At 45.5% G+C, this 1080046-nt stretch overlaps 1 protein-coding gene across 2 annotated transcripts; it reads left to right on the top strand.

Annotated features, from left to right (window-relative positions):
* Positions 1-179229: 179229 nt before the first annotated feature.
* On the top strand, positions 179230-1023677 carry LOC147710455 (ficolin-1-like). 2 transcript variants are annotated; one of them, XM_086921142.1, is made up of 13 exons: positions 179230-179495; positions 226432-226545; positions 233402-233455; positions 249440-249475; positions 316257-316292; positions 318037-318072; positions 348834-348961; positions 356124-356253; positions 382813-382947; positions 773317-773444; positions 809789-809918; positions 864724-864858; positions 1023305-1023677. In XM_086921142.1, the coding sequence occupies exons 1-13, from the start codon at positions 179417-179419 to the stop codon at positions 1023550-1023552; spliced, it is 1389 nt and encodes a 462-aa protein (XP_086777268.1). In that variant the 5' UTR covers positions 179230-179416; the 3' UTR covers positions 1023553-1023677. The 2 variants fall into 2 exon arrangements, with proteins under 2 accessions (XP_086777268.1, XP_086777267.1); XM_086921141.1 differs by lacking the exons at positions 773317-773444; positions 809789-809918; positions 864724-864858; positions 1023305-1023677 and adding an exon at positions 425954-426394.
* Positions 1023678-1080046: the final 56369 nt, after the last annotated feature.

Here is a 1080046-nt window from a genome sequence, read left to right as displayed (position 1 = left end):
AATACACAAGGGCACATATCCTCCCCGGGGAGACCTATTGTAGCGGGTATTAACTCACCCTGCTCCAGACTGGGTGAATATGTGGACAAAAAATGACAAGTGTTGATGAAAGACATTCCATCATTTATCCATGATACAAAATACATTCTCCTCAAGCTACAGGATATAGCATGGGAACTTTGTGCTAGTGTGCATAGATATTGTTCCCCTATATACATCGATCAAGCACCAGGATTGATTAAGAACGGCACAACAATCTCTCTGAACACAGCCAGCAAACCTCTTGGAGACTAATAAAATGGTCTTAGAGATTTTAGAAATCTGTTTGAACAACAACTTTTCAGTTTCAATGGAAAAATATACCGGAAAACACGCAGGACTGCGATGGAGGCCAAATTTGCGCCCGCATACTCATGCATTTTCATGAGCCAAGTGGAGAGATTCTGGCTATGGGATTCCAACTTTGCAGACTTCAACTCACACATCATATTATGGCAAAGATATATAGGTGATATCTTGTGTATCTGGCAAGGAGGCATACCCCTAATACAAGAATTTCTCCAAAATCTTGACAAAAATCCATGGGATATCAAGCCCACCTCAAGCTTCTCTCGAGAAGAGATGAACTTCCTGGACCTCAAACTATATGTTAAAGAAAACATCTTACATAGTAAACTATACAGCAAAGAACAGCTGCCAACTCGATTCTAAGGGCAGACAGCTGCCATCCAAAATATAATGTAAGGGACATCCCAAAGGGGGAGCTCCTACAAACTTGTAGGAACTGCAGTGAAGAACATGTATTAATGGATAAAGGGATGGAAATTATTTCCCTACTAGAACAGCGAGGATATGACCGCAATACACTACAAAATACCTCAACTACAGTCTCCAAATAGAACGCAAAAACACCTTGAATCCCAAAAAGATAAAAGAGGGGCATACTGGGATTCGCTTCATTACAAACTACCATAATGGACACCACCATATAAAACAAATACTTAAACAACACTGGCATCTTCTTCAACACCCCCCTCCAGTCTGAATGAACATCTTAGGAACTACCCAGAAATGAGCTTCCAAAGAGATCCGAATCTTTAAAAAATGCAGTGTTGTTCTGAACTCACTGACAAGACTAAGCAAATTACAACATTTCTAGATAGGCCGGCAGGCTTCCACACATGCCACAATTGCAGCATATGTAAACTAAGCATCAGCAAGACCACAATGGTACCAATGACACAGGGAAAACAATTCTCCATTACTGAATGGATAGACTGCAATAGCAATTCACCATCTATGTGATCTTCTGCCCCTGTAACCAACCATATATTGGGAGCACAATTCGATCATTACGAATACGTATTCAAGAACATTACAGGAACTACACTGGTCACCAACTTACTAAACACTTCCAGCTTGCGCATCAACACAAAAAAGACTTCACCTTCTTTGATCTGGAAGTGGGATGACCAGCCAAACGAGGGGGAAACTGTGCACTCAATTGAGGAGGAGAGAAAGTGAACTTATCCTCAAATTTAACACAATTAAACTGGGTTTGAACAAGGACGCAGAAATGCACGGCTGGCTGGGCGAAGAATGACTCATGCCCAGACTGGCTCCGGATCCTGTAATCATAAAAAGTTCTTTCCTGATGAAGCCAGATAATGTGTTGTAAATTGTTTTAAATCAAACCCCAATGGTGTAGCATATTCGGAGACAATGATAACATGCCTTGACGATAATACTAAGGTCCTTACAATATGATTCCACACCACTGTCCTAGGAATCGCAATACCCAACATGTCTCTCTAGGATCCCCAACTTGACCCGTTTCTTTATCGTGTTAAAGCCGACTTGAGCATCGGGTTTCTTTTACCATCAGGTGATGAACACCCGTGTAAGCACGTTAGCTCAGGACCACCATAGAGTGACACTTAAAATAACCTTAGACTATTATTGGCGTATCTATATCTTCATGATCTAGTGCTCTTTCCCATTCCAAAATGGCGCCTATTCTCTGTCAGTTCAACTGGAACTAGAGAGGCTTAATAACTTCTGACCCGGACATACTAGCTAGGCGCTACATACATAGGGCTTCAGCTACCTAACACCGGTGGTGAAGCCGACTGCAAAAACAACATTTCCTGGCATTACGCCCTTGATTTATGAGGTAGGCACCTTACTAGGGACTACTACGCGAACCTGATTGCTGCTTTCTCATCACAAGAGAGATAGCACCTGATTATTTCCCTTTCCCACCCTACAGAAACATGATACGACAACCAGCCTAAATGGCACAACATCCTGTCCTGTTCTGAAAAAACCATGGTAAGCGTGAACCAACCAGCACGCTACCACAACACTATCTTTCTCCCCCGTTTTCAGTTTATTTCACCCAAAGATGTATTAGTTTGCTTATTCACGTTCTCTGCTCGGCCCAAAGGTGTCCTCACAATACACTGAGCGAACACTCGTATCTTTGTTTAACTTTTACAAACTTGCACTTTGGCCTAGCTACTATAGTACACAACCTGATTCCGAGCCATTTATTGCTCACGTAACATACCGGAAACGACAAGTAACGATACAGTTAGATACTGCCTGTGTCCATTTCCACCTTTCACCTTGACTCAACCAGTGTCTAATCAATATTTAAACTTATACCCTTTCTCCCTATATATTCAATGGAACCTGACCATGTGACCTGAAAATCTACCATAATATGTAAATATCTTGCATTATATTTTAATATCAATACCGTCCTTTTCCTTATCAATTTATTGCCTTTCAATGTATATTATATGATAATTTGCCACATTGTACTAATACTGTGCTCATGTCCGTTTGTACTGCCACTGTGACTGATTCTATATACTTTTCTTCATTTTTCTCTTTTTCTCTTGCTTCTTATCTGTTCCCTCTGCTAATTGGGTAATTCCATCTAATTCCTCTTTCCCTGTTTCCGTCCCCTTTCGTACCCTTCCATCACATCCTTCCTCTCCTCATGTACTCTGACTCTAGGATGTTATTTACAATATTGCTTCCTATTATACTGTTTCACTCTGTATAATCATGTCCCTTGTCTTCCAACTCTACTCAACTATACATAAATTGTTAATGTCTTGGGGTTTTTTGATGATCAAAAAATCTGTCATGTTCTTCTCATCGTAACAACCCTATTCAATACTTTATCACTAATGTTAATGTTGTAACCCTTGCACTGTTAATACTGCATTTTCCGATTTGTTAATGTACAGCCCTGAGGAAGCCCCAGGTTGGATGGCCATTTAAAGGGAGCGAAACACGTGTTGGCTGTCACAGTTCTCCATTTTTCTGAGAAAAAGTCACAGACAAAAACAACTGCATAATAATATCACAAATGAGTAACTAAAACAATATGAAAATCAGAGGATTTCACTATCCTCTGACTACACGATGCAAGTTCAACACAAAAGGTCTTCATATCAGGCGACAAAAAAGAAGCTCTGAACTCTTGACCTAAAGTAAGCCCTACTCTTCCCTTCTTGCCTGAAAGTCATATATGACCAAAAGGCGAACTTCTTTGACACCCCAGAAGACGCAGATGAATTGGTGGAGATCATGTTCCCCTCGACAGCGTCAGGATCCTCCACGCACAGTACGCCTCAAAATTGGAGGACGACGACTTCTCGGAAATCACGCTGTAATGATCCCGTCAAGAACTCCCAGAGCGGCAGCTCTACTCCAGACAGGCTCTTCGAGGATGGGCTGAGGCAATAGCAGCAGCATGCACCTTTAGAGACACTAACCTCCAATCGGAATCTGATTCCTCGGAAGAGAACACAGTACATTCCGACAACAGTATCGCTTTGTTCGCCAACGTGACTGCTCAGACTGCAGATGATTTGCTGGGCTAACATCCAGAAGAATAAAGGGACTTGAATGGTTTTGATTTGATTCATTTTGATATAAACTGCCCAGTCTGAACGCTCTGAACTTGTAACTGATAAAGTAACCGCTGATAAAAGCACACATGGATTTAACCCAGCTTTGATACAAACATGTTAGTTAAGGTGTTAGGTCCGCCCATTATAGGCTCCAACATCACATGCATCACTATGTACAACATAGGAAGCACCCCCCAGAATGCAAATGCACCCTATAACCTGTTCACAGATCACACTGTTGTAATATTAGTTTGGACCAGTGTAGTTCTAGCGCTGGACCCAGTATCTCAATTTAGCTCAAGGGAGTTTAGGGTAACAGTCTCACCCCATGCGCCATGATTCCTAGTATATGCCTTAATACCTCGACTTTTTGAACATAATACACAAAGATACACGATTCATTGACAGACACCTACACATTAATAACCTGGAAAGTATGGGGATTGGGGTCAGGGCACAAACACCATAGAATATATGCACAGCTCAACAGACGCAGGGCACACATAGTGTTTCTTCAAGAATCCCACCTCACGGATTCTGAAGCTCTCAACATGCATAAGAAATGGAGAAACCAAATCTTTTACACATCATACTCTGCCTTTGCCAGGGGGGCAACCATCTGCGTGCGGGCCGTGTTCCTTTTGTAGCCTCAGAACAACGCATAGACCCACAGGGCCAATATACCTTAGTAAAGGGAACACTGGATGGCGCAAAGTGAAACTGGGAAGTATATACGCCCCTAATTTTGACCAAGATAAATTTCTGATGAACATTAATGATGTGCTGGCGGACTGGGCAGGGTACCCATGGATACTGGGTGGTGACTACAATGCGGTCATGATATTAACATTGACCGTTCACATGCCCGATTCCGGGAGCAGGATCCATTAAACAGGCGAAGGCACTGGCTAGGTGGTCGGAGGCTTGGGCGTTGGGAGATGTCTGGCGTCTCAAAAATCTAACCAGCAGAGAGTATTCCTTTTATTCCTCGACCCACCACCTACACACTCAGATAGATAGTCGGGCGGTATAAAAAATTCTTCTACAGAAAACGCTAACACCTCCTACACTAGACACATATAATGGGATGCGTTTAAAACTGTGATCAGGGGCATTGCTATTAGTATCACAGCTGGGGAAGTGCAGTAAATACACAACAACTTAAAAATTGTTGAAAACTACCTGAACTCATTAGAAAAAGAAGCAGCACGGAACCCCACACAGACAGCAGATATACAGGAGGCTCGTGTAAACACGCCGAACTGCTGGAAAGCCTCCAAATAATAGACTAAGTCATACACTCAGTTAAAACATACAGAGGTGGATAAATCAGGTGCGCTTCTAGTGCACATCCTATGTGATGCGCCATCTGCCATTGTCATCCATGAGATAGCCACACCAGGGGGTGCCACTGTAACCACCCAGCGAGATATAAATGAAGCCTTCTGTATTTATTATGAAGCTCTATACAAAGCTCTACTGCAGCGCACAGATGATATCATAGATGCCTTATTTGATGACCTACCTTATCCTCAACTAGGCCCCACAGCTCAAGATGCTTTTATCAGGTCCTATCAAAAAGGGTAGAAATTGGAGATGCTATTCGGGCACTTCCACGGAATAAGGCCCCTGACCTAGATGGCCTACAGACAGAATTTTTTGACATCTTTGTGGATATTATGGTGCCCCATTTAGAACAGCTATATAACTCTGCAATGGAAACAGGGTTCCTCCCCTCCACTACAATGCAGGCTCTGGTGGTATCCCTTCCTAAACCAGGCCGAGCTGTCACAGACATCTCAGGATATCGCCCCCTCTCATTACTAGCCACAGAATACAAAATATTGGACAAAATTGGGGCACTCCGCCTCCTCCCATACTTACAGAATTTAATGCATACTGACCAATGTGGCTTTGTGCCCACACGCATTACCTCACTGTATATTCTCCAACTGTACCACGTCAAGGGGACCGTCTATGAAACAAATCACAACGCAGGCTGCATTACACTAGATTTAAAACCGGCGTTTGATACACCCCACTGGGACTACATGGTGAAATCACTGGGAAAATTGGCATACCACCGGCCTACCTGAAGTGGGTTCAACTACTGCACACTGCCCCCCAAGGGGAGGGCCCGTATGGGAGGCCATATCTCCCGCGCATACCCAGTTGGTAGAGACACTCAACAAGGATGCCCACTGTCACCCCATAAATTTGTGCTTGCACTGGAACCCTTGGCCATTAAACTACGGTCCAAAGCAGAACAAGCGGGTATTAGACTGGGGCATACTGCACATGTATTATCCACATAGGAAGATGATATAATCATCTACGCTAAGGACCTGGTCAACGACCTAGGACCCACCTCAGGTATCTTCCAGCAATTTGAACTGGTCTCTGGCCTGGCTATAAATGATGCAAAATCACAAGCGTTCTTCTTTTGTCTAGGTGCACACCCCAATACCATACAATTTGGACAACTTTCTCTATCGGTTGCTCAACACACGTTCAAATATTTAGGTATACACGTCTATAGAAAATCACAAGACCTAATAGAAGGGAAACTGAATAGGGCTATTAGAGCAATTCGATCTCATACGACCTTCTGGACTACGCTCCATTATCCGTGATGGGCCGGGTAGCTATTTCAAAGATGGTAGTCCTCCCCCGGCTGCTGTATTTTTTTACAAACCTACCTCTGATAATTCCTACTCCCATATTTAAAATGCTAGATACATTACTTTCTGACCTCATCTGGGAGAATGGCCGGCAAAGGGTGGGCCTAGCTAAAATGCAATTAGAAACAGATAAGGGTGGATTAGGGGCGCCTGATTTTCATGCATTCTGCTATGCAAGCCAACCACAATGGCTGGCATACTGGTTGGGAGACTGCAATTTACATGAGGTGGGATACACCGCGCATGATATTGCCCACGCTTTCTCCACACTTTGGTGTTGCCTCGCTCGAAAGTTCCACATAACTCCTGATGCTATTACGCACAGCATTGCTATACTGGCATAGGGCGGTGCAATATACACGTCAGAGCATCCCATACACTAACAACATGCCCTTGCTAGGTATCTCTACACCCACAGGTCTAATTACAACCCGACCCATCCGCAGGTGGGTTGAGGAAGGGGTCACCACAGTGGGGGTTCTTTTCAACAACTGTACTCTCATGGACCATGGAAACTTCACTAGGACAAATGGAGTCTCGGGCAACCTCTACATCACGTATTCAGCAATCCTTGCATTTGTTAAAAACACTGGGCCCTCACCAGAGAGAACCCAAACCACATGAACTGACACAAGCACTATATCTCATGGGAAGGGGGAGTTTCCTCACGAAATGGCTGTACTGCCCCATCAGGTCGCAGGCTGGGATCTCTCTCACTGATCTACGCAGCGAATGGTCTGAAGACCTAGGGAAAGAACGGATAGATAAGGAAAGGGCTAAATTGCTAGAGTACCTTTAATAGGTGTCTCGGAATGCCAAGTTCAAATCCATACAGTGTATGGTATTACATAGGGCGTACCTCACTCCACACCGCTCACAACATATGTTTCTGGACACACAACACCAGTGTCCTAGATGTATACTGGAAACGCAGATATCTTACACATACTACAGGCATGCCCTAAATTGATTGGAATCTGGGAAGGGGTACTCCAAAGTATAAGCACCACTACAGGGATTCCTACAGCTCAAACAGTGGACAGCTGCGTACTTGGCCTGCGCTGCCGCCCTGTCACAGAAGGTGCAAATGCGTTTCAATTACTTGGCTGTTCTAATTGCCAAATGCGCCATCACAATGCGGTGGAAATTGGGCAAAGGCCCCATCAGTTGATAGTTGGCACAATGAGGTGGTGAGATGGGGTTGTACGGAGAGCGCTGCCATTAGACAAGAAGAGACCCTAGGCCAACGTAAGACCCCAATGTTAATGGAATCGGACGTATTATTAGAAGCACTCAAGGCACTTGAACCTGCACCCACGCCTTTGAAGAACTGTTCAATAATATTTGATATATAATAGTTCTTATGATGATAAATAAGAGACCCCACCAGGAGTGACCTCCTTGTCACTCAGCCTGCCTCCAACTGTCAGTAGGCTAGGCAATCACTACAACATTCTATGATGTCACTTGGTAAACAAGCAGTGACATCAAGAGAGTATCAAGGAAATGCAAACCTGGGGAAAAGAGACAAAGTCCATGTACAACATATCTCCTTTCTTTAGGGAAAAGAACAAAATGATATAAACTAATAACATTGTTAAATTTGCAAAGGAACTATGGCGCCAAACAAGAAGATACTAACATGTAAGAAGCTATAAGAAAGGAAGAGAAGCGGAAGAACAAAGAAGAAAGAAACGCACACCACCACCCTCTTCCTAATAATGGTCGAAAGCAAGAAACATACAGGAAGTTAAGAAAAACACAAAAGAGAAAGAATACCAGACGTCTCCGGCACCTTAAGTATAGTGAACAAGAATCCACCAAAACACATGTGAACCAGCACAAAGAGTAAAGGCAGGAGACTATACACCAAATTACAGAAACATAGAAAGTTGAAGAAGAAATTGAATACATGAATGAAGGAATTTACTTATCCAACATTCACTTAACCCGGAAACAATCAGTGGGATACATTTAGTCATATTTACAAACAGTAAAAAGTGTAAACTCACTCACCAATTACTCAACACTAAATGCTAATAACGTAACACGTAAACGACCTGCAGGAATTACACGTGTAGAAATAATATGAAAAGGATGCATTCAACTTACATACATATAATATTGGGAATGTCGAATTTCAAAAACGAGTTGCTGTGATACACTCACCCAGGAATGAAACTATAACGTAACGGGGTTTACAAGAAATACTTAACCCGTGAATTTCATGCACTTGAATGTAACGGGAATTACAAGGAAACTCAAACCCGTGAAAATTGAATATATCATAACCATAAGTGTTATCACTATAAAGGCTTGCATAGAATGTAACGGGAATTACAAGGAAACTCAAACCCATGAAAATTGAAAATATTATAACCATAAATGTTATCACTATAAAGGCTTGCATAGAAATCTGTGTAACATGTTAACAATTCATGTGCATTTACTTAAAATGTATGAATATGAATACTATAAATAACATGCAAGTCGTAAAGCAATGCTGAATCATGTCAAAAGATAACCTGAAACTTATAATAATATGTAAACTTTTGTAAAATATTTGACTCTACATTACTAAATATCTAAACATAGAGATAGCATAAATGATGTTATTATTAAACAGTTAATCATAGAAATAGCATGTAGAGAACAAAAGAATAAATTAAAATAAAAAACGTAGTCACCGTAGTCTCTCCTTGTGAAGAACAAAAGAATAAATTAAAATAAAAAACGTAGTCACCGTAGTCTCTGCCAATGGAGTACAGATACGATGATATATAAAATTGAATTATGGTGAAAAAGCATTGAAGAGTGAAATCGTGTTAATCAATTCAATTAAATATTGTCTCCTCTTTGACTATTGTAAAAAATAGCACAGTTAAAACAGGTCACTCCTTGAAGCCATAGTCTCAATTAGGTTCGACGAAGTGTATAAAACCACTTCAAAACGAAAATGAAGGAAAATAAAAGTTCCACTAACTTCCAGTAGATGGCACAGTGATACTAGTCTTTAATGTAGACACTCGGTAAAATTGCTTTCATTCCGCACTTCACACACGAGGAAACACTGAAAATATATGACACAAGTGTTCTCAATTTCGTTGTGCTTCCGTAGCCCTGTTACCATAGAGAGGAAAGCCCAGATTGACTCATAGGGGAAGCTCATGTCGCGTTGTGACGTTTCTCTTTGCGTGACATCGTGTTATTGCGTGATGACATTCTGAAGGCACTCAGGCTTCTCCAAAACTCTGGAATGAGGCTGAATTCTCATGCGATTACGTCTTGGAGCAGGCTGCTTCTCCGCCGAGTCACACGGAGATTCTATTGCGTCATCATTTACAACAGTGGCATGATGGAGAGCAGGTCGGCGCAGAGGCAGAAAAACGGTTGAAGAAAAACGGCAAGCAAAGGCAAGTTTAAATTCCATAGTTCAAAAACTAGTCACTGTAGAATAACTCGGGTATTATTTCCAAATAGTAGCTCATGTTTTCATGTTGACTTTGCAGTGTAAAATAACATGCACCGCTTTAAACACATGTTTTCAATTTGTGTGGGAGAACATGCGCAGAAAATCTCTTTTAAACTCAGCAGCTCCTGTCTCTCATATTCGAGTGTTACTTGTACGTCAGTAACAAACTAATGTCTTTACACGCTTGGCTGCTCACTACATTAACTTAGTGTTCAACTGTAATAATTATTTTAAACTGAATGTTGAGTTGAGAAATGTTACTCGTCTTCAGCAATGCTCTGTTATATAAATACGCTAGCTCCGACAGCAATCTAAAAAATATGCCTTTCCTCTCAAAACTTTAACAATGACGCCTTAGGGAACAGGCTGTCCGGATAGAAGCGGACACTGGTGGGGCCAGGCAAGGCGTTACTTGTAATATAAATAAAGTTTAAAAGTCAATGAGAGGCTTTAAAACAGATAATAAACAGAGGCTTACTTGAAAGTTGTGAGGTCGTTTTTCTTTTGTAGTTCCGGTTCTTTTCTTTATGTAGAATAAGTTTCAGTATATCTTAGGTTTCTCATTTTAATCCTTATTTATCCTCGGGAAAGCTATATTTTACTCACTGTAGGTTCTTTAATCTTCTTTTGCACGCTGTAGGTTCGTCGCCAAAATGTTGTATATAAAAGATGTTCTTGAGTCAAGGTATATATTTCATGTAGCTTTATTCATGGATAGTTACAGGTCCAGTTCTTATGATGATAAATAAGAGACCCCACCAGGAGTGACCTCCTTGTCACTCAGCCTGCCTCCAACTGTCAGTAGGCTAGGCAATCACTACAACATTCTATGATGTCACTTGGTAAACAAGCAGTGACATCAAGAGAGTATCAAGGAAATGCAAACCTGGGGAAAAGAGACAAAGTCCATGTACAACAATAATCATCGTTTGTTTGCAACACCCCCATAATATCGGACCCAGAACGATATATACGGGTAGTAGGATTCTCCAACTTCCACACGCTACACATGCAATGATGGGCAAAACGAGGAACCAGGATAGACTATATAACTGAGTATTTTACATGGGGTGATCTAGTTGACAGAGGTGGGGGAAGGGATAGTTTAGTTGTTCTAAAATTACACAAGCTCGTATATAGAGCCTTTTCCTTCTAGGTATTAATACAAGACTACGCAAGTACATCAAACTGCATAAGCTATTGATGGTGTGCAGGATTACCAGCTCAGTTTATCATACTCACCTGGGCCCATAAACATTCACACCTTGAACCGGTAATCCTGCCTCAAGTTCTTGCCTATCAGAATTTATAATTCACTTTTAGGACTTTTAACTGTACACCATAACTTGTACACTAAGACCAATTGACCGAAAAGGATGTTAGAATAATAGATAGTAATAAAACATTTACCTTTATGAAATAACCACTGACTCAGGAGAACATTTTAACTCTTTATCTATGCAATAGTTTGTGAATCATGAGCCATACAATTGAATATTCTTTCAATTTAAGAAAATAATTATTAAAGCAATAGTTCTGCAAGATTTTAAAGATCAACCTTTAAACATTGGTACCTGGGAAGGGTGAGAAAGGGAAACGGTACAAGGACATACCCACACAGATTATATTTACCTAGAATGGTGCGAGGACCAACCCTGGCCCCTGGCTGGGACAAAAGGAAAGAGCTCCTGACAACCAGGTGCCAACAGGACAGGACATGTTCAGGTCAGGACCGGTAACCTCAGCTAAGTGCAATGCCAGCGTCACACCCCGCTCTGCGGCTAACAGTCGGACCCCGACTGGGTCATCGTATCTTCTCCCTCAACAAAACTCCTGATTCTTCCAACAGAGTGCTCGACTAGCACCCTGCTCTCGATTCTCCTTCAGCATACGTTGGGTCAGTGACAGGTCTGTGACAAGCCGGTCAATCTAACTGACTAAGCCTATCTTAGTTATACTAATTTCCAGGGCAATGTACCACCACCCAGTGTTGCAAATGTGTGTATTCCCTTCATTTGATTGGTCAGAAAGGGGAGGGGAGGTCATCAAACCATACTAGTATGAAGTCATTTTCATTCAATAAAATTGATCAATGTTCCTGCCCATAGTTTACTTTCCCATGCACTTTTATTCCACCCAGAAATAATAGTTTCAATATTATGTACAATGTATTTGATCAGTTCATATTTTCTTCCTCTCGTGGGGTCAAACAGGCACTTTCCCAGGAACATCACTGGTAAGATGGTCTTTGGCAAGGATTCAATGCCACCGCTTGAAGTCTCTCAGTACTTTTGGTTCATGCGCAGTTCCGATTCAATATGGCGTTACAAGTCACAAATACGAGCTATTAATAAAGTCAAAGAAAAACACATTAGAATGCAAAAATAAATGAATGCACTGTATACCACTTATTTCTACTCTAACCTTATTACTTTAATTTAACTATAGCGTTAATAGTTAAACAGAATTGACAAGTTTAGTTACAGCAGTAGCAGGTGCATTAATGTGTGAGACATGAAGCGGCCATTTTGGCACTAGTGGGCAGCTACAAAGATTTTCCACCAAAGCCGAAAGACGTCACGCCCTGTGGATGTGGCAGACGCATGCGCAGAAAAGTTCCAGCATTTTCGGCGGCCATTTTAATGCATTCGGGTTACTGTTAGTAAAAGCACATAAACAAGCTTCCCCAAGATGCTAGAAATGTCATGTAATGCATTTGTTAATAATAAAAAACATGTTGATTAATAAATTACCTGTTATTTTGAGAGCATTGAATCTGAGTAAGTCTCTTTACGTATGAAACCTTGCTAAATCATTCCCCACTTTGATGGTATTCCATACCATCACAAATTAAAGAACCAGATGCCAACTTCAACACTCTCCAAATTCAATTTCTTCTATTACTTTAGAATTTATTCTTCACCTATATTTCTTTAAACCCCTCATTCTTTTGTATATGTCCCCTTTCATCTCTTCAAGCTGAATCTCTTCAAATTTTCGTTTCTTTCTTTTCTCATTTACTTATACCACCTTCTGTTTCTACAGCATTTGCACCAAAGCATTATTACTAAAATCAGAAGGGCTATTCCCATTATTGGAATCAGTATTTTTCCTATAATACTTTCTCCTACGTTGAAAACCACCTACTACAGAGGAGAGACCATACGTTAGTTTCTTCCATGCACTATCAACCTCCAGTAGTTTCAATTCTTCTTCCAAATGTGTAATATTTCTGGCATACCTTCAAATTTCAATACTTTTATCAGGTATGTAAGTGCAACAATGTTGCGCCTTCAACATTCTACAGACTCCACCCTCTTTTGCCAATAATATATCAAGAGCAAGTCGATTTTGCAAAACCATAGATCTTATCGCAACTAATTCAGTATTGAACAGTAAGAATCCTCCAGCAGTATCAGTTGATAATCGATCAACAACTGTGGACAATTTACAGATTCTTTGAGTATAAAGAATTACTCCCACTAAGCTATCAATGCACTAAATATATCACCTACAATTTCAGAAAAACTAGCTCTTTTATATCTTGTTAGTTCATTATTGTCTTCATTGATTCCAGTGATTCTTTTTACATGGTATACCTTTGGGAATACTATTCCGAAATAGCAACTCCCATACCAATGATCAGGCAGCTTAAAGTAAGCTTTGTTCCCACAAATGAAATACACTCCAGGAAAAACTGGATCAATTCCCCCTTTTAGTCCCCAACCCCCAATTATTAGGAAATTGTATTCACATTCACTGGAACCGATGAATACATTGTTATACGCTGTTTTTAATCTATGGAGACAGATTTTCCCCTTCTTTTCAAAGCCCAGACATAGCGGCATGAGTATTGCCAGTTGCCAAAGAAATTTTCCCTTTCAGCCCACTTGGGTATTTTGGGTTTCGGTTCATTGTCCTTTCTATAGAAATCCTGTCACCTTTTCTCTACTAAATTCAAAAACACCTTTTCTTGTTTATATAAAACTTGCATGTTAGATTTTTTTTATTAGCTTCAACTACATCCATTGTTTTCATTGTTAAGAAAAATTCTCCCATAAACCGTGCATCAGAGTTTCATGTTTCTACGTATAGGATTTTCAGAAAAGTTTACGTCTATGTTAGAATAAAAAATACTGTAATTTTCCAGTTCTATAAAACAATCTAGCCAAAATACTGCATGAAATACCATAGGTCAAGGGTAAGTGATGGTAGGTCACCTCTTCTGCTACTGATGTGGGCAACTTCATGCACACGTAGCAATCACTAATTTCCATTGTTTCTACATAATGTACTAAAAGGTTAGCAAATACATTCAAATCCGTCTCATTTCTATTTTTACTATGGTGTAATTCTATCTCATTTGGTGCTTCTAAATCTACTGTCCTGTTTCAGGTTAGCTACCCTTCCATGTCTACTATTGTAATTCTGTTTATTAGCAGCCATCAAATAAGGTATTGCTATCGTCAGTCCTAACCATGCTATGAGTACTATCAATATACTGCATATGCATATTCTACAACCTGTCTTTATACAATTTCTTTTCGAGTTTCCAGTAACTCTATTATCAGCCATTTTTTAATAAGGAGACTCAGCCCCTCTTTGTGACTTTTACACAGAATAAACTATGGCCTAATTTCAAGTCGGCCCCACTTCTTCGTCAATTGGATCAGTAATCAGTTCTTCATTGCTTTCATCATGGATTTCAAGATTTTCAAAATCTTCAAGGATTATATATGTCCACTCAGGACCCTTGAATTTATTATTCAGTCTTTTCAAGCGTGGACTTGGTCAGGTTCTTTATTCATTGTCTTATCTTAAGGCGATATTTTATTCTTTTGACAAATCTAGGCCAAGTATCACCTTTTCTGAGTCTCTTAGCTGGCACTGTGCTCTGATTTTCTTCAGACGACCTTTTGTTTTTTTTCGTTTACTTGTGGCACAATTTGTTTATTTTCGTCTTCTGTTTTCCTCTCTATCTGACCTTGTCCAAGGCTTATTATCTCTGTAGTTTCTGCCTGGATGGGTTCTTCTTTACTAGTCTGACCTTGTTCAGGAGTTTTTGGACTTGGCTTTGACTTTTGCTTTGCTCACCTTCTTCTTCCTGATCACTTTTTTCTGTACCTGTCTGGTCCTGCTCAGGTCTTGTAATTTCTTGATTATCTTCTGCCTGAGTATTTGCTCTAATACCTGTCTGTCCCCCCTCAGACTCAGGAATGCTGTTGCTGTTTTTGTCTGTCTGAGTGTACTTTTCTTTCCTTATCTGGTCCTCCTCAGATTTACTATTGGCTTTGATTTCCATAATCTGAGTGCATTCTTCAATTCCTGTCTCCTCCTCACTATCATTCTGTCTATCCAGATAAGTTTGACTTCTGGTTCTCACAATACCTTCAGGTATGTCGACTACTGGAATCCATTCATCCTGACTTGTGCTCGGTTATTCTTCATCAGCTACTTCAGGATCAACCACTTGAGACCCTTCAGCTGAACAACCTTCAGCCACTACTTCGTCAGGTTCAGTCACCCTTTTAGTATGACTGGCGTGAATCCAGTTTGGAATTCCTTTGCACTTTACAGCTGTGGTGGTAACCAATATTACTTGGTGTGGTTTTTGCCACCATGGTGCTAGGCACGATTCTCGGGTGTGTTCCTTTATCACTACCCAATCACCTGGATTCAGAACATTTGCTGGAGTTGATTGTCCAGCCACAGTGTCTTCCCCAACCTGATGAGAGATAGAACGCACTTGATCAGCCAGCTCTTTTCAGTACTCCAATATCAAATCATCAGTTATATTTATCAGCTTGTGTTCTGGTACCCATGCCTGCCTCATTGCTCTTTCCATGAGTATCTCATGGGGACTCCAGCCTGTGTTTTGTGTCTGGAATGCTTCTGAGTCCTCATCAGAACAAGAGGTAAAGTGTCATGCCACTCCAATCGGGTAGATTTATACATCTTTCCCAATCTCAATTTGATTGTGCCATTCAATTGTTCTACCACTCCAGAAGCCTCTGGGCAGAATGCACAGTGCAGATTTTGCTCAGTTTTGAATGCTTCACAAATGAGAAGAATTATTTCATTATTAAAATGAGACCCTCGGTCTGATTCAATCGTTACTGGAAAACCAAAACGAGGAATGAGCTCTCCCAACAGAAGCTTTGCTACAGTTAAGCTATCATTCCTTCTGGTGGGATAGGTTTCCACCCATTTTAAAAACAGGCAGACAATGACAAGGACATATTTTAATCCACGACAAGCGGGTAATTGAATGAATTCGACTTGTAATCTTATAAATGGGCCTTCTGCCTTTCTAATTTTCCTGGAGCAAACTACAGTTTCCTGCCATTTGTTGACAAATTGAGCATCTCTGGCAAAGACTCTGCTACATTCCTGAACTTCGCATTAAACCAAGTTTGTCTGAATAGTCTTATCATTGCATCTCTACCTATTTGCGTGTCCCCGTGATTCATCCTAGCCATAGGAACAAGCATACACTCTGGTAACTCAGGTCTTGCATCTAAGTAAACAATGACACCATCTTCAGCCCTTCTCTGACAACCTATTTTATCCCATTCCTTTTCTTTTTGCTCTGCTTCATTTTGAAAACTCTCCTTTCTTCCCATGTTCTCACACCCTCTAGCAGCATAAGTTGGCAGCTGATTCCACATGCATCGATTTTCTTGTTTACTGTTAATTTGTATTTGGCATAATGTTGGGCCACTTGGTCAGCATAACGGTTACCTGCTGTCACTTTGTCATTTCCAGATTGATGAGCAGAACACTTGACCACGGCCACTTCTTTTGGCAATTGAATTGCTTCTAGTAATTGTTTTACAATTGTCCATTTTTAATAGGAGAACCTGAAGAAGTCCTGAACTCCCTTTGCATCCAGAATTGGCCAAAGTCGTGCACAACCCCGAAGCCATACTGACTGTCAATGTAAATAGTTTCTTCCCAATTTTTCCCAATTTTGCTACCTTTTATTAAGGCTATTAATGTGGCTACTTGTGCAGACTTGACTCCTGGCAAATAGGATGCTTCGACTATACCAGTCAATGTACACACTGCATAAGTAGCACTCAAGCCTACTTCCTCATGTCGCATACATGAGCCATGTACAAATAGCTCATATTCTGAATCTTTTAGTGGGCTTTCCTGTATGTCTGGGTGTGGTTTGTACTGTATTCTGTAAGGTCGACACAATCATGTTCGACTTCTTCCCTTACCGCTTCAAAATGTGAATTAGGTAACAGTGTTGCTGGATTTAAAACAGTACATCTGGCAATTGTCAGATTTTCTGCACCTAGAATAACTTGCTCATACTTATTACTGAGTGCAAGTTTGTGTCAAAAAAATCACAACTGCATGTGGGACATATGCGGTTACAGGATGTCCCATTACAATTGGCTCACTCTGATCTAGACTCATGCAGGTTGCAGCTACAGCTTTCAGACATCCTGGCAGTGCAGATGCCACTGGATCCAGTGTATTCATAGGAGGGGATTGGCCCAGCAAGGTTTGGGGAAGGAAGGCAGGGCCGATTATTGCTAAACAAAGAAGATGAGCCTTCACAACCACTTAGTTTGAACAATTATTTTGAATGGAAAAAAACGCAAATTAATCCGTTATTCCTAGCCTTTGACTTAGGCTACTTTAGTGTTTAATTATTCAACATTTTTGTAAAGAAAAGGACATGTAATCAACTCAACAGAGAATACATTTTGATGATGACCTGCTAGAAAACACAAAGCAACTAAACAGATAACAAATCAATTATAACATTTAAAGAAAAAATACACAAAAATCACAATTTTTATCCACAACAATCACAATAGCGTATAGTGATCTAATCAACTACCTGACTAAAACAGTTGAAACATAATGAAACCTTTTCTTGCATGTTTACACAATTCATAACACAAAAAATGCAACTGTTATGAGTACAATTACAAATTGATGCAAAAAAGATTTCTTGTCATTCAGGATTCAAGCTGTACTTAATATAGTGGCCACTATATTAAGTACAGCTTGAATCCTGAATGACAAGAAATCTTTTTTGCATCAATTTGTAATTGTACTCATAACAGTTGCATTTTTTGTGTTATGAATTGTGTAAACATGCAAGAAAAGGTTTCATTATGTTTCAACTGTTTTAGTCAGGTAGTTGATTAGATCACTATACGCTATTGTGATTGTTGTGGATAAAAATTGTGATTTTTGTGTATTTTTTCTTTAAATGTTATAATTGATTTGTTATCTGTTTAGTTGCTTTGTGTTTTCTAGCAGGTCATCATCAAAATGTATTCTCTGTTGAGTTGATTACATGTCCTTTTCTTTACAAAAATGTTGAATAATTAAACACTAAAGTAGCCTAAGTCAAAGGCTAGGAATAACGGATTAATTTGCGTTTTTTTCCATTCAAAATAATTGTTCAAACTAAGTGGTTGTGAAGGCTCATCTTCTTTGTTTAGCACTGGATCCAGTGTGGCAGAAAAATATGCCACAGCACGTCGCATTAAACCATGGGTTTGGGTCAGTACTGAAAGAGCACAATTGTCTCGTCCATCATAAAATAGTGCAAATTCTTTTGAATAATCAGTCATCCCTAATGCTGGAGCTGAGCACAGACAGTTTTGTGACTTTAGGTAAGCAGTCATGCTCTCTTCATCCCATTCTACTGGATCTTTTGCTCGTTTCTTTGTCATTTGGATCAATGGCTTGGCTAGGACTGCAAATCCCACAATCCACTGCCTGCAGTAGCCTACAACTCCGAGAAACATCCTGATTTTTTTTGTGACTGGGGTAAATTCATGCTTCTAATTATTTTGATTCTTTCTGATGTCACTCTTCTGACTCCTCTCTCTATCTGGTGTCCCAGATATTTTACTGATGTGGTGCAAAATTTCAGTTTCTCAGTTGACACTTTATGTCCACCTTCAGCAAAATGATTTAGTAATGCAATTGTATTAACAATGCAGTCATTTCGAGTTTTAGATGCGACTAATAAGTCGTCGACATACTGCACCAAGACAGACTGTCCGGGCAACACCAGAGATTCAAGAAATTTTTTCAAAATTTTATTAAAAATGTACCCTTGAGGATCACGATTCCAAACATAGACATGCTTGTCAAACTTAAACAAAAATAAAAATGTACTGTCTGGATGCAATGGAATTGAGAAAAAGGCATGGCATAGATCAATTACAGTGAACCATCCTGCACTCCATGGTATCTGATACAAAATTACTGCTGGATACAGGACCACTGGACAACAAGGGACAACAATTTTATTGATTTTACGCAGGTCTTGTACAACCCTATATTTCCCGCTTGGTTTCTTTATGCAAATTATAGGTGAATTACATGGACTGCTCATTATTTCTTTTAAAATGCCTTGCTCAACCAAACGCTCTATTTCTGATGCAACACCTGTTTTTATTTCTGGGCTGCATTTTGTACTGTTGAGTATGTGGGTAAACTGCACCTTCCATCACTGTCACTTTTATCGGGTCGACATTTGCCATTAATCCTACTTCTTTTCCGGTAAAGTCCCACACATCAGGATTTACAGTATTTTGAAGCTCTTCTGGTACATTTTTTAGAGTCATCTTTTTAATTTCAGTTTCTTGCTTAGCTACTTGATATTATAAATTCCATCTTCCTCTGGAGTTTGAATTTCAACTCCACTTGAGGTGCAGTAGATGGTGTAATTCATTTTGCACAGTAAATTTCTCTCTAATAGGTTTACGGGACTGAAGTCACTTACCAAAAACGTATGCATTTCTTTAAAATTGCCAATATACATATCCATTGGTTCTGTAACAGGGGTCCTAAATTGTTTATTAGAAACACCCACTACTTGTATCGCTTCTCCCGAGAGGGGTAGGTTTTGGATGTCTGCTGTTCTCACAGTAGAACGGGTATCACCAGTGTCCAATAGGAAGGTGATGTCATTTCCCTCAGCCATGCCTTCTACATAAGGACCTGACAGATCTACCGGTAAGGATATTCCAAGTACGCATTCCTCTTCCCCCCTCTCAGGCACCGTCAGAAAATATCTTCTTAAAAAATGTGTCTTGCAAGAGAAACTGTGGTGTTACTGTGGTTTTCTTTCCAATTCCCGGTATCCACACTGTATTTAGCTTGACTCATAAAATCTGGCATAGGAGCAGAGAGTAACTGGTTTTGAATTACCTGGTGTGGTTGCCTTTGTGATACTTCATTCTGCGTCTGTGGATTTAAATTTTGAGTTTGACCATTATTACTTTGTACCGACTTACACTTGTTTTTCCAATGCCCCAATTTTCCATGCCCGTGACAGGTAAACTTTTTCTTTGCATCTTCTCTGCTCATTCTGTTTTTAGGCTTGTCCCCATTACCTTCCCCTTGTCCTTCCCCTCTTCCATGATTATTTGCCTGCTGACTCAGCTGGAGTTATTTCTGTTCTGCTAATTTTACTTGTGCCCAGATTACCTTTTCTTCCAAATTCTTCCGCTTATTATCAATTTCATCCCCACAACATTTTGCATACTTAAGGATCTCATCAACAGGCTTTGCCTGCCAACATAGTTTATGGTCTTTAATCATTTGCGAAATTTCTGGTTTTAAACCTGAAACAAAACAATAAATAAAATGTGTCATGTCCTTGTTATCAATGGTTTCCAATCCACTGTACTGTTTAAACACTTGAAAAAGGCGTTCATAATATGCATGCACTGATTCATCTTTATTTTGGGTTGTTCTGTCTATTTTTGTCCAGTCTTTTTCCTTTGGGGGTACCTTTCCTTTCAAATAAGTTATTACCTGATGGTATTTTTTCATAACATCATCTGACAGAGCTCCTGTTTTTAGATCTCTAGGGTATTCCTCATTTGGCCAATCTACTGTAATTTTACATTCTGTCCACAAATCTGCAGGAACAACTATGTCAAATAAACCATCCAATCCTTTTACCGCACTTTTGAAACTTTCACAAATCTTTCGACTTGCCTGTACCATTCTATGGGCTTCTCTCAAAGTTTTGGGAATTCATTCGTAAATGATAAAATATCCTGTTGAGACCGTGGGGCATGCACATACCCTCCTCGTAGCACTTGTCTCATTGGACACAACCTTTCAACCTTTTCGTTTCTTTCATTAAATATTCAGATGAAGTTCGATTTGCCTGAGCTTCCTGCTTTTTCTTTGTCAATCTACCTTTCCATCTGTCTAAATCTCCCCATTTTTGTAACAATAATAACAATTCTTTTATTTGCAATTTTCGTCATGACACATTCATGTTTTCTAAATCTTTGTCAGAAAATTCAGCTCTATATGGTTCTGCAATACTTTAGATTTACCTATGTCAATACTCATGTCAGAGGCCAAATTCATTAACTTTTCATGAAATATTTTGGTATTTTGGGTGATGCTTCTACATATGAATAACAACTCTTCTTCACTGAAAGTATTTAGTCTTTCCAATCCGACATTCCCAGCTATAATTTCTTCCAGTTCTACTCTTAATTTAAAAATGTCTAATACTTTTGGCTGTGATTTTGGCTTTTCTATGTATCGTGACCATCTCTCTATTTCTTCTGGGATCACTACAGTGGCATTTTTTGTTCCAGTGGATGTTTCAATCTGTACATCTCTTGAGCATCCATGACTAATTTTCCTGATCGAGTCACCCACTGGTTCTCTTATAGGCAAGTCCATCAGGGAAATCACTGACTCAAACTCCCTTGCTTGGTCATCAACTATTATGTTTTCTTTCCTGGATTGTACTACAGGTGTGATCAGAACGGGAGTTTTAGGACTAGGTTACTTTTCTCCATACAAGGGACCAACAGGACCTATAGTTACTGGTATTGTTAGGGCTTCAGGACTCGTATTCAATTGAGTGATTTTCTGAATAACGCTGTTTACTTATCGCTTCCCTTTCCTTTTCTTGTAATACCTTTTTTATGCTGGTCTCATGTATAATTTGTGGAATCAAAGGTGGTTTTAAGAACAGAGCTCTAGGGTTAACTCTATTTGTTTCTTCCTGATAAGGTGGTGGATTTTTAATTAATAAATCCTCAGGATAATCATCGTCTGAATCACCACTAGTCATTAAGCTTTTCTTTTTCTCTGTATTTTTACTTCCCGTCGGCTCTTCTAAGGTCAACACAGGATATAATCCTTCCACTAAGATAGATGGTCTCCATTGTTTTATCTGCTTATCTCTTGTTTCTTTAGGATATCTAGAATAAAATCTACTAAAACTTCTATCACACCGAGGTCGGTTGCATTCAAAAGCCTCAGTATCCCACTCTTCTAAAGCTTCATACTGCGTTAATCTTGGTCTGGGGTCTAATTCATTCATGCGAGTTCGTAGATTGTGCAAAATTCTACGATTAAAGGTACCATACTCAGGAAAAGCCAATATGCCGTCGTCTTTGGTGTACTCTATCAAATTCTCTAAACATACACAAGTGTGGTAGCCTCTTTCTATCATCATGTATGATGCAGGCGTTTTAGGTGGTGGAATAATAATACCTTCTCTTGTATTTACGGGTTTGTATTTTTAAAAATAATTCTTAATTTTATGCAAGAGGGACTTTTTCTCTTTTCCCCGTACATGATACGGCGTCTTCCTCTAAATTGTTGTTCTCTAGCAAACCTTAAATATTTTCTATCAGGGCAATTTGCTATAATTGCTGGGTCTAGATGCCACATATAATTATGCTGTTCTCATTTAATCAATTGTTTACTTCATTTAACTGCTTCTCTAATACCAGCAGCCAATCAACTTTTAATTTCTAAGTCACTTCAACCAATGATTGCTTTTCAGTGAGATGAGTTTTCTCACGCTCTCTGCACACACCCTCCTTTACAATATTACCTCAGCTACACACCCGCTGCCTTAAACAATCCCAGCACGGCTCTTTGTGCCGTCAGTGCAGCACCCGCAACTGACTCCCTCCTTTGGAATGTAATACAAACACTTAATTCTTTTTCAATTTCAAATGCTCATTTTATTAATAACAACATAGAAACATTCGCTACTATGTCTGATTGACTAGATTCAAAGAAAAGACAGTTTCTTTCACAGCGAGTAAAACCCTTCCACTTACTCTTCACGCACTATGAATAAAACCTCTTCCTCTACTCTTCACTCAAGCATCAAAGAACCTGTTACTCTTACTTTTATACCAGAAAAATAATCCCTAACCAGTGCTTCAAGTTCTACTTAACTATCTGCACTTACTTCATCAGACAAGTAACCTCATTGCTGTGTGGCTTCCATTTACCACCCGCTTGTTTTTCATTTTCGGATTACATTACTTTTCTTGTAGATTCAATTCTCATGCATTGGTAGTTAAAGAATACATACATTACTGAACTAGTGAGAAACAGAAGAGAGAGAGAGAGAGAGAGAGAGAGAGAGAGAGAGAGAGAGAGAGCCTGAGTAGAAGACCTTGACGTAAGAACATGGAGAGGCAGCGCATTACCTGAAAGGCCTATTCATCATTTTCGCAGCATAACTTTAGTGTGAAGGGACGATGTGGTTCCCATGTCCAATGTGAGATTCTTTACAATTTTTGCAGTCTACCACGTGAGAATGAAAGAGAACAATGTTAGCCCTGATAATGTGTACAGTGAAGGGTTGCCTAAGAGACTCTTGTGTTATAATTTAGTGTTCACACTGCCTGAGATCAGCTCTCTCTCAGAATGCTTTCATACCATTCCAGACCCCTTAGGTCTTTGAGAGGTTTATACCGTTATGCTTCCCTTTGATTCTTTGCTATGTGTGGCTTAGACTAACACTTTTTTACCTGACTCAAGAAGACTCTTTACCCACTTCTGCAATGCTGACACCTTCCTGCCTATTTTCCTGCCTTGTTCTAATTTTCATTTGTTGAATTTCCCTGATTGTTGAGATGCTTTAGGTTTTCAAACCACCCTCTTAACTTTAACCTAGACGATTTTAGAATTTACTTATGGATAAAGGAGAGGACAAAAGACTTTTCTCTGAGCATCAAATACTTGTGTTAATCTTTGTATTGCTGTGATTGGACTTCTTGTTTGTTTGATACTGGTACACATGAACTTCTTTTAGAGGTTGGGTATCCCAATTGTTATTCCTTATCTTTATAGTATGGTGCTGAGAGCCATGTACCTTAACTTGACTGCTAACTTGTAATACACCTTCTTAGCTGTATTCACTGATTCCTCGACCTTATTGTGTGGCCAAATATGTTACACTTTTAATTGAAATTTGACTAATCTTATGTTAACTCTCACCACCTCTCAATTGGAAAACTAAGGATCCATTGGAGGAAAAATGGTAAGAGAGTTGGCCCAGTGTGCATGATCAGCTCGATCATGGTGAACCCACTTGCCGAGCAACTCGTGTGACAATAGCACAAGCCCGTCAGCGGCCGGTCCTGGTTCCCTGCCACAGGCACGTCTGCCGGAAAAATATTTAAAAACAGAAAGTGTCCCGCTGTAGGTTTGTCTTCTGGTTCTTATGGGATCGAATGTCAGGTCGATTACTGGGATCCACTCGTCTTGACTGGTGCTCGGTTGTTCCTCATCAGCTATTTCAGGACCAATGTCAGGAGACCCGTCAGCTGCACAACCTTCAGCCTCAGTTTCTTCGTCTTCAGTCACTCTTTTCGTATGACTGGCATGGATCCACTTCGGCACACCTGCACACTTCACCGCGGTTGTGGTAACAAGAATCAATTGTCTCGGTTTTCCCCACTTTCCCCACTTCGGTGCAAGGCAACTCGACTGGGTGTGTTTCTTTAGCACAACCCAATCCCCTGGGTTCAGATTATGGGCTGGAGTTGTTGGCCTGGCGACGGCGTCTTCCCCAATCTGGTTAGAGATAGAATGCACTTGCAGCACTCTAATACCAAATCATCAGAAATGCTTAGCAGTTTGTGTCCTGGTACCCATGCTTGTCGCATCACTCTTCCCATCAGTATCTCATGGGGGCTCAGGCCTGTCTTGCGATCTGGAATACTTCTGATTCCCATCAGGACAAGGGGCAAGGCGTCTATCCAATTCATTCCAGTAGACTCACAGATTTTTCCTAATCTTGATTTGATAGTGCCATTCAGTTGTTCTACCACTCCAGAAGCCTCTGGGCGTTTTGCACAGTGCAATGTTTGGGTAATTTTGAATGCTTCACAGAGCTGGCCTATTAGCTCATTGTGAAAATTGCCCACCTCTGTCAATTGTAACTGGAAAACCGAAACCTAGGTATCAGCTCCCTTAGTAACAACTTGGCTACAGTAATGCCATCATTTCTCTTTGCAGCATAAGCTTCTACCCATTTTGAAAATAAGCACACAATGACAAGGAAGTACTACATTCCTTTACAGAGGGGCAGCTGTATAAAGTCAATTTGTAATAGAAAGTAGGGCAAAAGTTCAAGCAGAAGAAAATCAAGGGTTCGAAGTGCTTGAACAGGATCAGATAGAAATAGATAAAAGTCTTCAGGAAGAAGAAACTGAAATAAAACAAAGCCAAATCCAACCTACACCTGAACAAGGCCAGTTTAGTGACCAGGCAGAAGAAACAGAACCAAGACGTGGAACTCGTCAGACAGGTAGGGAACGAGAAATTGGCGGAGCAGATGTGCCACAACTGAATGAAAATAAAAGATCACTAGAAGAAAGCCCAGTAACAGTGCCAGTCAAAAGATTCAAGAAAAAGAAAAGTGAACCAAGATTCATCAAAAGACTGAGACTAAGACTAAAAACTGTAGAAGAAAAGCTTGAGGAGAGGAAACAGGCTTCCACAGAAAAAGAGAAATCGGGAACCAAGCTCAAGAGAAGAAGTGCTTGAGTAAAAAGGCAAAACAGTAAATATCAGGATCCTGAATGGACTTTTCTGGTACTGGAGGAGTTCGAAGATCTTGATATAAGTGACGAAAGTGACGAAGAGGTGATTGCTCTTCAGAGCACCGAAGAAGAAGAGCCCACCTGAAATTACTTGGTGTAAGAAAACCTCTATAAAGTTACAAAGAGGGATTGAAAAACTTCTTTTGAGCCAAAATGTCTGATTCCAGTGTAACTGGAAGACCTAGGCGTAATTGTTGCAAAACATATTGTCAAATATGTGTATGTAGTATAGCATTAATTTTGATACTCTGGATAGGACTGACTATAACCATTCCATCTATGATGAGCGAAAACCCAAGTCTGTACCCCAATAATAACCTACCAGATGACACTGTAGAATCACATACTAGAAGTACACCACATGAGATAGATACACTGGACAGACCACTTAGCCTGAAACAGACAAAACTAGACTTAGAAGCATCAGATGAGGAAGACTTACACTTTAACAGAATCCGGAACAAAACTCATTTGAATGTTTTTGCAAACCTATTAGTGCATTATGTAGAGACAATGGAGATAGATGACTGTTATGTCTGCATGAAGCTACCCACTTCAGTAGCTGAAGGTGTGACTTACCACCACTTTCCCTTGACTTATGGAATTTCCTGCAGTATACTGACTAGCTTATTTTACAGAAGAGGACCGTTACAGTATTACTACTCAAACCTTGACGTGACATTTTCTGAACTTCCTGTTCGAAGAAGCCTGAATCCTGTACATACGACTAGAGATGTAGCTAAATATATGGGTGATTATTTTCTAACTGTAGGGAAAATTAATATAGATGACGCACACAAGAATAACCTGACTTGTTCTCTGCATGAGAAGGAGAAAGAATTTCTAGATATGGTAGAGAAGAGAAAAGAAAGCTTCCAAAGGAAAGGCAAAGATAAAACTCAGAAAGTTCCTAAATGGGCAGAAAATATAGAAAGTACCTCAAATGGTAGAGCAAATGCTGCCTTGTTGCTGGATTTTGAAAAGAAGGGGAAGCTTTGTCTTCATGGAGAAATGACTATTTACTATCATAACATATTCATTGGTTCCAGTGAGTGCGAACATAGTTATAAGGCAATTGGGAGTCGGGGATTCAAAGATGGGTCAGAGCCAGTGTTTGCTGGAATTTATTTTATATGCGGAAACAAGGCCTATTTCAAATTACCGGACCATGGGTAGGGAAGCTGTTACTTTGGTATTGTCTTTCCAAAGATATACCATGTTGGCAAAAGCACTGGAAGCATTGAAAAGACTAACAAATTAGCACGCACAAAAAGAGAGAGTGCTGGAGAAATAGTAGGAGATATTTTTAGTGCATTGATACCTGCAGTGGGAGTGACTCTGAATACACACAGAATTTGCAAATTGTCAACAGTAGTGGATCGGTTATCTACTGACACTGCTGGAGGGTTCCTGATGGTCAATACCGAGATGGTTGCGATCAGATCTATGGTTTTACAAAACAGGCTTGCTCTTGACACCTTATTAGCGAAAGAGGGTGGAGTCTGTAGAATGTTGAAAGCGCAACATTGTTGCACTTACATACCTGACAAAAGTGTGGAGATCAAAAGGTATGTGAGGAATATCACAAATTTGGAAAAAGAGCTCAAACCACTGGAAGTTGACAGTGCCTGGAAGGGACTAACTGATGGTCTCTCCTCTGTAGGTCATTGGTTTACTAACCTAGGGAAAAGTCTTTTGAGTAAAATACTATTGCCAATCATGGGTATCAGTATAGTAGTGTTTCTCATATTCATTTGCTGTAAATGCCGCAAACATCAGAAAAAGAATACTGTGATTAAGAGAGGAGTGAAGAGAAACGTGGGTGAATTGGAACTGGAGGAACTGAATAATCGAATTTATAAAAGGATGAAAAATTCTTATCCTAATAAAGATGCGAAAGAAAAGGTGAATCGAATGATTGAGGAGATTAAGTTGGGAAAAAAGTAACGAGTTGGCATCTGGTTCCATTTATAGTGATGATAGTAAATATCATCAAAGAGGGGATTGATGGAGCAAGTATTCGCATGTGACACGACTTGCTTGTGTCAAGAACCTCAAATAACATTAATAAGTTAATTCAAAATGTTTGTCTTACTAATATTACACTTTTACACTACACAGGGGTGTCCCAGAGACGCTTGCCTATGTGTTTACTAAAAGTAATAACGCTTGCTTATAATATGGTCGCTACTTTGCGGGATTCTAGTCTATGCATGCGTCGATCATACCCATGTGATGTGACGCACTCGCAGTTCTGGAGGGAACTTGTTGCTCATGCGCAGTATTGCAAAAAATGGCTGTTTGTTTTTCACATGCTCCGTGCTTGCACTGCTGCTTTGGCAAAGCCGTTTATTCTGCTTAACTCCTAATGCTATAGTTATTTTAAAGTAAGGGATGTAGTATAGCCATTCACGGTATACAGTGTATTCATTTTTTCTGTGTTTCTAAATTTTTTTCGCTTACTTTTCATGTAACATTCTCCGGGGGGCCCGGGACAGGCTTACTACTCCATCTTGAAGCTCTTGTGGTATCAGTCATGTGATGGGGGAAAAGAAAGTTATGCAGCAATGGAGCCCAGCCAGCTGGCAGTCAAAGCCAAGATGCTCCTGGGAACCTGCACTCTGACCTAGCTGAAGAAGCTGACTTGTACCTGTATTTGCTACATTTGTATAGTTTTACAGTATACCCCATTGCCTGCTAAAACCTCTCCTGCCATGGGAACTGGAATGTAAGGGGTGGGTTCGAAAATTAATATTAAGTCTGAGAAAGTCTAAAATTTAGGAGGTACCATGACCTAACCTCTTCCCTTGCCCAATCAGAAATTAGGAAACCTTTCACTTGTAACATTTGTGGGTGGTACATTGTCCCGAAAACAGTAAATTTTTGCCTAGGTTTAGCTAGAGAAATTGTCCGACTTGTCCGAATAGCTGACCTGTCACTGACCCAACGAACTCTATAGGTGATTGTTGCAGAGAGCTGCGGAGCACTCTGTCCGTAATTTCCACAGACTCAGTCGGAGTTTGAGAAACCTTAAGTGCTGGTGAAGCACTTTGCTGGGAGATTCAAGAACCCAATCGGGGTTATTGGCAGATTCCTTGCAGAGAGGGGGTAGCGCAGGCGTTGCATCCGAAGCTGTAGGTGTTGGTCGTACCCTTTGGTGAGCCCAGTCCTGATCCAAAACCTGAGGGTATCCTGTCCTGACTGTCCATGAGCTGTACCTGCTCGCCTACTTGCAGCCTAAGTCCTTGAGGGTCCTTTCCCGCCTTTCCAACCGACCCGTGGCCAGGGTTGGTCTTCATTCTGTCCTAGGTAAATGTAGAAACTACGTGGGTGTTTGTCTTTGCTTAAACTTCTTTCCCTTTTCCGAATAAAGCAAAATTGCCTATTGTCCCTTACCCTGTCTTTCTCTAAAATAAGATTTTTGTGCAAACTGGTCTATTAGCATGTTCCATTCTCTCCCTACCCTTAGTCAAATTCAGAATCACATGCATGTATAGTGTGTTCCATTCTTACCCTCGCTTTAGATAATAAGCCCCATCTAAAAATTCAAGTTGCATAAGTTTAGTTTCTTATAGACCGTTAGTGATAACTGAAAGTATTCTTTGATTAGTATGTTCCCTTTGTTTACCCGCCATTAGAGAAGTTGCGAAAGTCTGTTGATTTAAAATAGCGTATTCCTTATTTCCCCTTCCTTTATTTTCAATTTCTAAATGTTTCTTACTTTAATTCATAGTTATACTGTCTTCTTAATCTTAGTGATAGATAGTTTGATTTGTGTTAACTTGTGGCTCATGGAAAATGAAGAAAACGATAACTAGATAAAGGTTTTGAAAACTTCTTGCGTTTGTGGTTATTATAAAGTACAACCATTAATTTCACATGTTGCATGATAAGTTTGCATAGTCCACCTGCATCTGAACTTTGCTCCTGATCCATTGTAAGTTTAGGTGCCTGTTACAAGGATTGGTAAGTCTGGTACATATTAAAAGATAAGGAAGAAACTGAATTGCTGGTAGCAGCGTGAAGGTTACCTGATTAAAATATATATATGAAAAAGTATTTTTATGGGCCCGAGTGTGCAACGTGTTTGGCCGGGTGACCTGCGCGCTCTATCACTACTATGCTCTTTGTAATACAGGGCCTCTGGGTGCAAAAACAAATCTTCTTGTATCAACCTGCCTCACACTGGAGTAAACTCTTAGATGTTTTGTAAATAGGCTGATTTCTTGGAATGCTGATTTGTGGTAGGCATGATTGTACTTAAGTGACAATCTGAGGCATGCAGTGGTTTATCGCTAAATAGACAGTAAGCTTTTTTCTGAGTCAGCAAACTTTGTGTCCTGTCAACTTTTTAACTCTGCTATTTCTCTTTAGTTGCAGTGATCTTCCTCTAAGGGTCATTTAATATTCCATGAGGAAAGTCCAGGATGCCAGCTTTACCGACACTGACTGGAATTTTTTCATGGAATTGTAACAATCCTATCCAAGCTGGCTTGGATGAATATAAGTAGTTTATTGGAACATGTTAAACTTGTGCATACAACAAGGGGCACATGGTAACTGACACATTTGGAATGCAGCTCTTCATGATATCGCAGCATTCCATGATGCACCAACACCACTCTAATTACCACATCACTACATCGCTCCCCTTTTTATAAAGAAATACTTCTTATTTCAAACTAATTGTGAACCACTGAAGGACTGGGTTAATTTAAGACCCAGCGGTGCCAGGGATAACACCTGAAACCTTCGTGGGTTACCTGTTCCGGCGTACAAATAACAGAGACACGGGACACTTCCTTCGGCGTCAAAGATTCGAGGTTTATTTACTGCAGGGAACACAAAGTCACAGGAAGTACAACAAGTGTAGGTTCGAGGAGTCTGTTTCGACTTGCTTCTGTGGGTCGCTCCTTTTATACAGTTTTCATGCATAGAATATCATAGTACACAAAGGTTTACAACTCGGTTCCCATCGTAAAGACCATAAGGGGTTGCTTTCATGTATTCAAGCCCGGAAAATAAGTACAGAAACATTTGGTAGCTCCCAACTGTAAAAACCCGTCTTCCCACCATTAATACATTCCAATCAACAATAAACAGATCGAGGAAGGGACAGAAACAGGTGCGGAGGAAGACGGAAACAGTGGGGAGATCGGAAAGGGTGTAAAAGGGGTGGTATCAGGAAACACGAGCTGCGGGCATCAAAGGGACGTGCCTAATGAGATGCACAACTAAGACAATAGTCCGGCACGGCAAGATGAGCCTCGAGCGGGTCAGCTGCCTTGCAGTGTCATCCCCCTCATCATAAAGACAGTTTCAAAGGAAACGTGTCTTCCGCAAGAGCTTGGGAATCCCAGGGTCGTGAAGCGGACAGTGTCCGTTCACTGGCTACTTGAGGGCAAGAAACAAAATGGATGCCGTATCTAAGATGGAACCCGTGGGTACAGATGAAGAAACACACGAAACAAACGAACGGTATAAGATAGTACAGCGAAAACGCGTACACCCACTAAACTCATCATTTGTGGTTCATAGATACCAGACTCGACCATATTCGTGCGAGTCAAAAACACCACTTACGAACGTCACGGAACCTCAGACGCTCCTTTTGCCCTCATGTAGGCAAGCACTAGTCGGAATCGTATTCGATATTCATCAGACCATCTAAATGCTGCTGCAACATAATTCTATCCATCAGAGTTCCTTTGGTAACAGGTGGCTGTCTCATACACGTCGTAGCACAGAGGCCACATAAGGCAGGACCACACTGCACACAAAGGCAACACGTGAACAGGAATGCTACAACAGCCCCGATAATCATCAGAATTTTCCAACCCCAAGTCGACATTAGGCCCCAAAACCACCCAAGTAGCGTCCAATCCCCTACGTCCACGTATATGGACTCATAGATTTTATGCAACTTCGAGATGGCTTGATAGACAGTCGGAGCGTTATCTGGAATGAAAATACAGCAGCTCGAATGGATCACCTTACATACTCCACCTCAATCTGCTAAGACAACTTCTAAAACCATACGGTTTTGTAACGTCATAAGCCTATCCGCCTGAAGCTCTGCTGTGATGTTACCAAGGGCACTGGCAGTGATATTAGCGGTCAATTCCATCACTCGAGTCAACTGTCTCAGGTTCCTACTATTGACCATAGGTCCCCAAAACGGAAAGAAACCCTTGAAAAAGTCTCCTGCCTCTTGACCGGCAAAGGTCCTCTTCGCTAATCATGCCCCTCACAACTCTGGTCTTATGATAATCTGCGGCAACCATAAAAGTTGGAGGCAACAAGTTTGCAATATAACAGGTGCCCGCAAAGTCAAGGGGCAACCATGTATATGCACGGTCATAACAGACAAAGTATGTACCCTTGGCAGTCAGGAGAACAGGGGAAGAGAGCATTGGCAAGACATACGTCTCGGAGCAAGCACTCTCTCCAAGGTGAGCTTTCGGGCTTCGGCCATGACCTTTTAGACAGAAATTACCAAGGTGGGGTACGATCCATATTGGAGACGAGCTTCTAAGCTGTCTTTCACCCACGAGCGCACTATACTCAACCTCACTTAGATCCCTGTAGGCTCGCACCTCTTCGTCTGGGATAAGCGACGGTTCATAGATATCCCTATCTAAATCAGCAATCGCTATGGCCAAAGAATTATGGTACGGACCAGGACCAAAGTGGGGAGGACGTGGCTCTCGATTGGGGTAAGAATCTAGTGCACTTCGAAACATTGTTTGAAATGCTCGAGCTGAACCCTGGGAACTGTAAGGCAGAACCAAGTACGGAATTCCCTTATCGGTGGTATGTGGCATTAACCCACACACCCAACAATTAGTAGTGTTTACGACCAACTGATGCTGATGAAGGAGCTGAACGAAGGAATTGTTCATGAACTCCGCACGTCTAGCCTGCTCGTGTTGTGGTAAGACATGGAAGGAATAGTTTTAGGTTCAGGAGAAGAGGTAGGTGAGGCAGAAGGCAAGAACATCAGTATCAAGTAATACACCCCACCCGCCAATAGCGAGGAAACAGTTAAGAACAAAAGGAACACTTGAAACATGAAGCATTTTGTACGAGTAATTTTCTGCAGCTTGAATCTTTGAGCCTGAGCTTTTTCCAAATCCAACAGCTTTGAGAAAGCCATCCTCTAAAACCTTCCGCAACGTTTCTTGACGCACTTCGTTCTGTGTAGCAGTAGTCAATCCCCAGGAGTTCCCAGGAACCGACGGTCTTCGACCTAGTGTCAAGACCTACTAACCAGAAGGAAGTACACGCGCGGCCCTACGGCGCACCCGGATGCAAGGTATTTTATTTACAAATATATACAAAATCTCCTAGCTGTGGAAGCAAAAACACATATATGGAAAAAAAAACTCACAATATTACAAAAACCACAATTATACGAGTGTGTTCAGACTGAATAGTAGCAATGGGGTATCGTGAATGTCAAGGGAGAAAGCAAAAAGCTTTTTATTAGTCTTTAATATTGGATCGCAGAAAATAGCGGCTTCTCCCGGGACGTGTCTGTTCGTCAAACAACTGATCCGATGATAAAACAGAGTTCTTCTGATCAGTCAATTGTTCAGATCTTGAGTTTTGTGATGACAAATGTTCGACAATATCGTCCTGCTGCACAGAGGGCTCTCCAACTGGCTGAGCATCGCTAAAAGGGACGAAGGTCTGTACAGTTTCCGTCTCGGACGAAGCAATGCCCTTCCTTACCCACGAGTCTGCTGGTAAAGGTATAGGTACCTTTTTAGTATGGGTGGCATGCACCCAGTTTTTTCGTCCTTCCAATCGAACAGCAGTCCTTGTGGCAAGAAGTACTTGATAGGGTCCAGTAAAGCGGGGTTCAAGGTTTCCTTTTCGTCCGAAGTTCCGCGTTACCACCCAGTCTCCGGGCTGGAGCTGGTGGCCTGGACCCTCCGTCTGCGTCGGCAATGCTTCAAAGACCTGTTGGTGAATTAACCTCAGTTTAGCAGTCAGATCATGCAGATAATCGATCAACATTGGGTACTCAAGATCAGAGAACACACTCGGTCTAGGGACCCCCCAAACATTTGCAGGGCGGCCGAACACAATCTCGTAGGGACTAAGCCCTACTCGGGAGTGTACAGTCGCCCTTGTTGAAAGTAGAGCTAAGGGCAAAGCGTCAGGCCACGAGAGACCAGTCGTAGCCTGAATCTTCGCTAACTTCAACTTAAGGGTGCCATTATACCCCTCAACCAAACCTGCTGACTGGGGATGATTGGCGCTATGGAATTTCTGTGTAATTCCAAGGCCCTTACACACACTCTTCATCACACTCCCCACAAACTCACTTCCGTTATCAGACCATACAATCCATGGCAATCCATACCGAGGAAAGTTTTCCTTCAGTAGGATTTTCGCAGTGGACAAAGCAGTGTTATCTTTGAGAGGGTAGGCTTCAATCCATCGGGAGAACGTGCAAACCACAACTAAAACGTATTTCAGGTTATTGCATCGCTCCATATGGATGAAGTCTAGCTGAATCACCTCAAAGGGACATGAAGGGGGAGCAAAATGGCCAGGAGGTGTAGGGGTTCCCTTACCAGGATTGTACATCATACATATCATACAATTCTTAACCAATCTCTCAGCACACTTAGCAATACCATCATTCTTCCATACAGGGGACAACAACTTACAAATACCTTTCACGCTCATATGTACCAAGCCGTGTGCCATCGTCACAACAGCTAGTACATATGCATCCGGCAACATCCACCTCTTATTCTCCGACAAATCAATCCAACAGCCATTCGCATCCAACTTTCCCGTACTCTCTTTCCATTTCGTCTTTTCAGTCTCGGTGGCCTCGTTCTGTATCGCTTTCACACTCTCGATAGTGTCCTCACACATACCAGTCTCGGTAGGCCACCTTACCGACCTCGTCACATACATTCTAGTACTAAGATTCCGGGCAGTCTCTTTACCAATCTCATCCGCAAACGCATTGCCACGACCAACATCATCCGTCACCTTACGGTGTGCACTACATTTAATAATCGCCACCTGCTTGGGCAATGTAAGTGCATCCAAAAGATCATTCACGAGCTGTCCGTGCTGAATCTTCGTACCATGTGATGTCATAAAACCTCTCTCTCTCCACAAACGTCCGAAGCTATGTGCCACGCCAAATGCGTATTGGCTGTCAGTAAACACATTCACCCGTTTCCCTTTCGACAACACACACGCTCTAGTCAAGGCAATCAGCTCTGCCGCCTGAGCAGAGTTCTGATTCAATCTCGCACTTTCCACAACAGTATCCAATGTCACCACAGCATACGCAGTCGTTACATCGCCATTCGGCAACTTAAAACACGACCCATCCACATACAAAGTCCCATCGGGATCTTCCAATGGAGTATTTTTCAGGTCAACACAACCCTTTGTTTCCTCCTCCGTTCGTAAGTAGCAGTCATGAGGTGCTACTTCGTCTGATTCCATACTGATTGGCAACAAAGTCGCCGGGTTCAGGACGTTGCAACGTTTTATTTGAATGTGACTTGCCAAAAGCGTCAACTCATAACCAGACAACCTCGCACTCGTCAGGTGTTGAGTTTTCGTACGATTCAAAAGAGTGTCAACTGCATGCGGAACCATCACCGTAAGCATATTATCCATGACCAATCCTGCAGATTGTCGGATGGACACTGCAGCTGCCGCTGTTGCTCTCAAACAACTCGGCAATGCTCTAGCTACCGGATCCAAGGTCGAGGAAAAATATGCACATGGACGTTGCTTACCGCCGAATTGTTGCGTCAAAACACTCAACGCACAACCTTCTCTCTCGTGAACGTATAGTGTAAACGGCTTACTGTAGTCAGGAGTACCTGACACAGGGGCCGAACACAACGCATCACGCAATTCAGAAAAACTTTTCTGACATTCTTCCATCCATGGTAAAGGAGTTGGAACATCCTTGCACGTAAGAGCCACCAATGGTTTCGCTAGCAATGAAAAATTGGGAATTCATTGCCTGCAGTATGACGTGAAACCTAAAAAGGCACGCAGATCTCTCTGAGTTGTTGGCACAGTCATTCGAGCAATCGCTGCAATTCTCTCTGGGGTCAACCTTCTTCCCTCCTTTGACAATAAGTGACCTAGATAGGTTACTTCTTGACAACAATATTGTAATTTAGAAGGCGACACCTTATGATGTAAGTCACAGAGATGTTGCAACAACGACACCGTAGCAGTTTTGCAAATGTCCTGAGTGTCTGCAGCCACCAATAAGTCATCGACATATTGGATCAAGGCCGCACCGGCCGGCAACACAAACGCATCTAGTTGGCCCTTCAAGGCTTGACTGTATATGGATGGACTTTCACAGTAGCCCTGAGGAGCGCGTTTAAACCTGAAGCTGCGGCCACCAAGAGAGAACCCGAAAAGGTCTCTACTTTCCTCAGCAATCGGAATGCTGAAGAAAGCATTCTTCAGATCGATCACTGAGAACCAAGATGCAGAGGCTGGAATCAGAGTCAGTAGAGCCGTAATGTCAGGCACCACAGGGAACTGAGGAATCACAATTTTATTCACCTCCCGTAAATCGATAACAAAACGATAAACAGGTGGTTTTGATGGATCAGTGCGTTTGAAGATGGGCAGTACAGGGCTATTGCACACGTTTCCCCGAGTCTCCTCGATAACATCTTTCTCGATCAAATCGTAAATGATCGCTAACAGCGCTCGCTCACCATCAAGGGAGATACGATACTGGGGAATACGTGGCAGTCGTACATTTGATTTCAAGTGAACACCATAAGGGGAGATGTCAAGCAGGCCCACGTCATTGGGACCCGTTGCCCACAAAGATGCAGGAAGAGAATTCAATTCCGGTGGAAGCTTATCGAGGGACAAGTACATAGGAGAGACAACCCTCTCACCCAACGTAAGCTTTACTCCCGCAGGAGAACAATACAAAGTCGCATACAGACGTTTTAGCAAATCCAGGCCCAAAAGATTTTCACCACAACCAGTAGTCAAAATCAGCGGAGCTTCCAGCTCACGTGGCCCAATTGTAAGGGGCAAAGGACGAGAAACCGGATTGCTAACAGGGGCGCCCGAGAATCCAACGGAAACATTTGTTAAGCCAGACAAAGGTGCGCCAGGGAGTTTCGAATGCATGATGGAACTTTTCGCTGCACCAGTGTCCAACAGAAAAGGCTCAACGAGGCCCGAGGTGGCAACTGTGACGTAAGGCCCTCTCTGATCAACCGGAACTGATACTACTCCCTCTCCTTGTCTATGGCTGTCCTAGTAATTACCGTCGTCAGCATCCTGATCGACGTAGTAATCGTCCACATTGTACTGAGCAGATCGCCCTTGCGACGATCCACGATGATCGAAACAATTATTAGAGTCAGAAGAATTGTTAGAACGATCATTTTGAGCACCGCGACCTCTTCCACGTGATGTCTGTTGAGAACCACCACGACCTCCTCTAGATGAATTACCACTATTACAATCAAGCAAAACTGGACAATCGAAATTCAAATGACCCTCTCCCCTACAATAGGCACACTGATTGTACCCTAACGAAGATCTCTGCGAAGAGGAGTCATTCCGCGATTGTGACCTATTAGACTGAGACTGCGATCGATTCCGCTGTTGCGAATCATTCTGATTCGAACGTGGAGGATACTCTTGCTGCAATAACACTTTAGTTTTGAGCTCTTTCGTCTTCTTATCGGCACAATCATTCTCCTCTTTCTCTCTATTCTCATAATATTGGGCCGTGGCCAATATTTGAGCAGAAGTGGAAACAGCCCACGCACTTTCTGAATTTCGTAATTTATTGCTTAGGTCAGGCAACAAATTAGAGACAAACTTATCCACGAACAATCGCTGACCTCCCTCAGTACCCATATCCTGACCACTGTGATCAATGAAAGCCTCCTCAAATCTCGTAAAGAAATCAGAGACACTCTCATCCTTCTTTTGTTTGCAAGCGGACAGTTTGTCCCAATTCACCTTCATAGCTGGCATAAGTGTCTTCATGAGGGTAATTATTCTCTGAGGCAAAGCCGTAATTAACTGGTCAGGCTTGGCCCCACCAACTTGTAAAGCGTCAGCAGCCCGCAATGCATTCCAATCACCGCCTAGTTCCGCCGCATGGTCTTCCTGTCGAATCTTTGCCCATACCGGTTGCGGTACGACATTGCCAAACAGCATATCGATATCAGCAAGATTCATTATCGTAGCATCTACTAGCTGCGATAATTCTTTATAATACCCAGCAGGATTTTTGCGAGGGTCAGGCAAAGATTGCTTTACCTGTAAAACTTCTGACCGTTTCCATGGGAGGTGTATCCATACTCTCTGAAAGTGCGGCAAGACTGCAGGATTTTGAGTAGCATCACCTGGCATCCACACTGGTGGAACTTCGCGCATAGGATACTGACCAGGCGCTGCAATCGGTCCCTCAATATCTTCTAAAAACAATGCCCTAAGCATTATAGTAGGACCAAAAGACAACAACTGTTCGACAGCACGCCGAACATTGCTACCCACCATTATTCCGCTCGCAAACTGGAGCTGGAGATTAGTGAGAGCAGTTAGTACATCATCAGATGCATCAGCCGATATTAAGTCACGTAAATGCTTACACATTTTTTCGAACACGAACCTTTGTGTCGGTACATTGAATTGACAAAACGTATCAAGCACCGCACGTGGAGGATTTCTAAGGGGGTATTTCATCCAACCCATCGCCATGTTATACAGCGAGTCACGTTCCCTACCACCGGGAAGTTGACTTCGTCTTTGAGGACCGTCCGAACCAGCGGACTCAAGAATAGGTCCAAGAGAATTAAAGAAGTTAGCAGCAACAGAAGGAGTGCGACGTCGAACAGATGGAGAAGTAGAGTAACTCAACGGGGTAATAAGAGAAGCGTCAGAAGCAGAAGAGACAGCAGGAGTAACCAGAACAGCAGGAGCAGCGGGGGCAGGAGTATGAGGAAGTACAGGCGGAGGAGCAGTAGGGACGGAAACAGGTAGAGGAGCAGGAACGGGTTGAGGAACAGGGACAGGTTGTGGAACAGGAGCAGGAGGAATCGCAGGAGCTACAGTACCCTGTGCGTACGGAGGTGGTGACTTCAAAAGATAGGACAACAAGGGGTCCTCTACTGATTCCTCCTTCTTTTCCGTACCCGTCGGTAAAGCGGGGTAACACTTATCTACAGACATACGCTGCAATCTATCGAAAACTTCCTTTTCCTTTTCCTCCTTATCTCGCTGGAACTGCTCTGCTTTTCTTACCGTGGTGACAACTCCTTCTCTGTGATTACGTTTAATATGGCTGAGATACCCGCCACCCCCTCTCAACACAATCCCCAAGAATGGGAAACCGGAAACAGTTCTGAACTTTTGGAAGACGGGAGGGAGTGACCCTCCCGGCCGTATTTATTAAAATATGAAACAAAATTAAAACATTAAAATAACAGTTTCATATTATGTACAATTTCATTACCACATTGCGATGTTTGGCTAACCTTAACATATTCTCTAATACAAAGGTTCTCCTAGCCGAACTAACATCCTACAAAACATTTAACTTGAAATTTTGAAATTGTACATCCTAACGTTTAAGGGCCAACGGCAAGGTCGTAACCGGTGTCAAGATCCCTAACCAGAAATATCCCCCTCACTTGTGAGGGGCGACCGCACAGAGGTGTACCTCGAGTGCAACTACCAATTTCCCTTGACTTGACGGGGGCCCCAATAAACTCGACGCCACTTAAAGGTCGTCCGAGGACTCGTGTGAGGAATCTAGAAGGTAGCGTAGACCCCCCCCAAACCCCACACAACTTTACCACATCTGCCGTCGCAGATGTCCTGGCCCCGGGAAATTCTCCAGGAGGGGGCTGTAGCCCCTCCTACCCAGGAAGGGGCCTTGACCGCCTTTCCTTTCCTTTCGGCGGCCCATCCTTAGAAGGGACCGCCTTGCCCGTTGAGGGGCCAATGGCCACCTCCCTCAAGCGCTCCCATCCGTAATGGGTGACGCCCACTCATAGGGATCTTCCAATTAGTGCTCACCGATCATGACCTTACCGCCCGACCAAAATAAATACGACAGTTTCTAAACTAAATGACTAATTTACCTAAAAGACAGTTAAAAACAACAACTTTATTAAAAGCATGCTACTGATCAACACTAGAGCAGGATTACTTTATTTGCAAAACATACAACACATTGACCATTTCTTTATTGCATATTCAAAATTATCACGATAATAATCCGAACCTGCAAACAAAAGAGTTACCACATCAAACTTTATTCAAAACCACTTGCTGTCCTCAGGGGCTGGTGGGTGGGTCAAAATTGGCTCTTCGTTCCGTCTCGAGCTCACGTGCAGCGAGGTGGTGCAGCTTCAGAGCACTGGAACAAGAGGATGCTTCCTTGGCTTGTTGCTCCTTTTATCCGTCTTCAGGGCGGGCGTAAACCCGCCCCGGCCTGCCCCGAGGGCGTGGCCCGGCCGCGTCAGTGTCTAGGCCAGCCCACTCCAGGGCGGGAAAAAGGCGCGCCCCGGCTACGCCGCTTCGGGCATACCAGCCGAGACTCGCCTCCCGCCCAAGATGGCTTCCCGGGGGGATCGTGGTACTCCGCCATACGTTCGGGGGGACCGAATGGTCGCCCCTTTCCATATGGCTGAGATACCCGCCACCCCCTCTCAACACAATCCCCAAGGATGGGAAACCGGAAACAGTTCTGAACTTTTGGAAGACGGGAGGGAGTGACCCTCCCGGCCGTATTTATTAAAATATGAAACAAAATTAAAACATTAAAATAACAGTTTCATATTATGTACAATTTCATTACCACATTGCGATGTTTGGCTAACCTTAACATATTCTCTAATACAAAGGTTCTCCTAGCCGAACTAACATCCTACAAAACATTTAACTTTAAATTTTGAAATTGTACATCCTAACGTTTAAGGGCCAACGGCAAGGTCGTAACCGGTGTCAAGATCCCTAACCAGAAATATCCCCCTCACTTGTGAGGGGCGACCGCACAGAGGTGTACCTCGAGTGCAACTACCAATTTCCCTTGACTTGACGGGGGCCCCAATAAACTCGACGCCACTTAAAGGTCGTCCGAGGACTCGTGTGAGGAATCTAGAAGGTAGCGTAGACCCCCCCCCAAACCCCACACAACTTTACCACATCTGCAGTCGCAGATGTCCTGGCCCCGGGAAATTCTCCAGGAGGGGGCTGTAGCCCCTCCTACCCAGGAAGGGGCCTTGACCGCCTTTCCTTTCCTTTCGGCGGCCCATCCTTAGAAGGGACCGCCTTCCCCGTTGAGGGGCCAATGGCCACCTCCCTCGAGCGCTCCCATCCGTAATGGGTGACGCCCACTCATAGGGATCTTCCAATTAGTGCTCACCGATCATGACCTTACCGCCACAGGCCGGATAGTTGACCGGCTATCCGGACCCCCCCACAACACTCCTACCTAAAGGTCATGTCTTAAGGTCTTCAGCCAAGCTATACAGTCTCCTATGAGTAACTCGTTCCCCACCCGGGACAAATGAACACCATCCCCCAAATACATACTGTCACCAGTAATACAACCATGCGAAATCGAATGCAGTGTATTGGAACGGAACAATCTACTCACTTTGTTATTAATTTTTCTTACTGAATGATTCAGAGCAGAAACAGAAATAGCCCCCCGCCATACTTTTCGTGGGATCATATGGGACCATGCAATCGTGCACCCTGGAACTCTCCTCGCTAACCAACTTACAGTGGAAAGCATCGCCTCAAGAAGTAGTCGTCTACCAGTGGTGACCAAATCATTGCCCCCAAGATGTACTATGACTATAGACGGCGGTGACCTTGTCCGCCCTAGCAAACCCTCAAAAAATGATTGAAACTGGTCAATACAGAGTCCGCCCTTTCCGTAGAAGGACACACTGTACCCGTATTCCCCAGCCACGTGAATCATGTCACCTGCTTTGAATACGTCCGCGGCACGCCTCACGTATGAGTGGCCCACGACCCACACCTCCTTTCTCACAGCCGGTGAAGTCTGACCGCTGGCCCGGTGTTGGGTCGACTGCATAGTCCGCCCCGCCTCGTAGGCTTGCGCAACTGAAACCAAACAAAAACAAGAAGCGTGAGTACATCATTACAGCTTCACAACATGTGCAACCGCACATACCTTTTATAACAATTGGAGGACCAACGCCCCACACGTTTAACTTGTTCGACATTCAGACCCCTGGCTGTAGCTTCTGTAGCAGCCCCTATCCGAAAGGAATGGGTCCCAAACTCGCCCGGGTTCAAGCCCGCGGCAGTAATCGACATCGCAAGCACCCGCTGAAACTGAAACCTCGTCAGTGGGGTGGCGTCAGCGTGTCTCAACAAGGTCCCCCCCCATGATGCCACCCTTTGTGCTAAATATTCCTCTACACAACTAACCGGGCACATGGAGGACCCGGGAATCCTTTGTATGATTATGCAATCACCCATCGCACCCTGATCGGTCTTGGACCTGACAAACGAGACAGTCATTGTCTCCCCTCTGATCTGAACGTGCTCTTGGCCCAGTCCCCCCATCACGTCCTGCTTGTTCCTCGCCACTAGTTCGCTTACCCGCATAGCCCCATGGAATGCCAGCGTAAAAGCGGCTCGGAATAACACTGTTTCATACTGGGATGAACACGTTGCAGGGAGTCTGGATAATAACAGGGCCAACCTATCCAAACCTATCGGGCGCCTTTCATCTACTCTGCGACCCTCAAGGCGTTGCCACCCACGTAGCGCTTTTTGCACAACGAAAGACGCTGTCGGGTCCTGGATCCCATGAGCCCTAGCAACAAAGGAAATGGCAGCCCGATGCCTCTGGGCCGTAGCCACCGATTTGCCTGCCTGATGTAAAGACAGCAGGAATTTCACTACCCACTCCTCCTGGCCCCAAAGCTCCCCTCTAGCAGCCCCCAAAAAGGCCCAATAGGAACGGAACGCCCCTTCATATGCCTTCCTCGTCCTGGGTGCTAAACTCTCTCCCACGAGGTTACGAAGTTCGGGGCACCGAGAGACCATAGAGCTTCGGGAAAGGGTGCCGCCACCGGGTCCGCTGTGGGCAGAAAACCCCAGAAGGCCTGCATACGAAAACGAGAAAGCGCATCAGCCGCCTGGTTCATCACCCCCGGGACATGTCTTGCCTTAAATAGTACATTCAATTGCATACACAGTAATACGATTTCCTTGAGCAATCTCAGAATCCATTTGCATCGTGCTGCCTGGCTATTAATACACTCAACCACGGTCATGTTATCAGACCAGAATACCACAGAGTGATCTCTGAACCCCTCGGGCCAAGTTCTCAGGGCCACCAGAATGGGGAAAAGTTCCAGGAAAGCAATGTTACTTGTCAGTCCACTATCATGCCACCATGACGGCCATTTCTGTGCCGACCACTGAGTGCCGAATATGGCGCCAAAACCAATGCTCCCTGCCGAATCTGTCCACAGCCCCAGCTCCTCAGAGGACACCGCCGGTTTGTTCCAGACAATTCGACCATTGAAATCCGCCAGAAATGCCAACCAAATGCGCATGTCCTGGCGAACCTCTGCCGAGAGCCGTGTGCGATGATGACCCTCCTTCAGGCCGACCATGGCTTGAGCGATCGAGCGGGAAAAGGGGCGGGCCATCGGTATAACTCTTAGGGCAAAATTCAACTGTCCCACCAATTGTTGTAATTGATGTAGCTTAACCTTAGACTCATTTATACACATTTGCAGGGATGCCCTGAATCTTAACACTTTGTCTCCTGGTAAACGAAAACAACCTTCTTCGGAGTCGAGCTCGATCCCCAGAAACTCGAGGCAAGTCGAGGGACCCACAGTCTTACCTGGTGCCAATGGCACGCCAAACTGATTCATCAAGACACAAAATGCAGTCAAAGCCTGTCCACATTCCGGATCCCCGGCTGCCCCCAGAAACAAAAAGTCATCGAGATAATGCATAACATTTTGAAACCCCGTCTTCTTTGAGAAGACCCATTGCAGGAAACAACTGAACTTTTCGAAATAGGCACAAGATATAGAGCACCCCATTGGCATACACCTATCCATGTAATAGTGACCCTGAAACATGAAACCAAGGAGACGCTGATCGTCTGGATGTACCGGGAGCAACCGGAACGCTGACTCGATATCAGATTTTGCCATCAGCGCACCGGGCCCCAGGCGATTCAATATGGCTACGGCCTCATCGAAGGATGCGTACCGCACCGAACACACTTCCGGGTCTATCGCATCGTTTACGGAAAGACCACGTGGGGCTGATAGATTATGTATCAGCCGAAACTCACCCGGGTCCTTCTTGGGAACCACCCCTAAAGGGGAACAAACAAAGTTAGCAACTGGTGGCACATTAAATGGACCGGCGACCCGACCTCGAGTCACCTCTTTCCCGATCTTCTCCTGTACCACGGTCGTATGCTGTAAGACCGACATCTGGTTTTTACATTTCGCTATACCCTGAAAATCCCCCACTGGGATGCGGAAACCATATGAAAACCCGTTCCGCAACACCCCAGGGGAAGCGTGATCCGGGTATTCGCTGAGCCAGGGGATCATTGCCATGGTATCAATCGGAGTAGGTAAAGGCGCCCCTCGGACTATGTCAGACCTGTTTGGCGCCTCCTCCACCCCCGTTATCACCCGTTTTGGCTCTGCACATGGACTCAGGATGGGATGATTGCCCACACCCACCACATTCGTGCCTAAGTTTGCATGACCCCTGGGGCCTAGTACATTTACCCCTGTTAAAGTTCCAACAAATCCCCCTTTTCCCTGCGTTGCCGATTGGCCTCGAGTGGTTGTCGTTACTCGTACCTGATCGAAAGGGCGTCCCGGCATATTGGCGGGAGGATTCACCAACGCTACTCCCTACCAATGGCAACTTTAACATACCAGTATCTTCCATTTTGGACCAAGACACAGAATCATAACAATCCCAAGTTAAGTTTTTTTCATGTTCTTTCGCTTTTCTGAAAATATTATCGTAACAGAACCAATGATTGCCCTCATGTGATACAGAATACCCCATGATCCGTGACTGATAAATCGGCAATTCGGCCAGCAATTTGGGCCTACGCTCAGCCATGATGGATGTAAAAATCCCCCATGCTTTGCCCCAATTGCCAATGTTTTCATTTACCTTAAAGGCGGCCATCTTTGCGCGCCAAACACTCGGATGCATGAGCTCTTTCTGGCTCTTAACATGCTCCATCTCATAATGATCGGTAAGCAACGAGAAGATGTTTATATACTCCCCTGCCCATATCTTCTCTTTGATAGCCAGAGGGACATGTTGACCCAACTTTTCCCTTCGAGAGGGTGCCGACTCATCCCTCGCAATCGGCAATGGCCGCTTACCTGAACCGGAAGCTGTATCTGCGACTGGACCTGTCCCAGGTGGTTTCTCTACTGCCACAGCCGGCAATGGTGCCTTCGTTGCTTCCCTTGTTTCACGCAGTTGCTTCATCAACACCTGCGCGTCGTCAGCCGTGGCGCCCTTGCTACCTTTACCCAACCACGCTGCTAATTGTGCTGCCAGCTCGGGCGGCATATCCTCCCCGGACACGGGGGTGACCACCACGGGAATCGGATTCCCTTCCTCCGGCACGGGAGTTGGTGCTTCGAGTGGGGTACAGGGAACCGGGATGTCTCCCCCAGCTGCTCCCCTTCTGGGCCTCCTGCCTTTTTCTCCTGGAGCTGCTCCTGCCAAAGGACGTTTCGGCCCCCCTTCCTCGTCTTTATCCGCCATTCGCCTCTTTAGGTCGGTCACCTCTTTCATGAGAACACGCAGCATCTGGTCGGTAGTCATTCGCTTTCCCGCCTTCTTGGGCATTCTCCAACAGAGTATCTGCAAAACAAACAAGAAAGATTACAACGCTCAAAATTGGCTCTTCGTTCCGTCTCGAGCTCACGTGCAGCGAGGTGGTGCAGCTTCAGAGCACTGGAACAAGAGGATGCTTCCTTGGCTTGTTGCTCCTTTTATCCGTCTTCAGGGCGGGCGTAAACCCGCCCCGGCCTGCCCCGAGGGCGTGGCCCGGCCGCGTCAGTGTCTAGGCCAGCCCACTCCAGGGCGGGAAAAAGGCGCGCCCCGGCTACGCCGCTTCGGGCATACCAGCCGAGACTCGCCTCCCGCCCAAGATGGCTTCCCGGGGGGATCGTGGTACTCCGCCATACGTTCGGGGGGCCGAATGGTCGCCCCTTTCCATCTGTCTGATTTCTCTCTGTTTGGCTTCTTTACGCCACAACCGAAAGGAATCAAACATGGCCGGCCTTGATTTTCTCTTAAACAATTTAGCTTCAAGATTGTCTAAAATCGGGGTCTCAAAACTACCGTGAGGTGGCCAACTTAGGACACCGTCTTTTTTAGTATAGCGAACCCAACACTCATTGAATGTAATTGGACCTAAACCATGCCTACTATACAGCTCATAAGTTGGAGTTCCAACCGGAGGTATCGGACACGAGTCCTCCAGTCGGGAATCCACACCACAACCCTTAAAGCAACAGAACAAAGTACTACAGCCAGGCATCGTGCACACTAACCGAGTTTCACAAACGTCAAGGGTTACGGGATTACACTATATCCCAGCAACGAGCAAAAACCCTCGGTTTTTGGCGACTGCAGACGTCAAATATCACAACAAAGAACAAAGTACTAAGAACCACAAATGCAATGGAACCATGCAACAACTAAGCACCCACAACAAAGGACTCTGGGAGCGACCCACAAATACTTAACTCAAAGATCAATGGCGTCACCAGGCGGCGCCCTGGTACTTATGGATACACGATACTATGAACACAAAGTACATGAACACGTTTCTGATCAAGATACGTATCTTCAGTTACCAATGGATCCAACAACATCTCTACAGTCCCTATTGGAAAAAATTCTACAAACGGCAAGACTCAATGACACAGTGGATGAACAAACAGCAGCATTTTTAACTGTCAAAAATCCAAGAAGACCACGGATATATATGATCCCAAAGATCCATAAACACCCAACCAATCCACCGTTTAGGCCAATAGTGTCAGGGTGTGGGTCTATTTTTGACCCTATAGGCCAATACATCGATTACCATCTGCAAAAATTTGTTCAACAGTGGGGCTCATATATTCGAGACACAACGGATTTTTTGAATAAATTGACATGGATACAAGAAGGCTATCAAGATCACTGGATATTATGCACCATTGACGTGGTGGCATTATATACATCAATACCACACACAGCAGGTCTTGAAGCCACGGAGTGGGCACTACTCAAAATGCAGGACATATCAACTGACAAAAAAATTTTGTTGCTGCAATTACTAAAGTTTTGTCTTCACAACAGTTATTTTTTATGGAAAGACACATTTTATGCACAACTAACCGGAACCTCCATGGGCTTTGCTGGGGCCCCAGCATACGCGAACACCTTCATGGCACAATTCGAGTCCCAAAGCCTGATGAGCTGGCAGGAATGGACACATGTAAAGTTCTATTGTCGTTTCATAGACGACATCCTTTTGATTTGGGATGACACACAAGAAAAATTGGAACAAATGATCAGTACACTCAACCAGGTGGAAACAAGGATACAATTTACACACAAAATAAGCAATACAACAATTGATTTCCTAGATGTTAGGATTACCAAAACCACAGAAGGATTCGAGACGGAACTATACACAAAACCGACAGATCGGAACAGTGCACTCAGCTACACCAGTTTCCACCCGAGAAGTTTGATTAAAAATCTACCACTATCTCAATTCATCCGAATAAAGCGGATATGTTCAAACATGCAAACATGTGAAAGAACCCTGGATAAACAGATAAAGAAGTATGAGGAGAGAGGATATCCTGACAACATATTACAAGAACAGATTGCAAAGGTAACCACAATGGAGAGATTGCAATTATTACAACCACGACTGAAAAAAGAACAAACCAGAATGGTATTTGTGACAAAATACACCACTCAATCATACAGAATTAGGAATATCATCAACAAGAGATGGGAGTTACTATCCTTGGAACCAGACTTCAATGGTTTATTTCAAGAGCTGCCATTACATGCGTATACCAGAGGATTAAACCTAAAAGAGAAACTGAAACTCAAACACCAACCAGAGATAACCACCAATAACAAAGGAACAATCAAATGCCACAATTGCATCAATTGCAATAATGTGATAACCGGGAACAAATGTACTCATCCAACCACCGGCAAACAAATCTGTTTACGACACACAAGTGACTGTAACACGCAGAATGTGGTGTATGGAATTAAGTGTCCATGCGGGCGGATGTACATAGGCAAGACTGAACGCAAAATAAAAGTGCGGATATCGGAACATAAAAGGCGTATCCGTAACAATTCCTTGACTGCACCATTGGTACAACATTGGATTCAGGAGAAACACAGTATTTCTCAATTTAGATTTCAAATTTTGGAACATGTACTACTGAAACAAGGTATAGACAATCATCAGAGACTATTACAGCGCGAATTGTTTTGGATTAAATATTTGAATACCATGACACCGACAGGTCTTAACGACAAATATGATTTGGCATGTTTCCTATAGAGGCAATCCTAGAACATAGGCAAGTTAGCAATCGCCATAAATAGCAAACATTATGTATTATGCAAAATGAGGTTGATGCGCACAAACTAGTGTGGTATAGGTTCCTTGAGCATTTGATATGTTTTGAATTTAAATTGGCACTTTGTACCATGTATTTGAATGATATATCTTCAGTTAATTGACCACAGCAATTGTTATTGTAACATGATTTTCATTGTTTTTTATTATATTTTTTTTGGCACAATACACTATTGTTTCAATGAACTCAACATAGGAAAATACACAGCACCATCGGTTTAGAGCCTTGTCAGAGCTACACAGACAACAAGTCAGTTTCAGAACCTCAAGATTAAATAATAAGTCACTATTTTTATCAACCAACACAACTGGTTGATCCTAGGGGAGTTAGTATCACAACTAGAGAAACATTAGCGGTTAATCTAGTTAAAAAGATCTCGAACAGTTTTAATTCACATGAAGTAATAGTAATTACAGACATCACATCAATCTAAGTGGAGAGTGGTTCAATATGGCGCCCGTGGAAGATTAGAGGGACAAGCAACAGTAGCTGAGACACTACCTATCGGGAATAGAGATTCGTTAGTTGAAACATTAGTTTAATAAAGATCCGAGTTTTAACACTCGATGATGAAAGTATTAGGTATTTTAGCCAAGCGCAGATCACTTGGTAAATACAAGATATTTCCTATTACATCAGTAGAAATACACACTCCTTTAAGATGGCGCTCACGTACAGTCAGTTGAATGCACCAGTCCGTTTTCAGTGTTTAATACCACGGACCTGCCCCGAAGAGCGACGAAGTCATTTTATTATCGGTCACCGGCTCAGGGCTTTTACCGAGTGAAATTGGGATTTTGTTCTGGATGCCAGACAACAAGTTTAGAGGTACGTGACTGACAGAGGATCGTAAGAGAGTTTGGTGAACTTAGCACTCACACCGAGGCATACTAACGTTAATGCTATCATTTGGTGTTGTAGATTGAGAACGCCCGGCGCAAGACAAGGTAAACACGGCGAGCTACTGCGACCCGTTTTTTAAATATTGATTGGTTCTCCATTTGGACATTAAGCAGAGGTTTACTTTGTTTTTCAGATATTTGAGGCACTCCTTAAATAAGGTATGTGATTATCACGCGTTTTAGGGACATTAACATAAAACACAAGCCCTAGGAGTTAAGGAATTGTTTCTGTTTATTATTTTGCAGAAACCAGTGATACAACTGAAACAGGTAGGATGATCAGTGCGAGGCACATGATAATTAATATCACATGAACATGTGGATTAGTTACCAATGGGTTTATTTTTTATATTTTATACAGCAGTAAGGTTGCCACTTTGGAGGACAGAACATATTACACCCACCATCAGGTATGCACAGATTTAGGATATACGTTCAGACCACCCCCCACAAATATAACACACTTACACCATGTTTTCTTATTTTCTTTTTATAGATTCTGCCCCTGATGAAGGCACACATGAGTGCCGAAATGCATTGGGCTCACTAATGAAATGTTTTTTGAAGACATATGTTGTATGTAATGCTCAGTAAAAGTCGATGAATAATATGAGTTATAACACCGTGATAAATGTGTGTTACCATACAATAATGCAAATGTAGAATGAAAAACTAGAGCTTATATGACAAGAATATGAGTATGAAATAATAAAAACAAATCAATTGAGAAAAACAGAAGTGTGGTTTAAATAAAACACAAAGTGAGATTATTTTATTAAAGCGCTAGGACGCCAAGTGAACAGTGCGCGATTGGGTGAAGTCCTATCTTCACCATAACAATTATCTGAATCAGGTCTGACAAACCTCAACAACCGCAGCACCATTGTACTGAATTGATCATTTATGGAATAAAACGGAGTGCTCCCACATCCCCCTCTAACAAATGTACCAAGGTCTACGCCAGGCGCCAGAACAGGTCTACAGTCAGGGCAGCAGTCCGTCGCAGCCGTCAGGAGGCGGGGATCTTCGCGGGAAAAGTCGTCGGGCCACTTGTTTCGACAACAGGATCGATGAAGCGGGGTGCACCTTCCCTCGGAGATTTCACACGAAGTTCCTCACGATCGTTGGGCTTGGCCCGGTACCACTGATGCAGCGCCACGCTGGGCGCCAACTGAAGGACTGGGTTAATTTAAGACCCAGCGGTGCCAGGGATAACACCTGAAACCTTCATGGGTTACCTGTTCCGGCGTACAAATAACAGAGACACGGGACACTTCCTTCGGCGTCAAAGATTCGAGGTTTATTTACTGCAGGGAACACAAAGTCACAGGAAGTACAACAAGTGTAGGTTCGAGGAGTTTGATTCGACTTGCTTCTGTGGGTCGCTCCTTTTATACAGTTTTCATGCATAGAATATCATAGTACACAAAGGTTTACAACTCGGTTCCCATCGTAAAGACCATAAGGGGTTGCTTTCATGTATTCAAGGCCCGGAACATGAGTACAGAAACATTTGGTAGCTCCCAACTGTAAAAACCCGTCTTCCCACCATTAATACATTCCAATCAACAATAAACAGATCGAGGAAGGGACAGAAACAGGTGCGGAGGAAGACAGAAACAGTGGGGAGATCGGAAAGGGTGTAAAAGGGGTGGTATCAGGAAACACGAGCTGCGGGCATCAAAGGGACGTGCCTAATGAGATGCACAACTAAGACAATAGTCCGGCACGGCAAGATGAGCCTCGAGCGGGCCAGCTGCCTTGCAGTGTCATCCCCCTCATCATAAAGACACTTTCAAAGGAAACGTGTCTTCCGCAAGAGCTTGGGAATCCCAGGGTCGCGAAGCGGACAGTGTCCGTTCGCTGGCTACTTGAGGGCAAGAAACAAAATGGATGCCGTATCTAAGATGGAACCCGTGGGTACAGATGAAGAAACACACGAAACAAACGAACGGTATAAGATAGTACAGCGAAAACGCGTACACCCACTAAACTCGTCATTTGCGGTTCATAGATACCAGACTCGACCATATTCGTGCGAGTCAAAAACACCACTTACGAACGTCACGGAACCTCAGACGCTCCTTTTGCCCTCACGTAGGCAAGCACTAGTCGGAATCGTATTCGATATTCATCAGACCATCTAAATGCTGCTGCAACATAATTCTATCCATCAGAGTTCCTTTGGTAACAGGTGGCTGTCTCATACACGTCGTAGCACAGAGGCCACATAAGGCAGGACCGCACTGCACACAAAGGCAACACATGAACAGGAATGCTACAACAGCCCCGATAATCATCAGAATTTTCCAACCCCAAGTCGACATTAGGCCCCAAAACCACCCAAGTAGCGTCCAATCCCCTACATCCACGTGTATGGACTCAGAGATTTTATGCAACTTCGAGATGGCTTGATAGACAGTCGGAGCGTTATCTGGAATGAAAATACAGCTGCTCGAATGGATCACCTTACATACTCCACCTCGATCTGCTAAGACAACGTCTAAAACCATACGGTTTTGTAACGTCATAAGCCTATCCGCCTGAAGCTCTGCTGTGATGTTACCAAGGGCACTGGCAGTGATATTAGCGGTCGATTCCACCACTCGAGTCAACTGTCTCAGGTTCCTACTATTGACTATAGGTCCCCAAAACGGAAAGAAACCATTGAAAAAGTCTCCTGCCTCTTGACCGGCAGTGTCCTCTTCGCTAATCACGCCCCTCACAACTCTGGTCTTATGATAATCTGCGGCAACCGTAAAAGTTGGAGGCAACAAGTTTGCAATATAACAGGTGCCCGCAAAGTCAAGGGGCAACCATGTATATGCACGGTCATAACAGACAAAGTATGTACCCTTGGCAGTCAGGAGAACAGGGGAAGAGAGCATTGGCAAGACATACGTCTCAGAGCAAGCACTCTCTCCAAGGTGAGCTTTCGGGCTTCGGCCACAACCTTTTAGACAGAAATTACCAAGGTGGGGTACGATCCATATTGGAGACGAGCTTCTAAGCTGTCTTTCACCCACGAGCGCACTATACTCAACCTCACTTAGATCCCTGTAGGCTCGCACCTCTTCGTCTGGGATAAGCGACGGTTCATAGATATCCCTATCTAAATCAGCAATCGCTATGGCCAAAGACTTATGGTACGGACCAGGACCAAAGTGGGGAGGACGTGGCTCTCGATTGGGGTAAGAATCTAGTGCACTTCGAAACATTGTTTGAAATGCTCAAGCTGAACCCTGGGAACTGTAAGGCAGAACCAAGTACGGAATTCCCTTATCGGTGGTATGTGGCATTAACCCACACACCCAACAATTAGTAGTGTTTACGACCAACTGATGCTGATGAAGGAGCTGAACGAAGGAATTGTTCATGAACTCTGCACGTCTAGCCTGCTCGTGTTGTGGTAAGACATGGAAGGAATGACGAGAAACAGTGGAGATAGTTTTAGGTTCAGGAGAAGAGGTAGGTGAGGCAGAAGGCAAGAACGTCAGTATCAAGTAATACACCCCACCCGCCAATAGCAAGGAAACAGTTAAGAACAAAAGGAACACTTGAAACATGAAGCATTTTGTACGAGTAATTTTCTGCAGCTTGAATCTTTGAGCCTGAGCTTTTTCCAAATCCAACAGCTTTGAGAAAGCCATCCTCTAAAACCGTCCGCAACGTTTCTTGATGCACTTCGTTCTGTGTAGCAGTAGTCAATCCCCAGGAGTTCCCAGGAACCGACGGTCTTCGACCTAGTGTCAAGACCTACTAACCAGAAGGAAGTACACGCGCGGCCCTACTGCGCACCCGGATGCAAGGTATTTTATTTACAAATATATACAAAATCTCCTAGCTGTGGAAGCAAAAACACATATATGGAAAAAAAACTCACAATATTACAAAAACCACAATTATACGAGTGTGTTCAGACTGAATAGTAGCAATGGGGTATCGTGAATGTCAAGGGAGAAAGCAAAAAGCTTTTTATTAGTCTTTAATATTGGATCGCAGAAAATAGCGGCTTCTCCCGGGACGTGTCTGTTCGTCAAACAACTGATCCGATGATAAAACAGAGTTCTGCTGATCAGTCAATTGTTCAGATCTTGAGTTTTGTGATGACAAATGTTCGACAATATCGTCCTGCTGCACTGAGGGCTCTCCAACTGGATGAGCGTCGCAAAAAGGGACGAAGGTCTGTAAAGTTTCCGTCTCGGACGAAGCAATGCCCTTCCTTACCCACGAGTCTGCTGGTAAAGGTATAGGTACCTTTTTAGTATGGGTGGCATGCACCCAGTTTTTTCGTCCTTCCAATCGAACAGCAGTCCTTGTGGCAAGAAGTACTTGATAGGGTCCAGTAAAGCGGGGTTCAAGGTTTCGTTTTTGTCCGAAGTTCCGCGTTACCACCCAGTCTCCGGGCTGGAGCTGGTGGCATGGACCCTCCGTCTGCGGAGGCAATGCTTCAAAGACCTGTTGGTGAATTAACCTCAGTTTAGCAGTCAGATCATGCAGATAATCGATCAACATTGGGTACTCAAGATCAGAGAACACACTCGGTCTAGGGACCCCCCAAATATTTGCAGGGCGGCCAAACACAATCTCGTAGGGACTAAGCCCTACTCGGGAGTGTACAGTCGCCCTTGTTGAAAGTAGAGCTAAGGGCAAAGCGTCAGGCCACGAGAGACCAGTCGTAGCCTGAATCTTCGCTAACTTCAACTTAAGGGTGCCATTATACCCCTCAACCAAACCTGCTGACTGGGGATGATTGGCGCTATGGAATTTCTGTGTAATTCCAAGGCCCTTACACACACTCTTCATCACACTCCCCACAAACTCACTTCCGTTATCAGACCATACAATCCGTGGCATTCCATACCGAGGAAAGTATTCCTTCAGTAGGATTTTCGCAGTGGACAAAGCAGTGTTATCTTTGAGAGGGTAGGCTTCAATCCATCGGGATAATGCGCAAACCACAACTAAAACGTATTTCAGGTTATTGCATCGCTCCATATGGATGAAGTCTAGCTGAATCACCTCAAAGGGACATGAAGGGGGAGCAAAATGGCCAGGAGGTGTAGGGGTTCCCTTACCAGGATGGTACATCATACATATCATACAATTCTTAACCAATCTCTCAGCACACTTAGCAATACCATCATTCTTCCATACAGGGGACAACAACTTACAAATACCTTTCACGCTAATATGTGCCAAGCATTGTGCCATCGTCAGAACAGCTAGTACATATGCATCCGGCAACATCCACCTCTTATTCTCCGACAAATCAATCCAACAGCCATTCGCATCCAACTTTCCCGTACTCTCTTTCCATTTCGTCTTTTCAGTCTCAGTGGCCTCGTTCTGTATCGCTTTCACACTCTCGATAGTGTCCTCACACATACCAGTCTCGGTAGGCCACCTTACCGACCTCGTCACATACATTCTAGTACTAAGATTCCGGGCAGTCTCTTTAGCAATCTCATCCGCAAACGCATTGCCACGACCAACATCATCCGTCACCTTACGGTGTGCACTACATTTAATAATCGCCACCTGCTTGGGTAATGTAAGTGCATCCAAAAGATCATTCACGAGCTGTCCGTGCTGAATCTTCGTACCATGCGATGTCATAAAACCTCTCTCTCTCCACAAACGTCCGAAGCTATGTGCCACGCCAAATGCGTATTGGCTGTCAGTAAACACATTCACCCGTTTCCCTTTCGACAACACACACGCTCTAGTCAAGGCAACCAGCTCTGCCGCCTGAGCAGAGTTCTGATTCAATCTCGCACTTTCCACAACAGTATCCAATGTCACCACAGCATACGCAGTCGTTACATCGCCATTCAGCAACTTAAAACACGACCCATCCACATACAAAGTCCCATCGGGATCTTCCAATGGAGTATTTTTCAGGTCAACACAACCCTTTGTTTCCTCCTCCGTTCGTAAGTAGCAGTCATGAGGTGCTACTTCGTCTGATTCCATACTGATTGGCAACAAAGTCGCCGGGTTCAGGACGTTGCAACGTTTTATTTGAATGTGACTTGCCAAAAGCGTCAACTCATAACCAGACAACCTCGCACTCGTCAGGTGTTGAGTTTTCGTACGATTCAAGAGAGTGTCAACTGCATGCGGAACCATCACCGTAAGCATATTATCCATGACCAATCCTGCAGATTGTCGGATGGACACTGCAGCTGCCGCTGTTGCTCTCAAACAACTCGGCAATGCTCTAGCTACCGGATCCAAGGTCGAGGAAAAATATGCACATAGACGTTGCTTACCGCCGAATTGTTGCGTCAAAACACTCAACATACAACCTTCTCTCTCGTGAACGTATAGTGTAAACGGCTTACTGTAGTCAGGAGTACCTAACACAGGGGCCGAACACAACGCATCACGCAATTCAGAAAAACTTTTCTGACATTCTTCCGTCCATGGTAAAGGAGTTGGAACATCCTTGCACGTAAGTGCCACCAATGGTTTCGCTAGCAATGGAAAATTGGGAATCCATTGCCTGCAGTATGACGTGATACCTAAAAAGGCACGCACATCTCTCTGAGTTGTTGGCACAGTCATTCGAGCAATCGCTGCAATTCTCTCCGGGGTCAACCTTCTTCCCTCCTTTGACAATAAGTGACCTAGATAGGTTACTTCTTGACAACAATATTGTAATTTAGAAGGCGACACCTTATGATGTAAGTCACAGAGATGTTGCAACAACGACACCGTAGCAGTTTTGCAAATGTCCTGAGTGTCTGCAGCCACCAATAAGTCATCGACATATTGGATCAAGGCCGCACCGGCCGGCAACACAAACGCATCTAGTTGGCCCTTCAAGGCTTGACTGTATATGGATGGACTTTCACAGTAGCCCTGAGGAGCGCGTTTAAACCTGAAGCTGCGGCCACCAAGAGAGAACCCAAAAAGGTCTCTACTTTCCTCAGCAATCGGAATGCTGAAGAAAGCATTCTTCAGATCGATCACTGAGAACCAAGATGCAGAGGCTGGAATCAGAGTCAGTAGAGCCGTAATGTCAGTCACCACAGGGAACTGAGGAATCACAATTTTATTCGCCTCCCGTAAATCGATAACAAAACGATAAACAGGTGGTTTTGATGGATCAGTGCGTTTGAAGATGGGCAGTACAGGGCTATTGCACACGTTTCCCCGAGTCTCCTCGATAACATCTTTCTCGATCAAATCGTAAATGATCGCTAACAGCGCTCGCTCACCATCAAGGGAGATACGATACTGGGGAATACGTGGCAGTCGTACATTTGATTTCAAGTGAACAACATAAGGGGAGATGTCAAGCAGGCCCACGTCATTCGGACCCGTTGCCCACAAAGATGCAGGAAGAGAACTCAATTCCGGTGGAAGCTTATCGAGGGACAAGTACATAGGAGAGACAACCCTCTCACCCAACGTAAGCTTTACTCCCGCAGGAGAACAATACAAAGTCGCATACAGACGTTTTAGCAAATCCAGGCCCAAAAGATTTTCACCACAACCAGTAGTCAAAATCAGCGGAGCTTCCAGCTCACGTGGCCCAATTGTAAGGGGCAAAGGACGAGAAACCGGATTGCTAACAGGGGCACCCGAGAATCCAACGGAAACATTTGTTAAGCCAGACAAAGGTGCGCCAGGGAGTTTCAAATGCATGATAGAACTTTTCGCTGCACCAGTGTCCAACAGAAAAGGCTCAACGACGCCCGAGGTGGCAACTGTGACGTAAGGCCCTCTCTGATCAACCGGAACTGATACTACTCCCTCTCCTTGTCTATGGCTGTCCTAGTAATTACCGTCGTCAGCATCCTGATCGACGTAGTAATCGTCCACATTGTACTGAGCAGATCGCCCTTGTGACTATCCAAGTTGATCGAAACAATTATTAGAGTCAGAAGAATTGTTAGAACGATCATTTTGAGCACCGCGACCTCTTCCACGTGATGTCTGTTGAGAACCACCACGACCTCCTCTAGATGAATTACCACTATTACGATCAAGCAAAACTGGACAATTGAATTTCAAATGACCCTCTCCCCTACAATAGGCACACTGATTGTACCCTAACGAAGATCTCTGCGAAGAGGAGTCATTCCGCGATTGTGACCTATTAGACTGAGACTGCGATCGATACCGCTGTTGCGAATCATTCTGATTCGAACGTGGAGGATACGCTTGCTGCAATAACACTTTAGTTTTGAGCTCTTTCGTCTTCTTATCGGCACAATCATTCTCCTCTTTCTCTCTATTCTCATAATATTGGGCCGTGGCCAATATTTGAGCAGAAGTGGAAACAGCCCACGCACTTTCTGAATTTCGTAATTTATTGCTTAGGTCAGGCAACAAATTTGAGACAAACTTATCCACGAACAATCGCTGACCTCCCTCAGTACCCATATCCTGACCACTGTGATCAATGAAAGCCTCCTCAAATCTCGTAAAGAAATCAGAGACACTCTCATCCTTCTTTTGTTTGCAAGCGGACAGTTTGTCCCAATTCACCTTCATAGCTGGCATAAGTGTCTTCATGAGGGTAATTATTCTCTGAGCCAAAGCTGTAATTAACTGGTCAGGCTTGGCCCCACCAACTTGTAAAGCGTCAGCAGCCCGCAATGCATTCCAATTAGGCATGGGCGGAAAGTCCGTTCCGCTCGCGGATTTTGCGGATTTTCGGGAAATCCGCAATCCGCGAGATTCGCAAATCTCCTGCAAAATCCGCAAATCCGCGAGCAGCGGATTTTGCTCGCACTGCTCGCACTGTTCGCGTGAGTTCGCGCCCCGTGAATAAGTGCAAAATTGCAGAAATACGATCTTAGCAAAACTGAAAGTAACTACTTACCAGGTTCAAAAGTTCAGGCTCATCATTAGTAGCCATTTCCTGTAGTGCTTCCTGAGGGGCCCCTCCAGAGTTCAGTTGCCAGTTGAAACTATTATGTGACCCTGCTCTGAACCTCAGAATAGTTACACATATGCCACAAAGGTCCTGAATTACAGCTAAGGGAGACAAGCAGGAGCCAGCCTGGAAGTTAAAATCCATTAATCAGCCCCTAATTCATTATTGTCAGTTGGGGCAGGGCAGGTGTTGTAACTAATTTTGCAACAATGAAAGCACTTAGCAAGTGCAAAAGATCACTAATCAGGGCGCACTAAGGAAGCAGGTGCCAGCTAAAAAAATATTCTGTGACACATTAATCAGCCCCAAATTAATTCAGGTCACTTGAGGCAGGGAAGGTGTGCTTTGCTTTGCCGAAAATAATGTACACTGGACAACCAGAGGGTGTGGTGATGAAACAGAGGGTGGCATGGGTGGGCCAGAGGGTGGCATGAGTAGTCAGAGAGTGGCAGTGGTGACAGAGAGTGGCAGTGATGAAGAAGAGTGTCCCAAACAGGCTGGACACGTAGAAACAACAAGTTCGCAAAACTTGCGACCCGACAGGTAAGTTCGCAAATTGCGAAATTGTAAAAACCCTCGCGAACTGGCAGAAACACGGGCGAACACAAAAAAAAAAAATCCGCAAATTCGCGGGAATTCGCGGATTTTGCGGATTGCGAATCCGCAAATCCGCAAAATTCGCGAACGCGAGATCCGCAAAATTCGCTCATGCTTAATTCCAATCACCGCCTAGTTCCGCCGCATGGTCTTCCTGTCGAATCTTTGCCCATACCGGTTGCGGTACGACATTGCCAAACAGCATATCGATATCAGCAAGATTCATTATCGTAGCATCCACTAGTTGCGATAATTCTTTATAATACCCAGCAGGATTTTTGCGAGGGTCAGGCAAAGATTGCTTTACCTGTAAAACTTCTGACCGTTTCCATGGGAGGTGTATCCATACTCTCTGAAAGTGCGCCAAGACTGCAGGATTTTGAGTAGCATCACCTGGCATCCACACTGGTGGAACTTCGCGCATAGGATACTGACCAGGCGCTGCAAGCGGTCCCTCAATATCTTCTAAAAACAATGCCATAGGCATTATAGTAGGACGAAAAGACAACAACTGTTCGACAGCACGCCGAACATTGCTACCCACCATTATTCCGCTCCCAAACTGGAGCTGGAGATTAGTGAGAGCAGTTAGTACATCATCAGATGCATCAGCCGATATTAAGTCACGTAAATGCTTACACATTTCTTCGAACACGAACCTTTGTGTCGGTACATTGAATTGACAAAACGTATCAAGCACCGCACGTGGAGGATTTCTAAGGGGGTATTTCATCCAACCCATCGCCATGTTATACAGCGAGTCACGTTCCCTACCACCGGGAAGTTGACTTCGTCTTTGAGGACCGTCCGAACCAGCGGACTCAAGAATAGGTCCAAGAGAATTAAAGAAGTTAGCAGCAACAGAAGGAGTGCGACGTCGAACAGATGGAGAAGTAGAGTAACTCAACGGGGTAATAAGAGAAGCGTCAGAAGCAGAAGAGACAGCAGGAGTAACCAGAACAGCAGGAGCAGCGGGGGCAGGAGTATGAGGAAGTACAGGCGGAGGAGCAGTAGGGACGGAAACAGGTAGAGGAGCAGGAACGGGTTGAGGAACAGGGACAGGTTGTGGAACAGGAGCAGGAGGATTCGCAGGAGCTACAGTACCCTGTGAGTACGGAGGTGGTGACTTCAAAAGATAGGACAACAAGGGGTCCTCTACTGATTCCTCCTTCTTTTCCGTACCCGTCGGTAAAGCGGGGTAACACTTATCTACAGACATACGCTGCAATCTATCGAAAACTTCCTTTTCCTTTTCCTCCTTATCTCGCTGGAACTGCTCTGCTTTTCTTACCGTGGTGACAACTCCTTCTCTGTGATTACATTTAATCTGTCTGATTTCTCTCTGTTTGGCTTCTTTACGCCACAACCGAAAGGAATCAAACATGGCCGGCCTTGATTTTCTCTTAAACAATTTAGCTTCAAGATTGTCTAAAATCGGGGTCTCAAAACTACCGTGAGGTGGCCAACTTAGGACACCGTCTTTTTTAGTATAGCGAACCCAACACTCATTGAATGTAATTGGACCTAAACCATGCCTACTATACAGCTCATAAGTTGGAGTTCCAACCGGAGGTATCGGACACGAGTCCTCCAGTCGGGAATCCGCACCACAACCCTTAAAGCAACGGAACAAAGTACTACAGCCAGGCATCGTGCACACTAACCGAGTTTCACAAACGTCAAGGGTTACGGGATTACACTATATCCCAGCAACGAGCAAAAACACTCGGTTTTTGGTGACTGCAGACGTCAAATGTCACAACAAAGAACAAAGTACTAAGAACCACAAATGCAATGGAACCATGCAACAACTAAGCACCCACAACAAAGGACTCTGGGAGCGACCCACAAATACTTAACTCAAAGATCGATGGCGTCACCAGGAAGGCCCGTCAATCGTCTCGCTGTACCAAGGTCTACGCCAGGCGCCAAAACAGGTCTACAGTCAGGGCAGCAGTCTGTCGCAGCCGTTCTCGAGGCGGGGATCTTCGTGGGAAAAGTCGTCGGGCCACTTGTTTCGACAACAGGATCGATGAAGCGGGGTGCACCTTCCCTCGGAGATTTCACACGAAGTTCCTCACGATCGTTGGGCTTGGACCGGTACCACTGAAGCAGCCCTACGTTGGGCGCCAACTGAAGGACTGGGTTAATTTAAGACCCAGCGGTGCCAGGGATAACACCTGAAACCTTCGTGGGTTACCTGTTCCGGCGTACAAATAACAGAGACACGGGACACTTCCTTCGGCGTCAAAGATTCGAGGTTTATTTACTGCAGGGAACACAAAGTCACAGGAAGTACAACAAGTGTAGGTTCGAGGAGTTTGATTCAACTTGCTTCTGTGGGTCGCTCCTTTTATACAGTTTTCATGCATAGAATATCATAGTACACAAAGGTTTACAACTCGGTTCCCATCGTAAAGACCATAAGGGGTTGCTTTCATGTATTCAAGGCCCGGAACATAAGTACAGAAACATTTGGTAGCTCCCAACTGTAAAAACCCGTCTTCCCACCATTAATACATTCCAATCAACAATAAACAGATCGAGGAAGGGACAGAAACAGGTGCGGAGGAAGACAGAAACAGTGGGGAGATCGGAAAGGGTGTAAAAGGGGTGGTATCAGGAAACACGAGCTGCGGGCATCAAAGGGACGTGCCTAATGAGATGCACAACTAAGACAATAGTCCGGCACGGCAAGATGAGCCTCGAGCGGGCCAGCTGCCTTGCAGTGTCATCCCCCTCATCATAAAGACACTTTCAAAGGAAAGGTGTCTTCCGCAAGAGCTTGGGAATCCCAGGGTCGCGAAGCGGACAGTGTCCGTTCGCTGGCTACTTGAGGGCAAGAAACAAAATGGATGCCGTATCTAAGATGGAACCCGTGGGTACAGATGAAGAAACACACGAAACAAATGAACTGTATAAGATAGTACAGCGAAAACACGTACACCCACTAAACTCGTCATTTGCGGTTCATAGATACCAGACTCGACCATATTCGTGCGAGTCAAAAACACCACTTACGAACGTCACAGAACCTCACCACTACGTACAGAAAATCCTCATTTAATAAAACCACCCCACCTACCGACCCCCAAAAACTATATATGTGAAATGCAGACCCAAAAAAAGTAGTGCCTAATGAAATACAATAATTAAATATTTTTTCACATTGATAAAATCTTGCCAGTTTTTGGTGCATATCTAGTACTAGTATTTCTTCCTACAGAATTGTCCAACGTATTCATTCTTGAATTGTCATTACTCAATTATGAATAATACTATTGTCGTCATCAGGAATCAAAGCAGTTCAAAGTACTCCACCAATTGCCATCCGACAATTTCACAGGACTGTTTTGTAAATCACACATTTGAGTACATTCTCTAAACCTAGACAGTCCCTTCCCTACCAAAATGGGATTTTTAACTAACACCCAGTCTCCTATTTTAATCTTTCATACTTTCTTTTTCCTCTCAATATCCATCCTCCCATATTGGCCAAATTGGCATTTCTTTCAGGTGGTTTCCATCATTTAAAACATCCCCTCCATTTGAAAAGAGTTAGACCACCCAAAAGGGACAAAGTTCAGTGGCAACTTTCCTCTCTCTCATCAATTCAAACAGAGTTCTCCCAGTGACATTGTGTGATGTAGTGCGGTATGACCTAACTAATTCCTTGACAGCTTCAGTTATATCCATTATGCTTATAACCATAGACTGAACACACTGTATCAACATTCTATTGAATCATACTACCTTTAAGTTACTTTAGGGACAATATAATGGTGGATATACATGCTATACAGCACTCCTCTCCAAGAATAAGGTCATTTCTACAGAAGTAAACTGAACACCATTATCAGTAAGATTTCTCTGGAATTCCTTGTCTAGCAAAGATTTTCTGAAAGCAATCAATCACTCTCATTGACACAAGTTCACAAACTGGTTCTACTTTGACCCTTCTCGAAAGATGTTCGATCATAACTATTAGGAATCTTGTGTGACTGGGTAAGATATAGTATGGTCCTAAGAAGTCCACACCCACATGTTACAAAGCTCTACTCACACACAATGTGGTTGACTCAATTGCACCTTCAGTTATCAGAACTTTGTCACTCATTTTTCATTTCAAGCAATTTCTCACAATTCTCAATTTCACTATCCATTTTCAGCCACCAAATTCCTCCCTTACCTTCCGTTTAGTTGCAGTCGCACCCAAATGCCCCAAATATGCCAGCTGAATAACTTGTTGATGGAAACACAAGTGTGGAGTCAATTTGTCCCCACACAATAACTTCCCATCTTCCACTGACAATTCTGAAATTTTCCAGAATATTTGCAATTTATTAGAAATTCCTCTCTTTTGGCTCACCAGATTTTACTAGTGAAATCACTTTTTTACTAAATTTGATCCTGCTCAAGAGCTATAACCCAATCTTCTTCCTTATTACAAATGCTGACATCTCCAGCATAAGCAAGAAAATATTCTTCAATCACAGATTCCCACTGAAGATCGTATGTATCCTCAATAGGTTGTCTTGAAAGGCAATCCGCCCTGTAATTCTGTCCCCATGGGATACACTCCACTGTGAATGTAAATTCCAACAATCTTGCTGATAACCTTGCAATTCTGGTAGTAGAACATTTTAATTTCTTCCCTGACAAGATGATCACTAAAAGGCAATGATAGTTTTTTTATCACATATGACTTGATCACATATGACTTGATCCTTTCTGCACTCCATACACCAACAGTCCTTTTTTACGATGACTGAGTGTTAACGCTAAGCCTGACGTAATTTCCTAGATGCGAAACCTATATTGTTCTCATGTTTGCATTCCAATTGGAATAAAACTGCCCCCAACCCATACTAATATGCATCTACTGTGACAAGTGTCTTCCGCCCTTCAACGAATGCTTGTAAAACAGGTAACTTAATGATCTCTCCCTTGATTGTTTGAAATGTTTTCACAAAGACTACACAACATCTTCACCTTTCTTTAAAAGTACTCTGAAGCATTCCATCATTTTATCAAAATTTGTCAAAAATATAGCATCGAAATCACAGAGGTCTAAGAAATAGATCTGGGTAGAGAAATTCTCTACAGTCACGGAGTTTGCAGATTTCGGGAACTCTTCCTTCTGCGTGGAATGGGGATTTCCCGATAATTTGCATCTTCCACTGTGTAGCGGACTTATTTTTTCTGTTGGTGCTCACAAGACTTGTTTTGGCATGCTCTGGTGAGCACAACATGACTTCCCGACCACTAGTGAACGGTCTTGAGACTTGGGAGATGCTAGCGCAGCTTTTGGCACTTTTTTAATGACATTGGCGAGCATGAGCGACCATAGCTACACCTCGAGAAGATTCTCTACTTGAGACTCAGCTAAATCTACTCGAAAAGGTGCTTTAAAGTTACTATTTTCCTCCAGCACACCATTCTGGTTGTTGTTTAGTGCCTAAAGCCTTTCTTTAATTTTACTTTTTTTTCCAAAAAGAAGGAAGGGCACCAGAGACTCCAACTTTAATTTCCTATTTAGCAGGCTCTTCCCAATGCTTTGCCCATCTTCTGGTCACTTTTCATTAGTATTTGGAGCTGGAAGGATCACTCTCTTTGTTTGTTGCATATCTGCTGCTGGGTTTAAGAACTTTGGGGCACATTATCAAGGCGGGCGATATGAAAATTATCGACACTTTAGCGGCCGTTTTCTTCTGCAACGCAGCAATAATTTCATTGCCCTATTAGCAAGCTGTCTCTGACAGCAGTTAGCAACAGTTTGTAGGCGATAGCGAGTGGTTTGGGGCCCGCTTTACATGTCAGCGATATTTATCGCTAATAACATGCAAAGTGGGCGTACCCGACCTGTTAGCGACTGAAAGCAGTCGCTAACATCACTATCGCCTATTATCAACGCAGGCGAAGCGATTAAAAAATTCACGCTAAGCACGAATATAGCTGAAAACGACCGTCTGCTCAGACCAGTTCTTAGCCATTATATACAAATGGGAGGTGGATATTCTGGCTAAATACCCATTGGCGATAATGCCTGAATATCACTGGATTATCAGCGATATTCACGCATTTCGCCGCTATCACTGGAAATTTTATCGTATTTGCGATAAACGTTGCTAATAGCACGTGATCTCTGCGATAAAATCCAGCGATGCATGGCGATAGAAAAAAAGTCGCTAAGCTTATTTAGCGATAAATATTGCTACTTGTTTATAATATGCCCCTTTTGTCGTAATTGGCCCGTTCGCATTAGCGATTAGCTGAACCTACACGTTGTCCTCCTTAACTTGGCTATATATGACAAACGCCATTTTGAATGTCACAGCGGCCATCTTAGATCATGAGCGGCCTCGTGGCCGACGTGCCCTTTAGTCCGTTGTCCGTTCCACTGACCACGCTTATCTGCCCAGCAACAGGCTATTTTTAGTACTGGTCAAGCCGCACATGCGCAGTTCCCACTGACCCGTAAACCTTCAGGAATGTGCACCAAACTGACCAGCGGAGCTCCAATGAGCTGGCAGTATTCCAAAACATGACCATATATGTCTCGAAAATGTGTCTTAACTTGTGCCGCCTATCTTTTATTGCCCCAAAACTGTATATAATATGAGGTTGCACCGATGTTCGGTGTGATACCTCTAGCATTACCGAAGGGTGCTGTTTGAGTGTACCACCACCCCATGGGGTTTTAATAAACTTGTTCTTTGCATTTTACAGTTTCCGTGCCAACAGTTCTTGAGTGTAAATGGGTTATCTCCGGAGCGTGTAGGCCTTGGGAACCCCTAAATACTTCAATTGGCGACCACGAAGGGACTCATCGGCGACTCGGATGCCCGAAGGAGAGGTCGTGACGAAGGATTGGAAACCCGCCATGGGCGCGCGCTGCCACGAGTGACCCGAGTCTTGGCTGCCACGGTGTTTTTTCCTTTCCTTCCGATCTGACCTTCCAGGTGGCGCCGGTCTCCGACTGAGTCTTTGAAGTGTCTGCATCGCTGTGAAAGTGCCGTTTGGCTGATTTGGCTTACAAGACCTTGGCAGTTGGAATCTGGACAGTTGGGAATTTGGTAAGCTTTGTGTTCGGTAAGGTAGTCTTCGGACGCTTACTGAAGTTCTGCGATTTGTGTTCGGTAAGGTAGTCTTCGGACGCTTACTGAAAATCTGCGCTGTGTGATCGGTGAGGTAGTCTTCGGACGCTTGCCGAGTTCTAGGAACTTTGATTTGAGTTAGCTAACATTGTGAATTTGTGATCTTTGAACTTATATGTGTAGTGCACTTCACATAGGCAGGCATGTAGAGATGTTTCTCTAACTTTTTTTTCCTTTGAGCGGCACGATCGTGTGGAGAATTGTAAGTGCCATTTTTCCGGTGTCACGCTTTCGTGATACTTTTGAACATGCCTGTTTTCAGTACCCTCCGAGGAATGTGTTGTTTAGGAGAAGGTGCCTCAATTAGGTTAGTGGAATCACAGCCGGCTCCCCCAGAGGGAACTCCAAATAGGGACATGTATGTAAAGTTCGGCCTTCCCACTATTATGTACAGTAAATTATGGCATAAATACACCAAAGCCGATCCCGAGTTGCAATGGCCCCTACACGGGTCGTACGATTTGAGTAAAATACAATTTGTAGAGCAATGTATGTTTCAACGCAGGTCTAGACAAAACATGTTTGATTGCGTGCGAATGTGGGAGAAAGCTGCGCGTGAGCGAATGAAGCGTGAGGTTGCCTTGGCGGACAAAGAGCAGCGCAAGGCTGCTCGGGATAAGGCTTTACAGCTTGAGGAAAAGGAGGCTCAGGAGAAGAAAGAAAGGGAGGAACTGGAACGTAATTTGCAAACGACTGGTCAATTTCCTATTCGCCGACCGCTTTACCCTGTCCTTAATAATGAAATTGATGATTTTTCTTTGTTAGATCGGTCACCGCCTCCGTACGTTACGCCGACGGCCCCAGCTGTGGATTCCGATGATGGCGGACAGGATAAGTCGAGCAAGAAGGGTGTATCTGCTCTCAGGTTTTCTGCGGAGAGATCCTCTCATTTACGTAGTTGGGCTCGCAAAGTGAATAAGCGTACTGTTACTCAGGATCAATTGATATCAGAGAAAACAGGGTGGATGGATCTTGAATTGATGTATTTTCTGTCTTCCTTGGCTGATGAGGTTGTGAGCGCATATCGTGACCTTTCGGATACGTTAGAGCCCAAAGTATTGTCAGTGTATCGTGAAAATTTGACTAAAGGTGATTTTGATCTTTCAGATGTCGATGACCTGTTTGCACAATTGATCAAGCTGCGGGATGAGACAACTCGATTGCGGGAGGAGCGGAAAAGGAAACAAAAGGAGTCTGAATTGGAGCATGATGGGCAGGCCAGAGAGTGTTCTCTCCGTGGTTCAGATAAGAGTTCTGCGTTGCATGTTATGCCTATGCGTGAAGCTGCGCCTTTGTATGTTCCGCCGAGGGGGGAAGGTACGGATGAGGATAAATTGTCAAAGGATGCGAAAGGGTATTTCGTGTATAACTGGGTTTACACTCCATGGAATAGAGCAGATGTCATGGCATTGAAAAATTCTTTACCTGATCTTCGGAAAAATCCAGCGGCTTTTTATGAAGGGGTAGAGGGGGCTATATCGTCTTGTGTGATGACTCTTGTGGACATAGATTTGTTTTTTGGCTTAATATTACCACCTGATATGTGGCGGCAGATTCGTAAAAATAATGATGAAACGATATTGGGGGGGACATGGAAGGAAATAAATGCTGCAGATTTAGATAGGGAACCAGCATGTAAGCCTTGTCAGCTAATCCTAGATCTCCCGGCAGCTATCTTACATAAATTAAAAACGCTCGTTCCCTCCAAAAAGATTGATTGGACCATGTTAACGTCGTGCAAGCAGAAACCCGATGAAACGGTTTCAGATTTCTTTACGCGCTTTGAGGAGGCATTTCATGATTATAGTGGTCAATCTTTAACAGACGATACGGGTCGGCATTTGTTTGTAGATAAGTATGTAGCTAATCTCCTACCAGAGATTGCAAAGCGATTGAAGTCGAGTGAAAGTTCCTGGGCCACGGCGACCCCTGCGTCCTTGTTAACTATGGCTCAGTATTATGAGCGGCAGGAAATGGAGGCTAAAGAAAGTGTAGAGTAGAAGGCGAAGGAATTGAAAACGAAGGTGATGTTGGCGCAGGTTCGGGGAACACAGGGTAGAGGGAATGATAGAGGTAGACGAGGTGGAGGTAACGCATCGTATGGTCGTACGGACATTGCGGAGGATCAGTGTGCTTATTGTAAGGAGTTTGGGCATTGGGCCGAAGATTGTCCGGTACTTCGTGAACAGCGTAGTCAGCGTGGTCGAGGCAGTGGAAGGTCAAGAGGAGGTTATACTGGAACGAGAGGTGGCGGAGGTGATCGTAGACAGGTTGAGGAGAGGGGCCGTGGCCAGGACGAACGAAATACGTTTGATAGACGGAATCAATATCAGATTTCGGAAGGAGAGAATGTGGAACATCAGGAATATGTGCATGCATAGGATTGCGTAGGATGGGGTAAGGAATCAGTTGAAGTGCCGGTAGATCAGCAAGGTCCATATGTAACAGTGGGTATTTTGGGTTCTACTGATCAATTTCTAGTCGACACAGGAGCTACTCGTAGTGCTCTGTCGAAAAACTTGGTTCCGAGGGCTCCCCTGTCTGGCGAAATGATTACGTGTGTAGGGTTTGATGGCACACCCTCCCCCAGCCCATTGTCCAAGCCCCTTGCACTATGCATTGACAAATACTTTAGTTTTGGCCAATTTTTGTTATCACCCCATACCCCAGACAATATCCTGGGCATTGATTTACTTAAATATTTTCGAGCAACAATACGCTGCGCTCCAGAGGGAGTGCGGGTTATTCTGAACGACAACTACCCTGACCCTGATGATTGCCCTGACCCTGACAGATTTTATGCCATTCTAGACATCCCTGCTTTGGCCTCTTTGCCGCACACGTTGTGGGCGACTTCAGATACGGATGTGGGAGAGATGCGCATTCCACCAATACACATTACTGTAAAAGAGGGGGCCCCTCTACCACGAGTGCCACAGTATAAGATTTCGAAGGAAGGTGAAATTGCATTGACACATATTGTTCAGGATTTGATTTCTGCAGGGGTGGTGGAGGAGGTCCCTTATAATGTCTGTAACAGCCCTATTCTACCGATTCTTAAGAGAGACTCAGATGGCAAGATCTATCGGTTTATTATTGATTTGCGTGAAATAAATAAAATTGTCATTCCCCAATACCCAGTGGTGTCTGATATCACGACTTTGCTTACTTTGGTTCCACCGACGGCCACCACCTTTAGTGTCATTGACTTAAAGAATGCGTTCTTTTCCATCCCTGTTCACCCAGATAGTAGATATCTGTTTGGTTTTACGCTCAATAATAAATCGTATAGATTTTGTCGTGTTCCCCAAGGATATACTGAAAGCCCTAGTATCTACAGCCAGGCTTTGAAACGTCAACTAGATTCCTTTAAATTGCAGTCTGGCGTGGCGCTCATCCAGTACGTGGATGACCTTCTGCTTGCCGCCGACTCCTATGCACAATGTGAACAGAGTACGCTTGCGTTGCTTTCCTTTTTGGCACAAAACAATCACAAGGTTTCCAAGAAAAAGCTTCAATACTGTAGACCCCAGGTGACCTACCTCGGTCATCTGTTGTCTAAGGAGGGGCGGGCATTAACATCTGATCGAATTCAAGCAATTTTAGACACACCAGTCCCCCGCACGCAGAGAGATGTGCGTGCCTTCATAGGGTTGACGTCCTTTTGTAGGCAATGGATCATGGGTTTTTCAGATATCATAAAACCTTTGCTAGCATTACTGTCCAAAGCCACACCGATGCCTCTTGAGTGGACAGATGAATGTCAGAGAGCTTTTGAACAGTTGAGGCAGGCCCTTTGTTCCGCACCCATGTTAGGGACACCAGACTACACGAAACTTTTCACATTGTACGTACACGAGAATGACGGGTGTGCGTTGTCAGTGTTAGTGCAGTTACACGGGGATAAGCAGAGACCATGTGCATACTTCTCTGCCATTTTGGATCCTGTAGCACGAGGGCTGCCTGGGTGTTTTCGAGCGGTAGCGGCAACAGCAGTAGCCATATGACAGAGTGAGGGCATAGTGTTATCACACAAATTGTTGGTGCTAGTCCCCCACGCGGTAGATGCCCTGTTAAACCAAACAAAGACCCAATACCTCACGAGTGCACGACTTACAGGATACGAGCTGACACTCTTAGCGCCACACATAACATTGAAAAGATGTGCTACTTTGAACCCTGCCACCTTATTGCCCTATCCGGCCGAGGAGGGTCAGGAAGAAAAACATCATGATTGTGTTTTCCTGACTGAGGAACAGACAAAGGGTCGTGTCGATTTACAGGATGTGCCACTTCCTGATGTGGATGGGGAACTGTGGGTTGATGGATCGTGTTTGAGGCTGCCAGATGGTACGACTTCCGCAGCATATGCGATCACGACTCTTAAGACGGTGGTAGAAACAGCTAGAATACCACAAAAATCGGCTCAAGCAGCAGAGCTGATAGCTTTAACAAGAGCCTGCGAATTGAGTGCCGGATTATGTGTGAACATATACACGGACAGCCGGTATGCCTTTGGAGTGGCCCATGACTTCGGGCTCCTCTGGAGGGAACGTGGGTTTCTGACATCACACGGGGAGCACATTATGCACGGAGAGTTAGTGCGTGATCTCCTAAATGCGTTGCTCAGTCCTAAAAAAGTAGCGATAGTGAAGTGCAGTGCCCATAAGAAGATTACGGATAAAGTGGGTCAAGGAAATGCCTTTGCAGACAGCATAGCAAGGCAGACGGCTATGTCCCGAACTAGCTCCCCTATGTACGTGGTACAATCGCAGGCTGAGAGATGGAGTGATGCTAGAGCAGAGATACGGGATATTCAAAAATCAGCCACAGAATCTGAACTTACGGCTTGGGCAGCAGATGGGGTACTAGATGACGAAGGTTGTTGGAGAAGCAAAGACATGGAGAAGTGGAAATTGCCTGCGGCTTACTTACAGGCGATGGTCCAGATGACCCATGGACTGGCCCATGTCGGAGCTCTTGCAATCACTCGTCTTTTAACACGAGTTTGGGAACATTCCGAGATTGCGAATACTGCAAAGAGAGTAGTGCAGACCTGCCTGGTATGCTTGCAACACAATCCTGGGAAGGGGACCCATACTCCGAAAGGAGGGTTCGTTCCACCTTCTGCACCGTTTGAAGTGCTTCAAATGGATTACATCCAACTCGAGCGCTGCAATAACCTGAAGTACGTCCTAGTGGTGGTGTGTGCTTTTAGCAAATGGGTTGAGGCCTACCCCACGAAAGACAATACGGCTTTGACAACAGCTAAGGTGTTGCTTAAGGAATTCTTTCCTCGCTTTGGAGTTTGCAGATTTTTGTGGAGCGATAATGGGCCCCATTTTGTTGGAAAGATTGTGGAATATGTACTGAAGGGGTTAGGGATTCAGCAAAAGTTCCACGCTGTATTCCACCCTCAGTCAGCAGGTTTGGTCGAGCGGTACAATGCCACCTTGAAGCTTAAGCTGGCCAAAATCGTGGCGTCTACATCGTTGAAGTGGCCAGATTCATTGCCGCTAGCACTACTATCTCTCAGATCAGTACCCCACTCACGAACTGGCCTTACGCCCTATGAGGTGGTGTTTGGCCGCCCTATGAATATCTGGGGGGTGCCCAAGCCGCGATTAATACATGATGTGCCTTGTGTTATGATGAATGATTATTTGGCACGATTAACAAATGATTTGCTCTCTATTCATCAACAGGTTCGAGAAGCGCTCCCTGATAACTCCACTGGAGAAGGCCACGATCTTCGCCCTGGGGACCATGTAATGGTCCGTTCGTTTGAAAGAGCAAGCAGTTTGGAGCCCAGGTGGAAGGGCCCCGAGCAGGTCCTCCTGGCAACCCGCACCGCAGTACGAGTGACGAACAGGAAGCGGTGGGTGCATTCGACACATTGTCGCCGTGTCTCTCCGGATCTGGTGACTCCTGCTGTGTTGACTGATTATAAGGAAATCTTGGAGAAAGAAAAGAGCCCAGCTGTGACGTCGGCCGAAGTGGAGGGGGCCTTCCCGGACCAATCTGCTACCGGAAGAGAGCGTTACGATCTACGTCCACGATAAGAAGATTTTTGTTCCTTTTTATGACTGGTTGGTTACCGCTCCAGGTTTGTGAAACGGAAACCGGGAATTCCAAGGGGGGGGGATCAGTTCTGCCAGAGTAGCGACACCCGTCTTGGCCCGGAGAAGAAAACAACGGCTACCTCGGAGTTCAGCACCGCATTTTTCTTTTTTTTAGGTATACACGCACGTGTATCTGAGACAATTTGTGAAAACATTGTGAACAATTTGTGCCACTTGAGACTTTGCTCAAATTTTCTTGAACTATGGCACCAACGGCATCTCGTGATAAGAAAATATTGGGTGCCTTTCTCTTTGTCTTGACCATTGTGGTGATTGCTGTTATAGCCTGGGTAGTCGAACTTGTGGTGCCTGTACGTGAACATTTGCTGCCGACTACCCCGGCACCGTCTGAACATTTTCATTTTACATTGCCTTTCCATGAAGAGCGCCATCGCCAAACGTACTTAAATAACAGCTTCATTCAGATTCTTCACCACACGCATAATATGACCAATACCTCTAATTGCTGGGTGTGCGGAATGTTGCCTGGGCACCAGAAGAGAGGGGGCACCCCACTTATCCCACTCCCGTTTTCGCATAATGGGTCATGCAACGCCTGGTACACTCTCCTCTTTACTCTGAGATGGCCAACTAAAGGGGGGGTGCTTTTCCGTTTGAATAAAATATGTTCCCATGACAAGGATGGGTTTCCCCGGGCTGAGGGTACACGTTTTGAATGGGAAGAATACAGGCCTGATAATGTATCTGCTCCACGTGTATATAGCAATCAGCGAAATGTGAACGTATCTAGTGCCCATGTCATAAACGTCATTGCTACAAAAGCCGATTTATGTATTAGAAACAAGGGCACGATTGCAGTGGGGAAAAGTGAATGTAACATTACTCTCACGTTTGATAGCCCGAATGGCATTTCATTTGTTGCATCTCGAAACACCTATTTTATCTGTGGAACGAAGGGGTATCATCAGCTTCCAGTGGGGTGGTTGGGCACGTGCTATGTATCGTTTGTGCTACCTCCTGTATTCATTGCCCCTCCAATGTACCACAATGATTATACATTGTACCACGACTTCGTTTTGAACAGAGTTAAACGAACTGTTGCCCTAGAGGACATTGATCAAACGGACACTGCATTACAACAGTATGTGGATTTTAATCTGGGACTATTCTCCTTTGTGGGGGCTGCATTGAACAGCCGGAAAATCAGACGGCTGACACGCGTTGTTGAGGCTGTTGCGAATGACACTGCTGTTGCCCTGGGGAATATTACCGAGGAACTACAGATTTCCAGAATTGTCACCCTCCAGAACAGAATGGTGTTGGACGTTGTTTTGGCTGATCGTGGGGGGGCATGCAGAATTATCGGAAGCAGCTGTTGCGTATACGTCCCGGACAATTCTCCATCTGTGTATGATGCTATTTCCAAACTGCATAAGATAGCTGCTGAGATACACCCAGACAATGGGACTTGGACACTTTCAGGATGGTTCTGGTCCATGATTGCGACGTGGGGCTGGAAACTGTTGACAATTCTCTGCATACTTGTGGGAGCAATGTTCTTTATATGCTTGTGTATTCAATGTGGCCCTGCTTTATGTTCAATGTGTCTATCAGCTTGCTTACCATCAAGGCGAGCTCTTGCCCATGACAAAATGATGCTACACAAAGAGGTGACACAAATTATGTTAATAGACATCGAGGACGAACATCCTGACTATGTTCATTATGAGGTAGATTCAGCTAAACGCTAAAAGGGTCGTCTGTCGTAATTGGCCCGTTCGCATTAGCGATTAGCTGAACCTACACGTTGTCCTCCTTAACTTGGCTATATATGACAAACGCCATTTTGAATGTCACAGCGGCCATCTTAGATCATGAGCGGCCTCGTGGCCGACGTGCCCTTTAGTCCGTTGTCCGTTCCACTGACCACGCTTATCTGCCCAGCAACAGGCTATTTTTAGTACTGGTCAAGCCGCACATGCGCAGTTCCCACTGACCCGTAAACCTTCAGGAATGTGCACCAAACTGACCAGCGGAGTTGTGCCCCCTCCAATGAGCTGGCAGTATTCCAAAACATGACCATATATGTCTCGAAAATGTGTCTTAACTTGTGCCGCCTATCTTTTATTGCCCCAAAACTGTATATAATATGAGGTTGCACCGATGTTCGGTGTGATACCTCTAGCATTACCGAAGGGTGCTGTTTGAGTGTACCACCACCCCATGGGGTTTTAATAAACTTGTTCTTTGCATTTTACAGTTTCCGTGCCAACAGTTCTTGAGCGTAAATGGGTTATCTCCGGAGCGTGTAGGCCTTGGGAACCCCTAAATACTTCACTTTATTTTGAGATTTTACAAATATAAAAACAAACTCTTGTGTTAGGATCTTGTTTGTTTGATAGAAGGCAGGCACCAGTATTTATATGTACTTTTATTCGATTTTTAAAATGTATTGTGGTGGGTGGCCTACAGTTTCAGTAGGGGCTTAGCTATATTTTTGCATTTAATGTTTCTTCTTTAGTAAAGGATAATGTTGCACAATTCAGTACAGTTTCTCCATGTTTGTTAAATTTGCAGAATTTATTAATTTTACTATGTGTCCAACTCTGCCAACAGGCCATCCACTCAGTAGGCCCAGACCAGTAGTAGTCATGGTTGTATGAAACAACTGTTTCTGTGGTATATGTTGTTTTATAACATTATTTAGGGCTGTTATGGCATTGGATTAAATGAAAAAATTAGGGTTTTCTTTGTATTTCAAATTTTTTGTGCGTACAAAAATAAATATGTATGGTAATATTTGAAGTCTTGGGAGGATATGTGGTGACTTGTCATAACATTTTTATGCTCAGTTAATTTTCATTTGTGGCATTGCTGAAGTATTGGTAGTGTTACCAAGGCCTCCTTAAATTGGTGAGTTTTTGTGTGGGTTTCCCATAGGCCATCATTTGTCTTTGTTCTCCGTGCCATGTGATCAGGGGCCATATTGTGTAGTCAGTGTCCGCAGACCTATATGTGGTCTTTGTTTTCCATAGTGTTACGCTTGTTGTTGTTTGATCATACGGCCGGCAACCAATTTGTGTAGCCAGCCAGTGTGCTTTTGCCTTAGGCCTGCATGTGTCCTTTGTTGTTGCCTTGCCTTGCCTGCTTGCTTGCTGTTGTTGTTTGACCATGTGGTCAGTGACCACTTTGTGGAGCCAGCAAGTGTGCTTTTGCCATAGGCCTGTATGTGTGTAATTTGTTGTGGCCTTGCCTCCTTGCTTGCTGCATGACTATGTGATTGTTGGCATTATTTTGTAGCCAGCCAGTGTGCTCTTGTCGTGCGCCTGCATGTGATCTTTGTTGTGGCCATGCCTCCTTGTTGGCTGTCGTTTGACCATGTGGTCAGTGGCCATGTTTTGTTACCAGCCAGTGTGCTTTTGCTATGGGCTTGCATGTGTTCTTTGTAGTGGCATACATCTTTGCTCGCTGCTTGACCTTGTGGTCTGTGAGCATTTTGTGTGACCAGCCAGTGGGCTTTTTCCATAGGCCTGCATGTGTTCTTTGTAGGGCAATGCGTATTTGCTGACCAGTCCTCTCTTTTGGCTCACCGGATTTTACTAGTGAAATCACTTTTTTACTAAATTTGATCCTGCTCAAGCGCTATAACCCAATCTTCTTCCTTATTACAAATGCTGACATCTCCAGCATAAGCAAGAAAATATTCTTCAATCACAGATTCCCACTCAAGATCGTATGTATCCTCAATAGGTTGTCTTGAAAGGCAATCCGCCCTGTAATTCTGTCCCCATGGGATACACTCCACTGTGAATGTAAATTCCAACAATCTTGCTGATAACCTTGCAATTCTGGTAGTAGAACATTTTAATTTCTTCCCTGACAAGATGATCACTAAAAGGCAATGATAGTTTTTTATCACATATGACTTGTTCACATATGACTTGATCCTTTCTACACTCCATACACCAACAGTCCTTTTTTACGATGACTGAGTGTTTCCGCTAAGCCTGACGTAATTTCCTAGATGCGAAACCTATATTGTTCTCATGTTTGCATTCCAATTGGAATAAAACTGCCCCCAACCCATACTAATATGCATCTACTGTGACAAGTGTCTTCCGCCCTTCAACGAATGCTTGTAAAACAGGTAACTTAATGATCTCTCCCTTGATTGTTTGAAATGTTTTCACAAAGACTACACAAAATCTTCACCTTTCTTTAAAAGTACTCTGAAGCATTCCATCATTTTATCAAAATTTGTCAAAAATATAGCATTGAAATCACAGAGGTCTAAGAAATAGATCTGGGTAGAGAAATTCTCTACAGTCACGGAGTTTGCAGATTTCGGGAACTCTTCCTTCTGCGTGGAATGGGGATTTCCCGATATTTTCCATCTTCCACTGTGTAGCGGACTTATTTTTTCTGTTGGTGCTCACAAGACTTGTTTTGGCATGCTCTGGTGAGCACAACATGACTTCCCGGCCACTAGTGAACAGTCTTGAGACTTGGGAGATGCTAGCGCAGCTTTTGGCACTTTTTTAATGACATTGGCGAGCATGAGCGACCATAGCTACACCTCGAGAAGATTCTCTACTTGAGACTCAGCTAAATCTACTCGAAAAGGTGCTTTAAAGTTACTATTTTCCTCCAGCACACCATTCTGGTTGTTGTTTAGTGCCTAAAGCCTTTCTTTAATTTTACTTTTTTTTCCAAAAAGAAGGAAGGGCACCAGAGACTCCAACTTTAATTTCCTATTTAGCAGGCTCTTCCCAATGCTTTGCCCATCTTCTGGTCACTTTTCATTAGTATTTGGAGCTGGAAGGATCACTCTCTTTGTTTGTTGCATATCTGCTGCTGGGTTTAAGAACTTTGGGGCACATTATCAAGGCGGGCGATATGAAAATTATCGACACTTTAGCGGCCGTTTTCGTCTGCAACGCAGCGATAATTTCATTGCCCTATTAGCAAGCTGTCTCTAACAGCAGTTAGCAACAGTTTGTAGGCGATAGCGAGTGGTTTGGGGCCCGCTTTACATGTCAGCGATATTTATTGCTAATAACATGCAAAGTGGGCGTACCCGACCTGTTAGCGACTGAAAGCAGTCGCTAACATCACTATCGCCTATTATCAACGCAGGCGTAGCGATTAAAAAATTCACGCTAAGCACGAATATAGCTGAAAACGACCGCCTGCTCAGACCAGTTCTTAGCCATTATATACAAATGGGAGTTGGATATTCTGGCTAAATACCCATTGGCGATAATGCCTGAATATCACTGGATTATCAGCGATATTCACGCATTTCGCCGCTATCACTGGAAATTTTATCGTATTTGCGATAAATTTTGCTAATAGCACGTGATCTCTGCGATAAAATCCGGCGATGCATGGCGATAAAAAAAAAGTCGCTAAGCTTATTTAGCGATAAATATCGCTACTTGTTTATAATATGCCCCTTTATTTTGAGATTTTACAAATATAAAAACAAACTCTTGTGTTAGGATCTTGTTTGTTTGATAGAAGGCAGGCACCAGTATTTATATGTACTTTTATTCGATTTTTAAAATGTATTGTGGTGGGTGGCCTACAGTTTCAGTAGGGGCTTAGCTATATTTTTGCATTTAATGTTTCTTCTTTAGTAAAGGATAATGTTGCACAATTCAGTACAGTTTCTCCATGTTTGTTAAATTTGCAGAATTTATTAATTTTACTATGTGTCCAACTCTGCCAACAGGCCATCCACTCAGTAGGCCCAGACCAGTAGTGGTCATGGTTGTATGAAACAAATGTTTCTGTGGTATATGTTGTTTTATAACATTATTTAGGGCTGTTATGGCATTGGATTAAATGAAAAAATTAGGGTTTTCTTTGTATTTCAAATTTTTTGTGCGTACAAAAATAAATATGTATGGTAATATTTGAGGTCTTGGGAGGATATGTGGTGACTTGTCATAACATTTTTATGCTCAGTTAATTTTCATTTGTGGCATTGCTGAAGTATTGGTAGTGTTACCAAGGCCTCCTTAAATTGGTGAGTTTTTGTGTGGGTTTCCCATAGGCCATCATTTGTCTTTGTTCTCCGTGCCATGTGATCAGGGGCCATATTGTGTAGTCAGTGTCCGCAGACCTATATGTGGTCTTTGTTTTCCATAGTGTTACGCTTGTTGTTGTTTGATCATACGGCCGGCGACCAATTTGTGTAGCCAGCCAGTGTGCTTTTGCCTTAGGCCTGCATGTGTCCTTTGTTGTTGCCTTGCCTTGCCTGCTTGCTTGCTGTTGTTGTTTGACCATGTGGTCAGTGACCACTTTGTGGAGCCAGCAAGTGTGCTTTTGCCATAGGCCTGTATGTGTGTAATTTGTTGTGGCCTTTCCTCCTTGCTTGCTGCATGACTATGTGATTGTTGGCATTATTTTGTAGCCAACCAGTGTGCTCTTGTCGTGCGCCTGCATGTGATCTTTGTTGTGGCCATGCCTCCTTGTTGGCTGTCGTTTGACCATGTGGTCAGTGGCCATGTTTTGTTACCAGCCAGTGTGCTTTTGCTATGGGCTTGCATGTGTTCTTTGTAGTGGCATACATCTTTGCTCGCTGCTTGACCTTGTGGTCTGTGAGCATTTTGTGTGACCAGCCAGTGGGCTTTTTCCATAGGCCTGCATGTGTTCTTTGTAGGGCAATGCGTATTTGCTGACCAGTTCTTAATTTTTGCCGGTGCTTTCTGGTGCTTTGCACCTGCACTTATTTCTCAGGGCCGGGTCTACCCTCCACATGGGTCTTTCAGGTGAATGCCATGAAATATTTAAAATTGGATGACTTATGAGGCACATCCTGCCTCTCTGGAGAGGGACTGTATGAGAGCGCACACTGAGCAGTGCCTTCCCATGCTCCTGCCTAAGGCTGGTGATGGAACATCGTTTTCCCCGTTTGTAATGGTGTTCCTCCTGCTTTAAAAGCTATGTAGTCCCCAAGGCAGACTGAGCCTTCTGGAACAGGCACATTTTCCCACTCTCTACCTTCCGCCTGCCTCTCCGCTTCCTGCCCCTGAATTCACTCTAATAGCGGCAAAAGGCAGGCATCTTCTTTTATAGAGGGAGAAGCATATCCTGTAAGAACATTTGAAAATAAATAATACAGTGGCTCCCGGCCTTCTCCTCCCGAACCCTCTCTGCCACTTTCTTCTGAATCGCAGACACACTTTTGGACTCATAAACCCTGGTATAATCAAAGACTTGCAGTGCTCTCCGTTTTATAGAAACTAGTCATGTCTTTATTTGGCTCCAGGGCTCACCTGCCTGAGGGTAGCTATTTTCCTGTAGTTTCTCTCCCCACTGTCAGCCTTAGCCCTGAAGGAGGTCTCAGAAGATTCCATGCAGGTAAGCAGACTAGCCTTCGTGGTTTCTTTCACTTTCAACAAAACGTGAATTGTATTTGTGGACTAGAGGCCTGTTGTGTTTCTGATGTGCAGTGAGGGAAGGGAACAAGGTCTAGTCGTGGGCATAGGGAAAGTTGTTGCATTTACCATCAACTTGAACTAAGCAACTTGAATCATCTTTTAAGTAATCTCAAGTGTAGTATTGTGGATTTTTGTCGTGTGTGGTCTTGTGTTTAGGTCTATATAAAGAATACTTTTTTTATAAAACCTGTGTTGTGTCCATCTGTAGTGTTTTCACTGTTTTACTGTGTATATTCACAAATGCTTAACACACTGCCTCTGAGATAAGCCTATCTGCTTGTGCCAAGCTACCAAGGGGGTGAGCAGGGGTTATTAAGGATTGTAATCCCCTTATCCTGAATAGAAGTAAGGGTTCCTATTTGGACAGAGGGGAACCATTGCCAACTAGAGACCCCCAGATCTAACAGTAGGTGTTGAGGTAGTTGATTCCATATAGTATGGTCACATTTGAGAATATTCCAATTTTTCATAGTATGTCTAATGGTGGATGCATTGATACTATATGGTGTGATAATGTGTGGTACAGTTACACCCTTATTGGTATCTTTTTATGGCAGTGTCAGGCTGACGTTACTTAGAGTATCAGCCTCTGTTATGGGGTCTACTTCCTCCTCAAGTTTTCCAACTACCTTCAGTGGATAGCCCCTTATGGTAATCTAGTTATCATGTCCTGGTTAAACATGTTATTTGTTGTACAATTTCTTCTTGCTGTTAATTATTTGTCAAAAACAATGCTATATTTGAGGTTGTTGAGATGGCTGCTCCTTCCATGTAAAATACTGTTCCCTGTTGTGGGCTTACTGAAACGTTTGCTCAATATTCCCATATCTGCTACTGTCACAATCTGGTCCAAATGTTGCTGATCTGTGCTGCGGAACCTGAATTAAGATTGTTTTCATTCAATTTTTTTTAGCTATCATAAAGGAGAAACGGAAAGTGATGATCAATGCTCAGAGGTGGATAAACAAGAATCAGAAATGAGATCTCTAAGGTAACTCTGCCAATGGAAAACAATATATGAACTCTGCAGAGAAGTCTAACAGGTGGAAAGGAAGTAGTTTATCCCTCCCCAGTTGCAAGACACCTAGGCCCTTGCCATCCTCTGTGGGGCCTTCTTAATAAGGAAAAGATCACCAATATAACAATACCAGACTACAATATGGTCTGTCCACTGTACCGTTGTTTAAGCCACACCACTTACCCCTCCCACCAGCCAATGAGTACATTTGCATAGGTGAGAACAAATCAGGTCCCGTTGGTGTTTCCTCTTCTGTCTGCATTACTTTCTATTAAACATAAAAATGTTTTTGATAAGACAAAATTTGATCATGCTCAGTAGCATAAGGGTATATTCATAATACACCAAGGAATGGCTTTGTAGATCATTTCTACAAGACCTTATGCCTTCCTCATGTTTTATACAGATGTAAGAGCTGTCTAACTTCATCAGGGATAGTCCTCCTCCCATCCAAGATTTTCCAGTTTACCTATGAAGTCTTTTGTTTCTTTCATTTAAGAGCTATGTTTCTCCTCAAGTAGGAATAAGTAATCATCTATATACATTGACATGTTCTGTAGCAAACTTTCCTGTGAAGACACAATAGGAGTAAGTACGTAAATGCTTTATTGTACAGTTGATAAAAACCATTACAAATAGCTTTTAGCAATAAAAGAAAATGGCCCGTTAAAAATAAAAAAAAGAACGGTTAAAAAGGTCGGTCTAAAACCATAAAAAGTGGGACAATGTTCATCCAACGTTAAGTACAAGTAAATTTCTGTTTTAGATAAGGATTTGTGTATCTGTCCAAGCGCTTTCTTCCGGCAAGTGGGTTGTTCTTTCCTCTCCGGGGACGGACCGGCTATCTCCCAGAGTGTTCGTGCCTCTTGGGGAAAGTACTTTAATGTTCTTGGTCAGTATGGGTCTCTTGCCCGGTCTGAGGACTGGAAGCAGATGATGTTGTATAGATGATGTCGGTGTCCACTTGTGCTCTCGTCGTTTTGAGCCTTGATTCTGCCACTCCGAGGTATTTTACCAGTCGGCAGGCCATTTGCACATCGTCTCCTCTAAAGCAGCTCAAAACTGCTTCTCTGCAGGACCTGAATCCTTTGTTTAAAAATAAGGGTCTCAGTAAGTTCTTCCGGTCTTGCTGCAGCTCTTTGCAGATGGTTATGAGGTGTGTGATGTTTTCCTCATGCATTCCGCACAGGCGGCATTTTGCTGGTTTTGATGGCCGCAGCCATGGGGCCATGTGGCCCGCTGCTGGTAGCACTCCAAGTCGTAGTTTTAAAAACGATTCTTTTGTTGTTTTGGAGAAACTGTTCACCAGGTACGCCTGTGGAGTAAGTTTGTTGTATGTTTGCACAGTCAGCCAGCCGTGTGCTAATAAGCTTTGTCTTGCAGGAGGGATTCTTTCTTGACGATTTTGTTTATGGTTTTTTTGAAACCTGACGGGCTTCCTTGGAGGTCCCATAGCTGCCTTGCCCCAAGGTGATTGATGGCATCCTCCAGGAACTGTCTTGCTGGACAGTCACTTTTACTTTGTAGCTGTTTCCAGAGGAGTGCGTTAAGGGTGTTTTCCTCTCCTCTGCTTATTTTGTGCCAGGTCGTAAGGTAAGTACCCTTTCGTGCAAGTTCTTCTTTGGCCAACCCAAATTCTAGGTGGATCTGCACCGGTGAGATGTAATTCGGAAGACCGAACATGATCCGCATTGCTTTTGAGACTAGTCTGTTCAGAGTTCCCGTGTCCCTCCCTCTCATTGCTTCACTTCCATATGTGATAGATGGAATCAGCTTGGCTTGGATCACTTGTAGGAGGGGAGCGACGTTTAGGTCAACGATTTTATTTTTGAGGTTCCTAAGTGAAGCTGCTATCATTATGCCTCTCCTCTTAATCTCCTCCAGTTGTGGTTTAAAGCTACCCCTTTCGTCTATAATCACTCCCAGGTAACAATATTTGTTTGTGGTTTCCAGTTTGTTCGAGTCCAAGTACCATCTAAATGGTGATTTTTGCTTGCGATAATTAAGGGGCATGATTTTTGTTTTACTGTAGTTAATACAGAGTTTATTAGCTTTAGAGTATTCCGCAGTGATGTCGAGGAGCCGTTGTAGCCCAATCTGGGTCCGACTGATCAGCACCAGGTCATCGGCGTAAAATAGGCAAGAAAGCTGTTTGCCCCCTAATTTTGGAGCATGTGAGTTGTTTGCGTTTAATTTTGTGGAAAGTTCGGCCATAAAGAGATTGAATAGGGTTGGCGCTAACACACAGCCTTGTTTTACTCCTGTGTAGGTTTGAATTTTCTTAGTTAAGAACTCTCCAGGGCCTAGTTTGACCTGGACCCACGTATCCCTGTGCAGGAGAATTAGCTGGTTCAGTAGATCATCTGGGATGTTCATTCTTTTCAGTTTTTTCCACAACAGGTTTCTGTCTACCCGGTCGAATGCAGCGCTATAGTCTATGAAACACATGTACAAGGGATAATTTCCCTCTTGCGCTGAGTCGATCAGTAGTGACAGGGCTAGGATATTGGTAGATGTCCCCATGTTTTTCCTGAAACCGGTTTGGTTGAACGGGATTTTTGAAGTTTCTTCTGCCCATAGAGTTAATTCCTGAAGTAGGAGGCCTGCATAGTACTTGGCCTCGTGGTCTAGAAGGGCTATTAGCGGATAGCTTTTGGGATCTTTTCTGTCTCCTTTTTTGTAGATTGGGAATATTATTGCCCCCCTCCAAGATTCTGGGATTGTAGATGATTGCCAGATTTTTTCGAACATTGGTTTGAGGTTAGTTGCCCAGTATTTTGGGTCCTGCTTAAATATTATTGGTGGTATTCCATTTGGACCAGGAGCTCCGTCTCTTCTACCTTTTGTGATCCTTTTAATTATTTGTTCCGTTGTGATTATTACAGCTTCATTCATTCTCAAGTATTCTTGGTGTAGGGACGGGTATTCGTCCATCTTTCCATTGTCAGTGCCTGTTTCTTTCCCCCATTCTTTAGTATCACTAAATTGAGTGCTGAAGTGGATTGTCCAGTCATCTTCTGTCACCTGGGAATCAATCCCTCGGTTTTTCCCATTGATCTGAGCATTGATCTTTTGCCAGAGCTGAGCACTGCGATTTGTTTTGGCGTCATGTAGGAGTTTTCCCCAAAATGCCTCTTCCTCTTCCCTTTTTTGCTGCCATATTAATTTCTTGCGCTCTCCTTTTAGCTGTCTGAGCTCTTGGAGGAGGGACGGATATGTTTCTACTCTTCGTAGAGTCCGGTTAATCGTTAATAGGAGGGTTTCTAGACTTTTGTGTATCTTAGGAAGATGGAAAGAAGTGGGTAACTGGGGGGAATCATATTTTAGGAACATCAGTTAATCCAATTCGAGCATTCCTCTGTCCCACCAATCTTTCAAAAAAATTATTATGATGCTGTATAATAGTAATATATTTCTCTCTAATAATCAGCTCATAACAACTGTTATCCTGCAGTTGTCTCAGTGCCTTTGTTTGCAAGTCTATTTTCGTCCCTTATAACCACATTTTCCCCATTTTTGGTGGGTTTGATGACTATATTCATGTCTTTCTTGAGCTCAGTAAGGGATGTTCATTGGGTTCATAATACATTTTGTGCATCTGGTGTTTTGCATTATCTGTTTTTTTTCAGCTGTTTAAATTACTTAATTTAAAGTAATGGTTGCATGATGCCATTTCTGGAGAATTAACCTGGATTTCTGCTCACTCCATTGGTTTTGGTCTGAATTTTCCTGTGAGGTAATAGTTTTGTCAAGGTTTTCCATATTGGGATTGTGGGTAGGCAATTCCAAGAGCAAGTGATTAAATGTTTCTAATGTTTCCAAATCTTTATTGTTAAGAGGGCTCTTTTCCATGGTTCATGTGAGGTTATTTTTATGCTTTCTGATTAGTAGAAAATAGCTTTATTAATTTGCACTTCCTGATGTATTTATACATTGCTATCCTTACCTCCACAAATGGACCCCTTTGGGTGAGACAGAAAGAGAGTCTCAATCCCAAAAGCTTTTGTCAATCATGTTGAGATGTATATTTAGGTAAATATATCAAATATAATTTTATCTACCATAATGTCTTCTTTTTAAACAATAGGGATATGTTAAGCAAGTGAGAAGACAGGTAGGCTGGGTGAGCAGATATGTAAAGGGGCTACTTATGCAGATATCTCTCTTTTCAAGAATTTGCAACCCCTTAAAAAATACATTATGCCTCAAATTACTAAAATCCACTGCCCCTATCACATGTTCAACTTGTGGGATCCATCGCTTCATTAACATGTTAGTTCTCATTTACTTCAATCTGCTCTTCAGGAAAGACATTAAATCAACAGCTCCGATTCCAATAAAATTGAGTTCTGGAGTGCCTTAATTTTGTCTTTGATACATAATGTTAATGCCCTAATTTTTATTTAGAACTCTATGGTGATGGGCCTATTTGATTACTACGCAATTAACCAACAAACTACTGCTGGCATTGGCATGAGGAAGCTATTTGATTACGCATAGAAAATGTGTCCTCTAGTTAGATTTATAGAGCACTAATCATAATTGTTATGACAAAATTAACTACCTTATTTTGTTTATTTCTAAAGGAAATGACTGAGTTTTTACAGCTTTGATTCCATCAAGATGGTGTTCAGTTGTGCCACACTTTTGTCATAAACTCAGAATGTTAAAGCTTTAGTCGTTCAGTATAATACTGTGGTGAAGCTGCAGTAGAGCAGTGGGGAGCCAACTGACTAGCTGCTGCTGCTGCTGTTGGAAGAACATGTTATATTCATAATACCAGTGTTGTAATTTTACAGCGATTAAGTTGAGCGTTAGCAAAAGACATCTGAGTTTTGCAGTTATCCTAGCATTCGATGGCATCCATTTTGAGTTCGTGGCAGCCATTTTGTATGCCACGTGTTACCTCGTGTTGACCATGTGTGCTGTCCTATCTTTCTGCTTATGGCCTTTGAATCTGCCCGGCAACAAGCTATTAATAGCATCTCTGTCCTTGCTGCTGACCGTTAGGGTCCACATCTGTTATTGGTTAGCCATAGATTGGAATGTGTTAGCCGAGACCCCAAGACTGTTAACTCCTCCCACTAATCGATTGTGCTCCTCGATTACCTTGTATGGACATAAAATGTGCTCTTAAGTTTTGTACGGCCTTCTTATGAGCCCCTGTGTGGGTATAAATAAACCTTGTGTTTGGTAGCCCTTTGTGCTAATTCTCTCAGTGCCGAAGGGTACTGTCCGAACTTTAGCACCACCTCATGAGGTGTAATAAACTCTATGATTTGTATTTCCAGTTTCCGTGCCAACTTTTTCTTTGAGTCTGAGAACTCTGTGCACAGAACGGCGAACCCCTTGCTCTAGCCGGTCTGGCTGAGGCCTGCACGACAAATTGGCGCCCGGCACGTGGGGCTCATCGGCGACTCGGATGTCCGAAGGATTGGTCGTGACGAAGGTTTGGAACGTCGCTGAGTACGCGATCGCTGCCAGAGGAGACCTGAGTCTCGGCACCCGAGGTGGTTCTTCCTTACTTTCCAATCCGACCATCCAGGCGGCGCCGGTCCTCGACTGAGATCTCTTCTGCTGGTCTGCCGTGCAGTGACCGTTTGGTCGAATTTAGAACTTGGCAGTTGGAATCTGGACAGCCTATGATTGGTAAGAGCCCTGTTGTAGGTTTTGGAATTTGGATGCCCTTGAGTGGTAAGGTAGTTTTAGGAACGCTTACCGTGGCATATTTGCATTTGGGATAGACATGTCTGCTTTGGCTCTTGTTTGATATGATATGATATTATATGATTTGATATGATTTGATATAGATATATGAGTTGCAACCCATATAGGCAGGCAATGTGAGGATTTTTCCTCCACTTTTGATATGTATAGCGCAACGTACTAGGAACGTGCCTTAAGCGCTCTTTCCCTATAGTAGTGTATATTTTGCACTATTTTTTAGCATGCTTGTTCTTCACGCACTTCGAAAGATGTGCTGCTTGTTTGGTGGTACCAGTTTACGACTTGAGGAATCACCGCCAGCTCCCCCCGAGGGGACACCTAATAGAGAGATGTACATAAAGTTTGGTCTTCCTGCCATAATGTACAGCACGTTGTGGCACAGGTATACCAAAAAGGACCCTGAGTTACGGTGGCCACTGTATGGGTCATTTGATGCGCGTAAGGTTGAGTATGTGGAACGATGTTTGTATGAGCGAAAGTCTAGACGTGATATGTTTGAGAGTTTGCGAATGTGGGAGAAAGAAGTACGGCAGCAAGAGAAGCGTGAGCAAGCGTTGATTGAGAAATAGCAGCGGAAAAGTGTGTATGAGAAAGCGCTTGAATTGAAAACGAAGGAAGCGAAAGAACTGCAGGAGCAAGAGGAGAAAGAACGTAGATTACAGATATCTGGCCAATATCCTGTCCGTCAGCCTCTCTATCCTGTCCTTAATAAACCGCAAGATGATTTTTTGTTATTAGATCGACCTCCACCTCCGTATGCCATTCCGTCCGCTCCGGCAGGAGATGATGAGGACTCTGATTTGAAACGACAGAAAACGCGGGACACTCGATCCATGTTGTCCGCTGAACGAGCGGCCCACATCAGACAGACTGCCCCTAAAGCATTACGTAGCACTGATTCTGCTTCTGATCTTTTTGCTATGATAAAGGCATGGACAGAAAAGGAGCAGATATATTTCACTGCGTCATTTACTGATGAAGTTGTAGAAATGTTCCGAAAACACGCTTTAGTATTAGAACCTGCTGATATCGCAACAAATCGTAAACAGTTACATGACGGTACTTTTGTTCTTTCCCAGGTAGAAGACGCGATTAGACGACTGGTTAAAATTCGAGATGAGACGACCCATCTGAAGGAGCAGAAAAAGATTGCGGGCAACTTTCCACAGTACAATCCGCCCGGAGAAGCGCAGTCTCCTATCTTCGTGACAGATAAGATGCTACCAGTTGTCATGAGGCCTATGCGGGAAGCTGCGCCTTTGTATGTTCCTCCTAAAGGAGCGGGTGTTAGTGATGATAAAAATTCTGTTGATGCCAAGGGATATTTTATTTATAATTGGGTATACACCCCTTGGAATAGAGCAGATGTAATGGCGCTTAAAAATGCGTTCCCTGACCCGCGTAAAAACCCAGCCGCCTTTTACAAAGAAGTTGAGGGCCCTCTAAATTCCTGTACTATGACGTTAAGTGATATAGATTTGTTTTTCGGTCTCATTTTGCCCCCAGATATGTGGAGGACCGTTCGTAAAATTGATGTTTGGGCTGTTTTAGGTGCCGAATGGAAGGACTTAGAGCGCATAGATGCAGACAGAGAGCCTGCACAAAAACCACATCGATTAATATTAGATCTTCCTGCAGCCATTTTGACTAAACTTAAAATGATCATTCCCCCTAAAAGGATTGATTGGACTGTCTTAGCGTTGTGTAAACAAAAGACAGATGAATTGGTTTCTGATTTTTCCACACGTTTCGAAGAAGCTTTTCATGATTTTAGTGGCCAGTCTTGAACAGATGATACCGGCAGGCATTTGTTTGTCGATAAATATGTTACGAATCTGTTACCAGGGATAGCCAACCGCCTGAAAACTAGCGAAAGTTCTTGGACTACTTCCTCTCCGGCCTCTGTCTTAACCATGGCTCAGTATTACGAGCGACAAGAAGCGGAGGCGAAGGGGAACGAGGACAAGAAATCAAAAGAGTTAAAAACGAAAGTTATGTTGGCCCAGGTATATGGTCCGCCTTCTAGAGGTTACGATAGGGGCCCCAACAGAAACTATGATAGAGGTGGAAGAGCACCCCCTAATACTCCTTATGGTCGTAAGGATTTATCTTTCAATCAATGTGCATATTGTAAAGAGTTGGGTCATTGGATGCGTAACTGTCCGGCACTTCGTTCCCAGCAGGATGCTAGGGGGCATGGCCAAGGGAGACCTGGTTCAGGTTTCTTGGAGCCTCGAGGAAACATGAGAGCTCGTGCCCGATTTGACATGAATGCACGCTCACAGAATAGACAAAACACTTTTGATAGGCGAAATCAATGTCAAGCGTCTGATTATGTTCAGCCTGATTTGTATGATTCTGCCCATGCATCGGGTTGCCTAGGATGGGGTAAGGAATCAGTTAAAGTTCCAGTAGATCAGACGGGTCCCTATGTTACAGCACATGTTTTGGGCTCTACTGATCGGTTTCTGGTTGATACAGGAGCTACACGTAGCGATTTGTCTAAACAATTGGTTCCGAGGGCTCCCCTGTATGGCACAACTATTACTTCGATAGGTTTCGATGGAACACCTTCCCTTAGCCCATTGTCACAGCCACTTTTACTCTAAGTTGATAAATTCAATGCTCCATGCCCGTTTTTGCTTTTCCCTAACACATCAGATAATATTTTGGGTCTTGATATGTTGAAATACTTTAGAGCCACGATACGATGTTTTCCTGAAGTGGTACGAGTCATTTTGAATGATAACTACATTGAACCTGCTAGAATCTATCTTGTTAAAGAAGATATTGCAATAGCCTCACTTCCTGAATCCTTGTGGGCTACTTCAGACACTGACGTGGGTCACATGGTCATTCCTCCGGTCCGGATTAGCGTCAAGGAGGGAGCCGTGTTACCCCGATTGCCGCAGTACCGTATTTCACAGGAGGGAGAAGATGCACTCATACAAATTGTACATGATTTGATACGAGTTGGGGTTGTTGAGGAAGTCCCACATTATGCCTGCAATAGCCCGATCCTTCCGATTTTGAAGAGAGATACTGACACACGAGTTTACAGATTTATTATTGATTTGAGGGAGGTAAACAAAATTGTAGTACCACAGTATCCAGTGGTCTCTGATATCACAACACTCCTTACTTTAGTTCCCCCAACTGCCACTACATTTACTGTGATAGACTTGAAGAATGCTTTCTTTTTGATCCCCATTCATCCTGATAGCCAATATTTGTTCGGTTTCATTCTATATAATAGATCGTATCGATTTTGTAGAGTTCCTCAAGGCTATACTGAGAGTCCAAGTATTTACAGTCAAGCATTGAAAAGAGAACTTGATTCTTTTGTATTGACCAGGGGTGTGGCTCTCATACAATATGTCGATGACATCTTGCTGGCAGCCGACACTCCTGAGCAGTGTGAAACATGTACTTTATCTCTACTTTCCTTTCTTGCTTCACACCATCACAAAGTCTCTCGGAAAAAGCTGCAATATTGTAGACCAAAGGTAACCTATTTAGGTCACCTTTTGTCTAAGGAGGGACGTGCATTGACATCAGATCGCATACAAGCAATATTAGACACACCAGTTCCTACTACACAGAAAGGAGTATGTGCATTTTTGGGTCTCACTTCCTTTTGTAGACAGTGGATTTTGGGATTTTCACACATTGTTAAGCCCTTGCTAGCACTTTTGACGAAAGATACCCCAGTACCTCTTCCATCGACAGAAGAATGTGAAAGTGCTTTTCGACAGCCACGACAAGCTCTTTGTTCAGCACCAGTGTTAGTCACACCTGATTATACGAAGCTTTTTACACTTTATGTACACGAGAAAGATGGATGTGCATTGTCAGTGTTGGTTCAGTTACACAGAGATAAGCAACGTCCGTGTGCATACTTCTCGGCAGTTCTTGATCCTGTTGCTAGAGCATTACCTGGGTGCTTTCGTTCAGTTGCAGCAACAGCAGTGTCAATTAGACAGAGTGAGGAAATTGTGTTGTCACACAAATTGTTAGTGTTAGTGCCACATGCTGTTGATGCCCTTTTAAATCAGACAAAGACGCAGCACTTAACTAGCGCTCGTCTCACAGGATATGAACTGACATTGTTAGCCCCCCACATTACATTGAAGAGATGTGCAACTTTGAATCCAGCCACCTTGTTGCCATATCCAGTGACTCAGCCTCAGTCACAAGAAACGCACAATTGTATTTCTCTGACTGAAGAACAGACATAGGGTCGTATTGATTTGCAGGATACGCCCCTTCTAGATGTAGATGGTGAATTGTGGGTTGATGGGTCCTGCCTGAAGCTACCAGATGGTACAACCTCAGCTGCACATGCAATTACCACGCTTGAGACAGTAGTGGAGACAGCTCGCATACCACAGAAATCGGCTCAAGCAGCTGAGCTGATAGCTTTGACATGAGCATGTGAGCTTAGCGTTGGTTTGTGTGTGAACATCTACACAGATCGCCGCTATGCTTTCGGAGTAGCGCATGATTTTGGCCTACGCTGGAAGGAAAGAGGCTTTCTTACATCGCACGGTATACAGATAATGCATGGAGATTTGGGGCCAGATGTAGGTAAATTAGATTTACCGATTTTTAATTACCGAATTTTACCGATTCGGTAATTAAAAATCGGTAAATCTAAAGTGTGGATATGTAGGTATATCCAGATGTTGAAATACCGAATCTTTAACAATCGGTATTTACCGATTCTGTAAATACAGAATCGGTAATGCCCATTCATTCCTATGGGCTTCAAAGCCCATAGTGTCCAAAGTGTCACTTTGACACCCTCTGGCACCCCCAAAACAGGCACGGGTGCCATGTGGCAGGCAGACCTACCCTAAGGGCAGGTCTGCCTGTCACATGGCATAGGTGTGCATGCACACATGTGCATGCACACCTGAATCGGTATTTTACCATCAAATTGGATTTGATGGTAACATACCGATTCGTTAAGGCTCCTGGGACTCTGAAGAGTCCCACCTACATCGGAGAATTACCGAATCGGTAAATTTACCGATTCTGTAATATTGTGCCCCTACATACCATTTCAGGTATACCGGTCGGTAACGGCCGAAAATACCGATTTTCGGCCGTTACCGACCGGCCTACATCTGGCCCTTGGTGTATAATCTTTTGACTGCATTGACATATCCAAAGAAAATTGCCATAGTAAAGTGCAGGGCACATGAGAAAGTAACAGATAAGATCGGACAGGGAAATGCTTTTGTAGACCGCGTAGCACCTGAGACTGCGATCCAGAGAAGTACCACTTCTATGGACGTAGTAAAGTCACAAGCTGAAAGATGGCACGGTGCTAGACAGGAAGTGCGAGAGATCCAGAAGACAGCTTCTGATAAAGATCGTGAGCAATGGTCAAAAGAAGAAGAGTTAGATGATGAAGGTTGTTGGAGAAACAAGGAGATGGATCGATGGAAGCTGCCTATAGCTTTTGTACAACCTATAGTTCAGATGGCACATGGGCTGGCACATGTTGGAGCTTCTGCAATAACGAGAATGCTTACGCAAGTTTGGGAGCATCCAGAGATTGCTAGCACAGCTAAGAGAGTAGTACAGTCCTGCTTGATTTGTTTACAATACAATCCTGGAAAAGGGACACGAGTTCCGTCTGGAGGTTTTGCTACACCGACTGCACCTTTCGAAGTCCTGCAAATGGACTACATCCAGCTTGAGCGGTGTAATAATTTGAAGTATGTCCTAGTTAAGCATGGGCGGAAAATCCGTTACGCTCGCGGATTTTGCGGATTTTCGGTAAATTCGCAATCCGCGAACGCTCGCGAATTTACCGAAAATCCGCAAATTCGCACGCAGCGGATTTTTTTTTCTTGGTGATATAATTTTGCGGCGCGCGGCATTTACTTACCGTCATTCAGCGTTTGCCGAGTTGTTTTTCTCGATATTTTGCGAGTGCTGGGCCATTTTGGATCTTGCTGCGGGATCCAGCGGGAATTTGGCGAGCGCGATTACGTCATCGCGGCTTGCCAACTTGCACAGCGAGAGTTTGTCAACGCGAGTACGCCGTGATCACGTATCGCGGGACTTCGCAATTGCGAGCTTGTAGATGCGGCGAGCAGCAACAATCTCGCACTCGCGAAAATACAAAATTTGTAATTCTGCACAAGAAATCCACCAGCAAGCAGCATAAACCTTCTGGAAATGATGATTTTTATCTGAATAACTCCTCAGGTTGACATTTGCCTGCACTTTTTTTGCGAGGAGTCCATTTTGGGGAGGGGGAGTGGGAGGAAGGAAGTGCCCCACAGTCTTCAACTTCCTGTTCCTGTCCAGAAGGCTCCTCCCAGTGCTTTGTCCATCTCCTGGTCACTTTTCATTTGGATCTGGAGCTGGAAGGATTACTTTTTGTGGATTTGAGGCCTTTTTGACTTTCTTTTGATCACTTTTGGATTAGAAATTTCAGAAGTAAGTTTGTTTGGGGCATTACAGTTGCTGCAACTACAATTTTGGAATTTTCGATTTTTGGGCTGTTTTGGGGCCTTTTTCCCAGGGGTACTCAGTGGTGGGTGCACTGAGTCTTTCTGTGGAGTGTTTTGAATTTAAACATCATGGAGGGGCTGGATGGCTTGGGATTGTGCTGATTTTTCTGTGATTTTCGTTTTTTTGGCCTGTTGTTGTGGCCTTTTCACCAGGGGTAGTGAGTGTTGCATGGGCCTAGTCTTTCTGTAGGGTGTCTTGAATTTAAACATCATGGAGGGCCTGGATGGTTTGTGATTGTGCTGATTTTTCTGTGATTTTCGTTTTTTTGGCCTATTGTGGCCTTTTCACCAGGGGTAGTGAGTGTTGCATGGGCCTAGTCTTTCTGTGGGGTGTCTTGAATTTAAACATAATGGAGGGCCTGGATGGTTTGGGATTGTGCAGATTTTTCTGTGTTTTTCGATTTTTTGGGGTGTTCATGGGGACAGGCCATGTGGGTGGGGGCCATTTTGAGTGCTGCTACAGGCCCTGGCCATGTGCTGGGAGGGAGGGGGCCATTTTGAATACAGGCAGTGTTGTTAGGCCTGCAACCATTTTGCCTAGTTTTCAACCTTTATGCCCAGGGGTAGTGAGTGTTGCATGGGCCTAGTCTTTTTGTGGGGTGTCTTGAATTTAAACATCATGGAGGGCCTGGATGGTCTGGGATTGTGCTGATTTTTCTGTGATTTTCGTTTTTTTGGCCTGTTGTGGCCTTTTCACCAGGGGTAGTGAGTGTTGCATGGGCCTAGTCTTTCTGTGGGTTGTCTTGAATTTAAACATCATGGAGGGGCTGGATGGCTTGGGATTTTTCTGATTTTTCTGTGATTTTCGTTTTTTTGGCCTGTTGTTGTGGCCTTTTCACCAGGGGTAGTGAGTGTTGCATGGGCCTAGTCTTTCTGTGGGGTGTCTTGAATTTAAACATCATGGAGGGCCTGGATGGTTTGGGATTGTGCTGATTTTTCTGTATTTTTCGATTTTTTGAGGTGTTCATGGGGACAGGCCATGTGAGTGGGGGCCATTTTGAGTGCTGCTACAGGCCCTGGCCATGTGCTGGGAGGGAGGGGGCAATTTTGAATGCAGGCAGTGTTGTTAGGCCTGCAACCATTTTGCCTAGTTTTCAACCTTTATGCCCAGGGGTAGTGAGGGTTGCATGGGCCTAGTCTTTTTGTGGGGTGTCTTGAATTTAAACATCATGGAGGGCCTGGATGGTTTGGGATTGTGCTGATTTTTCTATGATTTTCGTTTTTTTGGCCTGTTGTTGTGGCCTTTTCACCAGGGGTAGTGAGTGTTGCATGCGCCTAGTCTTTCTGTGGGTTGTCTTGAATTTAAACATCATGGAGGGGCTGGATGGCTTGGGATTGTGCTGATTTTTCTGTGATTTTCGTTTTTTTGGCCTGTTGTTGTGGCATTTTCACCAGGGGTAGTGAGTGTTGGATGGGCCTAGTCTTTCTGTGGGGTGTCTTGAATTTAAACATCATGGAGGGCCTGGATGGTTTGGGATTGTGCTGATTTGTCTGTGATTTTCGTTTTTTTGGCCTGTTGTTGTGGCCTTTTCACCAGGGGTAGTGAGTGTTCCATGGGCCTAGTCTTTCTGTGGGTTGTCTTGAATTTAAACATCATGGAGGGGCTGGATGGCTTGGGATTTTGCTGATTTTTCTGTGATTTTCGTTTTTTGGCCTGTTGTTGTGGCCTTTTCACCAGGGGTAGTGAGTGTTGCCTGGGCCTAGTCTTTCTGTGGGATGTCTTGAATTTAAACATCATGGAGGGCCTGGATGGTTTGGGATTGTGCTGATTTATCTGTGTTTTTCGATTTTTTGGTGTGTTCATGGGAACAGGCCATGTGAGTGGGGGCCATTTTGAGTGCTGCTACAGGCCCTGGCCATGTGCTGGGAGGGAGGGGGCCATTTTGAATGCAGGCAGTGTTGTTAGGCCTGCAACCATTTTGCCTAGTTTTCAACCTTTATGCCCAGGGGTAGTGAGTGTTGCATGGGCCTAGTCTTTCTGTGGGGTGTCTTGAATTTAAACATCATGGAGGGCCTAGAGGGTCACAAGTGCCCACAATAGTTGTTCCTCCCGAAGTAGGGGCACATCAGGAAATCGACAATCAAGCCTAGGTATCATTTGAGGAAGCCACTCCTCCTGATGATCAATAATTGTCTTCCACATCCCTAGCAAGGAAAAGATCAAGGGGGGTGTCTACATCTTCTTCAAGCCCACCTCCTTCTGATGAACTGGATGAAAATTGGGAACCACCACGGCCGTCTGAGAGTGAGGCACACCATGATCTGACAAAGGTACTTAAGCGTAAAAGGAAGGTCGTCGAAAGACTCATAGTTATGGAGTGTGATGAGGCTCAACAAGAAGTGGCGGATACTCCTGCTGATGAAGACTCTCACGACGACGACGCAGTCATCATAAAGGTCACTGCAGCCCCAGCGGGCATGCAGCAAAAAGACATTTTGACCCTAGCCCGAGAAGCTGCTGAGCGTGATGATGTTGTCGACGAGGAGGCAATGGAAGAAACGCCACAATCATTGGAATTAACTAGTACACCAACACCTACCGCTTCCATATTTCTTAGTCGCCAGAAGGGACCTCCATCCACCTCAACCTCAATTAGTGGTGGTGAAAGTGCAAAACGTACTGAAGTTCGGCAATCCACATCCTCCACTTCATCTGGCATTAGCAGCAGGACCACCACCACCAGTATCGCCGCCTCCTCCGGCCCCCAAAGACATTTCAAGTCCGCAGTTTGGGACTTCTTTAGTGTTTGCCCAAAAAAGGAAAACTTTGCCATTTGTAGCATTTGTAAGTTGGCAGTTAGTCGTGGTAAGTTTGGTTCCAACTATGGTACCGGAGGCTAGAGAGGTCATCTTGAAAGAAAGCACGCTGTCAAATGGTTTGCGCACCTACAGGCGATCAAGGAAGCCCAAATTGCACGTAATGCTGTTTCATCTGATGATGACGAGGAGGAAGAAGACGTGTCAAACACTTCACTTACACCCAGTACCCCTGTCAGCAGCACACCCCATGTGAGCCACACTAAGAGTGTGGGAGAGAGTGAAACACCAATGCGAAAAAGTTCATCAGCGAGCGTAACTGGGTCGAAGATATCATCATCATCATCATCATCATCCCGTAAATGCTTGGTCCAGGGCAACATTAAAAAGATGCTGTTTACAGAAGCGCAATATGAACACAACCACCCACTGACGCGTCTGTATAACACTAAGCTCGCTAAAATGCTAGCACTGGACCTTCTCCCTTTTTCTTTGGTAGAAGGTGTTGGTTTTCTAGAATTAGTGGCAGCGCTCTGCCCTAAATGGAAGGTTCCTAGCCGGTTCTATTTTGCCAGAGTTGCGGTTCCAGCACTACATGAAGATGTGCTGGAGGTGATTGGGGCAGCTTTGCAGAAGAGTGCTGTTCACACTATACATCTGACAACAGACATGTGGACCAGTGGCGCAGGCGCTGATTACATGTGCATCACTGCACACTGGGTCTCTTTTGCAGGGGTTAAAGCAAAGCTAAACGCAGGTGTTGACCCGGACCAAGTTTTTAAAGCTGCTCGGAAACATGCAACACTAGCCATGTTTGGTTTGGAGAAACGTCACACAGCACAAAACATTTTGGATGAGTTTAACACAAAGGTCCTTGACTGGCTGTCCCCAAAAAAACGCCAGATTGGTTATGTTTCCAAGGATAATGGCGCCAATGTAGTTAAGGCCATGGAGCTGGGTCAGTATTTCAGAGTGCCGTGTTTGGCGCACTGTATAAACCTGGCTGTCAAAAAATTATTGAGTGAGAAAGACAGTCCAGCGTATGAGGTAGTGGTCACCTGCCGAAAAATGTGCAACCATTTCAGCCATTCTTTTAAGGCCTGGAAGCATCTGAGGAGCCTGCTACATGAACTTTGAATGCCAGTGAAAGCACTCATCCAGGAGGTGGCAACACGTTGGAACTCAACCTTCATGTAGAGCTTGAGCTTCTGTATGAGCAGTATACGGTACTCGATCACTATTTCTTAAAACAGGGTACAGCTCAGAAGGACCTGAGGATGGGTGCGGCACAATGGGACATAGTTAAAAGCCTGACACGCATGCTTCGTCCTTTTGAGGTCTTCACGCGTGCAGTCAGCAAGGAGGACTGTAATTTGGGAAAAGCTATCCCATTGTTGTACATGCTGGAGCACCAACTGAAGGAGGTGTCTTCTGTGTTTCAAAAAGATGAAAAAAACAAAGGCCCTTTTGTTTTGGCGGAGAAATTATTAGAGCGCCTACAAGGTGATGAACGTCTTAAAATGATCCACTCACACCAGCATTACATTTGTGCTACTATTCTGGATCCACGCTACAAAAAGGCGCTGGCAGGCCGAGCATTCTTTCCTTTTGCTGATGAAGATGTTACAAAGTACAAACGTTGGCTAGCCTTGTCAGCCAAGAGGTTTAAAAGAGAATGGCAGAAAATTGATGGAAAAGGCAGTACATCAGCATCAGCATCAGCAGGCCATCCCCAGTCAAAACAATCCACTTCTGCACCTGTGGCTGTGGCACAAGTGACCTCTCAGCCATTAAAGACACCGGCAACCGGATCATCTGCACCAGACACAACAGTAACATTGAATGCTGAAGAGGATGGGCTAAATCAGCTTGGGTTTGGTTCTCAAAAGGTCACAGCAAAAGCTAATCAAAGTGGAGGAACCTTGGAGGACCTTGAGTCGATGGTGCAGGACTATCTGAATGACTCAACAGAGGTCTATGTTAATGCTGAACCATTGGCGTATTGGCATGGGAAAAAAGAATTGTGGCCACAGCTCTCCAACCTGGCTTTAAACTACTTGTCTTGCCCACTCGCAAGCGTGTCTTCTGAACGTGTTTTCAGTGCTGCTGGTGGCATTGTAACTCCCAAACGGAGCCGCCTCTCGCCCAAAAATGTGGAGAGGTTAACAATGATCAAGATGAATCAGCACCTCATACCACCAGATTACAGAGTATGAGAAAGCACGCCGGATGAAGACGAGGTGGACAGCAACGTAGATGAGGGAATTTCTTCTCTGTCAGGTGACACTGAGCTCACCCTGCCTGAATTCGCAAAGTATGATGACAAAGCCTTATTTTTATTCCTGGACCCTGACACCGAGCCCTGAAAATGAGGCAATAAATCAATAACTTTCTTTTTCGCCCTTATTCACTTTTATTCCTGTGTGTCTGCCTTTCTTTGTTGTGCACAGTTAATATAATTCAAACTTTAATCACCTAATCACAAAAACAAGCCCATCAGCAGAACTGTCTTTACTTGTTTGCTTATTGATTTGAAGGTGCCGCAGTCTGCATTCCTCAGGTTCACAAGTTCAGAAGAACATGCTCCTCTATCCTCCTCCTCCAGACTCCTATTTCCATCAAAGCAGAGGGCTGGATTACGCCCAATGAAGAAAGACTCAGCACTTGTGGGGGTGTTCTACTTCTTTGCGGGTGAGTTGACGACTCTGGGGCCATTGCTGGGAAGCTCCAATACCGGATAAAAGTGGTTTGGACCAAATCGGAGGCGGACATTTTTTTGTGTTTTTGCTGACTTGCTTGCCTTTGAGGTGCTCTTTGGGGGGGTTCCGGGTGTTTGTGGGTGAGTTTTGGGGTCTGGGAGCACTGCTGGGACACTCTAATCTTGATTGCATTTGCTTTTCAGGAAATCCGTACTGGAAAACGGGAGTTATGGCCTAGCTGCACAGCGCGTTTGGACCGAAGGCCGAGAAATATCGTAAGTATGAGATTTTCCTTTTGGGCTGTTTGGGGGTGTTGTGCTTTTTGGCGGGTGGGTTGGCGGGTCTTGGGGCATTCCTGGGAAGGTCTAATACCGGATAGAAGTGGTTGGGACAAAATCCACGCTGATTTTTTTTGTTGCTATTTCTGACATTTTGCTCAATGTAGCGTTTTCAGGGCCCTGTTTGGGGGGCTTCCTGGTGTTTGTGGGTGGGTTTCGGGGTCTGGGAGCACTGCTGGCTATGGATACTTTAGTTTGCAAGAGGTTTGAAGCAAATCCATGGTGGCAGAGGGGAGTTAGGGCCTAGCTGCAGTGCGCTCGCGGAGTGATTTGGGAAATTGGCAAAAAAATGACTAAGTCCCCATTTTTGTACTTTTGCTTTTTGGCTGTTTGGGGGTCTTCTACTCGTTTTCTCCTGGGTTGACGGCTCTGGGGCCATTGCTGGGAAGCTCCAATACCAGATAAAAGTGGTTTGGACCAAATCGGAGGCGGACATTTTTTTGTGTTTTTGCTGACTTGCTTGCCTTTGAGGTGCTATTTGGGGGGGTTCCGGGTGTTTGTGGGTGAGTTTTGGGGTCTGGGAGCACTGCTGGGACACTCTAATCTTGATTGCATTTGCTTTTCAGGAAATCCGTGCTGGAAAACGGGAGTTATGGCCTAGCTGCACAGCGCGTTTGGACCGAAGTATGAGATTTTCCTTTTGGGCTGTTTGGGGGTGTTGTGCTTTTTGGCGGGTGGGTTGGCGAGTCTTGGGGCATTCCTGGGAAGGTCTAATACCGGATAGAAGTAGTTGGGACAAAATCCATAAGGAAAAGCCTTTTGGCACTTTTTGTAACTTAGGGTTCGTTAGGGTTAGCCCTAGCAGTAGGATTGCATGTGTTTCGGGGTGTTCTAGATTTTTGCAACTGAGTTCTGGGGTCTTAGAGCACTGGTGAGAATGTGTAATTTTGGTTGCAAGTCATTTGAAGAAAATCCATGGTGGGAAAGGGGGGATTTGGCATAGTTAAAGAAAGCCTCTGCCACTATTCTTAACTTAGGGCTCGTTAGGGTTAGCAGTATTTCTATTGCATGTGTTTGGGTGGGGGGGTTTTCGAGTCTTGGAGCGATGCTGGCTATGGATACTTTTGCTTGCTTGCAAGTGGTTTGAATACAATCCTCGGTGGGTAAGGGGGTATTTGGGCCTTCTTTTACTTTTGAAGTACGTTTTGTCACCAGTTTTCTGCTAGGCCTCGTTTTTTGAGATCTGATTGGGGGTCTTCTACATTTTTGCGACTGGCTTTAGTAAGGATCTGGGTGGGAGCACTGCTGGGAAGGTCTAATTTTGTTCTAAAACACAGTTTACAGTACACCTAGCTTGAGGGGAAAGATCCGCTAAATTAATTTGCCCATACTTATTCATCCTTCAAAAGGTGACTCATACAGAGTACGCACTTTCAAAAATGTTGTACTGTCTATTAGGAAAATCAAAGTGTGACTTTTTGCACTACACAGCGTACATACCTTATATTTATTTATCAGTGCTGTTTTTCGTTCAATAATTACAGGCCGGGTTCAGTCTGTGTAATGGGGAAAAAAGGGTGGAGTCAGGCTTCACATTAGTGAGCCGCAATTCAGCATCCGCCAGGCAGGTTTTGGACAGGGTGTCTTCTGGTCACTAAAATTGATGGACGAAGCGTCAGCTGGAATGGAGGAGTGCCGCTAATAAGAGAAATTGTTTGCTGCATGCAACTTACTTACCAAATTCAACAGGAGGACAACTACAACAACATACAGACAGATACAGTATCCATTCTTTTCTTCTATGAGTGTGACTGCATTTCTTGGATCTCTATCTGCTTCTAAATTGATCCCTACCGCCATTCTATAGGTTTTACTTCGGCTATTTTTTAAACCTAATTTAATGTAGCCCTGTACTGTCGCATTCTGTCATTCACGGTTGTCGAAAGTACTACTTACTTTTCAGTAACAATGCATTCAGTAGTGCATGCACTTCCTTTATGTCACGTAAAAGATTTATAGTTAGCTTTGTGCCCAAAAATTTCTTTATGTTTAATCATTGTTTGTCCATGCTGTGCTTTTTTTTTTCTCTCTCAACAAAACCTACCCAAAAAGAAACCTCCATTCCCATCCATTTTACAAACCCTAACCCTCTTCCCCCGGGCTGTGTGGTTTTGCTTGATGTGTGACTAAATGACATCAATAATTCCACACACTTGTTGGGGAGGATAAGGTCATAGCAACAGGCTGGTGAAGGAATCCGAGGATATATTCTAGACTTAATCAGCTTCAGTACTATTTCTTGTAGTAGTAGCCAATGTCAAAGAAATCCTACACAAGTACAAGTTATACTATCAATACTTTATCATTTGTTAGGCTACATTGTGGCACTGTTCTAGTCTAGTGTACTGTCACCTGCTATATTCTCTATCGTACCGTTGTAATGCTACAGTAAGGACAAACCAGGTTTCATTTTCTTTTTTTCCATAGCCATGCAACTGCCACTGTGTCACACCACTAGTACCACCGCAATGAGGAGGAAATTTCATCCGCCCTGGATTGCCAACCTTAATCGCCATTTCCCGTGGAGCCAGCCCTGGGCCTAGCCCTACTTTCAAACACAAATTACAGGTAAGATAAGCGTTTGGTTGGAGGTAGTATAATGGAGTATTAGGAGAGACGAGAGATTGACGGTAGTACTGCTAAAGTCCTAGGACTATTCAGGAAAACAAACTTACTGTTAAACCCCCACCCACCAGACTCAAAAGCAGTAAAAAACAGGTATGGTCAGATAAAGTTTCAAAAAGTATATTTTTATAGCCCTAACAAAATAATCTCCCGCAAGACCCTCCCTAACCCCAACGATTGTCCTTCAAAAGTCCCCAAAAAACCCAACTCCCAATTCCCACCCCCCTAAAAGTCTTTAAAAAAGGGGCAAGGGACACTACGGAAGGGTGCTGTTGACTTTAGCAGCCAGGGCATCATGCTCCTTGCGGAGTGTGGCATGTTCGAAGCGGAGGCCCTCCACCAAGTTCCTATAGCTTAGGACCTCCTGCTCCAGGTAGGACAGTCTGAGGCATAAGCGGCGCCGGCGTGCCTTGCAAATCCTGTGGGGGGCAGCTGCTGTCTTTGCTGCTCGGCGGTGGCGTTTGGCTTTGGTAGCCCGGCTCCGTACCGCTGGAGCACTGCGCTGGCTGGCAGCCCGCACGGAGGAGGATGCAGCTGTCCAAGTGGATGTTGTTGTAGTACCAGACTGCGTCTCCTCCTCCTCCAGGGCCACCAGCCGCCGATATTCAGCGACAGTGGCATCCAGCCTCCGTTGCCGGGCCATTCGAGCCAGCTCCCTCCTCCTTGATGGTCTCTTGGATTTGGAAGGAGCAACTATATGAAGAAAGAAAGACATAGTCTGTAACCAATGCTCCTTAAGATTAACACAAAATGATTGAGCAGAAAGTTGTGTCACAGTACAAGTAGAAAATTGAAAGGACAGTACATAACTATTGAGGACAGTATCTATGTAACCTCCGACTTCTTCATCCTTGCTCTAACATTAGTGGGAGTTTAAGGAACAAATTCTACGAGCACTATGGACTTCCATTACAGTTGACTATGACAGTACACTAGTCTTATTCTTCTTCTTCTCTCTTGTTAGGAAAATTGGTACGTTATCTTATGCAAGCCGGCATGATGCCAGCGCAGTGAACTTGAACCCGAGAAAAACAGATGCACACCATGGTGAGTGAGACAGACTTGCGTTACTGTACCTGTCCAGTACATGCAGGTAGTGAAGCTCTTACTTTTCTATTACGGGTGGCACTGAGAATACTCTGTTAAAAGGGCTACTGCTTAATTAATTTAGCTTTCACCCTATAGTGCAAATGAGTATTAGAAAAGGAAAATGAAGAAGCTAAATAATCTGATTATCTATCTCTTCACATGGGATGTATTTGATGACATATGGGATGACTTTAGGTGCTTTGCTTATTATTGAGTGAACAGTGATACACCCACACATGAATGACGTAATACTACTAAACTAAAGTTATTAGGAGAGGTAGGGAGTGTCCACCGTAATAACCGGATATATGCTGTGCTTGCAGTTGCAATACAAACTACTGCTACTATTCATGGTAGTATTTGGACAAAATTACAACTTATTTTCCTTGCCTTTCCTACACTGGAACGGACGTGCGGGTGCGGTGTTACATGCTCTTTAAAGTAACACTTAGTTCATCCAGTGACCGTCTACTCACTCTAGATACACATATGCTATCTAAGAGTCAGATAGTACCATGAATGATCCAGGCATCCATCCATTCAAAGTATATGCACACATACAGTTTCTGTTTCACCCACCCAGGCTGTTCTCCTTCCACCCATCCTTGCTTCATCATTCACCCAGCCATGCACTATACCATATTCTTTCCTTCCCAGCCACCTCGGGGACCAAGCAAACACATATCATTCTTCTTTGCCAGTCATCATTACATTTCTCGTCCTTCCACACTTACTTACACCCTTCTTTCGCTTTTCGTTCATCCCATCCATCAAGTTCATCTCAGATCTGATTGGGATTCTTCTCGCCAAAAACTTCACAGCTAAGTCGAAGTACATTTAGAGGAGGCTACTACCTGGTTTATTTATAATACACCCGTGCAGAAAGCACACTCTGCAGTCTTCAATCTTAATAAGTAAGGAATATATAGCTTACCTCTGCCCGCCACCACCGTGTTATCCCCCACAGAATTGTCCGGCACTTCCACCGCCTCCTCCCCAGAGTTATCCTCGTCCAATGCCACCACCACCTCCGCGCTGGCCCCGCCTCCAGATGTTCCACCTACAAAGTACATTTAATGATGTTAGAAAACACCACTCACTACTATATAAGGTTTGGTCTAGGAGGAAGAAAGAAATGTGAAAAAAACTGAATACAATTTAATAATTTGTGACTGTCTACTCTAAAGTAAAAATGTCCCTTTTTCCAGGGAAGGCTGTTGTCTTGCTGCACTTTTTGGCACAACTGATGAATGCTTGCTTTTTATTTTTAACACGCACCACTTTTTCTCCTAACAGACAGAAGCTTGACTTCTAAGAACACGAGCAGGATCAAGTTCAAACCAGGTGAGAGCTCGGCTCGACCACAAGAAATGTGTCCAATTAATCGTCAGCACTAAGCACTTTTCCATTTTCAGTTAAACGTTTACTTTTATGACAAACTTGATTTTAATAAATGTGTTTACTTTTAATAAAGCTTTTAAACTTAAATAGACTCTGTGGTTTTTGGTCCTCCAGACTAGAGTGGATGAGCTAAAGGTTTTGCAATTTTTGCAAGCATGAGTCCGTGCCTCTGACATCATTGGGGATCAATCATCGGTGACTTTGGGAGCTAAATGACTCTGCCACACTATCTAGTCAGTAAGGAGATTGGGGGTTCAACTACAAAGTCTGTTATCACTGAGGTATGTGGAAAGTCTAACAGCACCTATTATAATTGATAAGGTAAGCAATGCATTATTTAGTGTCCATAGTTCTGTTTGTGCAGATTTGTCCCTGCAACAGTAGTAGAATGGATTGTCCTCCTATCCAAACCAAAAGTAAAGTAGTATCTTATTCTTTCTTGGTGGTCATTCACCTTTTTATTGTTGGCAATTGTCAAAACATAAACATTTAGAAGGCTTGAAAAGACATTATGGACAATGCAATAGCTCTATGCACTAAGTGCATAGAGCTACTGCTGACTAGAATGGGAGTCCAATGGAATTGCCAAATGTGCAATCTTAGTTAGCTACACAGACAGACTAATAAGAATAATCTAGTAATACCACACGGAGTCATAGTCGAGGCAGGATAAGAATTTAGATCCAGTCTACAAGAAGATCAAAGACGAATTAGAAAAAATCGAATGAGGAACGCTAGGGAAAAATAAGTACTCTATATTGAAATTAAAACTTACTGGGACCAACAAAGGAGCCCTCGCCTGCCCGATCCTGGCCTGCATCCTGAACAGCACCCTCCTCCTCCTCCTCCTGTGTCTTCCTCTTGCCCCTGGGGGAAGCTGATGTACAACATGAAAGAAAGAAAAACAGAAAACATGGATGATATTTGTCAACCAAATCAAACATTTCAAAAGAACTAACAAAATATTTTGGCGAAATAGCAAATAGACAACTATTCCACGGGATATATTATTGACCAATCTCATGTGGTCTACTACGTTATTAGTATTGCTTGATTTGCGGACCGTCGAATTGGAAACTTCTTATGTAACTCACTAAACAAAGTACTAAAAAGGTTTGCCTAGGATTGGCAGGCAGCAGTCCGCAGCACGCGAAGTGACAGCCAAAGTCCATCGTGATTGCAGATCAGCGACAACACTAAAGTTTCCTACTACATTAACCAGTCATTAAAATACTCACACTATCAATCCACCACCACTATTTCTTCTTATCGCCATGTGTATAAAGGAAGGACTGGACTTGAGTCTGTAGGGGCTGATTTAGAAGCCCCTTGCGGCTCTTTTGCTCCATTGTTGCGTGACTTTTGTGACGCAGCGGCAGCACAAAAGAGGCGCAATGGTGCGGTGTATATTAACAACGTGACGCATATGGGAGATGCATCACGTTGTAAAGCCCTGCGCCATCAGGGGGCGTTCCGGCGCAAAGGAGGGCGTTCCTGCGCAGGAACGCATCCTAACAGTGGCTGAGGGAAATCTACAAGATTTCAATCACTCACTTTAACGACAATGTTGCGTGACTCAAACCCTGCGCCTGCTTGAAGCAGACGTACGGCTTGACGCAGCATTGGGGAGATAGGGCACCCCAGAGCATTCATGGAGCTGCACCATCGTTGCGACGCAACTCCAGCAATGCGCCGCCTTTACGGCACAGATGCGTAACGCTTTGGTGACGTTTTGGGCCCATGGTGCGCCGCATTGTAAATACGGCGCACCATGGGTGATGGTGGCGTGGCACACAATTACTGGCGCATCCCTGCTACTTTGCAGGGATGCGCCGGTAATTACAAATCTGAACCTTAGTGTGTAGGATTACGCAGTTCTTTAAACTACACTCATACATAATTTCACAGGCCAATGAAATGAACACAACATTGAAAACAAATAAGCATAGTAGCAACACTACTGAGAAGGAGAGCGGTGCACCTGAAATGCACAGAAGATTTTGAAATATAATTTACCTACAATGTAATGAGCAGCATTATTGCTCTTGGTAAAAAACAAAAATTTGCAATATAATAACACAGCAGGAGAAAACAGAGTAGTAAAAAAATAGCTACTACTACTCACCAAGCCCGGGGATCTCAAGGCCAAGCAGGTCGAGCAGATCTCGTTCACGGGTCAGGACATCCATCCAGCGGTGGGTGGCCTGGTTGTAGGTGCGCCGGACCTGAGAGTGGTGGTACATGGCCCGGCACACCTTATCCCACCGCTTCCGGCGCTCCCGGATCCCGTACCCGTCACCGATTCTGCCGCCTGCCATGATGGTCCTGGGGAGGCGGCGCTGAACATAAAAAATGAGTGCGGCCACCTCCTCCGGGCTAAAGATCTCCCTGGGTACGACCTGCTCCCCCCTCAAACGCCCGCACGGGAGCCGGGCACGGGGTGCGGGACCCTTCCCCTTCTCGGGATGCTTCCCGGTTCCCTTCACCATGGTCTGGGCAGAAAGGAATAAAGAAAATAGAATAGGGAAGAGAAGAAAAGAAAAGAGTTTAAAAAAGTAATTTAAAATTAACCAAAAGTAGCAGTAAACACAAAAATATAGGGCTAGAAAAATAGAGGGATAGATAATAAGTAAAATAGATCAAAAAAAACTTCAAACAAGCAAAGGATGGCAGAGATTTAGAGAGGATACAAAAAGCATGCCCAGAACCATAGCAATGAATGAGAAACAAGATGGCCGCGCCCGTTCACGACCGCGCGGGTAAGTTCGCGCGAGATTTTCCTCGCGAACACTCGCGAAATCATACTGGCGAGCCGCACACTTTGCTAGATTACACTTCGCGCCCGGAAACGGAAATATGTCATGCAAACAAGATGGCCGCGCCCTTGAAAGACCGCGAGGGTAACTTTGCGCCTTGCGCTACAAGCGGCTCGCGAAAACGCACAAAACCTTGCGAACTAACACGCCGCAAAAAAACAAATCGCATATTCGCACAAATTCGCGGCTTCCGAATCCGATCTTGCGCGTGTTCGCGCCTCGCGAATCCCGCGAAATTGCAGAAAAACGAGTGTTGCAAAACTGAAAGCACTCGGCAGGTGCAAGAGTTCAAACTCATCATTAGTAACCATTCCCTGTAGTTCTTCCTGACTGGGGCCCCTCCAGAGTTCAGTTGCTAGTTGCAACAATTGTATGACCCTGCTCTGACCCTCACAGCAGGCTCATAGAATAGCTACAAGTAGGCCACAAAGGTCCTGGAAAAAAAAATTGCACTGCAACAGAAAGCAAATTACTGATAAGGAAGCAGGTGCCAGACCTAGAATTTTAAAACAGTGACACATTAATAAACTAACCCCAAATTAATTCATGTCAGTTGAAGCAGCACAGGTGTCCTTGCTTCCCCCCCCCCATAATCTACAGTGATGATGAACCAGAGGGTGGCATTGATGTAACAGAGGGTGGCATGGGTGAAACAGAGGGTGGCAGTGGTGAAACAGAGGGTGCTGGGAACCTGTGATGATGAACCAGACGTAGAAACAACATAGTCACGACCGTTGCAAGCCGACAAGTAAGTTTGCGATTGCGAACTGGTACCAAACCCTCGCGAACTGGCAGAAACCCTTGCGAACACAAAAAAAAAAATCCGCTAATTCGCAAGAATTCGCGGATTGCGAGTTCGCAAATTCGCAAAATTCGCGAACGCCAGATTCGCAAAATTCACCCATGCTTAGTCCTAGTGGTGGTTTTTGCCTTCAGTAGATGGATCGAGGCATACCCTACGAAAGATAATACTGCTATTACTACTGCTAAGGTGCGACTGAAGGAGTTCTTCCCGAGGTTCGGTGTTTGCAGACTCTTATGGAATGATAACAGACCTCATTTTGTCTGGGAAGTTTTCAAGTATGTCCTGAAAGGATTAGGAATCAAGCAGAAATGTCATGCTGTATTCCATGCACAATCTGCAGGATTGGTGGAGAGATATAATCCTACTCTCAAGCTGAAAATCGCGAAGATTCAAGCCTCCACGAATCTGACTTGACCAGACGCGTTGCCATTGGCATTGTTGTCCATTAGATCAGTGCCACATTCTAGGACAGGTCTCACCCCGTACGAGGTGGTATTTGGACGGCCTATGAATATATGGAGAGTTCCGAAACCAAGTTTTGTGTATGATGTACCTTGTATTTTAATGAATGACTATCTGGCACAATTAACCGACAGCTTGGTTTCTATTCATCAACAGGTTCGAGAAGCGCTCCCCGATAAATCCCAAGATGAGGGCCATGAACTCCGCCCCGGTGACTTTGTGATGACCAAGGTATTTGAGAGGTCAAGCAGCTTGGAGCCGAGGTGGCGTGGACCAGAGCAAGTGCTCCTCTCTACGAGAACAGCAGTTCGAGTGACCAAAAAGAAAAACTGGATACATAGCACCCAATGTCGGAAGGTCTTGCCGACCTTGGTGGAACCTGCTGTGCTGACCGATCATTGGGATATCTTGACTACGGAGACAGGCCCTGCTGTACCACCTAACGGATCTGTGGAGTTCTTCCCGGACCAGACGACTCCTGGAGCAACGCGATACAATTTGAGATCAAGGAAGTGATTAGCCGGTTTTTTGTTGCGAGACTGGTTGAGCAACCGCCCTGGGTAGTGGAAACGGAGAGCCAATATGACAAGGGAGGGGGATCAGCCCTGCTTAGTGTAGTGACACCTGTCTTGGTCTGTGGTGAAGAAATCAACGTCTGCCCACGGGTGAAGAGCTCATTGACTATTTTCCTTTGTTTTTTCTATTTTTTAGTTTGTAGAAGACTTTGTGACTATGAATACTACTAAGACATGGATTTTAGGAGTATCAGTGGTGTTTGCTGTTCTAACAATTATAGCAGTGATCACTTGGGTTGTTGAAATGATGATTCCTGCTCGTGATTTTGATGTGGTTCCTACTACTCCCATTCCGGAAGAGCACCAGCATTTCACTCTTCCATACCACGAGTATAAGCACTGAGAGTCTTACTTGAATAATACTTTCATTCAGATGCTCCACCATACCCACAATGCCACAAACACTACAAATTGTTGGATATGTGGCATGCTTCCAGCTCATCAGAAGAAAGGTGGAACACCATTTATTCCACTTCCCTTTTCTCATAATGGTTCTTGTCAGGCCTGGTACACTCTTCTCTTTTCGAACAGGAAACCTGCAGTAGGTGGACGTCTCTTCCGTTTGAATAAAGAGTGCTACCAAGATGAATATGGGTATCCCCAAGCAAATGGAACTATATGGGAATGGGAAGGATATCGACCGGATAATGCCTCTACGCCTTATGTTTTCACCCACACAAGAGACTTTACCACGACCAATGAATCTGCAATTACTGTAACACGGACTAAAGCAGACCTATGTGTGCAAAGTACTGGACGAATTCCAGTAGGAGATAGTGATTGTGTTGTTATATTGAATATGGATGGAGTAAATGAGAGTACTTTCTTAGCTTCACATAACACATACTTAGTATGTGGAAGCAATGGATATCACAGATTACCCGTAGGGTGGTCTGGCACATGTTATGTTTCTTTTTTATTACCCCCTGTTTTTCTAGCACCAGCTTCATATCACCGAGATTTTAAACTATTTAGGAACATTTCTATGAATCGCTACAAAGGTATGACACAAATTGATGGTATAGATCAGACGGACACCAGTCTGCAGCAATATGTTGATTTTAATTTGGGGTTGTTTCCTTTCGTGGGTGCCGCATTAAACAGTAGGAAAATACGGCGATTAACTAGAGTAGTGGAAGCAGTCACTAATGAGACTGCTGTAGCTCTAGGAAATATTACGGAGGAGCTGCAAGTTGCCAGAATTGTGACCCTTCAAAATAGAATGGTTCTAGATGTAATGTTAGCAGATAGAGGAGGAGCATGTAAGGTCATCGGAAGTAGTTATTGTATTTTTATTCCAGATAATTCGCCTTCTGTGTATGAAGCAATTCTTAAATTACATAAAATAGCCTCCGATATTCATGAGAAAAATGGCACCTGGACATTTGCTGGATGGTTTTGGACTCTGATTTCCACCTGGGGTTGGAAATTATTAACTATTCTATGTGTTTCAGTTGCAATGATTTTCACTTGTTGTATGTGTATCCATTGTGGCCAAATGCTATGTTCCATGTGTATAAATGCTTGTATACCATCCAAACGAAATGCCGTAAAAGCGCAACAATTGTTGGATAAGGAGGTAGTGAATATAATGTGCATAGATATACAAGATGAATGCACAGATTACCCAAAAATAGCACATGTCTTTAGCTAACGCTAAAAGGGTCGTCTGTTGTAATTTGACAGCGATTAAGTTGAGCGTTAGCAAAAGACATCTGAGTTTTGCTGTTATCCTAGAATTCGATGGCATCCATTTTGTATGCCACGTGTTACCTCGTGTTGACCATGTGTGCTGTCCTACCTTTCTGCTTATGGTCTTTGAATCTGCCCGGCAACAAGCTATTAATAGCATCTCTGTCCTTGCTGCTGACCGTTAGGGTCCACATCTGTTATTTGTTAGCCATAGATTGGAATGTGTTAGCCGAGACCCCAAGACTGTTAACACCTCCCACTGATCGATTGTGCTCCTCGAGATTACCTTGTATGGACATAAAATGTGCTCTTAAGTTTTGTACCGTCTTCTTATGAGCCCCTGTGTGGGTATAAATAAACCTTGTGTTTGGTAGCCCTTTGTGGTACTTCACTCAGTGCCGCAGCGTACTGTCCGAACTTTAGCACCACCTCATGAGGTGTAATAAACTCTATGTTTTGTATTTCCAGTTTCCGTGCCAACTTTTTCTTTGAGTCTGAGAACTCTGTGCGCAGAAGGGCAAACCCCTTGCACTAGCGGGTCTGGCTGAGGCCTGCAGGACACCAGACTTTATTCTCACATGGCCGAGGAAGAGAATACCATAAGCTTCATGAGATAATCATGAGAGAAAACAGTTTTCTCCCAAGCATGGTTCATCAAATCCCAGCAGAATGTCTGTATGTTACACATGGTAAGATTACCTGAGAAAACACCATACTTACTAATATGAGAATATGAGTATAAAACCATCAACAATCAAATTATATTGTGATTAAAATGTGTTGGCACTCTTTATAGGGACTCCCTTTTGTGCTCCTCAACACTTAGCATTCACTACAATGCATTTCAATGGAGACAATGTCTACATATCCTGTAATGGCTGTCACAACATGTTGTCATTGTTGTGTTCAGCCAAACAAGGGGTGTCTCTTTGGGACCCACATGCATGACCCTGAGGGTCAGGGTGCGGTCACCCTCCCGCCCTTATTTCATTTTTTTAAATCATGTTCAGGATGCAGGACCCATGTCCCTCAGTCCCCTAATGGCTTTCACAGCATATTGTTAATGTTGTGACCAATCAATCAGGAGTGACTGGTCCCTTGTAAATTGATCTATCAGAGCATATCTAATCACAAATGGGTAAGACATACCTAATTTTTTAATACTTTCATGCTGAACATGAGCTACTCTTTAAATGCTAATTTCCCAACAATGGCTGAACAAAATGTACACCAAATCACAAACACCATGCTTTCTGAGTAAATGTATAACTTTTTGCTAAATTTGATGTTATTCCGTTCAGCAGTTTTTTATCAGAGAGAAATGATTCCTATGGAAATGAAAGTGGTGCCTGCTTGATGGATCAGCACAAAACTCTCTACATAAGTGCCAAGGTGGGTAAACTTTTTATTTTGAAAGGTCTGTGCAGATTCATCAAACCACACCAAATTTATTAGTGAAACACAAAATGCTCATCTATTGAAACTTTGACTAACTACAACTTCACATTGGCAATTTCATTTAAATATGTATGTGATACCACAGAAAAATATAATGTTGGAGTTGATTTGCAAAACTGATGAGTATATTTAACATACCCTATATTTTACAAATATGTGAGCATGTGATATTTTCATAATTTAACATTTGCTTAGCTTTTAAATAGCATTTCTAATCATGTATTATGTATTTCATGTATGTATTTTCTTGAAGAGTCCTCTGCACATTACAAGGGAGAACCTGCCTCGCTATTTGGGAAAAGGCTGGAGTCAAAGGGAGGGGATAGAGGATCTTAAAGATTGAGTGACATAGAGGGTTAGGCTCTTGGCATTGAGGACAGTGTCTGACACCAGCACTGAGTCAGCTGACCAAGGAGATCTCAGCCAACAACTTGCAGTGAGAAGAGAAACTTTGCCATGTTGGATTGAAGCTGTCGCCATCTCCCCAATGCTCCAACAATCCCTGGAATGACCCAGCCAGGTGACATCTGGCTGGAATCTTTTCCCCATGTCCATCATCTATCTGCTCCTTTGCAAAGCTGTGCAGCTGTAGTAAATTTCCTGAGTGGAATAAAATCCACTAGCACTAATAATTTTGTAGGCATCTTAAGGGGGTAATTAAACATTTAAGTCCGTACAAATCATATTCCAGGTCTGATTTATGGCAGGCAAATTTAGCTGCAAACCAGCCATAGGTTGATGTGAGGTTTAGCTTGAGTGAATGATGCAAAACAGTTGACAAATGTTAGTATGGATATCTTTTTTGAGGCCACCAAAAATATTGATGGACCAGTTCTAACATTATTCTTAGTCCCAAAAGTCTTGCTACAGGGGAGGCATAAACAAATGAATTACCATCTATTAGACCTCTCTGCAGAGTACATATATTGTTTCTAATGTTTTTGTTGCATCCACTTCAGATTATTGATCACTTGATATAAAAAAAGTGTAATAACTTGAAAACTCTGTAGTTGGTTGATGGATGGAAACATGGTGGAGTAGAGTGTATCTCATTCTCCTCCATCCAATGTGAGAGGAAATTAGATATTCTATGCCAGTTTCCTGGCCAACAAGTGATTAAATGGTTGAATCAGGAGAGGAAGAGAGTTCATCAAGCATATCTGGCATTGGCACAGTTCATAGATGTGAAACACAGTACGTTCTTGTGGTCAGCCCATGAAATAACCTTCCTTCAAAATAGTGTCTCCAATGTGAGAAAGTGTCTTTTATTGCCAGTAATTTTCTGTTGTAGATGGTGCAGTTATTTTCTGTACATGAAAGAAATACCACTGGATTCAATGCTTGGGTCTTAGGATCAGTTTGTTGTACAACTGCACCAATTTCATATGACAATGCATCAGTTTCTACTACAAAGGGTAGAATAACATTGGATACCAAAACTAAATATGTGTGTGTTGATGTGAATGCTCACCTTGGTCTCTGGACTGTTTCATCTTGTTCCTCTGTCCAGCAGAATCATGCAGCTTTTTTGTCCTGATTAAAATGTTTCTAGAAGTTAGCAAAGTAGATGAATCATTGCACATCTATTATTGTTCAAGGACTTCTATGACCTTGGAAGCATCCATACAGATGCCTTCTTCTGAAATCTCAATGCCCAATGAGGGTATCTTGGATGCTTCAGACAGTGATTTCTCAATCTTGGCATATATCAAATGCTTTCTCAGTCGGGTCATAGTTTCTATAATATGGGCACAATGTTGTTGCATGGTCTCTGACTAGATCAAGATTTCCAAATAACCCACCATACAAACATCCAAATGTTCACAGAAAATGTATTTGACAAAATATTAGAATGCCCCTGAGGCATTATAAAAAGCCGAAAGGCATTGCCTGGGTTTTAGGAGAGCCAACTCCCAATCCTCTCCTCACATTAGCACATTTAGCTCCATGCAGATTGAGGTTGCTAATCTTTGCAGTTTTTACTTGCGCCACAAAGACAGCTTAAGAAAAGAGAATTTATGTTCTTGAAATGCTAGCTTTTAAGGCTAAAAAATACAAAAGTGATGAATAGCGATTTCCTAAGTGCAATTTCCTGCAAATTGCTATTTGGAATTCGCTATTTCCAATGTAGGAACCTCTTTGGAGCTTCATTAGTGATATATGGTGAGTCGTAAATAGACCTACCTCACGAATATTAAGGAGGTAAGTCACAATTTGTGACCCATTAGGAATCACAGCCATCAAAGGGATGGTGGCCTGCTAGGGTCAGCAGACCTCCATGTATGGTATTGCTTGCACACAAAGCAATCTTTTTTCTTTTTAAGAAAAAAATAAAACTTGGAAGTTTCTTTTTTTAAGCTTAGGCAGTGGTCTGTGGGACTACTGCCTGCTCTTAAAATATTTTACCAAACATTCTCAAAGGGAAGAGGTCTATTGGGGACCCCTTCCCATTTGTGAATGGGTTACCATTATTTCTCAAATCGGGGTAAATTGTGAATGTTTTGCAACCACATTTCGGTCGCAAAACATTCGTACATACCATTCAGATTCAGTATTAGGAAAGGATGCTCTCAACAAAGCCCTTCCAAATATGAAATGGCAAAACCTAAATTAACAAGTTACTGAATCTCAATTTGGGCTTTGTACATCCCAAAAAGCATTTTTGCAGTCGCAAATGGCCTGATTCACAGAATCGGGCTGTTTGTGACCTCAAAGATGCTCTGTATATCTAGCCCTTAGTTATCTGTAATCCACGCAAGGCTGGTACTTCCTATCAGGTGTGGTTACAAAGAAGATGGTGGTGCCTCTTGTATTGTGGCGTGCCTGATGAACTGTTTTACAAGTTGTCCTTCAAGTAGTAGCGTAAGTTTTAATTTTCCCTGACTGTTAAGAGATGTTCTCTTCCAGGAGGAATTTTTTCACCTGCTATGGGTACTCGATGTGGAGGAAGAACGTTGTTCTAATTTTGCTAAAGATGTCCTGACATTCTTGAAATGGCAGAGGAATAGCATTGCTAACTTCATGGCACATAATTCAATTGATACATCTATCGACTTTCATACATTGCTCAAGTGTAGGTTTTTGTACATAGGGATTGCATCTGTTCATTGGGTGGGACTTAAGAGCAAAGGTAGAGCAAGCCTGATGAAAATGTGATGAAAATATGAAAGGCCCAGTCAATGTGAGGGTTATGCAGTCAAAATCATGTTGTTCCTAAAACAATAGAAATTGTTGGGTCATACACTTAAAACGGGTCTGTTCTTCATGGCCAGTCTCAGTTGCAATCAGCAAGAGTTGTGTTTTGCTATGGATGAGTCAAGAATATAGTGGTGTTCCATGCAAAGGTTATTGTGGACAAGTGCCTGATTCAGTGATACATTTGTGATCCACAAAACATCCTGAAGCCTCGGAGTCTACCAAAGCCTTGACCTTAATTGTGCCTTCTGTGGTCATTAACAGGTCTTGTAAGAATGAATGAGCTTTGAAAGTAATATACAACTCTGTGATAACATTGCTTATCTCTGTTCATTTATTCAGGGGCTAGCCGGTCTGATTCCTGGCTGTTGTGGACAATCTCTGACAAAGTGACCCATCCTTACACAATAAAGGCAGAGCGCTGCCTTTCTCCTCTTTTCTTTTTCTTTAGCTGTCAATGATTTTCATGCACCTTCAACTTGCACAGGTTCTTTCTAGGCTTGTCAGCTATTGTATGGACTCTGATGAATGGATTCGGATCAATAACTTACTAATTCTAACTTATAGATTGTTCCTAAATATCAGAAGAGCAGGTCACGAGGCAGAAGTTTTTCGGTGAAAGCCCCCACCACTTGGAATTTTCTGCATTTAATAAACATCCAAGCACCGGACATTTTATTATTCTGAAGACTTGGCTGTTTAAACAGGCAAATGAGACTTATTTGAGCAGACTAATAGCACCCCCTCCCACGACCAAGTTTTACTATAGCGCCAAGAGACCTATGGTGAGCGTGATCCTACAAATTTTCTTTAACATAACATCAGGAAGCCAGGTACAGCGAAATATTTTCTACTTCTGGCCTTGTGAATATTTTCAAAAGGGCTGTGGAAGTAGTCTGCTAGTTCACTAACAAAGTAAAAGTATCCTCTACTTTGTCTCGAAGACCGGTGTGAAAGGTTTGCAGTAAACACCTAATTGGTCCATGTAGATCCTGACACTATTTGCTGGAAACTACTTATGTAATTTATGAACAACCTGATTACCCTGTTTAATGGTGCAGATTGCCAAAAATTGCCTTGAACTGAGAGAAAAATCATCAGCACAATGGGTTCACAGTAGGCTAATTTGTCTGTTATTAGCATATTTTTTGGGCAAATAATCCAGTCATACAAGAAATGGAAAGAAAAGAGAAAAAATGGAAAAAGGCACATTTTCAGCAGTCCATTATGAAAACAATTGCATAAATGGACTTTATTCAGATAAAAGGATCAATGTAGGGCTCAAGAGTGAACATACAATGTGATAAATGAAATGTGTGTGTGTAGAACTTTAAAACAACCAATTTAGGGATCATACAGGAAGAAATATAGTCCAAGAATCTAAATGTAGGAAAATCATTGGCATTTAGAGGATAAACATTTTATCATCAGGACTAGAAAGGATGGAAGCACTAACCAGTGTGAGCTGATGGATCCTAGGAGAAACACCATGGGGCCTATTCACAAAAGTAAACGTTAATATGGGTATCTCTACACATTGAACTTTACTTCCAAACTTTTGAGCAACTTTGCAACTTTGGGTTATTCACCATTTCCAAGTATAAAGTTACCCAAAAGTATAGACTTACATGTCTCTATACCATGAAGCAGTGAGTGGAGTCAGCAAATGCATAAAATAGTGACTTTACTACTGCATTTTATGTTCTGCACACTAGGTAGAGACTTCTGACATTTTAGCAGAGATGTTGCTTATATTAATTGTAGAATAAAACAATACAATGTTACAGCATCACTAACAAGTTCAACTAAACATGTAATTATTTTCAGCTTACTAAAATCTTCTAGTGTTCAATTAAAACAATTACAGCGAAAGTAAAAACCAAATACCATGTAACAATAATTTCATTATTTTTAATAGAAAATTTTAAATTACATTTTTACATTTAAAAGAAGCACAGACGATCTGGTGTGTCCTATTTACAAACTGAATGAAGCAAGCATCCAAAGGAGTAGAAAGGAAAAGTGCTCTGGGGTAAGTCACGGTAGTACCGAAGTGCAAATTAGAGGCAGAGGCATTCCTGTAAAGCCGACTAAAGATCCCTTAAGAAATGCAATGAAGGAGTATTCTGGTTACTGAAGGAAGTATCCTGTGTGGCTACTGTGGGTTATTGCTATTGTGATATGCATTTGAACTGGATAACCAGGTTTTGCACATGTTCCTTCCTAGGTAACAAAGGAGAGCATTCAAACTTGCGCTAGAAGATGGAAGGGGTTAGAAACCCAGATACAGTATGACACATTACATAATATTCAATAACTTCAATGTCCAGTCAGGGTTATAACTGTAAATGAAAATGACTTTCAGCCAACTGTTAAGTCTAGTCACTAGAGAAAACACAAGCAGCTGGCAACTTCTGCTGCTGCAATATGACCACCAACATATTTTTAATTCTGACATGCAAGGCACTTATGGCTTCCATAATATTGGACACACATTGCTGTGCAGAGATCAGCTCCGGATTCTTTGGAGCTTGTCTGGTCTCTGCGTCTGTTGCAGACATTCCTAGCCGGGGATTCCAGTTGGTGCTAGGGATACAGATGCATGGCCTCTGGGCCAAGTCCTTGTTCTGGAGCCAACCTATGGTAAAAGGCAGAAGCACTCACTGGGCAGAAGCCTCAGCTGTAGAATTACAATCATTTGAACACCAGCCCGTGACATCACAGCTGCTGAAGTCAATGATGATCTGTGTGCTCCGCCCACAGTTCAACTTTCTGGAGCCCAGAAACTATTTTAGCAACCAACGATTTCCCATCTTATTAAAAAATAATACTGGGTGAGCACACGCTCATACGGCCTATGTCTTAAAACCTATCTGTTGCAGTTCAAGATATTGGGAGAACTCGCAGACATAAAAACTACTACAGTAATACGCTTTACCGATACTTCACTGGAAAAGAAATGTCCCCAAATAGTTGGAGCTGTGGATGGGCAAGATGGTGACTGCCTGAGTCAGTCAGGTTGCAGCTCTCTGACCTAGTGTTGCAATGCAGTAAGGCAGCATGACGAAGCAAGAGTAAGAACCCCCCATATTGCATACCTTTAAGGAGCTAATGGGAACTGTACAAGCGTTCTTTCAGTTCTGTCCAGGTCGGTGCAGACTCGCCGTTTGTCAGGTTGAGTTGTTTTGGGCACTGCAGCAACTACTGACGGAGTTGGCGAGCAGTGGGGAGTGCAGATGTGTCAGCAGCCATTTCCTCAGCGGGAGATGGGGCCGAAAACCCCCTGATGACGTCCATGTATTTAAATAATGCCACGCATTATTCTCCTGTCCCCTCACCCCCGGGATATTTCCCTGCCCTGACCCTCCCTGACTTCCCCTCACTTGTCCACAGGCTCCCCCTTTTACTTGCAGTGAACCACCCTTGTCCATATAGGCATCTGTTTGCCCAACCCTATCCAGACCACTAACCTCTTCTTTCCCTGACGTGAAAATGTCTAGGCCAGGGGTCTCCAAACCGGTCCTGGAGGACCGGATCCATGCCAGATTTTTTAAATTACTACATGTATCTCAATGGGGATATCCCAAAAATTTGGAATGGATCAGGCCCTCCAGGACCGGTTTCGAGACCCCTGGTCTAGGCCCTCCCAGGCCTGCATACCGAGCTGGTTCCAGCTCCTCGGGAATGTGCTCATTAGTCCCCCCCCCCCCATGGCCCAGTACCTGACCCTACCCCAGAGCCTACCCCAGAGACCCTCACTCATACTTTCTTCAATCCCCCTGTCCCACCAGAGCCTGTACCCCCACTGCGGTGTAGAGAGCCACCCGGGCTCTCGCCAACATTGTTTCAATGTACCCATGCATTCATACACCCCTCGGGGCGGGCTCGTCCCGAGGGTATAAATAAATGGGCGGAAAACCGCTCGTGGTCTTCCAGCCGAGAGTGCACTACTGTCTTTTGAGTATTATTTAAGTGCGCGCTAGAGGCCTACCTGACCTAGGCCCCGCCGCGCTACATTGGCGACGAGGCCGGTCCACCACGCGTGTGCCCGCCTTCCTTGTGTGCTCCGGTCAGGGAGAGAGCGGTGTCCACCCGCGTTTCCCTGCTCCCGTGGTGCCGTGCAAGAAGCTGCGGAGCCCACCCGCATCGATTCTCGCTGCCTGGCATCTGCTGCTGGTGTTCCTGCTGCCTGTTGATACATTTATCGCGCCGCCAGCTCGAGCCCACCCACGCGCCTCCCTGATCTTCTGGAGCACGTTCAGCCAGTGGAGCTCGCTGGCGCGGCGCCCTGTGGGGTGGGTAAGTGCCCGCTGCCCCCGCCCGTTATCAGCTGCACTGGGGAAGGGGGCGGGAAGAGTCGCAGGTGCTCCTGGTGGGTTCGGCGCTCCGCCTGCTGGGACTGCTCTTCCCCAACAGGACAGCTACTGCTGCAGCTGTTGCCTGTTACTGTAGTATGGCCACACTACTACTGCTGCCTGCGATCCTCAACCAACGTGGTTGTCGGTCCATCTGGTATTTCGCATGATCTGTTTTTTTCAGCTGTTTAAATTACTTAATTTAAAGTAATGGTTGCATGATGCCATATCTGGAGAATTAACCTGGATTTCTGCTCACTCCATTGGTTTTGGTCTGAATTTTCCTGTGTGGTAATAGTTTTGTCAAGGTTTTCCATATTGGGATTGTGGGTAGGCAATTCCAAGAGCAAGTGATTAAATTTTTCTAGAGTTTCCAAATCTTTATTGTTAAGAGGGCTCTATTCCATGTAGAAAACAGCTTTACTAATTTGCACTTCCTGCTGTATTTATACATACCTATCCTTATCTCCACAAATGGACCCCTTTGGGTGAGACAGAAAGAGAGTCTCAATCCCAAAAGCTTTTGTCAATCATGTTGAGATGTATATTTAGGTAAAAATATCAAATATAATTTTATCTACCACAATGTCTTCTTTTTAAACAATAGGGATATGTTAAGCAAGTGAGAAGACAGGTAGGCTGGGTGAGCAGGTATGGAAAGGGGCTACTTATGCAGATATCTCTCTTTTTAAGAATTTGCAACCCCTTAAAAAATACATAATGCCTCAAATAACTAAAATCCACTGCCCCTATCACATGTTCAACTTGCTGGTTCCATCTCTTCATTAACATGTCAGTTCTCATTTACTTCAATCTGCTCTTCAGGAAAGACATTAAATCAACAGCTCCGATTCCAATAAAACAGAGTTCTGGAGTGCCTTAATATTGTCTTTGATACAAAATGTTAATGCCCTAGTTTTTATTTAGAACTCTGTGGTGATGGGCCTATTTGATTACTAGGCAATTAACCAACAAACTACTGCTGGCATTGGCATGAGGAAGCTATTTGATTACATCATAAATGGCGACCGTGCGTACGCGCAGTGTTGACGCGCAGCGGGCTCGCCGATTGTGCACCGAAGGCGCGCCAAAGGTAAGCCCGTCTGAGCCTGTCCGCGCCTGGACTGCGCCCATTGCCAGGACCGCTGGCCCCCACCGACGGAAGACGACCCGACTGTCCTACAACGCCACCGAACTCATCGCACTCAACACCGGCGGGATCCCTGGATGCTACCGAGCCACCCCGAGGCGCACCCACGGACCCTTCAGCTGCCACTCCTGCTAGTTCTCCTGCATCCGGACCTGCACCGAACCCGCACCCACCAAGCCAAAAACCAGCAGCAACCACCTCAAGTGCATCCTGCTCAACACCCGCTCCGTCCACAGACACGCCGTCGAGCTCTGGAACCTCCTCGACACAACATCACCAGACGTCGCCTTCCTCACGGAAACATGGATGAACACCTCCTCAGCGCCCGACATCGCCATCGCCATCCCAGACGGTTACAAGATCATCCGGAAGGACCGCAGCAACCAGACCGGAGGAGGCATCGCCATCATCCACAGGAACACCATCCGCGTCACAAGCAACTCCGACGACACGCTCACACCCGCGGAACACCTGCACTTCCAGATCCACACCGACCCCAAGACCACCCTCAGAGGCACCCTCATCTACAGACCCCCGGGACCACGCACACAATTCAGCGAAGAGATTGCGGACTTCATCAGCCCGCACGCTCTCCCCTCCGCTGACTACATCCTCCTCGGGGACCTCAACTTCCACCTGGAGAACAACAACGACCGCAATACCACCACCCTGCTGGACAACCTCGCCACCCTCGGTCTCAAGCAGCTGGTGACCACCCCCACCCACTATGCTGGGCACACACTCGACCCCGTCTTCTCCTCCAGCAAGGACATCTCCTTCAGCCACGCCACCGGACTCCACTGGACGGACCACAGCTGCGTCCACTTCAGCTACAAAAAGAACACAATACACCACCACCAGCAACAGGTTGCACGCAGAAGTTGGAACAAGGTCACAGCCGACCAGCTCGCCGCCTCCCTGAGCCAGGACCCACCCGCAGGCTCAGCGAACCCCAGCCAGGCCGCCAACAACCCCACAAAGTGGATCAGCAACTGCGCTGACGACCTCGCCCCACTGAGGACCCCGCCCAGCAGACCCGGCAGTAAGAAAGCACCATGGTTCACCGACGAACTGAAGAGCTCCAAGAGGAACTGCTGAGCCCTTGAGAGAGCCTGGCGCAGAGACCCAACACCAGACAACATGACCACCCTCAAGCTCACCACTCGAAAACACCACCAACTGATCCACACCACCAAGAAAACCGCATTCAAGGAACGACTGGACAACAACGCCCACAACAGCAAGGAACTCTTCAACATCGTCAAAGAGCTCTCCAACCCTAGCGCCGGAACCAACGACATCACCCCATCACAAGACCTCTGCAACTCCCTCGCCTCCTACTTCCACAACAAAATCGCGGACATACAAAACAGCTTCAGCACAGAGCCGGCGCACCCCACGACAGCACCTGCACCCCCCACCGCCACTCTCCGCGCCTGGACCCCGATCAACAACGAGGAAACCCTACGCACGATAAACTCCATCCACTCCGGATCCCCAACCGACCCCTGCCCTCACCACGTCTTCAACAAGGCCGACTCCGTCATCGCACCCCACCTGCGGGACATCATCAACACCTCCTTCGACACAGCGACCTTCCCGGAGAGCTGGAAGCATGCCGAACTCAGCGCTCTACTGAAGAAACCATCAGCGGACCCCACCGAACTCAAAAACTACCGCCCCATCTCGCTCCTCCCGTTTCCGGCCAAAGTCATCGAGAATACTGTCAACAAGCAGCTGGCCGCCTTCCTCGAGACGAATGGATCCCTCGACCTCTCGCAGTCCGGCTTCTGGGCCAACCATTGCACCAAGACTGCCCTCATCGCTGCCACTGATGACATCCGAGCCCTGCTTGACAACGGGGAAACAGCGGCCCTCATCCTCCTGGACCTTTCCGCGGCTTTCGACACTGTCTGCCACCGCAGCCTAGAGCAGCTCCTCAGCAACGTCGGAATCCAAGAGAAGGCACTAGAGTGGATCATCTCCTTCCTCGCCGGAAGGACTCAGAGAGTCCACCTCCCCCCCTTCAGATCAGAAGCCACCAAAGTCATCTGCGGCGTTCCTCAAGGCTCCTCGCTCAGCCCCACCTTCTTCAATGTCTACATGAGCCCCCTTGCGGCCATCGCACGCCAACACAACCTCAACATCATCTCTTACGCCGACAACACCCAGCTGATCCTCTCCCTCACCAACGACCCCGCCACAGCCAGAGCCAGCCTACAGGAGTGGATGAAAGACGTAGCCGAGTGGATGAAGAACAGCCGCCTGAAACTGAACTCAGACAAGACGGAAGTCCTCATCCTGGGATCCTCGCCCTCCGCCTGGGACGACTCCTGGTGGCCCCCTCGCCCTGGGCAGCGCACGGAAACCAACAGACCACGCACGCAACCTGGGCTTCATCCTGGACTCCTCCCTGTCCATGACCAGACAAGTCAACGCCGTCACCTCGTCATGTAAATGTAAATGTAAATGAGCTTATATAGCGCACAGCTACCCACAGTGGGTGTCCCGGCGCTTGCTTAGGGAACCCCTCCTGGTATTCCCCTGTGAGATAGCCCCGGCAGGGTATCCACAAGGTGAAAGCCAGGCATCCCGCCGCGAGGGGCCGTTGTGGAGATAAAGCAAGCTATTGCCCAGAGTCGCAGAGTGTGAACCCGTGAGTCAAGAAGGCACCGGAGCGAGAATTATCGAGTCCGTGGAATTTTTAGCCCGAGACCCGCCGAGGCGGGGAATTGAACCCTGGTCCAGGGCCGATCTCAGCTTCCGGGTCTGCCGCCTCTAACCCCTGAGCCACACTTCTCCACGCTTCAACATCCTGCACATGCTACGTAATATCTTCCGGTGGATCCCCACCGAGACCAGGAAGACGGTCACCCATGCCCTCATCACCAGCCGACTGGACTACGGCAACTCCCTCTACGCCGGAACCACTGCCAGACTCCAGAAGAGACTCCAGCGAATCTAGAATGCCTCAGCAAGACTCATCCTGGACATCCCCCGACACAGCTACATCTCCGGACACCTGAGAGACCTGCACTGGCTCCCGGTCAACAAGAGAATCACGTTCCGACTCCTCACCCACGCACACAAAGCCCTACACAACCAAGGCCCAAGATACCTCAACAGCCGCCTCAACTTCTACACTCCCACACGCCAGCTTCGATCAACCAACCACGCCCTCGCCGCCGTCCCCCGCATCCGAAGAGCCACCACAGGAGGAAGATCCTTCTCCTACCTCGCCGCCAAGACGTGGAACTCCCTCCCGACCCACCTCCGCCTGACCCAAGACCACCTCGCCTTCAGGAAGCAGCTCAAAACCTGGCTGTTCGAGCAGTAGCGGACCCCCCCTCCCCAAGCACCTTGAGACCCTCTGGGTGAGTAGCGCGCTATATAAATGCTGTAATTGATTGATTGATTGATTGATTGACGCATAGAAAATGTGTTCTCTAGTTAGATTTATAGAGCACTAATCATAATTGTTATGACAAAATTAACTACCTTATTTTGTTTATTTCTAAAGGAAATGACTGAGTTTTTACAGCTTTGATTCCATCAAGATGGTGTTCAGTTGTGCCACACTTTTGTCATAAATTCAGAATGTTAAAGCTTTAGTCGTTCAGTATAATAGTGTGGTGAAGCTGCAGTAGAGCAGTGGGGAGCCAACTGACTCGCTGCTGCTGTTGAAAGAACATGTTATATTCATAATACCAGACTTTCTTCTCACATGGCCGAGGAAGAAAATACCATAACCTTCATGAGATAATCATCAGAGAAAACAGTTTTCTCCCAAGCATGGTTCATCAAATCCCAGCAGAATGTATGTTACACATGGTAAGATTACCTGAGAAAACACCATACTTACTAATATGAGAATATGAGTATAAAACCATCAACAATCAAATTATATTGTGATTAATATGTGTTAGCACTCTTTATAGGGACTCCCTTTTGTGCCACTCAACACTTAGCTTTCACTACAATGCATTTCAATGTGGACAATGTCTACACATCCTGTAATGGCTGTCACAACTTGTTGTCATTGTTGTGTTCAGCCAAACAAGGGGTGTCTCTTTGGGACCCACATGCATGACCCTGAGGGTCAGGGTGCAGTCACCCTCCTGCCCTTATTTCATTTGTTAAAATCATGTTCAGGATGCAGGACCCATGTCCCTCGGTCATCTAATGGCTTTCACAGCATATTGTTAATGTTGTGACCAATCAATCAGGAGTGACTGGTCCCTTGTAAATTGATCTATCAGAGCATATCTAATAACAAATGGGTAAGACATACCTAATTTTTTAATACCTTCATGCTGAACATGAGCTACTTTTTAAATGCTAATTTCCCAACAGTGGCTCAACAAAATGTACACCAAATCACAAACACCATGCTTTCTGAGTAAATTTAAAACTTTTTGCTAAATTTGATGTTATTCCGTTCAGCAGTTTTTTATCAGAGAGAAATGATTCCTATGGAAATGAAAGTGGTGCCTGCTTGATGGATCAGCACAAAACTCTCTACATAAGAGCCAAGGTGGGTAAACTTTTTATTTTGAAAGGTCTGTGCAGATTCATCAAACCACACCACATTTATTAGTGAAACACAAAATGCTCATCTATTGAAACTGACGTAACTACAACTTCACATTGGCAATTTCATTTAAATATGTATGTGATACCACAGAAAAATATAATGTTGGAGTTGATTTGCAAAACTGATGAGTATATTTAACATACCCTATATTTTACAAATATGTGAACATGTGATATTTTCATAATTTAACATTTGCTTAGCTTTTAAATAGCATTTCTAATCATGCATTATGTATTTCATGTATGTATTTTCTTGAAGAGTCCTCTGCACATAACATGTGGCACATAAAGCTTTGCACGCCGCCGGAGCGAAATACCTCCAAAAAAGGTTGACCTTCTACCATCCAGCCAGGTCGCTGAGATCAGAATCCTTGTTTCTTGCTGCGGTGCCTCGTGTTAAGAGAGCACGTGTTGGAGGCCGCTCTTTTAGATTATTGGCGCCTCAGTTGTGGAATAAGCTGCCAGTGGCCCTGCGCAGCACCCCAAATTTGTTGGCTTTTAGGAAGGGGCTCAAAACTTGGCTTTTTACCTCTTAGTTTTTTGGGTTTTCTGGTTTCTCCCTCTCTGTCCTTTATTTGTTTTCCTGTTATGTTATAAGATTGGTGTGCAATTCAAAGCGTCGGGACACTCTTCTGAGTAGCCGTACGCTATATAAAATACAGTATAACATAACATAACATAACATAACATAACAGGGGAGAACCTGCCTCGCTATTTGGGAAAAGGCTGGAGTCAAAGGGAGGGGATAGAGGATCTTAAAGATTGAGTGACATAGAGGGTTAGGCTCTTGACATTGAGGACAGTGTCTGACACCAACACTGAGTCAGCTGACCAAGGAGATCTCAGCCAACAACTTGCAGTGACAAGAGAAACTTTGCCATATTGGATTGCAGCTGTCGCCATCTCCCCAATGCTCCAACAATCCCTGGAATGACCCAGCCAGGTGACATCTGGCAGGAATCCTTTCCCCATGTACATCATCTATCTGCTCCTTTGCAAAGCTCTGCAGCTGTAGTAAATTTCCTCAGTGGAATGAAATCCACTACCACTAATAATTCTGTAGGCATCTTAAGGGGGTAATTAAACATTTAAGTCCATAGAAATCATATTCCAGGTCTGATTTATGACAGGCAAATTTAGCTGCAAACCAGCCATAGGTGGATGTGAGGTTTAGCTTGAGTGAATGATGCAAAACAGTTGACAAATTTTAGTATTGATATCTTTTTTGAGGCCACCAAAAATATTGATGGACCAGTTCTAACATTATTCTTAGTCCCAAAAGTCTTGCAACGAGGGAGGCATAAACAAATGAATTACCATCTATTAGACCTCTCTGCAGAGTACATATATGGTTTCTAATGTTTTTGTTGCATCCACTTCAGATTATTGATCACTTGATATCAAAAAAGTGTAATAACCTGTTAACTCTGTAGTTGGTTGATGGATGTAAACATGGTGGAGTAGAGTGTATCTCATTCTCCTCCATCCAATGTGAGAGGAAATTAGATATTCTATGCCAATTTCCTGGCCAACAAGTGATTACATTATTTGAATCAGGAGAGGAAGAGAGTTCATCAAGCATATCTGGCATTGGCACAGTTCATAGATGTGAAACACAGTACGTTCTTGTTGTCAGCCCATGAAATAACCTTCCTTCAAAATAGTGTCTCCAATGTGAGAAAGTGTCTTTTATTGCCAGTAATTTTCTGTTGTAGATGGTGCAGTTATTTTCTGTTTCTGAGAGAGTACATGAAAGAAATACCACTGGATTCAATGCTTGGGTCTTAGGATCAGTTTGTTGCACAACTGCACCAATTTCATATGACAATGCATCAGTTTCTACTACAAAGGGTAGAATAACATTGCATAACAAAACTAAATATGTGTGTGTTGATGTGAATGCTCACCTTGGTCTCTGGACAGTTTCATCTTGTTCCTCTGTCCAGCAGAATCATGCATCTTTTTGGTCCTGATTAAAATGTTGCTAGAAGTTAGCAATGTAGATGAATCATTGCACATCTATTATTGTTCAAGGACTGCTATGACCTTGGAAGCATCCATACAGATGCCTTCTTCTGAAATTTCAATGCCCAAGGAGGGTATCTTGGATGCTTCAGACAGTGATTTCTCAATCTTGGCATATATCAAATGCTTTTCAGTCGGGTCATAGTTTCTACATTGTGGGCACAATGTTGTTGCATGGTCTCTGAGTAGATCAAGATTCCCAAGTAACCCATCATACAAACATCCAAATGTTCACAGAAAATGTATTTGACAAAATATTAGAATGCCCCTGAGGCATTATGAAAGTCGAAAGGCTTTGCCTGGGTTTTAGAAGAGCCATCTCCCAATCGTCTCCTCACATTAGCACATTTAGCTCCATGCAGATTGAGGTTGCTAATCTTTGCAGTTTTTACTTGCGCCACAAAGACAGCTTAAGTAAAGAGAATTTTAGTACCTGAAATGCTAGCTTTTAAGGCTAAAAAATATAAAAGTGATGAATAGCGATTTCCTAATTGCAATTTCCTGCAAATTGCTATTTGGAATTCGCTATTTCTACTGTAGGAACCTCTTTTGAGCTTCATTAGCGATTCATGGTGAGTCGTAAATAAACCTACCTCACGAATATTAAGGAGGTAAGTCACAATTTGCGACCCATTAAGAATCACAGCCCGTGCTCTCCACTACTTTTTGCACTATATTTTAACCCACTAATTCTTAAACTTATAACCTCGTCTTTAATTGAACCAATTAAAGTAGGTACATGTAGTACTAAAGTGCTCGCTTATGCCGATGAGGTGGCGGTAGTAACAACAAATCCCACAGAGGCTATAGCTGAAATCGATGAAATCGCTCGATCCTTTGGCCTATATTCAGGATACTCCCTAAACAGGGATAAAACGATGGTTATATGCACTGAGAGCACGCCTTTTATTAGCCAATATAGAGTCAACAACGCAAAATACCTAGGGGTGAATATCTCGCCAAAAATTAGTGAAATCAACCAGTTAAATTATGACCCACTCATTAAAAAATCAAAAAAGAACTACTTAGAGCTAATAATCTTCATCTCTCTATAATCGGCAGAGGAAATTACATTAAAATGCCTGTATTTCCAAAGATCTTATATCTGTTCCGAGCAATTCCTCTTTTAGCTAACAGTGATGCAATCAAAACATTAGAGTCTGCAATATCTAGGTTTATCTGGAATTATGGGAAAATAAGGTGAGCGCTACCTAAGTTAACACTGCCATTTTCTAGAGGCGGTTTAGCAATCCCAAACCTAACATATTATTTATGGGCAACCCACTTACAACAAATGATCTTGCTCTCACCCGAAGTCTTAGGGATGTCAGCCGAGATCAGATTATACCATCAATCTATGAACTAATGTTGGGTTGCAAAACCAGGGGCCTGCTGCTAAGACAAGTGGAACCATCTTATTTCAAAAAGATAAAATTTAAGATTCTCATAGATACCTTAAAAACCTGGAAAAGAACTACCAAAGCACTGAAAATACCAAAATATACCAAACACACACCTTTATGGTACAGCTCAGTAATTCCACACTATCTAAATGATAATACCTCTAGGCGCTGGGAGAATCTGGGTCTTGTAACTGTTGGTGATTTTCTTGGTAGAGAATGTAGAACTACATTTGAAGAACTCTGTGTTAAATATCAAATCCCCCCTACAGATTATTTAAAATGTATACAAATCTCCACATCCCTCAGACAGTCGATGGTGAATATAGATGTAAAATCCATACCACTTTTAGATCTCATAGGTAAACAAACAACCAGAATAGGCAATATATACAATCTATTTATAAGAAATCATGCTGATGATCTTGAATATACCGAAACAAGTTGGGTCAACAAATTGAACAATGCAAATATTGACATAGATATGTCTCTACATTTATCATCTAAAGTTTTGCTGGCCTCCAACTTAAAAGCCCAAACCTACAAAACAATATATAACCTATACTTTACTCCTTCTAAATTGTTCACATGGGGAAAAAGGGCACATGATCAATGTCCTAGATGCGCATTAGGACCAGCCAACCTCATTCACATGTTCGCGGAATGCCCAAAACTTGACGAGATTAAAAAAGGCATTGTTAAGTTTTGGGCTGAAATTTTCGGACATGAAATAAGAACATCAACAACTCTTTTTATTCTAGGATACGATGACTCCCTAGGTCATAGTAATAAAGAAACCGTGGCTATTTATATAGGCACGGCTGTCTATAGATTTATCCTAGCAGCAAGATGGAAAGACTCTGATGCCCCTACCTTTCAGGGATGGCTGAATAGACTCCTAGGGATATATAAACAAGAAAAAGCAATTTATAGAACTAGAGGTAAAAATCTCGAGATCACGTGGTGAACAAATCTGGGCTCCAATTGCCATCTGGTATGAGATGCAAAGGAATTAATAACTTGTTCAAATGAAAATCATTCTACAAAAGCACTTTCTTTAGAGAACATTGCCCCAATAATTCTTTAAACATATAATAGCTTTTATGAAATGAAATTGAAATGAATTTTATAATGTTTGTATTACTTATCTTCCTTAACAATTCTGTTGAATTTTGGTACTTTGAACTTTTGTGTATAAATTTGTTGTATATTTCTTTTTTGGTATTTTTTGCTTATGTATCCTTCGAATCTGCTCAAATAAAAAATGTTATTAAAAAAAAAAAAAAGAATCACAGCCATCAAAGGGATGGTGGCCTGCTAGCGTCAGCAGACCTCCATGTATGGTATTGCTTGCACATAAAGTAATCTTTTTTTTTTAAGGGAAAAAAATAAAACTTGGAGGTTTATTTTTTTAAGCTTAGGCAGTGGTCTGTGGGACTATTGCCTGCTCTTAAAATATTTTGCCAAACATTCTTAAAGGGAAGAGGTCCATTGGGGACCCCTTCCCATTTGTGAATGGGTTACCATTATTTCTCAAATCGGGGTAAATTGTGAATGTTTTGCAACCACATTTCGGTCACAAAACATTCGTAAATACCATTCAGATTCAGTATTAGGAAAGGATGCTCTCAACAAACCCCTTCCAAATTTGAAATAGCAAAACCTAAATTAACAAGTTACTGAATCGCAATTTGGGCTCTGTACATCCCAAAAAGCATTTTTGCAGTCACAAATGGCCCGATTCACAGAATCGGGCTGTTTGTGACCTCAAAGATGCTCTGTATATCAAGCCCTTGGTTATCTGTAATCTACGCAAGGCTGGTACTTCCTATCAGGTGTGGTTACGAAGAAGATGGTGGTGCCTCTTGTATTGGGGCGTGCCTGATGAACTGTTTTACAAGTTGCCCTTCAAGTAGTAGCGTAAGATTTAATTTTCCCTGACTGTTAAGAGATGTACTCTTCCAGGAGGAATTGCTTCACCTGGTATGGGTACTCGATGGGGAGGAAGAACGTTGTTCTGATTTTGCTAAAGATGTCCTGACATTCTTGAAATGGCAGAGGAATCGCATTGCTAACTTCATGGCACATAATTCAATTGATACATCTATCGACTTTCATACATTGCTCAAGTGTAGGTTTTTGTACATAGGGATTGCATCTGTTCATTGGGTGGGACTTAAGAGCAAAGGTAGAGCAAGCCTAATGAAAATGTGATGAAAATATGAAAGGCCCAGTCAATGTGAGGGACGTTATGCAGTCAAAATCATGTTGTTCCTAAAACAATAGAAATTGTTGGGTCATAAACTTAAAACTGGTCTGTTCTTCATGGCCAGTCTCAGTTGCATTCAGCAAGAGTTGTGTTTTGCTATGGATGGGTCAAGAATATAGTGGTGTTCCATGCATAGGTTCTTGTGGACAAGTGCCTGATTCAGTGATACATTTGTGATCCACAAAACATCCTGAAGCCTCGGAGTCTACCGAAGCCATGACCTTAATTGTGCCTCCTGTGGTCATTAACAGGACTTGTAAGAATGAATGAGCTTTGAAAGTAATATACAACTCTGTGATAACATTGCTTATCTCTGTTCATTTATTCGGGGGCTAGCCGGTCTGATTCCTGGCTGTTGTGGACAATCTCTGACAAAGTGGCCCATCCTTACACAATAAAGGCAGAGCGCTGCCTTTCTCCTCTTTTCTTTTTCTTTGGCTGTCAATGATTTTCATGCACTTTCAACTTGCACAGGTTCTTTCTAGGCTTGTCAGCTATTGTATGGACTGTGATGAATGGATTCTGATCAATTACTTACTAATTCTAACTTATTGATTGTTCCTAAATATCAGAAGAGCAGGTCACGAGGCAGAAGTTTTTGGTGAAAGCCCCCACCACTTGGAATTTTCTGCATTTAATAAACCTCCAAGCCCCGGACATTCAATTATTCTGAAGACTTGGCTGTTTAAACAGGCAAATGAGACTTATTTGAGTGGACTAATAGCACCCCCTCCCCCGACCAAGTTTTACTATAGCGCCAAGAGATCTATGGTGAGCGTGATCCTACAAATTACTTTAACATAACATCGGGAAGCCAGGTACAGCGAAATATTTTCTACTTCTGGCCTTGTGAATCTTTTCAAAAGGGCTGTGGAAGTAGTCAGCTAGTTCACTAATAAAGTAAAAGTATCCTCTACTTTGTCTCGAAGACTGGTGTGAAAGGTTTGCAGTAACCACCTAATTGGTCCATGTAGCTCCTGACACTATTTGCTGGAAACTACTTATGTAATTTATGAGCATCCTGATTACTCTGTTTAATGGTGCAGTTTGCCAAAAATTGCCTTGAACTGAGAGAAAAATCATCAGCACAATGGGTTCACAGTAGGCTAATTTGTCTGTTATTAGCATATTTTTGGGGAAATAATCCAGTCATACAAGAAATGGAAAGAAAAGAGAAAAAAATGAAAAAGGCACATTTTCAGCAGTCCATTATGAAAACAATTGCATAAATGGACTTTATTCAGATAAAAAGATCAATGTAGGGCTCAAGAGTGAATATACAATTTGACAAATTAAATGTGTTTGTGTAGAACTTTAAAACAACCAATTTAGGGATCATACAGGAAGAAATATATTCCAAGAATCTAAATGTAGGAAAATCATTGGCATTTGGAGGATAAACATTTTATCATCAGGACTAGAAAGGATGGAAGCACTAACCAGTGTGAGCTGATGGATCCCAGGAGAAACACCATGGGGCCTATTCACAAAAGTAAACGTTAATATGGGTATCTCTACACAGTGAACTTTACTTTCAAACTTTTGAGCAACTTTGCAACTTTGGGTTATTCACCATTTCCAAGCATAAAGTTACCCAAAAGTATAGACTTACATGTCTCTATACCATGAAGCAGTGAGTGGAGTCATCAAATGCATAAAATAGTGACTTTACTACTGCATTTTATGTTCTGCACACTAGGTAGAGACTTCTGACATTCTAGCAGAGATGTTGCTTATATTAATTGTAGAATAAAACAATACAATGTTACAGCATCACTAACAAGTTCAACTAAACATGTAATTATTTTCAGCTTACTAAATTCTTCTAGTGTTCAATTAAAACAATTACAGCGAAAGTAAAAACAAAATAACATGTAACAATAATTTCATTATTTTTAATAGAAAATGTTAAATTACATTTTTACATTTGAAAGAAGCACAGACGATCTGGTGTGTCCTATTTACAAACTGAATGAAGCAAGCATCCAAAGGAGTAAAAAGGAAAAGTGCTCTGGTGGTAAGTCACGGTAGTACCGAAGTGCAAATTAGAGGCAGAGGCCTTCCTGTAAAGCCGACTAAAGATCCCTTAAGAAATGCAATGAAGGAGTATTCTGGTTACTGAAGGAAGTATCCTGTGTGGCTACTGTGGGTTATTGCTTGTGTGATATGCATTTGAACTGGATAACCAGGTTTTGCACATGTTCCTTCCTAGGTAACAAAGGAGAGCATTCAAACTTGCGCTACAAGATGGAAGGGGTTAGAAACCCAGATACAGTATGACACATTACATAATATTCAATAACTTCAATGTCCAGTCAGGGTTATAACTGTAAATGAAAATGACTTTCAGCCAACTGTTAAGTCTAGTCACTAGATAAAACACAAGCAGCTGGCAACTTCTGCTGCTGCAATATGACCACCAACATATTTTTACTTCTGACATGCAAGGCACTTATGGCTTCCATAATATTGGACACACATTGCTGTGCAGAGATCAGCTCCGGATTCTTTGGAGCTTGTCAGGTCTCTGCTTCTGTTGCAGACATTCCCAGCCGGGGATTCCAGTTGGTGCTAGGGATACAGATGCATGGCCTCTGGGCCAAGTCCTTGTTCTGGAGCCAACCTATGGTAAAAGGCAGAAGCACTCACTGGGCAGAAACCTCAGCTGTAGAATTACAATCATTTGAACACCAGCCAGTGACATCACAGCTGCTGAAGTCAATGGTGATCTGTGTGCTCCGCCCACAGTTCAACTTTCTGGAGCCCAGAAACTATTTTAGCAACCAACGATTTCCCATCTTATTAAAAAATAATACTGGGTGAGCACACGCTCATACGGCCTATGTCTTAAAACCTATCTGTTGCAGTTCAAGATATTGGGAGAACTCGCAGACATAAAAACTACTACAGTAATACGCTTTACCAATACTTCACTGGAAAAGAAATGTCCCCAAATAGTTGGAGCTGTGGATGGGCAAGATGGTGACTGCCTGAGTCAGTCAGGTTGCAGCTCTCTGACCTAGTGTTGCAATGCAGTAAGGCAGCATGACGAAGCAAGAGTAAGAACCCCCCATATTGCATACCTTTAAGGAGCTAATGGGAACTGTACAAGCGTTCTTTCAGTTCTGTCCAGGTCGGTGCAGACTCGCCGTTTGTCAGGTTGAGTTGTTTTGGGCACTGCAGCAACTACTGACGGAGTTGGCGAGCAGTGGGGAGTGCAGATGTGTCAGCAGCCATTTCCTCAGCGGGAGATGGGGCCGAAAACCCCCTGATGACGTCCATGTATTTAAATAATGCCACCCATTATTCTCCTGTCCCCTCACCCCCGGCATATTTCCCTGCCCTGACCCTCCCTGACTTCCCCTCACTTGTCCACAGGCTCCCCCTTTTACTTGCAGTGAACCACCCTTGTCCATATAGGCATCTGTTTGCCCAACCCTATCCAGACCACTAACCTCTTCTTTCCCTGACGTGAAAATGTCTAGGCCAGGGGTCTCCAAACCGGTCCTGGAGGACCGGATCCATGCCAGATTTTTTAAATTACTACATGTATCTCAATGGGGATATCCCAAAAATTTGGAATGGATCAGGCCCTCCAGGACCGGTTTCGAGACCCCTGGTCTAGGCCCTCCCAGGCCTGCATACCGAGCTGGTTCCAGCTCCTTGGGAATGTGCTCATTAGTCCCCCCCCCCATGGCCCAGTACCTGACCCTACCCCAGAGCCTACCCCAGAGACCCTCACTCATACTTTCTTCAATCCCCCTGTTCCACCAGAGCCTGTACCCCCACTGCGGTGTAGAGAGCCACCCGGGCTCTCACCAACATTGTTTCAATGTACCCATGCATTCATACACCCCTCGGGGCGGGCTCGTCCCGAGGGTATAAATAAATGGGCGGAAAACCGCTCGTGGTCTTCCAGCCGAGAGTGCACTACTGTCTTTTGAGTATTATTTAAGTGCGTGCTAGAGGCCTACCTGACCTAGGCCCCGCCGCGCTACATTGGCGACGAGGCCGGTCCACCACGCGTGTGCCCGCCTTCCTTGTGTGCTCCGGTCGGGGAGAGAGCGGTGTCCACCCGCGTTTCCCTGCTCCCGTGGTGCCGTGCAAGAAGCTGCGGAGCCCACCCGCATCGATTCTCGCTGCCTGGCATCTGCTGCTGGTGTGCCTGCTGCCTGTCGATACATTTATCGCGCCGCCAGCTCGAGCCCACCCACGCGCCTCCCTGATCTTCTGGAGCACGTTCAGCCAGTGGAGCTCGCTGGCGCGGCGCCCTGTGGGGTGGGTAAGTGCCCGCTGCCCCGGCCCGTTATCAGCTGCACTGGGGAAGGGGGCGGGAAGAGTCGCAGGTGCTCCTGGTGGGTTCGGCGCTCTGCCTGCCGGGACTGCTCTTCCCCAACAGGACAGCTACTGCTGCAGCTGTTGCCTGTTACTGTAGTATGGCCACACTACTACTGCTGCCTGCGATCCTCAACCAACGTGGTTGTCGGTCCATCTGGTATTTCGCATGATCTGTTTTTTTCAGCTGTTTAAATTACTTAATTTAAAGTAATGGTTGCATGATGCCATTTCTGGAGAATTAACCTGGATTTCTGCTCACTCCATTGGTTTTGGTCTGAATTTTCCTGTGTGGTAATAGTTTTGTCAAGGTTTTCCATATTGGGATTGTGGGTAGGCAATTCCAAGAGCAAGTGATAAAATTTTTCTAGAGTTTCCAAATCTTTATTGTTAAGAGGGCTCTATTCCATGTAGAAAACAGCTTTACTAATTTGCACTTCCTGCTGTATTTATACATACCTATCCTTATCTCCACAAATGGACCCCTTTGGGTGAGACAGAAAGAGAGTCTCAATCCCAAAAGCTTTTGTCAATCATGTTGAGATGTATATTTAGGTAAAAATATCAAATATAATTTTATCTACCACAATGTCTTCTTTTTAAACAATAGGGATATGTTAAGCAAGTGAGAAGACAGGTAGGCTGGGTGAGCAGGTATGGAAAGGGGCTACTTATGCAGATATCTCTCTTTTTAAGAATTTGCAACCCCTTAAAAAATACATAATGCCTCAAATAACTAAAATCCACTGCCCCTATCACATGTTCAACTTGCTGGTTCCATCTCTTCATTAACATGTCAGTTCTCATTTACTTCAATTTGCTCTTCAGGAAAGACATTAAATCAACAGCTCCGATTCCAATAAAACAGAGTTCTGGAGTGCCTTAATATTGTCTTTGATACAAAATGTTAATGCCCTAGTTTTTATTTAGAACTCTGTGGTGATGGGCCTATTTGATTACTAGGCAATTAACCAACAAACTACTGCTGGCATTGGCATGAGGAAGCTATTTGATTACATCATAAATGGCGACCGTGCGTACGCGCAGTGTTGACGCGCAGCGGGCGCGCCGATTGTGCACCGAAGGCGCGCCAAAGGTAAGCCCGTCTGAGCCTGTCCGCGCCTGGACCGCGCCCATTGCCAGGACCGCTGGCCCCCACCGACGGAAGACGACCCGACTGTCCTACAACGCCACCGAACTCATCGCACTCAACACCGGCGGGATCCCTGGATGCTACCGAGCCACCCCAAGGCGCACCCACGGACCCTTCAGCTGCCACTCCTGCTAGTTCTCCTGCATCCGGACCTGCACCGAACCCGCACCCACCAAGCCAAAAACCAGCAGCAACCACCTCAAGTGCATCCTGCTCAACACCCGCTCCGTCCACAGACATGCCGTCGAGCTCTGGAACCTCCTCGACACAACATCACCAGACGTCGCCTTCCTCACGGAAACATGGATGAACACCTCCTCATCGCCCGACATCGCCATCGCCATCCCAGACGGTTACAAGATCATCCGGAAGGACCGCAGCAACCAGACCGGAGGAGGCATCGCCATCATCCACAGGAACACCATCCGCGTCACAAGCAACTCCGACGACACGCTCACACCCGCGGAACACCTGCACTTCCAGATCCACACCGACCCCAAGACCACCCTCAGAGGCACCCTCATCTACAGACCCCCGGGACCACGCACACAATTCAGCGAAGAGATTGCGGACTTCATCAGCCCGCACGCTCTCCCCTCCGCTGACTACATCCTCCTCGGGGACCTCAACTTCCACCTGGAGAACAACAACGACCGCAATACCACCACCCTGCTGGACAACCTCGCCACCCTCGGTCTCAAGCAGCTGGTGACCACCCCCACCCACTACGCTGGGCACACACTCGACCCCGTCTTCTCCTCCAGCAAGGACATCTCCTTCAGCCACGCCACCGGACTCCACTGGACGGACCACAGCTGCGTCCACTTCAGCTACAAAAAGAACACAATACACCACCACCAGCAACAGTTTGCACGCAGAAGTTGGAACAAGGTCACAGCCGACCAGCTCGCCGCCTCCCTGAGCCAGGACCCACCCGCAGGCTCAGCGAACCCCAGCCAGGCCGCCAACAACCTCACAAAGTGGATCAGCAACTGCGCTGACGACCTCGCCCCACTGAGGACCCCGCCCAGCAGACCCAGCAGTAAGAAAGCACCATGGTTCACCGACGAACTGAAGAGCTCTAAGAGGAACTGCTGAGCCCTTGAGAGAGCCTGGCGCAGAGACCCAACACCAGACAACATGACCACCCTCAAGCTCGCCGCTCGAAAACACCACCAACTGATCCACACCACCAAGAAAACCGCATTCAAGGAACGACTGGACAACAACGCCCACAACAGCAAGCAACTCTTCTACATCGTCAAAGAGCTCTCCAACCCTAGCGCCGGAACCAACGACATCACCCCATCACAAGACCTCTGCAACTCCCTCGCCTCCTACTTCCACAACAAAATCGCGGACATACAAAACAGCTTCAGCACATTGCCGGCGCACCCCACGACAGCACCTGCACCCCCCACCGCCACTCACCGCGCCTGGACCCCGATCAACAACGAGGAAACCCTACGCACGATAAACTCCATCCACTCCGGATCCCCAACCGACCCCTGCCCTCACCACGTCTTCAACAAGGCAGACTCCGTCATCGCACCCCACCTGCGGGACATCATCAACACCTCCTTCGACACAGCGACCTTCCCGGAGAGCTGGAAGCATGCCGAACTCAGCGCTCTACTGAAGAAACCATCAGCGGACCCCACCGAACTCAAAAACGACCGCCCCATCTCGCTCCTCCCGTTTCCGGCCAAAGTCATCGAGAATACTGTCAACAAGCAGCTGGCCGCCTTCCACGAGACGAATGGATCCCTCGACCTCTCGCAGTCCGGCTTCCGGGCCAACCATTGCACCAAGACTGCCCTCATCGCTGCCACTGATGACATCTGAGCCCTGCTTGACAACGGGGAAACAGCGGCCCTCATCCTCCTGGACCTTTCCGCGGCTTTCGACACTGTCTGCCACCGCACCCTAGAGCAGCTCCTCAGCAACGTCGGAATCCAAGAGAAGGCACTAGAGTGGATCATCTCCTTCCTCGCCGGAAGGACTCAGAGAGTCCACCTCCCCCCCTTCAGATCAGAAGCCACCAAAGTCATCTGCAGCGTTCCTCAAGGCTCCTCGCTCAGCCCCACCCTCTTCAATGTCTACATGAGCCCCCTTGCGGCCATCGCACGCCAACACAACCTCAACATCATCTCTTACGCCGACAACACCCAGCTGATCCTCTCCCTCACCAACGACCCCGCCACAGCCAGAGTCAGCCTACAGGAGTGGATGAAAGACGTAGCCGAGTGGATGAAGAACAGCCGCCTGAAACTGAACTCAGACAAGACGGAAGTCCTCATCCTGGGATCCTCGCCCTCCGCCTGGGACGACTCCTGGTGGCCCCCTCGCCCTGGGCAGCGCACGGAAACCAACAGACCACGCACGCAACCTGGGCTTCATCCTGGACTCCTCCCTGTCCATGACCAGACAAGTCAACGCCGTCACCTCGTCATGTAAATGTAAATGTAAATGAGCTTATATAGCGCACAGCTACCCACAGTGGGTGTCCCGGCGCTTGCTTAGGGAACCCCTCCTGGTATTCCCCTGTGAGATAGCCCCGGCAGGGTATCCACAAGGTGAAAGCCAGGCATCCCGCCGCGAGGGGCCGTTGTGGAGATAAAGCAAGCTATTGCCCAGAGTCGCAGAGTGTGAACCCGTGAGTCGAGAAGGCACTGGAGCGAGAATTATCGAGTCCGTGGAATTTTTAGCCCGAAACCCGCCGAGGCGGGGAATTGAACCCTGGTCCAGGGCCGATCTCAGCTTCCGGGTCTGCCGCCTCTAACCCCTGAGCCACACTTCTCCACGCTTCAACATCCTGCACATGCTACGTAAGATCTTCCGGTGGATCCCCACCAAGACCAGGAAGACGGTCACCCATGCCCTCATCACCAGCCGACTGGACTACGGCAACTCCCTCTACGCCGGAACCACTGCCAGACTCCAGAAGAGACTCCAGCGAATCTAGAATGCCTCAGCAAGACTCATCCTGGACATCCCCCGACACAGCTACATCTCCGGACACCTGAGAGACCTGCACTGGCTCCCGGTCAACAAGAGAATCACGTTCCGACTCCTCACCCACACACACAAAGCCCTACACAACCAAGGCCCAAGATACCTCAACAGCCGCCTCAACTTCTACACTCCCACACGCCAGCTTCGATCAACCAACCACGCCCTCGCCGCCGTCCCCCGCATCCGAAGATCCACCACAGGAGGAAGATCCTTCTCCTACCTCGCCGCCAAGACGTGGAACTCCCTCCCGACCCACCTCCGCCTGACCCAAGACCACCTCGCCTTCAGGAAGCAGCTCAAAACCTGGCTGTTCGAGCAGTAGCGGACCCCCCCTCCCCAAGCACCTTGAGACCCTCTGGGTGAGTAGCGCGCTATATAAATGCTGTAATTGATTGATTGATTGATTGATTGACGCATAGAAAATGTGTTCTCTAGTTAGATTTATAGAGCACTAATCATAATTGTTATGACAAAATTAACTACCTTATTTTGTTTATTTCTAAAGGAAATGACTGAGTTTTTACAGCTTTGATTCCATCAAGATGGTGTTCAGTTGTGCCACACTTTTGTCATAAATTCAGAATGTTAAAGCTTTAGTCGTTCAGTATAATAGTGTGGTGAAGCTGCAGTAGAGCAGTGGGGAGCCAACTGACTCGCTGCTGCTGTTGAAAGAACATGTTATATTCATAATACCAGACTTTCTTCTCACATGGCCGAGGAAGAAAATACCATAACCTTCATGAGATAATCATCAGAGAAAACAGTTTTCTCCCAAGCATGGTTCATCAAATCCCAGCAGAATGTATGTTACACATGGTAAGATTACCTGAGAAAACACCATACTTACTAATATGAGAATATGAGTATAAAACCATCAACAATCAAATTATATTGTGATTAATATGTGTTAGCACTCTTTATAGGGACTCCCTTTTGTGCCACTCAACACTTAGCTTTCACTACAATGCATTTCAATGTGGACAATGTCTACACATCCTGTAATGGCTGTCACAACTTGTTGTCATTGTTGTGTTCAGCCAAACAAGGGGTGTCTCTTTGGGACCCACATGCATGACCCTGAGGGTCAGGGTGCAGTCACCCTCCTGCCCTTATTTCATTTGTTAAAATCATGTTCAGGATGCAGGACCCATGTCCCTCGGTCATCTAATGGCTTTCACAGCATATTGTTAATGTTGTGACCAATCAATCAGGAGTGACTGGTCCCTTGTAAATTGATCTATCAGAGCATATCTAATAACAAATGGGTAAGACATACCTAATTTTTTAATACCTTCATGCTGAACATGAGCTACTTTTTAAATGCTAATTTCCCAACAGTGGCTCAACAAAATGTACACCAAATCACAAACACCATGCTTTCTGAATAAATTTAAAACTTTTTGCTAAATTTGATGTTATTCCGTTCAGCAGTTTTTTTATCAGAGAGAAATGATTCCTATGGAAATGAAAGTGGTGCCTGCTTGATGGATCAGCACAAAACTCTCTACATAAGAGCCAAGGTGGGTAAACTTTTTATTTTGAAAGGTCTGTGCAGATTCATCAAACCACACCAAATTTATTAGTGAAACACAAAATGCTCATCTATTGAAACTGACGTAACTACAACTTCACATTGGCAATTTCATTTAAATATGTATGTGATACCACAGAAAAATATAATGTTGGAGTTGATTTGCAAAACTGATGAGTATATTTAACATACCCTATATTTTACAAATATGTGAACATGTGATATTTTCATAATTTAACATTTGCTTAGCTTTTAAATAGCATTTCTAATCATGTATTATGTATTTCATGTATGTATTTTCTTGAAGAGTCCTCTGCACATAACAGGGGAGAACCTGCCTCGCTATTTGGGAAAATGCTGGAGTCAAAGGGAGGGGATAGAGGATCTTAAAGATTGAGTGACATAGGGGGTTAGGCTCTTGGCATTGAGGACAGTGTCTGACACCAACACTGAGTCAGCTGACCAAGGAGATCTCAGCCAACAACTTGCAGTGACAAGAGAAACTTTGCCATGTTGGATTGAAGCTGTCGCCATCTCCCCAATGCTCCAACAATCCCTGGAATGACCCAGCCAGGTGACATCTGGCAGGAATCCTTTCCCCATGTACATCATCTATCTGCTCCTTTGCAAAGCTCTGCAGCTGTAGTAAATTTCCTCAGTGGAATGAAATCCACTACCACTAATAATTCTGTAGGCATCTTAAGGGGGTAATTAAACATTTAAGTCCATAGAAATCATATTCCAGGTCTGATTTATGACAGGCAAATTTAGCTGCAAACCAGCCATAGGTGGATGTGAGGTTTAGCTTGAGTGAATGATGCAAAACAGTTGACAAATTTTAGTATTGATATCTTTTTTCAGGCCACCAAAAATATTGATGGACCAGTTCTAACATTATTCTTAGTCCCAAAAGTCTTGCTACAAGGGAGGCATAAACAAATGAATTACCATCTATTAGACCTCTCTGCAGAGTACATATATGGTTTCTAATGTTCTTGTTGCATCCACTTCAGATTATTGATCACTTGATATCAAAAAAGTGTAATACCCTGTTAACTCTGTAGTTGGTTGATGGATGGAAACATGGTGGAGTAGAGTGTATCTCATTCTCCTCCATCCAATGTGAGAGGAAATTAGATATTCTATGCCAATCTCCTGGCCAACAAGTGATTAAATTATTTGAATCAGGAGAGGAAGAGAGTTCATCAAGCATATCTGGCATTGGCACAGTTCATAGATGTGAAACACAGTACGTTCTTGTTGTCAGCCCATGAAATAACCTTCCTTCAAAATAGTGTCTCCAATGTGAGAAAGTGTCTTTTATTGCCAGTAATTTTCTGTTGTAGATGGTGCAGTTATTTTCTGTTTCTGAGAGAGTACATGAAAGAAATACCACTGGATTCAATGCTTGGGTCTTAGGATCAGTTTGTTGCACAACTGCACCAATTTCATATGACAATGCATCAGTTTCTACTACAAAGGGTAGAATAACATTGCATAACAAAACTAAATATGTGTGTGTTGATGTGAATGCTCACCTTGGTCTCTGGACTGTTTCATCTTGTTCCTCTGTCCAGCAGAATCATGCATCTTTTTGGTCCTGATTAAAATGTTGCTAGAAGTTAGCAAAGTAGATGAATCATTGCACATCTATTATTGTTCAAGGACTGCTATGACCTTGGAAGCATCCATACAGATGCCTTCTTCTGAAATTTCAATGCCCAAGGAGGGTATCTTGGATGCTTCAGACAGTGATTTCTCAATCTTGGCATATATCAAATGCTTTTCAGTCGGGTCATAGTTTCTACATTGTGGGCACAATGTTGTTGCATGGTCTCTGAGTAGATCAAGATTCCCAAGTAACCCATCATACAAACATCCAAATGTTCACAAAAAATGTATTTGACAAAATATTAGAATGCCCCTGAGGCATTATGAAAGTCGAAAGGCTTTGCCTGGGTTTTAGAAGAGCCATCTCCCAATCTTCTCCTCACATTAGCACATTTAGCTCCATGCAGATTGAGGTTGCTAATCTTTGCAGTTTTTACTTGCGCCACAAAGACAGCTTAAGAAAAGAGAATTTTAGTACCTGAAATGCTAGCTTTTAAGGCTAAAAAATATAAAAGTGATGAATAGCGATTTCCTAATTGCAATTTCCTGCAAATTGCTATTTGGAATTCGCTATTTCTACTGTAGGAACCTCTTTGGAGCTTCATTAGCGATTCATGGTGAGTCGTAAATAAACCTACCTCACGAATATTAAGGAGGTAAGTCACAATTTGCGACCCATTAGGAATCACAGCCCGTGCTCTCCACTACTTTTTGCACTATATTTTAACCCACTAATTCTTAAACTTATAACCTCGTCTTTAATTGAACCAATTAAAGTAGGTACATGTAGTACTAAAGTGCTCGCTTATGCCGATGACGTGGCGGTAGTAACAACAAATCCCACAGAGGCTATAGCTGAAATCGATGAAATCGCTCGATCCTTTGGCCTATATTCAGGATACTCCCTAAACAGGGATAAAACGATGGTTATATGCACTGAGAACACGCCTTTTATTAGCCAATATAGAGTCAACAACGCAAAATACCTAGGGGTGAATATCTCGCCAAAAATTAGTGAAATCAACCAGTTAAATTATGACCCACTCATTAAAAAATCAAAAAAGAACTACTTAGAGTTAATAATCTTCATCTCTCTATAATCGGCAGAGGAAATTACATTAAAATGCCTGTATTTCCAAAGATCTTATATCTGTTCCGAGCAATTCCTCTTTTAGCTAACAGTGATGCAATCAAAACATTAGAGTCTGCAATATCTAAGTTTATCTGGAATTATGGGAAAATAAGGAGAGCGCTACCTAAGTTGACACTGCCATTTTCTAGAGGCGGTTTAGCAATCCCAAACCTAACATATTATTTATGGGCAACCCACTTACAACAAATGATCTTGCTCTCACCCCGAAGTCTTAGGGATGTCAGCCGAGATCAGATTATACCATCAATCTATGAACTAATGTTGGGTTGCAAAACCAGGGGCCTGCTGCTAAGACAAGTGGAACCATCTTATTTCAAAAAGATAAAATTTAAGATTCTCATAGATACCTTAAAAACCTGGAAAAGAACTACCAAAGCACTGAAAATACCAAAATATACCAAATACACACCTTTATGGTACAGCTCAGTAATTCCACACTATCTAAATGATAATACCTCTAGGCGCTGGGAGAATCTGGGTCTTGTAACTGTTGGTGATTTTCTTGGTAGAGAATGTAGAACTACATTTGAAGAACTCTGTGTTAAATATCAAATCCCCCCTACAGATTATTTAAAATGTATACAAATCTCCACATCCCTCAGACAGTCGATGGTGAATATAGATGTAAAATCCATACCACTTTTAGATCTCATAGGTAAACAAACAACCAGAATAGGCAATATATACGATCTATTTATAAGAAATCATGCTGATGATCTTGAATATACCGAAACAAGTTGGGTCAACAAATTGAACAATGCAAATATTGACATAGATATGTCTCTACATTTATCATCTAAAGTTTTGCTGGCCTCCAACTTAAAAGCCCAAACCTACAAAACAATATATAACCTATACTTTACTCCTTCTAAATTGTTCACATGGGGAAAAAGGGCACATGATCAATGTCCTAGATGCGCATTAGGACCAGCCAACCTCATTCACATGTTCGCGGAATGCCCAAAACTTGACGAGATTAAAAAAGGCATTGGTAAGTTTTGGGCTGAAATTTTCGGACATGAAATAAGAACATCAACAACTCTTTTTATTCTAGGATACGATGACTCCCTAGGTCATAGTAATAAAGAAACCGTGGCTATTTATATAGGCACGGCTGTCTATAGAATTATCCTAGCAGCAAGATGGAAAGACTCTGATGCCCCTACCTTTCAGGGATGGCTGAATAGACTCCTAGGGATATATAAACAAGAAAAAGCAATTTATAGAACTAGAGGTAAAAAACTCGAGATCACGTGGTGAACAAATCTGGGCTCCAATTGCCATCTGGTATGAGATGCAAAGGAATTAATAACTTGTTCAAATGAAAATCATTCTACAAAAGCACTTTCTTTAGAGAACATTGCCCCAATAATTCTTTAAACATATAATAGCTTTTATGAAATGAAATTGAAATGAATTTTATAATGTTTGTATTACTTATCTTCCTTAACAATTCTGTTGAATTTTGGTACTTTGAACTTTTGTGTATAAATTTGTTGTATATTTCTTTTTTGGTATTTTTTGCTTATGTATCCTTCGAATCTGCTCAAATAAAAAATGTTATTAAAAAAAAAAAAAAGAATCACAGCCATCAAAGGGATGGTGGCCTGCTAGCGTCAGCAGACCTCCATGTATGGTATTGCTTGCACATAAAGTAATCTTTTTTTTTTTAAGGGAAAAAAATAAAACTTGGAGGTTTATTTTTTTAAGCTTAGGCAGTGGTCTGTGGGACTATTGCCTGCTCTTAAAATATTTTGCCAAACATTCTCAAAGGGAAGAGGTCCATTGGGGACCCCTTCCCATTTGTGAATGGGTTACCATTATTTCTCAAATCGGGGTAAATTGTGAATGTTTTGCAACCACATTTCGGTCGCACAACATTCGTAAATACAATTCAGATTCAGTATTAGGAAAGGATGCTCTCAACAAACCCCTTCCAAATTTGAAATAGCAAAACCTAAATTAACAAGTTACTGAATCGCAATTTGGGCTCCGTACATCCCAAAAAGCATTTTTGCAGTCGCAAATTGCCCGATTCACAGAATCGGCTGTTTGTGACCTCAAAGATGCTCTGTATATCAAGCCCTTGGTTATCTGTAATCTACGCAAGGCTGGTACTTCCTATCAGGTGTGGTTACGAAGAAGATGGTGGTGCCTCTTGTATTGGGGCGTGCCTGATGAACTGTTTTACAAGTTGCCCTTCAAGTAGTAGCGTAAGATTTAATTTTCCCTGACTGTTAAGAGATGTACTCTTCCAGGAGGAATTGCTTCACCTGGTATGGGTACTCGATGGGGAGGAAGAACGTTGTTCTGATTTTGCTAAAGATGTCCTGACATTCTTGAAATGGCAGAGGAATCGCATTGCTAACTTCATGGCACATAATTCAATTGATACATCTATCGACTTTCATACATTGCTCAAGTGTAGGTTTTTGTACATAGGGATTGCATCTGTTCATTGGGTGGGACTTAAGAGCAAAGGTAGAGCAAGCCTAATGAAAATGTGATGAAAATATGAAAGGCCCAGTCAATGTGAGGGACGTTATGCAGTCAAAATCATGTTGTTCCTAAAACAATAGAAATTGTTGGGTCATAAACTTAAAACTGGTCTGTTCTTCATGGCCAGTCTCAGTTGCATTCAGCAAGAGTTGTGTTTTGCTATGGATGGGTCAAGAATATAGTGGTGTTCCATGCATAGGTTCTTGTGGACAAGTGCCTGATTCAGTGATACATTTGTGATCCACAAAACATCCTGAAGCCTCGGAGTCTACCGAAGCCATGACCTTAATTGTGCCTCCTGTGGTCATTAACAGGACTTGTAAGAATGAATGAGCTTTGAAAGTAATATACAACTCTGTGATAACATTGCTTATCTCTGTTCATTTATTCGGGGGCTAGCCGGTCTGATTCCTGGCTGTTGTGGACAATCTCTGACAAAGTGGCCCATCCTTACACAATAAAGGCAGAGCGCTGCCTTTCTCCTCTTTTCTTTTTCTTTGGCTGTCAATGATTTTCATGCACTTTCAACTTGCACAGGTTCTTTCTAGGCTTGTCAGCTATTGTATGGACTGTGATGAATGGATTCTGATCAATTACTTACTAATTCTAACTTATTGATTGTTCCTAAATATCAGAAGAGCAGGTCACGAGGCAGAAGTTTTTGGTGAAAGCCCCCACCACTTGGAATTTTCTGCATTTAATAAACCTCCAAGCCCCGGACATTCAATTATTCTGAAGACTTGGCTGTTTAAACAGGCAAATGAGACTTATTTGAGTGGACTAATAGCACCCCCTCCCCCGACCAAGTTTTACTATAGCGCCAAGAGATCTATGGTGAGCGTGATCCTACAAATTTTCTTTAACATAACATCGGGAAGCCAGGTACAGCGAAATATTTTCTACTTCTGGCCTTGTGAATCTTTTCAAAAGGGCTGTGGAAGTAGTCAGCTAGTTCACTAATAAAGTAAAAGTATCCTCTACTTTGTCTCGAAGACTGGTGTGAAAGGTTTGCAGTAAACACCTAATTGGTCCATGTAGCTCCTGACACTATTTGCTGGAAACTACTTATGTAATTTATGAGCATCCTGATTACCCTGTTTAATGGTGCAGTTTGCCAAAAATTGCCTTGAACTGAGAGAAAAATCATCAGCACAATGGGTTCACAGTAGGCTAATTTGTCTGTTATTAGCATATTTTTGGGGAAATAATCCAGTCGTACAAGAAATGGAAAGAAAAGAGAAAAAAATGAAAAAGGCACATTTTCAGCAGTCCATTATGAAAACAATTGCATAAATGGACTTTATTCAGATAAAAAGATCAATGTAGGGCTCAAGAGTGAATATACAATTTGACAAATTAAATGTGTTTGTGTAGAACTTTAAAACAACCAATTTAGGGATCATACAGGAAGAAATATAGTCCAAGAATCTAAATGTAGGAAAATCATTGGCATTTGGAGGATAAACATTTTATCATCAGGACTAGAAAGGATGGAAGCACTAACCAGTGTGAGCTGATGGATCCCAGGAGAAACACCATGGGGCCTATTCACAAAAGTAAACGTTAATATGGGTATCTCTACACAGTGAACTTAACTTTCAAACTTTTGAGCAACTTTGCAACTTTGGGTTATTCACCATTTCCAAGCATAAAGTTACCCAAATGTATAGACTTACATGTCTCTATACCATGAAGCAGTGAGTGGAGTCAGCAAATGCATAAAATAGTGACTTTACTACTGCATTTTATGTTCTGCACACTAGGTAGAGACTTCTGACATTCTAGCAGAGATGTTGCTTATATTAATTGTAGAATAAAACAATACAATGTTACAGCATCACTAACAAGTTCAACTAAACATGTAATTATTTTCAGCTTACTAAATTCTTCTAGTGTTCAATTAAAACAATTACAGCGAAAGTAAAAACAAAATAACATGTAACAATAATTTCATTATTTTTAATAGAAAATGTTAAATTACATTTTTACATTTGAAAGAAGCACAGACGATCTGGTGTGTCCTATTTACAAACTGAATGAAGCAAGCATCCAAAGGAGTAAAAAGGAAAAGTGCTCTGGTGGTAAGTCACGGTAGTACCGAAGTGCAAATTAGAGGCAGAGGCATTCCTGTAAAGCCGACTAAAGATCCCTTAAGAAATGCAATGAAGGAGTATTCTGGTTACTAAAGGAAGTATCCTGTGTGGCTTCTGTGGGTTATTGCTTGTGTGATATGCATTTGAACTGGATAACCAGGTTTTGCACATGTTCCTTCCTAGGTAACAAAGGAGAGCATTCAAGCTTACTCTAGAAGATGGAAGGGGTTAGAAACGCAGATACAGTATGACACATTACATAATATTCAATAACTTCAATGTCCAGTCAGGGTTATAACTGTAAATGAAAATGACTTTCAGCCAACTGTTAATTCTAGTCACTAGAGAAAACACAAGCAGCTGGCAACTTCTGCTGCTGCAATATGACCACCAACATATTTTTAATTCTGACATGCAAGGCACTTATGGCTTCCATAATATTGGACACACATTGCTGTGCAGAGATCAGCTCCGGATTCTTTGGAGCTTGTCTGGTCTCTGCGTCTGTTGCAGACATTCCCAGCCGGGGATTCCAGTTGGTGCTAGGGATACAGATGCATGGCCTCTGGGCCAAGTCCTTGTTCTGGAGCCAACCTATGGTAAAAGGCAGAAGCACTCACTGGGCAGAAGCCTCAGCTGTAGAATTACAATCATTTGAACACCAGCCCGTGACATCACAGCTGCTGAAGTCAATGGTGATCTGTGTGCTCCGCCCACAGTTCAACTTTCTGGAGCCCAGAAACTATTTTAGCAACCAACGATTTCCCATCTTATTAAAAAATAATACTGGGTGAGCACACCCTCATACGGCCTATGTCTTAAAACCTATCTGTGTAAATATTTATCAAGGACCCCCTGAGTACATGGAAATGAAGTTCCTAGACCAGGGAAAAGCAAATAATTTGATATGTATCAATCTAGGCAACAGAACGTAATAAGTGGTCGAAATGAACTGAGCTAAAACATAGGTTGTTTGTAAAAAAGGGGTAGTTCAATTTTATTCATAAATTCTTTTAAAAAACACATTAAAATAATAATACATATTCACAAATTGTATGCGACATAATAAATCAACAATACACAGCAACACTTTAAGAGAGAAGGACAAATAATCCAACAAATGAAGGTTATATAAAATGAACACAGTTTTTAAGAGAGAAAGGTGTGGCTAAAATAATCTCTACGCGCGTTTCGGCGAACCAGCGCCTTCTTCTGGAGCAGCCACGATAGTATTTAAAAAACACGGAGTATATTAATGCTATTTGATGTTCTCAATCTGGATTATCTGTATAATGACTTTCTTTTCTTTGGTTAGGTGACGAAGATATTCTAGACCCTATTTTAGTTAAGGTTTGCAGATAGATATTCCATAGTCACACGATGTAATTTGTTTGTCTTGATTGTTGATTTTTGAATTTCTATATTTCCTTAAGTGAGGAGTGGGATTTCAGTTAGACCCGCCTGCCGGAGTTAAAATTTATGGCCACGATAATGAATATTTTTGTGGATCCCAAAAGATATAGTCCTCCTGATGTGGAGATAACAAATGGCGAGATTGCCTTTTTACTTGTGCTCAAGGAGCGATGGATTTCAAAGTGGTTTAAAATAACTCCCTGTCCAATAGATATCAACAGGGCTCAGAGATTCCGGCGGCGGGACACGGGGGTTCTATGCTCCTTCCACGAAAGACGGTCTATAGAAATTCAAAAATCAACAATCAAGACAAACAAATTACATCGTGTGACTATGGAATATCTATCTGCAAACCTTAACTAAAATAGGGTCTAGAATATCTTCGTCACCTAACCAAAGAAAAGAAAGTCATTATACAGATAATCCAGATTGAGAACATCAAATAGCATTAATATACTCCGTGTTTTTTAAATACTATCGTGGCTGCTCCAGAAGAAGGCGCTGGTTCGCCGAAACGCGCGTAGAGATTATTTTAGCCACACCTTTCTCTCTTAAAAACTGTGTTCATTTTATATAACCTTCATTTGTTGGATTATTTGTCCTTCTCTCTTAAAGTGTTGCTGTGTATTGTTGATTTATTATGTCGCATACAATTTGTGAATATGTATTATTATTTTAATGTGTTTTTTAAAAGAATTTATGAATAAAATTGAACTACCCCTTTTTTACAAACAACCTATGTTTTAGCTCAGTTCATTTCGACCACTTATTACGTTCTGTTGCCTAGATTGATACATATCAAATTAAAACCTATCTGTTGCAGTTCAAGATATTGGGAGAACTCGCAGACATAAAAACTACTACAGTAATAAGCTTTACCAATACTTCACTGGAAAAGTAATGTCCCCAAATAGTTAGAGCTGTGGATGGGCAAGATGGTGACTGCCTGAGTCAGCCGGGTTGCAGCTCTCTGACCTAGTGTTGCAATGCAGTAAGGCAACATGACGAAGCAAGAGTAAGAACCCCCCATATTGCATACCTAATGGAAACTGTACCAGCGTTCTTTCAGTTCAGTCCCGGTCGGTGCAGACTCGCCGTTTGTCAGGTTGAGTTGTTTTGGGCACTGCAGCAACTACTGACGGAGTTGGCGAGCAGTGGGGAGTGCAGAAGTGTCAGCAGCCATTTCCTCAGCGGGAGATGGGGCCGAAAACCCCCTGATGACGTCCATGTATTTGAATAATGCCACACATTATTCTCCTGTCCCCTCACCACCGGCATATTTTCCTGCCCTGACCCTCCCTGACTTCCCCTCACTTGTCCCCAGGCTCCCCCTTTTACTTGCAGTGAACCACCCTTGTCCATATAGGCATCTGTTTGCCCAACCCTGTCCTGACCCCTAACCTCTTCTTTCCCTGACGTGAAAATGTCTAGGCAAGGGGTCTCCAAACCGGTCCTGGAGGGCCGGATCCATGCCAGATTTTTAAAATTACTACATGTATCTCAATGGGGATATCCAAAAAATCTTGAATGGATCAGGCCCTCCAGGACCGGTTTGGAGACCCCTGGTCTAGGCCCTCCCACGCCTGCATACCCGAGCTGGTTCCAGCTCCTCGGGAATGTGCTCATTAGTCCCCCCCCCATGGCCCAGTACCTGACCCTACCCCAGAGACCCTCACTCATACTTTCTTCAATCCCCCTGTCCCACTAGAGCCTGTACCCCCACTGCGGTGTAGAGAGCCATCCGGACTCTCGCCAACATTGTTTCAATGCACCCATGCATTCATACACCCCTCGGGGCGGGCTCGTCCCGAGGGTATAAATAAATGAGCGGAAGACCGCTCGTGGCCTTCCAGCCGAGAGTGTACTACTGTCTCTTGAGTATTATTTAAGTGCGCGCTAGAGGCCTACCTGACCTAGGCCCCACCACGCTACATTGGCGACGTGGCCGGTCCCACCACGCGCGTGCCTGCTTTCCTTGTGTGCTCCGGTCGGGGAGAGAACGATGTCCACCCGCATTGCCCTGCTCCCGTGGTGCCGTGCAAGAAGCTGCGGAGCCCACCCGCATCGATTCTCGCTGCCTGGCATCTGCTGCCGGTGTGCCTGCTGGCTGTCGATACATTTATCGCGCCACCAGCTCGAGCCTACCCACGCGCCTCCCTGATCTTCAGGAGCGCGTTCAGCCAGTGGAGCTCGCTGGCATGGCGCCCTGTGGGGTAGGTAAGTGCCCGCTGCCCCCGCCCGCGAGCTACTTCTCCTACGCGGTGGAGCCCGCGTCTGCTACCCTGCTGTACCGGCCCGTGTGAGGCCCAGACCCCGGAGTGCCTGCCTCTTCGGCTGCTTGCGCCTCATCGTCCACGGCCCGCCTGGTGAGCCCCATAGAACATTGTGAGGTGGGAGTGTACAGTTATCTGGCAGAAGGAGGAAACAATAAGCATTGGTGGCTGCAACGCCACAGGGGTTGCACAGTAAACTGCCAGAAGAGAAAGGAAAAAAACAAGCATTAGTGGCTGCATATAGTCAGGGTGCGCAAACATCTAGGATAAGGGAGGAAAAGCTGACGGAGGCAGCAAGAGTCACCCTGTGGGACACCACATTGAGATGACTGTATCTGCTCGTACTCCAACACCCACAACAGAGTGAGCAACTGAGTCCGTTGCGCCACCACCTGCAGGCACAAGGCGCCACGTGCAGTCGGGATACCAAGGACACGTACTGAAGCACACTCCTGGGTCATGTGTATTTACGCCAGCCGTGCCCCTGCGCCCACACACGCTTGTGCCTAGCCACGATGAGCAACACTGCGCCAGTGCCAGGGCCAGCCCCCCAGCAAGAGGGAGGGTGCAATCCAGCGGTCTCCGCCAATCCTCCGCCACCAGTGCCCACGCACACGGCAGTCACGCCACTACCCCCGTTCAGTGAAGCCGCGGACCCCACAACGGCCGTGCCAAGATGGAAGGCCTGGGTCGGGTGACTCAACCACTACTTTAGAGGGACCCGTTAAACCGACAGGACCTCCAAGAGATCATTCCTCATCCATTACGGTGGGGGGGAGATATATGACTTGTTTGAGACGCTCCCCAACACTGAAACATATGACGACTATGAGGCAGCGGTAGCCGCGCTCAACAAACACTTCGATCCACAGCTCAATCACAACTTTGAAAAATGTAAGTTCAAGAGGGCGTGGCAAACCGAATCCGTGGACATGTTCTATGCGCGACTGCGCCGGCTCGCCAGCACGTGCCCCTTCACGGACCCAAGGGATGAGATCAGGGACCATATCATCCTGGGATGCTGCTCAAAACTCTTGTGGAAGCTCATCCTCCGGCAACCAGGAATCTCGCTGGATGAGATTCTAATCCTAGCACGCTCCCACAAACTATCGGATGCCAGGGCAGAGGAGATGGAAGCCGCCTTACACACCCCAGCCGCCGCATCACCATCATCCAGGCACCCGCCGATCAAGGAGGAAAAGGTGGATTCCATCCAAAGAAGGCCCCCAACACCTCGCCAGACGCCTAGACCGCCGCCAGGTGGACTATGCGGATATTGTGGGGAAGATCACCCCGCAATGGCTGTCTGTGGGGCAAAAGGAAAGACCTGCTCTCGCTGTGGAAGGCTAAACCATTACGCCAAAGTATGCTGAGGGGGGAAGTACCGATTGGCGATGGCAAGACCCAGAAGTGTGTCACAGCACATTAGACAAATCTCACTGGATGACCCATCACCGGTACCAGATGACCAGCCCCAGGAGCGATGCCCCATGTACGAGGACGAAGATGATGACGAAGTGTTCGTGGTGTCATACGTCAGCTGGAGGGGGAACGTTCGAAGGCCACCTCCCATGTGCTCCGTCACCATCGAAGGCCCTGACGTACAAGCTCTCATCAACACTGGGGCCACCGTCAATGTGATGGACTCCGACCAATATGATCGCCTATCTCCGCGGCCTCCCCTCGCACCATCCACTGCAGGGATCTACACGAATGGACGGACAGACCCGCTCCCTCTCCGGGGCATCATTCAGACCACCATCGTGAGTGGAAGTTATTCCACTGAAGTGAAGTTCCACGTCACGGAGGGCAATAAGGGGACCCTGCTCAGCTGTCACACAGCCGAAGACCGTGGGCTTGTCTTCTTTGCCAATCAAGTTCCCGAGTCCCATGCGGAGGCGGTGTTGAAAGAATTTCCGGCGCTCTTAGAAGGCCTAAGGAAACTAAAAGGCAAGAGGTTCAAGCTCCACATTGATACGTCTGTGAGACCAGTGGCCCTCCAGCACTGTCTGGTGCCCATCAACTTACGTCCCCAAGTGGAGGCGGAAATAAGGAAGCTCGAAGAGTTGGGGGTCATTGAGAAGGTGTCCGGGCCTATGCCATGTGTGTCCCCGCTGGTCATTGCACCCAAACCTAAGCAACCAGGATCTATTCAACTCTGTGTCGATATGAGACTACCGAACACGGCGGTGAAGAGAGTACGCCACATCACCCCCATGATGGATGACATCGTAGCTGCCCTAAATGGAGCAAAGCGGTTCTCCAAGCTAGACCTCAACACCAGCTACCATCAGCTGGACCTGGAGCCCGAAAGCTGGTACATTACCACCTTTTCAACGCATGTGGGTCTACGTAGGTACAGGAAGCTCAGTTTCAGAGGGTCCTTAGCTGCCGAAGTCTTCCAAAATGCCATCCGGGAGACACTGTCGAGGCTGCAGGGGGTGACCAACCTCAGCGATGATATCCTTGTGTACTCTGCCACGCTCGAAGAACACCACGCGCACCTCAGGGCCATGCTGAAACCGCTAGTAGACTGCGGGTTGACTCTGCATAAATCCAAGTGCTTGTTCTATCAGGAGAGCATTGATTTCTTTGGCTATACATTCACCCGTGAGGGACTCCGGGTAGATCCAAAAAAGGCCGAAGCCATCCGAGCAGCTAGCACCCCTCGCAACCCCACCGAGGTGAGAAGTTTCCTCGGCATGGCCACGTACTGTGGACGGTTCATTCCCAATCTGGCAGCCATGTTCGAGCCACTGCGAGAACTCACACATCAAGACCACATGTGGGAATGGACACTTGAAGCCAACAGGGCATTCCAGGACATGAAGGCGAGCCTGCTCGACAAAACCGTGATGGCCTACTTCCATCCTCAACGCAGAACGGAGTTGTAGTTGACGCTAGCTCCGTGGGCTTAGGGGCGGTCCTTCTTCAAGAACATGGCCCAGAAGTATGGAAGCCTGTTGCCTATGCCAGCAAAGCCCTGAACAACACCAAGACCAGATATGCCCAGATTGAGAGAGAGGCGTTGGCGATCAAGTGGGCGTGCCAGCACTTTCATTTGTATCTGTGTGGCCAAGAGTTCAGCGTCGTGACCGGCCACAATCTGTTGCTCCCACTATTTGCCGGCTCATCCAGATTGGCACCCCCGAGGATTAAACGATGGGCTGTGCAGCCACAGGGATACAACTTTAAGGTGATTTTCCACCCGGGGCGCACAACCCTGCTGATTACCTGCCACGACACCCGGTATCCCCGGCAGCAACTGGCCGTCTTCAGATGCCTGCAGCACAGAGGCGTTTGTCCGAATGGTGTCGCAAGGAACAGGCTTTGACGCTCGAAGAAATTGGCCAAGCCCCCCAGGAAGACGCCACTCTGTCCTGAGTTCGGGGAGCCTTGGAGAACAACAGCTGGGCTCATTTCATGGACGGTGCAGGCGTTCTCCGGCCGGAGATCAGCCATACCCGTCAACAATTGTGGCAGGTTCATAGCGAACTCAGTGTGGGGGAAGGAGGAGTCATCCTAAGGGGACATCTTATTGTAGTCCCAGAAACCCTACAGAGGAGGATCCTCGCGTTGGCCCATGTTGGGCACCAGGGAATTGCCAAGACCAAGGCAAGGTTGAGGGACAAGGTTTAGTTCCCAGCCATGGACTCCCTGGTGGAAGAGATGGTACGACGGTGCCATGCCTGCACAATCACCGGGGGAGACACAGCTCCAGCGCCGGTGATCACGGAAGAACCGTGCAGAATTCCGTGGACACATCTCAGTGTGGACTTTGGGGTCTTCCCAGATGGTCATCACATGCTGGTCATGGTTGACTCATTCTCGAAGTTTCCCATCGTCGAAGTCATAGCGTCAACAACCTTCCCACAGGTGAACAGAGTCAAGGACCGAGCATTCGCAATGATGGGGCTGCCGGTAGAATTCAAGTCCGATAACAGATCACGCTAGCAGGAGCGGGAGTTCGAGGATTATCTTGAGAACCTAGCAGTGCGGCACATGAAGATCACCCCGCTATGGCCCCAAGCGAACGGGGAAGTGGAGAGACTGATGAGGACAATCAACCGCGCGCTATGCATCGCGGTGGACAATGGGGAAGATCCGGAGGCAGCCCTTGACCAATTCCTTGGTGCGTACCATCAGACGCCACATAGCACCACTAAGTGTGCTCCGGCTCATCTCCTGTTCAAGCGAGCCCCACAAGATAGTATCCCATCTGACCCGATGTGGGTGGCCGTGGAGCGGGCCAATGCCGTCGTTCAGTCAAGTAGGGAGACCATGAACCGGAAGGCGAGCAAAGCTCGGTGAGCTCAGGATCCACAGCTCCAAGTGGGAGACCAAGTGGTGATAAAAGACAGACCCCCCCGTTGGAAATTCCGGAGGCCCTACAAGCCAGAGGTGTAGATCGTCGTAAGTGTCCAAGGGACCATGGTAACTGCCAAAAGGGGACAACAATGTGTTACCAGGAATGTGTCCAGCTTCAAGAAGACAAAGGTGGCGGACGTGGACCCTGAGGTCCCTGAGCATCCGGACCACTTGTCGAGCTTATCTCCCACAGGATTGCTGGCTTTGCCAGAGTCACCAAGACGAGTCAGCCGTGAAGGTGATGGTGTTGCCTCTTTGACTGATCAGAATGCCACAATCTGAGCAAACTCAGGGAGCCCGGGCTGGGGCTACAACATCTCCCTGTGTCCAGAGCCAGAAGTATGGTTTCTGGCCGAATCCAGTGCCCAGCCAAAGACTGAAAGACTTTGTATATACCTCCCCTTGAACCAAGAGACCCTAATGGTACCGAACCAGAAGAAAGGAGGGATGTAGAGAGCCACCCGCACTCTCTCCGACATTGTTTTAATGCACCCACGCATTCCTACACTCCTCGGGCAGGCTCGTCCTGAGGGTATAAATAAATGGGCAGAAGACCGCTCATGGTCTTCCAACCGCGAGTGCTCTACTGTCTCTTGAGTATTATTTGACTGCGCGCTAGCGGCCTACCTGACCTGGGCCCCGCCGCGCTACATGCGGGTTCCCCAAATCCCCCTCCCACACCATCAGGATCAATTGCATCCTCAAAATCCTACCGCTCCCCTGCCTCCTGACCGGTGCTCAGCGCAAGCACAATGCTCATATTCGGGCCAAGGCCTGCCCTACCCCCCATCGTCTGCCTCTGCAAAGCATATGCACCTGTTCTACTTCTGCCAGCGGCCCGCGTCTGGCACTCCTCATGCCCTGAGGCTGCTGCAGCCTTTTCTCTATGTGGGGATTCCCTTTTCCCCGCTACACATGTTGACAACACCTCCCACCCCTTCCATGGGGCCACTCTACCGACATTGAGCCTCCAGCAGCGCGACTGCACCTGGGGCCACTCTCCTGACCTGCGAGAGGCCCCGCCCATGCACCGCACTGACTTTCCTCTTCTTTTGAGACGTGCCTGCTACGATGGCGGCAGCCACTCCCGCCGACGCTCACTGCTGTAGACGCGACAAGCCTCCAGCCTCTGCCACCACCAGGTCCAACCGTTCGGCCTCACTCAAGAGCTGCAACTCTAGAACCCTGTAATCCTCCATAAACCCTCCTATCACTCCTGCACTACCTCTAACTGAACCTACCCTCACAAACATAACGATTCCTGACAGAAAAAATTCTGCTAACTACCAATACGCTTCCAGCCATCAGGTCAACAGAAACTAAAATAGTGGCTAGGAACGAACCCTTATAACTTTGGCTATACTTTACCAGCCCAAAGAAAGCCCACCTGTCTACAAAATGGCGGGCCAACAGGCCCGCCCCTACCCCTCCCAACCTGCCCAGGAGGCAGATCTCCCTCCAGTCGACTGGTCCCCAAACCCCCCTTGCTGTCTGACCATTCCCAGGGCGACTGTAACTGTGGCCTGAGTCCAGAATTCAGTGCTCTTGTCACTCACTGTAAGATCCGGGGCACCACGGCTGGAACGCTCCTCCAGTCCCAGCGCAGGTGAGGTGAGGTGTAGTAGCCCACATACCGTGGACATCCATGGAAGAGCAGCTATGCCGCCGCCATCTAATGGCCAATTTAGACAGGGTTCTCTTGTCCGCTTGTCCAATTTTGAGTTGAGCGGAACGTAAAATGTTCTCAGCATAAACTTTACTCTGGTGGCCTGAGGGAGTACAAGACCCTGGAAGTAAGCCTTCCAACTGCACGGCCTATTGAAAATGGGTCATTGGATGGTGTATTTTTTTATTATTGTTCCTCACTGTCAGGAATGTCCGAGCTGTGAGGGACGGTGGAATAAAAGAAGCACTGGCAAAGCCAATAGGTCACGGCAATCCGAGAGTAAAGGCGTCGGCAAGGTAAATGCATTTGATACAGCTCTGGAGCTGTTTTTATTGATATAAGTAAATACATTATCATTGACAACACCTACAGCTCTCAAAATGATGTGACCTATTGCCTTTGCCAGTGCATGTTTATGTTCTGCATGACCTTTCCTCGACCGAATCAGCTGTAACACTGGCCCGCCCGTTTAGTAAATGTGTCCTCTCCGACTCTCGGTGTTCCTTGTCCTTAAACATGAAGAAATGCACAGATTAAAAACTGGGAAAGTTCCAAAGGCCGGGCAGGCTACACTCAAGAGGGCAGAGCAGGCAATCCCTTCCAACTAGGCGGAACGATTTGCACAGGTATCCAGCTGCCTGGTTAGCGTGGAAATAAGCCATCTGCCCAGGAGGATGAGGAAATGTCTAGGTTGAATGCCAGTCTCTCCAACTGGCAGGATATGGTGGGTAAATATATCTTTTGTAGAGTGCCGCATTAATTTGATGCTGCTGATATTTCTTTTAAGTTCAAAAAGAGATTTTATTGGTCATAAAATAAGGCAACAATACATGGTACATAAGAAGAAAGAGGGAAGATAGGGGAGGGGGGAAGGGAAGCAAAGAAAGAACAATCAGGATATACATTGCAAGGGCTGAGTTACCAAAAGTAATCATGGGCGTTAAAATGTAATATTTGGGGTACAGTGGTTTTACATTAAAGTCAGGCACGGAAAAGAACACATCAGGTAATAATGTAGAAGAGAATGGAAACGCAAGGGGTATCAGGGGGGCTTGGAGACCTCCTGCTGGGCAGGTTGTGGGCAAAACGAGCGAGTTGCACAGTTGTCTAGATACATTGTAATAGGAAGCCATAGTTCTGCGCGCTTTGCCACCAATTGAGCAGGAAAGACAAAAGCATTGTCAATCCTATGGTTATGACAAACATTATACCATCACACTTTAAGAGAAATGTTTGATGAAGTCTTCCAATTGATGGTAATCTGTTGGAACGCAACAGCCAACAACAAGTCAACAATACGTACATTTAGGTCAGTACCTTCCCAACAAGGTGAGAGACTCCCTAGAAAGAGAAGGGTATGAGACAAAGGGACATGTGTGTGGAAAATTACATTAATCTGAGCCCAAACCTGTAGCCAAAAATCATGTACGGGTTTGCAGAGAAATAACATGTGGAACAGGGTAGCGTGTGGCAAGGAACAGGACCAACAAGCGTCTGAAACAGTGGGAAACCGCTTGTTAAGGGTAAAGGGGGTGTATAACAGCCTGTTGTAAATGAAAAACATGGATTGCGTCAATGACGTTGCTCTAGACGATTTGCGGACCTTTGTCCATATCTTGTCCCATAAGGATACCAGCCACGATGTAGCGAGGTCATGTTCCCTTTGCTCTCACACCTTAGACTTTGGTCGAACAGATGTATTGGCATGAAGGTATTTGTAAATAGCAGAGGCTTTAGGAGTAGTGTGTAGAAGAGAGTGAAGTTGTGAGGCAGGGGTGAGAGAAGTGGGGGGAGGGTGTGCGTGGGAGAGTTCAGTGTAGACTGCCATCACCGCAGTTTTAAGTAGAAGGTACTTGGGGGCAAAGGATGGGGGCAGTCCAAAGGAGGTGCAAAGAGTGGGAAAAGGGAGAAAAGTGGAACAGACCAATCCTCTGTGCCTCCAGGATTTCCAGTAAAAGGGTTTACCATGTATCTATACTTCTATTATAAAGAGAGAACTTGCACCTTTTGGCCAGGTAAACTCGGGAACCACAGTGCCAATCCACACACCCGATACATCTTTGTAATCCTCAGGGTGTGCAGATGGACATAGGCTATATAAAGTAAAAAAATATGTTATATTTAGAAAAAATTACATTAAAGAAAAAGTAGTCCCTGAGAAGAAGCGCCGGCCGTGACCTGCGTGCTGACTCCAGGACATGGCGCGGGGGAGGAGCGGTGGCAAGCGGCCGGTGAGGAGCAGCGGACCGGGCGGACATGGTTATGGATTAGGGCTTCAGGTCGTAGTAAGTTCATCTTGCGTTACAGTTTTTAAAATGGGAAATGTCCAAAGACTGTTGGCAGGTTTGCGCTCCGTACCCGGTCCCAGGCAAGCCAAGCACTTCACGGCCTGCTGTTCACCCGAGTTTGGTTTCGTCTCTGCTTTCCAGGGCGGGCGGAGGGGAGAGAGCGGGCGCTGGACGAGTGGATCGGCCTTTCAGCCTTTTTTCCTGTGTTACATAGGGAACAGGGATTGAGGCGCACAGGGACGATGCATTCATTCCGTGTGCACAGGAGCACACAAAGCTAGCTGTTAGACTAGAGTCTTGATTGTACACACCAAGAACACTGTTACCAACACACGTACCAGTAATGCAGCGTCACTCATCTTCTGGCCTCTTTCCTGATTTAGTCCTATCTTATTGCCTTGTCTAAGGTTCTTGCACGTGTAGATTAACAGTGACAATTGCTGCCCTTTCTTGCAGTTTACTAAAAGAGTTGAATTAACAGGCAAAGCCTGTCTGCTTCTGATATTTATGTGGAACTAGACGGCCATCTACTGGCTAAAACCAGAACACTCTGAACATTTGTTTTCGTACAGGTACTGGAAGTAAATTAATGGTACAGCACTTGCGAATTGAAGGCTTTCTTAGCGAATGACTCTAAATACAATTAATCCAATTACTTTCGTTTCTGATGACCGAGCTAAGCACCTCTTCGAGTATTCATTTATCATCTTAATGTATATGCTGATGGTATAACACCCCACTATATGAATGAGCCAATGACTCCCTCTCTCATAGGGTTATGACTTATGAGAGGAGCGTGTGTGCCACACCGCTGGTTGTTGGTGCTCGTGTCCACAGCTGGTTGTTGGTGCTCGTGTCAACAGCTGGTTGTTGGTCATTCGAAGACCTCTGGCGTGTTCTTCGAGGCTGGCATCTGAGCAAAGCTATGCTAGCGGTATCGAAAGCTGCCTGTCCGCCTTACACCCAGAGTGCACGATGCCGCTGGATGCCCCTGCAATAACCCTCCAACAGCCATATGTTTGAGACACTTCACATCCGATTTGTGGAACTGCCGCACTGGAGCACTGCAGCAGAACACACATACTCAGGGCCGGGGCCAGACAGGGGCACTGTGGGCAACTGACCAGCAACCAAAATGCCCCCTTCCCGTGGTCTAGGGTGGCCAGCTGCCGCTCACGTGTCAGGTTTGTCCTGCAGCAGTTATTCCTGCCCCCACCCCGTCTCACCAGCCTAAATCCCCTAAAAAGATGAGAAACCCTTTCTCTTTCAGCCCTTTATTCCGTGACAAATTAGAAATTGTCCTTAGTGGGAATTGGCTGCAGCCATTCCTCACTGGGGCTGAATTGTTAAAACAATATAGGGATAGCAATAAGGGCGACAATATGTCGAAACATACTGAGAGTAAGCTGTTCGACATGGGCATGAAATTGTCGATAAAGTTGGATTTCTTTGAATATCCCCGAGATCACGGGTGATGCATTTGCTATTCCATTTTATCATGAGGGGGCAGGTCTAAGCAGTTCATATTCTGCTGTAATAGCAGGCTGGGGGTCAGTAACCTTCTGCTCTTTCCCTCGACCATTTACAACGGCAATGTTATTTTTCAATAAATAACTTTATTGAGCAACTAGCAGCCCGTCCCGGCGTTGCCTGGGGCAGAAGGGGGCTGGGGGCAGCATACTTGCACATCGTCAGTGAAACTTGCACACACAACGTGCACGGCATGACACCTTTCTCAGGCCAGCTCAGCTAATGTAAAATTATTTCTCTGTCCCACATAAACACTCACTTGACTTCTTCCAATCACAACACATGATCTAACATATATTTATAATTGCCCACTGGCTCGACTCGGCTGCCATGCCCCAAATGTCCGTCGTGCATGCTGCAGTCTGCTACAATTAGTTTTCCCTTCGCTGTGGGCCAGCCAACAAACTCCAATTGTACTTTACTTTAGTTATGCTAGGCAATTAAATCCGGCGCTCAGGGGATGAGGGGTGGGTGTCTCTTGAAGGTGGTGACCGTGTTTGTGAGACTTTTGGTGGCAGGACGTATACGTGTCATACACAAATGAAAAACTCAAACTGGAGTTGAAGCGCATCAAAAGTACTTAGTTATCGGAGCATGTGGATGGAACGTGGAGCAGAACTTTCATTCTGTATATTAACTAATTCATGCTAGGCGGCCTCAAGTTGAACCGGCCATTCCTTGAATAACTTCAAAAGACCTGTGTAAGTGTTGAGAGAGACTCGTTAGTAAAATTATACCACTACAGCGCCCTGGCTGCTGGCTATGCCTGAGATTTCTCTGTCCCTCAACCTGAGGCCTAATGCCTTTCTGGTGCTTTGCAGCAGTTTTACAATTTTATTGTTGCTCTAATTTAATTCATTATATGTTTCCCTCGTCTTCGTTACTGGATTGTGCGAGGGCAAAGGTGTCACTCCTAGTCGTTGAAATGTCACTCATAATTCCACTGACATTCTGAAAATGTCACACATAGCCATTTGAAACCTTGGCAGCTATGTAAATAAACCTCCCGCCCGACGTTGCCCAGCCCGCCTCTTGCCTCCCGCCCGACATTGCCCAGCCCGCCTCCCTCCTCCCGCCCGACATTGCCCAGCCCGCCTCCCGCCTCCCGCCCGACATTTTCCAGCCCGCCTCCCGCCCGACATTGCCCAGCCCGCCTCCCGCCTCGATCCGCCCGCCTCCCGCCTACAGCCTGCCTTTGCCTTACCTGGCTGCCCGCAACGTACTTCACCGCCACTCCTCGCCGCACTTTGCCTCTCCATGAGCGGCCCACTGCAGACTCCACGCCACTCCTCGCCGCACGTCACCGCACCTCCCCCGCATGTCGTCATGACGTCTAGGTCACGGTCAGCGCTACGTCGCGGCCGGCGCTAGTTTGGGAACTACTTTGTTTTGAAATTTTTATTTTTTAATTTACGTTTTTTTTTTTATTTTCTGTCGCCTATGTCCATCTACACACCCTGAGGATTCAAACAATGTATTGGGTGTGTAGATTGGCGCTGTGGTTTCCGTGTTTACCTTGCCAAAAGGTGCAAGTTTTCTCTTTATAATAGTAGTATAGATACACAGGGGGAACAGAGAACACAAACCTTTTGGCAAGGTAAACTCGGGAACCACAGTGCCAGTCCACACACCCAATACATTGTTGTAATCCTCAGGGTGTGCAGATGGACATAGACTATAGAAAATAAAAAAAAACGTAAATTTAAAAAATAACTTAAAAAAAAAAGTAGTGCCCTGAAAGTAGCGCAGGCCGCGACGCTGGCCACAACGTACGTGATGACGAGAAGGAGCGGCGGAGAAGTGAGGAGCGTGGGGAGGAGCGGCAGCTCAGGTGCGTCATGACGAGAAGGAGTGGCGGTGAAGTGAGGAGCGCGGGGAGGAGCGGCGGCTCAGGTAAGGCTCTGGGACACGGGAAATGTTGGGGCGAGAGGGAGCCGGTACGGGAGGTTGGCCCTGAACAAATGCGGCTGAGGTAAGACTCAGGCTCTGGTGGCAGCATTTCAGGCTTGCGTGCACTCCCACCCCGGCCCCCGCCCGCCACGACATTGTCCGGGACACAGACAATGTCGTGGCGGGCGGGGGCCGGGGCGGGAGTGCACGAAAGCCTGAAATGCTGCCCCCAGCCCCCTTCTTCCCCAGGCAACGCTGGGCCGGGCTGCTAGTTAAAATATATTTGTTATGCCAGATGGTGGATAAAAGGAAGTCAGCAATGGTCACAGGGGGGGAAGAGTGAAGGGACAAAAGGAGCTTGGCAGAGAACCTGTGAATAGGGGTGGGGATCATGGATGGTTTACATGAGAAAGAAATATATTCAGCGAAGGAAAACTGGGAGAGGAATAGGCGCTCAACCTTAGCCCATAAAGGACAAGGGGAAAAGGGATCTTGCAGCCAAAATGAAGCTTGGCGCAGCAGAAAGGCCTTCTGGTAGGCTGGAAAGTCCAGAAAATTAACTCCTCCTTCAGAAGTAGGACAAATTAATCTGGTAAGAGACATTCTGGGTTTCTTGTTATGCCACAAAAAGGAGGACAAAACCGAATTAATTTTCTTGAAAAATTTAGCTGGGATAGGTACAGGAATATTAGAAATTGTGTATAGAATAATGGGGGATAACATGATCTTGATGGTGTCAAGACGTCCCCACCAGGACAAATAGAGGGGATGCCACCTGGCCGTTAGATCAAATATTTTTTGAGTGCACTTATTCAAACATAAGGAGACGGTGTCTCAAATAGAGGGGGTGATGTGCAAACCTGAAAATTTAATGTGGGATGGACTCCAGGTGAAATTGGAGGCGCTGAAGTCAGGTTTAAAAGTGAACTTCGTCAGGGGCAAAATCTCACATTTGTCGTTGTTAAGCTTGTAGCCAGAGATCAAGGAATAGTTCTTCACTTCCTCCAGGAAAGCGGGAATGGAATCTGTGGGTTAGAGACGAAGAGTCAAATACCGTCCGCAAAGGCAGCAAGTTTAATGTGGGACTCCGCAGTTTGGGAACCCTGTATGTTGGGATTCTAGCGAAGCTTGAACAGAAAAGGTTCCAAAGCTAGGTTGAAAAGGAAAGGAGAAAGAGGGCAGCCTTGGCGAACACCTCTACCCAGAGCAAAGTAGGAGGAAATCTGACCATTCGCGCACACCGCAGCGCGCGGCTGAGAATACAACAGTGAGACTAAGGAAATTAATTTGGTTCCGAAGCCGAACCATCCAAGAGTGTGGAAAAGATATAGCCATTCGACCCTATCAAACGCCTTTTTGGCATCTAGGGCGATCGCTGCAAGGGAGTGTTGTAAACGAGATGATTTTGAATATATATTAAATAGAAGCCTAGTGTTATCGGTGATGTACCGTCCCTTAACAAAACTAGACTGCTCTTCGCCTAAGAGGTCGGGAAGCAAATGGTCCAACCGTACCGCTAATGATTTGGCGAAGATTTTATAGTCAATATTCACAAGGGAGATAGGTCTATAATTTTTGCAATGCTGCGGGTCCTTTCCTTCTTTGGGTATCAAACAAATATGTGCATCGGAGAAAGTCCCTGAGGAGTTACCTAGAGCAACAAAAGTGTCCAGGAGGAAGTGAAGTTTTGGGATTAGTAACTTTGAAAAGTGTAGATAAAATTCAACGGTAAAACCATCTTGACCAGGGGCTTTGTTGAGTTTGAGATGGCGGAGCGCAGTGAGCAATTCCGTCTGCGAGATGTCAGTCTCCAAAAGGGAAAGGTCAAGAGGGAAGTGTTCAGGCTTTTGAATAGTGGAGAAAAAGTGTGTGAGGGAAGTGAGCGAGGGTGGGGTTTCAGAGGTGTAAAGAGTTTGGTAAAAACTGGAGAACTCTGTGAGGATGTCGGCGTCCTTGTGCTGCAGGTTAGAGTTGGCGTCAAAAATGGATTCAATGTTCAGCTTGGTGTGTTTGACCTTCAAGTAGTTGTCAAGAATTTTCCCAGCCTTATTCCTGCCTCCATAAAACGTAGCACTTGACTTTAGCAGATATAAGGAAGCGTCTTCCGTAGATTTCTCATTAAATTTCATCTTGGCAATGACAAGAGCTGTCAGGCTGTCTTTCGAATGTGAAGTGAAATAGGCGTGTTCCAATCTCTTAATGTCAGAAAGAAGATTCTTAGTAAGTTGATGTGCAATTCTACGTTTCTTTGCGTTATAACCAATAATAAAGTTGCGTGCTGCTGCCTTAAAAGCATCCCAAATGATATGTTTTGGGGTAGGAGCAGCATCATTAAACAAGAAAAATTCATCAAAAAATTCAGTGAAAGAAGCTGTGGATTTGGGATCCAGAAGTAGGGCATTATTAAAGTGCCACCTCTTGGGTCCAGTGATCCTAGGAAGCACGTCAACGCTAATTACAACAGGGGCATGATCCGATAATAAAATAAGACCTATTTCAGCGACAGTAAGTGTTTGGGCGAGGTTGTGAGAAACAAAAATATAGTCAATCCGCGACTGGGATCGGTGAGAAGGAGAGGCGAAAGTAAACTCTCGCAGGGTCGGATTACAAATTCTCCAGGAGTCAACAAGCTTATGTTGGTTGGGAGATGGCCTGAGTGAAAAGTCTGTGTGATTTGTTAGGAATATAAGCAGCATCGGACTTTCTGTCAACAAAGGGATAGAGGGGTTGGGTGCAGTCACCAGCAAGAATGACATTTTCATCCATAAATTGGGTGATGCGTTGAGAGAACTCAGCCCAAAAAAGAGGTTCCTCATTGGTGGGAGCGTAGACATTAAGAAGAGAGATTGGAACACCTCTAAGAGACAGCTTGACATGTGTCCATCTACCATCAATGTCTGACTCTTGAGAAAGGATTGTGAGAGGGAGAGATCTGCGACACAAAATTGCTACCCCATTACGTTTACCATCACCCTGTGAATAGAAAACCTCACCCACCCAGCCTCTTTTAAGTTTGGCAGATTCTGTGTCAGAAAGGTGGGTTTCCTGGAGAAACGCCACATCAACATTCAATTTGGCTAAGTGTGACATAATTCTCTGGCGCTTCATTGGGGAATTAATACCCTTAACATTCCATGAAACTATATTCAATGACATAGTATACAAAATAAACCAGAGGTAATATGATAGGTAAAATCAGAATAAAGAACCTATGAATGAGAATATAGAAAAGAAGAGAGATACATAGTAGAGATTCAAAAAAGAAAGAGAGAGAAAAGAGCAAAGACAGTAGAGAAGTAGGCAAAAAGATACAACAGGATGGAAATAAGAAAGAAGCCCAGAAGGGTCAATGTGAGAAGAGAAAATGCATGGAAGTAAATACAACCTGAAAAGAAAAAGTTATCACTTTTGCACAAACAAGAAACATGAAGTACAAGAGAAGGGGTGGAAAACAAAAAAAGGGAGAAGAGGGAGATACAAAGGAAGATACACAGGTAAAACATACCTACAAAAGAAGAAAACGAGAAGGAGCCGAGGGGGGATGGGACCAGGTGGGTGAGGCAACACATCCAGGGTCAGCTGGGCAGGAAGCCAGGGAAACATCATCAGACGGAGAGGGATTCCTGTGGAGGCAGAGAGGGTAGACACAGATTTAAACCATAAACATAGGCGAACAAGAACATGAAGCAACCAAAATCAATGCAACTTAACAATCGAAAGGGTAGGACATTACAGAGAGGGAAAACAAGACTCAATACAAGAACATTATGAAGGCAAGCAGGACTTCAGCTCAGCCAGGCCAAGAGGAGGAGGAAGGTCCAGAAGAATCCATGGCGGTAGTCTTATATGCATTGATAAAGCTCTGCAGTCGTACTGGATCCTCGTAAGTCGTCGTCTTGTTATTATAGGTAACTTTGAATAAGCAGGGATGGTAAAGGCCGTATCTAGCACCCATGGAACGAAGATCGTTTCTCATGCCTAAGAAGGCTTTCCGACGGTTTGCAGTTGCCTTTGCATAATCCAGAGGGAAGAATAAGGAAGAGCCGGACCATTTTAATGTTGGAGAAGCCTGGGCAGCCATCAGAACTTTCAGAAGGTCAGTGTACTCCAAAAAGTATAGAATAACGCCTCTTGGACGCTGTGATGTGGAGGCAGAAGTAGGTGCACGACCTAGTCGATGAGCACGCTGAATGTTGAGAGTCGTACCTTCAGGTAGACGAAGTAATTTAGGGAGGAAAGACTTGAAAAAAGCAAGTGAGTCCAAGCCCTCAAGACCTTCTACCAAGCCGTAAATGTGAAGATTATTCCGCCTGTTTCTATTTTTCAACTCCTCTACCTGTTTCTGGAGTGTGTCCACCTGTGACTTCAGATGAGAAATCGTGGAGCAAGTTTCCTGAAATGATGCAAAGGACTGCTCTACCGAGGAGACTCTCGTGTCAATCTGTGACCAATTGTCCGTAAGAGCTTGGAGTTTGACATTGGTTTCCTCCATGAAGGGACGCAGTGTCCTGATTTCCTCCAGCAAGATTTCCATTGAGACAGGCGCTGACTGCTTGACTGGCGAAGGAGGATCTTTTTTCTGTCGTTTGACATTGGTTTTTACTGGTGCCGGCTGAGAAGGCTCCATGGCTGTGTCCAAGCCAGATGAGGTGAGAGAGGTGAGAGAGTCCTCTAACTTAGAAAGAGCAGAAAATACTTTGGAACTTTTGACAAAGGCGACCTTTGTTGGTGTTGCAGAAGGTAGGCGCGACATAGACTTAAGCCGTCCCATAAAGGAGCAAGTTTGAATGTATCATCCACGCAGCGAGCGCCGCTGGCGTAAGGGGACGGACAATGTCCTAGGCAGGTGTGATATAACTATGAGGAGAATCTTTGGATAAAGAAGAAAGGCATTAAGAACGTTGAAGAAAAGCACTTGCTGGAGGTACAAGGCACAGGGTGCAGACAGGTGACTAACAAGATGGAGGCTTAGACTGAGAGAAGGAACTTATGTCGCCAAGCTGAGCCATATGAAGCCAATGAGAGGAGTGTATCCAGAATTGAACTTGTTGAGGTAAACACAGAAAACTGCGTAGTAGGGGAACCTGGTATCCCTCAAATGGAAAAAGGCGTATTGCCCCAGAAAGCTGAAGAAAGGTAAGAAGACCAAGAGGTACTGCTGGCAGCCGGTAGTGAAATGCCCAAGTCACACTCCAAATATGCAAAGAGTCACAGCGGCAACCAGTTACACCCTTGAAATCACCAGAGTCTTATCCACCATAAACACAAGGAGAAAGGCGCATTCCCATGCTGTAAATCGAAGTTGTCATTCACCGCAACGTCAGCAGGGTCAGAAGTAGCGTTAACCAGTAATGCTTGGGCAAGAAAAAAAAAATAAAGAAAAACCAGGTCCTAATGGAATATGAACTTATGCGGCAGCATCATAAATGAGGCAGAAGACGTTTGAGAGGGCACAAAATGGCGGCCATTTTAGCTGTGAGGTAAGGATAATTCGCCGTATTATTGAAGTAATGAGGATGTGAAAAAAGACTCAGAAGTAGTTGCGAGGCAGGGTCTTACATAGCAGTATGAAGCTTGGCTGAGAAGAGAGCCCCGCTAGCTAGAAGCAGTTTGTGCGCATGGAGAGGGTGAAGCGCGTCCGGCATCGCAAAATGGCGGCCGCACTCAGAAGATCATCGGAGAAACTTACTACGGCGAAAATCTCCGCTATACTTCCAGGAAAAGCAGTGTCAAGAGCCTCAGAGGTGTCCTGGAGCGCTCCGATACAGCAACATGCCACTCAAGCAGGAAAAGACGGTCCACAAACGGCGTGTCTCCCAAAGCTTCCACGGAGCTTCACCCGAGTGCCGCCATCACCGCCGGGCGCCAAGCCACGCCCCCCATGCTGCGGATATTTCAATATTATCGCTATCAGTATGGCTTTGGTGAGTAGTGTGTCCTCGCAGTTTAAGGGTAGGGACATATGTTCTCAAAAGAGTGTCTACATTAAACTGCTGCTGAGTTAGCATAAATTCTGCTTCAGGTGGATGCCTTGTGCTTGCCACTGCCCCGACGGGTGTATTTGTTAATAGGGCTTGGGGCACAGCTAGTACAGCAGTCAGTGGGTGGTGTGCCTAGTAAAGGAGTAGATAGCTTACTTTAAATGGTTATCACAGTGGTGTTTTTTTATTTTTAAATAACATACTAATAATATTTCTATGTGTCATGTATATACTCAACAGTAAAGCCAGAATCAGAGCGTTAGATCACTTCAATACAGAGCACATGATCTATGAGCAAAGCCCGAACCCACGAGTCAGCTATATATTAAACACAGAGCATAAGTCAGCAATACATAGAAAATACTTATGGGATTAAAAATCTGCCCGGACACGCATAAAAAAATCGGCCCACATTTGCATATTGCCTTCCCTGTGGTGCCGCTCGCTAGCAGTTTGCCTGTGTGCCTTGGGCGGACATTGGGCGGACATTGGTGCAGAGCATACCGGGACTGCGAGGACCAGCAGCCCGGATACTGACACAGCTGCGGCCTCTTCCCGGCTGGACACGCTCCCCTGCCTTTACTTACTTAAGAGGTGTTAGCTACCGCATCGCGGGAAGCGCGCGGGCGCGCCCGTTCTAGCCCGTTCCTGACCGATCTAGATCGGACCGGGCAACCCCCTTAGTTTTACTTTTTACTTTTTGCACACTATATTACGTGTTCGTATAATATATAAACATAGTTGTATTGTGTTTAATATAAACATAGACAGAGTAGCAAAATATGGCCACCAGAGAAAGCAGAACTAGGGCTGCTAAAGGGGGGAAACAGCTTACAGGCACCCTTGATGATTTTATCACTAGGTCCAATTCTGTAATAGATATGGGTATACATTTAATGGAACAGAGAGTATCTTTGGATTTAGCAGCAGCAAGAAGATTGTCACAGGATCCTGTAATGTCAAAAAAGTCGTCGCTGGGTCATATAGCATCGGCTAGAACTCCCGAACACGTGACTAACTCTGCTCTCCTTACCACGCTCGTTGATATACATCATACCCCAGCTTCAGTCTCCAGAATACCAACTACCTCAGAAATATCCATGCTATCTGTTGTAGCCTAATGCCTCAGCTTATGCTAGGAAAAAATCCAAAATTGTAAAAGAATTGGCGACAAGAAATGTGGTAAATGTGGTAAATAATGAAGGAAATGGGATTGGTTTGGTTCCTGACAATTCAGTAATTAGGCGCAAAGAGGTTGAAATTGTTGTAAATTTAGATGTGCCTGAGGGTTGGCAAGACATAGTAAACTTGGGAATCTTGGGAGGTGTTGAAACTAGTAATGTGGATGGTGGGAATGAAATCCTATTGAAGAACATAGGAGACATTTTAAGGAAACATTTAACCACTCTTGAAACAAGATTGACGTCTATAGAAAATCAGTTACTTGAGGTGGAAAAAAGTATAATAACATTAACAAGTCTTGGCATAGTGGGACCAACACCGAAGTGCACTCCAGATGGTGCTCAGAGTTCACTGTCTTTACCAACACCACATGTGACTAAATCTAAGCCCCCGGCAAAGGATAAGACTGTTAATAATCCAAAAGCAACTACCCTGAACCATGTAGCCACCAATCAAACAGACCAGGGAATCCTAGGACAGGGTACTAATACCACTAAACCAGATCAACAGAACCTAAAGGGGAATCAAAAAGGGGGCAAAGTGAAGGGAGGATACACCAATTTATCACCTGATGCTAGTCCTTTTGTTGTAGTCTTTACAGGGGTTCCTGAAATAAATAATCACCATGAGGAAACCTTCTGGTCACTAAAAAACAAAGTTTTACACTGGCTAAATCTGAATAGACCATTACCCTATCATGAAAAGAGTAAAATCTTAATGGTCCGTAGAACACCATGGATAGGCCCCACAAACAAATCCATTGCTGGTGACTGCATTATCGTAACATTCGAAGATCCACGTACTGTGAATCACATCTGTGCGTGGAATTCTTTGGGTGGAACCTTTGGAATTGCCAGTAGACCACTCTCCTTCTTCTATCCGCCACATAGAGGTACTGATGGGGGAGGGAGATGGACTACTGTTGACTATCAAGGCCATGGAGGGACAACTGGTGAGAGACAGGGCAATAGAAGACGATGGATGGGTGCCCCAACACAAAATAGATTCAGCTGTCTGGAAGCAGTGGACTGACTGAGGCCTGTGATGAGTTGCGTAACCAGCATTAATGGCTCATCTCGCACTAGTAGCCCTATCCCTGTGTATGATCCCAGGGACTGTCTGACAGATGAGGCCAATGTGGTGAATGCTGAAGGAAATGAGCAGGGTGGGAAAAAGGGATCTATGACAGAATATCGACTACAAAAATATCGACCTACAAGAATATCGAGTCAACAATATCGAGGGCAAAAATATCGACATCCTATCTACAACATGGGAAGTACAAAAATATCGAAAAAATAATATCGTTGTAAAAAATATCGATGTTAAAAATATCGATTTTTTTTTTAATAGATATAAATGTAAAAGTAAGTATATAACACTAATAAATAAAATATACATATTTAAAAGTATCTAATAATGTTTAAAATTAATAAATAAAAATATATACATTAAAGATATAATATATATGTACTGAACAATAAGTATTAATAATTAATTTACTAAAAATACCCCATTACCCAAGAACTGAAAACTGACCCTGAACCCTAAAAATACCCCTTTACCCAAGAACTGAAAACTGACCCTGAACCCTAAAAATACCCCTTTACCCAAAAACTGAAAACTGACCCTGAACCCTAAAAATACCCCTTTACCCATGAACTGAAAACTGACCCTGAACCCTAAAAATACCCCTTTCCCCATGAACTGAAAACTGACCCTGAACACTAAAAAATACCCCTTTACCCATGAACTGAAAACTGACCCTGAACCCTAAAAATACCCCTTTACCCAAAAACTGAAAACTGACCCTGAACCCTAAAAATACCCCCTTACCCAAGAACTGAAAACTGACCCTGAACCCTAAAAATACCCCTTTACCCAAGAACTGAAAACTGACCCTGAACCCTAAAAATACCCCTTTCCCCATGAACTTAAAACTGACCCTGAACCCTAAAAATACCCCTTTACCCATGAACTGAAAACTGACCCTGAACCCTAAAAATACCCCTTTCCCCATGAACTGAAAACTGACCCTGAACCCTAAAAAATACCCCTTTACCCATGAACTGAAAACTGACCCTGAACCCTAAAAATACCCCTTTACCCAAAAACAGAAAACTGACCCAGAACCCTAAAAATACCCCTTTACCCAAAAACCAAAAAATTACCCTGAACCCTAAAAATACTCCTTAACCCAAAGGTAAATAATATTATTTAATTAGCAATTAATAATTAATTAACAATAACAATAAAATAAATATATTAGCACATAAGCTGTAATTAATATAATTTAATAATTAATATCATTTTCCCCAATTAATTAATTAACAGTAACTAAAAATTATATATATAAATAAATTACTCTAATAATGTAATTAACTAACTAATATTATTTAATTACCAATTAATTACTAATTTAAAATATGTACCAAATTATATTAATTAATTAACTAATTAATATTAATTATTTGCCAATTAATTAGTTATAAATATTTAAAAACATATATTAATTAATTAATTATTATTAAATTACTCCCCACCCTATTCCCCTATAAACCCACATCCCGCTACAGAAAATATATATCAATTAATCAATTAATTATTTCCCAATTATCAATATTAATTAGCAATTAATTATAATTAATTAATTAATCCTACTAATTATTAATCAACTTACCATAATTAAATTACTTCCCACCCTATTCCCCTATAAACCCACAACCCGCTCCGGTACTAAAACATCAAATGTCCTTATAAATTTCTATATTATTATAGAAAATGTATACACATACAATAGTAATTATTTTAAATACTTAAATTAAACATATAACACATACATAATAAAAAACTATAAAATAATACAAATATCGATATTAGTGTCATCGAAATTATTAACATCGATATATATGCTATCGATATTACTAACTTCGATATTACTTACATCGATATTAAGTATTTCGATATTACTTACCTTGGGTCGATATTCTGTCCTACGATATTCTTGCCTTCGATATTATGCTCCTTCGATATTACAGACTCGATATTATGGTAAGTCGATATTTCCAACTCGATATTTTGACTGTCTACCGGGAAAAAGGACCCCTATAATACTGGAAAAAACGGGACACTCACTATACCACATGATCTACAGAATTCACAGATAATGCATAAAACAGGAGTGACCCTCCCAAATCCAAGGCGATCAAACATAGAACTAGTATCATCAAATATTAGCAGCGAGGCAACTGTGAGACTAATATCCTGGAATATAGCTGGAGTAACCAAAAATCTGAGGGACCCCGACTGGGCAGAGTTTATTGATTCTAGTGATTTTTGCCTATTACAGGAAACATGGGCAGTAGACATACCACATAGGGTGGGCTTTAAAACGTATGGGACTGGAGGAGTCCCTTCTAAAAGGGGAAGACCATCAGGTGGCTAAATTACTTGGGTTAAAGTAACACTAAAGATCTGAGTTGAAGTCATAGACACTGGTTCTTTAGATCTATTAGCTTTAAAAATTACTAATGATGTAGAGAAAACATTTTATTTAATTAATGTTTACAATAGACCTGCCTCTACATCTAAGGAATCGCTAGTCATAACAAAGTTGGATTACTTTTTAGGTAGATCAGTTGGCAAAGAAGCGACTATTATAGCCGGTGACTTAAATTGCAATTTTGAACCGGTTAAAGAGATATTTGAGGAGGAGGACCAAGTAAATAATATTCCTCCGTTGGATAACATAGAGTCTGTAAACTGCACAACTTTGGCAGTACAATTAGTAAAGTTGACCGCGGAACATGGGCTTAGGGCCTGTAATGGTCGCCTCCTGTCGGATATCTTGAAAAATCCGACCTTCTCTAGAAACAACTGTAAAAGTAATCTAGACTTTATAATTGTCTCGTTGTCCATCTGGCACCACATGGTTGACCTTGAGGTGAAAGATAGATCAGAGAGTGACCACTACCCCTTGACTTACTGATAAAAGAATGTCTGGTTGCAGAGGATGGGACTACAAAACCGTTAGATACTTATAGTTCTGCAAGCAAGGAGGCCCTGGTTAGCAATAATAGGCGCACACTAAAATGGTCTCATATATTAGAACATGGTGACATCCTTGCAGCAATATATTCACAGCTTGCTGGGTATTTTGAAACCTTCGCGGATTCCCCACCCAAGAGCAGCACCCCTGAACAATTTATTGCTCTACATAACAAGTTTTTTTAAGGCATTAAAAGTACTAGTGACAAAAATGCCAAAAAAAAGCCACCAGAATTTGAGCAATATGTCCCATAGCAAACCTTGGTATGATAGGTCTTGCAGGGTATCTAAGGGGAAACTTCTGTTGGCAATTAAAACTAAAACACCAGCAGAGGTCAGAATTGCAAGGCAAGATTAGAAGAGAGTGCAGGCAGTATCAAAGAAGTTGTGGGAGGAGGGCAGCTGGGCTGAAATGTTGGAAGCTGCAAAAGCAAAGGACACAGTAGGGTTATGGCGGTTAGTTGCGAATGGGAACCATGTGGGGAAGGTTGTAAAAGATGTCCATCTTGATGAAATGACGTGGGTCAATCATTTTACAACCTTATATAAAAAACACGATGGGAACCCCAGTGAGATAAGCGCAGAAACGCCATGGCACACAGTCCTCACTGATCCTCTGGAGTTTACAATTGAGGAAACAGAGTCGGCGATAAACTCTGTGAAAAGTGGTAAGGCGCCGGGGTTAGATAAAGTACCTGGGGACCTTTATAAACACGAAACAAAGATATGGGCACACTACATAAACCATTTATGCAATATGTTGTCTCACAGTAAGGACTTCCCTAACATCTGGCAGGGAGCCGAGATTGTCCAAATTTTCAAAAAAGGCGATAGGTCATATCCCTCGAACTATCGACCTATGAGCCTTATGGACATTCTTCAAAAAATGTATTCAAGACACATTTTAAATCGTGTAAATGAATGGCAAGAAGACAAAATGGTCCTTACTAAGTTCCAGGCTGGGTTTAGGAGAAAAGTGAGCACCATTGACCAAGTCTTTAGGCTCTGCTGCCTATACTGGAAATATGTCCACATTAAAAAGGGCCGTTTGTATGTCGCCTTTGTAGACCTTAAAGGTGCATTCGACCTAGTACCGCGAGAACTACTTTGGAGGTCCCTACATGAATCTGGATTATCTGACTGTCTATTAGTCCAGATAGTCAAACTGCATGCTAGGAACTTTGCCAAAGTGAGGTGGGGTCCGAATGGCGAACTCACCAAGAATATACCAATTGAACGTGGTGTTCGCCAAGGCTGTGTTCTGGCACCGACATTATTTTCGCTTTTTGTGAATGACATCTAGATGGCTGCCTGAATTATTCACCAAAACTAAATGGAGAAAGGGTGCCTGCGTTACTTTTTGCGGATGACACCATTCTAATTTCGCAAACCATGAAAGGTCTTCAGACACTACTTGATTCATTTAGTGAATACTGTAGCAAGAAAGGGTTAAAAATTAACACAAAAAAACTAAATGTATGACCCTAAATCCTGCCAAATCTGATAAAGGATCCCTGTTTTTAAATAGCCAAAAGTTGGAATTAGTTGACTCCTTTTCTTATCTGGGAGTTTCGCCCGACTCCAAGTTCACATGGTACCCACAGATTGAAAAAAGTAAGGTAATATTCGCACAGAACTCAAAACCCATCATTGCAAAACATAATTCAAGTACCAGTAAAGCGGTATCACCAGCTATAGAGCTTATTAAATGTAAAGTACAACCAGCAGCTCTTTATGGTGCCGAAATTTGGGGGCCGATGTCAAAAGATGCTTTTGATACTATGGACAATAAATTTGTGCGTAGCATTGTAAGGGTCCCAAAAGGCACGCCCCTGGTACCTCTTCAGTTAGACTTGGACTTCAAGAGGACCGATCATTACACCATTGTCCGCCCGCTGTTGTTCTGGGTCAGACTATGGCAGACTCCAGAGCTGCTTGAGTATAGGAATGGGTTAAAAGAGTTACTATGCTTAGATGTATCCAACTCCAATGTCTGGCTAAAACATATCAGAATATGGTTCAATAAAATAGGTCTTCATCATTTCTGGGAAAGCCCTGATAGGTTGCCGCCAAATTCAAAAAATGTGGTAAAAAAGGCTTTTTGGGGTTTTATAAATAACCAACTATACAATGGCAATAGTAGTGGGTCACTTGTTAGCAACTTTTTAACCTTCAAGGATGTCCCCTTATTTGAGAGTTTCCTTGATGAAATTGAGCCCCCACTTGCTAAAACCCTTTTTATGAAATTTAGATACGGCAACCTCATGACTAATTCAACCCTTGCCCGTTGGTCTAGGAAAAATGTTAATGACATTCCAGCCATAGGAGATCTATGTACCTTGTGCGAGGGCAATCACAAGGAGGATGATATGCATATCCTTTTCTTCTGCCCGGCATACATGCCGGCCAGAAAAAATGGATTAAACCCTTGTGTAATCTATATGGAATTAGGTCATGTAAGATGGCACTTAGCATAATTAAATCTGATACATCACAGACTATTGTATTCAGTGCCAGCAGATATCTCTATTCCATTTATTTTGTTCGTAGGAAAAAGGGCTTGAAGTTGTAACGCTATGGGGTGCCTTTATTTATGTATTTTAAAAACAGGCTGAGCTGATGAACTAGACAGCAATGTCGTAATTTTTTTTATGTGGAAACTCTTTATGACTTTTAATTTACTAATTTTATAAATGATATACTATTATTGTATTTTTATTGTATGTAAATTGAATTGGGTTGTTTTATTATGAAAAGATGTTGTTCAAATCTTTTAATCTTTTATGGCAACAGAACGCCGAAATAAAGAAAATGTGTGTGTGAAAATACTTATTCTATGTTCTGCAGAAAAAGCCAGTACCAGCAGAGATCTTCTCCTAACGTGTGGGCGGACTGGTTAACCATTTTCAAAAGTAAAACATTAGTCATGAAAGAATGCGTGAAAATGACTGCGTCCTGAAGCAATGTGTGAAAATGGCTACTGAATATGTTTAAAAGTAGTTGGTCGGTGCTCTCGGGGAAGGCTAAACATCAGAAGAGGCAATGACGTATGCATGCCCTTGACAAATGGGGAGAATGCAAAATAGAGTGAGGATCGGTGGCAGCAAATGGCAATCCTAAAGGTGGGCTGTAAGCTCAGGAAGTAGATACAGCATGTCTGTCTTTGAGGCAGTGCATTCATGCCATCTAGAGCCGAGACCTAAAAAATACTGAAGGGACGATTTTAAATTTAAAAAAAATCCACTTAATAAAACTTTGGTGTAACCATCCGTCGGCAATCAAGAACGCACACCAGAATTTTAAATGGCTCTGTATTAACCACTGTGACTGTAATTTATACAATACTACAGAGTGAATCCCATGGCCATCAGTGAAATTTGAATTTTCACTGGGTGAGTGTATAATAGGCAGAGTGGGGGATGTAAAGTCCTCCTCCAGCTTGACGGCCTTTACTCATTCCACCAAACTCTAAATCTGTCTCTTAATTTGCAGCATAACTAAAAGTGAAATCTGAAAAACTGAATTCTGTGGTGCAACACCTATGATAAAGTTAGCATAACAGGGAAGAGGGTTGACATGCAATACAGGTGTTGTGCTTTAAGTGGGAAGATTCCAGCACATTGAGGACTCTCACTGTGAACCTCAGCATCTTACTCGATTCCTGTATGCTATATATAATCAGGGGCAGTGGAGTCTGAGGGCTCACGTAGCTGTGTTGCTCAGTATTTAAGGCCCCTGTGGGATAGTTCTGCTGTAAACCAGAGCCTATTGTGTTGCTGACCTCCCTTTCATGTTTTTTGGGCGGGAAACGTCCAGATGGCGGTGAGACCCAAAAAGTGGGGTTATTTTCAATACCATTCTTTTGCTACCAGAAATCGCTCTTTGAAATCGTTTGTTTGTTTACACCTGGAAATACTCCAACAACTATGAAGTTAGCAGAACCTTGGTCGTTTTTGAAGAGCCGCCAGATTTTTGAAGGTTTTTCATAAAACTAAATAACATGTTTTTCTTCATTTAATCCTGCTTGCCCTCCCCAAGGTTGCTAAGTGCTGTTTAAAAAGTCTGCCCATGAGCCTAGGGGGCGGCTTCAAACAGCTGCAATCAAGAGGGCGCCAGGTGAAGTTATTGTGAATACCAGTAATCAGATGCAATGCACTGAGTCTTGGGAGCGGCTATTTTATTTGGACTTGAACAAAAAAAAAAAAACGCTATTACTGGAATAGTAAAAAATGTGGTGGTTACTTGTTAAAAGACGAGCTAGCTCGTTGTTATTCTTTGGTCGAAGGCCAACAAAAAGGTCTCTTTCAACAGTTGAGCAAACAACTGCAAATGAGAGCTTGGAGACAATTCAAAAAGTCACGCTCGAGTTAGAGCGAAACACAGGAACGTTAATGGGGCTGCCACACTTGATGACCCTTCAGTTAATATCATAAATAAGTCATCTATTAGATTAGGTAGAAGGGTGCTGAAAGGAAGGTGGTGGCCAACAGAGTCGGGGAGGGAAGAAAGGGGTTTAAAACCGATATAAGGAGGACCGGGGAGGGCTTTTTCTGTTACCTGAAGAATACTTTCAACAAGTACTAGGCTCTCAGAGCTCAAAAGAACAGGGACTGACCCATCTCCGAGACTTTCAGCAGCCATGAGAGGGGTTGTGCAGTCCACAGGGTTCTTTGTCCTGTGCGCTGTGACGCTGTGCAGCGCAGAAGGCACCTGCCCAGGTGAGCAAACCACACACAACACCTGTCAGCAAACCTTTCTGCACCCCTTAAACAATGAGTCTTGCATCTTTTCTTTGAAGCAGCGTTTCTGGTCCCAAATTTGATTGATGCTAAAACTGTACAAAATCCCAACACTTTAAGCTATCCAATTGAAACTTGGATCATATTTAAGCAGTGTCTCTTTTTGAGAGTTCCTAGAGATGTTCCTGTGGATGTATGATTGCTCATCTTTCAATTGCATACGGTCATTCATTCCTCCATCCTCTTTTCTTCATTCGCTGTTGCATACAGTCATCCCCCACTGCTCTCATTTATTTGAATTCATAGACCATGGCTATATCTTTAGACGTTACATATGGGGTTGCGAGGAAAGCCTCAGCGCCCCAGTCCGAGACATCTCAATAATCACAGGTATCACTTAGCGGCCATCTCTCTTGGACTGTGTATCTTGGAAGGATGATAGCAAGCTTGAGTGATACACAGTCGAGGTAGGGCGAGGGTAGGTGAAGGGGGTGCCTATTTCCCTCACACTGAATCTCGACCTATTCCTGCGCATGGTTGTGTGTGTCCCAGGAGGCAGATGCGGTGCCGCCGCCACTGATCCTGTAACTTCGCATTACATGGGTGCTTGTTATTGCATACATTGTACATGTTCTTTGACCGAGGATGGATATCCTGCTGCCACTTGTCTTCTTACTGTTCTTTCAGTGCTATTTGCATAGTGTAAATGTAGTTGAAGAGGCGCTATAATCCACCTGAACAGCGCTGCGAGCCCAGGGTTGGGGTTCAAGATCGTTTCGGAGGTGCCAGGGGGCGGTGGGTTCCTATCCTGTAGGATGCTCCTTGAAGAGTCTCTTCAGCTTCTTCTGAAGTGCAGGAGGGGCTGGAACATGTTGATACTTATGCTGTTCATGGTCCTGGGTGTATTGAAGAAAAAGACCTGCCTTTGGATCCTTCCTTCTTCCATTCCTTTGTTTCAAGCCTCACAATCTCCTGACTTCTGGTCTGGGCTTCCCACCAGTAGTGTTTTTTTGGACACATGAAACGTCATTACCCATTCTGTACCTGTGTTGAATGTTAGTGAATGTTGCTGAACACTAGCCGGCCACACACACACAAATCAGGTTTGACCTGGGTATTAGCAGAGCACACTTCCCTCACACACAGAGCATCAGAGTGCCACATGGGCACCAAGTGTCCCAGCGTCTCACGTACATGAACAACAATGAGAAAGATGAGAAGGGAAGCCACAGAAGAAAGGAGGTTCACTTTTTCTTTAATCTCAGACATTTCCTCCCACTGCACTGCTCTCTTATGTTCAACTCCCTGCTCTGATTATTCCCAGCTCCCTTGATCTTCAGACAGGGTTGTGCTAAGAAAAACTGCACATGGATGCATGCCTGCCACTCAAGTGTCCACAATGCACTCTTCCCTCTCACACACAGAACAGGTACCACAAGGGCAGGAACAGTGCAAGCCTTCCCCGTGAGCATGCGCAGTATCGGAGACTTGCAAGAGATACATATAGACACTCACTTTTATTTAACATCATGAGTCTTGGGTCCCTCTAGATCCTTTCTACAGATTGCAAGCAGGGTTGCTATAAATCCCTATGTAGTGTACTTATATAGGGACCTGGATACTATGGCTATGTTTGTGGAAGAGGTGTGGCTCAGCGGCGGGGCGACTGCCTTTGGATCCTGGAGCTCACGGTTTGATCCCCGGTGGCAGATCAGCGTAGCACCATGTGACTCTGGGCAACAGCTTGCTTAATCTTCCTGACGACCCCCAGCGCCGAGACACCTCTCCGGAGGTAGCTGTGCGCTTTACAAATACTGGACAAAACCTTAAGTAAACACGGGCTAACATCTGCACAGTCCACAGCTAATAACTTTGAAGTACCAACTCAGACTATAAAAACCTTTAGGTGGATAAGCACTATTGACTACTTGTTTGCCTCTGAAAAACTCATGAATGATCTTCTGAGTTTCGAAGTACAGCTTACAAACGACAGTGATCACCTCCCACTTCGCACAACATTTAATCTTCACTTACCTAAATGTAAAAGCCATAAGGTTTTGGGCACCTCTTGCAACGATGAATCACTACATCTAATTCGCAGAATAAAATGGGGACATGTCAACCTTCAGGAACTAGCATTAATTGAAAGCCAATACAGGACAGTCCATGCAGGCCGAAAGTGGCGAATACTTACTAAAGCATTGGGGATCTATAACTAGGGGCATCCACGAAACAACAAACTCCTGCACAGGTCGAGGGCGTCATCTGTTAAAATCCTCCAACAAAAATCAACTTATACTGACTAACTCCCTGCGCATCCAAAAGTTGACGAGGGCACGTAAGATAACCCGGCACAAACAAGTCAATGCCGTGTTGTTATTGGAACTTCAAGCCGCAAGAAAACAACATAAACAATTGATTTGGCAAGAGACAAACAAGCAGAGGGAAAAGGATTGGCTATACATCTACTCTATGATGAGCAAGCATAACCAGGCCGATTTATGAAGACATATCAAAACCAAAGCACGACAGGAAGTTGCAAGGAGCAACACCATCAATGAAGCCCTGTGGTCCTCGCACGTAAAACAAGCATTTGCAATGCAATAGGTCTCGTATTTACGCAAGTTTAAGCTATTGGCATTTTATTTATGTTTCCAAAAATAAAATAAAAATAAAATGCATTGTTATTTACAATGCCAGTAGCTGAAACTCGCGTATATGCGAGACCTGTTGCGCAACCATCATGGATATGCATAGATATAAGGTTAGATCCACTCACTCTTCCAGGCAAATATTGTTTCGGAAGAGTGGTTTGCAAAACAGTAAGAGCAGGGTTGACATCTCTCATGCCTCCGCACTGACCGTCTTCTGCATCCAGAGCTCCTCATGGCCCAAGACGCGTCTGCGAATGTAGAAACACTTACATCAGCAACAAGGAGTGAGGTAAACCATACTCCGACTGCATGTACCAGAGACACACTATCTTCACCTCACACAATATGAGAGCAAAGGAAAAAACACTGCTGGTGAGTCTGACTTTGATTCCTGCTCTAAGAATTTACTACACGAGGCTCTTAGGGCCAGATGTAGGTCGCCAAATACCAGTCGGTAACGGCCGATTTCGTCCGTTACCGACCGGTATTTGGGATTTGACATGTAGGGGGCCTCATATTTACATAATCGGTATATTAACCGATTCGGTAAATTTACAGAATCGGTAAAATACCGAGGGCCATATGTAGGTGGCAAGATACCGGTCGGTAACGGCCGATTTCGGCCGTTACCGACTGGTATTCGTAATTCCAGATGTAGGGGGCCTGAAAATTACTGATTCTGTATATTTACCGAATCGGTAATTTTACAGAATCGGTAAAGTACCGAATCGGTAAATGTACAGAATCGGAAATTTGGGATGTAGGTGGCACTGGAAACAGTGCCACAGGCCCTTAGAAATTCGTTATTTACCATGAAATACAATGGCATAGTAAATAACGAATTTCTGTGTACATGCACATCTGTGCATGTACACCTGTGCCATGTGGCACACATACATGCCCTAAGGGCATGTATGTGTGTCACATTGCACACAAGCCAAAATCAGGGGTGCAACAGGGTGTCAAAGTGACACCCTGTCCCCCTTGACAAACGGTAAAATTACCGAATCGGTATTCACCGATTCGGTAAGGCCCATAGGAATCAATGGCAATTACCGATTCGGTAAATATCGATTCGGTAATTACCGCATGTTACCGATTCGGTAATATTTACAGAATGTTTACCTACATGGCATTTACCGAATTGTAAATACCGAATCGGTAAAATTCGGTATTTACGATTTGGTAAATGCCATTTACCTACATATGGCCCCGAATCGGTAAATATACCGATTCTGTAAATCCATATGTATGTGGCACTGTAATCAGTGCCACAGGCCCTTACCGAATCGTTACTTACCATGGAATACTATTCCATGGTAAATAACGAATTCCGGTGTACATGCAGATCTGTGCATGTACACCTGTGCCATGTGGCACACAGACATGCCCTAAGGGAATGTATGTGTGTCACATGGCACACAAGCCAGAAACAGGGGTGCACCAGGGTGTCAAAGTGACACCCTGTCCCCCTTGTAAAATCAGTAAATTTACCAATTCGATAATTACCGAATCGGCATTTGCTACGGAATCCTAGGGGCTTCAAGGCCCATAGGAATCAATGGCAAATACCTCTGGACAACGCTGGGCATCTTCACTTGCTACCACTGCTCCTGACCGCTGTGTGACGCCCCTCCTCGCCGGACCCGCTTCGCGGAAACACAGCGGCCGTCTGTCAGTCAAACAACAAGGGGCTTCATCCGACCGGCAGGGCTGCGAGGGTAGAGCGGAGGACTCCACGGACCAGGAGTCCCCGCGCGCCCGTTACCAGCTGGGCTCCTCTCCCAGCCGGCCCCGCCCCCAAACGCCGGTAAAGCTGAAAAGGTAGCTGAGCCTACCTTCGGTGGATTCCTCTGGACAATGCTGGGCATCTTCACTTGCTACCACTGCTCCTGACCGCTGTGTGCCGCCCCTCCTCGCCGGACCCGCTTCGCGGGTCCCGCTTCGCGGAAACACAGCGGCCGTCTGTCAGTCAAACAACAAGGGGCTTCATCCGACCGGCAGGGCTGCGAGGGTAGAGCGGAGGACTCCACGGACCAGGAGTCCCCGCGCGCCCGTTACCAGCTGGGCTCCTCTCCCTGCCGGCCCCGCCCCCAAACGCCGGTAAAGCTGAAAAGGTAGCTGAGCCTACCTTCGGTGGATTCCTCTGGACAACGCTGGGCATCTTCACTTGCTACCACTGCTCCTGACCGCTGTGTGCCGCCCCTCCTCGCCGGACCCGCTTCGCGGGTCCCGCTTCGCGGAAACACAGTGGCCGTCTGTCAGTCAAACAACAAGGGGCTTCATCCGACCGGCAGGGCTGCGAGGGTAGAGCGGAGGACTCCACGGACCAGGAGTACCCGTGCGCCCCTTACCAGCTGGGCTCCTCTCCCTGCCGGCCCCGCCCCCAAACGCCGGTAAAGCTGAAAAGGTAGCTGAGCCTACCTTCGGTGGATTCCTCTGGACAACGCTGGGCATCTTCACTTGCTACCACTGCTCCTGACCGCTGTGTGCCGCCCCTCCTCGCCGGACCCGCTTCGCGGGTCCCGCTTCGTGGAAACACAGCGGCCGTCTGTCAGTCAAACAACAAGGGGCTTCATCCGACCGGCAGGGCTGCGAGGGTAGAGCGGAGGACTCCACGGACCAGGAGTCCCCGCGTGCCCGTTACCAGCTGGGCTCCTCTCCCTGCCGGCCCCGCCCCCTCGGGGTCCTTAGCTCTTCTATAAAGTAAAGGTAATATTCCCGCTGCGCGGGAGCGCGCGGGAGGGCGCCGGGAGAAGCCCGGGACAAGGGCGGGACCGTCTGTGGCCGTCCGGGGTCGGACGAGGTTGGGTTGGGCCTAAAGCCTGGTTCATTTTACATCTTGTTATACTTTATACCACACTCAGTAATATCTTGAGGCTCTAACACCAGCTCCTAAATATGGCTCTAAGATCTGGTAAACAGCGTCTAGTGCATATTCAAACTTCAAAGGGTGTTGTCTCAGGCCCTCTTGATGCCTTTATCACCAGAGCCACAGGAATATTAGAAAAAGAAATTGAACTGGTTGAGCACAGATTGTCCCTGGATTTAGTCACTGGGAAACGATCCTCTATTGGTGCCCTGGCCCGTGTTAAAAGCCCTTTAACTAATGCAGCATTTAACTGTATTTCTACTTCAGAGACTGAAGTGATAGTCCATGTAGATGGGGAGGGAGCCACAACACCAACGACCAAAGAAAATATGGAACTGAAATCCGATAATAGCCTGACCAGCTTAGAAGCTGATAGCCAAAACATTGAGGACGACGAGAGTAGCCCGTCTGGAACCCCACAATCAAATGTTCCTACCTTACCCAGTACGCCCGTTTTGCAACCAGTAATTACTAACCATGTCTCACGGAAAAGAAAATACGTTTCAAGCCCACAGGGAGAAAAGGTACAAAAACAACCCAAAATAGATCATGTCAATAGTTCCTCCCATTCCCAAACCATCCAAGAACCCCCAATAGTGTACTGTCCATCATTGGCCCACTCTGGGTCTTCTAACCCTTGCCCAACATGTTTCAGTAGCGACGATGTCTTGTTGGCAAAGATGGAAGCAATGTTTAAAACCTTATTGCTTCCGGTCTTAGAAAGTACCAGGATAATGTCCGCTAAAATAGATGTCCTAGAAGCAGCGGCCAATATCAATATGGACCTCTTGCAAAATTTAACAACTACTAGTACTAAGACAAGGGGCCCTAATTCCGCAGGGGGTGCTAACCAAAAAGGGGGGACCATCACAACTATCCCCGCAGGGACATCAACTACCACCACTACCAAAATTAATAAGAAACCACTAACAGGGGCAAAAACAACAGCTGCCACATCGACCACAGTCAGCAGAGCCCCTACTAAAGAAACACCAAAGGATAAACGCCCATTGGCAGCCAACAACGCGCAGGGGAAAAAACATCTAGTGAATGGTGCATCAAACCAACTAAATAACACCCCAGCACAGACATCTATAAAGGGTAGGGAGAGGAAAACCCCCCATCCAGACAGGAACCAGAGGTCAGATAATAGAAATATACGACACCCTCCCAGAGTTAACTTACCTCCTGAAGCGTCACAATACACCATCGTCCTAACCGGAGTGGCCCCCCTAAGAGAGGGTATCAAAGAATCACAAGGGGATCTGCGGAACAAGGTCATATTCTGGCTAAACAAACATCGCCCACTCCCCCCGTCATCCCCCACCGAAATCCTATATGTAAGGAGAGTGGAATGGGTAGGTAAGGGCGAAAAAGATCTGGAAGGGGACTGTATTTTAATTTCATTCAGAGACCCCTGGGTGGTGGATAGAATCCAAAGGAAAGCTAGATTTGCCCGTCTGGGTGATGTCCAGACCTTACACCTTGGTTACTTCTACCCCCACACGTACCCAAATAATCTAATGGGCTCCAATCATTGGAAATTCAAAGGGGGGAGGCCCCGTGAGCCCATAACACACTACCCAACACACTACCCCCCACACTACCCTCCTCTCTTTAACCATTTCGAGGCACTGTCAGACCTAGAAAGGGTTGACTGACTATGTGCACCGACCCAGTCACCAAATCCAGCTATAGTGAAGGGGGAAGGAGTGCACATCCCATTTACCCCTACCTCGGAATCAGCAAAGGAGCAACCATCCTTGTTCCATAATAAAATTAGAATGCAGGAGGGGCTTGCTGGGGAAGAGGCCTCTATTTCTAATACAGAAGAAATTAGATTAACAAATGCCTGCTTACCGAGTCCCCACTCCCCCCCCCACTGTCAGCAACAACCTTGCAGAAATAGACTCAATAATTTCACATATGGTGTCTTGGAATGTTGCCGGAGTCAAGACCCGCTTGGTCTCTGAGGACTGGTTGGAGTTCATAGGCAAACATGAGGTTGTGCTCCTGCAAGAAACATGGGCTACAGCTCCGTTTTATATGGTTGGATTTACAAACTTCTTCAAACCAGCAATAAAAGGTACAAAAGGGCGGGCGTCAGGGGGTCTGACCATATGGGTAAAACAGGCCTGGTGTTTTTCAGTTTCCGAATTGTATGTAGATAACCCCGATATGTTGGCTATAAGGTTGAGCAAAGCAGGGGGTCAGGATATGCTTATTATCAACATATACTCTAGAGGCCTCCCTGGCGGACGATGCCCCAAGCTGATAGGCGCCCTAGACACACTATTAACGGGCTGGAACAAAGGCACATTCATTATGATAGCAGGTGACATTAACTGCACAATGGAGCCTCTGTATTTTCCGGAGGATAATTGGGGGTTTGAAGAAGATGCGACATGGAAAATCCCCAAACTTTGCAACAAAATACCAGTTAAAGCAACGGAGGCTGCTCTGAACTGGACCGCTTTCTGCCTCACTTGGGGATTAAGGGCCGTGAATGGTCGCACTAAATCAGATCTTGGAGCCAACCCCACTTTTGACAATGGTGTGAGGAAGAGTCGTATTGACTACATCTTCATAAAAATGGAATATTGGAGCCTAATTGTTGATATGGAAATTGTAATGCGTCCGGAAAGTGACCACAACCCACTGTCCCTGAAGCTTAAAATGTTTGACATGACAAGATTAGCTGAACCAGATCCAAGGGGGCAAGGGGTTGTAACCATATCAAATGACCGGAGGAGACTGAAATGGTCAATCATTTCAAATGATGTAATGATACAGGCCAACATTGAAAATGTGGTGATGAATGCTTTAAATAACGTGAGGACTGTTGTTGTTGAGAGGGGCCAGGGCGAATTAGATAAGATTATGGGCATACATGACAAATGTTTCTCTGAACTTAAAATTATTCTCTCAAAACCATGTAAGTCTAACATCGGGCACTTGAATGCTCCAAGAGCAAAATGGTATAACAGAGAGTGTAGAGAGGCCCATAGTTATCTAATAGAGAAAGGGCAATTTACGGACTCATTTACGGTTTCACGAGGAGTCCGCCAGGGGTGCGTTCTCGCCCCCTCCCTCTTCTTACTCTTTATAGATCAGGTAGTGAAATATTTTGGGTCCACTAACACTGATGCTCCGTCCCTGGCGGGGACTAAATTCCCAATGTTGATCTTTGCTGACGACACCCTCCTTCTATCAAAGACCAGGGGAGGTTTACAGTTGGCTTTAAATCACTTTGAGGAATATTGCAACCAAAATGACCTTCAGATAAATGTGGGGAAAACTAAGTTTATGGTTTTCTCCAGGAAAAAACCCATACGTAGTAGTGTACAACTAAACAGGACTAACCTGGAACAAGTTGACACGATGACGTACCTGGGGGTCACTCTGGATTGCCGACTGTCCTGGAAACCACAAATAGAGACCCAACAGTTAAAACTTGCCCAACTGACTGGCTGTCTCTTGCGTGAGCAAAAGAAATCCATCACCAAAAGGGTTGTCCCCGCCCTACAAAGTTATGATGTTAAATTTAATGCTGCGACACTTTATGGGGCAGAGTTATGGGGTTTCATGGACCTCTCGAGTCTGTATAGAATCCAGTGTAGGTTTCTTCGTAACCTGGTGGGGCTGCCCCAATCAACTCCACAGATCCCACTCTGCCACGACATGGGTTGCCTTCCAATAACGGACATGGCAAGATACAGAGTAGTGTCCACTTGGAGGCGCTTATGGACTTCGGAGGATTTGGCACTTTTTGCAAAGGAACTAACCGAGGTGAAGGCTATGGGGGGTTCGGAGCGAATCCCATGGCTTCGCTCGGTGAAAAAGAGCCTGTGTGATATGGGCTTGAGTCATCTGTGGGTCTCGTCAGGTACGAACAACTTTCCCTCGAAAAAGGAATTTAAGGGTCTATTTTGGGCCTCAACTCGCCTTTCTCTGGCACACGCCTCTAGTGCTGAAGACCTGACGGGGCGCTTTTTAAGCTTTAAACTGGATCCAGCCCGTGAGACATACTGGGACCTTATTTCCAGGCCATTGGACAAAAAACTGTACCACCAATTTCGGGTGGGCTCACTACCCCTTAATTCCTTTACCTCATCCTGGGGCAATAACTCCTCTAACCTTTGCAGTCGTTGCCCCGGTTGTAAGGAAACTGAGGGCCACTTTCTGTTCGCCTGTCCTCAATACAGAGAACCCCGTACAAAATGGTTAAAACCCATCTTCAAACGCATGACATGTAAAAAATCCTCGGACGCAATATGGGCTCTAAAAACAAACACCTCTGATTTTACCGTGATATGTTTGGCCAAGTATTTAGGTTGGGCATGGGCAATCAGAGCTAGAAGGATCTTAACTGCCTCATGATCATAAAGTGCAATGTGCTTAGTGTTTTCTTGCATATGTTAAACCCACTTTTTTTGATTAGTCATATTTAATGTCTTGTTTCTTTTCAACAATGGTTTAATAACTTTTTAACTGTGGATTTTAGGCCTACTGTATATTTGGTAATACACTGACATCATTCTTTTAATAAGATTTTGTATAATGTGGAGATTTTGAAACTGTTTTTGAATGTTTTGTCAAAATTGTCTTTTATGATTTTATCATCGAAATAAAGACATTAAAACCTGAACCTGATTCGGTAATTACCGAATCGGAAATTACCGAATCTTACTGATTCGGTATTTTTACCGAATTGTTTACCTACATAGCATTTACCGAATAGTAAATACCGAATCGGTAAAATTCGGTATTTACCATTCGGTATTTTGCTATTACCTACATCTGGGCCTTAGTCTGCTTCTGAGACGACAAACATTACAACTAAATAAATAAACTCTGAGTCCTTATTTTGAGTCCCCATGAATAGCAGGTTGTTCCCTCATTATGAATGTGTGAGCTCTGAAACAGCACCTGTGAATTTCGGTACTACACAAAATGCATCTGTGTGCATTCTATAACACAAAGCTGCACTAATTGCAATTCCAACAACAGTTTGGAGGGCACAGTTTGACCAGAAAGTATCCTGTTATTTTGTTTGGGGGTTGTTTCACCAGCAAAGATAACCGTGACGGTGGCAAATTATTAAATCCAAGCTGACACACGGTGCCAATCATACGGGCATGATTGTGATCCCAGCACACGGTACGTTGGCTGGCATCCTGTCAGACATAAACTCACAAGCTTACACAAAGCCAGCAGCTACTGTCTTTTAGTGTGTTAGTGATAATAAATGCACCTGCGAAGAATCCTTTCCCGATCTTAACAAACATGTGTCCTAAGAGTACATCTGGACATAATATTATATTATTTTTAAATATATAGCGCTTCATCCCAGGCTTCTGACTTTTCTAAGCACTGTAAATGACAGATATTTCCCAAATGTAATGCCATTCAGTTTACTGACCTTCGGAAGATGAGTCAGCTTTGTCAGGATTCAAACACTCAGACCCTTTGGATCACTGAAAAATATAAATAGATCACATTGGGCAAAGTCAGATCCTATTTTTATCTTTTGGGCATGGGTAGATGAAGTGATTTTGCCAAAATTTGGGGATGTTGAGTTGACGCCAGGACTCGAACGTGTTTCTCTAGTCCCAAAGCAGGGTCCACCTAGCCTATATGCATGACCACTGGAAATATGCGGCAGGAGAGGAAAAATGTATGCAGCAGTGTTGACTCAATTATGTGGCAAGAAAAGGCACATTTTACAGTGTAATTGGGCACATTTTCTTATAGTGTTACTTTTTTATTTTGTCATTTTTACACGTTAACATTGTCTAGGCATAGGTTGCACCTCTGTTTAACACCCAAATATTGCAATAAGCAACACAAAGGTGAGACGTTAACCACTACAAAGGACCTTCCACTGTGCTGCAACACGTGTCGCTGCGATTTTACTAACTTTTGAAGCGTTGGAGCTAGAAACAATTTCTTTTTTGGTAGAATCTGCAGATTATGCAGCACATGATGGATTATGTGGCAAATGTGGCATCCATAACTATACAAAAAACACTGCAGCCAGACAACGGTATAATTCCAGTGGCCCTGCCTACATGGCAATCATGCAGTGCCACATGAGCAAGGTTGGCAGGTCAGTGTGCGGTCAAGTTTGTTGGCTTTTTGTGGGCCTGTGTTTATGGTCTGCTGGGCTTGTTTTTACTGCTTATTTCACTAATTTTAAAACAAGCATTTTCAGCAGCAAGCACAAATCCATGCAGTCTGCAAACTTGTACAGGCAACGTGTTTGTGCAAGTTCAAAATCTGCCCCAATTCGCAAACGTGGGTCTCTTTTTTAGCTATCTATTAGCTTTTTGCTAATAGGGGCCTCTTTTATTTTGATATGCGGTCCTGTTTTCTGACTCAGCCTGACACTGTCTCAAAGTCTGCAGCTCTGGCAGTTAGGCCACACATGATAGCAATCAAAGTTAATTCAATGAGACACTGAGGTTAATGAAATAGGCTTGTTGTACAGACAAAATAAGGTATAAACAGAGGGTTTAGAACACATTTTGAAATGTATGGTCGAAAACCCACACTGGGGCATCAAGCAGACCTGTGCAGCATTAACAAACCATTCACATCTTGAGTCGTTCCAAGCCTAGAGGCCTGCCCGGGGTCTTCCCCATTATGCGCGGCTACTTCCTGATTGAGCAGACGTTAACAAGGAAAGTGTCTAATGGTAACAGCTGACATAAAAGCATTCATATATCTCATTATCTCTGATTAGCATGTGGGCGTGACCCCTTTATAATCTGAGAGTGACACGGCCACAATGTCCCTCTGAAGCATCCTGCAGCCGGCCTGACAGAGAAGGGCTGATACGTTTCAATATTTTAAGCAGGGCCACTGGAATTATGCTGCAGTGGAGGGACAAAATATGCGGCAGGGTTGAGTAAATTATGCGTCAAGAAAAGGAAAATTGTGCAGCATTAGCAGCACATTTTTTGATAGTATAACTTCATTATTTTGTCAAATTTAAAATTGTTAACACTGTTTAGGCTTAAGTTTCACCTTTTCTGGCATTTCTTTATTCAGTGTGAGCTTGGGTTGTTTGAAATCAGGATCATTAAATATGATGATGTTGTATGTAAATTGGACAGCAAAAATGAATCTATGTAATTAGTGTAATTGGATACATCCTTTACAAATCCGTCCCCAAAGAGGAGGCCTTCAGCTAGGGGATCCACTTCAGCGTGCTGAGTCCAGCCTGCAAGGATGTCAGAGTCTATGGGCGAACCTATGTCTTTAGCCACTGGAGCCATCTCCTGAATTTTTGCCAGGGGGCCAGTTATAAGTTTGTCTTGACAGCCGTGCCAGGCATGGTTGATACCCTTCTTATGGTCCTTGGCGAACTTGGAGGAACGCTAACATATTCGGATCAATGTCCGGAGTTTCAGCTATTTTGTCTGGAATATCTGGACGTGGGCATTCTGCTCGCAAATTCTGATGCAGATACTCTGCGACCTGCGGGGCAGGCACCAAGTCGGAGGACCGTGGATGTACAATGTCTTGAGGATTGAAATCAAAAGGGGTGTATATATATATATTGTTATAGTTAGGACCAACGTTTCCATAGGAAAAGTGTTTTTTGTTTTCCCCAGTGGTGACCGGCATGATTTGCGGGTGGCGGGGCAGGCGTGGAGAAATGTAAAACAAAAAAACCCCAAAAATTATACACCTTCCTAGCAGGTTTCTGCTCCTTGCCCTGCTCTCTTCGTGGGACAGGACACCAGGAAGAACAGCCAGGTTCCCCTGACCAATCACAACGCTGCAGTACAACATGTGATTGGTAAGCACCCAGGCTCACCTGACCAATCACAATGCTTCAATGCAGTGTTGTGGTTGGTTTTGAGCGTCCTGGTTTTACGCTCAACCAGGGAATGGGGAAGTGGCTTGTTCTCCACGCAGGCTGTAATGTAGCCTGCATGGAGAACGTGGAAAGTGCACATAACTGGTTTGGGTGGCCAGAGAGGGCCGACCAAACAGTCATTGCACACGTAGGAGTGGGCACTCCTCCCTTGCTCTGCTCCGTGAACAGAGCAGCCCACATACCTGCCCGCAAAGGCAATATAAAATGATAATAACTAAAAGTTATAGTTTTATATTTCCTTTCCTTTACACTGCTCAAAAGCAGTGAGCCGATGCTCCTCCGCCATAGCGGAGGAGCCACCATTGTAGGCTCCTTTTGACAGATCTTGATGAAATTTTCACAAAACTTCAGTTTTTTGGTTCAGCTGCTGTGTTGAAAGGTTCTGGGTGATCTGTCAAGCGGGGGCTTAGAAAAAAGAGGGTCCCAAAATGTTTTCCCCCAAGTTAAGTCTAGGAGTTTTTTTCATTTTCTGACCACGACTACAACCCAAAATGCTGAACAGAATACATCAAATTTGGCAGAAAGCTAGATGTTACTCCAGAAAGCATGCTTTTTGTGATTTGGTGTCAAATTTCACTTAACAAAATATAGATATCTGGGGATGCGAGTACTTGCAGTGGACTCGCAAATCCTACAAAAATTTGAGGTTCTGGCAACTTTGCAACCAGTAAGTGTTGGCAACCAGGGTAGGGTTATCTTGATCACCCAGATAGGGTGGAACGGTCCCAAAAGGGCCCTGCTGGGATTTCTGAGATTTTTTTTATTTATTTTGCTGCGGATCCACTGTAAAACAAAAAAAAAAGGAAGACTGGTGGGCTCCTGCCTGTCTCTTTCATTAAGCCAGTAGGTGGGCCAAATTCCCCCCCTGTGCCCCTTGGACAGCCACCTTCCTGGGACAAACAAAAAGTAAACTGACATGGGGAGGTCCTTATAATCTCCCCCACAGGGCAGGGGACTGCCATATCCTTGGGGCTTTATCTGTAATGAAAGCCAGAGGCCACACAACCCCCCTGCAGCCCCAGGGCCGGCTCCTCCCCAGGGCGTGAAACTTAAATATTGCGGGGAGCAGCACGGACCCCCAGTTACCCTGCGGACCACATATTCCCTGGGGAATTCACTTTTAATAATGGGGGTGCTGCACTGAACCCCCCAAAGCCCTGGAGACAGCCAACTCCCTGGGCCTGTATTACATATAACTATGGGGACCACGCATATCCTCACGCAGCTCCGGGGACCACCACCTCTCCGGGGCTTGACATCCTATAACGGGGGCCATGCGGACACCACTAGCCACAGGGACCGCCAACTCCCTGGGGATTTATTACAACTAAATGCAGTGGGCCTTGCGGCCCCCCACAGCCACCACCTCCTTGGGACATTCAGTTTTAATAATGGGGAATCCACTCCAGCCCTGGGAACCGCGACATCCCTGGGGCAATTACCAGAAAAATGTGGGGAGCCCATGTGGCCCCACAGCCCCATAGCCCGCCACCTCCAGGGGCCTCAAATAATGTAATGGAGGGAGTCTGTTGCGGACCCCTGCCCACCCGGCAAACTGGTGGATAAGGGGATGTGATCACTGATGGATTGTTGGAGGTATTTAAGGAAGCACTCCACATAGTATTGAATCCAAAACCTGGCAATGACCTGGTAGAGGCGTCCTCCTTCAAACCACTTTAATTACTAAATGTGAACGTAAAAATAGTAAGTGGAGTCCTGGAAACATGGCTGCTCCCATATCTGTCCTCACTAATACTCAAGGATCAGTGCTGTTTAATTCCACAGAGAAATACCATGTACCATACAGACTGGCCCATGTTTTGCATGCACCACACCTTAGTGAGTTTGATTCTGTTGACTGGGAATACCTGCGGTGCGTACTGAGGAAAGTGGGATTTGGGCCCAAAATCATAACATGGATTAAACTGTTGTACACTGAACCAGGTGCAAGATTGAGGACAGGCAACATGGTGTTGTTGCAGTTCCAAATACACTGTGGAACCCGGAACGGGTGTCCCTTGTCACCCCTACTATTTGCACTAGCCATGGAGCCCTTGGTAGTGCTGTTGTGCCACACTCTGAAACCCTGGGGCTCCAGACTGGTGAGACAATGCATATTGCATCAATGAATGCAGATGTGTTTTAGGGGCTTTTGGGGAGGTGTCCGGTCTTTTTGTGAGTGCCCACAAATCTCATTTACTATCAGTTGGTGTCCTGACCGCGATGCGCCTGGAGGTACTTTTGGCAGTAGGATTTCCATGGGATGTGGAAGGTATACATTAGGTGGGAATCAAGATCGCCTGCCGAAATTAAAAAAAAAATATATTGGCAGAGTATTTGAGGGCTTGAGAGCATCAGTCAATTTTTGGAGAGACTTCGCTTTATCGCTGCTGGTCAGTGTAGCACTCGATGAAATTGTGCCTGTTCAACCTGCAAGGTACATTGTACACGTTTACCAAAAAGTATTTTGTTGAGCTGGACAGTCTAATAGTGGATCTATTATGGGCTGCTAAAACAAAATGGATAGGGTTACCCATGCTGAAACAGACATGGTATCGGGGACACCTTTAACATCCGGTTCATGGTTGGACAAGGAAGACAATTGGGAGAAAAGACTGCTGCAGGGTTCTTTTGGACACCTTACACTGCCTGAACTGCTTATGTGTGGTGCCCGGATTCCAGCCCATTTACTGTATTTGATAAGACATGTGGGACAGATGTTGGAACATATGTGTAGGACTTACAGGAGGGCTTCTTGGCCCTCATGGTCACTCATTAGTAAAGTGGTATTCATCTCCCAACCAGAGGTGCACCTGGAGGTGAGTTTGCAGATTGGTGGAGAAAAGGGGCGTGGCCTCTGAAGACCTCTTAGCAATCCCGCTGAGAGGAACTTACTTCAAGTAACAGGAGGGGTGATTGTGTAAGTTTTTGTGTCCTATTTTAGCTCTCCAAGGAAATTTTGCTTGCACCTACAGGGAATGTCACTAAGCAGATTTGTGGCAAGCTTTTTTTGAAGGTAGAACTTTACTCAGAAAGCCTGTCTTTGGTTGTTTTTTGGGCAGCCCACTTTGGCCATTGCTTGATAAATGTGTCATTCACATTACAAATAAGCCATCAAGAGCATTTACTCTTTAAATTCATGCCTTTTAATTGGGTGTTACTTGTAGCATGTTGCCTGTAGTGATGCCATCCATGTGCTTCAATCAGGAGGGTTTGCTATTTTTTCTTTTTATGTCACTTCTGTGGTCACAGAGAGACTCCACCCAATCCTATTGCACTTCACCCAATCCTATTGCATGCTCTTGCTGAGCGCCGTGCTGGCCATTGGGGCCACTGTCTGCTTAGTTGCTTCAGCGCTTCTACTCAGACTGACCATGACTACAGCATTGCTGGAGGGCAGAGAGTACCCGCAGCACAAATGATCCATATTGTTGCAGGGAACAGGCCTAGCCGAATGGCCAGTACTTTTGCACTACCTCCCCAGTCACCAGTACTAGAGCCCTTCCCACTCTATGTATAGAGGCAGTCAGTGGGGAGCTACAACACCCATGATTCATAAAACCATTTCCATTATTTTGCCACTCAGAGAGGTGGTGGCATGCTGTGTAGCTTGCATCAATGGTCACATGGGTAAATCAAGATTAATGTGCTGTACAGTAACTGTTTGAAAAGCTGCTCAACTTTGCTCTCTTTTTGTTGCCTGAATCATAGCTTACCACAGGCTTTACACAGGGAATTTATTGTAAAAACAAAACATCTGTGCTGGGGCCCATAGTTTTTCTTAGGAGTCCTTTGCTTTTGCTACCAAATGCTGGGGGTTGTTGACTATCAGTTCTGCCTAGTCTCATGGTGCAAGGCGTGAACAGAAAGCAATGAAAGTGTACCCTTTGATACAGTGAATTATAAATAGGGATTTATCCTTTTGCAAAGATGGATGTATTGGGGCTTCTGTTGGAAATAGGGAGGTGGCGCTACCTACTATATGTTACATATGTTACTACATGTTCCCATCAAAAGGGAGCATAGAACCTCAAGAGCACGCAGACCCCAGCAGAAGAGGGCAGAGTGGCGATGGGACAGGCAGGGTCAGACTCAGACAGCTGGGGCCCGCTATTCGGAATAACTTTGATGGTTTTTACATATTTACTACTAATTGAAGCATACATGATGCCAAACAATATTATATTGTACCTAAGCTATCACACAAATTAGTTGAAATGTGTCTTACCTGAGGCCTAAAAATCCACAGGATCACACTGGCTAGAGAGAGACAGTCAGGGGTAGATGCAGGAAAAGAGAAGGCGAGAGGTTGTGATAGGAAAATCAATTAAAGCGAGAGAAACTGAGAAATGGTGCCTCTTAGAAGGTAGGGGCCAAGGGTAGTTGTTTGCTTTGCCCTTTTCTTGAAAAGTTTCTGGGGCCGATGGATGAGCACAGTTTGAAATGACCTTCTGTTTTTTCCTGAAAGAGGACAGTGCAGAGTGCCTGTGTGGTGGAGGGGACGCGCCTTCTGATGAAAGCGGCAAGGTCTGGAAATGGAACCTGACCCAAAACAGATGGCAGCCTGCATGCCGCCACTACTGGCTCCTATTATATAATGCCAGTACCAAATCAGAAAGCGATCACAGTATAGAAAATCAGGAGCCGAATTGAAAGAAGGCGAAAGTGAGTCATCCCAGTGTGCAAGTGAAGGCGGGGCTGGATTATGCTGCATCTTGGTGCAGAGTAACAGATGTTTATTGCCAACCAAATGAATGTTAATTAGTCCGTCGGCCTCTAGTAGGATAAAAGGCTGAGCAGACGTGCAGCGATTGTGAGGTTAAACATAAGATTATTAGGGTGCATACTTTAAAGTTAAGATTGCATTATATAATGCCAGTACCATATCAGAAAGCTAGCACAGTAGAGAAAATCAGGAGCCATTTGTGTAAGCAGAGGCCTTGCTACCTCTGCCTCAGCTGCCACTGTCAATTCTGCTGCCTTCCTCCTTCTACAAGTCAACAGCGATGGGCCTAGCATGACAACGAATGCACCAGTTTCTCATTGCAAATAGAGCATTGGCAGGGCTGTGCGTGTGCATGTGGCATGTGAAGGGAGGGTTGGTTAAAAAGAGTGGGTCGAGAGACGAAGCTGGGCGAGGGAGCAATGCAGCACGGTGAACGCAAACATGCTAATTAAAAACAGATGGTGACATGACCCCGAACAGATGGCGCCTCTGCTCGTAACCGCAAGCCGTAGGCAGTTGGGGAATACATTTCTTGGGAAAAGTGGGACATGCACCCGCCTCTGACCAACTACGTGCTGTCTTCTTAGAAAGTTGCACGCAAAGCCCGATAGAAAAAATGCTAAAAAAAACACACACACGAGTGCGTGAAAAGTCTAGAGTGATTCCAAGAGGTCGTTTTTCTACAGCAACACATGAATGCTGCGCTAGGCTCGACTGAGTTAACTTTGCAATACGATGTGTATTGCAATTTATTAATAATTTCAAAGGTGGATCCAGATAGTACATAATAAATTACATTAAGGCTTTATGTGCCATCTGGATTGACATTTGTGATAAATAAGCCAGGAAACTTGGAAAGGCGCAGCCCCCACGCGCAAATGTAGCAGCAGCAATTCCCATAATTATGTGCAATTCGTGGTAAAAACGCACTGGAGCAGCAGTTGCTTGTGGTGGTTTTACTTTTTTGCACTTTCTTAGTGTGAGATGTGTCTTCAGAAAAAAATTGGCATGGGGACGTGATTTGGCTAAAATACTGTGCAACATGATGAATTCGCATTTTGCATATTTAAGTGTAATTTCAAAATATTTTGCTGAAATTTCACGAAATTATGCAAAAGCAATTTACCCTAATTCTGCACACAGCTAATAAGAACAGCAGCTAAAATGAAAGCAGCATTGCTTTTGTATATACAGGTTCATACTCACAAAACTACCATGATGCAACTGAATTTAGTAGGCAAATTCTCACCATGGAATTTAAGTAAAAACTGATTTATTCAATAAAAAGAATTTGGAAATGGCTTATCCCACTAAAATCTCATTGTCAATGAAGATTTGGCCCAAATGTGTGCCATTAACAATCCGCTCATCTAAAAGGACGAAATAAATTGTCTTCAGTGTATGTATGTATGTTTTCTAAAGTGCTCTGTCTTTTCCACTGGGTAATCGAGGCACTAAAAAGGAAAGATTACTAAGATATGGACAAAGGGGAGCAACCCCTGACCCTGCCTGCAGGCCAGGTGGCTCCCCACACTGCACCGCTCCACCGCGGTGCCTGTGCCTTCTCCCCTGCTCCTTTAGAGTTCGCCGCTGTGGCTGTGCTAAGCAGCTCGGCCGGTCAGTGTCTATGCCACTCCAGTGGCTCCGTGGTTTCTTCACTTTTGTTTTATGGTTTACTGTTTATTACTCTGCCCTATTGTCTGTTCCTTGTGCCTCTTCCCCAGTTCCCCAGTTTTTTGCCTTCTGTATCCCTGCCGCTGCTCCCCTGCGGCCTGCCCCCTTTTCCTTCTGTTTCCCATTCGCCACTCCACTCCCACCTCCCAGCTGCTCCTTTCTCCCAGACCCCCTGGCCCCCGCAACAGCCACGCCACCACACTCCGCTACAACGCCAGCACCGTCCACGCCCTCAACGCCAGCCGTGACCAACGCTGCTTCCAGGCCACCCCGAAAAGCACCCACGGACCCTTCTCCTGCCACACCTGCAACTTCACCTGTGACAGAACCTCCAAACACCCCAGGACCAGACCCAACCACCTTCGCTGCATACTCCTCAACACTCGCTCAGCACGCAAACACGCCGTCGAGCTCTGGGACCTGCTCGACTCCTCCAGCACAGACTTCGCCTTCCTGACTGAGACCTGGTGGAACGGCTCCTCGGCGCCCGACATCTCCATAGCCATCCCGGACCGCTACAAGGTCACCCGCAGGGATCGCGCAAATGGATACGAAGGAGGAATAGCAATCGTCCAAAAATACACCCTCAAAATCTCCACCCACGCGGACGACACCCTCAACAACGCCAAACACCTGCACTTCCGGATCCACACCGACCCCAACCCCACCCTCAGAGGAACACTCATCTACAGACCGCCCGGACCCCGGGCACAGTTCTGCGACTCCATTGCCGACCTCGCCAGCACCAATGCACTGGCTACCACGGACTACATACTCCTCAGGGACCTGAACTTTCACCTCGAGAACAACGATTCCAACTCCACCACCCTGATCGACAAACTCTCCAACCTGGGCCTTAGACAACTCTTCACTGTACCCACCCACGTCACCGGACACACACTGGACCCAATCTTTTCCACAAGCACCCACGTCCCCTACCATCACACCACCAAACTCCACTGGACCGACCACCGCTGCATCCATTTCACCTTCAAGAAACCAACCACGCACCACCGCACCCAACTGCTGCCCCACCGCTGCTGGAGCAAAGTCACTGAACACCAGCTGACCACCACCCTCGCCCAGAACCCACCCACCGACCTCACTGAACCAGACGTCCCCACCCGCAACCTCAGAACATGGATCAACCTTTGCGGCAACACCCTTGCACCATTCAAGAAATCCTCCAACAGTCACACCAGCAAGAAAGCCTCCTGGTACACCGATGAGCTCCAGACCTCCAAACGTGCATGCCGGAGACTAGAGAAGGATTGGCTCCACGAACGCACTCCTGACAGCCACGCAGCCCTCAAGGACGCCACCCACAGACATCACCACCTCATCAGACTAGCCAAGAGATCCTCCTTCACAAACTGCCTGGAGAACAACGCACACAATAGCAAAGAGCTCTTTAGCATCGTGAAGAAACTCTCCACCCCGAAAGCCAACACCAATGACGTCCCGCCCTCACAAGAACTGTGCGACTCGCTGGCCACCTTCTTCCAACGCAAGATCGCTGACATCCACGACAGCTTCAACCCCATGACCACCCCGACTACGCCAGAACCCACACCTACGGCGAACATCACCCACACCATCCGCCTAACCTCCTGGGCTAAAGTCACCGTCAACGAGACACGCAAGGTCATGAACTCCATCTACTCAGGATCCCCGTCAGACCCATGCCCACACCACATATTCAACAAAGCAGACGCAGTGATCGCACCCCAACTACGAAAGGTCATCAACACCTCCTTCGAGACAGCGAGATTCCCTCCTTAAGAAGCCCAAGGCGAACTCCAAGTACCTCAAACTTCCGACCCATCTCACTACTCCTGTTCCCGGTGAAGATCATCGAAAAAATTGTCAACATACAACTGGCCCGCCACCTCGAAGACAACAACATCCTTTACCCCTCCCAGTCCGGATTCAGATGAAACCACAGCACAGAGACAGCCCTCATCTCCGCCACAGACGACATTAGGCGCCAACTAGGCAACAACGAAACCTCAGCCCTCATCCTCCTGGACCTGTCAGCCGCCTTCGACACAGTCTGCCACCGCACTCTAAAGACACGCCTTCAAGAGGCCGGGTTCCAAGAGAAGGCCCTCGACTGGACCAGGTCCTTCCTCTCTGTCAAGCTCATCCCTCAGCCCGACGCTGTTCAATGTCTACATGGCCCCCTTCGCACAAGTGGTCGGCCAACACGACCTAAACGTCATCTCCTACGCCAACGACACCCAGCTTATCCTTTCCCTCACCAAAGACCCTCACATCGCCAAAACTAACCTCCATGAGGGAATGAAAGACGTCGCCGACTGGATGAGGAGCAGCCGTCTGAAGCTGAACTCGGACCAGATGGATGTCCTCAACCTCAGACCCACCCCCTCAGCGTTGGACGACTCCTGGTGGCCGACCACGCTGGGTACACCACCGACACTGACCGACCACGCACGCAACCTAGGATTTGTCCTCGACACTGACCTCTCCATGTCTAAACAGGTCAGCGTCGTCTCCTCCTCCTGTTACAACACCCTCCGCATGCTCCGCAGGATATACAAGTGGATACCCACCAAAACTAGAAGAACAGCGACACAGGGCCTCATCAGCAGCAGGCTGGACTACGGCAACTCACTCTGCGCAGGAATCTAAGCCAAACGCCTGCGCCGACTACAACGCATCCAAAACGCCTCCGCCCAACTGACCCTCAACGTCCCCCGCCACAGCCACATCACCCCCCACCTGAGAGACCTACACTGGCTCCCCGTCGACAAGAGGATCACCTTCAAACTCCTCACCCACGCACACAAAGCTCTCCACAATGACAGACCAGTCAACCTGAACAGATGACTCAACTTCTACACCCCCACCCGCCAGCTCCACCCGCAGCTCCGCTCCACCAGCCTCGCCCTTGCCACTGTCGCCCGCATCCAACAAACAAATCTCCTTTGGCAGATTTTTCTCCTACCTTGCTGCCAAGACCTGGAACACCCAGCAGACCCAAGACCTTCTCACTTTCAGAAGACTCCTCAAAACCTGGCTCTTCGAACAGTAGAAGCACCCCCTTCCCCCCTTTCAACGCCTTGAGACCCTCACGGTATGTAGTGCGCTCTACAAATACTCTGATTGATTGATTGAACCCACCAAAGTTACCAAAACTATTAGGTTTGGGGGGGGGGCGTGGCTTAGCCGGCGATCATGGCGGTCGTTTAGAGCGCGAGCTCCGGCCAGCCTGAACATATCCTGTCTTACTATCCTGGCCCTGGGCATCCTAGGGGGCTCCCTGCAGGTGGAATCGGCAGCTGAACCACTGGGCTGGGATCTGTGGCGTTTATATCCAGGTGGCTGCCCTGGTGACGGTGCGGAAACCCGTAGACGCTGCAAGTCCTGGAGGGTCCGGTGGGGCCTAGTCAGCCGGGTCTTTTGTAGGGCTGTTCTGTACGGCGGTGAAGACCGGGTGGCGGCCCTGGTGACGGCGACCCCGCGAGACGACACGATTGGTCCTGCAGGGTCCGGCGAGGCCTCTATTTTGGTGCTGCCTAGACCGAGTGAGCCTGCCGGCGCTGACTGTGAGAGGGATGTGGAGCTTATACCCTCCGGGGGGATCCGAGTGGTTAGTGACCCCCCGCACCTCATTGCACCCCTGCCCTTGGCCGCGGAAGAGGCGCCCACCTGGGAGATCCGTGGGGAAGCACCAGAGGCGGCCGCGGTGGGAGAGGGCCGACATCTTGCGTCCCCCTGCGCCTGTGGGAGTGGCGCTCCGCCGGACAGCCGGACAATAGCTGTGGGCTGAGAGGGTCCCCAGTTGATGCAGAGAGAGCAGCTGGCCCGTCTTGGTCTTCCGGAACTGGTGGCTCCGGCCTGTGCCATGCGGAGGGGATCCCCATTGGGTGCTCCGGTGTGGCCTACACAGCAGGGACCTTGATTTTGGAGGGTCCGGGCAGGAGTGGATCTGCCGGTGCCGCATTGAAAGAGACGCTGCCTTGGGGGCCTGCCTTAGGGCAACGGAACGCATCAAGCCCGCGTGGTCCCTGCCGGGTGCCGGCGGGGTGGAGTGCTACACGTCGCAGTTGTGCTGGGCCCGAATCCTGGTGTGGCCTGTGGGGTGCATCGCCCTGTCATGCTGCACGTCCATTGCAGCGGTGGAAGAGCGCCCCGGAGGAGGAGACAGGGCCGTGCCCTGGGTCGTGTGATGGAGGAGACAGGCGGTGAGTGAGGCTCGCCCATGCTGGGGATTCGGGGGTCAAATCGGACCCCGGTGGGGAGGCAACTGAGATACCTTGAGGCTGGCGGAGACCCGCAGAGGGCCAATTTGGGTGAAAGGTGCCCCTGCTGGGGCCCCTGAGACAGTGGAGCACACTGCTGGCAACTGGCTTGCTGGAGCACGGTGTTGGTGCGTAAGAGTGGGGAAGGCGAAGGGATAACTGCCCATAGCGCTTGCAACGGCCTGTCCACCCCTAGGCAATGGTCCATTCACTGGGAGAGTTCATTGTTCACATACCGCTACCTGAGCACCATGACAAGAGGAGGTGCTGGCGGGGGACAGGGCAAGCAAGGGACTATCGGTAAATACACAGCAGCAGTGGGTCCAGGTGGCCCCCCAGTGCCCGCTCCTGACAATGCGGCATTGCTTGCCGCGATCACGCAATCGAGAGATATACTCGACGCAAAAATCGGAGCGGTCGGGGCTGATGTTACTCTTCTCCGCCAGGACCTGCGGAATGGGGTGGAGCGCATTACCGGTGCGGAGACTCGGCTAACTGCAGTGGAGGACGATGTGTCTACCCTTAAACGGAAAGTCACGGACATGGAGAAAGTGCAGAAGGGCTTGGTCCTGAGGGTGGAGGACGCGGAAGGACGGGCCCGACGCAACAACCTGGGCTTTGTTGGCTTTCAGGAAGGATGTGAGAGTGGCCACGCGGAGTCCTTCTTGGCGCAATGGCTGGAGAGCTGGATTCAGGCGGACTCCCTATCTAGGTGCTTCATGGTGGAGAGAGCTCATTGGGCGCTCGAGACCGATCATTGCCAAATTCTTGAACTATGCAGACCGGGGCTCTATCCTGAGGCAAGAGAGATCTAAGGGCACACTCACTTATGATAATGCCACCATCATGATCTTCCCGAACTATACAAGGCTGGTGCAGCAGCAACGTCTGTCATTCATTGCAGCCAAGGCCCATCTCCGCGATCTGAAACTACAATATGCGCTGCTCTACCCGGCGCAGCTGTGGGTGGTCTACAAATCTCGATCGCTGTTCTTCGACACTCCGGAGGAAGTGTTTCAGTGGACTGATGAGACTGTGAAAATTCGGCTTAACACTGCCAAGGATAGAGAGTTGGACTCTTCATTGAGTGGATTAGTCAGGGAGGGTCTGCGGAGTCAGCGTCGGCGACGTAGAAGATCACGGTCAGGCGGGAGCTCCGGCTCGGGCTCTGCCGCACGCCAAGAGGACCCGATACAGACCCGATACAGCCAGGAGGGTCTTGAGGACAGAGAGACTTATATGTCGATCAGTATGTATGATGCATATGGATGCCCAGGGCAATGTTGATTTAGGCTGGAAACCCGCCCTGATCAGTATGGGAGGGTGGGTGTGACGGCCTAGTTCCGATGGGTTGTTACTGGGGTATTCATTGGAGGATGCGGTGCTGGCTCCCCGGTTGGGGGCGTGGCCGCTATCCGTCCGCGACAGGTGCTTCCATGTTGGGAGGTGCGGGTGGGGGGTGGTTGGTGGGGAAGGGAGTTTTTGGGGTGTTGGGGGGGAGGGGCTTTGCTTGCGTGCGCTCCGTGTCCAATTGTTTGCCTTGTACCGTGCCGGCTGGACGGTAGGACCTTTGGGTCCATGTTTGCTACATTGTTCCAATGCCCACTGTTATGGAGGGAGGGCAGGTAGGCCCCGGGTTGCTACGAATCATGAGCTGGAATGTGAGGGGGATGCTGGACAAAATTATGCGGGGAGCGGTGTTTCAGTACGCCAAAAGGGCCGGGGCAGATGTCCTTCTATTTGAGGAAACTCACATCCTGGGCACCAAGGCACTGTGCCTGCAGCGATCAGGCTACACGCAAGCCTTTCACTCTGGCTTTAAAAGGGGCTCTAGGGGGGTGGCGGTCCTCATACACCGTAGAGTGCCATACATACACAAGTGCGCCTGGACGGACACACAGGGTAGGTACGTAGTGGTACAGGGGGAGATCTGCGGAGATAGGGTGACATTTGGTAATGTATATGCTCCTCCCCCGCTTCAGTGGTCACTGGCTGAAAAGTTGCTATCCCTGTGGAGTGAGGTGCCCGACTCTTTGTCCATCATGGGGGGAGACTGGAACGATGTTCTGGACAAAGGCTGCGATAGGTGGCGGTGTGGGGGCAGTGGCGCAGGACCAAGGGTATGAAGGAACCACCACAAGATTATCAGCGTTGGTCACGGGGCTTGATTGGCTGGACGCTTGGCGATATAAGCACGGTGCGCGACGGGATTATACTTACTTCTCGGCTGCGCGAGACTCGTTCTCTAGACTAGACTATATTTTTGCCCCAAGGGTGGTGCCTCTTGCATTGTCTCGGCGGAGATTTTGCCGCGGGCCCTGTCGGACCATTCCCCGGTGCTTGTTTCGCTTTGCGTGGGCCCAGCCAGGCAGCCGTTCCGGTGGTGGATGTCGGCCTGGCACTTAACCTTGGACGAATATAAAGCGCACCTGACAGTTGAAATAGACCACTAGCTGTATGTGAACGAGGGGTCGGTGGACTCTCCGTCGGTTCTTTGGGATGCCCTGAAGCCCACGCTACGGGGCGTGGATATATCCTGGTGCGCGGCGGCCCGGAGGGAGAGACGCTGCAATCTAGTGCGACTGGAGGCTGAACTAGAGACGCTGGAGTGCAGGGCTCGGGAGGTCGGTGGTGGGCCAGCAAGACGTCAGTTGGTACTAGCGCAACAACAATATGCGTCGGTCCTTATGGACGAGGCACGGCAGGCCTGGTTGGCAACTCGCAGCCGGGTCTACCAGTGGGGCGATAAGTCATGTAAAATGCTGCATCGTCTATGCCAGGGTATTATGCATGCCCAGCCGCTGCCTCGGATCGTGACCCCGGAGGGGGAGCCTATGTTGGATCCAGCGGAGATAGCAGAGAGCTTCGCCGGGTATTATGAGGCGTTATATGCCCCCCGGGAGTGCTTGGAGACTGGTACCGTCCAGCGCTTTATCGACGACCTCCCGCCAAAGCAAGTCTCGGATGAGGTGAGGGACCTGCTGGACAGGCCCCTGACAGATGATAAGTTGGGTGCCGCGCTGGGAGAATTGAACCCAGGCAAGGCGCCGGGTCCTAACGGGTTTCCCAGTGAATTTTTCCGTAGATTCTCGGTCCAGTTGGGCCCGCTCCTTCGGCCGGTAATTGAAGAGTCGTGCGAGAGCGGGTCGCTCCCGCCGGATTGGCTTCACGTCGAGGTTGTAGTATTTTTGAAGCCCGGGAGGCCTCCCGAGGGCCATGCGTCCTATCGTCCGATATCACTCCTTAACACCAAAGCCAAGATCTTAGCGAAGGCCTTGGCTACTAGACTCAAACCACATATCTCGGCTCTGATCCACCCGGATCAGGTGGGGTTTATGCCACAACGGGCCACCCGCCATAACATCAGACGGGCTCAGGTTGCGGTGTCGGCTTGGAGAGGATTGGGGGAGCCGGCTGCGCTGTTCCTGGCAGATATGGATAGGTCCTTCGATTCCCTCAGCTGGACATACCTCTTTGCCCTATTGAGCCGACTGAATCTTGGCCCACGCTTCCTGGCGTATGTCCAATTGCTATACACTGGTATCACCACATCGGTGCGTGTCAGAGGAGCGGTATCTCGCTTGTTCCTTGTTCAGAGAGGGACGCGGCAGGGCTGTCCCCTCTCCCCGTATTTATTTGCGCTCGCCATGGAGCCTCTCGCGGCGTGGGTGCGCATTGATGCTGAACTCAGGGGATTCCGATGGGCGCCTGGCCTTTCTGACAGAATAGCGTTGTACGCTGACGATGTCCTGTTATTTCTCACTGCCCTGGACCGTTCCGGACCGCGATTGCTGCGTATTCTACAAATCTTTGGTGAGACCTCGGGCTGATACATGAACCCAGGCAAATCCACGCTGTGTCTGCTGTGAGACCAGCGGACAGTGGGAGACTGGGCGTCGGGCCTCCGGGTGGTGACGGACGCGGTGAAATACCTGGGAATCTTTTTATCTGAAGATGCAGCTGTATCCCGGGAGCACAACATCGCTCCGGTGTGGGACCGGGTGCACGAGGACATGAAGGTGTGGGCGCGGATGCCGCTATTCATTCTCAGCCGATCTGCCATTTTCAAAATGGTGGCGCTCCCACGCCTCGTGTATCAACTACAGAATCATCCATTCGTAATTTCCCCTGGCTGGTTTTGGCAGCTCAATTCGGCGCTGAGCGGCTTTCTGTTGGAGGGGGGATTGGCCTGGGTGGCCCTACGGACATGTTATCTATCGACTTATACCGATGGCCTCACCACATCGGATGTGCTGTCATACTACCAGGCGGCGCACCTTTGTGCTAAATGACTGGTGGTATAGAGACCGGAGGGATCCGGCTTACGCAGTCGAGAGACACTTAATGGGCTCGGCGTCTTTGCACATGTTGTTGTACGCGGCTCCCCTTTGGAGGTCCCTCCCATCGGCCACACAGGTGGTATTTCTGGTGTGGAGGCAGGCACTGAGGCGGACTGGATGGTGGAATGTCCTTACTCAGGAGACCCCCCTCTGGTGAAATGGAAGGCTCCCGCAGTTGGATGCCCTGACGGGCTTCAGGGGCTGGGACGCCATAGGCATCTCGACCCTGGGCAACGTTTTGTCTGGAGATACCCTTAAAACATTCATGGACCTGCAGGAGGACTTTGGGATGCCCCGCACCCAGTTCTATCGATACCTCCAATTTCGCCGTGCCCTGGCGCCCTCCCTAGTCAGTCTGGAACAAATCCCCAAATTCAGTCCCATTGAAGTGAAAGTATTCATGGGAGAACTGCCAGACAAGAAGTTGTCACGTATATTTATCAGATGCTGCTGCGACACTGCTCCTCGGACTAGAGTGGCCTTAAAGCCCACTGGGAGCGAGACATTGGGGAGCTAGACGAAGAGGATTGGGTCGAGGCCCTTGGGAGTCACACGGGGCAGCCATATCCACGCACCTGTGACTGATTCAGTTCCGCTACTTGCATCGCACCTATTACACCAGACAGCGGTTATGGAGGGCAGGTTTAGTAGCATCCCTGGACTGCCTCCGTTGCGGGCAGGAGGTGGGTACACTGATACACACGGTCTCTGGCTGTACATCGCTGCAAAGGTTTTTGGATGGGGTTCATCGTTGCTTAACCGAAGTTCTGGCCTGGGAGATACAGAGGGACCCTAGACTAGCGTTGCTACATGTCATGGCTGGGGTTGGAGGAAACAGGTATAAGCGCCACCTAATGCTGTTGGTGTCCTGACCGCGATGCGCCTGGAGGTACTTTTGGCAGTAGGATTTCCATGGGATGTGGAAGGTATACATTAGGTGGGAATCAAGATCGCCTGCCGAAATTAAAAAAAAAATATATTGGCAGAGTATTTGAGGGCTTGAGAGCATCAGTCAATTTTTGGAGAGACTTCGCTTTATCGCTGCTGGTCAGTGTAGCACTCGATGAAATTGTGCCTGTTCAACCTGCAAGGTACATTGTACACGTTTACCAAAAAGTATTTTGTTGAGCTGGACAGTCTAATAGTGGATCTATTATGGGCTGCTAAAACAAAATGGATAGGGTTACCCATGCTGAAACAGACATGGTATCGGGGACACCTTTAACATCCGGTTCATGGTTGGACAAGGAAGACAATTGGGAGAAAAGACTGCTGCAGGGTTCTTTTGGACACCTTACACTGCCTGAACTGCTTATGTGTGGTGCCCGGATTCCAGCCCATTTACTGTATTTGATAAGACATGTGGGACAGATGTTGGAACATATGTGTAGGACTTACAGGAGGGCTTCTTGGCCCTCATGGTCACTCATTAGTAAAGTGGTATTCATCTCCCAACCAGAGGTGCACCTGGAGGTGAGTTTGCAGATTGGTGGAGAAAAGGGGCGTGGCCTCTGAAGACCTCTTAGCAATCCCGCTGAGAGGAACTTACTTCAAGTAACAGGAGGGGTGATTGTGTAAGTTTTTGTGTCCTATTTTAGCTCTCCAAGGAAATTTTGCTTGCACCTACAGGGAATGTCACTAAGCAGATTTGTGGCAAGCTTTTTTTGAAGGTAGAACTTTACTCAGAAAGCCTGTCTTTGGTTGTTTTTTGGGCAGCCCACTTTGGCCATTGCTTGATAAATGTGTCATTCACATTACAAATAAGCCATCAAGAGCATTTACTCTTTAAATTCATGCCTTTTAATTGGGTGTTACTTGTAGCATGTTGCCTGTAGTGATGCCATCCATGTGCTTCAATCAGGAGGGTTTGCTATTTTTTCTTTTTATGTCACTTCTGTGGTCACAGAGAGACTCCACCCAATCCTATTGCACTTCACCCAATCCTATTGCATGCTCTTGCTGAGCGCCTTGCTGGCCATTGGGGCCACTGTCTGCTTAGTTGCTTCAGCGCTTCTACTCAGACTGACCATGACTACAGCATTGCTGGAGGGCAGAGAGTACCCGCAGCACAAATGATCCATATTGTTGCAGGGAACAGGCCTAGCCGAATGGCCAGTACTTTTGCACTACCTCCCCAGTCACCAGTACTAGAGCCCTTCCCACTCTATGTATAGAGGCAGTCAGTGGGGAGCTACAACACCCATGATTCATAAAACCATTTCCATTATTTTGCCACTCAGAGAGGTGGTGGCATGCTGTGTAGCTTGCATCAATGGTCACATGGGTAAATCAAGATTAATGTGCTGTACAGTAACTGTTTGAAAAGCTGCTCAACTTTGCTCTCTTTTTGTTGCCTGAATCATAGCTTACCACAGGCTTTACACAGGGAATTTATTGTAAAAACAAAACATCTGTGCTGGGGCCCATAGTTTTTCTTAGGAGTCCTTTGCTTTTGCTACCAAATGCTGGGGGTTGTTGACTATCAGTTCTGCCTAGTCTCATGGTGCAAGGCGTGAACAGAAAGCAATGAAAGTGTACCCTTTGATACAGTGAATTATAATTAGGGATTTATCCTTTTGCAAAGATGGATGTATTGGGGCTTCTGTTGGAAATAGGGAGGTGGCGCTACCTACTATATGTTACATATGTTACTACATGTTCCCATCAAAAGGGAGCATAGAACCTCAAGAGCACGCAGACCCCAGCAGAAGAGGGCAGAGTGGCGATGGGACAGGCAGGGTCAGACTCAGACAGCTGGGGCCCGCTATTCGGAATAACTTTGATGGTTTTTACATATTTACTACTAATTGAAGCATACATGATGCCAAACAATATTATATTGTACCTAAGCTATCACACAAATTAGTTGAAATGTGTCTTACCTGAGGCCTAAAAATCCACAGGATCACACTGGCTAGAGAGAGACAGTCAGGGGTAGATGCAGGAAAAGAGAAGGCGAGAGGTTGTGATAGGAAAATCAATTAAAGCGAGAGAAACTGAGAAATGGTGCCTCTTAGAAGGTAGGGGCCAAGGGTAGTTGTTTGCTTTGCCCTTTTCTTGAAAAGTTTCTGGGGCCGATGGATGAGCACAGTTTGAAATGACCTTCTGTTTTTTCCTGAAAGAGGACAGTGCAGAGTGCCTGTGTGGTGGAGGGGACGCGCCTTCTGATGAAAGCGGCAAGGTCTGGAAATGGAACCTGACCCAAAACAGATGGCAGCCTGCATGCCGCCACTACTGGCTCCTATTATATAATGCCAGTACCAAATCAGAAAGCGATCACAGTATAGAAAATCAGGAGCCGAATTGAAAGAAGGCGAAAGTGAGTCATCCCAGTGTGCAAGTGAAGGCGGGGCTGGATTATGCTGCATCTTGGTGCAGAGTAACAGATGTTTATTGCCAACCAAATGAATGTTAATTAGTCCGTCGGCCTCTAGTAGGATAAAAGGCTGAGCAGACGTGCAGCGATTGTGAGGTTAAACATAAGATTATTAGGGTGCATACTTTAAAGTTAAGATTGCATTATATAATGCCAGTACCATATCAGAAAGCTAGCACAGTAGAGAAAATCAGGAGCCATGTGTGTAAGCAGAGGCCTTGCTACCTCTGCCTCAGCTGCCACTGTCAATTCTGCTGCCTTCCTCCTTCTACAAGTCAACAGCGATGGGCCTAGCATGACAACGAATGCACCAGTTTCTCATTGCAAATAGAGCATTGGCAGGGCTGTGCGTGTGCATGTGGCATGTGAAGGGAGGGTTGGTTAAAAAGAGTGGGTCGAGAGACGAAGCTGGGCGAGGGAGCAATGCAGCACGGTGAACGCAAACATGCTAATTAAAAACAGATGGTGACATGACCCCGAACAGATGGCGCCTCTGCTCGTAACCGCAAGCCGTAGGCAGTTGGGGAATACATTTCTTGGGAAAAGTGGGACATGCACCCGCCTCTGACCAACTACGTGCTGTCTTCTTAGAAAGTTGCACGCAAAGCCCGATAGAAAAAATGCTAAAAAAAACACACACACGAGTGCGTGAAAAGTCTAGAGTGATTCCAAGAGGTCGTTTTTCTACAGCAACACATGAATGCTGCGCTAGGCTCGACTGAGTTAACTTTGCAATACGATGTGTATTGCAATTTATTAATAATTTCAAAGGTGGATCCAGATAGTACATAATAAATTACATTAAGGCTTTATGTGCCATCTGGATTGACATTTGTGATAAATAAGCCAGGAAACTTGGAAAGGCGCAGCCCCCACGCGCAAATGTAGCAGCAGCAATTCCCATAATTATGTGCAATTCGTGGTAAAAACGCACTGGAGCAGCAGTTGCTTGTGGTGGTTTTACTTTTTTGCACTTTCTTAGTGTGAGATGTGTCTTCAGAAAAAAATTGGCATGGGGACGTGATTTGACTAAAATACTGTGCAACATGATGAATTCGCATTTTGCATATTTAAGTGTAATTTCAAAATATTTTGCTGAAATTTCACGAAATTATGCAAAAGCAATTTACCCTAATTCTGCACACAGCTAATAAGAACAGCAGCTAAAATGAAAGCAGCATTGCTTTTGTATATACAGGTTCATACTCACAAAACTACCATGATGCAACTGAATTTAGTAGGCAAATTCTCACCATGGAATTTAAGTAAAAACTGATTTATTCAATAAAAAGAATTTGGAAATGGCTTATCCCACTAAAATCTCATTGTCAATGAAGATTTGGCCCAAATGTGTGCCATTAACAATCCGCTCATCTAAAAGGACGAAATAAATTGTCTTCAGTGTATGTATGTATGTTTTCTAAAGTGCTCTGTCTTTTCCACTGGGTAATCGAGGCACTAAAAAGGAAAGATTACTAAGATATGGACAAAGGGGAGCAACCCCTGACCCTGCCTGCAGGCCAGGTGGCTCCCCACACTGCACCGCTCCACCGCGGTGCCTGTGCCTTCTCCCCTGCTCCTTTAGAGTTCGCCGCTGTGGCTGTGCTAAGCAGCTCGGCCGGTCAGTGTCTATGCCACTCCAGTGGCTCCGTGGTTTCTTCACTTTTGTTTTATGGTTTACTGTTTATTACTCTGCCCTATTGTCTGTTCCTTGTGCCTCTTCCCCAGTTCCCCAGTTTTTTGCCTTCTGTATCCCTGCCGCTGCTCCCCTGCGGCCTGCCCCCTTTTCCTTCTGTTTCCCATTCGCCACTCCACTCCCACCTCCCAGCTGCTCCTTTCTCCCAGACCCCCTGGCCCCCGCAACAGCCACGCCACCACACTCCGCTACAACGCCAGCACCGTCCACGCCCTCAACGCCAGCCGTGACCAACGCTGCTTCCAGGCCACCCCGAAAAGCACCCACGGACCCTTCTCCTGCCACACCTGCAACTTCACCTGTGACAGAACCTCCAAACACCCCAGGACCAGACCCAACCACCTTTGCTGCATACTCCTCAACACTCGCTCAGCACGCAAACACGCCGTCGAGCTCTGGGACCTGCTCGACTCCTCCAGCACAGACTTCGCCTTCCTGACTGAGACCTGGTGGAACGGCTCCTCGGCGCCCGACATCTCCATAGCCATCCCGGACCGCTACAAGGTCACCCGCAGGGATCGCGCAAATGGATACGAAGGAGGAATAGCAATCGTCCAAAAATACACCCTCAAAATCTCCACCCACGCGGACGACACCCTTAACAACGCCAAACACCTGCACTTCCGGATCCACACCGACCCCAACCCCACCCTCAGAGGAACACTCATCTACAGACCGCCCGGACCCCGGGCACAGTTCTGCGACTCCATTGCCGACCTCGCCAGCACCAATGCACTGGCTACCACGGACTACATACTCCTCAGGGACCTGAACTTTCACCTCGAGAACAACGATTCCAACTCCACCACCCTGATCGACAAACTCTCCAACCTGGGCCTTAGACAACTCTTCACTGTACCCACCCACGTCACCGGACACACACTGGACCCAATCTTTTCCACAAGCACCCACGTCCCCTACCATCACACCACCAAACTCCACTGGACCGACCACCGCTGCATCCATTTCACCTTCAAGAAACCAACCACGCACCACCGCACCCAACTGCTGCCCCACCGCTGCTGGAGCAAAGTCACTGAACACCAGCTGACCACCACCCTCGCCCAGAACCCACCCACCGACCTCACTGAACCAGACGTCCCCACCCGCAACCTCAGAACATGGATCAACCTTTGCGGCAACACCCTTGCACCATTCAAGAAATCCTCCAACAGTCACACCAGCAAGAAAGCCTCCTGGTACACCGATGAGCTCCAGACCTCCAAACGTGCATGCCGGAGACTAGAGAAGGATTGGCTCCACGAACGCACTCCTGACAGCCACGCAGCCCTCAAGGACGCCACCCACAGACATCACCACCTCATCAGACTAGCCAAGAGATCCTCCTTCACAAACTGCCTGGAGAACAACGCACACAATAGCAAAGAGCTCTTTAGCATCGTGAAGGAACTCTCCACCCCGAAAGCCAACACCAATGACGTCCCGCCCTCACAAGAACTGTGCGACTCGCTGGCCACCTTCTTCCAACGCAAGATCGCTGACATCCACGACAGCTTCAACCCCATGACCACCCCGACTACGCCAGAACCCACACCTACGGCGAACATCACCCACACCATCCGCCTAACCTCCTGGGCTAAAGTCACCGTCAACGAGACACGCAAGGTCATGAACTCCATCTACTCAGGATCCCCGTCAGACCCATGCCCACACCACATATTCAACAAAGCAGACGCAGTGATCGCACCCCAACTACGAAAGGTCATCAACACCTCCTTCGAGACAGCGAGATTCCCTCCTTAAGAAGCCCAAGGCGAACTCCAAGTACCTCAAACTTCCGACCCATCTCACTACTCCTGTTCCCGGTGAAGATCATCGAAAAAATTGTCAACATACAACTGGCCCGCCACCTCGAAGACAACAACATCCTTTACCCCTCCCAGTCCGGATTCAGATGAAACCACAGCACAGAGACAGCCCTCATCTCCGCCACAGACGACATTAGGCGCCAACTAGGCAACAACGAAACCTCAGCCCTCATCCTCCTGGACCTGTCAGCCGCCTTCGACACAGTCTGCCACCGCACTCTAAAGACACGCCTTCAAGAGGCCGGGTTCCAAGAGAAGGCCCTCGACTGGACCAGGTCCTTCCTCTCTGTCAAGCTCATCCCTCAGCCCGACGCTGTTCAATGTCTACATGGCCCCCTTCGCACAAGTGGTCGGCCAACACGACCTAAACGTCATCTCCTACGCCAACGACACCCAGCTTATCCTTTCCCTCACCAAAGACCCTCACATCGCCAAAACTAACCTCCATGAGGGAATGAAAGACGTCGCCGACTGGATGAGGAGCAGCCGTCTGAAGCTGAACTCGGACCAGATGGATGTCCTCAACCTCAGACCCACCCCCTCAGCGTTGGACGACTCCTGGTGGCCGACCACGCTGGGTACACCACCGACACTGACCGACCACGCACGCAACCTAGGATTTGTCCTCGACACTGACCTCTCCATGTCTAAACAGGTCAGCGTCGTCTCCTCCTCCTGTTACAACACCCTCCGCATGCTCCGCAGGATATACAAGTGGATACCCACCAAAACTAGAAGAACAGCGACACAGGGCCTCATCAGCAGCAGGCTGGACTACGGCAACTCACTCTGCGCAGGAATCTAAGCCAAACGCCTGCGCCGACTACAACGCATCCAAAACGCCTCCGCCCAACTGACCCTCAACGTCCCCCGCCACAGCCACATCACCCCCCACCTGAGAGACCTACACTGGCTCCCCGTCGACAAGAGGATCACCTTCAAACTCCTCACCCACGCACACAAAGCTCTCCACAATGACAGACCAGTCAACCTGAACAGATGACTCAACTTCTACACCCCCACCCGCCAGCTCCACCCGCAGCTCCGCTCCACCAGCCTCGCCCTTGCCACTGTCGCCCGCATCCAACAAACAAATCTCCTTTGGCAGATTTTTCTCCTACCTTGCTGCCAAGACCTGGAACACCCAGCAGACCCAAGACCTTCTCACTTTCAGAAGACTCCTCAAAACCTGGCTCTTCGAACAGTAGAAGCACCCCCTTCCCCCCTTTCAGCGCCTTGAGACCCTCACGGTATGTAGTGCGCTCTACAAATACTCTGATTGATTGATTGAACCCACCAAAGTTACCAAAACTATTAGGTTTGGGGGGGGGGCGTGGCTTAGCCGGCGATCATGGCGGTCGTTTAGAGCGCGAGCTCCGGCCAGCCTGAACATATCCTGTCTTACTATCCTGGCCCTGGGCATCCTAGGGGGCTCCCTGCAGGTGGAATCGGCAGCTGAACCACTGGGCTGGGATCTGTGGCGTTTATATCCAGGTGGCTGCCCTGGTGACGGTGCGGAAACCCGTAGACGCTGCAAGTCCTGAGGGTCCGGTGGGGCCTAGTCAGCCGGGTCTTTTGTAGGGCTGTTCTGTACGGCGGTGAAGACCGGGTGGCGGCCCTGGTGACGGCGACCCCGCGAGACGACACGATTGGTCCTGCAGGGTCCGGCGAGGCCTCTATTTTGGTGCTGCCTAGACCGAGTGAGCCTGCCGGCGCTGACTGTGAGAGGGATGTGGAGCTTATACCCTCCGGGGGGATCCGAGTGGTTAGTGACCCCCCGCACCTCATTGCACCCCTGCCCTTGGCCGCGGAAGAGGCGCCCACCTGGGAGATCCGTGGGGAAGCACCAGAGGCGGCCGCGGTGGGAGAGGGCCGACATCTTGCGTCCCCCTGCGCCTGTGGGAGTGGCGCTCCGCCGGACAGCCGGACAATAGCTGTGGGCTGAGAGGGTCCCCAGTTGATGCAGAGAGAGCAGCTGGCCCGTCTTGGTCTTCCGGAACTGGTGGCTCCGGCCTGTGCCATGCGGAGGGGATCCCCATTGGGTGCTCCGGTGTGGCCTACACAGCAGGGACCTTGATTTTGGAGGGTCCGGGCAGGAGTGGATCTGCCGGTGCCGCATTGAAAGAGACGCTGCCTTGGGGGCCTGCCTTAGGGCAACGGAACGCATCAAGCCCGCGTGGTCCCTGCCGGGTGCCGGCGGGGTGGAGTGCTACACGTCGCAGTTGTGCTGGGCCCGAATCCTGGTGTGGCCTGTGGGGTGCATCGCCCTGTCATGCTGCACGTCCATTGCAGCGGTGGAAGAGCGCCCCGGAGGAGGAGACAGGGCCGTGCCCTGGGTCGTGTGATGGAGGAGACAGGCGGTGAGTGAGGCTCGCCCATGCTGGGGATTCGGGGGTCAAATCGGACCCCGGTGGGGAGGCAACTGAGATACCTTGAGGCTGGCGGAGACCCGCAGAGGGCCAATTTGGGTGAAAGGTGCCCCTGCTGGGGCCCCTGAGACAGTGGAGCACACTGCTGGCAACTGGCTTGCTGGAGCATGGTGTTGGTGCGTAAGAGTGGGGAAGGCGAAGGGATAACTGCCCATAGCGCTTGCAACGGCCTGTCCACCCCTAGGCAATGGTCCATTCACTGGGAGAGTTCATTGTTCACATACCGCTACCTGAGCACCATGACAAGAGGAGGTGCTGGCGGGGGACAGGGCAAGCAAGGGACTATCGGTAAATACACAGCAGCAGTGGGTCCAGGTGGCCCCCCAGTGCCCGCTCCTGACAATGCGGCATTGCTTGCCGCGATCACGCAATCGAGAGATATACTCGACGCAAAAATCGGAGCGGTCGGGGCTGATGTTACTCTTCTCCGCCAGGACCTGCGGAATGGGGTGGAGCGCATTACCGGTGCGGAGACTCGGCTAACTGCAGTGGAGGACGATGTGTCTACCCTTAAACGGAAAGTCACGGACATGGAGAAAGTGCAGAAGGGCTTGGTCCTGAGGGTGGAGGACGCGGAAGGACGGGCCCGACGCAACAACCTGGGCTTTGTTGGCTTTCAGGAAGGATGTAAGAGTGGCCACGCGGAGTCCTTCTTGGCGCAATGGCTGGAGAGCTGGATTCAGGCGGACTCCCTATCTAGGTGCTTCATGGTGGAGAGAGCTCATTGGGCGCTCGAGACCGATCATTGCCAAATTCTTGAACTATGCAGACCGGGGCTCTATCCTGAGGCAAGAGAGATCTAAGGGCACACTCACTTATGATAATGCCACCATCATGATCTTCCCGGACTATACAAGGCTGGTGCAGCAGCAACGTCTGTCATTCATTGCAGCCAAGGCCCATCTCCGCGATCTGAAACTACAATATGCGCTGCTCTACCCGGCGCAGCTGTGGGTGGTCTACAAATCTCGATCGCTGTTCTTCGACACTCCGGAGGAAGTGTTTCAGTGGACTGATGAGACTGTGAAAATTCGGCTTAACACTGCCAAGGATAGAGAGTTGGACTCTTCATTGAGTGGATTAGTCAGGGAGGGTCTGCGGAGTCAGCGTCGGCGACGTAGAAGATCACGGTCAGGCGGGAGCTCCGGCTCGGGCTCTGCCGCACGCCAAGAGGACCCGATACAGACCCGATACAGCCAGGAGGGTCTTGAGGACAGAGAGACTTATATGTCGATCAGTATGTATGATGCATATGGATGCCCAGGGCAATGTTGATTTAGGCTGGAAACCCGCCCTGATCAGTATGGGAGGGTGGGTGTGACGGCCTAGTTCCGATGGGTTGTTACTGGGGTATTCATTGGAGGATGCGGTGCTGGCTCCCCGGTTGGGGGCGTGGCCGCTATCCGTCCGCGACAGGTGCTTCCATGTTGGGAGGTGCGGGTGGGGGGTGGTTGGTGGGGAAGGGAGTTTTTGGGGTGTTGGGGGGGAGGGGCTTTGCTTGCGTGCGCTCCGTGTCCAATTGTTTGCCTTGTACCGTGCCGGCTGGACGGTAGGACCTTTGGGTCCATGTTTGCTACATTGTTCCAATGCCCACTGTTATGGAGGGAGGGCAGGTAGGCCCCGGGTTGCTACGAATCATGAGCTGGAATGTGAGGGGGATGCTGGACAAAATTATGCGGGGAGCGGTGTTTCAGTACGCCAAAAGGGCCGGGGCAGATGTCCTTCTATTTGAGGAAACTCACATCCTGGGCACCAAGGCACTGTGCCTGCAGCGATCAGGCTACACGCAAGCCTTTCACTCTGGCTTTAAAAGGGGCTCTAGGGGGGTGGCGGTCCTCATACACCGTAGAGTGCCATACATACACAAGTGCGCCTGGACGGACACACAGGGTAGGTACGTAGTGGTACAGGGGGAGATCTGCGGAGATAGGGTGACATTTGGTAATGTATATGCTCCTCCCCCGCTTCAGTGGTCACTGGCTGAAAAGTTGCTATCCCTGTGGAGTGAGGTGCCCGACTCTTTGTCCATCATGGGGGGAGACTGGAACGATGTTCTGGACAAAGGCTGCGATAGGTGGCGGTGTGGGGCAGTGGCGCAGGACCAAGGGTATGAAGGAACCACCACAAGATTATCAGCGTTGGTCACGGGGCTTGATTGGCTGGACGCTTGGCGATATAAGCACGGTGCGCGACGGGATTATACTTACTTCTCGGCTGCGCGAGACTCGTTCTCTAGACTAGACTATATTTTTGCCCCAAGGGTGGTGCCTCTTGCATTGTCTCGGCGGAGATTTTGCCGCGGGCCCTGTCGGACCATTCCCCGGTGCTTGTTTCGCTTTGCGTGGGCCCAGCCAGGCAGCCGTTCCGGTGGCGGATGTCGGCCTGGCACTTAACCTTGGACGAATATAAAGCGCACCTGACAGTTGAAATAGACCACTAGCTGTATGTGAACGAGGGGTCGGTGGACTCTCCGTCGGTTCTTTGGGATGCCCTGAAGCCCACGCTACGGGGCGTGGATATATCCTGGTGCGCGGCGGCCCGGAGGGAGAGACGCTGCAATCTAGTGCGACTGGAGGCTGAACTAGAGACGCTGGAGCGCAGGGCTCGGGAGGTCGGTGGTGGGCCAGCAAGACGTCAGTTGGTACTAGCGCAACAACAATATGCGTCGGTCCTTATGGACGAGGCACGGCAGGCCTGGTTGGCAACTCGCAGCCGGGTCTACCAGTGGGGCGATAAGTCATGTAAAATGCTGCATCGTCTATGCCAGGGTATTATGCATGCCCAGCCGCTGCCTCGGATCGTGACCCCGGAGGGGGAGCCTATGTTGGATCCAGCGGAGATAGCAGAGAGCTTCGCCGGGTATTATGAGGCGTTATATGCCCCCCGGGAGTGCTTGGAGACTGGTACCGTCCAGCGCTTTATCGACGACCTCCCGCCAAAGCAAGTCTCGGATGAGGTGAGGGACCTGCTGGACAGGCCCCTGACAGATGATAAGTTGGGTGCCGCGCTGGGAGAATTGAACCCAGGCAAGGCGCCGGGTCCTAACGGGTTTCCCAGTGAATTTTTCCGTAGATTCTCGGTCCAGTTGGGCCCGCTCCTTCGGCCGGTAATTGAAGAGTCGTGCGAGAGCGGGTCGCTCCCGCCGGATTGGCTTCACGTCGAGGTTGTAGTATTTTTGAAGCCCGGGAGGCCTCCCGAGGGCCATGCGTCCTATCGTCCGATATCACTCCTTAACACCAAAGCCAAGATCTTAGCGAAGGCCTTGGCTACTAGACTCAAACCACATATCTCGGCTCTGATCCACCCGGATCAGGTGGGGTTTATGCCACAACGGGCCACCCGCCATAACATCAGACGGGCTCAGGTTGCGGTGTCGGCTTGGAGAGGATTGGGGGAGCCGGCTGCGCTGTTCCTGGCAGATATGGATAGGTCCTTCGATTCCCTCAGCTGGACATACCTCTTTGCCCTATTGAGCCGACTGAATCTTGGCCCACGCTTCCTGGCGTATGTCCAATTGCTATACACTGGTATCACCACATCGGTGCGTGTCAGAGGAGCGGTATCTCGCTTGTTCCTTGTTCAGAGAGGGACGCGGCAGGGCTGTCCCCTCTCCCCGTATTTATTTGCGCTCGCCATGGAGCCTCTCGCGGCGTGGGTGCGCATTGATGCTGAACTCAGGGGATTCCGATGGGCGCCTGGCCTTTCTGACAGAATAGCGTTGTACGCTGACGATGTCCTGTTATTTCTCACTGCCCTGGACCGTTCCGGACCGCGATTGCTGCGTATTCTACAAATCTTTGGTGAGACCTCGGGCTGATACATGAACCCAGGCAAATCCACGCTGTGTCTGCTGTGAGACCAGCGGACAGTGGGAGACTGGGCGTCGGGCCTCCGGGTGGTGACGGACGCGGTGAAATACCTGGGAATCTTTTTATCTGAAGATGCAGCTGTATCCCGGGAGCACAACATCGCTCCGGTGTGGGACCGGGTGCACGAGGACATGAAGGTGTGGGCGCGGATGCCGCTATTCATTCTCAGCCGATCTGCCATTTTCAAAATGGTGGCGCTCCCACGCCTCGTGTATCAACTACAGAATCATCCATTCGTAATTTCCCCTGGCTGGTTTTGGCAGCTCAATTCGGCGCTGAGCGGCTTTCTGTTGGAGGGGGGATTGGCCTGGGTGGCCCTACGGACATGTTATCTATCGACTTATACCGATGGCCTCACCACATCGGATGTGCTGTCATACTACCAGGCGGCGCACCTTTGTGCTAAATGACTGGTGGTATAGAGACCGGAGGGATCCGGCTTACGCAGTCGAGAGACACTTAATGGGCTCGGCGTCTTTGCACATGTTGTTGTACGCGGCTCCCCTTTGGAGGTCCCTCCCATCGGCCACACAGGTGGTATTTCTGGTGTGGAGGCAGGCACTGAGGCGGACTGGATGGTGGAATGTCCTTACTCAGGAGACCCCCCTCTGGTGAAATGGAAGGCTCCCGCAGTTGGATGCCCTGACGGGCTTCAGGGGCTGGGACGCCATAGGCATCTCGACCCTGGGCAACGTTTTGTCTGGAGATACCCTTAAAACATTCATGGACCTGCAGGAGGACTTTGGGATGCCCCGCACCCAGTTCTATCGATACCTCCAATTTCGCCATGCCCTGGCGCCCTCCCTAGTCAGTCTGGAACAAATCCCCAAATTCAGTCCCATTGAAGCGAAAGTATTCATGGGAGAACTGCCAGACAAGAAGTTGTCACGTATATTTATCAGATGCTGCTGCGACACTGCTCCTCGGACTAGAGTGGCCTTAAAGCCCACTGGGAGCGAGACATTGGGGAGCTAGACGAAGAGGATTGGGTCGAGGCCCTTGGGAGTCACACGGGGCAGCCATATCCACGCACCTGTGACTGATTCAGTTCCGCTACTTGCATCGCACCTATTACACCAGACAGCGGTTATGGAGGGCAGGTTTAGTAGCATCCCTGGACTGCCTCCGTTGCGGGCAGGAGGTGGGTACACTGATACACACGGTCTCTGGCTGTACATCGCTGCAAAGGTTTTTGGATGGGGTTCATCGTTGCTTAACCGAAGTTCTGGCCTGGGAGATACAGAGGGACCCTAGACTAGCGTTGCTACATGTCATGGCTGGGGTTGGAGGAAACAGGTATAAGCGCCACCTAATGCTGTTGGGATTTACTCTGGTGAAACGAGACATAGCGAAAGCGTGGAAGGCCCCCCAGGCCCCGTCACTTACGGCGTGGAAGAATGGCATGTACTTTTGTATGGGCATAGAACAACCTGTGTTTCTAGCAAGGGGCTGTCCCCGGAAGCATTTAAAAATTTGGAAACGGTGGGCGGACTACCGGGGCCTGGACCTAGACCCGCCACCGGAGGAGGATACCCTCCCGGCGATGTGAGGACATGTTATACGAATGAGTGCAGCTGGTTCGGTCTGTACAAGGCATAGTACTGTACTGCTATATTATGCGTTAGGTTGGGAGCAGGCACGCAAGGGGGGCATGGGAGGGGGGAGGGAGGGAAGTTTGCATATTGATTATATTCTGTGTTCGACATTGTTCCTGAAGGGACTCAATTGTTTCATATGTTTTAACTGTACCTGATGACTTTTTACAGATACATTGAAGGTGGCATTAGCCTCCGGGTGACGGAGCTGTGCACGATATGTGACCTCAATTTAAATATAAAATTTGTTTAAAAAAAAACAAAAAACTACTAGGTTTGGGAGAATAGCCCGGTTTTCAATAGTATTCGGAACTTCTGCAAGAACGGCTAGGAACAGAGAAAAAGAGGCAACATATTTCCTCAGCCTGCCGCTATGCCTGACAAAGCTCTGTAATCCACAACCTTTGGTTGGGATTTTGAGGTCATGAGAAGATAGAGTTTAGCAGATCCTACTGCATGGAAGAATTGAGATCACTTAAAACGATGGGAGAGTGGTGGGCTACTGGGGGCGTGAAATGCTTAGTGAACCAGGCAGATCGAGTTAAAAAGAATATGCTCCTTCGCCAACAGTCAATGCAGGGAAGCAGAAACAGAAGAAATATATTCCCTATGGGTAAAGCTGCCAGTCAGTATAATTTTGATGCCACTGCAATTTACTAATCAAACAAGGGGTGAGCCCAGGTAAATAGCATTGCAATAATCTAAACCAGAGACAACAAAGGCAGTCAGAATTGGAATCTTTTTTGGTGGCCGAAAAGATAAAGAACACACCTCAGGGTGGTTATCCGAAATACACTATTTCACTACCTCTGATACCTGCGCTGCTCGAGTTGTACTGAGTCACTACTTAATCTGAGATTTTTCACCCCTTTTGTGGAAGGAGGCTGGGCCGAGTGAGGAAGGCTAGTACAGTTTTGCTTCCATTCAATTTGCAAGTATTTCTCCACCACTCAACCTTCAAGAGTCATTCATACAATTTGGCTGACACAGTCAAAGTGTCGCCTTCAAATATGACAATAATTTGAGTATTGTCTGCACAAAAAAAAAGTTAAAACCAAAAGATTAAATAAGGTTAGCCTAAGGGAAATCATAAAGATTAAAAAGAAGTAGGGATAAAACAGAACCCTGAGGCACCACCTTGATAGATCTCTGGGATAGATGCCTTACAACCAAGAGTATTGCCTTGGCATGAATACCCAGTTCAGCGAGCTTTATCAGAAGAATGCTGTGATAGACCATATCAAAGGCTGCTTTTAGATTAAAACGTTTTAACACATTAGGAATACAGGCATAAGCAGCCTGTTGCAGCTTGTCCAGCACTAAAATGATGGTGAGTTCAATGCTGTAGCCTGCTTGGAAGTCCATCTGAAACTGATAAAGTAGTTTGCAGTAGGTCACAAAGTTAAAACGGTATTGATAGGCCACCATTTCAATTAACTTACTAAGGCTCCGCAGTTGCGCAATACGTCCATAACTTGATTAGTCATCTGGATTCACATCAGATTTCTTCAGAAGAGAAGATACACATACCTTTTTTAAAATATTCGGGAGTTGACCCACTCTAAAAGACGACTTAATGATGGCTTTTGCCCAGTTGGCATTGCACATGAAATATATCCCAAAGAGACTCTGAATATTTAGTTTGTGTGACAAATATGACAAACTTGTTTTCGATTAGAGGAGGAATATCTGCTAGAGTAGGGTAATTGAGACAAAAACTACAGTAATCTAAGGGTAATAGCTGAGAGTTATTTCAGCGGGATAGCCTTTATTATCTTCATGAAGAAATCCACAGTAGAATTGCATTTTGAGCTTAAATTTCTAGCCTTTTCATGAGAAGATGACTCCTGGAAGCTTTTAACAATAGAGAAAACAGTTATAATGGGGTTGGAGGAATCAAATATTTTCCTGTCAGCACAAGGAGTCTTCCTAAGAAGTTTCCCCATGGTCAATGGGACAAGTAGCCACAAGCTACCAAAGACAGAGCTTGTTCTAGGATGCCTTCTCTCTGAAGGCAAGAAAAAAGTGGCATACTACCTCTACTTCCACCAACCAGTCATCCATGGGTAGCCATGCACTTCGGATCACACCAACCACCCTGGGTATAGTCCTGAAGATAATTTTCCACTATGTTGATGATCTACCTTCCTTGATACAATTTGTCCTTGGTTCCTAGGCCCCCTGTGTGAAGCACAAAGACCTTTCTTTATCGACTCAAGCGACACAATTGTAACTTCTTCTCTCCTTGCCTAACTAGTAAAATAAAGACATTATTCTATCTAAGCGAGCACTTCTTCCTGTGCAAATGGTGATGAAGGATAAATTCCACAGCACACGTGACATTCAAGCAAAAGTCTCAGGGACTCACATTTCAGGCCTACTAATTTCAGCTAACATAAGAGAAACAACATATAAGCTTTACGAAATCAGATAACACTAGTGCAGTGTCAACTAATGCATTTTCCTATATGTGAAATAATGTAATTAATAAGCACATTTAATATACAAATAAGCGTCAGTTGCACAACAAAAGATCTTCATGTAGATGTTTCCCTCTGATTACATTCATTTTCTACACCGAGTCTCCATGTTACTTGTCAATGGCCTTAGATTAATACATTTCAAAATTCCAACACTTCACATTAGTACAACAATGTGATTATTATGCACCCCTACAATTGGAATGATAATTCCGCTTCATTAGCAGCTTTTGAACTCCCAAAGGGGTGTATAAGAGTCATACAATGCCAACACATTACTATACGATATATACCAGACTTTGCAGACTCAGTTCTTCATTCTTACCCTGCTGTCAATTATCTCAATCAAATTTGTCATTCTTTTTTTATTTTAACAAATGTGTAAAGCTGGAACAATGCTAGTATTAATTGTTTAACTGACACCTGATTTAATATAAATGTATGTTACTCCAACAACCTTTTCTTGGAAACATCGACATGTTTTTATCCAACTATTGGCATGTTGTCACATTATCTTCTTGATTAGCGGAAGTGGAGAACCACCATAAATAATTTTCCAACCCTACAAAGACCCAATTCAGCCACCTCTTGTAGAGAAAGTGAAACTGTTGAATGAATGCCAGTGGAGCCACTGACAGCTCTGCAGGCTTTCAATCAATCCATGTGATCCACTGCAATGTCCTCACCTTATCTGTGACAAGAGGGCAGTCTTCACCATGCACATTTTCCCTCCGAGTCCTCCATGTTGGGTGTAGAGGTCCCAGCGGGAGAAAACAAACAGTGGGGAGAATACGTCCTGATAATCATGCATAATACTTGTTAGTTCTTCAATCCCAAACTTCCAAAGATTGCTGAATGGGCTTAAAATATAGCACCCTGCGTTCTGGTGCAGACCTTCCTCAGAAAGAAATCACTGTAGAGTTGAAAAACTGAAAATAGGATTGGCGGTCTGCCGGAAGGTGAAGGAGGTGAGGCCTTGCCACCAAAAAAGGTCCAACAACGGCATAGACTGCCAGCCCACGCCTACATGATTCCCATGCTCACAAATGCTCAACTAATTTAGCACTAATCTTGTTGTAGTACATCATCTCAAATAGGAAGCTGTCTCCTATTTGACGTCTGTTTCTGACAGAGCTTCTACAGCTGCCACTCTTATAATATTAATATATTTGGTACCCTCCCACTCTTATCTATGCCTAATTTTAGCTCTTCTTTTTCACAGAGGTGCAGATTATTGGTCTCCATGGTGATGAGAAACTTGCCATCCTTCGAGGCTGTCCTGGGAGCTCAGGAATTGCAGGAACTAGAGGGGAACCGGGAGCCCCAGGAGCAAAAGGTAATTTCTGAAATAGGAAGGAGTTGGACCTTGATATCTGGGTGAGCCATGCCATTACAAATGGAGCAGATTCTAAATGTTTTATCAAGCATACCTGTATCGTCTGTAAAAAGGGAAATACGATGACGAGATATCACTCTTTTAGGCTGCTAAACCAACAAAAGCCCCTGCATGTCAGACCTTAGGTTCTACCATTTGCAAAGCAGCTCAATCAAGCGATCAGCAGTCACCTAAAGCATTTAAAATAGCACAAGCAATTGCAAATATAACGTTGCCATTGTCAAGGATTTCACATTACCCACTGCCAGCTCCACAACCATCATCCAATCTCAGTAACTCTGCATTCAGTTCTCACACTATTTAAGCTACAAGATTAGTAACATATGCAACAACATCAACCCATCCACTCACAAAGACTTCCTGCCCAACAACACTAACACCCGGGATCTTGCCATGACCACCGGGCTCACCATCAGCAGAGCAGAAACCGGAATGACCATGCGTTCCATCTAGTCAGAAGCACCGTCTGTTCCCTGCCCTCACTGTGTCTTTATCAAAGCACCGTCCCCCATCTACACAACTTTGACAACAATACTCAACAATTTCACCAGCATCTCACTCTCCTGGCCACATAAAAACATGCCATCATACTTCTTCTTCTCAAGGAACCCTCAGCGGACCAAAAGACACTGGCAAACTGGGGACCGATCTGCTCGCTGCTCTACCCTGCCAAAGTTCTGGAGAAAGTCATCAACAAATGACTGTAGGACCACCTAAACAACAGCCACCTCCTCGACCCCTTTCCATCTGGACTGAGGCCCCACCAAAGCACTGACACTGCCATCATTGTCATCACAGATGACATCCGACTGATCATGGACAGAGGAGACTCTGCAGCTCTCATCCTACTTGATTTATATGCCTCTTTAGACACTGTCTCCTAACCATTCTCATTCAGTACCTCCATAAAGTCGGTATAAGAGGGGCCGCTCTTTGCCGTACAACGCCTAAATGCCACCACATGCCAAAATCACCAGAAGCCATGGAATCAACATCATCACCTATGCTGACAACACCCAGCTCAGCCTTTCTGTCTCTGACAAACCATGCCGCACCAGGACAAACTTTGCCTCCTGCATGTTTGAAATCACCAGCTAGATGAAAAGCAACTGCCTGTAATTCAACATGAAATAAACAGGATGGTACTCTTTGGCAAGTACACCTCTCTATGAAACTATATCCGGTGGCCAGCAAATCTCAGACCAACACCCTGCCCGGTCATTCAAGCCAAGAACCGAGCATTAGTGGTAGACAACCAACTCTCAATGATCAGCCAAGTTAATGTGGTCACTGCCTCCTATTTCTACATACGAAAATCCTCCAATGGCTTACTTTCAACGCACGCATACCCATCATCCAGGCCCTCATCACCAGCAAAGTGGACTATAGTAACAGACTCTATGTCAACATTACTGCCCAACTGACCAGACAAATTCAGGTCATACAAAACGCAGCAGACAGACTCACATTCAGTCTCCCACCTTGCACACACATTACCTCCCCACTCAAAAACATCCACTGGCTCACCGTCAGCCAAGTCAGAAGCCTCTGGACAATCAGCCTGCTGCTTGCACACAGGCCAACCATTAACAGAGTTAGAGTCAGTAGTCACGCTTTCCCATACCTTACTACCATAACCGTGAATAATCTCCCCCCTGCACATTAATGCCACTTCATCAGATCTTGTGTTCCACAAGAAAATAAAGTCAGGGCTCTTTACTTAGATCACAGACTTGTCAGACATTGTTACTTCCTTAGCAAGTGCCTGTATACCTTCTTGGGTGAGACACATGGTCTACCAGTAATACTAACATAACACCTGTTGATTAAGGAAAATACTTGATTGTGTGAAGGTCTTTAATATAAATAAGGTAAAATGCTCTTTGCTATATGTTAGATTTGGGGTTCTCTAGTTGGCATAGGTAGGTACTTGTGACAAATAGGGACCCTTGCCTCTAGTCAGGGTAAGGGGGTACTCTCCTAAAATAACCCCTGCTCACCCCCTTGGTAGCTTGGCACGAGCAGAAAGGCTTATCTCAGAGGCAGTGTGTAAAGCATTTATGAACACATACAGTAATCAAGTGACAACACTACAGATGGACACCACACAAGTTGTATATTAAAAAAAAGTATTCTTTATATAGACTTAACACAAGACCACAAACGACAAAAATCCACAATACTGCACTTAAAATGATAGTTTTAGCTTAGTTCTCTTTAATTCTTAAAATGCGACACTTTGAGTCAATGTACCTTAAGATGCGACACGCAGGACAACGAAAGTGTTGCAGAGATGGAAATGTGGCAAAGATCCGGTGCAGAGAAATAAAGATGTCAGGTTCTTCCTGATGTGGCACGCTTCTCCGATGTTGCAAGAAGTCTCGGCTCGATGCATCTGCTGCAGCGGCGACACCCTTGTTCAGTGATGCAAGGACAACAGCTCCGACGGCAGCACGCTTCTCCGTGGATGCGAGGCGCTTCTTGTGATGCGGTGCAATGCGACTGCTACAGCGGTGACAACCTTACTCAGAGATGCGACGGCAGCGGCAGCAACACGCGTCTTCCTTGATGCGAGACACTTCTCTTGATGCAGTGCAATACGTCTGCTACAGCAGCCACATCCACGATGTGATGGCAGCAGCTGCGACGGCGACACGCTTCCTTGGGGTTGCGGGACGTTTCTTGAGATGCGGTGCAATGCGTCAGCTACTGCGGCGACATCCACAATGCGACGGCAGCGGATGCGACGGCGACACGCTTCTCCCTCTTGAGTCACACTTCCAGTTCTTTGCGACACGCAGTCCATCAGAAGGCCCAAAACAGCAGCAGGCACTTCCAAAGAACTCTGGGGAGCTGGGGGTTGAAGTCTGTTGTCCCTGAGACTTCAGCAAGAGGCAAGCTTTTTTTCAAGCCCTTGGAGATCCTTCACAAGTTGAATAAAGTGCACACAAAGTCCTTTCTCCTTTCTTTGACAGTCAGGAAACCACTGCAGGCCAATCCCCCAAGCAGCACTTCAGCTTAGGGATAGTCTCTCCTCAGTTTCTTCAGGTTCCTCTCTTCAGAAAAGCTTTTTTCTTGTAGTCCAAAAGTGATCTAAATTTTTGGGATCAGGGTCCCAATACTTATACCCCAAAATCCTTTGTCCTCGGAGGGCAGAGGGGCATTTGCCTAGTCCAAACCAGTTCTGGAGCACTCTGTTTACATGACTCCTTCTTTCCTTTCACAGTACAGGGCAGAAACATCAGTCGCCCCACAGGAGGTGCAGCCAGTATTGTGGAGTAAAGGCACAGTCCTGGAGCATTCTGTTGATATGACTCCTTCTCTCCTTTCACGGTGCAGGGCAGAGACATCAGCCGCACCACAGGGGGTGGAGCCAGCATTGTGGAGGAAAGGCACAGCCCTGGAGCACTCTGTTGACATGACTCTTTCTCTCCTTTCACAGTGCAGGGCGGAGACATCAGAGGCACCACAGAGGGTGGAGCCGGCATTGTTGAGGGAAGGCACAGCCCTATTCAGGTCCCAAGTGCAACTCCTCCCACGCATCTACATGCAGATCTCTCTATTCAGCCCTGTGCTGACTCACCCTGTCTCCTGGAATCCCCCAGCCCTGTCACTCAAACTCTAGACAAGGAATACACAACCTAGCAGAGGCAGGCTTGGATAGTTAGACAAGAAAATACCTTCTTTCTAAAAGTGGTATTTTCAAACACAGAATGTTAAAACCAACTTCACTAAAATTTGTATTTTATCATTCTGAGTTCAGGCTTACTAAACTCAAATTTCCACCATGTTCCCTGAGTCAGTTAGAATTATAAGATGTAATAATCTAACTGCCCATTCTGGCCTATGGAGAACAGGTAGCCCTGCAATAGTGAAAAAAATTAAAATGGCTGTAATTCACTATTAGGACATGCCACACACACCAGGGCATGTCCTTCCTTATACTTACAATGCACCCTGCCCTTGGGCCTACCATAGGGGTGTCTGATATGAAGAAAAAGGAAGGTTTAGGGACTGGCAAGTGGGTGCACTTGCCCAGTCAGCATGGCAGTACCAGACTGCGCACAGGCTCTGCAGGTCAGACAAAATATAGGGGGAAGGCAAAAAGTTCAGGGATAACCCTGCAAAAAGGGCCAAGTCCAACACTATACTATAAACATAAGACATTTTCCTGGTGGGAAAAGACATCTGCAAAACCCCTCAATCAACTGGATTGGGATACTTTTTGATAGAACACGCTCCTTCATACCACCGCCCAACAAACTAGATGAAGGTATCTTTAGATAGCTTGCAGCCCCAGACTTTTCAGGGCACAAGTAAAGGACACCCATGGTGTCTTCCAACAGGAGAAAACCAGGCATGCATACTGTTCCTTTGAGGTGCAGTGCTGGGTCTTGCCTGTTATGCATAAATGTTGGCAAAATGATACAATAACCAAAATGACAAGAGTAGAAAATATATAAAAATAATGTTGAGATTCATGTGTAAAACAATTTTATCAGGAAAAACTGTAACGGCTGGTCTATGATCTCAGTAATGCTACTCATTTGCTCTGGGCCCAATGAATTTACAATTGCTACTAAATGAAAGTATTGGCAGATGAAAATACTACTGAAGTTAGCACTAGCTGCTCGAAAGGATGACCAAATAATTGGAGATTTTGGACTACCAAAGTGAAATAACATGGAAGAACTGGGAAATGCATCATTAGGTATTGAAATAGCAAATGAGAATGCCAATGGAATTCACCCCCTCCTCAGGAAACTCATCTTCCTAGAATTCTGGAAACTCCTGCCAATTTGGCAGGTATGGATATATGAATTGGTTCAGTAAAAGTCATACTTCAGCAATTAACCCCTTTACCACAGCTGAAATTCCACCACGGTGCAGCGGTTTTAAAGGGTGGGTGGGGCTGTGTCGGCCAATGAACGTGCGCAGCACTACCGAGGTAGTGCTCGCGACGGCCGTTGGCCGACAGAAGCAGCCAACGGGTTAAAATGTTGGATGGGTAAAATTGACTAGGCATGGGTACGTTTCTAAGGAGTAGCATCAGTTCTTCATAATATGTCTCATTGTAATCTTGTAACACTAGCTAAGAATTTAGGATTAAGTGTTGATGTTCAACTTGTTTTTAAAACGACATAACTAAATTTGCCTCATATTATTTTCTGGACTATGCTTCCTGAGAAAATAATACCTGTTGCTACCCAGTGATATTAAGATGAACTGTCAATCTGGTAATTCTCAGCTCATGTTTAGATTGTAGGAATGTATACCTTGGCCTCTCCACGTATATGTTCAATATTCTGTAGCTTGAGCATCATTTTTCAGCCCACTTTTTACTTGCAATACCTCACAGGAATTCTGTTTCATGCCATTGTGTATCTTTTAATTGTCTTCCTGTATACAAATGAATTGTGTTCAAGAGATTGTGTGTATGTTATTGTGCCATTAAGGACATTTGTATTCAGCAAACTCATTTGATATTTGCCTCATCACATGCCTAGATTTGCATCACTTGCTGTATCACTTGATAATTGTTCTTGTCATTAAAAGACCTGCATCCGAGTGAGAGCCTTATGTATCTTTGTATCAGAACTGGGAATTCACTTTCCTTCAGCTGCATGCCATATCTAATATTTGCTACTTTCCATTTGGCGTCTAAAACCTGTTTGTTTCCCTCAACCACAAGCTTATTAGCTGAAAATATACTTCATCTTTGATCTCAGTACCAAGTTCTTCATCAAGGTCACTGTGCGCTCTTGAAATGGTTTTCATTCATTCACAATGAAGTCTATAAGGAGTCAAACTCCAATTCAACAGATGCAAATGATGGGATCTATTCCTCCAGTTAATGGGGGTATGAGGACAGGTCAGACAGAGACACAGGCAGGGGCATCAGAAGAGCCACCATCAACTATGACAGGAGTCACAATTAGTGCATGTAGGGGGTCGGTAGCCCTTATTTGATTTTGATCAAAACCTAGAGCACAAATGGAAACAGAGGGAACACAAAAAGCAGCCCATTTGTCCATTGAGTGATAAAACAACCTCTTCAATCTGGTAATAGAGACATTTAGCTGAAGTCTGGGAGAAGGGCATTTGACTTGATTGTAAATTGATCCAGTCATGGAGTCCTGCAATGATGTTCTATCCCTGGAAATATCTGGGTTGAAGGCAAAGGTTGACCAAGCAGGGACAACCTCAGCTTGGTCTATCTCTTTAGTTGACCATACTCCTTGGATTATAAACTGCCAAGTAAGGATGGTTGGATATCCACAGGTTCATACCCAGAGCCAAATCCAAATGTGTGTTGTGTTATCATGATGATCTTTGGAACAAATATTAGTCTCTCTTTGCTGCAAAATGGAAAGCTTAAGTTCTAAAAGGCACCTTCCATGTGGTCCTTCAACATGGACACAGTGTAAGAAGTCATACAGTTCTGCTGAGTGCTACTAAATAATTTTACCTTGGACATTTGTGTAGAAACCGCTCCAAATAGTAGGCAACTAAATATCACATTTTCTTGAGCAATATCTTGCATGGATGTACGACATTTGTGTTTCTTCTTTTTAGCTGGACCAAAGTGAGGAAATTGATCCTAAATGCTAATTTTCATTTAAACCACTATCCATGGTACAAATAGTCCATTATTACAGTTTGTGTGCATATAAAGATCGCAACTTTGTGCATGAATTCTTGGCATGTCTCCCCTAGAGTGCCGTCACAATAACTTTTTCTTTCTAGTTGTGTTTTTAGGAATATTTTTTTAAATATCTCACATGTTTTGTTTCAGGAGACAATGGTGCTCCAGGAATTCATGGAAAATTGGGTCCACCAGGGGAAGCAGGTATGTTTAGGGTGCCACAAATAAAGGGTCATCAAGTAAAGCTCTGTTGCCAGGGAATGGAAAGAGGTTAAATGTAATTTTTGATTAGGACCTCGAAAATCCTTGCACATGCCCAGATGATAATAGGTATGATTCGCTGTATCTAAAACACAAAGGAGTAAATGTATTTAGAATATGCTCGTGATCAAGAGGTTGTACCTCGAAACGCGTTGAGTAGGAGCTAAAAATAAAAGCTCTTGGATAACTGCAAAGCTGGCCTGGACATTCCTGTTTGTATCGTGTGGAATTGATTTTGGATATTTGGGGAGTGGCTGCCACGTCCAGGCCCTCCGCTGCAAGGGGCAGGGGTTCAGAGCCCGAAATTACATTTGGATATATATATATATATATATATATATATATATATATATATATATATATATATATATGTATATATATATATGTGTATATATATATATATATATATATATATATATATATATATATATATATATATATAAATATATATATGTATATATCTATATATATTTGCACCAGCACTCCCTCACTCGAGAAAGATTACCACGGACACCTCACATGGATTGCAGATAATTTAATCATATGAAGACTGCACAGCAACGCGTTTCGACTTAACGTCTTGATCACGCTAAAGAAGCTTCACAGTTAACACACTCAAATACAGTTTAGTGAGTAGACATAAACAAAGGACCTAAACCAAAATGATAAAAAAGTGATATACGGTGGTTCCGCCATTTTAGCCTAGTCAAAGTTGTTACTGACTAAAAATATGCAAACATTAGCAATTCACACTGTGTCCACAGGTGTCCATTTGTGATGTATACAGATGTCAAAATCATATATTTTAGATAATGTTAAAAGAAATGTATTGCATAACGCCCAAGTGGGCAAGCATAATTTTCACAATTTCAAAAGATCACAAAAAGAAACGGAAGGTCTTGCCCCAGTGGGCAAATAATTACTCGATGTGAGTGCACAGAATGTCTCATATAGGCAATGTCAAAACATCACAAAAAAAGAAACGGAAGATCTTGCCCCAGTGGGCAAATATTACTCGATGTAAGTGCTCAGAATGTCTCATATAGGCAATGTCCAAACCACCTTCAACAAAAATTGTTTGCCACCACCTAAAAATAAAACAGAAATACTATAATCAACTAATGATATCCAAGAACATACAGGATTTAAAATATTAAACGGCAGCAGATAAAAACATAGAGTCTCTGTACTTTACATACTCGCACAGTTATTAATAATGAATTCTCTATGTGCACAAAGGATATTTAGTGTAGGTGGATAGCTAGTTCCTGCTGCTACGAAGTGTGAGGTGAGGTGGGAGGGTGGGGGAGATGTGGGGCAGCTGGCAGGGTTAATAGTATGATGAAATGGTTAAGATACCGCAAGAAGTGATGGGTAATTGGTGGAGGGTTAAGGTAAATCGTTATATTGTATTCTGGGAATTTGTGTAACTCACCTTTCACCGATGGGTGCTGTGTTGAGGGGGTGATTATAGAGAGCGTGTGCTGAAGCTTGCAGCTTGCCGCATTGGCGTTTCCCAGTAGATGGTGTGCCGCTACGGTGTCTCCGGCATTATGGGATGTGCTGTGTAGCCCCCCTGTGTCAGTCGGGGCTTCTCCCCCAGCAATTTGCCCTGATGTGAGTTACCTTCATGCTATACGTGAATGAACCAGCCAGCAGGATGTGTGCTCCTGGGCGTTCGGGTGCGAAGGCCAAGGCTGCCAACACACATGTGGCAGGGATGGTGGTGTTGTTGAAGAGGCTACCAAGTAGAGAGTCTGTGGAGGGCAGCATGAACAGCTTAGTTGCAGATTTGGGGTGAGGGCCGCGGTCAATTGCACGCAGGAGTGGCATTATCATTGCATGGATCTTCTAGTAAGTGCAGGAATGAGGAGACGGAATTAAATTGGGGCGTTGCAGAGGAGCTGGCTGTAGAAGCTCACAGGGTTTGAGGATGAAAGGAAGGCGACGCAAGAATGATAAGGCCACAGTGGTTCCCAAACTTTTTAGACCGGTGGCTCTCTTGACCTAATTGGCAGTTGGCCGTCGTTCCCCACCATTTTTTTACCCGCGCACTGGGGTGCAGCGGCGCACCCTTTGGGAACCACTGGTCTACATGAAGAATCAAGCCTAGACGTGATGAAGGATTCAGAGAGTAGCCATCACTGTCATAAAACTTTATTTGCAATCACAAAGATCTTAAAAAGTACATCTCAATGCATACATAGAGTAGTAAAAAGCACTCCCACTAAAAGTAACCAGGCTAGAGAAAGGCTCAAGGATCTCTGTGGCGTTACAAGAAGTTTACGTGAGGTGGGCTCTGATCATGGGTATCCGCAGAAATGTTTTCGGGGGGGGGGCACATTTTTTACTTCATCACCCTCCCCCTTGCACCCTTTCCCCCTATGCCTTACACCCTTCCCCCCTCCACCTTGCACCCTTCTCCCCCTTCCCCTTGTACCCTACTTCACCTCAGCCTTGCACCCTTTTCTGCCTTGCACCCTTCTCCCCTCTGCCTTGCACCCTTCTCCCCTCTGCCTTGCACCCTTCTCCCCTTTGCCTTGCACCCTTCGCCCCTCTTCCTTGCACCCTTCTTCTCTCTGCCTTGCACCCTTCTCCCCTCTGCCTAGCACCCTTCTCCCCTCTGCCTTGCACCCTTCTCCTCTCTGCCTTGCACCCTTCTCTACCTTACACCCTTCTCCCCTGTCTTGCACCCTTCTCCCCCTCCCCGCTGCAGCCTTCTCCCCTCTGCTGTGCACCCTTCTCTACCTTGCACCCTTCTCCTTTCTGCCTTGCACCCTTCTCCCCTCTGCCTTGCACCCTTCTCCCCTCTGCCTTGCACCCTTCTCCTCTCTGCCTTGCACCCTTCTCCCCTCTGCCTTGCACCCTTCTCCCCTCTGCCTCGCACCCTTCTCCCCTCTTCCTTGCACCCTCATCCCCTCTGCCTTGCACCCTTCTGCCCTCTGCCTTACACCCTTCTCCTCTCTGCCTAGCACCCTTCTCCCCTCTGCCTTGCACCCTTCTCCCCTCTGCCTTGCACCCTTCTCCCCTCTGCCTTGCACCCCTCTCCCTTCTGCCTTGCTTTCTTCTGCCCTCTGCATTGCACCCTTCTGCCCTCTGCCTTGCATCCTTCTCCTCTCTGCCTTGCACCCTTCTCTACCTTGCATCCTTCTCCCCTGTCTTGCACCCTTCTCCCCCTCCCCGTTGCACCCTTCTCCCCTCTGCCATGCACCCTTCTCCCCTCCTCCTTGCACCCTTCTATACTTCGCACCCTTCTCCTCTCTGCCTTGCACCCTTCTCCCCTCTGCCTTGCACCCTTCTCCCCTCTGCCTTGCACCCTTCTCCTCTCTGCCTTGCACCCTTCTCCCCTCTGCCTTGCACCCTTCTCCCCTTTGCCTTGCACCCTTCTCCCTTCTGCCTTGCACCCTTCTCCCCTCACACTCTCCAACATGCAGCAGTCACGAGTGACCGCCCCTCAATGAGGAGTGAGGCAAAGACAGAAGCTGGCAGAGTGCGGCTGCATCAGGGCATAAGGCGCCCACCCAAAGCTCTCCACCAGGCCTCTCACCCTGCACGCACCCAATGCTCCCTACCAGGCCCCTGAACCTGCACCCACCCAACGCTCTCCACCAGGTCCCCCACCCTGCACCCACCCACCCAACGCTCTCCACCAGGCCCCTGACCCCGCACCCACCCACCCAACGCTCTCAACCAGGCCCCCCACCCTGCACCCACCCAACGCACTCCACCAGGCCTCTCACCCTGCACGCACACAATGCTCTCCACCAGGCCCCTGAACCTGCACCCACCCCACGCTCTCCACCAGTCCCCTGACCCCGCACCCACCCACCCAACGCTCCCCACCAGGCCCCTGAGCCTGCACCCACCCAACGCTCTCCACCAGGCCCCCACCCTGCACCCACCCACCCAATGCTCTCCACCAGGCCCCCCACCCTGCACCCACCCACCCAACGCTCTCCACCAGGCCCCTGACCTTCGCACCCACCCACCCAAAGCTCTCCACCAGACCCCTGACCCTGCACCCACCCTACGCTCTCCACCAGGCCCCTAACCCTGCACCCACCCACCCAACGCTCTCCACCAGGCCCCCCACCCTGCACCCACCCACCCAACGCTCTCCACCAGGCCCCTGACCCCACACCCACCCACCCAACGCTCTCCACCAGACCCCTGACCCTGCACCCACCCTACGCTCTCCACCAGGCCCCTAACCCTGCACCCACCCACCCAACGCTCTCCACCAGGCCCCCCACCCTGCACCCACCCACCCAACGCTCTCCACCAGGCCCATGACCTCGCACTCACCCACCCAACGCTCCCCACCAGGCCTCTCACCCGGCACCCAACCACCCATCGCTCCCCACCAGGCCTCTCACCCTGCACCCACCCACCCAACGCTCTCCACCAGGCCCCTGACCCACCCACCCAATGCTCTCCACAAGGACCTGACCCTGCACCCACCCACCCAATGCTCTCCACCATGCTCCTGAGCCTGCACCCACCCAACGCTCTCCACCAGGCCCCCCACCCTGCACCCACCCAACGCTCTCCACCAGGCCCCCCACCCTGCACCCACCCACCCTACGCTCTCCACCAGGACCCTGACCCGGCACTTAGCCAACGCTCTCCACCAGATCCCTGACCCTGCACTCACCCTACTCTCTCCACCAGGCCCCTAACCCTGCACCCACCCACCCAAAGCTCTCCACCAGGCCCCCTACCCTGCACCCACCCACCCAATGCTCTCCACCAGGCCCCAGGCCCCTGACCCCGCACCCACCCACCCAATGCTCTCCACCAGGCCCCTGACCCTGCACCCACCCTACGCTCTCCACCAGGCCCCTAACCCTGCACCCACCCACCCAACGCTCTCCACCAGGCCACCCACCCTGCACCCACCCACCCAATGCTCTCTACCAGGCCCCTGACCCCACACCCACCCTACCAACGCTCTCCACCAGGCCTCTCACGCTGCACCCACCCACCCAACGCTCTCCACCAGGCCCCTGACCCACCCACCCAATGCTCTCCACAAAGACCTGACCCTACACCCATCCATCCAATGCTCTCCACCAGGCCCCTGAGCCTGCTCCCACCCAACGCTCTCCACCAGGCCCCCCACCTAAACAACGCTCTCCACCAGGCCCCTGACCCCACACCCACCAACCCTATGCTCTCCACCAGACCCCTAACCCTGCACCCACCCACCCAATGCTTTCCACCAGGCCCCCCACCCTGCACCCACCCACCCAACGCTCTCCACCAGGCTCCTGACCCCGCACCCACCCACCCAACGCTCTCCGCCAGACCCCTGACCCTGCACCCACCCTACGCTCTACACCAGGCCCCTAACCCAGCACCCACCCACCCAACGCTCTCCACCAGGCCCCCCACCCTGCACCCACCCACCCAACGCTCTCCACCAGGCCCCTGACCCCGCACCCACCCACCCAACGCTCTCCACCAGACCCCTGACCCTGCACCCACCCTACGCTCTCCAATAGGCCCCTAACCCTGCACCCACCCACCCAACGCTCTCCACCAGGCCCCCCACCCTGCACCCACCCACCCAACGCTCTCCACCAGGCCCCTGACCCTGCACCCACCCACCCAACGCTCCCCACCAGGCCCCCCACCCTGCACCCACCCACCCAACGCTCTCCACCAGGCCCCGACCCACCCACCCAATGCTCTCCACATGGACCTGACCCTGCACCCACCCACCCAACGCTCTCCACCAGGCCCCTGACCCCGCACCCACCCAATGGAGGTTGAAGACAGTCATTTTATGCGTATCTGTGCTCCCAGAGAGAACACTGGGATACCGCCACAGGTTTATTAAGCAGCGCACGAACACCCTCTCTCTCTCCCAATCATTAAATTATTCCACCATTTAAAGAATCAAAAATATACGTCATCAATAATGTGATTTTTCTGCCTGATAATGGACTTGGTACAACGTTGCACATGAATTTGAAAAAGCCGTCATAATAGGAACGTTCGTGAATATCATTTGACGGTTGAAAAGTTTTACCCTTTTTCTGTGTTTTGGTCGGCTGGATTTTTTTAATTTATTTTCTTTGCTGCAGATTTATATAGCGCAAACTCGACCCGAAGAGCACCAGTCACGTTACACAAGGATACATTCATGTATTCTGTTTTTGTAGGCGCTGGGAGATTAAGTGATTTGCCCAGAATGACACAGGATTCTGAGCTGACGTCCAGGGTCGAACCTGGTTCCCCAGCTCCAAAATTGGCAGCTCGCAGTTTCACTACATTTTGAGGATAATTATATATTTTTTTCAGACCCACATCCTGCACAGCGGTACGGCGCCCCTGGCTTGCCTTCACGGCACACCAGGGTGCCGCGGCGCACACTTTGGAAACCACAGATGTATGACATAGATATTAAGAGTGTACTCGCTGGACAGGACCTGAGCATGGGTAGAGGAGGGGAGAAGATGGAGCTTGAGGTCAGAGCTACCCACTTTGGAAGTGAGGAATCAGGTTTGATTCTGGTTTTGGCTCAACATCCTGTGATACTGGGCAAATCACTTAATCTCTCCGTATCCAAAAAAGGAACATGTGGAAATGGAAATGGGAATGGAAATGGATGTGCATTTATAGAGCGCGAATTGCTGCCCAGGGGCGTCCAAGCGCTAGTCTAGTCCTTATGAAATGTCATTGGTGCTCATGTAAAGCACTCCAATATGTTTGGGTTGGGTTTGCTCTATAAAAATTGAGGGGGAAAATGAAATAATTAGTTTCATTTACTCTTTCAATGCTATTTGCATCTAAATAACCAAAGGTGCTTGTGACTCCACAAGGAGCATGACACCCTCCTGTGCTGTAACACCTTCCTTTCTGCCACTGACCAGCATCTCTTTCACAGCTCATCAGCAGCTGAAAGAGTTGATTGCCTTTTTAATGGTTAGAACTGCCAGGCACCAAAATGCCGGATTATGGGCATCATCTTTTGCCTTTGAGTAAGAAGTGCCTGGATCTTCATTGGCAGGCGGGCCTCACAGCTATGTCTGCAGCCGAGTCCTGTGTGCGCTGTTTGTGCAACCCCCCTATCCCCCCCCACTCCCACGCCATGATGCTCTGCTTCAGAAAGGCAGAGACTAGGGGCAGAGCAACCTATTCATCACGGAGGCGGGGCGAAAGTGACACATTCTTAGTGCGACTTTCACACTTCCTTTCCCACATCGTGTGCGGCGCCCCTGGCTCCTGATAACAGCGCACCAGGGCGCCGCGGCGCACAGTTTGGGAACCACACAAGGAGGTTATTTGGAGGAATAGGAGGTGTGGGTTGGTGGGGGAGGGAAGCTTGGGCAATCGGATCGAGGGGAAGAGGGGAGGCATTGTGTGTTTGGGGGGCGAGAGTAGGAGTGCTACGGGAGAGGTTGCGGGATGTGTAACTATGCAGGACAAGTGGGACGTGTAACTCCAGGTGCACAGTACTTGAAACAAAAAGCTTCATCTGCACAGTCTTGGAGCAATGCCTTTCTAAGTGTACAGCATTTGGATGGCATACTTGCATGTGAATAGGACCTGTGGCGAGTGGAGAGCTCGGGATGTATACATGTGTGCAGAGGACTCGGGAAGTCTTATTACATATGCACAAAATGTTCTGGATCAATAAATTGGGTATGTGGTGCACATGCACCTTTCAGAAGATTCCATGTAGAGAGTACAGGGCATAAATACTATATGTGCACGGCACATGCTTCATGAAGTCCAATGTGTAGAGTACCTGGGGTGTGTAACGGGAGTACTCTGGCAGTGAGTTGCCATGTGATAGCAGTATTTTGGGACATGTAAAGCCAGGTGCAAAGTACCTTGGGTGCGTAACAAGAGTACTTGGGAAGTAAGTTTCCATGTGAGCAGTACTGTGAGACATGTAAAGCTGTGTGCATAGTACCTGGGGTGTGTAACAAGATATTATCTAGCCTGAGATCTGCCGACTTTGGACTGAGGTTTATGTTTGATCTCAGCGTTGCTCAACATATTATGATCTTGGGTAGATGACTAATTTGGAATTTGGTCTGGGGATGACGCAAGCGCATGAGTGGGAGCTGCGAGGGGGGAGGGTCATGAGGGCTCTCGTTTCGGCAGCTTAGGAAGATACGAAAGGGTCTAGTCGCAAGATTAAGGTGGGGAGCCTGGCTGCCCGGGAGGGGGGCGAGTTTGCTGATAAGAATTGAGGGGGTTGGTGGAGAGTACATGGGGTGTGCCTCCCACATCTGAGGGAGGTTGGCGGCGCCAGGCACTATAGGGCGCGTCAACAAGAAATGATTTAGGTGCCATTTCTGAGAATGGCGAGAGTAAATTGCACACTGGGGGGCATAGTGGGACCAGTTCGGCAATTGGGGAATCATTGGGGGGCACACTTGGGCAAAGGAGTGTGCTACAGTTGGTCAAGGCACCATACGGCAGCAAAAAGTTGGATGGACGAGGGGTGCTGTGTTGAGGGGCTGATTATAGGGAGCGCGCAGGTGCAGCTTGCAGCTTGCCATGGTGGCATTTCCCAGTGGATGGTGTGCCGCCGCGGTGTCTCCGGCATTATAGGATGCTTGGTGTAGCCCCCCTGTGTCAAGTGGGGCTTCTACCCCCAGCTTTTTTTGTTGATGTGAGGTACCGTCATGCCATATGTGACTGATCCAGCCGGCAGGATGGGTGCTCCTGGGGGTCCGGGTGCGAAGGCCGAGGCTGCCCAAAAATGAGAGGGCGAGATTCACTCTCGGGGGTCACTATCCCGGGTGGGGCCCGCAGTCCCAGTCAAAGGGAGGGGGAGGCAGTAGGGTATCAAAGCACCAGCGGGTGGCACGGAAGGCCCAGGTCCGGGATGAGGGGCCTTAATGGGTAACTTGGCGATACGCCCAGTGTTGAGGGGGGAGTTTAGGCTGTGCGTAGTTAAGGACACAGCTCTATCCAGTCGCGATAGCACGTTGGCTCCTATTCTCAGCATAGCATCTCTATACACGCAAGAGGCGCAGGAGTCTGTACAGCGAATACGAGGACCTGGGAGTCTCCAGGGCACAATGCCAGGGTTCACTCATGTCGCTTACAGTGGAGATGGACGACTTGTGGACGGGTGCAGGCTCGGGGAGGGAGCGAGGGGCGGGCACTAGGTGAGGCAGCTAGTGAACAGGCGGGCACAGGTCTGGTGACAGGGCTCATGGAGGGGGGTAGCAGTCAAAGTGAAGAAATTTCAATATAAGGGGAACAGGGCAGGGTTGGCTACCATACATTTGGTGGTTCCTCACATCTCGTGGGTGGGTTTGGCCCATATTGGGGATTGCAGTTCAACCAGCCAGGGGTTTGTATGTCAGCGGCAGGGGAGCAATGTGCCGGAGGGGGGTGGGTGAGGTGTAAGGACAGTAGGGCAGGGGGCGCGTTTGCACAGTGGTGAAGAGAGGGGGCGGGGCCTGAGGTGACATGTGTGCAAACACGCCCTGTGGCACATTTTAAGTTAGGGAACTTCAATCCTGAGGACCCCGGTGGACAACTAGCCCACCAGGTACCTTCAGTAAGCGCCACAGGCCGGTGTTACAAAGAGGTGGTCCAGCCAACACCCCTTTTTACACCTCTCTGCAACACAGCTCTGTGGCGCTTACTGGAGGTACCTGGTGGGCTAGTCCTCCCACATTCTGACTTGTAGGCTCATTAACTGGGTCACTTACTCCAGCAGGGATGGGTAAATTATGTGTTGTTTTCCCTAACTAACAAAGCAAATATATAGGGACCACAGGACCAATGGTAACTGGGACAGTAAGAGCATTTGGGGCAATCATGTTTGTGGAGTTAATAGGAGCATAAAGTCCTTAACTTTGTCCTATCAGATTACACTTCACGCTCACTGGGGTACCTTTCATCAAGTTAGAGTTTGTGTTTACTGGTGCAGTAGCCACTCCAAGGTTCCCATTAACATCAGCACCACTTCTTCCCACCACTCCAGTCTTATTATACGGAGGTGGGCATTCTGACAAAAGTGGTTCCAAGAGACTATTGCTAGAATCACTATCACTGACCTCACTCATGTCATCTTGCTCCTTTGGTTTCCCTCTTTCCTTTTTCTTTTCTTCTCTTTCCTTTCCTCTGATGCTTCTCTTGTTAAGGCAGGGTACACTTTGCCTCCCTCTATCATATCAGTTCTCTATGTCTTCCGTTCTAGCATCAGTATAAGTACGCACTGCCTTTCAGGCTCTTCCGTGATACTTTTCCTTTTCCCTAGCATAAGCTGCATGCTCCAAAGCATTGAGCGCTTCAAACTGTGCAGGTCTAGGAAGCAGTCTCATCTGATATAGTATCCTCCTCAGATTTTCAATGATTCTCACATTAAATATACCATAATTTGGAAATACCAGTGCACCTTCTTTCTCTGTGATCTTGTGACATTTTCTAAGCCAAAGAAATGTGCGAGGTCCTATGCTTATTGTCATATAATGACCTGGGGTATCTTCAGGTGGTACTCCTTCTTCCTCTCTAACAGGTATTGTCACATCTCCTCTGATCAGCCCCATATAACTTTAAAACATTTAATTATACAGAAATAATGTCAATAATCACAGATAAAATCTTGTTTTAGAACTAGAAATAGCTGTTTCCTCAAGCTTTCCATCTGTCATTCACAACCAATACCAGTGTGGCATCATAAGATGTAGTCAACTGTTACCAGCAGGCTGCACCCTAACTGACCAATCTCAGGGCAGCACATTATGATGTCACTCACTTTCACTCCTCGCAGCTCACTCTTCTTTACAATTTTATGGGCGCACTCTTCTCAGCACTGAGCATGCAACCCAAAAAGCAAAGCAACTTCAACAAACAACTCTGTCTGCTCCACTAAGGAAATCAATAGTATTCAATCATCCTAAAAATGGCTCGGAGCAACACTTTCCAAACTATTCATATACCCACTTGAGTGAAACCTCGACAAGCTGAGAATCACATTGATCGGTGCAGCGTCTTCCTGCACAAAGGGTCCACTATACCGACCACACCTTATTCTCACACAAAGGCACATTTCTCTTTTTCAACTGTGCCATTAATGTCACCTCACGTTAAGCACCACAAAACATAGCAGACAATTACAATATAGTGTCTTCTACACTTTTTAATACCATCACGGGATCTTAAGCCACGTCAGACCCAATAACAACTTAAACGTCTCTACTTTACGTACCACACTTACACAACATTCAAAACATTTCTGCAAAACTTCACTCAATTTCCACAACAGCACCGCAAGCTATGCATCAACTACTGCAACATGCAATCCTATCAATACTCACTATTCTGCCGTTACAACTCCCCCCTGAACTGCTGCAACTCAGCCGATCGCCCAAACCAAAACATAGATTCAAGGGACTGGTGCTGGAATAATCTAGAATGGGATAGTCTAACTTCCCCTACTTCAGTAACTAACCATCCTCGTTCTGCTACCATCTGATGGAGCACTCGCCCGTCTTACCAATAATCCTGCGATAAACCTTTGATAGTTGCGTGCCAGGTAAAGGGGACTTAACATCAATCTAACAATTCAATTTACAGTGTAACCTATTTCATTACACATGAAGGACCCGGAATTGCTAAGTAAAGTCAAGGAGTTTATTACAAAGTAAGGGCCAAGCTAACATACATAAATCTCTAAATCATGTTGTATAGATACATAATCTCCATGGGTGTGCCAAAGCATAGAATGAAATTTAAGTCTTAGTAGCTAAAAACATACAAGGAATTCCTTTGTGGCAACACAGAAGAAAAGAAATAGAATTTGATGGTCAATGTACAGGTTTCGATCTTCCCCTCTATACATGAATAAATCTAAAGTTGCCTAGTTCTAAATTAAAGTTGAAATCTAGGGAAACCTAGTTAAATCAGGAAAAGCAGCAAGGTGTCAGCATTGTGGAGACTTCAATAAAATTATTATTATTATTAAAGGGGTTTGTAGAGCGCCTGGTGACGCCTCCCGGCGTATCCCCGCGCTGTGGAGCAAGAGTTATGGGATGGAAGAGACAGAAGAACAGTCCGCTAAAGAGTGAAGAGATAGGTCTTCAACAGTTTTCTGAAGGAGGCCTCATTTTTTTCTTGTCTGATGTTCATGGGGAGGGTATTCCATTTCTTAGCTGCAAGCGTACGGAAGGACCTGCCTCCCATTCTCGCTTTTTTAGGAAGCGAGGTTTTAAGCAGACCCGTTCCCTTGGAACGAAGGGATCTGTTGGGCTCGTACAGTAAGACTAGATTGGACATATAAAAGCTCCCCAAAACGAGGTAAAGTATAGCATAAAGTCATACAATGGAAATATGAGCAGAGAGTTCTAAACCCCTCAGAGCCCAAAGGGTATCTGTCTAAAGACTAAAGAGTAAACATTAATAAAACACTCAGAACATTCGAGAATTCCACACCATCAGCTCCAGTAGACTTTCACCTTCTCACACTAGAAATTGGCAACTTCACTCTGTTTTCCCATCCTTCAGTTTGAACATCAGTCTCCCTGCATCTGATACGACGTAAATAGGAGTCTTTTCTTAGCTTGTTAGCACCTTTCCTTCTGGCAAAAGTTCTCCTTTCGTACTTCACTATTTCTAAGACACAATATGCCTTTCACTGACTATGAAATCATGTGAAAGCACCTGCAAAGAAAAGAACATTGCAGCACAAACCACACTTTCACGTTGAAGGTTAAACATTGAAGACCAAATGCTTAAGGCCTTTGGTTAAGCTAACTTAATACAACAGTCAGTGTATACAGTAAATACATGATCATATATGCACCTATGATTATAGAATAAATGCAAACATCAATTAATGAATACATGAGTAGATAAAATACAGTTTCAATAAAAGCAATATAACTCGAAATGCAGAAATTTAAATGTGAACGAGAATTACAATTTCTAACATTATAATAAAGGTATTAGAACACATGCTTCTGTGAATGACTATTTTCGACAGTGAATACACTCCAGCAGTATGTTTAATGCTTTATTCTACAATAATAAGATTAAGGCACACAAAATATATGCTGCTCAGTACACGTACATATTTCACTTCTGTGACTATAATGGTGGAGCTAAAATTAGGCTGCTCCATGTGTGAGGAGTTTGAAGTATATAGCACAAACCTGACCCGAATCGGGTATCAGAGTGCTTTACATAGTATCAGTTGCATTACAGAAGGACACATTATTTTTTGTTAGGCACGGGGAGATGATGTGATTTGCCCCGAATCACAGCTTGTTCAGCGTCATTGCCGAGACTCGAGGCCGACCGCCCTAGCCGTTAGGCCAACTCCTCTCCCCATGTGAGTGCGTTTGTGTATCGTGAGCCGGTGTACTTCCTTGAGGTGTGGTGTGATGCGAGTTCTGTGTGGGAGGTTGAGGATGAATCGCGCTTTCAAGTTCTGGATTGATTGCCATCTTTTAGTGAGTTAGTTGGTGATCCCAGTGTAGATGGTGTTCCCATAGTCCACCTTGCTCGTGGCTTAGAAGTGAATGACCGTTTTTTCTAGTATTACTTGGGAGCCATTTGAAGATCTTCCTAAGCATCTTCAGGATGTGGAAGCATGAAGCAGTGACATAATTTACTCCTGCTGCCATGTCAGTTTGCTTTCAATGCTTATTTTTGAGGTTCCTGGTGGGGGTTCTGGGTATAGGTCAGAGCTTGACCGGCCACCACTAGGAGTCCCATGAGGAGGTGCTCTAGCTGAAGATCACTACTTCTTTCTCATCAGTGTTGGGGATTGAGGCAGTTGCCTTATATTCAGTTAACGGTCATGCAGATGGTGAATTTGTTTCTTGTGCTGGGGGTCTTGTCTGATGATGTTGTATGCGCAAGAGAGTATGTTAATGGCGCCTGCTCAGATAAAGTTGTCCAGAGGGATCATATATGCAGAGAAGCAAGTTGGGCTAATTGATCAACCTTGAGGCTTCTGAGGAGTAAGGTGCCAGGCTGTCAGCTTGTGTTCTATCCGTTAGGAAGGACCAGATCCAAAGGAAAGCAGACTTGTGGATGCCAATCTCATGCAGGAGCCTGATGAGGATAAGGTGTGAGACTATGCAAATACTGCAGAGATGTCCAGGAGAATGAGGGCTGTCAGTCTTCTCTGTCAAGGATCATGTGGGTGTCATTTAGTTTGGCGATGAGTACTGTTTCTCTATTGTTGTTGAGCCAGAATCCTGCTTCATGGCATCGAGGAGCTAGTGGTTGCTGAGGTGGTTGGTGAGGCATCAGTTAATTAGTTTCTTTAAGACTTTTACCAGGTATGGTAGGAGGGAGATGGGTCTGTAGTTAAAAAGCATGACTGGGTAGTCGATGGTTTCTTAAACAGGTGCAGGTGTTGAGGATGGGTGTTAGTGCTTCAATGATCTCTACAAGTCCTTTGGTGCAGAGTCCATGGGGGCAAGGGTCAGATGGAGCCCCGAGTGCAAGGTCTTCATGATAGCGGTGATTTAAACAGTGGTGATAGTAGGCCACGGGGTCAGGCTTTGTTCATCAGCTGTGATGAGAAATTAAGTTGCAACGGTAAATGGGTCCAGTTGAGGGTCGAAGTTGCTGTACATGGAGGTGAATTTGTTGCAGAACAGTCCTCAGTGCTTGTTGAAAAGGTCTTGTGAAAGGGTGATGTTGCTGGAGGTGACAGAAGGCACAGTAAAATCTTTGATGATGGTGAAGATTTCCTTTCTGTTGTAAGGGCTGGCGTTGATGCACTTTAAAAAGCTATGTGCTTGGTGTTCCATATCTGCAGGTGGGAGAGCTCTAGGGCTATTTTGAAGATGTCTTTATTTGCAGTGCTTTGACTTGTTCTCTATCTGCCCTCCAGTTGATTGCAGTGGCGTTAAGTCAGCCTAAGATCCTATTGTACTAGTTGACCTGTGGTCAGACTCTTGACTTTGGAGTTCATTTGAGGGGAGACAAGGTGTTGGTGCATGCAGTGTTCCAGGTGCTGAGGTTTTTGATGGCTTTCAGTAAGTTGCTGGTGTGCTTGGGCCAGTGCTTCTGAGATGCTTTTCCAGCCACAGCAGGCAGGTCCGGTGGTGATAGGTTAGTGAAGGTGCAGGATCGGTATGCTAAGACTGACATGGGTGTGGTCTTGCCAGGTCAGAGTTGCTGTCTTGTCCACAGTTATGTTGCTGATTGAGGAGAACATCGGTCCAATAGGTATCGGGCAGTGTGGGTGGGTTAGCAACATGCTGAGTGAGGTGATGGTTTCCAAGTTTTTCTACTGATTGTTATTTTATGGATTTTTAGAGCCCTCAGTAGGCAATATTTTCGGACCCCCTTTTCGATGCCATTGAAGCTTATAACACCACTAATTTAGCTGGTGTGAAGTCAACCAAAATTGAGTTATACTTAAAATTCCCACAATGGAATCATGCAAAAGTAGCTGAAATATGATTTTGCTTGGTGTCACAATAATATTTAAAATGACACTGGGTAGAGAGAGAAAGAGTAAGAGGTGAAGGTTGGCAGTGCTCAGAAGAGTGGTTAAAGTAAAGGAATAGAGGTGTGAAAGATCACTTTCCTGGGGACTGGGGCCCTTGGAAGGTGTGGCCTTGGTCAATTGCAGAGTTTGCCCATGCTTGACTGAAAGTTGAGTGAAATAGTTGATGCAGGTAGAGATGAACAGACGGGAAAGCTAAAAAAACATAAGAAAGCAAAAGGCAGACAAAATCCATAAAATAAAATGTGATGAGGTTGAATGACAAGAGTCATGTTGTAGGATTGTGCCCCTGAAAGGCAGCAGTAATAATGGAAAACAAAAGCCGTAGAGCCCCCCCCCCCCCCCCCCCCCCACCATCTCATTTAAGGATTATAAAGCATATTAGATTCTCCTTGAGTGCTGAGGAATAAAGAGAATGGAAACATGACGTGCAGATTGGGAACGCACTCTCACCACTTTGTACATGGTTGTCATTACAGGCTCAAAAGGAAATGCTGGCAACCCAGGGCAGAAAGGTAAGACACATTTGAATGTCAATCAATCTGCATTTTTATAATGTGCTAATCATCCCGGAGTGTATCCAGGCGCTGTATGAGATGGAACTGTTCAAACAGCCAGGTCTTGAGGCCACTCCTGAATTTTGTGAGGGAGGTGGAGGTTCAGAGGTGGATGTGAAGGTCGTGCCGGGCCTTGACAACAGGTGGGAGAAGGTGCATCCTGCGGCTTGGTGCAATGGACGCGGGGGACAGTAGCGAGGGCCAGGTGTCTGGTGGGCTGGTGGAAGGTCAAGCCGTTGTTCAGGTATTCTGGTCCTGTGTTGTGGAGGGCATTGTAGCCTTAGGTGAGCAGTTTGAAGTGACATCTCTTTTATGGCTGGACGGCAAACTCCGCTCTGCCCACAGATCTTTCTGAGTTTTTCCTACTCTGCACTCCGGCGAAATTCAGAAAAGAAAATCAACCTGCCGCATAACGGCAGAGTTCACTACCCAACTGTAGATGTCCTGCTTTGTTAAAGTTTATGAGCAGTTGTTACAATTATATCATTAAAAAATGAAACAGCATGCAGCAGGAGGAAATACAAAATATAGCAAGTTTGCCCGAAGCAGACTTTTTCCAATGTGCTTTTTTTCCACATAAAGACATAGAGCTTTTCATGAACTTTTCCCAGACCATATAAAGCACAGTTACATTCACTGACACTGTGTAATACAGAGTCCTTTCAAAAAGGCTGAGACACGCTAGAGCAGGGGTACTCATAGTATGGCCCGCGGGCCGGTGGTGGCCCGGCAAGGCTTCCCTGGCAGCCCGCGGACCATGAGATATCCGTGTTTTCAAAGAGTGTCTGCAAACACTCTGCTGCTCTGTGGGGGCCGGACGATTCAATCCAGCGAGGCCAGAGTGGAGCTGCAGGGGCACTAAGAGGAGGTGAATGCACATGCAAATGATCTTTTTAAAGACCTGTGAAGTGCTGTGAAGTGCTCGGGTGGGGGCTGTGTGTCTGTGCGCGCTGGGGAAGCTGGCTGGGGAAGCTGTCTCAGCCCGTGACACACAGGCAGGGTGTAGTGACAGAGGGAGGTAGAGGGACAGAGACAGAGGGAGGGAGGGAAAGGGAGAACGGGAAATTGAGACAGAGAAAGGGAGACAGACAGAGGGAGGAGGGCGGCCGAGGGAGACAGAGGGAGGGAGACGGAGTGAGGGAGATGGAGTGAGGGAAGGGAGTGAGGGAGTGAGGGATGGGGAGGGAGTGAGGGAAGGGGAGTGAGGGAAGGGGAGTGAAGGAAGGGACTGAGGGAAGGGGAGGGAGTGAGGGAGGGGTGAGGGAAGGGGAGGGAGGGGAGGGAGTGAGGGAAGGGAGTGAGGGAAGGGAAGGGAGTGAGGGAAGGGGAGGGAGTGAGGGAGGGGGTGAGGGAAGGGGAGGGCTTGAGGGAGGGAGTGAGGGAAGGGGAGTGAGGGAGGGAGTGAGGGAAGGGGAGTGAGAGAAGGGAGTGAGGGACGGGAGTGAAGGAAGGGAGTGAGGGGAGAGAGTGAGGAAGGGGGTGAGGAAGGGGAGTGAGGGGAGGTGAGTGAAGGGGAGTGAGGGAAGGGGAGGGAGGGAAGGAGCGTGAGGGAAGGAGTGAGTGAGGGGAGTGAGGGAAGGGGAGTGAGGGAGGGAGGGAAGGGGAGTGAGGGGGGGAGGGGAGTAAGGGAGTGAGGGAGAGGGAAGGAGTGAGGGAAGGGGAGTGAGGTAGGGAGTGAGGGAAGGGGAGAGAGGGAAGGGGAGTGAAGGAAGGGGAGGGAGTGAAGGAGGGGGTGAGGGAGGGGGTGAGGAAATGGGAGTGAGGGAAGGAGTGAGGGGAGGGAGTGAGGGAAGGGAGTGAGGGAAGGGAAGGGAGTGAGGGAAGGGGAGGGAGTGAGGGAGGGGGTGAGGGAGGGGGTGAGGAAATGGGAGTGAGGGAAGGAGTGAGGGGAGGGAGTGAGGGAAGGGAGTGAGGGAAGGGAAGGGAGTGAGGGAAGGGGAGGGAGTGAGGGAGGGGGTGAGGGAGGGGGTGAGGGAAGGGGAGGGAGTGAGGGAGGGAGTGAGGGAAGGGGAGTGAGGGAGGGAGTGATGGAAGGGGAGTGAGAGAAGGGAGTGAGGGAAGGGAGTGAAGGAAGGGAGTGAGGGGAGTGAGTGAGGAAGGGGGTGAGGAAGGGGAGTGAGGGGAGGTGAGGGAAGGGGAGTGAGGGAAGGGGAGGGAGGGAAGGAGCGTGAGGGAAGGAGTGAGTGAGGGGAGTGAGGGAAGGGGAGTGAGGGAGGGAGGGAAGGGGAGTGAGGGAGGGAGGGGAGTAAGGGAGTGAGGGAGAGGGAAGGAGTGAGGGAAGGGGAGTGAGGGAGGGAGTGAGGGAAGGGGAGAGAGGGAAGGGGAGTGAAGGAAGGGATGGAGGGAATGAGGGAAGGGGAGGGAGTGAGGGAAGGGGAGTGAGGGAAGGAGTGAGGGAAGGGGAGGGAGTGAAGGAGGGGGTGAGGGAGGGGGTGAGGAAATGGGAGTGAGGGAAGGAGTGAGGGGAGGGAGTGAGGGAAGGGAGTGAGGGAAGGGAAGGGAGTGAGGGAAGGGAGTGAGGGAGGGGGTGAGGGAGGGGGTGAGGGAAGGGGAGGGAGTGAGGGAGGGAGTGAGGGAAGGGGAGTGAGGGAGGGAGTGATGGAAGGGGAGTGAGAGAAGGGAGTGAGGGAAGGGAGTGAAGGAAGGGAGTGAGGGGAGTGAGTGAGGAAGGGGGTGAGGAAGGGGAGTAAGGGAAGGGGAGCGAGGGAAGGTGAGAGAAGGGGAGTGAGGGAAGGGGAGGGAGGGAAGGGGAGTGAGGGAAGGAGTGAGTGAGGGGAGTGAGGGAAGGGGAGTGAGGGAGGGAGGGAAGGGGAGTGAGGGAGGGAGAGAGGGAAGGGGAGTGAGGGAGGGAGTGAGGGAAGTGGAGTGAGGGAGGGAGAGAGGGAAGGGGAGGGAGTGAGGGAAGGGGAGTGAGGGAGGGAGAGGGGGAATAGGGGGAAGGCGAGTGATGGGAAGGGAAGGGGAGTGAGGGTGAGGGAGGGTAGGAGAGGAAAGGAGAAGGAAGGGAAGGGAGAGGGAGGAAGAGGGAGGGAGAGGGAGGGAGAGGGAGGGAGAGGGTAGGAGAGGGAGGGAGAGGGAGGGAGAGGGAAGGAGAGAGGGAGAGGGATTGATACAGTCAGAGTGAGTGAGACAGAGGGAGACCGGGGAGGGAGAGAGGGAGATAGAGGGATGGAGGGAGGGAGGCAGGCAGAGAGAGAGAGAGATAGAGGGAGGTAGAGGGAGAGAGAGAGTGAGGTGTGTATGCCGGATCTGGTAGCTCAGTGGACGAAGGCCTCTGCTGCAGGGACCTGTGTTCAACCTCATGGTCACAGTTTTTTTGGTTGCTCTGGCCCCGCCCCCTCCCCCACTGACCCCGCCCCCACTGGTGCGGCCCTCGGACACAAACCACACTGTAAATTTGGCCCCCGAGAGAAAGTTTGTGAGTACCCATGCGCTAGAGGATGGCTGCCAGGCGGAATATTGAAAGGTGGCTCGCTGAACCGCAGGACACCAGGTTACATACACAGGCCATGCTAACCCTGTTATCAAAATGTCTGCGCCATTTTCATGGAGACCAGATTGTGACAGCGCTCTCCTCCCCTCTGTGACCTCTTGTCTCATCAGGAGGACCTATCCGCATCCTGTTTCAAATAAAATACAACTCTTCTTGCTCCAGTTATTACACTTTTGCGTTTTCAGGATTCTACAATGCCATTATTTGAACTTCTCTGACTCCCTTTAAATTAAATATTGTTGCTGAATTCCGTGGAGTACAACTCTGTGAACTCTGCCCACCCTTAATCTCTTCTGGACGGGGAGCCTGTGCAGGCTGTGGAGATGGGGTTTATGTGTGATCGTCTGGGCAGGTTCAGAATTACAGGCCTATTTCGCTGCTGCCGGCTTTTGTAAAAATCTTGGAAAAGCACGTTCAGTCGGTGCTCACCAACTTTTTGGAGTCTCATGAGATCTTGCACGACTCCCAGTCAGGCTTCCGCTCAAACCGCAGCACCGAGACCGCGCTCCTTGAGGTTTCGGAAACCATCAAAGGGGTGCTGGATTCCGGGGGCAAAGTCATGCTGGTGTTGTTGGACCTGTCGGCGGCCTTCGACACCGTCCCCCATGAGGGCCTGCTCGCAAGACTCTTTGAGATTGGCCTGCGGGGGACGGTGCTCAAATGGTTTTCTTCCTTCCTGGCCGGCCGCCGGCAAACGATCTGGACATCATCTGACACCGCTGTAATGCCGCCTTTGGGAGTCGGGGTCCCTCAGGGCTCTATTTTGAGCCCGACCCTTTTAATATCTATATGACCCCTTTGGCGGCGGTGGCGGAGTCTTTTGGTGCCCGGATCGTGTCGTATGCCGACGACACTCAGCTCCTCTTCTCATGTGAGAGGGGGGCTGACTTTGACGGGGAGAGTATCCAGAATTGCCTTGGGGCTGTGTTCGCATGGTTCCAACTGCACAGCCTCAAGTGCAATTCCGATAAATCGGAGGTTCTCTTCTTCGGGTGCGATTCGGAGCCCAGCTGGCAGGCCTGGTGGCCCATCGACATGTTCCCTCCGTCCGGCTCTTCTCCCATGGCTAAAAACCTGGGGGTTAAGATGGACAAGGGGCTGACGATGAAAGCCCAGATTCTGGGGGTAACTGGCACTTGTTTTGGCTTGCTAAAAATGTTGCGGAAGTTTCTGCCTCTCTTGTCCGAGGATCACAAGAGGCTGACGGTGCAGGCCCTGATAGGCTCCAGGCTGGATTATGCCAACAGTCTGTACCTGGGCCTACCAGAGTATTTGCTGCAGAGGCTTCAAGTGGCACAGAACGCGGCGGCCAGGGCCATTTTTGGCCTAAGTAGACTCACCAGCGCCTCTGGGTTGTTGGTGAAGCTACACTGGCTACCCATCCGCAAACGGATTGCCTTTAAGGCGCTGACCCTGGCCTATAAAGCTCTCCATGCGGTGGGAGCCAAACATCTTCGAAAGAGACTCACTTTCTACCACCCTACTCGCGCGTTGAGATCGGAATCTTTACTTCTTGCGGCTGTTCCGCGTGTGAAGAGGGCTCGCCTAGGTGGCCGCTCCTTCAGTCTTTTGGCCCCACAGATGTGGAATTCTTTACCGCTCCCTTTGCGGGGGGCGACCAGTCTTCTTGAATTTAGGAAAGGCCTCAAAACCTGGCTGTTCTCTCAATAGGTTTGCCTGTAGCCCTGTTTCTTTTGTGGACTTTTAATCTGTTTTTTATCTGTGTTGTGTTATTCTGAAACCAGTTTCACCTTACCTAAAGCGCCGGGATTCTCTTTTTGAGTAACCGTTGCGCTATACTAAATAAAAAAATAACATAACATAACATAACATAACATAACATAACTCTTGCAGCTGCATTCTGGATATTTTCGAGGCGCTTGAGGAGGACGGTGGTGATTCCAGTGTAGAGGGCGTTCCCGTAGTCAAGACGACTGGTGATTAGGACTTGTGCCTCGGTATTACAGGTGTCTGTTGGGATCAAACTGAACACCGTACAGAGCATTCTGAGGGTGTTGAAGCAGGTGGGGGTGACAGAGTTCACCTATTTTCTCATGGAGAGCTCGCTGTTGTGGATGATCTTGAGGTTCCGGGCATGGGTGTTGGGTCGTGGGTGCTGGACCAAGGGAAACCAGGGGTTGTCTCACAGTGAAATGGGTCTTTCGAAGAGGCAGATTTCGGTTTTGCCAGAGTTGAGTTTGAGGCAGTTGGTTCTAATACAGTTGGAGACATCAGTCATGGCGTTCTAGAAGTTCGCTCTATTGGTGTCCGTATCTTTATTGAAGGAGAATATGAGCTGGGTGCCATTGGGCTAGGAGATGATATTGAGACCGTGGCTGCAAGTGATGGGTGCCAGTAGCGTTATGTAGACATTGAACAGTGTGGGGCCTAGCAAGGACCCCTGGGGTATGCCACAGATGATGCTCTTGGAGGTCGAGTGCACCCAGTGAGAAAAGAGGATAGTAGCTTGAGGTCGTTGCCGTAAATGACGATGTGGTGAAGTCTTTGGTTGAGGAGGTGATGGGAGACTGTTTTGAAGGCCACTGACAGATCGAGGAGGATCAGGGCTGCTGAATCGCAATCAACGATGGTTCTGATATCGTCTGTGGCAGCTATGAGGGCAGTTTCAGTGATTTGGTGTGAGCGAAGCCGGTAAAGGAGGGGTTGAGCAGGTGGTTAGATTCCACTTAGTTTGTGAGGTGGTGGTTGACAGCTTTCTCCAGGACCTTGGCCAGGAAGGGGAGGAGCTAAATGGTGCAGTTGTACTTGAGGTTGGTTGGGTCCACTGTGGACTTCTTCAAAAGTGAATTGACTTTGGCGTGCTTCCAGGATTCTGGGAAGGTGGCTGATCTGAACGCTTGGCTGATGATGCTGGTGAGCGGTGTCTGATTTCCTTCTGTCTGAGGTTAAAGGCTTCAAGTCAAGTCAAGTCAAGTCAAAATTTGTATAGCGCACTACTCACCCAGAGGGTCTCAAGGTGCTTGAGGGAGAGGGGTTCTCTACTTATCAAATAGCCAGGTTTTGAGTTGTTTTCTGAAGGAGAGGTGGTTCTGTGTAAGGCGGAGGTGGGTGGGGAGAGAATTCCAGGCTTTGGCCGCTAAGTAGGAGAAAGATCTTCCTCCCATGGTGGTTCTTTGGATGCGTGGAATCGCGGCGAGGGCTTGATTGAACGATCGTAGTTGGCGAATAGGGGTGTAAAAGGTCGGGCGCGTGTTGAGGTATTTGGGTCCTAGGTCGTAGAGGGCTTTGTGTGCGTGGGTGAGGAGACGGAACGTTATTCTCTTGTTGACGGGGAGCCAGTGAAGGTCTCTCAAGTGACCGGATATGTGATTGTGGCGGGGTATGTCTAGGATGAGTCGGGCGGAGGCGTTCTGAATGCGTTGGAGCTTTTTCTGTAATTTGGCTGTGGTTCCGGCTTAGAGGGTTTTTCCGTAGTCCAGTCGGCTTGTGATCAGTGCTTGGGTGACCGTCTTTCTTGTTTCGGTGGGGATCCATCGGAAGATCTTTCTGAGCATACGTAAGATATTAAAGCATGATGATGAGATGGCGTTAACTTGTCTCGTCATCGAGAGGGAGGAGTCTAGAATAAATCCCAGGTTGCGAGCATGGTCCGTTGGTTTGGGAGCACTGCCCAGGGCCGGTGGCCACCATGAGTCGTCCCATGCAGAGGGGGATGATCCTAGGATGAGGACTTACGTTTTGTCTGAATTCAGTTTTAAGCGGCTGTTCTTCATCCACTCGGCTACGTTTTTCATCCCTTCGTGTAGGTTGGTTTTGGCGGTGTTTGGGTCTTTGGTGAGGGAGAGGATCAGCTGTGTGTCGTCAGCGTAGGAGATGATGTTGAGGTTGTGCTGGCGTGCGATGGACGTGAGGGGGCTCATGTAGACGTTGAAGAGGGTGGGGCTGAGCGATGATCCTTGTGGTACGCTGCAGATGACTTCGGTGGCCCCTGATCTGAAAGGGGGTAGGCGGACTCTCTGGGTTCTTCCGGCGAGGAACGAGGAACGAGATGATCCCGGCTTTTCCTTGTATCCCCGCATTGCTGAGGCGTTGTACAAGGGTGCTGTGACATACCTTGTCAAACGCTGCGGAGAGGTCCAGGAGGATGAGGGCCGCTGTTTCCCCATTGTCGAGTAGTGTTCGGATGTCGTCTGTGGCTGCGATGAGGGCGGTCTCGGTGCTGTGTTTGGCTCGGAAGCCGGACTGTGAGGGGTCGAGGGATCCGTTAGACTCGAGGAAGGCGGCGAGCTGACTGTTGACGCTCTTCTCTATGACTTTGGCAGGGAAAGGGAGGAGCGAGATGGGGCGGTAGTTCTTAAGTTCAGAGGGGTCTGCTGTAGGTTTCTTCAGGAGGGCACTGAGTTCGGCATGTTTCCAGCTTTCCGGAAAAGTAGCGGTGATGAGGGAGCAGTTGATGATATCCCGGAGATGGGGTGCGATGATGGAGTCGGCTTTGTTGAAGATGTGGTGGGGGCATGGGTCGGTAGGTGATCCGGAGTGAATGGAGTTCATCAAGCGGATGGTGTCTTCGGTGCTGATCGGGTTCCAGGCGCGAAGGGTGGTGGTGGGGGGCTTCAGTTCGGTGGTAAGGGGGGTGGACTGGTCGCCGAAGCTGTTATGTATGTAAGCGATTTTGCTATGGAAGAACGAGGCTAGAGAGTCGCAGAGGTCTTGAGAGGGGGTGATGTAGTTGGTGCTGGCGTTTGGATTGGTAAGCTCTTTAACGATGCTGAAGAGTTCCTTGCTGTTGTGGGCGCTGTTGTTGAGTCGAACTTTGAATGCAGATTTCTTGATGGATCGGATCAGCTGGTGGTGTTTGCGGGTGGCGTCCTTGAGAGCGGTCATGTTGTCTGTGGTTGGGTTTTTTCGCCAGGCTTTCTCAAGGGTGCAGCAGTTCTTTTTGGAGTTCTTGAGGTCGTCATTGAACCAGGAGGCTTTTTTGCAACCTGGCTTGTGAGGGTTTTTCAAGGGTGCTAATTCGTCAGCGCAGTGGGTGATCCATTGTGCGAGATTGATTGCTGCTTGATTTGGGTCCGATGATTTGGTGGGAGGGATTTGGTTTAGCGATGTGGTGAGCTGGTCGGTGGTAATTTTGTTCCAATTTCTGCGGGGGACTTATTGTGGGTGGTGGTGGGTCGTGGTCTTTCTGAAGTTGAAATGGACGCAGCTGTGGTCCGTTCAGTGGAGTCCTGTGGCGTGATAGAAGGAGACGTGCTTGCTGGAGCCGAAGATTGGGTCGAGCGTGTGTCCGGCATAGTGGGTGGGGGTGTTTACCAGTTGTTTGAGTCCGAGATTGGCGAGGTTGTCCAGAAGGGTGGATGTGTTGCTGTCGTTGTTCTTTTCGAGGTGGAAGTTGAGGTCCCCTAAGAGAATGTTGTCCTCGGAGGGGAGGCCGTGTGGGCTGATAAAGTCAGTGATGTCTTTGCAAAATTGTGTGCAGGGTCCTGGTGGTCTGTAGATGAGGGTGCCTCTAAGGGTGGTCTTGGGGTCGGTGTGTATCTAGAAGTGAAGGTGTTCGGCTGCTGTGAGGGTGTCGTCGGAGCTGGTCGTGATGCGGATGGTGTTCTTGTGGACAATCGCGATGCCTCCTCCTGTTTGGTTGATGCGGTCCTTTCGGATGATCTTGTAGCCGTCCGGGATGGCTATGGCGATGTCGGTCGCTGATGAGGCGCTCATCCAGGTTTTTGTAAGAAAGGCGACCTCCGGCGTTGTGGTGTCGAGTAGGTTCCATAGTTCAATGGCGTGTCTGTGGACCGAGCGGGTGTTGAGCAGGATGCACTTCAGGTGGTTATTGTCGGAGCTCTGTTTGGCGTTTGTGGATGTAGTGTGGGCCCTGATGCAGCAGAACTTGCAGGATTGGTAGGTGAAGGGTACATGGATGCGTCCTGGGGCGGCTTGGTGGCAGACGGGGAGGCGGCCGGTGCTGAGTGCAGAGACGGATGCGGCGTCGTATGTTAGGCGGGAGGGGTGGTTTCTGCGGGGGCCAGGGGGTCTGGCGCTGGGCGCGGTCCAGGCGCCGACGGGCGTAGACGGGCTTACCTTTGGCGCGCCTTCGGTGCACATGGGGCGCGGCGCTGCGCGTAAGTCTCCCTGACATAAGTGCTCATTGCACCATCAGGATTCAAGCAAGCCGGGCCGAAGATGGCTGAAATGCCAGAAACCGGTCCCCGGAAGCTTGTTTCCTTCCCAGTGAAAGAATTGGCTTGGTAGTTTGGTGTGCCCTGTTCCCATGATGCACTGGGCCAGGGTCAGACTAATTTGCATATAGCCAGGTTCTGAGCTGGGATGGTGCAGTGAGCTAAAAAATGGTGTTGGATTAAGCCCTGACCTCTTGACTGGGTGAGAGTATTCTGCTTAATTCAGAAACTCTGTCCATCACCACCCCCTGTTGTTTAATTATTTTGTCCACCATAAGCTTGGAAGGGTATACTCAGACGTGAGTCCCTTGCTCATTGCACCATCAGGATTCAAGCAAGCCGGGCCGAAGACGGCTGAAATGCCAGAAACCTGTCCCCGGAAGCTTGTTTCCTTCCCAGTGAAAGAATTGGCTTGGTAGTTTGGTTTGCCCTGTTCCCATGATGCACTGGGCCAGGGACAGACTTATTTGCATATAGCCAGGTTCTGAGCTGGGATGGTGCAGTGAGCTAAAAAACGGTGTTGGATTAAGCCCTGACCTCTTGACTGGGTGAGAGTATTCTGCTTAATTCAGAAAATCTGTCCATCACCACCCCCTGTTGTTTAATTATTTTGTCCACCATAAGCGTGGAAGGGTATACTCAGACGTTAGTCCCTTGCTCATTGCACCATCAGGATTCAAGCAAGCCGGGCCGAAGACGGCTGAAATGCCAGAAACCGGTCCCCGGAAGCTTGTTTCCTTCCCAGTGAAAGAATTGGCTTGGTAGTTTGGTTTGCCCTGTTCCCATGATGCACTAGGCCAGGGACAGACTAATTTGCATATAGCCAGGTTCTGAGCTGGGATGGTGCAGTGAGCTAAAAAACGGTGTTGGATTAGTCAAGTCAGGTCAAGTCAAGAGATTTATATAGCGCGCTACATACCCATAGGGTCTCAAGGCGCTTGAGGAAGGGTGGGGAATTACTTGTCGAATATCCAAGTTTTAAGTTGCTTTCTGAATGCTAGGTGGTTCTGAGTAAGGCGAAGGTGAGTGGGAAGAGAGTTCCAAGTTTTAGCTGCCAGGTAGGAGAAGGATCTGCCTCCCATGGTGGTTTTGTTGATGCGAGGTACAGTGGCAAGGGCTTGGTTGGAGGATCGTAGATGACGTGAGGGGGTGTAGAAGGACAGTCGTGTGTTGAGGCATTCGGGTCCAAGTTCGTAAAGTGCTTTGTGTGCGTGGATTAGGAGGCGGAAAGTAATCCTCTTATTTATGGGGAGCCAGTGGAGGTTTTTCAGGTGACCAGAGATGTGTTCTTTATGCGGGATGTCTAGTATGAGCCTGGCTGAAGCGTTCTGGATGCGTTGGAGTTTTTTCTGGAGTTTTGCGGTGGTGCCGGCGTATAGGGTGTTTCCGTAGTCCAGGCGACTCGTGACTAGTGAGTGGGTGACCGTTTTTCTAGTTTCAGTGGGGATCCAGCGAAATGTTTTTTTGAGCATGCGAAGAATGTTGAAGCAAGATGATGAAACGGCGTTGACTTGTCTGGTCATCGAGAGTGAGGAGTCCAGGATGACGCCCAGGTTCCGTGCGTGGTCCGTCGGGATGGGTGCTTTTCCAAGGGCCTCTGGCCACCAAGAGTCATCCCAGGCGGAGGGGGAGGTGCCTAAGATGAGGACTTCTGTTTTGTCTGAGTTCAGTTTCAGACGGCTGTGCTTCATCCACTCGGCTACTTCTTTCATTCCTTCGTGTAAGTTGGTTTTAGCGGTGTTAGGGTCTTTGGTGAGTGACCTGGTTTTAGCGGTGTTAGGGTCTTTGGTGAGTGACCTCTTGACTGGGTGAGAGTATTCTGCTTAATTCAGAAACTTTGTCCATCACCACCCCCTGTTGTTTAATTATTTTGTCCACCATAAGCGTGGAAGGGTATACTCAGACGTGAGTCCCTTGCTCATTGCACCATCAGGATTCAAGCAAGCCGGGCCGAAGACTGCTGAAATGCCAGAAACCGGTCCCCGGAAGCTTGTTTCCTTCCCAGTGAAGGAATTGGCTTGGTAGTTTAGTTTGCCCTGTTCCCATGATGCACTGGGCCAGGGACAGACTAATTTGCATATAGCCAGGTTCTGAGTTGGGATGGTGCAGTGAGCTAAAAAACGGTGTTGGATTAAGCCCTGACCTCTTGACTGGGTGAGAGTATTCTGCTTAATTCAGAAACTCTGTCCATCACCACCCCCTGTTGTTTAATTATTTTGTCCACCATAAGCGTTGAAGGGTATACTCAGACGTGAGTCCCTTGCTCATTGCACCATCAGGATTCAAGCAAGCCGGGCCGAAGACGGCTGAAATGCCAGAAACCGGTCCCCGGAAGCTGGTTTCCTTCCCAGTGAAAGAATTGGCTTGGTAGTTTGGTTTGCCCTGTTCCCATGATGCACTGGGCCAGGGACAGACTAATTTGCATATAGCCAGGTTCTGAGCTGGGATGGTGCAGTGAGCTAAAAAACGGTGTTGGATTAAGGCCTGACCTCTTGACTGGGTGAGAGTATTCTGCTTAATTCAGAAACTCTGTCCATCACCACCCCCTGTTGTTTAATTATTTTGTCCACCATAAGCGTGGAAGGGTATACTCAGACGTGAGTCCCTTGCTCATTGCACCATCAGGATTCAAGCAAGCCGGGCCGAAGACGGCTGAAATGCCAGAAACCGGTCCTCGGAAGCTTGTTTCCTTCCCAGTGAAAGAATTGGCTTGGTAGTTTGGTTTGCTCTGTTCCCATGATGCACTGGGCCAGGGACAGACTAATTTGCATATAGCCAGGTTCTGAGCTGGGATGGTGCAGTGAGCTAAAAAACGGTGCTGGATTAAGCCCTGACCTCTTGACTGGGTGAGAGTATTCTGCTTAATTCAGAAACTCTGTCCATCACCACCCCCTGTTGTTTAAATATTTTATCCACCATAAGCGTGGAAGGGTATACTCAGACGTGAGTCCCTTGCTCATTGCACCATCAGGATTCAAGCAAGCCGGGCCGAAGACTGCTGAAATGCCAGAAACGGGTCCCCGGAAGCTTGTTTCCTTCCCAGTGAAAGAATTGGCTTGGTAGTTTGGTTTGCCCCGTTCCCATAATGAACTGGGCCAGGGACAGACTAATTAGCATATAGCCAGGTTCTGAGCTGGGATGGTGCAGTGAGCTAAAAAACGGTGTTGGATTAAGCCCTGACCTCTTGACTGGGTGAGAGTATTCTGCTTAATTCAGAAACTCTGTCCATCACCACCCCCTGTTGTTTAGTTATTTTGTCCACCATAAGCGTGGAAGGGTATACTCAGACGTGAGTCCCTTGCTCATTGCACCATCAGGATTCAAACAAGCCGGGCCGAAGATGGCTGAAATGCCAGAAACCGGTCCCCGGAAGCTTGTTTCCTTCCCAGTGGAAGAATTGGCTTGGTAGTTTGGTTTGCCCTGTTCCCATGATGCACTGGGCCAGGGACAGACTAATTTGCATATAGCCAGGTTCTGAGCTAGGATGGTGCAGTGAGCTAAAAAACGGTGTTGGATGAAGCCCTGACCTCTTGACTGGGTGAGAGTATTCTGCTTAATTCAGAAACTCTGTCCATCATCACCCCCTGTTGTTTAATTATAAGTGGATAGTGGAGGGGCGGAGCGAGGGAGGAGCAGCTGGGAGGCGGGAGCGGGGTGGCGGAAGGGAGATTGGATCGAGTGTAGATGTTGTAGGGAGCGGGGGTGGGGCCGCGGGGGAGCAGCGGCTGGGAGCGGGGAGGGGAGACGGGCTGGGACCAACAAAATGGCACCACCAAACAGCAACAAAGTAATGCACAGAGAGATCAGGGCACCAAACAATAACAAAGTAATGCAGGGCGAGATCGGGGCACAGTCTGGCGCGGAAATTAATTACACCAGCAATACGATCAGCACAGTCTGGCACATAAATTAATAATAGCAGCAATACGATTGGCACAGTCTGGCACAAAAAATGATTATAGCAGCAATACGATCAGCACAGTCTGGCATAGGAATTAATACGGTCGGTCAGCAGTCAGGCACAGAGCAAATACGATACCAAATCAGGCAGGGGTACAAGGACGGCTAGGAGCAGGTGGAGCGACTGTGTCTGTCCGTGACCGTGTCACGGGTTGGTTGGGGCTCTGGAATGGATGAGGGACATGATGGAGGTTGTTGTTTCGGTAGAGAGAGGTGTTTTTTGTACAAAAATGGGGTCATTGACTGGACAAGGCAGGAGGACTACGTTTGCATTCGTGGCCGCATTCGGTGCTGAGCTGAGCCGTGCTGTAAGCTGTGAACCATGCTGTGGTGGGGAGCACAGGTGATGAAAAGCTTGGCAGCGGCTGAAACAGGGGCAGGAAAATCGCCTCAACGTGTCTCTACTGGATCGAGGAAGGAGACTCAGTATTCTTCACTGATCGGAGGTGAACAGGTGAAGCTGCGCATATCGGTGCACAAGAAATAAGGTGAGCTCAGGGCGCAGTAGTAGTAGCAACCATCTGCTGAGAGAGAGGCCGGGCCTTTCAAGGAAGTGGCTCAGCTGGGTCTGGGCACGGCTTGCGGTTGGTCCAGTGAGCTCCCACTCTGGGTCCACCCACTTCCCTTCAAGACCAAGAGAGGTCTTAATTCCTCAGCTCCTCAGACCCCCGGGTTCAACAAGGCAGCTGGGAGTTTGAAGCAAAGTAGGGTATGAGGAGAGTGGTCTGGAAGAGAGGGGAGGGGGCAGAGGGTAATGCATGAAGGGACATTAAAGCGCAAAGTAAAAGAACTTGAACTTGAAGCTGAACTGACATGAGTTTTAAATTGGAAACAGGTCAGGACAAGGGTTCAACAAGAAGCATGCCCAGGACATCAAGAGCCACAAACTCAGCTTAACGAGCCTGTCCACAATCTCTCTGTCCATCATTCCATTCTTGCTCCCCTTTTTTCTACTCATATAGCACACGGAGTCTAGTTTGTTGGCCTATTGGAATAGTAGAGCCACTGCTTCTAAGATCAGGCCTCCCGCGTACATTACTTCTATTGACAGAGCAGCGCCTACTCTGTAAATGAGTCTCCACAACTAAATGTAATTTTCATTGTCTGCATAATCACATTTCTGCCTTTTGCTGCAGCAGCAGGAACAGCTGGCTTTAGGTCAGTGCAGTTTGCCTCAGCAGTGTACTTGTTATCCTTCTCTTGCTCTTTGTTCCTACCTCTGACCTGCAGAACTAGGGGCGATCATCAGCTTAAATTGAATATTGAGCAGGAGCACTACAATTCAATCTCATAGACCAATTACACCCTGTCCCGGGTAATAGAGTATTATTGATTGGTTGAAATTGGTTTCTTGGTATTCCATTCTAGGTTGAAAATAAAGAAACAGGGCAGGCCTATCTCCAGGGCTAGTGACAGAGGGCACCTAAGGGTGGAGACATGATTGCCAAAAAACTGTGTTCAAGAACATTGGTCTTCATAAGGGCTTGTAAAAAAACAAAGCAAACCTTCTAAGGAACAAGTCGATACAGATATATATGCTAAATGGGTTTAACACCATTTCCGACTTCTTCTCTAAAAGAGAGACAGGGCTAAACAAAGTGGCTGCTATGGAGAATAAGTCTGAATCACTCCTCAGAACTTCCGAGGCCGCAATAGAAAAGCCTCTTTAGCCAAATCATACCTTTTATCCATCTGGAAATAGAGTGACCCGGTCAATAGCTGAATCAAGCGCTGAATCCAGAGCGAAAGGCCCTCTGCTGAAAGACTTTAATCTTCCAGAATGATATGAATCCGAATTTAGTCACAAATGACCCTCAGACATCTAAACCACATACTAATATTCCCTCTCTCTTAAACCTAAGAGACAGCATAAGCGACTCTCCCTCTGGCCCTACTATCAAGATGCCGCTTTTTAGTAGTATACCCAGTGGACTATGTCTAACATATTCAAGGGTGTCATTCACCCCAGATTTGTCTTTGAATCCACATCTCCTAAACAGCCAGCCAGAAAATAAAGCACTGATGTCTGAATTATTGCTTTGCCTGGAAAGAGTTCTGTCATCCATATTGGCTTTAATGGATACATCTGCAACTAACTCTGATCACATCTTGGATTCTCTTTCGTCCTTCACCAAATCTGTCATCTCAGGCCAAAGACCTCCAAATGATAAAGCTGCCCCTTTTCCCCCCGCATAAGAACACTCCTTCCAAAGGGGATTTTCCACCCCTACAACTTTACCGCAGCTCTCATCCAACCAAATGTATGGTGCTCCCTACCATAGTAGGACACTGAGGAATCAGAGGTGACTCGCTGCACCTAACCTGCCGGATTCGGGCATTCATGCTGATAGCGCTGATAGCCAGTGTAATTAGGGACTGCCTCAGAAGAAGCGGAGCTTTGTATCACTAGGGGCTTGCACTCAATGCATTTCTCTGCCCTGCTCGCGTCCACTGTCCCCCACTACGGCCGAGTCAGTAAACCAGGGGCCTTGTAAAAGACCAACTCCACATCCACAAACACCAAACAGAGATCTGACACCAACCACCTAAAATGTATCCTGCTCAACACCCGCTCGGTCCACAGACACGCCATCGACCTTTGGAATCTACTAGACACCATCTCTCCGGACGTCGCCTTCCTAACAGAAACATGGATGAACGCCTCCTCAGCCCTAGACATCACCATTGCCATCCCGGAAGGATACAAGATCATTCGTAAGGACCGCACCAAGCAAACAGGAGGAGGCTTCGCCATCGTCCATAAGAATTCCATCCGCATCTCAACCAGCTCAGACGTCAACCTCACTAGCGCCGAACACCTTCAATTCCAGATCCACACCGACCCCAAGACCACTCTCAGAGGCACCCTCCTCTACAGGCCACCAGGACCCCGTGCACAATTCATTGAAGACATCACCGACTTTATCACCCCACACGCCCTCCCCTCCGAGGCTACATTCTACTGGGAGACCTCAATTTTCATCTGGAAAGAGCAACGACAGCAACGCCACCACCCTACTGGACAATCTCGCCAACCTTGGACTCAAACAACTTGTTAACACCCCCACTCACTACGCAGGCCACACACTCGACCCCATCTTCACCTCCAGCAAACATATCTCCTTCAGTCACACCACAGTTCTCCATTGGACGGACCACAGCTGCGTTCACTTTGTCTACAAAAAGACCACAACCCACAACCATCCTCAACCTACTCTACGAAGAAACTGGAACAAAATCACCATCGACCAGATCTCCTCATCGCTTCTTCAAAACCCCCCTGCCCACTCTTCGAACCCCAACCAAGCAGCCATTAACTTCACTCAATGGCTAACCAACAGTGCCGACAACCTAGCACCTTTGAAAAAACGTCAAAACAAGCTAGGCTGCAAAAATGCTCCCTGGTTCAACGATGATCTTAAGAAATCTAAGAAACTCTGTCGATCCCTCGAGAAGGCCTGGAAAAAAGACCCGAACACCAGCACCAAGGACGCCTTCAAAAACGCCACCCGCACACACCACCAACTGATCCGGACTGCCAAGAAAGCTGCACTTAAAGACCGACTAGACAACAACGCCCACAACAGCAAGGAATTATTCAACATCATCAAAGAATTTACCAACCCCTCAGCCAACTCCAACGACATCACTCCCTCTCAAACCCTTTGCGACTCCCTAGCCTCGTTCTTCCACGACAAAATCGCAGACATCCACAACAGCTTCGACAACCAACCCAGAGACCAACCCTCACAACCTTCTGCCGTACCCTCACCCCCCTCGAACATCCTCAACAACTGGAACCCTATCTCCACCGAGGACACCATCCGCCTGATGAACTCCATTCACTCTGGCTCCCCTACAGACCCATGCCCTTAAACACATCTTCAACAAAGCAGACTCCATCATAGCACCTCACCTCCGGGACGTCATCAACTGCTCCTTCAACTCCGCCACCTTCCCGGAAAGCTGGAAACACGCCGAACTCAGCGCCCTTCTGAAAAAACCCACAGCCGACCCCACCGAACTCAAAAACTACCCCCCCATCTCGCTCCTACCATTCCCGGCCAAAGTCATCGAGAAAGCTGTCAACAACCAGCTCGCCGCCTTCCTCGAAACCAACAAATCCCTCGACTCCTCACAGTCCGGCTTCCAAGCCAAACACAGCACTGAGACCGCCCTCATCGCAGCAACAGACGACATTCGAACTTTACTGGACAATGGAGACACAGTCGCCCTCATCCTCCTTGACCTCTCCGCAGCCTTCGACACAGTCTGTCATAGCACCCTCCTACAACGCCTCAGAAACATCGGAATCCAAGGAAAAGCACTGGAATGGATCACCTCTTTCCTTGCCGGAAGAACTCAGAAAGTCCGCCTTCCACCATTCAAGTCAGAGGCCACTGAAGTCACTTGCGGCGTTCCACAAGGATCCCCACTCAGCCCCACCCTCTTCAACGTATACATGAGCCCCCTCGCGACCATCGCACGCCAACACAACCTCAACATCATCTCCTACGCTGATGACACTCAACTGATCCTCTCACTCACCAAAGATCCGATCACCGCCAAAACCAACCTACATGAAGGAATGAAAGAAGTAGCCGAGTGGATGAAGCACAGCCGTCTGAAACTGAACTCAGACAAAACAGAAGTCCTTATCTTAGGTACCTTTCCCTCCGCCTGGAATGACTCTTGGTGGCCAGAGGCCCTTGGAAAAGCACCCATCCCGACGGACCACGCACGGAACCTAGGCATTATCCTGGACTCCTCACTCTCGATGAACAGACAAGTCAACGCCGTTTCATCATCCTGCTTCAACATTCTTCGCATGCTCAAAAAAACATTTCGCTGGATCCCCACCGAAACCAGAAAAACGGTCACCCACGCACTGGTCCCGAGCCGCCTAGACTACGGGAACACCCTATACGCCGGCACCACCGCAAAACTTCAGAAAAAACTCCAACGCATCCAGAACGCATCAGCCAGACTCATACTAGACATCCCGCGTAAAGACCACATTTCGAGCCACCTGAAAAACCTCCCCTGGCTCCCCGTCAATAAGAGGATAACATTCCGCCTCCTAACCCACGCACACAAAGCACTTTACGAACTTGGACCCGAATGCCTCAACACTCGACTTTCCTTCTACACCCCCTCCCGCCAGCTACGCTCCTCCAACCAAGCCCTTGCCACTGTACCTCGCATCAACAAAACAAACATGGGAGGAAGATCCTTCTCCTACCTGGCAGCTAAAACCTGGAACTCACTTCCCACTCACCTTCGCCTCACTCAGAACCATCTAGCATTCAGAAAGCAACTTAAAACTGGGATATTCGACAAGTAATTCCCCACCCCTCCTCAAGCGCCTTGAGACCCTCTGGGTATGTAGTGCGCTATATAAATTATTTGACTTGACTTTACTTGACATCCCACATCTGATGCTCAGGAAGACCTGGATTTTTTAATGTACTGAACACACTATGTATCTTGTTAAGATCTAGGATTTTTGTTTGTAAATACACACTGACCCCAGAGACTATCGTTCAGAGTGATTGTACAGGAATTTTATGCACAACCTCCCACAAATAGATACGTGGAAGATAGGAGTTTTCTTTTTCGTTATAGGATGAGATTTGGATCTGTTTTGAGTCTTGTAATGTCTTGTATTACTTCATTGAATCTTTATACAAAGTATAATTGTATGTTTTATGTTTGATATATCACAATATGCTGTTAGTCTATTTTAGTCTAAATCAAATATGAATACTTGAGAGATCCAATAAAAGAAAGATCTCGAAATATTTGAGCTCTGTCAATGATTAATGAATGTATTCATTAGAACTAATAATAATTGTATCTGTTTCTGCTTCTCATTTGTTTAATTTTCCTATATATTAGCCCATGAAAATTAGGGTTACTAGGGCCACCCCCGTTTTTTGCTCCAGTTTCCTACCATAGTTGCAGGGACCTTGGTACTCAGGCAGGTGCACCCTTTGTAGTAGGTAAAGTAAGGGCAAGGGAATTGCAGACTTGTGTGAAGAAAACCAGAACTACTTGCTGCAACAGTTTTTCAAACTTGAGGTCTCTTTATCTTCACTAACACCATTGACCTCTCTATGTCCAGAAAAGATAAAAACAAATACGGAACTGATGTTTAACTCCAACTTTTTAAAAAGAAAGGTTGCAAAAGTTGAACATTCAGCAGTATAGGATAACGAAACCAAAAGCAAAAGTGAATCTGCCTGTATGCAGAAGAAGAAAAAAAAGGGAAAATCTCCATAGAATGAACAAAAAAAGAACAAAACAACTGCAATTTGACCCTAATTTGACCTTGAATCCAGTCTCGACTGCTTCAAGAAGATCAAGTCGAAGCCATCACAAGAGGTTCTTTGTTGTCACTAAGAAACTTACACTATTGAACTTTGATTACACAAGGAGATAATCCATTACATTCCTGTCCAATATTGGTGTCACAGCACAATTTGAACCCTAATGCTGCATTATTTTCTACTTTAGGCAATAATGCTATTTACAATCTGATTGGGACTACAACTGTGGGAGAAAGCCAGGTTAATTACCCCCTGTCAGCGCCTCTCCCTTTAGAATTTGCTTTCATTTTTGTTCATGAGTTGTGTATAAACAGGTCTTTCTTATTGGGCTGTTTTGCCGATATCACTGGCCTCCAAATGGTTAAGAGTAGTGAGCTTGCTTTGGTTCAAGTCCTAAAACAGGGTAACTATGGGGAAGGGGGGGCTAGAGTGACCTTCTGCTATAAGATAATTTCCAATCTAATAATCTTCAATAGTGATAAATTGCAGCCCATTCAGATCTCTCTCCAGTAAAAGTTCTACACTCAGAGAGAGAAAGTACAATGCGCATCTCCCTTAGTAAAGGTGGAGTGAGAGTTTCTCTGCTAAGGTCTGGAAACTATACCTAGAATGGTCTAAGCCAAATCTCTTGGAACACAGCCAGTTTACACACCAATAAAAACAAAACATTATTTCTGAAAGAACATAAAGCTGACATAATATGCATTCAAGAGTCTTGGATTGTAAACAATTGGTCTATTGAAAAATATATTGTGCTAAGCCGCCCTGCGCTACCAGGGAATAGAGGACATATGAAAGGAGGCATAGCCATATTGCTTAGAACTAGTTATAGTTGGGTGTATAAAGATATTCCCCACGTTTCTAACCTAATGCAGGTGGTCAAGATAGATTTTAAGGAGGAGCAAAACATTTTAGGACTCTGCTTATTGTAAATGCTTATATCCCACTGACACATCTAATATTTACCCGCTAAAAGACCTATTTGGAGGGGCGTGGCCAAGATGGCGCGCGGGTAAGACGTGTTCCACAAGGTGTGCCGCTCCCGAGCACCCAACTTGGCCCAAAATAGCCACTTAAACTCTCCAGGTGTCTGATATCAGGGACGTGGGGGGCACACATCCAGCCCACCAGCATCGATCATAGCAAAATTGTCAGGGCTGGACGCCTGACTGCAGGTGCAAATGGGACCCATGAGGTCTGAAGACCGGGAAGAGAAAATGGCAGCCAGAACCGGCCGAACTAGCGGAGATCGATAAGGGAGAAGACCACGCCGTAGAGCAAACGGCAGCCCCAGTGGGCGGTACAAGATCCCATCAGTGGATAGTATGGTGATGGATTTGATTGGGAACCCTGCACAGACTTCGGTGGCACAGCGGCAAGTGTAGAGGCAAGAGTGGGAGAGGTCTGGTACCGCCTGGTAGGCCGGGGACAGTGCTGCAGCTGGAGTGATCGAGGTGGTGTTGGTAGCCGCTGCATAGGAGCCACCCTCCTTTGTGGTGCATTGACCATCGCTGTCGGCTGGCGCAAGCGGGAGGGGGCAGCGTCGGAGTGAAGCCTAGGCCAGGGAGCAGAGGTGCAGGCCGGTGTGCACCGAGAGGCTGGTGGCACAGGTGAGCCCCGGGATCCGGCTCCCATATCTGCGGAAGCGATTGATCAAAACAGCGGGATTCCTGGCAGGGCTGCCCCTCCAGCAAGGAGAAGAGCGAGGAACGAGGGACTAGCCCGGGGTCAGAGAGAAGAGACCTTGACTGGTGGTGGTCTTACCTGGGGGCATATGGGGTAAGTGCCTCGACTGGCCCAAGTGGGGACAGTGGCGGACGGCTTGGCAATAGGGCCTAGAGCTGCGGAGCCACTTGGGAGCATTCTAAAGGCAAAAGGTGCTGGCGAGCATCGGACGCACACATTTTGGACGTGGCGGCACAGGTGCTTGGCAGGTTGGTACGAAGCCACTGGTGTAGAGCAAGCAATGCCCGGGAGGGGCAGGTCAAGCGGAGTTACGCAGTGCACATGACACACAAAAGGGCGGCCGTGGCTTGCTTAGCCCACTGACATAGAGGCCCAACGGCCGACCAAAGGCCACGGAGCAGGTGCAGCTGCAAACCCGCAGGCGCAACTGGTAGACAAGGTGAGACCTGCATCGCGGGGGACAACGGTGTGGTGGTGTGCCTGTGACCTATCCTATTGAAGAAGAGATTGGCATGAGGACTATTTGGCCGCACCCAGCAGCTTGGCACATCGGCGGGTACCGAAGGAAGCTCGCATCGCGACCACCCCAACCAACAGCGCATCGACCAGAGCACTCGACTGGCGTGGATGGCCCGGGGCGGCGGCTTTCCTACAGCGGGGAGCTGGTGCACTAGGGCAGGACCCGAGGTGTAGCTGTGAGAGGGAAGCGTGGCCAGGAACTGGGCCCTCATCGGGAGTTGGCCCCGAGCGGGGTGAACGCCTGCACACCGTGTAGAAAGTGAGCCCATATTACTATCGATGCCCGGGCTGCTGGCGCAAGTCGCCTCTTAGTTCCCATTCTGAATAGTTGCCAAATAAAGAGACGGGCGCTGGAAGCAGGAATCACAAGAACAGAGTTTTATTTCTCATGAGGAGAGCCTGTCATTTCGGACACGAAACACAGTGTCTTTCGGGAGGTGCTCTAACAAGTTCTCCGAGACATCGCCTTTTATACCTTACAAAACATTCCTTATTACAATAACGACATTGTGAAACAAGGGAAAGACATCCCCATAATCTTCGTGTCAATCCCACCCCACATACATCCACAATAGAGGCCCTTAGCCTGCCGATAAGAGGAGGGGGCAATCACGCAGCTGAGTGTTCCACCGATTCTTTGGATGTGTGCGCCTGATCGTACCCCAGGGGGTGGGGAGGCCAGGATCAATAGTGGGTCCTTTGAAGAGGAGTGACTTCATACAATAAGGTAAAAAAACAACAAAACGTCCCAATTCGTTGGACAGATCAGGTAGTGTCTTGTTTTAGTGTGGGACTAACAGGTGTCTCACTTTCCCTCCCTCTTAGATTATATACTCTGTCTTAGAGGGGCATGCTTCTCATGAAAAAGGCAAAAGTACTAACCGTATATTCATAAAGGCAGAGATCATATAAAGAATAAAAAATTTTTGAAATATTTTTTGATACTATCCACACAGAGTTATTGGTTGGAAAGACATAAAAAACATGAAAAACAGGGAGTCGGTTTGATTATCTATACTAAGATTTCTGTTTCATACAATAAGCAATAATCAACAAATGGACAACATCTTTGGCACAATCGATTAGGTAAGTAAATATTTGATTAAAAACATATCACTACTTCAGTCTGGTAAAGAATACAAATTTTATTCCACAATACAATGTTATAAAAAACAATTCATTAAAACCATTATGCAGATATGCATCATCATCAGAATAACTCTTTTTTAAAAAATGTTTCACAATAAAAGGTCACAGAATCAAAAAGGTCGACGCGGCGTTTCGGCTTTTTTTCTAGTATGCCTTCATCAGGACTGATTCTAGACAATTAAAATAATAAAACACATAGTTACCAGACACATCAATATCATCTTTTTACATCATTTTTCTGTCCATTGTTGTAGTCTAAACTCTTTATTGGAGATTTCTTTTATTGTGTCGACTTTGCAGATATACATAACATTTTTCCCCTGTTCTATGTGATCAATTACATTTATTAAAAAAAACCTTTTATAAGTCTACCCCACTATTTGCCTTTCTCATGGATATATATGCTCCATATGTTGCAGAGACCTCCCTTAGTTCCCTCACTAAAACAGAGTGGAAGTACCTCCTATAATAAGGTGCGTACCTTGTTGTTCCAGATGAGCTTATTCTCTCCCTGGATTGAACTGATTTGTTCAAAGATAAATCCTTTTTTAAAATTAGGATTCTTGAAGTCTTGTTGATTCAATGTGTACAAGGTTGCTCTGTTTCCTAGATAAAGAGCCAATAATTAACGAACTTTTCTGATAAGTACATAGATTTGTACATTACGATTAAGTTTAAGTTTCATGGCCTCACTTTACATACCAGATGGTTGGTTTACTGGATTTCCATTATTTCCAGATCGGATATGTCCAGGTTATATATGTTATTGAAGTTCAATTTTTTCTTTGCTACCTGTAGGTATTAAATTCCTTGTAATGAGTATTTAGCATAAGTTAATCTATGTTATAAATGAAGCGAAAAATTTCCTTCTTTATTACTTTGTCCCACATACCTTGATAGTGTTCTATTTTCACTGTGTCCTTTGCTGCCAGGAGGAGCCACCGTTCTATATATTGAGCTTTTCAGTTATAGCCTCCCTGTGGAAATTTGCATTATATGAAGTATGTTCCTTTATTATCTTTTGAATTTTTTGAGTTAGATGTACTAATCACTCCCTATGTTATTGCTGTACTCACCGTGAGAGTCAGGATATTGGTGCCGGGTTCCCTTTTCAATTGGATCAAGATACAGCTCTCAGTGTCTGTTCTGTGAGGTATCTTCTTGTTTGCAGTCGATTATCTGTATAGAATGTTACTTAGATATTAATGTCTGTCTTTATTATCGGATGGCAGAGTTTATTATAAAGGGCACTATCTGGGATTGTTTTTTAAAAGTAGGACCCGGGAAAAAAAAGATTGATGTAGTTATTTTTTGCAGAATCTGTATTCTATTGGGCCATTATTAAGGGTAGTATTAATTGTTACATAATATTATGATTAAGGAACCCATTTGTACTATCAACCTAGAATTGAGTGATTCTAGATGACTTTCACCAGAGTTAAAACGAAATAGTTTTGAAAAAATATTTTTTATTTTTAATAATGTTTATTCATATATCCAGTACTCTGTAGAGGTTGGTTCCTTCTACTACTATGCCACTTCCCATTTCTGTTAAGTTTATGTAAAACCTCTATTGACCCTCCTCTTAGATAACCTATTAGTATCTTGGGTCTGTCCCTGTGGTCTCCTTACCTATAATTATGCAGTCGGCCTCCCTGCTCCTCTCTTCCTGGCAGCACGTCCTTATCTCGTCACAGCGTTTTTGTGAAATGAGACGGGCCTGCCGAGCGTTTGTTTAAATACTCATGGCCAATTTCATGCGCGCCTTTTGATTGCGCGTTCTATTGGTTGTGGGGTGGTATAAACAGAACAGTCGCTAAGGCGACCGTTCCTTCCGTGTAGGCAATTTTATTGGCTCCTTAGGTACCAATCGTCTCTGCGTTTATGAACGCGTCGGCATGGAAACCTTACAGAGGCTCTTACGTTGATAAGTGAAACCATGTTTTAGAGCGCGTTGTCATGGCAACCTATATACACGCCGTGTTGTGCTTTCCCGTCCGATTTGTGACTATTTAATCAAGACGGGAAAGCACAACACGGCGTGTATATAGGTTGCCATGACAACGCGCTCTAAAACATGGTTTCACTTATCAACGTAAGAGCCTCGGTAAGGTTTCCATGCCGACGCGTTCATAAACGCAGAGACGATTGGTACCTAAGGAGCCAATAAAATTGCCTACACGGAAGGAACGGTCGCCTTAGCGACTGTTCTGTTTATACCACCCCACAACCAATAGAACGCGCAATCAAAAGGCGCGCATGAAATTGGCCATGAGTATTTAAACAAACGCTCGGCAGGCCCGTCTCATTTCACAAAAACGCTGTGACGAGATAAGGACGTGCTGCCAGGAAGAGAGGAGCAGGGAGGCCGACTGCATAATTATAGGTAAGGAGACCACAGGGACAGACCCAAGATACTAATAGGTTATCTAAGAGGAGGGTCAATAGAGGTTTTACATAAACTTAACAGAAATGGGAAGTGGCATAGTAGTAGAAGGAACCAACCTCTACAGAGTACTGGATATATGAATAAACATTATTAAAAATAAAAAATATTTTTTCAAAACTATTTCGTTTTAACTCTGGTGAAAGTCATCTAGAATCACTCAATTCTAGGTTGATAGTACAAATGGGTTCCTTAATCATAATATTATGTAACAATTAATACTACCCTTAATAATGGCCCAATAGAATACAGATTCTGCAAAAAATAACTACATCAATCTTTTTTTTCCCGGGTCCTACTTTTAAAAAACAATCCCAGATAGTGCCCTTTATAATAAACTCTGCCATCCGATAATAAAGACAGACATTAATATCTAAGTAACATTCTATACAGATAATCGACTGCAAACAAGAAGATACCTCACAGAACAGACACTGAGAGCTGTATCTTGATCCAATTGAAAAGGGAACCCGGCACCAATATCCTGACTCTCACGGTGAGTACAGCAATAACATAGGGAGTGATTAGTACATCTAACTCAAAAAATTCAAAAGATAATAAAGGAACATACTTCATATAATGCAAATTTCCACAGGGAGGCTATAACTGAAAAGCTCAATATATAGAACGGTGGCTCCTCCTGGCAGCAAAGGACACAGTGAAAATAGAACACTATCAAGGTATGTGGGACAAAGTAATAAAGAAGGAAATTTTTCGCTTCATTTATAACATAGATTAACTTATGCTAAATACTCATTACAAGGAATTTAATACCTACAGGTAGCAAAGAAAAAATTGAACTTCAATAACATATATAACCTGGACATATCCGATCTGGAAATAATGGAAATCCAGTAAACCAACCATCTGGTATGTAAAGTGAGGCCATGAAACTTAAACTTAATCGTAATGTACAAATCTATGTACTTATCAGAAAAGTTCGTTAATTATTGGCTCTTTATCTAGGAAACAGAGCAACCTTGTACACATTGAATCAACAAGACTTCAAGAATCCTAATTTTAAAAAAGGATTTATCTTTGAACAAATCAGTTCAATCCAGGGAGAGAATAAGCTCATCTGGAACAACAAGGTACGCACCTTATTATAGGAGGTACTTCCACTCTGTTTTAGTGAGGGAACTAAGGGAGGTCTCTGCAACATATGGAGCATATATATCCATGAGAAAGGCAAATAGTGGGGTAGACTTATAAAAGTTTTTTTTTAATAAATGTAATTGATCACATAGAACAGGGGAAAAATGTTATGTATATCTGCAAAGTCGACACAATAAAAGAAATCTCCAATAAAGAGTTTAGACTACAACAATGGACAGAAAAATGATGTAAAAAGATGATATTGATGTGTCTGGTAACTATGTGTTTTATTATTTTAATTGTCTAGAATCAGTCCTGATGAAGGCATACTAGAAAAAAAGCCGAAACGCCGCGTCGACCTTTTTGATTCTGTGACCTTTTATTGTGAAACATTTTTTAAAAAAGAGTTATTCTGATGATGATGCATATCTGCATAATGGTTTTAATGAATTGTTTTTTATAACATTGTATTGTGGAATAAAATTTGTATTCTTTACCAGACTGAAGTAGTGATATGTTTTTAATCAAATATTTACTTACCTAATCGATTGTGCCAAAGATGTTGTCCATTTGTTGATTATTGCTTATTGTATGAAACAGAAATCTTAGTATAGATAATCAAACCGACTCCCTGTTTTTCATGTTTTTTATGTCTTTCCAACCAATAACTCTGTGTGGATAGTATCAAAAAATATTTCAAATTTTTTTTATTCTTTATATGATCTCTGCCTTTATGAATATACGGTTAGTACTTTTGCCTTTTTCATGAGAAGCATGCCCCTCTAAGACAGAGTATATAATCTAAGAGGGAGGGAAAGTGAGACACCTGTTAGTCCCACACTAAAACAAGACACTACCTGATCTGTCCAACGAATTGGGACGTTTTGTTGTTTTTTTACCTAATATTTCCCCACCGTCCTCTACCAAGTTAGAGTGGGGCCCTCCTACGTTTTTATACGTTTTCACTCGGCTTGTTAGCTGAGGAGGTTTGTCACTGCAAATCAGCGGTAGGGCAGTTTATTACATAGCCCATAAATCTGATATATAATAATTAACAGATAAAATGGAAGGAATCAAAACCTATACCTTCTCAGAAGATCAGTTCAATAAATTAATTCACAACAATAAGCCTAGAAACACAACAACCCCAATTAGACTAGACAAGTCCGATGAGGAACAATGGGAAAAATTGTGGAACCGCAAAAAGAAGGTAGTGAGAGCGGAGCTTCATGCAGAATTCCTAGTGGATTACTGCAAGAATGGAGTAATACCGAAGGGACTTCAGGTCACAAATGAACCAGGAGTCTTCATCACGGATAGGAATTTCATAGAAAAATGGACATTAGTAGCCAACCGTTGTAGTAGGGATTGGATCCTTTTAATAATAGAGACAGCTAATGAATTCCTAGTGATTGAACGGAGGGAGATTGAGGAATTAGAAAGCCAATTAAAAGACAGCACAGGTTTAGAAGATGCAAAAGCCAAATTAGAGGAGATCCAAAATGACATAAATGGGTATAGCGAATACCTGTTTCAAAAGAAAAGTAGTAAACTTAAGAAAGACATTGAGAATGTCGATTCTCCAATTAACATGAAGAGAGAATCTTGATTTCATTAAAGACATACGGAGGCTAACATTATGCAAATACTTTTATTTGCTGCCCAACATGCAGCCCTTTAAAGAATATTATTACATCACAATAAAATAGAACTTTAACACATGACAACTAGGATGAACAGGCTCCTATCTTCCTCGTGGGCTGCGATGACACAGGAGTACAGTGAAGATTTCATCGAAACAATTATTCCTTAAGATTGTTATCTGAGAAGGAACAAAAAAATATCATATAGTGAAAGAGGTAAAAATCATGTTTTCAGATATAACAAGAAAAACATTTGACATTAATCAACCCAAACCTCTCAGGGAGAGGAGGGTGGGATAATGTTAGCCTCCGTATGTCTTTAATGAAATCAAGATTCTCTCTTCATGTTAATTGGAGAATCGACATTTCATTACAAGACCGGAGGCTACCATTATGCATGTTTAAAGCCATGCAAAGCTGCACCGCTAACATGCTCTATTGGTCTCAAGTAGAACTTCGAGAAGGTACTTGCATTAGACCAATCTGCAGCTTTAAGTATTTCGGGCAGAGAACCTCCAGCCCAAAAAACTTTGCTAGCCATTGCACCTCTAGAAGAGTGAGCACCAAACCTAGATAGATCTACACCTGCTTCATGCATAATCAGGCGTATCCACTTTGCTAAGGTTGCTGATGACACTGGCCTAAAAGGTCTAACAAAAGATAAAAGAAGTTGATTACATCCAGGAGGTCTAGAAACTGAAATCTTATTTTCATAACACTTCATGCAATTAACAACACATCATTTTTCACATTCATGAAAAAAGGGATAGAAGATAGATTCTGACATCGTTTTTGTTCTTTTCCAAATATCGAAATGAACACCTTCAGAAGAATAAAATCTGTAGGAAAGATCAAGAGCTTTAATATCAGACACCCTCCTGAAGGATATTAAACACAATAGGGTTGCTAATTTCATTGAAATTCTCTTAAGAGAAAGTAACTGATTAACAGGCCAGGACATGAAAAGGTTAAAAATCCGATTAACATCCCAAAGAGATTCATAGCGAGCTCTAGGAGGTCTCCTAAGTCTAATGCCCTTCATGACCCTTTTGATTAGTGGATTACTACCGATAGCAAGGTTATTAATCAAACAATGACCTGAAGAGATAGCTGACCTGTAACAATTGATGGTTCTAAAAGAAAGACCTGACTCAAAAAGATGAGCGAGGTAATTAGCTACATATTGTAAAGGACATTGAACGGGATCCAGATCCCTTTCAAGGCATTAACCAGACCATTTGTTCCATATTCCTCTGTATCTCTTTCTGGTCCCAGGGGCCCATGATTCTTCCAGTAAGCTTTTAGCTTCTCCCGAAAGTTCAGAATATCTCCCTGAATCCCTGATATCCTCCAAACAAGAAGGTTCATTTTCCCCTCCAAGACTAAAGGATGTCCTTCTCCGTCTGGGCCTTGTAGAAGACCCGGACAACAAGGGATTAACCATGGGAAGTCTATCGCCAGTTCCATTACACTGGGGAACCATACTTGGGATTTCCAAAAAGGAGTCACCAGAATTATATTGCATGATTCGAGTCTCACTTTCCACAACAATCTCTGAATCATTGAGAAGGGAGGGAAGGCGTAGCAGCCCTTCGTCCCTTCCCAAGGTTGGAGAAAGGCATCTACTCCTGACGCGTTCGGGTCTGGCCTCCAGCTGAAGTATTTCTGAACTTGGTTCGTCAACCGGCTGGCAAATAAATCGAACAGGATTGGGCCCCAAACTTCTTGAATTAGATGAAAGAATCTAGGATTCAGCATCCAATCGCTGGAATCGTGGAGGAAACGTGAATTCCAGTCTGCTCTCAGATTCAAGGAACCGGGAATGAAATCTGCTCTGAGGGTGATTTTGTGCTCCCAACAGAAATACCAAATTTTATTTGCGATATCCGAGAGATTTTTGGATTTCGCGCCACCCAATCGATTTATGTAAGAGACGGCTGAAAAATTGTCCAAACGGATTAAAGTATTGGAGTTCTTCAGAAGTTCTTTGAAACTCATAAGGGAATTTAAAGCTGCCAACATTTCTAAAGAGTTTATGTGGAGGGATTGTTCTGAAAAAGACCATCTCCCACCGGTTTCTAAGTTGTTCAGACGAGCACCCCAACCATGGTTGCTCGCGTCGGATTCTAGGGTAAAATCTGGTAGATTTCCAAATATAGCTTTTCCATTCTAAGCTTGGAGGTTGTTTAACCACCAACGCAGGTCTTCCCGAGCATCCTCTGAAAGGGGAAGGGAATCTTCGTACCAGAGACCCTTCCTCAAGCCTTGAGCTTTCAATCTCTGCAAGCCCCTGTAATGAAGTGGGCCTGGAGAAATTGCCTGTATAGAAGATGAAAGGAGACCCAAAACCCTCGCAAGGTCTTTGAGTCGGATAATATCTTTTGAAAGGACGTAGGAGACGTGTTTCCTGATCTTGGTAACCTTCTGATGGGGAAGGATCAGGTTGGATAGAATAGTATTGACCTTGAAACCCAAGAATTCTATTTCTTGAGTTGGGGTTAAAATAGATTTTTCCAAATTTATGATAAAACCCAAGTCTCGAAAGAGGGTCATAGTGATATCTAAATGTTTTAAAATTTCTGTCTTGTCCTGAGACATGATGAGGATATCGTCTAAATAAATTATAAGACGAATCCCCCTTTCCCTTAGGTAACTGACCACCGGACGAAGAACCTTGGTGAAGCACCAAGGGGCTGAAGATAAACCGAAGGGAAGACATTGGAATTGGTAGAGAGTTCCTTTCCAAGTAAATCGGAGATATTTGCGAGAATCCTCGTGCATGGGAATAGTGAAATAGGCATCTTTTAGATCCAATTTCACTAGCCAGTCTTTGGTCTGAAGAATGTCCCTCAAAAGATGGATACCCTCCATCTTGAAATGTCTGTAGATTAGAAAATTGTTTAAATGTTTTAAATTTATAACAGGTCGCCAACCCTTGTCTTTCTTTTTGACTAGAAAGATAGAACTTAGAAAGCTTTTTGTTAACTCTGACAGTGGAATTTTTACAATAGCCCCTTTCTCTAACATTTGGGAGATCTCTGTCTCTATTAACTTCGAATTTTCCTCGTCTAAAACAAGTTCTCTGGGAGTTCTTTCCTGAAAGGGTCTTTCCCAAAATTCTATTTTGAATCCCACAACAGTTTCTAAAACCCATGGATCTTGAGTGACTCGAAGCCAATTCTTTTTGAAGTGTCTCAATCTTCCTGCCACTTTTAAGGGGATAGAAGGGGTTGTGCTTACCGTAGTTTCCTTGATTGGATGATCGAGGTCTACCACCACGGGATCTAGAGCCTCTTCCTCTTGGTGGATAGAAATTTGAGTTTCCACAGAAGCTTCTATAAGGGCGATAGCCTCTGTTGTCTTGATAAAATTGGGACCGAAATGAGGAGCGGCTGGCTGATTGTCCCCTTCTGTCAGCCCTTCCAAAAAGTGATCGAGTGCCGAAGACTCTACGCATATTTGATTGTGCCCTACTAAAGGCATTGAAAGTGGAGACATACTTCCCAAGTGTCTTAACAAAGTTATCTCCGAATAGGAGGCCTTTGGTGTTGGACATATCTTCACTAGCCGAGAGGTCAGCCAGTTTCGGGTTCATTCTAAGAAGAACAGCCTTTCTACGTTCGGAGATTAGATTTGCGTTAGCATTGCCAATAAGGCAAATAGCACGTTGTGACCATCCTCGAAGTATTTCAATGTCTACAGGTGAGTCATTAACTTTGGCTTCCTCAGTGATATCCAAAATTTTTGAAAGTGGACCCATTACATCCAGAAGCTTATCTTGTGCTTGTTTTAGGCACCTTTCGATTCCTTTTCTGGGATCCCTTCCTGATTTGAACAGAAAGGTGATTAGGTCAGGATCAAGGTTAGGAGTATTACAAATCTTGTCCTCGGAGGAGGGACGAGGGCATTCATTCCTTAAAAGATTGGGAGTATTAATATCAAGGGGTTTTCTAACCCACTGTGATAGGTATTTGCCAACATGATCCATAGGCCACCATTCAGTGCTACGGGGGTGGCGGATTGTAGTGGGATTAAACATTTCCCCACCAAATGGGCCTTTGACTGAGGTGGAAGTAGAGGGAGTTTGTAGATCTTCATCAATATCCTCAAATGAATCTTGAGGGTCAAAAATAAATTCGTCAGAATTATCATAGTCTGTTGATTGAGTTTCGCAATAATCATCAAAATCATTTGTCCCGTAGAGGGTACCGCCTTCTATTGTGCCGCTAGGGACACCTCTTCTCCCTGCCTCAAGTAATCGAGGTCTGTCTATTGTGCCGCAAGGGGCACCAATCAATTTTGTGGCGCAAGGGCCACCAGTCTCATGTGTATTGTTGGTATCAATACAATAATTTTTCTTTTGGAGTTTTTTTCCTTTTTTCTGCCCTGCAGAAGTTGAAGGGGATTCCCCATCCGAGAGTGAGAAATAATTCTCCTCCTTCGACAGCTCCTTGATGGAAGACCTAAATTCCTCTCTAAAGAGGTCTTTAATATTGTCAGATAAGGGAACATTCGTAGTATTTATGCTGTTATCCATAATAACAGTATCAGGGGTGAATATTTAGGTAGATCAAGGGTTAATTAAACGGGGATATTGACTTATCTTAGAAAGCTCTTTGGTCGATTTTCTTTGTGGCCAGTAGATGGCGATCTTGTTTAATTTTGGCTTTATATCGGTATTCCTTTGCGTTCTTGCGTTGTGATCTTGATTAATTTTGGGTTTATATAGGCTTTCTGTAAGTTTTTGTGAGGCTCGTCTCTCCGTCTCCGTTACACTGTTGACGAGGTAACCATGGAGATGGGAAGAGACGAGCACAGAAGCGCGAGGCACAGAGGCGCGAGGCCGATTATGGAAGCGTTTCTTGCCTTTCCTGCGTCCCGCGTAGGGATGTTATTTCATCATCGCGTCTCCGCGTCTCCCAGCTAGTTGCTAGGGGACGCGTGAGGCTATTTGAAAGATTATAACGTGCATACGTAGGAATAAAGCTTTCCCCGCGTCTCCATGTTGCTAAGAGACGCGGGAGGTCAAAAAAATATATATCGCCGATTCGTTTGTTTTATTTAATTTCTCTACTCCCCTTTTTTTTTTTTTTTTTTTTAACAAGGAATGCGTATAAAATCATTAGGCTGTAATTAATAAACAAACAAATGTAATTGTAAATGAATAGTCCGATACTTACCACAAATCACTAGGATAGTTACCAGAATAAGGTGAAGAAGGTTAATTCCAGACCATAAATTGGACTGGGAAATATATTACAATATATACAATATATATGATATATATAATATAACAAGAAGGAAAAAAAAAAACGTTCAAAATAATATTAATACAGATTCCTTAAACAATTGTAAGAAATAAGTAGAAATTAGATATTATCAATAATAGTAGGTAAAATTCTTCAAATATATGGAAACATCTATAATTGAGTTAAGATGGTATGCTAGAGAAGTTGTACTTATCTGTGTCAGAGCAGCGAACAAAAGAGAGGAAGATAGGAGCCTGTTCATCCTAGTTGTCATGTGTTAAAGTTCTATTTTATTGTGATGTAATAATATTCTTTAAAGGGCTGCATGTTGGGCAGCAAATAAAAGTATTTGCATAATGTTAGCCTCCGGTCTTGTAATGAAATTATAACCCAGAATTTGTATATCCCTATTTATAAAAAGATTTTTATGAACGCCCGAGAGAACAATACCAGCCCCGTAGACAATGGCATAACCAGCCCAGAAACTTCCCGAAAAGGAAAGTAAGGTTTTTCGATACATCGTATACAAGCAGTGACTCAGAGGGAGAACAAACAACTGATAAAACCAAAAACAGCGAACAAGGGAAACAATCACAAGCGAAAGAAGGTTTCTCTTTTTTAGGGAACCGCAACCAACAATTTGGTCAGCAGAAAGGGAGAGGGAGGGGCCGAAACAACTACAATCAGCAACCCCAATATCAACAGGTCCAACACCCTCAACGTCCACGTACCAGAAGCCAGAAACAGTGGGATTAAAAAATACAGAGAAAGCAGCATTAATCAATTTGTCTAAACACCATCCCTCCCCAATAGAAGTAAAATTACTAGAAAAGGGTCTAGGTTATGCAATATGCTCCCCTGTAGACAAGTACGCATTAGAAAGGGATCTACAAAACTTTTTTAGAAAAGTCAGACTTCGTGTATTTTTTGAAGGCAAAGACACGATACCAAAAGATAACAAGTCAGGCCTCAAAAACAAATCAACCTGGACCCCATCATTAAATTTAGTACACAAAGATATAGAGGCTTTTGAAAGGTCCATAGACAAGAGTGTAGAAAACCTCCTGAAACAAAAAATCTGGACACCTTTTAATTTGAGTAGAGAAGAAAAAAATGCCCTTGAACTTCTAGAAAAAAATGAATCCCTTACCATTAAACCAGCGGATAAAGGGGGAAGCATTGTATTAATGGATAGTGCAGATTATAACAACAGAATGCTTAAACTCCTTAATAACAAAGACCACTATAGTAAATCAAATAGGGAGGAATGGCACACTTTGAAAGAAGAAATAGGGAGACTACTCAGACATGCCAAAGAGGACAATATAATATGCGAAGAAGAGTATACATTTATGAGTAATTCAGATCCCCTTATTCCAGCGCTCTATGGCCTTCCTAAGGTACATAAGGACCTGAAAGACCCTCCCATGAGACCAATAGTGTCATGCATAGGGTCTTTGACAGAACCGCTAAGTAAGTATGTTGAAATATTTTTACAACCCATAGTTCAGAAACAGAGAGCTTACATTAAGGACACTACCCATATGATTCAGAAAATCGAGGGTCTGGCATTCAATCCAGACAATCAGGTATTAGTGACTTTGGATATCGAAGCACTATATACCAATATTCCTCAGAACAGTACCATTGACATCATGGAAGAAATACTAGACTCCCAACAACATCTATCTGTACATCACCAAACATTCATTTTGGAATGTATCACACTAATCCTAAAAAACAATATATTCCTTTTTCAAGACAACCTATTCAGACAAATCAAGGGGACCAGCATGGGGGCTACATGTGCCCCTAGTCTGGCTTGTCTGTATGTGGCTAGATTTGAGGACAATCACATCTATAACAATGCTGCTCCATTCTACGAGAACATATCAGAGTGGGGCAGATACATAGATGATATTTTCTTCATATGGACAGGAGATGTGGAAATGTTGGAGGAATTCCTTCTCTGGCTAAATCTTGGAGATGCCAATCTAAAGTTTACATCACACATCAATAGACAATATGTAGAGTTTTTAGACATTATAATAAAACACACTGAAGGCCATCTAACTGTAGAACTTTACACCAAACCCACGGACAGGAACACGATGTTGCACTTCCAGAGCAACCATCCGGCTTCGCAGAAAAATAACATCCCCTTTGGCCAATTTTTGAGGCTAAAAAGGAACTGCACGTCAATGCCCGACTTTGAAAAACACGCAACTAATCTAAGAAAGAAATTCTTAGATAGGGGCTACCCCAAAAAAATGATTAGGCATGCCTACAAGAGGGCCAAATATTTTAATAGGGACTACCTTTTCACCCCCAAAGAAAAAACTGAGGACCCTAAAAATTCCATCATGTTTGTGACCAACTTCTCTCAAGTGAGCCATAGGGTCAAAAACATTATAAATAGGAATTGGCACCTAATAAGGGATAAATCTCAGATTCCGATCCCCAAACCAATTTTTTCTTATCGAAGAAATAAAACCATCAGGAACTGTTTAGTCCATACATACAGAGAAAAAAATACAAACAACCAACGGACTATTAATGACACTCCTGTACCCACTGGCACACACCCATGTGCAGGCTGTAGCAACTGCGCAAGCATTATAAAAGGAAACATCATACCAGTAAACGACAGATCAGTCAAAATTAAGAGTTTCATGAATTGTAGAAGTAAAAATATCATATATTTGATCCAATGCCCCTGCCAGAAATCATATATAGGCGAAACATCAAGAGAAGTGAGACTGCGCCTCAATGAACATAGATCAGCCCTCAGGACAAACAAACCAGGTGCACCACTTACGGAACACTGGAGAAGTGCAGGCCATCATATCAATGACCTAAAGTGGTGTGGCCTAGAAAAAATCACGGGAAGTAAAAGAGGGGGCAATCTAGATAATAAAAGGAAAAAGAGAGAACAATTCTATATGTCCTCTTTTAACAGTGTAAGAAGTGGCCTAAACTCAAGAGAGGACTGGGAGAAAATAATACTCAATTAATACTCAACTAATTATATAGAAAAACCAAAAATATACCCTGATACCCCGATACAGGTAAGACCAGGAGAAATTACGATGAATAAAAGCAGTAATAAGATGATCGATGCTTTGTGATAATTCAGTGAACAAAATAGTATATTCATCTAATAATATTGAGCTATACTGTGCCAGACCATAATATACATCAAAACCCGAATCGAGAAGATTTAATAACACTTTCTTCACGGGCAACATGTATCATATGTAGTGACACATAGTTAGAATAAGTAGAACACACATCCCACACACCGTAGTTCAGAAGCACTGAACAGTGCTGACTGGCCAATAGGAAGCGTTGTAACAAGTTAGGGTCCAATTGAAATTCGCCTATTATAACTCCTCTCCATAGACGATAGTGCAAAAAAGAAAAACATCTACAAAACACCTTAAACAGCAGAGCGGTATATGTTGCAAGAAACGGAGGTCAATTTTCCCCGAAACTAAGCAGAGGCATATATATTTTTTAACAAGTTTGTGACAATTGAATCAACACGGGACACCGTAGTTCAGAAGCACTGAATAGTGCTGACTGGCCAATAGGAAGCGTTGTAACGAGTTACGGTCCAATTGAAATTCGCCTAGTATAACTCCGCTCCATAGACGAGCGTTCTAAAAAGAAAAACAACCACAGAACGCCTTAAACACCCGAGCGGCATATGCTGCATGAAACGGAGGTCAATTTTCCCCGAATCTAAGCAGAGGCACATATATATTTTTGTAACACGATTGTGACTATTTAATCAAGACGGGAAAGCACAACACGGCGTGTATATAGGTTGCCATGACAACGCGCTCTAAAACATGGTTTCACTTATCAACGTAAGAGCCTCGGTAAGGTTTCCATGCCGACGCGTTCATAAACGCAGAGACGATTGGTACCTAAGGAGCCAATAAAATTGCCTACACGGAAGGAACGGTCGCCTTAGCGACTGTTCTGTTTATACCACCCCACAACCAATAGAACGCGCAATCAAAAGGCGCGCATGAAATTGGCCATGAGTATTTAAACAAACGCTCGGCAGGCCCGTCTCATTTCACAAAAACGCTGTGACGAGATAAGGACGTGCTGCCAGGAAGAGAGGAGCAGGGAGGCCGACTGCATAATTATAGGTAAGGAGACCACAGGGACAGACCCAAGATACTAATAGGTTATCTAAGAGGAGGGTCAATAGAGGTTTTACATAAACTTAACAGAAATGGGAAGTGGCATAGTAGTAGAAGGAACCAACCTCTACAGAGTACTGGATATATGAATAAACATTATTAAAAATAAAAAATATTTTTTCAAAACTATTTTGTTTTAACTCTGGTGAAAGTCATCTAGAATCACTCAATTCTAGGTTGATAGTACAAATGGGTTCCTTAATCATAATATTATGTAACAATTAATACTACCCTTAATAATGGCCTAATAGAATACAGATTCTGCAAAAAATAACTACATCAATCTTTTTTTTCCCGGGTCCTACTTTTAAAAAACAATCCCAGATAGTGCCCTTTATAATAAACTCTGCCATCCGATAATGAAGACAGACATTAATATCTAAGTAACATTCTATACAGATAATCGACTGCAAACAAGAAGATACCTCACAGAACAGACACTGAGAGCTGTATCTTGATCCAATTGAAAAGGGAACCCGGCACCAATATCCTGACTCTCACGGTGAGTACAGCAATAACATAGGGAGTGATTAGTACATCTAACTCAAAAAATTCAAAAGATAATAAAGGAACATACTTCATATAATGCAAATTTCCACAGGGAGGCTATAACTGAAAAGCTCAATATATAGAACGGTGGCTCCTCCTGGCAGCAAAGGACACAGTGAAAATAGAACACTATCAAGGTATGTGGGACAAAGTAATAAAGAAGGAAATTTTTCGCTTCATTTATAACATAGATTAACTTATGCTAAATACTCATTACAAGGAATTTAATACCTACAGGTAGCAAAGAAAAAATTGAACTTCAATAACATATATAACCTGGACATATCCGATCTGGAAATAATGGAAATCCAGTAAACCAACCATCTGGTATGTAAAGTGAGGCCATGAAACTTAAACTTAATCGTAATGTACAAATCTATGTACTTATCAGAAAAGTTCGTTAATTATTGGCTCTTTATCTAGGAAACAGAGCAACCTTGTACACATTGAATCAACAAGACTTCAAGAATCCTAATTTTAAAAAAGGATTTATCTTTGAACAAATCAGTTCAATCCAGGGAGAGAATAAGCTCATCTGGAACAACAAGGTACGCACCTTATTATAGGAGGTACTTCCACTCTGTTTTAGTGAGGGAACTAAGGGAGGTCTCTGCAACATATGGAGCATATATATCCATGAGAAAGGCAAATAGTGGGGTAGACTTATAAAAGGTTTTTTTTAATAAATGTAATTGATCACATAGAACAGGGGAAAAATGTTATGTATATCTGCAAAGTCGACACAATAAAAGAAATCTCCAATAAAGAGTTTAGACTACAACAATGGACAGAAAAATGATGTAAAAAGATGATATTGATGTGTCTGGTAACTATGTGTTTTATTATTTTAATTGTCTAGAATCAGTCCTGATGAAGGCATACTAGAAAAAAAGCCGAAACGCCGCATCGACCTTTTTGATTCTGTGACCTTTTATTGTGAAACATTTTTTAAAAAAGAGTTATTCTGATGATGATGCATATCTGCATAATGGTTTTAATGAATTGTTTTTTATAACATTGTATTGTGGAATAAAATTTGTATTCTTTACCAGACTGAAGTAGTGATATGTTTTTAATCAAATATTTACTTACCTAATCGATTGTGCCAAAGATGTTGTCCATTTGTTGATTATTGCTTATTGTATGAAACAGAAATCTTAGTATAGATAATCAAACCGACTCCCTGTTTTTCATGTTTTTTATGTCTTTCCAACCAATAACTCTGTGTGGATAGTATCAAAAAATATTTCAAATTTTTTTTATTCTTTATATGATCTCTGCCTTTATGAATATACGGTTAGTACTTTTGCCTTTTTCATGAGAAGCATGCCCCTCTAAGACAGAGTATATAATCTAAGAGGGAGGGAAAGTGAGACACCTGTTAGTCCCACACTAAAACAAGACACTACCTGATCTGTCCAACGAATTGGGACGTTTTGTTGTTTTTTTACCTAATATTTCCCCACCGTCCTCTACCAAGTTAGAGTGGGGCCCTCCTAAGTTTTTATACGTTTTCACTCGGCTTGTTAGCTGAGGAGGTTTGTCACTGCAAATCAGCGGTAGGGCAGTTTATTACATAGCCCATAAATCTGATATATAATAATTAACAGATAAAATGGAAGGAATCAAAACCTATACCTTCTCAGAAGATCAGTTCAATAAATTAATTCACAACAATAAGCCTAGAAACACAACAACCCCAATTAGACTAGACAAGTCCGATGAGGAACAATGGGAAAAATTGTGGAACCGCAAAAAGAAGGTAGTGAGAGCGGAGCTTCATGCAGAATTCCTAGTGGATTACTGCAAGAATGGAGTAATACCGAAGGGACTTCAGGTCACAAATGAACCAGGAGTCTTCATCACGGATAGGAATTTCATAGAAAAATGGACATTAGTAGCCAACCGTTGTAGTAGGGATTGGATCCTTTTAATAATAGAGACAGCTAATGAATTCCTAGTGATTGAACGGAGGGAGATTGAGGAATTAGAAAGCCAATTAAAAGACAGCACAGGTTTAGAAGATGCAAAAGCCAAATTAGAGGAGATCCAAAATGACATAAATGGGTATAGCGAATACCTGTTACAAAAGAAAAGTAGTAAACTTAAGAAAGACATTGAGAATTATAACCCAGAATTTGTATATCCCTATTTACAAAAAGATTTTTATGAACGCCCGAGAGAACAATACCAGCCCCGTAGACAATGGCATAACCAGCCCAGAAACTTCCCGAAAAGGAAAGTAAGGTTTTTCGATACATCGTATACAAGCAGTGACTCAGAGGGAGAACAAACAACTGATAAAACCAAAAACAGCGAACAAGGGAAACAATCACAAGCGAAAGAAGGTTTCTCTTTTTTAGGGAACCGCAACCAACAATTTGGTCAGCAGAAAGGGAGAGGGAGGGGCCGAAACAACTACAATCAGCAACCCCAATATCAACAGGTCCAACACCCTCAACGTCCACGTACCAGAAGCCAGAAACAGTGGGATTAAAAAATACAGAGAAAGCAGCATTAATCAATTTGTCTAAACACCATCCCTCCCCAATAGAAGTAAAATTACTAGAAAAGGGTCTAGGTTATGCAATATGCTCCCCTGTAGACAAGTACGCATTAGAAAGGGATCTACAAAACTTTTTTAGAAAAGTCAGACTTCGTGTATTTTTTGAAGGCAAAGACACGATACCAAAAGATAACAAGTCAGGCCTCAAAAACAAATCAACCTGGACCCCATCATTAAATTTAGTACACAAAGATATAGAGGCTTTTGAAAGGTCCATAGACAAGAGTGTAGAAAACCTCCTGAAACAAAAAATCTGGACACCTTTTAATTTGAGTAGAGAAGAAAAAAATGCCCTTGAACTTCTAGAAAAAAATGAATCCCTTACCATTAAACCAGCGGATAAAGGGGGAAGCATTGTATTAATGGATAGTGCAGATTATAACAACAGAATGCTTAAACTCCTTAATAACAAAGACCACTATAGTAAATCAAATAGGGAGGAATGGCACACTTTGAAAGAAGAAATAGGGAGACTACTCAGACATGCCAAAGAGGACAATATAATATGCGAAGAAGAGTATACATTTATGAGTAATTCAGATCCCCTTATTCCAGCGCTCTATGGCCTTCCTAAGGTACATAAGGACCTGAAAGACCCTCCCATGAGACCAATAGTGTCATGCATAGGGTCTTTGACAGAACCGCTAAGTAAGTATGTTGAAATATTTTTACAACCCATAGTTCAGAAACAGAGAGCTTACATTAAGGACACTACCCATATGATTCAGAAAATCGAGGGTCTGGCATTCAATCCAGACAATCAGGTATTAGTGACTTTGGATATCGAAGCACTATACACCAATATTCCTCAGAACAGTACCATTGACATCATGGAAGAAATACTAGACTCCCAACAACATCTATCTGTACATCACCAAACATTCATTTTGGAATGTATCACACTAATCCTAAAAAACAATATATTCCTTTTTCAAGACAACCTATTCAGACAAATCAAGGGGACCAGCATGGGGGCTACATGTGCCCCTAGTCTGGCTTGTCTGTATGTGGCTAGATTTGAGGACAATCACATCTATAACAATGCTGCTCCATTCTACGAGAACATATCAGAGTGGGGCAGATACATAGATGATATTTTCTTCATATGGACAGGAGATGTGGAAATGTTGGAGGAATTCCTTCTCTGGCTAAATCTTGGAGATGCCAATCTAAAGTTTACATCACACATCAATAGACAATATGTAGAGTTTTTAGACATTATAATAAAACACACTGAAGGCCATCTAACTGTAGAACTTTACACCAAACCCACGGACAGGAACACGATGTTGCACTTCCAGAGCAACCATCCGGCTTCGCAGAAAAATAACATCCCCTTTGGCCAATTTTTGAGGCTAAAAAGGAACTGCACGTCAATGCCCGACTTTGAAAAACACGCAACTAATCTAAGAAAGAAATTCTTAGATAGGGGCTACCCCAAAAAAATGATTAGGCATGCCTACAAGAGGGCCAAATATTTTAATAGGGACTACCTTTTCACCCCCAAAGAAAAAACTGAGGACCCTAAAAATTCCATCATGTTTGTGACCAACTTCTCTCAAGTGAGCCATAGGGTCAAAAACATTATAAATAGGAATTGGCACCTAATAAGGGATAAATCTCAGATTCCGATCCCCAAACCAATTTTTTCTTATCGAAGAAATAAAACCATCAGGAACTGTTTAGTCCATACATACAGAGAAAAAAATACAAACAACCAACGGACTATTAATGACACTCCTGTACCCACTGGCACACACCCATGTGCAGGCTGTAGCAACTGCGCAAGCATTATAAAAGGAAACATCATACCAGTAAACGACAGATCAGTCAAAATTAAGAGTTTCATGAATTGTAGAAGTAAAAATATCATATATTTGATCCAATGCCCCTGCCAGAAATCATATATAGGCGAAACATCAAGAGAAGTGAGACTGCGCCTCAATGAACATAGATCAGCCCTCAGGACAAACAAACCAGGTGCACCACTTACGGAACACTGGAGAAGTGCAGGCCATCATATCAATGACCTAAAGTGGTGTGGCCTAGAAAAAATCACGGGAAGTAAAAGAGGGGGCAATCTAGATAATAAAAGGAAAAAGAGAGAACAATTCTATATGTCCTCTTTTAACAGTGTAAGAAGTGGCCTAAACTCAAGAGAGGACTGGGAGAAAATAATACTCAATTAATACTCAACTAATTATATAGAAAAACCAAAAATATACCCTGATACCCCGATACAGGTAAGACCAGGAGAAATTACGATGAATAAAAGCAGTAATAAGATGATCGATGCTTTGTGATAATTCAGTGAACAAAATAGTATATTCATCTAATAATATTGAGCTATACTGTGCCAGACCATAATATACATCAAAACCCGAATCGAGAAGATTTAATAACACTTTCTTCACGGGCAACATGTATCATATGTAGTGACACATAGTTAGAATAAGTAGAACACACATCCCACACACCGTAGTTCAGAAGCACTGAACAGTGCTGACTGGCCAATAGGAAGCGTTGTAACAAGTTAGGGTCCAATTGAAATTCGCCTATTATAACTCCTCTCCATAGACGATAGTGCAAAAAAGAAAAACATCTACAAAACACCTTAAACAGCAGAGCGGTATATGTTGCAAGAAACGGAGGTCAATTTTCCCCGAAACTAAGCAGAGGCATATATATTTTTTAACAAGTTTGTGACAATTGAATCAACACGGGACACCGTAGTTCAGAAGCACTGAATAGTGCTGACTGGCCAATAGGAAGCGTTGTAACGAGTTACGGTCCAATTGAAATTCGCCTAGTATAACTCCGCTCCATAGACGAGCGTTCTAAAAAGAAAAACAACCACAGAACGCCTTAAACACCCGAGCGGCATATGCTGCATGAAACGGAGGTCAATTTTCCCCGAATCTAAGCAGAGGCACATATATATTTTTGTAACACGATTGTGACTATTTAATCAAGACGGGAAAGCACAACACGGCGTGTATATAGGTTGCCATGACAACGCGCTCTAAAACATGGTTTCACTTATCAACGTAAGAGCCTCGGTAAGGTTTCCATGCCGACGCGTTCATAAACGCAGAGACGATTGGTACCTAAGGAGCCAATAAAATTGCCTACACGGAAGGAACGGTCGCCTTAGCAACTGTTCTGTTTATACCACCCCACAACCAATAGAACGCGCAATCAAAAGGCGCGCATGAAATTGGCCATGAGTATTTAAACAAACGCTCGGCAGGCCCGTCTCATTTCACAAAAACGCTGTGACGAGATAAGGACGTGCTGCCAGGAAGAGAGGAGCAGGGAGGCCGACTGCATAATTATAGGTAAGGAGACCACAGGGACAGACCCAAGATACTAATAGGTTATCTAAGAGGAGGGTCAATAGAGGTTTTACATAAACTTAACAGAAATGGGAAGTGGCATAGTAGTAGAAGGAACCAACCTCTACAGAGTACTGGATATATGAATAAACATTATTAAAAATAAAAAATATTTTTTCAAAACTATTTCGTTTTAACTCTGGTGAAAGTCATCTAGAATCACTCAATTCTAGGTTGATAGTACAAATGGGTTCCTTAATCATAATATTATGTAACAATTAATACTACCCTTAATAATGGCCCAATAGAATACAGATTCTGCAAAAAATAACTACATCAATCTTTTTTTTCCCGGGTCCTACTTTTAAAAAACAATCCCAGATAGTGCCCTTTATAATAAACTCTGCCATCCGATAATAAAGACAGACATTAATATCTAAGTAACATTCTATACAGATAATCGACTGCAAACAAGAAGATACCTCACAGAACAGACACTGAGAGCTGTATCTTGATCCAATTGAAAAGGGAACCCGGCACCAATATCCTGACTCTCACGGTGAGTACAGCAATAACATAGGGAGTGATTAGTACATCTAACTCAAAAAATTCAAAAGATAATAAAGGAACATACTTCATATAATGCAAATTTCCACAGGGAGGCTATAACTGAAAAGCTCAATATATAGAACGGTGGCTCCTCCTGGCAGCAAAGGACACAGTGAAAATAGAACACTATCAAGGTATGTGGGACAAAGTAATAAAGAAGGAAATTTTTCGCTTCATTTATAACATAGATTAACTTATGCTAAATACTCATTACAAGGAATTTAATACCTACAGGTAGCAAAGAAAAAATTGAACTTCAATAACATATATAACCTGGACATATCCGATCTGGAAATAATGGAAATCCAGTAAACCAACCATCTGGTATGTAAAGTGAGGCCATGAAACTTAAACTTAATCGTAATGTACAAATCTATGTACTTATCAGAAAAGTTCGTTAATTATTGGCTCTTTATCTAGGAAACAGAGCAACCTTGTACACATTGAATCAACAAGACTTCAAGAATCCTAATTTTAAAAAAGGATTTATCTTTGAACAAATCAGTTCAATCCAGGGAGAGAATAAGCTCATCTGGAACAACAAGGTACGCACCTTATTATAGGAGGTACTTCCACTCTGTTTTAGTGAGGGAACTAAGGGAGGTCTCTGCAACATATGGAGCATATATATCCATGAGAAAGGCAAATAGTGGGGTAGACTTATAAAAGGTTTTTTTAAATAAATGTAATTGATCACATAGAACAGGGGAAAAATGTTATGTATATCTGCAAAGTCGACACAATAAAAGAAATCTCCAATAAAGAGTTTAGACTACAACAATGGACAGAAAAATGATGTAAAAAGATGATATTGATGTGTCTGGTAACTATGTGTTTTATTATTTTAATTGTCTAGAATCAGTCCTGATGAAGGCATACTAGAAAAAAAGCCGAAACGCCGCGTCAACCTTTTTGATTCTGTGACCTTTTATTGTGAAACATTTTTTAAAAAAGAGTTATTCTGATGATGATGCATATCTGCATAATGGTTTTAATGAATTGTTTTTTATAACATTGTATTGTGGAATAAAATTTGTATTCTTTACCAGACTGAAGTAGTGATATGTTTTTAATCAAATATTTACTTACCTAATCGATTGTGCCAAAGATGTTGTCCATTTGTTGATTATTGCTTATTGTATGAAACAGAAATCTTAGTATAGATAATCAAACCGACTCCCTGTTTTTCATGTTTTTTATGTCTTTCCAACCAATAACTCTGTGTGGATAGTATCAAAAAATATTTCAAAAATTTTTTATTCTTTATATGATCTCTGCCTTTATGAATATACGGTTAGTACTTTTGCCTTTTTCATGAGAAGCATGCCCCTCTAAGACAGAGTATATAATCTAAGAGGGAGGGAAAGTGAGACACCTGTTAGTCCCACACTAAAACAAGACACTACCTGATCTGTCCAACGAATTGGGACGTTTTGTTGTTTTTTTACCTAATATTTCCCCACCGTCCTCTACCAAGTTAGAGTGGGGCCCTCCTAAGTTTTTATACGTTTTCACTCGGCTTGTTAGCTGATGAGGTTTGTCACTGCAAATCAGCGGTAGGGCAGTTTATTACATAGCCCATAAATCTGATATATAATAATTAACAGATAAAATGGAAGGAATCAAAACCTATACCTTCTCAGAAGATCAGTTCAATAAATTAATTCACAACAATAAGCCTAGAAACACAACAACCCCAATTAGACTAGACAAGTCCGATGAGGAACAATGGGAAAAATTGTGGAACCGCAAAAAGAAGGTAGTGAGAGCGGAGCTTCATGCAGAATTCCTAGTGGATTACTGCAAGAATGGAGTAATACCGAAGGGACTTCAGGTCACAAATGAACCAGGAGTCTTCATCACGGATAGGAATTTCATAGAAAAATGGACATTAGTAGCCAACCGTTGTAGTAGGGATTGGATCCTTTTAATAATAGAGACAGCTAATGAATTCCTAGTGATTGAACGGAGGGAGATTGAGGAATTAGAAAGCCAATTAAAAGACAGCACAGGTTTAGAAGATGCAAAAGCCAAATTAGAGGAGATCCAAAATGACATAAATGGGTATAGCGAATACCTGTTTCAAAAGAAAAGTAGTAAACTTAAGAAAGACATTGAGAATTATAACCCAGAATTTGTATATCCCTATTTACAAAAAGATTTTTATGAACGCCCGAGAGAACAATACCAGCCCCGTAGACAATGGCATAACCAGCCCAGAAACTTCCCGAAAAGGAAAGTAAGGTTTTTCGATACATCGTATACAAGCAGTGACTCAGAGGGAGAACAAACAACTGATAAAACCAAAAACAGCGAACAAGGGAAACAATCACAAGCGAAAGAAGGTTTCTCTTTTTTAGGGAACCGCAACCAACAATTTGGTCAGCAGAAAGGGAGAGGGAGGGGCCGAAACAACTACAATCAGCAACCCCAATATCAACAGGTCCAACACCCTCAACGTCCACGTACCAGAAGCCAGAAACAGTGGGATTAAAAAATACAGAGAAAGCAGCATTAATCAATTTGTCTAAACACCATCCCTCCCCAATAGAAGTAAAATTACTAGAAAAGGGTCTAGGTTATGCAATATGCTCCCCTGTAGACAAGTACGCATTAGAAAGGGATCTACAAAACTTTTTTAGAAAAGTCAGACTTCGTGTATTTTTTGAAGGCAAAGACACGATACCAAAAGATAACAAGTCAGGCCTCAAAAACAAATCAACCTGGACCCCATCATTAAATTTAGTACACAAAGATATAGAGGCTTTTGAAAGGTCCATAGACAAGAGTGTAGAAAACCTCCTGAAACAAAAAATCTGGACACCTTTTAATTTGAGTAGAGAAGAAAAAAATGCCCTTGAACTTCTAGAAAAAAATGAATCCCTTACCATTAAACCAGCGGATAAAGGGGGAAGCATTGTATTAATGGATAGTGCAGATTATAACAACAGAATGCTTAAACTCCTTAATAACAAAGACCACTATAGTAAATCAAATAGGGAGGAATGGCACACTTTGAAAGAAGAAATAGGGAGACTACTCAGACATGCCAAAGAGGACAATATAATATGCGAAGAAGAGTATACATTTATGAGTAATTCAGATCCCCTTATTCCAGCGCTCTATGGCCTTCCTAAGGTACATAAGGACCTGAAAGACCCTCCCATGAGACCAATAGTGTCATGCATAGGGACTTTGACAGAACCGCTAAGTAAGTATGTTGAAATATTTTTACAACCCATAGTTCAGAAACAGAGAGCTTACATTAAGGACACTACCCATATGATTCAGAAAATCGAGGGTCTGGCATTCAATCCAGACAATCAGGTATTAGTGACTTTGGATATCGAAGCACTATATACCAATATTCCTCAGAACAGTACCATTGACATCATGGAAGAAATACTAGACTCCCAACAACATCTATCTGTACATCACCAAACATTCATTTTGGAATGTATCACACTAATCCTAAAAAACAATATATTCCTTTTTCAAGACAACCTATTCAGACAAATCAAGGGGACCAGCATGGGGGCTACATGTGCCCCTAGTCTGGCTTGTCTGTATGTGGCTAGATTTGAGGACAATCACATCTATAACAATGCTGCTCCATTCTACGAGAACATATCAGAGTGAGGCAGATACATAGATGATATTTTCTTCATATGGACAGGAGATGTGGAAATGTTGGAGGAATTCCTTCTCTGGCTAAATCTTGGAGATGCCAATCTAAAGTTTACATCACACATCAATAGACAATATGTAGAGTTTTTAGACATTATAATAAAACACACTGAAGGCCATCTAACTGTAGAACTTTACACCAAACCCACGGACAGGAACACGATGTTGCACTTCCAGAGCAACCATCCGGCTTCGCAGAAAAATAACATCCCCTTTGGCCAATTTTTGAGGCTAAAAAGGAACTGCACGTCAATGCCCGACTTTGAAAAACACGCAACTAATCTAAGAAAGAAATTCTTAGATAGGGGCTACCCCAAAAAAATGATTAGGCATGCCTACAAGAGGGCCAAATATTTTAATAGGGACTACCTTTTCACCCCCAAAGAAAAAACTGAGGACCCTAAAAATTCCATCATGTTTGTGACCAACTTCTCTCAAGTGAGCCATAGGGTCAAAAACATTATAAATAGGAATTGGCACCTAATAAGGGATAAATCTCAGATTCCGATCCCCAAACCAATTTTTTCTTATCGAAGAAATAAAACCATCAGGAACTGTTTAGTCCATACATACAGAGAAAAAAATACAAACAACCAACGGACTATTAATGACACTCCTGTACCCACTGGCACACACCCATGTGCAGGCTGTAGCAACTGCGCAAGCATTATAAAAGGAAACATCATACCAGTAAACGACAGATCAGTCAAAATTAAGAGTTTCATGAATTGTAGAAGTAAAAATATCATATATTTGATCCAATGCCCCTGCCAGAAATCATATATAGGCGAAACATCAAGAGAAGTGAGACTGCGCCTCAATGAACATAGATCAGCCCTCAGGACAAACAAACCAGGTGCACCACTTACGGAACACTGGAGAAGTGCAGGCCATCATATCAATGACCTAAAGTGGTGTGGCCTAGAAAAAATCACGGGAAGTAAAAGAGGGGGCAATCTAGATAATAAAAGGAAAAAGAGAGAACAATTCTATATGCCCTCTTTTAACAGTGTAAGAAGTGGCCTAAACTCAAGAGAGGACTGGGAGAAAATAATACTCAATTAATACTCAACTAATTATATAGAAAAACCAAAAATATACCCTGATACCCCGATACAGGTAAGACCAGGAGAAATTACGATGAATAAAAGCAGTAATAAGATGATCGATGCTTTGTGATAATTCAGTGAACAAAATAGTATATTCATCTAATAATATTGAGCTATACTGTGCCAGACCATAATATACATCAAAACCCGAATCGAGAAGATTTAATAACACTTTCTTCACGGGCAACATGTATCATATGTAGTGACACATAGTTAGAATAAGTAGAACACACATCCCACACACCGTAGTTCAGAAGCACTGAACAGTGCTGACTGGCCAATAGGAAGCGTTGTAACAAGTTAGGGTCCAATTGAAATTCGCCTATTATAACTCCTCTCCATAGACGATAGTGCAAAAAAGAAAAACATCTACAAAACACCTTAAACAGCAGAGCGGTATATGTTGCAAGAAACGGAGGTCAATTTTCCCCGAAACTAAGCAGAGGCATATATATTTTTTAACAAGTTTGTGACAATTGAATCAACACGGGACACCGTAGTTCAGAAGCACTGAATAGTGCTGACTGGCCAATAGGAAGCGTTGTAACGAGTTACGGTCCAATTGAAATTCGCCTAGTATAACTCCGCTCCATAGACGAGCGTTCTAAAAAGAAAAACAACCACAGAACGCCTTAAACACCCGAGCGGCATATGCTGCATGAAACGGAGGTCAATTTTCCCCGAATCTAAGCAGAGGCACATATATATTTTTGTAACACGATTGTGACTATTTAATCAAGACGGGAAAGCACAACACGGCGTGTATATAGGTTGCCATGACAACGCGCTCTAAAACATGGTTTCACTTATCAACGTAAGAGCCTCGGTAAGGTTTCCATGCCGACGCGTTCATAAACGCAGAGACGATTGGTACCTAAGGAGCCAATAAAATTGCCTACACGGAAGGAACGGTCGCCTTAGCGACTGTTCTGTTTATACCACCCCACAACCAATAGAACGCGCAATCAAAAGGCGCGCATGAAATTGGCCATGAGTATTTAAACAAACGCTCGGCAGGCCCGTCTCATTTCACAAAAACGCTGTGACGAGATAAGGACGTGCTGCCAGGAAGAGAGGAGCAGGGAGGCCGACTGCATAATTATAGGTAAGGAGACCACAGGGACAGACCCAAGATACTAATAGGTTATCTAAGAGGAGGGTCAATAAAGGTTTTACATAAACTTAACAGAAATGGGAAGTGGCATAGTAGTAGAAGGAACCAACCTCTACAGAGTACTGGATATATGAATAAACATTATTAAAAATAAAAAATATTTTTTCAAAACTATTTCGTTTTAACTCTGGTGAAAGTCATCTAGAATCACTCAATTCTAGGTTGATAGTACAAATGGGTTCCTTAATCATAATATTATGTAACAATTAATACTACCCTTAATAATGGCCCAATAGAATACAGATTCTGCAAAAAATAACTACATCAATCTTTTTTTTCCCGGGTCCTACTTTTAAAAAACAATCCCAGATAGTGCCCTTTATAATAAACTCTGCCATCCGATAATAAAGACAGACATTAATATCTAAGTAACATTCTAGACAGATAATCGACTGCAAACAAGAAGATACCTCACAGAACAGACACTGAGAGCTGTATCTTGATCCAATTGAAAAGGGAACCCGGCACCAATATCCTGACTCTCACGGTGAGTACAGCAATAACATAGGGAGTGATTAGTACATCTAACTCAAAAAATTCAAAAGATAATAAAGGAACATACTTCATATAATGCAAATTTCCACAGGGAGGCTATAACTGAAAAGCTCAATATATAGAACGGTGGCTCCTCCTGGCAGCAAAGGACACAGTGAAAATAGAACACTATCAAGGTATGTGGGACAAAGTAATAAAGAAGGAAATTTTTCGCTTCATTTATAACATAGATTAACTTATGCTAAATACTCATTACAAGGAATTTAATACCTACAGGTAGCAAAGAAAAAATTGAACTTCAATAACATATATAACCTGGACATATCCGATCTGGAAATAATGGAAATCCAGTAAACCAACCATCTGGTATGTAAAGTGAGGCCATGAAACTTAAACTTAATCGTAATGTACAAATCTATGTACTTATCAGAAAAGTTCGTTAATTATTGGCTCTTTATCTAGGAAACAGAGCAACCTTGTACACATTGAATCAACAAGACTTCAAGAATCCTAATTTTAAAAAAGGATTTATCTTTGAACAAATCAGTTCAATCCAGGGAGAGAATAAGCTCATCTGGAACAACAAGGTACGCACCTTATTATAGGAGGTACTTCCACTCTGTTTTAGTGAGGGAACTAAGGGAGGTCTCTGCAACATATGGAGCATATATATCCATGAGAAAGGCAAATAGTGGGGTAGACTTATAAAAGGTTTTTTTTAATAAATGTAATTGATCACATAGAACAGGGGAAAAATGTTATGTATATCTGCAAAGTCGACACAATAAAAGAAATCTCCAATAAAGAGTTTAGACTACAACAATGGACAGAAAAATGATGTAAAAAGATGATATTGATGTGTCTGGTAACTATGTGTTTTATTATTTTAATTGTCTAGAATCAGTCCTGATGAAGGCATACTAGAAAAAAAGCCGAAACGCCGCGTCGACCTTTTTGATTCTGTGACCTTTTATTGTGAAACATTTTTTAAAAAAGAGTTATTCTGATGATGATGCATATCTGCATAATGGTTTTAATGAATTGTTTTTTATAACATTGTATTGTGGAATAAAATTTGTATTCTTTACCAGACTGAAGTAGTGATATGTTTTTAATCAAATATTTACTTACCTAATCGATTGTGCCAAAGATGTTGTCCATTTGTTGATTATTGCTTATTGTATGAAACAGAAATCTTAGTATAGATAATCAAACCGACTCCCTGTTTTTCATGTTTTTTATGTCTTTCCAACCAATAACTCTGTGTGGATAGTATCAAAAAATATTTCACATTTTTTTTATTCTTTATATGATCTCTGCCTTTATGAATATACGGTTAGTACTTTTGCCTTTTTCATGAGAAGCATGCCCCTCTAAGACAGAGTATATAATCTAAGAGGGAGGGAAAGTGAGACACCTGTTAGTCCCACACTAAAACAAGACACTACCTGATCTGTCCAACGAATTGGGACGTTTTGTTGTTTTTTTACCTAATATTTCCCCACCGTCCTCTACCAAGTTAGAGTGGGGCCCTCCTAAGTTTTTATACGTTCATACAATAAGGGGCAGTAAACAGTATCTCCCGGCTTAGGCGATGGCCTCGGACCTGTGTGGACAGTCAATTGCGGAGGGAGGGTTTACCAACAGAAGGGTTATTCATGAAAGGAAAGGAGGTGTTGGTCAGGCACCGCCGTGACTTCCAAGGACAGGGTCATGCTGACTTGTGCATGTGAGGGAGGGGGCAGCCAGGGTGCGCGGAGGAAGAGGGTCATTTGAGAGTGGGGGGGGGGGTGTTCAGAATGTGCGCAGGAGGGAAGCCGGGGATTTCAATGAGCGGGCAAAAGAGGCCATGGTGCCTAAAATGGCTGTCAGGTACATGCGAGCATGGGCCTTTGCTGGCGGAGTGGTGCGGTCAGCGTCTCATGACATTCATGGCGCGCACAGGGAGGGGAATGGGAAAAGACAAATGAACGCCGCTTATGTACATCAATTTTGTGAATTTCCACAACCGGAGCGATCTCTCCAGACACGATTGACAGGGGCCAGAGCAGTGGTCAGGAGGCAATTGGGCCACAGGTGAGCGGCAACACTCCGGGCGTCATAGCGACAAAAGTGAGAAAGGAATCCGGGGCAGGCATTGGGAGGAGAAGGGTCTAGCAGCGCAAGCAGGCCGAGCTGCCCCTGCGGTGAGAAGAAAGACACACTGTGCTTCGACTCCAACTCGCGGCAATTCATGCAGAGTCTTTGACTGGCTCGGGAGGGCCTAGGAAGAGAAAGAAGTGGCGCCGCATCCAGAGTAGAGACCAACCAGCCAGGAGGATTGCAGGGGCTTGGTGTGTGGCCGCTAGAGAAGAGGGAACTTGGCTAGATTCTTCGTCTGGCGAGGAAAGAACGTGGGGGCGGCCTTGATGCCTGGGGAGAGCAGAGAGCTTGCAGCAATCGGGTGGAGAGAGGGGGTAGCTACCTGACTAGTAGACAAGAGAGTACAGAGGCCTACTCTGGAGCATATGCCACACACCGCAGATATGCCCTCGATAACGGGGAAGAAAGACAGTTCATTGAAAGAAATGTTGTCCAAACCTTCAAAGGCTAGTGGCGGAGGGGGGCGGTCGTCCCCGGCAATGCAGCTGCACCTTGTGTCGGAGGGAGCGTAGGCCCCGATCACCCGCTCCTTTCTAGGGACACTGTTCAATACCTTGCGAGAGGACTTCCAGACATTCAAAGGTGAAGTGGCAGGGGAAGTGAAAGAGATTCGACCTGATGTGGATGAGATTGGAGAAAGGAAGGCCAGCATAGAGGCTCAAGAGCAGGCCAGAGATGAACAGTGGTACAGCTCCAACAGGAAGTGATCCGTCTGCGAGAACAGCAGATCAATCTCCAGGCGCATACGGAGGGTCTTGAAAACCGCTATTGGCGGAATAACATCTGCGTGAAGGGAGTTCCTTCAGACGCAGAGGGCTCAGACATGGTTCAGTATCTCCAGGGGATGTTCCGAGACATATTGAGAGTCCCACAGGACTTCGAGATCCACATTGGCCATGCACATAGAGTGGGGTTGAAAAGAAGAACCCCTGCGCCCGTGCCAGATATCCTGGCCTTCCTTCCGGATTTCCCCATCAGGAAACGCATCTTACGGGTGGCCCGGGCGAAGCAACCGGTTAAGTACCTTGGCCATTCAACAGCCCTTTATCAGACCTTGGCTGCCATCACACTACAGAAGAGGAGAGATTTTAGGGAGGTGACCACACATCTACAGTTAAAGGGAGTGGCATACTCCTGGGGCCATCCATTTTGCTTGATTTTCAAATGGGACGGTAAACTTCATCAAAAGCAAATCTTTACAGGAGGCCTGCAAAATGCTGGGACTGGTGCACTACAGCCCAGGGGTACTGGCCAGCCAGGAAAGCTACACCCCAAGGGAGCAATGGCAGAAAGTCGGACGGAGGTGCCCGCCTGCTGACTCTCTGGAGCCAGACCCCACCACCATAGCGCAGGAGCGACAGGCGGCCCTGGAGATGGTCCTCAAGAACACAGCATCCCAAGATAGCTCAAGATCTATGGGGGGACTACTGTACGCAATTGAGATAAGCAGGGCTGGGGTGGGGCCTGCTGGGAGTCAGGAGTTGGGGAATCTTAGGCCACGATATGTCCCTGCTATTTTTTTCTTCCTGGGGCACGTAATTATGCCTTGCCGGCGCTGAACAATATGGGGGGGGGTTGGCGATTTTAGGTTGGGGTTAGGGAGGGGAAGAGAGTGAACTGGTGTGCTACAAATACGGGACAAGCTGAGCAGGCTTAACGCAGGGGAGATTGGAGAAGAAGGGGCGGAGGCCATACACCTAAATGACGAGCGGGGAAACCCACAAGCGAAGAAGTCAAACCCGATCCTATCCCATATCACACTCCACACTGCAAGTAGTCACCCTCAATGTGAAAGGTCTTAATAACCCTAATAAATGAAAATCCATACTGTCCTATCTGGAGAATGTGGGGGAAGATGTGTGTCTCCTTCTGGAGACGCATCTCTTCCCCAAAGATTGGCATCGTATGAGGTCCAGGGCATTACCTCAACAGTTCTTTTCTTCCATGACAGATAAAAAAAAGTGGGAGTGGCCATACTGATTGCTAAGCCCTTTGCAGGGAGGGTAGGGTACTAAGTAGCTAAAGTGAAAGGTCCCCTCCTAGCCTATAAGCTTTGGTTGGGTGGTTCACCCCTGGTGGTGGGGTCCATATATGCGCACAACTCAGGGCAGGAGAAATTCCTGAAGGCAGCTCTCTCCCAGGTTCTGAGGGCACAGGAGCGGTGGCGGTTGGTGGGAGGGGACCTCAACTTAGTTATGGACACAGCTATAGACAGAACTAGCCACCGTTACACTCAAACAGGGGAATTGTCTAGCGAAGGGAAAAGTTGGCTAAAATCTAGAGGATGGTAGACATTTTGCGGGTGGCTCACCCACACACCTCACAATTTTCTTTCTATTCACATGCAAGTGGCACTTATGCCAGCTCGACCACCTGTTATGCACGACTGAACTGAATGATTTAGTGGTGATGTGGACATCATTCCATCAGCACTTTCGGACGATAATGTGATGACGGCAACCCTTCGGGTGCCTCAGAAACATAGCAGGACTGGCATGCTGCATAGAGAAGTGGTGACAAAACAGATCCACAAATGCATTACAGATTAACTGGAACTGAATGATTCCCCTGACATTTTCCTAACCACTTTATGGGGGGGCACTCAAAGCAGTGCTGCGCGTGGAATTGATCCGCGGCTGCGAACAGAGAACATAAGGACAACAGGACCAGATCACGGCGCAAGTGCTGGAGCTAGAAAGGGTACACGGCAGGACCGGGGGACATTGAGTTTGGCGCCACCTGGAGGTGGCACAAGCCCAATTGGTCTGGACATGGCTTAGTATGCAGAATTTAGGCCCAAACACCCCTACTATACTAGGGGGGAACAAGCCAGGGTGCAAGTTGGCGAGCAATCTTAGGGCCCATACCCAGCAGATGAAGATCAAGTCTCTTAGGAAGGTAATGGGGGAGATGGTTGAAGGGGACGACAAGATTGTGAAGGTTTTTCAGGAATTCTGCACTGATATTTACCGGAGGGACTCCCCTCCAGGCCCCAATATTATCACATACCTAAAAGGCGCGAACACAACACCACTAGATCCAGAATGGGTAGAGACGTTGGAGGCACCGATAAGGGTGGAGGAAGTGATAGGGGCGATTTCATGCATCAAGCCTATGAAATCACCGGGACCTGATGGCTTCTCTGCAGGTTTTTACAAATCTTTTTGCCAGATCTTAGCCCCGCTCCTGACGTGACTTTTTAACTCCTTTACTGGGCCTGAGACGATCCCTCTGGACTTACTAGCGGCCTCCATAGTGGTGCTGCCTAACCCCGGATAAGATAAAACCCTTTGCGGCTCCTATCGCCCGGTGTCCCTACTCAACATAGACTTGAAGTTATTCACCCGGGTGTTAGTGGCCAGGTTAGGCCCCCTCATGCTGGGCATCATTGAACCCGAACAGTCTGGATTTATTCACACTAGGTGGTGTAGCAATAACACCAAACGCATCCTTCTCCTGGTCAACAAAGCCCACCGAAAGAATATGGACGCTATCCTGTTGTCGGTGAATGCCGAGAAGGCATTTGACTGGGCAGACTGGGACTTTTTATATAAAACCCTGGTTCACTTCGGCCTAGGGGATCCGTTCAGGGCCTGGGTGACAAGTTGTTACAGCGCGCCCACCGCGACTATTAGGGTAAACGGCATATCATCTAGCCCCTTCGAGTTCCAGCGAGGGATATGGCAGGGATGGAAAACACCCAAAGGAACAGACCAGGTCTATGGGACGGTGTGTCGCCATAACAAGAGACTGTGGAACAATAGGATGCGTGTATGAGCTAATGCTGATAGAGACATAAGCTAGATCAAAACCCATCAGACCACCCTTATAGTGACCTTTCTTCATAGCGCCACAAGGTAGTCTTACTACTAGGCGTGTTTTTAACCTTTGACACACTGACTTTCTTTTGAACAATTTCAAAGTCTATGTAGTCAATTTTATTATTTTTCACTTGCACCATAGCACTGCACCTTCACCAATCTTATTCTAGCACATACAACATGGCTAGTATCACGGACATTCACTCCCACACCGGCAATACATGGTCGGTTGTGGTACTGAATGATCAACAATTCCCACATGACGTGAACTCCACTATAAGGGTGGTCTGATGGGTTTTGATCTAGCTTATGTCTCTATCAGCATTAGCTTATACACGCATCCTATTGTTTCACAGTCTCTTGTTATGGCGACACACCGTCCCATAGACCTGGTCTGTTCCTTTGGGTGTTTTCTGTCTAGATATTAGGGGTATGAACAGACAGGTCATTAAATATTCCCCTCCACCCTCCACACACATTTTTTGTTTTTGTTATATGGCAGGGATGGCCATTGTCACCCCTCCTATTCGCTTTATATATCGAGCCGCTGGCACAGAGGATAAGGGTCAACCCCAACATCTTGGGCATTCCCTTCGGTGAGAAGAGACATGCGATAAGCCTTTAAGCGGATGAGCTCATTGCGGCACTTGAGTCCCCAGAGCGATCGGTCCAGGCATTCCTACAGGAACTAGAATCTTTTGGCCAGGTCTCTGGATTCAGAGTAAATGTTGGGAAGTCAATGATTCTCCTTTTGGACCAACGAGGGGTAGCATCGGAAAAGGGTAGGGATTCCTACTCAGGGATACAGATAAGGACGTCTATTCCATACCTGAGGATTGAACTGGCCCCGTCCGTACCGGGAACGGTCATGCTGAATTACTCCAAGTTAACCACTCAGATCGCTAGGGAGTTACAGCAATAGAAGCATCAACAGCTGTTGCTCCTGGGACGGGTAGCAGCGATTAGAATGTCTATTCTTCCCGAGGCATTTTACCTATTCTAGATGATACAGATATGGCCCCCACCAGGCACAATTCATAAATTGCAGCAAGCAATACAGCAGATTGTATGGGCAGGGGCATGCCCTCGAATGCAAAGGGGCCAGTCTATATGAGGCCAGATGAGGGCAGTTTGGGGACCCCGAACTTGCTAGAATACTTTAGGGGGGCGCAAGTCAGGTACCTGATGGAGTGGAACACACCAGACTCTAAAAAGAGATGGCTATTCCAAGACAGAGCGCTAGCAAAACTCTCCCTGTGGAAAGTCCCTTTCCTGAACAGCGCAGATAGGCAACCCAATCTCCAGGCTCACCCATAAAAAAACACTACTAAGGGTCTGGGTTGGGGTCGCCACTAGAAGAGGATTGACATCTTTCTCCTCTCCCATGACCCCTTTATTTGACGATAGGGAATTTACACCAGGGCTGGGCAAAAGGGCGTCTGCTGCATGGCAGGAGATAGACTGTAAAGTGACATGGCACCTATGTGATACGGAGGGGATTTTATAATTTCACGACCTACGACGTGACTATGGCATCCCTGAAACAGAGCGGTTTCATTACCTCCAAATTCGTCACTGGCTTCACCAGAAGGAGGTAATGCCAAAAGTGGTTAGGAAATTGACACAGTATGAGAAGTGGCTAGTGACAAAGAACACAGATAAGAAAATGATCTCTGAAATGTATGGTATATTGCGCCCACAGGCCCCTCTAACGCCCACAGCCAGGCAAAAATGGTGGGCGAGGGAACTGTGTCGAGACCTTACGGGAAAAGAATGGAGAGACATATATTACCGGGCCAACCACACGGCACGCAACACCGCCAGCAGGGAAACCACCGTTAAGATGGCCACCTGCTGGTACTTGACGCTGGCGCTACTTAACAAGGGGAACCCAGACCGTAGCCCGACTTGTTGGCGGGGTTCCGGGGAAGAGAGTACACTGGTGCACTTGCTCTGGGAATGCAGGGAACTGACAGGCTATTGCACCAAGATACTAGCTGACGTAGACTGACAATTCGAGACACAAATCCTGAGGTTTTGGAGCTTTGTTGTGCTGGGATTGCCCAACCCGCTGACTTACCTGCTAAGGTCTAGGAGGGGGAAACAGATGGGATTGATCTTGTGGGCGGCACTCCAAAACCTTTTATTGCACTGGGGGACACAGACAAGACAGACGTGTATGTGGTGGTTGCATAGGTTATGGCACATCTTAGGGATGGAGCGGATACAGGCCTCCATTACTAATTCCACTGTGGGGTTCAGAGAAGTTTGGCAGCCCATAGTGTCTCTTTTGGCCACCGAGATGTATGAAATCACATATCCGAAGTATCTTCACCTCCTGCAACTCACAACTCCAGAGCCACGTATGCACCCTGACTTGCACTCTCGCTCTTGCCCTTTACATTGTTCTAAACTGAGATAGGCCCCAAGCACACCAGTTAGTGGGTGGTAAGGGTGGGGGCAGGAGTAAACATTTTTTCTATTTCTCCTTTTTTGATATTGCTGTGTAATTGTGCACTCGTATTACTCTAGCCCATGCACATACTTTAAGAAGCACCATGTGCATTGGCGGGGCTGTGCTGGAAGGCACCCGCACACAGACTTCAGTTGTTGAAATGCATGCCCAGAGGTGGAAAGTAGCAGTGGGACCTGGGAAGGGACTACCAGATGTGTATGTTGCTTCTTTGCTGCAGAATGTCAATAAAAACAAAGTTAAAATTAAAAGTCCTATTTGTTTTTTGATCTACTACCACGGAAAGAGAAGATTATATGCATTTAATTCTGGTTGAGCATTTTAAAGTTAAAGTCTCTACCCACAGTATATAGTTATTCGCTAATATCTCAAAAGACGAAGCTCTAAAAGTCTCCCCCAGCTTTGTCTCTGAATAATAGACAGGTAGATAAAAGAGGTGTGATTCTACTCAAAGGCCTGAGAAATTTAGACCTAATATTGCTAATGGGAGACTAGGAAATTGTATTCCAGCAAAAATGACACATAAATTGTCTTCTGGTGGGGCTATTATTGATTACTTAATAATTTCAGCGGATACTTTCTGTAATTTTTCTTATTTGGACATTCTGGAAAATTCTTATAATGACCAAATGGTGATCTCATGTTAATTTGAAATGACCCTAGCTGATGTAGGCTCATGGAAGTTTAAGGACAAATCTATAGTTTTTTTTAAAAAACAGCTAAATATCAAATCATCCTCAAAACTAAAAGAGACATTAACAATTGTAATAGGAGATCAGCAGCACAGTATAGGCACCCTGGTTACTACATGTAAATTTATATCTTTACCAATCAAGCAGAGACCACATTCTAATTTGCTATTACATATAAATAGGGAATTAAACTAAATAACTTACTAGATAGGAAAAGGCTCAAGAAAAAATGCTCTCTAAGGCAAGAAAAAGAAGCCTACGAATGGGTTCAGTTCAATCAATCAACCATAACATTTATAAAGCGCATTACATACCAGTGATGGTCTCAAGGCACTGGGGGGGGGGACGGGACCCTACTGTTTGAAGAGCCAGGTCTTGAGAAGTCTCCTGAAGGTTAGAAGGGCTTCGGTCTGCCATAGGCGGATGGGGAGGGTGTTCCATGTCTTGGCGAGGTGGGAGAATGATCTGCAGCGGGCGTTCACTCTTCGGATGCAGGAGACGGTGGCGAGGGCGTGGTCTGCGGAGCGAAGCTGGCGGGTGTGGGTGTAGAGGCTGAGTCGGCTGTTGAGGTACACTGGTCCGATGCTGTGGAGTGCCTTGTGTGCTTTGATGAGGAGTTTGAAGGTTATCCTCTTGTTGATGGGGAGCCAGTGCAGGGCTCTCAGGTGGGGTGTGATGTGACTGCGGCGAAGGATGTCGAGGATCAGGCATGCAGAGGCGTTCTGGGTACGTTGTAGCCGTTTCAGGAGTTTGACCGGGGCTCCTGCGTAGAGTGCGTTTCCGTAGTTCATTCTAATGCTGACGATGGCCTGGGTGACGGTCCTTCTTGTTTCGGACGGCATCCACGTGAAGATCCTGCGAAACATGCGGAGGGTGTTGAAGCAGGAGGAGGAGATGGAGTTGACCTGCTTCGTCATGGAGAGGTTGGAGTCGAGGATGACCCAGTTAAAAGAGGTTGCTTCAAAAAATTACACCAAAAGGTATTGGGTAAACAATCTCAGATTGTTGCAGCACCTAAAAATCCCTACCAATTCCCATAAAAGCAGGAGACTGGAAACACTATCTCAAAGATCTTCATTCTGTGAATTCTAATCTGTATTGGTATTCCACTACTTTAACTAAATCTCCTAATATCCTTGAATCCAGTTATGCCCCTTCAAGGTGCGAGGTTGTAGGGCTCATTAAAAGAAGGGGAGCTTTAGGAGCAATGGTTCCTGCAAAATTTCTATGGCAATAATTAAAAAAGAGCCTTTGCTGTGGGCTACATATCTTACCCATCTTTTCAATTACTGCTATCTGCAAGGGAAGACTTCCCCCCTCCTGGTCTGGCAGTATTTTAATTTCACTACTGAAAAAGGGTCTCAGACACCTTCCAGGTAACTACCCGCAAATAGCTTTACTAGATGCAGGAGGGAAAATATTTGCTTGTGGTACATTGGATCATCTCACTGACTGGGTGGTGGAGGAGAAAATTCTTCCCAAAAACCAAGCAGGATTTAGAAAAGAACATTCCGCCATGGATAATATCTGTATGCTGAGAAGAGCACCTTACCTCGTGGGTCAAATATATATGTGGCTTTTAAAGATTTTTTAACAGCCTCTGTTTGATAAGATAGACCGGCCAATGTTTTGGAAAAAAATTTAAAAAAAGGGAGTGCCTGCAACCCCTGCTATTGCTAATTATTGCTTTGCACTCCCACACGTGGTGCCAGGTGCTAATAGGGGGAGATCAGCGCCTATCGGCCGTAGTACCCACATACAATGGCTTGAAGCAAGGCTGTACATTAGCCCCGCTATTTTTCTTTCTGTACGGAACAGATTTACCTGAATGCTTCTCTCCCCTAGAGGGAGATGCGCCAAAGTTAGGCGGACGTCCTTTCTCATGTCTCATGTATGCAGATGATATTGCAATTATGTGCTTGATTCGCACTGTGCTGTACAAGAAGTTGATGTCACTGCAGAAACATACGATGGTACAGTATTTGAAGATACATGTCTCTAAAAGTAAAGTTTTGATTTTGAACTGTAGAAGGAGCAGAAATTTTCATAATTTCGAATGGAGAATTTGCTCTGAACATCTCGAGACAGTAGATTCTTATCTCTATTTGGGGAAATGAATAGCAGGTAATACAAAATATAAACCCCACATTGAACAAAGCTCCTAACTTTAGGACTCCTAAACGGAAAAAAATCCTAACTTTAAGATTCTCGGTATTCACAGAAGGCATTTAGGAATCCTAAAGTTAGGAGTCCTAACTTTACTACTCCTAAATAGAGAAAATCCTAACTTTAAGAATTTCGGTATTCACAGAAGGCATTTAGGAGTCCTAAAGTTAGGAGTCCTAACTTTACTACTCCTAAACAGAGAAAAATCCTAACTTTAAGACTTTCAGTATTCACAGAAGGCATTTAAGAATCCTAAAGTTAGGAGTCCTAACTTTACTACTCCTAAACTGAGAAAAATCCTAACTTTAACCTTTACCATGCTCATGACGAGCTGAGCTCATCATAAGTCACGGTGCTCCGGTGATCATGACGAGCTCAGCTCGTCATGGGCCGTGGAACGCTCAGGTGCGGGGAGAATTCCCCTGCTGTGCTGAGCATCCCACGGGAGCCGGTGCACCTGTGACGAGCTCAGCTCGTCATGAGCTCAGGAGCGCCGTGCCTCATGACGAGCTGCGCTCGTCATGAGCATGCGGGCGCTGTGCGCACCCCCCTCCCCCCAAGCACAGCTGGGTAATTACCCCCACAGCGAAGGGGTTAAAACTTTCGGTATTCACAGAAGGCATTTAGAAGTCCTAAAGTTAGGACTCCTAACTTCTGTGAATACCGAAATGAGTAAGTGCCTTCTGTGAATACCAAAATGAGTAAGTGCCTTCTGTGAATACCAAAATGGTAGTAAGTTTAGGATTTTGTCTTAAGTTAGTTCTGTGAATCGGGCCCACTCTGTTTGCCCAGACTTGTTACCATATCGTCTTCGATGGCTTCGGCCAATGTTTATACGGAATAACATCAAAAGTGTAGCATCAGCTCGCAAGTCTCTCTTCTATCCAAAGAATGAATCAGTATCTACAAAATTATTACATTTTTTAAGGAGCTTTTGAACTTATTTTAGTTCTTACTATACTACCACTTCAGAGGAAGGATGTTATTACCCTAGGTCTTCCCTTCTGTAGTATATACTATTTCTTACTGCTTATAGATAGAAAACAGGACCCCGCTGCAGGTGGTAGGAAACCCAATCTTAACTCCTGCTTACATCTTGGGACCAATGGCATCTCTCATGACCAGGCACTTAAGTATTGGGCCTTTTGTAGATTCTTGTAAAGGTTACAGGTGTTTTATACTTTCTACATTTTACACTCAACTATTGCTGCTAGGGGGAGTGAAGTTTTAGCTATACATGCTTCTGATCTTTCTCTTTTGAAACAATTTACACGTAAATTGCTGCTGCTATTTGGTCGCTTTTTACAAAAATTGGAATACATTGGAAGCTATTGCTGCTAGGGGGAAGTACATTTTTAATTATAAATGCTTTCGATCTTTATCTCAACATAATTTGCACATAACTCTCTGCTGCTACATGGTTGCTCTTTGCACACAATTGGACCATCTATGAAGTTGCTATTGTATTGAAGCTTAATATTAACCAATTGCATATGTACTTCACTCAATTTCTTTGTTACGGTAAAGCATTTAATTATTTAATCACAATTTGACTATTCTGTTATAATGCTGGTCATCCCTATTTATATCCTGTCTCATTCAGTGTCCTTATCCCCCTCTGGGATACGTTTGTGCACAACTCTTTGATGGTAAAGTGGGAAAGCTAGATTTGGTCGTAAAGTTTTTGATCTCTCCTTCTATAGAATAATTGGCACATAAACCTTGCTGCTATGTGGTTATGATGTTTGTTTTTGCAACACCTTTGTAACTTTTGTGAATTACTCTTATATTGAAGTTTTATAATAACAAATTGTTTTGTATTTAACTTAACTTATTTATTGAGGTAAATAACTGAATATCTAACTGTAATTTGACTATTTTGTTATAACTTATTATTTTCTATATATTCGGTCTTATTTTTTAATATGGACCTCATTTGAGATCCAAATCTTAATAAACTAAATGAATTGTGGAGAGAGATGTCAGTTGGCCCGGAGGTAGGGCAGGAGTATGCCAATACACATTCTGATGGGTAATTGTTACTGTGCTGCTCGGTCCTTGGAGAGAGCACATGGGCAAGAAAGACAATGATAATGAGCACCAAAAGCATGTATACACTGTTTAATTTCTCAGTACAAGCAAAAGGTACCGATATTTATTCATAACCATACAGTTTATGCCAATTTTCAATCTTAATCGGCATGAGCAGTAGAATGATATAACTGCGTTTTTGCTTCTTTTTTAGGTCTTACATTGGCTAAAGCCTATTCATCTTCCTAAAACTGTGTGTATAATACACTTATAGGGGTTTCAGCATGCCTTTTCAAGCCTACTATTGTGTTTTAAACATTTATCCTCCACCTACTGCAACATACAATGAGGGACAATGCAATAGCCCACTTCAGCCACTGGCTAACTTCACTGTGAGTGATGACAAGTTGTTCCTGTCAGTCCCAAGGGCGACTATGGCAATATGTGCTTGTTGAGACCAAAAAGAATATTGCTTTTATGCAGTGTTTTTGTTTTTATTAGTGAAGGCCTAGTGGTTCCCTAGCAATTAAATTTTGCAAAACCCATTACAAAACAAGAATTGCAAAAGCCATAATGCTCTCATCCAACCCCAGACTTATTGGCTAATGCTTATTTTTCAGAAAACCAAAAATAAATGACTCATCAATAATAAAATGGTGTTATAACACGAACACCTTCTGAGTGACAGTATCAAACCTGATATGCTTAATTTGTTAAAAATAAATACTAGGGCATAACATATTTCTTAGAAGGGAGATGCCATCTGCCACCACTGACATCAGCAGCCTCCATTTTGTGTGCCACCTACAGTTCTTTGGTGAAAGAACCACCTCTTCGGCAAGTGGCCTGGTTTGGGGTAAGGGAAGCGATGGGGTGTGTGAAAGGGTGCTACATGGACATTCAAAGGGAAGAAATGCACTATGCAAATACTAAAATTCTGAGGTTGAAAAGGTGACAACTATTGCCCATATTTGTGCAGTGGCTGTTTTGTATACACAGCAAGGCCGATATAATGTTGCTTATGCATTTCCTCGAACCTGTTCTCCATTCCCGTAGAGTAATCAATGCCTGAATCCAGGTGAAGGAGATTCAAGATATCATGAATTGTAAAGAAAATTAACTAGTGCTGAAGATAACAAGAAACATCAACTAGACATCAGCAGTAATCATCAACAATTATGGATCCAGAATGTATATATGAGGTTGTTTGGTTGAGTATTCAAGACTTATAATTACATTATAATGTCTCTCAATCTACACTAGATCAACTCTAAGGCTATGGAAGGGTAAAAGCAGATGTTTTGAATAGTGATACCATGGAAACCCATGGAGATATATGAATGTTTGCAGGGAGATGAAAGTGCTTGTAGGAAGCTCGTAGTGATGTCAATGAGATGGCACATTTGGCTTGTTGACTTACCCAGGTGGGCTGAGAGGAATGGATGGCACTTACAGCGGCACGAATTCTGCTGCAGTGCTGGTGATTTATTGAGTGGGCGGTACACGCCCACTGTGACATCGGGCAGTCGGGGGCCATCTGATGCATGGAAGGGGTTAAGGTGTCTGCTTTCAAAAGACAATTAACATCTAAAGAGGTTTGATGCAATGTAAGTGTAGTAATGCATTTTAAACAACACTTACAAGTTTAGACAGAAGTGTTTGGCAGTATTATATGTTGTCTTCCTTTAAAAAATATTCAATTAAATCCAGAAGACTTTGTGAAATGAATGGTGGATGGAGGATGCACTGGGGTTAGTCAGCAGAACCTTCACGACACAATGTCCCACCTCCACTTAGCAATAATACAAGCCATTGTCACACAGTACCGCTACATGTGATTTATACTCTAGCACTATTTTTTCTTCTCTATGTCCCTCCCCTTTCATAATTCTTTCTGCAACCACCGATGTTCGAGAAAGAGGCCCTTTTGAAGATATACTCTAATTGGATGTGTTTTTTTAATGTAGGGGACAAAGGAAACCCTGGTGTCCAAGGAACCATAGGTAAGAATGATATCAAAGATTCATTACACTTTTTTTTACTTTTTTAATTGTGCCAACTAGGGGTAAATTAAAGCATGCTTCTGTGAATAGTCTACTTTTGAAAAAAAAACAAAATCAGGAAGCATAGAATGGGCCAAACTATAATAGTTAGGTGTACAAAGCTGAAACAATAATTCCAGTTTCAGCATTTCAACTTTCATACAGATCAGTCCAGGGGGGCTGGGGTATCAACATTTATAATTTCCTAGGAAACGTTGCTCTCCGCTATAGCAAAAGCAGCTCAATGTAATTACACTAAAGGGCTAATTATAATGGCAGAAGGACCACCACTGCCGGGCCGGCGGTGGCTGTCCTTCCACCATCACATAGTGATTTACCCACCGGCAAATTAGGATGGTGGTGGGTACTGCCACTTTTCCCGCGCAGACAATCGCACCCATTGCCTGGCGGACAGAGTAGGGCCACTAATATGGTGGCAGTGCCTAGTAGGCACTGTCCACCATAGTAGGATGTGGGTTTTAGGAGGCCTTTCCATGGCGGGGAAGGTTGGCGGAGATTGGGTTTGGGGGCCTATTGCGGGCCCCCCTTGCGGGGGGTGTCGCTGCACTGGGCATTTCCATGCACCAAGTGGTAGGCACCGTGTGGTGCCTGCCACGTGGTGCGGGGAAATGCAGTGCCAGCACCTTTATAATTGTGAACGGTGCTGCAGCCAGCAGCACCTCCCACAATATTAAAGGCCCAGGATATGCCCGCCAGTATGACGGGCACATCCTAAAAGCAGTGGTTGGACCAGCGCATGACTGGCGGGCAGTCACAAATACTGCTATGGTGACGGCATCATAATGAACCCGTAAGCTTGGTAATGAAATAGAACTCAGGGCAGTGCCAATGCATTAGTCGTATCTGAGAAATGGCATTAATCATGTGTCTGGAAGGTTTTAAATAATCAAAGGGTTAGCTGAGAAAGTCATAACTTACAGGTCTGTCATACAAACCATAATTTGCGCAAACAATGCAAGGCTCAAGACATCACAATAGCTCTACTGATAAATAACAGGACTTCAAAGCCCGCCTTAATTAAATGGCATCACATATCCGAACAAAGAGCTAAAATACTATTTCCAGAGTATTGCCATCATCTCAACAATGCCAATGTTAGCATACAATGTAATGCAACCAGCGATGTCTTCAATATTATTTGTGATGATGTACGCCTTGGAGTGGTACAAGAGGTTGCTTATAATATGACTATAAAATATATGCAATCAACAAACATTTGATACGTCCCTGTAGTATGGCGTAGCTGCTGGTAACTTAGAAAAGTACCACTGGCTCCACTGCTCCTCTAAAGTTCCACTAAAGTCAATATTTTGAAGGCAGGATGTGCAAGTCTTAATGTTATGTGGACATCTGAGTATGTTTTTAAAGTTTGGTTCATGAAGTGTTGTGTATGTGTGTTACTCTTTCTTTCATGAACTCCATTAATTTGCAGCCAACTTCAAAATAGTTCTATAGAGATATAGAGTGTATTGTTTAACTTTGTTATTTAAATTGTGCGTGAATGATATTTTGGTGTCACTCTATCTAGTTATTGAGGCACTGTTTTGGTTTCAGATGTAAAACGCTATTAAGGGTACGTTCTTGTCTTGTTTTTTCTCACTTTGTGTCACAAACTGATAAAGTGTTCGGTAGGCAACTGTCAATTCAGTCAATAATATATTGCACATATTTGTTAAACACCCAGGGGAACAGGAACTGGATAACATCCTCTGTAAGAAAGGTGAGTGATTTTTACATTTCCTAATTTTCTTCGTATCTAAATATACATCTCCTATTCTTATTTTTCTGTTAGCATTGTTTGTGCTTACTGTTGCTTCTTAAAGCTGTCACCTTAGAAGGACTAACCTGGAGAACTGGTGGTTTCTTTTTGCGTGTTTAATGCAAAGTTTGAGACAAGGTAGGGTGATGAAAAGAAAACTGAATTCCCAGTTTAGTGAGTTTGTAAATTATTTGCTCCAACTCATAGTTTAAGATTGAGCAAGCATTACATGTGACATTGAATTAAAATATATGTAACACTAAGTGGGTGTTTACAATGTTGGGCGGACTGACGCCTGCCTGACACCAACACGGAATCTGGACAAAGCGAACTCGGGTTGGTGGTCCTGACCACCTAAGCACGATGCGACCGAACAATGCTCAGTCGCATACTCCCATTCCTCTACGGGAGCTTGCATTACGGTTGTAAACCGCCCATAACACAAGCTTCCATAGAAGAACAGGAGTCTGTGTTCATTCCTGCACCGTGTGGCAGCCACGGAGCAGGGATGAACACGGGTCACCGAGTATCATAATCATGAATCACTGACAAAATATCGAGTACCACAAGATCGAGGTACAAAAATATTGCGCCAAAAATATTGAAGTCAAGAATATCGACATCCAATCTACATCATGGTAATAACGAAAATATATAGAAAAGAATATTGTTAAAAATATTGTTGTTTTTTTTTTATTGTTTTTTTGGTACTGTGGGAGGTATTAAAACCCACGCTGAGAGGGGTGGATATTTCTTGGTGTGTGGCGGCGCGTGGGGAGCGTAAGAGGGAATTGCTGCATCGGGAGGCGGAGATAGAGGCCTTGGAACGTCGGAGCCGGGGGGCGGAAGGCGGCCCAGCCAGCTGACATCTACTACTAGTACAGCAAAACTATACAGCCCTACTGCTGGACGAGGCCCACCAGGCTTGGCTGGCAACACGTAGTAGGGTTTATCAGAGGGGGGTCAAATCCAGCAAAATGCTGCATCGACTATGTCAGGGCGCCTTTAATTCCCAGTCTCTACCGAGAGTCCTGGACCCCACGGGGGTGCCGCTCATTGAGCCTCTAGCAATTGCCGAAAGCTTTGCTGCTTACTACGAGGTCCTCTATGCACCATCAGAATGCCTTGCGGCCGCGGATATAATCAAATTTATTAATAACCTTCCACCTAAGGCCATCTCAGACGAGATGTGGGACCGCCTGGACAGGCCACTGTCGGATGAGGAGTTGGGTGCGGCCCTGGGGGAGCTGAATCCCGGGACGGTTCCGGGACCAAATGGATTTCCCAGTGAGTTTTAAAAGAAATTTTTAGTGCAGCTGGCCCCACACTTTCGGCCGGTGGTGGAGGAGGTGCGGGAACATGGCTCGCTGTCCCCTGACTGGAGGTACGTGGAGGTGGTGGTGTTCCTCAAGCCAGGCAGACCTCCGGAACAGCACGCCTCATACCGTCCTATCTCCCCCCTAAATGTGGAGGCGAAGGTACTGGCCAAGGCACTGGCCAACCCGCTCCTACCACATATTCCGGAATTGGTACACCCAGACCATGCTGGGTTCATGCCCCAGAGGGTGACCCGCCACAATATTAGACACTCACATGTGGAAGTGGCAGCAAGCGGGTGGTTGGGGGAACCGGCTGCGCTATTATTGGCCGACATGGATAGGGCCTTTGATTCCCTGAGCTGGGTATACCTCTTTGTCCTTCTGAGGAAGCTTAACCTTGGCCCGAGATTTCTGGCCTATCTGATATTGCTATATACAGATCTGACGGCATCGGTGCGGGTGGAGTGGGCGATTTCTTGCTCCTTCTCCATACGGCGTGGTGCGCGGCAAGGTTGCCCCCTCTCCCTATACCTTTTTGCGCTTGCCATGGAGCTGCTGGCGGCCTGGGCGCGCATTGATGCCCAGCTTCGGGGGTTTGAATGGGCGCCAGGTCTCTCGGACAGAATAGCACTATACGCGGACGATGTCCTGTTTTTTCTTACCGCTCTAGACAGGTACAGCCACGGTTGCTGCGTATCCTACAGATTTTTGGGGAAGCCTCAGGATTGTATATGAACCCACTCAAAGCTACGCTGTGGGTCCTGGTGAGAGTGTGGGCTGCATCAGTTCCATTAGCGGTGGAGGGGCTGAAGTATCTGGGGTTCTTCCTGTCTGATGTGCCGGCGGTGGCCTGGGAACACAATCTGCTCTCGGTGTGGGACTGTACCCCGAGAAGATCTTAAATTGTGGTCCCGAATGCCCCTGTACATATATGGTGGGTCGGTAATCTTCAAGATGGTGGCGCATTCCAGCCTCCTCTATCAGCTGCAGAACCATCCATATCAAATCCCACCCTGGTGGTTCCGGCAAGTGCACTCAGCTCTGGGACAGTTTCTGTGGGAGGGGGGCAAAGTGAGGGTGGCCCTACGCACTTGTTTCCTGTCAACCTACTCCGACGGTCTAGCTTCATCAGATGTTCTATCTTACTATCAGGCCTCACATCTGTTGGTCCTTAATGAATGGTGGTATGGGGACTGGGGGGACCCCGCTTATGCAGCTGAGCTGCAGCATATGGGAAGTTATCCCCTGCATACACTATTACACTCCGCACCTCTTCGAAGATCCTTGCCGCCAGTCACGCGGGTGGTATTCTTTATCTGGAGACAAGCGCTATGTAGGATGGGGTGGTGGAACGTCTTGACTTGTGAGACACCCTTATGGGGCAACGGGCGCCTTTCTCAGTTGGCAGCGCTGCGGGGCTTTTGGGGATGGGATGCGATAGGCATCTCGGTTCTGAGGGATTTTATGATGGATCTGACACTCAAATCGTTTCAAGACCTGCAGGATGAATATGGGATCCCGCGGTCCCAGTTTTATCGGAACATGCAGTTCAGGCATGCCCTCACCTCCAGCTTGGAGGGCCTGGAGTCTCTCCCTGAATATAGCCCCATAGAAGCAAAGCTCTTTATGGGTGCCCTACCGGACGGCAAGATCTCCGGCATATACCAACCGTTAGTCATACACTGTTCCTCTAATCTGCAGAGGCTTAAGGATGCGTGGGAGGCGGATGTGGGTGAATTGGAGGAGGTGGACTGGGCTGAGGCCCTAGCGAGCCCGAGAGGGGCGGCAATAGCGACGCGCCTGCGGCTGGTGCAATTTAAATACCTGCGCAGAGTGTATTTCACCAGAGAGCGCCTGTGGAGGGCGGGGACGATCGCATCACCCGAGTGCCTCCATTGCCAATGGGAGGAGGGCACGCTCCTACATACAGTGTGGAGTGCCGCTCCTTGCATAGATTCTGGAGGGGGATACACTCCTGTCTTTCGGAGGTGTTGGCTTGGGAGCTTCCCTGCACACCACACTTGGCCCTGTTGCATGTGATGGAAGGAGTGGGAGGCAATCTCTACAAACGGCACCTTCCGTTATTAGGCCTGACATTAGCAAAAAGAGATATTGCCAGGGCCTGACAGGCGCCCCGGGCCCCATTGGTTTCCGCATATAAAAAATGGGCTAGATTTCTGTATGGAGCTCGAACAACCTGTTTTCCTCGCCAGGGGGTGCCCACGTAAACATTACAAGCTATGGAAAAGGTGGGCGGATTACCGGGGCCTGGACTTTGACCCACCCCAGAAGGTGGAGGCAAGCCTGCCGGACTGATCTCTTTACTGTTTTTATGTGTCAATGGTGGCAGGGGCGGGATGACCCGGAGTGACTGTGATTCCCGGGTGAGCAGCTACAAAGTGGATGGACTGATGTGAGATGGGCGCAATCAGGGGGGAGGGGGAAGTTGGGGGGGTTTGTTATAATGCGGTTCGCTAATTTTCATGAAAGTCGAAGTCATTATCATCTTGTGATTGATGTATGCAGCAACCTCTGGAGTGGAGCGCTCTGCAATTTATGTGATAAAATGTGCTTTAAAAAAAAAATGTTTTTTTTATGTTAAAAAAATGATGTAAAATAAAGTAAATAATACATATAATTAAAAGAAACATAGTAAAACATATTTTAAAATGTTTTAAAATATACCTAATACATATAATATAAAATAAATTAAACATATACATATAAAATATAATATATATACTTACCCAATATTAATCATAAATAATTATTTTAATAGCTTGTAAATTGATAAAAACATTTTATAAATTATAAATACACATATACATATCATACATATATATATAAAAATATAAAAAAAACATATCACAAATTAAAAGATTACAATATTTTTAATCTTTTTAAAATAAATTATAGACTACATTAACTAAAACAGTAGAGAAAATATTGGATAGCGGAGGGAATAAAATTACTATTCCAACTCCAGCGAGTGCATGAGTAGGGAAAGTGCTGGATAGTCTAGGGGTAAAAAGTACTTTTACCACTTCAGAGAGTGCAACAGTAGGGAAAGTGTTGGATAGCGAAAGGGTTAAAATGACTATTCCAACTCCAAAGAGTGCAACAGTAGGGAAAGTGTTGGATAGCGTAGGGGTAAAAATTACTATTCCAACTCCAGAGAGTGCAACAGTAGGGAAAGTGTTGGATAGTGTAGGGGTAAAATATACTATTCCAACTCCTAAGAGTGCAACAGTAGGGAAAGTGTTGGATAGCTTAGGGGTAAAAATTACTATTCCCACTCTAGGGAGTGCAATAGTAGGGAAATACAATATTTTTAATCTTTTTAAAATAAATTATACACTAAATTAACTAAAACAGTAGAGAAAATATTAGATAGCGGAGGAAATAAAATTACTATTCCCACTCCAGAGAGTGCAACAGTACGGAAAATGTTGGGTAGCGTAGGGGTAAAAATTACTATTCCCACTCTAGAGATTGCAACAGTAGGGAAAGTGTTGGATAGAGAAAGGGTTAAAAATACTATTCCCACTGCAGAGTGTGCAATAGTAGAGAAGGTGTTGGATAGCGTAGAGGTTAAAATGACTGTTCCAACTCCAAGAGTGCAACAGTAGTGAAACTGTTGGATAGCGAAGGGGTGAACATTACTAATCCCACTCCAGTGAATGCAACAGTAGGGGAAAGTGTTGGATAGCTTTGGGACTAAAATTACTATTCCCACTCCAGAAAGTGCAACAGTAGGGAAAGTGTTGGATAGCGTAGGGGTAAAAATTACCATTCCAATACCAGAGAGTGCAACAGTAGGGAACGTGTTGGATAGCGTATGGGTTAAAATTACTATTCTTACTTCAGGGCGTTCAACAGTAGGTAAAGTGTTGGAAAGCGAAGTGGTAAAAATTACTATTCCCACTCCAGAGAGTGCAACAGTAGGGAAAGTGTTGGATAGCAGAGTCGTAAAATTAACATGCTTATCAATTAATTTTTTATCATTAAATAACGAATGAATAATTAATTAACAATAAATTAATTATGAATACCAATAAATTAAAATTAATAATTACTTTAATGACATTAAATTACTTCCCACCCTATTCCCCTATAAACATAAATCCCGCTGCTAGAATAATTTAACACAATTAATATAATAAATGATTGATCAATTAATAAAAAAGGTATTACTAATTATTAATTAATTTACAATAAATGTATTATCAATACCAATAAATAAAAATTAATAATTACTATACTATAATAAATTGCTTCCCACCCTATTCCCCTATAAATCCACAACCCGCTCCTAAACTAAATTAACACAATTAATATAATCATTAATTAATCAATTAATAAAAAATAATAACCAATTAGCAATCAATTAACAATAAATGAATTATCAATACCAAAATATAAAAATTAATAATTACTTCATTATAATTAAATTACTTACCACCCTATTCCCCTATAAACCCACAACTCGCTACGGAACTAAAATGCAAAATGTAATTAAAAATATTTAATAATTTCTAAAAATTATTATTTATTTACTATCATAAATTACTTTCCACCCTATTCCCCTATAAACCCACGACCCACTACGGTACTAAAACGCAAAGTTTACTTTAAAAAAATGACAAACTTCCAAAAAATGAAAAGATATATTAAAAAAAAATACAAAACATTTCAAAAACTGTGGAACACATACATATAAAATACATACTAAAATACATAACACAAATATAAACATCGATAATATTAACCCTTTGGCCCGGCTGAAATTCCCCCGCGGTGCAGGCGAATTCCACGAGTGCGCAAATTGCATGGCCCCCGGCCATCTGACACAGACGCCCCAGCCGTCCGACGCATGCAAGGGGTTAACAACGATATTATTGATTTCGATATTAACAAAACGATATTTCTTACCTTCAGGTTGATATTGTGCTCACCGATTTTCTTGATGTCGATATTACAACTCTATATTTCTGTAAGTCGAAAAAAAACCTTGATGTTATGTCTGTGTACTCAGAATCACAGGGGCAGAAAGGCTGCTCTGTGGATTACGGGCTGTCTCCGACTGGCCGATAGGCTCAAGGAGCCAGACGTAATGACTGGCCAGTTACATCTCTGACCTCCAGCATTGTAAGGTGGCAGTTGTAAATTAAACCGAGATGCGGCCACTAAAGCTTCCGACCAACGGTCAGAGCCTTTCTGGCCCGCATCATAATAAGGCCGTAATATGTTTGGCGGAAGGTAGACCACTGTTGTATGCTAACCAAATGTAATATAGTACATCATATGGGATCCAATTAGTCTGAAAATGATGTGTGGCCTTTTATTTTTATTAATTGTACAACCCCCCATGAGGGTTGCCGTGCAAATATATGTGTAAAAGAACTGTTTAGCTGAGGTAAGTCAGAATACTGTGTGCAGTGTTATTCTGGATTTGCTTGGTACAAGTATGTTTCAGACCAATTGTTCACAATATACTTTGGGGCCGATGCTGATCTGGGTCGGAAAACACTCCGTCCGATCTGGGTCTGAGGTGATTTCCAACCAATCCGGACTCCTGCAGTCCGACCCAGCGAGTGCAATGCGGCCGTATGCTGTCGGACTCGGTTCGGTCGGACTCCTATAGAAGTCAATAGGAGCCAGTCGTACAATGCGTACATGGCCCCCCATTGACTGAATGGGTACGTCGCGGCCAAGTGCACCCCCTACAGTAGGTATGCATTGGGGCCATCCGCACCGTACGTGCCTGTGTTGGGGAGACTCATGGGTCTGCCCCTGTGTCCGAACCGCAGGGCTGCGGGTAATAGGGGGTCCGACGTGGACCCCCACAGTCCAACTCTGGGAGCTATTGCGAGCCGGATGCTCTGACTCGATCCAGCTGTCTGAATCGAGCATCGTACTAGCTCGGCCGTGAAATGTCTCCATTGTGGGCCACGGTTTGCTTGTGACCGAGTTATACTGTGCTGTTCGGACCCTGAAACGATTCGGTCGGAGATTTCTCACTTGTTCGCATCGTACTTCGACATCCAGACCCGTGTACAACTCGGGCAGAAATCGGATCTGCTAATGCCGGACGTGATTGAGTGCCGTTCCGACCGAGATCGGAATTGGCCCCTTTGTTGGGAGTGCATTATAACCAGGGTTTTACTTTTGTTTCTGTGAAAACATGCACAGGGTTCAGTGTTTTCAGGTATGACATGTTCTAGTGGTTTCAGAGATGGAAGCATTGAAAGTATCTCATTAGGTATAGGTAGGCAGTGAGGTAGGAGGTAGCTTTAGAGGAGTTGGAATCTTGGAGGGAAGAAGGCCAGAAGCTCAATATCTACTGTTTTCCTGTTATTCATTCAAATAACCCCTGGGAGGCTTTAATTTTATAGCAAATCCTAAGGTAAAAAAAATTGAACGTTCGCTCATAGAGAACCTATGACATGACTACCTACATGTGAGTACTAAAATCAAGCACCACTTGGTCTAATGTCAGAGTTGTCTCCTAAGGGCCAGTTCCAAACTAGGCCATAATTTCACTTTTAAGAGCCAGTGAAATCAAGAATCATGAGAGAAATCAGTCACCTTCTAATAGTAGTTCTGAAGTAACTTGACCAATAAGTTATTAACTCATGAAAACCAAACTGCCTCAAAAAAAGTCATAATCATACTGTGGAAAACAAAAGTTCAGGATGTGAATAACTATTAGACAGTCTCAAACATATCATTTCTACCAAAAATTTTAGAAATAATGCAGTTCAAAAAAAATATTTCCGACAACAACCTTCTATATGAATAGAACAAGAGGCTTCAGGTAAGGTTGCGGTATAGAATAAATCATTTTACTAAAAGTCAATCTTTATTAACACACAAATGTCGTATTATTTCTACACTCATAAAAATCACTTCTCAATGAAAAATTCTTCATTGAAGGACATCTTAACCACCATCAAAAGACATCCAATTTTGGATGACATTGACTTACCAGAACTACAACCAGAGGTTGTCAAACATAAGAAGCAAACTTCAACATTAGTAAACTTAAACAGAAGGAAGGTACCACAGATTTTGTTTTTTTCAAAGTACTTCACTTGGGAAAAATGTAGGGTGCCTGCAGCCTGTTCAGGAACACTCTGTGATAACTGTATAGGTTTCTTACAGGTATAAGTACTCTACATTGAACTGAGGTTGAGAAAGTTGTGGTTGGATGAAATTACAGGCATTCACTCTAGAAAATTGGCTTCGTTCATATAAGTCAAATCATAAGCTTTCAACATTTTGAGAGCAATGCAATGTCCTAGTTTGCAAGGATCTTGACACAGGCTCAGATTTCACACAGGTAAGCTATCCCCCAAATTACACATACAGAGAATACATGCTCGGGCACCAACTCATCCAAAGTTGGTCCTCTGAGATATCGCTCATATTACACAGATTGTACAAACGTACATGCTACATAAATCTTACAGACTCAGATCTCAGAGAACAGTTCTAGCACATAGAACGTGAGGTTAATTCCGTCCCTCAAATTACACATATTGTACAGTGTTAGGCCTGCTACAGCATTGCTACTTTCAAGTTACATTGATCTTACATTTTCAAGCATCTGAAAGGAAAATGATGTCTCATGTTACCTTGATCCTACTGGCTAAGGCCCGTGACAGCTAAGCTAGTCCTCATGCTCTGATAGGTATGACACCAGAAGTGGACTTTTGCCAAGAGCCACAGGAATTCGGGGGTGGGGTGCTGAATTACTGGGATCTTTTTTCAACTGTATGCCTTTGTTGGCTGGGAGCTCCAAAAACCTCAATGCTGCTTAAACAAGAGTGGTTTAATTACCAATCGTTTTTAATGTATTTTTGTTGATGAGGACACTGGGGTGGTTCACTGACAGAATATCAACCTCAAAAATAAGAGATATAGAAAATATTGAGGTAAAAATATAGAATGCAAATATATTGACTCCCTATACTTAAACAGGTAAGTACAAATATGTTGAAAAAAAATATCGATGTCAAAAATATAGTTGTACAACATATCAATTTATATATATATTCACAGAAAAAACCATAGGTTATAGACCATATATAGTTAGGAATTAGCATTTACAAAACTTTGATAATTCACTGAAAAAAACATAGGTTATAGACCATATATAGTTAGGAATTAGCATTTACAAAACCTTATTTTACTCCCACAAAACCATTGAAATTCGCATATATAGTTAGTTGCACTAACTATATATCGCACACCCGCAATCCACTGGTGATGATGTCACATATTACATCATTCATGACATGGTCAGTGACATCACTGATGACATCACTGATGACATCTCAAATGACATCACTGATGACATCACTGATGACAACATTCAGTGACTATATGTTTCTGTAAAGTTAAAATATGTCTTACATATTGAAGAATGAGTGGATGTATAAGTGTCTGGATGAAGGATTTAGTAGGTGCATGACTGACTGTATGAGTGAGTGATTAAATGTGTCTCACTGAGTGCATGGGTTAGTGACTAAACTGTCTTAATTTGTGCATCATTATGTCTGTTGTTCTGTAAACTGCTGCATGTGTTGATCAGTAGCTATATGAGTAACTATATGGGTTATTGATTGGTTGCCCAAGTATTTGTACATATGTAAAACACAGTACATGTGAGAGTTGACATATATAAATAACTGTACATAAGAGCCAGTGAATGTGTGAGTGGCTGTATGGATCATTGTGAACTTGTATCAGGGATTGTATAAGAGAGTAAATATGTGTTAGTATATGTTTGAATAAGTAAGGTGTGTATAACTGTATAGTTGAGGAAATGGAGGTGTGATTGATTCTTTGCATGACTGACTAGGTGTGTGAGTAACTCCATGGATGAGTGACAGTCTGTGAGTGTCTGTTTACACTGATTGTATCTAAGGTTATATTAGAGTCTGAAGAGGTTCATCGTATTATCACATGAATGTTATCATCAGTGATGTGATCAGTAATGTCAAATGAGATGTCATCAGTGATGTCATCAGTGATATCATTTGAGATGTCATCAGTGATGTCATCAGTGATGTCATTTGAGATGTCATCAGTGATGTCATCAGTGATGTCATTTGAGATGTCATCAGTGATGTCATCAGTAATGTCACTGACCATGTCATGAATGATGTAATATGTGACATCATCAGCAGTGGATTGCGGGTGCGCGATATATAGTTAGTGCAACTAACTATATATGCGAATTTCAATGGTTTTGTGGGAGTAAAATAAGGTTTTGTAAATGCTAATTCCTAACTATATATGGTCTATAACCTATGGTTTTTTCAGTGAATTTTCAAGGTTTTGTAAATGCTAATTCCTAACTATATATGGTCTATAACCTATGGTTTTTTCAGTGAATTTCAATGGTTTTTTAATTGCAAATATCAGAAGCTGTAAAATGTATTCTTCTTTTAAAGGAAAAATATATTTTTTATGTATTTAATAGAATTTTTTTTTTTCGCTACCGGTCATCGCACCGGGTAGCTTCCCGTTAGCTCAATTTGGTGCCGCGACCCGATCCGCGCACCGGGAAACGTTCCTGCCGCATTCGAAAACAACATCGTGACTCGTCACGTAAGCGCGACGTATCGCGTTGCCGCGTAATGCGTCTTATGACGCGCCGCGTTAGCGCACTCGGAAGTGCTCCGGAGCGCGACCTGAGGCGCGAAGCGCAGCACCCCAGAAGCGCTCCGGGCGCGGAGTGGGACACGTAACGTAAGCGTAACAGGTCATGTGACCTGAAAATAACACTTTTCATTGGTTTAGAACATTTTTTTCCCAAATGATGAAAGCCCCCACCTTTTTTCCTCACTCTGACTTTTATCTTTGTGAGAGGAAGACCTGTTTCTGCTTGTTCAGTCATGGCATCTGTAGTAGCTGCAGCTGGTGGACCCCCACCACCACCACAACCACCTAGGAAGGAAGGACCACCTGCAAAGTTCCTTCCAAACCCAGAGGAAGAGGAAGAAGAAGAGGAAGAGGAGGTAGAGCCGAGGCAGTTCTTGCGTGAAGAGCCCCGGCAATCCCACCACTTAGACCATTTTATATGGCAATTTTTTTCTTACCCTCGAGGGCAAAAAAAGGTCAATGCCCGGCTGGTGACATGCCTCATTGCGATGCAGTTCTGTCCCGAGGCACAGACAAAAAGTATAGTTTTGGAAACTATACTATGCACCGCCACATGCAGAGGTGGCATCCAATCAATTATAGCGTTGCTGAGGTGCGTCACCTCCAGGATAACCCACCAATATTATTTTACTGTTTCCCTTGGTTTTCCCCTTGTTACTCTTTCCGGAACGCTACCCGGTGCGCGGACCGGGCGCTAACCGTGCAAAAATTTGAAAAAAAAGGCTGTTTTTGTTACATATTTGGGCCTCTTCAGCCACCCTCAGAAAACCTAGGGGGGTAAGGATATGTCTCCCGTGCCCCCTTATACCCATTCCCAACATTGTTTATCCTCCATCTTGTGACTAAATTCGTCCGAAACACAAGATGGCGGACTCCCGTTACGCTACCGGTGAGCTACCCGGTTCGCGTACCGGGTAGCGCTTTCACCGCGAAAAATTGAATTTTGTTTTTTTTTATTTTTTTGCCCTGCGGGCCCTTTAATAGCCCCCACATCAATCCTAGGGTGTCAGGAGGGGTCTACCTTGCCCCCTTTCATTCATTTCCCCCTTCGTTTATTTCCACCTCTTGTCGCTCGATCCTACCAAGAGACAAGATGGCGGCCGCTCCGGACTGTTTAAAATGTTGACAGTCACCGGAGAGCAAATCCGCTTGTCCTCGCGAAGTTCCGTTACGCGTCTGGTACGCGAACCGGGGCGCTAACCGGGACGCTGTCACAGATATATATATTTTTTTGAATGTTAATTTCTCAAAATCCACTGGAGCACATATCTTGAGACCTAGCAAAGGCACATCGGGCAAACAGTCTCTACAATTTTGCCAAGTTTCATAGAAATCCATTCAGCCGTTCGAGCTAAAAGTGTGTCCAACCGCCCTATGGAAAACTCAATGTTAAAAACACGTTTTGGGACCCCCCTTTTTTCTCAGGCCCCCCCTTGACGAAACCCCCCCAAACTTTTAGGGGACGCTCAGAAACAAAATGTGCCATTTTCCTGAAAATTTCAGCCAATTCCGTCCATCAACGCCAAGGTTATTCAACATAGAAATTTCAGAAATCCCTATTAAAAAAAATCCTAACTATATATACCTACTGGCGACCGCCAGTAGGTAATATATATATATATATATATATATATATATATATATATATATATATATATATATATATATATATATATATATATATATATATATATATATATATATATATATATATATATGTATATATATATATATATATATATATATATATATATATATATATATATATAACATACAATAATAAATATATTTAATATTAAATTAATTTGAAAATCAAATAGATTGTATGTACATTTTAACAAAGAAACGTAATTAAAAAAGTTAAACACAGATCCATAATAATTAATATATATATATTTTCTTTAAAACAATGAATAAACTAATAATTTAAATGTATTTTATAATTTTAATATTATGTAAAAATGTCCAAATATATATATATATATATATATATATACATATATTACCTACTGGCGGTCGCCAGTAGGTATATATAGTTAGGACCTAGTTACCATAGGAAATTTTGAACATTCTATTGGGAATGACTTTGGCCCTGATTGAGGGATCTGTTTGTAATTTTCCTTAAAGTTGCCCCGCTCCGCTCTGCTCCTTCCCTGAAAGTTTCGGGGGAATTCGTCAAGCGGGGGCCGAGAAAAAAGGGGGGTCCCAAAACGTGTTTTCCCCATGTTAATTTCCGTAGGGACATTCTGACACGGCCACAGCTCGAACGGCTGAACGGAATTACACTAGATTTGGCAAATGGTAGGGACTGGTATGTAGCAGTGCCTTTTGTATGTTTGGTGTAAATCCCTCCAGTAGTTTTTGAGAAAATTTAATTTGACATTTTTAAAATGGCATTTTCTATGGGACCTTTAGACACGGCTACAGCCCGAACGGCTGAACGGAATTACACCAAACTTGGCAAAATGGTATGGACAGGTATGCAGTAGTGCCTTTTCTATATTTGGTGAAAATCCCTCCAGTAGTTGTTGAGAAAATTGAATTTGAGCAAATTATATTATGGCCGGGATGCCTGTCACCCCCTCCCAACACAATCCCCAAGAATGGGAAGTCGGACGCAGTTGCTGAACTTTTGGAAAGCGGGAGGGAGTCACCCTCCCGGCCGTATTTATTAAAATATGAAACAAAATTAAAACATTAAATAAAAGTTTCATATCAAGTACAATTTTCATTTATTACATTTCGATGAAGACATGTTCATTGACTAACCTTAACAAATCTCTAATACAAAGGTTTCCTAGCCGAGTCTAACATCCTCCAAATGCATACATTCTAAATTAAAATTGTACATCCTAGCATTAAGGGCCAACGGCAAGGTCGCAACCGGTGTCAGATCCCTACTACCAAAACTCTCGCCCTCACGGTGTGAGTGGCGGCCGCGCAGAGGACTGTATCCTCTGTGCCAACTCCAATTTCCCTTGTCTTGTTGGGGGCCCCCATTTCCGCTCAACGCCATCTTAAAGGTCGTCCGAGCACCCGTGTGAGGTATCTGTAGGAAGGCAGCGTGGACTCCCCCCCCCCACCCCACACTCTCTATCACATCCGCCGTCGCGGATATCCGGGCCCCGGGAAATTCGTAGGAGGGGCATATGGCCGTCTCCCCCTAGGCGACCCATACTTAGTGGGTGCCGCCTCCCAGTGGGAGGGGCCAATGGCCGCCTCCCCCCGGGCTCTCCCATCCATAGTGGGTGGCGCCCCCCTCTAGGGACCTTGAAATTACTGCTCACCGATCATGACCTTACCGCCCGACCAAAAAAATTAAATACGACATTTGTTTAACTACTAAGGGAGAAAAAATATCATCGTGTCTACTTGTATCATCTGTTAATTCCTAAAAGAAAACAGTACCTTAACACAGAAGTCACATCTTTAAGCTAAACCTTCATATTCTACTAAACTGAGGGAAGAAGATGTTATCAGAGAAAGACTTTATTGCAAAATTAACATTGCCATCAGGGGCTGGTGGGTGGGTCAAAAATTGCTCCTTGTTCCGTCGAGGGCTCACGTGCAACGAGTGGGTGCAGCTTCCAAGCAGAGGAACAAGAGGACACTTCTTCAGATTCCCGCTCTTTTATTCCTCTTCAGGGAGGGCGTGAACCCTCCGCCGGTACGCCTACTGGGCGTGGCCATCGGTGTAGGTGTCTAGGACAACCCCTCTTGGGCGGGTAAAGGCGCGCCCCGGCTACGCCGCTTCGGGCATACCAGCCGAGACACGCCCCCCGCCCAAAATGGTTTCCCGGGAGGATTGGGGCCCCCAACCATACGTTCGGGGGGACCGAGTGGTCGCCCCTTTCCATATGGCCGGGATGCCTGTCACCCCCTCCCAACACAATCCCCAAGAATGGGAAGTCGGCCGCAGTTGCTGAACTTTTGGAAGGCGGGAGGGAGTCACCCTCCCGGCCGTATTTATTAAAATATGAAACAAAATTAAAACATTAAATAAAAGTTTCATATCAAGTACAATTTTCATTTATTACATATCGATGAAGACATGTTCATTGGCTAACCTTAACAAATCTCTAATACAAAGGTTTCCTAGCCGAGTCTAACATCCTCCAAATGCGTACATTCTAAATTAAAATTGTACATCCTAGCATTAAGGGCCAACGGCAATGTCGCAACCGGTGTCAGATCCCTACTACCAAAACTCTCGCCCTCACGGTGTGAGTGGCGGGCGCGCAGCGGACTGTACCCTCTGTGCCAACTCCAATTTCCCTTGTCTTGTTGGGGGCCCCCATTTCCGCTCGACGCCATCTTAAAGGTCGTCCGAGCACCCGTGTGAGGTATCTGTAGGAAGGCCGCGTGGACTCCCCCCCTCCCCCCACCCCACACTCTCTATCACATCCGCCGTCGCAGATATCCGGGCCCCGGGAAATTCGTAGGAGGGGCATATAGCCGCCTCCTCCCCTGGAAGGGGCCTATGGCCGTCTCCCCCTAGGCGACCCATACTTAATGGGTGCCGCCTCCCAGTGGGAGGGGCCAATGGCCGCCTCCCCCTGGGCGCTCCCATCCATAGTGGGTGGCGCCCCCCTCTAGGGACCTTGAAATTACTGCTCACCGATCATGACCTTACCGCCACAGGCCTGATAGTTGACTGGCTATCCGGCCCCCCCACAAACTCCTCCTAAAGGTCATGCTTCCTCAAACCCCTTAGCCATGCTATGAAGTCTCCTATGAGTAAGACATTCCCCTCCCGGGACAGGTGAACCCCATCATTGAGATACATGTGATCACCCCGAAGACACCCATGCGGAATGCTATGCAACTGCGCAGAGCGAAACAATCTACCAATTTTGTTGTTAACCTTCTTCACCGAATGGTTCAGTGCTGATACTGAAAGGCCCCCCCGCCAAACCCTTCTGGGAATAATGTGGGACCAGGCAATTGTGCACCCCGGGATTCTTTTTGCTAACCAGCTAACGGCTGACAAAACTCGCTCGAGTAATACTCGCCTACCGAGTGTCACCAAGTCATTGTCCCCCAGGTGTACTATGATTACAGATGGCGGTGACCTCTGCCGCCCTAAGAGACCCTCTCTCCTCAGCAGGTGATCTCTGACCGCTGGTCCCCTGGTGCTGGGTCGACTGCCAATTCCGCCCCGCATCACATGCTCGCGAAACTGTAAATCAAACAGAAGACAAGAAGCGTGAGTGCATGTAACTTGACTTCACAACATGTGCAATCGCACATACCTTTCAAAACAATTCGAGGACCATCGTCCTAACTGTTTCACCTCTTCCGCACTCTGACCCCTGGCTGTAGCCTCAGTAGCAGCCCCTATCCTAAAGGAGTGGGTCCCAAAATCGCACGGGTCCATGCCCGCCGCCGCGATTGTCAGTGCTAGCACCCTCTGGAACTGAAACCTCGTCAGTGGGGTGGCATCCACGTGCCTCAGCAAACTCCCCCCCCCATGTATCTGCCCTCAGTGCCAAGTATTCCTCAATGCACCTTATTGGGCACGTGGGGGACCCTCGCATGCGTCGGACAACAACACTGTTTCCCATAGCTCCCTGGTCAGTCTTGGACCTAGCTACCGTGACTACCATCGAATCACCCCTAATTAGGATGTGATCCCTGCACAAGCCCCCCTCCACATCTTTCTTATTCTTTGCGACCAGTTCGCTCACCCGCATAGCCCCATGGAATGCTAATGCGAAAGCTGCCCGGAACAGAACTGCTTCGAATTGGGAGGAGCATGTCGTGGGTAGTTTCGCCATAAGTAGGGACAACCTTTCTAAGCCAATCGGGCGCCTCTCGTCTTGCTTACGACCCTCGAGGCGCTGCCAGCCACAAAGGGCTTTTCTTGCCAAAAAGGAAGCTGTTGGGTCTTTGATGCCAGGCACTTGCGCCATGAATGAAATGGCCGCCCTGTGTCTATTGGCCGTTGCCGCTGATCGGCCTTCCCTGTGCAGTGCTACCAGGAACCCTAGAAAGGAATCCTCCTGACCCCAGTTCTGATTCCCTGTCGGACCCAAAAATGCACAATAGGAACGAAACGCTCCTTCGTATGCCTTCCTCGTCCTGGGGGCTAAGCTTGCTGCCACGAGGTCTTGTAATCCGGGGCACCGATTTGCCAGAGTGCTTCGGGGAATGGTGCCGCCGCTAGGTCCGCTGTAGGTAGATAACCCCTGAACGCCTGCATATGTGAACGAGAGAGTGCATCAGCCGCATGATTCAGTACACCCGGCACATGTTTCGCCCTGAACTGTACATTCAGTCTCATGCAAAGCAGTACAACTTCCTTCAGCAATCTCAAGATCCATTTGCAGCGTGCTGCCTGATTGTTAATGCATTCGACAACAGTCATATTGTCAGACCAAAATACCACAGAGCGGTCTCTGAACTCGTCCGGCCATGCCATTAGAGCAACAAAAATAGGGAATAACTTGAGGAACCCTATGTTACCTGTGAGACCGCTGGTGTGCCACCACGACGGCCATGTTTGCGCCGACCATCGATTACCAAAGATGGCGCCGAATCTCACGCTCCCCGCCGAGTCAGTCCAGAAACCCAGCTCGTCCGAAGACGCTGGCGGCTTGTTCCACACTACTCGACCGTTGAAGTCCGCCAGAAATGCCAACCAAATGCGCATATCCTGGCGAACCTCTGCAGACAGTCTCGTGCGGTGGTGTCCTTCCTTGAGACCAACCATAGCTTGTGCAATAGATCGTGAAAAAGGGCGGGCCATTGGTATCACTCTCAAGGCAAAGTTAAGCTGACCCACTGCCTGCTGTAGCTGGTGCAGGGTCACCTTCTCCTTACTAAGGCACAGTTCTAGGGAAGCCCTAAATTTATCTACCTTTCCCACTGGCAAACGGAAACATCCCTCCACAGAATCGAGCTCAATTCCCAGAAACTCGAGTGAAGTAGATGGTCCGACCGTCTTACCTGGTGCCAATGGCACTCCAAACTCCCTCATGAGGGTGCAAAAGTCCTGTAGCGCCTGCGCACATTCCGTGTCGCCGGCTGCTCCCAAGAACAGAAAGTCATCTAGGTAATGCATAACATGCCTATGCCCTGTGGCCTCGGTGAATGCCCACTCTAAAAAACAGCTGAATGTTTCGAAATAGGCACAAGAAATGGAGCAACCCATCGGCATGCATTTATCCATGTAATAACGTCCTTGGAACGCAAAACTTAGCAAACGCTGATCCTGTTGGTGTACCGGGAGCAACCGGAACGCTGATTCGATATCTGATTTCGCCATCAGCGCCCCGGGGCCCAGGCGATTTAACATGGTGACGGCATCATCGAATGATGCGTACCGCACCGAACAGACTTCCGGGTCAATAGCATCGTTTACCGAGAAACCCCTTGGAGCAGACAGATTATGGATCAGCCTAAATTCCCCCGGGTCTTTTTTGGGGACCACCCCTAATGGGGAACAGATGAAATTTGCTACTGGCGGGTGCTGAAATGGGCCAGCGATTCGGCCTAGGGTCACCTCTTTAGCGATTTTTCTCTCCACCACACCTGGATTATGTTGTGCCGCGAGCTGGTTTTTACAAAAAGGTTCCCCACGAAAATCCCCCGCCGGGATGTGGAAGCCATATAGGAATCCCTTCCTCAACACCCCAGCAGAGACATAATCAGGGTATTTGTTTAACCAGGGAGTCATAGCCATGAGATCAACGGGAGTGGGCAATTGTACACAACGATCCCCCTCAGTCTTGTTAGAACCCTCCTCTACCTCCCGACCCGCTATTTTTTGACCTGCATGAACTCTCCGGGTGCGAAGAATTCCCACAACCCGCACACGCATGTGAACTTACATGCCCCTTGCGGTCTGGTGCAGTTGCCTCTATTGAAGCCCCAACAGACCCCCCGCTTTCCACCATTCCCGCCGGTTCTCGGCTGGTGATCGCCACCGGCGCCTGCTCGAAAGGGCACCGCAGGCTGCTGGCGGGAAAACCCCGACCCATTCCCACCTGGCGAGGACGTCCTCGCCGCGCCAGGCAGGAGCTGCTTCTGCCAAGAAATCGAGTCGAGGCAATCCCATGTCAGAGATGAATCATACTCTTTCGCTTTACGGAATTTCATGTCGTAACCCATCCATTCATTCCCCTCATACGTTTCATAAAAATCCATTATACGTGCCTGATAACAAGACAATTCTGGCAATTCCTCGGGCTTACGCTCGCCAATAATCGCAGTAAACATAGCAAAGGCCTTGGCCCAATTTGTTATCGTCTCATCCACCCTGAATCCCGCCATTTTGGCTCGCCAGACACTCGGGTGCCACAAATCTTTCTGCGTCTTAGCATACTCCATCTGCCGATGGTCAGTCAACAACGAAAACATATTAACATACTTGTCTGCCCATATCAATTCTTTTGTGGCCAACGGGATATGTTGAACCACTCTCTCCCGTCTTGAGGGCAATGAGCCCTCCCCCGCCACTGGCAAAGCGAGCTTACCCGGTTCGGTCGTTGTTCCCGCCGTTTTCTCGTTGCCGCTTGCCGGTCCTTCCGGGGGTCACCTGTGGGGAGACAAGAGGGAGATTCGCCTTCGCGGCATCTCGCGACTGCCGCAACTGCTGGATTAATAACTTGGCCTCTTCGGCCGTGTCTCCGGGCGCCGTAGCACCCCCTGCCTTTTTGTTGAGCCATGCGGCCAACTGGGTGGCCAATTCGGGAGGCATGTCCTCGTCGTTGACGGGCGTAATCACAACCGGAATCGGTTGACCCGCGTCTGGGGTTGGTACAGGGGCATCAGCTGGTCTGGCAGGGCTGACCGGGGGTACCTCAGGGACCGGAACCTCCCCTGCCACCGCCCTCCTCTTGACCCGTTTCCCTCTACCCTCGGGGACTACTCCCGGCGATGCCGGGCCTATTACCTTCTTCGGGTTACCAGGCTTGTTCATTGGGGCCAGTTGCTTCTTAATGCCCGCCATATCACGACCAAGCGCTGGAACTTGACCGATGCTTCGTTCTATTCTCGTCATTCTGTTCACCAACATGCGAAGCACCTGGTCTGTCTCGGAACCCTTTCCTGCCTCCTTGCCAGACATGGTTCGATTATCTACTCTGGGTCGATCAAGACGGTCCGGGACTCTTCTCTGTAAAGTCACTGAAAGAGAAACACAAGAATTACAAGTTCTCAAAAATTGCTCCTTGTTCCGTCGAGGGCTCACGTGCAACGAGTGGGTGCAGCTTCCAAGCACAGGAACAAGAGGACGCTTCTTCGGATTCCCGCTCTTTTATTCCTCTTTGGGAGGGCGTGTACCCTCCGCCGGTACGCCTACTGGGCGTGGCCATCGGTGTAGGTGTCTAGGACAACCCCTCTTGGGCGGAAAAAGGCGCGCCCGGCTACGCCGCTTCAGGCATACCAGCCGAGACACGCCCCCGCCCAAAATGGTTTCCCGGGAGGATCGGGCCCCTAACCATACGTTCGGGGGGACCGAGTGGTCGCCCCTTTCCAATCTATATGCGCTCAACTTTCTATTGGGAATAACTTTGGCGCCGATTGAGGAATCTGCGTGTAATTTTCCAGAATTTTGGCCAGCTCCGCTCCGCTCCTTCCCTGAAAGTTTCGGGGGGATTTGTCAAGGGGGGGCCGAAACGGGGGTCCCAAAACGTGTTTTCCCCATGTTAATTTCCATAGGGACCTTTAGACACGGCTACAGCCCGAACGGCTGAATGGAATTACACCAAAACTACCAAAATGGTAGGGCCTGGTATGCAGATGTCCCTTAGCTATGTTTGGTGAAAATCCCTCCAGTAGTTCTTGAGAAAATTGTATTTGAAATTTTTCAAATGGCATTTTCTATGGGACCTTTAGACGCGGCTACATCCTGAACGGCTGAACGGAATTACCCCAAAGTGGCAAAATGGTAGGGACAGGTATGCAGTAGTGCCTTTTCTATATTTGGTGAAAATCCCTCCAGTAGTTGTTGAGAAAATTGAATTTGAGCAAATTATAAATTTATATGCGCTCACCGTACGCGCAAAGTACGCGTACGGTACGCGTACGTGCGCAAGCGAGTTTCTGATTGGCTGGCAGTTGACTGTCAACATTCTAAACTGTCCAAACCAGGAAGTGTTGGCCACCATCTTGTTTTTCAGGAGAACTGAGGCACAAGAGAGCCCAAAACAAGAGTGGAAAACACGAAAAGGGGGCAGGGTAGAGACCCCGCAACCCTCTAGCCCTTCTCAGGAGGTCCCAAAAGGACCCCCAAGGGCAGAAAAATCACGGGGTACGCGCACCGTACACGTACGGTACGCGTACCTTGCGCGTACCCCCCCATTTAAAAAAAAAATGCACTTTGTGGTCCTTCTGGGACCCCCTGAGAAGGGCTAGGGGGTCAGGGGGTCCGTACCCTGCCCCCTTTTCGCATTTTCTACTCTTGTTTTGTGCTCTCTTGTGCCTCACTTCTCCTGAGAAACAAGATGGCTGCTTAGGTGATTTCAGAAGGATAATAACATATATAAACGTTATCCGCTAATAGAATTCGCGTTTATAAAACCTTTGAAATTTATTGGAAAAAAATATAGGTTTCACTCCTGATATAGTTAGGAATTAACATTTAAAAAACCTTGCAAATTCACTGAAAAAAACATAGGATTCAGGCCTTATATAGTTAGGAATTAGCATTTAAAAAACCTTGCAAATTCACTTAAAAAACCAAAGGTTTCAGGCCTTATATAGTTAGGAATTAGCATTTTGAAAACCTTGCAAATTCACTTAAAAAACCATAGGGTTCAGGCCTTATATAGTTAGGAATTAGCATTTAACAAACCATTGAAATTGCTCCTATATAGTTAGTTCTACTAACTATATTTCGCGCACCCGCAATCCACTGCTGATGATGTCACATATTACATCATTCATGACATGGACAGTGACATCAGTAACATCAAATGAGATGTCATCAGTGATGTCATCAGTGATGTCATTTGAGATGTAATCAGTGATGTCATCAGTGATGTCACTGACCATGTCATGAATGGTGTAATATGTGACATCATCAGCAGTGGATTGCGGGTGCGCGAAATATAGTTAGTACAACTAACTATATGGGAGCAATTTCGATGTTTTATTAAATGCTAATTCCTAACTATTTAAGGCCTGAAACCTATGGTTTTTTAAGTGAATATATATATATATATATATATATATATATATATATATATATATATACCAATAACATAAACTCTAATAAAAAACATTCTATTATAAAGTAAAACAATAAACTATTTAAAAATCTTTCAACTTAAATTTCTCACTACAGTCAGTGCAACAGTAGGGAAAGTGTTGGATAGCGGAGGGGTAAAAATTACTATTGTCACTCCAATGAGTACAACAGTACGGAAAGTGTTGAATAGCAGAGGGGTAAAAATTACTATTCCTACTCCAATAAGTGAAACAACAGGGAAAGTGTTGGTTATCAAAGGGGTAAAAATGAATATTCCCACTCCAGTGAGTACAACAGTAGTGAAAGTGTTGGATAGCGGAGGAATACAATTTACTATTCCATATCCAATGAGTGCAACAGTAGGGAAATTGTTGGATAGCGGAAGGGGTCAAAATTAATATTCCCACTCCAATAAGTGCAACAGTAGGGAAAGTGTTGGCTAGCGGGGGAATAAAATGTACTATTCCCACTCCAGTCAGTGCAACAGTAGGGAAAGTGTTGGCTAGTGTAGGGGTAAAAATTGGTACTCCCACTCAGATAAGTGTGACAGTAGGGGAAGTATTGAATAGCGGAGGGGTAAAAAATGTCTATTCTCACTCCAGTGAGTTCAACATTAGGGAAAATGTTGGACAGCGGAGGGCTAAAAACTACTATCCCCCCTCCAATAAATGTAACAGTAGGGAAAGTCTTAGATAGCGGAGGGGTAAAAGGTTCTATTCCCACTCCAGTGAGTGCAACAGTAGGGAAAGTGTTGGATAGTGGCGGGATAAAATTTACTATTCCCACTCCAATCAGTGCAACAGTAGGGAAAGTGTTGGATTGCAGAGGGGTAACAATTAATATTCCCACTCCAGTCAATTCAAAATTAAAAACAAACAAAATATTAACAACGAAAAATATTTTAAAAAATAAATAAATAAAAAATATATAAATATGTTACACATTAAAATACAAATATATTTAATATTCATAATTACAAAAAAACATATTATAAGGTTAAATACATATGACAAGTACCTACAAATATTTTATTAAATAAAATTAAAAATAATTTTCAAACAAATAAATATTTTCAGTTAGAAAATATTGAGAAACAAAAACATTATTACATAAATTTTGTTTTTTATTTCCTACCCTATAACACCACACAATTGACAACCCACATCTAAATTACCATAATTAAATATACATTAATGAATTATTATCAATGATAAACTATTTATTAATTAAACATACATTACTTCCCACCCTTTACCCCTATAAACCCCACAACCAACACCTAAAATTACTTACACAATTATCATGTTTAATTTTTGAAATAATTAAATACTATTAGTCAACAACTAATTATTCATTAATCGAAATAAGTTACTTTCCACCCATTGCCCCAATAAACCCCACAACCCACACCTAAAATAATGATCAACTAATTATTAATTAAAAAAATATGAATTACTTCCCACCCTTTACCCCTACAAACCCCACAACCCGCACCTAAAATTAATTACACCATTTCCATATTTATTTTTCAATTAATTACCCACTTTTTATTTAATTAAAAATAGTTTACTTGCCACCCTTAACCCCTCCAAACCTCACAATCCTCACCTAAAATAAGTGCACCATCACCATAATTAGTTACCAATGAATGAATTAATAACAATTAATAACCAATTAATAACTAATTATGAATAAATTAATTCCAGGAAATTACCACTATAAAATCTCAATTAAATAAATATTAACACATAAACAATAATCTTTAATTTAGTAGAAGTAAATTACTTCCCACCCTATTTCTCTATAAACCCACAACACGCTACATAACTTAAAAAATACAAATTATTATTCAAATATTATTGATAACTACAAAAAATGTAACACAAGCAATACAAATCATAAACAACTCTTATACAAGAAATAAATTACATGCATTTAAAATATATACTAAAATACATAACAGAAATAAAAATTGTTTAAAAAGTCGATATTTTAAATAATTATATTTTTGCAAACGGTATTAATGGCTTCTATATTAAAAAAAATATATTTCTTACCTTAAAATCGATGTTCTTGACCACAATATTCTTGCGGTTGATATTCGGGCTGTAGTTCGACATTTCCAACTCAATAGTTTGTCTGCACACCGTTTTGAGTTGTTTTCCGAGAAATGTTATGAATAATGAAAGGGATCAACAACGAATATTCTTTATTAAAATTGAAAACATACCATACTGCCTTCTGGTAGATGCTGTTTCACTATCATATTTAGAACATGGTGCAGTGTGTTCCACCATATTTATTTTTTGTTATACTAGTCCACACTCATGCCAAGTTTTAGTGTATTGCAAAATTAGTAAAGTAACATATGGCCTCTCCCATCACAAGAGCTTCCTGAATAAGAATTTTTGTTAAGGGCACTTTCATCTACAAGTTCAATTTTTCAGTAGTATATTTGTACAAGGAAAGACAAACACATTTATTCTGGTGTAAGGTTCTTGCTCCACTTGCAAGCATAGTGCCCAGCTGCTCTTCTAGCTCAGTCTCTGAGGCTGATTTATTTATCAGTGGGAATCCCTTTCCATGGAGATGCCGCCTGCTCAATTTAGAAATGACCACCAAGCTGGCGGTCATTTCTAAAACATTGCTAGGAACTGCCACCATGCAGTTCCTGTCAATGCTTTTTGCTGTTTGGTGTAAGGCCCCATCAACATGATGGAACGTTAAACACCAAACTGTTTTCTTCTTTAAGATCATAAATCAAATGCCAAAGTGGGATTTTCTTTTTGAAAATAAAAAAAAACAAAATGCCTCCTTTTCCATGGAAGTATTGTCCCTTGGCATTTTTGGGTTTTTACTGTCCTTTACCACCAGGGTTTGCCTAGTGGTGAAGAACAGTAAAAACTTGGCTTGCTTATCTGCCCAGTCTTAAAGGGTGGATGGACATATAGCCAAACTTCACAAGCAGCCTTTAGTCTATTGGGCAGATGGAGAAGTTTGCCTACGGTGGAGATGGAGTAGCTGTAGCCAAACCTAGGGTATGCCCGCAATTATATCAGGTGGGGGGAACCAGTGTGTTGGCAGGGTGGGAACTCTGGCGCAATTCAAATGAACATCACTGGCAAGACAAATTACACCAGGGTTTTCACACTTAGGAGCCGATTACGATGGCAGGCGGAGTCAATCGGCCGATTGCCTGTGGCGGATGAGTGGCGGCGGTATTTGGGCCCGCCACAGTCACGGGCTGATTCCCTCTGCCATCCTTATTTGGTAGGGAAAATCGTCGTCCATTGGCGGAGGGCCCGCCACCGCACGGCTGTCAGTGGCGGGCCTTCCGCCATCATAATCGGACCCTTAATGCAAAAAGCACTTCTCCATAAAACTTATTGATACCGATGCAGGATCTGAACTTTGTCACTATCCAGTTTTCATACAGTGTTGCATACATACATTTTGTTCTCTTAGGAAGCTGCAGTTTCTTTTCGCTTTTTCTTTTGAAGTATGTGCTTCTAAGGCCACTCCTATGTGTTCTGGGTATGGAGCCGGGTCTGTCTGGGTTTGCACTGTTTGTATTTATCTGGTTTGAATGCCATTTTGTGACACACGGCCTGTACATCATAAATATGTGCAAGCCAACTGTACCTTGAGTTTTTAACAAACACCTTGGTACAAACGTTTTATAGTGCATGGTGTTAGGCCTTTTCTCTGGGCCTCCGGGAATGTTAGTGGTTGGATTGGCCCCCCACCACTGGAATCCCACAGCTTCAGGCTTTCTTGTTTGAACTCCATTTGGACATTGACTCTCCAAAGATAGTGAAGGAGAGCAGTCAAGGCTTATCTTAGAAGGTACTATTCGTTTTGGAGCTATGATACTGTAAGACCAGGGAAAACACACAAGAAACTTGATGCCTAGATTTGCATCTTTAAAATGGATATTAACCTGCGTATCTCACAAATTCAGAAGCCAAGGATTAAGCTGAGTGACTTGTTGCTCAAAGTCTTGATGTGTGGTGCACCAGAACCACAGAGTCTTTGGTGGTTGTACCCTAGGCACCAGACACAGTTCAGTGAGATATCAGTTACTGCTACAGATGATCTCATCTCAGTTATTGCTCTAACTTGTCTCATGAGGCATTTTATTAGTGTGGGTGTGTAAACATTCATGCTGGATTTGTTCTGGCATTTAATACTGTGTGAACTGGGATAATAAACTACAATGACCTGTGTCTGGAATCCGGTCAGAGGCTACATTTTCTGTTGGCATGAATACACACAAACCCTGCGACATCCACAGACATCCAAGCGACCATTCAGCTAACAGTAACTTGAGAAGTGGAATTTAAGGTGAAGATCCAAACCCAATTTCAAACTGTAATATCTCTAGAATTGTAAGAGCTTTAGTGGTCAGTCTTAGTTAAGTGAAAAAGGTCTTTCCTAGGGTGAAAGCAAAGAAACCTCCCTGTGCGAATCAGGCTATACAGGCTTTCTCTAAGGGATAGTAGAATGTGTGTTGGGAATGTCACCTGCAAGGTAGAGGATGTTTTCCCCTTCCTTGAGTTATCGACTGCATGTGAAACCAAATCTTGACTTTTAATGCTGTAACCCTGTATATGGTAATGTGAGGCCCAGGACCTGTTCTGTGGCCGGGAGGGGTGCACCAAGTGTGACTCCATAGAGGGCAGTGGACCTCTGTCCATTGCCGCTGCACACCATATAAAGTAGTGCTGGCAGCTTAATTTGTTTTGAGAATCTATAGTGTGACAAGTCAGAGTGTGGTCCATTATCCCCTTTTGTGTAAAGTGTTGCTTTTAAGTGAAATCCAGAATCTTGTGCCAACATCCCATGAGTGTGGTAGCTCATATATAGTAGTAGAACTGTGTGTGTGTGTGAAACTCAGTGGTTGAACCACTGGGATCAATTTTCAATGTACCTGGTTTACCATGGCACACAAAGGAGAACAAGGACATCTGCACCAGTCAGTGGAAGTGGGATTGCAGGCATTCCTATGGCTGATTACTTGAGACCCAGCCACTGAAGAAAAGGATGGAAACATGGATTCCCTTACAAATTCAATGAGGACCTTGTTAGCAATGAGCTACTGATTAGTTCTTCGTGTGCATTGCCATTTGGTAGATTGTAGGAGTGAGCGAGAGACTGTAGTTTCTGTTATCCAAGATGAGGTCATTTTAACCCTTTCGTTGCTGATGACGAGCTCAGCTCGTCATCACCCACGGGTGTCGTGTGCTGATGACGAGCTGAGCTCGTCATGACACCAGCAAAATGGTAATTCCCAGCACACAGCGGGAAAACGCCTAGCAGCCAAGAGGTTAAGGCAGACCTGCCCTTATATCTGTCTCTGATGACGTTCTGATCATGAAACCCAAGTGCAGAAACCTCACACTCCACTGAGCGCATGTTTTTGACACTCTTATTTGGAGCCTGCCCCATTGCTCCTGGCTATGATTGCCATCGCTTCATCTAAAGACTGTGTCTACAGAGCAAACTGAAAATGACATTTAAAAAAGAACTAGCCCTCACCGGCTCTGAAGCCTTAAAGAGTGGATCCACATCCGCTGTCAGTGAAATAAAAGTGGGACCGAACCACCCCACTGTGTTCTATTCCCAAATACCGAAGGAACGGTAGGTCTGCTTGACGGTTGTCCAAAAGCAAGCTTGCCTGTCTTCTTAGAGTGAGGAGTGTACCTGCCCCTGCAGGAGGAGGGACTATCCAGAAGTCCAGCATGCTCCCACCAAGTAGAACACCAAGAGAAATCTGACTTTTCCAGAGCGTGAAGCAGGAGAGACCTTTGTCATGTAGGGATGCCCCCATGGTTACTCTGTATAGTTTCTATTTGAGCATCACCAAAACTGAACCTGAACAACTAAATGTGTCACCTAGCACACTGCAAAGGCTGAATGGTTGATGCTTCCTTTGGTGAAGAACGCCTCACCATGGATACAAAAAGCCCTAATCGGCCCAGAGGCATTGAAACCCAAAGGACCCCATTGCAAGTGATTCGGCCTAGAGGTTGCAAATGACATCCCAGGATGCCTGCTGTAGCCAACAAAGATGGCTGCCAAGTACCACTGCTGAGAATGGGTACTACCACTCAGGCCCACCCATCAGAACACCTCTACGAGCATCGTCCTGAGTGAGGCTGATGTCACAGCCTGCACAGGAGAAAAGTATAAACTGCTGAGGAAGCCAGCAGGTAAAACTCGGTCTTTGGCTGGACCTGGGATTAGAAACTAGATGCATGAAAAAGTCTGATGCGCACGCTATTGTTTTGTCAAGATGAAGTAAAGAGACATTGAACCGAAGTTATGTAGTTTACCTGTGAGAGAAACTAAAGTCTGTGCCTAATCATTGCCTACAACCTGTTTTGTGTTGAGGACTAACAAATAAAGTGTCTCAACCATAGCAGAAGGAATCGGGTATACTGAGAAGGCACCAGGAAAAAGGGATGTGAAGCTTCACTGCCTAATGCAATGTAGATTTCAACAACCTATGCCAATTCCATGAATTGTGTAGTAATTTGTTGTGCTGTGTGATTAAAGTATGTACATAAAATATAAGCACTGGGCTGAACATTGTGTTATTGTGTTTGTAGGTTGACTGTGGGGTTCTGAGTTTTTGCCCCCAATACTTCCTCCCTGAGAAGCCTGTGAATGGTCACCTCTGCCTCCCTGACAGTCAAGTGCAGAAACAGTTGTAGTGGTCACATTTTGCAGAGCCATTTTAGGATGAACCCCACAACACTATTGGCAAATGACATCAGCCACCATGGTTGGGATCCAGTAGACCATGTCTGCCGTCAGGCCCACTGGTGTGCGGGTCTCGGTTGGTAGCTCATCACCATTGAATTACTAGACTTTGTCCTGCAAGTCCTGAACCTGTATGCAACAAAGACGTCTTTGAGTTGCTTCTGGTTTTCTTGGCTTCAAGTTCCAGCACAGTCATTTTCTTTCAGGGCAGGTTGCAGAAGAAATACAATTCCAGATTCTAGGCTCCATCGTAGTCTTGAGGTGAAACAGCTGTAAGCAGAATGCTATTCCTGGCAAACGTAACTGTTCTTTCTGGCAGCAGAACAAAACATAGCATAGCACACCATTACATAATGAGGACATGACTGATAAAATAATGTGACATAATGTGACAAAGCAATATAATCACATAAAATCATAACAGCAAATACTAACATATTATATAGTACCAAACTGCCCATGCATGCATGGCAATAGGAGAATCGTGTGAAACTGAAGAATCTGTAAAATGTAAAAAATGTGTTTATGATGCATGACACAATTAGAAGAAAAGTCTGCTTTTACTGTGAGTTCTACTGTCAATGCACCAACACTGACTAGTCCTTTGAAATAGCTTATTTCGGTGGAAACTCTTCCTAAAAACACATAAAACCAGTTGAGTACAATTTAACAGTAAAACACAAAATTACGTGAAAGTACAAAATGAATTCTGTACACAAATTCATAATGAAGCACAGATAATCAATACTAGGTGCATTGTTGTAATAGAGCATTGGTGCAAAACAGCAATATGTGATGAAACCAAATCATTGTTAAAACCAGAGTCACAGCCTCTTCTTCAGAAGCCAGATAACCTACGCACTATTTCAAAATGCGACATAAAATAAAAATATTGACTTTTTATGCACAAGCATTTCAAGTGTTTCGAATGACTTTTGGGCAGATTTAAGACTAAGGGGCCCATTACGATGGCGGGTGGACAAAGTCCGCCCTCCTCCATAACGGTGAATGGAACCAACCGCCAGAGGTGCCGCAGTCCCGCTGTGCCCATTAGGATGCGCCCACCACCCTGGCAGTGGCATCCTGCACATGTAACATTGTGGCGGGTGGTGCTGTAACCCGCCACCAGGTTAAATGGACATGTTGTGCATTGGCATGCACAAAGTGACAGGCACAGCGCGGTTCCTGCCACCTTGTGCATGCCAATGTAGGGGGTACCCCCAAGTTCAGCCCCCACCCACCCCGGGGGCCCGCAATGGGCCCCTAAAGCAATTCCCATGTGCCTTTCCATGGCGCCACGGTAAGGCCTTCTCCGCCAGGTATCCTGATATGGATGGCGGTGTCTTCCAGACACCGCCACCCTATAAGGCCCGAGTTCCGCCCGGCAGGCAATTAGAACGATTGCCTGCCAGTGGAAATGCGGGGGACATTCTTTCTATCCGCCACTGTAACCCCCGCCATTGTAATATGGCGGTGGGTTGATGGAGGGCGGGCGGTAAATGATGTTGGGAGGTTCGCCACCGCCGACATCATAATGGACCCCTAAGAGAAGTACAATCATAAAGATCTATAACGATTTTGTATTCAATTATATGCATTGGACATAGATTTACAATAACAAAAGTAAATTGTTTATAATACTGAGTGTACAATCCTTCGATCCTAAATATAAAATGAATAAACAGGATGTCATCTGCATGATTAGAACCGTACAAAGGGTATCCAAACTTGACATGGAATTTGATAAGGAAATGCATTCCTGCTCTTTCCAGGGCCAAAGAACTGCAAGGAGCTACAGCAAAGAGGAACAATTATGAGTGGCTGGTACACGATCTATCCTGAAGGGTGCAAAGCTTTGACTGTACTCTGTGACATGGACACTGATGGAGGAGGATGGATTGTAAGTATGTAAGGCAAGGACAGAGATGTTTCAGATACTAAGGCCCTCATTATGAGGGGGCTCCTTATTGAGAGCCCCATGGGAATTACGAGCCCTGCTGCTGGAACACAGCATATCTCTTTACTTTCACATGGAGGTTTCAGCTGCTGAAAGTCTGCGGAAAAAAGAGAATTACTTGGCAAATGTAACTTGGGATTACTGTTTCCCCCAGTAATTCCTCATTCACTTGTGGATCCACTGGTTCCAACTAATATTGGGCCAGATCTTCCCCACCCTTGCTGTTCCCAGTACCCCAGTATCGGTACCCCTGTGTGTGTGGGGGGGAGGGGTAGACATTTTGCACTGTTTTCTGCAGCGCTCATAGTCCGGCCTATGAGTCTGACATCATATCATGCTCACTGCTGCCAGCTCCTATGTTGTTGATGGAAGCACACCATTCTTATTACCAGACGGTGGGACATCCACATGGGGACTTGCTTTTGGTCTTTATCCATTCTTTCTTCTATCGTATCCCAGTACAGAGTTTTCAGATTCTTCTATTAACTTTGATCTCCACTGAGACCAAGCATTACATTTTATTCTGTATTTGGACGTCAGCTCGTTGATAACATTGACCTCTGAAAGTGGCTGTTTATATTGGATTTGTTAAAGGTTAACCCTTCTTCCTATAACTTGATCGGCACAGTCCTCGGAATTTAAAGATTTGTGATGATGAAGACATCTGCATCATCATAATGAAGTAGTGCTCCATGTATTTAATTGCTCTCCTTATACTGCATAATGCTCTGCACAACAAGGGGTACATACAGTGGCCCAGGGGAGATAATACAAGGTATGATGAACAGACTCCCATTCCTCCTTCAGATGTCTATCATGACCTATATATATTCTCAAATACTCCCCACCAATCCACACCAATCCCAGCACATATTACACTTTTTGCAAATCCCTAACCTTAAAAAGTCTATCATTATAATAGATATCAGATATTAGAGATTGTTTCTCTACCACAAAATAATTTTCTCTACCTGGCTTTTGTTTCCTTTAATCAGCTTTCAACACAATCCTCCACACTAAGCTAGGGACTTTGATATCCAGAGAGGGGAAATTACTAAAACATTTCCACCTTGAGAACTACTATAATGCTTGGGAGGCCATTTTTCATCTCAGGTATGTATTAGATAAACATTCACCATCCCAAGTGCTATACAAATACATTGGTGAGAAATTAGTTGTTTATTGTATCCTGGTAGGTTAAAAAGTCAAAACATTTGTTAACCCAAGATATGGATCTCTATAATGCATCGAGACAGTGCCCATATTACTACAAAAAGAATTATAATCAAATTATTTGCCATCCTGAGAGCTACCTACCTCCCCACCCACACTTTATGGTGATAGGTAATGTATCGTAAGATGATAGATCTTAAACTAAGTAAAGTGTTACCATCCTGAGGGCATTCAAACACCCAGTGATGATTAATAACATTGACACCTATGACACTGCTTATTTTGAGAGAGCTGCTTCAAACCCTTCGTGAAATTAAAACAGAACCAGGGAAGGCTGCATTCATCCATTACTTTTTATGGTGCGAGAGCACAGACCTATGCCCCAGCCATGGCCCGTGTAGGGCGTGCCACCGGGCGGTGACGTGGGGCGGGGGAAGGGCATGGTGGGGGGTTGTAACATGTGGGAAACGGACGAATTCAGGTAAGTACCGAAAAAAAAAAAACGAATTTCGTTGCTCAGGCTTCATCGCCAAATGCGATGCAGCGCGCGCAACAAAATTCGTTTAACTTATTTTTTTCCTTACTTACCCGAAATCGTCCGTTTCCTGCATTTTACAACCCCCCACACTGCTCCTTCCCCGCCCTGCATCACCGCCCGGTGGCACGCCCTTCACAGGCCGTGGCTGCTGTGCACTATCAAAAGATGTATGATTCACTTTCTTTGCTGTGGTGCCGAAAGGCAGAGATCAGATAAAAAATCACTAACCCTGTGAGTACATTTCAATCTTTGGGATGTCAGTGGTGATGGAATATATGCATCAGTTCTATTGTTTTGGGGATGGATTAAATAGCAGTAAAAATATTTGTAGTTTTGCTTATATTTTTGTGTCTTTAGAGTGGATGTTTTGTTTTGGGCAGTTCTGTAGTTCCTTTCACCCAATAGTTTGGGTATGCAGCATTCTTAGAAACCTGCATATTTCTGGGCTTTCACAGTGACCAGAGTGATGATCTTTGCAATTGTGTTCCTATTGATTTCACATGTGACCCCATTGTTTGACTGTGAGTGACACTGAAGAACATTAGCGCCACTCCTCCCCATTCTCAAGGCTAAATGTACATTTGGTCATACCCCACAGCAGTCTTTGATTATGGGGAGCATTTCTGATTTTTAGTCTTAAATTTGAATAGCCAACTTAAAAATGTAAACAGCAGATTGTCTCCCTGAAAAATCAACCGAGGCAACACAACAAACAAAACGTTTTTTTTAATTATCACCTACAATATTTAGAACATAACAATAATTGTAAGGTATACTTTTCAACAAAACAATTTGTTTTCCTCTTATATGTAGTATTTTTTTCTTGCAAACTAGATTTTATTCAAACGTAAGATATGAATATTATTATATTTCCATTGCAGACTTATTTAGATCATACTTTTAGTAAGTATTGGTTTATCATGTGGGTTGTGTTGATTTTAGTGTGGGACCTCTACTTTTCAAGATAGCTGCTTCGTTCAAGAATAGTCCCGTCAGCCGTATCTAATAACCAGCTACCCTTAATAACCATGTATACTTAATACCCAATTACATGATGGTGAGTGAGAAATGCTCCACTGGTCTGATCACAATGTGGCAGACACTGCCGCCAAGCAATGGCCGAAGGGAGCTGATGCAAGGCTCCGCACTACGATTGGTCTGACCTGAAAATACTAATTTTGTTAACACTATGAAGGGATAGAAAATATTCACTTTGTGTATACTGAATCTCATAATTGGGGAGGTGAATGTTTTTATATCCACAGCCCCATATCAATAGGCAGATGTAAGTAACTTAGATGAATATTATGCTTGCCTTTACTCAACGCTGAGGAATTCAAATACAACTAATCATAGATCTTTGATTTTGACATGGTTGACCTACCTTAATCTGATGTTAGATGAATGGCAGAAAGAAAGGAGATTGTCCAGGCAACTACAGATGGCAGACAGAGCTATAACATTTGACCTTTGAATATGTTTTGAATATTTATAAACTCTATGTTTAGATTAAATCATTATCAGGTCAGAAGTAAGGGGTAACCCCAACTCTCTAACAAGGAAACTTCAAATATTTGTTTCTAATTTATCTGAAGTGGGCATTGTTGGTATAAAAATGTTTGACACTTATAATTTGATTCATTGGTCAAACTCATCCAGGCTTCAGTGTATAATCAGATTTATTTATTTGCATATTCAATTTAGTTTTCATTTAACACCACTGATGAACATTTGATAAAGGAAACTGCTAGATACAAAAGGGCAACTTAGATTTATACACTTAAGAAAGAGCTCCTTTCCGTCCAATTTTCAGAAACAGTGTACATCAATAAAGGTAAAAATTAAACAATTAAGCTACCCACTTCATGGTGACAGCGCATCTGTAAGAAACAAAAGATCATGAGTGGTTAAAATAAAAAAATGCAGCACATGAGGCAAAGATATAACTTATGCCCCAATCAAATGAGGGCTGCAAAGGTAGCTCTTAAAATCTGATATGATGAAGGCAAAGTAGCATTGTCTCGGAAATCCACTTCCAACACTTAAGGAGTTAGACTTTTTTGCAGGCACCCAGCCAGCTTGAGAGATACACTACCTGCGTGTCAAAAGTGAACCTGAATTTGATGCACACAAATATAAGGAAAGGTGCCTTACAGAAGCAACGCCAACTATCACAGATATTAAAGTTACTCTGTCCCAGGCTTCTCATCATTGGTGTTCGCTCCAAATATGAAGGTGACCTGCTAGCATTTCATCAAATGCCTTTTTATGGTTTACTATCTAATTAAATGAAGATGGCCTACTGATAACTGATCCTAACACTGAGTATAGATATGTGATGGTAAGAAGGGAGTTATCTCCTGGCCTACTGGTGTGTTTCTTCAGTGTAGTGGAGTACTTCCCACTAGTGGGTAGCTAAACATGTATCAGGGTGATGTGAGAAATTTAACAAATGTGTCATTACTAACACATGTAAAGACCTCAGTAAGGAGAGGTTTACATGTTTCATTGCCTAAGAAAGTTTGGCAAATTTAATAGTAAGGCACATGGAGTTTTTTTCAAAAACTCTTTTGGACCCAAAGATGTCCTTTCTTTCCAGGCTCACCAGTGTAAACGAGGGGCAAACATTAAAAAAAGAGTCCTCCCATGGCTGAGGCCTTTGTGAGAGGAATGCACAGATATACCAGAAATTGTTGCAGTACCAAACATAAGGATGTCTTCTACCTGGCATGCTGTAATTGCTGTACAATATAGTAGAGAATGGAGCAGATACAGAATCTCTGGGAGGCAACTGGGGTACATGCCTGCATGGTTGCAAGACCCACATGAAAGAAGCTCAAACTGTACTCAAAAACAAAGAATAGTGTCAATAGAAATCACACACATTTCAAAGCAATTAGATTAGAAGAAGTTATAAAACTCCAATAAAGCAGCAAATAAATAGACTCAAAGCTTTGAAATCCCAAAGTTCTCACTGTCTAAATGGTGTCTCATTTTCCATTATCCAAATAACATCAACAGAGTGAATAACAATATCCTCCTATTGTGTCTTTTAATTTTCAATGCAAAATTATTCCCGCTTCTTGGAAAGGAAACTTAATAATTGCTATCTACAAGAAAATACTAAAGATATCCCATGAGAAGTACTGTTTAATTATACACCTAATATTTTGATCTGATGATATGGACACTACATGATAAATGTTTAATAAACATCTCATGATGTAACTTTAGGATTGAGCATATGGCCATCACTTAATCCCTAGCAAACAAATAGAGACCCAGACTGCCTGTTTTTCCACCCAGCATTTTTCCTGGTGGACTGAAGCCTTTGGATGCCATTTTGTAAGGCAGGAGGCTATCACTGGTATTTCCGCTACTTTCTAAAGCTCGCCTAGGTAATTACAGCAGTTACAGGTATGCTTCGGGAGCGGGAGAAGAAATAAGAGAGAGAGAGTGATGCAAAATTGCGACAGGGAGCTTGGCTGATTTGAATATTTTTACCAGGGCTGCTTGTGGTTCCTAGTCTGGCACTGGACAGATCGGTTAATGGCCTAAATCTACTACTATAGATAATGTAATAAATTTGAAAAGATTAAAGAATGTCTGAGGTACGAAATTAGCACTTTATTTTTTTACATTGATTTTAGCACAGCTTTCAATGTGACCAAATTTTAAGAGATACGTTCAAAAAAATGTATATTAAAGACCTCTGTTGCACTTGATAATGATAAAAACCATAACAGGTAGCAACTAGCCCCTTTATTATTTCTGCAGTGCATGGCAAGGCTTCCCTTCTAAATTGCAAAAGGCCATAGATATCTGTTAAGTTGGGTGATTCCACCATAAATTTACGAATGTATGAAGACGATATTGTCCTAACTGAATCGGCACCAATCAGTGTGTAACCTTTCTATTCTGGCTAATTTTGCTAGAAGGGATGCCATGTTATTTTGTTTTTATTGAGTATGACACCTCACCCAACAGGTTTTATAGAGCTATGTGGAATAAAATCAGGAGGATAACATCACAACTAAGGTGGAAATATGGAACAATACGTCTTGTTACAGAAAAAGATGTGCTTTAAGTTTTTGTTCCTAAAAGATCTGAGTTGGTTGCCATTTTCAAATCCAATTGAAGGTAATGTCATAAAGCAGGAACCAAAATGGATAAAGCTCATCCACCTAAGTTAGCTTTCCTAAAACAAGGAAAAATCAGACGTAGCTCACAAGCCTATATAAATGCTGCTTCTATGAACATACCGATTCAGGCTACTGAAAACATTAGTATAAGTCAAAGAGTTACATTCCTAACGGGAAGCCAAATGAGACTTTCCAGAGTAGGCATAGTGTAGTAAATCCAGGACTCAATAGAATGAGTGAAATGAGATTTATTCAGTAAAACCTATACAACTCATCATCTGCCAGCATCTTCAGAGCTTCCAGTTTCTCCAGTGTTGAAACATAACATTCCAACATGTACAAGATGCAGATGACATCATAAAGTGAGAGACAGCAGAACAAGACCAATCACTTAAAGTAACAGTGTGCAACCAAACAAGATATAGAATATAACACGTAGCCAAACTAAGGGATCTATTAGCATGGTGGGCGGATCGCCACCGCCGGGCCGGTGTTGGCCCCCGCCGGCCGAGCGGTGGCGATCCACCTGCCATCTGTTCCTTTATTACCCCTGCTAAATTAGTATGGCAAGGGGTACCTAGGCGGATGGAAAGACCGTCTGCCACTTTTCAACCGGTTGGATTGCCTGCTGGGCGTAAAAGGCACACAATATGGTGGCGGTACCTTGCTGGCACTGCCATACGTAGTATGATGCATGCTCTGCATATGCTTTTCCATGGCAGAGACTCCACCATGGAAAGGCATACAGTAACTTGCTTTCGGGGCCCGCTGCGGGCCCCCAGGAGGGTCGAGGGGTGGGTGGCTGCACTTGGTGGATACCCATGGTACCCCCCCTTCATTGGCATGCACAAGATTGCAGGCACCGCGCAGTGCCTGTCACATTGTGCATGCTAATGCACAACATGCAACTTTTACATTGCAGTGGTTGCTGCTTACAGCACTGCCCGCCGCATTGTAAAAGATGTGGGATGCGACTGCCAGGGTGGTGGTCGCATCCTAATTGGCCCCGCGGGACCGCCGCACCTCTGGCGGTCGGTCCCGTTTTCCGTTACGGCGCCCGCCATCGTAATGGGGCCCTAAATGTCAGAACTCCTAAGACCAACCTTGCTGCCTTATTTTGAATTCTTTGGAGCCATCTTCCTAGGACATGTGCAAGACCCATGTAAAGGGCATTGTAGTTGTCTATCTGGAAACTGCTTTTTGTCATAATAAGCATAGAATGAGTCAATAATCTTGCCTTATTTCTATGCAGGTGTTCCAGAGACGATGGGATGGCTCCGTGGATTTCTTCCGTGACTGGAACGCATACAAAAGGGGGTTTGGGAGCCAGATGACAGAGTTCTGGCTCGGAAACGACAATCTCTATTGGTTGACATCTACCGGTATGTATGAAAGGCTGTTATCCTACCACTCACTTCACTCTGAATATTTATGGTAAGTGAAAGAAGAATAACCCCACCACCTAAAGTGAAACTGAATGATCCTCGAACCACTTTACACAAAGTGAAATCAAAATCAAAGAATGCCTTTGTATTCCAGTTATTTCCCTGTCTCAGTAGAGACGCCTGAGAAAGCTTCCAAACATTAGTATTCTCAGTATTGTCTTTCATTCCACATACAAATTACTTTTCTTCTGAATGGATCTGCATGAATCATGAACTCTTTTGGCCAAGGAAACCGCCTGGAGTGGGGATCTTTCTTGATTCACCTAGAGTTTGACCTCTAGTAGGTGGTGCTTGTGTCCAATAACTTCTCACTGATTGGGCGTGAACATTGCTTTGATGGCAATTCTTCCCTCTGGATTGTTTCATCTTAGTTGATATATAGGTTCCAGGTCTCCTGCTTCAAGCTTGTTCAGATTGCTGTGATTCTGAAAAGTTTTTGTCCTTGGCATATGGTCCTTTGCCACTTTATTGGCCATGATTATATGGGCTTCAGGCCCTGTTTTCATCTTCAGGTTGGATGCTCAAGTAGTTTGGCAATGGAAAAAGAGGGGATCAATTGGATTTTTTTGTACTTCTCAACAATGACACCATAAATTGTCACTGGACATCAGTCTTTTCAAAACAATTGTAAAGTATGGGTGATAATTCACCCATATGGAGAACAGTGTCTTTGTTGTTCCAACTCATTGCTCAGAAAACAAAAAAAATATACAAACTATTCAAAACAAACTAAATATTATTACATCAATTTCCTTGTGGATTCCTGTGTTTTTTCACAAGGGTAAGGTGGTTGTTCGAAAGCTTTTGATACCCAATCCACCTGAAGGTAATCCTGCTAAGGATGGAGAAGTAAGGCCAGAGGCCTGCTACTCCTCCTAACTGTGCCCTAGTCTATTGTTCATAGCTTTATTGGACTCCTTCAACCAATCTCTGTCAACACTTTTCAGCCTACAATGATTCCAGGCTTCCTCAGGACAGGAAAGTCAAGGAAATATACCTGAAATAAATAAAAACTTTTTTTCGCGAATTTTTGTAGATGCTCATGTAGTTTCTCACATGAGTACATGTGAGCTGAATGGTTAAAATAGTACAGCAGGGCATAGTGATATGGTTCCAGCGTGACACCCAGTCAATTAAGCCATTACTAGCGATGACACTGAAAAAGTGCAATAGTACATTTCACATGCATATCGCCAAGTCTTTCAAACTATTTCCGCGCATAGAGTGTCCGCTTAAAAAAAATGTGTGACCTTGAATCACTAATCAAAAATAATCAAACTTCAAAAATAAAAAAAATATTACAAATAATTCTGTTTCCTACATTGCTGTGGGTGGGAGACCATTACGTGCCACCTGGTGGTGTCTTAGGATGCTTTCAAGAATTGGTGAAACAAAATGGGATGCGGGTAGTGACAAACATCTTCTACTCTTATATATGAAACTATCGTACCACAGTATTGTCCAATAGGTTCTCTGGGACTCGTGGTGCAGTATTGTTAAACAGACTCTACTTTGAAGTTGCACACAGCACACCTTAAGCCAGGGGGATACCGTCAGCCGTCTAAATGGTAGTAAATGGGAGCTCACCTCATGACTTGACCATAGACTTTTTTGTTGTGTTCTTGAAAAAAGAGCAGATGGGTTGCTCATTGGGATGCAATTGTCATGTCACCGACTATGTTCTGCCACTACTTCTACAATGAATGTCATTTTGCAAAATGTGCACTTTTTCACAGTGACAGAAAAAGCAATACATGGGGAAAAATTCAATAGATAATAGCAAATGATTCACTAATGTGTGTTTCCACATCACTGTTTGTAAAAGTGGTAGTGCTTTTGGGTGGGTGGGCCTGTCACATGACACAATGTCTCAAAATGAAACAAAGATCTCAAGATCTTTACTTGGCATTTAAATCTTACTGTGGATCTGGGTCGCTGTTGCATCTGGGCCCAGGGTAGGCCAGCAGTCATGTAAACCTACCAAACACAGACATTTCTACAAACTGGACACCTGGTTGAGTACAGGGGGATGGAGGTTGCTAGAAAATGGGTTCCTGGTTGACTTTGCTATGAGCCTTGGTCAAGTAGCAAGCAGCAACTAGAATCCTAGTCAGGGTAAAGCTAACCCTGTGCGTAGTGGGCATAGTGGGGCTACGCGGAGCGCCACAGAGTTTAACCCCTTCCATGCTGATGACGGCCCCCGGCCGTCATGCATCACGGTGGGTGTGTGCTGATGACGGCTGGGGGCTGTCATGAACCCGCCCACTCTCTAAATCGCCCGCACAGGCGCAGAATCGCGGCCGCACCCAAGGGGTTAAAACAAACTTTACACACTCCGCGTAGCTCGCTATGCGCCACCCGCCTCCCAATTATTATACAAGCTTAAAAAAATATATAAAGTATTAAATCGCCTTAACTGAGCTGCGGCGTCCCCGGGCTGCCCTCTTCCTCCATTGCGACTTCTTGATGAAAACTTGATAGGGCGCAAAAAAAGTTGTGATGACTGAAGAGGGCAGCCCATGGACACCTCAGCTCAGGTAAGGCGTTTTTATTTACTTTATATCCTTTTTGTAAGATTGTATAATAATTGTTAATAGGACGGGTGTGAGGCGGGGCTGGTCAACTCCGCCCACCGCGGAGTGTGTGGAGTTTTGCCTGCACACTCCACGAGCGGAGCGGAGCTCTCCGCCCACTCTTAGGTAAGGAATAAGCAAACCCCACATTAACCTGTGCTCACCCCCTGGTAGCTTGCAGTAAGCAGTGATGCATAACATGAAGGTAATCTGTAAAGCTTTTGTGCAAAACCATCACACAAAAACATTCCACACCAGGACATTCGGAGTCCCCAAATCACTCTTCCGCAACCTTGATGTATCTGGGGGCAGATTGCACTACTCCACACATATGGTCTGTAAAATCAACTTCATCTGCTGTATTTTCCACAATATATGTGTCAGGACTAATGAGATGTGGCAAAATAAGATTGGTGATGAGGAAATGTCGGATGATGAAGAGGAGGGAGATGAGGAGTCTATGCAACCTGGATCATTATTTGCAGCAATGTGGTGAAGGGACAATATCATCAATAATTTCTTTACAGAAGAATGATTGTTCAAAGTCATAGTAAACATTGTAGGAAACATTTCACATTGTACATCTGTCCATAAATAAAACTTCATAGCACTAACACTGTAAGCATTTGTATTCCATACTCACACTAAACTACTGAAATTCCACATTTGTTACAGTGATATATGTCACACAGAGTATTTATTTAACATCATCTGGTACAAGTAAAATAGTGTGCAGGCCAACAACCTGTAGCAGATAGTCCTCCATTGCCAGCCATCATGACCATGGTGTGGTAACATAGATGGCGGCCAACAACTGTGTGTTGTCTCTCCTGATGCTAACCATGTGTTAGGCCTCCTACTTGTGGCTGACATTAGAAGCCACTCTTTGTATGATGACTTTGCAGAATTCCACATAGGATGTGCATGAGAACACACTAACAAAACTACACTCTACACTTGTCACAAGTACTAACTTGCCCACATGTTGCAGCCAGAAAGATGCCTCAATCAAAATATACAACATCTACATATCATACTTTGCCAGTGCTACAGTGTTGCATGTGTACAGCCTCTGCTATTCACAAGCAACATGGCATGGGCGTAAAATCCGTTCCGTTTGCGGAATTTGCGGATTTTCTGCAATTTCGCGGTTCGCGAATCTCACGAAATTGCAGAAAAATCCGCAAAATCACGTGCAGGACGGATTTTCAAAAACTGAAGTACATGAAGCCCTTACAGGGTTACAGCAGGTGCCCAAGTTGAAGCTAATTTCTTTGTAACCATTTACAAAATGGTTACAAAGAAATTAACTTTAACTTGGGCACCTGCTGTAACCCTGTAAGTGCTTCCAGATAGGCTCCTCCAGAGTTGTTGCCTACTTGCAACTATTCTCCGACCCTGCTCTGACCCTTCAAAGCAGGGTCAGAGAATAGTTACAAGTATGGCAAATTGCTTCAGGCTGTCACAAAAATTAAACCACAACAGGAAGTACTTACAGATAAGGAAGCAGGTGCCGGACTTGAAGCTCAAATTCAGTAACACATTAACCAGCCCCCGGTTGAGGCTGGGCAGGTGTGCTCTCTCCCCATAATCTACAGTGGTGAACCATAGGGTGCTGTGATGAACTAGAAAGTGCAGTTGTTAACCACATGGTGCTGTGATGAACCAGAGGGTGGCAGTGGTGAACCAGAGGGTGGCATTGGTGAACCAGAGGGTGGCAGTGAAAAACCAGAGGGTGGCAGTGGTGAACCAGAGGGTGGCAGTGGTGAACCAGAGGGGGGCAGTGGTGAACCAGAGGGTGGCAGTGATGAATCAGAGGGTGGCAGTGGAGAAGCAGAGGGTGGCAGTGATGAACCAAAGGGTGGCAGTGATGAACCAGATGATGGCAGGGGTGAACCAGAGGGTGGCAGTGGTGAATCAGAGGGTGCTGTGATGAACCAGAGGGTGGCAGTGGTGAACCAGAGGGTGCTGTGATGAACCAGAGGGTAGCAGTGGTGAATCAGAGGGTGACAGTGATGAACCAGAGGGTGGCAGTGGTGAACCAGAGGGTGGAAGTGATGAACCAGAGGGCGGCAGTGGTGAACCAGACGGTGGCAGTGATGAACAAGAGGGTGACAGTGATGATCCAGAGGGTGGCAGTGGTGAAACAGAGGGTGGCAGTGGTGAACTAGAGGGTGGCAGTGATGAACCGGAGGGTGGCAGTGGTGAACCAGAGGTTGACAGTGATGAACCAGAGGGTGGCAGTGGTGAACCAGAGGGTGGCAGTGATGAACCAGAGGGTGGAAGTGGCGAACCAGAGGGTGGCAGTGAAGAACCAGAGGGTGGCAGTGATGAACCAGATGGTGGCAGGGGTGAACCAGAGGGTGGCAGTGATGAACTAGATGATGGCAGGGGTGAACCAGAGGGTGGCAGTGGTGAACCAGAGGGTGCTGTGATGAACCAGAGGGTAGCAGTGGTGAATCAGAGGGTGACAGTGATGAACCAGAGGGTGGCAGTGGTGAACCAGAGGGTGGAAGTGATGAACCAGAGGGTGGCAGTGGTGAACAAGAGGGTGGCAGTGATGAACCAGAGGGTGACAGTGATGATCCAGAGGGTGGCAGTGGTGAAACAGAGGGCAACAGTGGTGAACTAGAGGGTGGCAGTGATGAACAGGAGCTTGGCAGTGGTGAACCAGAGGTTGACAGTGATGAACCAGAGGGTGGCAGTGATGAACCAGAGGGTGGCAGTGATGAACCAGAAGGTGGCAGTGAGGAACCAGAGGGTGGCAGTGAAGAACCAGAGGGTGGCAGTGATGAACCAGATGGTGGCAGGGGTGAATCAGAGGGTGGTAGTGGTGAACTAGAGGGTTCTGTGATGAATCAGAGGGTGGCAGTGGTGAACCAGAGGGTGGCAGTGGTGAACCAGAGAGTGGCAGTGATGAACCAGAGGGTAGCAGTGATGAACCAGAGGGTGGCAGTGATGAACCAGAGGGTGGCAGTGGTAAACCAGAGGGTGGCAGTGATGAACCAGAGGGTGGCAGTGGTGAACCAGAGCGTGACAGTGGTGAACCAGAGGGTGGCAGTGGTAAACCAGAGGGTGGCAGTGATGAACCAGAGGGTGGCAGTGATGAACCAGATGGTGGCAGGGATGAACAGCGGGTGGCAGTGGTGAACCAGAGGGTGCTGTGATGAACCAGAGGGCGGCAGTGGTGAACCAGAGGGTGCTGTGATGAACCAGAGGGTGGCAGTGATGAACCAGAGGGTCGCAGTGATGAACCAGATGGTGGCAGTGGTGAACCAGAGGGTGGTAGTGATGAACCAGAGGGTGACAGTGATGAACCAGAGGGTGGCAGTGGTGTAACGGAGGGTGGCAGTGTTGAACCAGAGGGTGGCAGTGGTGAATCAGAGGGTGACAGTGATGAACCAGAGGGTGGCAGTGGTGAACCAGAGGGTGGCAATGATGAACCAGAGGGTGACAGTGGTGAACCAGATGGTGACAGCGTTGAACCAGAGGGTGGCAGTGGTGAACCAGAGGGTAGCAGTGGTGAACCAGAGGGTGCTGTGATGAACCAGAGGGTGGCAGTAGTGAATCAGAGGGTGACAGTGATGAACCAGAGGGTGGCAGTGGTGAACCAGAGGGTGGCAGTGATGAACCAGAGGGTGGCAGTGGTGAACCAGAGGGTGGCAGTGATAAACCAGAGGGTCACAGTGATGAACCAGAAGGTGGCAGTGGTGAAACGGAGGGTGGCAGTGGTGAACCAGAGGGTGGCAGTGGTGAACCAGAGGGTGACAGTGATGAACCAGGCGGTGGCAGTGGTGAACCAGAGGGTGGCGATGATGAACCAGAGGGTGGCAGTGGTGAACCAGAGGGTGGCAGTGATGAACCAGAGGGTGGCAGTGATGAAGCAGATGGTGGAAGGGGTGAACCAGAGGGTGGCAGTGATGAACCAGAGGGTAGCAGTGATGAACCAGAGGGTGGCAGGGTTGATTCAGAGGGTTGCAGTGGTGAACCAGAGGACGGCAGTGGTGAACCAGAGGGTGGCAGTGATGAACCAGAGGGTGGCAGTGATGAACCAGAGGGTGACAGTGGTGAACCAGAGGATGACAATGGTGAACCAGAGGGTGCTGTGATGAACCAGATGGTGGCAGGGGTGAACCAGAGAGTGGCAGTGGTGAACCAGAGGGTGGCAGAGGTGAACCAGAGGGTGCTGTGATGAACCAGAGGGTGGCAGTCGTGAACCAGAGGGTGGCAGTGGTGAACCAGAGGGTGGCAGTGATGAACCAGAGGGTGACATTGATGAACCAGAGGGTGGCAGTGGTGAACCAGAGGAGGGCTGTGTTGAACCAGAGGGTGACAGTGGTGAACCAGAGGAGGGCTGTGTTGAACCAGAGGGTGAAAGTGATGAACCTGTGGGTGGCAGTGGTGAACCAGAGGGTGGCAGTGGTAAATCAGAGGTTGCAGTGATGAACCAGTGGGTGCTGTGATGAACCAGATGGTGGCAGGGGTGAACCAGAGGGTGGCAGTGGTGAACCAGAGGTTGGCAGTGGTGAACCAGAGGGTGCTGTGATGAACCAGAGGATGGCAGTCATGAACCAGAGGGCTGTGTTGAACCACAGGGTGACAGTGATGAACCAGTGGGTGACAGTGATAAACCCGAGGGTGGCAGTGATGAACCAGAGGGTGGCAGTGGTGAACCAGAGGGTGCTGTGATTAACCAGAGGATGTCAGTGATGAACCAGAGGGTGACAGTGATGCACCAGAGGGTGGCAGTGGTGAACCAGAGGGTGCTGTGATGAACCAGAGGGTGGCAGTGGTGAAACGGAGAGTGGCAGGGGTGAACCAGATGGTGGCAATGATGAGCCAGAGGATGGCAGTGGTGAACCAGAGGGTGACAGTGATGAACCAGAGGGTGGCAATGGTGAACCAGAGGGTGGCAGTGATGAACCAGAGGGTGGCAGTGATGAACCAGACAGTGGCAGGGGTGAACCAGAGGGTGGCAGTGGTGAACCAGAGGGTGCTGTGATGAACCAGAGGGTGGCAGTGGTGAACCAGAGGGTGGCATTGATGAACCAGAAGGTGGCAGTGATGAACCAGAGGGTGGCAGTGATGAACCAGAGGGTGGTGTTGCTAAACTGCCCGGGAGCCCTGTGGGTGTGAGCCCCCACGCTGGTGAGCTGTCCAGGGGTTGTGAGCCCACACGCTACTGAACTGCCCCGGGGCCCAGTGGGTGTGAGCCCCTGTGCTGCTGAACTGCCCCAGAGCCCACTCAGTGTGAAAATCATTTGTGCTCAATTGCCTGGGAGCCCTCTTGGTGTGAGCACACATTGTGCTAAGTGCCCCCTGCCCCCAGTACATATATACCCATACCGCACAGCACCATTATGCTCTTGCACCATGAAGTCTGGTGCCTGGATGCTCCTGATCCGTGTAGGTAGTACCACCGTCTGGTGCAGTCAGAATGTAAAGTCATAACTTGCTACACAGCACCAATAAACACGTGTCCCCCCTGGCACCGGTATGCGCATGTACCAGGCATGAAGCACCCACATGCCACTGCACCCTACTGCCCAGTGCCAGCATATGCCTGTATGGGGCAGTTCAGTATGAGATGGGACATTGTCCAGCAGCAGCAGCTGCATGCGCCTGAACCCACTGAGCAGGATCAGATGGCTTTGTACCAACATGCGCAGCAGAGCTATCTTGGACATCTGAAGGATTCTGGGGTCCTGTGCCAAACGTATTTTTGCATCCATGAGTTTCCCGAGCGCCATCCCCGTGTAGCTTCTGTGACCAGGCGGCTGCTTTCTCCTCATCTGCTGCTCTGCTCGGTCTCTGACCCTTTATAAACAAGATGCATGTGAACTCCCATAGAAGCCCCGCCCGTTTGGCCCCGTCCACCACACACTAGCGGTATGAAACGTCTTCCCGCCCGTCCCCACTATAATGGCCAGCTAACTCAAGGGACCTCAGCGCCTTTTGGCACGCTGGCAAAGTCACAGGCACACGTGGTCACATATTTGTGCAAATGGCACAAAAATCTGCGAGTTCGTAGGTAAATTCGCAAACTCGCTGATTTTTTTTGCCATTTCGCATGAATTCGCGGACCGCAAATTCACAGATTTTGGCCATAATTAGTCTTAAATCGTAGTTAGCCTTACTGTCAGCTGTATGTTGGAGGACACACTAAGGCATTCATGGTGACCTACCATACCACAATCACCATGAATAAGGGTCATGGTGGCCACAAATGATGACACTGTCAGTGTCCTGTGGGGTATGGTCCTTGAATGGCCACAAATGATGACACTGTCAGTGTGCTGTGGGGTATGGTCCTTGGATGCAAATGAACCATATACTAATAATGGAATAACCACATCCATATAGCCCCATCCATGTTTGTGCAGGTAATAGCTGGACACTTTCACATTTGGACTACACCTCTGTGTGACATGGCACTATTTGCCTTTTGACAGAGTAGTCGTAGATGTGGTTGCACTGACCCCATGGCAAAGGTTGTCTCTAGCATCCAAGGGGGAAACAGATGCAATGTCAATGATAGACATAAATAATGTAGGACACAGAGCACCACATGGGAAAGAGTGCCAATTTGCCACCACAGTGTTTGTGCATTATAAATAGTTTAATCCATGAACTGTATGATCCCACACATGTGTATACTTGAGGACACACATATGACACATGCACAAACAGTGTAAGCAGGTCAAAATAGAGGTATCACGTAGAAAACAAAATGGCGCCACACCATTCAGCAAGAAAATGTTCTGCTGCTGCGTATATTAAAAATTACACTCTCCCGCAGACGCACAATATAATTTTATTTTCGATTGCTAGGCCTTTAGTGAAATCATTACAATGTACGTTAGCATAAAAGAAAAACATGCAAAGGCTGAAAGCGAAGTAATGGATGTAGTGAAGTGATGTAATGGATCCCGCATGCTGCAAACCAGGAACTGTAAAGTTTAGTTACTTTCACTTTCATAGTCACAGTTTTACTGTCTGTGCTTGGGAGTGGTGTTGTTGTAATTGTGCTGGAGAGTGATTTGGGAGATTGAGGAGTTTGAGCACTGTGTCTGCTCTTCCTGCTGTGTGCAGTAATTCTTATTTTATGTGTTTCTGTTGTATATTGTTGTTTAGTGTCTTGTAAAGGTTTTGGTGTTTGTCTTTTACACTTGCTATAGCCGTATGAGGGTGTTTTCCTGGGTTTTGGTAGTGGTAGGCTTGTTGTTTGTGGGTGTGATCATGCCTTGGCAGAGAGTTAGTCTGCTTATGAATTTCCAGATGTTGGGGACATTCCTCTGGCTGGTCTGCTGTTACTTCCCAAATATGATAGCACTTGGGGCTGTGTGACCAGGGCTATCCTGTCAAGGGGAGAAAGCAGAGGTTTGAAAGCATCCAGCAACAGATGCAGCACATCCATGGCATTGACCGTGACATCCTAGAATTAAAGCATCATTGAGCAGATGTGTTGGCAGGAAGTCTGACCTCGTGCAGTACATGGGCATCAAAGTTGGGGACTAAAATGTAAGTACACATAATGTTTCTCATTTACCTATTGATGTTTTTGGAACCATTAAGTATGCCTCACAAGAATGTTTTGTGCTAATCAGTCATGCTCCCATGCAAAATGGGCAAGTGCCATGCCTATGGTGCTGGCAGAATATGTGCACATTTTGTGACACAGTGTGACCCACACTGTGGTCACTATTACCGTAGGTGACAGAGATGAGTCCCAGGTAAGCATGGAGTTGATGTACATTGACTTAGCTCGTGACAACTCATGTGATGGCATGACAGGTCATGCAGATGTGCTTCAAAGCTGTTAATTTCTCAGCAGGAATTTGTCATGTCCAGTTGTGATGGTACATAACAGGACTTATGTCATACATAAAGGGGCTTATTTAAGAGGGCCTTGCATTGCTGGCATTTCACTTCTAACAAAGTCAAAATATATGCAGTGGCTGCACTAGAGCCGTGTAGAAAAGCCCCATAGTGATGGGCCAATGATACTTTTTGGCATATCTCCCCTGAGTTGTCTATCATCAATGAGGCCAGCCATGGCTTATATTGCTTACCATACCTCTGAATGTGATATGTTGAAATCTGCTTAGGGATTCATGGACCCTAAGTGTACAATAACATGAGAACTGACAGGTACAATACACAAGTTACTTAGTGGACCAGTATGCATGAATTGAAATGTATGTAGCTTACACATTTACTTGTTTCTACTTTTCAGATGGTCTCCAAATACCATCACTTTACTAAGGAGGCTATGTCAATTGTGTAGGTGCACAGCATCATCCAAGTCAGCCACCATTGTGTATTGAGGGAGTGAATCTGCTTAGCAAGTGGTTGTGCTAAAGGGCCATCATGTGCACATGTAAGGCTTTCACATGTATGTTCGATTCAGCCAGCCTCCTTAATGTGTATCATTCAGGAATGTCAAACTTGTCATCTGAACACTTACAACCTGAAAGGCTACATAGCCAATAGCATTGGATATGTATTGTGCTGTTGTTGCTGATCAAATATGTGTAATAAATTAAATGATGTGCTTTACTTATTATGTTTTGTAGCTGGACCACCCGCATACACGGAACCTGACCTTTAGCAATCCAAACTTCACTGGTGGAGTGCCGTCATCTGATCTATTTATGTAATGCAAGGAGTCAGTGTGATGTCAGATGATGTGGGAATTGCCAGATTCACTGTGTATCCAATTGAACTTTTGGAAGGAGAGAATTGGCCATGAAAAGTCTGGCGACATATTGCATGTCTATCAGTGCCTGGCTACTCTAGTGGAGAACACTTTGCCTACCCGGGAAGGACAACATAAACGTTATTTGAGAGGGGAGTCATGATGCCAGTGTCAGACAATGCAGTATGTATGTAGTTGTGGATAGACCATGATGAGGAGTTTTGTTTTTATATAGTGCGAACTAGACCTGAAGGTATCAGAGTGCTTACATGAGCACCAGTTACATTACAGATAGACACATTAATTTTTGTTAGGCAGGGGGAGATTAAGTCAAATATGGTAAGGCTCATATTCCTCTGTATGAACTTGTGTATTTTTCCAGCATCCATTGTTACATGTCATAGCTGTCAATTGATCTGTATAGGTAGCAATGCGGCTCCTTTCCTTATCAATTACTGACTGCTGTGAGGCAAGACCTGTGCTGTCAAGACATGACACTTCTGAATGTGTTCAATGCCTATCCCATCAAGGCCATTGCAGGATGCCAAAGATTCCCTACTACACAGTGAAGTTGGAAATGTGTACCATTCAGTGGGCACCTAGATTGTATGTTTACAAGCATTCTCTGTACTGATATGGTCATAATTCGACCTGCCAAAGGAGATGCAATTGCAATTGGGTTTCCTTTTCAATTAGAACTAGCAACAACGGATATGGTAGGTAGAGGAATGTGTATAGCAACTCAAAGCAGCAGGATGAATGTACACTTAGATGTAATGTTAATTATGAGATTTCATGATGTTGATACTTGTTCCTAGTCAGTGTATTAGTGAAAAATATCCTCATTGTTTTGTATGTTATGTTATGTTACCACAAGTTGTATAGCGCAAACAGCTGACACATGCGGGTGAAACTGATAGTAGGATCATGGTGCTGGGAAAAGGTGAGTTTCAATGGTCTTCCTGAATTCTAGGTAGTTATTAAGGCCCCGGATGTGAGCTGGAAGTGCATTCCAGAGGAGGGCCGCTCTACTTCAAAAGGAGCTGCCTCCAGCACGGAATCTCTGTGTTTGGGGGATCACTACCAGGTTTTGACCCTGTGAGCGGAGATGGTGTGAGGGAGCATATGGCAAGAGGAGGTTGGCCAAGATGTTAGGGGTGGTCAATTTCAAGGATTTGAGAGCAATGCATAAAGCTTTGAATTCAATTCGCCTGGCCACGGTCAACCAGTGAAGACGACAAATGGCGTCAGACACCGGACAGGACACCATGACCCCCGATGAGCTGCGCAACTTCAACAAGTGTAAGGTGCTCTGCCACTACATTTTTGATTGCAAAATCATAAAGGGCCATGAAGGGGTGTTACTTGGCAGAAAAGGCCCAAGGACAGTGGTCTGTCTTTCCCAGTGGCCTACCAACCTCCACACCTGGAAGCTCTGCAAGCCATGGACAATCTACTGCACGGCCCTCTGAAGCAGCCAATCCCAGTGCCTCAACCAGTGGATCTTCTCAAGCACCGACACCCACACCTTAGCCCAAACGAAGGCCTTCAAAATTTGAGAGTGACATGAGGAAGGACATGTCGGACCTAAAACTTTGTGTGGCAGTCCTAGAAAATAAGGTGGACTAGGCCTTGTCCCTGCTACACAACATTGCGTGTACAGTTGGGCAGGGCAAGAGATGAGACCCAGTGGGACCCCTTCTGTCGTTCATCCTGCTTGACTGGCAGACATTTTTGATAGGTATTTAAAGGTTAGTTTAGGTAAGAGTAGTTTTAGTGTAATGTAGTGATAGTGGTTTTAGTTTTTTTTTAGGGGGAGGAGGCAGTTTCTTTTGGGTAGGGCTACTTTGGGTGGTTAGAAGATGTGGGGTTGATGTGTTTTATATGTATTTAAAAAAACAAAGTAATATAATTGGGTTTTTTTTTAATACCCCAAAAATATATCATTGTTTAGGTTTCATGTGTGAGTAGTTGATTTTAGGTGTTGTTTCTGTTGTCTTGTGTACAAATGTGACTGAAGGGGTATGGGGGTTGATGTTTACAATGTCATACTAATTGTGTAGGTTAAGCTAAGCTAAGCTAAGTTAAGGTAGTGTTAAGTTATAACTATTTAACCTTTTATATTTCCATTAAATCTACTAGTTTGCTTTATCCAGGTGTATATCATGATTTGCTGTGGGGGAGTGATCTTGTGTGTTCCGGTGAAGTTATGTACTTGCATTAGTCTTAGCTTGCAGTGTCTGGCAACATTTTCTTAGCTATGTACAGGGATCTGTCAGACTTCCATTGTACAGAGATCTGTCAGACTGCCCATGACTTACAATCAGATATTGTTGAGCAGTGGACGTGGCATTAATGGATGAATGATGACACAGTGCTCATTTCAATTATGTAAATTATGCATTTACTATATTATTTACTTATATTTTAGGTGCAGGCTGCTGGGTTTGTAGGTGTATAGGGTGTGAAGTTAATTAGGTAATAATAAATTACTTGTTTGAATTTTTATATTAACTATTTAATTGATTATTATATCAGTAAATCTTGTAATAACTTTACATTTTAGTTATGTTTTAGGTCTGGACTGTTGGGATTGTAGGGATATAGGGTGGGAAATTAACTACTAATTTATTAACAAGTAAATATTTATGTATTATTAATTATTTAATTTATAATTAATTTTGACCTTTATCTAATACTGATTTACAGGCCCGAACTGGAATAATGATTATATTAAGAGTTTAATTTGTTGTTCTAAATTAATAGGGTTACTCAAATATGTAATGTAACTCGTCCAACAGTTTGGTGTATTTCTACAGGCAATCGTGGTACAGGAAATTGCTTGACAAAGGCTTAACGCCGAAATGCTTCGCCCTTTGGTTTGTGCACATTAAATCTCTTGTGCTTCTTCCGGTGTGCTGCATCTCATTATTTTGGTCATTTGGGCAGAATACGGAAATCCTTGCATCTTATACGGCTGCTGTCGCCGTCTGCAGGCACCAACGCCGAAGGCTGGGAATTACAAAGCGCAGCATCTGTGAATCATATATATTTATATATATACATATATAAGTATAGATACATATATATATATATATATATATATATATATATATATATATATATATATATATTTATTCACTAAAAAAAACATAGGTTTCACAACAGTTATAGTTAGCTGGAAATTTTACTGACATAAAACCATTGAAATTCCCACGTTATAGTTAGTTGGACTCACTATAACTTGCGCGCCTGCAATGCACTGCTGATGACGTCACATATTACATCACTCATGACATGGTCAGTGACATCACTCATGACATCACTGATGACACCATCCAGTGAATGTGTGTCTTTCTGTAAAATAAATATGTTTTACAAATGTATTTGTAAAGGTCGATGGAAGAATACATTTTTAAATAAGTGTCTAAATGGATGTTTTTTTAAAAAACAAATTGATTGGTTAACTGGTTATTAAGTGTATCTTAGTGAATACATATATTAGCGTTTTTAAATGCTAATTCCTAACTATATATAGGGCCTCAAACCTATGTTTTTTTCAGTGAATTTCAAAGGTTTTTTAATAGCAAATTTCTATAGATATGAAATGTAATATTTTTTATAATGAATCCTATATTGTATATTTATGTAATACTATTATTTTATGTAAATTTTTCATGTTTTTTTTTTGCCTTGGAGCGCTCCCGGTGCGCTACCCGGTGAGCGCACCGGTAAGCGCAGTCTTGCGGCGCGCCCCAGGGTGCATACCGGTGAGCGTCCCGTTAGCGCTTTTGCCGCGAATGAAAAACATTATCGTGACGTATCGCGTAGCCACGTCCGCGTGATACGCACGGCGTAAGCGCATCCTGAAGCACTCGAGCACATACGAGCGCGCTACGTAACCATCCGATGCGCTTACGTGACGCGCCCCGGGGCGCGTAGCGTAAGCGCGTCGGGTCATGTGACCTAAAAATAACACTTTTTATTGGTTCAGGACAGTTTTGGTTTCCAAATGATGAAAGCCCTGGTCATGTGACCTGAAAATAACACTTTTCATTGGTTCAGGAGAGTTTTTTTTTCCTAATGATGAAAGCCCCCAACTTTTTTCCTCATTCTCACTTTGTACTTTGAGTGAGGAAGACCTGTTTCCAGAGCTATTACTAATTTGTACTCAGAAATGGTTTCAGTAGCAGCAGCAGCAGGAGCATCTCAGCCACCACCACCACCAAGAGGACCACCACAAAATCACAGTGGTGGCGATGAAGAAGAGGAGGAGGAGGAGGAGGAGGAGAGGAGGAGGTTCCTGCCAGAAGATAATACCCCATATAGGCCAAAGCAGCAAATTATCTGGGAGTTTTTTCAATCCCAGAGGACCAGAAGAAAGTAAATGCGCCAAGGGTTACTTGCCTAATCTGTGGCACTGAACTTTCAAGGGGGAACCCTAACAAAAAATACTCTTTTGGCAATAACACCATGATTCGCAACTTGCAACGCCGGCACCCTAACAACTATGCTGCGGCAGAGGTCAGAGAACTGGCCAGAAACCCTCCCCAATCTTCACCCAGCACCTCCAAAAGTAAGCAACCCACTCCATTGGGTCCAGAGACAAGGGAGATGGTCCCAAACATACAACCCCAGTTTGGTGAATACAAAATCAGTTGTATATTTTTTGGTAAAATAATTACCTATGGTGAGCAAAGCATAAAGCTCATCAACCGTGCTGGTGACAACCACAATTGCCCCAAAAAACCTTAATTTTTTCCTGATTTTTTTTTGTTCCAGTTGAGCCGTTTACAATTCCCTGTTTTTTGTTTCTCCCCATAAAAATAACAACAACAAAAAAAATGTTCATAAAAGCCAAAAAAAGTACAAAATGTTCAAAAAATCTATATAAAAAATATAAAACAACAAAAAGAAGAAAAAAAACAGTACTTTTTAGAACTACCTCCAATTTATAAAAAAGGCAAAATTTTTTAAAAACTCTGTCATCCTTTTTTTTCCTATGGTACGTTCCCCGTTACGCTCCCCGGTGCGCGTACCGGGTGCTCCCCTTGCGCAAATCGAAAAAAAAAAAATGTTTTTGCCCCGCGGGCCCTTTTATGGCCCCCACATCAAACCTAGGGGGTCGGGGGGGTCTACTCTGCCCTCTTTTGGTCATTTCCCCCTTTGTTTTTGCCACCTCTTGTGTCTCGATCCTACAGAGACACAAGATGGTGGCCGCTCCGGACTGTTTGAAATGTTGACAGACACCCGAGAGCCAATCAGCTTTCCGTGCGCGAACTCGCGTAGCGCGCTGGTATGCACCCCGGTGCGCGTACCAGGGCGCGCTTATAGATATATATATTTGTTTGAACCTAAATTACTCAAAATCCACTGGAGCACATAGCTTGAGACATAGCAAAGGCACATCGGGCTACCAGTCCCTACAATTTTGCCAAGTTTGGTGGAAATCCATTCAGCCGTTCGGGCTAAAAGTGAGTTCAATCGCCCTATGGAAATTAAAATGGGGAAAACATGTTTTGGGACCCCCCTTTTATCTCCGCCCCGGCTTGACGAATCCCCTCCAAACTTACAGGGAGGGAGCGGAGCGCCGCAAGGCAAATTTGAGGAACTTTTCAGGCAGATTCCTCAACCGGCGCCAAAGTTATTCCCAATAGAATGTTGCGAATTCCCTATACAAAATATTCCTAACTATAACTACCTACTGACGACCGCCATATATATATATATATATATATATATGGAGCAAATTCTGTTCCCAGTTGAGACCACAGAAGTAACGGACCACCGCACGACTTGCAGAGTGTCACAGCGAACTTTATTTATCCATTTTGTCAGCAGTTCAGGTAGGCATGACGCGTTTCGGGCAGGAACTGCCCTTGATCACATAACGGAAATGCAGTTAGTGTCACTTTAAATAGAGCACACACTCGTTTTTTTCATTTCTAGATTGACACCACGTGTTCTAGTAATCAAAACCATAGAAAACAGACTTTTTTAACGTGTTTGGTGTTTTGCATGTGCACAAGAAATTGCAGCTTTGTCAGCATAGATATAAATATAACAGCATAATTCATATTTGCACTTAAAATAGAAATTCTTTCAATGTAGTGCAGTTTGCAACGAATATATATATATATATATGCATACAAGCAGCCCGTCCCGACGTTGTCCGGGTATGTATTGCTGCCGGCCAGTAGTATATTGTTTGTAGGATTTCATTTTGATAGCATTTCTTATCTGTGACAGGTCTGTGAAACGCTCCGATTCTTAGTGCACTGCTGATGCACTTAAGAGTGCGCGTTCAGTAGTGTGTGAACTCGAGTTTCCCTACTTTATTTTTCCTTGCAATATTATATAGCCCGAACTCAACAACATGGCATGAGCACAATTTACATTAAAGAAGAACAAATTCATTTGTGGTAGGCACTGGGAGACAAAGCGATTTGCCTGGAATCACAGGATGTTGAGCTGATGCCAAGATTCGAACGTGGCTCCCCAGCTCTAAAGTTCGCAATTCTAGAACTTGTGGCGGGAGATGTGTCTAAAAGTGTATGTCGGTGCTGGCCATCAATGAGAGAGACCTGTGCATTTTTCAAATGGGTGGTGAAAAAATATGAGTATGTTGCTGGAGATGTGGGCCGCCGTGCCACCAATGTACTTACCGGGGAGGGTAAACACCAATTATTCCGCAACTTTCTTTCCGCTTACCATCACTCTACATACTTTCATTACGAAAGTACCATGACTCCACAATGCCATTATAACCCATGGCATTACATTTTATGTGCTTTTACTACGCATACATTATGTTTTGAGGTACTAAGGTATATGTTTGGGGTGTTTGGATATTTTAAGGGTTCCGATATAGTTTTGGGTTATGGGGTACAGGGGTAGTTTTAGGGTTTAGCGATAGGGATGAGTTTTGGGGTACAGGGGTATTTTTAGGGTTCAGGGCTAGGTTTGGGTTTTGGGGTATAGGGGTATTTTTAGGGTTCAGGGGTAGGTTTGGGTTTTGGGGTACAGGGGTATTTTAAGGGTTCAGGGCTAGGTTTGGGTTTTGGGGTACAGGGGTATTTTTAGGGTTCAGGGCTAGGTTTGGGTTTTGGAGTACAGGGGTATTTTAGGGTTCAGGGCTAGGTTTGGGTTTTGGGGGACAGTGGTATTTTTAGGGTTCAGGGCTAGGTTTGGGTTTTGGGGTACAGGGGTATTTTTAGGGTTCTACATTACTACTGAGGATTGACAAGGATGGCAAAAAGAAATGTACTTACAATTGTATATGTTTCTCTCATTTTTACTTCATAATATAAATTTTGTTGAAATATGTCATACAGTACATTACATACAAAAACATGAACAATACATAAAAGTGCGGTGTGTCCCAAGTGTATCAAAAAAACCAAACTAACAATACATAAAACATAAGTTCTCTCAAGGCACAGTGGTTTCTAAATGGATATATGTAAAGGAAAAAGACCAAAGAAAGATAATTTGAATGTTATAAGTGAATCTACACAATCGTAGGCACTCTATTTAAAGGTTCTATTCCTTATAGCGTCTAACAGAGAGCAGTCACAGAACAAGAGAAGGAGACTTTGGTTACCCATTTCCACCCTCGGAGATCAAGGTCTACATACCAAACTCCTTCCTCATCAATCTACTATCCTGGTTATCCCCTCTAGCTCTCAAACCTGAAGAGTATTTAGTGATCAGTGAATTCAATTTACACTGCAAATACCCTGATTACCCAATTTGTAGGCTATTAGAGAATGACATGCATATCTTTCAGCACAAACAATGGATCTCAGGCCCTACTCACATTATGGGCACCGCAATGGACTTATTATTCACTAATATCAAGCCCACCTTAATCCATAACATCAATCCCATACTTTGGACATACCACTCATCAATTAAATTTTCACTCACATACCAACTTTTCCTTCCTTCCCAAACGTTCATGGAGTAAAATAAACTTTGAATCATTCTTTAACAAATCAAACAGCACTAGATCATGGGTCTTCATCCGTTTCTTACCTAGGGAAGGTTATTTATGCTATTACTAACTACCAGAATAACTGGACCCCACTGAAAGCAGCTAAATCTCCGCGAAGTACACATATGAAAAATGGTACTCGCTACAGGAAACAAAAAAAAAGTGTTAATCACTTGAGAAAGTCTGGAGGCACTCTAGATGTCTTATGGATCTCCAAAAATTTGAAGAAGAGATGAACATCCACCACAGAGTAATCAAAAAGGCCAAAAAGGATGACATCAATAACCAACTGGAAGAAAATTGCATTTCTTCAAAATAACTTTTCATAATTGTAAAAGAACTAGCTCAACCAGTCTGCCTATCACAGGCAATCATCCTCTCTGCCAGTCACTGTGAAGGACTAAGCAATTTTTTTAACGATAAAATCTACAGTATTCACACATCATTTGAGAAACAACCCAATGTAGATGAGATCCCTTGGGATCAGTTTAACTCCTCAACTGTAGACAGTCCAGAATTAGGCAACTTTGCACCATGCTCCATTGAGCAAGTAGAAAACATGATGCTGGAAGTTAAGTCCGATTTCCCACTAGCCCCGATCCCCATTTTATCTTTGCATGCTTAGCCAACCTTTTTGGTACAAACTTTTAGCCTTTCCCTGTCCTCCACTGAATAATCTGACACCTGGAAGCAAGCGTTATTGCTACCACAAGCAAAACAAATCAGGCATTGATGCCACATTTTATCGAACTATTGACCAATTTCACCCCTCCCCTCCATCTTGAAAGTTCTTGCAAGACTTATTATTGCCCACTTTACTGCTATTCTAGAACACAATACCTTACTCGGCCCCCCTCTCACACCGGATTTAGATCAAATAGCACAGAATCTACTCTACTTGCAGTTCTCATCTTAATTGACCTGTGAGCGACCTTTGACATGGTGTCCCATTATCTACTGATAAAAAACTGTTTGAGATAGGGATTCACTCAAAAAACCTAAAATGGTTTGGCTCCTTTCTGAATAAGAGAACACAAGTTTTACAGCTGGACACCTTTAGGTTACCCCCGTGTATCAAAATGCAAAGTCCCTCAATGTTTCTCCTTGAGCCCCATACTGTTCACTGTGTATGTCTCACACAAAATTGCAGAAATTGTCATGGAAAGGGGATTTGAAATCTGATCCTAATCAGATGATCCGCAACAGATAGGGGACAAGCACCAGGAAACCTGGGAAAATCTTATGAGTTGTCTGACTGTGGTATCTAGCTGGATAAGAGCACACTGCTTGCAATTGAATGCAGTAAAGACAGAGATATTGCTCTTTGGCGTAGCTCAACATATCTGGGGCTCCTCTTGGAGGCAAACTGCCCTAGGCTCAGCCCTGAGCCTAAGAAAGTAGGGACAAACGTGGAAATTCGAATTGATCACTTTTTGTCTATGCTAGAGCAAGTAAATGCCTCGTGTGGCAAATGCTTTGGCATACTTAAACTTGTGAAGAAACTAATCAGGATACCAGTGGATCTGAGCAGAACGGTCGTCCAGGTTCTGCTTGAGAGTCGACTGGACTCCTGAAATGCACTGTCTGTAGGCATTGCAGATGATCTATTCTCCCATCTCCATGTAATCTAAGATTCAGCTGCTAAACTCATTTGTAATAAAGACAGATTGAGCTCAGCATCAGCATGTTTAAAAGCCCTCCACTAAGGTCGCTCCTTTTACTGTTTACCAGTGGCCCAATGGAACTTACTGTCCCTCATTATCTGCCTCATGAAGGACCACATCACCTTCAGAATTATTTTTAAAACTTGCCTCTTTCCAGACAGATACCTATCTTTCAGCATGAACTCCATCTCTGTATTACCTGTCCTGGACATTCAAGCTCTCAGCGATTTCAGTTCTGTGATTCCCTAGGGATGAGTGTTGCGCTCTACAAATACTACAAATAAATAAATAAATAAAACCTCCAATGCACTTTACTTCTAGCACAATGCAAGGCTTCTGCTTACCTTTTATACACTCAGATCATACTTCAGGGCCCACAAAAGTCCTCAAAGATTTCCTCAGGAACTGCACACCTTTCAAAAGTGAGGCATGCAACACTGAAATAGTAACCTACCTGTATGCTGAGTCCTGGGCACAGTTGCTATGAAGTATCATAACACACACTTTCTTACCAATGTCAGACGTGAAACAAGAAGTAAAAAGAAAGATTGAATAAAAAAGAAAGATTGGCAGTGCACTCCTTATTATTCAAAATAAATGTATCAGTCTTGTTGTGTGCGGGAGAGTATCACTTCCAGATCATAGAGAAATTACATCACTAGTAGATACATCTCAGGGTGAGCAGCCCCAGTTACTTCTTCATGACTCCATCAAAAGACAGTCCTCCATCAGGAAAAGCTCCCAGCTGTTGCTGTAGCCCTATTGCATTTCCACGCTCACCATCAAAACATTGTATTTAGAGGCTGTAATTAACTGCAAGACTTCGCCCCAACACATACACCACAACCTTCCATGTATCATCACATTCTCACAGCTCCTCCCTCATCATTGTACAGCATGCATACTCACTGCATGCATCACAGATAAATCACTTTGCTGCATCCAGATTCAAAACTCAGCTGTAACTCAGGTAAGCTAATATAGCTTCATTTTTCTGAGACTTTGAGCTTGTGTTTACATTTCAGTAGTTCAGAATTTAACATAAAATCTTTGTACATTAGGCAGGCTTTCTTTAGGTTAAATAGAGATGGATTGCAAAAGCATTCCACCATCATGATGAGTGAGCTTAGAATGCAGCCAAATGTCTGATACAATGTCTAAAAAACCATCCATTTCAAATTTCTTTGACTTATGGCCCTATTACGAGAATCCATGGTGGGGTTGCAGGGGAGGTCAGGGACCACCGCACTAGTGGAGTGACTGTCATATTACGACAACGGCGGTTGACTGCCATAGGACCGCCTCAACTGTCCGGGATCCGTGATCCCTTGGCAGTGGAGTGGTGGTCTGGAGCAGCAATATGCTGGAGGGGCAGCTGCAGCACTGCAGAGCATATTATGACTTTCCTGACTGCCAAACTTTTCATGGAGGTGATCCTGCCATGAAAAGTGTGGCAGTCAGGAATTAAGGGTGCATACAGGGGGGCACATGGTGTTCCCACTGTGTGCATGTACCCCAGTTCCTGCATGTCATGGTCTGTAAAGTCCATGCCTTGCAGGTACTTTCTTTGGCACTCTCTCAGCGCTACAATTCACAGGCTCAATTATGAGCCTTAGAACTGTACCACTTCAGTAACACCAAAGCACTGTGTGCCAGACCATGAGGAAACTTGTAATCTGGCAGGAGGGATAGGGTCGACTTTGGCGGTGTAGGAACAAGACGCTGAAGTGGCGACCTCATGTTTGGGCGCTTAGTCTTTCTACCACTATGCCTCAGTTACAATAGCCTGCTAGTATGCACCCCTCTTGTCCTGACAACATCTTCTTATTGACCCTGAATGCAGTAGTTATAATGTTTTAATTTAAGCAGGATTCTTACAAAACAGAGAACGAAAATATTGCATACAAATATTTCCTTGCTGAAAGATATGTAGAAGTTGTACAGGCTATGAATTTTTGCCACACCAAGCAAATTGAACCTTGGCCATCATTTTCTTCTAACATTCGGGCCATATTTTCTGCTTCTCTGTGAAGTGGGTTACCCTGTTCCCCATTTACTGTTTGGATCTTTGTTGGACTCGCAGTATCACTTTTTTCTTGAAGCGGCCCCTCATATTTAAGAAATAATAACAACAAAAATACACGCTATGATTACTTTAAGATGGTAGATTTAAGCTTAGTTCAGTTCAGTTCTTAGATGCGACACTCTGCGTCAATGTACCTTAGGTTGCGTTGCGCTTCCACGACAAGCAATGTCGCAGCGATTGGAAATGCGGCAAAGCTCATATACAAAGAAATAAAGACGTGATCCAGATGCGGCACGCTTCTCGGGGATGCGAGAAGTTCTCGGCTCGATGCGTGGACTGCAGCGGCGACACCCTTACGATGGAACGGCAGCAGCTCCAGTGGTGACGCCCTTCTCCCACGATGTGTGAAGCTTCCGCTCGATGCGACAACTACAGCGGCGACATCCAAGAGGCGATGGCAGCAGCTCTGATGGCGGAGCACTTCTCGGGGATGCGAGGTGCTCTTGGTCGAAGCGGTGCAATGCGACAGTTCCAGCGGCGACACCCTCCTTGGGAGTTGCGACGGCAGGCACAGCGACTGCGACACTCTCCAACCTCATTGCGAGATTCTTCTCCTGATGCAGTGCAGTCCGACAACTACAGCGGCAACACCCCCCTTCGGAGTTGCGACGGCAGCAGCAGCGACGGCGGCACGCTTCCTCTTCGTTACGGCATGCTTCTCTCCGATGTGGTGCAGTGCGACAGTTCCAGCGGCGACACCCTCCTTCGGAGTTGCAACGGCAGGCACAGCGACGGCGACACGCTTCTTCTCATTGAGTCGCGCTTTCAGCTCTGTGCAACATGCAGTTCCTCAGAAGGCCCAAAACAGCAGCAGGCACTTCCAAAGAACTCTGGGAAGCTATAGGTGAAGTCTGTTGTCCCTGAGACTTCAGCAGGAGGCAAGCTCTTTTCCAAGCCCTTGGAGATCCTTCACAAGTTGAAAGTAAAGTACACAAAGTTCTTTTCTCCTTTCTTTGGCAGTAAGGCAACCACTGCAGGCCAATCCCCCAAGCAGCACTTCAGCTTGGGAATAGTCTCTCCTCAGTTTCTTCAGGTTCCTCTCCTCAGAAAAGGTTTCTTCTTGTAGTCCAAAGGTGATCTAATTTCATGGAATCAGGGCCCCAATATTTATACCCCAAAATCCTTTGTTCTCTGAGGGGAGAGGGGGCTTTGCCCAGTCCAAACCAGTTCTGAAGCACTCTGTTTACCAGACTTCTCCTTTCCTTTCACAGTGCAGGGCATGCACATCAGACGCCCCACAGGAGGTGGAGCCAGCATTGTGGAAGGCAAGTACAGTCCTGGAGCACTTTGTTTACCGGACTCCTTCTCTTCTTTCAGTGTGTAGGGCAGAGACATCAGCCGCTCCCCAGGGGGTAGAGCCAGCATTGTGGAAGGCAGGCACAGCCCTATTCAAGGTTCAGGTGCAACTCCTCCCTCCCATCTAGATGCAGATCTCTCTATTCTCCACCAGGTGACTCAGCCTGTCTCCTGGAATTCCCCATCCCTGTCAATCACAAAACCAGACATAGGAATACACAACCTAGCAGAGGCAGGTTTGAATGGTTAGAAAAGCAAATACCTACTTTCTAAAAGTGGTATTTGCAAACACAGAATATTAAAATCAACTTCACTAAAATATGTATTTTATTATTCTGAGTTCAGGCATACTAAACTCGAATTTCTACCATGTCCCCTGAGACAGGATTATAACATGTAATAACTCTAACAGCCCATTCTGGCCTATGGATAACAGGTAGCCTTGCAATAGTGAAAAACGAAAATGGCTGTAATTCACTATTAGGACATGCCATACACATCAGGGATTTCACACCCTTATAGTTACTATGCACCCTGCCCTTGTGCCTTTCATAGGGGTGACTGATAGGAAGAAAAGGGAAGGTTTAGGGACTGGCAAGTGGGTGCACTTACCCAGTCAGCATAACAGTACCAGACTGCACGCAGGTTCTGCAATGGCAGACCTTAGACACATTTTACAAGGCTGCTTCTGTGCGTTGCACAAACAGTGCTGCAAGACCACCAGCAGCATTTGAATTTACACGCCCTGGGCACACTTAGGGCACTAGACTAGGGTCTGACAAGTAAACCAAATAGCCAAACATGGAACCACTGATTAGTACATCAATTTACAGTAGGGAGCACTTGCACTGTGGCACTGCATAGCAGTGGCACAGTGCCCAAAGCATCTAACCCCAGCAAAAATACATGACGCAACAGCAAAAATGGAAGGGAGACCCACGCCAATGGTGCCAGGTCTAACACGGTGCATAGGCAATCCTACTCAAAAGTTAGCAACCTCCCTCTATTTCTCCTGTTTGATTAAAAATCAGAAGAATAGTGAGTCTAAGATGAGCTCATATTTATCCTGAGAGGTTTCTTTCTGGGGTAATTTTGCATTTTTATATAAGTGAAACTATTTTAGGGATCGTGGATTGCTGCAGGATTCTTTCAGGGCAAAACTGCTTGAGCTGGAAGCTTCATGCCTTTGACTTTCTAAGATTCAAAACAGCCTCAAAGACCCGGAATTGTATCCATGTCTGAAACTGAGGCCGACTAGTTTGATATATTCAAAATTCTTAAGGTGAAAAGAGAATACTAGTCAAATTCCTTAGTAGACCTGTCTTTGAGAATATCTGCAGTACTGTCAATACCTGTCAAGTTGATTTAAATTTACACCATCTATCACAAGGTACAGTTTTCTGGTCTATATTTGAAATATGCAAGTTCATACTGAAACACTGTGACTGCTCCTAGGTTACTGGATATAATTGGATTGGCTAGCTTCTAACAAGAGGGTTTCCAATCTATTGATCTACTCACATGGAAAAATATTTCAAAATCTTCTCTTTTATCTGTTTTGAAGAGTATTCTCAGTCCTAATGCACAAGATAGAAGAATGTTGGATTTATGTAGGCCTATGATGTCCACAGAGGGAAATTATTTAACTTTGAAATACTAATAAATGGCCATTGATCTATAAATGTATTAATCGTATTAATAGCTTGTCATTGCTGACATCTAATGAAAAGACATTATTTTTGAAAGAGAAAGCCTTGCATGATTTGAAGGTATACTGCCCATGTTTATTGTACACTGTGCTTGACACACAAAAAATATTGTTGAATTATGGTTCTTTTTTGTATAATAGTATATGCAGTGTTTGGGTATTTTTGTTAATATGCCTTTTGTTCAGTCATCTACTGTTAATCTTTTTTCTTCTTAAAACTCCCTTCTTTGATTTTAATGATTGCTAAAGTGATGAATGGATGTTTTATCATTTTTATCTTCTTTATTGCATATGATATTAGAATTTATATTTTTATTTAAAAAAGAAGGATTTTGCAATCCACTAAATAGCAAAAACTATTATCATTTTTATTTAATTGTGTGAAATTGAATAAAGTTGTACCTGCTTTCCTTTTCAGGGAACATTTCCATAATGTAGTTTGATAGTCAGATAGTCGTACTTTTAAATTTTCTAGGAACCTATGAACTTCGCATCGACCTGCATGATTTTGAGAATAATCATCAGTTTGCCAAATACAGTTCCTTCCGACTTGCTGGAGAGACAGAGAAATACCAGCTGACATATGATACCTTCACTGAAGGAAATGCAGGTGAGGTGTTCCATGATTCCTAAAACAAAAGTGATGCCATCAACCAGTATGTTCATTTAAATCTATAAAGCAAAACTGAAGTGGATTTCTAGGTTAAATAATGACTGTTCTATTTTATCTTCAGCATCACAAAATGCATATTCACATTCAGGGTATTGTAAATAGCCTTAGATAGCAAAAGTAGATAAACACATCTTAGACATTTTTGATATGTCCCACCATTGAGTCAACTACAATAGTTTTTCGTTGGACATTAGCATTACTGCCTCTGGTCAAATATGGCATATTAGTTGTAGGGAAGACTAATAAGCGTCTCAAAGAGTCAACATTTCAGTGCAAATGCTTTTTTCTGATTCTTTTTTCATCAATCCCATTTTGAAAAGGTGTTTTAATTATAAAGATTGCTTTTGGTCTGTAAATATGTAAAATGTGATATCACTGTATAACCTCAGTGATGTTTCATTTTTTTAGGCCGTACAATCAAAAGTGTGTACAATAATGATTTTAATATTTTAAAACAAAATTTTCTCAATTCCTGCTAACATGCAGGTCCTTGTTACTGTCATTGAAATAATGGGGTCAAACACAGCAAAAGTCAAAGGACCTGGGTATTAAATAGTATAGAAGAACAAAGTCGTCCTAGACATAACTTTATCAAAATTTAATAAATGAGTCACTATGTTTTGTTTTTTAGGATTCAATCCTGCCGAGAAAGAGGAGACAAAAAACAAACAACAGCCAGATGCATGTATATTTCTTTCAGTACCCAAAATGATTTTAAAACATGAATTAATCTTAGGCACATCAATTTAGCAATTTATTTACATTATATAAATAGAAACTGTGAATGCTGGGGGATACTGCCAGGTGCAGTAGGAAGAGAGTGCAAAGGTAAGTTCTCACGTGAAGAGTGAAAAGAAATTCAGGAAAGATTCACGAAAAGAATCCAATGATTTAAATTCAGCTAAGGTCCAATTCTCTTAGCGGAATAAAATAGGAGGTCTGCCCCAAACACTTTTTTATCATAAAGTATTACAGATGTCTGTCACAGTGTCACTGCATCTGCACAGGCACTGGATTGTGCTTGGGGTTGAAACTGCCCTTGAAGAGGATGAGCGCCTCATAAAAGAAATTGCAGATCTCAGGAAGGAGATTATTGAGGACACAGCATTAAATAACGCAAAGGAAGCATTAGAACGCCTGGATAGGACACTTCAGGATGTTGACACATTTACCCAATTCTTCGATAAGAAAACGGTCTACCCCTATTTGGCAGAAGGGTATTATAACCAGGAGGCTCAAGAAAGGTACGCCACTAGGGGGCGAGGAGGGTATAGAAGGTACAACACTTTTTCTAACTCATCCGTAAGCAGTGGTTCTGAAACTGAGCAACCAAGCACCAGTGATACTGCCCAACAAGAGTATCAAACGGATTTTTTAGAACAAGATCCATGGATGGAACAACGAGGCAGGGGCCGCCCTGGGGACGCCCAAGGCGTCGGGGTTAACCAGTTTGGAGTCAAGGCAGGGGCAGACCAGTCAAGCAGGTCCAATGTCGCCAGGAGGTACACGGGCACATTCAGACACGCAGACAGCACTTCAGGTGGTGAATCCACAGAGAACAATGGGAGCAGGGAGCCCTTTGATAAACCTCTCCAGCTATAGTCTCACTGTAGAAGAGGAAAAAATATTGGAAAAGGGTTTGTCTTTTGTCCCCAAGAGCTTACCTAATACATTCAACCTAAAGATAGAACTACATAGGTTCTTTTGCAAAGTCTGACTAAAACACTATTTTAATAAAACTCCTTACCAACCAGTGTTTAGTAATACAGGATTTAGACCTCCCTCTACATTCACTCCCCCATCCCAAATGATGCCACGCAGGTAGGTGTGGGCGGAAAATCCGTTCCGCTCGCGGATTTTGCGGATTTTCGGGAAATCCGCAATCCGCGAGATTTGCGAATTTCCCGCAAAATCCGCAAATCCGCGAGCAGCGGATTTTGCTCGCGCTGCTCGCACTGTTAGCGTGAGTTCGCGCCCCGCGAATAAGTGCGAAATTGCAGAAATACGATCTTGGCAAAACTGAAAGTAACTACTTACCAGGTTCAAAAGTTCAGGCACATCATTAGTAGCCATTTCCTGTAGGGCTTCCTGAGGGGCCCCTCCAGAGTTCAGTTGCCAGTTGAAACTATTATGTGACCCTGCTCTGAACCTCAGAATAGTTACACATATGCCACAAAGGTCCTGAATTACAGCTAAGGGAGACAAGCAGGAGCCAGGCTGGAAGTTAAAATCCATTAATCAGCCCCTAATTCATTATTGTCAGTTGGGGCAGGGCAGGTGTTGTAACTAATTTTGCAACAATGAAAGCACTTAGCAAGTGCAAAAGATCACTAATCAGGGCGCACTAAGGAAGCAGGTGCCAGCTAAAAAAATATTCTGTGACACATTAATCAGCCCCAAATTAATTCAGGTCACTTGAGGCAGGGAAGGTGTGCTTTGCTTTGCCGAAAATAATGTACACTGGACAACCAGAGGGTGTAGTGATGAAACAGAGGGTGGCATGGGTGGGCCAGAGGGTGGCATGAGTAGTCAGAGAGTGGCAGTGGTGACAGAGAGTGGCAGTGATGAAGAAGAGTGTCCCAAACAGGCTGGACACGTAGAAACAACAAGTTCGCAAAACTTGCGACCCGACAGGTAAGTTCGCAAATTGCGAAATTGTAAAAACCCTCGCGAACTGGCAGAAACACGGGCGAACACAAAAAAAAAAAAAATCCGCAAATTCGCGGGAATTCGCGGATTTTGCGGATTGCGAATCCGCAAATCCGCAAAATTCGCGGATTGCCAATCCGCAAAATCCGCTCATGCTTACACGCAGGCTGTTGGCGTATGAACAAGTGGTCATAGGGGATGTGAATAAACTATTGGCAGAGAGGAAGTACACTAAATACAACATAGCAAGACAAGAAAGACAAGCACTTGAGTCATTAAAAATGAACTCGGAGATAGTGATAAAACCCGCCAATAAAGGAGGAGCAATCGTGATTCAAAACAGGGATGATTTCAAATCTGAGATCTCTTCCCAGCTTGCAGTTGAAGGGAATTACAAGAAATTACAAACTGACCACACAAAAGATATTTCAGCTACGATTAGAGCTATTACTGAAAATGCCTCACAGGAGGGGTATATAACCAAACATGAGTGTGAGTATTTGAACAACACTTACCCCAGGCCACCCACTATTTATACACTCCCCAAAGGGCATGAAAGACTCTACAATAATCCGGGTAGACCCGGCGCGGCAACTTGAGCCACTATGTAAGTTTATTGATATATTTATCAAACCGATTGCAGAGGATACCTCATGTTACCTAAGGGACAACATGCAGGCAATACAACTGGTTGATGAGAAAGTCTTTAACCGTGAACAAGATCTATTGGTTACCATGGACATTACATCCCTTTATACAAATATTTCCCAGGAAGCAGCCCTTGGAGTAATTTATAAAGTTTTGGATGAAAGACCTAGGCCACATAGAGTCCCCATTAGCTTCATAATGGATCTCCTCGAAATTGCGATGAGAAAAAACTTCTTCTATTTCGAAGGCGAGTTTTATGTTCAGACAAATGGTGTAGCCATGGGGCAAGTTTTGCCCCAGATTTGGCTATAATCTATATGGATGCATATGAGCATGATTTTGTTCTCAATGAGTGTAATCCATACAAAGAATGTATAAAACGTTGGTGCCGATATATCGACGACGTGCTTTTAATATGGAGTGGCACTGAGCAACATCTTAAGACCTTTCATGCATGGCTGAATGATAGAAATAAGGACATTCAGTTTTCCCTTGACTACAGCAAGAATGCGATTAACTTCTTGGACATTACCATCAAGGAGGAGGAAGGTAAACTACATACCACCCTTTTTAAAAAACCAAGTGAAAAGAATACACTACTAAGATACTCGAGCCACCATCCTCGCAACCTCAGGGATAACCTTCCCTATGGTCAATTCCTGAGGTTGCGTAGGAATTGTAGTCGTAAGATTGATTTCTTTTCAGAGTCAGCCATACTAATGGAACGACAACTGGTCAGGGGTCATCCTAGGAGCCTCCTCAAGAAAGCACGCAAGAGAGTATGGTTTTGCCATAGGGAACATTTGCTTGAACCAAAAACAAAAAAAGCCAACAAAAAGGAAAGGATGACATGTGTTACTACGTTTAACTCCTTAACTGCTGCCGTCGGCCAACGGTCGTCACAAGCACTACCTCCCCAGTGCTGCGCACGACCATTGATCGATGGGCCAGCATTCGTTCTCCGAACGTTCAGCACTGGGCGCTGAACGTTCGACGCTCTGATGAGGTTAATACCCGTAGCACTGAGATAAAGAAAAAAATCAACAGCCACTGGCATTTGGTTGCAGACGAGATTGGCATACTAGAACCACCTATGCAAGCTTTCCGTAAGGGGGAGAGTGTAAGGGATTATGTGGTCCAATCTTTTTTGCCCAAGAAAAATACTAAGAATCAGACCACGCTGTGGAATATACCTCCAGTGTTGGGACACTATAAATGCGGCTCATGCAAGGCCTGCACCATGACTATGGAACTTAAACAATGTACATATAATGACCGCACTCACACTCTACAACATCACACAAACTGCAACTCGATGGGGGTGATTTATGCAATCCTCTGCCCGTGTGGATTTATGTATATAGGTCAAACTGTCCAAAAAGTTAAAACTCCTGCAGCATTGCAGCAGAGTATGGTGCAAGGTACAAGGGGCACCCTTGGTTAATTATTTTGCAAGGTTTGCCCACCAACTGGAAAGTTTAAGATGGAGGGTGATAGAGAAAGTCACCAAGAATCCACGTGGTCGCAATTTTGCCAGCATCCTCAGCGCTTGTGAATGCAAATTGATGCATGTGTTTGATACAGTTAACAGGGGCCTTAATGAATATGAGGAGGTTACCAGACAAATGGCCTCTCTCTATAATGGTTGAAGACAAACATCCTAACCTAAACCTGTATATTGAGTATCAGACACATTAGCTTCACCAGTGCGGATCAACAGGTCTTTCACTTCATGTGAACTACCTTTGTATATATACGTAAGCCTATATGTTTCATGACTGTGTTAATATTTATTGATGATTGTGACCAATGTATATTCACTAATCAGACACATTAGCTTCACCAGCATGGGGAGTACGCAATGTACCCCTGCGATCGCAGGGTGTACGCACCGTACACCCAGCGAACATGGGGTACGGAACGTACACCCCATGATCACAGGGGTACTCATCATACCCCTGCGATCATGGGGTGTATGCACTGTACCCAGGGGGGGGCGTTCTGTACCTGTTTCGGGGCGAACTCTGCTTTTACAGCTGTGTTCAGCTCCCGTAGAAAAAGGGTTGTACGGTGCGTACCTGGCACGAATCGTACTTGCTGGGTTGGAAAAACCAGCCGCGAACCGTACAGATGCCGCGTACAGTGGGTTCCGAGGGAGAATCAGACAGGGATTTGATTTGTACGGTCTCTGTACGATTCGTATGGAGTCCAGCTCCTGGTGCGAATCTTATTTCGTCGTACGTACGGGGGACGTTGCATGGTACGATTCGTATGGGAAAACCGCTCCGAACGGCTATTCGGAGCGTTTTTTCCCGAATTGGAATCAACGGCATGATGATAGATCTAAATTCACCGTTCTACAATATGTGATCGGAAATATTTGATTGGGATTTTATTGTATAATAACACTCTAATATTCACACATTTTTGTTATCCATGTATTTTGTTTTTAATTTGTGTTATGTTTTAAATTAATTTGTGGTTTGAGAAATGACTATTGTGAATATTGTCACTCTCTGTCCCCCCTTTTCTTGCTCTCAAATCTTTTTGTGTAATAATATTCTGTTGTGGCATTGCTGTAAATCTTCTTTTGGCATAACACACGTGGGCAGTATCTCTTCCGTGTCTACCCGGGATCTGCCGAAGGTACGTCTGTAACAGGGCACGCTTTTCCAACGTGCATGCTACGCGCGTACTATTTAAGTAGAGAGCTATCCTGTTATCGGGTTGTCTGTTAGACGGAACCCGTACAAGGACATACCACCTTGACTAGCAGGTAATTGTGGGATCCCCTTTGGTTAGAGGGAGTTTTTTCATAGTTTTTTCACTTCGTCCCCTCCATTGGGTTGGTGGCCCGAAACTAATTAGCACTCGCGGTTCGTTTTCTTTTATAGAACCTCTCCTGATTGAATCGAAGGGCGGTCTGTTGAGTTATTCTCCCCCCATGTCTCTCATTCCGTTCCATTGAGCGGGTGAGTGTACCTTTTGAATTATATGTGTACTGACACGTTTTTTCATGCTACAGAGTGTGTTTTATGCCGTGTGTTGGACTATACATTTATTATGTCCATCTGTATGTTTTCCCTTTAGAGTTTATCTGGAATTGATTTCCCATGTGGGACTTCTTAAATAAGTCCATATAAGAACCTTGAGACAATATTTGGAATACTGTGGCACACCATTGACGAGTGAGTGCCTTCTGTGAGATACACATTGGATTATGTGTTGTGTTCTGTGCCGGATTGAGATGGGCACTCAGCCTTATGCTTCTCTGTTTTTAGGTTGCCTAAATTCATTGCTGGGGCCCTTTTTTCCCTGCAACCTAGGTAACGTACCCTACCCTTAGCTGGGTTTTTAAGTTGATATTCATATTGATTATAATGGATTTTGATTTATATATGGTTCCCCCCAGGTCCCCTCCTTTCTACCCCGTCCTGAAGAAGACCCATAGCTGAGGTGTTAATCCTCCCTCAACTGTGCCAGGGTTGAAACGTCGACGATCTCCGCCATTCCGGGGCCTGCACTTTCGTTCCCCCCTCCCCCCATTGAGTGTCTGCGCAGATGCAGTGACACTGTGACAGACATCTGTAATACTTTATGATAAAATACTGTTTGGAGCAGGCCTCTTATTTTATTCCACTAAGAAAATTGGACCTTAGCTGAATTTAAATCATTGGATTCTTTTCGTGAATCTTTTCTGATTTTCTTTTCACTCTTCACGTGAGCACTTACCTTTGCACTCTCTTCCTACTGCACCTGGAAGTATCCCCCAGCATTCACTGTTTCTATTTATATAATGTAAATAAATTGCTAAATTGATTTGCCTAAGATTAATTTGTGTTTTAAAATCATTTTGGGTACTTGAAGAAATATACATGCATCTGGCTGTTGTTTTTTTTTGTTGTCTCCTCTTTCTCTGCAGGATTGAATCCTAAAAAACAAAAAATAGTGACTCATTTATTGATTTTGATTAAGTTAGGTGTAGGACCATTTTGTTCTTCTATGCCCCTTGTTACAGGGCTTCCAGTTGTTACCCCCAAACTATTGATAATAAGATATGTTCATAGCCATCTACATTATATAGGATATCGACATATATGGGATTTTGGAGGATAATGATGAGCACAAAGATAATTAAAATACAGCTGCGACATTAAAAAATATAGATCACTAATTGTGTTTGCACATTTCACTAATAAATTCAAACGGTCATGACCAGGGCAGTGTGAGCCCAACAGGATGGTGGTCCTTCAGCAAATAAAGAAAACCTTTGCAAGACAATTTTTAAAGTCAAAATCATAAAATGTTTATTCAAAATTAAGAATCATTAGAGATGGCAAAAAGTCGTTTGTAAGGTTCATACCAGCATCCATGATGTCATGATGAAAATATAGTTTAATGATGAAGTAGCATCTGTCTACTCAGTTTGTAAAGAGATATATCAGCAGACCGTGAAACCTGGAGACCATCAGTTCAAAAGCAGGTAACTGTTTGACATGGGGACTGCACAGTAAGAAAGACAGGGAAAGCTGTTTCTATAAAGTGAAATAATAAACTGACATAGGGAGTTCACAGTTTAAAATAAAATAAAAGTTTTGGAACACATTCCAGAGATTACACATTTTATACTTTTCAGAGTGGTGAAAAATAAGGCTTTCTGCAAGTTGAAATCTTACGTACCGAGGCATATAACAAATTAGCTTGCACATACATATCTTCAGTTGGAACAGGAAAGGTCCTGATTTTGATAGAAGAGTGAGTTACATTCAGGACCCAGCTTCCTTCAAAGAAAAGCAGAAGCCATTACATTTCCTTTTATTCCAAGAAAAACACCACCCAAAAACAAATTCCATTTTGAACATGTGATGGATAGAAAACTTGTATTACAGGGAAACAAATGCATTTTGACTTCTCAAATGCCTTAATTGATTTTTAACTCAGGATTTGATACAATCTAATACACAATATTTCCCCACTTTCTTTTTCTAGTTGTATTTTTCTTCTTTTCACTATCACATATCAAACCTTTACCTTCCAAGAGCCTTGAGATTGTGAGACATTTTGTTACTAAAAGTATGCCTAGCCGGATAATAAAAATTCACTTATGAATGAAAATTATAAAATCTATTGTTAGAGCCAAGCCAATTTTGTTTAAAATAAGTAGCAGTAATCCAGAAGCAGATCATCCATAATAATCACAAGTAAAGATGAAGGAATAGCAAGTATCCTTATAGTTTGACCCATTAAGACTTCACACTTTTTAGGTGTACATCAAAACTACTAATGAAAAAAATTCTGGCCATTTTAATGTTGTTGATTCACACACTTTGCTTTCGGGGTACCATTGGCCCGCTCTACAATTCCTGATACTTCTGGATGATATTCCCAATGGAATTTCTGCTCCATTTTCAGTACCATGTAAAGGGCTTTCATAACTTCATTTTTATAATGAGTCCCTCTGTCTGATGTTAAAGAACTTCGTAAAACAAATCTAGGCATCAACTTCCTCAATAAAAGCTTTGTTACAGTGTGAGAATCACATATTCTGGTTGGATATGCTACCTGCAAAACAAACAATCAACCACTAGTAGATATTGTAAACCATTGCACAGGGGCATTCCAACAAAATCTATTTGTAAACTTGTGAAGGGACCTTCTGATTTTTCCATATGAATTATGGTCACATTTGTCCTCCTACAAGTGTTCAACTGTTGTTAGGTAACACATCTCTGACGTGGAATCTCTGAAATCTTCCTGAAATGTGGATTAAACCAATATTTCTCTAACAACATTCATTGGCCACTTGTGTAGGCCAATGAATGTATCTTGCCATCTGAAACAGCATAACGTCTGACAATACCACTCTATGCTCATTTGAGAACCAGATATCACTGTTATCTTTTGTGCATCCTTCTTTTTCCCATCTTTTCATCCTCTGCCACTTCATTGTGCAGTACACTCAACTCCTCAAGTGACTGAGCTGACCTTGCTCAGAAACTATTGATATTTTGTATTTCACATTCCCCATTTTTATTTGTTCCTAATGTACCAGACACAAGAGCACAGTACTTCACAACCTCAACTGCAAAACTATTGCCTACAGAAACCATGTCAACCCTCTCCTGTTTGCGGCTCATTTAACAACATCAGAATTCTTTTTGAAGTGTAGGGCCATTAACAAATTCGGAATTCTGGGCTCATTTCTAATAAGCACGCCAATGGGTGTCAAGAAACCATGATTCCCCAAAGTCATGGACCACTCCTAAACCTTATTGGTTAACTGTATAGAGTATAATGCTCAGTCTATTGAGTAGCACATACTAACACACATGCCAATACTGATATCAATTATTTCTCACTTCACATGATCACACTTCACACTTGATGTAACCATAAAACCCAGTTTTATTGTTTTTTTTAAATTCTAGTTTTTTCAAAGCAATCTTTTTTTCAAAAGACCACGGATAAAGTTTTTCACAGTTACAATAAACATTCCATACATTAGTGTTGGACATAACACCGACATAACATGGACAACAAATTCAACATTACAAATAAAAGTAGCCTCGAGCTCTGCATATCAAAACAATAAAAACCAAAACGAAATAAAGGAAAAGAAGGTACAACTCTGGAGGTTGAGCTCTTGCACTAAGGTGTCGATTCGGATGGCCACCCCCGAGGTGGAGGGATCGTCCGCAGGGGCAGTGGCGTTCCCTCCATAGGAATTAGGATGTGACTGCCACCCTGGCGGTCACATCCTGTATATTTAACATTGCGGTAGTTGCTGTTTAAAGCAGCGCCCGTCGCAAAAAAATGCTTGCTTTGCATGTGCATGCACAAAGCGGCAGGCAACGCGTGGTGCCTGCCGCTTTGAGCATGCAAATGCAGGGTGGTACCATAAGTACCACCCATGTGCACCCCCCACCCCCCAACACCCTGGGGGCCCACAAGGGGCTCCCAGAATTAAAGGTCCAAATGCTTTTCCACGGCGGAATATCCACCGCGGAAAAGCATGTCTCCACACACATCATAGTCAACTTGGTGTCCCTTTCTTTTCTCTTTCTCACCCTGCATAGAACCAAACAAGCAGTCACAGACCGAATGGTTGCGCCCACGATTAGAAGCTTTTTTTCTACCAGGTACGCAACAATTGGACTTTTTATCCACCAACTTAAAATCATTGCATACAACAAAGGTAAATATCTTTTCTTTTAAAACCTTTAGCATCAAGAACCGAACAGTAGCGCCCACGGTTAGGAGCTCTTTTCCACCAGGTACGCAGCGATTGCACTTGGACTGGTTTGATTCACCAATTTCATAGCAAAACAATGGCTTATTGCTTTTTCTTCTTTGTTTCAACTTTTAGCTTTCCCAAGCAGATAACAAATTACACGAGGACGCACACCAAATCTTTTTCAAAAAACAAATTGAGTGGCTTTGTTTGCTTGTTCAAAGGCAGTTGAAGCTTGTGCGACCAACACACCATGAGTAAACCTGGGGGTCCAGGCACTGTATTTGCTAAATCCAATAGCCAATGTCGTAAACAATGTATTTCTCTTTTTCGACATTTGTAGTGACTGATCAACCTCATCAAAAGATGGCCCAAGGACGCACATCCGCTCAAAAAATCAAAGTGAGTTGATTTTCTAGCCAGTCCTAGCACAACCTTTGGAGTCCTCATTTCATGCGCTCCTAGCAAACAGCGCAGATTTGATTTGGACAATCCCAAGTTAGGGATTACTTGACATTCGCCATAAGAACTGAATCTAGGACATGATCTGCTTCTTCTTTTCTTCTTTTTTAGTTTTGATATTTGAATACCATGGCTGACCTAAGAGAAATTTAACAACGGCGATTGCTTGATTTCGTAAGGAGGTAGCTTTGTAATTTTTAAGCTGTGGAGGGTGTGGATTGAATGGAGTGTTTGAACGGAAGACGTAATGAGTGTTTTCTTCTTCTTTATACAGATCTATATGAATTCTATGTCCTGAGGAGGACCCTAATAACATGTTTTTGGGTTCAAAACGCGTCGACATCTATGTAATCACACAAGTGTGGTTAAGAATATACTATGTGGCTAATTGTTTTGAAAAAACTTGTTTTCAATAATTAGTACAATGTCTTGTTGTCACCCTGTATAAGGTTGTTATGGAGTTGTACCTTCTTTTCCTTTATTTATTGTTTTGATATGCAGAACTCGAGACTAATTTATTATTAATGTTGTATTTGTTGTTCATGTTATGTCAGTGTTATGTACTACATTACTGTTTGTGGTGTTTGTTGTAATTGTGTAAAAACTTTGGGGCTTATTTATAAGCCCCTTCAGCCACTTTTGTGTCACTTTTCCCATGTTAAAAATGACGCAAAAGTGGCAGAAGGGCCTTGTAAATCTGTCCCTTTATCCGTGGTCTTTTGAAAAAAAATGTTGTTACATGTTGTTTTGAAAATAACGATTGGTAGTTTCTAAAAAGAAAGATTGCTTTGAAAAATAGAATTTCAAAAAAACAATAAAACTATATTTCACAGTCACATCAAGTGTGAAGTGTGATCATGTGAAGTGAGAAATAATTGATATCAGTATTGGAATGTGTGTTGGTTTGTGCTTATAACATTGGACTAGCCTTACTGATTATGGGCCAAATCCTCCTTAGTTGAATCACTCGATTGACTAAGCAGCCTGCCTTTGTAATTGTGAACCACTCTACTGCTTGTGCAGAAGTTACATGTATGATGCTTCCACAATATATTTTAATTGACAAACTTAATAGGATGGTTTAAGAGTTCCATAATGGTTTCTCAGACAAGAGACATCTGCAAATAAAATACAAACAGCCAATTTGAGTGGTGCATCTTAATTATTCAGTCTTGGCTTTGTGTACAACTATGCTACATTCATATGCTGTCATGGTCACCATCGTGTGTTTCATCATCAAGCACCTCTTTTGGCAATCGTAGAAGTGTTGCAGGACTCAAAGTATTAAGGCATGTAAATGAAATGTTCTCTACCATCTGTTTGTAAGATGTTGATAATATGTATGAGTAAGCAATGTCTCAACTGAATATGGAACTAGTGTCAGTCACAATTGTCTCACTTTGAGAAAAGTTGCCAAAGAAGTGGCTGCTAAGCTGTTCATGCACCCCAGAAGTGCGGAGGCCCCTGCATCTAGAGTTAGACTGGGGTTGTGATGTTAGCTCCTCTCCTGTTTATAATATATATTAATGATCTCTACCCATCCCTATACCCAATAACCAATGACGTTCCATCTGTTCCTACACTTTTATATGTGGATGACACAGTTTTAATCGCCCAGACCCCTAGGGCATTGCGTCTTTTAGTGTCGCCATTCATAGATTTTATGTTGAACCTAGACCTCCTTACAAATTTTGCAAAATCCCATGTAATGGCATGCGAACCATATTGTATTCAATTCTAAATATACAAGTAATAAATAACTCCTTAACAAGTGATAAGAGAGTTCCCTATCTAGGAGTTATGTTTTCATCTTCCGGAGCCTGGTCACCTAAAATTGCACATTATTGAATGCTATTTTAGAAGCAATTGAATCACTTCTTTTTCTCCCTCAACCTCGCGGCAGGGGCAGTTGAAAACAATATTACAAATATATATATATTACCTACTGGCGGTCGTCAGTAGGTAGTTATAGTTAGGACCTAGTTTCCATAGGAAATCCGCAACATTCTATTGGGAATAACTTTGGCGCCGGTTGATGAATCTTCGCGAATTTCTCAAAGAAGATGGCCAGCTCCGCTCTGCTCCTTCCTTGAAATTTTTGGCGGGATTTGTCAAGTGGGGGCTGAAAAAAAGGGGGTCCCAAAACGTGTTTTCCCCATGTTATTTTCCATAGGACAATTAGACATGGCTACAGCCCGAACTGCTGAACGGAATTACACAAAATTTGGGAAAATGGTAGGGTCTGGTATGCAGACCACCCTTTTGGTTAAATGGTGTAAATCCCTCCAGTAGTTCCTGAGAAAATCAAATGTGAAAAAATGTCTGGGCGGAGCCTAACCACACATCTCATCGTGAGATCTGATTGGCTGTCAGCACTTCATCCAAGAAGTGTTGACAGCCATCTTGGGACCAAAATACATGATAGCACCTCATTAAAAAGCATTGCAGTTAATAGAAAGTTTTAGGACTTTAGTTACATTATAAATCATTTGTTGATGGTACCATACTCATTTTAGGAATTGTGGTGTGTTCTAAGGTGATTGTACCATGTGAAAAACCTTCTGCTGGGATATCATGAATCATGTTTGAAAGAAAACTATTATCTCATGCTTTTCCCACAGTGGTTTGGAAGGGGATCTATAAGCTAAACTTAAAGCATACTTTCTGTAAATTCACATTATCTTTCTCAGTCATGTGAGAATGAAGTCTGACAATCTCAGTAAAACATGTACATCCAACAAAGAGAGAGACTGTCAGTTGATTCCTTTGTGTTCTACTGCAGCTTCCCAGAGTGTTCTAAATAACAACTTGAACGCTAACAGTCCTACCTATTACAAAGGTATGGCACACCTGAAGCCATCTTTATTGGAATAAAGTGGTAACTCTTAAAACATTTAATTTAAAAAGGAACAAAATGAGGGGGTATATTTTGCCATACAAAGTATGCTTAGTGCTGCAGAAAGAAAAATTAGGGCACATTTTGAGTGACTTCTCAAATCCTCTTCTATTTCATTAAAAAATTCTGACATGCAGTCTCCCAAGATGGCCACCAGAGGCAAAAGAGCCCAAATGTAGCCCAAATATCACCCAGATGTAGCCCAAGTATAGCCCAAAGACAGAATGGAAAGGGGCGACCACTCGGTCCCCCCGCACGTATGGCAGAGTACCACGATCCCCCCGGGAAGCCATCTTGGGCGGGAGGCGTGTCTCGGCTGGTATGCCCGAAGCGGCGTAGCCGGGGCGCGCTTTTTCCCGCCCTAGAGTGGGCTGGCCTAGACACTGACGCGGCTGGCCACGCCCTCGGGGCAGGCAGGGGCGGGTTTACGCCCGCCCTGAAGACGGATAAAAGGGGACGCAAGACCGGAAGGCATCCTCTTGTTCCTGTGCTCTGAAGCTGCACCTCCTCGCTGCACGTGAGCTCGAGACGGAACGAAGAGCCAATTTTGAGCGTTGTAATCCTTCTTTTTGTCTTACAGATACTCTGTCGGAGAAATGCCCAAGAAAGGCGGAAAGAGAATGACGACTGAACAGATGCTTCGGGTCCTCATGAAGGAGATGACCGAGCTGAAGAAGCGGGTGGCGGAGAGAGAGGGGGAAGGGGGGCCGGAACGTCCTTCGGCTGGAGCAGCCCCAGGAGGGAGAGCCAAGAGGCCAAGGAGGGGACCAGCTGGGGGAGACGTCCCGGTTCCCCGTACCCCGCTTGAAGCGCCAACCCCAGTACCCGTGGAGGGGAATCCGATTCCCGTGGTGGTCACCCCGGTGTCCAATGAGGATATGCCGCCCGAGCTGGCAGCACAACTTGCAGCGTGGTTGGGCGAAGGTAGTGAGGGCGCCACGGCTGTCGACGCGCAGGCGCTGATGAAGCAACTGCATGAGAAACGGGAGGCAGCCAAGGTGTCCGCGCCGGCTGCAGTAGTTGACGAGCCACAAGGGAAGATTACGACCGCAGAGGCAGCGTCCGGTGCAGGTAAGCGGCCATTGCCGATTGCGAGGGATGAGTCAGCACCCTCTCGTAGAGAAAGGTTGGGTCAACATGTGCCTTTGGCAATTAAAGAGAAGATTTGGGCGGGGGAATATGTGAACATCTTCTCGTTGCTTGTTGATCATTATGAGGTGGAGCATGTTAAGGGCCAGAAAGACCTCATGCATCCGAGTGTTTGGCGCGCAAAAATGGCCGCCTTTAAAGTGAATGAGAATATTGGCAATTGGGGCAAAGCATGGGGGATTTTTACGTCGATCTTAGGGGAACGTAGGCCCGAGTTACTTTCCGAGTTGCCGACCTATCAGTCGCGAATCATGGGGTACTCGACATCACACCAGGGTAACCATTGGTTCTGCTACGATAATCTTTTTAGAAAGGCTAAAGAGCATAATAAAAACTTAACCTGGGACTGTTACGATTCTTTGACATGGGATAAAATGAAGGAGACAGGTATGTTGAAAATGCCATTGGTAGGGGGTAATGTTGGCGAATCCTCCCGCCAATATGCGGGGACGCCCTTTCGATCAGGTACGGGTACCGACGATCACTCGAGACCTGCCAGCAATACAGGGAAAAGGGGGTTCTGCTGGAATTTCAACAGAGGTAAATGTACTAGGCCCCAGGGGTCGTGTAAATTTAGACATGAATGTAGTGGGTGCGGGTCGTCCCATCCTGAGTCCACGTGCAGAGCCAAAACGGGTGATAACGGGGGTAGAGGAGGCGCCAAACAGGTCTAACATAGTCCGAGGGGCGCCTTTACCTACCCCGATTGATACCTTGGCGATGATTCCCTGGCTCAGTGAATACCCGGATCGTACTTCTGCTGGGGTGCTGCGGAACGGGTTCTCGTACGGTTTCCGCATCCCAGTAGGGGACTTTCAGGGTGTGGAGAAGTGTAAAAATCAACTTTCGGTCCTACAGCATACGACCGTGGTACAGGAGAAGATCCGGAAAGAGGTTACTCGAGGTCGGGTTGCCGGCCCGTTTAGTGTACCCCCGGTGCAGAGTTTTGTTTGTTCTCCTTTAGGGGTGGTCCCCAAGAAGGACCCGGGTGAGTTCCGACTGATTCATAATTTATCAGCTCCACGTGGTCTTTCTGTAAACGATGCAATAGACCCAGAATTGTGTTCGGTGCGGTACGCATCTTTCGATGAGGCCGTAGCCATTTTGAATCGCCTGGGGCCAGGGGCGCTGATGGCGAAGTCGGATATCGAGTCAGCGTTCCGGTTGCTCCCGGTACACCCAGACGATCAGCGTCTCCTAGGTTTCACGTTTCAGGGTCATTATTACATGGATAGGTGTATGCCGATGGGGTGCTCTATATCTTGTGCCTATTTCGAGAAATTCAGTAGTTTTCTACAATGGGTCTTCACAAAGAGGACGGGTTTCCAACATGTAATGCATTACCTTGATGATTTTCTGTTCCTTGGGGCAGCCGGGGATCTCGAATGTGGCCAGGCCTTGGCCGAATTTTGTGTATTAATGAAGCAGTTTGGTGTGCCATTGGCACCGGGTAAGACGGTGGGTCCTGCGACTTGCCTCGAGTTTCTGGGGATCGAGTTAGACTCCAGTGAGGGTTGTTTTCGTTTACCAGCTGACAAAGTGGGGAAGTTCAGGGCAGCCCTGCAAATGTGTATAAATGGATCTAAAGTTACGCTGCATCAGTTACAGCAGTTGGTGGGACAGTTGAACTTTGCCCTGAGGGTTATACCGATGGCCCGCCCCTTTTCCCGTTCAATTGCCCAAGCTATGGTCGGCCTAAAGGAGGGTCATCATCGCACGAGACTATCGGCTGAGGTCCGCCAGGACATGCGCATTTGGTTAGCATTCCTGGCGGATTTTAATGGTCGAGTCGTCTGGAACAAACCGGCCGTGTCCTCTGAAGAGCTGGGACTATGGACAGATTCGGCAGGTAGCATAGGTTTTGGTGCCATCTTCGGCACAAAATGGTCGGCACAAAGATGGCCGGCATGGTGGCATGACAATGGACTGACAAGTAATATTGCTTTCTTGGAACTTTTCCCCATTTTGGTGGCCCTAAGAACCTGGCCCGAAGGGTTCAAAGATCACTCTGTGGTATTTTGGTCTGACAATATGACCGTGGTCGAGTGCATCAATAGCCAGGCAGCACGATGTAAACTGATTTTAAGACTGCTCAAAGAAATTGTTTTACTGTGTATGCAACTGAATGTGCTATTCAGAGCTAAACATGTCCCGGGGGTACTGAATCAGGCAGCTGATGCACTGTCTCGTTTTCATATGCAGGCTTTCTCGGGTTTCCTTCCCCCAGCGGACCCAGAGCCGGCACCCTTTCCCGAAGCTCTCTGGTCTCTCGGTGCCCCGAACTTCGTCACCTCGTGGGAGAGAGCCTAGCACCAAGGACAAGGAAGGCATATGAAGGGGCGTTTCGGTCCTATTTAGCCTTTTTGGGGACTGATGGAGAGGGGCTTTGGGGCCACGAGGAATGGGTAGTGAATTTTCTGATGTCCTTACGTAGGGCTGGGAAATCGGTGGCTACGGCCCAGAGGCATCGTGCTGCCATTTCCTTTGTTGCCAGGGCTCATGGTATCCAGGACCCGACAGCGTCTTTCGTTGTACAGAAAGCGCTGCGTGGGTGGCAACGCCTTGAGGGTCGCAGAGTAGATGAGAGGCGCCCGATAGGTTTGGATAGGTTGGCCCAATTGTTGGCCACACTCCCTGCCACATGTTCATCTCAGTTTGAGACGGTGTTGTTCCGAGCCGCTTTTACGCTGGCATTTCATGGAGCGATGCGGGTAAGCGAACTGGTGGCGAGGAACAAACGGGATGTGACAGGGGGTTTGTGCCGGGAACACGTTCAGGTCAGAGGAGAGACAATGACTGTCTCCTTTGTCAGGTCCAAGACCGATCAAGATGGGATGGGTGACTGCATAATCATACCCAGGATTCCCGGGTCCTCCATGTGTCCAGTAAAGTGTTTAGAAAACTACCTAGCACGAAGGGTGGCATCATGGGGGGGGACCTTGTTGAGACACGTGGACGCCACCCCACTGACGAGATTTCAGTTTCAGCGGGTGCTTGCGATGTCAATTGCCGCTGCGGGCTTGAACCCGGGCGAGTTTGGGACCCACTCCTTTCGGATAGGGGCTGCTACGGAAGCTACAGCCAGGGGTCTTAATGTTGAACAAGTGAAACGAGTGGGGCGTTGGTCCTCCAAGTGTTATAAGAGGTATGTGCGGTTGCACATGTTGTGAAGCTGTAATGATGTACTCACGCTTCTTGTCTTTGTTTGGTTTTCAGTTGCGCAAGCCTACGAGGCGGGGCGGACTATGCAGTCGACCCAACACCGGGCCAGCGGTCAGACATCACCGGCTGTGAAGAAGGAGGTGTGGGTCGTGGGCCACTCATACGTGAGGCGTGCCGCGGACGTATTCAAAGCAGGTGACATGATTCACGTAGCTGGGGAATACGGGTACAGGGTGTCCTTCTACGGAAGAGGCGGGCTCTGTATTGACCAGTTTCAAGCATTTTTCGAGGGTTTGTTAGGGCGGACGAGGTCACCGCCGTCTATAATCATAGTGCATCTAGGGGGCAACGATTTGGTCACCACCGGTAGACGACTTCTCCTGGAGGCAATGCTTTCCACTGTAAGTTGGTTGGCGAGGAGAGTTCCGGGGTGCACAATTGCGTGGTCCCATATGATCCCACGAAAGGTGTGGCGAGGGGCTATTTCTGTTCCTGCTTTGAATCACTCTGTGAGGAAGCTTAATAACAAAGTGAGTAGGTTGTTCCGTTCCAGGACATTGCATTCTATTTCTAAAGAACAACTAGAACGCTAAGTCTTACTTATGACAAAAGTATGGCACACCAGAAGCCATCTTGATTGGAATGAAGTGGTAAGTCTGAAAACATTTAATTTAAAAATGAACAAAATGAGGGGGTTCATTTTGCCATAGAACGTATGATTAGTGCTTCAGAAAGAAAGATTTCTGCACATTTTGAGTGACGTCTCAAATCCTCTTCTATTTCATTAAAAAATTCTGACATGCAGACTGAAACATGCACTTTCAATACCAGCAGCAGACTTCCCTGGTGAACAGTAGCTTTACTATAGTGATCTAATAAGCAACTAGTGTGCTAACATTCTGAATTTATGGCAAATGTGTGTCACATCTGAATGCCTTCTTGATGGAATCAAAGTAGAAAACTGAAAGTATTTCCGCCTGAGGAGACTGTAGTAAATGAGGAAATTAGGAAACTTCATAACAAATAAGTCTCCCAAGATGGCCACCAGAGACAAAAGAGCCCAAATGTAGCACAAATATCCCCAGATGTAGCCCAAGTATAGCCCAATGACAGAATGTCCCAGAGTGTTCTAAAGAACAACTAGAGCGCTAACAGTCTTACTTATGACAAAAGTATGGCAAACCTGAAGTCATTTTGATTGGAATAAAGTGGTAACACTTAAAACATTTAATTTGCAAAGGAACAAAATGAGGGGGTTCATTTTGCCATAGAAATTATGATTAGTGCTGAAGAAAGAAAAATTAGGGCACATTTTGACTTCTCAAATCCTCTTCTATTTCTTTAAAAAAAATTCTAAGATGCAGACTGAAACATGCACTTTGAATACCAGCAGCTGACTTCCCTGGTGAGCAGTAGCTTTACTGCAGTGATCTAATGAGCAACTAGAGTGTTAACATTCAGAATTTATGGCAAATGTGTGACACATCTGAATGCCTTCTTGATGGAACCAAAGTAAACAAGCATTGAAAAGTAATAGAACTCGCCCTCGTTCAAGGTAAAGCCATTCTGTTTGTAATGAGGTGGCTTTTTAGCTTTGCTTTTATTAGTGTTTTTCAAACTTTCATGTAAATAACATGCATATGTATGCATATATGTGTATGTATGCATGCATTTATATTTGTATTTATATAGATATGCAGATTATATATGTTTATATGTGTATGTATATATATATATACACACATACATATATATAAATGCATATGCATATATATGCATATAAATATGTGTATATGTATGCGTGTAGAGAGAGGTAGAGGTGTAGAGGTAGAGGTGTAAAGGTAGGGAGATAGAGGTAGAGAGGTAGAGGTAGAGAGGTAGAGACTAGTAGAGAGAGAAGTAGAGAGAAGTAGAGAGAGGTAGAGAGTAGAGAGTGAGTAATAGAGAATAGAGAGTGAGTAGTAGAGAGTAGTAGAGAGCAGTAGAGAGAGTAGCAGAGAGTGAGTATTAGAGAGTAGTTGAGTGAATAGTAGAGTGAGTAGTAGAGAGTAGTAGATAGTGAGTAATAGAGAGTAAGTAGTAGAGTGAGTAGTAGAGAGCAGTAGAGATTGAGTAGTAGAGAGTAGTAAAGAGTGAGTAGTAGAGAGTAGTAGAGAGAGAGTAGTAGAGAGTGAGTAGTAGAGAGTAGTAGAGAGTGAGTATTAGAGAGTGAGTAGTAGAGTGAGTAGTAGAGAGAGTGTAGAGAGTGAGTAGTAGAGTGTAGTAGAGAGAGAGTAGTAGAGAGAGAGTAGTAGAGAGTAGTAGAGAGTGAGAAGTAGAGAGTGAGTAGTAGAGAGTAGTAGAGTGAGTAGTAAAGAGTGCGTAGTAGAGAGAGAGTAGTAGAGAGAGAGTAGTAGAGAGTGAGTAGTAGAGAGTAGTAGAGAGTGAGTAGAAGAGAGTAGTAGATAGTGAGTAGTAGGGAGTGAGTAGTAGAGAGAGAGTAGTAGAGAGTAGTAGAGTAGTAGAGAATGAGTAGTGGAGAGTGAGTATTAGAGAGTAGTGGAGTAGTAGAGAGTGAGAAGTAGAGAGTAGTGGAGAATATTCCAAAGCTTGGCACAGCACCACTTGCACAAGTCCAATCAAATCATATCACTTAGAGTCCTTATTGAAGTGCTGAATCTTGGTGTATATTCAAATGCTTTTATTTTCCTTAAGTTTATATACCACAGCCAGCAGGGCGTTTCGTTCTGTACAACAAAACTTCTTCAGGGCGTTCTTATTTCCTTCAAGTTATGTCAGTATCCTGTTGTCATATAACTAGATATTTCTTCCAAATGTTAGACGAGTCGTAAGTACATTCTTATTCGAAGTGACTAGGTATCAATTTTACCCACACAATTCGGGCAGACTTGAGTAATTTATAGCATCCTCAAAGTCAGTCTTTCAAAAATTCCAAAGTATAGGACATGATAATCCAAATCCAAATGTTTCTCAAGAAAAGTCATTTTCAATCGTTCGGAATATCTGCGTTTGGGCAGATATGACCCACGGACACGGTTTATGACTTTTCTTGAGAATCATTTAGATTTGGATTATCATGTCCTATACTTTGGAATTTTTGAAAGACTGACTTTGAGGATGCTATAAACTACTCAAGTTTATGGATGCTGCTGGGAACGCCCCCAGCAAAACCCATTGCACATCCCTTTAACACAGGACACTGCGTTAAAGGGACTGATATTTATCAGGCAGGATTACGCCACAAAAGGTGGCTTAGTTCTGCCTGATAAATATCACTCAGTCTTCTGCGCCACCGGAACGTCACAAAAAGTGACGTTCCGGAGGCACAAGGGGCTCGTAAATAAGGCCCCATAGGTTTCACACTCATTATAGTTAGGAATTAGCATTTAAATAACCTTTGAAATTCACTGAAAAAAACATAGGTTTCACACCTTTTATAGTTAGCTGGACATTTTACCAAACCATTGAAATTCCCCCGTTATAGTTAGTTGTACTCACTATAACTCGCGCGCCCACAATCCACTGCTGATGATGTCACATATTACATCATTCATGACATGGTCAGTGACATAACTGATGACATCACTGATGACATCTCAAATGAGATCACTGATGACATCACTGATGACATCATCCAGTGAATGTGGTTTGCTTTGATATTTAAATATGTATTACAAATACACTACTTTGCATTGAAGAATGAGTGGATGTATAAATATAAATGTGTGAATGATGGATTTAGTAACAGAGTCATTGATTGTTTCCTTGACTAATGTGTAGAGTCTCACTATATATAATATGTAGTTATTTAACTGTGTTAAAGTCTTTATTGCTTTGACTTAATTGGTATAATAAAGACTATATTTGTTATTAGTTTCTTAACTGAGTATTTGTATGGGTAAATGAATGTCTATGTGGTTGGGGGTATGTAATTGCCTAAAAATGTGTGAATAGTTCATTCAGTAGGTAAATGAGGTTAAGACTACATGTTATAACACTTGTTTCAGTGGGTGTATATGTTTATGGGTGTGGTGGTGATTAAATATGTCTCTCAATAGTATATCTCCATTAAATTTGCATAAAAAAGCAGTGTATGTTACAGTTATATCTAATTAAGTGAGCCTAAGACTTAGTGATTGTATGAGTCACTGTAGGGAGAACTGAAATAGTCATTTTATAACACACTCAGGGGTCCATTAGGATGGCGGGTGGATTGCCCCCGCCAGGCTGGCGGTAGCCACCGCCAGCCTGGCGGGGGCAATCCACCCGCCATCCTTCCCTGTATTCCCCCCGCCATATTAGAATGGCGGGGGGACCACGGCGGAGCAAAACACCGCCCACCACTTTTGAAAATGATTCATATGGTGGCGGTGTCAAGCAGACACAACGCCAGCCATATTACGATGGGCTGAGGGTGATGCGCCACGGAAAGGCATGCGGTATTCACTCTGGGGGCCCCCTGCGGGCCCCCAGAGTGAAGGAGGGGGGTATTGCACATTGGGGGTACCTGTGGTGCCCCCCTTCATTTGCATTAACAAAGCGGCAGGCACAGCGCAGTGCCTGCCGCTTTGTTAATGCAAATGCAGAAATGCATTTCTAGCATTGTGGCTATGCACAATGCTAGAAATGCAGGATGTGCCTGCCACTGTGGCGGGCACATCCTAATGCTGGCGTCGGAACCCCCGCTCTTAAAGCGGGCGGTCCCGTTTACAGATAGAGTGGCGGGGGGCAAAGCTCGCCCGCCATCCTAATGGACCCCTAAGTGTATAGATGAATAGATGAAGTGGTGTTTGTAGAAATGTGTAGGTGAGTAAATGTAAATATGATCCATTGTTTGCATAAGTCAATAAGGTGTCTTTATAAGTGAATACAATGTGTGCTGGTGTGCAATGTTGAAATAGGAGTATAAGTATATTTGTTAGTGTTCTGTTCATTATTCACTACATATAACACTGAATCTATAGGTAAGTGATTAGATGTGCGTATAGATCTATGATTCACTGAGTGGATGTTTAGAAAATCCTATTGATGTCTCAATGGTTTGAAATAGGGCACTTTCTATTTTACAGTGAGTGAAAAATATTATACTAGTGTGTGATGAGGTGTATTTTTTATTGTCACATGGATGATGTCATCAGTGATGTCATTTGAGATGTCATCAGTGATGTCATCAGTGATGTCACTGACCATGTCATGAATGATGTAATATGTGACATCATCAGCAGTGGATTGCGGGCGCGTGAGTTATAGTGAGTACAACTAACTATAACGGGGGAATTTCAATGGTTTTGTATGAGTAAAATGTCCAGCTAACTATAACTGGTGTGAAACCTTTGTTTTTTTCAGTGAATATATATATATATATATATATATATATATATATGTAAGTCGCAATGTGTTCCAATGCTAATTATGGTTCCCCCATTTGGGGGAGAGTGAATTGTGAAACCACACAATCCAAGGAAAATAGGTTCTGTAGGCTCCTGTTGGGTATACCACCTTCTCCTCATGCTATGTGTCACAAAGAGTTACATTTGCTATACATATCCCATTTCGTTAAAGCAAGACCATTGCTACTTTGGTTATCCATCTGTAGTAACGATCAGGCATTGCTCACAAGAGATATAATAAATGATTGTATGTCTTGTGATAATGGCCTTCAAATTCCATGGCATATATTAAATCAGAATTTGGGAAGCTCTGTATGGAGCAAGTTTAAACAATGAGAGATTCATGCCCTACCTATAACAAAAGGGACGTAGCTCTAGCTTTTTACAATCTAGCTTGTGAAAATCGTCTTAATAGTATAGTAGGGAAACCTTTGATAACTGCATATCTGTCCCAGATCATTTCTGAGTTACCACCTGTCTATTTAGAACAATCTTGTGGCAGATGGGAGCGTTCCCTACTATTTAGATTCCGTGCTGATATGGTAAAACATTTACTGTGCTTTCCTATTGGGTACCAACCGAATATCGCTGCCATTCCCTGCCCGTGCAATAACAAGTCAGGCCAAACCACGATACATTTTTTTATTGTTTTGTAAATTTTATGAATTATATACAAGGACATGCTGTTTGGGCACATGGCACTTTATTATTGTAATGACTCGCTGCTATTCCTTGTTTTTAAAATGATGTTTTAGCATTTTGTGCTATGTATACATATGTTTTTATCAGATTTATATTAATTAGACGATGCACTTATGTGGATATAATGATGACTGTTTTATATGCATGCACTTTTATGGAAGGATGAAATTTCCGAAGAAAGAAACTGAACTTAACTGAACTGAGTGCTACTTTCGTACTGTTCAGATAAAGGTTACCACCCTCTGAGATTGGTAAAAAGTTAGCCACCCTTAGAGGGTGAACATCCTTTACACCAAAACTTTTACCACGCAGTGCCTTTACAACGCGGTATTTACAACGCAAACCATTACAACGCATTGCGCTGGGGGGCGCTCTAGGATAGGGAATACGTTTAATTTACTATCCAACACCTTCCCTAGTGTCCACGGGGACCGGTGTGGGAATAGTAAATTAAACTTTTCACTATCCAGCACCTCAAAGCGCTATGCGCTGTAAAGGTTTGCAATGTTAAAACCGCATTGTAAAGGCATGCGTGGTAAAAGAATGCGTTGTAATGTCATACATCCCCCTCAGAGATTGGTGGTTGGGAGTGTCATTCCCATTTTGATCAGTCTACATTGGAGCTATTAGTTGTTGTAATTGCCAGTCAGGACTTATGAAGTTTGTCCTCTTGACAGACATACAGCCATGTCAGTAGTTTTGTACCGCGAGCATGAAAGCAATTGTGAAACAGGTTAACTGAAAATATCTTCAATAAAAACATTGTTTGAAGACCAAAAATAACATAAGAAATGTCGCAACTCTACCTTTAAGAGAAGATTTCTAGATAATAAAGTCTCAAAGTGAGGTCATTTTCAAACCATAAATCTTAAAATTATTTGGTCAGATGCACAAAGCCATGTAGCATTTCTTAACGGACCGAATTTCTTTTCAGGCCGTTAATATATGTAAATGGGCTTTTCATATGTACAAAGCCCTTCAAGCATTCGGAAATTGCGATTTCTACAAAGTAGAAATAACAATTTTCAGTCCCCTAGATAAAAAATCGCAAACAGGGATTGCCTATTTGAGATTCCTATGCATATGTAGAAAGCATTTTCTGAATGTAAAATTGACAGTTAGGAAATGCCATTACCATGAACACCAAGTCAATGGTAACCAAGTTCAATTGAAAAAAAATACCCAAAGATGCTTTTTTTCAGTTGCGGTAAAGTGCACACATGCCCTTAGGACACATGTGTGCTCAACATGTGCACCACTATTTTTGAGGTGCATCACCAGGGGTTCTATGCCCAAAACCACACTTGGTTTAGCATTTCCAAAATAGTGATTTTGTAACAGAAAACCGCTAATTTGGAAATGCTAAAGTGGCCCATTGGAATGAATGGCATGGGATTTCCCATTTGCGATTTCCTAAACGCCATTCCTTCTAGTAGGAATTGCTATTAGGAAATCGGATATTTAATTCATATCATTTTGCATTTTCTATATAGCGATTTCTAAGAAGTTGCTATTTAGGATATGTAAAATTACATTTTCGTACATCTGGCCCATTGAGTATATCATAAGCAGGGTCACTAGAATGATATGATTTTGCTGGGAGTCCAGAAGGCTGTGGGGTCCTAGGAGAGTGAGGATGTCTGGTGAAGGAGACAGCGATGTTGATTTGTTGGAGTTTAATATTAGCTGATTTAGGAGGGCTGAATAATACTGGCCAATGTGCGAGCCTCAACTGATGGAAGCGAACGCCCAATACTGGTTGTTGCTCGGGTAGCACACAAAATATTGATCATTGTGCAAAGAATTAAGGCACTACTTAGGACAAAAATTGGGGCTGCACCTGGATATACTGTTAGCAATGCTGGCTGGTGCTAAAGTGGTGCATACATCACAAAGAACCTAATTTCCAGTTGGCTGGCGTTATCTCTTGGGGTGATCACGCTCCAGCCATTTTCGAGTGGCCCGGTGTTCCAGCACCTGGGATTACCATATGCAGGTGGATTGTACCCATGTACTGGGTGCAACAACAAACTCTATAAAACAACCAGGTCTTTGGGGCCAGCAAATACCAGAGGCTCTGACTAGCCACACCTCAAAATTATTCTTAGTGGAGAAAGGAGCATTCAGTGGACTCCCCGGCAGCCCAGACACCTGTCACTGTCCCTAGCTAACACTTCAGCTTACATTTACCACTTGATTAGAATAGGTGGTGGTTGTCTGATGAAATATCGGGCACAAGAATATCACAGTACTCAAATATTGTGACAGAAATGTAAGTAAAAAAATATCACATTTCCGTCCATTGTTTGTAAACTACAAAAATATAGAAACATTTTGAGGGGGGACCAGCACATCATATATTTTTTCATTTAAATTGGGATATACATTTATGTGGCCTTATATTTAATTTATTTTAAATATTAAACTTTATAATAAAAATACGATACAATTTTTTTTGTTCGTAAAAATGACAACATTAATATATATTTTATATACACACACATTATAAAAATATTGAATAATAAAAATGACAAAGTTATATATTACTTAGGTTAATACAAAGCCAGGGGGCGTTGCCAAGCCGTCGACCAAGATGGCCGCATGGCATTGAAACTCGGGCACCCTGTGTGCAGATACCGACAGAAATGGCAAGATTCAGGAGGTCTCACCACTAGAAATGAGGTGGAGGTGACCTACGCTGGTGATAGACCCAAGGCTAGAGAGCCCTGATGCAGACACTGGCTTGCGGCCGCCACCCCTCGACGCGGCGGGTTAAGGCATGCACGCCTCAGAGGCCGTGCGGTGATAGGCGCCACGGATGAGACTAGGGCTGGAGCGATAGTGCTCCACTCGGCCGCCTGCCTGCTTGGAACGACAGATTGGGAGAGACGAGGGAGGTACCCTGGCTATGGTGGCCAAATTCACAGCAACAGCAATGCCCATACCAGGGTGAGTGGAGGAGAAGGTGCAGCTGCAATGTGCACAACCCAGCACAGATAATACATTTAGGCCCTGCTGGGGAGGCGTGTAGGCCAAGAATGTCGCTGCCGCTCTCCAGCACCCGAGGCTGCCTCCATAATCCCCCCTCTGCATCTTTGCTGCACCTAAACATGTCCCTCCAACCTAGAGAGGATATGAATGACGCATAAAAGAGGGAATACCAATACCTGCGCAGCATCTCCAATTCCGCTGCACGGACCCTAAGACGGAACCTGAGCAGCAGTAGAAGGGACAAATGTAGAGGAAGACTGGAGAAAACACCATCACTGCTCAGGTCACCACCAGAGACTAGTAAGCAACATAAGTGCCCGGAGCCTGGGGGAACCCAATGGCCAAGTGCCCTTCAGAGGAGAGGAATTAAGAACAGATACCTGACACTGAGGTTGGGAACAGCAGCCAGGCCCCATTGAACATTGATATTGTTCCCCTATAAACTGTTTCAGCTGCACCCCGCGGTCCCTTTGACCTGAACCTGCCGGACACATGGATGCGCATATATCTACGCAGGCGGAGACACCAGCCTCACGGGCAACGGAACCAGGACCTATGGGCAATATTTGGCACGAGTAGCTGAGGCAAGAGGGGGGTTTCAAAGCACTTCTACCACTGCTATTCACAGAGGAGATTGTATCATCATGAAAGTAGTACCGACACAGATGTGTGGGTGTCCCCTAGGGCACTGGTAGTGGTGGGCTGTTGAACAACAGCAAACTTTTCAATAAATTTCCATACGTATTAATCAGTTTTAATGATGATGATTCCAATAAGAGTTACATTATCTCTTGGCTCTTAAATGACGTGACTTCAAAAATGGCGGGTCACGTGTAACGCACATTTTGGATTTGATATTTCCAAACTGTCACATATTCGTTACTCAATCCCAATGCATTTCGGCTATTGCCGTCATTAGGGGTAATCTGGTAATCTGTTAACAAATAATAAACTGGGTTGTACTAATCCGTTTCCATAACTGGAAAGGGGAGACCACTCGGTCCCCCCGAACGTATGGATGGGTGCCCCAATCCACCGGGAAACCATTGTGGGCGGGGGGCGTGTCCCGGCTGGTATGCCCGAAGCGGCGTGGCCGGAACACGCTCCTCCCGCTCAAAAGAGGTTGCCCTAAACACCCGCCCGGAAGTCCGTGCACTGATGGGTGTGCTTGAGGCGGGGGCCCGCCCTCCTGCAGCAGGATAAATAGTGCGGGAATCCAAGGAAGCTTCCTCTTGTTCCTGTGCTCTGAAGGCTGCACCACTCGTCGCTCCTGAGCCCTCAAGGGAACAAGCTGCACTTTTTTGAGAACTTGTAATCTTTGTCTTTCTCTTTCAGTTATCAAGGCGTGGTTGGAGATCGAGTCACCTTCGTAAATCAGGTCGGACGGATCGATCACAGACATGCCTGGCAAGAAATCCGGAAAGAGCTCCGAGATGGAAAGGATGCTACGGACACTGGTGAACCAAGTGGCGGTGATGGACCGAAAGTTGGGTAAAGTTGACCGGCTAGATCGAAGCTTAGCGGCCATCAGGAAACAGGTGGAGGCCCAGAATGCCCCCTCGGGGCGGCCTAAGGGGGTCATAGGACCAGCCCTGCCGAACGTCACCCCAGGGGATAAGGGTAAGAAGAGGAAGGGGAAGGTGGGTCCCAGCGAGGCCCCAGTCCCAGTAGAAACTCCACCGATTCCAGTTGCGCCAGCGGCCAGCCCGGTACTGGGACCGGATGGGGGGTTGCCTATCCCCGTGGTTATCACGCCACTGGGGGATGACCAGATGCCCCCGGAATTAGCGCTTCAGTTAGCAGCTGTGTTAACATGGCTAAAGAAGGGAGCAGGGGGATCAGCGGCTGCGGGAGACCCGGCTGAAGAAGCCGGAATAATTATTGGGCAGTTGAGGCAGGCAAGGGATGCCGGGACGGCAAATGTACCTTCTATTCCCCTGCAGGTCGCGAAGGTGGTCGCGGCGAACAACCAGGAGAAAACAACGGATTTGGCTAGAAGCGCGGCAGAAGCCGGTAAGGGATCGTTACTGATAGTGGGGGAGGGTGCAGTACCCTCAAGGCGGGAAAGTTTAGCTCAACATGTTCCCATGGCTACGAAAGAGATGGTGTGGGCAAATAAGTATATTAACATGTTTTCACTGTTGACTGATCATCGTGAATTAGAGTATGCAAAGACCCAGAAGGATTTGTGGCACCCCAGAGTATGGCGGGCCAAGATGGCAGAATTCAGGGTCGATGAGACGATGATGAACTGGATCAGAGCCTTTTCTATCTTTGTAGCGATTGTCGGAGAACGAACACCAGAGGTGTTGACTGACTTGGCATGTTATCAGAGTAGAATAACGAGTTTCCATGCGAAGTATGGGGGTGATGAATGGAAAGGCTATGATATTGCATTTAGAAAAGCGAAGGAATTCAATGCGGCCTTGACATGGGATTGTTTAGATACAATGTCCTGGCATGCGCAGCTCTTGCCAGGACCGGCGAGTGCTTCAGGGGCCAGCGGGAGCGGCTCTGGGGTATTCCCTCGGAGGCAGTCACAGCCCTTTCGGGCGAGCTCTGGGGGGGAGTCCCAACCTAGGTTGGGCGGGAACGGAAGCAAGCGAGGGGTGTGTTGGGGCTTTACCAAAGGAACTTGTAGCAGGCCCCATGGAACGTGTAGGTTCCAACACGGGTGCGCGGGCTGTGGGAATTCCTCACACCCGGAAACCAGTTGCCGATCAAAGTCCAATGGCGCAGGAGGAAAAGGGGGTCCCAAGCAGGATTGATGTGGTGCCTCGGAAGCAAACATCTTCCCCCATAGATATCTTGGCTTTGACCCCCTGGCTAAACGAATACCCTGATCATGCGTCCGCCGGGACTCTGAGGAATGGCTTCTCATATGGCTTCAGGATCCCGGCGGGCAATTTTCGGGGGAGCTCTTCCTGTAGAAATCAGTTGTCGATTCAACACAACCCGACAGTTGCCGCCAAAAAGATCTCAAAAGAGGTTAGCATGGGGCGGGTAGCAGGGCCATTTGGCGATCCACCAGTGGCTGATTTTGTGTGTTCCCCATTGGGAGTGGTCCTGAAGAAGGACCCTGGGGAGTATAGGCTCATTCACAATCTGTCGGCCCCAAGGGGGGCTTCAGTGAACAAAGCGATTGACCCCAAGGTATGCTCAGTGAAGTATGCATCGTTCGATGACGCTGTGGTAATGTTGAATCGCCTGGGCCCTGGGGCATTGTTGGCTAAATCAGACATTGAATCTGCATTCAGATTGCTCCCGGCACATCCTCAAGACCAGCGCCTGCTGGGTTTCACGTTTCAGGGGAAATATTACATGGATATGTGCATGCCTATGGGGTGTTCGATTTCATGTGCTTATTTTGAAATGTTTAGCTCATTTTTGGAGTGGGTGTTCATGAAGGCCACAGGGCACAAACATGTGATGCATTATCTGGATGATTTCCTCTTTCTCAGCCCACCGGGCACTCGGGACTGCGCGCGGGCATTGCAGGACTTCTGCGTGCTCATGCGGGGTTTCGGGGTTCCGTTGGCACCGGGTAAGACGGTAGGGCCGGCTACCTCAATCGAGTTTCTGGGTATCGAACTAGACTCGGTAGAGGGGTGTTGCCGTTTGCCGTTGGAAAAGGTTGCCAAGTTTAGGGCTTCCCTGTTACAATGTCTCCGAACGGAGAAAGTGACCCTGCACCAGTTACAACAGACAGTGGGTCAGCTGAACTTTGCATTGAGAGTGATACCGATGGCTCGCCCTTTCTCTCGATCCATAGCGCAATCTATGGTGGGCCTTAAGGAAGGACACCACCGCACTAGACTGTCGGCAGAGGTTCGCCAGGACATGCTCATTTGGCTGGCATTCCTGGCGGACTTTAACGGTCGAGTGGTATTGAGCAAACCCCCAGCCTCGTCGGTGGAACTCGGCTTATGGACCGACTCGGTGGGGAGCGTGGGGTTTGGCGCAATCTTCGGAAACCGGTGGTCGGCACAAACATGGCCGGCGTGGTGGCAAACAAGCGGCCTAACAGGTAACATTGGTTTCTTGGAATTATTCCCCATCAGGGTGGCTCTGGTGGCATGGCCAGAAGACTTTAGGGACCGCTCTGTGATGTTTTGGTCAGATAACATGACAGTGGTTGAGTGCATTAATCAGCAGGCAGCACGCTGCAAATGGATCTTACGACTGTTGAAAGAGATTGTATTGTGATGCATGAGATTGAACGTACAGTTCAGGGCAAAACATGTGCCGGGTGTACTAAATAATGCAGCTGATGCACTCTCTCGTTCAAAAATGCAGGCTTTCAGGGACTATCTACCCACAGCGGAGCTAGTGGCGGCACCTTTCCCCGAAGCACTATGGCAGATCGGTGCCCGGGACTACAAAACCTCGTGGCAGCCTGTTTAGCGCCAAGGACGAGGAAAGCTTATGAAGGGGCGTTCCGTTCGTACTGCGCCTTTCTGGGGCCGGTAGGGGAGCAAAGATGGGGCGGGATGAGTCCTTGCTCCAATTTTTGGTGGCACTTCATAAGGAAGGCCGGTCGGCAGCAACCGCCAACAGGTACAAGGCCGCCATATCATTTATGGCACAGCTCCACGGGATAAGGGACCCAACGGACTCCTTCTTAGTCAGGAAGGCTCTCCGCGGCTGGTGGCGCCTGGAGGGTCGCAGACAGGATAACAGGCACCCGATTGGGTTTGATAAATTGACCACCTTACTGGCAAAACTGGATGAGACATGCTCCTTGCCCAGCGAGGTAATACTATTCCGAGCAGCTTTCGCATTGGCATTCTATGGGGACCTGCGGGTGAGTGAACTTGTGGCAGGGAATAGGAAAGATGTGGAAGGAGGTCTACGCAGGGATCACGTCCAAGTAAGGGGGGATTCTCTGCTGATCTCGATAGCCAGGTCAAAAACAGACCAGGAGGCCATGGGGAATAGTGTAGTGTTGCAGCGCGCCCCGGGGAATCCCGGTTGTCCAGTGAGGCATGTGGAGGCCTACCTGAAACAGAGGTTGACAACATGGGGGGGGCCCTGCTTAGACATATGGACGGCACCCCTTTGACAAGATTTCAATTTCAGAGGGTGCTGGCAATTACGATTGCAGACGCGGACTTGAACCAGCGTGATTTTGGGACCCATTAATTTAGAATAGGGGCCGCTACGGAAGCTGCGGCTCGGGTCTGCAGGCGGACGAGGTGAAACAATTAGGCCGTTGGTCCTCGAATTGTTTCAAGAGATATGTGCGACTGCACATGTTGTAAAAGACTGATGAAAATGCACTCATGCTTGTTGTCTTTTGTTTGGATTACAGTTTCACGAGCCTGTGACGCGGGGCGGAAATTGGGATCGGCCCAGCATCAGCTGACCGGCGGGAAGGGATCACCGAATGGAGATCGAGTGGTCTGGGTCGTGGGCCACTCATACGTGAGGCGTGCCGGGGATATATTCACCGATTCAGAAAAGGGGGTGGTGTTGAACAGAGTGTCTGAATTAAGCAGTCCACTCTTACCCAGTCCAAAGATCAGGGCTTGATCCATCACTGTTATTTATCTCACTGCACCATCCCAGCTCAGAACCTGGCTATATGCAAATCAGTCTGTCCCTGGCCCAGTGTATCATGGGAACAAGGCAGACCAAACTACCAAGCCAATTCTTCACCAGAAAGGAGACAAGCTACCGGGGACCGGTTTCTGGCATTTCAGCCGTCTTCAGCCCGGCTTGCTTGAATCCTGATGTTGCAGTGAGAAAGGGACTCATGTCTGAGTATACCCTGCCACACCTATAGTGGCCAAAAACGATTCAGAAAAGGGGGTGGTGATGAACAGAGTGTCTGAATTAAGCAGACCACTCTTACCCAGTCCAAAGATCAGGGCTTGATCCATCACCGTTATTTATCTCACTGCACCATCCCAGCTCAGAACCTGGCTATATGCAAATCAGTCTGTCCCTGGCCCAGTGCATCATGGGAACAGGGCACACTAAACTACCAAGCCAATTCTTCACCAGAAAGGAGACAAGCTACCGGGGACCGGTTTTTGGCATTTCAGCCGTCTTCGGCCCGGCTTGCTTGAATCCTGATGGTGCAGTGAGAAAGGGACTCATGTCTGAGTATACCCTGCCACACCTATAGTGGCCAAAAACGATTCAGAAAAGGGGGTGGTGATGAACAGAGTATCTGAATTAAGCAGACCACTCTTACCCAGTCCAAAGATCAGGGCTTGATCCATCACCGTTATTTATCTCACTGCACCATCCCAGCTCAGAACCTGGCTATATGCAAATCAGTCTGTCCCTGGCCCAGTGCATCATGGGAACAGGGCAGACTAAACTACTGAGCCAATTCTTCACCAGAAAGGAGACAAGCTACCGGGGACCGGTTTCTGGCATTCCAGCCGTCTTCGGCCCGGCTTGCTTGAATCCTGATGGTGCAGTGAGAAAGGGACTCATGTCTGAGTATACCCTGCCACACCTATAGTGGCCAAAAAAGATTCAGAAAAGGGGGTGGTGATAACCAGAGTGTCTGAATTAAGCAGACCACTCTTACCCAGTCCAAAGATCAGGGCTTGATCCATCACCGTTATTTATCTCACTGCACCATCCCAGCTCAGAACCTGGCTATATGCAAATCAGTCTGTCCCTGGCCCAGTGCATCCTGGGAACAGGGCAGACTAAACTACCAAGCCAATTCTTCACCAGAAAGGAGACAAGCTACCGGGGACCGGTTTCTGGCATTTCAGCCGTCTTCGGCCCGGTTTGCTTGAATCCTGATGGTGCAGTGAGAAAGGGACTCATGTCTGAGTGTACCCTGCCACACCTATAGTGGCCAAAAACGATCAGAAAAGGGGGTGGTGATGAACAGATATATTCAAAGCAGTAATATGGGTTCAGAGTGACCTTCCATGGGAAGGGCGGCCTCTGTATTGACCGATTGGAAAATTTTGTGGAGGAACTCTTAGGGCGGCACAGGTCACCGCCATCTGTAGTCATAGTGCACGTGGGGGCAATGACTTGTTGAGACTGGGAAGACGGGTGTTAGTTGAGTACATACTGTCTGTAGTAAGCCGGTTAGCCAAAAGGCTCCCGGGAGGTACGATTGCCTGGTCACACATGATTCCCAGGAGAATATGGCGGGGGGGTTTGTCTATGACAGCGTTGAACCACTCGGTAAAGAGGGTCAACAACAAAATAGAGAAACTGTTTCGCTCGGCTCATCTCCAAAGCATTTCGCATGGGTGCATCAGGGGCGATCACTGTTATTTGAATGATGGGGTACATCTGTCCAGGACTGGGAATGACTTACTGATAGGAGACTTCGTAGCTTGGCTAGTGGGTTTGAGGAGACATAACCTGTAGGAGGTGTGGGGGGGCCATATAGTCGGTCAACTATCTGGCCTGTGGCGGTAAGGTCATGATCGGTGAGCAGTGATTTCAAGGTCCCTTGGGGAGGCCTCCCATTATGGATGGGAGCGCCCGGGGGGAGGCGGCCATTGGCACCTCCCAGGGGGAGACGGCTATATGCCCCTCCCACGAATTTCCCGGGGGCCGGATATCCGCTCCAGCGTAAGAGAGTGTGGGGAAGGGGGGAGTCCACGCTGTCCTTCTTACGGATACCTCGCACACAAACTCAGATGACCTTAAAATGTTGTCGAGTGAAAGGGGGCCCCCATGACAAGGGAAGTTACAGTTGGCTGCGAGGGTAAAGTCCTCTGCGCATGCGCCACTCACACCGTGAGGGCGGGAAGTTGGTGATAGGGATCTGACACCGGTTAAGACCTTGCCGTTGGCCCTTAATGTTAGGCTGTACAAATTCAAAATGTAATGCATTTATCAGGATGCTAGACTCGGCTAGGAAACCTTTGTATTAGAGATTTGTTAAGGTTAGCCTGGAAAACCTGTCTTCATCAAGATGTAATTAAAGTTGAATTTGTACATGATTCATGAAACGTTTTAATTTAAAGTTTTAAATTTTTGTTTCATATTTTAATAAATACGTCCGGGGGGGTCGTGAGGCCCCCCCGCCTTCCAAAAGTTCAAATCTGTGTCTGTCTCCTCCCATGGGGAATTGGTGTTGGGAGGGGTGGCAGGGCATCCCGGCCCATATGGAAAGGGGAGACCACTCGGTCCCCCCGAACGTATGGATGGGTGCCCCGATCCCCCGGGAAACCATTGTGGGTGGGGGGCGGGTCCCGGCTGGTATGCCCGAAGCGGCGTGGCCGGAACACGCTCCTCCCGCTCAAAAGAGGTTGTCCTAAACACCCGCCCGGAAGTCCGTGCACTGATGGGCGTGCTTGAGGCGGGGACCCGCCCTCCCGCAGCAGGATAAATAGTGCGGGAATCCAACCAAGCTTCCTCTTGTTCCTGTGCTCTGAAGGCTGCACCACTCGTCGCTCCTGAGCCCTCAAGGGAACAAGCTGCACTTTTTTGACCCACCCACCAACCCCCTTGTTGCAGAGTTTGTGAAATAAAGAAATATCGTTGGTGTTATTTGATGTACTAAAAATGTATGACAGTCATTTCTTGCATCATGAATGTATGACGAGGTATGCATGTAATTGAATACTTGCTTGTAGGATATTTTTCCTTTGTAGAGACGTAAAGGAATGCATTCAATAAAGATTGTGTTTTGCTTTAGGACCTTTTTCCCTTTGTAGCAATGTTGAAGTCGGTGAATTATCAAGCTGTTGCAAATTTAGGCATAGTTTTTTCTTTCCTTAGTAGGTACAACAATTGTCGTATTTATACTTTGGTCGGGCGGTAAGGTCATGATCGGTGAGCAGTGATTTCAAGGTCCCTAGGGGGGGCGCCACCCATTATGGATGGGAGCGCCCGGGGGGAGGTGGCTATTGGCCCCTCCCACGGGGGGGGGCGGCACCCACTACGGATGGGTTGCCCAGGGGGAGACGGCCATAGGCCCCTTCCAGGGGGAGACGGCTATAGGCCCCTCCCACGAATTTCCCGGGGGCCGGATATCCGCTCCGGCGGAAGAGAGTGTGGGGAAGGGGGGAGTCCACGCTGTCCTTCTTACGGATACCTCGCACACGAACTAAGACGACCTTAAGATGGCGTCGAGTGAAAGGGGGCCCCCACGCCAAGGGAAGTTACAGTTGGCTGCGAGGGTAAAGTCCTCTGCGCATGCGCCACTCACACCGTGAGGGCGGGAAGTTGGTGATAGGGATCTGGCACCGGTTAAGACCTTGCCGTTGGCCATTAATGTTAGGCTGTACAAATTCAAAATGTAATGCATTTATCAGGATGCTAGACTCGGCTAGGAAACCTTTGTATTAGAGATTTGTTAAGGTTAGCCTGGAAAACCTGTCTTCATCAAGATGTAATTAAAGTTGAATTTGTACATGATTCATGAAACGTTTTAAATTAAAGTTTTACATTTTTGTTTCATATTTTAATAAATACGTCCGGGGGGGTCGTGAGGCCCCCCCGCCTTCCAAAAGTTCAAATCTGTGTCTGTCTCCTCCCATGGGGAATTGGTGTTGGGAGGGGTGGCGGGCATCCCGGCCCACATGAACATGTACTCATCACCAGGTTAGTCCATCAGTGAAAGTAAATTAAACAAAACTTCAGAACTGATAAATCAATATGCTTAACGCTTATACATTAGAAAACTGTGTATTATGCCGAGTGGATAATTTTTCATTAAATGCTATATGTGACGAGCTTGTTGTATAAAAATCTAAAGGTGACACGGAGCAAACTGTATACATTAGATGGACTCTAAACGCAAAAAGATTCTCGTGTATTTAGTGAATCGCTAGCTCTGCTATTATTATAACGATCAAAATGAGCCACGATGAGCAAGTTTGCCGATACTGCGCGCAATTAGATAGAAAATGTCTACTAGAAAACATGCTTCCATAATGTTACTGTTGCTCAAAGAAGCTTACCACATTTGTACTCTGTTGGATTTAATCGCAGGTTTACCGGCAGGTCGCCATTGCTCACGCCGTGTTAGCAAAACTGCAGAGTGTGATGTGCATTAGGGGGTGTGGTTAAATCTGATGTTACTCTGCGCACGAGTCGCGTTTAAAGAGACAGCTGCATTTGACATTTCTTATCCATCTCAATAGAGTGAATTCGAACCTTACAGACCTACCATCAATATTCGCAGTTAATAAAACAATAATATGTGAGTGCCATGTGCATAATTCTGCAACAATACATTACATTTACATAAAACTAAAGCATGTAGTTATGTTGTATAAACATCCCAGCATCCCAAAGGTTTGGCGACATGTACGGGCTGCGTATTAACTCGGACAAATAGGAATTGTTTCCAATCACTGACTCGGCTAACCCGGAAGGAAATGAGCTAACACTCCGATGGGTGACAGAAACTACCAAATATCTAGGTATCATTTTACATAGGGACAAGGAACAACTTATACGTATTAATTATGGACCGGCCATAGAACAACTCACCACACAGGTCAAGATATGGATCCAACTATCGATTTCTATGGCCGGCAGTATTTTCCTCATTAAAATGAATCCTCCCCCATTTTTGTATTTATTTGTTAACATACCCATACCACTCACAAATGTTTTTTCACACTGCTGCAGGGCCTGATTACACGTTTGGTCTGGGCGGGACGTAGGCCGCAGATAGCATGGGACACCGTAACAATTTCTTATGAAAGTGGGGGGTTTGCAGTCCCGGATCTACACCTTTACTATCTGGTTGTGCATGCCCAGTTTCCCCAACATTGGTTTTACCCAGATGCCCGCATTCCCTCTCCCAAACCCGAACGAGACTTGGCTGCGCCCACTCCACTTGGTGCACTATTCCCCCTAGGCATGCAGTTCGACCCCAATGACAAAAAACCCCTATCTACCACCTGTTGGGCTTGGCGCAAGCTGAGCCGGCTCCTAGGTACAGGCTTCTTATACTCACCTAACAGGCACTGCAACAAAATCCATTCCTGCCGCTTACCTCTGAAACAATTGTACAGTGCACCCTTAATAAGCTAAAGCTGTGCACTATTGGCTCACTCTTCCCTGACGGGTGGGCTATAAACATGCTGGACTTGCTTTCACAAGTTGAAATGTCATAAATGGACACATTTATAGCGACCAGACTGATTGGTGCACTCCGCTCAGCCACCCCCTCATTCTCCTCTCCTCTCCTCCAGAAGTTTTTGCACCGCTTACACTGCTTATAGCTGATTAAGACAGGGCACATTTGGTCACCAAGCTATATCGGGTGTGCATGGTACTCAAACAGGTGCAAGACCAAGGGGTGCAAAGCCACTGGGAGGAGGACCTGTGTCAACTACTAACGGATCAGGAATGGGCTTACTGTCAAGAACAAACAAAGAGGGTCTCCCCCAACCATAGACATAAACTGCTACATTTTAAGCGTATGCACAGGATGTACATTACTGTAAATAACAAGGACCCCCTGTTCAAAAACTGAATTCGTAATACAGGGAAATAAACAGTGTGAGAAAAATAGACAATTGATAATACACCCAGGGAGAAAAAGTATGAAAAGCACAACAACCAATTAAAAAACACCAGATTCATTTTATTTTTAAATGTACATATTCATATTAAAAACATTTAATGCAAAACCATGAAAACCAAATGATTATAAAAACAATCAATCATATATAAATATTGTATTTATAACACAATTGCACAAAAAATAGTAAAACAGTGGCGAACAATATAAGTCATCGACGCGCGTTTCGGCGTTATCACAAGAATGCCTTCATCAGGAGCCACAATCAAATCTGGAAGACATATGTAAAATAAATTAAAAACATGAAGGAGTCGTGTCAAACTCCCATTATGCAAATAACAATACATGTACATATAGCTGTGCTTGCATACCAATAACTCCCTACAAATGCAGCTAAACAATGTAGCCACATAAGGTACAAACTAATCATTTTATATTTGAGCAGTGGTATTTGAATTAAATAAGAGAAGTCCTGATAGGACTCCTTCATGTTTTTAATTTATTTTACATATGTCTTCCAGATTTGATTGTGGCTCCTGATGAAGGCGTTCTTGTGATAACGCCGAAACGCGCGTCGATGACTTATATTGTTCGCCACTGTTTTACTATTTTTTTGTGCAATTGAGTTATAAATACATTATTTATATATGATTGTTTTTATAATCATTTGGTTTTCATGGTTTTGCATTAAATATTTTTAATATGAATATGTACATTTAGAAATAAAATTAATCTGGTGTTTTTTAATTGGTTGTTGTGCTTTTCATACTTTTCCTCCCTGGGTGTATTATCAATTGTCTATTTTCTCACACAGGATGTACATTACCCCATGGCAGCTGGCCAAGTATGACCCTACCAAATCATCAAATTGGCCAAAATGTTAAGCCGTGGAACTGGTCTTTGCACATATGACTTGCATATGTCATCCTGTCGCTCCATATTGGGTGGATGTGTTCCAAACGCTAACTGACATACTCTCCATGTAGCTCCTACTCTCTCCTAAATTAGCCCTGCTGTGCCTAGTGAGTGGTGTGAAACTGTGCTACTTCAGGTTTATAGCCATATCACTGTTGCTGGCGAAAAGAAAGATAGCGATATCAGGCGAGCCAAACACTACCCTAAGCAGGAGGCCTGGCTGCGAAGCATGACATTCTATAATCTGCAAACTGAAATATACGCTACGCTCCAGCCCCCAAACTCGCGACCCAGGGATATTTGGCATGTATACGTTGTCCACCAGACCTCACTGACCTTCTCTCCCACGCAGCGGCCAGTGCTGGATGGATCACCAACTACAACTTCCTCACACCCATCTTCAGAAGCTGCACATTAGACATACACATACTCCCGACCGCTCCAGATAGGATTTAGGTTATTTCTACAAGGTAATATCACAGGAACAACTTGACGCATCTACAAAGTAATCGATATGTTGGAATGTACAGAATGCATTAGTAGACCTTCTACCCCAATCCCTCCCTCCCTCCACCCACCCACCTCTCTGTGTTATTGTTTTTTCCCCAAGTCTATGTCTGTATCTTTAAGTTCACTTTTCAATATTATTACATGGAAGATTTAATGTTCCTTCAAGAGAAATGATGCTGACAATCATGTTTCTTATCTTTCATTTTGTTGATTTATGTATATGTGTCCTTATATAATGCAAAATTTAATTTAAAAAAATATTTTAAAAAGTTAATATAGGCCAACAGCATTAAAATATAAATATTATAATAAATGAAAATATATACAATATATATAACCGATGCTAACGAAACAATAGTTGGAAAAATGTTGGGCTATGAAGTATTCAGATTTACTATTCCCACACCAACATAGGCAAGAGTAGGGGAAAATGTTGGACCTCAGAGGGGTCAGATTTAATATTCCTAATTAAAAAAAAGTATTATAGAATAAAATTAAACATATTTAAAATAAAAACATAGTTATTAAATAAATCTAATGAAATTCAGAAAATAAAATGTTTATATTGCAATTAACTTAAAAAATAAGGGGACAAATGTGAATGTTAAAAAAGTATTTGAGTTTGGATGGGTCAGATTTTCTATCATCACTCCAGTGTAAAAAAGAGTTCGATTTTCTATGTACACTACTATCTAAGGAAAGAAGGGAAAGTGTTTTGGTCTTTGGAGGGATTAGATATACTATCCCCACTCCAATTTGAGCAACAGTAGAGCAAGTGTTTGTCTTTGGAGGGGTTACATTTATTATTCTTTCTCCAACATCAGCAAAAGCAGGCAAAGTATTGGAATTTGTAGGTGTTAGATTTACCAAACGTGCTCTACTTTGAGCAGCAATAGGGAAAGTTTTATATTTCAGAGGCATCACATTTTTTATCCACTCCTATCTAAACAGAAGCAGGGAAAGTGTAGGCTTTGGAGAGGGTATATTTAGTATTCCCACTCCAATCAAGGCATCATTAGGGAAGGTGTTGAAACTTGAAGGGGTTAGGTTTATTATTCCACTTCAATCAGAGCAACAGTAGGGAGAGTTTAAGGCTTTGAAGGGTTTACATTTACTATTACTACCCCAATATAAGCAAATGTCGGAAAGGTTTTGGACCTCAGATAGGTCAAGTTTACTATTCCAACTCCTATTTGTTTTTTTTAAAGATTTAATTATAGATTAAAATTAAACATATTTAAAACACATATATATATCTATATCTTAATTATAAATCAAATTAAATTGTAAAAAAGCAATTTTTATATTACAAATAACTTGCAAAATAAATAGAATTGTTTTTATATTTTTATGATTCATACTCTTCCCTCCCTACTCCCCAAACATTCTACCCGACAATTAAGATTATTTAAAAAATATATAAATATGAAAACATGCTAATATTAGGTTAATTATCAGATACAATTAAAATTAAAATTATTATTATATTTTAAACAATTTTCATAATTAAACAGCCAATTAATGAGTCGAAAACAACAAATAATTAAAATAGCAATCAAATATTCTACATAAATATGTAAGTTATTAAATGGCATTGCATCAAAAGACGTATAACTATTAAAATAATTCATTCACATTTTAAATAACTTCCCAGCCTAAATTCCTACAATACTAAAAACCTGCTACCAACATAAATATTCCTAATTAAATCATTACTAAGAAATTCAAGTTAAGAATTACAAACCACACTAACAGAATGAAATACTACTATTATTTTATTATTAATTACTTTTAATAATTCAATAACTAATATTTATCCAACTAATTAAAAAGCAATATGTTATACAGCTATGTTTAATGAAACAATATTATACATAACAATACTTTAAAAAAATGATATTGTATTCCCCCAAAAATATTTGTACCTTTTATATTCTGTCTCATTATATTTTTGAGTTTTTTCCATTTCAGCGGAACACCCACGTGGTTAATAGGACCAATCCCTGTAATTGGGTAAGAGGGTCTAACACTTCCTAATTTGGCAGGTTTTCCCCCATTTCCGGGATTTTGCCTTATGATCCTCGTTAACTCATTTGGAGATACTGTGGAGATTTGTAGAGGTGTGGCGCCGTGGCTAGGGCGACTGACTCCGGAATTTGGGGATCATGGTTCAATCCCCGGCACCGGCGGCAGATTAGCCCAGCACCATGTGACTCTGGGCAATAGCTTGCTTAATCTTCCCGACGGCACCCAGCGCCTAGAGACCCTTACGTTGTGCCCTTTACAAATGTGGATTATTATTATTACTATTATTACATTTCGGGCCATTATCTTCCCAGGGAGGATGCAGGTATTTGTAATGAGTCTCAGATATTTTTGCCTTTAGCGCATATTTTCTTCATTGCTAAAGAGGGCCCGCCAACTGCTCCAACAATAAAGAATTACAAACAACAAAATAAGAATTGACAAAGTGAAAAAGCTGCAATGTAAAGCCAGACCTATTGGATTTGCCAATGCTTGAATAAGTTTGTGGTTTGAATAGCTTATGTCTCTGTGTCAAAAGCTGAAGCAGTCTTATACTATATAAATGTTCCCAAAATAAGGGGTATAGCAGAATTTCTTCTGAATAAACACTATGGTATATGGACAGCTTATAATGCTTTTTTAAGAAGGTCTGATTTCCTTGCAAAGAAAGTTTTGCTTGTGATTAAACGTCCCGTTAGAAACGTACCTTACTTACTGCTGTTATTATCGTTTCGTAGGTGACTCTTTATCGCAACATAAGGGCAGCCCCTTCTCAACAAAAGACCAAGACAACGATAAGCATGTCCTTAACTGTGCTGAGGCCTTCAAGGGTGCCTGGTGGTACAACGGTTGTCACCATTCCAATTTAAATGGAAAATATTGGCTGGGCGATAACAACAATAAAGCTGATGGTATCGACTGGCGGACGGGCAAAGGAGGGCACTATTCCTATAAACACTCCGAGATGAAGTTTAGGCCTGCCTAGCAGAGTCTCTACAAAGATGAATTACTCTTTGAGCGACAATCTGATTTTAGAGCCTGATTGTCTTACTGTCAATTCTCTACTGCCTCAAACTTCTTGTTGTCCGTCAGATACACACAGTTTTGAAAGGTCACTTTAAAGAAGCTTTACTAACAATATTTCTGAAGGTCAAAATAAACTGTAAGACGAAGTAAAATATTTGGTGCATTCTTACTTTCACAGCTTCCACTTGAGTGATGTAACCTGGATGGAAATCCTCCTATGACAGGGGAGTTGATCTAGGATGACCAATTGTCCTGGATTTGATGGGAGTCCAGATTTATTTAACTCAGTCATGGCATGCTAAAACCTTTTTGTATAATAATGCAATATAATTAATATTGAACTGTATTAGTGTATAATAATAAATTCACGTTATCGTTGGGTCAGTATGTGGACGGCAGTTAAAATGATGCTCTCATTTATGTCCTCCCCCTCCCTTGTGATGGATGTTATGTGATACAGTTCTTTTTCTTATAATTAGTAGATGCTGTCTCAGTAGAGTTACTTCTATGACTGTGTACTCTGCCAGTTTTTATTTTGGAAAATCTGAGCATTTTACCTGGGCCCCAGCAATACTTTGGTGAAATTGGCTCTCGTGTTGCTCTTTGCATAGGCATTTCTACATTCATTACTCAACAAGATGATAGTGAACAGGGAGCTTTCATATTCTCTACTACAAAATTAAATCTATGGCATATTCTTATTATTAACACTCTGTAAATTTCTTCTTCCGGGTGTACTTTTTTTCTTTTATACTTTTTCCTTTATATTTTATTTTACATCTTATTTTTTACTGTAAGCACTAACTTTTTTCTGTCCTTTGAGTTTTTTGTTTGGTTGCCCGCTGATCTACTTTAGTGTGGGCGAGCAGTACAAAATTTAGAAGTGGATACATATTCTCAATAAAACTGCATTTGCATCATATGTGCTAAAATTAATTACAAGTAATACAATTCAAACCCGCAGAAAAACATCCAAAAGATATACATTTCTATGACCATAGGGCGCCAAATAAATATGTATTTTTATGATTTTGGAAAAGCTGCTCTTTTATTGTAGAATTTGAAATTCAATTTCATTGTTATTGCCTGCAATTGTGTGCAACAAAGGTTGTTACCTTCTGTAGCTATTATGGGCCTGAGTTGAGGGTATGGAAGTGGGAAAGTCGTAATTGCCCGGCAACTAGGCTCCGGGTCTGCGAGACAACATGAGAGTCTTGTAAAATAATGGTCTTCTACAATCACAAGTATAACTTCAGGACATTGCTTTCTGAGCAGTGTTTTAGAGAAAACTGCAATTTGAAATCATCAAGGTGCCCCCCTCACTTCCTTGTTCTACAGACAGACCTATGCTTTCTTCCAAACAACAATCCAGGTGACTGAAACTATGGTAAAAGTCTACTTATCAAGGTGAGGGATGGTCAGCATGCCTGACAGCTTTGCAACTCCTTGCTGCTGTGGACGCCAGTCACCTCCCAGCAGATCCACTACTCAACCTCCACAAACCTTCCCCAATGCTATTGCGCAGCACTAAGCAATCACTGACTCACAACACATTGGGAGCCATGGACAGAATGCTCTGCCCTCAAAATGGGGAAAAAGAGCACAACCTCGTCATATATTTTAGAGAGTTTTATATAGCCCGAACTTGACCCGAATCGGGTATCAGAGAGCTTTACATAGCACCAATTACATTATATTTTTGTTAGGCAAGGGAAGATTAAGGGGCCCGATGTAGGTAGCCCAATACCGGTCGGTAACGGCCGAAATTACCGAATTTTGGCCGTTACCGCCCGGTATTAGGCATTTGAGATGTAGGGGCCTAATTTAAGGATTCGGTAATTTACCGAATTGGTAATTTAAGGAATCAGTAAATTACGAATTCTTAAATACCGATTCGGTAAATTAACGAATCCTTAATGTAGGATGCACTCAAGTGAGTGCTTTTCACATTTAAGGATTCGTTATTTACCACCAACTACAAGTTGGTGATAAGTAACGAAAACCGTTAAAAAAGCAATTTTGTGCTTTTTTAACAGTGCCATGTGGCAAACATACATGCCCTTAGGGCATGTATGTGTGCCACATGTGCACCCATGCACTATTCAGGGGTGCAATGTGACACCATGCCACCCTTGTTAGTCTTCCCCCTCTTACCGATTCGGTATTTACGGAATTGGTCATTCCCATTCATTCCTATAGGCCTCCAGGCCCATGGAAATGAATGGGAATTACCGATTCGGTCAATATCGAATCAGTAAATACCGAATGTTACCGATTTGGTAAAAGTTACCGAATCATTAGCTACATGCCATTTACCGATTCTAAAATACCGAATTGGTAAAATTCAGTATTTTAGAATCGGTAAATAGTATTTTCCTACATATGGCCCTTAGTGATTTGTCCAGAATTACAGGATGTTCAGCGTCATTGCCGAGACTCGAACCCGGTCCCCCAGATTCGAGGTCGACAGCCCAAGCCGTTAGGCCAACTCCTCTTTAAAAATAAATAAAATAATAGATATGCCTGTTGTGTTTGAATGTAGAGTCTGGAGTACAGGGCTCTAAGGAAACATGTGCTGTGATGAAATCAACTGTGAATAAGTGTATTTGTTGGGGCTATGAAAAACAGCAAGCATAGGATAGACAGCAAATGTGATAGCACTTATGAGTTTCACTTCGCTGGAAGGATGGAACATGCATGCAATGAACAACCACTCTTTTCAGTAACGATTTTACGTCAAGTACTTTGCAGTCTGAAGTAAACCTTCATCTGTATGTCAAATGGACAAAAAATATGGGTATCATAAATTAAGTCCGAAAGAGGGCAAATAAGGAGATAATCGCCTCAATGGCCCTTTGCCCTCTGTCAACATTTACCTATCCACATCACCCTCAGTTCTTTCCATTAAAAAGATGCACATTCTGGAAACCTTTTTCGGCTGTTCACTCAGGGGCGGAGGCCATATGAGGGGCTGTGTGCTGGGACTCGTAGAGAAACTGTAGTAAGTAATTTGCCTAACTTTATAATCTGAAAAGAAAGTAGAAGGTGCACAGAACAGCTAAGTGAAACAGATTGCCCTCAAGTGCTCTTAGCTAGCAGGAGCTAAAGCTATGGTGATTTCAGAACCGGTGAGGTATGTCCAACTTCTCATTTCTTGGCAATAGATTTTCTAAGGAATGAGAGGTGATTATGGTTTAGGGCTAAGCAGCATACTAACGATGCTGCAAGAAAGAATTAGCTAAATTAACGTGCTTGAGAATCTGAATTGGCATGTTTACTCTGTGTGTAAGGTTTTGGAGTGGGGAGATGGGACGACAGAAGTGTAATGGAACATCTTTGATCATTCTTAAAACTTTTTTTCATCAATTCTTTATTTTCAAAAAGAACATTCTACTTTGGGTTCTGTTTTTGTAAAAATAAAAACATAATGTTGAAAGAGCCATCGACCAACCTTCCAATGCATTTACAGGAGATTCTGTGAGAGTGGCTGGCGGACATCTCTAAATTTACACGCCATGGCAACTGTATTAAATCAATCATCCAAAATCATAATCAGGTCCTAACTGTGTTTTCAGGCTAGGCATTGCACACCCCGATATTAAATACACAGGTAAGAAAGGTTGATAAGTCAGGAAACTTAACTCCCAGAAGCTGCAGAAGTTTCCTAGCTTTGTCTAAATTAAAGTTTTACTAGCCCAGCCTCTCTCCAAAGCCATGGCGGTGCCTTCTGCAGCAGAAAGTCATGCTTGCAAACCTCTTGATGATCCTAAAAGTTAGAAGGCAGTAGGAGGGCTTCAATCAGGAGATGGTGAGTGGGGTAGGGGTTGTAGAGAATGCGTGGGCTCTCAAACTCACAAAAGCTGAGGGAGGAATGCTTACAATTTATGTAACCACTTGCAATCACTCGGAGTGACATCCTAAGATATCTTTCTTTTGCTCACCAAGCCATCTCAGTTTGAACCCTGCTGTATCAAAACCAGTCTTGACCCTGCTCCTCCTTGGAACAGTCCAGTCCCAATTACAAGGCCAAGTCCTCCCTGAACCCTAACACAAGCAGCCCATGACCGGTTTTGCCCTGATTTGAGTTCATTAGCCAGATGTAACTTGGTTCCTAAAGCACCATGAGCACGGACCCATATCTGGTCATACCTGTGCTACTTAGGTTGGTACATCAAACACATAAAAGGTAATGGGAGGAAAGCTTGCAATTTCTCTAACCACCAGCAATTGCTTGGGTGGCATTGTAACCCATCATTTCTTTATAAAGTTGTATATAGCGCGGACTGGATCCCGAAGGATATCAGAGCGCTTTACAGTTTGAGGTAAACGAAGGTAACAGATCAGTACATGAGTCAAAAAGGGAATATACATAGGAATTGAATCAAATAGTGCACATATAAAAGACCACATATAAACGAGGGGTAAGCGAAGAATGGGCTAGTCGATGCTACCCATCCCCAAGCAGTGCCATTGTTTATGCTTTTCTCACTGTTTTGCCTCCCCCCCCCCCGGAGAATTTCCTCCCTTAGCTCTTCCTGAAAGACTACATCTAACAGAATGGAGGGATTCATTCGCCAGGGACTGCGCGGGTTGTTAAAATCTGTAGAGGAGAGCGTCATGATAACTGGTGCATGGTCAGAGTAGGTCCTAGCGAGGTGCCTTGTGCCTGTAATCGCGGGTGCAAGACCTCTAGATACTAAAAAATAGTCCAGTCTGTCCCATGACTGAGCATGCGCTGTGAAATGCGTACCCTCCAGGACCTGAGGGTGACTATGTCTCCAAGCATCCACCAAGTGATATGTCTCCTTAATGTCCCTAAGCACTGACTGCGCCTTTGTGTAGTGGTGTAAAGCTGAATGTGATCTGTCCGCACCAGGATTGTATGTGACATTGAAATCACCCCCCAGATGATATTTGTAGCATCAATATCAAATATCTTGGACCAAAGGTTATCAAAGAAAGACGGGTCATCTATGTTAGGCCCATAACAGCACACCAGCAATATCGATTGGGTACCAAGCCTACCCCACGCCATGCAATACCCGCCATCCGCATCGCAGAGAGAGCCCGCCAAATGGAAGGGCACCTGCTTTCTAACCAATATCGCAGTGCCACAGGCATAACTTGAATAGGATGAAAAAAGCAGAGGCTCCGCCCACCCTTTCCCAAAAGTAACAGGGTTGGTCCGAGGACAGTGTGTCTCCTGTAGCATGGCAATATGTACCTGATGGCGGTCAAGATAAGACAAGGCCTGTCTTTTTTTCGGGGGTCCCCCAGCCCTCTCACATTCCAAGTGATGACATTAAGTGCACTACTAAGAGCCCCTGTTGCTGTACCCATCACTACACAGTTCAATCAGTGGAAGAGAGAGTCGGAATTCCATTCGCACCCGCACCCAACACTTCAGTCTCACAGTGCCATATCCTAATTGAGCTACCTTGTATCTCTGAACAGTCCGTCTATGGAGCATACAATTAGAAGGCATCAAACATACCAACAGTCCCCAAAACGTCCCCTCCTCCCCTCCACCCTCCACCCACTGAAGTAACCCAATTTTGCCAGTATGTCGCGACCCTCCCTCACTTCCCCCAACATTCCCCAACAAAAGCTAGGTCAAAGGCAGCCGGACTGCTGCCGTCCAATAGTGGGGTAAACCCTCTGGGGGCGTACTCTAGAGGACCTCACAAGTTCTCCTCTCCCAGTGCAATCTCATCACTGAGCCAGCAATACCAGTTCAGCATGGGAGAGGTGGTCCGGATTCCAATATTATCTGACAACTGGAGCCCACCTGACCTTACTTTACACTATAAATGGTGTCTCCACATCTCTTACTTGGTAGTCACATTGCTTCGAGTACCATACAACTCTTAGTCACTCAATGTGGGAGACCATCTTCTCTGGCCGGGGACGATCTCTGCGATCCATTGTGGCTGTCATGGTCTTGGTTTCGCTGTTTTAATGATTTCTAATAGTCCTCCACTTGCCCTGGGTTAGTGAAAAATGTTTGTTTGCCTCGGAGAGTTACCAGAAGGCGTGCCGGATACAAAAGGGCATAGTCTATTTGTGCATCCCGAAGTTTCTTTTTAACGTCTATGAATTTTCGGCGCTCCTCTTGCACCATCGGGGTGAAAACAGGGTAGATGGAGAACGTGTTGCCCTCATAGGACAACGACTGCTTATTGCGAGCAGCCACATCCCTGTTGCGATAGTTAAGGAGGCGGGCGATGATGGGCCGTGGCGTCGTTCCTGGTACAGGTCGTGGACCCAGCGATCTATGAGCTCTTTCGACGATGAAATGCAGAGAGAAATCATCCTGTCCCACCGCAGAAAGCAACATCTTCTCAACGAACTCCTCCATTTTGCCTGTGTTCATGGATTCCGGAATACCTACTACGCGAATATTGTTTCTGCGACTGCGCGCTTCTAAATCCTCATTCTTGGCTGCAATAGTTCTCAGAATGTTGTCCATTTGAGCTAATTGGGATGAGTGGCCAGTCGTGAGGTCATTGTTGTCCGAGATACGTCTCTCTGCTTCCGCTATGCGTTCGTCGTGTGCATCCAGCTTGTGGGCTATAGCGTCCATTCTCGAGGACATTCGATCTACTTTGTCGACAACCGTCGCAAACCCTTGCCTCATTTCCTGCAACATGTGCTCCAAGGCTGCTCCGTGTGATCCATTGGCGCTGTCCTCCTCCTGCGCCCCTGCCCCCGTCTGCTTGGCCCGGGCACCATTTTTTGCGGGCCCAAAACTGATTTTTGGCTGCTTGACGTCTGGTTTACCCACCTCTAGTGGAGCCTCGCTATTGTGGAAGCGGAAGGTGCCCGGGCCAGTTTCCTCAAAAAGGTCTTGATGCGTACTGCGACGCTCTCTGTGCCCCACCACTCCAGCAGGGGGGGGGGGTCAGGCAGCGACCTCAAGTTACCAGCGTGCATTGGGTGTATAAGTTCCACACAAAGCCGTCTCGAAGGAAAAATCTGCAACTGCCGCCTCAGTCACCACTTCCTTCGCACCATCCGAGCTCTTCAATGATTATAATAATTACAGGTTCATGGAGCACCATCCAGGAAGTAACACACGACCTGAACATGCCACGTTGAGACCAAGGCGTAGCATTGATTATGCCACAGTTTATTGCCTCTGCTGAGGGTAAATAGGGTCAATGCGCGCTCTCTCCCCAAACATGCGACCCTCATCTGGGACTTTCTTTCCTCTTCGAGCCCGGACCTCGGGTTTATCACAGAAACCTGGTTAAAGACCACTTCCGCCCCAGCTAAAACTAGATAGACCCAGGAAAGCAGGTGGAGGGACCGCCATTATCTATAGAATAGATCTTCATTCACAACTTAGTTGGAAAGGCGCACTCGTGTACCGTCCCCCTGGCCCTATGGCCAATTCGATTTCTATTCTCTCAGAGATGATTGCTCCCCATGTCATCTCCACTAATAGATTCATCCTGCTGGGAGATTTCAACATCCACAGTGAAAACATACTTGATTCAGCGACCCTGCATTTTCTTAGAGAAATATCCCCTCTCGGCCTGATTAAGAAAAATAATGCACCCTCACATAATGCAGGTCATACGCTAGATCAAGTACTCTCAAACTCCATGGACTTAATCTATAAACAAACGTTTCCTCTAACTTGGTTGGACCACCACATGATCACATTTGATCTAGTGGGTCCCAGGGCGAATATTCCTATCAAAGACCAGGTACGCGTTGCTTCAGGCAATAGCATAAACTTTCACCGGTGTCCTTCTCAGAGGCATTTCACGTCTCCCCCCAGTCATCCGATAGTACAGTTGAGGAGCACCTCAAATCCCTTCACGTTGCTAATAATCTTACGCTAGACGCCACCATACCCATAAAAAAGGCTTCCACCTTAGCACGCCCGCCCCAAGCTCCCTGGTATTCACAAGAACTGAAGGCAGAGAAAAGTAGATGTAAGGTACTGGAACGTATTTGGTGTCGATCTAAAGAACAATCAGACAGGGACACTTTCAAAGAGATGCTGACAAAATACCATAAGAATCTAAAAAACACCCGTAAAAAGCATACAGCATCCCAATTGGAGCAAGCCGATAACACCTCCAAAACGTTTTTCCGGATTCTAAACTCTCTCGTTAATCCTAAAGCCTGCAGCCCTGAGGACGAACCATCCCAACTAATTTGTGACAACATCGCCAATCATCTGACTCAGAAGATTAATGACATTTACTCTAAATTCTCTTCCCCCAGTTCCCGAGAGCCAGATACAGATACACTACTTATTAGTCCCCTTGCGCACTCTCAGCCCTCTCTAAGAGTATTTCCCTTTCTTACCATTGGTGAAACCGAAATCCTCCTTAAATCAGCTAAATCAAGATCTCCCAAAGACCTCATCCCGGCGAAAATTGCAAAAACACTCGCAACAGAATTAGCAGGACCTCTGGGGGTTGTCTTTAGTAGTCCGATCACTGAGGGCAAACTCCCGAAGGAATGGAAAGACGCACAAGTCATACCAATGAGGAAAAATTCTAAACTTCCACCGAATGTGATTACAAACTATCGACCCATCTCCTTGCTTCCGTTATATAGCAAGTTGCTGGAGAAACACATTAATAAACATCTCTCATCTTATGTTGAGATCTCCAACTGCCTGGACCCCACCCAGTCGGGATTCCGACCCCGTTACAGTACGGAATCTGCCCTGGTCAAGGTTCTAGACGATATCCGATTGCAGGCGGATGGGGGTCGAGCAGTTATTCTTATACTGCTCGACCTATCCGCCGCCTTTGATACCATCTCACACCGGATCCTCCTAGATAGACTGCACACCATAGGTATACAGGACACGGCCTTGTAATGGCTAACAGACTTCCTTAAGGACCGAACTCAAACAGTTAATCTGGGCCCCTTCAAAGCTAAGACTACCTCTGTTACCAAAGGAGTCTCACAGGGCTCATGCCTTAGCCCTACCGTTTTTAATATTTATATTGACCCTCTTGCCACACTGCTTAGGAAGATTGGGTTTATCCCAGTGTCCTATGCAGATGATACACAACTACTCCAGGCATACGATACCAATGCACCTAATATTCAAGAAATTTTCTCCGAAGGCATGCTAAAAATTAAGGCATGGATGAGTCAGAATTTCCTTCAGCTTAACACTAGCAAAACTGAAATTATGCTATTCACGGAAGCAGTCACCAATTGGTCCCCGAGCTGGTGGCCGGAAGAGCTTGGGTCGGCCCCAACGCCCAAATCGGTAGTAAAGAATTTGGGGGTACTGGTCGACAATAAGCTAAACATGAAGGAGCACATAGAATCCATGAAACGTTCTTGCTTCCATGCCCTCACTCTTCTGCGGAAAGTTTTTCATTTCCTTCCCCTCACTACTCACAAGACTCTTATACATGCCCTGGTACTGAGCCGTCTGGACTTCAGCAACGCCCTCCATATCTCGGCCAAAGATTCTGCCCTGCAGACTCTTCAAGTGGTCCAGAACACAGCAGCTCGCTTGATTACCAACGCTCCTCGTCGCACTCCTTCCCTCCCCCTCCTTCGCATATTACACTCGCTCCCTATTCGTAAACGCATCCATTTTAAAATGTGTTGTTTAGTCTTCAAAGGCCTCCATCAGCTTGGCCCTATATATTTATCCCAAAAATTTACCATATATACTCCTTCGCGCAGGCTTCGTTCAGAAGGCAAAGGCCTCTTGCTCATTCCCCGCTTCAAGAAAACCAAGTGGGGAGGGAAAGCCTTCTCCCACCTGGCGCCCACAATGTGGAATCTGCTACCCGAGGCACTACGCCTCACCCACAACTACTTCAGCTTTAGGAAGAAACTGAAGACATTCCTGTTTTAATTGTTATGATCTCTTGCCTCTACTGTCAGCAGCGCGGAGATTCAAGCGCTCTATAAATCATCTAAATAAATAAATAAAAAATAAATAGCTTCCTGCACAGGCCCCCACAGGAGAAAGGGTCTCGCTGTCCCGCCCACCGTATGCTGTCCAGTTATATCTCAATGGAGGGGGGGGGGTCCTCTTCATAGCCAGGCCCAATGTTGAGAGCCCATCTCAGTGGCCAAGGAGCTGCACACTGTGAGGCCTCTGGGGCCTAGACTCGGGTATAGCGCGGCGCCTGGCGCAATGAGGGACACACACACACTCTTGCTGGGCTGGTGTGGACCGGAAGTCCCGAGCGACTTCGGTCCCTTTATTTAAAGCTTTCTGGCCACGCCTGGCCAGAAAGTGATACATGGTGCGGAGTGCTTCCGGGGCTCAACCTGAGACCCTCGGAGCACTAGAGCGCTACATCCCTTCCCAACTTGGATTTTTCAACAAAACTATAGAAACTAGTTCAACATGCAAAATCAGCCAGTCTATGGTTAGGCCGTGGGTTGCATCTCAGATTATACTGCCACTTGCCTCTCGGAGGGATCGGTTCTTGAGGAGGTTCTGGCGAGGGTGAATATGGGTGTTCTGCAGTGTCCGGGGACATGCTCGGACTCTCTCTTGCGGCTGCAGGTTCTCGCTCTTCTCTCGTTACAGGCACGTCATCACTAGAGTTCGGTCTTTTCTGAGCGGGTATCGGCTTGAACCACGATACGTTGCGCGTGACTTCTTCTCCGTCCCGGCTGACTGTGACTGCTGTTCCGTGGGTTTCCTTTATGATCCAGGGCTCAGGTTCAAATGGGGTATTGAACTTTCCTCCGGGCCTCCTTGTTCGGATTAGCACTGTCTCTCCTGGATTCAGGGCCTTTGTCTGGGCTCTCCTCTTGCAACTTGCCTTTTCGTTTGTCTTTCTTCTCCTTTCTTGGGTGCTTGCTGGGGAGTATGGTTCGGGAGCCCAACCATCAGCCATTGGTAGTAGGTCTCTCCGAGGGCCTGCAAACATCAACGCCCACGGTGATTGCATGGTGGTGCTGTGCGGCGTGCTGCGGTACTCCCTTAGGAATGCTTGTAGTGTTTCTTCCGGGTCACTCCCTTCCGCTGACGATATCCTCAGTATTTTGTTTATTGTTCTCATAAAGCGTTCTGCTTCACCGTTGGCTTGTGGCCATTGTGGGGTGATTCGATGGTGTTTGATGCCAAGGTTGTTCAGAAACTCCTTGAATTCGTGACCCTGGAACGGGGGCCCATTGTCTGTCTTGATGACCATTGGGATGCCGAACAAAGCAAAGGTTTTGGTGAGGATGGGGCGAATGTTCGCGAAGCTGGTCGACGCTGCTGTTTCCACTATGGGGTATTTAGTGTAGTTGTCCACTAGTACTACTGTGACTCTCCCGTCTGGGAAGCTGCCGAAGTCCAGGCTTAACCATGCCCATGGTGACGGGGCGTGCTCCTCCGTTATTATCGGTGCTGGTGTCTCGGGGCTGCTCGTGATTTGGCACGCTTGACACTCTCGTACGCAGGCTTCGATGTTCTCCTCCATGTTGGGGAACCATACCTTCTCTCGCATCCTCGCTTTCATTCTGCGGGTGCCTTGATGACCTTCGTGTGCCAGGGTGGTTGCTCTCTCTTGCAGCACCTTGGGAATGACCACGCGAGTCCCTCTTAGCAAGAGGCCGTTATCTGCGCAGCTGAGGTCGTCGTGGACCTTCCAGTACTGTTGTAGTCGTGTTCTGTCTGCTTCGTCCCATCCGTTGGTATCTTTTAGGAAGTTTGCCCACGTTCCGGATTGTACGGCTTCCTTCACCCTTCTGACGACTGCATCGCTGTCATAGTGGGAGATGATGGTGTCAGCGGTCAGCGCGCAGGGGCAAGCGCCTGTTGCTAGCATGTTGATGAATTCCTCGGTCTGATCTTCTGGGTTAGTATCGTTGGACTTTTCTGCGGGGGGGTGGCGTGACAGGAAGTCCGCCGGATTCTTTGCCCCCGGTCGGTATACTAGGTCCATTTGGTACTGTTGAACCTGGATTGCCCAGCGCTCGATTCTTGGCGGTGGATGTGGAGCGGTCCCACGGAATAGAGGTATCAGCGCTGGTGGTCTGTCACCATTCTGAATGGGTGACCAGAAATGTAGAGGTGGAAATGGGCGCACGCCCACTTTACTGCCAGGGCCTCCCTCTCAATTTGCGAGTATCGTGACTCTGTTGCTGTCAGGGCTTTGCTTGCGAACGCCAGCGGGGCCCAAACTCCTGGTTCAGATTCTTGCGACAGGAGAGCTCCCAGGCCCACTGGGCTGGCGTCCACTAGTACCTCGGTGGGTCTTGCCGTGTTGAAGTAGGCCATTGTGGTACTGTCTAGGAGGGCCTCTTTGATCCGGTGGAATGCCTTGTCTTCCGTTTCAGTCCATTTCCACGAGCTGTCTTTCTTCGTCAGGTTCCTCAGAGGCTCCGCAATTGTGGCCAGATTGGGTATGAACCTGGCACAGTATTGTGCCATCCCTAAGAAGCTCCTTACTTCGGAGGCGGTTGACGGTGCTGGCGCGTTCTTGATGGCGTGCGACTTGCGGGGGTCTACCTTCACTCCGTCTGAGTCGAACACATATCCGAAGAACTCAATTGATTTTCTGAAGAACTGACACTTGTCTTTGTGTAGAGTGACTCCATATTGTGTGAGTCTTTGTAGGGTGGCTTTCAGCCTACGGTGGTGTTCTTCGCTGGTTTTTGCGTGAATCAGGATGTCGTCGCTGACGTTCAGCACTCCCTCAAGTCCTGTTAGGATTTCCTTTATTGCGTTTTGGAAAATTTCGGCTGCGGATGAGATGCCAAAATTTAGTCGCTTGTACCGTCTCAGTCCCAGGTGTGTCGAGAATGTCGTAATGTAGCGGCTTTCCTCCGCAAGCCTGAGCTGGTGATATCCTGCATTTAGGTCCAACTTAGAGAACCATTGGGCCCCATTCAGATCGGTTAGGATGTCATCTACTGTTGGGGTGAGGTGCCGCTCCCGTCGGATGGCCTTGTTGGGGATCCTCATGTCAATGCAGATGCGGATTTTGCCTGGCTGGCGTGGCTTCTCGGCTATCACCATCGGGGACACCCACGGCGTCGGCCCTGAGACTTTCTCAATCACCCCTTGTTCTTCGAGTTGGTTGAGTTCTTTTTCCACAGCTGGGCGCAAGTGGAACGGTATCCGCCGGTGTCTTAGAGCGATAGGTTGGATGGCGGGGTCGATGTGTAGCTTGATTGGTGGTCGCTTGATCGTGCCAAGACCTTTGAAAAGAGTGGGGAACATTTCCAGGATGTCCTCGGTCTGTAGTGCTTTGACGGCGTTCGCAAACGCAACGAGGCGGAGGTCTTCTGCTGTGTTGCTGCTTACCAGCAGGTCTGCTTCTTTGTCTATTACGTGGAACGTTGTCGTCACCTCGTTGTCTTCAGCTTTTACTTGGACCGTCATTTTCCCTCGTAGCGGGAGAGGTTCCTGGCTGCCGTATGTTAGTATGCGCGCCTTCGACGGAACTAGCTTGGGTCTTGGTTTCAGTGCTTTGTAGTGCTGGATTCCCATGACGTTCACGGTGGCTCCCGTGTCAATGACGCCGCACGCTGGGGACCCGTCGATGTGTATTTGGCACTTGGGTTGTGGTCTCCGGCGCTTCTTTAGTTCACTTACGAATGACACATAGTAGCATTCGTCTTCATCCTCCGAGGGGGAGTCGTCGAACTGGGGTCGCTTCGGCGATCGGTGTGATCGCGATGATGTCGCGTCGTCTAGCGATAGCTGTTTCACTGCTCCGGTGATCGGTTTTCTTCCGGATGCTCCTCTTCCCCTGGAGCCACCTCTGCACACGCTTGCGAAGTGGTTAGGTATTCCGCATTTCGAGCATGTCTTGCCACGTGCTGGGCAGCCATCTTGGCTGTGCTCGTCTCGGCCACAGTATCCACATGACGCTCGGCGTGGCGTCCTGGTCGGCCATCTTCCTCTGCTTCCTCGACTGGTGTTGCGGACTGCATCTACCATTTCGGTCTTCACTACGGGTCCTGCTTCTGCCCGCGGGTTCAGGGCTGCTTCCATCGCTGTAGCGCGTGCATCCGACAATTCATGGGATCTGGCTAGGATCAATATTTCTTCCAGGGTGATTCGCGGTTGCCTTAGGATGAGTGTTCTTAGGTGTTTGTTGCGGCACCCTTGAATGAGCTGCGCCGTGACTTCCTTCTTTTCGTCCTCGTCCGTACATGTGCTTATGAGGTCTCTCAGTCGCGCGTGGAACGCATCCATGGTTTCCCCTTCCCTCTGTCTGGATTGGCGAAACTTGAACCGCTCGTAGTGCGGGTTCAGCTGGGGGTCGAAATGTGCGTTTAGCGCGGTGACTGCGGCGTCGTAGTCATCGTCATCTCCTGTGTCCGGGAGGTGTTTGAATAGCTTGTACAGCTCGGTGCCTCCAAAATGCAGTAGCAGGGACCTCTTCACTGCGTTATCCTTTTCTCTGGTGGCAGTGAAATAATTGTTGAGTTGGCCGAGCCACACGGCCCATCTGGGAGCGGCCGTCCCGGGGTCCATCAGTTCACTGAATGGTGGTAGTGCTTGGATTTGTGAGTGTTGTGATGGTGCAGGTGGCTGTGTGCCGAGGTTGACAGCTGGTGCTGCTTGTTGAGCTGGGGCGGCTCCCCCTGCTGCTCCTCCTGGGTTTGTGGTCATTATGAGGCCGGGCAGTGGCTCTTTATGGTGTTCTGGGTTGCTTTTGCTCGTGCTTGTTGCTTCTTGTGGGAGGCAGTGTTTGTGGAGCTGTGAGTTGCCTTTGCTTGTGCTCCTTTGCTTTTGGCTTGGTCCGGTGTGCACCGGATGGTTAATTGCCTTTGCCTGTGCTTATTGGAATGTTTGTCTTGGCCAATGCTTGATGGGGGCACTGCTCGCGCGTGACTGGCCTTGGTGGTGGTGCCTTGTGGTGTCGTGGCTCTTGTTGGGCCTTCCTCGCGCCTGCGGGGCCTCGCGCTCGATTTTCTCGGCAGCCTCTTCTCGGCTTCCCTTTCAGGCGGTGACGTCGGTCCTTCCGCGCATGCGCGCACTGCTGGGCCTGCCGTCGGATCGTTTCTCTCGGCGCGCGTCTCCTGTCCTGGGCCTTCCTGCCGTCGCTGCCGCCGGTGCCGCACGCAGCTTTTGCTCACGCTGCTTACCGGTGTGCGCGGCTCCTGCTCTCGGCGGCGGCCGCCGTCACGGGCGTTCTCCTTCGGCGCTTGGCTGTGGAGGTCGAGCCTGCTGGCATCCAGGCAAGTAGATGTAGCGCTGTGGGGCTCTGCTGGTGGGCTTATGATGATGATCCCACCCTCGTCGCCAGTGTGAGGCCTCTGGGGCCTAGACTCGGGTATAGCGCGGCGCCTGGCGCAATGAGGGACACACACACACTCTTGCTGGGCTGGTGTGGACCGGAAGTCCCGAGCGACTTCGGTCCCTTTATTTAAAGCTTTCTGGCCACGCCTGGCCAGAAAGTGATACATGGTGCGGAGTGCTTCCGGGGCTCAACCTGAGACCCTCGGAGCACTAGAGCGCTACACACACCACAAGCTCTCCGCAGCGGTAATCCGGGCCCACCTGTCGTAGCCAGATAATGAGTGTCCTGTACCTGCATGAGGGATCCTTTCCTCAGCCCACGCAGACTCCAGCTCCCGTCCTGACCCTCAGCAGCGGGTAGGTATGTTCCCGCCTGCCTGCCACAGTTGCACAGTCTATCGCGCTATGGTCAGTACTCGGGCCGTCAGGACTAACTTGCAGGCAGCCAGGTGCGTTGTCACCATGCTAATCGGCCGCCCGATCGCAGCCGGCCGCAGCTCACCAGGTACTTCCGCTCCGCAGCCTCAGCGCTCTATGTCAGACACGCTGCCCCCCGCTGGCAGATCCCATGCGGCAGACCCTGCATCCGTGTCACCGCCTCCACTCGCCTCACTGCTGTTGGTCGCTCGCTGCTCCCTCCTCCGTAGGCAAGTCTCACGGCCTGCTATTCTTGTTTCGCGCTCTGTGTCGTCTGGGCCGCGCTATCCGCCACAGCGCTCCGGCCCCCGGGCACCTTCACCAATGCCTCTCCACCTCCCTGGCCGCGGTCTTTTCTGGGCAAACTGGTGGCTCAGCACTTTCGCCTCCTTCGCGCCAGCTATCCAGCTAATCTTCGGAGCTGTCCCCCACCGTCACTCGGCCACCATTCAGCCTCAAATCGCCTACGAGTGTTCTTCAGGCATTCAGTAACTTCAATCAAGTGGCCAGGACGTGCTAGCCAAGTCGCCAGCAGGATAAATAAAGGATTATTGCTCCGGTCCTCGGGAGCCTCACGGGAGTGCGGCCATTCGATTGTGCGCCCTCTAGCGCCTCCGAGTAGCCGCACTTTACAAACCCCTGACTGATTGATTGATTGATTGATTAGTACCCCTGCAGAATGAAGAAATGTTTAAGGTTATTGAAATAAAGGAAATAAATGTGTATATCTTGTAAATGAGAGTAGTAAATGACAACCTCATGCTGCTCATCTCCAACCTCTTCACTTCTACACCTCACAACAACCTCTCTTCAATTCTTATTCTCTTGATCTCTCTGCAGTGCACACAACTACTCTATCTTAGTTCTGACCCTTGTCTCCTTGTGAATGTGCAGAATAAATCTTGAATGGTTCCTAAACTACCATTCAATCCTCTCTTTCCGACTGGCATTTCAAAGGGATCAGTGCTTGGCAGCACTGTTAGCAACTTTTGTGGTATTCGGGTCAACACCATCACCAAACCAAGACCTCGATTCTGTTTCTTAAGGAATTTGAGGAAAAAGTAGTTGGAAAATGATTGTACACAGCAGGTTTAGGCATTAAATTCTCCAACACGTAATGTGCCATTTTATGTAAAGTTGATATAGGACACATGGAGGTCCACTGGGACCACCAAAACAACTCTATGGCTAAATGGACAACAGCAGAAGGAGCTGCCAATAACCAAGCATCATGCCCATGACTGGATGTGGGAATCACTAAAGAACACATGGTGCTTGCTACCCTCATATATGTAACAGGTACATCACAATTAACAGCAGTGGAGGTTTCTACCAGGCACACCTTAAGGATTTTATGGGCCCTGAGCCAAACATATTTTCAGGGACCATTTTCGGAACAGATTTCAATTTATGGTCCAATTTAACTCTTTCATACCCTCTTAGGGCAGCTCAATGACAGCGCACAGGCACACCCGTTCAAATTCTCAATGTGATTACATCTAATAATCCGGTATAGTGACAAGTTTTCAATATTGTAACACAGCAACAGCTCACTATATTACTGCAAATAATCTCTGCGACACTCTCCCGATCTAAAGAAAACTGTTTATTGGGGTTTGCATGAAGCATAATGACAACATTTCTCTGCAAAATTTCTGTAACAGACTCACACATATCTAACATCAAAAATAAATTAAATGCATTTTAAACCAATCTGTTTAAGAATTATTCAGGGTCCTCATGCAAACCTCTCTTCAGGACAGAGCTGGCTACATCAAGGGGCCCCATGAAAGGCTGGGGCCCTAGGCCACAGCCCACTTTACCCATGCATTAAACCGTCTCTGCTTCTATCACATGGAACAGATACCCTGGCAACAGCAGCAGGGCGAGGCTTTCTGTTTCACAGAATACAAGGTGCCAGTTGCACATGCTTTCCTGCTTCACTGCTACAGGGGCTGCAGAGGATGGAGAAAAACAAGATCCACTCACTGGCGGCTCGCCTTTATCGGTGTTGGGGCTCCACCCCCTTATTTCTGTCCCTATTATTATACTAGTGGTGAATAAGAATCCACTTTTCACTACTGGTATAATACAAAACCCAAATCCTTGCTGCAACCACCGGCAGTAAATCTGAGTGATGACTCGCCTAGGAGCAAGGAGGCAGCTGCTCTATCCACCAGAGACTGTCCAGGGAAGACAAAGTTCCATCCCTTGCCTCAGGGGCCTGCCATGCCTCAGGACCTCCCCATCAATGACAAGCTGCAGCGTCACTAGCACAGGGAGCCCTGGGCATATTAGGCTTAAGCCCTGCAGTACCAGAGGCTGAACAGGCCAAGTGCTAGAATAGTGCGAGCCGTCCTTATGGCGGTCGAGCCTAGACCGGTTACGGCGGGGTGTGAACCGGAAGCACTTTAGTTAATTTGCTAGCCTGCATAAACAAACCCCTTTTGGGACACAGATGTTGCAACTATGCCTATTCAAGCAACACACCATTAGAAGGACTAACATCGTAATGGAAATTGCATTTTAACTTTAATGTTTTTCACTTTCAGAATAATTATTTTTTTGCTGCATGGTTGAGAAGACACCACGTGTTACCTGGACAAGTATGATGGGATTCCAGCAGTTTGTTAGAATCTTAAGTGTCCGGGCCTCAAGCGTCCAATTTTTAGTCTATAGACAACATATAAAGTCCCAGCACACCCCTCACATAAACAAACACATAGCAGAGTGAACAAACAAACCAACCAGCATACACAAACACTCAGCCAAACACTCAGCTCTACACACACATACATGCAAACACTTTCAGCAAAGCAGACATACACAGGCAGACAAATAGACAAAAAAAGACAAAAAAAGTAGAGATGAAAACTGACACAATCAGAAAATCAGTGAAACACAAATAACAAATGTAGAAACATCAGCAAACGGAAGAACACATACACGCAACAGTTTCGCACTCTCTCTCGCTCACTTAAGCACACCCAGATACACAACCTATCCCACATAAGTAGACCCACGGCAACTTTGTGTTTCCCACATACAAACAGACAGATGGCCACAAACAGGAAGAAATACAAACAGTTACAAAAGTACGGACCAGCACAGAAAATGATTCAAACACTGCCACATGCAGATGCGTAGCAACAAACAAGGATACGCGCATCCACTAATTCCAACACACTAACAGACACGTGCAATTCGCACGCCGACAAAAAACACAAATAGACAGCAGAACACACACACCAACCCTATAGGCAGCTAATAAATGCTGACAAATGCAAATATTGCCACAACCAACTACACACACACCCCAAGAGAATCATGGACACCACCATACTTCCTGGAAAATGAAAATCTGCATAAAAAAATTTGAAACTCCCAAACTCACACAGCAACATGCAAGCACACTTCACACTAACTACAGCTTTGAAATGCTGAACATTGGTCTTTGAACACATCCTCATTCGCAGGATGGTACTGCCCCATACTTCTTCACAGACAGAAACAGAGGTAATGCGTGATCACATTATTACTACCAATAGGAATTAATCGTGCAATGCACTTCACTTGTGTTTGCATTCAGGGAATGAATGTCTCCGGTAATGAAATGTTTGAGGCTTCGTGTTGGAGTTTGGCGCCTCTTCCATCCCCTTAAAGTCAGACTGCGGAATAAATAGGACGCTATTCAGCTTTTTCTTGTAAATTACTTGTCCTTACAAATATTGAAATAGTGCAGCACAATTGTTTTTTTTTTCTCCAGCATTTCCCTTTTGTGCCGCATATGTTTATTTTCATCACAATCTGTTAAGGTGAATAGTGTGAAATCTGAGCATTTAATTTCTGTCTGCAGATGACCAATGTGTTTTGCGGTTCTTAAGCGTTCCTTGAGATCTGCCCCCCAGCCTCCTGCTCTTTCAAAGCGAATGATCAAGGTAGTAGTTCAATACTTTCTGCATTTCTGAAGGTTTGAGGGGGTCTTTGGCAGCAAATGGGTCCTCTTCATACCATTTCTGTGATAAAGCAGGTTTATACTGCTCGTACAAAATACAAAAAGATGTACTATTCACATGCAGAAGGTAAGAGCCATGCAAGTAACTGCAACAGGAACATATACTAGGCATATCCTCTGTTTTACTTGGTAATTTGCGTCCGAAGTGAATTAAGGGCTCAGAGTGTTTCATTATCTGCAGGAATTGTATTTGTGAAAGTCAAGGAATACCAGCTCAGTTTAGTACAAACCACCACTTGTGAAAGAATAGCACACAGTGGCACAAATGGACAGAACATGTGGTAGGCCGGCGTCTGATATGCATCCGATTAGACTGACAATTTTGCCTGTCACTATCTCTGTTAGAGCACATTCACAATTGCTTTATTTACCTTCCTGTTTTCTCAAATTTGCTTGAAAATGCTGCACCATTTGTACACTCTTTTTTCCAAATGTTCTCATCGGGGAGAACCCCCAAACACCCCCCGTAGTTTATTCGGGTCGCTCGCTCGCCGCAGTGCAGTACCACAACTATTTTATGCCCTCCCTCTTTAAAATTTCACCAGCCACCACTGTAAACGAGAGAAAAAAGATATATGCTCTTGAAACATTTATGTGCACCTTTAAATTAGCGCATGTAAATATCGGATATTTAGTCTACATTTATGACGATAGATAGACAAGTATACAAATGCGGCATGAAGAGTGTCACTCGCACTTCAATTTAGTATAATTGTTGATTAGATGTACTCTGTTTATTGGCAAATGTATTTCTATTTTGTGCTTTATTTTTCAGTGTAATGACGCTTTCAGCAATTCTGGAGGTGTAGCAGGAACCGTACGTTATGCGGTCACTTTTCTCTGCCACAGTTTAGGGTGCACCTTAACGAGTGCATACCGCTTGTGCGTTAGGTCCTGCAGAAAGCCTAGCTAATGGCACTTGTGAGGCTGAAACATGTAGACCACATTTCTTTCACATAGTGATGTGACTGGTCAATCTGGTCATGTCTAGGGATGCCGCCTAACTTTTTCTCCTCACACTTTGAGGCCTACACCTACGATGTTGTGTCTCTCCTGCCCCAATTTCTCAAAATGGATGTTACTTCTTCAGGACCTGTGCTCTGTTTTTAACTGCCACAGTAGTTCCCTCACTCCCCTTATTCCTTGGCTTTTGTGGCTGCTGCAGCGCCACCGAGAGGACCTTACCAGTGCTGTAGTCTTTTCGATTTTAACCCCTTCGATGCTGATGACGGAGCGGTTCGTCATCAGCATCGGTTGGGCTGTGCTGATGACGGAACCGCTCCGTCATCGGCACAGCCCTCGAGGGAGCGCTGGCGCTCCCCCCTGGGGCATCGATCGTGGTGCTTGTAGCAGGGGTGCCACCCCCGGGCCCCCCCCCACGTTTCCTGGTGACGTCAGCGCGCTCAGCGCGCGCCGACGTCATCAGGAAGTGCTGGACGCGCTGGAAGCCATTTCTTTCCAGCGCGTCCAGCGAGCAGGTGAGGTTTCTGCCCTCTGGTGGGGCGGGGGGCTGTTTCTCGGTGCCTTGAGGCATCGGGGGGTAGGAAACACTGTTTCCTCTCCCCTGATGTCCCAATGCAGGGCATTCCTGGTTCAGGATCGCGCACAGCGTCGCGATCCTGTACCAGGAATGCCCCCACTAGACACCAGGGATTATTTTTTTGTGAAAAGGAAGCGCCCCTTGGGCAAGGGTCGCTTCCAGGGGCATAATATTTTAGTTTAGATTGCCCGTTTTTTCGTGGAGTCTGGACCCAGGGGGGGGTGGGGGGGCAGAAAAGCCCACTAGACACCAGGGATTATCTTTCCATTAGCAAAGGAAGCGACCCCTTGGGCAAGGGTCGTTACCAGGGGGCAAAATTATTATTTTAGACTTTTCTGCCCCCCTTGGGTGTTTTTTGGACGAATCTGGACCCGGGGGGGGGGGGGGGGGGCAGAAACACCCACTAGACACCAGGGAAAGTTTATTTTATGAAAAGGAAGCGACCCCTTGGGCAAGGGTCGCTTCCTGGGGGCACAATTATTATTTTAGACTTTTCTGCCCCCCCCCTGTTTTGTGGCCGAATCTGGACCCAGGGGGGGTAGAAAAGCCCACTAGACACCAGGGATTGTTTTTTCTGTTGGAAAGGAAGTGACCCCTTGGGCAAGGTTCGCTTCCTGGGGGCTAAACAATTTTTTCAGACTTTTCTGCCCCACCTGGGGGCAGATTGGGCGTTTTGTTTACCGAATCTGGACCCAGGGGGGGCATAAAAGCTCACTAGACACCAGGGATTATTATTTTTCTGAGAAGGAAGCGACCCCTTGGGCAAAAATATATTTTTTAGACTTTTCGGCCCCTCCTGGGGGCAGATCGCCCATTTTTGTGGTTGAATGTGGACTCAGGGGGGTAGAAAAGCCCACTAGACACCAGGGATTGTCTTTTCTTTAGCAATGGAAGCGACCCATTGGGCAAGGGTTGCTTCCAGGGGGTTCAAATGTTAAAAAGTTTTATATTCTGTCCACCATTGGGACAGACACCCCATTTGTGACATAACCTGAGACATAGCCTGTTGTAATGTGTACTTTTTGTTTTCTAAAGTGTAATGTTTTCTTTTTTTTAGACTGTTGCAGTGTGCGTTTTCATTACTGGTGGTTCTGCTGTTTGTGTAGTTGCATGTGTTTGGTAAGAGACCTTTTTTTGTACAATTTTAATGTAAATGACTTTGTTTGCAAAATTGAGGTGCGACCACATTGTGTTTTGCACTGTTTCCTGTCGCAGGCACTAGGCAGACCCAGGCAAGTGAGGTACCTTTTTTTTTGTGAGACATGGGGGAACACTGGGTGGGTGGAAAATTGTTGATCCACGCAGATTCTAGAACTTTCCACCACAGAAAAGTGAGGAAAATGCGTTTTAAAAAAACAATTTAGCTTTGCAAGGAATTCTGGGTAACAGAACCTGGTGGGAGGCAGTCGAGTCACCCCATCCTTGATTCCCCTGGGTGGTCAGTTTCCAAAAATGTATAGGTTTGCTAGGTTTCCCTAGGTGCCGGCAGAGCTAGGGTTCAAAAACGAAAGGTAGGCTCTTTGCCAAAAAAGGGCGCTTTTTCACTGCCAAACTGAGTGCGACCACGTTGCGTTTTGCCCTGTTTCCTATCGCAGACACTAGGCAGACCCAGGCAAGTGAGGTACCATTTTTTTCGGGAGACCTGGGGAAATGCTGGGTGCATGGAAATTTGTTGATCCACGCAGATTCCAGAACTTTCCACCACAGAAATGTGAGAAAAATTTGTTTTTTTGGTCAATTTCTTAGCTTTGCAAGGGATTCTAGGTAACAGAACCTGATGGTAGGCAGTCGAGTCACCCCATCCTGAATTCCCCTGGTTGTGTAGTTTTCACAATTGTATAGGTTTGTTAGGTTTCCCTAGATGCCAGCAGAGCTAGGGTTCAAAATCGAAAGGTAGGCTCTTTGCCAAAAAAGGGCACTTTTTCACTGCGAAATTGAGGTGCCACCACATTGCGTTTTGAGCTGTTTCCTGTCGCAGGCACTAGGCAGACCCAGGCAAGTGAGGTACCATTTTTTTGGGGAGACCTGGGGGAACGCTGGGTGCATGGAAATTTGTTGATCCACGCAGATTCCAGAACTTTCCACCACAGAAATGTGAGGAAAATGCGTTTTTATTTGTCAATTTCTTAGCTTTGCAAGGGATTCTGGGTAACAGAACCTGGTGGTAGGCAGTCGAGTCACCTCATCCTGAATTTCCCTCGGTGTCTAGTTTTCAGAAATGTATAGGTTTGCTAGTTTTCCCTAGGTGCCGGCAGAGCTACGGTTCAAAAACAAAAGGTAGGCTCTTTGCCAAAAAAGGGCACGTTTTCACTGCGAAATTGAGGTGCGACCACGTTGTGTTTTGCACTGTTTCCTGTCGCAGGCACTAGGCAGACATAGGCAACTGAGGTACCATTTTTTTCGGGAGACCTGGAGGAACGCTGGGTGGGTGGAAATTTGTTGATCCACGCAGATTCTAGAACTTTCCACCACAGAAATGTGAGGAAAATGTGTTTTCTTTAGCTGTGCAAGGGATTCTGGGTAACAGAACCTGGTGGGAGGCAGTCGAGTCACCCCATCCTGAATTCCCCTTGGTGTGTAGTTTTCAAAAATGTAGAGGTTTGCTAGGTTTCCCTAGGTGCCGGCAGAGCTAGGGTGCAAAAACTACAGCTAGGCATAAAAGGGTCAATTTTTAACTGCAAAATTGAGGTGTGACCACGTTGCATTTTGCGCTGTTTCTTGTCGCAGGCACAAGGCTGACCCACACAAGTGAGGTACCGTTTTTATCGGGAGACTTAGGGTAATTCAGATTTGTAAATTAACTGTTATTACCTATTGAGTTTTCATGCATTTCTCCCTTCCCAATGAAAGACATTGTGTAAAAAAAATATTTTTGAAAAATGACCAATAATTCTCATGCTAGTATGAGTATTCCCAATTTTGAAAATGTGCAAATATTTACTGTTTCTAAACTCTATAATTTGTACCTAATTCAGAAACGCATAGGTGTCTTTCCTACCGATTTTTCCATGTATACATTTTCAAAGAATAAGTGCTCTATACCCAGTAAATAATAAAATACCATTGCAAGTTGCTGCTCAGTTTTTGGCTCTGGGTTCGTTGGGTTCTTGGTGAAACTACAAGTCCTATATATCCCCACAACCAGGAAGGTCAAATGGATGTAACGGTATATTGCTTTCAAAAAACTGTCACAATTACAAGAAGTTATAGGTGAAAACGTTGAGACAAAAGGCAGTTTTTTTCAACTAATTTTCAATTAATCCAATATTTAACTGTTCGTTTCTATAACGAAACCTTCATGGATTTAGACCAGGGATACTCATAGTACGGCCCGTGGGCCTGGGGCGGCCCGGCAAGCCTTTCCTGGCGGCCCGCGGACCCCCGAGACATCATAGCTGTGTTTTACGTTTTTTTTTAAGTGTCTGCAGCAGCGCGAGAGACTCTGCTGCTCTGTGGGAGCTGCCGTCCGGGCGATCCTAGCAATGGCAGAGTAAAGCTGCAGGGGCCTAAGAAGAGGTGAAATACAAAGGCCACATTAACATGCAAATGGTCTTTTAAAGACATGTTAAGTGCTTGGGTGCGGCTGTGAGTGTATGTGCACCCCAGCTGGCACACAGGCAGGGTGAGATGACAGAGGGTGACAGAGGGAGGGGGAGGGGGACGGAGAGGGAGTGAGAGTGAGAGGGAGTGGGTGAGTGAGAGGGAGTGAGTGATGAGGGAGTGGGAGGGAGGGAGTGAGTGAGAGAGAGAGAGAGAGAGGGAGGAGTGAGTGGGAGGGAGGGAGTGAGTGAGAGGGAGGGAGTGAGAGGGAGGGAGTGAGTGGGAGGGAGTGAGAGGGAAGGAGTGGGAGGGAGTGGGAGTGAGTGGGAGTGAGTGAGAGAGGAGGGAGTGAGTGAGAGGGAGGATTGAGTGGGAGGGAGTGAGAGGGAGGGAGTGAGCGGGAGGGAGGGAGTGGGAGGGAGGGAGGGAGGGAGTGGGAGGGAGGGAGTGGGAGGGAGGGATGGAGAGGGAGTGAGTGAGCAAGTGAGAGGGAAGGAGTGGGAGTGAGTGAGTGAGTGGGAGTGAGTGGGAGTGAGTGGGAGTGAGTGAGAGAGGAGGTAGTGAGAGGGAGGGAGGGAGTAAGTGAGAGGGAGTGAGAGGGAAGGAGTGGGAGGGAGGGAGTGGGAGGGAAGGAATGAGAGGGAGGGAGGGAGGGAGAGGGAGGGAGTGAGAGGGAGGGATTGAGAGGGAGGGAGGGAGGGAGTGAGAGGGAGGGAGTGAGAGGGAGGGAGAGAGGGAGTGAGAGGGAGGGAGGGAGTGAGTGGGAGGGAGTGAGTGGGAGGGAGTGAGTGGGAGGGAGGGAGTGAGTGGGAGGAAGGGAGTGGGAGGGAGGAAGTGGGAGGGAGGAAATGAGAGGGAGGGTGTGAGAAGGAGGGAGTGAGAGGGAGGGAGGGAGTGACAGGGAGGGAGGGAGAGAGAGGGAGGGAGTGAGAGGGAAGGAGTGAGAGGGAGGGAGGGAGTGGGAGGGAGTGAGAGGGAGGGAGTGAGAGGGAGGGAGGGAGGGAGGGAGTGAGAGGGCGGGAGTGAGAGGGAGGGAGTGAGTGGGAGGGAGTGAGTGGGAGTGAGTGAGTGGGAGGAAGGGAGTGGGAGGGAGGAAGTTAGAGGGAGGAAGTGAGAGGGAGGAAGTGAGAGGGAGGGAGTGAGAGGGAGGGAGTGAGAGGGAGGGAGTGAGAGGGGGGAGGGAGAGGGAGGAAGAGAGAGGGAGGGAGTGGGTGGGAGGGATGGAGTGAGTGAGAGGGAGGGGGTGAGTGAGAGGGATGGAGTGAGTGAAAGGGATGGAGTGAGTGAGAGGGATGGAGTGAGTGAGAGGAATGGAGGGAGTGAGAGGGATGGAGGGAGTGAGAGGAAGGGAGGGAGTGAGTGGGAGGGAGTGAGTGGGAGTGAGTGAGTGAGTGGGATTGAGTGAGTGAGTGGGAGTGAGTGAGTGGGAGGAAGGGAGTGGGAGGGAGGAAGTGAGAGGGAGGGAGTGAGAGGGAGGAAGTGAGAGGGAGTGAGTGAGAGGGAGGGGGGGAAGTGAGAGGGAGGGAGGGAGTGGGAGGGAGGGAGTGAGAGGGAGGGAGTGGGTGGGAGGGAGGTAGTTAGAGGGAGGGAGTGAGAGGGAGGGAGGGAGTGAGAGAGACAGGGAGGGAGAGGGAGTGAGGTGGAGATAGAGATAGAGAGGGAGGGAGAGGGAGGGAAAGGGAGGGAGACGGAGAAGGAGGGAGACGGAGAAGGGAGTGAGAGGGAGGGAGAGGGAGGGAAAGGGAGGGAGATGGAGAGGGAGTTAGAGGGAGGGAGAGGGAGGGAAAGGAAGGGAAATGGAGGGAGAGGGAGGGAAAGGGAGTGAAAGGGAGTGAGAGGGAGGGAGATGGAGAGGGAGGGAAGGAGAGAGTGGGAGTGAGAGAGAGGGAGTGAGACAGTCAGAGTGAGACAGAGGAAGACAGGAGAGAGGGAGGGAGAGAGGGAGAGAGAGCTAGAGAGAGGGAGCGAGAGCTATAGAGAGGGAGGAAGACCGAGAGAGAAAGAGAGAGAGAGATGTGTGTATGCCGGGACGGCTCAGTGGACGAAGGCATCCGCTGCAGAGACCTGTGATCAACCTCATGGTCAGATTTATGTTGTTGCTCTAGCCCCGCCCCTCCCCCACTGACCCCGCCCCCCCACCGATGCAGCCCTCGGACACAAACCAAACTGTAAATTTGGCCCCCGAGAGAAAGTTTGTGAGTACCCATGATTTAGACAAATGACCCCTTTCTGAATTCAGAATTGTGTCTACTTTTCGAAAATGTATAGCTTTCCGGGATCCATTATTGCTTTCAAACTCATTTCTACCATTAACTGGAAGGAGGTTGAAAGCTCTAAAAATAGCAAAAATAGGCTATGTCCCTGAAAAATGCCAAAACTGTGTGAAAAATGTTGACTCTCTGACAAAAGACTGTCATTCCCTAAAAGCTGAGAAAATTGAGATTTTAGCCCCACAAACCCTTTTTTGATAACATTTGCAGGGAAAAACCCAGAGGCTTTCATTTGGAGCCCGTTTTTCCCATTTTTCTAAAAAAAACTAACATTTCACTGTATTTTGCTTAATTTCTGGGACCCCTCCAAGGGAATCCACAAACCCTGGGCACCTTTAGAATCCACATGATGTTGGAAGAAAAGGACGCACATTTGGCATGTATACCTAATGTGGTCAAAACGTTACAGGGGCCTAAGCGCACACTACCCCAAATCACCAAAAAAAGGCTTAGCACAGGAGGGGAAAAGGCCTAGCAGCGAAGGGGTTAAAGAAACAAAGCTTTATTTTAATGTCAATGCACTGCTTTTTAATGCTTTATTCAATACTATTCACATGCTGGACTGTTTTGGTAAATGCACTACCTTTTAATGCTTTATTTTAATGTCAAGGCACTGCTTTTTTAATGCTTTATCTTCATGTGTTCAGTTTTAATTCATGTGCTCAGTTTATTTTCTGCCACACATTAACTCTTAATGCTTTATTTTAATGTCAAGGCACTGCTTTCTTAATGCTGTATTTTCATGTGCTCAGTTTATTTCATGTGTTCAGCTTATTTTTCCCGCCACACATTACCTTAGATTTTTTGACCGGTACTCTTTCTTTATGTGTCCCCCCCTCTATAATCCTCCACCTGACATATGTTATTGACCTGCCTCAAATTATTTTTTATATTGATACGGTATTAGGTTTTAGAGATTTCTTGACTCTTCAGGATAATTTACCTCCCTCTTCTCCCGAGATGCTGACTCTCCTCTCCAATTTTCCCACCCCATTCCTCTGTCTTCCATACTTCCTTCCCCTTCCCTTTGCACCCACCCTCCTATAGTGTCAGACCATGTCCCATCCAAACTTTCCCCTTATCCGCTCTGATCCTGCGCTCTCTATACATGGACCCAACTCTTGGAACATCTTATACCCGCCAAATCTCTCTAAAAATGCCAAGAGAAACTTCAAACATAGACTAATGATTCGTCACCCTGAAACTTTAATAGTCGATACCTACCACAGCTTGACCTCTCCAATCAAAACCAACCTTATTTCTTTTCTCCAAATGCCCTTCTAAATGGAAAAGCATGTTCCTTCTACACCTTACTATCGCCAAATCAGGTAATATTCCCTTTGGTTTTAAACTGTCTACCACCCCATCCTCCTCCTTCCGTGGTGAAAATTGACATTTTCATATTTAAATCCGGTAACATTTTCTTCCAAGCGACCAAATTCCACCTCAATATTTTTGAGAATCACTTCAGCTACTTATCCTACCAACTCTTCAAACCTTCTTTTACCCCCACATCACCCACACTACCGGACACTCCTCATCTAGACATCCAGGTTCGGACACTGCCCCCCTACTCACCGTGACCATTAACACCCCCCCCTCCTACCCTGTTCACCTCACCAGATACTACACTCAACTCTCCTTCTATTGTCTTACCACCTAAGATGTCGTCACTCGCATGCCCGCAGTTTCTCACACCACTCCCTCCCTTCTCTCTCCCATACAACCCCCCTTGATGCGACCTCAAGCCCTAGATCTCCCAAAATCTCCCAGACCTTTCCTCAAACCACAAATCCCCTATCATCATCTTGCCCACCTGCACACAACTCACTGATACTCTTACTACTGAACTGATTAATTCGCCCTCTGACACCTCCTTGCTTCACTTATCTTTTACTGGACCACCTCCAGTTAGATCACCTCCCACAGTTAACACTAAACCTTCCTCTTCCCCTTCGCACATCCCTGCCAATCTCCCAGCCAATCTTATTACGAAGTCTCTTCTCAACATTGAATCTAAACTCGCAGCCATGACCGTAGAATTATCTCATCTCAGGGAGGAGGTTTTCAACTCCCTCAAATCCCTGACCCCTCCCACCCTCATTGTATCCCCCTTCTCTTTGTCCCATAACTACCCCAACATACCGTATGGTTGACTAAACCTCTTCTTTGTCTACCACCCTATCCTCCTCCTTCTGTGGTGAGATTGACATTTCCATATTTAAATCCGGTAACATTCTCATCCAAGCGACCAAATTCCACCTCAATATTTTTGAGAATCACTTCAGCTACTTATCCTACCAACTCTTCAATTCTTCTTTTACCCCCACATCACCCACACTACCGGACACTCCTCGTCTAGACATCCTGGTTCAGACACTGCCCCCCCCCTACTCACCGTGACCATTAACACCCCCCTCCTATCCTGTCCACCTCACCAGATCCTACACTCAACTCTTCTTCTATTGTCTTACCACCTGAGATGTCGTCACTCGCATGCCCGCAGTTTTCCACACCACTCCCTCCCTTCTCTCTCCCATACAACTCCCCTTGATGCGACCTCAAGCCCTAGATCTCCCAAAATCACCCCAGGACTTTCCTCAAACAACAAATCCCCTATCATCATCTTGCCCACCTACACACAACTCACTGATACTCTTACTACTGAACTGATTAATTCGCCCTCTGACACCTCCTTGCTTCACTTATCTTCTACTGGACCACCTCCAGTTAGATCAACTCCCACAGTTAACACTAAACCTTCCTCTTCCCCTTCGCACATCCCTGCCGATCTCCCAGCCAATCTTATTACGAAGTCCCTTCTCAACATTGAATCTAAACTCGCAGCCATGACCGTAGAATTATCTCATCTCAGAGAGGAGGTTTTCAACAACCTCAAATCCCAGACCCCTCCCACCCTCACTGTACCCCTCTTGTCTTTCTCCCATAACTACCCCCAACATACTGTATGGTTGATTAAACCTCTTCTCAGTCGAACTCATAGACCACTCCGCATGGTTAGTGATCTCTCCTCGCACGACCTAATCGGCCTCTGCAACTCCTACCTTGCTAACACTCTTAACACTGACCAACCCCTCCCTTACTCCAACATTCCAGTTATTCTGGGCATAAATAGAATCCCAGTTCCCCCAGACCCCCTTCACAACTCATCACCATTCACTCCCTTAAACTCGCCAATCACACCCCAACTCTCCTCTCCTGCACGCTTGTCAACTGCAGATCTGCGGTTAGACATGCGACTGAATTATCAGAAACGATCCTTAGCGAGGCCATCGACATTGCCTTTATCACGGACACTTGGCTTAATGACCACTCGACGGCCATTCTGGACATACTCACCCCCTGGTTACTCTATCATTAGACAAGACAGACCAGACAGAATAGGAGGTGGACTTGCAATAATTCATAAGTCTGATTTTCAACTCTCCCTTTTACAGAACAGGGCTCATCAAACTTTTGAATACCTTGGTGTTGAACTCACAGTCAAGGGCTCTGCCCCGATTAGATTTCATAACATCTACCACCCTCCGGGTGACCCTCTCCTTTTCGCTGACGAACTATCCAACCTTCTCACTCTCACCTCCCTTTCAGATGCAAAAAACATCTTCTTAGGAGATTTCAACATCCACTGGAATAAAGGAACTGATCCCACGGTCATGTGCCTCATCCACCTTCTTGAGTTGAATGACCTCAAGCAATTATGCCGCAAGCCTACCCAAATCAAAGGGGCCACACTTGATGCGATCATCGCTAACACTGATTTGGCCTCCCTCACCAATATCATCCCGATTGACTGCTCTGACCATCACCTGATTCTGTTTTAATATGGCTACCAGAGCCCTTTTGCTCACTACAATAAATACCAAATCTACTAATTGGATCAGAAACCTTAAACAAATCCCACCAGGTGTTCTTGAGGATAAATTACAAGCTCAACTGCATCTAACCCCGCACTCTCAAAATGCTACAGAGCTCACTAAACATTTCAATATGACTGTAAGTGAGGTCCTAGACCAAGTTGCCCCCCTCCAACTTAAACCACAAAGAAAAATCCAATCTAAATCATGGTTCAATCCTGAACTAAATAACGAAAGACGTCAGCTGGGACTGGCAGAAAGAACTTGGAGACAACATCCTTCTCCCTCTCACCTCGCCCTCCCCAGAACAGCTAGATCCACCTATAGGAAACATATTTTTAATGAAAAGGCTGCCTTTTTCCGCCCACAACTTGATAGGGCCAAAAACAGGCACAGAGAACTTTTTAACATCATTAGAAAACAAACTTCTTCGCCCCCCCCCTAGAGATGAAAACATCAATTTCGAGAAATTGCGAGTTTCTTCTCTGAAACAATAGCTAAAATTGATCAATCCTTCTTTCAAACCCAGGACCCGCCCAACCCCCAATTTATCAGAAACACTGCTTTCAATCCTACCTTCTGGGCTGCAACACCCCTACCTCCTCATTCGTCCAACCTCTGACCCATTCAATCATCACCCACTCCTATACCTCCTACCTTTCAATTAAAAAATAACGCCTCCTGTCACAACTTCCGCCCCATGACCGAGCTCGAAGTCTCCACTATTATAACCAAACTTGAACCATCTGCACATACTAAAGACCCTCTCCCCTCGTGCCTAGTTCACAACCTTAACCATATCATCACCCCCTATTGGACCAAGATCATTAATACCTCCCTCGCCTCAGGATGTGTCCCTGACTCCCGCCAACTTGGACAAATCACACGATTCCTAAAAACATCACTGTGGACCCCAATGATCTAAACAACCTCCGACCAATCTCTAACCTCCCACTTCTTGCTAAAGCCCTGGAAAAATGTGCCTTGTTACAATTGAACAATGAAATTTTAACCTACTTGACTCCCTTCAATCAGGCTTCAGGAAAGGCTGCAGCACGGAAACCGCAATGCTGAACATTGTTGATGACCTACATAAATCCCTTGACAATGGTGAAGCTTGCCTTCTCATTCTCCTCGACCTCTCTGCCACATTTGACACTCTCAATCATGCCTCCTTATTAAACTTGCTTCAATCCCACTTTGGCCTTAACAGGGTTGCCCTCAAATGGTTCACCTCCCCTGCTTCCTCCAACACAGAACACAACAAATCAAAATCAAATCCAGCCTCTCTAACCAGATGCCTGTCTCCTTGGGTGTTCCTCAAGGCTCTATCCTTTCACCCTCTCTCTTCAACCTCTTTATGGAACCCCTCACCCTCATACTGAAACAAGTGGGAATCAAATAAATAAACTATCATCTTTATGCCGACGACACCCAAATCTATTACAAAATTAAGTCACACTCTGATATCCTCCACTTAAACAATACCTTGAATAAAATCCAATCCTGGTTCAACGACAATCATCTCAAACTAAACCCTAAAAAAACTGAAATCATTCTTTTCTCACCTAAAAATAATCGGCTCCCCATCCAAAGCTGGATCACTGACCTGAATGCCCTCAACTGCTCACTCTCCCTATCTGATTTGGCGAAATCCCTGGGTTTCACGCTTTATAAAAAGCTTGACCTAACCTTCCATATAAAAAACTCGGCCAAAGGAGCACTCTATACCCTCCGCCACCTCAAGAAAATCAAGCCCTTCATTCCTGCTGACGTCTTCAAATCAGTTGTCCAATCCTTAGTACTCTCTCGATTAGACTATGGCAACGCTATTCTCACAGGAACCCCTAAAATTCACCTGGCCCCACTTAGAGCTGTTCTCAACTTGGCGGCCAGACTCATCATGGATTGTAAAAAATTTGACCACATCTCCCCAGCCCTGAAAGCCATTAAATGGCTCCCTATTGAAGGAAGATGCTTCTACAAAACAGCCTGCATCACGCACAAAGCCCTTCACCAACAAACCCCGCTATACTTCACAAACAAGCACAAAAAAGCGGGTTGCTCCAGACTGTTTAGAAGCTCAAATTCACTCCTTCTAGTCCACCCACTGCTAAAAAAGAAATCCACCCAATCTCGCTCCTTCTCAGGGAATGCTCCGAGCATCTGGAATTCCCTCCCTCTTGACCTACGATGCAACCCCACCTACCTCAACTTTAGAAAAGACCTCAAACTCCATCTTCTCAACTTATACTGGGGTCCTTAGCCCCACACAGACTGAACTTTCACCTTTCCCCTACTTCGTTTTGTCAGTTTTCCTTCCGTACCATCATTACACTCACCCACTGCTCATTACATTGCTAGCTTCTCCAACACTAATTTATTGTCCGTGTATATTATGTTTATATTTCTTGTCCCCTACATTGTTGAAATAGCAAGTTTTTCACCCTTACTCATCTCCTCGCTTATGTTATAATGTGATGTATTTGCTCGCTGCCAGTGATATCCGGTTTAACTGTCTTCTACATTTTCTTATGTTATTGTGAAGCGCTCTGATACCTCTGGGTCAAGCCAGCGCTATATAAAACTTCAAATAAATAAATAAAACAATTAAATAAATTAATAAAAATCTATCTGGTCTATCTTCCAATTCACCTTTTAATCTTGTCTCCATCATGAAAAAAGTTTGGATTGGTAATGACAATTTTTTCTTATCACTTTGATCACATCCTGCGCTGTCACTTTCACTAAACCTGCTCCACTGTAATCAGGCATTGAAGCACACCAGAGAGGCATTCGGCATCTCTGGTGGGAACCCAATGATGAAGCATATCTAGGTTGATGAGTGAGGGTTCTTTTTACATATGAGTGACTCTTTCTGCCGGTTTGGTATTATCTCTGGCCCCACTCTTCTGTTGTTGTGGTAGTGTTCGTCAGGGGGTCCAAGAGTGGCTCCAGTTCTTTACCCTTCCTCCCTCCATTTTTGTTAATTAATAGCCCAGAAGACCCCTAACATTCCACGTAACTATATTAATTTGATCTGGCATAGGTGTAATGTAGTACTACTGGCACTCCTCCCTCCAGACTCACCATGTCCAGCTGCCATACTGTACAGCCACCAAACAGAGTGATCTGCACACAGCTCATAATCCAGCACTGTAATTGAACAAAACAAATGTCCCCCAACCAGGGGATCAAAGAATAAAACTGAAAACAAACCCAGGCCTACATCCAAGAAATGCAACATGACAGCACCACACAGCTCTGCAAATCCATTGGTTCTTCCGCTGTCTGGACCCACTGGCTAACCCACCCCTCCACAACCATTGCCTACCACTAAGGTGGAAAGGCTTCCTTACCTATACTGTGCTCAGCTTTCGCGAAAAGAAAACACATCCACAAAATTTCCAGCAGAATATAAATGGTACTCCTTGCACTCACTTCCCCAACCAGTCACCCTGGTTTTTACTCTCACACCCTCTCTCCCTAATCACTCAACATCAGTCTGATGATGCCCGCATCGGGCTCCCCTGCATACAGAATGCACAGTAAACATGTACTTAAACAACATCTCCCTCACATAGGCACCATCCCTGCAGAGACAAGAATAATAGTTAGATGACAGCACGTGTTTAGCTCAGCTTCCCTGCAGAAGGAACATAATACGGTTATAAACCAACACAATGATGTATACAGCCAAGGAGTCCATTTAGTATTCCTGAGCCCCCGGCTCTGAAGGGTCCTCCTCCAAAGCAGGGGCAAGCCCTGCCTTCGGGCCCTAGTCCCGCAGGGCCAACACCATGGTTTAATCAACCTGGATCTCCACCCTAGCTTGGGCATTACTCTCTGGGACTGTCAGCACCTGACTCCGGACCCTCCTTATCACACTGGCGGTGTCCATCCACAGCAGACCACCTTTGTGTCTCGGTCCTCCAGGATCCGGTGCGGTCCTTTGGTACCTTCACGCCAGCACCACACATCATCAGGGTTCTCGAAAAAGCGTAATTTTCCATCAGACAACACTATCAGCCTGGCTGGGTACTGTGGTGCTGAAGGGGCAAGGACAACTTGGCCTCGTAGTGGGGTCTATCTCACTACTGTGCAAAGGAGGGACACGGAGCCTGACTACTGCTTAGGGGCAAAGACCACGTGCGGTGTTACGCCCGTTTATTTATACCCGAGGGCTACCCCGCCCTCGGGCTGTATGCGTGCGTGCGTGCATGTCTGGACGGGCCGGGTGGCTCCGACAGTACAGGTACAACAACATATAGCGCAGTAGGCCCATGGAACGTAGCTTCGGCTGTCACAATTGCGTCTGAGGTCTCACCAATGGCTATGTCAGGACCACAGGTCTCTGCCCGGGCCCTGCAGGTGCCAGAAGCCGGAAGCAGGTCTGGGCAGCGCCATCACCATGCCACCTGCTCCAGCACCACAGGCCCGCAGCAATCGCCGTGCACCACACGGCTGCCAGTCTTCTGGGCAAGGGGAAACGGCACAGCCAGCACAGGCCTCCACGACGCCGCTCTGATCGAGCCACTCTCGTCTGGTCACAACTGCATTCAGACCCACGTTTCACAGTCAGGTTACTCGTCCATGGGAGGGGCCAAGCAGATCCAAGCTTCCTCCGACTCACCTCATCAGCAGCCATGGCCTCCAGTTGCAATCAGGTCCACCTCACCCAGTCCCTGTCAGCTGCTCTCACAGGGGGCCCGGCACCTTGCTGGGGCACCCAACAGGCAGTAGTGGCACAGCAGGGTCCAGCACCTTAGGCCAGCAGAAGGAAACCACATGGAAATGGCAGGATGCTCCTGGATTAGCTGGGGACAATTGTGAGCCTCTTAGGCATGCATCCTGTCTGCCATCGTGCATGGCCGTGCCTCCATTGTCTGGTATTTTTTATACTTGTAACTGAAGTGCACTTTCACATCAAAAAGTGATTTGAGATATCAAAAAACAAATTTGTCTCTAGAAGCAAACTTTCACTAAAAAAATCTAAATTTTGCAAACAATTTTGTCACTAGTCGAAGTGTGCGGGATCTCAGGGGCACAACACGCCCATACTTTTTAATTTCATGAAAACAGTTCCCCTACTTTTTTGTGAAAATATAATCACCCCTGGATAGTTAATTCGAGCTGAGATCCTTCAGCTAAAATGTAGGGTAGGGAGTTTCCTGTGCTGTGAAACTCAGCGAAAGACAGACGGGTTACAAGCCTTCTTGCCAGGGTGCTTGTTGACTGAAAGAAATGTAAATGTGCACAACTGGTCAATCTGAAAATATAGAGGGGGATGAAGTCACTTGAAGCTTCTTGATGAGCAATTTATTCTTTTTGAGCGGTGACGCCAGGGGGTTCACTGAGCTGTGAAGTGTATGCTTTGAAATGACAGTTATAAAGAAAAACTACGATGTACAGCCTGGGTATTACTAGAATCTACATTTTAGAACACTTGTTTAGTTTAAAAATTTTTTTTCCATTTTGTAGCAGCCTATCTTATACTGTGCGTAATGAAAGTTTAAAATAATGATTTACATATTCACAGTGCTTTCTGTCACAGACTGGAACCACATAGCACTAAACATACAGTAGACCCTATTCTCCACTGCACCAACCAGGATTCAGTCAAGGGGCTCTCTGGTTTCAGGCACAAACCTCTGCAGCACAATTACTAATAGAGGTTTCTTAATGTATTATATATAGTGCATTTCCCACTGATTAACTTGAGTTGCATTCATTTTTCATATAAGCTGTGCCTTATTTTAAATGTATTTACCTGAAGGTGAAAGACTGAGAAAGTTACAGAATAGTTAGGCCTTTGACCCTGCCCCTACACTCACTCACTCTGCCCACTTTGCGCCCAGCCACACAGTTCCCATACTTTTTTGAATGCACTTCGACCACTGAATTTCACATATTTATACTTTTTAAGTCACTTGGTGAATTACCTGCCTTTCAGGGTGGCTCTTATACAGATATACTTTCCCCCAGCCCTTTTGCCAGATAGAGTAATTGATGACTCTGTCAAAAGATCTGCTGTATCTAGTTCTGTGTCTCCTGTTCACACCTCTCTTGCATTTTGGAGATAATCCTGATGATCTGTTTTTACGTTTCAACTACAGGCAGCTGGCAAAAACCTTAGTAACCAATATAGAATCAGAGTCCACCAGGCCCGGACTGGCCATAGCGGGCACCGGGCAATCCCCCGGTGCGCCGCACGGGTGGGGGCCGGTTTTGGGCCCCTGGGGGCCGTTTTTGTTACAGGGCCGTTTTTGCAGCATATGAGGCACAAGGAAAGACTGATTTGCATATAGCCATGTCTGAACTGGGGTGGCAGAGTGGGCTAAAGGACGGTGATGGATTAAACCCAGATCTTTTGACTGGGTGTGAGTGTTTGATTGGTTCAGATGCTCCGTCCATCACCACCCCCTTTTGTATCATCTGTGCACAAGCACAGCGGTCAACATGCTATGGATTTTAAAAGATAACCTGTTCCAAAATGGCTGCTGTGTGAACTCATTAAAGGAGGGCATTTGTTGGATTAGGCATGAGCAAAACTAAAATATCTATGCAAGACCAATTGGCATTGCCAATGCTTTTTATACCTTGTGATCCCTGCTTGTCCCTTGCCTGGGTACCTTCTGCTTCCGAACCTCTAGATCTATCCTAGTGTTGTTAGACAGTGAAGATTATCGTTTCCCAATCAGAACTCTGTCAGCCGGTTGCCAAAGCCTCGTTTATATGTATTCCAGACCCGAATAAAATCCACTGGGCCATCCCCCGTCTCTGGAACACCTGATTGGAGAAAACAAAGGATCAGACAATCATGGCTGACACCCAAGAATAGGAAAAAGCACATAGAGAAAGCTAAGGCCAGAGGGTCGTTTCTTTGGATGTTTCATGTGAGAACAATAAACTTAACAGAGAATGAACAACCTTCAAACCCTTACATGAAGGCAAGGGGTTGACTGAGCAGTAAATTCTCACAGGCTTTGCTGAATCAAGGATTCTTTGAGTCAGAGGAGCGACATTTTGCCTCCTCTTGACAACTCAAAGAGCAACAATGTAATGAATGCTGTGAATTTAAGCAGTCATTACATGAGCAGAGAATAAACCCACTTTGAACCTCTTTATGAGTGACATCAGCAATCCCGAAGAAACTAGTAACAGCAGTTGTAGGCTCCATGGGGATTGCATGTTGCAGTTTTCACCTCGAGATATTTGCTGAAGCGCTTGTTGAAAGGGGAAATTGTCACAGAAACACTGATTCATAGATGTTATTCCCCTATAACTTAAGAGAGGATCTCTAATACCCCCCCCCCCTTTTCAGGCGTTCCTGATGCTCCTTATATAGCTAAATGTAGGTGACTTACTGGGCTGAATTCTGACAAACTCAAAATTGCACCCTATGAATAGATTTATGGAAATCTAAACATATGATCCACCAAACCTCAATAATTACAAGACATGTTACACAAAACACAACACTATACACTATATGTACAGATGTGTCAAGCAGAGATGTGTTCTCACCCATTTTATCAATTCTATATAACACAACACTATACACTATATGTACAGATGTGTCAAGCAGAGATGTGTTCTCCCCCATTTTATCAATTCTATATATAATTGATCTGTCAGTGGGCCTAAATGAAATTCTTTTTACACCTAAGAAGGTGGGTTAGACCTGACATCCTTGGTGTGGTATTCCCCAAAACAGTTTGCTTTCACCCTTCCAATTCTGTTGAATTATTTTTTGTTGGTTTTAGGACTCTGAGTACTTTAACAATGCTAACCAGTGTTATAGGGCTTGTGCTCTCTCCCAAAATACGGTAAAATGAACTTATACCTGATTGGCACATTTAATTTACTTGTAAGTCCCTGGTATATGGTACTATTTGTACCCAAGGCCTGTAAATGTAATGCTACTAGTGGTCCTGCAACACTTATTGTGCAACTCACTAAATTAACACTTTTAAACAAGCCTCAGGCCTACTATTAAAGCCTGTAATGCAGTTGTACACTGGTATTTCTGACTGGCAGATAAAACCTTTTGCTAGGCTTAAAACATCCTTTTTAATACTCATAAATGACCCTTGAGGTAGGCCCTAAATGCCCAGAGGGCAGGATGCATGGTATTTAAAAAGCAGGATGTAATTTTAAATATTCTGGTAGTGAAAACCTCCTAAAGTCGTTTTCACTACTGCAAGTTCTGTGTCTCCTATTGGCTAACCCTGGGTTACCCTATTACATTTCATAAGTGCTAACTTTGGATTGGTAGCATATAGAAATATGCTGATTGGACTCAGATACATTGTAATTTAAAAATCCTCGTTAACAGCAAGGTTGATTTTAAGTCAGAATTCGGAAAATGCTACTAACACAAGTGGTTCGTACAAGAACATGGCAAGTTTTGGAAACTTGCCATGTTCTTGTACGAACCACTTGTGCCTTCTGTCAATGTCCTAGGTCACATGACTGTGAATGGCTCTGCTGTTGGGGTTTGTGTATTCGTCCCAGATAGTGACACAAAGGGGACTGGCTGTGGGCAGGATGGGCCATCCTGCCAGGATGACTTTGAGGTAACTGTGCCCTGCCACACTTACACTTCAAAAGGTTTATCTCCAGCACTCACAAAGGAACCTGACACCAGTCTATTGTCACCCCAGACAGTTTGGAGACTTATCAGGGAAAGGGAAGAACTTTCCAGCATCAAATGTGGGGGTAGGACAGGGTATTCCCAAAATCAAAGGCACCAGGCATTTATATTGGACCCTAAGAGCAACTCTTCAGTACATTTGTGAACATGTGGAAGATTCAGAAGACAGACTGTGCTGCTGCCCTGCTGCTGAAACGACAACCTTGCTGCCCTGCTATCCGAATAAGGAGGACTGGGCCTTCTCTTTGAACCCAGGACCACCAAAGTAAATCCAAGGGCTAGTTGGCGGGCTTCTGTGTGAGCTATAGGGACATAACAAGCAAGGGAGGCCATGCACCCTGCTGCACACCTCTGCTGGAAAGAGTTCCCCCCAGGTCCTGGCACCTTGGAAGTGGTATTGGTATCTTGCCTAACCCCTAAACCTGGGACTTATTCATTTTTTCCAAGGAAAACTACTTGGAGAACCAGAGAAGACCAGGCCCTAACTGCCAGTCGATTCGCCCCAGGGGATTTGCCAGTCGGTCCAACTTCATAGTACCTTCTGCTACGTTCTTCTCCACAGCAGCAAATCCTCTTTAGTGGGACTTCTTGATGAAGGTATCCAGGCTCATGGAGCCCTTTTTGGCTACATCCTGCTGCATCCTCTCCAGGAGTGATTCTAAACTTGAGAAAACCTTCCAGGTCCAAAAGTAGAAATCCTCAGTATGCTCGATGACGACCAGGGGATGTATGACGTTACAAAGCATGCTTTTACCACGCATGCCTTTACAACGCGGTTTTTACCACACATGCCTTTACAACGCATAGTGCTTTGGGGCGCTGGATAGTGAATAGTTTAATTTACTATTCCAACTCCAGTCCCCATGGATAGTAGGGAAGGTGTTGGATAGTAAATTAAACCTATTCCCTATCTTAGAGAGCCCCCCCAGCGCAATGCGTTGTAATGGTTTGCGTTGTGAAAGTTGCGTCGTGAAGGCACTGCGTGGTAAAAGTTGCGTTGTAAAGGATGTTTCCCACGACCAGCTGCTGATCAACAATGGTGAACGTCTTGGCTTCAAAATCCAGCATTTCCTGCCCGGAGCTTTTCCTGCCATCGTTGACGGCTTCACTGAGACTATGTCCAGCTGCTCCCTGGCATCGATGACTCACCCTCGGACACAGTCTGTTGCCGTGCCCCACTGGACTCTACCTTCTCCAGACCTTTTGTTCAAGAATTTCCCTAAGTCTGAAGATAAGTCACAACAGAGCCCAAACCATCCCTTTGTACCCGACTACGCTTCAGCGCTGTCAGACTTAACTTTGACCTAATCCTGTGCAACCAAATCCCGCAGTTGGCGCTTTCAACTTTTAGGTGCTAGATTTCACTAAAAACTTTACAAATTAATAAATCTCGTTCTTTCGCTCTGATTGAATTTGTTTTGGTGTTAATAAATTTACCCTATTTTTCTAAATTTGTTGGTATTTCTTGTGTTTTATTTTCAATGTATTTCTGTTTGTGTGCTGCATAAATACTTTACACTTTGCCTCTAAGTTAAGCATGACTGCTTTTGTGCCAAGCTACAAGGAGGTTAAGCATAGGTTAATTTAGAAGCATTTTCTGTTCACCACGACAAGAACTGTGATTGTTGCTTCCACCCCCAGGGCCAACAACCCTATTTCATACAAAGGTCAATGATACAAACGTTAATTATGGGAAAATCCAATGTGATGAGTTAGAACACAAAGGGGACCAATTTACGATACCCATTGCCACGACAACCTATTAATGAATGAATTCAATGCATCAAATTCGTACTGAATTCTCTATTTTCTCTCAATTTAGTCCAATATATTTCATCTTGTTTGTTCTTCGATCCATTGTACTCATATCCATTAATCTCTCTCACTCTCTCCAAAAATAAACGCAGGAAATCCACTGTTGCCACATGCCAGTAATTTTATTGGAAACCCAATGCATTTCGGGTACAACCCTTCTTCAGGAGTTTCTACAATGTAAAAAGAACACAATGTACTTTAATCACCATGTTTAAGCAAGCTAACGAACGTAGCAATTTGACTTTACAATTTAGAACAAACCGTTGGTTTCAGTAAAATGCACTCGTTTCAATTAAGACTCCGTTATAAATATCCCTACTCCCTGTCTCAACATGCATGCATTAAACTCCCTTCTGTTGTCAAAACATCCTGTTCTCTTGTACTCGTGACTGCCTCCCACACTTCACTAAAACACTATTTATTCAATCACGTTACTCAAAGCAGAAAGCAGATTTTACTGTGCACTTACCCCAGCATGTGTGACATTTCTCTTAAAAGTTTTCATTTTCACGTTAGGGAGCTGCCTTCCCTTTCCAACTCCTCTCGTGAACTGAACAGCAACCCATTAACCAGCCCGTGCTAGCAGTTGTTCATTTTGAATCAGTACCCTTCACCTGTGATGTCACGTGATGTAGAACTAACTAGAAACTAAGCACTGGATTTACTAGCGTGTCTGAACCGCATAGTCACCAAACTCAGTTAACCAACATGCATCTCCTGCTACACCAGGATAATTAATTCACACTGTATACGGCAAATACATATCCCTCAGTTAATCATCCTGTGTCAACAAATATCATGACAAAGATAAAAATAATTGTCTCTCCAACGGTTTCCGTGTCTGTTGCCTTGAATAGAATCTTGATTATAAAGTCTTTGATGTCCGTAAGACTCTGACCGGGAAACAGAGCTCCTGCGTTCAAAATAGGCAGAGCGCTGAGATGCCAGCACACCGTCAGAGTTTAAAATGGTTGATTATAACGCATGAAAGTTTATTGGTTCAAACAAAGTGGTAAATAGGAGTGCGACTCACCCACACTGTTTTTCAAAAATCCAATGTGAATCATGAAGAGTCGCTGGAAACTCGAAATGGATAAGCTAGCTCAAGAGAAGGTATACAGTTACCAGATATGCACAATTATTAAGTGCTCGGTGATGTGTGGGTCTAAAACTAACTCCTAACTTTAGGACTCCTAAACTGAGAAAAATCCTAACTTTTAGACTTTCGGTATTCACAGAATGCATTTAGGAGTCCTAAAGTTAGGACTCCAAACTTCTCTGAATACCGAAATGAGTAAGTGCCTTCTCTGAATACCAAAATGCGTAAGTGCCTTCTGTGAATACCAAAATGAGTAAGTGCCTTCTGTGAATACCAAAATGGTAGTAAGTTTATGATTTTGTCTTGTTAGTCCTGTGAATCGGCCCAATGATTGCGCCACCCAATAAGATACCATAGTGGAGATCACTTTTACCACCAGAGGCAATTACTGGTTAGGGGTTTCGGGCCAATGCTTGAGGGACCCATACAAACAAAGCTAATCACATTTTGACCTTCCGTTGACTAACTTGGGTTTGATTTTTCCTAGTTTGGGCAGTCTTTCACAATGCACAGGCAGGTGTTACTTTTTTTCTGAAAAGAGACCTTCCATTCTAGAGCCCCAACTCGTCTTGTTTGTTGGTTGCCGAAGAGTACATTCCTGCCCCCTCACATGCTTCCAGAACCCCTGCTTGCTTCTGCTGAAACCCTTTATAATCCTTGCATATTTTTCCAGGATATTCAGAAAGTCCAATTTGGAGGGGTATCACCTGCAATTTATAGTTAGGAAAATGAATCCTGTGATGACCCTCATCTATGTGTACCCAGCCATGGTAGTCACGTGAGATTGCGAAACAACTGCTGGGTCTTTGAGGTAGTAAAAGCACTTGTTAGTGTTACTATGGAAACCTGATAATTTCTATGTGGGGGCCATGACAACATTTTGAGAAATGTGCAAAGGCTTTGTGGCCTTTTGTAACCCATTACATTTTACAACCGGGAATAGAGATACATCAACATTTCAGTCACAAACGCGTCTATCAGAGCTTGCAGTAAAGAGTCATTCAATGTGTCAAAAATAAACCAAAAAACTGCCATTCCTACGGCTTAGAGTCTGCTTCCATGGCCTCTGACTGGATTGAGTGGATAACTAGGAGTGCCTCAGTTGGTCCTTCAGACTTCCTCAGGCTTTGTTGAGTATGGAATAAAGAACTCCTTCAAACCAAACTAAAGAAGATGACTTCTTCCGCTATCCCAAGTGTGGAAACAAAATTCCCCATCACAATTCTGTAGTATATGTTGATTACTGCTAGTCCAATTTATACATATTTGGCTGTAAGGCCATTAGGCCAACGCTTTTTAACACTTTAGCTGTACTAATAAATGTTTTTTTTACTTTATCTTGCCGTTTCAGGTGGAAAATTGTAATAATTTTTAATCCTGTTGACATAAAAGTCTCACCTTTGCAAGTGAAGCTTCGGAAGGGTCCATAACGTGGTAAGAAGGAATAGAATCCTGTATACAAAATGGCAGGATTTTATTATATAAGAGCTGCTACAATGGTGCAGAAACTATCCCTTCAAATCATTGTTGACTCACAATCCATCCTCCTCCATTGGTGTCCGTTTCACAAAGCACAGTCATTTTCAGTCTCCCATCCTCAGGGTAGGTGGTGTACCCACCACTCAGAATGGTCCCTTTCTGCAGTAGCTCCTTGCAAATCCTGGCCCCTGCATCAAGGGTGGGTGAAGTTAAGATAAGGTACTTAGAACATAAATGAGTTGCATTAATTTAGGAAAAGCCACACGTTCTTGCACACACAATCACACATGCAAGCACACACAGACGCTGATAGAGACTATATAAGCGGTTGTCAATCACCCTCTGAGGATTTGTAGAAATCCACGATAAAATATTTAAAGGTAACTTAAAATAAGGTGAAACATATTATATAGTAACAAGTTACAAGGGATAATGCACTTAAGTTGAATTACTCAATCCATTGCTTATTAGGTAAGCACATTCTGGAAACCACATTCCTCCGTTCAACCAGAGATGGAGGCAGGTACAAATAACACGAGGGAGTCTACGCTGGGACAGAGCAAATATATTAAGTAATTTTGCCAAACATTGTAATCTAAAAAGATAGTAGGAGGTGTCGGGAGCAGCTAAGTGAACCGGATTGCTCTGCCAGTGCTCCTACCTTGCAGGAGCTTTAGCTGTGGACGTTCGAGAACTAGTAACATATATCCAACTTCTCATTGCTCGGTAAAAGATTTTCAAAGGAATTACAGGTAATTATTGTTTAGGCCCCAGCAACGAGCTAACGATGCTGCAAAAAAAAAAAAAAATTAACCAGCCTCAGAAAGTGAATTGCCATGTTTACTCTCAACAGCAAAGCTCTGTGGGGTATTAGAGTGGGGTGATAGGAGGATATGAGTATAATGGTAAATCTTTCTGTGTATTCATAAACTTTTTTCATGACATTTTTTTTTTTCAAAAACAAAACCCTGCTTTGGGATTCTGATTTTGAATATTAAAAAAAAACTCACGTTGACAGAACCGTTCATCAAGCTTCCAATGCATTTATTGCTATGAGAGCGATTCCTAGAAATGCAAGATATGGCCGCTGGGATAACAGACATTTATACATTTACCTGCCATGGTGATGGTACTAAATCCAATCGACAAAGTCAAAATCAGGCCTTAAGTATGTTTCCAGGCTGGGCATTGCAAACCTCCATATTTAATGTAGGGTCAGTGAAGTGGAGAAGTTGTGTAACTTCTCTCCAAGGGGCTGGAGAAGTTTCTCAGCTTTGCCCAATGAAGGTTTATCAGCCCAACCTCTCTCCAAAGCCAGGGCGGGGCATTCTACAGCAGAAACTCACACTTGCAAACCTTTTCTATGAGCGCAAAATTTAGAAGGGGATAGGAGGACTTCAACCAGGAGATGGTGAGCGAGGTGAAGGTTGCCAAGGATCTTGTGCCCTCAGACACTCAAATGGTGATAGGAGAAATGCTTTCAATTTGTCTAACCACTGGCAATCGCTCGGGACAGTATCCTAACCCATCGTTCTCACCCTCACCATGCCAGCTCAGTGTAGACCCAGCTATCTGCATATCATTCTTGACCCTGGTCCTCATGAGAACAGTCCACCCCGAACTACTAGGCCAGGTCCTCCATCAACCAGAACACAAGCCACCCAGGACCACTCTCACTCCCATTAGTGCTTGTCATCCAGGTTTGATTGCAGTAGTATAATAAGCAGATTCTCTTCTGGACAGACCCTTGCCACTTAAAGCACAGATCAATCACATAATAGGTGATGGGAGGAATGTTTGCAATTTTTTGAACCACGGGCAATTGCTCAGATTAGCATCCTAAACCATTTATAGTTGCACACCATACCACCTCATTTTAGACCCAACCACATGTAAATCAGTCTTGACTGTGCTCCTCATGGGAACAGTCTGGCTGAACTGCCGGGCCTTCTTGAACTCCCTGAACTGGAGCAAAAGCAAACCAGGACTGTTTTCGAATTCATTAGAGCTCATCAGTCAGATAAAGTTTAGTTCCAGTGCCACAGTGAGCACATGGCCCACGTCTGAACATGCACTTGCCACCTAGGTCGATACATCAAACACACAAAACTTAATAGGACGAAAGCTTGCAATTTGTCTAACCACATTAAATCACTCGGGTTGCATAGTCACCCATCATTATTTTGCTGAACATGCCATCTCCGTTTGGATCCAGCTATATGCAAATAAGTCTTGACTCTGCTTCTCATGGGACCAGCCCAACCCATACTGCCATGCCAGGTCCTCCGTGAACCGGAACACAAGCAACCTAGGACCTGTTTTGCCCTCATTAGAGCTCATCAGCTAGGTATTACTTGCTCCCAGTGCCACAATGAGCACAGGACCCACATCTGAGCATACACTTGCCACGTAGGGTGGTACAATAAAAATAGAAAAGGTGATGGGGGAATGCTTGCAATTTGTTTAACCACTAGCAATTGCTCCTGGTAGCATCCTATCCTATTATTCCTTTACTCACCATACCTCCTCAATATGTAATTATAGAAATAAGTCTTGACTTCATGGGAAGAGTCCAGCTGAACTGCCAGGCCAGGTCCTATTTCAACCAGAACACAAGCAACCCAGGAGAGGTCTCACCCTCATTAGGGCTCATCATCCAGGTATAGTTCCAGTAGTACAATGAACACTGGTCCTCATCTGGACATATCCTTACCACTTAGGGCATTATTATAAAACACACAAAAGGGGATAGTAGGAATGCTTGCTATTTTTCTAACCAGTGGCAATACCTCTGTGTAGAATCCTAGTCCATTGTTCTTTTGCTCACCATGCCACTAAGTTTGGATCGAGCTATATGCAAATCAGTCTTGATGTTGTTCCTTATGCCTGAGCTCTAGCCAGGGGTCTTTGCAGAGGGTGGCTCTGGCTCTGATCAAGGGATTTTGACAGGATTGTGGAGGGGTCAACTTGTGGGAAAGGGACAGTGCTAGTTTTATGGACTCTGAGTAGGGAACAGTGCCAGCTTGTTTCAGTGGGAAAATATTTCCACTATCCCAAAGGGCAGCAACGCTGTCCCATTAAAAAGAAAATCTTTACATGTGCATTAAATGAGAATTTTGATTAACAATTCAAGCTTCAGAGATCTGCCTTACCCATATTAATACATTTTTGTGTTTGTTTATAGCAACAAACACTGGCATTTGCATGATTCTGAGCACTTTTCTGTGTCGGACAGCAAGAACCCATGATCTTTGCTATTCTGAACTCCTAGATAACACTTTAATCCTTTTTTTATACAACACATGTAACTCGTCTTCTCTTTGAAGAGCATATGAATAATATATACTAATTTAACTTTTGTAGCATGTTAGTATAGATGTTTAACACTCATAAACTTTTAGAAAACACCCACAATCACTGGATGATGTAATCAGAGATGTAATCAGGTATGTCATGTTATTAGTCATGAGTGGTGTAATATGTGAGGTCGTAAGCAGCGCATAGCGGGGGTTTAGGTTATAGATAGCCCAGGTAACTATAACGGCCAAATTTCTATGGCTGTGTGCATGTACAATCTGAGCCTAGCTATTTGTTTTATTCTATTTCCTACCTATAACATCCATGTAACCTTAGTTTTTTTAGTTAATTTTGAAAGTTTTTTAATGTTATTTCCTAACTGTAACCTGTAGCTGTTGGGAGTGGGTGTATCAGTGGCTGTATGGGTCAGTGAATGGGTGTTTGAGTGCCTGCATGGGTATGTGAGTTGGTGTGTGAGTCGCTGCATTAGTGTGTGAGTGGGTGTGTGTGCCTATGTGGGTCTGTGAGTGGGTGTGTGAGAGAGGCTCTGAATGGGTGTGTGAGGGATATGTGCGTGTCTGTGGGTCTGTGAGTGGATGTAGGAGTATGTGCGGGGGTCTCTGAGGGGTGTGTGAGTATCTGAGTGGGACTGTGTGTGGGTGTATAAGTGTCTGTTTGGGTCTGTTAATGGCTGCTAATACAATTTTTTTAAAATGTTACCCGTCCCTTTAGCAGATGCGTTTAGAAGTATTTTCAAACTGGAAAATGATGAATTAGTTTTGTGTGCTGGCTCTTTCTTGAGAATAGCTGTATGGGCTTGCAAAACGATGCGCAATCCATGAAGGTTGCCTGTATTTTGCTTTTAACATTATGAATTTTTGATTATGCTATAGTAATTGCTTTTATAGTGCCCGATTTACAGAACTAACTTAAGACAAAATCCCAAACTTACTACCATTATGGTATTCACAGAAGGCACTTACTCATTTTGGTATTCACAGAAGACACTTACTCATTTCGGTATTCACAGAAGTTAAGAGTCCAAACTTTAGGACTCCTAAATGCCTTCTGTGAATATCGAAAGTCATAAAAATTGGATTTTTCTCAATTTAGGAGTAGTAAAGTTAGGACTCCTAAACTGAGAAAAATCCTAACTTTAAGACTTTCGGTATTCATTTCATTTAATTTCATAAGGCTTTATTCAGAGCAAAAAACATGTCCATAAAAGCACACATATAATAAATAAAATTACAATTACAATTACAATACAATTACATTTACAATTAGACAGCCAATGTTTAAAAAGAAACATAATATACAGGCGAGGACAGAATAAATATTTAAAAACTCATACATTTCCTGACATTAATCGCTTTAAGCAGGAAAGTAGCAGTAAAAAGACAAACATCAGGATGGTGCAAGTTAAAAAGCAATTTCATAGAATCATGTACTGTCCTAACACCAAACTTGACAAAAATAGGTTTTAAAAAAGCTTTACGGAAATTCCCATACAATTGACACAACAAAAGAAAGTGCATAGTGCTTTGTGCAGAGATATTGTCACACGGGCAAGGACCGGCAGGGTGCTTGTTCAGGGAAGGGAAAGCAACCAGGTTATGCACAATCCTCATCCTTAATCTTGTTAAAATAAACTGATGAGAAACTCTAATCACTTGGGTCAAATATGGTTGATAGCCCGCTATTTCGTTCACACTACTGTAAAACACACAGGTGGATAAATTGCCTTGGTTACAGGTCCGCCTCTCTGATTTACGATTCAAAAAGATGTTCTTCATTTCAGACTTAGATATGTCTGAGGCCCCATATCTGTCGGTATTTATATTAAGGCCATAGAACTCCTGAAAGCTGTTGATGATACATTTAATCCATGGAATCTTTAAATGGTTATCAACAGTGAGACAGTCGTTAATGATGGCTCTGTTTAGGGATGTCTCTTCTTTCAGCCAGATGGAACGCCACGACAGTAGTGGTCTCAGGAGAATCAAATCATTTAAATATTGGATTCCGAGTTCTCTGTGGACTAAATTGTTAGAGGCAGATTTTGGCAGACACAAAAGTCTTTTTAAAAAGACATTCTCCTCCACCTGAAGGCTCCCAGCCGGGGCCAGACCCCAAACCCCTGCCCCATAGAGGGCAACGGAGAGACATCTAGACTGAAAGATCTTAAGCATGTCTCTTATCCGTTTGTCCCCTAATTTGGTGGCAAAAGTAAACACCCCGTTGGCACTCCTCATCCTCTTAGCCCTAACATTCTTATCCTCACTGGCCCAGCTGCAATTCTTAGAAAATGTAATGCCAAGATAGCAAAAATTGTCGACTTTTTGGACCCTTTGTCCTTCTATATGATAAGTGTGGGACTTGCTCAGCCCCGGCCCACATTCCATAATATAGGTTTTAGTTTTGTTAATCACAAGTTTTCTATTCTTGATAAACTGTGAAAACCCATCCATCAAGCGTTGGAGGCCTATCGGGGTCCTGGACAGAAGCACGGCATCGTCCGCGTAGAGTTTCGGTATTCACAGAATGCAGTTAGGAGTTTTAAAGTTAGGACTCCTAACTTCTGTGAATACCGAAATGAGTAAGTGCCTTCTGTGAATACCAAAATGTGTAAGCGCCTTCTGTGAATACCCACGTGCGTAACCTTGGCTTCATCGTGGATGACTCCCTCTCCATGCGGCAGCAGGCCACTAAGGTTGCTGCCACCTGTTTCACCATTCTGAAATGGTTGAGAAAGATTGTGTGGATGCTCCCAACACATGCCCAGCGTACCGTAGTCCAAGGCCTTGTCACCTCTCGGCTGGACTACGGGAATATACTTTACTTGGGCGCAAGCAAAGATGTTACACGGAAATTACAGCGAGTTCAAAACTCCGCGCCTAGATTACTCTGCCGCGCTCCCAAATTCTCACCCACATCTGGGCTGCTGGATGACCTCCACTGGCTTCCAGTGGAGAAACGGGTCAAGTTCAAAGCTCTAACCTATGTGTTCTGCATTAAGCATCGACAATCGCTCCGCTATTTGCAACTTTTAGCCTGTTGGTATGTTCCTCTTCGTAACCTCAAGAAAAATTTCGAGTCCCTAAAATCAGGCTTTCCCGTATGTGGGGGAGCTCTCTTTCTCATATTTGGCCCCTACCCTTTGGAATACCTTGCCGCTGCCACCCCACATGCAACCTAACCTTCTTTTATTCCGTAGATCCCTGAAAACATGGCTTTTCAGCCAATAGGCTGCTCTACTCTCTGCTGTTCTTGTACAGCACCGGGAAACCCTTTTGGGTAGCTGCGCGCTGATATACAGATTCAAATAAATAAATAAATAAATACAAATAAAAATGGTAGTAAGTTTAGGATTTTGTCTTAAGTTAGTTCTGTGGATTGGGCCCCGGGTGATTTAACTTTTTTTGTATGTGTTGTGCTTTTATGGATATGGGGCTATCCAAATAAAGTCTTTTGAACTTGAACTGTGAATGGGCATGTGGGTTTTTGTCAAAATTTTCTGGGTGTGTGAGTTTCTGTGTGACTCTGAGTGGATCTGTTAGAGTCTGCATAGCTCTGTGAGTGGGTGTGTAAGTGCCTGTGTGGGCCTGGTAATAGGTGCGTTAGTGGATGCATGGGTCTAGGAGTAGGTGTGTGAGTACCTGCATGGGTATAAGAGTATCCCTATGAGTGCATGTATAGCTCTGTGATTGGGTGTGTAAGTGGATGAGTGGCTCTATGAGTGGGTATCTGAGTACCTGCATATGTCTGTGAGTGTGTGTGTGACTACCTGTGGTGGACGGATGTACCATGTTACTCCGCATACTATTACAACTACCTACCGTTACAACGCGACCATTACAACGCATACCATTACAACGCATAGCGCTTTGAGGTGCTGGATAGTGGTAAGTATAATTTACTATTCTAACTCCAGTCCCCGTGGACCCTAGGGAAGGTGTTGGATAGTAAATTATACTTATTCCCTATCCTAGAGAGCCCCCCAGCGCAATGCGTTGTAATGGTATGCGTTGTAAAAGTCGCGTTGTAATGGTAGTGCGGAGTAAAAAATGCGTTGTAACAGGTGTATACCGTGGTGGACACCGAGTGAGCATGAAGGTGTCAGTATAAAACTGTGAGTGGGTGTTTGAGTGCCTGTGTGGGTTGGTGAGTGGGTGTGAGTACCTCAGTGGGGCTGTAATTGGACGTGTAAGTAGATGCAGGGCTCTGTGAGCGGGTGTGTAAGTACCTGTGTAGGTCTGTGAGTGGGTCTGTAAGTACCTGTGTGGGTGTGTGAGTGGGTCTTGCAGTGCATGCATGGGTTTCTGAGTGGGTGTGTGAGTTTCTGAGTGGCTATGTCAGTGGGTCTGTGTGTGCCTGAGTCAGTGGGTATGAGAGCACATGTGTGGGTATGTGACTGGGTGTTTTAATGTATGAGTGGGTATGAGAGTGGGTATCTGAGTATCTGCATTGGTCTGTGAGTGGGTGTGTGACTGCCTGTGTGGGACACTGAGTGAGCATGAAAGTGTCAGTTTTGAATTGTGAGTAGGTTTGTGAGTTCCTATGTGGGTATGTGAGTGGGTCTGTAAGTGCCTGCAAGGCTCTATGAGTGGATGTGTGAATGACTGTATAGGTTGGTGAGCAGGTGCATGGTTGCCTGTGCAGGACAATAAAAGGATGTGAAAGTAAGTGTGTGGGTGTCTGAGTGGGTCTGAAAGTGATTTTATTACAATGTGTGTCAAGATTCATAGTTCCGTGTGGCTGCGCTGAGCCTCGCAGGGGATCTGCCGGAATAGGTCCTTCTACTAGTCCTCTAACACCCATGGAGTTGGGGTCCTCTATCCTGAATCATTTAGCAGACACATTTTAAGACCCGGAGTACCGTTCCCGGATACTTAAAATGGTGGCCGCAGCCTCCTGGTCAGATTGTGGTCAGCCAATCATGGCGTTGCTTGTGCGCATGCGACTTCACAGATTTTCCATGTGGGATCTACGAAGGGTCCGCGTCCCTATACATACAATTTTGTTTTTCCTTTATTAACTCTGCAAGGACTGAAGGCATTTACAATAAATAAAAAAAGGGCTTTTTATGGACCAAGAGCTACCTCTCTGCCAAAGCTGGTATGCTTTCACCTACCAGTCCCGGCTGAAGTCGTGTTGCATGGGAAACACACATTTTTCGACTCCCCCCCCCGCCCCTTTTTTCTTGGCCCTGCTGGACAGATCACTCCAAAACATCCTATGCAGAACTAGACAAACCAAGTCATTTTTTTGGGAAAAGGTTATGAAGATTCATCAAACAGAGCGAATAAACACTTTTCCTATGGAAACTAGGTCCTAACTTTAAATACCTACTGGCAACTACCAGTAGCTAATGTATCTATCTATCTATCTATCTATCTATCTATCTATCTATCTATCTATCTATCTATCTATCTATCTATCTATCTATCTATCTATCTATCTATCTATCTATCTATCTATCTATCTATCTATCTATCTATCTATCTATCTATCTATCTATCTATCTATCTATCTATCCTACTATCTATCTATCCTACTATCTATCTATTTCAATCAATCAATTCAATCTTTATTTCGATCTACTTAGATCATAAAAGATATGCATACAATTTAAATTCAACTTACAATCAGTAGCGAATTAAACAAAGATTATAAAAACCTTACAGTAAACGTTTTAAAAGAATAATAATGCAGTCTAATAAAAAATCATCAGTGCATTTCATTTTTCATAAATCAGTAGCTGACTTAATAAAACGAGTGCGGATGTGCCACATCGCTGTTAGGAATTTTGCCACCGCAAACACAATGGGGGGTGATAAATTCGTCTTTAAGATTCTATACGCTGAAAGATGGTCACTAAATCCTAGGTTTTTTTAAAGTGGGATGAGCCAGTACCTCCTAGCTCTATGGTAAGTTTTACAAAAAAATATGACATGCAAGTCATTTTCCTGAGGATGTGTGCATACCGGGCACTGTTCTGTGGGCGAGGGCTGACCCCAGTGTTTAGTGAAAGCCCTAAGAGGGAGTGTACCATAGTGCCACTGCAGAAACAGTTTCCTGGTCAGGGCGGGACTGATGCCATTAAGGACAAGCTCTAGGTAGTATGAGTCTTTAAATTTAATGAAAAAGTCAGTGAGGGACCCCTCCCGTATACTCTCTACTGTTGCATGTACATTTCGCTCATAGAAGTCCCTCGACAGGAGTTTACGTGGGATCCTAGAGCATGCATTTCCCGGGACTAACCATAGTTCTGGTCTTCCTAGGCTCTCACAAGTTTGTCTAATATATCTCAACCAGGGAATGTGTAAGGCATTTGGCAAGGATAGAATCTCTTGGAGCTCAGTCCTATAGTTCACAAGTTCAGGCGTGCTCCAAATTCGACGCCAGAAAGTAATTGGTTTCAGTCCCAGCTCCTCTGAAATTGGTCTTAAACCCAGATCTAATCTCAACGGTAGAAGCGGGGTACTTGAGGGTAAAGCTACCAGCTGTCTAATGAATTTGTTTTCAGTGGACAGCAGGTTTTGAGCTGATGTGTGACCCAATAATTCCCCCCATAGGTGACTGCCCACCTTGCCTTCATTTTATAAATTTGGAGCACAGGACCAAGGGGTTTGTAGGTTGACCTATTTACCATCCTGTAGATGCCACCCGTTAACTGTGCTAATTTCATGGTCGCCTTAGTCCGGTGCATGTCCCAGGTCATGTTTTGATTGATAATCAACCCCAAGATATTCAATACTAGATACCCTCTCGAGTCTCAGGGTGCCTATAGTGGGATTGGGGCGTGTTAAGGAGGGGGGGTTGGGAATCATATATTTAGTTTTGAGGGCGTTGATCTCAAGCCCTCGCTCCACGCAAAAAATTGTGAACCCATCCAAGACCCGTTGAATTCCCATAGGGGATTTGGACAGCAGCAGGGTATCGTCCGCAAACATAATGGCGGGCACCCTGCTGCCGTTGAGCTTTGGGGCATCGATGTCACCTATCCTAGTCAAATGGGCGATTAACCCGTTGACAAAGAGGCAGAACAGGGTCAGTGCGAGCACACAACCCTGTCTCACCCCCCTGTCAACGGGGAATCTTCCAGAAAGTGCCCCATTCCTACCGCACCTGACACCTGCAAAATTCCCCTGATGCAATCTTATCAAGATCGAGAGGATATCAGCTGGGATGCCCAACTCCGCCAACACAGTCCATAGTCTAGCTCTGGGCACTAAATCGAAGGCGGCGCATAAGTCCACAAATACCGTGTACAAACTGCCGCCCTCGATTACCGCTGTCTTCCAAAACAGCAGATTTAAACGAAAAATCTGGTCCATGGTTGAGACCCCCTTTCTAAATCCTGCCTGGTAGGTGCGCAGAATTACAAATTCCTCTATCCAACTTTGGATACGGTCGAGTAGCAGCCTACCTAATATTTTCTAGGGTACCTCTATGAGGCTGATGGGCCTGTAGTTGGCTGGGAGCAGAGGAGACCCCTTCTTAAATATCGGCACAATCTCTGCGCCCAGCCAAGTCAAGTCAAGTCAAGTCAAGTCAAAAGATTTGTATAGCGCGCTACATACCCAGAGGGTCTCAAGGCGCTTGAAGAAAGGTGGGGAGTTACTTGTCGAATATCCACGTTTTGAGTTGCTTTCTAAATGCTAGATGGTTCTGAGTAAGGCGAAGGTGAGTGGGAAGTGAGTTCCAGATTTTAGCTGCTAGGTAGGAGAAGGATCTACCTCCCATGGTGGTTTTGTTGATGCGAGGTACAGTGGCAAGGGCTTGGTTGGAGGATCGTAGTTGGCGGGAGGGGGTGTAGAAGGATAGTCGTGTGTTGAGGCATTCGGGTCCGATTTCGTAGAGTGCTTTGTGTGCGTGGGTTAGGAGGCGGAAGGTGATCCTCTTATTGACGGGGAGCCAGTGGAGGTTTTTCAGGTGATCAGAGATGTGTTCTTTACGCGGGATGTCTAATATGAGCCTGGCTGAGGCGTTCTGGATGCGTTGTAGTTTTTTCTGGAGTTTTGCGGTGGTGCCGGCGTAGAGGGTGTTTCCGTAGTCCAGTCGGCTCATGACCAGAGCGTGGGTGACTGTTTTTCTAGTTTCGGTAGGGATCCAGCGAAATGTTTTTTTGAGCATGCAAAGAATGTTGAAGCAAGATGAAGAAACGGCGTTGACTTGTCTGTTCATCGATAGTGAGGAATCCAAGATGACGCCCAGGTTCCGTGCGTGGTCCGTCGGGATGGGTGCTTTTCCAAGGGCCTCTGGCCACCAAGAGTCGTCCCAGGCGGAGGGGGAGGTACCTAAGATGAGGACTTCTGTTTTGTCTGAGTTCAGTTTCAGACGGCTGTGCTTTATCCATTCGGCTACTTCTTTCATTCCTTCGTGCAGGTTGTTTTTGGCCGTGTTAGGGTCTCTGGTGAGTGATAGGATCAGTTGAGTGTCGTCGGCGTAGGAGAAGATGTTGAGGTTATGTTGGCGTGCGATGGCCGCGAGGGGGCTCATGTAAACGTTGAAGAGGGTGGGACTGAGTGAGGACCCTTGAGGTACGCCGCAGATGACTTCAGTAGCCTCTGACTTGAATGGTGGAAGGCGAACTCTCTGGGTTCTTCCGGAGAGGAACGAGGTGATCCATTTCAGTGCTTTTCCTTGCATTCCGATGTTTTTGAGGCGCTGTAGAAGGGTGCTATGGCAGTCTGTGTCGAAGGCTGCGGAGAGGTCGAGGAGGATGAGGGCGACTGTGTCTCCATTGTCCAGTAGAGTACGAATGTCGTCAGTTGCTGCGATGAGTGCGGTTTCAGTGCTGTGTTTGGCTCGGAAGCCGGACTGTGAGGAGTCGAGGGATTTGTTGGTTTCGAGGAATGCGGCGAGCTGGTTGTTGACAGCTTTCTCGATGACTTTGGCCGGGAATGGAAGGAGTGAGATAGGGCGATAGTTTTTGAGTTTGGTGGGGTCAGCTGTGGGTTTCTTCAGGAGGGCGCTGAGTTCGGCATGTTTCCAGCTTTCCGGGAAGGTTGCGGAGTTGAGGGAGCAGTTGATGACGTCTCGGAGGTGCGGTGCAATAATGGAGTCTGCTTTGTTAAAGATGTGGTGAGGGCAAGGGTCTGTGGGGGATCCTGAGTGGATAGAGTTCATCAGACGGATGGTGTCCTCAGTGGAGATTGGCTTCCAGTCATTGAGGATGTTCAGGGGGGGTGGGAGTTCTGCAGGGGATTGGGTGGGTTGGTCTCCGGGTTGGTTGTTGAAGCTGTTGTGGATGTCTGCAATTTTGCTGTGGAATAAATGAGGCTCGGGAGTCGCAGAGGGCTTGAGAGGGGGTGATGTCGTTGGAGTTGGCTGAGGGGTTGGTAAATTCCTTGACGATGTTGAATAATTCCTTGCTGTTGTGTGCGTTGTTATCTAGACGGTCCTTTAAGGCTGCTTTCTTGGCATTTTGGATTAGTTGGTGGTGTGTGCGGGTGGCGTTTTTGAAGGCGTCCTTGGTGCTGGTGGTTGGGTCTTTTTTCCAGGCCTTCTCGAGGGAGCGAAAGAGTTTCTTGGATTTCCTAAGGTCATCGTTGAACCAGGAGGCCTTCTTGCTGCCTGGTTTAATATGTTGTTTTTTCAGTGGTGCTAGGATGTCGGCGCTGTTGGATAGCCATTGGGTGAGGTTGGTGGCTGCTTGGTCTGGGTTTGAGGAGTGGGCGGGGGGCTTTTGAAGAAGCGATGAGGAGATCTGGTCGATGGTGATTTTGTTCCAGTTTCTTTGCAGAGTGGGTTGGGGGTGGTTGTTGGATGTGGGCTTGTTGTAGGTGAAGTGAACGCAGCTGTGGTCAGTCCAGAGGAGGGCTGTGGTGTGGCTGAAGGAAACATGCTTGCTGGAGGTGAAGATAGGGTCGAGTGTGTGACCTGCGATGTGGGTGGGGGTAGTGACAAGTTGTTTAAGTCCGAGGTTTGCGAGGTTGTCCAAAAGGGTGGTGGTGTTGCGGTCGTTGTTCTTTTCAAGGTGAAAGTTGAGGTCTCCCAAAAGGATGTAGTCCTCGGAGGGGAGCGCGTGTGGAGTGATGAAGTCTGTGATGTCCTCACTAAATTGTGCGCGGGGTCCTGGTGGTCTGTAAAGGAGGGTGCCTCTGAGTGTGGTCTTGGGGTCGATGTGGATCTGGAAGTGAAGGTGTTCAGAGTTGGCGAGATTGACGTCTGAGCTGGTAGAGATGCGGATGGATTTCTTATGGACGATAGCGATGCCTCCTCCTGTGTGGCGGGTGCGGTCCTTACGAATGATCTTATATCCTTCCGGGATGGCAATGGTGATGTCTGGGGCTGAAGAGGTATTCATCCATGTTTCTGTTAGGAAGGCGACGTCCGGAGAGATGGTGTCGAGTAGATTCCAGAGGTCAATGGCGTGTCTGTGGACCGAGCGGGTGTTGAGCAGGATGCATTGTAGGTGGTTGGGATCGGATGTCTGTTGTGTGTTCGTAGATGAGGAGTTGTTCTTGGTGCCGTCGAACTTGCAGGAGTTGCAAGAGAAGGGTCCATGGGTGTGTCCGGGAGCGGCTTGGACGCAGATGGGGGAGCGGCCAGGGTTAAGGGCTAGGAGGGTGGTGGCATCGTAGGTAATGCGGGAGGGGTGGGCATTACGAGGACCAGGGGTTCTAGCGCTGGGCGCGGTCCAGGCGCGGACGGGCGTAGACGGGCTTACCTTTGGCGCACCTTCGGCGCGGCTGGGGCGTGATCGCTGCGCGTGACCGCTGCGCGCGATTGTGACGGTCATATATGGATAGTGGGAAGGGGGGGGGGGGGCAAGGGCTGCTCAGCTGGGAGGCAGGGCGGGCTCAAGTGACCGCAAACGGAGCACAACAACAACAGCAACAAAATGGAGGGGGGAGCAGAACAGGGCGCCGGGGGATATCGCGCAATGAACTACAGGTCACAAATAAACAAAGTTAATCACAGTGCAGTGAGCGCTATGAACTACAAGTCACAAATAAATAAACAAAGTTAATCACAATGCAGCGAGCGCTATGAACAGCAGGACACAAATAATCAAGTTAATCACTATGCGGCGAGCTCGCTATGTAGCAACCAAGCGAGGTAAATGCAATACAGTTACAGGCGGAAATAATCCGAGTTAAGCACAATGCAGCGCAGTGTACGATACCGTGTCTCGGCAGAGAGACAGGGGAGCGACCACTCAGGGCAGGAGCGATGAGGGATCACAGCACTTCTAGGTCCGGGAGCGCTGTAGATAGATAGTGGGAGGGCGGCTCAGCTGGGAGGCGGGGCGGGCTCAAGTGACCGCAAACGGAGCACAACAACAACAGCAACAAAATGGAGGGGGGAGCAGAGCAGGGCGCCGGGGGATATCGCGCAATGAACTACAGGTCACAAATAAACAAAGTTAATCACAGTGCAGCGAGCGCTATGAACTACAAGTCACAAATAAATAAACAAAGTTAATCACAATGCAGCGAGCGCTATGAACAGCAGGACACAAATAATCAAGTTAATCACTATGCGGCGAGCTCGCTATGTAGCAACCAAGCGAGGTAAATGCAATACAGTTACAGGCGGAAATAATCCGAGTTAAGCACAATGCAGCGCAGTGTACGATACCGTGTCTCGGCAGAGAGACAGGGGAGCGACCACTCAGGGCAGGAGCGATGAGGGATCACAGCGCTTCTAGGTCCGGGAGCGCTGTAGATAGATAGTGGGAGGGCTGCTCAGCTGGGAGGCGGGGCGGGCTCAAGTGACCGCAAACGGAGCACAACAACAACAGCAACAAAATGGAGGGGGGAGCAGAGCAGGGCGCCGGGGGATATCGCGCAATGAACTACAGGTCACAAATAAACAAAGTTAATCACAGTGCAGCGAGCGCTATGAACTACAAGTCACAAATAAATAAACAAAGTTAATCACAATGCAGCGAGCGCTATGAACAGCAGGACACAAATAATCAAGTTAATCACTATGCGGCGAGCTCGCTATGTAGCAACCAAGCGAGGTAAATGCAATACAGTTACAGGCGGAAATAATCCGAGTTAAGCACAATGCAGCGCAGTGTACGATACCGTGTCTCGGCAGAGAGACAGGGGAGCGACCACTCAGGGCAGGAGCGATGAGGGATCACAGCGCTTCTAGGTCCGGGAGCGCTGTAGATAGATAGTGGGAGGGCGGCTCAGCTGGGAGGCGGGGCGGGCTCAAGTGACCGCAAACGGAGCACAACAACAACAGCAACAAAATGGAGGGGGGAGCAGAGCAGGGCGCCGGGGGATATCTCGCAATGAACTACAGGTCACAAATAAACAAAGTTAATCACAGTGCAGCGAGCGCTATGAACTACAAGTCACAAATAAATAAACAAAGTTAATCACAATGCAGCGAGCGCTATGAACAGCAGGACACAAATAATCAAGTTAATCACTATGCGGCGAGCTCGCTATGTAGCAACCAAGCGAGGTAAATGTAATACAGTTACAGGCGGAAATAATCCGAGTTAAGCACAATGCAGCGCAGTGTACGATACTGTGTCTCGGCAGAGAGACAGGGGAGCGACCACTCAGGGCAGGAGCGATGGTTCCAAGTACTCGGAACCTCCATACCCCTCAGGAAGGCATTGAATAACAGCACCAAATAAGGGGCCCACACGTCAGGTTCCTGCTTGAATAAGTCACCAGGTAAACCGTCTAATCCCGGCGCCTTACCTGGTGTCAACCCTGCAATGGCGGCTCGCACCTCCATTTCTGTGAAGGGTTCCCCATCTGGTGAGCCGCCAGTGATCGGTTGCGCTTGATTTAGAGCCCCATCATCAACCATGTAGAGTGACTGGAAATGGTCCTGCCAAGCCTCTGCTGAGATATTAGGTTCGATAGCCGAAACTGGCTCCTCGGACCCCTTGTTGACGATGCGCCAGAATTTGCGGGAATCCCTGCCGACTAATAAGGAGGCAAGGTTTTCCCACTTCTCCTGCTCCCATTCCCTCTTTGCATGGGTGACCACACGCTTATAATCCCTCCTTCTGACCTGAGGCTCGGATTTATCAGTGCCCCCCTTAATTGAAGTCAGGAGATCTAATTTGGCCTTACGGCAAGTAGCATTAAACCAAGTTGGTCGGTTGGAACAGCTTCCCCCTCTCTTTCCTGTGGTAAATAGGACTTCCGCTAAAGACTTAATAAGATCCTCGTGCGCCGACCAGAGTTGCTCATGTAAATCCTGGATGCTAGGAAGCTCCATTATTGCGCATACCTTATCAAGTGTAGGCATGACCCGGGCATAAAGCCCTGAAATCTTCTTTGCATTCACTGCCAGCTTCTCCCACCTCACTCTCCGTCTATTGTTCGTCAGTACCAGCGCAGGTGCTGGTGCGGGTGCCGCTACCCCTCTATCATCTAAGCCGGGAAGTGCATATTCCAGTACGAGCGCATTGTGGTCGCTATCTTCCCTTGCGATCACATTAAAATCAATGATACGCGACCATATGGTCTATCTATTTATCTATCTATCTATCTATCTGTCTGTCTGTCTATCTGTCTGTCTGTCTGTCTGCATATTTTTTATGTGTTGCAGTATCAGGGCTGGGCTGGAGTACATTAACTTTAGAAGTGTAGTTTGTGAATAGCAATGTTCCTACTCTTTGGTGGTGGACATTTTTATTAGCATGTTCCTCCACACCTGCCTCCGTGCCCCTGCTTAAACCCCTTGAATTTTGTAATATGTGTTCCCCATTTCTAGCCACTTTCCGTGGCCTCTCCCACAGATGGTACTAAGTAGTATATTTATTTATTTATTTTATTTAGAAGTTTTGTATAGCGCTAGCTGGACCCGTGGGTATCAGAGCGCTTCACAACAGGTACAATTATGAGCAATTTTTCGCACAGACAAACAACTGCAATTTACCAACTTAAAGCAATAGGAAACAAAATTGGAGTGCCGATCTTCGGGCTGAGGAGGAGCAGGAAGAGGAGTTAGTTGCCCTTCCCAAAGTCATTTGTGGATTTCTCATTACGATTGGGAGCGCTCTAGGAAGAGGGCTTTGAGTAGGATCTGGAATTTTGGGGCGGAGGAGGACATTCTGATGTGGGGGGGAATGGAGTTCCAGATTTTAGGTGCATTACCTGCAAAGGATTTATTTGCGGTTTTGTGTTTCCGAGATTTCAGTGGGATGAGTAGAAGCATTTTGGAGCTTCTGAGGTTCCTGGTCTGGCAAGCCTTTTTGAGTTTGTTGGCCAGGTATTCTGGTTTAACTGTGTGCAGGGCTTTGTGCGTGAGACAGGCTGTGCGGAAGCTGGCTCGTTGATCAATGGGGAGCCACTTCGGTTCCTTGAGTTCCGGGGAAATGTGTTTGAGTTTCTTAGTTCCTGAGACCATTCTTGCTGCGGCATTAAGGGTAGAGGTCAGGGAACTTAGGTGGGATTTTGCTGTTCCAGTCAGGGTTGCGATTCCATAGTATATCTATATGTGTGGCCATCTCCCCATAGGAAAAATAGAGGTGGAGATTTATACCAACAGGTTTGTGAATTGCATTCTGTTGTAAGAAGTACTAATGTTGCTCTACTTTACATATTACAAAACAAAGATACTGAATGGGCCGTATAAGTATTATAACTACCTTTGTGTTTTTGTGGTAAGGAAGCAATGGAGCCCAAGGAGCCAGCAGATGGAAGAATAGTGCAGAAGACTTAGGGCCCGATGTAGGTAATCCCAGATTACCGATTCTTAAATACCGAATCATACCGATTCGGTATTTAATAACTGGCAATCGGGATTTAGGTAATTTTACCGAATTCATTACAGAATCGGTAAGATTCGGTAATTACCGAATCGGTATTTACCGATTCGGTAATTGCCATTCATTCCTATGGGCCTGGAGGCCCATAGGAATGAATGTCAATTACCGAATCGGTAAATACCGATTCGGTAATTGGGGGAAACATTGAAGGGTGGCAGGGTGTCACTTTGACACCCTGTTGCACCCCTCAATTGTGCATGGGTGCACATGTTGCAGACATACATGCCCTCGGGGCATGTATGTCTGCAACATGGCACCGTTTTAAAAGCAAAAAAAATGCTTTTGAAAGGGTTTTCATTATTTACCACTAACTCCTAGTTGGTGGTAAATAACGACTTCTTAAACCCCTGTAGCACTGATTTAAGTGCTACCTACATGTCAAAATACAGAATCGGTAATTTTACCGATTCGGTATTTTACAGAATCGGTCAAATTACCGATTCTGGGCCATATGTAGGTAAAAGGCATTTACCGAATCGTAAATACCGAATTTTACCGATTCGGTATTTACAATTCGGTAAATGCCATGTAGGTAATTATTCTGTAAATATTACCGAATCGGTAATATGCGGTAATTACCGAATCGGTATTTACCGATTCGGTAATTGCCATTGATTCCTATGGGCCTTGAGGCCCATAGGAATCAATGGCAATTACCGAATCGGTAAATACCGATTCGGTAATTTTACCGATTTGTCAAGGGGGACAGGGTGTCACTTTGACACCCTGTTGCACCCCTGATTTTGGCTTGTGTGCAATGTGACACACATACATGCCCTTAGGGCATGTATGTGTGCCACATGGCACAGGTGTACATGCACAGATGTGCATGTACACAGAAATTCGTTATTTACCATGCCATTGTATTTCATGGTAAATAACGAATTTCTAAGGGCCTGTGGCACTGTTTCCAGTGCCACCTACATCCCAAATTACCGATTCTGTACATTTACCGAATCGGTACTTTACCGATTCGGTAAAATTACCGATTCGGTAAATATACAGAATCGGTAATTTTCAGGCCCCCTACATCTGGAATTACGAATACCAGTCGGTAACGGCCGAAATCGGCCGTTACCGACCGGTATTTGGCCACCTACATATGGCCCTCTGTATTTTAACATGCCCCTACATCTCCATCTTCAAATACCGGTCGGTAACGGCCGAAATCGGCCGTTACCGACCGGTATTTGGCTACCTACATCAGGCCCTTAGAGTAGTGGGAGAGGGAGCTGTTGCTAGTGTGGTTAGAACATCCAAGTTTCGGAGTAAAAAAAAGGGTTTGCCGCTGTGAAAGTGCCTTTACATCCTTCAAAAAGCCTCAAGGAGAATATTTATGTATTTTGGTTGAGCATTGGCATCACCTTTATTTTAGGGGTCCATGAAATTTTAGGAATAAAGCAATGTGACCTAGTTTCATGATGATACAATTTTTCAATCTTTCAAGATTCTGCCCAAATTGTTTTCCAGTTACTCCGATCTAGGCTAATTAGGCGGATAACGACACCATAACCTACACTTTAACTGTACAAATCATTTTCGTTGACCTTTCACCACACAACAATCATCAATCATAGATGAGAGCGCGATGGCTTTGAGGGTATATACCACATAAGCAATTAAATTCAGAACCAGTCCTGAAATTCAGAACCAGCCAATGCCCCCATTGTCCAGATGCACCGGAAAAAGAGTTCATTCATTTTATTAATTATTTCTTAGGTTTAGGTGGCAAAGAAGAGAGAAGAGAATCAGGAAAAAGGTATGAGAGTTCCTCAAACAGTATTTAAATATATCCTGCTTGTTCTGGCTGTGTGTAATGACGATGTACAATTGAGGAAGTCATTACTGAGTGAAAAGTACTTCATAGGTCTGTGGAAGATGCCCATTTTTTCACCATACTTATATTTATTTCACTGCACCTGTATGAGTCTAGATGCAAAGTTTCTTTGTTGAGCTTTACTTCCTTGTTGATCTTTTGAGTTTGCTCAGCAGTTTCCCCATCTTAAACCCAGAAGTTCTTCCTTGTAGATCAACGGTTAACAAGAAATGATTTGCATTGGCCACCGCGTGCAGTTTCCCTTCAAGATTATGTTCAACTTCCCCATTCATTAGAAGATGAAGACAAGGTTTTCATGCAGTAAGGCCTGGCATGCTTCTCCTTTCTGAGGGCAAGTGGCTGTTTTCCAGTACTGGTCACAATTCAAGCTTCCTGGTTGCCAGTCGGCGTGCTAACTCATGTCCATGTTACACAGATGCCAGTTTGAAGAATGGCGCAATAGGTCATAGCACATACCTGATCAGTCGGGGCCTACACTTCCCTTATCCAGATAATAGAAGGTTGAGCCATTACCACTAACAATGCGCTGGTCTGTCAAGAAAGAGATAGGTGCTAGGAAATCAGTATTAATCAGGAACTAAGATTCCCTCATTTCCAGAAAACATTGTATCCTTTCACCAATTGTTGTGTGAGTGGGGCAACAAAATCATCTTTATTTCTCTGGCGTAGAATTGCGCTGAAAAGAAGGCTCAAGTCTACTGAGGCTAAGTCATTCAAGTTAGAGTGGGCCTAATTCACAAAGGGCCTCCGCATTCGTGGCAGAGGCACGCCAGTTGTGGCAGGGGCCCGCACTCATGGAGGAACCTCTGCAATGAGAAATGGCCACAAGTGCAGGCCCTGCGCCACGACTACAGGGCCTCAGCCACAATTGCAGGTACCCTTTGTGGATCAGGCCATGAGTGTCTTTCTCACTTGTGCCTAAAGGCATTATTTGTTCCAAAATTAAATATTTTTAGGAACTTCGAAGATACACTCATCCTAACTCCTGTGACTTGCTATGAGAGGAAGACCCTAACAGACCATCTGAATTAATGTCAGCTTGTTAAGTATTATTTGACATACAATACAATACATACATTTGATAAAAACTAAATTATAAAAATAAAACTTTCCAGAACATTAGTACAAAGATCAAAGAAAAAGCGTCATAGCATTCTGCAGCACACGTAGAAAGAGGGAAATGCATCTGAGGATTGTTTTTGTTCAGAAAGGTGTCCCTTCCAGCACAAAAACAATCCTGACTGCACCCATGGACATGGCACAATGGTGCCTATGTTGGCATCTGCAGGCAAACGTGCACCAGTCTAGGGAAGGACAGGAATACCCTGTAAAAAGGATAGATTTGATGAATTCCTGCCCTTTCCCTCTCACGCAGGCCAGCAAGGTGGCTTGCTGTGTTGGGTGAATCAATGATAAATATTCTGCAGGCAAAAGTGCACCAGTCTAGGGAAGGACAGGAATGCCCTGTAAAAAGGATACATTTGATGCATTCCTGCCCTTTCCATCTCACGCAGGCCAGCAAGGTGGCTTGCTGCATTGTGTGAATCAATGATCATAAATATGGTCCTCAGTTGAGAGAGATATGAGTTCAGCACCAGAAAACAGTCTCATCACGTTCTTGGCAACTATCCCTAAACTTGTCTCTTTTACAATTGAGGGTAAACTTGGATCTAAATGCAAATTACCGACACGTGGTCGCACAAACATTCCTTACTCCAAGATCTGATTGCACTGAAGACTGACTACTCATAGCCTCATTCAAACCCTGGTCAATCCAGACAAATGATTGTTTCTTTCCCTTGACCGAATTGCTTACCTAAATCACCATAAACCCAAAACATAGCACAGGAAAAATGAACTGAATTTTTTATCTCTTTAGAAACCAAACTTAATCTACAAAACATTAGAAGTTCTAAATTTATAGTTATCCCTTAAATTTATAATTGATGCACCACCTCCAGATTACTGTAACCACCAACTTTGGTATTGTCAACTCACTAGTCACACTGCATTAACTACAAATTCTCACTGTACCATGCGCAGGGTTTTAATAAATAATGCTATTTGAGATGTCATAAGTGTTGTTATGAATGCTATGATTTCATATGTTATAAGTGGGGGCTTTCCAGGATTCACCTGCTCCTGTGTGGCTCGTGACTTTTGCGGGGTCTTACTGCTAATCCCTTAAGCGAGGGGAAGGCTCAGTGACAGTGGCTCCTTACATCGCCATCGACAGCGCCGCGGAACTACGGAACTACGTTTCCCAGGCTCCCTAGCGTGACGCACACCATCCTCGTCACTGCAAGCGCCCGGAGGCGCTCAGATTCAACCGGCGCCTCCCGCAGCGCGGGCCTTTCCGGGATTCACCTGCTCCTCTGTGGCTCGTGACTTTTGAGGGGGCTTACTGCTAATCCCTTAAGCGAGGGGAAGGCTCAGTGACAGTGGCTCTTTACCTCGCCATCGACAGCACCACGGAACTACGGAACTACGTTTCCCAGGCTCCCTAGCGCGACGCACACCATCCTCGTCACTGCAAGCGCCCGAAGGCGCTCAAATTCAACCGGCGCCTCCCGCAGCGCGGGGCTTTCCGGGATTCACCTGCTCCTGTGTGGCTTGTGACTTTTGAGGGGGCTTACTGCTAATCCCTGAAGCGAGGGGAAGGCTCAGTGACAGTGGCTCCTTACCTCGCCATCGACAGCGCCGCGGAACTACGGAACTACGTTTCCCAGGCTCCCTAGCGTGACACACACCATCCTTGTCACTGCAAGCGCCTGGAGGCGCTCAAATTCAACCGGCGCCTCCTGCAGCGTGGGACGCGCGCGGGCAAAGCCCGGGCCAAGGGCGGGCCCGTCCTTGCCCGGAGGAGGCTGGGCTGGGCCCAGTTTCTTGGTTTTGTGTTCTTTCATCTCCTTATTATGAATAATACTTTTGGGGCTGTCCTGTTTGTGTAATTATTGAAAGCGCTATTCCAACAGGTAGGACTTCTTAGGTAATATTTCTAGAAAATGGGTAAAAGGAAACTACCTAGCCCTAGAGGAAATAGGCCTAATTCTGATACTCGCGGTACAAAAGGGGAACTCACGTCTGAGCATACACTGCCAACTTATGGCGAACAAAGCGGTAGAAAAGGGGGTGTTGATGGACGGAGCATTTGAACCAATCAGACACTCACACCCAGTCAAAAGATCTGGGTTTAATCCATCACCGTTCTTTAGCCCACTCTGCTACCCCAGTTCAGACATGGCTATATGCAAATCAGTCTGACCCTGTGCCTCATGGGAACAGTCCAGCCCGAACTGCCAAGCCATGCCTTCCCTGGACCGGAAACAAGCATCCGAGGACCGGTTTCTGGCATTACAGCCGTCTTCAGCCCGGCTTGCTTGAATCCAGTGGCAAAGTGAGCAAGGGACTCACGTCTGAGCATACCCTGCCACACTTATAGCGGCCAAAGCGGTACAAAAGGGGGTGGTGATGAACGTAGCATCTGAACTAATCAAACACTCACACCCAGTCAAAAGATCTGGGTTTGATCCATCACCGTTCTTTAGCCCACTCTGCCACCCCAGTTACCACCCCCTTTTGTACTAATTCTGATACTCAGCAGACTCTACTGAGCTACTTAACCGGGGCAGTTTATGTCCTGGATAAGCAGGTCCACTCAGTGGAAGAATCCATTGTGGGCTCATCTTCTGGGTCAAGCCAGGCGATACCCCTGAGCGAAGACTTAACTCAATTAAATTCAGGGGGGGAAAATGTCATCGCAGTAAACGGTTGTATTCAACCATGTACTGACTAAATTCAGTCTATCAGCAGTGAGTCACCTACTCAACCCCCCCAAAAAATGCAGAGGAAACCAAGATCAGGAGTCCCTGGTGTCCAAAGCTCCCACAAAGATCCAGGCCTAGTTTTAGTCTTTCCCTCCCCCAGTGATCCTAAACATGAGAAAAGAGTTCTATCTAAGAAGAAACAAGTAGAACTCCCTAAAAATCTAACTAAACAAAGAGCCAGTCGCCCAGGTAATATAATCACTCAGCCACAATCTGACATTCAGAAAGTAACAGCTCTAATGGAGAGATTGGATTCGTATTTAAGAGTTAAGCTAGACCAGCTATCCACTAGAATCGCCAGTGTAGAAAACATTCTCTTGTCTAAATCCAACCCATTGAATCCATCTAGAATCCCGGACATAAGTGCAAACACGACCCTAAACACACAGGGAATCAAACTATTGGATAATGGGAGGCACAAAATGAAAAGGCCAGCCCCTTTAGATACTCCTACAGTTCTAACAGAGAAGGTGCATTCAAACCAAGTGGGAAAAGGAGCATTCCACATGCCATTAAGGCACATTAGCACACATTTAAATTCTCCCTTACAGGCAAAAACAATTCAAGCACCAATGCCTATTTGTCCTCAGCATTTTAGTCAAGGTCATAATCCTGCTCCTCTTCTTGCTGATCAAAGGACTGCAGACCCACACCTACATCTTCCACCAGAAGCCACTCCCTACGTCATCATCCTAGGAAATGTACCTCCTAATCAACCCTCTAAAGAAGAAACCTGGACAGCATTAAAAAACAAGTCGCTACACTGGTTAAGAAACAGGACAGGGCTCCACAGCCAACTGTTTCATCATCTCAAGATGGTCAGATGAGTTCAATTGGTAGGGGTGAGGGAGAAGGATCTGATGGGGGATTGTGTAGTTATGACATTTGGAACTCCACGATTAGTAAATGAAATTTTGAACATCTGGCGAAATCATACTGCAACTATGGAAGGGATCAACATATTGCCATTAGGCTTTTTTTATCCTCCGCACGTCCCACGCCCCTGCGAAATCCCTATAAACCTCAGTGGCCATTACAGGCATTTCCTACTTACAATAGGTTTAGCGTACTATCGGGTTTAGACGACATCGAATGACTGGACCCGGTGCCGGTAGACACATCACCAGTAAGCCCAATGAATTTAACCTTTCAACGGGACTTAACATCTCCTGGGGTTGCTCAAGTGAATTCACCTCAGGTTTCCTGTTTTCAAGATATAAACAGTGCAACATCACATGCAGACCCGGTGCCTATTAGTGGAGTGGTGTGGCTCACTGGTTAGAGGCGGCAGACCCAAATGCAGAGAACAGCCTGGGACCAGGGTTCAATTCCCGACGCGGCAGGGTCATGGACCAGGGTCAGCGGACTCGATAATTCTTGCTCGGTGCCTACTCTAACCAGGGATCACACTCGGCAACTCTGGACATTAGCTTGCCTCATCTCTACAACCGCCCCCCACATTCGCCGGGGATGCCTGGTTTCACCCTGGAGATACCCAGTAGGGACCATCTCACAGGGATAGCCAGGACGGGTTCCCCAGCGGTCTACAGCGCCACGACGCCTCAGGGCAGCAGTGCGCTTTACAAGACCACATACATTACATTACATTATTCCCGGGAAGGGCGCAGTCGAATGGTCTATTCCAGTTTTTATCCCCAGAGAGCACAATCCCCGCAGAATTCGAATGCTCATTTTAAAACAAAAACTAAGGACCCAATGCTTGATATCGTCTTTTGGAATGTGGCTGGACTACAGACTAAAAGTGCAAATAATAACTGGCTGGGACTAGCAACAAAACTTAACATCATAGGTTTACAGGAAACATGGCTTCGTACCCCTGCTCATCTGGTGGGATATAAGACCTAATTTTCAGAGGCTGTTCCATCTCCCTCTGGAAGATCCAAGGGGGGGTCTAATAATATATATATCCAACGTTCTGTTGGTTGATAAAATTGAAGTTCTGAGATTAGAAACCAACTATCAGGTGCTCATGATTGTTCGTAACAAGGCGTCAATTTATATTACGATACATTTTTATAATAATCTGAATCTAACTATTTAATTGATGTTTTAAATAAGGTTTCCCTTTTATTGCAAGATTTACGTGTGAAGTACATTAACAAATCTGTAGCATTTATTTGGGGCGGTGATTTTAATTTGTCATTGTGCAAAGGATGTAGCACTAACAATTACGGTATTCAGGATGAGGGTGGGGATAATTTAACACATTTTGCACATACGACCGCGGGCGATCGTATGAATGAAATAATGTCTGCCACAGATTTGACGTTTGCAAATGAATTAGTTAGACCTCCGGTCCCTTTTTCTACTTCCTTTAATGGGAGAGGATTAAACAGCATAATTGATTTTATACTTGTTTCCCAGTGCACTACATCAATAATGTGTAAATTCGAGACAATTGTCAATGCAGTTTGCGACCATTTCCCTAATAGCATGTCAATAGGTAGTCATTCTCCCATGGTTAAGACAGTTTAATGGAGCCTCTTGGACCAACAATCTCTGAACCTGGACAGACTTAATGGTTTTTCCTTAAAATTGGGCAAGGTAGACCAAGACCTAGTAACGGGCAATGTGATAAAGCAAGCCCTGCCTTCCTTCTATACCTGTTTTGATTCTACTGCCACCCCTGAGCAAATTCTGTCCAGTTATGCTATCATTACTAAAACGATTAGAGATGAACTTTTCTGTAAAAGGAAACCGAAAGGGACCACTAGGAGGGGATGGTTTAATACTGACTGCACGAAATCCTACACAAAATTAAAAGTAGCACTGACTAAGGAAATAAGGGATAGGAATGAAATAGTTGAACTAAGGAAAGCTTACAACTCAGCGCTAAAAAATCGCAAAGCCCAGATTAAAGATACTTTATGGAAGCAACTGCACGAGAGCTGTTCCATGAAAGATAGCGCCACTTTCTGGAGAATAGTTAAATCACCCTTTCTCTGTGATGTTAGTGATCTTCCAAAACTAGCGGTAGCAGTAGACGCAAATGCCTGGGTTCAACACTTTTCAAATATTTTCAGCCAAGAAGAAGATAGCATTCAGGGTCCAGTTGAGGCCCTGCAGCAAACAAGTTATCCCATTCAGCTAAATGTTGCCCACTAAGAAGTGATAAACGCCCTCAAAACATCAAAATCAGGAAAAGCACCAGGCCCCGATGGGGTTCCAGTGGACCTTTTCAAACACAAACTAGACTTATGGTCCCCTATTTTAATGAGAGTTTTGGAAGCAGCCAGTAAGATTGGATTCGTTGAATCTTTGTCCACATCAATTCTGATGCCCATTTTTTTAAAAAAGGCGACCGTCTTAGTCCGGCCTGCTATCGGCCCATATCGCTCCTGGATCCTCTCGGTAAAGTTGCCGGCCGAATCCTTTTAGATCGTCTCCAGGTCTGGCTTCAGAGAGGGTCTGGGCACAGTGGACCAAGCTCTGAACCTCTCTCTTTTAATAGGGAAATATGTCCTAGTGAAGGGAGGGTTTTTGCATATGGTCTATGTAGACTTGACAGCAGCCTTTGACTGTGTCAGTCATTCTAAATTGTGGGCAATTATTTTAGGCAATAGGGTGGATCCTCTGCTGGTGAACTTTCTACGGGAGCTCTATTCAGAGGCCTCGCCTAGAGTGAGATACGGGGCAGGGGGAGAACTCACTGAGCCTTTTAGGATAGAGAGGGGGGTCAGACAAGGGTGTGTTCTGGCCCCTTCCTATTTACACTATACATCAATGGGGTGGAATTAGAGATGGTGAAAGGCAGTCAAGATCTGCCAGCAATACGTCGTTGGCCAATTCCAGCATTACTATAGGCCGGCGATGCTGTCATCCTGGCAAGAACCCCCGTCCAGCTACAGCGATTACTAAATAGCTACTGTAACTTTATGAGCTCCCTGAATCTCAAAGTCAATATAAAAAAGACATACACCATGCATGCTGGCCCGAGATAAAAAAAATTTAAAACCATATTTGTTAATAATTCTAGCCTAGAGTGTACAACATCTTATCCCTATTTAGGGATCCTAATAGATAATAAGCTGAAGTGGACAATGGCCATTCAAGCTAGGAAATTAGCATTTTTAAGTACTACGACAGCACTGGTGGCATTTGCGCAAAAGTTAGGAAAGAGACCTCCTCAAGAAATGTTAAAGATTTTCCAAGCAAAATGCATCAGTGTTGCCAGTTATGGTTCAGGCCTATGGGGGCATTTAAACACGGACGACCTACAGAAAGTAGAGAACTCTTTTTTGCGATACCTTCTCGCAGTCCCCCAAGGTACTACGACATACGGATGCCATTTAGAATTAGAGCTGGATCACATTTCAGACATCTTAAAGATTCAACCAATAATGTTATGGCGGCACATCTGGACCACTGAACAGTGCGAATTAACCCGCAGCCTTATTGAGGAATGCATGGCACTCGATAATATGCAAAAGATAAGATGGTTAACCTATTTAAAGCCCTTCTTTGATGACTTGGGCCTTTTGAGGTATTTCACTCACCCACTTACTATTTCTGAAGTGTCAAGAAAGGAGCTAAAAAATGGTGTCTTCTACATTTAGGTGAGCTTCGACTGACCCAAGAAATAGGGAAAAGTTCAGTGCAACACCTGTTACCCATTCAAACCACCTTTTCGATCCAACCCTATTTAATATACAACTTGATTCAGTTTGAAAAAATTTTGCTAACTCGATTCAGATTAGATGTTTTCCATCGGTTGAATTTGTTCCCCCAGCGGAATGATTGGTCTAGGAATTTACCACCTTGTCCGTGTGATTGTAATTCCCGACAATCTTCAATTCACAAATACTAAGAATAACAGGGCTTCGAACCTGTCGCCCTGCCTTTTTTTGCTCTGCAATTGTTGGACAATGAATTATAAGCTAAATCTATTGCTTGTTTTTTTAAATTCTATGTTAACCACCGTCCCAATCTCAATTCTAATTAAATGCTGCCATTATCTAAGTTTACACCAAATCATGTCACTTTTTAAAGATTTTATTGTAAATATGTTTTATGTGTTCTTTTATGGCTTTCTACGAATTATGGAAACCGAATAAAGATGATTTGATTTGATTTGATTTGAATGCTATGATTTCATATGTTATAGGTAATGTAATATGACAGGGTATATGCAGTGCATAGTTAATGTAATGTGACTAGTGAGTGAGCTCCAACAGATAATATATGTTTGGCTGTCACAACATCAACAAGGATGTGGTGGTAGCCATTTTAAGACACAGGGCCTCAGCCCCATGTCCTGCAAAAAGTTTGAAAAAATATATGGGAAGCAAGGTCCTTTGCCCTCAAAAGTATCTTGCCCCCCTTGACATGAAGGGGTAGTCCCCTGGGGCCAAAAACATAATAAAATACCATACCCAAATTTGCAGGGGATCTGTGGTGAATTTATTTTTAAAAGCTTGCTCCCGCCCTTTTTTAACCCCTCCGCTAGAGTGGGCCACAGCCTCCGGGATAGGCACAACATATTCTTTCACGGAGAAGGGGCGTGTGGACCAACTACCCCAGCCATTTAGGCCCCAGGAACCCCATCTCCGAGGGCAGCTTTTAGTTCTATAAGGAAAAGGGTGTGCAGCTCCCCTTACCGAGCCAAAATTCAGCCCCAGAACCCTACCCCCCACAACCAATTCCTTTTCTAAAGGGGGGGGGGGAAGCATGGGTCTCTCTCCCGAGCCGTAGTTTAGACAGGGACTCCCATCCCTGGGACTCGAGCTATGTGTCCCACCTGCTGACAGGAGCAGTATTGCTTCTGCCGTGTTAGAGCAAACATTTTCTTTTGTTGCATACCTGCAATCATGGGGAGGGAAGAATTTTTGATCCTGCTGCTGGAGCAAAACTAAAATATGCCACATCAGGGTGGGTGCATAATTGTTGCCAGGGATCTGGAAGAGCCCTTGGATTTCCCCGTGGCATTCAACTTATTTTCCAGATGTGGGTGGCCCACGTGGGCACAGGAGCATGAACAAAAACAAAAATTGGCCTGCTCCCACCAGCACTCACAGTGGTGCTGTTTGGGGAGCTGGGAGGGGTCGCAGTTGGAGCTGCTCATTTATTAATCACTGTTCCAGGAAGGATCACCTCATAATGCCATTTGTGGGCAAATTTAGATATATTTTGTCCATGGCGGTGCCCCAATCTGGGCAGCAAAAAGCACCTGGGTAGGAGCACAACAAGCACATTTTTAAGTGTTGTGTGGGGCTGCAGGAGTACAGCAGCCACACCGAAATACTTTAAGAAAATAACCCTTTATTTCCTGGGGTTATAGAAAATGACCCCCGGACAATGTGCTAATATTTTGAAGCTTTCCCAGAGGTGCAGCTTTTCCTCTTTAGCTTAGGAATGCAGATAGGAAATTGGACAACAGTGCATTATGATAATGTTTATCGCATTTGAATGTTTCCTGATGCTTCTCTTGGGAATTATTAATCTTAGGTCAGTCAGTCAATCAAAAAGATTGATCATTTTGACCTTAGGCCCTTAAACATATACAAACATATAAACCTAACAGTTTTCGATTTAAAACCATCTCAAGCTATAAACTATACGACAACCGTATAAAACTCCAATTCCATTAAAAGATCTTCTAAAAATATAATCTATGTAACAATTATTTAAATTCCAAGTATCAGTTATAAAAAATGGTGTACATTTCATCAAGTCAATACCAGTGATACAACATCAGCTCTACAGATTTCTTAAAACTTTTTTAACTTCAAGCATAAACTTCCCTATTGCACGTGCATTTCAGTTAACAAGTCTACTGCCTGTGCACGATTCCTTACCTCATATTTTAGGAAGATTGGCCGTAGCCACAGTTTTCATGCATCAAAATCTATTTTACAATCTAGTAAATTGTGCAAAATATTGCATTTTGTGCCTAGGTTACAGGTACACTTCCCTTCGTGGTCTGTCATGGCCTTTTTAATCCTATCGTTCACATAACATGGATTAATCCCTATCCTTTTTTTCAACAGTTCTTCCCTAAACCAACAATTGCGGAAGTATATCCATATATGGAAACTGTTGACCATTTTGCCAAGACTTAATCATAAAACATACAGACTTTTTCCCTTCCAAATACTGTATTTCCTGGTCCCATTATATTTGTATTTGTATTTGTATTTAATTTATTTATAAAGCGCTAACAATCATCCTAGGTAGGATATCACGGCGCTGAGGTTTGGTGCTGAGGGGTACGGTAACCGCATTGATTACTGATTATTCTGGTTTAGGGAAGAGTAGTGTCTTTAATTGTTTCCTAAATGATATGAGACATTCTGTCAGTCTGAGATTGGGAGGTAGTTCATTCCACTTGGTTGCAGCTAGATGAGAGAAAGCCCGCTCTCCCATCCTGACAGTCTTCACGTGGGTAGTTTTTGCTCTTCCTGAAGTTCTGGATCGAAGGTTCCTCGATGGTCTATGGAATTTGACTTTATTGTGTAGAATGGTAGGGCCTGTATTGTAAAGTACCTTGTGTGTGATACACAGTAATTTGAAGTTGGCTCTTTGTCGAATTGGGAGCCAATGTAGTTCTCGCATGCAACTTTTGGCCGAATCATATCTCTTCTTATTGCATACAGCCTTTGCCGCGGCATTTTGCACTATCTGCAGTTTAGAGAAAAGATAGTCTGCCATTCCAACAAACAGAGAGTTGCCGTAGTCCAGTCTGCTCATCAGCAGCGACTGGACCAGGGTCTTCCTACACTCAGTCGGAATCCAGGGGAAGACTCGTCTGAGCATTTTCAATAATGCAAAGCCTCTGCCACAGACAGTGGAGACATGTGATTTCATGAACAGAGCACTGTCCAATACCACACCCAAGTTTTTCGCTTTTATGGTAGGATTTGGGGGCAAGCCCAGGTTACTTGGCCACCAGCTGTTGTCCCAGAGCTGGGGATTTTTGCCAAACAGGAGGATTTCTGACTTGTCTGCATTTAATCTCAGACAGTGCTCTTGCATCCAATTGGCCAGCTCAGTCAGGCATTATTATTTATTTCCCTAATATGCTAAGTTCCTTCTTGCTTATGGTAGGATGAAAGTTCTGCTGGCATACGTCAACCCTCAATTCTCTACCTACCATAGCAACAGTTTCTCTGACCTCCTCTGCCCACTTCATTTCACTCTGTAGGATTTCACATTTACACCAAAAGGATTCTTTTTGATCCTCTTCACAGCCCAGGTGTTGCCAGTATCTTATTAGTGCGATACTTGCCATTTTCTCCCATGATAGCATTCCGGCTTCTAATATTGCCTGGATCATGGACGATCTGAATAGGGAAAAACATTTTTACTCATCAGTATCTCACTTCCTCGTACTACTTAAGAATAGCAATTTAGCACCATATAAGAACTGAGGAGGTACCATAGCCATGTAAGCTTTCAGAACTGGTCTATCCATCATTTTTCCATAGGGTTTATTACATTTCCTCAGGCCTGTAACCGAGGATAGGGCCCCAATCCTCAAGGCATCCAGGTGTATTTTCCACTTCATAGATTTCTCAAACATTAGTCCCATTTATTTGTACTCCTTAACTATCTCCACTTTTATAGATACTAAGAACTAGCTGAAATTCTTCCACTTTTTGCTAAAGTTCATAATCTTAGTTTTTTCCAAGTTTACTGTTAACCTCTTATGACTACAGTATTCACCGAACACTTTGAGCTTTCTTTGCAGACCTATCTCTGTTTGGTCCACAATCACCAAGTCGTCTGCATAAAGTGAGCATGCAATATGTTTATCATATATTTTTAGGCTGGCAACCTGCACCGTTCTCAGAATGGCTGACAAATCTGCAATGGATAAGGCAAAAAGAAACGGGGGAAAGACACACCCCTGTCTTAACCCATTTCCAATCAATATCTTCTGTCTTCCCTCGGTGTCCAGAATAACATGGGCCCAATTCTGACTGTGTAACCCTAGTATTATGGAAAGGAGACTCTTAGGGATATCCAGGTCACTTAGCATCTCTCATAGCTGTTCTCGGTCTACCAGGTCAAAGACCTGTCTTTCTTGACAAACCCCTTTCCCATATAGTTCTCCAGGTAACTCTCCCAGGCATCTTCAATCACCACACAGTTCATAGCCCCCTGTTTCCTACCGGAGCCAACTTGGACTAATTTCCAGAACATTTTTACATTTCTTGTTTCTATAGCTTCCTGTAATCTTTCCCAGCACTTCTCTTTATATATTCTTTTATGTTTTCTAATAGAGTTTTTATTTCGTTTTTGTTGGCTATTAAACGTATATATAAATCATACTTTCATCTCAGATGTCTTTCCTTTTTCCTTAAATTCAGTTTTAATTTCCTACATTCCTCGTGGAACTCATTCTTATTTTTACCTTGAGTTCCCCCCTTTTTATGGTCCTTACTGCTATTTAGGTCCACCCTTAAACATTGCACCACTTCAGAAATAACATATTCGAACCATCCTATATTATCAGTGTTAGGGATAATCTCTAGTGTCTGGGCCTGCTGGAACGCCGCTAGATTTCCCATACACTGCTCTGTCAGACGAGTAGTAAGTTGTCTCGGATTGTCAAATTTCAGAGGGATAATTGTGCCTCTTGAATTATTATTTCCTCCTACAATCCTAAGTGTTAGTGGCCAATGGTCACTTCCCTCCTCTTTCCTTACCTCAAAGGCTCTCATCAGTTTAAAGTCTCATGCATGGATGAAGATATAATCTATAGGGCATAGTTGATTTCCTATCCTGAATGTGTGATTTGCTTGCTGATCTAATTCTATTCTTCCATGTATACAAACAAGACCCAATTAGCCCAGAAAATGTACTTGGGCTATATCTCATGCTACACATCCCCTCCTAGGGAAAGAAGTGTGTTTGATCTTGTAAGCTGCCAGTAACTTTTTATACTACTGGTCGACTCCGAGAGGATCTAATTTATGGTTAAAGTCTCCCGTTAGTATAAACAGATCTCTGTGGTGCGAATCAATTATATCTAGCACATCTTCTTCAAATGTTTCCAGTTCAAATATATACTTTTTATCTCCAATTCCCTGCATACATACATTAACTATGATGATACCTTCATACTGTAGGGTGGGCTCCAAAAGAGTCACTCTACCGGCCACTAGCCATTTACACTTGACTTTCAGGGGGACCACCTTCTTGGCTATCCGATATCAATGTTATTTGTCCCTTGGATGCACGCCCCAATTTTCCCTTTCTAGCCCATATATTTAGTTGGACATACCCTTGAATCAGAGGGGTTTCTGCATAGATAAGTTTCCTGTGGGCATACAATTTGATGATGGTTAATAGTTTTTTTTTTAATTCTGATTTTGATATTCTGCTAAATCCATTTTTATTCCAAGTAAGTATGCCCATGGTGTGAGGCGACCCTCCCCTCTAATCAGTTTCACTTAGCCAGCTTTTTTCTGCATTTTCTGATAGTGCTAACACATTATTTGCTAAAGTTAAACCGTCTCCAGTTGCATACATTGCAAAGCGTCTTATAACAATTTTGAGATCCTCCTTATCTTTGTATCCCAGGGTGATCAGCCCAATTCGTCTTGATCCTAGCCCTGCATGGTGTAACAGAAAGCGTTTTTCACATTTATCCCCTTCCAACATTTCTTATTTGGGGGTAATTCTAATCCCTTCTTTAAGTAACTCCTTCTTCGCATTTAATAATGCTGACTTAACCCTTCGTTAGTACAACAAGACCTTTGTTATTACTCTTCCCATGCTATTTACAGTAAATTCCACTTGTCTCAGGTCATTAGTCCCTATAACTCTCAGGTTTACACACTTGGAGAAGGAAAAAAGTAGTTGTGACCATTTTAATGATCTCAACTTCTTTACCTTCTTTCCCTCTTTCTTTTGTTGAGTTGTTTCAAGGAATATCCATAAGTCGTTGTCTAATGGAGTTCCTTACCATTTCCTTTCCCCTTTTTTTCCCTCGATTTTCGCTTTTCTCTTGTTACTTCCCTCTGATTTATTCATACCTATAACACACTCATTTGCACTCATAGCCTGTGCTCCTACATTATTTGATCTATTTAATGATTTATTTTGCTCACTGCCCTTCCACTCCATATCCTTTACGTTTCCAATGCCTATTTTTATCTGAAATGTTTACAATGTGCTCTTTTTGTGAGGTTTTACTGCCCCACTGTACCCTCCTTCTATATTAGTGATTTCCTTTTACTTATATTTTATATCCATATTATTTCTCTTTCCTACACCTTTTCTCCAATCTCTTTGTCCTAGGTATGTATTGTTTATATCTCCTTGTATCACCCATTTTCTTTATAAGAATTGGTTAACGTGAAATAAATGCACATTGTTTTTCTATCTGCAGATTCTTCTTTCTCCCCTTCCCTCTGATGATGTATACCTTAAACAAACTTTACTTCAATATCTGGTCTAACTATTGAGGGCATATGATCTTTGATTTGTTTCAGTTTCCCCCTAATCAGTTGTAACTGGTCTTTCTGGGTTTTTAATATGTCATTGTGCATCACTGATACTTACAACAGTCCTTGCAAAATTTTTTGAAGGATCAACATTTACTTCCAGCATTGAGGCACTTGAGGTAGCTGTCATCTCGAGGTTAGCACTATGGCTGGGGGCAATTCTATTCTTTTATTTATCTCCGTTTGTACTCCGTCTCTGTGAGTCGACCCCATGCTACTATGTTCACTGTCTAGGCTCCACTCCCCCCCTGCGCTACGTAGCTCAAGGTCAATGAAGAAGCAGGGTGATGAGGACAGTCTTGGCTCTTGCAGAAGGTCACTTATATTTGGTATATCATGGTGGGAAACATAAGACGACTCCACATCCTGTAATCTCAGGCTTTCTGCTGTTGCTTGTTTTCTCACCCGTGGTTGAGAGTCAGTTGATAGTTGACTCTTCATAAAGTGTTTACCTACAAAGTCTTTTATTGACTAAGTAACTGATGCTCCATTTTTTTGTCTCTTTTGTTTTGTTTAGGAGTTTTAGAATGTGGTTGGTTAGTCTGGTTTTTACACTTGTCACTGGGGTACATCCTCCAGCCAGCTGTTGTTTCCTTCCCTCCTATTTTTTGGTTCCTTCCAACGCTTTTCGTTCCTCTACAGTTGTGGAAGTCTTTACACAGGTTATTTGTCTCTTGAGTGCTTTAGTTTTCCCTAGAGCCATATCTTTCTTTCGGTGAACTTGCCCACCCTGGCTCAAAGGATATCCACGGACCACTTTCTCTGGATATAAATCATGCTTTTTTCTGTGACAGCACTCGATCTCCAGAGGCTCAATTTGCAGTCACTTCAGGGCGAGCAGCAGTCCTGCTTAGGGATGGCTAATGCACCAGGTCCCTTCCGTGGACTGGCACATTGGTGGCAGGGCAATTATGGAGACGGTGCGCCTCCACCACACGTCTCCTCCTTTCTGGTTTGACGGCCGGCCGCCAGCAAAATTCAAGGTATCCGGCCTCTGACGTTTCGGCGTTTTTGGCACGGTGACACTTCTTCTGAATTATGAATCTCACGGGTCACAAGAGCGGGTTCACGGCAGAGAACGTCAGTGATCAGGTGAGTAGAGTATTAATGTTAGGTATTTGAGCAATGATGCTAAATGTTTATCACTTTTTGATGCAACACAAATTAGATTCAATTGTTTGCAGGAATGTGCCAGTCCAGAACTTTCTAAGGACAAAATATAACAGAAAATGTGAAAATGTGGCCCTTAAAGCTGGTCAGACTGCAATTCTGACTGGAATGCCGAAATAGGCCTTTTATTTTACAGGTCAAACTTTTCTATTCAAAAGGTACAACATGTACCTTTTGAATAGGGAGACTACTATGTGTGGATGAAATTCAACCAATCAATGTCTCCTTCCTCATTATCATGCAGAGATAATGTTTTGAGTTTAATACCACAGCTCCTATGCACAGAAATGTTTTTTCGGAGATGTTTTGAACTTTACTGGATGTTAAAGATAGAACATCTTGTTTTATAGTGTACCTAGACAGTAGCTCCAACTCACTGCTTGATATCATTGCAGACTTTAATTTACAGGATGCCTACGAAGTCTTACATCCTATCGATCCTTGATATGTTTGGATTAGTTCTAATTCTTCCAGAAAGTCGTGTATTGCTTTTATCTTTGCAAGCCCATCTAAAAATATAGTTTCAACAGCACTCAGTCCAGTTTGCTTTTTAGACCATTCCCTCAAAATAGTTTGTGTAGCCATAGCTAAGATACTTGTTAGAGGGAAATGACTGTGGAAATGAAACATTAATTTACTAAAACACCAGGCTACCGTTGAAAAGTATAGGCACCAATACCAGGTTTTGCAATCCTTGAAAATCCCTTTTCCCTCAATAAGTGAGTGGTGAAAGGACATTAACATCCATAAAAGGTCGTTCTTTATTTATGAGAGAAGTAGGGTTGCTAGAGAAAGAAGATGCTGAATCACCATTTACAAGTCCAGCTGTGGAATTTGTCCAAGCTTTTCGAGTATTAGGTTGATGTACAAGCTGATGTTATGCTGTGCAAGCAGAAAATATCCTCATTGTTCAATGAGTTTACTAAAGCTTTGATTTTCCTCAGTAGAGCTCAATTCTTGGAGGAAAATGAGACTTGCACTAGATTCTAGAAAGCAAACTATGGGGGAAAATTATAGATGGCAGGTTGTACTCACAGAATACCAAGCATACCACAGCTAAGAGTATCAAAGAATGCATGCATAATTTCTATAAAGAGCTTTATAGACCTAAGAAATTGGGCAATGCAACTGTGAATTTGTTCTTGCAGCATTTGTAGTTGCGAAAGGCTGAGGACTGATAAGCTGAATTAAGAGATTCCTGTACCAGGAGGAATGGGGTGTTCTGTCACTACCTCTGCTTATATGGATAATACATCAGTTTTTTGTTCTAACAACATTTTAGTTGAACAGGTTTTGTAGTACTGCAGTAGGTTTCATTTTGCATCTTTATCAAGAATTAACCTGGCAAAGAATGAGTGTTTGTATGTTAACTGGAAAGAAGACAAGATAGATTGGCACCTTAAAGTGGTGCAAAATTGCATCAAAGTTCGAGGTCTGTTTTCTGGAAAGGGTAGTGGTTTGCAGAGCTGGTCAGAAGGTATGTCAAACGTCAAGCAAAAGATCGCACTTTGGGGTCTGAGGTCGCTCACTATGACCAGAAAAATGATTGTAGCAAAGACAGATTTTCTATCAAGCCTTCTGTATATTGCTGTGTTTTTTCCCATTTCCCAAAACTACCTAATACTAATACAAATGCGTTTTTTCCGTTCATTTGGGAAGGGAAACAAGAACAAGCGGTTTTATTTATTTATTTTCTGTTCTTATATAGCGCAGGAATTCGATCTCCGAGGAGATATCTCCGCGCTTTGTTTTTCCGAAGGCAGGGCAAGAACAGGATATCTGTATGGCATTGCTACAGTTACTGAACAGAGAATAGATACGTCTTCAGACATTTCCTAAATGCGGAAAGGTTGGAATTTAGTCTAAGAGTGAGGGGTAGTGAATTCCAGAGAGTGGGGCCCTTGTATGAAAGGGCTCGGCCTCCCTGTCTTTCTCTTTTGATTCTGGGGATCTGGAGCAAAGCTTGGTTTTCCGATCGTAGGGTTCTTCCAGGTTGGTAAGGTTTAAAGATTTCAGTCAAATATCTAGGGCCAGTTCCAAACAAGCATTTGTGGATGGTACAACATATCTTGAATTGTACTCTCTGGCGAATGGGAAGCCAGTGTAGCTTGTTTAGTAAGGGACGAGAGGAAGATCTGGCAGGGGCATTGAGAATCAGCCTAGCAGCTGTATTTTGGGCTACCTGTAGCCTCCCCAGCTGTTCCTCATTAGCAGATATAAGTAATCCATTGCAGTAATCCAATCTGCTAATTACTAGGGTCTGCACTAGTGTTTTCCGGTGATGATCTGCTAAGTAGGGGAAGACCCTTCTAAGTAGGCCAATCACTCTCATACTTGTTCCTGTGACCTATATGGCGTGGTCTTTAAGCAATAATGATTGGTCAAGCTTGACACCCAGATTTTTTTATGCTTTCCTTTGGGCATGGAGCTGTACCTAGTTCCGGGGGCCACCACTCAGGTGACCAAAGGAGTGGGGCATTTCCAAAAAGCATGACCTCCGTCTTACCTACATTGCATTGTAGGCAATTGGAGGTCATCCATCCGGCTATCGCTCTCATTCCAGCAGCAAAATAATTTTTTACTGCAGAGGTCATATTTTGGAATGGGAATAATAGCTGGGTGTCATCAGCGTAGGATATTGGTGTGAACCCATGTTCCCTTCCAATATTCGCCAGGGGGGCCACATACACATTGAATAATGTGGGGCTTAGGCACGAGCCCTGTGGAACCCCCTTAGTGAGCTCCCTAGAGATGGAATGATGGGAGCCCAGGCGAACATTTTGGGGGCGGTTGGAAATGAAACTTTTCAGCCATGATAGGGCCATTCCATCCACTCCTATCCCCTCCAGACGATTGATCAGGGTGTCATGACACACCGTGTCGAAAGCAGCGGACAAATCTAATAGCACCAGAATCATAGAGCCTCCCCTATCCTGTGCCATCCGGATGGTATTGGTCACGGAGAGGAGAGCTGATTCGGTGCTATGATTTGGCCTGAACCCAGATTGAGAGGGGTCCAGGCCGTCCGCTGCCTCGATAAATTTAGAGAGATGAGAGTTGACATGTCTCTCAGTCATCTTACTCAGGTGGGGTAGGAGGGATATAAGGCGTAAGTTGTTAAGGACCGACCATGGTAACGCGGTGTTATTGCGGATTGGGTTCACTACTGCCTTTTTCCAGTCTTTAGGAATCTTTCCTTCTTTAAGAGAAAGGTTAATCAGTGTTTTAAGGCTCGGCGCTAATATGCTACCCAAGGGAGCTATCATTTTAGCAGGTAGCAGGTCTGTGGGTGAGCCTGATTTAATTAGGTTAAATAGAGTGTTTACTTCAGTAAGACTGATCTCTGGGATCGTAGTCAGAGTGAGTCTACTTATTCCACTTTTAATTGACTCAGGGATAGAGATGTTGGTAGTATCCCTAATATTTGATGCCTTAGTGATTTTTTCGTAAATAAATCAATTTTATTCTAAAAAAATACAGAGACCTCATCACATAGATTTTGACTAAAATCGTCTGGGCTTTCACAAGCTGGGGGCTTAACAAAGGATTGTAAAATTTTAAAGAGTTCCCTAGTGGAATTTCCTGCCTCTGTTATTTGTAAATCAAGTTTATGCCTCCGGGCTTTTTTTTATATTTTTAAAATAGTTAGATTGAGCCTCCAGGTAAAGTGTTTTACTGATAGGAATATGTGTTTTCCTCCATTTTTTCTCCAGACTCCTCCATTTTTGTTTCTCAACTCTTAGTTCTTCTGTATACCATGTTTCTGTTTTTGTTTTAGCACATTGCTTGTGTAATTCTTACGGTGCAAGTAAATCAATAGCTTCCAGGAGTGCTTTATTGAACTTGGCTAAGCCTTGTTCGATGTTATCCTCTTCAGAGAGAGTGGGTTCTTTCCATATTTTCTGTAGTTCTTCTGGAGTTATTTTATGCCATTTTCGTTTCCATATAGCAGGAAGGGGTTTTTGGGGCAGTGGATGAGGGCCAAGTAATTTAAAAGTTAACATATAGTGGTCTGACCAACTAATAATAATGGGAGGACAACATATTATTTTGGGGCAATTAGTTAAAATTAAGTCCAATGTGTGACCGCCCAAATGTGTTGGGCCATTATTCTGAATTTTAAGTCCCAAACTAGATAGATCACCAAGCAAAGACATAGTGTCAGGGTTGTTTGGTACATCTATATGAATATTAAAATCTCCAAGGAGAATGAAATTCTCCTTAGCTCTAAGATACGGGGCTAATAGTTCCATGAGAGTTAGAGAGAAATCAGAGCATGAACCAGGGGGACGATATACTAATGCTCCTTTCCACTGTGATTTAGGAGAGAAGGAGAATCTAAAAATCATTATTTCCATCTGATCATTACTACGTTGGTCAAGTACTGAGACCTTTAGATTCTCTTTATAAATAACAGCCACACCTCCTCCAATTTTAATCAAGCGATCTAGGTGTAGAATCTTATATCCAGCTGGGATCCCTAGCATTATTGCGGGAATGGTGTGGGGTTTTAACCATGTCTCTGTAAGAAAACAGATGTCTGGCATGTCTGTATTAATAAGATCTCATAGTTGTTGATAGTTTTTAGGTAAAGAACGTATGTTCAATAGAAAACACTTAAATCCAGGAGGTTCTTTTCCAACAACATGGTTAACATTAAGTGCGTTGGCTACTCCTAGCAAGGAGGGTATCTGATCAGGATGTTCCATCACGGCTGTAATGCTCGTGTCAGTAAGGAGATCCCTTATTGGGTATGTGTGCACAGCTTGGAAGCGGCAGTTAGCACAGGAGAAAGGACCCTCAAACTTAGGCCAGGGTTCTCGCATGCAAGTGGTAGTGGAGATCGGATTTAGACTAAGGAGTTTTTCCCTAGAATAAAATATGTTAGAGCTAACCTGTGTCTCAGGAATTCCAGGGGCCAGCGCCATGTCCCTTTGTCCCGTCCTGTCGCGGACGGGCGCAGAAGGGCTTTTCTTCGGCGCTTCTTAGGCGCGCTCGAAGGCGCCCCCTGCGCGCAACCGCTGTGCGCTTAATAGGGAGGCGTGGCTAAATAGCTCTGAAGACGGTGACGACTAGAGCGCTGACCTCCGCTCTAGCGGAAGTGGAAGTTCGTATGCCTGGCTCTTACCTGTCTGCCCTCTGCTCTACGGCAATAATTGCCGAGTCGGACCGGGGCGGGCAGGCTACAATATCGAGCCCAGACAATGCGGGGGAGAGTATTTAGGAAATTACGGCAATTTATAATTACAATTGTGGATTATTAAAATCAATCCTGAAACAGTTTAAAAATCGGTCGCAAATGCTTAAAAGATGCCAAAGTTTCGTTTTCCTTCCTAGCTCCTCGCAGCCCTCGCAGTCAGGACAGACAAACAGACTAGGAACTCTACCTTCGTGTCAACAGCGGGTCGGGGAGACACTGCCACCGCCTCCCTACCAGTTTGTGTGTCAAAGTTTTAAACTGCGATTTTGGGTGGCAAGACAGATCCCAAAATTGGCCTCAGTTTACCATCCTACTTTATTTGCACCATGATAAAAGAGAGCATTTGTTATGATGAAGAAAAAAGGAAATGGTCCTTTTTGACCGTTTTTAGTTGAATTTTCTGGTATGCATCCCGCACTTTCAAAAGTGATTAGAGATTCCATTGCAGTGAGTCACTGCACTTGCCTGCAGTTGGATGTCTGTGGCATCCATGGGACCCCTTTTTACACTTCAAGGGGGCTGTCCTCAGGGGCATACTGACAGTAAGCCACCTTTCTGTGGGCACACTTTCAGTGCACCTCCTAAGGACGTTTGCCACGGTGCCCACATTGGTAGTACATAGTGGGCGCAGAGACAAAGTGATTTTCTCATTTGCATGTGCCACACCCCAGGCAAATGAAGGAATGCCCTCTCCCAATAGCACTGGCGCTACATGTGAACCAACGCTATCAGTATTACAGACGGGGACACACAAGCATCTGAGACTTAATCTGTAATACTGAAGTGCCTCAGTAGTGCAAAAAGTGGGCATGTATGCCTGATGCACTCCTGTGGTACTTTCTGAAATACTGCCCCTAGTGTGTTGGATAAGTTTCGTGTTTTAAATTCACAGGTTGTACTGCCCACATAAGTCTTGAAGAGCATATAACAAATTTGCTTTTACATGTAATTTGTTTGTTGATTGTTCTTTTAAACTTCTTTCCTTAATTCTAACTACTGAGATGTGTTCAGAGGTTGATATACTTTGCAATGATTACACTTCTCTACCAACCAGTGGGGTTGGTTTCTAATAAGTGATTGTCTACAAAGCTTGGCTTTGTTTTTGCTCTCCTAAAAAATCACTGTGGGAGTAGAATTTACCTTTTCTTTTTAGGTTGGATTACTCTTCAAACATGTTCAATTTCTTTTTAAGATTGTTTTAATCTTTCCTGCTTTTTTTCAGAAGGCCATCATCATTCCAACTTTATTTTCTTTGGCTTTTAATCTATATTTCTCATGTTTGTTATTTGTTTTATCAATGCATGTATTGTTCATTCTGCTGCTTGTTCCCCTCCCTTTTCTACTGTTTTTATCAGAATTTTCTTATCTTTGCAAGAATCAATACTTTGTCTGTTTATTCCATTTGCGGTCTATGTTTCGCTTGAGTAATTTCATTTTAACCATAAAAATTACCCATATTGCATACATTTATTGAGATTTTCATGGCGGAAACTGCTTACATGTTCTCAACAATAATCCATATAATGTCGCTTTTTAAGAGGAAGAGCGGAATACTTTTCAATTTGTTAAGTAAATTAGTTATGTCTACCACTAGAAGTTTTTCAAAAACATTGTAACCTTTATATGGAAGCATATAAAGCCACAGTCCATGCAGGTAACAGCGGTGGGGTGGTGGAGCCGATTAAGGGGGTATTTCAAGGGACGGTGCTGAGGGAAAATTAAATAAATAATTCATTTTCCCTCGGCATCGTCCCTCGAAATACCCCCTTATCTGGCCCCACAGCCCCACCGCTGTTACCCGCATGGACCGCGGCCGAGCCCATATCGGATTGGAGCATTCTTTGTGGAAATCAATCTTATTTTGAGTGCCTCTCCCTTTTTCTGTTTTGCATTTGTTGATTTGCTATATCTAATTTAGTCATTTTAGCTTCATTTTTTTTTTAAACTGTGTTTTTATTGCAGATTTCAGAAAAAAAACATACAATCATTTGTTCCAATGTTCCGCCATTTGCAAATATCCTGCAGATATCGTAAGTTAAGCAACACACAGCCATTTAGCCCACATCCCAGAGGCCGGGCGGCAATAGCTAGAAAGTGCCAAACATTGACCATCACAATAGTGGCAAGGACATCTGCGTGCCAGGATGAGCTGGTACCTGCTTTTCCTTTTTACTACCCCATACTCTAGTCCCAACAAATAACCTGTCCTACAGCTCAGACAGTGAGTACAGATGGTTACTACCAGTGTGATTCAGCGGCCCTCCTCCAACCATCTAGCCCCCTTGAATAAGCTTCGTAGGAAAACTACAACTCGTGTACCATCCCCTAAGTGGGAAATACCTGAGCATTCGTACTACCCAAAAATCAACACACGCCGGTCACAACTGTCAGTCCCCTCCTATACCAACATTAGGACCCCCGACCGTCCCACCCATACCCTCCCCCCTAACTGCTACTGGTGCGGGCAAAGTCATTGATAACGACTACTAAAGGGAAGAAACCTAGAGGATCTATACTCATTCACCCGTGTATCTCATGAAACTGCATTTAGAGCCCTTCCTCCTTAGTCCTCTTCCTGTTCCTGTGTCAGACTGTCACTCAACTTTCGTACTAATTCTTCCCATGCTCGCCACCTCCAGACTCTTCTCATTAGCTGTCCAGGCTGCCTGTCTGAATCTAACAGCACCTTCACTACGGGCCCATTTATGGAGTTCGCTCGCCCATCGTCTACTAGACGGACCCTCCTTCGACTTCCAATGCCAGGTTATCTCCCTCTGGGCTGGGATAAGGCCTAGGTCAATGAATTTACTGGTGACCTTGGTTTTCTTCGTGTGAGGAAACCAGAGCAGCAGACAAGTCTCCATGTCATAGTCTAGCTGCCGATCAGTAACCTCGTTAAGAAGCGCTCCCACGTCAGATCAGTAGAGCCCTAGTTTCGGACAGTCCCACAACATATGATCTAATTCCACATCCGGCATCAGACATCTAGGGCATGCCGCCTCTTGCACCTGGAAATATTTCCGGATCTTCCCTGGGGTAAGGTAAGCTCTATGCACTATAAAAAAAATGTACTTGCTGGAAGTAGGATATGACCCCACGTTGTGTCCTGGATAGGCTTCCCCACACTCGTCTCCCATTTCTGTTTGAGACCTGTTAGTGGTTCCAGACCCTCGTGTAACATTCGAGAGTGTTGGCAAGTGACTGCTTTTACCGTGCCTGCTGTCATCACCACATATTGGCAAGCCATCGTGGTCTTGGGTTCAGAATGCCCAGTCTTCCAATGCTTCCGTATTGCTGTCGTTACTGCCATGTGCAAGAGGAAACTCCCGTCAGGGAGGCCAAATTGGTCTTGCAGCGCCCAGAAGGGTAACAACTCGCCATCAGCATAGAGGTCGTCTATCACTTGGAGCCCCATCTCTTCCCACTCCATGAGCGGGGACCAGTCCCCTCCGTGTGGTAGTGCCGTCAACATGCCCAGAGGGATTTCTGGTGCGTACGGGTGCGCCACTCCCGCTCTCTTCTGGCTCTTATTCCAGCACAATCTCAGGGTCTTCTCCTCTAGGAACAAATCCCGCACCTCAAGCTGTTGCTGCATAACGATGTACGAGAGAACATGCCTCTGTATCCCCGTCCCACGGATCTGGTCCGGGCCCCTAAATTTGCGTGCAACGTTCTGTGTAAGGATCTGCAGCTGCGCTGCTAGATAATAGAGTTCGAAGTTAGGGACTGCCAGTCCCCCCTCCGATTTCGGTCTCAGCAGCGTATCCAACGCCACTCATCGCCTCCCATGTCCCCACAGAAAGTCAATGGTGAGCGATCGCAACTCTCGAAAAAGCCGTGGAGGTATCCATAGTGGCAGCGTACGGAAGTAATAAAGCAAGCGGGGCAAAGCCACCATTTTGAGCAACGCAACTCTCCCCACTACCGAAAGGGGAAGAGTTGCCCAGAACGCCATACAGCCTCTCAGGGCTCTTATACAGCGTCCTATCTTCCCCTCCAGCATGCTGTCAACACTGTGATAAATCCGAACTCCCAGGTAGGTGAAGCACGATTGTTCCCAGATCAAATCAGCGGGCAGCAGCGGCTGGGTCATATCCGCCCTCAGAGGGAAAAGGCATGTTTTATTCCAATTAACTCTGAGGCCCGACAACGCCCCAAACTCAGATAACATGCCCATTGCACCTCGCAGTGCATTTGTCGAGTCCTCCAAGAACAGCAGCAGATCATCTGCATATAATGAGATATAGTGCGGAATTCCACCACACTCAAGGCCTCTATACGCCAGTCCCATCCTAGCGGTGATCGCCAGTGGTTCAATTGCCAATGCAAACAGCAGAGGCGAAAGGGAGCACCCCTGGCTCGTCCCTCTCCGCACCGGGTACTCCGAGGATATTACTTATCCCAAGCGCACCCTTGCAGTTGCTAAAGAGTACAAGACCTTCGTCCAACGTCGAAATTGCTCACCTAGGCCGAATTTCTCCAGCACCCTATCAAGGTATTCCCACTCCAGGCTATCAAATGCCTTTTCTATGCCTACAGACAACATGGCAGGCATCATATCCTCCTCCAGGATGCTCCCCAACACACGTATAAGGCGGCGGATATTGGACGAGGTATTCCTAGTTGGAATGAACCCTGCCTGATCCTCGTGGATTAAAGCAGTCATGTGGGGTAGCAGCCTCGTGGCCAGTATGCGGCTCAATATTTTATAGTCCACCGTCAACATAGACAGCGGCCTATAAGAGGTCACATCAGTACTCTCCCTCCCAGGTTTCAACAAGGGGACACCCAGCGCTACTCTCATGGATTGTGGCAGGTGGCCCTGTTCTACAGCTTCGTTATAAACCTCCACCAAGTGGGGCGCCAGCATATCAATGTAATGTACATAAAATTCTATGGGGAGCCCATCTACTCCTGGGGACTTGTTTCGGGCCATCTGCTTGATCGCTCCCCTAACCGCGGCCAATGTTATAGCCTGACCCAGAGTCTCAGCATCGTTTTCATCTAACTGTGGGAGCTGAATCCCCGCCAGGTAGCCCTCTATGTCCTGCATTTCCTCTTCCAAGTGACTCTGATAGAGTGTCGTGTAGTAGTTCGTGAAGCGCGAGAGGATCGCAGTCTGAGAATAAACCATGTCTCCCGTCTCTGTACACACACTCAAAACCGGACACCCCCCTGATACCGGGTTTGCTAGCCTCGCTAAAAGTTGCCCACCTTGTCCCCTTCAGCATGAACCTTCACTGACTAGATATTGTCTATAATCATAGCTCCGCAGTCTCTCTGTTTCCGCCGCCGCACGTTCCTTGGCTGCTAAGAGCCGCTTCTGTAATTCACGCCTCTCTGGCCTCTGCCTCTCTATCTTCCGCAGTGCCTCCTCAGCCTTCTGAACATCAGCCAGTACCACCGTTCTTTCACCTGAGTGTTTACTAATGCATAACCCTCTCACTACCACTTTAAATGCGTCCCACTCAATTCCTCTAGTAGACGCTGACTCTCTATTGACAGTGAAATAGCGTTCAATACCTTCTCGAATTTCGGAACTAAAGACCTGATCCTCCAGAGTCGTCCGGACTTAAGCGCCAAGTGGGGATCACGGCCCTCTCACGTTGCCATTGAAAGGACACCAGCTGAGGATTATGATCGGATATAGTTCTGGCCAAGTACTCAGAGTGTGTTGAAAAAGATGTTAATGAGTGGCTACATAATATGGTGTCAATTCTAACATGCAGTTTGTGGAGCGCGGAATGGAGCTCGGAAAAAAAAGAATAATCCCTACCCATTGGGTGGTGCCCCCTCCAGATGTCAGTTAACCCCCACCCATCTTGCCAGTCCGCTCTCTGCTTCGCAATCCTGCAGACCTGGGAATCAACCAGTGGTGGATGTGACCTGTCTAGTGCTATGTCGGTGATCAAATTAAAATCCCCTCCCATTATCACCTGACCCACCAAAAAATGTGCCAGCTTCTCCGAGAGCTTGTCTAAAAATCGGGGCTGATCCGTGTTCGGTGCATAAATGCTGCATAGCACTACATCTCTTCCATACAATCTCCCTTCCACCGCCACATACCTGCCCTCCAGGTCAACAACACTATTTGTGGCTTGGAAAGGAATCCCCGCTCTCACCCATATCAAGACTCCCCAGGCAAACGCAGAGTAAGCAGTGCCAAACACCTGTCCCTGCCACCGCTTCTGCAACACAGTACATTCCTGCCTGTTAAGATGGGTCTCCTGAAGCAGCGCTATCTGGACTCCCCGTCGCACCAAGTATGCATGCACCCTGTGGCGCCTGGACATAGTATGCAATCCACGTACGTTCAATGTAATACATTTCAATTCAGGTAACGTCCCCATTGCAGTATACCCTCAGTGTCTCCTCCTCCAAATTTCGCCAGCCCACACCAGAACCATTAAACCCGAACACTTAACACTTTGAACAACACCCACGACCCTCCCCCCCAGAACAGGACCCAATAACACATTATCAGTCCCCATCCAAACTTCCTCAAAAAGTTACACAATACTATCCTGCAGTAGTCACTACAGGTTGCCTTAAGGGCAATGGGTGGGTGGTCCAGCCCCGACAGACAGCAGCACTCGCCCCAGCCCCCAGCCCCACAATTCCCGGTAATAAGATGGCACAACTGTAATGTCCACAAACATTACCAGAATCCGCGGCCCCACCAGGTTCAGTCCTCCAGCGAAGGCTCACACGAAGGCCGATGGAACCTACAGATCGTCGGCAGTCCTAGGCGTCACTTCCGGGCCCCTGGTGCTGTCTTCGTCTGAGAGTTCAGTGCCCGACTGTCTCTTGTCATCATCGGAATCCGTTCCTCTAGTTGAGTCCTCCTTCTGCGATCCTGTGATCGCCGCCGTTGCCGCCAGAGCCCCTTGATTGTCAGCCGCTAGTTGTGCAAGCTGTAAGGCTTGTTGGATCTTGTTTTTCTTGCGGAGACATTGTGATTGGCGCATCCGCTGTGGTTTAGGTTGTCCTCTGTCCCCTTTGCCCCTACGATCGGTGCCTGCCCTATACGATTCGAGCCATGACCAAGCATCCTCGGGTGATGTGAAAAACTGTGTAGAACCATCCATGATCACTCTTAATTTGGCTGGGAACAGCAGTGAATATTGGATCCCCTCGTCTCTAAGCTCTTTTTTGATAGTCAAATACGAGGCCCTGCGTCTTTGTATCTCTTGAGTATAGTCCGGGAAAATCGTGACGGTGCTGTTCTCCACCTTGAAAGGCCCTGTTGAGCGGGCATTCTGAGTTAGCTGATCCCTATCTTTACAATCATGTCCGTTCCTTCTATTTTTTCGGGCAGGCCTACCACCCGCACGTTGTTACGTCGATTTTTCAGAGTCTTCGGCCTTCTTCTCTAGCGTCGCCAGGCGTCTCAGCACATCTTCCAGTTTGCGTTCCATCGTGACCACCGCTGGTTTCAAGTCTTGAATGAGCGCTTCAGTCTCCTTGACTCTTTCTGCCAACTTTGAGTGGTCCTCCCTCAGTAGTCCCAGTCCCGTCACGACTTGTGTGATATCCTGATGAAGGGAGTCCTGCGTCGCCGCTATGGCGTCTAGGATTTGATCTAGGTGTTTATTCAGTCTTCGCTCCGACAGCGTGTCCCTCAGTATCATCCCCCTCCTCACGCGCGCCCTCGTGTTCCACAGCGTCGTCATTTTTACCTTAGGGTTTCATTTTAAATGGGGAAGTGGTCCACTGCTCCGCAACCAGACCATGTTCTGCGCAAGAATGTCTCCACCAAGGGCCTCACAGAGCAACGTATGAGCCCCGCCCCACCAGTTAGACCCTCAGACCACACAACTTGTTGTTCCCGAGCTCCGCGGCACTGCACAGTTCGGATGTAGAGTGAGGGACACCGCCTGCCATCTCGCCTCAATCCGCATCTAATGGCGGGGTACCTCAGGCGTACAGGCCCATCAACTCCCTTTGCGGTGGTGTTGCAGGCCTCAACCCTCCACTCGTCATCATGCACTCCGCCAGCCGATGTTCCACTCCCACTAAGGTATCCAGATCTCCGGGCAATCACTCAGTGGTACTCACAGGTCCGAGCCCTCCACATTGTACACCAGCCAGTGGGTAATATAGTCCCCTCCTCCAGGGGATCACGCACTCAGCCACACTGCGCTACCCAGGAGGTTATGACACGGACTGCCACAGGTTCGAGGCACACACAATCCAGTAGGGCAGGAGCCTTCAATAGGCCGAGATGAATAAGCACTATATAGCCATAGTCGAAGCAGCCTGCATTTTATGCTCCCGGCAACCGGCAGGTCGGGCAGAAAGACCGCGGGGCAGCGCTCTCCTCCCCTCCAGGTGCATCCGTTGCCTTGCCCGCAATTGTGCCTCCGCATTACCCGCTTGTGTGGGGCCACAGACCTGCACCCGCCCCCACCTCCGTAGCCCTGGGCGCAGGCCCACGCCACCACACTCACCAGAGCTGCAAGGGGAAACGTTCATCAGCCACTCGCCATCACCGCCGTGTCCTCTCTCCTTCCTCGGGCACCGCTATGTTCTGCAGACCGTCGGGATTCCCCAGTGTCCTCCGACCAACGTTTCTCGGCCTCAGCTTTGACTCTCACATCCGCCCCTCTCGGGCCTCGGGCTTCCTCAATCCGGGTGCTCTGCGGGCGCCGCACTCCGATTCCTAGTGTCTGCTGGCTCCCGAAATCACCGGGCCATCGCTCAGCTGCAGCTCCTATCGCGCCGTGCTCCACGCTCAAGCCGCCCGGCAGCCGCCAAGTAAGAGCTCCGGGCAGGACTCCCCCCTCCTCACCGACGTCGCTCCCGCCGTATCTGCTCTCCAGGTCCTCTGAGCAGTTCACCGGGACGGCAGGCAGCTCCACTCTTCGCCCCCACTGCACTCCCCTATGCGAGCCTCCGCAGGGCCCTGCCTCAGGTTTCAGAGCTCCGGGCAGTCCAGTCCACCGAGTGTCGCCGCCATTTTGTAGTTCGCTACTCGGCCCCTTCGGCACTTCAAGCGGCCCCCCCAGTCACAGCGAACCCCCGGATTTCCGCTCCGGTGGTCGCAGAATCAACTCCAGGTGTTCCGGTGTACGGTCTGTCACTTTGAGCCGAGTGCAGGATGTTTAGTCAGGATAAAAGCCGGGGTCGGGCGCAGAGCTATCGGCTCACGCCGCCTCTCCCATCGGCACCTTAGCCATGCCCCTGTCATTTTAGCTTCATTTAGTAAATTATTAATTTCTGTCGCATTTGGAATTATTGCCTACCTATATAGATGTTGGTAGTATGATAGATATAGTTAAATATTCTTTAAATTAGTTTCAAGGTTATCAGATTCAGGGTTTTAATTTGTTTTGCTTGTTTGACGATTCTTCCAGTTTTAACTTTACTGGCTAAATAACTTGCGAATTTATTAGCTCACTTATACATACTTATATATACATTTTGTCTAATAGTATTGTTTTTTGTCTTACCATTTCTTATACTTTTACTTCAATTAAATATAATTTTGCCATATTTCATGATTTTGATGCTTGGACACTCAGTGGTTGCTGTTATAGTACATTCCTGGCCTTTGGCTCCGGTTTCTTCTTACATGCATTCTTTAAGATTAGCATTCTTCAACTGTAAGCTTTAAAGCTTTCCCATATAGAATGCAAGATTTAAAGCTTTTCAGATTGTTTTAGAGTACTGCGGCTAGAGTACTGCGGCAGTAACAAATTTAATCTCACAGAACAATTTTTTATTAAATCTGAGCCTTTTCCTGTCTTTTTTAATTCTCTAATATGAAGAGATCAGACCCCCAGTAGAACCTTTTTAGGAGTTCTATTTACGTTGAGACCAAGTGATCATTTGCAGGACTCAATTCTGTTTATATACACGGAAGTATCTGTTATGTGGTGCAGAGCAGTGAAGAGGAGATGAAGCAGTGTAATTCTTGCTTGATCTTTTTAGGTCCCTTTAGTTATTTCAATTATATAAATCTTTGCTTGTTGTCCCATGTATATTGATTAATTTTCAATGCACTATTTTTGAGGTCGTTATTGCTACTCCGCTCACACTGCTTCTCATCAGAAACCCAGAGTGCTCTGGTTAATAGTTTTTCATTCCATGCTGTTAAAAAAGTCTACTGCAAAATGATTACCTGTGATCTTCTGTAATCAATTAGTTGCAAAATCTATTTTGTTTTTTTGGGGGGTATTTAAACCAAAACATTAATCAAAATTAATTGTATTACATGTTCTTTTGTCTTATGTCTCATTTTTAAACCTTCATTTTGTAGATGATTTCTCTTTTCTAACGTTTCATATCCCCCTCCTGTTCCTCCACCTTATCTCCCCATCTCTTCTCCCCAGGATTCCTGCTACCATCCTCCATCCCCTTCCGTCGCCCCCGGCCATAAGGTAGACGTCAAGACTTATCTCTTGTATATGGAATTTACTGTGGTAAATTCTTGAAAAAGAAAGCTTAGCTCAGCAGGTGAGGGACAACTCTCTACAGTTAACTTAAGTGCTGTTTGCCCACCTTCTGGTACTTTACTAAAATGCTTATTTCAGTTCATTAGCCCTATTGTTTTAACCTAGGATTACATTGTTTTCAAAGGCTAGTATCTGTTTTACTATATTTCTCTTTTCCAATCAATCGATCAGGGTTGGTAAAGCACAACTACTCACCTGTGAGGGTCTCAAGGTGCTGGTGGGGGGAGGGGCCGGCTCCATTGAGTGCTGGGGTCATCCAAAGAGCCAAGTCTTGAGGTCCTTCCTGAACTGGGGCAATGTTGAAGATTGCCAGAGGTGGAGGATTAGGGTGTTCAATGCTTTGGCTGTGAGGTAGGAGAAGGACTTTCCGCCTGTTCTAATCTTGTCGATACGTGGGATGGTGGACATAGAGAGCTGGGTTGATTAGAGGTGTCTTTTGGATGCGTGGAAGGGATCACTGAAATAATATCAAGAGACAAAATATCGACTTGCAAGAATATCCTTGAGAAAATATCGACTGACAAAATATCGAGTTTCTATCTACAAACAGGTAAGTACAAAAATATTGAGTTAAAAATATTGTTTACAATAATATAGTTTTAAAAAATATCGACTTTACTAAAAACAATGTTAAATTAAATTCATATTGAAAACTAAGTACTAAAATATACTTAAAATTACTTAAATTTACTTATAATAATTAAATAATTAATGAAAGTAAAAAAAAAATTTTTAATTCATATTTCTTAAAACATATATATATATATAGTAACAAAATATAATTAAATAATAGCCAATATTATTAACGTGCAATAACAAAAGAGTCAAAATTACTATTCCCACTCCAGTGGGTGCAACAGTAGGGAAAGCGTTGGATAGCGTAGGGGTTAAAATTACTATTCACACTCCAAAGAGTGCAACAGTAGGGAAAGCGTTGGATAGCGTAAGGGTTAAAATTACTATTCCCACTCCAAAGAGTGCAACAGTAGGGAAAGCGTTGGATAGCGTAGGGGTTAAAATTACTATTCCCACTCCAGTGGGTGCAAATGAAGGGAAAGCGTTGGATAGCGTAGGGGTAAAAATTACTATTCCCACTCCAAAGAGTGCAAGAGTAGGGAAAGCGTTGGATAGCGTAGGAGTTAAAATTACGATTCCCACTCCAGTGGGTGCAACAGTAGGGAAAGTGTTGGATAGCGTAGCGGTTAAAATTACTATTTCCACTCCAAAGAGTGCAACAGTAGGGAAAGCGTTGGATAGCGTAGGGGTTAAAATTACTATTCCCACTCCAGTGGGTGCAACAGTAGGGAAAGCGTTGGATAGCGTAGTGGTTAAAATTACTATTCCCACTCCAGTGGGTGCAACAGTAGGGAAAGCGTTGGATAGCGTAGGGGTAAAAATTACTATTCCCACTCCAGTGGGTGCAACAGTAGGGAAAGCGTTGGATAGCGTAGGGGTAAAAATTACTATTTCCACTCCAGTGGATGCAACAGTAGGGAAAGCGTCGGATAGCGTAGGGGTTACAATTACTATTCCCACTCCAGAGAATCCAACATTAGGGAAAGTAAATATTTCATATATTATTCAAATATCTAAAAATGAATATCTATTAATAATTATGTTAAAAAACGAATTAACAATAATTATTTCAATTAATCACCTATTAATACAAATTAATTAAACATTAACAATTAATTATTTTATAATTTAAAATTATTTTACAATTATTTCCAAATAAATAATATTTAATTAGTTTTATTATTTAATTAATTATAAATAAATTACTTTCCACCCTATGCCCCTATAAACCCACAACCCGCTACCGAAATTAAATTACTAAAATTTACATAATTACCAATTAATCAATTAATATAAATTAATTAACTATTTTAATTAAATTAATTAACAAATATAAAATAATTAACAATTAATTACTATTTACTATCAATAAATACATTTACATATTTAATTAATTATAATTAAATTACTTCCCACCCTATTCCCCTATAAACCCACAACCCGCTACAGAATTAAATTAGTAAAATTTACATAATTACCAAATAATCAATTACTAATAATTGTTTCCCAATTACAATTAAATTAATTAACACATATAAATTAATTAACTATTAATTACAAATTACTATCAATAATTACATTTACATATTTAATTAATTATAAATAAATTACTTCCCACCCTATTCCCCTATAAACCCACAACCCGCCACAGAATTAAATTACGCAATAATGATAAAAAAACAAATTCATTAAATATAATTATTTATAACATAAATACACACTTTTCACACATATTATAACATAAAAATACACTATAAAAAATTATATACTATTAAAAAAATCAATATTTTTAACTATCTATATTATATACTTCCATATTTTAACTAACTATATTTTTTACAGTCGATATTACTTCACTTACCTTAAAAACGATATTTTTGTAGTCTATATTCTGTCCTGTCGATATTTTGTCCAGTCTATATTACACGATATTATGTCCAATCGATATTTTGGACTCGATATTATGTCTGTGCACCGCGTGGAAGGAGAGGTGGATGTTAAAGTATGCAGGTCCAGTGCTATGAAGGGCCTTGAATGTTTATGTGGAAAGGGTATTCTTCTTTTGACTGGAAGCCAGTGAAGATCGCGGAGGTGTTGGGCGATGTGACTGTGACGGAGGATGTCGAGAATCTGACCGGCTGCGCCGTTCTGGATAGTTTGGAGTTTCTGGAGGAGTTTCTTTTTGCTTACATCATAGAGAGCGTTGCCATAGTCCAGTCTGCTGCTGATGACTGCCTGTGTGACATTTTTATTGGATTTGTTTGGGATCCATCTGAAAATCTTTCAATGCTTGCGGAGGGTGTTAAAGCAGGTCGAGGATACTGCATTGTGCGTGGTCCGTCGGGGTAGGGGATTTCCGAGGGCCACCAATGGTTGTCCCATGTTTAGGGGGTGGAGCCAAGGATGACGACTTCTGTTTTTGTGAATTGACTCTCAGGCAGCTGTTCTTCATCCAGGTGGTGACAGCTTTCATCCCTTCTTGGAAGTTCTGTTTGGTGATGTTGGGTTCGTTGCTGAGGGAGAGGATCAGCTGGGTGTCGCTGACATAAGAGACAATGTTGAGTGGTTCCTGACAACGGTTGTGAGGGGGGCCATGTAGGTGTTGAAGAGGGCGGGGATGAGGGAGGAGCCCTGGGGCATCACACAGTTAATCTCTGTTAGTTCCGAGAGGTAGGGAGGGAGTCTGACCCACTGAGTTCTGCTGGTGAGGAAGGAACGGATCTATTCGAGGGCCTTGCCACGGACTGGAAGCCGGAATCGTGGAGTCTTGTGGTTAGGGTGCAGTGGGAGACAGTGCTGAATGCAGCCGAGAGATCCAGGAGGATGAGGGCTGCCGCTTCACCCTGGTCGAGGACAGAGCAGATACCGTTGGTGAAAGTGCGTAGGGCAGTCTCGGTGCTGTTGTTACATCGGAATCCGGATTGGGAGATATCGAGGACATTGTTAGCTTCGATGAAGGTGCCTAGGTGGGTGTTGACGGCCTTTTCAATGACCTTGGCCATGAATGGAAGCAGGGAGATGGGCCTGATATTCTTGCAGTCCATTGGTTCGAGGAGGGTTTATTCAGGATGGAGTTGTCTTTGGCATGTTTCTAGTCATCTGCAAATGTGGTGATCTCAAAGGAGCAGTTGATCGTCTGACGTAGTTTGGGTACGGTGCCAGAGGCGGCTCTGTGGGAGATGTGGTGTGGGTAGGGGTCTGAGGGTGCTCTGGAGTAAATGCTTGTCATGGTCTTCATGATGGGGGAGCTAGAGTGGTGAGGGGGTCTTGGTTGTCGAAGATGATCATCTTAATCTTATAGTGGAAGAAGGTGCAGAGTTTGTTGCAGAGGTCTTGGGAGGGTTGGACATATGTTGTTTCTCTGAAGAGTTTGGCGAATTCCTTGATGATGAAGAAAAGCTCTTTGGTATTGTGCGCATTGGTGAGGATTCTGCGTTGGAGGGATTTCTTTCTTGCACATTTGATGAAGTGGTGGTATGCGGTGGTGGCTGCTTTGTAGTTAGCATGTCATTTGGGGGTTTTGTTGTTCCTCCATGTCTTTTCAAGTCGTCTGCAGGAGTGTATGGATTCTTGGAGTGCAGGGGTGAGCCACTTTGCTTTCTTGATGTGTCTTCCAGTGGCTTTCTTTAGGGGGGGCAAGTGTGTCAGTGTGGTTCATGATCCAGCAGTGAAGTTTGCGTGCTGCGGTGTTTGCATCTGATGTAGTCAGTGGCAGGGTGCTGACGAGGGCAGAGGTGAGTTGGTCTTCAGTGACTTTGTCCCAGCTTCTGGTGGGGAGGTGGTGGGCATGCTGGTATACAGTGTTTTTTAAGGAGAAGTGGGTGCAGTGGGGATATGTTCAGAGGAGTTCTGTGGTTTGGCTGTAGAAGATACTGTTTCCTCCGGTGAAGATGGGATTGAGTGTGTGTCCCGCTGTGTGCGGGGGGGAGGTGACCAGTTGTTTCAGTCATATGTTGCACGATTCTCTAGGAGGGAGGCGGTGTTTGAGTCATCGTGATGGTCCAGGTGGAAGTTTAGATCTCCGAATAGTACGTAGTCTGTGGATGCGAGGGCATGGGGTGCAATGAGGTCGGTGACGTTGTCGGTAAAGGGAGTGCGGGATGGGTGGCCTGTAGATGAGGTGTGGCATAGAGTTGTTTTGGGGTTGGTCTGGATCTGAAAGTGGAGGTGCTCCATGAAGGCCGTTGTGTCATATGGGACATTTGTCATGCGCAGAGTGCTTTTGTAAACAACAGCGATGCCTCCTCCTGGAAGCATGGGGCGGTCCTTGTGCAAGATCTTATATCCCTTGCGAATGGGGGTAGTGATGTCGGGTGCAGAGTTGGAGTTGGTCCAGGTTTCTGTGAGGAAGGCGACATCGGACGAGTAGGTGTTGAGGAGGTCCCAGATTCCTATGGCGTGCCTTTGTAGGGAGTGTATGTTGAGGGGATGCAGTTGAATGGTTTGTGAACGGTGATGTCCGGTAGGCTGGGAGATGCTGCTGGGGTACGAAGGTGGCTGAAGGTGCAGCGGCAGTGTAGACAGGAGAGAGGGCAGTGGGAGTTGGTCGGCATCAAGAGCTGGCAGTTGGTTTTGCATCAGGGGTTGAGATTGTGGAGGGTGCTGGAGTTGTTGCGGTAGCGGGTCAGAGGACCAGGGTCCTTGGTGCTGGTCTTGGTCAGGTCGCAAATGGGCGCAGACGGGCTTGCCTTTGGCACAGCCACACAGCGGCCGCCATTAATTAGGGATCAGGGATAGGGCAGCCCAGGAGGGAGGCGGGAGCAGGCAAGACACACTGGAGGTACCACGGGGCAGCAGCAGGGGAAAATGTGGAAAAATCCAAGGAAAGAGTGAGAAGAGTGAAAAAAGAAAAAGAGAAAAGTCACAGAAGGACAACAAAGGAAAAAGAAAGAAAGAGAACAAAGAGGGCACAAAAGAAAGAGGTAACAGATGCAGAGCCAGAACAGCAGAAGAGCAAAATGCTCTCCCACTGGACCACTAGGGATGAGGGGCAGGCAGGAGCCTTTGGCTGGAGGAGGGCCTGGAAAACCCTGCACTGTGAGCTCAAGGGCTCAGGGGGCAGCACTTAGTGGTGGTGCTGTGCAGGGGAGAGCAGTCACACTGACCAGGTCAGTGGTCTTGCTCTTCTTGCAGAGCAGCAGTTGCCATTAAGTAGGGATTGGGGTGGGTGGGTCAGCTGGGAGTGGGAAGGACACGCTGGAGGGGCCACAGGGGAAGCAGCGAAGGGGGGAAATGGAGGAAAACAGAGGAAAGAGTTTGAAGAGTGAAAAAAGAAAATGAGAAAAATGATAGAAGGGCACCGAAGGAAAGAGAAAGAAAGAGAAGTAAAGGGAAAAAAGAGGGCATTAAGAAACGAGACAAAAGAGGCAGAGGCAGACCAGAAGAAGAGTAGAGTGCTCTCCCACTGGACCACCAGGGATGAGGCACAGGCAGTAGCCTGCGGGTGGAGGAGGGCATCGAACACCCTGCAACTGTGAGCTCTGGGGGCAGCACTTAGTGGTGGGAAATGAGGGAAAAACTAAGGAAGGGGGTGAAAAGAGTGAAAAGGCAAAAAGAGAAAAGTGACAGAAGGCAACGAATGAAAGAGAAAGAAAGAGTGGACAATACCATGGATTGGTTTATGAGATGCTCTAGGAAATGTCTAATTTCATCTTTCTTCCCGCTCCATTCGGTAGATGTATTTGTAAAGAGCACTATTACAGTTAAGTGTATTCTGTCGCTATGCAGGCGTCTGTGCCTAGCTCTGCTCATGGTAGGTTGGTTAATTGAAAAGCTGGGTATTCAGCTTCTTGCACAATTCAAGATGAGAGGAGGAAGCTCTGATGTTGTGTAGAGGAGTCTGTGTGTTTTAAAATGATGTAAGAGAATGCCTGTCCTCTTGATCTGGTTCTGTGTGTATGTGTGATCTGTGCGAGTAGGGGTCCTGTAGAGCGGAGGTATCTGGGTGGATGGTGAAAAGAGATTTAACTGTTTAGGTAGGTGGGGCAAACGTAGTGTAGTTTCTAGAATTTTTGTGGTAGGAGTTAAAATTTGTATGTTTTTGTATGAGGAGTCAGTGGAGCTCCCTGAGGTGTACTGAGATGTGAATTCTATCTGGGAGTTTGAGGATGAGTCAGGCTGCCGTGTTTTGGATGGCTTGTAGTCTTCTGGTGAGTTGCATGGTGATTCCGGCACAGCAGGAATTCACACAGTCCAACCTGTTGGTGACTATGGCATGAGTAATAGTTTGTCTGTTGTTGCCTTGAATCCCTTTGACGAGCTTCCTCAGCATTTTCAGGGTGTGAAAGCAGGAAGCATTGATGGTGTTGAACTGCGCAGTCATGTTGAGCTTGAAATTAGTTTAGTTTAGTTTTTTTAGATTTATAGAGCACCTGGTTACACCTGCTGGTGTGTCCCCGCACTGTTGATTACCACTGATGATTATCAGAAAAAAATATTGCTATTGAGTTCATAGGTAGTTCTGTATCTATTGTGAAAACAGCCATGTTTTCAGCTTCTTACGGAAGATCTTCTCTAAAGGTTCCTTCCAGCTCTTAGCTGCCAGATACCTAAATGATCTTGCGCAATTGATGATGATTCAAGGGTTTCTGGCGTGCGTGTTGGGTGTGGGTCTGGCCATCATTTCGAACAAACCATGGTGAGGTGTCATTTCTGAGGATCACTACTTCTAGCTTGTTGGTGTTGAGCTTGAAAAATCTGTTTTTTATTCAGTTAATGACACAGTCGTGTTGGCCACCAGGAACCACAAGGTGTTTTGTTCACTACACCCCTGTAAGTCCACACATGAATGTTTCAAGTGCGGAGGACACCATGCTAACACTCAATGTTTTACTCTGGCTGAGCTCTGCGGAGCAGTGGAAGGCCTCTAGAGGCAGGGGGTAGTCTGGAGCTAAGTTAAAGTGGAGGCCTTAATACAGTGGCTCCCTGTTTATCCTGAGAGGGAGGCAGCCTTGCGTTTGAAGTGGGGTTTCACTGAAGTTTTTCGGGTGAGATACCAGGGTCCGAGGGGGAGCAGTTTGGGAAGAAAATTTGAGGTCAGCAAGGGAACTTCAGCAAGTGGTAGCAGTGAAACTGGACAAAGGGGTGGCGAAAGGTAGGATCGCAGGTACATTCTTTCATGGAGGAGTTCGATGGTGGATCCTTGGATTTTCTGGAGGAGAATACAGTGTGACAGGTTCAGATATTCTCATATGCTGCTGGGGCTTTGGGTTTTGGACTGCTCTGGGACTGGAGATGGTGTGCAAAGATGTGACAGGCACATCGGTTGAGTCAAGGATGCAGCATTGCCTTTTTGGAGTTCTTTGCACTTTTTGTAGCCCTAGCAGTTGGGGGCAATGAGCTGAGGAACAGGACTGTTCTTTTCCATATTGACAAACAGGCAACGGTCCAGAGATTTGAGGGTGTTGATCAAATAAGTTTACATGCAATATAATACATGCTTTATAAAACTTTTGTACTCTGGTGTAACTTCTGCGGAGAACAACTTTTGAACTTATCCATAGTGCTGAAAACCTAGAGGGACCAAACGTTTAAAACAGATATCTTGAAAGATATAATATTTGAAACTTTAAATGTCAAGATTTTTTAGTTTAAAAACATAAAAGTTAATCAAACTCTTTGAGTCTGAAAAAAGTTAGAATGTTAATTCAGATTACTGATATGATATCACATTTAAAGGGCGAAAATCAAAAGAAATAGGAACTGCTCATCCTGCTTCTTCAGACACTCCATCATCAGGATATTACAACCTTGCCCTGTTTTTCTTACTTTCCCATGCTAGGATTCAAAGTGAGACCAGATTCTTCAGACACTCCATCATCAGGATATTAAAACCTTGCCCTGTTTTTCTTACTTTCCCATGCTGGGGTTCAAAGTGAAACCAGATTATACAGACCAGAAGGTCAGGAATGGGAGAAGGAGGGCATTGTGATATGAACAGTACCAAGTGCAACTCGTATTTTCACATTTTCTATTACCCATTTGCATGTATTAACAATTTAAGTCCCTGGAAGAAAAAGTGATTCTCACAGAAACAAACAGCATGGTGTTCAAGTTGGGAATCAGGAAGCCCAAAGCCACGCCAACTCACCGTTGTCTTTAAGATGCATTACATTCATATTTGACAAATCTTTTTACCCAAAAATCTGTGTGGGAGAAAAATACCTAAATCTATAAATACAATAGAAAACAATTGGTGTTAGCCACCATTTTCACATATGTTTTAAGCAATGTCCTCCAGAGAATAATACCACAATTGAAATATATAAAAGAAAATGCAGCATATCTTAAAGTTAGGATTTTTCTCAGTTTAGGAGTAGTAGAGTTAGGAGTCCTCACTTTGGTGAGGACTCCTGGTGCAGGGGCGGCTGCACTTTATGACAGGCATGGAGGGAGGGAGGGTCTCGGCTGCAGCTCCAGCCTCTTACAGTGCCCCTGCTATTACTAGTGAACGAGAGGTGCTGAGGTGGTGGTATTGGTGGTGGTGGTATTGGTGGTGGGGGTATTGATGGTGGTGGTACTGGTGGTGGTGGTACTGGTGGAGGTGGTATTGGTGGTGGTGGTATTGGTGGTAGTGGTATTGCTGGTAGTGGTATTGGTGGTGGTTATGGTGGCATTGGTGGTGGTGGTATAGGTGGTGGTGGTATTGGTGGTGGTATTGGTATTGGGGATGGTGGTGGTATTGCTGGTGGTGGTGGTGGTGGCATTGGTGGTGGTGGTATTGGTGGTGGTGGGGTATTGGTGGTGGTGGCATTGGTGGTGGTATTGGTATTGGGGATGGTGGTGGTATTGGTGGTGCTGGTACTGGTGCTGGTACTGGTTATGGTATTAGTGGTGGTGGTATTGGTGGTGGTTGTATTGGTGGTATTGCTGGTGGTGATATTCATGGTGGTATTGGTGGTGGTAGTACTGGTGGCGGTATTGATGGTGGTGTTGGTGGTCTTATTAATGATGGTGGTGGTGGTGGTATTGATGGTGATATTGGTGGTAGTGGTATTGGTGGTGGTATTGATGTTATTGGTGGTGTTACTGGTGGGGGTGGTGGTATTGGTGGCATTGGTATCGGTGGTGGGGTATTGGTGGTGGTGGTATTGGTGGTGGTATTATTTGTATTGGTGGTGGTATTGGTGGTGATGGTGGTATTTTTTATTGGTATTAATGGTGCTATTGGCATTGATGGTGGTATTGGTGGTGGTGGTATTGGTGGTGGTGTTGGTGGTGGTGGTATTGGTGGTGGTGTTATTGGTGGTAGTATTGGTGGTAGTGGTAGTTATAGACGTATTGGTGGTGGGGGTTTTAGCATTGGTATTGGTAGTGGTGGTATTGGTGGTGGTGATTGGTGGTGGTGGTATTGGTGTTGGTGGAGGTGGTGTTATTGGTGGTGGTGGTATTGGTGGTGGGGTATTGGTGGTGGTCGTATTGGTATTGGTAGTGATGGTGGTGATGGTAGTGGTGGTATTGGTGGTTATATTGGTGTTGGTGGCATTGGTGGTGGTGGTGGAGGTGGTGGTGGTATTGGTGTTGTTGTTGTTAATAAAACAGGCTTTTGAAAACAACCTGTCAGGTAGCTTTAATGCAAATGACATTTGCACACGAATATGTGCTACCTGGAATTTACATGACTTAATTTGCTAATTATTTCTAAATCCATTTTACTGGGGGGGGGGGAGACACAAGATAATGCTTGGTTAAAGTGATTGAAAGCGGGCGCCCATGTTACAGGGGCGGCCATACTGCTTAAAAACACACAAGCGGTTTCAGCTGAAGCAACGACTGTCCTGCCCGCAGTAAGAGAAACTCAATAAAGCAAATAGTGCTTACAGACTAAATAACAGGCCCCATGTAACAACCGAGGTAAAGGGGCCAGTAGCTATGGGAGGGTTCAAATGAAGACAAGGCCTTACTAAGGAGGGACTAACACGCCTATTAACGAATCTGAAGACAGCATTTACGAAAGACAATGACACAAGTAAATGAAAAATATGGACAGAGAGTGGCTTCTGGCTTCTCTCCCATTCTATACTACAGCAGTCTCGCAGAGCGAGCAGCGCATGCACTCTGCCGCTAGGCTCGACATAAAAACTAATTAAGGAAAAAATCAAGAGGGTTCATGCACCACAGAGCAGTGCGCAAGTGGATTCTAACTTGTACATGATTAGTGCCGATGAAATTTATAAACAAACATATTGAATCACAAACCTGTTGTTGTACTCTTCATACTTTTGAAACAGTTGTACTTGCAATAGTAATTGTATTTACCGGACACCTGTGAGAATTACAGGAGATCATTCCAATTTCACTTCACACAGCTTTGAACCTAGGAAATGAGTAAGAGGTGACATGTAATCCAGGACCTAAGCCCATTCGTAATCGATTAACTGGTGTGTATTGCACTCAGATTTAGATTGGGAAATGATAGCTTACATTTTCCTATCCATATATCTGTGACTTAGCAGCATAGAAACATTGTTCAGTATTTGTGTTCCTGGGAGATCACGCAGGTTCAAGCATGTAATATATCTGATACTTTTTATTGCTCCATGGCATTTTTAGTCTATTAATATCAGAAATAATTGTTTATCTCTCTGTGACCTATTATAACAAGAGTATTTTCTTTAGAAAAACATTAGACACATACAAATGTTGGTCTAACTCTCTTGAAAACGAATCTGCAACTTTATAATTGGTGAATTTGAATATCTAGTGTACATTGTATTGCTTGGCCTTCTTCATTACCTACTATAGGATGGCAATAGCTCATTTGAAAAAACGAAAACAGTTATGACTACTATCTAAGTAGCCAAATTATTTGTTTAGTCCTAAAGAAGGCAATAGAAGGTGTTTGTCTTAACAATACCCAGCATAGGGAACATTGAGCTTGTTGACCTTTACTCCTTAAGGTACATGTTGACTTCTTTTGCTCCAATCGGTCATTAATAAAACCTAATAAGGAGTGGACACAAAAGGTGTTGAGAACTGTTTTCACTGTATGTAGGGGTTTTAGTTTTGTTTTGTTACACATAGGGCCCGATTACGATTCCGGCGGACCAAGGACTGCCAGATTTGTGGTGGCACAGCAGATCCTGCCATTGTTGCACTAGCCGTCCATCCGCCCCATTAGGATTTGGCTGGTCAGACCGCCAGCTCCATAAGGGAACCGCTGTCAGAGGCCGCAGTATGCTTGGCTGGACTGCCGTGGTCCCACTAATCATATTAAGAGTTTCCTGTCCTCCAGGGTTTACATGGAGGAGGGGAAACAAAGGGGGCCCTTTAGGGCTCCCCTATGCCTCAACCGCATGTGGATGCACACAGGGGGGCATAACGTGCCCCTCTATGCGCATGCACATAGGTTCCTCCACAGCATGGGCGTTTGAATCTATACAGTGCAGGAACCTTGCAGTGCAGTTCCATTGTGGCACCATGGCCTTTAAAAGAGGTACCACCATGGGACCACCATGCCGACTGCTTGGCAGACTCCCTAAAAGCCATAATCGGATGGGCGGCTGCAACCTTCAGTGGAGCAGTGGCATGGCGATGTGCACCGCCACGCCCCCCTCGCTTAAAAGTCGTAATCAGGGCCTTAGTGTTTTGGCATCCTTTCTATATTTGCATTCAACGATCCATTGTGAACATTTGTGTTATTTAAGTTATTTTTGTATTGTTTTAAATGAAACATTGCCACATGTTTTGTAAACATTAATTTACTTTTGCAAATTGTACATGAACATATCTAACATTTTTAAATCTCTTTTTAAAAAGATTTAGAGAGGATGTCGTCTGGTGTATGTATGTAGTTCCTTTATTTTTCCATTCATTACCTTTTTGCTGCCTAATTTTTCTTATTTATTTCTGTTTACTTCGTTTTAAGTTTTGGCACAATGGATGGCAGTATTGATTCACTGTTTATTGCTCAATGCACTGTTCCCTTTTTATTGGTTCATCGTTACCTAGTTGACCCCAGCCTTCTTTTATCGTAATTGCATTAAGTCTATTTCACATGTAACCTACAGCCAGCTCCACGGTCACTCCACTGGCATTTTTCCAACAAGCATAACCACATACAGCATCTAGCACCTTTCCCAATTCACTTGGAGACTTTCGGGTTATCTTCAATGCTTTTTTATTTATATACATTTTATTCCTATTGACACTTTTTCATTTTTACCATTGAACCATTACAAGATGGTCACCGTTACTTTGTTGGACTAAGTCTTTAGTCCTTTAACACTTTTTACCCAGATACTCTAGGTTTAAGCAAGCCTCAGCTGCAACTGCGTTTCACTTTACCACAACGCGGGCACGTTAGGCACTCGAGCGCCTTTGACAGAGTTTCACTGCATGAAGACTAGAGTAAGTCACATCATACTCACGTCAGCGGGCTGTTTTTAGCCAGAATACATGCTTTTTTCTGCCAGCTTATCACACCTAATTGGCGCCGTAACTGGATTTTTCTAGTCCGGCGCTTAGTGCTAATATCGGCAACACTCCTCATCCCTCCCACAGCAATACTTCAGAGAAATAATCAGACACAACTATTTTTAGGGGAGAAAATTGCTGCAGGTTTATTTGCATAACAAATATGCCAACATGGTGGGTTATCTTACGGGCGATCCCAGGGCAGGCAGCCCCTCGCCACCTGCCCACCTGATGAGCCAATCTGCCCAGTGGCCCTCGCCAACCGGTGTTTGTCGATTTGGGGGAGGGTCTAGCCCCTCCCACCGCTGGACCACGAGTCCAATCCTTACTCACACCCCTCCCAGCTCAGGGGGGGGGGGGAAAGAGTTGCAGGCAACCCCCGGTTGCTCAGGTCCACAACTGCCCGAAGGACTAACGGGGCACCGTCGCTCCTCCAGGGTCCAACGTGAGGACCTCCCTATGGATTTTGGCTTTCGCACCCTTACTGTGCTCCTGCAGAGGGTACTCTTACTGTACCTTACAGCCTCTGGATCGCCCTGTAACTCCGCCACAGCACTGGGTGTGGCCACCGTCACTCCAGGACCCCCACCACTATAGACCTAGTTACTTACAGCCTGTTCATTCAAAGGCCTCCCTCAGATCAAGCAAGGACATGTCCTTTCCTCCTCTGGACAGCCGTGCTGACCAGCAACCAAAAGCCCCTATCAGTTCTGCCGCTCTACAGGCCTGTGAACTGTATCAGTAATGTCCCTGATCCTCTCAACTATGACTGCAAACTGTGCTCTGGAGTTGTCCGTATTAGTGCTCCATCCCCTCCATTTCAGCACTATCAAAGGCCAATCGCACCCTCCTGGGAATGGCTCACTCACGCCCCCTGCTCACAGAAAGGCCTATTTATGTGTAGCCCATAACCTTGCATTTATTCCCGACAGTATATCAGGTTTCTGTTGAAACTTAGCTTGCGTAACTGCCGAGTGCGCATTGCACCTTCACGGATATGATTTTCCTACTCCGTTTCCGGCCGCCAAGCTGATGACCTTGCCAGCCCCAACCCGGGGCGAACTAAAAGAAGCTATACTGCTACCCATGTGCGCAGCTGCTGTTGCTAATGATGGTCCCATACAGAACCGATAAACTAGATGCTGTACTATATCATTTACTCATGGTGCAGCACCAATTGGCCCATCACATCAGCTTGACCAACCCAGGAGCAAGCCTGAGCTGGCTACCCCAGGTCCATGCTGCACAGGCCTTACCCTAAGGAGCTCTACCCAACGGAGCATTCGTCCCAACAGAACTGACCCATCTGTATCCAACTCGCAGTGTGTCAAAAGAAGCAAACCAGGCCCCCTTAAGGCTAAAAGGATGCCCTGGGCCGAAGGCAATTGTCCACCATGATCTTGACCTACTGAGTGAACAACATTATTAAACCACCTAGTTAAATATATCACAGGAGAACTCCTGCTGAATTTTTTTTCTTTTTTTTGGTGGGCCCTAGCCGTGCTTACGGAAGTCCAGACTTGATAATGCTGTTGCCCCTGACCACCTGGACAGGCCCTCTCCCCTGCTGTGTGCAAACCCTATAGTGTGTCAAAAGTACTGATCTTCAGATAACTTCTGGAAAAGACTCCTGGGCACCCCCACAATGAGTTTCAACAAGTCTTCTGCCCATCTACCCTTGTGGTTACGCCTCCTGTCACCTATGAGCTGAGGCCAGTAGTTGCATAAGGTAATTGAGCCCAAAAGGGGCTGATGTGTCAGGATGTCATGGTAAATTGCACAACCGCTACACTTAACACTGCTTCTACTTTCCCCTACAAGTAGTCAGAACCGGGTTGTCACCTTGCCCCCCAAGAGTACTTAACCAGGAACAACATTCACGCTCCGAGCCCGGAGCACGCCCTGGCCATTCCTGCCTCCGTTCCCACCTGTCCTTCTCAGAGTGGTGCCTGTGTACTTGATCTAATTGTCCTGAAATTAGAAAAAAGGTTATACTCAAATTCCCGGACGTGCTGACCCAGAACCCCACACACTGGCCCCAGTGGGTTCTTCCCCTGTATCTGCTCTGAGCCCTGGCAGGCCAGCCTGCTAGGCGTGGTTTGACCATTATAGAACGAAACCCGTGCGTTTCTGGAAGAGAGAACAAATCCATGAAAACAGCCCATAACCAGCATTGACAGGTAAGCCTACTGCTAACTCGATCGCCAGGATCAGAGCCCCTTACTGGAGCACCAGCTACTGTACAAAAGAACACATTCCACTATTGCACATGGGATGCATGATATGCCCAGACTCACCAGTTGTTTAAAAGAAAACGCATTTCAATTTTGTCACAGGGGATGCATGCTTTTCCCATTCTGCCATTGCTTACCAAGAGAACACACCAATTATTGCCCAGACTCATCAGTTGTTTTACAAGAGAAAACATCCAATTATAGAGCAGGAGACACCTGCTATGGTCAGACTCACCAGTTGACTATCAATGTATTACTCCCATGGGTTGCAACCTGCGCCTGCACCCCAGGCAAAGCGCAAGGAGAAGGGAAAGTTTGTGCCCCCCGTTGCATAAAAGCAGCTTCAAAATGTACCATATTAGGTTAACATGACGGCAATGGCAGGATTTGAACCCCTGAATTGTGGGAGCCTCCACAACCATAGGCACAATACTTACCCTTGAGTTATCGCTCCTTGTTCCAGTTACATTTGCTAATGGGTTGAAACATGTGCTCTCCAGGGTGAGGCGCACGAAGAAAGAAACATTTGCGCCCCCCCCCCCATGCACAGGCCGGCAGGGAAGAGAGCAATAGCACGGTCTCTGTCAGAGCGCCCTAAAACAGGGACAGTAATGACACCTGGGGAGAACCTGGTGTGCTATGAACCGTATACCTGATGATACTTCAGGTGGCCCCCCATGTGAGTATGGCGGTTCTCCAGCGTGGTTCCTGCATTTGAGACATAAAACATCCATTAGAAGCCCTGCCCTCCTCATATACCAATATGGATGCTCTGCAATGGGATAGGTGCCATCAATGCCCCCCGCTACCAAGGCCAAGCCTGTTTGTCAGTTACGACAACTAGGCTGTCCACATTACATTCTCGTAAGGAGTTCGGTGGGGCAAGTACTTGCGTACCTCCAGCGCCTGATACAGTAGTGTAGTGTCTTGAAACAAAGTCAATTATTCAAATGCTAAGTCTAATAATGACCATTGCACTTTGATGTGTGTGATTTAGAATCACTTCTTAACTTGTTCCCTTACTTTTCCTCCCAGAACCACCTCCTCCTTCCAGGCCTTCAAAACTGACCTTAAAGTTGTCCTCCTTCAAAGACACTTACAAATGTAATTCATGCCCTCTCTATTATCTGAAGGAAGACCTTTTATTATAGAAAATTCTATTCTCCTTGACTATGGAAGTGTCTTCCCAGTGTGTTCTTGTGGTTTGAGAGTCTGCCATTTATTGCAGTATTACCCTTTTACCTGTGTTTGGTACTCTTTTGTAACATGCACACGTCACTTTTTTCTTGTAACACACTGTTTGCTATCTCTTCCATTGTGTTTGCTTTCGATACTTGCACAAGTGCCACCATTGCCTGCGTAATGTTTGTTCTTGTGTTTGAGTGTCTGCCATGTGTAGCAGTATTTTACCTCTACTTGTACTTGTACCTCTAATGTCACTTTTTCCTCCTGTAATCCACCATTTGCTACCTCTTGCATTGTTTGCTCACGTTGTCACTTTTGCCTCATGTAACTTAGTGTTTGCTTTTGTAATGTGTTCACTTATAGTGTTCTCATGTATCAGTTCTGTTCCTATTGTGAAGTGCTCTGACACCTTCGTGTAAAGTCTGCGCTATATAAAAACTCATAAATAAGAGTGAGTAGATGATTGTCATTGCCTTTGCCCTGCGTCCGAGGAGGTGTGGAGGCCCCCCTGACCCACGAACGCTAAAACTGCAGCATGCTCTCACATGTCCTAGGCGGGGGAACTATTCACCTTCCCCATCCAATGAGCCCTGCTTCCACCCACACAATTACCTGTTTTGTGTGCTGTCGGTGAGGGTGGGTGTTAAATCAGCGATCCAAGTGGCAAGTCCAGTTCTGACCTGCTTAAGGAAAAACAAGCATGATAAACGGTTCCCTTAAAGGTCACCCCTGCCAGCCTCATGCTGGTGCCCTCATGGGCTCTCCATTTTAACCCTCACCCACAAGGTGAAAATTAAATCCTCACTCTGCAGCAGTGCCACCATTCAGTGCATTTGGTGTAACATCAAAGAGACTGGTGTAGTTCTTTCACAGAAACATCATATCAGAACTGAAGCAATTTCAGTATTCTGTACAAGGAAGCCATAGTTTTTTCTTATTTCCCTCATGCAGTTAACAACCATTGAGAAAGCCTATAGTCCTGGCTTCTTGAAGGTATAATTTTACTTGCTGAATATATATCTGGGTGCAGTGACCTAAACAGCAAAATACCTGCCGGGCTACACACTATGCTAAGCACAAATTACTTTTGAGCCACGCCCTAAATACACCGGCCACGCCCCTATGAGAGACACCCCCTTCCCCTCATTTTATCCCAGCCAAAGGCATAACTACAACTGCAACTCTCCAGCACCTTCGCACAAACACCAAACAGAAAACATCAAAGCAGCACACACTAGCGAAAAGGGAACATCCCCATTATGACCGAAACATTTCAATCAATGACCGTCCAAAATACTGCAGTCCGCAGGGCTTGAGACGGGACGTCGGGGACACTGCACACTGCTAGCTGCTGCCAAAACTGCCCCCTCGAGCTGCATCGACTGAAACCACTTCCACCCAGCTGCACGGCAGCGACCCCAATTCAAAATCCTTAATCCACCCACAATGCCTCCTTGGTGACACTCTTCACAATCAAATGGGAAACCTATTTACTCCAACAGTGAATGCATATCCATGAGCACTTTCCCACCAAAGAACTCTCAGAAGGGAAGCGACGCGCCCTGCAAACGGCTGTGCGTGCATCAGCCATGGGACACCACAAGAGGCCACGAGACCGCTGCACTGCCCACACGTGCAACACCAGGACCACTCCATAGCCCTCGGGGGGGCCAAGGGGACCTGCCGCCGGTTCTATCGTTTTCGGGATTTGATCCAGTCATGCTAACAACACCATCAAGTATGCATTTATGCACACGATCCATGATCCACATAGAGCAAACTCGACCCGAAGGCACCGGAGCGCTTTACATGAGCACCGCATCCACACAACACATTCAGGCACGGGGAGACCGAGTGATCCGCCTGGCCACGGGCCGGAGGCACGAACCCCGGACTCCAGCACCAAAGTCTGCAATCCAGCCGATGGACCACATCCTCCCCCACCTCCTGCAGCGCAGACCAGGCCCGGGACATGAGCAGGCGGGTGGGGGGCAGCCCTGCATCGACACTCCAGCATTGTGTATCACCATCCTAAAGCAACAGGTCCATTGTCTACATCCCCAACCCTCACCTGTGGTTGTGGTCCCGAGTCAGTAGAGAGGACAAAGCCCACATCTCTACAATAGCACCAGAAGGCTCCAAAACGACATCCAACTGCAAAAGCGTATACCTCTTCCAATGCATCTCCCCCCAAAACGAACCGGTGCAAGCTGTGGCCAGAGGCCGCACCTGCACTGGGGAAGATGCCGCGGGCCAGCAGGGAAGGGCAAGAGTCTGGGGGAGGGTGCATGGCTTGACGCACTCACCTGGCAACAGCAGGCCCGCGCGGGGAAAACTCAAGGGCGGCTCCACCTGGGGTCCCAGCCAGGCAAGGCCCGGTCCACTCTGTCCCCGCCAGGCGGGAGCAGCCGTGCACGCAACCGGTGCATCTCGACACAACACTGGCAAACCAAGAAGCTCGGGGAAGCACAAACCCCAAAGCACAGTGTGACCTGCTGCAAAGCTGGCCCCAATTCGGGGCAAGACGCAGAGGCCAGGAGACGGCCACCCCGGCAGCGGGGAGTCAGTGGCCCTAGGCGCCCGTAGGAGGGACCAGCCCCCCCCCCCCCCATCGACACAGGAGGGCGAGTGCCCAAACACGGCCCCACTTCGCGGCAGACACCCGCTGGCTCGGCAACTGGAGCACCGCAGACTGTCTGTAGTGGTTGCATGTTTCTTTAATGAGCAATGGAATTATACTATGTAATAGAACTTTGTTGAAGGGTGTTCTGGGATTGTAGAATGTCATGATTGAATTTACTGTTACCTGTATGATCTGCTGCATGCACTTTTATCTCCTGAACTACGAGTCAAATAAATACGTTATACCAATTCCTGGATGTCATATTATTGATGAAGAGGTCCAGGTTCCTTCTGCAGATGAGATACGCTATGCTGGAGTGACAAACTCAGGCAGTTCAGCGTTTGTGAATATTTATTTATTTGTTTATGTTTAGTTTTATAAAGAAGGGGGATGTGTAGTGGTTGCATGTTTCTTTAATGAGCAATGGAATTATACTATGTAATAGAACTTTGTTGAAGGGTGTTCTGGGATTGTAGAATGTCATGATTGAATTTACTGTTACCTGTATGATCTGCTGCATGCACTTTTATCTCCTGAACTACGAGTCAAATAAATACGTTATACCAATTCCTGGATGTCATATTATTGATGAAGAGGTCGCTACACTGTCCAACCCCGACTGGGAGCCCCCATGCTGCTGGCCCGGCACAGAACATGTAGGGACCCCGCAGCCCGCCTCCCCTCGGCGAGAGCCTGTGCGACCCACAGCACCATCCTCCCCCCACCTGGGGATGCAGCGGGGAAAACAAGGCGCCGCTTCCCCGGGCCAACCCCAGGCTGGTCACGGAAAGAACACAGCCTGCTCTCTCCACTCCCCCGAGCGCAGGCAGCCCCCACCGCACGGGCTGACCCGGAGGCCGATAAGTTGGGGGGCGCCACGAGGCCCACCCAAAACCCAGGCATCCTCCAAGGGGCGCGAACCCCGCAAGACTCCCGGAGGCCCATCCTGCGCCACGCCGGGGAATACCCTGCATCCCAAAAGGCCCCGTCCCCTACTGGGTGGCCTGGGTAAAGCGATGCGGCCCCAGTCCCCCGGGAGCTGCCCCCCCTTACTGTCGTGCAGTCACAAAGAGCAGCGACGAGGCCATCTCCTGTCCCCGATGGAGAATGGAAGGGAGGGTAACTGCCCACTCACCGCACGAGTGGCAGCTCCCGAGGGACACGACCCAAACAGCATCAGGGCTGCAGAGAAAGAGGGAGCTTAGTACCTCTCCCCCCACCCTCTCCTGCCCGGAAGTGACGTCGGCCTAGGGGACCCTCGAGGATCCCAAACACTGGGAGGCTGACTCGTCGTGTGCCATCCTGTGGCACTAAGTGGGGCCGCCCTCTTAGGAGGGCCCCCTGCGTGGGCCCAGGGCAGTCCTGCATTCTGTAATGTTTACACTCCGTCTTGGTTTTCCCATTACCACATGACCGCATTATTACCATAACGCATCACTACTAGATATTATAAACAGTTCTACACCCCTTTACAGGGTATTGATTGTGCCCAGGGGGATTCACCCCATTTCCTTTGGGTTGAACTAACATTCAGTATTATACTTACGCCCACGATCGGAGAGCGATACCCCGGGAGCACATCAAACAGTACAAATTCCTTCAAATCCCCATTGCAACATTGAGGCTGTGCACATGCAAAACCCTTCATTTTGTGATGAGGAAAGGGCATGAATGTTCACATCTAACATGTATATCATGACTAAGCCCGGGCAGAGCCAGCAAGTTGAGCAAAAACTCAGTGGAGCTCCGTGCATCCACCCCCTCAATAAATATTTAAAAAGAAATATTAAAAATTAAGGTAACTTAAACACACTTCCCTTTATCACGGCATCTCCGGCTGCCCTCCTCCTCCTCGCATGCGCAGTCCTACCATGACGTACTTCTGACGTAGGGGATATTAGCATGGGGACTAATTTTGTACTCCTCGGAGACTTTAATGTCCATAGCGAGTTGGTCGATAATGTTGAAGCCCATACCTTGCTGACTGATCAAGCAACTCTGGGCTTCAAACAATGCAACCAGGGCCCTACTCACCGTGCTGGTCACACTCTGGACCTTATTCTGTCTAATTCACACACTCTGACCTGTTACCCTCCCACACAGGTGGAATGGACTGATCATTTTTTGATAAACTTCTCCCTCCCTACCCTCACAGAGGAACGTTCTCAACCTGCTTTCCTTCCTTTATGGCGCAGGCAGTGGCACAAGGTGTCCACAGAAACGTTAAAAGAGGCTTTCATCCCCCCGGATTTCTCCCCCTCGGATACTCCCGACACGGCCCTCTCTAAATACAATGCGGCCTTGAATACTGCAGTCAATCTTATTGCCCCTCTAAGACTCTGCAATCAGCGCTGTAATCGCAGGCAGGAACCATGGTACTCCGACTCACTGCGTGCAGAAAAGAAAGCATGTAGGAAGCTGGAGAAGGCCTGGAGGATCTCTCACAGTGTAGTAGATAAATCCCGCTATCACTCTGCTTTGAGATCCTACCATAGAAATATCAGAGCTGCCCGCAAGACCCATATTGTTTTCCAACTATCTGAGGCCGGTAATGACCCTAAAATACTGTATCAGGTTCTTCGTACCTTTACCAACCCTATCGCATGCGACAGCCCAGAGACGGTGTCCCAACAATTGTGCGATGATACTGCTGGGTTCTTTGCAAATAAAATCGACACTATCTACCAAAATATTGCTAAAGCCACCACCTTGGTTGATATTGAGGATTCCTCGCCCAGCCCAAAACTCGGAACTGCTGGCCTTGGCCCTCCGGTACTGTCCGCTATCCCCGAGATCAGTCTGGATGATGTCAACTCACTGATTGGGACGATTAAATCGGGCAGCCCGGCGGATCTTGTTCCCGCCCGAGTGATGCATCTTATAGGGAATGCTCTGAGTCCTACCATTCAGATGGTGATTAATCGCTCCCTCTCTGAAGGATCGGTCCCTCTGGAGTGGAAAAAGGCCCTGGTTAAGCCCATAAGAAAAAACACCTCCATTCCCTGGTCGGATATGACCAACCTGAGGCCTATCTCCCTTTTGCCGTTTGTCGGCAAAATAATGGAGAAACATGTTAATCTTAACCTCTCCAATTATATAGAGCAGATCGGCTGTCTCGACTACTCTCAGTCAGGGTTCAGACCTAGGTATAGTACCGAGACGGCCCTCCTTTCCGTCACGGATACCATACGTATGTCTCTGGACAAGGGTCTATCTGTAGTGTTGGTGCTGTTGGACTTGTCCGCAGCATTCAACACTATATCCCATACCATTCTCCTAACAAGATTAAAGGAGATCGGCATAAAGCAATCTGCCCTGGCGTGGTTCACCAGCTTCCTTGCAGATCGCACCCAGCAGGTCAACATGGGGTCCTTCAGTTCCATTTCCACCAAAATCACCAGAGGAGTCCCGCAGGGCTCCTGTCTCAGCCCCACGTTATTTAACGTTTATGTCTCCTCCTTAGCAGATACTATGAGGTCTTTTGGGTTTTCACCCATCTCATACGCTGATGATACTCAGCTGCTGTTTACCTTTAAGACCTTTACCCCAGAGGTAAGACAAGCTTTTTCGAATGGCATGACTGCGGTCGCCGGCTGGATGGCCAGGAACTTCCTCCAGTGCAATGTGGGGAAGTCGGAAGTCATGCTGTTCGGGGAAGCAAAAATTCTGTGGACCCCTGACTGGTGGCCTACGAGTTTGGGAGTGGCACCTTCCCCCAAACAGGTGGTGAAAAATCTGGGGGTCCGTCTGGACCATGACCTCAATCTTGCACATCATGCCAACACCACGGTGGGGTCTTGTTTTCATACCATCAGCCTCCTTCGGAAAGTGTTCCCCCTTCTCCCTGACAGCACAAGGAAGACCTTGGTCCAGGCCCTCGTATTGAGTCGCCTCGACTATTGCAATGGTCTTCTTTTAGCGGCCAACGAAGGAGTGCTCAACAAACTTCAAGTGGTTCAGAACACCGCGGCTCGGCTGGTGACAAATGCCCCCCCCCAGAACACCATCTCTGCCCCTTCTCAAAGAACTCCACTGGCTTCCTATCCGGAGACGGGTGGAATTTAAGACCTGCTGTGTGATTCACAAAAGTCTCCATAATCTAGGACCGCTCTATCTGGCCGAAAAATTTGTTCATCATCATCCCCTTCGTGATTTACGGTCCAGTAATCAGCTGCTACTACAGATTCCACGACATAACAAGACCAGACAGGGAGGACGTGCTCTTTCGGTTATGGGCCCGTGCCTGTGGAACAACCTCCCCCTCACCCTTAGACAGTGCTCTAATCATCTAGCCTTCAGGAAAAGCCTTAAGACAACCCTATTTCAGTTTTAGTGCCGGTCAGACCTGTTCCTCTCAGCACTGCGCGGAGATACACCTTCGGGTGTGATTCCGGCGCGTTATAAACCCATAAATAAATAAATTCTGCAGGACCTCGACGAGGAGGAGAAGGGCAGCACAGAGATGCGGCAATAAAGGTAAGTGTGTTTAATTTACCCTACTTTTTAAAATATTTATTGAGGGGGTGGAGGCAGGGAGGGTCCGGTGCTGAACTCCGCTTTGTTGAGGAGTCGGAGATTTGCATAAACTTTGCATTCTCAGCAGAATGCTGAGAGTATGCAAAAATCCCCAAACTCCGCCAACGGAGTGGAGTTCTCTGGAGAAGGGGTTGGAGCCTAAGTCTGGCATGTGGCATATGTCATGACATATGCCACAGCGTGTCACATTTTGTGTATATGTTGCTTGAGGTATAATGATGTTATAAATCCCCCCAGAAGAGCTAGTTGATTATTTTATAAAACCGATATAAAAAAAACAAAAAATTGGTTTTCCCCAGCTGGGGTTTGAACCCTGGTCAAAAAGCATTCGCAGCTATTGTAAACTGTCAGTGAGCCATCTGTTTTGCTGGAACTTCTCACTGCCACAGGCCAATTTGACATAGAAAAATGATGTTAGTCCTTTCTCTATTTCCATTGTGTTTGGGCTTAAAATACCAGAAATCTTCTCTCGATTTACATTCTTTAAATATAAATAGCCCTTCCTTTCATACAGTCTGCCACTAGCCCCATGCATTTATTATTGTTACACAATCATCCCCAAATTCTCATTCCACTAAATAAGTGGTTTCTTTCATAGCAAACTTGTCCCCCCCTATCCACATGCCACACAGCATGCCATCAATGCCTGACATGCACTATGACTAAGGAGGCCATAGTTCTCCCAGATACCGCTAGGGGGTGATTTACAAAGGCACAGCTTTCATTTGTGGAATTTAGAAATTAAAAAAAAAACGATTTTCCCCAGCTGGGGTTTGAACCCTGGTCAAAACTCACTCAAAGCCCATGTGAACTAACAGTGAGCCATCTATTCTGCTGAAAATTTCCCAGCCAATGGCATGTATGTCATAAAATAATGATGTCAGTCCTTCCTCTATTTCTATTGTCTTTGGACTTTAGATACCAGAAATCTTCTCTCGATTTACATTACTTAAATAGAAATAGCCCTTCCTTTCATACAGTCTGCCACTAGCCCCATGCATTTATTATTGTTACACAATCATCCCCAAATTCTCATTCCACTAAATAAGTGATTTCTTTCATAGCAAACCTGTCCCCCCTATCCATATGCCACACAGCATGCCATCAATGCCTGACATGCACTATGACTAAGGAGGCCATAGTTCTCCCAGATACTGCTAGGGGGTGATTTACAAAGGCACAGCTTTCATTTGTGGAATTTAGAAATCAAATTAAAAAAAAAAATTATTTTCCCCAGCTGGGGTTTGAACCCTGGTCAAACCTCACTCAAATTCCCTGTGAACTAACAGTGAGCCATCTATTTTGCTGAAACGGCCACAGCCAAATACCTATTCGTCATCGAAAAATTATGGTGGTCCTTCCTCCTAATTTCAATGCTTTATAAACAAATAACCCTTCCTCTCTTTCACTCTGATTCCAGCCCATAAATGTATGATTCTCACAAACTCTTTCTTTATAAATTCTGCCAACATTTTACATGGATGTTAAATGCCTCAAGGACAATTCCCTTTCCTGTCCTCCTTTTCACTGTGACACCAGTCCTCACCTTTTCAGTCTTAATATGTTTTTGTTTTTACTTTTCAAGTCTCTTAACTGCAAAATTGTTCTCTAGGCATTCTATACAATATGGTTTCTAAAAATTTTCAATTATGTAAGAAAATCTCCCTTTCTCAACTATCCATTTCTACCAGCTTAACCATTGAAATTTGCAGTTTTTGTCACTCATCCTGGGAGAACTGCTGACAGAAACAGGATTTTGACAAAGCCACTCCACTTTTTGCCATTAAGATAAGGTAAGCAGAATCATGGGCCTTGATCTGGGGCTGTGTGGGTCTTAAAGATTACTGTCCAAAACCTTCACAATCATCAAGTAGTTTTTGTGTAATATGTAATGTCCTAAATGTGATCCTATCATACACAGGTTGTAAAACTGAAACTGAAACTGAAATGTACTGGTCAGTGCTTCATTTAACTTTATGATTCAGAAAAGGGGGTGGTGATGAACAGAGTGTCTGAATTAAGCAGACCACTCTTACCGAGTCCAAAGATCAGGGCTTGATCCATCACCGTTTTTTAGCTCACTGCACCATCCCAGCTCAGAACCTGGCTACATGCAAATTAGTCTGTTCCTGTCCCAGTGCATGATGGGAACAGGGCAAACCAAACTACCAAGCCAATTCTTATACTGGGAAGGAAACAAGCTTCCGGGGACCGGTTTCTGGCATTTCAGCCGTAGTCGGCCCGGCTTGCTTGAATCATGATGGTGCAATGAGCAAGGGACTCACATCTGAGTATATCCTTCCGCGCTTATGGTGGACAAAATGATTCAGAAAAGGGGGTGGTGATGAACAGAGTGTCTGAATTAAGCAGACCACTCTTACTCAGTCCAAAGATCAGGGCTTGATCAATCACCGTTTTTTAGCTCACTGCACCATCCCAGCTCAGAACCTGGCTACATGCAAATTAGTCTGTTCCTGTCCCAGTGCATGATGGGAACAGGGCAAACCAAACTACCAAGCCAATTCTTATACTGGGAAGGAAACAAGCTTCCGGGGACCGGTTTCTGGCATTTCAGCCGTCGTCGGCCCGGCTTGCTTGAATCCTGATGGTGCAATGAGCAAGGGACTCACATCTGAGTATACCCTTCCACGCTTATGGTGGACAAAATGATTCAGAAAAGGGGGTGGTGATGAACAGAGTGTCTGAATTAAGCAGACCACTCTTACCCAGTCCAAAGATCAGGGCTTGATCCATCACCGTTTTTTAGCTCACTGCACCATCCCAGCTCAGAACCTGGCTACATGCAAATTAGTCTGTTCCTGTCCCAGTGCATGATGGGAACAGGGCAAACCAAACTACCAAGCCAATTCTTATACTGGGAAAGAAACAAGCTTCCGGGGACCGGTTTCTGGCATTTCAGCCGTCGTCGGCCCGGCTTGCTTGAATCCTGATGGTGCAATGAGCAAGGGACTCACATCTGAGTATACCCTTCCACGCTTATGGTGGACAAAAATGATTCAGAAAAGGGGGTGGTGATGAACAGAGTGTCTGAATTAAGCAGCCCACTCTTACCCAGTCCAAAGATCAGGGCTTGATCCATCACTGTTTTTTAGCTCACTGCACCATCCCAGCTCAGAACCTGGCTACATGCAAATTAGTCTGTTCCTGTCCCAGTGCATGATGGGAACAGGTCAAACCAAACTACCAAGCCAATTCTTATACTGGGAAGGAAACAAGCTTCCGGGGACCGGTTTCTGGCATTTCAGCCGTCGTCGGCCCGGCTTGTTTGAATCCTGATGGTGCAATGAGCAAGGGACTCACATCTGAGTATACCCTTCCACGCTTATGGTGGACAAAAATGATTCAGAAAAGGGGGTGGTGATGAACAGAGTGTCTGAATTAAGCAGACCACTCTTAGCCAGTCCAAAGATCAGGGCTTGATCCATCACCGTTTTTAAGCTCACTGTAACCATCCCAGCTCAGAACCTGGCTACATGCAAATTAGTCTGTTCCTGTCCCAGTGCATGATGGGAACAGGGCAAACCAAACTACCAAGCCAATTCTTATACTGGGAAGGAAACAAGCTTCCGGGGACCGGTTTCTGGCATTTCAGCCGTCGTCGGCCCGGCTTGCTTGAATCCTGATGATGCAATGAGCAAGGGACTCACATCTGAGTATACCCTTCCACGCTTATGGTGGACAAAAATGATTCAGAAAAGGGAGTGGTGATGAACAGAGGGTCTGAATTAAGCAGACCACTCTTACCCAGTCCAAAGATCAGGGCTTGATCCATCACCATTTTTTAGCTCACTGCACCATCACAGCTCAGAACCTGGCTACATGCAAATTAGTCTGTTCCTGTCCCAGTGCATGATGGTAACAGGGCAAACCAAACTACCAAGCCAATTCTTATACTGGGAAGGAAACAAGCTTCCGGGGACCGGTTTCTGGCATTTCAGCCGTCGTCGGCCCGGCTTGCTTGAATTAAGCATGGGCGAATTTTGCGAATCTCGCGTTCGCGAATTTTGCGGATTTGCGAACTCGCAATCCGCAAAATCCGCGAATTCTCGCGAATTTGCGGATTTTTTTTTTTGTGTTTGCGCGGGTTTCTGCCAGTTCGCGAGGGTTTTGTACAATTTCGCAAATTGCGAACTTACCTGTCGGGTCGCAAGTTTCGCGAACTTGTTGTTTCTACGTGTCCAGCCTGTTTGGGACACTCTTCTTCATCACTGCCACTCTCTGTCACCACTGCCACTCTCTGACTACTCATGCCACCCTCTGGCCCACCCATGCCACCCTCTGTTTCATCACAGCACCCTCTGGTTGTCCAGGCAGTGTACATCATTGTGGCAACGCAAGCACACCTTCCCTGCCTCAAGTGACCTGAATTAATTTGGGGCTGATTAATGTGTCACAGAATATTTTTTTAGCTGGCACCTGCTTCCTTAGTGCTTCCTGATTAGTGATCTTTTGCACTTGCTAAGTGCTTTCATTGTTGCAAAATTAGTTACAACACCTGCCCTGCCCCAACTGACAATAATGAATTAGGGGCTGATTAATGGATTTGAACTTCCAGCCTGGCTCCTGCTTGTCTCCCTTAGCTGTAATTCAGGACCTTTGTGGCATATGTGTAACTATTCTGAGGTTCAGAGCAGGGTCACATAATAGTTGCAACTGAACTCTGGAGGGGCCCCTCAGGAAGCACTACAGGAAATGGCTACTAATGATGAGCCTGAACTTTTGAACCTGGTAAGGAGTTTCAGTTTTGCTAAGATCGTATTTCTGCAATTTTGCACTTATTCGCGGGGCGCGAAGTTGTACTGGGAAGCCGCGAACTCACGCGAACAGTGCGAGCAGTGCGAGCAAAATCCGCTGCTCGCGGATTTGCGGATTTTGCGGGAGATTCGCGAATCTCGCGGATTGCGAATTTACCGAAAATCTGCATAATCCGCGAGCGAAACGGATTTTCCGCCCATGCTTAGCTTGAATCCTGATGGTGCAATGAGCAAGGGACTCACATCTGAGTATACCCTTCCACGCTTATGGTGGACAAAAATGATCCAGAAAAGGGGGTGGTGATGAACAGAGTGTCTGAATTAAGCAGACCACTCTTACCCAGTCCAAAGATCAGGATTTGATCCATCACTGTTTTTTAGCTCACTGCACCATCCCAGCTCATAACCTGGCTACATGCAAATTAGTCTGTTCCTGTCCGAGTGCATGATGGGAACAGGGCAAACCAAACTACCACGCCAAGTCTTATACTGGGAAGGAAACAAGCTTCCGGGGACCGGTTTCTGGCATTTCAGCAGTCGTCGGCCCAGCTTGCTTGAATCCTGATGGTGCAATGAGCAAGGGACTCACATCTGAGTATACCCTTCCACGCTTATGGTGGACAAAAATGATTCAGAAAAGGGGGTGGTGATGAACAGAGTGTCTGAATTAAGCAGACCACTCTTACCCAGTCCAAAGATCAGGGCTTGATCCATCACCGTTTTTTAGCTCACTGCACCATTCCAGCTCAGAACCTGGCTACATGCAAATTAGTCTGTTCCTGTCCCAGTGCATGATGGGAACAGGGCAAAACAAACTACCAAGCCAATTCTTATACTGGGAAGGAAACAAGCTTCCGGAGACTGGTTTGTGGCTTTTCAGCCGTCGTCGGCCCGGCTTGCTTGAATCCTGATGGTGCAATGAGCAAGGGACTCACATCTGAGTATACCCTTCCACGCTTATGGTGGACAAAAACGATTCAGAAAAGGGGGTGGTGATGAACAGAGTGTCTGAATTAAGCAGACCACTCTTACCCAGTCCAAAGATCATGGCTTGATCCATCACCATTTTTTAGCTCACTGCACCATCCCAGCTCAGAACCTGGCTACATGCAAATTAGTCTGTTCCTGTCCCAGTGCATGATGGGAAAAGGGCAAACCAAACTACCCAGCCAATTCTTATACTGGGAAGGAAACAAGCTTCCGGGGACCGGTTTCTGGCATTTCAGCCGTCGTTGGCCCGGCTTGCTTGAATCCTGATGGTGCAATGAGCAAGGGACTCACATCTGAGTATACCCTTCCACGCTTATGGTGGACAAAAATAATTCAGAAAAGGGGGTGGTGATGAACAGAGGGTCTGAATTAAGCAGACCACTCTTACCCAGTCCAAAGATCAGGGCTTGATCCATCACCATTTTTTAGCTCACTGCACCATCCCAGCTCAGAACCTGGCTACATGCAAATTAGTCTGTTCCTGTCCCAGTGCATGATGGTAACAGGGCAAACCAAACTACCAAGCCAATTCTTATACTGGGAAGGAAACAAGCTTCCGGGGACCGGTTTCTGGCATTTCAGCCGTCGTCGGCCCGGCTTGCTTGAATCCTGATGGTGCAATGAGCAAGGGACTCACATCTGAGTATACCCTTCCACGCTTATGGTGGACAAAAATGATTCAGAAAAGGGGGTGGTGATGAACAGAGTGTCTGAATTAAGCAGACCACTCTTACCCAGTCCAAAGATCAGGATTTGATCCATCACCGTTTTTTTGCTCACTGCACCATCCCAGCTCAGAACCTGGCTACATGCAAATTAGTCTGTTCCTGTCCCAGTGCATGATGTCAACAGGGCAAACCAAACTACCAAGCCAAGTCTTACACTGGGAAGGAAACAAGCTTCCGGGGACCGGTTTCTGGCATTTCAGCCGTCGTCGGCCCAGCTTGCTTGAATCCTGATGGTGCAATGAGCAAGGGACTCACATCTGAGTATACCCTTCCACGCTTATGGTGGACAAAAATGATTCAGAAAAGGGGGTGGTGATGAACAGAGTGTCTGAATTAAGCAGACCACTCTTACCCAGTCCAAAGATCAGGGCTTGATCCATCACCATTTTTTAGCTTACTGCACCATCCCTGCTCAGAACCTGGCTACATGCAAATTAGTCTGTTCTTGTCCCAGTGCATGATGGCAACAGGGCAAACCAAACTACCAAGCCAATTCTTATACTGGGAAGGAAACAAGCTTCCGGGGACCGTTTTCTGGCATTTCAGCCGTCATCGGCCCAGCTTGCTTGAATCCTGATGGTGCAATGAGCAAGGGACTCACATCTGAGTATACCCTTCCACGCTTATGGTGGACAAAAATGATTCAGAAAAGGGGGTGGTGATGAACAGAGTGTCTGAATTAAGCAAACCACTCTTACCCAGTCCAAATATCATGGCTTGATCCATCACCGTTTTTTAGCTCACTGCACCATCCCAGCTCAGAACCTGGCTACATGCAAATTAGTCTGTTCCTGTCCCAGTGCATGATGGGAACAGGGCAAACCAAACTACCCAGCCAATTCTTATACTGGGAAGGAAACAAGCTTCCGGGGACCGGTTTCTGGCATTTCAGCCGTCGTCGGCCCGGCTTGCTTGAATCCTGATGGTGCAATGAGCAAGGGACTCACATCTGAGTATACCCTTCCACGCTTATGGTGGACAAAAATGATTCAGAAAAGGGGGTGGTGATGAACAGAGTGTCTGAATTAAGCAGACCACTCTTACCCAGTCCAAAGATCAGGGCTTGATCCATCACCGTTTTTTAGCTCACTGCACCATCCCAGCTCAGAACCTGGCTACATGCAAATTAGTCTGTTCCTGTCCCAGTGCATGATGGGAACAGGCCAAACCAAACTAGCAAGCCAATTCTTATACTGGGAAGGAAACAAGCTTCCGGGGACCGGTTTCTGGCATTTCAGCCGTCGTCGGCCCGGCTTGCTTGAATCCTGATGGTGCAATGAGCAAGGGACTCACATCTGAGTATACCCTTCCACGCTTAATTCAGACACTCTGTTCATCACCACCCCCTTTTCTGAATCATTTAACTTTATGGCATCTGGTGGGTCATAATGCCACTTTCTTTTCGGTTAAAGGGAAACTATTTTTAATTGGGCTTTGACCAAGGAAGGAATCTGAAAATCCAAGGAAGGAATAGAAACACAGGAAATAGTGGGAAAGAGAGAAAGCAAAAATCAAATTGTTGCTTAGTTCAGCTTTATTGTAATGATACATGGTGATGTATAGAAAATCATAAGGATTGCACTAGTAGCAGCGCATACTTTGTAAAATACTGAGAGCTGGTAACAGCTACTTTTATGAGAAGCCCTTGTGACATCCAATTAAAAGTTTGTGCGTCGAATCCTAAATCTCATAGTCTTAACACTCATGATACATCTTCTTTCACTGACAGATATATCTGCCCATTTATTTTACTCTTGCCTCTCCTGTGTTTCCCCTTTGTGATTTTCTCATCTTTCTCTTTCTCCATCTTTCCCCTTTTTTCCTTCTTTTCCCGCTTGAAATTATAGATGTGGAAAAATAAGTGCTGGTCCCCAAAAATAAGTGCTAGCGGCTCACACCGGCAACCACCATATCAATTGAAGCACTAACTGGTAGGAGGCTAGTCTTCCTTTTGGTATCACAGAACTATCATGGGTCAATGAATGATTTATGAAAAGCAGCTTGCCAAAAGCAAGAGGTCTATAATATACTGCCCATACATATAACTTTATGGAATCTTACATTTTAAGGATGACACACAACAGAAGTTAGGCAGGTTTAGTATTTTATGTTGACACACTTTTTACTGCATGTACACGGATTTGCTAATCATTCACATTCATGATAAAGTGTGCAAATAACACACAATATAGGAATGATTACACACATTGGCATTTTACTAGCATTTGTATTCTACTTCCTATTTGACTCATTAAATCTAGTTTGCCTGGTTATTTATACCATGAGTTACGATTCTTGTCAACATATTAATTTAATTGTTTACATGTTTACAAGCTACATTCATATTGGAGCTTGTAATACTAAAGCAGCGCATAAAGATTCACACAAATCCTGTCATACATTTCACAGATGGTTGTTTTCTTTGTTTAGAGTTGAAATACTATCAATATAAAAAATACATTGAATTTGAGCTGAAATTCACAGGGAACAGGGGTATTAAGAAAGTGTTGGAATGGGGTATCTAGTGTGCTGTAGTTTGCACCTGTCCAAGTACAGACCATCACTCTAGTCAGGGAAGGGGGATTACACTGCTAACATAACTCCTGCCCACCTCCTTGGTAGTTTGGTGCGAGCAGTCAGACTTATATTAGAGGTAATGTGTAAAGCATTTGTACATACAAACACAGTAACACAGTGAAAACACTACGAAAGGACATCACACCAGTTGACAAAAATAACCAATATTTATCTGAATAAAGCACCAACAATCCTGCATATAAAGTAAAGATATCACTTTTAAAAGGTTCTAAATCGTTCAGTCCATAGGAAACAGGAACTTTAAGCACAAAGTACCTGTGATGGGCTAAAATCAATGCTGAAAACAGGCTCAGCTGAGGTGGAGCGCAGTAAAAGCAAAGGATTGCATTGCTTCCTTACTACCAGGGAAGGTAATGCCTCAGTTCCTTACTGCCAGGGGATGTGATGTGTCAGTTTTAACTGCAGTGCAGGGGAGATAATGCATTTGTTCCTCATCGTCAGGGAAGGTGATGTGTTTGTTCCTTACTGTCAGGGGAGGTGATGTGTCGAACACTTGATACACGGCCTCGGTTCCTTACTCGGTTCCTTACTGCTGTGCCATGTTGATGAAGAACTTGGCTCATAGAGACGATGCAATGAAAATCAATACCTGCTGTTTCAATGTGGAGGAGCAGGCATTGCATCGATATAACAGCTGCGAAGCATGTGATGTGTTCATTTCTGTAGCCGCGCATCAGGGCCAGATTTTGAACGTGCATCACAGACGTCTGTTATTTATTTATTTTTTTACATATCTTTTTTACATTTTATCTTTTCTGTTACATTAATCATTAAGCATTGATACATAATGTTTTGGCAACATCATCCCTTGTTCCTTAACTATGTGCATATATATATCAAAGTATTTCTTTCTGACATTGTCAGTGTCGTCCATGTCTGCAATGTAAGGTTGCTCAAGCATTTATAAGTCGCCTTGGGCTTCCACAGGCCGCACATTCTTTCATCTCCGACTGATGGTCAAAGTGAAGGTGTTTAGTATTTCTCTGCATGACAGTGAACAATGCGTCTTGAAAACATCAATTCATACAGACAATGGCTAATCATATTGGGACTCCGCTGTTGGAGTACTTCACATAATGTTTCATCAGCAATTGGGTCAATACATATGTAAACGTTGAGTCCGTACATTAGATATTATTTTTTTTGGTTTAAAGTATTTTATTAAGGCATAAAAAACACGGGGAGGGGAGCAGGAGGTCAGGCAAACATACATTACAAAAAGCGAAACGTTGCAGCGAGTCAGAAGAAGAAGAGGGAGGCAGGGTGCCCCAGAGGGTAACAAGGCAAAAAACATGAGGCAGTAAGGCACTGTAAACAACCCCCCATAGGCCCCCACTCCCTAAGCAAGGCCAAGCCAGAAGAACACTCTGCGGCACAGCAAAAAAGAAGCATACCACACCACCAGCCCCTCGACCCCAGAAAAGGAGAAGAAAGAAAAGCAAGGAGGAAAGAAAGGAAAACAACACCCCAACATCCCCGTCCGAAAAGCAGCATTAGAAGTATATAGCCCCACTCCCCCCCCCCAGCCCCCGGTCTCCAATCCGCACAATCACTCCGCCGCAGGCGCCGGTGGAGTCAGCCGAAGGAGGCGCAAGTACCGTGGGCACGTCAGCTCGCGAAATTCCGTGGACAGCAGTGCCAAAAAGGGATGCCAGAGCTCCTCGAACTGATCAACATTCCCAGCCACCGTTAGTGATATCTTCTCCATACCCAGTACCTGCCAGAGCCTATGCAACCACCCAGTGATAGAGGGGGCAGTGGGGGTGCGCCAGAGGACAAGTATGTTCTGAACGGCTGAGCCGAGCGCAATCGCAATCTGCCTGCCCCTGCGGGATTTCAGCGGGTACATCAAGTCATTGGGGAGGCCAAGCAAGACATACGCGGGGAAGCGCGGGAGCTCAATCTCAAAATGCCTATCCACCTCATCTAAGACTTCCTTCCAGTAGGCCGACAGCACCGGGCACTCCCAGAGAATGTGCGTGAGGGTGCCCTCCTGTCCGCAGCCGCGCCAGCAACCCTTATCGCCTAGTTTGCGCATCTCGTAGAGCCGCTCCGGGGTGTAGTACCAATAGGTGGACACTTTAGTGAAGGTTTCCGTCAGCCCAGTGTTGTACGCAGAGTGCCTCGCCCGATACGCAATCTTGTCCCACTCCTTGTGGCTCAGGGTCCTTCCCAGTTCCCTGTGCCAGCGTTCCCTCCCCGGGTTATGGTAGTGAAACGGCGGGGGTTGGAGAAATTTATACAAATCAGTGATGAGTTTGGCGTCCGAGGCCCGGGTCACCAACCATCGCTCATAGGGTGTAATCGTACGGGCGGCGACGTCACGCACTGAGGGTTGAAGAGCCCAGTGGCGGACCTGCATGTAACGCAGTCTGTCCCCCTCCGTCAGGCCAAACTCCTGTCGGAGCTGCTGGAAGGGGAGCACGCCCTCCGGCCCGTAGATCTGGAAGAGCGCTCTACATCCCGCACTCACCCAGTGGGAAAAGGCCCCCGGCTCCAGGCCCGGAGTGAAGTCCGGGTTGTCAGCAATGGGAGAGAACGGCGACGGAAAAGTGGTGAGCTCCCGCAGCTCACACACCGCGTCCCACACTCTTAGCGGGACCCGGGTGATAAAGGAAGCGTAGAGATTAGGCGGGCGGTGAGTGCGCCGTAGGAACGGGACCTCCTGGAGGGGACGGCCCGCAACTGCCTGGTCTTGAAAAAGCCAGTGTTTGTCCGATTCCCACCGGCTCCATTCCACCAGGTACCGGAGCTGCGCCGCCTGAAAGTACTTCCGGAGGTCCGGGATCCCGAGACCTCCCGCCTCTGGGGCAAGCATGGAGAGGACCCGCTTCATCCGAGGCTTACGGCCTTGCCACACAAAGCGGGAGATGTCTGCCTGCGCCTGCCGTATCCAGCCCACGGGGGGCTGAAGAGGTAGAGCGCGGAAAAGATACAGGATCTGGGGCAGGATCGTCATCTTCACCGCCGCAATACGGCCCAGCCACGAAAGCAGGCCCTTGTTCCAACGGCCGAGTTCCTCCTTTATCTTTGTGCCCAGAGAGGAATAGTTAGCTGCGACCATGGCAGGCAGGGTGGGAGCAAGCAAAATGCCCAAATAAGGCACCGTGGAGGAGGACCACTGCAAAGGGAAGAGACTTTGAAGGTCCCGTCTGGTGTCGGCAGAGAGCGACACATCCAGTGCAGCCGACTTGATCATGTTCATTTTAAAGCCCGCAACGCGGGCAAAAGCTTTCAACTCCTGGACGCAGGCAGGGAGCGACCGCCTGGGGTCATCTAGGGTCAACAAGACATCGTCCGCGTATAAGCTGACAGTGTGTGTGTATTGCCCCATCTTCACCCCAATAGCGTCCGGGTTGTCGCGAATCCTCTGCGCAAACGGCTCCATATAAAGGGCAAAGAGGAGCGGCGAGAGAGGGCAACCCTGTCTCGTGCCGCGCTCAATGGTGAAGCTGCCGGAGCTGTGTCCATTGACCCGCACTGACGCCGACGGTCTCCTGTAGCAGTTAAAGACCATGGTGCGGAACTTCTCGCCGATCCCCAGTTTCCCAAGGACCAGCTCGAGGTATGGCCAATGAACTCTATCAAAGGCCTTCTCCGCGTTGACTGATAGCAGCATCCGCTCCCCCGGAATGCGTGAGGCCTTTTCCAGGACGTGCGTCACTCTCTTCGTGTTGTCGACCGTCTGCCTACCGGGTACAAAACCGGCCTGATCTGCCTCCACCAAACCTGGTAAATGTAGACCCAATCTGGCCGCCAAGATTCCGGTATAAAGCTTGAGGTCCACATTTAGGAGCGAAATGGGCCGGTACGAGCCGCACAGGGTCCGGTCCTTCCCCGGTTTGGGGATAACCGACACAGTCGCCGAGAGGAGGTCCGGTGGGATGGCGCCCGGTTCGGAGAAGGAGTTGAACAAGCGAGCCAGGAGAGGGGCGATAGTGGGACAGAAGGTCTTGTAGAACAAGGCCGTGTAACCATCCGGGCCCGGGGCCTTGCCATGCTTCAGCCGTGCGATCGCGGAGATAACCTCCTCCACGTGAATGTCCCTCTCTAAATGGTCCGCCTGGGAGGGGTCCAAGGCCGGGAGGGTCACGGATTCCAGATAGGCCTCAGCCTCTCCCGGTGGGGAAGATTCTGAAGCGTACAGTGCCTCGTAAAAGGATCGAAAGGTATCCGCCACCTCCGCGTCACCAGAAACCGGGATCCCATCCACACCCACCAGCTCCTTCACCACATTGCGTTGCTGCGCAACCCTAAGCCTATGGGCCAGGAGCTTACCGCACCTGTCTCCGCCGGTGTAGAAGGCATGTCTCAGGCGCAGCGCTGCGTATTCCGCCCGATCCAGATCCAGCGCAGAGAGGAGTTTCCGTGCCGCCTTCAGTTGCTTCCAAACCCGAGGTGCCCCCGTCCGGCGGTGGACCTGCTCAAGCTCCCTAACCTGCGCCGTCAGTTCTTCCCTCTTGCGCTGGCGTTCCTTATTGTCCGCCGAGGAAATGGAGATAAACTCTCCCCTGACGACCGCTTTCAAAGCCGCCCACTGTGTAGCCAGGGACGTGTCAGAGTTGCTATTGTGGGTCAGGTAGTCCTGGATGACCTCCTCCACTCGCTTCACCACCGATTTCTTATGAAGAAGCGTGTCCCGAAGCCGCCACATCCCTCTCGAGGGGGGGGGCGTCGGCCACGCAAAAACTCCGGAGACCGGCGCATGATCGGACAGAGACAAGACCCCAATGTCCGCCGCCATAGCGGTCGAGCGAAGTGGGCCGCTCACCAAAAGGTAATCCAACCGCGAATAAGTGCGGTGTGCGTGGGAAAAGTAGGAGTAGTCCCTATCGGTGGGATGCATGGTGCGCCAGAGATCATGCAGGTCCATCTCTGCAATCTGGTCCCGCACCGCTTTAGAAAGCTCCCCTGTCTGCGGAAAACGCTGGGCAGACCTATCAAGAGTGGAGTCGAAGACCATATTCAGGTCTCCCCCCAAGATGACATGGCGGTCGGGCGAGGCAGTAACGTCCACCAACACCGAGTCCAGGAAACGATCCTGGTGGTCGTTTGGGCTGTAGACCGAACCAACCGTAAAGGTAACACCTCCTAAGCGCATGCGATACACTAAGAGCCTCCCCTTCTGCTCGGCATGTTTATACAGCACCTTCCCCCTAAAGGAACTGGCTAGGAGAATGGCCACCCCAGCGGTCTTAGTCGCAGCAGAGGAAAAAAGTTGCGTGGGGAACTTGGCAGAGCGCAACCTATGGCAATCTCTGGAGAGTAAATGGGTCTCCTGCAGGAGGCAAATATCCGCCTGCGACCCCTCCAATAGGGAGAGGATCGCCCTACGCTTTACGGGGTTATTCAGACCCTTGACATTAAGGGTCACTACCTTCAAGGGTGGCATCGCCTCCAGGGAAACAGCACGCTATGCAGCAGGCGGGGGATCAGCGGAGGGGGCGCGCGGGGTAGGGGCGCAGGGAAGGCCAGAGGCGGCATCGTACTCATTCGGACAACTTCGGACAGGACCCCCCCCCCGACAAACCAACAATGAAACCCCCCCAAAAACCATTGATGGCAACCAGCCAAAACAAAAAGCAAAAAACCACACCCCATAGTCTCAGTCTAGCCCAGATGGGCGAGTCTGCAGAGAAAAATCAAGTGGACGTCCAGCCACACACCACCCCCCCGCCCCCCAGCCCCCAGCCCAGCATCGTGAAAGCTAAGAGTCTCTCCCCCCGGAGAAAATTAGGCCGTCAAGGCCACGCCAGTAGATTCAGGCAAGTTCCTGGCCGCAGTCCTCAGGGCCTCCGCCATGTCAGCTCTGATGGTGGGCGAGTCCGGGCGACTCACCGGCGCTGACGATGGGCGCCTTCTCGACCTCCGCCGGCCCCGCCGCTCAGGGCGCCTCCATGCGGGTGTAGCCCCGTCCTCCTCCGTAGCAGTAAGACCCAGCACCCCGCAGACATCTTGTAAGGAGCGCAGCTGATGCAACACCCCATTCCATCGAAAGATAAGACGGAAGGGGTGACCCCAGGAGTAGGCTGTCTCGTGCTCTCGCAGGAAGTCCGTAGCGATGCGGAAAGACCTGCGCTTTTGCAGTGTGATGGCAGACAGGTCCTGATAGAGCGCCACAGGTCTGTCGCGGAAGGTCAATGGTTGCTTCCTACGGGCCTCAGCCATGATGCGCTCCTTTAGAGGGAAATCCGGCAAGAATGCCAGGATATCAGGCGGGGGTGCCGATGACTGGCGCTGGCGGCCCACCCTGTGTGCTCTGTCAATGCGGATGGGGAAATCCTCGCCCTCCTCCAAGATGTTACGGAACAGGTCCTGCAGATATGCCACCAGGTCCGCACCCTCATCAGCGGATGGAACACCTCGGACCCGGATGTTGTTCCTCCTGGACCTGTTCTCGAGGTCCTCCGAGTGGGCCTGGAGCTCGACACATTGCTCCCGGAGGCGGAGGACGTCCTGTTGGAGATGGGTTATCTCCTCATCGCGGCGTTGAGCCGCCGTCTCCACAGTCTCGACCCGTTCGCCCAGGCCCTCAACTTCCCTGCGCACCTCCCGGACCTCTCCAGCCACTTCGGTCTTAAGAGTCTGAAATTCCTCCTTGAGGGAGGTGAATAAGTCCTCCATGAAGGACCGCGTGACCGGCGGCTCGCCCGCAGTTGCGTCCGTTGATGCCCGGGAGGCCCCTGGGGACGGCTGCGTCCTGTCGCGTAGTTGCTGGGACCTGCCGAGCATTTCCGGCAAGGTGCGATCACCCCGTGCCGCGCCACGTCTTCCAGTCATCTTGGGGCCCGGCAAAGCCCAGAATCAGTAGTTGTAGGCGAGCGCCACCGCTCGCGGGCACCAGATGTGAGGCCTTCGCCGAGGACAAGAGTAGTGCGTCACAGGCGACAAAATGGCGGTCCGGGCATGGGCAAGACGGCTCTCGGGCCAGCAGGGCAGGTAGCAATGTCCGAAGAGTAGGCCTCCCGTATCGTGTTCCCAGGGAGGGCAGTAGATGAGCTGGCACCAGAACGAGTCAAGGCTCCCGTGTGAGAAGGGCGCGGGCAGGGGCCACCGGGCACAGCCACACAAAGACAAGATGGCGGGAGGGTGGGACCCAGGAAGGCAGCCCGGGCCAGCAAGTCCGCGGGCAACTCTCAAATGATGACGGGTCCGGAAAGTGCGAACCCGGTGCCTCCCCTGATCACCAGTCGATTGCCCGGCACGGGCACTGCTCAGACTCCGCCATCCAGCGCCTCCGGGCGCGGAGTTCGCAAGGCGTCGCCCCTCAAGACCCCGGATAGTGGGGGGATCGCCGGTACAGGCTAAAGTCCGTCTCCCAGCAATGGTGCTTGCCACCAGGGCACCGCCAGGAAGCCACCTCGCTCCGCGGAGTCCGTCTAGTCCGCTCCTTCAGGATCTCCGGCGTTCCGCTGTTCAGCACTCGGGCCAGCCAAGGCGCGCGGACAGCGCCGCGCTACGCTCCGCCTCCAGGCTCCTCTCCTCGGGGCGACCCTGGCTCTAATCCTCGGAGCGATCTCCGAATAAACTTTTCGGGAACTTCCCCCGGGGCTTCAGAAGTCAAAGTGGCACCAAAATGTGCCCCAGGAACTCCGGCACAACACCCTCGCCCGCAGTGCGGCCGCGGGGGGAGAGAGGCGCAGGAATCGGGGCTCGAGCTGAGCCGGGCTGGAGGAGCTACGGGAGGAAGCGTCCGCTCACCCCGCCATCTTGGCCACGCCCCCAGATATTATTTTTTTATAACAAGTCAACCATATTCAGCAACAGTACACAATAAATCAATCAAAACAAAACAAAAGAGACTTCAAATAACTGAGGATGTATGTACCCAGCATCTAGTGTGCTATCTGGGTGAGGTCACAGCTAGGCTAGCGTGCTAGTTTGGCATGTGGGCTGCTGCTTCTGTTTTCCATGCGGTTGCATGGACATTAAGGCATCGCCTTCCAGGAGCTACTACCATATAATGTATTTTAAGGAATGTGAGGTTGTTCCCTAGTCTAACAGCTGCAGTGGTGGTGACACCCAGAGGCAACGCATTGCTAGTGTCCAGGTAACTTATCGGGTGTTAGTTCACGCCCTTTGCGCAGGATGTGTTTGCAGTGTGGCCTTAGATTGTATGAGAGTCCTGAGCATACTCTCCCAGGTCTGTGCAATGGTATACTTGCGCATCCCCGCCGCTGCTTCCCTGTTTAGGGATTGTACTCTCTGCCTGTGTCCAGACCCCATTGGACTTTGCCCAGTGTGGTACCTCTGGAGGGTCCCTGTGCTTCCATCTTTTACTGATGAGTCGCTTTGCTGTTATGATGCCCAGGTCTAGAAACCTTGAGTTCACCTTGTTGGCTTTGGCCCTCCTATAAAACCCCAGGATGCAGACTTCGCATGTAGTAGGTACCTCAGTGTTAGTGCAGTTGGTAAGTTTTTCTGAGATCACAGGCCAATAATGTAAAAGCAGGGGACAAGACCACAACATGTGTAACAGGCCAGTGCCTAGGTGACGGCACCTTGGGCATTCTGAAGTTTTGATGTTAAAGTATTGATTGATCTTGTCTGGTGAGAGATTCGCCCTCTGTAATATGTATGTTTGTATGAGTCTGAATTTCGAATTTCGCAGTATGTGCTTGGCACTAGCTAAAACGCGTTCCCACTCTTTATCATTCCAGGGACGGCCTCTGTCTTCAGTCCAATATGTGCGAAGTCTCTGCAGAGGCTTCAACACATGAACGAGCAGGGCCTGGGTCAGCCAGTGTATCACATGCAATCCCTCCCCCATCACATGCAGATATTGCAATAACTGGTGTGGTGGCAGCTTGTGGGTCATGTCGCCCCATGCTAGCGTAAATGTTAGTGTCCCCAAAGGCAGTAAAGTGCCGTCCGCGTACAGGTCTCTGAGAGTCTCCTGTTCCGCTTCAACCCAGGGCGCTAATGCCATGTCCGTTATGGGGTCTTTGGCTCTGTGCGTCCTGAGTAGTGGTAGTACCGGGGCATATGGAATTGTGTCTTTTGTGAAGTTAAGGCTTCTCCTAAAACACCTATGCACCAGCTCAACATGTATTTGATGTCTGGCGAGGAAGCTTCGCTAGCGGTTGGAACAATCTGCATATCTGTAACTGCGTCCAAGCTGTCTTCTAGGTCACCGTGTCTGCCAGATTCCTGCTGCTTAGCCACTGTGCTACCCTCTGTAATTGTGCAGCTAAATAATACAGTTCCAGATGAGGAACCACCAAGCCTCCACTTTCCGGGGGTGCATATAGTTTCTGCAGCGCTATCCTGGGCCGGCCTGCATTCCAAATCATGCCACGTATCAACCCTCCAATTCTCTAAAGAACCTCATTGGGACATACACCGGAAGATTCACAAAACAGTACATTAACCTTGGCAGCACTATCAATTTAGTAATGGTGACACGGCCCATCACATTGAGCGGTAAGGCCCTCCAGAACTGCATCTGTGCTCTTAATGAGGAGATGGCGCGAACCAGATTGCCTTTCAGTATATCTGATGAGACCTGTAAATATTTATTCCTAGGTACCTAAACGTGGTTGGATACCAATCAAGTGCTATTACATTGATGCTTATATCGGTTGCAACTACATCTTTGCGAAAAGAGTAAGCACCTGACTTAGCCCAGTTTACCCTGAGTCCCGATATTGCCTCGAATCTACAGAACAGTGGCGATATCTCTACGGCACGGCATGAAGGTCACGTACGTATAATAACAGGACGTCCGCATATAGGGACACTGTATGTAGACCATTGCTCAAGGCGATGCCCCAGTCTGCTCCTCCCTCACGGAGGAGAGCCGCCAGTGGCTCCATAGCTAAGGAGAAGAGTAACAGGGACAAGGGGCAACCCTGTCTAGTTCCTCGTCTCACCCTGATTTCGTCAGATAAGAGCTTGCCCGTATGAGCCCGAACTGTGGGACGCTGATACAGCAACTGCACCATTTCTAGAAATCACCCAGCTCGTATTTACGTAAGACCGCCGCAAGATAGGGCCACTCCAGTGAATCAAAGGCCTTCTCCAGGTTTAACACTAGACAGCCATATCTGGGCCAGTTTTTCATTGCATACTGTTGGATTCTAAATAGCCTTTGAATATTGAGAAAGGTTCTTTTAGCGGACACAAACCCGTTCTGGTCGGCATGGACCAGAGTCGGCACAAATGGGTCAATGCGTTTGGCCAGGAATGAGGCGAGTATTTTATATTCTGTGTTCTACAGGGCCAGTGGACGGTAAGAGCCTAGGAGTTCAGGGTTCCTACCCGGTTTAAAAGAGAGACCAGTGTTGCCTTGTGTTGTGTTGGGGTGAGTGTTGAATACTCCAGTGTCGCCTCATATACTCACAGCAGTTCCGACACTAGAACCTCTGAGTATGCCTAGTAAAATTCAGCCGGTAGTCCATCAGGACCCGGCATCTTTCCATTTGACAGAGAGTAGATACCATCCCTTATGTCTTCCGGTAACAGAGGAGCACCCACTTCCCCTTGCTGGTAGTCTGTTAGCAGCGTTAGTGTGGAGAGGAAGTCCTGTATTTCTGTGACCGTGGCTATTAAATAAGATCTGTATATTGTACAGTAATGTTCCACAAAAGCATGATGTATATTGCTTTGGGTATGCATTGTGACAGCCTGCGTATTCTGTATTGCTGTTACAGGCACAATATCCATGTCTTGCCGTATCAGCGACGACAACAATCTACCTGGCTTGTATCCCATATGATGGGTGCGCGCTGAGTGTGCGGCATAGTTTAGATTACGGAGTCGGTCTAATAATCTAGTGTGTTCCTCCCCCGAGCGTTCCAAAACCTCAATATCTCCCTCCAGCGCCTCTCCCTCCCCTTGGAGCAGCTCAGTTTAAAGTTTGTAAGATCTGCCTCCAACTGTCACCGCATGCCCGCCTGGGAACCAAGGCAGGCACCTCTAATCACAACCTTGAACACGTCACACTCCACCTGAGGTGTTGTGGCCGTCCCGACATTATCTTTAAAATACTGAGTGACATTTGCAGCCAGTAGGGTACGGAAGGGTGTGACCAATAGGAGATCCAGCTGTAGCCGCCATGTTGGGGATTGTCGGACAGGGGCGCGCCCACAACATTTCCAAGACATGAGGGTTGTGGTCAGAGTGTGTCCGACCTAAATAATGAACCGCTGCTATGTGGGGGAGCAGTGCGTCTTAGAGCATATAGCGATCTAACCACACATTCAGGTCATGAGCCCCTGAATAATAAGAGTGTACTCTATCATTGGGATGACGGTGTCTCCAGGCATCCTTCAAATGCCATTCTGTTGCCCAATTTGTCAACGCCTTCATATCATGGTGTGTGTTTGTACCCAGAAGTGTTGGAAAGGACCCTTCCAATGACATGTTAAGGATGCTGTTGTAATCACCCCCTAATAACATGGGTATGTCGATCCATGGCGCAAGAATGTGTGATATCTTGTCGACAAATGCAGCCTGCTCTCTGTTATGAGCGTATATCTATGCAAGTACTATTTGTCGGCCATCCAGCGAGCCCCTAGCTATCACATACCTCCCCGCTGTTTCTACCAGCGACTGTGTAATTGTCAACGGAACACCTGCCCTCACCCATATCCGCACACCCCGTGCAAAAGCCGAATACCCTGTGGCAAACAATTGGCTGCGCCAGCGACGTTGTAAACGTTGTATCTCTATTTTGGTTACGTGGGTGTCTTGCAGTAGGGCAATTTCTATATGATGTTGCTTGAGGTATGAGTAGATCTGATACCTACGTGATGGCGAATGTATACCCCTCACATTCCATGTACCAATCTTAACTGAAGACATTAACCCTCCAACGCATCGGGTGAAAATATGTACGTGGCAGCCCAACAGCCATATGCATTAAACACAGCTCATCATTACATACTCCACCTAGCTCGCTGACTCGCAGAGTGGGACGCTGTATGAATCTACTCGTAACAGATGACGCCTCCCAAAAAAACTCAGAAAAAGATACATGCATGAATAATACCAAAAGGGCGATAATGCAACCAGCAATCGTCCAAACTCCCAATCCGAGATAACAGTGAAAACAATCCTGGGGGGTGCGCTGAAAATTGCTATACTTTAGAGTACAGTCCTCATGTCTAGGGTCACAGGGGCTCCCCATGCGCAGGCAACATACAATATAGGTGGGTCAAACTGCATATGTTAACTCAGGAACATTCCACAAATCAGCAATAAAATATACGTTTGAGTCCTACCGCCTCCCTTGTGTATTTCAGTATTGAACACAGTAGTGAGCAAATACTGTGGAGTCATAACAGCGTGCATCCCAGGTGTCTATGCGTCCAGCAACATCATGCCCCCACACATACACCCCAGTACCTCAATTCGTAGTCCATACAAATACAGGAGCTTGCAGCGTTTATGCAATCAAGTCCGCCGTCTGCGGGGTGACATCCTGTTGTCCGTTTGAGTCCTGCGAATTCTGTAGGCCATATATCTGTTCGTCATCCCTCGACATGTCTCCTTGGCTGGAGTTAGATGCATTCTCGTCCTCGGGAGAACCGCTGATCTCTGCCACTGCCTGTATGGTGTCTTGATGTCCGCTCAGGATCAGCTCTGAGCGTGGACCCACAAGTGGCAAAGGCGGTGTACCTGTTCTCGTAGACCTGCGCTCTCTCTGCCGGTGGCGAAAAGGGCCTTTCAGTTACGGTAGCCTTGCGGTTGCGGCCCTGTCCCGATGCCCCACATTAGTAATGGTGTCCAGCCAGTCCTCCGGCTCCTCCGATTTGTTAAAGAAGTGTGTTTTTTTGCTGGCAACCACACACAGCCACGCAGGTAACAACAGAGAATATTTCACGTTATTTTGTCGAAGACGTTTCTTCACTGCCATGAACGAAAGCCTCTGGAGCTGCACCAGGATGGTATAGTCCAGGAAAAACATTATCTTGTTATTATCAATGTGGATATCCTGGAGCTTCCTGGTTTTCTTCAAGACGGAGTCTCGATCTCTGTAGTTAAGGATCCGAAGCAGCAGGGGCCGCGGGTTCAATCCCATAGTAGGTGGCCTAGTCGGGACCCGATGGGCACGCCCTATTACGAAGTGTGGTGATAGGGACCCTTCCGGCAGTACATCTCTTAAAAAAATTCTCCATGTGCAAGGCATGCTGTGCCCCTTCCCACCGTTCCGGTACACCTACTATGTGGACATTGTTTCGTCGTTCCCTCCCTTCGTCATCCTCGGCTCTGTTTTCCAGGAATTCTACACGGTTAACCAAGTCTTGTACATGTTTATCCGTTTGCGTCACCTGTGGTTTGGTGTCAGCAAGCGTGGATTCCAATGCAGTGGTGCGGTCCGTTAATTTCTGATGGTCTGCGTGTAGATCAGTGAGGTTGATGGCCACCTTGTGTATTTTGTATTCCAGGGAAATGTGAGTTTGATTGATGGTTTCCTCCAGACGGTCCATTGCAGCCAGTACCACATCCAACTTGCTTGCGATCTGATCCGCCGACCCCTGCTTCGCCATCTTGTCCAATTTGGCCTTTGACAGGGGCGGCATGCCTTGATCTCCACCAGTCTCAAGCAGGGGAGGAAACCTGCCCTGTAATTATAAACAAATGGCCTACAAGAGATCCAACAGACTTAATAACACTCTGAACCCTGGGTGGATATCTCACAAATGAATCAGCACATAAATATTATCAAACCTGTTTATTATTCATTATTGTAATTCATTTTTTCTCATTTTCATTTTAAATTTTGGTAATGTGGACAGACATATTCATTTCATTTCAATCTTTATTCGGTTTAAAAAACCTTGTAAGATACAATACATTAAAATCACAGTACATCATAATAATACATAGAAATAGCAGCAGTGGGTAAAAATTATCACCATATCTTGTTTGTGCAAAATTACGCAAAAAGTCATCCGCACCGGAATTAGCTAGTTCCTGGTCGGTCCCCTTACTGTAAGGAGCACTAACTAGATATACACATAGTTAAAATAATAAATTAAATATCTGTTATATTTAAAAAGTGATATACACCATAACAATAAGACAGGCAGTATTATACTAGCAGACAGTCAAAGACATGGTAAAATAGCCCCTTTATATTTAAGTTCTCTGATTTTTCTTTTTCCTAATCAAGGCAACACATAGGAGAAAACGACTTAGGCTAAACACAATTGGTTGTGCAGTGTCACCTTTAAATATTCTCAAACCAATCTTGGTTTGTCTAAGGCCTAGTCTATTACAGATCGGCTTGAGCCATTTTTTCCTAGCTTTAAGGTATGCTGGGCATATAAATAAAACATGGGACTCATCTTCTTTCGCCCCCATTTCACATAACTCACATATGCTGGATCCCGCAACCCCAGTCAGCCCTTTATTGCAATTCCAGCCAGTTGTTCTATCTTTTAATAGCAAAATGCCATAGCGGAATTTTAGGTATAGGCTTTTAGCCAATGGAGGGTGGATTTCGTCCATGAAGGGCTCTAGTTGCATGCTCATTTTAGTTTCAAAAAAATTTGAAGTTAGAGTCCCTATTCTGGGATTTGCAAGCACTGAGTCTCTAGTATAGTCCCAGTACCTTTGCTTCAGGATATGTTTTGAACCATTTGTAAGGGAATCAGGGTCAAACCAGAAGTCGCTTAACCCTAACTTTTCAAACCATTTTTTGACGTACTCTAGCCATGGTAAAAACGTGGTATTCTTTATTGCCAATATCTCTTGTAAAGCTTCTCTATAGACAGCCAGCTCCTCCGTGGACCATAAACGGACCCAATAGAGTAGTGGGCGAAGAGAAGCATAATCATCAGTACGCCTAAAGTTAAGGTCCCATAATATGGGTGTCATTGGAGTTGACCCAGGTATCCCTAAGAGTTTCCTAATGAAGGAATTTTCCCTCACTCGGAAGGTATCCTTTGAAGCATAAGCCCAAGGGTCCGCACCATAAAGTGAAGAAGATTGCACTTTATATTTGAATAGTTCAATGGCTGGTGAGACTGCTTTGTAATGGCTATTCCTATGTTTCCTTAGGATTGGTGCCTGATTTTGGGTTAGCCTTAGTTTTGAATTCTCTAATTGCGTTTTCCATGTGATATCACTGTCTAAAATAATACCCAGGTATTTAAAATTTGGAACTTCTTCGATAGGTTCGTTATTTATTTTAAAAACCTTATTGAAACCTTTATGGGGGTTGATTGTCATGATTTTGGTTTTTGAGGAGTTAATTTCTAATTCCTTATCATGACAATATAAACTGAATGTGTTTAAAAGGTTTTGGAGCCCCCTGGGTGTCTGAGAAATTAAAATTGTATCGTCTGCGAATAGTAGTGCCGGAACGGCTTGCCCACTCAATTTGGGAGAGTCATGCTCGCAGCCCAAAAGAGTATCAGGGATGTCATTGACATATAGGGAAAATAAGGTGGGTGCCATTACGCACCCTTGCCTTACCCCCTTTGCTATTTTTATTTTATCAGTGACTTCTCCATTCGGTCCCCATCTTACACATGCATAATTGTTCTCATGGAGTCTAATTAAAATTTGAAGGATATTTCCAGGGACACCCATTTTGTTTAATGTTTTCCAAAGGGCTGCCCTAGGGACCATATCAAAAGCTGCCTTCAAATCAACAAAAGCCACGTATATGTGGGAACTCCTTATAATGGTGTATTTCCAGACTAAACATAAAAATCTAAAAACCTGGTCAACGGTACTTATCTTGCATCTAAAACCTGCCTGATATTTTGTAAAAATAGAGTGCTCTTCAATCCAGGAGATAAGCCGACCGAGAACCTGTCGTGCAAAGATTTTTTGTAACACGTCAATAAGGCTGATAGGCCGGTAGTGCGAGGGATTTGACCTATCACCCTTCTTGAACAGAGCCACAATCTCTGCCCCCTTCCAGGTTTCCGGAATGGCAGCTCCTTGGGCGATTTCGTTGGATAATAAATTGATGTAAGGGGCCCAGATGTAATTTTCGTGTTTCCAAAGATCACCAGGTATTCTGTCAGGGCCTGGTGCTTTCCCTGATTTAACTGCCTTAATTGCGGAGATAGTTTCTGTTAAAGAGAATACAAGAGGTTCATTATGCACTACCAGGGGGGCCTGCAAACTGTCCCATCCTCCACTTTCACCTGAGCTTGTGCAAGAATATAGCATAGTAAAGTGCTCGACCCATATCTTTTCCTCTAAAAATTTGTCTTTACATTCTGTCACTCCCCTGGTGCCTCTAGCAATGAGGCTCCAAAAAGTGGTCTGATCTTTACATTTGCATGCATCCAGTAGGTCAGACCAAACCCTTTCGTCCCATTCTTTCTTGGCCTTTGCTAAAGTTCTTTTGTACTGTGCTCTCTTAGTTCTCACGATGTCCGTTGAACCCCCCCTGACTGCTATAATTAGATCTGTCTTGGCTTTCCGGCAGTCCTGGTTGTACCAGGTGACCCCGGTTTGTTTGTTCTTTTGGGCATTATGTGGTCTTTTTATTGCCCTGGTCAGGATCCCGCCAAGTTGGTTGGTTAAGTGTTTATGGGATTCTATCAAACTGAAATTTTTACTGACTGTGTTGTTGTCTAAGAGAGAGGACATATGGTTTACAAAGACATTATAAATTTGTCCAATAATTTTGGAATTGTCTAGTACTATTGGCCATTTCAGGGATCTGCGATTGTTTGCCACTAGAGGATCTGGTGGCAGGGACATTGTACCATTGGCACTTTTGTCAGAGGTTGTAAAAGTCTGGGTTTTGACAGATAGGATTAGGGGATAATGGTCGCTTTCCGTGCGATCGTCTACCAGTAGATCAATAGTCATAGGCCACAAGTTCAAAGAAACTAATAGATAGTCTAAGTGACTAGAGTGGTCCCCCTCTAGAAAACGTTGGTCTACTGGGACAGTCTGAAGGCAACCGCCCGTTGCATGCACGTAAGCCCGATTCTAGCGTCAGGTTCAGTATTTGTAATGCACTCACTGAGCAGGGTGCTTTATAATTTGTGTCTACTGAGGGGATGTCATTTGCCATGTCCTCATCCCTGTGGATGTCTTCTAGTCCTATTATGGGTTCAAAACCTCTGTTAAAATCACCGCCTATAATTATTTGTGCATTTTGATCAAATCCCGCCACAAGGTTGCTCAACTGAGTCACAATAATTGATTCTTTGCATGGTCGATGTGGTCTATTGTAAACATTGATCACGTGAGTGCGGCGACCATTTATGTCTTTTAACTCGAGCAATAGAATGTCGGGATTGTTAATATCAATTTGCTTAATGGATAGGCCACCTGTGATTTTCACCCATGTTGTTAATCCGCCAGAGGGTCTCCCCCCGTTTGTGTTTACTGCGGGTATAAAAAAGGATCTATAGTTCACCTTATAGTAGTTTTCAAGCCCCCATGTCTCCTGGAACATAATGATATCCCCACTTGAAATGTAGTCGTGCCAGGATGGGTCTAAAAGGTTTTTTTTCAAACCTGCTATATTCCAGCAGATGATTTTTATGCATCCTAAAGCCCCTTCTGTTTCTGCTACCTGGCAAGGTGGAGTTGCCCTAGATATCTCAGGGAGCAGTTGATGTGTTGTTATTTCGGCAAGGTGTAATGGCTGTTGCAAGATTGTATTAGGTGCAATGTACCTTGAATTGGTTTCAAGACATGAACTAGGGTATGTGTGATGGATACTACTTGGCGTTGTCAGGGCCCTTCCCTCAAGTCAGTCGCAGTCAGCTAAACCAGCTAGAGCTGCAAACCTATTCGACGTGCTGACTCCCCAGTTGTAGGATGGGGCCCCAAAGCCCCAGCCATTTGCAGGGGCATTCCATCTAGGTGCAGGGGTAATGGGAGGGGGTGGGTTCAAAAAAGAGCCCAGCCATCCTCCGTTAGAGTCAACATTGCCTATGGGTGCTGGGGTATTAGGATACAGTACATTCTGCTGCACACCTGGCCATCCTCCATTATATTTAGCATTTCCTGCAGGCCCACAATTATTAGTTATAATACCAGGCCCTCGTCTGCCCATTTGATTCCAATTTTGCCCTGGGGTAGTGTTTTGAAAGTTATTGTAGTGATTTGGTAGCCATGGGCCTGCCCTACTTTGGGGAGCGTAATTCATGTCAGGAGCTGATGAACCACCTCCCCAGCCATGATCACGCATTGACCAAACGGGCTTCCGGGGTTTTTTGTTGTTGGCTTTTTGTGAATCAGTATAGAAAAATTCTAATGTGAGAGGGATTATAGAGCTGCTTCTTTTTTGTGGTGGAAGGATATTTGGCAAAATATCAGGAAGAGCAGTTGCGGTTGAGAAATTTAATATCACACAGTCGCCCTTCCATTTTTTTTGCTTTTTTCCTATCCAACCTACCCTCCTTGCTGTTTTGATTTCGTCGGCTAACCTCTGTTCACCCCCCTGTGCTAGCCTCATATTATTTGAAAGCCAATATAATGCCTTACTTTTAAGTGATGAGGCTGACTCAGTTTGGTCCGGTAATAGGGTTGGTGTATTGGCTAGCACTAGCACTAGCGGTGCTGCTTCAACTACAAATTGTGTCTGGTCTTCATCAAAACTAGTGGGCACTGTAGCGTGTGTTGGATCAGTTTGCCGGACAGTTGGGGCTTCTAGTGGCAGGTTGTTAATATTTTGGCTAGAAGTTTGTGGGTCTTCTGCAGGACTTGCCCCTGGAGGAGTAACATCTGATGTTACCCTGGATTCACTATCATTCCCAGAGGGATCATTGCCTTTGTTGACATTACTTAAGGCATTACCTATTGCATCTACTAAAACATTTTGAGTACTTCCAAGTTTCTTTATCTCCGCGGAGAGTTTATCAATCTTGCTGATAAGTGGCTTAACAATTGTCAGTATTTTTATTTCTAACAGTTCCGCAATTTTGAGCATTAAGTCCTCGTCCAAAAAATCCCTCAAATTATTCACCTCCTTAGTCTGGCAAATGTTTTTGTCCTTAGGTGGTGATATAGTCTTATTTTTTCCAGAACGTGCCCCCCCGCGTTTACTTTGCAATCTACGGCTGGCTCTAACTGCCCTTGAGGACTGCTTGGCCGGTGGATCATCCTCCGCATCTTCTTTGTCGTTATTTTCTTCATCCTCAATGACTAGCTGTGCGTCTGAATCAATTACCGCAAGTTGTTCAGTGTCCCCCACATTCACTGTGCTAACATCAATGTTGACAGTGGCAGGGGAGGCTGGTGCATGTAAATCGTTGTTGGAGTCTAGCAACAGTGAGTCATTGATTTGCGAGGAAGTGGGTGGGCTCATAGGAGGGAGAATAGGGGATTGGGACAGACCTAATGATTGTCTGCGTTCGCTGTTTATTTTGCTGACCACTTGGACAAGGTAATTTTCCATAGTGTTCTTTGGTATTTCGGGTGCCGTGTGTGGATTTTTTTTGCGCATAATTTTGCAAGGTGTATGAAAGTCTTATACCCACTGTTCAAATAATAAACAGGATGTCGCTCCCGAGAATTAAAACAAAATAAGTCTTACTTCAAACTTGTGCAAGTTTCCAGCTGGCTCCTTTCCGCATTCGTCAGTGTAATGGCGTATCACGTGGACCCCCTTCCTAGCCCTGGCTCCTGGGCGATTCGATAGAAGCTGTATGGCCTGCTTACCGACCCCCGTCTGGATAGCCTGTTGCAAAGAAGGCGGACAACCAACGTCTGGAACGCCAACTGTTTGCTGTGGTCACTGACGAATATGAGTTCCTGGTGCACAAGGATGTAGTGTTAATAGGGTGGCCTAGCCTGGCCGACTTGTGCCGATGAGGGCCGTAGAGGGCCCGCCCTTTGCCCGGGCTTCGCCCCGGGCGTCCCGCTCGCGTCCCGCGACGCGGGTCTCCTCCTCCTTTATGGCTGCCTCCGCGCTCTTCCGGCGCGTCCCGCGTCACTATCACGCGCCACCGCGATGCCTGCCGGGAGTTGAAGTCCTCCCGGAGCGGCGGCGCGGTTTTCTATGCCCTTGGTGACTCTTGGCGGTGGCGGCTTGGGCGTCGTCTCGGCTGCAGCTTTTTCTGGCCAATTTGGACTCTCGGCGGTGGCGGCAGGTGAGTGGCTTTCCCCCCGCTTTGCCGGTCTCCTCCTCCTTTATGGCTGCCTCCGCGCTCTTCCGGCGCGTCCCGCGTCACTATCACGCGCCACCGCGATGCCTGCCGGGAGTTGAAGTCCTCCCGGAGCGGCGGCGCGGTTTTCTATGCCCTTGGTGACTCTTGGCGGTGGCGGCTTGGGCGTCGTCTCGGCTGCAGCTTTTTCTGGCCAATTTGGACTCTCGGCGGTGGCGGCAGGTGAGTGGCTTTCTACAATTATAAATATATAACGATAAAAATGTTGAAAAAGGAGGATTAAATCCTATTCATACCCATACTCCCACAACTCATGCCACCAACACACAAACACAATCATTCACACATCATGCAACACTTCACACAATAGCCACTGATGCAATGGATGGATTAGGGACAGATGGCATGGGGTTCCAGTTGGTTTAGTAAGTTCCGATTGTGGTACTGAAAATTCTGGACCCGTGTTATAAACATCGTTGATTCATGACGATTTTGGTATCAGCGCACCGCAAATGACGGGTGCGGTATACACAAGCATTTTCGTCATGATCGAATGACGAAATCACCCTGAAATCAGCATTCCCGTCCCGAACCCTCGGGTTCCATTTTGCGAACGGCATCCATTTTGTGATTGCCCTCACATAGCCAAGTGACTAAAGCCAAAACGAGTCCGAAGGACACGTACACCTTTGCTGACTCCGCTGTGACCTGGGCGAGCTGACTCCACTGCCTGCAGCCAAACCTGTTCGGCCAGGTCCCTTCCCAGTGGCCGAGCGAGATTAGTATCAAGGCACAACATACCATAAGCCTTTCATCACACACAAACCATGCCTAATCTTACACACACCTGTCCCTGTTTCTTGCTTTATGACTTACTTTACGAGGAGGAGGTGCCCGATTTTATTGGGGGTCCGACGATATCTGATGAAAATACTGGGCCTTGCCGGGTATTTTATTGCGGGCTGGACAAACTGAAATATGGGCTTGTCATCATGACTCTGCTTTTTCTTTGTATTGAAAATATGTGAATGGTCAACTGTAAAATAAGGAATGTTTGCCTGAAGCGCAATATTGTGTATAAGAATAGAAGGCTGGCTTTGTAAGATTGAGCAGTCTCCTGAGAACATACATGCTGTTGTACTTCTAGGATACCTGTTGCTGGCTGCAGCCAATAAATACGATCTTTGACTTCACCTAGAAGACTCTGCGTTTCTGTAGTCTGAAACAGGAAGGACTCGAAGTCTTTGGGTGTTCTCCCTGGCACCGCTGGGTTCTTAAAAACCCGGTACTTCAGTTGGCGCCCAACGTGGCGCGGTATCAGCGGTACCGGTCCAAGCCAGAGGTTCGTGAGGAGCTTCATGTGAAAATTCTGGAGGAAGGCCACCACTTCATCGACCCCTGCATGTCGACGTGGTCCGAAAGTCTTTGCTGCGAGGTTCCCCACGTCCCGACGGCTACGAAGGACTGCTGCCCTGACTATCGCCCTGTTTTGGACCCTTGATGTTTGGTAGAGCGAAACGATAGACGAGTCTTCTGGTGACGTCATCGATACCTCAGTTAAGTATAAGTGGAGCGTCTCCCAGTCCTAAGTTTGATTCTTAGTTTTGTTTGGTATCCTTCGGGATTATTTTGTTTGGAACTTGCAAGTGCCAAAACCGAAGGACTCGTGTATTCACGAGACTATCGTATTCGATAATCCTTTGAAGTTTGAAGCTCGACTAGAGAGCGAAGATGCCTGGCCTTAGCAGACTTGGAAATTTGTTTTGTCTCGGTTGTAATAGGGATTCCCGATTGGAGGACTCGTGTCCGGTTCCTCTAATTGGAACTCCAACATATGAACTCTATGTGAAACACGGCGTCGGCCCCATCACATATAATAAAGTATGGATCCGATACACCAGAAATGATGGTGTTTTAAAATGGCCCCAATATGGTAGTTTTGACACAGAGATTTTGGATAATCTAGAGGTAAAACTTTTTAAGAAGAAAGCCCGGCCGGCAATGTTTGACTCTTTCTGCCTATGGCGAAAGGAAGCCAAACAGAAAGAAATTAAATTAGCCAAGAGAAATAAGAGAGAAAGGGGTATCGCGATAATACAAGCCGCTACGCAGTTTAGAGATAACGAAGAAGAACAGGCAAACGAGCAGTTGCACAGGCAACGTAAAATGGCGATCGATAAATGTTATCCAGTCTTGCCACCTCTCCACCCAGATTCGCGAGAATCTGAGAGGGATCCTTTAATGTCACACGTATTAAATTCACCACCCCCCTATGCACGGAGTGCTACAGCACCTCCGCAACCTTTTGTCATACAACACCCAGCCGTACAGCCCCTAGTTCTGCCACAGCCACCAGCTCCTCTTGCGGTGCTCCTAATCTTCTGGTGCCGCCTCCTCAAGGGCCACCGATCACACCTGCTCCACCTGTGCTCTCTACGACTTTGCCTATTGTACCGACTACTTCTCCTAATACTCCCTCTGCTACTGCCTCCGCCTCTGCCTTACCTCACCCTGTCTTTCCCCCTGTCCTTCCGTCAGTTTCTCCCTCTGTTCGACAGAGAATGGCCAACACTGTTACTGGTCTTTTCTCACCTTTCTTTGGGTTGCCTAATACGACCCCTAACGCAGAACGAAGACAGTTGCGGAGTCAACTGCCCGACTATCAAGAGAGAGAATTACTGAATTCTTTAGCGCATAAATGGGTTGTCGATCCTATAAGATATGATGTACAGTCTATCGTGGAAGTCTTCCGTCAATGGGAAGCATCGAAGCAGAGATATGTTTTTGAGCAAATGTGTGCTTTTCTCTGTGAGGATTTGAAGGAAAATGACCTGGAATACGATCCGCCTAAGTTGTGCCATGTGCGGTTCGAGTTTTCAGAGGGCATGATCGTAGGTCCCGATGTTGAGAGGGCGGTTGCGACATTGTTGTCGTATCGGAATGAGAAGGGCACTTCTCGGTCACTACTTCGGCGTGACGGTAGGAAAAAGGCGCGACAGTATCCCATGAGAGAGGTTCCGCCGGTATGGAAGGAAGAAGTGGCCGCTGGTCCGGATAATAATCCACCAGTTGTACCGGCTCACTTTCAGCGTGTTTGGGTACACGTTCCATGGAAACGAACAGAGGTTTTGGCTCTCAAACAGACGTTACCTGACCCCCGTAAGAATCCTGCAGGGTATTATAAGGAATTATCACAGACTGTAAGCTCATGCATTATGAACCTAGCCGATATAGACATGTTGTTCGGGAATGTGGTTCCACAGCCTTTATGGGGAAAGATCCGCCACGCCGATCACGACCAGGAGTTAGGTGATACATGGGTTAATATTGCGGCTGTAGATAACAGACAAGTTGGTGGTGCAAAACCTGAGCCTTTAATTGCTGAACTCCCTGGTAGAATTATTACTTGCATGAAAACTTTAATGCCTGAATTACGTGTCAATTGGGACAAGTTGTCTGCCTGTAAGCAGAAGAAAGACGAAGTGGTGTCCGACTTTTTCACACGGTTCGAAGCTTGTTTCCTTCCCAGTAAAAGAATTGGCTTGGTAGTTTGGTCTGCCCTGTTCCCATGATGCACTGGGCCAGGGGCAGACTAATTTGCATGTAGCCAGGTTCTGAGCTGGGATGGTGCAGTGAGCTAAAAAACGGTGATGGATCAAGCCCTGATCTGTTGACTGGGTACGAGTGTTCTGTTTAATTCAGATACTCTGTCCATCACCACCCCCTTTTCTGAATCATTTTGTCCACCATAAGCGTGGAAGGGTATGCTCAGACATGAGTCCCTTGCTCATTGCACCATCAGGATTCAAGCAAGCCGGGCCGAAATCGGCTGTAATGCCAGAAACCGGTCCCCGGAAGCTTGTTTCCTTCCCAGTAAAAGAATTGGCTTGGTAGTTTGGTCTGCCCTGTTCCCATGATGCACTGGGCCAGGGATAGACTAATTTGCATGTAGCCAGGTTCTGAGCTGGGATGGTGCAGTGAGCTAAAAAACGGTGATGGATCAAGCCCTGATCTGTTGACTGGGTACAAGTGTTCTGTTTAATTCAGATACTCTGTCCATCAGCACCCCCTTTTCTGAATGGTTTTGTCCAGCTTAAGCGTGGAAGGGTATGCTCAGACATGAGTCCCTTGCTCATTGCACCATCAGGATTCAAGCAAGCCGGGCCGAAGACGGCTGTAATGCCAGAAACCGGTCCCCGGAAGCTTGTTTCCTTCCCAGTAAAAGAATTGGCTTGGTAGTTTGGTCTGCCCTGTTCCCATGATGCACTGGGCCAGGGACAGACTAATTTGCATGTAGCCAGGTTCTGAGCTGGGATGGTGCAGTGAGCTAAAAAACGTGAATGGATCAAGCCCTGATCTGTTGACTGGGTATGAGTGTTCTGTTTAATTCAGATACTCTTGTCCATCACCACCCCCTTTTCTGAATCGTTTTGTCCACCATAAGCGTGGAAGGGTATGCTCAGACATGAGTCCCTTGCTCATTGCACCATCAGGATTCAAGCAAGCCGGGCCGAAGACGGCTGTAATGCCAGAAACCGGTCCCTGGAAGCTTGTTTCCTTCCCAGTAAAATATTTGGCTTGGTAGTTTGGTCTGCCCTGTTCCCATGATGCACTGGGCCAGGGACAGGCTAATTTGCATGTAGCCAGGTTCTGAGCTGGGATGGTGCAGTGAGCTAAAAAACGGTGATGGATCAAGCCCTGATCTGTTGACTGGGTACAAGTGTTCTGTTTATTTCAGATACTCTGTCCATCACCACCCCCTTTTCTGAATCGTTTTGTCCACCATAAGCGTGGAAGGGTATGCTCAGACATGAGTCCCTTTCTCATTGCACCATCAGGATTCAAGCAAGCCGGGCCGAAGACGGCTGTAATGCCAGAAACCGGTCCCCGGAAGCTTGTTTTCTTCCCAGTAAAAGAATTGGCTTGGTAGTTTGGTCTGCCCTGTTCCCATGATGCACTGGGCCAGGGACAGACTAATTTGCATGTAGCCAGGTTCTGAGCTGGGATGGTGCAGTGAGCTAAAAAACGGTGATGGATCAAGCCCTGATCTGTTGACTGGGTACGAGTGTTCTGTTTAATTCAGATACTCTGTCCATCACCACCCCCTTTTCTGAATCGTTTTGTCCACCATAAGCGTGGAAGGGTATGCTCAGCCATGAGTCCCTTGCTCATTGCACCATCAGGATTCAAGCAACCCAGTCCGAAGACGGCTGTAATGCCAGAAACCGGTCCCCGGAAGCTTGTTTCCTTCCCAGTAAAAGAATTGGCTTGGTAGTTTGGTCTGCCCTGTTCCCATGATGCACTGGGCAAGGGACAGACTAATTTGCATGTAGCCAGGTTCTGAGCTGGGATGGTGCAGTGAGCTAAAAAACGGTGATGGATCAAGCCCTGATCTGTTGACTGGGTACGAGTGTTCTGTTTAATTCAGATACTCTGTCCATCACCACCCCCTTTTCTTGGGCATTACATCATATTGTAGGCAATGGATACCGAATTTTTCCTTATTGGCCAAACCTTTGGTGGCATTAACTTGTAAAGATACACGAATCCCATTCCGTGGTCTGAAGAGTGTCAGAAAAGTTTTTCCGAATTACGTGATGCATTGTGTTCGGCTCCTGTGTTGGGTACCCCCGACTACAGTAAGCCCTTTACCCTATATGTCCATGAGAAGGAAGGTTGCGCATCGTCAGTTCTGACACAGTCTTTTGGGGACAAGCAACGTCTATGCGCGTATTTCTCGTCGTCTTTGGATTCGGTAGCTAGGGCGTTGCCGAGTTGTTTAAGAGCCACGGCAGCAGCAGCTGTTTCGATCCGACAGTCTGCTGGGTTAGTGATGAATTACATGTTGATCGTGATGGTTCCGCATGCAGTAGACACTTTGTTAAACAGAACCAAGACACAGCACTTAACTAGTGCTCGATTGTCAGGTTATGAGTTAACCTTGTTAGCTAGTCATGTCCACATTAAAAGATGCAACGCATTAAACCCAGCCACGTTGTTGCCGATTCCAGTTGAGACAGAGAATGCTGAAAAGCAGCACAACTGTTTCTTTAGGACAGAAGAAGAAATGAAAGGGAGAGTAGATCTTAGGGACACTCCTCTTACTGAATGTGATGGTACTTTATGGGTTGATGGTTCGTGTTTCAAACTTCCGAATGGTGACACGACTGCAGCATATGCTGTCACAACTTTGCGCACGATTGTCGAAGCTGCACGAATCCCGCATAATTCAGCACAAGCCGCAGAGTTGATTGCACTTACGAGAGCGTGTGTGTTGGCGAAAGGAAAATGAGTGAATGTGTACACTGACAGTCAGTATGCCTTTGATGTTGCTCATAGTTTTGGACGTTTGTGGCGTGAACGTGGTTTCCTAACTTCGCACAGTGCTAAGATCCAGCATAGTCAGTTGGTGAATGAGCTTCTTGAGTCACTGACCTTGCCGTTGCAAGTGGCGATCATGAAATGCAGTGCACACAAAAAGGTTACAGATGATGTTGGTCGCGGAAATGCGTTTGCGGATGAAGTTGCGAAAGAAACTGCAAGGAATGTGATGAGTCGAATGTATGTCGCAGGCCCTGCAAGATGGATTGGTGACGTTGGAATGTGTGAAGTAACGATTGAAAGCGTGAAGTCAATTCAAGCTGAAGCTTCAGAAAAGGAGTTGAATGAATGGAGAGAAAGTAAGGGTGAATTGGATTCGAATGGTTGTTGGGTCGAATTGTCCGAACATCAGCGATGGTTGTTACCCGATGCGTATGTGCTTGCAGTGGTGACAATGGCCCATGGTATGGCTCACATCAGTGTGAAAGGGATTTGCAAGTTGTTGGCTCCGGTATGGCAAAATGCTAGAATCCCCAAGTGTGCAGGGAATGTGGTCAAGAATTGTATGGTGTGCCTGAAATACAACCCTGGTAGGGGAACTCCAACTCCAGCTGGTCATTGTGCGCCTCCTACGTACCTGTTCGAGGTTTTGCAGCTAGATTTCATCCACATGGAAAGGTGCAACAATTTGAAATACGTACTCGTTGTTGTTTTTGCCTTTTCAAGATGGGTAGAAGCATATCCCTTAAAGGACAACACTGCCTTGTCCACAGCTAAAGCCCTTTTCAAGGAATTTTTCCCCAGATTTGGAATGCCGAGAATGGTCTGGAGTGATAATGGGAGTGAATTTGTGGGTCAAGTGATGAAGAGAGTATGTGAAGGGCTAGGCATTCAGCAAAAGTTCCACGCTGCAAATCACCCCCAATCAGCTGGATTAGTAGAGTGCTATAAGGGCACATTAAAACTGAAATTGGCCAAGATCCAAGCGAGCTCTGGCCCTAAATGGCCTGACGCTCTGCCCTTAGTACTCCTATCAACGAGAATGACTGCACACTCGCGAATGGGACTTAGTCCATATGAGATCGTGTTCGGCCGTCCGGCCAACATATGGGGAGTGCCAAGGCCCACCAAATTTAGTGAGGTAGAACATCCTGTACTGCTTGATTATTTGTACGAATTGACGGCTAAATTGCGTGTTTCACACCAACAGGTTCACAGTTCCTTACCGCCAGCTTCTGACGATCCAGGCCACGCTATTGAACCTGGCACCTGGGTCCTGGTGCGCAACTTCCAGCGAACCAAGAACGAGCAGCCTCGCTGGACGGGACCCCACCAAGTGCTGCTGGCAACCCGCTCCGCAGTCCGAGTGTATGGCAAGAAGAACTGGGTGCACGGCGCCCATTGTAAACGGGTTCCGTTGCCCTGGCCATACGACCGCTGGGTCCAGGAGGGGATTGCTGACTCTGAGACTGAGACTGTGCCTCGTTTCCTGACTTTTAGCGACGCACGTGTAAAAGGAACAACTTCTGAACAGGAAAGCAATAATGTTTTGCAAGAAGCCGTGCCACCGTCAATTCGATTGAACACTACAGAGCCTGAACTCTTATTCCAGGACCAGACAACACCTGGAAGAACACATTATAATTTGAGGTCACGAACTATGACTATGGACTAATAAAAAATTCTTTGCTTCTATTTTTGAAAGTGCAGCTCTCTCGTCTGAGAAACTTGCTTATTTTTGTTTTTCGAACGGCCATCCGGTTCTGCAGCTAGGGTCGCGGTTGCCGAAGTCTTTGGGGTGCAGCCGAAGACGTTAGGTCGACGGTTCTGGTTGGTCTAAGGGAGTTGCCCTGGGCTGACAGAAGCATTCCTTAGCATAGAACACCCTACCACCGCGGGCAGCAATTAGAGAGGATGGAGTTTTTCAAGATGGAGAGACCTGCCAAACAAATGAACTTTAAAATCAGAATGTGTACATTGATGACCAAGAGACGATTTTTGATGTTATGTATTCTCATGCTGATTATTGTAATGATGTTTTTAATAGGATATATTTTATTCTCTTTTCAAGTGACATTTGCACCAACTACACAGCCCATACCTCCTTCTACTGTCTCCTCGCATTCTTTCCACCCTCTGCCTGAACACGAGTCCGCTAGAAGATCAGAATTTGTCAATAATTCCTTCATTCAGCTTTTGCACCAGCACCAACTAGTAGTAAACACAACTAATTGTTGGGTGTGTGGTCTTATGCCACATACGACAGATAAGGGTATCCCGTACTTGGTCTTACCGTTTAGCTACATTGGTTCTTTGTGGGCATTTCAAACAATGTTCATATACGCCATCGAACCATATCCCCCACGTTCCACAAGAAGTAACTCGAGCAACAAAGCATTGGTAGTGGGAATTACAAACATGAGCAGAGACATTGAGTCATATAGAACGATTCCCAGGGATGAGTTACAGGCATACACTAGATGGAATGTAACGGGGTACGGAGTTGCACTGAGTGAGAATCAGGGAGCAAAGAGATCTTCCCCGATTTGGATCGTACCCCATCAGGGTCACCTGTGTCTACAAGGCAATGGCAAGAATCCCAGAGCTCAGCTAGGGAAAAGTACCTGTACTGAAACATATGTTTTTGCATCCCAGACTTCCCCTTCGTTCCTGGCAGCTAAGGGTACCTATTTCATCTGCCACGATAGAGCCTATACATGGTTGCCCCCTGACTTCTCGGGCACATGTTTTGTTTCGTTCCTGTTGCCTCCCACCTACACAGCCGCGGCAGATTACCATAAGACAAGGATAGTTAGAGGTGTCATGAGTGAAGATGACACTGCCGGTCAAGAATTTGGAGATTTCGTAAGGGGTTTTCTGCCGTTTTGGGGGCCTATGGTGAACAGCAGGAACATAAGGCAATTGACAAGGGTGGTTGAATCCACTGTCATTGAAACAGCCGGTGCCCTTAGCAATTTAACTGCTGAGCTCTAGTCGGATCGCCTTATGACTCTTCAGAACAGAGTCGCCTTTGACGTCATACTTGCAGACCGAGGTGGGGTATGTAAAGTGATCCAATCAAGTTGCTGCGTTTTCATCCCAGATAACGCTCCGACAGTATACCCGGCCATCTCCAAACTGCATAAGATCTCTGAATCTATCCAGGTGGATAAAGGAGATTGGTCATTGATGGGGTGGTTCTGGGAACTGATATCGTCCTGGGGATGGAAGATTCTGATAGTCATTGGGATGGTTCTAGCCATTCTTTTTCTGTTCTGTCTGAGTGTACAGTATACTCCTGCAATATGTGGCCTCTGTGCTACATCGTGTGTAAGTAAACGTGTATCCAGAAACGAGCTAAGTAATAGTATGATGCTACAGCAACATCACAATGACTTTATGAATATAGACCTGGACTCAGATTAAATTGAGGATAGGTTATTGCCTATGTAAGGGCAAAAGGAGGGACTGTGGTACTGAAAATTCTGGACCCGTGCTATAAATATCGTCGATTCATGACGATTTTGGTATCAGCGAACCGCAAATGACGGGTGCGGTATACACAAGCATTTTCGTCATGTTCGAGTGACGAAATCACCCTGAAATCAGCATTCCCGTCCCGAACCCTCGGGTTCCATTTTGCGAACGGCATCCATTTTGTGATTGCCCTCACATAGCCAAGTGACTAAAGCCAAAACGAGTCCGAAGGACACGTACACCTTTGCTGACTCCGCTGTGACCTGGGCGAGCTGACTCCACTGCCTTCAGCCAAACCTGTTCGGCCAGGTCCCTTCCCAGTGGCCGAGCGAGATTAGTATCAAGGCACAACATACCATAAGCCTTTCATCGCACACAAACCATGCCTAATCTTACACACACCTGTCCCTGTTTCTTGCTTTATGACTTACTTTACGAGGAGGAGGTGCCCGATTTTATTGGGGGTCCGTCGATATCTGATGAAAATACTGGGCCTTGCCGGGTATTTTATTGCGGGCTGGACGAACTGAAATATGGGCTTGTCATCATGACTCTGCTTTTTCTTTGTATTGAAAATATGTGACTGGTCAACTGTAAAATAAGGAATGTTTGCCTGAAGCGCAATATTGTGTATAAGAATAGAAGGCTGGCTTTGTAAGATTGAGCAGTCTCCTGAGAACATACATGCTGTTGTACTTCTAGGATACCTGTTGCTGGCTGCAGCCAATAAATACAATCTTTGACTTCACCTAGAAAACTCTGCGTTTCTGTAGTCTGAAACAGGAAGGACTCGAAGTCTTTGGGTGTTCTCCCTGGCACCGCTGGGTTCTTAAAAACCCGGTACTTCACGATGGTGGAACAAACACCGACGCGTGTTTCGGTATATAGCCCAGTTCGGGCTACACCTTCACCAGGGCAAGGGTGAGGTGGAGGGAGGAAAGGCCACAGGGGGACAATGATTATTTCTGTAAGGGAGACATATTTAAAACAGCAATTATTTAGAGAACATCCAGAGGGGTTCAGAGTTTTTCAAAAACAATTACACTTCATAAGATAGCATAGGATTGCAGCGACATCCAGGAGTTCCAGAGACTAAAGAGGCCAATGCAGACATTAGATTTAAGCTACAATTAGACACAATTACACAAAGAGGCTCTCACATTCCAGACAGATAGAACAGCCAGTTTAAACAGAAAAGTGCCTTCAAAACATAGAGTGAAGAGTTAAACTAGTTATGGTCCCCTGCTCACTAGGTGGTTCAGTTCACCGTAAAGATTCAATGGATGGTAAAAAGCAGATGGGTTAGAGGTGTTGCCCCTTGGGGATCTATTCATAACATCTACTCGCTAAGAAGATTCGGTCATACCATAGAAGGCCTGATAGGTTCCAAGGATTAGGGTGTTCACTGAGTAAGGAAGTTCGTGTTCTGGTTCCAAAGGAAGATGTCGGAAGTTTTTAACAATGCTACAGGTTTAAGAAAACAGGGGATCCAGTTAGAGAAAGAGGGGCAAACAGTTCTATACCGCGAAAACGCTGCTCATCATGAGTAGACAGTATGGTTAGTGCAGGAGTGCGAAGGACCTACCAAGGAGGTGGAGTTTCAACACGTCCAAACTGGATTCTTCATATGTTTAAAATGGGGAACGACAGAGCTTCTGCACCGCAGTATCAAAGGTATGGCTGAAATAATAAGTTAAAACACTGGGTAAGATGTCTCACAGGGGAAGTTGGAGTGGGACTATTATCTCCTACTGGGCAGGCTACCTAGATCCCAGGTTCACTCTGTACTAAGGGTTCCCATTTACTAGATTTAAAACTTACCAGTTAGAGTGGACACAATCGGAACAGTGCTGGCTCCCTGGTGCGATTAAGGTCGGGATAGTCAGACCCTGAGACTTCTTAACAGGAGGCAAGCATGCATAAGCATTTGGAGAACCTTGGGAAGTAGGATGTAGAAAGAAAATGTCCTCTTAGTCAAGAAGTGTTTTGAAGTTATGGTGTAACAGCTCCAGTACTTTTGCCAGTTTCTACCTTCGAAGTAGGCAAACTTCAACGGAAAGTCTTTGTTGAGCACAGGACCCTACCTTACTCTGACCTGGCTCCAGACACACTACAGGGCATTGGAGACATCTTTGCATGAGAACATTTACAGTCCTATTCAGGTGTCATTCACAACTCCTTCCACCACTATAGCTCAGGAAGACCTATCAGGCTGGTGATTGGCCATCAACATATGCATATGCAGGGCACACCTCAACTCCCTTTTTTGTGACTGTCTAGAGTGAATGGGCATATACACCCCAACTGTCACCCTTCCTCAGACGTGGATTCCACCCACAGGAAGAGCCACACAATGTTAAAGCAAGAAAATATCCACGTTCTAAAAGAGGCATTTTCAAACACAAAATTTAAAACCAAGTTCACTAAAAGATGTGTTTTTGAATTGACCCCAAACTCCAAAACATGATCTATTTCCAATGGGAAGTTACACTTGTACGTGGGAAGAAGGCGTCTTCAATAGTAACTTCTTTGGCATACAGTCCTTGCAATAGTGAAAAAAGAAATATGCAGTATTCACTATCGCGACAAGTAAAAAACTCAAATACATTTCCTACCTTTCATCTACACTACACCCTGCTCATTGGGCTACCTCGGCCCTACCGTAGGGGTATCTTACATGTAGTAAAAGCAAAGGTTTGGCCCTGGCAAGTGGGTCCTTGCCAGGTTGACATGGAAGTTCTAAATGGCACACACAGACACTGCAGTGACAGATATGAGACATGGCTGAAGGCCTACACATATTGGTGGCACTATCATTGTTGCAGGCCCACTGGTAGCATTTAAATTACAGGTCCTGGACACACAAAGTGTACTTTACTACGGAGGCCAAGTGTTTGACATCCCAGGCAACATATCCCTGCGTATTTTCTGGATCTTACCCCTCATAAATAGCACCTTCAAGCCTATATAAGCGTGGCTCAGTGGTTAGAGGCGGCAGACCCGGAAGCTGAGATCGACCGTGGACCAGGGTTCGATTCCCCGCCTCGGTGGGTCTCGGGCTCAAAATTCCACGGATTCGACAATTCTCGCTCTGGTGCCTACTCAACTCACGGGGTCACACTCTGCGACTCTGGGCAATAGCTTGCTTAATCTCCACTACGGCCCCTCGCGGCGGGATGCCTGGCTTTCACCTTGTGGACACCCTGCTGTGGTTTCTCACAGGGGAATACCAGGACGGGTTCCCTAAGCAAGCGCCGGGACGCTTACGGGCAGCTGTGCGCTTTACAAGTCCAGCACATTTACATTTACATTTACATTTATAATCAAAACCCCAGAAAAGCCAAATTTGACCTACATGTGCCTAAACAGGAAAAGAAAAAAGATAAAAGCTAAACAAATAAAAAAGTAATTAGCATCATCGTTAAGAACTACTTTCTGCGCAAATGCAACTGCATGGCTTTCCCTAAAGACAGGATAGATGTCCTTAGTGTTTCCGACCATGATGGCGGTCCCGTGCGTGGTTGTATGATAGGACCCACACGTAGAAGAGTGACATTTGGAAAGTATACAATAGAGAGGAAAGACAAATCCAGATGCGAATGAAAACGCAGCTGAACCAGGTGGTTATAAGAAACAGTGGATGCACCTTTAGTGATTGGTTACCAGCTGCTGCCGGATTGAGTTTGCTTGTTGTTTATAGCCCTGTCCTGAAGAGGGCAGACTTGTTGAAAGGCCGAAACGCGACCGCGTCAACACTTTCCATATGGAGGAGTCCCTGTTTAAAAATTGATTTTGGAAATTAATGCCTTATGACACACTTGTTGATTTAGGTTCTGTGAAATTTGTGCACTGAACCAGTGTTGTCTGACTACCTCCTCATGTACCTCCTAGAGTTAATGGGATGGCACTTAGCCTTTGCTACAATCTTTTTTTAAGGGTGAAAAATTATCTAGTTTTTTGGTTTTTGTTCCATTTTTGTCTAAAGTGTTTTTGATGTTAGTTGTATATAGGTGTGTATATATGGATGTATATAGTGGTGTATGAAGTATTTATACTAAAATATACATATTATTTCTTTTTGTTTGTTTGAAAGAAAAAGAAAAAAACTATACGAAATAAGATAAAAATAATTTATGTGCTGATTACAAAAAATAAAATGTGTAATCATGTCCCCTTGTGCGAGTGATGATATACAAAATGTTTGATTAACTTCACAGTGAACATTTGGCATGAAAATAGGTGAATTAATTGTCCCCTATTTTGAGAATAGCGCAGAATCTGTTCCTCCTTTTTCCATCATTGTGTTTTTTGAACTTAGTGTTTTTAAGAGCATCCTATTACTGTTACCATCATTTATTTCCAGAGACTTCCTCTAAGCATTTTTCAGCCATGATCTCCGAAACAAAGCTACGAGTGGACCCTTTATATACAATTTTAATTCTGGCAGGATTCTGAAGGTATACATCGGCTCTCAGCTTTTGAAAAGGAGCAAAGAGCTGCCTGAGCCTCCATCTGCGTTCCACTGTGGCATGCGCAAAGTACGGTCTAGTGAAAAAAGTTATTCCATCACAGGATTTTGGATTCGTGGGCCTTGCCAGATCATAAAGAGCTTGACGGGAGGAGAAATTTGACAAAAAACAGTAGCATGGCACGAGGATGTTGCTACGCTGATGGGGTACGCTTGGCAAGGGAAAGCGGAAATCTGTGCACTCTCTGAACTTCTTTGTCCCAATCCCAGTGAACGTCGGCACCTGCTCAAGGCAAAATTCAATAAACTGGGAATCCGCACATGTCGTTCAGCCATAATCCAAGTGTTGGACTCAGCGGACCCTCAATTCATCTGTCGAACAATTAAATATGTTATCAATTTTGAAAAAAAACTGAAATTGTGTCAAGACCTACTACAAATTTGATCTTTCTGAACTTTTTAACCTGTACTATATAGAAATCTGAAATAGCACTTACAATTTTTTTTATACCAGTACCAATATTATGTTTATCTTTTAAAAAAAAATCGTTTTATTGTTCTATAAGAAAGTGCTTTCTCAGATCTATCTTAAATCAATGTTGCATCTCATATTGTAATGGTTTTTATTAACTACACAATAAAGAATTTTTTACCTTTTTTTTTACCAATCCCAGGAATGTAGCTCTTGAAAAGCCCCTTTAAGGAATGTGATCATGAACCTTCTGGGGTACTCTTTTTCCACTCCTTCCGGGATCCCTAAGAAGCAGAGATTGTTGCCTATTTTGCTGCTCCACCATCTTCCACATGCGATCTTTGACCACACTCTCATATTCTTCTGTTTGGATTTTAAGGGTGGCTATATCTGTCTCTAAATGCTGTGTCTTTTCCTCCACAGAAGCCATCCGATCTGCAATTTCAGTGCAGGTTTTGCCAACCCTTCTGACAGCACCTTTTAGTTTCTTGGCGGTCAGGCGTGATCTACGGCTGTCATCCTTGGCTTCCTCCTGGAAGGTTTTGATAGATTGAAGAACAACCTCCAGCGCAGGGTCGTGCTTTGGTCCTCCACTATCTCCATTTAGGCTATCTGTTATAGTTCTATTACCACCTGAGGTGACCATAGAGTCAGATAATACTGTAAGCTGAGTATCAGAATGATCCTACCTCAGATCTGTACCTCTTTCTTTGTCTAGGATATCATGTTTCTTTTTTCGGCGATCCTTGTAAGAGCTGCTATACCATTTGGGACCAACCTCTCTGCTTGATACAGAGATGTTTGTGTCTGACAGCTCTGATTCATCTGTTAATGAATAGTATTTGTCTTTATTCTCCGGTGTTTTCAATGAGTGGATTAGAAGAGAGCAGCTTGCAGCTTGTGGAGTTACTGCGGGTTCTACAATTCCACCATTGATATTTGCACAATCATTTGAACTACTTCTTTTACTGCCAGATCTTTCCACTTTGACCTCCAAGCAACCCTCATCTGGCTTTCTCACAGGTGTAGAATCGACCTCCGGGACTTTTTTCTCACCCTGATCTATAGGGAGGGGAGTACCTGGTGGCCCTATTGCATAAAACGCAGTTGGCTAATTTGAGTCAGTCAGTGCTCCTTCAATCTGCCCCAGCTTTTCTGTTGTCAACCTTGGATCTTCATCTACAGTTCCAGCCCCCCCCCCGTTGTACCAAAAGTGCTAGTAATCAGCATTTGAGAATAGCTGGTCTCTCTGTGTGGTTTAGCAGTCTCTATATTTTCTGGCTTGGTTTCAAATGTGCTGTTTTTATCCACACACTCACCCCTCACCCCTTTCCCTCCCCCTGCTTATCTTCTCGCACCCCTTGTTTCCAACCTTTTTTACCTGGTAGCTGACAGCGCTGTAATGGTATGTGAGGCTGCTTGTGACTGAGCACTGGGCGCGAAAACATTTTTCCCTTTGATGTTTTTACTCCCCCCTGCCAGCCATCCTTATTTGTTTGTGGTGGTTTTAGACGATGCAACAAAGTACCACTGTTGCGATTTCAGTTCTCAGAAGATTGCAGACCTGTCCCAAGCACTGTGTAATCTTTGTGGCTTCACGTTTAGCAGACAGCGCGCTGAATGTCCTCGCTGAGCTCCTGCATTCCGATCGCACCGATGGGAGATCACGCAGGTCAGGAGTAATCCGAGAATCCCAACCCATGCAGGCGTCCTCGAGGTTTGGAGAAGGTGAGAGCGTGAGTCTCTGCGTGAAAACGATGGAAACTTTTACCATCCTTTGTTTATTTTTCAGGTGCATTATATTTGCTTTCCATGATACTGTTATCGGAGGAGCGTAAAAGGTATTCAAGACTAGTTTAGCAGTGATATGGGTTTGCAATCAGGTGAGCATTGCAGCGAGGATGTTTCTTGAGCACCATCTTGCCTCCAACTTGTGATATTTCAAGTCCACCCTCAAAACACTGTATGTTTAGTTCCAAATGAGTCTGTGCCCAGGTCGTCCCCATCCTGCCATTTTTTGGCCAATCCTGGTTCACCTAATACCTCTAATCTGTGTTTATCTGGGAGGAATAAACAAAGTCCAGCTGCCAACAACACCCATTCACATGGCCCAAGAGCAGGCAGCAGGCATCAAATTCTGCAGAAAAATGTGTTTATTCTAAAAGTTAAAGACACAGAGATGACAGACGGAATACAGAGCGATTCAAACATTCTACCCCATTCAATAGATCTATTGTGCCACCACAGTTTTGACACATCCAAATGCAAATCAGTCTCCACCCTGTGCTTCATGTGAACAGTCCAACATGAACTGCCAAGCGCGGTCCTCCCTGGAACATGAACAAGCCTCCTGGGACCAGTTTCGTGGTTTCAACCCTCATCAGCGAGGCTAGCTTGAAGCCAGTGGCCCAGTGAGCCCAGGACTCATGTCTGGGCATAGCCGGTGCACTTAGGGCGAGGCAAAAGACACACAGATCATGGCGAACTGCCGGTACATTGGCACGGGTAGGAGCCCACGACCTCGAAACCTGTCGGTGTTGGGCGGCACGTCCGTGGCCCAAGTGCTCTGCTGTGGTGTAGTCCTGATAACTGCGCAAAGGGAGCCACTCCGTTCTCGGATGCGGGTTGATGCTGTCACATGGCAAGGGCACAGTCTTGAGGGGATCCAAAGCGTATTAGGCCCCTTGTGCCTGGACAGCACTGAAGTTGACATCACGAGCAAGACTGGCAAGGCTATTTGAGTTCCGAAGCCCAGTAGGGTTAACAAGGGCAGTGGACAAGCCCCCGGAAGTCACTCTTGAGGCAATTCTTTGTGCCTTGCTTGCAGGGCAGATGTCCGTTGGCAGGAAAGCGGCTCCACAAAGCAGGACAACAGTTCCTGTGAATAGTCAGACACAGCAAAGAGGCAATCCTTCCCACTCAGCAGCCTTTAGTGTAGCAGAGTGTCATGCAGGTCCAGTTTTTTTCACACAGATGTGGGTTTGGGGCCCTATTATTATACCCTGGTGCCCATGTACTAGAAGAGACCAGAAGCTATTGGAGAGGGCATTGAGGTTTTGGGGCTCCCCTGTCTCACCTGACTTGTCTGCCCTGACAAAGCAAAGTCGTAAAGCCTATTGTGTGGTGGCCGGCTCAGGCTATTCAGATGTGAGTGTGAATCATTACTCCCTCCTCTCAGCCCAAGAAGGCCATCAGATTGTGGATGTGGCAGCCCTTCCTGTGTTTGGGAGAGTGTAGGTAGTATGCAAGTATAGGACTGCTACCCTGGGCCAGACGTGGATTGGGGCAGGCAGCAGGTACACAGAGTTTATGGAAGGACAGAGAAATGTCCACTTTTTGAAAGTGTCATTTTTGCCAGTAAGGGTAAAACCCAATACACCAACAGGGAGGATTGCTCATGATGATTCTAACCATACCAAACATGATATATCTACACCTTACTACGTATGATTTATCACTTTAAGGGATATAAAGGCATTTCTAAGGCTGGACTATGGAGGGGTCAGCCCCACTGCAATGGCAGAGGCTTGATGCTGGATGCAGGTTTGCCAATATCACCATATTTTAAGGGAGATTAACCGAACCTTAGCAGTTGTAAGGTGCCCAGAGTCCTAAGTCCAACAAAACGGTATAGTCTGAAGTTGGAAGTGGGAAAAAGTTAGTGGGAGACCAGCCTAAGGCTGATAGGTGAAACACATTTCTCAGACACAAAACATGAAAAGTATTATACTTCCCTATTAAAAGTTAGCATTTATTACATGTAATAAGGCAACCCTGTGTTATTCTTTACGAGAGGTATGCTTCACAGTAATGAAAATTGATTTTAGGAGATTTTTGACGACAAGGACATGTAAAATGTAAAAGCACATGTCCAAACTATGAATTATAATGAACCCTTACCTATGTGCTAGCTAGGGTCTAATTTATGGGTTACTTATATATAATGAAAGTGGAGTTTAAGGGTAGACACGGCTTATAAAACTGCAATTAGGCTGCAATGGAAGGCCTGGGACATGTTTAAGGAGGCTACTTAACTGACTGGCACACTAAGAGCTGCAGGTCCTTGTAGCTAGAATGTGGATTTAACATAAAAAATAAAACACAAGAGGCATTTTGCAAAACTAGAACAGTTGTTTTAATTAATCGCATCAACAAGAGAACAGTAGCAGAGTTGCGGTCTGAAGCAGTCTCAAAGTACATTGGTGTTGGCTCTTATTTTATACATTTTACAACTTGTTATGAAGCAATTTGTACATTATTTTTTAACAGGAATTGCGGGAATATTCACAGGACTGTATATTTGATCTCGTGATAAGGAATCCAGCTGGGTCTCAACCTTGCGTGGACACAATGCAGGACAGTGGGTAACATGACCAGATGTCCGTCACGGTGAGCGCCTGTTTTCTGTGTGCAGTGTAAATATGGTGTTCTGATTGGCTGAGTGTTCCTAACTATATGTGGCATTTATCTTTGTTTGTTTTGGGAATGTGCATATCCCTCTGGCTAAACAAATGTTATTGGGGCCCATCTTCTCGGACCTTTGCAGTGTTGCTACCTTCTGGCAGACTGATCTAGATTGTCCCTGTTCAATCATTTGTCTATGGGCTACGTGTCACACCACTTCTGATCTGTTATTCAGTTGCTCCAGACCTTGGTCACTGGGACTTCCTGACCATGTATTTCTGGCTCAGGGTTGATGGGTAGGTCATATTGGGTAGATTTGACTACAGCAATGTGAGTTTGCTGTTATACGTAAATATATCCTGGCATACATTGGCATCGTATTTTTCTTTATTAACATCATCCTAGTAGATGGGGGCGTGGCTGACTGCAAAGCATGGCTGCCGCAATGTGAGCAAGCTCCGCGCCCAGATCTGAAGAATCCTGGATAATCCTGGCGGTATTGGCTTCTGACTGATTCCAACTCTAGATACAAGAGAGCCTCCTTGGACCGGGCTGGCACTTACCCAGTGAAATCGCCGCTGCGTGCTGCCGGCCCCGCCTGGACAATGAGGTGGGCTTGGCCTCTGGGTGCGGGCTGCTGAACCAGAGGCCTGTCTCCGGGATCGAGAAGGAGTGCCGGAGGCCAGGATTAGAGCTACTGTGACAACCTGCGCTCCTGCTGTTGCTGTGAACCCCCCCCGGAATGAGGAAGGGGGGCGACCAGGGAGGAGTGGACGGCGCTGAGGACAGGACGGGCCTGCATTCTGCTGATGCCTGTGCAATAGGCTACCCTGTCGAGCCTCCTCTTGGAGGACCCCCTGGCAGCCTGGAGAGCGTGTGCAGCCCTGTGCCATGGTGTGTACTGCCACTGGCAGCCGTGCTGTGGATCCCGGTGCTGGTCTGGGAGGAGCGGTGCTGCGAATGTAGCCGCAGATATCTGCCAAAGAAACTATGCTACCCTGTGCTGCCGGGTGAGTGTGGAGATACCAGCATATCCTCACCACGCTTGGGGCCCACTTCCCTGTCTCCCCTCCGGTCCGGCGGCCCTGTGAACTTTGGCGGCCTGGGATGCGTGGCTGGTGCCTCTCCTTAACGTGTCTAACTGGCGTACTCTGCTGAAGGGCGGCAGCCGCACGGTAGTCATCGCCTGTGGGAGCGATGCATGTGGCCCTTTAGTTCTCCTGATCCAACTGACTAGTGATTGCTGATGGTCTCTGGTGCCCCCTCATTCCCACCATATCTTAGAGAGCACAAGGATCGGCATTGGACGCTCTTGCTAACGGAAGGTCACCGTGGGCCTGGTCTGGCTTGGGGGGCTGGACGCATGCAGGTCTGGATAAACCGGGCCACCCTAGTGAAGTGGAATGCCAGAAACCGGTCCAGGGAAGGCATGGCTTGGCAGTTCGGGCTGGGCTGTTCCTATGAGGCACAGGGTCAGACTGATTTGCATATAGCCATGTCTGAACTGGGGTGGCAGAGTGGGCTAAAGAACGGTGATGGATCAAACCCAGATCTTTTGACTGGGTGTAAGTGTTTGATTAGTTCAGATGCTCCGTCCATCACCACCCCCTTTTGTACTGCTTTGGCCGCCATAAGTGTGGCAGGGTATGCTCAGACCTGAGTCGCTTGCTCACTTTGCCACTGGATTCAAGCAAGCCGGGCTGAAGACGGCTGGAATGCCAGAAACCGGTCCTCGGAAGCTTGTTTCCGGTCCAGGGACGGCATGGCTTGGCAGTTCGGGCTGGACTGTTCCCATGAGGCACAGGGTCAGACTGATTTGCATATAGCCATGTCTGAACTGGGGTGGCAGAGTGGGCTAAAGAACGGTGATGGATCAAACCCAGATCTTTTGACTGGGTGTGAGTGTTTGATTGGTTCAGATGCTCCGTCCATCACCACCCCCTTTTGTACTACCCTAGTGAAGTGGACAACACCCTACCCGGGGCTGGAGGTCCCGCACTTGAATTGCTAAGACCCGCTGATCGTGTCCCAGACGCACGCATTGCCTGTATGGCTCCGCACCCCCCACACGATGCAGCAGGTACCGCCGGGATCTACTGTAGGGCTGAGTGTGCGGAAGGCTCTGTGCACACTTGTCCTTCCTGAGAGGGGACCTGTTGGGGCCAACTGGGTCGGGGTCGCGTGCCACCCCCCGCCTGAACCTCTCTCTTTGGCTGCCGCTCGAGAGGCGACACTGTAAGAATTGGAACTGTTGGTGAGGGCAAGATAGTAGTGGGCCTTCATACGGCCATTCACTGGCAGTCCTCCAAGGAAGTAGAGAGAACGCCTGTGGTAGCTGAGTGAATCCCTGTCAGACGTCTCCCTGAGCCAGCAGCTAACACTAAAGTACCGAGCCACAATGGACCGCCACAGGGTCAGGGGAACTGATTCTGGAGCTGCGGGTGGCCAACAGACTGATGACTCTACGCCCGCCACACAGCCACTCACTGGCGTTCCCGCTCACAGACTTGGGAACTTCTCCATATTAGCTGGACCTAATCCTGATGGAGGTACGTGACTCCCATCAGGCCATTCAGAGACAGCTTGGGACTTTGACAATGGGATTCACCGTTCTTAAAGCTGACCATGAAAAGTTGGCTGCGGTTGTCAAAGAAACCAAAGTCGCACTACTTGAGTTGGCCCCACAACACAAGGAGCTTGGCGCACAGATAGCGCAGCTCCAGAAGCAGGTTGCAGGTCTACAGGAAAGGGCGGATGATGCAGAGGGGCGTGCTCGGCACAATAACATTTGCGTCATAGGCCTGCCGGAGGGATGCGAGGGAAGGGGCTCTACTAAGTTCATGGAGCAGTGACTCGAGGATGACGTGGCCCCTGAGGGCCTCTTGGATTTATTCTGCGTGGAAAGGACAAACAGGATACCAACAGGCAGTCTGGTTGCCTGACCCCGGTCCTTGATTGTTAAAGTCCTCAATTTCAGAGACCAAGACATTCTGTTGCAAAAGGCGAGTGAGCTGTCCAATATCCACTATGAGTATCAGCGGATATCCCTGTACCCGCACTACACAGCTCTGGTCCAGTGTCAACGTTCTCATTATCAAGATGTGAAAAAAAAACCTCAGGACAGTAAATATCAAATATGGGTTACTATTCCCAACTAATTTGATGGTTTTCCATGATCACAAAACACAGTTTTTTAAATCCCTGGATAAGGTGCCAGACTGGTTTGAAATTATGTTCCCCCGGCGGATCGGGACCCTCTTCGCAGGCGTTCCCTCCCACTCCGAAGCCCCAGAGAGTCCGCAAGTCAAAACGCCTCCGGGGGAGGGGCTTGCAGCAAAATCTGGGATCCTGGCTCCGTAGCAGGCCCTGCGTGAACAGGCGGAGGCCCTTGAGACAGCCATCCGTTTCAGGGATGCCGCCCATCCAGTTCTGTCGGACTCTTCAGATGAAGAATAGAACAATTCAGACTCAGGCTCTAGCATTAACTTATTTAGCAATATTACACCTCAAACTGCTGATGGATATATGGGATAATGGTGGGCTTTGGTTCATGCTGGGGCACGATGTATAGCAACTTTATCCTTTTTTTGCTCATGTATGTCTTGCACTTAATTGATCATGATCATGTCTCTAGTCCTGGAACTGCAAACTGCAATAGTAACATAGGTGGTCTGGGCCGCGCGGAGCTCGTAACGTCCTAACTTAGTCGCATTGTTTTCCGTTTGCACCGTAGTGCATATGGTTTGGAATAGCAATGTTTGGATAGCTTGCCCGAGTATTGGCAAATGGAGTTTAGATCTTTTTAGGTTCTGGCCCACCACTTACACTCTCTGGAGAATTGCTGCTACCCTGCTATTGTGCTAGCGCTACATATTGGTATACCTTAGATATTGATGTAGGATAGCTACAACGTGATTACTTGGAATGTACGGGGATTTGGGTCAGTCCACAAACGACACAGAGTAAACGCACAGTTGAATCGGTGACTCGCACATATAGTATTTCTGCAAGAATCCCACCTGACCGCAGCCGAAGCGGCCAAACTCCGCAAAAATGGAGAGGTCAGGTTTTTTCCCCGTCATATTCTGCATTTGCTAGGGGCGCGTCCATATGGGTCCAGAGTGGGGTCCCTTTTATAGCTCTGGAACAACAGGTTGATCCATTGGGCTGATATATCCTAGTGAGGGGCACACTAGATGGTACACAAATTTCTATTTGTAGTGTATACTCGCCCAGTTACGAGCAGGAATAATACCTATTCAGCCTCATCCCTGTGCTAGCGCTTTGGGCTGCATGTTCATGGATACTGGGTGGGGGGACTATAATGCTGTCCTGGACCCCTCCATTGATAGGCCACACCCCTTGGAGGCGCCAGTACTGTACGCCAGGCGGAGGCGTGGTGCAGATGGGCGGAGGGATGGGGTCTGGGGATGTTTGGTGCTTAAAAAACCCCACCAGCAGAGAATATTCATTCTTCTCACATCCACACCAACTCCACACCTGCATAGACAGTTTGTTTTGTAGTAAACACATTATGACTCAGGTGACGCATGCAACATACTTGGGCAAGATGCTTTCTGACCATAACCCACTGGAGATCTCACTCAACTGGGGCAGAATCCCCACCCCAGTTTCTACCTGGAAACTGTTGCCCCTTATGCTTGAGGACTGTCTTTTCGGAGGCACTGGCAACTGGCATAGATTATTATTTTGCTGAAAACACGGGGACTGCATCCACACCTCAACTGGAGTTGGATGCTTTCAAGACAGTGATCAGTGGCATAGCTATCAGCACTACAGCAGGGGCGCATCATGAAATACATAATAACCTTAAAGAGGTCGAAAACTCCCTGGATAGTCTTGAACAAGACGCAGCGAATGACCACACAAAAGGACCACTTTTACAAGACGCCTGAATAAAACATGCGGAGCTGCTAGAAACACTTCGACACATAGACTACACCGCTTAAACGCATGCTAAACATGTTGATGCTGATATGGCTGATCCGCTATTAGCACGTATTCTCAGAGAGGACCCCCCACATCCCCCGATCCATGAGATAACCACTAGCGCTGGGAATACAGTGAATATTGCCAAGACTTGTACCGGGCGCCCCCCCAAATGGTGGAAGAGGCCCTCGATGCCTATTTAACAGGCGCACAGTTCCCACAACTTGAAAAAACAGCGCAGGACGCTCTCTCTGGCACTATCACAAGGTCCAAAATCAAGCCAGCCATCAGGAGCCTCCCACAAAACAAGGCCCCAGGTCTGGACGGCCTCCCGTTCGAATTCTTTGCCACGTTCTTGGATACTCTGGTGCCACAACTAGAGAAACTGTATAATGCCGAGTTGTTCTTGGGGTCATTGCCCTCCTCCACGAGACAGGCACTGGTAGTGTCTCTCTCCAAACCAGGACGCCAGGCAATGGATCTGTTAGGGTACACACCACTATCCCTACTCACTACAGACTACAAGATATTCGGTAAAGTACTGGCTGGCCGCCTACTTCCATACTTACATAACCTAATCCACCCAGATCAATGTGGGTTTGTACCAGCACAGTGCACCTCACTTAACATCAGGAGGTTGTACCATGTTATTACTGCGACCCCCAAGGAGAGAACGCACGCAGGTTGATTCACCTTGGATCTGAGACAGGCATTCGATTTGCTCATATGGGACCACATATTCCGAGCACTTGAACGAATGGGCATCCCGCCGGGTTATTTAAAGTGGATCAGGCTCCTGTACATTGAGCCCACGGCAAAGGCCAATATAGGGCAACTTATCTCGGAGGAGTACCCGGTTTGAAAAGGCACACAGCAGGGTTGCCCACTGTCTCCTCTGTTGTTTGTGCTGGAATTGGAGCCTTAGCCCTTACGGTACGGTTATCAGCGGCACAACAGAGCATACGTATCGGACAAACAACACTCATTATCTCCGCATACACGGACAACATAATTCTGTATGCTGAAGACCTCACCTCTCTATCACTCGCCACAGGCATTTTTGATGCTTTTGCTGGGCTTTCGGGCATTAGAATTATTGTCAGTAAGTATTGTGACTTTTTTTTCTGCAATGGGATCGCCCAGAGACGGTTCAGTTTGGCCCTCATTCTTTACAAGTCGCGGCACATACTTTTAAATATCTGGGTATGCAAATTTATCGCTCAACACCAAACCTCATTGAGGGTAACCTAGATAAGGCTATATGCTTGCTACACTCGCAGGTCACCTTCTGGTCCTCCCTACCGCTATCAGAGATGGGCCGAGTGGCGATTTCAAAAATGGTAGTCCTCCCCCTGCTACTGTATTTTTTAACCAATTTGCCAGTTGTGATCCCGACCCCACTGCTTAGCTCTGAACAACACTCTTTTCACTTTGATTTGGTGAAGTTACCGCCGCAGAGTAGGACTGACTAAGCTGCAACTGGACACTGATAAAGGGGACTAGGTGCCCCAGATTTCCGGGCCTTTTGCTACGCAAGCTAGTTACAGTGGCTCTCATACTGGCTGGCAGTAATTTACATGAAATAAATTATTCACCTGCCGATGTGGATCGCAGACGGGTTCATACTCTGATCCTACCAGAGGCTAAGATTTCAACCGATGCCCCGCTGCTCTTACGCACAGCTCTTATTTATTATAAAAAAATCCACACATTACACACGTGGCTGCCTTCCTTACTCTGACACCATACCACTACTTGGGATCCTGACCCCAAATGGCCTCCTCACTAAACTGAGACTGCTCCCCTGGGCGGAAGGCAGTGTAGCTACAGTGGGAGATCTATTTGCCAACGTCACACTTATGGATCACGACAATTTTGTCTGGAACAAAGGAGTCACGGATGCATTAGATTTACTACATGCCACACTTCTGCAATATGTAAAGAAACATTGGTCCCCCCCCCACAGGGATAAACTTCCCCGCCATGAAATGGTCTTCATGACCTACCTAATAGGGAATGGCCGACACCTCACCAACTGGCTTTACAGAGGCATTACTACCCACACAAGAATTCCGCTGAATGTTTTACGCAACAAATGGACCGAAGACTTGGGTACAGACCTGACGGATGGGGAATGGAGCAGGGCCTGGGCATACCCTTGGAGAATCCCACAGAACACCAAATTCAACTTCATTCAATACATGTTTTTGCAGAGGGCATATCTCACCCCGCACCGACTGCAGCGTATCTTCCCAGCCACACAGCACTGCTGTCCTAGATGTAAATTAGAAGATGCTAACCTGCTATATATGTTATGGAAATGCCCATTGCTTATGTCTCACTGGTTAGAATTGTTATCCCTGATAGCAACTGCGGTTGGTGTCCCCATTCCGGGCACTCCTGCAGTATGCCTTTTGGGATTGATGCGCCTCCCTAAGGCGCAATAAGAACAACTTCGCTTTATAGACTTGGCTCTACTCCTGACTAAGCGATCCATTACGGTGAGGTGGAAGTCGGCTGCTCCCCCAGGAAGCCCAGGGTTTGTGAAAAAAATGTATCTCTTAAGACTTGGACAGTATCCTGTAGGCGTTCAAGGTTTGGCTCCGCCAACAGTGCCGGTGGCTCGGACTTAGCAACTGTCTTATTATATAATACCTGTCCTCACTCTCCACAATTGTCGACTTACACTGACTGTGGTCCCTGCATCGTAGGGTGCATGTATACACTTTGAAACTTGGAAGTAGCTAGTGCAACGCATTTTATTATGAGCTGTTAGTGGGTGGTGCCAAACAAATTTGGGAGAGGGAGTGAGGGGATAGTTGTGTGCCTATACTACACACATTATTCTGAAAACTGCCAATAATTCATTACATGTCACCTAAATAACATTTCAACTAAAACATCTATCATCACTTAAAAAACTATAACTTAAAATGTGATATTTAAAAGTGTATGCACATAAACCTGAAAGTATGTAGGGTTTGATTATTCAGCCAAAGACTGTAAAAAATTGAAAATTTAAGTAACCAGGCATTTTCCAAAAACAAACACAATAGGCAAATGGATATCCTTGTATGTTTAAATTTGGTATAACCAGTCAACTTGTAACATGTTAACAAATGTAGGTAGCAAGTGTAATACTAAATATAAAAATGATGAAAGACAACAAAAGATAAGCCATACTTAAAATCTGAAATATTTGTCCATTTAACTGTGTCTTTTCGTAGAACATGAAATAAAAATGTTTGCATGGAAAGAGTAAAAAGTATGCAGCTTATCATATTGGAAAATGCTACTTTAAAACATCGATTTTGAATCAAAGTTTTTAAAATATAAAATAAGTGTACACAATTCACACCTGACAATAAATCCATCTTATTAATGTACATTACTGAAGAATGAAAAAACAGAGGACTGTAATTCTTGTACAGAATGTTTATATGGTATGAATACTTTCCATGTAAGCTTTAAAGCTAAAAGTATGTTGATTTAAAAGTTCTTAATTTTCTTATTGCAGATGACAATCAAAATTCTCCAAAAACATGAAGGGCCCGATGTAGGTGTCCATTTACCGACCGGTAACGGCCGATTTCGGCCGTTACCGACCGGTAAATGGTCATTTGAGATGTAGGGGCCCTTTTTTACAGATTCGGTAAATTTACCGAATAGGTAAATTTACCGAATCGGTAAAATACCGAATCGGTATTCCTACCGATTCGATAACTTGGAGATGTAGGTGGGACTCTTCTGAGTCCCACAGGCCTCACAGATTCGGTATTTTACCACCCAATCCAATTGGGTGGTAAAATACCGAATACAGGTGTGCATGCACATGTGTGCATGCACACCTGTGCCATGTGACAGACAGACATGCCCTTAGGGCATGTCTGTGTGGCACATGTCACACGTGCCTGAAATCGGGGTGCTCGAGGGTGTCAAAGTGACACCCCCTGCACCCTTGCAAAATTCGGTATTTACCGAATCGGTAAATACCGATTTGGTAATGCCCATTGATTCCTATGGGTTTCAATGCCCATAGGAATCAATGGGCATTACCGATTCAGTATTTACAGAATCTGTAAATACCGAATCAGTCCGATTCGGTATTTACCGAATCTGAAATACCTACATAACCCCCCCTCCATTTTACCACTTCTTAAATACCGAATCGGTATGATTCGGTATTTATGAAGTGGTAAAATGAATTTACCTACATCGGGCCCGAAGAGTTAAATAGATATGAAGCAGAACTTGTACTGATGAGAGGGTACTTCCTAGACTCCAATGATGATGAAGTAGATGAAGTTCAAACATTGAAAAAAGTGAAAATGGGCGCACGGAAATAACTCTTTTGAAAGATTGTCTTGTTCATTACATTGAAAAATTAAATTGTATGTTTATGTCAAATGGTGTTTAGTATTACATGTAACTTTACTAAAAGAATAGTTGTGAAAACTATTTATTAACTAAAATATAATATGTATAACTGTTTACTGTGGACGAATTAAACATAAAAGCTAAATAAATGGAGGTATTTTTACTAATGAGATAAAAATACAATGAAGATATTCTTTGTCATGCCTATTTTGATTATACTTCATTTCAACATAGAATATTATTCAAAAATTCACACAAAGAAATTGTATTCATAAACAATAAGAATCGTATTGTACATAATTTTTGGTTTGATGAACATAGAAATCAAAATGACTACCATATAGTGCAATTTTAACATTCGGATTCTACATCAACTACAATTTCATGTTATTACTAATTGAAAATGCTATTAATATAGAATGCGCTTAATTGCTGTGTAGATTTTTTCGAAAAGGCTGGAAAATAAACCTAATGTCTGTCAAAATTAAAAAGGACAAAAAATGTAGTGGACTTTAGGGAAAGAATCAGTTCAGTTTAAGAAAAAAAACAGGAATTTATCTTCAGGAAATGAACATCTTTTGCATAACATATACCCAAAGTCTTACCATATCAGTTACTGCTGGGTGTACTACTCTCTATACGTTAAACCTGCCTCCCAGTTATGATGTGCCTGTGCTCCTCCTTTCAATATGATGAAATTAGTTCATTGTAATTTGGCATACTTAATCTTACTTCTCAGCCCCTACTCTTGTGCACAAAGTGTACCCAAGGCCTCCAAGTTAAATGTCACTGTTGGACTGTAGCACCGAGTGTCCCATCCAATAACCTGATGGTGTACAACAAAGCTTTGGGACTAGCTGTAGAAAAGTGCAATAGAAAATATTGTGGCTGGGGAGCCTTAACTTGTAATGTTATATTTATACCCCAAAGATGATCCTTGAATTCACAGTAATACTTCTTTTTTTCGGTCCTAGTAAGTAGAGTGGCTAAAAGAAATCAGGCTTAAATAGAGGAACATGTAATTAACACAATTTGTAAGAAATCCAACATCAATCTATATAAAGTAAGGGTAATATTACCTTAATGTAGAGACAAAAAATAACAGAATAGCATACTTATAATAAGAGTTATCGATTTTTAAAGCAATAGTAAATCAGTGCTGGAAAATACATGGACAAAATAACATTGAAGTCAATTGCAAAATCCTCTAGTGACAATAGGTCACTTGCAGGTCGAGTCTGCAGCGGCTTCTCGAGCAAAGTGGAACATAGTCACCCCACTGCTGTTTTTGCAGCGCAAAAAACAAAAAAGAAAATAGTAATAACTCAATGTTATTATCAGTTATTTTTCAGTGTGAACTCAGAGCCAGGTTAGGGTGTGGCGGGGCTGGGCTATCTGAGCCAGTGGGAGGAGAAAATATGTCTTACATTAGTGCACATGTCAGTTTGGCCTGCCAGCCAGGTGAAGAACTGTCTTACGCTTTCAGGCACTGCCTGAGCAGACAAACAGGAAGCTCAGACTAATCTCGATACTGCTGTGTTGCTGGTGACAGTAGAGTTGGGATTGGCCTAGGGGAGTGTGGAAGCCTGTGTGTTTCTGTTCCATGAAGCCAAGAAGAAAAGAAGAGAAGAGGATGGAGGAGAGGCAATAGCCGTACACAGGTAAGTATTTTTTTCATCCCACAAAACCCCAGTTCTGCAGCAGCCGCCACTGGGTCTAATTCCTTGGAACAAAGTAAAATTTAAAGAGATGCGGGCCCCAGGACTGGGACCAGGCCATAACAGTCAGATACTTTTTACATAGCCCGAGGTGCATAGTTGTCCTGACGCTTTCTGGATGCAGAACAGGACACACTGTGTTACCCCGGATTTTACCATTTACGCAGAGCAGCAAGAAGGAAAATGCGAAAGTACAACAGGCACACACAGCTGATGTTGGATGTTGGTTGCACACCGTTCTCTGTAGATACAGCGTAAGCTTTGTGCGTTGATTTCCAGATTGGTGACTAACATATGTCGGCTGCAGTAAACCCAATGAAAAGCCTCAGGAACCTCATTGGGTCAGTAACATAGTGGTGTGAAACTTTGGGGCAGGTGAGACTACATATCCCACAATGCACTGGACCACCTTGATTTAGTCAATCCCTTAGAAGGCCCAATAGCAAAGAATTATTTGGAGTCAGTGATTGTTTTTAAATGCAGGTTGTAGGGGATTAGTTTTTCTAATCCAGGGTAGACTGAGGGTGTGTCTGGCTTCACCAGGGGCACCCATTTTGAGGGGTGTTACGTTCAAGCCAATGACGGGGGTCTTTCAATAAGTTCAAAGTTTGTTGCCATTTGCTTTTGACTGGTGTGCAAAGTTCTGTTATTGGCAACACGGGTCTCCTATTGGACCCTTTTAAAAGAAATGTGTACAGATCCAAGATTCTGGTGTCATGGGGGTCCCTGAAATCCTAAATTTAGGGAATGTAGGGATGTGGGAGCTAGGAGCCAATGCGTTGCTAGCCTCTGCAGCTAGTCTTCCCTTGAAGTGACATCATCTTGTGGTGGAGGCCGCCTTATCTACCCAGAAAACACTATTTCTGCCCACCTAAAGATAAAAGAATTTAATTTTAGGGGGACAGAACATGTTTCCCAAATTAGAGGTATGGCCAGCTTTCCTCTGTGTGAGTGACTCCTGCATAGCTAATATCCAAGCTTTCCCCATTGCAAGTGCGCCTGGGGCATAGGTAGTGTTCTTTCCTCCCAGCTCCATATCAGAGGAGGGGCAGCCTTTGAAGCTCACTGCTCTGATGTGCCAATTCACTAGGCTGCTGGGGATGGGGGAGGTGTCACCTCCTGTCTTGGCTACATCAGGCAGGGTAAGCCAAGCACAGTAGAGATATGAGTAAACTCTAAGGTGCCAAATGGGTGCTTGCCACATCACCCAGGGCACAAGAATTGTGTCCGCGGTGAGAAGGCACTTTGTTTGCTACCAAACATTACTTATTCTAGTGGCACCAATAATGAAACAGCCAATCTCGATAGTGTCCGGTTGGCAGCCCATGTTATGCTATTGACCGCTAACATATATACTAATTTACAATGGGGAATGCTACTATAGGGACATATAGGCTTGCCCTTATTTATTCACACCTTTAATACAATGAACCCTGATGCCTGGGCTGAGGGGCCCTACATTAAGGAGTGTCTGTGATAAAGTAAAGGCTGTGTAGGTGTCTGTGCCACACATTGTGAGGGCACAGAAGAATTTGTGTACTTTGTACTGCTTTTACAATAACAGGCCTGCTGTCTTTAGTTTACATAGGTCACCCAGGGTGGCATAAAATGTGCTGAAGCCCTGGTGACTCCTCTACTACCAATGCCCTGGGTACTCTGGGTACCATATGCTTAAAAGTCATAGGGTGGTAAAATGTTTGCCAATTTTGGATTACCAAGTAGAAGATAGCAGTTGTAGGAGAGAGGACATGCACTGGTGTATAGGCACCAGACTCATGTTCACTTGTCATATCCATCAGCCTTTAGAGCAATGAGGTTGGGGTGACTATACAGAAAGCGGCACTTACACTAGCATTATAGCCTACGTGTGGCAGTTTAAATATTACAATTCAAACTATCAAAGTAACCCCTTATAAATGGTCAGAACTTTCTTTCTAAATATTAACACATCACGCCTATGAAGGCCATTCTACCCATAAAGCAGAATACAATGTTTTTTAAAGTAGGACATTTCAAAGTGTATTGGTAGATTTTCATAAAAAATGCACACAACATAAATGCAGCAAGAGAAGTTGTTGTGCTGTGATACAAGAATGGAAAAGAACAGAACAGTGCCACCTTACAAACATATGGCGCGTTTCAGCTCTCTACCTACGCTGGTGAACTTGCACCAACTCATGCAGACTTGCACCAGGATGCAAAGGTGAATATAATATGGGCAGTTAATGTTTTTCTATCGGAAGACATACTCCCAGCAGAAAAACAATACTTAGAGGCATATTCCTTGTAATATGTGTGCTACAGAATAAAGCACATATTCAAAAAGGAAGTAACAAAGCAACATTAAGCTTTTTCTCACTATTACTGCTCTACCTGGCAGGTGCATGATTGTCACATTAAAAGAAGTTTACTACCTTCAATAATATAGGAATGCATTAAAATTCAAGGGTGGGTGTTGGGAATGCTCATGGTCCACCCATTGTAAGGTCAACCCTTCACAGTGTCCCCAATGTGATTTTTTGTGTGTTATTATACAGAGTCACGCAAGGTGAGGCAAACTGGTCCTCAAGTGGCTTTCCAATCCTAAATTGGATTTTGAAGTCTGAGCCTAAACTTCTAAGTGCTGTCCGTGAGATCATGAGACATTTGGTTGAATTCTGCTGCAATCTCTAAAAAGTGTGTACAGAAAATGGCTTTGAACTTCCTGCCATAGGAGAACTAAGACCATACCATCTGAGCAAATCTCAAAATATTGCGTCTTCACTGGGCTGAAGAAAAAGGTTTCTTGTGCAAGGAGCTTCTCTGCAGCAGCAAATCTGTTTCAGCTGGTCCTCTATGAGAAGTTATGCACGCCCCATGTTTCCAGACTCATCATCAGATAGAACCTTTAGCCTTGTCAGATGGATGATTGTGACCTCTGAGAAAAAAAAATTAGGGATTGGTTATGAGTTTGGCAGATTTGTGGACCACCAAACCCTCAGTGGTAGGGCAGTAAGCGCCACACCAGTTGTCCGACTGCTGCATTACAAGTATAGCATTCAGATCACCATAGGATGCCACAACCACCAGGGCTCTGCGATCCCTGGGGGTTGATCAGTAGTCTGAGGGCCGCAATAAGCTGAAAGTACCACTGCAGCACCGCCAAGCATGTTACTAGTTTCCTAACATCCAACCTTTTAATGGAGGTGAGTCCCCCATAAAAAGGGCCTTACTGGGCACCCTGTTCAACAGGGCCATAAGCAGCATCCAGGGGGGCACATGGTGTGCCCCCATGTGTGCATGCACCCCCTTTACTGCAAACCATGGACTTTACAGTATATGCCGTGAATGAATGGGCTTTAGCATTGACATTGCTAGGCCTTTTTTATAGGCACCACCGTGGCAATGCCAAAGGACCACCTGCCAGACTACACAATAACTCTTAATCTTGCGGGTGGACGGCTGTAAGGTATGGCAGTGTGGGAGGGGGCGGTGGTGTGGTGTCGTGCTCTCACACCATCAAACTCATAATCAGGCACTAAGTACAAACTTATAAATCTTGAACCGCCTAACAAAATTACTTTCTTGCACGCAAAATTCGAACAGCTCCCACCTAGGCCGTTTCCCCCCAAAACCAAGAGCTTCAGCAGGACCTCATACTAAAAACAATCAGGCTTCCAGAAAACTTCATCAGGTATGGTCTGCAACCTTAGCACAGTCAAGGATCTCCACTTTCATTTCTAAGTCGTAAGGTAAAACATTCAACCTGACTTAACCTATTGATATATCTGACTGCATTTTATCTCAGTAAACCTCAAATTACACCTAGGTCCAGGTCCCCCAAGAACAGTGAATTATTCTTGACACACTTTCTTTTGGAAATATAATATCTCAGGTTCCCCTTATTGGTATTTCATTATTTTGAAGTAAATCTGTTTATTCAATTTTAAATTATTATTTCAAATTGGAGTTAGATTATTAGTGTGTTGTGTTTTAAACTTTTAAGTTGTTGGGATATTTGAAATGCTTTGCACATTTTTTGTAATTTAACAGTGTTTGCTCTGTGCTATATCTAGCAGGGGCTTAGTTTAGGTTTAAATTAATGAAATATAAGCTTGGACCAAAAAGGTTTGTGACTTTATTACTTTGCTAACCTAATAACCCCCCAAAGTATTAATTAATTTTCTTACAGGTACCCTATGGAGTTCTTTTCTATACTGCATTCCCTCAACCTGCTACGCAACTGCTGGATTCTCAGAGATGCACACAATCTCAGAGTTTATAAAAGTTTCAAATGGACTGTTATAAATAATGCCTAAACACACACCAGTGCATAGCAACTTTAAACTCTTCTGTGAAACAACAAAGAAGATAGAAGCTTCAATACTTAAGTAAGAACACATTACAAGCTCCTCAGAGTTCAGGGCTTAAACCTGGAATGAAGAATTAGTATCCAGTCTAAAAACATTATATTACATCCATTTAGTGTCTGTGTCTTTCAGTGCAGAACAAAATTATAAATAAAATGTGGCATGATGTCAGAATAAAACTAGCGTAAGATCCCTAAACTTTTAGGGCGCAATTTATAGTTTGATAGGCAGTAGTCTGTCAGTCAGGGTGGTGGAAGAAATTTCTTACACCACTATGATGTACTACAGCACAACAGCACAACAGATTTAGAGTTACCCTCAAGCCCAGCAATGATCTCTGTGCCTTCAGAGGGAAGCTGTAACAATGTGTCCCCTGAAGGTACAAAAAGCTTTGCGAACAGCAGACATAATTTTTGACAGACAGCTACCAAACTCGGGTCTCCTGGGTCTCCTCTTTGTGCTTGACCCTGTTCTAAAAAATGACTCTGTTGGGTTTGAATAAGAACAGTCTGTTGCGTGTTTTGTTCTGATTCTACGTTTGTGGATGATTGTAGATTGCTGGTGGTAGGTTGTTCAGTTCCTTTTGTTGTTGATCTTTGATGTCTCCCTCTCTGTGTGGAGTCACTAGAGGGTCAAGCACAAAGAGGAGACCCAGGAGAGGACAAAATTCAAGAACTAGAAAAAGAAAAAGAGAAGGAGAAAGAAGCACCAGTTACGAGGAGTGCAACAGGCTCCAACAAGGAGAAGAAGAAAACCCCAAAGACCAACTAGTGATCAATATTAGTAACTATCCTCTAAACCAACATGAAAAACAATTACTACAGAAAGGCACATCGTTTGTACCGACACACACAACTGATGATCTAGAACTGGAGGTCAGTTTTTTCAAACTAATGCGTAAATTACGCTTACGACACTTCTTCGACAACATCTTACCCAAACCAATAACACAAGAACCAGATCAATTACAAGGATTACGACCTACCAGTTCCTTCCAAGCACCCACCAGTCACAAAACCATTGACATCTTTGAGAAAATGGTGAAACAAGACTTAACCAAAATCAAACATCAACGACATACAAACAAAAATATCACTCAGAAGGATTTGGACACCCTTAAAAGATTATCCAATAATGAAAAAATCATCTGCATCAAAGCAGATAAAGGCGGTGCAATTGTTACAATGGATCGTGACAAATATGAACAAAAAGTTTTGGAACATGTGAATGACACCAACTTGAACAAAATCCAACTATGGAATTTTCTCAAACTTTGAAAAGAATTGTAGAAAAAGCACATGAAATGGGTGTGATTAACGACAAAACAAGGAAATTCCTATTGAAAGATAATCCAAAAAGTCCCACTCTAAACATGGTGCCAAAAATTCACAAGAATTTACTGGATCCTCCCTTAAGACCAATAGTATCCACCAAGAACAGTATGCACGAGCCCATAGGACAACTATTAGACAAGTATTTACAACCTGTAGTCAAAAGCATGGCAACATACATAAAGGACACCACAGAATTGGAAACCATCAAAATGGAACCAGAGGAATCAATAACACTTTGCACAGCAGACGTAAGATCATTATATACAAGCATACCCCATTCCATGGGTATAGAAGCGATTGAAAATGCTCTCATGAGTACAGACTTAGATGTGAACTTTCAGACATTTCTAATGGAGTTAATGCTCTTCTCTTTATACCAAAGCTATTTTAAACATAATGACAACTGGTACTTACAATTGGTTGGTACAGCCATGGGCAATTCGGCAGCGCCGGTCTATGCAAATCTTTTCATGAAGTTTTATGAAGAAAAACACATACTGCCCAAAACGCAATGGCGGAAGAACTTGAAAACATTCATCCGATACATAGACGACATCTTCATAATCTGGTCAAGTACTAAAGAAGAACTACAGGAAGCTCTGACAGAATTCAATCAAGTGGACGAAAGAATTCAGTTAACCTGGGAAATGTCTAACACCACTATCACATTTTTAGATGTAAGAGTAAACCGCACTCACAAAGGACTTGAAACTGATCTTTATACCAAAAGCACAGATCGCAACAACATGCTCCATTACAACAGTTTTCACGAACACAACCTTAAGAGGTTTCTACCCTTTTCTCAGATGGCCAGAATAAAAAGGATCACGTCTGAACCTAATGTGCTGCAAAAAAGATTAACTGAGATGGAAGACAAATTCAAACAAAGAGGATACCCACAACACATCATGGAAGAATCCAAACACAAACTTGAACTAAGAGACAGAAGGTCTCTTTTACAACCAAGCCAATTAAGAGAGCAAACTAGGATAGTTGCCATATCCAAATTTTCAACATCAAGTCACAAATTCAAAAAGACCATACTCAAACATTGGCAAATGCTTACCTTGGAACCAGATTTCAACAATTGTTTCAAAGAGCCACCTCTATTTGCTTTCACAAGGACAAGAAACATAGGGGAAATAATCCAACCACGGTCATCTACTGTAGAAACCTACCATGGAACCAAACCATGCCACAACTGTGGACACTGTAACAACATTATCAGAGGCAACAAAATAAACCACCCCATGAAAGGTCAAGAAATCAAGTTAAGAGTTAACGCAACTTGTGACTCGTCCAATGTCATATATGCTCTCAAGTGCCCATGTGGCAAATTATACATTGGAAAGACGGAACGCCGGATCAAAGTAAGAATAACAGAACACAAGTCGAACATACGTCTAAAAAATGCGAAATCCACAGTAGCAATGCACTACATGGAATCCAAACATAGTATTGCTCAATTGAAATTTTTGGTTTTAGAAAATATCAAAAAGATAGAAGGAAGAGACAATACCAAATATCTACTTCAGAAAGAGAATTTATGGATTTATAAACTGTGTACCCAAAAACCATTCAGACTCAATGAAAGAATGGAATTCTCATGCTACCTATAATGTATAAATTGTAAATTTGCCCCAATGTCCTATCTTGGTACGCCTGTGTATGACGACACTGCACCATGAAACATTACCACAACTCCTATCCCAATAGAGTCGTCATATAGCTCTACACACTAGAACACATACTCTTTCCTTTATGGACCTTGGTTCGAGACCTACCCACACCAATTATTATTATTTTGCACCACCTCGAATTTATTTTTTCACCACTCCAAATGTATTTTTTGGTTGTTTAATATGGGCCACAGTCACATGTAAGGTCGATCTTTCACATTTAAAGCCCCTATCACATTTAAAGCAACTACCGCAAATCTGATCGTATCGTAGTCTTTCTTCAAAGTCCACATGTCACGTGATCGCGACTACGTTTGAATATACAAACACACCAGCAACAATGTTGCAGGAAGAAGCAATGAACGACACAGGAGCTGCGCTCTTGGTTGTTTGAAACCCTCGTTCTTTTGAACATCAGGTTAGTGTGCTCTAAGAACCCATGTTGTTACGCTGTTCCCCATAACCGCGCTACATTTTTTTAAACGTATCCCTACACTTCTCTTTTAGTTTAACCCAACATTAGAGCCCAGAAAAGACAAAGACAGGCATGTAAGTCATCAACTCATTTAAACTCTTTTTATTTTCGGATGTTATTCACAATGCGTCAAACGATTCTATTTAAGTTACTGTTTACCCTGTATATTTGGTATGCCTTCTAAAATGTATGATTTAAGACAATCCAGTCAGTGGCGTCACTAGGGTTGGTGTCACCCGGTGCGAGTAACTCATGGTGTCACCCCCTCACGACTTAACGCATGGACTTCCTCCATTCCGAGCCCGCCAGTGGACACAGATGGCAAATAACGGGACCATACAGAATCCTTAGTAACATTTGTAAATTTAGTTCCTATATTTACAAAGGCCATAAAAGAAAAATGTAATTCAACAAGGTCGGAGGTAAAAGATTGTAAGAAGTAAGAACTGTCTCTTTCACTTTAAAATCTGGTTCCTCTCTTCTCTTTGTGGGCACTTGAAAGGCGCAGCATGAATGCTCTATTTTCTAACTGGTAACCCCATAACGCCGATTTTACCTGCAACAGACCAGAAACCCAAAAGAGAAATGGCACAGCCAGTCAGCAGAAACACAAATCTACAGCCAAAAGCACAGGGACATAAAAGCTGCCACTGCCAGGATGGACAATAAGGCAGCAGGATGAAGATCGGCCAGCAAAGCAGGCATATTTCAGCCAAAGCAGTTCACTTCATAGTATATACCTATGAAGTGAACTAATTGTGAAGTGAACCACCTGCAAGTGAAATGACGAGTTCAAGGAAAGGCCTGGCCTGCTCCCTGCCTTGAGCAATGAAACATGCAGCCGGCCATGTGCAACTGCAAGCACAATGCAACGCCCGGGTCAGGACTAGCCTAGGAGGCTGGAAGGGCGGGGCCAGACAGGGTCTTCCGGTCTTCTATTTATTTATGCGTATTTTATATAGCGCAGACTTTACCCAAAGGCGTCAGAGCGCTTCACAATAGGAACAGTAATGAAACATGAGGAGAAAATTACAAGTGAACAAATTACAATAGCAAACGTTAAGTTACAAGAGGCAAAAGTGACAATTGTGAGCAAACAAAATACATGAGGTTGCAACCAGCGCATTACAGGAGGTAAAAGTGACATGTGTGCAGGTTACAAGTGCTTAAAAGATAAACTATGACTGAAGGCAGGTTTTGAATTTTTCAACCCCTGAATGTAAGAGCTTCACATCCACTGTCTGAATGCCAGATGCATTATCTACACGAGTAATTAAACTAATAACAGTGTATAAAAGCAACTACTAATGCGTCTTTATTACTAAAGCAATACTTTTGTGAAAAACTTTAATAATGAAATACTGAGCAAAAAGCAATGTTTCTAAACTTATACTTTGCAGTTAGCATGCAATTCCTTAAAGATGATTCATAATTCATTAAGCAGGTATATTACAAGGATGGTAACCTGAGACCTATCTCACTCAAGAATGTCTGCAATGAAAGCAGTAACTCGCCGAGCTTCCTACGTAAAATACAAATCTGTGACCTGCATGGTGCATGCTTCACTTTGCAGATGGGACATCACATTAACTCTGTCTCTTTATACTTTGTATGAGTCAGGCCGGCCTGTAACTAGACTGCACACAGATCTTGCCAGCAAATGTATTCACCACCAAAGTTATCTTACAGCTACAATGCTTTGGAATTTGTTGGGTAAACAAAGATCTCTGCACCAGGTGTCTACAGTCTAATCCCAATAAACTATTTTAAAGTGAAGTCTGCTTGAGAGAAAACAAAGTACAATTAGAAGAGGTATAATACTGCAATATATGGTAGACACTCAAGCACAAAAAACAAACGTTACGTTCGTAGGCTATGGTGGCACTTGTGCAAGTATCAAAGAGCAAACAAAATGCCATTACTGCGCAGTCCCCAGCAACACTCACTCGAAAGATCTGCCAAGGTGCCCTTTTTGTCTACTGGAGAGCATTGCTGTATTCCCACCCAGGTAGATTTGTCCACACACCCACTGTGTTAATCTGAAGAGGATCAAGTGCACAACATCTAAAAGTCTTTCTGTAGAGCATCACCCCATTGGGCACACCATGAGATGTGCCTGCCTGCATTCCTATTGTGCTAGAAGGAACATGGGTTACACCTTTTGTGAAACAAAACACCCACTGTACATCCAGACAGAACACGGTCTGTCTAAATAACCACCTTAGACATCCGTACTGCTTTACAAAAGAGACGCGATGAACACTGCGTAAAGACCCTCCCTTAAGCATTAATATAAACCCACATAAAATGTGCGAATACCGGTTGTATTGAATCTGCACAACATTGTGTTCACAACTGGATTGAAGGGATCGATCAAGTACAGATGGGGGGAGAGAGTTGTCACCTAGATATTACAGGGGGGCTCCTTCATGTTTAGGCACAGGGAGATGTGCGATTTGGCCAGAATGAAGCTCCGTGTGTTGGGCCTCCCTGCCAAGACAGCAACCCGGCTCTCCAGCTTCAGGGTCGGCCGCCCTACAGGGCAGCGTGAAGAAACAGACTGGTGTCCGGCAGTGGCGCTTGATGGTGGCCGAAAGGTGGGCTTCAATGCTGTTACTGCTTTTAGAGTGGCCCTGACTCGAGACCTTGTGGGGGCTGGGATGGTAAGGTACCCCACTCTAGCTTGCATTAGGGTGGTGCCTGTGATACTAACTGAACCCCCACCCCTATAACGACTTAAGAAAGGGTGGGGAGACCTTTAGAATTAGCATGCAGGCGGCAGGCCCTGCTCCTGTTCCTACCTGGGCATAAACTTTGTGCACGAGGTAAGTGGAGGCAGTACCTGAACCGCTCAGGAAATGTGACTGCCCAGAAAACTGGGTGCATGCTGCTTTGTTCATAATAAAGGGGGTCGTGATCTACAGATATTCAAGCTGCAGTGCCAAAGCACTGCTCCATATGAAAAACAGTTTGAGAATTATGTTGCCTCCAATTTATTGCCCTGTGAGCTAGAACATGCAGAGCTTGCCGTGAGATGTACAAAACGTTTCATTATAAAAGAATTTACAGAATTAAAATGTATTGTTGGTGCCCGAGTGGCGTTTGTAACGTAGGGACCATGCATCCATGCATCCCCTTATAGGTCAATTAATAAGCTATGCAGTGAGTGGTGATGTAAACGTGGGCACACTACGGGACGTAGTGATGCATACTTTTGTGACAATGAGTGCATGCCTAATATCCCAGTGCTTTTGATGTAGGGACACCACTGTGTCCCAATTTTCCTTTGGTGGCAGGGTACAGCAGGGGGCACATGAGGTGTGGTGGGGCCCTAGGAGCCCAGGTCTATCTATCGTGACTGCCCAACTAAGGAGGAAGAAAGCTTTAGCCTAGTGGTGCACCCGCCCGAAGAGGGCTGTGTTTTCATGGTGGACATGTGAGTCTTCATATAGTTATATATTACGATTCCACAAAGCACCTTAGGTCACGTGCAGCGTATGCTTGCTTGCTCAAACTCCTGCTAGAGAATGGTGATTATGAGGTCATGTGTGTAGTTTACAAAACTGCTAAATAAATAAATCCCATCGGCCTGAGGCACCTTACATTGTGCTATGCTCTTAGCCTCAGTTGATTTGGGGGGTGTTTTCGTTTTTCATGCCAGTAAAAAAAAAAAGCATGTACTACTAACTGAATCAGGATAGTTCATTTGTGCTGCCACATTTTTTACTTAGTTTGTTCATGCATGATGCAGCAGCAGTATTCAAATAAATGCATGATATTATTTCTCTCTCTCTCTCACCGTCCCAAATTTGAAGGGGAGACTGGAGAGACCACGACGGCGCTCGCGAATCCAATCGCGATATATCCTCAATAGAGAAGAGAAGATAGTGGCCTGTGTCTGATGTCGTCGGTGGCATTAATTCTTTATTTTCACGACGACGCGCCACTGCGCAAGCACTCTCATCTCCGACCTCTGGCGGGCGCGTGACCGCCGTGACGCGTCAGAGCAGCAGGTGCGCACTGCGCACCGCGCTGGGGGGCTGTCCCAGGGCCGTCATTGGTAGGGCTAATTAGATTGACGGCCCTGGGACCCTGCTGGTTATGCCGCGCGCATCCGCATCGCACCACTAGTGACGATCATGATCACATAGTACATCTGGTGCGGTGCGTGCGTGGCGTGCGCTTGTGCACTAGTGCATTAAAACTTAAAGTTTAAAGCAGCTGAGTTAGCCTAGTGGCCAGGCAGGCAGCTAACTAACTAGATTGGTGTCACCCCAGATAGGGTGACACCCGGTGCGGTCCGCACCCCCCGCACCCCCCTAGTGACGCCACTGAATCCAGTCACACACAAATGTTTCTCTTTACAGTGTTGTTCCCTGATGAAGGGCTCACAACGCAGCCCGAAATGCATTGGCTATCATATATTACAATGATGCCTCATTGATAAACTGATTTAAAAGACGTGAAAGTGTTAACAAGTGAATATGCTGCAAACTAATATTCATTGAACATTGACAATTAAAATGAAGCTTACAAACTGAATAAATCATGTGGAATCCTCTGTTCATTAGAGGAGTAAATAGTGTTCCCAAGGGGATGGTCCCAGTGACCCACTGGAACCACATATTTCACAGTGAATAAAGTGACACATATTACATTGTGGAACTTGACACAAACTTGTGCACCCAGAACGTTTTAATAGCAGTGTCACCTAACTGGGGATGCATGTGATAGATGGGGTGGGTGTCAATAAAGCCGCTAAGGAACGGTAGCTAAGTTCTGTGTTCAGCAGAACACTACAATAACAAAGATACTAATATGTGATTTATCCTGTTTCATTGGATAACCTACAATTCCAAGTCTACCATAGCTGTTGTGAACCTTGTTGCAGTGTTTCTCACCATAGACAGCCATGACAGGAGAGTTTGCAGTGGCTGAGTTTGTTTACGACATCGGAGGCCTAGTGGGCAAGATGCCAGTGGAGCCTTCTGGACGGCAGCCGTAGCAGAGAACGACGGGCGCGGCACCGCCAGTGTGCTCCGAGGGCGGAAGCGCCTGCCGAGTGCAGAATTGGCTCCTGGTCGATGGCCTGGTGTGCGTGTTGTGGCAGCAACAGTGTATATGTGACCGGGAGATCCCCAGTAGTGACCCGATGATTCTTGTTGATCATCTCCCCTCCACCAAGCTTCTACATTGATTCTAGAGGGCAGATCAGGCCGCAGGGATGGGGTGTCCCGCAGACTAACCGGGGGTCGGAGTCGAGTGAATTGCCTGCTGGGGTCCGGACAGCCTGTGGGGGGCCATTGGGACTGCGCCGGGCCCAATTGTAGGGCCGTGGGCCGGCTCACGTTACTCTGCTTACCGGCGGATGTAGCATTAGGGCCTGCAGCATAGGGACTGGCATGGGAGGTGTTGGGCTCCACAAGGCATATATATCCACTCAGTGGAGGGACACTGTGACCCTTTTTATGTACAATAGTGTTACGACTTGAGCCCTTGGATGTATTGCCCGTGACTGCAGGGGAAGAGTGCCATTGGAAGCACTGGGGAGCGGAGCCGAGCACAGGGCCCTTAGCTGATGTGAGGTAAAAAGAGCCCTGTGAAGCAGTGAACAGCCCTACATGGACATTTGTAGTTCTTGTGGCAGTGGCAAATAGTGGACCTACGGCATGAAGGCCGGCTTGTGATTGCTGGACCCCATATATGCTACTGACTTTTACCAAGCAAGGAGCCAGGCCTAGGCTTCATGCACAATGTGGAACCCAATAAAGGGTGTGAGATATACTGCCCAGGTCAGCTGGAGGCAGCGCTTGAGTTTGCAGGGTGAAACCGAGTAGGGGGACACAACTTTCTGTGGAAGCAGGCGGGTTAGCACTCACTGCGGCTTGTGGGCAGGAGGTATCCACCCAAGTCCCGATATTCAAGAGGTTCAAAGTAGCGACAGATATCGACAACCATTAACGCAAGGGGGAAGATGTATGTGGCAAAGGCTGTGCAGGTGTGGTTCGTACAGGAGGCTAGTCTGGGTGGTTATTGAACCGCCATCATGAGGTATGAGCGTCAAGATTGCACCATGACAAAAGATAAAACGGCAGTAGGAACTGCTAAGCAGAGCATGTTGGACCACTACACCGTAACATGGACCTCGACAACCGACCAGGGAGGTGCACAGGGAGGCATTCCGGACAAGGCCGCACTCATGGAGGCAACCACACAGTCCAGGGACACATTGGAAGAGAAGATTGGAGAGGTGGGCTCCGATGTCATGCTTCTAAGACAGGATATGTGGAATGCGGTGGAGCGCATTACTGAGACTGAGATCAGGGTCCAGAGAGTAGAGGATTTGATCGCTACCTTGCAGAAAAAAAGTTGCGTCACTGGAGACGATCACCAGGGGTCTGCCCTCGTGGGTGGAAGACACGGAGGTCATGGTTAGGAGTAAAAACCAACGCTTTGTGGGATTCCACGAAGAATGTGAATGGGGGACTCGCCAAGCCAGCTCGCCGCTGCTTTGAGGGAAACAGCTTCATTCATCGCCCCCTGCCCTGCTCGCCGGATCCCCGCTGTTGCCATCATTGAAAAGGGAGCCGGCCGTCACCAGGACTACTGCTCCCAGGGTGCCCTGCTGGTCGCTGTTTGAGCGCGTCAGCAGAGGGCGCCGAAGGGGCTCAAAACCAGCGTTGCGCTCTCCAGCAGCGGGGGACTGAGGGAAACTATTCATTCATCGCCCCCTGCCCTGCTCGCCGGACCCCCGCTGTTGCCATCATCGAAAAGGGAGCCAGCCGTCACCAGGACTACTGCTCACAGGGTGCCCTGCTGGTCGCTGTTTGAGCGCGTCATCAGAGGGCGCCGAAGGGGCTCAAAGCCAGCGTTGCTCTCCCGCAGGGCGGACCTGTCTGCACCCGTCTGAGCCAGGAAGAGGCAGGGCTGGGCCTGGTCCCTTTCATCTTTCATTTGCCTTTGAGCACAACCAACGAGGTACTGTCTGTTTCAATCTAGTGACTGATATAAGTTCCTTGGTTGCCATCTATATTTGATTCGAAATGCTACCTTACGCTTGTGCCACAGCACTCTTTGACTTTTATTCTTAGTACATTGTGTCATAAAAAAACAACCTATAAGGTCTACCCAAACCAAAAATGGGCAAAAGGAAAGCAATGGAGGGAGCTGGGGGATGTAATGGGATGCCAATAGAACAAAGGAAGAAAAAGAGACAGAGTAAACTCCTAAAAAATGCTGATGCTAACTGTGTGATGGATAGGATAGACAACTTAATACAAGAATGTGAAAAAATCCTAGTTAATGAGCCTAGTACTCCTGTCAATAAACCCCCAATTAAGAGCCCTGTAGTCTGAGGTTCCGTGACAATTGTAAGTGGTGTTTTCGACTCGCACGAATATGGTCGAGTCTGGTATCTATGAACCGCAAATGACGAGTTTAGTAAGTATGCGCAGTTTCGCTGTGCTAACTTAAACCGTTCGTTTGTTATGTGGGTTTCTCATCTGTACCCACGGGTTCCATCTTAGATACGGCATCCATTTTGTCTCTTGCCCTCAAGTAGCCAGCGAACGGACGCTGTCCGCTTCGCGACCCTGGGACTCCCAAGATATTTGCGGAAGACACATGTTCTTTGAAAGTGTCTTTATGACAAGGGGGTTGCTGCTGTAAGGCAGATGGCGCCGCTCGAGGCTCATCTTGCCGCACGGACTTATTGTCTCAGCCGTGCATCTCATTAGGCACGTCCCTTTGATGCCTGTATCTCGTGTCTCTCGATACCTCCCCTTTTACACCCTTTCCGATCTCCCCACTGTCTCCGTCTTCCTCTGCACCTGTCTTCGTTCCTATTTCGATCTACTTTACTGCTGATTGGAATTTGCTAATGGTGGGAAGATGGGTTTTTACAGTTGGGAACCGCCAAATGTTTCCGCACTTATGTTCCGGACCTTGTGAGTTTCAAAATGACCAAAGCGACCCCTCTGGGAGCTAAATGTGGGAACCGGGTTGTAAACTTTTGTGTTCAATGTTATCCTATGGGTAAAAACTGTATAAAAGGAGCGATCCACAGAACCAATTTGAAGCAGTCTCCCCGAACTACACTCGATGTACTTCCTGTGACTTCTGTGTTCCCTGCAGCAAATAAACCTTGAATCTTTGACGCCGAAGGAAGTGTCCCGTGTCTCTGTGACTTGTACGCCGGAGCAGGTTACCCACGAAGGTTTCAGGTGTTGTGCCCTGGCACCGCTGGGTCCAAAAGAACCCAGTCCTTCAGTTGGCGCCCAACGTGGGGCTGCATCAGTGGTACCGGTCCAAGCCCGACGATCGTGAGGAACTTCGTGTGAAATCTCCGAGGGAAGGTGCACCCCGCTTCATCGATCCTGTTGTCGAAATAAGTGGCCCGAAGACTTTTCCCGCGAAGATTCCCGCCTCCTGACGGCTGCGACGGACTGCTGCCCTGACTGTAGACCTGTTTTGGCGCCTGGCGTAGACCTTGGTATAGCGAGACGATTGACGGGCCTTCCTGGTGACGCCATCGATCTTTGAGTTAAGTAATTGTGGGTCGCTCCCAGAGTTCTTGGTTGTTGACACTTTAGCGAGTGTTTTTGTTGTAAACGCTGTGTGAGTGTTTTTGTCGGTGACACTTTGCTAGCGTACTTTGTTGTTGTATTTGTTTGACGACTGCAGCCGCCAAAGACCGAGGGTTTTGTTCTTTGCTGGGACTTGGTAAATCCCGTAACCCTTGAAGTTTGTGAAACTCGGCTAGTGTGCAAGATGCCTGGTCGCAGTACTTTGTTCAGTTGTTTTAGACCTTGTGGTGCGGATTCCCTGCTGGAGGACTCATGTCCGATACCTCCGGTTGGAACTCCTACTTATGACTTATATAGCAAACATGGGCTAGGCCCGATTGCTTTTAACGATTATTGGATTAAATATACGAAGAAAGACGGCGATCTTCGTTGGCCACCTCACGGTAGCTTCGAAGCGTCGATCTTAGATAACTTGGAAATAAAGTTGTTCGAACGTAAATCTAGGCCGGCCATGTTTGATGCCTTTCGGTTGTGGCGCAAAGAAGCCCGACAGAAAGAAATCAGACAGAATAAACGTAGTCAGCGAGATAATGTTGCTACTATAGTGAAGAAAGCTGAGCAGTTTCAGCGTGATAAGGAGGATAAGGATAAGGAAGTGTTTGAGAGGCTACAGCGTATGACCATAGATAAATGCTATCCTGCTTTGCCTACGGAGTCAGATAAGAAGGAAGAGGCAGTTGAGGATCCTTTAATGTCCTATCTTATGAAGTCGCCACCTCCGTACGTACAGGGTACCGCAGCTCCTGTGGTCCCTGCCGTACCTGTTCTTCCACCTATTATTCCTCCACCAGTTCCTCAGCCTGCACCCGCTCTTCCGACTGTTCCTGCTCCTTTGTCTGTTTCTATTCCTACTGCTCCTCCGCTTCCACATACTCCTGCTCCCGCTACTGCTCCTGTGCTATTAACCCCTGTTGTTGCTACTGTCTCTACTCCTTCTCTTGTTAGTCCTGTGTCTTACTCTTCTCCCTCTACTTGTAATCGTAATTCTCCCCTTGCGACAAACTTCTTTCAGTCGCTCGGACCTGTTTTTGGGTCTGCTGGATCTGATGGTCCTCAGAGACGTAGTCAGCTTCCTGGTAACAGAGAACGTGTTGCGCTATATAATATGGCGATGGGTTGGATGGTAAACCCTCTTAGAAATCCACCTCGTGTTGTCCTCGAAACGTTTAATCAATTCAACATACCAACTCAGAGATATGTGTTTGACGAAATGTGCAAGTTCCTTCATGATCAGATAGTGGCCGATGCGCCTGACGAGGTGCTGACCGCCCTGTCCGAACTTCGGCTTCAGTTCGCAACTGGACTGATAGTAGACACTAATGTCCGACGTGCTATTGAGCGGTTGCTATCTCTTCGTCCCGCTCCTATTCCTCATGCATTGTTTGTTGAGGATATTGAAAGACAAGACGAGTCTGGCCAATATCCTATGCGTGAAGTTCCGCCGGTTTGGATACCAGCTGATAATACTAATGCTGCCCAGCCAGTAGCGGCACATTTTGAGAGAGTATGGATACACCTTCCATGGAAACGATCGGAAGTGCTTCAGGTGAAACAATCTTTGCCCGATCCTCGTAAAAATCCTACTGGGTATTATAAGGAATTATCGCAGCTCGTAGATGCTACGGTAATGAATCTTGCCGATATCGACATGTTGTTTGGCAACGTCGTACCGCAACCGGTATGGGCTAAGATTCGTCACCAAGATCACACAAATGAATTAGGTGGTGATTGGGCTGCCATTACAGCGGCAGATGCTGGACAAGTGGCTGCTACTAAGCCCGATCAATTGATTACTGCTCTTCCTCAGCGGATAATAACGTTAATGAAGACTCTTATGCCAGCTATGAGAGTAAATTGGGACAAACTGTCCGCTTGCAAACAGAAGAAAGACGAAAGTGTTTCAGACTTCTTTACGAGGTTCGAAGAAGCATTCATTGATCATAGTGGACAGGATATGGGTACTGAGGGTGGACAGAGGTTGTTTGTGGATAAATTCGTGTCAAATTTGTTGCCCGATTTGAGCAATAAATTAAAGAATTCAGAGAGTGCATGGGCCGTTTCTACCTCAGCTCAGATATTGGCTACGGCACAATATTACGAGAATAGAGAGAAAGAAGAAAATGACCGTGCTGATAAAAAGACGAAAGAGTTAAAAACTAAAGTGTTGTTACAACAAGCGTATCCGCCGCGTTCTAATCAGAATGCGTCTCAGCAGAATAGATCACAGTCGCAATCGAATCGATCGCAGTCGCGTAATGATTCCTCTTTCCAAAGATCCTCGTTAGGGTATAATCAATGTGCTTATTGTAGACAGGAGGGACACATTAAATTTAATTGTCCTGCTTTAAACGAACGTAATAGTGGTAATTCATCCAAAGGAGGCCGTGGTGGTTCACAGCACGCATCACGTGGTAGAGGTCGTGGTGCTCAGAATGATCGTTCTGACAATTCATCAAATTCTAATAACTGTTTCGATCAACGTGGATCATCGCAAGGACGATCTGCGCAGTACAATGTAGACGATTATTACGTCGATCAGGGAACTGACGACAGTAATTACTAGGACAGCCAAAGACAGGGAGAGGGAGTGGTATCAGTTCCGGTTGATCAGAGAGGGCCTTACGTCGCAGTTGCTACATCGGGCGTCGTTGAGCCTTTTCTGTTGGACACTGGTGCAGCGAAAAGTTCTATCATGCATTCGAAACTCCCTGGCGCACCTTTGTCTGGCTTAACAAATGTATCCGTTGGATTCTCTGGCGCCCCCGTTAGCAATCCAGTTTCGCGCCCTTTGCCCCTTAAAATTGGGCCACGTGAGCTCGAAGCTCCGTTGATTTTGACTACTGGTTGTGGCGAAAATCTTTTGGGTCTGGATTTGCTTAAATGTTTGTATGCAACTTTGTATTGTTCCCCTACGGGTGTAAAACTCACGTTAGGTGAGAGGGTAGTCTCTCCCATGTATTTGTCTCTCGATAAGCTTCCACCGGAATTGAATTCTCTTCCTGCGTCTTTGTGGGCGACGGGTCCAAATGATGTGGGCCTACTTGATATCTCCCCTTATGTTGTTCAGTTGAAATCCAATGTGCGATTGCCACGTATTCCCCAATACCGTATCTCCCTTGATGGTGAACGAGCTTTGTTAGCGATCATCTATGACTTGATCGAGAAAGATGTTATCGAAGAAACTCGGGGGAACGTGTGCAATAGCCCTGTACTGCCCATTCTTAAACGTACTGATCCTACCAAACCGCCTGTTTATCGTTTTGTTATCGATTTACGGGAGGTAAATAAAATTGTGGTTCCTCAATTCCCTGTTGTGCCTGACATCACGGCGCTACTGACTCTGATTCCAGCTACTGCATCATGGTTTTCGGTGATTGATTTGAAAAATGCGTTTTTCAGCATCCCGATTGCCGAAGAGAGCAGGGACCTTTTCGGTTTCTCTCTTGGTGGACGTAGCTTCCGGTTCAAACGCGCTCCCCAGGGCTACTGTGAAAGTCCATCGATTTACAGTCAAGCTTTGAAGGGTCAACTGGATGCGTTTCGGTTGCCGGTTGGTGCGGCTTTAATCCAATACGTCGACGACCTATTGGTGGCTGCCGATACTCTGGACATTTGCAAAATTGCTACAGTGTCGTTGCTGCAACATCTCTGTGAGTTGAATCACAAGGTGTCACCTTCTAAACTCCAATATTGTTGTCAAGAAGTAACCTATCTAGGTCACTTATTGTCAAAGGAGGGAAGGAGATTGACCCCAGAGAGAATTGCAGCGATTGCGCGAATGGCTGTGCCACAAACCCAAAGAGATGTGCGTGCCTTTCTAGGTATCACGTCGTACTGCAGGCAGTGGATTCCTAATTTTTCATTGCTAGCGAAACCATTGGTGGCTCTTACGTGCAAGGATGTTTCAACTCCTTTACCATGGACGGAAGAATGTCAGAAAAGTTTTTCTGAATTACGTGATTCATTGTGTTCGGCTCCTGTGTTAGGTACCCCTGATTACAGCAAGCCGTTCACGTTATATGTTCACGAGAGGGAAGGTTGTGCTTTGAGTGTCTTAACGCAACCTTTTGGTGGTAAGCAACGTCCATGTGCATATTTTTCCTCGACCTTAGACCCGGTAGCTAGAGCATTGCCGAGTTGTTTGAGAGCAACTGCGGCAGCTGCGGTCTCCATCCGACAATCAGCAGGATTGGTCATGGATAATATGCTTACGGTGATGGTTCCGCATGCAGTCGATACTCTTTTGAATCGAACGAAAACTCAGCACTTGACGAGTGCAAGGTTGTCTGGGTACGAATTGACGCTCTTGGCAAGCCACATTCAGATAAAACGTTGTAATGTCCTAAATCCGGCAACTTTGTTACCAATTAGTGCAGAGTCAGATGAAGTAGCAGAACATGACTGTTACTTGCGGACAGAAGAGGAAACAAAAGGTCGAGTGGACCTTAAAAACACCCCATTGGAAGACCCGGATGGCACTCTGTATGTGGATGGGTCATGTTTTAAGTTGTCGAATGGCGATGTGACTACTGCTTATGCTGTCGTAACATTGAATACTGTTGTTGAGACTGCAAGATTGAATCAGAATTCTGCCCAAGCTGCAGAGCTGATTGCTCTCACTAGAGCATGTGTATTAGCAAAAGGGAAACGTGTGAATGTGTACACCGATAGCCAGTACGCTTTCGGTGTAGCGCATAGTTTTGGACGATTGTGGCGAGAGCGTGGTTTCTTAACGTCGCATGGCACGAAAATACAGCATGGCCAGCTTGTGAACGATCTTTTGGATGCATTGACTTTGCCTGCACAAGTTGCAATTGTTAAGTGTAGTGCGCATCGTAAAGTAACGGATGATGTTGGTCGTGGTAATGCGTTTGCAGATAAGATTGCTAAGGAGACTGCCCGGAACCTTAGCACTCGAATGTATGTGACGAGTTCGGTTAGATGGCCTACAGAATCAAGTATGTGTGAAGATACCATAGAGAGCGTGAAAGCAATTCAGAATGAGGCCACCGACACTGAAAAGACGAAGTGGAAAGAAAGTACGGGAAAGTTGGATGTGAATGGTTGCTGGATTGATTTGTCGGATCAGAAAAGATGGATGTTGCCTGATGCGTATGTACTGGCCGTTGTGACAATGGCACATGGGTTAGCACATATTAGCGCGAAAGGCATTTGCAAGTTGCTGGCTGATGTGTGGAAGAATGATGGCATTACAAAGTGTGCTGAACGTCTGGTGAAGAATTGTATGGTGTGTATAATGTACAATCCTGGCAAAGGAACCCCAACTCCCCTTGGCAGTTTTGCTCCTCCTTCGTATCCCTTTGAGGTGATCCAATTGGACTTCATCCATATGGAGCGATGCAATAACCTGAAATATGTTTTGGTTGTGGTTTGCGCATTCTCCCGATGGATCGAGGCCTATCCCCTCAAGGACAATACTGCTTTGTCTACTGCGAAAATCCTACTGAAGGAATACTTTCCTCGGTATGGAATGCCTAGAGTCGTGTGGTCAGATAACGGAAGTGAGTTTGTTGGAAGTGTGATGAAGAGTGTGTGTAAGGGCCTTGGAATTAATCAAAAATTCCATAGTGCCAATCATCCCCAGTCAGCTGGATTGGTTGAGGGGTACAATGGCACCCTTAAACTAAAACTAGCGAAGATTCAGGCTACGACTGGACTTTCGTGGCCTGATGCTTTGCCTCTAGCACTACTGTCAACTAGGGCGACTGTACACTCCCGAATAGGGCTTAGTCCCTATGAGATAGTGTTCGGCCGTCCTGCGAATGTGTGGGGGGTTCCTAGGCCAGGAATATTCTCTGATCTTGAGTATCCGATGTTGGTTGACTACTTACATGACTTGACTGCTAAACTGAGGTTAATTCATCAACAGGTTTACGACGCCTTGCCGACGCAGACGGAGGGTCCAGGCCACCAGCTCCAGCCCGGGGACTGGGTGGTTACTCGTAACTTCTCACGCAAAAACAATCTGGACCCCCGATTCACCGGACCTTACCAGGTACTCCTGGCCACGAGGACTGCCGTTCGTCTTGAGGGGCGGAAAAATTGGGTACATGCTACCCATTGTAAGCGAGTCCCTATTCCCTTGCCGGCAGACCCGTGGGTAAGGAAAGGCATTGCGTCAACAGAAACAGAAACATTGCCGGCGTTTGTACCTTTTAGCGACGCACAGCTTGTTGAAGAACCCTCAGCGCAGCAGAAAGCCACTGTTGGAACATTGTCAGCAAAAGACTCAAGACCAAAGCAATCAACTGATCAGCAGGACGCTGTCTCCTCAACGGATCCTTTGTTCGACGAGCAGACACGTCCCGGGAAACATCGATATTCTTTGCGATCTCATACTAAGGACAAATAAAATTTTCTTGCTTTGCTGAAATTGACAACTGCAATATCCTCGTTTCCCATGATCAATTTTGAACATTCGTATCATTGAAATTTTTTTTGTACATATATCAAGCTTTTTCCTTGTATCTTTTTCCTTCCACAGCTGAGAAATATTGTGCTAATATATATATATATTGTGTATTGAGGACCGTAGGGCCGCGCGCGTACTTCCTTCTGGACAGTAGGTCTTGACGCTAGGTTAAAGGCCGTCGGTTCCTAGGAACTCCTGGGGATTGACTATTGCTGCACAGAACGAAGTGCGTCAAGAAACGTTGCGGACGGTCGTAGGGAATGGCATTTTCGAAGCTGAATGATTTGGAAGGAGCTCAGGCATACAGATTCAAGCTGCAGCAACTCAGTCGTACCAAATGTTTCATATTTCAATTGTTTGTGTTGTTTCTGACTGCTTCTGCATTTTTGACGGGTGGGGTGTATTACACCTACTCCTACTCCTTACCCTAATCTTACTTCGACTGCTTCTCCTCATTCCTTTCATATGTTACCGGAACACGAGCAGGCTAGACGTGTAGAATTCCGCAACAATTCCTTTATTCAGCTCCTCCATCAGCATCAGTTAGTGGTTAACACTACTAATTGTTGGGTGTGTGGGTTGATGCCACATACTGCGGGTAAGGGAATTCCATATCTGGTATTACCGTATAGTTCCCAAGGGTCAGCTCGAGCATTCCAAACAATGTTTCGAAGCACACTGGGTTTCCACCCCATTCAAGAACAACGTTCCCCCAACTCTGGTCCTACCTCGTATCAAAGGCTGCTATCGATGGCAATAGAGGATATGGAAGATGAGATCCATGATCCTTTTCTTATCCCTGAAGGAGAGGTACAAGCCTATAGGGTCCTAAGTAGAGGGGAATATAGTATGTTCACTAGTGAAAAGCAGCTTAAAAGCTCGCCTCCAATATGGGTCGTACCCCACACAGGTAATCTTTGTCTTGTGGGTCGTGGTTCGCAAGCCCCACTTGGAGCAAGTGCTTGCACTGAAAGTTACGTTCTGCCAATGTTCTCGTCCCCTGTGTTTCTGGCTGCCAAGGGTACCTACTTTATCTGTTATGATCGAGCATACACATGGTTGCCCGCAGACTTCATGGGCTCATGTTTTATTGCAAATTTGTTGCCTCCGACGTTCACTATAGATGCCGATTATCATAAGACTAGAGTTGTACGAGGCATAATTAGCGAAGAGGATACTGCCGGTCAAGAGGCAGGAGACTTTTTCAAGGGTTTCCTCCCGTTTTGGGGACCTATGGTTAATAGTAGGAACCTGAGACAGTTGACTCGAGTGGTAGAATCGACAGCTAATATTACTGCCAGTGCCCTTGGTAATATCACCACAGAACTTCAGGCGGAGAGACTTATGACGTTACAAAACCGTATGGTTTTAGATGTCGTCTTAGCAGATCGCGGTGGGGTATGTAAGGTGATCCATTCGAGCTGCTGCATTTTCATTCCAGATAATGCTCCTACTGTCTATCAAGCCATCTCGAAGTTGCATAAGATCTCCGAATCCATACACGTGGATGTAGGGGATTGGACGCTACTTGGATGGTTTTGGGGCCTGATGTCGACTTGGGGTTGGAAGATTCTGATGATCATCGGAGTTGTGGTAGTGTTCCTGTTCACGTGTTGCCTTTGCGTGCAGTGTGGTCCTGCCTTATGTGGCCTCTGTGCTACGACGTGTATGAGACAACCATCTGTTACCAAGGGGACTCGATTGGACAGAGCTATGCTACAACGACATCTTGATGGTCTGATGAATATCGAATATGATTCCGACTAGTGCTTGCCTACATGAGGGCAAAAGGAGCGTCTGAGGTTCCGTGACAATTGTAAGTGGTGTTTTCGACTCGCACGAATATGGTCGAGTCTGGTATCTATGAACCGCAAATGACGAGTTTAGTAAGTATGCGCAGTTTCGCTGTGCTAACTTAAACCGTTCGTTTGTTATGTGGGTTTCTCATCTGTACCCACGGGTTCCATCTTAGATACGGCATCCATTTTGTCTCTTGCCCTCAAGTAGCCAGCGAACGGACGCTGTCCGCTTCGCGACCCTGGGACTCCCAAGATATTTGCGGAAGACACATGTTCTTTGAAAGTGTCTTTATGACAAGGGGGTTGCTGCTGTAAGGCAGATGGCGCCGCTCGAGGCTCATCTTGCCGCACGGACTTATTGTCTCAGCCGTGCATCTCATTAGGCACGTCCCTTTGATGCCTGTATCTCGTGTCTCTCGATACCTCCCCTTTTACACCCTTTCCGATCTCCCCACTGTCTCCGTCTTCCTCTGCACCTGTCTTCGTTCCTATTTCGATCTACTTTACTGCTGATTGGAATTTGCTAATGGTGGGAAGATGGGTTTTTACAGTTGGGAACCGCCAAATGTTTCCGCACTTATGTTCCGGACCTTGTGAGTTTCAAAATGACCAAAGCGACCCCTCTGGGAGCTAAATGTGGGAACCGGGTTGTAAACTTTTGTGTTCAATGTTATCCTATGGGTAAAAACTGTATAAAAGGAGCGATCCACAGAACCAATTTGAAGCAGTCTCCCCGAACTACACTCGATGTACTTCCTGTGACTTCTGTGTTCCCTGCAGCAAATAAACCTTGAATCTTTGACGCCGAAGGAAGTGTCCCGTGTCTCTGTGACTTGTACGCCGGAGCAGGTTACCCACGAAGGTTTCAGGTGTTGTGCCCTGGCACCGCTGGGTCCAAAAGAACCCAGTCCTTCAAGTCCCCCCCCCCAAAAAGCGGTAATTCCATCAATTTTTAATAAATCAAATCGGGGAAAAAAAAGGGAGGCTGCAAGTCTGTCCTAGCCTGAAGCGAATCCCCATGAGCATGAGTCTTTGATCGCCCAAGAAGAGAGTAGGCTGCCAAATCAGGTGGGCTTTATTGCCCAATGTTCCAACAGATTTGCCTCCCTTGATACGATAAGTGTATACTCTCACTCGATATTAACACTATTATTGCCTGATACACCCAAGAAGGTGCAAAGTTTCCCATGTAATCAATATATTGGGGACCCTGTAGCAGTTATAATGGCACTTGGAGGGGAGATCGAACAGATGAAAAGCATGTTCACCGATCTCCGTGTAACAGTCAACTCTACACTTAACCTTAAAACAAATATAAGTCAAGTTGGTTTGGTCCCCCATGCAGCTCAGGAAACCACATGCAACCAAGGGGACCCAAGCACAAACATTCCAGACTCCGCGAGGTTTATGTCCAAATCACTCAGGGGGAAAGGAGGCTCACTACAGCACATACTTAATAGATCCGTTTATACCAAAGACAGTGCAGATGGATCCTATCTCCTAGTAAACAAACAAGTACCACCGGGCATACACAATAGAACTCATACTCTGTTAGTTCCTCTAACAAACTCAGGCCTTAGAAATTGTGAGAACCAAAACACACCTACAAATATAGTTTTCATGGTTAATGTCCCCAAACTCACTGAGACTAGAAGCCCTGAAAATGGCGAATCACTGATTAATAAATCAATCCATTAGATTCATCATGTAGGAGGGTGTTGTCCATCATTAGGGAGGACATAACTAAAGGAAGAAGATGTATAATCCCCAATACGACATTAGATAGTATTGAATTAACACTGGCAGATGCTAGTCTGGCTGAAAACCTGGTAGCATTAGAGTATAGAACGTCCTCCCCTGATTCATCCCGTATACAATTAAGGCGCCGTCCCATTCTAACTGCAACTGTAAGTGGTGGGGTGAAGGAACATGCTCTAGGAATTGAAGGTCCTAGGTCAAACTTGGACACTAACGATTGACTCTATCAGAATCCACCTGAAGAAGGGGAGAGGAGTCGCAAATCCTTCTGTCACAGGACCCCTTCTCTGACCAACCAAGGGCCACCTTTGGCGCCGCCCATTCTTATTCCACAAGAAAATGTTACACATAAGGAAACCTCAAAGCTCACTTCCGTTGATCAAACCCACTTAAACATCCTCTCCTGGAACATAGCTGGGTTAAAGAAAAATATGTCAGTTCCCTTGTGGAACAAGTTTGTAGAAACTCATGGTATATGTTTATCCCAGGAGACCTGGAGTGTAACTGCACTGTATAAATCCAGCTACAGTACATTCCATATCCCGGCAGTGTCTACGGGAAATGGCAGGCCTTCTGGAGGACTAACAGCTTGGATCAGATTAGATCTGGGCTGCTCAGCCCTCCTACATGACACACGAAGTCCCAACATTTTGTGACTTACAATAAAAGGTCCGAAGGGAGGAGATCTATTGGAGCTCTTTAATGTCTATATAAGAGGGACAGTAAATGGCAAGTCCTCGACCATCTTAACTCAGATAGAAAATCAAATAAACAAGTGCCCCCGTCTACTAAAATCATTGTGGCCGGCGACTTTAACTGCACATTCGAGCCACTAAGCAGTGAAGATCTCCTAGGGATAATTGAAAAGGATAGCAAATGGGCAGTGCCCCCCCTAGTCTTACCACCAGTAAAAAGATGGCCTGAGATTGTAATCCAAGTTAGTGCTATAATACTAGAATATGGCCTAAAAGCCACAAATGGCAGAACCCTATCCGACATCAGGGGGAAAAATACTTGCAATACACTTGCATGCCCTTACAGCAATGATTATATCTTGGTCGACTTACGCCTCTGGGCCGATGTCATTGACATGGAAGTGGGCCTAACTATTCACAGTGACCACAACCCTCTAATGTTAAAATTAAGGAATCAATGGGGCCCTCCCAACAAAAAATCTAATACCATTGGGAATCACCTCATCTCCACAAAGTAGTTAATTCTCTCTAATTGTGGTAGGCGTCTAAGATGGCCCAAGGTTGCAGGAGAGGACCAAAAACTATAGAACATCTCCTCAATATTAGTGTCAAGACAGCCGAACTCGAGGCAGCTTGAGATAACGTCCTTGCATGTGGCTTTGAAAAATGTAAGCACGCAATTGGCCAAAGGCGGGTGCATGTCCAACATTTTCTGTAAATGTTCACTCCCACGGCATCCATCTGTCAGGAGCGAGCAGCATCGCACAGAGTGCCAGCTGAATTCCTCGTCATTGGTCATTAAACAGAGAACGGTCGAGTTCACTTTAGCAACGTGGCTTGTCTTGCATTGCTTTAAAAGCAAAACCAACCCCCAACAAAGCATTGAGCAGCGCTCATGACACATCTTCATTTATTTATTATCAGCAACCACATGTTTTTTTATACACAGCATTGAGCACTGCTTGCTGTGCGCCTTTATTTATTAACTGCGGTCCTGGATGTGTGCCTGCAACAAATGCCTCCCTGTTCGCTTTGTGTGCTCTCCACTGTAAGCCACTATCATCATGTTTATTAAAAGCAAGGTGGCTTCACGCGCTACCAGCACCTGGATGGTGCTCAATCCTCCACAAACACAGGACAAGCTCTGTCTGAGCTCCAATATAATTGTTTTTAACTGCTCTTTGGCTCAAAAGCAGACCACTCCTGCCTAATACACAACATCGAGCAGCGCTATTGGGCACCGTTATTTTATTAATGACGCCTGTATGTTAAATTTTTTTCATGGCTTGCCTTCAAATGACACCTCTCCCACCTCCAACAGAGCATGGGCGCGCACAGCTGCATTTCCACTTTGAGTTTGACTACTTGAAGTGTTTTTTGTTGGATTTCCTCTATAGCAGACCCTTCCCATCTCCAAACAGAGCATGAAAGCGTGCCTTTAATCACTTATGAACAGCCCACTTTTACTTTACATTTATATGAAAATAGCTCAACTTGTTTTAGACCGGGGGCATGGGGAGAAAAGTGATTTGCTCAGAATCACAGGTTGTTGAGCGAACGAGGAGGCTCGGACATCGTCACCTCCACTCCAAAGTTGGCTGCTTTGGCCGTTACGCCACACCTTCTCCTTTGTCATATCGACTTTAAATAAAGAACAAAAACTTGTACGGTTATTCAAAGATGTTAAGAGTGTGTGGGCATGCCAGTGGGGGATAATGTACTGCATTGATAAACACTTATAAGGTCCAAAAAGGCTAGACCTACTGGCTATGCCCGTGCTTGTTTTAAAATGGTGTCATTGCCGGGCCTGCTCTACCAATTGCAGAACCATCCATATCAGATACTCCCTATGTGGTTTTGCCAGGTGAACGCAGCGCTGGGTCAATTTATGTTGACAGGAGGGGCCTCCAGAGTGGCGCTGAGGACTTGCTGTCAGTCGACGTATTGCGGGCATGGCCATGTCAGATCTCAAATCGTACTATATGGCATTGCATCTTTTTGTGCCGAATGAATGGTGTTATGGGGACAGGAAGGACACTGCTCATGCAATGGAGTGAAGGTGTATACAAGTCACCCTACATAGCATACTGTATTTGGCGCCAATTCTTTAACGCCGGCCACTCGGGTGGTATTCTAGGTGTGGAAACAGTCTCTCCGCAGGATGGAGTGGTGGAATAAATTTACTGGGGAAACCCCACTGTGCCACAACGGTCATTTGCCGCGGCTATCTGCATTATCCGGACATGGAGGGTGGGATAATATAGGAGTGTACATATTAGGAGACGTATTGTGAAGCTTGGTTCTGAAATCATTCCAAGATCTTCAACAAGAGTACCAGATGCCAAAAACTAATTTTATAAATACCTTAAATTTTGGCATGCGATTTATCCTAGTATGTCAGGGTTAGAGGCTATTCACAAATTCCGTCTGATTGAAGCCAAGGTCTTCATGGGCCATTTGCAGAACCATAAAATCTCGAAGATCTATCAGTCACTGGTGACCAATAGCTTCACTACATTGGATAAACTTAGAGAAGCATGGGCTGTTGATATTCGATAAATAGACGGAGATGATTGGATGGAAAGACTGTCCTTCCCTAGGGGAGCAGTGATAGCAATATCGCTCCATATTAATAAATTTTTAATACCTCCACCGGGTTTAGTATACCAGGATCTGGCTGTGGAGGGCAGGCTTAGAGTCATCCCCTATATGCTCGCGGTGTGGTCGGGCGGAGGGGTCCAAAATACAGAAAATTTGGCATCGTACAGTACTCACAAAAGTTTGGAGACTGCTTCTGGCCAGTCTTGCGGAAGTGTTGGGGTGGGAGCTCCCTTCTTCAATAAGATTGGTAAATTTACATATCACGGAGGGCATAGGAGGTAAAGTATAGAAGAGGCACCTGTTATTGTTGGGGCTGACATTGGGTAAAAGGAATGTAGTAAGGCTGTGGAAGGCAACGGCTCCATCTTCTCTCTCGTCATGGAAAAATGGGCTGGACTTGTTGCATGGGGTTAGAGATCCCAATATTCAAGGCCAGGGGTTGCCCACAAAAGCACCCCAAAATCTGGAAAAGATGGGCAGACAACCGAGGACTAAATTTGGACCCATGTTGTTATGCGGGCCTCCTAGTTAAGGGACCTGCTATATGGTGATGGAATCTATTTGTTGGGGTGGACGATGTGGTGGCAAATGAAATGCAGTAGTGGTTCAATGCATTTATGTTATATTCCAATTCAATTCAATTAAAATAATCTTTTTTTGGATACTTAATATCAATAAATACACAGGTCACATTAAAAACTTTTTCGATAAAAAATCAATAAATGACAATAAAAAACAAGGACTTGTATATATAGCATAAACGGAATTATAAAAATTGATATTATAAAAGAGCGGTAAATATATAAGACGACCACTCCTTTAAATTGGTCAGTTTTTCTTGACTATAGCAGCATAGATTAATAAGTGCAAAAATGCGGGCAATCAGAAACAGACAAATAACAGCACTGCGTAATATGTTAAAATACAGTAGGAAAATAGCAGCATGAATATATTATATTAAAGTGCATACAGGTATTAGCTATATTTCATAAACCATAATATGCAGAGCACAGATTTCTACAAGATGCCACATAACATTAGAAATTATTGTCGACAACATGTAACAGCTAAATGTAATCATTTGAAATCTGATGTTTTTAAGGAGTGCTCATTGAAACGCGTGAGCAAACGGCCACCTTCAGAAAAAAAAAATATTCTAAAGGTTGTCTACATTCTTAAGGTTAAGGATTTATATGTACTTTCAGCAAAATAGATGCCTCACTGACAGATCACAGGGTCTGTGAGTGCTTTTTGACCAGAGTTCAAAACACAGCTAGGGAAAATAGTTTAAAAAAACATTTTTTTTTATTTGTTTTCTAAATTCCACAAATGAAAGCTGTGCCTTTGTAAATCAGCCCCTAGCAGTATCTGGGAGAACGATGGCCTCTTTAGTCATAGTGCATGTCAGGCATTGATGGCATGCTGTGTGGCATGTGGATAAGGGGGACAGGTTTGCTATGAAAGAAATCACTTATTTAGTGGAATGAGAATTTGGGGATGATTGTGTAACAATAATAAATGCATGGGGCTAGTGGCAGACTATATGAAAGGAAGGGCTATTTGTATTTAAAGAATGCAAATCGAGAGAATATTTCTGGTATTTAAAGTCCAAAGACAATAGAAATAGAGGAAGGACCGGCGTCATTATTCTATGACAAATATGCCTTTGGCTGGGGAAATTTCAGCATAATTGATGGCTCACTGTTAGTTCACAGGGGCTTTGAGTGAGTTTTGACCAGGGTTCAAACCCCAGCTGGGAAAAATCGTTTTTTTTAATTTATTTTTTTTAATTTGATTTCTAAATTCCACAAATGAAAGCTGTGCCTTTGTAAATCCCCCCCCACCCCCCCCTAGCAGTATCTGGGAGAACTATGGCCTCCTTAGTCATAGTGCATGTCAGGCATTGATGGCATGCTGTGTGGCATGTGGATAGGGGGGACAGGTTTGCTATGAAAGAAATCACTTATTTAGTGGAATGAGATTTTGGGGATGATTGTGTAACAATAATAAATGCATGGGGCTAGTGGCAGACTGTATGAAAGGAAGGGCTATTTGTGTTTAAAGAATGTAAATCGAGAGAAGATTTCTGGTATCTAATGTCCAAAGACAATAGAAATAGAGGAAGGACCGGCATCATTATTCTATGACATACATGCCTTTGGCTGGGGAAATTTCAGCAGCATAGATGGCTCACTGTTAGTTCACAGGGGCTTTGAGTGAGTTTTGACCAGGGTTCAAACCCCAGCTATGGAAAATCGTTTTTTTTTTTATTTGTTTTCTAAATCCCACAAATGAAAGCTGTGCCTTTCTAAATCACCCCCTAGCAATATCTGGGAGAACTATGGCCTCCTTAGTCATAGTACATGTCAGGCTTTGATGGCATGCTGTGTGACATGTGGATAGGGGGGACAGGTTTGCTATGAAAGAAATCACTTATTTAGTGGAATGAGAATTTGGGGATGATTGTGTAACAATAATAAATGCATGGGGCTAGTGGCAGACTGTATGAAAGGAAGGGCTATTTGTATTTAAAGAATGTAAATCGAGAGAAGATTTCTGGTATTTAAAGTCCAAACTCAATAGAAATAGAGGAAGGACCACCATTATTTTTCTATGACAAATATGCCTTTGGCTGGGGAAATTTCAGCAAATTAGATGGCTCACTGTAAGTTCACAGGGGCTTTGAGTGAGTTTTAACCAGGGTTCAAAACCCAGCTGGGGAAAATCGTTTTTTAAATTTTTTTATATTTTTTATATTGTTTTTCTTTTTTTAAAGAATGTATTTATTTTAGCAGAGTGAAAGATAGTCATTTGGAAATCCTCAACTGATAATAATAAAAGACCATGTAAAAAATCAGTGGCATATGTCACATCAGCTGTGGCATATGCCACATGACAGAGTGACACGTGTCACATGCCAGGAATGGGCTCCAACCCCTACTGGATCTCTGCCCACAGTTACTCATGACAGAATCCTATCTCTATACATTGAAGGTGTGCAACTGAAAATCACTCAGAATTGTAGGAATCAAATGTACTTTCTCAAATTCTGAGTGAACCTCTTCGACCCCCTATGCCTCAGGTCTCTTATTTGTCAGGTTACAACTGTCTTATTAGCAAATAACATACCGCAGTGCCAATTTCCCCAGCTCTGCCTTCATCTAATCCAAGTATCCATCTACCAGGAAACAGTGAAAACTTTTCAATATTAAAAATGCAAAACAATTGGTTTGGCAATGCCGATTTGGCACTGTTTGAAACTGATTTTCATTGGACAGACTACTACGCACCAGCTTTACAGAGCTCAGAGAGGCGGAGTGAGGGCGTATTGATTCCTTGTTATAATCTCGGCCAGTGTTAGTGAGAGGGAGAGACAGGAGAGAATTTCTAAAAGGACCTTCCTAGACTCTGCTGGTGATGGCAACTCTCGGCCACCCGATAGTCTTCTGCTTCTTCTGGGCGATGCTGTGCAGTGCTCAGAACACCTGCCCAGGTGAGTGCCACAAAGAACATAATGATGCTAATAATGCCAATGATAACAATAATAATAATAACAATATAGCAATAAAAAATATACTCATCATAATAAGAAGAAGAAGGCGAAAAAGAAGAGAATCATAGGGAGAAGAAGCAGATGATGGAGAAGTAGAAGAAGTTCAACACCAATAATAATAATAATAACAATAATAATAATCATAAAAATAATAATAATAATAATAACAATAATAATCATCATCAACCTCATCGTCTTCATAATCATACAAATAATAGTGATGGTAGCAGTAACAGCTATAATCATCATTGTCAACTGTAGTCAAGCTCCAGACTGGAGAACAGTAGTGAAACCTTTGTATTACTTCTGTCTTCCCAGCTTGACCAAATTATATCCTCCATTGGAAATCATTGTATGCACCAATTCACTGTTCTTACTTTACAATTCTATCCTGAAAGAACTGATAGAAAGCACTTAGATACTCTTTGTAAATGCAAAGCCCTTGCCTTTTTAGGAGGCCATTAGGCTTTTTGCTATCGGTTTTCACATGAGCTTCCTTGACTCAAAGCGACACAAAACATTGCATCAGTTTACTTACCAGTTAAATGTCCTGGTGTTGCTTTACCAAATAATAGTGCTGCACAAGCGCCTGTGCAACCCTTAGATTTCTGAGCTCCTGTGGACAAACTTCACCATATAAGCCTCAGCTGTGGTTCCACTCCTCTTCTATTTCCTAATAGGACGCCCAGAGCTCTGGCTCCAGTTCAGAGTTTCCAGTCACCTAGTTAACTGGGCGCCCTACAAAAATAATAAAAGCAGTTACTTAGAAAACTTCAGTATAGTTAGGTAAAACAACCATAAATCATTGCATCTAAAAAAATGAGGGTAATCAAAATAGTTTTGTTTCCTTAAAAATATGGAATGAGGCTACCAGACAAAAATCAAGATTGTCCGGTAAGGACTGCTGTCATCATACTTATGTGTGCAACTTTTTGATCGTGTTATAAATGTTTTAATACATCGGATTGTGCAATCCCTGTATAAAAATGTGTCTCAAATTTCTTTATATTGGTCGACTTGTGTTGCACACTGAAATGACATCAGAACTCAACTGTAATATTTTATGTCCAAAATACAGAAAATTTGGCATCGTACAGTACTCACAAAAGTTTGGAGACTGCTTCTGGCCAGTCTTGCGGAAGTGTTGGGGTGGGAGCTCCCTTCTTCAATAAGATTGGTAAATTTACATATCACGGAGGGCATAGGAGGTAAAGTATAGAAGAGGCACCTGTTATTGTTGGGGCTGACATTGGGTAAAAGGAATGTAGTAAGGCTGTGGAAGGCAACGGCTCCATCTTCTCTCTCGTCATGGAAAAATGGGCTGGACTTGTTGCATGGGGTTAGAGATCCCAATATTCAAGGCCAGGGGTTGCCCACAAAAGCACCCCAAAATCTGGAAAAGATGGGCAGACAACCGAGGACTAAATTTGGACCCATGTTGTTATGCGGGCCTCCTAGTTAAGGGACCTGCTATATGGTGATGGAATCTATTTGTTGGGGTGGACGATGTGGTGGCAAATGAAATGCAGTAGTGGTTCAATGCATTTATGTTATATTCCAATTCAATTCAATTAAAATAATCTTTTTTTGGATACTTAATATCAATAAATACACAGGTCACATTAAAAACTTTTTCGATAAAAAATCAATAAATGACAATAAAAAACAAGGACTTGTATATATAGCATAAACGGAATTATAAAAATTGATATTATAAAAGAGCGGTAAATATATAAGACGACCACTCCTTTAAATTGGTCAGTTTTTCTTGACTATAGCAGCATAGATTAATAAGTGCAAAAATGCGGGCAATCAGAAACAGACAAATAACAGCACTGCGTAATATGTTAAAATACAGTAGGAAAATAGCAGCATGAATATATTATATTAAAGTGCATACAGGTATTAGCTATATTTCATAAACCATAATATGCAGAGCACAGATTTCTACAAGATGCCACATAACATTAGAAATTATTGTCGACAACATGTAACAGCTAAATGTAATCATTTGAAATCTGATGTTTTTAAGGAGTGCTCATTGAAACGCGTGAGCAAACGGCCACCTTCAGAAAAAAAAAATATTCTAAAGGTTGTCTACATTCTTAAGGTTAAGGATTTATATGTACTTTCAGCAAAATAGATGCCTCACTGACAGATCACAGGGTCTGTGAGTGCTTTTTGACCAGAGTTCAAAACACAGCTAGGGAAAATAGTTTAAAAAAACATTTTTTTTTATTTGTTTTCTAAATTCCACAAATGAAAGCTGTGCCTTTGTAAATCAGCCCCTAGCAGTATCTGGGAGAACGATGGCCTCTTTAGTCATAGTGCATGTCAGGCATTGATGGCATGCTGTGTGGCATGTGGATAAGGGGGACAGGTTTGCTATGAAAGAAATCACTTATTTAGTGGAATGAGAATTTGGGGATGATTGTGTAACAATAATAAATGCATGGGGCTAGTGGCAGACTATATGAAAGGAAGGGCTATTTGTATTTAAAGAATGCAAATCGAGAGAATATTTCTGGTATTTAAAGTCCAAAGACAATAGAAATAGAGGAAGGACCGGCGTCATTATTCTATGACAAATATGCCTTTGGCTGGGGAAATTTCAGCATAATTGATGGCTCACTGTTAGTTCACAGGGGCTTTGAGTGAGTTTTGACCAGGGTTCAAACCCCAGCTGGGAAAAATCGTTTTTTTTAATTTATTTTTTTTAATTTGATTTCTAAATTCCACAAATGAAAGCTGTGCCTTTGTAAATCCCCCCCCACCCCCCCCTAGCAGTATCTGGGAGAACTATGGCCTCCTTAGTCATAGTGCATGTCAGGCATTGATGGCATGCTGTGTGGCATGTGGATAGGGGGGACAGGTTTGCTATGAAAGAAATCACTTATTTAGTGGAATGAGATTTTGGGGATGATTGTGTAACAATAATAAATGCATGGGGCTAGTGGCAGACTGTATGAAAGGAAGGGCTATTTGTGTTTAAAGAATGTAAATCGAGAGAAGATTTCTGGTATCTAATGTCCAAAGACAATAGAAATAGAGGAAGGACCGGCATCATTATTCTATGACATACATGCCTTTGGCTGGGGAAATTTCAGCAGCATAGATGGCTCACTGTTAGTTCACAGGGGCTTTGAGTGAGTTTTGACCAGGGTTCAAACCCCAGCTATGGAAAATCGTTTTTTTTTTTATTTGTTTTCTAAATCCCACAAATGAAAGCTGTGCCTTTCTAAATCACCCCCTAGCAATATCTGGGAGAACTATGGCCTCCTTAGTCATAGTACATGTCAGGCTTTGATGGCATGCTGTGTGACATGTGGATAGGGGGGACAGGTTTGCTATGAAAGAAATCACTTATTTAGTGGAATGAGAATTTGGGGATGATTGTGTAACAATAATAAATGCATGGGGCTAGTGGCAGACTGTATGAAAGGAAGGGCTATTTGTATTTAAAGAATGTAAATCGAGAGAAGATTTCTGGTATTTAAAGTCCAAACTCAATAGAAATAGAGGAAGGACCACCATTATTTTTCTATGACAAATATGCCTTTGGCTGGGGAAATTTCAGCAAATTAGATGGCTCACTGTAAGTTCACAGGGGCTTTGAGTGAGTTTTAACCAGGGTTCAAAACCCAGCTGGGGAAAATCGTTTTTTAAATTTTTTTATATTTTTTATATTGTTTTTCTTTTTTTAAAGAATGTATTTATTTTAGCAGAGTGAAAGATAGTCATTTGGAAATCCTCAACTGATAATAATAAAAGACCATGTAAAAAATCAGTGGCATATGTCACATCAGCTGTGGCATATGCCACATGACAGAGTGACACGTGTCACATGCCAGGAATGGGCTCCAACCCCTACTGGATCTCTGCCCACAGTTACTCATGACAGAATCCTATCTCTATACATTGAAGGTGTGCAACTGAAAATCACTCAGAATTGTAGGAATCAAATGTACTTTCTCAAATTCTGAGTGAACCTCTTCGACCCCCTATGCCTCAGGTCTCTTATTTGTCAGGTTACAACTGTCTTATTAGCAAATAACATACCGCAGTGCCAATTTCCCCAGCTCTGCCTTCATCTAATCCAAGTATCCATCTACCAGGAAACAGTGAAAACTTTTCAATATTAAAAATGCAAAACAATTGGTTTGGCAATGCCGATTTGGCACTGTTTGAAACTGATTTTCATTGGACAGACTACTACGCACCAGCTTTACAGAGCTCAGAGAGGCGGAGTGAGGGCGTATTGATTCCTTGTTATAATCTCGGCCAGTGTTAGTGAGAGGGAGAGACAGGAGAGAATTTCTAAAAGGACCTTCCTAGACTCTGCTGGTGATGGCAACTCTCGGCCACCCGATAGTCTTCTGCTTCTTCTGGGCGATGCTGTGCAGTGCTCAGAACACCTGCCCAGGTGAGTGCCACAAAGAACATAATGATGCTAATAATGCCAATGATAACAATAATAATAATAACAATATAGCAATAAAAAATATACTCATCATAATAAGAAGAAGAAGGCGAAAAAGAAGAGAATCATAGGGAGAAGAAGCAGATGATGGAGAAGTAGAAGAAGTTCAACACCAATAATAATAATAATAACAATAATAATAATCATAAAAATAATAATAATAATAATAACAATAATAATCATCATCAACCTCATCGTCTTCATAATCATACAAATAATAGTGATGGTAGCAGTAACAGCTATAATCATCATTGTCAACTGTAGTCAAGCTCCAGACTGGAGAACAGTAGTGAAACCTTTGTATTACTTCTGTCTTCCCAGCTTGACCAAATTATATCCTCCATTGGAAATCATTGTATGCACCAATTCACTGTTCTTACTTTACAATTCTATCCTGAAAGAACTGATAGAAAGCACTTAGATACTCTTTGTAAATGCAAAGCCCTTGCCTTTTTAGGAGGCCATTAGGCTTTTTGCTATCGGTTTTCACATGAGCTTCCTTGACTCAAAGCGACACAAAACATTGCATCAGTTTACTTACCAGTTAAATGTCCTGGTGTTGCTTTACCAAATAATAGTGCTGCACAAGCGCCTGTGCAACCCTTAGATTTCTGAGCTCCTGTGGACAAACTTCACCATATAAGCCTCAGCTGTGGTTCCACTCCTCTTCTATTTCCTAATAGGACGCCCAGAGCTCTGGCTCCAGTTCAGAGTTTCCAGTCACCTAGTTAACTGGGCGCCCTACAAAAATAATAAAAGCAGTTACTTAGAAAACTTCAGTATAGTTAGGTAAAACAACCATAAATCATTGCATCTAAAAAAATGAGGGTAATCAAAATAGTTTTGTTTCCTTAAAAATATGGAATGAGGCTACCAGACAAAAATCAAGATTGTCCGGTAAGGACTGCTGTCATCATACTTATGTGTGCAACTTTTTGATCGTGTTATAAATGTTTTAATACATTGGATTGTGCAATCCCTGTATAAAAATGTGTCTCAAATTTCTTTATATTGGTCGACTTGTGTTGCACACTGAAATGACATCAGAACTCAACTGTAATATTTTATTACAGTCGAGTTCTGATGTCACAATGACTGCTGTTAGAGGTAAGCAGCCGGGGGAAAAGGCAGGTCAGGTCACAGAGCACAAATAAAGCAGCCGTGGGGAAAAGGCAGGTCAGGTCAAGTCACAGAGCACAAATAAAGCAGCTGTTTAAAGCATCGGGAAAGGTTGTTTTTCTTTCTTCTGGTATGTTTTTTTTAATACTACAGTGCCAAGCTGAAAGTAGAATTTATCACAACATGTTTATTTTTTGCACTCCTTGGGAAATTATAGAAAAGTGAAAGTATTTCTGCCTGCTTCTGCTGCGCCTATTTTATTTTTTTATGTTAAACTCACTTCTAATCATCCTAATGGGGAGATCATTTAAGAGCCTGAAACACCCTTTTTCAGAAATATGTATGCTTTATGGGGTCTCTAGGCCTAACCACCAACTGTTTGAAAACATTTAACATGCACTGTGGGATCAAATCAAGAAGTTTTTACTTTCAGGGCCATTAGGTTGCCTCTACCAAAAAGTTTTCTTACCTGTGTGTGGTCTTCAAAGCCAAGGGTAACTGGGATCCACATAAGTTTAAAGCTTCACAAAAGTTTATCAGTGCTGCTGGCTTTATATACAACTTCTTCTTGCATCGACAGAAAGCCCCTGGCTTCTCTGCTGGAAGTTTATAGGAGCAAGTGCCTTCCTATTCTTACTCATGGGGCGGGCATCTGGAGCTATACTAACATCTCTGCCCTTCAGACCCAAAAGAACAGGGTTGTGCACCGCCTCCTGGGTGTACCTCCAGTCTATGCCACCTTCAATGTCCATCAGGAGTTTGGGGCTGGGATTATTGAAGACCCCTTTACAGTGACCTGGTTGGTACTGTGGTTGCAATTTGAGAGAACTCCCTTCCAGGCCTCAACAGGAGGGTGATCCTGGACTGCCTTGCATGTGATAGAGGCTTAGCCATCCCCTGACTGCAATATATCAATTGAGAAGTGTCTTACTTGGGGAGACCAGAGCTTTTTTCCTCCCTTGCTAGTATAAATAAGGCAGATAATAATTGGATCAAGATAATGTTCCTATCTAGGAATAATCAACGTAGAGACGTATCCAAATCAGTTAAACCCTCTGTCAGAGAGTATGTTAACTTGCAAACAACCCCCAATATGGAACCTCTTCTGTCTTGGATGGATACACTTGGGACAGAGTTCTGCTAACCAGATTTAGGTTTGGCATTATGAGATGGTATTTAAGTTTTTCGCTGGGTCAATTTGACTCCACAAATCTTTTGATCTGCCCCTGTGATGAATCCTCTCCCCAGAGCATTCTCTATTTCATTTTTTTTGCAAATACTATAGGGCTGATTCCAAAAGGTTTTTAGTTCCTCTAATTAAAGCATGTGCTATTAGAAGATGGTCAGAGGCCTGTTGTACCTGTATCATTAAATTCTCCTATAGGACCTGTCTGCTGATGTTATTTTTTTATGTTTTAAACTAAAATGTTTTTACCAAATATTGATTTTTTTGTAAGACTGTTTGAGTCTTGAATTGTGCTTTTATGACTGTGTTTTACAACCAAAGTAAAGTCGTTTTTCTTGACTTCACTTCTAATCGACTGCTTCTAGCATCTTTTTTCAACAACTAGCTAACAACTTTTTAATGTGTTTCATTTTGCACTGGTGATTCTATTTTTATTCTTTGTTTGCAAAATGCTCTCTCTTTCGTATGAAAGAGCTACACACCAAGAATGTAAGTGGTTTGTGGGAAAGGATATTGTGACCATGTATTACAAGGGATAAAGTACATGTTTTCATATGTGATAAGGATATTGCAAGTCACCTCAGAGTTCCATAACCTTATAAAGGAATTCAGCCTTCAGCCTCGTTCCTCTATATGGCCATGGAACTACCTAATGACTTGACTTGCAATATCCTTAACATGTACGTCAGGGAGCACTTTATCCCATATATTAAGGTTGTCATTATCAATAATACCATTACTACTTATGCTAATGATAATAATGATAATAACACATGTAACTATTTGGAGAGGTAACACAGGATTATTTTTGCCAGAAGAAGATCCTGGGTCAGTTATTTCAAATTTCTTTCTCAAGTTTTGAAATCTAATTATTTTTCTGGCAGACTTTGAAGGCCTTGGCTTCTTCCTACACTCTTTTTAGGTGTGGCAACAGGCAGCTTTACCTGGGTGATAGATTTTTTTGTTACATAGGGCCCCATTCTGACCCAGAAAGCTCTCCGACCGAGCTGGATCCGGAGTGTTCTCCGACCGAGCTGGACTCTTGCAGTCCGACCGAGCGAGCACGATGCGAAAGCAAGCTGCCGGACTCGATTCGGTCGGACTCCCATAGAAGTCAATGGGAGCCAGTCGTACAATGCGTACATGGGCTCCCATTGACTGGATGGGGTGCCTCGCACAAGGGCACCCCCTACAGTGGGTACTCGTCGGTGCCATCCACACCGTACATGTCTGTGTTGGGTAGACCCTTGGGTCTCCCTCTGTGTCCAAGTCGTAAGGCTGCGGGTGATGGGGTATCCGACGCGGACCCCCAAAGGCAGCTTCCTGGCCATTTTGCAAGCCAGAAACTTCGGCTTGATCCGGCTGTCCGACGCGTGCATCGTACTGGCTCAGTCGGAAATCGTCTCCATTGCACAACCCAGTTTGGTTACGGATGAGAAGTACGGAGCGGTTCAGACCCAGAAACGATTCGGTCGGTGAGTTTTGCGTTGGTCGCATCGTTCTGGTTCACTCGCACAGCTGTACGAGTCCGGCAGAGAACACGCGTACGACTCGTCTTTTTTCTGGCCGGATCGCGTTCGGAGCCCCTCCGAGCGAGATCGGAATTGGCCCCTTAATAGTGACTTCAGAGTAAATTACTCTTTCACCAGATGCCTGCAAAAGCATGGAGTAATATTTTACTTGCTAAATGTACAATTAATTATTATACTTTCTATCATATTATACCTTGTAAGTTAGCAATAGATTCTAAACACATACAATTTTACTTTGTTTTGTAATGCAACACATGAAACAAAGGAAGTTGAAGGTATTTTCTTGGCTCAAATGCAAGTCTAACCCTAACAAGAAGTCCTGATCCTTTTTCTTCTTTAACAGTCAGGACGGCGTGACCTCAAGCTGGATGCCACGAAGTCTTGCAGAATTTCAGAATTTTTCCCTTTTTTAAACTGCTCAAAGCATTTTTATATCTTTGGTCATCAGGTGTGACTGCTAAATTATAGTACAAGTTTTGCTTCTATGTAATGGAAAAAAGAGCAAACTATAACAAGGACTATAACAAAGATTCCTTTCCAATACAATCTCAGTTTCCATAGAAACTGACAAAGGACTATAATGAAGACTCTCCCACTGTCCACTAATATTCACATAATTTGGTTGTAAAGCAAGAGAGTCTTGATTGTAATCCTGCTTCAGTCTTATTCAGAAAGGACAATAATATAGAGCAGACTCTTATGAATTGCAGCAATGTTATGTGCAGTATGCACATGCACAAAGTTCTCTTAGCCAGAGATGAGCATGCAAGGTACTAATTCGGATTAGAGAACTGGCAGGCTCACTCCTAACTTTTTCTGAATTAATGTTGTTTTTTGTGCATGAAATTGAATGATTTCGATGTGCTCGTAACTCATGTTTTTAATTAATAATTAATAATTGTACCTGTTTGACTAGGTTTAGTAACTCTTTTAGATTTTTACTTGGTCCCAGTCAGACCTGGGGGGCGTGTTATTTACTGCAAGAGTGTTCTACGGCTAGCCGGGAACGTATCGGCCATCTTGAGGGTGCTGCGCCCTTCCAGGTGTTCGCACTCTGGTTTCCACTCTACAGCCCTCATAAAATGGCTGGGGAGTGGACACGCAGCACCTGCTAGGCTTGCTCGCTCTTTACTTTTTCTGAACTACTTTTGCTTTTTCAACATAAATTTGAATCTGATTTCGATGTGCTCTTAAACACAGGATGTAAATGAATAATTAATAATTGTACTTGTTTGGCTAAGTTTAATAACTCTTTTAGACTTTTATTTGGTGCCAGTGGACCTGGTGGGCCTGGTATTTACTCCAAGAGCACTCTACGGCTCTCCAGGAACGTAACAGCCATCTTGAGGGCGCTGTCCCTTTCAAGGTGTTCTCTCTCTAGTCTCCACTCTAAGGCCTACACAAAATGGCCTTGGAGCGGATGCGCAGTGCCTGGTAGGCTCACTCCTAACCTTTCTGAACTGCTATTGTTTTTTCTGCTTGATTTTGAATCTGATTTCGATGTGCTCTTAAACTTGGATTTTATTAATAATAATAATCATACCCGTTTGGCTAGGTTTAATAACTCTTTTAGATTTTTACGTGGTCCCAGTCGGACTTGGCGGGATGGGGGGGGGCTCTACGCCACTCCTGGAACTTAGCGGCCATCTTGAGGCGCCCTTCCAGGTATTTGTGCTTTAGTCTCCACACAATGGCCCAAATAAAATAGCCGGGGAGTGGACACTCAGCAGATGCGCCAAATGCGCACCAAAGGCAAACCATCTGTGCCCATTCACACCCATCCGGGCCAGGGACCACAACCCCTGGTCCCTCCACATTGAATAAACAAATCTATTCTGCACAGGAATTACTGACAATACGCCCGGTACCTCTCCCCAACTGTAATACCTTTAGGTTTGGGGAGGGCCCTTTTGTTTGTCGATTCTGTGAGTTTAGCCTTATCTCCTCAATTAGGCAAAATGAGCACCTAAGAAGACTTCATAGTGTAGCAAATAGAGCTAATTCTCACCTAGTTGAAGACCATAATAAGAGTACACTCCAATGTCCATGCTCAGTCCACACTAAGGGGCCGATTAGGATGGTGGTTAATCCGCATCCCCCGGTGCCGGTGGAAGCCACCGCCGGCCTGGAGGATGTGGATTAACCGCCGCAGCCACAAACAACACTCACCGCCAGATTAGGATGGCGGTGGGATTGCGGTTGGACCAGTGGTGGACGGCTGGTCCGTCCACCGCTGATCCGCGGGGTGGGTAGGGCTATTTGGTGACGGTGTCTGCAAGACACCGTCAGCCAAATTAGGATTTTCACGGACACATGCTTTTCAGCGGCGGCTTTTCCGCCATGGAAAAGCATGTGGACTTTGGCATTTGGGGGCCTGTTGCGGGCCCCAAGGGTGTCGGGGGGTGGGGGGTGCACATGGGGGGTACCTATGGTACCCCCCAACATTTACATGCAGTTGTAACATTACGGCGGGTGCTGCTTCAAGCAGCACCCGCCGCAATGTTAAACATACAGGATGTGACCGCCAGGGTGGCGGTCACATCCTAATTTGCACGGAGGTACCGCCGCTGCCCCTGCGGACGGTCCCTCCACCTCTGGGGTGGCGGACGGACGCAGGTCTGTCCGCCATCCTAATGGGCCCCTGAAATTGTATTTTTTAATATAAACTGTTGCTCCCTCCCCATACATCAAGCTCCAATCCTGGATGTCCTAATAGATAAGCAACTGGATGCAGGTTTTCTAACAGAGACATGGCTACATGAGGGCTCGGGCACCGATGTAGAAGCTGCCCTCCCGTCCGATTATTCTATGGTTAGAAAAGATAGACAACATAAAATGGGTGGAGGTGTGGCAATTATTTACTAAATTAAATTTGAGTGCAAAATAGAAGATTTAGCTGCGCCGGACAGGGAAAGCGTACTCCTAAGAATTGCTCTGATGCCCAAATTTAAATTTTCTGGCATATTACTATATCGTCCCCCTGGCCCAGCATGAAAATGGGTGCTCTCTATTCCAGATTTAGTAGCCCCTTATATTTTAAAGGTGGCTTACTTCACAATTCTGGGAGATTTTAATCTTCACTTAGATGATTCCAATTGCTCTAAAAGCACCTCTCATACGGCTGACTTGGGGGTGATGAATTTGCGACTGTGCAATTCCAACCCCACTCACGTAACCGCGCATTTGCCGGACACCATTTTTTCCAATATGCCTGACCTTAGTAGTCTCCTTCCTCTTTCCGGGTCTGATCACTTCGCTGTGCCTTTTACACTGAAAGTGGTCTCCTCCCATACTCCGCCTTGAATGGCTTCGGAACGAAAATCTAGAAGTTGGGCTAGGCTCAATGTTCCAACATTTAATAAGATATTTGTCAATAGTAGACTTCATCTCAAACAAATCTCCATAAGTGATCACGAGCTTATCCATAACTGGCTTTTGGAAGCAGTAGAGTCATGTCTCCCTCTTTCATTTAAACGCTCAAACAGACACCTGCCTCCGGCTCCCTTTTTTACGGATAGGCTAAAAAGTGAAAAGTCCAAGTGTAAAATGCTGGAAAGGCGTTGAAGGAAACACTACAATGAAGATACTAAAACAACATATAAAAAGGCCTTAAGCGCATACCACAGTCTATGCAAAGCGGCCCGCACAGAATGTTTATTACAAAAAAATCCTATAGTCACAAAATTGCACTAAAACTCTTTTTAAAGTAGTGATAGAACTATCTGCCACTGAGAAACTGACTCCTGCCCTTTCCCATAGGCAATGTGAAGAACTTATTTTAAATCTGGCTCCCCACTTGATCCCCTACCTCCATACGCATTAGGGCAGCTGGACCCCTCCATTCTAGCAATGATAATGGAGCTCCTAAATGCCTCCTTAAACAACTGGATAGTTCCCCACAGCTGGAAACACACTATGGTCATCTCCCTCTTAAAGATAGCCAATTCTGATCCCTCCATTCTGTCTAACGGTTGCCCTATTTCGTTGCTCTCCACTTTCTCAAAAAATCTGGAAAAGCAGGTCAATGGTCAACTGGCCTCCTTCTTTGAATCTCATAACTTTCTTCACACACCCCTATCGGGTTTCAGAGCTGGATTCTCTACTGAATCCACACTGTTGGGGGTAACTGAAATGCTAGGGCACCTTGTAGATGAAGGCAAAACTGCGGCACTCATTCTATTAGATCTTAGAGCCTCATTCAACACGCTATCCCATCATACCTTGGTAAGAGCCCTACAGTCATTAGGCTTGGATGGAATGGCTTTAGAATGGTTTTGTTCTATTCTTAAAGACCGGACCTTCAAGGTCTCCTCAGCAATGGCCTGTTCCAACTCTCATGCATCCACTCACGGTGTCCCACAGGGTTTGGTGCTGAGTCCGCTGTTACTTAATATATACGTCTGCCCTTTAGCGGCGGTTGTCAAAAATGCAAGACTGTCCCTTTTTTCTTACACTGACGATCCACAAATTATTTGTCCCCTCTCCTCATCACAAGGACATAAGCCCTCTGACCTTAAACTAGGATTGAGCAAAGTTGCTTTCTGGATACAAAATAATTTGCTCAAAGTAAATGGCGACAAGATGGAAGTTATGAGCTTAGGCAAAAGACATGACCTCTGGGGACCACAACATTGGTCCCCTGGATTCGGAGCTCTACCCATGCCAGTAAACAATGTTCGGAACCTGGGTTTTATTATAGATGATGGGTACTCACAAACTTTCTCTCGGGGGCCAAATTTACAGTGTGGTTTGTGGCCGAGGGCCGCACTGGTGGGGGCGGGGTCAGAGGGGGAGGGGGCGGGGCTAAAGAAAAACAAAAACTTGTGACCATGAGGTTGAACACAGGTCCCTGCAGCAGATGCCTTCATCCACTGAGCTACCAGACCCAGCATACATACATCTCTCTCCCTCCTGCCATCACTCTCCATCTCTCTCTCCCTCCTGCCCTCCCTCTCCATCTCTCTCTCCCTCCTGCCCTCCCTCTCCATCTCTCTCTCCATCCTGCCCTCCCTCTCCATCCTGCCCTCCCTCTCCCTCCTGCCCTCCCTCTCCCTCCTGCCCTTCCTCTCCATCCTGCCCTCCCTCTCCCTCCTGCCCTCCCTCTCCCTCCTGCCCCCCCTCCTGCCCTCCCGCTCCCACCTGCCCTCCCTCTCCCTCCTGCCCTCCCTATCCCTCCTGCCCTCCCTCTCCCTTCTGGCCTCTCGCTCCCTTCTGCCCTCCCTCTCTCTCCTGCCCTCTCTCTCCCTCTCCCTCCTGCCCTCCCTCTCCATCTCTATCTGCCTCCTGCCCTCCATCTCCCTCCTGCCCTCTCTCCCTCCTGTCTTCTCTCTCCCTCCTGTCCTCCCTCTCCCTCTCCATCTCTCTCTCCCTCCTGCCCTCCCTCTCCATCTCTCTCTCCCTCCTGCCCTCTCTCTGCCTCCTGCCCTCTCTCTCCCTCCTGCCCTCCCTCTCCATCCTGCCCTCCCTCTCCGTCCTGCCCTCCCTCTCCCTCCTGCCCTCCCTCTTCCTCCTGCCTTCTCTCCCTCCTGTCTTCTCTCTCCCTCCTGTCCTCCCTCTCCCTCTCCATCTCTCTCTCCCTCCTGCCCTCCCTCTCCATCTCTCTCTCCCTCCTGCCCTCTCTCTGCCTCCTGCCCTCTCTCTCCCTCCTGCCCTCTCTCTCCCTCCTGCCCTCCCTCTCCATCCTGCCCTCCCTCTCCGTCCTGCCCTCCTTCTCCCTCCTGCCCTCCCTCTCCCTCCTGCCCTCCCTCTCCATCTCTCTCTCCCTCCTGCCCTCCCTCTCCATCTCTCTCTCCCTCCTGCCCTCCCTCTCCCTCCTGCCATCCCTCTCCATCTCTCTCTCCCTCCTGCCTTCCCTCTCCCTCCTGCCTTCCCTCTCCATCTCTCTCTATCCCTCCTGCCCTCCCTCTCCATCTCTCCCTCCCTCCTGCCCTCCCTCTCCATCTCTCTCTCCCTCCTGCCCTCCCTCTCCCTCCTGCCCTCCCTCTCCATCTCTCTCTCCCTCCTGCCTTCCCTCTCCCTCCTGCCCTCCCTCTCCATCTCTCTCTATCCCTCCTGCCCTCCCTCTCCATCTCTCTCTACCCCCTGCCCTCCCTCTCCCTCCCTCCTGCCCTCCCTCTCCCTCCCTCCTGCCCTCTCTCCCTCTTGCCCTCCCTCTCCCTCCTGCCCTCCCTCTCCCTCCTGCCCTCCCTCTCCCTCCTGCCCTTCCTCTCGATCTCTCTCTCCCTCCTGCCCTCTCTCTCCCTCCTGCCCTCCCTCTCCCTCCCCCTCTCTCCCCCTCTGTCATCTCACTGTGTGTGTGTCTGTCTGTGTCAGCCTTCAGCCTGGGCTGAGACAGCTTCCTCAGCGCCAGTGGCGACTGGTGAGATTTGAAAGTGGTGGGGCGGAAAGTTATTGGTGTAGAACACCGCGTGAGCGAGCGTAGCGAGCGACCCCGAACCACCTAAGGAGGGTTCGGGGGGTTCTCTCCCCGAGAAAATTTTGAAAAATTAGCAGCCACATGGTGGATTTTCAAGACTTTTGGAAGCCATTGTGCTTAACAGAAACAGGCCACTGCCTCCCCTAAAACTATCATCAGTTCCAAGGCCTCATGAATAAACCATTCTAAATTGCAATAAACCACAATTAATTTTAACAATGTTGCATAAATAGGTTGGATCTGTCTACTGACCCAGTGGCTACGTGAGATAAAGTGGCCCCGCACAAGGCAAACAAACCCTGCACAGCACTTCACAAGAGCTAAAGTGCAATAACATTGAAATGACAATATAACATTTCATAGCAGTTAATTTGACCTCGTTAAGTACTCATAATTGCAATTGCATTTATATAGCCTACATGCACTAAAGCCTACATGCCTACTCTAGCCTACATGCATTCTACTAAATAAGAAATATAATAATAATTAAGAGCAAGCAATGGCATAGGCAAGAGGTCTCGCCTTTGGGACCATATAAATGCTTTGCCATGCAACAGTTGATGTTGTTGCACCAGCCATATGGTGCTGGATAACTGAACACTTATAAAGTCCCAAAGGTGAGACCTATTGGCTATGCCAATGCTTGTGTGTAATGTCTTTGTTGTTGTTTAGATACATAAACAGCAAACACATTCATGTAGCACTATAAGGATACCCAGAAGAATATACAGACAAAATGTAGAGAGATATGCAGTGAGACAATACACAAAAGGCAACATGCAAACACAGGTGGTTGTCAATGGATGCGCTGATGGCTGTTAAGAGGAATACATAGTTAAAGAAACTGTTGGATGACTGTGGATAGGTTAGTCAGTTATTTGGATTTGGAATGATAGCGTTTTACCAGTTAATCTATGTATTCCATTTGTGTTCCACTAAACATATTGTGACAGAAATGTCAATCAAAAAATATTTTTCATTTCCATTTTACTTTTGTGTTCAGATGGTGCATGGACTGTGATTCAGAGACGCATAGACAATAAGAAAATAACTAATTGTGGTCTTTTGTTGTGATTCCAGATTCCGAGAGTTGCACACATTGGAGGGTAAACGACAGAGTAATAACATTGAGTATGATGTACCACTGCTATATAGATGCATGTGCATCCCTATGAGTTATAGAATATATTTCCACAGCACGGACAGCGGCGAGCAACAAAGCGTTTTACGCAGCAATAGAAAATAAATAAACAATACGGTACGGAGGTGGTAAAAGAAGTCTAATATCTTACTTTCCATTCAGTACAACCACATTGTTTAAATGGGACCAGATTCAGAAAATAATTCTATGTTTGTACACAAAATGACATGACCATCATTTTGAGGTGTGAAAGTTCACAAATGTTGCAGAACAGCAAAATATATCTTGTGTGACAAATGCTGGGTGAGGCTTGCATGATGGCTAGGGTCTGACCAGTTGCATACCTTTCAAAGCAACAGAAGCGTTTTGTTGCTGCCACCCTTGGTGACTGGAAAGCCATTTCAAGTGAAGGGAGATAAAGGCAAGAGATAGTGGCTGGCTAGATAACTCAGCGAGTAAATGCTCGCCCCTGAGAAATCAGCTAATGGGGATAGGATGTGGCATTATGGCCAGAGCTGGTGACCATGTCACTGGAAAACCAGGTTGATATGGTGCAGAAATTATTTAAAATGTGATTGTGCCTTTGCAAACGACCAGTCTCACTCACCAGGGCCCTGGCATGTTACAGGTCGAGCTGCCGGCTTTGGAACCGGGGGAACAAGGTTCAAATCTCAGCGTCGGCTTATCACCCTGTGCTTGTGGGCGAAACACTAAATCTCCTCATGAGTCATGACTACAAAATGAATGTGATGTGACTTTGTGTAATGTAACTGAGGCTCACCGTAAAGTGATCCATACCTTTGGGTCAAGTTTAGGCTATATAAACCCCCGTCAGTACAAGTTAGCAAAGTAATTTTCACGGATATCTATACATGAAAATCGCACAGGGGGGGCACAGCTTATGTACCACTGGACTCTACCAACCCTTCGTTTTCTTCAATGAAAAATAGGGAATAAAGACAATTTGTAGGAATTTTCTTGACAAGATCCAGTTTATTTTTTTTTGTGTGCTTGCAATGATTTTATTTAATAATTTGGGTTTGGCCTGAACTTTGAGATGGTTGTGTGGCTGTCTCCCTCCCAGCTCAAGCACCTGGGAACATTCTGCAACTTAAGTTGGAAACACTTTGGAGACAGTTTGCTTTGACCCTACTCTGGCAACCTGCATAAACTTACAGTATACTGCCACAACCACACTTTACACATGAAACCTTTGACCGGTATGGAAGTCGCTATCACTACGTTTTAGAAAGGACTATCAGCTTGGCAGTCAATTCTAAATTCGAGACAGCATATCCATCAGGGCGGAAGAGTCCTGGTGGGGTAACAGGATGTCGCCCTAAAATCGAGTCCTTAGTCTCTGGAATGGGCGTTTAAAATCTCACCCTGCTGGAGGTTTTAGATTACAGCCAAGGCAATCCTCTCAAAGCTCTATACCCGCTCGAGGAGGACCCACTGAAGCTGTGGGTTTTGTCTGGAAAACCTCCAAGTGATAAAAGTTCAAATTTCGCACTCAGGGACGTGCTCTTGTTGGTGGAATACTGATCAAACCTTTCCCAGACTTAGTCAGCATTTGCATAGTGCTATGTGTTGGTAATATGGCATTATAGCGCTTTAATTTGGGCTCGCTTTCATGCAAAGTCTCAGAACGCTGTCAGTCTGTTGTACTGTGCGCTCAGAAGACACGCGTAGAATGTTTAGTTTATTTGGGTCGGTTAATGTGAAAATAAAATGCATTCCATTCAAATCTTCATTCGATCCATTAATAAATAGTTCATAAAAGTACAATCTCATAACAGATTTTATGATAAAACCAAATACCAAAATATTTAAAATGTTATATTTTAAAACAATTAAAATCAGATTAAAACCATAATTGATCCATCCTTAGAAATTCATTACGGCAAACTTCTTACCCTTCTATTTCTCCAGCAGACCCATAAAAAGAATGCTACCACAAAACAAACGTAAGGGTTAGGCAAGGCTTTTAGAAAATATAATGCCTTCCATATAGCCTCACAGGAATTCATGAGTCTGGGGAAGGAGTTTGCCCTTTTGCTGCTTACCAAGCATGTAACTATGTAATTGCATATGGCGATTAGTATGTCACTGTGATCCAAGCGTCCCATGTCTGGATTTAATTTAGGGTGTTTCATTTATGCACTTTAGTTCGTGTACAGCGCGATGTTGGCCCTATTCAAAGGCGCGGGTGCACCTGACATAGCTGCGAAAACAGATTAATAGACAGCAGGAGAAATCGTCAGCCAGGTGAAGTGAGGCCGTTTTAATTACAGCTACGCAGGGGCCTCTTGCCTTTTATTTTCATGTATTTTGGGTAAATTCGGTTTCTTTCCCCACAAATTTTGAGACCACTGTGTTGAATGGAAATTGCTGAGATTAGCAAGTAGAAGTGAGGAGGAAATGTAGCCTACACCTTTTACTGTTAAACAGATAAAATGCATTTTGTAATCTTTTTTATTTTCGATACCTTACTTTTTGAAAACGTTTTAGCAGGTACCTCTTATGTATTAAACAAAGTCACCTCTGCATTGATCGCATATTGGATGACAGCTAAAGCGGTGCCTCGCTGATGGGTCTGCAGAGCTCAAATGTGCATCAGACTCCCCCCTCCCTACACAACCTTCAGAAAGGGCAGGTCACAGGGCGAGTACCGTGTGCTAGAGCCCACAGCAGTCCTTGTAAGTTTGCCTCCACTGCAAGTACCCCTTGTTTTCTTTCCAAGAAAAATAGATCGATGTGGACAGAAAGGGATTTTACAACAAACCTGTGTACAAGCGCACGACAAAGAAAATATAAATGTCACGCATTTGATATGAATGCACACAAAAAAAAAAACTCAATACCTCCAGCAAGATATGCGACCAACCAAGTAAACCCTCAGGCTTTGCGACCAACCAAGTAAACCCTCAGGCGTTCACAGGGTCGCAAAAGATAAATTCGTACAGGGAAAAGGAGTGGAAAATTACAAATTAACGAAGAGAGGTTTGGACACAGGTACATACAACTGAGAGCAGGATTGCTAAGTGAACCAGGTAAAACTTGAAAAAGAACAGGGTCAGTAATAAAGAGAGTACTAGAGTGTTCCAAGTGACGTAGTGCAATAGTTTTGATTAAACTTAACTAGTGTCCCTCAGCTGCAAGGCCTATAATTAAGGTAGTATGTTTACTTTCTTTGGAAATGATGAATTGTTATTGGTGCACAACTTTTTTTTGTTTGCCTCGGACTGTGGATTTTAATGATGCGTTCGTGTTTTATTTACTTTGTGCCGCCTTCATAAAAGCAACGTTTGCGGTCCCGTGCATTCACTCCAATATAAAATACATGCGTAAAATAAATTTTCACTTTAATGCCAGTACGTCTAACTCTCACAAACGCCAGACCAATTAAGCTTTGCGTCTTTCCTTTCATGAAAACGTGTGGCTGTCCTTTCTTATATGAATCTACTTCTTACCTCCAAACAACATTAAGACCCTTGCTGCCACTTCTTATCCATTGCTGTCACTGAAGTGCCCACAAGGAGCCCGGTTCCCTCTACCACAGAGTGATGTGCAGAGAAGAGTGAGATGTCACTTGAAGTGCCTACAACTGAATACTGCAGAAGTTAAATTTAAAACTGCCCGCCTGGGGGGCCCTACCTGCTGGCTGCTTCACAAGTCTCTAGTGCTGCATAAAATGGCTGCTACTTCTCCTCCAAGGCTCCAACTGCAAGCAAGCGCGGGAAGAAGTGTCTGAGTCTGCGCAGACGGTCCCTATCCCACCTCGTCACAGGGTGGGTCTCACCACGCCCTGTGACGAGTTGGGAGGGGGTGGGGTGACACGACAGCAAGATCTCTGAGTCTCCTCCACTCTCTGATTGACGTGGAGACGTTAGCAATCACAGGCTTGTGTTAAAAACGCCCGGGGCTAACTTAATCTCCACTCCATCAGGGGGTGGAGACTGGGCCTCCAGGCTATGTCTTTGCCGTGCTGATGACATCACAGCCCTCAGGGCTGTGAGGTTCTCAGCCGGCAAAAGACAGAGCAGCAAATCAATCAGTGGGCGTCACGAAACTGCCACTGAATCATGTAACTATAAACAACTTGGTGCGGGTGCGGCGGTGACTGGGGCTGGGCAGCAGAGTCAGAGACAGTGCCCCGTGTGTTCTTTGTGTGTATTTAATTTTAAGTTTTAACAAATAAATAAACGTGATCTTCATTGAAATAAACTGTACAAATAAACTGTGCAAATTACCTGGGGTGGAGCCCCGACGCCCGCACAGAGAAACCACCACTGCTCAGCGCGCACACACAGACAGCCACACCAAAGTACTTTGCAGGTCTTTAAAAGACCATTTACATGTTTTTGAGGCTTTGTTGTAGCGCCCCTGCATCTCCACTCTGACAATCACCGCTTGCTCGGCCCCACAGAGCAGAGGCTTTGTCGTATTTCACCTCTTAGCGCCCCTGCATCTCCACTCTGCTCTGTGGGGGCCGGGGGAGAAGCGATTGTCAGAGTGGAGATGCAGGGGCGCTAAGAGGTGAAATACAACAAAGCCTCTGCTTCTGGGGGCCGGGGAGCAGTGATTATCAGTCTCTGAGTCCTCTGAGTCAAGCGCTGCTGCGGCGGTGTTTGCTAACACTAATAAATTATTTTTTTAAGCACAGGTACGATTGTCTGCAAGGTCCGCGGGCCGCCAAGGAAGGCTTGCCGGGCCGCTGGCGGCCCCGGGCCGTACTAGAAGTACCCCTGTTATAGATGAACATCTATCGATGAAACAACAAGTGGGCAACATATCATTCACCTGTTCTGCCGTCCTGCGATGGTTGAAGAAGATTTTATGGCTGATTCCTCTCTCAGCCCAGAGAACTGTGGTCCAGGCTCTTGTTATTTCAAGACTGAATTATGGAAATTTGCTCTATCTAGGAGCAGATAAGATGACCATCCAGAGTGATACAAGTGGGGATCTGTGCACACATTTTCTTAATATCACTTCAATCTTGTTATTCAATACATAAAGACCAACAGTAAAACGTATAGTAATGCACATATAGTCTTGATTGATGTTTTTCTTCACGATTTCTTTAATCACAACGCCCAGCCAACACGTGTTTCGTCAGGGCACTCTGCCCACGGCTTCATCAGGGCTCTACAAAATGTACAATGGTTACATGTTACAGACATGTAATTGCACCACATACATCTATATGTCAATATTGAGCAATGTGCGACAAGGTGACTTGAAGTGCGAGCACACAACATCAAATTAAATAAAAACTGATCCCAGGTGTAGTATAGGCACATTCATATCAGTGCCTGTACGACCATCCAGAGGCTGCAGATGGTGCAAAACACAGCAGTGAGACTTCTTATTTCGGCTGCCTACTTTTCCTCTGTCTTAAGGTGTCTACGAGACTTACACTGGTTGATGGTGTTTGTGAGAAAGTGGCTCTATATATACAGGACCAGAATAAGGTTCAGTGTGTATAGAGTCCACAAACCCCAGAGGTATAACAGAGGTTAAAGCCAGGTGTGACCTTACTCTCTAAAGTAGTAGCTTGGTCGAGCAGTAAGGTAGTACCAGAGGACAGTGTAAAGCATTTGTTGTACACACTCAGTCAGCAAAAGGTTTCACACACTCAAAGACTGAACTCCAGGCCAATTATTTTTATATCAAAGATATAGTTGTTTTATTTCTAGAACCAACAGGTATCATAATATACTGTTCTCAATACGAGAGGTCTCAGGTGAGTACTTTGCAGAAAGGCAATACACTTTGTCAGGGCCGGACTGGGAACTGAAACCAGCCCTGGCAAATTTTCCAGACCAGCCCCCGTCCCGGGCGTAGCGAGCGAGCGCAGCAAACGGGGGTTTGGGGGGGGGTGTCCCCCCCAAGAAAATTTTGGAAAACAACAGACCAAAAGGATGAATTTTACAGCACATGTTTCATTACATATTTAATTGTATCAACTTTCAAAGCATTGTACGAAGTACGAAGATCACTTGCCCATATTGATGGGCCTAAGGTTGAACCATACAATTTATTGCAGAACTGAACATGGAAAAGCAGTTAAACCATGTTTTTAAGTATCCACTTAAAAATAAAATTCTTTAAGAAACAGGCAAAACTCCTAAAACTAAGGGAAAAAGCGACTCACTAGGGATGGCAGTCTTTGGAACAAAAAACACAGAAATACCAAATACTTCATAAGCAAAGAATAATTAATCTAAGTTAACAATGTTTGCTGCTGGTATAGCCTTTCCTCATACATTCATAAAACAGAAATAAACAATATAGTTAATTGCTTAAGTATAATATGAATAGTTACTTTTAAGTTATAGTGCAGCGAACACAGGTTTGATGAATGGGCTTGATTGCTAATTCTGATTCAGAATTAAACAAGAGCTTGTCCCACACACGAAAAAATAACTTCATGATAAACCACAGAAGTTCATCATCATTAGGCGTGATTAGAAAAGACAATAGTTCCTTCGTCATTGTGAGGTGTGACAGTCACACAAATATACATTCATAATATGAATTAATCCATAAACCACTAAAATAATATGTTATCCTTTTTAAAGTTAAGCACATAAATAAAAAATGTGCATCTCAAGATAAAGTGATGTTCTATAACACCACTCATCTTTGAAAGCTATATTTCAAACATGCGTGTACATCCAACCTGTATCATAGTCCATCCTTTTGTCTTTGTTTGGTGGAATAAGAGAAATAATGTAGCCACTCAATGTGAACGGTGGTGCCGCAATCCTATTCATCTGCAAAAACCACAGTTGATGGACAGAATGCAGAACAATGTCATACATTCACCCCAGTACAGAGATCTGGGCCTAAATCCATCGTTTTTTTGCACTCCCCACCACCCCAGTTCAGACATGGCCATATGCAAATCAGTCTGACCCTGTGCCTCATGGGAACAGTCCAGCCCGAACTGCCAAGCCATGCCTTCCCTGGACTGGAAACAAGGTTCCGAGGAGCTACTTGTAATTTTTGTATATACACATGCTCGTCCCCACAATACAAAACGTCATAAGAAAACTGTAGATGAAATCAAAGTAAATGAAGGGGGTGAGGCTTATCCCATGTTCCACTTTGGGTTTTGGTGTTGGCAGTGTTGATACTCTCTTTGATGTTTCCAAAATGCATATCATTGCATTAGTGATTATGAGCAATTATCTGGATAGAAATGCAATTACAGGGACATTTAAAAAGATAATACTACAACCTCCTCTGTTTATAATTTGGTAAAGGAAAACTATTATAAAGTATATTGAGACAACATCTGTACTTCTCAGAATTCTATCAGCATTTACATTGAAATGACAGGGTTTTGTGGATCTTCAAACGGTCCACTATTTCATGGTCTTTTACTTTCTTTTTGTGCATTTGTGGCTTGGGGTACAAAGTCTTAGCTTGACCCGTTATCCAGGATGTCATTTATTGATTTTCACTTGATTTTTATGAATTTTGATCAATTCAGCAAGGATGTCTTACAAACCTTTCCAAGCTAAGCCATACTTCCACCTCAAAGAGCTGCAGCCATGTTTCCATAACAGGTAGATTTTTTTTCTAACCGACCTGTATGTCTTCCATCATCATGTTCATTAGGATAACATGAATAAAATAATTGTTGAAAAATCACAATTCACCTTCCTTTCCTAGTAATATATATATTTTTTTAATTTGGATTACATTTTGGACATCCAGTAAAAATGAGTCATTCCTTTCAAAACACAAATGTGTGTGAAAAGCATGAATTTATGATGTTTATCCATTTTTTAAAGAATTACATAAAAGGGCATATTTTAAGTGTGTTTTAATTTTTGGGGAACACACTTAATCTCTGCCCTTTTATGTAATGCTTTAAAAATGTAACATGGATACTATGAAGGGAATCTCTGTTTTTTAGGAGAATCTCATAATTATATTTTTGAGTGTTAATATGTGGAAAAAAAACTTTTTAAAAAGGCTGACAATTAAGATAATAATATAATATCAATTAACAGTAGACTAGTGTGCGCCCATTAAATGGATGTGTATTTTGGGACCTATTCCGTTATTTATTCTCAAGGTTGTAGGCTTCTCGAGGCCTATCTATCAGACATCTTTTGGGTCTTTTTGTCTTCTTTGAAATTGTTTCTTAAACTTGGTTCTTTATTTTGTGGTGAATAGGTGTGGGAATCTTAAAAGTAAATTAAAATGGAAGGTGTTGCTTTTGCCGTCTCGAAGTAATCAGATTCCTTGTTATGAATACCTTCTAAGGTAGTGATTACCTATCACACTCTATCAAACAAATCACAATATTAATACACCTGGTATACCGAGACAAACAGGCAGCTCTTGGGAATCTGCCACCTCACTATCCCACAGATCACAATAAATAAGTGCAAGGAAATAGAAATTAAAAAAGGCTCTCTCACCCATGAATTAATGCAGCTCCTGTGGATGAGCTATTACACGCAAGGACAACGTGTGAAAAACAGGCGCGGCCTAATCTCATTTGTTGTAATTGTTATATGCCAAAATACAAGAACCTTTCTTTCCCTTCTTATTTTCTGAAGACGTTCACATCATCACACAGATCCTTGAGTGGGTTTCAAGTCAACACTGAATCTCGTGTGAGCCTTCAAGCAGAGCTTGGAGGTGTGCATATGCCCTCTCATTACATCAAAGGAAAGCACAAGGGGTGTACAAGTAATGTGCTTTGTTAGAAAGGCTGCAGAGATGTGCTTTTGTTTCTGAGTTACAAGCACAAGAGAGAACCACCTCCCACGCCACTGGTGTAGCTTCAGAGCTTTGCACTCAGGCTTCACTTGTGCTTCTCAGTGAGCAGAGGGTGCTTGTGGTGGAGTTGTTTGGTCTGCTGGCAGTGTGTATTGTATTGTAATTACATTTGTATAGCGCTTATTACCCCTGACAAGGCGTCAACGCACTTTTTCAGCGAGTAGCACACTACTCCGGGACCCATAGAGGATTAGTGTTGAATTAGTATAGTGAAACATGCAAGTAAATTTTAAGTGGTGGATATGTTACTCAGTTATTTGGATTCGGAAGGATAGCAGAAGGACAGAAGAGGAGAAAATGTTTGTATTTATATAGCGCTTCTTACCCCTGATGGGGTGTTAATGCGCTTTTTTTGGCGAGTAGCACGCTACTGCGGAAATCCATAAAGGATTAGTGGTGAATTAGTATGGTGAAATATGAAAGTAATTTGAGTGGTGGATATTAGTCAGTTATTTGGAGTGAGAAGGATTGGGGAGGGGTAGAAAAGGGAAAAAGGTTTGCATTTAAAAAGCGCTTAAAACCCTGATGGGGTGGTGAAACGATTTGTTGGCTAATAGCACCCTACACTGGAGCCCATAAAGGATTAGTAGTGAATTAGTATAGTGGAATATGTAATTAGAGAAGAAATCTGTTTCTCATCAGGTGAATTTGGTAACAGCACCAACAAAGGAAACTCAGTGCAACAAGGACCCTGGGTCTTGGTGAAGAATCAGGTTCACAAAAGCTGCCTTGAGCCCTTTTGGAAAGGCTATATCAATATTGTTTGGATGCTTTACACAGTCCAAGATAGATGGCGTTTTTAAAAAGGCACCACTTTAGTAGAAGTGCAAAAATAGAAAAAGAATAAATAGACATATCACAGCACCCAGGAAATTAGCTCAAAGTGCAATTTGAGGCCAGGTTGAGAGAAATGCCCAGTTTAATCTGCTCCATAGTATACTGCTGTATTAAATTATACTACTATATAGTCATATACTGCCATGAGGCCCGGAAAAACATCTGCGGCTGAGCAGCACACTACTTCATTGGAGAGTAATGGATGGAAGAGTGAGTTTCGGTCATGAAGCTTATATGGGTAGAGTATGATGACACTGCATGAGGACAACAAATGCGACTTATTTTCACTGCACAAATGTGTGAGCATGAAGTGAAGACAAGTGAGAGGGAGAGCTCAACCATTAGATGGTAATGTGTGGATAGATAAAGTACATGTATACAGTCTGAACTATGTCCCACAACCCCTTGCAACATGCTTGTATGGCACACCCTTCTGAAAAGTTCACAAAGGATGCAAGGACCCAATCCAGGAGCGGCATGGCACAACCAATGTCAATGGAAAACTATAGAGCCAGTCTTGGGATGTACCAAGAGAACACTACGTAAGGAACACCACAGCCCACTGGAAAATCTGTTTAATCTGAAGGTTTCTTTTGAAGATAAGTTAGACTGTTTAAAAGGATTTGTGAACTGCGCTGATGTCAAAGAAGAGTGTGTGCCTGCTGTGAACATGGTCTGGAATATACCTGCAGGTATGAGCTAATTTGTGATGGGGGAACTTGAAACTTAAATGCATGGTTTGGAACACCTATGTTAAATAAAGTGAGTAAAAATGCTTCTGCCATATATACAGCATGGAAACAACCTGGAATAAATGTAGTAGATGTGGGCTAGCGACAGAGCTGCAGACTATGGGGAGCAATTTTCAAATCCTGGCCTCGACCTAACATCGAGATTCTGGGCACCTCAACTTCATGTGCCTAAAGAAAATAATTAGTAGTGTCTAAAACTCATGCAAAGTGCTGCAATGACCTTGGGGCCACATTTGATCTATTTGAACAGCAAAAATTAAAATTAATATATTTCCTCCCAAAATTATGAGAGAGGATTACGCATTTGCCGATACCACTTTTTCCCGTCTCTGTGCTATCATGGAATTTTCAACCTCATCTCGAGGATACCCTCTAGTTCGAACCCCCAAAAAGTTTTTTGAACTGGATGCCATGGGTTCTGGTAGCTGCGACAGCACTTCTCAAGATGGTAATACTCAATCAATTTGATGTTTTTTTCCTGCATAAAATCCTCCTATTATAATATCTGGCTGCCCAAGAAGGAAGAGGCGAGCAGAGGGAGAGGCTTAAAGGTTTGTTTAAAATTCGCCAGAAAGGTCGATTAACACAAGTAGAAAAACAGTATATTAAAGAGAATTTATAAAACGTTGCAGTTTTGCGGTAAGAAAAGACAGGATGAAGTCATCGCATGAGAGTTTTAGACACTACTAATTATTTTCTTTAGGCACATGAAGTTGAGGTGCCCAGAATCTCGATGTTAGGTCGAGGCCAGGATTTGAAAATTGCTCCCCATAGTCTGCAGCTCTGTCGCTAGCCCACATCTACTACATTTATTCCAGGTTGTCTCCATGCTATATATATGGCAGAAACATTTTTACTCACTTTATTTAACATAGGTGTTCCAAACCATGCATTTAAGTTTCAAGTTCCCCCATCACAAATTAGCTCATACCTGCAGGTATATTACAGACCATGTTCACAGCAGGCACACACTCTTCTTTGACATCCGCGCAGTTCACAAATCATTTTAAACAGCCTAACTCCTCTTCAAAAGAAACCTTCGGATTAAACAGATTTTCCAGTGGGCTGTGGTGTTCCTTACGTAGTGTTCTCTTGGTACATCCCAAGACTGGCTCTATAGTTTTCCATTGACATTGGTTGTGCCATGCCGCTCCTGGATTGGGTCCTTGCATCCTTTGTGAACTTTTCAGAAGGGTGTGCCATACAAGCATGTTGCAAGGGGTTGTGGGACATAGTTCAGACTGTATACATGTACTTTGTCTATCCACACATTAGCATCTAATGGTTGAGCTCTCCCTCTCACTTGTCTTCACTTCATGCTCACACATTTGTGCAGTGAAAATAAGTCACATCTCTTGTCCTCATGCAGTGTCATCATACTCTACCCATATAAGCTTCATGACCGAAACTCACTCTTCCATCCATTACTCTCCAATGAAGTAGTGTGCTGCTCAGCCGCTGATGTTTTTCCGGGCCTCATGGCACTATATGACTATATAGTAGTATAATTTAATACAGCAGTATACTATGGAGCAAATTAAACTGGGCATTTCTCTCAACCTGGCCTCAAATTGCACTTTGATCTAATTTCCTGGGTGCTGTGATATGTCTATTTATTCTTTTTCTATTTTTGCACTTCTACTAAAGTGGTGCCTTTTTAAAAACGCCATCTATCTTGGACTGTGTAAAGCATCCAAACAATATTGATATAGCCTTTCCAAAAGGGCTCAAGGCAGCTTTTGTGAACCTGATTCTTCACCAAGACCCAGGGTCCTTGTTGCACCGAGTTTCCTTTGTTGGTGCTGTTACCAAATTCACCTGATGAGAAACAGATTTCTTCTCTAATTACATATTCCACTATACTAATTCACTACTAATCCTTTATGGGCTCCAGTGTAGGGTGCTATTAGCCAACAAATCGTTTCACCACCCCATCAGGGTTTTAAGCGCTTTATAAATGCAAACCTTTTTCCCTTTTCTACCCCTCCCCAATCCTTCTCACTCCAAATAACTGACTAATATCCACCACTCAAATTACTTTCATATTTCACCATACTAATTCACCACTAATCCTTTATGGATTTCCGCAGTAGCGTGCTACTCGCCAAAAAAAGCGCATTAACACCCCATCAGGGGTAAGAAGCGCTATATAAATACAAACCTTTTCTCCTCTTCTGTCCTTCTGCTATCCTTCCGAATCCAAATAACTGAGTAACATATCCACCACTTAAAATTTACTTGCATGTTTCACTATACTAATTCAACACTAATCCTCTATGGGTCCCGGAGTAGTGTGCTACTCGCCGAAAAAGTGCGTTGACGCCTCGTCAGGGGTAATAAGCGCTATACAACTGTAATTACAATACAATACACACTGCCAGCAGACCAAACAACTCCACCACAAGCACCCTCTGCTCACTGAGAAGCACGAGTGAAGCCTGAGTGCAAAGCTCCAAAGCTACACCAGTGGCATGGGAGGTGGCTTTCTCTTGTGCTTGTAACTCAGAAACAAAAGCACATCTCTGCAGCCTTTCTAACAAAGCACATTACTTGTACACCCCTTGTGCTTTCCTTTGATGTAATGAGAGGGCATATGCACACCTCCAAGCTCTGCTTGAAGGCTCACACGAGATTCAGTGTTGACTTGAAACCCACTCAAGGCTCTGTGTGATGATGTGAACGTCTTCAGAAAATAAGAAGGGAAAGAAAAGTTCTTGTATTTTGGCATATAACAATTACAACAAATGAGATTAGGCCGCGCCTGTTTTTCACACGTTGTCCTTGCGTGTAATAGCTCATCCACAGGAGCTGCATTAATTCATGGGTGAGAGAGCCTTTTTTAATTTCTATTTCCTTGCACTTATTTATTGTAATCTGTGGGATAGTGAGGTGGCAGATTCCCAAGAGCTGCCTGTTTGTCTCGGTATACCAGGTGTATTAATATTGTGATTTGTTTGATAGAGTGTGATAGGTAATCACTACCTTAGAAGGTATTCATAACAAGGAATCTGATTACTTTGAGACGGCAAAAGCAACACCTTCCATTTTAATTTACTTTTAAGATTCCCAAACCTATTCACCACAAAATAAAGAACCAAGTTTAAGAAACAATTTCAAAGAAGACAAAAAGACCCAAAAGATGTCAGATAGATAGGCCTCGAGAAGCCTACAACCTTGAGAATAAATAACGGAATAGGTCCCAAAATACACATCCATTTAATGGGCGCACACTAGTCTACTGTTAATTGATATTATATTATTATCTTAATTGTCAGCCTTTTTTAAAAGTTTTTTTTCCACATATTAACACTCAAAAATATAATTATGAGATTCTCCTAAAAAACAGAGATTCCCTTCATAGCAGGAGCATATCAATTGAAATGCCAAGCATGGCAGATAGCACTTTCGCTACAATCAGTCATTCCTTTTGGAACACATATGTATGAGAAAAGTATGAACTAAAGGTGTGTATCCATGTTGCATTTTTAAAGCATTACATGAAAGGGCAGAGATTAAGTGTGTTCCCCAAAAATTAAAACACACTTAAAATATGCCCTTTTATGTAATTCTTTAAAAAATGGATAAACATCATAAATTCATGCTTTTCACACACATTTGTGTTTTGAAAGGAATTACTCATTTTTACTGGATGTCCAAAATGTAATCCAAATTAAAATATATATATATATATATTACTAGGAAAGGAAGGTGAATTGTGATTTTTCAACAATTATTTTATTCATGGTATCCTAAGGAACATGATGATGGAAGACATACAGGTCGGTTAGAAAAAAAATCTACCTGTTATGGAAACATGGCTGCAGCTCTTTGAGGTGGTAGTATGGCTTAGCTTGGAAAGGTTTGTAAGAAATCCTTTCTGAATTGATCAAAATTCATAAAAATCAAGTGAAAATCAATAAATGACATCCTGGATAACGGGGTCAAGCTAAGACTTTGTACCCCAAACCACAAATGCACAAAAAGAAAGTAAAAGACCATGAAATAGTGGACCGTTTGAAGATCCACAAAACCCTGTCATTTCAATGTAAATGCTGATAGAATTCTGAGAAGTACAGATGTTGTCTCGATATACTTTATAATAGTTTTCCTTTACCAAATTATAATCAGAGGAGGTTGTAGTATTATATTTTTAAATGTCCCTGTAATTGCATTTCTATCCAGATAATTGCTCATAATCACTAATGCAATGATATGCATTTTGGAAACATCAAAGAGAGTATCAACACTGTCAACACCAAAACCCAAAGTGGAACATGGGATAAGCCTTATCCCCTTCATTTACTTTGATTTAATGTACAGTTTTCTTATGACGTTTTGTATTGTGGGGACGAGCATGTGTATATACAAAAATTACAAGTAGCTCCTCGGAACCTTGTTTCCAGGGAAGGCATGGCTTGGCAGTTCGGGCTGGACTGTTCCCATGAGGCACAGGGTCAGACTGATTTGCATATGGCCATGTCGGAACTGGGGTGGTGGGGAGTGCAAAAAAACGATGGATTTAGGCCCAGATCTCTGTACTGGGGTGAATGTATGACCTTGTTCTGCATTCTGTCCATCAACTGTGGTTTTTGCAGGTGAATAGGATTGCGGCACAACCGTTCACATTGAGTGGCTAGATTATTTCTCTTATTCCACCTAACAAAGACAAAAGGATGGACTATGATACAGGTTGGATGTACACGCATGTTTGAAATATAGCTTTCAAAGATGAGTGGTGTTATAGAACATCACTTTATCTTGAGATGCACATTTTTTATTTATGTGCTTAACTTTAAAAAGGATAACATTATTTTAGTGGTTTATGGATTAATTCATATTATGAATGTATAATTGTGTGACTGTCACACCTCACAATGACGAAGGAACTATTGTCTTTTCTAATCACGCCTAATTATGATGAACTTCTGTGGTTTATCATGAAGTTATTTTTTCCTGTGTGGGACAGGCTCTTGTTTAATTCTGAATCAGCATTAGCAATCAAGCCCATTCATCAAACCTGTGTTCGCTGCACTATAACTTAAAATTAACTATTCATATTATACTTAAGCAATTAACTATATTGTTTATTTCTGTTTTATGAATGTATGAGGAAAGGCTATACCAGCAGCAAACATTGTTAACTTAGATTAATTATTCTTTGCTTATGAAGTATTTGGTATTTCTGTGTTTTTTTGTTCCAAAGACTGCCATCCCTAGTGAGTCGCTTTTTCCCTTAGTTTTAGGAGTTTTGCCTGTTTCCTAAATAATTTTATTTTTAAGTGGATACTTAAAAACATGGTTTAACTGCTTTTCCATGTTCAGTTCTGCAATAAATTGTATGGTTCAACCTTAGGCCCATCAATATGGGCAAGTGATCTTCGTACTTCGTACAATGCTTTGAAAGTTGATACAATTGAATATGTAATGAAACATGTGCTGTAAAATTCATCCTTTTGGTCTGTTGTTTTCCAAAATTGTCTTGGGGGGGAAAGCCCCCCCCCCCCCCAAATCCCCGTTTGCTGCGCTCGCTCGCTACGCCCGGGACGGGGGCTGTTCTGGGAAAATTTGCCAGGGCTGGTTTCAGTTCCCAGTCCGGCCCTGGGTGCAGGGTGCTTTTGAGCCGTCGGGCGCTCAATGTTATCCAATGGAAAAAGTAAAAAGGGAACAAAGGCTGCAGACTCGGGGGCCGAGACTCTCCAGGGGCGACCAGCACATCTAGAGGTAAGTTGGGATCTTGGAGCACAGGTAGGTACCCCAAAGGGAGGCACAGGGGGCTGTAGGGCGCCGGGTGCAGGGTTGTCTTTGGGTGTCGGAAAAGCTTACCAGGCGTCGTCTGGTTCATCGAGGAGGGTCTTTGGGCACAGGACTTCGAGTCCCAGTCGCCGGGGGGTACGTCCTCGTGGTCTTGGATCATTTGGGCATGGCCGGGCTCGGCGGGTGCAGAGTGGGCTGGTGCGGAGCTTGTTGGCTGGCACCAGGGGGGTTGTTGCAGCAGAACCTCTGCTGATGGGAGTCCCAGTCTTTAAGAGGGTCAAGGCAGGCAGGTCCTCTGGGTGTCCGAAGGTTGCTGTCTGCAGGAGTCGCCGGGATTTAGGCAGGAGCAGGTTCCAGGATCGACAGGCTGGAAGGGCTGGGCCAAGTTAGTTGTTGTCGTCCTGTTGTTAGCAGCTGCGCGGCGGGTCTTATTCTTCTTGATCTTCTTTCTTCTTTTGGTATCGGGATCTGAGGAAGGAAGGTTCAGGGAGCCCCTAAATACTAAATTTAGGGGTGTTACAGTTAGGGCAATGGCAGGGACCAATAGGTCCCTGTCCTGGGGTGGGTACTATCTCCAAAAGAAGAGAGTTTCCCAAGGACCAGAAAGAACTGGGTATCAAATACTTCTCAAAAAAGAAATTCCTTTCTGTGTATTAATCTTTCAGTTAGTGACCATGAGGCCTACACATTTAAATCAATTCTTGTTGCTTTGTGATTATGGTATTAGATAGATATTTGGTTAACATTAGTACTCCACACTAGAATGTCATTTTTTGTTACTCTCAAAGTTTTATTTTTATAAAGAAACATTTACATTTTGCAAACCATATTTAAAATTGTATACAATTAATACTTTAAAAGGGTGCTCTGTTACACTCTTATCCACTTTCTAACAATTCCGAGTTACGGTATCTATTGCAGAGTCACACCGAATTAAAAGGTTATATACTTTTATCTGTTCAAATTAAATGCACAGTACAAGCAATTCATATACAGTAAAAAGTCCCACTGTCTTCCGCCTTACTCTTAGGAATTGACTAAAGGGTATCCCATCTTTCTGACATCTGGGGTGATAGCTCATATGATGAAGTAGGGTATTACGGTCTGTGGGCTTTACAAACAAGTCTACATTGAGGACTCCTTCTTTTTCGTGGATCTTAATATCTAGGAAGTCTACTGATACTTGACTTTTATTGGAAGTGAACTTGAGGTTTTGGGTCCCCACAATTTATCCATTCTAGAAAGGTGTCTAGTTCCTTTTCCTGACCGTCCCAAATAAAGAAAATGTCGTCTATAAAGCGAGACCGGCACTTCACATTCTCGAAAAAAGGACACATTTCGTTGTAAATATGCTGGATCTCGAAGCTGCCTACATATAAGCATGCCAGGCTGGGAGCACATGTGGTGCCCTTGATCTGACAGTAATAGTCCTGTTTGAATAGAAAGATATTATTTTTTAAGATTATCTCTATACATTCTATAATAAAGGTATTTTGCAAAGTTAAGTCGCCATTTTCATTACCTAAAATTTCCTTCATCATTCTTACAGTATCTTCTTGCTGGATATTTGTATATAATGCTTCAATATCCAGACACACCAACCATTGTGTATCTTTATTAAATTCTCTCCCTTCTATTTTTGAAATCATGTGGGTGGTATCTTTTATATACGAGGGTAGTTGTGTGACCAGAGGCTGAATGAAATGATCCACATATTTACTAAGTGGCTCAGTCAGAGATTCAATCCCTGACACTATAGGGCGCATTGGAGGATCTTCCAAATTTGTATGCACCTTAGGCAACCCATATAGTGCAGGGACCTTAGGGTTCTCGTTTATCAGGAATCTGTATTCGTCCTCACAGATGATGTTGTCTTTCGCATAATTTACAACATCAAGAACCTTTTTCTTGAGACTGTTCCATTCTCTCACATTACTGGATTTGTAATGTAACTCATTGTTCAAAAGTGTTAGCATTCTTTTTTCATAGTCTTCTGTGTTTAAAACCACTATACTACCCCCCTTGTACACCCCCTATCCTGCTTCTCTCCTGTGGGAGGGGGGCAGGATCAGAGCTGTGATTGGGCAGGGCTCCCCATCTTCAAAATGGCCGGAGCCAGGGGTCGTGCTTCACCTCGTCTCCCCCCACCTGAGGGGTGGGATTGGCACAGGCTGGCGCACCCCCCTTCCTGACGTAGTTTTTCCCTCCAGTCTTCCCGCCGGAGTGGGGGTCAGGACGGGTGGGGGCCAGTTGCTGGGTACAGCAAATGGTCTGGAGAAGCTCACAGAGGCGGCATGCCTTTGAAGCTTCCCCATGTCCATCCTGGGGGAGGAGACCTAGCACCTCGCCCAGGATGTGCATTGTTGCAGGCCCAGGAGAGTGGGGGGCTCTCCACCCAGGGGTCCAGCAACATGTCTGCTGGGTGGCACCCTCTGCAGCCACTCAGCCCAGACGTGGATTGTATGTTAGGTTTTCAGGGGGCATCTCTAAGATGCTCTCTGGTGCATTTTACATTAAATCCCATACTGGCATCAGTGCAGGTTTAATGTGCTGAGAAGTTTGGTACCAAACTTGTCAGTCTTCAGTGTAGCCATTATGGTGCTGTGGAGTTCATAATGACAACCTCCCAGCACCGTATACTCCTAATGGCATCACTGCACTTACAGTGCCCAGGAATGGCCCTGGGTACTGTAGGGGCACAGGGCTCATGCGCCTGTGCCCACACCTCTGGCATAGTGCACCAGAGGAGTGACTGAAGTATGCCAGAGCAGTGGGATCTGTGGGCATGGCACACTGGGATGTGTGCCATGTCAACTCTTTGTTTAGTTCTGTACATAGACACTCAGCCTGCAAAGGCAGTGTGTGGGTGTCAGGGTACAGGGCCCCTGAGGGTGGCACAATAAGTGCTGCAGTCCTCAGGGGTCTTCTCTGGTCACCATGCCCTGGGTACCATTTACTAGGGGCTGACAGGTGGACAAAGTCGCCAATTGGGTTTTAGTTTCAACACAGCTTTTAGGGAAGGAACACAGGCCCTGGGTACCTGGTTTGCAGGAACCCAGGACACATTCAGTCAAAGCACATCAGCAGTTCAGAAGAAAGTGGGGGCATACCAGTGCAAGAAAGATGGCACTTTCTCACAGTGTTGAATCAAGTGAAATTTAAGGCTCGGGTTTATATGTTTAGAATTAAAACAGGTTTAGACCTGAAATACCTGCAGGATTTGATGCAGCGTCACCTCCCGTCTTGCCCCCTGCGCTCCCCCCAGCAAATCCGGTTTGCTGTTCCAAAAATCGGACGGCCTGTATGAGAGGATGGTCACTGGCTTACCTGGGACCGACCTTATAGAATTCCTTACCAGCCACCTTGCAAGCTGGGACCTCTCTTCTCACCTTCCGCAGGGGTCTGACAACCTGGCAGTTCTTAAATGAACCCTTCCTCAATCCTTTTCTTTCTTGCCTACCCTGCTTGCTGCCGGGGTACCCCTCAGGGAATCTGTGTGCCCTACAATTCTCAAATAATACTAATGTTAAAAATTCTCCTCCTTTCAATCTGTTGCAATTTGCCACTAAAAATCTAGTTTCCTGAATGGAAGCTCCTGTCTAAGATTTTCACATTCCCATACCTGCAGCGTTGGAACGGCCTATGGGGGCTCCACTAATGTCTCCAGGAAGGTGAACAGTGGTCTGCCAACTCTGTTCAATGGATGTGTGGCATGGATCCTTGCTGGAGCCCATGCATGAGTCTGCTGGTGTGCTCAGAGGAAGTAGCGCGAGACGGGGCAACGCAATCTTTGGTACTTCAGCAATTTTCAGTGGAGCCCTTCTGTAGTGACCTGCTGGTCACTATTCTAGTCTTTGCTGAGCAAGCCACTCCCGAAGGGCTGGCTTACAGTCCACCCCACACCCATCCAACACAGGCATCACAGGACATGTAACCCTGATAATAAAAGGGGCCGGGTGCATGTGACCTGGGCCAGTTCAACTAACTAGATTTCAGTGTCCGTGTCCTCATTCCATATGAAAGGGGCCCAGGGCCCCACCACTTTACATTGGTGATGAGCGGGTGGACCCGTGTGTGTGGCCGCCTTGATGGTGGTTGAGGGGGAGAGTGTAGTCCATGTTGAAGGTACTTCCTGCCAGCAGGCGTAGGAAGCACCTGATCGCCCGCGGGGCATGTGAGGAGCCCATGGGGTGAAGGAGTTGATCAAGAGCCCACCCCACATCTGATGTGCCCACAAGTGCATGGCGGTACCCGACAGCAGACAGCCCTGCGTGGCGACTTCAGTGGACCTTAGCCAAGGCATGCAGAGGCCCCAACCAGAGTGTGAGTGGTGCCGTACTGCTGAGGTGCCGGTCCACCACTGCCTCCGTTGGTGAAGGAGGAGGAAGGCCTGGTTAGCCATCAGGTGGTAGATGAGCCAGATCGAGGGCAGTAGTGGGTGGGACAGTCTAGATGGGGCCTGACGATAGGGGGTAGTATACCGGAGCAGCTAGCCACTTTCTCCCACCCCATGAAGAGGAACACTGCCCCATAGTTATGCTCAAGGTCCCGGTGAGGGGACTGACAGCAAGAGGATGTAGTATCGGTCTGGGCTTCGGACTGATGTTTGACCGGAGGCAAGGCACCGAAGTCTCCGTCAGCAGCTCCAGCCCCTGCTCAGCCCGTGAGGTGAGAGAGGCTGCTGCAGAGGGGAGGAGTAATTAAGAGACAGTGTGCAGCATGCAGCCGCTCACAAATAGACAGAAAAGGTGGCAAGAGGGGGAAGAAGTAGCCGCCCGAGATACTGCAGATGCATGCTGTGCCCTCCTGCACAGCCTGAGTGAAAATAAAGTTACTGTGCTGGAAAGGAAGTGCTGCTGTCCTGAAGGAGTCATCCCGCTGCATGTTGTCAGGTTGCGGCCATCGGCGTTGGTGCACTGTCCATGGCTGCATCGCGCAATAAACAGACCACGCAGTGTCAGCGTAAAAGGCCATTTTATTAGACCAGAACTGCGAATCTGTACATAACAATAAATCAACAATAACAGTAACAGCAAACCCCCACTCACACTTCCCCCCCATTCGTTTCATTCACCCACGTCATCACTAAGCCCTAGCGGCTCCAAACACCCTTTTCTAGGCCGTCAATCACCGTCTTCCAGCCCCCAGTCATTGCAAACTTCCAGTCAAACTTCGGTCCGTCCTGTACCAACTCCCCCCCCCAAGGGATGGGTATGCCCGCTCTTGACCGCCTGTCCCTTCGAATCCTGCCTACAGCAGCTCTGGCCGAAACTGGCAACGCTAACGACCAACCCAGAAACCACCTCCAACTGCCGGGTGGGTGGGCGGCCTTTCGAGCTCCCTCCCGATGGTGCCAGGCGCAGAAAGAGGAAGATCCCTTCCTCATCCGCGCTTAAGTACCCACCCCCTAACTCCTCCCCTTCCCCTACCTGGCCTATCCCCTGTGCGAAAGACCCTGGGGAAAGACTAGTCTGAGACTCTGCTTTCCCCGGGGCCCGGCATCGTGCAATAAACAGACCACGCAGTGTCAGCGTAAAAGGCCATTTTATTAGACCAGAACTGCGAATCTGTACATAACAATAAATTAACAGTAACAGCAAACCCCCACTCACACTTCCCCCCCATTCGTTTCATTCACCCACGTCATCACTAAGCCCTAGCGGCTCCAAACACCCTTCTCTTGGCCGTCAATCACCGTCTTCCAGCCCCCAGTCATTGCAAACTTCCAGTCAAACTTCGGTCCGTCCTGTACCAACTCCCCCCCCAAGGGATGGGTATGCCTGCTCCTGACCCCCTGTCCCTTCGAATCCTGCCAACCAGTGGACCCCCTGTAGGGCGGTTCACTGCCCCACCCCCCCCCCCGCAGGGCTGTCCGTCCGTCACTGCACAGTTACTCCCTCCGACACCATATAGACTCGTTCCACAACTTGCTCACCACATCCCGCAATTCCATCATGTACCACGCATTGCCCAGCCGAGACAGGTGCACACCGTCCTCCCTAAAAGCTAAAGGCTCCTCCGGTCGAATCCTAGGATGCGAAATGACCTTAACGTCCCTGTCCGCACAGTACAGTCTCATTGCCCGGATAAGTTTCCTCCGGGCCTTCTCAATGGCCCCATGTTTCATAGCACCCCTCCAAACTTTCCTGGGGACCTGCTCCGTCCAGGCAATGCAGGCCCCCGCCATCCTTGATTTCAACACTTCCAAGTCCCTTTGCATAAGTTGTAACAATGCCAAACCAGACAGTTGCACCAGGTCGTTCTCTCCCAAATGAATGATTAACAAATCCGGGCATCCCCTCTGTGGGACCATCTTCGCGAGCCAGGGCAGTAGTGCCCCCCATCGCATTCCGCTCTTTCCCCACCATTTCACCTCGTGCAATTGTCCCTTCAGTCCCAGGTTACGGCCGTAAACCTGCTGGTCAGCATATTTGGAAGCCCAGTGCACGAATGAGTGCCCAACGATCCAAGTCACCGTCCTACCGCCCGGGCCACCCACGCAACCTACGAAGAAAAAGATGTTAGAACAGGCAAACAATACAGTGCAACACCAACAACCTGCCTGGGACCCTACTACTTCCTCACATAACTCTCGCAACAGCGCGACTTCCAACGCCCAATCCTCTTAATCCTGTCCCAGGACCAACCCAGGCGAGCCGCCGCAGTCGCAGCCCCAATGCGAAAGGAATGGGTACCGTAACCAGCTCCATCAATCCCCAATCGTCCCAAAGCCATACGCAACACCGCCAACAACTGGCCAGCCGACACTCTCTCACCAGAGGCATGGCAGAAAATCTCGCCACCCCGGGCCCCAGCCGACCCCCAGAAAGATCTCCACTCTAGAACAGGGCAAACCGCCCCGCCAGACTCATTCAACCACACCCATTTGCTCCTGCCCAGCTGATCCGTCTTCGAGCGACCCAGCCAGATCCTCAGACGCCCCGCATCTACCCGCACATCCTCAAACAACCTGCCCGCCCCCCGTCTCGTGCCCAACAGTTCAGACACCCGAAACGCCCCAAAGAACATCCACACCATGCACAAACGAAACAGGCCCACTTCAAACTGGTCATAACAGCAATCAGGCAACACCCCAACCAGCCGAACCAACAAATCAAACGTCACTGCCTCCCGCAGCCGACCCCCCTCGGCCCCCCTCTCCCGGCCCCACCCCCGCAACATGCGAGCCAGCACCACATCCTTTGTGGGGTCAAAACCCAAAAACAAAACACAGTAAAAGGAAATTCCAGCCAACTTCCCCGAGATCGTAGCAGCAGTCAGACCCCGGTCCATACAGGCCAACACATAGCCCCTCAAACCCTCCAGCACAGCCGACTCCCCACTCACGACACCATCCACCGTCCAGCCCATAAAAGTACTAAATTCAGACCATGCCAGACGATAAGTCCTCCTCGTGGACGGAGCCAACGAACCTTCCACCAGACCAATCATCCTCACTCCCCCAAGGCCCAGATGCCGGCCGGCAGCTCGGTCTTGCAGGCGTCCGCCCCCGGCGCCAGGTGCCGCAACCGCTGCCACTGCAAACGAGACAAAGCATCCGCAATGTCATTATTCGCCCCAGGGACATGCTTGGCCCGAAACACCACATTCAACTGCAGGCACGCCAACATGAATCTGCGCAACAGCCGCAGCACTCGCAGATCCCTCGCCCTCTGGCGATTAACAAGGTCCACCACCGTCATGTTGTCAACGTGAAAGAGCACAGTCCTGTTCCGAAAGTCCTCCCCCCACACCACCAGTGCCACCAGCAATGGGAAGAACTCCAAAAAGGCAATGCTCCTGCCTTGCTCGATCCAGGAGGCTGGCCAGCTCTCCGCACACCACCGACCATCCCAGAAAACACCAAACCCCGCTGACCCAGCCGCGTCAGAGAAAATTTGGCATTGCCAGACCGCCCTTTCCTCATCAAAATCCAAAGGCACCCCGTTGAACTCCTGCAGGAACGTAATCCAGGTCCTCAAATCCGTCCTCACCCCCAGAGGAACCCTGACTCTGTGATGCGGAAGCACTGCCCCCGACATGGCCATGCCGAGCCGTCTGCAGAACGTCGACCCTGCCCGCACCACCCTGCACGCAAAGTTAAGGAAACCCAGAAGCTTCTGAACCGCCTGCAAAGGGATCCACCGTTCCCCCACAGCCCACTCCAGACACGCAAGAATCTCCTTCACCTTAGCTGCCGGCAGGCGCGCCAACCATTCCACCGAGTCCAGTTCAATCCCCAGAAACGTGAGGCAACAGCTGGGACCAGCCGTCTTCTCAGGCGCCAAAGGGACCCCAAACTGCACGGCCAAGGCCTGGAAACGCGACAGGGCCCTGCCGCAATCCCCCGACCCCGCCCTGCCCAGGAAGAGGAAGTCGTCCAAGTAGTGAGTGACTTCACGGCACCCACTCACCCGCACCATGACCCACTGCAGAAAAGTGCTAAAAAGCTCAAACAACGCACAGGAGATGGCACACCCCATGGGCAGGACCTTGTCCACATAGATGGCTCCCCCGAACTGCATGCCCAAAAGCACAAAATCAGCCGGGTGAATAGGCAGGAGCCGGAAAGCCGACTTAATGTCACACTTCGCCAACTCCGTACCGGGACCACACAACCGCACCATCCGAACCGCATCAGTGAAGTAGTGTGGCTCACTGGTTAGAGGCGGCAGACCCGAGAGCAAAGGACGGCCCGGGACCAGGGTTCGATTCCCGACGCGGCAGGTTTCTGGACCAGGGTCAGCGGACTCGATAATTCTCTCGCCTCGGTGCCCAATCTGATCAGCGATCACACTCGGCAACTCTGGGCACTAGCTTGCCTCATCTTCACTAACGGCCCCACCAGACTGCCGGGGATGCCTGGTCTCACCCTGGAGATACCCATTAAGGGACCATCTCTCAGGGAAGCCAGGAAGGGTTTCGCAGCGGTCGAAGCGCGGAGGTACCCCTTCGGGAGTGATTCCAGCGCTATATAAGCACACAATTAATTAATTTCAATTAATCGTCCACCGACGCATACAGCACCCTCGAGTCTTCTTCTGCAATGAAGTCATTCACCGACCGCCCCTCCGGCCACGACAAGTGGTGAATCATCCTGAACTCCCCTTCCTCTTTCTTGGGCACCACCCCCAAAGGAGAAATGATCAAATCCGGCAAAGGCCAGTCAGCAAACAGGCCTGCCACTCTCCCCTCCGCCACTTCCTTGTCCAACTTCGCAGCCACCACCCCCGGCAACTCCCTCGCAGACCTCAAATTCTCAGCCCAACGACGCTCCCTGGGACCCTGGTAGCCAACCCTAAAGCCCTCAGTGAAACCCCAGAAGAGCCGCGCCGCGGCCTCGCGATCAGGATAGCGAGCGAGCCACGGGGCCATCGCCTCCACCATAACCGGAGTAGGCGCCCTTTGGGCCAGGCTGGCCCCGACCCCTCGCGTTCCGCCACTGCTCGGAGGGAGTGGTGAGTGAGAGGCACTGCGTAAGGGGGTGTTTCCCGCCGCACTTCGAGCACTCGTGCTTGAACTTACATGGGTACCGAGAGCAGAAACCCCGACTGTAGCTCCAACACACCCCCGTAGCGGGCCCCCCGGGTTTGGACGGCTGACCGGACACAATGGTGTTGGGCACAGTTCCGCCCCCCGCCCCGCCCTGGGCGGGACGCGTCGGAAAAGACCGATATAACACCGGTAAACCACTGGCCATGTGTGTAGAGGCCGACGAGTGCGAAGACGCCATCCACTGCATCCAAAGCTCCTGGTCCACATCACCCCAACTCTTCTCAGGATCAGCGCTAACCCGGGCCCGAAACTCCTCGTCGTAGCTCAACCATGCAAACCCACCAAACTGCATCTGGGCCTTGCGAATGATATCCATATACTTGAACAGCGCAATCGCCCGGTCCAGATACTTCTGGCAATACACGCTGGCAAAGATCAAAAAGGCCGAAGTCCAGTTCTCCATAGTTATAGGCACCCTAGGCCGCCTCGTCAACTCCCAATCCTCCTCCTTGGAGCCCTCCTTAGCCTGCACCTCCCGATGCAGCAATTTAAAAACATCCACAAATTCGTGTTTCCATATCTTGTCCCTCATCTTTTCCGACAAGTGCGACCCCAAAGGCATCGCCAACCCCATGTAAGGCATTTTTTTAGGGACCTTCACCCCCATTTCTTCCTTGCCATCACCTTTTTCCGTCTGCACCCCCAAAGTCACCGACTTACCATCCACCTTCTTACCATCCTCAGGTGGACCGCCTGACGGCGCCCCCCCCCTCCCTCACAGACCCATCCCCCACACCCACAGACCGGCAGGTGCGTTTACGGCCATCCCCACCCCGAGGAGCATCATCCCAAGCCGCCCACCAGGCACCCTCAGCTGTCAGTGCCTCCGTCCGCTCCCGGGGCCTTCCTCTGGACTCCCTTCCACGGACCACCACGGATCCCGTCTTCTTCCTCGTGCTGGGCTCGACCTGCAACACACCAAGGTCGTTGCCTCCCGCTGCGCGGCCTACGCCTTCCAAGTCATCCCGCACCTCCCCCTCTTCCAATTCTTCACTCTCATCACTGTAATCCAGCTCAAGCACCGGTTCCAGATCCACTCCATCGCAGGCCACATCTTTCACCGCACGTTTCACACCCTTCTGCACACATCCGCGGCCACGCATTCCGGTGGCGCCACGTGCCGAAGTCGCCCGATCCCGCGGAGGAGGGACAGCCGCCGCGGACTGCCCTACTTCTTCCGGCCTGCGTCTCGGAGCTAGGCCCCCCTTTGCTCTGCCGACAACCGCCGACTTGGAACCCCTCCCGCCCCCCAGGTCGCTCGAACCTGGCAGGGCTCCGGCACCATCGGGCCTCAAAGCCGTGCAGGCCGTCCCTACTCCGGCCGCGCCCCTAGGAAGGGGGGTGGCCGACCCTGACTTCTTCAACCTGGCCTTCCGGGCCTCTTCCTCCTGCCTCTCCGCCTCCCGCTCCTCTTCAGAGGTGGGGGTGGGAGGACCCTCAATCTCAGGGCCCCAAACTGCACCCACTCTGGCCCTCGTCTCCTCAGCCCACCTGACCTCCTGAATTTGCTCCAGAATCCGCTCCCCACGCGACCGCTCTTGCCAGGAAACGGAACCCCAAATCGGCGGTGGGGGGCAGGCCGTAGCCAAAGAAATCACTCCCCCGGGGGAAAAAACCCACCTGCTGAAAACCCTGCACCCAACCCGGGCCGCTAATGGGGACCAGAGCGGGCGAAGCGCTCCGGCCCGCCGGAAACCCAGGCGCCAACAGCCTCACAACGGCCGGGGTGCCTGCCCTGGAACCCCTGGACAAGTCAATAGGGGCCTCCACCAACACCTCGCCCGACCCCCGAAGCACAAACCCAGACCCATCCCCCTGGACAGAGCCATCCTCCAGGCGGACCAAAGGCCCAGAGGCCCTACTGCCACCCGGCGACCCCACCAGGACCACTGCAGGCCCGGCCGGGTCGCCCGCCTGCCCCTCCCCCTGTACGGCGCCGGCCGGCACCGTCAGAGGCCCGCGGAGCGGAAGCGCGGAAGGCGCGCCCATCACGGCCGCACCCGAGGCCCCAGGCAAAAAGTCCAGCGGGGGGAAGGGCCGCGCGGAGGTCGTCCTGCGCTTCCTGCCCCGCGCCGTATCCTTGGGAACACCCCCCCCCCTCCTAACCCCAGGCCCCCCCTCCCGGTCCGGCTCGTCCTCCAAGCAGGCGAACACCGCCGCCTGGACCCCGGCCGAGGCAGACCCTCGTGCCCCTGGTGGCCCCCACCCAGGCTTGATCCATGACCCTAGGCCTAATAAGATCGTCGCGGCCGACCCTAGCAAGCAGCAACAAGGCCTCACGGACCTGTTCCGCAGACACACCAGACATCCTACCCAAGCAAGAGAACAAACAAGAGGAAAAGCTAAAACCCCAGCTGCAGTGGAACAGCTCCGAGCAAAAAATCCCCCAAAATTAGCACTAGGCCTCAAACTGAGCACTAACTAACTCCTTTCGAGCTCCCTCCCGATGGTGCCAGGCGCAGAAAGAGGAGGATCCCTTCCTCCCCCGCGCTTAAGTACCCATCCCCTAACTCCTCCCCTTCCCCTACCTGGCATATCCCCTGCGCGAAAGACCCCGGGGAAAGACTAGTCTGCGACTCTGCTTTCCCCGGGGCCCGGCAGTGGGGACGCGCCCGAAAGGACCGGAGGAAAGCTATGATTGTCACCGTGCCCGGGAGAGACGTAGCCGGCACCAGGAGAGAACCGGCTGAGGGCGCTCCAGACACTGCACTGGATACGCCAGCCCTGTAGCCCTCAGTGAGATGAATAGCTGAAGAATGGAGCTCCTGGTGGGCGAGAGAATGTGGAGAGGTGTTCCACCTACTGTGGGAAGAGTGGTGACAGAGGTCGTGCCAGCACTGTGAGAGGGCAACTGCAGCCAAAGGCCGAAAAAAAAATTACATTTACTGTGTAGCAGGAGGAGAGAGAGGCTCCTGTCCCTGCCGCATGTCCTACACTGGGAATCGTGCAGTACTGCAGCCTAGTGGTAGCATTCAAGAACAGCACCAGAGAAAAAGAAAAAGAAGAAAAGTCCTGGGAAGGGATAGTGTGAATGTAAAGGCACAAGGGGGAAGTGAATATGCAGAGACTGAAGTGGCAGCCACCCCCGTAAGAACCGGTTATGCCAAGGAAGCAGGAAGGACTTATACCCCAGTCAGCAAGTGAGCCCTGAAGGGAACATTAAGAGGGAAGGCTTCTGAGGGCCATCGGCAATGGAAAACAGAGTATAGCGACATGGACTGCAGCACTGGAAAAGCTGCTGGGTCCACCCCAGCGCAATTGAGTTGGACACTGGTAAGAAAGGAACCTTGAGAGAAAAGGCTGCTGAGGCTTGTGAGTAGGAATGTAGTGGCACCTAGTGGCAATGGGTGGTCACCGCAGCAATAAGAACACCAGTGGGTACTGCACTTGGTCGGCAGGTGTGGGACAGGGCATCAGCTCCTGGCAACAAGTCCCCGAAGGACTGAAGAAAGTGCATAGCACGCTCGCCCAGTGAAGAAAAGACGCCACTGCAAGTGGAGGTCTTGAGCACACAAGGCACCAGAAGTTGGAGTACTCTCAGATGAAGGACGGAGAGCGCAAGAATAGAAGTGCACCAAAGATCATACCTGAGACACTGCCAGCATGGGCTGAAGCCCAAGAGTGAGAGCCCTGCGAAGAAGATGGCCCAGTATGCGTGGTAAAAGCATATAAAATGTAATGCTATGCGTTATAATGGCATTGCGGAGTCATGGTACTTTCGTAATGAAAGTATGCGGAGTGATGGTATGCGGAAAGAAAGTTGCGGAATAATGGGTGTTTACCCTCCTCCGGTAAGTACATTGGTGGCACGGCGGCCCACATCTCCAGCAACATACTCATATTTTTTCACCACCCATTTGAAAAATACACAGGTATCTCTCGTTGATGGCCAGCACCGACATACACTTTTAGACACACCTCCCGCCACAACACACCTCCCGCCACAAGTTCTAGAATTGCGAACTTTAGAGCTGGGGAGCTACGTTCGAATCTCGGCATCAGCTCAACATCCTGTGATTCCAGGCAAATCCCTTTGTCTCCCCGTGCCTACCACAAATGAATGTGTTCTTCTGTAATGTAAATTGTGCTCATGCCATGTTGTCGAGTTTGCGCTATATAATATTGCAAGGAAAAATAAAGTAGGGAAACTCGAGTTCACACACTACTGAATGCGCACTCTTAAGTGCATCAGCAGTGCACTGTGAATTAGAGTGTTTCACAGGCGTGTCACAGATAAGAAATGCTATCAAAACGAAATCCTACAAAACAATATACTACTGGCCGGCAGCAATTCATACCCGGACAACGTCGGGATGGGCTGCTAGTAGTTTTAATAAAGATTAAGAGGGATGCTGGTCACTGATGCTGGCTTACACTCCACTCCACACCAATCCAACACAGGCGTCACAGGAAATGTGACCCTGGTAATAAAAGGGGCTGGGTACACATGCCCTGGGCCAGTTCCACTAACTATATTCCAGTGTTCGTGTCGTGATTCATACTGAATGGAGGCCTAGGTCCCTACCACATTACAACTTCCTCTAACAATGTGCAGTGCAGCCATTCCCAAAAGACTGTACCTTGTGCAAACACCAGAATGCTGGGAAGATCAGTACAATCTCCTTTTCTGAATGCTTGTGCTTCTGTGTGTCATCAACACACTGTGTAAAAGAAAGCAATTTTGTATTTCTGGTTAAAATGGGAATTTCTGATTTAAGTGGTACCATGGGTCTCTTGAAACGTGTTATCCTGGTGCACACAAGGTTAATCAAATTTTCTTGAAGTCAAAATTTATCTGATTTGGATTAGCGCTACTCTGGTCACAAGGCGTCCTGCCCTTGTCTTCAAATAACTCAAAACGTGGAGTAGGAGGGGGGCTCCCTCCTACAGCTGAGCGCGCTGTTTTGCAACGAAACTCATAGGTTTCTTCTCGGTATTTTACATAATTTCATACATAAACTGTTCCATGTATCATAAATCAATAGTCCATAGTTAATCTCCTTGGTATAGTGCTTTTATTTCCAATTTCAAGCAAATCAGTTATACCAGGTTTAGAAATACATTTTGCAAACCCAATGCATTTCGGGTCTTTCCAACAGACCCTTCATCAGGGAACTATGGATAGAGAAGAAACAGGACCTGTTAATTCACTATTACCAAATAGACACAAAAATATATACGTGTAAATCAAAACATACAATAGTATCATAATTGAATTCAACTCAATTACATGATACCCCCCAAACTTAAAGACTGTCTCCTGAATTATACACAACAAATACGGCGTAAATGTCATAACCATCATTGCTTCCTATAAACATAATGCTAAATCGCGCTATATAATGATACATTCTCGATTCTGGTGTTACTTACAAAAGACCGTCCGGTCTGGTGCTTGAATCTTGAAAAAGTTGTCAACTTCCAAACCACGAAAAATGGGCTCTAATATAAGTTTTTCCAAGTGATCATGATTGGTTAATGGTTTATCAGTTACAGTACATCAGTGCCACTGTATGCGGACGTTACCAGCAACACAACGAATATAAATAGTGAGTATAATAATTAATAATATGAGCTGCATTGGTAAAAGACAATAAGACTGATTTATAACTTAAAAATGAACTTCAGCTGGGCTTTCATATAGTAAGTGAATGCGGCCGCACGTGTCCCCTCTCAGCTGCTCCACAGCAGTGTCAGAAAATGAGGCAATCATGGCCACCATGCACATGCTGTATTAGAATTCCTGAGCTGTGGTTGATTCTTTGATCACCAAAGGCAGTACCGTAACAGTGAGTGTGCCAATACACAAGTGAATGCACCAATTATAGCACTTGCCACTACACTTGTATCAGAGGATATCTTCGGAACTTCACTAGCTAGGAAGAATGTACGCCTACTATCCAGCCATGTCGGGTAAGGAGGCAGCCACCAACATGCTTCAAATGCTGTAGAGCAGACTTCTTATAAACATGAAATGATAAAGTATAGTTTGGGCAGAACATGTATTGTTTTAGGCAGTATGTGGAAAGTGCAGAAAAGCTTATGACCCAAAGAAATGTTTTTTGCAATTTATAAAGTGAGTAACTACAATTAAATGAATTTTATTAACCCAAAAGGCAGGAATAAGTAATAAGAATGGGACGAGTGTTTGTGTTCCTACACCATCATGCGTGATGAGAACCAAAGGGAAGGCTGGGTGCCCAAGTATGCAAATAGGAGTAAGAATGTAGTATTTTTCCTTATGGTGTGCTAGTTATTTTCATCATATTTAGCTGGTTGGAACAAAAAAGTTCCTTGCATGGTGACTGATGTTCAACCCTACCCCAGAGCAGCCACGGCCCGTGCAGTTAAGAGCGGTGGGCAATGAGGAGGGATTTCAATGGCTGATGATGAGGGAAAATTAATTAATTATTTGTTTTCCCTCATCATCATCTTGGCAGCGGTTGCCCTAGAGTGCCCCAGGTGCACAGTTATCTGGATTCTTGGTGCTGATATTTGGTCATGGGCGCACATGGATCATGTGTGTGCACCATATCCTAGGCCTGTCTCATGGTAATGTGGTCTAGTTAGACCTGGAGAGGTGCATCAAGCACTACCTTCATAGTGGCAGAGGGCTACTGACTTTGCCAGGATACAAGTGACATGAGCAACGTGGGGGTCACAACACCTTTTTGTGTTTTGTTGTAATCAGTAGTGTGAACAGGTCTTTTTTACCTCTGTTACTGGAGTGGTACCTACTGGCCACTGTATGTATGTATACAAGCTTGTAGAGCGCACAGCTACCCCAGACGGAGGTGGCCCCACACTGTTGGAGACAGAAAAGGGTGAGGGCTAGTTGTACGGTGCCATAGGGCACTCAGGAAGGCTGAAGAGCCAGGTCTTCAAGACTTTCCGGAAGGTGGATTCCGAGTTGGCCTTTCTGATATGTTCGGACATGAGTTTCACAAGGTCTAAGTTCTGATGAGGAAGTAACGTCCTCCTAGCCTGGTCTATGCAAAGCATGGAGTGACTAGGTGTTCAAGATGATTCGATCCTAGGTTCCTTGTCTGATGGTATTTACGGAGTCTCTTCCTTGGGTATTGAGGGCCAATGTTGTTGATTGCTCTGTTAATGAGAGTCAGTGCCTTGAATTCTGTTCTCCTTCTGACAGTCAGCCAGTGAAGGCTACGCAGATGAGGGAAAATGTGATGCTGTAGCCGGACGTTTCCGATGAACCTGGCGGCTGCATTCTGTACAGTTTGCAATTTCCTGATCAGATATGCTGGCAGACCCAAATACAGGCTGTTTGCGTAGTCAAACTGCAACCTGATCAGTGTGTGGACTATTGTTTTCCTGCAGTCCATGGGTAGCAAATGAAGGAATCTGCATAGAGCCCTCATTTTCCAGAAACAGGACGAGGAAACATGGCATATCTGGGTCTTGCATGAAAGAGTGGTGTCGAATTTGAACCCTAGTTTCCTAGCAGAAGGGACAGGAAGAGGGGGAGGATTAAGCTCTGAGGGCCACCAGAGGTCTGTTTATGGGGGGAAGGCTGATTGAAAAACAGTCCCTCAGTTTTATCGGTGTTCAGCCTTAGACAGTTAGCAGTCATCTAGGCTGAAATGTCCACCAGACACTGCTTGAAGTTAGTAAATGCGACCTCAGTGTGATCCTTGAAAGAGAACACAAGCTGGGTGTCGTCAGAGTATGAGATAACGTCTACAAGGTATTGCTCTACAAGTGGGGGTAGGGGAGCAAGGTAGACATTAAAAATTGTCGGGCTGAGGGCCGAGCCCTGAGGAACTCCACAAATCATGGGGCAAGGTGTTGAAACATAAGGATGCAACTGTGTTCTCTGGGACCGGCCTTCAAGAAAGGAGCTGAACCAGGCTAAGGTGGTTTCTATCACTCCCAGCTGCCTGAGCCTGTCTAGGAGGATCTTATGAGCACCATGTCAAATGCCGCCGACATTGTGCATTGCACAGCTACCCTTATCCATTGACTCCCGTACAGTTTCTGCTACTTCAAGTAGTGCTGTCTCTGTGCTGTATTCAGCTCTAAATCGGGGCTGAGAGTCATGGAGTAGTTTGTTGGATTCAAGGAAGTTGGATAGCTGTTTCTGTACTTCTTTTTCAAGAATCTAAAGTTTTTAGTACAGCTGGATCGGCATTCTCCGTCTTGACAATAGGTTGAACGAGTGCCGTTTTCCAGATGGATGGGTGGGTGCCAGTTTCCAGAGAAGAGTTCAAAAGCTGGTTTAGAGTAGGGTTGAGCAGGGGGGGCTAGTACTTTGAAAAACCTGGCCGGGCAGGGGTCAATTGGAGATCCGGATTTAGTTTTTTCCAACTGTATGAGGGATGAATCAGGGTTGAAAGGAGTAAATTCCGACCATGTGTTTGCCGGGGAGGGGAAAGGCAATGATATGCTAGGTGGTTTTGTCCTGGAAAATGAAGCCTAGATGTCTTGGATCTTCTCATGAAAGAAGACCGAGAGATCTTCACAAAGAGTGGCAGAGGGGGCTATATTGCTTTTCATCGTCTCTGGTACAATGAACCCTTGGACAATTTTAAAAACTTCTTTAGCGGAGTTGTCAAACGATTTGATTTGATTGGCAATATGGTCCCTTACGGCATTGCGTTTTAATTTGTGGAATTGTTTTAATGCTGTTCTGTATGTATTTTTTGCCTCTAATTTATAGGTTTTACACCATATCTGCTCAAACCTTTTGCAGCGGCTTTGTTCTGCTCGGAGTTCTGACGTAAACCAAGGGGCAGAGGGTTTACTCCTGGCCATTGCCATAGCTTTCTTATGGGCTATTATGTCCAGGGCAGAAGTGACCCAATGGTTGAAGCTTTCACCGTCACTGTTAGGTTCTCTGGTGGATAATATGGGAGTGTTTAATAATGCCGGGCCAAGTGCTTCGGGGGTGACTTTCCTCCAATTTCTTCTAACTTTGTGCTCAGGTTTCATGTTGTTATAATTTACTCCTTTCAACCCTGATTCATCCCTCATACAGTTGGAAAAAACTAAATCCGGATCTCCAATTGACCCCTGCCCGGCCAGGTTTTTCAAAGTACTAGCCCCCCTGCTCAACCCTACTCTAAACCAGCTTTGGAACTCTTCTCTGGAAACTGGCACCCACCCATCCATCTGGAAAACGGCACTCGTTCAACCTATTGTCAAGAAGGAGAATGCCGATCCAGCTGTACTAAAAACTTTAGATTCGAGAAAAAGAAGTACAGAAACAGCTATCCAACTTCCTTGAAGTTGACCTTGACCTGTCCTCAGGACACCCCCCACGCGTCACGGCTCGCCAGCGGTGCCCCTAGCTGTTGCTCGTTCTCCCTGCTCCGCTTTATTTTGTGCTCACTGTATTTTCTTACTGTTATTGTGTGCTGAACCACTGCCTGTGTATTTTCTCCTGTTCCTGTGTTTTTAAACTTCTGCCTTTTAATTAGTTGTGCTTAACTCAGAGTGCCTCGCTATTCCCTCGGGTGCCCCCACCCGCTCCCCGCTTCCCGCCGCTGCCACATCACGGCCCCGACCCCTTTCTTCTTTCTGTACCCGATTGGCCCCCCGCTCCCACCTCCGAGCTGCTCCGCCCTCCCACTTCGCCTCATATGGAGCCCGCGCATACGCGCAGCAGTCACACGCAGCGGTCACACGCAGCGGGCGCGCTGATTGTGTGCCGAAGGCGCGCCAAAGGCAAGCCCGTCAGCACCCGTCCGCGCCTGGACCGCGCCCAGCGCCAGGACCCCTGGCCCCCGATGACGCCAGACCACACGACAGACCTACGACGCCGCCACCCTCCACGCACTCAACGCCGGCCGAAACCCCGCCCGTCTACCGATCCACCCTGAAACGCTCCCATGGACCCTTCACCTGCCTCCGGACCTGCACCGCACCCGACAAGCCGAGCATCAACAACAACCACCTCAAGTGCATCCTGCTCAACACCCGCTCCGTCCACAGACACGCCGTCGAACTCTGGAACCTGCTCGACACTACGTCACCAGACGTCGCCTTCCTCACAGAAACCTGGATGAACGCCTCCTCAGCGCCTGACATCGCCATAGCCATCCAGGACGGATACAAGATCACCCGGAAGGACGACGTCCACCAGACTGGAGGAGGCATCGCCATCGTACACAAGAACACCATCCGCATCACGACCAACCCCGACGACACCTTTACCGCTGCCGAAGACCTCCACTTCCAGATATACACCGACCCCAAGACCACCCTCAGAGGCACCCTCATCTACAGACCCCCGGGACCACGCACCCAATTCAGAGAAGACATCGCCGACTACATCCTCCTAGGGGACCTCAACTTCCACCTGGAGAACAACAAGGACCGCAACACCGCCACCCTGCTGGATAACCTCGCTAACCTCTGACTCAAGCAACTGGTGAACACCCCCACCCACTACGCCGGCCACACGCTTGACCCCGTCTTCTCCTCCAGCAAGCACATCTCCTTCAGCCACTCCACCAGACTCCATTGGACTGACCACAGCTGCATCCACTTCAGCTTCAGAAAAACCACGACCCACCACCACCCGCATCAGGGTCCTCACAGGAGCTGGAACAAGATCACGACGAGCATCTCACCACCTCCCTCCGCCAGAACCCTCCCGCCAGCACAACGGACCCCAACGAAGCAGCCAGCAACCTCACACAGTGGCTCACCAACTGCGCAGATGACCTCGCACCACTGAAGGACCCTCCCAGCACACCCGGCAGCAAGAAAGCCCCCTGGTTCACCAACGAACTCAAGACCTCCAAGAAGAACTGCTGCACCCTCGAGAAAGCCTGGCGCCACGACCAGATCACGGACAACATGACGGCCTCAAGCACGCCACCCGCAAACACCACCAGCTGATCCGCACCACCAAGAAGACAGCATTCAAAGAACAATTGGACAACAGCGCCCACAACAGCAAGGAACTCTTCAGCATCGTCGAAGAGTTCTCCAACCCCAGCGCCGGAAACAACGACATCACTCCCTCACAAGACCTCTGCAACTCACTCGCCTCGTTCTTCCACCGCAAGATCGCCGATATACACAACAGCTTCGACGCACCAACCACGCACCCAACCACCGAACCAACGCCCCCCACCACCACCCTATGCGCCTGGACCCCGATCAGCACCGAAGACACCACCCGCACGATGAACACCATCCACTCCGGATCACCAACCGACCCCTGCCCCCACCACGTCTTCAACAAGGCCGACTCAATCATCGCACCCCAACTCCGAGACATCATCAACACCTCCTTCAACACCGCCACCTTCCCAGAGACCTGGAAACACGCCGAGCTCAGCGCCCTCCTGAAGAAACCAACTGCAGACCCCACCGGCCTCAAGAACTACCGCCCCATCTCGCTCCTCCCTTTTCCTGCCAAAGTCATCGAAAAGACCGTCAACAGACAGCTTGCCGCCTTCCTCGAGACGAACGGATCCCTCGACCCTTCGCAGTCCGGCTTCCGAGCCAACCACAGCACCGAGACCGCCCTCATAGCAGCCACTGACGACATCAGATCCCTGATCGACAACGGGGAAACAGCGGCCCTCATCCTCCTGGACCTCTCTGCAGCGTTCGACACTGTCTGCCACCGCACCCTAGTACAGCACCTCAGCAACATCGGAATCAGAGAGAAGGCACTGGAGTGGATCATCTCGTTCCTCGCTGGAGAAACCCAGAGAGTATGCCTCCCCCGTTCAGATCCGAGGCCACCGAAGTCATCTGCGGCGTACCACAAGGGTCATCACTCAGCCCAACCCTCTTCAACGTCTACATGAGCCCTCTCGCAGCCATCGCACGCAAACACAACCCCAACATCATCTCCTATGCCGACGACACCCATCTGATCCTCTCCTTTACCAACGACCCCGCCACCGCCAGAACCAGCCTACACAAAGGGATGAAAGACGTTGCCGAATGGATGAAGAACAGCCGCCTGAAACTGAACTCAGACAAGACGGAAGTCCTCATCCTGGGATCCTCGCCCTCCGCCTGGGACGACTCCTGGTGGCCCCCTGCCCTGGGCACCACCCCCAAACCAACAGACAATGCACGCAACCTGGGCTTCATCCTGGACTCCTCCCTCTCGATGACCAGACAAGTCAACGCCGTCTCGTCATCATGCTTCAACACCCTGCGTATGCTCCGCAAAATCTTCCGATGGATCCCCACCAAAACCAGGAAGACGGTCACCCAGGCACTCGTCACCAGCCGACTGGACTACGGAAACACTCTCTAAGCCGGAACCACAGCCAAACTTCAGAAAAGACTCCAGCGCATCCAGAACGCCTCTTCACGACTCGTCCTGGACATCCCCCGACACAGTCACATCTCCGGCCATCTGAGAGACCTGCACTTGCTCCCCGTCAGCAAGAGGATCACGTTCAGGCTCCTCACCCACGCACACAAGGCACTCTACGACCTGCGCCCCAAGTACCTCAACAACCGCCTGACCTTCTACGCACCCACCCGCCAGCTACGATCGACCAGCCTTGCCCTCGCCGCCGTACCACGCATCCGCAAGGCCACCGCCGGGGAATATCCTTCTCCTACCTGGCAGCCAAGACATGGAACTCCCTCCCGATCCACCTCCGGCTGACCCAGGATCATCTCTCCTTCAGGAAGCTCCTCAAGACCTGGCTCTTCGAGCAGTAGCGGGCCCCTCACCCCCAGTGCCTTGAGACCCTTCTGGGTGAGTAGCGCGCTATACAAATGCCCTTGATTGATTGATTGATTGATTGGTGGTGGTGGATAGATTGAATGGAATGAGACTGTGATCTGACCATGTGAGTGGAATTTGATCCTCTGTTGTGAGGGTAGGGATATTAGTAAAGATGAGATCCCATATGTGGCCTGCCAAGTGTGTAGGCATAGAAACCAGTTGAATAAGGTTCAATCCTTTAAATGTTTCCACTAGTTGGGTGGCCAAGGGACATTGATCTTTGTACATGTGGACATTAAAGTCCACCAGGACTATGAAGATTGTATATTTTAATGAGAGATCAGCGATCTGATCGCATATTTCCCATAACTCAGCTGGATTGGAAGCCGGTGGGCGGTAGACCAACATTCCCGCAATAGAGAAAATAGGGGAAATTGTGGCGTTGAAGGACATTGCTTGCATCATGTCAGTGTGTTCGATCCTTTTGTGCGATATCTCCCAATTATTTGTTATGATCACAGCAAGTCCACCCCCTGATCTATTGCCACCTCGGTAGCCACTCATTTTAAGTTCCACTGTTGTGTACTTAACTCACCATTGGCCTACATGGTGACGGAGTGTAGCGCTGGACAGCACATGATGCTTGTTGTGCATGCTTGTATGTATGTGTGCCAGTGCAAGGTACATAACATGGAGGGGTGTGGGCCCCATTTTGGAAGCCCAGGGCCTGGAAAGTCTAGTGGAGGTGAGAACTGCTACCCACAGACAGGAGATGTGATTTGCTGAAATTTCTTATGGCTTTGGGGGGAAAACACACTGGTGGGAATGGAACAAAGCATCCTCTGTGCATAACAAAGGTATTTTTGATTGTGCGGTCTCAGTGGGGTCTCCTGGGCTTATTGTCACATGAGATGGCGGATCTGATAAGGTTGACACTGTGGTTCCAGAGAATAATTACAGAAGGGAAGCCTCAGGCCTTTAAACTTTTTGTGAGTCATAATTTAGTGGATGCCGGCACTAGGTGTGATCCCTGGTTACTCCCTTGCCCTCTCTCGTGAATCAATCAAAACTGGTGCCACTTCAGCTGTGGTAGACTTACCCTTTGACAAAGGATAAGAGAAAAGAGGGCCTGTCTATGGAAGTCTACACCCACAGCAAGAATAACAATGAATTAGATGCTGCACCCAGTGCTTAACTTGTATAAGAATGAGTGCTGATGCCCAGGACTCTGTTCAGAAGCCTGTGGCCAGTGCAATTAAATGTTAGCACACCCAATATCAATGCTGTGTAGTACTTAATCTTTCTCATTCTTCATTACTCCTCTACTAGACACTCCCTGCCCATTTATCTCATGCTTGCATGTTCTTGCTTTCTCCCTATGTGATGTTTTTTCATCTTTCTCTTCCTCCACCTTCCTGTTTTGTGTGTTTGTCCTCTCTTGTTTGCCTAAATGTCTGATGTGGGCAAATAAGTGCGGTCCCCTAAAATGGATGCTGATGGTCCCCACCGGCAACCACTGGCTCAAACTAAGCACTGACTCAATTACATGTATGTCTGAATTTGGACTATAAAGGTGGGAGCAATAGTTCCCCAAGCTGTTCAACACAGACTTCTAGTTGCTGCAACCAGGACTAGGTACTTCGGTATGCTAGACTACGGCTGGGTGAGAGTATGTCAGAACCCTTTTCAGAGGGCAATGGAGCAAGCAGGAGCTACTGAGCCCCTCTGTGGGGGTGGTGGCCTTTTGCTTCTGATGTCCCAGGACCCAACCTACAATGAATCCTGAACAACTGGGCCAAGAACTACCCCGTAAGACCTTGACTGTCAGTGGCAGCGCAGTTTGAGGAGTCTTCATGGGGAGGTAGGTTATAAGGTATGAGAGGGCTCATAACACAGAATAGCCACAGAGGCCACAATAAGGTGATTGTCTAGTCCAATACTGATTTTTTTGTATTAAAACAGTATTTATTATAAACACCAACACATAGCACACTAAATAATCCACACCAATAGCTTTCATGATTAGCACCTAGTGCTGCGGGGGCAGTGATACCCCCTGCAGGTCCTTTTCTTCTCCACACTACACTCTGTGTCCGTGGTGGATTTTTGGGGGTTATCCTCGATGCTGCCTGCACTATCAATGCGTATCAAGGTCTTGCTTTGGCCTTGAATGTTTTTACCTCTCCAGGAGGTAAACTGCCAAACCCGAAGAAGTCCCCTACTGTCCTGCACACTGCTTCCACTTTACCCAAATGTGGCCTTTTGGAGAGTCTGGGAGTAGGGGTGTTTCTCTTTCTCGTGCTCCACAACGAGCAGCTTGACCTGCACCCACATTGCGACCGGCGGGTTGGTGTGCTGAGGCAGTTGGTATGGCGACAGCTTCTGGGTGCAGCGACCCGCTCTTCTTCACAGATCCTGTTGGTAAGTCTCTAAAACAGCGGTACTTGTGCAGGGTAGCTTCTGAACTATTTCCCAATTATCTATGCTGATCCTGACATCTTGGGGTCACAGGCACTGCCAATGCTCCCAATAGGCGGAGTTCTTTAGGGTGTCAGATCCACATTTCAGTGGCCCCTCGGCGCATGGGATGACAGACAAGTGCAACAGCCTTCAGTCTGATTTGCAATAGCCCCAACAGTCTAATCGGCATAAGGCAACAGTCTCAGCAGTCCCAATGGCCCCCTCCTGCACAGGGGGAGGTCAAATATCTGGGGGACAGTCCCAATAAGATCAGTGACACTGGGTCACAGCCCATAACTTCACTATAGCCCCTGCAGGGTTACAGACTTCAGCAAGAGAGCAGGCAGCTCTCTCACAACCCCGGTCCCATCTTCGTCAAATGAGCATTCTCCCCCAGCAGCAGTGGCTCCAATTCTGAGTGACCCACAACATAGGCCCGGGGAGTAACTGAGGATCAGACCTGGTTGTCTACTGAAATATGCCCATGAAAAGTCAAAAGGACTAAGCATAAGACTCCATGAAGATTCTCTGGTAGGGACAATCTTCTCAGTTGCATTATCTCTCTGATAATGATATCTGGCCCCTCTGACCATTAACTTTTCCTGGAATCAAAGAGCACTTTGCTGTGCACAGAGGATACTCTGCTCATCTCCCTTCAGTGTGTCTGTCCCAACAAAGTCTTCAGGAGTGTCTGCAATACACATCTCCTGCCTGATAGTTGCAAGCCTCACCTCTCCACCTCTCCAGGCTCTGGGCTTACAACATTGAACTCACAGGCCCACTTGTTATGTACCATTCACAGGCACACATATGCAACCCAGCATGTACATGCGAATATCACATGCTTTCCGGTGCAGCACACAATCTAGGCAGCCCAAGGGTGACTAAGGTACACATCCACAGAACTTTAGATGTGTGGGCCTGTAGGACCCACCACAGTGACACAGGTAAGAAGTCCGGTTCACATTACTGAGTCTACTGAACCCAAAATCGGGTATGCTACCACCACCACACAAGTGTTACTTAACTCAAGCAAAGTGCAGTAGCCCTTTATCTTAACGAGTCTAGCTAGGCTGCATGGTTGTGAGACAGGCCTAATGCGAGGGGCCCATGCAGGATCCATGTTTGTCCATGAACAAAAATCATTACTAGGGATCCAGATATCCATACAGCTGGAATGCTAAGGGCAGGGGTGCACATCTGTCCCAATGCTGGGGTCCTTTCCGTCCCAAAGGGGGTCATCACTCTATAAATCAAGACCACTTGCCCTGATCCTGGAGAACCAGCCTTCTCCTTTCCTGTCAAGACCAGCGGAGGAGGAGATGAGCGCCTGGAGGGAGCAAGGCCCACGGGGATCCTGTCAAGTAGATCCTGGCGAGCTAATTATGAAACATCCGGTCAAAATGGTACGATTGCAAGAGTGGAAGCTGTCCCCATACGTTTTTGAAGACGATAGGTTCTTTGCCCTTGTGAGCTCTGAAGTCAATTACCCTGGTGCCACTTGTGTGCAAGCCAGAGACAGGGACCCTTTTGTGCCAGGATGGGCCACTGTGAAGCCAGGGCCATAGCCTTGGATCTTCGTGCCAAAGCTGCTGTGAAGAACACTTACCAATTGCTGCAGGAATAACAGAGAGAACGCCTGACACCGACGCAGCCTGTCCAAAGTCTGAGGAAGCCTGACTCATCATCGGAAAAGACTACAAGTGGTCCCAGGCCCTCTGCATCTGGAGACCAGAGAAATGATAAGATGTTGCAACAACTTGTAGTGTACAACTACTAGTACACACAATCATTCATTTTGTTCACATCTGCTTCACATAGGTTTGGTCATTTGACTGACAATACTCACTCATGACACCATGACTCATGACACCCTATGTTCTGCAGTTCATGAAGGTGCTTGTCAGTGCCAGAAAAGTTAGGAGATTAAAAGAAAAAGAGGTCCAAATGCATACAGAGATAGAAGAAGTTAAAGAAAAAATAAGCATGAGAGAAAATAGGGAAAGAAAAGAAGTATGAGAAATAAGACGGAAAGTGAGAGAGACAGATGGGTATTATGAAAGGTGACATAGGGGAAGACAGAAAGAGCTGTTGAGAGAAAGAGACACTATAGAGAAGAGAAACAATGAGGTGGTAGAAAGGCAAAAAGAAAGGTAGTGTGAGATAGAGGAACAAAGGCTTATGGGTAAGGGAAGTTAAGAAAAAGAGTATAGAGTGTCAAGTGTGTGAAAAAGAATCATTAATACATTGCGAGGGCAGAGAAAGGTGTGCACCAGGCCCATTTAAATTTAAGATACACTCTTTTATAATACGTTTCTGATAATTTCTTTAACATCCTTTCCCATTTCGATCAGCCTAATGTGCTTAAAGTCCACATATTCCCATTAATTGTCTAACATTTTCCTTCAAGGAAAAAAACCCAATGCCTTGTTGTGAATTATAAGGCTGAGATAGGATCTGTAGCTGGGAGAAATTGGGTTATTAGTTGCAAAGGATGCCACTCCTCCACAAGTAATAAGCCCACATGCTCACCTTTCCTAGGAGCAAAAGACCCTATTTTAGTACTTGACTCTTTCAGGGTAGCAAAGCAGAGCAGCCCAAGGTCTACTCATGGTAAGCAGTGAGGTTTGTACCCCAGCTCACCGGTCTATATAAATGAAAATGTACAAAAAAGAAAAGTAATTTAACTACACCCACACCACTTAAAACTATGCCTTATTTCCAAATATATATATATAATCGGGTATGTGTAAAGTAACTTTGGACATTGGAGACTTCCTCGCAACAGTGTGCACTACAACCAACCCCTAAACTCACAATCACAAGCTGTTTGTGGTTCCTTACCCATTCTTTGAGCACCACAAAATGTCCAATATGTAAATATTGACCACCCGGGGGACTCTGGTGCCATCCTACGGCACACGACTGTGCATATCTAATGAGCAGCCCTGCCTCATCTGAAATATTTTGTTCATAATACAACCACATGTTGCAACTTTTCTTTTGTTTGTACTGAGTGTACTGGTCCCACTCGTGGCACCCACAGACCTTTTTCTCTTTGGGAACCATGTGGGGGGAGGGGGGATGGTCGGGTGGGGGGAGGGGGGGGGTGGTGGGGTGGGGGGAGATGGGCTCAATGCTCCCGTGCATGTGCTACAATCCTTGTGCAGCATGCTGAAGCTAGCTTCACTCTGCTGTCTCCTGCTCACTGTCAGCACAAGGGGGAAGACACAGGCACAGGGAGCAGGGTTGGCATTAAGTATGGGCGGAAAATCCGTTCCGCTCGCAGATTTTGCGGATTTTCAGTAAATTCGCAATCCGCGAGATTCGCGAATTTCCCGCAAAATCCTCAAATCCGCGAGCAGCGGATTTTATGGCTTGCTCGCACTGTTCGCGTGAGTTCGCGGCTTCCCAGTTCAACTTCGCGCCCCGCGAATAAGCGCTAAATTGCAGAAATACGATCTTAGCAAAACTGAAACTACTTACCAGGTTCAAAAGTTCAAGCTCATCATTAGTAGCCATTTCCTGTAGTTCTTCCTGAGGGGCCCCTCCAGAGTTCAGTTGCCTACTTGCAACTATTATGTGACCCTGCTCTGACCCTCAGAATAGTTACACATATGCCACAAAGGTCCTGAATTACAGCTAAGGGAGACAAGCAGGAGCCAGGCTGGAAGTTCAAATCCATTGACACATTAATCAGCCCCTAATTCATTATTGTCAGTTGGGGCAGGGCAGGTGTTGTAACTAATTTTGCAACAATGAAAGCACTTAGCAAGTGCAAAAGATCACTAATCAGGAAGCACTAAGGAAGCAGGTGCCAGCTAAAAAAATATTCTGTGACACATTAATCAGCCCCAAATTAATTCAGGTCACTTGAGGCAGGGAAGGTGTGCTTTGCTTTGCCACAATAATGTAAACTGGACAACCAGAGGGTGCTGTGATGAAACAGAGGGTGGCATGGGTGGGCCAGAGGGTGGCATGAGTAGTCAGAGAGTGGCAGTGGTGACAGAGAGTGGCAGTGATGAAGAAGAGTGTCCCAAACAGGCTGGACACGTAAAAACAACAAGTTCGCAAAACTTGCCACCCGACAGGTAAGTTCGCGTTTGCGAAATTGTACAAAACCCTCGCGAACTGGCAGAAACCTGCGCGAACACACAAAAAAAAAATCCGCAAATTCGCGAGAATTCGCGGATTTTGCGGATTGCGAGTTCGCAAATCCGCGAGATTCGCAAAATTCGCCCATGCTTAGTTGGCATGCCACTATCCAGGGAATGTGGTGGGGCTCCTCTTTTTCTTGTTGTACCGTGGAGATGTGGTCCCCTTGGACAGGACTTTTTTGTGGTGGGCCCAGGGGAAGGAGTCGTAGGGCTTTAGGTGGTCTCAGGAAGCGAACCTTATGCAAACCCCCGTTCCATGGAAAACAAATTATTTGATTTCTAGCTCTTTCCAGGTGGGTATTCTTTTGCCATTGTTGCTCCCAGGCTCAGTGCTTTCTCAAGTGTGTCTCCCGTGTGCAGGTATTTTAAATGAGGATAGCAAGTATGGGAATACGGGCTTCTCTGCCCAATCCTGGGGTGCCACATCATCACTTTACCCCTTCTTCAAGCCCCCTGCACAGTTTTCTGAGACATTTGAACACATTAAATGTAAGTGATCTATGAAAAGTTATTCTCTGTGAGCCTCAGCTCTACTCCAACCGACACACCTGCTGATCCCTTCCCACCAAATGTCAAGAGGCACTCCTCCTGACGTCTGGCCTTCCTTCATTGTTTTGGGCATGCCCAGGCCAGATGAAGTGAGAAGTTCATCAACAGATGCAGATTACCTCCTCAAACACTGTTATTGGCTCTAATGTGTGGGAAGACCGTTGCTCCACCTGCTGGACAGCAGAGTGATTAACATGGCCCAAATAGGGGCAAACAAAGGCCTGGTATCTCATCATAGCTGATCCAAGGAAGAATGATAATTTTCAAAATGTTAGAAGAGGTACTGCTATCACAAAAGTGGATCTACATTCTGTGTACATGTTTACCCTAAAACTGATGCATGACCGGTATCTCATCCTTTCAGTATGCACCAAAAGACCTATGATATGAATGTCCATTAACTTTATAAGGCCTACACCAGGTCAGTATGAGTGCCCGAAGGTTCCCTCTGTGATAACAGGCTGAAATAGACAGTAGTTTCACGCTCTCAGCCTACACACACACATTTTCATGGGCGCACATATTCATGTGTAACCATTCCAGAGCCTCTTGCCTTGGCTAAGGAATCAGCCTTATCTGAAAAAGGCAGACTCAGACGTTTTTATCGCTGTCAGTCCATTTTCTCAGAGCTTAGAGAGAGTGAGTCTCAGGTTGTGTGGCTCATCCACAGAAAAAGTCCAGAACTGAATAGTCAAAAAGTGAAAAATCCACAGGGATTAAATGGGCGGAACGAAATTCCTACACTATGGGGCCTATTACTAGCATGGCGGGTGGATCGCCACTGCCTGACCGGCGGTGGCAATCCGCCTGCCAAAATGCACCGCCACATGGCCATTTACCCCCGCCACATTAGCAGGGCGGGGGGTACCGTAGTGGATGGAAAGTTCCTCCGCCGCTTTTCCGCCTGCAGGGAATCGTCACGATTGCCTGCTGGGTGGAAAAGCCCATACTATGGTGGTGGCCATCCATATTACGATGAGTGTGGTAGTATGCCTTTCCATGGCGGAGGCTCTGCCATGGAAAGCATGGGAGTTCACTTTGGGGGCCCGTTGCGGGCCCCCGGGGTTGTCGGAAGCTGCACTTGATACCCCTACATTGGGGAGAGAAGTTGGCTTAATGGCTAGGGCAGTCGACCTCGAACCTAGGTAACTGGGTTTCGGGCTCGGCAATGACGCTGAACATCCTGTCATTCTAGACAAATCACTTAATCTCACTGTGCTTAACAAAAAAAGTAGATGTGTCCTCATGTAATGCAACTGTTGCTATGTAAAGCACTCTGATACCGATTCGGATCAAGTTCTCGCTATATACAACTCTGTAAAATAAATGAAAAATACACAATGTGGCAGGCGCCACTCAGTGCCTGGCACGTTGTGCATGCCAATTTACAACATGCATATTCAACATTGTGGCGAGTGCTGCTTACAGCACTGCCCAACACAATGTTGAATATGAGGGATGCAACCACCAGGGTGGCGGTCGCATCCTAATTGCTATAGCGGGACCGCTGCACCTCTGATGATCGGTCCCGTTTACCAGTACGGCCGCCATCGTAATAGGCCCCCTAAGTATTTATAAGTCGTAGTTCTATGAATATATTGGTCAGGTTATGGTTGACCTCCACCAAATTGCAAGCTTAACTGTGCGAACTACAGAAAAAAAGCTTCCTCTGCTGATCTCTCCAGAGCTTCGCAAAAAGAGTCACCCGAAGTTTGGTTTAGGGGAAATCTAGTGATGGAGAAAACAAGCTCACATATTAATGGGCTTACCTTATTCTTGTCCATTGATATAAGAATACCTATTTCGGTGTCCTCTCTATTTGGTACAGTATCAATGAAGAAGGCTTCCTGTCTGTCTTTTCTGCTTACTTTTTGCCTGACACTCATGTAGGGCCTTGTATAAGAGGAGCTCTCTTACAGGGTGTCTGGTGCAGGAGGTTCCTCAATGGGTGTGATGTGTCCTGAATAAGGATGGGGGCCACATTGTGACTTTGGTTTATATTTGCCATATCAGGTAACCTTCAGATTATTTCATTGAATCAGAAAGGAATAAACACCATTTACAAAAACATCAGTCACTTTCACAAAGAATATGCAAATATCTGATCAAGCTTCCTTACCGAACTGCTGAATCTCCTCTGAATATTGAACACTCTTTTCTATGATGGATCGAGTGGGGTTCTGGTCATCTCATGGTCATTCATTCCACAAGATAGTGCTATCCTCAGGTCTCCTCTTTAGATACTTTAAAACAAGTTAATTCCAAGTGTTGGTGGGTTATTGCTGCTATGGTATTACAATTTTTTATTGCGCTTTTCCATCTAAAGACCAAATCAAGGGAGTTATTACAATGGCAGATGGTCTGCCACTGACAGCCTGTGGTGGCGGGCCCTCCGCCATCGTACTGCGGTTTTCCGCTCGCCAGATTATAATCTGACCGCCACGGTTCCGACAGGCGTTCATTTTACGACCGCCTGTCGCAACATCCACATAGCCCAGCATTGTGGCGGTGCCTGTCAGGCACTGCTATCGGGATTATGATATCCCTTTTAGCAGGCATGTTTCGCGACGGCAGGCGGAAACGGATATGGGGACCCAAAGCGGGCACCCCTTCATCCCTGGGCCTAGGGCAGAAGCACTGGAGGGTACCTATCGTGCCCCTCTACATTTCCCTGCACCATGTGGCAGGCACCGCATGGTGCCTTCCATGTAGTGCAAGGAAATGTTAAGAGTGCATTTTTAGCAATGCGGCAGGTGCTGCAGCTAGAAGCACCCGCTGCAATGTTAAATATAGCATATGCATAGTAATAGCATATGTGGGACTGCCATCTTTTAGGCGGGCGGTACCCATCCCCGGGACAATGGTGGACAGACAGAAGTCCGTCTGGCATAGTAATCAGGCCCAAAATTTGTCTTCTGATTTTTTAAGATATCATACATAACTTGGTTACCTCTTCTCAATGGTTTGATAACTGGTGTTAATTTTAATTGTTTGCTGAACAACCAATGCAACACATCATTAAATTCTACATGCCCTATATGGGGCTTGTTTGTAAAGCTGATCAACACAGAACACCTTGAAGGCAGGTGAATAAGTCCAATGGTATTCAGACAAAATGTTGAGCTTAAAATATCGTCCTACAGAAATAGGAAGCTTAAAATTTTGTGACATGGCAATATCGTCAGCAAGAATTTCAATGTCAAGAATATCGATTTGAAGGTAAGTAATATTGATTTTTTAAATATCGAAGTAATTAATATTGTTTAAAAAAATATAGTTGTTTAAAATATCGTTATTTTAATGTATTTTTGTATATTCTTTGAATGTATCTGATGTTAATTTTTTGTATAATTATTGTTTATAATATTTTATACACTTGTAAATTTTTTAGTAGTTAATACATTTTATTTAATTTCCTTTTGTGATTTTTATTTCCTTAGCGGGTTGTGGGTTTATAGGGGTATAGGGTGGAACATAATTTAATTATAATAAATTAATGAATATTTTTTATTTGATATTATTTATTTCATTGATATATATTTATGTTAGTTGTGCTAATACATTTTTTATGTAAAATTTCAGTGCGGGTGTGGTGTTTAGGGGTAAAGGGTTAGAAGCAATTTGTAAAAAATAAATTAATAATTAGTTAAATAACATTAATTACATAAGAACTAATTATGTTAATTGTGTATTTTGTTTTTTAGGTATGGGTTGTGGGGTTATTTAGGTAAAAGGGTGGGAAATAATATATTTATCATTAATTTTAATTAGTTTTTAATTGATAGTGTGGGTTGTGGGGTTTATAGGTCAAGTCAAATTGGCTTTATTTCGATATACAAAATATCTTAAAAAGCAGTGCATACATATTACAATGGTGATAAAAGAATAAAAACGTGGCATACATTACATTTAGAGATAACAAGTAAATACAATTTTAAAAAAGCGGTAATAAATTATCTAAAAAACGGTCAAACCAGGTAACCTAAATGAAACAATATACAAAAGCCTTTTTAACCTAATTAGCCATGGCCAACTTAGAAACTTCGCCTTGCCACATGCAAACAGGGGCCACGTATCAGTTTTTAGGATTCGCATAGCCACACTGTGGTCTCTAGTACCCAAATCTTTGCACAGTGGTTTCAGCCATCTATTTCGGGGAGCTTTGTAGGCAGGGCATTCAAATAAAAGGTGAGGTACTGACTCAATCCTAGAAGGGCAAAAACAGCAATAAGGAACAGTTTGCGTCAGAATTTTCCAATGTGCCGTCAATTCGCCCACAGGGAGGACACCTAATCTAAATTTACAATATAAGGCCCTATCTATGGGTTTTGAGATATGTCGAGATAGGGTTCCCGCTGGGCTATATCCTTTACCAATAGAAAGTCATTGGAGGATTTACATAGGTTGGGGTCGTTATTTCTCTTATTCATTACCCAGTTCCAGTACACTCTTTTCAGAACTTCCTTCGGGGGAGCGGACCTAGTGTGCCATGCCACACCAAGGCCCAACTCTTCTAGCAAGTTCTTTACATCCACTAGCCACCTTATTTTTGACCAACCGGGCATGGATAAGATTTCCTTCAACCCCTCTGCGTAACTACCAAGTTCAGGGATCCTCCATATGCGAGCCCAAAGGAGAAGGGGTTTTAATCGGGCTAAATCTTTAATGGGGCGACAACCCATGTCCAAAAGCAAAGGAAGGGTGGGAGTACTATTGGGGAGGGACATAAGATCCTTCAGAAATTTGTTCTCTGAGCAGGATAATTGGTCTATATTCTGAGCTCCCCAAAGCTCTGCCCCGTAGAGTGCTGCGCTAACACCTCTTGCCGTATAAATATCTAGTACCGGGGCAATAGGTTTAAGGGAAGATAGCCTCTGTTCCTTGAGGAGAGCCCCCACCACCCTTTTATGGCTAAGTAGCATTTTATGGAGGTGACTATTCCATCTCATAGTGTCAGAAAGGCGGATGCCAAGATAGTCAAACTCCTGAACTCTATCCAGAGGTACCATATTTAGGGCAGGAGGACGGCCAAGTTTTTTGGGGGGGTTTATGACCAAGTATTTAGTTTTTTCTGTATTGATCTTTAGCCTCCTAATCTCACAAAAAGTATGAAAATTGTCGAGTAGGGTCTGCAAACCAACCGGGGATTTGGAAATTAAAAGGGTATTGTCTGCAAATTGACATATAATGAGAACAGAGTGGTGGCAAGGACGCGTCCCTGACGAACTCCTCTATTTGCTATTATCCGATCCGTTTTTTGGCCCTGGTTGCCCCACCGTACCTGGGCAAAGTTCCCTGAATGGAGCTTCATTATTAGTGATAATAGATACGGAGGCATTCCCAATTCAAACAATATCCTCCATAGGAGGTCCCGGGGCACTAGGTCAAAGGCGGTTCGCAGATCGATAAAAGCAAGGTATAAACTGCCTTTGCCCAGCACCACCACCTTCCAATATAACATCAGCAGCCAAAATGACTGCTCAATGGTCCCCATGCCGGACCTGAATCCTGCTTGAAAATCGGACAAGATCTTATTTTCTTCCGCCCACTCAGCACCCTCCCAAGGACCACCTTCCCTGCGACTTTCTGAGATGAGTCAATTAAACTTATGGGACGATAGTTAGCTGGGTCGTCCCGATTCCCTTTTTTAAAAATCGGGACGACCTCAGCGCCCATCCAAGATTCAGGGAAAGTGGCACCAAGGTAGGTAGCGTTAAGTATGGCGGCAATGAGGATCCCCCATCCCGGCAGGTTGAGGCGAAGCAAGTCCCCCGGTATACCATCCGGCCCTGCAGCTTTATTAGGTACAAGGGTTTTAATGGCATTCTCTACCTCCTTGGCAGTAAATGCCATGCCCTCCCTCAGCCCGTGGGGACCCGGTGCTGGGAGTTCAAAGGGGTCAAGTGGGACTAGCCCATCTTCCTCAATAATAGTATAGAGGTGAGCAAAGTGCTCAAACCATGCCCCCTCAGTGATGTTGCAAGTTATAAGTGAGTCAGTGGGTCTATTCTTAGATCTCACTAAGTCCCAAAAACCCCTAGGATCTCTCGCTGCACTTGCTGCTTTCAGGTCGCACCAAAACTGATTTTCCCACCCCTTCCTAGCTTCACTAGTTGCGGTCCTGTACCTCTTCCTATCAATTCCAATCGCTCCAGGCTCCTTTTTTTTAACGGCATTAATTAAATCCTTTTTTCCCTTCCTACAGGATGTAGAGTACCATCCTGGGTTGCCCTTAGGTCGTCCCTGCTTACTTACTCCACCCCCTCGACTATCTATAGTAAAGAGATCCCCCAAAATTTTGGTGGTAAGGCAAAAAAGAGAAGATATCTCCTGGGGATTCATATTGGTAGACGGCAACCTGTTTGTGATCTCAACCATAGTAGACCTTATTTCTGAGACCTTCTTCTCATCGATGGCAACCTTGGCCCATTTTAGGCACCTCCCACAGTTCGCGAGGGAGACAAAATTTGTCGACCTCAAAACTTGGGGCGCCTGACTATCTTTATCAGCCCTCCATAGGGTGGTTAGGGATAAAATAAGTGGGTTATGGTCGCTGTCCACAGATGGATGGACAACCATGTCCAGCAAGAATGTCCGAAGCTTGAAGTCCAGTAGGATATAATCAATTCTGGATGAATGGGCAATCCTGTTGAACGTGTGAGCGCCATCAGGGTCAGAGACTGTTCGCCCATTAGTTGCCCTTAGTCCAAATTCCAAAGTGAGGGCATTTAATTGTACCGCCCTATCGGACCACTGCTTGATTGGTGCTACAGTTAGAGGGGGGATTCCTCTCCTTGCATCCTCTTCAAGGGTACCCAAGATATCATCTGCTGCCAGGGGCTCATAAGAGCAGTTAAAGTCTCCGGCAAGCAAGAGATAACCGTTAGGGCTACAGGTTCTGAGTTCGTCCTCGAGGGCCGCTAAAATCGGGGATGCCAAGCCCCCATTGCGGCCTCTTACATATATATTAAAAATTTCCAGGGTACGGCCTCTATGAGGCCCTCTCATGACAATTCTCTGTAGGTCCGGAGACCTAGTATCTATATGCTTAATACACCAAGTCTCCTGCAGGATACATATCCCGAAGGACTCGATGAAGTAATTCCACTCTGGTGACTCTAAGTTATGGGAAAGGCCCGCTATATTCCAACTGATAATTTTTAGCTCATTATCACTAGCCACCTGCTCATCTGGGTGTCGGGGCAAACTCGGACTGGGTTCAGGGCTAGGTTCATTTGTTACGACCTCCGCCACCACAGTTGCATTAGAATTAATCAGACTTAGGCCAGCGAAACAGACATGTGTGAAGGACCAGGGGGAGGAGGAGTGAAGGTTTCATCTGAATCGGAGGGGGCCATATTAACAGAACTAGACACGCCATTGCTCGTGGTTGGTTTGGTGTGGACAAGTGAGATTCTAATCAAATTGCGATCGGCGGGTCAGTAGCCCCACGATGGCCAATGAGAGCTAGGGCCTGTGTTCTGTTGCATCAAACAAAAGGGTGCAGGGTCATAAAATTGATGCCCACCTCTCTTTCCCTCCCCATAGAACCAATTACTTGCCCAAGGATTTATTGGGCGTGGGTTAAAGTAACTAAGATCACGAGTGCTAATGCCAGTTTGGCCACCACTGGGTTCATAGTTACAAAATAAAACTAGTTACCCTAGGGTCTTTGAAGTTTACCAAGATACAGTCTCCTTTTAGGTCTTTGGGCCCGGTGCCTACTCAGCTAACCCTTCTCACATGCATAACCCGGCGATCCAAAAAGTTAGGTAAGGGTCTATTTTCCTTAAGCCAAAAGAGTGTTTTATTTTTCAATTCATTATAGGGCTCTTGCTTGCCTGGTCGAAGCGGAGGTACCCCCCTTAAGACAACAACAAATGGCTGGCAGTCGGGTGGTAGGTTAGCGTGTTGGCCTGGGCTTTTGGCCTTTTCTCCTCCTGCTGACCTTTTCGGGCTATATTCTGATTACCAGATCCAGTCATTCCATCTTTCTTACTATGGGCGAGGGTCCTATTCTTAGCTGGACACTCAACCATAGGGTTGGTGGGCTTTTTTGCCTTAGAGGCCACTTTGCTGTTTTTCCTAGGGGCTTCCAAGTGCGCTGGAGTATCCACGGCCTCCGTCCCTTCACCTATGGAGGACCCTGAAGAGACAGCCAAGTGTACCTTTGATGTATTAGTGTTTGCCTTAATCGGTCCTAGGGCTGTCCCTACTGGGTTAGGATGGCAGGTGACATCCGAGGATGTTGCCCTAGAGGTTGGGTGTAGTTTCTACCAGGGCACCTACAGTGGGGGCGGTTTGCAAAACACCATCTAGTTGTTCACCCTGGGTACGAGTAATCCCACCTCCTGAGAAGGTACCAAGTTGTTTGCCTCCAGCCCCCATTCCCTTCATTACTCCACCCCCGCGGCTACAATTCTTCCTCAATGTCTTGTAGGGTTTAGAACAGCTACCCTTACGAGGGCTGGCCATGCGTTTCCTTTTGGTAGGTGCCACTCCATCTCCTACTGGCATGATCAACACAGACTGGGAAGTAGCAATCTCGTGGGTAGTGGGTGGGGATAAAACAACTGAGGGGCATGGATGCTCGGCAGGCACTAGGACTGGGACGGAATTTCTAGCCCCGCCCTGAGCTATTGAGTATAATCTGTCCAGGCTGGCTCTAACAGTGCTAACCAGTTGTTCATCAGGGCCTGGGCAGTCATTGAGCAATTGAATAGCAACATGCAGGGGAGAGGAGATCGTTGCCAAAGGTCCCAGGGAGGAACGTTTATGCGAGAGCGACTCCCAGGAAAGGCAGCGTTCTGTTAATGCAATCTCATTCTCTACCAACGTGACTGCGCGAGTGATGAACTGGTCCATGGTTCCACTCACACAACCGCCTCACCCCCTTAAGCTCTTCCCAAACCGTGTTGACATAATGTAGGGGGAAAAAAGCCTGCAGGTAGAAGACAGTGAGTATGGATAGTAATACAGCTACTACGGCTGCACATAGATGGTAGAACAGGCAGTCCACATACCCAAAGTCAAAAGTCCACCGAAGTAAGGTTCTTAGGGGGATGGCCCGTCCCGTCCCTTGTCGTCCCCGGACGGCCACAGATGGCCCGCCTTTGCCCGGGCTTAGCCCGGCGTGCTCCCGCGCGCTCCCGCGCAGCGGTAAGATGTTACCAATTAATAGCTCTTGTGACGTGGCATGGCCGTGGCGGCAAGGAGCGCAGACCAGGTGTGGCAGGTCAAGCAGGTCAAGCAGGGACTCCTGGGAGAGCGAGTCCCTGCAGCATTTCTCTACCTGCCTGCCTGGCTTCACAAGCACGCAGCTCCTCCGGTCTCCTCAATGCAAATATCCCAGGCAATCAGTGAAGCGGCACCCGCGAAGTGGGTGCGGCGAACAGTCACTGGAATTCACTCTCTCCACACGGGCAAAAACGGCGGCAAAGGTGTCCCACTGCTCGGAGGGAAAGGCGGGGTTTTAAAATGACTCAGTGTGCCGTGGGAGTGGCGGGCAGGGAGCGCAGACCAGGTGTGGCAGGTCAAGCAGGGACTCCTGGGAGAGCGAGTCCCTGCAGCGTTTCTCTACCTGCCTGCCTGGCTTCACAAGCACGCAGCTCCACCAGTCTCCTCAATGCAAATATCCCAGGCAATCAGTGAAGCGGCACCCACGAAGTGGGTGCGGCGAACAGTCACTTGAATTCACTCTCTCCACACGGGCAGAAACAGCAGCAAAGGGTTTATAGGGTAAAGGGTGGTAAGTAATTTATTTCTACTTATTTGATAATTGTTAATGAATATTAATTAAATAGTTGATAATTATGTTAGTTGTTCAACTAAAAATAAATTGGTGTGAGTTAGGGGGATATAGCGGTAAAGGGTGAGGAGTAGATTAATTTTAACTAATTACAATTCTTTTTATTAATATTAATTATTAATTTGATAACTAGTTATAATAATTGTGTAAATACTTTGTAAAATATTATGGGGCACATTAGTCTGCCCGCCATACCAGTGGGAACTGGGACCGTTTGCTATGGGTGCGGCGGACCCTTACAACCCATTAGAATGCACCCGCCACACTGGCGGGCGCATTCCTCATTTTTGCCATTGCAGCCGGCGGTGCTGAATGCACCGCCCGCCGCAATGGCAAAAATGCATGTTGTGCTTTTTAATGCACAACGTGACAGGCACTGCGCGGTGCCTGCCACGTTGTACATTGATATGCAGGGGGGCATGTGCATCCCCCACGGAGTCCCTCGGGGCCCTCAACGGGTCCCCCAAGCAGACTCTGCATGCCTTTCCATGGCGGCATTGCCAAAGGGGTTCCCAAGAGATCCCAGAGACATCCAAACAATATCTACCACTTGTTGGGTTTGGAGGAAAATAGCACGAATAACTGGTTATATTCTTTGGTGCTTCCATTACTCAACAACACTTGGTTACCCATTACCAAAGAAAAGCTAGTATAACGTACCTTGGTTAAGTACTCCCTAGACACTTGTGGTGAGTTATTTCCAAACGGGCATGTTGTCCACAGTTCTGAGGACACCAGATTTAGCAAGAATCTTTTATGGACAAATTCATTCTCAGTAGACTTCGCAGTTCACTGCGCTCATTGATATCTGACTTCCCAATGGAACCGGAATCATTTTCACCACTGACTTTGTTAATCACAAGCACTGGGGGGGAGCATTACATTTCCAAGCTCTATTAGACCTGCATAACACTAGTCCCCACTAGGGATGCTAAAATCCATGAAACCTGGGAACGAGAAACCTAGGTCATCCTAGAGAAGATTCCCACTGGTCCTTCTGCTGCACTCATATGAAGGAAGTCTCCCTGAACAGTCCCTGTAGGAAGGTGGACATCTGACTATGGCTACCCCCAAACTTTTTGCCTGGTGTTTAGCTGGTTTTTGACTTAGTTGGCCTGGGATCCTGCTATTCAGGGCCCCAGGCTGATTGCTCTCTCCTTAAAATGGACCATGTACCCTAGGTGCATAACATAATTGGAACTGGTTCACCTTATAGGCCCCTGTAACAGTGTACCATAGGTACCCAGGGCATAGGTGCATCCAAGGCCTACCAGGGGCTGCAGCATGTATTGTGCCACCCCTGGCCTGGCCTCCATATTTGACACAACTGGCTGATCACTCAGCTGGGGTAAGTTGGTGTAATCACCTCTTACGTAGATATAGTATCCCTATATCTAACCTTAACTGGACACATGTTAACCTGTAAGCCATTCCTATGAAAGGCCCCTGCAATCCTGGGGGCAGAGTGCATGGTTACATGTGAGATGGTGCTCTAGCATGAGCTGAGCCTGTCTGCAGCTGTCGGGAACCACTCCCTAAGCTGTTCTGGGATATTGCCATACCATATACTCTTAAGTGCATTATAATCCTTGCGGTTATTTGCTAACTTTGGTTTGGCTTTATCAAAACATGTCGAGTAAGGTGTCATACGATTTGGAATACTATCCCCTCGACAGTTCTGTCGACGGGGATAGCATTCCACCCTTCTAGAGGGACACGGCATGTGTGTAGCCTTAACCCCGGTGTGAGAAGTTGGCCTGATAGGTAGTGTTTCCAATTCTGGAACCACTGGTTATCAGTCCAAACAAACCCCAAAGATGTCAGGTTGTAAGTCAACCTTGTAGACAAGCTATCCTAGTGGTAGCATGGACTAAGCAGCCTTAAAGGCTTAACTTAAGAGGTCGTGTTAAGCGAGCTGTTTTACCACCTACAATCCTGTAATCAAATGAAAGGACACCACACAAGTATATATTATAAAAATATATGTATTTATTTCTAAATTACTCCCCAGTACTCTTTATGAGGAAAGGGGCACAAGCGTTAAATCAAAAGCACTGTTAAACACATAAAGTTGGCACAATTATGGCTGAGGGCGGGGGGCCACTCAGACCATATACTAAAAAAATGGTATAAGTAACACTTATCGAACAATGGTTAGGCCTAGGGCCTAGAGATTCGCTGGGAGCAGTCAGGACAAGCAATGAAGAAGTCGGGAGTAGCCCACAGGAGACGGGTGCAGCACGGAAAGTGCGGCGCGCACCAATGCACTGTCAATGGTGCGTAAAAGTTAGTTAAAGTGAATTTAAAGATACTTCCGCTGAACCTAGGAACACAAAACTTTAGACACAGACCCTAGAGGTGTGTACCAGTGTATGGACACCGGCGTTGCAAAGTTACCTCACCCACAGGCCGTGGGTGCACAGGGTCGAAGTGGCGTCGGGTTCTGTCACGCAGGTTCTTGGTGCTTGAAGCTGTTGCAGCTGCAGGCGCTGTGAAGCAGAAGTGTCCGGTGCGATCCAAGGGTGGATCGAAGTAGAAAAGTACCTGAAAGCAGAGGGGACAGAGTCTGGGTCACTCAGCAGTGACCAGGGTGGAACCAGGACGGAACCAGGCAATGTCGGGCGCAATCAGGCGGTTGTCGATAGGCTTCTCTCCGCTGTCACGTGGGCTCTGGGGCATCTGCGACGTCCAGGAGCAGGTCACGATCTGTCCCACGTAGGCTCTCGCCGTCAGCACCGTCGGCTTCAAGATTGCAGCAAACAGCACTTGGCAAAAGCAATCCACGCGGAACCGGGAGATTGCTTATCACTCGAACCAGGAGGGTCAGAGTGGGTGCTCCTTTTCACAGGAGCTGGTGCAGATCTGGAGCAACCAGAAAAGCAAGTCGGATTTCAAGTTTCGTCGGCACAGGGGCCACAAGCCAGCTGGCAAGTGACCGGGCCAACGCGTCGAGCGCACACAAGCAGAAGGGCCCCACGCAGCACTCGTCGAGTGTGGAGGGGTGAGCTTTGGTGCAAGTGGAGCTCGGGGCTGGGGCTTCTCAAACCCCGGTGCACAGCTTCGAGGGTCACTCGTGGGCTGCACGGTCAGCGTCTCGTGGCCTTTTCAAGATGGCGTGCCCCACGCTTCCGGTCGCCTCCACGGGTCTCAGCTCTGCAGGGACTGTGGATCGGGCAGGTAGAAGGCAGGCAAGCTTGATCTCGTCGATCTCTGTCGCTCGAGTTCCGGCGGGAACTGCAACAAAGCAAGGGTCGAGGGCTGGATGGTGCCTGTTTGCACAGGGTGGTCACTCCTTGACCACAAGGGAGATTCTTCAGTCTTCTCACGTCGTGTAGAAAATCGAAGGGTCCAGATTTCGTTTCTTATGTTTCTTCAGGATGATCTCAGGTCCGTTGGGACTGCTCCCCCTCTTATTCGAATCTAGGGGGTTGGACATCCTGCTAGGTCCCCTCCTATGGGTGGGACCCAGGAAGGGGGTGGTTACACCCCTTTCCCTTGATCCTGGCCGCGCTGGGACAGGGGCTGGGAGGCCCCAGAACCGGTTTGGCCGGATCCTGCAAGGGGCAGCCTTGTGCTCCCCAGGCAGTGTCTGGTTTCATTGAAACCTCCCTACTCCAATCCACTATCTCCTGTCTGGGGTGGTTTGACACCGCCCTGTGACAGGAAACTCTTTGTCCAGGCCTCCTCTGCCGGGTTTCGGTCAGCAGCAGGAGGTCAGACCCGTGTCTGTGGCAGGGGCATCCATTTTGTGGATCTGAGGCTCATTTTAAATCAACCGCGTTTCAGTAAAGTAACATGTCTTCTCCCTCTAGAAGGGTGGAATGCTACCCCCGTCGCCAGAACTGGCGAGGGGGTAGTATTCCAATTCGTATGACACCTTACACGACATGTTTTGATAAAGCCAAACCAAAGTTGCTATATAACCGCGAGGATTATAAGGCGCTTAAGAGTATATGGTATGGCGTTATCCCGGATCAGCTTAGGGAGTTGTTCCCGACAGCTGCAGACAGGCTCAGCTCATGCCAGAGCACCATCTCACATAAAACCACGCACTCTGCCTCCAGGATTGATGAGGCCTTCCATAGGAGTGGCTTACAGGCTATATATGTGTCCAGATATAGGTTTAGATATAGGTATACTATATCTAAGCAAGGGGTGATTACACCCACTTGCCCCAGCTGAGTGATCAGCCAGTTGTGTCAATTTAGATAGCCAGCCAGGGGTGGCAAAAGATATGCTGCAGCCCCTGGTAGGCCTTGGATGCACCTATGCCCTGGGCACCTATAGTGCTCTGTACAGGGGCTGATAAGGTGACCCAAGCCAATCTAGTTATGCACCTAGGGTACATGGAATCCATTTTACAGAGAGAGCAGATAGCCTGGGGCCCTGATTAGCAGGGAACCAGGCCAACTAAGTCGAAAACCAGCTAAACACAGGGCAAGAAATCTGGGGTAACCATAGTCAGGTAGCCACCTTCCTACACCCGGTTAAAGTTAACCAGAGAATCAGCATCACAAAATGGATGCTGCCACCACAGACACAAGTCTGACCTCCTACTGCTGGGAGTCCTTCCAGCGAGGGAGGCTTGGACAAAGGGTTTCCTGCCTTGGGAGGTGCGAGCACCACCCCAGACAGGGTTTTGTGTATTGGGTAGGACAGGGCTGAATAGATTGAGACATGCCCGGGGCACACAAGGTGTCCCCGTGCATAAGCCAGTCCAAACCGGTCCTGAGACTTTCCAGACCCAGGCCTGGCGAGGAGCTGGACAAAGGAAAGGGGGTGTAACCGCCCCCTTCCTGGTTCCACCCAGAGGAGGGACCTAGTAGGTGATCCTCCCCTCAGATTGGGAATACGAGTGGGAGCAGTGCCATAGCACTTTGGATAATCCTGAAATCAACTTTAAAAGAAGAAGACAACTGGACTTCGACATTCTGCTGCACAGAAGACTGAAGAGAATCTCCCTTGTGGCCTAGGAGTGGCCACCCTGTGAATACAGGTACCAACCAGCGAATCGACATCTGATTTGCCGCTGCCTCCCGCCGGAGCCCGAGCCCAGAGCCTAACAAGACCCAGACTCCCAGACTTCTCACAGCCCGATCCACAGTCCCTGCAAAGAAGGGACCCGTGGAGGCACCGAGAGACGTGGGACCGGACATCTTGGAAGACACCCTAAGAGCTGACTGCGCAGCATCAGAGGCATCCTCGACGTTGTGCTTTGGGGACTGAGAAACCCCACCACCGAGCAGCCCTTGCACCGAAGATCAGCCTCCCAGCATCTCCACGATCTGCGTGGGGCCCTTTTGCATTGTGCCACTTGATGCGCCAGACCGGCCACTAGCCACGTGGTCAGCGGCCATCTTGGCAACGAAACCGAAGAACTACACTGCGGGTCTAGTTGCTCCAGACTTGCCCGAGCTCCTGTAAAAAGGAGCACCCGCTCTGACCTTGCTGGTCTGAGTAACAAGCCTTTTTTGATTCCTGCGTGTCTTGCATTAGCCAAGGCCTGTTTGCCTAAATCAAGTTGCCGACACCGCCAACAGCGAGAAGCCTGCGTGGGGCAGCTAGTGACCAACTCCTGGACGTCCTTGACCCCCGGTGTCCACGTGGCTGCAGAGATAAGCTACACCTCAACGCCTGTTTGCACCCGACATCGCCTGGTTCCAATCTAGTTCCACGGTAGTCACTGGCTAGTGACTTTGAACATTGTCCCCTCTGCTTTCAGGTCTTCACATCTTCAGATCCACCCTTGGATCCACCGGAACTCTTCACGTCGAGCCGCCTGCAGCATCTTCAGCTCCAAGCACCATCGACCAGCGTGACGAAACCCGACACTACTTCGACCCTGTGCACCCGCATCCTGTGGGTGAGGTAACTCAACAACGCCGCTGTTCCCACACAGGTACGCACTCCTAGGGCCTGTGTCTTAAGTTTCAGCTTTCTAGGTCACCCGGAAGGTTCCTAACTAACTAACTTTGTACTTTTTACGCACCATAGACTTTGCATTGGTGTGTGCGTGCACTTTAACCCCTTCCATGCTGATGACGGAATCGCTCCGTCATCAGCTACAGTTGAGCTGTGCTGATGACGATGCGGTTCCGTCATGGCCCGGCCGCCGCGCCTGCGCGGCGCTGATTTCGCGCCTGCGCGGGCGTTCTAAAGAGCGGGGCGGGTCATGACGGAACCGCTCCGTCACCAGCACAGCTCAACTGTAGCTGGTGACGGAGCGGTTCTGTCACCAGCATGCGGCGGCCGCCCCGCCCCTTTAGCGCTGCGGCGGAATAGCCGCCGCAGCGAAGGGGTTAAACACTGCACCCGAGTCCCGCGGGCCTTTCCCGACTTAGTCACTGCTAGTCCCGATCAGGTCCAGCGATTCCCAAGGCCCTAGGCCTGTTTCCTTTCCGATTGGTATCTCTTATACCACTTGCTTAGTATATGGTTTAGGTGGCCCCTAGGGCTCATCCATATTGTGCAACTTTTGTGTATTTTAAACTGTCTTGTGGTTAACGCTTGTGCTTCTGTGCTCATAAAGAGTCCAGGGGATACTTTTAGTTAATAAATCTATATATATTTTCAATATATATCTGTGTGGTGTCCTTTCATTTGGTATTCAAGGGGGTTGTGTATGGTAATACAGCTGGCTTCACATGCCTTTCAGAGTTTAGCCTAAGACTGCTTTGTCCACGTTACCACTAGGATAACTGGTCTATAAGGTTGACTTACAACCAATCATCATAAGGGTTGCTTGGCATGATACAAGGTGGTCACTAGAACTAGTGAACATCATATATCAGGCCAACTTCTCACATTGGTGAGCAGCGGATTGGGATCTGAGCTTGCTGTTGTTTTACCATTACAATCTTTGAGAGTATCATTTGAAAGATCATACAGGTACCTGCTAGGTACATATAAAACAAGACTAGTATACTTAAGTTCTACTGAACTTAGTTGTTGTAGAGGATAGGGAGAAGCACACCCTGACTACAACTACTAGATAGGTTTAGTAGGTAAACACCAGTGTAGGTAGATTGCAACATATCCACCCACACTAGAGCAATGTCTGGAGCAGAGGGTTCCACTGGGAATGTCTCTGTTGAGAGTGACCCTCCAAGGGCACCATCCAAATTTGCTGTCTTTTCCTTTAAGGAATTAAGGCAGCTTTGTGTCTTAAGGGGTCTGAAGACAGGGCCTTCCCCTACTACAGACCACCTTAGAGAGATCTTAGATCAGTCTGAGACTCTAAAGACCTCTAAGGCAGACCCCACAGGGAATGCTGAAGGAGGCTCTCCCACTGAGGATGACAATGCAGAAGCCCCTGTCCCTATAATCCTAGTAGATGAGGAAGTTCCCATCACTGGAGCTCCTCAGGTAGATCCAGAGGAGGAGGAAGAGGAAGAAGAGACAGAAGGGGGGAGCACTGATTCTGATGATGGCAGAAATAGTCAGGTGCTAGTCAGCAGGCTTAACCAGGCTAACTTAAGTGTATTTGGGACTGAAGCAAGGATGACCTTGCCCAGGCACCCAGGTGGACTTAACCAGGAGCGTAGGAGGAATCACTCAGGTGAATCCAATACCTCCCAGGCTTCTAGACGTTCTTATGGTCACTCCAGAAGGGAGATGACTAGACCTCAGAGAAGGGAACATGAGGCCAAAATGAGCGAGGCTGAATTGAGGATCCAGAGACTAGAGTTAGAGGTTGCCCTGGCCCAAGAGAAACTTGCTAGAGCAAGACAGCCTAGAGAGAGTGGGGTAATAGAACCCACTGGTGGCAGCAATATCCACAAGGATAAAGACAGGTCTTTTGATAACAGAAACCTGAGTAAGATTGTGCCCCCCTACAAAGCTGGGGATGATATCCACAAATGGATGACTGCACTTGAGAGAGCCTGCAAAGTACAGCAGATCCCTCAGGAGCAGTGGGTAGCAATCCTGTGGCTCTCCTTTGAAGGTAGAGGCCGAGACAGACTCCTCACAGTTAGTGATGGGGATTCTAGAAACGACCTGGTCCTGAAGAGTGCTCTGATTGATGGGTTAGGCTTAACCACTGAACAGTACAGGTTAATGTTCAGAGATACCCAGAAGACACAGACTCAGGACTGGTCTGAATTTGTTGAATGTGCACTAAGGCTCTGGAGGGCTGGTTGCTGGGAAGTAAGGTTACTGACTATACAGGATTGTATAATTTAATTATGGGAGAGACAATCTTAAGTAATTGTCAAAATCAGCTTCTACATCAGCACCTGGTTGACTCTGATCTGACCTCTCCACAAGAATTGGGTAAGAGGGCAGACAAATGGGTCAGAACCAGGATCAGGCCTAAGAACCAGGGTGGTGACCAAAAGAAAGAGACTACCAAGCCTCAAGAGAAAGGTGGGGATAAATCCAAAGAGAAGACTTCCCCAGGGCCCCAAAACTCCAATGGGAAGGGTGGGCCCCAGAACACTTCCTCTACAGAAAAGAAACCTTACTGCCATCCCTGTAAACAGGTTGGACACTGGAAAACAGACAGCTGTTGTCCAAAGAATGGTAATAAGGAGAATATACCTCCAAAGACAGCTCCAACACCTCCTGTCACTGTTAGAAGTGGTCCCCCAGGTTGTGGGACCACCCCCAAGAATTTGGGTGGGTTTACTTTTGGAGGACAGGTGGATTCTGGCCTACCCAGGTCCCCTAACTCAGATACTCTTGTCTATGAGACTGGCATGGGGTTTGCCAATTTCACTGCTTGCCCAAACACTTTGAGCAAGTATAGACAGGAGCCCCTCATCAATGGCTTGAAAGTTGAGGCCTTCAGAGACACAGGGGCTAGCATCACCATGGTGGCTGAATGTCTAGTCCCCTCAAGGCAACTTTTACCTGATGCCAAATATCAGGTGACAAACATTGATGGCATAGAAACCAATCATCCCATGGCAGTAGTCAATCTTAGCTGGGGAGGTGTCACTGGCCCAAAGAGAGTGGCAGTGTCAGCAAACTTGCCTGTAGATTGCCTACTGGGTAATGATTTGGAAATCTCAGCCTGGGCTGAGGTTGAACAGCAAACCCATTCTAGAATGGAAAATCTCCATGGAAAGGTTAGTGGGGCTGTGATGGCTACAGCCCCAATCCAAGATGTCCTTCCTGAAAAGGTTGGTAGGGCTGAGCAAACCTCAGCCCCATCTTTAGCTAACTTCCCTCCTGAAAAGAGTAGCAGGGCTGTTATGATAACAGCCCATACCCAAACTGAGTCTACTCTTGAAAAGGTTGGTGGGGCTATGATGGCCACAACCCAAACTCAAACTGATACATGGGTAGTGAAGCCTGAAATGATGGATCACTCAACCCAAACAGAGAGCATGGAGGAGGAAGAGAAATCTCCCTCCCACCAGACATTAGGACAGGATCAGCCTCCTCAGGGAACTGATCCTACCCCTGATGAAGGAACTGTCCCAGAGGTTGTTAGGCCTGGCCTGACAGAGCCTCTGATGGCAGTGGACCCTTCTCAGGTGGGACCCAGTCTGGAGCAGGTAACCTGCCCCTCTCTACCTTGCCTTAGTCAGCCCAGGGCTGCAGAGGTCAAGAAGGACAGTGAGCCCCAAAGGGCCCCCTGTCAAATAAAACACCCTCATCAACAGATTAGGGGCACCGAAACTAGTAGCCCTAGTGAGGTGAAAACTTTAAATACTCCCGAGGGAGCCCCCTTAAAAGTATATAGGGACCTCCCACAGATGGATACTGTTGGGCACAGCCAAACCTGGGACCCTAAGGCCCCAAACCTGACCTGTCCCTCCAGTAAGCCAAACAGAGGGACCCAGCCTCCAGCTTTAGGTAGCCAGAGGTTGACCCTGAGAGCACAGTGCAACTCAGTCAAAGAAAGAAAGGCACACATGGTGGAGAGTGATTGGAGGAAGCTGAGTCCTACAGAGGAATCTCACTTCAGTACTCCATCTCAACACCAGCCTTTGACTTTGCAAAGACACACCACAGGTAGAGATTCCCTATGGTGGAGACCCTCAGACACCCTTAGGGTGAGGGATTGCTTAGTGGACCATGAGACAGGGGTTACCAAGCCAGAGCTGGTTCTTCCTTATATGGCCACTTAGGCAATATAGGCTTACCTGGTCAAGGATAGCCTTATCTCCTTTCGTTTTGGGGGGGGGGGGTTATGTAGGAAGGTGGACATCTGACTATGGTTACCCCCAAACCTTTTGCCTGGTGTTTAGCTGGATTTTGACTTAGTTGGCCTGGGATCCTGCTATTCAGGGCCCCAGGCTGATTGCTCTCTCCTTAAAATGGACCATGTACCCTAGGTGCATAACATAATTGGAACTGGTTCACCTTATAGGCCCCTGTAACAGTGTACCATAGGTACCCAGGGCATAGGTGCATCCAAGGCCTACCAGGGGCTGCAGCATGTATTGTGCCACCCCTGGCCTGGCCTCCATATTTGACACAATGGCTGATCACTCAGCTGGGGTAAGTTGGTGTAATCACCTCTTGCTTAGATATAGTATCCCTATATCTAACCTTAACTGGACACATGTTGACCTGTAAGCCATTCCTATGGAAGGCCCCTGCAATCCTGGGGGCAGAGTGCAAGGTTACATGTGAGATGGTGCTCTAGCATGAGCTGAGCCTGTCTGCAGCTGTCGGGAACCACTCCCTAAGCTGTTCTGGGATATTGCCATACCATATACTCTTAAGTGCATTATAATCCTCGCGGTTATTTGCTAACTTTGGTTTGGCTTTATCAAAACATGTCGAGTAAGGTGTCATACGATTCGGAATACTATCCCCTCGACAGTTCTGTTGACGAGGATAGCATTCCACCCTTCTAGAGGGACACGACATGTGTGTAGCCTTAACCCCGGTTAAAGTTAACCAGAGCCTCAGCATCACAAAATGGATGCTGCCACCACAGACACAAGTCTGACCTCCTGCTGCTGGGAGTCCTTCCAGCGAGGGAGGCTTGGACAAAGGGTTTCCTGCCTTGGGAGGTGCGAGCACCACCCCAGACAGGGTTTTGTGTATTGGGTAGGACAGGGCTGAATAGATTGAGACATGCCCGGGGCACACAAGGTGTCCCCGTGCATAAGCCAGTCCAAACCGGTCCTGGGACTTTCCAGACCCAGGCCTGGCGAGGAGCTGGACAAAGGAAAGGGGGTGTAACCGCCCCCTTCCTGGTTCCACCCAGAGGAGGGACCTAGTAGGTGATCCTCCCCTCAGATTGGGAATACGAGTGGGAGCAGTGTCATAGCACTTGAGATCATCCTGAAATCAACTTTAAACGAAGAAGACAACTGGACTTCGACATTCTGCTGCATAGAAGATTGAAGAGAATGTCCCTTGTGGCCTAGGAGTGGCCACCCTGTGAATACAGGTACCAACCAGCGAATCGACGTCTGCTTTGCCGCCACCTCCCGCCGGAGACCGAGCCCAGAGCCTGACAAGACCCAGACTCCCAGACTTCTCACAGGCCAATCCACAGTCTCTGCAAAGAAGGGACCCGTGGAGGCACCGAGAGACGTGGGACCTGACATCTTGGAAGACACCCGAAGAGCTGACTGCGCAGCATCAGAGGCATCCTCGACGTTGTGCTTTGGGGACTGAGAACCCCCACCACTGAGCAGCCCTTGCACCGAAGATCAGCCCCCCAGCATCTCCACGATCTGCGTGGGGCCCTTTTGCATTGTGCCACTTGATGCGCCATCCCGGCCACTAGCCACGTGGTCAGCGGCCATCTTGGCGACGAAACCGAAGAACTACACTGCGGGTCCGGTTGCTCCAGACTTGCCCTAGCACCTGTAAAAAGGAGCATCCGCTCAGACCTTGCTGGTCCTAGTAACAAGCCTTTTTCGATTCCTGCGTGGCTTGCATTAGCCAAGGCCTGTGTGCTTCAATCAAGTTGCCGACACCGCCACCAGCGAGAAGCCTGCGTGGGACAGCTCGTGACCGACTCCTGGATGTCCTTAACCCCCGGTGTCTACGTGGCTGCAGAGAGAAGCTACACCTCAATGCCTGTTTGCACCCGACATCGCCTGGTTCCAATCTGGTTCCACGGTAGTCACTGGCTAGTGACTTTGAACATTGTCCCCTCTGCTTTCAGGTCTTCACATCTTCAGATCCACCCTTGGATCCACCGGAACTCTTCACGTCGAGCCGCCTGCAGCATCTTCAGCTCCAAGCACCATCGACCAGCGTGACGAAACCCGACACTACTTCGACCCTGTGCACCCGCGTCCTGTGGGTGAGGTAACTCAACAACGCCGGTGTTCCTACACTGGAACACACTCCTAGGGCCTGTGTCTTAAGTTTCAGCTTTCTAGGTCACCCGGAAGGTTCCTAACTAACTAACTTTGTACTTTTTACGCACCATAGACTTTGCATTGGTGAGTGCGTGCACTTTAAACACTGCACCCGAGTCCCGCGGGCCTTTCCCGACTTAGTCACTGCTAGTCCCGATCAGCTCCAGCGATTCCCAAGGCCCTAGGCCTGTTTCCTTTCCGATTGGTATCTCTTATACCACTTGCTTAGTATATGGTTTAGGTGGCCCCTAGGGCTCATCCATATTGTGCAACTTTTGTGTATTTTAAACTGTCTTGTGGTTAACGCTTGTGCTTCTGTGCTCATAAAGAGTCCAGGGGATACTTTTAGTTAATAAATCTATATATATTTTCAATATATATCTGTGTGGTGTCCTTTCATTTGGTATTCAAGGGGGTTGTGTATGGTAATACAGCTGGCTTCACATGCCTTTCAGAGTTTAGCCTAAGACTGCTTTGTCCACGTTACCACTAGGATAACTGGTCTATAAGGTTGACTTACAACCAATCACAATAAGGGTTGCTTGGCATGATACAAGGTGGTCACTAGAACTAGTGAACATCATATATCAGGCCAACTTCTCACAGTCCCCATGAACTAATTAATTTTAAGTTTCAATGGAGAGCCTACATGTCCCTCTCCAAACTTAATTCGATTGATCCCTCTAGATCACATAGATGACACAAATACAGGACTCAGCATGCTGACTTTGTTCATATGGCTTGGAACTGCGATAAAATCGGGGGGTTCTGGAGAGCAGAATACCGAATCCTTTCTCAAATGACACACCTGGACCTTCACACTGCTCCAGAAGTAGCCCTGTTGGTTTACGTTCGCAACATCCCCATACAGTTACGTGCTACACTTCTATTGCACTCCTACTTGCTAAGTGAGAGATAGCTCTACATTGGGGCGATACATTTGTTCCCACTACCAAATCATGGTTAAACAGTCTCATTTATTGTAATACAAATGGGAAATTATTTGCAACAACACTACCGTGACGTCGAGACCCAGAGATATTTGGGGTCCCTTTAAAAACTACCTGTAGGAACTTGGGGCTGATACACACCCTCAACCACCTCCAGGGGTTTGTTCCGACTGGAGAGGGCTGATCCTGCCTCTGGCCCACCTACACACCATTTGTGAACTGAGATATTCCCTCAACATACAGCTAAGAGATCAGTGAAGGATTGTATTGATGACACAACATTATTTAGCTTGATCTGTAACTGGTAACATGTTGAAATGTACATTGCTCCACTGTATAAACTATTGACTATGTGATCTGGTACTGTATGAGGACAATGGTGGCACATTATGCTTTGTGGTAAATTGTAGATGAAAAGATGTTAAATAAAGTGTAACATTTTTTTTTATTATAATTAGTTTGTTGATAAATATTTATATTAATAGTGTAAATATTATGTTTTTAAAAGTTACATTTTATGTGCAGGTTGCGACTAATGTGAAGTTATAGGGTGGGAAGTTACTAAATTATAATTATGTAATCAAATATATGTAGGTATTTGTGATACGTATTTACCATTCGAATATGTTTTTCTTTTTAAAATGTTTTAATATAAAATATATTAATCTTTTTCTAAACATATTTATATTTCTCATAATTTACTTTGTTTTTATAAAAAATGTAGTCTTGTTCAAGATATTTTGTTTCTTTTTAACATTGCATGAGCTGGAGTGGGAATAGTACATTTTACTTCTCCGCAGTCCAACACTTTCCCTACTGTTGTACTGGCTGGAATGGGAATAGTACATTTTACCCCTCCGCTATCCAACACTTTCCCTCCTGTTGTATTGACTGGAGTGGCAATAGTAAATTTCAAGGATCTGCCACCGGAAGTTGTTCGTTGGATGCGGGGGACATCGGCGAGGGTGAGGCTGGCGGAGCGGAGCTGGCGGGTCAGGGTGTAGAAGTTGAGTCTGATGTTCAGGTAGGCTGGACCGGCGTTGTGGAGTGCTTTGTGTGGGTGGGTGAGGAGCTTGAAGGTGATCCTTTTGTCGACGGGGAGCCAGTGTAGGTCTCTCAGGTGGGGGGTGATGTGGCTGCGGCGGGGGACGTTGACGATCAGTCGGGCAGAGGCGTTTTAGATGCGTTGTAGTCGTTGTAGGTGTTTGGCTAGGATTCCTGCGTAGAGTGCGTTGCCGTAGTCCAGTCTGCTGCTGATGAGGGCCTATGTCACCATTCTTCTTGTTTCGGTCGGGATCCACTTGTAGATCCTGTGGAGCATGTGGAGGGTATTGTAGCAGGAGGAGGAGACAGCGTTGACCTGTTTAGACATGGAGAGGGAGGAGTCGATGAGGAATCCTAGGTTGCGTGCATGGTCGGTGGGTGTCGGTGCTTTTCCCAGTGTGGTCGGCCACCAGGAGTCGTCCCAGGCTGAGGGGGTGGGTCCGAGGATGAGCTTCAGGCGGCTGTTCAGCATCCAGTCGGCGACGGCCTTCATTTCCTCGTTTTTGCGGTGTGCGGGTCCTTGGGGAGGGAGAGGATGAGCTGGGTGTCGTCGGTGTAGGAGATGATGTTGAGGTCGTCTTGGCGGGCCACTTGTGCGAGGGAGCCATGTAGACGTTGAACAGCGTTGGGCTGAGGGATGAGCCCTGGGGGATGCTGCAGATGATGTTGGTGGCCTTGGATTGGAAGGGCGGGAGGCGGATGCTCTAGGTTCTGCCGGAGAGGAATGACGTGGTCCAGTCAAGGGCCTTCTCTTGGATTCCGGCTTCTAGGAGGCGTGTCTTTAGAGTGCGATGGCAGACCGTGTCGAAGGCAGTTGACAGGTCCAGGATGATGAGGGCTGATATTTCGCTGTTGTCTAGTTGGCGCCTGATGTCGTCTGTGGCGGCGATGAGGGCTGTCTCGGTGCTGTGGTTTCGTCTGAACCCGGACTGGGACGGGTCCAAGATGTTACTGTCTTCCAGGTGGCGGGCCAGTTGCATGTTGACGATTTTCTCGATGACCTTCGCCGGGAGCAGGGAGATGGGCCGGAAGTTCTTGAGGTCCTTAGGGTCGGCCTTGTGTTCTTGAGGAGGGTGTTGATTTCGACGGGTTTCCTGCTTTCCGGGAATGTTGTTGTTTTAAAGGAGATGTTGATGACCTTCAGTAGTTGGAGTGCGATGGCAGCGTCTGCTTTGTTAAATATGTGGTGTGGGCAAGGGTCTGACGGATATCCTGAGTGGATGGAGTTCATGACCTTGCGAGTCTCGTCGTCGTTGACATTGGACCAGGAGGTCAGGCGGTTGGCGCTGGTGGTGTTCACCGGGGACGGGGGGTCTGGCGTAGTCGGGGCGGTCAGGGTGTTGAAGCTGTCATGGATGTCACCGATTTTGCGGTGGAAGAAGATGGCTAGTGAGTTGCACAGTTCTTGTGAGGGCGGTATGTTGTTGGCGTTGGTGCTGGTGTTGGAGAGCTCTTTTACGATGCTGAAGAGCTCTTCGCTGTCGTGTGCGTTGCTATCCAGGCGGTCTTTGAAGGAGGATCTCTTCGCTATTCTGATGAGGTGGTGGTGTCTGCGAGTGGCGTCCTTGTGGGCTGCGTGGTTGTCCGGAGTGCGTTTGTGGAGCCATATCTTCTCCAGTTTCCGGCAGGCGCGTTTGGAGGTCTGCAGCTCGTCGGTGAAACAGGTGGCTCTCTGGCTGGCGTGGTTGTTAGACAGTTTCTTGAGTTGGGCAAGGGTGTTGGCGCAGTCGTCGATCCACTGTCTGAGGTTGCGGGCAGCGTCGTCTGGATTGGTTCTGAGCTGGGATGGTGCAGTGAGCTAAAAAACGGTGTTGGATCAAGCCCTGATCTCTTGACTGGGTGAGAGTATTCTGCTTAATTCAGAAACTCTGTCCATCACCACCCCCTTTTGCTTAATTGTTTTGTCCACCATAAGCGTGGAAGGGTATACTCAGACGCGAGTCCCTTGCTCATTGCACCATCAGGATTCAAGCAAGCCGGGCCGAAGACGGCTGTAATGCCAGAAACCGGTCCCCGGAAGCTTGTTTCCTTTCCAGTGAAAGAATTGGCTTGGTAGTTTGGTCTGCCCTGTTCCCATGATGCACTGGGCCAGGGACAGACTAATTTGCATATAGCCAGGTTCTGAGCTGAAATGGTGCAGTGAGCTAAAAAACGGTGTTGGATCAAGCCCTGATCTCTTGACTGGGTGAGAGTATTCTGCTTAATTCAGAGACTCTGTCCATCACCACCCCCTTTTGCTTAATTGTTTTGTCAACCATAAGCGTGGAAGGGTATACTCAGACGTGAGTCCCTTGCTCATTGCACCATCAGGATTCAAGCAAGCCGGGCCGAAGACGGCTGTAATGCCAGAAACCGGTCCCCGGAAGCTTGTTTCCTTTCCAGTGAAAGAATTGGCTTGGTAGTTTGGTCTGCCCTGTTCCCATGATGCACTGGGCCAGGGACAGACTAATTTGCATATAGCCAGGTTCTGAGCTGGGATGGTGCAGTGAGCTAAAAAACGGTGTTGGATCAAGCCCTGATCTCTTGACTGGGTGAGAGTATTCTGCTTAATTCAGAAACTCTGTCCATCACCACCCCATTTTGCTTAATTGTTTTGTCCACCATAAGCGTGGAAGGGTATACTCAGACGTGAGTCCCTTGCTCATTGCACCATCAGGATTCAAGCAAGCTGGGCCGACGACGGCTGTAATGCCAGAAACCGGTCCCCGGAAGCTTGTTTCCTTTCCAGTGAAAGAATTGGCTTGGTAGTTTGGTCTGCCCTGTTCCCATGATGCACTGGGCCAGGGACAGACTAATTGGCATATAGCCAGGTTCTGAGCTGGGATGGTGCAGTGAGCTAAAAAACGGTGTTGGATCAAGCCCTGATCTCTTGACTGGGTGAGAGTATTCTGCTTAATTCAGAAACCCTGTCCATCACCACCCCCTTTTGCTTAATTGTTTTGTCCACCATAAGCGTGGAAGGGTATACTCAGACGTGAGTCCCTTGCTCATTGCACCATCAGGATTCAAGCAAGCTGGGCCGAAGACGGCTGTAATGCCAGAAACCGGTCCCCGGAAGCTTGTTTCCTTTCCAGTGAAAGAATTGGCTTAGTAGTTTGGTCTGCCCTGTTCCCATGATGCACTGGGCCAGGGACAGACTAATTTGCATATAGTCAGGTTCTGAGCTGGGATGGTGCAGTGAGCTAAAAAACGGTGTTGGATCAACCCCTGATCTCTTGACTGGGTGAGAGTATTCTGCTTAATTCAGAAACTCTGTCCATCACCACCCCTTTTGCTTAATTGTCTGGGTTGGTGGGGTCGGTGGGTGGGTTCTGGGTGAGGGTGGTGACCAGCTGGTCTTCGTGACTGTGCTCCAGCAGCGGCGAGGCAGCTGTTGGGTGCGGTGGTGCGTGGTTGGTTTGTTGAATGTGAATTGGATGCTGCGGTGGTCGGTCCATTGGAGTTCGGTGGTGAGGTCGAAGGCGACGTGGGTGCCTTTGGAGAAAATGGGGTCCAGTGTGTGGCCAGCGGCGTGGGTGGGTGTGGTGATGAGTTGTCTGAGGCCGAGGTTGGCGAGGTTGTCGATCAGGGTGGCAGAGTTGGCGTCGTTGTTGTTCTCGAGGTGGAAATTCAGGTCCCCGAGGAGGATATAGACTGTGAAGGCGAGTATATATGTACTATAATAATCTGCGTAGTTTTGCATAAATTGTAGTTATAATAGTATATGTATTAAATATTATGTTTAATAATTTATTTTAAATTGCAAAAACATATATTGTTATGTTTTTGTTTAATTTAAAATCATATTTATAATTAATTATGTTTTTAATGTGTAAAATCATTGTTTAAATACATTTTAAGATTTATAAGTCGTTTACTTTTTTAATTTAATTAGAGTGGTTATTTTTTTAAAGGTTTAGGGCCTGATTATGATGGGGGTCAGCCTTCAGTCCGCCCAACACCGTCTTTGTCTTGTGACTGACCAACTCCTGGTCGGCGGTCCTGACTGACTTATTTCAATGTTACCAACATTGTTCGGTTGCATTGTCCCATTTCTCAATGGCACCTCATGTTATGGCCATTATCCGGCCTTAACACAAGCTCCAATTGAGAAATGTGAGATGTTGTTTATCCCTGCACCCCATCGCAGACACCTCAAGGTGCCTGCCACAAGGTGCAGAGTTCAGCAGGGGGGCAACATAAGTGCCCCCTCGGCCCCCAACCAGAGGCGGCACACACAAGGTGGCACTGCTGGGGTCTCCAAAGCATGCTTTCTGACATGGTTTCAATGTTAGACAGGCCGGCATGAAACCCATGCCGGAAACAGTGCATCATAATCTCAAGGGCGATAATACCCACCCTTGAGATTACTGTCCAGCTTCCCCCTGGCCCAAGGGCTTCTGGAGCCAAGTGGAGCCAAGTGGAGAAAGCAGCCGGAATGACTGGCCGTTTTTCTTTCTGACCGCCTAGATCATAATTTGGCGGCCGGAAAGTAAACCGAAGGGCCAATTAACATGCGGCCCTGAAGGCTCCGACCCAGCCTTTATGGGCCGCATCGTATATCGGCCCCTTAATGTTATTGATATATGTATATATATTTTCTTTTTTTGTTATATTTTTAGATTATTTACGAATTTTGAAATTATAAAATAAATTACAATTATTAGTTTCATAATTATTTTTTAAGTAGATATATGTCAATATATATATTAATTATTATATATTTGTGTTTAACTTTTTTAAATTAGGTTAATTTGTTATAATTGTTAAAATATATATCAAATATTTTTTTAATAATGTTACTATTTAATATATTTAATATTTATAATTTTATTTTAAGTATATTTAAAAAATGATATTTAATACAGCTATATTAAAGCCATCAACATGTTTTTTTGATATGTTTGTACTAACCATGAGAAGTGTAGTATGTGGATATTTTTGACATCGATATTTTTGTCACAATATTTCTGTAAGTAGATATTTTGTTCCTCCAGTGAACCCCAAACTTGTTGAAAATTGTCGAGTAGGGTCTGCAGACCAACCGGGGGTTTGGAAATTAAAAGGGTATCGTCTGCAAATAATAAAGTGGGAATTCTTCTCCCCGCCAGGGATGGTGCGTCAGCTGGAATTTTTAAAAGATGCTCCACCACTCCGTTGACATATAATGAGAACAGAGTGGTGGCAAGGACGCGCCCCTGACAAACTCCTCTATTTACTATTATCCAATCAGTTTTTTGGCCCTGGTTGCCCCACCGTACCTGGGCAAAGTTCCCTGAATGGAGCTTCATTATTAGTGATAATAGATACGGAGGCATTCCCAATTCAAACAATACCCTCCATAGGAGGTCCCGGGGCACTAGGTCAAAGGCGGTTCGCAGATCGATAAAAGCAAGGTATAAACTGCCTTTGCCCAGCACCACCACCTTCCAATATAACATCAGCAGCCGAAATGACTGCTCAATGGTCCCCATGCCGGACCTGAATCCTGCTTGAAAATCGGACAAGATCTTATTTTCTTCCGCCCACTCTAGCACCCTTCCAAGGACCACCTTCCCTGCGACTTTCTGAGATGAGTCAATTAAACTTATGGGATGATAGTTAGCTGGGTCGTCCCGATTCCCTTTTTTTCAAAAATCGGGACGACCTCAGCGCCCATCCAAGATTCAGGGAAAGTGGCACCAAGGTAGGTAGCGTTAAGTATGGTGGCAATGAGGATCCCCCATTCCGGCAGGTTGAGGCGAAGCAAGTCCCCCGGTATACCATCCAGCCCTGCAGCTTTATTAGGTACAAGGATTTTAATGGCATTCTCTACCTCCTTGGCAGTAATTGCCATGCCCTCCCTCAGCCCGGGGGGACCCGGTGCTGGGAGTTCAAAGGGGTCAAGTGGGTCTAGCCCATCTTCCTCAATAATAGCATAGAGGCGAGCAAAATGCTCAAACCATGCCCCCTCAGTGATGTTGCAAGTTATAAGTGAGTCAGTGTGTCTATTCTTAGAACTCACTAAGTCCCAAAAAACCCTAGGATCTCTCGCTGCACTTGCTGCTTTCAGGTCGCACCAAAACTGATTTTCCCACCCCTTCTTAGCTTCACTAGTTGCGGCCCTGTACCTCTTCCTATCAATTCCAATCGCCCCAGGCTCCTTGTTTTTAACGGCATTAATTAAATCCTTTTTTGCCTTCCTACAGGAGGTAGAGTACCATCCTGGGTTGCCCTTAGGTCGCCCCTGCTTACTTACTCCACCCCCTCGACTATCTATAGCAAAGAGATCCCCCAAAATGTTGGTGGTAAGGCAAAAAAGAGAAGATATTTCCTGGGGATTCATATTGGTAGACGGCAACCTGTTTGTGGTCTCAAACATAGTAGACCTTATTTCTGAGACCTTCTCCTCATCGATTGCAACCTTGGCCCATTTTAGGCGCCTCCCACAGTTAGTGAGGGAGACAAAATTTGTCGACCTCAAAACTTGGGGCGCCTGACTATCTTTATCAGCCCTCCATAGGGTGGTTAGGGATAAAATAAGTGGGTTATGGTCGCTGTCCAAAGATGGCTGGACAACCATGTCCAGCAAGAATGTCCGAAGCTTGAAGTCCAGCAGGATATAATCAATTCTGGATAAATGGGCAATCCTGTTGAACGTGTGAGCACCATCAGGGTCAGAGACTGTTCTCCCATTAGTTGCCCTTAGTCCAAATTCCAAAGTGAGGGCATTTAATTGTACCGCCCTATTGGACCACTGCTTGATTGGTGCTACAGTTAGAGGGGGGATTCCTCTCCATGCATCCTCTTCGAGGGTACCCAAGATATCATCTGCTGCCAGGGGCTCATAAGAGCAGTTAAAGTCTCCGGCAAGCAAGAGATAACCGTTAGGGCTACAGGTTCTGAGTTCGTCCTCGAGGGCCGCTAAAATCGGGGATGCCAAGCCCCCATTGGGGCCTCTTACATATATATTAAAAATTTCCAGGGTACGGCCCCTATGTGGCCCTCTCATGACAATTCTCTGTAGGTCCGGAGACCTAGTATCTATATGCCTAATCTGGCAGCCCAGTGAGATGCTCACCAAAAAACAAGAAGGCCACCCGAGGGACGACCCCTACCTGAGGGAGAGACAGTAGCTGGCACAAAATTGGTTGTATACCCAACCTTATGGTGTGGCTCTAGACACCAAGTCTCCTGCAGGATACATATCCCGAAGGACTCGATGAAGTAATTCCACTCTGGTGACTCTAAGTTATGGGAAAGGCCCGCTATATTCCAACTGATAATTTTTAGCTCATTATCACTTGCCACCTGCTCATCTGGGTGTCGGGGCAAACTCGTACTGGGTTCAGGGCTAGGTTCATTTGTTACGACCTCCGCCACCACAGTTGCATTAGAATTAATCAGACTTAGGCCAGTGGAAACAGACATGTTTGAAGGACCAGGGGGAGGAGGAGTGAAGGTTTCGTCTGAATCGGAGGGGGCCATATTACCAGAACTAGACACGCAATTGCTCGTGGCTGGTTTGGTGTGGACAAGTGAGGTTCTAATCAAATTGTTATCAGCGGGTCAGTAGCCCCACGATGGCCAATGAGAGCTAAGGCCTGTGTTCTGTTGCATCAAACAAAAGGGTACAGGGTCATAAAATTGATTCCCACCTCTCTTTCCCTCCCCATAGAACCAATTGCTTGCCCAAGGATTTATTGGGCGTGGGTTAAAGTAACTAAGATCACGAGTGCTAATGCCAGTGTGGCCACCACTGGGTTCATAGTTACAAATAAAACTAGTTACCCTAGGGTCTTTGAAGTTTACCAAGATACAGTCTCCTTTTAGGTCTTTGGGCCTGGTGCCTACCCAGCTAACCCTTCTCACATGCATAACCCGGCCATCCAAAAAGTTAGGTAAGGGTCTATTTTCCTTAAGCCAAAAGAGTGTTTTATTTTTCAATTCATTATAGGGCTCTTGCTTGCCTAGAAGAAGCGGAGGTACCCCCGTTAAGAAATCAACAAACGGCTGGCAGTCGGGTGGTAGGTTAGCATGTTGGCCTGGGCTTTTGGCCTTTTCTCCTTCCTGCTGACCTTTTCGGGCTATATTCTGATTACCAGATCCAGTCATTCCATCTTTCTTACTATGGGCGAGGGTCCTATTCTTAGCTGGACACTCAACCATAGGGTGGGTGGGCTTTTTTGCCTTAGAGGCCACTTTGCTGTTTTTCCTAGGGGCTTCCGAGTGCGCTGGAGTATCCACGGCCTCCGTCCCTTCACCTAGGGAGGACCCTGAAGAGACAGCCAAGTGTACCGTTGATGTATTAGTGTTTGCCTTAATCGGTCCTTGGGCTGTCCTTACTGGGTTAGAATGGCAGGTGACATCCGAGGATGTTGCCCTAGAGGTTGGGTCCCCTGCCATCCCATCCTCCCTTATTTTAATATGTAATTTGATTAAAGATTTCAGGGAAAAAAAATTATCCAGGGGAGCCTGCTCGAATCTGTCCAGAAGTTCACTCAGGCCTTTCAATCTTTCTGTCACAGGGAGAATTAAAGATTTCATTAATTGCTCAATCAGAGCAAATAGTGTAGTTTCTACCAGGGCACCTACAGTGGGGGCGGTTTGCAAAACACCATCTAGTTGTTCACCCTGGGTACGAGCATTCCCACCTCCCGAGAAGGTACAAAGTTGTTTGCCTCCAGCCCCCATTTCCTTCATTACTCCACCCCCGCGGCTACAATTCTTCCTCAATTTCTTGTAGGGTTTAGAACAGCTACCCTTACGAGGGCTGACAATGCGTTTCCTTTTGGTAGGTGCCACTCCATCTCCTACCGGCATGGTCAACACAGACTGGGAAGTAGCAATCTCGTGGGTAGTGGGTGGGGACAAAACAACTGAGGGGCAAGGATGCTCGGCAGGCCCTAGGGCTGGGACGGAATTTCTAGCCCCGCCCTGAGCTATTGAGTATAATCTGTCCAGGCTGGCTCTAACAGTGCTAACCAGTTGTTCATCAGTGCCTGGGCAGTCATTGAGCAATTGAATAGCAACATGCAGGGGAGAGGAGATCATTGCCAAAGGTCCCAGGGAGGAACGTTTATGCGAGAGCGACTCCGAGGAAAGGCAGCGTTCTGTTAATGCAATCTCATTCTCTACCAACGTGACTGCGCGAGTGATGAACTGGTCCATGGTTCCACTCACACAACCGCCTCCCCCCTTAAGCTCTCCCCAGACCGTGTTGACATAATGTAGGGGGAAAAAAGCCTGCAGGTAGAAGATAGTGAGTATGGATAGTAATACAGCTACTACGGCTACACATGGATGGTAGAACAGGCAGTCCACATACCCAAAGTCAAAAGTCCACCGAAGTAAGGTTCTTAGGGGAATGTCCCGTCCCGTCCCTTGTCGTCCCCGGACGGCCACAGACGGGCCGCCCTTTGCCCGGGCTTAGCCCGGCGTGCTCCCGCGCAGCAGTAAAATGTTACCAAATAATAGCACTTGTGACGTGGCGTGGGCGTGGCGGGCAGGGAGCGCAGACCAGGTGTGGCAGGTCAAGCAGGGACTACTGGGAGAACGAGTCCCTGCAGCGTTTCTCTACCTTCCTGCCTGGCTTCACAAGCACGCAGCTCCTCCGGTCTCCTCAATGCAAATATCCCAGGCAATCAGTGAAGCGGCACCCGCGAAGTAGGTGCGGCGAACAGTCACTGGAATTCACTCTCTCCACACGGGCAGAAACGGCAGCAAAGTTGTCCTACTGCTCGGAGGGAAAGGCGGGGTTTTAAAATGCCTCAGTGTGCCGTGGGCGTGGCGGGCAGGGAGCGCAGACCAGGTGTGGCAGGTCAAGCAGGGACTCCTGGGAGAGCGAGTCCCTGCAGCGTTTCTCTACCTGCCTGCCTGGCTTCACAAGCACGCAGCTCCTCCGGTCTCCTCAATGCAAATATCCCAGGCAATCAGTGAAGCGGCACCCGCGAAGTGGGTGCGGCGAACAGTCACTGGAATTCACACTCTCCACACGGGCAGAAACGGCAGCAAAGGGTTTATAGGGTAAAGGGTGGTAAGTAATTTATTTCTAATTATTTGATAATTGTTAATGAATATTAATTAAATAGTTGATAATTATGTTAGTTGTTCAACTAAAAATAAATTGGTGTGAGTTAGGGGGATATATTGGTAAAGGGTGAGGAGTAGATTAATTTTAACTAATTACAATTCTTTTTATTAATATTAATTATTAATTTGATAACTAGTTATAATAATTGTGTAAATATTTGTCTGTAAAATATTATGGGGCACATTAGACCGCCCGCCATACCAGTGGGAACTGGGACCGTCCGCTATGGGTGCGGCGATCCCGTACAACCCATTAGAATGCATCCGCCACACTGGAGGGCGCATTCCGCATTTTTGCCATTGCAGCCGGCGGTGCTAAATGCACCGCCCACCGCAATGACAAAAATGCATGTTGTGCTTTTTAATGCACAACGTGACAGGCACTGCGCGGTGCCTGCCACGTTGTACATTGATATGCAGGGGGCATGTGCACCCTCCAGCACCAACGAAGTCCCTGGGGGCCCGCAACGGGTCCCCCAAGCAGACTCTGCATGCCTTTCCATGGCGGCTTTGCCAAAGGGGTTCACAAGAGATCCCAGAGACATCCAAACAATATCTACCACTTGTTGGGTTTGGAGGAAAATAGCACAAATAACTGGTTATATTCTTTGGTGCTTCCATTACTCAACAACACTTGGTTACCCATTACCAAAGAAAAGCTAGTATAACGTACCTTGGTTAAGTACTCCCTAGACACTTGTGGTGAGTTATTTCCAAACGGGCATGTTGTCCACAGTTCTGAGGACACCAGATTTAGCGAAGAATCTTTTATGGACAAATTCATTCTCAGTAGGCTTCGCAGTTCACTGCGCTCATTGATATCTGACTTCCCAATGGAACTGGAATCATTTTCACCACTGACTTTGTTAATCACAAGCACTGGGGGTGAGCATTACATTTCCAAGCTCTATTAGGCCTGCATAACACTAGTCCCCACTAGGGATGCTAAAATCCGTGAAACCTGGGAACGAGAAACCTAGGTCATCCTATAGAAGATTACCACTGGTCCTTCTGCTGCACTCATATGAAGGAAGTCTCCCTGAACAGTCCCCATGAACTAATTAATTTTAAGTTTCAATGGAGAGCCTACATGTCCCTCTCCAAACTTAATTCGATTGATCCCTCTAGATCACATAGATGACACAAATACGGGACTCAGCATGCTGACTTTGTTCATATGGCTTGGAACTGCGATAAAATAGGGGGGTTCTGGAGAGCAGAATACCGAATCCTTTCTCAAATGACACACCTGGACCTTCACACTGCTCCAGAAGTAGCCCTGTTGGTTTACGTTCGCAACATCCCCATACAGTTACGTGCTACACTTCTATTGCACTCCTACTTGCTATGTGAGAGATAGCTCTACATTGGGGCAATACATTTGTTCCCACTACCAAATCATGGTTAAACAGTCTCATTTATTGTAATACAAATGGGAAATTATTTGCAACAACACTACCGTGACGTCGAGACCCAGAGATATTTGGGGTCCCTTTAAAAACTACCTGTAGGAACTTGGGGCTGATACACACACTCAACCACCTCCAGGGGTTTGTTCCGACTGGGGTGGGCTGATCCTGCCTCTGGCCCACCTACACACCATTTGTGAACTGAGATATTCCCTCAACATACAGCTAAGAGATCAGTGAAGGATTGTATTGATGACACAAAATTATTTAGCTTGATCTGTAACTGGTAACATGTTGAAATGTACATTGCTCCACTGTATAAACTATTGACTATGTGATCTGGTACTGTATGAGGACAATGGTGGCACATTATGTATTGTGGTAAATTGTAGATGAAAAGATGTTAAATAAAGTGTAAAAAAAATAAAATTATTATAATTAGTTTGTTGATAAATATTTATATTAGTAGTGTAAATAATATGTTTTTAAAAGTTACATTTTATGTGCAGGTTGACACTAATGTGAAGTTATAGGGTGGGAAGTTTCTAAATTATAATTATGTAATCAAATATATGTAGGTATTTGTGATATGTATTTACCATTCAAATATGTTTTTCTTTTTAAAATGTTTTAATATAAAATATATTAATCTTTTTCTAAACATATTTATATTTCTCATAATTTACTTTGCTTATATAAAAAATGTAGTCTTGTTCAAGATATTTTGTTTCTTTTTAACATTGCATGAGCTGGAGTGGGAATAGTACATTTTACCCCTCCGCTATCCAACACTTTCCCTCCTGTTGTATTGACTGGAGTGGCAATAGTAAATTTCAAGGATCTGCCACCGGAGGTTGTTCGTTGGATGCGGGGGACATCGGCGAGGGCGAGGCTGGCGGAGCGGAGCTGGCGGGTCAGGGTGTAGAAGTTGAGTCTGATGTACAGGTAGGCTGGGTTGGCGTTTTGGAGTGCTTTGCGTGCGTGGGTGAGGAGCTTGAAGGTGATCCTCTTGTCGACGGGGAGCCAGTGTAGGTCTCTCAGGTGGGGGGTTATGTGGCTGCGGCGGGGGACGTTGACGATCAGTCATGCAGAGGCATTTTGTTTGGCTAGGATTCCTGCGTAGAGTGCGTTGCCATAGTCCAGTCTGCTGCTGATGAGGGCCTATGTCACCATTCTTCTTGTTTCGGTCGGGATCCACTTGTAGATCCTGTGGAGCATGTGGAGGGCATTGTAGCAGGAGGAGGAGACAGCGTTGACCTGTTTAGACATGGAGAGGGAGGAGTCGATGATGAATCCTAGGTTGCGTGCATGGTCGGTGGGTGGGTAATTTTATTTTAAATATATTTCAAAAATGATATTTAATACAGCTATATTAAAGCCATCAACATGTTTTTTTGATATGTTTGTACTAACCATGATAAGTGTAGTATGTGGATATTTTTGACATCGATATTTTGGTCACAATATTTCTGTAAGGAGATATTTTGTTCCTCTAGTGAACCCCAAACGATCTCATATTGTAATAAATACTTTAATAGTTCCCAGCGAGTCACCTCTGTTTAAGAAATCACGGTTTTCCCACACTCCTAACATTCGACTTTTCAGTGGCCTGTGTTTTTTATATAGATAATGTCTTTTTAGCTAGTTTCAAACAAGAGGACTTAGATTATTGACACAATGTACTAATGATGAACATGGACGTGCAGCAAATCTTCCTCTAATAATGTTTCCTCTGTTTAGATACAAAAATTGTTATTCTGGGTGCAGAGGACACGCTTACCCTTCTGCAAGGCAGTTTTGGATTTCCTGGAACCGCTGGTACCTATGGAGAAGTAGGATTAAAAGGTATACAACTGTTTAAGCTGGGATGGGATTCTGTTTGGGGTATTCCATTTGTTGTAAATACAGATGACTGAATCAAGGAGTGCTCCAAGTCACAATGATACATTTAAATGCTGATGAAAGACACCAGTCCTAGGCAAGCCCTCTCTCTCCAACAGGTAAGTTCTTTGAAACGTGTAGTGAGGCAATATTTTTTCAATGCACACTTGTTCCAACAGCACACAGCCAACAGATGTGATTTCAAGTGTGGATGGGCCAACAAGCAGTAATTCAAAAGAACAATATTAAATGCATAGTCTGTCTGCAGGTTCCACCAATTGACTCTTTAGTGACACCACTCACATTCCACTGTATCTTCCGCTACTTGCATAGCTATTTTATTTCGGCTCACCATTTAGCACAGCCCACACATCCAATAAAAGATATGCCTCTTTGAGTCCCACAAAATTTGGATAAATTCAACACCTGTTATCTACTGTGACTAAAAATGGCAATTCTTTACAAATGAAAATTGCTAAGAGTACTAAAACTAAATAAAAACACAAATGGAAATAGTGTAGGGAACCTGTTAAAAGGCAATAGGAACCCAGCTCTGCTTTCCCCATTTCTAACATTCTTTAAAGAGACCCTTGAAAAGATCAGTAAGTTTGATTGCTCTGTGTTTTCAGAAATTCCACTCACAGTTATCACAGCCTGTTCATCATAACCACATGAACTTGCCGCTCACCAATATCCCCTCCAGCACACTCATTTACATTACTTCTAAATGTAAGATGGACACCTTTGGTTTCTCTGTTTACCAGGGGCGGCTCCTCCATGTGGGTGGATGTAGTGATACAATAGGACACACCTGGACCCTGCACTCCCAGGAGGAGGCAAATGCACTACTATACCTTTAAACAACACACGTTTAACAGCACTCCCAAAAGACGAGGCGATAAAATAAAACAAAGCACTCTCTTAAGGTGAGGCAGGAAGACAAATTCAGGTGCATTTAAAGTGACATGAAAAAACATAACAGGTGTGTGGAGGGTCATACACAGCTTTATTAATTCAATATTTTAGAAAAGAAGGCAAAATATATCAGTTAATGCAGACTGCCAAGTATCAAATAGTTCAAGTGCAAAACCAGAATAAAATGCAGTATATATACATGTAGCAAAGAGCAAAGAAACCCAGAAATTATGTACATAAAGTAAGGAACACCACACCGACAGATCATGCAACATCCTTGCCAACTCAAGCTAGAGAAGCCCTTCGACAGCCCAGGAAGGAGTTTGATCGGGACCCAAGTTCCGTCACTTGCACAGCAGTACGTCTACCCTGTGGTGAGCTTCTACCTGCCCCCCCAAGGTTTCCAGCTTTAATACCTTTACTGAACGAGAGGCGAAAATTCAAGAAACCTCGCCCCCTTTTATTGGAAAAAACTGAGCTGGCAGTACTGGTCTGTGTCAAGGTCAATATGGAGGCTGGCCAGGCTCCCGTTTTTGACTCCGAGACAGAGCTGTACACTCCGCACATTCCCTGAAAGGTACCTAGCACGGATCCCACACAACGCGTTCCAGTTCGCTCTGATCAGTGAGAAGCGAAAAACAAGTGAAGAGCAAAAACATGCCCTCCCCACTTTGTAGCTACGTGCGAGCACAGAAAATGGAGTCTGTTGCACAAGATGGAATCAGGACAGAAAATTGAGTCAATTATACCAAATTACCAAATGGAGCCAATGGTCAATATATCACTCAATATCGGTACAGCGGAGGAGCGTCACCCATTGCTTTCTCACACTGCGAAAAGCAGAAATATAACAATGGTATTATAAATACTATTTTATGTTTTTCCTTCTTGCACTGCGAGAAAGCAGAAGGGTTTGGTTGGGGGCGGGTGGGTGGTTTTGCTTTAAGGCAGGGGAGGAATGGCTTGCCCACTGCTGACGGTGCTGATTGTTTGGACGGCCCTCTGGGCCTGACCAAACCAGACATGGGCACTCTGCCTTTTCTCCGTGTAGGCTGCTGGTCTGGCCTGGCTGTTCGGCGTCCCGACCAATCACAACGCTGCCAAAATCACACCACTGGACGGCCATTTACCCCCGCCACATTAGCATGGCGGGGGTACTGTGGAGGAAGGAAATCCGTCCACTGCTTTTCTGCCCACAGGCAATCATCACGATTGCCTGCCGGGCGGAAAAGGCCCATAATATGGTGGCTGTGCACCATCCATATTACGATGTGTGTGGTAGAATGCCTTTCCATGGTGGAGGCTCCGCCATGGAAAGGCATGCTGGGTTCACTTTGGGGGCCTGTTGCTGCCCCCAATGGGGGGATGCACTTGGAGGGTACCTATGGTACCCCCCTACATTGGCATACACAAGGTGGCAGGTAGCGCGCGCTGCATGACACGTTGTGCATGCCAATGCACAACATGCATATTCAGCATTGTGGCGGGTGTTGCTTACAGCACCACCTTCCACAATGTTGAGTATGTGGGATGCGACCGCCAGGGTGGCGGTCGCATCCTAATTGCCATAGCAGGACTGCCGCACCTCTGGCGGTCGGTCCGTTTACCGGTACGGTGGCGGGCAGATTTGGACCCCAAATGACAACATATCTCATGGCTCTAACAACACTCAAATATCCACCATCCTTCACCTGGATGTAGTTCCTCCCCTCATACCATGTTAACTGGAATTTTGAAATTTAAATATTCCTAACTAGCATGACCCATTCACACCCTCCACACCCATAGATGGTAAAATCATAAAAAATGTCAAATGGAAATCCACCTGTTGTAGACCGAGTTTTTTCATGATTAGATTACAATGTATTTTGCACAGCTTTCTCCCACAAAAGTCAAGTACCGACCACTTAAATATTGCACCCTTAGACAAGGCTATCCGATTTTTCCAGTTGACCACGTTCTTGTAGTTGTTACTATACCACATCTTTCTGTTTGATATCGTTCCAGATCAGGAAGCAAAATGTATCATTTGAGAAATGACTTGCATGTATTGTTGCGTGTTTATCTAGGTTCCTGATCAATACTGTGACCTTATGCCCATATTCGGCAATAAATCCATTTATTCCCTATATCGGCATAACCGTTCAAGTGCAATATTCAGAAACTCATTCTGGCATCACACGAACAGAGCCACATTCCAGGATAGCTCTCTCTGCCACTTCCTTTGCAACCAATTAGTGAAATGACAGAGCAGAAGTCACTATCTGAGATTCCTAGATTAACACTCCGAGTTCTTCAACAAGATAAAAACTCAGCAACCTGGGAAATCCCCCTTGCTTTGTTTTGATTAGTAATAGAACTCTAATGAGCAACTGATAGCGGTCACTTCCTAAGTGACATCTTTATTGACGTCTTATGTCCAGCAACTTACGTCAAACAAGGCACCTTTCAGGTATAAATACTACCAACGTTGCCTTAAGCAAGGAGCAGTGTTGTATGCTGTCGTTCGCTGCAAGCCTGTTGCACGCCGCCTGAAGCTGCTGTCATGCTGATGACACCATAGCTGCTATCGCTACTGCTATCGCTGCTAACTGGCGAACGATGGTGTGGTGAAAGTAGGAGCTGAACAGCCGTCCTCTGCGAAGAGCCCAGCAGATGCCAGCTGCCCGCGAGCGCTGTCCCCCCTCCTCCTCCTCGACACGCTGAAGAGAGACGCTGCCTTTCTCCTGCAGAAAAATCCAGCTCCAGCGTTTCTGGTCTACCCTTGCGGGTGACTGGGATATCGAACTTCCCCTGAAGGAGATACCAGACCTCCATCATTCTATTCAGCGGTATGGTGTTGACTAAACCCTTAGAAGAGAATTCTTGAAGCAAACCTTGGCAAAACCAACTTAACTTAAAACTACTTACTTACTCCCCTTCCACGTGTTAGGCTTAGGTCAGGCACACTGGGGTAGGCTTAGTTAGAAGCACCAGTTGAGTATTTTAGCCTAATGTATATATGACTGTATATATGTTTTATTATTTTAAACCATTGTATGGCTAAGAAACCATATCAATGCTTTTACAGTATTACTTCGCAATCCTTATCTTACTGTACGTACTTTTTATAATAACACGTCTTGCAATTGTGGCAATTCATTTCTCTTGTACGAGAAGAAAGACTGTTCAATAAATGTTAACCCTTTATTGACAAACGCCCGTCTCTCTATTCTCTACATATTGTGAAAGTAATCTGCACTAACTTGACTGAGTAAAATAACTGTCTATTGTTTCACACGACCCTAGAGATTGACTCTTGATCTGAGGAGCAAAGTTGTCATGTTGCACGGTTGTTGGAAAACTGAATCCCTTCTTGTCTGTGCCAGGGAAGCTGATCACTTCCTATGCAGAGAAGAAAGTTTCCAGTGACCTCTGAGCTAGTTGGTAACAGACCCAATTAAGTTTAGCATAGTCAGTAGAGGCCTGGAAGATCCGCACTTCTACGTCGATACTACTGTTTATGTTATTCCAATGCGCAGGGCCTAGTTGGAAACTAGGAACTACACTACAGTATGTTTAGGTATGCACATGATATTCCTGTAGCTGAACCTAGCCATAAGGCAACGGAGTGCTACACATGGTCAAAGACAACCATAAAGTTAATGAGTAGGAGGAGGTGGAGCTGGGTTGAGGATGGCTAATGCATTGTAATGTAGTATTCTATATAGAGGTGAGCCTTCAACGCTTTCCTAAATTTGAGCAGTGTTGTGGCAGAACTGATGGATACAGCAATGCAGTTATTATTATTATTAATAAATCGGTTTTATACAGCGCACGGTTACCCTGGAGCATCCCAGCACTATGCCAACAGAATATTACTAAGAACAGAGCAGAGGCAGAAAGGATCAGCAGAAGAGGAAAGTTTTCAATTGTTTTCGAAAACGCAAAAGACATGGTTTCGTGCGTAAACCTAGGGGGAGAGTATTCCAAAGGGTAGAGACATTAACGGAGAATCTCCTTCCTCCTGATCGGGCCTTTTTGACCCTAGGGACAACGATCAGATGTTGCTGGTCCGAGCATAAAGTTCTGCTGGCTTTATACGGGATCACCATCTTTTGAAGGACGGGAGGGCCTTTGCCTTGCAAGATTTTGTGTGCAAGGCAGAGGGATTTAAATTTCACCCTTTCCCGTATTGGCAACCAGTGTAACGCCCTCAGTGCTGGTTTGGCCGAACGAGACATGGGGATGTTTTAAAGCATTCGTGCTGCCGCATTCTGAACTTGTTGAAGTTTGTTCAGAGTGATCTCAGGGGCACCGAGGTAGATCGCATTGCTGAAGTCTAACCTGGACATGATCAGACCCTGGATTAAGAGCTTCCGAGATAAAAAAGGAATCCGATGCAGTACTTTGCGTACCGATCGGAGGAGGCCAAAACAGACACCAGCTAGTTTGGAGGCCTGGGTCCTAAAGGAAAGATCTTGTTCCAACCAAATGCCCAGGCTCTTGATCTCAGCCTTGGGTTCGGGAGGGGATCCAAAGGCAACTGGGCCAGGCCGAGGAGGGGAGAGAGGGAGTTTTTAGTCCCATCAGCATTATCTCCGTTTTAGACCCATTCAGTTTTAATGCTGAGTACCCCATCCAAGAATAGACTTTTGAAAGACAAGCATGAAGTATCTGAGAGTTGTCCGTGGATTGGGAGAGGGCGAACACCAGTTGGGTGTCGTCGGCGTAGCTCACGATCTTGATGTTAAATGGAGCCACCACATCCTCCAAGGGGGCCATGTACACGTGAAATAGTGTAGGACTCAGGGTGGAGTTACAGCACCAGACAACAGCAGATTTGCAAAAGAAGCCACCAGGTAACAATAGCACACTTTTTCGCATATGTATTCTTCCTCATCCTTCGCAAAACACTCTTTCAGGAGACATACAGCAGTCCATTCCTAATCACCATGTGGTTCTGTATGGTGTTCTAGAAGTTCCCTACTCTCAAGTCATATCCTGCATTGCCAGTATTACATTATCTACAAAGTGTAATGTAGAGTCTAGCAGGTCAAGGTACCTTACAAGTCCAGATTAGCCATATCTTGGGTAAGGTTTATCTGTTCTCACAAACTCATTGAATTCCCAAATCCTTTGGAAAATCTCACACTACAAAGACTTGTATAATTGCAGTGCATTATATGATGTATTTTCAGCTCTATACATGTGGATATTTGCCCCCTCAGATATGTATAGGGTTCTTCCCACAGTCTGTGTTAGATGGAAAAAAACAATGAGTTATAATGGCCTTGCTATCCTCTACCTGAGAAGAAAAACAGAAAATTACAGTGCACTACAGTTTTTTGCAGGGACTATAAAACTGAATAATATCAAATATTAAATCAAGTGTAAAATCTATAACTCAAAAAGGATAATTTATTTTCTTGTTTTTATAAATCTTTAAACACCATCTATCGGAAAATACATAATCTCACAGCATTTAAAAGAATTTCCTAATTGTAATCCAAATTACTGTCATAAATTGTATTAAAAAAATACAGCCTTTTAACTTTGATGTTTGGAGCCAACGTGTTTCGAAGGAACCTACTTCTTCAATGCAAGCCTACAAAGTACTAATGCTTCATTTCCTTTTTTTTTTTAAACATTTTTATTTGCGTCATGGGAAGCAACAAAAAAAGCATGAAATTATTTACATACAGCACGAAAAAATAAAACATAAACATAACAATCAATAATAAAAGGATAATGAAGTAAAAAGAAAAATAGAAAAGGGAAGTAGTTTTTATGACATAATCAATCCCCACATTTTATCTATTTTCCGCTTTCTATGCATGCCTCTTGTGGTCGCTAGAGAGTACTCCATCTTATATATTTCATTAACTAGACTCCACCATTCCATAACTATTGGTGGGTCTTTTTGGACCCAGATTCTCGCAATAATTAACCTAGCACAGGAAATTAGAATATTCAGCAAATCGCATAACAAACTATTGACCCCTGAGACACCCACAAAAATATCCGTCAGAGAAAAAACAATAGGACTAGCTAATCTAGTAGAAATAATTTTAGTAACACCATTCCAAAATTCAGTAAGATGCTGGCAAGAAAAAAACATATGAACAATATCAGCCCCACTTAAATCACATTTAGGACATTTTGTACGTTCACTGAACTTGTTATTTATTGCCCATTTGAGAATCCTGTCCGGTGTGTAATACAACTGGCATATTGTTTTAAATAACTGCAATTTAAGATTTGAAGATTGAACGGAGAGATTGAGGCTATTTAAAGATGAAATAATCAAATCTTACATTCAAAGCCAATTTGAGAGTCCATTTTTCTGCCATTTTAGTAATATCATTTACATTGTAGCCAGAGAGTATTTTGTAACCAATACTAATCAAAGCTTTGTCTGCTTCTCTATAAATACAATTCCAGACTTCAGATTCTGACACATTGAGATTGATAAATCCTAGCTTCCGACAGAAGTAATCCCTAATCTGGTAGTATTTGAATCTAGCCCCTTCTGACAGATTATAGCAAGCTTTCAATCTTTCAAATGCGAGAAAGCCATTATGACCGTATAAGACTCCCAGTATTTTAAGACCACCTTCTGATAGTAAACTACTCCCTGGATCCTGAAAGATTTCCGGTAAACCTGGATTAAGCCACAAAGGGGTTTTATAATGAAATAGGGTAGCTTTACTTTTAGCTAAGATAGAGCGCCATTTGTTGACTGTGTCGCGTATCGTCTTGAATTTAACCCGTTTAAAATAATTGGGGTCATTTAATCTGTAGAGAAACATCTACCTCTAACAAAAATCTACCTCTACATCTAAAAATCTAATCTAATCTACAAAAATGCATCTACCTCTAACAAAAATCTATGAAAGTATAAACATTTATCAGGGATCAATAAACTACGAAATCGGGTCAAAAAAGCAGACCAATAGTAAAGTTTAAAATTTGGGAAGGCCGGGTCCGCCTTGATTAAATGGGAGTTTAAGAAAAGACACGGCACGGCGTGCTTTCTTATAGCCCCAAATAAAGCTGCTGATAGCACCTTCTAGTCTTTGAAAGTATGAGTTATTTACCCGTAGAGGTATAGAACGACAGAGGTATAAATATTTAGGTAGTATTTTCATTTTAACCAAATTTATTCGGCAAATAATACTGAGCGGTAATTTATGCCATTTCTTAAATTATATCACTGTCTCTTTTAGTAATGGTTCATAATTTAATGCCATAATTAAATCAATATTCGAAGAAATTTTTACTCCCAAGTACGTTGCAACCGCACAGCTCCCTATCACTGAAGCTGAAAGCTGATGATTCGAAACAATTTGAGTTTTACTTGCATTAAGGCGATAGCCAGAGACTAAGCCACAATTTGTTGCTTCTTTTACAATACCTTTCATAGCTTCAGATACATTAGTGGAGTAAACTGCGACATCGTCCGCATATACAGTTATATCAAGAAGGTTTGAACCATTTGAGAAAGGGCATATAAGTAGTTGTTTCTGAAGTGCGATCAAAAAAGGTTCCATTCTTAAAGCAAATAAAAGGGGGGATAAAGGGCACCCTTGCCTCGTCCCTCGTTTAATAGAAAAAATAGAAGAGCATTTCCCCATATAACAAACCTTACCTAGCGGCTTTTTGTATAGCGATTGGACCCATTTCAGAAATTTGCCTTTTATACCAAAGGCCTGTAAAGCCGCCCATAAAAAGTCCCAGCCCACTCGGTCAAATGCTTTCTCTGCATCTAATAAAATCATAACGAGTGGGGTGGACTGAGTCCGTGCCAAATCAAATGCAGATATGGCCATATTGATATGTGCCGTAGTGTCTCTTTTTGGGATAAACCCATACTGTTGAGGTGACACCAGGTGAATCTATAAAGGAGCCAGCCGAGTTGCTAGTATTTTAGCAAAGATTTTTGCATCGCTACTAATGAGCGAGATTGGTCTATAAGAATCTATCTCCAGAGGTGGTTTGCCTTTTTAAAAAAAAGTAATAATTTGGGTAGAGTTCTATGATTTTGGGGTGTACTCCCTATTGGCAATTGCTTGGATAACTTTTTGTAGCAGCAATAACATTTCTTCAATACAGTTCTTATATAATTCCAACGGAATAGAATCCTCTCCCACGGCTTTGCCATTTGCTAGAGAGTTTCTTGCAATTTTAATTTCTGCCTCAGTGATATCAGCCCCTAATTGTCCAGATTGTTCAGTTTCCATAGATTTAACTCTATTTACCGTTAGGTAACTTTGGATGTTATCTTCCATAGCTACAGTTTCCGGAGTATAAAGATCTTGATAGAACGATGCGAATTGTTGCAATATTAATTTAGGATCCTGAAATATCTGGTTATTATCCCCTTTAATTTCCTTAATAATATTCTGGGCACGTTCTTCAGCTACTTTATAAGCTAAGATTTTGCCAATCTTTTCCCCATTTTCATATTGATTAAGTTGATATTTTAAAATTTTATTAATACTTTTTTCCCCAAAATGGTTTTTCATAGCCATTTTTAATTCAATCAACTTAAAATTTAACACATCCAAAGTTGTTCCCCCACTTAATAGGACTTCAGATATTTGATGTTCAATATTAAGTATTTCATTCATCATTTGTTCATTTTGGCATTGACGCTTTTTATTTTGTCGCCATATAAACTGCTGTGTGAACCCACATATGCTTGCTTTACAAGCATCCCATACTATCGAAGGTGGAGCTGAATACATGTTGATATCTATGAATTCCTTTATATGTTCTCTCAATTGATTTACAAAATTAAGATCTGAAAAAAGATATCTAGGAACGAAAAAAGGCAGGGAGTAGATCTTTTTGTTGTCATTCTAAATGTCAATAAAATAGGATTATGATCCGAGGTTACTCGTGGGCATATAGCTAAAGTGCTAGTTTCGAGAATATAATCTGTAACTCAGATCATATCGATGCGAGAGCATAGTTTATGCGAGGAAGAGTAATATGTGTAACCAGCTACGTTGGGGTATAAGCATCTCCAAGCATCCTTAAGTAAATGAATTGCTGCAAGATCCAAAATTGCCCCCTCTAGTCTTCCTCATACGTTGAAAGGAGCCTTGTCTAGTTGTATCTAAATTATAATTCATAATACAGTTAAAATCCCCAAGTACTATATGCTCCCCATCCCATGCAAGCAGTTCGATATTAATTTGATCAATGATTTTGGGTTCATCCTGATTTGATGCATAGACCCCGCAGATGGTATATTTACAGCCTTCCAATGTTATCTGTACAATTGCCCATCTGCCAGCCTTATCTGTTAGTGTTCCATTTATTTCAACCCTAAGCAGTTTATGTTTTAATATTGCAACCCCCCGAATAGAAGCATTAAATTCAGTGCATACCATAACCTCATATCCCAGTTGTTTAAGTAGTTTTCTATCCTTGTATGCTATATGGGTTTCAGTAATAACCACTATTTGGGGGTTGTACATCTTAGGTTCCTCATATACAAGGTTTCTTTTAATCCGGCTATTTAAACCAGCCACATTCCATACTAAGGGCCCGATGTAGGTAAACTCCAATTTACCACTTCTTAAATACCGAATCATACCGATTCGGTATTTAAGAAGTGGTAAATTGGAGGGGGGGGAGATGTGGGTATTTCAGAATCGGTAAATACCGAATCTGTAAGATTCGGTATTTACCGATTCTGTAAATACCGAATCGGTATCCCCCATTAATTCCTATGGGCCTTGAAGCTCATAGGAATCAATGTGCATTACCGAATCGGTATTTACCGATTCGGTAATTACCGATTTCTGCAAGGGTGCAGGGGGTATCACTTTGACACCCTCTAGCACCCCCAATACTGGCTTGTGTGCCATGTGGCACACAGACATGCCCTAAGGGCATGTCTGTCTGTCACATGGCATAGGTGTGCATGCACACATGTGCATGCACACCTGGATTCGGTATTTTAACACCCAATTGGATTGGGTGTTAAAATACCGAATCTGAAGGGCCTGTGGGACTGAAAGTAGTCCCACCTACATCCCGAATTTTAAAACTTGGTAAACTTACCGATTCGGTATTTTTCAAATTCGGTAATTTTACCGAATTGGTAAAATACCGACTCGGACAAAAAAAGGTCCCCTACATCTCAAAAGGCCAAATACCGGTCGGAAACGGCCGAATTCGGCCGTTTTCGACCGGTATTGGCCACCTACATCGGGCCCCAAGTATTTTATTTGAGACATTATGTATAATACATATCCCTATCCTTCATGCACCAACATAAGATCATATCATTCATGCTGTATCTACAGATTAATTGTTTGCTAAACCCCATGACGCCTTTTTTCCTCACTCCCCAAGAAAAACCACCCACCACCCCTCCCTTACCAAACACCCTCCTATCCCTCCCCTTCCCCACCCAATAACTACCTGGAGGTCCCCCCCTTAAACCGGCTGCCGTTGTCTTGGCAGCCAAAGAGCGGAGTCAACTAGCTCGAGGTTCCGGGCATTCATTATATAATCTCAAAACAAGGCCGCGTATAGTAGTCAATATTGTTTTTATGCTTTTTATATTTTTATGCTTTATACTACGTTCAGACCCATTAAACCCATTAAACTCATAGAGAAAATTAGAAAAAATACTAGGAGTTCCCTATATAAACACCCGTATTTTCATTCATAAGTACCAATGCCCCATCACCTGTATAATACTATTGAAAGAAATAAGAAAAAAGAAAACAAAGGCTAATATATATATATATATATATATATATATATATATATATATATATATATATATATATATATATATATATATATATATATATATATATATATATATAGGAGCCAATAACGTTATTCAATGTCCTTCATTTCCAGTTTTCCAATTGGCCAGTGCTCGTTCCACCTCATTTTCCTCCAGAAAATAATATGAGCTGCCATTTTTTATTACTTTCAGATTAGCCGGTTCTTGCAGGAAAGCCGGGTCACCCATCTCCTTTATCGGATCGATATATTGTTTCAGTTTCCATCGTCGTTCCGTAGAGATTTTACTCAAGTCAGACCTGACAAAAAAAGTAATTAAATCAATGGTAACTGGGGTATTTGGCCTTGCTTTTAACGAGATTGCCTGTCGAAGCAAAAAATTACCAATACAAATTAGTATTGGGCAGGGATATTTACCACCCTTATTTTTTTTAAATAATGGGAGACAATGAGCACGTTGTATCTGTGAATCCCAATCCCAGTCTGATAGTTCTGGAAAAGCCTTTTGAAATAATTGGACAATGAATGCTCTAGGGTCGGTACCCTCCTCCCCTTCCGCAATCCCAAATATGCGTAAATGCTGTCTGCGTTACCTGTTTTCTAAATCCTCTATTTTAACTTGCATTTGACATAATTGGGCTGCATGCTTATTCACAGCTATTTCAGATCGAAATGATTTTTCCTCTGTTAGAACCACTCTTTGCTGAAGCTCTTCCATATCCTGGGAGATAGCACCAAGTTTATGGGACATTTCTTGCAGAGAAGATTGAGTCTTACTGCTATCTTCCCTCATCTGTTGATAATGGATTTGGGCTTCCTGTTTTTCTTCATTTAATAGTTGTAATATCGTCTGAAATGATGACGACACCTCCCCTTGAAGAGTCCAGTCCACAGGTTGGAGTGTATCATTCTGTAATTTATCTGTCAAGCATGGAACATGTGAGTGCTCTAGCCCATCTACGGCATATTCCTTTGTGAGTCCTATACTCACACCCCTCCCGAGATCTGTAGTTGTCAAAACGATTGGGTCTGTCAGACTTTGTGAATTAATAGTCTTAGTGGAGGGAAATGTATTAGTGGTTTCATGCCCTTCTGCTAGTACCAATGCAGGAGTTGCAGTAGAAAAAGCAAGAGGACAGGGTGAAGCAGAAGCAGAAGTAGATTGTAGACTTTGAAGAGCAGTAATTACATCACCTACTTGTTTTACATTATCCACAATGCCTATTGAGTCCGTCATTGAGTTAGGACCGTTTATACCCCCAAATGATTCAGCTGTATCAGTCAGGCTGTTTCCTGAAAGTCTCAGAGCCATAGATTTCACACCGCCCTTAGCTTGTACCCATCGTCTAATAGGGCTATTTTCAGCCAGTGCCTTCATAGTAGCATTTTTAGATTTATTTACCACCTTCTTAATCTTACTCTTAATTTTGCCCTTTTTAATACTAATGGTTTTATCTTTGGTTGAGGCTAGAGGTGTGTTATTTCCTATATCAGAAAGATCACAAAACTCCGCATCTGTCTCTTCACCATCCCTGTTTTCCAGATACTCAGTCCCTGAAGTTTCCTTTAGTTCTCTTGTTCCCTCTGATTCCATGTTACACCCAGGTCTGAGCGACGTTTCATCCGTTAAAGCAGTTAAAGCAGTTATGACTTGTGCCTGTTGTATAGATCGTTTGTCGCTTATATTATTGTCTGTTGCAAGCTGGGCCTTGCTTATAATCTCTATTGATAACTTAAGTTGAGCCGTCAAAGCAAGTGAGGGGGTATCTGCTATAGCTTGTATATTAGAGGCGGATTCATCTATCAGGACACATTCATTTAAAGTATTATTCAGCTTCGAGGTATCATTAGTGTTGTTCCCCTTAGCTCCCATAGCTCCCATAGCAGCATTTGTTTTCAAGTTCTGATCTTTGTCCACTATATTGCCATCTGCCATAGGCATCAGTACGTTATTTTCAGTTCCTAGCAACAAAGTATCATCAGGCACAACGCATTAGACGCATTAGGAGAGCGAGGGATTGATTCACTGGCAGCCGCCGCTCTCTCCCCCAGTCTCTCCCCCAGTTTCTCCTGCTTGCCCATTACTTTCTTACTTGTATCCAGGGTCATCTCGAATGCAGCCGTTTGGATTTCCAGAGCTACTGGCACACTAACCAAGTTTCCAGCAGGGGCATATTCCGTGGTGCCGGTCGTCAGTGCTTGTTTGGCTGCCGTTGTTGTTCGAGTATTCTGTCCTGGAGGCTTCGGTGCCATCCCTCCGTAGAGTGTCGCAGACACAGCCGTCGATGAGCAGAATCGTCGATAAGCCGGTAGACCAAACTAGCCGGCGGCCGACAAACCCCGCGATGCGATGGACACCAAGCGCGGCAATTGAATGGAGCGGAACAGCCCCCGCACTCGGCTCTCAATCAGCCGAAATTGCTGCATCCGCTTAATTTCCTTGTTCAATATTCCAGGTGTGAAACAAAGTCTCCCACTTAATTGGATAGATTCACAATCCTTCTCATGTGCACAATTAGCTTTGTATTATACGCATCAAAAAATTATGGACTTAATTCTATCGCTTCATAGCAACCATAATCAGCCAAAATATCAAGACAGTGCAGTACGTAGAAAGATGTTTTCAATGGTTTCCTCAGATTAGAATTATGCCTGATCGGTTGTGCAGGAGCCAATGCCGCCTAGCGACTATCATGTTATAACCATAGCAGTTAATACATTATTTTCCAAACCAGATTCAACAATCTAAGTTACATCATTTCATTCCAAAAAAGCATCAATAAATTCCATCGTACCAGAATAAAGAATTCATGAATTTACCAAACCAAGAGCATATTCCTACACACACCCTTTACCTCAACCCAAAAATTATTTAAATAAATAATGTTGATCCATAACGTAATCCTTTAAACAAAGTGGCATAACAACTTTCTTTTTTGTTTCAGTACTCTTAAACACATATCAGAACTTTGGAATTTTGAGCGCTCCATTGAATATTATGAAGTGCTCCGGGCTTCTAATGGCTGGTAGAAGCCCAGAACATCAACATTCCGTTGTTTGTTTAAAGCAAAAGCTGTGAACAAAGGCCTCATGGAGCCTGAGAGGATTTCAACCATCTCGGCCTCTGTGAGGCATTTGGTTTACAAATTAGAATATTCAGCCCTCTAGGGGGCGAATGTTCAAATATCCATAGAGTCCTCCGTAGTGGGCTCTACTGGCCATTAAATGCCTGCTCCCTTGTTAAAGTTTATTGCCTTCAGCTAGAGTCTTTAAGGCTAAAGCAGGCCTTTAATGGCCGGTAGAGCCCGCTGCGGCGGGCTCTAAGGCTATATTCAAGCCTGAAGACTATCTGTAGCTTCTCAGACTACACATATTCACTTTATCCCTCATGTCTCTCATCAGTAAGTTGCACTTCATTCAAAAACCTTCTTCACCCGTAAGTAACTACTACAGAGCCTATCCTTCCTGTGGTTTGTCACAGAAGACGCAGGATTTTCTGGGTAGATATGAATGTCTGATTCAGAATCTCTGCTAGCTAACATGATGCCAGCCTGATTTTGTGTTAAATACACTAAATGGGTAATACTTTATCAGCCCTTGTGTTTTAACAGCACCAAGTTCTTGGTGCCTTAAAACTGTTCATGAAGCTCAGTAAACTAAGGGCCTGATTTAGAGTGCGGCTTCTCCATTTTACTATGTCACCCCTACGAAGCAATCACAATTGCAAATTAGTTGTTATATTTATAATAACTATGACAGAAAATAAGTTATTAAACTTTCTTTTCTGTAAGCCAAAATCCACCCTTTCAGCTGCTCTCTCCTGATCGACCAGCCACTGCCCAGGCTGGCCAGGCTGCTCTAATGAGGTCTGAAAAGCCCTGCTGGAGAGACAATAGTTCTCTTGTGTGCGGGGAAGTTCAAGCTGCAGAGCAGATGGCAGGAAGGGGATGAGGGGTAGACAAACTGGTCTTCAAAGGGTGAATGACACTTTAGGACAGCATAGGCTCAGTGGCGTAATGAAACTTGAGGGGGCCCTCCTGCAAAATACATGGAGCATGGAGGGGGCCCCCCATCGTCCGCGTCAGTCAAGAGTTCTCAGGCCAGCGACCCGCCATACTGCAGGGGCTCACCCCAGCCATAAAAAAGGATTCTGGTTCCTTCATTGGTTACATCCGTCCTCTCATCGGGCAATTTACATACATCAGTAAATACTGCTGCTGTGCCCTCCAGAAAAGCTACATAACACTGCTTCCAGCCGGCCCACCAAACACATCCTCCTGCTTGATGAGCCACCTCCAAGCGAAGCCCGCTCAGTTAACCACCTCCAGACACAGACCACTGCCCTTGTGTCTGCTACTAATGCATATATTACACTCTACTCTCACCCCTACGAAACCCACAGTTGTGCTTTTTATCCCACCTTTAAAACCACCCCTCGTATATCACTGCGATCCCGTGACCGGCGCTCACTGCTCCCCTGTCTACCACCGACAGAAAGACTAATGACAGGTCCCCATCTAACTGCTGCCCTCCTCTATGCCACTGTGGAAGTTTAAAACATGTTAAACAATCTCTTCAACTGACCACCCCAAAACAGCTCTTCCTGCTAGCCTCTACAGCATAAAAGACGTTCCTGCTACTTTTCATCCTCTGCATGATGCACACAATAATATTAAATGTACAAAGGGTCTGATTTTTGTTTCCTCATGCCAACATTAATTTATGCTATGTACCCCACTAAACCATACCTCCTATGAAAGGCAAACCTGATCCCATGTGTAGCACGAGTCAGCAAGTACCCCCACGGACAAACACCAGAGAGAATGCTCGATTCATGTAATTAAATCTCCAGTGACAACGTAGCATTTCCCCACCCACTGTCAGCCTGTAAAGTCTGCAACTGCACAGTAGCCATCAATACCGGCAACGTCTAAAGCACATTTCCACTTCCTTTCATTGGCAGCTCCTGATACATATACCTATATCTTCTGGGCGGCATCTACAAAAGACCACAGCATTATTTGTCTTCGTAAGACTAACTGAATGCTGTTGGTGAATGCTTGGCGGATAACAATAAAAATAATATAGGATTTTCTTATGCAAATAGCGTATCAAGCATTTGCTGCTCGCAGTCCTCACCAGATCCTCATGTATCAATATTCTGCTATCGCATCATCCTGTCAACCCGAATATTATCTGGATATGTTTTTTATCCCTTCGGTAAACTGGGAATACTGTTTACGAAAACAAGTCCCTTTAAAATCCTTGATACTTATACAGGTTTGCAAAGCACTTACTTGTTTTACTAACTGTTGTTGTAAAGCAAGCAGGTTACTCATTGTTATATTAAATAGCTTGTAGAGCGTGCAGCTACCCGAGCAAAGGGGCGTCCCGACGGTAATCAAATGGAGAGGGCACGAGGAGCTAAGGTGAAGGGCAAAGATAAGTCTTTATTGCCATACGAATCGCCAAGTTATTTTTCAAACTGCGAATAGGCAAAGGGAGAGAATTCCATAATTTGGCTGTCCGAGTGTGAAAAGCGCGCCCACCGGCCTATACTCTCCTCACCCTCAGAACGGAGTTGGCGGGAGGGAATGTTGGGTGCGAGCAAGGTGGCTATAATGCCAGGTGAAGATGAACTCAAGATTTTAAACACGAGATACAGGGGCTTGAACTCCACACGTCTGACCACTGACAACCAATGTAGCTGGCGGATGGCAGCAGAGGTGGGGCAGGTTCTCGGGATCCCATTCTCGGGTTGGAATTACTGCATAGAAGTGTGGAAGTTAATACTAAGACGTAGGATGATTTTTTTGCATGTCTGCCAGTCACTTGTTCTTCCCTGCATGCACACACAATGAAACAATACAATTTAGCTTAATAAATTGTTTAGAAATATACCGGAAGGTAAAGAAACAGCCCATATTATTTTTACAAAGAAAAATTGACAATCGCCAACTTTATACCCCATGATATAAAAGCCATAGGGTTCACAGCTTGTCCAAATCCATGCCACCCACTTCTACCACACACATCACATTTGAACATCTCACAAAAACTCATATGTTCATTTCACTCCATACCACATAATACCACATCACATAATACCATTCCACACAACGTAATACCACTCCAAACCACATAATTACACTCCACACAACATATTTACACTCGGCTCCAAACCACATAATTACCCTCCACAAAATACAACTCTGCAACATGCTGCATAATGCTACTACTCCCAACACCACAACATACCACATAATTCCACACATCACACAATCCCACAATTCATCCCCACACAATTCATCACACAACATAATTACAATCCACATAACTGCACTTCACACCATGCCTGATAATACCACTAAACATAATTTTCACTCAACACCGCACACTTCCACGTCACAATTCAACCCTACAAATTTCCATTCCATACCACATAATTCAACAACAAACTACATAATTCAAACCAACAACACAATTACACAACATACCACATGCATCCAATCTACCCCACAAAATTTCACATCATGCTACAATATTTAACAGCACACCACATATGTCAACTCCACTACATACCACTCCACAACACAAAATACCATTCCAGATAATCCCACTCCAAGACACACAATCCCAAATAGAAAATGCATAGGTAAAATACATTGTCCTTTAAAACGTCAATAGCTCTAACTCTCACAAATGTGAGACCAATTGCATTGCAAATGCTTATTTACCTTCCAATGCATCCCAGCAGATCCTGTTCCTGGAGCTGCAAACATTCTTCTGGCCCTGTCAGCATTGTGCTGCCTCGTCGGAGGTGCACCATTCCACAACACAATACAAGGCAATACTCTACAAAAACATGCAAATAGAGTTGGTTCCTTCTAATGTTTTATAACATCAGATCGCAAACTATCTCGAAAAGACTCCTCCCAATATATTCCTAAAAGCCTGCATCAACAACTGACCTTGAGTTAAAGTTATTGTTACCTCTCCTTACTGTCCACCCTCGTCTTCCCTTAAGTTTCAGGTCGGCCTGATACATTTTATACTACTCTATCTATGCCAATTGTCACATCTCATTTCACAGCTAACACTCTTGTTCTTTGAAATCATATCCCTACAACCTAAAAATACTTAATTTCCTCTAGACTATCCTACCAATACCTATTCCACCCAGTTCTTCTGCACGTACTGTATCCTCCCAAGTTCACAAAATAGAATATCACTTTTTCTTACAGCGGTTAGCGAGAATCTTCACTAAGCCGTCCTGGGCTGGGAGGAATAGGTATTGGTGATTCAAAAAATAGAAATACGGTGAATTTGAGAAAAGTTCGAACTTTAGAGTGGAGAATTTATCATGGAATGAATAAACAAGATATATAATACGTACCTAATACGAAGTGACAGATACATAAGATTAGAGCACAGGATTTACAGCCCTGAGGAAGTCATTGTGTTTTATAACTACACGACGAAACACATGTTGGCTGCTTCATTTGAAGACCTGTTTGAATTGGATGAATTACAAAAAATAAAAACGGATGGAACTACTTCTCCGGGAATTGGACTTTTAAATAAGGAACTTTGATTGTGACACTGCCAATTATGATATGTTATATTGATTATTCGAACTCGAATTCATATTGATTGGGAGTGCTCGGGTAGTAAATTGTTAAACCTTCCGTATCCGACTGGAATTTGTCATGCATTTCGAACAGATGTTTTACAACTTTCAGCTTGAACACAATGGAGGATTGACTTTCTTTTTACAGAGCTGACGACAAAGTTCATCGCCCAGATAAGACCGACGACTTTTGATATAATGTATGTTCCATCTCTGAGAGAACATTATCTCAGTGGCATGTTTCTTTTTCCAGAGATAAAGAAGTGAACTCACTCTCCTCAAAATTGAAATGCTTCCGTTCTTAGCGCCGTGTTTTCAAATCATTGATAGTGGAAAGTTAAAACAAATAGGGTTGTACGACTGCTCCTACTTCCAGCGACCACTACGAGTACCTTATTATGCAAGTCAAGACAAAACAGAGAAAACCATGTCATGCGTGAGCTTTGTACAGTGTGCAATTACAGTGACTATGATTTTATGAGAAAGAGATGGAAAAGTTTGGGTCTCATAACAGATTGCATAACAAACAAACCTGGTTTCCATCCAGGTTTGAATGAACACGGTCAGGAAATGAGTTGCGCCCTTTGTGCCATTCACATGGCAGGCAAGTTTCCAAAGGTTAAACTGGGGGAATTTGGTGTAGAAAGCAACTTTAACTGGGTAGACAGATTTTCCGAAAATGGGACATACCTGCGTGTGGTCGTTCATTCATTAGCCATACGAATTACACCTGAGGCGATGCGATACCTCAACACCACTGTTATCTACACAAATCTGAGCGGGTATGAGTGAGAGGTAAAAAAGAACGAATACAATAGAATTATTCATTTAGCTATGCATGACACCGCACTGACCGCTACTGTGCACTTTAACACTACAGAAATTAACACATACGAAGAAGCAGAGTAAATAATACCAGAGCTCTTTCCAAATCAACTGGTAAATGACTCGAGAGGCTGCTAGCCGTGGAGCTCTTTTCACAGTTGTTACTTAGGCACTTGGTACTCCTCACCGTGTTGGAGCGTCACACACTGAAGCACTTAGACCTAGAGGTGGGCGGGATAAACATAGATGAAACATGTGGTTAGATTATCATTATGAACTCCTTTAAGTGAAGAGTCTTTCTGACATAATGTATCTATCCTATATAGGATCTAAAGGAACAAGTCTATGTGACACACAAGAAAAGGAGACAAATAAACATTTTGGTCTTGACAAAGATGGGTGTATATTCAAAGAAACCATCAAAACGCGTTGACGCAGGGTTAGACACAATTCAAGGACATACCAATCCTAGTGGAATGTTAATGCAATAGATACATCCATCAGGAGGTGTTCTAATTTCCTTTGAATGTGTGGATGTATTTGACAAGGGGTAACGTCATACTGTTGTATTGTCTCTTCTGTTTATGCTGGTCATAATTGGAAAGTATTTTTATGTGTTCTAAAAGGAAGGAATTTTTCCCACTACTTGACATTAGGTATGGTAGTGAGGATTATAATTGTATGTGCATTTTTATTAGGAGTGGAATAGGACTCGTTTTTATGTACAATTATGGATTTATAATGAATTTGTGTTTTTAATGTTTTTGAACTAATGTTTTTGAATAAATGCATAAATTGATCAAGTGTACTGTATGAAAAAGAAATTGTTTTTTGGGGTGTTTGTTTGACTACTTCTAATCACATCTCATTTAGGTCAAGGGAATTTCTTTTTATTAAGTTCTGTACCTCATTTCCCTTGACATTACTAAGGGGTCCGTCTCACATTTTTTGAGCTCACAAAGTTTAAAACAAAGCACTAATAGTTGTGTTAAAAAAGACAGATATCCCTTTAGTGGTTGAATTGTACAAAGTGAAACCAGAAAGCCCGGGATGAATCTCAGCTTCCCCACTTAAGCACACTGTATTCTCAGGCAAATATTTTGCATCACCCCCCTTTCTTTATTACCTCTCAATATAAACCTATAATGTAATTTATTAATGCCAAACCTGTTGCAGGTTCTATATTCTATATTTTGAAAGACGGTAACATTTCCAGGGCTTGGCTTGTGCAAGGGCTCTAAGAGCCAACCCAGACCCTTGGGGGCAGATCTACAAGAAAGTGCTGCAGTGTGGCACCGCAGCACTTTCAGGCTAAAAAAATAATATCCAAACTGGTATTATTGTATAGACAGTTAAACATGCATGCAGAAAGCATTGCGAGAACAGAGATAAGGAGACTCAAATTGTTTTAGAACGTGCACATGGCATCGTATATTTAGGGAACAAAATTATAATAACAGTAGAAAAAACTGTTGTATCAGCACTGTACATAAATAAATAACAAAACAACCCGAATTGGACTAGGTGCTGGGTATGTGCAAGTGACACATGGATGGCGACGCAAGTGACAATTGTGTTCAGCGTGAACGGCGCAGTGTGAAATGTGTTCAATATACAGTGAATCGGAAGGTTCATATGGCTCAAATTCAGTTACAATGCACAGGTAAGTATTCTTTTTAGCAAAGATGTTTCAGATGAGCCAAACTGGGGGATGCGCCATTTAATGAGCTGAGGGGTCGACGACATTTCGATCCTTAACGCTACCGGCTCCCTCCTTTATTAGTTTGCTGAGCATTCCTTTTCCTTACCACGACCACAAAAGAATACTTACCTTAATTTTGTTCCCTAATATACGACGCCATGTGCACGAATCATTATGCACAAATATTCCGCACATGAAAGGACTGCGGTCATCAAATCTCTCTTGGAAACAAAAACTCAACCAGCCCTTATCCCAACCGAATTCATAATGGACCTACTGCAAATTGCACTTGAAAATAACTACTTTCTATACCGGGATACCTTCTACTTACAAGTCAAGGGAGTTTCCATGGGCGCCTGTTTCGCCCCAAATGTTGCCATTCTCTTTGTCCACCACATAGAAAAAAGACACATTCTGACCATAAACAACCCCTTTCTGGAAAACATTTCTCTTCGGCGTCGCTACATTGACGACATTCTACTACTCTGGAATGGTACAACAGAAACTTTAAACCCATTTATTGACTGGCTCAAACGTTCAGAAGATCATCTCAAATTCACAAGCGACTGCAAGAACAATGATTTACCGTTTCTGGACATTACCATACATGCAGAAGATGGCAAATTGGGCACCTGCCTCTATCGCAAGCTGACAGAAAGAAACACTCTGTTACAATACTCCAGCTACCACCCACGAGGATTAAGAGATGGACTCCCCTACGGCCAGTTCCTTCGCAACCGAAGAAATTGTAAATGGCGCAAGGACTACTTTTGGGAATCTAACATCCTCACCAATAAACTCATCAGCAGAGGATATCCCAAACGCTTGGTGGCAAGAGCGCAGAAGAGAGCATGGTACTGCCACAGGGATCATCTCCTTACACCACAGCCCAAAAAATCCATGACAAGAATACCTTTTGTCTCTAAATTCAACCCGTACAGCAATCAGATTTCTAAAATCATCAAAAAGAACTGGACAGTGCTACGTCCTTTTGAACCCTTCCAAGAGCCACCTCTTTTTTCCTACCAACACGGCGACAATCTAGCATCGCATCTTGTGCACACCATCACGTGGCAGGACAAGCCAGCGGACAAACATACCCTCACCACCGCGTGGGGACTTGCCCCCATTGTCAGACACTACAAGTGTCAGAATTGCAGTGTATGTGACCTTACCATCAACTCAAAGGACTTCAAATGCAACAACAAAACATACAAACTAAAAAAACACACTAATTGCAGGTCACAGAATGTGATCTATGCCATTCGCTGCCCATGCGATCTGGTCTATGTCGGACAGACCACCCAGATGGTCAAGCAACGAATAATTCAACACAAGAGCCGCATCAACTGCAAAGTCCTTAACACACCGTTAGTCACACACTACCTTGAAAAGAATCACAGTGACACAGACATTCTCTGGGAGGTGATAGACAAACCCACCCTACCGACAAAGGGTGGATACATCAAATCCCTCTTAAACAGGTGTGAATGTAAATGAAGCACCCTATGTAACTCGGTTAATCGGTTAACCATCCTCCTTTCTGCTATATCTCTGAGGCCTTAGCTAAGGTGTCTCCTCTGCTTCAATTTTCTCCTCTCTTGTGCCATTGGTCCAACGCCAGCAACACTGGCTCAACAAGGGAGCATTTAGCCTTAGTACAAGAAAGGAATAATGGTAAAAGAGCCATAACATGGTTTAGTTGGTACCTCATACCCTTGGGACCTGGTGGCACTGCACCTGCAGTAGCAATTAAACCTACTCCTCTGCCCCAGCTACTGGGCCATTACTGCAAGGGCTGAGGCCTACAGCAGGCTGTCTGCTCCTACCTTAAAAAAATTAATACAACAGGTAAGTCCCAGATTTTGCCACTCTGTTGCTTGGGACATGTTCCCTGTACAGCAAGGGGGGCTTGGGCCCTACTACTATCCAGGAAAACGGCTCCCCTCTCCCCCTTTTTTGCCTTTAACATCCTTAATTGGGGTGTAGTTATCCTCACACCATTGCCCCAGTGGCAATGCACCTGCTGCACTAATGGCTGTGATGACACTAAAAATACAAAATAAATGAATCCACATTTCTCAAAACCTTCTTCAGAGCATCTCATTCGGAAAGATGGACAACTGTCCATGTCCAGTTGTCCCTGTCCAGTTGTGAATGACAAAAATTAGGCCCCACATAGCGCCTTCTTTTTAGGGTCTTCTCTTTGACCCTATCCATGGATTTTACTCTGTTCGGCTTTTTTCTGAGCCATTTTTCTGAGGCCCAAGAGGTCAGGATGATCAGAGATCTGATTATGACCCTGTTGGCTTCCTTCCTCCCAACTCCTCTACTTACCTGAGGGGACAACGGCATATAAACAGAGGTTGAAATTAGCTAGGTGTGTGGGGACCAAGGTGTTCTTAATTTTGCAAAACAGTTCCCATATATTCTACTAAAAACAACAATCACTAAATTGATAATCTGGACCTGGAGTACTTGGTTGGTGCTGAAGGTGGGAGGTCAGGGGAGAGGGCTCTAATTAAGCAGTCACTTGAAGTTTCATGATAACAAATATTTATAACTTTTTTGAAAGATAATATAAGGATGCTGAGTTTTGAAAAGTGCCCTTTAATGAAATTATAAAAATGTCTACACTTTGTGGGTCATTACGAAGGCGGGCAGACTCGAGTCCGTCCGCCATCGTTGTGGTGACTGGGACTGCCTACCCGTAAGGCGGCGGTCCCGCACGTAGTATTACAATGCAACCGCCACCATAGCGGTCACATCCAGGCCATTTAACATTGCGGCGGGTGCTGCTGGCTGCAGCACCCGCCGCAATGCTAAAAAGCCATGTCATGCATTTTGTTGCACTACCTGGTAGGCAACACGTGGTGCCTGCCACGTAGTGCAGGGAAATGTAGGGGGTACCATGGTTACCCCCAGTGCACCACCACCACCACCCCAAGCACAAGGGGGGCCCATAACGGACCCTATAATCCAATCCCCGTCAGCCTTTCCTTGGAGGTTTCCTTGCCATGGAAAGACTGGCTGCAACCAGCATTGTAATTTGGCGAACAGTGCCTGCTAGGCACCGCCACATTCTACCCATGCTAACCGCTCCACCAGGCAATTGATATGATTGCCTGTGGCGGAACCATGGCGGGCGGTCTTTGTGACCGCCACAGAACTAGGACTATTCACCCCGCCATCGTAATTTGGCGGGGGGAAAATTGCTGTCCGATGGTGGTGAGCCCGCCACAGCACGGCTGGCGGTGGCGGACCCTCCGCCATCATAATCACCCCCTAGGTTAGATATGTTATGTTATATTACAAGTTGCTAATGAAACGCTCGTACACCCAGGGGTTTCATGGTGCTGTTTGGGACATACCAAGAACAGAGGGAATCTATACATGCTCACTTACAACAGCGTTTTGAGCGATTTCCTGAATTTCAGTAAATCTGTACAGGAGCAAATCTCCAGAGGAAATGAAGTCCAGAGTCTAGTGACCAGATATGCAAACCGTCGTCCACCTTGTTCGTTTCTGTTTAGATGCAGGAGTGGTCAGTAACTGAAGATGCATTGAGCAGAGGTTACGCGAAGGAATACACCTATTTAGAAGAGTATTGATAAATATAGGGCTCTTGCCGTACAATGATTTAAGGACCAGACATCCTGTCTGGAATTCTGTCCTTTGGGGTATCGGGAGCCAGTGTGGTTTTTTCAACAGTGGTCTGGCCGATTGCCATCTAGGTTGTTGATGGATCAGCCTGGCTGCCTGATTCTGGACCATTTGAAGCTTCTTAATAAGAAAGAGAGGCAGCCCTAGATAGATTGAATTAGCATAGTCCAGGTGCGATAATACCAATGCCATTGTCACCTGTACTAATGCTGCATGGGTAAGCATGCGGCTGATTTTCCTAATCTTTCGTAGTTGATGAAAGCATTTGGAGACCACTGAACCTACTTGGTTTTTTAATGATAAGTCATTATCTATAATGACCCCAAGGCTCTTTACTGAGGTAGATGGTACTGGTTGGGAGCCTAGATCCGTCGGCCAGTACTGCGGGCCCCAGAAGATCTTACTTTTGCCTGTCAGTAGTAATTCTGTCTTACTAGGGTTAAGCTTTAGATGGTTTTGATCCATCCATTGACGGATGAATAGCATGGTGGTCTGGAATTCAACCACTGACTTAGGTGAATTATCAATAGCAAAGGTGAGCTGAAGATCGTCCGCGTAGTTGAAAGTTGTCACGTTCATTTCCTACAGTGTTCGAATCAGGGGGAGAAGGTATAGATTAAACAGATGGGGTGAAAGCGAGGAACCTTGTGGAACCCCACATGATGTAGTTAGCTTGGGGGCTGTGAATGTGGCCAGTCGTACAGAATGAGTGCGATCTTTGAGAAAGGAGCTGATCCATTTTAAAGCCAGTCCCTGGATGCCAGCCTCTCTGACCCGGTCTTCCAAAATACTATGGTCGACCGTGTCAAACGCGGCTGACAGGTCTAATAATACCAGGGCCTGTGGGAGGTCTTCATCCGCCTTCTTATGTAGGTCATCCAGAACTGCCAGTATCGCGGATTCCGTCGAATGTGCAGGACGGAAGCCCGCCTGGTGAGAATCTAAATAACCAGACAGTTCCATGAAATTGGACAGGCATTTTGCCACATGTGCTTCTAGCACTTTCGCCAAGTAGGGAAGCAGGGAGATCAGACGGTAATTTGACAAATTAAGAGGGTCGGCTCCAGGCTTTCTTAAGAGAGGGACCACAATCACATTTTTAAAAGTATTGGGGACATAGCCCTGAAGTAGAGACTTGTGGAGAAGAGTTATGGCGGCAGTTGGAAGAGCAGAGAATATGTCCTTTAAGACATAGGATGGGCAACAGTCCAGAGGGGAGCCAGATTTCACTTTGGACAGCAGGTCCAGAAAACCTTGCTTACTAATAGCCGGGAAGGCATCCAAGGTAAGACGGTTAGTGAGTGGGTCGACAGGAGTCTCCTTAGCATTTAAATTAGGAATGCCTGCTTTAATAGCAGCTATTTTATCCAGGAAGAAGTTGTTTAAGGAATTACAAAGATCTTGGGTGGGAGTGGAGGGAGGTGAAATTCTATCTGTATTAGATAGTTCATTAACAATAGGAAAGATTTCCCTTGACCCATTAGATGAATTGAGAATTCTAGACGAGTAGTGTGAGGCCTTTGCTATACTTATAGCTTTTTTGTATTCCTTCTGCGCTAGGGAATAAATCTGACTGTCTTTGCTGGAGTAATTTTGTCGCCACCTGCAATCTTTTTGGTGAAGTACTAATTTCTGCTCTCTTAGTTCTGTAGAGAACCATTTGTGTGCCTCAGAACGACGAGCCTGTTTAATTTTTTTTTGTGGGACATGTGAATCGCTAGCTGCCAATATCCAAGTCGAGATATTGGCATCTAGAGGGTCCAGATCTGAGGTTATTGAGACTTATTGGTTGGTAAGGGAACCCCATGCCCTAATCATACCACCTTCAACCAGAGAGGTCTTATTATCAATCGCCATAGTTACTAAAGATTGGAGTAAATGATGGTCTGACCATAAACAAGGTAGGATCGTGAGAGAGGATACTGTGATATTGTTTGACCAGACCTGGTCCAGAGTGTGACCTTTGTTATGTGTAGCTGAGGTCACATGCTTACAAAAGTTCAAGTTAGTTAAAGGTTCAGTTAGTTCTATGGAGTGAGGCCCTTCTTGTGGGTCTCTCGACCAATAGTTTAAGTCTCCCACTAGCAAAATTTTAGATTGATTAGTTGCGATATTGGCCATTTGCTCGCTCATCTGTGAAGGAAACTGCGGCATGTACTGTGGGGGCCTATAAATCAGAACACAAATTAGTGGTCCAGATTTGGATTCTAGCTTGATGACCAGGTTGTCCGCATAAGCCAGATCAAGAGGAGTGATTGTTGTAAATTTGTAGTCATGCTGAATAATTGCAGCAACTGCCCCCCCGTCTTGCCAAGCCGGGCTGCGTGAAGTATATAGCAGTCATTGGGTAGTGCGGCCAAAATATCCGGCGTAGAGTCAGATTTCAGCCATGTTTCTGTTAAGAACAGAATGTCTGGTTTATCTGCTGAAAGTAGCGAGAAAATATCTAATTGATGTTTTCCTAATTATCTTGTATTTAGATAGTGTATCCTTAACATTTGGTTAATGATTTTGAATTTAGGAGAAGTAGGTTGCTTAAACATATGTGAATTGTACTCAGGTGGCTCGAAAAGACCTATCTGTGGTTTAAAGATCCCTAGTAACCTCAATTGCGCAATTGTTGCATGGCCGAGAGGGGTGACAGATTGAGACATGTCCCTTAGTTCCTCCGTGGAGTAGCTAATGATTTGGGCATAGTTCATGGCCCCTGGTCCCGTCCAGGCGCGGACTGGCGCAGACGGGCTTGCCTTTGGCACGCCCCCGGTGCGCCCGCTGCGTGCGTCCGCTTTGCTCCCGCGGCAAGGTGACAATTTAAACAGATTCCCTGCCTGTGGCTCCTCTCCCGCCCTTTGTGATTGGCTGGAGCAGAGGGTTGAGTAGAAACTGCTAAGGAGCTCTGCACAGCGAAAACAACACGTTGGTATTAAGTATTTCCTACTAATACATCAGTTTATATATTTTTAAAAACAGTTTCTAGTGCAATTTTTAAACACCACCCCCTTCAGGTAGCGGTGTGATTCCTAGTGCCAGCTTCCGCTTCTGAGCCGCCTTTTGAGCAGATTCCCCGCCTGTGGCTCCTCCCCCGCCCTTCCCCCGCCCTTCGTGATTGGCTGGAGCAAAGGGTTGAGTAGAGACTGCTAAGGAGCTCTGCACTGCGAAAACAACACGTCGGTATTAGGTATTTCCTACTAATACATCAGTTCATATAATTAATATGTATTCTTGGAAATTACTTGTTTTCTTCATATGCACCACATTATTGTATGGCAGCCTAATTTAAACTGTTACAATTTTAAAATAATGACTTTAATATATTCACTGCCTTCTGTTCCTTGTTGGGACCTCCGACCAATATAAATACATGTCGGTATACTGCACTGCGCTAAGTTGAATTCAGTTCTGTGACTCTGGTCTGACAAAAATACATCTTCAGTGACTGCATTAACCAATTAATGTTTCATATCTGAAAGAGTACATTTCCCACCAATTTGCGTTGCTTTTTTAGTTAAGGTGTCATTTAAGGTGTGTGCAGTATTTTATATGCATTTGCCATTAATGTGAAAAAGTATCAAAATGTTGTTTATTTTCATGTTTTTTACATCGAAACCACAGGACTTGGGAACACAGTTGCTGGCATGACCATTAAGTTAATGTTGATACAAATGTTAGAAAAATCACAGTCAGAAGTAATTCTTTCCTCTTATTAACACATATATTAAATAGAAAATGTTTAAAGAAAAGACTTTAAAATGTGTTCTACTGCTGTCCTAATGACCTGTGAATGATGACTAAAATACACAAAGACAGAAAACCCATGTTAAGAATATAATGACCGGGTCTTTGCAGAATCTTAACACTTGAACAGAAGGCAGGTATTTTTCACTGTGAAAGGTGGCACTCCTAACCTCATTCCCTTCATGACGTCCTGGAAACTGGAAAAACAAAGAAAGTCGTGCTTTCAGGCCATCATTATTTACAAGTACTTAGTGAAGCATTTTCGCCCCACTGGGAATATGCCTCCAGGGACACCCAGGGCGGCGCGCCCCACAGTTTGACGAACTCTGGCTTGGAGCCTGAGCCTGATGTTGGATGTCAGAGCAGTGGTGTAGCTAGGGGGGGCGGGGGTGGGGGCGCTCCGCACCCACGGGGCAATATTTTTGAGGCGGCCGCAGCACTGGAGGCCCATTGAGGTCATATTGCAAGTTTTTCCCTGCACCCCTGTTGAGACATGATCTGTTTAATTATGCTTCATGGTGATGGCAGTGAGAGCTGCCCTCTTGCTCTTGGCAAGATGCGTTTTTTCTAGTTGGTTTAAATTGTTCTTCGTTTTCGTCTTCTAAGACTCCGATGAAATTGTCAATGTATTCCCTCCAGTCCTCCCATTTCATGAGTGGTTCTCCGGGTCTGGGTAGGAACTGCACCTGCGCCATTGCATATCCAGCTTGCGCGCTCATCTTCTCACTCTTGGCCGTCAGCTGCACACTCCCTTGGCCTCTAGGGCTTCCTGGCGTGTTGTCTTGCTCTTCGTTGCTTGCTTTGGGTTGGGGACTTCCTGCCTCAGCCCCTCACGCTTTTGTGAGGTATCCAGCGCAGTCCCCAATATCCTGTGGGTCGTGGCGTGATTTGGCGCGCTTTATGTCACGTTTCCGGGCCGGTCTACTCACTGTAGGTTGGCTGTCTCGCTCTTCTGAGCGCCTAGGGGCTCTGCCACGCTCTTTAGGGTGCCTGTGTGGTTTACGTTGTTCTGTCCTGGCCCCTTGTTCCTCTGGGCAACTGGCTCTGTGGTCCTGCTTAGCACTGCTGTTTCCTGCCCACCGGTGTGGTTGCTGTTTCCCTCGGTGCTTTGTGTGGGGGGGGGGTCTGCTATCCCATCCTCGTCGCCATTGTGATGTAGGTCTAGCCCCCAATGAATGCGCTGCAGCCACAGTGTAGGTTAATGCCTATTTATTTATATTATCCCTAAAGAGCGCCGAGCCTGTCCTGCTCGTGCCGGCTCTCGCGCTTCTCTGCCTGCGATGCGCGCACAGCCCAACATGGCCGCCAGCATGTCACGTCGCCTACGTGACGTGCAACACTAGAACGCACACTACACCCTGCCTGCCTGCCTGCCATTTAGACCCTGCCTGGACCGAGTGAGGTAAGAGGTCAGAGGAGAGCAGCAGCAGGTTCAGAGGGTGGGTGGCTGAGTCTGTGGCTCCAGTGGTATCAAAAAGACTTGGAATGACACTGCGTAGAGAGAGAATGAGGGATCAGTAAAGATAGGCAGAGAGAGGAAGGTTGGTTGAGAGAAATAGCCAGATGTGAGACGAGGAGAGAAAAAGATCATGTTCCCGTTGGAGCGGCACCTTCCAAGGTAGGGGCCTTGGGCAATGGCACACTTTGCCCGAGGGTGAGTTTGCCCTGATGGAATTTAATCTTGTGATCTGCAGGTCACACCTAGAGCAAATGTTTAACTTCACAAACCAAGAATGTGGATACATTTTTGGAGTGGTGCTGCTCTTACTTGCAGGAAGCAAGCTCCCGGTAAAGGGAAAAGCAGAAAAACGTCAGTGTACATGGGTGCTTCAGTGACCACATTGCTCATCCTGTGGCTCAGAGAGTTACCTATGACATGCACACTTCATGCAGGCCCCCAGTCTCATAGGCTGCGCGCGTACTCTGAGAAGAGTAGGCGCAGACGTTGCAGCCACGTGCCCCCTACCTCAGCGGGCCCCAAAATATTTGGTGTTAACAAATATCACAGGGTGTGATATTGCATGATCTGCACTCCTGCTGTCTTTGATCCCTGGAAGTGTGGTGGTGTTTCGCTCCCACTATCCTGTGTAGACATGCCTTTTTTCGAAATCTGAAGTAGGCGCGCGTTGCCTTCTGGGGCAAACCTGCCCACCTCTTGTCCTTTGTCGCCAGCCTGTTATTTGTATGTAGTGCCACCAGTGTGGTTCCTGAAGCATCGTAACCTCGCCTTCAGAAAGTGTGCGTGTCCATGTGTGTAAAAGTGTGGACACGTAAGATGTAGATTGCCACAGCCTGTGTAAGTGCAGACGTGTATTATTCATAGCTGCTAAGGTTTTAGATTGCTATGGTGTAAAAGTGTGGACACGTAAGATGTAGATTGCCACAGCCTGTGTAAGTGCAGACGTGTATTATTCATAGCTGCTAAGGTTTCAGATTGCTATATGTGGCACTCTAATTCAGCAAAATCTCGGGTTAAATACATTCACTTTATACACTGCAGGGTGCAGGCACAGAGATACAGGTGCTCAGCTAACCACCACGTCTGCGGATTCCATCATGATGGGGCTCCCAGTGCAGACGCCAAACTGTGCCGCCACCTCTGCTTCTGTACAGAAATTACTTCAGCTGGAAAAGGAAGGAAGTAGTAGTACTGTGTGGAAACAGACCAGGAAGCAGGACTCCACATGCTGAAAGCTTACTGGTAGTTCTGATCTGTGCATGATTGTGAACACTAGGGGTCCTATGACTCAGAATAGCCTGGTGCAGAGGAGGAATTCCCCTTTGCAAATGGTGTTTCTGACCATGGGAAGTCTAGTCCACTTTAATCACGCTATATGTAACCTGCCCCATACTACTCACCGGTTCCTTCTTGTATGTATGCTTTCAGAATTTCATTGTAATTATGAGTGACATTTCAACGTCTAGGAGTCACACTTTTTCACGGGCAAAAATTAAAATCACTCAATAAAGATGAAGGAAACATATGAATACCAGAAATTACACCCATTTTGAAACAGGTGCAAAGCAGCTGATCTTTGCAGCATGCATTTTAACCCTATATGCACAATTTAATGGAGAGTCAAAACTGCTACTACTAGACAAGTAACTATCGAGCAGGGGCTTTTACACCCATGTCTAAGTCCATCATCCTGTCTTCCCGCTGAGCCGCAGGTGTGGCTGAACCACAAGTAAAATGATCTCTGTCGCAAAAGCAATAGCCCACTGAGCGGTCTACATAAAATACAATTCCTGATGTCAAGCTGTAGATGATGTTCCCTGAACAGTGTCATGTATGTGCATGTTTGCATTATGCTTAGGGGATTACCAGGTAACTGTTCACACAGCTCTCTGATGGACGTCACATGCGGTTTTTCTGAGTCCCCAGATAGATTATGCAGTCTGTGTGTTCTCTTTTGTACTGCCAGTCACCGGTGTATTCAACTGTGTAGCCTTTGACCGTGTCATGTATGTGCATGTAACTTGCATGATTGAGGTAACTATTAGCGGCAATACTACGTGTCTCTCGGACATCTCTCAAGTGCTCGCCGTCCTTTTTCCCCAGCACCACCCCCAGTCCTCCAAGGGGCGGCAATCTGAGGGATAGCCCCGGTCGCCACAAGCTCTAGCTACGCCTCTGTGTCGGAGCCTGTATTAGAGTGTACTACGGAAGTCTGTACCACAGATAGGGTTTACTGAGGCCCGAAGGTAGCCTTGTGCAAGTGTGGTGGCAAACTTGTAGAACTCCAGTAATAAATGTGCTTTATGTTGAACTGTAGTCAATTTTGCTGGTGTCCCTGCATTGATGCTGTTCTAGTGCCCTTGTAACCTACTAGTTTGAGACAGCCCCTGAAAGGCATTTGTGGGCAGGTGCTGTGATAAGGAGTCAAACTAGGGTCTAGTAAAAGCAAGTATTTCAACTATCGTACTTGCAGAACTGCATCATCCTATCTGGACCGAGGCACAAAGATAATTGTCAATCTTTATACCAAGATTTTGCTGCCTATACGTACTGGGGCTGTATTATATACTTTCTTAATTTTTTCTACTGTGAAGATATAATAATTGTAAGCAGCGAGTGAAAAGAATGCACACAAATTACAGAATGCAGTGATCAAAAACACTGTAAAAAACGCCCCTTTCTTTTTTTGTACTTATTGATTGTTTTTCTGGGCAGACTAGACGGGTTGTGAACACGATAAACACTTAAATGCACAAGCAGCAGGACCAGATGCGACCTGTAAACCATGACCCCCTCCGCCCGAAGTGTTGTTCCACATTCAAGTGGAAGTTGTTATCCCTGATGACCGATTCAGGTTCTACTGTCACCCTTCCCACAGATTAATTTTTAGAACAATTGTTAGATTTACTATTTCTGTCTGAAAGAGGAGGTCAGTGTTCATGGCTGGAAGGATCAATGGAAGTGAGGAACTATCCTAGATGAAGGAACCGGTGTTAGGGATTAGGGATTCAGGTTGTGGGGCATTAAAAAAGGATAAATTCCCAGAGAGGTTTTCTCATGAGTTCAGGAAGTTGAAGGGGGGCTTTTTTCATAAAGTTACATTAAAGCAAAATGCGATACTGGTTAAACAAAGTTTGGGGGAGTTCCCTTGAATGTGAGAGATGAACTCAAAACACTGCTAGATTAATTCATCCAGAGCGGGAAAAAGAAATGTAGGGGCATATTACCAACAAATAGCGATATTTATCGCTAAGTAGGCTTAGCGGCTATTTTTTTATCGCCGCGCATCACAGTATTTTATCGCTGAGATGATGTGCTATTAGCAACGTTTATCTCAAAAGCGATAATATTCCCGGCGATAGCGGCAAAATGTGTGAATATCGTTGAGAATACAGCGATATTCACGCATTATCGCTAACAGGGTCTCTCTTAGCCATTATATCCACCTCCCATTGGATATAATGGCTAAGAACTGGTCTGAGCAGGTGTTAGTTTTTGGAGATATTCGCGCTTAGCGCGAATATTTCCATCACTACGCCTGTGTTGGTAATAGGCGATAGCGATGTTAGCGAATGCTTTCAGTCGCTAACATGTTGGGTACGCCCACTTTGCATGTCATTAGCGATATATATCTCTGACATGCAAAGCGGGCCCCAAACCGCTCGCTATTGCCTACAAGCTGTCGCTAACTGCTGTTAGAGACAGCTTGCTAATAGGGCGATAGAATTATTGCCGCTTAGCGGCCGAAAACGGCCGCTAAAGCGGCGATAGTTCCCTATCGCCCCCCTTGATAATATGCCCAATAATCTTGTGAATTGGAGTCTCCTGTTGTTTTGACCAGAAAAGCCAAAAACAAATTAAGTTTGTGTATATACTTAAAGCAGTTGTGGTGATGTGCTTGTCAGTACATTCAACATTCCAGATCACCTTGCTCGGAATGTGGAATGTGGTGTGATGAGGTGCCAATCTTGTCAATCAGACTTCAGGAAGGTTATGTTCATGGTGCACAATATGAAGGCACTTTTGCCAAATCCCTGCCTAGGTGGGGACATTTTGATGCCTCTTCAGTGGATTAGAACATAGCCAAAAGACGAAATAAACTATTTTCAAACACATTTACTCACTCCTAATTTAGGCCCCCATAAGGATGCCGCTCGCCATCCTAGCGGTGCTGGGAGCTGTGACGAGTGATGCGTCGGTCCCGCACCGCCAATTAGTATGCAACCGCCACTCTGATGGTTGCATCCCGCATCTTTGACATTGCGGCAGGCGGTGCTGTAAGCACCATCCGCCGCAATGCCAAAGAGGCATGTTGGCATTGGCATGCACAACGTGACAGACACCGCGCGGTGCCTGCCACCTTGTGCATGGCAATGAAGGGGGTACCATAGGTACCCCTAGTGCCGCCACCCACCCCCTGGGGACCTCATTGTCATTTTCCGCATGCCTTTCCATGGAGGAGTCTTTGCAATCGAAAGGCATTCCCACGGCAGTCATCATAATATGGAGGCACCGCCATCATATTGTGGGCTTTTTCCGCCCAACTGGCAATAGTGACGTTTGCTGACGGGTGGAAAAGCAGCAGACAGACTCTCCGTCTGCCGCGGTACCCCCCGTCATAGTAATATGGCTGGGGGGTAAATTGTGATGTGATGGCGGGCTGATTGCCTCCACTGGCACGGCGGTGGTGATCCACCTGCCATCATAATGGCCCCCTAAGTGATTAATATGCCTGGTTTCAATTGTAAGAAGGTTGGGTATTTATTTTTAGAAATGAGGGACTTGAAGAAGGCATTGTTTTCACTGTCTAAGTATTATGAGGTGTGGTTTGGAGGACAATGATTTTGAAAGTGCATGGATTAAGTGATTAATCTCCAGACAGTTTTAAATTTTACTTAGGGCATCATTGTCAAACTGATGACATTGGCATCTCCTATATACTCGAGGACTGGGTATTATGTCTATGTATCAACCACGGAGGTGAGGACTCCTACACTTCACTAGTTGGCAAGATGCCTCATCTAGTTAAGCTCTCCCTGTTAGCAATTCTAAAGCTCGAATCCTGACAAAGTCAGCTCAACCTTTCATCTTTCTGAGGGCGGTATATTGATTATCATAGATTTTGATGAGAGTAAGACCTGCTCTTTTTACCACTCCTGTTGTGGGTTTTAAAAAGAACACCTTGTTGCATAGTTGTATCCTTTAAGAGGCAAGTTTTTAACTTGTAGGCCTGTATTATATGTTTGAGGTACAGTCCTTGCAATAAGAGCAAAAGTAAGACGTTGGGCCAAAATCTTAACCCTTTGCCAATCTAGTATGTCTTTTGCAGCACTTCCTTCCTTCTTACTGTAGAGCACATTCTTTTTAAAAACTCTATTGTTCTTTTCTATGATTTTTGATTTAGATCCAGATAACAGTTTCTAAAGCTTATACCTGTCTTGCATATATAATATTTTGTCTTCTCATCAATCCTTGATGCAGGGGCAAAGAATTGCAAGGAGCTGCTGGACAAAGGTGTCATTCTGAGCGGCTGGTACCCCATCTACCCCGAAGATGGCAAACCCATGACTGTGTTCTGTGACATGGACACCGATGGAGGAGGATGGATTGTAAGTTATCAAGTTGGTGGGATAATATGGACACTATTAAGGGATTCCTCTGATATTTCTTCATTTAATAAAACCTCAGTTTTTTTGTAAAACACGTTCTTTTCAGTGTTATGAAATCTTCTGCAGTTTCCTCTGCACTGGTATATCACAAAAGATTATTAGTGTTACCTCATCAGAAATTAAAGAACCTACAAAACCCAATTTGCAGTAGCACATGGAACTGTTACAAAAACTGAGGAACTTATTTATGACAGCTCTGCGTCACTTTTGCACCCCATAAAGTGGTGCATGCGTGCCACAGGGCTCCCATAAAGATTTATGAAACCACCCTCTGTGGCTTCGAGTAGCCTCATAAATCAAGAGTATAAATCAGGCGTATAGCAACAGAGCGTAAATCGCTGCATCACCTTACTCTGCGCTCAGGAGGCGTACTATGGGTGTTGCCGTGGCTTTTCCCATGCAACACATGAAATCTGGTGCTGCCTCAGATTTACTGACTGATGTAAACCTGTGGAAGCATCAAGTTGGTATACCTCCCGATTCTGCTGGTCACAGAGAAAAATGGCTCATACGATTGTTTTTGTGCAGGAAGGTAACCCTTCCTGCACAAAACCAATCATGCCTGCAACAGAAGCACCTTTACATGATCGTGCAAGGGTGTTTACGTTGGTGCAAAGCTGCCAAATCTGCACCAGGGCAGGCAGAAAGGACAGGAACGCACCGTTCCGCTTAAACACTGTACATTTCTGCCCTTTCATTTTGGCGTAGGGCAGGGCAGTGCAGCGCAGCAAGCTGTCTTGCTGAGCTGCCCTATGCCAAAATGCCATAAATTAGGCCCCGCGGGCCTTACTACAAAAGTTTTAACAAGTTCAGATACAATGGGATGGTGGTAATCAACATAAAAAGATGTGAAATGTACATACATGCTGGAGACTGTACTTGACGTTATTTATCCAACCCTGGCTAAGAAACTTTATTTGCAGTTTCAACATGGTTTTCTCCCGCTCAATGCATACACTGATCAGTGGGTAACCGGGCGGGACCTGGGCTGCCCTGCTTGTCCAGTCAAAGAGGAGTCTGACCTGCATGTGCTCTTTTTCTGCCGAGGATTTGGCAAAATACGACAGAAAGAGCTTAAAAACCTGTGCAAGAACTTGGGCTCTGGGCACTGTAATGAAGTCTACAGACTTTTAAAAACGATTACGGACTTGCAAATTGTGTTGGCAGTTTCCAGGTTTTTGTGTCGTATGTGGTGGGCCAGGACAAAAATTAAAAAATTGGAATGATTTTTAAATTATTTATTATTGTCATTTCTGTAAATAATGGATTTTTTGGTTTTTTTAACGGTTTTAAATATTTGGTAATGTTGTATTTCTTGCTGCTTCTTTTATGGCTCACGCAGAAATATAGAATTTTCGGACTCCTTAAACACTGTACATTTCTGCCCTTTCATTTTGGCGTAGGGCTGCGCAGTGCAGCAAGATGCCTTGCTGAGCTGCCCTATGCCAAAATGCAATAAATGAGCCCCTGCGGGCCTTACTACAAAAGTTTTAACAAGTTCAGATACAATGGGATGGTGGTAATCAACATAAAAAGATGTGAAATGTAGATACATGCTGGAGACTGTACTTAATGTTATTTATCAAACCCTAGCTAGGAAACTTTATTTGCAGTTTCGACATGTTTGTCTCCCGCTCAATGCATACACTAATTCGTGGGTACCCGGGCGGGACCTGGGCTGCCCTTCTTGTCCAGACAAAGAGGGGTCTGACCTGCATGTGCTCTTTTTCTGCCAAGGATATGGCAAAATACAACAGAAAGAGCTTAAAAACCTGTGCGAGAACTTGGGCTCTGGGCACTGTAAGGAAGTCTACAGACTTTTAAAAACGAATACGGACTTGCAAATTGTGTTGGCAGTTTCCAGGTTTTTGTGTCGTATGTGGTGGGCCAAGACAAAATGTTTAAAATTGGAATGATTTTTAAAGTACTTATTATTGTCATTTCTGTAAATAATGGATATTTTTGTTGTTTTTAACGGTTTAAAATATTTGGTAAGGTTTTATTTCTTGCTGCTTCTTTTATGGCTCACGCAGAAATAAAGAATTTTCTGACTGACAACATAAAAACTCTCTGGAAGGGGACATTGTTATGTGTTCCTTCTGGTAAACAGACAAAATATTGAGTTAAAATTATCGACCTGCCAGAATATTGATGTTGGAATATCGTCATGCCAGAATATCGACAATCAGAATATCGTTGACAAGAATATCGAGTTAACAGTAAGAAATATCATTTTTTAAAATATCAATGTTAAAAATATAATATAATATGTTAGTATTTAATTTAAATGAATGTGTTCTATATTTTTGTGTAAGTATTGCTTTTGTGTTTTAATATATGTGTTAAAAAAAAAAATTTTAACAACATTTTGCGTTTCAGTTCCGTAACATATTGTGGGTTTATAGGGGCATACGGTGGGAAGTCATTTAATTATAATTCATTTATTCATAATTTTTTAGAAGTCATCAATTATTTTTTATTACATTTTGTGTTGTATTTCTGTAGCGGGTTGTGGGTTTGTAGGGGAATAAGGTGGGAAGTAATTTATTAATTATTAATTAAATAATAATTTGTATTGATTAATATTCATGTATTTAATCATTTATATGTGATAATTAATTTAATATTAATGATTTATTAATTGGTTATTAATAATTATTAATGAATTGTTAAATATAATAATTGTCTATTTTTTTAAGAGTGGGTTATGGGTTTATCGGGGATTATGGTGGGAAGTATTTTAATTATAATTAATCAATGTATTTTTTAGTAATTAATATTTACGTTTTTAATATTTTACATTGTTAAATGTGGTTATTAATTTATTATTAATTATTTATTTGGATATCAATAATTATTAATTAATTAATATTTATGTTAATCATGTCTTTTTTTAAAGAGTTTGTTGTGTGTTGATAGGGGAGTAGGGTGGAAAGCAATTTAATTTTAATAACTTTTTTATAATATTATTTTAAAGTTATTTTATAGTGTTAATTGTGTGAACTAATTTATTAGTTATTGATTTTGCTTGTTAATTATTTGTTTTTTATTTCCTCATATGACCTCCGTAGATGAAACAACCTCTCGATTTGTGCCACCCCTGTTGCTCTTATCTAAGGGTTCCACACTCAGCTGATGTTATTTATGCGAAGCCCAGCCACACCACACATTGTGAGCTGACCAAGAGGTATAATCATTAGATAGTATAAAATAGTTTAAACACCATCTGTACAGTCTAACAGAGTCCAAAACAACCCCAGATCTGATCTATCTCTATTCAGCTTAACCTTTTGGTCCAAATCTCTAAAATATCGTACTGCATTCCACCAAGCTCTTCATGTTGGGGGTACAACTTGGGTCCATAACTTACAAATCTCCCTTCTTGCTAAAAGAACTACGTAGAACACCAATTTACTTTATAACCCCAAGAACCCCAGGACCCCTTTGGGCTTCAGTACAATACCAAAAATGATAAGAGAAGGGCTTACCTCGACCTCTGTGCCAAGAACATTGGACAAGGTCTTACCCACACTGCCCCAAAATTCTTGAATTACGGGGCAAGCTACAAAAATGTGAACGTCATCTGCTTTCGGGACTCCGCATCTCATACACTTTGATTCTCCATTACCCCTTATTTTGGCGAGCTTCAAAGAAGACCAATATATCCTATGGAGTGTGAAAAAGTGATTCCTCCTGAGTGCAGCAGATTTAATCAATGGGTATAAAATATCTAAGGATACTTGCCATACATTTTCTAGCTCTTCACTCGCAAGCACTTCTCCCAGACCAGGTATGGACGCTCCATTTTTCTATCCGCTGCAGCAAGAAGGTAGTTGTACCACAGTCCTAAATCCTTTTTTTAGCATTTGGATCTTGTAACTCATCTTCCATGGTGGTATCCTCAGGGGTCGACCAACATTGGCTCTTACACGATGAGGAGATTTGATAGTACTTAAAACTGGTGAGGTTCCTTCAGACTTCCCAGGAGTAGCATTTATTGCCATCCACAATGTCTTTCCAATGTGAGACTCCAGCCTCCTTTACTGGCTGAGCTAAAGCATCTACGAGGCATTCTGGTGTTCCCGGGGAGTCCCACACTGGAGCCCATTCACTGGTATAGGACAGTCGCAGGCAAACCCAGAACTCTGACCATACCGTAGCTCCCATACATAAAGTTTTCAGCCTAACCTTTTAAAAATATTTAAGGGCACCAAATTTGTACATGAAGCCTACCTCATCTAGGTCTAAAAGCATAGCTTTGAACATACTGCCAATCAGGGAGCTGGCTAGCTTTAAAAGTAACATCCTGCAGTTTTTTAATTGGTATGTGTTGTACTTGTGGAGAAGTGTCGCTCAATGGTTAGAGCGGCAGTCCCTGATGCAGTGGTCTAGCCCGGGACCAGGGTTCAATTCCCCGCCTCGGCGGGTCTTGGGCTCAAAATTCCACGGACCTGATAATTCTCGCCTCGGTGCCTATTCCAATCATGGAGTCCCACTCTGCAACTCTGGGCAATAGCTTGCTTAATCTCCACAATGGCCCCCACAACGCTAAGGATGCCTGGCCTCCACCTTGGGGGTGCCCAGGAGTGGACGCCTCACAGGGAAAGCCAGGATGGGTTCCACAGCGGTATTCGTACAAGCGCTTTGAGACCCTTGCGGGTGAGTAGTGCGCTATACAAGTATCAATTTACATTTACATTACTTGTCCTGTGCTTCCTCGCTGTGTCTCGTGGTCGTGGAGTGTTCGTGGTAGAATCTCCATTGTGATTCTATCATGAGCATCCATTACAGGAGAGGCGGTTGAGGAGTTTGGCAGGCGGGGATCCCTGTGCATCTGGAGACATTGAAATAAATTCCTTTTCACTTACCTTTGAGTCACGAATTCCATTACTTCATTTTGGTGACAATCACCTGTCTCCTCTATGGCTCCTGAGGTCTCCAGTGACAGCGGATGAATTTACGGCGTGCAATTCGCTTTTCAACTTAAAGCACCACGAGGATTCCGCTCCACACGATCTCCACACGACTTTGTGTGTGTTCATTTCTTGTCCGACTTGAGGTACTGTAAGTTTTTGTTTTATCTTCCTGGGTTTGCGCTGGAGCCGCTATCGTTCGCGCTGAAGCTGAAGCCCTGACGTCACTCTCGTGCGTTCTCATGCGCGTAGCTCAACGTTGCCTAGCTGCGAATAGACGCTCAGCTTTGTTTGTAAACGCTGAATCACGTCATCGAGTCAACGTGACTCCATCTTGATTAAACAGCGTGGTGTTGTGCTTCAAGCCCATTAAATGAACTGTTCCTCACGCTGATTTGCTTACTTTACCATTGATATTCTGCATTCCGTATTCGTTTTGGTAGCGAAAGCGGAGCATTTACTACAGTGATCCGCACACTTTTATTTTGACATTCTAAACGGTGTTTTCACATTCCTTTTCGTAATGGAAGCGGAGCAGTTATTACAGTGATCCGCACACTTTAATTTCGACATTCTGACATTCGACATTATTTCATTACAGTATCAACGACATTCAGCAGTTGATATTCTTTCACGTATTTTCAGTGACAGTGGCATTTGACATTATTTCTCATTTATTCAATGAGAGTGAGGCTTCCACACATTTTTATTTCTGCACGGTGATTTGCACTCCATTCTGCAAATTACTGATTTTTTTTTCTTATTTCTTTTTTTCAGAAGACATGGCTACGTCTCAAACTATTTCTCCACCTCCTTCATTTTTGTCTGAAGGTGATACACCAGATATAGAATGGGAGGACTGGATAAGCATTTTTGAGAATTATCTGGAAGCTATTGATGGTCTTAGGTTTCCAGCATCTAGAAAAAAAGCTATCTTATTAAACTCTTTGGGTAAAGCTGGTCAGCACACCAATAGTTTTTACTAAAACATGACAGATGACGGAACCGTCATAGAAATGCACCTGATCCAAAATAACCTCAATAATATTTTTCCTTTATAAATGGTTTACCGGGGATTATGTGCACACTGATAAGACACCCGCCATCACAGTGACAGTCCTAAACAGAACTTTAACATGTAATGAATTGATAAGCACAGGTGCACCATAAATTACAATTGTACGATGACAACAAACTTATTGTAAAGGCACAAGTAGTGATGTCCAGAAGCCTTGTTTGATTGATTCATTTATTTTTCAATAGAAACGAACAGCCGACGCGGTTCGTCCTGGGTGGGACTTCTTCAGGGCAAGAATGAAATGACAACTCCTTGGCGGTGTAAGTGGTCGAGCAGTGAAGGCCGGAGTATGACAATACTTTTCGCAGTCTCAAAGTAGAAAGTTAAGATGCAACAGCAACTGGAGAGCTTTATATTATTTCTATCCTCCAGAATAAGTGTAAAGCTGGGCTTGAAAGTTCACTTAAATTTGTTAATAATAATAAAACAGAGTCACATATATTCTGGACAGAGGTAAGTATGCCCGAGGTGCACCATCCATAGGTTGTGCACCTTAATCTGTTCTTATACAATAAAGTCCTCGATCAAAAATATAGGTATATATCTCAAAACACCTCCTTACTCCTCGACCAAATTTCGCGAGAAAAGACGGCATACGATCTCTGTCATGTGGAGCCCAGACGCCGTGCACCCTCAGTACGTATAGCACCATTAGTTTTTGCCTGAAATCATTGGTGCTGATGGTGAATGTTAGAAATGGGATCCCTGGCTGGCCAGGGCTTGCTCCAAAGTCAGTCAGAGACCACCATTCCCACGTCTGGGCTAGGGAGTTACACGCCAAGATAACCCCTGCTCACCCCCTTGGTAACGTAGCACGAGCAGAAAGGCTAAACTCGGAGGCAATGTGAGTTAAGTGTTTGCGCACGCACCCCCAGCAACAACATCCAAGGCCCACCACAAAGGAAACTCCACACAAGGTTATATATAAAAATAGCCTTTGTATTACACCAAAACACATTAGATAAAAACACACACTTCACAATGTGCCAACAGGCACAGGCAGAATTTACAGGGTATATGTACAAGACAGGGCCGCCTGGACCACTGTCAGGAATGAGCACTTTTAGAACTCACTACTTGGTAGAATTAGCGCTTAGAACATAGAATGTAAAATCACTGTAGCACACAACCAGTAACTACTGGTACCAGGTAAGTACCACCAACGCAACCCTAACCACCTTAGGAACAGGTCACGCAGGGAACTAGGACCTCACTAGCAACACCTGTACTAGGAGAAAAACAACCACCTAAGTATCACCATACATTTAGGGGTATGAGCACATTACACATGATGCATCACAACACATTCAGAGGAGTAGGAAAGGAAAACACATGATGCATAAACAACACATTCAGAGGTATAGGAACAAGGCACATGATGTATCAACAACACATTCAGAGGTGCAGGAAAAACACATGATGCATAAACATACATTCAGCGGTGTAAGGAACAAGGCACATGAGGCATCAACAACACATTCAGAGGTGCAGAACAGAGGGTGCGCAAAACATACAACACGCAGTACATTTCCTAACACCCAAGAGCAATAGGACATAGATCATAACAGCATCTAAACCACAGTTAGCGCTGAAATCATAATCGCACATGAATCACTGTGAAGTCCAGGTTGCGCCACTGCGCCAACTCCTGACCGTAGCAGCTGCCTACTACTTGCTGGGCAGCTGAGGGACAGAACAGGGGGCCTAAACGCTGCAGCTGGCACTAAGTGCTGCGCAGTTGGGGAAGGCCAAGAAGGGTTGAAGGAGTGCGCCTCACTGCTAAGTCCAGAACATGTCCCTAGAAAAGCAAAGCCTAAACGGTGCAGCTGCCCACTACTTGCTGGGCAGCTGGAAATCAAGAACTGCGACAGGGCTCTCACTAGCCCTTAGAACCAAAGACTGCGCCAAATGGGGATCCCTCTAAGCTCTGAACAAACCAGGGGCATTTTGGGGGAGCCCACCTGCTCTGCACGCACCTGTGCATTTTTGGGAGCCCTCTGAAATAAAAACGGCGTATTTTAGAGCCCTCTAGGCTCTGAAACAATAAGGGGGCGTGGGAGCCTCGAGGTCTCCTGCCGGCGGTCCGCTGCCAGCTGGGGCCACTCTATCAATAAAAATGCCCCTGGAATCGTTGGAGCCTTCTAGGCTCTAGGAGCAATGAGGGGGGCCAACAACAGCTGTGGGGGCCCGGGGCGGGCACCGATCATGTGCCCTGACATCACCCCCCTTGCACAACAAAACCTGGGAGCCTCTGGGCCCGAGTCACTATGGCGGCCGCTTCAGAGCAGCCCCCTTCTATGCGGGGCTGCTAGAGAGCGGGACACCGGCAGGGTGCCTCACTCAACTTCCCCCCCAGACGACCTTTACTCACCTGCTCTGGGGTGGTCTGCGGCTCTCTTCCTTCGGCGGCGGTAGCGCATGGTGCTCTCCCTCCTCATGGGAGCCCCGCCTTCACAAAGCGCCCGCTTCGCTGTTCACTAGGTCTCCCATCTCGGTACCGGGACTCGATGTGGAGCCTTCGTGGCTCCAAGGCAGCCTGTCCCCTCTCTTGGCCGGGCTGCCAATCGCAGCGCGGCAGCGGGCGGGACTTCCTGGAAGCAAGCGGAAGTCCCGCCCTGCTTCAGGCGCCCGGCCGCCTGACTTCCGTTTTTGCAGCCATTTTCCTTCCCGGTTCCGCAGCGGTGAAACGAAGGGCAGAAAGGAGGGGTGGGCACCCTCGGTATTAAAATAAAACATACAAGCGAGGTGGGCACTCACAAAGGGGCCTATAAACAGGAAAATACCCGTAAATATAAAAATAGAGTGCACACGAAGCACTCGGGGGCACACAAAGGGCAGGAGCGCTTACCTCAGAGGTAAAACGACAGCGCTCTGCCCAGAAATGGAAAATAAAGCGCTCACAGGGCGCTAGGGGCACAGAAAACACCAAAGGCCCCAGGAAATGATCCCCACAGCCAGGAGGGTCCCAGCAACAAGCAGGACATCACAGGACAAGGCTTCCAGTGCCACAAGGAGTCCATCAGCAAGCCAGGGGCTGGTCAGGGCCCAGGGAGGCAAGCCTTCCCCTGGGCCCAAGCAGCAACAAACCCCTGGTAGATTCTAGTCTGCAAACAAGAACAAGAACATTTTAGAAGAGGTCACAGCTTCTTTTTATACACAAAATTCTTTTGTCTAAAAGGTGCAGGGTGAGGGAGAAACCAGTCGCAGATGGTTTTGGGAGTACTCTGTTTTCCCCAGCCACCCTTTCCATTCGCCAGGCAGGCTAGGGTCATCAGTCGCACCACAGGGGCCGGAGCCAGCATTGTGTGGGAAAAGCCCAGCCCTATTCAGGACCCAGGTGTAGCCCCTCCCTCACATCAGCATGCTAATCTCTCAATTCACCACCGGGGCGGACCCACACAGACTCTTGGAGCCAGGCTCCCCAGCCTGCTTCAGCCAATCACGCACCAGCATACTTACTGCACACGCACACCATTGTCTAGAAGTGGCACTTCCACACTAGACACATACATGCCGCATACATCATCTCGCAGCATTCAATCACACGAGTCCGCACATACCAGACTCGAGCCTGCACACCCCACGGATCAGGAACTACCAGGGACACATACATTCCCCATGCATTCCTATGGGAGTGCAGGCCAATCTCACACACGCACTCAGGGAGCGCACGCACTTTACACTGCGCCACAGTGTCAAAGTGCGCAAAGACCAGCAATCACCATCACCAGGTCACCAATAAAAGCAAAAAGTTCAGGGGTGAACCTGCCAGAAGGGCCAAGTCCAACAGTGAACCTCTCGAAACTTGCTTTATTGAGGCTAAGCAAAGGTTGGCTAAATTTTTTGGCAAACAAGTCAACATTGTGATGCAACGTCATAAGTTTTATGCAGTTCCTCAAAAAGATAGCGAGACTGTAGATCAGATTGTCACTCGCTTAAGAGAATTAGCCTTGAAGTGCGATTTTTATGCCATGACCGATCAGCTAATCCGAGATCAGCTTATTGTCCAGTGTAAGAATAAACGTATGCAAGAAAAATTGTGAGCAGCAAAAAATCCGTCACTACTTGAGGCCATTACTATTGCTAAAGTGGTCGAAGAATCCGATAAATGTATGCAGAAAATGTGCTCTTTGGAATAAAAAAAATGACTCTGTCAATGTTGTTTAAAAAAAAAAACTTAAAAAAGATGTACCAGTTACTGCTGACATCTAATACAAACAATTTCCCAAGTTTAGACAAAGATCATTTAGTGATCAGAAATCTAAATTCAAAGCGTGTTTCTGGTGTGGTAGTGTTAACCATGCGGCTGACTTTGCTGGATGCTTTGCAAGAGACAAAATCTGCAATAATTGTGGGAGAAGGGGACATTTAAGTGCTGTTTGTAACAATATTAGAAAGAATAGAGTTGCTTTCATTGATGATGATAATGTTCCTCCTGATGTGTCTTTATGTATTGACGACATGCTTGTGTGTACTTTACAAAGACCTAAAGCAACATTTGTATTGAATGGTGTTTCATTACTTCTTTTAGTTGACCCAGGATCTATGATCACTATTATTCCTTTTCGTATCTATAAGGAAAGTTGGCCGGAGGCTTCACTCTCTATTCCCCAAGTATCTCCCAAAGGTTACAGTGGTGAGACTATTGACATCAAGGGTGTCATGGATACCAAATTTGAATTCAAAGGCAGGAGTTCCTTTGGCAAAGTGTATATTTCTAGTGATGGACCAGCTATTTTGGGATGGGCACAACAACATGACCTGCATGTCATTATTGATCCCAGATCTCCTGAGCAAGTTTTAGTCATTGATGATTACCCGAGTTTGGATTCTATTTTGTCCAAATTTGATAACATTTTTCGTTCTGATTTAGGAAAATTATCAGGTTACATGCATGAGATCAAGTTAAAAAAAGATGCTATTCCGGTTAGACACCCTTTGACGAAGATCCCTATTGTTGTTCGTAAAGAAGTCAAAGCTATGCTTCTTGAAATGCAAGAGCAAGACATTATTGAGCAAGTTGAGGTTTCAGAATGGCTTTCGCCTGTTGTGGTCACTAAAAAAAAAGATGGCAAACTCCGCTTCTGTGTTGACCTTAGATCTTTAAATAAAAACATTATCGTTGATAACTTTCCTCTCCCCAATATTTCAGAAATGATCTTGTTGATGGATAAGGCAACGTTTTTTACCAAACTCGACTTAAGATCTGCTTATCCTCAGGTTGTGTTGCATCCCGAGTCTAGAAAGTTAACAGCTTTTATTACGTTGGAGGGCGTCTTTCAGTTTAAGAGGTTACCGTTCGGGCTGGCCTCAGCTGCTAGCGTCTTCCAACGGATGATGCATCACCTCCTGAAAGATTTTGCTAATGTTCATTACTTCCAAGATGATATTCTTATCACTGGCAAAAGTCAAATTGAACATAATATTTCTTTAGATGTTGTATTAGATGCTTTACAGAATGCTGGTCTTACTTTACGAAAAGATAAATGTTTGTTTCTAGCCAAGGAAGTTGACTATTTAGGTTACACTATTTCTGAAGCTGGTGTACGACCCACAGAGGATTTGTTAAAAGCTATAAGAGATTTAGCTACACCCACTACTAAAGATCAATTGAAGTCCTTTATGGGACTCGTAGAGTACTATTCGAAGTTTGTGGACAATTTCTCTCATAAAACCGAAGCTTTGAGGTCTCTATTAAGGAAAGGTACAGTGTTTTCTTGAGGAACTTCACAAGAACTTTCATTTCAGAACATCAAACTGGATATTGTCAATGCTGGTATTCTCACGGGGAACATCCTTTACAACTCAACTTTTACCACGCAGTGCCTTTACAACGCGGTATTTACAACGCAAACCATTACAACGCATTGCTCTGGGGGCGCTCTAGGATAGGGAATAAGTTTAATTTACTATCCAACACCTTCCCTAGAGTCCACAGGGACTGGTGTTGGAATAGTAAATTAAAATTTTCACTCTCCAGCACCTCAAAGCGCTATGCGTTGTAAAGGTTTGCGATGTAAAAACCGCGTTGTAAAGGCATGCGTGGTAAAAGCATGCGTTGTAATGTCATACATACATTCTCACACCCTTTGAGTTTGGTAAGGGTACTTTTATCACTGTAGATGCTAGTGCCCACGGTCTTGGAGCCGATTTATCTCAGACCAAATTGGGTGTTGAGAAACCTGTTGCTTTTGCTTCACGTACCCTCAATGTTTCCGAGAGAAATTATGCTGTTATTGAACGTGAAGCATTGGCTGCAGCATGGGGGGTAAATTATTTTCGTACTTAAACTAGTAGAAAGACTAGGGATTCAATTCTGTTGCACAGAGCGGTCTCCTTTATATTATTTCCCCCATACTGCAGAGCGACTAACTCCATAAACCTAGATCTGCTCCCGGAGACTGAGTCATACCTTAGCTCATCTGCCTTGGGGATAATGGCATACGTCCAGACAACAATGTTTCCAAATAGCCAGGGGCCCATAGGACACCTCCGTATGGGACCAGCTCGTCCCCTGCACGCTTACTGATAGACAACATGCATAGTGCATGGAAGCCCTTCCTGGGCCGATCCAAAAACAGGGGGTCAACTCCGACGAGCGGGGCTCGGCTCGGCAAAGCTCACCAAGCACTCTGTCGGCTCTATGAAGGGAAAAAGCTGGTCCGCCACACATCCGGTACCAGGGGGCAGAAAGAATAAGAGAGCGGGGTTAAACAACTGTATGGTGCCCCTCCCCTCTTAACTTACTGGTGAACCTTTCCTGCCCATACCCCGTACCAGGCACAACCAGGGGGAACCACGCCTAAAAACCCCTGCAAACCCCCAGCAAAGAAAACCCTTGTACCTTGCTCAGGGGCAGTCCAAATTCAAAACTTCCCAGCTTCCTAACAGTCCCAACAGTGAAATTCCCAATAGTTTGTATGGAGTGAAAATGCTCACCGTTCGTTAGCCTAGCTGAGTCTGGAAGAGAAAAAGAAAAAAATACAGACTGGATCCTTGTCGGCGGTTGAGAGAAATCCAGAACAGTGCCGCTGACCCCCGGCCAGGAGTCAACGAGCTTCTCCAGCCTACGGTCGCCACCTCCGGCTTCAGGAGTGAACCTGGAGCAAGCTGCACCACGCTGCCCCACCCTTGCAGCTCGCAGCTGCGAGTTGGCCCACGGATCCACTGGACTATCGAGACAGGCTGCCTCGAACCGGAGAATGAAGGACTCATGCTGCAGAGCTAACCGGACAAAAAACCCGGCAAGGCAGACAAAGGCAGACAAAACAGCACTCCGAAAAGGTACAAAACCACAATGCTAACTAACTGCAGCTACCGAACTTCATCACACCAACGGGAGTCCAGGTCCAGAATGAGGACCGTGGAGCTCGACCCGCGACCGGCTTCCTAGCTGGCCGCCATATTCCCAAGCCCTCTCATTCTCCTTGCTTGTTTATTGTTGTTAGTTAAATAAATTATTGTCAATTAATTACATGTACATTTTTTTCATGTTTTACAATATTGGTGGTATTGTTTATAGGGGAATATGGTGGGAGGTAAAATATTTTTGAATAATTCATTATTTGTTAATTAATGTTAATTATTTTGCTGGAGTGGGAATTTTAAATTATTCCCCTACGCTATTTAACACTTTTCCTCATGTTGTATTTGCTGGAGTGGGAATAGTAATTATTCCCCTCCGCTATCCAACACTTTCCCTACTGTTGCACTCACTGGAGTGGGAATAGTCATTTTTACCCCCGCTATCCAACACTTTATCTACTGTTGCACTTACCAGAGTGGAAATAGTAATTTTTACCCCTGCGCTATCCAACACTTTCCCTACTGATGCACTCGTTGGAGTGGGAATATTTATTTTTACTTCCCCGCTATCAAACACTTTTCCTACTGTTGCACTCATTGGAGTGGGAATAGTAATTTTTACCAACCTGCTACCCAACTCTTTCCCTACTGTTGCACTCGCTGGAGTAGGAATAGGAATTTTTACCCTCCCCCTATCCAAGACTTTCCTTACTGTTGCACTTACTGGAGTGGGAAAAGTAATTTTTACCCCGTCACTATCCAACACTTTCCCTACTGTTACACTTGTTGGAGTGGGAATGGTAATTTTTACTTCCCCACTATCCAACACTTTCCCTACTGTTGAAATCACTGGAGTGGAAATAGTCATTTTTACCCCTCTGCTATCCAACACTTTCCCTACTTTTGAACTAAACGATTATTTAAAATGTAATTAGTATTTTATGTATTAAAATTATAATATATATTTTTTTATTCATAATATTTATGTTACAGGTGTTTGTGTGTATATATTTAATTGTATTTGTGATATATTTCTAATAATGTTATAATTAACATATATTTTTAATAACTATTTTAAAGTAAATATTTATGTATTAAATTGTAAATATGTGTTTTTGTTTTCAAAATTAAATGAAATATTTACACATTTTACATTAACAAAAAACTTCAAATAATTTATTTTTAAGTTACTAGTATTTTTTCCTTAGTGTACAATATTTTCTTAACATAAAAAAAGATACTTCTAACTGTGATATTTCATACAACGATATTTTTTTCTATAGTTTTGTACTTACCTTGTTGTAGATAGGATGTCGATATTCTGGACATTGATATTCTTGACACGATATTCTGGTAGGTCGATATTGTTGTTGTCGATATTATGTCAGTGATCCGTTCCTTCGTAGGTGTGACTTGCATACAGAGAGACTCTGTCAAGAGTAGCACACTGGGTGAGAAATGATGGGTTGGAATTGTACCACAAGAGATAGCTAGTGGTTAAACTATGTGCAAACATTTCTACAATAACCTTTTGTGTGTTTTCTATTCTCTATCGTCTCGGGACAGATTTATCATCATTTGTAGCAACACAGTAAGACAATTTGAATACCCCATAATTACTGACATATGACACATTCCTGCTCTCTCTCTGCACTGATTCATTTGTGGCTCCCAAGCGCCAATGCTTGCATCATGGTGCAGGGGTGCCTGTGTCCTAGCCAGGATTGTGTTTGTGCAGGAAGGGAGGCATTTGCCTCTTTTTATGTGTACTGCAGAATGCAGCACACATAGAAAGAGGAAATAATGAGGAGAAATAAGCATATTTCTCCTCATTATCCCTCACCTAGGAAGGTATAGCATTTTGATGCATTCCCAGGTTTACTTTTCTTAGTAAATCTGGGAATGTGCCAAAAACCCTGGGAATGTGCCAAAATTGATTCTTAACTCTTTTTTGCATCATTGTTTGTCCCAAATGTACTTCAAGAGCCATTTAGATTAGTTTGCCCTCAGCGCAAAAGGAGGGCCAAACCTCTCACCCCTCATTAGTAGGTTATGTCTTCAAAAACACCTAATTCATCAATACGCTTGATGAAAGGGAGAACAGACACAGATGCACAACTCTCTCTCCTCCCTTTGGATTTCACAACAACCATCACATCTTTCAGCACAGGATCCTTCTCCATTTCATGATCATAATCCTCAGCTGAAAAGGCACCACTCGCACAACCTCTGAGACAGTCGCGACAGCAATAGCTTCTTGATCCTCATTTAACTCTTTAAGCTGTGGTAACTTAGACAAACAATCAGCTTGTGTTATTCCACCCAGAGATAGACTCAATGTCACACGTATATTCTTTGCAGCTTCGCCACTAGTCTGACCTATGTTGCAGATCCTTTGCCTGCCCTGTCTGGTAGAAGATCTTTTATGAGGGGCTTATTATCTGATCTTAGGGTAAACTCAAGACCCCACACATACGTACGAAAGTACTCCACTGCCCTCGCTGCTTCTAAAGTCTCCCTTTCAATAATGGAGTAATTTCTCTCCAAAGTTGAAAGGGTCCAGGAAGTAAATGCAACAGTTTTTTCTTCATGACCATGTTTCTGAGATAAAACCACCCCCAAGCTTGTTGCACTGGCATCAACTGTTAAAATGGATCTGAGAGAAATGTGAAAGGGAGACAGAACACTAGCCTCACATATGTCTCTCTTAATTCCTTGAAAACTCTCCTCCTGAGCATCTTTCCACTTAAAATGTGTCCCTTCCTAAGAAGGACTTTTAAACTCTTAGTCTTGTCAGCAAACCCTCTCACGAACTTAGAATAATATTCTACTAAACCCATAAAAGTCCTCAGCTGATTCCTATTACATGATGCAGGAGCGGATTTCATCGCCTCCAACAAATGTGCCTTGGGTTTTGCTCCATTTGAAGTAATAGTGTAACCTAGGTACTCTACTTTCTGTTTCAAAAAAATTTAATTTCCCCTTCCTAAATCTCAAACCCATGTCCGCTATCCTTCACAGCACCTGCCTTAAAACCAAATTGTGTTGATCCACAGTGTCACCAAAGATTAATATATCTTCTTGAAAGAACAATATATTACTTATGCCCTTAAACACTTTCTTAGCCATGCATTGAAACACACAAGCAGCAGATGATAATCCGAAAGGCATGCAAGTGAATTGAAAGGTTCCCTCAGACGGGATAAACACAGTCAAGGGTCAAGAGTCTTTATGCAGCCTAATCTAGTGGTAAGAACTTTTGAGATTGAGTTTTGAAACATCAACACCATCTCATTGATGTTGGGCAGAGGATAGGTGTCAGCTATCACATTGCAATCAATTAAGAGACCTTAAGTCTACACAAAACTTGAGACACCATCTGCTCTCTTAGTAACCACTAATGGTGAAATCCACCTAGTCTCCTTCACCGGTTCTATAATACCACAAACTAACATTTCCCGAATTCGCTTTTTGACCGTAGCACGTGCTACTACTGTGACTTTCCTGACTTTGTGTTGCATGGGAATGGCTCCCTCTCAACTAGATTTTATGAGCATACCCTTTCAATTCTCCCTACATGTCTCTGAAAATGTGTTCCACACTCTTCAAGATATTGTCAATGGGTTCATCATCCACAACCATGATTTGTGAAGGAGCCCTAGGATTGATAATGATGTGAGATCATATTGGTGTTTCCAACCCAAAATAGGTGGACTGCGATCTGCCATATATACTTTTCCTTGAATTCTCCTATCCTTCAATTTAATATTAGACTCCATATATCCTAAAATATCAATCGATTCACCTTGGTAACCACCAGGGGAAATCTTTTTAGGAGATATCTTTCTGTCATGCCACTCATCATTAAACAGATTCCGGGGTATGATGGTGTACATTGACCCTAAATACAGTACAGTTGTACATTGTGCCCATCTATTTCAAACATGGCCTTAGGTCGATTGGTCCTCTTATTATCACAATCAGTGTACTTTTCAATACATAAAATCCTACCACATTCTTGACTACAATCAGGACCATCAGGTAATACAGTACAAACCTTCCCACGAAAAATCGATCCACTCCTTTTGGCAAATTGTCCTATACGTCCGCTCTTGCGACATTCTTTGTTTTTAACCCAACAACATTTCACTGCACTAGAGTGACTTAAACTTCCAAATCTGGTGCACATTCTATTGCTTTGTTTCGTCTGGTTACAGCTCTGAGTACTGTTTTTCCAGTAAGCTTTCTGAGGTATCACGGTTAAAACAGATGTGCCTTCAGACAGCACTGTTGGTCCTACATCTGATGTTCCTTGATTTCCAGCAATGTTGCTTTTCTTTTACAGGTCTTTCAATGTCAATAGAATCTTTTAGAGATGGGTTTTTTGCCGCTCACAATCTCTCCCATATTTTCTTGCTAAAACATTTGACTATTAATGGGTCTCTCATTCATCAATCTGTCATGGTACCAAATTTGCACTTGGCTGAAAGTTTTCTAAGACTAGACACAAACTCATCAATGGACTCCTCTTTGGTTTGATGTTGCATGTATAATTTAAACCTGGTTATGACCAAGGTTTCCTCTTCCTAAAGTCTAACTTCTAACCGTTGTTTGGCTTCTTCATATTTAATGCGTATGGGTTTTCCATTGACATCTGTAGCTTGTGGTAGATATTTAAAATTACAATGCCCTTCTTTCCCCAAAGTACTAAACAGCAAAGCTTTTTTGCGTGCTGCAGAAACATCGAGGCCATCGAGAGGTACCAAGTAATTTTATGGCATGACACAGAGGCCAACATTATGCAAATCTCCTTTATTGCCACAGCTCAGTAGTAACAATGAAGAAAATATTGAACTCAAACAACATTCCAATACAGTAGTGCATGAGCACACATCCATCTTTCTTCTTTGTTGCTGCTGCTCAACAAGATAAGTACCCTCATTACATTCGTACTATTTAGCTTACTTCTCTTCCTGTTTATACTTTTCACATAAACTGGGTGCTGTTGACCCTACTGTGTGACATTTACTCTGTGATGTTTCCTCCCTAAGGGCCAGATGTAGGTGGGCCAATACTGGTCGGTAAAGGCTGAAATTACCGAATTTCAGCCTTGACCGACTGGGCATTTGGGATGTAGGTGCCCTAAATTGGAAATTTGGTAATTTACCGATTCGGTATTTTAAGGAATCGGTAAATTGCCGAATTTGCAATGTAGGGAGCACTCAAATGAGTGCTTTTCCCATTTTAGGATTCGTTATTTACCACCAACTATAAGTTGGTGGTAAATAAGAAATACCTTTGAAAATGCAAATCAGTGCATTTTCAACTGTGCCATGTGGCAGACATACATGCCCTTAGAGCATTTATGTGTGCCACATTTGCACACAAGCACGATTCAGGGGTGCAACAGGGTGTCAAAGTGACACCCTGGCACCCTTGAATGTGTCCCCCATTTTACCGAATCGGTATTTACCGATTCGGCAATTGCCATACATTCCTATGGTCCTCCAGGCCCATAGAGATGAATAGCAATTACCGAATCGGTAAATACCGAATATTACCGATTCAGTAATTGTTACAGATTTTTTTTGCTACATAGCATTTACCGATTCTAAAATACCGAATCGGTAAAATTCGGTATTTTAGAATCGGTAAATGTACTTTACCTACATATGTCTCTAAATGTCTTTTCTTACATGTTATTTCTCTTTAATCTAAACTTCATTTATATTTCATCCTATTTTAAACTGTCCGTAGTTTGCCTTCTTTCAACCTCCCATCACGGGACTTCATCTCGTTTATGCGCCCGTTCACGCTACAGGCACTGAATTCTTATCATCATTTGTGAAATAGACGCACGCGTTCTTTGAAAGACGCAGTCTCTTACCGTTGCCTGGCAGCGCTGTGAGCATGTGCCAGGCCTGCAGGCTAACGCGTCTATTTCCTCGCCGGCATGTCTTTCCTCACTGCTGTTAGCGCAAGCCAGGCCTATGGCGTATCACGCCGATTCCTTTCCATTGCTGCTCGCAGCTCTTTTCCGAGATGCTTCTTCTGCTTCCCTTCGACGAGCGCGGCATTGATACACCGTCCCGCTCCTCCTAAAATGTCTTTCCTCCCCCACCGCGATGCGCCTTTCTATCGCGCATCGCAGGGGGGAGACAGCTTAAAGGAAAGGACTTTGGCAACAAACGCGCGCGTCAAATACGTGCGTGGTTGCCATATCAACAGCAGGCAACACTTGACAGTTGCTGCTGTCGATTCAACGCGATGCGACCCCTTTTTCTTCGCCCATAAAACAATTTATTAAGAAAAGTGGGAAGACACATGACTCACGTTTCTTAGGCCGTGACCAAACCGGTGCCTTGGGCACCACAGAAGGGCGGCAGATAAACTCTGAACCCCCGATTCACATCGAGAGTGACGAGAACGATGAGGCAGAAAGAGATATCTCCTGCTCATCAGACTTTGACTCAGAAGATGAAAATTTAAGAGACAATGCTTTGGGAAGCTCGGAAGAGGCAAGTAAGGCCTTAGGATTGAAAATGGAATTAACTGACCTATTCGCGGAGAATATGTTCGACCCTCTCCTTATCAATCACACTCTTTCCTCAGAATGGTTCCCTTCCCAAAATGTTGCGGATTGCGTCAGCTTCTGGCTGAGAAGAGAAATCCCTAAGGAGGTCAGATCAAGACTGAGATCTAAGTGCCCGCGCCCATCCCTTGAAGACAAAGTCGCTTTGACCCCTGAATTAGACCCTACAGTTGTGGCCTTTATAGCCAAGGGTGCCACAGACCCTAGAAAAGGGATTGACAAAAGCCTTAGATCATGTCAAGATTGCCTCTTGGACACAATTGGTCAATTAACAAAAAATTTTGAAATAGCAGAAAATGCCTAAGTCGGTGGCAAACCTGTAGACCCCAAAGACTTACGCCAGTGGGTCCAGAGGACCATCTGTCTGATTGAAAACGCTAATACTGCTATTTCTAATGAACAACAAACAGGAATCCTCCATAAAATTGACCTAAAACTAATCAAACTGGCAATAATGACGGAGGTCCCTCTTCTCAAGGACTCCTCTTTAGGGAGAATTTTATTTGAGATATGGCCAAGTACGTGGGGGCCTTCAGCTCTATTCAGAAGTCGTTGTGCCATAAAGAAAGTATTTTTTCAAGACAACATTTTTGGAAGGGCCGGGCGAATGCAAGGTCGGTTCCCCGGCCGCGGATAATCATCTTCTAGACCCTTTCTGGGACGAGCCTCTAAATTCCAGCAGACTTCCTTTTATGGGGGCCAATCCTTCTTCCCGCAAAGGCAAAGAAACCGTTCCAGACCATTCTTGGTTGAAAGAAGAAACAGAGGTTTCTCCACAGGTAAAAATATTCAAAAACCCTTTAGATGTCCCTATAAAGGTGGGAGGGAGACTAGCCATTTTCTCTGGGAATTGGACTATGGTAACTCAAGACCCATGGGTTCTAGAAACAGTGGGGGGTTACAAAATAGAGTTTGTAGATACCCCCTTCCAGACCAAACACCCCTGAGTGATAACCTTTTCTCAGGAACATAGGAAACTAGTCTCCCAAGATGTCAAGGAACTCTTCTCCAAAGGTGCAATAAAAGAGATCTCTGAAAGAGGTTTTGTAAGCAACCTATTCCTGGTCGAAAAGAAAGACAAAGGGCAAAGACCAGTTATAAATCTGAAAAGCTTAAACGGATGGGTAACATACCACCACTTAAAAATGGAAGGAATATACCTCCTAAGGGATGTTTTAAGAAAGGGAGACAGGTTAACTCACCTACATTTAAAGGATGCCTACCTGACTATCCCGATTTGGGAGCCACACAGAAAATTCCTTCAATTCACATGGGAAGGAAAACTTTGGAAATTCTGCACCCTCCCCTTTGGGCTTTCTTCGGCCCTTTGGTGTTTCACCAAGGTACTTTGTCCGGTATTGGCATGGTTAAGGGAAAGGGGCGTAAGGTTAATTATCTATCTGGACAATATCCTTATAATGGGTCAGTCCAAGACAACGGTAGCTCATCACATAGATCTTACCCTCCGCCTCCTTCAACTTTTAGGGTTCGTAATAAACACGAAGAAATCATGCACAATTCCAAGCCAGGAAACACAATTTCTGGCCTTTCATGGCCAGCACTTTGAATGCGGAATTGAAATTGCCAAGGGAAAAGATAAAGAAACTCCGGAGGGAGCTCAGAAGGGTGCTATCATTGAATTTTTTTCCTTTGAATCTTTTGGCTAGAATCCTGGGTCTTCTCTCTTCAACCATCCAGGCAATTTTTCCAGAACCTCTACACGGCTCTTCAGAGACTGAAGGCGAAAGCTCTCAAGACCAGTCTCTCCTACTCACAACTGATTTTTCTAGGTGAGGAGTAAAAGAAGGAATTGACTTGGTGGCTCAAGAATGCGGAAGCCTGGAATGGCAGTGCCATCTTTGGTGAATCCCCAGATTTAATTATAGAATCAGATGCAAGCCAAGAAGGATGGGGTGCCACATGTGATGACACATCACTAGGGGGACGTTGGACCCCAGACGAGAAGGATCTTCACATCGATTGCTTGGAACTCCTAGCAGGTTCCTTTGCTGTACGAAGCTTCACTCAGAATTCCGTGAAATGCTGCATTATGCTGCGCATGGACAATGTCTCTGCAGTGCAGTACGTCAACAAGACACTCCAAGGGTCTTACCGAAATAGCGAAAGGATTCTGAGACTATTGTTTGAACAATGTACTCTCTGTTACAGCAGAACATATTCCTGGTTTGAACAACGGCGTAGCGGATTGGTTCTTGAGAAATTTCAGGGATTCGAGCAACTGGAAATTGGACAGGAGAGTTTTTATAGCAATTCGGAACAGATGGGGTCCATTCAGGACAGATCTTTTTACAGACCGGTCGAACACTCAGTTGAAGAGCTTCTTCGGCTGGAACCCGGATCCTCAAGCTTTCGGGGTGGATGCCTTCCTCCAGGACTGCCGGGAGTTGAAGCCACATGCCTTCCAGGCGTTTGTCATGCTCCCCCGCCTGCTCTTACATGCCCGTCATTACGCGCAAGACATGGTAGTGATAACTCTTCTTTGGAGGTCGCAAGCATGGTTCCCAGTCATTCTAGAGATGTCCATAGACTTCCCGATTCTCATTCCTACTTTCAGGAAAAAGATTTCTGGGTCCAGAGGGCGAATCTCATCCTCTCGTAGACCAAGGGCTACTGGTTCTGACGGCATGGAAGATTTCAGGCGACAATGGAAAGTCCCTGGACTTTTGCAGGGTGCTTTCCAACTCATTTCTGAATCCTGGGCATCTGGAACTAAAAAGGCATATCGACTGTCATGGGATAAATGGGTTCGCTGGTGTATTCAACAACACTACGATGCCATTTCAAGGGATTTAGTTCATGTTGTCAATTGTTTATCGGAACTCTTCGCTTCTGGGCTATCTTACAGAACAGTTAATGTGTATAGATCAACCATAGCCGCGGGTCATTGCCTAGTTCATGTTGTCTCGGTGGGACAAAACCTTTTGACCAAGTAAATTATGAGGAGTATGAGGGTCCTTAATCCTCCAACTCCTAATACTCTTTTCTTTCAGAATAAGCCACCTTTGGATTTCAATTACTTTAAGAAAATTCTTCACGGCATTTCAAGTTATGTTTTCTTGTTCGAAGCACCAATTTAACAAAGAAGGAAGATGGATGTGTGCTCATGCACTATATACTGTATTGGAATGTTGTTTGAGTTCTATATTCTCTTCATTGTTACTTCTGAGCAGTGGCAATAAAGGAGATTTGCATATTCTAGCCTCTGTGTCCTTAATAAAATCTAGATTTTCTTTCCACCAGGCTGTGAAAAATCTAATTTTTCAAACATGGGAAACCAATCCTCCCAAGGAATAGGAGGCTCACCCTGCTGAGTTAAGAAACATGGTGGTGTTATAACTGCGAACTGAGACATTGCCATACTGGTGAATTAGTATATGCTGTAATGAGAACTCACTTGTGTACCTGTAGTACAATAAAACAGAATTTGTAATACATGAAATGAAACATGCCAATAAATCATCAGGTTAAGTTTTTATAAGCATTTGTAAGTGTGTGTGTCACTGTTTAATCTTCATCGCGGTGCACACTTTCCAATATAGAGGTGTGTTTGTCACCAGGAATGTGTGTGTTTTTTTATGTCTAATCTCCCAATAACGTGCCCAAAGGTGTGCGTGTCACCGTAGAAAAACATGTTGTAGAATTAGGAATAATCACTCTCCTTGCAGTAAGAGGCAGGTTGTGGTACGATTCTGCAGATTATATTGTACATACATATAATGGTGTGAGCATCACTGTTACAATGAGCGCAACAATTGTGAAACAAGAAATATAGGTGCCATGTCGTGCGCTTCACTGTGCATTGCACTGAATGTCTAGAGAACTGACAATACTCATACATACGGAGTATGGTGTTGCATGGTATACACTAAAAGAATTCCTTCCAAGATGGACGAGTATGCGCCTTGTGCGTGGGATGTCAAATACGAATGAGATAATGCTTGGGCATGGTGCTGATTCAAAATAATAACAAAAGTACTTGCTGCATCCTTTTTTTGATTAAAGAGTGTATAGTCAACACCTGAGCACTCCAGTTTTGCTCCTGTGGTGGCGCTGTTGTGTTCTTTGTGGGGACGCTGTGGGCACTCGACTGCTCTCTCTTCCTGGCTCTGTTCATGTCATTCACTCTACCACAGTAACTCGCCAGGTCAGCTTGTCACCATAAATTATCATAAATAAACTAGAAGACTTTTCCTTAAGGTAAGAATTTATTTAGGTATATTTGAGGACCCGACAGTCATGACCACATCCCAAGCTGGCCAGGTCAACTATCACCACTTTGAATCATTACATAACAAAGTAAGAACCCCAGAGCAGTAGCGGTCGGCAGTAGGTGTTTCTATAGGGTGGTGACGTGGGCAGGAGGAGGGGCAGGGTGTGATGCAGTGCGCGCAACGAAATTCGTTTTATGTATTTAAATGTTTACTTACCTGTACAACTCCGTAATCCATACATTATTTCCCCCCACCCTGCCCCTCCTCCTGCCCACGTCACCGCCCTATAGAAACACCTACTGCCGACCGCTACTGCCCCAGAGCACATGAGATTCTAATGCTAGCATAAAGAACAAAAATGTGTAAGAACCATTTATAACAGTTTACTTTTACCAACAACCAACTTGCAAGTAGTTCAGCTGGCTAAGAAGATAAAACAAATGACTTGAAGGTACTAGTGTAGTTCTTTAGAGGTGGGGTAACTCAGCAGTGTTTCTTCTGCACTGATTCCTATGATATTAATTATCACATGTGCACAAATCAAATCTTTAATAAGTATTAGGAAAAGTTACTTTTAGAAAGTTACCTTTCCCTGCACAAAGTCTATCAATGGTAATTTACATTAGCCTCCAGCTTCAGCCTTCGGAGTGCTTAAGCTCTGATGAGGTATGAAAACTACTTGCAGATTAGAGAAAAGGCCCAGGGTATGGAGGTGCATTATTGTTTGCTTGGATGACCAGTGAGCTAGCCCCAGGAACATGATTAAAATCAAAGAGGCCTACTCTGTCGCAGGCTGAACGTTCTCTAAGTCTAGACACAAACTCATCAGTGGACTCCTCTATGGTTTGATGTTGCATTTAGAATTTAAACCTGGTCATGACCAAGTTTTTCTCTTTCTCACATCTAACTTCTAACCGTTGTTTGGCTTCTTCATATTCAATGCGTATGGGTTGTCCATTGACACCTGCAGCTTGTGGTAGATATTTAAAAATACGCTGCCCTTCTTTCCACAAAGTACTAAACAGCAAAGCTGTTTTGTGTGCTGCAGAAAGATCATGGCCATCAAGAGCTGCCAAGTAATTTTCAAACATGGGCAACCAATACTACCAAGAATAGGAGGCTCACCTTGATATGGTCTTTCTGTGCTACCTCTGACAGGCAGACCTATTGGTTTGGGGGTGGCAGAAGTCACCTCCATCCACAGGCTAGTGCCAGGGAGAAATGTGGCATCCTCAGTGCCCTGCTTACAACATTTTCTGAACCTGTAGAGCAACAGATGAGGACTGTATCTGCTGCCTGTGATCTGAGAAGAAACATGAAGAACTGGACTTGTTCTCTCTTGTACCAAGGACAAATAAGTGACTCCAATGGTCATCTGGCTGACCTCCCATGCAAGGTACAAAGATACAGCAAGCTTCAAGGAGTCTCTTTCTTGCATCTGTGCAGCTCACCAGTTCCAACTGGACCAGCCTGGTTGTATGATGTTACAACGCGTGTTATTACAACGCGTGCTGTTACATCGCAGTTGTTACAATGACTGCATGTTACCACGCTATGCCTTTACAACGCAAGTCTTTACATCGACTTGCACTAGGTGGCGTGCTAACATTAGAAAAGTGTAATTTACTATTCCAACTCCAGTCCACTCATCAGTAGGGAAGGTGTTGAGATAGTAAACTACACTATTTTTAATGTTAGCACGCCATCTAGCGCAAGTCGATGTAAAGACTTGTGTTGTAATGGCATATCCTGGTAACATCGTGGTCGTTGTAACGACCGCGATGTAACAGCATCGCGGTGTATTGTCCGCGTTATTAATGATGTTTCCCACCAGGGGGCGTGGATTGGGCGCCGATGGCGATGGTCGCCTGAGAGCTCGGCTCCGGGACTGAGCCCGTGATTATCCTGTAAATCGGAGGCTGTGGGGCACCCCAACCCCCGCATACTGTTGATCGGCCCGACGGGGACCTGCCGGGGCCCTTGGCGCAGTCCGAACGTGTGGTGACCCGGCGGAAAATCGAAGTTTGTGGAACTGCGGAGTGCGACCCAACATGGCGCCCGGACTTCATTGTCCCCTTGGCCGGGACCATTAGACTGGAGGAGCATCACTGGCAGCGGCGCACCCTCTACCCTTCCATCTCCCAGTGATATGAGGATCTGGATCTCGGTCTGATTGGACTCTTGCAACGGGGATCGCACCTAGATGGACAGATGCCCTCGCTATAGCGGATCCTGGCACGCGGACGCCTGGAGGCCCCGACCGTAGCCCCACTCCCTACACCGCACTTGGCTGCTTCTCCCTGGCCGACCCACTCCCATGGGAGGCACAACCCTTTGGCGCCACAAAGCATCCGGTGGAGTTGGTGACCCTCATTCCGGGACTTTATCAGCCAAACGGGCCTGCCCGACCTGGCGCCGATTGTCTCCGCCTCCTCCTCGGTGCCCTCAGAAGACGTGGTGGTGGCGCGAGCCGAGGCGGAGAGGGTCCAACAGGCCCTGGAGACGGGGATCACCGGCACTCGACCCGAGGACCAGCAACCGGGAGAGTCATAGCCGGCGCCCGCACTTGGTGGCGCCTGTTCCTGGATCCACACTGTGTACTCCTGGCGACATGGGGAAACCTAGGGGAGCCAAGGGGACTACCCCAGCCGCCTCAGACTCGGAGACCCCGGACAAAGAGGAACGGGGAGACCCGGAGAGTTCTGGTGGTGCACCAATGCAGCAGCAATTTGACCGCGTCTTGGAGGCGATTGCGACCACACGCTCGGCCCTCCAGCAGGACATTGCCCAGGTGGCGACGAGCCTAGGCCTCCTTAGAGCGGATCACGGCAAGCTTTCGGACAGGGTCAAGGAAGTGGAGAGCTCGGTGAAAACCTTGGAGCCGGCGCAGCGAACCTTGGCCGCGACTATGAAGGATGCCCTGTCCCGGATTACTGCCCTGGAGCAGCGAGCGGAGGATGCGGAAGGCCGTAACAGGCGAAACAACATTCGGGTGGTGGGCCTGCCGGAGAAGATTGAGGATGGCGACATGGTGGCATACTTGGAAGCCTGGCTCCGAGACACGGTGGCCCCGGAGGGTCTATCCTCCTTCTACACCCTGGAGCGAGCTCATAGAGTCCCAGCGAGGCCACCACAACAGGGACGTGCCCCGCGACCGGTGGTGGCACGGTTGTTGCACTTTCGGGACAGAGACCTCATCCTCAATGCCGCCAGACATAATGGTCCATTCAAAGTGGCGAACAGCCAGGTGAACATCTTCCCAGATTACACCTATGAAACCCAACGCAGGCGGTTTTCCTTCTTGGCGGTCAAGCGCGAGCTCCGGAGCGAGGGCATCCAATACTCGCTCCTATTTCCTGCAAGGCTCCGCATAATTGTCGATGACAAGACTCAATTCTTTGATACCCCGGAGGATGTCTGTAACTGGCTTGAACTCTATAGAGCTGGGAAAGATGGCTTCGGATCCTCATCTCAGCTGGCGGCGGAGCCGGAGCAGAGACGGCGGTCCAAAAGGATTCGGAGTCGCCGTGGCCGCTCAGGCGGACCCTCAACTGCGGAGACATCGACGGAGCGGAAGGGAGTGCTGGAGGTGTTATCTGCGCTGTCTGGCTCACGAGACGGTGCCATTGAAGAGGAAGCGGATCCTGGTGATGAGGGGGTACCGACGGACTCCGGGGAATCGGTGACTGATAGCGTCCACACGCCGGTGATCACACCGAAATCGGTGGAGGACCTTCTGGATGGACAGGGTTAACGGGGTGAGCTACTTCAATTTGGGTGGGGGCTCGACACGGGGGTGGCGGGTGCCGACGATTGATGCTGACTCCCGGGGAAGGGGGGGTGGGGTGCCTTGCTTTTGCCCCGAGGGTTTCTGGTACTGTTTTGGGCTTGCTTTAGTCCTGGTAGCCTGGGCATCGAGGGCCCACTGCCAACGCCCGGCCCGCACCTGGCCCTTAAGGCCTTCCTACGGTGGCGACCGCAGGATTAGTCGGGGACAGTGGGTTTTCGGAGGGTATGGTTTGGATGGGAACTGGATGGTGCTATTTGGGTCCTGTTCTGGGGAGGATGGATGGGAGTTTGGTTCGAACTGGGGTTGTTCAGTTTTGGTTGGGGAAAATGGCCGCCATCAGTGCTGGGTTGATTGATGCTCTTTCTTTGTTGGGACCCAGATAGGGAGACTTTGCGCGAACGATATGGGACAATGGCTGATGTTGCTAATGTGAAATGTATTACTTGGAACGTGCGGGGGCTTCACACCATGTCTAGGCGTCACAAAGTCCACGCTTATTTAGTGCGTAGGGGGGTACAAATGGCGCTGCTGCAGGAGACCCATCTGAACAAGGCGGAAGGGGCGGCGCTACAGCGTAGGTGGAGAGGGCAGGTCTTTTGCACTTCGTACTCCGCGTATGCCAGAGGGGCGCTGATTTGGGTTAGAGCTGGGGTTCCCTTCCAGGTCACGAAAACAGTGATAGATCCAGAGGGGCGTTATGTGGCCATTTTGGGCACTTTGGGAGGGAGGGACCTAAACGTTTGCTGTGTGTACGCTCCCAATATAGACCAGACTGCCTTCCTTTCCAGGTTATCGGGCTCGTTGGCCCACTTCTTCTCCGGGCCCCTCCTGCTCGGCGGAGATTTCAACTCAGTAGTGGATGTGGACACTGACCGCTCGCATCCGCCCCTCCCTGACTCTCCGGTTCGCCGCGTGGCTAAAGGTCGTAGGGACTGGCAGACACACTGGGGTCTAACGGATATTTGGAGGGCGCAACACCCCGCAACTAGGGACTATTCCTACTTCTCGGGCCTCCATGAGTTACACGTTAGGCTGGACGGATTTCTTGGCTCAGCTGAACTGGTTTCAGCAGCGGTCCGGTCTGAATATTTGGCCAGGACCATATCAGATCATAACCCCCTCCTGCTGGACCTTCGTTGGTTTCCCGGGGTGCCTGCAGTGCCCACCTGGAAGTTACGGCCCGAGATCCTTGAGGACAGTGTTTTCAAAGCGGACCTAGGCTATAAGATCTCGGAGTACTTCGCGTCCAACGGAGGCACCGCGAGCTCGAGAGCGCTAGAATGGGACGCTTTTAAGGTGGTGGTGAGGGGATACTGTATTTCTAAGAAGGTCGGCATGAGGCGAATTATCCTTGCCGACCTAGATACAGCGGACCGGAGACTCCGCGAGTTGGAACTCCGCCGCCCGGGCGCCCTGAATTACAGGAACGCACAGCGGAGGCGAAAGAGGCGGTAGCGGCGGAGGTCGAACGGCTGCGCTGTTTTGACTACAAGGCCTACACGGTTAGGTCCCTCGCAGAGGGGGATAGGTCGAGCGCGTTGCTGGCATGGCTAGCCAACCCTACGCGCCAGTCCCCATTGACGACGTCCATGCGCATGGCGGACGGGACCGTAGTACACACTCAGCCTGAGATTCTGAGCTGCTACCTGCACTACTACGAACGTTTGTACCGCAGTCGCTCTGTCGGAGACCCTGACCTGCTTGATAATTATCTACGGCCCCTGGAGCTCCAAACAGTGGAGCAGGACGTGGCGAAAGCCCTGGGGTCCGACATAGAACTGGGAGAGATCCGCAGCGCCATTAAAAAGATGGCGAGGAATAAGACCCCGGGCCTGAACGGCCTTCCTGTGGAATTTTATGCAGCTTATGCTGATCTCCTAGCCCCAAGGTTGTTAATAGTATACAGAGAGGCGAAGAGGCTTGGGCGGCTCCCAGGCTCGATGTGCGAGGCCTTAGTGGTTCCCCTCCTCAAGCCCGGTAGGGACTCATCCGATCCGGGATCTTACCGTCCCATATCAATGTTGACGGTTGACTTTAAAATACTGAGCAGTATCTTGGCTTCGAGGCTGCTGGGTCACATGAGCTCTCTGGTACATGAGGACCAGGCTGGATTCATCCCCAGGCGTAACACGACCATGAACATCCGCAGGTTGTTCCGCTTGCTGGGAGAACCGCTCGTGGACGCCCCGTGCCTGGTAGTCTTATCGGTAGACTTAGAGAAGGCTTTTGACAGCCTGGAATGGGACTACCTTTGCACTGTGTTACGGAGGTTCGGCCTTGGTGAGGGCTTCATCAGATGGACCACAGTCCTGTATGCCTCTGCATCGGCAAGGGTTCGGGCGGGCCCGCTAATTTCCTCACAATATCCGGTGGAGAGGGGCACGAGGCAGGGATGTTCGTTATCCCCGCTTCTCTTTGCGCTGGCGGTGGAGCCACTCGCGCTGCATCTCCGATCGGGAGCCCATTATACTGGCCTGTGGACACCTTCGGGCCCACACTACATTTCGCTGTATGCAGACGATCTGCTGCTCTTCCTTGAGGACCCGTTAGCTGCCCTGCATAGAGCTGCGACGGCGCTCACGGCGTTTGGGGAGGTCTCGGGCCTCCGGGTGAATTGGGCTAAGACCTGTCTTTTCCCGGTTCGCAAAGGCACCCCTAGCCCTGCTCTCAGTAGGGAGATTAGATGGGAACCTGACTGCTTTAAGTACCTGGGGGTGTACGTCTATCATGAACCGTCTGACCTCCTGGATGGGAACATTGCCCGCGGCACTCGAGCACTTCGGGGCAGTATGGACTTCTGGGCTACACTACCGCTCTCGGTGGCGGGGCGGATCGCTTTGCTCAAAATGGTGGCGCTTCCCCGGTTGCTGTATTATTTCCGGACGCTACCGATCTGGGTCCCACCGGCCACGTTTCGACTATTACGATCAATGATAGTCGGATTCCTCTGGGGCTCGGTCCGCCGAAGGGTGGCCCTCAACACCCTGATGAGGCCGAAAGCCGAGGGTGGGCTTGCGGTGCCGGACTTTGAAAAGTACTATCTAGCGGCACAGCTCCAGACCTTCACCCAGGAGATCGCCCGGGAATTCCGGGGCCCAGAAGACAGAAGAGGTACGGGTATGGCCAGGCATGTTCTCTCCTTCATAGCGCTGCGACAGCGTTTGGCCTTACAGGACTTGTCGCTAGAGGAGAGGACCGTCCGCCTGTGTTGGAACCGAGCTCACGCCCGGGGCCACCTAAGAATACCGTATGCGCCCGAAATACCTTTGGGGATGCTGACGGCCTTGCCCCATGGCGGCGATTGGTCACGGTTGGCAAACTGGGAGGACGCAGGCTTACAATTGATAGGTGACCTCTACGAGGACGGGGCGCTCTTGCCCTTTCAGGAGCTCATTGATCGCTTCGAGGTTCCTCGCGGCGACTTTCTGTTGTACTCGGCCCTAGCCCGAGCGATCCAGGCGCACTGGAAACGCGGGCAGGAGGAACCCCCTATATCTCCGGTGTGCCAATACGTCATGATGTCTGCGGGTACGGTGAAGGCGGTCACTTGCCTCTACGGTAGACTGATCAATGAGGGGCTGGCTCCCCTCACTACTCTGAGAACCCGTTGGGAGGAGGACATTGGCAAGGAGATCCCGGAGACGACCTGGTCCCAACTGGTGCGGCGAGCCTGGAAGGGCACACGCCACGCCCGCTTTCAATTGGTCCACTACTACGTACTCCATAGAGCATATCTGACCCCGGTGAAAATCCGGCGATATTTTGCTATGAGCTCGGCGGACTGCCCCAGATGCCCGGCGCAGGAGGCGGACCTTCTCCACATGTTGTGGTCCTGCCCGGGATTGTCCTCCTATTGGATGGAAGTGGGGAAGACCCTGGAGGAGGTGACGGGGAGATCCTTATCGGTTGATGCGGCAGTGGGACTCCTGCACTGGTTCCCTCATACCCCCAAGAACAAAATTACTAGCAAGTTCATCGATTTGGGGCTTCTCCTTGCTAAACGAGAGGTGACCAGGAACTGGAAGGCACGGGCTGGTCCGACAGGGAGCCGGTGGCACAGCGAACTGTTGAAGTGGGCAGCGGGGGAAAGCACACTGAGATACCAGCTAGCTAGGAGACAGCGTAATGAGAAGGCACAGGAGGCAGCGCTAGAATGGGAAACGTTAGTGCAGGCCCTCAGGGATTATTGCGCCCCCAGCGACTCTGAAAGTGAGGAAGCAGCTCGCCCCACGTCCCGATAGACGATTGCACTCTTCAGCGCTGTTGCTTTCCCCATGGGTCCTATCGCAGATCCTGTTGCGGTTGTTTCCGTGCACTGATGGCGGGGTTGGGTAGGGAATACTTTGGTTCGTAGTGTTTTGAGGGTGGGGTTTTCTTTTTGGGTTTTGTAGGCTTGTTTGGAAAAGCAGATGACGGACAGTGGATCATCCGGACCAGCTTCGCCTTCCTGCTGAGCCCCCATTGAATTTTGCCGCCCGACCGTAGGGTTGTGGGCTGAATGGCTGTGTACGAGTACTACTGCTGGGGGACGGAGGGTTGTGTATCATTGATTTTGCTTGATCTATAATGCTGGTCGATTATGTAACGATTTACTGATTCCTGCAATAAAAATATATTTAAAAAATAAAAATAAAAAATGATGTTTCCCACCAGCCTGATCATGCTGTCGGCCTCTGCAGGAGTGAATCCCCCAAGTGCTGTCCCAACGTCTTTGTTCCCTGGGCTGTGTTAAGATGTACTCCTCCTATTAGCACCTGAAAACCTATGATTGAAAAACATTTTGGCTCTAAAGATCTCCGGAGGATTGGGACAAAACTGCCGTAATTATCCAATGAAGGTGCGCTGCAATTGGGCTTAAGATTAAGTTTTCTTCAGCGTTTCTGCAGCAGCAAATGATTTTCATTGGGACCTTGCAGAGACAGTGTCTGACCTCTGGGAGCCCACTTTGGCTACAGCCTGCAGTCTTGTCCATTGGAGGAATCCGAGCTCCAAAAATTGATTTAGGGCATTAGTAATAGTTTGGCGGTCCAACTGCCCGAATGCCGCGGTTGCTAGGAGACTGCAGTACCACAGGCCTTCTGATCACCGTATTCTGTGTTTACCATGTTGCTCACAGTGTGGGTGTGGAAATTTTGCAGGGTTGGTTATCACTTTTCCATATGCATCATGGCCTGTGTGAGCATTTCGACTGTATATGTGTTGGATGCACACATATGCATGATACATGTAGAAAAATACCACCTACTCATTGCTGGAGTATGGCCCATGTGTGGACAGTCAAGGCAAAGGGTATATGGAACAAAAAGGACACACCTGTACATCGCCACAAACAGGGTTGTAATCCTTGGGGTGAAGATGCTGCTGTGAAGGGGGGACCTTAATAAAGGTATCCTCGTCGAATTCTGACCGAAATCTTAGGAAAGGGGTGAGTACCCACCCCAAATCCTTAATTTCTGTTTACTTGAAGATGGTGGTCTCACCAATGCAGTCAGCTCATGGAAAACCCAACTTGTAATACGGATGGCTAAGAAACTCCCCTGTGGCAGCTGCTTTCCCCTGATCAGGACCCTGGCTGTCTGCGGCATGCTGGCAGTGTCGGTGGTTCAGCTGCGGTCTTTCCAAATGCAATCTGCACATCTCATAATACAGCGGTTGAACCACTGAGCTTGCAGCATTCAGACTGCGACCGCTGGTATGGCAGTTTACGGACCGTCAAACTTGTGATAAGGCCCTAAGTGCAAATGTAGAAATCTTCACTGGGTGAAGGTGCTCAAAGTATCCAGCAGGTGAGCAACCTTCTGTTGGTGCAGAATTAAAATTTCTCCCACACAGAGGTTTCAGGATAAAATTCAGCAGCTTCACAGAAACTATCAGTTTTCTGACCTCATGGAGCCTTCCTCACCTACAGCCTACTGCCTTGCCCTCTTAAGATTTTGAACTGCTGTATTAGAGACTAAGTCCAAAAGTAAAACTTTTGACCAGGTTGAGTCAGAATTCTGTATCACACTGGCACTCTATGACAGTTGGCCTTAAATCATGCCTCAGTCATGAGCAGTTGGACGTGGTTGGTGCTTAACACTTTTTGGTGTTATTTTTAAATGTAACATTTAAAAATGAGCAAATTGAGTTCCCCTTACTGAATTTCTGATATTTTGGTGTAATTTCATTTATTATAGTTTACTCATTAGGTGTGGGATTTTCCTTGTTTTGACATCATTACTGGTTTGGTTCCGCCTTCTTTACACATTGCGTCTACGTTAACTCTGTCTACTTTGTGTCACACTTACGAGGGGCTGGGCTCAGGTTTATTTAGTGACTTTAGTGGTTCACCTTGACAAAAATTGTTATTATTATCACGTGAAGAGTGTGCTCCCTCTCCTCAATCAATAACCCAATTTCTTACACCTATTGATTCCAATCCATTTCATGTACGTAGACCAGGCTTTTGGTAAACATCTTCCTCATGATAAGATGGCTTTGTTGTCTGTCTCACTCCTGAATACATCACTTTCCTCTCCACTCTCACGTTCGGCCTGGCCATTAACATTTAGGTTTCACTGTGTTCTGATTGGATGAGTTATCGTTTCAATGCTAATATCAGACCTTGCCGTGGATGGACAGACTATTTTCTGTCCCACTATCTCTCTCTGCTCTCCTCTTTCCAGCATGCCCTGTTCCTTCCTTCTATCCCCATTCCCCCTACTTTCACATATTTTTGCTGCATGCGACAGCCACACTATTGAAAGACTGTTTTGTCTAAATCGGTTTATTTTATTTTAGAAAATCCATGTTGCAGATTATGCAGATTATGCAAATGGTCTACAATAGATGTGCTTCAACTGATATGCATTTTTCCTGGTTTGATATAGTTCAGGAATAGGCTGTTTATGCCACTGTACTAATACTTAGGATACAGAACACTGAAATAAAGTGTTTGTAATGCCCGCTACCCGAGCCTTGCAATTCTGTAGGAAACATGGTAGGTGCTGGAATTATGCAATGCAGCTTCTGGCTGAATGTTTGTCCGACTATGAAATCACTTCAGTCACATAAAGTGAATGATATTCAAGGGTGAATTTTATTTTAATAGGAATTAACTGACTGCAGGTCCTTGTAATGCATTGTTTTATGAATTGCAGACTTTCTTAAAGTGTGAAATATTTTGACTGCTATTAACTTATTTTATCTTCTGTGCACAGCCTTTGTCTTGTCAAGATAATTTTTAAGGTATTGTGATTATGTTATTATTCCTGATAGAAGTATTTGACTAGTCTCTTCTCATCCGTATGATCCACCAGACTTTGAAAATTGTTTTTAGATCAATTTCGAGGATCTTGAGTGCAAAACGCCAACCCTTGTAGGAAAAAACAGCCCAGTAGAGCAAACCTCTCACCATGCACTGTCAGTGGGAGCAGAGACATGATGTGGAGCACGGTCAGATGAATGATTATTAATGTTGTGCACCAAGACTACTTTGACATCCCCAAACCACTGCCTTAATTCTCCCAAAACAATAGCATCATTATATGCCCGAATTATGTATGATGATAGTTCCTTGACCTGGGAAGAAATTGGAACATTGTAATCAGAGGGTCATTACACAACAAGAAAGTAAAGAATAAACGTGGGATAAATGTTCTACTGAACATTACAATGCAGAGTTAGCATTGATCTGTATCTCACTGATGGAGTAAGGTGTGGTTCATTCGAGAGCCCAAGCCTGATGCTTAGCATCCTCGCCCATCAGAAGATGAAGCCAAGGGAGTTACTTGTAAGCAGGCCAAGTGTCAGCAAACAGACACTTATTTTGGGGGATGTTGGACAGCAGGGAAACTGAGGAGAGGTCGTCTGTCATAGAAGGAAAATGGAAAGATTTACCAGCTGGCAAAGTTGTCATGCATCACGACCATCAGACCCAGGCAGACCCAGCCACATTATCATTTAATCAACAGAAAGGTAGAGTGGAGAAGCAACAGTGGACATCAGACAAACAAGCAGAATGCTGCCTTTTAGAGTCATCAACAGCTTGGAAATTCTCAGAAAGCAACGAAGAGAGTAAAAAGGAAGAAAAGAACTAACTGGCAAAGAAAATAATTAATAATATAAAATAACTAGAATTAAAGTGGAATGCCCAGTAATCTACCAACAGGATAATGAAAAATGACACACAAAAACAAGCAGGTGCCTCAAATGTAGCCACCTTCCAATTATGAAGGAGCCTAAAAATGCAGAGCAACTATTTAAATGCTTTTAAATGCTTTTAAAAGCCTCTTAAAATGAGATCATATAAGAAAAATGAAAGGGTGTACAGCAGGGAAAACACGGGCTATGGAATAATCACTTATTATCTATTCTTCTCCGTATTTTTCTTCAGGTGTTCCAGAGACGCTGGGATGGCTCCGTAGATTTCTTTCGTGACTGGAAAACATATAAGAGAGGCTTTGGCAACCAACTGACTGAGTTCTGGTTGGGGAATGACAATCTTCACAATCTAACAGCAAACGGTAACATCATAATCTCTTCTATTGTGTTTTACTCAAACTTTGCTCAGTCCTATTATTAACACCCTATCAAAGTAGATATTATTACCATGGGAATCAGGTAAGAAAAGGGGCATTACAGCAGGATAGAAAGCTGGGATACAAGGGAAGGTAATACTTAGCAATCAAAAGAAAGTAGCTCAGAAGGGGAAATAACCTTTACAACGCAATCTTCACATCACACTACATTAACAAAGCAGTCATTACATTGCAAAATCCTTTACAACGCATGTCACTACAACGCAGCCATTACATTGCATGTCACTACCATGCATGACACTACAACGCATGTCACTATAATTCAGGCATTACATCACATGTCATTACAACGCATACCATTACAATGCATAGTACCCCAACACTATTCAACACTTACTCTACTGCTGCACCACCTGGAGTTAGAATAGTAATTTTTACCCCTACACTATCCAACACTTATCCTACTGTTGCACCCCCTGGAGTTAGAATAGAAATTTTTACCCCTATTCTATCCAGCACTTACCTTAAATGCAAAGTAATGGTATGCGTGTAAAGGTATAATGCGATGTAATGGAATGCGATGTAAATGTAGTTTTAATAAATTAGTTGTAATGGCATGCGATGTAAATGTAGGCGTTGTACGAGATGTTGCGGTGTAAACACTGCATTGTAAAGGTATGCGTTGTAAATGATGTGTTGTAACGTCATACATTCGCTCAGAAGTGTATACATCAAGGAATCCAGATAGAAAAGATGAGCATTGATCATACCAGCTACAGGACCAAATATTGCAGGTACAGTCAATGAGAGTCATCAGCAGATCTACTAGGAGATGGGAGAAAAGTGAAGGTCCTGAATGGAAACCCCAAAGGCTTGTAATTAAAAAGCTAGCTTTATGACATGTCACTTGATTTGGGAATATAACCAAGACAAATAGTGAGTTGATTGACTGATTGATTGATTTTTGATTTCATATGTCCAATGACTGGATCTACCACTGATAAAAAAACAAGTCTTTAGGATTTCCTGAATCTGTTGCCAGAAGAACAGGAAGTCCAGTAAGATCTAAGATCTCCATTTAACGAGATGGGCAGGAAGGCTCAAGCTAATTTGAATCTGGAAATCCTATCAAAATAACATTTACACGCTATTGTTTGCGGTGGCTCTGGAACTGCTGCCAAACTGGATCTGGAGAGATGCCCAGATAAGGGCCTTACTCTGGAACACAGGCTGGGAGGACATGATATTTCTTTATGTGGATAAGATCTTATTGTACCTAGCGGAATGCCTGCAATAAGTGCTGGAAATACTGCAGATATATGGGGAGTACACAGAGTTACGCTTCAACTGGGAGAAATTGGTGGCATACCCCCTAACGGTAAGATGCCCTCCGCCCCAGAGTCCCCCACTCCGGTGTGAACCTGAGGTGTTCAGGTACTCAGGTATCTGTATCACGTCTGACTGTGAGCGCTTCTTTCTGCCCAACCTGGGCAGGATCCCGGAGGTGTACAAACAGGATTTATGTCACTAGCATTACTTTCCTTTGTTCCTCTGAAGCAGAGTTGTGTTGTTCAAAATGATCTATCTCCCAAAGTTCCTATATGTTCTGTAAAATACTCCCTATGCAGTGCCCGACATATTCTTTGGGTAGGTAGATGAGGTCATGAGAATGCTGTTCTGGAATGGGGGGAGGGACTCCCGAACACTCTAAAAACACTGGCCAGAAAAGCCTGGGATGGGGGCATTGCCTTGCCAAATCGGAGGCTGTGTTACTGGGCAGCGCATCTAGTAGTGGTGAATGACTGGGTTTTTTCAGAGCTTGTGGAGCCCTTCCTGATGGTGGATAGGAGAGTGATGGATCCTTTGGGACACCTACGTTACCTGCATGAGGGGAAGAGGTTGCGAGATCAGCCAGTGCAGATGGCTCAGGAGCTCGAGATATGGTGCAGGGCCAAGAGGCTCATTGGGTGAAAGGGACAGATCACAATTGGAGATCCTACTGTGGGAGGCAGAGGTGCTGAAGGGGCTTAGGAATATTGCATGTCCCAAGAAGTGGGAGGTGCTGGGCATCTTGACAGTAGGGGCAGGTTGATAACCTTTCAGGAACTACAATCTGAATATGAGATGTCGGGTGGCCAGTATGTGAAATGCCTAAAGCTGCAACACATCTTTAGCCCTTATTGTCCCTTACTGGAAGACCTGTTGGAAGAATCTGTGCTGGAATATTGGGTATTAGAACATTGGAATGTTGAGCGCTCTGTAGAAGACAATGGAGTGCTCCGGGCTTCTAATGGCTCGTACCAGCCCGGAACATCAACTTTCCAATTCTGTTCATAGCTGCCTCACGGAGCCCGAGGAAATTTCAACACCCTCGGGCTCTGTGAGGTCTTTGTTTTACAAATTAGAACATTATGCCCTAGAAATCAGCAGCCTTTGACACTGTGTCCCATGGCACACTAGCCACCAGACTCCATGACGCTGGCATACGGAGAACTGGGTTAGACTGGATCTGCTCTTTCCTCACCGGCAGAACGCAAAGAATAAGACTCCCGTCCTTCCTCTCCGAACTCACAGAGATCAGATGCAGAGTACCCCAAGGATCCTACCTCAGTCCCAAGTTCTTCAACATCTACATGGTCCCGCTTGCAGCCATCTTCAGACTCAGCATAGTATCATACGCAGACGACGCTCAGCTCATCCTCTCCCTCACCAAGGAACCTGACATCACCAGGCACCGTTTCCAAGAAGGAATGAAGGACATTGCATCCTGGATGAGCAGCAGCTGCCTGAAGCTCAACTCAGAGAAAACTGAAGTCCTCATCCTCGGATCCACCTCCTCCGTGTGGGACAACAGCTTGTGGCCCCCTGCCCTCGGAAACCCTCCAACTCCCCGACCATGCCAGCAACCTTGGCATCATTCTCAAGTCCTCACTTACCATGAACCAACAAATCAACGCTGTATCCTCCACATGCTTCAACACCCTCCACTTCAACACCCACCTTCAAATGGATCCCCCAGACTCCAAGAAGACTGTCCCCCATGCACTCATCTCCAGCAGGTTGGACTATGGACACACCCTCTACACTGGAATCAACAAATCACTCCTTCGCAAACTCCAGACCAACCAGAACAATGCAGCTATACTTGTCCTCAACATCCCACGACACAACCACATCACCCAGCACCTCCGCGATCTCCACTGGTTCCCCGTCGAAAAGAGAGTTACCTTCAAGCTGCTGACTCACGCCTACAAAGCCCTCCACATCACCGGACCCCAATACCTCAATGAGAGAATCTCCATCCCCGTCCCCAGGAGAAACCTCCACTCTGCCGACCTAGCCCTCGCAGAGAAACCCCACATCCACAGAGCCAGAATGCGGCAGAACCTTCTCCCACAGCATAGTATCATACGCAGACGACGCTCAGCTCATCCTCTCCCTCACCAAGGAACCTGACATCACCAGGCACCGTTTCCAAGAAGGAATGAAGGACATTGCATCCTGGATGAGCAGCAGCTGCCTGAAGCTCAACTCAGAGAAAACTGAAGTCCTCATCCTCGGATCCACCTCCTCCGTGTGGGACAACAGCTTGTGGCCCCCTGCCCTCGGAAACCCTCCAACTCCCCGACCATGCCAGCAACCTTGGCATCATTCTCAAGTCCTCACTTACCATGAACCAACAAATCAACGCTGTATCCTCCACATGCTTCAACACCCTCCACTTCAACACCCACCTTCAAATGGATCCCCCAGACTCCAAGAAGACTGTCCCCCATGCACTCATCTCCAGCAGGTTGGACTATGGACACACCCTCTACACTGGAATCAACAAATCACTCCTTCGCAAACTCCAGACCAACCAGAACAATGCAGCTATACTTGTCCTCAACATCCCACGTCACAACCACATCACCCAGCACCTCCGCGGTCTCCACTGGTTCCCCGTCGAAAAGAGAGTTACCTTCAAGCTGCTGACTCACGCCTACAAAGCCCTCCACATCACCGGACCCCAATACCTCAATGAGAGAATCTCCATCCCCGTCCCCAGGAGAAACCTCCACTCTGCCGACCTAGCCCTCGCAGAGAAACCCCACATCCACAGAGCCAGAAGGCGGCAGAACCTTCTCCCACACTGCTGCCAAGACCTATAACTCACTTCCCTTCAGTATCAGACAAAGCCCTACACTCCAAGCCTTCAGAAATTACCTCAAGACCTGGCTCTTCGGATGACCTCGAAATTGCTTGTGAGTAGTGCACTCTATAAATCCCCTGAGTGATTGACTGATTGCATGTGGAATGTTCAGATGCGGAATCATGTTGAAGGTCCAAAAGCTCAGACAGGAACTTCTTCAAGAAGAAAAGAAGGTCCGGGCCTTCCAATTTTTCTGGTAGGCCATATAACCAAAGGTTATTACATCTATTTTGATTATCAAGGTCCTCAGTATACTATTTGAGCTGCTGAATCTCTTGCTCCAAGATAGGAATTATGTAAATAACATACGCTGCTCCATCTCAAACGATTTTGCTTCGATAGTGATCCATCTATCCTCAATTTGTTGAAGTTTTTCATTAGTAGCAGACATAAAGGGTTTTAATCCCTTCACCTCACTGTGGATATGAACAGGGTTGAGCGATGACAGAATGGGAGACGGGGGTCATTTTTCATCCATGTAGGTTATGTATCAGAAAAAGAAGGCTTAGCAAAAGCGAAAGGATCAATGTGTAGTGTAGGTCCTATATTCCCAATAGGCTCTGCGCATTGGAATAATATATCCTATAGATTTGACGTAGGACTTTAGGTCGACTAGGTCTCTATCAAATATACTAGACTTAATTGTGACTGCCAGCTAGCTCAGATGTCACTAGAAACTTTCTCAAATACACAAGAAGGGATTCGTTTCTGACAACCGCATAAACATGACAACTTTGTTTCCCCAAGAATAAAACTGATCTCAGAGTCGTGGAAACAATAGATATATATTTTACTCAGTCAATCGTGCATTCTTTGTTCCATCAGAGGTGCAGAGAAATAGAGAGACGGGCGTTTTCAATAAAAGGATTTATTGAACAGTCTTCTCAAGCAAGTAAAGTGAACTGCTACAACCGCAATACTGGTAGCAAAGTATAATGCGTACAGTAAGAAGAGTATTATAAAATAATACCGTAAAAGCATTGTATGGTTTCTAGACCATAGATAAATACATACATAAATAACAAAGGCTAAAAGTACTCAACTGGTGCTTCTAAAATACGCCTACCCCAATGTACCTAACCAAAGTCTAGTATGAGGGAGGAAGTAAGTGAGGTGTAGCATAGGTTTAGTTTTCTTTGCCAAGAATCTATCCAAGATTTCTCTTAGGGTCTAATCAGCTCCGTACCTTGGTTTTAGAATGAAGGAGGTCTGGTATCTCTGTCTCGGGTCTCGATTTCCCAACACCCACGAGGGGAGCTTGGAAACACTGGACCTGGATTCTCAGTGAGAGAAAGGCCAGCTTCTCGATCAGTGTGTCAGCTGGAGGGTCGGCTTCCTTCGGCACTTGCTGTAGCGAGCGGCGTCGGCCAAGTAGATTGTCGAGCTGCTCCGAAACACTGTGTGTTTGCTAGGGCAAGTGTAAGCATATTTATACCTTGAAGGTGCCAAGTTTGACGTAAAGTCAGACATAATAACGTCATCAAAGAACCCCAAGGGAATGGTAGTTCTTTGAAAACTCCATGATTTCTAGGACAAATCAATATTCAAGCAAGGGGATGTCCCTGACTGTTGAAGCCGAGTTCTCCAAGAAATTGTTGTGGCTTTTTGGAACTAGAAGAAGTAGTCATGTCTGTATTTGGACTGGATGGGTTATGTCTAAATATGGGTTTGATTTCTATGTCTATATAAGAGCAATGTGAATTATACCTATATAAAGGATTGAATCGGTAATATACGCTTGGATTCTAAAATGCTACACAACAAATGGCCATTGTTGCGTGATGAAGAGGACAATGTGTCAGCTTTGATGACGGCCTGAACCTTCCCATATGCAGTATGAACAACACGTAAAAGCATGCAGACGTGAAGGAAAACTATGTAGAAGCTGTGACCCCAATATCCAAAGCGAAGAAAGTACTCACAAATACTTAAATATCCAGTATGAGAAAATGTAGCAATGCCTATATAGAACAAGCTGTGAGACTACAGCAAAAAAGCATTTTAAATGGCATTTATAAGGGAAAAATGTAATTTAAAGTAAGAAAATGACATAAAAAGCTAAAGTAGTGCTGGAAAAAGCACAAGAGGAGGAAAATAAATAAGAAAAAAACCATTGCTAGGCGTTTAATTGTTGAAACCCCAGTTCTCCTCAGCAGGGAGCCATAAGAAGCAAGCGGAAGATGATGTAATGGCGACTGCCCGTGTCTGACTCACCTCTGTAGCTCTGGGTCGGGGAAATATGTAGAAAAGGTCAGACAAGCTCAGAATACTGCTCTGACCATCCAGGACATCGTGGGAAAGAGCACCTGCCCCAAAGCAGAGAAGAAATGCTGCAGACAGAGAAAAGAGCTCGCAGCTTGAGCGGCGCCATCTTCTACAGCACACAGACCACGCCCCCAAACATCCTGTGTTTAATGTCCAAAAAGCATTCCCCTTTCCTCAACACAGAGAAAGATATATAAGCACTGCAGCTGCTCTGTGTTCTCTTCGGCCTGTCCCTGGGTGTCCGGTCACTGGCGGTGACTCTACGCTTGTTACTTGCAATGTCAAAACTGCGCTGTAGTTAGCGTGTACATAGCACATCATACCCTGTATGCTATTATCATGCATTGGGCCACTGGGCCATTGTTAAAGTGCTACGTATTCCCCTGAAAGATCCTGGGCTCTTGGTGAGGATTATCACTGTAAAAACATGGAAAAGCTGTTTAAATTACAAACCTATGAAATATACATTCACGTTCTGGAGGGGTGCAGACTTCAGTCCATCTCAGTCCATTTTATTTGTGCTCATATTACAATAATGTGAAACATAATTCATCAAACATTTGCTTCTACTCCCAGGGGGTGGGGGAGTGGAGATTAAGTGGTCCGTGTGGATGGCGTCGCAGTCAAGCGTTACATATGTAATGTACAAGATGACCAAAGTACAGAACATGATAATGGTGTTAATACAATGGCACAGGCGCAATCTTGCCAGTCTACTCATATTGTTGCTCTGTATCATGGGAGTAACATGGGCCCTCACACGCCCCTCATCACATTCTCTGAGAGGGGCTCGTCATCTTGCTCTATTCTACTTACTGTGCTGTCCTTTCACTCTGCTGTCTTTTCTCTTGAGGTGATTGCACACAAGATATTACTGCAACGCATCCAGTCCCATGCGCCTCAGGGACGGTTATATTTCCGCCATGCACATGAAGCATTCTGCCCTTTTTTTTACCATGTTTTAGCATCCACAGGCTGATGAGAGGCAGATTCCGTGACCTTAAATCTCTCTTGTCACTTTGATTTTCTTTTCACACCAGACATGATGAGAGACTATTCCAATCTTAAGCTAATGTGTGATTCCAAGAATGATATGATCTATACTACTATTATAAAGAGAGAACTTGCACCTTTTGGCCAGGTAAACTCGGGAACCACAGCGCCAATCTACACACCCGATACATCTATGAAAATGTCAGGGTGTGTAGATGGACATAGGCTATATAAATAAAAATAAAAAAGTAAATTAAAAAAATTAAGTTTGAAAACAAAGTAGTCCCCTGACAGTAGCACCGGCCGGGACCTAGCGCTGGCCGCAACGCGACGTGCGTGATGACCGCGACGCGACGTGCGAAGGAGGAACGGCGGTGCAGTGATGAGCGGCTGTGCAGTGAGGAACGGCGGCACAGGTAAGGAAAGGGAAAGTTCAGTGCGAGACTGTGTGATGCAGGGGGAGGCAAGAAGGACCTTCACAGTGCTATCAGCTGGAAGAGGCAGCAGTAAAGGAGCGCGAGTGAGTCGGGGCGGGAGGGGAGCACGAGTGAGTCGGGGTGGGAGGGGGGCCTGATCCGTGTCCGTGCATGGGCATGCACGGACAATGTCGGGGCGGGCGGAGGCCTGGGCGGGCGGTTGGCCCTGAAGCCTCATTGCCCCCAGGCAACGCTGGGGCGGGCTGCCAGTAGGATATAAAGGCTTTTGTAGCGTGCTCTGTTACTACAATAGTATCCTGGTGCAGAAGGTGCGGCAGATTCAGAAGGCAAGAGGAGGTTAACAGTTTAAAGAGTAATACTAAACAAATGAGTTTTCAGCCCCTTCTTAAAGGCCGTAATGGTCGGAGCAGCCCTAATTCACTGCTCCAGTCTGGGTGAAGTCAATGTTTAAACATATTTGCTGGAATATAAAGGTGATTTTCATAAATGAAGTGACACCAATGTGCACCGCTTTATTCAGGAAAGCAGTTTTCACAGGGCAACCAAACTCAAATAGTGTACATTTTAAGTGCTTCTTGCATAGCCCTAATTAGGTCCTCCCATTGCCGAGACTGATTGGCTATGCCAATGCTTACTTTCCGTGACAACCATATGGCGGAAGAGTGGGAGAAACTAGCTAATTATTTCTATCTAACTGAAATGATTTGTAGCTAATTATTTTTACTGTAACTGAAATTACCTGATTCCACATTCTGTTTGCAAAAAAGCAGTTTTTATGGTGGGTTGAATCAGAATACTGGTTTATCTCTACCACTAGGTCCATTAATATAGACCTTCGCTCTAATTGATACATACAGAACAGCCAGTTACAAATTATAGATTTTGACTTAGGTTAGAGCCCTCACGGAATCTTAAAAAGAAAGCTTTTTGTGAACTTTTACATTACTTTATCTTCTCCATGGGATTCATGAATATTATGAACATTAGTATTGGGAAGAGGGCATTTGCTAATAAGAACTAGACAGGTTTGGATAAGACCTTCTTGAATACGTATTGGATTGAGCTTACCCAGACGTGGGTCCTGTGCTCACTGTGCAACTGGAACCTAGCTGTGCCCGACTGATGAGCCCTATTCAGGGTGAAACCAGTCTTGGGTTGCTTGTGTTCTGGCTTACGGAGGACCTGGTATGGCAGTTTGGGCTCGACTATTCCTATTGGATCAGGGTCAGGACTAATTCCCATATCCCTGGGTTCAACCTGAGGTGGCTTGTTGGGCACACAACAATGGACTCAGATGCAGCTCAACCGATTGCCAGTGGCTGATATTCATTCAAGATTCCATCCTTCACCTAGTTGTAAAAGCAGTTTTATGTAAGTTATACACAGATGACATTGTGCTAAAAGATTGCATTAAAATTGTCTTTTGATAATTTCTAACAGCATTTCAAAACTATTGTGTTTTGAAGAATGAATTCATTACTTTGGCTAAATATAAAATTCTAATAGTTGGCAATCCCTGTACTTGGCCCTTTATGCAGGGCCAGCCCCAAACAATTTGGCTTCACCCTCCTGTTTTCTTAACCTGTTTTTGTTGGCTTTTCCGACTATGCGCACTTTAGCACCGCTAACCAGTGCTAACGTGCTTCTGCTATCCCCTTTGAACATGGTAAGATTGGCTTACACCCAATTGCTGCATTTAATTTACTTGTAAATCCCTCGTAAAGCAATACTACATGTACCCAGGGCCTCTAAATTAAATGCTACTGGTGGGCCTGCACAGATAATGCTGCCCACTTAAGTAGCCTTTTAAACATGTCTCACTCAGGCCAGCCTTACTGCCTGATTGTGCAGTTCTAAACTGCCATATCCACGAGGCAAAATAAACCTTTTGCTTTTCCTAAACTTTCCTATTTATTACATTTAAGTCACCCAGATGTCAGGGTGCAGTGTAAATTCATTTTTCACTACTGCAAGGCCTACCTCTCCCATAGGATAGTAATGCGTTACCTAATTGCATTTAAGTGATACATTTCAATTGAGAACAATTAGGATTGTCGAGTTTGCTCTCTGAAGAACTGTAAATTAAAACACCCCTTAATGGTAAAGTTGTATTTGAAGTCAAAATTCGGAAAACGCCACTTTTAGAAAGTTGGCATTTTCTTGTCCTAACCATTTGGTGCCTGCAGCCTGTTCCTGGGTCACATGACTAGGTGTAGCTGGCAGTTGGTCTTTGTGTATTGCTCCCAGACAGTGAGACAAAGGCGGAATGGGTGATTGCAGGATGGGCCATTTTGACTTGATAGGGTGGTGAGACATCACCTCCCATACTTGCACATTCCAAAGGCTATGCCTGAGCACATTCACAAAGGGTTTGACACTACTCATTTGTGATCCCAGACAAGCTGGTGCTAGGGCAGGGAGGTAGGAAGCTCCAAACATCACAGGGGGTGGAAGGATCTAAAAATATTCTCCCATTTCAAAGCTGATACAGGTATAAATAGTGAGCCCTCAGACTCAAATCTTCGGTACACCTCTAGACCTGTGGAAGACTCTGAAGGACTGTTGTGCTGCTTTGCAAGAAGAACTGCTACTCTGTTGCCCTGCTGCCCTGCTGACTGAGTGAAAAGGACAGGACCTGCATTTTGATCCCAGGAACACCAGAGTGACTACAAACCTCCAACCACCTTGAACCAAGCACCAGGACTCTGTCTGCTGAGAGTCCCCCACAAGGTGCCACCCCTGTCCTGGACCCATAGAAGTGTCCCTGAAGGCTCTGTACCAGCCAGCCAGTGTGATGCATCTCCTTGCAGCTCTACTTTGTAAATGCCACTGGGAGAAAGATCCTTTGCATTGCAAGCCCCTAGTTGACGGCATCCTTGACAATGAAGCAGGACTTCACATTGCTGCCACGCTGCTTCTTCAGAACCGTCTCTGCATGGCACAGCCTCAGCACGAGACTTCTTATCAAAAAGCATCTTGTCAATGGAAACCTCGACGACGATGCAGGACTCTGCCTCGCAGCTCCTCTAAATTGCATCCTCAGTACTTTGTTCTGTTCAGCAGGCCTAACTTAGCCCCTGTATCCGGCCTGCGCTCCCTCGCAGTCATCCTGAACTTGTGACTTTGTCCTGGTACGGCATGACAAGACAACCACGGATAACCAAAGGTGGCACTTTATGGTTTTAGGCACTATTTTCACTTAAATCATTAAAATTGCATATCTCCGGTTTTGCTAAATTGGATTGTTGTTGTTTTGGGCTTGAATAATTTATTATATTTTGCTATATTTTTCTAAATTGGCCTAGGATTTTTCTTGTGTTGAATCCTGTACACGCAAAAATGACTGTTTGACGTGCTGCATAAATACTTAACAAATTGCCTCTAAGCCTGACAGCTTTTGTGCCAAGCTACTCGAGGGTTAAACACAGGTTTATTTGTGGTATGATTGTGACTTCACTCTGACAGAAATTTTGATTGATACTTGAGAAGGGTTTGGGTTACAACCCCCTCAATCAGTAAACAAATTTCAAACAGCAAGGCATGCATGAACAAGAAATGATTGTATGAAGAAATCAGCGACTGGAATTAGGATTGCATAAACAATTTAGGCCTGATGCACTAACTTCATTTTGCAGTACATAAAGTAGTACAGTATATTATTACTATAAATATTATTATTATGATTATTATTAGTATTATTATGAGGGCTTATAAAGCAATATTGTGGCCTCAAATGTATCCTGGTGCTAGCCTCCTATAAGGGGAAAAACCTGAAGGACATTCTGAACAATTATATGTGGAAAACCGACATTTTGAGGGCTTTTCTAAACTGAAGCAGGTTTTCACAAGCTCTTAGAGAAGAAGGAAGACTTTTCCAGAGTTGTGCAGCCCTGACTGAGAATGCCGAGCCATCCTGCCTAACCTTCTGAGATTTTGGAATTCATAGAAGGTTTGAAGTTGAGGACCAATGAGCTCTCAGATGTATTTCGCTTTTAAATTTTCTTTGCAGAAAAACAGGCCTTTTTTGTGAATTGCTACTATAACAATATATAAAGATTTGAATGCAATCCATTCCTTCAGTGAAAGCCAGTGGAGCTCTGCCAGAGCTTGAGAAGATGAAGAATGCCTAGATACATTCAGTGCTAGCATAGCGGCTGCTGTGTGTAACTGATGAGTCTTTTGACAGGGGCGCCTACCAAAAGAGCATTACAATAGTCAAATCTGCTCAGGATCATTCATTGTACTACCAATGCCCTTGCAGATGGCGGTAAATGGGGTAGGATTTTCCTAATAGTATGGATCAGGGTCTTATTAACCTGGACCTCCAAGGATAAATTGTTCTCAAAGTAGACCCCTAAATTACGTACTGTAGATGGCATTACTGATCTGACACTGTTCAACCAAGGCCACAAATTAGAAGGAAGACCGGCTGATGGTTGCGAGAAGTTGGCCTGGTATGTAATGCTCACTAATTCTAGTGATCACTGTGTACCATGCCAAACAACCCTTATGATGATTGGTTGTAATTCAACCTTATAGACCAGTTATCCTAGTGGTAATGTGGACAAAGCAGTCTTAGGCTAAACTCTGAAAGGCATGTGAAGCCAGCTGTATTACCATACACAACCCCCTTGAATACCAAATGAAAGGACACCACACAGATATATATATTGAAAATATATATAGATTTATTAACTACAAAATCCCCTGGACTCTTTATGAGCACAGAAGCACAAGCGTTAAACACAAGACAGTTTAAAATACACGAAAGTTGCACAATATGGATGAGCCCTAGGGGCCACCTAAACCATATACTAAGAAAGTGGTATAAGAGATACCAATCGGAAAGGAAATAGGCCTAGGGCCTTGGGAATCGCTGGAGCTGATCGGGACTAGCAGTGACTAAGTCGGGAAAGGCCTGCGGGACTCGGGTGCAGTGTTTAAAGTGCACGCACTCACCAATGGAAAGTCTATGGTGCGTAAAAAGTGCAAAGTTAGTTAGTTCGGAACCTTCCGAGTGACCTAGAAAGCTGAAACTTGAGACACAGGCCCTAGAGGTGTGTACCAGTGTAGGAACACCGGCGGAGCTGAGTTACCTCACCCACAGGAAGCGGGTGCATAAGGTCGAAGTAGTGTCGGGTTTCGTCACGCTGGTCGATGGTGCTTGGAGCTGAAGATGCAGCAGGCGGCTCGATGTGAAGAGTTCCGGTGGATCCAAGGGTGGATCTGAATATGTGAAGACCTGAAAGCAGAGAGGACAATGTTCAAAGTCACTAGCCAGTGACTACCATGGAACCAGATTGGAACCAGGCGATGTCGGGTGCAAACAGGCGTTGAGGTGTAGCTTCTCTCTGCAGCCACGTGGACAACGGGGGTCGAGGACGTCCAGGAGTCGGTCACGAGCTGTCCCACGCAGGCTTCTCGCTGATGGCGGTGTTGGCAACTTGATCGGAGCAAACAGGCCTTGGCTAATGCAAGCCACGCAGGAATCAGAAAATGCTTACTACTCGGACCAGCAAGGTCAGAGCAAGGGCTCCTTTATACAGGAGCTAGGGGAAGTCTGGAGCAACCAGACCCGCAGTGTAGTTTGTCGGTTTCGTCGCCAAGATGGCCGCTGACCACGTGGCTAGTGGCCGGGATGGCGCGTCGAGTGGCACAATGCAAAAGGGCCCACGCAGATCGTGGAGATGCTGGGGGGCTGATCTTTAGTGCAAGGGCTGCTCCATGCTGGGAGTTCTCAGTCCCCAAAGCACAACGTCGAGGGTGGCTTGGAAGCTGTGCTGTCAGCTCTTCAGGTGTCTTCCAAGATGTCCGGTCCCACGTCTCTTGGTGCCTCCACGGGTCCCTTCTTTGCAGGGACTGTGGATCGGGCTGTGAGAAGTCTGGGAGTCTGAGTCTTGTCAGGCTCTGGGCTCGGGCTCCGGCGGGAGGCGGCAGCAAAGCAGACGTCGATTCGCTGGTTGGTACCTGCTTTCACAGGGTGGCCACTCCTAGGCCACAAGGGAGATCCTCTTCAGTCTTCTGAGCAGCAGAATGTCGAAGTCCAGTCTTCTTCTTCGTGTAAAGTTGATTCAGGATGATCTGCTGTGCAATGGCACTGCTCCCACTCTTATTCCCAATCTGAGGGGTGGATCACCTACTAGGTCCCTCCTCTGGGAGGAACCAGGAAGGGGGGCGGTTACACCCCCTTTCCTTTGTCCAGCTCCTCGCCAGGCCTGGGTCTGGAAAGTCCCAGGACCGGTTTGGACTGGCTTATGCACGGGGACACCTTGTGTGCCCCGGGCATGTCTGTTTCTATTCAGCCCTGTCCTACCCAATACACAAAACCCTGTCTGGGGTGGTGCTCGCACCTCCCAAGGCAGGAAACCCTTTGTCCAGGCCTTCCTCGCTGGAAGGACTCCCAGCAGCAGGAGGCCAGACTCGTGTCTGTGGTGGCAGCATCCACTTTGTGATGCTGAGGCTCTGGTTAACTTTAACCGGGGTTAAGGCTACACACATGTCGTGTCCCTCTAGAAGGGTGGAATGCTATCCCCGTCGACAGAACTGTCGAGGGGATAGTATTCCAATTCGTATGACACCTTACTCGACATGTTTTGATAAAGCCAAACCAAAGATAGCATATAACCGCGAGGATTATAATGCACTTAAGAGTATATGGTATGGCAATATCCCAGAACAGCTTAGGGAGTTGTTCCCGACAGCTGCAGACAGGCTCAGCTCATGCTAGAGCACCATCTCACATGTAAACACGCACTCTGCCCCCAGGATTGCTGGGGCCTTCCATAGGATTGGCTTACAGGTTAACATGTGTCCAGTTTAAGGTTAGATATAGGGATACTATATCTAAGTAAGAGGTGATTACACCAACTTACCCCAGCTGAGTGATCAGCCAGTTGTGTCAAATATGGAGGCCAGGCCAGGGTGGCACAATACATGCTGCAGCCCCTGGTAGGCCTTGGATGCACCTATGCCCTGGGTACCTATGGTACCCTATTACAGGGGCCTATAAGGTGAACCAGTATCCAATTCGTAATGCACCTAGGGTGCATTGGCAGTAATTTAGAGAGAGAACAGCAGGCTGTGGGTCTGATTAGCAGGCCCACAGCCACATTAAGTCATAAACCAGTGAAGCAAAAAGCAAAAATTTGGGGTGACCATAGGATAGCAGACCCTACTCTCCTACACAACCCCCCCCCCCCAAACTCAGTGACATTAGACTAACCTTGACCAGTTGTGTCTTCATGTTCTAAGTGGAAGTACCTGGAGAGACCATCTGCGTTACCATGGTCAGTCCCTGGACGGTGCTCCACTGTAAAGTCCATCCCCTGTAGGGAAATGGACCACCTGAGTAGTTTGGGGTTTTCACCCTTCATCTGATTAAGCCATAAGAGGGGCTTATGGTCGGTCTGAATCTTGAAGTGAGTGCCAAATAAGTATGGTCTCAACTTCTTCAGGGCCCACACCACAGCAAAGGCCTCCCTCTCAATAGCTGACTACCGTTTCTCTCTGGGGGTCAGCCTTCTGCTAATAAAAGCAATGGGCTGGTCCTGGCCATCTACATTAACCTGTGAAAGCACTGCTCCCACTCCCAACTCAGAAGCATCTGTTCGGACAATGAACTCTCTTGAGTAGTCAGGACTCTTCAGGATAGGTGCAGAGCACATGGCCTTCTTCAGGTCATCAAATGCCTTTTGACAGCTTTCTGTCCACTGAACCTTTTTGGGCATCTTCTTAGATGTCAGATCATTAAGAGGAGTCACAATGGACCCATAGTTCTTAACAAACTTCCTGTAGTACCCAGTCAGGCCCAAGAAAGCTCTGACCTGAGTCTGGGTAGTTGGAGGGGACTAGTCCTTGATGGTCTGGATCTTACTCTCCAGTGGTTGAACTTGGCCTCCACCTACAAGGTGGCCCAGGTATACAACCTTGCTCTGCCCTATCTGGCACTTTGTTGCCTTGATAGTGAGGCCTGCCTTTTGCAGAGCCTCAAGCACTTCCTTCAGGTGGACCAGGTGATCCTCCCAGGTGGAGCTAAAGACAGCAATATCATCTAGATATGCTGCGCAAAAGTCATCCAACCCAGTGAGGACTTGATTCACCAACCTTTGGAAGGTGGCAGGTGCATTTTTCAAACCAAAGGGCATTACCACAAATTGATAATGCCCACTAGGGGTAGAAAATGCTGTCTTGGCTTTAGACTCCTCAGCTAACCTGATTTGCCAGTAGCCAGCTGTCAAGTCAAATTTGCTCAAGTATTTGGCAGAAGCCAACTTGTCAATGAGCTCATCTGCCCTTGGAATAGGGTGTGCATCTGTCCTGGTGACAGCATTGAGTCCTCTGTAATCCACACAGAACCTCATCTCTCTCTTGCCATCTTTGGTGTGATGTTTGGGGACCAGAACCACTGGGCTAGCCCAGGGGCTCTCTGAAGGCTCAATGACACCTAATTCCAGCATCTTTTGCACCTCAGTCTTTATACAGTCCCTGACGTGGTCAGGTTGCCTGTAAATCTTGCTCTTTACAGGAAGACTGTCACCAGTGTCCACCACATGGGTACACCAGTTAGTCTGACTGGGTGTCAATGAGAACATATGCCTGTATGCCTGCAGAACTTGTCTACAGTCATGTTGCTGATGTTCAGTGAGGCTGCCATCTAAGACCACACCATCAACTGATCCATCCTCAGGGTTCTGAGTGAGCAGGTCTGGGAGAGGGTCACTCTCTTACTCCTGTCCCTCATCTGTAGCCATGAGCAAGCCCATGTCTGCCCTGCTGACATATGCCTTTAGTCTGTTGACAAGGAGCACCCTGTGGGGGCTCCTTGGAGTTCCTAGGTCCACCAAGTAGGTAACCTCTCCCCTCTTCTCCAGAATTGTATGGGGTCCAGACCACTTGTCTTGGAGTGCTGTTGGGGCCACTGGCTCCAACACCCATACCTTCTGTCCAGGCTGAAACTCAACCAAGACAGCCTTTTGGTCATGCCAAGCTTTCTGTAATTCTTGGCTAGCCTCAAGGTTTTTGGATGCCTTTTCCATGTACTCAGCCATCCTGGAGCGGAGACCAAGTACATAGTCCACTATGTCCTGTTTAGGCTTTTTGAGAGGTAACTCCCATCCTTCCTTCACCAGACACAGGGGTCCTCTTACAGTGTGCCCAAATAACAATTCAAAGGGGCTGAAGCCAACCCTCTTTTGTGGGACCTCTCTGTAAGCAAACAAAAGGCAGGGCAGTAGGATGTCCCATCTTCGCCTGAGCTTTTCAGGTAATCCTTTGATCATGCCCTTTAGGGTCTTGTTAAATCTCTCAACAAGCCCATTACATTGTGGATGATAAGGAGTGGTGAACTTGTAGTTGACACCACATTCCTTCCACATAGCTGTCAAATATCCTGACATGAAGTTGGCACCTCTGTCAGATTACCTCCTTAGGAAACCCCACTCTGGAGAAAACTCCAAGTAAGGCCCTGGCCACAACAGGAGCTGTTGTGGTCCTAAGTGGAATTGCCTCTGGGTACCTGGTGGCATGGTCCACCACCACCAGTATGAATCTGTGCCCAGATGCTGTAGGGGGGTCCATTGGACCAACAATATCAATCCCCACTCTCTCAAAGGGAACCCCCACCACAGGTAGTGGTATCAGGGGGGCCTTTGTAGTGCTACCTGCTTTGCCACTGGCTTGGCAGGTCTCACAGGAGCGACAAAACTCCTTGGTGTCTTTAGACATGTGAGGCCAGTGAAAGTGAGGGACAAGCCTGTCCCAAGTCTTATTCTGGCCTAGGTGTCCTGCTAAAGGAATATCATGGGCCAAGGTGAGTAGGAAGCCCCTAAATTGCAGAGGTATAACCAACCTCCTGGTAGCATCAGGCTTGGGGTCTCTAGCCTCTGAATAAAGGAGTCCATCGTCCCAATATACTTTATGGGCACCTTGAGCATTCCCAGCAGCCTCAGCAGCAGCCTGCTGTCTAAGGGGTTCAAGAGAAGGACAGGTTAACTGAGCCTGCCCCAAGTCTGCCCTAGAAGGTCCCCCTGTCCCCAGAAACTCAACCTGATCAGGCTCAAGTTCTTCAGAGACAGTTCCTTCAGGGGTCTCAAGATCAGCTTCCTGTGAAGGCTGATCCTCACTTGTAGGCAGGTGGGAAGGCACAGCCTTTACCCTCCTGTTCTTCTTCTTGGAAGGTTCTTGGTCCATTGTTCCAGGATCCAAGACCTGAGGTTCAGAGAGGCACTTTTTGGCCTGTGACCTGGTCACAGCAAGGACATGTGATGATATCCCTAACATCTCTGCATGAGTCCTGTACTCAACTTCTGACCATAGAGAGTTCTCCAGATCATTGCCCAACAAACATTCAACTGGGAGATCAGCACTAACCACAACTCTTTTTAGGCCAGTTACCCCTCCCCAGGAAAAGTTAACAAGTGCCACACTATGTGTAGTAGTGACATTGCTGGCATTGGTCACCAGGTAATTATCACCTGGCATGTATTGTCCAGGGTCCACAAAGTTAGGTGTCACCATTGTGACACTGGCACATGTGTCCCTGTAAGCTTGAGCCAATTTGTTATTAATCAAAGGCGTCTGTCTGTATTTGCCCAAGTTACTGGGGCTTATGTCAGGGGTCAAATCTATGTCCCCTTCACAAATCAGAACAGCCTGTGTAAGGGTTCTGACTAGGTCAGAATCTCCTTCAGTTCCCAAAGTGATACCCACTACCCCCTTGGTTTGAGGACCAGCACTGCTAGCTATACTAGTGGGTGCAGTTGCCGTAGGGGCTGCAGTGCTGGGGGCTCCACCCTTTTTACACTCACTTGTCCAGTGAGAGGTGTTTTTACAAGTTTTACACCAGGGTTTCTTCTGACCTTCTTTCTTCTTTTTCTTGGAAGTTTGGGACCCACCCTCTGTCTCAGTTTGGGGCCCTGTTGAAGACTTCTGGTCTTTAGCTTTCTGCTCCCCACCCTTCTGGTCTGTTTTCTTCTGGTCACCCCCTTGGTTCTGGTTCTTTTGCTTAACTCTGGTTCTTACCCATTTATATGCCCTCTTTCCCAATTCTTGGGGAGAGGTCAAATCTGAGTCAACCAAATGTTGATGCAACTTAAGCATGGGCGGAAAATCCGTTTCGCTCGCGGATTTTGCGGATTTTCGGTAAATTCGCAATCCGCGAGATTCACGAATCTCCCGCAAAATCCGCAAATCCGCGAGCAGCGGATTTTATGGCTTGCTCGCACTGTTCGCGTGAGTTCGCGGCTTCCCAGTACAACTTCGCGCCCCGCGAATAAGCGATAAATTGCAGAAATACGATCTTAGCAAAACTGAAACTACTTACCAGGTTCAAAAGTTCAGGCTCATCATTAGTAGCCATTTCCTGTAGTGCTTCCTGAGGGGCCCCTCCAGAGTTCAGTTGCCTACTTGCAACTATTATGCGACTCTGTTCTGAACCTCAGAATAGTTACACATATGCCACAAAGGTCCTGAATTACAGCTAAGGGAGACAAGCAGGAGCCAGGCTGGAAGTTCAAATCCATTAATCAGCCCCTAATTCATTATTGTCAGTTGGGGCAGGGCAGGTGTTGTAACTAATTTTGCAACAATGAAAGCACTTAGCAAGTGCAAAAGATCACTAATCAGGAAGCACTAAGGAAGCAGGTGCCATCTAAAAAAATATTCTGTGACACATTAATCAGCCCCAAATTAATTCAGGTCACTTGAGGCAGGGAAGGTGTGCTTTGCTTTGCCACAATAATGTACACTGACTGGACAACCAGAGGGTGCTGTGATGAAACAGAGGGTGGCATGGGTGGGCCAGAGGGTGGCATGAGTAGTCAGAGAGTGGCAGTGGTGACAGAGAGTGGCAGTGATGAAGACGAGTGTCCCAAACAGGCTGGACACGTAGAAACAACAAGTTCGCAAAACTTGCGACCCGACAGGTAAGTTCGCGTTTGCGAAATTGTCAAAACCCTCGCGAACTGGCAGAAACCAGCGCGAACACAAAAAAAAATCCGCAAATTCGCGAGAATTCGCGGATTTTGCGAATTGCGAGTTCGCAAATCTGCAAAATTTGCGAGAATTCGCGGATTTTGCGAATTGCGAGTTCGCAAATCCGCAAAATTCGCGAACGCGAGATTCGCAAAATTCGCCCATGCTTAATGCAACTGCTGGTTCTGACAATTATTTAAAATGTGTTCTCTCATCAGCAAATTATACAATCCTTCATAGTCTGTAACCTTGCTTCCCAGCAACCATCCCTCCAGAGCCTTAGTGGCACACTCAACAAATTCAGACCAGTCCTGAGTCTGTGTCTTCTGGGTATCTCTGAACATTAACCTGTACTGTTCAGTGGTTAAGCCTAACCCATCAATCAGAGCACTCTTCAGGACCAGGTAGTTTCTAGAATCCCCATCACTAACTGTGAGGAGTCTGTCTCGGCCTCTACCTTCAAAGGAGAGCCACAAGATTGCTGCCCACTGCTCCTGAGGGATCTGATGTACTCTGCAGGCTCTCTCCATTGCAGTTATCCATTTGTGGATGTCATCCCCAGCTTTGTAGGGGGGCACAATCTTACTCAGGTTTCTGTTATCAAAAGACCTGTCTTTGTCCTTGTGGATATTGCTGCCACCAGTGGGTTCTATTACCCCACTCTCTCTAGGCTGTCTTGCTCTAGCAAGTTTCTCTTGGGCCAGGGCAACCTCTAACTCTTGTCTCTGGATCCTCAATTCAGCCTCTCTCATTTTGGCCTCATGTTCCCTTCTCTGAGGGCTAGTCATCTCCCTTCTGGAGTGACCATGAGAACCTCTAGAAGCATGGGAGTTGTTAGAGTCACCTGAGTGAGTCCTTCTCCTCCTAGGCTTCTGGTTAAGTCCACCTGGGGGTCTGAATGGGTTGTTCCCAGATTCAGTCCCAAATAGGCTTAAGTTAGCCTGGTTCAGTCTACTGACCAGCACCTGACTATTTCTGTCATCATCTGACTCACTGCTCCCCCCTTCTGTCTCTTCTTCCTCTTCCTCCTCCTCATCTACCTGAGAGCTCCAGTGATGGGAACCTCCTCATCTACTAGGATGATAGGGACAGGGGTCTCTGCAGTGTCATCCTCAGAAGGATGGCCTCCTTCAGCATTCCCTGTGGGGTCTGCCTTAGAGGTCTTTAGAGTCTCAGACTGATCCAAGATCTCTCTAAGGTGGTCTGTAGTAGGGGATGGCCCTGTCCTCAGACCCCTTAAGCCACAAAGCTGTCTTAATTCCTTAAAGGGAAAAAATAGCAAATTTGGATGGTGCCCTTGGAGGGTCACTCTCAACAGGAGTAAGTACACTGGACCCCTCTGCTCCAGACATTGCTCTAGTGTGGGTGGATATGTTGCAATCTACCTACACTGGTGTTTACCTACTAAACCTATCTAGTAGTTGTAGTCAGGGTGTGCTACTCCCTTTCCTCTACAACAACTAAGTTCAGTAGAACTTAAGTATACTAGTCTTGTTTTATATGTACCTAGCAGGTACCTGTGTGATCTTTCAAATGATAATCTCAAAGATTGCAATGGTAAAACAACAGCAAGCTCAGATCCCAATCCGTTGCTCACCAATGTGAGAAGTTGGCCTGGTATGTAATGCTCACTAATTCTAGTGATCACTGTGTACCATGCCAAACAACCCTTATGATGATTGGTTGTAATTCAACCTTATAGACCAGTTATCCTAGTGGTAACGTGGACAAAGCAGTCTTAGGCTAAACTCTGAAAGGCATGTGAAGCCAGCTGTATTACCATACACAACCCCATTGAATACCAAGTGAAAGGACACCACACAGATATATATATATATTGAAAATATATATAGATTTATTAACTACAAAATCCCCTGGACTCTTTATGTGCACAGAAGCACAAGCGTTAAACACAAGACAGTTTAAAATACACGAAAGTTGCACAATATGGATGAGCCCTAGGGGCCACCTAAACCATATACTAAGAAAGTGGTATAAGAGATACCAATCGGAAAGGAAATAGGCCTAGGGCCTTGGGAATCGCTGGAGCTGATCGGGACTAGCAGTGACTAAGTCGGGAAAGGCCCGCGGGACTCGGGTGCAGTGTTTAAAGTGCACGCACTCACCAATGGAAAGTCTATGGTGCGTAAAAAGTACAAAGTTAGTTAGTTTGGAACCTTCCGAGTGACCTAGAAAGCTGAAACTTGAGACGCAGGCCCTAGAGGTGTGTACCAGTGTAGGAACACCGGCGGAGCTGAGTTACCTCACCCACAGGAAGCGGGTGCATAGGGTCGAAGTAGTGTCGGGTTTCGTCACGCTGGTCGATGGTGCTTGGAGCTGAAGATGCTGCAGGCGGCTCGATGTGAAGAGTTCCGGTGGATCCAAGGGTGGATCTGAAGATGTGAAGACCTGAAAGCAGAGGAACCTGTCCCAATTTACTGGCCACTGGAGGGTGCTGTTGGGCTGTTGAGCAGCAATCGAGCGGCGTGGAGTAGTCGAGCTGCAGCGGGAGAGGAGCAGGAGAGGGGGGTGCCGGAGCGGGCTGTTGGAGCAGGCTGAGAGCTGAAGCTGAAAGCTCTGGTGGAGAGTCAGTGGGATCAAAGCCGGCATACTGCATTGCACCGTATCACACCGCGAACCCAAGCCTGGTGCGAGCCGCGAGTGGAGAGCACTGGTGGAGCTCTAAAGCGCTGGAGCCGAGAGCGCTGGTGGTGCTCTAAGGCGCTCTAAAGCCTGGAGGCGTCGCGGTATTTTCTGAAGCCCTAAGGCGCCTGTCACAACCTCGGAAGCCCAGAGGATTCCACTACAGCTCAGCGCTGCACCGCCCTGCTGAAGTTCAGGTAGAAGCAGGAGCCGGGTGCCGGGAGCAGGCTGAGAGTTGCTCCCAGGCTGAGTCGGTACTCGGCTCTCGGAGCCTTGAAGTACTGCATCACACTATTACACCTGGCACCAGTGCCAGACGCCAGAGGCAGATGCAGATAAACAAACAGAAGCATTTTCAATAACATCTGGAGCATAAGTGAATTTCGAGGCATTGAAGCGCTGTGGCATCCCGAAGCCCTGAAGCCCTGAAGCCCCCGAGGCGCTGCCGACCCCTTGTCTGACCTAAAGCTTGACCAGAGGAGAGGGCCCAAAGCCTGTTTAGAGGAGAGGCGTCAGCACGGAGGTGTCTAAAGTGCTTGGAACGCCTAAAGCATCTTTTGAGGAATCCTGCGAGCGAGCAGTGAGCAGCATACCCGGTGAGGAGAGGTGGAGGGTGTTGAGTACTAGCGGCACAGAGGAGACAGTGGGGGCGTGCAGTGGCAAAGGCAGCCATAGTTGGAGCCACTGTTTTGAAAGGACTTTGGAGAGGGGTGGAGTGGAGTGCAGAGGGGGTGTTTGGGCCATGTCAGTTCACTTACTAATGGCCACAACACGTGTTTATTGATCGTCATACTAAGCAAGTATACGCCTAGCAAGTTCCTATTGCAAAGGACCACAACGGCAGCGAGAGGCCTGGAGTTCAGTCGGTGGGAACAATGAGGTCGGGAAAAACACGAGGAAACCCCCTGCAGACCACAAAACGGACTACAAAACGGAAAACCAAAGCAAAAGCAAACACTAGTCCCTGTAAAGATACCGTAGCCAATCCCCCCACTACCCCACTAATAACTCCAATCTACTCAATATTTGGCTCTATGAAGCCAAATGGAAAATTCACATTTTTGAAAGATCCTGTGTCTGCGATATACACAATCCCAGCAATCCCAAATGGACTACAAAAACCTATGATTCCGAGCAAGGCTACAATGCAGTCAGTTGCTCCAGAGCCCCCCCTGTCCGGTGCAACGGTCACCCCAGCGAAGGGCTTTGGAAAAGTTGAATTAGACAAGAGCCCACAAATAGCTCTGAGGAACAACAAGCACAAGATACAAATCCAAGCACAAGTACATATGGTACACACGGAGCACGCGTATAACAGTAGTCATGACCCGGCGCAAGAACAAATCAATCACTCAATGCCGCCAGGTATCATAGACTGGAAACTGGACAATCCTAGTGAAAAACCGTTGGGCGACAGTATGTCGACCACGTGGCCTCAAAGGACCACCACGAATCCAACGCAGTCAGTTCCATTAATAATTGACATAAATCAAGAACTACCAAGGACCAGTAGCCCGCTGGCGGTGGGTGTTGATGTAGGAAGCCACAATGCTAGTACGATTGATGCTGCGTACAAGGTACAATCAAATAATCATTCAACCCCGAGACTGGACTCACGTTTAAATCAAATAAAGTTAAAGTCCAGTGACAACAGTGATGGGTGTAATCACAGGACGGACTGCCAAACCTTTTGGGACAATAAACAAAGCATAATGTCGCGCAATGTAAAGCAAGACAAGCCTGACTGGTACCAAACAAATGAAACTACACAACAAGTCTGTAGCGCCAACAACAGAGGCAAAAGAAAATACCTCAAATGAACAGCACCAAGGCAATCAATCAACCCTGGTAACACCAAACAGTAACTTCATTGAGATATCTAGTGGGTCAAATCAGGACATAGAAACCCACAAAACCCAAAAATGTAGAGATTTGTTCAACTGTAACGACGACGAGCACCGCCAGGAATTATCAATAATAGAAATTTCAAGTTTGACAGCATTATGCGAGCCACTACCCGTAAAAGAGTCAGTATATAAAGGATCTCTACACAAACTAAACGAGGAACATCGAATACTAGTGTCTCTTGATGAATACCCATACACTAAACTCACGCCAAACAATACTAAAGCAAACGTACACCAGCAAGCAGGAATGCACGGTCTCAACCAAAATTTGGAATCAATAATAACTTTGCATAGTGCACTGGGTAACATTTTGGAAACCTCAATCAAAACATTGAATATGCAGTCAGACAAACTTGATATTCAAATCCACCTAATGAGCACAATAGCGGAACACATATCGAGTATAAACAAAAAATTGGATACGATGGGAAATATGGCTGAGATTTTTCAGGAACAGTCTCGCCTCCGGACACAGCCCCCGAATTGTACGTGCAGTCCAATATTGGAAAAACTAAAGGAGTTGCCGGTAATACTTAAAGACATTCTACAGGAATGCAAGAAGACAAATCAGGGAGTCAACAGTACATTCGATACAAGAGACCTTAGCGTGCAACAAAAAGATGTACTCAAAGATAAAATAGCAAATCGAGAAAAGAGAAAGGCAGATTCGAAAACAGTAGCAGCACAACAAATAACAGATAAGGAATCGAAACAAAACATGTCAATAAAAATAATAACTGAAGAACAACAGGATGTCCAAAATCTTAGAGGGACAAACCCAGGAGCTCGGAATAGCATTTGTCATGACCTAACAGAGAAGAAACAGTTCACACAGGTTAGTGAAAAAAATCCGAACACCAAACAACCCCTAACTAAAAGACAGAAAAAACGGGCGAGGAAAAATAGAAACCAACTATTAAACCGTATGCCAGCAACAAAGCAGACCTTGATCAACTTCCCGATCTTTAACCGCCCAAAGCCATCAGTTAAAGCCAAAGTTGGTAATGAAGAGGGGTTATACCCCCTATCAATATCAATAACACCAAAATCCCGGAAGCAGAGCACAAAAATAGAAGGGCAACAGCACACTGCCAAAGAGGAATGGTGTAACGACTTAGCCCAAATAAAAAGATCACGAACAACAACAACACAAGAGGAGATGATCCATGTCGCAAGCTCAGATACAGATGACTCAAATAATGATGAACATGCAACCCTAGCCACAATATCAAGTAGTGCGGATTGGAGTCTGGAAAGTATCGAGTATGACCACTCACCATTGAACAGAGTACAAGTGAGTCCGAAGGACGAACCATATAATGATGGGAATAAAAAACAACAAAGAACCTGCGTTAAGCCGCAAGGCACTAACAACCAAGGAATGAAACAAGAACTCAGTAAATACGAGTCAAATAAGCAAGGAGATCAAAGGGTAGAGACTAACAGTTTTGATAATAAACATAAAGTTATGCCAAATCCTGATTCAATTAGGAGTGTCAACATTACCTCCAAAAGGGACAAAACTAACACAAGACAAGTTACAGCAAGAGTCGATAGAAGTAAACGGGACCAACTACAAGTAAAGATTATTACAGAGCGGCATGACAAACATCAAAGCATAAGACCGGAAAAAGCAACAAGGCCAATGCCTTCTCTAGTGACCACCATTAACGACTGTACACCTAACACAAAATCATGCGGCCAGAAAAGAACAATTCTGGAAGTAAAAACTAAGACAAGAATGCCAACAGAGCAATTAGTGAATGATGACTATATCCAACAGGACAAAATCATAAAGGATGAGTCGAGGGACAACGGAAGTAATAAAAATGTGAGAACTCGGCAACATCGCAATGTGCATGATATAAAATCAACATCAACAGGAAGGCTACTTTTTATACTCAACTTTTCAATGCGAGATACACAAGACTATTTAAACCGAGGAAACATCTTACACCTGATCTCGGTTATTCCGAGCCTCAACCATATAACGCCTGCAGACTTATTGACAATCGAATTCGTTAATCTTGGTAACAATTCAGCAAAGGAAGGCACCCTCTCAACCTGGAGGAGCGTGGAAATAGTTAAGCAGTTACTCAACGAAACCACGAAATTTGAAGAGTGGGGGATCTCGCTCAAAGAAGAGAAAACGGCAGGCTATCCCTCGCCCCTATTAAGAAGGCACATCAAACGAGAAGATCATACCGGTATAAGTCGAAAACAAACATACTCGGTATTGCAAGGTGCCAGGGGTGCAGAACTTATAAAAGATGAGCAACAGAGTAGGCCGATGCAACGTCCAACTGAAGACTGAATTAGTAGCAGAGCGTATAACATCGAACAAAGTATAGTAAAAGTTCTCTCCTGGAACATCGCTGGAGCAAAATAAATTTTAAACAACAACTGGAAAATGGACACTTGGGACACTTATGACATCGTTGCCCTGCAGGAAACATGGCTAACAGAGCCAATTGATGTCCCAGGCAGAATCAGTTTTCATGTTAGTGCAACCCGCACCCAGCGCCATGTACGAGCAAAAGGCGGTCTGTCAGTTTACATAAACACTGCATTAAACATCAAAGCCTCCCAACTGGCAAACTCTATGACCGACATGCAAATAATCAAATTTGAGAGGTTATCCCAGGCTGGTATCGGAACCATAATACTAATCAACATATATGCTCACCCAAAAATGAAGGTAAAAAAAGAGCTATTTAAATGCATTAACAATGTAATATCCGGGTTTCGTCTAGATCAACCAGCATGGGAGATAATCCTCACGGGCGATTTCAATACTAATCTTATACATCACCCAGAAGAGGAGGATAACGTAATCGCTGCAAATGAATTTTGGGCAGTTGAAACACAGGAGATCCCGCTCGCCAAGAAGGCTGATCAAGTGGGAAAACAGTTGATGTGGGCCCTGGAAAATCATGGGTTGCGAGTACTTAATGGAAGAATCAAAGAGGATAAACCCCCTTCAAACACCTATATAGGCCCTAGCGCAAGTACAATCTTGGATTATACCATTGTCTCGCTCCCTCTGCTGGGATTAATCAAAAATTTCCAAATTCTATGTTCGGCTGACAGCGACCATTCAATGCAGCATATTGAAATCAGCCTGGCACCCTTCAAACATTTAAAAGCTCGATCATTACCTGGGGAAACATCGACAATCAACCTGAAGCGTTTAAGATGGACGAATAACTCCCTACCGCAAATTGCACAGGATGCAAAGCACTTACTCCAAAATATAACCAATGAAAATGAAATGTGCGCAGAAACATGGACTACCTTTTTGAATAAATTATTAAAGACTAGAGCCAACTTGAGCGTGAAATTCAACCAAAGGAATAAAGGTCAGCCCAGTAAGATCATTCTGTCCTTAAGAAGGCGTTTGCGGAAGTTCATGAGGCAAGCAAAGGGTCGCAGTTCAGATTCGCATGTTTGGCAAACAATCCGACATGTAAGGAAACAATATAAGAGACAAATATGGATTGAAAAAAAAAACAGAGATACCGATTTTTGGACCAAACTACTGAACAACATAAAGAAATCCGATTCCAGAGCGTTCTGGTCACAGGTAAACTCACTAAACAGATCAGCACAAATAATAAACATTACCTGTGTTACAGAACAGACATGGGTTCAACATATACTTGACACATTCTCAGTAAACTTATCGATGCCGTCCATAACAACAACTAACAATGCATCAAATGTAGAGAACCTAAAGACCTCCGTCTTAGCACAATTAAACAATCTGTGTACCAATCAGAAAGGTGGGGCTCAGACATTCAGCTCTAACGTGGAATCAGAAATATCAAAAATAATTAAAAGAAGCAGGCAAGATAGCGCACCGGGACCAAATGGTGTTCCCCAGGCCATCTATAAGGAGGACCCCCAATATTGGGCATGCAAATTAAACATCTTATTTCGGTCAATAAATAGCACAAGTGGGCTCCCTAAAAGCTGGAGAGGGGCGATTATAAATCCGATTTACAAAGGAGGAGACCGAAAAAACCCAGCAAATTACCGTCTGATAGCACTTATTGATGCTGAAGCAAAATACTACGCATCTCTTGTGCTAATCGACCTTACCAAATGGTCTGAAGATAATAAGAAGATTCCGGTAAATCAGACGGGGTTTCGCAGGGGTACAGGCACTATGGCTAATGCCATGGCAATAAGTTTAATCGCCGAAAAGAGTATACAAAGCCGTCGAGCACTGTACGCCTGCTTTGTTGACTTCAAGGCGGCTTTTGACCGTGTCAATCGTCAGCTACTATGGTCCAAGTTAAAACAGCAGGGACTACCGGACTCTATTCTAAATCCCATACTGGATTTATACACGGATACCTGGATGCAGGTAAAGATCGCTAATGGGCACCAACTAACACGGAAGATCAGGACATATGACGGATTGAAACAGGGCTGCGTCTTGGCGCCCCATCTTTTTAATCTATTCATGGCAGACCTAACAACAAGTCTGGACGGGATTAACGCCCACCCACCGCGGCTAGGAACATTACGGCTGACACATCTCTCCTATGCCGATGATGTGGTGCTCCTTAGTCAGACTAAAATAGGTCTGCAACGCCTCCTGCATGAACTGGCTGAATACACTAAACAGAATCTTCTAGAAATAAATAGCCAAAAAACAAAGATCATGATAATAACTCGCCAGCGCAAAGCCCTGCCACTTTTTGTCATAGACAACAAGAAACTGGAGGTAGTGGATAGCTATAAGTATCTGGGAATACAACTGGACAGACGCCTTAACTTTTCCTTGCACTTTGAGGCCATCGAAAAAAAGGGAATAGCACTGTTACATGCATTCAACAGTATTTCCAAGCAGTTAAAGGGCCCTCTGTTTAATCCACTTTTGGCCGTCATTAAGGCCAAGCTACTCCCTACAATAGCCTACGGCAGTGTGTTACACCATGGGAGAAGTGCACAACAATTAGACAAGATTCAAACTAGAGTCTACAAGCGTATATTCAGATTACCGTATAATGCCTCTCCGGCACAGGTCCGACTCGAGTTTGGCCTACAATCCCAAGATCTGCAAAAAAAGTATGAGACCATTAAGTTCTGGTATGACATCTGGATGAACAGGCAAACAGAGATCAATTCTGCTACGTGGGAGGCAATGCAAAATAGTCCCAATTCCCAGTACACCAAGTTTTTAAATCTGTCCCTTGATACTACCGAACTTGCATCATTGTGGCAAACTAAGCTACCGGTATCATCGTTCAAGCAAGTACTTAAAAAGGCGGCAAACAGGCATTCTCTGACTAATGACAAGTCAATCTTTAGTCACCGCGCACATGCCTGGATGATAATTCAGTCATACACTATGCTCAAACCCGCAGTTTATTTCGGGGCATCCTTTTCATCATTTATCAAACTGAAATACCTTAGTTTAAGGATGGGAAACCTGCCGACAAATGCAGATCAACCAGCTTGGATGAAACCGGACACCAAGGAGTGTGACTTATGTGGTGCCACAAAACAAGACCTCATCCACCTATTTTGCATCTGTCCAACATTGGACGAGGAACGACGGCGCTGGTTAAAGGAAAAATTTAATGACCATGGAATACGTACTTGTCGAACTGCCATTATACAAGTTTTGTGTACAGCGGATCCACAATTTATCTGCAGATCAGTCAAGTTTGTTATGAACTTTGAGAGCAAAAGAGGTGTCATTGAAAAGGGTTGTTAAAAATTCAGATCAAGACGTAACGTTAAGAGGCTATAAGAACTTTTGCTACTCTCACGCAAGTAATAGCACCAGCCGTCACACGCCATTCAATGGCTTCACATAACTCGCAGTAGATCGACCCAAATCAACTTTGATCTTGAGTAGGAAGAGCTGTGCAAACCATTTTACATTAGCAAATGGACCGATGTAATTTGATATTGAGCTCCTGAAATAAGAGCTATTTTGTATAGAACGAATAGGAAATTGTATAATGTAGTTCAGTAATATTCATACATCTGATATTTTATGAATATAAATAGTTATTAATGTTTTTTTAAAACAGGCATGTATACTGACCAATTTTAAACTAATGCATTTTTATTTTTGTAATGGTTTTTATTAACTATACAATAAATTCATTCATTCTTCATCTGAAAGCAGAGGGGATAATGTTCAAAGTCACTAGCCAGTGACTACCGTGGAACCAGATTGGAACCAGGCGATGTCGGGTACAAACAGGCATTGAGGTGTAGCTTCTCTCTGCAGCCACGTGGACACCGGGGGTTGAGGACGTCCCGGAGTCGGTCACGAGCTGTCCCACGCAGGCTTCTCGCTGTTGGCGGTGTCGGCAACTTGATCGGAGCAAACAGGCCTTGGCTAATGGAAGCCACGCAGGAATCGGAAAATGCTTATCACTCGGACCAGCAAGGTCAGAGCGAGGGCTCCTTTCTACAGGAGCTAGGGCAAGTCTGGAGCAACCAGATCCGCAGTGTAGTTTTTCGGTTTCGTCGCCAAGATGGCCGCTGACCACGTGGCTATTGGCCGGGATGGCCCGTCGAGTGGCACAATGCAAAAGGGCCCCACGCAGATCGTGGAGATGCTGGGGGGCTGATCTTCGGTGCAGGGGCTGCTCGGTGGTGGGGGTTCTCAGTCCTCAAAGCACAATGTCGAGGGTGCCTCGGAAGCTGCGCTGTCAGCTCTTCGGGTGTCGTCCAAGATGTCCGGTCCCACATCTCACGGTGCCTCCACGGGTCCCTTCTTTGCAGGGACTGTGGATCGGGCTGTGCGAAGTCTGGGAGTCTGGGTCTTGTCACGCTCTGGGCTCGGGCTCCGGCGGGAGGCGGCGGCAAAGCAGACGTTGATTCGCTGGTTGGTACCTGCTTTCACAGGGTGGCCACTCCTAGGCCACAAGGGAGATTCTCTTCAGTCTTCTGAGCAGCAGAATGTCGAAGTCCAGTCTTCTTCTTCGTGTAAAGTCGATTCAGGATGATCTGCTGTGCAATGGCACTGCTCCCACTCTTATTCCCAATCTGAGGGGTGGATCACCTACTAGGTCCCTCCTCTGGGAGGAACCAGGAAGGGGGGCGGTTACACCCCCTTTCCTTTGTCCAGCTCCTCGCCAGGCCTGGGTCTGGAAAGTCCCAGGACCGGTTTGGACTGGCTTATGCACCGGGACACCTTGTGTGCCCCGGGCATGTCTGTTTCTATTCAGCCCTGTCCTACCCAATACACAAAACCCTGTCTGGGGTGGTGCTCGCACCTCCCAAGGCAGGAAACCCTTTGTCCAGGCCTTCCTCGCTGGAAGGACTCCCAGCAGCAGGAGGCCAGACTCGTGTCTGTGGTGGCAGCATCTATTTTGTGATGCTGAGGCTCTGGTTAACTTTAACCGGGGTTAAGGCTACACACATGTCGTGTCCCTCTAGAAGGGTGGAATGCTATCCCCGTCGACAGAACTGTCGAGGGGATAGTATTCCAATTCGTATGACACCTTACTCGACATGTTTTGATAAAGCCAAACCAAAGATAGCATATAACCGCGAGGATTATAATGCACTTAAGAGTATATGGTATGGCAATATCCCAGAACAGCTTAGGGAGTTGTTCCCGACAGCTGCAGACAGGCTCAGCTCATGCTAGAGCACCATCTCACATGTAACCACGCACTCTGCGCCCAGGATTGCAGGGGCCTTCCATAGGAATGGCTTACAGGTTAACATGTGTCCAGTTTAAGGTTAGATATAGGGATACTATATCTAAGTAAGAGGTGATTACACCAACTTACCCCAGCTGAGTGATCAGCCAGTTGTGTCAAATATGGAGGCCAGGCCAGGGGTGGCACAATACATGCTGCATCCCCTGGTAGGCCTTGGATGCACCTATGCCCTGGGTACCTATGGTACACTATTACAGGGGCCTATAAGGTGAACCAGTATCCAATTCGTAATGCACCTAGGGTGCATTGGCAGTAATTTAGAGAGAGAACAGCAGGCTGTGGGTCTGATTAGCAGGCCCACAGCCACATTAAGTCATAAACCAGTGAAGCAAAAAGCAAAAATTTGGGGTGACCATAGGATAGCAGACCCTACTCTCCTACAATGGTTTACAAGTCAAGCAGCAGAGACTTTCAGTTTTTTCGCCATTAAACATTAAGGAGTTGCTGCTCAGGCAATTCATGTGCAAAAACCACAGTTGATGGACAGAATGCAGAACAATGTCATACATTCACCCCAGTACAGAGATCTGGGCCTAAATCCATCGTTTTTTTGCACTCCACACCGCCCCAGTTCAGGCATGGCCATATGCAAATCAGTCTGACCGTGTGCCTCATGGGAACAGTCCAGCCCGAACTGCCAAGCCTCGCCTTCCCTGGACCCGAAACAAGCTTCCGAGGACCGGTTTCTGGCATTCCAGCCGTCTTCAGCCCGGCTTGCTTGAATCCAGTGGTGTGGAGAGCTTGGGACTCACGTCTGAGCATACCCAATCCACTCGGGGTGACAAATGCAAAAAACACAGTTGATGGACAGAATGCAGAACAATGTCATACATTCACCCCAGTACAGAGATCTGGGCCTAAATCCATTGTTTTTTTGCGCTCCACACCACCCCAGTTCATGACATCTCTTAGGCAGTTGTGAATCAAGTCTAGTAGCTCAGGCCAAGAGTTATTCAAGGAGATGTTCAGCTGTTTATCATCTGCAAACCTGACAACATTTATGCAGCAACATCTAATAATGGCTTCAGAGGTCCTGCTTGTATTATACCAAATGCAATTAATAAACAACAAAGGGAGATCTCCAACTCCACCTCCCCATGTGTAAGTCAACTACTAAGGGGTCGATTCCGATCTCGCACGGAAGGACACCAAATGCGATCTGGCCGGAAAAAGTACGAGCTGTACGCGTGTTTTCTGCCCGACTCATACAGCTGTATGAGCGAGCAAGTACGATGCGGGCAACGTCAAATTCACCGACGAGTCATTTCCAGGTCCGAACCGCTCCGTACATCTTATCCGTAAGTAAACCGTGCCGTGCAATGGACGCGATTCACAACCGAGCCAGTACGATGCCAGCGTCGGACAGCTGGTGCGAGCCGAAGTTTACGGCTCGCTAATGTCTGGGAGGGGGTCCGCGTAGGACCCCCTGTCACCCGCAGCCTTACGACTCAGACACAGGGGGAGACCCAAGGGTCTCCCCAACACAGGCATGTACGGTGCGGATGGCACCAACGCATACCCACTGTAGAGGGCACCCTTGTGCGAGACGTACCAATGATGTCAATGGTAGCCCATGTACGCGTCGTACGACCGGCTCCCATTGACTTCTATGGAAGTCCGACCGAACCGAGTCCAGCAGCATGCGGCCGCATCGCACTCACTCGGTCGGACTTCAGGACTCCGGCTCGGTCAGAAAACACTCCAGATCCGGCTCAGTCGGACAGCTTTCCGACCCAGATCGGAATCGGCCCCTTAGTAGTAAATGTGGGAGGTAGACCAAGGGAAGGTACTGGAAAATAATGAATACTTACTATATAAGGAGGAGTTTAGAGAAGGACATATGAATACAAACACCTGCTTACTGGTAGTATTTTGAGAAATTGTGTTTCAAAAATTATATTTATAAATTAACTCAATACATTTTAATTCTTTTAGTATTTAATAAACATAAAATGTGGGTTAATGTGGTGTAACATGTTATTTTATTATTTCTAGGCAAATAGTAATGAGTATAAATTAATGTATTGATTTATTTTACATTCAAATATTTTTAATAAACTTATTAAGCTCTAATAGTTTTATATATTGATTACTGTTAGTCCCGGCAGCCTTAGGGTGGTCTTCCCTCAACTTTTTGCCTACTTCCCTCAACTGTTCTGACCTTCTTTTTCTGGCTTTAGGACTCTGTGCACTTTACAACTGCTAACCAGTGTTAAAGGGCTTGGGCTCTCTCTCCTAAACATTGTAATATTGGTTCATCCCCAGTTAGCTTATTTAGGGGTCGATTCCGATTCGGTAAAATCTCCTACGAATAGCCGTACGGAGCATTTTTCATGTACGAATCATACCCCTTCGTACCCCTTCAACGTCCCCATACGTACGATGAAGTTTCTGGGTCACATGACTAGTCCAAACCCAAAGCAGATCTCTGTACGAATCGTACGAAAGACCATACGACTTACAAATACGTACAAATCGCATTCGGAACACGCAGTATGCGACGTCCGTACGGATTGAAGCAGCTTTTCACGAACCAGCAAGTATGATTTGTTACGACGATACTCCGTACGACTCTTTTCTATGGGAGCTCAAAACATCCGTAAAAGCAGATTTCGACTCGAAGCACGTGCGAAACGGACCCCCCGCGTACGCGAGTACACCCCATGATTGCAGGAGTACGGTGCATAGGTGTACGGTGCATCGTGGTATGGTGCTTAGGGGTATGTTGCATTGGGGTACGGTGCATGGGTGTATGGTGCGTAGGTGTACGGTGCATATGTGTACGGTGCATAGTAGTCATGTCCTCCTGCAATGATGGCAGACATGAGCTCTGGTAGTCAGTGGTCCTCTGGGTACTGTGTAGAGCACCGCCTCCTGAAGAGTACTTGGAACTGGAACAACAAATGGGTCAACAGCGCCCACTTTTGTGTGAAGGATAGCAGACAAGGGATATGTCCTCTCAGTCTGCCCATACAGAACTGGTTGGGGTCAGTTTAGTTCTACTTCATGGGTCCTTCTCAGGCTGCCTTCCTGACTCAGCCTTTGACAAGAGTGATGCTCTTCACAGCAGAGCCATCTGCAGGCTAGATTACCCACAACAGAGTCTCATTTATTGGGAGCATTCTGCACCTGACTATCAATAGCCACATCAGAAAGCCAGACTCCATTCTAAAGTACTCTTCCCACTCTGACAACAGGAACTGCAGCCTTACCCTTAAATCCTACCATACACCAAATGGCTGTCTTCGGGAAGACTAATCAGCAGCCTTCTGTATCAAAATGGCCCAATCACATTTGTAAGGGGATTCTGCCTCATTTTTCACACTTCAGTGTCTAGGTTCCCTCTCTCCTCTCTAAGGTATATCAGCGGTAAACAGTCTAAATATCAAGGGGTCCATTATGATTGCGGGCGGAATGTCCCACCCCATATGGGGGTGGCGAGCCACCCGCAGAAAACCTCCACCAGCACTGAATTCTCCCCCGCCACATTACCATGGCTGGGGGGGAGCTCGGCGGACGGAAAGACCTTCGCCGGTTTTCCACCCAATCGAAAAGTCGACCGGGCGGAAAAGCTGCTAACATGGTGGCAGTGTCTGGAAGAGACACCGCCATCCATATTAGCATAATGACAGGGACATGCCTTTCCGTGGCGGCAACGCCGCCATGGAAAGGCAGGCGGAAATCACTTGCGGGGCCCGTTGCGGGCCCCCAGGGATTCTGGGGGGTAGGGGTGCACATGGGGGGGTACTTATGGTACCCCCAGCATTTCAATATACAACGTGGCATGCACCGCACGGTGCCTGTCACGTTGTGCATTGAACTGAATTATGTGCATTTTTAGCATTTCGGTGGGCGGTGCTGCGGGATGTGCCCGTCACTGTGGCGGCGCATCCTAATGTCCCCCCCGGGACCCCCGCCCTTATGGCGGGGGTCCCTTTTTGCATCGGGATGGCAGGCGGACAAAGTCCGCCCGCCATCCTAATGTGCCCCGAAGTTTTTTATTTCGACAGGCAATAATATTGAGTCCAAAATTTCGGAGGGACAGAATATTGAAATCAAGAATATAGACGACCAGAATATCAACCTCAAGGTAAGAACTATCGTTTTTGTTTATATTGAAGTTAGTAATATGGATATTAAAATATCGATGTTACTAATATCGATATTAATATTATTGTTATGTATTTTATTTTTATAATTTTGGTTAATTATTGTACTAGTTTTAAAATAAATGAATTACATTTTTGTAGTAATCATTTAGTTAAGTAAATAATGCGTTTTAGTACCGTAGCGGGTTTTGGGTTCATAGAGGAATAGGGTGGGAAGTATTTTAATTATAGTAAATTAATTAAATATTTTTTAGGAATTATTAAATATTTTTAAATACATTTTGCGTTTTAGTTCTATAGCGGGTTGTGGGTTTATAGGGAAATAGGGTGGGAAATAATTTTATTTTAATTAAGTAAATGTCATTTTTATTCATTAGTATTAAAAATATGTTGATGTTAATTATTAATTGGTAATTAATTTTTATGAATTGATTAATTCGTAATTATATTAAGTGTATTCATTTATTATTGAAGTGTGTTGTGAGGTTATAGGGTAATAGGGTGGTAAGTAATTTAATTGTAATTAAGTGAATTTTTTTAGTGTTGAGTATTGATAATTAAATTGTTGTTAATCAATTATTAATTGGTAATACATTTTTACTAATTATTTATTTTTTAATATTTGTTTAACAATTATTATTAGAAATGATATTTTTGTTTTTATAATTTATTGGTATTTATTGTTAATTAGTTATTAACTGCAAAATGTTGTTTTAATAATTATTGTAATCATTTGTATTTAATCGTATTTTTTTAATTGTTAAGTAATTATTAATTGGTATTTATTTTTGAATAATTATTTATTGGTACTGTTCATTAATTTGTTGTAATTTAATAATTAAATTGGTATTTCTTTTTTAATAAAAAATAATATTTTAATTATTAGTAAGTTGTTTTGACCCCTACGCTATCCAACACTTTCCCTACTGTTGCACCCTCTGGAGTTGGAATAGTAATTTTTACCCCTACGCTATTCAACACTTTCCATACTATTGCACCCTCTGGAGTAGGAATAGTAATTTTTACTCCTATGCAATCCAACACCTTCCCTACTGATGCACCCTCTGGAGTTGAAATAGTAATTTTAACCCCAATGCTATCCAACACTTTCCCTACTGTTGCACCTTCTGGAGTTGGAATAGTAATTTTTACCCTACGCTATCCAATATTTATTGTTTTAGTTAATGTATTATCTAATTTATTTAAAATAAATATTTAAAATGTGTTATATATAGTTTGGTATTTTTATTTATATTATTGTTGTATATATATATGTATGCATTTATAATTTATAAAAAAACAATTTATAAGTTATTAGAGTAAATAATTGTAAATATTATCAAGTAAGTATATATGATATTTTATATGTATATGTTACATGTTTTTACATTATATGTATGACTTATAATTTTAAATATATTTTTAACTATGGTTATTTTAATCATATGTATTATTTATTTAATTTTATATTATTTTTAAACATTAAAAATAAACAATATTTTTTACAACAATATTTTTTCCGATATTTTTTTTCGATATTTTTGTACTTACCTTAATGTAGATAGGACTTTGATATTTTTGATGTCGATATTCCACCTCCGATATTTATGACGTTGAGATTTTTTTCGTCAATATTCTGTCAGTGATTCATGTCAGCAATACACTTCCACTGTATGGGAAAATAATGTCAACTCCATCTTGTGCACATCAACAGACCAGGACTTCTAAAATTAACCCAGAGACCTAAGCCATTTTGGCTTAATCAGCTGGTGTTCAACACTTACCATGCATTACAGAAACATAACCATGTGCTTGAAATCTTAGAACTAGGATCCAGGTCTATCAGTAGCCTCAGAACTTTACACCTGTGTGAGGCTGGGGTAAAGACTTAAATGCCAGGATACCATAAACTCGTAGTTGGGCACACAGGAGTAAGACTGTATGTGATGCACAGGACTTTCCCAATGGTGGAAAATCAGAGAAAGCAAAGTGTTTCAGGATATAACATGTGGATTTCTTTTCTCAACACTTTACAAACATGGACATCATGGGAGACTATTAATCCTAAATGGGACTTTCATTGATGAGAAAGGATGAAGGACGAAGATAACTTTGAAGTGCTGATGAGTAAGGATGACATCTTAAGGAGACCCATATGAGGAACACTAAGACAGGACGATTTCTCAAAAGCCTTTTTTAAAGCTTTCAGTAGCCCGCTGATGCCAGTCCTCTTCAGGATTTTGCAGGAGGGTTCCTGGAATGCTACAGTCACTTTGACAATCACAAAGACCCTTAAGTTGAATACGCTGCCTATTGAGTGTGCCTTCTACAGCCTCCTACCTAATTCAATGCTCATGCCAAAATATTGATACAAAGTCTTACAAATCAGCTACAGGCAGTGATGTCCCTACTGGTGCAACTGAGCCCAGAGAGATTAATTACTGTGTTAATTTTGAAAAATATGATGTTGATGCACATCATGATATATGTATGTATGTATAATAAACTTGCATCACTGTTTTTGAATTCACCTGATTTGAAGCAACTGATTGATAGATAACAAGTGGGGTGACATGTAACCCTTAGAAAAACATGCAAACAGGAAAGCCCTGCTCGATTACACAGATAGTTTAAACCAAAGGGGTTTCGTCCGTTCTGGGAGCCTGGCAGGACTTCTAATATACGTCTTTAATCGTCTGCGAGGGACCAACATTGAATGGGACTCTAGTGAGGGTGTCATAATTGAAACATACCCCGAGACCGAACTTTTATAAAAAGTAATTTTGCCCGCAGCCTGCCTGCCATAGTGCCATATAGAATTTGAATTTTGGCGGGCAATTGTTGAAATTTTGGACTGGTGTAATTGATTGATGCAAATACAACAGTGTTTTGTCTTTGTTTTTGATTATAATATGTTTTTGTAAAATGTTTTTCATACAATTTTGATTCGCACAATATACTGAATGAAATGTGTATTCCTCCTATGCATCAAGAGTAATGAACAGTTGTTTGAAATGAAGTTGAATCAATACAAATATGAAAGTAAAGTACAATGATTTTTTGCGTTGTATTTCGAATCTGCAGTATTAATTAGCAGTACTGAAATTGGTGGCCTGGTACCCCTTGTTTGAAAAAACGATTACACAGATAGGCACCAACACCACAATGGTCTTAGGAGATTGGCCCCCAATAAAACACGTTTGGCCGGATGGGCGAGAGTTCCCAAAACACTATAAAGTCAGAGCCACACCAGGGGCCTCATTAGGATGGCCATCCTATCGGACAATGGGATTCAAAGGCGGTCGCACTGCCTTTCTCCTGTTTTGGGGCAGGTGCTACATGCAAGAAATAGACAGGGAACATATCCCTGTACTAAGTGGCAGGCACCGGCGGGCTCAAGGAGTCCGTCGGATATGTGGCGGTCAGTGTTTCCGACTGCCATCACACTGCCCACCAATGTAATATGGCAGGTAGGAAACCTCTCTCCGATGGTGGTGAGACCGCCACCAATGGGCTGTCTGTGGCAGTCTCACTGCCGTTGTAACCGTTCCCTAGATTAGGAACACACAGCCAATCAGAACACAGCATGCACACTACATGCAGTGATTGTGCGCTTCCCGTACCGGACATCTGGACATGTACACAAAGGCCCCAGATTGTGTCCACACAAGGTCAATACCCACCTGCGCTTCATATAAAACAACCAAATTGATGGCCCTGTGACAGGCCGAGATGTATGTCTCTAAAGGAATGTACGAATTACTTTATGATGATTCATTTAATGTATAAAATGACAGCCGAAACCATTGTGCTTTGAGACAGTCTTCAGAACCCGACTCTGTCGCCAGTTCTTCCGGCCACCGCGTTTATTTAAATCACCTGTTTCTGTTTTGCCAAATGCCTCTTGTCTTTTATTGTTTAAGGTAAATTTACATTTGAGCAACAACTGGAAGACAAGCGGGTCAACATAAAAAAGCATTAAACTTCACTGATAGGGGATGCAGTTGCCAAATACGAAAAGGATCGGCCCCAACTTCTCACTTTCCTTATTTACTTAGTTTTAGCTAGGGCCATATAAAGAGATTTCAAGTCCTGGTTGGGTTTATAGAGTTCCACTCTGGCTTGTAGCATCTCAAGGCCTTCATTGTGCGTTATGTGCATGGCATAGTAGTTTAATGTTTGTCCGCTTTTGCATCGGCAACCAGTGCAAGGAGACTAAGTAGGCTAAAGTAAAACCAAACCTATCCGTGTTACAGATTAGCTTGGCTGCAGCATTTTGAATCACCCTTAATCTTGTAAAAAGGTGATCAGTCAGTGCACAAAATAATGCATTAATATAGGCTAGTCTACTTATTAGGGCCTGGACTATGGTTATTTGCCAGGCTATTGGAATCCATTAAAACATTCTTCTCAGCAGCTTGAGAATGCCAAAGCATTTACTGCATGTAGCCCTGACATACTCTTGCATAGAAAGTTAGTTGTCAATGATGACCCCTAGGTTTTTTGCTGTTTTATGGGCATGGGCATCTCCCTTGGGGGTCCATTAGGATCACGGGCGGATCGCCACAGTCCGCATGGTGGTGGCGATCCGCCTGTGATCCGACCCCGCCCGCCACCCATTTCCCCTCTGCCATATTACTATGGCAGGGGGACCGCGGCGGATGGAAAGACCATCCGCCGCTTTTCCGCCCGGTCAACAAGTTGACCGGGCGTAAAAGGGTTTGATATGGTGGTAGTGTCTGTTAGACACCGCCAGCCATATTAACATGGGTGCGGAAAGATGCCTTGCCGCCACGGAAAGGCATGCGGGAATAGACTGTGGGGGCCCCTTGCGGTCCCCCAGGTACTCCGGGGGGTGCACATGGGGGGTACTTATGTTACCCCCCTGCAGTTCCATGCACAACATAGCAGGCACCGTGCGGTGGAAGTGCACAACATGCCTTCCTGGCATTGTGGTGGGCTGTGCTGAGTGCATTGCCCACCACAATGACAGGAATGCAGGATGCGCCAGCCACTGTGGCAGGTGCATCCTAATTGCCCCCACGGGACCCCTGCCTTTATGGCAGGCGGTCCCGTTTCCCGATAGGGTGGCGGGCGGACAAAGTCCTCCCGCCATCCTAATGACCCCCTTAGTATCTATGGTCATCATCAGGCCTCACAATTCAGATGCGCACCCCCAAACAGGATGCTCTGCATTGAGCATTAAACAATGCTTCATCAGCCATCCTGCTACTTTGATTAGGCAACTCCATAAATCACAAATCACATTGTAATCCTCCTTCAGTGATATCAGTAACTAGTTATCATCTGCATAGAACGTATCAACAAAACCCCAATTCTTGATAACATGAGCCAATGGGCCAACATTCATTGAGCGCAGATATGGGGACAGTATTGATTTTCTTTTTGGGAATAAAATAAACAAAAAAAAGAGTAAATGATGTTTGTTCTGAAACCCCATCACATGGACAGCGAGACAAATTTGGAAATGTTTCTGAATTGGTTGGAAAGGATTGAGCGTCACGTCACATCTTACTGTGGTTGACCTATTATAAAGAGCTATGCTAAATTTGTTTTTGTTAGCCTCCCGTCTAACAGCAGCAACATTTTCTGATAAGATATGATTCAATTTGGTTTTAGGGAAGGTAACACAAACTAACGGAGAGTCAAACAAATTGTGCAGGGCACTACTTGTCAATGTGGATCTCAGGTATCACAGCCATGGTATTGCTTTGGCGTGATCCAATATAAGACACTCCGTTAATACTGCTTGATTTAAAATCAATGTTTTACTCTTCCAAATAGAAAGTCACAATAACAGAGGGGCTTTAATAGTATCAATAATATAAGAGACTCCTAACTCATTAAGGCATATAAAATTGGAACACCTTCGAGGAAAAGAAAGAAGCCTTTTAGCAAAGGCGTCTTCTATGCATTGTAAAGAATGCATGCTTGCTATGCTCCACACTGCCATCCCATAGGTGACTGCCGCCTTTAGCTTAATAGGAATACATCTGTAGCATTTCAGGAATAAGTTTGTTGAAGGGAGTCAACCACCACCACTCTGCGCTGGACAAGATAAAATACTGGCCACTTCTTTGATGGTGAACCTGTGATTAACACAAACGATTTGGACTGGTTGGCACGCAGGTATCAGGAACCAATCTGGGAAGATAAACATTGGAATGCGTTCTTCTCTCTGCTGGACATGCAGAGGCAGCTGGACCCTAACAATCCCTAGAAATCAGCCAACGAACACTTAACCAGAGATACCGGTGATCATCCGATAATCTCAAGGGAAGGGGGTTTGGGAACAAGCAATAAACTAAAAAATAAATAGTTAAAACAAAAAGCTAGAATAAAGAAAGAAACAACTGGTGTACATTCGTGCCAGTGGAGAAGCAAACTCTGGGTCACAGAATGGGGGCGTCGGCCAAGCGCTTTTATCCGATAAAATCCTACGGACATCACTTTAATCGCCCCACTACACTACTGATTCCTGCCCCGAGGAGCACCGGGCACCTACCTGTTTTACTCAGGTGCTTTCACGTGCCTCCCCGGCTGAGATAATCTCCTCATGGCTGGCACTGGTCTCCTGTGCCGGGGGGGTCGCCTGTGCCTCTGCCAGAACTGCTGCTCCCTGTTGAGCTATGCCGCTGTGGTGCTGCTGCTGTAGACCAGGTCCGATTGCCGTGGTGAGTCGCGCCATTGCTGGGGGGGGGGTCGCCGGTGGGGATGGGGGCCGCCTGCTGTGTGGCCTGGCCTGGTGGTGCTGCGGCCTCATAGCGGCCCAGTTCTTTCGTCCCGGCCCGTGCGGGTGCGGTGCTACCTTGGCTAGGCTGTGGGAGTGGCGCCCCTCACGCTTCCCTAACTGGTGCTTCCCTCTTCGGTGTGTGCGGGCCTCTGCGATCGGGCGCTGTGGGGCTTGCTTGGCATTGCGACCGCGCTGCCCTGAGTGCCTCCTCATCTGTGCCGCGTTGAGGCCCGCCTGCCGCTCCCAGCTCCCGGCTCTGAGACCTGCCTCTGGGAGGAGGTGGGGGGACTGTTGCTGCCTCTCTTCTGCAACGCTCCTGTGTGTTTGCCTGCCCGGGACGGGTCCTGCTGACGGCACCCTGGTGTTCCGTGGTTGTCCTGAGTGGGCCACTTATCCGCATGGGACCCCCTGTACACTGGCGCCCTCAGGGTTTGTCACTGTTAGGCCCGGCTCGGTGGCTGCTGGGGCCCCACCCCACCTGTCTCTGCCTCACCTCACCCTGGTGCGCTGCTACATCGCCTGCTGGTCTGTTCCTGGGGCCCCCCACCGCGGCGACTGTCTAGGGCCGGCCAGTAGACCTCTCTTGCTTGTCACTGGGGTGTGCTGCCCCTCACGGATACTAAAATCTCCAGGAATTGGTCCTGGTTCTGCTGGGAGTTCACTGCCGCCTTGCCGGCTGCCTCCTTGACGCCGCCTAAGCTGGCCCACACGGCATCATCGTGGCTGCACCTGCATCATCCCGGCTGACTGCCGCTTCTGCCCCAGTGGGGCCGACAGGATTGCCTGCACCCTGCTCTGCGATTTCATCTGGTGCTTGGCCGCGCCTACCTGCTTCGGCCCTACTTCACAGGGTGTGCTGCAGCTGGGCTGCGATGGTGCCCTCTTAAAACTGACATTCTTTGGGGGGATCGGGCCTGGGTGGCTAACTATATGGTCCCGTTCTGGAATCCGCTGGATACACTGCTTTGCAGCCCTGTTGGCCTGGGGCCTTGGGTGGTGCTGGCCACAGTCCTGCCACCGATCACCCGATCCTTTTTGTTGCATCCACGGGCTTCACGGCTTCTCCTCGCTGCTCCCTAAGGTGCCTCCTGTCTACCCCTGGAGGTGTATTGGGCGCAATCCACCCACCTCTCGCTCCCTCCTACTGCCAACTGTTGGGGCTGCTGGGCCTGTGGCTCTTCCTCACTCCCCTGGGCTGCTCCTGGTATGCTGGTGTGCTGTACCAGGGGGAAAAACGAGGTCACATAAATTTTGGGACCCCCTCTATGTTTACTTAAATGACCAGGGAAAAGAGAGGACAACACTTATGAAAAAATATATACTGAAATTCCCCCGTGGTCAAATCATACTTTCTTATATGGCAAAGCTCGCAAAGTTACAACGTTGACCTTCAAATTAGTACAAGTACAACATTATCTTTTCTCTCATTTTACATATTTTATTTCTTTTTCTGTAGTTTATCAAAATTATTTAAAGCATTTTTTTTCCTTTTTTCTGAATCTTTTCTTGTATATACATCAATTCATGAACATGGGTGATAATCCAATCAATATTAAAAATACAATAAAGAGTACCATGATTTATACAATATGTGAAAAAGAACCATATGCTTTACAATGAAAGGCTCACACCCTGTCTACCACACACCAACAAACATACACACTTACTCATTCATACAAATCTACAGTCTTACAAGCTCAAAAACAATTTCTGTGGTTGAGGTAACACAGATATTAGTTGCGTAATTTCCACGCCAGGTCTACGCGCGTTTCGGTGCGTTCATACCACCTTCCTCAGGACCAGATCAGAAAGAGTTTTATTCTCCCCTCATCGTGTGTGTGCAGGGTACCTGAAATTACAAACACAATATGATGTACCTGTAACAAGGCCTAAATTGAAGGACATATGACTTAATCTACAGTCTTTCATATATCAGTTCCTTTATACATTATCTATGTGACATCACATTGCACCAGGAAGTAAGCACCGCTAGTAGGATGAGAGACATAACTTTTACAGAGACGAGAGTTGGGTTTCACAAATAAGGCACAAGTCTACTGTGGCCCTAACATAATGTTCTTTTTTTGGAGAAACTGGGGACCAGTCATTTGGGGTACACTAAAGCGGATCAGACTAAGTAGGGATTTTATTACATTTTCTACTCCAGCTTCTATAATAGTAAGTTTTTCTAGTCTCTATTTTTGATCTCACCTTAAAATCAACGATGCCCAGCAGTGTCAGTTATCATTTACGTGTAGGTATTGGCTTTCCTTTGGAAATACATCAAAAATGCCTAAACAAGAGACATATATATATATCAAAAGCCTATTTTCAACCTCTATATATACGGATTGTCGTGTGTAGTAGCAAGAAAGATTATTCTTACCCCGGATTTATCATGGGTGCGTCGTTTTTGGGACTACTCTTCGTCTTGCTTTAAACGGCAGAACTCAACGATTATGTTGATCAGGCTCTCACTTTTGATTACTCTAAACAAGATAAGTTTCAGATTGTATCACTTGTCCCATATCTCATACAGTAATTACAGCAACCTAAGAGAAGCTCTTACCGCAAATTTGTTAAGAAAGCGTCGCTTTAGGACCAATTCTTTATCTTAATATGTAAAGCAGGACGAGGCAGTTAATTTTCTGTGGCTCTCAAAACAGATAAACTGAGATTATATTCCTTACTCTGCATTTTCTTCTATTAATTCCATGAACTAGGATTATATATGTTAACCAACCTTTATTCGTTTCGAAGAGAATATGGTCTTGGGCTTTCTTATTATTCATATGCAGTCCATCATGAATATCTTTCGGTCCTTCACTCTCAAGTTTGTCAAAGTCTATAAATTAAGGGTTGCATTTGTAGTATAAATTATGGAATACTTATGTATTATTTACTCTAATAATTCGGGTTCACAGTCATAGATATAGGTCCACCTTCTATTTGATGTTAGCTTATAGTCTTCAGTTGTTACAACCGTGAATGCACATAATTTCGAGTGTCAAATACACTAGTAATTAGGATATGCGCGTGATTAGATCATGACACAGTAAACCTGTCTTAGATTTTTAATTTTTACTGTCCCTCAGTTTATTGCCCTTAACTAATGATGCCATTGAGTTAAAACACGCAAAACGGTCATTTTGGGCTAAGTTATTATTATATGCAGCTAGAAAGTTAGCTTTTGTTATGAAGTTTCAATGGCATCGCGATCATACCTGATTTTGTTGATGTGTCCGACGTATACGGTCTTCCTGCCTGGTCTCTCCCCAGGGGGAAAAATGATCCAAAACAACCCAAGATTGCCTTCGAGCCACGTAAGTCTTCTCGCCAGGACGTTGCAGGCACTGAGGTTGCCGATTCTGCTGTTAACGTGGAGGTCTCCCTGACCCGGGAGAACGATTTTAAGGCCATCATGCTGGACGCCAAGTCCACGGTGATGGGTATTGCTGCCCAGCTGGACCAACTCTCAGCCCGCTTGGTCACGGTGAAGGCCTGTGTCGACTCCCACGATAATCGACTACTACATGTTGAAACCAGGGTCTCTGACGCTGAGGATGCTGCCACCCAAGATCGGCAGAAACTGCTGCAGATGGACAAGATCCTCACCATTATCCGGGACAAGGACGAGGACTTGGAGGCCCGCTTCCGGAGGTGTAACCTCCGCATTGCCGGCTCCTGAAGTCCACAAATATTTCCAAGATGGAGGTCCTCGTGGAACAGCTGATCAAGGAACTATTTGGTGACGTCTTGTCCTGGGTTTTCAGCGTTGAGCGACCTCACCGTTCTCTTGGTCCCCGTCCCGGCCCCAACCTTCCCCCAGGTTCCATCATAGCTAAGATCTTGAATTACAGGGACATGGATGCCATTCTCCTGGCTGCACATGACAAGGGCACCATCACCCACCAGGGTAATGCATTCTCCTTTTACCCTGACTATACCCTTGCAGTCCAAGGCGCTCGGAGAGAATTCCTCCCTGCTAAGCGTATCCTCCTCAAGTACGAGGTCTCATATTCACTGGCCTACCCAGCAAAGCTGAGAGTCCGCCAGGGGACAGAAACACTTGTTTTCCCTGACCCTACAGAGGCCCTGGCGTTTGCTAAAAGATTGGACAAAGATGCCCGCTCCTCCCCCTCTACGTCTCAACCTGATGGGTTTGGCTGCCTTAGTGATAATGACTGAGTAGTGCACACATTACTGGATTATTGATTGTTCCCTTCTTTGAATGATGTCTGACAACTATACTGCTTGGCCACCATGCTTCTCTGCAGGGGTGTTTGCCTAGCCCTGCCAAGCCCTCACAGGATGATTCCGTCTTCTCCCACTGTTCTTCCCTTTCCTAGTTGTGGGATCCTGTGGTGGGGTGGGGGGTCAACTCAGCCTGATTGGGGGGTTGGAGTGGGTGTGGGGTGGTTGGGTTTTGCTGCTCTGTGGCTGTTCTGTGGGGTGGGGAGTGGGTGGTGGGTGGGGGTTGCAGGATGTTTGGCTCCTCTATTGAGGAGGCAGCTTCAGTTTGCTGCCATGCTATTGCTCAATTTTGTATTTGCATGCTTAACCGTGGTCACTGTGTTGTGTTTGTGGCGGCTTCAGTTTGCTGATGTTCTGTTAAATATTGCTCTCACATGTTTTCTCATTGACATTGTACTGTGCTTATTGCTATGGCTATTCTTGCTCAATCTCTTAGGTCATGTCCTTCCGTGCTTCTCAGCTTGCTCTGCCCTTACTCGCTGGTTATTGATTGAAGGTCATTCTGTCGCTCCACTGGTCCCTCACTCCTCCACCATGCTGCACCTCCTATGGTTTGTCGAATGCTCTGCGTGTATTGCCTATAGTGGGGCCTTGTACTCCGGACCATGCCTGCTAGTTAGTTGCCTGCGCACTTTTCTCTCCCTGCCCGGGCTGCGTCCCTTCTTCGTGGTCCGACTTGTGGCGCCTGCTTCCCCTCCGGCTAGGGCGGTATGCCACTGCCCTCCATTTTCCTGCTCCTCATGTGCGCCGCGCCCCGCCTGCGCGCCCCCTCAGCTAGGCCGCACGGTAAAGTTATCCACACTGCTTCTCCATGGCTGATGTAGTTTGCTGGTCCTGGAATATCCAAGGCTTGTACTACCACCGTAAAGCCTGACTGATTCTTTCTCATCTACAACGGCACAAAGTGGATATATGTCTTTTTCAGGAGACGCATCTGCTGCCCGGAAACATCTCTAAACTTCACTCCTGGTATTGGGGGGAATCCCACTCCGCCACCTACTCGTCATATGCCAGGGGTGTTTCCATTCTGATAAGGCGGGGCCTTCCTTGGCAGTCCACCCGGGTGATCCTAGATCCGAAAGGCAGGTATGTGATTCTTCATGGCGTGCTATTTGCACAGCCTGTCACCATCGCCGCGGTCTATGGCCCCAATTGCGATGACGCAGAATTTTTTACACACGTATGGCACCTTATTTCTTCCTGTGGTCCTGCAGCCATACTTTGGGGGGAGGATTTCAATGTCGCTTTATCCGCATCCTTGGATCGATCAGGCACTCACTCGTCTCACTCCCGTGCTGCTGCAACTCTTTTACCCATCCTGACTGACAATGCTCTTTACGATGCCTGGCATCACTCTCATCCCGACGTGCGGGAGGGCACCTGGTGCACGTGGATGTTGTTCGCGCATAGACTTCTGGCTGACACATGGCTCACACCTTTTCTGACCACGCGCCAGTTCAGATTCGTCTTCGCCCTCCTCACTCCTCGCGACAGGCATTTAGCTGGTGCCTTCCTCCTAATGCCCTTCGCGACTCTGTCTTCTGTGCGGGCATCCAGACAGAGATCACTGATTATTTCGATCTCAACGCAGGCACCGTGGACTCAGCGTCCACCATCTGGGAGGGATTTAAGGCCGTCATTCTTCGCGAATGTATCTCTAAACAGGCTGGCGTTCGTTCTATTCTTGCCACTTTGGCAAAGCTCGAGGAGGAAATTAAAGATCTAGACGCCGCTTAGGCGGCTCGCCTGAGTTCCAAGGAGCTAGCTCTTCTACGTAAAAAACACTCTGAATTCTCGGATGAGGCTGGGTGCGAACTGTCTTTCCTGGGCAGGGATGGCCGGGCGCGTCACTTTGGAGAGGGGGGCCGCCCGGGGCGTACACTCGCCAACCTTCTACGCCCTCCTCGTGCTGCTTCTTATATCACAGCCTTGAGTGATGGCAGCCCAGACAGGACTACTTCCCCGGTGGAAATACAATATCGCTTTCTCAACTTCTACTCCCGGCTCTACTCCCCTGGCACTCCCCTTCCGCGTGGGGATTTCGACCAATATTTCGATTTTATTGCGCTGGTTTGGCTGGAGGATTGCCACAGCAAATTCCTGGATGAACCGTTCTCCAGGGAGGAAATATTGGCTGCCATCAGCAGTCTTCCTGGTGATAAGGCCCCCTGACTGGATGGCCTACCAGCCTCAGTTTAGAAAATGTTTGCCAACATTTTGGAGCCACATCTGGCTGGAATGTACAACGATTCTTTTGAAAACGGCTCTTTCCCACCTTCTCTGCGCAAGGAGCTGATAACTCTGTTTCTCAAACCCGATAAGCCTGATGATCGTCGCAAATTGTACCGCCCCCTCTCTTTAATCAATATCGACAACAAAATCTTTGCCAAATTGATCGCTTCCCGCCTACTTTTACTCATGCCCACCATTGCCCTTCCTGATCAATCAGGTTTTATTCTCGGAAGGGCTACCTCGCACAACCTCCACACCATATTTTCGGTCCTGCACCAAATTAATCCCAACATACTGGCCGACGCCGCCTACCTGGACAATACAATGGTGTTCGATACGCTGGAGTGGCCCTTCTTATTTAACATCTTGCCGCATATGGGCTTCAGTGACATCTTTCTGCGCAAGGTCATACTCCTCTACACCAACCCCACGTCTCTGTATAAACGACCTGGTTTCGGACCCTAGCCCCATCGCTAGAGGTACACGTCAGGGGTGCCCGCAGTCGCCTATGCTTTTTGCCATGGCATTGGAACCCCTGGCCACCAGATTGCGACAGCACCACACTCACAGGGGCATTGGGTTTTCGTCTCGCTCCCTGCTAGTTTCGTCACGTTGTACATCCATCATCCTCAAGAGAACCTTGGCCCTCTGGTCCGGGAGATCATTTGCTTTGGTGGGCTGTTGGGCATCCATGTGAACTGGGGCAAGTTGGCTCTTTTTCCCTTGACAGTTGCCACTGTGCCATTTGCACCTGACTTTCCTTTCGTGTGGGCCTCTGGCCCCACACAATATCTGGGCATTTGGCTCAGAAGGGATCTGGATGAACTCTGGAGATCAAACTTTGGGTGTGCTCTGGCCTGGTTGGAATCCAGGTTTCTATTGTGGAGCCGACTTCCGCTGTCCCTGGCGGGCCGCATCGCAATTGATAAAATGGTGGTACTCCCTACATTTCTTTATCTGTTTTTAAATATTCCTATCCCCCTCACCTCCCACTTCTTTCGTAAATTACGCTCCTTAATCATTTTGCTGGTCTGGGCGGGTAAACAGCCAAAACTAGCTTATGACATCCTTACCCGACCCATGGCTGCTGGTGGGATGGGCGCACCTGACTTTCAGCTTTACGCCTTGTGTGCTCAGGCCAGCTTTCTGCACTTTTGGATTCACCCCTCTCCTTATCAGCTGCATGTCGCGGTGGGGACGGATGTGGCATCTCCCCGGCCCCTTTCCATGGCTTTGTTAGCATCTGCGGTGCGCCCTCGGACTGAGATCGACACGGTCGAGACGCTCCGATGGGCTTGGTCCGGCCTGCGCTGTTTTTCTGGCGCTCCCCTGCTCTCTGCCAACTCTATGTCCATTGTGAATCACCCGGATTTTTCCTCACTTCAGGCCTCTAGCATGTCTGTGTGTGTGAGGTGCTTGGGCCTGACAACGGTCGCGGATCTTTACCCAGAGAATACCTTCTACGCGTTCCCCGGCTCCTCAGGGATACCGGACATGCTTCTCTTCTACCAGTTGCGTGCCACGTGCCGGAAGCTACATCCTACCTTCCCTCAGTCCCCACCCACCATGCCAGCTCTGGACTTCATTTACACCTCCTCGACCCCGCATAAATTAGTCATCAAATTATATGCTCTTACTCTGGTGTCTGCCCCCATCTCTTCTGACCGTGCTCGGGTGGCATGGGGTGCTGACCATTGTACCGAAATCTCACCGGCGGACTGGCTTTACTGTTTTAATCAAACAAAGAGGCTGTCGCCGAACTACCGCCTCCGGTTGATCCATTTCAAATATTTGCACAGGCTGTACCGCACCCCGGTGCAGCTCCACAGGCTCGGGCTTACCCCTGGCGATAACTGTATGCGTTGTGCTGCACCTGCGGCAGATTTTGCTCATCTTGCCTGGCTCTGCCCTAGGGTTTTGGAAGTCTGGCTGGCGGTGTGTTCCGCAATTTCGGAAATTACGGGCGCAGTGGTTCACCTGGATCCACCTCTGTGCCTTCTCGGCTTCGTCGAGTTCTGCCCTGATGACTCATGGCATCTCATTGCGATGTTGCTGGTCCTTGCCAGGCGTAGGGTGGCTATGTGCTGGGGTCGTCGCCCCGCCCCCAAGGTTGAGTGTTGGCTGGAGGACGCCTCTCGGTGCCAGACCCTCTTATCGGAATTTTGGGATTTAATGCCTGCTAGGTCCCGACCTGTTGATATCTGGGCCCTCTGGTTACCTACCTTCTCTCCCGACCCCACTCCAGTGGCTCCCTCTCCCGCGCTCCCCACCGGCTCCGTGGTGGCCGCCGACGTTGGTAAGTGACCTGCTTTCCCCCACCCTGCCATGTGCACACTCACCCTCTTTTCCTCCACCCCCTCTGTTGATTCTGCTCCGTGTTGATTCCCTGCGTGGGGGAGGACCCCGGTGAAGTGGAGCTGCGAAACTGCCCTTATAAATGCTTATAAGTGCTGATAGCTGACATCTCTTTGTAATGCACTGATTGTCCTGCTTTTTGTTACATGTATAATTGTACTGTGATACTGCACGATGTACTGTGTCTGCTTTGAGTTTTCTCAATAAAGGTATTTGGAAAAAAAAAAAACTCTGGGTCACAGAACAATCTGAGACATCTGTCCTAAAGCTAGGAATGAGTATGGAGACTAGCTCCTGCAGCAGAAGTAAACGACACCAATAAGAACTCAAATAATCAATTACATATATCATGCATAAACTTCTGCATTGGGTCACAATACAATATGTATTTTAGAATGATTAGAATAAACCAGAACTGCACTCACACCATATGGTGCCAAAGATAAATACACACTCACACAATATTGCACCAGAGATAAATACACACTCACACAATATTGTGCCAATGTAGATTACACATAAACACACCATACATTCTTATTTCATTGCGATAAGACATCATCTGTGTCCTTGAGCTGAAATAGGTCCAAGGCTTGAGAGTATTACCAAGACCTTCTTTCAGGGAGAAAAAACAGAGACGTAACACGATAACAATAAACACTGCAATAATAATATACACTGGTGTGTATTCAACAAGGACCCCCTGAGGTTATGGATACAATGGTTCCTAGGTCAGGGAAAGCAGAATGTATGACAAAAAACAACCTAGGCAACTAATATTTAACAATGTAGTATACAGAAGGACAATTGGCTACACATTATTATAAAAGTATATGTTTTTATTATAGATTGTTGAACATATGTTCAACAATCTATAATAAAAACATATACTTTTATAATAATGTGTAGCCAATTGTCCTTCTGTATACTACATTGTTAAATATTAGTTGCCTAGGTTGTTTTTTGTCATAAATAATAATATACACTTCCATCAGCAAGAACTATGCACAAATTACATAAATGATATGAAGAGGAAATAACCATAATCCAGGCAAGTAGCTTAAAGTAAGCTGAGTGGGAACAAGAGGGAACTGTGATATAGGAAAGGAAGTAAGGTAGACTCTGACTGCGAAGAGTTTTGTGCGCAGTTACCCGAGATCTCCCCGATAACCAGAAATGAGCCGGGAATCAAAACAATGGAATTCCACTGAGCAAAAGAGTTAAATGTAGCCCAAAAAGGATTTAGACTTATCTGCAAGTAGCAGCAGCAAGGATCAACAGGACTCGTCCGACCAGCACCTGCAGAGAAGAGCCATCACGCCGCAGGATCTTCAACAGGAAACTCAATGCGAAGCACTGAAGATGAGTTTGGGTGAGAGTTAAATACCTTTTGCCAGGCTGATGAGTCATGGAGGTTGCTGATTCATGGAGGCTTGCTGAGTCACGGAGGCTGCTGATTCATAGAGGCTTGTTGTGTCACGGAGGCTGCTGAGTCATGGAGACTGCTAAGTCTTGGGGGTTGCTCAGTCATGGAGGTTTGTTGAGTCATGGAGCTGCTGAGCCATGGAGGTTGCTGAGTCGAGCTCTGGCGTGGCCTGCAAAAAAAGATAAGGAAAACACCACCACATTCTGGAGCAGGGAATTAATGAAATATAAGTCAGCTTTTCTTCCTCCGGGAACACAGTAAGTAAAAGAGGGGACAAACCAAGGGTGAGAGGCATGTGTTGAGAACCTGCTAGGTGCCCCACCCAACAGGCAGTCTTCCTAGGTAGGCTGTAAGTGAGTGAAATGTACCTAACGCCCTGGGGTTCACCCTGAATAGTTCCCCCACTACTGCTGGAGCGCGGAAGTTGGTGGGCAGTCCAATGGATGCTGACAGCAGGCCTAGGGAAACATGAACCAAGCAAATTCTTCTATGAGACTTTGCAGTGCTCTAGAATTAAACAAATCCTTATTTAGGGTATTCTGAAACCTCATCAATGACCTTTCTTAATGAAAACTAATAAAGTATATTAAATCTCAAAGGAAACAAAAGCCAGGTCTTCAGATATGCCATAAAACCAAGAAAAAGAAAGTAAGGACCTAATTTAGACACTAATAATCCATCACAAATGATAGATTATGAATTTTGTGTTGAGCAGGATTTTGTTAACTGCCTCATGGTTTTATTATTCATTTATCTCAAATGTTTGCTCCATGTTGTTAATACGGTGGGACTTTAACTGTTTATGGATTGTATATCTATACATTATGATGTTTTGCAGAATGTGCCGCTCTTCTTTATTTTTCTTTTTTGTTGTACTTTTATGGCTTTAATTAGCCAAATAAAGTTAATTTTGACTGACAGGGATATTCTGTTCACCCTATTACAAGTGCATTAGGATATAATTTAGAACCCCGTCAGTCAATCTCTAAATCAGGCTCCATGTTTTGGTCTGTTTGGCTGGCTTGATTAACATCAGATTTATGTCACATTTATTTTATGAAACACAGAACACATCCTTTTTATCTTATAATAGGACCAGTGCTTAATTTGAGCCTGTGGTTTCAGTGCTTGGCACCAGCACTTCATTGTCAACACTGGTGCTTGTAACAGTCTGCCATGAGGTGCTACTGTCTGGCTAATTTAGGGATGACCACAACAACAGTTAATTATTAATTCTATGTATATATATATAAAATAATGATTGTTACCTGCCGTCCAAGCCATTCTTATAGTTAATGGGGTCTGAAATAGTCCAAATTGGCACACTTGTAGGAGTGTGATGATGGATAAATGTGTTGTTACTATAATTGGCAGCAAGGAAGGGGCAATGTGTGGTGTAAGCTGTAGTGACCTTCTGACGAGAGCCCTTCTACTTATTTGTTTACAAATTAAGCACTGAATGGAACATTCTTTCATGTTGAGAAATTGATGAGTTTGAGGTATGGCTTTGTTGAGTATTATCCATTCACTATTCTTCTATTTTTTTTTAACAGGGAATTATGAGCTTCGCATTGATCTTCAGGATTTTGACAGAAATAAGTATTTTGCTAAATATAGCGCCTTCAAAATCGGCAGTGAATCTGAAAAGTACAAACTAATGTACCAGGCATTTACAGCTGGCAACGCAGGTGAGCAGTTCTGAAATTACTAGCTGCCAAATTCAATAAAAAATCCAACAACTCGAAAATATCCAATTCTCTCAGCTTATATGTGACAATCAAATTTACATTAAAGGATTAAGTATGGTCTTGTTGCTGATCTTCTAACTGTTGAACCCGGGTGCCTGGCTTCATTGCAAATCACTGATGGAATTATTGGCAGATGCAGTGCAACCATCAGAAACCACTGCATGCCTGCCGGCCAAACTTTAAGTTCCTGCACCCCAATATATGTATGTTCAAGCAGCCATGGTCCGTGCAGGTAACAGCGGTGGAGTGGTGGTGTCGTGTAAGGGGGGATTTGGAGGGACAATGCCAAGCGAAAATTAAATAAATAAATAATTTTCCCTCTGCATCGTCCCTCGAAATCCCCCTTACACGGCCCCATCGCCCCACCGCTGTTACCTGCACGGACCGCAGCTGTGTTCAAGGTATGTAGTTGTGGAGTTAAGAATTATAAATCTATACTGACTACACATACACTTACCTTCTCAATATGTTTCTTGTTGGCATTCGTCCTAAGATATTTCATAGCATAATATTTTAATAAAGAGTATTGACCTTGGGCCATCGGTAGCTTCATGGTTGCCAACTGCAAGGCATATCTGTGCCATGTTTTATCACTGTGAGATGTTCTGTTTAAAGTTCCATTGAACTGGGTTCTATTGTGCGAGAAATGAAAATGAACAAATTATCCAACCATTACAATCTTAGATACGTAGATTATATTGCAATAATTCAGTTATGATAAAGCATTGTGTAAAGAGCTGATGCAGATGGGCCTCCTCAAAAGTGTCCCTTGATATTCTCTGATATTACTATGACAGTCATCTGCATAACCTTCATTAAAAGGCAAAACCATCAATGCCCTGTTATAGACTTTTAGAGTGCACTGATCTGGTCCTTTTGTTCAAGCTGTGGAAGAGGGAAGCAGGGCCTTGTTTTTAGCCTGTTGGGGACATGGAACTGTATAGGAACCACCCACCTCTTTCGGGAAATGCAATGTGCTGTTCTAAAATGGCAGTTATAATGCTGGGGCCTGTGGGTCAGGCAATGTGGGTTTTCTTGTGTATTGTGTGTAGTATAGATCAAGTAGTTGGCCTGCCGGCCTGTACCACAAGGTGTGTGGGGGTGGCATATGATGGTTGGGAAATTTAATGTGCCCTATGCCTGAATGTGTCGTCTGAACTGTAGTGGTTTCATCACATAGTGTTACATGTTTAGCAGTATTAGGAGGGAAGGTGTTATTGGTGTGGTGTGTTGAGTGGTATGATGTTGTGTGATGTGGTGTATAATGGATTGTGTTTTGTAGTGCTGGTTGGTGTAATCTGTATTTTGGTGCTCCTAAGTGATCTTCAGACTGCATGTGCTCCACAGAGTTTCACCTGAGCACATATATGCTCATAGGAAACAGAAATTTGCATGCTTCTTCCAATTGCATGCAAGAAAACATGCAACAATAATGAGTTCCTGAAAGTCATAAATCTGCATTCATGCGAGGCTGTAGACCTGCGACTGCCATTTTATGCCTACATATGACAATCAAGTCCAGTAGACTGAAATACAGATGCTTCCGATGCTTCCTTTTTTATGAAAAAATACAAAATTTGGCATTAATATATCTCTGTAATATTTATATTTCAATTAAACAGACTAAGGGCCAGATGTACAACCTGCAAAATAGCTGATCGTAAATTGCGAGTCATTTGCGACTCGCTATTTTGCATGTACAACAGTGTGTTGAACACTTTTTGCTATTCCCAATGGTCTCGTAAATTGCGAGGCTCATGAATATTAATGAGCCTCTCGCTATTTGCGACACCATTTGGAATGACAGGCCTACCCGGGGATGGTGGCCTGCTGGGTTCAGCAGACCACCATGTCTGGGACTGTTTTGAATTATAAAGCAGTTTTAAAAAAAAAATGCAGCCAGTTTTCCTTTAAGGAATATGGGATGCATTTAAAAAAGAAAAATGAAACTTTTCAGTTTCATTTTTTTAAGGGCAGGCAGTGGCCTCTGGGACCACTGCCTGCTCTTAAAAAATATTTTCCAACATACTCACAAAGTGGAAGTGGTCCTCTGGGGACCCCTTCCCCTTTGCAGTGTTTTACCACTTACTTGAAGAAGGTGGTAAACTGCGAGTGTTTTGCGGCCACAAATGCAATTGCAAAACACTAGTAAATAGCATGTTGACTCGCTATTAGAAAGGAACGCCCCTTCCTAATAACGAGAGTTGCAAATGCTATTTTGCGAGTCAGTGACTCACAAAATACCATTTGCACGTGCCATTTCCTTTTTTTTGCAGCAGCAAATGGGAGGTTCTTCCATTTGCGGCTGCGAAAAAGGGTCGTACATCTGGCCCCAAGTGCACTAAGCTTGTTATAAAATAAATGTTATCTTTGTTTTACATAGCATGTACGTTTTGAATCTTTATATAGCAAAACATTTGTGCTCTGAACTGTAATATTGTATGATTTTTTATGTAGTCCTTGGCATCACTCTCATCCAACTTCATAAAGCTGTTTTTAACATATACTAATATTACCAAACATAGGGCACTGGTATTGGCCTCAAAAGGATGAATGGTCGACTTGAAAGACTCAAATGTCTTTTCTCTGGGTTATACAGGCATTTCTGTAGTCACAGTATTGAGCATTGATGCTGGAAGTATTTTTAAAATGGGGATCTTGTGATTTTAATAGCAAACTTGCATGCCAGCAATAATATATGACAAATGTAACGTGAAATTGGGCTTTAGACCTGAAAGTAAAACCCCACTCTGCTCACCAAGTCTGCAGAATTCAGCAACTAAATACCAATAAACTCCACAACAGAGCAGATTTTTTTTTTCGTTGGTACACTCGAAAGGTCATTTTGCGCCGGCAGGAGTGACTTGTTGTGTGCTGGCGACCACCCGGGAGATTTTCTAGCTGTTTGTAAGTGCCACAAGATTTGATAGCCGCCTGTGGACTTTCCACAAGATTGTGTGCCTGCTAACACAGCTTTTGGCCATGCCAGCAACTTCCAGCATGTCTCTTGCGACGTACGTGATCATGAGTGAGCGCGATCAAGTGCTGCTGCAACCTGGGGAAGATTTTCTCCTTAAGAAGCAGCTAAGTCTCCTCAAAAAGACAATTTGGAGTAAAAAATCTACTCAAATAACAGTCTGCGTTGTTTGTTTGTGTAAGGGGGGCTTTTTTCTTTTTGTCCAACAGGAAGGAAGTACAGCAGAGTCTCCAACTTCCTGTTCCTGCCCAGCAGGCTCCTCACAGTGTTTGTCCATCTCCTGGTCACTTTTCATTTGGATTTGGAGCTGGAAGGATCACTCTCTGTGTCTGCTGCATATATACCACTGGATTTAAGGACTTTGTAATTGAGATTTCACAAGTAAGTGAAAAAAACTGTTGTATAAGGGTTTTGTTTGTTTGATAGAGGACATGCACCAGGATTTATTTGTATTTTTATTCGATTTTTACAACTTATTGTGGTGGGGATAGCCTCAAGTTTCAGTAGGGGCCTAATCATTTTTTGCATGTTATTTTTCTTCTTTTGTAAAGGAAAAATGTTGCACAGTTCAATACATTTTCTCCATGCTTTTGAATGAATTTGTAATAATCATTTAATTCACTAATGGCCTAGACTGCCAATGGGCCTTCCAGCCTGTAGGCCCAGTTCAAGTCATGAGTACATTGAACAACTTTTTCTGTGGTGTCTGCTGAATTGAAATATCATTTAGGCAATGGATGGCATTGACTTAAAATGCAAAATGTGTTTTTGTGGTATTTAATTTTTTTCTGCAAACAGTGCATAGGTGGGGTAATGCCTTTGGAGGATGTGTGTTGTTGTAAAAACGTTTGCACACTTAAATTTAGTTTTTAGCATTGTTGAATTAATGCTGTGTTCTCTACGTTACCATGCATCCTTTGTCTGGCCGGTGTGTGAATGTGTTTGCCATGGGCCACCATTCGTCTTAGTTCCCCATGCCATGTCTCCAGGGGCCATTTTATATAGTCAATGTACATAGGCCTGCATGTGTTCTTTGTTTTTCATGCCTCCTGTTTGTTATTTGACCATGTGGCTGGCAGTCATTTTCTGTAGGCAGCCAGTGTGCTTTTGCCATAGGCCTGCATCTGTTCTTTGTTGGTGGCCACGCCTCCTTGTTTGCTTTTACCATGTGGTTGGTTGCCACATTTTGTAGGCTGCTAGTGTGCTTTCCCCCCCCCCTTTTTTCCAGGCCTCCTGCTTGTTGTTGTGACAATGTGGCTGGAGGCCATTTTGTATAGGCAGCCAGTGTGGTTTTGCCATAGGCCTGCATGTGTTCTTTGTTGAGGCCATGCCTCCTTGCTGGTTGTTGTCGTTGTTTTTTCACATGTAATTTTTATTCTTTTGTTAAGGAAAATGTTGCACAGGTTAGTATATTTTCTCCATGTGTTTAAATAAATTTGCAATAGTCATTTAATTCACAAGGTGGCCTAGTCAGCCAGTAGTCTCAGTAGTAGTTATGGATGCATGAAACAATTGTTTCTGTGGTGTCTGTTTAATTGAAACGTCATTTAGGTCATGGATAGCAGTGGATTAAAATACAAAATGTGTTTTTTGTGGTATTTCATGTTTTTTTTCAGACAATGTATAGGTGGGGTAATGTCTACGGAGAATATGTGTTGTTGTAACAAATGTAGCTCAGTTAAATTTCGTTTTTATGCATCACTGTTACCATGACTCCTTGCGTGTGAGTGTGTTTGCCATAGGCAACCATTTGTCTTTGTTCCACAATCTATGTGGCCAGAGGCCATTTTTGAATTGTCAGTGACCATAGGCCTTCATGAGTTCTTTGTTTTCCATGCCTCCTGCTTGCTGTTTGACCATTTGATCGGTGGCCTTTTTGTGTAGGCAGACAGTGTGTTTTTGCCATTGGCCTGCGTGTGTTCTATGTTTTCCAGGCCTCCTGCTTATTCTAGTGACCATGTGGCTGTTGGCCATTAAGCGTAGGGGGCCTGTCTGCTTTTGCCATAAGCCTGAATGTGTTCTTTGCTGTGGCCATGCCTCCTTGTTGGTTGTTGTTGTTGTTTTTTGCATGTAATTTGTCTTTGTTTGTAAAGGAAAAATGTTGCACAGTTTAGTACATTTTTTGCATGCTTTAAAAAAAATCTGCAATATTCATTTAATTCACTTGTGGCCTAGTCTGCAAGTGGGCCTTCTAGCCAATAGGCCCAGTACTAGTCACGGGGGCATGAAACAACAGTTTCTGTTGAATTGAAACATCATTTAGGCCATTGATGGCATTGAATCAACATACAAAAAGTGTTTTTTGGTGGTATTTCACTTTTCTTTCTGCAAAACAGTGTATAGGTATTGTAATGCCCATGGAGAATGGGTGTTGTGAAAATGTTTAGCCTTTTGTTTTTGGCATTGCTGAATTAATACTGTATTCTCTATGTTTCCATGCCTTCTTTGTTAGGCCGGTGTGTGAGTGTGTTTTTAATAGGTCACCATTTGTCTTTGTGCCTCATGCCAAGAGGCCAGGGGCCATTCTGTATAGTCAATGTCCATAGGCCTGCATGTGTTCTTTGTTTTCCATGCCTTCTGCTTGTTGTGTGACCATGTACCTGGAAGCCATTTTGTGTAGACAGCCAGTGTGCTTTTAACATAGGACTGCATGTGTTCTTTGTTTGTGGCCATGCCTCTTTGCTTCCTGTTTGACCATGTGGCTGGGGGCTATTTTGTGTAACCCAGCCAGTGTGCTTTTGCCATAAGCCTGAATATGTTCTTTGTTTGTGGCCATGCATTCTTGCTTGCTGTTTGACCATGTGGTCAGTGGCCATTTTATGAGGCCCAGCCAGTGTGCTTTTGCCATACGCCTGCATGCGTTCTTTGTTTGGGGCCATGCCTCCTTGCTTGCTGCTTGACCATGTGGCTGCCGACCATTTTGTTTTTTATGCTTGAGGCCCAGTTAAACAATGCTCATACTAATGTTCCGTATGAACGTGTTTTATATATCATTACATATTTCATATTTTTCACCTGCACTGCTTGTTTTTTTTAATTAACATTTCTTGATAATTTTTCTCAGACTTTTTTTATTTACATTTAATTTGTTTAATTTTTTTTAATTTTTTCTTGGTTATATTCACACGTTTTTCAATTTTTTCATTTACTTCAAATATTTTTTTAAACATTTACATTTAAAAAATAAATATTTCCCAATGTCTTTTTACAATTTCTTTTCCTTTTTTTATTTTATTTTATTTTTCCTAATTTTATTTTCCCCATTTTCCTAATATCCAGCATCAAGCCCATGTGCCATTGACAGTGCTCTGCAGCACAACAGCATCATTTTCTAAGGATTATTCCATTGTCAGTTTTATTTGGTCTCCTGCACCTCCCTGAGTGCCACATCCCATTCCCAACTTGATGCAAATAAAGCAAACAGTTGTGTATTGTTGCTCTTTCTTGTCCTTCCTGAGTGTGCATGAATGTTTAGGTTGGTTTGTTTTACAAATGGATACACTGAATTGTTAATTATTTATAACTTAAGTAACCCCACTAAATTATACTACTAATTCACCTGCAATAATGCCACGTTTCACTGATGTTCTTCTTGCTTGTTTGTTTTTAGATACACAAGAGAAATCACCCTACTGCAGGCAGAAGGACTGTGACCACACAACACGGACATCTCTTCAGCTTGTGAAGCTAAGTGCCACTGCCAACTAACAGCTTCAAGATGGCCCCAAAGATAGGTGCTGGCAAGAAAGTGAACAGTGGGGAGGAGAAGCCGATTTCCACCACTTGTGTGCCGGCTGTGACCTTTTTTGGCAAAAGTGTGTCAGCCGCATTGGTCCTCCAGGGAGCAAGTTCGGAGCAGCACCCCTGTATCAGCAGAGCCTATGTCCATCGAAATGGACTTATCTCTTTTGCAAAGTATTACCCTATCAATGCAAGAAACTCATAAGTGGACAACGGACAATACTGTAGAGCGCTGCAACCACTGTTGATATAATTTCCCAATCTAATAGGTGGTTACCGAATATGTGTCTGAAACTCGTGGATCGGGTCTATCTTGTGTAGTTCCTCCTGAAGTAGGTGCAGTTCAGGAGATTGAGCTTCAAGCTAAGGAAGTAGAAGCAGCCACTCTTTTACAAGATCTATTGTCTACAGCGAGAAAAAGGAGGGGTACTCCACCATCTTCTTATCCAAGACACCCTTCTGATGTTCAAGACTCCACTTGGATGCCGCCTCAGTCTAAGACACGCCAGGAGAGGCTAGGGAAAAGGAAGATTCCTGTAAGCCTTAGAGTTATGGATGAAGAAGAGGAGGATGACTGACGAGTCAATCATCATTGATGTTAGCCTAGCTCCAGTGGAGACTGCCGTTGCCTCATCTCAACCTCCTCTGAGGGATGTGGCACAGATATCACCACTGCCAGTTGCCATATTTGCAAGGCACCGGCAGCAACCTACATCCACAACCACCTCAGTAGAAGTAGGCGCTGCAGAGAGGCAAACATCAAAACACCCACCTACCGCCACATTGGCAGTGGCACCATTGTCAGAAAGTGGACCTCCCCAGTTTGGAACTTCTTTACTGTTAGCGAGAAGAAGCTGAAAATGATCATATGCTCCATTTGCAGAGCAAGTGTTAGTCAGGGGAAGGTTGGTACAAACTATGGTACTGGATGCCAAACAGCCCATTTGATAAAACACCACATAATCTGTTGGGAGGAGCACCTTAGTCAAAGAATTGCAGGTGGTGTTGGTGAAGGTGGCGAGAGCAGGGAATCTGAATCTGCTCCAATCATGATGGAAGGTGAAGGTGAAGAAGAGGCTGACATTTTTGTCACGCAAATCAGGCTTGTCCCCAGCAGTGCAGTAGTATTGCCAGCATCAGCAACATCACAATGGCACCCGAGTCAGGTTGAGATACCATGGCAAGGACATACAGTGACTACCTTGCTGAGATGCACGTTGAGCTTACCACTTTCTGCTCTCAGTCTCAAGAAGAAGTTGCTTGCATCAGTGGCACCAGAAAAAAAAATCCAGGCTACTATTCCTGGCATGTTTAGGCAGGAGGGACAATATGAACGCAATCACCCAACTGCACGTTTGTACAATGGATAGCTGGCTAAAATGTTAACACTGGAATCCCCCCTTTTCTTTTGGGGAAGATGTGGGTTTTCTAGAATTTGTGGCAGCCATCTGCTCAAAATGGAAGGTTCCCAGCTGGATCTATTATGCCAGAGTTGCAGTTCCAGTACTACATCACGATGTGCTGGAATTTGTTGGACAACCTTTGCGGGAGAGTGCCGTTCACACTATCAGCCTGATGACAGAAATGTGGACCAGTTGCCAAACGACTGATTACATGTGCATCACTGGATACTGGATCTCTTTTGTAGGGGTTTGAGAAATGATACCTGCAGGTGTAGACACTGCTGAAATTTGTAATGGAGCTCGGAAGCATGCAACTGTAGCCATGTTCACCATGGAGAAATACAATCAAAAACAGGGGGGTAGAGGTATCAGTTAGGTTCACCCTCCTTCTTTAGTTATACACACAAAAAAACGGAATACCGGAATAAGAAACTAACTATGGGAGAAGGACGAGACTTCTGCTCAAGTGGAGTAGAAAAGTCTACTGACTAGAAAGAAGAGTTTATCCTTCTAGAATCCAATCACTCACCAGGGTTTCCCTTTGGTGACATGCTTCATCATAGGGGTCCTCTCAATCTGCTGCAGATTGAGGTGTGCTGCGACTTGCGAAGTTACGTAGGAGCACTTATGTGTAACTATGTGTAGTGCAGTGATGTGGAGTGGGAAAGAAAAATGGTTAGAAATACCTAAACTAGAGGATGAATACTTTATTCCTGCTCCTAGTTGGTATGTTAAAAATAGGGCCGAAAACTGGGGAAAAACAACATAACCATGATGAGTCAGCTGTCCCTGCTATTAGTTGACATATTTTAAGCCTCCCTTAAAGCTCTTCATCAGGACCACACAGGGGCCAGCCCTGTATGTACCACTCCTATAAATCTGGTAAGGTACAGTGAAAAAGTGAAAAGAAAAATTAAAATGCCACAACTAATGCATGTGCACTATTAGTTTCATACGATTACACAATGGTACATAGTATCTGTAGGGAATAAAACAGAACACTGTTAGAGTAACATTAACCTACCAGAAGATGTGGCAGGCAACATATATACAGGCGTCATTCTATTTAGTATAAAAGCTCCTCTAAAGTGTGTGTAGTTATCAACTACCTTGTGTCTCGTTGTGCTTTGCAGGAGAAACAAATGGCATGTGTCTCCAAAGGAAATAGTGAATGAGTGCTATTTACAAAAAACATAAACACCACGTGATATACAACACCAATTACGAACATGTACACATAAAGTCACATACTTTTTAAAAGGCTGAAATGTGCCCCATGGTCTGGAGGGGTTGAGGGGCTCGTTGTCACACTCTGTAATAGTAATAGTAACAAAGGGTAGTTGTCAGTGACCCTGTAAAAACGGGGGTTGTTCTGTGCCTCCAAGAGACCTAAGGCCACCAGCTTGTGTCCGGAAAGCGGTCAGCTGTAAAGGAAATGGTCAAAAGGACTTACTTTGTCAGAACTCACCTCACCGGTTAGTCACCTACACGCTCCCCTGGAGACCGCATATTAACGCGTCTCTCCTTAGGCGCCTCCTGATATACTTCCGCATCCGCCTAGTCATCGGTGGATTGACATCAAAATGGTCAATGGAAAACATCTGTGTTGCCGGCCATATGTGAAGTATATTTCTGCCACGCTTAGGCAAAACGGAGCTTTGTTATTATTAGAAAATTGACTCAAAACGTTTCACTCAAGGGGGATATCCATTTTGTAACCATTTTGTCTCTGTTACAAGGTCTTTGTTTTATTGTCTTTTGTGCTGTATATAGGAGTACACACTAAACCATTTATATATCTATTTGATTTAGGGAGGTTCACAAAATCTTCATCTTGTGTATTCATTGTAATAGTCAGAGTGCACAAAATAATATATGTATATAATGTATTATGGTGTTGCTGAAAAGTATTCTCTGTGAAGGGGGTAAAATCATTTTATATGACACTAGGTAACTGCCATGTTTCTACAGGAAACAACGTTTAGTTATGCCATGGGAAGGTGTGATAGCTGTGATGGTAATCACCTATCTGGATGGGATTCATCTCTTAAGGTATACTTTGTTATAGCTGGGTGATGTTATCATTCAAGCCTTGGGTGCCTGTGCGTAATTTAAAAACTTTGTGGTGTTCCTTTTCTAGAAGTCTGTGTTCAAGGTTATCAAGATGCTTAATGTGTTCTAACACTACCCATGTAAGATCATTGGGGGTGTGTTGTTTTTTGATGAAATGCGATTTCTTTTTCATGGTCACCGTTTACACCTGATGTTTCTACGGTGAACCACTATTCTGGTGCTGACCTTCCCGGTGGTCATAACCCATGTAGTGAAGGTTGCAAATGCAGGTGACAATGTAGACAAGCCTAAGGTGTTACAATTTGTGAATATTCGCAGTTCCCAAGTCATGTTATTGTTAAGGACCACTTTCTTAGTTGTGCATGTTAGGTGATACACACTGCAGTTATTGCATGGGTGTTGTCCGTCTGATAGTGTGTTTAGTGCTTGCGGTGTCCTCTCATTGCCAGTTGTAGTTTTTGGGTGTGTGTGTACCAGAATATCTCTGAGGTTCTTTCTTCCCCTTTCTAGTGGAGAACATAGGTCTCGGTATGTTCAGGTTGCCACTGTTTAGGATGCGCCAATGTTTCTTCACTATCTTCGTGATGTGATTGACTCTATATTGAAGGAGGTATATAGGTCTTTTGTCTTTCGCAGGTTCCTCTTTTGGGTATGTTTCAAGGAGCGCCTCTCTATGGTTATTAGGAGCTCTCTTTCTTGTCTTGGACACCAGATTTGACGGATATTTCCTTGCAACAGTTTTTCGGATAGTTCCCTTGATTTAATATTGTCGTTTTCTTTTTCTGTGCAGTTTCTCCTAAGTCAGAGAAACTGTCCAAATGGGTGGTTCTCCTTTGGTTGTCTAGGGTGGAAGCTGTCATATATTAAGAGGCAGTTCTTAGCAGTGGGCTTGAAGTGTGTAGTGGTCTTGAGTAGGTCATCAACTGCAAAGATGTACAGGTCCAGTAAAAATCCCATACAGCTGCAAACATATTGGATGACTTTAACAACAAGGTGTTTGAATGGCTGCAACCAAGAGGACTTAATATTGGATTTGTTGCCATGGACAATTTTTTGTTTGTTTTTGAAGACGTAGTTTATTGGTTTTCTGCACGAAACATACATAAACAGTTGCATATCAATTATCATTACAACCTTGTTGAATCAATCAGGACCCCTCCCTCTGTTGTATCTTACGCTGTACGTTGGTGTAGAAGCACTTAATATCAGTTTACTCATATAAACAATGTCTCCTAACAAGTAACCCCCTATTCTCTTCTAACAGAGCTATATTCCCCCTCCCTAATTCCCCCATCACCGACGCGCACAACCGTATCTAACCTCTCTATCATACATACTCAGGAGTAATCATATAATGAACCACTTTATGTACCCAGTTTGTCTCGGGGTTGCCCTCAATCAGTGGCCCATCCCGCTCACCCGACCCGTGGCTCGTATTCAGGTAGCGCCTACACTAAGACTTCCCATGCCATCGCTGCCTCTGATGCTTTATCATCATTTCGCCTTCGCGCTGACTGATATCTTAATGCACTCTCACTGCTAGCCCATTTAGCAAACTCGCTCCTCCATCGCACACTACTAGGTCCCACTGTTGCTTTCCAGTGTCTTGTACTTTCACGCTTTGCCAGTATAAGCCCCATGTCCACAAACTTGCTCGTAATCTTGTTCTTGGATGTGTTGGGGAACCAATGTAGTATACTTATGGCCATATCAAATACCAGTTGACTCTCTGTGGTCTCGTTCAGGGTCTCTCCCACTTCCTCCCAATACTGACCTATCGCTGGGCAGGTCCATAGCATGTGGTCTAGTTCTGCCCCGCCACTCGCGCATATGGGACATGATGCTTCTGTAACCTTAAAGTATTTCTGGATTCTGCCTGGTGTCAAGTACGCCCTGTGGAGTATATAATAGTGTATCAGCTGGAACCTAGCGTTCCTCATGCTCTTCCAAGCCCTTCGCACTATTTGCGCTCAAGCTGCATCAGGGATATCCTTCCCTATATCCACTTCCCATTTTCCTTTCAGCGTCGTCAGGGGTGTCAACCCTTCATTTATCATTCTTGAATACAGGCACGTGACCACCTTAATAGTCCCTGCTGCCATCATAGTGTACTGGCATGCCATTGATGTCTTGGGCTCTACCAGCCCCTCTCTCCAGTGTGCCTGTATTGCTCTTGTCAACGCTACATGCAGTAAGAAACCTCCCCTCGGTAGGTCGTACCTCTCCTGGAGTCCTTGGTAGGGTGAACTAACTCTATCTTCATAAAAGTCCCCTACTATGTGGCGACCCGCCTCCTCCCGAGTCTGCAGTTGCGACCAGTCTCCACCATGCGGCAATGCCGTTATCATGCCCAGTGGAATTTCGGGCGCATACGGGTGTAACACCCCCGCTCTGCGCTGTGAGCGGGTCTAACAGAGTCTTAGCGTCTTTTCCTCAGTCAGTAGGCCTTTGAGGTCTATCCTCTGCTGCAGCGCTATGAATGAAAGAACATGACGAGGAACTCCCTGTCCCCTCCTGTGTTCCAGTCCCCTAAATTCTCTTGCTACTTCTTGCGTGAAAATCTGCAGCTGGGCTGCTAAGTAATACAACTCAAAGTCTGGGACTGCTAGACCACCCTCAACCTTAGGTCGTATCAATGTTGTCTGCGCAAACCTGCATCTGCCCGCACCCAGAGGAAAGATACCACAAGCGACTTCAGTAACTTAAAAGTGGAGCTCGGTAACCACACTGACAGCGTCCTAAAATAATATAAAAAGCGAGGAAGCACTATCATTTTCAAGAGGGCTATACAGCCCATTACTGACAGCGGCAGGGTGGCCCAAAAGGCCATGCTACCTTTTAGCGCCCTGAGGCCGCGATCCACATTACCCTCTAGCATGTTCCCTGCTGTATGATAAATCTGCACTCCCAGGTACGTCAAACACGTAGGCTCCCACCTCAACGCTCGCATCGTATTTGGTCTGGTCTCTCCCTGCCTTATCGGGAACATGCATTTCTTTGACCAGTTGACTCTCAGGCCTGAAACTTCCCCACAGTTCAAGAGCAAGCATTCGGCTCCCACCATTGCTCTGTCAGCATCTTCGAGGAAGAGTAGCAGGTCATGCGCGTATAGCGATAAGTACTGCCGGCCCTCTCTGCTGTCTAATCTCCTGTAGTGCTGTCCCCCTCGAGCTGTGACCGCAAGGGGTTCCACCACCAGGGCGAACAACAGTGGAGACAGCGAACACCCCTGCCTCGTCCCTCGTTCCACCGGGTATTGCGAGGATATCAGCGTGCCAACCTTCACTCTGGCCACTGCTGATGTGTATAGGACCTTCGTCCATGGTGTGTAATGTTCTCCCAAATTAAAGCGTCCCATCACCTTGTATAGATACTCCCATTCCAAGCTATCAAAAGCCTTCTCAATATCTACTGAGAGCACCATTGGCTGCTGGGCCCCTGAGTGTCGTTCTTCCAGTTGGCGCACTAGTCGTCTGACGCTCATAGTTGTGCTCCGCGTTGGTATGAAACCAGCCTGGTCCTCATGGACCAACGTGGTCATATGCTTCAGTAGTCGGGTCGCTAAAACACTACTCAATATTTTGTAGTCGGTGGTTAACATCGACAATGGTCTATAAGATGCCGTATTCGTATTGTCCTCCCTGTTTTAAGCAGTGGAATTACCAGCGTCTCCCGCATAGAGCGGGGCAGTTGACCCAACTCCTTCGCTTCTTTATAAACTTCCTGGCGTCTCGGGCCAACAGGTCTGCAAATTTCCCATAAAATTCTATGGGCAGGCCATCCAACCCGGGGGTTTTGTTACGGGCCATGTGTTTGATGGCGCCACGGATCTCACCCAACTCTATATCCCTGTCCAAGACTTTTGCCTGGTCCTGATCTAGGCTCGGTAGACATAGTTCTTCCAGGTATTTATCTGGAGCAATGCTACCAGGTACCAGCGTGCTCTTGTAGAGCACCTCGTAGTTTCGCGCAAAACATTGCAGTATCTCATTTTAGGTGTGGACCATCTCCCCCCCTCAGCTTTTAATGCTAATATGGGGGAAGTTCGTTTGGATGGATTTGCCAACTAGGCCAGCAGCATTCCAGCTTTGTCACCCTCCGCATGGGTCTTCGCCATGTAACCTTTGTAGTCAAAGCTGCGTAAACGCTCCATTTCCGTTGCTACCCCCTGTTTCGCTGGACTAACCTCCGCCTGCAATTCAGGGTGGCCGGGCCTCCTCACCTCCGCCTGGCGGAATTTATCTTCCGCTTTGTTAAGATCGTTTAGCAGGACTTTTCGCACTTCCACATGTTTCCCTATACAGAGCCCTCTCACAACCACATTGAAGGTATCCCATTCGGTGGCCCTTGTCGCAGTCGAGCCAGCATTCTCCACGAAATAGTGGGTAGTCCCCTCCTCCAGCACTGCATAGAAGAGCTGGTCATCCAATGTCTCGGGCGCAATCTCCACGTGGGGACGCTCGATGTTTCAGTCATCCATTGCATGGTGGCCAGCAGCGGATTGTGATCAGATAGCATTCTAGTCAAATATTCAGTTCGGACAATGGTCGGTAATACTGCTGCAGCGCATAACACTGCGTCTAACCTCACGTGCAACTCATGCATACCCGAAAAATATGAGTAGTCCCGATCCCCAGGGTGTTGCGCACGCCACACATCAACTAGCCCCTATCACGTCTGCCAGTCGAGCCTACCTTTGGTCAAGCGGTGTATCGGGGAGTCTGCCAGCCGGGGGAGGTGCGATCTGTCTAGGGATATATCCGTTATGGAGTTAAAGTCTCCCCCAATTATTAGGGGACTCGCAAGAAAGTGCACCAGCGACCTCGACAACCTCGCCAGGAAGCCCAGCTGATCTACATTAGGCGCACAGACACTGCAAAAGGCAATGTCCTTACCCCTTAGTCTCCCTTCAATGGGCACGAATCTGCCCTCCGGGTCTATCGCCTGCTTATGTACCTGAAAAGGGACCCCGCTCTGATCCAGATCAGCGCTTCCCTCGCAAAAGCAGAGTATGTGGTATTATACACTTGGCCTCTCCATCTACGTTGCAGCGCTACGGTCTCCGCCTTCGTTAAGTGTGTTTCTTGGAGTAGTGCAATGTGTACTCCCCTACGAACCAGATAAGCGTGAATTCTATGGCGTCTCATCATGGTATGAAGCCCCCTCACATTCCAGGTTATACATTTCAAATTGGTTGAATCACCCATTTTCCCATAGGTTCCTGCACGCTTCCAATCGCTCCCCCATGCCTGCGTCGGTGATGTCTCCTCCCCAACTCTCCCCCAAACTCCCATCCCTTCCCACCCCCCCAAGAACAGGACCTAGCTTCTCCCATCTAGTTCCCATCCAAACTGTTGAAACTATGCAACACCCACAAAAACCCCAACAGCAGATGCTGTGGGTATGCCTTAAGGGCAATGAGGGGGACCTGTATACCGACGGGTAGCCACCCTTCTGTTCCAGACCTCCTTGGGTAGCTGAGCCCATTATGAACATGCTCTCTCGGGCCCTCTTCCCCCTCTAAACATCGTAGTCCCCCACCATTCAGTTAATTCACACCCAAGAGTCCACCTTAGTCCCAATTTCGCATGCTGGCCAGTTCTCCAGGTCTGGTCACCCCTCTTCCAGCATTCCCTTCGCCGTCTCTGGGGTTACCTTTGGTAAGTGTTCACTGACCGCTTCAGACTGCTGGGAATTTGATCGACCGTCGTCCTTTTCTGATCCTGTGCCCTCCAGTGATGCAGTCTCCTGCGTTCCCGATTATGTGGAGACCACCACCTGTAAATCACGCCTTTCCGCTTCTGTTTGCAACAGTGATGGTTTATTCAGTCCTCGTCGTCTATTGCGGATCCATCACGACTGACGTTGGGGCATCCCCTCTGATGCCAGTGGCACCCCTCACCCATCTGCGTCCTTCCCTGCCTTGAACCGCTCGAGCCAGGCAGACGCATCATCAGGGGTGTCAAAAAAACACGTTTTGCCATCTGTTATGACCCTCAGTTTGGCCGGAAAAAGGAGAGAATATTGAAGGCCCTCGCTCCGCAATTCCCTCTTTATGGCCAGAAAAGAGGTTCGCCGGCGCTGGGTCTCATAAGTGTAGTTGTAGTGTAGTTCCTAGTTTCCCACTAGGCCCTGCGCATTGGAATAACATAAACAGTAGTGTCGACGTGGAACTGCGGATATTCCAGGCCTCCACTGACTATGCTAAACTTAATTGGGTTGTGTTACCAACTAGCTCAGAGGTCACTGGAAACTTTCTTCTCTGCATAGGAAGTGATCAGCTTCCTTGGCACAGACAAGAAGGGATTCAGTTTTCCAACAACCGTGCAACATGACAACTTTGCTCCTCAGATCAAGAGTCAATCTCTAGGGTCGTGTGAAACAATAGACATGTATTTCACTCAGTCAGTCTAGTGCAGTTTACTTTCACGAGATGTAGAGAATAGAGAGACGGGCGTTTATCAATAAAGGGTTAACATTTATTGAACAGTCTTTCTTCTCGTACAAGAGAAATGTATTGCCACAATTGCAATAATTGTTATTATAAAAAGTACGTACAGTAAGATAAGTATTGCGAAATAGAACTGTAAAAGCATTGATATGGTTTCTTAGCCATACAATGGTTTAAAAGTAATAAAACATATATACAGTCATATATACATTAGGCTAACATACTCAACTGGTGCTTCTAACTAAGCCTACCCCAGTGTGCCTGACCTAAGCCTAACACGTGAAAGGGGAGTAAGTAAGTAGCTTTAAGTTAAGTTGGTTTTGCCAAGGTTTGTTTCAAGAATTCTCGTCTAAGGGTTTAGTCAACACCATACCTCTGAATAGAATGATGGAGGATTGGTATCTCCTTCAGGGGTCTCTCTCGATATCCCAGTCACCCGCGAGGGTAAACCGGAAGCGCCGTGGCTGGATTTCTCTGCACGAGAAAGGCAGCGGCTGCTCTTCAGCGCGTCGAGGAAGGAGGGGGGACAGCGTCCGCGGGCAGCTGGAATCTGCTGGATGTCTTTGCAGAGGACGGCTGTTCAGCTCCTTAAGCGTACTGCACCATAGGTCGCGCTTTAGCGGCGATAATGGTATCAGCAGCTTCACCACCACAGGATAGCAGGCTGCAGCGACAGAGTGCTAGAGTTACCAACACGGGGTCGTGCAGGCAGCTGGCTTCAGTAGCTCGTACAACAGGCATTGCTTAAGGCAACGTTGGTAATATTTATACCTGACAGGTGCCGGGTTTGACGCAAGTTTGCTGGACATAAGACGTCAATTAAAGATGTCACTAGGAAGTGATAGTTATCAGTTGCTCATTAGAGTTCTATTACTAATCAAAACATAGCAAGCGGGGATTTCCAGGTTTGCTGAGTTTTTATCTTGTTGAAGAACTCGGAGTGTTATCTAGGAATATCAGATAGTGACTACTGCTCTGTCATTGCACTAATTGGTCGCAAAGGAAGTGGCAGAGGGAACTATGCTGGAATGTGGCTCTGTTCGTGTGAGGCCAGAGATGACTTTTCAGAAAATCGCACTTGAACGGTTATGCCAATATAGGGAATAAATGGATTTATAGCCGAATAGGGGCATAAGGTCACAGTATCGATCAGGAACCTAGATAAACACGCAACACCCACTCCACGGGTTAATGTCCATCAAAATTACTAAAACTAAGCAATTAGATTCATGTGTAACATTGCCCACCCCAAAATACATAAATGCATTCGAAATAGGCGTACTTGTAATACATGGAATTTAGGTACTGTACGTTTTTTAAAGCATAGTAATCATTCAAAAAATTATTGCATATGAAATCAATGAACGATTATGCATAAAGAATTACACATGAAGTATCTCTGACAGAAGAAAAGCGAGATAAATCATCACATAAAAATGCATTGTAATAACATGTGTGCTAGAGGCTGGTGTAATGTTGTTATGTCTCTAGATGTGTTTAGAAATAGAAGTGTGAAGCTTCTGTTCTCTAAGAATAGTTTTTACGTTAAGCAAAGAATTGTTCGTGCCAAAAAAAGGGTCAATATTAGAAAAATTGTCCAATTCAAAGAAAATAGATTTCCAAAGCTCTTGGCAGTTTTTGTTGATCAAAACTGAAGGCCGAATTCAGAGTTCATGGGAACGCTGTGTGTCGGAAAGCTTCTCAAAAAGTTATTGTTTCTCTATGGGTGAGAACATCGTATCAGACAGGCTCTCAAAGAATTGGTCTACAAAATCAGGTGATAGTTCAACCAAATTAGATAGCGCTGTAACTTGGCAGGTGTGAGAATGATTGCTGTCATCGAAGGCAGGACCAGCAATGCTCACAGAACATTGTACCTGGATGATGTTGCTTTTATCACTCGCTCCACTGTTACCACTTGGCTGTAGTACAGGAGTCTCCACGAATGCCGTCATCAGGATTGGTAGCCGCTGGGGACAACACAATGCGTGAGCCGTTATTGGACTGAGCAGAGTATCGACGTCCATTGGTACTGCTGATGGAAGTGAAAGACAGATGTCCAACACGCATTCATCGCCGCAAAACATACACCGTAGCACAGGTAAAATGCAATTTTGCCATATCGGTCTGAATGAAAGGAACCAGGTCATGTTTAGATCTCTCAGCCTGGCCAATCCAAGGACGTTAGTTATCCTGTCCCGGTAGCGCATTGCTAGGATTGTCTCTTCCATTCCCATGGGAGCTATGTCTGAGCCGAGGCTTGCCATAACGTAGCAGGAGGGTCAAAAATAGAATCCCTGCGACGAGTCCCAAAAATAATGGTATGCCGCCAAAAATGGAGTGCACAAAATTAGGAAAGATTCCCAAAATTGCCTGGAAGGGTGTTAGCAGTCCCGTAAAGACTGTCTTAAATATGCCTGGGATGCTTGTTGCACTAGACATGTTAAGGAGTTGGCTGAACATTTCTACGAAATGCACGGGGCAATTTGTTGATAAAAGGTCATGAACTTCAGTAGCCGTCCTTGCGACTAGAAGATCATACGTCTCTTTAGATGACGTTATAGGCACGGTTGTCTGTAAAAGTACAGATTTCATTTTGCTTAATGTATCAATTTGTATAGAATAGAGATTCAGACGAGGCCAGAGGGGAGTCACTATGTCTGGAGGCCCACTCGGGAACAATGCTTGCATACAACATTTGACCATGGACGTTACTTGTACTAGATAACTTTTCCCTGGCGTCAGGCCACAACATCTGTGATCCGTTCTAAGAATGTTACTCCCGTTTGCGAGTTGCATAAAGAAGGGCTCTATCTGAGTTGCAGGTGTGACTAGCTGGTGGCATGAAAGGTTGTTTGAATTTCCATCGCATGCTCCGTGTAAATTAATACCCTGACACAAAAGTATACCACTTAGTGAATGTTTACAGTTCTCACCACTAAGAAATACATTTTTGTCGCTGTCACTATAGCAAGAATGAGTGTATGGTAATTTCCATATAGATTTTACAAATCCTTTACCCAATTGTTCATACTGGCCAGCAGGTATGTACTCAAGGCACTTTTTAAATCGGAAAGTTGTTATCGGAATTGTGATAATTCCGTGTATTATCCATTCAATGACAGGACTCTCTGACATTGTCAATGGTAATCTCTCGAGTTTTTCGATGCTCAGGATTGTATAGTCTGCTCCTTTCTGTGCCAAACTGATCTGTTTATCAGTAAGGTTAAAACTGGAAAATAATGACGTTGTGTTGATGAAACGCCAAGGCACATAGCCTGAACGAAGATTTTGCAGCGTCCAGCCTAATTCTATAATAGAGCGTAATTGAGACTGGCCCTGTTGTAACATAAGCAAATCTCTGTCTATCACATCAAAGGCAGAGGATACAATATTGTCCAACGAATATATTCTGGAAGACAGAGTCATTAACCCATTGTCTACCACAGAAAGTGATTTCTCCAAATTAATACGATCAATTTCTCGTATTTTTTCAGCAGTTTCAATTTGCTTTACTTTCCAAGCCTCGTTGTAAGCAGCATAGATGCTGGTCGCTATGAAACGCTTTTGACGCTGTTTGCGTGGTCCAAGAATGAAATCGCGCAAATCAGCACCATCTTTTAATAAAGACAAGTGTTGCTTAATTTCAGCCAGTGTGGATCATTTTAGCCATTCAAGGCAGAGCTTCCCTACACTGTATGTTGTTATTATTCCTGGATGCTGTCTCTGGGAATATCTTGAGTCTAACCTGGTCATTTTTAAACCCTGTGTTTTGTTCAGGAATCTATCTTGACAGCTATTTGTGTCTGTAGGCCAGATTAACCACTTTTTCCAATCAGGATGTGTTCTGTTGAAATGTAAAATTTGTGACACGTCTAACTCAATATATGCAGTTATATTTTCTGGTATTGGCTTTGGTATAGACGGTGTTCTAAGGTCTTTGTTCTTAGCTAGGCCAAGACAAGATGTTTGGTGTATTGTGTCATTTAAAAATAACATTTGTTCTGGTATCATGCAGGTTCTAAATAGTGCTTCAATGCCTTGCACCTGCCAATCTTTTGTACCCCAAATTGTTTTCGTTTCAATATTATTTTTCCAATAATCAAAACCAAATGTCATCATTTTGTCATAAAATGCTTCTGAATATATAAATTTAGAATTTGTCAGCATTGTTTTCATTCCTGTTTTATCTAACAGTTTGTAATAAAACGTTTCTGCATCACTGGTGTTAAACCCTGAAAAGTATTTGAATTTCTCAAAAAATGCTTTAGAACTGCTTTTAGGTGGTGTAGAACAATGTTCCCATTGAATATACATAAAAACATTTCTAGGCTGTGCAGATTTATGCAAATAATGATCCCCATAGTGGGTGTAACAGAATAACTGCTCATAACTAGATGAACCTTGTAAATAATCATGATCTGTGAATCTAGCTGACATTACTAAATCAGTCATCATGTCATTAATACTGTTAAAGTCCCAATCATCAGAGAATGTACTAGGTGTTACAAAGTCACTTAAGGAAACCTTTAGTTGATGAGGATACTTCAGGATTTCGACCGGACCATAGATCTCATAGTCCGTTTTCTCCCATACTACCCCACCAGGTATTGGAATTGCTGTGACATTTACTGTTGACAGTTCTCTTTTCTTCACGTGGGATGATCTGTGTGGTTTCAGGACTAGGTTGATGTTCTGACTTGCTGTGTCCATTGTAATATATTTTCCTTCAATGAATTTTCCCAAACATAGTACCATGATGAGCCAAAGCAGGAGGAAAAATACACCTAGACCGAACCAGAACTCTAGCCAAGGGGAAATAAGGTAGATTTCCTTTAGTTGATGAAAGAGTTCCGTTGCTTTTTCTTTAAAAGTCTTTTTTGTTTCTGGCATCACTTCGGGGTCATTTAAATCTTCAGAGAAGTTGTCGAAGTTGATGAAATAACCAGAGGCAGTTCTGTCAATTGATGGGATTGTTCTTTCAATCTGTCTCTCGGTAGCACTTTCTGATGCCACATCATTGTAGACTGGTGTTGTTTCTTGACGAACTGTTTCAATCTGTGTTTCAAGAGGCACGAGTTCCATGGCATTATTGCATAGTCCTTCATTGTGCACTGCAGGCTGATCGAATGTGATTAGTCTTTCAGTTTGAACCTCTTGGATTGTTGCAAGTTTGGGTATTCTGTTGTTTCTTGGGAGTCCACTGGGCCTACTGTTGATTATAGGCCACATGCTTGTGGTTTTACCAGATCGATAGACACGACTCTGTTCTCCTTTTTACCAGCAAGGGGCGGTAGCACAACTGATCTTGTTCCGGTGACTGCCAAGACAGGTACTGCTTTTCTGTAAGAAGGCCCAAATTCCTTCTTAACCGTGATCTTTTCTCTGACTAGATCCCCAATCTTTGGAATCCAGACAGGCCTTGCTGGGGCTGTTGCTGGTGGTGCCTCGTCAGTGGTACTTGGCTGTTGCTTTAACTTTATGTTGCTTAAGGATTTTCTTGTTTCATTCAGTTCCTGTAAAACAGCCAAACGATCTTTTACATCAAAGTGCGTTGTTTCTTCTTGTACCACTGACATCTGACTATCGAGGTCCTGAACTCGCATTCTAATTCCGAACAATAGTTCGTATGGGCTGAAACCTTTTAGAGAATTTCTTGGCATGTTGTTAAGACTAGTCTGGACACTTATTAAATGTTTGACCCACCCAGCGCCTGAACCTAATACCTTCGCTGTTATAGATTGCTTTATGTCACGGTTTTTTCTTTCTACCACACTGTTCCCTTCGGGGTGCGACGGACAAGAATACCGCAACCCAATTCCCATGCTGGCCATGGCCTCCTTATAGGCTCGAGAGCTGAAAGCAGGACCCTGGTCAGAATGGAACGTGGTAATTGCGTATGTGCCGATAAAGACTCGCAAATCTTTTATAACCGTTCTAGCGTCAGCCGAGCGCTGGGGCCACATCCATATGAACCTCGTACAGGAATCCACTGCTACCATGATATATCTATAGTTACCGTCCCTTTGTAGGGGACCACAGTGGTCCAGGTAAACGCATGCAAATGGTTTATCCGAGATGAGAAGGGGTGTCTGCGCTGGTCGTTTCACTGTTGATACTTTTATCCTTTGGCATATGTCGCATTCTAATACATACTTTTTAGTTTGTATTCTCAAGCGAGGCCACCAATATCTCTGTTTTAATAGTGATATTGTTGCGGAAACGCCAGCGTGTGCAGAAGCAAGCCCTTCGTGTGCCGCTTTCATTAGTCCTAGTCTGTGTTCCCTGTTTGGAATTACTCTATCCCCCACTCCAGGGATTCGAGCAAAAGGAACATTATTTGTATCCGTTAAGTACAAGTACTTTTCAGGAAAGCCTTTTGGGAGTGTTTTCTTATCATTTTTTACTGACGCACTGACAGCTTGTAGAATATCGCTGTCTATTTTTGTTTGTGACCGAGTTATCGCAGCTACGGAAGCCGTTTGCACAGCTGCCTTCGCGGCTTCATCAGCCAATGAATTCCCTGCAACGTGAACGCCATCACGTTGATGACTCAGTGTATGTATCACGTGAGTCTTTTGTAGTTCTTTTTGTAAAAGAACTACCTGTTCCCAAAGCATTTTATGCTTTATTGTGCCACCTTTTGCATCTTTGAAACCATTTTCCACCCAATTCTGCAAGTATTCATTATAAGATTGTACGCAATAAAAAGAATCGCACACTATTAGTGTGGGGAATTCGCGATCGGTATTTTCTAGCGCCATCTTAAATGCTACTAATTCAGCTCGTTGAGCCGAGCAATCTCCTAGAGATTGTGTTTTAGTGACCAATGGTCTAAATTTTCCTTTGTGCCAGCGACCTTTAACAATCGCGCACGCAGCACTGTAAGCTTGCTTACCCCCAACTGCGGGTTGTGCTGATCCCTCAGTATATATAATACTTCCGTATTCTTCGAGAGGCAGGATTTCAATTGGCAGAGGACATTCATATTCATATTGTAAAAATTCCTGTGTTTTTAAGTTAGGATCAAATTCGTAAACTACGTCTGTTGCAGCAAGAGAATTAACCCACTGAATCCATCTCGGATGCAAAGCTTTAGCATTAGGAATGCTTGCTTTAGTTACCGCTTCTAAAGCCGGTATAGGTGTTACGATTATTATTCGTTTACCTTGTGCTAGGGGCCTTTCTTTCGCTACAGCAGTCTGAACAGCAGTTAGAATTTTCTCTGTTGAACTGAATTTTATTTCAGCCTTTGTGTACAAATGTGATTTGTAAGCTATTGGTACCTTTTCTCCCTCATTAGAGGTTAGGTACGTGAATCCGCATCTTCCTGGGATGACTCGGATTACAAGATCACGTGTGTTGTCACGTGTATCTAATTTAGTTTTTGCTAACATGTCTGTTTGCAGTGATCTCAAAATTTCTGTGTGTTTTTGAGTCCAATTGATTTGTTTAAAATCAGGTTTAATTAGTTCGTAGAGAGGTTTAACCCTCTCTGCGTAATTTAGAATGTAAGTTCTTCCGAAATTCAGAAAACCTAGAATGGATTGTAAATTCTTCAGCGTTTTTGGAGCTTGGAGTACAGCGCACTTCTCTAAGAAGTTGTCCGCTAGGCTTTTCCCTTCACTTGATAATTCGTACCCTAAGAACAGTACTGTCAGATGGGCAATTCGGGACTTTTTAAAGTTGAATTTGTAACCCTCTGCTGCGAACCCAAGTATAATGGTGTTCACTCTTTTCAAGTGAGTATCCAAGTCGTCGTCTGTGAGATAAATATCATCTACGTAAGATAATGCTTCATCATAATAGATTTGTAGTAACTCTGTTACCCTAGCTGAGAATAGTCCTGGGCTGTTCTTGAACCCCTGTGGGAGTCGACAGAATTTTTTCTGTGACCCAAATGCGGAGAAAGCGGTCAAATATCTGCTTTCTGGTGCAATGTTTTGACAAAAGAAACCATTAGAAATGTCTAATGTCGTTTTATATTTTTTCCTAACTATGTTATTCATTAGGGCTGCACTATGCGAGTTTTGTACTGCAAAAGTTTTGCAACATGTATTAAGATGTCTGTAGTCCAAAACTAGACGATATGAATTGTCTGGCTTGGAGACAGGAAACAAAGGATTGTTCATTTGAGAGGTGCATGTTTCAATCACCCCCTGGTATTCAAGTTGATCTAAGATCTCCCTGACTTGTTTTTTAGCTTCTTGCTTTATGGGATACTGCCGTTGGGCAGTTGGTTCACTTTTTAATTGGATTTTGTGAGGCGGTGAATCCTCATCCCATCCTACATGATTTTTATATAATGCAGGTGCCTGGGCTACTGCCCATTTCCTTGCATATGTATATTTTTTGTGAATCGGAATGTGATTCGAGAAGGCAGGCATAATCACTTCTTCGCCACGAGGGCACTCCCTGACAAACTCCGGGGGCCAATCTTTTTCAGCTAACAGAATATCATAGCCTTTTGAGAGCTTATCCCAAAATAGACCCTTAATTTTCGTAGTCTTATCACCCTCTATACGCAATGTTATTTTGTATATTTTATGGGGCTCCCTAAGTCTGGCGTCGGCAGTTTCAACTTGAATGTATTCATTCGTGTCCACTGTCTCCAGATGACTCATCAAGATCTTGCGCGCTATACTGATTTCTGCTGCACTGTCCAACATTGTCAATGCCCACTCCCCGTTTTTCAACTGTGTCCTCAGTATTCTCGGCATGGTTGATTACTCTAATACTGGCTACCTTCTTTTTCTGAAATTGAGATTTCTTATTTTGAGCAGGTTCCTTGTCTTTGGACTTGGTGTGCTCTCCTGGGTCTGACCGTCCTCTTCTTTCCGAATTCTGTGGAAGAGATCGAGAGGGACGTGTATCAATACTTTGATATCTATCAGGTTTTTTTATATTATCCCTATTTCTAAGGTTATATCTTTTCTCAGAGGGCTCCCTCTGGGGAGACTGGCGTTCTCGAGTCGGAGTTCTTTCCCTCCGTCGAGGAGACCTTCCTCTGGACTGGAAAACTTTTTCCTGGGGAGTGGATTGTTTATTTCCATCCCAGCTCTTTTTAGGAGTGTTTAAATTATTTTTAATAAATAATTTTTCAGGATTTTCGAGCAGTTGGGGCTTTACCGGTTTCCCACCCAAGCTGTCTCTACCTAATTCTTCATAGCATTTTTCTATGATTTTTGCAAGCTCAACAGGATCTTTTATATCTGTTTCCTTCAACTTCTGGCGAATCGCCACAGATGCTGCTTCTCCCTTTATGTTGGCTAATAATATAGCCGTGACCTGCTTGAAGTCTTTCAGTAATTTCATACCTAGATTTAAAGAGGGGTTTGGACCTAATTCATTTTGAATCTGTTTTAGCACTTCTGGTATTACCGCCATAGACGGAACACCGTGTGTTTTTGTGTAAATGGAAGCAAAGACTGTACCCCAAGTGTCACAGTCCTCCACGTGTGGTGCGATTCCCATAGGAAGGCAGATGGTCAAGATTCTGTGTTTCTCTATAGGGGTAGTATCAGGAAATACTGCCTCTATTTGAGTGATTTTCTGGCTAACCAGAAAGGAATTTGTTCCCGTTTTACGGGTGTTTTACCAAGACATGACTGTATGTTCTGTGGTGTAATTTTATTTGTGTTCCCCTGATGAGGGGTCAGCTGTGGTACATTAACAGCTGGCTGGACTGTTGCAGTCCGCTTTACATATTGGACTAATTGCCTATGTATTTTTATTAATGTGTTTAGCTGTACTAACAGCTCTTCTCTAGACATTTTTGCAATGTCAGGATGTGGTGTGTAGCTGGCTAGAACCGGCCACGTGGCTCCTGGTCTACCTAGTGGACCGAGCCTAGTATGTGATCATTGTGTTTTAGGGTGCCATTAAACCAGAGCAGGTGCTCTTGAAATTTAAGTGGAATTTCAATCTCCTCGAAAGGAGCGTACTCTTCCGGAGGTTTCTCTATTTTGTAATAGTGAAACTCTTTTGTTATAGCGTTTACCGCTGGAAAATTTATCCATGAATAGAATACCTCTGTCTGCCGATACTCGTGAGCCTCTATCACGAAAATTACTGTACCACCCTGAGGTGTCAGTCCGTTTACTATAAGTTTTGAAGTTATAGATTTTCTTAAGTGGACCGGGATGATAATAGCATCCGGGTCTGTGTATTCGGGACCTTGCTGAGTCGCATCTGCTGCGGCCCCAGTGGTTCCGTTATTTTCTCCTGGCATTGTAAAAATGCAGGCTTTGCAGAGTAGGTCTCCAAGGAGACAAAGATTAGGTGCACAATATTTTGGAACACTGTATCCTTCAACGTTGAATAAACCAGAGCTTTACATAGGAATCTCTTCCTACTAAGGTCGGGCGGATTTTAACCTTTCACCCACTCCAGACGTCTATTGGAGTATTTACGGGAGAAAGGGGTGTGAAATATGCACGACTGAGTTACTCTAAAAGTCTTGCGTTAGTTTATCGCCTTACCAAACGTTTGGGCGCCATGTAGTGTAGTTCCTAGTTTCCCACTAGGCCCTGCGCATTGGAATAACATAAACAGTAGTGTCGACGTGGAACTGCGGATATTCCAGGCCTCCACTGACTATGCTAAACTTAATTGGGTTGTGTTACCAACTAGCTCAGAGGTCACTGGAAACTTTCTTCTCTGCATAGGAAGTGATCAGCTTCCTTGGCACAGACAAGAAGGGATTCAGTTTTCCAACAACCGTGCAACATGACAACTTTGCTCCTCAGATCAAGAGTCAATCTCTAGGGTCGTGTGAAACAATAGACATGTATTTCACTCAGTCAGTCTAGTGCAGTTTACTTTCACGAGATGTAGAGAATAGAGAGACGGGCGTTTATCAATAAAGGGTTAACATTTATTGAACAGTCTTTCTTCTCGTACAAGAGAAATGTATTGCCACAATTGCAATAATTGTTATTATAAAAAGTACGTACAGTAAGATAAGTATTGCGAAATAGAACTGTAAAAGCATTGATATAGTTTCTTAGCCATACAATGGTTTAAAAGTAATAAAACATATATATAGTCATATATACATTAGGCTAACATACTCAACTGGTGCTTCTAACTAAGCCTACCCCAGTGTGCCTGACCTAAGCCTAACACGTGAAAGGGGAGTAAGTAAGTAGCTTTAAGTTAAGTTGGTTTTGCCAAGGTTTGTTTCAAGAATTCTCGTCTGAGGGTTTAGTCAACACCATACCTCTGAATAGAATGATGGAGGATTGGTATCTCCTTCAGGGGTCTCTCTCGATATCCCAGTCACCCGCGAGGGTAAACCGGAAGCGCCGTGGCTGGATTTCTCTGCACGAGAAAGGCAGCGGCTGCTCTTCAGAGCGTCGAGGAAGGAGGGGGGACAGCGTCCACGGGCAGCTGGAATCTGCTGGATGTCTTCGCAGAGGACGGCTGTTCAGCTCCTTAAGCGTACTGCACCATAGGTCGCGCTTTAGCGGCGATAATGGTATCAGCAGTTTCACCACCACAGGATAGCAGGCTGCAGCGACAGAGTGCTAGAGTTACCAACACGGGGTCGTGCAGGCAGCTGGCTTCAGTAGCTCGTACAACAGGCATTGCTTAAGGCAACGTTGGTAATATTTATACCTGACAGGTGCCGGGTTTGACGCAAGTTTGCTGGACATAAGACGTCAATTAAAGATGTCACTAGGAAGTGATAGTTATCAGTTGCTCATTAGAGTTCTATTACTAATCAAAACATAGCAAGCGGGGATTTCCAGGTTTGCTGAGTTTTTATCTTGTTGAAGAACTCAGAGTGTTATCTAGGAATATCAGATAGTGACTACTGCTCTGTCATTGCACTAATTGGTCGCAAAGGAAGTGGCAGAGGGAACTATGCTGGAATGTGGCTCTGTTCGTGTGAGGCCAGAGATGACTTTTCAGAAAATCGCACTTGAACGGTTATGCCAATATAGGGAATAAATGGATTTATAGCCGAATAGGGGCATAAGGTCACAGTATCGATCAGGAACCTAGATAAACACGCAACATAGTCTGGGATGATATTGACTCTACTGTTCCCCACCTGGAAGGGACCAGCAACTCGTGCTTTCTGTAAGATTAAGTCCTGGTCTCAGAAATGCAGTAATCGGGCTACTACTGGTCGCGGAGGTCTCCCGTGTTGTGGCGGGCGAGTCGGCACTCGATGGGCCCGCTCTAAAGTGTAGAAGGTGGATAAGCCCTCCGGTACTACCACTGTTTTTATCCAATCTTCCAAATACTGTACCATATCTGACCCTTCGACTTTCTCCGGCAGGCCCACTACGCGGATGTTGTTTCGTCGGTTGCGACCTTCAGCATCCTCTGCCCTTCGTTCTAGGGCGCCAACTCGCTCCACCATGTGCGCTACAGTGGCCTTAAGGTCTGTATGCTCCGGCTTAATGGTGTGGAGCTCGTCTTCCACCAATTTCATTTTTTCCTCCAGCTTTCTATGATCAGCTCTTAGTAGTCCCAGCACTGTGGCCACTTGAGATATATCCAGCTGGAGCACCGTGCGTGAGTCGGCTATGACCGTTAGTATTTTGTCTAGCTGTTGCTGCAACTGGGGGTCCTGCACCAGCCCGGTCTCTGCTTGCTCTCCCCGCTCAGCGGGCTCCCCTTCTGCGGACGATTGAGCACCGCCCCTGGTCCATTTCAGCTTCCCCATCGTCGAACACACTCAGGTAAATTCTCTCCGATGCACCGTTGCAACAGATGAGTCACAGGTGTGTAGTGCAGGCCAGCTATTACTGGTCGTGGTTCCTCACTCCACGCGTGTCCCCTCTCCGGGGGAGGCTGGCCCAACGGTAGTAAAACTCACGTGGACCCAGCACCGTCTCACACGGGGCACGGGCTGTCCCAGGGATAGCAGCGTCCCTCGTGGTTCGCCGTACTCCCAGATCTCAAGCCCGGTTTCTGATCTCTCCAGGGCCGCAGGTCTCAGGCCCTCCCTCACAGTGGGGCTATAGATGTTCAGCTGGTCGTCCGGTGCCTCAAATGTGTCCCGTACCAGAGTTGCCCTTCCAGCAACTAGTTAATTCCCCCTTATTAGCGCTTAGGCTTCGAGGGGTCTCCTCCCGCTCCGCAGACAGGGGGAAGACCGTGCTGCTGCCAGGCAGAGACTTATGGTTCTGTCCACTGTTCTGTTGAAGCTCCCTTCAAGCCTCGAATTACCCCGTAGACCTCTCAACTCCAGCTGCCCGGCCCCTGCACTCCCGTTCTGTCGAGAATCAGCACCGCATCATCTCAGGGTCATCATCTGGCGGTCAATCACTTGAATAACCAAAACGTATACAAACCACACCCGTAGGATGATTAGTTTTGTTTCTGGAATTTAATTACGGTTGACCAAACTATAAGCAAGATAAAGTTTACGACTGTCGGTTTCATCTTCAGTTTATTGTCCATTTCCTCAGAGGGAACATAAAGTTATTGTATATATTGTAATATATAAAACATTATGCTCCCTCCAGAGGAGTTGGATGTTTGTCGATGGAAGGAGGAAGAATTTTAAAGAGAGGTAAATTAATGGTATAAGTTTATACTTTATATATTTTTCAAATGCAAGTATATTATTATGATTTGTAATTGTAGTGTGTAAAAGTATAATTGTACTTTAGAAACAAAACAAATGACGTAATGAACAGTTCATGTATTATCGTCGCAAATTGAAAATACTACGAAGATGCAGAAAAAAAGGAGGTTTGAAATATGTACAAATAAAAAAAAGATCAAGTAATTCTCTTTTTCTTCTAGAGTGAAAATGGGTTTATCAGTATGTATATTGTGTAGTACTGTGACGTATTTTCACTCATGAGGAACTGGAGGTTTATCGTTGCAAGCAGTAAATATGAAAAAAAATATTAATGTCAATTAACAAATAATAAAATAATCCTTTTTAACAGTCACAATGTTTTCATAAAGAGTAATTGAAAAGAAATGTACAAAAACAAAAAAGAAAGATGAAGTAGTGAGGAAGTGTTAGTAGTAGCACTTCTTTTCTACTTTATCTGAAAGTAAATCATGCCCTCTTATATGAATAAGAATTTGGGGCAACACTTTAAAAAAGATTTGAATAGAAAATAGTGTTTGCTGATAAAAAAGGGAGTGTGTGCATATTTATATAGCACGTAGTCAACCCAAAACTATATCAGCAATTTACATGAGCACCGTATTTACAGTACATTTTCAGGCTGGCGTAGATTTTGTCATTTCTTTTCAATAACAGGATATGGACGCGACTCAGAGGCTCGAACACTGATTTCCAGCACCAAGTTAGACAGTGTACCTGAATGACCACATACGTATATATAGATATATTAGCTGCCCTTAATGTTCCAAAAACTGCATCCTAAAGCTTTCATAGCCCTGTATTACTACAGCTACAACACTCCACTGAATGTACAACAAATATTCATATTTGCAGAAATACGTCATGTCCACTATCTTTTATGTGTGCAACTATGGATGAATATAGGGTCAGTGATACCCCGTACCTTCCATGTTGGCCATGCTGTGGTACTTTACAGATATAATAACACATTTGCGTTTAAGACCCGGGTGACGTCAGCACTACATCACGGACACCCAAATTAGTTGATTTCTTATACAGCTCACGACGGAACCATGCCCATAGCTCCGGAATCATGGATCACAGCCTCGCGCAGCATTGGCATACGACAATCCAGCCCACTCCGCTTACTCTTCGAGGAAACCACAACAAATTTAACAACACTTTCCTAACACTAAAGCGACGATAATTTTAATGCTGTCCTTGTAAATATGCCCCCAATATCGCGAGAAATACAGTGAAAATTCATGTTCGCAAGTGAAAACCTTGTTAATATAAGAATGTGCACTTAACATATCAATCCAACTCGCACATGTTTAAGTCTACTTCAGAACAGATGTTAGGATCCGACATAAACCGCAATTAGCGAGAGTTTTGCTATCGTTCCTCAAATCCAGGGCCCCATTGTAAATACAACGCTGTTGTCCTACCTCCCTCTTCCATGTTATATTGTCATAGGAACACCTAAATTGCCTCTGGGGACACCTACATTGCAACTCATTGGAGAAACGAGGCGAGCCCTTAGCAAACCAGCTGCTAACATGCATTAATGCGTTTTAGCGTTACCTAGTAAATAGGGTAATACAATTTTCACAGCAGTTTTGGCTTTTTTTTAATTTGCGGCGAAATAACACTTGTTAATATGCCCTCAAGTTTGCTATGACACAGCGGGAACCTCGACTCCCACCCTGCAATAGCAAACAACAGTCTCCCGAGGGTAAGCACCCCGGGACACAGCAGAATGGAGACCACGCAGCCCCCCTCCCAAAATATTAAAAGCCCCGGAGGGTGGTAATCCCCGGGGCTTAGACGGATCTTTGAGCTCCCTCACCCAGTTATTTTGTAGCACCGAGGAATGACAGTCCCTGGGCTACAGGGCCCCTCTGGAACACCATCAAATGTAATATTTTAGACCCCGGGATTTGACCATCCCAGGTAAATAATGTTTAAACAAGCACAGGAGCGCGCACTTTGTTTTTATTTTTTTTACGGCGGATCCATGCACCAACCGAAAAGTTCTCTGTTTTTTCAACAACAAAAAAATGTTGGGGTCCTAGGGATCCCTGTAGGACCCCCTTAGCAGGTCTAGAGGGTCAAAATATTTTTTACCTGCCCCCTTTATTCATTTTGAAAACTTGTTCCACTAATTTATAGACCCTCGCTTCTATCGAGGCACAAATGGCTGCCAACACTTCCTGGTTTCGAATGTTGACAACCACTTGACAGCCAATCCGCATTCAGCGCATGATCGGGACGGTGCGCTTATAGCTTATAGTCCGCGCAAGACGTGCGCATCCACCGAGGCCATAGATAAATATGTACTTTTAATTGTCATTTTCTCAGGAACTAGAGAATATATTTACACTATATAAGCAAAAGGCACGAGTCTGGACCAAGGACTAAAACTTTGCCAAATTTGGTGTAATTCCGTTCAGCTGTTCGGGCTGTAGCCGCGATGAACGGTACCTATGGGGAAAACACGTTTTGGGACCCCCGCTTTTTTCTCATCGCCCGCTTCACGAATCACCCCAAGTGTCAGGTACCCCACAAGGCTTACCTGTTGCTTGCAAAGTTTTCTTGCAGAGACGACAAGAGCTATCGCCCCTGTACCCACCTTACCCTGTGAAGAACTGTGAACTGGAATGAAGATGGGGCCAGGAAAGGAAGCTAAAGATGATAGGAAGGAGTTCAGTGGACCAGAAAAGGACTTCTCTTGACTCAGGGAAGGACCGTTAACTCCAGCTGGTAGGGAAATAAGGAAAACCCTGTTAGAATGGACACAAACCACCCTAGCCACGTGTACCTCTACCCACATACAAAATAGTTTCTACCTGACAGATGAAACACCATGTATCCAGAGGACATGTTTAGCCAAGAAAAGGAAGTGGTGCTCCAGCTAGGATCAGTGATACCAGTCTAAGCGCTCCAGCACTAAGAGTCTCAAAAACAAGAATAAAGCACTGTCACAGCAACATAGGATTAGTGCCCCTGCACTTTAGAACAAACACAAAAGAAACAAGCGCTCCAACGTGGTGTGTTCAAACCCAAAGCAAAAAGCGCTCCAGCGCGGTGTGTAAAAACCCTTATACAAACGCTCCAGCGTGGTGTAAGGAAGCCCAAAGTAAGCGCTCCAGCGTGGTGTACGCTAACCCCATCACAAGCGCTCCAGCGCGATGTGTGAAGGCTAGAGGAACAACAGTGTTCCTTATTGCACACGCAAGCTATTAGCGCTCCAGCGCGGTATGTGCTTAACCAAACAAAAGAGCTTCATGAATGACGAGGCAAATGTCAGGCACAATGAAAAGCCCAGCTCTGAGACAATGAACTCTCGTCGGAGCAGAGCGTCAACTTGGAAATGAGGCAGCGCTCCTGTGCAACCTCGGTTTCCTGAAGGCAGTCAAATCCGTGGCAGGCAGGAACAGAGGATTCCGGCGACAATTCGAAGCGCCGAGCTGGCGGGAATCGTTGTAGAAATGCGGATTCCCCCGGAAGCGCTGACGTCACTGGGGGTGTTTCCAGATCGCGGAACTAGACCGCAACCCAACAGATGCCTGGAAGCGAGGACTCCTGTCCTCTATATGAGTGAGGAGGTACACGAGCGGCCAGAATGCCATAACCATGACAGTACCCCCTCTTAAAACAGAACCCTCCACCCGACCTCGAAACTCAGACAGGAGTAGCAGGGCGAGGGCTAAGTGGGTGACTAAGATGGAAGGCTCGAACCAACTGGGGAGCATGGCGTACATGAGACAGGTGCTCCCAGCACCTCTCCTCCGGACCATACCCTTTCCAGTCCACCAAGTTATAGAGCTTCCCCCTGGTGCGACAGGAACCCAGTATGGCTTGGACCTCGTATTCGAGGTGATTGTTTCTGAGAATCGGAGGAGAAGAGACAGTGCATTCAGGGTGAACAGCACGCAGAAGGGACACGTGGAAGACAGGGTGTACTTTCATGTGAGGAGGCAACGAGAGTCTCACGGATACAGGGTTGATCCCTTTCTAAATGACATACGGACCCACAAAGCGAGGCAACAGTTTCTTAGGAACGTGGACATTGAGGTTTTGAATGGAGAACGATACCTTGTCCCCTTCATCGTAAACTGGTCCATCCTCCTGTGGTCATCAGCATATTGTTTAGACGTTTCTTTGGCCTTAGCCAGCTCGAACCGGGCTTGTTGCCAGAGGTCGCACAGTTGCATTGATATGCCTGAAACGTGGGCAAAGGGCTGTTCTGAGGCTCATCCCATGCTGTGGTACGGGGATGTTTTCCCTGGAGACAGAAAAACTGAGACATCCAGATGGCATAATGTTTGTTGTTGTTATACGCATACTCCACCATCCATAGCACTTCTGCCCATTCCTTTTCCACCATTAGCAGTAAGCAGCGGAGGTACTGTTGCATGGTGTGATTAGTCCTCTCTGCCTGGCCATCTGTCTGGGGATGATACGCGGAAGATAAGCGTACATCCAGGTCCATGGCTTTGCAAACTTAATGCCAGAAACGGGACACGAATTGCGAACCTCGGTCTGTTATCACTACTGAAGGGATGCCGTGGAGACGAACCACATTTTGCAGAAAGACCATTGCCAGTTCGGCTGCCGAAGGCAATTTCTTCCGTGGTACGAAATGAGCCATCTTCGAAAGGTGGTCCACGATGGTAAGAATGGTGGTGTAACCAGATTCGGTGATCTTAAGTTCCACTACGAAATCCATAGAGATGGTATGAACCGGAATGGGATGCAAACGTCCTACTGGGGGTTCAGACCTGTTCAATCCTTGGACGCAAATCGCACAACGAGCTACATAGGCCTTGGTGTCTGCTTCCAGGGTAGGCCACCAAAAGTATCTTTATATCAGATCCATGGTTTTATGGTATCCTGGCTGATTGGACAGGACATGGTATTGACACATGTAGAGTGCTTGTTGTTGGCGAGCCACCCTCCGCAGAAAGTACTTATTTTCCTTATACAGGAACCCATTCTGTTTAATCACTCCATCGAGTTCTCCTGCCATCACAGCAGGATCGGTCTGGCTGACATCCTTTTGTAATTGAATGAGAAAGTCAGACGACAAAACAACCCCCTGGAAGCGGTGTTCGGGAATGATCAGTGCTGGCTCTGAGACGGGCAAGGTGTCTTCAGTTTCTTCCAGAAGGGAAAGCGCATCAGCCTTGGCATTTTCCTTTCCCGGTTGGTAAGGTATGGTAAAGTTGTATTCGTTGAAAAACAGAGTCCAACACAGTTGTCTGGCTGTAAGGGCATGAGCTGGGCGCAGGAATTGTAGGTTCCTGTGATCCGTGTAAATGTTCATGGAGTATTTAGCATCTTTCAGGTAGTGACACCATTCCTCAAAAGCCGTCTTGATAGCCAGAAGTTCTTGGTCCGACACAGTGTAATTGCGTTAGGCGGGTTGGAGCTTTCTGGAATAGAAAGCCACTGGATGTAGGAGCCCGGTATTGGCGTCTCTTTGCGACAACACGCCTCCCAGAGCGTCCTGGGAGGCATCTGCCTCCACTACAAATGATTGTTACGAATCGAGGTGTTTCAAAATGGGAGCAGTAGTGAACCTTCTTTTCAGCTCTTGAAACGCGTTGTCTGCTTTCGTATTCCAACAAACCAAAACGCCCTTGTGCAGTAGCCCTGTGATAGGAGCCACCATTCCGTAAAAACCTGTGATGAAACAACAGTAGTAGTTGGAGAACCCTAAGAATCGTTGGACGCTTTTCACAGAGGTTGGTGATGGCCATTGCAATATGGCTTCCACCTTTTTGGAGTCCATTTGTATTACAGCTGGAGTAATGATGTGTCCCAAGAACTCGACAGCCGTGATGTGAAAAACGCTTTTCTCCAGTTTTACGTATTGTCGATGTTTTTCCAACTGTTGTAGGATGGTTTGTATTTGCTGGACATGTTGTGGAGTGTCTTGCAAGTAAATCAGTATATCATCAATATACACTATACAAAACATATCTATATAGTCTCGTAACACTTCATTGATGAAGTATTGGAACGCCTCGGGCGTTGCAGAGTCCGAAAGGCATGACCTGGTGCTTGAAGAAACCTAATCTGGTCCGGAAGGCGGTATTCCATTCGTCATCCTTTCGGACTCTGACCAGATGATATGCCCCCGCAGATCCAACTTGGTGAATATAGACACCTTTTTACCTGATCTAATCGGTTGGAAATTAAGGACAGAGGGTACCAATTCTTCACGGTGATGGCTTTCATAGCCATGAAGTCGATGCACATCCTTAGATCTTCCTCCTTCTTGTCCACAAAAAAAGAGGAGAAGACACTGGAGACCTGGAATGGTGTATAAAGCCAGTGCTAAGATACTCATCCAGGTAGGAGCATAGATGCTCGTTCTCTTTTTCCGGGAGGAAGTATATCTGACTGCATGGAAGCGTGGAACCAGGAATCAGATCTATCGTGCAGTCAAACGAGCGGTGAGGTGGTAGGGTATTGGCTCCATTCTTGTCAAACTCAGCTGCTAAGTCGAGGTAAGCATCTGGCATGTCGTTCTGGGTCACCACACCCATACCCATCAAGGGCATAGAGTGGGCTTCTATGGGTCGGATACTGAAGGAATCGGTCTGCGTATAACAGGCAATGCTACAATGGTCTGAATCCAAGGTCAAGACTCTGGATACCCAATCAATCCAAGGATTGTGTTGTACAAGCCATGGAAGGCCCAATATAACCTTGAACTGGGGTGCATCGATGACGTCAAAACCGATGATTTCCGTGTGATTGTTAGAAAAACACATAACCATGTCTTCTGTTTGGTACAAGATGAGGCCGGAGGTAAGGTCCGTAACATCCACTGCCTTAACCGTCTCTGGTTTTGCCTTGGGTACAGTTGTTATTCCCAAGGTCTGGGAGTACTGGGTGTCATTGAAATTGCCGGTGGCTCCGGAATCAAGAAGAGCAGTTACTTGCCATACCCGGCCGGACGGGACTCGCAGCGTAACATCAACTCCCACATGATGACTGCCATCGAACACGGAAGGGGTAACGGTCTTGCTGGACGATGAACCCAGTAGGCGAACCCCTTTGTTTTTCCGTCTTGTCCCCCTTGGATACTGGCAAAGCAAAGGGTCTTCTTCCTCGTGTGTGGGAAGGCTTCACCGGGCATTCCCTGACGAAGTGTCAGTTTTTGCCACAGTTCAGGCACTGATTTTGTTTCCTTCTTTTCTCTATTTCCTCACTGGTGAGAGGACCCCGTATGCTACCGATCTACATCGGTTCCGGTGCTTCACTGGTAGAAACGTTTTCTTCCCTGCTTTTCTCCTTTATGGACAAGAACAGGTTATCACCACCCTTGGTCTTTTCCGTCTTTCTCTCTTGTATCCTGTAATTCACCTTGACCGCCAAATCGATGAATGGTCCTATCTCTTCGGGAAGATCGGGCATCTGCGAAATCAGGTCTTTAAGCTTGTCACGTAAACCCCTATTGAATACGGACACCTTCTTGGAATTGGGCCAACGGGCCTCGATGACCAGTTGACTGAACGTTGTGATGGAGTGGAGCAAGTCTGTGTTGCCTTGCTTCAGGTTAAGTAGTTCATTGTATGCTGCCTGAACAAAGGTGTGACGGGCGAACATCCGTTGCATCGTTTCCTTGAACACGGTCAGGTTGTACAGCATGGGATCGTCGTTTTCCACCAAGGAGATGGACCGCTTGGCGGCATCTCCACCCATGTAGGAAAGTATAAAGGCAATTTTTGGAGCATCGTCTGGGAAGGCGGTGGCTCTGGCCATGAAATGGAGATGGCACTGGTGGAGGAATACACTATACTTGGTGCTGTCGCCATAAAAGCGTTCGGTGGTGCCAGTTGCACCGGGTGGGGTGCAATCACTTGTATGGCAGTGTCTTGGGTGGAGGCAGATGTGGACCCCAAAGGTGAACATGGGAGGCCATAACAACCCTTCCTGTCTGACTCTGTGACTCGGAGAAGGACCCCAAGGACCTGACACCCCAGCCGCCAACTGACCTTGTGAGGCCGTCATGTCACGGCGTAGGCTGAGGTTCTCTGCCTGCATATTGGAAAGCATGGCTGCTATATCCTGTAGGAATATCTCGGGATCGCTCATGTCGTCTGGGCAAGATGAAAGACGTGGGCTTCAAATTCTGTCAGGTACCCCACAAGGCTTACCTGTTGCTTGCAAAGTTTTCTCGCAGAGACGACAAGAGCTATCGCCCTTGTACCCACCGTACCCGGTGAAGAACTATGAACTGAACTGGAGTGAAGATGGGGCCAAGGAAGGAAGCTAAAGATGATGGGAAGGAGTTCAGTGGACCAGAAGAGGACTACTCTTGACTCAGGGAAGGACCGTTAACTCCAGCTGGTAGGGAAATAAGGGAAACCCTGTTAGAATGGACACAAACCACCCTAGCCATGTGTACCTCTAGCCACATACAGAATAGTAGTATCTACCTGATAGATGAAACACCATGTATCCAGAGGACATGTTTAGCCAAGGAAAGGAAGTGGTGCTCCAGCTAGGATCAGTGATACCAGTCTAAGCGCTCCAGCGCTAAGAGTCTCAAAAACAAGGATAAAGCGCTGTCACAGCAACATAGGATTAGTGCCCCTGCACTTTAGAACAAATACAAAAGATACAAGCGGCCATCGCGGTGTGTACAAACCCAAAACAAAAAGCGCTCCAGCGCGGTGTGTGAAAACCCCTATACAAACGCTCCAGCATGGTGTAAGGAAGCCCAAAGTAAGCGCTCCAGCGCGTTCTATACTAACCCCACCACAAGCGCTCCAGCGCGATGTATGAAGGCTCAGAGAACAACAGTGTTCCTTATTTCACACGCAAGCAATTAGCGCTCCAGTGCGGTGTGTGCTTAACCAAACAAAAGCGCTCCATGAATGACGAGGCAAAGGTCAGGCACAATGAAAAACCCAGCTCTGAGACGATGAACTTTCGTCGGAGCAGAGCGGGTCAACTTGGAAATGACGCAGCGCTCCTGCGCAACCTCAGTTTCTTGAAATCATTCAAATCTGTGGCAGGCAAGAACAGAGGATTCCGGCGACGATTCAAAGCGCCGAGCCGGCGGGAATCGCTGTAAAAATGGGGATTCCCCCAGAAGCACTGACGTCACTGGGGGCGTTTCTGGATCGCAGAAGTAGACCGCAACCCAACAGACGCCTGGAAGCGAGGACTTCTGTCCTCTGTATGAGCGAGGAGGTACACGAGCGACCAGGATGCCATAACAATGACACCAAGACTTTCAGGATAGGAGCGGACCTGAGTGTCCCACCAGTTTTGAAAATTTCGCAAAGATTCGACAACCTGCCCCAAAGTTATTCCAAATAGAATGTTGTGGATTTCCTATGGAAAATAGGTCCTAACAATAACTATAACTATAACTATATATATATATATATATATATATATATATATATATATATATATATATATATATATATATATATATATATATATATATATATATATATATATATATATTATATATATTTTTTTCTCGCTCCAAGTACACCTGCTTGGTGCACTCACAGACGGGTGCTGCTCAAATGACGAGGTGCACCTGCATATCAATTAAAGCTCCAGCTCTCCTCCAACTCCCGGGAAATCCCAAAGGAAGACAGCACTCGTGGGGGCAGGTTTCGCTAATTTATTTACACTGAACACAGGCACTTAAACAGACATGTTTCGGCAACGGCCTTCTTCGATGTTTACCGAAAACGCCGGTTTTCCCTGTTTATAAACAGCATGGTAACATTAACAACATAAGCAAAGGACAACATCAGCATATTGTTTAGACGTTTCTTTGGCCTTAGAACCGGGCTTGTTGCCAGAGGTCGCACAGTTTGCATTGATATGCCTGAAACGTGGGCAAAGGGCTGTTCTGAGGCTCATCCCATGCTGTGGTACGGGGATGTTTACCCTGGAGACAGAAAAACTGAGACATCCAGATGGCAGAATGTTTGTTGTTGTTATACGCATACTCCACCATCCATAGCACTTCTGCCCATTCCTTTTCCACCATTAGCAGTAAGCAGCGGAGGTACTGTTGCATGGTGTGATTAGTCCTCTCTGCCTGGCCATCTGTCTGGGGATGATACGCGGAAGATAAGCGTACATCCAGGTCCATGGCTTTGCAAACTTAATGCCAGAAACGGGACACGAATTGCGAACCTCGGTCTGTTATCACTACTGAAGGGATGTCGTGGAGACGAACCACATTTTGCAGGAAGACCATTGCCAGTTCGGCTGCCGAAGGCAATTTCTTCAGTGGTACGAAATGAGCCATCTTCGAAAGGTGGTCCACGATGGTAAGAATGGTGGTGTAACCAGATTCGGTGATCTTAAGTTCCACTACGAAATCCATAGAGATGGTATGAACCGGAATGGGATGCAAACGTCCTACTGTGGGTTCAGACCTGTTCTTTCCTTGGACGCAAATTGCACAACGAGCTACATAGGCCTTGGTGTCTGCTTCCAGGGTAGGCCACCAAAAGTATCTTTATATCAGATCCAAGGTTTTATGGTATCCTGGCTGATTGGACAGGAGATGGTATTGACACATGTAGAGTGCTTGTTGTTGGCGAGCCACCCTCCGCAGAAAGTACTTATTTTCCTTATACAGGAACCCATTCTGTTTAATCACTCCATCGAGTTCTCCTGCCATCACAGCAGGATCGGTCTGGCTGACATCCTTTTGTAATTGAATGAGAAAGTCAGACGACAAAACAACCCCCTGGAAGCGGTGTTCGGGAATGATCAGTGCTGGCTCTGAGACGGGCAAGGTGTCTTCAGTTTCTTCCAGAAGGGAAAGCGCATAAGCCTTGGCATTTTCCTTTCCCGGTTGGTAAGGTATGGTAAAGTTGTATTCGTTGGAAAACAGAGTCCAACACAGTTGTCTGGCTGTAAGGGCATGAGCTGGGCGCAGGATTTGTAGGTTCCTGTGATCCGTGTAAATGTTCATGGAGTATTTAGCATCTTTCAGGTAGTGACGCCATTCCTCAAAAGCCGTCTTGATAGCCAGAAGTTCTTGGTCCAACACAGTGTAATTCCGTTCGGCGGGTTGGAGCTTTCTGGAATAGAAAGCCACTGGATGTAGGAGCCCGGTATTGGCGTCTCTTTGCGACAACACGCCTCCCACAGCGTCCTGGGAGGCATCTGCCTCCACTACAAATGATTGTTACGAATCGGGGTGTTTCAAAATGGGAGCAGTAGTAAACCTTCTTTTCAGCTCTTGAAACGCGTTGTCTGCTTTCGTATCCCAACAAAACAAAACGCCCTTGTGCAGTAGCCCTGTGATAGGAGCCACCATTCCGTAAAAACCTGTGATGAAACAACGGTAGTAGTTGGAGAACCCTAAGAATCGTTGGACGCTTTTCACAGAGGTTGGTGATGGCCATTGCAATATGGCTTCCACCTTTTTGGAGTCCATTTGTATTACAGCTGGAGTAATGATGTGTCCCAAGAACTCGACAGCCGTGATGTGAAAAACCCTTTTTTCCAGTTTTACGTATTTTCGATGTTTTTCCAACTGTTGTAGGATGGTTTGTATTTGCTGGACATGTTGTGGAGTGTCTTGCAAGTAAATCAGTATATCATCAATATACACTATACAAAACATATCTATATAGTCTCGTAACACTTCATTGATGAAGTATTGGAACGCCTCGGGGCGTTGCAGAGTCCGAAAGGCATGACCTGGTACTTGAAGAAACCTAATCTGGTCCGGAAGGCGGTATTCCATTCGTCATCCTTTCGGACTCTGACCAGATGATATGCCCCCCGCAGATCCAACTTGGTGAATATAGACACCTTTTTACCTGTCGGTTGGAAATTAAGGACAGAGGGTACCAATTCTTCAAGGTGATGGCTTTCATAGCCATGAAGTCGATGCACATCCTTAGATCTTCCTCCTTCTTGTCCACAAAAAAAGAGGAGAAGACACTGGAGACCTGAAATGGCGTATAAAGCCAGTGCTAAGATACTCATCCAGGTAGGAGCGTAGATGCTGGTTCTCTTTTTCCAGGAGGGAGTATATCTGACTGCATGGAAGCGTGGAACCAGGAATCAGATCTATCGTGCAGTCAAACGAGCGGTGAGGTGGTAGGGTATTGGCTCCTTTCTTGTCAAACTCAGCTGCTAAGTCGAGGTAAGCATCTGGCACGTCTTTCTGGGTCAAAAAACACCCATACCCATCAAGGGCATAGAGTGGGCTTCTATGGGTTGGATACTGAAGGAATCGGTCTGCGTATAGCAGGCAATGCTACAATGGTCTGAATCCAAGGTCATGGCTCTGGATACCCAATCAATCCGAGGATTGTTTTGTACAAGCCTTGGAAGGCCCAATATAACCTTGAACTGGGGTGCATCGATGACGTCAAAACCGATGATTTCCGTGTGATTGTTAGAAAAAGACATAACCATGTCTTCTGTTTGGTACAAGATGAGGCCGGAGGTAAGGTCCGTAACATCCACTGCCTTAACCGTCTCTGGTTTTGCCTTGGGTACAGTTGTTATTCCCAAGGTCTGGGAGTACTGGGTGTCGTTGAAATTGCCGGTGGCTCCGGAATCAAGAAGAGCAGTTACTTGCCATACCCGGCTGGACGGGACTCGCAGCGTAACATCAACTCCCACATGATGACTGCCATCGAACACGGAAGGGGTCACGGTCTTGCTGGACGATGAACCCAGTAGGCGAACCCCTTTGTCTACTGGGTTACTTCGTTTTTCCGTCTTGTCCCCCTTGGATACTTGCAAAGCAAAGGGTCTTCTTCCTCGTGTGTGGGAAGGCTTCACCGGGCATTCCCTGACGAAGTGCCAGTTTTTGCCACAGTACAGGCACTGATTTTGTTTCCTTCTTTTCTCTATTTCCTCACTGGTGAGAGGACCCCGTATGCTACCGATCTGCATCGGTTCCGGTGCTTCACTGGTAGAAACGTTTTCTTCCCTGCTTTTCTCCTTTAAGGACAAGAACAGGTTATCACCACCCTTGGTCTTTTCCGTCTTTCTCTCTTGTATCCTGTAATTCACCTTGACCGCCAAATCGATGAATGGTCCTATCTCTTCGGGAAGATCGGGCATCTGCGAAATCAGATCTTTAAGCTTGTCACGTAAACCCCTATAGAATACGGACACCTTCTTGGAATCGGGCCAACGGGCCTCAATGACGAGTTGACTGAACGTTGTGATGGAGTGGAGCAAGTCTGTGTTGCCTTGCTTCAGGTTAAGTAGTTCATTGTTGCTGCCTGAACAAAGGTGTGACGGGCGAACATCCGTTGCATCGTTTCCTTGAACACGGTCAGGTTGTACAGCATGGGATCGTCGTTTTCCACCAAGGAGATGGACCGCTTGGCGGCATCTCCACCCATGTAGGAAAGTATAAAGGCAATTGTTGGAGCATCGTCTGGGAAGGCGGTGGCTCTGGCCATGAAATGGAGATGGCACTGGTGGAGGAATACACTGTACTTGGTGCTGTCACCATAAAAGCGTTCGGTGGTGCCAGTTGCACCGGGTGGGGTGCAATCACTTGTATGGCAGTGTCTTGGGTGGAGGCAGATGTGGACCCCAAAGGTGAACATGGGAGGCCGCAACAACCCTTCCTGTCTGACTCTGTGACTCGGAGAAGGACCCCAAGGACCTGACACCCCAGCCGCCAACTGACCTTGTAAGGCCGTCATGTCATGGCGTAGGCTGAGGTTCTCTGCCTGCATATTGGAAAGCATGGCTGCTATATCCTGTAGGAATATCTCGGGATCGCTCATGTCGTCTGGGCAAGATGAAACACGTGGGCTTCAAATTCTGTCAGGTACCCCACAAGGCTTACCTGTTGCTTCCAAAGTTTTCTCGCAGAGACCACAAGAGCTATCGCCCTTGTACCCACCGTACCCAGTGAAGAACTATGAACTGAACTGGAGTGAAGATGGGGCCAAGGAAGGAAGCTAAAGATGATGGGAAGGAGTTCAGTGGACCAGAAGAGGACTACTCTTGACTCAGGGAAGGACCGTTAACTCCAGCTGGTAGGGAAATAAGGGAAACCCTGTTAGAATGGACACAAACCACCCTAGCCACGTGCACCTCTATCCACATACAGAATAGTATCTACCTGACAGATGAAACACCATGTATCCAGAGGACATGTTTAACCAAGGAAAGGAAGTGGTGCTCCAGCTAGGATCAGTGATACCAGTCTAAGCGCTCCAGAGCTAAGAGTCTCAAAAACAAGGATAAAGCTCTGTCACAGCAACATTGGATTAGTGCCCCTGCACTTTAGAACAAATACAAAAGATACAAGCGGCCAGCGCGGTGTGTACAAGCCCAAAACAAAAAGCGCTCCAGCGCGGTGTGTGAAAACCCCTATACAAACGCTCCAGCATGGTGTCAGGAAGCCCAAAGTAAGCGTTCCAGCGCGTTCTATACTAACCCCACCACAAGCGCTCCAGCGCGATGTATGAAGGCTCAGAGAACAACAGTGTTCCTTATTGCACACGCAAGCAATTAGCGCTCCAGCGGGGTGAGTGCTTAACCAAATAAAAGCGTTCCATGAATGACGAGGCAAATGTCAGGCACAATGAAAAACCCAGCTCTGAGACGATGAACTCTCGTCGGAGCAGAGCGGGTCAACTTGGAAATGACGCAGCTCTCCTGCGCAACCTCGGTTTCTTGAAAGCATTCAAATCTGTGGCAGGCAGGAACAGAGGATTCCGGCGATGATTCAAAGCGCTGAGCCGGCGGGAATCGCTGTAAAAATGGGGATTCCGCCGGAAGCACTGACGTCACTGGGGGCGTTTCTGGATCGCAGAAGTAGACCGCAACCCAACAGACGCCTGGAAGCGAGGACTTCTGTCCTCTGTATGAGCGAGGAGGTACACGAGCGACCAGGATGCCTTAACCATGACACCAAGACTTTCAGGATAGGAGCGGACCTGAGCGTCCCACCAGTTTTGAAAATTTCACAACCTGCCCCAAAGTTATTCCAAATAGAATGTTGTGGGTTTCCTATGGAAAATAGGTCCTAACTATAACTATATATATATATATATATATATATATATATATATATATATATATATATATATATATATATATATATATATATATATATATATACATATATATATATATATATATACATATATATATATATATATATATATATATATTATTTTTTTTCTCGCTCCAAGTACACCTGCTTGGTGCACTCACAGACGGGTGCTGCTCAAATGACGAGGTGCACCCGCATATCAATTAAAGCTCCAGCTCTCCTCCAACTCCAGGGAAATCCCAAAGGAAGACAGCACTCGTGGGGGCAGGTTCCGCTAATTTATTTACATTGAACACAGGCACTTAAACAGACATGTTTCGGCAACGGCCTTCTTCGATGTTTACCGAAAACGCCGGTTTTCCCTGTTTATAAACAGCATGGTAACGTTAACAACATAAGCAAAGGACAACATGTGAAATCACAGTTAGCTATCATAATCTGATGGAGGGAGCACCATCTTTTAGAGTTTCTAAACTGCTATGCATGTGACTCAAACTAGCATCATAAATCCGAAAAAGGAAATAACCGGATCCGAGATGCAATACATGCTCCATAGCTAATAATGTATGCTAAGTCACATAAAAAGGCTCGCAATAAAATTACCTGGCCGGACACTCAAAGAGAGACTGCAAAAATTCATCAAATCAAATAACGCCCAAAATGGGCACCATTCATGCTACTCTCCCTAAACTCATTCCCGCCCTGAATGGGGATATATCAAAAGACAATCTCCCTCAATTATTTAGTTATGTTGATAATCACTGAGAAAACAGATTACCCAGCAGGGACAATATACAGGGACAGCAATATCTACAATATATACAGTATTTACAAAAAACTAGTTTAATGAGCATCCGAGCATACAGTCACTCCATTGATAATTGCCTATAATGGATCTACCCCATCATTGGCTAAAAAGAGAGATCAAGCTACTTATTCAGTGCATATAACTACACTCCTCACAAGCACCCTATGATGATCATAATCCTAAGGTAATCAAAGAACTGGACAAAATAAATAAAATAAAAAAAGAGACAAAGAAAAACACAATCAGTGCTAGATACATTGCTGATAAAGACAGATCCATCATTCACCCAGGTGTACCGCCAGCCAGACTACTATTAAGGCCCTGGGGTGATTTCGTCTGAAGGTCAATTATGAAGCGGGACTCCAACAGTCGCATACTTAAGATTCTATCCCCACCGAGTGGGTTGATTGGCACGTGGTCAAGACAGAAATAACTGAGCAGATCCCTGTTGCGTTGATGTCTTTTATCAAAATGTCGTGCAACTGGGTAAGCTTCATCCCCATTGGCATTCGCCCTCATGTGTTCCACAATCCTGACTTTCGTTGAATGAATGGTGCTGCCCTCTTAGCGTATAGAAAAGGGGGTGGTAATGGACGGAGCATCTGAACCAATCAAACACTCACACCCAGTCAAAAGATCTGTGTTTAATCCATCAGCGTTCTTTAGTCCACTCTGCCACCCCAGTTCAGACATGGCTATATGCAAATCAGTCTGACCCTGTGCCTCATGGGAACAGTCCAGCCCGAACGGCCAAGCCAATCCCTTAGCGTAGGCCGCATGGACAGTCAGACATTACACAGTATAGGGGGTAGAACAAGTCAGGAATTTTCTGATACTCCTCTGAATACCTATAGATTGAATATTGTAAGAAAGGACCCTCTTGATACCTTTGCAGGCCTTACATTTCCCACGTGGGAAAAATCCATTCAAAGCTCCAAAGGCAGATCTGGGAGTATCAGTTGAAAGATGACTATGGACAAGGTCATTTTTCAATGATCTTGCCTTCCTGAAAGTAATTAAGGGGTTCGATGGTAAATCCCTCCCTATGATGTTGTCTGTCTGTAGAGTGTGCCAGTTCTTCCTCAAAATCCTCTTAAGGTCACTCGCGCTTTCGGAGTAGGTGGTTATAAGGTGGAATTTATCTTCCACTGTTTTAGGATCCTTTGCTTCCTTGTCTCTATTCAATAAAATCTCCTCTCTAGTCATAGAGTTAGCTTTCCTAAATTCCTCATCCAGGACCATTTGACTATATCCTCGTATCTTGAAACGTCTCATTCTGTCTACCTAGAATTCCCTGACACTTGAGCTATTCCTCTTTCTTCTTAACAGTTCCCCATAGGGAAAAAAGATTGCTACTCGAGGCATAAAGGGTGGATTTGCCTGTGGTAGTCCTACTATAAAGCCTAGTGTTAAGTGTTACTTGCCTAAAATTAGCCTTTTCACTATTGAAATTATTAAAGACTTTCTAGGAGTTTCATAAAAACGACAAAACATCAAAAAATGGGTCATGTCCTGTGGAAAATGGCCATCGCAGCCACAGGACAGCAACGTTTGGCCCTTAGGGCCAGTAAGAAGGAACTGGAAAAGGTTAAGCTGGAACCTCATGAGTAGGAATCTGTTGTGTGAATTTCTAAGACGGAGCAGATATAGGAACCCTAATACTGGTTGGAAACGGCCGAAATTACCGCATTTCGGCCGTTACCGACCGGTATTAGGCATTTGGGATGTAGGTGGCTACATTTCAGATTCGGTAATTTACCGAATCGGTATTTCAGAATTCGGTAAATTACTGAATTCTTAAATACCATTTCAGTAAATTACCGAATCTGACATGTAGGAAGCTCTCAAGTGAGTGCTTTTAACCTGTAAGGATTCGTTATTTACTACCAACTACAAGTTGGTGGTAAATAACGAAAACTGTGTCGTAAATATTTAATTTACCGTCTTAATTTCTATGCAGGTAAGTACTTAATCAATAATAACTCAATCGGAAAGAAAGAAACAGAGTCCGTGGTGTTAGAGTTCTTAGGGGTTTTATTCCTTAAAAAGGAATCGTTCCGGAACTGGATTGGGGTTCCTGCAACCACAAAGGGTCCAGGAAGGGATAGAGCAATATTTTATTGACAATACATAGCTTATATACTTAATTTACACCATAGAAACCAATATAGGAGGCGTAACAGCTGAGAGAAGACAAGATAACAGCATCCACGTGTTACTAGTACGTAATCAGAAGGCGTGGACTAGGCGTGAACTAGAGGTGTGCGCTAGAAACGTCACAGGTAGGTATCACATGGGGGTGGCACTAAACAGAAATGTTGCAATGTCAGCAGAAATCGGAGGCTTGGATGCGCGCGCAGCTGCATGACGTGTGATTGACGTGAAACTGGAGGGTGCAGGGGACTTGACATTTACACTGACGGAAAGAGACAGAAGTCTGGCATGTCAGATCAACTCGTACTTCTATCATATCTGATATCTGATGTTTGGGAACCATATTATCAGAACGGAAAAGGTCTCTGGGGCAGAAGCTATTCTATACTGACTGTGAGTGCGTGTATAAGCGCCTGAGTGTCTGCATGAGAAGCGTGGGGGCATGGGCCTTCCATGGGAGCATGGTAACAGAGGCTATGAATTACTTGCACGGAGACAGGCCGGCCCTTCTGCTCTGCAGCTGGGAGGATATTTACTTAAACTAGTAGGCAGGAATGTATTTTCAAAGGAGCGGAACAGATAATTCGAAGGTTGTAGTCAGTCTTGGCAGGCAGCAGGCTGAGCTAAGCGCGGTGGGCCGCGCTGGAAGTAAGTCAGAGTTCACGGGTACAGAGACAGCCTGGGCTGAGGCTTTCAGAGTCAGAAGCCAGAAAAAGGCTCGATGGCAGAAATTCAGGCCCTACTTTGCCAGAGCTGAAAAACGTGTAAAGTGCACTACAAAAAGACGTTGGCATAGCATACTTAGGAACGGACTATTCAACCCATTCAGGGTGGGTCTGAAAGAGGACATGTTAACGTTGGACGCAAATGTATTTGCGTCTTCATAGCTGGCACAGGAGGGAAGTTACATGCACTTTAAGCTGGTACATGGAGACGGTGGGGTACACGCTAGGGAACACAACTTGACCATAAAATTTATATTTCCTCATTCCCTCCTTGTTCCCTACGGACCCTTCATGATATATCGATCCTCATGAATCGATCAGTTTCTTCTTGTAACATCATTTGCTCTTCTTTCTTTCTTTGACGTTGTGAGAGAAAACTGGAATGTTCAATGCATGATGTGGCGCACAGTCCACAAATCGCTGGCCCACACTGTAGGCACAGGCAGCAACTGAATACTAGGACTAGGCCAATGCCTAGGAAGGATAGGATCTTCCATCCCCAAGCGGTTAACGTTGTCCAGAACCAACCGGACCAAGTCCAGGTGCCTGGATTCTGATGTATCAGATTGGCAATTTTATGAAGACGTGTAATAGCTTTGTATACAGATGGCGCGTTTTCTGGAATGAAAACACAGCAACTTGACCCGATGACCTTACAGGCTCCACCTCTATCTGCCAAGATGACGTCAATAACAAGACGATTCTGAAGGACAACAACCCGCATGGCGGACTGCTCTTCCGTTAAGTTACCTAGGGCGGGGGCAGTTTCATTCACTACTGCTTCAAGTGTTCTAGTTAATCTGCGTATTAGTTTACTAATTTGGACGGGGCCTAAAAAGAAAAAGAATCCTTTATTAAAATCGGTGTATTGTTCCCATGCCGTTTCTGTGTAGTCGACAAGCGGGAGATCTCTTCTGAGTCTATTCTTTACTAGATTGGTGTTTCTGTGATAATCAGGAGGAGCTAGAAAAACAGGTGGCAGAAGGAATGCAATATAACAGGTACCATCCCAATCTGGAGGTAAGCGTATGTATGCGGTATGACCACAGACAAAATAGGAGTGACGGGTAGCTTTGAAGGACGATTTACCATGATCACTGAATTCGACCACAGTAGTACATTTACTATGACCTAAGTGTACTGAACCTTTCTTCCTGACACATAATTCACCAGTGACTGGTAATACTGACATAGCGGGCAGAACTGGTGCAGCTTCTTATTCAACAGTAAGAATCATAAGGTTAATTGTGTAATTACTTAATCCATATACTTCATTTTCTAGATCAGTTCCTATTCTAGTGGGGAGTCCCTCCTTATCAGGGTAACAGACGTCGAGCAGGACTAAGTTCAAGTTTCCCCAAACCCAGCTCCCGTCGAAAACAGCAATATCAGGATCTAAGGAATTTATTATTTTAAACCATGCACCACAGGAGCCATTGTGAGTGAACGGGTATGGAAAGAGGGGCAGAGCTCCCTTGTAATTCTGGTAGGGAGGGAGTCGGCCACATATCCAACAATTTGTAGCATTATTAGTCTGATGGGAATGATGTAGCATACTAATGAATGTGTTGTTGCGCAGCGCAAGTCTGTAAGAAAGTTCATGTGGAGGTAACTCGCTAAACGAATGTTCAGCAGAAACATTGTAAGCAGATTGTTCACGCTTGAAAATAGGGCAATAGATAGGAAGTAGTATACTTGCAACAATAATCAGAATACTTAGAAAAAACATGATTAATAATGTCACTATACAGTGACTACGCAGTGATTTGCAGTATGTACGTTTCTTGAATTGTCTCTCTCTCTCTCTATCTCGATCTAGGGGATACATGTCAGAAACTATTTAACCGATTCACCTAGGGGAGGACTTAAACAATTAAACTGTCTGACTTGCTAGATCGGAGCTTTGATCGATACTCCTCTTGGGGAGTTTTCTCTCGTTCAGAAACTTTAAAGTCACTAGGCTCGATACAGTCTTTGGAAGGGGTGGACGAGCCTGGGTCTGGTTTCAGTTCATTGCATAGTTTAACATGGCTCGTGTGGATCCACCCCTTTCTGCCCTCTACTTTCACTGCTGTCCTCGTAGTAAGAAGAACGGTCTTCGGCGCTTTCCAGCGGGGCTCCAGCGGACTTTTCCTGTCAAAGTTCCTTATTAAAACCAGATCGCCAGGCCGGACATCATGCGGCTTTACATCAGTGTTGTCAGGGAAGGCTGCGGCAACCTGTGAACGACATGATTGGAGTGCAGACATCAAGGAGGCAAGGTAATCTGTCAACATATTGAAATCAACATCAGTAATTTTCTTAGGAATGGGCGTCCCCCACATATTCGGTGGTCTACCAAAGACCACTTCGTACGGGGATAGTCCTGATCTCGAGTGGGCAACCATTCTCATATAGAACAGTGCCACTGGCAGGGCGACTATCCAGTCAACCCCTTTCTCTTGACATATTTTACCAAGGCGGGTCTTTAATGTCTGGTTGTGCCTCTCTACAAGGCCTGCGGCTTCGGGATGTCGGACACAATGGAATTTCCACTGATATCCTAGCAGCAAGGAAACTTGCTTCATTAATTCGGATGAGAATGGCTGTCCGTTATCTGAGTACACGACACGAGGCAAGCCGTACCGTGGGAAGAATTCACGAACCAGCTGCTTGGCAGTGGTCGGAGCAGTGTAATCTGGGACTGGATATGCTTCGGTCCAACGGGAAAGTGCACAAACAATTACGAGGACATATTTGAATCCTCGACAACGGTCCATCTGGATATAATCCATCTGGAGGACTTCAAAAGGGTGATCGGGAGGATGAAATCCACCTTGCTCTACAGGGACGCTTTTACCTGGATTGAACTGACAGCAGATCATGCAAGTACGCACTTTCTGTTTTGCTGCTGCTCGTAAGTGTTTATTGCTCCAAAGATTTTGTAAACTGTCTAACATTGCTTTCTCTCCTAGATGTGCTGGACTATGTGCTGTATTGATCATGACTTGAACCATAGAATCAGGGAGAAACCATGTAGATTTTCCCTTCGTCATCCAACCTTGATCCGTCTGGATCCCTCCTAGTTCAGTCCATTTCTTTATTTCATCAGGGGTAGCATGTGTCTGAATATCGATTACATCTAGTGTGGGATCCCTGACTGTCATACAATTTGTTGGTCCTATTGTCTTTGTCATGTCAGTTGTCTGAGTGTGAGTTAATGCTGTATGTTTTGCTGTTTGGTCTGCCAGGTCGTTACCCTGGGAAACAGAATCTGTAACTTTAGTATGTGCTTTACACTTCATGACGGATATGCCTGAAGGCAGATGTATTGCTTCTAACAGTGCTTGAATGAGGGGGCCGTGTTGGATCTTGGTACCATGAGAGGTCAAAAAACCTCGTTCTTGCCATAGCATTCCGAAGTCGTGTACAACTCCGAACGCATAACGTGAATCAGTGTATATGTTGACATTTCTGTTCTTGGCTAGTATACAGGCTCGGGTCAGAGCAATAAGCTCTGCCGCTTGAGCGGACAGTGTGTCAATACGATGTGTTTCTTTAACTTCGGTTTCAGTGGTCACTGCATACGCGGCCACTAATTCTCCTGTACTTGTTCTCATACATGAACCATCCACATAAAGTGTCAGGTCTGGATTTGTCAGTGGAACATCTGTTAAGTCTCGTCGAGGCTTCGTTACTGCGTTAATGATCTCTATACAATCATGCGGGGCTGGATCTGTCATAATTGAGGGTAACAGTGTTGCGGGGTTCAGAATGCTGCAGCGTTTGATTTCTATGTGTGGCTGAAATAGCGTTAATTCCTCACCTGTCAGTCGTGCTATAGTCAAGTGCTGAGTCTGGGTTCTGTTTAAAAGAACCTCTACAGAATGTGGAACTTGTACTGTTAACTGATGTCCTAAAACAATTGAATCGCTCTGTCTGATTGCTAAAGCTGTCGCTGCTACTGACTTCAAGCACGCAGGGAGTGCCTGGGCTACTGAATCCAATGTACTTGAAAAATAGGCGCAAGGCTTATGTGAACCTGCTTGGTCTTGAGTGAGGACAGACAATGCTGTGCCATCACGTTCGGTAACAAAAAGTGTAAACGGTTTGCTGTAACATGGTGTCGCTAAAACTGGTGCTTGGCATAAGGCTTTCTTTAATTCCTCAAAGGCTTGTGTGTGTTCCTGAGTCCAAGGGAGGACAGTCGAAGTCGCTGCCTCCTGTGTCGTTAACTGGATGAGTGGTTTAGCTAGAAATGCATACTGAGGAATCCATTGTCTGCAGTACGAGGTGAGGCCTATAAAGGCCCGCACTTCCTTTTGTGTCTGGGGTTGTGGCATATTTACAATTAACTGAATGCGATCGGGAGTGAGCTGTCTCCCCACTTTGGACAGCAAGTGACCCAAGTACACAACTTGCTGAACACAGAATTGTAGCTTCGAAGGAGACACCTTGTGTCCCTTGTCGGCCAGAAAATGTAAAACTGTCAGTGATGCTTGTTCACATTCGGGCTCACTTCGTGCGGTGATCAGCAGATCATCGACGTATTGCAGTAAAGCGGTGTTAACTGGCATTTGAATACAATCTAGTTGTCTTTTCAATGCTTGACTATAGATGCTGGGGCTTTCTGTGAATCCTTGAGGTGCGCGGGAAAATTTGAAACTTCGTCCATTTAAACTGAATCCGAAGAGGTATTGGCTCTCTGGATCAATGGGTACACTAAAGAAAGCGTTCTTGAGGTCAATTACAGTGAAGAACGTTGCTTCAGAATCAATAGCAGTTAATAGGGAAAAGATATCAGGGACCACAGGGTACTGTGGTACAATGCATTTATTCAGCTCTCGCAGATCAATCACCAGCCGATATACTGGCGGTGCATTGGGATCAGTACGTTTAAGAATTGGAATGATCGGTGAATTACAGATATTGGAGTCGGTCTCTACGACCACTCCTTGGGCAATGAGCTCTTCAATGATTTCCAGTAAAGCCACTACAGCATCGGGTGGTAACTTGTATTGTCTGATTCGTGGTAAAACAACTCCTGTCTTGAGTGTAACACGATATGGTGTGATATGCATACAACCTACATCAGTTGGGCCTTTTGCCCATAAGTAATCTGGTACATTTTTCAATCTGACATCAAACTCTCGTAATACATAATGACCCTTGAAATCCCGCAGAAAGAGTCTAACTCCCTCCGGGGAACAGCATATTATGGCTCCTAGAGCCTTCAATGTTTTTATTCCTAACAGATTTTCTGGACATGATATCGTAAGTAACAAGTCTGTAACTCGTGATAACGGACCCACAGCCAGGGGGACTGGTTCTGATACTTCATTTACAATGGGCTGTCCTGAAAAACCAAGGGAAACATTCTGTGAGCCTGAGAGGGGTGCCCCTGGGACTTCGTCATGGCTTATTGTGGTGCGGCTTGCCCCTGTGTCAATTAAAAACTTTCTGTCTTTTCCCAATACTTGACTGTGCACATAAGGACCTTCTTGATCTACAGGAATTTCGATAAGAGGCAAACCCAACTCCCTCTCTAGGCTGTTTCATGCGTATCGTTGGTAATCGGGGTAAGCCGCTTGGGCATACTGGTACATCTGTTGGGAAACTTGTTGAGTCGCGGCAATGGGCTGTGGCTGTGATACCGCTACTGTCTGTGCTGTGTGAGATGAAGCATGCATAGGCTGCGTGTTCTGCATGGGCTGTACGTTCTGTGAGGTCTGTTGCTGGGCCTGATCTTGTCTTGGTGGATGCGGTCTCTCTTTAGTTTTACCTGTTGATATGTTATGTTTCAGAACTGGACATTCATGTACGTAGTGACCTGGCTGCTTGCAATAGTTGCATGTCCCTTTAACGGGAGCTGCGGCGTGACCTGTCTGGGTCGTACCCTTTCTGTGGCCGTCGGTTGGGACCGACTGGGCTACTAGCATTTTCATTTTCGTGTCTTTCATACGTTTCTGTTCCTGATCCTGTTCTTCTCTAATTCTGTTCTGATGGTATTGTAACATTTGTAACATCTGTGATGGCGTATTTGCTTGCCATGTACTCTCGACCTTGTATACGCGGTTTTTAACTGCTAACAGGGAATTCTCAACTAACTTTGATACAAAAAGATGCGGGTACGACTCGCTACTTGGTTTAAGACCACTATTAATAATAAAACATTTCTCGAATCTTGAATAGAAGTCGCTAGTATCTTCGTCGGGTTTCTGTTTACATGCTGAGATTGCATCCCAGTCTTCCTTTCTTGTTGTCAGCAATCTTGGCAGAACCTGTACTATCAAACCTGGTAATGCTTTAGTTTTCTCCCCAAGGCCTACCCCTGGGATACGTTTTTTCTCTTCATCTTCTATTTCTGCCCATACAATCTTTTTCTCTCCCACCTCCCATTCCTTTTCCTTTAGTTTCTCGTAGATGCCCGTGGGCAGCAGTACCTTTAACATTTTCATGATATCTTCATATGTGTAATCCCCCATTAGTAACATATCTTTAAGCTCTCTGTGAAAACCTGCAGGGTCTTTATCATGGCACGGGACTAGTTTCTTCATTTCTAACAGTTCTAACTTGGTCAGAGGCGTGTGTACATACACACGTTTCAAGGTATGATCCTCACCCATAACTGGGTGCACTTCTCGTAAGGGGTTCTGACTTTCAATACCATTCAGACGTTCCATATGATACGTTTTTCTTTCTGGAGGTGGAGCGGGAACATATTCGGAGCTTATAAAAGTGTTGTATCTATGTCTTTGTTCTAGAATTATTTGTATTAACTTGGTACTTAGACCTCTCCATCTATCCATGAGAAGTGCTTCTAATGTTTCGTGTAAAGGACCTGGATCAGAATGTTGGTTTCTGTATTTCGTAAGGAGGTGCTGAATCATGTATACACCTGCTAATTTCTGCTCGTCTGGGGAAAGGTTCAGGAATGTCTGCGCTACGGTGTCATCATTGTATATATCCGGATTGTCAGTCCATAATATGGCTGACCGTGCTAGTTCTTGTTCATCCATAGAATTGAGTACATGGTACCCCATTCGTTCTCGAAGCCTTTTATCAGTCTCCTGGAACTGATGTTCAGGAGAATTCGGGTTTGTTAAGGCAGAGAGGAAAACTCTCTTGCTTTCTGGACGAATGCCTTTTCTAAGGTAAGTTCCCTTACCTACATACGCTATAGTATCTGTAGTCTTTTCTTGTTCTTCAGGTTCTTCTTCCCCCTCAGAGGAAGCCTTTTCTTTCTCTTCTTTGTGTATGTCTATCACTGCTTTTCTTATTTTCTTGTACATACTGGCTATGCAAGTCCCCTTGTCATGTTTTCCTTCAGATATATTTTGACCCCACCTGTTGAGTGCATCTAATTCACCCTGATCTGTCTCAGGCCTGTCTCGTTCTCTTATTAGGCAATTTATGAAAAAACGTAGTACCTGTGCTTGAACGTCAACTTTCTGATGCTCCATGGCATCCTTAATACTGTCTGGGTCTTTCCCAGTCTGAACAAACTGATATATTCTATCTAGGCGCTCCTTCATTCCTGCAAAGAACAGCAAGAAATCAGTAGCAGATCGTAACCGTAGTGATGCCATCATCATTCTATCGTCTTTGCCGGGTACTGGATCGTATCTGCAAACTGTAAGGTTTTCTTTGAGTATGTCGAGGCGGGGTGATTTGAACGTGAAAGGACTCTGCATATCCTTAAGGTTTAATCTGTGTGTTAATGGCGGGGTCCGAAAACCCCCGGTCGCACCTCCTGAGGCGGAAGCTTGGACATTATCTCTCTGTGGAGTCTGTATCTGGACTTGAATTTGTCTTTTAGTAGAGTCAGGTAGACGTGGTTTCGGTAGATCAATTTTAGGTGCGGGAAGTGGTGGAGGTGGTGGAACAGGGGGAATCTGTCGGGCGGGGGAACCTCGTTGTGGTACTGGCGGAATATGATCTTGGGGCGGGTTACCACCCCCGTCCCTGTCGTTAGGCAGGGCGCGGACAGGCAGATTGGTGTAAGCGGGTGCTACATCCTCTAGATAGGAATTCAGGAATATGTCTTTAGTGGTCCTGTGAGTTACTTTAGTTGGAACCAATGGTGGCGGCAGATTTTTCGGTATTTCTGAAATGGCCTCAGGCGAACCCTCGGCCGCGAGATACATACCGTTTACGAGATTGTTTCGTGCACGGTCTACTTGCTCTGATTTTACTCGGATCCCTTCAGTAACTAATTCGTTTTCTTGGGCTTTATCTGATTCTTTAAGTCTGTCTTCTCTACGTAGTTCTTTTTCAGCACGCTTATGTGATTCCTTACGCCAAAACTCTATGGCGTCTTTCTGAGATTGTCTGGCTTTCTTTTTCCATAATGCTTCCTCTACCTTCATGATGCATTCGGCATCCCATGTTCCGGTAACAGGCCATCTGTATCTTTCGTCTAGATGTTTAGTATAATCGGCCCATAAATCTAGATATAATATGGCATCTATGCCATGCTTATGGTACATAAAATTTCCAGGAGTGTCCCTAGGGGGGATAGGAATTTCTTCCTCTAGTATCCCTTTCCTAGTTCCTATCTGCTTTAACTTGTTGAAAAACGGCATCTTGTTTACTTAGTACTGAATGCTCAATCCTTGCTACTTAATACTGAATACAGCTAGTTATGCAAGAACACAATAATGCACATTAAAAACAGTCACACTCATACCACGACATTAATCACAGAAAAAAGACATTCGAGACATATATGACTACCCCCTATACCGGATGTACTGCTAAACAGCACAGATACACTGCTATATACAGTGCAAAAACTTGAAATAACGGATGTACTGCTAAACAGTACAGATACACTGTCTAAAAACAGTGCAGACCGGACTTGTGTACCCAAACCCGTCTAGATACGTCCCAGCAATGGTACTCACCGGGAAGCACGGAAACAGAAGGCCTCGGAAAACTCGACTGGACTCGACTCGACTCGACACGTGGATACTTCGGAAAACTTCGGAAAACTGGTGGGCCTCTTGACACCTCGGACCTTGCTTCTTTCGGCTAGGCTCTGGTCGGGATCCTCCGCACTCCTCACCGCCTCGTCTGGGTGCTGATCGCAATCTTCGTCACCTCCGTGGGCCAGAGGGAGATACAGGAAATCCTGCCGGTACGCGTAGTTTCCTTCTAACTGATGGCAGGGGACAGAGCTTGCAACGCACCAACCGGCGCGTGGGGTGGGGGAGGGGTCCCTATTCGGGCGCCAAAATGTCGTAAATATTTAATTTACCGTCTTAATTTCTATGCAGGTAAGTACTTAATCAATAATAACTCAATCGGAAAGAAAGAAACAGAGTCCGTGGTGTTAGAGTTCTTAGGGGTTTTATTCCTTAAAAAGGAATCGTTCCGGAACTGGATATCAGGTTCCTGCAACCACAAAGGGTCCAGGAAGGGATAGAGCAATATTTTATTGACAATACATAGCTTATATACTTAATTTACACCATAGAAACCAATATAGGAGACGTAACAGCTGAGAGAAGACAAGATAACAGCATCCACGTGTTACTAGTACGTAATCAGAAGGCGTGGACTAGGCGTGAACTAGAGGTGTGCGCTAGAAACGTCACAGGTAGGTATCACATGGGGGTGGCACTAAACAGAAATGTTGCAATGTCAGCAGAAATCGGAGGCTTGGATGCGCGCGCAGCTGCATGACGTGTGATTGACGTGAAACTGGAGGGTGCAGGGGACTTGACATTTACACTGACGGAAAGAGACAGAAGTCTGGCATGTCAGATCAACTCGTACTTCTATCATATCTGATATCTGATGTTTGGGAACCATATTATCAGAACGGAAAAGGTCTCTGGGGCAGAAGCTATTCTATACTGACTGTGAGTGCGTGTATAAGCGCCTGAGTGTCTGCATGAGAAGCGTGGGGGCATGGGCCTTCCATGGGAGCATGGTAACAGAGGCTATGAATTACTTGCACGGAGACAGGCCGGCCCTTCTGCTCTGCAGCTGGGAGGATATTTACTTAAACTAGTAGGCAGGAATGTATTTTCGAAGGAGCGGAACAGATAATTCGAAGGTTGTAGTCAGTCTTGGCAGGCAGCAGGCTGAGCTAAGCGCGGTGGGCCGCGCTGGAAGTAAGTCAGAGTTCACAGGTACAGAGACAGCCTGGGCTGAGGCTTTCAGAGTCAGAAGCCAGAAAAAGGCTCGATGGCAGAAATTCAGGGCCTACTTTGCCAGAGCTGAAAAACGTGTAAAGTGCACTACAAAAAGACGTTGGCATAGCATACTTAGGAACGGACTATTCAACCCATTCAGGGTGGGTCTGAAAGAGGACATGTTAACGTTGGATGCAAATGTATTTGCGTCTTCGTAGCTGGCACAGGAGGGAAGTTACATGCACTTTAAGCTGGTACATGGAGACGGTGGGGTACACGCTAGGGAACACAACTTGACCATAAAATTTATATTTCCTCAACTGTTAAAAAGGAATTTTGTGCTTTTTTAACAGTGCCATGTGGCAGACATACATGTAGTTGGTGGTAAATAACGAAAACTGTTAAAAAAGCAATTTTGTGCTTTTTTGCCAGTGCAATGTGGCAGACATACATGCCCTTAGGGCATGTATATGTGCCACATGTGCACACATGCACTCTTCAGGGGTGCAACAGGGTGTCAATGTGACACCCTGCCACCCTTGTAGGTCTCCCCCCTTACCGATTCAGTATTTACCGAATTTTACAGATTCCGTAAAAATTACCGAATTTTTACCTACATACCATTTACCCATTCTAAAATACCGAATCGGTAAAATTCGGTATTTTAGAATCAGTAAAGGGTATTTACCTACATCTGGCCCCAAATAAGTAAGGCTCCGCCGTCTTAGTAGTTGTTAGCATGATGAAACGGCATACACTGGGCTTTAGGAGCACTCGCTCTTCCCTTGCCATTCCCCTCTGCTCCATGAGGCTCGCCTTTAGAGGGTTCAGATCTCTCTTAGTTACCCGGTCGGGGTTAGTGAAAAGATCTTGTCACCCACACCCTTTAGGGACTCTTCGATATACTTCGGCTATGATATTTATGTTGCATGATCAAAGGCCAAACAATTGTTTAGAATGAGTTTGTTTAGTGTTGTCCCCATACCTGCCCAGATGTTTATCCATAATGTGACAGGGTGTATCGCTATCATATCAGTAATGTATTTCATACCAAACTCCTCGTGTATTATGAAGGAGGGAGTGCCTTGAGGAACCGATAGGAACCACCTCAAGAACTTATTTTCCACAATTTGGAGGTCCTCAGTATTAGTATACCCCCAGATTTTGCTGCCGTATAATACCTTAGAGGGGAACTTGGTGCTATATGGATTTAATAGGGCTCCCACAGGTCATTACCCCAGTCTGGTTGTAAAGTTAAATATGACTGCGATCTCTCTGAAAAAAGTGTTTTTCTTGCAAGTGAGTTGAGGCCCCCATTTCACTTTCTCATTCAATAAGACGGCTAAGCAAGAGAAAGCTCTCATTCTTGAGACGGTGTTTGACCCTACCATGAAGGTGTATGCCCCGCTAGCGCGGGCACTATTTGCATAGTAAAGGACTTAGGGCCAGATGTAGCAAAATCAGAAATACTGACTCTTAATTACCGAATTTTGCCGAGTCGGTAATTAAGAGTAGGTATTTCTAATGTAGGTACCAATTCGGTAAATATTACCGAATTGGTAAAAATCGGTATTTACCGATTCGGTAAATACCGAATCGGTATTTGATATTGAATCCTATGGGCTTCAAGGCCAGGCTTCAATTTTGCAAGGGTGCAGGGGGTGTCACATTTACACTTTTTAAGGGCTGTTTTGTATTGTGGTCTATGGGTTCTAACTAGTTCTCTGTCTCTTGGGACAGCATGCAAGGCCACCTTAAGGGACCTGACTGCACAAGAACATGTTATATCGAACCATCTCGGGCCCTTGTCACGTTGGTTGTTCGGGGTGGGAATCATTAGTGGGTCAACAATAGAGCGGTAAAGGGATTCAAAAGCTTTAACAATTTGAGCATCCGGGTGACACTGGGCTACCAAACAGATATGGATTTCCTCCAGGCAGTTTGCCAAAAAGTACTCATGAAAAAGGTCAGGGTAATCTGTGCCCATTTAAACCTCCTACCCCCACCTACACCCCTACTCCCCTTCTTAAGACCTAATGCAAGCCATCTGGTTTTAAGACACAGAGGGGTATGTTCGCTATGGATACTTACAGTGATTGAGAAGCCTGCTATTAGATGGAATAGGGGGTGCAACCAAGAATGAAGTCAATAATCGAGTCATTACCATGCCCTGTGAAAGTTAGTGTGAAAGCGCGCTGGGCAGGGTCCAACTTATCCATCGCAGATTGTCGATCAAAGTCACATATTGGAGCGTTAAGAGAATCTCCCTGCCTGTGGTGTTCAAAATGCCCTCCCAGATAGCGTGGACAGACAGAGATGCCTAACCCCTGGATTTCTGGGTCACCACAAAAGTGAACATTAAAATCACCTACCAGAATAATGTTAGGGGTATAACTTCAGGAGGTACTAAAGCCATCTAGAAATTTGCCCAGCTGAGCTATGTTACATGTCTCAGGGAGGAAGCAGAGTTATAAAAAATGTAAAGCAACAAACTACTAGACCCTCGTGAGGAGAGCAAGGCCTTCAGGCATTGATAACTTGCTAACTTGACTTGCTGATTTACTATTGATTTATTATTTTGTTTCCTGATTTGCACCTTGTTCAGATTTTAAACTTTTAAAATTATCGGCACTCGCTTCAATCGCGCTGCGCGAGTATTGGATGCAGGCGCTCTCTGGCATATAGACATACTGGGAATACTTGGCAGAGCTTACCCGCACTTTAATCGTTGGTCACCCGCACTTGCGGGACAGAGGGACATCCAGGGTGGGCTGGGTCCGCTTTGCACCGTCTTTCGCCGCCATATTGGTTGTGGGGTTCCAGGAGGTGACACATCTTAGGCGCCATCTTGGTTGAGGGGCCAGCGGCTTGCCCTCACAGGACTTCCGCGTTCGGAGGTGGAGCCTACATAAGGTAGGACTCTCTTCGAGCCAGGTAGACTTGCTTACTTACTGCGCGCTCACGCTGTTTTATTATTTCGTTTCCTGATTTGCACCTTGTTCAGATTTTAAACTTTTAAAATTATCGGCACTCGCTTCAATCGCGCTGCGCTGCACGAGTATTGGATGCAGGCGCTCTCTGGCATATAGACATACTGGGAATCCTTGGCAGAGCTTACCCGCACTTTGATTGTTGGTCACCCGCACTTGCGGGACAGAGGGACATCCAGGGTGGGCTGGGTCCGCTTTGCGCCGTCTTTCGCTGCCATATTGGTTGTGGGGTTCCAGGAGGTGACACATCTTAGGCGCCATCTTGGTTGAGGGGCCAGCGGCTTGTCCTCACAGGACTTCCGCGATCTACAGTATATAGGATTGACACCCCCCTAGCGTGCAGTGTAGGTGTGCAGCGGGCGCGACGTAGGTGTGCCGGAGGTGCACCAGAGGTAAGCCCGTTTGCGCCTGTTCACGCACAGGTCGCACCGGGCGCCGGGAATGCTGCCTCTCGTTCTTCTACACATCTCATCTACTCAAGAGACGAGCTCATGAGTATGAACCCCCGCCCCTTACTGAACCGCCAGCCCCACTCTTCCGCTAGCTCTCGGGAGCCCCTGTCCTGTGGCTTGCTCAACGTTAGATCTCTCAGTAAGCATCATGCGGAAATTACACTACTCATTGAGTCTCATGAGTTAGATGTGCTCTTCATGACAGAGACATGGACTAGAACAGACAGTATAGTGGAATTGGGCTTTGCCTGTCCTCCGGGCTACAAAATTAGACACAACCCCGTGTGGGGTCTAGAGGAGGTGGCTTGGGTTTTATTTTTAGGGAAGCATTGGATATCTCCCAGCTGGAGATTAAGGAAATCTCGGGTTGTGAACTCATGGGCTTCTCCTTAAAAGGACAAGGAGGTGTCCTGTATTCCGGGCTGCTTTGTTACAGACCCCCGACCAATGCTTTGTCTGCCGTGCCTGAGCTGATAGATTTAATCTATGACCTCTCTAACTCCCATACCAGGACTCTGGTTTTGGGAGATTTCAATCTGTGGCCGGACGGACCCACAGATCTAGCTTATAAGGATCTGGTCCAGGCCTGCTGCAACATCCATCTGCAGCAGTTGGTACTTTCCCAGACTCATTCCAAGGGACATGTCCTGGACTTGATCTTTGCAGATTCTGGTCAGGTGACTATACGGAACATATCTCCCCAATGTTGGAAGGACCATGCACTCGTCCACTTCTCTCTCTTACTTCCCGCTGATACACTGAGGAGTGGCAGTACAGGAGCCACCACTAAGGTTGGCAGGCAATGGTCGAGGCTGCTGAGATAGCCGAGCCTGCCAAATTTGCTCCCGGAGGGTTTTACCTTGAGGGGCAGTGTGGAGGAGAGCTATGAGTCCCTTAGCCAGCAAATCTCTAAATCACTGGATGCATTGGCCCCTGTGCGGAAAACCAGGAATAGGAACAGGGCTAAACACGCCATGCCTTGGTTCTCCAAGGAGCTTTTTCAAATGAAACTCCAGTGTAAACGGACCGAACGCACCTGGAGGAAACAGTATTCTGAGCTAGATAAGGCCCTTTTTAAACAGGCATTGTCGGTGTATAAAATGCAGATTAAGCATGCCAAGGCCAGATTCCTCGAGGAGACGTTACTGCTAGCAGTGAATAAGTCTCAGACCCTGTTTAGGATCGTTAAGGATCTCTCTCGCCCTGCCTGTGTTATCAACGATATCCCGGCCTCTCAGTCGCTGTGTGACTCTTTGGCAAAGGCTTTTGAGGACAAGATTGCTTCTATTTTGAGCAATCTAGGCACCCCATCCACCCCTGACTCTCTGGTTAACTCTGTATTGATGTCCACTAGTGGATCCTTGGAGGTGGACGATAGGCAGGCACGGCTGAACAGCTTCCCCCTTCCGTCCTTCGAGGACTTCTGCTCAGTAGCTGATGGGGTCTCGTCAGGCTCTCCTTTCGACCCACTACCACACAAATACTGGAAATTGTTCCAGGAGGAAATTTTTTCCCCTCTTCATGCCATCTGCTGTCAGTCCCTCAGTTCTGCTTGGGTCCCGGATTGCTGGAAGCTGGCTGTGGTATCGTCGCTCCTGAAGAAGGTAACATTGGATCCTACTTGCCCAGCAAATTACAAGCCTATTTCATTGCTTCCCTTCCCAATTAAGATCTTGGAGAAGCTGGTCACCAAACATCTGATCAGCTTTATAGAGACAAACATCTGCCTGGATGTGGCTCAGTTTGGCTTTAGACCAGCCCATGGTACTGAGTCTGCGTTAGTGACCGCGTTGGATGACCTTCGTTTGCGTGTTGACCTTGGTCGAGCAGCCTTTCTAGTGCTGCTCGACATGTCGGTCGCGTTCGATACGGTCAACCATGCTACCCTGGTCAGGAGACTAGAGGAAATTGGGGTATCTGGTTTGGCCCTGGACTGGTTGATCTCTTACCTTGGTAACAGACACCAGGTGGTGACCTTGCCGCCCTACCGATCCAACATCAAAAAGGTAGGGCAGGACGTACCCCAAGGGTCTGCCATCAATCCCATACTATTTAATCTATACCTCCGTCCCCTGGTCAGGTTGATTAAGTCCTTTGGCATCTCGGTCATCAACTATGCCGACGACACACAACTTATCTTCTTTTTTGAAGGTAGAGATGCTGTATCGCAGGAGACTTTTCACCACTGCATGACAGCGACTGCAGAATGGCTGAGTCTTAATTCCCTGCAATTTAACAGCTCTAACACTGAGGTACTGCACTGCTCGTTAGATCGCATCCCCCGACCTCTGCCACTGGATTTATGGCCTCCTTCCTCCCAGGGCTCTGGATTGGCGGCCGTAATCTGGGTGTGATGTTCGAATCCAACTTACAGCTAGACACGTTTGTCAACAAAACTGTGGCTACGTGCATGATGCTGCTCCGCACATTATGGAAGATTCTTTCTTTGCTTCCGGTTCATGCCCGACCAGAAGTAGTGTGCAGTATTATTTTAAGCAGGCTCGATTACTGCAACTCGCTACTTCTGGGTGCACAAGCCACCTTAGTGGGTAAATTACAGCGAATACAGAACATGGCCGCTAAGCTAGCCTTTCTAGGCGACGTTCTGATTCCTCCTTCTTGGCGCTTATGGATCTTCATTGGTTGCCAATTGCTCAGCGTATTGATTTTAAGGCACTTTGTCTGGTATTCAGGGCCCTACAAGGGCAAGGGCCGTCCACGCTGCAGGCAATGTTTTCCTGGTACACTCCTTCTAGATCTCTTCGTTCCTCGTCAGTCTGTCTGGTGGTAATCCCTAATATCGTGAGGACTCGGATGGGCGGACGCTCTTTCAGATTTTCTGCAGCTAAACTGTGGAATTCTCTACCTCTGCCTCTGAGAAATAAGGGGGATCTTACCTTCTTTAAAAAAGGATTAAAGACGTACCTTTTCCCTAGGACAGTGTAAAATTGGGCAGCGTAACAACGTGTATGGTTGGTCAAAGTCAAAGCTCCAGGATACCCTTTGGGTGACAGTGTCTGCGCTATGCAACACTTGTCTTTTACACTTTTCTACCACACACCTTAGTGAGTGTGTAGGTACAACACTGTTACACATGGCACGCCATTTTGCCACTCACTTATTTCCTTATGATCCTGAAGAAAGTCCCGTTAAATACCTAGAGGGGACTGAAACATGTAGACCACCACACTTAAGCCAACACATAGGAATAGAGTTCCGTTTGTAGTTGCATCTCACATAGTTTTAACCAATACCCTGGGCCGCCAGGAATAAAACAGTAGGTAAAGATTCCCAGAGGTATTTTTTAACTCACCTTTACTCACATCACACTGTTGCACGACACCCGCTCCGCTGTAGTCAGACGTCGAAGCACAACCAGGTGGCACTCGGCCGCCTGGTTGGGACCCCGATGATGAAGCATGACACCAACCAGGTTGGTGTGTGAGGGGTCTTTTAACAACACCCAATGGGTCCAGTCTCTAGGCCACCAATACAAGTGACTAATAAATAATACATAGACATAGTGGGCTAGTCCACATTGTTTCTATACATTACCCTTAGGGACAGGACGCGCCCCTAAAAGCCCTTGTTCTCTGATTGGTTTTGTGATATCTAAGTTCACCCTTAGATATTACCAGTACACAGGGAGGCCATAATGTGTACATGGGCTGAATACTCGTCATTACGAGTTCCCCTGCTACATCATGGCTTCACTGTACCCCAAGGTGTTTGGTACCAAACACCTCTTCTTCGTAAACCCACACTGATGCCAGTGCTGGAATTATTGATCAATGCGCACAGAGGGCAGATTTGAGGTGGCCCCTGAAAACCTACCACTGACAGGTTTCGACCAGCCTGCCACAACTAGACATGTTTCTGTTCTCCTGGGGTGAGAGCTTTTGCTCTCAGAGGCCGGTAACAAACCCTGCTCTGGGTGGAGGTGTTCACACCTCTTTCAAGTAGGAACTGCCTTCCTGGCCGGGAAGCTTCAAAGGCCATGCTGCCTTTGAAATGCAACACAAGCCTCTCCAGATAGTGGAAGATGCCAACCCCCCCTGTCCTGCCCCCACTTTTTAGTGAGAGCACAGGCAGGAAAAGTAGTTAGATTAGGAGGTGTGCCCACACCTAGCCAGAAAAACCCATAAGGTGGGGCAGCTGATGTGGACATCGTTTTAGAATCATTCATCTTGTGTTGGAGAGAATTAGCCTATTACTGTCGGGGCTATGCCCACATCTCACAGGAAGTGGTCATACAGAGGGTGTAGTCATCCTAAAGGTAGGTAGCCCATTGTATACGACCAAGTACTCCCCTTAACGCCCCTAAATTGAGTATTTAGATGGTGCCCCTCAACCCTGAACTTTAGATTCGACGGTCCTAAAGACGAGGATGACAAAGAAGAGCTGCCGAACTCGAGAACTGAGTGCCTGCTGTGGAGTTTTGGCACAAGCCCCTGCCTGCCACTTCAAGGCTCAATCCCGGTGAACTGTCTCATCTTGCTGCTGTGTGGCCTCTAAGAAGCCCAGAGGACTACCAGCCTTCGCAAACTGCCCAAGAACTCCCTTGGAGTAGAGGAGCTACTCACCTGCAAACTGTAAGCACAGAAACCACAGAGTCTGGTCCACCGACTTGCAGTTCCCCCTCCAGACCAATACAGCAACTGGCCAGTAAGAGGTACTCATGCTCTGGAAGGTTCGATCATCTCCCCACTGAGGAGGGAGGCATCAGGGCTCACCGGAGGTGTGCAGTACCAATCCCTGGGGTACAACATGCCCTGTATCCAAGACCGACATTGAAGAGTCCAATCGGGTGCTCCAACTGTATCAGAGCCCAGCAGTCGCCGAGGGTTGACCCCTGAGACCCACTTTGAGAGTGGCCCAGTGGTCCTGAATTTGCCTCTGACCGTGAGGAGCACCTTTATGCACCGGAGCCCGCCAACCAACCTGCTCTGCACCCAGACAGTCCAGCCTTGGTAATAAAGAACCAGCTGTGTTTCCTTGTTCCTAAGGCCCATGCAAACCTAGACCTCATTTGGGAGCTCTTGGACTTGCCTGCAAGTCATTCTGTGCGGCTAATCTTTAGAGCGCACCCCTTCCCTGTAACCCTCCAACTACCAACTTCACCAGCTCCCTGCTCCTGGCAGAATTAGGGACGCACTGTTGGTAGAACAATGGACCTTGGCTTCTTGCTACCTAAACCTGGAAGGTGAACCCCTACAACTGTCTGTATTGTGTGCTTTACCTACCTGCTTTTTCCATCTATAGGATTGTATGGTGAGTAATTGCCCACAAATTTGAGCCATTTGCTTATCTTTGAAAAGTCATAAGAAATACAGTGCTTACCTCTGAACATAGTTCTTGGTTCAAACATATATATTACAGACTTGTTATTTTTCTAAAATGGTCTCGGATTTATTCTTTGAGAGTGTGTCTCATTTATTGCCTCTTTGAGTACAACAAATGCTTAGCACCACCCTCTGATAAGCCTAACTGGTCGCCCACACTGCCACAAAAGATAGCGTTAGTCTTATCTACCATAGCTTCTGTAAATAAATTGGGACCCACTGTACTCTCTCTAAAGTGTACTTCGTTTTAGTACACTATGTAGAGAGCCGGCTTCCTACAGTTTACGTCCTCTGATCGGAGTAGCAGATCATTTGTCAAACTTATGTCACACCTACATATGGCTAACGATAATGCACTTTTGCTCTGCTGCCTCTCAGTGGCGGTGTGTCTATTGGGGGCGCTGGGGCATTGCCCCACTAGCCACATCGCCCTACATTTGTGCAAGCAAATGAAGCAAGCAATTCTCAACTCCTAGGAAACGACGTGCGGCAATCGGCCCCTGAAGGGGTTTATGGTAGCACTCAATGCGGTTTGAGTGGCAGTCAGACTGTCACTGACAGCGGCACGTAGTGCGCATGTTCGGGTTTGGGCTGGTCATTTTTATGACTAGCTCGTACATGCGCACTTTCAGCCACTACTATACCTTCAGTAGGAGAGCGATGGAGGGGGGAACCCGAGCGGCCATCGCAGCCCCCGGTCTCCTATTGGGCGGGCTGTATCCGTGCCCTAGCCAATCCTGGTGCTGCTAATGCAGCATCTGGATTGGCTGAGAGTGAGACACCGGACCCTAGTCTGATGTTTTTCATGCTCCAGACCAGCTCAGACCTGTTCCAGCTCCGGAGTCCGGACCGGCCCAGGAACTGGACGCAGAGGCGGCGCAGAACCGGTATCGGGAACAGGTTTGTTTTTTTATGTTACCCCCGGCCCCTGAGAATTGCTAGCCGCGATTGACGCCCAGTTGTAAAATGAAAGTAAATAAAGGGATACAAGATGAATAAGGGCCACAATGAACTATCGCTATCGCCACAGGTTATTTTCTTTTTGGAACTTGTATAATGAAGACACAGACTGAGGGGGGTGTTTGGTAAAAACGGCAGGGCACCCTACAAACTCTCTGTGGAACTGTGGGGTGTTTTGGGGTTCACCAGGCTGCAGGCAGTTTCCTGATGTTATTGTTTACAAAGATTAACCTACGGGACTCAAGCCCCTCCCCCAACTTTTTTAGATCATGGGCCTTATTTATGAAGGCCTTACGCCACTGATGCGTCACTTTTTCCCATGTTAAAAGTGACGCACAGGTGGCGCAAAGCCTTCATAAATAAGGCCCCATGTGAGTGAAAGGAGCTCCCACCCGGGGCCACGTAGAAGTGTCAATGCTGTGCTGTGGACCTGAATAAATTCATTGTTAGACGGGCTGTAGTTGAGCTCGCCTTTCAGATGTGCATTAGCAATGAATACTTGTAACAGATGTGATGCTCATGCGCATGGGAGTGGACATATTCATTGTGCTGGAATAGTTTTACAAAGGTCCTACAACTTTGCAATTTTACACAGTTACAAGGTTAACCGCCTAATAAAACTAGTTAAAGGCGGAACATCTTGCAAATATTTTTGTAGAAGAGTTATTTAGCAATCTTTTTTTATGAGAGGTACTATTGCCACAAAAAACACATGTATACTTTTGCACAAGTTATTCCCCAGCAAATGCTAAACATATCATTTTTCCTTTGCAATTTTTTTTAAAAATGGCCTTTTTGGACGTTCCTGAAGTTTCCTAAATTAATAAAAATCCACACAATTTTCCAAGAAGAATCTTTGGCACACAGGTTGGGATGCCTCTGAGGCTGGAAACCGGACCTTTGCATCATTCATTTTGTCAGTGTTGTTTGTCAGTGACCCTTTAAATGCTCTGTTCTTTTGCACTTAATTCACAGTTTGCTGAGTTCGGGTGGTTCACTTCAGATTAGCGCTTCAGTTTTCTGTAACCGTTCCATGCGCCTTATTTCTTCAAAACTTTTATACGTGGTGGCCGCTAATTTGCGGGTGATCTGAAATGTGCCTGGTAATTTCCTAAAGTTCTCTGGGTATTTGGCTGGATTAATCATGGGAGGTTGTCAAAATTGTGTTAGTCTTGTGCCCCTGAGTTAGCAATATGCACTTCTTCAGTATCCTCTCCTAATGAGAATATTTTCACATATGAATCTATAGCGAATAAAGTTGGTGAAATCTTAAATGTCCCGGCTGGCAGAACTGCTACACTTCGCCCCAGATGGTTTGACTCTCATTGCACTAAGGCAGCAGAAAAGCTGAGGGAAGCTCTGTCAGCCAACCCAAGGATTCAATCAGAGGTACGTGTCTGCCGTATAGAATATAAGTCAGCCCTGGCCAGAAGGAAGGGTGCCCTAAAGGAGGAGGCATGGAGGGGGAGTTGATTGACTCAAGCACTCTCGGGAACAGTTCTAGGTTCTAGAACGTTGTGAATCGCCCCCTTTTTGGACAGGAAATAAGGGGGGGTGGGGTTGCATTCACATATCACTGAGGAGAAATGGGTGCTTCATTTGAAATCTATGTCTGACAGTTCCACGGAGCATATCTGTCAAGAAGGTCGGGTACAAATGTTCCTGTAATAACTTTAGAAAAGGGTGAGATCCTGGCTGGCATTGCAGGGCTATCAATCAATGAAGCACCGGGCCCAGACGGTATTCCTCCTAACCTATTTAAGCCCGACCCCCCCGTTCTGGGCCCCGGTACTGGAGGCTGTGTTTAATGCAGTGTCTAAGAATGGCTGTCCCCAGACTTGGGCCTCTTCCACCATAGTTCCAGTTTTTAAGAAGGGTGACAGGAATCTCACCCAATGTTACAGACAAATCTCCCTCATTGACTCAGTGGTCAAGGTTGTAGGGTATATTCTCTTGCAAAGATTATCCACCTGGGTGGAGGAACACAAGATCCTGTCGGATGTCCAGTTTGGTTTCTGGCTGGGGCGTTCTACTGCTGCTCACTGTCTAAATCTATCCATGTTACTGAGCAAATACACTGTTGCCTGCCCTGGCACCATGTACCTTGCCTTCATGGACTTGTCGTCCGCATTTGATTGCATTAACAGGGTTAAATTGTGGCAGTCCATGAGGGCAATGGGGGTGGATAACAGCATTGTTAACTCCCTAGAGGACTTGCATAAATCAACCAAGGCCAGCGTCAGGTTCCCTCAGGACCTTCGGTTATCCAGGTACCTTGAGATAAAGAGGGGAGTACAGCAAGTATGCATCCTGGCTCCATTTTTGTTTAATTTGTACATCAATGACTTGGACACTGCACTAAGAGCCACTGGGGTTGATTTCCCATGTGTAGGGTGGCGTAGCATTCCCGTCCTGCTATATGCAGACAATGCCATCATTATATCCAGGACCGCAATAGGTTGCAATCTCTTTTAGCAGCATTCTCTAGATTTATGACTGACCGGGACTTGGCAATAAACAACTCAAAATCCTATATAATGCAAGTGGGGCAACAATCCAGAAAAAGCTTTCATTTTAGTGTTGGCCTTGATAAGATCCCCCTTACCAATGTATTTTCCTAATTTAGGAGTTCTTTATGATGACCAATTAAAATGGGGTACTTTGATTTTGAGGAAAAAGGGGGACCTGGCCCGGGTGAATGCGACTATTTTTAACTTTGCAACTAAATTAGGGAAGAAGCCAACAGGAGCTATGCTGAAAGTTTATCAAGCCAAAAGCACGGCCATAGCTAGCTATGGTAGTGAAATCTGGGGCTATACTGCTGCGGATTCCCTCCAAGTGGCCGAGTATTACTTTCTGAAGCGTCTTCTGTGTGTTCCGCGCGGAACCTTTAATTTAGCTGTCCATGAGGAATTCAGGCTCCCCTATTTAAGTGATGTCCTAGCGCTACGCCCCCTGGTGTTTTGGCGGAAGTGTTGGCTGAGTAAAGATTTATCACTTAATCATTTAATTTTAAGGGAGTGTATGTCCCTTGATTATGCAACCCGAATTCCTTGGCTCAAATACATTAAAAGCAGTCTGGAAGGGGTAGGGCATGCTGATCTTTTGTAAGCCTGAATCCATTGTCAAGAAGGATTCGGAAATAATCAGGGAAGCCTCTTGACCTCAAGGAAATCAGACAGGGAGGCACAGGAGTTGCTGAAATCGAGTGTTCGTATGTTTTTAATGCTTAAAACAACTCTGACAATGGAACCGTATCGTATCTTATGGGGTTTCTATCAACACACAAGAGGTTTTTACTAACTAGGTTTCGGTTGACCCTTTTTCACCGCTTGTTTGCAAGGCCTAAAGGTTACAGTAGAGGTCAAGTGCTAGCTACCTGCGGTTGCGACGGACAGTCTCCGCAGGATTTGCTACATTTTATGTTTTTATGTAAGCTGTATGAAACCCCTTGAAGGCATTTTCTGGTTCCCATTTTAAAAAGAATAAGTTTTAGACATTGTCCTGCCCTTATCTATCTTCAATTTCTGAAAGAGCACTGCATTGATTTTATAGTAGGTTTTTTAAAAGCTTCTGTTAAATCCAGGGCCTGTATGGATGTGTAGACAATGGTCGATCTAGGTTTGTTATATTATTTTAGCAGGCTTAGCTTGTGCTACTAAGTTAATATAATAGGAAGTTTAATTTTTCAGGCACAATGCACTTTAATGCTTTGAATAATTTGGGGTGGCTGGATACTGGGTTTTTATTCATAAACTGTGTAGTGGGTTTTCCTTTTTCCTTTTTCAATAATGTTGTAATGTACTTTTGTTTTTATGTACTTGTAAATGTGTACCTTTTATGGTTTTCTGCTGTAAAACCGAATGAAGGTTATTTGATTGATTGATTGTGTTAGTCAACCTTTTTTTCCCCCTTAAAGTGTATGTAGAACTTTCTTACAAACACACACGTTATGTGCGAATTCCGAGAGTGATGGCATCTCGAAATCATAATCATAACAGGTGATTGGAGTGCTGCAACAGATCAATAAGGCTAGCACTGGCAGAATGTTGGTTGTGAATAGTCTGATCTAGGGGCAAGATGGCGGCCAGTCTCCTGGTCGAGTGAGCCGGCACTGGCGTTTCTCCACTCTCTAGGAGCTGCTTTCAGTCATGCTGCATACTGCATAGCGCGTGGGTCTAATTAAGCTCTGGATCTCTGCCTGCCGTACCTGTTGGTGGATGATGTTTTGGCAGCTTCTCATTTCTCGCCGCAATTCTGGCGTGTTATCTGTCAGGCGGCACTTTGTTTGCGCATCACTGAGTTTACTGCATTCAGTCGAGACAGCATGCCCGGCCTCTCGTCGTCAGGATGCCGCCAAAAAACCAGCTAAAGAGTCTTCCCCCAAGCCGCAGTTAAGACCGCAGCAGCAGGTATATCGGTGCCTTCTCCAGCCGCAATACCAGGTCGTCAGCAGTCCCGTCTGGGCCGGACAATTTAAAAAAGAGTCAAGTGGGGGCCAGTAGAAATTCAAAGCTGGGGCTAATTCCGGTACCAGCAATGTTTAAACCGCGGAGCTCCACAGGAAAAATTGCTCAGAGTCCTACAGTCTCCATCACGGCCACACTAGAGCCTGGGGAGGCGGCTAAAGATTGTAATACAGACGTGGATACTATGTCTCCCTCTTCAGCAGCAGAGCCTGGAAAAGATGTTGGGGTAAGCTGACAGCTTTAATTGCACAAAGTGATACACAGTCCGCCGATAATGTTATAGAGGCAGCTTCACGCACTGACTCCGGCCTGGGTTTGGAGGCACTAGCAAAGAGGGTTCTGGGAGATGTAGTTCCACAAGGCCCCATGCCTCATCCACAGAACACTGCTATTCATAATACTCTGGTATAGACTCCAGCACCCTCTGTAAGTGCTGATGGAGATACAGATGGCGATAATTTCTTCTCTTAGTCTGAACACACAGGGTCATCAGTGGAAGATAATGGGCTGGACAAAGATTGGACTCATGATGATGAAGGCAGTGATTTGGAGGATTGGCGTACTAGTGATGTACTGAATTCCATCGCCATGTCTAGTTGTCTTCCTACATTTCGTAAGGCACCTCATGACCCAGCGGTAGCTGGAGGCTCTTTGGCTTGGGATTATTCATTCTCTAATCAGCCAGTGCTACAAGGCACCTCTCAAGATGCAACGTCTTATGCTCTGGAATCCAACACCAGCTCGCCCCCAGTTGAAATGTCACTGGCCTTAATCTATCAGACTATAATGGCCCATCGAGAGGAGGAGACGCGCCAGGAAAGCGCCCGTCACAGGGGACCTGCCCCAGGGTCCAAAACTCCCTGCGTAGAGTTATTAAGACCTGCACGGATATAGCTTCCAGGGTTACGGAGGCAGAAACAAGGATATCTACATTGGAAGATGACTTGGTGATGCAAAAAAAGCACTTTGGATGAGATTCAATCACAGAGGGTTGACATTCAAGGGAAACTTGTTGACATTCAGAACCGGTCACGGAGGAACAATTTAGGAGTTTCGGGGGTTCCTGAGGGGACGGAAGGGTCAGACGTTTGTCAGTTTGTTGTTGACTTATTTTCAGAAGCTTTTCCAGAGGTGAAGGATTGGGACTGGCGATTGGAGATCCAACGTGCCCACCGCTTCCCCTTTAAATTAAAGCAACGCCCGGGCCAAGCAGAAAATAGGCCCCGCGCTATCTTAATATGCAAGCAACATTTTTTAGCAAGAGAAAAGTTTTACGATCTTGTTAGGCCAGATAGGCAAAGGTCTGGAAAGGGCTGTCAGTTTTTCGCGAGGCCACATTTCTGCCCAGCAACGGTAGAATGGAGGTGGCAGCTCAGACAGCTTATTACCCCTTTTTAATCCAAGGGGGCACAGGTTTTTTTGCTCTTTCCATCTAAGCTTAAAATTATTTATCAAAGCCAGACCAGATATTTTGAGTCTGAGATCCAGGCCAAAGCATTTTTGGATTCACTGTAATAGATCAATTGTTTTTGCTTATAAATGTACTTCTTTTTTTTTTCTTTTCTCTTTTGGCCATTAGTAAGGCTATTGCTCTCACAGGGATGAATCTTGTTTTTTTCAAATATTTTTGGTGACCTTAGGTGGTCCCGCGAGGGAATAGCCTTCGTTTTCGACTTGATTTCCCTTTTCTTTTTTTTTGGCATAGTTAGCAGCATCCTTCAGGGGGGGGTTCTTGCTCATGCCAGCTTCTCCATTACTGGAACCTCGGTTCCTGACGAACTTGGGGGGTGGTAGGGGTGAAGGAGGGGGGGTGGGTGGGTTGCAGATGTGGGGGGTGGGGTGGAGGGACAGAATGGGGAGGGGCGCATTAAAAAAAAAAAAAGCTTGGAAATTGTTTTTTACTATGGCAATCATGTATTAAATCAAAGAAGCATTGTAATTTTGATGTTTACTTCAAAGATTTCTAATGGCGTCAGGTAGGGTATGTATAGCCTCATGGAATGTTTGCGGCTTAAACAATGGGAAAAAGCGTGCTTTGTTTGCACGAGTAATTCAAGACCTGCAATTGGAAGTGTTATGCTTGCAGGAAACTCACGTTCCCTGGAACAAGAGGGAGTGTCTTAAAATCCCAGGGTTCGATTTAAAAGTGTGCTCTCAGCAGTCCTCTACGATACGAGGGGTCGCAATTTTAATGAAACACGGGATTGGTTCTTGTTTAAGATCTAGCCAAGATACCGGGGGGAGATGGGCAATAGCTGAGCTGTTGGTTAATGGCTCACCTCTGACAGTTTGTACAGTCTACAGTTCTAATTTGGATGACCCTGTGGTGCTAGATTATTTAAATGTGGCTCTATGGACTCAGCCCATCTGTTTATGTGGGGATTGTAACATCAATTTAGGCGCAAAATTGGATGTAGTAGGGGGACAGAACTATGTCGGACAGAAACCTAGAGTATATAGAGCTTTACAGGGCTTAGTCCAAGAACACCTGATGACTGATCTTTGGTTTCATCATTGTAAGAATATGGATGGTTCTACATATTTTTCTGCCCCCCATAAAAAAATGGTTTGTCTTGATTATTTCTTCATTTCTGATCAACTGGTAGACACTACATCAATCTCTATCTTTCCTAGAATTATCTCGGATCACAATTTATTGACTATTAGTTGCACACTGACAGGCTCTGTTAGAACCCCTAGATCCTTGACTTTTGAGAGGAAGTTGTTGTTGGAACCATCGTATCTAGACCACATGAGACCCTGGGTTATTGAATTTTTGAATATCAACAGAGACTCAGCCCCAGTAACATAGTCTGGGATTCGCTTAAGGCCGCAGCGCGGGTGAGACTAAAAGCTTTTCAACTTTTCGTCAGAGGCAAATTAAGGATACAATAAAGTTGCGCATGGATGAACTGCGTCACGCAGAGGTCCAGCTTACAACTGCGATTACTGAGGGCTCCAATATATCTGATATGCTGCTGCAGGTTGCCCGTATTAAAACCTCTCTGCTTGAGTTCTTTGGTCAGGACATTGCTGCTAAATATTGACAGTATCGCTCGACAATGTTTGAGTATGGGGAAAGATCTGGCAGGGTCCTGGCCAAGCGACTTCATCAGCGAGGCCTAGCCAACCGTATTGATAAGATCCGGGATGCGCAGGGAGTTATTCAAAATACCTCAGAGGGTGTTTTGACAGTGTTTTCTGAATTCTACCGTTCCCTATATACGGAGGAAGTTAGTGCTTACACGGTGGAATCTGAGTTTGGCTCCTTCACTGAGGAACTTAATCTCTTAAACGTCTTGGATCATCAAAATGCGGTTCTTGCTGCACCCATTGTATGGGAGGAAGTAGTTGCTGCTCTAAACTCATTGGTTAGTGGAAAGCCAGCTGGTCCCGACTCTATCCCTTTGGAGTTCTATAATACATTTCAGTTGGAAATCAGGGATGATCTTCTAACAACTCTGCGAGATGCCCAGCGGGGCAGGATTCCAGACTCCTGGCGGGTTCCAACAATTTTTTTGCTGAAAAAAAAGGATAAGCTGGAGCTTGATCCTGCTTCATTCCGCCCAATATCGCTTATTAACGCGGACAGCAAGCTTTTCTCAAAGATACTGGCAGCAAGATTGGCGAGGGTGATATCCCCCTTAGTTTCTATCCGGCAACACAGATTTATTCCCGGAAGGGACACGGCGGATCATGTCCGCTGTGTCATAGCTCTCCTGGACTGGGCCCAAGCCAAGCGATCTCCCCTTGGTGCAATCCTGTTAGACGCCGAAAAGGCGTTTGACAGGGTTGCTCTGGGATTCCTGTGGAAAGTTCTTCACTGGAAGGGGTTTTGCCATGACTTTATATTTGCTTCACAGTCTCTTTATATTGCTCCTCAAGCCACTTTGTCCATTTCAGGCCTGCAATCAAGCCCGTTTGATATTAACAGGGGCACCCGTCCGGGTTGCCCCTGTTCGCCCCTTTTATTTGCCCTTTATATCGATTTATTTATAAATAAATTAGAGCTTTCTCTTATTATTTTGCCTGTTAAGGTCAACCTGGCTGAATTTAAAGTCCTAGCGTATGCAGATGACCTTATTGTTCTAACTAGTAATGTTTCATCTGCCTTTTCAGTTATTAAGAGGTTGGTCGAACGCTTTGGTCGTATATCAGGGTACAAACTTAACGTTCAGAAAACTCAGGTCATCCAGTCATCCACTATGGGCCCTTCAGATGCGCCAATCGTTCAGAGTACAACTTATTTGGGCGTTAATATCACGGCTGCAGTAGAGCAGGTACCGGATATGAACATCTTACCCATAATAGACATGGTCAATTCTACTCTCTGCAGGCTGGACAACTTACATCTGTCGTTATTTGGCAGGAGAAATGTATTAAAAATGTTGATCTTGCCAAGATTTCTGTATATTTTTAGGACCATTCCTTTGGAATTCCCCAGGCCAGCCTTAACAGAGCAGAAAGATGTTGCAATATGTTTTTATGGAGTTATCACCTTCCTCGAAGGGCTGCTAAATGGATGAGGCTGCCTTTGTACAGGGGTGGGTGGGCAGTTCCTAGTCCATTGTTGTACAATTGGGCTGCGCTTTTACAACATCTTGCTCAGCCACTCTTCGGTCTGCGAGCCCCACTTCCACCAGCACTTAGTCCTTCTATATTCGAGATAGGTTTAGGGTAGGAGGCTAAGGGGATTCTCTCCTCAGTCGTGGAGCCCAGCTACTATAAAAAAAACTAAGGTTAAGGTGATTAAAGCAATGTATTCAGTCTGGAGGAAGGTGCGTCGGAAATGGCTGATCCCTAATATTATTTTTTATACACCTTTGGCAGCCGCTAGGCTATTGCCTTCTATTTTTCAGGATGCAGTCCAATTAGGTGGAGATCTCATGGTATTTTTACGTTGGGGGATTTAGCCTATGAGGGCAATATGGCTTCCTTTATATCTTTGAAAGATAAGTTTGGTTTGGACACGCACAAATTTTTCAAATACTTACAGTTACGTAGCTATATAGGCAACCACTGGTAAAACTCTCCTACTGCGCTTGGGAAAATCACACTCATGGATTTGATCCTGAGGAAGGCTCGTATTGGGGCTCTTTATCAGAACTTATTGGCGGGCCTCCCTGACGATCTTTCCTCCCAGAACTCAAAACTGGATATTAAATTAGGAAAAGTTGGCACAGACAGCGTTTCTGCTTTGGAGCATTCAAAATCTGTTTTAATATCAGTGAGCCTTCACTCCCAAAGCTATATGGAGCTGTTCGACCTGTACTATACCCCAGCTAAAATATCTAAATGGGGAGGCGGTGGGGCTCAGTGCTGCCCAAGATGCGGTATACCGGCAGCCAATGATATACATATGTTTTTTTGATGTATTAATTTGGGCGAATTTCTTATAGATGTACAATCATTCATTAACAACTCCCTAAAAATTTCTGTTGTATTTTCTTTGGAGCTGGTAATAATGGTTTCTGAAACGCAAACTGTTAGACCAGCTCATGAATCCGCGTTTCTCTGTATTGTAATGGCATTAGTACGGTTATGCATAACCTCTGAATGTATTAACCCGGTCCCTCCTACCTTTTTGAATTGGAGAGCAAGGATCTTAGCTCTGTATGATCTGGAATCAGCTGTGTTCTTGAGAAGTGGTAGGAGGAGACTTGAGAGGGGCTTGAAAATATGGGCACCATTTAGGAATTGGTTGATTAATTAGTTTTTTCGTACTTTTGATTTGTGCTAAACTGCTGTCAATTTTTTCTCTTTTCTTTGTGTTGCTTTTTTATCTATGTTTCCAAGCTTATAATAAAAAAAAGAAAAAAAAGTGAATAGTCTAATCTAGCGGTTCATCAGTAAAGGCTGAGTATCCTTACACCCGTTGAACAGTGTTGTCGTTACTATTTTGAAACGTCTGTCTCGCTGTATATTGTCCCTCATCAGTGACCATGTTGGACATATAGAGGACAACATGGCTATTTTTAAATAATAGAAAGCCTGTGGCAGATAAGTATTTTAGATTCGTAAGCTTGGACTTGGCAATGATGTGATCATTCTTGTTCAACTCAAAGCCACACTTCTGGATTACATCTTGGCCTGGATTGTGCTAATGGATTTGATTCTATTAAGGTTGTCTTCTTCTGAATGTGCAGCTTTATTCTTCATCATTCCTGTGAAGTAGTGTGGCTCACTGGTTAGAGGCGGCAGACCCGAGAGCAGAGGACGGCCCGGGACCAGGGTTCGATTCCTGGCACGGCAGGTTTCTGGACCAGGGTCAGCGGACTCGATAACTCTCTCGCCTCGGTGCCCTCTCTGATCAGCGACCACACTCGGCAACTCTGGGCATTAGCTTGCCTCATCTTCACTAACGGCCCCACCAGACCGCCGGGGATGCCTGGTCTCACCCTGGAGATACCCATTAAGGGACCATCTCTCAGGGAAGCCAGGAAGGGTTTCGCAGCGGTCGAAGCGCCTTGGGACCCTCCGGGTAAGTAGTGCGCTATATAAATGCCTATACATTTACATTTACATTTACATTCCTGGATGTAGTACTTTGTTTTCTAATCCTAGCAATGGTGGTCTCTCATTTGGTGATTGATCGTCTCTTCTTTATTGAACCAGTTCATATTGTGCGAAGGAGTATTTTCTGATCTCTTGTCTACTTTAAATCATGTCATGGTCAGGTCATGCTGTTTTTGTCCTTTCATATTCTGTTATACTGCTGAATTACAAAGTAGACTCTGTACTTTGGAGAAAGTGTGTGTTGGCCCAGCTCTGCAAGGGCTGCCTTACAGTAGTCAGCTAGAGAGTGATATCATAATGGCATATGTTTGGTAGTTTTTTTATATAAACTTGTTCATCATCTCTATAGAGACATCCCTAATCATTTTCCTATCCTGGCACCGATCTCCCTGCCAACCCATTATACTTGCGAATACGTTTTGCCCTGGCATCATTGTTATTCGGTATCTCTTTGTTGCGATAGTTTCTGCTGTACCATCTAATAATTTTCTGTTTTCTGTACACGCAGTTCGTCCTTTAAATGTGCTCTCCCATCTCATAGAATATTCCATACATTGTTTACCTTTTTTTTGCTCAGTGCCTTATTTTCCTTCAGGAACCTATTTTTAAGGGGGCTAAAGGGGGACGTGCTCAGCAGGTTTTTAGTACAATAACGTTGATGCCACCTTGTTGGAGATAGAGGAACTTGAAAAAATAGAAAATTTCAAATAAGTGTGTTTAACATTATTGGTCTTTTTAGAGAGGTGCATTGTCAGACTGTTCCCCTGTCTATTGTTCAGATTTGTGTTCATCTTGATTCAAAACTGTCTGTGGCATTTTGCTGACTTGTGCACCACGTATGTATGCACCTAAAAGAGGGTGCAGGTGTTTTTTTCTTCTTTCGAGCAGAAATAACACCTGATGTCCTTTCAGCTGGTGGCCAATTTCAGTGTTCAGGTGTTAAACTGGTACTAGTGAGGTGCAATTTTGTCCTGCCCTTATTTCTAGGTGCAGAAATGACAATCCTAATACAAACTGCTGGTATCCCCCGTTAGTACAAGAAGGAAAGCATATTATTCCAAAGTTGATGCTGCATGCAGTGCAAGATACTGGGCAAGCATACATTTTAAAGGGCTAACGTTGTCATGTAAAACAATTTACATATTACAGTTACTGTTGAACAAATTATTGACAGAAGATACAGGGCAGATTTTATATTTCAAGACTATATGTTCCCACTGCTTAATAAGCTTTGCTTTATTGCTGCATTCATTTGCTTTAAAATGCACCATTTGCCAATCTTTTTTAAATTTCTTTTTCAGGAGAGGGACTCTCCCTAGACCCCAGGTTTGTCCATTGAACTTGTTCACATCGCTAACTAGTGTTTTCTATTGGAAAGAGTAGAGCCAAAGCAATCTTGCTTAGTACTCTAGCCCTCTTCAGAAGTCAGATTTGCTTGGCATCCCAGAAATTCTCTGAAATAATGTATGAGTTTTCTTTTACGAATACCTAGAAGAACTGAGGGGCATATTATCAACGGCCAGCGATAATTATCGTTGGCAGTACATAGCGATAGAAATATTATCGCCGGCTATCACTGAATATTATTGCCATGATAACGCTATATTTACAATGCATAGCGCTATGGCAATAATATTTCAGCGATACCGGTGTTTTAAATGGAACATCGCTGGTTTTCCAGCGATGTTCCATTGAAAACAGCAATAACATTGCTGATACGACCCTGTGGTTGTATCAGCATAATCCATCTCCCATTAAAAGTATGCCTTAGTCAGGAATTTAACAGATGTTAAATTCCTGAGTTAAGGCTGAGATAGCGCAATTTTTTTTAATCGCTGCCCCTCCTTGTTAATATCGCAAAGCTGCCTTCATGATATTAACATGTGTTGTTTTCACAGCCACGCCTTCTTTGCAGCTCATTAGCGATGCAAGGCGAGGCTGTGAAAAAACAGGCTCTACATCAAGGAAACACATGCTAGCGTGTCCTTGATGATATTGCGATATAATTATGGCCGCTTTTCAACCAAAAACAGATGCTAAAGCGGCTATAATTATATCACCAGCCCTTGCTAATATGCCCCTGAATTTGTAATCCATTTATCACAGAAATAGTGCTGAAAATAGCACAAAAAGGATGCACATTTTGTTTACATTTCTTCACGGGGGAGAACCCCCCTGAACCTCACTTATTGCTGTTGGGCACGCTCGCTGCGCTCGCTCGCATACTTTCATTCGTTCTGCATATGCCCACCTGTTTCAAATTCCACCATCCACCACTGCTGCCTCTTATTTGTTGGCTTGTGTTGGCCTGACTTTTGCTTCTTGAGTTTGTCCCTCCACTGGAGCATTGCCACTTTACCATCCTTTTAATTGGCTGACTTGTATTCTTCTGCTCCACAATTTCAGGGAGCTACTTTTTTCGTTATGATTAAGCACTCGAGGAGAGTGTATGTTTTTTCAGCTCGCATACTCATGCGCTTCTCCACTTCCTGCTTTGTATTCCTTTCACCCTTTTGTACCGCTTTCTCATCATGTGCTTCTTCCCTGCCAAACTCCCCCACACTCCATATTACTCTCTCGCTCGTGTTTTTCTCCTACTGCCCCCAAGTTGCTCTTTCCCTTGTGTGTTGATTTTCTCCTATTACACCCGCTCAGCGTTTTTCTTTTTTATTGATCCCAACTCGCGCCTCTGTTGCTCTCTCCAATCTGGTACTCTTGTTTTACAAACATATTTTATCTTTTGTTTGCCTGGCTAGGCAGCCATTTGTGCTGTCCCCTCAACCTTGAAAAATGAACTTTCATGCTGCTCCAATTAACATTTTTTTTCTTTTTTACTAATCCATCTCGAATTGGTAAATGAAAACAAAATGATGTCAGTTTCATTTGCCAGTCATGTGCATGCATGGTTATGCATATGCAACCTTGCCTAATGAGGAATGCACACGGTTGCGTGATGACTCGTGTGCACATATGTTCGGTTCCAGCTTCTCAGCTATGGCGGAAGAGTGTCCCCCCCAACTGCCAGCAGCAAAAACAAAAAAAAGAGAATAAACGCTTGTTTATTATCATTTTCTTTTTTCTCTTGGAGCTGAGGCTTAGCGCTGGGGCCAGGGTGATAACAGGCTGGTGGAGTGGATACAATGCTATTCAGTGCGCATGAAAGTCTGGCCAGACGTCTAAGGCCGGCCAAACCATCATGCGCACTGAAGCTCACTCCAACCCCAGCTGCATTGCTTGGTTGTAGAGAGCAGTACAAAAGGGGGTGGTGATGGACGCAGCATCTGACCCAATCAAACACTCACACCCAGTCAAAATATCTGGGTTTAATCCATCACCGTTCTTTAGCCCACTCTGCCACCCAGTTCAGACATGGCCATATGCCAATCAGTCTGACCCTGTGCCTCATGGGAACAGTCCAGCCCAAACTGCCAAGCCAATCCCTTCCCAGGACCGGATACAAGCTTCCTAGGACCGGTTTCTGGCATTCCAGCCGTCTTGAGCCAGGCTTGCTTGAATCCAGTGGCAAAGTGAGCGAGGTACTCACATCTGAGCATACCCTGCTAACTTATGGCGAGCAAAGCGGTACAAAAGGGGGTGGTGATGGACGGAGCATCTGAACCAATCAAACACTCACACCCAGTCAAATGATCTGGGTTTAATCCATCACCGTTCTTTAGCCCACTCTGCCACCCCAGTTCATACATGGCCATATGCAAATCAGTCTGACCCTGTGCCTCATGGCAACAGTCTAGCGCGAACTGCCAAGCCATGCCTTCCCTGGACCGGATACAAGCTTCCTAGGACCGGCTTCTGGCATTCCAGCCGTCTTCAGCCAGGTTTGCTTGAATTCAGTGGGAAAGTGAGCAAGGGAATCGCGTCTGAGCATACCCTGCCAACTTGGAGAGAGCAGGCACAGGCTCCCAATCTAACTCGGAGCGCAAATCCTCAGCACTCAGGCCAATCCTAATGCTACTTTCAGCAGCATGAAAGCAGCGTCAGGATCGTCTGGAGTGCACTCTGGGAGCCTGTGCCTGCAGAAGAGAGGGGCGTGATGCAGGAAAGAGGTTATTTTCAATTTTTTATTTGTCTCATTCGTCCGCGTCTGTCCACCTTCTCCCCCACCCCACCACTGTATCAACACATCAGCCGCTACTGAATATGTTATCATGCATGTGTATACCCACAGGATGATGCAGACCCCAGTGACAGTGGCATCATCATGCCTTTTTCTCCCCTTTTGGCTGATGTTGTACAGCATCCACAAAAGGTGGCTTTTGCCGATGCAGTACAACATTACCTAAAAGCACTGGTAAAACAAATAGGTCTAAAGGCGAGACCCTATTGGCTTTGCCAATGCTTGTCTTTTTTGTTTTCAATCTCATTTCCTATGCTGGATATGGCGGAGGGTCGTTCACTCAGGTCTTATGGAAAAGGGAGAGGTAACAGTTGTAGGTGAGTGATGGACTTCTAGTAACCTTAAACCATTCAAATTTCAATGGAAATACTGAAGACCATTACGTCTATGTGCCAACACTCCTCACTTTACTCATATCCTCACTGATCTTTCCCCAGATAAGTACATTTGACAGCTGTGGCTGTAAAATTAAAACCTTTAATTTGATGTGGTTGGGGAAAGGTTAATAAATGTAGGCAACACAAACTCAACAATTTGCTGATAAACGTGCATAAGCATAGGGCAGGAATAAAAAGTGCTACCAATTTTCAGTATGCCCTATTGCCCTATAAAAAAGATATCCGTATGCACCTTCTTGAGCATACTCATAAACCCAACATTGAGTTTCTTGGAAGTTCCCTAATATTGGGTGGACCTATGAAAGTGAGAATGCATGACTTGAGGGAAAGCTGTCTCATGGGCTTCGAAATGTCCCCGTACATCACACAATGCACGGGCTACTCATGTGCATAATAGATCAATCCAATTTTTCAAAAAACATTGGCAGAGACATAAAATGTCAGTACAACAAAAATGGTACATGATCAGGAAATTTGATGTACCCAGAAAAAAGATCTCAGGCCCCAGGGTTAGAGCCAGAAGGGTTTTGCTGTAAAGGTATATAGATGCTTAAAAACGCCACACATTCTGTTACATGTGGCTCTTAATATTCCACCCTGCCTCCTGCATTTCCGGGGAAAGGTGGAACTAGTCCCTGTTCCAGCAAACATTGCAGCACTTCCTGATGCTGGGAGGAGCTCGCTGACACAGCGGTTACCCTTCAGTTAGCATACTTGGCACCTCAACGAGCACATCCCGGGGCTACACGAACATCCTATCCCTTCTAACTACATTTAACATTTCCATAACTGTAAAAAGTAACTATAAGCCTTTGATAGAAGCGCCAGCACTGGTTCTTGCCGAGTCTATTTCCCTACCTGGGAAATAAAGGGCACTAAAAGAAGCCAGACCCACTCCTGCCACCCCACACTTTCCCCAGAGCCCGCATGTAGGATTTTCTAAGCTCTTCCAGGGAGAGCACAGTCCAGAAACGTGTTAGCTGGACCCCAGCTCTGTCTACATGCATTTGTGGACATTTTCCTCTAACAAAAAAAGTAATAGTCCAATGCAGCATAAAAACACAGTAGACTGGTCCATCTCGATTCACAACTGACTGACAAGCATGCAGAATCTATCAGTGCTGTGACTGATACCCAGAGTGCAAGCACATGTGGCAAAGAGGACCATGCCCAGCGTTATATTGAGATCAAACAATGGAAAGCGCAAGCACACTGCCTGACATCTCTACACCCAGTTTGCACAGATGCGTTATGGTAAATGCTATGCATGGTAACTTTTACTTAAGTTAGAACTTTTCATTTTCACCACGGTTGGTGCAGTCAGTGCTGAGCATCTCTAAACATGTGTCTCAGGATAATTCATAATTGTCCTTCATCAGTTGCGAGTAACAATTGTAGGAGAGTAGGATCTGCTTCTTATAGTTACCCCACTTTTTGCTGATGTTTCACTGTTTTTCGACTTATTCTGGCTGGGGCCTTGCTAACCAACATCCCAGCCTAGCTGCTTCCTCTCTAAATTGATTACCAGTACTTTAGGTACAATCCAGATTGGATTCTGGGGTACCCTTATAAGTCCCTAGTATATGGTATACCGTGTACCTAAGGCATAGATACCCCAGAGGTTTCCTGTCACAGGGAGATGTAACCACCACCCAGACAGGCTTTAGTGTATTGGGGCTGGGTGGGTGCACTCCAAGAGTGCTTTGAAGTCTGCACTGGGGGCACATTTGGTGTCCCTGTGCATAGCCCAGTTCAAACTGGTTGCAGGGGCTACCAGCCCCTGCTCTGGCGCGAAACTGGACAAAGCAAATGGGTGTAGCCACCCCTCTTTCCAAAGTTTGTCCCACCCCTTCCTTGGGTATAAGATAGGAACCCCTGTCTACAGGACTTTAGATTTACCTGGACGAAACTCTATTATGGAAACCTGGAACTTCGACGATCTACAAGGTGATAGATGATTGAAGGATCTCTCTTGGAGTAAAGGAGTTACTCCCTTGCTGGGCAGGCACCAAAGACGCATCCGACTGATTTGCATCTCCGAAGCTCTTGCCGGACTCTGAAGAATTTGTAACACAGGAGGTGGGTTCCCAGACTTCGCAGAAGCCGACCCAAGCTTCCAGCAAAGCTGAGACCCGTAGCCCTCATGTTGACCGTGGAACCGGAACCCCTAGACACTGTGCACATTTGCAAGTGCATATGCTTCTTGACAATCCTTGAGGCTGTGCATTGGGTTACTTGTAGCCCAGACCTGAGCAGCAATTCCACTGAAGATTGCTGGCCTACACTCCTTGAGTGTTCCATGAGCCCGCCCTTTGTGTTTTCTCTCGAGGTACCTTTGCAATCCCTTGTCCATCGACCTGTGGGTCCCTGAGAAGGCAACTTTAACTTTCCTTGGGCTTCCCTGGTTGCTCCAGACGTGCCCTGACTCTCCATTATTGGGGGAGTCCCCTGAACCTTGCTGGTCCACACAGAAGAATCTTTTCTCTTCCTGCATGGGTTGCTGTAGCCAAGGCTTGTTCTGTTCAATCCGAACACCGATGCCACACCACTCGACATCCTTTGTGGGACAGCTCGAATCCAGCTCCTGGTCATCGTCAATGCCTCCTGGTCCTCGTGGCTGCAGAGTCAAGCTTCTCCTCTTCGCACCTGAAGCACCCGACATCGGTAGGCATTCGGCTATTGTGCCCCTGGTCACTGGCATGTGACCCAGACTCTGTCCCCTCTGCTTTCAAGTTCTTCACATCTTCGATCCAGGCTTGGATCACACCAGAAACTTTCCTTCTTCATGGAAGCATCACTTTGCAGCAGATCGCAATTGAAATCAATGAAGATTCCCGGGTGCCGGGTGCATTTGACATCTATGCACCCAGCTTCCCTGGTTGAGGTAACTCCAGTACTCTGGTGCTCCAGTGGGTGTTGGCCCTAGAACCCCTTAAGTCTAAGGGGGTTTGCTCAAAGTCCTCTCCTAAGTTTCCTTAAAATTTTAAGTTCCCACACTGTGCGCCTCCCACGTGGGTCCCCTGTTTACCTTAGGTGGTTCCTTAGGTTCTCAGCGATTCTACATGCTCTAGGCACTGTGTCTAGTCAAGACATGGTTCTTATACTACTTTGTTAAGATATGATTTGGTCTCCCCCCTGGGGTCCAATGTATATTGTGCTATTTACTGAAGTTCTATTGTGGTTGCATTGTGTACTTTGCTCTGTAATCTCATAAAGAGATTACTAGAGAGTGTTTAGTAATAAATAAATATATTTTATATATACCTTGTGTGGTTCTCCTTTCTTTTACTGATTCAAGAGGTTATTATCTGGTAAACCAAGCTGTTTTACACTCCTTCAAGACTTAGCCTGAAGGCTGCTCTCCATAGCTACCACAAGGAAAGCTTTCAATAAAGGTTGTCTTTAAACCTATCATCAATAAGGATGGTTTGGACTGGTGCAAGGTGCCCACTATAACTAGTGGACTGCACATGCCAGGCCGACTTCTCACAACAATTTCATTTAAAGGTGCTGGACATGCAGGCCTCTCAAGTCTCTATGACTCACTGGGCTCAGTGAACTTATTACTCTCTATTGACGTAGGGCAAATATTCGGCTGCACAAACAATGCTGAAAATGAAAGAATTTCAACTGAAGTGTTACCATGCAGCGCATTTTACCATAATGCATCTGAGCGAATTGGGCGCTCAAATGTCAGGCAGTGTGCTCGCACCCCGTTTATTGGATTACCCTCCAAACCCTTTCCACTGATGGGCTCAATTAATCTCTTACCCATGGATCTGTAAAACTCCTGCCTGCCGTGAAGTCTCCAGAGGTTACTGCTCTCGCGAGTGCCCTTGGAAGGCTTCTTACCCTAATGTCCCCTAATAGCCCTGTACAACCTTAGGCCCTGCAGTTCTTGCTTTTGACCCGGAAGCTCATGTTCACCCATAAGTCATAAAGGACCATGCTCACCAGGTGGGTCCATGAGGCTTCTATTTACCCCGATCTCCATTGATGCTCTGGACGCTCACATGTGCTGAGGTTCCCACTCAACAGCAGAACTTAAAAGCTTGTGCTCAACCCAAAGTCCCTTTGGCTTCACATCAAGCACGAGGTCTACAGCAAGGGCCACGCCTAACTAAGTGCTCAAGGCTCCTGCTCAAATTTAAATCCTTGAAGCTCTTGCTGAGCATCAGTTCTCTGTCTTTGCTGTTTATTCTTGTGTTCTCATGGCTCACACTCATACAAGGCCAGACCTGTGTTTTTGGGACTAAATACTAAAGGTAAAGCCGTTTGTACATCTGAAATGGGCTTATTGATTGAGGTGCATTGGCTGGTAATGTTGCATGGGAACAGTGTAACTGCAGGATAAGAGTGAGGTGCACTGGTAGTGCGAGATGTCATCATTAGGAATGAGGTGCACTGACAGAGTTGAACGCACATAGGGTACAAACATATCATAATTGAGGTGTACTGATTGAGACATGGGTACTTACAGGTCATGCCTGAGGTGCATCAGTAGAGCTCTGTAAATAAATGGTATTTGGAGATCAGGGTTGAGGCCCAATGGCAGAGCTGTGTGTGCATGCTGTACAATACATATAAAGATTAAGTTGCAATTGCAGAGCTGGATGAATACAGGGAATGTGCAGGTCACTGTTAATGTACAGTTGCACAGCTTTGTGTACACAGGGTTTGTGCCGGTCAGGAATGAGGGAGACTAGCAGAGCTGTGTATGCACAAGGGTGCTGCATGTCACTGGTGACATGAACTGGCTAAGTTAGGGGTGCATGTTGGGGGCGTGGCTACGGTGCGTTGCTAGATGGCTGCCTGCCAAAGGAGCTCGGCAGGCAGGCCCGGACTGGCCGTTGCGGGCACCGGGTTTTCCCTCAGTGGGCCGCATGGTTGGGGGCCGGTTTTGGGCCCCTGGGGCCGTTTTTGTTACAGGGCCGTTTTTGCTGCAAAAACGGCTCTGTAACAAAAACGGCCGAAAACCGGCCCTGCCACAGAGCGTGGTCGCGCTCCGCCTCCCTCCCTCCGGGGGTGGGGGTGGGGGAGTAGGGGGGCCGGCCGAGCACTTTGCCAGGGACGGTTCTGGTTCCCAGTCCGGCCCTGTCCGCAGGCCAGGCTGCAACATCCGAAAAGTTCGAAACAAATATATGCTCCTACTGCCAGACTTCTTCTGACCCAGACGATGTATTTTGCGACCGTGGATTTGGTGTAGAACCCCCAAGCTGAGGAGAGGCGCGGATCGGCAGAGCTGCAGAGAAAATGGCTGCGTCATTTAACTTGAAGCTGTGGAGACAGTGAGGCAGCTGCTGTATCACCGACTGCGAGCGAGGAGCCCCGTGGGGCGGTGACGCTGCTGTGAGGTGTATTGCGGGCGTTAATTGATCCGTGCGCGGCAGTGATTGCTGTCTACTGAGGACCGGAGGAGCAGGCAGCTGTTGACCGAGGAGCGGCAGAGGGGCGCGGCTGCGGAGACTGGCTGGAGCTGTGGATTTACCCTTCCAGAAGCCTGACGCTGACAAGGTAGGAGCGGTGGGGCCTTCTTCCGCTGGCACTGGGCTGGGCATTGCGGGGTGGCCTAGGCCTTTTTACAGCTAACTGAGCTGTGGGACCTGTGGCTAGCGCTGCGCTTGCTTGGGCCTGTGTGTTTTTTTTGGGCCTAGCCAGCTACCTTCAATGAAGGTTTTCCCCTCTTACATTGCTGCTGCGGGTTTGGTGCGGTATGTGGAGGGCTACGGGCATAGCTTGACTTACCTCATTGTAGTGCACGTGGGGGGCTGTTTGGTGCAGTTTGCGGGCTGTCCATCTCCACCTTACCTTTGCGCGGCGAGTGAGTCGGGTCCTCTCACGCGGCACTTACTTCTGGCTGGCGACTACACTGCTTTTAAATGCCCGCCCCATCTGGGGTACACTGCCATCTGGCCAAAATTTTATCTAGCCCTGATGCCGAGACTGACCTCCCTTATTTGATTGACCGGGGGTATCTCAGGTGTTGCCTGAAACAGTCTAATTGGGGCGAAAACACCTGCTCTCCTGAATCTCTACTATAGGAGGGTAAGAGATCCTGAACCAGCCTCCTGCCTGTCTGCTGAATGTTGCTTGGCTTGCCCATCCGCTCACACCACTGACTGTTATACCACCAATAAAGCATACTGTGGCCACAAACTGGTGCAGCAACGGGGATCTGGGAATATGAGCAAAACAGACCCCAAACAGCCAAAAAATCCCCTTCGAGAGCAAGAGGCACACACGCACGGCGGAAACACTGATGGAGACGGGAGCCGTTCAGGGTGCCCAAGGCAATGTAAATGACCCAGAGGAGGACATGCGGTCCATATTGCCTGAGATGCGTACTGGCTTAAAGACAATCGACAGCAAGATCTATGCCCTTGCAACCAGCCTTGACACAGTAAAAAAGAAGGTAGACATGCATGAGACCAGGTTGGACGTCATGGAAAACAGGTTGTCGGACACACACGATGCCAATGCTGATCGAGGACACAGATTCCGAACATGGAATGAGTGCTGGAGGTTATAAAATTGAAGAATGAAGATTTAGAGGCGCAGCCATGCCTAAATAATATTCAAATTATTGGCCTTCCGGAATTGACAACCATCTCAAAGATGGAGACCTACATTGATAACCTCCTCCTTGAACTGTTTGGTGTGGTGCTGTCTCCAGTTATGATCGTGGAGGGAGCCCACTGAGCGCTTGGTCCCCTCGGCCCTTGGAATACCACTGCGCCCGATCATAGCACGACTTCTGAACTATGCGGACAGGGATGCTATACTCGGGAAAGCGAGAGCTAAAAGTCCTGTCACCCATCAAGGCAATCAATCAATCAATCAATCAATCAATCAAAGCATTTGTATAGCGCACTACTCACCCGGAGGGTCTCAAGGCGCTAGGGGAGGGGGATCCGCTAGGGGAGGTGGGCAACATCCTGTCCTTTTTCCGGGACTACATTTCAGCCAGTAAAACAAATCTTGCTATCTGCCTCTGTCCCGTACGCCATCCTGCCAAACTGAAAATCACCGAAATCACCCCTGAAATTTGCGAAACACATCTGTCCACGCCTGCCTCCCAGAACTTAACTTCCTCACCGTCTCACAGTGATGCTGATTGATAGTCAAATCACACTGATGCCCACAGGGAGAGTTGAGATGATTGATCATTCTGGTTATCTCTTTTTTGTTTAGTTGCTCACTGTTGTCAATCTGAATCGCAAAGTATGATGTTGGGATACGGCCAAGGTTAGATATGGTGGGGTTTCTACTCACTTAGATTTGTCTTACATAGAAGGGCTGCGTCACTGGTTGATATCCCATAGATGATCTCAGAGAGAGTGGACTACGCTATCAATGCAGTCTGGCAGCCCTGCTACTCAGCGGGTGTTCGCTGCCATTCCTCCACCCCAGATGGTGATCCCCTACCGGGTTGTAATTCTAAATATAGTTGGGGGTAATCACTGGGATGGGGAGGGGATTGTTCTCTCGGCCTAATTGGGAGGTTGTAGTGGGAGGGGGTCGGTAGGGGGGCACCAGGTGTTTGAAACTAGCTAATGTAATTATACAGCCTTGATAGAGAAAGTCTTTATTGATTATATTGACACCATGTTCACATTTTGCACTGTTTACTTAGTGCATCATGACATTCAGATGGTTACTGTACCCGTATATTATGATACTACAAGGGGATATGTGTGAGAACTACAAACTAATAACGTGGAACATGAAAGGGTTGAACTCCCCGAAGAAATCCCGGCAGGTGCTTGCATATCTAAATCGTCACGGTACCCAAATTACATTCCTCCAAGAGATGCACTTGACCAGGGCCTCAGCTGCAAACTTTGCGCGTAACTGGGCAGGGTTTGCGTTGGCCTCCTTTTACTCATCTTATGCCAAGGGGTCAGAATACTGATCAAAAAAGGTGTCCCGTTTACACCACACCACACCACACCCACACCAACTAGGAAGGCAGATGCGCAATGGTTCAGGGTAAACTGGGAGATACATTAATTACTCTCATCACCATGTATGGTCCCATAGCTGAGGAACCGGAAATATTCCATTGCATGTACAGCGAACTCCGACGGTGGCCAGAGACGGCCATAGTGTGGGGGCACCTCAATACATACCTATACCCTGCATTGGACAAGTCCAACCCACAGAGTAATCGCACCCCTAGAGTAGCGCGGAGCGTTCACCAGGCTATGCTGGAATTTGGACTGGTAGATGAATGAAGACTGCATAATGCTATGGCTAGGGAGGGTAAACACGCCACGCCTGCACACAATAGTTGGCCCCGACTACATGACTGGTTGCTCAGCAAAAATGCAGTGGAGTCGGTGATGGAGATCACTAACCATCCACGAACGCTCTCGGACCACAACCCCGTACAGCTCACCATATGTATCCCTACTCTCACCCGCCACCCATTCACATGGCGATTACGCTCAGAAGCACTCCTTGATCCACTGTATAATGATGCTGTTCGTACAGCAATAAAAACCTACTTCATGGTGAACAAGGGCACAGTTGATAGCGCCGCCACGTTGTGGGAAGCGTTCAAAGTAACGATTTGGGGGGTCTGCATGAGCACTACCGCCGGTATATTGAAAGATCTACGGACCCAACTTTGCCAGTTGGAAGCCACCCTAAAAAGCCTGGACAGTGACTATACAAATAACCCATCCTAAGAAACGCTACCACGCATCCAAACCCTGATTCATGAATATGACTCAGCTGCAGACATGGAAATATGATACATCAACCAGCGGCACGTGGCCAGGTGCTACAGAGAGGGGGGAGACCGGGCCGCACGTTAGCTGGGAAAATCAAAGTGCGAGAAGACCACTACCATGTCGATAAATAGTTGGCGGACAGGGCAGGGAGCACTAAACGCCACTAAACATATTAGAACAGTTTAGAGAATATTATGCTAGAATGAACACGTCTCGCGGGACAGGACCGGACTCCGCATTAGAGGAATATCTCGAAAATATTGCATGCGCGTGGCTGGCTGACGGTCACAGAGAGTATTTGAATCAACCAATAGACTTGGCGGATATCAATGCTGCAATATGTGCTCTATCGAATGCCAAGGCTCCAGGCCCGGATGGTCTAACCGTGGAATTTTATAAGGCATATGTGGACCTCCTGGCTCCATATTTATTGGAAATGTATGCTGAGGCTCATGATGCTGGTGTGCTTCTGCGTCCCTTCGCAGTCTCTCATCATTACTCTCCTAAAAAAAGATAAGGCCCCTGATGCCTGTGACTCTTATCCGCCCCTCTCTTTGATTAATACTGCTGCAAAAATATTGGCCAAGATTCTGGCCAGGAGACTCCAGCCATTAATGCCGTGCTTAGTCCTGCCTGATCAATTGGGTTTTATACTGGAACGCTCTACCACTCACAATTTTGCAAACCATTTTCGCTATGATGCACGTTCTTGACCCTAACTTACGCGATGCGGCAGTCATGATTGACGCAGCCAAAGCATTTGACTCTATAGAGTGGGATTACATGTTTCACATTCTACAGCGTATGTGTTTTCTGCAGTTGTATCTGGGGTGGATCAAGATTTTATATGCAGACCCATCGGCCAGAATCCGAGTTGGGGGGCTGACTTCTGAGGCTTTCCCCATAGAGAGAGGTACCCGACAGGGATGTCCCTTATCACCACTGCTCTTTGACATCGCTAGTGAGCCACTGGCATGCGCGATATGTCAGAGACACAGAGAGACCGCCTTAAACTTCCATCACCGACCGGTGGGCATCTCGCTGTATGCTGACAATATGGTGTTATTTCTGAGGAAGCCTGAGCGGTATTTGTCGCGGGTGCTTCGGGAGTACACCATATTCGGGTTGATCTCAGGCCTCACCATCAATTGGGATAAATCATTTATTATTCCCCTGACAGCAATCACCTCGGCACCTCCTCTGGAACATCTGGTAATATGGACTGTAGACCCAGTTAAGTATCTGGGAAACTGGGTCCACTGGGACCCGCTGATAGTTGTTAGGGAGAACTATGGGTGGGCCTGCACCAAGCTAGACCGCCATATAGACTCATGGATAGTGCTACAATTGTCCCTAGCGGAACATATCGCTATCATCAAAATGGTGGTGCTGCTCCGCTTCTTGTACCTTTTTTCCAACATCCCAATAAAATTAACGCAAGGGTTCTTCACTACGTTACAGTCCTTTATTCTTTGCTGATCTGGGGAGGCAAACAGGCTCGGGTGGCCTCGGACATCATCACCCTGGATTACACTAAGGGAGGATTTGGTGTGCCAGACCCCTTTATATATTATCTAAGTGCGCAGTCGATATATGCGTATTTTTGGGTAAACACACATGACTTCATACCCCATGTGGTGGTAGAGGACGGGGACACCTCGCCGGTCTCTCTCCACAGTATTATCACTCATACGCGGCGCAACACTCCAAAAACAGGAATAACTACGATTGACACCATGATAGCATGATAGCAGCTTGGCGTGCTATTGGGCAGCTTGCGAACTAACTGCCACTCTATGCCCCTGCCATGGCAATAGAATACCACGCGGTGCTCTCTGTGACACAGAAAACCGTCCCCAAGCAAAGCTCGGGGAGGCGGGACTGGCCATTATGCAAGACCTACATCCGTTCGGCACTTTCCTGACCCCTGCAGATCTACAGTACTTTAATAATTCCACGTTTCTCTTCCGATTTGCCATACACCGCTTTAGACATGCTATTAGAACAAACTATCCCACATACCCGGATGAACCACCGACACTCTAATCCCTTCAAATGTTACAGACAACCCCCACACGTAAAAAGTTGATTACGAGATTGTACAGGGCATTAAGGGACGAGAAGGTTGGTAAGCCTGACGGAAGTCTAGCGAGATGGAATGCTGTACTGCCCATACCTATGACGCTGAAATACTGGGAACATGTGTGTGGCCTCACCGGCAAACTTTCCCCCAATGGGAACCTCCGCATAATACATTTTAAATACATTCACCAGACGTACCACACACCCCTTCATTTATATAAATTTGGTCTGAGGGACAATAGCAGATGTAAACGTTGTGGGCAGATGGAGGTTGACTTATACATCTTGCTTGGGAGTGTGGAGGGTGGTGTGCTATTGGGAGCGGGTAGGGTGCCATATAAAAGAAATGTCCAGTTCGAATATTCAGTATACATCTTTAGTTTGCCTTTTAAGCTATGTCCCTCATGTAAATTGTGTTCTGGGGAAATTCGTACAAATTGCTCTACTAATGGTCAAGCGGGGAGTTGCCATAACGTGGGACAGTAGAAGGGCACCAAGTGTTGCAAAGTGGATTAAAGATGTGTTTTATTGTAAAGAGACGCTGGAACTTTATGAGGAGGAACTGCTGATTTCCTCAAAGCCCAGAGACATTTAGGAGCCACTATGTATGTATCTGCAACAACAGATTAGTGCAGACACACAGAGTGCGGTGGACTGAACCCTGTGTACACAAGAGTCTCATCCGACTTGTGGAACATTGGTTGTAGAAATCTGATTTGTGCTATTTCCTTTTCAGTGGTGTTGATTGAACACGTGTTATATCTGGCTGTGCTGATGCAACAATAGTCTGTAACGCAGTAACGGTACTTCTTATTTTTGAAATGCAAATATATATACATATATATATATATATACTTGCCTGTATTTGGATTTGGGAACCAGCCTTCACGAAGGAAACTCTGCTGCCAATACCCAGGGGCCGGGACTGCGAGACCCAGGGTTCCGCGCACGATCAACTGAGCGCACCTGGAGTCTCTTCCCGCCCCCTGCTCCTCCCTGGTTAATTGCAGCTCGCGGCTCCCGCTTCCCGGGTGCCGCTTGTAGCTGCATTGGGACACTGACAGCGAACTTGCCTGTATTTGGATTTGGGAACCAGCCTTCACGAAGGAAACTCTGCTGCCAATACCCAGGGGCCGGGACTACGAGACCCAGGGTTCCGCGCACGATCAACTGAGCGCACCTGGAGTCTCTTCCCGCCCCCTGCTCCTCCCTGGTTCATTGCAGCTCGCGGCTCCCGCTTCCCGGGTGCCGCTTGTAGCTGCATTGGGACACTGACAGCGAACTTGCCTGTATTTGGATTTGGGAACCAGCCTTCATGAAGGAAACTCTGCTGCCAATACCCAGGGGCTGGGACTGCGAGACCCAGGGTTCCGCGCACGATCAACTGAGCGAACCTGGAGTCTCTTCCCGCCCCCTGCTCCTCCCTGGTTAATTGCAGCTCGCGGCTCCCGCTTCCCGGGTGCCGCTTGTAGCTGCATTGGGACACTGACAGCGAACTTGCCTGTATTTGGATTTGGGAACCAGCCTTCACGAAGGAAACTCTGCTGCCAATACCCAGGGGCCGGGACTGCGAGACCCAGGGTTCCGCGCACGATCAACTGAGCGCACCTGGAGTCTCTTTCCGCCCCCTACTCCTCCTACTTAGCTACCCCCGCATCGCTCAGCGGGACGCCGGGCGAAGCCCGGGCAATGGGCGGGCCCTCTGAGGCCCTCGTAGGCCAGAGGAGGCCGGGCTGGGCCAACCCTTTAACATTTGTAGTTCAGTGGCCCTTGTCCAGCCACACGTTGGATATGGCGACAGAAGAGGAAACCCCTGGGAAAAATGGAAGATTATGCAATGGGTCATTGGAGAACTATTTTCCCAAGAAAAGTGAGGGTGAAAAGGATTCTATCCTAGCAGAGCGTAGGGCAGAGCGGCGTCGCTCAGTGGAGAGCATGAAACATAGACCCCTCACTGATAGTTCCCTGCTTGTTTTGACCCGGGAGGGAGGTTCTGTTGACTTGAGTGAGGATAACGCTAGTCAAGAAGGCGTTCCCCTCTTGTTCCGTGATTTTGTATCCACACCCTGTTTGCCTTTGGATAACATTACAATCGTTTCTCCTACCCCAAGTCCAAGTCGCCTTATGGTCACATCTAAACCTAGGAAACAGAAACCTAAGCTTTTACTTGCTGCTCAGATCCATCGTCCACCACCTAGTAAAAAAAGGAGGAAACAAAGGGTGGCTCCAGGAAAAGCCAAAATCCCGCATACTGAGTTTGGTAAAAGGGCAAAATCCCCCATTTTAACTGAGATTACCCTAATTTTTTACCTCGAAAGGGAAAAGCAATAGGGATACTGTTACTCCCCCCTCTTCTAATAAACCTTGGTATACAGATCAGTGTAAGGGCAAAAGAAAAAACCTGACAAAAGCCCTGATTTCTGGGGATCCTTTGCTGGTTAGAGCGGCCAGGAAGGAATACCTAAAAGCATTATCACTGGCCAAACGCGAGTGGGAGGAACAGCATTGGCAGGACCTATCCAATGCTGTGAGTAGTAGGAACCCAAACCTTTTTTGGGATCTGATTAATAGAACTAGGCAGAGGAAATCGCAACCATTGGCTGCACACATAACCAGTCAGCAATGGTTTGATCATTTCTCATCCCTATATGGAGGTACTGAGGAAACAGCCAGCCCTGAACAGATAGTTTGGGTGATGGAGATTTCTTAGGGGTGGACGACCTTCCATTTACGACCACAGAAGTAGTGATGGCGATCAGACATCTAACCCCAAAGAAAGCAGCTGGGCAGGATGGGATTCCTGGAGACCTGTTGATAGCGGAGCCGCAGGCTTGGGCCAAATTAATTGCCACAATAAGGAATTTGATTACCAGGGGTCACCAGGTGCTAGACTCTTGGAAGGGGGCCGAGGTAGTAACCGTGTTCAAGAAGGGGGCAAGAGATGACCCTGCGAACTACAGACCTATCAGTCTGATAGACATAATTCAGAAAGTGGTTGGCAGGGTCATCATTTCAAGAGTAGGAGATTGGATGGAGGAGGCCAGTATTCTCTCCCACCTACAAGCGGGGTTTAGAAGAAAGGTAGGCACAATGGACCAGGTCTTTCGCTTTTTTGTTATCTATTGGAAGGCAGTTACCATCATGAAAGGCAGTTTATACATGGCCTTCATAGATCTCAAAACGGCCTTCGACCTGGTCCCGTGCGCAAAATTATGGGAGATCCTAGGAGAGATGGGATTTCCCAGTGGTCTCCTGAACCTAATCGTAAAGCTCCACGAGGGGAATTACGCGAGGTTCAGATGGGGATCCCAGGGACAGTTAACAGATAGGGTCCCTGTGAGGCGAGGAGTACGCCAGGGCTGTGTTATGGCTCCGACCCTTTTCTCCCTATTCGTGAATGGAGTGGTGGACCATCTGAAGGGAGAGGAGGCGGATGCCCCATCCCTGGCGGGGGAAAGAATCCCCACTTTACTCTTCGCCAACGACACCTTATTAATCTCCAAATCCCCAGTGGGTTTGCAAAAACTCTTGAACCGGTTTAGCTCCTTCTGTACCATCCGAGGCTTAACCATCAATACCTCAAAAACTAAATTGATGGCACTCTCCCCCTCTAAAAGATTCAAAAACAACTTCCTGCTCAATGAGGTTCCTTTGGAGCTGGTCGAGTCTTTTGACTATCTCGGTGTCCGGATAAACAGCCGCATGACCTGGAAGGACCACTTGGCCAAAATGTTACTCAGCCACCAAAGAGTATCGGGGGTGATTTTGAGGGAGCTCCGTGAATCATGTAGTAAACCTGTCTCCCCGGCCATGGCCATTTATGAGGGTCAGATTCTTCCAGCGGCATTATATGGCTCCGAACTCTGGGGGTTCGAAAATGTTTCAGTTCTATCGACAGCGGAAAATAACTTTTTAAGGAAAGTGGTGGCTCTTCCTGCTTCCACCCCACTGATCCCCCTGAGACTAGATCTGGGCAGAAGAGCACTAAAGGACTTGGTAAGGCTACGCCCGTTGCTCTTTTGGACTCGTTTAAGAAGAACTGAGGAGCTTGCAAAATATGCTGAATGGTTGGACGATCTTCTTCTACTGGACACGGGTAAAAAAATAGGATGGCTGAATAAATTGAAAGACCTGGCTCTTAACTTGGGGCTAAGGGATGCTTGGGAGTCACAATCGCCGCCACCCAAGGAAGTGATCAAAAAGTTATATTGGGACTGGGTACAGAGTAATGCACTGAGGGTTACGGATGGGGGCTCACTCACGGACCAATTTTTGTTATTTAAATGTGTGAGAAAATTGGAGCCCTTCCTCGACCTGATAACCAAACCCTTAGATCGTGCGCTATATCTAAAACTGCGATATGGGACGCTTCCGGTGCATGACTTCACGGTGAGGTGGTCAAGCTCTGGTGCCCCCCTGCGTTCATGCCCTGGCTGTGTAGCTCCAACAGAGTCTGTGGCCCATCTATTTTTTGCCTGCCCAGCTTACAAAGGGGCGCGGAAATTTTGGCTGAAACCTGTTTGCAGGGAACTGGGGTTGAGGTGCCATAGCCAGGCACTACGTGTACTCTCTACGGACTCTTCATCTTCCTTCATGATTTGCGGGGTGGCAAAATTCTTGGGTAGTGCGTGGATGACGCGCTCCCGTTTATTGAAATTGCATTCGGGGGGACCTATGGTCTGATGCTATATCCGCTGATAGCAAATTAGTGACTGTGGTGCATCTCCTTTTTTTATTCGTATTTTATCAATTTTATTGGAGAATTGGAAATGTATTATATATGTATTCTTTTATGGTGATTAATTTGCCGAATAAAGATATTTCAACGATTATATATATATATATATATATATATATATATATATATATATATATATATATATATATATATATATATATATATATATATATATATATTATATATAAAAAGTTAGAGGTGCATGTTGGACCTAACTGAAGGCTATGTGCAGAGGCTTTTTAGGGTTTAGGGGACCAGATCAATAGAAACGTAGGATAATTAGTGCCAATACTGTCATTTTAATCCATCAGTGTAAAGCAATTATGGTAAAGAAAACTCTAAAGATGACATGATATTAATACCCTAATATTTGTAATTGGTTCACAACCCTGCCAACTCTCCCTGGACGCCTTATTATCAGGTTAGTACCTAAGATGGGAATGAGTAGACGTGCCAGATCCTGCTACTATTGGAAGTGACTGGATAGGGTGATCAATTTGACACAGCATTTCACTGTCTCCAGAAGTTATCAAGCAGGGTTGTAGTTTTGCCTAAAAAAACTACAATTAGGATGAAATCATTTTTATCATACAATCCTATACACTTAACCTAAGGGCTTTAAAAAAGCACAGAGGTGTGAACTTACCACAAGTAAAGGAATACAATATGTGTTATCTCGGAGTTCTCCCACTATATTCCCACTCTGCCCCACCTCCATTGCAACTGGGATAGAGGAGTGGTGGGACGAAGGTGAGAAGTGGAGCAGGCAAAAGAAAGCAGACCCCCATCACAACTAGGGATCACACTCAGTATCAAACTAAAAGGAGTCTCTCAACCTCTGCCTCATGGTCATGATACAATCATGCCTACCCAGCGGCAGCTCAGGTCAAGTCCAGTGTGACGGTGCCTATTTTATGTCCTGCCAAATTTATTCAAGCTCCTATTTCTTCGCTTGTAGGAAGGTCTTGGTCCCTTGAATCTGTGTGAAAACATATGACTTACTCCCAGGAATTACCTTAAGCTTTGCAGGATGCCAAAGAAATGCCTCCAGACACAACATAAGCAGCTCATCTCGATCACCTGTTCCTTAGTGGACAGGATGTCGTCAGGAAAAATCTAAATTGGGTCACCATCCATTGTGGCTGTCTGTTGACTCAGTGCCCTTCTAAAAGCATGTTCTCTTTTCATGGGGTTCAAAGTTCCACTAAGACAGTTTCACTAGATTCCCTAATACCTTTAACTTTCATTGTGGAAAGTTGGTACACCTTACTTACTGTAACTCTAGGGTCATCCTTTACAGAAAGGACCTCTGAATTCAAAATCCTCTTGAAAATAGTCATTATGGTTTCCTCACCAGCCAGAGTTCTCAGATCTCTCAGAAGGTGATTAGAACTGGAATGGACATTTCCTGAATCCCCTGAGTTTCTGATTATCATCCAGCAGCACTGACTCCAAAGCCTCCAGTTTGCCAATCCTGATCTTGTTATCCTGTACTGTCCCCTCTGTTTAGTGCAACTGCTGGTGAATTATGTCATTGTTGCTTCTATTCTGCTTGCCTTCTTGATATCTGATGTGGTTTGTTGCAGGTCTCTTATGGCTGATAAGATTAGTGGTTCACCAGCTGGACTTCCCAGCATCAGCCTTAGTGGATGCGTCTATCATCTTCCTATCACTGTCCCTTTGCCCCATGGGCGCTGTGGGAGAGAAAAAGTAAATTGGATTTTCTTGTTTTTCTTTTTCTTTGAGAGACATGGTAAGTGCAGGTCTACAGGTCCCTCTGAGTACAGGTCTCAGACGTCTTGCTAAGACCTCTAGGATCAGCTGTCATGCAATGACATTCATTCAACTCTTAGTGCCTCTTGCACTCCTCCAGTCCTCCTTTACAGTGCTTTTCACTCACTGGAGGTGCTGGTTTAAGGTTACTGTCATCAGTCAGAACATAGCTGCCACAAAACGTGCTTGATTAGGAAAGCACATTGCACTGGTTCATTAATATGTTATTGCTTGAAAAGTATTGCACTCCAATACTATTTGTGTGTATGTATAAAAACTGTATCTCACGTGTTTCACACCTGTAGTATCATGTATCTGAAACATTGGGTATAAGGTGCTAAATTTGTGTACCAAAGAGTCCTGTTATTTCAGAACATTAGCAAACTAAAACACCACATTCAGATTTTATTTATTAGGATTTGGAACTCCGAAGAGTTCCACATGAAAACATATATCCAAGTTATCAACTGAACTAACACTTAAAAAGAAGAGATTCCATTTTGTAATATAACATTTATAATTGCCTGAAAAATGCAGAGAGGTGCAATGGAAGTGCAAAATCAATTTCAGAGTCCTTTCATGTACAAAGCGTACAGGGGCTGGACAAAGCAAGTTAAGCCATTGGATTCTTAGGCAACTTCAACAGGGCTTTTGCAATAATTGCTAAAAAATATGTTTGTAATATGATTAATTCATCACAGATTAAGGATTCAAATGTAGCAGTTTAAAAAAAGTACGATTCGATGTACAGTGCACAATAGCTAGCAGCATAAAGGGAAGCAGAAAAGGGCAAGTGCTCAAATTTAAAAATGTTTGATTGGTATTCAATTGTAAATAACGGTATTCGTAGCAGCATACAGGGAGATACAAGTGCAGACATGCAACAATAGCACTAATATAAAAAAAAAACTTTTAAAGTGTGACTGTAACGTAGTGATTACAAGACATATTGTAAGAATAACACTTTAACAATTACAACCTTGTAATAAAAGCTACCCATAAGTACTTATAAAATACATTACATTTTTAGCTCTAAATGGATTCTATGCGGCCTACTACGGCTAAACAGGGCAAGCGATTACTTCGCTAGAATATATTAGAAAATTGTTTAAAAAGCTAAAAACGTTTAAACAGACTGGTTCGGAGGGGGTGGGGGGCAGAAGGCAGTTACAGTCTGTGACAGTATTGTACGTTTGAAAAAAAGGGCTTAAATATCTATGGCGTAATGGTTGTAGTATGGGACAAACAAATAGGACATGATTTAAGTCCTGGACACAAGTACACACCGCTCTAATACCCGATTCGGGTCAAGTTTGCGCTATATAAAGCTCTGTAAAAACAATAAAAGTACCACACAGATGGCAACGTCTTTACCGTCTAGGAAGACCCTCCCAAGCTCCTGTTACGATTCTTAAGGTAAGTAAATTCCGCCTGAGCATCAGAATTATTCTGCGCACTCCGTGTTGGAGATTCCATATAACGTAAGGTTGTGGTTTTTCATAAATACTGCTCCCCATTATAACGTCATTATTTCGATGCTCTGCGCACAGTGCTAGATCTCTTTTAGGAGATACATCATAAATAAATGTATAGCTTTCTGGTAATTCATAAAAAGAACACTTTTTCCCTTCAAGGTTTCAAAAATGTCCTCATGCATTGCTACCCGTAGAGGGTTCTCAAAACTGTTCAATAGTGCAATGCTCCATCTTAAGCACAGCCATAGAGAACATGTAAGTGGAAAGTAACCCAAATTCGAGTTGAATCGCTTCTATGGGTGCTGCGTGATTCAGATTACACATTTAGCGCCAGATACGCCCCTCTACTTTATCAAAATGATCTCACTGCCGTTCATCTACTGTTTTACAGGCATAACTCAACGCTGGAGGCATTTTAATTTTATAAACTGATAAAACGTGCAAAGTGTCTATTCCCACAGTGCTTATAAAGTCTGCTAATTGCGGAAGCCTGTGAGATAGCTTTTGCCTCTGCATTGCTCAATATGATCGCTACTGGAGCACATACTTGTGAAAATTCTCCCTAAGTATGGATATAACTTCACCACGGTAAGTTTATCATTCCCCAAGAACCAGTGATCTTCTGAAAAACTTGCTAACTCGGTAAGTTATCTTTGGAGTCCAATTGGAGTTAAGTCTAATAAAATGGCTTCATCCGCATATACCAGGTAGCTCAACTTCATAGTTCCTAGTTTTGAGGTGTTCCCTTTGCAAAGTCCTAACCTACTTGGCAAATCATTAATTAAAGAGAAAAGCCCATTATGGATCTCTATTTTACCTGAAAGGCCGTGTGTTCCACCCAGTAGGACCTGAGTCCAAGTGGAGGAATGTAATGTAATGATTCATCTAGGCAGGTTCCTGGGTATCCTCATAGTGGCCAATTTTCTCCACAGTGTCCCCCGGTCAACCTGGTTGAAAGCCGTGGAGAAATCCATAAAGGCTGCGTATAACGACATACCCCTGCTCATTGGGTATTTTTCAACTAACGTTTGCAGGGCGGTAATATTATCATGGGAACCACTATTTTTGTGGAACCCAGCTTGCTCTACAGGGACAAAACCCTTTCCAAAGGCCCCGTCCTTAAAGGTGGATGAGTATGCTCTTGGCAAACAGTTTTACGCTTGCATCCAATAGTGGAATCTGTCTAAAGCTAGCAGGGGAATCTTTTGGTCCCTTTTTATATAATGGGACCCCAATACTACCCTTCCAGGACAACGAAATGGTCCCATGTATGTAGCAGTAAAAGAATAGCGGACATAAGAACTGTGTCCATGCTGCTCCATCAGGTTTGACTATAGCTATTGGTACGTCATCAGGGCCCATCACACCTGAATACCTTGCCTCTTTAATGTAACCCTCTATTTCATTACACGAGGGGGGAGCCATAAAAGCTCCCCACTGAGAAGTCAGGAACAAAGTCTCAATTCCACCCAGCCGAGGGATTTAGTGCATATTAATGAGAAATGTATGTAGTCCATTCTGCATTCGATATCAAAATGGGTTTTGCCTTAGTTCTGCCATCATAATATTTGGCTATTAAAACCCAATATTTACCAGTATCACCAGCCTGTGCAACCTCTCTTAATTTAATCCACCCCTCTGCACTCCGATACCAATTTTCCTTTTCTGGCCTGTTTTAATCTATTAATTTCCTTTTGTCTGGACATTGAAGACTGCTTAAATTGCTGCCTTATCAGGAAGTTAATCTCACAATTTCGTTTTTTGATCTCCCATGATTTAGCCACTAAAGGATTAGTGCTGCTAACTTGCTTGTTGCTTCTGCACAATCTAACTAGGCCAATGTTCTCTCAAATCTGGAAATAGAGTTTTCCTGACTAGGGCCAGGATACGCATTTTCAACAATCCTCTTAAAACATGGGAGTTTTTTATTAGACCAAAAAGTACGGCAATTACTTCTGTTATATAGAATGCTTTCATACCTTCTATTCCAAAGTTCCAGCAACTCGAGTTCCACGTTAACATCCACTGACAGAACTCCATGATGGCTGATATTTGTAGGCAGTACCTTAAATTGCGTACATGCACCAAAGAATTGATAGGATACCACCATATAGTCAATCAGTGAGTGCCCACATGGGCCATAAAAGGTAAAAGATGCAGGAGCATCATCTGGGAATCTGCCATTCAACAGCACAAAATCACACATTCTAAGATTATTCAAGAAAGACAGGCCCGTCTATCTGATCTAATAAGGCCAGGCAATAAGGATTCTGGGATGGACCATATGTCCTCCAAATCAGGCTTAGAAAAAGCCATAGAGGAAAAATTCGAGATTTTAAGGTTAAAGTCACCCACTATCAATATCGAGGTGCACTTTTCAGAGATACTAAATGTTGAAAGTAAATCCCTCACAGGAGTCCAGATAGTTGTTCCAAGTGAGTATCTTAATTGAAGTTGAAGTAAACAGGTGGTAGGTAGGTAAGGGTAGTAGGTGGGCCACTATGAAGATGGTATGAAGGCCCCACCAGGAGCTGTTTCCATCAGCTCAGCCAGGAGTCAACTGACATGCATGAGTCACATCAGAGTCTATGACATCATTGGACATTCTAAATGTCTCCAGACTGAATAAGAAAGGAAGACAGGGTGGGAAGGAAGAAGAGGAGGAAAGACCTTATAACACTTGTCCAATGCACAAAGGAAAAAATAGATTCAATCAGTGAGTCAGATGCTCTCCCTGGTGGAATGTATCCGTTTATTTAAAAAAAAATCATGCAGTCTGATCTCGTATACCTTTACCTAGCCTAAGTATCAAACCCATGCAAAACTTGGAAGAATGGATGTAAACCACAGGAGTCCAGTTTATAGTGCAGCTGAGTAAAATGGCTAGGCCACCACTAGCATGACCTTTAGTTGACAGTTTTGCTGCGCAGCAATATACAAACAAGTTCTGAAAGTTGTTGTAATCCACACAGCTCCATGTTTCCTGGAGACAAATTATTTTGGGATTGTGTTCTAATAAGGAGTTTAATTTAAGATTGGGATTTTCAACACCTGCTAGGTTCCAAAATAAGATTTTTCCCAATGGCTTGCCTCCGCAACATGGGGAGTTTTGTATTTTCTTTTGAGCCATTCAGTGAGCCAGTTACCCAACTCCAGTGGGCAGTCTCTTCAACCCTTATGGGTTTGATGGACCTTTGAACCTCGGGTTTTATAATTATAATCTCTCTTTTTCCTGAAGAACTACCCACCGAAATGTTAATATCTTTTGGATTTATGGCCCCCAATGTGTTGGGAAACCTACTACCTAGCTCCTGGCAGTCTATCCTGTGGGATTCGAGCGAGGCCACTAAGGGGTCCACATATGGAAACACATCTATCCCGCTTTACTAAAAGATTCAGCGTTAGCCAACACTAGCATTGCAATTATCCCTGAACCAAATGTAACTCTGGTATTTGAGGTGCTGCTACTAAGATCTAGATAGACCAGCTCAATGTCTTTGCTTATTACTAATCTTAAATCCTCTATTTCTGATAGCAGCTGTAGGAGAGAGCTTCTATTGAAAAGAGCTGATTTAGTATCAAATGGGCAAGTAAAGATCAAAATGTTAGTAGCTTGCCCAAAACTGTGTCCAGCATAAGACTTATCACTTAACCTTAGATCAGAACCCAACACAGACAACAACACAGTACAAGGAGCAAGGTTGGAACCCCCCTCCGAGAGCCTCCCCTGGCCAGGATCCATCTGTACTGGGAGAGTACCCCGGCCAGGAGGGACGGAAGGGACATCCTGCATCCTCTGTCCACGACTGCCTCCGTCATTTCCGGGAGCTCTGAATCGTGTACACGTGTTTAGTATGAACAGTTTGTGTCAATGGTTAGAATTGGCTCAGTGCGAATTGACATACCCACCACATGTGTTTCTTGCACAATCTAGGCAGATGCTATAAATCGTGGCCAGAGCACACAGAATACCCTTGGCTTAGTTTTTGGAAAAGTAATTACCTGATTTTCAACACCCTCTTTCCCCGCTGCTTGCCTCTTTCTTCAGCTAACATTCCTCCCGATCCCAAAATCTTCAGTCGCGTCATCCTATTTCCTGGGCACCATCGTTCGACAACGGCATCCCTTCCAGTTTTCTGGCTTCCTGGTACCTTCTGATAGAGACAAAAACAAAGAGAAAGGATAACAGTTAGAGGTATCTCTCAGCACTCATGTCTGGCGAGTTTGTGTATCAAATATTTACAGTACATTAGAAGGTATTTTCTTTATTTATTATTTGCATGCATATTACGCATCAATCCTGGTACTTTGTGGAATTAGTCTTTTCTTTATTGAACAGAAGAATGTTTCAAAGTTATTGAGAATGGCAAAATATTTATGGCAAAATATCACTGAAAAGGTAAAAGGTGAATGATAAACCTCAAGAGGTGTCATTTGTCTTTGTAGCTTCTCAACAAGCAGATAATCCAATTCCAAATCTTTATTTCGATCACATGATCATAAAAGATGTACAAAATTTACCACATCAATTAAAAATCCGAAATATCAATATGTCATTAATATAAAATACATTAAGGAATAAAAAACTAGTAAAAATTGGTGCCAGTTAGTCAAGGGATATAAGTTTGTCAAGAGTCTCCGACCCCCTTTATCAGTCGGGTGCGGGCATACCACATTGCAGTTAAAAATGTTGCCATGGCGAACCCAATTGGCGGGGATAAATCAGGCTTTAAAGCTCTGTATGCGGGTAGGAATGTTCTAAATCCCAGGTTTTTGAGGAGGGGACAAGCCAGTATTTCCTACTTTTCCGGTAGGCTCGACAGAAGAAAACCGCGTGCACATCGTTCTCCTTTGTGTGGGCACATGCAGGGCACTTCTCTGTGGCAGGGCGACAGGACCATACTTTGGTAAAAGACCTGAGAGGAAGGGTCCCGTACCTCCACTGCAGGAATAGCTTTCTTGTTAGGGCCGGAGTCATGCCATCCAAAACGCATTCGAGGTTATATGAGTCTTTAGTTTTAATGAAGTGGTGTGTTAGGGGTCCTTCACAAGTGCTATCCAGAGCTCGAAGAAGCATGTGGTCATAATATGCTCTGGACAGCGCTTTCCTCGGAATCCTATTGCTTGTGCTTTCTGGGTCTGACCATAGTTCTGGTAGTCCAAGGGTCTCACAAGTTCTCTTGATGTAGTTTAACCAGGGCGTTTTGATGGCATTGGGCAGGGATAGAAATTCCTGTAGCTCGGTTCTATAGGTGGTGAGATCTTGACTGCTCCAAAGACGACGCCAAAAAGTTAGTGGTTTGAGCCCTAGTTCCTCCGTAATGGGCCTCAGACCCAGGTCCAGTCTCAGGGGCAGGAGTGGAGTGCTTGAGGGAAGGGCTGTCAGCTGCCTGAGGAATTTGTTTTCTGTGGTCAGCAAGTTATGTGACGGGATGTGGCCCCACAACTCTCCCCCATAGGTAACTCCCCCCCGCGCCTGGGCTTTATAAATTTGGATTGTAGGGCCAAGTGGGTGATATGGTGACTTACTCGCAATTCTTGAAATGCCTCCCGCCCTCTGGGCCAGTTTCATGTTTGCTTTTGTCCGGTGTGCCCCCCACGTTAGATTTTGGTTTAGGGTTATCCCCAGGTACTCAATTGTTAAACCCTTTCCAAGTGCACTGTACCAAGCAAGGAGTATGGGCGTTTAGAGGGCATAGGGTTTAGGATCATGAATTTAGTTTTCTGCGGGTTGATTTCAAGTCCCCGTTCGGTACAAAATTCCAGAAAACCATCCAGCACCCGCTGTATGCCCATCGGGAATTTGGACAGCAGCTGGGTGTCATCCGCAAACATAATTGCGGTCACCCTGCTGCTGCTCAGTTTTGGGGCGTCAATGTTGGCAATCCTTGTCAGGTGCGCGATTACCCCGTTCACAAAGAGGCAGAACAGGGTCGGTGCGAGCACACAACCCTGTCTCACCCCTCTGCGAACGGGGAATCTTTCAGTTAGGTTGCCGCTTCTCCCGCACCTGACACGTGCAAAGTTATTTTGGTGTAGTTTCATCAGGATTGCGAGGATGTCTTTCGGGACGCCTAACTCCTCCATTACCTTCCACAATTTTGATCTTGGCACCAAATCGAAGGCGGCATGCAAATCCACAAAAACCGTGTAAAAAGTGCCGCCCTCGATCAGTGCGGTCCTCCAGTAAATAAGGTTTAATCGGAATATTTGATCAATTGTGGACACCCCCTCCTAAATCCCGCCTGGTATGGGCTCAGGGTATCGGTCTCCTCCAGCCAATTCTGCAATCGGTCCAGTATTAGCCTACCGAAGAGCTTCTGTGATACGTCGATGAGGCTTATTGGACGATAGTTGGCTGGAAGCAGAGGAGATCCCTTTCTAAAATTTGGAAACTCCTCTGCACCCAGCCAAGTTTCCGGGACCTCCATTCCCTTCAGGACCGCATTGAATATCAACAGGAGATAGGGGGCCCATACCCCTGGCTCCTGTTTGAATAGGTCACCTGGCACCCCATCCAGCCCGGGGGCTTTGCCTGTTGACAACCCTGCGATAGCTGCCCGAACTTCTTTTTCAGTGAAAGGTTCGCCCTCCGGGTCACTCGCTAAAGTGCAGGGGGGGACTCAGGGCCTCATCCTCTAATGCATATAAGGACTGGAAATGGTTTTGCCATATGCTCGGGGCAGTATTGGGTTCAATTGACGAAGGGAGATCTTCTGATCCGTTATTAACTACCCGCCAGAATTTACGAGAGTCTCTGGTAGCTAATGCGCCAGAGAGTTCCTCCCAGTGTTGTTGGTCCCATTCGGCCCTGGCGTTTGCCAGCAGTTTCTTATATGCCCATCTTCTGGCTTGTATCTCCTCCCGGCTTCTACACGCCTTAATTGCGAGTAGAAGTTCTCGTTTGGAGTTCCGGCATGTGGCATTATACCAGGTCTTCTTGTGTGTCCCGCTAGTTCTACCTGCACCCTTTACAAAAAGATCTACATCCATGGTGTTTTTTAGATCTTCATGCGTTCGCCATAGCTGCTCTCTATTTTTTTGGTTGCTAAGTTCCTCCCTAAGAGCAAATGCCTTTTCCAGCACTGGGATAATTCTGGCATAGAGCCTGGGTAACTTATCGCCACTTGTGACCAATTTTCCCCATCTTACTCTCCTTCTGTTCTCCAGGAGTAGCCCTGTCTTTGCCCTTTGTTCGTCCTGTCCCATGTCCTCATTACCTGGCATGGCATATTCAAGTTCCAGGGCGTTATGGTCACTGTCCAATCTTTCAATTACCCTGAAATCGATAATTCGTGACCAGGATGACAATTGGACTAGGACGTAATCCAATCTGGATTCACTTTCCGCCTTATTGAAGGTACATTTGCTTGGCATATCTGATTTAGTACGCCCATTGCAGGCCCTGAGGCCATGATTGAGAGTAAGGGTGGTTATCTGCAGAGCTAGGGAGGTCCAAGCTCTTGGCGGGGGTGCCTCCGGGGCAGGTACCAGCCATCTTGAATCTTCCTCTAGGGAGGGTCCATCAAGAAGGCCAGGCAATGGCTCGTAATGCGAGTTCAGGTCCTCTCCAACCACGTAATGGAGCTCCCTTGGAATTTCGCTCAGGAAAGCGGAGAGTTCCTCGATAGTGTTCGATTCTCGTGCTATGGTTACTGGTCTCGAATAGACGTTTATTATCGCCAGTTTGGAGGTATTTGGCGATTCTAACAGGACGGCTAATATGTCATCAGAATCCACAGTTAGGCATCTGGCCTGACAACCCAATTGGGAAGCTACCCAAATTGCCAGCCCTCCCGACGGTCGACCCCGACCCCCCCATTTAGCAGGTTTTGAAAATACTGCAAACCCCTGGCACGTGTACTCCTCTCTTGCCCTAGTTTCCTGGAACAGGCAGAAGCTTTTGAGTTGATAAAGGAAGCTCATTCCTGACAATCCATTTTGTTACCCAACCCAGCTACATTCCATGAAATCAGGTTCAGTGTTGGAGGCCTTGTGGATGGTGGCTGGATGTCAGAATGGGTATTCTCATTTGTGCCCGGATTTACCATTAAATGTTGTAACAATTCCCCCTGACCAACCCATAAATTCCTGCCATTACCAGATGTGTCTGCTATAGAGTGGGCGGGATCTCGATAGTGTGCAAGCTCATTGGGAGCAGCTATCTGTTTCCATGGGACCGGGGCTTGTTCAGGGGAGATGGTTCTGTCCTCACTGCCATCTATGGAATAGAAATAGTGCTGGCCCCTGCCTTTAGACTTGAGCTGTCAATCAACCATTTCAAGACAACTGTACCTGTTGAAGGTGGGAAGGTAGACTGGCTGGTGGATTCTATAGGGCCTGGGAACTCCTCTCATTCTTCCTCCCATCCGCCCCCCCTCCTGGTGCTAATCTCCCAGCCCTCCTCGTTGCCATATGAGGGTAAATTCTCGGGCGCCATTCTCCTATGGTAGTAGGGGTCCCTCCTCCCTCCACAGTTACTCTCCCATTCTCCCGCCATTTCTTGATGATACCCCCTTCTCTGGTCTTCTGATGTATACATACTCGATGGGTAAAAGAATGAGAGGGGGAGAGGCTGGATGTGGTTCCCTTGATCGTCAGGGGCCCAACTGCAGATGTAGGAGGCGGTCCTGGGTTCTCTGAAGCTAACCAGGATGCAGTCGCCACTGATTGTTTTTCTCATGCTTCCCACCCAGGTAGCCCGTCTTTACATAAGAATATCACTAGTTGTACCTTGTGGGAGAGGTCTGTATTTGGACAGCCAGTTGATAACTTTGTTCTTAAGGGAGGCGGTCGTCTCTATGGTGGTGGGTTTTAGCTCGGGTACCCCCGCTAGAATTACTGTATAGGGGGACGCCTCTGGTGGCAAGTTCACAGGTTAGGCTTTGCGGGCATTATTTTGCGTATTATCTGGGAGTTGCGGCTCTCTCTGTGGCTTGTTAGAGGGAATGGCATTATCTTTAGGGTGTGTAATTGTATTTGGGGGTGAAAGTGATGGTGCCTGGGTTTGTGTAGGTGGGTTGATCGTGTTTGCGTTAGCCAAGGGTTGAGGAATCTTATTTTGATTGGGTTTGTGTTGCGTATGTTGAGAGGTAGCTGGGCCGTTTTTCTTCGTCATGGTTGTTGGCTCAACGCCCTTTTTAGGCTTTGGATCCAACCCCTCTTTGGCTCCCTTACTTTTTGATTTCAAGCTATCTGCTAGCTGGACTGTAGATTTTTCAATGTTAACCAGCCTAGCTTCAATCTTTATCAGGCGGGCTTCTAGGGGGCTTAAAAGAGACCTAAGAAGTGCACCTATGTCTGCGAGTGTGATATCCTCGCTGGAGGATTCCATTGTGATATTGTTGGAGTGGGATGGTGGATCCATAGATACAATGATGATAGGTGGGGCCACTGCTCTATCCTCAGATGAATGGCCCGAGCTGGTATCGCCGGGACTAACAGCGTCCGTTACGGGATTAAACTTAGGAGTTTTTGCCTTACTCCCTCCATTAGTTTGCCCCCCTTTCTTCCTTTTTTGGATAGCTCCTTCCCTGGCTCCCCTTAGAAGATCGGAAACTTTCTCGCTAATGGTGGCTGTAGCCGAGTCGTGGCCAGAGGTTGGAAGTGGGTTTTGTGGTATTTGGCCCGTCGGTAGGGTCATTAAGCGCATGACCTTGAGATCACTTAAGACCTCCTTTGTGAGGTCTAGGTTAGTAAGTGACTGATTGACCCCCGATGCCCCGTTGGTAGAGATGTTGGCCTCTAGCCTTCCATCAGGAGTCTTGGCTAAAGCCAGTGGACCCATTGATGATCTCCTTACCCAATCAATTTCCTGGGAAATACGTCTCTCAAGCACAGCAATGTCCTCTATCAGAAGTGATCCTGCTTTAACAAAATAGTTATCAATGGTACCTTTAGCAGCTCCTGCTGCAGCCAGCGAAGATTTGCTCCTTGTTTCCCTGGTACACATTCCGACGTCTGTATGATCCGGTCTTTGTGGGGGGTGGGATGGTGAAAAGGTCCGACCAAGGGGAGTGGCCCGGTACCGGTCTCTCCCGTCCTCGAACGGCCTCAAACGGCCCGCCCTTTGCCCGGGCTTCGTTCCGCGCGCGTCCCGCGTGCGCGGGTGTAGGTATGATTATGTACGTGTGTGCTTGGGACGTGGCTTGCAGGGAGAGCGGGCCAGGTGTCGACTATTGGCCACGCAGGGACTCCTGGCAGATAGAGTCCCTGCCGTCACCCTCGCAGCCCTGTTGCGCTGCCACAGACGCTGAGTGCCCTTGTGAAGCGGGACCCACAGAGCGGGTCCGGCGAACAGTCTCAGGAGGCAAAACGGAGCAACAGGGTCCCAGCACAAAGTTCCAGGGTCCGTTTAGTCCAGGGTGCAAATGGATATGCGGAGAGTCCCACCAGCACAGGAAGGGAGGGCTGACTTTCAGGCAGCCGGTGCGCTGGGGGCGTGGCTTGCAGGGAGAGTGGGCCAGGTGTAGACTATTGGCCACGCAGGGACTCCTGGTATGTGGAGTCCCTGCCGTCACGCTCGCAGCCCTGTTGCGCTGCCACAGACCCCGCTGAGTGACCTTGTGAAGCGGGACCCGCGGATGGGGTCCGGCGAACAGTCTCAGGAGTCAAAACGGAGCAACTTGGTCCTAGCACAAAGTGCCAGGGTCCGGTTAGTCCAGGGTGCAAGTGGATATGCGGAGAGGTAAAAGGTGAATGATAAACCTCAAGAGGTGTCATTTGTCTTTGTAGCTTCTCAACAAGCAGATAATCAATCTCAGAGTGTGAGGCAATCGAAGAAAAGAAAAACCGGGACTTGTCTATTGAAAAGTTATTCCTGTGTTTACAACGCATGTGTGATGACGTGTATCTGCACAAAAGAAATAATAGTGTATTAACCTGTTACTTTTAAATACAGTAGAATAATATTTGTTTGTCTCTTCTACAGCTTTTTGGTGTCCAATGAGATCTTGTTAGTCAGCGATAGTACCAGTAGCCGACATTGCTAGTTCACAAAAACCACCACCACAACCTGAGACAGGTGTGCAGTGTTCCAGTGCGGTTTATCTCTCTTTCTCTTTTTCTTCCTAAACTTCCTTCCCCTTGGGGTCTTCACCAGCACAGTGGTAGCCTCATCATTGTTGCTGAGGAAGGTTTCAGGGTGCATTGGGTCCAGTGATCTCCCCAGGGGAACAGCCTGGATTTCAGGTGAATGGCTTTTTCCTAACACCATTATATCTCCCATCTCTTATGATTCTTGGTGAGGGTCAGATTTAAACCAGCAGGGCCATGATGGGGACCCTCTTCTGTACTCACTCTGAGCAAGCACTCCTGCCGAAAGGGCCCAAGACTGCTGGTACCGTACTTTTGATGTCACCAGGTTCACAGAGATTGCACCTGTCCTATTTCCAGTGTTAGGTGGAAGAAAACATCAAGACCTGGAATCCATCGCACACTTCAGATTGGCAACCATGTAGAGCATCACTTGCCTGCTTTCGGACCACCAGTGGCATTGGGGCCCTAGAAAAGATGAGCCCAACCAAAGGAATGGGCCGCCACTTCTGTTCCTGGACTCGGGCACGATGGGGCCAAATATATTGATTTTAAAATACGTTTGGTGAAATGGGGTCTATGGAAATCTGATATGAATGGGGGAGGCGTAATATATATATTACAGACATGTGACTCTGCTTCTCTTATTCCTAAGGACTTTTACAGAGTCATCTACTTCTTAGTAACTCTTTGCAGGTCACGTTACACTTTGGTTTATTGTATAGCCATCCATACAATTTCTTTCATTTCCCAAAAAAAGAAATAAAATATATACTGTTAAAAATTGGGTTCCTGGTTGACTGGGGTATAAGTCCTGGTCAAACAGTAACCACAATTCTAGTCAGGGTAAGGCAGAAGAACACCCTAAATTAATTTGTGCTCACCCTGTAGCTTGTCACAGAGAAGTTCAGCTTAACTTTAGAGCTAATGTGTAAAGTATTAGTGCAACGCTTCAAACAGTAAAACAGCGACAAAACCACACAAAAAGACTCCACACAAGGTTAGAAAAATAGGGCTTATGTTTATAAAAAAACAAGACCAAAACTACAAAATTCCAATGAGTAGAACTGTAGTTATGAATTATTAAAGAACAAACTGTAAAATAGCACTTAAAAACACATAGCGCCAATCAGGGATATCTATTTGTGATCGCCCAGGTCAAATCCAAACGTTCAGGCCAACCACAATGGCGCGCAGGTCAGATACAGTCTCAGATTAGTCTAGCTGAGGTTTCACATTATCAAGGTTATTTCCCAAGGGTACCGTTTGTGGATGGTCTCAGATTGTGAGTTGCACGTCACTGAGGTCTGATCTAAAATCGCTGTAGTGAGGTGAAGTCTATGGGGTTTCAGTTGTCTCTAACCTTGGGCTCCGATCTAGTCTAGTCTTTTAATGCTTGGCATGGTAGAAAACCTTTTGGTGGGATCAGACTTTCTCTGGAGTTTGTGGTGGTACACTACAGCTTTAAATCAAGTGGACGGGAGAAGGAAAAGGTTGTTATCCATTCAGCTTCCTTGCCGTAATATCCAATATCAATGAGGAATGAATTACTTGACCTGAGTAACCAGGGCTAGTAACTTAGTAATTAAAAAGCCCTCATCCACGTTAAATAGGTCGTAAGGCGGTATATCTTGGTTCTCCGCCAAGTTTAAAAACATGTCAGCATCATCATTGGGCTTCTTTTTGTAGTATGCTTACCTCCACCCGGAGGAAAACCACTGGTTATTACAGTAGAGATTAGAGAATAAGTGAAAGTGCTCAAGTGAAGTGGGTTTTAAAAGCTTGTATGTCCTAGACAATATTTTAATTAGTCAGGAATCAAGTAAAAATAAAAACAGATTGGTGTGTATGTAGACTAGTTAATAATAATAATAAGCTTTTATTAAGCGCCTGGCTGCACAAAACTGTGTGTCCCCGCGCTGACTGCAAATGCAAACCATTAAGAAGACCAAGAGTCGGGCGAACGGAGTTAGTTTTTGGGAAATAGATGAGTTTTAAGTCTGGCTCTGAACCTTGTTTCAGATGGCTCCATCCGCAGCTGGATTGGCAAGGCATTCCAGAGCTTGGTGGCTAAATAGCGGAAGGACTTTCCTCCCATTTTAGCTTTAGTGATGTGGGGGATTTTAAATAGCATCATGCCCGCTGATCTAAGATCTTTGATCGGCCTATGGATGGTGATGAGGCCTCTCAGATAGCTAGGGCCTTTGTTTTGGGCAATGCGATGTGCGTAGCAGAGAGTTTTTTTTTTTTTGTAAAATTTTTGTAAAATTTAGAGAGTTTTAAATGTAATTCTCTCTTTGACAGGGAGCCAATGAAGCTTGGCAAGCGCATTTTTAGTGGATGCTCTCCGAGGGAGACCGAGCACCAGTCGTGCTGCAGAATTCTGTATGCATTGTAACTGGTGCAGACTCTTTTGATTAAGACCAAGAAGGAGAGCATTACCATAGTCCAAATGGGGGGATATTAGGGCATGGACTATGGTCTTTATCGCTTCGGTCGGAAGAAGGTCTAGTACTTTACGCAGTACTTTTAGGGTGCTGTAGCATTTGCTTGTCACTTTGTTACTTTAGTTACTGGTCTAACGCAATATAGGTGTCCAAAAAAATAATTTGTTCTAAAACGAAGCAAAAAAACTGAAAGAGATATATATATACATATATAAACATTCTTACATTTTGGAAAGACATGTTGTGTGACTACCAAGTTGTCATTGATATATCTCATGCTGATTTTATAAAAACACTCTATTAATAGTACTCAGGGAAAAGGAATAAGTAACTAGAAAATGGCAATTCGTTATTCTTATCAATCACCCACAGTTCAAGATCTAACTATCCAGGTCATTATCATCAGTAATAAGACCTGGATATGTAGTTATTATCATTAGTAATGGTATCTATTTACACAACGCCATGTGGCACACTTGTATTCCCAGAGTCACTCTCACAAGTGGGTAGAAAATGCAGCTCGAGCAAGGCTTGGGGGGCCCTATCTGTACAATGCTGCGTCAAGCCTTACGCCTGCTTCAAGCAGGCGCAGGGTTTTGACGCAGCATTGGCCTAAAAGTGACTGAGTGAAATCTTGTAGATTTCACTCAACCACTTTTAGGAGGGGATCCTGTGCAGGAACGCCCCCCCCCCCGCGCCGGAACGCCTCCTTATGGCGCAGGGTTTTACAACATGACGCATCTCCCAGATGCGTCACATTGTAATTCAATTCAAAAATCTTTATTAGGATTTCAAAAATCCATAAAAGCACACTTTAAAAAACAATTTGACATTTACAATTACAGTTACAATAGGTGCAATAGACACTATAAAGTACATTATTAGTGCATTTACTAAGTCACGTATTTCATAAGTGCAAGAAAAGAACAGTAGTCATTGATAGTTCAAGGGTATTCCATACTTCTACGTACATTAAAAATGACTTTTAAAAAACAGCTTGTGCGAAATATGAGTTCATCGTCCTCCAATTTTAAAAGCATCAGATAAGACTGGTTCAGGGAAATGGGTCTACGTTTTTTAAAATATGGTGCTAGAAACCATTTGATGTATTTCATATAAAACTTACACATGAAGAAGAAATGTAGATCGTTTTGTTTACTAGTTCCGTCACAAGGACACGGAATCTTGTCATCTACGGTGTGTCCCAAAGGAAAACAAAGTAAAAATTTTACCGTTCCTGCTTTCAGTCTAAACAGTAGAGATCTTTCCCAGTAGCACATTGGTAATGTCAAATACAACGGAAATTGCTGGGTTAATAAACCATTGTTAATATAGGACACAACAGTTTGTTTCTTCATCTCTTCTGACAATCTTTTTTCCCTGTAATTGGCATACAGTTCGAGTTGGACTACTTTTTTGTCAGTCCTCTGTATATGAGATGGATTTTCAAAGAGGTTGCCCCTGTCTATACTAGACAGACTCTCTTGTATACCACGGAACCATGGGATCTTATTCCATTTGTCACAAGCTAAACATTCCCTCAAAATGTCATGTGTTAGGCTAGCATATTCATTTGCCCAGATAGCTAACCAAAATAGTGCAGGCCTGGATGCAATAAAATCACTAATATAGGGTGCATTCAGCTCCGAGTGACAAATAAACCCTGATGATGAAATGGGAGCCCCCAGTAGCTTCCTACAGAGCCGATTCTCTTCTCTTTGTATTGAGGGGGTTTTTACTGACCCCCAGATTTCGGCACCGTAAGTTGCCACTGGGATGCATTGGAGCCTATAAATCTTTAAAATTGCTTTAGTTGCTCCAAGTTTCCTCGGTTTGGGGAGGGATAAAATTGAGTTTATGGCCTTTGAGAACTTGCCTGTGGCGTGGGCAATATGCCCACTCCACAGGCCGTTCGCAGCAAAGACCATACCTAAATATGGGAAAGTTTTAGTTAGGAGCAACTTATCATCTCCTATCGTGATGGAATTTAATTGCTTGGCACCCGGCCCACAGGACATGATGAATGATTTTTTTTAAATTTACTTTTAAATCCAAATTCCCCATATATGATGAAAAATCCCTGACTAGTGCACGTAGGGCGTTAGGTGTTAATCCCATAAGCACAGCGTCATCCGCGTATAAAAGACACGGTAGTTGGCATCCTTTAATTTTATGGACATCTTGGGTAACCTTTTTTAGGGAGTCGCTCAAGCCATTTATGTAGATGATGAATAACAGGGGTGCTAAAACGCACCCCTGTCTCACCCCCCTCTCTACATTAATTGGCCCAGAGACTGTACCCTCCATGTCAATCCGTACTTGTGCCTTTGTATCTTTGTGTAAATAGGCAAGGAAATGTACCAGGGGGGGATCCAGGCCATAAAACAATAGAATCGACCACAATTTTGACCTGTTTACCAGGTCAAATGCGGACGATAAGTCCATAAACGCCAAGTAAATGGGTGACGCCTTAGCAATATTATATTTGCTAATTAATAGGTTTAAATTTAGGCATTGTTCAATGGTTCCCACCTTGCGTCTAAAACCCATTTGGCAACGGTCAAGTACCCCCATTTCCTCAGCCCAGTCATTAACTCTATTATAGAGTACCCTACCCAAGATCTTTAGAGTATTGTCCAAGAGCGAAATAGGCCTATAATTTGCAGGATCAGATCTTTCGCCCTTTTTATAAATAGGCACTATTATGCTCGTGGACCAAGTTGCGGGTATTGGGGCAAACGGTAGACTGTTGAAAAGGTTGACAAGAATGTTTCCCCAGAGTTCTGGGTTGTGCTTGATTATATCTATTGGGAAGCCGTCGGGTCCAGGTGCCTTGTTGCCAAGGCTCTGATTAATGGCCACGTTGACTTCCCCCACAGTGATTTTTAGGGATTCCAATTTTCCTGGGGTATAATCCTCTAAAACAACGCCAGGGCTGGCATATATTTTAGAAAAATGCAATTCCCATTGCTCACTTGCTATAGTGCAACTAGTCGGGGTTAATTGCTTACCCATATCCCGCATCTTTTTAACGGCAGGCCAAAAAGTGGTGCTGCTCCCCAGGGTAGCAGCAGTTGTTAGTGCCTCCCATTGCTCAGTTAGTAGAGCAGCCTTCCTTAAGCCTATAGCTGCTTTATAATTCAATCTAGCGGTCCTCACATCTATTATGCTTCTCGGTTTACAGTTTAAAGCTCTGCGAAGAGCTTTATTTGCTGCCGAGCAGTGGCGGTCAAACCACCTTGGCTCAGGAGCAGTCGGTTTGATAGGGACGCTTAAGAGGGATTTAATAGTGTTGCAGAGTTTAGAAAAGTCTTTTACTATTCTGCAATGGTTCCCATCATCCAGAGAACATGATTCAAGTAACAGACCATGGTTACTTATAATAGTGTCTGTTACTTGTCCACTATTTACCCCTCGCCATTTTAACCTCAATTTGTTAGCTGAGACCGTAATATCCCTTGCCCCCAGGGATCGAACAAGGGCACTCGGGGGGCCTAAGCCAATGTTGACCTCCAAAGCGTTATGGTCCCCAAAGGCAGTTTCAAGGACGCCAACCTTATTGACTCTATCTATTAAGTCAGAGGACATGAAAATATAATCCACTGTACTAGAAAAATCTCTTCCTCTGAAGGTTGGGATATAGATGAGTGGCTCCTTTTTGTCCACATCCATTATATCTGTTAGGATGTGTTCATTAAGGAAACATTCTAGTTCTTTGCCCCGTTTGTATGCCCTATCTATTTGTGCATTGTTCGTTTTAGGTGTTATAAACTTGGCATTAAAATCTCCTGCCAGTATTGTCCTGGTGCTTGTTTGATAATGGAGTTTTTCCGGTATTTTAGATAGTTCTCCGAAAAGTTCAATAAAATTCCTATTCGGAGTAGAGGTAAAATCGTTATTATAAAAGTTAATAAGATAGTATGGAACCCTTCGAGTATACTCAATTATTTGAATGTTTGGATTTTTTGAATGGATCAATTTTATGGACCCTCCTATGCTTATCTTAAACCCTATCAATAAACCTCCAATCGGGCGGCCGAAGACAGACTTTCTGGCATTAATACAATAGCAGTGGAAACCCTCTATATGCACCGCTGTTGTCGCCCAAGTTTCCTGAAATAATATTATATCCTTATCGGAAATAACCTTTAGCCATTCTGGATTGGAGACCCTTTGCTGTAATCCAGCAACATTCCAGCTTATAATCTTAAACTCCTTATTGTGCTCCTTTGGGTATTCACTACCTTCATGTATCACCAAGTCATGGGGTGTGGCATGTTCTTCTTTTTCATCGGGCACTAATTGACCCAATGCATTAACTGATCCTTGTACTGGTGTGGCATATGTCTCATCTATTTGTATGCTTCCTGCCTGAGGCTCATTGATGTTTTTCCCCCTATCACTGGCATCTAATGGGATGTTTTGAAATTCGGGTGGTGATGGGAGTCAGTCTACCATGTCCAAAGTATTGAAAGTATTGAATCTATTGGATGTAGGAAACCCCCAAGTGGGATCCCTTGCTAAATGGGGTCTTTGGTAATTCCAGTGATTGTTATTATTGTTGTGCCAGTGGTTATTTCTCCCCCATTCTCCCCAACTGTTTCTCTGTCCTACCTGGGTCCACCCTTCATCTAAACCATAATCATAATCATCATAACATTCTTGTCTAACATTTCCTCTTGGCGGGTAGAAATATGAGAGGTGCCTTGTCTCAATGCCCTCGTTATATCCCTCACTAACCCAGGAGCAGATATAATCCACTGTGCGAGGGTCATTGAAATTAATAATGACACAGTCGCCTTGAACTCTCTTTTTCTCATGGCCTACCCAAGGTACTCTTCGTACTGTCAAGATTTTACTTACATAGTATGATGGTAGGGGCCTATTATTATTCAACCAATGTGTAACCTTGTTAAGTAGTGACCAAGATGGCTCATCTATATTATCGGGGGTCTCAGGGACTCCTGTCATCACTACTACATAGGGACTTGAGCCTGGGGGTAGATTAGCAGCAAATCGTTTATTCTTCCCTTTGTTCCACTCATTTCCCTTATTTGCCTCTTTGGCTTTATCTTTACCAATAGTGGAATTATCCCCTGCAGTATTTTTGTTATTATCTTGGAGTTTTGCAGTTGGGGTTTGCACTATTGGTTTTGTTGTCAAGTTCCTAGCCATCGGGAGTGCCTTAGAGTTAGTTGTGGTGGTAGGGGGTGGATTAGTTTTAGGCGTTGGCTGGGGGATTTTTTGCTGAGGAGGAGGGGGAGGGGGTTTTGAGGGTTTTGCTGGGGGTCCTTTAATTATGGCGCTTAATTCATTCAATTGTTTTTCTATTAGTCCCAGTCGTGTATCTATAGTGGCTAGATGAGCAGTAACAAGTTCTCCAACCTTCATTATTAATTGGCTGTTGGAGGTACAATCTTTGCACAACAGGGCTAAGCTAGGCATTTCCCCAGCACATACAGAATCTGCAGTTCCTTTTTTACTTCCTTTTTTAAGACTGTTCTTTGCTTGGTCCTTCCCCTGCTTTTTCTGACCCTGGGGATTCCCCTTAGAACTAAGTGCAGTTGTAACTGACTTTTGTGGCGGTAGTTTCTGTGGTGGTAGTTTTTGTACAGCCCCCTCCCTCAGACCTCTCAAATTCCTTGAAATATTGATTGAGTCATCCAGAGTATTACTGCTGGTAACTATGGGTATGTCAGGAGTAAAGTTAGCAACAGATCGGTCCAAGTTTATGTTTGATGTGTCATTCATGATAGAGGTATTTTCAATATTAAAGATGGCTTGCGATGCCTCTATCATAATTGGATCTAGACCCTTTGCAAGGTTTACTGATGGAATGGACTCAGTTACAATATCTAGTTGTGTATTAAAGTCCTCTATTAGATCTAGATTTGGTGACTTCTCCAAACTCAGCAGTAATTCTGATAATGACTGAGTTGCAGATAAATCAACAGTGTTTGGCATGCTATGTATTTCCACTATTGCAGCAGGTTTATTAAGTGTTTCAGGGTCTCGATAGGGTGTTTTCGCATTGGCTAGCAGACCCAATGATGACCTTTTTGCTTCTGCCAACTCTAAAGAAACACGCCGATTCAGTAAAGATATACCCTGGTCTATTGCATCATTTGCTTTTGCAATAAAATTGTCAATGGGACCAGTCACCTTGGCTCCTCCAGCTGCAGTTTTGCTCCGGCTGCCCCTTGTGGACATGATCACCGTTTGTACACAAGCAGAAGGTATATGTTACAAAGGATAAAGAGTTATTATTACTTATCCTCACAAGTCACAGGATCCAGGTGTAAGGGGGGTGGCCCGTCCCGTCCCCGGTCGTCCCCGGACGGCCACAGACGGTCCCGCCCTTGTCCCGGGCTTCTCCCGCTCGCTCCCGCGAAGCGGAGACACTGCGCTCCTTATGACTCTACAACTGTATGTTCGTGAGCTGATAGGCGGGGGGCGTGGCCAGCGGGGAGAGCAGCCCGGGTGTTGCAGGTTGGGCGCGCAGGGGCTCCTGGACGCTGGAGTCCCTGCCAATGCTCGCAGCCCCGCTGGTTCACTCGCCTTTCCCCGCGCTCCTCCTGCAAGCCTCACTGCAGCCTCCCAGAACAAACGACGCGCTGCGGGACCCGCGGAGCTGGTCCGGCGAGTCGTGGAGAGAGTGGTGGCAAAGGTCAGCTCTGCTGGGGCAGCAAGTTTGTCACGCTCCTCAAAGGACCAGGTACAGGCAACCAAATCGCTTCAGAAGGGTCCCCGGTAGTATACTGAGAGACTGCTCGTCACTGCGCCATTCACGTTGTAAATACCCGCACCATGGCGCATCTTTTGTGCCGCTGCTGCGTCACAAAAGTGACGCAACGGCGGCGTAAAAGAGGCGCAAGGGGCTTGTAAATCTGCCCCTATGTCCCCAGTTGGAGATGTATTAACGGACCTAGAGGTAAGCTATCCTCTTGATGCATGCGCAACATGATCCTCATGCGTGTCTTTTTTGCATGTGCCTAAAGAACCTTCCCTACTTTCACAACAATTATGCACTTGCACAGCGATGTTTGTTGAACAATAGTTATGATAAATATCGACAGACCAAATTGCCCATCGTTACGTACAGCTGTAACATCGCACATTAAAGAAAGCGCCCTCTAGTGACGAACATCGTGTTATCCAATATCAACAAACAATGCTTTGTCAATACAAACATGATACAGTAGCACATTTCTGCTTTTCTGGTCAACTTTACATATTACTTCACTAGTTATTATGTTTTCTGACCCACTTACGTCCGGGAATACAAGTGTGCCACATGGCTTTGTGTAAATAGATACCATTACTAATGATAATAACTACATATCCAAGTCCTATTACTGATGATAATGACCTGGATAGTTAGATCTTGAACTGTGGGTGATTGATAAGAATAAAGAATTGCCATTTTCTAGTTACTTATCCTCTTCCCTGAGTACTATTAATAGAGTGTTTTATAAAATCAGCATGAGATATATCAATGACAACTTGGTAGTCACACAACATGACTTTCCGAAATGTAAGAATGTGGATATATGTATATATATTTCTTTCTGGTTTTTTGCTTCTTTTTAGAACAAATTGCTCTCTGCACGTACAACGGAACTGGTATTGTTCATATAGGTACCTGTGAAAATTCATAAGCTACCATCACTTTCTTTTGAGGTCCTGAAGAAAGCCCCAAAGACCTACCTTGGCGTATATATAGGGCTGAAACATGTCGACCTATTTTTTGGACACCTATATTGCGTTAGACAAGTAACTCGTCTACATACGCACCAATCTGTTTTTATTTTTACTTGATTCCGGACTAATTAAAATATTGTCCAGGACATACAAGCTTTTAAAACCCACTTCACTTGAGCACTTTCACTTATTCTCCGATCACTACTGTAATAACCAGTGGTTTTCCTCCGGGTGGAGGTAAGCATACTACAAAAAGAAGCCCAATGTTGATGCTGACACGTTTTTAAACTTGATTCAGAAAAGGGGGTGGTGATGAACAGAGTGTCTGAATTAAGCAGACCACTCTTACCCAGTCCAAAGATCAGGGCTTGATCCATCACCGTTTTTTAGCTCACTGCACCATCCCAGCTCAGAACTTGGCTATATGCAAATTAGTCTGACCCTGGCCCAGTGCATCATGGGAACAGGGCAGACCAAACTACCAAGCCAATTCTTATACTGGGAAGGAAACAAGCTACCGGGGACCGGTTTCTGGCATTTCAGCCGTCTTCGGCCCGGCTTGCTTGAATCCTGATGGTGCAATGAGCTAGGGACTCACATCTGAGTATACCCTTCCACGCTTATGGTGGACAAAAATGATTCAGAAAAGGGGGTGGTGATGAACAGAGTGTCTGAATTAAGCAGACCACTCTTACCCAGTCCAAAGATCAGGGCTTGATCCATCACCGTTTTTTAGCTCACTGCACCATCCCAGCTCAGAACTTGGCTATATGCAAATTAGTCTGACCCTGGCCCAGTGCATCATGGGAACAGGGCAGACCAAACTACCAAGCCAATTCTTATACTGGGAAGGAAACAAGCTACCGGGGACCGGTTTCTGGCATTTCAGCCGTCTTCGGCCCGGCTTGCTTGAATCCTGATGGTGCAATGAGCTAGGGACTCACATCTGAGTATACCCTTCCACGCTTATGGTGGACAAAAATGATTCAGAAAAGGGGGTGGTGATGAACAGAATGTCTGAATTAAGCAGACCACTCTTACCCAGTCCAAAGATCAGGGCTTGATCCATCACCGTTTTTTAGCTCACTGCACCATCCCAGCTCAGAACTTGGCTATATGCAAATTAGTCTGACCCTGGCCCAGTGCATCATGGGAACAGGGCAGACCAAACTACCAAGCCAATTCTTATACTGGGAAGGAAACAAGCTACCGGTGACCGGTTTCTGGCATTTCAGCCGTCTTCGGCCCGGCTTGCTTGAATACTGATGGTGCAATGAGCTAGGGACTCACATCTGAGTATACCCTTCCACGCTTATGGTGGACAAAAATGATTCAGAAAAGGGGGTGGTGATGAACAGAGTGTCTGAATTAAGCAGACCACTCTTACCCAGTCCAAAGATCAGGGCTTGATCCATCACCGTTTTTTAGCTCACTGCACCATCCCAGCTCAGAACTTGGCTATATGCAAATTAGTCTGACCCTGGCCCAGTGCATCATGGGAACAGGGCAGACCAAACTACCAAGCCAATTCTTATACTGGGAATGAAACAAGCTACCGGGGACCGGTTTCTGGCATTTCAGCCGTCTTCGGCCCGGCTTGCTTGAATCCTGATGGTGCAATGAGCTAGGGACTCACATCTGAGTATACCCTTCCACGCTTATGGTGGACAAAAATGATTCAGAAAAGGGGGTGGTGATGAACAGAGTGTCTGAATTAAGCAGACCACTCTTACCCAGTCCAAAGATCAGGGCTTGATCCATCACCGTTTTTTAGCTTACTGCACCATCCCAGCTCAGAACTTGGCTATATGCAAATTAGTCTGACCCTGGCCCAGTGCATCATGGGAACAGGGCAGACCAAACTACCAAGCCAATTCTTATACTGGGAAGGAAACAAGCTACCGGGGACCGGTTTCTGGAGTTTTTAAACTTGACGGAGAACCAAGATATACAGCCTTACAACCTTTTTAATGTGAAAGAGGGCTTCTCAATTACTAAGTTGCTAGCCCTGGTTACTCAGCTCAAGTGATTCATTCCTCATTGATATTGGGTACACTATAACTTCCAGGTGTTTAGTGACCCATGAACGGAATTTTTCCATATCCTTGGCCCACCAGATGAAAAACTGTATATACTCGCACCAGAGCTATAATGCTCAGCCATCCTCCCCAGAGCCAGTGCTAAGAACATTTGGTAACACTGTTGGTAATGAGGGTGCGTGCTTGAGGCCAGAGCCATCTCCATCATGTCGTTGAGTATCTTCTCCATCAAACCAATGTCCACAGTTCCAATTCAAACAGGATCATGCAAGTGTTTGACGTGAGCGTCTTTCTTCTGAAACTGCCATTCTAGAACAAGAGAGAGCATCAGCAGCCTTGTTTTAACCCCTTCCAAATGCCTAGCCCTGATGTTCTTGAGTAAGCCCAGGACAATGGGACATGATGCAGATTGTGAATTTATTGCTAGTACTACATCCATGTTGTCGGAACAAATGGAGGGCAACTAAGATAGGGTCAGCTCTAGGACAGTTATGTTCTTAGTTCTGTTGTGTGCATGCCATGAAGCGGCCATTTTGTGGCACATCACACAGTTCCCAGGAGAGCTCCAAAGTCCTGACTACCTGAGGCAACTGTAAACAAATGTGATTGTTGGCTGGATGCCCTAGGGGATTATATCCAAATAGAGGGAGCCCTATTACATGAACTAGCCAGATGGCCTTGCGTGGAAAGCAAATGCTTTCTTTAAAGAAAACCCTCACCCTCCAGAGTTACCCTTTGGTGGCATGCTTCATCAACATTGCATATAGTTTAAAATTGATATATCATCTTAGGGGATTGCCATGAATAGGATCTATTGAACGTTGCCAAGAAGGTCATCCATATTCACAGATTCTTCTTAAGGCCTGCACCTAGTCTGATGAAATGGTGTTCAGTGTTGTCTCTGAAGTTGCTTGTGAGAGGCGCCTTGCAAGCACTCTACCCGCTGGGATAATGCAGGTTGCAAAATTGAGCTTGCCTATCAGTTCCTGTATTGTCTTCAGAGTGGCCTTTTTCTTCCTTAGTACCACCCAAATGACTTCAGAGAAGGTTACCTCTCCTGTGACAGTCGAGACAGGTCTTTATTGGTATCAATCTCAATTTCTAAGAATGTCAACTGGGTTGTGGGACCTTCCTTCTAGTCAGGGTCCAAAGGAACTCCAAAGGTCAGTGTCAAGACCGAAAATACAGCAAGAGTGGCATTGCAGGTGGGTGTACTGCTTTTGCCCACTTTAAGAAAATCGTCTAAGTAGTGGACCTTTCCTCCTGCAGGCTCTGACTGGTGTGTCGTCTATTCCATGAAAGAGCTGAACTTTTCAAATATGATGCATGATGTAGAACAACTAATGCACATTCATCTGTTGTTGTAAAATTTGTTGTTGGACTGGCATCCTATGAGGTTTACGCAATGAGGGTGAACCAGCAGTAGCCTGAAGGCTGACTCGATGTCCACCTTAGCCAGGAAGGCCCCTTTTCCAGTTTTCCGTACTAGATCCAATGCTTTATCGATGGAGGTTTATCCACTGAGCAAGATTTCAAATCAAGCCAATCATTGACTGAGTGAGTTCCCGCAGGGGTAAGACAGCTGGTGTATGAGGCAAAACATTCCCTTTTACTTTTTTGGTACGACACCGAGGGGGGACACAATGAAGTTGTGCAGAGGTGGGGTGGGAAAGGGACCTGCTATTCTGCTGAAGTATTGCTCTTTCTGGATTTTGTCTTCCACCACTGCAGGCAGTTCCCTAGAAGACTGTAGATTAGTTGCTGGCTTGCTTGTCATGGGCCCGAGGTAAGGGATAAGAAATGCTATTTTTAAAACCCTTAAACAAAGTTCTCAGTCTGATGTCTTGGGGTATAGTTTGAGGAGGGTATTGAGTACGTCAGTCCTGATTGATGTTGGACCTTTAGTTGAAGGTGTTTGGCTAATGCAGGAATGGGAAAGCAAAGGAAGGTGCCCTGCACTGCAGATGACGCAACTATGTTGGAACCTGCATGCACCGCCCCAGTTGGAGTTACCAGCATTGGGTTGTCTGCAGGATGTGTCCGGATTTTTCTGAGGCATGGTGGACCTGGTCCCTTCTGCAATCCGGCGGAGATGTAATGGTTTTGAATGATTCCCTAATATTTGGGAGTGCTGACTCTTGGTCTGCAACTAACCAGGCAAAGTCTGCCGGGAGGTTGGCTGGCTTGAAATACCTTGCGGTGGTGGTGTGAAGGGCACTACTTGAGGAGTTTGCAGCTGACAACCCTGTCCTTGTTGCGGAGCTGATCCGATATATGTTTGTCGTTGCTGCCCCCGGATGCCAGGGAGCTGCTTTTGACCAATGTATCCCTCACCTGATGCTGAGGTTGACCCATCAGTAAATAAGATTGTTATGGCTGTGACCTGATAAATTGGGGATAAGATTGGACTAGTACTGGGTATGTGTAATGCTGTGCCCCTTTAGTGTTTTGGGGCGGCTGGCTTAACATTGACTTGTTTTGTCCTTGTGTAGTGTGGTGCTGCTGTTGTGCAAAATATGGGGTTAGGTCTGTGGCTGGTTCCAATATACAGCTAAAGCCCTAACCCAACTTGTGTGTGTTGCTGGTTGTCAGGTTGAGGTAGGTGCTGCAAGGGATTGTCTTCACCTCCTATTTCTCATGCCTGTAGGGCTGGAAGAAACCGGCTGGGTGAACTCTCCATAGCCTTGCTCTTGATCTCACCTGTTCCATCAATTACTCTAGGTCCTTCTGATCCTATGGCTTCCATAATACTGTCTCCATACGCTGTCTGAAGCTCAAGCTGTATTGCTGCCAAGTCATATCACCATAACACTTCGACTTCTCAACCACAGTTTGAATATACCTCACCATGGCTGGACCCTGTTTTGGGTATTTCTCAATAGTGATGGCTATCAGCATGGCAAACACATACAACCAGTTCATGATGTTTTCTTCAGGCCTCACCCTCTTTCTCTCCTACCTAGAGAATTCTGTAATACTCATCTTAACTTTATCTGTCTCCCTACTTTCATATTCTGAAAGTGTAAAAATATCAAAGAATTGCCTTTTCCACACTTTCTCCTTCGCTATTGATTGTCATGGTACTCCCGAGAGGAGCCGCCTTGAGACTGAGGTTTTTTCCCCTACCTCAGAAAAAGAGTATGCTGTAAGTATAGATTGGCCCATATGGTTAGATGGCTGTGCCATTATGGTATTGCTGGTGCCTATTAATCTGGTCAGTGTATTTGCTGCCTCTGCCTGATCCCATGCATTACTGACTAAATCTTTCTCCAGCAAGGCATTGGGCTTCTTTTGATCAACCTGGGTAGTGCTGCCTTTTTCTCTGTACCCAAAACAGTGCACACTGCATCATTGTCCTTAATTACTGCTTTACGTAGAAAAGCCAGCAACCCACCCTAAATTTCATTCTGTTCCAATGTGAACCTGTCTGAGATGGTAACCTTCGACTCTGCTGGGTACATGGTTTCCTCTGTGGTTGGAGAGATGAAATGGTCAACCTCACTAGACACAGGTTTGTGTGGGCTTTCTTTATGATACAAGCTGTCAATTGTACCTCCAGTTCTTTCTCTGATTTTTTTGATTTGGAGGCCGCACCTCCTTGTGGCAGTTTTTTCCAGGACATTGATTGGCCTTCTTGCTTTGGGTGGGTGTACTGCCTCTACCATTTTGGGGGTTCAAGCCGGCACTGCATCCAACTTGTTGCTGCCTTGATTGTGTCAGGTGGGGCCCCCACCTGACCTATTTCTTCCTCCCAGCCATGAGTCTGTACAATGCCGTGAAACACGCCCAACATTCTGGAGCCACTACTCCGTTGCTGGGTCCAGGGAGTCCTTTGTGCATAATCTCTAATTCACTATTTATGGATTTCATCTCTTCTCCCATCATTCTCCCAGACACCCCTCAGTTAGTGCTTGCCAGCGGTGTGGCTATAGGAAGCTTCTGCGTGGTTGGAAGGTGGATGGGGGTTAGCAAGGCAAGTGAGCCTGGGGGGTGGCAACTGTATGCATAATAGAATAAAAACATTCAAAACAAATTAATGGCAGTGTCTTTGTGGACTGCTTTGTAAAGGAGTATACATTCACGATGCCTATCCGGAATTCAAAAGTGAATTCCAGCAAGGCGGTGCAGGTATTTATACCCTTGCCATCTCCCTTCCTTCTGCCCAGGGTGCAGCAAATGGTCTTTGAAGTGGCCGGACCTGGCCCAGACAGGTGAGAACTCTTCCCACTTCTGGGGGAAACCTGTCATTCTGGCTGGCACCAGTTCCTTGTATTGGAGCAGCCCTACCCCTCCCCACTAATGTGTGAGGTGCCCGCCCCTCCCCCCCCCCCCCCCCCATTGGAACTCTGCTAGTACTTCAGCCCTTTATTCTCCCCTGTGGGAAAGGGGCTGGAGCATTCATGTCGGAGATGGTACAGGCAGGTTGGGCTGCTTAGTGCACCAAAAAACCAGACCCCCAAGCTGGCTTCAATCACAGTCCCATGGGCCAATGGCTGATTGCCTGTCTTAACTATCCAGCTCTAGCCTTACCTCAACTCGCCCTCACAGTGTGGGGCTCTCTGAAGCCTTGATGGCCTCTTCAAACTTCCTGTCCTGGATGGTGCTAGGCAGGAACTGGAATCCACTCGTCCAGACTCACCACAAGGGCATGTTTCCAGTGGGTCTAGAACTGCCTGGGTCTCTCTCAGGTTCTGCCTTCTCATATACTCTGTATTTCGGAGCCACGGCAATCCCTGGTGTGCCTGTGACTCTCTACCTATGTCTTAAGCTTTGAGGAGGAATCCTGTCCTCTTACACTGATATGATCTGGGCTGTTTTTCATTCTCTTTGTGGTTCGCTTAAGCGTGAAGGAGGAGGAGGAGTTACACAGTTCTTGGAAGCCATGACAAGCCTGCTCTGGGCGGTGCCGCAGCATGGAGGGTGAGTCAAGGTGGTCCCAACTATGCCCTGGTTCCTTGCAAGTCTGTCCTGGGCAGTGCCACAGCATAGAGGAGGAGTTGATGCGATTCCGGCAACACCCTGCTCTCTGACAGCCTGCCCTGGTTAGTGCCACAGCATGGAGGAGAAGTCGAGAAGGCCTGGCAACGCAGCAAGGAGAAGTAGGTGGAGCTGCCAACGCACTACACAATCCTAAGGTCTCAGGCATTGAAGAAGTCCGAAACAAGGAACAGTCATCTAAGCTTCCTCTAAAATATTGTGCAGCAACTCTCCTATAATTTGCATTACCTTTCCACCCTACAGCACTAATTTTCACTTCTCTTGTCACCTGGTCTGGTAAAAGTGCAGTTTGAGGTCATCCTGGTGAAGGGGATTGGTGAGACAGTTATAACTGTGGTGCAGCATTCTTATTTTGCAATCCACGCAGGATTTCTGCGACTGTATAAAATATATTGGTGCTTTAATTCTGTTGACTTTGTACTTTATTGCAAGTGGGCTTTACCCTGGAAGTCTTGATTGTATTCTAAACTGTTCATTAATAAACTTGAGATCTTGTGAATTGTATAACGTCAAATTCGCTGGTGCAATTATTATACATTATTCTCAAATTTAATCAGATTGTGTTCAGTATATAATAATGCATAGTGGTAGTTTTAATTGTGAGAGCGATATATTTATCTTGGTGCCTATTTTAGTTTCATTTTCCATTGGGGTCTTCCATTACCATTTACTTTACAAGTATTCTTGTCTAATTTTCAAACACTTTCCTACATTTTCTCCTGTACATTCTTCCTTTCAAATTCCATGGCAGAAACCAATATGAACCAACCTCCTCCATTTTTAAATGAAGATGGGGAACTGGCTATGCCAGGGAAGAGGTGGATGAGGCTAGTTGAATTATACTTGATAACTATTAGAGGACATAAATTCTTGTCAAACATATATTATTACATAATATTGGCATATGTGCCAGGAAAGTGTTTGTGAATATACATAAACCTAGTATTGAGGATGAGGATAAGGAAGAAACTCTTTTGGATGTGTACCAGATTACACACATGAAACTGTAAAAACATTTTTCAGAGAAAACTAATATTGTACTTGAAAGGGACACATTTTTCTGTAGGTCTCAAGGTAACCACAAAGTGTGGCAAGTTGCATAGCAACATTAAGAGGGTTGTCAGCCACATGTGATTTTGGGGTTCTTACAGACTCATTGATAAGAGATCAATTAGTTAGATGCACTAATGATCCTGAAGTGCAGGAAAACCTTTGTCCCAGAGCCCAGACTTTGCAGAAGCTTATAATTGGCGAAAAGCATAGAGCAAACTGCACTGCGTAATAACCCTTTCTGTGGCAAAGATGTAATGATTATCTTCACCACCACGGTGGCCGTGTGTGGAGGATGTAAACGTTACGTCTTCTGCACATGTCCAGGAAATCCCTCTGCTGTTTCCAACAGTGGGATTTCATTTGTTTTTTTTCAGTTTCGGGAGAAGGGAAAGCTTCCCCTGCCATTTATATCAGGAGACCTGGGGGAATGCCAGGTGGAAGGAAGTTTGTGGCTCCCTGCAGATTCCGGAGCTTTTTATCACAAAATGTGAGGAAAATTTGTTTTTTATAGTCGAAATTTGAGGTTTGCAAGGGATTCTGGGTAATACAATGTGGTGAGAGCCGAGCAAGTCAGCCCACCCTGGATAGCCCTAGGTTGTCGTGGTTTCCCTCCGTGCTGGCAGAGCTAGATTCCAAAATCGAAGGGAACAAAAATTATAGAACAAGTGCCATTATCATTTTTCCAGGCCCAGGGAGCCTTCAAGTGCGTGGCCTGGTCCAGGAGCTCTGACTGGGCCCAAGGGCCCTGTCAGGCCCCAGATCAGGCCCCCCCGGACTCCATCCTATAGCCTGCCGCACTGCCAAGGGCCAGAGATAGTGTTCCATCAGGCCCAGGGGAGGCCTCCCCCACTTCGTCTGAGTGATAAGGTGCCTGCGGGCCCCGGGTCGTGCTCTGTCAGGGTGCTCCTCGCAACCTGGTGCCTGAGGCCCAGCTGTGGCCAGGCAACTGGGAAGCTGTGTCCCCTGAACCTGGCTATTTGGTTGCATGCTTTGCTTTCCACTTGGTGACCAGATGGCCGGGCTGCCCTGGAAGTCCCAATGAGAGATCATTTGCTTTCTTGAGAGCAGCCATGCGCATTTGCACATTCGCCCCTATGTCACTCAATGCGAGAGGAGGGTAGCCTTCCTCTGGATTACTACGAGCAGCATACCCTGGACCCCCTTCTGGTCTGGTGGTTCTCAGTCAGTGACCAGATGGCCCAGGAATGGGGCCCGGCAGGCCCTGGGGTTGGGGCACCCTACACTCCTCGCAGCCTTGTTTCTGAGACCCAGCTGAGGCTTCGAGCACCTGGCCACAGGGTCCCCTGAATCTGGTCATTTGGTCGCACGCCTTGTTTTCCACTATGGCAACCAGATAGCCTGGCTGCCCATGAAGTCCCAATGAGAGTTCATTTGCTTCCTTGAACCCAGCCAGGGCTCCAAGAGGTCGGTTGCATGTGCACCTTCGGTCCCCTATGTCACTCAATGTACACGGATTACTAGAAAGGAGGGTAGCCTTCTTCCGGGTTACTAGGGACAGGGTACCCTGGACCCTCTGGTGTTCTGGTGGTTCTCAGCCAGTGACCATATGGCCCAGGAATGGGGCTGCAGTGGGCCCTTGGGTGAGGGCTACACTATCCTGATTGCCACCCTCAGGTTTCCGCGGGCCAGAGGAGGCCTCTCCTGTTTGGCCAGATCCAGGACCTCTGTCCTCTAGCCTGCAACACTGCCAAGGGCCAGGGATGGGGGTCCATCAGACCCAGGGAAACTTCCCCTGCTCTGCTTGGTTCAGAAGTTTGGACTGGGGCCCCAGTCACTCTGGGGTGGGTGCCCCTCATTCTAGGCTCCGTCTTCTGGACCACCACATGGTCAAGCCCTATGAGAGGGGCTCACATGTGTCCGGGAGGCCTCCTCTGTGCGGTTGGATCCAGGGCTCTGTCCTCTGACTTGCTGCATGGCCAAGTGCTTGGGATGGGGACCCTTCGGGCCCAGGTAGACTTCGCCTGCTTGTATGGGTTCAGAAGTGCTGACCCGGGCTCCGCTGGCCCCTTGGTGGGAGCCCCCCAACCTGGGCCTGCCTTGTGACAAAGCTCCCGGGGCAGGGTCCCGTAGGCCCAGTGCAGGCCACCTTGGTGCAGCAGGGCCCAGAAGTTCTGACAGGGTCCTGGAGCCTGCAGGCCCCCAGTGTGGCCACCCCTACTCTGGGCTCTGTTCTCTGGGTTGCTGGACTGCCAAGATCCCAGGACGGGACTCCTTTGGGCAAGGGAGTCTTCTCCTGCTTGGCCTGGTTCAAAAGCTCTGCCAGCGCCCTTGGTTGGGGGCCCTATCCTGTGCTCCATCTTCCAGCCCACCGCATGGCCAAGCCCCTGTGATGGGCTCCTACAGGCCCAGAGAGGCCTCCCCAGTGCGGCTTGGCACAGAAGCTCAGACCAGTCCCCAGGGCCCAGCTGGGCCCCAGGTCGGACACTCCTGCCTTGGGCTCCATCCTCCAGCCTGCTGTGTGAGGTGCACGCCATGTAGACTGAAGCAGAGAGGGGATGAGGTTACAGTACTAACTCACCAAAGGAGATGAGAAGGGGTTTGGGGCAGTGCGTTGTTGGAATGCAATGCTGTCTGGGACATCGGGACAGGTGTTTAAATTCGGCATAGTTATAGGGAGAGCAAGAGCATCAACTGAGTATTACGGACCAGGCCGCGCTGCCGAGTACGCTCTTACTGAGTTTTGGGGCAGCAGTCTTGTGGCACCCTGATGGAGTTGGGTAGTCGACTCTTGTTTGCGCTTGGGCACTGCTTCTGGGTCAGCAAGGTGTGGATTCCTGGCTCAGGTGTAGCACCGCTGGCATTATGAACAGCTGAGGGAGTGGTGCTTCTCTCTGCCAGAAGGCCTGCATTGTCCGGTTTGGGACTTTTAAAAATGTATTTTTAAGCAGGGGTGGTCAAATGGAGCAACTCCGCCGGCTCACAGACTCAGCGGAATTCCACTGAGTTTTTTTTGCAATTCCAGGGAATTCCACATAGTGCAACTGTGCAAGCTCCGTCCACCCCTGTTCGGAACCTTTGACTGGGGCCCCCATCCTGGGCTCCATCCTTGGGACCACGGCATGGCTAAGTTCCGGAGACGTGGGCCCGATGGACCTCCCTTGCTCAGCCAGGTCCGGGAGCTCCAACAGCGAGACCAGATGGCCATGCTTTGAGCCCAGCCATTTGGTCGATTCGAGCCCCTTTGCCATCTGGTCACGAGCAATGCTTTCCGAGGGTGCTACCAGGAGGCCGGAGTGCCCTGGAAGTCCTGATGAGGACTCATTTGCCTCCTTGAGCTCAGGGAGGTGTGATGCATTTGCACCTTTGATCCCCTCAGTCACTCGGTGCGCACAGATTACAAGAAAGGAGGGTATTTTTCATCCGGATTACTAGGGACAGGGTACCCTAGACCACCTTGTGATCTATGAGTCTCAGGTCCGCTTCTGTCTCCTAGCCCTTCCCAATGGGCCTTTCCTCTAAGCCTGCTTTCCCGAGAGCAGACAGGGAGATGAAGTGGACATTCCAGCTACCCTGGAAGTCCAGATGAAGGCTCAGTTACTTTCTTAAGCCCAAGCAAGGCTCCAGGAGTTTAAATGCATGTGTGCTGGTGGTTTCTTCTGTCCCTCGGTGCACACGGAATACAGGTAAGGGGGATAGCCTTCCTCTGCATTATTAGGGACAGAATACTCCAGACCCTCTTGTGGTCCGCAGGTCTCAGTCAGGTGCATCCAGGGCATGGGGTCGACGCCTGTTTCCTAGACCTGCCCGATAGGCCTTTCCACTGAGCCTGCCTTACCCGTGAGCAGGCAGGAACATGAAGGTGTCATCCCAACCACCCTGGAAGTCCCAATGAGGGGCCATTGGCTTCCATAAGGGCTCCATAAAGTCAGGTGTGTTTGTGCCAGTGCTCTCCTCTGTTCCTCAGTGCTCACGGATGACAAGTAAGGGTGGTAGCCTTGCTCCGGATCATTAGGTGCTCTGTACTTTGGACCAACTTGTGGCCCAGCGGTTCTCAGCCAGATGCTGCCTGGGCCGGCCTGCTTGTCCCCCAGGGGCCTAGGTCTGCACCTGCCTCACAGCCCTACCTTATGGGCCTTTCCTTAGAGCCTGCCTTACCTGAGAGTATGTAGAGACATGAGGCTGACATCCTGGTGCAGGGCGGCTGTTGTTTCAAGCAAAGAGCTTCCACCCTGCCAGGAAACGTCTGACTTGAGGGCCTGCCATTTCTGGAGACTCTGCCCAGCAGAGTGAAGGCTGAGCAGCCTTGGCAGCTTGTGGCCCCCAGTGGTGTGGTCAGAGTGTAAGGGGGATGGGTAGTTCCAGGTCCCAGATGCTGCCTGGCAGTCCAGACCACTGTGTGCCATGCTGATGCCCCCCTCCGCATAGAGCATTTCTGCAGCAGCTCGGTACAACTGTTCTGTGGGGTGTCCTTAGTAAGCCTGGGTGAAATTCCGTGAAGCGGTTAAAAAACCAGCAATGCTACGCAGAGTTTCGCCAGCATGCGGAGTTGCTTGTTCCGCATGCTCGCGAGACGTTTCTGACGTTCGGCAATGCGGATTGAGTGTTCGGGGGGAAATATCACATGAACTTCACCAAGCGGTCATCATTGGGTGTGGCAATCTTGTTTGTTTTGTCTTTGTATGGTTCTGGGGCCTGTTTTTCATCCCTCTCCAATCTTTGCAATCCTTTGTTTCTTACACTTTTTTCAGATTTTTTAAATCTATTATCTATCCCTCTAAGGGCATATTTTGTGTTTTATTTCTACTTTTACTGCTTTTTTGTACTATTTTTCTTTTACTTGTTTTTTTTTCAATTCCCTATTTCTTCTCTGGATTTTATTTTTTTACTTCTCCATTTTATTTACACTCCCCAGCCCCCAGAACTATGGATAAGGCTAAGGGCAAGGCTAACGGTAGTTCGACCAGGAGCCACCTTCCTTGCGGAAGATGGCACCCAGAAGTGGGGCGCAGGCCCGGTTCCAGTTCTCTGAGGTAGAGGTGGCCGCCTTTGTGTTTTTTTTACAGCTCCACCGCCCCTTAACCTTGCCAGCAGGCTGCAGGCCAGGCTCTGGAATGCAGGAGCGTCATCGCCAGTGGGCAAGGGTGCGCTGGGCAGTGTTTGCTGCTCGGAGGTCCGGCGCAGCCACAACCAGCTTAGGAACCGGTGGTCCGACATCCTGGACCGGGAGCAGGGCCTGCTGGACCTGCTAGGTGTTGAGGTCCCGGGGCTTGGTGAGTAGCTAATTATACTACTATTGTGTGTTCTGTTCTGTGTTATTGTGAATATAATTCTCTTCCCAAATAGCAAGAATGCTGCTGCTGCTTATATGCAGGTAAGTAACGTTTAAAAATCTTTTAATTAAATTTGTGATTGTTATCCTTCTAGACAGGTGCTCGGCGCTACTATCTTACTTGTTTGCAACTTTGTAGAGAACTTAAGTTAAGTAATGCTGGAGAGACTCTTTTCCTTTGTCCTGTCAATAAGATATTGGTGGTATAGGTAGATAGTTTTTTTTTTGATTTTCAAAACCTTTATTGACAAATTCAGCATAATCAAAATACACTTTTGCATCAGATCAGAGCTTCACACACAGCAGGCTATTTGCGGAATACAATAGACCTAGTGAAATCAGACATAAGCATTATCCTGTACAACACGGCAATAGCACCTTGAGCAACCCATAGCTAAAGGAGGTGGTGACAGCACTGTAAGGGAAGGAGCAGGCTCGGCCAGAGAGGGAGATGGGGACATGGGGGGAAGCTATTACTGACCAGCACCAGCGACCACCTCAGGCGGAGTGCTGGCAGGGAGCGCGGGAGAGGCAGTTCGGCTTAGATGTGATCAGGAATGAAGGTATGTCACTAGGAGACCCCATATGTCAGGTGGGCAGGATCGCACAGGAAGAAGGTCCCAGAATTCAGATAACAAGGTCTTGCATCTCAAAGCATCTTCAAGCGATTGGGAGAGCTTGGGCGCCGGTCTGCAACCCCAGCACATGGCCACCCTACGCTGAGCAAGGACGAGCAGCATTGCGATCAGTCGGCGAGAAGCATCCGGGCAAAACTTGACGAAGGCCAGCAGGCACAGCGGCGGGACGGGCTGAACCAGTGTAAAGGTAATCTCGGAGATGGCAGCACAAACCGCCAGCCAGAATTCCGACACCTTAGGGCATAACCACGCAAGATGAGTAAAATTTGCGGCAGGTGCAGAGCAACGCATGCACTTATCATTAGGTATGAGTCCCAATGTATGTAGCTGAACAGGGGTGCCTTAGAGCTTGTGAAGGTATTTGAAATGTATGAGACGAAGATGATAGTTGGGAGAAAGTTTCTTCGTCTGGTTGCAGCAATAAAGCCAAGCGTAAAGGCGTATAGTTTAGTTACTAGCTTGCGGGGAGTGGGGGATTTATATAAAAAAATCGAGAACAGGCATCAAAGGTGGAGGTTGGGGGAACGTCGGATGCAACTCCTTACAGATAGCCAGCAGCTGATAAAAGAGTAATGTGTCCATCGGACCAGAGGAAGCAGGAAGAGAATAAAATGAATTTCCGGGGTAAAGGTCTGCCAATGTCGTCAGCCCAAAACGGGCGGTATGTTTAGACATGCCAGTTGGTTGGAGAGGAGGAAAAGGTAGGTAGTTATTATAGTGAGTTACTTAGCATTAGTTGGTTATTGAATTTTTGTTGTAGTACACAGAACGTGTTGTCCGTCACTTGCTGCTGACTCCAGTCCTTAGTAGAACCTTTTGTATTTTTTTAGTGAGTGAGTAATATAGCAGTCATCAGCACATCAGTAGCAACCAACCAACAATTTGGTGTATGCAATATGAATGCATCCATCTATGCATTTTTGTGGACTAAAATAAATGGAACTGCCTCTGACTCTGTACTACTATTAGTCTGTCTGTAGCTTGCCCAGTTGGCCACTGTTTCTTTTTTGAAAAGTTTTAAAACTCAGATTCACCAAAAGCTGTAGACACTGAGTCCAGTTCATTGGGTTGTCCTCTTCTTGAGGCCCTATCGGTATTAATGGACAAAGCAATTACAATAAAACAACCTTTGTATTTATGCTTTGTTGATTTTAAATCAGCTTTCGACTGTGTGGATAGAGAATTACTGTGGGAAAAGTTACGACGGCAAGGCATCCCACCTCAACTACTACAGTTGATTCGTCTCCTCCACACTCATACTTGGGTTAGAGTGCGGATGGGGGATGGCAGGCCATTAACTAAGGAAATACCGACATCAGGAGGCCTAAAGCAAGGGTGCGTACTTGCCCCTTTGTTATTCATTGTTATTTTTAGCAGATCTAACGGCGGCACTGAATGATACAAATGCCCTTCCACCTAAACTTGCTGATATACATATATCAAACCTCCTATATGCGGATGATGTTGTTCTTTTAAGTAATACAAAAGTGGGACTACAGCGCCTAATAGCACGAATATCTGAGTATTCAAAGGAAAATATGATGATAATAAATTAATCAAAATCCAAAGTCATGGTGATTGCAAAAAACGCACAATGGAAATACAAATCTAAATTGTTTCTGGGGAAGTCGCAATTAGAACAGGTAGAAACCTATAGATATTTGGGTGTTATATTTAATGATAACGGAAATTTTCTTCCGCAAAAGCTTGATGCCTATAGGAAGGCAAATGCTTTGACAGCCGCGTTTAGGACTATCCAAAAATCAATCAGCCAACTAACTTATCGTCCATTCCTAAAAGTGAATGCTGCTAAACTGCTTCCCTCTCTTACATTCGGCAGTGAGGCCTTAAATGGAAAAGATGCAATTATTATTAACAACGCTACTGCAAAGATTTTTAAAATCCTTTTCCATTTACCTATGAATGCATCACAAGCACAAGTTAGACTGGAATTCGGTTTAAATAACCAGCTGTACGCACGAAAGGGACATGCAATTAAAGTCTGGAACAGAGTAAAAAATGATCAAGTCAATCTAATTTCCCAGTTAATCTGGAAAGAAATTAATGGCAATAGCAAATCACCAGCCTGGCAATATCTGGATGCAGCTTTAGACGAATTTGAGGCTAGGTCGTTTTGGGATTCTCCTATAACTCAGGAGTCATTTAAGAAAATTATTAATAAGATAACAGATCACTTGTCGTTGATAAGTGACAAATCAACGTTTGCAAAAAGAAAACATGCCTGGCCTATAATTAATGGATACACAAAAAAGACAGCACAGCAATACCTGAACACGCCATGGTCACTGAATAACATACAAATCTTTATTAAAGCACGATTTAGTATATTGCCGGGACTATGCCATTTACCACCATGGAAAAGGTATGAAAAGGACACTGTATGTAGGCTGTGTAAATCTGGGGAGGAGAACATCATCCATCTATTGTGTCTCTGTTCTGAAATGAGAAATGAAAGAGCAACTATACTAAAGAGACTATTTAACGAAAGAGGGGTTCGAACATGCAGACAGGCATTGATCCTATGTCTTTCTTCAGATGATATAATTATGAATTCTGCTTTGGTAACATTTTTAACTAAAGTCTGGAAAAAATTAGAGGTCCAAGTAACAGCGAACTAAAAACCCCTACATTTTTCCTTTTATTCTCCTTTTTGATTCACATTTTACTTTCATAAATTTTATTGAAAAGACGCACAGAATTTTAAGGAATTGCTGCTAATCAAATTGTATATAATTGTTTACTGTATGAATTCAGAGAGGCTTTCCGAGAATTGCCACCAACAAAATACCCAAACAGATATTTTACTATTTGATAGGATAGGACATACTACTGTCTACCCTACTCTAACACCCGCTTTGTACCAGTGATGTGTGTGGTGTATGTATGTATCGTATTTTCAATATTGCTAGTAAAAAAAAAATAAGGGGAGGCGTATATGGCATATAGGCATACAGCCACCAGTGCCGGGGCCAGCGGTTGGGCAGGCAATGCCAGCCAGGAGGGAGCAGAAGCAGCAGCTGGTGCAGGGTTGGGTTAGGCAACAGCAGTAATGGGCAGTGGTAAGTTACACGTATATTCCTTACTTATTGACAATACACACTCACTGCAAGGGTGTACACTGTACTGTTGAGAGAGACTAAGTTGTTGGGAATAACGGTTGAAGAAGACACCCTTTACTTAGCATTAGCAATAGCATTTGCGGCAGGAGTTGAGTAACTAATGGCCATTTCTATTTGACTTCAACTCAGCTGGGAAAGTGTTCAGGAAGAAGCCTAAGAGTCAAACGACCTTGATGGATGGGTTGAGCGAAAAGGATGGAAGGAGGAAGGATGGGCGATGGACATCTAACTATAAGTAGTGCTCTCATTGATTAAATTCAGGCTCTACACGGTGAAGGATTCTTGACTTTGAATTTATTCACCCCCTTTTTTTTATAGAGCGGTGCTTCACCAGTCCTGAGCCGCAGCCAGGCGAGGTGAGGTGTTTATCTCTTACTGATCAGGTAAGGGGTACCCTGTGAGACTTGAAATATTTCATTCATCACGTTTTCATTTACACTTGGTCAGTGTGCCTTTTTAAGAGTTCAGGTTCTGGACTACACCTATGTGGATAAATTTGCACGAGGTGTATTAGATAGGCTTGTTGTAGACAGTTATGGGGAGATTAGCTCATGCCATGCTTTGTATTTTCAGCCCGCCGCTGAGTGTAAGAAGAGGTCTGGAACAGACACAACCTGGAGGTTCAGGTGACTTTTCTGTGTCGTTCCTACACTACCTTTTACTCTTTTACTTATCTGTCACGTTGGGTTTGTTTTGTTTGCAGTAGCTGTAACTAATAGGTCCTGAAGAAAGCAAGGCTAATAGCCAGGTTTGCTGAAACATGTCGACCACGTCACACCACTAGGCAGGTTATAATTTCACCCTGTCTGAGCTATTTTTTAACATTGGTGCTAGGAGTTAAACCCTAATAAATTAATTATTGCTCCTTAAACCAATTTTATTCACCCCTATTCTTTTCCTGGTTTTTCTTGCACTGCACTGTAGATTTCTCTTCAACCCCATCAGCTACCTTACCAACACATATGGTTTGCACCATAATACCAACACATACAGACTTACAGGAAGATCTCTTCTTTCTGTCAATACACCGAGATCTGGTACAGTGTTGGTCCTCGGGGCCCCAAATGATGAAGGGCGGTTCCGAGTGGTGACTGATGGGAGCCAGAGACCAGATACTTATTTTGATCTGGCATAGAGATATATACATATATACACATATATATGTTCTTTAGCATTTGCCCCGAAATCATATGGATAGTGGGAGCGCTACACCCGTTCTGTCTTCACTAACTAGCCTGTCTTTTTATTGACCCTCTGGTACTCTGTTGTGAATACGATGTGTAATGTATGACTGGCAGATAAGGATACATGGGATTCATAGGTGGCTGATAGGAATCGGATGCATGGGTGGTTGAAGGATGGGTGAAAGGAAGGAGGCCTACTGTAGTGTTGTGCTGGGCACACAGGACCCAGACACTGCTGTGAGGTTATACTCTCTTTATTCCATACATCTGCCCCACTCCTGATCTAACCTCGAACTGGCTCTTCCCCCTTTAACTCCTCCCTTTCCGCCCGCCTACCCTTGGCCCTACCTCTAAGTGGACACGCAGGTCCTAGCACTACTGGTTTCACAACATTACATCTCCCCCCTTTGTAGAAACAAACTGAAGTGCATGTAGAAATAACTATTTTCCTGTCACGTAATTAAACATAATATTTAGAATTCTTCAATCAACGGCTTTCTGATGGTTCGTCGGGGTCGCGCTGACCGTCAGGATTATCTGCCTCACGTCTATCTGGAGCTTATAGGGATTGTCGCTCACCAGTGAACATTTCCTCATTTCCCTGTCCTCCGGGAGCAGAGTCAGTCAGCAGTTCTCGTACTCTTGGGCTACACTTTCGAAAATGTGTCACATTTTGGGTGACTCTCTTGCCCTCTGTTTCAGCCATAATCATAGTCCCTTTCTGTCTAGTGACCCTCAGTGGGGTTTCGTAATATCGACAGTACGTTTTCCTCTGTTGATCCTGCTGCACCAGCACCCAGTCACCTTTCTTAATCAATGCAGGTGCGGCATTCCGGTGTTCATCCGCATAGATCTTCATCTTTTCTTTTTCTACTTGGTCCATGACAGCAATGTCTTCCTGGTCCGAATCCTGGGACATCGCCACATCATGTGAGTCTATCATGGGCTATCTAGTGAGCACTGGTCTGCCCAACATGAGTGTGGCCGGACACTTGCCTGTAGTCGAGTGTGGCGTGTTCCGATAAGCACTTCAGTGAGCGCTGTTTGAGGACTCTTCTGAGTGAGCTCAGCTTGTTGGATGGTTTTCTTGACTGTGGCCATAAATCGCTCTACCATTCCATTAGCTTGTGACCAAAACGGCGTGAATTTGCGATGCCTGAAGTTGAGTTGTTTGGCAAAATCAGCGAAGTCCTGACTATTGAATGGAGGTCCATTGTCCGTCTGTACTACTTTTGGAATGCCCAGGCAAATACTTCATCCAGAACTGGTATGGTACTGGACTCTTTGGTGGAGGCAATCAGTTGTGCGATGGGGAACCGTGAATACTCATCCATGAGGACCAGAATGTACTGTCCTGACTTGAACAGCCCAAAGAAGTCGACTGTGATCTGTTGTAACACACCTTCTGGCAACTTGGACATTTGCAACGGAGCTGGAGGGTCCGGACGGCTCACCAGCTGACATTGTGGGCAGTCTTTATGGGTTAGTTCAACCATCTGATCCAACATCGGGAACCAAACCCTTTCTCTCAGCGCTCTCTTGGTGGCCACAATGCCTCTGTGACCTTCATGCACCAGATTAACAATTCCTTGACGCAATTGTTTTGGAATCACTATTCGACTGTTTCGTAAAACCAACCCATTTGCAGCGATCGACAGTTCTTCCTGGACGTGCTTGAAAGAAGACAGCTCCTGAGTGTCAATCTGATCACCTTGACTTTTGTCTTCTAGATGTCTCCAGCTGTTGGTTTGTATCCTACGTTTTACATCCTGTAGAGTGGCATCTTCCTGAGTAGCTTCACAGATTGCTTCGAGTGGGACAGCCTGCGGCCTGGCCTGAGCCACCACGAAGTGTATGTACTCCTCAGCAAGCGATTGATTAAACGTGATTGTCGCCTTAGGGTGTCGAGACATGTAGTCAGCAGGATTCGCCGCCTTCCCTGGCTTACGGACAATGGTGTAGGTATATTCCTGAAGACGAAGAACCCATCTCTCAATTCTTGGTGGCATCTTAGCCCGGGGATTGCCAAAGATGGTGATTAGAGCTTGATGATCCGTGATCAGCGTAAAGTGCTTTCCGTAAATAAATATGTGGAAATGCTCGCATGCCCAGACCACTGCCAAGCTCTCCTTTTCTGGCTGGGAATAAGCCCTCTCCGTCTCCGTTAGTCTCCTGCTGGCATACGCTATGATGTACCTCTGATCCCCTTCACTCTCGTACTGGGCCAGTATGGCTCCTAGTCCTACGGGACTAGCATTCACTGTGATTTCCGTTTTCTTCTTCCGGTCAAAGTATGCCATGTTTTCAGCTGAGTTGACTGCCTTTTTGATGTTGTTGAAGGCTTGTTCGCACTAAGAGGACCACTGAAACGGTTGACCTTGCTTAGTAAGTGTCCTCAGGGGATACGTTATTGTGGCATAGTCCCTGATGTATCGCGCACAATATCTCGCCATCCCTAAAAAGGAACGTACGTCCCCCACATCACAAGGGCTCGGAGTGTCATTCAGGGCAGCCACTTTTTCGGGGTCAGGTCTCATCCCCGCACCTGAGAATATATGTCCAAAGAATTTCAGATTTGGTTTGTGGAATTCGCACTTGTCTTTGTTCAAGGTAAGGTTAGCCTCCATCCGGGCATGGCAGACGCGTTCCAGAGCCAAGGATACACCAAAACTAAGTCTCTTATACCTGAAGAGGCAAAGGTGAGTTGAAAAGGTCGTGATGTATCGTGACCGTTCCTGTAACTCCAGTTGATGGTACCCCTTGTTGAGATCCAACTTTGAAAATATCTTTGCCCCATTAAGTGATGCAATCATGTCACTAATGTGCGGTCCTGGGTGCCGCTCTCTCTCTATGGCGGTGTTGGGCGCCCTCATGTCAACACACAGACAAACATTGTTGGTTTCACCCTTCTTGGGCACTACTACCACAGGAGAAACCAAAGGAGTTGGTCCGTCTGTCCGCTCAATGATGTCAGCTTTGAGCTGGTCGTGAAGCTCCATTTCCACAGCTCATTGAAGATGGAACGAAATCTTCCTATGGTGTTGAGCCACTGGAGATACTCGTTCATTGTAGCCGAATCTGACAGTTGGTAATTTTTCCTAGTCCATTAAATAGCTTGGGAAACTTCTGAACGACGTCAAGTTCATCATCCACTTTGTACAGAATGTCCACCAATTTTAATCGCTCAGCCGTGGGTAGGCTTAATAGGCAGTCAGCTTCCGGCCCATCGATGACATGAATGTAAGCCTGTATAGTGTGATTTTGATATGTGAGATCTGTTTGAAACTTTCCAAGTCAAGGGAGTGGCTTCTTGGACATCCATGTGTATACTCGTACGTGGGTTTTACTTAGCTGAGGTGGTGTCTTCATTCTTCGATATTCGGCCACCGGTATGTAATTGAGAGAGTCTCCGCTATTTAGCACAAACGTGGTCCAGTGGGTGCCAACTCTGATGTCAAGCCGTGGGTATTTTTTTAGTCTATCAGGGTCCACAACCATGCATATGTATTCTTCGCTGTCGTGTGAGATAGGTAATAGTGGCCTGGACTCTCTGGACGAGGAACGTCGAGACTGATAGGTCCGTCGTGTGTGACAGCTAGACTGTGACGACCCAGTAGACGAGTCTCTATGATCTCGTACCGCTTTGGCATGGTGGCGATTTCCCGACGAGCGAGGTGAGCTCCTGTGGCCTCGCAGTCCTTCTTTACGAGAAGTTCCGCACACATTTTCGAAATGATTGTCCCTTCCACACTTTGTACATTTCTGACCTAGTGCCGGGCACGTGTCCAGATGAGGAAAATCATAGCCACACCGATAACACTTGAGTTGTCGTTCATGTCTTTTGTTGGTGCGGCTCGAGCTGCGGCATCGACAGCTTGCAGGGTGACGTTGAGTCTTGGATCTGGAGGAACGTGTTGGCGTAGGGGACGGTCTACGTGTGTTACGAGACTGAAGTCTGAAAGCCTGTTCGTATTTTTCACTTTTCCCGGCTTCCATTTACTTCACGTGCTCCTCAGCCTGATCATGCACCTGTGTCATTTCCTCAATTTCATCCAGCGAATAGCTTTTCTTTAATAGTCTCCGTCGTAGCGATTCAGATACACAGCCTTCAATAATTCTTAGTCGAAGGGCATCTTCTGTCGAGAATGAATCAAAGTCACAATATCGTGCCAGGCGTCTTAGACGTGTAATATATACACTCATAGGTTCATCTTTCTCTTGCGAGGCCAGGTTAAACGTGTATCTCTCATAGTCAACATTCTTTTTGTGTAAAAACTTCCTGTTAAGTGCTTCACACATATCAGAGTAAGAGGAGGCAGTAGCCGCTGGCAGTTCTTTTATGATTTGCCCTACTTCTTTTCCTATTAGATTGTGCAGCGCTATCAATTGTTGTCCTTCGTTGGTCACGTGCGACCCTTTCATAAAATCTTGGAAGTCCTCCAGCCATTCTTGCCACCGGAGGCCGATGCCTCTGCCTGATTCAAGAGTCACTGGCTCTGGGGGGCACAGAAAGGACACGCCTAGCACACCCATGAGACCAGTGCTGCCTGCCACCTGATCCTGTCGGGACGACGGAGACCCTGACATCCTGCAGGCTTGAAAATACTCTGCCTCAACTAGGACCACAGCAATGCCGGTAACACTCACCGGAGACAGCTGCGGGATACCTGCCGCTCACAGCAGGTGAGGGCTACCCACACAGACCTCCGCAGCAGGCAGCGCGACTGGGGTGGGCTTCCAGCTCGCGTTCAGGAGTCCCTTCCAGACGACGACATCAGGCAGCGCGACTGGGGTGGGCTCCCAGCTCGCGGTTCACCGGCCGTCACAGCACACACAGGGCAGTCGGGCGTCCCTCAAGCAACGACGCACCTCCGCAGATGCAGCTGGGGTGGGCTCGCGGACTGCGCACGAAATACCTCACAGCGCACAGCACGCACCGGTCCTCCGCAGCAGGCACAGACACAACGCAGGTACGGCGTCCACCTTCATCGCCAGTTGTAGTGTCACGCTGGGCACACAGGATGCAGACACTGCTGTGAGGGTATACTCTCTTTATTCCATAAGTCTGCCCCACTCCTGATCTAACCTCGAACTGGCTCTTCCCCTTTAACTCCTTCCTTTCCGCCCGCCTACCCTTGGCGCTACCTCTAAGTGGACACGCAAGTCCTAGCGCTACTGCTTTCACAACATTACACCTACCTGGTAGGGTAAAACTGTATGGGTGATAGGAATCCTCCCGGGGGTTTGATGGGTCCGTCTCAAAGGCAAGCAAGGAAGGACGCATCGGTGGTGGTTTAAAATTTTTTACAAATGTATGTTGTTGGTGAGAGGTTTGTTAAGCAGTTAAGAAGAATGATAGCCATGTTTACTTTGAATTAATGGATGCCTGGATGGAATTAAATTATCATAGCATAGGTGGAGACTGTCACTGGATGAAGACAATGTAAAACAAAATTAAACTGTGCCAGAGTAGCAAAGCCAAGGAGATTGGAATTAAAAAATATATAATGCTAGAAGAGCAATAGATGGAAAAATCGCTGGGAAGAGAAACAAGGACTGTTTTTTTCCAAGGTTTTTAATTCAAGGTTGTATTTCAGAATACTCCCTTGACTCACAGTAGTTTGTAAGCACAGGATATATATTGTGTATGTATGTACCCATACCCACCCATTGTCAATCGCCTCTCTCCGACTCCGAGGTCCACTCCCTACCTATGTCATTTTCCACGGTGTCAGCCTGCCGTGGGGGGCCTGTCGGCTGCATGGTTACACAATCAATCAATAGTACCTCATGTCGTCCCATATATAATCAATGATCATTGGGATCAGATATCATCTGCCTTGTTGTAGTAGTCAGGGTGAAAGTGAAATTGTGCAGGTGCCTTTGATGTAACAGAGTATGGCCATAATAGAAAAATAAGATAATTGCGTAGTTGTGGACTACAGCTGCCCCAACTGCAGACAGTAGTAAATAAAAAATAATGTGAGTCTGCGACATGAGTATGTCTGTCTAGGGTGAAAGCTGACTGAGCTGGCATGCCTACAAGGTTAATTTAGCTAAAGAAGAGAGAGAGAAGAAGAAGTCTTGTCACTAATTAACCCTGGGCTTAGTTTGCATAGTAGCACTACGTGTAGCTACATGAAGTGCACTTTGCACTATGCAAGCTGCGCGTAGCTGCATGAATTGCGTAGTGCGGTAGGGAAAATGCTGTTCGCACTGATTGCACAGTGCCGGTTGCTTGTCTGCACTGTGCAATCATTGCAAACGGCATCTTGTACAGTGCAAGCGGTTGTTTTCTGCAGCTCGAGTAGATTTGTACTCGAGCAACAGCTTTCTCAACACGGACTGGTAGTTTCTCATCGCGAGCGATCACAAGCATACGCTACCACTCACAATGAGAAACCTGACCTCCCCGTGTTGAGAATCTCGCCGGGAGGTAAATTTGCCATGCTCGCGATCGGCAACTTGCAGTTGCTGATCGCGAACGAGGAAAAAGTCTTGCCAGGAGGTTGATTTTGCTCGCTCGCAGTCGCCAACTTGACGTTGAGGACCGCAAGCCAGCAAAAAATGCCTGCTACGCTACACGTTCTTGAACAGTCGAACGTGCAATTCACGTAGAAGCGCAAACTACGCACGCTCCACCAGCATAGCATAGTCCTACGCCCAGGGTTACTACTAATAGTGCCTAGTAGTAATGCCTGAAACTCCCAAAAATGTTAAAGGCCAAGGAAGTGGGAGGATATCACAAATGTTATGTAATGTGCTTGCTAGTGGTACTGGTGACACAAAAATGTTATGTGCATAATGAATTTTGTGTTACTTCTTTGCAAGAGTAATGGTTACAATTGTCTTTTTTCTTTTTTAATATAGGTACTCCTTCTCAACTAAAACCACTATCAAACTGGAAGGAGTTAGCAGCCATGGCTCCGCAACGGAAGCTGGAGGCCATCCGTACATATCGGCGGCTGGTGAATCTGGCGGAGGAGGAGGGGGAGATGGCAGCAGCTGCAGCCTCCTCCAATGCCCCGGGCCCCAGCCAGGCGCCCCCCCAGTGCCTCCAGTGGTACAGCGCGGTGGTCTGGCAGCCGCCCGCTTCACTTCTTTGACCACTACTGCCCACCCTTGTGCATGCAACTCTAAAGCATTCAAGAGCGGCCTGCTTCTCTGGGTGGCACGCCTAGAGGAGCGAATAAAGGCCCGGGGAGTAACCGGCGAGCCCGCCGCTAGAACTCCTTCGCCTTGCCCCTTATTTAATCTTTTTTTGGTGGGTGGGAATTGGGCGTTGGGTAAAAGTTGGGGTTTATTTTTATTTATGGACAATCGAGTGGACTTTGGACTCTTATAGACATTGGTTGGGGTTAGGGAGAGGGGTGGGTCAGGCGTTGTGAGTTTTTTCATTAGTTTATTTTGCTTGGGGAATAAATTATTTATATTTTACATATGATGTAAATGTTTTGTGGGGGCGTTACTCTTTTCCTTCACATGGTTTCATTTGCTGCTGCAGGGCCGCAGCCAGTTTTTGATTGAAATATTCTGCTGATAGTGTAACACACCAACAGATAGAGGCAGTACCCCCACTTGTGACTTGTCCTACTAGTACTGTCAGTCTCTCCTCCTAGTCTATGCAGTCTGCAACTAAAACCCCTATGGACTTGGAAGGGTGTGGGTGTGTGAATTAATGAATTAATTTCAATATTATTAAATATGCCTCCCCAAACTTCTTGTCTTACCTGTGATTGAAGTTTATTTATACATTAGGCGAAGCAATGGCTGCATGGTGATGATGGTTTGCTATGGTGGTAGTAATAGTAGACATTACAGTAGCATTTGCAAAAAAACAAAATGAAACACAGCCAGTCGCTTGAGGGAGACTTGGGAACGAGTAGTAGAAGTACAGTACACAAGAAGAAACCATGATGATGATAAGCAATGCTAAAGTAAAATAAAACATAATGGTGGCAGGGATAACCAAGTACAAGTAACAAACTGAAGAAGACTCGACCTATGAAGTGGACAAGCGTAACCTTTAGTGCGGGAAGGATGATGAATCAATGCCGGCAAATAAATATGATGGATTATGTTCCTCTGGAAAACAAATTGAATAGCAAATACTCCGCATGGGTGGGCAAGAAGAAGATCCTCACCCAGCCTTGAGTTAGTGTTGCTTTCACCACATCCACCCCAACAAGTGTGTGATCAATTATTGGTATAAATTTAATTTAGTCACACCTCAACATAAATCACACAGCCCGGGGGAAGAGGGTTAGGGTTTGATGAATGGTTGGGAAGGGGGGGTTTGAGGGAAAAGTTTGACAAAGACAAACACTACACATGGACAACGGTAAACAGCCATTAGTTCATAGTCATTACTTCATATACCATTACAACGCATGCATTACCATGCATGTGTTGAACAACGCAAAGTAATTTCTATACTTTTTTTACTTCCCATGTGCAAATACCATGCATGTCTTTACAAAATCATGAATTTCATTGTAAAGGTATTCACATGCGAAGTAAAAACAAAAAAAAGATCCATGTTGTTGTGAGGAAACTGAGGCTGTTTCCTCACAATGACATGCACTGCCCCTCGGAGACGAAGTGAAGAAGGTCCCAGGAGGGGAGAGGAACCATTAGGAGAGAGAGGTAAGGTGGATTTGGCGTGGGGTGGGGTTTATTTTTTAAGGGTTTCTTGTAGTGTAGTGGCGTTTGTGTAGTGTAGGGGGTTGTGTTTTAGGGTTTAGGGTAGTGTTGTGGTGTATGTGTAGTGTAGGAGGTTGTGCTGGGGTAGTATTTTAGGGTTTAGGGTAGTGTTGTGGTGTTTGTGTAGTGTAGGGGGTGATGCTGTGGGTAATGTTTTAGGGTTGAGGGTAGTGTTGTGGTGTATGTGTAGAGTAGTATTTTAGGGTTTAGGGTAATGTAGGGAGGTTGTGCTGGGTAGTGTTTTTAGTGTAGGGACTGGACTGCGGATCGGGGGGTCATGCTGGGGTAGTTTAGGGTGTAGGGTAGTGTAGTGGTTGTGTATTGTAGGGGATCATGCTGGGAGTTGAGTCTTAGGGGTTAGGGTAGTGTTGTGGTGTTTGTGTAGTGTAGGGGGTTGTGCTGGGGGTAGTGTTTTAGGGTTTAGAGTAGTGTGGTATATGGGTAGTGTAGGGTAGTGTTTTAGGGTTTAGGGGAGTGTATGGGGTCATGCTGGGTAGTGTTTGAGCGTTGGGAGAGGACTGGGGGTCGGGGGTTGTACTGGGGTGGTATTTTAGGGCTTAGGGTGGTGTAGTGGTGTTTGTTTTGTGTAGGGGGTCGTGCTGGGGGTTGTGTTTTAGCTTTTAGGGTAGTGTTGTGGTGTATGTGTATGTAGGATAGTGTTTTAGGGTTTAGGTAGTGAAGGGGGTCATGCTGGGTAGTATAAATGTAGTGAGAGGAATGTCACTTACCTTAGAAACTTTTACCACAACTATACCTTATCACGCATGTGTTTGCGTTGTAATGGCATGCGTGGTAAAGGCATTCTTGTGGTAAAGCTTTTTGCATAGTAATGGTATCTTGTAATTGTCAATGCGTACTAATACACGCATTGTAATGGTACTTGTATTTGTACGCGTTATTACGACTCATATTCATGGACAACACATTCATCTTGGCAGCTGACCATCATAAATCTGTAGTGGGAGAAAAAGGAAATGCATGCATCATGAGGAGTGGTACGACTAGTATAGGGCATTATGTTAATTAGGCAATTGCCTGTCTGCCCCCAGAGACACCCAAAATACATACATACATTATGTTCTGTTGTACCAGGCTTCCTTTGAAAGATAGCAAATTAAGATAAAATATCTGTAGGAGTAAAATATAAGCAAACAACACACATAGCTGTAATGATTGAAGAAAAACATTTATGAATCGAATGAAGAAGATATTGTTACTGTGATATATTTTTGCCAAATTTGGAGTTGCATCTCCTCATTCATTTTGATCCTTCCTTGGACTGTCCATACGTTAATTTTGGGTGCCTGGCGGATGCGGTTTGGCAAGGTAAGTGTGAGTTCTTTTTTCCAGTATGGCGCAGGGTAAAGGGCCTGTAGATGGAAAAACAAAAAGGATATTGAAAAATCAAGGAGAAAAGTTAAATTGCATAATTAAGGAGAAGTGCAACAAGAAGACTTTCAGAGGCGGCATGGCTAAATCATGTCCATTTCTGGCGGTTAGTTACCTCCAACAACAGGAACAAGCCCCCGACCCAACCTCCACTTAGCTCCGAATTTGAGCTAGACAGCGCAGCAGTAGCACTCAGCACGCACACACACACACAGCAACATACCATTTTCCAAATTAAGTTTAAAAAAATCGATGCACCACTGTCATTCACACCACCACCACTACACAGACATGTATGTCTGGTCTGGTGTTGTTGTTTACCTTTAGGCCACTTCATGCCCTGAGTTATTCATTCCATCAATCATCTCTGATCCTCTTGACTCTGATTACGAGTATGGTATGGTGCCCAACTCTGTACCGACAGTTTCCTGACTCCCGAGTTCCCGAGTGAGTCCTCCAGAGTCCAGACTCAAGACTCGTCCCGACTCCCAACTCAAAAATGCAATGGAATGGTCTGCAGTAGTACAATTTTGTTATTGAACAACAAGAAGGGAAAGATTGACTTGAGTCACTTTTTTGGCGAGTAGATTCAGAATAGTAGACATCATGCACAACAAACAACAATCACTCAGCATGCAATGCATGCCATAATTTACCTGTTCTTCCGGGGCAGTCCCTCTAGGCTCAGAAAGGATATATATAGTCAGGGCCCAGGTTTGGAAGCAGGCACACATTTCACATTTGTTTCTATCTAATGTCCGGCGTGAGAGAAATTGCATTAGGGAGAGTCAGGAGGAGTGGACCACTAGTTACGTCTTCACTGACTGCAGTTGCAACTCCAGTTCACCAATAAAAAAAGAGTAAGACGGTCGGGATGGATTTGTGAACCAGAAAGACAGTAACACACACAAATAATAAAGTAAATGCTGTTCCTCAGATATGTTTTTTTGTGTTTCAAAAAGGAAGAAAATAAGTAACTTGAGTCGCCTCAAAAACCTAGTTGTCGGGGAAGTTGACCTCGTCCTCATTCTCTGGTGGTTCGCCCAGAAGTAGGTTACCTAACACACTACTTCCATGACCTGTTTTGGGGCCTGAGACTGGTCCTTCTCACTCTTAGAGCGGAACCAGCAGCACTGAAAAAACGCTCAGAAGAGACACTTGTGTAAGGGCAAGCCAGATAGCCTGCTGATCACTGGCCATCAGCGCCTTTTCCCATACCAATACAGCAATGGATTTTGATCCAAATAGACCTCTGTTGGGTCATCCAGATAGGCCTGGACCATCTGGTCAATGCCCATGGTTGCTCCACTTTGCTCAGCATCTTTTACCTTTGCCTCAGCACTGGACTTACGCCCTTGCTGTAGAAACCATTCCTGTGCTGATTTTAGGGCTGATGCTCCTGTTGTTGTTGATGTTTTTTTTGGTGTTGTTGGTGGTTTTGGCTGCTATGAACCAACTGCACTGCCCTCAGGCTCTGAAGTTGAACTTGAAACCGACTGCCTTGCCGTACTTGTTGTGCCCTGAAGTAACAAGCCTCTAATTCCCACCCGTTCCTTTTCCAGATGACTGGCTTCCACAGCTATCCAAGTTTTGTAATTGGCAACATCCTCATCTGAAAAAGGAATGAAAGTGTGCAGTAATTGTTTGTACTGTGGATCCAGAATTTTGGCACAGATGTAATGGCTGGATGACACAGTGCCTCTTTGCACCCTTATATTTTCAGATATGTGAAGGGTTAACCTCTCTACCAACTCATATGCTTCTTTTTTCCTTCACACCTGCGTACATTGCAGACACCCTCTTCAGCTGTTCCTGTAGCATGTGCAACAATGGGATAGCTTGGCCCATAGTATAATTCTCCTTGCTGACTACACGTGTGAAGACCTCGAAAGGAGGTAGCATCTCTGTCAGGCATTTAGCTAGGCCCCATTGGTCCATCTCAATTATCATGCCTTAACAGTAGCATCCTCTCTTTGAATGACATATTCATTGATTTGTCTGTACTGTTTAACAGATGTTCAAGAATGTAATAAGTTGAGATCCAACGTTGAGTTCCAACGTGTTGGCACCTCCTAGATGAGTGCTTTAACTGGCATTCTATTATCACATTGAATGATCATCAGCTACTTCCGGGCTTTAAAAGAATGTCTGAAATCGGTGCAGATTCTTTTGCAGGTGGTTATCAAGTTGATGACTCTGTCTTCTTTTTTCAGAAAGTCTTGAACAATGATGTTAATGCAGTCCACCTAACACAGGACCCTGAAATAGCCACAATCGGCCATGGCCTTCACTATATTACTGCCATTGTCCGTGGCAACAAATCCAATGTTAAGCCCTCTTGGTCGCAGCCAGTCAAAGACCTTGCTGTCAAAGTCTTCCAAAATGTTTGCAGCAGTATGAGATTTCTCCATGGCGAACATGGCTACAGTTGCATGTTTCCGATCGGCATTAAAAATCTCAGCAGTGTCAACACCTGCAGATATCTTTTCTCTAAAACTCACAAAAGAGATTCAGTGCACAGTGATGCACATGTCATCAGTGGCTTGGCAACTGGTCCACATGTCTGTAGTAGTGTGAACAGCACTCTGCTGCAAAGCTTGTCCAAGCAATTCCAGCACATTGTGATGTAGCGCTGGAACAGCAACTCTGGTGAAACAGGACCCGGTGGGAACCTTCCATTTCGAGCAGATGGCTGCTACAAATTCAATAAAACCCACCCCTTCCACAAAAGAAAAAAGGGAGGAGGTCCAGTGCTACCATTTTAGCCTGCTTTGCATTGTACAAACGTGCTGTTGGGTGGTTGCATTCGTACTTCCCCTCCGACCTAAACATGCTGAGAATAGTAGACTAGATATTTTTCTTTTCTGGTGCCACTGATGCAGGTGACTTCTTGATGCCAGATGTTAGGCTCAATGTATGTTTCTTCATTGCAGTATCCTGTTGCCTTGGCCCCTTGGTTTCTCAACCTGACTCTTGTGCCAGTGTGATGTTACTGATGATAATGTGAGCAGAACCACTGCACTGCTGGGGACAGGGCTGGTTTGAGTAACAGAGTAAATGACTCCCTCTTGTTCACCTTCCACCGTGATCGGATCTACTTCTTCATCCGCTCCACCAACAACACGTGCAGTTTATTGGCCGCTAAGGTGTGCCTCACACTGGATCAAGTGGTGTTTTCTCGGATGGGTTATTTGCCCTCCAGTACCATAGTTTGTACCACGCTTACCCTGACTAACCCCTTGTCCACAAATGGAGCATACAGCAATGTTCACCTCCTTCCTGCTAACCGAAAAAGGTCCCAAACTGGGGAGGTGAATTTTCTGGCGCTGCTGGTGCCACTTGCAATGTCAGATGAAGCGGTAAGTGGGCGTGATGTTTGACTCTCTGTAGTACCAACTTCCACTGAGGTTGTTGTGGTGGATGTAGGTCGCTGCCAGGCCTTTTCGAAATATGGAAGCTGGAGGTGGTGTTGGTGGTATCTGTGTTGGTTGTATCTATACCACATCCCTCACTGCAATTTGGGATGGGGTAATGTCTGTCTCCACTGGGGCGGGACTAATGTCCATGATGATTGGCTCGTTATCATCCTCTTCTCCTACATATACCTCCATAACTCTTAGGCTTTCTGGAACATTCCTTTTCCCTAGCCTTGTCTTGTGGCGTGTCTCACTCTCAGACTGGACTGGTGGCTTCCATGTGGCATCTAGATCATCAGAAGGGGGCTTGCAGAAGACTAACCCTCCTTTTCCTTGCTGGAGATCTGGAAGACAATGGATCTTCTGGAAGAGTGGCTTGCTCTTCTTCTTCCTCTGCAGGAAGCTCGATTTCCTGGACCGCCCCTTTTGGGGGCGGTGGTTACGGCTGTTGTTGTGGCTGTTGTTGTCCACTTATCTGAGGTTCCTGAGATGTCAGCAGCATGCAGTGGCACAAGTTAAAGAGAAGGCTGTGGTCACACGTTACATGACATAGTGCGCAGCAGGGCTTCTGTCTGGCAGTACAATGTTTCCAGGCAGGTTGCTCCAGGCAGGTAGCTCCCTACGCCGCACAACTCCACCTGTCTATGTCCATGCTCTGTGCCCAGCTGCTGGTCCTGCTGATTGAGTTCGAGGCTCGCCTCCACCCGCAGGCTACCACCTGCGCCTCATCCCTGGTGGCCAGTGGTAGGCCGTAGGTTTGCTTACTGGTTTTGCACTGTATTTTGTTTTGCTGTCTTTTCTGGTATTTGCACTGTTGTTAATTATTTCTGTGATCGTCTTTTTATTCCCCTTCTTTTGTGCCCCTTTGCCTTCAGTTTCCCTTTCGCCGTTCCTCCCTCCCATTTTCCCGCAGCTGCGTCCCCTGCGCCCCGCCCATCCCGGTCGTCCATTCGCCCACTCCCCCCTCCCAGCTGCTCCTCCCTCCCACCTCCCCTTCTTATGGCGGCTGCTGTGCCTAAGGCAAGCCCGTCTGCACCTGACCACGCCTGGACCGCGCCCAGCGCCAGAACCTCTAGCCCCCGCGAACGCCTGCTACGATGCCAACACCCTCCAGACTCTCAAAACCGGACAAGAACCCACTTGCTTTCAGCGCACCCAAGGACCCTACTCCTGCCGAAACTGCAGCTTTACCAGCACCAGAGCCGCCAATCCGCCCACCAGAACAGGACCCAACCACCTCAGTTGCATACTCCTGAACACCCACTATGCATGCAAACACGCCGTCGAACTCTGGGACCTGCTCGACACATCCTCCCCAGATGTCGCCTTCCTGACAGAGACCTGGATGAATGACTCCTTAGCACCCTACATCACCATAGCCATCCCAGATGGCTACAAGATCACCCGCAGAGACTGTACCAATGGAGTGGGAGGAGGAATCGCCATTGTCCACAAGTCCACCCTCAAGGTCTCTACCAACTCCGACGACACCCTCAATAACGCCAAACACCTGCACTTCCAGATCCACACCGATCCCAACACCAGCCTCAGAGGAACCCTGAGCTACAGACCTCCCGGACCCTGACCATAGCTTAGCGACTCCATCGCCGACTTCGTCAACACGCACACCCTCGCCTCCATGGACCACATCCTCCTAGGAGACCTGAACTTTCACCTCGAAAACAACAACGACACCAACTCCATCACCCTGATCGACAACCTCGCCAACCTCGGACTCAGACAGCTCGTGACAATGCCCACCCACTCCTCCAGCCACACCCTGGATCCCATCTTCTCTGCAATCTCCAACGTCTCCTTCAGCCACACCTCCAGACTCCAGAAAATGCAGGCAAAGTATAGGAATCAAAATCTATTTATATGAATCCTTATAGTGAACTAGTGAATTAACCTAGCAAAAATTTAATTTGGTTTGGAAATTTATGAAATAAATAACCACATTCATGGAAAATGCAGGCAATGTATAGGAATCAAAATCTATTTATATAAATCCTTCTAGTAAATTAACCTTTATTAGGTTTTCATTTTTAACTCCCCAGAGAGCAGAAACTCACTTTTGAAAATCAGGAGCATGGTGGCATATTGTGTGTGTATTAGCAGACATGTGTGTGTGAATGCATGTTTGTGTGTGTATGTAAAATCACTGTTTTAAAACATTAGTACCATTTAAAGAAATAAACTGTCCTTCTCGTTTTATAGGAAATTCCCTTTCTGTTCACCTGAACCAGCCATTCTCAACCAAAGACCAAGACAACGATGTGTATGAAGGCAGCTGTGCTGGACTCTATAAGGGAGGCTGGTGGTACGGAGTCTGTCACGACGCCAATCTCAATGGACTGTACCTTGCTGGCACACAAACCACCTACGCTGATGGTATTAACTGGAGCTCAGGAAAAGGGTACCGCTATTCCTATAAAACATGCGAAATGAAGTTCCGTCCTATTTAGACCTTTGGCAGCATTTAGTTACACTGATTAATCCAAGTCAAACCAGAAGTTCCCAACTGGAATTGAAGCTAAGACTTTTCAACAATGTACATTTATCCAAATGAGTCTTTATTTTTAAAGTTCTGCCCTACTTTTTCTAATACAGAAGTAATATTTCTTTAGTAGAAATTAAGTGAATATAAATCATAAAGATTTCACTGTAACATTGAGCGAATTCTGTGCAGCACTGCACGACCTCTATGTAACCCTGAGTGAACTGCCTGAAAACTTTAAACTTAGAGATACCTTTAGATGACATCCTTCTAACCATGAAAGACTACAATTTAACACAAGGTGCATTTTTGCAGATTCCTGAAAAAGCTGTGTGTCTATCTGTTAAAACCATGTAAGACATATTTAACAATGAGTTATTTACCTGTATCACTCTGTGACTTTTGGTACAGTATGCACAGTACAGTACGTATATATGAAAATACTGACAAACCTTCCATACTTCCCTCTGCCACTAAGAACACTCTAATGCTTAGTTTGTAATACCATTAAATACGCTGTGAGACTGACCAGTAAAACGCTGCATTTAGAGCATTGGGTTTTTCATGAATTCTTAAGTATTTCCCTAAAATAACAAGAATTTTCCAATCAACATTGTGAGACTTACCTATGATGCAGAGTGACTTCCATGTAACACTGAAACATGCTCTTTCAACAACAAAGATGCCAATACTGAGATGAAGAAAATACCAGCCTTCCACCCAACGAACCCATCCTATTTTCGTCCTATTTCTTAGATTGCTCTCTCACCCAAGTGCAATCAGGACAATCTGGCACTTTACTTTTCCAAAAGCGTTTAGACCTACCCTCTCCTCGATCCATACCAGGGCTGTTTTAATCCGTGCAGGGCCACAGAGAATGGGATTACCTCAGATGTAATCAACCTGAGGATAAAAGTGTATGGTGTTTGTCAATTCATGCTGTTTTTCAGATTGTAAACAGCTTTCTGGATTAATTTAGCATTCTGAACACTTTGGCTACAACTCATGATTGGATACAATTATCTTTAACAGGTGTGAGACTATCAGTTGCCATTAATCATTTTTAAGTGTGTACTGTACTTGGAAGAAAATTCCACAGATGCTACATTTCTATGTTACCGTTTGATGTCTAGGGCTGTGGATTTTGCTACAACTTTGCCTTCTGTTTCATGTTTATATGTAGACTGCAATACATGGACTTTGTTTAATTTCAGCCAGACACAAAACTCTGCCTTTCTACTCAGTTTCTGTTCAGTATATTGAAACCCATCACACATGGAATTTGTATTTTAATTCCTTTTCTATTCCATTGACCTCAAACTTCTTCTATTTTCCGACCATCATGGGAAAATATCAAGCTCAAGTCATCTGAGCATTTGATTTAACATTTATTAGTCTTTTCAGCTCTGGATTAAATCTCTCTTCAGCAGTAGGTTCAGCCTTTTTAATCCCTCTCTCTGTTTTCCATAATTAAATCATTTGATAAAGGCCTTTGTTTTCTAAGTTTGTGTTCTGACAGCAGAATTTACCTGAACATTCCTAAAAGTTAAGAATCAGTGATAATGTCCTTGGAGGGAGCGTTCCCACTGCCTTCTCTGTAAGGAATGTATTGCTGCGTTGGTGTGCACCTCCTGTGCGTCAATCTATTTTCCTCCTTGACATGTTTAATGTTGGATAGAGCTACTTTTAGTATTATGACCATCAGTCATGAATTGATTATAGAATCATCCTTAAAGATAAGATCTGTTTCTATCCTTTTGAGTAGAGTGGAGTGGTGTGGCTCACTGGTTAGAGGCGGCAGACCCGGAGGCAATTCCCGCGTCGTGGGCCAGGGTCAGCGGACTTGATAATTCTCGCCTCGGTGCCTACTCCAACCAGGGATCACACTCAGCAACTCTGGGCATTAGCTTGTCTCATCTCTACAACGGCCCCCCACATTTGCCGGGGATGCCTGGTTTCACCTTGGAGATACCCAGTAGGGACCATTTCACAGGGATAGCCAGAACGGGTTCCCCAGCGGTCTACAGCGCCACGACGCCTCAGGGCAGCAGTGCGCTTTACAAGACACATATATTTACATTTGTTACTGTTCAATAACACATACAGATTTTACTTAGTGTGATAAAGTGACCATTTCTTTTTTCATTCTTAATTTTCCCTTCACTCTCCTTCTTTAGGCTTACCTGATTGGTGGAGAGATAATAATAGGGTAGAATGAGGGGTGCGGATGTTTTGAAGAAGGTTGATGTGATTATATACTTGATCATTTTAGTGCATTGCGTAAATCTTATATTTTTTTCTGAATAGATACTCATATTCTAACTGCTTATGAGAAATATGTCTGACCTTATTACTGTATCCATAAACTATTATTTCAATAAAGAGTTGTTTGCAAATCATAAATGAAAGTTGAAGCTCATGTTTTACTAGCATGGAGTTAATAAAGCCTAAGCCCAAATAGTGTCTCCAGAGGAATGTCTGACTATCCACGGGCTCATTACACTTCCTTGGTTTTGATTCCCTTGCTCTGGAACTTGAAACCCATTAACTATTGTTTTCAGGGCTGTAGTTCGATTCTACTGATAGCGCAATACATATTTCTGCTTTATAAACACACATGCATATCTCTGCACTAATTGCTTATTTGACTGTAACACTGCATTTGCTCTAGAAGCAAGTGACACCAGGAGATTACTTGTTAACAACGGGTAGCTTCCTGCCACAAAAAGACTTACGTGTTATGCCAAGAGACTTGTTATGTAGTCTGACTTCGAAAAAAATCTGAGATGTTTCACTATGACAAAACCTACTTTGCTCTAATACCAAGCTGCTATAAAATGATAGGTGTAGTTTCATGTTATTATAGAGCTAATTCCTTGTGCCACTGAATAACTCCCTTGAGAAATTGAAAGTATGTCCTCTAGTAATACTTCTGGCCACATCCCTTTTTACTCCTATTCATGCTGTGAAGATGTATTCATAGTGGAGAAGTCTGTGAAGGTGAAATGTTGCTCCCTGTACAAACAGGCAGTAGCAATGCCCACAAACTTACATGGCTGTGGGCATTTCAAAACTTCCAATTGAAACCACCCTTCGAACAACCACTTCACACCCCGTGAGTGTGATTTATGAGTGGTGAGTTTTTTGCAGTTGTGGAGGAAATGTCTGCACTTATAAAGGGGTTTGCGCCTGCCTGGGATCCCAATGTGGATTGCTAGCTGAAACAAAGGAAATCCCATTGTACATTTCTGTATTTGATCGTTGTGAATAGGGTGCAACTGTTCCCATTGTTCCGCATTGTGCGCAAGCCAGGTCTGCTGCTCCTTTTTCTCTCCACCAGGGGGCCGGATACGTGGTCTAAAAACGCGTCGATTGTAGAGCCCTTTCAGGCAGGTGAGGGTCAGTGTGATTCAGCGCTGCCGGGATATTCCTCAGATCCTTACCGAGTGACGCCTGTTCTGGGACAGGCCTGGGACAAATATTCATAAATGGACAGGGTTAGTTGAAGGTGTTTTCTTTATGGAGGAGCACTGCATGCCTTCCTTTGTCAGAAACAAAACATCATAATGGGCCTTGGATTTGTGCTTCTGCCTCAGCCTAATGGGTATTTACCTTGTGGATTCTGCTTACTAAAATCGAGTCTGATTCTCCCACACCCGAACAAAAAACAGGATTGGAGAAACCTACCAGCCCTGAATCGGGTGGACTGGAATTCTAGGTAGTAGTAGTTCTGCCCTGCCTGACTCTTATTCGGGCCCCTAACAGGCAACACAAGTTATCCTCTATGGGTGAGTGGCGCCATGGCACTCCCCACTCTAGCAGCTTAAGTGGGGGGAACCACTTTAATTTGATTGGTTTTACCTTGGGCTCTGTAGAGCTGCCAACAAAGCTCATAAAACACTCTAAGGACAGGACAGGGCTAAAATGTGGGGGGCAAGTGCTACTATGTGAGCTAAGTTCAGTCAAGGAGAGAGAAGAAAATGATGCAAACGTTGAAAAAAAGACAGAGAGAGCAGCAAACATTACGTGTAGGAGAAAGACAATGTAGAAAAAATAATCTGATAAAGAAAGAATTGTGGTGGTTAAAAATTGTTGAGTAATAACTGGCGATGAAAGGAAGGGTGAAAGTAAGAAAAGCTGCAAGGGTGGCAGGAAATATGAAAGGAATGAAGGAAAGGTGAAAGGAAGTAAGGATGGGCAAAAAGAAACACGCATTTGCAATGCACTCGGTCTCACAAGTGCCAGAGTTAGAGCTATTGGTGATTTAAATGACAATGTCTTGTATTCATGTGTTTTGGCTTGGAGTGGAGTGGAGGTATGTGTTTTGGAGGGGAAATATGTGGGTTTAATTGGAATTGTTAGTTATGGAATTGTGTGGGGTGGAATTGTGTGGTGTATAGTGTATTTGTGTAGTGGAATTATGTTGCATGGTGAATGGATAGGGGCGAAAGCTGCATAGGATAGATAAAAAAGGAAGACTGAGATGGCCAGGTAGTGTGGTGAATAAACACCAGACAGAGGAGCAGAAAGAGTGTGTGGAATTGCAAGATGAGAGGGGGTAGAGGGAGTGTGAGGGAGAGATGAGAGGGGCAGTGGGTGTGTGGGGGAGAGAGGACGGGGTTTGTGGAGGTGTGATGTAGAGATGGGTTGTATTGGAATTGTTTGTTATGGGATTGGATGGTGTGGTGTGGACTTAAGTAGTAGAAATATGCACATGTTGTACTGTGGAATTATTTCGATAGTAATTAGATGGTATGATTGTGCGTTAAGGAGTTCATTGTGTGGAGTGGTATCTGGAGTTGAATTGTGTTGTGTGGGACCAAATAGAACCGCAGTTGGCGTACTATGCCATCAGTGGTTCTCAAATCACCGAACTTCTAAAGCAGAGATTTATAGATAGAAAGGAATTGACCTCTAAGTTTTGGGGGTTAAAACGTGTCGTAGTTTTTCATCTTAATAACAGTACATTTGTTTAAAAAGTACCAACCGAAATCATAAGCAACATTATCCGCCACCTCAGATAAATAGTAAACTTTGACATTGTTGGATGCTTCACTGATGCCAGTATGTTAACCACCCCCCCCCCTACGCCCCCCAAGAACATCAGTTTGCGTGTGCTTGAGACCGCTTTTTGATAACTGCAACTCCTTGCCTCCAAGTAGGCAAACTCATAAACTAACTTTTGCTAGACAGCAAACAAAATGATGCAGTCGAAGTGCTGTCACACTATTAAAAAAGCACTGAGAGATCAATGTCAAGCAAACAAGGCATAAATAAGAGGACCTCTTACCATGGTGTGGGCAACTGCTGAAAGAGCAGAGTATGGGAAGTAAAATAAACTGTTGACACTTTTATGGCACCAGGGTTTACACTCTTCTGGCAGCTGTTAGAAGTGGATGGGCAGTGACCATGAACGACCAACTAGTTCCGGCTAATTCCAGAATTTACAAAGCACCAAGTTCTCTTTCAGAGATGTACAAAATAAGCTCACAAGGATAATGACGCAACGACTGAAGGCCAAGGGTCACAACAGCAAAAAATGCATATCCCACTCATACTGTAATCAATCTGCGCATAGGTGGAGCTTCTCAGATGGAGACAGTCTACAAAACCTAAGAATTAGACACAGAAGCAATCAATTGGAGAGCACAGTGACTGAGCACTTCTGAATGGAGGGACCTAGCTCCTCCTGAAAAAGCAGCAGTATACAATAATAAACCATGGCACGGTAATCATATTCAACACTTCACTAGAAATGACACAGATACTTTAACATATGTTTCTATCGGCCGGAAACCATAAGCAAATTAAATTAGTTACAAATAGAGGAAGACCATGTGCCCTAGCAGTAACTAAAACAATACTAATCGTATTTTTTTTAATTTACTTTTCGGCAGTTTTCTATAGCGCAAACTTGCTCCAAAGGTTTTAGAGCGCTTTATATGAGCACCAGTTACATTCATTTTTGGTAGGCAGGGGAAGATTAAGTGATTTTTCCAGAATCACAGGATGTTGAGCTGATGCCGAGACTCGAACCAGGATCCCCAGCTCCAAGGTCTGCAGCTCAGACAGGGCGTAAAAAAGGCTCCCATGGTGCAGGGTGGCCCCCATGCTTACCAATACTGGAGGGAGCCTCCTGAGCCCCTACTGATGTGAGTGTGAGGGGTCCATATAGCATATGTCACAGGGGGGCCCCTCATGTTTTGTTACGCCACTGAGCTCAGGCCATTACACCACATCCTCTCCTCTCTCTAAATGTACATTCTCCATGAGAATATCCCATATCCTTCTCTTTGGAAGAAAAGCAACAGTGTCTGAGGATTCACATAGAAAGATATCCACACAGGACAAGACTTTGGACTGTAACATTCCATAAAAGAGTATGGAGGAGTGATAAATAAAACAAGCATATGCAATGCAATAGGTGTCACATTTAGAGAAATATAATTATTGTCGGTTTTAAAAGTTTATTTATGGCCATTGAAAGTGTCAAATACACAGCGATTATTACGCACTGCTTTACAAAAGGAGTGCTATGTGGGTCTGGATATTGATTCAAAAAGCAGCCGTCATTGCTGAAGCTCGTGCCATGCTGCTTTAAAAAAATGCAAGTACATTACCAAATATAGCCCATGTATTCTCACATCGGATGAACACGTTTTGTAGCCAAAGCGTGTTTAAGCAAAAACAAACAAACATCAACAAAGGCCGCACTGCCCCAATCCCGGAACTGTACTATACCCATGTACATGTATAACTAGAAACACAGCCAACAGACATTGTAATTTTGTGGTGGTTGTTGGCCGCAGTTTTTATTACTCATGGCATATGCCATATTTGTACAACTCCCCTGGGTACCTTCTCAGGCCAGGGTCATAAATCATTACCATACATTACCATAATTGGTTATCGCTCAGTGTCATTCGGACGTCATAAGTCGTGGGTCATAAATCATCGGGTATCATAAATCATTCTGTCACAAAACGGTCATCATCTTATTGTCATAAATCGCTCCGCCTAATCGTCGTGAATCTGTCGCCATAAATCATGGTCATAAATCATCGGGCTATCATAAATCATTTGGTCATTAATCTGTCATCATTTGGTTATCACAAATCATTCTGCATGGGCATCATAAATCATCAGCCACAAGTCATCCGCTGACCATAAATCACTGGTTGTCATTTGCTCATTTGCATATCCTAGGGTCGTAAATCAACCTGACAGCTTGTAGATTGTTCTTTGTTGTTTTCCACGACCCTTTGCATGTGGGGGGTAGCCTTTTCCCAGAGCCAGGCCCAACTCGCTACCCTGCTAGTCTCTCCTGCACCCTGCCGTCTGCCGGGGCTGGGCTGCGAGTGCCGTCTTCGTTTGCTACCCCGATTTTTCGTCAGGCGTACTCACCCAGCCGTGAGGCATCGGAGAGTGAGTGGCCCTCCTTCTCCACACCGCCCTGTCGGTGTGTCTCCATAACCAAACCAATAACCTTTTGTTTCCGCCCCTTTTGGTTGGATTTGCCCTGTCTTTGGGGTCTCCTTGCTTGCGGGTAGTCTCTTTCTGGAGTTAGGCCTCAGCTCGCCACCATGTTGGACTCTTTTGTACCCTGGCAAACGGCGGGGACTGGGCTGCGAGTGCCGTCTCCATTCCTACCCCTTTTTGTTAGCCGCTTCACTCAGCCGTGAGGCATCAGAAAGTGAGGGGCCTTCCTTCCACACACTGCTCGGTGAGTCTCCAACGCCACTTGTTGCACCCTTGGCTATTTTCGTATCTGTCAGCACTGCGACTCCGCTGTTGTAGGTGTGGGTGGGTGGGACTCGAAATTCGTTTGGTGCCGCTCCCCTAGCTCCCTGATGCAAAAGGTGAGCTGCCCAGGGGGTGCGCGCCTTATAATCCCCTTCGCCCCTTCCCTTTGTTCTTGGGGAGGGGGAGGGCCTCGGGCACTCCTCGCCGCACGGCCATTCCTGGTGGCGCTAACCGGCGCCATCAGGTTTTTTGTTCCTTGTGGGCCTTGGCGGCCGTTAAGGCGCCGGCCCTTGAGGCCCCCCTATGGGGGCCGGCCTCTGCTATAACGGCCACACTGCCCCAATCCCGGAACTGTACTATACCCATGTACATGTATAACTAGAAACACAGCCAACAGACATTGTAATTTTGAGGTGGTTGTTGGCCGCAGTTTTTATTACTCATGGCATACGCCATATTTGTACAACTCCCCTGGGTACCTTCTCAGGCAAGGGTCATAAATCATTATCATACATTATCATAATTGTTTATCGCTCAGTGTCATTCGGACGTCATAAGTCTTGGGTCATAAATCATCGGGTATCATAAATCATTCGGTCACAAATCGGTAATGGTGGGGGTCTGGATATTGATTCCAAAAGCAGCCATCATTGCTGAAGCTCGTGCCATGCTGCTTTAAAAAAATGCAAGTACATTACCAAATAAACCCCATGTATTCTCACATCGGATGAACGCGTTTTGTAGCCAAAGCGTGTTTAAGCAAAAACAAACAAACATCAATTACATAAAACCACTCAAGCAATGTGAGCATCTGCTGGTTCCTGCGGCAATACCCCATGGGAGTCAGTTTGTAAGGAAAGGTGGGGAATGCACCAACCAGCCATTAGCAAACTTCCATTTTTAAATGACAAACACAAAAGGCGGAATCAGACTCCCAGAAAGCACATATAACAGATCGCCTGACAGCGCAAGCGCTGTTTAGGCTTGACCTAGAAAGGAGGTGAGTGCAAGGACAAATGGTTGATAAGCTGAAAGGATGCATGAAAGGGTCAAAGGTTTAGTTCGAAAGATATAGGAAAGGGGGAAGGGGAAGCGGTTTTTAGAGGGATAGATGAGTGAATGCTGGAAGGGTGGAAGGATGGATAGAAATAAAAAGGAATGGTGAAAAGGTGGATGGTTGCATGAAAGGATAGATGAATGCGTGAACAGATGGGTGAATGGAATTTCAATGGATGGTTAGAATGCCTCTAAGGATGGATGGAAGGGCAGAAATATGAATACATAATGGATAAATGGAATTTTGGCATGCTGGATGTATACATGGGCGTCGACTAAGAGAGGGAGCAAAGGGGCACTTGCTCCCCCCTCTCCATCTCCCCGATCTCGGCCACCCCTAGATCCTGGATCTTTCACTTGCCCTTTATAAAAATTTCTTAGATTGACTTGCAGTTATAATACCGGTCGCGGGATTTTGAAATTCATGCCCCCCCTGAAAAAATGTCTGCCCGACGCTCCTGGATGTATATATGAGTGGATGTAAGAATGAGCGGAACTATTCTAGAAAGGGTCGTACTGAATTGCTTCACTTACTCGTAGCAGGGATTTAGTAGAGGGTATTTACATTTTCTGGTTGCTCTCTTACTATCTCTTTTAATCTCTGTTTCCCCTTTTCTTTTTTCATACATTCACATTTTCACATTCACACCGTTTCTGTGCCGCTTCCACATTTGCTTACAAATTTTCATATGCTGTTTCCCTATTGTTCTGTTCTTGCATTCTTACCCTCTCTCTACCCGTCTCACAACACTTCCTACGACTCTCAATCTGTACCCTTCTCACACCCACTTTCTCACTTCCCTTTCCACCCTCATTCCTTCCTAAAGTGAAAATCTTTTCACCTTTCACATTCGTTCTTCTAAACACTTTTCACTCTTTCAAGCCTTCCCTCTTTCAAGACCTTCTTACCCTGTCCATAATTTCCCTCTTACAGCATACGTCTGCTCCCCCAGTCTCACCTTGACACTCTTTGCTTAACCCCTTATACTATTCCTCTCTTTAGAATGCTATCTCATCTTTTTTTGGGGATGGAAGAAGGATCGCACATATGGGTTCGGGGAGGTCTGATGCTGTTCTTCAGCCTTTATTTTGCAGCATGCATATACAAAGGCAGGCACACACAGTGAAAGATTTTTGAACATTTTCTGCACTCTGAAGTCACTACAAATGTGCCATATGTGGAAAAACGACAGTCTTCTCACTGATTGAGTAAATGGCCAATGCCCAAGAAAGTGCAGTGATGGTACATGCCACACACACCAGTCGAGAAGAATTTCCATAACTGGAGCGGTGGGCCCATGCTATCAGCTGGGTCATGAATACCTAAGTCCTCAGGGCATTGATGCAAGAGAAACCTTGAAACACCTTAACATCTTCCTGCTCATATCCCCTGCTTTTAATCACCCTGACTATACCAGAAAGCATGGTTAACATCTGGCCAGTTCAATAAGGGATTGCCCCCAAGCAGTTTCATCTATAAGTTCTCTAGATTAGATGTATGATTAAGAACCATCTCAATGCCCCTTCATTAAAATCAACTTTCAAAAAATGAAACGTGCAGTCATTGTTGCTTGAATCAGAACTTATGAATCTGAACATATGACTGATAGCGCTGTACGGGTATCTGGTTGCATATTGTAGGAAAGTGCCCTTTTTGTATGGTCAAGCCCCCCTTTTTGCCCCAATGCTGAAGGTTATTACTCTGATGCGCTTGGGTCTGCTGCCCAGACCCCAGTGCTAGTGCTCTCTCTCTAAAACAGGTATGTGTGAATTGGTAACCCCAACTGGCAAATGCCTTTAACCCCCTTATAAGTCCCAAGAGTATGGTACCATAGGTACCCAGGGCAGGGTTGTTAAAGGGGTCACCAGGGCCTGAAGCACTGTGTGTGCCACCCTGAGCGACCTAAGTGAACTACTGACAACAGGTCTGCCATCATAGACTGCAAGAGCAGTGCAAACTGCTCAAACCTAACTGTGCCCTTGCCATGTATAGCACCGCCAATGCACTCTTTTTAATATATGCCAGTAACCCCTAAAGAATGCCTCCTAAACCCAGGAGGCAGGGTGCAGTATGAAGAGTGTGGCTCACTGGTTAGAGGAGGCAGACCTGGAAGCAGAGGTCAGCCCAGGACCAGGGTTCAATTCCCGGCTCGGCAGGGTGTTGAGTCCTAAAATGTCCATGGACTCGACAATTCTCGCTCCGGTGCCTACTCGATTCACGGGTTCACACTCTGCGACTCTGGGCAATAGCTTGCTTAATCTCCACAACAGCCCCTCGCGGCGGGATGCCTGGCTTTCACCTTGCGGATACCCTGCCGGGGTTATCTCACAGGGGAATACCAGAACGGGTTCCCTAAGCAAGCGCTTATAAACCGCTCGGTGATTTGTGCTATATAAATTCCTGTACATTTACATTTACATATTAAAGGTTGGACATACAAGTGCAAGCCTATATGTCCCTATAGGGGCTTTTCCCATTACTATAAGTGCAAACTGTCCATAGGATAACAGGACTTTACTGAGGTTGGCAGCTCCATATGATACTGTGGAATTATGTCATGTTTGATATCAAACAATGTCCCTTCTCACCCCTGATACAAATCTTGTTTTAAAGGCAATATGGCATGCACCCTAGTGGCTACCTTAGAGGTTGGCACCTGGTTACCGCACCTTCTCTGTGTTCTGGCTGGCAAGCCCACACTGGCTGCCTCCAAAATAGGATTCTGACCTCCAGGCAGTGTGATCAGTCCCAGGGGTCAGGTGCTAAGGTGTGGGAAGGAAGGAGGTCCCAACTCCTCCCACCCAGACAGGCTAGTGAAGTGCATCATCAAGGAAGTGAGCTGCAAAGGTCACCCTGCTTCTGATATGCATCAGGGCTATCTTCCAAAGAAGAAAACAGCCCTCCCAATTCCCCAAGCATATTTGCACCCAGACAGACATTAACTGAGGTATGCAGGAGGTGTACAACCCCAGAAGTCTAGCCCCCGCTCTAGAGGAGGCTGCCTGGTCTTTATAGTTAAGGAAGACTTCTACCACTTTTAAAAGTGGTAGAAAAGTGGGTTCTGTGTAGAAAAGGTGACCTACACCCTCATTGCTAAAGAACGGTGATGGATTAAACCCAGATCTTTTGACTGGGTGTGAGGGTTTGATTGATTCAGATGCTCCGTCCATCACCACCCCCTTTTGTACACCCTCATTGCCTACTGGCTCCCACAACCCTAACTCCCCTAAGTCTAGGATTTAAGCGTCACACCATACATAAGAACCTCAGTTTGGCATCAACCTGTATCGAAGAGGACAAAGAAGAGACCTGTGTCTGCAACAACAGGTCTTTGCACAAACGCTAACTAAGAGGGATATTCTGTCCCTGTGGCAACTCTCATGGAACTGCGTTAATCAGACTCGTCCTAGGCTAAAGCTCGGTTTCCCCTGTCGTGGTTGCATAGACCTTGGACAAGGAACACCACCATTTTACATATTCACATTTAAAGTTGACATCTTTCTTAAACGTTGACTCATGTCACACATTTGCATGCTTACACATATAAGATAATAGTCTCTGAAATTGATTTGTTTACATTTACACTTCTACGTAGGCATATTATCAGGGCGCAAAATGTTGCTGTTTGTTGTAGTCTGCTCTGCGACAGCCCTGCAGGGATAGACCAATAATAACAGACTGAGTAGAGCTGCGGCATGGTAGCATTGGTTAAGTTTATCATATAAATAACACCAATCCTTTGTAGAGACAGAGAAGTATTTCATTGTCACTGCCGAGGTCCCCCAATGCTGGAATTCCATCCCAGCGGAATCCTGTTAAACATCCTGAGAAGGACGATGGCTTGCTCTGCACAAGTACAGGCTCCCAGATTAAACATACCCATAGGTTACTGGGGAATTAGATCACCCTTAGGGATTCTGTCAGATTCATACTCCCTAAACCCACTAGTTCAGGAAGCTCTAGGTAGGAGTATAGATATGATTTTATATATATGCATTGAGTCACAGTAATAGCACAATGTTTAATTGATTTTCTTCTTTACCATTCTCATAATACTGATTACTCTGTTCTGATTCCTTTTATTAATCATTGTGGCACATGGATTTTACACAAGAATCTTATTGCTTCAATACAGTGTTTTAAATGCCAATTCGAGTATTTCTTGTGTCTCCCTTTGGGCATGCATCAGTTGCTAACAAAAGGGCCTGATCTCTTTCAGCGAATTGCTTGGGGAGTCAGAGTTGTCATGTTCTGAGGTTGCACATAACTGCCCAGTACCTTGTAAGGTTTAGAGGTCCCGATGGTGCACTGTAATGTAGCCCGGACTAAAGCCAACAATTCCAGATGGTGATCGTTGACTGAGTCTCGCATATTATTGACGTTCATGTTGTCCAAATGCACAGTATTACAGATATAGTTATAGGATAGAGTTACTGGGCTGTTTTGCAATATATTTTCTCAATGATAGTAAGTAACATAAAAGGGGATGAGGCAGTGTTGGCAGTAGGCCAGCGGCTCGCTTAGGTTGCTCCCGAAGATCAAGTGTGCGAACTACCTAAAATTATTGCTGAAACCTATTCCTCAATATTTCAAGATAATTTGGGAGCTAGACACAACTAAAGCAAAATTCTGAAAAGGATACCCCAAAGCAGACACCACATTCTTCTAACAAAACATTCTGGGATAAAAAGAATAATAAAGAAAGGACTAAACTACAACGTGGGTCTCCTCAACAGTAGTCCTCTGAGAAGCGCTATAATTTGCGTAACCGTGATACAAATAAACAACCTGATAGGTATCAGTATCCTGATACACGTCCTTCTCGTTCCTTTCAGGAGTCGTTCAAAAAACTCTTCGAGAGAGGAGGACAATCAGAGCGCCGATCAGAGGAGTGTTTGAAACTGAAGGACTAAATTATCTTCTTTCTTTATAATAAAAAAGGAGGAAAAACAGCCACAGCAAAAGACTCATTTTAAAAAGAAGAAAGTGGCTGGGATAAAAGTTACTGGAAATGGCCAAGTCGTAGCGACTTGGACAAGGCGTGCACCGCAATTTAATAAATACATAATATTCATCCTTATAGTAATATTTCTTGTCTCAAATTATCACGCTAGTATAGACGATTTAGCAAATTTTTATAGATGTCAAATGCCTAACTTCAGCAATAGGTAATATCGTACATACATGTTTACATCATTTTTTATGCGTATTCATACAAACATAATTACAGTAATCAAAAATCCATGACTGTTACAACACAATAGCAGAATGTACACTGTGTTCAATACATTTCAGGACGGTGTGATCCCTTCTTCAGTATACCCTTACTGTACAAAATACTATGTCTAGACAAGTTTAAAACCCTTTCCTACTTTGTATGTGTGAAAAGCAAGGAGAAATGAAAACTTTACTCCTTTCAATGCATGCCTTTCAGCGTCGTTAATTTTTTACACTAAACACTGTCTACTAATGTTAGTAGATAGAATTTTTCTACAAAAAACATAGGTAGTTGCATGGGAACGCCAATGTACCACCCATGTAATGCTACCTTGATGCAAAGTAATGCAAAGCAGTGTTTTGCACTGCTTTGCGTTATTTATCCATACAAACTAACGCAAATACCTATTTACAGGTTTAGCGCTAGGTGTGCATTGAAGAAGTAATGCTACCAGAAGCTAAACATTTGTGAATCTGGGCCTAAGTGTCACAAGTCAATTATATGAGTGACAACTCCAGATTGAGGAGGATTTACCATGTACTATTAATGTTATCTTTTGGAAAAACTTGTCGTTCACCTGTGACATTCTCATGGCTGAAAAATTATTGGCCAGCTGAGTTTGTTAGAAATGTCCCACTAGGAGAAATAGTAATATTCCTAGCTTTATACAATCTCATTTCAGAACCAGTAAATCACACGTATGCGCAGAAGTAGGCCCTAGCTCAAACACAGGAGGTATGTCATAACCATGTGGGTTGGGATAAAGTATCCCCTTACGACATCATACCATTAAGGTCCAGCCCGCAAGCACAACTAGAATATCCCATTAAACATGAAGCAAAACACCAGGTTAGAGAAAAACTCACACAACTTGAATATCATATTGTGATAGAGAGTTGCGCTTCACCAATGAATAGTCCTTAGTTTCCAGTTATGAAACAATATAATTTATATTGCTTGGTCTTAGAGTACAGACAATTGAACAGTGCTACATGCACATTTGCAGTCCAAAATGCGCATGACATGGCATTAATGAACAATTTAGTGCAAAAATATATACAATCACATTAGACATCTCAAATGGGTATTTCTGCCAAAATATAGCATCTGAAAGCAGGTATCTGATTTTATTTAGCGCCCTTGGTTATCACTAACAATTTGGTCGACTGCCACAAGGGTATGAATAGCCCTGGGCTGTTCTCAGCTTGTGTAACAGAACTGTTACAACAATTTTATGAACAAGCATTGTCCTATGTCTATGACATATACTTGACGGATGATGTGATGTTCTTGGGATACAAGTGAAGGCAAAAGTCTAGCGACACATTTCCCAGACAAAATGTACGCTTTGACAACCTCCAAACAAATTGAAAAAACTCCAATCTATTTTGGGTTTTCTAAATTTTGGCAGAATATACATAGCAGATTATGTGCAGTGGGTAACTGTTTTATGATTTAATTTGTTCCGCCTTTTAAAGCACACGCTGGACACCACAACATACTGAGAGTTTGCATTCAGTACAAGCTGAAATGTTAGCTTCAAAATACTTACACACACATTAACACCACAAATTTGGGGATCTCTGTAGTCAGGGTACCTCAGGTTACACACATGTCACATTCAATGAGAGTGAGCCAATTTACTGACAGCAACAGATGTAAATGTCATTGACTCTACATTACAGGCACAAGCATACCGCCAATATTAACACAAATATCCTCTACTCAGTGAAATAATGCCTCAATCAGTATCACTTTGTAATTTATATTGATGGTTCTGCCCAGCCAGCAGTTGGAACTAAACATAATTAAGAATCAGCCACATGCACAGCGGTTGAGGGTAAATTGAGGAATGGAGAATCCCAGCCTCTTAAAACATTCACGCAATCACTAAATGATTGCACTGCCCAGCTGGCTGAACTAAAAATTCTAATTCTGGTACTTGTGAATATAGATCCTGAATTCCCCACACTTAGGGGCCGATTATGATCGCAGACGGACTTGCGTCCGTCCGCAATCATTGAGGAGGAGGGGACGTCCGCATGGGCTGCGGAGTCCCCTCCTGTGCGATTAGGATGTGACCGACAGGGTGGCGGTCACATCCTCTATTTTTAACATTGCGGCGGGTGCGGCTTCAAGCTGCACCCGCGGCAATGTTAAAAATGCACGCATTGCATTTGCATGCAAAAAGAGGCAGGCACCACGCGGTGCCTGCCGCTTTCTGCATACAAATGAAGGGGGGTACCATGTGCACCCCCCACACCCCCTTCACCTAGGGGGGCCGCAACGGGCCCCCGCAGTGAAGTTACACATGCTTTTCCACGGCGGAAAAGCCGCCGCGGAAAAGCATGTTTGCAGGCACATACTAATCTGGCGGACGGTGTCTGAGAGACACCGTCACCAGATTAGTGCTTTTCCTCCGCGGTTGTAAGCCAACCACGGAGGAAAAGCTGCGGACCGAAACCGGGACCCACCAGCCATCCTAATGTGGCGGTGGGTCTTTGGTGGGTCCGCTGCGGATTTTCCGCATCCTCCGGGCCGGCGGTGGCTTCCGCCGGCCCGGAGGATGAGGAAAATCCGCAATCATAATGAGCCCCTTATTGTGTGAGACTTGTATTATTGCGCCCAGTCTTATAAAATTAGTATCTACCCTATTGGAGCCAAAATGGATTCCGAGATTCAAAAGGCTACACAATTAAGCATAACATGTTATGGGGACAAGTGGTGAAACTGAAAGCGAATGTGCCATGGGCTCATGTAATTCACACACTGAGCCACCAACATGTAGGAATACACATTGCAGGGAATTCACTGGCTGGTGAAGGCAATGGTGCAGACTGCTGCTGTAGCTGCGGGGACTAGTTCCAGCATGAGAAAAGATGGAGACATTATGAAGGCTGTCACTGTTTTGTGATATGTCACCCCCTTACCAAAAGATTTTCCTGCAAAATACTCCTATGAGTTAAGTGTGCAAAACATTCATTTTGTTTATATATTTATTTGTTTATATAGCGCCTGAATTGACCCCAAAGGGGTATCTCCGCACTTCGGACGGGTGGCATAACCATAGAACTGCTACTACAACTGAATCAAAGACAAAAAAGTGCAGTCTCGAGCCACTTTCTAAACTGTAGGTGGTCTAAACATTATCTCAAGTGTGGAGGGAGCTCATTCCAGTAGCGGGGCCATGATAGGAGAGAGCCTTCTCCCCAGTCTGGCCTTCCTGACTCGGGAAACCACAAGGAGAAGTTTGGAGCTTGATTAGAGAGACTTGAGAGGTAGGTAAGGTGTAAATTTCTCTTAGAGATAGGTGGGACCAAGATTTAATAGCGCCTTATAAATAGTGCAGCAAACTTTTACCCGCTGGCGTATTGACAGCCAATGGAGCAAGGAGAGAAGAAGACGGAAGGGAGTCCTAGAAGGACCATTAAGGACCAATTGTGCCGCCGTATTCTGGACTTCTTGCAGTCTGTTAATCTGCCCATTTGCAACCGGTATTTACTTTGATGCATATGCCTAAAAGTCCTTCCATGTGACATTTGTCAACAAATAAAGGGTTCCATCACAGCTCGCTTACCCCAGAAACCTCTCTTGATCTCCCACAAGCCTCTTGTTTGTGTTTATGTAGACCACTGTGGACCCCTAAACTCTGATGGGTCTTATGAATGCATCATTTTAGCAGTAGATTCCTGCAATCGATTCCTATGGGTATGGCCACAGCATTCGGCTGTTGCTCCAACTGTTATAAAGAACTTGCAAGTCTTCAGGGGTACATACCAGGGTCCAGCGTTTGCATCTAGGGCTTACAGAGACACCATGGGAGCATTGGGTGTGACTGTGCACTGCTCCTCCTTGTACCAGCCAGAGGGGAAATTAAATTGTGGAGAGAAGAAAAGGTTCATTAAAGCAGTCTTCAACACCTAAAGTATTAGGTTCAGGTCGCAGTTGCGTCCATCATCTGTATGGGGTACAGAGAGCTTTAAACAATCCGCCAAAAAGGTCCGTGGGTGGTCAAACACCCTAAGAGGTCCTGTTTCAGATTAAGTTGTGGGTTCAAGACCTTGACAGTCATAATACAGTGTCAATGGAAACACTTTTGATATCAGTAAACGTGTGACTGTCTTACAGGAACTAAACAATTTCAGGGATGAGGAAATCAATAAGGTCTAGAAACTTTCTGCCACTGGTGAAGGCAAAATGGAACACATGATGGACAGAATGCTGAACAATGCAAACATTCACCCCAGGTCACAAAGATTTGATTTGTTTAATCCATCATTCGTTTGCTCACCACACCACCCCAGTCTGGACATATCCATATGCAAATCAGTCTTGACCCTGCTTCTCATGGGAACAGTCCAGCCTGAACTGGCGGTAAACAAGCATCCTGTGACCGTTTTTTGGGCATCACCAGCCAGGCTAGCTTGAAACTAGTGGCAAGTGAGCATGGAACCCATGTCTGGGCATACCCCTCCCTCTTAGAGTGACAAAAGAATAAGGAACACATGATGGACAGATTGCTGAACAATGCAAAAATTCACCTCTGACCTGAGTTTAATCCAGTGTTCTTTTGCTCACCATACCACCCCAAATTGAACTGAGCCATATGCAAATCAGTCTTAACCCTGCTGATCATGGGAACAGTTCAGCCTGAACCCTGAAGTCAGATCCCCCCTTGACCCAAAACAAGCGTCTTGGGACCTGTTTCGGGGCATCACCCCTCTAGGTTCTCTTGCTCACCACTCCACCACAGTTTGGAACCAACCATATGCAAATCAGTCTTGATCCTGTTCCTCATGGGAATAGTCCAGACAGAACAGCTAATCCAGGTCCTCCCTGGACAAGAAACAAGCATCCTGGGACTGGTTTGGGCCATCACCCCTCATTAGCCAGGCTAGCTAAATCCAGTGGTGCAGTGAGCATGGGACCCAAGTCTGGGCACACCCTTCCCACTTAAGGCAACAAAAGAAAAATGAAAAAATGTTGGACAGAATGCTGAACAATGCTAACATTCAACCCCAGTCACAAAGATCCATGGGGACAGGGTCAAGACTGACTTGCATATGGCTGGGATTACCCTGGAATGGCATGGGGAGCAAAAAACATTAGATGTAGGCCCAGATCTCAGTACTGGGGTGAATGTTTGACATTGTTCAGCATTCTATGCATCAATTGTTCTTTTTGTAATTGACGCCCTGAGTAGGATGGGTATGACCAGATGTGGGTCGCGTGCTCTCCATGCCGCTGGAGTGAAGCTAGCCTGGCTGATGAGGGGTGCTAACCTGAAACTGGTCCCAGGATGCTTGTTTCCGGTGCAGGGAAGACTTGGCTTGGCAGTTCGGGCTGGACTGTTCCCATGAGGCACAGGGCCAAGACTGATTTGCATATGGCTGGGTCTGAACTGGGGTGGCAAAGTGAGCTAAAAAACGATGATGGATTTAATGCATATCTGTGACTGGAGGTGAGTATCTGAAAAGATTCAGTGCTCTGTCCATCATCTCCTTGTGTTAACAAAGTTTGTTGATCACCAATCCGGTACCCTACCCCTGCACTCAACACTGCATTTAGAGCGAACATCATCAACCTTCATCTGATATTAGCAGGTATGCAGCTATTGTGTTTTTGCATCTTTTTCCCTACAGCACTGTGTAAGCGGTATAAGCTGCTTTCCCATGACTCCTGTTCATCACCAATGACAACCAGGACAACTCTGCACCTGGACTCCACGGGCCAGGTAAAATTGAACTGACTGTTGTGGCTTGATCCTGGGACCGCTGCATCTATAAAGGACTTACCAGTGTTGTGGAGCAATTTCAGTTAATTCTGCACAGGGAAAGTGGTTTTTTTCACTGGTTGGTTGCTGCTCCCTGCACCGCATTCAGATACAGCCAGGCTTTTTGTCAACGGGGCCGAGTGAGCTTTCTGGAAAGGGCCTGGCTTGGGCCTAGCCACTCCCCCAGTCCATTTTAGCTGCTGCACCAGTCATTGCTTGGGTATTTCCACAGCTTTCACTTTTTCATACAATATTTTGCTTTTGCAATTATAATTCTGACTCTTTTTACTAGAAAACGGAAAATAAAAGTTCTATTATTAATAAAAGGAGATAGCAAGTTTCTCCTCCTCCTGCTAAATCAAAGGTGGAGTCTTCTGACCCCTCACTATCTTTAATATTGGAGAAAATTCAGACACTATTGCTTCTGAAGTAAAAAATGTGCGTAAAGAAATGGCCAGCCTGGTAGAAATTGAAAAATTTACTCCACTTGTGGCAAAAATTTCACCTATTTGCTCAACATTATCAGACTTGGAAAAAAGTAATAGACAATCAAATCTACGCATATTTAATTTACCTTAAGATGTTGAGGGAAATAACTGTAGATTATATTCGGAGAATTTATTACCTGGTCTTTTGCAAATTAAGTTTTCAGAAAAGTTTTAAATTGATAAGGCTCATAGGATTCCCTCACATAGGATCCCTCAACACACAAAACCCCGACAAATGATTTTTAAAGTTCATCGACACCATCATTTGGTTCTAATCAGAAAAGCAGCTAGAGAAATACCCTCATTGATGGTAAATGGGAATAACATGTTTAATTATCAAGGCTTCACCAAAGAAACTGTCTCAATTCGCAAAGAATTCAATCAATCAATCAATCAATCAATCAATCAATCAAAGACATTTATAGAGCGCACTACTTACCCGTAGGGTCTCAAGGCGCTGGGGGGAGGGGGGGTGCCGCTACTGCTCGAACAGCCAGGTCTTCAGCTTCTTCCTGAAGGAGAGGTGGTCTTGGGTCAGGCGCAGGTCGGTCGGGAGGGAGTTCCAGGTCTTGGCGGCTAGGTAGGAGAAGGACCTTCCTCCTGTAGTCGCTCTTCGGATGCGGGGGACGGCGGCGAGGGCGTGGTTGGCTGATCGGAGGTGGCGGTTGGGAGCGTAGAAGTTGATTCGGTTGTTGAGGTAGCTCGGGCCTTGGTCGTGTAGGGCTTTGCGTGCGTGGGTGAGGAGGCGGAAGGTGATCCTTTTGTTGACGGGGAGCCAGTGCAGGTCTCTCAGATGTCCGGAGATGTGGCTGGTTCGTGGGATGTCGAGGATGAGTCTGGCTTAGGTGTTCTGGATCCGCTGGAGTCTCTTCTGGAGCTTGGCGATGGTACCGGCGTAGAGGGCGTTGCCGTAGTCCAGTCGACTAGTGACAAGGGCCTGGGTGACGGTCTTCCTGGTTTCGGTGGGGATCCACCAGAAGATCTTCCGTAGCATGCGTAGGATGTTGAAGCACGCCGAGGAGACGTTGTTGACTTGCCTGGTCATGGAGAGGGAGGAGTCCAGGATGAAGCCCAGGTTGCGTGCGTGGTCTGTCGGTTTGGGTGCGGTGCCCAGGGCGGGAGGCCACCAGGAGTCGTCCCAGGCAGAGGGTGAAGAGCCCAGGATGAGGACCTCCGTCTTGTCTGAGTTCAGTTTCAGGCGGCTGGTCCTCATCCACTCGGCTACCTCTTTCATCCCTTCGTGCAGGTTGGCTCTGGCGGCGGCGGGGTCGTTGGTCAGGGAGAGGATCAGCTGGGTGTCGTTGGCGTAGGAGATTATGCTGTGGTTGTGTTGGCGTGCGATGGCCGCGAGGGGGCTCATGTAGACGTTGAAGAGGGTGGGGCTCAGCGAGGATCCTTGAGGGACGCCGCAGATGACTTTGGTGGCCTCTGACTTGTACGGTGGTAGGCGGACTCTCTGTGTTCTTCCGTTGAGGAAGGAGATGATCCATTCCAGAGCCTTCTCCTGGATTCCGACGTTGCTGAGGCGCTGTACTAGGGTGCGGTTGCAGACAGTGTTGAATGCCGCGGAGAGGTCTAGGAGGATGAGGGCCGCTGTTTCTCCGTTGTCCATCAGGGCTCGGATGTCATCGGTGGCGGCGATGAGGGCGGTCTCTGTGCTGTGGTTGGCTCGGAAGCCAGACTGTGAGGGGTCGAGGGATCCATTCGTCTCAAGGAAGGCGGCCAGCTGCTTGTTGACGGTCTTCTCGATGACTTTGGCTGGAAACGGGAGGAGCGAGATGGGGAGGTAATTCTTGAGTTCGGTGGGGTCCGCTGTGGGTTTCTTGAGTAGAGCGCTGAGTTCGGCGTGCTTCCAGCTCTCAGGGAAGGTGGCGGTGTCGAAGGATGTGTTGATGATGTCTCGCAGGTGGGGTGCGATGACAGCGTCGGCCTTGTTGAAGACGTGGTGAGGGCAGGGGTCGGTCGGAGATCCGGAGTGGATGGAGTTCATCGTGCGGATGGTGTCTTCGGTGCTGATCGGAGTCCAGGCGTGGAGGGTGATGGTGGGGGGTGGTTGTTCGGACGTGGTGTGCGTTTCACTGCTCTTTGTCCTTAACTACGAAGTCTAGGCTACAAATATGGTCTCTTTGATCAATCGACGATGCTTATTTGGAGGGATAATTTCTCGAAATGTTTTCAGCGTCCAGAAGATTTGAGACATTTTTTGGATCATCAGTTACAGCACTCAATGGATGCCAATGACTCTGCTACTTGATTTTTGCCAGTTATGCCTTTTCTGACACAGTACTGAAATTTCTTTATAATGGGCTCCAGCGGTTTGGTCATGCTTGTAAAGCGTGTGTGCGTTTCACAATTCACATTTATGTCTTCTGTTTGTCATTTTTTTCATGTTTTTTCCTTTTTCCTTTCCTTATCTGGAGCTACCTTTTTCTCATTCTCTTGATCTTCTTTTATCTTTCTTTTCTCCTTTCTTCTGTTAAGGCCAATGTACATAATATTAAAGTAGTTTCATTAAATGTTAAAGGATTGCGCCATCCAGTTAAACGTACAAAAATTCTAGATTATCTAAATAGTTGCAAAGCTGATGTTTCCTTACTACAAGAGACTCATATAGATGATAAAATGTTAGATTATTTGAAGAAGAAATAGGTAGATGCTATTGTCTCATCTCCTGCTAATGGTAAAACAAATGGTGCAGCTATTTTCTTTGATTAGAACTTCTGATAAGGATGGTATATATATACTCGTTAAAATGAAAGTTTATGATTCATTTCTATTTTTATTAAATGTTTATGGTCCCACAGTAGATGACCCAGTTTTTTGGACTAATCTTACAACAGAGGTTCTAAAAGTCGGTATAGCCCCTTTAATTGTTGGAGGTGATTTTAAAGTCATCTTTGACCCTTTATTAAATAGATTATCTCTTACTAAGTTTCACCCTTCTAAAGTGTATTTTGCTTTCAAATCATTTATTCAAGCCACTAAGTTAGTTGATATTTGGAGATTGCATTTTCCTACAGAAATTTTTTTACATTCTTCTCAAATCCTCATAATTCCCATTCTAGAATTGATTGTTTATTGATTTCCAGGCAACTAATTAGTTCAATAACTACTCCTAATATTGGTAACATTGACATCTCAGATCATGCTATGATTTCTTTGGTTTTGAATCTGGAATCAACCTATACTAAACAATCTAGAAGACGAATGAGCACTGGTATAATTTTAAATGAGCATAACAAGCCTAAACTTTTAGCCGCATTTCAAGAATATTTTATACTCAATCCTGAAGGTTCTATTTCTATGATTAATAGATGAGATGCTTTCAAAGCTTATATTAGGGGTGTAACAATATCTATCTGGCTCACGAAAATAAAACCTTTCATTCTAATGCTAAAAAAATACAAAAACAGATTGCGAACTTTGAACGACTTTTCATAACATCCAACAATCCTAAATATAAATTTAAACTACAAAAACTGAATTGTGAATTTAATTGAATCCTTAGTAAAAGAGCAGGTATTCAAATCTCTAATGCCAAAGCCAGATTTAGCTTAAACAGCAATAGATCTGGAAGACTATTAGCTAAATATTTACGCATAAAAAAGATAAAACTCTAATTAATTCAATTCATGGTTCACATGGTAAAGTTGTTCTCTCTCACAATAAAATTGTTAATGAATTTTTGAACTTCTATTCTGCATTATATAATAAACCCGATTTTCAAGATTTGGTTTAATTAAATCTGACCATATTAAGTATCAATATTTGTGCAATTCAATCTTAGATTCCTTCCACAATACTATCCCTTCTAATGTTACAGCTGATTTATCAATTTAGATTCAAACAGTTTCTAATCATGTCATGGAGTTTCCATTTTATATAAAAAAAACTATCAGATACTCTAGGTATCAATATAGAGATGCTTTCAACTTTTTGGAACAATGAACTTTCACTTTCTTTATCTATTGACACGTGGAAAGATATTTGGCTTAGTAGTATATCTGGTTGGCTGCCTGTTTCAATCTACCAAACCAATTTGTATATCCTATACAATCGTTATGGACTCCATCACGTTTATTTCAAGCTAAACTTCTTCCCTCTACAGATTGTTGGCATTGTAAATTACACCCAGGTACATTACAACATATGTTTTTGATTGTCCTTTGGTTTTAAAATTTTGGTCTGAAGTTTTGGATATCATAAAAAAGATTTTAAAACTTAAAATTCATATTTCCTATCAATTAATAATATGTAAATCTGCTATTATATCACAAATGTACATGATTTAGAAAGCAACCCTTCAATTTACTAATCTCAGCAGCTTTAAAATCCATCACTTTTTGTTGGAAAGATGTTTCTATATTATCTGTTAATGCATGGTGGTCGTGGGTTATTTTTTCTAGAAGAAGTGCTCAATTATCCATGAATGGGATTACTCACAATTCATTCTCTTATCAATCTTTTTCGTTACCTGTTGATGTATATTTATCCCCTAAATGTTGTATTAATAATTTATTTTGATTTTAACGCAACTAGACTATTCTTATTATGAAATATAGTAGCTCTGTATACATCTTATGCATTAATTGTTACATTTGTTCCCTCCCTCCCCCTCCTTCCTTCTCCCTTTTATGTATCTTTTGAATATGCAATATCTCACTACCTATTGTAATTGTTAACTACTTTGATTACTGTATGAATTGGTTTTTAGGTATTTTTGCTTAATAATAATATTTTTTGTATTGTCTTTATTAGTTGTATATAAACAAAATTCAATAAAATATTTTGAACTCAAAAAGGAGGAACACATTTAAGGTTGATTCTTTAAGGATGGTTAATGGTGGTAGGAACATGTGCTTTCTGTGCATCTCCGAAGAATGAGTTTCAGATCTGTTGTTTTAAAGCTAGGAACGTATAGTTGAGGCATGTGCAACCAGGAAAGTATAGGTGAGACATGTTTTAGTCTAGTTATCTCTGCTTAGACGGACTGTCTACATGATCAGAGAAGTAGATGCCTGCCCTTGCCTGAATGTTCCCTGTCCCAAGATATTATTTGTTTTGCTTTATCAGATTATAATGCTGGTCCTACTACAATCTTGCCTCATCCTCTGCATATAATGCAGATGACATCGTCATGTTGACTGCGTACCCCGACCTTGCTTTTCCAACAGTTATCTAGAGGGCGGAGGAGTTTGGCAAGGTTTCGGGGTATGAAATAAACACAAAGAAAACTGAAATAATGGCCTGGAACATTAGTAATACACAACCTAATGTTGCCTCCACCTTGCGTTATCTGGGGATTAGCATTATACAGGAGGTAGGGAAAAACCCCAAATGCAATCTGGATTGGGTGTTTAAAGCATGTAAGAAGCAGCTAAAATCTTGGGCTTACCTCCCCTTATCCATCTTGGGGAGGATAAATTTAGTGAAGATGTCCATCCTGCCCAAATTCACATTCCTCTTCAATTCCATCCCTCTGGCATTTGACACCAAGCAATTAGATAAATGTCAACATGTGATGAATTCCTTTATTTGGAAATAAAGAGCCACCAGATTGGCGTAGAAAAAGCTCAGGCGCAGGAGGGAAAAAGGAGGGTTGGCATTATCCGACCTTCAATACTATGCATGGGCTTTACAGCTCTCGCATTCAAGAATGCATTTAAAAATACCCTCTATTACATCAGGAGGTGAAATGTTTCGGGCTATGTTAGAAGGGGCCGATCTACCAGCTGAGGGCTTCTTGTTCAAATTTGGGGATCAAACATTTTTCAAAAAAGTTACATTAAAAATTCTTCAATCTTTGGCTAGAAGCTTGGTAACAATTAGAAAGAAAATAGGACTTAGCTAATTTTCCAATCTTTCACCACTGTGGGAATCACCAGGTACTCCATATTGCCTACACGATAGTTTGGCTACTCCCCTGAAGGATTCTGGTATTATGAAGTGGGGAGAATTGTTGATAGGGGGTGCACTGCAGCCTTGGGAAGAGCTACGGGGGAGAGTTGAATCCGGCTTATCCCGATTTAAATAAATGCAGTTGGGCGCAGGCACAGCTTAGACAGGGGGCCGCCCTAGGGAGAGACAGCAATTTGGAAGAACTACTGGTGGTAGGGCTAGTAAAGAAGTTTCACTTTGGTATTGGGCAATTTTGCAGGAGGTTGATGGTGATTTTAAACTTGCCAATGAGTTATGGGGAACAGAGCTAGATATCCAGTGTGAGCAGGTGTGGATAGATTCATTCTCTCTCCTGCATAAATTAGTGAAACCTGCATGGTTGAAAGCGTAACCACCGCTTCACAGCTCATCAAGCATATCTCTCTCCTTTAAGACTATCAAAAGTCCAACCAGGGAAAACATGTAACAAATGCAGTTTGTTGGAAGCATCTGATGTGCACATGTTTAAAGACTGCCCCCCAATCCGGCTTTTTTGGGAGGAAGTGAAGGTGTCGCTGGATTCTATCCTCAAGGTCTCTCTGAGCATAAGCCTCCTACTAATCATTTTCGGTATCGATGACGACATCTTTTCTCTTGTATGCTATCCTTTTGGCAAGAAGACAAATCTGTAAGTTCTGGGTAGAGGCTGCCGCACCAACACACTCTGGCTGGCTGATGTCCCTGTATGAAACATCTAGAGTCGATCTGGCTAGGTCCTGTAGCAGGAAAACGCTTGCATTCTGGGACTTATTGGTACAGTGGAGATAGGACTTCCGTATTTCTTTCTTTCCCCGGGTCCTATGATTATGCCTTCCCTGCTCCATGGATCATTGTTACGGGCCCCCCAGGTAGATAATATGGTCCAACAGGTTGAAAGATACCTTGGTGGAGTTAACCAATTAGCCCTCTAATCCTGGATGCTTCTTCCGCCAATAATTATTTTGTGTATTGGTGTGAGATTAAAAAGATCTTTTGAACTCGCCCAGGTAAGACACACAAGGTGGTTGGTGTTTCCTAAATGGGGGTCAAGGCAATTGAGGACAAAAAAAAAAATCTTGCCTCATCCTCATGCTTGTTTCATTGTTCTTTGTTTGGTTGTCTGTTGTCTGCTGTTGTGCTTCACAAGGCAGGAGCAGCAGGGTTGAAGGGAATTGCTGAATGCACATTGCAGCAGGAGCACAGATCAGAGCAGGTAGAGCAGCAGTCAAAGGGCTTTATTTTAAAAGCACTGTGCTGTCATCTTTGCATGTGCACAACAGGCAGAATTTTGCATGTTTATTAGCGAAGCCATATTAATAAATATGCATAGCTGTTGCATGTATCTACTATTTACTGTAATGGTGCAACTTTCAAACCTCAGCTAATCCCTGCCAGACCAACCCCACTCCAAACCTTTATCACCAAGGGCAGCCGGCCTCATATTAAGAGCACTGGTGAGGTTATTGGAAGAATTTGTGGGGCAGGGGCATGAAGAGTGAGATTTGTTGAAGACGACGGCCGCAATGCAGTCAAAACGGATCCCTTATGCATTCGCCTCCTGGAAAAATTCCAAGTGACCATGGAATGGCGAGTTCGGCACTGCCAATAAAGGGACTTTTGACCAAAGGGATGTTTTCAAAGTTACTGTTTCTTATTTACAGCTTCACATCAATACTCTATATCAATATGATGTGATCCCCGTAGGTGGATTATTTCAGTATTTGTTAGGTTCTAAATCATAAGCAAAACATCCTCATAACTTCCTTTTTATGGGAATGTTTACGCTTTTTTGTTTTTTAAAGCACATATCATGTCGGATAAAGAACCATACATTTCCTTTATAACACATTTTCAGTAACCTTCTAGGTTTGTAGTGATATATTTTGACCTATCACCAAAGCAGGAATGATCTGTATATGTGATTTGGCCATTTGCAGTGGGATTTGAGCACCAAATATTACCTTCAACCTCACACTGTCCCCAGCCCCTATACCCCACCCCTCGGTGAAGGGTTTGGCGTGTGACTATTCCCCAGCCCTCTGCCCCTGACCCAAAGCCCAATGTGCCTGGACTTCGGTCAGTGAAATTAGGGCACATAGAATGGGTTAGGCTTCACCCTTTGCCTCATTTAGCTCCAGAACCTAATTCACAAGCCTAGCAAGAATTTTGTGCACACAAGCTCTGGCTGTGTTGCTGTTTGCTTTGTGTGCACCCATCCCCAGAAACCCAGCCCTTACTGTCTGTTTCGATACTCTGGGCTTTTTAAACAAATTTTAAGTGCATACCCAGCACTTCAATAAATTACCTTATCTTCATCATAATAACGGTATTTTGGTTGAAAAAACCATTAAAGAGCACAATGCAAGAGACATTATACATGCATAGAAAGATCATAAAAGTAGATCGTATCCAAATACCAGTGTACATATATTAGAAAAAGCCAGTCATAAGAGGGCAATTGGTCGAAGCTGCCTCGAACTAAGACCTAAACCAAGAGACAAAACCTCAAAAAGAGAAACTTTAAAAAGTACTCCTAAAGGTTTTGCTGTTGCACCCGGTTTGTATGTATCATTTACATTCATTCATACATTTAGTCTTTAATTTGGCTTTTAAAAACCATAAAAGTTCATCAATGCATTAAAAACACATAAGTCAAATAGGTATACATCAATATACATATTAAATTAAGAGGTTATTCGATTAAAAATAACCTTAAAATAAGATTTAGTTACTTTCTTGGCCCTCTGCACATAATATTGAAATCAAGTGCCATGACAGTATAAGCCCTAGTTTTCGTCACCAGTGAAACCCTCTTTGTCCATCCCTTGTCCTAGGAACTTTTCCTAACACATCGTATAGAAAAGAGAAATCTAGATACTGGGAACACTATTGCATGGTGGAGTTCGTATTTCAGTATTTTAAGGGCCTTGAGGGGGTTAGGGATCCCTAGGTTCCTACACATCTTTACTATCCACATTTGTCTTTCTCTTTTATCCGCTGGACAAAAGAAAAGTACTTGTGCCTCAGTTTTTTCATCTGCTCCACAGGAGGGACATTTCTGATCTATTTCCCTCGACTAGGCCTTAGTAAAAGAGCGCTGGATGACTAAAGCATGCCTGAACTGCAGATACAACTTCCTGTCTAATACTGGCTGGATGGATCCCGTCTAGGACAGTGGTTCCCAAACTTTTGACTCCTGGTGACCCCCACTGAATGACTACTGGAAGCCGGGGATCCCCAAGCAATTTGTACAATTTACATTTCTTTTTAAAAACGTCTTTTGAAGCAGAGGCAGTTTCAAGAGGGAGACAGCCTGAATTGGGTCTATTGGCATGGACATGTACACATACAGCTGTGTATTATTTAGTGGTACCCAAGGGCTTGAGGGAAGTGAGCAATCAGACAGCAGGATGAAAATCCTACTGCTGATCCTGGCTCCATCTATTTTTACCTGCCTGACAAGTAACGGTAAACTATACACATGTGCCTTCCAGTGGTACCCAAGGGCTTGTGGAAAGTGAGCAATCAGACAGCAGGACGAAAATCCTACTGCTGAGGCTGGCTGCATCTATTTTTACCTGCCTGACAAGTAACGGTAACCTATACACATGTGCCTTCCAACGTTTTATTGCTTTTATTGTATTGCCTGAATTTTCATTGTTGTGTCTGTGACTGCTGATGTCTGTCTTCCCCCGCTGACTGTACGTGGTCCGTGCCCCTTTTTCTTCCCTCTGTTCCCCTCGCTGTCCCTGTGCTCTCTCTGCCCGGTCTTTCGTTCTGTACCCCTCGCTGCCCCGTGTCTCTGGACGGGTTTCCCTTTTGTTCCCCTCGCTGCCCCGTGCCTCTCTGCCCGTTCTGCCCTCTGTTCAACTCGTTTTCCCCTCATTTTTTGTGCCCTTCTGCCCTCTTTTCCAATCATTTTTTGTGCCTTTCTGCCCTCTGTTCCACTCGTTTTTTGTGCCTTTCTGCCCCCTGTTTCACTCATTTTTCCCTTGTTTTTTGTGCCCTTCTACCCTCTGTTCCACTCGTTTCTTGTGCCTTTCTGCCCTCTGTTCCACTTGTTTTCCCCTTGTTTTTTGTGCCCTTCTGCCTTCTGTTCCACTCGTTTTTTGTGCCTTTATGCCCTGTTTCACTCGTTTTCCCCTCGTTTTTTGTGCCCTTCTGCCCTCTGTTCCACTCATTTTTGTGCCCTTCTGCCTTCTGTGTCACAGCTCTTGTGTACTGTGAGGACGCATGGGCGTTTAATTTTTCACTACGACAGGCACTCGAGTGCTGTGGACCCCCTGGGAATGTCTCACGGACCGATGAGGATCCACGGACCACAGTTTGGGAAACACTGGTCTAGGATATTCTCATATCTATGAACATCTTCAATCTGTATAAAATTCCTAGTTAACTTGCCCACAGTTGGGCCCTTCATAAGAGAGCAAAGTCTATAGGCCCTGTAGCAGTCAACGCATTTCTTCTTGGAAATTGCCAGAGAGGTTGTTAGATGTCCTTTCCATAGATAAGTCAGTCCTTTACTACACAGAGTGTTCCTGGGATGAGAAAACTAAGGCAGGCATTTAGCCCCTGGCATCCCCAGAAGTTCTTCTAATGCGTGTGTATATAGGGTCAGCTCTGGGGTTGACCAAATTCTCCTCCAAAATAGGGGAGGTCTTAAAGCAATAACTTCCAAAATGGGGCTCAGCCCTACATCTGATCAGAGCAGAATCAGTGGGACACTTGGGGGAAGAACCACTAGGTCCATAATACATTTTGTTTTCTACCAATACACTATATTTAACAGACATGTCCCCATAACACTGCCCCATAGGTAATGACTCCCATATATTCGGTCTTGTATATTTCCATAAAAGGGCTAAGATGTTCAGAAAATGAAAACCTATAAACCTTGTCCAGGCCACCTGTACCATGTGCTAATTTCAACCTCTATTTCCCTATGTGAAAGGCGCAGTCCATGTGCTTGAGGGTAATTCCCAAGTACTCAAAAATGGTGACCCATTGTAGCAAGATTCCATTGAACATTGGGTTGCTTCTGGTGGAATGCACAGAATTAGAAACCATGAATTTTGTCTCGGCGATTTTAACTTCAAGGCCCTGCTCAATGCAAAAAGAGTTACACCTCTATCTAGTCTTGGAGCCATTTTAAAATGACCCTTCAAAAAATCATCTGCATTTCATCTTTAAGGCTAATGGACCTGTAATTCCCTGGTAGAAGGGGGAACCTTTCTTATGCCTAGGGATTATTTCAGCAGTGGCACAAGTCTCAGGGATGGGCATACCACCCAATACAGCATTAAAGATGACTAACAAATAAGGGCCCCAAACATCTGGTTCTGAAAGATACAAATCCCCAGGAATCGTATTGATTCCGGGAGCCTTGTGAGGGGCTATGCTTGAGATATCCCTAAATACTTCCTCCAGGGAAACTTTTGGAAAATCCTCATTAGCCTTTTTACCAGCTTGGGTCAAGTCATATGTTTGATGGTCTACATTTTAAGCCGCCGCTACCTCAGAGGATTCCACACATCATAAAGTAAGCGAAAATGATAATTATAGACTTCAGCTGCAATGCTTGGCTCTAGATTATTTCCCCCTTCTCGATTGCCAAAAGTAGCTATATTCCAAAATGCTCTTGGATCTTTATATTTGAGGGACTGTAGGAGAGACCTCCATTTGGCCATGTCCCAGTCAGTATTGGCCTGTTTGATGGTATCCTTATACATGGTTCTAGCACTTGAGATCCGGGCTTTATCCTTGGATTTCATTGCTACTATTAAAATAGCATTAGCTTTTCGACAGTACCCATTATATCAGGTTGGAATTATTTTTTGATCTCTATAGACGTTGCTCACACATAGAAAAGATCACTCAGTGCAGCTACACAGATGGAATGAATCTCAGCCACTTTCTTCAACCTATTTTCTATATTTGAAGCCTCCATACAAGCACTCAAGTCTTCCATCTTCCCAATTCCACCTCCCCCTCCCTGTGTGCCAAGCATGTCAGCACCATCAACCTCTGCAACAGCCACAGGAAGGGAGGACCAGACTGAAGTGTTTTTCCCATAAGCACCCTTGGCTCAGCAGCTCCTAATCCCCCTCACCCAGGAAGAGGGGACTTCAGGAGGGAAGGGTGGCAAGGCCAGAACCAACGGCAGAAAGCCACCTCGCCACTCATGTCATTGATGTGTGTTACACACATTCACATTGTTGATTCTACCTCCCCACCTTTCCTTATCTGACGTGAGAAGTAATTTGGAGTTTGAAATCCAGAAACTATGGACTCTACTCCAATGCTTTCATCCACCATGACTGTATTCATCACCTTTTACTTATCTTCTATACACCTATAATGGATAGGTAAATACGTTTTGTTTTTCCTTTAAATAAAATGTGCTATACAGCAGAAATTACATTGTCTCTCATATTCATTTGTGCATTATATTATGTTACAGATCAACCATGTTTAATTAACAATATGTTTCCAAATTGTTAAACATATGTCACTACTGCAAACATTGGTATGTTGAAGAAAAAAGTGGTAAAACCTTTGTACAGTAGCAGGTCACATAAGGACATATGCACTTGTATTGAATCAATACTGTTATTACATTTGTCTATTTATAGACTGAAGTGATGTCTGCTACTTTAACATCTTCTGCAGCACCCACTAATACAGTGTTAATGTGTACAAATACAATAGCATCCTTTTTACTACATTGTGCTCCACCAATCCTGTCCAGGCATCAGAATCTGGCTTTCAGGAGCCCAAAAGTCGACTCCACCGGCAGCTTTGTCCCTTCATGCACCTCATTGAGGCGGACTTTGCTTGGTGTCGTAGGGTTTCGGAGCGGGCCAACAACCAGGGCCTGTTGGGATATCCTAAGTCTCCTAGATGGGAGAGAGATAGAGGACATCATTTAATCACACACTCAGATCAATTCGTATCACTTTTATGAATACCTTAGCTGACATACATCACACTACAGGACAGGCCCTTTCTGTTGGAGTCGTGACATCAGCTGTGGTATGCTACTACTCTGCAGGATGAAGCTATCATGGGGCAGATCCTGGAAACCAGGCACAGATATTGGAGAAGTACAGATCAGCCAAACAGACAACTTGCATGTTGATAGAGTGGTAGTGTTTTTGTTTTCTGTACACTTGTTCATGGTTGTGTGGTGCCACAAAAGGAATGTGGTTGCCGTCAATTGATTGAATTACACAATTACATGAGCGTTGGGACGAGTCCATAGAAAGCTGACTTCACTGAGTCTAAATCCTCATGGCTAAGGAACTGCATGTAGCTGCTCACCTTTATCAACAATGCTGCAATCACCTGTTAGGACAAGATTGAACATCAGCTGAGATATTCCACCTGAAATTATAACAGTAAATTGAAATGAGCCAGTGGCCAAAAAATGCAAAACAGACATGGCTTTAACAAGAGGGATTATAGTGTAGGGTTTGTTAAATTCAGGTCGGATGTCCCGATCCAACTGATGAGTCAGACCCAGTGTAAGACTTGGCATCTTTTGGCATTTTTCCCCTGAGTTTTTGCTTTCTGCCAACCCGGTTTTGACTCTGTTTTTGCTGGCGTAGTGTTTCTGCGCACTTTTCGCACTGCTGATCAGTGGTAAAGTGTAAGTGTTCCTGTGGTAAAGTATGTTATGGATTGGTGTTTCAATGACTGGCTGTTTGGTTTTCTTGTCAGCCCCTATTAAAGTGCACTGAGTGTGACAGGGCCTGGGAATCAAATTCTAGGCGTGTGTCTGCAGCAGGGATTGTGCCACCCACGTGAGTAGCCCATAAATGGTACCTCAGACCTGCCATTGCAGAGTCTGTGCGCAGTTTGTCACTGTCATGTCGACTTGGCCTGTGCACACACTGGCCAGTCCCTAACCTTCCCTTTTCTTACATGTCAGGCACCCCTAAGGTAGGCCCAAAGTACCCCTGTGGGCAGGGTGCAGTGTATGTGAAAGGTAGGACATGCCCTGGTGTGTGTGGCATGTCTTGATAGTGAATTACAGCCCATTTCATTTATCACTATGGCAAGGCAACCGGTTCCCCATAGGATAGGTAGGTCATGAAAGGGCTGAATAGACCTGGGCTGCGATGGGGAAAGAGGATAGAGATTTCCTTGCACCTCAATGGGCCCGGTCTTCCTCTGACAATGCCGTCTCCACCCCCTGCCAGGAAATCACACCAGAGAAGGCAGAACTGGTCCTAGCTGGGCACAGACACCCTCTGCCTAGGGGATCAAAGGATGTTTCTTTACAAATCATGGGGCCCAGACCCCTGAACTTTAGAACTCATCTGGATCAAGAAGACAGCAAAGAAGGAGAGCCGGAGAAGCTGTAAGGAGGAAAAAACACTTTAATGAGTGCTTTGCTGGGCTGGCCTGTAGTGGCTACTTCTGTCTTGGGCAGTGAAAGGCCTGACTGGACTTTCTGCAACCTTATTTGTGAGTCTTTCCAAGGGCTTGAGGTAGAGCTTTCCCCCTGTTTACGAAGTCTCAGGAACCGCAAAAACTTCAAGCTCTTCTGCCCCCAGCTCTGGAGATTGTGTGTTTTGTGCTGCAACAGAGGAAAAGTAACTCAACAATGTCTATGACGCTGCTGCCGACTCCGTGTCCTGAAGGCACTACTGCAACACTGCACCGCGACCCTGGTGTCACTGACGCCGCCTGCTAATGCCGCCACCGAGCAGCTGCTCACACCACGACCTGTGGGCACTGCACTCCGCACCACCTTGCTTCACACCAAGGCCTGGGCACCGCAGAGAGTACCACCGCAACACCGCAACGCAACCCTAATCTCTCTGGCGATGCTGCCACCGAGCCATTGTTCCACCGCGATCCATGGGCACCCCAATCTACACCGCCTCGCTTCACGACAATGCCTTGACCTCCCGCTGCTGCCTTTTCATGCCGAAATCGACAACGTTGCTTGCACCGTGGTTCGAGGGCACCGGTTTCATCAGCCGACTACAGCGCTTCAGCAATGATGATGCCGCTGCTTGCACTGTGACCTGCCAGCACTGTGACGTACAAAGCGGTACAAAAGGGGGTGGTGATGGACGGAGCATCTGAACCAAACACTCACACCCAGTCAACAGATCTGGGTTTAATCCATCACCGTTCTTTAGCCCACCCCAGTTCAGACATGGCCATAAGCGAATCAGTCTGACCCTGTGCCTCATGGGTACAGTCCAGCCCGAACTGCAAAGCCATGCCTTCCCTAGACCAGAAACATGCTTCCTAGGACCAGTTTCTGGCATTTCAGCCGTCTTCAGCCAGGCTTTCTTGAATCCAGTGGCAAAGTGAGCAAGGGACTCACGTCTGAGCATACCCTGCCAACTTATGGCGAACAAAGCGGTACAGAAGGGGGTGATGATGAACGGAGCATCTGAACCAATCAAACACTCACACCCAGTCAACAGATCCGGGTTTAATCCATCACCGTTCTTTAGCCCACTCTGCCACCCCAGTTCAGACATGGCCATATGCAAATCAGTCTGACCCTGTGCCTCATGGGAACAGTCCAGCCTGAACTGCCAAGCCATGCCTTCCCTGGACCGGAAACAAGCATCCTAGGACCAGTTTCTGGCATTTCAGCCTTCTTCAGCCAGGCTTGCTTGAATCCAGTGGCAAAGTGAGCAAGGGACTCACGTCTGAGCATACCCTGCCAACTTATGGCGAACAAAGCGGTACAAAAGGGGGTGGTGATGAACGGAGCATCTGAACCAATCAAACACTCACACCCAGTCAACAGTTCCGGGTTTAATCCATCACTGTTCTTTAGCCCACTCTGCCACCCCAGTTCAGACATGGCCATATGCAAATCAGTCTGACCCTGTGCCTCATGGGAACAGTCCAGCCCAAACTGCCAGGCTATGCCTTTCCTGGACCGGAAACAAGCTTCCTAGGACCGGTTTCTGGCATTTCAGCCGTCTTCAGTCAGGCTTGCTTGAATCCAGTGGCAAAGTGAGCAAGGGACTCATGTCTGAGCATATCCTGCTAACTTATGGCGAACAAAGCGGTACAAAAGGGGGTGGTGATGAACTGAGCATCTGAACCAATCAAACACTCACACCCAGTCAACAGATCTGGGTTGAATCCATCACCGTTCTTTAGCCCACTCTGCCACCTCAGTTCAGACATGGCCATATGCAAATCAGTCTGACCCTGTGCCTCATGGGAACATTCCAGCTCGAAATGCCAAGCCATGCCTTCCCTGGACCGGAAACAAGCTTCCTAGGACCGGATTCTGGCATTTCAGCCGTCTTCAGCCAGGCTTGCTTGAATCCAGTGACATGCACCGCCTTCATCTCACATCGCGACCCTGGTCTCACCGATACCACCATCCGATGCCACCACTGAGCCGCTGCTCGTACCGCGACCGCGAACATGTCTAGATTAGCAAAGTGTACTGAGTTTAATAGTCATTCTAATAGTGGTTCTGTGCCTATTGGTAATTCCAGTCACACCTGCACTTCTCCTAGCCAAAGACAATCTAAAAACTATTTCTCTTTCTTAACTGTGAGTCCCCTGTCAGAAAGTCTATTTAACACCGATCTTAAGACAGCATCATGCTCCCTGGCATCCACTCCATACATCAAAATATCATCTTGAAAGAACATTACATTATGTAGATCTCCAAGAACCATTTTCATAACCCTTTGAAAACAGGCAGCAGCCGAGGCTAAGCCAAAGGGCATTCTCAAGAAACGATAAGCACCAAGGGGTGTGACAAAGGATGTTAAATGTCTACACTCTTGATGTAAGACAATTTGGTGGTACGCAGAAGAGAGATCAAGAACACTAAATAAGTTTGCTCCCTTCAAAATACTAATAGACTCAGAAATATTAGGTAAAGGTTGTCGATCAACCCAAATGCACTCATTTAATCCACGTAAATCCACACACATTCTCACTGCTTTTCCACCATCCTTGGGCGCCAAAACTATAGGACTTAACCATTCTGAAGACTCAATTTCTTCAATCACATCTAATTTCAAAAGTTTTTCAATCTCCAATCTCAAAGGCTCAACCATCATATTAGGGACTTTCCGCACCTTATGCACACACGGTTTAGCAGATTTCTTAAGAACAATCCTGTGTTTGAATCCCTTTAAACATCCCAATGTGTCTGAGAAAACTTTAGGAAATTCGGAAAAAATGTCGTTAGAATCAGACACAGTGTTAATTTCTTGAGAAAGAGAAGAGGGAATTAAGTCCTCCATAAAGATGACTTGATTATGAGGATTTTTGGCACAAGGATTAAGGATTATACCAAAATCATGTTGATGTTTCCACCCAAGAAGATTGTCCCCTCTCACAGCTACATAAACTTTCCCAGTGATTTCTTTACCTCTAAAAGAAATCTTAGCAACTGTGTAGCCCAAGATATGAATCTTTGAACGACCATAACTTAAAGGGGCAATATCTGGAGGCAACAGTGGAATGTTTTCCAAACCCACAACTTCATCCCAAATTTTGTTACCTATTAAGGTATAAGGAGATCATGAATCTGCCATGAGTTAGAACATATACTTGTCAATACCTATGTCACAAAAAGGCATAATAATTTTTTCAGAATCAACACTTGCCCCACTTACATTTGAAACCACTACAGTACGTACAATGTCAGAAACATTTTCATTAGGCTCTTTCTTAATGTTGGATTTGCAAACACGAGCATAGTGGCCTCTACCTCCACAATTATTATATATACTATCTCTCGCAAAACAGTTTGGGTAATTATAAGTGTGAGAAAAACTGCCACATCTGAAACAACGCAATCTTTGATTAGAAACTGGGCGTTGTTGTCGAAAATCGCGTTCTTTGGATGAAGAAGTCTCTCTATTAAGCAAGGAACGACTCTCTTGAGAACCTTTTTGAGATAAGTTCTTTTGAGGCAATTTGTTTCTGATATTAACTGAAACTTTTGCAATGGAATCAGGAGATTCTTCTAAAAGTTCATCTTCTTGTAGTCTATGCATAACATCTTGACTTTTCTTTTTGACTTCATAAGAAGTGTGATTTGTCTCTTCTTTGTTTTTTCTGATTTCTTTAACCCAAGTAGAAGTATTCTCCATGCCTTCTACAATAGCCATAGCCTCTTTGAGGGTAGGGTTCTTGGATAATAGTTTTTCTTGAACTCTTGTACTATTAGTACATCTTACGAGCTGATCTCTCACCAGTGATTCAGCTAAATCCCCAAAATCACACGTGCGTGCAAGAGTCTTTAAAACAGCTACAAATGTACCAACACTTTCAACAGGACCTTGTGCACCAGTGAAAAATCTGTGACGTTCTAAAGTAACATTAATTCTAGGACCAAAATAATTCTCTAGCATGGACATAGACATCTCAAAAATATCAGAAGGTTCACCATCAGCACCTCCCACTGGTATAGTGTCCATGCTATCATAAGTGTGTCTACCTTCAACCCCTAAATTATGCAATAAAATTGCTTGTTTTCTGACAGCTGAGAATTTTTCCCCACCAATTGCCACCAGATAAGAATCAAAAAGGTTTCGCCACCTCTTCCAGGGAAGAATAGGTTCTCCCTCTTCAGAAAGGAAAGGGGGAGGTTGTGACATACTGGAAGTGGTAGCCATGTCGTAAGAAGAGAGAAAAATAAATAAATAAATAAATGAATAAATGTATAAATTACTCACTATTAAGTCAATACATTCTACTTTACTTTTTTTATATAAAACCAATGTTAAAAGTCAATGTGCTGTCGACGATGCTAAGATGGTAAAATTAACAAATGTAACTTACTTCTATAAAAAGTAAATGTGCTGTCGTGCACATCGACGTTGAAAACGGTACTCTTAATAATGCACAATCATGTGCATAAGCGTGAGGCGTGCTGAAATAAATTAAACGAAAATTTCGCTGCTGTGCGCATCAGCGTGGTTGCTATGGTTACCAAGATGCGCTGCTGTGCGCATCGGCGTGAATTGTAGAATTAAAATGGCTGCTGCGTATAACGTGATGACATTATACGCTTTAAGCGTGAAGGTTAAAGTTCTGTGGCATCACATCACAAGCCGATATTGCAATGAAAGCCGAATCTGGAGCCGATGAAGTCAGGTGAGCGCGCAGACCACACGCGATGTCACCCGCTGCTCAGACATACGCGAAGCCGATGGGGTCAGATGAGCGCGTAGAGCACACGCGATGTCACCCGCTGCCCAGCATCATCTGAGTCCTTTCAAAAGTAAACAGATCGCAACAGCCAGGGTTGAACAGGTAAACAAACCAAACAAAAGTTACCTGCTTAGCGAAATTTGTTCTTTGTGATCAGTGCAACAGTATTATCACAAACACTGCTCCGAATAAGCAGAAAGACAAATTCAAACGATGAAGTGTTCCAAATCTTGATGAGAAAAAATGGTAAATCCAAACAAAATAGAAATAAATCCAAATCTTGAAGTCAGTGCAGCACTGTACAGTATCCAGTGTTCAATATCCAGTACAAGTCCAATAACAGTACAAAGAAGCATTAAAAAAAACAAGTTTGTTCAATCCAAGTCCAAATTCGAATCCAAATTGAAATTCCAATAGTTGGGAGTTGATGGTTGTAGGAGCTTGTCCCCAATCAAGCCTTGACCCTCGTCGCCAGTGATAAAAGCTCTTAATTCAGGTTTAGTAAGAAGAGCAGGTTTATTAATCCAACCATCATCAGCAAGCCTCAGCAACTGACACAGTGTTCAGAAAGTAAACACTCCATCAATGATGTAGAACACACAGTGTTCCATTAAAGAGACAGTAACCATAACACTCACCTCACCAAACCTTACTTTGTGCAGTCCCCTACATTTTTCTCTCTGTTGCCCTATTCCATGAATTTAGATTCTCTGAAATTAGCACTAAAAAAGAGAGGACCAACATGTATTTACTAATGAAACCCTGTGTGAATTACAGCACGTACTACCAGCTGCGGCCGGTAGTGGGAGTACCGGCTGGGCGGTGACGTGGGGAGGGGGATGGGCAGTAATGTATGGATTACGGACCTTAATAGGTAAGTAAACATATAAATAAATAAAAAGAATTTCGTTGCACACACTGCATCGCATTTGGTGATGCAGTGCCCGCAACAAAATGTGTTTTATTTATTTATATGTTTACTTACCTGTTAAGTTCCGTAATCCATACATTATTACCCCCCACCCTGCCCCTCACCACGTCACCGCCCGGCAGGTACTCCCACTACCGGCCACGGGTGCGTACTACTAGTACTGTGGTTCCCAAACTGTGCGCCGCGGCACCCCGTGCGCCGTAATGAGGTGCCAGGGGCGCCGCGGCGCACAATGTAGGAAATTGCACCTATGTGCCGTGGCGCAGCTAGGGAGGACGATCCGCCCCAGGCAAAATTATTTTGGGGGCCAGCATTCAGTGAACAAGCCACACAGTGATTAAAAAAGTCATATGTTTGCAAAAAAATCTAAAAGTCTCACATCACCGAGCTTTCCTGAAGCAAGAGGTCCGACGTGTGTGTGTGTGTGCGTCTGCACCCCTGGGAGCGCGAGAAAGTGAGCTGGCTCGGGGAAGAGACTTCAGCGCATCCTAACTTACGCAAAACAGCCTTTAATTAGGCAGTCACTGTGCATTGCTGTTAATTTATCTGTTTATACTTAATGTCTGGACTTCCAGGTTTTCTGCTCCTCTTGCACCTCTTAAAAACTGTATCTCTCCCACATAAAAAATAAACGTGCATATCTATTAATTTCCTTCAGTTTTGATGTAGTGCAATTCTGCCTGTTACATTTATAAACTACTGGCAATCCCTTCTGCGTTTAAGATCGCCCTCCAAGAATTCTGCTTGGAGAGTCAACACTGCTGACAATCGACCCGCCTAAGTTCACCTCACCCAAAACCAAAATTCCTGGCAGCACCAGCAACAACCTTTTGACACTCACCTACATTACCACCCTTGAATGCATTCCCTAAACTGTTTATCACCTCACAAACCCAATGGGCCCAATTCACAAAGGTTGTGTTGTGATTTGGTCTTGAGGCACAGCAGAATTCTAGGAGTAAGCCAGCATTATGACAGTAGTATTCGTTGCTTACTCCTGAAATTTAGGAGTACGTCATTTGACAGTACTACAATAGTAAGTTTTACCCACTCATACACCAGTCTTTGTGACTCACACCACCCTCTGTGTTGCCTTGTGCACTGTTTTTCTTTGAAAAGCTGCCACTCTCCAAAATATTCAAATTCATAGAGTGCTCGGCCCCAATTTATAAAGATTTTTTCTGCGAGTAGAAATTCCTCTCAACCTTTTGAATTTCCAGCTGGGTAAAATTACTTTGTTTTGAGGATAACCGTAATAAAATCAAGGGAGATAAAAATAAAATCTGGAGACGAGGAAATATTTTAGGGCGGTTTATCCTATTGAAGTCTATGGCATGTATTTCTCACATTGAGACAGTGGGGATGCGTTCAAGGAGGGTGACACCGTTGAAAACTGTTAGTTTAGAGATATGTGTAGGCATGACTTACTCTTGCCAGGGTGACCGCCTTCCTCAAAGTCATTATGGGCATGATTTCCAGTCCTGGACTTTTTTATGCTACCTCATATGCGTTTAGAGTATTGTAGTCATGTTTTGCTTTCAGTGAATAATTAGACTAACATACCTAAAATCAATGTGGAGATTATCTGTAGTGACATGGATTGAAATGGTCACCCAACCTCAGTGGTTCCTAAACTGCGCGCCGCGGCACCCCGGTGCGCTGTAATGAGGTGCTGAGGGCGCAGCGCGTATGATGTAGGAAATTGCAGCTACAGGCTGATGGACCTATGTGCAGTGGTGCAGCTGGGGGGCGGGGCTGGGGGGAGGGCGGTCTGCCCCAGGCGACACTATTTTGGGGTGGGGAGCCATCGCCAACTGCCGATTAGATCAGGGGAGCCACAGGTCAAAAAAAGTTTGGGAACCACTGTACTAGTATTTCGGTAAAATTATCAAACTCACCCATCACTGCAAAACTCTATTTCTTGTTTAAATGCACTGTCAGAAATGCTGAGAAAAAAATATGTGTAACAAAACCTCCAATTACTAACTGTGAAAATATCAATTTCTACCTAATAATGTTCTCAAAAGCCTCTCCACACTCACCGTCCTTCTACGAGTGTAACACGTTCTCCTACAGCGCGGCCCGATAAATACTGCAGATGTTCTGTTTCCCACAGTCCTATCCTTAAAAACGACATGTGACCAATCCATGCTCATGTATTAATCTACTTCTGACCAATGAGAGGTTACTGTTACAAGTCCCTCTTTTTGGCACAATGTTTCCTATCTGGTCCGCTACTTCCTTGGACCATCACTGTCGCGTATCATTACACCTATCATCATTGTTATTTTCTCTTGCTGGCCAATACGCTTACGCTAATGTCTCCTCTTCGTAAAGTTCCCGCATCTTTGGCGTCACCCGGGGCAGAATAGGCCAATCGTAAACTCCTCTGCCCTTTCATATATATTAATACATAACCCCGTGAACTAATCTTAGCTCACTATTATTCTCTTTAAATCCACGTATATTTGTTTACATGTAACCCGCAGACACAAAGCCTTACTTTTGATTGTCGCACCAGCTGCATACACCCAACCTCGCAGTATCTTCATGCACAGAACCTTGCTTTTACTCGTTGCAACAACCAGTGTTAAAAGTCTACTCAGCAATTGTGTGTGCGGTATATTATTTAACACTTGCTCTCATCCATTAATGACCCTTACTGCTTATGACCCGTGCCCATTTAAATTAACTCTGGAACCCTTTAATCTGCCCAACATGTGGGGGAGTATGCATTGTTTTTTATGCGTGACAAAAACGGCTCACGAACCTAATTAATCTACGTTCCCAGACCATTGCCTATGCTAATTCTACTAGCCAATCACATATAGTTTCGGGCATCAATATCTCCCACCAACCAATGTGTTCTAAATTTACTCAATCATTCCAGTGATGTTCTGTGAGCTGGTTACATTTATTCAACTGCCATGAGAGGATAAAGCAAATTGCATGTCTTCTAAGTACAATCAGAGCTTTAAACTTCCGTACTTTGATGACGCCAGGAGGCTAACTTTTACTCATTGCGGACCACTAAAGACTGTCAATCAGATACTTATCCTTCGATACATCCTTTGCTTTGACACTCATTCCGACTGTTTCTACTTCCTAGGTAAACACCCGTAATTCTCACCATTATATACTTCAATTTTCCAACAATATCATTGCCTGACATTGCTATTATTTACCAGGGAAATTGTCCAGCTGTCTATCTTTACAAAAAATAATGTAGTTCATAATCACCATTGAGACCCTGCAATACCGTCCTGCATCTACTTATCCACTTGGCCACTTGCTGTCTCAACAACCGTTCCCAGTTTTGTAAACCATGAAACTTAAAACCCATCTGCTGAGCGTGATTATTTTTCATGTGTAGGTATAGTGGTGAATTCTCGTCCCAGTTAATCACAGTCCGCCTATTTTCCTGTATTCTCAATTTCAAGACTCTTTTGGTGCTACCTATGTAAATTTCAGAGCATTCGTAATGGAGTGCATATACCACTCCAGTGCTATTGCAATCAATGAATTCCTTAATACTATATGTTTTCTACGGTGTTGAAACTGAAATCTTTAATGCGATTGATCCCTATATCACACAGCTTCTAAGATAAGCCTGACTGCTCGTGCCAACCTACCAAGGGGGTGAACAGGGATTATATTTTGGAGTGTAACTCCCTTATCCTGACTAGGAAGAAGGGTCCCTATTTGGACAAAAGTGCAAGCCCTTACCAACAAGAGATCTCCATTTCTAACATTGGTTGTCAGCAGTGAGGATAGGACTTGCGTTTGGACTTGACTTACAGTGATTGGTGTGCACTACTACCATATCGCAGACCATTACGTGCCACATACTAGTCCTTCTTCTTTTTGGCCTATTTTATTTATCTTACCAGTTTGAACGTGCTACTTTGTCATGCCAAAATCAAGAGCATCATCTGTTGAATCCCTGGAAATTGCCTTCGAGGAGGATAGGTTGGAATTCTACAATGTTAGAGAAATTGAAATTCATTTGCAAGAGCCAAAAATTCCAATTCAGAGGCCTCACTAGGAAGGACGAGCTACAAAAGGTGCTAAGGGCCTGGGTGCAGCCAGAGATGCAAGTGGGCAATCTGGCAATCTTAGTGGAGAGCCTATTTCTAGGGTGGATGTACTTTTGGGAGGGGGTGAACCCTCCAGGTAAGGCATCAGTGGCCTGGCCCCAGAAGAGCTGGAGGACAGGCGGGAAGCAATGAGAGAGGCAGTAAAACTGGAGAAGCTCAAGTTAGCCATGGAAGAGAAAAGAATGATGTTCAATTACGAGATCTGGATAAAAGAGCTGGATCAGAGGAGTAGATCCAGCTCAGATGGTGGCAGCAACCTGTCAAGACAGGCAGACAGGATAGTACACATCCCTAGGAATTTAGGCAAGGAGTTCAAGAAGGGGGATAACATACAAAGGTGGTTTTCAGGGGTAGAGGCAGCAATCTACATGAAAGGGGTCTCTGAGGAGAATTGGGGAGCAGGATTGTGGCCTCTTCCCAGAAGAAGCAAAGGATACTTTAATAGCTTTGGGTAAGGGGCATCACCTCACCTATTCAGACATGAAGGACGTCCTTCTCACTAAGTATGGTCTTATTCCTGAAAAGTACAGGGATAAGTTCAGGTCCAATAAGAAGTCTGATGCCAACACTTGGTTGGAATGTGTGGACGTGTTTTTCTGGCCACTGGATGGATGGGTGAAGGGCAGCAATGTGACAGATTTTCAGGGGCTCTACAATTTGATTGCATGGGAGCACTTGTCAAGTCTATGTTTTGCAGATCTGTGACAGCATCTAGTTTATAGTAAGCTGACTGACCCCAGGAAGCTTGCTATGGAGGCGGACCGCCGGGTTAGTACAAGGGTCCACAAGAAGGCGTTTGGGGGAGACTTAGCCAAAAGTGGGCAGGGTCCCCAGCAGGAAAGCAGAAAAGTGGGCGGGACAAGGGTAACGCAAAGGAGTTCTCTAAGGGCCCCAAACTAACACCCAGGGTATAGGTTCCCATCCCCCCAGATATAAGAAACAAGGGGTTCTCTCAGGAAAGCCTGCTGAGACCGGCCCACAAATGTTTTGCATGTGACCAGGTGGGGCACATGAAGGGGGACCACAGGTGCTCCAAGGGGACACAGCCATGCCCTGGTAGGCAGTCCAAGGTGTTGGCTAGTGTAGCGCTTGTAGGAGGACCCACAGGAGGGTGGGGACCCTGCAGAAATTACCCTTGTCTCACTAGGGGGGAGTTAGATGGTCCCAGGAAACCAGGTGCCCCCTCACACAAAGAAATACAGCACGTGGGTGACCATCAATGGCAAAAGGGTAGAGGCTCTCAGAGAAACTGGAGCCCGTGTGACCTCCGTCCGGAGAACCTGGTCTCTGAGAAGCAGGTAGTCCCAGGGGCATTCCAACAAGTAATTGCGGTAGACAATTCAGAGCGCCAGTGTCTGGTGGCACAGGTTCCTTTCAAGTGGGGGGTCTCAGGTCCCTTGAGGGTGGTTGTGAGCCCTTCAATGACTGTAGATTGTCTGCTATGTAAAGACCTGGGGTAGTCCTTATTGAAGGATGTTGAACTCCGGTCTCACTTGGAGATGCTTGGGTTGCCAGAGTGGGAATGTGTGTCCACTTGGTCAATGGCGGCCAGGAAGTTTGGTCAGGGAGCCTGAAACAGTGGCCCAGGTCCCTGCCAAGAGAAAGGGTAAGGGGCACGGGAAACCGGCCCCTGAAGTTCCCATGGCCCGGGAGGAGGCGGACCTTGAGGGGGACGCCCCGGTGCCTACAGAGGAGCAGGTAGCTGAACTGAGGGACATCTCTGAGCTGACCCATTGGCAGCAAGAAGGGGTCCCACCAGGGAGGAATTCTGCCAGGAGCAGAAAGACTACCCTTCTCTTGAGGGTCTGCAGAGACAGGCTGCAGCCCAGGTGACTGGTGATCAGTCCAGATCACATTGGATCTTCTATATAGTGAGCCTAAGGTTGCTGAGCCTGGGTCACCCTGTGTGCTTGTGGTACCCCAGCGTTTCAGGACCTTCCTACTGGGTCTGGCTCATGACGTGCCTCTGGCAGGACATTTGGGGCAGGACAAGACCTTTGACAGGCTTGTCACCCACTTCTTCTAGCCCCAAATGCGAAGGCAGTCAGATGTACATTGCCAGTCTTGCCAACCTTGCCAGGCAAGTGGTAAGAGTGGGAAGAAGGTCAAAGCTCCTCTCCAAACATTCCCAATTGTTGGAACACCCTTTGAAAGGGTAGCAAAGGACATTGTGGGGCCACTGGATCCCAAGACAGCCATAGGCAACAGGTACACCCTGGTCTTGGTGGACTCTGAGGCAATCCCTCTCAGGACAACGACGGCCTCAGTGGTGGGATGGGCAATAATGGGGATCTTTTCCCACGTGGAGTTCCCCAGAGAGGTGGTTCCGACAGGGGGACCAACTTCATATCTAAGTATATGACATCCCTGTGGAAGGAGTGTGGTGTCACGTACAAGTTCACCACTCCTTACCAAGGTGACAGTCTTTTTGAGAGATTCAACCAGACCTTTAAGGGCATGATTAAGGGTCTAACAGAACTCATGAGGCGTAAGTGGGACGTGCTCTTGCAGTGCCTCACTTTGCCTACAGGGAGGTACCCCATAAGTCTCTCAGGTTCAGTCCCTTTGAGCTTCTGTATGGACACCCTGTGAGAGGACCTCTGAGTTTGGTGAAGGAAGGCCGGAACGCAGCTCCCAGGAAGACTTCCCAGGATGTGTTAAGCTACATGCTGCGTTCCGGACCCATAGCTAGTAGTTATAATGGGGTTTGCCCGTAACCCTCAGAACCTGGGTCCTAAAGTGTACAAGAGAAGTGGTTCTATCGGGAGATAGATAATTTCTTAGAGCTAATATATAAATAATCTGTTTCTTCATACAATATATGGAAACATTTAATGGACATGGATTATTTGAAAAGGACACAACACCTTTGTTTAGTAATCAAGAGTTCCTTATTATTTTGCAAGGATTGATACAATTTATGTGGCAGCTGTCCAAAAGCAAGGAGGTAAAGAATCATACATAAAGTGCATGGTTTTTTTTAGTGACTAGAAGTGATACGTGACATGTGATATATATAGAGATCAAAACTAACCCTGGGCGGGCAACTTCGCTACGCACACGAAGTGGGCGTAGTGTTGCCTACTTTGCCCTTTGCAAAGTAGGCGAAGCAGGCAACACTACGCCCACTCCTTGGGCGTAGCGAAGTTGCCCGCCACCCGCCTCCCTCCCGCCCTCACTAAATGCATAAATTAGCTAAAAAATGAATTATAAAACCACTTACCTTGTCCGCTGCCTCCCCGGGGCTCCCTCTCGTCATCGCGCCGCCGGAGCAGCCGTCTTAGATACTAATGCGCATTATTTAGCCCATTGGGCCGGACTTTGTATTTAATGAGGGAGTCGCCTACCACAGCACATTCTTTCTGATAGCCCAAGAAGAAGGGAAAACCTGAAACCTGCCGTCGTCTCGGAAAGCTGCTGAATTAAGCCTGCTAACGACAGTGTCCATACTTCAAATAAAGGCTGGTTACCTGTGCAAATCCGTGTGCGTCCCGCGTGAGTAACCAAGTGTATCGAATATCAAGGCGGAGGCTCATCCGCCGGGACAGCACCACCTCAGGATCCCAAGGGGGCCGTGAGAAGAGGATTCACCATTCACGATCCCTCATTAAATACAAAGTCTCACCCCAATGGGCTAAATAAAGACCTCTGGGAGTCGTAGTCCTTGTTATTCCAAATACAATCAAAGCGCACTTATGACTGCTAGATAGAGCCCTTCGTGGCCCCCGCGCACTTCTGTGTCCTCAATCCTTAGTGCAATTATGCATGTATGTCAAAAACATTACCGCAAGAAAAATAAGGAGACTTGATTTTAGATATTAAGGTTGTTATTCATCAATTATTTAAACAAACAATAGTAGAGAGGGAAGAAAACAGTTAAAGCAGCACTGTTAGAGGATGAATCAAAAACAACCCAAAATTGCACTTGGTGCTAAAATGTGTGCAAGTGACATAGGTGGCGACGCAAGTGACAAGGTGGACAGCGTGAGCGGCGCAAGGTGAACAATAGTGTAGATTATATACAGTGAGTGTAAACATATGGCTCAAGGATGATCTAAATTGCATGAGTGATTAGTATTAATTTTTCAATGAGTCATAAGAGAGTTGTGCCATGTTTTGCGCTGTGTAGTTGACGGAGTTTCGATCCTCTTGAGTTGGGATCGTCTTCAGGACGGGGCTGTTCAATACGGCGGGTGCTGCGGGAGGGAAAGAACAGATCAGGGGGGGAAAGGGAAGTAAGAGCGCAGTGATGCAGGTCTGGTGAGGCACCTAACAACTCGCACGTATGCACATGGGCGATGTCACCGGGGGATGACAAATGGCCGGGGGAGATGAGATCAGGGTTGGATTCATGTGGGAGGAGGCTAAGAATTGTATGAAGGAGGGCAGTCGGAACGTGGCGTATGCCTGAGATGGTGATTTTGAGATAACCAGAGTGATGAGGGATCAGGAGAGAGATACAGACGCTTGCTGTCATACTCTTCAAGTGATCGCGGCTGCGGCACTTCAATCCCGAATTCGTCACCGGACGGTGATAAATTCTATTCAAGAGATACTAAGATCCTATAGAAGAATAATCATCGTATAGAGGTTAAGAATACCTTCAGGTTGTCCACCTCCTTGTCCTGATGAAGACCCGATACGGTTGCAAATAAACTGGCAACATACCGCTGGGTCGAAACGTCGACGCTAATCCACCAATTGGTCCTCACTACATCTCAACAGAAAGAATATGATTTGCAATACTGTTTGAGTGAATTGAAGTTATTTTTGGACCAGTGTATCTAAATTCCATCTGTCACGAAACTGTATCACCATAATAGTCACCACAAGTCACAGATCACAATTATTCACTGCTGCACTTATTTATTTCACGTTCCCATTGTATATGGACAACCGCCTTTTTACTAAAAGAAAATAAGTGTTTTACAAAGTGATTGAATAATTACAACTTTGTGAACCAGAAAATTATCGTTTGGTGTGTGCTTTTTACGTTTTTCTTTCAATGATTTTTCATGAAAACATGCATATGAGTAAAACTTATGCCATAATAAATTGTTGAATCAAAAGAAATTGTAGATAATGCGACAGAACCACTTTTTGCATACTACGTAATACCCAGGTTCTGAGGGTCACTGGGTAACCCCATTATAACTAATGAGGAGCTCTGGAGGTCGCAGGGTATAGAGTAGAAGTATATGAATGTGCGTGACCCCCAATGGGAATAAATACAAGGGCATGGCCACATGGATGTGACGGGTTTAATTGCGGGGGAAATGTCTAGACTGATACCGAGTAGTATCAAGATTGCATGGCCAGATTGGATTCCCCAAAGAAAAGGGGGGACCGACATGTAAGACCCTGGGGGCTGAGGAAATATAAATTTTATGGTCAAGAAATGTTCCCTAACGTGTACCCCACCGTCTCCATGTACAAGCTTAAAGTGCATGTAACTTCCCTCCTGTGCCAGCTATGAAGACGCAAATACATTTGCGTCCAACGTTAACATGTCCTCTTTCAGATTCACCCCGAACGGGTTGAATATTCCGTTTCTAAGTATGCCATGCCAACGTCTTTTTGTGGTGTACTTTACACGTTTTTCAGCTCTGGCGAAGTAGGCCCCTGAATTCTGTCATCGAGCCTTTTCCTGCCTTCTGACTCTGAACGCCTCAGCCTGGGCTGCCTCTGTACCCGTGACCTCTGCCTTACTCCCTGCGCGGCTAACGGCGCTTAGCTCAGCCTGTTGCCTGCCAAGACTGTATTCAACCTTCGAATTATCTGCTCCGCTCCTCAAACATACATTCCTGCCTACTAGTTCAAGTAAACATCCTTCCAGCTGCAGAGCAAAGGGTCCGGCCTCACTGTCTCCGTGCAAGTAATTCATAGCTTCTGTTACCATGGTAGGCCCATGCCCCCCTCGCATCTCATGCAGACACGTAGACGCTTATACACGCACTCACAGTCAGTATAGAATAGCCTCTGCCCAAGAGACCTTTCCCTCTAGATAATATGGTTCCCAAACATCAGATATAAGATATGATATAGGTACGAGTTGATCTGACATGCCAGACTTCTGTCTCTTTCCGCTAGTGTAAATGTCAAGTCCCCTGCACCCTCCAGCTCCACGTCAATCACACGTCATGCAGCTGTGCGCGCATCCAGACCTCAGATTTCTGCTGACATTGCAAGATTCTGCCATGTACCCACCCACTTGTGACACTTTTATGTGACGTTTCTAGCACACACCTCTATGTTCACGCCCAGTTCACGCCTTTTGATTACGTATTGCTAACACGTGTGTGTTTTTATCTTGTTTCTCTCAGCTGTTACGCCTACTGTATTGGTATTCATTATATGGTTTAAGTATAAAAGTTATGTCTTGTCAATAAAGTATGCTCTATCCCTTCCTGCACCCCAGTGGTGTCAGGAACCCGATATCCGGTACCAGAACCATTCCTTTTAAAGGAATAAAACCCCTAAGAACTCTAACACCACGGACTCTGCGTCTTTCTTTCCGATTGAGTTATTTTTGATTAAGTACTTACCTGCATAGAAATTAGGACGGTAAATCAAATATTTACCACAGGGCTAGCAGGTGGAAGAGGGATCGCGGAATTGAGAGCCTTGCATACATGTATTAGTTGTTAGTATGCACAAAAAGATGGTGCTGGGGTTTCATGTTCGAGGCGGAGGTATTCCAAACGTGCTTTTGCTGAGGAAGATACATGTTATAGGTTAGCAAATGGCTTTATCAAGGGGGAACTTGGAGTACAGGGGAAGCAGGGGCGAGAGCTACTTATTCAGGAGTGTAACTTAAAGAGTCGGCGGTGAAGCAAACACCATGGCGGAACGTCCGGTCACTGTCTCTAGACGTCCAGCGGGGGATCGTAGATCCTGGGTGGGTAAAGGCGGGAAGTGAGTATCAGCAGATACGGTGCTGTAAGGGTGGGGAAAGCGAGTCAGTGTTGGTAAAATACCTGAATACAGCAGGCGTCAGCGGCGGATCAGGTTTTCCGTATTGTTCAATTGTGGCCGGTCCTGGGGGATAAAGGCAGCGCGTAAGGAACTGCCGGTATGGGCGTATCCATTGGTGCCTGCTTTGCCCAAACTTCGCCATTCTGTTTATACACCACATGGAAAAACTTTGATTCTTACCGACACTAATCCCTTCATCACCAACATCAATCTCTGGCGTTGATATATTGACGATATCCTGCTTATCTGGAATGGCACATCTGAATCACTAAACCCATTCATTACTTGGCTTCACAAGATCACCTAAAGTTTATAAGTGACTGTAAGAATAATGATCTACCTTTTTTGGACGTCACAATTTATGCAGAAGAGGGCAAACTGCACTACTCCAGTTACCACCCACGGGGCCTACGGGATGGTCACCCATATGGCCAATTTTTGCGCATCCGGCGTAATTGTAAATGGCGCAAGGACTACTCCAAAGAAGCGGCTACCCTAACCGACAAACTCATCCATGGAGGCTACCCTAAACGCCTGGTCACCAGAGCTCGCAAGAGGGCCTGGTATTGCCATAGAGACCACCTACTGACTCCACAAACAAAGAAATCCATGGAACAGATAGCATTTTTGTCCAAATTTTGCCCTAACAGCAACAAAATATCCAAAATCATAAAGAGAAATTGGCCCTTGCTACGCCCATATAAACAATTCAAAGAACTGCAACTTTTCTCCTGCCAACGAGGCAACAATATAGCCAGCCATTCTTACATGCCATCACTTCGCCGGAGCTACCAATGGACAGACACACCATCACAGCCTCCTGGGGGCTGGAATCGATTGTGGGACACTACAGATGCCAGAAGTGTAGCGTATGCGACCTGACTGCTAACACAAAAGAGTTCAACTACAGCGGCAGAACGTATAAACTAAAGAACCACAATAGTTGTAGATCCCAGAACATAGTATATGCCATCCGTTGCCCCTGTGAACTCTATATTGGCCAAACAACACAGATGATGAAGCAACATATCATCCAACACAAGAGCAGAATCAACTGCAAAGTTCTCACAGCCCCTCTGGTCACATATTTTCTTGAAAACAACCATCTTGACACGGACATCAGATGGCAAATAATTGAGAAACCAGCTCTACCCATGAGAGGTGACGTCATCAAAATTCTCCTGAACTGGATAGAATGTAAATGGATGACCCTCTGTGACTCCATTAATCAGGGCTTGAACACAATCGATGAGTGGAACAGTACGATTGTTACAGGAGTTTACCACATATGGCCTGTATCAACTGCTACCGTACCCCTCACATACTCTAATCAGCTGCACCTCCTGTGTTCAGCCCTGCCCGGGATTACATAATCTCTGAAAAGAATCCTCCCTGTACTTCTTAGGATTCAGTCCATCAACCTGTTGGGCTTCACACATGCCCTTCTTAATCATACCTATGTACAATCTCCTTCGGTTTAGCTACCCTTCCACCACCCAATGTTGTCTGATGCAATAGTTTGCCCTAATGTCTGACTCATTCATTATTCCTCCTTCCCCGCCCCCCCCAACATTGAGCACCACACAGCAACTATCCTGTTTGATATATCATGTGATATAACAATTATCACTAGCAAGTATCATTTAATAATGTCCCTTCGGCAAGTATGTGGCCACGGTGATTTCACCTTATATGTAATGCCTTTTAAAACATTCTTTGTCCCCTGACATCAGAAGAGTAATTGTCCAACAAATGTTTTTTTAATATACACTATTGATATATCATGTGATATCTCAAGTATCACTAGCAAGCACTATTTAATGATGTCCCTTCGGGAAATTTGTGGCCATTGTGATTTCACCTTATATGTAATGCCTTTTCAGCCATTCCTTGTCCCCTGACATCGGAGAATAATTGTCCTATGAATGATTTTTAATATTCATTTTTGAAGCCGCCTCTGTTAATTGGCTGTCACTGTTGCTGCACACAAATGTTCGACGCTTTGATTACAATCCTTGTTCACTTGACATCTACCGATAAAGTTTTCATGGTGCTCACACTGACACCTCAGCCTCCCAACAGGCCCGCCCCCAACACGCGCTATGGTTGGCCCGCCATGGTCTTGTCATCTATCACGTGACCAGGCACTTCCTGTATCCCTTAGTTACTGCTCAGTCACCCAACTCAGCCGCACATTCAGCCCGGGCCCGGATCGACTCCACTGCTGGCCTACGATTGATTCAGGTAACTGACCAAGACCTCTCTCCATGACCTATGCTGCTTTTTTAACACATACCCTCAGTTCCTTACACGCTGCCTTTATCCCCCAGGACCGGCCACAATTGAACAATAAGGAAAACCTGATCCGCCGCTGTCGCCTGCTATATTCAGGTATTTTACCAACACTGACTCGCTTTCCCCGCCCTTACAGCACTGTATCTGTTGATACTCACTTCCCGCCTTTACCCATTCAGGATCTACAATCTCCCGCCGGACGTTTAGCGACCGTGACCAGACGTCCCGCCATAGTGTTTGCTTCACCGCTGACTCTTTAAGTTACACTCCCGAGTAAGTAGCTCTCGCCCCCGCTTCCCCTGTACTCCAAGTTCCCCCTTGATTGAGCCATTTGCTAACCTATAACATGTATCTTCCTCAGCATAAGTGTGTTTGGAATACCTCCGTCTCCAACCTGAAACCCCAGCACAATGTTTTTCTGCATACTACCGACTAATACAGTTATGCAAGGCTCTCAATCCCGCGATCCCTCTTCCACCTGCTAGCCCCTAGGGTCTTACATGCCGGTCCCCCCTTTTCTACGGGACTCCGATCTGGCCACGCAATCTTGATACTACTCGGTATCAGTCTAGACATCTCCCCAGCAATTAAACCCGTCACATCCATGCGACCATGCCCTCGTTTTTTCCCCATTGGGGGTCAGGCACATTCATATACTTCTACTCTATACCCTGCGACCTCCAGAGCTCCTCAGCGCCTGATCCCTCATCACTCTGGGTATCTCGAAATCACCATCTCAGGCATACGCCACGTTCTGACTGCCCTCCTTCATACAATTTTTAGCCTCCTCTCACATGAATCCAACCCTGATCTCATCTCCCCGGGCCATTCGTCATCCCCCGGTGACATTGGCCATGTGCATACGTACGAGCTAGTTACGCTCTTCCCTATGTTCGCTGCCTCACCAGATCTGCATCACTGCGCTCTTATTTCCCTTCCCCCTCCTGATCTGTTCTTTCCCTCCCGCAGCACCCGCCAAATTGAACAGCCCCGTCCTGAAGACGTTCCCAACTCAAGAGGATCGAAACGCCATTGACTATACAGCGCAAAACATGGCACAACTCTCTTATGACTCATTGTAAAATTAATACTAATCACTCGTCCAATTTAGATCATCCTTGAGTCATATGTTTCCACTCACTGTATATAATCTACACTATTGTTCACCTTGCGCGGCTCACGCTGTCCACCTTGTCACTTGCGTCGCCACTAAGCATGGGCGAATTTTGAGAATCTGGCATTCGTGAATTTGCGTATTTGCGAACTCGCAATCCGCAAAATCCGCGAATTCTCGCGAATTTGCGGATTTTTTTGTTTTTATAGTGTTCGCAAGGGTTTCTGCCAGTTCGCGAGGATTTTGTACCAGTTCGCAATTGCGAACTTACCTGTCGGCACGCAACGGTCGCGACTATGTTGTTTCTACGTCTGGTTCATCATCACAGGTTCACAGCACCCTCTGTTTCAACACTGCCACCCTCTGTTTCACCCATGCCACCCTCTGGTACATCAATGCCACCCTCTGGTTCATCATCATCACTGTAGATTATGGGGGGAAAAAGCAAGCACACCTGCCCTGCTTCAACTGACATGAATTAATTTGGGGTTGATTTATTAATGTATCACTGTTTTAAAATTCCAGTCTGGCACCTGCTTCCTTATCTGTCATTTGCTTTCTGTTGCAGTGCAAATTTTTTTTCCAGGACCTTTGTGGACTACTTGTAGCTATGATCCGGCTGTGAGGGTCAGAACAGGGTCATCCAATTGTTGCAACTAGCAACTGAACTCTGGAGGGGCCCCAGTCAGGAAGCACTACAGTGAATGGTTACTAATGATGAATTTGAACTTTTGCACCTGCTGAGTGCTTTCAGTTTAGCAAAACTCGTTTTTCTGCAGAACAGCAAATGTAATGCCCCAAACAAACTTACTTGTGAAAGTTGATTTCTAATCCAAAAGTGATCCAAAGAAAGTCAAAAGGCCTCAAATCCAAAAAAGGGCAGGCAAATGTTAACCTGAGGAGTTAATCTGATAAAAATCATCATTTTCAGAAGGTCTATGCTGCTTGCTAGTGGATTTCTTGTGCAGAATTGCAAATTTTGTAATTTCGCGAGTGCGAGATTGTTGCTGCCCGCCGCACCTACATGTTCGCAATTGCGAACTTACGCCGCATGCCGCAAAATTGTATTACCAAGAAAAAAAATCTGCGGCGTGCGAATTTGTGGATTTTTGGTAAATTCGCGAGCATTCGCAGATCGCGAATTTACCGAAAATCCGCAAAATCCGCTAGCGGAACGGATTTTCCACCCATGCTTAGTCGCCACCTATGTCACTTGCACACATTTTAGCACCAAGTGCAGTTTTGGGTTGTTTTAGATTCATCCTATAAAAGTGCTGCTTTAACTGTTTTCTTCCCTCCCTACTATTGTTTGTTTAAATAATTGATGAATAACAACCTTAATATCTAAAATTGTAATCAAGTCTCTTGCGGTAATATTTTTGACATACATGCATAATTGTCCTTATAACAATACCTGTTGGGATACTGTTTGTTTTACTTATCGGTAGAACCGAGTCACAAGAAAACAGTAAAACAAAGTTGAAAAATAAGGAAAGGGGGCAGGGTAGAAACATCCTGACCATCTAGGCCTGCTCAGGTCGTCCCACATCGATCTGTAGGCTCAAAATTAGGGGCTCATTAGGATTGCCGGCGGGAGCCACCGCCGGCCCGGAGGATGCAGGAAAACCGCTGCTGAGCCTCAAAAGACCCACCGCTATATTAGGATGACGGTGGGTCTTGAAATCTCT

The sequence above is a fragment of the Lissotriton vulgaris genome, chromosome 5 (genome assembly GCF_964263255.1).
Source record: "Lissotriton vulgaris chromosome 5, aLisVul1.2, whole genome shotgun sequence".
NCBI classification, from domain to species: Eukaryota; Metazoa; Chordata; class Amphibia; order Caudata; family Salamandridae; genus Lissotriton; species Lissotriton vulgaris.
The sequence above is the reverse complement of the archived record's forward strand: the minus strand, read 5'-3'. Positions and strand labels throughout refer to the sequence as shown.

Excerpts from the sequence above, each read along its gene's own strand:
- LOC147710455 (XM_086921142.1), top strand. The coding sequence starts at position 179,417 with ATGAGAGGGGTTGTGCAGTCCACAGGGTTCTTTGTCCTGTGCGCTGTG. Across the intron at positions 318,073-348,833 it reads TAACATCCTCTGTAAGAAAG|GGCCAAAGAACTGCAAGGAG; the intron begins GTGAGTGATTTT and ends TGCTCTTTCCAG. Across the intron at positions 773,445-809,788 it reads CCGATGGAGGAGGATGGATT|GTGTTCCAGAGACGCTGGGA; the intron begins GTAAGTTATCAA and ends ATTTTTCTTCAG.